General features: G+C 46.4%; 1 protein-coding gene across 2 annotated transcripts; it reads left to right on the top strand.

Moving 5' to 3' along the window:
* The first annotated feature begins 44,490 nt into the window (after positions 1-44,490).
* On the top strand, positions 44,491-972,469 carry LRCH2 (leucine rich repeats and calponin homology domain containing 2). Of its 2 annotated transcripts, XM_086918733.1 has the most exons (21): positions 44,491-44,856; positions 233,846-233,990; positions 298,658-298,784; positions 321,372-321,477; positions 321,563-321,699; positions 348,861-348,994; positions 367,453-367,540; positions 399,343-399,454; positions 420,968-421,068; positions 535,192-535,259; positions 569,631-569,738; positions 583,167-583,244; positions 622,134-622,202; positions 649,674-649,722; positions 737,625-737,741; positions 747,448-747,492; positions 802,165-802,222; positions 825,582-825,694; positions 856,510-856,647; positions 890,495-890,572; positions 971,377-971,640. In XM_086918733.1, the coding sequence occupies exons 1-21, from the start codon at positions 44,583-44,585 to the stop codon at positions 971,494-971,496; spliced, it is 2,265 nt and encodes a 754-aa protein (XP_086774859.1). In that variant the 5' UTR covers positions 44,491-44,582; the 3' UTR covers positions 971,497-971,640. The 2 variants fall into 2 exon arrangements, with proteins under 2 accessions (XP_086774859.1, XP_086774858.1); XM_086918732.1 differs by lacking the exon at positions 583,167-583,244 and having other exon boundaries at positions 971,377-972,469.
* The last annotated feature ends 180,964 nt before the right edge of the window (positions 972,470-1,153,433 follow it).

The following is a 1,153,433-nucleotide window of genomic DNA, read 5'->3' on the forward strand; positions in this document are numbered from 1 at the left end:
ATCAGCACTAACCACAACTTTCTTTAGGCCAGTTACCCCTCCCCAGGAAAAGTTAACAAGTGCCACACTATGTGTAGTAGTGACATTGCTGGCATTGGTCACCAGGTAATCATCGCCTGGCATGTATTGTCCAGGGTCCACAAAGTTAGGTGTCACCATAGTGACACTGGCACATGTGTCCCTGTAAGCTTGAGCCACTTTGTTGTTAATCAAAGGTGTCTGTCTGTATTTGCCCAGGTTACTGGGACTTATGTCAGGGGTCAAATCTATGTCCTCTTCACAAACCAGAACAGCCTGTGTAAGGGTTCTGACTAGGTCAGAATCTCCTTCAGTTCCCAAAGTGATTCCCACTAAACCCTTGGCTTGAGGACCAACACTGCTAACTGTACTAGTGGGTGCAGGTGCCTTAGGGGCTGCAGTGCTGGGGGCTCCACCCTTTTTACACTCACTTGTCCAGTGAGAGGTGTTCTTACAAGTTTTACACCAGGGTTTCTTCTGACCTTCTTTCTTCTTCTTCTTGGAAGTTTGGGACCCACCCTCTGTCTCAGTTTGGGGCCCTGTTGAAGACTTCTGGTCTTTAGCTTTCTGCTCCCCACCCTTCTGGTCTGTTTTCTTCTGGTCACCACCCTGGTTCTGGTTCTGGTTCTTTTGCTTAACTCTGGTTCTTACCCATTTATCTGCCCTCTTTCCCAATTCTTGGGGAGAGGTCAAATCTGAGTCAACCAAATGTTGATGCAACTGCTGGTTCTGACAATTATTTAAAATTTGTTCTCTCATCAGCAAATTATACAATCCTTCATAGTCTGTAACCTTGCTTCCCAGCAACCATCCCTCCAGAGCCGTAGTGGCACACTCAACAAATTCAGACCAGTCCTGAGTCTGTGTCTTCTGGGTATCTCTGAACATTAACCTGTACTGTTCAGTGGTTAAGCCTAACCCATCAATCAGAGCACTCTTCAGGACCAGGTAGTTTCTAGAATCCCCATCACTAACTGTGAGGAGTCTGTCTCGGCCTCTACCTTCAAAGGAGAGCCACAAGATTGTTGCCCACTGCTCCTGAGGGATCTGCTGTACTCTGCAGGCTCTCTCCATTGCAGTAATCCATTTATGGATATCATCCCCAGCTTTGTAGGGGGGCACAATCTTACTCAGGTTTCTATTATCAAAAGACCTGTCTTTATCCTTGTGGATATTGCTGCCACCAGTGGGTTCTATTACCCCACTCTCTCTAGGCTGTCTTGCTCTAGCAAGTTTCTCCTTAGCCAGGGCAACCTCTAACTCTTGCCTCTGGATCCTAAGCTCAGCCTCTCTCATCTTGGCCTCATGTTCCCTTCTCTGAGGGCTAGTCATCTCCTTTCTGGAGTGACCATGAGAGCCTCTAGAGACATGGGAGGTATTGGATTCACCTGAGTGATGCCTTCTCCTCCTATGGCCCTGGTTAAGTCCACCTGGGGGTCTGAATGGGTTGTTACCTGATTCATTCCCAAGTTGACTTAAGTTAGCCTGGTTCAGTCTACTGACCAGCACCTGACTATCTCTGTCATCATCTGACTCACTGCTTTCCACCTCCTCCTCCTCTTCTTCTTCCTCTTCCTCTACATCTACTTGAGGAGCTCCAGTGGTGGAGGCTTCCTCATCTACTAGGATGATAGGGGTAGGGGTGTCTACAGTGTCATCCTCTGAAGGATGGCCTCCTTCAGCATTCCCTGTGGGGTTTGCTTTAGAGGTCTTTAGAGCCTCAGACTGATCCAAGAGCTCTCTTAGGTGGTCTGTAGTAGGGGAAGGCCCTGTCTTCAGACCCCTTAAGACACAAAGCTGTCTTAATTCCTTAAAGGGAAATATAGCAAACTGGGATGGTGCCCTTGGAGGGTCACTCTCAACAGGAGTAAGTCCACTGGACCCCTCTGTTCCAGACATTGCTCTAGTGTGGGTGGATGTGTTGCAATCTACCTACACTGGTGTTTACCTACTAAACCTATCTAGTAGTTGTAGCTAGGGTGTGCTACTCCCTTTGCTCTACAACAACTAAGTTCAGTAGAACTTATGTATACTAGTCTTGTTTTATATGTACCTAGCAGGTACCTGTATGATCTTTCAAATGATAATCTCAAAGATTGTAATGGTAAAACAACAGCAAGCTCAGATCCCAATCCGCTGCTCACCAATGTGAGAAGTTGGCCTGGTATATAATGCTCACTAATTCTAGTGATCACTTTGTACCATGCCAAGCAACCCTTATGATGATGGTTGTAATTCAACCTTGTAGACCAGTTATCCTAGTGGTAACGTGGACAAAGCAGTCTTAGGCTAAACTCTGAAAGGCATGTGAAGCCAGCTGTTATACCATACACAACCCCCTTGAATACCAAATGAAAGGGACACCACACAGATATATATTGAAAATATATATTGATTTATTAACTATTAAAATCCCCTGGACTCTTTATGAGCACAGAAGCACAAGCGTTAAATCACAAGACAGTTTAAAATACACAAAAGTTGCACAATATGGATGAGCCCTAGGGGCCACCTAAACCATATACTAATTAAGTGGTATAAGAGATACCTAAAGGAAAGTGAAGAGGCCTAGGGCCTTGGGAATCGCTGGAGCTATTCGAGACTGGAGTTAACTAAGTCGGGAAAGGCCCACGGGACTCGGGTGCAGTGTTCAAAGTGCACGCACTTCTCAATACAAAGTCTATGGTGCGTAAAAAGCACAAAGTTAGAAAGTTAGGAACCTTCCGAGTGACCTACGGAGCTGAAACTTAAAACACAGGCCCTTGGGATGTGTACCAGTGCAGGAGCACCGGCGGAGCTGAGTTACCTCACCCACAGGAAGCGGGTGCACAGGGTCGAAGATGTGTCGGGTTTCGTCACGCTGGTCGATGGTGCTTGGAGCTGAAGATGCTGCAGGCGGCTCGATGAGAAGAGTTCCGGTGGATCCAAGGGTGGATCGGAAGAGTTGAAGACCTGAAAGCAGAGGGGACAGTGTTCAAAGTCACTAGCCAGTGACTGCCCTGGAACCAGAGTGGAACCAGGCGATGTCGGGTGCAAACAGGCGTTGTCGGGTAGCTTCTTTCTGCAGCCACGTGGATACCCGGGGTCGAGGACGTCCAGGAGTCGGTCACGAGCTGTCCCACGTAGGCTTCTCGCTGTCGGCGGTGTCGGCGACCTGATCGGAGCAAACAGGCCTTGGCCAATGCAAGCCACGCAGAAGTTGAAAGATGCTGTTCACTCGGACCAGCAAGGTCAGAGCGAGGGCTCCTTTTCACAGGAGCTTGGGTAGGTCTGGAGCAACCAGACCTGCTGTTTAAATCTTCGGGTTCGTCGCCAAGATGGCCGCTGACCACGTGGCTAGTGGCCGGGATGGCGCGTCGAGTGGCACGGTGCAAAAGGGCCCCACGCAGATCGTGGAGATGCTGGGGGGCTGATCTTCGGTGCAAGGGCTGCTCGGTGGTGGGGGTTCTCAATCCCCAAAGCACAACGTCGAGGATGCCTCAGAAGCTGCGCAGTCAGCTTTTCGAGTGTCTTTCAAGAGGTCCGGTCCCACGTCACTCGGTGCCTCCACGGGTCCCTTCTTCGCAGGGACTGTGGATCGGGCTCTGAGAGGTCTGGGAGTCTGGTTCTTGTCGGGCTCTGGGCTCGGTCTCCGGCGGGAGGCGGCGGCAAAGCAGACGTCGAGTTGCTGGTTGGTACCTGTGTTCACAGGGTGGTCACTCCTTGGCCACAAGGGAGATTCTTCTTCAGTCTTCTGTGCAGCAGAATGTCGAAGTCCAGTCTTCTTCTTAGTTTTAAGTTGATTTCGGGATGATCTGCTGTGCAATGGCACTGCTCCCCCTCTTATTCCCAAACTGGGGGTGGATCACCTACTAGGTCCCTCCTCTGGGAGGAACCAGGAAGGGGGGCGGTTACACCCCCTTTCCTTTGTCCAGCTCCGCGCCAGGACTGGGGCTGGAAGGCCCCAGAACCGGTTTGGGCTGGCCTATGCACGGGGACACCTTGTGTGCCCCGGGCATGTCTGATTCTTTTCAGCCCTGTCCTACCTAATACACAAAATCCTGTCTGGGGTGGTGCTCGCACCTCCCAAGGCAGGAAACCCTTTGTCCAGGCCACCATCTGCCGAGTTTCGGTCAGCAGCAGGAGGCCAGACTTGTGTCTGTGGTGGCAGCGTCCATTTTGTGAAGCTGAGGCTCTGTTTAACTTTAACCGGGGTTAAGGCTACGCACATGTCGTGTCCCTCTAGAAGGGTGGAATGCTATCCCCGTCGCCAGAATTGGCGAGGGGATAGTATTCCAATTCGTATGACACCTTACTCGACATGTTTTGATAAAGCCAAACCAAAGATAGCATTTAACCGCGAGGATTATAATGCACTTAAGAGTATATGGTATGGCAATATCCCGGAACGGCTTAGGGAGTTGTTCCCGACAGCTGCAGACAGGCTCAGCTCATGCCAGAGCACCATCTCACATATTTCCAAGCACTCTGCCTCCAGGATTGATGAGGCCTTCCATAGGAGTGGCTGATAGGAACATATGTGTCCAGTTTAGGGTTAGGCACAGGCATACTGTACCTAAGTAAGAGGTGGTTACACCGACTTACCCCAGCTGAGTGATCAGCCAGTTGTGTCAAAGATGGAGGCCAGGCCAGGGGTGGCACAATACGTGCTGCAGCCCCTGGTAGGCCTTGGATACACCTATGCCCTGGGCACCTAGGGTGCACTCTTACAGGGGCTCATAAGGTGAACCAGTTCCAATTCGTAATGCACCTAAAGTGCATTGGCATCAATTTAGAGAGAGAACAGCAGGCTGTGGGTCTGATTAGCAGGCCCACAGCCACATTAAGTCAGAAACCAGTGAAGCAAAAAGCAAAAATTTGGGGTGACCATAGGATAGCAGACCCTACTCTCCTACAGCTAGGGACTCACGTCTGAGTATACCCTCCCACACTTAGTGTGGATAAAATCAATTTTGGAAAAGGTGATGGATATAGTTTCTGAATGATGCAGAATATTCCTACCCAGTCAAGAGATCAGGGCTTGATCCATCAACATTTTTTAGCTCACTGCACCATCCCAGATCAGAACCTGGCTACATGCAAATTAGTCTGTTCCTGCCCCAGTGCATGATGGGAACAGGGCAGACCAAACTACCAAGCCAATTCTTCACCAGAAAGGAGGCAAGCTACCGGGGACTGGTTTCTGGCATTTCAGCCGTCATCGGCCCGGCTTGCTTGAATCCTGATGGTGCAATGAGCTAGGGACTCACGTCTGAGTATACCCTCCCACACTTAGTGTGGATAAAATCAATTTTGGAAAAGGTGATGGACAGAGTTTCTGAATGATGCAGAATACTCCTACACAGTCAAGAGATCAGGGCTTGACCCATCACCGTTTTTTAGCTCACTGCACCATCTCAGATCAGAACCTGGCTACATGCAAATTAGTCTGTTCCTGCCCCAGTGCATGATGGGAACAGGGCAGACCAAACTACCAAGCCAATTCTTCACCAGAAAGGAGACAAGCTACCGGGGACCGGTTTCTGGCATTTCAGCCGTCATCGGCCCGGCTTGCTTGAATCCTGATGGTGCAATGAGCTAGGGACTCACGTCTGAGTATACCCTCCCACACTTAGTGTGGATAAAATCAATTTTGGAAAAGGTGATGGACAGAGTTTCTGAATGATGCAGAATACTCCTACCCAGTCGAGAGATCAGGGCTTGATCCATCACCGTTTTTTAGCTCACTGCACCATCCCAGATCAGAACCTGGCTACATGCAAATTAGTCTGTTCCTGACCCAGTGCATGATGGGAACAGGGCAGACCAAACTACCAAGCCAATTCTTCACCAGAAAGGAGACAAGCTACCGGGGACCGGTTTCTGGCATTTCAGCCGTCATCGGTCCGGCTTGTTAGAATCCAGATGGTGCAATGAGCTAGGGACTCACGTCTGAGTATACCCTCCCACACTTAGTGTGGATAAAATCAATTTTGGAAAAGGTGATGGATATAGTTTCTGAATGATGCAGAATACTCCTACCCAGTCAAGAGATAAGGGCTTGATCCATCACCGTTTTTTAGCTCACTGCACCATCCCAGATCAGAACCTGGCTACATGCAAATTAGTCTGTTTTTGCCCCAGTGCATGATGGGAACAGGGCAGACCAAACTACCAAGCCAATTCTTCACCAGAAAGGAGAAAAGCTACCGGGGACCGGTTTCTGGCATTTCAGCCGTCATCGGCCCGGCTTGCTTGAATCCTGATGGTGCAATGAGCTAGGGACTCACGTCTGAGTATACCCTCCCACACTTAGTGTGGATAAAATCAATTTTGGAAAAGGTGATGGACAGAGTTTCTGAATGATGCAGAATACTCCTACCCAGTCAAGAGATCAGGGCTTGATCCATCACCGTTTTTTAGCTCACTGCACCATCCCAGATCAGAACCTGGCTACATGCAAATTAGTCTGTTCCTGCCCCAGTGCATGATGGGAACAGGGCAGACCAAACTACCAAGCCAATTCTTCACCAGAAAGGAGACAAGCTACCGGGGACCGGTTTCTGGCATTTCAGCCGTCATCGGCCCGGCTTGCTTGAATCCTGATGGTGCAATGAGCTAGGGACTCACGTCTGAGTATACCCTCCCACACTTAGTGTGGATAAAATCAATTTTGGAAAAGGTGATAGATATAGTTTCTGAATGATGCAGAATACTCCTACCCAGTCAAGAGATCAGGGCTTGATCCATCACCGTTTTTTAGCTCACTGCACCATCCCAGATCAGAACCTGGCTACATGCAAATTAGTCTGTTCCTGCCCCAGTGCATGATGGGAACAGGGCAGACCAAACTACCAAGCCAATTCTTCACCAGAAAGGAGACAAGCTACCGGGGACCGGTTTCTGGCATTTGAGCCGTCATCGGCCCGGCTTGCTTGAATCCTGATGGTGCAATGAGCTAGGGACTCACGTCTGAGTATACCCTCCCACACTTAGTGTGGATAAAATCAATTTTGGAAAAGGTGATGGACAGAGTTTCTGAATGATGCAGAATACTCCTACCCAGTCAAGAGATCAGGGCTTGACCCATCACCGTTTTTTAGCTCACTGCACCATCCCAGATCAGAACCTGGCTACATGCAAATTAGTCTGTTCCTACCCCAGTGCATGATGGGAACAGGGCAGACCAAACTACCAAGCCAATTCTTCACCAGAAAGGAGACAAGCTACCGGGGACCGGTTTCTGGCATTTCAGCCGTCATCGGCCCGGCTTGCTTGAATCCTGATGGTGCAATGAGCTAGGGACTCACGTCTGAGTATACCGTCTCACACTTAGTGTGGATAAAATCAATTCTGGAAAAGGTGATGTACAGAGTTTCTGAATGATGCAGAATACTCCTACCCAGTCAAGAGATCAGGGCTTGATCCATCACCGTTTTTTAGCTCACTGCACCATCCCAGATCAGAACCTGGCTACATGCAAATTAGTCTGTTCCTGCCCCAGTGCATGATGGGAACAGGGCAGACCAAACTACCAAGCCAATTCTTCTCCAGAAAGGAGACAAGCTACCGGGGACCGGTTTCTGGCATTTCAGCCGTCATCGGCCCGGCTTGCTTGAATCCTGATGGTGCAATGAGCTAGGGACTCACGTCTGAGTACACCCTCCCACACTTAGTGTGGATAAAATCAATTTTGGAAAAGGTGATGGACAGAGTTTCTGAATGATGCAGAATACTCCTACCCAGTCAATAGATCAGGGCTTGATCCATCACCAATTTTTAGCTCACTGCACCATCCCAGATCAGAACCTGGCTACATGCAAATTAGTCTGTTCCTGCCCCAGTGCATGATGGGAACAGGGCAGACCAAACTACCAAGCCAATTCTTCTCCAGAAAGGAGACAAGCTACCGGGGACCGGTTTCTGGCATTTCAGCCGTCATCGGCCCGGCTTGCTTGAATCCTGATGGTGCAATGAGCTAGGGACTCATGTCTGAGTACACCCTCCCACACTTAGTGTGGATAAAATCAATTTTGGAAAAGGTGATGGACAGAGTTTCTGAATGATGCAGAATACTCCTACCCAGTCAAGAGATCAGGGCTTGATCCATCACCGTTTTTTAGCTCCCTGCACAATCCCAGATCAGAACCTGGCTACATGCAAATTAGTCTGTTCCTGCCCCAGTGCATGATGGGAACAGGGCAGACCAAACTACCAAGCCAATTCTTCACCAGAAAGGAGACAAGCTACCGGGGACCGGTTTCTGGCATTTCAGCCGTCATCGGCCCGGCTTGCTTGAATCCTGATGGTGCAATGAGCTAGGGACTCACGTCTGAGTATACCCTCCCACACTTAGTGTGGATAAAATCAATTTTGGAAAAGGTGATGGAAAGAGTTTCTGAATGATGCAGAATACTCCTACCCAGTCAAGAGATCAGGGCTTGATCCATCACCGTTTTTTAGCTCACTGCACCATCCCAGATCAGAATCTGGCTACATGCAAATTAGTCTGTTCCTGCCCCAGTGCATGATGGGAACAGGGCAGACCAAACTACCAAGCCAATTCTTCACCAGAAAGGAGACAAGCTACCGGGGACCGGTTTCTGGCATTTCAGCCGTCATCGGCCCGGCTTGCTTGAATCCTGATGGTGCAATGAGCTAGGGACTCACGTCTGAGTATACCCTCCCACACTTAGTGTGGATAAAATCAATTTTGGAAAAGGTGATGGATATAGTTTCTGAATGATGCAGAATATTCCTACCCAGTCAAGAGATCAGGGCTTGATCCATCAACATTTTTTAGCTCACTGCACCATCCCAGATCAGAACCTGGCTACATGCAAATTAGTCTGTTCCTGCCCCAGTGCATGATGGGAACAGGGCAGACCAAACTACCAAGCCAATTCTTCACCAGAAAGGAGACAAGCTACCGGGGACCGGTTTCTGGCATTTCAGCCGTCATCGGCCCGGCTTGCTTGAATCCTGATGGTGCAATGAGCTAGGGACTCACGTCTGAGTATACCCTCCCACACTTAGTGTGGATAAAATCAATTTTGGAAAAGGTGATGGACAGAGTTTCTGAATGATGCAGAATACTCCTACCCAGTCAAGAGATCAGGGCTTGACCCATCACCGTTTTTTAGCTCACTGCACCATCTCAGATCAGAACCTGGCTACATGCAAATTAGTCTGTTCCTGCCCCAGTGCATGATGGGAACAGGGCAGACCAAACTACCAAGCCAATTCTTCACCAGAAAGGAGACAAGCTACCGGGGACCGGTTTCTGGCATTTCAGCCGTCATCGGCCCGGCTTGCTTGAATCCTGATGGTGCAATGAGCTAGGGACTCACGTCTGAGTATACCCTCCCACACTTAGTGTGGATAAAATCAATTTTGGAAAAGGTGATGGACAGAGTTTCTGAATGATGCAGAATACTCCTACCCAGTCGAGAGATCAGGGCTTGATCCATCACCGTTTTTTAGCTCACTGCACCATCCCAGATCAGAACCTGGCTACATGCAAATTAGTCTGTTCCTGACCCAGTGCATGATGGGAACAGGGCAGACCAAACTACCAAGCCAATTCTTCACCAGAAAGGAGACAAGCTACCGGGGACCGGTTTCTGGCATTTCAGCCGTCATCGGTCCGGCTTGTTAGAATCCAGATGGTGCAATGAGCTAGGGACTCACGTCTGAGTATACCCTCCCACACTTAGTGTGGATAAAATCAATTTTGGAAAAGGTGATGGATATAGTTTCTGAATGATGCAGAATACTCCTACCCAGTCAAGAGATAAGGGCTTGATCCATCACCGTTTTTTAGCTCACTGCACCATCCCAGATCAGAACCTGGCTACATGCAAATTAGTCTGTTTTTGCCCCAGTGCATGATGGGAACAGGGCAGACCAAACTACCAAGCCAATTCTTCACCAGAAAGGAGAAAAGCTACCGGGGACCGGTTTCTGGCATTTCAGCCGTCATCGGCCCGGCTTGCTTGAATCCTGATGGTGCAATGAGCTAGGGACTCACGTCTGAGTATACCCTCCCACACTTAGTGTGGATAAAATCAATTTTGGAAAAGGTGATGGACAGAGTTTCTGAATGATGCAGAATACTCCTACCCAGTCAAGAGATCAGGGTTTGATCCATCACCGTTTTTTAGCTCACTGCACCATCCCAGATCAGAACCTGGCTACATGCAAATTAGTCTGTTCCTGCCCCAGTGCATGATGGGAACAGGGCAGACCAAACTACCAAGCCAATTCTTCACCAGAAAGGAGACAAGCTACCGGGGACCGGTTTCTGGCATTTCAGCCGTCATCGGCCCGGCTTGCTTGAATCCTGATGGTGCAATGAGCTAGGGACTCACGTCTGAGTATACCCTCCCACACTTAGTGTGGATAAAATCAATTTTGGAAAAGGTGATGGATATAGTTTCTGAATGATGCAGAATACTCCTACCCAGTCAAGAGATCAGGGCTTGATCCATCACCGTTTTTTAGCTCACTGCACCATCCCAGATCAGAACCTGGCTACATGCAAATTAGTCTGTTCCTGCCCCAGTGCATGATGGGAACAGGGCAGACCAAACTACCAAGCCAATTCTTCACCAGAAAGGAGACAAGCTACCGGGAACCGGTTTCTGGCATTTGAGCCGTCATCGGCCCGGCTTGCTTGAATCCTGATGGTGCAATGAGCTAGGGACTCACGTCTGAGTATACCCTCTCACACTTAGTGTGGATAAAATCAATTTTGGAAAAGGTGATGGACAGAGTTTCTGAATGATGCAGAATACTCCTACCCAGTCAAGAGATCAGGGCTTGACCCATCACCGTTTTTTAGCTCACTGCACCATCCCAGATCAGAACCTGGCTACATGCAAATTAGTCTGTTCCTACCCCAGTGCATGATGGGAACAGGGCAGACCAAACTACCAAGCCAATTCTTCACCAGAAAGGAGACAAGCTACCGGGGACCGGTTTCTGGCATTTCAGCCGTCATCGTCCCGGCTTGCTTGAATCCTGATGGTGCAATGAGCTAGGGACTCACGTCTGAGTATACCCTCTCACACTTAGTGTGGATAAAATCAATTCTGGAAAAGGTGATGGACAGAGTTTCTGAATGATGCAGAATACTCCTACCCAGTCAAGAGATCAGGGCTTGATCCATCACCGTTTTTTAGCTCACTGCACCATCCCAGATCAGAACCTGGCTACATGCAAATTAGTCTGTTCCTGCCCCAGTGCATGATGGGAACAGGGCAGACCAAACTACCAAGCCAATTCTTCTCCAGAAAGGAGACAAGCTACCGGGGACCGGTTTCTGGCATTTCAGCCGTCATCGGCCCGGCTTGCTTGAATCCTGATGGTGCAATGAGCTAGGGACTCATGTCTGAGTACACCCTCCCACACTTAGTGTGGATAAAATCAATTTTGGAAAAGGTGATGGACAGAGTTTCTGAATGATGCAGAATACTCCTACCCAGTCAAGAGATCAGGGCTTGATCCATCACCGTTTTTTAGCTCACTGCACCATCCCAGATCAGAATCTGGCTACATGCAAATTAGTCTGTTCCTGCCCCAGTGCATGATGGGAACAGGGCAGACCAAACTACCAAGCCAATTCTTCACCAGAAAGGAGACAAGCTAACGGGGACCGGTTTCTGGCATTTCAGCCGTCATCGGCCCGGCTTGCTTGAATCCTGATGGTGCAATGAGCTAGGGACTCACGTCTGAGTATACCCTCCCACACTTAGTGTGGATAAAATCAATTTTGGAAAAGGTGATGGACAGAGTTTCTGAATGTTGCAGAATACTCCTACCCAGTCAAGAGATCAGGGCTTGATCCATCATCGTTTTTTAGCTCACTGCACCATCCCAGATCAGAACCTGGCTACATGCAAATAAGTCTGTTCCTGCCCCAGTGCATGATGGGAAATCGGCAGACCAAACTACCAAGCCAATTCTTCACCAGAAAGGAGACAAGCTACCGGGGACCGGTTTCTGGCATTTCAGCTGTCATCGGCCCGGCTTGCTTGAATCCTGATGGTGCAATGAGCTAGGGACTCACGTCTGAGTATACCCTCCCACACTTAGTGTGGATAAAATCAATTTTGGAAAAGGTGATGGACAGAGTTTCTGAATGATGCAGAATACTCCTACCCAGTCAAGAGATCAGGGCTTGATCCATCACCGTTTTTTAGCTAACTGCACCATCCCAGATCAGAACCTGGCTACATGCAAATTAGTCTGTTCCTGCCCCAGTGCATGATGGGAACAGGGCAGACCAAACTACCAAGCCAATTCTTCACCAGAAAGGAGACAAGCTACCGGGGACCGGTTTCTGGCATTTCAGCCGTCATCGGCCCGGCTTGCTTGAATCCTGATGGTGCAATGAGCTAGGGACTCACGTCTGAGCATACCCTCCCACACTTAGTGTGGATAAAATCAATTTTGGAAAAGGTGATGGACAGAGTTTCTGAATGTTGCAGAATACTCCTACCCAGTCAAGAGATCAGGGCTTGATACATCACCGTTTTTTAGCTCACTGCACCATCCCAGATCAGAACCTGGCTACATGCAAATTAGTCTGTTCCTGCCCCAGTGCATGATGGGAACAGGGCAAACCAAACTACCAAGCCAATTCTTCACCAGAAAGGAGACAAGCTACCGGGGACCGGGTTCTGGCATTTCAGCCGTCATCGGCCCGGCTTGCTTGAATCCTGATGGTGCAATGAGCTAGGGACTCACGTCTGAGTATACCCTCCCACACTTAGTGTGGATAAAATCAATTTTGGAAAAGGTGATGGACAGAGTTTCTGAATGATGCAGAATACTCCTACCCAGTCAAGAGATCAGGGCTTGATCCATCACCGTTTTTTAGCTCACTGCCCCATCCCAGATCAGAACCTGGCTACATGCAAATTAGTCTGTTCCTGCCCCAGTGCATGATGGGAACAGGGCAGACCAAACTACCAAGCCAATTCTTCACCAGAAAGGAGACAAGCTACCGGGGACCGGTTTCTGGCATTTCAGCCGTCATCGGCCCGGCTTGCTTGAATCCCGATGGTGCAATGAGCTAGGGACTCACGTCTGAGTATACCCTCCCACACTTAGTGTGGATAAAATCAATTTTGGAAAAGGTGATGGATATAGTTTCTGAATGATGCAGAATACTCCTACCCAGTCAAGAGATAAGGGCTTGATCCATCACCGTTTTTTAGCTCACTGCACCATCCCAGATCAGAACCTGGCTACATGCAAATTAGTCTGTTTTTGCCCCAGTGCATGATGGGAACAGGGCAGACCAAACTACCAAGCCAATTCTTCACCAGAAAGGAGAAAAGCTACCGGGGACCGGTTTCTGGCATTTCAGCCGTCATCGGCCCGGCTTGCTTGAATCCTGATGGTGCAATGAGCTAGGGACTCACGTCTGAGTATACCCTCCCACACTTAGTGTGGATAAAATCAATTTTGGAAAAGGTGATGGACAGAGTTTCTGAATGATGCAGAATACTCCTACCCAGTCAAGAGATCAGGGTTTGATCCATCACCGTTTTTTAGCTCACTGCACCATCCCAGATCAGAACCTGGCTACATGCAAATTAGTCTGTTCCTGCCCCAGTGCATGATGGGAACAGGGCAGACCAAACTACCAAGCCAATTCTTCACCAGAAAGGAGACAAGCTACCGGGGACCGGTTTCTGGCATTTCAGCCGTCATCGGCCCGGCTTGCTTGAATCCTGATGGTGCAATGAGCTAGGGACTCACGTCTGAGTATACCCTCCCACACTTAGTGTGGATAAAATCAATTTTGGAAAAGGTGATGGATATAGTTTCTGAATGATGCAGAATACTCCTACCCAGTCAAGAGATCAGGGCTTGATCCATCACCGTTTTTTAGCTCACTGCACCATCCCAGATCAGAACCTGGCTACATGCAAATTAGTCTGTTCCTGCCCCAGTGCATGATGGGAACAGGGCAGACCAAACTACCAAGCCAATTCTTCACCAGAAAGGAGACAAGCTACCGGGAACCGGTTTCTGGCATTTGAGCCGTCATCGGCCCGGCTTGCTTGAATCCTGATGGTGCAATGAGCTAGGGACTCACGTCTGAGTATACCCTCTCACACTTAGTGTGGATAAAATCAATTTTGGAAAAGGTGATGGACAGAGTTTCTGAATGATGCAGAATACTCCTACCCAGTCAAGAGATCAGGGCTTGACCCATCACCGTTTTTTAGCTCACTGCACCATCCCAGATCAGAACCTGGCTACATGCAAATTAGTCTGTTCCTACCCCAGTGCATGATGGGAACAGGGCAGACCAAACTACCAAGCCAATTCTTCACCAGAAAGGAGACAAGCTACCGGGGACCGGTTTCTGGCATTTCAGCCGTCATCGGCCCGGCTTGCTTGAATCCTGATGGTGCAATGAGCTAGGGACTCACGTCTGAGTATACCCTCTCACACTTAGTGTGGATAAAATCAATTCTGGAAAAGGTGATGGACAGAGTTTCTGAATGATGCAGAATACTCCTACCCAGTCAAGAGATCAGGGCTTGATCCATCACCGTTTTTTAGCTCACTGCACCATCCCAGATCAGAACCTGGCTACATGCAAATTAGTCTGTTCCTGCCCCAGTGCATGATGGGAACAGGGCAGACCAAACTACCAAGCCAATTCTTCTCCAGAAAGGAGACAAGCTACCGGGGACCGGTTTCTGGCATTTCAGCCGTCATCGGCCCGGCTTGCTTGAATCCTGATGGTGCAATGAGCTAGGGACTCATGTCTGAGTACACCCTCCCACACTTAGTGTGGATAAAATCAATTTTGGAAAAGGTGATGGACAGAGTTTCTGAATGATGCAGAATACTCCTACCCAGTCAAGAGATCAGGGCTTGATCCATCACCGTTTTTTAGCTCACTGCACCATCCCAGATCAGAATCTGGCTACATGCAAATTAGTCTGTTCCTGCCCCAGTGCATGATGGGAACAGGGCAGACCAAACTACCAAGCCAATTCTTCACCAGAAAGGAGACAAGCTAACGGGGACCGGTTTCTGGCATTTCAGCCGTCATCGGCCCGGCTTGCTTGAATCCTGATGGTGCAATGAGCTAGGGACTCACGTCTGAGTATACCCTCCCACACTTAGTGTGGATAAAATCAATTTTGGAAAAGGTGATGGACAGAGTTTCTGAATGTTGCAGAATACTCCTACCCAGTCAAGAGATCAGGGCTTGATCCATCATCGTTTTTTAGCTCACTGCACCATCCCAGATCAGAACCTGGCTACATGCAAATAAGTCTGTTCCTGCCCCAGTGCATGATGGGAAATCGGCAGACCAAACTACCAAGCCAATTCTTCACCAGAAAGGAGACAAGCTACCGGGGACCGGTTTCTGGCATTTCAGCTGTCATCGGCCCGGCTTGCTTGAATCCTGATGGTGCAATGAGCTAGGGACTCACGTCTGAGTATACCCTCCCACACTTAGTGTGGATAAAATCAATTTTGGAAAAGGTGATGGACAGAGTTTCTGAATGATGCAGAATACTCCTACCCAGTCAAGAGATCAGGGCTTGATCCATCACCGTTTTTTAGCTCACTGCACCATCCCAGATCAGAACCTGGCTACATGCAAATTAGTCTGTTCCTGCCCCAGTGCATGATGGGAACAGGGCAGACCAAACTACCAAGCCAATTCTTCACCAGAAAGGAGACAAGCTACCGGGGACCGGTTTCTGGCATTTCAGCCGTCATCGGCCCGGCTTGCTTGAATCCTGATGGTGCAATGAGCTAGGGACTCACGTCTGAGCATACCCTCCCACACTTAGTGTGGATAAAATCAATTTTGGAAAAGGTGATGGACAGAGTTTCTGAATGTTGCAGAATACTCCTACCCAGTCAAGAGATCAGGGCTTGATACATCACCGTTTTTTAGCTCACTGCACCATCCCAGATCAGAACCTGGCTACATGCAAATTAGTCTGTTCCTGCCCCAGTGCATGATGGGAACAGGGCAAACCAAACTACCAAGCCAATTCTTCACCAGAAAGGAGACAAGCTACCGGGGACCGGGTTCTGGCATTTCAGCCGTCATCGGCCCGGCTTGCTTGAATCCTGATGGTGCAATGAGCTAGGGACTCACGTCTGAGTATACCCTCCCACACTTAGTGTGGATAAAATCAATTTTGGAAAAGGTGATGGACAGAGTTTCTGAATGATGCAGAATACTCCTACCCAGTCAAGAGATCAGGGCTTGATCCATCACCGTTTTTTAGCTCACTGCCCCATCCCAGATCAGAACCTGGCTACATGCAAATTAGTCTGTTCCTGCCCCAGTGCATGATGGGAACAGGGCAGACCAAACTACCAAGCCAATTCTTCACCAGAAAGGAGACAAGCTACCGGGGACCGGTTTCTGGCATTTCAGCCGTCATCGGCCCGGCTTGCTTGAATCCCGATGGTGCAATGAGCTAGGGACTCACGTCTGAGTATACCCTCCCACACTTAGTGTGGATAAAATCAATTTTGGAAAAGGTGATGGATATAGTTTCTGAATGATGCAGAATACTCCTACCCAGTCAAGAGATCAGGGCTTGATCCATCACCGTTTTTTAGCTCACTGCACCATCCCAGATCAGAACCTGGCTACATGCAAATTAGTCTGTTCCTGCCCCAGTGCATGATGGGAAGAGGGCAGACCAAACTACCAAGCCAATTCTTCACCAGAAAGGAGACAAGCTACCGGGGACCGGTTTCTGGCATTTCAGCCGTCATCGGCCCGGCTTGCTTGAATCCTGATGGTGCAATGAGCTAGGGACTCACGTCTGAGTATACCCTCCCACACTTAGTGTGGATAAAATCAATTTTGGAAAAGGTGATGGACAGAGTTTCTGAATGATGCAGAATACTCCTACCCGGTCAAGAGATCAGGGCTTGATCCATCACCGTTTTTTAGCTCACTGCACCATCCCAGGTCAGAACCTGGCTACATGCAAATTAGTCTGTTCCTGCCCCAGTGCATGATGGGAAGAGGGCAGACCAAACTACCAAGCCAATTCTTCACAAGAAAGGAGACAAGCTACCGGGGACCGGTTTCTGGCATTTCAGCCGTCATCGGCCCGGCTTGCTTGAATCCTGATGGTGCAATGAGCTAGGGACTCACGTCTGAGTATACCCTCCCACACTTAGTGTGGATAAAATCAATTTTGGAAAAGGTGATGGACAGAGTTTCTGAATGATGCAGAATACTCCTACCCAGTCGAGAGATCAGGGCTTGATCCATCACCGTTTTTTAGCTCACTGCACCATCCCAGATCAGAACCTGGCTACATGCAAATTAGTCTGTTCCTGCCCCAGTGAATGATGGGAACAGGGCAGACCAAACTACCAAGCCAATTCTTCACCAGAAAGGAGACAAGCTACCGGGGACCGGTTTCTGGCATTTCAGCCGTCATCGGCCCGGCTTGCTTGAATCCTGATGGTGCAATGAGCTAGGGACTCACGTCTGAGTATACCCTCCCACACTTAGTGTGGATAAAATTAATTTTGGAAAAGGTGATGGACAGAGTTTCTGAATGATGCAGAATACTCCTACCCAGTCAAGAGATCAGGGCTTGACCCATCACCGTTTTTTAGCTCACTGCACCATCCCAGATCAGAACCTGGCTACATGCAAATTAGTCTGTTCCTACCCCAGTGCATGATGGGAACAGGGCAGACCAAACTACCAAGCCAATTCTTCACCAGAAAGGAGACAAGCTACCGGGGACCGGTTTCTGGCATTTCAGCCGTCATCGGCCCGGCTTGCTTGAATCCTGATGGTGCAATGAGCTAGGGACTCACGTCTGAGTATACCCTCTCACACTTAGTGTGGATAAAATCAATTTTGGAAAAGGTGATGGACAGAGTTTCTGAATGATGCAGAATACTCCTACCCAGTCAAGAGATCAGGGCTTGATCCATCACCGTTTTTTAGCTCACTGCACCATCCCAGATCAGAATCTGGCTACATGCAAATTAGTCTGTTCCTGCCCCAGTGCATGATGGGAACAGGGCAGACCAAACTACCAAGCCAATTCTTCACCAGAAAGGAGACAAGCTACCGGGGACCGGTTTGTGGCATTTCAGCCGTCATCGGCCCGGCTTGCTTGAATCCTGATGGTGCAATGAGCTAGGGACTCACGTCTGAGTATACCCTCCCACACTTAGTGTGGATAAAATCAATTTTGGAAAAGGTGATGGACAGAGTTTCTGAATGATGCAGAATACTCCTACCCAGTCAAGAGACCAGGGCTTGATCCATCATCGTTTGTTAGCTCACTGCACCATCCCAGATCAGAACCTGGCTACATGCAAATTAGTCTGTTCCTGCCCCAGTGCATGATGGGAACAGGGCAGACCAAACTACCAAGCCAATTCTTCTCCAGAAAGGAGACAAGCTACCGGGGACCGGTTTCTGGCATTTCAGCCGTCATCGGCCCGGCTTGCTTGAATCCTGATGGTGCAATGAGCTAGAGACTCACGTCTGAGTACACCCTCCCACACTTAGTGTGGATAAAATCAATTTTGGAAAAGGTGATGGACAGAGTTTCTGAATGATGCAGAATACTCCTACCCAGTCAAGAGATCAGGGGTTGATCCATCACCGTTTTTTAGCTCACTGCACCATCCCAGATCAGAACCTGGCTACATGCAAATTAGTCTGTTCCTGCCCCAGTGCTTGATGGGAACAGGGCAGACCAAACTACCAAGCCAATTCTTCACTAGAAAGGAGACAAGCTACCGGGGACCGGTTTCTGGCATTTCAGCCGTCATCGGCCCGGCTTGCTTGAATCCTGATGGTGCAATGAGCTAGGGACTCACGTCTGAGTATACCCTCCCACACTTAGTGTGGATAAAATCAATTTTGGAAAAGGTGATGGACAGAGTTTCTGAATGATGCAGAATACTCCTACCCAGTCAAGAGATCAGGGCTTGATCCATCACCGTTTTTTAGCTCACTGCACCATCCCAGATCAGAACCTGGCTACATTCAAATTAGTCTGTTCCTGCCCCAGTGCATGATGGGAACAGGGCAGACCAAACTACCAAGCCAATTCTTCACCAGAAAGGAGACAAGCTACCGGGGACCGGTTTCCGGCATTTCAGCCGTCATCGGCCCGGCTTGCTTGAATCCTGATGGTGCAATGAGCTAGGGACTCACGTCTGAGTATACCCTCCCACACTTAGTGTGGATAAAATCAATTTTGGAAAAGGTGATGGACAGAGTTTCTGAGTGATGCAGAATACTCCTACCCAGTCAAGAGATCAGGGCTTGATCCATCACCATTTTTTAGCTCACTGCACCATCCCAGATCAGAACCTGGCTACATGCAAATTAGTCTGTTCCTGCCCCAGTGCATGATGGGAAATCGGCAGACCAAACTACCAAGCCAATTCTTCACCAGAAAGGAGACAAGCTACCGGGGACCGGTTTCTGGCATTTCAGCCGTCATCGGCCCGGCTTGCTTGAATCCTGATGGTGCAATGAGCTAGGGACTCACGTCTGAGTATACCCTCTCACACTTAGTTTGGATAAAATCAATTTTGGAAAAGGTGATGGACAGAGTTTCTGAATGATGCAGAATACTCCTACCCAGTCAAGAGATCAGGGCTTGATCCATCGCCTTTTTTTAGCTCACTGCACCATCCCAGATCAGAACCTGGCTACATGCAAATTAGTCTGTTCCTGCCCCAGTGCATGATGGGAACAGGGCAGACCAAACTACCAAGCCAATTCTTCACCAGAAAGGAGAAAAGCTACCGGGGACCGGTTTCTGGCATTTCAGCCGTCATCGGCCCGGCTTGCTTGAATCCTGATGGTGCAATGAGCTAGGGACTCACGTCTGAGTATACCCTCCCACACTTAGTGTGGATAAAATCAATTTTGGAAAAGGTGATGGACAGAGTTTCTGAATGATGCAGAATACTCCTACCCAGTCAAGAGATCAGGGCTTGATCCATCATCCTTTTTTAGCTCACTGCACCATCCCAGATCAGAACCTGGCTACATGCAAATTAGTCTGTTCCTGCCCCAGTGCATGATGGGAACAGGGCAGAACAAACTACCAAGCCAATTCTTCTCCAGAAAGGAGACAAGCTACCGGGGACCGGTTTCTGGCATTTCAGCCGTCATCGGCCCGGCTTGCTTGAATCCTGAAGGTGCAATGAGCTAGGGACTCACGTCTGAGTACACCCTCCCACACTTAGTGTGGATAAAATCAATTTTGGAAAAGGTGATGGACAGAGTTTCTGAATGATGCAGAATACTCCTACCCAGTCAAGAGATCAGGGCTTGATCCATCACCGTTTTTTAGCTCACTGCACCATCCCAGATCAGAACCTGGCTACATGCAAATTAGTCTGTTCCTGCCCCAGTGCATGATGGGAACAGGGCAGACCAAACTACCAAGCCAATTCTTCACCAGAAAGGAGACAAGCTACCGGGGACCGGTTTCTGGCATTTCAGCCGTCATCGGCCCGGCTTGCTTGAATCCTGATGGTGCAATGAGCTAGGGACTCACGTCTGAGTATACCCTCTCACACTTAGTGTGGATAAAATCAATTTTGGAAAAGGTGATGGACAGAGTTTCTGAATGATGCAGAATACTCCTACCCAGTCAAGAGATCAGGGCTTGATCCATCACCGTTTTTTAGCTCACTGCACCATCCCAGATCAGAATCTGGCTACATGCAAATTAGTCTGTTCCTGCCCCAGTGCATGATGGGAACAGGGCAGACCAAACTACCAAGCCAATTCTTCACCAGAAAGGAGACAAGCTACCGGGGACCGGTTTCTGGCATTTCAGCCGTCATCGGCCCGGCTTGCTTGAATCCTGATGGTGCAATGAGCTAGGGACTCACGTCTGAGTATACCCTCCCACACTTAGTGTGGATAAAATCAATTTTGGAAAAGGTGATGGACAGAGTTTCTGAATGATGCAGAATACTCCTACCCAGTCAAGAGATCAGGGCTTGATCCATCATCGTTTATTAGCTCACTGCACCATCCCAGATCAGAACCTGGCTACATGCAAATTAGTCTGTTCCTGCCCCAGTGCATGATGGGAACAGGGCAGACCAAACTACCAAGCCAATTCTTCTCCAGAAAGGAGACAAGCTACCGGGGACCGGTTTCTGGCATTTCAGCCGTCATCGGCCCGGCTTGCTTGAATCCTGATGGTGCAATGAGCTAGAGACTCACGTCTGAGTACACCCTCCCACACTTAGTGTGGATAAAATCAATTTTGGAAAAGGTGATGGACAGAGTTTCTGAATGATGCAGAATACTCCTACCCAGTCAAGAGATCAGGGCTTGATCCATCACCGTTTTTTAGCTCACTGCACCATCCCAGATCAGAACCTGGCTACATGCAAATTAGTCTGTTCCTGCCCCAGTGCTTGATGGGAACAGGGCAGACCAAACTACCAAGCCAATTCTTCACCAGAAAGGAGACAAGCTACCGGGGACCGGTTTCTGGCATTTCAGCCGTCATCGGCCCGGCTTGCTTGAATCCTGATGGTGCAATGAGCTAGGGACTCACGTCTGAGTATACCCTCCCACACTTAGTGTGGATAAAATCAATTTTGGAAAAGGTGATGGACAGAGTTTCTGAATGATGCAGAATACTCCTACCCAGTCAAGAGATCAGGGCTTGATCCATCACCGTTTTTTAGCTCACTGCACCATCCCAGATCAGAACCTGGCTACATTCAAATTAGTCTGTTCCTGCCCCAGTGCATGATGGGAACAGGGCAGACCAAACTACCAAGCCAATTCTTCACCAGAAAGGAGACAAGCTACCGGGGACCGGTTTCTGGCATTTCAGCCGTCATCGGCCCGGCTTGCTTGAATCCTGATGGTGCAATGAGCTAGGGACTCACGTCTGAGTATACCCTCCCACACTTAGTGTGGATAAAATCAATTTTGGAAAAGGTGATGGACAGAGTTTCTGAGTGATGCAGAATACTCCTACCCAGTCAAGAGATCAGGGCTTGATCCATCACCATTTTTTAGCTCACTGCACCATCCCAGATCAGAACCTGGCTACATGCAAATTAGTCTGTTCCTGCCCCAGTGCATGATGGGAAATCGGCAGACCAAACTACCAAGCCAATTCTTCACCAGAAAGGAGACAAGCTACCGGGGACCGGTTTCTGGCATTTCAGCCGTCATCGGCCCGGCTTGCTTGAATCCTGATGGTGCAATGAGCTAGGGACTCACGTCTGAGTATACCCTCCCACACTTAGTGTGGATAAAATCAATTTTGGAAAAGGTGATGGATATAGTTTCTGAATGATGCAGAATATTCCTACCCAGTCAAGAGATCAGGGCTTGATCCATCAACATTTTTTAGCTCACTGCACCATCCCAGATCAGAACCTGGCTACATGCAAATTAGTCTGTTCCTGCCCCAGTGCATGATGGGAACAGGGCAGACCAAACTACCAAGCCAATTCTTCACCAGAAAGGAGACAAGCTACCGGGGTCCGGTTTCTGGCATTTCAGCCGTCATCGGCCCGGCTTGCTTGAATCCTGATGGTGCAATGAGCTAGGGACTCACGTCTGAGTATACCCTCCCACACTTAGTGTGGATAAAATCAATTTTGGAAAAGGTGATGGACAGAGTTTCTGAATGATGCAGAATACTCCTACCCAGTCAAGAGATCAGGGCTTGACCCATCACCGTTTTTTAGCTCACTGCACCATCTCAGATCAGAACCTGGCTACATGCAAATTAGTCTGTTCCTGCCCCAGTGCATGATGGGAACAGGGCAGACCAAACTACCAAGCCAATTCTTCACCAGAAAGGAGACAAGCTACCGGGGACCGGTTTCTGGCATTTCAGCCGTCATCGGCCCGGCTTGCTTGAATCCTGATGGTGCAATGAGCTAGGGACTCACGTCTGAGTATACCCTCCCACACTTAGTGTGGATAAAATCAATTTTGGAAAAGGTGATGGACAGAGTTTCTGAATGATGCAGAATACTCCTACCCAGTCGAGAGATCAGGGCTTGATCCATCACCGTTTTTTAGCTCACTGCACCATCCCAGATCAGAACCTGGCTACATGCAAATTAGTCTGTTCCTGACCCAGTGCATGATGGGAACAGGGCAGACCAAACTACCAAGCCAATTCTTCACCAGAAAGGAGACAAGCTACCGGGGACCGGTTTCTGGCATTTCAGCCGTCATCGGTCCGGCTTGTTAGAATCCAGATGGTGCAATGAGCTAGGGACTCACGTCTGAGTATACCCTCCCACACTTAGTGTGGATAAAATCAATTTTGGAAAAGGTGATGGATATAGTTTCTGAATGATGCAGAATACTCCTACCCAGTCAAGAGATAAGGGCTTGATCCATCACCGTTTTTTAGCTCACTGCACCATCCCAGATCAGAACCTGGCTACATGCAAATTAGTCTGTTTTTGCCCCAGTGCATGATGGGAACAGGGCAGACCAAACTACCAAGCCAATTCTTCACCAGAAAGGAGAAAAGCTACCGGGGACCGGTTTCTGGCATTTCAGCCGTCATCGGCCCGGCTTGCTTGAATCCTGATGGTGCAATGAGCTAGGGACTCACGTCTGAGTATACCCTCCCACACTTAGTGTGGATAAAATCAATTTTGGAAAAGGTGATGGACAGAGTTTCTGAATGATGCAGAATACTCCTACCCAGTCAAGAGATCAGGGTTTGATCCATCACCGTTTTTTAGCTCACTGCACCATCCCAGATCAGAACCTGGCTACATGCAAATTAGTCTGTTCCTGCCCCAGTGCATGATGGGAACAGGGCAGACCAAACTACCAAGCCAATTCTTCACCAGAAAGGAGACAAGCTACCGGGGACCGGTTTCTGGCATTTCAGCCGTCATCGGCCCGGCTTGCTTGAATCCTGATGGTGCAATGAGCTAGGGACTCACGTCTGAGTATACCCTCCCACACTTAGTGTGGATAAAATCAATTTTGGAAAAGGTGATGGATATAGTTTCTGAATGATGCAGAATACTCCTACCCAGTCAAGAGATCAGGGCTTGATCCATCACCGTTTTTTAGCTCACTGCACCATCCCAGATCAGAACCTGGCTACATGCAAATTAGTCTGTTCCTGCCCCAGTGCATGATGGGAACAGGGCAGACCAAACTACCAAGCCAATTCTTCACCAGAAAGGAGACAAGCTACCGGGAACCGGTTTCTGGCATTTGAGCCGTCATCGGCCCGGCTTGCTTGAATCCTGATGGTGCAATGAGCTAGGGACTCACGTCTGAGTATACCCTCTCACACTTAGTGTGGATAAAATCAATTTTGGAAAAGGTGATGGACAGAGTTTCTGAATGATGCAGAATACTCCTACCCAGTCAAGAGATCAGGGCTTGACCCATCACCGTTTTTTAGCTCACTGCACCATCCCAGATCAGAACCTGGCTACATGCAAATTAGTCTGTTCCTACCCCAGTGCATGATGGGAACAGGGCAGACCAAACTACCAAGCCAATTCTTCACCAGAAAGGAGACAAGCTACCGGGGACCGGTTTCTGGCATTTCAGCCGTCATCGGCCCGGCTTGCTTGAATCCTGATGGTGCAATGAGCTAGGGACTCACGTCTGAGTAAACCCTCTCACACTTAGTGTGGATAAAATCAATTCTGGAAAAGGTGATGGACAGAGTTTCTGAATGATGCAGAATACTCCTACCCAGTCAAGAGATCAGGGCTTGATCCATCACCGTTTTTTAGCTCACTGCACCATCCCAGATCAGAACCTGGCTACATGCAAATTAGTCTGTTCCTGCCCCAGTGCATGATGGGAACAGGGCAGACCAAACTACCAAGCCAATTCTTCTCCAGAAAGGAGACAAGCTACCGGGGACCGGTTTCTGGCATTTCAGCCGTCATCGGCCCGGCTTGCTTGAATCCTGATGGTGCAATGAGCTAGGGACTCATGTCTGAGTACACCCTCCCACACTTAGTGTGGATAAAATCAATTTTGGAAAAGGTGATGGACAGAGTTTCTGAATGATGCAGAATACTCCTACCCAGTCAAGAGATCAGGGCTTGATCCATCACCGTTTTTTAGCTCACTGCACCATCCCAGATCAGAATCTGGCTACATGCAAATTAGTCTGTTCCTGCCCCAGTGCATGATGGGAACAGGGCAGACCAAACTACCAAGCCAATTCTTCACCAGAAAGGAGACAAGCTACCGGGGACCGGTTTCTGGCATTTCAGCCGTCATCGGCCCGGCTTGCTTGAATCCTGATGGTGCAATGAGCTAGGGACTCACGTCTGAGTATACCCTCCCACACTTAGTGTGGATAAAATCAATTTTGGAAAAGGTGATGGACAGAGTTTCTGAATGTTGCAGAATACTCCTACCCAGTCAAGAGATCAGGGCTTGATCCATCATCGTTTTTTAGCTCACTGCACCATCCCAGATCAGAACCTGGCTACATGCAAATAAGTCTGTTCCTGCCCCAGTGCATGATGGGAAATCGGCAGACCAAACTACCAAGCCAATTCTTCACCAGAAAGGAGACAAGCTACCGGGGACCGGTTTCTGGCATTTCAGCTGTCATCGGCCCGGCTTGCTTGAATCCTGATGGTGCAATGAGCTAGGGACTCACGTCTGAGTATACCCTCCCACACTTAGTGTGGATAAAATCAATTTTGGAAAAGGTGATGGACAGAGTTTCTGAATGATGCAGAATACTCCTACCCAGTCAAGAGATCAGGGCTTGATCCATCACCGTTTTTTAGCTCACTGCACCATCCCAGATCAGAACCTGGCTACATGCAAATTAGTCTGTTCCTGCCCCAGTGCATGATGGGAACAGGGCAGACCAAACTACCAAGCCAATTCTTCACCAGAAAGGAGACAAGCTACCGGGGACCGGTTTCTGGCATTTCAGCCGTCATCGGCCCGGCTTGCTTGAATCCTGATGGTGCAATGAGCTAGGGACTCACGTCTGAGCATACCCTCCCACACTTAGTGTGGATAAAATCAATTTTGGAAAAGGTGATGGACAGAGTTTCTGAATGTTGCAGAATACTCCTACCCAGTCAAGAGATCAGGGCTTGATACCTCACCGTTTTTTAGCTCACTGCACCATCCCAGATCAGAACCTGGCTACATGCAAATTAGTCTGTTCCTGCCCCAGTGCATGATGGGAACAGGGCAAACCAAACTACCAAGCCAATTCTTCACCAGAAAGGAGACAAGCTACCGGGGACCGGGTTCTGGCATTTCAGCCGTCATCGGCCCGGCTTGCTTGAATCCTGATGGTGCAATGAGCTAGGGACTCACGTCTGAGTATACCCTCCCACACTTAGTGTGGATAAAATCAATTTTGGAAAAGGTGATGGACAGAGTTTCTGAATGATGCAGAATACTCCTACCCAGTCAAGAGATCAGGGCTTGATCCATCACCGTTTTTTAGCTCACTGCCCCATCCCAGATCAGAACCTGGCTACATGCAAATTAGTCTGTTCCTGCCCCAGTGCATGATGGGAACAGGGCAGACCAAACTACCAAGCCAATTCTTCACCAGAAAGGAGACAAGCTACCGGGGACCGGTTTCTGGCATTTCAGCCGTCATCGGCCCGGCTTGCTTGAATCCCGATGGTGCAATGAGCTAGGGACTCACGTCTGAGTATACCCTCCCACACTTAGTGTGGATAAAATCAATTTTGGAAAAGGTGATGGATATAGTTTGTGAATGATGCAGAATACTCCTACCCAGTCAAGAGATCAGGGCTTGATCCATCACCGTTTTTTAGCTCACTGCACCATCCCAGATCAGAACCTGGCTACATGCAAATTAGTCTGTTCCTGCCCCAGTGCATGATGGGAAGAGGGCAGACCAAACTACCAAGCCAATTCTTCACCAGAAAGGAGACAAGCTACCGGGGACCGGTTTCTGGCATTTCAGCCGTCATCGGCCCGGCTTGCTTGAATCCTGATGGTGCAATGAGCTAGGGACTCACGTCTGAGTATACCCTCCCACACTTAGTGTGGATAAAATCAATTTTGGAAAAGGTGATGGACAGAGTTTCTGAATGATGCAGAATACTCCTACCCGGTCAAGAGATCAGGGCTTGATCCATCACCGTTTTTTAGCTCACTGCACCATCCCAGATCAGAACCTGGCTACATGCAAATTAGTCTGTTCCTGCCCCAGTGCATGATGGGAAGAGGGCAGACCAAACTACCAAGCCAATTCTTCACCAGAAAGGAGACAAGCTACCGGGGACCGGTTTCTGGCATTTCAGCCGTCATCGGCCCGGCTTGCTTGAATCCTGATGGTGCAATGAGCTAGGGACTCACGTCTGAGTATACCCTCCCACACTTAGTGTGGATAAAATCAATTTTGGAAAAGGTGATGGACAGAGTTTCTGAATGATGCAGAATACTCCTACCCAGTCGAGAGATCAGGGCTTGATCCATCACCGTTTTTTAGCTCACTGCACCATCCCAGATCAGAACCTGGCTACATGCAAATTAGTCTGTTCCTGCCCCAGTGAATGATGGGAACAGGGCAGACCAAACTACCAAGCCAATTCTTCACCAGAAAGGAGACAAGCTACCGGGGACCGGTTTCTGGCATTTCAGCCGTCATCGGCCCGGCTTGCTTGAATCCTGATGGTGCAATGAGCTAGGGACTCACGTCTGAGTATACCCTCCCACACTTAGTGTGGATAAAATTAATTTTGGAAAAGGTGATGGACAGAGTTTCTGAATGATGCAGAATACTCCTACCCAGTCAAGAGATCAGGGCTTGACCCATCACCGTTTTTTAGCTCACTGCACCATCCCAGATCAGAACCTGGCTACATGCAAATTAGTCTGTTCCTACCCCAGTGCATGATGGGAACAGGGCAGACCAAACTACCAAGCCAATTCTTAACCAGAAAGGAGACAAGCTACCGGGGACCGGTTTCTGGCATTTCAGCCGTCATCGGCCCGGCTTGCTTGAATCCTGATGGTGCAATGAGCTAGGGACTCACGTCTGAGTATACCCTCTCACACTTAGTGTGGATAAAATCAATTTTGGAAAAGGTGATGGACAGAGTTTCTGAATGATGCAGAATACTCCTACCCAGTCAAGAGATCAGGGCTTGATCCATCACCGTTTTTTAGCTCACTGCACCATCCCAGATCAGAATCTGGCTACATGCAAATTAGTCTGTTCCTGCCCCAGTGCATGATGGGAACAGGGCAGACCAAACTACCAAGCCAATTCTTCACCAGAAAGGAGACAAGCTACCGGAGACCGGTTTGTGGCATTTCAGCCGTCATCGGCCCGGCTTGCTTGAATCCTGATGGTGCAATGAGCTAGGGACTCACGTCTGAGTATACCCTCCCACACTTAGTGTGGATAAAATCAATTTTGGAAAAGGTGATGGACAGAGTTTCTGAATGATGCAGAATACTCCGACCCAGTCAAGAGATCAGGGCTTGATCCATCATCGTTTGTTAGCTCACTGCACCATCCCAGATCAGAACCTGGCTACATGCAAATTAGTCTGTTCCTGCCCCAGTGCATGATGGGAACAGGGCAGACCAAACTACCAAGCCAATTCTTCTCCAGAAAGGAGACAAGCTACCGGGGACCGGTTTCTGGCATTTCAGCCGTCATCGGCCCGGCTTGCTTGAATCCTGATGGTGCAATGAGCTAGAGACTCACGTCTGAGTACACCCTCCCACACTTAGTGTGGATAAAATCAATTTTGGAAAAGGTGATGGACAGAGTTTCTGAATGATGCAGAATACTCCTACCCAGTCAAGAGATCAGGGGTTGATCCATCACCGTTTTTTAGCTCACTGCACCATCCCAGATCAGAACCTGGCTACATGCAAATTAGTCTGTTCCTGCCCCAGTGCTTGATGGGAACAGGGCAGACCAAACTACCAAGCCAATTCTTCACCAGAAAGGAGACAAGCTACCGGGGACCGGTTTCTGGCATTTCAGCCGTCATCGGCCCGGCTTGCTTGAATCCTGATGGTGCAATGAGCTAGGGACTCACGTCTGAGTATACCCTCCCACACTTAGTGTGGATAAAATCAATTTTGAAAAAGGTGATGGACAGAGTTTCTGAATGATGCAGAATACTCCTACCCAGTCAAGAGATCAGGGCTTGATCCATCACCGTTTTTTAGCTCACTGCACCATCCCAGATCAGAACCTGGCTACATTCAAATTAGTCTGTTCCTGCCCCAGTGCATGATGGGAACAGGGCAGACCAAACTACCAAGCCAATTCTTCACCAGAAAGGAGACAAGTTACCGGGGACCGGTTTCTGGCATTTCAGCCGTCATCGGCCCGGCTTGCTTGAATCCTGATGGTGCAATGAGCTAGGGACTCACGTCTGAGTATACCCTCCCACACTTAGTGTGGATAAAATCAATTTTGGAAAAGGTGTTGGACAGAGTTTCTGAGTGATGCAGAATACTCCTACCCAGTCAAGAGATCAGGGCTTGATCCATCTCCATTTTTTAGCTCACTGCACCATCCCAGATCAGAACCTGGCTACATGCAAATTAGTCTGTTCCTGCCCCAGTGCATGATGGGAAATCGGCAGACCAAACTACCAAGCCAATTCTTCACCAGAAAGGAGACAAGCTACCGGGGACCGGTTTCTGGCATTTCAGCCGTCATCGGCCCGGCTTGCTTGAATCCTGATGGTGCAATGAGCTAGGGACTCACGTCTGAGTATACCCTCTCACACTTAGTGTGGATAAAATCAATTTTGGAAAAGGTGATGGACAGAGTTTCTGAATGATGCAGAATACTCCTACCCAGTCAAGAGATCAGGGCTTGATCCATCGCCTTTTTTTAGCTCACTGCACCATCCCAGATCAGAACCTGGCTACATGCAAATTAGTCTGTTCCTGCCCCAGTGCATGATGGGAACAGGGCAGACCAAACTACCAAGCCAATTCTTCACCAGAAAGGAGAAAAGCTACCGGGGACCGGTTTCTGGCATTTCAGCCGTCATCGGCCCGGCTTGCTTGAATCCTGATGGTGCAATGAGCTAGGGACTCACGTCTGAGTATACCCTCCCACACTTAGTGTGGATAAAATCAATTTTGGAAAAGGTGATGGACAGAGTTTCTGAATGATGCAGAATACTCCTACCCAGTCAAGAGATCAGGGCTTGATCCATCATCCTTTTTTAGCTCACTGCACCATCCCAGATCAGAACCTGGCTACATGCAAATTAGTCTGTTCCTGCCCCAGTGCATGATGGGAACAGGGCAGACCAAACTACCAAGCCAATTCTTCTCCAGAAAGGAGACAAGCTACCGGGGACCGGTTTCTGGCATTTCAGCCGTCATCGGCCCGGCTTGCTTGAATCCTGAAGGTGCAATGAGCTAGGGACTCACGTCTGAGTACACCCTCCCACACTTAGTGTGGATAAAATCAATTTTGGAAAAGGTGATGGACAGAGTTTCTGAATGATGCAGAATACTCCTACCCAGTCAAGAGATCAGGGCTTGATCCATCACCGTTTTTTAGCTCACTGCACCATCCCAGATCAGAACCTGGCTACATGCAAATTAGTCTGTTCCTGCCCCAGTGCATGATGGGAACAGGGCAGACCAAACTACCAAGCCAATTCTTCACCAGAAAGGAGACAAGCTACCGGGGACCGGTTTCTGGCATTTCAGCCGTCATCGGCCCGGCTTGCTTGAATCCTGATGGTGCAATGAGCTAGGGACTCACGTCTGAGTATACCCTCTCACACTTAGTGTGGATAAAATCAATTTTGGAAAAGGTGATGGACAGAGTTTCTGAATGATGCAGAATACTCCTACCCAGTCAAGAGATCAGGGCTTGATCCATCACCGTTTTTTAGCTCACTGCACCATCCCAGATCAGAATCTGGCTACATGCAAATTAGTCTGTTCCTGCCCCAGTGCATGATGGGAACAGGGCAGACCAAACTACCAAGCCAATTCTTCACCAGAAAGGAGACAAGCTACCGGGGACCGGTTTCTGGCATTTCAGCCGTCATCGGCCCGGCTTGCTTGAATCCTGATGGTGCAATGAGCTAGGGACTCACGTCTGAGTATACCCTCCCACACTTAGTGTGGATAAAATCAATTTTGGAAAAGGTGATGGACAGAGTTTCTGAATGATGCAGAATACTCCTACCCAGTCAAGAGATCAGGGCTTGATCCATCATCGTTTTTTAGCTCACTGCACCATCCCAGATCAGAACCTGGCTACATGCAAATTAGTCTGTTCCTGCCCCAGTGCATGATGGGAACAGGGCAGACCAAACTACCAAGCCAATTCTTCTCCAGAAAGGAGACAAGCTACCGGGGACCGGTTTCTGGCATTTCAGCCGTCATCGGCCCGGCTTGCTTGAATCCTGATGGTGCAATGAGCTAGAGACTCACGTCTGAGTACACCCTCCCACACTTAGTGTGGATAAAATCAATTTTGGAAAAGGTGATGGACAGAGTTTCTGAATGATGCAGAATACTCCTACCCAGTCAAGAGATCAGGGCTTGATCCATCACCGTTTTTTAGCTCACTGCACCATCCCAGATCAGAACCTGGCTACATGCAAATTAGTCTGTTCCTGCCCCAGTGCTTGATGGGAACAGGGCAGACCAAACTACCAAGCCAATTCTTCACCAGAAAGGAGACAAGCTACCGGGGACCGGTTTCTGGCATTTCAGCCGTCATCGGCCCGGCTTGCTTGAATCCTGATGGTGCAATGAGCTAGGGACTCACGTCTGAGTATACCCTCCCACACTTAGTGTGGATAAAATCAATTTTGGAAAAGGTGATGGACAGAGTTTCTGAATGATGCAGAATACTCCTACCCAGTCAAGAGATCAGGGCTTGATCCATCACCGTTTTTTAGCTCACTGCACCATCCCAGATCAGAACCTGGCTACATTCAAATTAGTCTGTTCCTGCCCCAGTGCATGATGGGAACAGGGCAGACCAAACTACCAAGCCAATTCTTCACCAGAAAGGAGACAAGCTACCGGGGACCGGTTTCTGGCATTTCAGCCGTCATCGGCCCGGCTTGCTTGAATCCTGATGGTGCAATGAGCTAGGGACTCACGTCTGAGTATACCCTCCCACACTTAGTGTGGATAAAATCAATTTTGGAAAAGGTGATGGACAGAGTTTCTGAGTGATGCAGAATACTCCTACCCAGTCAAGAGATCAGGGCTTGATCCATCACCATTTTTTAGCTCACTGCACCATCCCAGATCAGAACCTGGCTACATGCAAATTAGTCTGTTCCTGCCCCAGTGCATGATGGGAAATCGGCAGACCAAACTACCAAGCCAATTCTTCACCAGAAAGGAGACAAGCTACCGGGGACCGGTTTCTGGCATTTCAGCCGTCATCGGCCCGGCTTGCTTGAATCCTGATGGTGCAATGAGCTAGGGACTCACGTCTGAGTATACCCTCTCACACTTAGTGTGGATAAAATCAATTTTGGAAAAGGTGATGGACAGAGTTTCTGAATGATGCAGAATACTCCTACCCAGTCAAGAGATCAGGGCTTGATCCATCGCCGTTTTTTAGCTCACTGCACCATCCCAGATCAGAACCTGGCTACATGCAAATTAGTCTGTTCCTGCCCCAGTGCATGATGGGAACAGGGCAGACCAAACTACCAAGCCAATTCTTCACCAGAAAGGAGAAAAGCTACCGGGGACCGGTTTCTGGCATTTCAGCCGTCATCGGCCCGGCTTGCTTGAATCCTGATGGTGCAATGAGCTAGGGACTCACGTCTGAGTATACCCTCCCACACTTAGTGTGGATAAAATCAATTTTGGAAAAGGTGATGGACAGAGTTTCTGAATGATGCAGAATACTCCTACCCAGTCAAGAGATCAGGGCTTGATCCATCACCGTTTTTTAGCTCACTGCACCATCCCAGATCAGAACCTGGCTACATGCAAATTAGTCTGTTCCTGCCCCAGTGCATGATGGGAACAGGGCAGACCAAACTACCAAGCCAATTCTTCACCAGAAAGGAGACAAGCTACCGGGGACCGGTTTCTGGCATTTCAGCCGTCATCGGCCCGGCTTGCTTGAATCCTGATGGTGCAATGAGCTAGGGACTCACGTCTGAGTATACCCTCCCACACTTAGTGTGGATAAAATCAATTTTGGAAAAGGTGATGGATAGAGTTTCTGAATGATGCAGAATACTCCTACCCAGTCAAGAGATCAGGGCTTGATCCATCACCGTTTTTTAGCTCACTGCACCATCCCAGATCAGAACCTGGCTACAGGCAAATTAGTCTGTTCCTGCACCAGTGCATGATGGGAACAGGGCAGACCAAACTACCAAGCCAATTCTTCACCAGAAAGGAGACAAGCTACCGGGGACCGGTTTCTGGCATTTCAGCCGTCATCGGCCCGGCTTGCTTGAATCCTGATGGTGCAATGAGCTAGGGACTCACGTCTGAGTATACCCTGTCACACTTAGTGTGGATAAAATCAATTTTGGAAAAGGTGATGGACAGAGTTTCTGAATGATGCAGAATACTCCTACCCAGTCAAGAGATCAGGGCTTGATCCATCACCGTTTTTTAGCTCACTGCACCATCCCAGATCAGAACCTGGCTACATGCAAATTAGTCTGTTCCTGCCCCAGTGCGTGATGGGAACAGGGCAGACCAAACTACCAAGCCATTTCTTCACCAGAAAGGAGACAAGCTACCGGGGACCAGTTTCTGGCATTTCAGCAGTCATCGGCCCGGCTTGCTTGAATCCTGATGGTGCAATGAGCTGGGGACTCACGTCTGAGTATACCCTCCCACACTTAGTGTGGATAAAATCAATTTTGGAAAAGGTGATGGACAGAGTTTCTGAATGATGCAGAATACTCCTACCCAGTCAAGAGATCACGGCTTGATCCATCACCGTTTTTTAGCTCACTGCACCATCCCAGATCAGAACCTGGCTACATGCAAATTAGTCTGTTCCTGCCCCAGTGCATGATGGGAACAGGGCAGACCAAACTACCAAGCCAATTCTTCTCCAGAAAGGAGACAAGCTACCGGGGACCGGTTTCTGGCATTTCAGCCGTCATCGGCCCGGCTTGCTTGAATCCTGATGGTGCAATGAGCTAGGGACTCACGTCTGAGTATACCCTCCCACACTTAGTGGGGATAAAATCAATTTTGGAAAAGGTGATGGACAGAGTTTCTGAATGATGCAGAATACTCCTACCCAGTCAAGAGATCAGGGCTTGATCCATCACCGTTTTTTAGCTCACTGCACCATCCCAGATCAGAACCTGGCTACATGCAAATTAGTCTGTTCCTGCCCCAGTGCATGATGGGAAATCGGCAGACCAAACTACCAAGCCAATTCTTCACCAGAAAGGAGACAAGCTACCGGGGACCGGTTTCTGGCATTTCAGCTGTCATCGGCCCGGCTTGCTTGAATCCTGATGGTGCAATGAGCTAGGGACTCACGTCTGAGTATACCCTCGCATACTTAGTGTGGATAAAATCAATTTTGGAAAAGGTGATGGACAGAGTTTCTGAATGATGCAGAATACTCCTACCCAGTCAAGAGATCAGGGCTTGATCCATCACCGTTTTTTAGCTCACTGCACCATCCCAGATCAGAACCTGGCTACATGCAAATTAGTCTGTTCCTGCCCCAGTGCATGATGGGAACAGGGCAGACCAAACTACCAAGCCAATTCTTCACCAGAAAGGAGACAAGCTACCGGGGACCGGTTTCTGGCATTTCAGCCGTCATCGGCCCGGCTTGCTTGAATCCTGATGGTGCAAGGAGCTAGGGACTCACGTCTGAGTATACCCTCCCACACTTAGTGTGGATAAAATCAATTTTGGAAAAGGTGATGGACAGAGTTTCTGAATGTTGCAGAATACTCCTACACAGTCAAGAGATCAGGGCTTGATCCATCACCGTTTTTTAGCTCACTGCACCATCCCAGATCAGAACCTGGCTACATGCAAATTAGTCTGTTCCTGCCCCAGTGCATGATGGGAACAGGGCAAACCAAACTACCAAGCCAATTCTTCACCAGAAAGGAGACAAGCTACCGGGGACCGGTTTCTGGCATTTCAGCCGTCATCGGCCCGGCTTGCTTGAATCCTGATGGTGCAATGAGCTAGGGACTCACGTCTGAGTATACCCTCCCACACTTAGAACAGGACAGACAACCTCTCTATCACCGATGCTTGCATAGCAACCCTCTCTGACACTCTCTTCCTCCTCAAGATTCTTCTGCAATCTTCTTCTAAATTAATTTGCTTAGGATAATTGGTTCAGTAATTAAATTCTTCTTCAGCATCTAAGTCTGGGACTTCTCTATGCTCTCCAACAGCATCCCGGCCTCTAGCATCTCCAAACTTCAGTCTCACTAACTAACTAATGCTACCTCAGTTATACCTTTCTGAATGCTAGTACCACCCATTAATGTTTCAAATTTCTGAAAGTCCTAACTCTGATTAGACAGGCAAGGGGAGGTGATCATCACACCATGCCTATTTTCTTATTATTTATTTCAGTTCTATGTTTAAAATCCCACCACTTAAGTTTTATACATCAGTCTTTATTCCCACCCGTATTCACAATGTAATTATCACATTTTAGAAGAAAAAACAGTTCTCAGGGACTGTCGTTCTGGTTCACATGAATGTCGCAGTTTTCAGCCTTGGACGATGTTCAAGTTGACATGGCGTCTTGCAGCTAGGTTGCATCATGCATGTGTAGCGGAACGAGAGGGAATAGACTGTGGCTTATGACTGCAGGCCCATAATAATTACTATTGAAAGAGTCAAAAAGACAAATGTTAAAATCAAAAATAAATGATTTCACTGTATACCACCTACCTCTACTCTAATCCCATTTACCTAATAATACTCTTTCAGCATTAGCGTTAGTAAATAGCTGGAATTTGTTTTTCAGAAAGCAGGTGGCAAGCATGTGAGTTTCAAACGACCTTCTTGTTAGCTACTGCACAAGTGCAGAAAGTTTCCCCCAAGCATAGATACGTCACACTACGTAGGTGCAGTAGACACATGCACACTAAAGAATTTCAATTAGCGGCCATCTTAGCATCACTCTCAAGTTACTGGTTAGTAAAACACATAGGCAAGCTTTGTTCTAATACTCAATTGTTTTGTAAATGCATGTTATTTCCACAAACAAGTTTTAATCTGAGGTATGTAGTTACATGAGAAGATTGCATCCGAGCAAGTTTCCTTATTCACAAGACCTTGCTCCATCACCTGCTCAGGACCATGAGTTGTAAACAAAATATCAGACTGGACAACCTGGTGCAATAACCATATAAATAATTATTATCATATGATATACCACAAAAACACCTGCACAGTTGCCCTAAGCTGCACGCATACCAAAAAACTGTGAAGTGCATGATTGTCTCAACCTCATATAAAACTTATTTTGACAAGTGGTTGTCTATTTACTTACTTTTATACTATTGCACAACTTTCTCTGATGTGTCTGTAAAGCTTAACTTTTGTACCGAAGGTTTGTTCTGAATTTCTTTTTTTTAATTCAAATCTTTTTTATTGAAGAACAAAGCTGAAAATAAAAACAATACAATGACTCTTCCAAGGTACAAATGAATAGAATTATGGCACCAAGACACTTACAGTAATCAAATCAAGTCAAAGAGGAGATAGAAGAAAAGGGGAGAGAAAAGGAGAGGAGGAACGAGAGAGAAGAGAAGAGAGTAGAGAAGAGAGAGGACAGGTGTATCCATAGAGCGGTCATAACCAGTTTACCCAAACCTGGTTCGGCATGCATGTATTAGGAAGTATACAGTAAGCATATATGGTTGAACACACTAAAATTCAATATCAATTCTATGGAACAAGTTGACCATTGAGATGTGCCTCATGGGGGTTCAAAGTGGCAGGATGACGCATCCAGGGATGACCAGAGTTTGTTGTTCGAAGGCTTCCAAGTGGCTGACTGTAGCGCAGGATTGTCCGCCCCTCTTAGAAAGGAAAGCCATTCCAGCCACATTTTAAAGTTGACTTCAGCAAAATTTTTCCACTTGTAAAGTATGACCTTGCACGCCAATGTTAACATGATATCAAGCAATTGTCTATCATGAATCTCTGGCAATTGTTCCTCCAGAGGGCCCAGAATGACATATATAAATTCTTGAGTAGGAGTTATTCCAAATATCTGTTGAATATATGAAAATACTTTATTCCAGAATGGACGCAGTAGGGAACAGTTAAAAAGCATGTGTGCCAAGTCACCTGGTGCTTCTTGGCAGTTCCAACAATTAGGCGTGTCCCTCAGTTTACATTTAAACAGTTTCTGAGGGGTCCAGAACACTCTGTTCAACAACATATATTTCGTTTGGCATAGGATCGGGGAAACCTTGTTTGTTAGTGCGGTGTTATGTATGACCTCCCAATCGATCACTATTCCTGTGGAGTTAGGCTCTGATTCCCACTTGGTTTCGGTCAACTTATGTGGCTTCTTGGGCAGGGGGAGGAGCAGTTTATATACTCTAGAAACAAAATGATTAGCATGGTACAGTAATCGGAGGCGGTTCACCAGCCAAGGCGGGTCTGTAGAAAGGGGACGTTTGGAGATAGCAGCTTTCAATTTCAGGAATTGGTAAAATTCTATGGGAGGCAAGTCAAATCTCTCTTGCAATATCGAAAAGGGTAGAGGCCTACCACTTTCATAGAGGTCATTCACTATATGTATACCCTTAGTCGCCCACAGTTCCCAGTAAAGGGTCTTCCCCTCTATCCTGAGCATAGGGTTATGCCATAATGAGAGTAGAGTAGATCTCTTAATCACCGAAGCAGTCTTATGGGATTGGTCAAGTCGGAGGAGTGCTCTTCTAGTATTTAGTAGAATGTATTTAGAGTGAGGTATATGGGCCAAATCCATGGTGAGGAGAGCCGAGAGGGGTGCACACGCCATTAACGACCTTTTGATATTTAGCCACACTGGAGTGTAGGATGTATCATCAACTAGCCAAAGGGCCCCTTGTTTACAGAGGAAGGCTGTTTGGTAGTTCCTGAACGAGGGCAGGCCCAGGCCGCCTTTGTCTTTTGCTAACTGCAGCTTTTTTAGTGATATCCTGGCTTTTTTCCCTCGCCACAGGAATTCTCCGAACAACCTGTCCACCTTCTTGATGAATTCTTCTGAAAAAGTCATAGGGAGCATGCAGGCTAGATAGTTAACTAGAGGCGTGCACATCATTTTAAGGGTCTCAGCCCTACCCCACCAGGATAGATATTTTGGTGACCAGCTATCTAGCAATGTGGATATCTTTTTTAATGTTAAGTCTTCATTTAACTTCAGAGTCGTAATCAAATCCCTTTCAAAATCTAAGCCCAGATATTTAAAAGCTTTCGGTTGCCAGGTAAGGCCAGAGGAGCCTAGAATGTCTTTACTCCCGATATTGTTTAACAATTTAACTTCTGTTTTGTCCTTATTCAGTTTATATCCTGAAACTCTAGAGAAACCCTCGATTGTGTCCATCAAGGCCGGGATAGCCTCGTCGGCTTTTTCCGTTAAGATCAGCACATCATCGGCGTAGGCCGTCAATTTTACAGTGCAGTCATCAAATGGGATACCAGCGATGGCTTCGTTATGTCTAATATGCCACTAAAAGGGTTCTATTGCCAGTAAGAACAGAGATGGTGATAATGGGCAACCTTGCCTCGTCCCTTGTTTCAGGCAGAAAGAGGATGAGAAGGAGCCACCTGCTCTGACTTTTGCAGTGGGGCCGGCATACAAAGCCATTACGAGTTTAGTGAACGTTTCTCCTAAGTTAAAATGGTGTAACACCGCCTTAAGGAAGGACCAATCCACCTTGTCGAATGCTTTTTCTGCATCCAGCGTGACAGCTACCGTGGGAGTATTCAGAAGTTTTGCTTTCTCTAGGGCATGGGCTAGCACCCTGGTGTTATCACTAGACAGTCTATGCTTTAGGAAACCCGCCTGAGATGGGTGTACAAGAGTAGGAAGGACCTTTTGTAAGCGAGCTGATAGAATCATGGCCAACAATTTACAGTCTAAATTAATCAGGGAAATCGGCCTATAGTTTTTTGGTAGCGACGGGTCTTTGCCGTCCTTTGGCAGAACTGCAATAGTCGCCTCTGCTAACGTACCCCTCACTTCCCCCGACTCAGTAAATTCGTGGAAGAGGCTCAGAAGAGGGTCAACTAAGTCTGATTGAAAGGTTTTGTAAAATTTGGCAGTAAAGCCATCCGGGCCCGGTGCCTTCCCACATTTCAGTCCCCTGATCGCTTTTTCCACCTCAGTAGCCGAGATCGGCTCATTAAGACTGAGTTGTTCCTCAGGCTTTAACTTTGGTAATACACACTCCTGAAGATATTCTTGAATTTTGTCTTCAGCCACCAATTCGTTTTTGGCGTATAAGTCCTTATAGAAGTCTTTAAAGACTTCGGTTATTTTTTGGGGATCCGAGTGAGTAACTCCCGCCGAGTCCTTGATAACATTAATAGCATTCCTTTGGACCTTAAATTTCAAATATGCCGCCAGGCTCTTGCCGACTTTATTAGATTCACATAGCTTAAACCTTCGTTTTCTGTCTAGCCACACCCCCGCCCTTTCGCTTACTAGCTTGTTATATTCGTATTTTTTGTTGGTCATGATATTGAATGTCTTCCGGTCTCTCGTCATTTGGTGTTTGTTCTCTAGGATGGCTATTTCCGTCTCTAACCCTTCTAGCTTTGCATTACAATCTCTGTTCATTGCTGAACGAATTTTGATGCACACCCCCCTAATTGTACTTTTCAAAGCCTCCCAACGCACTAGGTCCGAAGTGTCCCCTTTCGCATTAATCTCCAAATAAGACCTAATGGCTGATAGAATTTCAGTTCTGTTTTGTTCTTTACTCAAGATTTCCTCATTGAGTCTCCAGGACGTTTGTTTAGGGGACGGTTTAATGTTAGTGATGGATAGAGATATGCAAGAGTGGTCTGATAGAACCCTAGGTTCAATTGAAGTATCCTCTATCCTTGCAACGCCATTTTGTGTAATGAATATGTAATCAATGCGGGAGAACGAATCGTGAGGGGAAGAGTAGAAAGTATAGTCCCTATCAGTAGGGTTTTGTATTCTCCATGTGTCAATTAAGTGAAATTGTTGGCATAATTTGATAAAGGCATTATGTGATCTGCTTGGTTTGAATACACATTTTGAGTCCCTGTCTAAGGCCGGGTCAAATGGAAGATTGAAATCACCCCCAAGGATATGCACCACCGTATCAGGTATCGTTGCAATCTGCTTGGCTAAGTCTTGCCAAAATTCTAAGTCATTAACGTTAGGTGCATAAACGTTAGTGACAAAGAATTCTGTGTTATCTTTGGAAAGTTTCACTGTGACCCAACGACCCTTTTCATCTGATGAGGAAGACAGTAATTCTACCTTGGACTTTCTTGACAATAGTACCAGAACACCATTCTTTCTTCCAACTGCACCAGAACCTACAACCTCTGAATAAAACTTATTGCGCAGAGTGTAAAATTGTTTAACATCTAGTTTAGTCTCTTGCAGCAGTACAATGTCTCCCTTCTGTCTGCGCACATAGTCTAATATCTTTTGTTTTTTAACGGGCTGATTTAAACCTTTAACATTCATAGACAGAATCTTTAATCGGTCAAGTGAGGTTGTCCCAAGCGGAGTGGAAAGTGTTGTTAGTGACATTTATAACAGTGTAGGTATCATGAGTGCTCCACGAGAGCCATGGAAAGACATGTTACACAGCGCATTATGGAAGGAACACATTGCTTTGCCCCCTATGGTGTAAAACAGGCGGAGACCATGGTCCATCATCTGGGCGCCCAGGGATGGGGCATGGCTGGTCTGAGTACCGGTATACAAATACAACATATGCATGATACAGATTGTCCAGATAAGAGCAAAGAGACAGGTCAGAGGGGAAAGAAAAAGCAAGGAAAAGAGAAGAGGAAAGGAATAAGAGGGAGAGAGAAGGGAAAGTACAAAAAATGCAAACCATAGAACATAACACCCACCCCCCCCCAATACCCCACATCCCCCCACCCCACCCTCCCCAACTGTAGTACAGAAGCATGGCGACGTGAGGAAAACCGCAGTAACCCTCCCGTCTAAAACTAGTCATGTGTAAACATTGGAACAGCTATGCACAACGTAGAGTGCCGACAAACATTATGCAAACATTATGCAAACAGTGGAATATTGGAGTGATGCGGCAGAACTAACTTAGATATAGTAACACGTTCCTTCTGCACATTTTTGATAAATCAGAAACAAACCAATATACCTACAGTATATCTACCAAAGTGATGCTGTCGAGCAGAAATTTGACAATACAGCCACATAGCCTATTGGAAGGTATTATAGCTTCATACCCTCAGCATAGGGCCCCTAATGGTTATTGGTATCTAGGTTTATGCATCAGTGGTGAAGAACCTAGTCAAAAACGAAAACCTGCCAGTAATCATTCCTTAAACAAAGAGCCCCAGCACGGCCAGTCTGAAACCAGTCTATTCTGATCAATCCTGCCAATGCACCGGATTTTGGGTTCAGCCATACACGTCTTAACACATCTTACACCGGTATCTTCCTCATTTTAATCAAACAGGGCAGACCAGCTCCAATCAAAAAGTTTAGATCACTAGCAACAGGCCATGTCAAGTACAACCTAGAGAAATAAAGTAAGGAGACTCCAGGACCTTAGTTCAGACCTTCAGGCCACCTTTCAGGCAACGTAGAGTTCTCGGTGCAATGAGGCATCCGTCAACTTGAAACCTTACAGTATGGTAGTCTTGCAATTGACAAGCTCGTTGGGCTTTGTGGAATTAACATAGCAGAGATATCCTAGCGAGAGCACTAAACCTCAGATGTGGTCATCTGTAACCTGACGCCGAGGCTGCTTGACTTTCTGGGTTATTAGTTTCCATATCGCGTTCCATGTCCCGTTCTTCCACGTCTTCAAGCATACGTCTGAGCTTCCTGGGGCCCGTGAAGTAGGAAGACGATCCACGTATTGTCACCCTGTACTTTGCTGGGCCCACAAAGCCATATTGATATCCCTTCGCTGACAGTTGTTGACGTAGCGCAAGGAAGGCCTTCCTTATTTCTACGGTTTCCTTACTGTAGTCTTGAGAAATGTAGACCTTGGTATCCTTCCACAGAATATGATTGTGCTTCCTCACGAAGGCCAGGATTTGCTCAACATGTTGGTAGCGTAACGGTTTACATACGATGGGCCTTGGTCCTCTCTGTGTCTTAGTGATTCTCCCTGGTACTCTGTGTGCCCTATCAAATTCAAGAGGGTTGGTAAAAGTCAGGTTCGTGGCTTTAGTGAACCATGATTCCAAAAACTGAATGCATGAACCTTCCGACTCCTCGGACCCTTCCGGAATTCCAAAAATGCGTAGGTTCCCCCTCCTATTCCTGTCTTCCAACTCGGCCAGTCGTCTAGTTGTCTGGTCACAGGAGATGTGTAGGTGCTTCAGAGCCTTGGTGGTTTCAACCTCTATGTCTTCCAGGCGACTGATTCGGGATTCTGTTTCTGTTAGGCGCGCATTAGTATCTCTGATGTCTTGACGGATTGCTACCACTTCCTCCTTAGTGGCTTTGGCTAGGTCCTTCACTTCATCTAACCTATTCAATATCATGTCAAGTGCGTCCGGGGTAACTTTCTTTGGTTTGTTTGGTGATCCCGGGTTCGAGTGATCTGATTTAAGCCTCTTGAGGGTTCCTTGATCTTTGGTATCCATTGCGATCGTTAGCTCCTTCTCAGGATTGCTTAGAATTTTGGACAGTGACCTGAAAGCTCCCCTTCGGCACTCACGTGGGGCAAAAGAACCAATACCAGCTTACCCAGGGGTTTGGTCAGCCAAAACACAGTTCACTGATGGTAATAACACTTCACAAGAGGCATTTGAGGAACAGGGCATCCCATTTATTCAGTCAATATATGCACATGGCGCTTGTCGAGATTGGAGCATTAGGGAGCCCACTGTGTATTGGTATCAAGCAATCCAGGCGTTCATTTCCAGCAGGTTTAAGCTCTCACAAACATACTATCAGATACTGTGAGCTTGCCATGCACTGTGGCTGTAAATAATGCATTATGTACTAATGGCAGGCAATCCAGGCACACAGCGTAGTAATAACCATCTCCCCAGTCTAGCACAGGTGTGTGTGACTACTTTCTCACCAGTGCTCGATTGGTGTCAAGATCCGGTTTATTGTGCAGAGACAGTGAGGAGAAATGATTTGCCTCGGTTTTTCCAGCATTACCGAGTGGCGGCCGCCATCTTGGTAAAGGTTAAGGAAGTCTTTGCATGGCCGATTGCACTGCACTCATGCGATCGGTGAAGTCAGCTGCCCGCCCCGGTGCGCTAAATTCTGCGAACGCGGTCACCTACTTCAGCTCCTTCATGCGCTGCCGGGCTTTCCGCTGTGCTCTGCTCTGCAGGAGCTTGCTTCGCGCTCCGCTTTCCGTCCTTCCGTCGCGCTGCCTCCATAAACGCCTGGAGCCTCACTCGGTGCAGCTCTTGATCCGCTGCAGCCCCGGTCACGTAAATCAGCACATTACAGTCAGGGAGTGATCCGATGCTCGAGTCTTCGGTCACATCCCAGCTGTAGGCACTTAAAGGTGTTCCAATTTCAGTTAAAGACGCTCGTGACGGGAGGAGAGACGATCTAACCCGCCATCTTCCTCGGCGTCCAAGCCACGCCCCCCGGTTTGTTCTGAATTTCGACCTTCTGTCCTGAGTTTTTACCCACTGCCCTGAATTTTCACACTTACTGTCCTGAATTTGCACCCGTGCCAGTTGTTCACCCTATATGCCCCCGCTTCCACCCCAACCTATGAGCCATGCCTGCTGCTACTGCGAAAACTTAATTTAGCTTGTAATCATTGCTTGAACATTATAAGTCGTAAGTTGATGATAATTTAGCAATGTATTCAGGTTATGCTCCATTCTAAAAGGGTGGCACAGATTCAAGGACCAAAAGAAGAAATAGGCCTGAAAACTGGATCTTCATTTAGTAAGTCTGCAAGACAGTGGAACTGGATGTAACATTTGTATAAGATTTCCGCGCTTGCAATAGCCAATACCCTACACAGATGACTGAAGCGGACCAGGGCTGGCTACCTGGGTAGCACTGATACGCTTTGCATATAGCGAGAAACTCCGCCCCTTCTTTAATTGGACCAACGGCTTCACTCCTCCACTGTCTCCAGTCCGTTGTTCGTCCTTCCCACTGACAGTCCTCTTTGTGGCTCCGCCCATTTCCCCTCACAAACACTTCCCACTCAGCTGTCACTTTTGTACCCGCCTTCTTTCTGGCGCTTGTATAGTGGTCTGGTCTCACCAGCATCTGTCAGTTAGCTTCTTGGCCCCTCCCAACCCCTTGCACATCTCCTTTTCGGACCCGCCCCCTGGTCACTCTAGCGCTCGCGCATGTCCCGTTAGCTGTAGCGGCGGATTTCCTAGCGACCCCGGTCCCCCGCAGCATTGTCAGTGTCAGTTTTGTCTCCGCAACATGGCGGCGGCCCAGGGAGGAGGAGGCGGCGGCGGATCCGCGGTAGCGGCGACCCCCGCTTCCCCTGCTGCCCCGCCGCCCTACCCACAGCTACAATATCAGACCCCCGGCGGCCCGTGGGCCGCGGCGGGTACCCTGCAACAGCAACACACGGCTCGCAGTCTGGACCGGGCAATGGAGGAGGCGGTTACCTCGGGCATCCTCAGCCTGAGCGGCCGCAAACTGCGCGATTTCCCTGGGGGCGGCTACGACCTGACGGACACCACACAAGCAGGTGCGCTCGGCATTTGTGGGTTTTAATACTGCAACGGTGGAGACTGGGAAAGGATAAAAGAAAAAGATAGCCTTGAACTGACAAGGCAGATTGCAGGGTACTTCTGCACACTGACGGGGGAACTGTGTGAGGGGAAAATTCACAACCTAGGGAGGTGGCTACAGAGGAGCAGCCCTACACTAATGGAAATATTTGGTCTATCCTTTCACTGCTTGGGAAGGTGCTGTACGTCCTTTGAGTGCAGACCTCTCTCCCGAGGTAGTCTGATAGCGCTTGAATTCACAGCATCATCGGTCGCTAGGCCAGCGGCCAGATTACTATTGGTCTGTGGATGGGTCCGGCAGTAATCCAGTAGCCATGCTTATCGACCAGAATTGTTGGTGCATGAACATTGTGAATCGTCCTGTTTGTGCACCTCACAGTGCTTTGTGCTAGATATCCGACAACAAGAGATGGCCCATTCGGTGGTGGTGTTGGCCTTTTTATCAGGCGATGCACTCTGCCCTCTTGAGTGTTATGACGGCCCCTAGTTAGTTATCACGATATTTGCACATCAGTTAACTGCCATTTCAGGTAGCCTATAAAACATGTCTACATTATACAGATGTTTTGTTACGCTGGTGCTATGAGGTTGCTTGTCTCAAGTTGTTTCCACCAAAATGTGATGATTGCTTATACGATGCAGAGCACGCTTTGACCTCTGATATTACAGATTTGGCCATTTGTCCCAGCTTCAACCAGTTATCAGCCTCCTGTTTAAGGCTGAGTGGTTAAAGGGAGAGTAAAGAGCAGAGACTATAGAAGGTAAACATCATTTAGAGACCTGTTTCTTTCTCTTCCTGCAATTGTCTTCAGGACGCCTGAGACCCCGAGTAACATGAGCAGTGGCAGGGCTACCAAGGTGCAAGCCAGAGGTAGCAGCCGCTACCCATAACTGCCTTCAAGCAGTCATGTCATTTTAATTGTAATTGCATTTTATAGAGCGCTTACTACCTCTGATGAGGTGTTGAAGCGTAGCGTGCTGCACTGGAACTCAAGGTTCCTGGCAAGTCCAGTATTATTGGCTACTGTTAGTTATTGGGAATAGTCTTGTTTGCTCAAAACCTACCATTCCATGCAGTCATTCCAGTTTCTTCATGGACTAAATTAATTGTGGCTATTTGCTTTCATTAGTATAGGGTATTTGAGTTCATCCACATGGTTGATGGGATTAATAAGAGTTAGATTATATATTTTTAGGTTGCATAGTTATGACTTTAAGATGAAGCAGGAGAGGTTGGGATCTTTTAAACGAGTTGTGGGAAATTTTCTGAAATTTGAAATCAGGCTAAACATGCATGTGTCCCAGTAGGTTGGGCAGAAAGATAGGAGGCATGCAGTGGATGGAAGGAAAAGAGTTATATTTGGATGCCAAGGAAAAAAAGGAGAGGTGACAAACAGAAGTTTTAATTAAAGATCAGTTTTTAATGCCGGATTTAAGCAATGTATAAAATATTTTTGAGACGGCATGCAATTTGCGGGCGAAATAACGTAGAAAGAAACATTATTGACTTGTGAAGATTTTGCTATATTTGGAATTTTTGAAATGCACTAAAATGCGGTTAACCATCTCTCCACTGCTAGGTTACTGCTAGACCACTGATCCACAAGCTAAGTTGATTTGTTCAAGGGTTGACAGTGAAAAAAAATGGCTGGACACATATGTTCCGAAATATCAAGAGCTTTAGTCTGCACTCAGCGGAAGCAGTAACTTCAAGATCATAGCACTGTGATAATATACAGAGGAAATGGTGTACGCATTGAAAAGGAGATTCTGCAAATGCTGGAAGTTGATGTCTATTTGGTGTTCATCCTCCGGTTTGGTTTACAGCATTAATTACCAAGTAGTGTGGAATCCATTTGAATGCATCTGGTGTGCGTTGGCACCATTTTGAAGATGGGGATAGCTTCTTACCCAGTGGAAGTGTATTACTTGCATTCCAGTGGCTGCAGGGCATAACAGCAAACACTGGTGTAGTGTGGGGATGGTCAAAGAACTCCCATTGCGAATTTTATGAACACTTTTGTTAGCAAACAGCTGCTGATTGGACTTCCTGAATCACTGCTGTTTTTTGTTTGTTTTTGTTTTTAAAGATATGGGTAAAAAGGATTGGAGCTGTGGGTTTGGCGGAGACCCTTAAGGTGAGGTCAATACATTTGTCTACTTTGACCACCCTTCAGTGCAAAGCCCTCACGCCTCTTTGTGCCTCTGTTGTGGGTGAAACAGCCATCACAATGTAGCCGTTACAATGCATAACCTTTACCAAGCAGGGTTTTACGACAAACACACATGCCTTTACTATGCATGCCTTTACAACAAATTACGTTGTAAAGGCATATGCGTTTTAAATGTATTAGGCAAGTATTAAGCGTGTGTGTGTATGTATGTGTATGTATGTGTATATATATATATATATATATATTAGCAGCCCGCCCCAGCGTTGCCTGGGGCAGAAAGGGGCTGGGGGCAGCATTTTAAGCCTCTGTGCCCCCCCCCGACATTGCCCAGTCTGCATCCCTCCCCGACTTTGGCTATACCGCCTCCCGCCTTGAGCCCGCCGCCCGCCGCCCCCCACCCGACATTGGGCATAGCGCATAGCGCCTACCGTCTCCCACCTCGCGCCTCACACCTGGAGCCTCCCGCCCGCCTCCCACCTCCTGCCCCTGCTTTGTAACCCCCCTCTCCCAGGTCCCGACTTACCTCCCCGCGCTGCCACTGCTTCTCTGCTTCTCAACGCTCCGCAGCTCCTCCTGGCGCTCATGTTTCTCCCGTATTGCTGTTGCTGGTGAACTCCGCTCCTCCCCTCACGCAGACGCTCCTCATGTCTCGCTCTTCCTGTTGCTCGTGAACGACGCTATTCCCCTCACGCATACGTCGCAGCCGGCGCTACTTGCAAGGGACAACTTTATTTTTATTTGTAAATATTGTAAACAACGTTTATTTTTTATTTTTATGTAGCCTATGTCCTTTTGCTTGCCCTGAGGTTTTCTAAGATGTCTTGGGTGTTCAGATTGGTGGTGTAGTTTTCGAGTTTACCTGGCTCAAAGGTGCAAGTTCTCTCTTTATAATAGTAGTGTATGTGTGTATATATATATATATATATATATATATGATGTGGTTGCACTTTAAAGCAAAATAAAAAAGAAGCACCGAATTGGGTCTACCTCGTCTTTTTGCGTGTTCTGGCTGTCGGTTTCGTTCGAGAAACTGAGACGAGTCCTTGCAGCATATTTCGCTGGATTGCTTTTCCCAGCGTCGTAGACCCCCCTTCCAGCAAGTGGTTTGAGCGCAAAGAAGGAAAGCAGCGGTAGCTGAATCTCTGCGGATGGTTTTGCGGAGCTAGGCGTCCATTCGGAACGCACCGGAAACGGAAACCTGCTCAACCCCCTTCCGTGGTGGAAGCATTGCCGAGGTCTGTGGAGGAGAAGGCGTCTGCCTGAAACGGTCCGGCGCAGCTCGGAGGAGCGGTTGTAGGACAGTGAAAGCGGACGACAAACTCTATCAGGTACCGGGCAACTCCGATACGGATCGGAAGGTGGGAGGTATGTGCTAAACAGTAACCCGTGTGAGCTGTAAGAAAGCGGAAAGGAAGCTGATAACAAGCAGACTTTTTTAAGAGCGATATAAACGCAGCGGGTGAAGTCAATGACATTTATTTAAATAAACGTGCAACCATGTCAGCGGCACCAGTGAAGGACCGAGAGAGCGCAGCGAAGGAGGTGTTCTCTAATGAGGCAACCAGACCAAAAACAAAGAATACAAACACAGATAAAAACGTGCTTGAAGGGACTGATTTAAAAGATAAATATAAGGCACTCGAGAATCTTATGCGCACTGAAATGGTCAAATGGTGGGAGGCGAAATCCCTCAGTCGGTATCTCGAGGTGAATCGAATCCCCAGAGGATTAAGAGTCATGATTGCGCCCACATATGACACTCCAAATCCGATATTAATGGCTGAGTGGGCGCAATGCAATTTAGATTCCTCAAGAAAATTAGTGGAATTATTAGTGAAGCATGCAGAAAAGGACAGAGGGGAAATTCTTCCAAAAATAGAAGCTTTGCGCAGCGAGATTCAAGCAATGAGTGACCCACAAGCTTCCAAAGTAAAGTTCGAGGAGGAAATGGAACACAAACTGAAAAAGGAAGAAGATAAAATAAAAAATCGTAAAACATACAAATTTAGGAGGGATAAAGAGGATTATGAAAACGGAAGGATTTTCACATTTTCTAGGAAATATGACTCTATGCGAAAAAACAATTCTGGCAAACCAAATAATAAAAAGACGCGCCAAACCCCGCAACCCTCTCATTCGTCACAACCCGAGAGTGAACCACAATTAGAAACATCCTCTGCATCAGGCTCCAGTGTGTACACGGAAAGCGGATCAGAATGTGGAGATGAACTAACGAAAACCACAAGATTAACCATGGGTGAGGAGCTAGAATATATCCGCAAGACTAGGCGTGAGACATTACGCTCAGCAGGTAATCAACAACCGGCAAAAAACGAACAAGGAGCAGGCGGGAGCGGAGGGCCGCCCAGAGGAAACGCTGCAAAGCGAGGGGGACGGGGCCGCGGATCCTGGAAGAGCAAACAGGTGAAAAAAACATAGGAACGCGAAATACGAGCACAGACGCTAATACCATTATAAATTTGGCGAACATTGACTTGACAACAGCGGAGAAACAGTTGTTGTCGTTAGGGCTGTCATACTGCCCTGAAAGTAATTTTCACTATACTAAAACCAGGGCTGATGTGTTCCAGTTTATACGCACATTGAAATTGCGAAAGTTCCACAAAACTCAACTGGCTAATAAATCAAAAAACAAGGCCAGAGAAGATCAACCTGTAGACTCTCCAAACCTGGCAGCCGATGACTATGAGCTGCTAATTTCAGTCCAAGGCATAATCAATTCACGAAACAGTATCCAGAATGACACGGAGTCACAAAACATGCAAAGTTCGCAGGACTTTCCAATCCTCAACTCCCAACAAGCCAGGAGTCTGGTAAATAAAAAACCGGAAACACCATTTAAAAGAAAATCTAAATTTGTGCCCATTACGACTAAAGACTCAATAGATGTTTTTAATGATACTGTGGTCGCCCAAGTCAAAAAATTACACACAAAAATTCAGATGACTAAGAAAAGAAAAACCAAGGAACAAATTCAGTATGATCTCTTAATGGAAAAACTAAAAAAGGAAAATAAAGTGGTGATAAGAAATTCAGATAAGGGAGGAAACATAGTGTTATGGCCCCTTTCACAATACCTCACTGAAGCAAACAATCAGCTCAGCGATGTACAATGTTACCATCACAGCTCTCCTATTAAATACAAACAGATGCAGGATGAATTGGGCAGTAAACTACTGGCATGGAAAAGTTTAGGACTTTTGAATATGGAGGAATTCAAATTTTTAAAAAAAGAACATCCTCGCACGCCAGTGATTTACTTCATAGCAAAGATACATAAAAACAAGGAAACTCCTCCAGGACGACCGATCATCGCGGCATGTGATGGGCCACTTGAAAATCTGTCACAGTACATAGACTTCTTTTTACAAGAACATGTTTTTAAATTGGAGTCATATGTAAAAGACACTGGAGATTTTTTGTCAAAAATAGCAAAGGTTAGATGGGAAAATGGATATCATCTAATAACCCTTGATGTCTCCTCATTATATACGTGCATCAGGAATATAGACGGAATAAAAGCTGTCCAACATTTCCTATCTAAGAGACCCATTGAATTCACAATGCACAACAAAATGCTTATTGACATGTTATTATTTTGTTTAGAACATAATTTTTTCCTTTTCAATAAACAAATGTACCGTCAGGTTCAAGGTGTCGCCATGGGGGCCAGCTTCTCCCCCAGTTATGCCTGTTTATTTATGGGCTGGTGGGAGGAGCTGGTCCTCAGGGGGGAATATCGGGACATCTGTATGAACAACATTGTATCCTGGTTACGGTACATTGATGATCTGATAATTGTGTGGAAAGGTAGTAAAGAGGACGCACAGACTTTTATCAACAGCATCAATGTCCATGATATAAACTTATGCTTTACATCAGACATAAGTAATAGTCAAGTTTCCTTCCTAGATGTTTTAGTTAAGATTGATGAAGGCAGAATCATGACCACCTTGTATAGAAAGCAAACCGCAGGGAATACCTTGCTACATGCAAGTAGTGCACATCCTAGCCATCTTATCCATAGCATCCCGTATGGGGAGATGCTGCGGCTACGCAGAATATGTAGCGATGAGGGAGAATTTAGAAAACACCAGCAGGAGAGCAAATGTAGATTCCTGGAAAGAGGCTACAGTGCTAAAACAATTGATGCGGCAATTGCTAAATCCAGATTAAAATCAAGAGATGAGCTTTTACGCAATATGGAAACCCCCATGTTGGAAAACACAGGTAGCATGACAACATCTGAGGATGTACCTAGATTGATTATGAGCTACAATCGCCAGCATAGGGAACTGCGCAAAATCATTCAACGCAATTGGCATCTTGTTAAGGAAGATCCTGTAATTGGTGACACTCTCCCTGAATATCCAGCAATTACATACAGAAAAGCCACTTCAATGGGGGATGTGTTGGTAAAAAGTAGCCCAGAGTACAAGGAAAACACAGGTTGGTCCCTAGCGCGGAAAGGTTTTTACAAATGCCCCAGCTGTAAGGCTTGCTCATATGGGGTAAATAAAACCTCTTATCTAACAGCCTTCAGCTCGAAACCACAAAACATCAAATTCCATTTAACATGCAAAAGTGAATTTGTGGTTTACATACTAGAATGCAGTTGTAATTTAAAGTATGTAGGCAGTACGAAGCTTCCAAGCCATAAGAGGATCTTACAGCACATTAGGGCGATTAATAACAATGACACCAATTACCCTGTGGCGAGGCACTTCCATGATGTTCATGGTGGAAACCCGAAAGATCTAAGGTATTACATCATTGACACAGTCCCAATCCAGAGAAGAGGAGGGGATAGGGAAGGTATGCTTCGCAGGCTTGAAACACACTACATTCTCACTTTAGATACCAAGCAGCCGAATGGTCTTAATATGAGTGAAGACTTGTATACATTTTTAGAATGACTATTAAGATGATGGCTTTGTATTATGCACTTTAATCCCATGTGGTCTTCATTAATGTAAAATAATGTTTGATATATCCGTAACCTCTTAGACTTTGATAGCTTGTTTATACTGTAAATAGTGGATTTTACAAGATGAAAGATGAATATATATATATTTGATACTAAAAGGGTTTTAATTATTTATGCAATTTTAAATGAACTATGAGTGAATTGAATAACACAAATAATGAATTTTTGATGTTGTCAATTGTGGGAATCATTCATTAGACAGTTATATTTGGTTGCAGCTAATTGGAAGAACCCTTTAGATATATGTCTTTCCTTGTATTTATCTTTTCAAAGAAAATGAAATTGTTTTTCGGTAGGGTACAATATAAGGTCATTATAATTGTTTTTCACACAGGGCATCAATTTTGTTTATTGGAAAAAAGTGTTTTTTTTATCACGTTAGTATTTTTATTTTAGTCTCATTTATTTGGATTCACGGTGATGCACTTTAGTATTTTGTGAATGGATATTTGAAATAACAACAGTTGATATGTTATGAATTGAAGGTTATCAAAATGCAATGTAGTTGACAATAGGTACAATGTATTATACATGAAATTTCTTTAGCTCAACTTTTATGCATTATTTTTATAATACTGTATTTTACAATTATTATTTAGTGAACCTGTATTTTACGTATCACACGAGAAAGAAAGAAAACTGTTAATAGTAAACTTGCTATGTCCATACCAGACAATGGTCATCCATTGCTCCTCCACCCTCCTCCCACTGAAGGCGGCCTGGGAGGTAGACATTGGTCAGCTGGATGAAGATGATTGGCGAGAGGCCTTGGAATCCCCGAGGGGCGCGGCCATCGCCATCAGATTTCGACTCATACAATTTAAAATTCTGCACAGGGCCTACTATACTCGTGAGCGTCGGTGGAAGGCGGGACTGATAGAGTCCCCAGACTGTCTGCGATGTGGAGTGGAGATGGGTACGTTGCTCCACACAATGTGGTCGTGTCCTAGGCTGGTTGGCTTCTGGAGGGGTGTGTGGGACTGCCTGTCGGAGGTGCTGGGCTGGACCCTCCCTCGTACCCACCGTCTGGGTCTGCTGCATATTCTAGAGGGGGTTGGTGGCAATATCTACAAGAGACACCTGCTCCTCCTGGGGCTGGTGGTGGCCAAGAGAGACCTAGCCCGAGTATGGAAGGATGTGAGACCCCCCCCCCTGAGTGCGTGGAAGGCTGGCATAGACTTCTGCATGGGTCTGGAACAGCCGATCTTTGAAGCCCGGGGGTGCCCCCGTAAGCACTTTAAGATATGGAAGAGATGGGCGGACTACAGGGGCTTGTCACTGGACCCCCCGGCAGAACCAGAGGAAGATCTTTAACTCCCTGTGGCCGGACGGCCCCGTTCCCCCACACATACACTTGCCACTGTAGGAATTTTCATCGACACCGTATATACACACATGCATAGGGTTAGGGTGGGATCCAGGGGAGGGCTCCGGGAGTTGGGGAGAGTGGGTAATTTGATGATAAAGACGGAGATGATCTTTTCTTGTATCCTTGTGTTGTAATGATTTTCGACTGACTACTCAGGTCTATTTTCCTGTTTGTACCGGAATGCTTGATGGTGCCATCCTGATTGTGGGGGTCCATCCTATTACATATGCCCATCTTTATCAATAAACTTGTTGTGAAAAAAAAAACTTGCTATGTCCATTCACGCACTGGCACTTTAAAAGGAGGTGCATCCCACGACACTGTTGTCATGTGATCAAGGCAGGGATCTGCCGAAACGCGTCAGTGGCTGATGTGGTTGCACTTTAAAGCAAAATAAAAAAGAAGCACCGAATTGGGTCTACCTCGTCTTTTTGCGTGTTCTGGCTGTCGGTTTCGTTCGAGAAACTGAGACGAGTCCTTGCAGCATATATATATATATATATATATATATATATATATATATATATATATATATATATATATATATATATATATATATATATATATATATATGAAAAAAGCAGTCCCTCTTGTGAAAGAAAGGCAGGAACCTCAGCGGGGTAAGGCAAAACAATTTATTCCCAATTTGATGGCGTATGCATTTCGGCCGGTGTGGCCTCTTCAGCGCCTGCGGTGGTGAAAACGGGAGTTCTACCGCTCTGCAGTTTAAAGTGCACCCCTCCGCACCGGATAGGTGAGAATGACAACTCCGCCCCTCAGCCAAAGTATCACAGGTGTTAGTGTTAAGGGTCCGAGGCAATCAAAGGACTCCAATGCCCAGGATGCAACAGTGGCTCCTAGGTAAGTAATGCTGGGGGACGGTTTGTGGAATAGCTGTGGGAGTGGAGCTCTGCAAAGCGTTACCCGCAAAAGGAAACAGACAGTCTTGCCTCGGGTCCCCAGGACCTCCAAAACCTTTAGTCCAAGCACAAGTGTAGCGTGAGCGGGAGGTGCATACAACCCGCCCTGGCTGAGAACAATGTCTCGCTGTATCGCTGCAGCAACTCGGACCGCCGGCGGGTCTGGAGAAATCAGGAACATGTGGAAACACGCAATGCCGAAGCAGACTCCAGAATCTCCAGGCCACTTATGTTGGGGGGGCTCCTGAAACGCGCCTCTGGAAAAACGCGTGACATATGAAAAAAGCAGTCCCTCTTGTGAAAGAAAGGCAGGAACCTCAGCGGGGTAAGGCAAAACAATTTATTCCCAATTTGATGGCGTATGCATTTCGGCCGGTGTGGCCTCTTCAGCGCCTGCGGTGGTGAAAACGGGAGTCCTACCGCTCTGCAGTTTAAAGTGCACCCCTCCGCACCGGATAGGTGAGAATGACAACTCCGCCCCTCAGCCAAAGTATCACAGGTGTTAGTGTTAAGGGTCCGAGGCAATCAAAGGACTCCAATGCCCAGGATGCAACAGTGGCTCCTAGGTAAGTAATGCTGGGGGACGGTTTGTGGAATAGCTGTGGGAGTGGAGCTCTGCAAAGCGTTACCCACAAAAGGAAACAGACAGTCTTGCCTCGGGTCCCCAGGACCTCCAAAACCTTTAGTCCAAGCACAAGTGTAGCGTGAGCGGGAGGTGCATACAACCTTGTTCTAGAATTGCTGCTGTGCTGTGATCACTGATCAGGAACCCTGGCTGGCGGGTGATGTTGCCCCTCCTGAAGAGTCACCTGTTCAGGGATTATGGTGCTGCCACAGTCCAGAGCAAAAATAATTTTGGGATGGTTACTGTTAAAGAGGCTTCTCTTCCCTCTTCAGAAGTACCTTTAGAACGATTTCTCCCTCAGTCTTCTTACCTGGAATGCTGGTATTTTGACCCCATTGTTTGACATCCGTATTTAGCCAACCTTCTGCCTTAGCAGATGTACTCTACGCAAGAGGTGTGTGGTGTCACTGTTTTCTGTGTTTTTAAGATTACAACACTCACCTAAGCGCCTCATTGCTTCAGCGCACAGCTGCCCTTGAGCTGACGCGCCCACCTCGCGCTTCTCAGCTGCCGCCAATCTCCCAGGCGTGCGCGCTGACTCCGCCCCCTTCAGGCCACACCCCCTCCCTCCCTTGATATGTGCCTGTATAGGAAGCGCAGCGGACGAGCGCAGCGGGAGCGCCTAAGGCAAGCCCGTCTGCGCCCGTCGTCGCCAAGTCATCGCCTCTCGCCAGACCCCCTGGCCAAATATCATCACCATTCCTCGCCTATGATAGTGAGACGCTTCATAGCTGGAACCCCGGAAGATCTTGCGTAAACATTACAGGTAAGCCCGGTCTCACCTGCCTACAATGCCAAACCTGCAGTTTCTCTACTACTAAACCCCACGCCGTCCAACAGTTTATAAGTCCGGACAAAACCACCTCCATCACGATACTCCACCTCAATGTTAGATCACTAGTTAAACACCACCTGGAGGTTAACACTCTAATACTGGATGAAAATCCAGATATCCTCTTCCTCTGCGAAACATGGCTTCGCGATGGCACCTCCACCATTCCCAATCTTACTCTACCAGACGACTACCTGATGTCGGCCATTAACAGAGAGGGTAGAGGAGGCGGTCTCGCTATAATCCACAAAAAAACGCTCTCCTGTTCTTTTGTCAAGGAAGATCTGGTAGACTCTGAATGCGCCAACTTCAAAATTACCATAACTCCCAACTTCACCGTGTCGGGTCTCTACATCTACCGCCCACCTGGCCCCTCTTCAAAATTCATTGAGGCCCTCCTTGAGTCAACAACCTCTTTAATCACCAAAAACCCCAATTTTACCATTCTGGGAGACCTTAATCTCCATTTTGATCTACCTAATGACTCCACGATCAAAACACTCCTTGCAGATCTCTCTGCACTACAACTCAACCCCTTCATCTCCACTTCAACTCACTTAGCCGGCCACATCCTAGACCCAGTCTTCTCCAACTTAGAAGAACTCACCTCAGAGCCACCCCTTCCTATGGGATGGACAGATCACTCCCTTATTAAATTGGCCATTCCGGTCAACAAAAGCAGACACAATACGGCACCGACCAGCCGTTTAAAAAGACCGTGGCACAAACTGTCTCATGAGGACCTACACAAGACATTAGGGGATTTCCACCCTGACTCTAACGCTGACATCAACGCTAACTACAGCTCGTTTCACGAGTGGATTACGGGCGGACTAGACAGTCTTATCCCTGCCAAATGGACAAAAGGTCGTAACTCGCCATCGAACCCCTGGTACAACGACACACTCAAAAATCTACGAAAAGAGTGTAAAAAGGCAGAACGCCTTTGGCGTAGGGAATACAATAAAGAAGACAAAGCTAAATACCTTCTGCTACAAAAAACGTATCATAAAGCCATCCGTGCTGCACGGACCGCCTTCTACGCCGATAAAATTGAATCTAGCCCCACCCCCGCGAAAGAAATTTTCAAACTCGTACAAGAACTACAGAGCAGCAAAACACCCCCCCCTATGATCTCCTCTGAGCAACAATGCGAAGAACTTGCTAAGTTCTTCGTTGACAAGGTGCAGAAAATCTACACCTCCTTCCCCCAGCATGACCCTAATACCATCAGCTATCCCTCCGCCTCTCCTAGCTACTCGACCTTGACCTACATCCCAGAAATCTCCAAAGACATTCTTATCAGACTATGCAATAAAGTCAAGTCTGGCTCCCCCGCAGACCCCATGCGCCCGGCTCAATTCCTAGAATCACTCAACTTCTTCCTACCAGCGTTAACCGCCATCCTGAACCTCTCCTTTACTTCAGCGTGTGTACCATCTGCCTGGAAGCAAGCGTGGGTTTCGCCTATCATCAAGAAACCCACCCTAGATCCATCTAAACCATATATATATAAATATCTCCAACAAACAACTAATGTGCAACTCCTCCTTAGAAGGCGTAAAATCAACACTGGAGCAGTGGCCTCTATTGCAAAGTGTGTTTATTCCATCAGCACTACGTCCAGCGCGTTTCGGAGTTGAAAACACTCATTCAGTGTTTTCAACTCCGAAACACATTAGACGTAGTGCTGATGGAATAAACACACTTTGCAATAGAGGTCACGGCTCCAGTGTTGGTTTTACGCCTTCTAAGGCGGAGTTGCGCATTGGTTGTTTGTTGGATATATGGGGGCGGCTACCCCTGCCGTGAGCCCGCCGAAGAAGTGGCTAGGGTGAAAGCTAAACCAAAACATATATATATATATATATATATGTATATATATGTACGTATATATGTGTGTATATTACCTACTGGCGGTCGCCAGGAGGTAGTTCTATTTAGGATCTACTTTCCATAGGAAATCCGCAACATTCTATTGGGAATAACTTTGGCGCCGGTGGACGAATCTTTGCAAGTTTCTCAAAGTTCGTGGCCCGCTCCGCTCCTTCCCTGAAAATGTGGGGGGGATTCGTCAAGCGGGGACCGAGATAAAAGGGGGGTCCCAAAACGTGTTTTCCCCATGTTAATTTCCATAGGGCGGTTGGCCTCACTTTTAGCCCGAACGGCTGAATGGATTTTCACCAAACTTGGCAAAATTGTAGGGACTGGTAGCCCGATGTGCCTTTGCTATGTCTCAAGATATGTGCTACAGTGGATTTTGAGTAATTTAGGTTCAAAAAAATATATATATCTATAAGCGCGCACCGGGCGCGCCACGCGATTTGCGCACAGAAAGCTGATTGGCTCTCGGGTGTCTATAAACATTCCAAACAGTCCGGAGCTGCCGCCATCTTGTGTCTCGGTAAAATCGAGACACAAGAGGTGGCAAAAACAAAGGGGGAAATGACCATAAGGGGGCAGAGTAGACCCCCCCCTGACCCTCTAGGTTTGATGTGGGGGCCATAAAAGGGCCCCGCGGGGCAATTTATTATTTTTTTTTCGATTTGCGCGGGGGGGGCGCCCGGTACGCGCACCGGGGAGCGTACCATAGGGAAAAAAGAATGACAGAGTTTTCAAAAAATGTAGCTTTTTTTTTTATAAATTGGAGGTAGTTCTAAAAACTGTTTTTTTATTCTTTTTGTTGTTTTATATTTTTTATTGTTTTTTGGAACATTTTTTACTTTTTTTGGCTTTTCTGAACACTTTTATATTTTTTTTGTATTTTTTTATGGGGAGAAACAAAAAACAGGGAATTGTAAATGGCTCAACTGGAGCAAAAAAAAATCAGGAACATTTAGGGTTTTCTTGGACACTTATGGTTATCACCAGCAACCATGATAAGTTCGATACTTTGCTCACCATAGCAAAGTGTCTTGTTACAATATTTGCACACGATTTTGTAATCGGCAAACTTAGGTTGAATAGTAGCCAATGTGTCTCTTGCCCCCGGACCCGATGGAGTGGGTTGTTTTGATGTTGAGGGTCTAGACGTTGATGGGGGTAGCTTACTGCAGAGGTCCCTTAACTCTGCATTAGAATAATTGTTTGGATGCAAACGCATCATGTGGCGAATCATTGTATGATTCCCGAAGGAATACTTTTTGTTAGGGTTCCCCCTGGACAACTCAGCACCACAAATTAAACAAGTCACCTTAGCAGCGTTGACTTTTTTAAAACCCCTTGGGATTTTGTAGAACTCCCAAATAAAGTGCTCTTTTGGTTGGTAGGGCTGTTTATTTTCAGGCAGGAATTCCCTTCTCTGTTCCTCCTCTTCATCATTCTCCTCCTCATCCTCTTGACCACCAATGTAATCTTCTGGTGGTCTTTTAGATGGTGGTGGTGGTGGTGGTGGGGCAGATCCTCCAGCTGCTGCTGCTAATGTAGCCATTTCAAACTAGTAAAGAGTAAAGATAGAACTCCAAAAAGGTCTTCCTCAGTCAAAAGACAAAGTCAGAATAAGGAAAAAAGGTGGGGGCTTTCATCATTTGGAAAACAAAACTGTTCTGGACCAATGAAAAGTGTTATTTTCAAGTCACATGACCCAGGCTTTTTTATCATTTGGAAACCAAAACTGATCTGCACCAATGAAAGGTGTTATTTTCAGATCACATGACCTGACGCACTTACGCTACACGCCCCGGGGCGCGCGGCGTAAGCGCGTCGAGACGTTGCGCGATCGTATGCTTCCGGGTGCGCTTAGGCAGTTCGTCATATGACGCATCACGCGACTGCGCGAAACGTCACGATGTTTTCGTTCGCGGCAATAGCGCTAACGGGACGCTCCCTGGTACGCGCCCCGGGGCGCGCTGCAAAATTGCGCTGACCGGGGCGCTCCTCGGTACGCGCCCCGGGAGCGCTCCGGGGCAAAAAAAAATTACAAAAAAAAGTACAAATATAACCAATATTATTACATAATTATACAATATAAAATTCGTTATAAAAATATTACTTTTCATACCTATAGAGATTTGCTATTAAAAAAACATTGAAATTCACTGAAAAAACCATAGGTTTCACACTAGTTATAGTTAGGAATTAGCATTTAAAAAACCTATTAAATTCACTGAAAAAAAATAGGTTTCACACCAGTTATAGTTATCTGGAAATTTTACTCGCATAAAACCATTGAAATTCCCACGTTATAGTTAGTTGGACTCACTATAACTTGTGCGTGCAATGCACTGCTGATGACGTCACATATTACATCACTCATGACATGGTCAGTGACATCACTCATGACATCACTCATGACACCATCCTTGTGACAGAGTAACAGACCTCCTTTCACTGTAATGTAACTCTTGAAACACATATTCAAAAATAGAAACTTAAATTTTCAAAAAAATGGACATACCCATATCAGTTACAACAACCAATTCAGTAATTCCACCATCTATATACACGTCCACTCATTCACCAACAGTTCTATATAATCACTCATACGTATACTCACTCATCATATGTAGTGATACACCTATACATCCTGTTACACACCGACAGTCATCCATAAGTTACTCACACACATACTCACACATGCAACTAAACTATTGAACATCCATTTATTTGCATATAGAGCTGTACACACACTACCACCTTACTTCTATGGAAATTTACACATATTTATTCTCTTAAACAATCACTTATAGAAACATATACTTATTTAAACAGGGCCTCTTACAATCTCTTACTCTCACATATACTCACTTATATGCATCAGTATTCACATATTCTAGATTAAAACATATGTAGTTACTGATAAAGACACTAGTGAGACAGTCATTCACTCACTAACATACACATATACACACTATTCAACCATACAGTCCTGCACATATGCAGTCTTCAAAATACATACAAACAGAGAGTCAGTCACTCATGCATCAATGTTGTAAGTAATACCCACACTAAACAATACAGACACTCATGATGATACTAAAAAAACATCTAATAACTCATATACATACACATGTAGTTACTCACCAACCCATGCAGCCACTTATACACAAAGTGAAACACTAATACATATATTTAAATATTTAAACATTACTCACTAATATTTATTTTTCAGAAAGACACACATTCACTGGATGGTGTCATCAGTGATGTCATGAGTGATGTCACTGGCCATGTCATGAGTGATGTAATATGTGACGTCATCAGCAGTGCATTGCACGCGCAAGTTATAGTGAGTCCAACTAACTATAACGCAGGAATTTCAATGATTTTATGCGAGTAAAATTTCCAGATAACTATAACTGTTGGGAAACCTATGGTTTTTTCAGTGATTATATATGTGTATATATATATATATATATATATATGTGTATGTATATGTGTATATATGTGTATGGTTTTTTTAGAAAGGGTCTATGGTGGGCATTTTTATGGTTTAGGGTGAGTATGGGTTTGTGGGTGGCAAGGGTATATTTAGTGTGGGTTGAGTTTTTTGGGTGGCAAGGGAAATATTAATGTTTAGGGTGGGTATGGGTTTTTGAATGGAAAGGGTAATTTTAGGGTGGGTATGGGTTTTTGGGTGGCAAGGGAATTTTTAGGGTTCACAGTGGGGTGGCAAGAGTAATTTTAGAGTTTGGGGTGGGTGTGTATTTGGGTGGCAATGGTCATTTTAGGATTTAGGGTGGGCATATAATTTTTGGTGGCAAGGATAATTTTAGGGTGGATGTGGGTTTTTGGGTGGCCTGGATAATTTCAGCAGTAAGGGTGGGTGTGGGTTTTTGGGAGAAGGGGGTAATTTTAGGATTTAGGGTGGGTATGCGTTTTTGGGTGGCCTGGGTAATTTTAGGGTGTAGGGTGGGTATGGGTTTTTGGGTGGCCAGGGTAAGTTTAGGGTGGGTGTGGGTCTTTAGGTGGCAATGGCATTTTTAGGGTCTAGGATGGGAATGGGTTTTTGGGGGCAATGGTCATTTTAGGGTGAGAGTGGGTTTTTGGGTGGCAAGGGTCATTTTAGTGTGGGTATGTGTTGTTCGGAGGCAAGGGTAATTGTCGGGTTTAGGGTGGGCATGGGTTTTTCGGTGGCAAGGGAATTCATAGGATTTAGAGTGGGAATGGGAATTAAATTTGTTGTAAAGGCATGCGTGTTAAGGCATAATCGTAAAAACGTGCGTGGTAAAGGTTATGATTGGTAATGGCATTTGCGTTGTAACGGCATGCGTTACACTCGAATGCATTGTTCCATCATATTTTCCTGTTGTGGGTGCTCCAGGCTGGAGATGGTACTGCATTGAGGAGCATCACTACACTAAGGCTGTGTCAGGAGAGCAGCCTGGAAAGACATTTGAAATGTAAACAAATCCCAATTCAATGTCTTGTACCTGTTAGAATTACGTGTTTTAGCACCACTCGACCTCTGTGAGTTTGACCATTTCAGAAACAGGAGAATGCTCATTGTTGACAGTGGCGTAGAGAGGGGGGTGCGGGCCATCTCGGGTGTCATCACTGAGGGGGGCTGGGGTGAGAAAATGGCCAAAATATGTGTTTTAAACACCTATTTTTGCCATTTTGTCAAGCCGGGGCTGACAATAATTTTTCCGCACCGTGTACCACCTGTCCTTGCTACGACACTGCTTGTTGAAATTTTCTGGGAGCGCTTTCTGCAATCAGTGCTCTTTTACGCCTATCGCAAGGTACTCTCAACACAATGTTCTTTATAACTCCATTATACAAAGTATAACACACCTTCGATCACTCTGCATTATACAGTGATTTAACTGGAAACTAGCACTTGATTGTGGCTACCTCACATTTGTCAGCACTTGAAGGATATCGTGTGAGGAATTCACTAGTCTTTATCTGATTGGTTTGTCTGCTGCATGCTATTCACACCTGCTGTTCCAGATAAACCGATCCAGTGACTTGGGTAACCGTTGTCCACCTTTCCATGTGGTAATGCTGATTCCTTGGGTAATGTGAATGCCACTATTTTCAAAACTACAGCCATCTGGTGCTGTGATTTCCCCCATACAGATGTCAGACTGCGTTTATCTCTTTGGTGGTTTGCTTGATGGCCCTTTGTTTTTAGAAGAATTGCACTAGTCTTTTAGGCACTGCAGATTTCTGTTTTCAGGTGATATGCACTGGTCTTGTGCGGCACTGGTCCTCTCTTTTCAGATATTTAGCAATGATCCCCTTGTGACACTTTCCACTTGTTTTGAGGTGAGATATATGGACCATTTTGTTGTTCATCACTTTTTCTGGTGACAGTTTGATTACTTCTTTTCTGCAATCACATCTGTCTTCATATGGGTTACGCCTTGGAGCCTCCGTTTTCGTGTGTTTCATGACTATTGCTAGAACGCTACAATAGGTGTCTCTCTCGTTTAAGGTGTTCATTGTTCATTTCTGAAAGTTAGTAGTGACTTCCATGATTTCATTAAATGTGTGGCCATGGCTGCGCATTATCTTCTATTGAGATGAAAGTGCTCTGATTCACCCCAGTTTAGAACAGGATTCTTATTCCAGAGTTCCATTTGACTTTTCAAGAGAATTGTCCTAGGCCTCTTGTGCTGTTAGATTGTGCCCATACACGAAGCTCCCTCTTAGTGATTGATACAAGGGCCTCGCAGCACGTTCGAAAGAGGGGGATTACTGTTAGTTCGTATCCCCCCCTCGTGTTTCTCATACATAGACGATATCATTTTTTGTATACGTGTTGTTTCTTGTATATTAATTACTTAAGGATGTCTACATTTGTTTGTTTCGTTTACGGCCTGTTAGATTTTTTTACACCTCGTACCTTTGAGGATGTTGTAAATGTAATACATATTACCCTTTAATTGAGCAGGTGGGCACTCTAAACCGGAATATACCGCGTTTCTCTTGCTTGGTCAAATGGCAGTTTCTGCCGTGCAGGGCAGATTTTCGGTATGGAGCCGTTTCCGTTTTTCGGCTAATTTAAACGGCTCTTCATGGACTGGTGAATAATCAGTTATCTTCCGAGGGAGCGCTTAAGCATTGCATTTTTGTCACCCATCTGTGACAATCGTTTACCGATGTTGCCTCAAACGTTTTCGTTGTTCTGCTTTTAGGCACACCTCTGTTTTCGTTGACTTCGGCTTTGGTGGAGCTTTAAACGCTTTGGTGATAATTAGGACTTGGGACTCCACACGAATAAACGCCTTACACATCTTATTTACGTTATCTGCCTGGGGACCCATCGCAAACAGTGGCAAGCGTTTGTTTTCTGTGATCATGTCAGACGGCGATTTATGTATGTTTGTATAACACGCTGCAAAATTGCCCCATATTAGTCACATGAATGTATTATTTTCTAATTTTCTTAGATATTTTGTACTTTATAGGACAGTTTTTTCGCAAGTGGGTGCTCTGGTTTTGTAACCTTTGTGTGACTGTTTTCACTTAAAGTTTTCTTTGACATTCTCTGCAAAATGTACATGTGACAGTACAGTAATAGTGCCCCGCGGGAGATCATCAGTGGTACACACACAAGAATCGAAATGCTTATCATATGGCGAAGAAACAGTTGGAGTGGGACACTACAACTAGATTATGTGACAATTTCCTATCTGGTTGGATGAGACATATGAGTGGGTCAGTGGGGGTCTCGAGGAACCTGGGTGACAATATTAAACATCATTTTGTGTTAAAATAGCGCTCTTAAATTGGAGCTATAATCAGTTATTACTACTCCTATATAATTAGTTTGATTTTGAATCAGGTGGGGCTGTATGGTATTTACACGTTAAACCTAATTTTAAATAAGGTCATTAATGGGTCTGTAAATGATTTGAGAAATAGTCCAGGTAAACCATGATTGTAACCGATTCATCCTGCACATTTGTGGCAATCTGTGGTTGAGATTTGTCCTGCTATAGCATTTAAATGCTCTCACCTGAGGTTTGATAGTGTTTATTTACTGTGTTGAAAAGGCATGTGTTCTCTGAGTGTTGCTCACTTGCTTCTAACAAAGTAAAGTTGATAGACTTCAAGACTGTCTTTAATAAAAAAATATCTTTTTAAACTTTTATAAAATGCAGTCCCCAAAAATTAGAGTGCACCCTAATTAAATTTTGAACTGCCAGAAATTAACGAGCACCAACAAATCCCAATCTTAAATCAAGGGTTCTGGCATTGTGGACAACCCAACTGCACCACAGGAGACAGTGCACCCACGCTACCGCAGCTAATACGACGCCTTTGCTGCAGTATCCTTACCGGGCGATTGTGGCCATTTAACTATTGTTGTGCTGTACTGTTAAAAATATAAATGTCAATGAAACAAAAAAATCACAGCCCAAATAAAAACAAAGCCCAGTCTTAAAATATTGTTTGTGTGGCTCGTGTCTTTTCCATCTTATTCTCTCCCAGGGAGGGATACCAAGGTAGCCTCCATTTCTAAAGCTTACCTCCGACCTGGAGATAGCTAAATCGCTTCTAATGTCTACATGTAAATTCCCTGTCAATTTGGAAAAATGCAAGTTATTTTATGGGTACCCTCTCGGAGATCTAACTCAATCTGCTGTCCTATTGGCCTCTCCTCAAATTGCCACGTCTAACTTCTGCCTTTTAGTAGGGAGCTGACCTGGTCTGCATCGGAAAAAGGTAAGTTTGTGATCTCAAATCCCTCTGTTTGCGGGCAGCGTGAAGTCCCCCTTTTAAAAAAAGCTTTCTTCACTGGTTCCAGCTTTGGCAGATAATGAAATACTATGCTCTAAAAGTGATTTAACTTCACCTTTTTTTTTCTTATCTTTGCTCAAGATTCTGCATCAGGTATGTTTGTGTGTAAATTGGACCCTGATTGTTGTCCTGCTCTATTGCCTTCCGGCTTCCACAGAGGTGGGTCGAATACAACAGTTTAAAGTTTCTAGCGTGGGTACCTCCTCTGTTAAGTCACCGTTTTCTTGCAGCCATTGCTTTTTGGTCAACTTGAGCTTTGATCCCTCAGTTGTGCATAGCAATCAGATGATCCGCAAATGTGTTGCTCTAATGTGGTTTTCCAACAGTTCTGTAATCTTGCCAGTGAGTTTTGTTGCTCCCTAATGTGTCCCCAAGGTGCAAGGAAAGCAAAGGAGATGGTGGGTAGAGGCCTGAGTGAAAGGAACACCTTTTGCGAGAGAGCCCAACCCCTCACTCTGTTTCTATTTTTTTTTTTTACTAGGAATGACGCTAGAGCTTAAGGGGGCAATTCAGGTCACCTGAGGTGGACAGGTCAAGGGACAAAGAATTTACACACTTCCATCTGCTCCTACATTCCATCGATGCCTCTCTCAAAAAGGAATCTTGTTCTAGAATTGCTGCTGTGCTGTGATCACTGATCAGGAACCCTGTCTGGCGGGTGATGTTGCCCCTCCTGAAGAGTCACCTGTTCAGGGATTATGGTGCTGCCACAGTCCAGAGCAAAAATAATTTTGGGATGGTTACTGTTAAAGAGGCTTCTCTTCCCTCTTCAGAAGTACCTTTAGAACGATTTCTCCCTCAGTCTTCTTACCTGGAATGCTGGTATTTTGACCCCATTGTTTGACATCCGTATTTAGCCAACCTTCTGCCTTAGCAGATGTACTCTACGCACGAGGTGTGTGGTGTCACTGTTTTCTGTGTTTTTAAGATTACAACACTCACCTAAGCGCCTCATTGCTTCAGCGCACAGCTGCCCTTGAGCTGACGCGCCCACCTCGCGCTTCTCAGCTGCCGCCAATCTCCCAGGCGTGCGCGCTGACTCCGCCCCCTCCAGGCCACACCCCCTCCCTCCCTTGATATGTGCCTGTATAGGAAGCGCAGCGGACGAGCGCAGCGGGAGCGCCGTTTGCGCGCCGAAGGCGCGCCTAAGGCAAGCCCGTCTGCGCCCGTCTGCGCCCGTCGTCGCCAAGTCATCGCCTCTCGCCAGACCCCCTGGCCAAATATCATCACCATTCCTCGCCTATGATAGTGAGACGCTTCATAGCTGGAACCCCGGAAGATCTTGCGTAAACATTACAGGTAAGCCCGGTCTCACCTGCCTACAATGCCAAACCTGCAGTTTCTCTACTACTAAACCCCACGCCGTCCAACAGTTTATAAGTCCGGACAAAACCACCTCCATCACGATACTCCACCTCAATGTTAGATCACTAGTTAAACACCACCTGGAGGTTAACACTCTAATACTGGATGAAAATCCAGATATCCTCTTCCTCTGCGAAACATGGCTTCGCGATGGCACCTCCACCATTCCCAATCTTACTCTACCAGACGACTACCTGATGTCGGCCATTAACAGAGAGGGTAGAGGAGGCGGTCTCGCTATAATCCACAAAAAAACGCTCTCCTGTTCTTTTGTCAAGGAAGATCTGGTAGACTCTGAATGCGCCAACTTCAAAATTACCATAACTCCCAACTTCACCGTGTCGGGTCTCTACATCTACCGCCCACCTGGCCCCTCTTCAAAATTCATTGAGGCCCTCCTTGAGTCAACAACCTCTTTAATCACCAAAAACCCCAATTTTACCATTCTGGGAGACCTTAATCTCCATTTTGATCTACCTAATGACTCCACGATCAAAACACTCCTTGCAGATCTCTCTGCACTACAACTCAACCCCTTCATCTCCACTTCAACTCACTTAGCCGGCCACATCCTAGACCCAGTCTTCTCCAACTTAGAAGAACTCACCTCAGAGCCACCCCTTCCTATGGGATGGACAGATCACTCCCTTATTAAATTGGCCATTCTGGTCAACAAAAGCAGACACAATACGGCACCGACCAGCCGTTTAAAAAAGACCGTGGCACAAACTGTCTCATGAGGACCTACACAAGACATTAGGGGATTTCCACCCTGACTCTAACGCTGACATCAACGCTAACTACAGCTCGTTTCACGAGTGGATTACGGGCGGACTAGACAGTCTTATCCCTGCCAAATGGACAAAAGGTCGTAACTCGCCATCGAACCCCTGGTACAACGACACACTCAAAAATCTACGAAAAGAGTGTAAAAAGGCAGAACGCCTTTGGCGTAGGGAATACAATAAAGAAGACAAAGCTAAATACCTTCTGCTACAAAAAACGTATCATAAAGCCATCCGTGCTGCACGGACCGCCTTCTACGCCGATAAAATTGAATCTAGCCCCACCCCCGCGAAAGAAATTTTCAAACTCGTACAAGAACTACAGAGCAGCAAAACACCCCCCCCCTATGATCTCCTCTGAGCAACAATGCGAAGAACTTGCTAAGTTCTTCGTTGACAAGGTGCAGAAAATCTACACCTCCTTCCCCCAGCATGACCCTAATACCATCAGCTATCCCTCCGCCTCTCCTAGCTACTCGACCTTGACCTACATCCCAGAAATCTCCAAAGACATTCTTATCAGACTATGCAATAAAGTCAAGTCTGGCTCCCCCGCAGACCCCATGCGCCCGGCTCAATTCCTAGAATCACTCAACTTCTTCCTACCAGCGTTAACCGCCATCCTGAACCTCTCCTTTACTTCAGCGTGTGTACCATCTGCCTGGAAGCAAGCGTGGGTTTCGCCTATCATCAAGAAACCCACCCTAGATCCATCTAAACCATATATATATAAATATCTCCAACAAACAACTAATGTGCAACTCCTCCTTAGAAGGCGTAAAATCAACACTGGAGCAGTGGCCTCTATTGCAAAGTGTGTTTATTCCATCAGCACTACGTCCAGCGCGTTTCGGAGTTGAAAACACTCATTCAGTGTTTTCAACTCCGAAACACATTAGACGTAGTGCTGATGGAATAAACACACTTTGCAATAGAGGTCACGGCTCCAGTGTTGGTTTTACGCCTTCTAAGGCGGAGTTGCGCATTGGTTGTTTGTTGGATATATGGGGGCGGCTACCCCTGCCGTGAGCCCGCCGAAGAAGTGGCTAGGGTGAAAGCTAAACCAAAACATATATATATATATATGTATATATATGTACGTATATATGTGTGTATATTACCTACTGGCGGTCGCCAGGAGGTAGTTCTATTTAGGATCTACTTTCCATAGGAAATCCGCAACATTCTATTGGGAATAACTTTGGCGCCGGTGGACGAATCTTTGCAAGTTTCTCAAAGTTCGTGGCCCGCTCCGCTCCGCTCCTTCCCTGAAAATGTGGGGGGGATTCGTCAAGCGGGGACCGAGATAAAAGGGGGGTCCCAAAACGTGTTTTCCCCATGTTAATTTCCATAGGGCGGTTGGCCTCACTTTTAGCCCGAACGGCTGAATGGATTTTCACCAAACTTGGCAAAATTGTAGGGACTGGTAGCCCGATGTGCCTTTGCTATGTCTCAAGATATGTGCTACAGTGGATTTTGAGTAATTTAGGTTCAAAAAAATATATATATCTATAAGCGCGCACCGGGCGCGCCACGCGATTTGCGCACAGAAAGCTGATTGGCTCTCGGGTGTCTATAAACATTCCAAACAGTCCGGAGCTGCCGCCATCTTGTGTCTCGGTAAAATCGAGACACAAGAGGTGGCAAAAACAAAGGGGGAAATGACCATAAGGGGGCAGAGTAGACCCCCCCCTGACCCTCTAGGTTTGATGTGGGGGCCATAAAAGGGCCCCGCGGGGCAATTTATTATTTTTTTTTCGATTTGCGCGGGGGGAGCGCCCGGTACGCGCACCGGGGAGCGTACCATAGGGAAAAAAGAATGACAGAGTTTTCAAAAAATGTAGCATTTTTTTTTATAAATTGGAGGTAGTTCTAAAAACTGTTTTTTTATTCTTTTTGTTGTTTTATATTTTTTTATTGTTTTTTGGAACATTTTTTACTTTTTTTGGCTTTTCTGAACACTTTTATATTTTTTTGTATTTTTTTATGGGGAGAAACAAAAAACAGGGAATTGTAAATGGCTCAACTGGAGCAAAAAAAAATCAGGAACATTTAGGGTTTTCTTGGACACTTATGGTTATCACCAGCAACCATGATAAGTTCGATACTTTGCTCACCATAGCAAAGTGTCTTGTTACAATATTTGCACACGATTTTGTAATCGGCAAACTTAGGTTGAATAGTAGCCAATGTGTCTCTTGCCCCCGGACCCGATGGAGTGGGTTGTTTTGATGTTGAGGGTCTAGACGTTGATGGGGGTAGCTTACTGCAGAGGTCCCTTAACTCTGCATTAGAATAATTGTTTGGATGCAAACGCATCATGTGGCGAATCATTGTATGATTCCCGAAGGAATACTTTTTGTTAGGGTTCCCCCTGGACAACTCAGCACCACAAATTAAACAAGTCACCTTAGCAGCGTTGACTTTTTTAAAACCCCTTGGGATTTTGTAGAACTCCCAAATAAAGTGCTCTTTTGGTTGGTAGGGCTGTTTATTTTCAGGCAGGAATTCCCTTCTCTGTTCCTCCTCTTCATCATTCTCCTCCTCATCCTCTTGACCACCAATGTAATCTTCTGGTGGTCTTTTAGATGGTGGTGGTGGTGGTGGTGGGGCAGATCCTCCAGCTGCTGCTGCTAATGTAGCCATTTCAAACTAGTAAAGAGTAAAGATAGAACTCCAAAAAGGTCTTCCTCAGTCAAAAGACAAAGTCAGAATAAGGAAAAAAGGTGGGGGCTTTCATCATTTGGAAAACAAAACTGTTCTGGACCAATGAAAAGTGTTATTTTCAAGTCACATGACCCAGGCTTTTTTATCATTTGGAAACCAAAACTGATCTGCACCAATGAAAGGTGTTATTTTCAGATCACATGACCTGACGCGCTTACGCTACACGCCCCGGGGCGCGCGGCGTAAGCGCGGTGAGACGTTGCGCGAGCGTATGCTTCCGGGTGCGCTTAGGCAGTTCGTCATATGACGCATCACGCGACTGCGCGAAACGTCACGATGTTTTCGTTCGCGGCAATAGCGCTAACGGGACGCTCCCCGGTACGCGCCCCGGGGCGCGCTGCAAAATTGCGCTGACCGGGGCGCTCCTCGGTACGCGCCCCGGGAGCGCTCCGGGGCAAAAAAAAATTACATAAAAAAAGTACAAATATAACAAATATTATTACATAATTATACAATATAAAATTCTTTATAAAAATATTACTTTTCATACCTATAGAGATTTGCTATTAAAAAAACATTGAAATTCACTGAAAAAACCATAGGTTTCACACTAGTTATAGTTAGGAATTAGCATTTAAAAAACCTATTAAATTCACTGAAAAAAAATAGGTTTCACACCAGTTATAGTTATCTGGAAATTTTACTCGCATAAAACCATTGAAATTCCCACGTTATAGTTAGTTGGACTCACTATAACTTGTGCGTGCAATGCACTGCTGATGACGTCACATATTACATCACTCATGACATGGTCAGTGACATCACTCATGACATCACTCATGACACCATCCTTGTGACAGAGTAACAGACCTCCTTTCACTGTAATGTAACTCTTGAAACACATATTCAAAAATAGAAACTTAAATTTTCAAAAAAATGGACATACCCATATCAGTTACAACAACCAATTCAGTAATTCCACCATCTATATACACGTCCACTCATTCACCAACAGTTCTATATAATCACTCATACGTATACTCACTCATCATATGTAGTGATACACCTATACATCCTGTTACACACCGACAGTCATCCATAAGTTACTCACACACATACTCACACATGCAACTAAACTATTGAACATCCATTTATTTGCATATAGAGCTGTACACACACTACCACCTTACTTCTATGGAAATTTACACATATTTATTCTCTTAAACAATCACTTATAGAAACATATACTTATTTAAACAGGGCCTCTTACAATCTCTTACTCTCACATATACTCACTTATATGCATCAGTATTCACATATTCTAGATTAAAACATATGTAGTTACTGATAAAGACACTAGTGAGACAGTCATTCACTCACTAACATACACATATACACACTATTCAACCATACAGTCCTGCACATATGCAGTCTTCAAAATACATACAAACAGAGAGTCAGTCACTCATGCATCAATGTTGTAAGTAATACCCACACTAAACAATACAGACACTCATGATGATACTAAAAAAACATCTAATAACTCATATACATACACATGTAGTTACTCACCAACCCATGCAGCCACTTATACACAAAGTGAAACACTAATACATATATTTAAATATTTAAACATTACTCACTAATATTTATTTTTCAGAAAGACACACATTCACTGGATGGTGTCATCAGTGATGTCATGAGTGATGTCACTGGCCATGTCATGAGTGATGTAATATGTGACGTCATCAGCAGTGCATTGCACGCGCAAGTTATAGTGAGTCCAACTAACTATAACGCAGGAATTTCAATGGTTTTATGCGAGTAAAATTTCCAGATAACTATAACTGTTGGGAAACCTATGGTTTTTTCAGTGATTATATATGTATATATATATATATATATATATATATATGTATGTATATGTGTATATATGTGTATGTGTTTTTTAGAAAGGGTCTATGGTGGGCATTTTTATGGTTTAGGGTGAGTATGGGTTTGTGGGTGGCAAGGGTATATTTAGTGTGGGTTGAGTTTTTTGGGTGGCAAGGGAAATATTAATGTTTAGGGTGGGTATGGGTTTTTGAATGGAAAGGGTAATTTTAGGGTGGGTATGGGTTTTTGGGTGGCAAGGGAATTTTTAGGGTTCACAGTGGGGTGGCAAGAGTAATTTTAGAGTTTGGGGTGGGTGTGTATTTGGGTGGCAATGGTCATTTTAGGATTTAGGGTGGGCATAGAATTTTTGGTGGCAAGGATAATTTTAGGGTGGATGTGGGTTTTTGGGTGGCCTGGATAATTTCAGCAGTAAGGGTGGGTGTGGGTTTTTGGGAGACGGGGGTAATTTTAGGATTTAGGGTGGGTATGCGTTTTTGGGTGGCCTGGGTAATTTTAGGGTGTAGGGTGGGTATGGGTTTTTGGGTGGCCAGGGTAAGTTTAGGGTGGGTGTGGGTCTTTAGGTGGCAATGGCATTTTTAGGGTCTAGGATGGGAATGGGTTTTTGGGGGCAATGGTCATTTTAGGGTGAGAGTGGGTTTTTGGGTGGCAAGGGTCATTTTAGTGTGGGTATGTGTTGTTCGGAGGCAAGGGTAATTGTCGGGTTTAGGGTGGGCATGGGTTTTTCGGTGGCAAGGGAATTCATAGGATTTAGAGTGGGAATGGGAATTAAATTTGTTGTAAAGGCATGCGTGGTAAGGCATAATCGTAAAAACGTGCGTGGTAAAGGTTATGATTGGTAATGGCATTTGCGTTGTAACGGCATGCGTTACACTCGAATGCATTGTTCCATCATATTTTCCTGTTGTGGGTGCTCCAGGCTGGAGATGGTACTGCATTGAGGAGCATCACTACACTAAGGCTGTGTCAGGAGAGCAGCCTGGAAAGACATTTGAAATGTAAACAAATCCCAATTCAATGTCTTGTACCTGTTAGAATTACGTGTTTTAGCACCACTCGACCTCTGTGAGTTTGACCATTTCAGAAACAGGAGAATGCTCATTGTTGACAGTGGCGTAGAGAGGAGGGTGCGGGCCATCTCGGGTGTCATCACTGAGGGGGGCTGGGGTGAGAAAATGGCCAAAATATGTGTTTTAAACACCTATTTTTGCCATTTTGTCAAGCCGGGGCTGACAATAATTTTTCCGCACCGTGTACCACCTGTCCTTGCTACGACACTGCTTGTTGAAATTTTCTGGGAGCGCTTTCTGCACTCAGTGCTCTTTTACGCCTATCGCAAGGTACTCTCAACACAATGTTCTTTATAACTCCATTATACAAAGTATAACACACCTTCGATCACTCTGCATTATACAGTGATTTAACTGGAAACTAGCACTTGATTGTGGCTACCTCACATTTGTCAGCACTTGAAGGATATCGTGTGAGGAATTCACTAGTCTTTATCTGATTGGTTTGTCTGCTGCATGCTATTCACACCTGCTGTTCCAGATAAACCGATCCAGTGACTTGGGTAACCGTTGTCCACCTTTCCATGTGGTAATGCTGATTCCTTGGGTAATGTGAATGCCACTATTTTCAAAACTACAGCCATCTGGTGCTGTGATTTCCCCCATACAGCTGTCAGACTGCGTTTATCTCTTTGGTGGTTTGCTTGATGGCCCTTTGTTTTTAGAAGAATTGCACTAGTCTTTTAGGCCCTGCAGATTTCTGTTTTCATATGCACTGGTCTTGTGCGGCACTGGTCCTCTCTTTTCAGATATTTAGCAATGATCCCCTTGTGACACTTTCCACTTGTTTTGAGGTGAGATATATGGACCATTTTGTTGTTCATCACTTTTTCTGGTGACAGTTTGATTACTTCTTTTCTGCAATCACATCTGTCTTCATATGGGTTACGCCTTGGAGCCTCCGTTTTCGTGTGTTTCATGACTATTGCTAGAACGCTACAATAGGTGTCTCTCTCGTTTAAGGTGTTCATTGTTCATTTCTGAAAGTTAGTAGTGACTTCCATGATTTCATTAAATGTGTGGCCATGGCTGCGCATTATCTTCTATTGAGATGAAAGTGCTCTGATTCACCCCAGTTTAGAACAGGATTCTTATTCCAGAGTTCCATTTGACTTTTCAAGAGAATTGTCCTAGGCCTCTTGTGCTGTTAGATTGTGCCCATACACGAAGCTCCCTCTTAGTGATTGATACAAGGGCCTCGCAGCACGTTCGAAAGAGGGGGATTACTGTTAGTTCGTATCCCCCCCTCGTGTTTCTCATACATAGACGATATCATTTTTTGTATACGTGTTGTTTCTTGTATATTAATTACTTAAGGATGTCTACATTTGTTTGTTTCGTTTACGGCCTGTTAGATTTTTTTACACCTCGTACCTTTGAGGATGTTGTAAATGTAATACATATTACCCTTTAATTGAGCAGGTGGGCACTCTAAACCGGAATATACCGCGTTTCTCTTGCTTGGTCAAATGGCAGTTTCTGCCGTGCAGGGCAGATTTTCGGTATGGAGCCGTTTCCGTTTTTCGGCTAATTTAAACGGCTCTTCATGGACTGGTGAATAATCAGTTATCTTCCGAGGGAGCGCTTAAGCATTGCATTTTTGTCACCCATCTGTGACAATCGTTTACCGATGTTGCCTCAAACGTTTTCGTTGTTCTGCTTTTAGGCACACCTCTGTTTTCGTTGACTTCGGCTTTGGTGGAGCTTTAAACGCTTTGGTGATAATTAGGACTTGGGACTCCACACGAATAAACGCCTTACACATCTTATTTACGTTATCTGCCTGGGGACCCATCGCAAACAGTGGCAAGCGTTTGTTTTCTGTGATCATGTCAGACGGCGATTTATGTATGTTTGTATAACACGCTGCAAAATTGCCCCATATTAGTCACATGAATGTATTATTTTCTAATTTTCTTAGATATTTTGTACTTTATAGGACAGTTTTTTCGCAAGTGGGTGCTCTGGTTTTGTAACCTTTGTGTGACTGTTTTCACTTAAAGTTTTCTTTGACATTCTCTGCAAAATGTACATGTGACAGTACAGTAATAGTGCCCCGCGGGAGATCATCAGTGGTACACACACAAGAATCGAAATGCTTATCATATGGCGAAGAAACAGTTGGAGTGGGACACTACAACTAGATTATGTGACAATTTCCTATCTGGTTGGATGAGACATATGAGTGGGTCAGTGGGGGTCTCGAGGAACCTGGGTGACAATATTAAACATCATTTTGTGTTAAAATAGCGCTCTTAAATTGGAGCTATAATCAGTTATTACTACTCCTATATAATTAGTTTGATTTTGAATCAGGTGGGGCTGTATGGTATTTACACGTTAAACCTAATTTTAAATAAGGTCATTAATGGGTCTGTAAATGATTTGAGAAATAGTCCAGGTAAACCATGATTGTAACCGATTCATCCTGCACATTTGTGGCAATCTGTGGTTGAGATTTGTCCTGCTATAGCATTTAAATGCTCTCACCTGAGGTTTGATAGTGTTTATTTACTGTGTTGAAAAGGCATGTGTTCTCTGAGTGTTGCTCACTTGCTTCTAACAAAGTAAAGTTGATAGACTTCAAGACTGTCTTTAATAAAAAAATATCTTTTTAAACTTTTATAAAATGCAGTCCCCAAAAATTAGAGTGCACCCTAATTAAATTTTGAACTGCCAGAAATTAACGAGCACCAACAAATCCCAATCTTAAATCAAGGGTTCTGGCATTGTGGACAACCCAACTGCACCACAGGAGACAGTGCACCCACGCTACCGCAGCTAATACGACGCCTTTGCTGCAGTATCCTTACCGGGCGATTGTGGCCATTTAACTATTGTTGTGCTGTACTGTTAAAAATATAAATGTCAATGAAACAAAAAAATCACAGCCCAAATAAAAACAAAGCCCAGTCTTAAAATATTGTTTGTGTGGCTCGTGTCTTTTCCATCTTATTCTCTCCCAGGGAGGGATACCAAGGTAGCCTCCATTTCTAAAGCTTACCTCCGACCTGGAGATAGCTAAATCGCTTCTAATGTCTACATGTAAATTCCCTGTCAATTTGGAAAAATGCAAGTTATTTTATGGGTACCCTCTCGGAGATCTAACTCAATCTGCTGTCCTATTGGCCTCTCCTCAAATTGCCACGTCTAACTTCTGCCTTTTAGTAGGGAGCTGACCTGGTCTGCATCGGAAAAAGGTAAGTTTGTGATCTCAAATCCCTCTGTTTGCGGGCAGCGTGAAGTCCCCCTTTTAAAAAAAGCTTTCTTCACTGGTTCCAGCTTTGGCAGATAATGAAATACTATGCTCTAAAAGTGATTTAACTTCACCTTTTTTTTTCTTATCTTTGCTCAAGATTCTGCATCAGGTATGTTTGTGTGTAAATTGGACCCTGATTGTTGTCCTGCTCTATTGCCTTCCGGCTTCCACAGAGGTGGGTCGAATACAACAGTTTAAAGTTTCTAGCGTGGGTACCTCCTCTGTTAAGTCACCGTTTTCTTGCAGCCATTGCTTTTTGGTCAACTTGAGCTTTGATCCCTCAGTTGTGCATAGCAATCAGATGATCCGCAAATGTGTTGCTCTAATGTGGTTTTCCAACAGTTCTGTAATCTTGCCAGTGAGTTTTGTTGCTCCCTAATGTGTCCCCAAGGTGCAAGGAAAGCAAAGGAGATGGTGGGTAGAGGCCTGAGTGAAAGGAACACCTTTTGCGAGAGAGCCCAACCCCTCACTCTGTTTCTATTTTTTTTTTTTACTAGGAATGACGCTAGAGCTTAAGGGGGCAATTCAGGTCACCTGAGGTGGACAGGTCAAGGGACAAAGAATTTACACACTTCCATCTGCTCCTACATTCCATCGATGCCTCTCTCAAAAAGGAATCTTGTTCTAGAATTGCTGCTGTGCTGTGATCACTGATCAGGAACCCTGTCTGGCGGGTGATGTTGCCCCTCCTGAAGAGTCACCTGTTCAGGGATTATGGTGCTGCCACAGTCCAGAGCAAAAATAATTTTGGGATGGTTACTGTTAAAGAGGCTTCTCTTCCCTCTTCAGAAGTACCTTTAGAACGATTTCTCCCTCAGTCTTCTTACCTGGAATGCTGGTATTTTGACCCCATTGTTTGACATCCGTATTTAGCCAACCTTCTGCCTTAGCAGATGTACTCTACGCAAGAGGTGTGTGGTGTCACTGTTTTCTGTGTTTTTAAGATTACAACACTCACCTAAGCGCCTCATTGCTTCAGCGCACAGCTGCCCTTGAGCTGACGCGCCCACCTCGCGCTTCTCAGCTGCCGCCAATCTCCCAGGCGTGCGCGCTGACTCCGCCCCCTTCAGGCCACGCCCCCTGCTGGCTATACTTAAACCGCTGACTGCCAGCGGCAACGAACAAACCTTTGACCCAGTCCTGAGGCGGAAGCCGGGAGCTGGAGGTACTCGAAAAATTTTAAAATTGAACAAAAATTCACTATTTCCTTGCTTTGTGTGGTGTCACTGTTTTCTGTGTTTTTAAGATTACAACACTCACCTAAGCGCCTCATTGCTTCAGCGCACAGCTGCCCTTGAGCTGACGCGCCCACCTCGCGCTTCTCAGCTGCCGCCAATCTCCCAGGCGTGCGCGCTGACTCCGCCCCCTTCAGGCCACACCCCCTCCCTCCCTTGATATGTGCCTGTATAGGAAGCGCAGCGGACGAGCGCAGCGGGAGCGCCGTTTGCGCGCCGAAGGCGAGCCTAAGGCAAGCCCGTCTGCGCCCGTCTGCGCCCGTCGTCGCCAAGTCATCGCCTCTCGCCAGACCCCCTGGCCAAATATCATCACCATTCCTCGCCTATGATAGTGAGACGCTTCATAGCTGGAACCCCGGAAGATCTTGCGTAAACATTACAGGTAAGCCCGGTCTCACCTGCCTACAATGCCAAACCTGCAGTTTCTCTACTACTAAACCCCACGCCGTCCAACAGTTTATAAGTCCGGACAAAACCACCTCCATCACGATACTCCACCTCAATGTTAGATCACTAGTTAAACACCACCTGGAGGTTAACACTCTAATACTGGATGAAAATCCAGATATCCTCTTCCTCTGCGAAACATGGCTTCGCGATGGCACCTCCACCATTCCCAATCTTACTCTACCAGACGACTACCTGATGTCGGCCATTAACAGAGAGGGTAGAGGAGGCGGTCTCGCTATAATCCACAAAAAAACGCTCTCCTGTTCTTTTGTCAAGGAAGATCTGGTAGGCTCTGAATGCGCCAACTTCAAAATTACCATAACTCCCAACTTCACCGTGTCGGGTCTCTACATCTACCGCCCACCTGGCCCCTCTTCAAAATTCATTGAGGCCCTCCTTGAGTCAACAACCTCTTTAATCACCAAAAACCCCAATTTTACCATTCTGGGAGACCTTAATCTCCATTTTGATCTACCTAATGACTCCACGATCAAAACACTCCTTGCAGATCTCTCTGCACTACAACTCAACCCCTTCATCTCCACTTCAACTCACTTAGCCGGCCACATCCTAGACCCAGTCTTCTCCAACTTAGAAGAACTCACCTCAGAGCCACCCCTTCCTATGGGATGGACAGATCACTCCCTTATTAAATTGGCCATTCCGGTCAACAAAAGCAGACACAATACGGCACCGACCAGCTGTTTAAAAAGACCGTGGCACAAACTGTCTCATGAGGACCTACACAAGACATTAGGGGATTTCCACCCTGACTCTAACGCTGACATCAACGCTAACTACAGCTCGTTTCACGAGTGGATTACGGGCGGACTAGACAGTCTTATCCCTGCCAAATGGACAAAAGGTCGTAACTCGCCATCGAACCCCTGGTACAACGACACACTCAAAAATCTACGAAAAGAGTGTAAAAAGGCAGAACGCCTTTGGCGTAGGGAATACAATAAAGAAGACAAAGCTAAATACCTTCTGCTACAAAAAACGTATCATAAAGCCATCCGTGCTGCACGGACCGCCTTCTACGCCGATAAAATTGAATCTAGCCCCACCCCCGCGAAAGAAATTTTCAAACTCGTACAAGAACTACAGAGCAGCAAAACACCCCCCCCCTATGATCTCCTCTGAGCAACAATGCGAAGAACTTGCTAAGTTCTTCGTTGACAAGGTGCAGAAAATCTACACCTCCTTCCCCCCAGCATGACCCTAATACCATCAGCTATCCCTCCGCCTCTCCTAGCTACTCGACCTTGACCTACATCCCAGAAATCTCCAAAGACATTCTTATCAGACTATGCAATAAAGTCAAGTCTGGCTCCCCCGCAGACCCCATGCGCCCGGCTCAATTCCTAGATTCACTCAACTTCTTCCTACCAGCGTTAACCGCCATCCTGAACCTCTCCTTTACTTCAGCGTGTGTACCATCTGCCAGGAAGCAAGCGTGGGTTTCGCCTATCATCAAGAAACCCACCCTAGATCCATCTAAACCGGAGAACTTTCGTCCTATCTCCCTGCTTCCATGGCTCTCCAAACTCGCTGAAGCGCATGTTAACAGCGCTCTATCCCAGCATATGGTCAAAAACAACATTCTGGACCCATCACAAAATGGGTTCAGACCAGGCCATAGCACTGAGTCTGCTCTCTTAGCTACCACAGAGCACCTCCGGACGATCTTGGATGCCGGTCAAGGTGCTGCGCTGATCCTTCTGGATCTCAGCGCGGCCTTTGACACGGTATCCCATGTCATCCTTCTTAAACGTCTGGAGACCTTTGGAGTAACGGGCCATGCCTTGGAGTGGTTCAGATCCTTCCTCGAAAACAGGTCCTTTCGAGTCTCTGCCCCCCCCTTTTTATCTAAACCCCACCCTATTGAACAGGGAGTCCCGCAGGGCTCTGCGCTAAGCCCCTCTCTTTTTAATCTTTATGTTCAGCCTCTGGCGGCAGTGGCCAAAGAATGGGGCTTGACATTGGTATCGTACGCTGACGATACACAACTGGCCATTGCCCTTTCAGACGGACCTTCCAACTTTTCCTCTAATTTTAAAAACGGACTCTCTGCGGTTGCCCAATGGATGACCACAAACTGTTTACAACTCAACGGCGGAAAAACAGAGGTGCTTCTCCTTGGCAAAAACACCAGCCTTTGGAATGAGCACTGGTGGCCATCCTCCCTTGGTACCATCCCTCCCCCCAAAACCCTAGTGAAAAACCTGGGTGTCTGGATGGACGACTCACTCAACTTTCGAGCTCACACCAAGAAAGTTGCCGGCACCTGCATTGGCTTACTGAGAAGCCTTAGCCACATACTAGGCTTCTTTGACGCAAAGACCCGCCAACTCATCATCCAAGCCACCATCCTCTCGCGTCTAGACTATGCCAATGTACTCCTTCTTGGCGCCAACAAATGCGAGTTAGCACGACTCCAACGCGTGCAGAACTCGGCCGCTAGAACTCTGGTCGGCCTTCCCCGCAGATGCTCAGCCAGAGCAACCATCAGAAAACTGCATTGGCTCCCGGTTGACTCCAGAATCAAGTTTAAGACCCTCATCATGACCTTCAAAATTCTCAAACTTAACACTCCCCCTCTGCTCCAACCCCTTCTCACTCCCTATGCGCCGTCACGGAACCTAAGATCTTCCAACCAAAACCTTCTCTGCGTCCCACGCATAAAACTCTGCCGCATGGGCGGACGCTCCTTTAGGTTCCTGGGAGCCAAGATGTGGAATGAACTTCCACATCATATTCGCGCGCTGGACAACTTATCTGCTTTCCGGAAGGCAGTGAAAACTCTTCTATTCCCTTGCCTGTAAACTTCCTCTGTCCTTGGACCTTCTAGCTCAGGATCGGATCTGGGTTTCAGCGCCGGGACGCCTCATTGCCGGGGCAGCTGTAGCGCTTCACCAAAACATTAAGATAAGATAAGATAAGACGCTTGGGACTTACGAAGTTGAAGTAGTCCTGCCCATCTCTTGGCACAGGACCTGATCCATACTGCCACAAATTGTGTTTTCCCTGCTAAAGGGAGGCCTAGCTTTCCATTACCAGTGAATTGTACCCTCACTTTCCAAAATCTCTAACTTTGCAGTCTGAGAAATAAAAATTAAAAAAAACCTCAGGAATTTCTAAGAAGATATAAACGGACATTTGACCTCTGTCTTTGAACGCATAGAAAAAGTGACATGATAAAAACAAGAATTAAACGCATCTTTAGTGCTCATTCACTTTCTGAACGAAAAGAACATCTACTATTTGCCAGCTTCAGTTCACTTGCCAGAACAGGCTAACAAGCCCTAAAATGAGGTCCCCCAGATAGAATCTGACTCGCCGTAGTAAATGGAGGAGTAGATTTTTCGAGGCCTGCAGTGTGTACAGATCGGTTATAACTCCAGATTCTTTTTAGGACCTCCGTAGATGATGAGAACGTGATCTGGAAGATCTTGATGAGAAAGAATGAGTTGAAGTGAGGATGGTACCTCGTGTTCTGTCCATACTGAAGTGGCTCTGGTCAATGCAATTTAAATACTTGCATAGGGTTTATTTTCATGCTGTTAGGCTATGGAAACTGGGAAGGGCCCCTTCGCCCAACTGTCCGAAATGTGGTAGTCTGCAAGACACATTTTCTGCATACAGTGTGAGATTGCCCAGTATATCCAACTGCTGGGGCAGGATTCTTCATTGTCTGGTATGGGTATGGGTGGTGGGATAATCCTTTCCCTTGGACCCTAAAATTGTATTATCAGTGATTATAGATGGGTGGGATGGCAGTTGTGGTGACTGGACTCCAATGGAAGTAGAGGGGTTGTGACCGCCTCCCTCTCCCCCGCCCCCACTCTCAAGGAATGACAATGGGTATTGAACCAATGTGGACTTGCTGAAGAAAGTGTGTATAAGGCCTGTGGTTGCCTGGCTAAGTATTTGAAAAGATTGACAACATGGAGGCCATTGGATTGTAGGGGGGAAGACTGTGGTCTTTAATGAAAAGACTTTACTAGACACATTGGACTCCTATGTAAAACAAAGAGAAACCAACAGCACCAACCCATTTCCAAAAATCCCCTTCAATAGTAGGCTAACCCAGCCTCTGCGTTCCTTCAAATAAATATCACAAAGTGACCCTTGCCCACCATAAATCTTCAAGAACATTCTTTTAACTACCTCTGCTGCCACACCAGTAAGAGGAATCACTAATACTTCTTTAAATAGGGGAATTCGTTCCAAAAGACATACATAGGGCCATTATTAAAAAAAAACTAACCTGGACCCACATAACTCCGACAACTACAGACCAATTACAAATGGACTGTTCCTGGGCAAGCTGATAGAAAGAGCAGCGCTTGCCCAAATGTCACAATTCTTTGAAAGAACTCCACACTTTCAGACTATAAAACAATATTCCGCCCAGGAAGAGGCACAGGATCTGCCCCCGTTGCCCTCTGGGATGACCTTAAAAACACAATAGCCTGGAACGGGTTTGCTGTACTACTTTTCTTGGACCGCTCAGCTGCCTTTGACACAGTTGATCATGACACTCCAATACAAGGACTCTACGAAGCCAGCATAGAGGGAACTGGTCTCGATTGGATCACACCCTACCTTCAAAACAGAACAAATGTCATCCATTCTCCCCTTTCTCATCCAAACCATACTTCACAAAAGCAGGGGTCCCTCAAGGCTCTATCCCTCAGCCATGTTTTTCAACATCTATGTCAAGTCATTACTGGCAACGATCAATTAATTTCACTTCACATGCTATAACTATGTAGATGACACACAAGTACTCCTTACATTGGGAAACCCCAAAGACATTGAGACTCACAAATATCAGTGTATTGACATGGAGCCATCTCAAATTGAATGCTTCCAAAACTGAAATACTCACATGTGGCGATTGGAAAATGTATTACCCACCTTGCACCTGGCCAGATTACCCGGAACCACTTTCTAAAGTGTTTAAGGAAGTAAGAACACTTGGAATTACCATGGACTCCAAGTTATCAGTAAAATGCCCAGGTGGACAAATTAGCAAGACCAAGCTTCATTACCATGAAGACTCTGCGACACATCTTCCCCCAACTGGTATTTCCACACAAGGTCTAGGCAACTATCTCTCTAGTACTGGCTAAATTTGATCATGCCAATGTCCTCTACCATGGTTCATCTTTTTCAACTATGATAAGACTGCAATGGATTCAGAACTCTGCTGCTAGACTACTCCTGCTTGTAAAGCCATAAGCCCACATCTCCCCTGCTTTGAGGACCCTACATTGGTTACTGATGCCAGAAGATGTACCTTCAAGCTGCTTTGTATCACCCACAAAGCAATACATGGAACAGGACTGCTTTTCGTCAGGAATCAAATTGCCAAATATATTCAACAAAGGACCCTCCACTAAAGATTAGTACCTTGCCTCAAAACCACAAGAAAAAAAACAAATGTTGTACATCTTTCTCTGTTCAAGTAGCCAAACTGTGGAATGAATTACCCCTAAACATAAGATCCATGGATAATTATCTTACCTTCAGAAACAACTCAAGAGTTGGCTCTTTCCTACATAACCACCATTCTCAAACACTGTATTTATGTATTTAGATATATGTATTTCTTTGTACAAATACGTATAGTAACTATGGTTTGAAAATATATATTCTTTAGGTCTGCTTAAGAAATGTACATATTACTTCTAGTTAAATATATATTATTCTATGCTTAACATGTTAATAAGTCACTGCATCGTCTTCATACAAGTTATTTGATTAAATGCTTATGGGTCCCTGTTTTATTCCTCACAATATGTAAATACAGTCATACCTATTTTACCTACAAGTGCTTCACTTTTGAAATATTGAGGAAAAGATCAAATAAAAAGTTATAAAAAACAAATATATGAGCTTCAAGTACAGCAGCACTTGAACGTCTGAGTTTGTACAATACAACTTAAAATCTCAATATATCCTCTTCCTTATACATGTAAACCCTGTCTATGTAGTTGTTTGTCAATATGTTTATTAATTTACTCCTACTGTAGAAGAATTTAAAAAAACACAGCTTTGACTCTCTCCAGTGCACTACTTGGTCTCACCCTATACCTCTCTCAATATATCCTCTACCTCCCCCTCTGGCTCATCCCTAACCTCATTTTACTACTGTGATCTCCAAAATAAACCTTTCTAGACTTTCCTCCGCTTCTATCTCTCCTTGGCTCACCCGAAAATTCCTTTTACTCCTATTATCCCAAAACATCCCTTTTCTAAATTCTTCCCTCATGTATGCCTCCCTTTTACTCATCCTAATCCTCAATTTACTACTATGATTTCCCTAATCCCTTTCCAGAGACTCTTCCTCCTACATCTTTCCTTTTACTCAGCCCAAGCCTCATCTTACTACTGTCTCACAAATAACTTTCTAGACTCTTCCCTCTTATATCCCTCCATTAATCTCTTCGATCACACTAACAGGCTCGCATGTCCACCACTCAAATTAACACATATTACCCTATACTAATCAACCACTAGTCCTTTTTGGGTTCCAGAGTAGTTTGCTAATGCCCGAAAAGCACTTTGACAACTCGTCAGGGGTTTTAAGCGCTATATAAATATAATTACAATATGTTGGAGGTGACTTTCCGTGGGTGGCTGGGTGCTCTGGGGCTGGGGGGTGAGTGGTTGTGTGTTTTCATTCATGCTGCACCGATATACATTTGTTTTGGCGAACCAGAGCCTCAGACGATGTTGGTTGCTGTTAATATAATTACAAATATGCTAATAGAAAGACTTTATTAAACCAAATCTTTGTTACTCAAACTCAGGTTGGGGCATTTTGTCACTGAACTTTTTTAGTTCTAATTGCTAATTTTCACAAACCCCTCCCTCACTTTCCTTGCTGTGCCACTTGCTCCAGAGACATGGTAGATTTTCTATTTTTGCCCTTGCATGCCTCCCCAAAGAGTAAATGGTTGCTGCCATTATTGAGAGATACCAGTGTCAGAAATTTGAAACCTCCCTTGGAGCTATTTAAGATTTCCACACATAGCGAAATGGGGGCATTTATAGCTCCCTATTTATTCACAGTCTTGCTTTATTCGGCGCCAGACTGTTGGCCAATGATATTGACTGCTATGTTAATTTTCCACATGCTATCTCTTTTAGTTTTATTTGTTTTGTTTGATAGGTTTTGTAAGTTATTCCCGAAGTAAACATTTTTTTTTGCTCACTACCTTTTTTTGTTTATCTTAGGCTTTGGTGCAAGGTAGTCCTTTGTCAAACAACAGTTTGTAGTGGAAATAGAACAAGTGAAAGAAAACCTTCCTGGCAAAAACTGATACACTTGTCTATCTGCAAATGACAAACAAAAATGTTGATTATCTTTAGAAAACTGAAGCCTTCCCTCATGACAATATTATAATTTGTCTTACCAAATCTTCTGTGGGGCGGTTTAAATGTTGATATTCACCAAATCACAGATCCGTTTATGAACGAATACGCCTGTCTATTCTGGTTGACATATTGACAAGAAAGAACTTAATTGAGGTTTGGGTTTACTGTTGTGGTGAGACAGAAACCGAAAACTAAGTACCCAAGTATTTACAACACATGATCCCTGATTTTTACTTAATAATAGAAGTATGTTGTAGAGTAGAAAATACAAACGTAGAAATAAAAGAGAATGTAAAGTTATTCGCTTGAGTCCTCTGGAACTCGTGTGAATTTCCATGCTTGCTTAGTTAGCTCTTCCCTGTTGCTTACTGTTGTGCTGCAATCCCAAACAAACTCACAAAACTGATTAGATTTTGAGTTACTTTACACCATCATGTCTTTTTTAGGTCTCGCGACCTATCGATGTGCGCAAGCGCATCGAGCGGAGCGAGAATTCAAGTGGCGAAAACCTTCTTCAAACCACGGGCTTTCAGCCCCGCGGTTTTCATGCAGTTCACGTGAACCACGTGATTAAACCTGCACATGCATCGGCAGCATTTCTCCTGCAGGCTCGCAAAAGGCTCTCCTCCCTCCCCACATCAAAGTCATCAATCACCCTCCCACAGGCTTCCCCAGCGCTGCCCCGCCCCCTGCTTCACGCCCAGGCCATCTGTTCCCTGCCAGACCTCGTTTAACTTGTTCCCTGCTTGCCTCTCCCCCGCCCCCCCTCCCCCACCACAGCAATGCCGAGAGCTGGTCTCACTTTCAGCACGGAAAACTTGCCTGCTTTGCCAACGCTTGTTTTTATTAATTTTTTTTATTCAATGCTTGTTGTTTTCGTCTTCTTTTGCATGCCCCATGTGTGTACATGTACTGGCCGTCTGCTTGAGTATGGTTGCAGGTGGAAGATATTTCATCGGTTTACAGAAGGACGCATTCATCTCGTGTAAGCACACATTTGAGTCACAGGATATTGAGCCAGCTCGCACGAGGGCGGTCCGTTTGGGCCACCTTGTTTATTTATTTACTTAGTTGCACAAGCGTGGTCCGCTTCGACAGTGCTTGTTTATTTATTTAATGACTTAGTTGCACAAGCGCAGTCTGCTTCGCTCTCGTGTCTCTTTCCTGCTCTCTCTCTCTCGTGGTTCTGTTTAATATCCGTCTCCTTAAGTCTTGCTCCCTCCTCTCTTTCTCGCTTCTTTCAGTCTCTCTTCCAGTCTTGCCGTTTTGTCTCTCTCTCGCTTGCTGTTCTCTCTCTCTTGCTGTTCTCTCTCTTGCTCTCCTCTTTCATTCTCTTTCATTCTCACTCTTCTCACTTTTATTCTCGCTCTTTTTTATTCTTGCTCTTCTCTTTCATTCTTGCTCTTCTTTCATTCTCGCTCTTCTCTTTCATTCTCGCTTTTCTTCTCTTTCATTCTCGCTCTTCTCTTTCATTTTAGCTCTTCCCTCTCTCTCTCTCCTGCTCTTTTCTCTCCCTCTCTCTCTCTTTCAGCCTCCCTCTACCGGCACTCACTTGATCTCTTAAACACACAGAGCTCCGTCTTCAGCCCATGCCTTTAACAGGCGAGTGAGGCGGGGGAGAGATGCCCCAGCGGGCTGTTACCACCAGTGCCTCCACTGAGCGGCACTGCCTCTTTAGTAGCGTATATCGTCCACGGCCGATGTGATGACTGGTTCATGCTGGCTTTTATTTTACAAAATCTGAATTTAAGCACAATGAGTGAAACATTGAATTGCATTTGTTTTCAAGTTTAGCCCCTTTTACACTGAGGCAGATTGTCAGAGGCTGCTCATTCAGTCACAATTCCTCCTGTGTTCCAGAGCGAGCCCAGCACGCAGGCCGCTGTTCTGCTTATAACCGAAGGGTGTACGTCTGGCACGGGGGCAACTAAAACAGTTGCCAATCGCTTGGGCTATCAATTTCATTCAGGATCATCTTGGGTTGAGGTCCCTTAATTGTTACATTTTCCAGAGTTAAGTAGATGAGCAGGGTGCCTTCTGATAAATTGAAAGTGTAATTTTTGTACAGGTTTGTGCACCAAATTATTACTAGCTCACTTAATGGCTTTGTTGTAATGCTGTAATAATGTGGAAGTGCAGTGAGTTACACAAAATGAGGGGCCTCACTGCAAAATGTGGTCATTCGTAAACACTGTGGGTTGTATGTTTTCTAAAGCCCTATGCCCCACTTGATTTCGACCCTCTCACCCTCTTGGTTGATCTTGTTTGGTATTTTGTAGCCACAGAGACCAAGTTATTTTAAAACCTACATAAGAACTAAGCCCTACCATCATCGGCTCTCCAGTGTTATTAAGATTGTTGAACCGGTTTAAGGGAGATTGTTGACTGCCACTTTATAAGTAACTGCCTTTATGTTGAGCCTCTGAATTTATAGTAATCTAAATTGTAGTGACTCCAGAGCCAAGTGTAGGTTGCAACAAGCAGCACTCTCGATTGTACATCTATAATGCATGGCTGTATGCAACAGTTCAACTTTTAAAGATATGTTTCTGCATCCCGTGTTTAGGTAATCTTACAATGGCTAAAAGGGCAGTAAAATAAAAACACCTGTGGCTGCAGGATTTCACTTATCAATGTCCATTAAACAAGCATCCAGCCTTGACTATTTTTTTCCCCGATATGTCTATCACTGTCTACGCCCTTTCGCAGTCTGTTGTTAATTTTGTGGTCTGGAAGTAGTGGGGCTTTATGCTAAGCTGCCCTTTGGATGTGTTCCTCTATTGCAGCATCTTTCTTTTGCCATGTTTCTTATTTATGCAGTGTCCTCAACAGCAAATGTGGCTAAACGCATTGGAGTGTTTTGCATAAGCACCTATTACATTACACAAGGTCAGATCCTGTGTATCTTTTGTATGTATTTATTTAGCTACTTATGCTGGAAAGTGCATTGCTAAACACGTATAAGGTCCCAAAGGCCACTGCAAATCAAAACACATAGGTAACACATACAATTCTGACAACATAAAATAACAACATATCACATACATACACTCAGTAATACATAGCTATAATACAATACCATTAGCAAAGCAAATGGCTTTAACTTAAAGGCAAGACCTGTTCGCAGTAGGAAAGTTGGAGCTATTGGTTTTGTAAATGACAAAGCCCTTTATGTTTTTAAAATGAAAACAAAAATAAAAGGCATTGTTATTTGCAATTGTAATAGCTCCAACTTTCCTACTGCGAGACCTATTGGCAACGCCAGTGCTTGTTTTACCTTGCTGAAGAGAACATATGCTTTCAGTTGGGAGCGAGATGAGTTATAATTGGTGGTCTTTCTTGACTTGTGAAGGTAAAAGCAAGTGCAGTTACCCTGAAGGTGTGCAGCACTGCTAAAATGCGCTTTCTCAGCACTTCATTGACACTGAACTGATTGGCCTTCCATTTCGTGAATGTTAATTCAAGGCTCTGTTGTTTTGTGCACTTTGGGGGATTATATACGTTGTTTTTTGGTGATAGAGTTGCCTGTCGTGCTTCAGACATCATGGATAGCCAGCACTTACAAGCGCTCTGTTGTGTGCATCTAGGCTTATCAGAGCTCTGATAAAATATTTTTTTTCTGCGAGTAGTTGTGATTTGTTGCTGTAAATTCGGGAGTAAGCCAAGACTAGGCCCAATGCACTCAAAGAAAAATATTTGTGGATCAGCCTCAAATAGTGCAGTAGATGTAGAGAGAGGTTTCTACTACTTTGTGTCGTACAGTGCTTTATTCTGTTTTTCCTTATCTTCTTCTAAAAGTAAAAGTATGCATCTACTGCTTGTGCCAGGGAAGATGCTTAGAGGCTTGGCTTGAGAAGTCTTTTATATAATTGTGCTGCTAAGCACAACTGGAAGGAAACTATTGTATTAAAATAGATAAGAAATTGAGCAAATTGCACAAGAAGTTAGAAGGCACATGCGATATTCTTGCCTTGTTGTGCATTGTATCTCAGTGCGCATTGGTGTAAGCATGGAACAGTAATCCTGTTCTATCCAAATCATTGCTTAATAAAAATGGAACACTTTTCATAGTCATTCCTCAACAAAATATTTCAGGAAATGATTTAAAGTAATTTTCCTAAACTTTACGTGAATGTACAACCAAATTGCATTCATGAGTATAACACTTTGAAATCCTACTCACAAAAGCAGAAGAGCAGATCTGAGTAGATTCATCACGACCAGTGTTTAAAGGTGAACATTAACACTAAACTAACTTAAAAGTCCTATAAAGTGATTTTAGAGACAAGACATAGTTTCTAAATGTGTGATATGTTGATCTTTTTGGCCTTTTCGAATTGATGTTCTTTGACCTCTCATACAGACTAATTGTGTTGTACAACAGATAATTGCATGAACATCGGGACTGAATTGGGTGCTTGTCAAAGATGGTGTTTTGAAAGAACCAGGGTTTTTGTGGACATTAGTGTGAACTCCTCGCTTTGCTAACCGTCGCCTCACTGCCTGCCAGTGCCAACCCCTTACATTGCCTACCAGTTCAAGCTCCTCGCACTGCCTACTAATGCCAGCTACTTAAACCAGCTACCAGTGCTAGCACCCCCATCTACATGGTAGTAGGGCCTGCTACTCACACTAGCCTTGTGTGTGCATCATGCTTGCTCTGGTAACTGATAGGGAAGTTTAGATCCATGACCAGGCGGTCCTTTACCTCTGTGCTGTGGTGGCAGATCTTTCGCTGATGTTCAGTTCTGTCAGCGAAAGCAAACCTGCATTCTTGTTCTCTTACACTCTTCCTCTTTTTCTCCTTTCTATAACATAACTCTCACATCGCCTGTCTCTCTATTGCACTCTCTCCCTCCTGCTGTAACATCTACCTGTAACATTATCCCCAGTCCCCCTCCTGTTAAGTCCTTCCGTCATCTCAATCTTTCTTCCCCCCTCACTCCATCATTGTATCTTCCACACTCTTCCTCCTTTTTCAGTTTTTTTTCTCCTTTCTTTCTTTCTCTTCCTTCGTCTCTTCTGCGTTTCAGTATAATTCTTTCTCAGTACTGTCTTGTGGTCCGTGCTGTGACCACAACCTTATTGTCTCCTCTACCTGCCTCCCACCGGCAGCAGTCACAAGGCTACATGTGTCACTGGTTACCAGTCTGAACAACAACTAAAGCAAGGGAAAACGTGTGCATTGGGTGCGACATAGTCGCCTGGACTTTAGGTCCGAGTTTTGCTTGGGAGAAACTCTCAAAGGAAGGAAATGAGCAGTACTGACACGCTCGTGACACATAGCTGACAACTAACCCTTATTTAGAGTCTCAATTTCATTTAACCCTCTTTATCATTTAATGAATTGACATTTTCCTTAAGAAATGATCAGGCTGTTACATTTATTAGAAAGTATGAATTGAAAGAGAATGTCATTATCCAAGAACTGACAAATCTGACTGATTTTGTGCTGATGCGCCCTGCAACTCAGCCACAGGATCATACGTGTCTATAGACCTTAACTAAACCATTGGCAGGGCAATACCGGTACCAAACCTCATTCAGTATAACAAATCAATACTATTGTCTTTTATAATATGTTTCTTGTGATTGTGTTGTCCTCGACACATGTTTTTAATTGTCTCCTTGCAACTAGCTTTTTCCCACTGGGCTGCTAATCATGGTTTTTAGCTATGGCAACGTCAGTCTCTTGAGTTCAGTACACTGAGAGTGGGCTTTGAGTCAGTCCCGCCTCAGCCACTGGCTTGAGACATTGTCAAACCACCTTGGACAAGCCCAAGGATGTATGTTAGTCTTACCCTTATGCTATTGGCTTTTATGATGTTTTCTTCTGTTCCATGTCCATTGGAATGCGCAGGACACTATTTTACATCTGAAAAGTATGCTTTGCCACATTCTGTTGTTTTTGTCATACATATATACATTACATACAAAAACATAATGGTTGTCCATTTTTTCCACTACAAGACGTATTGGTCCACTTTATAAAACGATTTGCCAGGCACTCTAATTCATAGTTTCTCTAATGGTTTCCAGTAGAGAAACAACGATTTGGTGCCCCCACTTTGTGGTGCTAGGCCACTACTAAAATTCAGTGAGTTCAGCAGTTCTTCTTTTTTTGCTGCTTGGCTGCTGAAATATACATTCTGTGCAATGGGCAGATTTGGCACAGCCAAAAGTTGTGACTTATAACTGAAAATGCAAGTCAGGTCTCTTGACTATGCCACTTCTTGTTTTGTGATGGTAGTGTATGCAGGCCTCTGGTGTCTCTGCCTTGCCCTCTTGTAGCACTTTGCACAAAGGTGACTGTATGGTTACACTGTGGGTAGGAAAGCCCCGCAGTTTATTCTGTTTCCTCTCTGACCATTCAGTGTATTTCTGTTGTTTCTCAACTGTTTTACTTGTATATGGTGATTGTAGTACTGATAAAATAGAAGACACAATCAAAAGTTCAGACATTCACAGTGGACCAATCTTAAATATTTACACTGCCAGTGGGTTGACAGAGGGGTGCATTCTAGCACCTCTGTTGTTTTCCAATACATGGCTTGATTATCTGGATCAGCGATATGGTATGTCCGAAACTGGGAGATACAAGGTTCAGCAACCTTGCATATTCTTAAAAAAAAAAAAAAAAATTATACAGAGTTTTATATAGCGCGAACTTGACCCGAATCTGGTATCCGGGCACTTTACATAGCACCAGTTGCATTACATGAGGACACATTAATTTTTGTTAGGCAAAGGGAGATTAAGTAATTTGCCCAGAATCACAGGGTGTTCAGTGTCATTGCCGAGACTCGAACCCAGTTCCCAGTATTCGAGGTCTACCGCCCTAGCCGTAAGGCCAACTCCTCTCCCATATGCTGATGGTGTTAGAACTGTGTCCATAACACAGGTAAACGTACAAAGACAACTTACCTGACTACAAGATTATGTCAATTGAATGTCTGAAACCCGTGTTTAATTGGTTAATTGATTCTGCTCCAATTGAATAGGTTACTAACTACTCATATTTAGGTGTTCTTTTTTTTATATTTCTTTTTATTGAAAAAAACAAAACAAAACAAGGCATGTACAAAACATAGGAATGTAAGGACCACGAGGGTTGAGCATCATATCATCAAACATTACAATAAACAATGTATTGACGAGGGAAGGGGGGGAGGAGAAGAGAACACAGAAATCCTACGAAAATTATCAGTAACAATAAAGGGTCAGGGGAAAGCGGGACATCAAGGACAGCAGCCACAGGTGGTACGCAGATGTCCCCTCTATATCGATTCCATGGACCCCACACTTTATGCCATTTCCGGTGGCGACCCGAGCCAAGTACACCGTTTTCTCCCGGAACATGCACCAATCCATGCCCTCTACCCACAGCTCAAGAGTGGGAGGCCTCTGGGACCCCCACAACTGTGCGATGTTCCGTTTGGCAATCATGGCCCCTAGAGTCACCCATTGAGTCTGTGCCACATTATGATCAGTGGGCTCCCAAACATTCAACAAACAGCGTCTGGCCTCCGGTAAGAGAGCCACCCCCTTAACCTCCTGCATCACCTCATGGACCCTACTCCAATAGTCAAACACTTCCCGACATTCCCAGATTATATGGAGGAACGTCCCCAGCTGACCGCAACCCCGCTGACACAGACCCTCCTCAGAAAAACCCATCCTGACCAGACGGGGACCCGTGACAAAGACCCTATGTAGTATTTTGAGCTGAACTAGTCTCAGTCGTGGTGGAATCGCGACCTCCTTCTGTGAGGAGATCGCGGACTGCCAGTCTTCATCGTCAAGCTCAAGGCCGTCACGGGTCCACTGATCACGCAGTTGCAATAGAAGGTTCGCCCTGTGATTGATCAGTTTCTTGTACACCAGGAAAATGGTACTATCAGGCATATGGCCATCCAAGATACGATCCTCTAACGGGATAGACTCCGGTATCACCTCCCCTTCCGAGAAAATAGACATTAGCGCATGCCGGACATGAGCAGAAAGGAAGTATTCTGTCCCTCCCAATTCAAACTCGGTCTGCAAGATCCCAAACTATTTCACCTGTCCCTTCACCCATAGGTCTCCCACCTTGGAGATGCCAATGAAATCCCACTTGTCGAACCCTTTAGTGTTCCACAGTTTACCAAACTTATCAGAGCCGAAAAGCGGGGTAGCCAAAGTCAGACGGTCCTTCCACCCTAACAAAATGGTAGCGTCGCGTCAGATCCGCACCGCCGTCTTAGTTGGCTCTGTCAAAGTCTTCTCCACAGATTTAGTGTACAACGCTCTATATTAATTGCGCCCAGGAAGTAGCCACCTATCCATGGCGAAGCCAAGGTTTAATTCAGGGCCGTACATACCGTGATTGATGGCTCCCAATTGCGAAGCCCAATAATATCTCTTAATATCAGGGAGAGCAATGCCCCCATCATACCAAGGGAGCGTTAATTTAGCAAGCGCAATCCGCGGTCTGCCGCCCCACAACAGTTTCCTTTGTAGACCCTCCACCACACGAAAATAACTAGCTGGGGCGATATCAAGCGTGTTCTGAAGGGCATACAGAAAACGAGGAAGCAACATCATTTTGAAAAGGGCCGCCAGCCCAAGCATCGACAACGGGAGTTTCCGCCAGCACGTAACATCTCGCTTTAGCCGAGTCAAAGGAGGGAGAAGATTCTTTTCGTATCGAACCATGGGGTCCATCGAAATATAAATCCCGAGATACTTGAACCCCTCTTGTGCTATTTGAATAGGACAGTTACGTGGTAGGATCGGTATCTCGCCACTAAGAACGTACAGATATTATTTGCCCAGTTAATGACCAAGCCAGAGTTTCTACCGAAGGAGGTCTGAACATCGCAGAGTACTACCAAAGATTTCCTGGGGGAGGTCAAATACAGCAAGATGTCGTCCGCATATAAAGAATTACGATCTTCAAACTGTGGAGACCAATTAATACCCTTCATCGAGGGATCCCAACGGATCCAAGCCGCGAGAGGCTCGAGGGCCAACGCGAATAAAAGAGGAGACAGCGGGCAACCCTGGCGAGTACCCCGCCCAAGACAAAATGGGTCCGAGACGCGACCATTAACCACTCTCTGGGCAAGAGGGTCTGTATAAAGAAGACGCACCCAGCTGATGAAATCCGAACCAAAACCAAATTTAGCCAGCACCGCTCACAGATACGGCCATTCAATAGTATCAAACGCCATTGTGGCATCTAATGACGCCAAAATGGCCGATTCACGCAGCGTTGAGGCCCTCGCAAGAGCCCCGTGCAGGCGTCTAGGCTCATGGTGGCCCTGGGCAGGGAGCATAGGTAGGGGGTCCCGGAAGAGGGGATCTGGACGGTGCGGAGCATGTAGGCCATTGAAGAGGAACAGTCAGGGTGTTTGGAAGTGGAACAGACACGGAGGCCGCCAAATCCCTGCCAGGGGCCACTACGCAAATATGTATACATCCTCTGAGGATTATTATATTAAGGATATATATTGGTGTGCTGGCCCCTGGGGTTTGGTGGCCCTGTGCAGGTGCACAGCTTGCACATGCCTAAGGCCGCCCCTGCGTCTAAGGTTCAACGCCGTATTCCTGTGCGGGATAAAGCCAGATTGATCCGGGTGAACCAAATCACTAATAACCTTGATTAATCTATTAGCCAACAACTTAGCAAGAATCTTAGGTTCAGAATTTAATAATGAGATCGGCCGATACGAAGCACACCTATTCCTCGGTTTTCCCTCCTTATGAATTACCACAATCAACGCCAATCTCTGATCACGGGGGAGGAGACCACGATCTCGGGATTCTAGGAACATGTCTCTCAAATACGGAGCAATCCTATCCGGGCGAAGCTTGTAAAGCTCAATCGGGAGACAGTTGGGACCCATCGCCTTACCAGAGTTCAGGGAGCGCATTGCTAACGCTACCTCATCTGAAGTGATCTTACCGTCCATAAGGTCTCGGTCAGCCTCAGACAGGCACGGGAGCGCAATATCTCGCAACAACAAGCATGAGTCCTCCTCCGGTCTATCCGACACGGAACAGTACACAGAGCGAAAGTGATCAGCGAAGCATGCCACTATCTCCTGCGGCTCGGTGACCAGAACCCCACTCTCGGTATCAATTTCCGGTACAACACGACCAGCTCTGTCTTTCCTGTCCAACCATGCTACTAATTTGCCGGCCTTGTCCCCAACGCCATAGACGCCCCTGTTGTTCCCGACTAAGGGCCTTTGCACCATCCGTTACCAACGTTCTATACTCCAGCTGCTTCAATTGCAGGACATGCAATCTAGAGCGGGTAATCTCTTTCTCCAATTCCAATTCCAAATCAGCTATCTCCGTCTCTATCCTCACCACGTCCTCTTCCTTTGTTTTTTTAATACCAGCAATTAAAGAGAGAGCTTGACCCCTAAGTACTGTCTTGAAAGTCTCCCATAGCGATATCGAGGAAGAAACAGAACCCTAATTTTCCCGGAAATAATGTTTACAAGTGCACTGCGAGTTTTAGGATTACGGAGATACCAAGGTGTGAGGAAGATGCCTTGCGGAGCGAGACACTTACCAAAGGAACAGCAAGGGGAGGTCCACATTCATGGGTGATGGTTCCGCGCCGATCAACAAAATCACGAGATCCAGACACCTCTGCTCTATTTCCACAGGGACGCGGTCAGAGTTATGCCCCCGAAGTACCGCCCCCACAAACCGGAAGAAGAAGCCCGGAGCCAATAACAGGGGAGGAGAATTAGCCTGAGGAGAGAGAGGAAGAACGCTGGAGAGAGATCGTTGAGAAAGAAGACGCGGGACCCGACCAACGGAAAGAAGACGCAGGACCTGTTATACAGAGAGAATACGCGGGACCCGACTTGGAGAGAAAAGACGCAGGACCAGACACGTTGAAGACCTGGACGCCAGGAAACCCCGAGGACGGTGAAGAAAGTTGGTCCGAGGACTGGTGGTATCCAGAGGAAGCTGAGGAGCGGCCGTGACTCAGGAGAGTTACGGCGGATCCAGGTGAGTGTTTGTGGCTCCGGGGTAACAGGGAGAGGGGCGGGAGAAGAAGTAGGTGGGAAATACCGGGGAAGGGGCGTAAACAGGAGGGTAGTCAAAGTGGTGAATCCCTTTTGTGAAATATCGGCCTTTAAAAGAAGAGAACTTTGCTATAAGTCGCATGATTGTGCACCCTTCTTCTTTTCATCCTAAGCACCTAATCTTAAACTCCTATTACGGAGTTTACCGTTTTTCTTTTCCCCGATTTCGTCTTCCTTATATCCTTTGTTTTCCCTTGGTTTTTGGTACTCTAGACTTTAGAATAGGCACATTAAGAATCTAGCGCACCAAGGTGTGGTGATGGGAGTATACCCTAAATAGTGCCATACAACATTCTGACGGCTCCTTTTCCTCTCTTCATCCTCCTATGAGCCTCCGGGGTGACCACCACGGTCAAGGACAACCAGAAAGCGAGGCAACACCTTTATCCTCACCAGACCCTTCCCGCTCACGGGAATCATCGGATGAAGAGGAAGACCGTCCGGGGACCCCATCTCAACAGTCTACAGTTCCCTCTTTTGTCAATAAATCATCTTTCAAACCTATACTTAAGCCTCCACGCCTGTTTATCAAGCCTGCCCTCCCACACAAGGGTTAATAGGAGCTATCCTTCCCTCGGAGCCCAGCGCCAGTTCAAACCGATACCAAAGCGGAGAGTGATCGGAAATACCCCGAGCCATATGTCTGACCTCCGCAACATAGGCTGCCTGTGCAGCCAGCACTAAGACATAATCTATCCTGGAGAGACTACAGTGGGCGCCCGAAAAAAAGGTATACTATTGCTGAGTAGTGTAGAGCAACCTCCAGCAGTTCACCATTCCCATCGTGTCAATGAAGTCAGGCAGCCAGCCATGAGCCCCCCGGAGATCTCTAGGTGGATGCCTATCCAACACACCAGACACCACTGCATTAAAATCGCCACCCAGTATCAGTAACCCCCCAGGGAGATCGAGTAGAATCCGTCCCAGGTCAGCAAAGGTAGTAGACTGCAGGCCAGGAGGAACATAAACAGACACCAGGGAAAGCGTGCGACCCTCCCACCGTCCCGATACAGCCACATAGCGCCCTCTCTCATCGAGGACCGTTGATTCCATCTCTAACGGAAGAGAATTCTTAATGAGGATTCCAACCCCCTGGGACTCAGATGAGAACCTAGCATGAGCCACCAAACGATATCCCTTTCTATTCATGGCATGGCATGTATTACCAACTAAGTGGGTTTCTTGAAGTAAAACCACGTCCGGAGATTGCCGTTTCAGGAGTTGCAACACCACCCCACGTTTAATCTTATCCCCCAGCCCATTAACATTCCAGCTCATCAACATCAACCCCCTACCCCCCATCATGAAACAGAAAGAAGACCCACCTCCATCCGAGCCCAGCACATCAATACAAGTGTCTTGCAATATAAAGCCTTGCTGAAAAACAAAACTGAAAACCAACACCCCCCACCCAAACAGCCCGTTACAAACCCCCCACCCTGCACCCCCTGCTTCCGACTATAGGGCCACCCCAACTCGCAGTGTGCCTGTCGCCCCCACATCTAAACTAAACTACAAAAAGTTAGGCTGAGGAGGAGAGAGACCCCCCGATGGCCCAGTAACCCCGCCATACCATCTGCGTGAAAATGCACATAGAGACTAGAACCACCACAATATGAAATACCCTAGCGTCCCCAGGAACCAGACAAATTATGATCATTCCTGCTCCATAGTTCCTCCCTCAGTCTCATCAGAATGTCTCTCAGGACCTTGCTGGGCCGGCAAAGTATCCAACCAATCGGCCACCACTTCGGGCTTATCGAAGAAATAGGTCCGCTCGTCATGTACGATCCTCAACTTGGCCGGGAAAAGCATGGCATATTTGAGACCCAGATCACGAAATCTCCTCTTCACCCCCAGAAAACGGTGTCTTTGGACCGCTTGAGTGAAGTCTGGATAAAAGCTCATAGTTGAGTTCTCGAATTTCAAGGGCCCACCTGCTCGAGAGGCCTGGAGGATAGCGTCTCTGTCTCGAAAGTTAAAGATCCGCACTATAATAGGCCTCGGCGGGGCGCCCACTTCGGTCTTCCACCAGGGATCCTGTGGGCGCGCTCCACAGTAAAGAACTTGCTCAGTCCCTTGGGCTTTAGCTGGTTGATGATAAGGTCTTCCACAAAAAGGTCGGCTGCTTGATCCTCTGCCTTTTCTGGAACTCCAATTATACGAACATTATTCCTTCGGGCCTTCCCTTCAAAGTCCTCAAGGCGACGGACAACAATATCATTCGAGGCCCTCAGGTTTCGGACCTCGGTCTGCAACTCGACGACGTCATCCGTTAAACTGGATGTCTTTATGTCTAACGATTTGACCGTCTCATTTGTCTTTGTAAGGTCCGTGCGAATCAGATTCACATCAATGGCCACGGTGTCTAACTTGTGTGCCAAGGTCTCCATTTGCTTCTCGAGGGATGACCTAATGCCGTCAGTGGCGGTCATAACGTCCTGCAATGTCAGTTCGGTTGCCAGGGCCGAGGAATCCTTAGCCTCCTCCAGTGACCTACCCGGTCCACTGGGTGACCCTTTAACTTGGGCATATCGAACCATGACATTGGATTGGGTATATCCACCCCTTCTGGTGGTTTTCAACTTCTGCTTGTCCCCCTCCGATCTGCTCGCCATTTCAGGACAATCTCAAGTCGATGCCCAGCTCAGGAGAAGGGGGATCAAGTTTCCGGTCTAGTAAGCCATAGATAGGATCTATCTTCCAGGATATACGCCCAATGTCTCTTTCCGGCTCCGAAGTAGAAAAGCGAAAGCACAAAACGGCCCCACGCACTTAAATTAGCCCAAACAAAGGACGCCGTGTCCCCAGGCTAAAGTCCGACACATCATATATTGTCTGAAACGCACAGGCACCAACAGGAATACGAGCCGCCGCAATGAGGCATCTCCCGACTCAAAACCAGTCCAAGTGCCAAAACCGAAAGTGAAAGGGGGACTGGACCGGTCGCCTCCGCTAATCTGTGCCGATGTTGTTCAATTATACCTCAGGCACCATGCCAACTCAAGCGCCGGGCATCCAGGAGGCGTAGGCCGCAGACTTCTCCACACCACAACTCCGGACCCCAGGGTCCGATCGGGACGCAGTTTTCCGCTTTCACTTCTCCCGTGGTTCATCTACTCGGGCACTCAACCGCAAACAGGATCAGTGACAGGATATATTCGGGAGGGTACAAGGGTCTCGGGAGCCCTTAGCTCACGCGGCCATCTTGGATGCGCGCGAAGCTCCTCCTCCATATTTAGATGTTCTTATTGATCAAAAAGAGAATTGCAACACCCAGTTTGACAAACTTCTAGGACTAAGGATGTTGGTAAAAATATCAAGTAGTTCTCTATATTATTATGTTTTTCCATCGGTTCCCCTCCCAAAAAAATGTAAGATAGACACTATGTTTACGCAATCAACTCATTCATTCCTTGTTAAATTTGAGATACTCAACCTCTCACTGTCCTATACGTCTTAAACATGGACTTTTCTTGTTATACTATTAGATTTAAGTCAACTGATCGTCTATTTCTGTAGTTGTGTCAGATATGATAGCGGCTCTTTAATAGCTCTGATACACAAAGAAGCTCTTGTTTTGTTTAGAATTCCGCTATCCAACCACTATTGGCAAATTGAGTATGCAGAATTCTCACTGATTATAAGCTATGGGTTATTCTACACTTCCATCTTTTATCTTATAGGGTCTTGGCCTTAGCATCTGAAAGTGTAGCTCTTGTTGCTTATGTCTGGGAGCTACAAAATCACTAGAGCATATTCTCTGTCTATCTTTGCTTGATCTCTGAATAAAGTTGCTAAATGTATTCTTCAGCGAGTCTAGCCACAGACCTGTCCCTGAAGACACTGAACTTTGTTTTAGGTCTTATCCCAGTACATTGATCCGTGCACTTTGTAAGTTCGAGCCAATACTGACTTGAAAAAACAATCTTAAAAATTATGACATATCTGTAAAGATATTAGTATAACGGTCTGCAGCTGTTTAATGTCTGTAGTGTTTGGAATATCTGATGTTGACTTTGACTATCAACCTTTTACTTTTTGCTGACCATGCCAGCCAGTGTGTACTTATTGATGCTGCTGTTATTGTAAATTATTTCTAATCAATACAATAAACGTGTTACCTACTAATCTGTACAAAAGCCATGTCTGCATTCAATGGCCATGCTGGTATGATGTAGAAGAAAAACAAGATGGGTTAATTCTGATAAACATTTTAAGTTCTTTGCCTCCTAGTTGTCAAGTTTTGAATTGTAGACATCTTCCAAGCCATTCATTTTTAGAATGATTGGGTGTCGTCTCCATAGTTGTAGCAGGATAGGTTGAATGATTTAATCAAGTTTTGCAAGGGAGTTGGATAAATATGACGCCACAGTTTTGGGTACGAGGAGCTACTGTGAAAGGTGTTGGGTAAACAACAGTTTGTCTTTGTGGTAAGAAGCAATCAATTGTGGACCATTTTCACGTATTCTGAGATGACTGAGTCGTTATAGTAGCACAATGTCAAATGAGTTATTCTCCCCCAAAAATAAGGCAGCAACTCCATTCTTGTCCACTGTGTTAGGTCATCCCAAATGTATATGATGGCTGTCTCTCTGCCTGGTTTGAAGCTGTCGGTCTGACACGAAGTCATTTTATTCTGTAACTTTTGAAAGTAGTGTAAATACTAATCTATCAAATATTTTTGCAAGGAATGGTCCATTTGATATGAGCCTTTAGTTTGCTGGGTCAAACAAGTCAAAATGTTTTCTTTTTGAGGAATCGTCTAATTAAAGTTGTTTTTAGCTTTGGTGGGAATGAACCTAGTTACATGGACTTGTTGGGTAAGCAGTCAGCAACCTCCCCTGCACAAGTTGGGCGAAGGATACCTTTAAAGATCTTTAGAATAACTGGGTCTAAAGGTGATCCCGATGGTCTGTTTGCAATGATAATGTTGAGAATTTTTTTTTTCCGAGAGGGAATTCAAAGTATGTAGTGGTGTAAGATTGCTTTTTCTCTTTCTAAGTTTTATAGGGTCATATGTTTGAGTGATCTCTTTGTGTTCTCCAAAGGTAATTTTCTATCTTTCTTTGGTTTGACTCTTTGTATTAGATTTTGTTTGAGAATTACAAAGGGCGTATAACCTCCACAGTCAACACAAACAGTACACTTTATTGTAATAGAGCTTAGTGCGGCATTCCAGTTTGTAGCTCTTATCGCTAAGAGGTAGATATAATCTCCAACAGATATACATGACCGCAATACTGTTCAAGGCCTAAAGACCCATCGCTGCAACCCTCAACCTTTATTCTGCTTTTCTATCAATTCAACAAGAGATTCATAGTTCAGCCAAGAAATTCTAGGGCTAAGGTATGGTTCAAGGTTCAAAGACACTTTATTTGGAAAACATCACATCAATAAAAGCACAAAAACACAACAACAGACAAGTTAAAAATGTACAAATAAGCGAGTCATAATAAAACCAGAGCAGCATATTCATAAAAATTCATTAATAGGTAATGTAAGAGGTCAAGGGTTTGATATCATTTGACGTGCTCAAACTGCAATTCTCAAAAAAGTGCCTGTGCGAAAGACCAACTCTTCATCATCCAGGGTAAGGAATTTTAAATAAGCATTTTCCAAGCTAATGGGCATGTGCTTTTTAAAATACTGAGTTAAAAGCCACTTAATATACTTTACATAGTATTTGCAAAAAAACTAAAAGTGCAAAATAGATTGGCCACTCTGGCCGTCACACGGACTAGGAATACAATCAAGGTCAGAGTGGTATCCAAGGGGAAAACATAATGCAAATTTAATGGTGCCAGCCCTTAGATGAAACAAAAGGCTCCCCTTCCAGTGTCTCATTCGCAGGGTAATATAATTAGCCTGTGGGTGTGGAGGATTTTCAATGGCCATGTAGCTATGAACAAGGTATTTTTTGGATTCCTTTTCGAACCCTTCTGCTCTATATAGCGAATAGAGCGCACTCCTAAGCTCATTTTTGTTTGCGGCCCTAGCTGTGCTAGGATCTGAATAGATTCTTCCCTTATTAACGCTACAAAGGCTCTGCTACACCCATGAGAGCCATGGTATGTCTCTCCCTTTCGCACATCCTATACAGTCTCTAATGATCTCTCTTGTTAGGGATGCGGCCGGGTTTTTCCAGACCGATAACCAGAAAAGGGCAGGTCGGGCCCTAATAAAATCTTCAATAAAATGTACGTTAAGTTCCTTATGACAGGTGTATTTGGGTGTGGAGATTGGGATGCCTAAACTTGCTGCAAAATCTATTCTCTTCCTGTTGGATGCAGGTACTATTGGCGAAGCCCCAAACCTCAGCACCGTACAAAGCTGTTGGCACACACTGGGACTTACATTTTTTTTTTAAATAGCTAAAATGGCACCTATTCTCTTTGGCGTGGGAGGCTGAGAATTGAGTTGGAGACCTTTGAGAACTTACTCCTGGAGTTAGCCATATGCTCACTCCTGGAGCTGTTTGCAGCAAAGACCACCCCAAGATAAGGGAAGGTGCTGGTGCTCATCGGCTTCTGGTTGTCCACAGACATAGAGGTAACTTGGCATTTCTTTAGACCACACAACATTATAAAATACTTTTTAAAATTAGTGCGTAGGTCTAAGCTGCCCATATAATTATCAAAGCCCTGCACTAGTGTACGTAGGGAATTTGGAGTGCGGCCCATAAGCACCCCATCATCCATGTAAGTAGTACGGGGAGTGGTTTGCCATTGATTTTTGGAACGTCTTTGGTTAGTGATTTTAAGGTTTTATTCAGTCCATTAAAGTAGATAATGAAAAGAGTGGCCAGAGCACACTGCCTGACCCCCCTGCCCACATCGATGGCTTCAGTAACCTCGCCCCCGCAACCAATCCTCACACGGGCTTTGAGATCTTTGTGCAGGTGCACCAAGAAATACACCAGGTTCTCATCTAATCCATAGGTCAGAAGGATTGAACAGAGCTTTCACCTATTAACAAGGTCAAAATGTGAGGCCAAATCCATAAAAGCCAAATAGATTAGGGAAGCCTGCGCAGTGGTGTATTTGCCCATGATTACATTAAAATTAAGACATTGTTTTTTGTTGTTGTTTTTTTGGGAAAACCTTTATTGTTATTTCAACCAGTTACAAATATGGGCCTACAACCACCAGGGCCGGCCGCTAATCAGTTTCATCACAGCAAATCAGTTAGGACACGCCTCGGCAGCCCGGGAAGCGAAGGTACCACAAATTCGGTTGAAACTGGCTATTAGGCATATCAAGCAAATGACAGGATTCTAAAGGCTCCATTCTATAATATAAAAATGAAAGGAGCAGGTGCCATACAATATCACAGAGTCGCATAAAGGGCGGGCAAAATAGTAGGACTTTCACAGTTAGATCGATCACAATTAGAACAGTGGCGCTAAGGCATACAATTCAGGATAAACAAGCATACAATCACAGTTCGCACCAGTTAAGCGCCCGCCCATTGATACTGATATACTATAGATAGTATAGGCACAGATAAGGAAAAATCAATAATAGACACAAGAAAGGACCCACTACGCTGACCCGAAAAAGGAAGAAACAAAAGAAAAGGCAAAAGGAAAGATATGAGAGAGAAAAAAGGCCATAGAAACAATAAAGGCAAAACAAAAAATCCCCTCCCCCAACCCCCCACCCTGCACCCCTGCAGATGACTACGGCCTACCCCCCTAGCAGCGTGCCTGTCGCCCCAAATAACTGAAACCCGAAATATAGGAAGAACAAAGAGAAATAAATGAAGAATGAAACCCCTACACTAAAAGTGGAAATGGAGGAGGGCTATTATCGTACACATTCCCGGTCTCCCCCCACCGCCTTAACAAAGAATCCCCCACAAAACTGACGCAATTGAGCAGAACACAATAGAAGATTACACCGGAGGAAACTATAAACCCCGCCCGGTCTCTGTTAACCTACTAAAGCAAATCCCGTTACCGTTGAAACCACAATAGTAAACCCAAAACAACAGTCTAAGCCTTGACCCCGTCGATCAAGCTTGCTAACTCCCTCTGGTAAGTAGAGCCCCGTCCACAAATTGTCAAAATATACATAGAAGTTGCCGAAATATAGTCTGCTAGCTGGAGAAAGGATAGCAAACCCCAAAGTACATGGCCGGTTCCAACGAGCCCCTCCCCGACTCCAAGGCCAGACACTGCCGACCAAAAGTTTCCAGAGGGGGAACAGCAGTTAAATGATCCACTGGTAGCAAAGCCAAAGATTCCGACCATATAGTCGATACACAGATCTCAGCATGTTCGATCAGTTCCACTTTTGTAGGGGCAGGCACAGTTCCATGCACCGGGTCTGAATGCATCGCTGGGGTGTCTATTGGGAGCAGAGCTGACCGCCGAGTCCCGAGCGACGAATCGGGGTCCGGTCCCGATCTCCTAATTCCATCTGCTGCTGACATCAATTTCCAGACCTGGGCATCCATAGTCACCTGAAGTGCCTCGAGGGCTGCCAGCACTAACCGCAATGACGGGCCGCACTCAGCCCGCTCCGCCGGGTCTCGCATAACATCAGGTATAGTAGTCCCCTCGGAGTGCCGCTCTCCCCGGGGGAAGATTAGGCGGAGGAGGGATGAACCGTGAGGGACGGATCGTCAACATGCGTTCGTGCGCGCCAAGTCCCCAACCCAAAGGCACCTGCGGTGCGAACGCTAAGCCTCCGGGTCAGGGACCCCCGCCACACCGCCTCGGGCATCACTTGTCTCCTCACCTTCGATACGAGACCAGGCAGCAGATCGGCAGCAAAGCAGTCCAAAAGATGTCGAAAGTTCCAGGGACCGGACCCTGCCGCCCTCACCGGTCCGCTGTTGTTCAACTAGGACCCGGCTGGACCAGCAATCGAGACCCCGGCTTCCAGACTGGGTTAGGCCTCAAGTCAAACCTCGACATTACTCCACTCCACAATGTCGGAAAAGTGTCGGGATTGCTCCATCGGACTGCAGATTAGTTCATAGACACGGATATGGGGCGGAATATCAGGATAGATGACAGGATCTTCAAGCGAAAGGCGGAGGTCGGCGGAGCCGGGAGACTATGCGGCCATCTTAGTTGCTGTCGTAGCTGCTCCAATTAAGACATTGTTAAGGTATGAATTTATGGTCTCATATATCGTCTAAATAAGCTAATTGATCGTTCAGTTTGTAAGTCAAATGTTCCTGAACCGTCTTTAGTGCCACAGACCCTGATCCTTCTTCTGGAGAGGGAGTCAGTGAGAATTTTCAATGTCTCAAGACACAGATTTTAGCCACTGCTTGGGAGGTGTCGATTCAGCACTTTTTATCTTTGGTGACTCCCAGAATCTCAAAAAAATCATGAAAAATGGCTAGCTCTGTTGAAAGAATGAATATAAAACTTGCTTGTGGATTTTATTTGATTCCAAATGAAGCCCCAGTATGAGTTCAGATTAGGACAATTCAGCAGGATACACAGCATGTCACCCCAGCATATTGCCATCTCCAGGAGGTGGACTTTGCAATGAGTTTAGCTTTGTGTAGTTTATCTAGCGACCAGTGCCAGTCCATAAGATTTTGAGGGAGCTGAACTTCAATCTAGACTCTTGGAGTCCTGTGTCATGAGGAACTAGTATCTTCTACCTGTTTTTTCTTGAGTATTTCATTTTGAAATCTCAACTGTCACCCATTTTTTGTTTCAATCGGTTTATTAAAATGTTTCAGTTTAAACATTACAGTACCGAAGCAAACTACAGGTAGTACTACAGACAGTAAATAATGCGAGGACATTCAGCGTGAGCAAGATATTGCAATAAACTTAATTTATCCACATTACAGTTCAGTCATAATAGTGAGCACAACTTTGGGACTAACTTGCCAATGCAGAGCTGCGTAGGAAGCACGCTTCTGACGAACGATTCCTGTAATTGAATTGCAGAATAGGCGATACAACGGATAAATCCCATCTAACAGTGGAATGAGATTCATGCATTATGACCAACTGGTAACAAAAAAACCTATAACAGGTAGTCACATGAATCATACTGTTCCACGTTTGCATCTATAAGGTAGAGTATATCATAACAGCTAAGGATAAAGTGACCACGTCCCTACTAACCAGTGTCATTTACATTGTACAGCTAATCATGTAGCTTTTCATACCCCAGCCCAACAAAGAATACAGGCAGTAAGAGCAATGTTAAGTCTTGGGCTGGGAGCAACTCTGGAGAATGCAGGTGATGCCATGTGTCCTTAAGTGACCGGGAGAAGTGGGCCCCCATTGGCAGTGCACTAGGAATACCCTTATGCATGAGAGTGACCGGTCGTCTATCCTGTTAACTTTGTGAAATTCTGGAGGCGGAAGGGAGAAGGGGTGGAACAAATCATAAATAACAGGAAAAAGTAGGCCCTTCTCTATCCACATAGGGTCATCCATTTGCTAGTTGACTAGAAATCACTGCCCGCCGAGGTCCACCGGCCTCCCCTAGTTGTTGAAGAGCGAGAAGTCCATAACAACATGTGCCATATAAGCCGCTAGAAGGAGGCCGCACTCGCCCATCACATAACATCTGGAGCAAGCACATCGGTGCGATGGAAGGATCTGTTGCTTTTCTCTGGGCTAAGATATGCTCTCTGTGTAATGAAATATTGGATTAGGTGAAAACAGGCATTTCGGGGAATCCCGTTAAGGCTTTCCAGAATTGCAGCTCATTCCTTGTCTGAGCAAGGTTGGGGCAAGGTCTGCCTCTCAGCGTCGCCTCAGGGGAATGCGCAATGGTGCCACAGCGAGGCCGCAAAGCATCTGGTCAGGTGTCTACCCGTTTCCATCACATGCAAATATTAAACGGTAAGGTGGGTCTGTTGTTCGCTCGACATGTCTTGCCATCGGCTTCCCAAGGCCGCGAGCGTGGAGGTATACAATAAAAGTTGTCCAGGGTGCAAACCATCTTCCTCAATTAATGTATCAAATGGTGGCTCCTTCTCAGTAAAGATCACTTAATGTATGGAGGCCAGCTTCCCCCCACAGTTCTGCTGACGAAGGCACTACTAGACAGCGAAGGGTGCCCAGTATGGCTAGCACCAAAAAGTAAGGAATCATTTGCTGAGTGAGATGCAAGCTCCTGCGACAGGAGCCATACACAACTCCAAGCAGTAGGGGGTCGGCAGATGACCACGAGCACAGGGATGAAACAGAAGCAATGCCTGGAGCGACGAAGGAGACAAGTGCACAATAGTGTCGGTGAAGTGCAATCCCGCCAGCCACCTGGGTATCCACTGTAGTTGAGAAGCGATATAATGCTGTTCCATATTAGGACAGCCAGATGTTCCTGATCCATGTGGCGAGCACCACACTGCAGCGGAAGCCGTTCCAAATAAACTCCTGATCCTCTCGGAGAGCGCCACACTACAGCGGGAGCCATTCCAAATAAACTCCCTCAGGGTGCGCTTGAATGCGCGAAAAAAGGGGGCACAACATAGTGGGGCAAATTAGTGAAATAGTATAACAGCCGCGCCTGGACCACCATTTTCCGCAGGGCTATCAGTCCCATGACCGATAGTGGAAGGGTGCACCAGAAAACCATCTGAGATCGAATGGCCAACGCAACCCTGAATCTCAGCTGTCACTAATGTTAAAGGCGACTGACTGTTGGTTTCAAATAGAGATCGTTAATCAAAGTCTTATAAATGCCTGATAGCAGTTTCCTCTAGCTTCCCCATTACTGAGAGCAAGCTTGATAATTGTTAAAAGATTGTTTCACCAGCTTCTTCTGTAAGTAAGTTCGGAGTTGTATGTAGTTCCACTGTGTTGGTTTTGAATCACCTGGAGTTCATTGCATGGGTCCGGCAGGAATTTTAAAGAATCTTTCATCAGTAGTTGGATAATACAGTTGTAGTTTCTGCAGACCGCTAGATGAAGTAGCAGCATTGAGTTTTAACGTAGCCAATCTTTGCCTTTGTTCCTGCAATAGGTATTTTTTAATTAATCAGTTTGTCTTGAAGCAGAGAATGGGGTACTGTGATATGCAGCATCACAAGCTCATAATTAAATTGAGGCATCCCCACTTGCAGTCTGTATCCTGTCACATAGCGGTTCATTTCATGAAATCTCTCTGCATGTGACTAATTTGAATGTCTACATTATTTTACAAGTCTCGAAAAATTATACAAATATTACTAGACCTGGAAGTCTAGTGCTTTGAATATTCCACTAGACCTAACGTTAACATTCTTGAGCCATAAACAGGCCTCAAATTGTGTGATCCTAGGCAAAAGGTTTGTCACTGAGCTACCTTTATCTTTACAATCATATTTGAGGCATCTTCAAATTTGTGAATATGCTGTACAAAAACTCCTTTGTTTGTTTTAATAGACTAAACTTTTTCTCCAAGTAAATTAAGAATCTAGCCCACATATAGGATACTCAGAACCCAAACTTGCCTCAGAGTACATTAACAGCATTGTTAGCATGGCAGGGGCAAGAATGTTTGAAAAACTCTCACGTTTAATAAATATATAACTAAAACATGATGTGATAGTGCACTAATATTTACAGACAGCACATTTTTCATTGAAATGGCCACAAAACTTCCAACTTGCATGCAGTTTTACTGATAAAGCTATATAGTATTCAAACAAAAATGCATGGAAATTTGGTTTTAGCAAATATTTATCATTTGCACCTTTTCAAGTAAAGTTCTTTGATTTGTTTTGATCCGAAAACAATCTTTGTATTCATCATTCTTCAGAATTACAAAGAAATGTACTTTCCTAACTTCTGAAAAATGTTGATATATTTCATTTACAAGATATTTAAATGTTGTGTATTAGCACCATTGTCAGACTGTCCACTTTACGGAATCCTTTAACTTTGCAGTCAGAGAAAGAAAAGTAAACTCCAATCGCCAGGACAAAATAAGCAGCAATTTGTAAGAAGACATACACTGACGTTTTATCTCTTTCTTTGAATGCACAGCAAATGTGATAAGATAAAAACAAGATTTAAAGGCATCTTTACTGCTCATTCACTAACTAAATGAACAGAACACCTGTCCTTTGCAAGCTCCGGCTCTCTCACCACAGACGACTAGTAGGTCCTAAAAATAGCTCGCTCTTCATATCGAGTTGGCATGTAGATTTTTCATGGCCTCCTTTAACCATCGCATGCAGGAAGTGTTGCCACTCATTAGAATTTCCAGATATCAATTTAGTTTACATCCAAAAAATGGCTGACCCACCAAGGAATTGCGGTTGTAAATTAAGTTAGGCATAGTGCTTCACTATTATTTCACTTTTTGTTTTTGTATCCTGAGAATGCAGAGAAGCTAAAAATTACTGACATCCGTACAGGAATAGAAAACATGAGTGAGGATATAGTTAGTAGAATGTCATCGAAGTAGAAATTAATTTTGCCTCTTCTGCCGAAGTGATTACACCCTTGATCTCCTCTGATTAATAAATTGCAATCACTAATGGTTCTATCGGGAATAGTAAAGGCAAAATGGGGCGGCCCGGGCAGGCTATGTTGATGGTGTTGGATAAGAAGACATTACAGCTCACAGAAGGAGTAAGGGTTATGGTAGAGCCTTTTCATCATGTCCATAGCGAGCTCACCACAAACGTTGAATACGTAGTGTGGAACACCTTCCCCCTGCAGCAGCACTGTAGCGCTGCCCCTTTCTGCGTTAGGTGGGTTTCTTGTAGTAATGCAATTTGCACTCCTCTTCTTATCAGATGAGCATGTATTTTGTGTCGTCGGCTCATAGTATGCACTCTCTAGGACAGGCTCACGAAAATAGGTCCCCATCCAAACAAAAGCACTCAAACAAGGAATCATGAAAGTGGCAGAACATGCTCCGCTATCAGTGGACCCAGAACCCCCAGACCCCCCCATGCATAGATCATTCGGTAAGCCCCCATAGCACCAGCGTGCCCTCCCACAGTACACAAACTAGGCCTCTAGGGCCAAGGGCCAACATTAGTCAACAGGCAATCCTCCGTACATACAACCTGCGGTCTGATAAGCCAACACCATCTGCTGTCTGTGGGGTAACGTCCAGAAGTTCAGTGTCAGAGAGCCCGTGGATACTGCTCGAGCTCTCAGATCGGTCTCGTTCGGGGTCCGTAACATTGCTGATCGGGCTTGCATCTCCATGACTAATGTCCGCTACTGCTTGTACTGCTCTATCTCGTTCTTGGCGCCGCCCAGCAGGCGAGGGGGCCCTCTGAGATGACGAAGAGGAGGTCGACCGCCGTCAGGGTGAGTCAAAATGCGGAGAGCGTTTCCCATTGCCGCGTCGAGTTTCTAGCCAGTCCCAAGCGTCATGCGGGGTAAGAAAAAAGTGTTTCCACATCTGCAGTTACTCTAAGGCGAGTTGGGAACAACATCGCTTAGGGGAGGTGAAGCTGGTGCAACTTTTGCTTAACAGCCAGAAAGGAAGGTCTCTGCCGCTGCACCTCCCTAGTGTAGTCTGGGAAGATCATCACCCTGCTGTTCCCGATCTGTAGATTCTGCTTCTCGTGGGTTCCCTGTAGAAGAAAATCTCGATCTCTATAGTGTAGCAATTGCACCACCAGTGGACAGAGTGGGCCCCAGGTTTAGGTGGTCTGGCCGGGATCCTGTGGGCACGTTCTAGGGCATAGAAGGGGGAGAGACCCTCCAGGCCCACCTCTGTTTTCAGCCAAGTTTCCAAGTACTGGACCGCATCTGCCCCCTCTCGTCGTAACTCCTACTATGCGCAGATTATTTTGTCGTGAACTCCCCTCGCTATCCTCAGCCCTCACCTCCAGTACTTTGATCCTGGTTTCCACTGCTTTCAGAGCATCCTGCAGGGTGGCGACCGTTTCCGGAATGTCCTTCATGGTGTTCTCATTGGTTATCACTCTCTCTTTAAGTTTTTGGTGATCGTCTTTTAACAGGGTGAGATCCGTCCCTATGGCGTCCATCTTTGTCTCCAGCGCCTCTCGTGAGGAGGTGATGGCCTGCATGATGTCGGTCAGGGTAGGGTCCCCGGTTGTTCTCTCCGCTCGCCCTCCAGACGCGCTCTCATCTTCGCCAGTGTGTTGCTCTGGTTTGTCCACCCACAGGACCTCAAACCCCTTTTTTCTGGACACCCTTCCCATCATGCGATCTGTTGGAGGAAGAAGTAAGCTGGTGCAGGAGTTTCGTAAGCCCCAGGCCCCCGAGTCAGGGTATGTTTGAGCGCATGCTAATAGGCGCAATATCGTCAGGTTTCTAGTTCTCGTGGACCCCCACAAGAAGCGCAATCGTGCCTCCGTCTGGAGGGAAACTGAGAGGTCTCCTGCACACGGGCTAGACAACTTCAATACATAGGGACTCTGGGTGGTCACCTCAGGGCTCACAGAGACGCAGGAGTGATCAAGTCAGCAGCGGAGGCCCTGCGCCATACAGGGGTCTAGCAATCAGGCAGCAGTGCTCCGTTACCTCTTAAGAGCCTCCCGTCAGCAGAGTCTGGGTCTGGCGCTACCTATTCTTGTAGGAGGCCCGATCAAGAACCTGTGAACCCAGGTCGATACTCTCCAGCTTCCAGGGTGTTTCACAGCTTGCACCCCAAGCAGTTCAAAACTTCCCTCTGGTGCCTCTGAACTTAGGATGGCAGCGCCGTGATCGGCTTTCCGCTTCAGCAGGGATCACCGATGTTCCTTTACAGCCACATTGCAGCGCAGGAAAACTCCGAGCTCCGCGTGCACCCCTCTTTCCGTTGATTCGCTGGCCCACGGTCCTTCCGGTCTCTAGCAGGCACTGTTATTGGGGCTCCCAGCATGCTCCGATTTCCTGGTGGCAATGCAGCATCCCCGATTGCAGGCTGCTATGGGTAGTTCGCCAGTGCAATTCACAATGTTCCTGTGCAGAGAAGCCAGCTCAGCAGTTACTGGCAATATTGCAGCGCACCAAGAGCTCCCGTGCCTCCATTTTGAGTTCAGGCGTCTTCTCCAAGGGTTTTGGAGGGCGCGCTTCAGCGCTCACCTCGATTCACCTACGCCGTCTGGTTTTCTCACAGGTGGATTCCCGTCGTCGCTCAAGCCTCACGTCCCGGTCAGGAGGCGCACCAAGCATATCAGACTTCTTTAGCAGCGGGAGTGTTCTCTCCAAGTCGCGGCCGCCATTTTGCCCGCAGTCGAGTCGAAGCGCGATCTGAAGGGAAAATTGTCGTTTTCTCCGCACTCTGTCTCTCCAGCGTCTTGAAAGTGCATCTAGGGTAGCACCAGGTATTCCGCCACAAATTGCGGTACCGTGAGCTTCGAAGTCCGCTGCTGCCTACATCGGCGCCAAGCCACGCCCCCCCCCTAATATAATTCTCTTGATGTTTTCTTTTCAATTCTTTATTTGAGAAATCCTAATGATATTTCACTTCAAACAGCAGCCAATGCGTTTCATTCTAAAACAGCAAACCAGCCAAGAGAACTGCTTGAGGGCTTATATGTACAAATAAAGGGACTCGTAGCTAATGTCCCCAATCCGGTCGATTACTGGAAAGGTACAAAAATGTATAAGATGTTCTAGTTCATGTATAATATCAAATATAAAAATCCATTCAGCATGTCCAATACAATAAAGGGAAAATTCTTATACTGACGTACACTGAAAAGAGGGGAGATAGTACCCCTATTCCGTAATCACAATCCCCAATAGGATAAAATCCACCTTGATAAGTGATCTAACACGCTTCACGAACAGCCTCTAAGGCCCACAGTCGACCTGAAGAAGTTCTCTTGGCTTGTTTGGCGGTTTAGAACTAAACACGTTGGCTGCTGTTTGAAGTGAAATATCACTTGGATTTCTCAAATAAAGAATTGAAAAGAAAACATCTAGAGACTTATATTTGATTTCTCTCTTTTTTTCGGCACACTGCTCAATATGAAAAATAACTTAGGAATCTGTAAACACCAAAGGGCAATGGGTGCTGAGAAGTGTGCACGTTTTATTTCCTTAATAGCTTTTTAGTATATGTTATGAGGTGCTTGGTTACAAGTCCGTTGCCTAGGTTTCTCTTGTGTAATTCCTACCAGTATTTGTGACCGGGTAATACTGCACGTCCTCCTCATTGTAGTAATCCTAAAAATCCTCCATGAGGTAAGTAAACCAGCTCTAGGCGGCTGCAGGAGGTAGAGATAGGTAAGGGTGGCCACCCACCAGGTAAGAGGGAGCAAGGAGTCGGGGGGAGGGGGGGTGGGTGTTAGGGGCAGAAATCAACAATGAACTGCAATGGTCCTTCACAGGTGCAATAATTCCCCTGGGGACAGAGAAAACAGGCCCTTAGTTCTGGGACAACCCAAGCTCACAGCAGGGTTAATACGTCCTAGAGACCAAGCAGACCAAACACCCTTAATTCACATAGGCAGGGAACACAGCAGCCTGGGCTCATTTCCTAACCACAGTAGCATTCAATCAGCACAATAAAGGAAGAACAAGCATTTGCAATGCAATATGTCTTGCAATGACATAAGTTTGAGCAATTGACAATGTAAAGGGCAATGCCTTTAAAAAAAATTAAAAGGCATTGTTATTTACAATACCAAAAGCAACACCTATTGCATTGCATAGCGCGGTGTCCGTGAAGACAGCGCCACGCTTATTAAAGTTAAAAAAAGAAAAAGTGTGTTGGGGGGCAGAGAGCATTGGCATAGCCAATAGGTCTTGCTTTTGGGACCTTATAAGTTTTTAGTAATGAAGCACAATATCCTTGGTGAACAACAGTGCCCTTTCCGTATTGAACATGAAACCAATATGCATTTGTAGTGCTAAATATGAAAACAACAAAGCACTCAGGAAATTGAAAACCGCTGGGTAATATAGAAATTAAATTGACACTTTCATTAAAAAAATCCTAAGAAGGGAGTATATAGATTATTCACAGATACTGATTAACTAAAGTATTTGCAACAGAGATATGGGCAACTAAGCATGTCTCCGTAGAGGCAATGTACATGTGTAGGTGTTGAGACCAGCTCTATTAGGTAGGCAGAAGAACTTAAGGTGGGAAAGCTGTGTGACGTCTGAAGAGAAGACATTCTCCCTTGAAGGTAGAGTGGGAGGGTCAATACAGGTGGAGAGTTCCAAATAATGGGAGCCATGCCGGAGAAGGGATGATTCATGGTGTGCTGTTTTTTAATGTAGGGGGCTCACGAGAAAAGACTCAATACTAAGGGGAGAGCAGCGGCCAACTGAGATTTTCAAGATCTGCAGCAGACAGTTGGTGGGAGTTAGGTACTGGGACAGGGTGTAAGATTTTGTACCCTAGGCAAGCTGTTTTACCGGTCCATCTCAATGCCACTGGAAGCCACTGCAGCGACATGAGCACAGGTGTGGCGTGGTTGAAACACCTGCTAACTGACAATAGTCATGCCGCAGCAGGTAGGGCTGCTTTTGAAAGGGTAGGTTAATTGTGAGCATTGTGCAGTGCTTAATTTGTAAGAAAAAAAAGTGCCAGGGCTCTTGTCAGGAGGTCACTTCAACTTGCGCCACACATTGTCCCTGCCCTGCTGCCAATGATAGTAACAACACAACTACTAATCATCACACTGCTACAAGTGTGACAATTCTAACTATTTCAGGCAGTGCTTAGATTTGAGCCAGTGGTTTCGGGTGCTCGGTACCAGCACTTAATTGTCAACACCTGCACTTGTGACAACTGCCAGCTGTTTGTGTAATTTGGAGATGAGTAGGGCAAAGAGTTGTTTAATACTTGAAAAGAACGAATGCATGTAGCCCATACCCTTCTTTTTTTTTTTTTTTTTTTAAACCTTTATTTACAAAATGACGTTACACAGCGTCTGCCTACAACCTCTCGGGGCCGGCCGCTATGACACATATTGAAAGAATAAAGCAGGACAGTACACATTAGAGACTATCACTGAGCGCACAATGTGGTGTGGTGCACAAAGCAATACTTAAAGGATATTGAAGGTTTAATTTTATAATTTTGTCGAAATAAAACACCAAACACATGGCATTATACTGGCAAGGGTCATAAGAGGCGGGGGAGGAAGGGGAGGAGTACATATATGAAGGAACAAATCTGACGTTGGGGGATGACCATGGAGGAAGAGAGGATAAAGGTTATATAGGAAACAAAAGAAAAAGGGAACGCCAATCATGGGGAGGAGGGGATAGTAACGTCATAATCGAGTGGAGGGGAACAAATATCGCCTCGGTACGAATTCCACTGTGCCCAAACCCTGGACCATTTTCTGGGGCGACCCCGTGCCTCGTACACCGTCTTTTCTCGAAACATGCACCAGTCCATGTTGTCCTTCCAGGCACTGAGCCGTGGTGGCCTGGCGGAGCCCCAGAGTTGAGCTATGTCCCTCTTGGCAACCATGTTGCCCAGAGTGACCCAGAACGTCTGAGCAGCAGTACAATCCGTAGGTTCCCATACAATGAGCAGGCAGCGCCGTGCCTCAGGAAGGAGAGGGACTCCAGTGACACGTCCCATCACATCATGCACCCTGGACCAGAAGGCCGAGACAGCCGGGCATTCCCATAGGACATGAAGAAAAGTACCATCCATAGCACACCCACGCCTACACCGTCCATCCGTAGCAAGCCCCATTCGCACCAGTTGCATACCAGTTACATACACACGGTGGAGGATCTTTAGTTGAACAAAACGAAGCCGGGCCGGAATAGCTACTTCCTTAGGGGAAGAAACAGCCGACTTCCCGTCCTCATCGTCTAATTCAAGCCCGTTCGCCGTCCAGGAAGCACGAAGTTTCCCTAGCTGGTCAGCCCTGTTGTTAATGAGCTTCTTATATATTAAGGAAATCGTACTATCGGGGACGTGGCCGTCTAGGATACGATCCTCCAATGGGGAGGATTGTGGAATATCAGTCCCAGGGGGAAAGGCTGAGGACAAGGCATGCCGAACCTGCATATAGCGAAAACACTCCTTATCATCGAGCTGATATTCCAGTTTTAGGGCTTCAAAGGACTTCACAGTGCCCCTGGCCCAAAGATCCTCCACCTTACTGATCCCAATCATATCCCATCTGTCAAACCCTTTCGTCTGCCAAAGGTTGCCCAACCGATCAGAGTCGTACAGTGGGGTCATACGCGTCAGCTTGCCACTCCAGCCCGTAGCCACAGTCGCATCCCTCCAGGCCCGCACCGCACACTTCGTAGGACCTGTAAGGAGACGGATTGGTGACTTCGAGTACAGGGCCCTGTTGAAGTTGCCACCGGGCAGTAAAAATTTGTCCAGGGCAAAGGCTGGAGCGGGTTCCGAAGAATACGTTACGTGGTTTATGGCGCTCAGGTGCGAGGCCCAGTAGTATCGTTTGATATCTGGCAAAGCAATACCGCCGTCGTACCAGGGAAGGGTGAGCTTAGACAGCGCCATACGGGCACGTCCGTCCCAGATCAATTGCCGCTGTAGACTTTCGATCTCGCCGAAGTAGCGAGCGGGGACCGGGTCGAAGAAATTCTGCAACGCATAGAGAAATCGGGGGAGGGACATCATTTTGAAGAGCGCTGCTCGCCCCAGCGGGGACAAGGGCAATTCACGCCATCGCCTCACATCCTGTTTAAGACGACGAAGCGGAGCATAAAGATTCCGTTCATAACGCACCGCAGAAACCGTGGAGACATAGATCCCCAAATACTTGAAACCGTCATCCGCCACCAGGATTGGAAACCTACGGGGCAGCCGCGGCAACACCCCCGCTATGACGTAAACACAGGATTTGGTCCAATTGATGACCAATCCGGAATTCTTGCCAAAGGATGTGAGAACGTCAAAGAGCACGTTCAAGGACTTTTGGGGGGAAGTAAAATAAAGGAGGATGTCGTCGGCATACAGTGAGACGCGATCTTCCAGATCTGGCGCCCACCGGATCCCTTTAATCGAGGGTTCCCACCGGAGCCACGCCGCAGGGGTTCAAGCGCCAGCGCAAACAGAAGCGGGGAAAGCGGACACCCCTGACGGGTGCCGCGTCCCAATGGAAATGGGTCAGAGCTTCTACCATTCACCACGACATGGGCCAGCGGTTGTTCATAAAGAAGCCTCACCCACGCGATGAAGTTAGGGCCAAAGCCGAATTTGGAGAGGGCCGCCCAAAGATAAGGCCATTCAATGGTGTCGAAAGCCATTGTAGCGTCCAGGGAGGCCACCACAGCAGGCTCCGTGAGAGTTGCAGCTCTCGCAAGAACACCATGAAGCCTGCGCAGATTAAGGGCCGTGTTCTTATGTGGTATGAAGCCGGATTGATCCGGATGAATCAGGTCACAGATCACCGCCAACAACCGATTGGCCAGAACCTTGGCAAGGATTTTAGGTTCCGCGTTCAACAGGGAAATGGGGCGGTAGGAGGTACAGCGATCACGAGGCTTGCCATCCTTATAGATGACCACTATAGTAGCTAGGCGCTGTTCAAGCGGAAGGACTCCGGCCTCGAACGCGTCTAGAAACATGGTCCGCAAATGGGCGGCCATCTTGTCTGGTCGAGGTTTATAAAGCTCGATAGGCAGACCATTGGGCCCCATCGTCTTACCCGAGCGCAAGGATCTGATAGCGAGGGCAATCTCATCCACCGTAAAGGGAGCCTCCAGAGCCAGACCCTCCTCCACGCAACAGTAAACGAGAATCAGCCTCATCGCGATCACTCACCGGGGTGTAAACCTTCCGGAAATGATCAACAAAACAGTCCACAATCTCACCGGGGTCAGACACACATTCACCAGACTCACGGACAATGACGGGCACCACACGATTCGCTCTTTCAGCCTTATCCAGCCACGCGAGGAGTTTGCTAGCCTTGTCACCCACATCATACAGCCGGCCCAATTGATTAGCTCGCATCAACTTAGCAGCATCGGTCACACAAGCTTTGTAATCCGCCTGTTTCAACTCCAGAGTGTGTAAAAGCGCAGGTGTGTCATCCCCACCCAGCTCACTTTCAAGTGCTGTAATTTCAGTCTCAAGGGCCAGAACGGCCTCCCTCTTAGCTCTCCGTTCAGCAGCAATAAGAGACAGTGCGGATCCCCGTATGACCGTTTTAAAGGCCTCCCAGAGAACCGTAGGGGAGGTCACCAAACCCACATTTTCATCGAAATAACAATCAATAGCCTTCACCAAATCTGAGCGGAGCCGGGGGTTCCGAAAGTGCCAGGGGGAAACAGGGGGAACTCTATTACCAGAAAGGCCACCCACAGAGACCTCAATCAGCAAGGGGGAATGGTCCGAGATACCCCGGGGGAGATGTCGAACTTCCCGCACCAAGGATAGGGTAGAAGCCAGCATAAAGAAGTAGTCTATCCGAGAGAGACTGCCATGCGCACCAGAGTGAAAGGTATACTGCGTCTGGGAGGGGTGCAGCGAACGCCAAACATCCACCAGACCAAAAGTTTCAGCCATATCATTGAGCCACACCTGGGACTGCGGCAGAACTCTAGGGGGCAATCGATCACATTCGCCAGACATCACAGAGTTAAAATCCCCACCCATAATCAGCAAACCATCGGGGAGACCAAGAAGAGTCTTGCCCAGATCGGCAAACGTGGTCGCCTGCAGCCCCGGGGGGATATAGACAGCTACTAACACAATTGGCTTCCCTTCCCATCTCCCCGAGACAGCAGCATATTGTCCCCGATCATCCAGGATAACATCATCAATCTCAAGGGCCAGGGAGGATTTAACCATTACACCCACTCCCCGGGAGCCGGACGTGAAACCAGCGTGGGCGGCCAATCGGTAGCCCCGACGGTCAAGAGCTTTACAGGCATTACCAATCAAGTGGGTTTCTTGAAGGAACACAACATCAGGAGCATGACGCCTTATAAATTGTAACACAATGCCACGTTTAATCCTGTCACCCAAACCATTGACGTTCCAAGAAAAAACCTTCAGCTCACCCCCTCCCATCCCAAGAACGACCCAACCCATCCCCCTCCCGTGACCACAGATCAAGAATGCTTGCAATCAATAATATACCATGAAAAGAGAAAAACAACAAGAAACACACAACACAACCAAGTCCCCGCCAACCACCCCCCAACCAGAAACCCGTTACAACGCCCCCCCACCCTGCACCCCTGCTGACTAAAGAGCCACCCCGAACTGCAGTGTGCCTGTCGCCCCATCTGATCTACACAAAGAAACCCCCGAGGAGGAAGGGAGAAACCACCCGTACCCGCACCACCATGTACATAATCATAAAGCATACGATATGAGTTACTCCGCAAAGTTCACAGTCTCAAGCCGAACCTCTGGGGCCCCAAGTTAAACCTGGGCCGTCGCACCACCGTCCGCGCCTCCGGAGCCTCCGCTCTCGTGTCATCTTTTGGCAACGAGTCCACCCAGTCACTAGCACGATCAGGCTGATCGAAGAAGTAGGCACGCTCCCTGTATTCAATCCGCAGGCGAGCAGGAAACAGCATTGCATATTTCAGTCCCAAATCCCTCAGGCGACGTTTTACTCCAAGGAAACCAGAACGTTGCCGTTGCACTTGGGGAGTGAAGTCAGGATAAATCGAAACAGAGTTATTATCGTACTTCAACGGGCCGTGTTTACGAGCGGCCTGAAGGATGGCGTCTCTGTCCCGAAAGTGAAACAGCCTAGCAATGATAGTCCTCGGGGGCCCCCCCCGGCTTCACCTGACCCCCCGGGAAGCGATAGGCACGCTCGACCGCAAAAAACTTGCTGAGGCCTGCGGGAGCGAGTTTAGCGACAATGAGTTCCTCGACCAATAGATCGATCGAGGCAGCACAATTGTCTTCCGGCACTCCGACCAAGCGTATGTTGTTCCGCCAGGCCCTATTATCGTTGTCCTCCATGCGTTTGAGCAAAAGGTCTTGCGAGGAACGTAAATTTCCTATCTCAGACTGTGCCTCCGCCATGTCCATCACCAAACTCGATGCCTTTAAGTCCATTGCCTTGACCCTCTCGTTCGTCTTGGCCAAATCGGCACGAATAAGAGTAACATCCACCGCCACCGTGTCTATCTTGGACACGATGGCCTCGTATTGTTGACTCATATCGGCCTTGAGGCCTGCAATGGCGGCCAGCAGGTCCTGAAGGGACACTTCTGAGGTAGACGACATGTCTGTCTTCGGATCTTCCAAGCCTCGACTGGCGGCGCCGGGGGAACCTCTCGGTTGGGTATAGCGTTCGATCATGTTGGACTGGATCGACCCCCCCGCGAGTATTAGTCTTCCTGCGCTTCTCCGCATCGGCTTTCGTTGCCATGATGTATTCAGCACCGGCCAGGGACACCCGGGTGCCGCTGAATGGTGACGAGTCTCAAACCCCAAAAGTCTAGTTTCGCAAAAAATTGTCACGGGCCACCTAGCCGGCACCGCGAGAGAAAGCGTTCTCAGTGAGAGCAGCAGACCAGGATGGAGTAGCAGGTCCCAAGGAGTCAGAGACGAGAGGGCTGGAAACCGAAAGTGAAAGTGGCACACCACCGGTGGAGCAGATGCCAGGCAGCCGTTGTTGTTGCATTACAGCTCGGCCATATGAGGCAGCAGAGACCCCGGTCTCGTCGGGGGTTAGGCCAGAAAGTAGGAGACGATGTAAAAATGGTCCCTGAGGTCCGATCTCGGCCAAAAAAGGATCGACGGTATCAGGGAGAGTAGCACTTCAAAAGCCCGTCGAAATGACCAGGATAGCAGAAGGATAAATCAAGAAGGGCGGCGCGAGTCTCAGGAGCTCTCTGCTCACGCGACCATCTTGGATGCCCGCGTAGCTCCTCCTCCGCCCATACCCTTCTTATAACTTTTGGGACCGCTAACAGTCTGAATTACCACATTGTAGCTGTGTGATGGTTAGTAGTTGCGGAGGTACCGTCACTGGCAGTGTTGGTAGTTGCTATGGGTGGTGCGAGCTGCAGCAGCCTCCAGACAAGGGCCATGGCACTTATGCTTTTTACAAATTAAGCACTAGCCCCCAAACCTAGAAAAATAGCTTGGGCGGCAGGTAATAGTCATTTTTTGTGTATACTGAATTAATAACTGTATTCTGGTCATCTCTAAATTAGCCAGACAGAGGTCCCTTGAGCCAAACTGTCACAAGCACCTGTTCTGACAATTAGGTGTCGTACTGAGCACCGGAAACCACTGGCATAAATTAAGCACTGGTATTGAGAGCATCCCAGTGAGTCGATAGTTTCAGTAGCACATCATGCACCATCCACAGGATCGCTCCTGTCGATGAGGCCATGTCCTGGAATTAAGTTTTTTTTTTTTAGTAGCATGTAGCAGTCAATTAATACTTAAATTATGTTAAATGAAGAGGCGGCAGAGGAACGAAGCAGGAAGGCACAGGCGCCAAAGAAACTACAGCTGATGGATTTGTGGGAAAAAATAAAATAAATGAATGTCAGAGGGTGCCAAATGATAGAAAATATGGGGGAGCAATAATTGGAGAGCCAGGGAAATGGGAAGTTAAGACACAAACACAGTAGCAGGTAAAGAGCTGAAATCAAGGGTTGACAAGGAAGAATGGAAGGCGAACAAAGACACATAAAACAAACCCTAGCACCAGCGTCTTTCCCACATAAAGACAGAGCACCTACGGAAAGTGATCAGCCGTGCACTGTGTAACCTGCCTCCCCTATTAACCCACCCTATCCGCTTTCAGACCAGGGAACCGACAATTCCTGCTGGTTTCTTTCCACTCGTCTGTGGAAAATCCCATGCTAGGCATTTAAAAATGAAAGGAAATAGAACATCTCTGTTTGGGAGAGACTGGCTATTCAATGTAACCTGCTTGGTGTATTTTCCGAAGGAAGAATGGAAGGTGAACAAAGACACTTACATAAAACAAACCCTAGCACCAGCGTCTCTCCCACGTGAACACAGAGCCCCTATGGAGAGGAGGCTTCCTTAAGGAGAAGTGTGGCTCACTGGAGGAGAAGTATGGCTCACTGGTTAGAGGAGGCAGACCCTGATGCAGAGGTCAGACCCGGGACCAGGGTTCAATTCCCGACGCGGCAGGGTCTTGAGCTCAAAATGTCCACGGACTCGATAATTCTCGCCTCGGTGCCTACTCGAATCATGGGTTCACACTCTGCAACTCTGGGCAATAGCTTGCTTAATCTCCACTACGGCCCTACCGCGATGGGATGCCTGGTCTTCACCTTGGGGATGCCCAGTAGGGGTTATCTCGCAGGGAAAGGCAGGACGGGTTCCCAAAGCAAGCGCTAAGAGCCCTGTCGGTGATTTGGCGCTATATAAATCGAAATTAACATAACATAACATAACATGGAAAGTGATCAGCCGTGCACCTTGTAACCCGCTTCCCCTATTAACCCACCCTATCCGCTTTCAGCCCAGTAACCGACAATTCCGGCTGGCTTCTTTCCACGCATCTGTGGAAAATCCCATGCTAGGCATTTAAAAATGAAAGGAAACAGAACATTTCTGTGTGGGAGAGTCGGGCTATTTAATGTAACCTGCTTGGTGTATTTTCCGACTGCCAAGTGTGTCCCAAGTAGAATAAACCTTCTGATGGCGTCTGTTATTCGAATGGGAAGACGAGCCCACAACACGTTCACCAATTGTGTCGCATTCATCACGTCCTGTTGTCAAGCACATCTTTTAATGGATTGACGAGTGCCAGCTCATCTCAGTGCATGGCATCCAGATATTCCAGGAGTGTTCCCCCACCCCTCTGAAAAGAGGCAACTTTGAGTTGCCCTCTTTCTGTCACCCATGGATTCATGGGCTCTTAGTCGGTCAGACACCGTTATAATTGAAAAGCGCCTCATCATGAGTGGAACGGAAAACCCGAAGTAAACCATTTTTGCGAAGGTTCTTAAAATGTGTCGATAACTGTAAGATTGCAAATTCTGAACTCTCATAAGATTTGCAGGTGCAGTTACCTCCAGTGCCTACATGTGGGAAACAAAGAGAAGTTAAGCCTGTAGGCCATCTGTTTTCACTCAGCCACGTGTTTCTGTTTGCATCGTGCTTTCACTTTTAGTTAAGAAAAGAAATTGCTTTGTGACGGCCGCAAAGCAGACGAGCCAGTCCGGATGGGCCAGACGAAAAGGCGAAAGGGCGGCAACCAAAACATCCCATTTCCAATGGCAGGCCGCTTTAAGCATAAACGGTGATGCAAGCTAATGAAAATAAGGGGCAGGGCTTCGAGTTCCCTTCTGAAAACCCCTCATCCACAATATCTCTCACCCAGCTAGCAGCTCATGCGCTGCAATGCTAGACGAGACCTAAAAAGGAGACCACATCTCCACATTTACCTGACACTAGCTGCAGAAGCGAAGAAAGAGGGAGTCCAATGAGGGACAATGCCGGTTGATAAAGCTGAAGACTCCTGATTGAATGGACATGTTTTCTGCTTGAACCTCATGGTTTTCCTAGGTTTCATGGGAAATTAAGTCCTATTTTGCAGTTTATGTGAAAATCGCTGCTATTATTTTTTTTAAAAAAAAGAAATGCCTAATCCTCGGCTTTGAGTCCTGATATAAAATTGGAGGTGAGCCTCACGGATCTCTTCAGGATGCAGTCACACATCATTTACTATCTTTATACGTTTTGAGGTCAATTCCATGGAGATTTTGTCACAGAAGTCTTGCGGCTGTGGTGCAATCTGGATTGCAGAATTTTACTAGGATCTGAAATTAAGTTCTTTGGAAGGGCAGCCGGCTTCAGTTATGTATGCTGAGTAGGGTTTTTTTTACGTGGCTCTGATGACTCTTCTTTATGTAGGGTGCATTGCAGTGGGATAGTGTGATTTTTGTCTTTTTCATCTTTGTTTTTATCCATTTACGTTGTCGTATGTTGATCTATGTTTCACTCTTTGAATTTGTTTTCTGTTGCGATGGAAATCATCCACATGTTGAAAATTGTCTTCTGAAAATGTGCCGTTTGTCAGTCATCTAATAATGTATGTATATTCTACCAACTTTTCTGCACATTGCACGTTCTTTTAAATAAAACTATTCCTTGTCCAGAGCTCTGATATCCTTGTCCGTGCTTAAAGAACAGCATAAATAAAAATAGACGGAGTTTCTTAGCTTCAGGTTTGTAGATGTAGACATGTTTAATTGCTGATTTACCATGTTTTTTTTCTCTGCTCACAGAACGATGCCTGACGCCATCATTGTATTTTTAATTGGGTATTATGTGGCCTTGGAAAAAAGGGAAGTGCTGCGGATTTGTGTCCTATCAAGAAACTGGCAAGGACTAAAAGCTAGACATGAGTTCACAGTGTTCCCTTCTGTGGGTTGGGGGAAGCAGTACATGTTCACACGCTACTGTCGCAATTTACTAAATGCTTTGGTGGCAAACATGGTGCCTTCCGGTGTTTGTTCCTCATTTTGACTGCGCTCTGTGCTACTGCCTTTATAAACATTTTCGTTTTCCCTACCTCTGTGGAACAAGCATTTACAATTCAATCGGTCTCACAGTGACATTGTTTTGAGTTATTAGCATTGTAAATGACATTGTTTTTTATATTGTTTATGTTGTGTAAAAAATTCATTCAAATCATTGTAATGTGCCATTTCCTTTAGAAATTGCTCAGATATTGTATGAGGAGAGAGATGCCACGCACATCTCTGCTGAGCACACGAGCCGCTCACAAAGTCGTCTCTGCAGGTCATAACTATGCATGGTTTGACAGCTATAAATTCTGCCAACCAGTGCGTATGCTGTGAATAGAAACCGGTACATGATCAATGATCTTGTGCCCTGCACCATGAAGTCTGTTGCATGGCAACAGCAGAACGAGTTTAAGCTATTGGCATTGTAAATGGCAATGCCTTTGATTTATGTTTTAAAAACCAACACATAAATAAAAGGCATTGCTATTTACAATGCCAACAGCTCAAGCTTCCGCAAATGCGAGACCTACTGCATTGAAAATGCTTGCTGTGCACTAATGCAATGTTAATCTATCATCTACCAAAGCTTCCATGAGGCAGCAGACCGCACACATGTTCCATTCACAGACCTGGGCCCAGCCCGCGCTTTGGGTTTGCGTAGCACAGTCTCAATGATGGAGAAGCATGGTTGAACCCATCTGCAAGGGGGACATCCTTCTGATTGGTCGATTCACAGCATCCAAAATATGGGAGTAGGGAAGGAGTGTCACTGACTCCTTCCACTAACCGTGAATTTAAACTCTTACCCACAAAGGGGTTACTGGACAAATATATCATCTCTGTTTCCAACCCAATATTTGTTCCTATCCAAATATATATGTTTGAACCCGTCCCCATCGGTGCATCCACTGCATTTGAGATAAAAGGGGCTGCTCTCTCCCCGCGTTCCTCGCAGCCTCCCCTTCCTCTGGCTGCTCCTGTGTGGTCGAGCCAAGGCTGGTGGGATGGGCCGTGGGTGGAGGATGGGGCGCGGGGAGAGGGTGCTTGACTGACGGGTGTATGGGAAGGGGCAGAGACAGATTAAACACCCCCCGGTGGTATTCTATTTTTCAAACAATGGAACCAGGAAGGTGTTAGAGCGTGGGCAGAGGGGGCCAGGGGCATACGTCTCCCATCTGCACCCATATGGTTTGAAGTTAGGCATGACCCTGGTTGGGGGGGCAAGGGGAGGCGGTTTGACGGCAGGAGCTTTAAAAAGGGACAAAATGGGTCATGGGATTTGGGATAGGGAGAAAAGGGTGGGCCAAACTGGGGGATGTGGCAGAGGTTAGGAGGGAAGTTGAACTGGTTCCGTGCTGGAGCGATAGATGGAAAGCTGGGGGCCACTGGAATGATTGAAGGCCTGGTGCATGGAAGGCGCGAGCCGAGGCGGTGCCACACCTGGACCCTATAGTACACAGGTCAAGCATGGGGGACAGGGCAGGAAGTTTGTCACGATTGGTTGATTACGACCGCCCGCTATTTAATTCAATGGTTTAAACCCCTCTCTTTCACCATACTCATTGGTAGCAAACACTGCCCAGTAGAAGGGAGGCTGTGCAAGAAGCGCTATGCACAATGCTAGCCAACGTCTTCATTTCGAAAGACATGGGAGAGGCATTAAAAGCTAGTGCTTTGAGGCCATCCCAGTGCCTCACATTCCGCAGCGTGTAACGGGCGGGCATGAGAATGAGCATCGGTCACAACCTTTATCTTCCACCGCAGAGAAGACCACCATCCTGTTACCACCGAACACCTCCCAGCTCTTAGAATGCATGTTCTGTACACTGTGCGCTATACAAAAATGGTTGCTTCTCCATACGGCAAAATAAACGCGCCATGCTTGCGCTGTGTTCACGCGGGGACAGGAGATGTGAACGCGTACGGAGTGCACCTTTCCTGTCTCCCTTCAGAGGAAACGCCATGGGCATGCACATCGCCTGTCCATGCACGCATATGGTTTGTCTCCCTTCCGAACCAAACCGACAACAATAGTCTCGCCAAGGCGAAAGCGCATGCGCTGCGTTCGCTAGGGGGTACCTAAAAAGTAGCTATCCTCCCTAAGAGTTACTCTTTTGTATTCTAAAAACGTGGCCTGGTTGATATACGTTTTGTATTGGAGTATTGGCCGGTTTAATAGAAATTCTGTGACACTGAAGCTATTCAGTTGAAATACAGAACTGAGCGATATAAAGATGTGTTTGTGGCCTGTGTATAACTTAGAAAGCGCTATGCTCTTCTTACTATTGTTATTATTTTTATTATTATTATTAAAGAAATGCAGTGCTATCCTACAGTAACTTAAGGGGGAAGAGGACCTCGCTGCTTCTCCCTGTAAATTCAAAATGATCTGTGACAGGAATCCGTAGTGACTGTTTTCCAAAGCCACCCTTGTATCCAAGTCTATTTCCGATTACTGTTGGACGTCATGAGAATTAGTAGGATTTTTTTTTAACTAGTAGATTTTACTGACTTGGGATTTTAGCTGGCTGCAGAGGTCCACTTTCCATCTCTGTTGGGGGGGGGGGGCTAGTAGTATGCTTGCTTCTGTGTTCTCGTGCGCCTTAAATGGTTTCCTGATCCTAAGTTTGGTTATGCAACATCCGCATGGTTTCCTTCTAGTATCCGAAACTCCATTGGAATGGGAACCTAAAGCATCTCAGTAAACATGTAATGCCTCCCAGACTGTCTCAATGTTACCCTCCCCGAGTGTGGGGGAGGTTAACATTGAGTCAGTTTGGGGTAAAAGGTGCTGATTATAATTTTAAAAATCAGGAAAATAGTTTACAAGCAAACTTTAAAGGGCCACAGGGATGTGTTACAATATTACAACATTTTAGGGTCCGCCATAATTTCCATTATCAGAATTTTTTGTTTTGCAGCAAATGATGTATTTGCTTATACAAGAATTGTATACCAATATAAAACACTGTATACACACCAGGCAAATGTTTATGATGCACTAGAAGAATGTCTTATATGATACAATTTGAAAAAAATGGGCATACCAAATTTGATGGCAATAATATAATTATTTTTAATACCGTACATTAGCTGTACCATTTGACAGTTCATTTAAATCTATGTGCTTGACAATAAAACACCATAATAGCTGATACCATGATGCCCCGGGATGACACCGTACATTAGCTGTACCATTTGACAGTTCGTTTAAATCTATGTGCTTGACAATAAAACACCATAATAGCTGATACCATGATGCCCCGGGATGACGTCTAATGCACTTATGCTGCAGTACTGCCATCTTGTGCCAGCATGTAAAAAGATACTGCACTGCTTCTTTTCGCAAGCCACCATGTAAAAAGCATAGTAGCCAGGCTATTTTAGATCTCGCGTGGACAGTGCATGCGCTTCTCTTCGAGACATTTTGTTTACTGTTAGTTTACTGTTAGTGAGCTTGGAGCCCTCCCATTACTTACCATTGGTGGGCTCCAAAGCCACTTTCAATTGCCTGCTTCCTGCTGGTCAGTTCTGCAGTTGGTACTTCCCTCTGCTTGCATATGACTCTCCCCTAGAGCATGGCCCAAATACTTGCGTCCTTACACTGCTTGCACTTTTAGAACCTATTTTTTTTCTTTTTGTTGAGCCACTCTACAGAGTGCATCTTTCCTATCTGGCTCTGTTTTTTGCTTTTATTTTTAGGCTGTCCAGCTTGACTTTGACTCTCCCATGATTACTCGTTATCTGTAAAAAGGCCTTTAAATCTTGTGCTTATCTTGTCTCATTTGCTGTGTATTTGAATACAGAGGTCAAATATCAGGCTTCGTATTCCATTGGCACTTGCTGTTAACTCTTCTTTTGCTGACTACAAAGTGAGAGAATTTTTGTGAAAATCCATCCTGCTGAGTACCCATGCAAGAGGACAGGCTGTAGTATGTTATCTTTTCTAGGACACAACAAAATGGAACTGTGCCGATATATCAGAATACATCAGAATGGGAACAGTAGAAATAAAGCACATTTATGTTTGTGTTTCTGAAGTGTGGTGGAAACAAATCCATACACTTGATGATGACATTTCCACGCATTATCATTTGTGTGCCCTAAAACTGTATGTTCGTGCAAATCTAATGCCCATTTTCAATTGGAAATTTGTTGTCTGTAATAGCAGTGTGCTATCACACCGAGCATACGCCACACTGAGCCACTCCACTTTACACTACTTCTCCCTGCAACACTATACACCACTTCACTCTACAACACTTCACTCTACAACACTCTGCTCCACACTATGCCTTACAACTCTGTGCCATACCATTCCACTATACCCCAACCCAGTTACCCCACTCCCCTCTAATATAGCCTACTCCACTTCAATACAGTTCACTCCACTCCAATCTACCATTTCAATCTACCCTACTCTAATCCACCCAACCTACTCTACTCCGATGTGCCCCATTCTAACCTTCTCAACTCAATTCCACTCTTCCCCACTCTACCCCACTCCACTCCAGTCTACCCTACTCTACCACAATCTCCCCGCTCCACTCTTCCCAACTCCAATCCACCTAATCTACCACACTATATCCTACTCCAAATGACCCAATCTACCCCACGCCAATCTACTGTGCTTCACTTTACCCCAACCTACCACACTCCAAACTATCCCTCTCCAGTCTACCACACGCCACTCCAATTTAACCCACTCCACCCCAGCCTACTGTATTCCAGTCTAGACTAATCAACTCCAATATACTTCACTTCTATCTACTGTACTCCACCCGCCCCACTCCAATATATCCCACTCCACTCTGCCCCAAACATCCCCACACCATTCCAATCTACCCTACTCTAATCCACCTAATCGACCCCACTCCAAGTACCCTGCTCCATTCCAATCTACCCCACTACACTCAAACGTACCCCACTCCACTATAACCTACTACACTCCGATCTAACCTACTCTAATCCACCCAATCTACCCCACTCCAAGTACCCCACTCCAATCTGCCCTGCTCCACTCCAATCCAACACATTCCATTCTTCTGCAATATACCGCACTCCACTCTACCCGAGTCTACCCTGATTTACCCCACTCAACTCCAATCTACCCCACCCAGTTCCACTTCATTCTATCCCACTCCCCTGCAGTTTACCTCACCCACTACAATTTACCCCACTCTTCTCCACTCAATCTACCCCACTCTAGCCCACTGTAACCTACCCCACTCCAGTCTACCTCACTCTAACCCAATATACCCCACTACAAATTACCCCACTCCACGCTACTCTATACCAGCCTACCCCACTCCACGATACTCCAGTCTACCCCAGTCCATTCTAACGCAATCTACCCCACCAACCACACCACGTCACTAACGTTTAGCCATGCAGAACAGCCGCCAAACTGGTGTACAACATGGCTAAAACACATTGCCAAAGCCAATAGCTCTCGCATAGGTGAGATCTATTGGATTTGCCAGTAGTTGTTCTCACATTGCTGCAATTTCATGTGAGCTGTTGCACTGTGTACTGGGTGGATTTTTCACTGGTTCTTTTGGCAGATTTACTGCCATTTCTAGGTGCTGAAGGTGCATACGGCTGGAATATGCCTCACAGAGTTTTGGCACATTCTGAAACACTGAATTTGCAGACATTGTAGTTTTGGTGTAAATTTAAATGTTTATTTATTTATTTGCAGGTTTGTACCGCGCTGGCTTCACTCCCAAGGGAGTATCTCCGCGCCTCTGGCTTCTACAGAGGGTTTTGAGGGAGGGAGTCTTTAAAGCTGATCCAGTCTGGGTTTACTGTTCAAACAAAAAGGTCTTCAACCTTTTCCTAAAGGGGAGATGGTCTACACATAGCCTAAGAGATACAGGGAGGCTGTTCCAGAGAGAGGGGCCAGCTATTGATAGGGTTTTAGTTCCATGTCTGGCCTTCTTAGCTCTGGGTACACACAGGAGACCTTGTTCACTTGATCTTAGTGTCCGAGTGGGAATGTAGGGCGTAAATTTGGTGGTTAAGTATGCGGGGCCCATACCATGTAGGCTTTTGTGTATGATGCAGCATACCTTAAATTTTGCCCTCTGTCTGACAGATAGCCAATGCAATTTGGTCAGCAGGGGTTTGGAGGGCGTGCGGGGAGGAGCATTCAGAACCAGGCGGGCGGCCGTATTCTGAGCTACCTGGAGTCTGTTCATGACTCCCTCGTTGGCAGACAGGAGCAAGCCGTTACAGTAGTCCAGGCGACTCAAAACGAGTGCCTGGACCAGTGTCTTCCTAACTGCATCAGGTAGAAATGGGAAGATTTTCCGTAGCATGCCAATAACATGAAAGCATGCTCCCACCACCTGGTTGCCATGTTGTTTGAGGGTAAGCTCCTGATCTAGACGGACCCCCAGATTCTTGACAGTTTGTTTAGGTTTGGGCACTGGGCCAAGATCTTGTGGCCACCAGTCTGGGGTCCAGAGCATTTTTGCCTCCCCAAACATCATGACTTCCGTCTTCCCCACGTTGCACTGCAGGTAGTTGGAGGACATCCATCGTGCCACCGCTTTCATGCCCCTGGAAAAAGAGTTTCTGACTTCAGGTGTAAAGATCTTAAAAGGAAAGAGGAGTTGAGTATCGTCTGCGTAAGTTATTGGGATAAAACCATATCTTCTCATGATGTTGGCCAGGGGTGCCACATAGATGTTGAATAAGGTAGGGCTCAAACAAGAGCCCTGTGGCACCCCCTTGGTGATCTCAACTTCCTCTGACCTGTATGCACCCATAGCTACTTGCTGGGTGCGGTCTTTCAAGAAACTCTTTAACCATGCCAAGGCTTCCTGTTTTAGGCCGATGTTAGCCAGTCTGGTGATCAAAATAGAGTGGGATACGGTATCAAATGCCGCAGACAGATCCAACAGCACCAGGACAGCAGAGTAACCCCTGTCCTGGTACATGTGTAGATCGTCTGCGACAGTCAGCAGGGCGGTCTCCGTGCTATGTTTGGGTCTAAACCCAGATTGGGACTGGTCCAGTACTTCGTTGGATTCAATGTATTTAGATAATTTGTTGTTAACATGTTTTTCAGCAATTTTGCCTAGAAATGGGAGCAGGGAGATGGGCCTGAGGTTAGCTAATTCTTCCCAAGGAGTAGCAGTATTTTTCCTCAGTGGTTTCACCAAAGCCTTTTTCCATCCCTTGGGAACCTGTCCCGTACTTAAAGAAAGATTGATAATTTGCTGGATAGAGGGTCCCAGAGCCGCAGCCAGGATGGGCATGATCCGTGCAGGGATAGTGTCAGTAGGGGATCCACTCTTTATCATAGAGATGTTTCCTATTACTTCCTCCATAGATATGGGGGGGAAGGCAGAGAGGGAATGCCTGATCGGCTTTTCTGGTTCCAGGTTTACGATGAGCTCGTTATCAGCGGTGTTCTGATAATTCAGAAGCGTAATCTTATTATAAATGGCATCTATTTTTTGGTTGAAGAACTGAGAGATGTTGTCACAAAGTGTTTGTGACGCTACTTCTGCACTTTCGCATGCGGTGGGTTTAAAAAAAGTCTCTAAAATCTGGTAAAGAGTCTTGGGATTGTTACCAGCTGCTAATATTTGCGACGCAATGTGGTTTTTCCTTGCTGCTCGGATGGCTTTGTGGTATAATTTCTGAGAGCTTTTGTATGATTGTTTATCCTGATCTTGACGAGATGCCCTCCATTTCTTCTCCAGTTTTCTGGTGGTTTGTTTGAGCACTCTAAGGTTCTCTGAAAACCAGATTTCCTGCTTATGTGCAGGTCTGGGCTTAAAGGTTTTTAATGGAACAATGTTGTCTATAGCTTTGAGGAGAGTTTCCTCATAAGTCTGTAGGGCATTGTCAATGTTCTCTTTCTCATTTAAAATTGGTCCCACAAATTTTTTATTAAAGTCTTGTTGGGTCAGCTTATGCCAGGGTCTTCTTTTGTTCGCTAGGGTGAGGTTTCCGTTTCCACATGAGATGAGGGTGGGAGTGTAGAATTCTATTATAAAGTGGTCAGTCCACTCCACTTGATAGGGGGATTTACATTCGACCTGCAGGGAGTTAGTTAAAATTAGGTCTAGCGTGTGTCCTGCTTGATGAGTGGGTTCATCATTGATATGCTTTAGACCCAGAGTGGCGAGGTCTGATAGCAGTGTCTGGGCTTCGCTGTTAGAATCCAGCTCACTATGGATGTTAAAATCTCCCAAAAGGAGGAAGTCAGAGTCTTCATATATGTGGGGTGCTAATGTTTCCATCAGAGTGATGGATACATTTGCACATGGCCCAGGGGGGCGATATACCACTGCTCCCTTTCTGCTAGTTTTGTTCAAAGTATGGATTTTGAAAACTAATACTTCTAGGTTTGGGGTGCAGATTTCATCCAATACCGTTATGTTTATTTCCTGTTTATGTACAATTGCTACCCCTCCGCCAACTTTAATAGGACGGTCCATCCTGACCATTTTGTACCCTGTAGGGATTCCCAATGTTATGGCAGGGACGGAGTGAGGCTTAAGCCATGTTTCAGTTAAGAAGCATAGTTCCGGTTGATGGGAATTGATCAGGTCCCATACTTCAGTAAAATGCTTCGGTAGGGATCTTATATTGCATAGCAGATTTTTAGTTTTAAGAGGAGTGTGATTCTTCTCATTTCCCATAGATTGGGGGTTAGAGTCCATCTTTTTCCTACCATGAGGACGCTGCTTAGCGGTTGCGGGAGAAATCTTACTAGCTACCGCTGCAGTAGTAAATTGTGATTTACATAATCGGCATGAGAAAGGGCCTTCTATGTTGTGTTCCGCCTCAGTTGGGCAGAACGTTAGTGAAGACTTTAGTATTTCTAATAATGCCTGAGAGGTATACGTTAGCTTTCTGCCGGCGTGTCCCTCCATAGCCTTCGGCCCCTGGCCCCGTCCTGTCGTGGACGGGCGTAGACGGGCAGGTCTTTGGCTTGTCTTCGGCGTTGGTAGAGGCGCCCCACTGCGCGCAAGCACTGCGCGCTAGTGGCCGAAGAGGGCTATATAGCCTTATGGGGAGGAGAGCTGCAGCGCTGATCGCTCGCCTTCCTGGGAGTGTCTTGCTCTTGCCTGCCCCGCCCTCCGCTCAACGGTATAGGCTACCGAGTCGGACCAGGGCGGGCAGGCTTGAGTATTGAGCCAAGACAACAATTAAATGCCGTGGGAGCCCCTCTGAGCCCTGTCAGGCGCTAGTAAGTTAAAACGGGTGGTTTTAAAAGTTATTATATCAATTCTAAAACCAGTCAGTGCAAATACATCCAAACTTTAAAATTTTCACATCAATTTTAAAATGAAATGCACATAAAAATACGGGGTCAGTGCTGGAGCGTATTAAAATTATTATTCAATTTTAGCAGTGAGTAAATTGGAGCGCCTTGTGACAGCGCTTCCGCTCAAATACCAGTGTAGGCGCCAAGCGGGGTGGGGAGATGCTGCCACCGTCGTCCCTTACCGCCAGGAACCCCTGCCTCCTCGTTGCCTATATAGCCTTATGGGGAGGAGAGCTGCAGCGCTGATCGCTCGCCTTCCTGGGAGTGTCTTGCTCTTGCCTGCCCCGCCCTCCGCTCAACGGTATAGGCTACCGAGTCGGACCAGGGCGGGCAGGCTTGAGTATTGAGCCAAGACAACAATTAAATGCCGTGGGAGCCCCTCTGAGCCCTGTCAGGCGCTAGTAAGTTAAAACGGGTGGTTTTAAAAGTTATTATATCAATTCTAAAACCAGTCAGTGCAAATACATCCAAACTTCAAAATTTTCACATCAATTTTAAAATGAAATGCACATAAAAATACGGGGTCAGTGCTGGAGCGTATTAAAATTATTATTCAATTTTAGCAGTGAGTAAATTGGAGCGCCTTGTGACAGCGCTTCCGCTCAAATACCAGTGTAGGCGCCAAGCGGGGTGGGGAGATGCTGCCACCGTCGTCCCTTACCGCCAGGAACCCCTGCCTCCTCGTTGCCTATATAGCCTTATGGGGAGGAGAGCTGCAGCGCTGATCGCTCGCCTTCCTGGGAATGTCTTGCTCTTGCCTGCCCCGCCCTCCGCTCAACGGTATAGGCTACCGAGTCGGACCAGGGCGGGCAGGCTTGAGTATTGAGCCAAGACAACAATTAAATGCCGTGGGAGCCCCTCTGAGCCCTGTCAGGCGCTAGTAAGTTAAAACGGGTGGTTTTAAAAGTTATTATATCAATTCTAAAACCAGTCAGTGCAAATACATCCAAACTTTAAAATTTTCACATCAATTTTAAAATGAAATGCACATAAAAATACGGGGTCAGTGCTGGAGCGTATTAAAATTATTATTCAATTTTAGCAGTGAGTAAATTGGAGCGCCTTGTGACAGCGCTTCCGCTCAAATACCAGTGTAGGCGCCAAGCGGGGTGGGGAGATGCTGCCACCGTCGTCCCTTACCGCCAAAAAAAGACTTTTTATTTGCATGCTGTAAATTAGGCCAATTCTTCTGTTAACCACCAACTTGCAGGTAATATTTTTCAAGTACGTGCTATACATTGCCACTGCCTATTCTAACTCTGGGAAGACTAGCCCATTTGCATAAAAATGTTTACTGTTCAAAATCACAACTTACGAAAACCTTGATAAGTTTCACATGTCAGATAAGCGCTTAGAAGCCTGGTAAGGCTGACTTTGGCTTTTCGTAATTCCTAGATTGATATTAGTGCCTTTTATGCTAACTGTTGGACCTGGCCCTCTCTGTAGAGTCACCATCAAACTTATTGCCTTTCCTCCTATTTTCAGAACCCGTTTCTGTTGACTTTTAGCACTGTGCACTTTACTACTGCTCCCGCTTGAGGTTTTCAAATGTTCCAGGCAGACCTCCTCCAACAACTGGCATCAATATACAAAGTGGCCCGAGAGACACATACTCTGCCTCAGTCATCACGGGATACCCTAATTTTCCTATGCCCTATGCATAAGGTTGACCCCTTGTCCAGCCTTAATTTGAATTGCAGAATCATGAGGAAGGTACTAGCGAACCGTATCCAACCACACTTGTAATCTTTGGTTCAGTCAAATCCGAGCAGCTTTGTGCCTAGCCAAAGCATGTCCTCGAACAGGAGACCCTATTTTATGTGCTGGATGGACTGCCAGCCGGACAATCACAAGCCGTCGCACTCTCCATTGATATGGAGAAAGCCTTGACAGCCTTTGCTGGTCGTACTTATTTGCGGTGCTTCGACATATTGGATTCGGATACTATCCTGGCTCTAGGTGCTCTGTGTGAATACAGGTGCTTGTGTCCAGGCCGGGCAAGAATATTTGGAGCTGTGGCATATATATAGAGGCACTAGGCAGGGCTGTCTGCTGTCACTACAAGCATGCTGGTTATGGCTATAGGGCGCCAGTAGGGGCTGCAGATAACTGCTGTTGGATTTGACTCTCTCTACAGGGTCAGCCCCATATATTTTACCTTCTCTTCTCTTTTACTGAATTTGTTTTTGTTGGCTCTAGGATTCTGTACACTTTACTACTGCTAACCAGTGCAAAAATGTTTGTGTTCTCTCCATTAAACATGGTAGGCCTATGTGTGCATTCTGTTAAACTGACATTTTGACCTGGCAGAATATACCTTTTGCCACATCTAATCTCTGCTTTTAATACATGCATGTCACCTCTAGGGTAGGCCCTGAACAACCCATAGGACATGGTGCAGTGTATATAAAAGTTGGACGTGTACATTAAAGTTTTATATGTCCTGGTAGTAAAAAATTCTTACATTCATTTTTTCACTATTTTAGCTACCTCTCTCATAGGATAACCTTGGTTTACCATATCACATTTAAGAAGTGATAACTTTTTGTTGGGAGCAGGTAGGAATGTCCGGTTTAGTGCCTGAGGAATTGTAATTAAAAACCCTCTTGGTTAAAGTCAGATGTTAAGTCACAATTCTAAAAACGTCACTTTTAGAAAGTTAGCATTTTCTTGTCCTAAGCCTTTTGTCCCTGCAGGTGTTTCCTAGCTAATATGACTATGTGCAGTTGGCCTGGATTTTGTCAGGATGGGCTATCCTGACTAGATGGGAGAGTGGAGCTGTCACCTACCACACTTGCAATTCAAAGACACTGACCCAGCACTCACTCATACGACTTCACACTAGCATGTTGTGCCTGCAGTTAGACTGAGACCAGGTCAGCGAGGCAGGACATTCCAGACACTTCTGTTAGGGGAAACCTCCAGAAGCTTCTTCCACTTCAAATGGGGTACAAGGTATGAAAAGGGGACACTCAGACGACTCTTCAGTACACTCCTGGACCTTTGGATACTACAAAAGAAGGTTGACCGTGCTTCTAGAGGACTGACCTGCTGCTTGAGGACTGTCCTGCTGTCTCAGAAGGAACATTGGACCTGCACTCTTCATCTGAGGCTGAAGTGACTCCAAGTGTCAGGTGACTGACCTCCTATTCTGAGCTACAGGGACAAAACAAGCACCAAGGCCTCCCTGCAACTGCCTAGCTGACCTGTTCCACTGGTCATGCCTGGACCTGCCCGAGCCTTCCTGGCCTCTGCTGGAATGAGTTCCTGATCACTAAGAGGTGCCTCCCAGATCCTGGACCCTTGGTGTTGCATCAGTTGAACTCCTCCTGTAAAGAAATCCTGATGTTTTGGGCTCTTGGTGACCAGGCTCGTTCGTGCCAAGATTTTGCCACCCGCCAATCCAATGCTCCAGTGAATCCGACTCTTCAGCAACAGCTAGTAATAACCAACAACACAAGATCTGTACTTCACGCTACAGCATAGGCAGCCCGCTGTGACCGCAAACGTGAATCTCCAGCACCGATCATCTCTGAGGCACGACAGGATGCTCGCGCTACAGGGATGACCATCTGCGATGCCCGGCATTCTCTTTGTGCTATAGTGATGACCATCTGTGACACTCTTCTTGCTCCTCTCAGCCTCTTCCACCGCGAACAAAACTCTTCGTGCTGCACTTTAGAAAATAACTTTTTCAGTGGGCCTAACCTGGTCCCTGTATTTGGCCCACACTCCATCGCGGTCAGCCTGAACTTGTAGCTTTCACCTGGTCTCGCATGACCAGATAATTGCTGTTGCCTCTTTATGCTTCTAAGCACTGTGCTTATCTTAAATCTTTGTAATTGCATATCTCCGGTTGTACTGTTTGGATTTTTGTCATTTTGGTCCCAAGTAATTTATAAAAATTTACTCTATTTTCGTAAATTGATTTGGGATTTTTCTTGTGTTGTTTTTTCTCTTTATTTCTGTTTGTGTGCTGCATAACTACTTTGCATATCGCATCTATGTAAGACTGACAGCTTTTGTGCCAACCTTCAAGAGGGTTATGCATAAGTTAAATTAGTGACTTTTTGTGGTTCACCCTGACAAAGATAGTGACTGTTACTTGAGAAGGGCTCACATCTCCCTCAACGAAGAAGCCAATTTCTCACACTAACAATTTAATATTATTTTATACCTTTATATGGAGTGCATTTTGTCACTGGTATAACGTGTTCTGTGTAAACCACTTTTGTGAAAGAGCAGTATAAATATCAGATCATTGTTATTATTTCCCTGCCATTAATGAGTTCTGCTGATGAAAATCTTATAAGTTCAAGACTTTCAGAGACACTTTCCAAACTTAGCTTCATGACCCCTACTTGACTTCTATTCCATATACTCTCGAAGACTGTTGCAGTTGATGCCGCCACTTTTGGTGATAGACACACAATAAGAGCCTGAAGCACGACAACTATAAAGAAGACTGGGAATCGAGTAAGTCTTTCACTCTACATAGCTTGCCCTTTTCATTTTTCTTTCGTCGAGTGAAGCATTTTGATGAATTTGGTAATGGGGGGTACACAGATTCTTGTGCCTTCCGTTCACATCACCTCTATATTAAGAGTTGGCCATCATCAGCTTCCAGACAGCTCTTTCAGTGCATCTCCATCTTGACTTCTGCCTACCCATTGTAGGTTTATAATGTCCCTCGAAATTCTACCAGCTAGTGCAGCTTTGTCATGGGAACCGACAGACAACTCTGCCAATGCACATTTGTATTGAGACCCTTGATGCACTTTGAATTCACCTCCACCCTGGACCCATCAATGCTTAGTTTACAGGCATCAATATTGAGTCATCACAGCGTTGAAAATGGACTTCAATCCTAGTTCCTTCATATCTTTTATCAATTCACCTCCAACCTCAGTCCCAGCTCTAATAATTCATCTAAATTGAATCTCACAGATCTTATTTCTACTCAGATATTTTGGAGCTTTCACCCTTATTATTATTATTTGTTTTGATAATCAATTTTTTTGATTTTTGAGAAAGAGAATTTACAGAGGAAAAGAAACTAACATTTACATTAACATTGCAACGTAGTTGTTGCAACCATTTGCCATATATCCTTTCATGTTTCTTTGGGAAACCACTGGCTATGAACAGGGGTTTCTCCAGGGCAGCACACCAGTCCACCCCTCGGCGCCATGTAGCTACTGTCAGGGGGTCAGATTGTGACCATGCCGCTGCAATATCGCATTTGGCCACCGTGGTGGCCTTCCCTAGAAACCGTTTGTCCGCTCGGGACCCATCTTGGCTGTCCATAACTCCCAGGATAAGGTGTAGTGGGTTGTGGGGCATCTGCCAACTAGGACAATTGTAAGTTCAGATTCTACCCTACTCCAGAACGTGGTGATTTGGGGACAGGACTGTGGTATTCCATTACATGTCATTTAGAACTCTCCTATGTCACTCAGCAGTGTGCCTACTGTTGGAATGTTTATCCTTGAGTTGTACTGGCCTATGATTCTTAAAGGAGGATACCTGTTACCTGCTGTGGTTGTTAACAATTATTGGCGACGACGGGAGCAGTGCTGTTTGGGAAGACAGCGTTCACTCGTTTCAATTGTTTTTGTTTTTTATGCAAAATTGGATTTTGCCTACCGACAGTAATCCTTCTGAGAAGTAAGGAGCTTCATCACGTTTCTGACAAGAAGTAAGGAGTTTTATCAAAACCAAGGGTTTTCTGCTGTCATTCTCGGCTACCTGTGTTCATTCGTTTTATTGCCATCATCAAATTCTCCTACAGCTTCAGCTCAAACGTGAGTTATTCAGACTTTTCTACCTACTTTGAATTTCTATTTTCGACCACATTATCGAGCGGTGTTATTTTCAAAGTAATACTAACTTTACATCTGTTGCTTAAATACGCTCCTCAATCAAAGCGCTGTTGTTTATTTTTGGTTAAATTTACCTCGAGCGCATTGGAGTCAGCCGTTTCTCTTTCACGAGGCAATTCCCGACTCGCTCTCCTCACGGGGCATCCCTCGAGTCGCGCTGCCTTTGTTGTCATCTATTGCATTCTGGGTCACGCGATTGCGCACGTCATCGCGCATTACAGACGCTTTTGGCGGCCATCTTTGTAAAGGCTGAAGTATTATCTTCGAAAACGTCAAAACGTTTTCTGAATTACTTTCAAGTACAGCGTTTGACAATTCAAAGCGTTTCTTAAACAGAATAAACCCGACTTTCATACAAATTAACTGTGACCTAAAGAAAGAGAAACTACACCTATTTACAAGAAAAAAAAAAAAAAAACGACTTTTAAAGGCAATTTCAGCAAATCCTTTTCTACGGTGATTTGCACACCAATTACATTTACACTGCAGCAAATCTAGCATTACTTTGTTTTGCACACCTATTATTATTATTCCTTTCATCCTTGTTTTATGCTCATTCATTTGTTCAGGTTGTTCATTTTATCTCTTATTTACAAATGTCTAACATTGCAGCACCACCTCATTTTCTTCAAGTTGCAGGTGATCCTCCTATTGAATGGGATCTTTGGTATCCAATGTTTATCGCTTACGTTGATGTATTAGAGAAAGAGGATTGTTCAGCAAAAAGAAAACTTGCTCTTCTAAGACATTGCCTTGGTGGTGCAGGAATAAAAGAATTCGATAATTTACCACCTTTGGAAGATGCCGGTGATATGGATGTGTTCAGTAAAGCTTCTAAGCAAATGAAAATTCGTTTTGGTAGACGAATAAATACTGTGATGGAAAGATTCAAGTTTTATTCTCGTGAACAGAAACCTGATGAGACAATTGAAGATTACGTTGCAGCTTTACGCTCTCTTGCTTGCACTTGTTCTTTCGAAACTATATCATACGAGCAAGTTCTCAGGGACCAAATCATGATGAAAACAAAAAGCAAAAAGATTCAAGAAAGGCTTTGGTTAGGGACTGAGACTACTCTTTCCGCGGTTGTGAATATAGCTAAGGGTATAGAACATTCTGAAATGTTTGTATCTGAAATAAGAAGCAAAAATGTTAAAGGTAATGTTCCTGAAGTTGAAGTAGCCATTGTTAAAACTCATTCCGGTAATTCCTCTTCGAACACTTTCAATGCTAGACCTAACTTTAAGAAGGAATATGTAAAGAATTCGAGTGATAATAGGAGTTTTACTAAGAAGAGCACAATAGTTTGTTATAGATGTGGTAGCACCAACCATGTTGGCAATTACAAAGGTTGTCCTGCCTGGGATAAAATCTGCGTCAAATGTAAGAAGAAGGGACATTTTGGCAATGTGTGCAGATCTGGTCTTAGAATTAATTATATTTCTCCTGAAGAAGAAGAAGTTTTAAATAGTCTAAACTGTATACTTTCTGTGGATGAATGTATCCAAAATAATTTTCCTTCTTGTACACTTCACATTGATGACAAACCCATTGAAATTTTTGTTGATTCCTGTGCTTGGTACACCATCATTGGTAAGGATATTTTTGAACAACTTTGGAGTAAGAGAGAGCTCTTAAACCCAGACATATATCCCGGTGGGTACACAGGACGCAAAATAGCTTTAGAGGGTTTCTTTTGGGCTAAGTTGTTTTTTAAGAACTGGGATATCAAAGCTAAGGTTTATGTGGCTACCAAGGGTGTTTCCATTCTTGGTTGGCCTCATCAACGCGCTTTAGGAATAAAGCTCGATCCAAATGCTGTTCCACCAGTTTATGTAGATGAGCCCCGGTTTGAGAAACATGTTACAGACTCATTAATCAACTTAACTTTGAACACATTTAGCAATACCGATTTCACCAAGAGTGTACTGAAGAACTTTCCTGAAATTTTTAATGACAGGTTGGGAAAATATATTGGTTTCAAACATAAGATTGTTTTAAATGATAATGCTGTCCCCGTCAGGCATAGGGTAAGGAATGTTCCTTTAGCCTATAGGTCCAAGTTAAAAGAAATCCTAGATGATTTAGTAAACAGGAACATAATAGAACCTATTGAATCTTCTCCTTGGGTTTCGCCTATTGTTATTTCTCTTAAGAGCTCTGGCGAACTCCGTTTATGTGCAGATTTGCGCAGTCTCAATAAAGAGATATGGATTGATAAACATCCTTTACCAAACATTCAGGAGTTAATTTCCGCACTGTCAGGCGCTACCGTATTTTCCTCAATTGATTTAGCTAGCGCATATCATCAAGTAGAATTAGATGAAGATTCAAGGAAATTGACTGCTTTCGTTACCCCAGAGGGCATGTTTCAGTATTTACGCATGCCTTTTGGGTTGGCAAGTGCAGCCTCCGTCTTCCAGCGTCTCATGAAAGAACTATTAGCAGACTGCAAAGGGGCTATAGCTTTTCAAGACGATATTTTGATTTTTGGGAAAGACCATACTGATCATGATGAGAATCTTTCATGTGTTCTGGCTAGAGTCCGTTCCAAGGGTCTTACTCTGAAATATAATAAGTGCAAATTCAGGCAAGACAAAGTTGAGTATCTTGGACATGAAATATCAAGTCATGGTATCAAACCTAAAATTAATCATGTTCAAAATATTGTGAATGCTCCTTCTCCAAGTTCAAAAGAACAGTTACTTTCCTTTTTAGGGTTGACCGAGTTCTATGGCAAATTTGTTAAAAATTATTCTGATATTGTGCATCCCTTAAGAATTCTACTAAAGAAAAATGCAAAATTTGTTTGGGGGAAAGAGCAAGAGAATTCCTTTGGAATACTAAAGAAAAAAATTGTTGAAGCCCCGTTTTTGAAACCTTATTCTGTGGGTAAAGAATGTATTGTTTATGTTGATGCTAGCAATGTAGGCCTAGGGGCCGTTCTAATGCAAAAAGACAAAACTGGCGAGTTTGTTGTCTCTTACGCTTCTCGAGCCCTACGTGACGCTGAGAAAAATTACTCTACCATAGAGAGAGAATTACTTGCTTGTACTTGGGCTTCTCAGCATTTCAGACAGTTTCTGTGGGGAACAAAGTTTTCCTTAAGAACTGACCATAAACCTCTCATCACCATGCTAGCCGCAGGTGGTGGTAGAGTTCTTACTGCTCGTTTAGCGAGACTAGCAGCCAAATTACAGGAATACCGCTGTGAAGTTGTTTATGTTCCAGGTCGTTTAAATGTTCACGCGGACTGTATGTCCCGTTTCCCAGCCAGTGTGGAAGTTGGTGAGAGTATAGACTGTGATGTTGCGTACTCATTTGCAGACATTAACATAACATCAGATCAAGAGAGCTCCTTAATTCTTTCAGAAAAGAATTGGTCTGAAGCCATGGAGAATGATGTTGTTTTGAATCTTGTTAAACAATATTTGATTAAAGGTTGGCCTGAAGAAAGGAAGCTCTCTGGTGAGTTGGGGTCGTTCTACAAAGTGAAGGATGATTTAATGCTATCTGAAAACATTATCCTAAGGTCTGATAAGATCATACCTCCCTCTAGTTTGAGAGAAAAGATTTGCAAATTAGCTCATGAAGGGCACATGGGAATGTCTACCACCAAGAGAAGGATCAGGGAACACTATTGGTGGCCTGGCATTGATGCCATGGTTGATAATTGGGTCAGGAATTGTTCCCCTTGCTCTTTAAGTGATAAATCTGTGAAGAGTTTGGCTGTCGACATCACACCCATTGAGTACGCTAATGGTCCTTGGCGTAGGTTAGCAATTGATATTATTGGACCTTTCAGTTATCAGTCTGGTAAGGAAATGTATGGTTTAGTTTTAATTGACTACTTCTCTAAGTGGCCTGAATTAAAAATTGTTGAGAAGATTTCCTCAGAACATGTAATTGATTTCCTTGATGAAATTTTTGCTAGAGAAGGTTTGCCAGAGGAACTTATTTCAGACAATGGGCCACAGTTCATCAGCAATGAGTTTGAGTGTTTTTTGAAAAAATGTGGGGTTATTCACAAAAGGACTTCTAATTATTTTCCACAAGCCAATGGCCAAGTTGAAAGGTTCAACAAAGTCATCAAAGAATCTTGTCAATTGGCCGTTAAGAGTGGTTTGAAGTGGAAGAAAGCTCTCCAGGCTACTCTATTAACTTATCGGTTGTCTCCCAATTCTGTCACCGGTTTATCCCCATTTGAATTATTGCGAGGGAGGAAACCAGGTTCTCAACTCTTTCCCTGGTGGTTAAAAAGTGATACTCCCTACGAGGTAGATTTCAAGGCATTAAAGAATCGGATTGGGAAATACCAAGAAAGCATGACCCAGCACTCTGCCAAAAAGAAGTATAACTCTTGCAGTGTAAAGGTGGGTGATCGAGTTCGTGTTAAAATGGGTGGTTTGTTTCACAAGAATGTCTCTAGATGGTCTGACCCCATCAAAGTAATTGAAATCTTTAGCAAAGCTGTCAGAGTTGAAGGGGGGAAAATATGGAATTTGAGAAGGATTTCCTTATGCAAACCCTTTGTTACTCCTTCTCAGAAGTCTTCTCTTCCAGAGAAACTTGTTTCAGATTGTCCAGAGAAACTTGTTTCAGATAATTCCTCCGGTATGCAGAAACTTCTCTCAGACCATGTCTCAGATGGGTTCTCTGGCACGCATGAAGTTTATGACAATTTGGAAAAAAAACCTGTAAGTAACTCTGATTTTCGAATCAATCCTGATTCTCTACCGATTCCTAATGTTGTCATAGACAATCAATCAGATGTTGTGTGTGAAGAGATCTCATTAAGACGTAGCGAACGTGCCAAGTTTGCTCCTTCTAAGTTCAAAGATTTTATTAGAGTTTGAATTTCTTTTGCACTTCATTTTTTTTTATTTATTTATTTATTTATTTATTTGTTTTTTTTTAAAGGGGGGGAGGTGTGTGGTATATTCCATTACATGTCATTTAGAACTCTCCTATGTCACTCAGCAGTGTGCCTACTGTTGGAATGTTTATCCTTGAGTTGTACTGGCCTATGATTCTTGGATGAGGATACCTGTTACCTGCTGTGGTTGTTAAGCTGTCTTCCTGCATTAAACCTGCTTGAACCTACTCATTGTGTAGTCCTCTTTACTACAAGGACCAAACCATGTAAACGAAGCCTTCTGAAAGTTGCCTGCAGCGTGTACAGTCTGGTGAAATGCATAGGCCTGCCTTATGAAGATGTTTGGGGGTGAGATAGGTGGTATGCAAGTAGTATAATTGAACTAGTCTGAGTTTTGCGGAAGTGGTAATGGTCTTGGGGCCCATAAGGGCGTCCCTCCAATCCTCGTCCGCCAAGGGGCCCAACCATTCCTCCCATCTGTGTCGGATCGAGTTGAGTAATACAGCGGCAATTATTATTTAGGGTGCGGTATATCAGTATAACTTCATTTTGTCATTTTTAAACTTGTTAACACTGTTTGGGCATTAGTTGCACCTCATTAGTACTAGTTAAACACCCAAATATTGCATCAAACTACAGAAAGTTGGTCAGTAAACCTTTGCAAAGGACTTTCAACTGCCCGGCAACATGTGCTGCTGCGTTTTTACTAACTTTTGAACCGTTTGAGCTAGAAACTATTTTTTTCCTAAACTCTGGTGATTATGCAGCATATGTTGGATTATGCAACAAATGGAGCAAATATACAATTTATGCGAAAATCGCTGCACAATTGCATAATTCCAGTGCCCTGCCTATCAGTCACATGGATGTAAACTTTCCGCTGTTTGGCTATCTATTCCATTGGGCGGAAGAACATTTTTTTTAAAGAATACATCCCTGAGTTGCATGAGAAATCTGTAATGTTGCTGCAATGCGGGCAAGTGCCCAGAACAAGTTGCTCTAACCCTCAATGAGTAAGACTCGGAAGGGCTGTATGATAATTTTGACTCATGGATACATTTTATATATCCTCCGATAGCTAAATGAAATATTCAGAACCAATGGAATAATTGCTTTATTTTGAAATACACGTCAAGAAAAATTTGGTATGTGATTAACAGGCAAACCTAGAGCTGATACAGCACACATCGGTGCCCGGGGGGTCAGCTATACCCAACCAGGTATAGCTGCTATCGGAGGCTGTAACTAATATCTCTCCAGACGGGGAGAGAGCCCCGGAGGCACGAAAACATCGAGAAATTTCAAGTAGAAAAAGCGGTGCTCTACCCTACACTTCTAGTATACATTTTATATATGCCTGCTCGTTGTGCCTCCTCCCTGCTCTGGACTACAGTGGTGACTACACATGGACTCAGCCCCTCTCCTCTCAGCATTCACGCTTCCTAACCCAGCTGGATATCCCCCTCTGTACTGACTTATGTCTAACACTTCATTTCCATTCGTTTTCTGTTTGTGGTATCTTTCTTGATAAATGCAACTTATTAAATCAAAAATCATCCATTGATGTCCACCATTTTATGTCGGAGCGGTGCCTATGTTAAAATATACTCTTTAATTCAAATGTGACTATTCTTTCTGCTTAGTAATGTACTTAACAGCAACTGATCTAGGCAGTCCATCACTATAATCCAATAATTATTTGAAAAGACTTTGCCTCAATCTTGTTATTGTGTCAGAGCGCGCTATAAAGTCAGAGGTCTCCTGGAGCTTCTGACTAAATTATAAGATGGAGGGGGGGGGGGTCAGAGGGTACTTGGAAGGATCTAGAGAAGAGCAGAGTCTCCAGGTGTTGTCTAGATGTGACGTGCGATGAGATGCACAGGAGTTCACCTAGAAGAGAGTGCCAAAGGGACGGTGCAGGAAAATGAAGCCATTGTCTTGTCCTACATGAGCCCTGGGATGCAGAGGAGCTTCAGACTAGAACAGAGAGTGCGAGCTGGATAGGGTCAGTGGCTGGAGCACCATGTGCAATGCATAGTAGCATGGGCGTCCGCAGGGGGCAGGGCCGGCTTTAGTGCTGGTGGCACCCAGTGCGACAATGTTAGTTGGCGCCCCCGATTACCACCTCCACCACAGATTCTCTCACTAGTTCCCTTTAAAAGTGACCAAGTCTCCATAACCACTCTCTCTCAGATGCATTGAATTTGTTATATAGCGCTACTCATACCATTAAAGTATGCCCGAGCACATTGCATCACACCCACATTACACTGACAATCAATCATACTTGTGTAAATCAGTGTATAGGAATTACATAAGCCAAAGTACTAAAAGTGCAGGAGTCACACGTCATTCATACTGGTAGGCAGTATAGTTTAGGAGTGCTTGGTGTGGATAAGGACAAACTCGGAGTCGAAAAAGAAACAGCATAGTTAGGAGTTTTCTTTAATAAGAATCCATTTCTACCCAAATTAACCCTTTTTGCAACATTAATCAATGTTCTATACTTAGCAGAGTGTATGTACTTCTATGATGAAAGTTAATACCTCACTCTTCTATATTAGGACTTTAAGTTATAAATTGAAAGTAACAAAAGGTATGGCTCTTTTAAAAGCAGTAACCTGCTGATCTATTTACATTAAATGCACTCTGTAATCTACTTGGTACCCGTTCTTTGCAGTAGGCCCTCTGTACTTCTTTCACATAAGTCAAAAACTTCACCTACACAAAACTCTGTTCTCTGGCCAGGAAGAACATTAATCACAGGATTTATCTTGACATTTCTGTGAGGCCCCGTAATTGCAGGAGGAAAGGAACGGGCAGCAGGTGCTTTTAAAATCATAATTACATTGTAAACACGGCGCCCCAAGGATGCCAGCACCCGGTGCAATGGCACCGGTTGTAACGCCCTAGAGCAGACCCTGGCAGGGGGGGCAAGGAGGGATGCTCCGGGGGGGCAAGCGCCCCTCATTGCCCCCCCACCCCCCTGTGGACGCCCATGGTGGTATCCCCTTGGGCTGGAACCCCAATCGGCATGCAAAGTCTCAGACTTAATGGAGGCAGCGGGGGCCCAGCACCTATCTGCGCGTAAGCCAAATCTCCAGGAGGAACGCCTCCTCCGGGTCTCCCCGCTGGTGTTACAGGTCCCTGGGCAGTCTTGTGTTGAATGGGCTCAGGAGGGAGGCAGAGGTCGCAAGGCTCACTGCTCGGCGGGGCGCGGCTCCCTTCGGCGCAGGGGGCTGCCCAAAGATCAGCCACAGGGCGGCAGGACCTTCGCTGGGATCCGGCCCCAATCTCACACCACGGGTCGTCCTTGAGACCTCGCAGGAGCGGGGCCAGGTCATACCCTTTCGCAGTCACTTCGCAGTCCGCAGGTTGGGACAGCGGAGTTTCCCAGTGCTCCTCGGCTGTGCCGATCGAGGCCACAGGGGGTCGGCCAGGCCGGTCTTCCCTCTGACACGGTAAGCTTGGGGCAGAGTTCAGCAGTGAATGGCCCAAGAGGGAGGCGGGGACCGCAGGATGTACCGGATCTAGGCGCAGCTCTTCTTGCTGTGTTTGGCTGCCTGGGGCTCACTGGCAGGGTGGCAGGACAAAGCTTTCCCCGGCCTCCCGGGCGGGTCACCTCAGGTGCCTGGGTTTCACAGATGCGGGCCGCTCCATCCGATCCCAGAGCAGGCCGCAAGCTGAGGCAGTGGAACCCCAGGGCATCGCTCCGCTGTGCCAACAGGGCTCCAGGAGAGAGACCAGCTCTGGATCTCACGGCCAGCGCTGCAGGCCTCTGGGTAGGTTTTAATGCTGCTTGGGCCCAGGAGGAAGGCAGAGACTGCAGGACGAAACAGAGGCCAGGCACGGATCTTCTTGGCTCCGGAGGCTGTCTGGAGCTCACAGGTAGGGTTGCTGGGTCCCTGGTGGAGTCCAGTCTCGGTGCTGCATCATGGGTTTCCACCGGGCTCTTGGCTTCTCACGAGAGCGGGCCAAGTCTGCCATTTTGCCTCATCCCGTTGTAGGCCACAGTTTGGGATGGTGGCGTTTTCGTGGCATTCAGAATCCACGGGCTTAGGACTCGTCCCAATGCTTGATTCCTGTGTCGGGGAATTAGGATTAGCCTCAGAGGACAGGAATAGGCTGCCGATTTCTGTGGGATTCCGAGCGGATGACGGAGTTGTCCGGAGCAGTCGTAGAGTGCGACCGCCATCTTGACTATCTAAGCCACGCCCCCTTTTATCCTTGTTACTGGACATGTATTTAGAATTTATAAAAGCTGCTTCTCTCCGTATATGAACTCCTGCAATAAAGACACTCATCTGTGCTCCTCTGAATTATATTTCATGAAGAGTATTGCAACCATTTATAGGTAGAATTATTCCTTGAGCCTCACTCACTTGTCAGGGTGTGACATATCTCCAACACCGTTCTCTCTGGTTGTGCTTGAATGGCTTGCTTAAGCTGACTGTCTCTTCGTATTAGGCTACCTGTCTATCGTCAACCCAAAAGACGACACTGAAAGAGATGCCCCATTACACTTCACAGCTTCCACCTGTGAACTTCACCTCGACTCCAGGAGCTTTACTGGTTAAATTGCAGCTCACAGGCTGGCACTGTGAATATGAAACTGGAATGAATAAAAATGTTTCTAGCTATCACGTAAGGAAATTTCAATTCTATTAAGGGTATGGGGTTATGCTTCTCTTTCTTTACTTATATAAAACAACAAGGGCACCCATTCGAGTCAGCACAGGACCTCGGGGAACATATTTAAGAAAACAACAGTGGTCCCAAGCACAAGAAAATTAGTAGCACAAAATTAATATAGACACAATGGAAACTATATTAAATAGTGACTTGTCCAGCCGGACAGAGGTCCAATTTTTACTTTTAACAATGAATATTCTGAAGAGATACCTTCAACATTTCCAGAGAGAGGGGCACAAGCCTGTACCCAAACATACAATTTGGCATAGAGAGGAAAGTAGTCAGAACATAGAACAGAATTTTTAGGCAGAAGCTGTTATTTCCTGTAAATATTTCAATGACAGAAATTCCATTTAACACCATTACTTGCCAAACATGGCAATTTGTACATTTTACAGTATATGGTGTTTTAAGAGTCGACGGCGTTTCGATCCCATTTACTGAATCACAGGGATCATCATCAGGACAAGATATTGCCTAATTTTTACAAGCCATGATAGCCTAAAGAAGAGAAAGAAATAAAGAAATCATACACGGTACAGCATAGAATAATATAGAGAAAAAGAGGCACATTTGTGAGAGAACTATAAAGGTGCCGTGATTATACCTTCACAAGACAGTGAAAGAATTGTAGCTTTTGAAAAACCGTGATGGTGATGATGATTTCGTAATTTTACAGTCGTGAGTGCAAAAAAGTGATGATCGGTTGGTGACGATAAACGGCGAAATGGTCGTGAGACTAGTGGTGGAACGACCGAGTCCCGTGAAAGCGATACGTACATGCCGCAGACAATATGAATTAATGGTGGAACTAATGGTGAGCAATAACCGTAATCGGACGCATGTGTAAGCAGGTGCTGCGCTATGTACAACGATGACCTGCGGGCATGGTGCAACAATTGGTGAAATCTATCGGTGTATTGAGGATGTACTCATCTGTTATCAGTGTAGCTCCTGGTTGAATGCATTGTGGGACTTTTTCTTAAATAAACCTGTTCGAAGTTAACTCTATGCTGTGAATATTCCCTACTTAACATGGTCATAACAGTTTTAGTGCAAATACTTTCCAACAAGTAGAGTGTTTTCCATGTAGTTGATGTAGGACGAATTGGCTTACTAACTGTTTTAGCTGCATTATGATGAACATGTTGTTTTCTGGGCCTATTGCTGGCTCTAATCTCTCATTGAATAATGAACTGGCTGCCACATCTAAAGCGTTCTTCTACTGTTTAGGACGCTTTGCAGAGTTTTTCTATCCCTTCTTCACATAATTTTGGCTATCAGTGTCATCCTTATATCAGGAGTTTATTTTAGTAACTCAGTCTACCTAAAACATATATTGCTCATGATCAACATGTTCAAAATGGATCTTTTAATGTCCTCCTGTATCTAAAAATATTTCATCTTGGTTTTAAAAAAAAGATCTTTTTATTAAACATGCTCATCACATAATACAAGAATGGACAATAAATACCAGGGACAGGGATACATCGCAGAATGACATAATCAAACAAGCACTTGCAATGCAATGGGTCTCCCATTAGTAAAAGTTTGAGCTTTTGGCGTTTCAAATAATAATGCAACACCAATAGCTGTGATTTTCAGTAATGCAAGACCTATTGCATTGCAAGGCGGATGGTAGTCAGCACCTTAACAATAAACACTATTCACAGCAGTAGCCGGGCACCGGAGATTTGGTTTCCTTGCAGTGCACAGAAAACCTGCGTTTTGTTTGTCAAATCTATGGAAAGTTATCCATAATGTCCATAAAGCACGCTTTTTTCTATAGAAAACTCAGGACGGACATTTCTTTTGTGCTTCCAAAGCCTGGAGCAGCTGGTGAGATCGCTCGGTGGGTTAAGCACCAGCTGCAAAGATCTGTTTGTAACATGCAGGTCACTCACGCGCTCAGTCTGTAGCAGGGCTGACTCAGCCTGTCGTCTTCCTAAGGTTGATGCAACGAGGAGCAGTCAGCTGGTTAGTAAAAACTCTTACTGGTCAAGAGTTCGGCCAGCTTGTGAACAGGAACACACGGGTGTAGATATGAGCTTGAAATTAAAGTGCCACTACTGTTTAATCAAATCAGTACCCACTTAAAAGTTTAAAGCCCTGCTCAGAATATCCACATTTATAACATTAAAGAATAGCAGATCTGCTGAAGAGTGCAGCAATTACATCAGGGCTTCCTGTTGCTGTTCAATCAAAAGTATAAGAGCCCTGCTGCGAAGTTCCGCCACTGATCCATTAAAATGAGAGCAGTCTTGTTGAAAAGTCAAGCATTGGCACATTAAACCAGCGGTAATGGGGAATTACTGACAGGACCAAAGATGCAGCTGCAGCACTGCCTAGAGGACTTAGAATGAGGAAATACCGACGGAACTAAAGAAGGAGCTAGCAGCACTGCTTAGTGGACTAAGAATAAGGAATAATTAGTGTGAAAAAGACACAGCTGCAGCAATAGCTAGAAGACTTAAAATGCAGAAATTACCGATGGGACCTGAGTAGCAGCTCGCAGCACTGTTTGTAAGATGGAGAAATTACTGAAGAGACCACAGTAGCAGCTAGCAGTGCCAAGTAACAAAATATGATAACTAAAGAAACAAAATCACATATGGTCACAGAGAGCAACACAGAAGGGTGCCAACATGATGCAGTGGACATCGTAGAAATGCATGCAGTTGTGAAAGTTAAAATAATCACTCAGTCAAGTAGCAGAAGGACACAAGTATATTAACTGAAAATGTCTCCTATGAAATGTGGTGTCCTTTGCTCTGTACACGCCCCAAAAAAATCCTGAGTGATATTGTTACAGTTACTCTTGTACAAAGATACCTGCACCATTACCAGACGCTGGGATGAACTACACAATAACCCTGGTTTGCCATCTATCTACTTACTTATTGTGAGTTCATGTTTCATAAATGGATCAGATACAATATTTTGCATTTGCTCACGTAATGTACGTGCAGTAGTTTAATATGGGTACAGTAGACCCAAATGTAACCATGGAACTGCTCTATTGGTACTTTAAACTGGAGGCATCTAATTCAGCATCAAAGGGGCCTCCCCCTGTACATATGCGGTTGGTGGCTACAGATCTCCTCCAAGTGCCCCCAACAGTAACAGACCTCGCCCTCCAGCTGCTCCCATGAGGCACGACGAGCCACCTGTTAACACCACCAACGCTGCCTTACCTAATCGTCGCGCGGCTCTCCAGTCAATATCGACTCACAGGGATAGCAGCGGAGTGAGGCCAGGTGGTGGGTAGTCCAATCCCGGGCCGATGCAGGGCCTTGCACGTCAGCAGGATTCACCGATGGGTTCTGCCGCCATTGTGAATTGCCAGCCATTTGCACTGAAACCATTGCAGCCCCTCACGCAAGTCCCCCTGCATGGCTCAGATGCTGCAGTGGGCGCGAATGCCGTATAATCCACCTGCAAGCTGCCTTGATGCCTTGCTCCACGCACTTCCTTGATGCTCGTAGTACTTTGGGGGGGTTGGGGGGGAAGAAAGGACTGGACGCACAGCAACGGTCCACAAAAGAAGGATGTATCTAAGCAAACAGTCTCCGAAAAACCTCCCAGGCTGCAACACATGCACACATGAAAGCAAACGCACACATGCCAAAACATACACTTTCTTACAGCTACTCAACTATAACATAGATTAATAGATTGGGTAATAGCTATATACACTGACGAACAGACACTGCAAGTTCACGCACTCTAACTAATAATGAAAGGCATGTATTAATTCAAGCAATACTACCTGAACCAGCAAACTCAGAGGAAAAGGGGCAGCTCTAACTACAAGCACGGAATCGAAACCTGTGGTGCGCGCGGGAGGGAGCCTGTTGTCTGTGCCTCGCACTGATGCGCGTCCTAGACACAGACGGGAATGGGCGGAGCAAAGGCGGGACATGTGCTCGCCTTTGCCAAATTAGGTGCCTTATTTTTGTTGGAAAAAAAAACTAAAGCCAATGGTGGTGGCGAAAGCCTAATCACAACCACAAGAGTGTGGTCAGCTTTCAAAACCCCCTTACAAGAGGTCTCGCACTGCAACGCTAGGCGCGAGACCTAAAAAGTAGGGTCTCGCTTTACATGTAGGGTCTGGCAGATCCTTTAAATCGGAATACACAATAAACCGTGGTTGTGCTCTTTGGTTTCATCATGTTTTGAGTATCTTGCAGCAATTGTATTTGATTCCCTTTTATGCGATGAACCTATTCATAGCAGTTTGCATGATGCTTATCTTTTGTGGACAGGGCCTCCATTTTTTGATTTCTAAATTTGCTCAATGTTTTCAAAGGTCCAACTTATTGCCTAAATTTAATCTTGAAAGTGCAGTGGGCAAACTTTTAGAATTTAGGATCATGGGTCATGGATGTCATCCTTCTTGACAGGTGAAATTGCCAAAAACCTAGCTGTTTCAGTAATAAATATGATTGAAGAATGTGTTTTATATTGGGATTATCTATGATTAAATCAAAAGTAGCTGATTTGAGACGGAGGCATATGTATGCAAAAGTGGGAAGATTTTTTGATTTCCATTCACAACTTGGGTGATTAGTTCTGCTTTTAATCCTGCTATGAAACACTGATTGAGGATAGCTGAAGCTAAGAAAATTATAATAGGAAACACTGCACCACAAAGGAATTTTGTGATAAACTGCCTTTGTTTTTTGTGAGTGTTTCATTCACTAGACTTTCCTAATGTGTCCGGCGGACACTTTAGACATATGCTTGCCTTGGTGGATATCTGTAAATTCTGGACCTCCTTAAAATTATGCTCCACTTTAGGACTATATTGATCATACGTTTTAAATTATCGTGCATTGTTGGTCCAATTACATTAGAGCAGTCTAGCTTCTCCTTTTCTTTCATCTGTCAAATCCAGAACCAAGGTCACCAATTACTAAATGTCAGAGCAGAAAATGGATAATTGATATTTTGGGATTCCTGGCATCCAGCATAGGGGAACATTGCCCATAGAAGTCTCCTAGGAATCCCGATTTTTGGTGTAGCCCTCAAATCAGCTGTGGGAGCACAAGTAAGTGGGAAGAGAAGGCATGTCTCTCAGACTTTTCGATCAGCTAAAAACAGTCCTTTGTATGAAAACAGTGCTACCTAAGTCACAGATTCTGCTTGTGTGTTTGCAAACGTTACTCTCTATCCATAGCAGTTTTTGTGTCGACTGACATTTTTCAACTTTCTATAATATATTGAAAAACATATCCCCTATACAATTAATGGAGTCAAATGGGCTTTTGATTTTATTTACAATGGAAAATGAGCTAATGGTTGCACAGAGTGACTTCCTTGATACCCTGGATTGAGGACTCTGCCTGCCATAATCATTTTATTAGAAACATCTGCTGGTGTTTGACATTCCCAAAAGCAATAGGCGTACAATAACAAAAGAAGAGTGAGACACTCTCAGGATTCTGTTGAACTCACGGTGCATCATACAGCACCAAAGGCTATAATTGATCTATAACTTACAAATCTTCACAGCATCCTAATAAACACATTCTATTAAAGGTACTGTGTTGTGCGGGCTGCATTAGATGAACACACCACCCCAATTCACACACTTGAATGTTCTTCCTCAAACAGCAATTTGTTATTGGTTCCCATGGTAATCTGGATCACTGTTTGGGGTTGAATTGTTCTTCCAGGTACACTACCCATGCATTTAAGGAAGACATTATGTGTCTGAATTGTCAAAATTGAATGTGCAGTTGCTTCCTGTAAGCAGTTGAACCCCGGTTGTTTTAGTTCTTGCTTATTAATGCACCTGTCCTAGCTCTTGGCTGCTAGTATGGGTTTTGGTGCTATGTACATATGTAATACTTGAAATCCATATATTCATTGTATTATTTTGTTTTGTTATGTATGCAGGGTTGTTTGACCCTAAGGAATACTTTAGGGGATCATCAGTATAGTTGTCCAGGCTTCTCATGTTAAATTAAATAAACTTAGCAATGTATGAAAAGAAATTACAAAATTACCTCGCATAGCCCACCGTATTAGTTTCTCTTTTACTGTAGATCTGAGTTTCAGTAATGTTTAGAAGAACAGCTCTATGATGTGGAACTATCTTAGGTTGAATAAACCTTCAGGATTTGGTCATTATGTGGGTTGCTACTACAATGGTGAGAAAAAGAGGAACATTTGGAGGTCCAGTAATCTTATATATGATATGTCTGTCATTGTCTTTATTGCTTGTCTGAATTTATAATTCAGTAATTAATAAGCATTAGTACTCTATTTTAGTGCTTTATTGTGCAAAGTTAGGAAGTATCCTAAGGTCCCAGCCTTCTTAATTAATTACAGGCTGGTCTTCTTAATGATTTGTTTTGGGTGGTAGCCCTACCGCCTCTTCTCACTTCTGCTTTGAAGGCACAGCACAATAAAACTTGACTTTACTGTTCACCAATGTTCCAGTATTTTTGACCATTTGTTTGTGCAGGTGACCTTAGGCTAAATATTAGGCATCCTGTAGCCCCTTGGTGGCAATGAACGCTGGCTCAAATCAGTACGCCTGGGACTATCGTGGGTGATCAGTACTATCTACTTACTGAAGTGTAGACAGCCATCACTAAGGATGTGCATGGAGAAACAAAGTACATGCAGGACCTTGCTAAATGCAAAGAACATGGTAAAGAGTCCTAAGAACCTGATCTAAAGTGGATGGCCATATCGCTTAACATTCAAGCCCTGGCTAAGGGTGTGAAGGATGTGGCTGAGGTTTTATGGGCATTGGCTGACCGTTCTAAAGGCTCAGGCGTGGGAATGCAACGTGTAGCTGTTTAGCTGTTAATGACTGAGAATATGTGTCACTGCATACAACTTTAGAGAATAGCTTAATATAGAGTGCCCATTGGAGCAAAGCTGAGGTCGGTAGTGTGTGTGAGACAATAGATGGAAAGTGTCTGTGACGTTCAGGGTGTGCCACTCAAACTGGTGAAAGGCTCATTAATAGTTTTCTTAATATTTTTTTTCTCACTGTTACTTAACATTTTCTAACCTTGATGAAAACCCCTGAACATGCAGATGATAGTAGTTAAGTGGTCTGTCAGTAAATTTAGCTTCCTTTTTGTCTCTGGCTTTTGCAGCTATTTTTCTGTCACTTAAAGGATCAAGCACGAAATCGAAATATCTATAGACCGGAAATCCTTGTTAATAAAATGAAGAAATTGACACCTGCAACTGCGATATCCTTGATCATTTTTCTTCATTTAAAATTTTTTTTTTTTAAACCTATCATAAAATTGTATTAAATAAAAATTCTGTAGTCGGCGAGTTCATATGTACTTTGACAATGAGGTAGCTGGTGGCCAATGTGACTCCTTTATACTTCTTATTTCTGGCAATTTGCAAATTGCATACTTAGTCAGTTCGGCATTTCAACTTACATACACAGGCTGTGGGATCAAGCTTAGCTCTTGTCTATAGTATATACACCAGTGGTTCCCAAACGTTTCACTCCTGAGGACCCCATTGAGTCATCACTGGAAGCCAGGGACCCCAAAGCAATTTGTATGATTTAAATGTCAAACATTAAAACTGTAATTCGAAAACATTAACACACGTGTGCACATCAAACAAAGACTAGACTTACTAATTATTTTAGTATTTTTATATAAAAAATATTTGCAAAAATCGAAAAATAATGTGCTGCATCTTGCGACTAACTTATCATTGTTTGGTTTTATTTCGCTGCCCGAGGCTCCTGCTCCTGCCAATGGCTGGACTGGAAACCCAAAGCATCCCTGGCAAATGTTGTCACACCAGTCCCTGTACAGTGCACACAAAGTGCAGTGAGTGAGCCTGACCACTACAAATGGGGCTTGGAGGGGCTCTTCCCAGAAAACATTTGGGGGAAAATGGTGTATTTTACAACACATTTGTCATTATATATTGAATTGTTTTAGCTTTTAAAGCATAGTAAATAATGACCTGACTATGCACCAGGATACAACATATTTTGGCAATCTTCATTGATTCCCTCACTACTACCCTCCAACAGTGCCTCTCATCTCCCCATAGCCCCAATGTCACATGTATTTAATTTATTTTATAGCACCCCTTATACCACTGTAGAGTGTCAGAACACTTTACATCACACACATACAGAGACAATGAATCATACGTGTGTAAATCAGTGAATAGAAAATTTTACATAAGGCAAAGGGGACTACAATGTGTAGGATTCACGTCATTCAAATGGGTAGGCATTTTTTAAGAGTGCTTAGTCTGGAGAAGCACAAACTCAGGATTCAGAACATAACACAGGGGTTAGCGTTGACTTTAATAATAAGGATTTATTTCTACCCAAACAAACTTTTTTAGAAGCATTGGGATAATAAAAGACCGGGTAAAAGCATAACTTACTAACTTGTATCATGCAGTTTGCATGCAGCTTTTTGATGGTAATTCATAGCTCACTGTGCTAGATTACGATTGGAACTTGTGAACTGCACAATAACAAAAGTATCTCTATGACAAAAGCCAGAACCCTATGAGCTATGCACAAAACAAAATACTGCTTTTTAAAAAAATGCATTGTAGACATTTTCGCAGCAGGCTTATTAACCATCTGTGCTTCCTTAGATGAGTCAAAGCTGCCACTGGACAAACCCCCCATCTGTCTTCAGCTAATCACCGGAGTTATCTTGACACTTTTATGGCTGTCCAAAACCAGCTGATTATACAAGGAACTTTGCAGTGCTTTTAAAACTGCTGGCTGCGGACCCCCTGGGAATGTGTCACGGACCCCTGGGGGTCCGCGGACCCCAGTTTGGGAACCACTGATATACACGATTATAACTCACAGGGGTTCCACAGGTAGATTCCTATATTTAAGTATCTATATTACCCAATCTTATCTAGGTCCTAAAGTTCCCCAAGATTTCCCACCCTTGTTGGGACACCCATGACTCTGGTATATCACCCTCTCCGCTCCCATATACCTAGCCCTTCTCAGGTAAATTCTAATGTCAGAAGAGTTTGATATAAATGCTTATAAGGATAAGAAATAGTGTTTCCTTAGAATGCAGAATTAAGTAATTTCAGTTCCTTAATTATGTGAATAGGCAATTAAAATGGCATTTCAAGTATACTTTTATCACAGTGAAAATGTAAGACTAAAATTTAAGCATTGGAATAGTAGGATTAACCCATTTTCCGGCAATGTCCCTCTGCTATCTTAAACCTTTGACTCAATAAAACCTTTTGGTATCAATTTAAATATGTGGCATGCAACATTCTGAGGCGCATGGTCGAAGCCGTACCTCTTGAGCTCCTCCATCACTCGCTGCAATTTCCCACTTACCCCTCTTTATTAGCTTTCATTTAGCAGACATTGCCCTTTCTACATTTGTTAAACCTCTGTAGAATCTTGAGCTGCATTAGCCAAAGCTAGTCGTGATTAACACTTATGACCTCTTGCCACACATTGTCTAGTATTTTTCCCTACATTCTGATCCCATCAATTTCTCATCTTCATGGGCTTATTGCACATATTATTCATGAGAGTCGTGTATGTCATGGATATTACCTTTCAGTACATAGGTGTGTACATGGGGATGGCTCAAGGACTTTCTCTCTGACCGTAGTTTCCAGGTTCAGAGAGGTATGTTCCTCTCCAACAGCGTTGCCTTAGAACAGGGGGTGCCTCAGGGCTCTGCCCTGAGTCCCATCCTGTTCAACCTGTATATGGCTCCATTGGCAGCTGTAGTTCAGTCATACGGCATAGATCTAGTATCTTATGCCGATGACACGCAGCTGCTTATCTCCCTGTCACAGTCACCCAAGTTAGCAGCAGCCAATTTTAAAACCTGCATGCAGGAGCTTGCTGGCTGGATGAATCAACACTGCCTGAAGCTCAATGGGGCTAAAACGGAGGTGCTAGTGATAGGGGGAGATGGGGCGAGCTGGACTCAGGAATGGTGGCCGCCTTGCCTTGGCTCTCTGCCCATCCCGTGCAGTGAGGCCAAGAACTTGGGGGTCTGGGTTGATCCTAAACTCTCTTTTGAGAGTCATGTTGACAAATTGGTGGGGAAATGCTTTGGGGTTATGAAGACCCTAAACCGCACTCTGGACCTACTGCCACTTGAGGCCAGACGCATTATGATCCAAGCTCTGGTCACTTCTCGTATTGACTACGCGAATGTGCTGTTATTAGGAACTACGGAGAAGAACCTGAGAAGACTGCAAGTGCTGCAAAATACGGCGGCCCGTTTAGTCCTCAGACTCCCCAAAAGAACAGCATCCAAGCCTACTTTGGCTGCCCTTCACTGGCTTCCTATAAAGAAAAGAATCCTCTTTAAAGCCCTCCTCTTTTGTTATAGGATAACTTCTGCAAAAGCGCCAGGGTATTTGAAGGACTTGGCTATCCCCTATCTACCCCAAAGAGCACTTCGCTCTGTGGGTATGGGTCTCCTTACAGTTCCTCGTGTAAGAAAGGCCAGGATGGGAGGCCGCTCCTTTCGGGTGCTGGCAGCCACCCAGTGGAACAGCCTTCCAGCTGTGATCAGACTAGCCAAAACTGAAACTATGTTCCGGAAACTTTTAAAAACACATCTGTTTGCCCTTTAGGGATGGATGCCTCTGCCCTCTTGACTCTCGCTCCACAGCGCGGGGATACGCCGTGATGGCGTCACCAGGCGCTTTAGAAACCCCTTTATTATTATTATTACATGACCCTGTTTTCTAAAGGTGAACGGCTCTACCTTCCTTAGTACATTCTGACCGTGTATGTTTGAGGTGTGTATCTAAAGGTTTGGGAATCGTACATGGTGTAGTCTTTATTTAAGATGCATTAATGGGATTATACCGTCAGAGTCCCAGATGCCATCCGGTATTGATAGCCCTGAAGTATTCCAATTTCTTAAGCCGGTGAGTATGTTCACAAGAAAGAAGTGTTCCCCCAGCTGTAGCATTGCCTGGGGGGCACATAAGCAGTGAGCCCTGGACTTTGTATCTTTCCCTAAAGGCAGGGGGGGCAAGGGGGTGGGGAGGCAGGTAGATATTCATCAATATTACTTTGTTGCCCTTTTACATGGCACTGGTGGAATTCTGAAGGCAAAATACCCCTTGTGTAGACAGTGTTTTCTGCACTATTCCACTTTAAATTTTGTTCTTCTGCCTGTTGACTTTATACACCATACAGTTGAGTGTATCATGGTTTGGAGTAGTTATCATTGCTTCTCTGCCTCTTCTTACCTCAGTCAGACCACCTATACCAAGCCTTGGTGTCAAACGTCTACCATTTGACACCAGGGCAAATGTTGCAAATAAGAAAGGCCAACATAGCCTCCACCCTACAACATTGTTTATAGCTCAAAAACCTTCCACATCCCCCAACTCATGATGTTCCCTTTGGCTTAATTTTAAAATTATAGAGGACTACAGAGAATTCTCACAGGCCAGTGCAGACAGTACACCTGGTTGGATCTATTCAGTAATTGAGTTGTCTTCTGCGGGGAGCATTATTGACTGTTCCTCTGCTTTCCACTCCATGTCAATGTTGTACCTAGCAGTGTACTTTTAATACTCCAGCAGCCAACTGATTGAAATTATGTACTTTTTGTCCAGTTTGTTTTAATCTAAGTCAGGCAGCAGTCCCTAGCCTGCCATGTGTATTGTCTTGTTGGAGGATGTTTGCCGTCCTTTGCATCTTATCTTTCACCATCATAGTTGGTGCCACAGTCTCAGTTTGAACTACAGGTGTGGAAAGTCAAGTGTTGCCACTTGTCTATATGGTATATTTGTGTCCCTTTAGGTACATATTGTTCCAGTCCCAAGCGAATTGCTGCATTCAGTTTCATGTGAGGCCCTACCAGACCTGTACAAGACGTCCGAGAAACCAGATTTTAGGATTAGTTAAAAAAACAAAACGAGACGTGAAAATGTTTAAATCAGTCTAGGCTAATTGTAATAACTTGAGGTGCATTGCTTTATTTATTAGCTCCTCTATACCGAAGAGACCTCCATAGAAAAGTAAATCTTGGCACTCCCTTCTAATGGACAGTGTGAACCTTTTATTGGGAGCACATGCAAACCGTGGACATATTTGACTGTTATTGGACATTGTCAGTGATACAACTTGTGATCCTTTTTGAAGGGATTGTTTTTATTTTGCTTCCCCCCGTCGTTGCTTCTTTTGGATCTGTTTGCCTACTGCAAAATGTACTTATCTCGTTTCCTTTGTTTTCCTTCTGAAAAATAAGCAAATATAATTGAAACTCTAAAAATACAATGTGCAGGACATGCTTCATGCACTTCTGGGGGATTTTAATCACATATTCCAGCAAACAGTAGCTCCTTGCATAAGGAGCGCTGTGAAGTGGCAGTCGCTGATTCGCTTGTCAACTTGAAAAGCCCACACTCGAGGCTGCATTCATAGGTGATCACTACATTGGACATATGAATATGATTTTAGAAATAATTAGGCTCCATATTTTCTAAGAAGTAAATATATCTCCATTCCAGGCTTCTTGCGATGTGCATTGGCGTGCAAAAAGAGCTCATTGTCTTTTTTTTAATCAAAACATTATTAGTATTAAACGTGGCAAATGCACATGTATCTTCCCAAACTTTTCATTTTCGTTCCCATTTGTCCTTATTTCTCACTTTGTTTCAGATTACTGTTGTAGGAGTTCCCAACTACTCCCCCGGGTAAGGAATATAAGAGGCTGGATACTTTTGTTAAGAGGAACACCCCATCTGTGAACACTGCATGTCTCTTGGGCCAGTCCACCCATACAATCTGGGATTTTGTTGAGCATGTGCTGTCAGTGGTCTCAGAAGAGGCCGGAGTCATACTCTTCCAACCTATTTCTGACTGGACACTGTGACAATACTTTTCATTTCTATGTACTGGGAACAACTATAGCATTCTTTATGACTGTACTTGAATAGATTCCATGATTACACGTTTTTCTACCTATAGAAGAAAGTTCATGTTCATCCCCGAATTACACGAGATGCCTTGATTCTACTACTTAATCCAGTGACGGAATATATAAAAGCTCTGCTTTGACAAGGCATCTTGCATGTCCCTTGGTATCCATAATGTAATTACTTATTTTAGTAGAACTCATGTTGACCTTAGATATCATTTCTTTCCCACTGCCATCACTCCTCGAACAATATTTTACTTTAATTTGTGTCCGTTTATTCATATAAATCCATACCGAATGTTTTTATTCTCTTTACGTTTCTACATTGCAGATGAAGCTGTGCACAGCTTTTTCCCTCAAGTCAATAACTGTAAGGTGAACCTTGTTTATACTCGTGGGTGGAAAGGAGAAAGTAGCTTCCATTTGCAGTCCTAATTCATCACCTCAAAGACGGTTTCTTAGATAACCATTGGCAAAATTGTCATTATTGCGGGTAGAGTTTACTTTATTGAGCGTGTCTGATCTTTAGTTTCAAATTTCATTTTGAGCTTCTGGGAATTATTATGGTGTTTAAGCGCAAGGTTGGTGGTCCTTTCCTTTTTGCACCAATGGACTCAACAAGCAGTATGGCTTAATTTTTAAAAGGTGCAATTCAAGACCATGTTCACTATTATTGGTAGGGTCTAGTGGCCTAGCAAGAATGCATTGGGCCCCAAAGCAAGCAAGGAAATTGAGCCCCTTACCAGCCTCGTTAATTTTTTCACCACACATTTTAGCCGTTTCTGCCCCCAGAGATCAGTGATATTTTTACGCTCATCAGAAAACAACTAAATACCAGGGAATGTTTCTGTGTGTGAGTGTGAACTGTAGTTCGGCTGACGGGCTGCATGCACTGGCGTTTGAGGGTTGTTGGGGATTCTGAGTAAGAAAACGTTAGGGGATCCATGCAAGCCACACCTATCTGGACTCGCCCAGGTGTCTAGTTTTCAGAAATGTCTGACTCTGGTAGGTTTTTTTAGATGGCCGTTGAGCTCGGGACTAACACAGAAGACTGCCTCGCAAAACCAGGTCGGTTTGTGGACTGATACTTTTGAAGTCTCCACAGTAAGTATTGGGCCATTTCCTGTCACTGGCACTAGGCCTACCCGAAAAACTGAGCTGCCATTTTTATCAGGAGACATGGGGAAATACCGGATGGGCGGAATTTTGTGGCTCCTTGCAGATTCCAGAACTTTCCATCACAGCAATGTGAGGAAAATGCATTTTTAGACACACTTTGAGGTTTGCAAGGAATTTCGCGGTACAGAACCTGGTGAGAGCCTCACAAGTCACACCATCCTGGAGTTTCCTGGATTCCCTGGTTTTCAAAAATATACAGGTGTTCTAGGTTTCCCTAGGTGCCGGCTTAGCTAGGGCCCAAAACCCACAGTAAGGCTCATTGCACAAAAAAAGGTCAGTTTTCAGTGGAAAAACGTGATGTGTCCATGTTGTGTTTTGGGCTGTTTCCTGTCACAGGCCCTAGGCCTACACACACAAGTGAGGAAACATTTTTATTGGGAGAAGTAGGGGAACACTGAATAGTAGATAGAACAAGTATCATTATTAATTGTCTTCTGATGCATTCCTGCTTTCCAAATGCAAGACAGAGTGTAGAAAAGAAGTCATTTTGAAAAATGCCTTTTAATTCACATGCTAGTATGGGTGCCGACAAATTCAGAGATGTGCAAATAACCACTGCTTCTACATTCCATATGTTGTTCCCATTTTGGAAATACATAGGTTTCCTTGATATCTATTTTTCACTCTTTATATTTTACCAAATGAATTGCTGTATACCCGATACACAATGAAAAACCATTGCAAGATGCAGCTCAGTTGTTGGCTCTTGGAACCTTGGGTTCTTGGTGAACCAACAAATCCTATCTATCCCTGCAACCAAAAGGGTCCAGCGGACGTAACGGTATATTGCTTTCAAAAGTCTGTCATAGTTCGAAAGAGGTAAAGGTGAAAACCTAGGCACAAATTGCTGTTTTTTTCAACTCAATTTCAATATTATTTCCTTTCAACTGTTACATTCTATAGGAAAACCTTGAAGATCTACACAAAAGACACTTTACTGAGTTCAGAATTATGCCTACGTTTCAGAAATCTATAGCTTTTTGGGATCCATTATTATTCGTTTCACACCCATTTCTACCACTAACTGGAATGGGGTTGAAAGCACAAAAAATAGGAAAAATAGGGTATGTCCCCGTAAAATGCCAAACCTGTGTTGAAAAAGTTGGTTGACTAACCAAAAAGTCTGCCTATTCCTGAAAGCTGGCAAGATTGTGATTTTAGCATCAAAAACCCTGCATTGATATAATTTGCAGTGGGAAAAAAACAGATGCTTTCTTCTGCCTTACATTTTTCCCAATTTTGCCCCCCAAAAAACAAAATGTAGCTGCATTTTGGCTAATTTCTTGGTCCCCTCCAGGGGAACACACAAACCCTGGGTACCGTTAGAATCCTCAGGATGTTGGAAGAAAAGGATGCACATTTGGCGTGGATACCTTAAGTTTTCAAAAGGTTACAGACCTAGGCGCAAACTACCCCAAATAGTAAAAAAAAGGTGGTGTGGGGGGAGGGTGGGTACACTCATCCCCAGTCACAGATCTGGGTTGAATACTTCCTCATTCTTTAGCTCACTCTGCCACCTCAGTTCAGACACAGCTATATGCAAATCAGTCTTGACCCTGTGCCTCATGGGAACAGTCCAGTCCGAACTGCCTAGCCACGTGTTCCCTGAACCAGAAACAAGCTTCCTGGGACCGGATCTCTTGATGAGGGGTGAATATTTGATTTGCTCTGTATTCCGTCCATCATCTGTGTGTCTTTTGCTTTCTCGCCCTCAGTGCACCGGGTATGCACAGACGTGGGACCTGGGCTCACTGTGCCACTCAATTCAAGCTAGCCTGGCTGATGAGGGGTGAAGCCCTGAAACTGGTCCCAGGATGCTTTTTTCTGGTCCAGTGAGGACCTGCTTTGGCTGTTTGGGTTGGACTGTTCCCGTGAGGCACAGGGTCAAGACTGATTTGCATATAGCACAATGAGTGCTCAAGGCCCACTAGTAGAATTTCATTTACAAGCCTTAAATATATGTAGCACCATCTACTAGGAATTCAAAAGTACGTTAAATATGCCAATTACGTGTAGGCCAATTTTACAATCTTTACGCGAGAGAGCACAAATACTTTAGGATTGGTTAGTGGTAAAGTGCGTAGAGTCCTAAAACCAACAAAAACAAATTCAGCAAACAGTAGCGGTGAATGCGTAAAGTTTAGGAAAATACCACGCCATGTATGTCTGGTCTAAGAATCACCTTATTCTGAACTGCTTCGCCGTACGGACATTCTGCCACAGTGTAGAAAAAAATTACGCGTGCGCAGTTCGGACGGCCTCGGACGTCTGACGCACACGCCAACCGTGACGTCAGACTCCCGGGGGCCGCATGGAAAAGGTTAAGTTGAAAGGTGGCAATAGGGCACAAAACAGAAACAATGGTCAAAATTAGAGAAAGATTCAGGAATTAGGTTCAGAGTGAAAGGGGAAGAAATACATTTGTTGGATGAACCTATGATGTGTCTAGTAGAAGTAATAAACTTGAATGCGATTTGTTGGCTGTCATGACTAGAAGATTCAACAGGTTAGAAATAGAGGGTGGTGGAACAGTAGCCAGTAACGGGTGCAAAAGCACAGTCCAAAGAAGCTGCAGTGTTGGGTGCATCAGAGCTTATTAAAGCACCACAGGCATGGGTGGAATTAGGTGTGAGAGCAGTGGTAGATCATGTCAGAGAAACTGAAGTAGTGAAAGGACATCTAATCTGTGCATGTTTAAAACAAGACAGCCAGTTTTCAGCTGTTTTTAAAACGTGCATTAATCGCAGAGGTCATTTTCTCCAATATGCTAAGACACCTTAACTACAAGAGCTGACATTGGCTTATCTGAGATCTTACAGTGGCATATAGGCGCTCTGGAGCGAGACTTCAACACTTTTTTCTACCATTTGGCAGCAGGGCTGAAAAGATGGGAAACGGTAACCTCCTCTCATTAAGGAAGTGGCATTGAATCAGAGGTCTAACCAGAAAAGAACATGGGTGACGAAGGGCCTGTTGTTGTAAGTGTTGAAATCAGGATATGGAGGGAGAAAGGGAAAAGTAGACTCCTCTCTGCCAGTTCAATTTCTTTAGAGATTAGAGCAAAGGCATGCTCAAATACAGTCAATGGAGGAGTGAGAGAGGTTGTTTTAAACCGACCTAGAATTACCTGGTGTCTTTCGTTTCTCCATTGAACAGGAAGGTGGCGGGTGCGAAATGGAGGACAATAAGTGGGGTCTGAGCCCAGACAGTACCAGGCTCTGATGGATGCAGACAGGCCTTATCAGCCTGGTCTTCGGTCGGGCACAACCTGGGCATTTTCCGCACTGTGGGAGAACAGAGCAGAGCACACAATATAGCATGTAGCTCCTCCTTGTCCTCTTCGCCTTCAGGGTCCACAGCAGCAGAATAGCCTGGCGATATAGTTATTTGCTCCCTCCCAGGCAGAAGAGCAGTAAAGAACAAAAGTGTACCCACAGTCTTATCAAACCTCTTAAGCAGTATTGCCAGTGTATCCTATATGATGAGCTGCCTCACATGAGCAATAGGGCCACTTGTGTAAGTAAGCAGAGCAATGCTACCTATGGTGGGCTGGCTTCAGAATACTTCAATGTTGTTTCTCCAGTAAATCTTATATTTTATTGCACTCCGAAATAACTTCTTTGGTTTGCAGTCTCATTGTGAGAGGGCTAAGAACATTTAAGTTAACTGTTGGGGAGCTCTCCAGATCTCCAGCTTTAGGAAAATTGTCAACATTAAAGTTGGTACTGTCACATCATGTTACAAGCAACATTGTTTCTGGTAGGTGTCATATCGTAACTGCCTGACCCCCTGTCTGCGACAGGACAGGCAGGGCAGGAAGGGGCGTGGGGGGGAAGAGGAAGTGAGGAGAAGGGAAAGTTAGTTAGGAGTAGGACACAAGTAAATAAGGACGTGTCAACCATCACTCCAGGCTCCTGTGGTATGTAAAGGGGGGGGTGCGGTGACGAGGGTGGGATAACTGCTGAAGCCCACACTGCCCAGACCCCTGCCGTCCGTGAACGGCCCGAGAACAGAGAGCTTGCAGCCTGTGTCGGCGCAGCGCGCGAAGAGTGCGAAAAAACGGGACGCCCTACACGCCTCGCTCGAGTGCTGCACCACAACTCCGAAACAGTGCAGAGAAGCTGCCTGCACGGTCGGAAGGCCAATTGAAGCACCTGAAGCACCCCAAGTCGGGAGGAAATGGCCGGAAGTGAGAAAACGGAGCGAAAACGGCACAGAGACTTAAGAGTGCCTGGGAACAGACTGCCATGATCGACAGAGAGAGGGTGAGTCCCAAAGGCCTGCGGACCTACCTGAAAGACTAAATAAGCGAAAGAAGTGACTCCAGAGACATTGAGTGTGCAAGTTGCATGAGGCCATGTGTCCCGAGCGGCGGCCATCTTAAGGTCAGGCACTGTCCATAGACACCCATTAGAATTTTGGTGTCGGCCATCTTAGAGTCAGGCATCACCAAAGAATAAGAACTTTGCATAAACTACTCCGTGGACACTGGAGAAGCTGGAATACTGATTCAAACAACAACACCCAGCTGAGTAAACCCACAAACAGAGATGTCGGTCACTAGCTCAACAGGTGCCACAGGAGGAGCACCGGCAGCCCCAGGCAACCCGCCACCGCCTGCACAAACCCCACAGGCATTCATGGGGGTGCCATACCTACGGCCTCTGGACCCCCTGGAACTAACGTCCGGCAACAGCATGGGACCCAAGTGGAAGAGCTGGGCCGAGGATTTTGAAGACTACATGACTGGGTCTCAGGTACAAGACTCCAAACAGAAGTTAATAGCCCTGCGGAACTTGGTGGGGAAAGACATCGCGCAGATTATCAAAGAACTGCCTAACACGGCCACCGCCTCATATGACGATGTCAAGGGAGCCCTCTACCGAAGATTCCTACACAAGCGCAATTTAGACTACGAATGTTACACATTTAACTTAGCCACTCAAGAGAGAGATGAGCGCATGTGCGATTTCATCGTGCGCATCAGACTGCTAGCTCGCCATTGCGACTTTGACGACTTCAATACCGAGGATGCATTGCGGCTCCGCATAATTGAAGGGTGTCACTCCGAGTCACTACGTCGGCGACTACTGAAGAAGCACTACAATCTCGAAGAAATTGAAGAAATGACACGGATCAACGACCAGGCGGAGGATTACGTAAAAAGGATGGAAACGAATAAAACGGATAGAAAAGAGCAAGCATTCAGAATGCAAGTACACTAGGAAAGAAAACACCGGACTGACAATCATAAAACGAACAAACCAACACACTTCAAGTCTTCTCAGAGGCCGTCGTCACGACACGAATCGCGACACACCAAATCTAACAGATCTGCACCTGCGTGTTACAGATGTGGCCAGGACTATCCTCATTCAGGACAATGCCCAGCCATTGGTCAGAGATGCCACCGCTGTGGCAGGAATAATCATTTTGAAAGTGTCAATCAGACTCAACGCTCAGGGTGAAGGTCATCAAAAACTCGACCATCCACCCAGCATCACGCCCGTGCAGTGAAAGGGAGAGAAGAACGTTCCTCCAGTTCCTCCCGATCGAGTGTTCGATCTGTGAGCTCACACCGGTCACGAAGGTCAACATCCAGCGAGTCGTCCCGCACGCCTGTGTCACAAGACAGTGACGAATATATGTGTATGGTATCTGACCCGGATCGATTAAAAAAATATCCTAAGCTAGACATCCGGATAGGAGAACACCCAGCTAAGTTTGTTTTAGACTCTGGAGCCTCACTAAACTACATCTGCGCACTGGAATATCAGAGCATGAAAACACGACCCAAACTAGAAACTGCGGCTGTCAGGATACTCACGTGGATGTCCAGGAAGCCATTACCATGCCTAGGCCGTTTCCACACGACGTTGTCGTACAAGGACCGACAGATCCCAGCTTATATTCACGTTGTCGAAGGCCCAGATGTAGCTGACTGTCTGCTCAGCCTGCCGACAGCTGAAAGATTGAGCCTCGTGGAACTCCTCTACATGACTGAAGATGCCCCGGACATTGTTGCAAAGTTCCCAAATCTCTTTAAGGGGCTAGGAAAACTAAATCAATTCAAGGTGAAACCACATATTGATGAGCGGGCTCCAGGACCTATTACAGACGGACATAATTGAGCGCACCTTGGGACCAACTCCATGGGTGTCACCCGTAGTGGTTGTACCGAAGAAGGGGTAGGATACAAAGTGCGCCTGTGTGTAGACATGCGGGCACTCAACGTGGCCATTGAGAGAGAACGCCACCCTGGGCCACACATCAGTGATATGATCGCTCGCCTCAACGGAGCCACGGTATTCTCAAAACTCGACCTCAATAAGGGGTACCATCAGCTAGAGCTGCACGACAAGTTACGCTACATTACCACCTTTACAACACATCAAGGGCTTTTTCGCTACAAGCGTTTGAACTTTGGCATCTCGTCAGCGGCTGAAATATTTCAAGAGGCTATCAGGCGTGTGATCCAAGGGATCCCCAATGCATTCAACTACAGTGACGATCTGCCGGTGTTCGGAAAAGACCAGACCGAACACAACACGGCTTTAGACAGAGTATGTCACGCACTACTGAAGGCAAATTTGACTCTGAATGCAGCAAAATGTGAATTTCATAGGTTAACTCTGAAATTCTACGGACACATCTTTTCTAAATATGGCATGAAGCGGGATCCAGACAAAGTGTCTGCCCTTGAGGACACACCAACACCGCGTGACGTCAGTGACCTCCGTTCCTTCCTTGGAATGGCAAGCTACTGTGCACGATATATCCAGGACTTCGCCACCATCAGCCACCCTCTTAGAGAGCTCACTCGTCAGGGTCAACCCTTTACATGGACAGCTGCGTGTGACCACTCCTTTCACAACATCAAGCATGCTGTTGGCTCCGCCATCAACCTGGCCTACTTTGATGCAAAGAAACAAACTGAAGTCACTGTTGACGCCAGCCCGGTGGGCCTTGGCGCCATCCTGACCCAATATCAGGAGGACTCAGACCAACGCCACATCATCGCCTATGCCAGTCGCAGTCTCACCAACACTGAGAGAGTCTAGCGGTGGTATGGGCCTGCGAACACTTCCATCTCTTCGTCTACTGCAAACATTTTACCATCATTACAGACCACCAATCTTTCGTCACCATCTTTGGTAATCCAAAAGCCAAGATGCCTCCACACATTGAACGATGGGGACTGCGACTCCAAGACTACATATACACCATTGTCCACAAGCCAGGGAAGTCGGAAAATCCAGCGGACTACATGTCCTGACACCCTAGGACAACCACCAATGGGGTGCGCTCACTGGCTGAGGACTATATCCACTTTGTCATTGACACGGCATGCCCGCCCACAGTTCTTCTAGCAGCGATCCAAGAAGCATCCGCCCAGGATCCCATCCTTCAAGATGTCACGGATCGCATACGTAATAACTTGTGGCGACATGTGAAAGACATGTCTCAGGACTCTGGCCAGAAAGCTCAGGAACTGTCCGCCTTTAAACACATCCACGAGGAACTATCTATCAGTGAAGACGGTTTGATCTTGAGAGGGGGGAGGACTGTCATTCCCCAAAGATTAAGGCAAGGAGTAATCAACCTCGCTCATGGGGGCCACAGAGGGATAAGTGCCACAAAAAAGGCTCTACGAGAACGCGTCTGGTTTCCGACACTCGACCAGATGGTAGAAGCCACGCTCAAAGACTGTGTTTCATGCCAGCTGGTAAGCCGTGATGAACCACCTGCTCCCTTACAAATGTCAGAACTACCAGAAGGAGTATGGCAGCAGGTCGCAGTCGACTTCTTCGGCCCTCTAAAATCTAGCCAATACATTATCGTCATTATGGACGAATACTCCCGGTTTCCCTTTGCACATCTGATATCATCTACCAAAGCAACTGCAGTAATTCCAGTTCTCGATGAAACATTCGCAGCATGGGGCATCCCATTGCGAGTCAAATCAGATAACGGACCACCGTTCAATGGACACAAATTCGCAGAATTCGCAAAACACCTTAATTTCAAACATCAAAAGATCACACCCCTATGGCCCCAAGCTAACGGCATGGTAGAACGCTTCATGGGGACATTGAAGAAAGCAGTGCAACAAGCGGAATTGAATCACCGGGACATCCAACAAGCCCTGAATGAAGTGCTAAGAGCATACCGCACCACGCCTCATAACACAACCAACCGATGCCCAGCCACTTTGATGCTGGGAAGAGTCCCACGCACTCGACTGCCCACCCTGGACAGTGCACTCCGACCAAAAGTTACAAACATTGATCACGAAACACTGGTCAAAATTTATTACGACAAGAAACTACAAATGAAGACATATGCTGATCAGCGCAGACACGCAAGAGACACCGACATCCAAGAGGGAGACTGGGTGATGGTCCGACGTGACCGAAGAACAAAAGCAGACAGCCGCTACCTCGCCCATCCTCTGAAGGTTAGCCGCTGGAAAGGAACTATGATTACAGCAGAAGGTGATCACAAACGGATCACTCGAAACATCTCAATTTTCAAGAAATGCAACCCTCATGGATGGCATGAAAGTCAATACTGGGAGTCCACCACTGACTCAGACAGCAGAAGCAGAAGCAGTGACCAAAGTCATCCCAGTCCGGCAAGACAGGATAACAGCGCGCCGCCGAACCAGGACACCGGAACAGGCTGACCGCCCCAGGCGACAGACCAGACGGCCAGTGCGCCTCATTGAAGTGATCTAAGAAGCAGTAAGACTTTGTACAAAAGGGGGAGATGTCATATCGTAACTGCCTGACCCCCTGTCTGCGACAGGACAGGCAGGGCAGGAAGGGGCGTGGGGAGGAAGAGGAAGTGAGGAGAAGGGAAAGTTAGTTAGGAGTAGGACACGAGTAAATAAAGACGTGTCAACCATCACTCCAGGCTCCTGTGGTATGTAAAGGGGGGGCGCGACAGTAGGTATGGACATGCAAATTCCATGGCATTGCACTTGGCAGCATCTCTCTCCACCTTCATCCTTCCTCATTCGGTGCCATAGGTATTTAGGACCCCGACCCCCTAAACATTATGTGGTACTGTTACACAGCTCCTATCGAAGCTTCTTAAAGGGCTGCTGTGTAAACTCTTAGCGTTTTATCTTTATAACGCACCTTATCCAAGATTGTTTCATGTTTTGCCTTACAACTGTATTCCACAATCCCATCCTTTTCTCCCCTAACCAACTGCTATTAGCTGACCACCTGTAGGATTACGATCAGTTTGGTTGCGCTGTATTGGTCCATTCAGGAGCAGCGCACTTCTTTACGATGGCTATTGCTGCCTGCTGATGCCTCTCGTCTTTGAATCTTTCCTAGACACCAGACTGCAACGGGAAACTTTGCAATAGCCCTCAGTGCTACTAGGCGTTACTGCTTGGCTCCGGTCTCTCCTTTGACTATGATGACACAAATCCATATGTAACTGCACATTATGCACTAACATCAGTTCCTGTACTTTTTTCCATGCCTTAAATGGCAGAGATGAGACAAATGTAGTCATTGACAGAAGGCAATGTCACCAAAACTAATTTAGCTCGTTATTATTTATAAACTGCAAGACCACTCCTCAGAACTGTGAGGTGTAGATTGGGGGCAGTAAGGAATATGTGAGTAAAAGCTCAATATGCATGCATACAAGTGAGAGTGCTGACCCTGGCACCTGATATATAGGTTTGAACACTGGCAGGGCTGACTCTTTTTTTTCATCACTTTGGGGTTGACTAAAACCAATACCCTTTAGTTTGATTCTAAAGCATTTTATTCTTGAGACGTTCAGTTGTGATGTACACTTTCATTTGTTATGCTTTTATTCCAATCATCTTCTGCCATTCACAGAGTTGTATGTGTAATGATATGAAGAGCTGGCTGTTTAATATATCAATAATTATTCATGTCAATTAAAAGCTTCTAGAGTAAAGTATGATGCCACCAGCTTCACCTCCGCACTGGGCCCACTCCCAAACTGCCATGCATGTCATTCTTCACATATATTGTCTAATAAAGTTTGCCAACACGTCTGTGTCTTGTTTCTTGTGCTATATGTCGGCCACAGTTTATTTTGCATAACATGTACAAATTACTTTTTGCGTTACAGTATTGTGGCCATAACCCGCTATAACAAGGCCATGAACCAACGTCACAGGATGTCATAAATCATTTTGACAAGGTCATAGACATGACAGTTCATTAATCAATACATTTAGCAGTCATAAATCATTTTGACAGGCTCGTAAATCACAGCACATCATAATTCACAACGGCTGGCAGCTCATAAATCATATCTGACATAACAGTCACGTTCTGTTATCTGTCTACCATACTTGTGACACCTCATAGTTTGTTCAGGCCATCATACATGCCGTTTTATGAGGTCATAAAGTTCCCTGTTGGTTTTCACGCTGATTGCGTGGGGCGGGGGTAACCTCTCCCTGGAGTTTGGCCCCAACTCGATCCCTTGTTTGTCCATGCTGTGCCCTGCCATTCGGCGGGTCTGGGCTGCGAGTGCCTTCTCCGCTTGTCCCCTCCTTCCGGCCTACTCACTTTGCCGTAAGGCATCCCAAGGTGAGTGGCCTTCCTCCTGCACACCACCCTGCCAGTGTGCCTCCTTACCAACAAATGTACTCTTTCAGAGCCACCTAACCTGCTGACCAGCACTGCGACAATGCTGTTGCTCGGTGTGGGTGAGTGAGTCTCGAAAGTTGTACAGTGCACAGGCCCCAGCTTCCAAAAGTAACCTGTGCTGGGATGGCGGTGCGCTTATAGCCCCACATTGTCCCCTCCTGGCATGCGGCTCTGTCCCCTCATTGGGGAGGGTTCAAAACATCACCCAGCCACGTATTGGCCAGGTATTTTTGCACCACCAGTGGCGCGCGATCTTTCCTGGGGTGGGGTAGAATCCCTCTCTGTTGGGTGCACTGAAGGAGCCCAAACCGTTTTTCCCAGGTCCCCGGCTGTGATAGGGCATTACAGTTTAGGTCCAGAAAGCCTGGATGCATGACCGATTTTCCGAATATCTCAAAAAGTCGGAATTTGCATGCAATTAAACAAGTTTCCATTGTTGTAAATTACCATCAAACTCTGGAATGAATTTAGGACTCCTGACCCAACGTAAGACTTCTTTGATTTCAACTCAGTGCGACCAAAGGCAGTAGAAATGCAGTGTGGGATGTGCTTTTGAGTTTGTACTTTGAAGTAGGAGAAGATGCTAACCTTTGCATAAATTACATGAATGGCCAAATATAATTTAGGATTTATCGCATCCTTTGTGTTTATCTAAAAGAATAGGCCAAGCATCTGCTTGCTGAAAATGGCATGTGAGCTTGCATTCAGATACCCCATTGCATCAACAATGGGGCGCCCACAAAGGTGTGCCATTCATAAAGGCTTCTTGTGTACTTGGTACCCATCTTGATTACATTTGCCTTACTGTAAATTTCCCTTTAGTGGCTAAGTACCCTAGATTTAGGAAAAGATTGAACACTCGGCTCTTTAGAACTTAATTTGGTAACCTTCTTGGGATGCTATTGCTTTTTGATGTGGTTGAAGTATGAGGGCATGTTGACGCTTTTGCATGAAATCCTGCACTTTTTAAAATACACCATAAATAAATAAATACAATAGTAACGTTTATTGCAGCAGCACAGTAGCCTTTTGACATCAATATAACACCCCATTACAGATCAACTCCCAGGCTTGCCATAACACTTTAATCTATACTGCATTTGGAACTGAGAATCCGTTCAGAAAGTCGGACTCCTCCAGTGACCTGCCGCAGTCTGTGCAGATCTCAAATCTCCCGAAAAAACGTTCAGAACTTTTTGCACTAATGTGATAAAATTTCGCGCGTGTCGTTCCGTAATGATATATTATTCTATTTAAATTCTAGTGGTAATATTGTACACCGAGATGCCTGCTTTAGAATAAATAGGCTTGCTCTGTGTTACAGTCAATTTCAACTTGCACCGGGCATTGAACTCAATAAAACCACGGTAGTGTCCATCACTTCCTACACTGCCCCTAAAAGAAACGAAAAGGACATTGCATTCTTGACGGAGAATAAACGGATTTACTTTCAGAATGCCTCTGTCTGTCATTTCAGTGTTAAAAATGCTTCTGGCCTGATTAATATTTCAAACAAGGTACCAAAAACACAAGAGAAATTCAAACTACATATCAAGGATGCAAATTCGGAGGAAGAGCCTCACAGGAAGCGAGTGCAGAGCTGGAGATGTACTACAACGGGGCTTAATTCAATTTCAATTAGAAAGAAAATAGTGCGGTTCTCACATGGCAATTGGATACCGATTCAAAAGAAATTAGGGTGACCTTACTGTTTTTGTTCATGGGTAGATGGCTGCATGTAATCTGTTTTCTCCACCACTGATAATCAATAAAACTAATTGGAAATTGATTTTTAAGGCCCATTTTTAAATAAGAGACATTTTAAAGCACACCGGTTTCAAAAGAAATATATGTTTGACTATTTTTAATGAGACTATAAGTAGCAGGGAATGTGCTACACTTCAGAGCGGGCTTCTTTCTCTGCTGCAAGAGAATGCTAATTAATGAAGTACTGTTGTGCAATCATTTGTTCTAAAATTAGCTGAGAAGCACTTGCAGTTTATCCAAAGTATGAACAGCTGTAGTTTGGAAACTAAATGTTCATGCATCATGAATATATTCATGATTTTGTTGGAGCTAGATGGGCCTTCTTTGGTAGATATTTACATACTTCTCATGCGCCCTGCAGGAATGGTGGCATCTTGTCATTTTTGTGTGGTAATGAAATATATTCTGTTTTGCGTTAATGTCAAATGCCCGAATAAAGATCACATTTTGCGAATGGTTGAAAAATGAATGGTATATTGTGAGAGGATTTTAACTGCTCATGAACTTTATACTAATTTGGAAGTATATCCTGCAAACAGTGAAAAACACTGGCCTGCATAGCAGCTCATCGACCCCGCTTAACACCTTCCTGTGCCTCTTTATTAATCAACGGTTGTTGCTTCCCTTTCTTGACCAATTCTAAAACTCCATGTGTTGCCTTACTCTTCATGGCTACTTCTTAAAATCCCTGTGCATCCTTCTTTAACGCTAAGAGCCCTTTACTTTTCGTTCTCTCTTCTTTCAAGTCACTCTTCCTACCACCCCTTACTTTTGTTTTTCCCTAGCATTGGTTTCTCTCTCTTCCTCCACATCTCATTTTCTTTACAGATACATGCATAATTGTTGCTTTCATAACAAACGTCAAAGTTCTTTATAAATAGTATATTTTATTTAATGTTTTCCAGTACTTATTCTTCATATTTCCAATGAGTTTACTGAGTGTCAAGAAAAGACATACTAAAATATAAGGGTTTTCACATGTACTAGTTAATCGCATCTTGTGACGATTCTCATGCATGTTTCGGTTAGTTGTTTCAAACAATAACTTATCTGTTTCACAATAGAATTTTAATTCATATACACGATCAGGTAAGGATATTGATCAAAACGTAGCAAGAACATCAGTCTGTATACGCAGTCTGTTACAGTAACAGGAGAGCTGCATCATGTAATATGTAATCCATTAATAAATACAAAAAGCAAAACGAGTCAACAAGTGATAAATAAAGACTTGTGATTGAGTTACAAATAGTCCACATACTGCATCTGGTGTAAGGGTTTAGTAGGGAAGGTGGCCAGTATTTGGGACCTGCATTACTACCTGTCTCAAGGGAGGTATCTGTATCTTTGGGGAGATGAGTCCTTCAATTGTCTCAATGGTTCCCATTAATTTGAGTCTACATCACATTGCTGTGTGATATTCATGTTCTGACCCAGCATTTGATCAGTGGTCTGGGTTGAAGTTCTCACTGACTGCTTATGCATCAGACACAAATGTTAAGGTTGTTCCATTCCCCTGTCATGCTGAGCGCACCTTCATAAGTCAACTGTATGCATTTGACCATGGTTACTCTAGGTTGCCTACCCATCCGCAGGAACGTCCTAAAGTTAGCCTGTAAACTGTCAAAGAATGTTTGCGGAAAGTTTTGTAGCACATGCAAGTTTGGTAAGGGCAGTCCATTTACATATGTCATTATTGATGTGGGTCATCAGAGGGGGATTGGTAAAGACCCATGCTAGGTGTGGCTGAAGTGCAATCTGCATACCCAAATATTTAAAAACTTTTGATTTGGATCTGAAGGTTTGGTTGCCTTGTCAACCCCTGCCCCCACCGTCACCTCAGTGAATGGTTCCAGGACTAATTTGTTCCAATTGACTGGTAGGCTGGATGCATTATTATTTGAATTAAGTATTCACACTACACGTGGCCCCACCGACTGAGGGGAATAAAAAGCATATTGTCCGCATACATTTAAAAAAAAACGATCTTCCAGTTGTCCTTCCCCCTCAAAGAACTCCATCAACGTATCCATTCTGATCCACTCACCCATGGACTAAAACACCAAGGCGAAAAGAAGAGGTGAGAGGGGTTATCCCTGTTTAGTGCCCCTCTCCAACGAGCAGGACTTGAAAAGGATTTTTTTTTACCTTGATTCGCATAGTCCGTGAAGAGTAGAAGGCCCTGACTCATGCCAAGAAACGGGGACCACAGTCTCAAAGGTTCTCAAAGACATGTAACAGGAAATCCCACCCTGTGGAATTAAAGGCTTTTTCCAAAGTCTATTAGGAGGAGAGAATGGTGGAAAACCAGTTCTTGCCGCCTGACCAAGATCAGATGCAACCTTCCAATACATTGGCGAATACTCTGGCCGGCATATATCCGTTCTGGCCCTTCTGGACCAAGGAGGTTAGGTTATTCACTTGTCAGGTAGCCAGAATTTTGGCAAACATTTTGGCTTCTACATTAATAAGTGAAATCAGGCAATGTAACTGTTCTGGGCATTTACCAGGTTTAGGGATTACAGCAGTGGTAGCCCAGGGCAACTCTCGGAACAAGCAACAGGCTTGGGTTTTCTCATAAGATAAAGACTGTAGACAGAGGGTGGACCGGCATGAGAATTTCTTTAAGAATTCTACTGGGAAGACATTGGGACCTGGTGTTTTCCCAGATTGCGGTGCCAATGTTGCTTATGCTATTTATACTATTGTTACAGGGGAGTCCATTGCATTGCTATCTGCATGCTGCATATTTCTGACCAGGTCTGAAATGAACTGGTTATTTAGTTCTGCCTTAGATGGTATACGTTTTGTATATAGTGATCTGTAATAGGAACTGACAGTGTCTGCTATGCATTTGGCACCTGAAATTGTACTACCCAAGCTATCGGTGATTCTTTGGATCACCCTCTTTACAGACTCGCTGGTGGCTAGCCATTAACTTACGTGATTTATCTCCTGCTTCGTATGTTCTACTTTGGGACACTATCCACCTGGCTGAATACAATTTAATTGAACTCTCCAATTGTCGATGGATAGGTGGGGTACTGGTGATAACACTAGGCCTCCATGCGCATGACACAAGGGGCTGACCTGCCAGATGTCTCACAGCCACAACCCGGTGCTGTGGTTTTCCAGTAGTAATAGGCAGTGGTCCGATATGCACCTGGGGAGGACAGTTATACTCATGATGTTGTGGGTGACTGTGAATGGCAAGAAGAAATAATACTTCCATATTCCACCATAATGCGATTTAGGTATGCTCTTGTCATCCTTCACCCAATCTGGTGCAGAGCCTTAATGTTACCTGCTTACTATCCAATTTAAATGCCATATACTTTAGTCCAGCTCATTAAAGCACTTTATCCTTGCTGGAGGTTTTTCTCAGCCTCTGCCTTTACTTTACAGGTGAGGGATTGCATTTCGTTGTTTCCAAGGTTGTACAGATATTGGATTCTTATTTTTTAAACAGTTTTTATTTGAACAGTTTGCAGAGCATTTCAATGACAATGGATTTTGCACATCTTGTAAACACATTATTGCCAGAAGCACATCACGTCTCTGATATTGTACAAGAAACAACATTATTATCCAATTTCCCCCTTCTCAACCCTCCCTCTCCCACGGTGGCCCTTTGCATAAAATTATACATCACGTTTTGCTCAGTCACTGACATCAGAATCTGAATCTTCAGATGGCGGGGGTTTCACATATCCCTCCTCGGTAGGTGTTCCATCCCCCCCATGCCCTCTCCCACTTTTTTGGGCATCCCCTATTAATATAGACCGAACGCTCTGCAACCATAGCCAAGTCCATATCCCTGCACCACTGAGCGAGGGTGGGAACCCCAGCACTGCGCGATGTTCCTTTTGGCAATTGTCATACCTAACGTTACCCAGTCCTGGGCCGTCATGTTTAAGTCTGTTGGGTCCCAAATATTGAGTAGTCAGCATCTCGGACTTGGCAACAGAGTGATCCTCGTCACCTGGGAGAGCGTCCTCATTATCGCCATCCAATATCCCACTATCTTGGGGCAACTCCAGAGGGTATGATAGAATGTTCCTGTTTCCCCACATTCTCTAAGACCGTGCAGGGCGTCCGCCCTCCCTATCTTGTGGAGAAGTACTCTCGTAGAATACGTGCGATGTAAAATTTTGAGCTGAGATATTGGATCTTTGATAATTTTATAGACCCTGGCCTGGTTTTCATACATAGTAGAAGCATAGTGTATGTGGCCCCAGCGCCATGCATTACACTGTGTCACTTCTCTTGTTATATTTCTCTCTGTTTATTGTCATCTTCATGCACTTTTTCAGTATTCGTAATGAGCATCAACCATAGACTCCAATCGTTGCATTCATGTGCTCAATATCAGGCTATTTATATATGCAAGTTGGTACTACCTTCCATTTTTATTCAACCCTTCTGTCTAGTGCCTCTTCTCTTTTAAATAATTTCTATGAGGCATGTTTGCCTCTTTGTATACTCACTATTCTGGGCATCTATACTTATGACCTAGAGCATCATTCTTGGTAATGGGACTATGTGTGCAATTTCTTACCCTTCTAGCGAATGGCCTTGTACATACACTTGGTGACTGTCTTTTCATGTTGACAACGTTTGGCCACTGGTTACAAACCATATTTTTAACAGGGGCAGCTCCTCCGCTAAGGCAGAGGAGCATCGCCTCATTGCTCTCATTGCAGCGGAAAAATCATTTTATCTGTTGCAGGATTGGGTTAGGGAGAAGCGGGGCTGGTGGCACAGGGAGAAGCTGTGGTCCAGGGAGAAGCTGTGGTCCATGTGCTTAAGTGCGCCTGATGGTTTAGCCGGCCTTCCTGGGCGGGCCAAACAGTAATGTGCACTATGCATGTTCTCAAATGGGCTGCAATACACAGCCTGGGTGGAGAACATACCCAGGCTCCCTGTCCCTAGCTGAGAGTGGAACCACGGAGCCCAGACCAATCACAATTGCAGCGTTTTGATTGGCTTAGGGGAGCCTGTGTGCTTCCTGCTTCTTCCGGACTCTGAGTCAGAAAGAGAAGTGGAGAGACGACGAGGAGAGACAATGAAAGGGGTGTTTTTAGAAAAAATATTTTTCAACGCCCCTCCCTGCTCCCTCGTCACCCCCGTTCCCTACCAGCTGCCGCTGATTTTTTAAGTCATTTTATTTAGGTTTAGGTCTCCTCATAATGTGTGATGTATTTGCAGGAACTCAATACTATTCTTATGTGAAGGTGGCTTTCCTGATGAAGGTGTTGCTATGCTGAAACGCATGTACATGAAAAGCCACAAGAAGACTGAATATAATGCATCCATGTATATCTATGTACTCTCAAAAATATCAGCATAATGAGTGTCTGTGAAAACTATAGATAATAGTTCCAGAATATTGTTTTGGAGACTTCACTCTTGCATAGATTTTGGTACTCTGCTATTAGTATCTCAGTGATATGTATGACTGATATTGGATATGAGTGCAGCATTACATCCTAGATGAATACGCATTGTTCATGTATACCAACACAACAATGGTATTGGATATAATCTTGTCTGTTTTAAAAAATATTCTTAATTTTGATTATTGTTACATAGTTGTGTTGTTTTCACCCAGCTTTAATGTTATTGTGAGCCCCTAATCTAGATACATTTATTTTAAAGACTTGAGTTGCCATAGGTTATTGTACATTTATGATATTTATCTCTGTTAGAAATTGGGTTTTAGTTTGGCTAGGGTATGCACCACAGGCGCCAGAACTCACCACTCAGCCAGGGTAAGGGAATTCCACACCCAAGATAACCCCGTCTTCACCCCCTTGGTAGAGCAGTCAGGCTTATCCCAGAGGCGATGTGTAAAAAACAAACAAAAACACACACACCACTTGTTCACTTCCTCACTCACTCCACACCATAGTATATACCAACCTCATAAATTGTATATAAAAATATAGACCACAATCACATTACTCGTAAATCATTTGCCAACAAGGCAATTGTCATAACATCATAGGTAGTGCAATAAAGAAAATACGTATAGGTTGCACAAGTCATTAAAAACACCATCACTGTACATAATATGCAGTTCCTGAAATGATACTCATTATCCTGTACTTACAATGACTAAAAGACTTAAATCATAACATCAGGGCAAAAAATGCAAGTGGTGTTAGAGCAAGCACACATAAATTACTAGGTAATATCATACATGTGCAGCCTGTCGTAAATAAGACACCTCATCACCAAGTATGATCATAACACATGAAGCCTGTCATGAGTAAAACACATAATCACCACATATTATGAAATAACATTCAGTATCACCCAAAATTCATAGAGCACAGCACCTCTGTGCTCGTAATACCCATAATACAGTACTCTTCCACAACATGTAGTGGCAGGGCCTAACTACAACAGTGAATGCGGTAATTCCAGTGATGTTTCTTAAAAGGAGTGGGGGCCTCGTTGAGGTTTTTACACCGTGCTGATACCACTATGGATGCCAGGTGCCCCCACAAGGTATGCACCAACACAAGGGTGTGTCTCAAAATACTGAATCCTGAGGGGAGACCTTGCTGGGTCCTCAGTGTTAGGGAATGCAAAGTCAGCTGCTGCGAGTATGCGGAGCAGCAGCTGCTGACTAGCAAAGACCGGAGCTGCCCTCAGCTGGGACTAAGGACAACTGGATAACTCCCTCCCCCTGAGACTCTCTACTTAGTCGCAAAGTAGTCTGCACATCCCTAGGGGTGGCGGACAGTCAGTTAGTGAAGGGACTGTGCGTCTTCTCTGAGCGGGCCGACTCTGTCCACTCCACGACACAACACAACCGGTGTTCTTCTGTTCCGCTTTTGGTTTATGCCTTGAGGCTCCCTTTAAGCAGCTCTGCTCTCTGGCACAATGCAGATGCCGATCGGATGTCTCCTTGCCTTCCGCGTCGGCTGGTGTTGCTTCCTGGTTGCTACTGCAACCCACCAGAGCGGCAGCGAGGCTTCCTTGGTGATGGAGTCCCACTGAGATGGTTTTTGCAGTGCAGTCGTTGCTGCTCATGCAACGAGAACTTGGCGCGCTGAGGGTAATCACAGGATTGATCGGTCGGGGCTCCTCTCGCTTGAAGCTCACAATACCAAGGGGATCAGCCATGTGCTGATCCTATACGCAGAAATAGCACTCACCACTCACTAACTGCTGGACCCATAACAAGTTAGCCTGCTCTTGAAATGAGGCATAAAGCGCTCACAATGTTCTTCCTTCTTTGTTTAGATGAAGAACAGTCCAGTCCTTCTCCTGCTCCAGATGGAAACAGCAACTACAGACCAACCCACACCACACACACATCAGGGGCAGCACTCCTCTCCCAACTCTCCTTCCAGGCAGGTTACTTTTGGATCCAGCAAGGATCTTTTGAAGTCTTTCATTTCCCTGCGACTTCCAACAGGAGCAAGCACACGCAGGCCCTTGGAGATCTTTGTCAAGCAGGATACCACAGCTGGGCAAAAAGAGCCAGTCCTTTTCTTGTGTACACAGATATAAGCAGCACCTCCAGGCCAACCCACCCTCACACAGAAAAGGCAGCACTACTTCAGCTCTTCTTCTTGGCAGGGTCTTCTTGTTTCTAGAAGTGATCTAAATTCTGGGTGTTGGAACTGGCCCTTCTTGCAGGGTCATCCCCAAACTTTTTGCTTCTTCCTCCCTTATTTTTCCTGACCCGTGGCTGTTGGCAATAGGACTCTGCGCACTTTACCACTGCTGATCAGTGCTAAAGTGCATTTGCTCTCTGTGTAAATTGTTATTGTGATTGGATGTACATGATTGGCATATTTGTATCACCATGAAGTCCCTAGTAAAGTGCACTGGGTGTGCCAGGGCTGGTGATGACAAATGCTACTAGTGGCCCTGCAGCACTGATTGTGCCACCCACATGAGTAGCCCCAAAATGGTGTCTCAGGCCTGCCACCGCAGTGCCTGTGTGCAGTCTGTGAACTGCTATGTCCTCCTGGTCAGTGTCCCCACTGACCAGGCCTAACCCTTCCCTTTTTGTGCACATTGGTCACCCCTATGGAAGGCCCAAGGTCCCCCCCTGGGAAGGGTGCAGGGTATGTGAAAGGTAGAGCATGTACTGGTGCAGGTGACATGCTCTGGTAGTGAATTACAGCCATTTTCGTGTTTCACTGCTGCAAGGCTATCTTGCTCCATAGGCTATCATGGGGGATGCTGGCTACAGTGGCTACCAGCATATCTTCCCATAGGAACAAGATAGGACATAAGAGTCTAGTATCCCTGAACTCAGAATTTAATAACACATCTTTTAGGAAAGGTTGTTTTTAAATCCTGTGTTTGAGAACAGCACTTTTAGAATGTTGCTGTTCTCTTGTCTGACCCTTCTGTGTGCCTTGGCCTGTTTGTGTATTGACTGTCTGGTTTGAGAGTGACAGGGGCTGGGGATTCCCCAGGAGGCTGGCCGAGTCAGCCCTAGGCTGAATGACTGCATTTGCAACTTGAGTGGTGGGAGGAGATAGCACCTGGGCCTGAATAGGGCTGTGCCTGCCTTCCACAATGCTGGCTCCACCTCCTGCTGGGTGGCTGAAGACCCTGCCCCTAACTCTGAAAGGAAAGGAGAAGCCAGGAAAACAAAGTGCTCAAGAAACACCCAGAACTGGTTCAGACCGGGCTCAGGGCCCACTTGCACAAAGAGAACAAAGACTTTAGGGGTATAAGTACAGGACCCCTGGCAACAGAAAATTAGATCATCCTGGAATCAAGAAGGAACCTCTGCCAAGGAGAAAGCTGAAACTGAAGAAGGAAGATTGTCCAGCTGTTGCTCTGCTGGATTGCCCTGCTGTTGCTTTGCTGCCAAGGAGAGGGGAAGGACTTTGCTGTGCTGTGTCCCCTTGCTTGAAGGAATCTCCAAGGGCCTGAGAAGAGCTGGCTCCCTGTTCTGAAGTCCCAGGAACAAAAGGACTTCACCCCCAGCTTCCCCTGAGCTCTACTGAGAGAGTTCTGTCCTTCCTGGAGTGCTTGTCCCATGTGTGGTGCCTCTAAAAGTTGTACCTGTGTTGGGAAGCTGGAATCTAAGCTTGAGAGACTTTGCTAAATAAAAGTTATCGCATCGCTCGCTGCGGAGCGCATCCCCGACAGTGCGAGAAGATTCCCGCCGCTACGAAGGTCGAGATCGTCGCAGCGCCTGTTGCCGCTGTCAAAGCCGTCGCATCCTTCGTTTGCAGGACGCACCCGATCGGTGTGGGAAGTCTAACATTGCTGCGAGTGTCATCGCAGAGCCTGTCGTCGCTGGGTGAGATCGCCGCACCGCCTGCTTGCGGACCGCATCACGTCTCTGCGAGAGTCATTGCCGAAACCATCTCATTGAGGAGCTGCGAGAGAGAGGATCACCGCTGGATCGCGCATCGTCGCCCTGGAGATCGTCACAGCCCCTAAGAGATCGACGCATCGTGCCTTTACGAGAACAAACTTCCTAGGGAACCTACGCACCGGAATCCATAACAAGTGGCCTTCCTCCCCATACAGACCGGATTCGTCGCAACACGCCCGCTGCTGCAGCGGGGCTATCGCATCGCCTCCCCAGGGTCTCAGGAGCAACGCATCGCTTGTTTTCCACCGCACCAGCTTCTGCTTTTGGAACTTTGTCGCAACTAAAGGTACTGTGTCTGAAACGTGACCCAACTGTGAACTTTTCACGCAACTGTGGATTATTTTATTGCAACTTAAAGAACTTTTATTGCAATCTTAAGAACTCTTTTGAAACCATATTCTTGAACTGTGTATTTTGGATTTTTGTCGTTTTGGTCTTGTGTAGTTTAGATTAAATACCTTTATTTTTCTAAACTGTTGTGGAGTCAGTTTGTGGTGTTTTCACTGTGTTACTGTGAGTGTTGGTACAAATACTTTACACATTGCCTTCTGATTAGCCTTGACTGCTCGTGCCAAGCTACCTAGAGGGTGAGCAGGGGTTATCCCAGAGGGTTTCCTCCTTACCCTGACTAGAATCAAGGGTCCCTATTTGGACAGTGGTACCTACCTCTGCCAACTAGAGACCCACAGTTCTAACACTGGTGTTTTAGGTCCAATACTTATACCCCGTTTTCTCATTGTAGTCTTTGTTTCAGAGTCTCTGAGCTCAGTACAAACTAGTTCTGTCCTTCCTGGTCCAGCTTGACCACAGAGGGTGGAAACAGCATTATTCAGTGAAGACTGAGCCTATTTGGGTACTAGTGAAAAGTCCTCCCACCACTCTAAAGGCAGAAATGTCTTATCAGCCTGACTGTGGGTCACCTAGGAAAGGCAGGACACATCTCAACCCCCCTTGTGACTCTCTATAGTGAATGCACATCACCAGCTCCTGTCACTCTAAACCCAGAAGGTGAATACACAAACGGACAGAGGCACACAGAATGGTATAGCAAGAAAACTCCCACTTTCTAAAAGTGGCATTTTCAAACACCTAATTTAAAAAACACCTTCGCTTAAAGTTGTGTTAATAAATTCTGAGTTCAGAGAGCCTTAACTCCATTTCTTTATCCTGTCTCAATGGAAAGTTACACTTGTAAGATATTACAAGTCAGCTCCTATGTTAACCTATGGGATAGACAGCCTTTCAACAGTGAAAAATGAAATGCACAGAATTTTACTATCAGGACATGTAACACACACCAGTGCATGCCCTACCTTTCACATGCAGTGCACCCTACCCATAGGGGTACCTTGGACCTACCCGAGTGGTGCTTTACATGTAGGAAAAGGGAAGGTTAAGGCCTGGCAACTGGGTACACTTGCCAGGTGGACATGGCAGTTTAAAACTGCACTCAGACACTGCAATGGCAGGTCTGATACACATTTACAGGGCTACTCATGTGGGTGGCACAACTAGTGCTGCAAGCCCACTAGGAGCATATGATTTACATCCCCTGGCACACTCGGTGCACTTTACTAGGGACTTATCAGTGAATCAAGTATGCCAATCGTAGATAACCAATCATAATCACAATTTACACAGAAAGCATATGCACTGATCAGCAGTGGTAAAGTGCCCGGAGTATTATAGCCAACAAAAACAGGGTCAGAAAAATAAAGGAGGCAAAAGATTTGGGGATGAACCGGCAAAAAGGGCCAGGTCTAACAATCTCTCATTGTACCTTCCAGGATCAAACTAGTGCCATGGGCAAGAATTGGACTGTTTTTTTATTTATTCAAAATATTCCTCACAGTCCCCCCACCATAAGGTCGCCATCCACAGCCACCAGGAACTGACCTGCCAGATGTCTCTACGCCATGACCCGTGCCTTTCCAGTAGCAATAGGCTGTGTTCCTATATGTGCCTGGGGAGGACAGTTATACTTGCAATGTCGTGGATGTCAGTGAATTGCAATAAGAAATAATCAAGGCGGGAGAAGGAGCCATATGCCAATGAGTGGAAGGTAAACACTCTCACCCCCGCCCCTCCCTCCCCCCTCCCTTCTTGTGGGACCAGATGTCTTCCCGGTCCAGAGAGTTCACCCTGTCTGGAAGCCCAGTGGAGCGATGTGTGGCTGAGGAGCCTGTCTGCCATACATCCCTTAGATTGTCCATGACAGCATTAAAGACCTCACTGATTATGAGTTTACTAGATGTCAGGGCGTCTAGGATTTTGATGAGCTTCTTCAGTATGTTACGTGGGGAGGTAGGGGATCATGTACATTCAGTAGCAACCATTGTTAACTGTGTATGGATCCCGTAACCAGGGCATACTTGCCCTGAGGGTCTTCTCCAGATTGATTAATTAAAATAAGGAAGAACCTTTAAAGCAGCATTGCCACTCCTGAGACCCAGACAAGACCCCTTCATGGTTTACGGTAACACAGTTGTATAGCCCCACAAATCTATATCTTGTGTCCAGGAGGTGGGCGTATTGTAGAAAGAGAAGACAGGGGCATACGTTTTGACAAATTGCACAACAGCTCCTCTTTTAATCTTACTTTTATGTCAGCTAACTTACTACAACAAGATTTTGTATGTAGTGAAGCGCGAGGCCTCTGCTTGATTAGCCATTAGGTGTCATGTAAGTGCCAGTAGCTCCATGTAGCCTGCCACAAACTGTGAGAAACTCCATCCTCCTTGATTAAGAGAAGAACTGAATTCCCTGGCCACCCACTTCCCTTCCCACACTTCCACCTCTGTCACCCACAATCAACCTGTAAAATAAAACATTATTAATGCAGAACTACATGAACTAGCCCAAAGTTCAAGCTGGGGTCCAAGTGTAGTGGGGAACCACTCCAGTCCAGTGAACATGCTTATATCACAATATTTACAATCAAAACATCATGGGTATCCATTCACCCTGTACACATTAATTTAATGCATTTCAGGGGTTAATGAGCAAGTGTTTTTCTCCAGCAGTCAATATGTAGTGTTGGACGCCATCTGAGGGTTCATGGAGTTTGGGTTCAGCTGTGTAGCTGGCTCAATGATCAACTTGTGGTCCTAGTGAGTGTCGATGAGCAAGACCGGAATTCCCCACTGCCTCTTCGTCGTGCCCGGTTGGGCGGGAGGGTGACTCTCCTCAGCATCCCAGCAATTGTGCTCCTCCTGAAGTGATGCATGCCTGCTATGAATGAGCCACACCACCCAGATCTTGGCGCAAGATGGATGGTTCTTGGGAGGTTTAAATATAGAGGGAGATACCCTTTTTCTGGAAAAGGAATGGGTAGATAGGTTCAAACAGAAAGTTCCCTTTTCCAAAGAATGTGTAAGGGGGAGATCCTATAAGCTCCCTATTTTCTTGTGAGAAGAGTGATGTAGTGTGGGGACAGAGTTTACCCAGGTTACCAAATTTACAAAACTCGTTTCAATACATTGTGATTACATATGTAAAGCAAATCAAGTGTAACAAAAATACCAGAATGTGATATATATCTTCTTTTTATTATGATTGTTCTTAAGTCACCAATACATTGTCATAATCATTATCAACATTTAAAAACACTTAATCATATTATATTAAAACATATACATTTCAAAATTGAAAATTAAAAACATGTTTATACAATCAAAAAATCCCAAATGTAATGTTCTTATGGAACAACTTGTTGACGCGGCGTTTCGGTGTTCTACAGTATCAGCACCTTCTTCAGGACATTGATTGCAATTATTAAAAACATCTAAACAAAGAGTATAACAATAATACATTATTAAAAAGTACTGGTGCTGTTTTCACAATTTTTCTAATCTTTGTCTTTTGGACCATTATAACCATATTCTTCTACATTTCTTCATATGATCTACATATCACACAATGTTCATTTCTCTCTCTAGTGCACCATCTTAGGTTTGCATTTATTTACATATTTATTGAAAATTGAGTGGTTTCCCCTCATATTTGGTAACCTGTCAACTGTCCGGGCGGGGTTGGGCGGGAGGGTGACTCTCCTCAGCATCCCAGCAATTGTGCTCCTCCTGAAGTGATGCATGCCTGCTATGATTGAGCCACACCACCCAGATCTTGGCGCAAGATGGATGGTTCTGGGGAGGGCCAGGGGTGGCTTGAGATTCTTCCTTTCTTGTAAACCATTCTAGGCTCATTTGGGGGTGTCAAAGAAGTGTTATTACCCGTTATAGAGTACCTTCAACGGAGTCGGGAAAATTATCATGTATATTTGCTGCATGGCTTAGAGTTTTGTTTTACTTCTGAGAATTAACTGTGTTGTTTCTGGAATTTGAGGGTATAATCTGGGAAGATTATCGTGGTGCTTGCCCAAAAGTCAGGACGCCCTCCTTCCTGCCCACATGGAGAATTGCATCGCTGTCTTTCCAATTGAGGGGCACCAAGGGAGGGTCTTGATGCCAGGGAGCAGTGCTCCCTTTCCACCCGATAGCATTGAGACAAGTCTTTCGATGGTACCCTGGATTAAAGCCATGTAGTAATAAATTGAGTTTGATTTGTTTTGTCCATCCCAGCTGCTACTCACACCATAGGGATGCTGTTGTGCTGGGACGTGCCCCTTTGTGTCCTCTGCCCAATCCTCCAGATCTCTGGTGGCCTTGAGAAGCTGAGCGACCTGGCCTTGGAGGTTGCACAGGTTAGCCTCTACCCTCGAAGTCCTGCCCTCTGACTCAGTTATCCTATCAACCACAATGTGGAGGTCTGGATAAAGAAGGGGCAGGTCCAGACCTCGCAGAATTTTGTCTCCAGCAAAAAGTGTGTGTCCCTTGAGACCTGTAGGATAGAGGAGGTTGCATTGTCTGGCGTCCCATTTCTCCTGAAGAGGATCGGGATGAGTAGGCTGCTGTGGCCAATCTGGTGAACCTGTTCATAGTAGCCTGCTCTTAATTCGGGCCCGACTTATCCTTATCCATGTCTGAACGCAAGGAGGGAGAGGTCCTGGGCAACCTCCGCACCCCGAATTTCACAGTCCAAGATGCGTGATGTGGATGCACTCTAGCCTTAGTTTATGACAGGATCCCATGGGAAGGGCGTGTTAAGGTGTCAACATTTTTCAACCCCTTTAAAAACTAATCGCAGCCCCCTGCGGAAAGCTGCTGCACAGTGTTGCCATATAAAGGGTACCAGAAAATCAAAATTGCAAAGGAGAGGGCTACCAGCCATCTGTAAAGGCATCACGGATACATGTAGCTTTCCAAGGACCCAAGAGAGAGGACTTGCCTCAATCAGACGGTTTAGGGGTAGCAGCAGTCCAACTCTGTTCACCTTACTTGTCGGACCCCTGCCACAGTTCATTGTTAAGGTTATCCTGTACTTCTCCCATTGGGGGAGCATGTGGCCGGGATCAGATCGATGCAGCCTGCTCAAAGACTGTAAAGTCAATAAGTGGGTACGTGCAGCTCCATGCAGCCCCAAATAAGTCCTACTTAGTCCAGTACTGGGGCGGAACTGTTGCAGCTTTGGAGTCCCTTACTCCAGCTCTATGGGAGTACCCAGAGGTGCAGATAAATCTGACTACATAAGAACCTCGGTCCTTCAGGTCTATGCGGTCTAGTTGGCCTTAAATCCTTATTTGTCAGCAAACCTTCCATATGACGTTTTACAGCAAATCATTTTGTTTGATGAAAACATTTCATCTAAGTTTCTGAGACTACTTAATGAGAAATGTTCTGTCCCTCCACAGAAAACTGTTGCTGAAAGTCCCACTATTTACACCAAATCCAGAGGCCCTACATTTAGGTACTAAGGTGTGATGTTGTAGAATTCTCTCCAGTTTTCACTAAAATCTGGCCATGGCACGGTACAAAAAAAATGAAAAAGGTAGGGGGTGGAGTTCTTGAATTAAAATCAGTCAGTGGTAATTATTGTAGACCACATTCCAGTCCATTGTTTTAAACCTTGTTGGGAATTTACAATGAAGTTCATCCTTAGTCCCGTGGCACTGTGAGCATGCAACCCACTTCTGGGCAAATCTGTCGCACTTTGTTCTGAACAGTAAAAAACTGATGATGGAATGCTTTAATCTAAACCAGATAATAACCATTTTATGTAAATAAGGGATGGATCTGCTTTGGTACGAACAGTCGAGGCAATCGCATAAGTTTGTCTTAACCAGACTTAGGTTCGGAATAGTACATGAGTTGGTGTCTTTGCCTAACATAAAGCAACATCCTAAAGGACGTGCCAGTGTGATGGTATATCAAAACAGAGCACCCTGCACTTTTTACTTATATGTAAACTGTACCTGAACTATCGAATTTTGTACCATAAGCCTTTATTTGTTAAATATGGGGTACGTACAGTGGACGAGGCAATGAGTCTTATTTTTAACATGAAAGCTGCTGATATCTGTTTTTATACTGCCGCGTTTTTAATCAAATCCATCAGTGTACGTAAAAGTATGATATTTTAGTGTATTGGTCTGTATTGTATAGAAACCTATTTTAAACTAATGAATCATGTATTATGTATTTTTATATGTGCTTTTATGGTCATTTCTTTTGTACCGAATAAAGCTTCATGAATTGAATTGAACAGTCCAGCCTGAACTTTAAGGCTATGTACCCTAAAGTCAGTGAAATACGCAGCCCTCAGTATGTGTTACCCCTATTCTTTCTATCTTCAGCATCAGGGGACTCAAAACGTGCATGAAAATGCCTTCTATAAATATACAGGCACGGCTTATGTCGGGGACAAGAGGCAGGTGGGGGGGGTGTCAGGGGTAGGGGGCGGAAAGAGGCACGAAGGAGACAAATGTAAAACATAAAAGAACTTACCTGCTGCCCTCCACCATCGCTTCGCGCTCGTCTGCTTCCCTCTTCCAAAGGCCCAGACTCCCAGCTTGCCCTGCGGCCAGTCCTGAAACTGCTCTAACGCATGAGAGCAGCTTCAGGATTGGCCTGAGTGCCCTCAAATTGCGTTCCAGGACAGACTGCTCTCTCCTACCCAGGTGCGTTGCTGGGTTAGAGAGAACTTTCTCTGCACGACTGTCTGGTCGGCCTGAGACGGTTGGCCAAAACATCATATGTAGTGAAGGGAGTGTACATACCACTCCACTCACTGCCTGTGGTCACTTGCCCCCGCACCCAAGACTCGGCGCAAGGAAAATATAACAGGGTTTAATTATTGTTTTATTTTTCATGTTTTGGAGGGTGCTGGCAGGAGGTGCAATGATCCTCCGCCATAGCGGAGGAGCCACCCCTGCTGAATGTCTCATAACATATTTTGTCTTATCCGTTACCCTGTTAATCAGCATGTTTTTCTGTCACTTTTTTGAACATGTTGTTCACCTTGGTTATTGTTTTGACAAAGCATGACAATCCAGGTACAATTTTAACCCCCTGTCTCTTAGTGCTTCGCGCCACTGCGTCCAGTTTGGTGCCTTGTGCCAGAATGCGTCTTAGCATTTGTTTGACCTTAATAAACGGAATAAAACAAAGAAGAAGCATCAAACGTGCTGCCGAACTCGCCTTCTGAAACATTGGAATCCATTCCACCAGAGATGTCAGAGCTTGTTGCCATTGACATTGCCAACAATGGGGTAAACCACTATCGTTCTGTTGTCTTAAAAAGGCCGACTTATTGTTCACAGTACTGCGTCATTGTTCCATGTATTTGTACCAGCGACCTTTTGTGCTGTCTGTGTGGAAAGGATATTGTTGATTTATCTCCTGTCAGAATTACCCCCTTGATCTTTTCCCAAAGCTCAGAACTTTTTTTTGTGGACTTGTGGCATCATTGTTTTTTTTTCTGTGGTAAGACGTGTATATGCTACCCATTCATGAGGACACCCCCTGTTACATGTGTTGTTACGCCCTAGGTTTTAATTACAGCCTCAAGGTACTATTTTCTTTAAAGGCCTTCAGACAGGACACTCACTTGGTCCTAAACTAGGTTGGCAGTGGTTAATTTACTCGCTAGCACATCTCACAATTATATTAGACCTTCTATAAATTTACCTTCATCAGCTCCACATAAAGTACAACCTAATCTGTAATGAATATAATAATTCATTTGTCAAATGTCAAAGCTACTAATTGTATATATGGAGATAGCTATTTGAATGTACTCGTGGTACTGTCTACATGCAATGCATTATAGGTAGGGTGTATTTACTGTATCTTCTGCAGGGTGTAGTACCATATAAACAGACTTATCGCCAATAATTGTTTTTGCGGTCACAAAATTCCTGGCCGCCATGTGGAATACTAGAAGAAAATATTTGGTAATTTGAGAGGAAATCTAATTATGCAACTGTTGAGGTGATACAGGGGGTGAGCTGACTCGAGGTGACTTCGGCTGATTGGCCTTTGATCTTAGATAAATGGTTTTATTGAAAATGAATTGTATGGTTCCTGTACCTTTGTACTTTTTAATTATTGTAATGTTTTATGATGAATTTTATTGTGTATACTTTTATGACATTTTTCTTGTCGAAATAAAGATGAAATGAAAGTACCATATGTGACCAAAAGTTTATGATGCTCACTAGGGACCTCTAGGACCATATTGCGGTACTTCATGTAAATTTCCCTTCATCAGCTCCACTTAGAGTACAACCTAATCCTGAATTAAAATAATAATTCTTTTGTCACCTTTCAAAGCTACTGATTCTACAGATGGACATAGATTCTTGAATGTACTCATGGCACTGTCTTGCATGCAATACATTATGGGTAGAGTGGATGTATCACAGCTTCTGCAGGGTGCAGGATCATATGTTACCAAACATTTATGATGCTCACTAGGGACCTCTAGGAGCAGCTTGCGGTACTGCACCTAGACAAGCAGTGCTGGTGCCTTGTTCACTAGGGACCTCTAGGAGCAGCTTGCGGTACTGTACTGACATGCAGTGCTGGTGCCTTGCTCACTAGGGACCTCTAGGAGCAGCTTGTGTTGTTGCACTCAGACATGCAATGCTGGTTCCTGGCTCACTAGCAAGCATTTGCAATGCACTAGTTCTCACATTACTGAAAGTATGAGCTATTGGCGTTGCATTATTATTTGCTATGCCAATACCTCAAACTATCTGCAATACGAGACCTATTCCCTTGCAAATGCTTGTTGTTGTTTCCCCCGGCTCTCTGTCATTGTGATTTCTGATTTATGGTTCTAACTTTGGTGAAGGAGCACTGTGTTCTATGGTATCAATGCAATGTATCTTTTCGAGCACGCCAATGACAGCCCAAGTAAGTAAAGGACTTTTTATGCAGCAATGCTTAGTGTTGACAGCTAAAGTGCTTGGAATAATACTTTTTTTTTGTGAAAACCTTTATTGTGCAAGCAGAAGCGTACAAATACGGGCCTACAACCAATCAGGCCGGCCACAACACATTACGAGCGCACAAAATCAGGATAGAAATTCTCCAGCAGTATAGCGGATGGCTATTCTCCAGCAGTTCCTCAGCATTCTATGAACAATCAGTAAACAGTAAAAGGCCCAATATAACCGCTAGGAGCAGGATAAGAGAAGGTTAATTTTATAATATAGTAGGAAGTATAGCAGGAACAATTGCAACTGTTAATTTCCGAATTCCTATGGCGGGCAGTTGGTGAAGCAGCAGTACAAGGGAGAAGTTAAAATCAGGAATAATAGCAACACTTGGCAAGGGCAACGCACAGTTCCCCCGTTTCGAATCAGTTCTCACCGCTGCCCACCGTCCACCCGTCACCACTTGAATATGTGCTGGTACCAATCAGAGGAGTCAGAACAGTAACACAAAGATAGCCATCCGCTATACTAACCGAAAGAAGGGGAAAAGGAGAGGAAGGGTAGAAGAAGGAATATGAAAAACAATGAAGAAAGAACGCAGCGCCACAGTACGCGCCCCATGGCGAATAAGGCACACAATACTCAAGACCCACAATCGGGGTCAAGGCAAGTAGGACGTGTAAGTGTGCTATCATTATATTAACACGAAGAAGTCATGTCCTACACTGCCAGCGAACACCCCATGGAGTATGCGTGTGGACACAGCGTCCCGATAAAGGGATACAAAAGAGCCATAGAACTAAGAAAAAACGAACAATATACAGACCCCATCCTACCCACACCACCCTGCACCCCTGCACAAGGCTACGGCCTACCCCCCCGGCAGCGTGCCTGTCGCCCTAAGTAGGACCCGAAATACAGAAGAATCAGAAAGTAAGGAAAGAACACTACAGATAAAAAGGGGGAAGAAAAAATCAGTGGGAGAGGAGATATGCAATCGAACCTTCAGCTCCCACCCCCCGCCTTAACAAAATTAGGACCCACATCGAGATGAAATCGACACAAACTCAAACATCAGGAACATGAAGAGGAATTGGTCATACTGTTACAGCTGCGAGCAGTCATCATCTCCACACATTAGTTCGCAGTCCGCCGAGGCGAGTCCATCTCACCCCTGTCCTCTCCTAATTATTACTTTAGTACACAGTAAAGGAGAATACAGCAAGCAGTTAGGCACGAAGTGTACACCGGATCGGAACAAGGCAGGCCAAGGGTGCAAAACAGGGGATCCAAGACTCGAGCAGCAATACAAACAATGGCGGCCGCGGACCAAGCTGGCGAAGAGCAACGTCAGGAGCAGCAGGCAGCGTGGGTGCAATCCCGCCGACCAAAGGGGGGAGGTGTCCCCCACGGAACAACCATGGGACCCCCTCAAAGCAATTCGAGTCAAAAAGCCGCCGGGTACCCCAGCAAAACTGACCTGGACGGACCCCAGCGTGGGGCCCTCTCCCGCATCCACCTCAAGCAAAACCTCCTGGATACTCGAGGCAACAGACATATGAACTCCCAGATGAACGGCGGTCGCATTCCCTTCAACAGCCGGGAGCGACAAATCAGCACATTCCCTCGGTCGGGCCTCACACATGGGGGGCGGCCCAACTGGCCCGGCGGCAGAACCGTTATCTTGCACAGCTGCGGCAAAGGCCATGGTCGCACGCCAGGAACACAAGGCGGCGAAGACATTGCCAATCGTGGGCTCACTCCCACACTCTTCAGCCAACGTGCAGTTCGACAGACCAGTTTCGCCGCCCCCAACAGGTCCGAGACCCAGGGCGCCGACCGTCATTTTGTCGGCACAACAAGGCCGCTCCGTTCCTCAACCCTGGTCCGGACCGTCAAGCAAGGCCCAGCGGAGTCTCGCCGGGTCCCGCTAATGGCAATCTTGGTGCAGAAAGATGGGTCGCCAAGACACAGGGGGTAGCCGGCGCCACCGTCTCATGGGCGCCGCCCGCCGATTCCGGGCGAAGGGCTTCAAGATGGCCGGACAGGAGAACAAAGGGGGGACAAGCCTCCCGTACAGTCAACCCCCGTCCGAGGGAGGCCGCGCCCCGCAGCTGGGCCCCCGGGCCACCAGACCGGGCCCGGTCAGTCGCCACCGGTCCAACCGCACAATGGCCTCTTCAGCCGACTCCTCTCCTCCACCAGGGGTCGGCGTCGATACTCCGCTCCGGCCGACCGTCGCAGGCGAGTCCCCGGCCTGCACGCCACGGAGGCTCCGGAGCAAACAAGGGCACAGCTCAAGTTCCGCGGCACCCAGGAGCTCCCGGGACAAACGGTGAGTGCAAGCAACCTTTCATATTTCCATATTCCGTTGAATGTGTCTCCTTGGGGCAGGATAAAGTACAGGATTTACGATTCAGGCAGGAAGGCTGACGGAGCCGAGCTACAGTGCGGCCATCACGGTCGCGAGCTTGGCTCCTCCCCCCAATAATACTTTTTTAAATAGCAGAATTAGTAAAATACAATAGATTAAAAATAACGCCGATTGGAATGCAAGATTGGCTTGGGCAGCCTTGTTTTGTCGAAGAGAGTAGATACTGTGTCAGAGATGATTAACCTCAACATGTCACATCAGATTAGAGTTATTACTCAGCCTACCTTGAAAAGCGACTCCAGCACAAATCTGTCTAGTAAGCGGAATTAATATAAATGGGGAGAACATTACTGTTCTGCAGGGAGATCAGTTGTACAAATATCTCCCGAGGGTATAGCTGTTGGATATTGAAAACGAAGTCTGTTCAACTAATATATCGAGAGGTAAACATGTCTTGAGAAGGCTCGCTTAATGGCCACGGTACTGCAGTACTGACTGTCCCACATATTTGTAGCCCGCATATCATTGTTCGTCGTTCGTTGATGTTTCCTTTGATCTGCGGCGTTTTAACGCTTATGTTAACAAGATATTCCAAGGGAAAAAGAAATTAGGCCTAGAGGGCACCATTTCAATATGTAAATTAAGATGGTCTCCCAACGTGCGTTCTTCAATTCATTAAAGCCAGCCCTGAGTAGAGGTAATGACATGTTTTATATCTGCTTTGGAGAATAGATGATGTGCTTTTTCAAGGACACTTTTATTTTGGTAACAGGGAGGGTCGGGTCAGGTTTGACAAAGACACTGTGTAATAGCAATATTTAGCCAATTCCTTCAAAGCTGCATCCTAGAAAATGCAGTAGCATCCATTGTTATTACACCAGCATGCTCTGTTTTCGGTGGCTCACATTTTTTCTTGAAACTGGCCGCATTGTGGCACTACGATATTTTGTATATCTACATCTTAAAAACTCTGTCACTCCCAAGTGCAAGGTAAACGCTATGGATATATTTAACCTGATTAGTTTTAGATTTCAGATTACTAATTGCCTTATTGTAAGCTTACCACACAGGTCCCCAATGTCAGTCAGTGACGTTATAACTTATGTCTCTGTGCAGCTGATCTGCTCCTGTGTGTAACATACTTTTTGGTGTCTTGTAGCAGCACTTAATATAAAGAGTGGTGGTGACATTCTTTCTGCCACTATCAGTTTTGCAGTACATAGCAGCTGATTATCACATAGCTTCGTTTTGAACTGGGGTAAGACTACAGTGTGCGTGTTTGAATTGGGGTAAAACTGCAGTGTGCGTGTTTGAATTGGGGTAAGACTGCAGTGTGGGTGCGTGTGTGTGACATTAAACTGATTTGTCCTCCAAAGCCTGATACTTTCCTAACAACGGCCAGCTCAAATACTGTCTCAAATATCTCAGCCATAAAGAGGGGTTTGAACCAGAAGTCCCCAAAGAGGAAGACAAGTTTTATTATGAAAAAAGTGATGTAAAAGACAGTTTACACACCACCGCTCTGTCTAATCCTGAGCCAGTACCTCTCTGAGGAAATGGACATTAGCAGTGGGTCCCTGAAGGATCCGTACTACTACCCATTCTTTTTAACATTTAGCCCTCCTCATTATTTCACATCTTTCCCATCAGCCTGTCCTTATTTGGCTCTATGTTGGTGTCAGTTGAGTGAACATTAACTTCTCTAAAGATTAAAGCATCGTGGAAACTCAACTTTTTTTATTTTAAATTTCTTTATTGGGTTAACAATATGCAAAGCGTTACAGTCATCAAATCCCCCCTCCCGCCAATCTGACTCTTCCCCTATATCTAGTACGGACAACAACGTGACTATTCCCTATCCGGTGAATACACAGCCCTTTAGCCAACAACCCACAGGTGGGCAGGCGGCAATCTTAAAACATACATTGCGTGCGTAAATGAATTACTCTACTCCCCGCCCTCAGTAAGTGGGCATGTCACGCGGTGCGAAAGTAGTCTCAGCCCTGAGTGCCTCAATATTATTCCCCTCCACGCTGTGGCTATCTAGTACTCCTGGGCCTCCTTTTGTTGTTCAGGTATGTCTGATATAGCCCCCAATTTTTTGGGGGTCTACTAGTAGTGGGCAGCAACTCACTGTAGTTCTCAGATTGTGTGCAGCAATACAGCATGTTGTGCGCCCAGCGTTTAGGCGTGGGGATGGGGCCTCTCATCCAGCAGCATGCCACCACCCTCCGGGCCATGAGAAATCTCATGTCCACCAATCTCCGTGCAGCCCTGGGGAGTTTTTTCGTGTATCCTAGGAGAGCCAGCGAGGGGTCAGGCGTGAGGTCTATTTCTGCTATATTACTAATGTCAGCAAAGACCTTGTCCCAGAAGTCCCATACTCCTGGGCATTGCCATGCCAGGTGTAGGAACCCTGCGTCTGGGGCATGACATCTTTCGCAGTCTGCTGTGTCCTGAAGGCCATACCTGTGCAATCTAGCCAGTGTGTAATAAACCCTGTTGAGAAACTTGAACTGTACCAGCCTGTGTCTGCCATTGAGTGAAAGCTTCCTGGTGTTAGTACAGCAGTATCGCCACATGTCACAGTCGATAACTATCTTCAGATCAGCCTGCCATGCCAGCCGCGCTTTGGTGTATGTGTGCTCTCTATGCGCTTGGGACAATTTATATAGGTTAGATAGCAGTTTTTGGGGAGAGTCAGTCTTTATAACGTGCGTGAGTTCCGAAACTTAAGGTGGTTCTGCCATATCTTCACCCGGCAAGTCAGTAAGAGCGCAGCGCACCCTGTGAAACTGAAAGCGTGTCAGGAGTGGTGGAGCCTCATTGTTGGTCGTTGCTTGCTCCCATGTTTTAGCTACTCTGTCATGGAACAGATCACCTACTACTTTAACTTTCAATTTTTGCAATGCTAGGATCACCCCTTTCTCTTTGATAGGAGGCAGCCATCTAGCCCAGTCTACCAACATTATAGGGTAGTATAGCAGAGCACCGCCCTGCACCTGCAAGAGGCTGTGCCAAGCGTGATTTGTTGCAGCGACTGAGTCAAGTACACCAGTCCTTCGAACCACCGGTTGGAAAATCGTGGACGGGAGCGAGAGAGGTCTGGCAAATAGTGTCTCCATGCGAACATGCGGAATACTACGATCTCCATGGAGCCAAGTATGCAGGTGCGCAGCCTGGGCCACTCTATAGTAAAGTTCCAGGTCAGAGGTGCCGAGCCCACCCATGGTATAGGGCAGCGTGAGTAGTGTCCACTTGACCCGAGGCTGTCTCCCTGCCCAAGCCAGTTTTACCATGAGTTGCTGTAGTCGCTGGAAGAAGGATTTAGGGAGTACTATCGGGAGAGTCATAAATAGGAACAGCAATCTAGGCAGCACAACCATTTTCGTTATAGATATCCGTCCCAGAAAGGAGAGTGGGAGCCTGCAACAGGCCTCGACGTCATCTTCCAGCCTGCTAATGACTGAGCCATAGTTTGCCCTAAATAGGACCTCTGCATCAGTGTGGAGGTGCACCCCTAGGTACCTGGCCGTGTCTGTAGTCCACTGCAGTGGATACTCCATTTTTATGTTCTGTGTGATAGAGGTTAGGGGGAAGGCTAGTGACTCTGACCAATTGACCTTAAGGCCCGATAGGGCGCCAAAGCGGACCACCTCTCTCAGCACCGAAGTGAGATTGTTGTCTGGGTCGCGGACATACAGCAGGGTGTCATCTGCGTACGTTGACACCACAATCTTGTACGTGGGGAAGCCTATGCCTTCATTGCCATGGTATTCCCGAAGTGCACAGGCTAGTGGTTCTGCCACCAGGGCGTACAGAAGGCCCGAGAGTGGGCACCCTTGTCTGGTGCCTCTACTGATGGAGAAGGACTCCGTGACCAGGCTGCCCAGCCGGAGCCTGGCCCTCGGCCGGTTATACAGGGCTCCTACCATCTGAAGGAATGGCAGTCCCAGGCCCATCCGCTGCAACACTAAGCGCATAAAAGGCCATTCTACTGAATCAAAGGCCTTTTCCATGTCGAGGAATACTGCTAGTGCCTTCCTATCCTGTCGTACGTGTTGTATCGTACCTAATACCGTACGGATGTTATATACCAAGTTCCTGCTGGGAATAAAGCCAGTCTGTTCAGGCGCAACCAGCTGTGGTGCAAGTAGCGCCAAGCGGTTAGCTAACACTTTAGCGAACAGTTTAGTGTCTACGTTCAGCAGCGAGAGTGGCCTGTACGAGCTACACTCATCACGGGGCTTGCCTGGCTTCGGTATCGTGACCAGAAGCGCCTACCCCATGGATTGTGGCATGCTGCCCTCCATGCAGATGGCATCAAAGAGCGCAGAGAGGTGGGGAAGCAATTGGTCCTTGAAAGTCTTGTAGAACTCCGCTGTGAGGCCATCTGCGCCCGGTGCGCTGCCAGATCTCATACTTGACAGAGCCTCTAGTATTTCGTCCTTTTCTATGGGGAGCATAAGGAATTCCCTACGCGTATTCGTCAATGTGGGTATGTCGATGTGGTCGAGGTAGTCCATAATATCGTCCTCAAGGTCTCCACTTTTGGACGTGTATAGTTCAGCATAGTAGGCCTTGAAGGCATTCGCTATGGCAGCTTCCTCTGTGAGCACCCCCCATCTCCGGACTGAACCTCAGAAATGTGTTGTTGCCCTCTCTTCCCACCCAAGATCCAGTCCAGCACCGCACTAGATCTTTCCCCCTCTCTGTATGTCCTAGCTGTTGCTTACTTCCCCATATGTTTCACTTCCCTGTCTGCTTCATCATGGTATTCAGCGAGTAGTGTCTTTATCTCCTCATCTACTGTACTGTCCGATTGCCTACTCTGTCTCCCCTCCACGGCAGATAGCTGTCGCTCAAGGTCAGCCAGTCTCTGTCTGATGGATTTGAGTACTCCAGAATGTTTAGACATTGCTATACCCCTTATATACACTTTAAATGCTTCCCAGACCACTTGAAAGGTGTCCACGGAGCCCACGTTGGTCTCAAAGAAACCGTCAATGGCTTCCGCAAGTTCTGCTCTGAACGCTGTGTCTAGAAGGGAGTAAGGTGGAAATCTCCACGTGAAGGGCAGAGTGGTCTTGCCCGGAATGTTCATTTCCAAGAGTACAGGCGAGTGGTCAGACAAGGTTCTGGGAAATACCTTGCAGTCTCTAATCTGTCCTAGTTTAGAAGTGGGTGCCAGCCAGTAATCTATCCTGGTGTGGATGTCGTGGTAAGCAGAGTAGTGTGTGTATCCCCCCTCTCCGGGTTACGAGATCGCCATATATCTTCCAGTCCTATGCTTGTTAATACACTTCCAAGTGCCAAGGCGGCTGCCGAGGGTCTGCGACGAGGGCCGGCCGACCTGTCCAGTGCGGGATCCAGAGTCAAGTTTAGGTCCCCACCCCATAGGAGGCTGTCTACGTCATATTGCCTGGCCATGGCCGCCAGGGTCTGAAAAAATTCTGGAGAATCATAATTAGGGCCATATGTATTAATAATCACAAGTTCGAAGCCAGGTCCGATACATTTGGAAATGACAAATCTGCCCTCAGCGTCAGCTTTCAGGGTTTGTATGGTGAGTTTTGATTTTGGGTTCACCCAGGTTAGTACGCCTCTGGAGTGCGACGTGAAGCCTGCGGCTGCTATATTGCACTCTAGCCCCCTGCTACGTAGCATATTACTGGCCATCGGAAGGTGGGTCTCTTGCAGTAGGGCTCTATCTATGTGGTGGCGCTGTAGGTAGCTAATGATCTTCCTAACTTTACGGTGGTCATTTAGGCCGCGCACGGTCCATGTGAGGGCCCTGAGCTTGGGAGCATGCGCAATATTGTCCTCGTTAGTCGTGTCATCCGTTTAGATGTATCGTGTGTGCCCTAAGAGTGAATGTCACGTTTGCATCCCAGATCTGTGGTTTGTGGGAAGTCAGATATAACACCCCCATCAACTACTGAACATTCCCTCCCCACAAACCCTTCATCCCCCTCCCACAGCAGACCAACCCCAACAAGCCTCGCATGAGTGAACCCCTTCCTCCCCCCTCCCAACTTTATTCCAAATTGATGAACCCCTCATCGGGCATTCAAGGTGCAAGTTGCGCAGGTGGCCGAGGTTGCCGGGCAAAAAACATGTGAGCTGGTTACAGTACTTGCCTATACCCCACTCCGGTCCCTGCTGCACCATATCTTACATCAGCTAATAGGAATGTTTTAGCGTTAATTATCAGAAGTCCTGTACTGGCCAGCAGTAGAAATCCTAAGCAACTTCACTTGCCTATACTTCGCCTCCAATCTAGTGTTTGCCAGCGGTCTCTTAACAACCCCACTGAGCAATCGTAGTACATGACTCATACATCAGTGTAATCTCACCCACAGACAGTTCCATCAGTTCCCCAGTCCTCCGCCGGAAAAGAGTCTGCTAGCCCACGACCAAGGAGCGAAGTGGGTGTCAACCTCAGCGCAATCCAGGACGCAGAACAGTCAGTTTAGCCAATATTCACCTGTTCACACTAGATCTCCGCATGCCGGTTATAGGGCCATTTCAATCCTGCTCCTTGAGCTGGCTCCGACTGTCTTCGCCTTCTGCCTGGCTGTTAGTGTCTCTGCGATGTTCTCTGGACCATCCCTTCAGGGCCTGCTGCAGCGCTTTAGGATCTATGAAGATATGGGAATGCCCCTGCCGGTTGACTCTCAATTTTGCAGGATACAACATGGCATAATCTAGCCCAAGTTCCCGCAGTTGACTCTTATATGGGAAGTGGGCCTGTGTTCTACTTGACAGTAGCGTTGTTCGCCAGCCCTGATGCTCAGTTTCGCTGTGGACCATCAAATGGGTGAAGGGGGGCTCCAGATATCTGCAACTCACTGTGTGCCGTGTCTAGCGTGGCTAACTACCCAGGAATTGGGTCATGGTATTCCAGGTTCTGTTACTACGCAGATATCGTCGTCTTCTCACTGTATGTCTCACTTCCACTGTGCCTTTTCATCCGGGCTGCGTTGTGCAAGGCCGATCTCAAAGTGCCGTTTTGGCCTCCCCCCTACTATGGCGTTATTGTCCAAGTGAATAGGCTTCCGTGGGCCCTCAGCACTCCAGGCGCTATATTATGTATGGGAGGGGGGTGGTACCAGGTGGAAGATGCTTGGCAGTCAAGAACCTGGGATTCGTGTTAAATGACTCTCTTGTGATGCAAGATAAGGTAAACTTGGTGTGTGTGGGATGTTTTGTACTCCTACGTATACTGAGAAAGCTATTTAGCTGGATCCCTATAGCCTACCACAGGACAATTACCCAGGCTCTCATTCTTAGCAGATTAGATTATGGCAATGCCATATATTAAGGGATGATTGATTACCTGTTTAGCCGTCTGCATCTCATACAGAACGAGGCAGCCAGACTGATCTGTAATAGCCACAATAGAAGCTCAGCATCAGCCTGCCTCAATTGGCTGCACTGGCTTGGAGTGTGGAAGGAGGCAGGTTTAAACTACTCTGCTACGCCCCAAAGTAACTCCATGACTTAGGGCCAGCGAGACTGCGTGGCAAAGTTACTTCTTATAAACCCTCTTGAGCTTTGTGCTCTTCTCCTCAAGCCTTGATCCGCAGTACACGAATCAGGAAAGACAGAATGGGTGTCTGCTCATATGGTCATCTAACAGCACAATATTGGAATTCCCAACCTTTGAAAATTCACCGCAAGTAGGATCTCCTTGCGTTTTGTAAGTGCTTGAAGATCTGGCTTCACCCTCTCTAGTGACATTGAATTTGCAGAGCCTCTGGGTGTTTGATCTAGAGCCGTATTGTCCCTATGAGGATGATGGCTGCACTTTATAAATAAAATAACATTTAAAAAAAAATGGAGCAGCGGTTGCCAGACATAATGCGATCAACCTAAAAGAAAGCAATCGGGAGAATTACAGAGATATTGGTTTTGCCCATATGTAGGTAGTTAGGACTTCATGTTTTGAGTGCAGAAGTTGTGTGCTTCCACACAAGAAAGTTCTTCCCTTTCACACAGCTGTGATTATTTTGTTTATCCAGCTGGCTGAGCCACCAGCAGTATGTCTGTTTGAGCCTGAATATTTGAGGGTCACGCAGATGACATTCTAATCCTTTTAAAGTGTCCTTAATAGCTAGATAATTTTTGGTGTTTAGTTTTCTTTAACAACAGTACAAATGAGAGCAGTTCCAGCATCTTCGCGTTCCATCATTAACTTCAGAGTACAGTTTTGTGCTTGAGAGCAGTATGGGATGCCCAGGGTTACACTAATCCTAATGGAATTTTAGGCTTGGCTTGACAGTGCAGCTGCCGCTTTACCTTATGTGATCAACAAAAAGAGCTTTCAGAGTACTTCTGAGAGAGGGATTTTGGCTCCACCCACCTGTTGGTTTCCTTGTGTACAGAATTTGATTGGGCAATGTTTATGTGCTTCCACTAAAAATACAGCTTGCACTGCACCTGTTTGCTTGTGACTCGATACAGCAGGACTGAGTGTGTTATAGTGGAAAGCCAATGATCATGGCTATTTATCTGATCTGTTTATTATAAAACTAGCAGCCCGCCCCAGCGTTGCCTGGGGCAGAAAGGGGCTGGGGGCAGTACACCCGCTCCCACCCCGACCCCCTCCCGCACCGACTCCCTCCCGCCCCGACTCACTCGCGTATAGAATAGATTTGGCTCGCCCAGATCTGTTAAACTTTCCTATGTTTTTTATCAGTTCTTGCACTGCTACCCCATCTTCTTCCCGTTACGTGCATGTGCTTACACACTCCTTCCCACATATACCACGTCCGTTGTTTGCTTTAAACTCTTCTTTAATAATCTGCCCCAGCACTATCTGCACTACGTACCGAGTAATCCACTGCAGCGCAGCACTCCTACACATACATCTCTGTTCGCTCTTACACTGATGTCGACTCCGTTCTCCTGTTACTTAAAATCCGCCATCTAATGCAGGTTAACTGCCCACTTTACCCTATCCTTATTTCTCCTCTCTGTCATAATTTCGAGAATTGTTGTTCTAATTCTAAACCCTTTGCGCCCCAGTACCTCCTCCGAAACTGCTACCTCCACACCTTTCCTCGGGCCCCGCAAAGATCCCGCAACCTTCGGCAGCTCCGAGCCGCGCGGCAGATGTCAGCGGCAGTAAGTCCTGGGGAGCAGAGGATGCGTTCCAGCAACTCTCCGGGCAGTGCGCTCAAGCGCGGACCCTCCGCTCCACCGCACTCGTCGCTCGGACTCTCCAGCCTGGCACTCGGCTCCCCCGTTGTCACCATCTTTAGTGTGTATAAAAGTGACCGCTCCAAGGCCCGCACACAGCTCGCTGCAGAGCCGTAGACATAGAAGAGAGACACGGCCCTGAAGACAAAACCTGATAATAGTAAAAGAAGAAAGACAATACCAGAGTATAGAGACTGAAATCGAGGCATTACTGCACCGCCCTCCTCCTTGCCGTCATCACGCACGTGACGTCGAGGCCAGCGCTAGGTCCCGGCCGGCGCTACTTTCAGGGGACTACTTTGTTTACAAACGTAATTTTTTAAATGTACTTTTTTTTCTCATTTATATAGCCTATGTCCATCTACACACCCTGACATTTTCATCGATGTATCAGGTGTGTAGATTGGCGCTGTGGTTCCCAAGTTTACCTGGCCAAAAGGTGCAAGTTCTCTCTTTATAATAGTAGTATAGATGCGATGATAAAGACAGTAGCCCTGTCGTACTTATTATGAAAAGCATATGTTAAATGTAATAGACATTTAAGTATGGATTGTTATTACTATACTTTAAAGCTTATAGATTAGTATTTTGTTTCTTGGAATATATCATATTACTCTAGAAGGTAAGGATTTTGGTGTTGGTGATACTATTAAACAGTGGGAATAGAAAATATGCACATCATTAACCATTGTTTGGCTTTCTTTGGAGAGATAGTATATTGCTTTGCCAACTGTAATTATGTATAACATTTGTAATTTTTTAGACTGTTTGCTTAACAGCTGCCTTTTGGGGAAGGTTTATGCTCAATATGGGCAACTTGAGTTGGTTATAGTGACATGCCAATGATAAAGGCTATATAGGCTTGGTTGGGGTGCAGGGAAATGTTATGCAAGATGCCATAGGTCTACTCTGTTTATTATGACAAGTTATTACAAAGGCCTGGTTTACTTATTGTGAAAAGCTTATGGTAAAATTAATAGGCCTCGAAATGTGGATTATCACATTATGTTACAAACTGTAGAAAAGTATTTGATTACATGAAACTCCCAGATGAGCATAATAAGCAAGAGTTTTGGTAAGTCGCCCAAATAACCCAACATGGGGAAAGGCGAGTTGTACCATGGTAATCTCATTTGAATCTATAATGAGGGGTTTTGTATTGTTGTGACAAATGAGTTTGTATGTTTGTAATTTTAATACAATGTACTCAATCTTTGCCTAGTGAGGAGCATTATGACCAACACAGTAGGTCTGAGTTGGTTATGGCGACTAGCCAATGATAAAGTTTAAAGTCTAATTGTTTCATTTCAAAGTTTTGTGTGATTAATTAAAACCATTACAATTAACAAAACAATATACAGTGTCAAAAAGTTCTCAGTTGAGGGGGAATACACAACATTTTTATTTTGAAAAGCGTTTGTTAATGTCAATATACATTTACCGTATTTTCCGGCGTATAGGACGACCCGGCGTATAAGACGACCCCCTACTTTCATTGACAGACTGTAGGTTTAATGCTATATTCGCCGTATAAGACGACCCCCACTTCCTAACGTCCTACAGTCCCCTTTCTATCTCCATGGACTGAGATCATGTGGTACTGACGCTCCTCTCCTTCCGATGAGCGTAAGCATTACGGAAGGAGAGAGAGATCAGCACACGTGGAGGAGCGCCTCGTCTGCCTGGGGGATGTGCAGCTGCAGTCTAGGTAGGGCTCACGGCGCCATTTGTTCATTTGTTTTAGTTTAAAAGTTGGGGGGATGTGCAGCTGCAGTCTAGGTAGGGCTCACGGCGGCATTTGTTTTACCGTACTTTAAACCTTGCGCAGCGTTTGAGTTGCCTCTGGCTGGCGACGGGCTGTAACTGTACAAGTACAGTACCGGTAATTTATTTTCAAGACCGCCGACGGGCTGATATTGTGTTGTTGCACAGTGCAACCATCGCCTACGTTCTTTGTTGTTGTGCTGGAGTTCCCTAAGCGCCACCATTTTCAACTGAGGAGCGGTCTGACACCTTCGGGTGAAGTCCGCGCTATGTGAAATAAACCGCCAATTTTTGTATCCGGCGTATAAGACGACCTCCGACTTCCCAGAAAATTTTAAGGGGTTAAAAGGTCGTCTTATACGCCGGAAAATACGGTAAGGGTATTTGTTATTACTCTGTATTACAACTTATAGATAGGTATTTGGTTACATGAGAAGGCACAGAGTCCCTCTGTAGGGAATGATTTTAGGGTTGCTTGCTTGCTGTCCATTCTATTCCGGAAAGCTGTTGTCCATAGTGCATCATTGTTTTACCATTCCAAGATGGCCAACACTTTGGGTCTAACTCTGGCGGCCACCCTCCGAATTTGAAACAATGATAGACTATTTACAATACTTATGCAAGATGGACACCTGCTGCTATGTTTAGTTTTGCCGGAGTGGAAAATGTCATGCTTCAAGTGTAATCATTAAATAACACCCGCCATTGGTCATAGTGACCTTTGTTCATCAACAAGGAGAATTGAGAAGGAGCAATCAGTTACATTATACACCATGAGCGATAAAGCCCATTTGGGGCCTCACAAGAATTACTAAAGAGAAGTGGTGTAAGTAAAAGGGTTTTATTGACAAATTAATTCAGCTTGAATTATTTAGTCAATAAGTATTCATATTTTGTCATCCCCATTACAGAGTTAAATAATCTATTAGTCGGTATTTCAATGCAAGATAGAATACAGCATTAGTGATTATTACAAATAAAATAGAGAAAATATAGCAAGTTTGTTCCACAAAGGAATTCCCTAATCTAGGCTAATTCAGTTTATTCATAAGATTGGCAATTTCTTATATAAGTAAAGAAAGGTGTCATCTCAGAAACCCAAATAAATGGTTCCAATGAGAGAGCTGGAATGCAGAATTTTGCAAGCTGGAAAATTTCTCAGATATAAATCGGTAGACATTCTAGATGAGAAAGAGACGGGCTCAGAGGGATCTCTTCCAATAAAAGAAATCCCTAATTCCACTACCCTGTTCTAGGAACACACACTAATATAAATCTGCTAAAACATAATTTAGCAACTGATGCATTTCCTGTACCCAACGTCCCATCAAGTTTCAGCAAACCCTGGGGGCAGGTGAACTCCCTAGTTTCTCATGTCTTTACAAAATACTACCAAATCTTATCCAAGAAGAGATACATCATCCACATCTTGTGGTTCCAACAGTCCTTCCCGAGAGGCGCATTTCCTGCCATTTCCTCCTTTCCTGTGAGAACCTCACTGTCCGCTTTCTAATATATAACAGATGCCTAGTCACTAGCTAAAAGAAGGCTTCTGTGAAGTTACACCATCTGTAATGGAAAAGAAAAACATCTTTGGCAAGACAACAATTTAATACGAAAACAGGCCTTTTAAACCTAGCATTTAAATTCAACATTAACTTGAAATTGGTGGTCAGGCTAACCAAAGTCAATAAATTGTTACCTTGTTTATGCTTGCAATACCCGGTTACCTACTACTAATTTTGCCTTTATTATATGTGTGTTATGTAGTATCAAATTGTGCACTTTCCAGTTAAATGTGTTTTGTTTACAAAATGAGATGGTTTGCTGTATCAACTCCTCTTACCTCCAACCATGGCTAGAACAGCCATCACAATTTATCACAAGCGAATCTCTAAGGTCCATCTTCCTTCTTTGCTGAGTCATCTATTATACTCTAGCTTTGCTTTTAACGATTTGTAAGCCGTACTCTTTCTTTACTCTATTTCTTCCCTCCTTTGCCTTTTGCTTTCTTTATTTCTTTTCTGTAACATCAAAATCCTTTATACATAGCAAATAAGCATGTTAAGCAAATGCCAATGATCAATATAGGTTTTCATGTAATCCCTAAAATCTACAACAGGTATTTCCAAACCAGCTACTTTTAGCATAAGCTCCTTTACCTAAGTTTCCTAACACCCTGGTTTTTTCTAAGGTTTCTTTGCAGATTATTCTATCATCTTACTCTTATCGGGTATATATGAACTGCAGTGTTGAGTTTTTGACATCTTACAGACTCAGTCTTTCTGTGCCAGAAGTATATCTAAATCTAATTTATCTTAAAAACCTATGATCTAATATCTACTCCTCCTGTATTGACTGCTAGAAAATCACCAAATGTACTAGTGACTAACTTATCTACTACTGTAGAAAGCTTCGAATGTTCTCGTCCTTTAGAACTACTCCCACAGGGGACTGATTGCTCCCAAAATATCTCCCACTAATTGTGTCCCATCAATTGTACTGCGTTTATGTTTGAGATATTTTCATTGTTAGGACATCTTTGCTATTTATACAATATATTTAGGGAACTGTAAATCTAAATACCAAACACCCTCCGAATCAGCAGGTAACAGTAAAAAGGCTCCAGGGACAACTGCTTTCTCCCCAGCAAATATTTGGACAGGCCCTCCAAGAACTTCAATCGTATGTTTACAGCTTTTTATCCCTATGTGTATGGTTCTAATGTAATTTCCAGTTTTGTAAAAACATAGTTTCCCTGCCTGGTGTCTTTCTCATTTCAATTTGAAATATATAATTTTCTTTTTATACACCTTCTTCTTCTTCATTCCACACATTCTTAAAAACATCTTCTTGTTTTGTTGCCTTATGAAATGTGCGAGTTCTCGTTTCCTCTAATGCCTAAATTAATTTCTTTACTAATGACTCAATTAAGCAGGTCATATTTTGTTCATATGCCTTATCAGTATCTCTATTTGTAGGGAATCAAAAGAAATACCAAGCTCTCTCCATCTCCTTAGCTTTTGGGTGGGATTTATTATTTTATGGAGAGTGATTTTAGAAACAATAAAATCGTAATTAGAAAAATAATATTCAAAGCAATGCTGTCCATAAAATAGGTGAAGCCATATACTACATGTAACTGCATATGACATGGGAATAAGATGTTATGTTACATCCTCAGTAGCTGAAACAGGTAAATATGCATGGACATAACAGTCCTTACCATCTATACCGAATATGCATTCCTGAAAATATTTTGAATAAACATAGGATGTGAATTCTCTATTTTAAGCATCTATAAATTAAATTTTACATTTTATCTCATCTATTGTATGTGTAGGTGATGTAGGTGCAGGTATAGATCTCAGTGTTTCTATCTCTTGGGTTAATACTCTTACCAACTAAAAGATTTATGAATGCCATTGCAATGACTTTTAGTCTAACAGCATTCGCTATTATACATCTAGCCGTGGTAAGGGAACACATGTTTGCCTACAGTCAGAGCATCAGTAGAGTATAGCAGATGTAATATTCTGCATTGATTTCCACCTATGCAAAATAAGTAACACCTTCAGTGATCAACTTGTGGATATTTCATTCAGCTTATAAATAATAGACTTTGGGCCAGATGTAGGTAATCCCAGATTACCGATTCTTAAATACCGAATCATACCGATTCGGTATTTAAGAACTGGCAATCGGGATTTAGGTAATTTTACCGATTTCATTACCGAATCAGTATGATTCGGTAATTACCGAATCGGTATTTACCGATTCGGTAATTGCCATTCATTCCTATGGGCCTGGAGGCCCATAGGAATGAATGTCAATTACCGAATCAGTAAATACCGATTCGGTAATTGGGGGAAACATTGAAGGGTGGCAGGGTGTCACTTTGACACCCTGTTGCACCCCTCAATTGTGCATGGGTGCACATGTTGCAGACATACATGCCCTTAGGGCAATTACCGAATCGGTATTTACTGATTCGGTAATTGACATTCATTCCTATGGGCCTCCAGGCCCATAGGAATGAATGGCAATTACCGAATCGGTAAATACCGATTCGGTAATTGGGGGAAACATTGAAGGGTGGCAGGGTGTCACTTTGACACCCTGTTGCACCCCTCAATTGTGCATGGGTGCACATGTTGCAGACATACATGCCCTTAGGGTATGTATGTCTGCAACATGGCACTGTTTAACCCCTCCCATGCTTGTGACAGAACTGTTCCGTCACGAGCCTCGGGTGGGCTGTGCTGGTGACGGAACGGTTCCGTCACGGCCCGCTCGCCGCGCCTGCGCAGCGCGAACTCCGCGCCTGCGCTGGACATTCTGAAGAGCAGGCGGGGCCGTGACGGAACCGTTCGTCACAAGCACAGCTCACCTGCGGGCCGCGACGGAGCGGTTCCGTCACGAGCACTGGACCGCCACGCGGCCCCGCCTCCCCTTAGCGCTGCGGCGGAATAGCCGCCGCAGCGAAGGTGTTAAAAAGCAAAATAAATGCTTTTTCAAGGGTTTTCATTATTTACCACCAACTTCTAGTTGGTGGTAAATAACGAATTCTTAAACCCCTGTAGCACTGATTGCAGTGCTACCTACATGTCAAAATACAGAATTGGTAATTTTACTGATTTGGTATTTTACAGAATCGGTAAAATTACCGATTCGGTAAAATTACCGAATCTGTATTTTAACATGCCCCTACATCTCCATCTTCAAATAACGGTCGGTAGCGGCTGAAATAGTCTGTTACCGACCGGTATTTGCCTTCCTACATCTGGCCCTTTGTGAGGCATCCCTAGTCCTGCTTCATCTTCTTTTAAATAGGTCAACCTTACTATTCTACTGCAACCTTGGCCCTAGGGAAATGTTCTTATTTCTTTTTGTTTGTTTTATTTTGTTTACACAAGAATTGTCATATTCACTTATCAGTTGTCACTGTCTTTAGTTCTATTTAGACATAGTCCATTATTTGTAAAATCGGGTATTGTTGAATTGAATCAACCAGGTGTCAAGTGCCAAGTCTACTTTATGGGTCTGGTGGCTCAGAGGGCTAATACGTTCATTGCAGGGGCCTGTGTTCGACCTCATGGTCACAGGTTCAAATCCCGACAGGTCCACTCAGCCTTTCATCCATCTGAGGTCGATTCAATGAGTACCATTGAATTGGGTAACAATGAACATCCGTTATTCAGCGCCAAGATACCTCTGGGTGAACGTGCGCTTTGCAAATACACATGTTATGTTCTGTTAAGATTTTGTCCTTGATAATCTTGGTACATTAAGTAATGCCCTTGACCTCTGGGGCATTTGTTGGTGTATTTATTTTTCTTTGCTAGTAATGTAGGGATATCTCTCCCATTTTAGTGTGTGAGCTTTGATCCCAGCAAGCCCCCGCATTTTGTTCCACAAGGCCTGGATAATCTTCATTGACACGTATGTCCTCACCTAAAACACTAGGAGCCAGATGGCTTATATTCATATATTTGCTCTCCTCTTTGTGTATGAATATGTGATGCGTTGTATGAATACACTTGGATAATGAGATGCCTGCATGATATTTTGAACACTAGCTGTTCCAAGTACTTTAACTCTTACCAGGTAACTAACCCTGGCTTATAGATTGTGGTATCTCTAATGTTAGAGATCTCACTGTTTTAGAGTGTGTAGTGCAGTGCTCAAGGTCGATTGTTTAATCCTGTTCTAATACAGACTTATTTTCGTTTCTGTGTTCCTTCTCATTTTTTAGGATTCTTGATGTGGATAATCTCCAGTTTCCAATCAACTCACCCCTTATAGAAGGGTTGGGTACTATCGCTTGATCTTGCATAGAATGCGTGTGAATGCATAACTCCTTCTCCATATAGGCTGGGAGAACAAGGGTCTTAGAGGCCCTGATGAAATTTGCTCATCTTGCGAAGCAAATGAAACGAGACGACCTAGAATAGACACTTTTGTTTAGTAAATTCCTCTTTGTGTCATGTTATGTTTTTAACCATATGACAGGGCCTCTCTTACTAAAGAACTGGGTCACCTGCGGTATTTTTTAATGTTTTATTACCTATAATCCCACTAAGAATATAGAGAATATCAAAGTGCTCCTTCCCACTGCGTGGTTGAGCACACCTGGTGGTCCGTACCTCACTAGGTGAGGACCTGATCTCGATCATGTAGAATGCAGATGCTTAGTGTGTGGGTGAGGGTTCCATAAGAACACATATAGTGTGCCTGATGAGCACTAAGGAACAGGGTATTGCCTGTTTTCAGAGTCACCCTCCATTATTGGTTTACGTATATCAGTTAGGCAAAACTGAGGGGCTTTCCCACATTTTCAACAGTTTCCCTCTCCTTTCATTGATTTTTTTAGTACAAGAATCTAGCCTTGGATCACAGTAGTCCTTCTACACCCTAGTGGGTGCAACCTCCCTTGGTCATTCGAAACCCTAGAGCATTGAGTTAAAGGTCCAGTCGGTCTATGCAGTCATTTCAGATATCCTTTGTTGATTCTATGTCTGCCATAAAAGACTTCTAGCAAGGTCTAATATTCTGTGTCAGAGTATAGCAGGAAGGAAGGTGTGCCTGGTAAGTTCTCTGTAAGGATCCAGAAAAGTTTTTTAAAGAACAAATGAAGGAGTATTACCCGATGAGAGAGGTGAAGGCTTTCCAAACGTGGAATCAGTGTTCCTTGTTAATAAACCCCTCACTCACCACCTAGTGGTGACTTGCTTCATCATCGGGGCCCACCCAAGTGGTCTAGCGTCACTTGGGTGTGCTTCGACACCTGAGTTACAGTGGAGCAGGTTGTGAAGTGTGGATGCAAACAAAAAAAGTGTGAGTGTTAAAAATTGTCCTGGTTTATGACTTTGTATTACAATTTTAATAAAAAAGCAACTGGACAATATTAAAATATAGGTGAGATACTGGAAGGGGAGTTACGACCTACGTATCTCAATTATGTGTTGGTCAACATGTTTCAACCATTTGGGGTGATCCCCGGTATTCATCAGGACCAATGAAGGAAGTGGGAGGTGTGGGTCCCCTAAAAGACGCACCCTGTCCTAAATCCTAAGTCATCCAGAGGAAAAAGTGTTCCACTGGGAAGACACTCCTAAAAATATAGGGTGCCAGAAAAAAACCTGTGGAGAAAAAGGAGAAAGGAAAAGGAAGTGATTACTATCCTGTAACGTAGTGCAGATTCTTAGTGCATTATACGTGCAGTCGTACTTGCATTCCACGGTGGTGTTTTGGAAAAAGTGCCTTCTGGAGTTGAGGGTGTGCCTTCTTAGCTAGTAGAAGCGTGCTCTTATCGTGAGAGTGTACGCTTCATTGGAGGATATTTAAGGCTATGCAAAAAATGATTGATGTTGTTCTCAGTGCGTGCCTGAAAAGCATGCATCAGCGCTATATTAAGTAAAGAAGGGTTTTATGCTCATTACTTAAATGGCGAAGAGTTGTGAACTATGCCAGATGGCTACTATTTCTAGCAGGTGAGCTAGAAGATGTCCTATTTGGGACTTGTGGTGTTTAAGAAAAAGAGACATACCAGACTCACAAAAACATAGAACACGAAGGATGTCACAGAATGTGACATGTCAGAGAGCAGGCTTACTAGAGGAATTCTCTTGTTTGGCTTCAACGAGCAGGGGGTAGGTGCTTCACGCGTTACAACATATTCTAAGTGAAAAGATGTATATCACATGGATAGGTCTACGGAAGCAGGCCTGGGTGGTGGCTCGTGAATTTAGGCAATGGTAGATCCTGTATGGAAGGAAGGTGACTTACAGTTGGCTGTCGTGGAGAGAGGCTAATCACCTACGTCTACCGTCCACCGCTCGGCTATGAGAAATGGATGAACGTGGTGATTATTTAACTACTGGCTGGCTTCCGGGTGTGGTCATGTGACTACTACGGAGGCCCGTGGGGAAAATGGGTTGTCATGGAGACAGGAAATGCTGCGCATGCGTGGTGTTGGGTTTATCAAAAGTTTCAGGTAGGTTTGCTGCGCATGCATGTTAGGTAGGATTATACAAAGGAATGTGAATGTTACAAACAGTTGTCCTATTTGAGTACAGAGCCCCACGGGATATTATCATTAAGACCCCTTTTATGTGTGGAAAGTCTGTATATCCATCTCTGTTCTTTCTCGAACAAACGGGCTTGGATGTTGGGACCTGGTTGCAGCTGTTCAATGACTGTCCACCTCATGTCATTGGTGGTATGGTTGACCGTTAGGAAGTGATCGGTGAGTTTTGTTATATTCTTTTTGCATCTTATGGTACTTCTGTGTTCGCAAATGCGCTGTTTGATTTTGCGAGTCGTCATACCCACGTAAGGTTTACCACAGGTGCAGGTGATGAGATAGATGACATTGCTGCTGTTGCAGTTAGTGTGGGACCTCTGCTCCCACACTTTGCCGGGTTCCAAGCTGAGTGTCTTGGTGTTTTCTGTCAGGTGGCAGACACTACAGTCTCCACACCGGGAATGTCCCGTTACTGGGGGGAGGCCCCATATCTGTGTCAAGGTCGGATCGTTGGTGTTTGTGCTGCTTTTAGGTCTTGTGTTGACCAAAGTATTTTTCAGACTAGGGGCTTTTTTGTATGAGAAAAGAGGTTTTTCCCAGTTAAAGCTTCCAGAGTTGATTATGGACCAGTGTTTCCTGATGCTTTTGCTGACTTGGTTGGAAATCGCATTGTATGTAGTCACACATGTTAGGGGTGTGTTGTCATTGTTTTTTGTGGTTTCTTCCAAAAGAGCTTGGCGCGGTTGATTTCTGGCTCGTTTTTGGCATTTGTTTGTGATCTTTTTAGGGTAACCACGTTGTACTAATTTCACCGTGAGGTCTTCAGCCTGTTCTTTGTAATCCGTGAGTTTGCTGCAATTCCTACGTAGTCGTAAGTATTGGCCATAGGGAAGATTTTCCCTCAGCGGTCGTGGGTGAAAACTCTCGAATCTTAAGAGGTTGTTTTTTGCTGTAGGCTTGAAGTGTGTTTTGGTGGTCAGGACTTCTTGTTCTCTTTTGATCTGTATGTCTAAGAAGACCATTTCATTCGTATCCATATTGTGGGTGAAGTGGAGGTGTTGGTCACAAGTGTTGAGCCAAGTTATAAATGCTATTAAAGTTTCTTGTGGGCCTTTCCAGATTGCTAGCACGTCATCAATATATCTGCGCCAGAATTTGATGTTATCTAGGTATGGATTGTTAGGTGAGAGGATGTATTTTTTCTCAAAATCATACACATACATACCCGCTACGCTTGGCGCAAAAACACTGCCCATTGATGTGCCCCCTATTTGTAGGTATAGGGACCCTTCGAACTCAAAGAAATTTCTTTTGAGGGCTAGGGTAGTAGGATACAGAAAAGACCAGCACATAAAGGAGGGAACACCTTTCACACTGGCCAATCAGCTAGCCTTATCTTTTGCACCAGTGCGGGTGTTTGTCCGCGTTTTGCAATTGACATAGGAGGATGGAGGTCACCTTGCAGACCTGCTATTTGTGTACAGTACTCACACAGTGGAATCAAAATGGCTAAAATAGTACACATACTAGTATACTTCTGACATACACTGAAGGAATGCACGGTTGAAAATGCGCTCATGACAGTCGCACACGCTGGAATATATTGTAGGACCCGGTTTTATGGAACTTAAGAGGTTATTCACTGAGGTGGTTGGCCACCCGCCTCTGTAGCAATCATGGAAAAGCCCTGTCCTACAACTAACACTTTGCACTGCCATCACTAGCAGTACCTTACAATTCGATGAAGGTACAGTAGTCTCCTTCTGTATGGAAGGAACACTGGGTGCCTCCTTCCAGACCAGAGTCCCTCTCTGAGTTCATATCCCTTTGTACTAGCTAGCTAGAGTGGAGCTCAGCTCACATGCATGACTGAGCCTGAAACAAAAATCGAAAACGTGTGCAGAAACGTGATTGCGGGGTCATTCAGGGCCGTGGCTTATGCGTGAAAATTACTTTCATGTTCCACCACTAAGTAGCTGTATTTTCTTTTGACATCTTACGGTATCAGAAAATATATATATATTTTTAATTATTTGTATTTCTTTTTTTTTTAAACATTGGTTAATATTTATACAATAGCTTTCTATTGATGTCTGTGATCCAGCGTGGCTAAAATACATTTTCCTTATAACACTAATCCAGAAAAACATCTACACAACCTCAATTATACTAACTCTATGTCGTGGGGCCCATAACACCACATACATATATTCACTTAATTTTCTCTGGATCAACCGCTAAGGAAATAAGCTGCTGGACGAACAGAGTGCTTTGTTGAAATAACATCTATTATAACTTACACAATATATACATTAACTTAGGATCCTGTCGGTTTAAAACATCAAAGTACTCCGCTATTTGGTCGATGGACCACCTATTAGAATCAGTTGATGGAGATTAAGTTCAGCTCAATCATAATTTAAACCTTTAACATCTATAAATCATTATTTACTTCAAAGAACCACAGACTCATTTAGTGTTAGCATAAAATGTTATCTAAATTCTTTGAGCAGATAAGTAAAGTTCTTTATTAGGCAAAATACATTTAATATATTAATCAGAATTCAAGCAAAATTTTGAGAATACAAACGGAAATATTCATTACCCTTGGCCATAGGGCGATGACAAGAATGGTTCCCCATGAGTGATGGATGAAGTGCAGGTCACTAGATAGGACTCCCAAAACTGACTGACTGTCCCGCTAACCTCCTTGGATGCAATCTCCTCCCGAAGCAACTCCCGCAACGATCTTGTTCCTTCCCCAGTCAAAGTTCAAAAGTCTAGAATGACAGAGTCTCTCGCAGCATCAGGGTAGGTGAAGCGACAGCAACCACAACTGCTTCAGGGCAGACTCTCTTATACCCCATTCTCTGGCTCACTACACTCAAAAGTTGCAATCTTTGGGGGCAGAAATCACACTAATTGGTCCATTGATGGGTGGTGATGGTCACCTCATAGCCCTCCTTGTTCAAACCGGTTTGCAGACAATAACGTATACAATAGTTCTCATGATCTGCAATGTCCAAAGTTAATTCAACTTGTAAATGTATTTTGTAGCAAACTCTGATGGTCACACATTAGTTCATCCTCTGTAGCTCGATTCCCTCATCCGTTCCCATGCATTCATGCTGAGCTCGTGGCATGACGCTTGCTGCAGGTCAGGCTGGCCTTGACATCTCTAACTCCGAGCACAGGCTGCATACACGTGACTGGAGCATCCACTCTGCTCATGCGCGGGGCCATTCTGTAACCTTTACCATTTCCGATGGCCATTTTTGAAGTGGCCCTAACAGGCCCGCATGAAACTAATATAAGAACAAAACACAACAAAATTAGACATAGAAAGTAAGCCTTTCGGTTTTCCACCCACCATTCTAAAGACCTGTGTTAGGTATTACCTAGCAGAAGCGACATTTAAAGCCATTTTACTTAACATCTGCATTCTTTGCCACAGTATAATTTTCTACGCAACATGAATCAAGCAATTTACTCTATTTTACTACGCAAATCACATTTCTAATGTTTTTTTACTTCACATTTATAAATGAATTAGAATTTGCAATTTCAGCAAGTTGCCCACGTGTACTGTTTAATAAAGGTGCATTTGTTGACTAATTCATGCATTTCAAACAGTTAGTATTATTAACTTTATGAGATCATTAACTTCCCAGGGGTACACCGGTCACTCTGTACTCACAAACGGCCTAATCTGCAATCACAATCTTTCTACCATGCGCTCGTACACTTCTCACCCACCACTCTTCCAGCACTTACCCTTTATTCACACATCACATGCCTGCACTTTTAAACCACTCACAGTGAACCAGGTACTGCTCACCATGTACTTCTAAACCGCTCAAACTCCACTACAAATCACCTACACCACAACTAACCATTCAGTTGCACACCTCTCACCCTCCACTCATCATACCGTACTGATAACTCTGCACACATACAACACACACCATTCATTATGTACACACACGGCACCAATATCACTTACCATGCACGCAGACACCGCTAACCATGAACACTGATGCATCACTAACCTTGCTCTTACAGACCCCATTCTACACTCCGGCACTACTCATTCTGTACACTGACACTATACTCCAACATCCAGTATTCATGCACTGTTCACCCTGCACAGACCGCACTCATGCTACTCACCATTTACGCACACACTGCGCACATATATCACACCTAGCACTTCCAGTGCTGACTCTGGACATACATCTGACACTCTGCACTCTTGCTCCTCACCTTGGATTCATCCAAAGCTCACCCTGCACTCACCCACCTCTCACAATTCACTCAAACAGTTCTCACACACACCACTCTTCCTGCACGTACACACAGCTCACAGTGCCCCTTCGTCCCCTACTTACTCTAATACTAATACACCGCTCCCCATGCACAAGCACACTACTCACTGTACTTACTCACACACTACTCACCCTGCACGCTCAGACCCTGCTCACCCTGCACGCTCAGACCCTGCTCACCCTGCACGCTCAGACCCTGCTCACCCTGCACGCTCAGACCCTGCTCACCCAGCACGCTCAGACCCTGCTCACCCAGCACGCTCAGACCCTGCTCACCCAGCACGCTCAGACCCTGCTCACCCAGCACGCTCAGACCCTGCTCACCCTGCACGCTCAGACCCTGCTCACCCTGCACATTCAGATACTGCCCACCTTGCACGCTCAGACCCTGCTTACCCTGCACGCTCAGACCCTGCTTACCCTGCACGCTCAGACCCTGCTTACCCAGCACGCTCAGACCCTGCTTACCCTGCACGCTCAGACCCTGCTTACCCTGCACGCTCAGGCCCTGCTTACCCTGCACGCTCAGACCCTGCTTAACCTGCACGCTCAGACCCTGCTTAACCTGCACGCTCACACTGCTCACCCTGCACGCTCATACCCTGCACGCTCATACCCTGCTCACCCTGCACGCTCAGACCCTGCTCACCCTGCACGCTCAGACCCTGCTCACCCTGCACGCTCAGACCGGACTTACCCTGTACGCTCAGACACTGCTCACCCTGCACATTCAGATACTGCCCACCCTGCACGCTCAGATACTGCCCACCCTGCATGCTCAGACCCTGCTTACCCTGCACTCTCAGACCCTGCTTACCCTGCACGCTCAGACCCTGCTTACCCTGCACGCTCAGACCCTGCATGCTCAGACCCTGCTTACCCTGCACGCTCAGACCCTGCTTACCCTGCATGCTCAGACCCTGCTTACCCTGCATGCTCAGACCCTGCTTGCCCTGCATGCTCAGAACCTGCTTGCCCTGCATGCTCAGACCCTGCTCGCCCTGCATGCTCAGACCCTGCTCGCCCTGCACGCTCAGACCCTGCTCACCCTGCACGCTCAGACCCTGCTTACCCTGCACGCTCAGACCCTGCTCACCCTGCACGCTCAGACCCTGCTCACCCAGCACGCTTAGACCCTGCACGCTCAAACCCTGCTCACCCTGCACGCTCAGACCCTGCTCACCCTGCACGCTCAGACCCTGCTCACCCAGCACGCTTAGACCCTGCTCACCCTGCCCGCTCAGACCCTGCTCACCCTGCACGCTCAGACCCTACACGCTCAGACCCTGCTCACCCTGCACGCTCAGACCCTGCTCACCCTGCACGCTCAGACCCTGCACGCTCAAACCCTGCTCACCCTGCACGCTCAAACCCTGCTCACCCTGCACGCTCAGACCCTGCTCACCCTGCACGCTCAGACCCTGCTCACCCTGCTCACCCTGCACGCTCAAACATTGATCACCCTGCACGGCATTCATACTCTAAATGAGAAAGGAAAAACACCATTCTCTCAAGGTATGTTAAGGTATGTACAAATTGCATGTAGATTAACGTAAACTTGTAAATTCCATATGGATCTCGAAAACAAAACTGCTCTCTGAAGTTGATGATGGAGGGGTGAGCCTGCTATACATCAAATACCTCCTCCTTTCTGTTTATTTCCTATCTCTGCTGCTGCTAGAGAAGACCAAACACCATAAATGTCTGATTACATAGGAGACCTTCATTTAAAAGCATGCAGTGACATGTCTGTGACTGTAAGAAATTGGGTTATTGGTGGAGGGGGGTGGAAGCACCATTCGGGCAACAACCACAATCCTTGTCAGGGTGTACCACAAAAGACATTATATTAACCTGTGCTTAACCCTCTTGTAGCTTGGCCTAAAGCAGTCCGGCTTAATCTTGAGGTAATGCGTCAATCATTTAAGCAGCACAGACCCAGTAGTAAAGTGACCAAACCAATTTAGAAAAATAGAATACATTTTAATAAATAAAATTATACCAGAATGAGAAAAATCTAATTGGTAGAACCATAGATATAAAATGTAAAAGTTTTAAGTGAAAAGAGCACCTAAAAGCACAAAGCGCCACTCTCGTTCATCTGATCGTGCTAGACTGGGTGAAAGTTGCATGTTCAGGCAAACCGCAATGGAGCACGGGTCGGATATAGAGAACAGGTTAATTCTGCTGAAAAGTTACCTTTTAAGTCTTGTGCGAAGAGTTCCATTTGTCGTGGAGGAGGCCGAGTGTTGCGGATGGTCATTGTTGAGGCTTCATGTTGGCATTTGTCGCGAACGGTCATTAATGTTGCACAAAGGGCGGGTCTCGAATTGCTGGCGGTCGCTGTTAATGTGAAGAGTATGTCTCACCCTAGCTTTGCATGGCAGTCTCGCGGGCGGCAGGGTCTTGGCGTGAACGGGCCCATTTATAGTTAAGGGAAGCCTTAACTTTAGGATCTTCACCTTTTCTTTAGGAGCAGTAAACTGTGATGCGAACCTATGGTCCTGAACATGGGGGGTGCACCGCTAGGGGATCAGGGACTCAATCCAGCAGAGGCCAGCAGGGCTCAGGCAGGTCCAGTTGCAGTTCTTGCTAGGTCCAGTTGCAGCAGGGCAACTGGGTGGTTGCAGGGTGGCCTCTGAAGCTTGCTATGTCCTTGTAGCTCACACAAGTCAGCCAACTGACATTTGTTGTCACGCTGCTTAGCCAGTGATGAAGGCAAACTGGTCCAACCTTCCTTCATAGACTGCCAGGCCGACCTTCTAGCAGAAAGGCAGTCCTCTGTCAGCCGGGAACTCCTCCTTCTGTAACTTCCACAGAACAGGTCCAGGAGTGTTCTCATGAGCAACTCTGGCGGTCCAGTATTTATATCTGGTCTGTCTGTTTGTGTCTGTGAGGGGATTCCCTGATCTACTCCCAAAACGTGGTCTGGAAAGTTCTTCCCCTTCACCTGTCAAGGCTCCAAACTGTCTGGGGTGACAATAGGCTGGGCAGGCCTGGTGTCCATTTCCTTTGCGTGCGCAGGAGGCAACCCCTTTGAAGTCTAAATGGGCTGGGCACAGCCCTTCCACAGTCCTCCTGCCAGAATGGCCCATCCTGACCGCATCTAAACTTCTTTTGTGTCATGGTCTGGAAGGAATACAAAACCCCATTTACAGTCATGTGATCCAGGACACTGGCAGAAGGCATAGTTGGTTGGGACAAGAAAATGCCCACTTCTTTATAGAGGATTTTAAATTTAAATTAATTTGAAGTTTAACAGCATATTCCTATCTGCTTCCAGTCTAAGGTAAGCACTTTCTAAATGTAATGAGGTAACACAGCGTTGGTCAATGGGCGAGATAGGTCTTAAAGTGAAAAACAACTTTGCTGGTTTATCACTGCTAAGGCATGTAAAACCTAAACACACATGTCCTACTTTTTAAATACAATGCACCCTGCCCTATGAGCCGCTCGGATATATCTCAGAGGTGACTTAGAAGTATTAGAAAGGAAGGTTTGAAAAAGGTTTACTTTGCCAGATGAAAGTAGTAGTTTAAAACTGCACTACAGACTGCAGTAGCAGGCCTGAGACATGTTTCAAAAGGCTTCTTTAGTGGGTGGAACAAGGAGTGCTGCAGGCCGACGAGTAGGTTTACTTTGCCAGATGAAAGTAGTAGTTTAAAACTGCACTACAGACTGCAGTAGCAGGCCTGAGACATGTTTCAAAAGGCTTCTTTAGTGGGTGGAACAAGGAGTGCTGCAGGCCGACGAGTAGTATTTAAGTTATAGGCAATGGATATATTTCAAATGCGCCAATTTGGTGTTGGATAATATTTACCATGTTTGTAGGTGAGCGCACACACACTTTATTACTAAAGCCAACATAAATGAATTCAGCAAAGAGGAGAAGTGAAGGCAAAATGTTTTGGAGAATACTACGCGAAGGATATCCGGTCTAACAGTGACCTAAACAGCAAGTGCAATACAGGCCAAGTTAGTAAGCCATCTCTAGAGAAAAATAGTAGCAGACAGGCTCGCACAACTTGATAAATAAAATAAAAAACAATGATCACAGCTTCTTGGAGGGAACGCACATTTTCTGTAGAAGTACACTGCTTTGGCCAAGTTAAAAAGTGCTCTCAGGTGATCGAGCCATCTGTAGGACATAGCTCAGACCCTCCCAGTAGTAATCCTGAAAGCTCTTTTTTGTCACATTTGGTTTGGTGGCAGCTGTGATGTTCAGCCTCCCGCCTCTCTGCTAGTCCCTCCCACCTTCCAAGAATACAAATGCAGTGCGCTGCGCGGTCGCGCCACCTGTGCGCCAAAGGCAAGCCCGTCTGCACCCATCCGTGCCCAGCGCCAGAACCCCTGGTTCTCCCGCCACCCTCCGATACACCCCCCAAGGGACTCCAGCTACCCTGTGGACCGATACATCAGCTGCTCCTCCGCTGCACCTTGCTCAACCAAAGAACACTTCATATGCTGACATTGCCACTTCTCCAGCACCACTACTGATGAAGGTTGTCACACCATCCCTGCCAAGAAGACTGCAATCAACCCATAACCACTCCAATGTATCCTGCTCAATGCATGCTCCCTCTGCAAACACCCCACAAACTCTCTCCACGGACATGATCTTCATCACTGAGATGTGGCTCAACACCTCTTCAAACCCCAACATCACCACTGCCACTCCCATAGGCTACAAAGTGATTCATAGAGACTGCGCCAACAAACAAAGCAGAGGCATCCCCATCATCTTCAAGGAAATCATCAGATGCACCATCACCAACAATGACCCCATGCCTATCTTGGAACACTTCAGCTTCTAATTACAGATAGAAGCAAAAAGCACAATAAGGTGCAGCCTCGACTACAGACCCCCGGGACCCCAACCAACTTTCTGCTATGCCATCTCCAACCTCATCGCCCCCCTGACCATCGACTTTTACAACTAAGTTCTACTCAGCGACCTCAATTTCAATTACACCAGCTTCACTGCCCTCCTAGAAAACCTGAACAATATTAGTCTCACCTAACTGGTCACTGAGCCCACAAACAAGGATGGACACAAGCACTCAACCCCATTTTCACCTCCATCAACATAATTTAATTCAGCCACACCACATAAATCCCTTGGACGGCCCACACCATAGTACACTTCACAATCTCTGATACCCAGCACATCATTACTACACCTCATCCCCCCGCATCTGGAGCAAGGTCACTGGATCTTAGCGGAGCCAGCCCGTCACCACCATCCAACCCGAAGCCTTAACAGAACTCAACCAGGCCATCCAGAATGTCTCCAACTGGATCACCAACTGCGCCAACAGTGTTGCCCCTTTGAAACATACTAAAGACCACAAAACCACAAGACAAGCCAGCTGGTACACCCTACAGCTCAGGTCCACCAAGTGCAACTGCTACCAACTGGAGAAAAGATAGCGCAGCACTAAGAACCTCACCGGAAGAGCCGCCTTCCAGATAGCCCTAAGCACAAATAACTGACACATCAAGGAAGTCAAGAAATCAGCCATCACTGCCTGCATCAACACCGTGGCCAGCAGCACTGAGAAACTCTTCAAAATAACCAAAGAATTCCCCCATGGAACCACCATAGAGAACACTATCTACCCCTCCTAAGAGCTCTGCAACATCCTCTTAACTACTTTCATAACAAGAGTGCCATCCTCTAGAGCAACGTCCGCCCCCAACCCACCACCATCGACCTGAACAACCTCAACCAATCAGCAAACACCAGCCAAACAGTTGCTACCAGGTGTCCCCTCACTACTCTGACCACCACAGCCATCATGTCTTTCATCCACTCCGGGGCTCCCACCGACCCCTGCCCCCACCACCTCTTCAACCTCGGAGCTAAAGCAATCAGCACTGAACTCACTAGCATACTCAACTCCTCCATCTCCACACCAACTTTGCTGAACAAATGTAAGGATGCCAAGGTCAGACCTCTCCTAAAGAAACCCACCACTCACCTCAAAAACTATAGACCACTCTCCCTGTTCCCCCCTACCCAACAAAGTACTTGAGAAAGCCATTAACCAACAGCTAACTGAATTCCTGGAACAAAGCTACCTACTGGATGTCTCACACTCAGGATTCTGGGCTGACCACGATACAGAGACTGTGCTGATTGACGCCAAAGGTGACATCAGAACTCTCCTCGATGGCAGAGAAACTGTGGCTCTGATCCTCTTGACCTCTCTGCAGCTTTTGGCACTGTCTCCCACAGCACCCTCATCAATAGACTCCACAACTTCGGCATACAGCAAGACGCCCTCAAGTGGATGGCATCCTTCCTTACAGGATGCACACAGGGCATCCAGCTGCTTCCCTCCACCTCAGCACCCAAGAACATCATATGCGTGCACACCAAAGATCTTCTCTCAGCCCTACCCTATTCAATACCTACATGACTCCCCTCCCAGAAGTTGTCTAATATGGGTTATTTAAATGTAAATGTGTGGAAAAGCACTTCATGCTTTAAAGCAATTGTATTTTTGAACTGATTGTTCTTTCCTCTTAGTCCTCCTCTTTGTTTTTTTCTCCCCACACTCTTCTTCAGCATGATAGTTGATAAATTCGTTCCCTCAAAAAATGTATATACCGGTACATAAAAACATTATATTAAATACATATAAAATATATTTTTCCTTTAAAAGAAGAATACATTTTACAGCTTTTGATATTTGCTATCAAAAAACCATTGAAATTCACTGAAAAAACCATAGGTTATAGACCATATATAGTTAGGAATTAGCATTTACAAAACCTTGAAAATTCACTGAAAAAACCATAGGTTATAGACCATATATAGTTAGGAATTAGCATTTACAAAACCTTATTTTACTCACACAAAACCATTGAAATTCGCATATATAGTTAGTTGCACTAACTATATATCGCGCACCCGCAATCCACTGCTGATCATGTCACATATTACATCATTCATGACATTGTCAGTGACATCACTGATGTCATCACTGATGACATCTCAAATGTCATGTCATTTGAGATGTCATCAGTGATGTCATCAGTGATGTCACTGACCATGTCATGAATGATGTAATATGTGACATGATCAGCAGTGGATTGCGGGTGCACGATATATAGTTAGTGCAACTAACTATATATGCGAATTTCAATGGTTTTGTGTGAGTAAAATAAGGTTTTGTAAATGCTAATTCCTAACTATATATGGTCTATAACCTATGGTTTTTTCAGTGAATTTTCAAGGTTTTGTAAATGCTAATTCCTAACTATATATGGTCTATAACCTATGGTTTTTTCAGTGAATGTGAATATATATATATAAATATATATATATATATATATATATATATATATATATATATATATATATATATACACATACAGATATAAACATAAACATCTGCAGATCTATATACATACCAATATTAATGCATCCATACATATACATACCTATGCATGGTATGTACATAAACGTTTAAAAAACACTAATGAAAGCAAAGCTAAAAGCTACCTAATTACAAACAGAATTGCTTATGCTTAACTAAAGCCGAGACCGTTGCATTGCAAATGCTTGTTAACAAAACTCTTATTAATACATTAATGGGCACCTGGGCCAATCTTGCTTTTGCCTGGCTGTAAATAAGCAAGTGGCTAGACATCACAGACCTGCCCCAGAAGACCCTACTTTCTCTATCCAACACCATACACTGGAAATGCTGGTTGTTCTGACTTCTATGAGCAGGATTAATTGAAACCCATTTCCTATGCCTCAACCCTAACAGGGAATCCAAACATATGGACGCATTTCGAAAAGTAAGAGTTTTCTACTGCTAGTCTCACCCTTAACTCTCAGTGCTAGCTGGCTCGTATGGAGACACTCTTACACATTGCAGAATATGGTCAGTAAGATTTTGCTTACAGTCCCTGAAGAAGTTCACTCCAAGGTAGCCCAAATCATCCAGGATGACCAAGATGCAACAAATTACTTTATATATCCTGTTGTGTACACTACTGATTGTTTAATCAGGGCAATTGGAATCAGCATGGTGGTTCAGCGCCAAGTGTGGCTGAGGTCCACGGGCTTTTGGGTGACATCCAAGCGCCATTATTGGATATGCCATCTGACTGCGTTCATCTCTTTGGAATTAGGGCAGACTTGGCCCTGGGGTGCTTTAAAGAATGCTGGGCCACAACAAGCTTCCTAGATCTTTTTTCCAGTTTGGCAGTGGCCCCAGCAATTTCACCCCTTTCTAGACTTCGGTGCCAAGGCCCTATGCCTCAGAAACTTTTACAAGGTCGGGTTTGACGATCTAATCGACAACATCCAGGCCAGCAGGGTCAGTAACCCCTCCCTCCCCCACTTCAGCTTCCTCGTTGCGTCTGTGCTTCTGTTTGCCCTCAGCAGCTTATTGCCACGTTGTAGGAGGCAGGATACATTATTTATCTCCAAGGTTGGCAAAGCACCACATATGACAAATGGGTGCTCTAAATCAGTGCTCCAAATCATTCAACAAGGATACGCCCTGCCTTTTTTGTCAGACCTGCTGCATATCCCACCCATATCAGAGCAGCTTTCAGGAGACCATTTATCCATTATGGGCAAGAAGTCCAGGCTCTTTTGGATAAAAGAGCCATATAGAAAAATGCAGGCTTTGGAAACAGGGACTGGATCCTACTCCTGTTACTTTCCAGTGCTGATGAAGGACAGAGGCCTTCATCCTATTTTAGATGCTCACCATCTCAATTTCTTCCTGAAAAAAAGGACAAATTCAGGTTACTCATATTGACCCATGTTCTATCTTTCTTGGATCCTGGAGACTGGATGCAAGCGCCTGACCTGCAGGCAGACTATTTTCCCACAGGTGTTACTATAGTTGGCCAGGAGCATTCTCAGTTATCTGTGCTCGCCTTCAGCCGTACCAGTTCCCCTTGAGTGTTCACATTAGTGATGGTGTCCTCGCAACACACCTTCGCAGGATGGTTATAACAGCCTTCCCATACCTAGACGACTGGCTCTTTAAGGCCACCTTGCCACGGTCAGTCCAGAACCACCTTCAGGTGATGGCTGGAACACTTCAAAATATGTGTAATTTTCGATCAATGTGCCAAAGTCACACCTTTTGTCCTTCGCAGAGGCTCTTGTTCATCCGAGCCATTCTGGAAATTGTTAGTTTCGATTATTCCCTTGGGGTGTGATCAAGTGTAGAAAATTCAGGCTATGATCTCTGTTTCAGCCTCAGTCCTGGGTCTCTATGAGAGTGTCCCTGAAACTTATTGGTCGTCTGCATGTGACACATGCGGACTAAAGGAACCTGTTTGATTCCATCCAGGTTCTGGAGGAGTATGCAAAAAACCTGCAGTGGTGGCTGCTTAACTGTAACTAGACCGGTGGCAGAACTTTCTCCCTACCCCACCCACACCTGAAGGTGGGGACTTATGTGTTGCTGCTGGGTTGGGTAGGCCACCTGGGAGAGGTGGATATCAGTGGTCTCAGGTATTTGACGGAGACCTGCCTCCATCAATCTGTTGAAATTGGGAGCGATTTGCTTAGCATTGTAGGCCTTCCTGCCAATCATCAGTGGAAGACTGGTTCAGGCTCTCAAGGACAACACTACCCCATTTAGTACTGAAACAAGCAAGAAAGGGTGGGGTATTGTGCCAGGAGCCCCTGTGCCTCTAAAAGTGGCTTAGCCCTCAAGGCATTTTCCTGGTTGTAAACCACCTGGCAGGATCTTTAAATGCCAGGGTGGACAAACTCAAACGCCTAGTAGATCATGAAAGGCAGTTACACTTGAAGCTGGTGGAGGGCATCTTCTAGGAACGGGGAGAGCCCTGGCTCTATGGATTTGCCATCAAGAATGTGCACTGTCAACACTTTTACGCACTGAAGTTCCCAAGACTGCCCCCTCTTGGAGATGAATTGCAACTAGAGTGGAGCTGAGGACTGCTCTATGCCTTCACATCTCTACCTCTCCTGCCTAGAGTTTATAAGACGATCAGGAATGTCTGGGCCCAAGTCATCCTAGTGACTCTGGATTGGGCCAGGAGAGTGTGGTACCTGAAACTTCTGGGCCTGTCCTTTTGATCAGATTGCTACTTTGGAGAATCTTCAGTCAAAGCAGCCGAGCAGGGTAGGGTCCTGAAGCTGGGATTGTGCAGTCTACACCTCCATGCGTGGTGACTGAGCTTATGTTTGAGGAATCTGGTTAAATAAGGTACCCACAAGAAAGAAAATTACTGAAGTTACGGAACTTGTTATTTTTTCATATTTTCGAGTGTTGAAAATGCATGCTGCAGCCCACATATGGCATTTATTCCTTTATTCAAAATGGATATAACCTACACACCTATTTAATGGATAACTCTAATCAAATTAGCCTATTTGTATCAATGTGTGCTACCTTGTTGCCCTGGTCGGCTCCCATCAGGTTGTGTAATCAAAAGTCAATGTGTACAGAGCATGTCACATGTAGCAAGGTGCACTACTCAAGCCCTTACAGTGCTTTTGTTTGAAGAATATTTTTCTTGTGTGAGAAGAAATATAAGACTGATTATCATGTATTCAACATAATCTGTATATTCATAAAACTGCCATTTGAATGGTTAATCAAACACAAAATGAACAATGAGCCTAAATGACAAATTTAACAGTGTTGCTTTTTCAATCATCTCTTAGTTGATATAACATTTATTGTACTATTCATTTATACATGATATTCCACAACTCATATTCTCTGCCGTTGTTCCCAATGCATTGCGGGAGCCCCTTCATCAGGGGAACACTGCAAATACAAATGATACAAAATTCGAAATTAAAACGTAAATCAAAATCAGAGTCAATGGTCAGAGCTTTTACAGACCAAGACCCTCATTCCAAAACATCCAGTATATTCATGCTATTGCCCACAAGGCAGTGCTGCCCTCAAGTGTACGAGTATCTGATGCCTAGTGAAAGCTCTTCATCTAATACACCAAGCCCATTGCTGCCCAATGCTCATGTGCCTTACAACAAACTGTATGCCAAATAAAGTGCAACATAAGCACAACACCCTTAGATCGTGTGCATAACCATTTCCTAAAGACCCAATAAACTCTCACCTAACCGGTCCTTGGTCAACATGGACCACCAATGCGGCAAGAATAACTGCGAATACAAGATATGCATGTTACCGTAACAAACATGCTAACTCTGTAAACTATGGGTCACACCCACTGAATCACTTACTGATGTAGTAATGGGTACACGTCAAGCCGATCGTAGTCTAAAAGTAGGTACGTGTTTCCAAAGCTGTGTAGAAAAATTCATCCCATAGGCAGATGTCCCGTGTTGAAATGCATCTCCGTTCTATACTAACACCCGTTAAATCCTGAACAAAAAAACCTCATGTGACTTACTTAGAGGCGTCTCAAACTGGTCACTCTGTTCCTGATCATTGGCGGACAATAGCATGAATATACTGGATGTTTTGGGATGAGGATCTTTCTCTGTAAAAGCTCTGACTATTGACTCTGAATTGGAATTACGTTTTGATTTCAAATTTTGTATCATTTGTATTTGGAGTGTTCCCCTGATGAAGGGACTCCCGAAATGCATTGGGAACAATGGCACAGAATATGATTTGTGGAATATCCTGTATAAATGAATTGTCCAATAAATGTTACATCAACCAAGAGTTGATTGAAAAAGCAACACTGTTAATTTTGTCATTTAGGCTCATTGATCTTTTTGTGTTTGATTAACCATTCAAATGACAGTTTTGTGAATATACAGATTATGTTGAATAGATGATAATCAGTCGTATATTTTTGCTCAAGCAAGAAAACTACTCTTCAACCAAAAGCACCGTAAGGGCTTGAGTAGTGCACCTTGCTACATGTGAGAAGATCTGTACACATTGACTTTTAATGTATTCCTTTATCCATACGTGCATTTAGGAATTATCAGAAGTTAAAACGGCCAAATGGAATTCCAATGCAATACACATGTTTTACAGGGGAAGCACGGACATCATTAGTACTGTTAATCGGTGTTAAATATTCTCATTTCATAACTCATCCAAATGCTTAAAAACAATGTGCAATGTGCTGGGCACACCTTTCTACATCATGGTACCAAGGCATTAAGAACTGGTCATTGGGGGCCCTTGTCCCATCCACATGTTAAACCACTTTCTCTATTAATATGCTAATCAGTGTTGGTGCCAGCAGCTCTATATTACTGGTGTCCTAATTTGATGGATGGAAATGTCGTAACCAGCAGTTGGTTTAATTTCTGTCACAAGAAGATGATACTGCGTATCGAATTACTGATGCATTCATGATGAGGCCCATAGTCCTTTGGTTTCTCTTACGAAATCTAAACTCTGATTCCACCTAATTCCAGGAAAGGAAATTTCCAGTTCCTCATTTGGCTATTGGAAGATGCTCTACATAATGAAATATCACTTTGGAGAGCCCCTCGGTTAGCAAACTTATCTGACGAAAACTCTTTGAATCAGCCTGACTATCCTCCAGCCCCTGTTGCTGAAAAGTACTCCTCCTCTGTTGATACACTGGATCTCTTCTGGTATCTCCTTGCTCTACCACATCCCTTACCCACCTGTCTGCCTTGATGTGGCTCAACCCGCAGTCTTTTACCCCTGATTCTGCTGCCCTCTCAAGCCTTCTTCACCTGGCCCGCCTCGTCTCTGCGTACTCCATCCCTTTTGTAGAGCACCCCATTGTTTTCAGGTCGATTTCTGCTATTCAAATACCAAGATATTTCTCCGTGAAAACCCTCTCGTACTAATCCCGTCCAGTTTGACCCTGCAGGATTGCATGCATATTGAAGTAGTTAGGACTAGACTCCAGTTTAGAGAGTCCTTGCTGGTAGGCAACTTTTGCCGAAACCATGTGGTTCCAATATTGTTTACTCCCTTTAACACTTGTAAAAGGATGTAGATGGCAGAATGGTTGGGGATGTAGCAGTAACAAGAGTACAATAACCATTATGGTGAGTAACATGTAAGAATGAAACCTACACTACATGATGTACAAGATAATAATTTCTTATTTTTGTCTGGAACTCGAGTCTTGAAACTTAGTTACTTCATCTGTGACACTTGTGGCAAATATTTCAATCTTTATAGCCAAGGCAGTGTTATCATTTGATCACACAAGGGATGTATGGTTTCTGGTTTTTTAATGTGGCTGTAATTGACGTGAAATCATGTACATATTTGCTATTAAGAATCTAAAGCAAAACATGTTTTGCTTTCTCTTCCAGATCTTTCAAAAAACAGATTTATTGAAATCCCTGCTGACGTTTGCTTGTTTGCACCACTTGAGACCTTAAACCTGTATCATAACTGCATTAAATGCATCCCAGAAGGTATTAGAAACCTGCAGATGTTGACATACCTAAACATTAGGTGAGTGACAATATGTTATATATTATGATTTTGCACAATAACTTGGAGTGCTTTCGATATAGAAATCCTGTGGTAAGGTATTAAGGAACACCTTAAATAATGTATGAATTACATTGGAAGAGTAGCAGAAAGGCATAGACCAAAATAGTGACTTAAAATGTAGCTTGCAGAATAAAGACCATAGTAAAATATGTGCCTGCAATAATTTGGACATACAGCTGATCTCACCATCTGTCACTTTCCCTAATAATGCTGATATTGAAGTTAAAACATGAGTTTCGTTTAGTGAGTTTTTGAGGCGGACAGGTGCTCCGTACCTTCCCGCCGAAACCCGACTTGGTCTCCATTCTTGCCGGATACCACTGACGACATCGGGTGCTGCAACAATAAACAAACAGTGAAAATGGACTTTGCTTCACCTTCACAGGAAGGGCTTTCTTCGTCATGATTAATGGGCCAATCAACGAGCGGAAAAAGACACAACCCGCTACCTTACAGTAGGAGAAAAGAAAACAAAGGGAGGACTCGATCTAGGAGGAGGCAGGGAAGAAAGCAGATGAGGAGAGACCGGGCGAGACACCTGCAAAGAAGCAGCCACAGGAGAGGATGCGAGGGACGAAAACGACGAAACTGGGGAAGCCGCAGCCGAGTGGAGCGAGGAGTGGTGGTCACCAGAGGCCGCCCAAGAGCTACCCCAACTCTAGATAGTTGCGGCAAAAGGTGGTACGTAAACCCAAAGAGTGTGACGGTCTGGCGGGCGGCTAAGGAAGAAAGCCATCTTTGTCAGATTGTGGTGGTGGATCTTGCTTCCCCTCCTGAATTCTCTTTGGGTTTCGCGCGACCTTTCGCTACCTCCCAACACAGCATTTTTATCCTTAGGATATTATCCTTATAGGAAGTAGGGAGTTCGACCTCTGCAATGTCGAAATCTACCTCTTCTTCATGCAGGTCTAGGATATACTCGTCTGGAACATGGGAAGAATCATTGTCAATAAAAAATGAATCGTCTCCCGTGATTGAGCACTATGATGTTTTGTCAGCTGTTTCTTGCCGCTGTGGGCACCCAGATAAGTCGTGCCACGATGGACACCCAGGGAGTTCGAGGCGCGAGGGCCTCCATTAAGTGTTGAGGTGCTAAGACCTCCCAGATTTGAAGAGGTACTAGGACTTCCCGGAGTGCTCTTTGGGGCAAGATCAATATTCTTGCACTCCTTAGATCTTTTACCACTTATTTCTGCAGAATCGTCAAAAAAGACTTCACAAGGATCATCTTCCTGGGTAGGGAGTGATCTTTTAGAAGAGATGACCTAGTTAAAGGTTTCCATCATGCAGGACCTCATTTCTTTTTCAATGATTTTCCTGAAGGTATCTTTATCGATATTAGGGGTGGTGGCGGTAGCCTCGTCTGAATCCGAGTCAGACATGTTAGTGATAAGGTTTTAAGAAAGAGGCTTTAGAGATAGGAATATATACTGAGCCACAGTTGATACAATGTAAGAAGAATAGAGAATATATAGAGGAATCAGAAATATCAAATTGCCTTCTCTTTCTAAAAAAATGGTTTATATACTGGCAATGGTATACCAATAAATGAGCAAAAGTGTGGTTGAGAACCGATCACTATGAAATAAACAAGTAAACTGATGCTTGCTCGCAAGTGTAATCATCTGTTGTCATGGAGGTCCGGGCTACATTTGAGGAAATGCCCTTGGCAACCGGGGGTCGCCACACCCAGGTTGCCAAGTTACTTTCTTTTAATTTTACACTGAAAGACTGAGACGCTGCTCTCAGATGCGGGCACACTCCGAATAGGTAACGCGGAAGGGGGAAGCGCAGAAATAGAGGAGGCGTGCGGGGTCTTGAAGTGTGCGGGGTCAAATGAAGACTCGAACTTGAGCCCCAGATTCAGAACGGCCACATTTGAAGCGCGGAAAGTGCCGAGAAGTAGGGTATTAAGGGATGGGAGGGTGGGGTTCGGAATCCCATATGAAGTAAGGGCATACTTACGAGGAGAAGAACCTAAAAAGAAAAGAGAAGGTTAATGCCTGAAAATGAAGCAAATTATTAAAGCAGTGCATATCTACTCGAGCCAAAATTGGGAGAGAACGGTAGATCTCCATAAATTGGAGATCTGTAAGGAAGTGAGGTAGAGGCAAGGGGCGAGTTAGCCCATGCTAGGGAAAAAGGCCAGTAAGCAATCAAATTCTAAAATATTAGAGAACAAAAGAGTTATTTATCTGCTCGGAGCCGCATTTAAAAGAGGCAGATTACTGTCAGCTCATGCCTTTTATGTATTCTTTATGTTCTATTCTGGAACTTTTGGTATTGTGATGTATGCGGCTGCTTGGAGACTGCATTAAAAGATTATGCATAATGTCAGCCTCCGTTCTTGTAATGAAATCAAGTGCAAGAACAACAACTTTTTTCCAACACTTGTTTTGAGAGGGACTTCTAATAATTTTGATTATGTTGAAAGACTACTGGTACACTTATAATCCACCTGTATACTTGTAATCCACCTTTTGACAATAAAACACCCCAATATTACACCGATACGGCCTCCTCACTTCTGTTTCCGCCCGTCCCGCCCACAGGGTTTTACTGGATTTTGGAATGAACAGCTGATTAGACGTTTTTATGGTCTAGTTTTGTGTTGTGTTTATGAAATCTATATTTTAACATGGATACTTGACTTGACTGCCCCATGTAAGTAAAATTTAAGACCACAACGAAAAGGATGCAGTTGAAACGGATTATGGTTGCTCATTATATAGCTAAAGATTAAATATGTATGAAACTCTTTTGAGTTTCATTAGCGTTCCATAGTGGGTCACTAATAGACTTACCTCATGAATATTACTGAGGTAAGTCGCAATTTTTGACCCACTACAATTCGTTGCCATCATAGGAATGGTGGCCTACTGGGGTAGTAGACCACCATGTCTGCAATTGCTTTTAAATAAAGCAATATATATATATATATATATATATATATATATATATATATATATATATATATATATATGTATGTATATGTATATGATTCTCCGACTTGTCTTTAATAGTGCTTTGCTGCACTGACAGGTTTGCAGACTGCAAATAACGCCAAAAGCCAGTCTTCAAATTTTACAGATAGTTTATTCCATTGTGGTGCAAGCCATCAGACGCGTTTCGGACAAGACATCCTTATATATATATATATATATATATATATATATATATATCTTAAAACAGCACTCCTGACCGCTTTCGAAGCGGTAACCCAGCAGGCGCAGACCTCTTCTCGATTACGTGGATTAGGCTCAGAAGTAAAATGCCATCACACCATCAGATAAAAGCAGTGGAAAATTTAATGCAGAAAGTGCAGAGCAAATGCTCTCCTTTTAACACAGCCTGTTTTCCTCAAAGCAAATCAAGAAGCATTTAGATAGAAAAAAAATTAAACTTTGAAATTTAATTTTTTGAGAGTTCGCAGTGGTCCACAAAACCACTGCCTAACTCCTAAAAAAATATATTGCCAACCATTCTCAAAGGGGAAGGGGTCTCTTGAGGACCCCTTTCAATCTGCGAATGGGTTGCCACCATTTTTCATATGGCCATAATTAATGTTGTGCAATGTCCATTTTGGCAACCAAAAAGTTCATGGCAACCAGAAGCCTGGTACTGATCCTGCCGCCCCACTCGTCCATTAGTCTCAGTAACTTCAGTTTGGGCTCTGGTGCAATCGACCTCCCCACAACATGTCTCAGGATAGCACTTATGTTGCACCAGTAGTTTTGTATTATTGGACATTTTTCAAATAGTGTGAAAGAATGTGCCCATGGCCTTTTTGCACAGGAAACAAACTTAATAAAGCCGGCATCACATCGCAATGCCATTACAACGTGGTTGTTACATCAACTTGCAGTAGATAGTGTGCTAACATTACAAATAGTATAGTTTACTATTCCAACACCGTCCCCACTGTTACGTAGGCTGAAGTTGGGATAGTACATTATACATTTCTAATGTCAGCGCGCTATCTACTGCAAGTCAATGTAATGACTTGCGTAGTAATGGCTTTGCGTGGTAACACGGTCGTTGTAACGACCGCGTTGTGATAACTCGCATTGTCACAAGTCATATTCGTTTTGCACTGTAGGCAATGGGGATCGGCCCTTTGGTTCATCTTGTGTCGTGGTGTAGGGCTGTAATACACTCTTTGGAGGTATTGCTGCTCTATAAGTTTTAATCGTATAGAGATTGCTAGCGCTCTTGGTGCCATTTTTGTTTCTGTCCAGTCCTCTTCCTCTCGTGTGTTTATGTCCTGTTCCCACTGTTCCCTCAATCCCTTCATGGTATCAGTTGTGTTGTTTTCCTATCTGAAAGAGACACATTAGTGATAGATTCCTTACCTTAGAATATCCCCAGGCGTCAGACTGGATCCGGAAATTTTTGCGTAGCAATACCCCTGCGCGTCGGTAGGCGTCGTCCGCGGCACTACGTCCGTCGTCGGCGTCGTTAGCGCTGGAATGTCGTCGTCGGAGTAGTTAGACGCCGCCCATGCGCGCTGACGTCAGTTCTTCTTTTTTCCGCGCCAGCTAGCGCAGATCCGGAGAAGCTCTACCCCTAGTCATTTTTTGACTAAACTTTGTGATCTTTTTGATCATTTCTCTACTTGAGTCTTCGATTCTAACGGTGCCGGTGGGGATGCCCGGGTTCAAACCGTGCTCGAAGTGCGACCGACTGATGTCGGTTACCGACCCCCATCGCCGGTGCCTGAAGTGTTTAGGCCTCGACCACGACGACCGCACCTGCTCCGACTGCCGGGCCCTGACGTCTAAAGCTAGGCGGGAGCTCCGGCAAGTGACTCGAGCTCCGGCAGTCGGCCCTGTGCCGTTCCAGGTCCCGGTCCCACGGGAAGTCGAGGGACAGGTCGCAGGGTCGGAGTCATCGCAGCTCCGGGAGTGGACATCGGTCGTCAGGATCCAAGTCTTTAGGTAAGAGGCATAAGCGGTCGGAGTTACGTCATCATTCCTCCGACCCACCCCGACGCTCATACGATGCAGCCGGGGGTTCGGGTGACCCCACCCACGCGGCTCCGACGGAGTCGCATGCTTCGTCGCCTGCCCCACACCTTCTGGTCCCTAGGCACGGCGCGACGCCGGAGGAGATCGAGCGGTACCTCATGGCCATGAGGTCCCTCCCTCCTCAGGCGGGTTTCGCGGCGCCTCTGGGCCCGACGGTCCCGGCTAGAGGCCCTAGCGGGTCGGGTGCTTCGGCCCCGACGCCGTCGGGTGCCTCGGCCCCGACGCCGCCGGCAACTTCGGTACTGCAACAAACAGGGCGGGTTGGGGTCATGGACCCTCTGCCTTAGGCTCTGGCAATGGCTGGAACATCAAGGCGTGACTCTGGTGGTTCAACACCTGGCAGGTTCTCTGAACGCCAGGGCGGACGAACTCAGCCGCCGGTGCATGATGGATCATGAATGGCGTCTGAACTCGGACGTGGCGCAAGGTCTCTTTCAGCAGTTGGTTAGATCTATTCGCCACCGAAGAGAACGCGCAATGTCATAAGTTCTGCGCGTTGGAATTTCCAAGGCGGCACTCGCTCGGAGACGCTTTTCGTCGCAAGTGGAGTTGCGGTCTGTTGTACGCCTTTCCGCCTATACCACTTCTGCCCAGAGTGCTGAAGAAGGTCAGGCGCGACCGGGCACAAGTCATCCTTGTGGCTCCGGACTGGGCATGAAGGTACTGGTATCCCGAGCTACTCAATATGTCAGACGATCCCCCGGTTCGTCTGCCTGTTCAGGAGGACCTTCTGTCACGGCAGCAGGGAACGGTCCTCCACTCGAACCTGTCCAGTCTCCACCTCCATGCTTGGAGATTGAGCGGCGACAGTTGAGGCCATTTGACTTGCCTCCTGAAGTTTGTAACATCATTCTGGCAGCCAGGCGTCCCTCCACAAAGTCGGTATACGCCTGTAGGTGGAACAGATATGTGGCATAGTGCACAGCAAGGGCTGTGGATCCCCTCAATGCCCCTCTTTCTGAGGTTCTTCTCTTTCTTCTCTCTCTTGCCCAGCAGGGCTCTGCTCTTTCAGCCTTTTTGAGGTTGCCAGATCAACCTTCTTTGTTCAAGTCCCCTATTGTTAATTGATTCCTGAAGGGCATCACGCATACGTACCCTCCTGTGCCCTTTGCGATGCCTCAGTGGGACTTGAACTTGGTTCTTACATTTCTGATGTGCGCTCCCTTCGACCCACTCCACAACTGTCCTCTTCGCCTTCTAACTTTGAAAACTGCCTTCCTGGTAGCCATCACCTCTGCCAGGAGAGTGAGTGAGCTCCAGGCTCTATCTTGTAAACCTCCCTTCCTTTCATTCCATCTGGACAAGGTTGTGTTACGGACAAGGCCCTCCTTCCTACCCAAGGTAGTCACGGCCTTCCACATTGGGCAATCTATCACCTTGCCCACCTTCTTTCTGCCTCCGCATCCCTCGAGAGAGGAAGAGAGGCTCCACCGTCAGGACCCAAAACGTGCGCTCTCATTTTATTTGGATTGCACACGCCAGTTCCGGGTGGATGACCAACTCTTTGTTGGTTACGTGGGCGCTAAGAAAGGGAAAGCGGTGCACAAGCGGACCATCTCGCGGTGGATCATCTTGTGTATCCATGCATGTTACTCCTTAGCTAAGAAGGAACCCCCTGTGGGGCTGAGGGCTCATTCCACTCGAGCCACTGCGACTACAACTGCCTTGGGCCGAGGTGTGCCCTTGCAGGACATTTGCCAGGCGGCTTCGTGGGCCTCACTGCACACATTTGCACGACATTATTGCCTGGACAGTCAAGTCCGGAGGGATGGCTTCTTTGGCCGTTCCGTCCTCCAGGACTTTCTGGTGTGATTATTGGTTCGCAGACCCACCACCACGGGGTTGGTATTGCTGGGTTATCTATTCTAAGGTAAGGAATCTATCACTAACGTGTCTTTTTCAGATGCACAAGTTACTACTTTTGTAACAATATATCTGTAAGAGACATTAGTTAGTGATAGATTCCTTACCGACCCACCCATCCTCCACGTTCTGCGAACCAATATCTAGGGTTAATGTCATCCCCTTTCAGGGCCCTAGTTTCAAGGCACCAGTGTTGGTTTTTGGCATAGCTCTGCCTTTCTGGCGCGGAAAAGCTGTGTCTAAGAACTGACGTCAGCACGCGGAGGCGGCGTTTAAGTACTCCGACGATGTCATCACGGGGCCCATGACGCCGACGACGGACGCGGATCCGCAGACGACGCCTACCGACGCGCAAGGGTACTGCTACGCAAAAGTTTCCGGATCCAGTCTGACGCCTGGGGATATTCTAAGGTAAGGAATCTATCACTAACTAATGTCTCTTACAGATATATCGTTACACAAGTAGTAACTTGTGCGTCTTGATCTCGGAGGGCACTGTAAGAGAGTTGCAGTGGTGGCTCACGGACCGCGATTGGGTCAGTGGCAGATCCCTCTCCCTACCCCACCCGGAGTACGTGGTTGTGACGGACGCGTCAGGGCTGGGGAGGCCACAAGGGAGAGGCGGAGATCAGAGGCCTCTGGTCTCTGGCGGAGTCCCGACTCCATATCAACCTTTTGGAGCTGCGGGCGATCCAACTAGCACTGAAGGCATTCCTCCCCTCTGTCCGGGGGAGTGTAGTGCAGATGTTCACGGACCACACCACCACCATGTGGTACTGCAAAAACAGGGCTAGTTGGGGTCATGGACCCTATGCCAGGAGGCTCTCCGCCTCTGGCAGTGGCTGGAACATCAGGGTGTGACCCTGGTGGTTCAACACCTGGCAGGTTCTCTGAATGCCAGGGCGGACGAACTCAGCCGTCGGTGCATGATGAATCACGAATGGCGTCTGAACTCGGACGTGGCACATGGCCTCTTTCAGCAGTGGGGAGAGCCTTGGTTAGATCTATTCGCCACAGAAGAGAACGCGCAATGTCATCAGTTCTGAGCGTTGAAATTTCCAAGGCGGCACTTGCTCGGAGACGCTTTTCGTCGCGAGTGGAGTTGCGGTCTATTGTACGCCTTTCCGCCTATACCACTTCTGCCCAGAGTGCTGAAGAAGATCAGGCGCGACCGGGCCCAGGTAATTCTTGTGGCTCCGGACTGGGCACGAAGATACTGGTATCCCGAGCTACTCATTATGTCAGTCGATCCCCCGATTCGTCTGCCTCTTGGGGAGGACCTTCTGTCGCAGCAGCAGGGGACGATTCTGCACCCGAACCTGTCCAGTCTCCACCTACAAGCTTGGAGATTGAGCGGCGGCAGTTGAGGCCATTTGACTTGCCTTCCGAAGTCTGTGATGTCATTCTGGCAGCCAGGCGTCTCTTCACAAAGTCGGTATACGCCTGCAGGTGGAACAGATTTGTGGCATGGTGCACAGCAAAGGCTGTGGATCCTCTCTCTGCCCCCCCTTTCAGAGGTTCTCCTCTTTCTTCTTTCTCTTGCCCAGCAGGGCTCTGCCCTGGGCATTATCAAAGGGTACCTTTCTGCCCTTTCCGCCTTCTTACGGCTACCTGATCAGCCTTCCTTGTTCAAGTCCCCCATTGTAAATAGGTCTTTGAAGGGCATCACACACATGTTCCATCCTGTTCCCTTCGTGATGCCCCAGTGGGACTTAAATCTTGTACTTACTTCCCTAATGTGTGCTCCCTTTGAGCCGCTCCATAACTGTCCTCTCTGTCTTCTTACTTTGAAGACTGCTTTCCTGGTGGCCATCATCTCTGCCAGGAGAGTGAGTGAGCTTCAGGCTCTCTCTTCTACACCTCCTTTCCTCTCTGCCCATCCTGACAAAGTTGTGTTACGGACGAGACCTTTTTTCCTGCCCAAGGTTGTCACGGCCTTCCACATCGGGCAGTCCAATACCTTGCCCACCTTCTTTCCGCCTCTGAATCCCTCGAAAGAGGAAGAGAGGCTCCACCGTCTGGACCCAAAACATGCGCTCTCTTATTATCTGGATCGCACACGCCAGTTCCGGGTGGATGACCAACTCTTTGTTGGTTACGTGGGCGCGAAGAAGGGAAAGGCGGTGCACAAGCGGACCATCTCGCTGTGGATCATCTTGTGTATCCAGGCATGCTACTCCTTGGCCAAAAATGAAATGAAATGAAATGAAAATGAAATTTGTAAAGCGCTGCAGGTGCCCTGAGGCGTCCAGCCGCTGTGACTAAACAAAAATGCCCTCAGATGAACAGGGAGTTGCCTCTCATATGCAGAGGGAGGGTGTTCCACAATCTTGACACATTATAAGAGAACGAGCGTCCTCCTGCTCTGGCTCTAAAGATTCTAGGAATCTTGGCCAGTGATGCAGTCTAGGATCGAAGCACCTTGTTGGGCAGGTAAGGGGAAATCAAGGAACGGTTGATTTCTGGACCCATTTTCCAGAGGGTCTGTTGAGAAATGCACAGAGCTTTGAACTTAACTCTGTCCCTGACAGGCAACCAGTGTAGAGTTCTTAGGCCAGTTTTTATTGAAGTTCTTCGTGGGACTGCAAGTAGCGCACGAGCAGCACCTATTTGAGTGCGCTGAAGTTTTTGCAAGGTATAGTCCGGTGCTCCAAGATAGAGGGCATTATTAAAGTCCAGGCGGGATTGGATGAGGCCCTGAATGATTATTTGTCTGGCCTCAAATGGAAGAAGGGGAAGAATTTTTTTGATCACCCTAAGGAGGCCAAAGCAGGTGGCCGCCACCTTGGTGGCCTGTGTATTGAAGCTCAGCGACTTATCTAGCCATACCCCCAGACTTTTGATGTTATCTCTGGGGGCAGGGGCCGTCCCCGTGCTCGCGGGCCATAGGAGCTCCAAAGTAGAGGGGGCTGCCGGGCCCAGGAGCATGAGCTCGGTCTTGTCGTCGTTGAGCTTCAGACATGAGCTCATCATCCAACTCCTTACCTCCTCCAGGCACGCCGCTAGATTGAGCGGCGATTGGAGGCCACTCTTCTGCGCAAGGGAGACCACCAGCTGGGTGTCGTCCGCATAGGAAATGATGTTAATACCATGCGGACGATTAATCCCAGCAAGCGGCCTCATGTATGCGTTGAAGAGCGTAGGGCTCAAGGATGAACCCTGCGGGACTCCACACCCCAAAGGCCTGCTCGATGACACGGATGTGCCGTCAAAGACCTGGAAGGTTCTGTCCTATAGAAAAGACTCGAACCAGACCAGGGCTTCTCCGGACACTCCTAGATCGGCGAGACGGTTCATCAGAATTTTATGATGTACCGTGTCAAACGCGGCACTCAGATCGAGGAGGATCACTGCCACTGAACCCCACACCCCCCCCCCCCCGATCCAAGATCCGTCTTGCCTCCTCTGTCACAGCCAATAGAGCAGTCTCTGTCCCATGTTTTGGGCGAAAGCCCGTCTGGAAAGCATCGAGGAGGTGGTTTTCCTCGAGGAACTTCGTCAGAATGGTATTGACGTGCTTCTCCAGGATCTTAGATGCCCATGGGAGCAGAGAAATCGGGCGGTAGTTGCTAGGGTTAGCTGGGTCGAGGGAAGGTTTTTTTTAACAAGGCCCGTACCATTGCATGCTTCCATGTCGCAGGTACCATCCCACTCAAAATGGAGGAGTTCAACAATTCCACGAGAGTAGGGAGAAGGGTTTTGCTGGCCAACCCCAGCGAGCCCGGCGGAGCAGGGTCACACGGTGAGCCGGATTTTATTTGTTGTGCTAGAGACTCCAATGTTTCCAGATTCAACAATGGAAAAGACTCTAGCTTATTGTAACAAGGAGTTACCAAGTCCAAAGCTGAGTCAGAGCGTTGTGTGGGTGAATCAATGGCTGGATCGGGAAAGGAAAGGTAGATTTTATTAACTTTTTGAAAAAAGAAATCAACCAACTCATTGCATTTAGAAGGGGAACTACTATTATCTGCGACGGGCGGAGGAGATTTTATCAGGGAGCTCACTATCCGATATATTTCTTTCGGCTTAGATTTAGCCATTGTTATTTTGTCATTATAGTAGGCTGCTTGTGAAGTTTTTATTGACAATTTATAGTTCCTGATAGCGTCCCTGTAAGTGACTTTATCAGTAGGATTGTAGGTCATACACCATTTCCTCTCTAGTCTCTTGCAGGAGCGCTTTTTGTCCCTAATGTCTTCTGTGTACCACTGTGCTGATTTACTCTGCCTCTTTGACCCAGATAGGTGTGAAGGGAGAACCAGGTCAAGAGAGGCGGTGATCCACTCGCTGTATTTATTATTATTTGCTGTTGGGTCATGGGAGAGTATAGGTCTAGTGGTGCTAAGGGCCTTCGTCCAATTGTCTATAGAGATTTAGAGATAGAGATAGAGAGGAGCCCCCTGTTGGATTGCGGGCTCATTCTACTCGGGCCACAGCGACAACAACTGCCCTGGGCCGAGGAGTGCCCCTGCAGGAGATTTGCCAGGCAGCTACGTGGGCCTCGCTGAACACGTTTGCAAGACACTACTGCCTGGACAGCCAAGTCCGGAGGGATGGCTTCTTTGGCCGTTCCGTCCTCCAGGACTTTCTGGTGTGATTATTGGTTCACAGACCCACCACCGGGGTTGGTATTGCTGGGGTATCTATTCTAAGATAAGGAATCTATCACTAACGTGTCTCTTTCAGATGCACAAGTTACTACTTGTGTAACGATATATCTGTAAGAGACATTAGTTAGTGATAGATTCCTTTCCGACCCACCCATCCTCCCCGTTCTGCGAACCGATATCTAGGGTTAAGGTCATCCCCTTTCAGGGCCCTGGTTTCATGGCACCAGTGTTGGTTCTATCATGGCTCTGCGTATCTGGCGCAGAAAAGCTGTGTATCAGAACTGACGTCAGCGCGCATGGGCGGCGTCTAAGTACTCCGACGATGTCATTCCGGCGCTAACGACGCCGACGATGGATGCGGAGCCGCAGACTACGCCTACCGACGCTCAGGGGTATTGCTACGCAAAAATTTCCGGATCCAGTCTGACGCCTCGGGATATTCTAAGGTAAGGAATCTATCACTAACTAATGTCTCTTACAGATATATCGTTACACAAGTAGTAACTTGTGCGTTAATGTTAATGTAGGGGATTTATAGAGCGTGCTGTTACCAAACGGTGTCCTGGCGCGAACCTAAAAACAAACCGGAAAGCAGTAATCATTCTGATCTACTAAACAACCAAGTTTTTAACTCTCGTCTAAAATTAAGAAGGGAGGTGGCTGAGCAGATGGATAACGGGAGTTTATTCCAGATCGTAATGGTACCCAGGTAGAAACGTCTGCCACCCCAACTTGTTCTTTTAAATCTTGGTACCATCAGAGTTCTAGAATTGGAAGATCTAAGTGTTCTACTAGGAAAGTACCATCTAAATTTCTGAGCGAAGTCCTGAGGTCATATATTGTGCAAAACTTTGTACTGAAAGCACAAAGCTTTGAATTGGATCTTCTCTTTCACTGGCAGTCAGTGTAGCTGTTTGATTGTATTCCTAATTGAAACATTTTTAGAAGTGCGATTAAGTACTCTTGCAGCTGTATTTTGCAATACCTGGAGTTTGCTCAGATGCTGGGCCTGCATATTAAGATATTGGCCATTACAGTCATCTAATTTGGCCAATACCAAAGCTGTGATGACCAGTTTTTGATAATTTACTGGGATAAAAGAGAGGAGCGTTCTAATTTTTCAAAACATTATTAAGGTGGAAGAAGTAATAGGATTGATTTGTTTGGCGAACGTAAGCCTATTGTCCACAATTATCCCAAGATTTTTTGCCTTTTCTACCTGTTTTGGTAAATTGCCTAAATTTGCTGGCCACCGCTCCGGAGACCAAAAAAAGGGGTCGTTTCCAAAAAGGACCACTTCCGTTTTATTAGAATTCAATTTTAAGCTGTTTGAGCTCATCCATAAACTTACAGCTGACATGCAATCACTAAACTGCTTACTAATGGAGTATGGTTGTTTTGTGACTACTACGGCAATTTGTGTATCGTCATCTTAAGAATTTATGGCAAAGCCGAACATTTTTAAGATTGAGGCCAGGGCTTCGATGTAAACATTAAAAAGAGTAGGGCTAATTGAGGAGCCTCTGTGGCACTCCACAAGGGAGTTGAAAAGAGTTGAATTGGTACAGGTCCATAGCAACAAATTGCATCCTATCTTCTAAAAAAGATTTAAGCAGGTGAAGTGCTGATCCCTGCACACCGATCCCTGCTAACCAAAATAGAATGGTTAACAGTGTAGAAGGCCGCCAATAAGTCTAATAAAATAAGGGCCGCCCTTCCACCGTTATCTAGAGCTGCCCTGATTTCCTCTACTGATTTGACCAGGAACAACTCCATGCTGTGCCCTGTCCTAAATCCATGTTCTTCTAAAAACGATTTAAGCAGGTGAAGTGCTGAACCCTGCACACCGATCCCTGCTAACCTGTCCACCAAAGCAGAATGGTGAACAGTGTAGAAGGCTGCCAATATGTCTAATAAAATAAGGGCAGCCCTTCCACCGTTACCTAGAGCTGCCCTGATTTCCTCTACTGATTTGACCAGGAACGACTCCGTGCTGTGCCCTGTCCTAAATCCATGTTGCGTTTCATCTAGGCAGCTATGTAAGTTAATATTCTCCATCAGCTGTTTATTCACAGCTCTCTAGGATTTAGCAGGAAAGGGTTGACATGATATAGGGCGATAATTGTTAACATCTGCTGAAAATATAGTTTTTTGGGGGGGATAGGCAAGATTGATGCCCTTTTCCATAGCTTAGGAAACACTCCTGTCCTAAAAATGTAATTGAAGATTTTTACCAGGCTGTCTGCTTCGATACCTTGTGCCAGTTTTACCAATGTCACAGGACAGGGGGTTGATGGGTGAACCTGATTTGGAGTTAGCAATGAGGTCCATCACTTGCACCTTATCTAGGTCATCAAAGTTATTAAAACATGGTTCCCGACAGAACTATCTCCTACTGGCTCAGTATTGGAACTGAAAGATTTTGCCTTAGTTCTACAACTACTTACTTCATTAAAAATGTTTTCCACTGTATCAACAAAGTGCCTAGCAATCTCATCACATAGAGCTTGAGTTGGCACCGTTTCAGGAATGGGAGGCGAGGTAAGCAATAGCACAGTGCTGAATATTTCATTGGAAGAATATTTGTACGCACTTAATTTTTTGTGAAAAATGTTTAGTTTTTTCACTCCTGATCATGTACTTCTATTTGCTCAGGCTATGTTTGTATTTTTGCCCTTCTACAGGAGAGTAGGCTATTCTCCAAATACGTTCCTGTTTTTTACAGCCTAGTTTGCAGTCCTTCAGCCTATCAGAGTACCAAGGGGCTGACTGGCGGCTGCTTTTCGAGCAAATAGAGATCTAGCATGCTAATTGTGAACTGTGTGTTTTCAACCAAAGTTTGTAGTAGCAAGCATTTACATCTACATCATCCCCATACTCTGGTTGGGAACTAGCTAGGTTTTCTTGAAATTTCTGTTCATTAACCCTATTCCAGGCTCTTACAGATCTACTTCTGGCTATACCCCCAGTTTGGGGGTCGGGTTCTAGTGGGCCAATATTGACAAGTGGCAGGATATCTTTGACTAGGATTAATAGATTATTTGAAAAAATCCCATCAAGCCTATGTCCGGCCTGATGGGCAGGCCCCTTCACCCATTGTGAGACCCCAAAACTCTTCATGAGATCCAACAGGTTAGCTGTGTCCGCCTCTGTGATGGCTTAAATACCCCAACAATGTTGGAGGCAGCTAGCTGATCTTCTAGGAGATTTTGGAGATTATCTAGAGAAGTTCCTCGAGGGCATGGCAGCCGATAAACTAAAATGCTCTTAATATTTTGTTAGGCATTAAGATGATTAATAAAAGATAGAACTTCACTTACCGGCAAGGTTGAAGAAGAGACGGTGACGGCGAATGATTATCGATCGAGAATAGTCAAACCCCCACCTTTCCTATCTTTCCTATCAAGTGTGAAAATCCCATAACCTGGCGGGGTAGCTTCTGCTAGGCTGGGACCAGAAGCTGCATCAGTCCACGTCTCTGTAATAGAAATGATATCACATCCTTGATTTTCTATAAATTCAGCACATTCCTGGCTATGTTTAACTAAAGATCTAGCATTACGTAAGGGAAAAAGTTCTATGTTTTGCATCTTTAACTTTAGGTACCACCGACTGCCTGACACCCTGTCTAATAAATATAGTAAGGGCGTCCTTGCAAGCAGGACATACATGATGCCAAGCACTCCCCTCCCAATTCAATTCACGACAAACCAAATCTTCCTTACCTCTTGGGTTTAGCTCCTTGAATAATGAACCTGCTGTTGTAGAGATGGAGTGAAATGGGCAGAGTGGCTGAGGCTGAGCTTGAGCTGAGCGTGGATGGGCGCAGACTGGCTTACCTATGGCCTGCCGCTGGCGCGGACTCACTGAGGTCATGATTAAGAACTCTCCCATGTGGGAGGTGGCGTGTCCCCGTCCAGGCCCGGATTATGAGCCGATGAGGCAAAAAGATTTTTAAACATGCCAATAACACGCTCAGCTGACGCGCAAAGTTTAAAATAGTATTTTGTTTAAAGTAGATAAGGAAAACAAAACCAGTGAGGACACCAGTTAAAATATGGCGCCCACGTTGTGGGAGTCCGGCACCTCCCGAGTGCACTTCAAGTGCAATTACAAGGAAAGAAACAGGTAAATTTAAAATGAAGAACAAATGCTGAGAACCCCTATTCAATATGGCACCCACGTTGCGGGACCCAGGCACCTCCCGATTGCATACCAAGTGCAAGTTACAAGGAAATAAAACCAGATCTAAAGGTAAGAGACCGAAGGTCAGATTCGATCACAGGTGTTCAGTGTGCTGTAGATGTATATGATTTCCTTTGATATTAATTTAGATTAGGTGACCTGTACTTCCAATGGGTTAATTTTTGTGCGGCTCTGTGTCCGGGTCAGTGATGCCTCAAGGGCATGCTAAAGTTGCATGTGGTGGTAGAGTTCGGCGTTGTGCATCTGTTAAGTGTCTCATAGCTGTTGAAAGGAGCAGATAGTTTTCACCTCCTGTCTGTCTCCCAGTTTAGAGATGCATATGATATCCTAGGCCCAGAATCCTTTTAGGTTGTTTGTGTGGTGAAGCCACGTCCCGGTCCATAACGGACTTTCCACTGTTGCCACTCCGTGCCATTTGATCCATCTCAGTGCCTGGTGCCGACAGGCTAGGGATGGGTGGGTCACTTGAGGACGTTGACGTCTGCCCTAGAACTATAGAATAAGTGGCGCATGATGCGTTGTTCAAGCACACCCATCTCTACTGCTATTACCGGTTCATTGTGGTCCAAATGGAGCCAGACATTTATAGGTATTATCTGACTGTCCCAGTAATAAAACGTTCCTAAGACCCGGTCATAGGTGTTGAGTGCACATTTATGATAAGCGACGTGTGGTTGGGTTCTGGCCCAGAGAATTTTACTAATGTTGATTTCAATCCTTGAAAGAACTGAGGTGGTATAACATGAGGATAGTTCTGCAGCATGTAGAATAGCTGCAGTAGGGAGCTCCCCTTCCCAATATATAGACCTTCCTTGTCTGGCTCCTCATTTGATCTGAAAGGTTGGGGAGAGTTTCCTGTTGATTCTAACTTGTGCCCTTTGTCAGGAATATAGCATTGAAACATATCTATGGAAGCACAGTCCAAAGTTCTTCCAGCCCAATAAGCTGAACATGAACTTCCATCTGACCGAATCGGATGCCTTCTTGAAATCTATCGATATCAGCGGTCTGTGTCTTTCCAGTTATTGCCAATGCAGTATTCCGGTGTCTCAGGTAGTGTTGTGTGCTGGTTCCTGGCACAAATCCATTCCGGTCTGGGTGGACCACCATGATCACCTCAACTAACCGCGATGCCATTACTTTCGAAAGGATTTTAGTTTTATATATTAAGTAAGGAAATGGGCCTGTATGAATCACACCAGTATGAAATTTCTGAGGTTTAAGGATGACAGAAATCGTGGCTTCCAACAGGTCATGTGGCAGTGCTCCCTGTTCCAGGGTTTCTGTGTACATGTCTAGCAACAGTGTGGTGAGGTGAATCTCTTAAAAAATATCAGTGGATAACCATTGGGGCCCAGTGTTTTCCTGTGGGGTGTGATTGGATGGCTGCCAATATTTTGGACGCCGTAAGTGGTTCTTCGAGAGTGTCTGTTTCATTGAGGTGTTGTAATATCAGGTGTGATTGTTCTTGTGCCCCTGTGTGTCGCTCCGCATAGAGTCGCATATAGTTAGTTGCACATTTTTGTGCTAACAGTTTCCAGAACTTTAGCCAAGTAGGAAAGCAATGAGATGGGTCTGTAATTATTCAATATGTATGGATCAGCACCAGTTTATTTTAATAGTGGGACCACTATTGGGACCAATATCAGAAGGAATGCCTGATTTTACTTTAACCAAGAGGTTAATGAAATGTGCCGTACTGATTGTAGGCAAGGATTCTGTCTTTGATTACTTTATTTTTTCTAAACACAAATTAATTGAGTGCTTCACAAAAGGATTGAGTAGGAGGTATTTTTACAGTCACTATCAAGGTTTGATAGTTCGAACTCAAACGCAAATAGATGCTTGGATTTGTTAGAAGAGTGCACAATTTTTCAAGAAAAAAATACAGCTTTGGCTTGTAGAATAGAACTTTTATATTTTTAAGGTGGGCCACGGTTTCCGTGCTGGTCACAGCACTGAGACTGCACTGCTCTCTATGACAAAGCACCTTCGTTCCGTGCTCGATTCTGGTCAGACTGCGGCACTGATCCTACTGGATCTCAGTGCCGCGTACGACACGGTCTCACATAGGATTTTACTTCAACGTCTTGGTGAGGCAGGTGTATCGGGAATTGTATTTGAATGGTTCAGATCTTTTCTTGCTGATCGGACCTTTAAAGTTGTCACCCCACCTTTTGAGTCCAAGTCCCACCCGCTGCAGCTGGGTGTGCCGCAGGGTTCGTCGTTGAGTCCCACACTATTCAATCTTTATGTGAGACCGCTGGCGGGTGTCGTCAAGCAATGGGGCATTACCATGGTCTTGTATGCTGACGACACTCAGCTGGCGGTCGTCTTGAGTGGTGACTCCGACCTTGACGCCCCCAGATTCTGGAATGGACTCTCTGCAGTGGCCAGCTGGATGACTACCAACTGTCTCCAGTTAAACGCCCAAAAAACGGAGGTCATGATTGTGGGCAAGCGGACTGACCTCTGGGGTGATATATGGTGGCCCCCTGAGTTGGGTGTGACTCCCATCCCTGTTCTGGAATAAAAAAACTTGGGGGTATGGCTTGATCCTGCCCTCAGTTTTCGTGGTCACACTAAAAATAGTGGCGGCCACTTGTTATGGCATCTTACGAGGGTTAAGACCTATTCTGAGGTTCTTTGATCCTTCCACCAGGCAGCTGGTTATACAGACTTCCATTTTATCTCGGCTTGATTATGCCAGCTCGCTCCTATTGGGAGCCAATCAGGCAGAGATTGCTCGGTTGCAATGTGTCCAGAACGCCGCAGCCAGAGCCCTGGTGGGCTTACCTAGATTCTGCTCTGCGGAAAGTACCATCCGTTCGCTGCACTGGTTGCCTATGGCACAAAGGATCCATTTTAAAACCCTGTGCCTCACTTTTAAGATCCTCAAGCTGGCCTCCCCCCCCAGAATCTTTACAATATTTTGGTGCCTTATGTGCCTGCCCGAACCTTGAGATCTTTGGGACAGAATTTGGTAACTGTTCCTCGGTTCAGACTGTGGAGAGCTGGCGGTCGGTCCTTTAGGGTATTGGCCGCAAAACTCTGGAATTCCCTTCCGCTCCATATCCGTGAGATGGATGAGCTCCTGAAGTTTAGGAGGGCTATTAAAACTCATCTTTTCCCTCACTCAGCTTAGCCTCCTTTCTGTGCACTTTTATCCGTAGCTGCTGTGTTGTGTTTGTTACTCTCTGAAGCGCCGGGACGCCCCTTGGCTGGGGCAGCTGCGCGCTATAAAAGTGTTTTTAACATAACATAACATAACTTCCCTTCACCAGTTATGTTCAGTTCGGCGAAGAGCTATTTGGCAAGTTTTAGATCGTTGGAGAACCATTTCTAGCCATTGTGGCGCCTGGCAAGCCTGACTTTCCAAAGGGGAGCATGTATATTGCTGGCATCTGCTAGCCATGCTGTAATATTTTCCTCTTGTTGATCAATGTTAATCTGTTTTCTAGGCAAAGTCAAGGCCAAGGGATAAAACACTTATAAATGCCATTTTAGGATCCCATCAAGTAGCCTAATGGCTAGGGCAGTCAATCTCAAATCTGGGGAACCGGGTTGGAGTCTCTGCAATGACGCTCAACATCCTGTGATTCTGGGCAAATCACTTAATCTACCCATGCATAACAAACAAAAAAATGTGTCCTTGTGTAAGCAACTGGTGCTCATGTAAAGAACTTTGGTACCTTTACCTTTGGGTAAAGTTTGCTCTATATAAAAACTAAAAAAAACATTAAATCCCATTTGATTTCTAAATCTGTTTCCTGGGTAAAACCCTCAGCTTCAAGGATTTATGACCATGGATTACCACAACATTTTTGTTATTAACAGCTAGAGAAGGTTGTATTGCCAACCCAGGTTCTCTATAATTTGTTAATGGGATCATAAGATAGATATTTCTGGTAACAACACAATTTGAAAATAAATTATTTTTGGCGAAGTGAAAACATATTCTATGTCTTTTTTACTAGATGATATATCCCATTGACTTTCCACATAACTGTACACAAATTATCCATTTGATACAATACTAAGTGACTCTAAAGATCTGCACAATACAATATGAATAAAAAAGTAATTTTTAAAATGGAAGTTTTAAACTGCTGATCCCAATGGAACATAAAAAGTGTAGGAAGATAGCAAAAACAAAAATAAGCATTATAATCTTCTAACAGAATCCCTAACAGGTAATGTAGAAAACATTTATAGGAGGCCATTAAGCCCATAACCAGGAAACAAGAATGCATAAAGTCAGCTGAAAAATAAAAGCGCTGAGATGCCTAAGCAGAAAGATGGCTTACTTTGTCTCCCAATACAGCATATAAAGAATAAGTTACAAATATACTACATGAAAGCAATATATAAACAATACATTAGACTATACTGACCACTATCAGAAGGATTAGAAACAAATAAAGCAAATCCAACTAAAGGACTTACAAAGAAAAGAGAGCAAGCCGTGTATTGTCAGAGAAAAACTCATACTCTAAAGTAAAAACAATTTAATCAACAGTACAAAGCATCACTGACACCCTCACAAGGACACATAGGTCCTCACACATAGGTTCTCATTATGAGTTCTTTTATTACTGTATGGTAATCACCATGTCTAAAATCTTGGCCTGGGGAATGGAATAATTTATTTCCGGATCCCATGGCATCGGATTTACCAGGAGTGGAATCGCACCTGGTTAAAGCACATCTGATTTTAGCGTGCCAGGAATTCCCAGACACATATCGAATTACCACACATTCAAATTATACCAATCCAGCAAAATGACATGATCAAAAGGAAATACATTATTTTTGTGAGCCTCACAAAGGCAGTTGGGTCATATGGCACCAGTGATTGGTCATTTAGAAGCTTAAGCCCCCCCCTCCTGGATCCTAGTGTGGAGTAATGAACTGTAAGCCATTTGCTCATTGCTTTTCAAGGTGAAAATGTGTTAGTTCAACTCACAACCATGAACTTACTAGGAGCCTTTAGGGATCAAAATGTGTGCAGCATCCTCACACCTTGTCTTCAAAAGAATAAGGAAGCTCACATATTTTTAAGAGGGAGCATCTAGTTTTTATCAAAGAATTGTAAAGATGGCCCATGCCTCATGGTAAAAGCCAAACCTTTGGAGAAGTGGGTACAAGCCAGATGCAGAATATTAATGCAAGGTCTGCAGTTTCTACCCAGCCAAAGTGTCCGCTTCTGTAGCTCTTGTAAACTCTGATGATACCTCGGAGTTGGCACGATGCACAAAAGGGGCCCACCTCTTGATCGTCTCAATTCTGGATGCTATTCTAGCACAGAAGTTTGATAGGATCAAGTGAGGGAAGGAAAGGAAGGGGACAGCAGGGAGGGAGATCTGGAAAGTGAAAGAACAATCAATTATTACTAGCCCTTGCACTATGTAAACATATTAACACTAAAGCCCTTGGTATACCTTCTGTTCATTACCTGTAAAGAAAAAGACAGCACCTTCTTCTAGTCTTCTGAAAACGATAGACTATGATGGATGGTTCCAAGAAATAATATTATCAACTGTGAATCTAAATAACAAAGATGCAGTTACCATCATTCTAGTGCAACTATTATCGGATCACTATAATGCTTCTTCATGTCATACCCACCATTAAATGTGCCTCTTTGAACATCACAGGGGATGGCTTCACCAATCCCGTTTACACCCCTGTTACAATAGACATAAATAAGCATGCATTAATGAATTGTTTGCAAAATAACGGAAGAAACATTTGCGTACACACGCCACCGGAAATAGCAAAGGTATCTCCTCTGAACACTCTTTACTTCAGAATGTTAATAGCCGTTACTTACTATCATGGCTCGCTTCTTTAAACCAGGTAATCAATTCACACATAACGGTCCTCAACCTGGCTTCGGCTTGTAACCAAAGAACCAGATCAACCCAGGCCGTTTCTCAGCACGGCTTCGTCACTAGTCGTATAACTCTAGTGCCTGTGAATAGGCCGTTTTCCACTCGACTGAAAGCACTTGATAGTACTTAAAAAGCTCAACAATAAATGTAATGTAATGTAATGTAAATGTAATGTAATGTATAGGCATTTATATAGCGCACTACTTACCCGGAGGGTCCCAAGGCGCTTCGACCGCTGCGAAACCCTTCCTGGCGTCCCTTAATGGGTATCTCCAGGGTGAGACCAGGCATCCCCGGCGGTCTGGTGGGGCCGTTAGTGAAGATGAGGCAAGCTAATGCCCAGAGTTGCCGAGTGTGATCGCTGATCAGAGTGGGCACCGAGGCGAGAGAATTATCGAGTCCGCTGACCCTGGTCCAGAAACCTGCCGCGCCGGGAATGGCGTATCCAAGTTAACAAGGGAAGGACAGAGGCCAAGAAAACCCCTCCAACAGAAGTTGCAGGATATCTGCGATCATCGGGACCAAATAGTAAACTTCAAGAAGTAGTCTGAACCGGTGCCGTAACACCCTTAGCAGACCCAGATAATGGAGAGCGCTCCGTTTCCTGACCTCAAATGCGATGCTCGCAGTAGGAGTAATCTGCAGCGTCTCGCGACCCCCGGCCATATGTATTAAAATATGAAAACAAATTAAAAATTGATTAAAATAACATTATTTACATAATTATTAAATGCAAAATTCAGACATTAGATTTACAGCAAGTTAGACAGATATGATGGGCTAACTTTAACAAATGTCTAATACAGCGTGTTTCCTAACCGAATCTAACATCCTACATATCAATTTTGCATTCTAATAATTTCTGGTCCTACGGCAAGGTCGTTAACCGGTGTCAGATCCTTTACCCAGCTACGCCCTCACGTCTGAGTGCACATGCGCGACAAGGGCCCGGTTACCGGGAGAGTTCGTCCCTCTCTTGGTTACCCGCGTACGCTCCGTGAACTCCATTTAATCAAAAAGGAGGGCCCTTACACTTGCGCCATTTGCTGACGTCATAGTGTATGTGCGGGGGTGCTACCAGCCCGAGGAAAGCGTGACTCCCTCCACCGCACCCTTCCAAGCAAGCGGATATCCTGCCCCTGAAGTTCTAGGAGAGACCATTGGCACCTCCCCCTGGGCAACCCCATTCGCTAATGGTGCCGCCCCCTAAGGACCTTAAATTGCTGCTCACCGATTATGACCGTACTGCCACAGGCCAGCATAGTTGACCAACTATCTGGCCCCCCCAAATGCATACACTGAAAGGTCATACCCTCCTAGCAAAACATTCTACCCATGCCAGTATGTTCCTTACCAGTAGGTCATTCCCTGCCTCTGTCAAGTGGACCCCATCCCGCAAGTAGAACTGTTCTCCCCAAATGCAACCATGTGGGATACTCTGTAGGTGAGGAGTTTGAAACAGCTTGTCTATTTTATTGTTGACCATCTTTACCAAGTGATTCAACGCCCTGACTGATTCACCCCCCCTCCACTGAAGCCTAGGTATAAACTGTGACCACACTATAGTGCAATCCGGTAACAGTTTCGCCAGCCAACCTGCCGCTGAAATGATTTTTTCCGACAGGACCCTTCTGCCTAACTCAACGAAATCATTCCCCCCCAGATGCAGGATGACCACTGAGGGCGGTGGGGTGTGTCTTTCGAGTAAGTCTGAGATGTAGCCCCTAAGCTGACTGAGGCGGAGCCCCCCACTGCCATGAAAGGAAACATTGAAACCCCGCACTCCGCCCTCCGTCTACCCTCTCCTGCAAGAAAAATTGGTTTAGCACGTTTCACATAAGAATGACCGACTACCCATACTACATGAGTCCTCCTTTTGTCTTCCTGCCGTTGCCGAGATGTTGATGGTTGCTTTTGATCACAGGCATGAGCAACTAAAAGATAAACATAAACCAAGCAGGTATCAGGGGGTGTGGACTGACCCTCACAACATGTGCAGCAGCACATAACGCTTAGAGGCATTGGAAGACCATCTCCCAATCCTCTTCACACTATTGGCATTCAATCCCCTCGCAGTGGCCTCGGTGGCTGCCCTATCCGGAAAGAATGTGTCCCAAATTCCTTGAGGTTTAAACCTGCTCTGGCAATAGTCATTCTGTAGTAGGGGATCTCTGTGTATAGTCATAATCTAGTGAATAGTCCCGCCCATGTGCGTGGACCCCGGCAATCAAAAATAATCTCTTAAGTTGTCAAAATAATGCAGAAACTGCAAGACACTTAAGAGAGAATTTAAAGACAAATAATGCAGCCTATATCCACAGGCTACACTGTCCAGTACTTCAACTAGAAATTCCACCAAAAATCACCACACACAGCACAGCCTGCTAGTTTCTACCATAGAGAAACCTGCCTCCCCCAGTCAAAGACTCAGGAATGATAGAGAGGAAGGTAGGGACAGACAAGCCCCATAGGCTGCCATTATGTGGCTTAAATAGGATACTGTGCCTTTAAGAGAACCTTCCAGACTTCTCCCAGTATCCCAGAATGCATAGCAGGTCCAACTTACTTTCAGTTCTTTTTTCCGGCTCCTGCTTACAGGACCCTGGCATTGAGCTCTCCCTTTTTCAAGGGTTTATTGAATTCGTTTTTGCACTTTTTGACTTTTAAAAGTGTTGCAGTTACTGCTTGGTGTTCTCTTCTCACTTTTGTGCTGTTTTTTAGGCGTTTTGGGGCTCCGAAATGCCTGGCCTTTTTGTTAAGTGCCCAGCATGTGAGAGGAAGAAGGCCAAAAGCGACCCCCATGATGTCTGCATCGTGTGCCTTCCAGAGAATCATGGCCCTGAGGAGTGTGTTATCTGCCAGCAACTTTCTGCTAGGACCCTCAGGGACAGATTGAAGATCAGGCTGGCTGGCCTGGAGGATAGGCGCCAACGTGCTGCAGGTGGGTCTGGGCAGCCTGGGAGGGATCCCTCTGCCTCTGCTGAGGCCCCTGGGGGGCTCCCCGGGGGCAGGAAGTCCAGCCAACGGTCCCATTCTCCGTCGACGTCGAGGGCTTCGACGACGGCGTCGAGAGGGATGACGACGGCGTGCTCCCCGTCTCCCCGGGGCTCCGGGTCGAGACGGCGTGACGGCTCGACGGGGGAAGGAGAAGCCGACGTCGAAGCCGCCGTCGACGTCATCGTCTTCGTCGACGTCGAGGTCTTCATACCGACGCCGAAGGCGCAGGGACGTGTATCGACGCTCGCCGTCGAAACAGCGCCGACGCTCGCCGTCGAGGCGACACCGTCGGTCGTCGTCGAGGCGACACCGTCGATCGTCGTCGAGGCGACACCGCCGATCGACGTCGAGGGGCTCCTCGACGTTGTGGACATCCAGACGACGACAATCGACGCAGAGGGCGGACCGCCCGGCGTCGAGAGGGCGGCGCGTGAGGTCGCGCAAGAGATCGACGTCGAGGAGTCGACGTTCGACGCCGAGGATGAGAGAGTCGACGTCGAGGGGACGACGTTCGACGCCGGAGTCCAGGAAGCGCCATTCGACGCCGGAGAAGCGTCGTTCTGCGTCCAGCAGACAGCGGTCAGCGTCGAGGAGTAGGTCTCCCGCTCCAAAACGACATAGAGGGGGCTCTAGCCCCAGGAGTCACGCCGCCTCCAGTGGACGCAAGAGAAAACGGTCGCCTGCGGATGGGGATGGATCTCCGCTCCCGTCCCCTAAGGGGTCACCTGGCTCGGTGTACTCGGACGTGTACACTCCTTCTCGACCCAGGACTCCTACTCCTCCACCCGTACCGAAGGAGGACCCTCCGCCCTTGCCACCGCTTCCTTCGGAGGATCCTGCTCCACCTCCGGTCCCTCCACATGGACCCACCCCGCAGCCGGTGGTACCTCCGCCGAGGTCCACCTCACTGCCGTCCCTGCCGGCTCCCCCCAAGGGGACCCCGAAACCAAAGCCCCGGGTGGATCCGAAGAGGCCCCGTGAGGAACCACGGAAGACCCCTCCTCGCTAACCGAAGGGGCGCCCTAGAGATGGCAGGTCTCGTTCGCGCTCTAGGCACAGATCTTCCACGAGGTCGAGACACCGCCATAGGAGGCGCGAGTCCCGCTCTCACAAGAGATCTTCTGGGACCAGGGACTACTCACCTACGCTATCGGGGTCACCGGACACCAGAGTGTCCCCGATAGATGACCTGGTGGCCTTTCAGGACGTCCTGTTGAGGGGCGCGGCGAAGCTAGGCATTACACTGACAGTGCCTACTCCGAAGACATCCGTCATTTTCGAGACTCTACATCAGAGGCACATGTCTCGCCCTCTCCTGCCCTTGGTGCCGGGACTGGAAGAACCGGCTATGGCGCTGTTTCTCACCCCGGCGGTGACGAGAGCGGCCCCGTCCAGACTACTAAAGAAGTACCGGGCCCCCGACTCGGATCCGGCCTTTTTGAGAGCGGAGCCTCCGCCTGACTCGGTCATCGTCACGGCGGCCCGCAAGCAGCATGCCACCACTCCGACCTCCACGGTTCCCCCGGACAAGGAGTCTAGGTGGATGGACTCGGCGGGGCGAAAAATCTGTGGGACTTCCGCGACATCCATGAAGGCGGCGAGTGCCACGGCTCTGTTGGGGCGTTACGACCGCGCCCTCTGGGACTCCCTCGAGCGCTTTGCGGAGCATTTGCCTCGGGAGCAGCGCGAAGACTTCATGGAGGTCCTGAGTGAGGGGATGCTGGTAGCCAACCAGATAATCAGCGCGGCTGCGGACTCCTCCCTGTTGGCGGCTCACGGGTTCTGCCACGGGATCAACCAACGGCGCCACGCATGGCTCAGGCTGACGTCCCTGAAACCGGACGCGCAGCAGAGGGTGGCCAACCTGCCGTTGTCCGGGGAGACCCTCTTCGGGAAACACGCAGATGATGAAATGGCCCGCATGAAGGCGGAGGCCAAAACGCTGACGGCTGTGGGCTTGGAGAAGCCCAAGGAGACCAAGAAGCAGTACCGCCCTTTCCAACGGCGGTTCGGAGGACAAGGCCGAGGACGAGGACAGGCTTCGGGGCACTCGCAGCAGCAGCAGTCGTTCCATAAGCCGTTCCAGAAGCGGCAGAAGGGCAGAGGAGGCCAACAGTCGGCTCCGGCGCCCAAGGGCCAGGCGGGGTCTAGGCCCTAGGAACTTACTTCCCCCGAATCCGTTACCCACTCCGGTAGGGGGAAGCATCCAACTTTTTCTGGCAGAGTGGAGAAAAATTACTCAGGACAAGTGGGTGCTGAATATTGTTTGCAATGGATACAGTCTTCGGTTCACCAGCCCTCCTCCAGCGATCCCCCCGGTCTGCTCGCAGGTTCAGCTGCGCGAGCTGCAGGCGGAAGCGGATATCTTGTTAAGGAAAAGGGCGATAGAAGACGTACCTCTGTCCCAGAGAGGAAGAGGTCTGTACTCCCGGTTCTTTCTGGTTCGCAAGAAGGACAAGAACGAGTTCAGGCCCATTCTGGATTTGCGACAGGCAAACAAGTGGATTCGCAGAGAAAAGTTCCGCATGCTGTCGTTGCACCAGACCTACCCTCAGTTGCAACAGGGAGACTGGCTGTGCGCTATAGACCTACAGGATGCTTACTTCCATGTGCCCATTGCACACAAGCACAGGAAGTTCCTGCGGTTCCAAGTCGGCACCAATCACTATCAATACACAGTACTCCCATTCGGACTGAAGTCTGCGCCGAGAACGTTCTCGAAGTGCATGGCGGTGGTAGCAGCGCACCTGAGGAAGAACAAGGTGTTCGTCTACCCTTACTTGGACGATTGGCTGATCAAGGCATCCTCCTTCTCGGAAGCGCGAGCACACTTCCAGAAGACGTGCGTTCTCCTGAACAAGCTGGGGCTGCACATCAACATGGCCAAGTCTGTCCCGACTCCGGTCCAATGCATACAGTACTTGGGAGCCTCCATCAATACGCTGTCGGCAAGCGTGTCTCCTTCGGAGGAGCGACGATTATCACTCCTTCGGAAGGCTCAGGCTCTCATAACGACTCCATCTACAACAGTGAGGACGGTGTCTTCTCTACTGGGATCGATGGCCTCTTGTATCTTCCTGACGCCACACGCACGGCTGCACATGAGACCGTTGCAGGAGTGCTTGGAGGACCAGTGGGATCAGAGGAAAGGATCTTGGGACGACAAGATTCGCCTATCGCTGCATGCTCTTCAGTCCCTGAAGTGGTGGTGTTCGGCGGAGAATCTCCTCAGAGGGGTCCCCTTTCACAAGGACATTCCCACGCAGACTGTCGTGACGGATGCGTCTCTTCTGGGATGGGGAGCGCACTCCGGGACTCTACAGATTCAAGGCACGTGGTCACCGATGGAGGCCACGTATCACATCAATTTCCTGGAACTCAGAGCTGTTCACTTGGCGCTGAAGGCCTTTCTTCCGTCCTTCCGGACCAACTCTCTGCTTGTACAGACGGACAATACCACCACGATGTATTACCTCAACAAGCAGGGGGGCTCGAGATCGCGCACTCTGTCTCAGGAGGCGCAGATGATCTGGCACTGGCTCCTGGCCAGAGGACTGACGATAACGGCCACCCATCTACCAGGTGTGCAGAATGTTCAGGCAGACGCACTGAGCAGACAGCTTCAGGAAAACCACGAATGGGTCATAAACGACGAAGTACTGGGAGAAGTCTTCGCAAGGTGGGGAACTCCAGACGTAGATTTGTTCGCCACCGCCGAAAACAGCAAGTGCAGAGACTTCGCCTCCAGGTACTTCCAGCAAGGGACGCTGGGGAATGCGTTATGGATCGACTGGACGAACAGCTTTCTGTACGCTTTTCCTCCCATTCCACTGATTCCGGCGGTGCTCATCAAGCTGGCCCAGTCCAGGGCTCGGATGATACTCATCGCCCCGGAGTGGCCCAGGCAGTGGTGGTTCACGGACCTACTTCACCGGTCTCTCCTTCCTCACATTCGGTTGCCGTGCAGGCCGGACCTTCTCACGAAGTTCGGGGGACGGATGTTACACCCCAACCTCTCGTCTTTGAGTTTGGCAGCATGGCTCCTGAGATAGTGCAATATGGCCATCTGAATCTGCCCGATGACTGCATGGACATACTGAAGGAGTCTAAGAGACCTTCCACTCGGACTTCATATGCTTACAAGTGGAAGAGGTTTTATATATGGTGCCAGTCTAAGAACCATGATCCTACGACCTGTAAGGAGGATGTCATCCTTCCTTACCTTTTACATTTGGCGCAGTCTGGCCTTAATGTGCATTCCATTAAGGTTCATCTGGCTGCCTTGACTGCCTACAGGAAATGCCCTTCACAGACTTCCTTTTTCCAGATCCCCGTGATCAAAGATTTTCTGGAAGGATTGAAGAAAGTATTCCCTCCTGTCAGGCTTCCTTCGCCTTCATGGGAATTGAATGTGGTGCTGTCCAGATTGATGAAGGAGCCTTTTGAACCTATTCATAAGGCTTCGTTGCAGCACCTGTCCTGGAAGGCGGCGTTCCTCGTGGCCATTACATCGGCCCGCAGGGTGAGTGAAATTCAGGCGTTGTGCTGTACTGAACCTTATACTGTATTTCATGCTGCTAAGGTTGTTATGCGTACTCACCCTAAATTTCTTCCCAAGGTTATTTCTGATTTTCATGTCAACCAGACTATAACTTTACCTACGTTTTTTCAGAACCCTTCGTCCCCAGCGGAGAGGTCTCTCCATTCTCTGGATGTTAGGAGGGTGTTGAAATTTTATCTGGATAAAACCAAAGATATTCGTAGGTCTGACCAGTTGTTTATCAATTATGGATCGGTCAGGACGGGTCTTGCGACCTCTAAGCAGTCCATCTCTAGGTGGATTGTGTCCTGCATTCAATTGTGTTATCAGAAGGCTAATAAGACCTTAGGAGGTAAGCCTAAGGCTCATTCCACCAGGGGCAAAGCTGCCACGACGGCTCTGCTCCGTAACGTGCCGATTGCTGAAATCTGCAAGGCAGCCACTTGGAAGTCGGTTCATACCTTTGCTAAGCATTACTGCCTGGACACTGACGCCAGGGCAGACGCTCAGGTTGGGCAGGCTTCGCTGCGGAATTTGTTCGCACAGTAGTGGCATTATGTAGTTACTCTCCACCGCCGCTTGTTTGTGGGGATGGGCTTGCCATTCTATTCACTAGATTATGACTATACACAGAGATCCCCTACTACAGAAGGAGTAGTTTCTGTCCTGTAACTCCAGTTCTGTAGTAGGGGTATCTCTGTTATAGTCATAAGCGCCCTCCCTCCTCCCCGGTGGAGAATTCTTCATGTAAACAATGCTGCAGGTCTGGCGTTGTATACGCCTTCAAAAAGAACTGAAAGTAAGTTGGACCTGCTATGCATTCTGGGATACTGGGAGAAGTCTGGAACGTTCTCTTAAAGGCACAGTATCCTATTTAAGCCACATAATGGCAGCCTATGGGGCTTGTCTGTCCCTACCTTCCTCTCTATCATTCCTGAGTCTTTGACTGGGGGAGGCAGGTTTCTCTATGGTAGAAACTAGCAGGCTGTGCTGTGTGTGGTGATTTTTGGTGGAATTTCCAGTTGAAGTACTGGACAGTGTAGCCTGTGGATATAGGCTGCATTATTTGTCTTTAAATTCTCTCTTAAGTGTCTTGCAGTTTCTGCATTATTTTGACAACTTAAGAGATTATTTTTGATTGCCGGGGTCCACGCACATGGGCGGGACTATTCACTAGATTATGACTATAACAGAGATACCCCTACTACAGAACTGGAGTTACAGGACAGAAACTACTCCTTGCTAAAACTCTTTGGAACTGAAACCTGGTCAAAGGGGTACCATCTGCATGCATTAGCAATGCTCCCATTGCCTCACCCGCCTGTTGTCTGATGAACGCCTCCACATGCGACACCGGGCAGCACGGGTTATTCAGTGCCCGATGTAGTACCAAAATCTCTCCCCATGCCTCCTGATCAGTCTTGGATTTCAGGATGGTAAACCGCATTGTCGCCCTGTATAGTAGCATCTCTCAGCTGGAGGCCACCTATCCTGTCGAGTTTGTTGTTAGCCACTAGTTCGCCTACCCGGAACGCCCCGTAAAAAGCCAGGGAAAAGGCGGCTTTGAATAGTAGTACCTCTCCCGCAGAGCTGCATGTGTCCGGCAGGGCGAGCAATATTACTGCCAACCGTTCTAGACCTATTGGCCTTCTGCCATCGGCGGTGGTTGCCTGTAAGCGCCACCACCCCTTCAACGCCTTTTGTACTAAGAAGCTGTTCGTAGGATCCCTGGCTCCCCTTGTCTGTGCGAAAAAGGAAACGGCTGCCTTATCTCTGCTAGCCGTTGCCGCTGAGCGCCCCTCCTTGTGTAATGTGTCAATGTACCCATTAAAATGTGCCTCCTGATCCCATTTGGTCTCCCAATCCTGTCCCAGAAATTTACAGTAAGACCTGAACGCCCCTTCATAAGCTGTCCTAGTCCTGGGAGCTAGGCTGGCTGCCACAAGGTCATGTAGTTGGGGGCACCAATCTGCCAAAGTGTTGATGGGAAGTGAGCGGGGGAGGCCTCTGCAGCTGGTAGGTGTTCCCTGAATACCTGCATCTTAAAGCGAGAAAGGGCGTCAGCTGCGTTATTCAAGACCCCTGGAACATGTTTGGCCGTGAAATCTACATTCAGCTTCATGCACCTCAGCACAATCTCCTTTATCAGGCGCAGTATGAACTTACACCGTGCCGCCTGTTGATTGATGCATTCCACTACAGTCCTGTTATCTGACCAGAAAATGACAGACCGATTAGTCAATTGTTCAGGCCAGACCTTTAAAGCCACCCAGATTGGGAACAGTTCTAGGAACCCAATGTTTGTTGTCAAACCACTCTCTTCCCACCAATTGTGCCATCGTTGTGCCACCCACTTATTGCCAAGTATGGCGCCAGACCCTACACCGCCGGCAGCGTCAGTCCATAGTCCTAACTCTGCTGAGGTCAGAGTGGGGGCACCCCACAGTACTCTGCCATTGAAATCCTCCAGGAATGCAATCCATATCTGCATGTCCTGGCGAACCTCGACTGACAGTCGTGTGCGATAATGCTTGTCCCACAAGCCCTTCATGGCTTGCGCAATTGAGCGGGAAAAGCGGCGTGCCATAGGGATGACCCTCAATGCAAAATTCAGCTGGCCAACTGTCTGCTGCAACTGCTGCAATGTGACTTTCTTTTTCAGCAAACATTGTTGAAGGGTTTCCCTGAACTTCTCAAATTTTTCTTTAGGTAACCTGAAACAACCCTCGACGGAGTCAAATTCAATGCCCAAGAATTCTAGGCATGTCGATGGCCCCACCGTTTTTCCCGGCACGAGCGGGACCCCAAAAGCACGCATGAGCATGCAAAACTCACGCAGTGCCCACACGCACTCCTGTGAGCCCGCCACACCCAGGAAGAGAAAGTCGTCGAGGTAGTGCATCACATACTGGTGGCCCCTCTCGGAACCCACTCCAGGAAAGAGCTAAATGTTTCAAAGTAAGCACATGAAATGGAGCGACCCATGGGCATACACATGTCCATATAATACTTGCCTTCAAAGAAAAAACCTAGCAGGTGTTGGTCTGCTGGATGCACTGGCAGTAGTCTGAACGCTGACTCAATGTCTGATTTTGCCATCAGTGCCCCACGACCCAAAATTCTCAACATCTCCACTGCCTGGTCAAAAGAGACGTATTTCACACAACAAATGGTCTCATCAATCGCATCATTCGATGATAGGACCCTGGGTGCTGACAGATTGTGTATGAGTCTGAATTCGCCCTTTTCTTTCTTCGGGACCACTCCCAGAGGTGAATAGACAACATTTGGTACAGGAATGTCAGGGAAAGGACCCGCTACTCTACATAGACCCAATTCCTTCTCTATTTTGTTTGCTACCACCCCGGGATTGTGCTTGACTGACAACTGGTTCCTACACTGCGGCGTCCCGGTATAACCCCCAGCTGGAATCCGGAAACCATGTGCGAAACCTTCTTGGAGCATCCTTGCCGAAGTATGGTTTGGGTATCTATTGAGCCAAGGAATCATAGCAGCCACAACAATAGGTGAGTGCGCAACCTGGGAGTGTTCTCCGCTATTCTGGTTTCCTTCTCCCCCGGTTACCTGAAGCACTACCCTTTGACCGGCATGCCGTTTCTGGGTGGGAAGGGTGGCCGCATATGTAACACGGGTTCCTGAATTTGCACGTGCCCGGTGCCCTGGTGCAAGTTCGCCTATTGAAATCCCAGCACACTCCCTTCCCACCTGTATTACCTCTGGCCTCGTTGGCCACTTCCCCGCTTTGCGCTGACCGAAAGGGCTGCTGAAAGGGCTGCTGGGGCTTGGGCGAATATCCTTTGTTCCAGCTAGTGCTAGCGCCTGCAGGTTGCCCCCTTTCAAACTGAGAGTGCCAGGAAATTGAGTCAACTTTGTCCCAGGCTAACGATCTGTTAAACTCCCTAGCTTTCCTGAAAGCTATGTCATATTCGTTCCATGAATTACCCCCATGATTCTCATTGAACATTGTAATCCTACTCTGATAGTAAGCCATCTCAGCCTGCATACCGGGGGAACGCTCGGCGGTAACCGCCATAAACACAGAGAAAGCCCTGATCCAGTTGATGAGCGTCCCCTCCACTCTAAATTTGTACAACTGAGACCGCCATTCACTAGGCAACATTATCTCCTTCTGTGATTTGGCATATTCCCACTCCCTGTTGTCAATCAGCAATGAGAAAATATTTATATATTTATCTGCCCAAATCAATTCTTTCACACTTTGGGAAACATGTTGCGCCAAATTCTCCCCCCTGGAGGGAATCGCGCATTCGCCCAGTACCGGTAGGGCCACCTCCTTACCACTTTCAGCGGGTTGCTTTGGTTCAACGGTCTTGACTGTGCCCTCATTGCTTGCTGGACCTGTTTAGGGAGAAATCGGTGCGCTCGGCATGCTACTTTCGGCCCTGGCCACCATGATTTGTGCAACCATTCTCTGTGCCTCTGCCGTGGGGTCAGCTGCGGGCGGTAACATTCCCCCAATCCCCAACCATGGAAGCACAGCTGCTATCTGCGCTGCTAATTCTGGGGGTACCTGACCCGCCCCAGGTGATGGGCTTGCAGGAATTACAGGCGGGACAACTACAGGGACTGGGTGAATGGGTGGCGTGACTGGTGCTATCGGCACACTTACCAGGATTTGCGGTGTAGGCGTGGCCGACCCAGGTGCGGTAGGCGCTCCACTCGGGACTGGCCCTGGAGACCCCCCTCTTACAAGGGGCTTGAGGGGGCGACTACAACCCTTCTTAGCTCTGCTACCTTTTGGTGGTGTCTCAAACTCCCCCCTCGGTCTGGGTGGCACTATGTTCCGCTTGGGCCTCCCTGTTGGCCCTGCCTGTGCCTCGACCCTCGCACCCAACTCAGCGACAGTCTTACCCAATTTGTCCACCTTCCCCAATCTCTTGTCCATTGCTGACATTCTGCGCATCATAGTTTGAAACATTAGCTCCATGCGCAAATTCCCTGCACCCCGTCTGGGAGACATTCCTACTGCTCTAGCACCTACACTGCACAATGCGTTACTTATCGGCACAATGTGCCCTGTACCTGTTCCAAGTTGGAGGCTCACAGGCTGGTCGTAAGCACAACGCAACTGTGACTGCACACCCCAGCTAGCCTGGAGTGTTTGGGCGAGCGAACTCTAGCCCTTCGGCCTGCCAGAAGCAGTGAAATGCAGGCCTGCCCGTGTCCTCAGATTCCGCAGTCCACGGTGAGCTCCTCGGCTAATCGGTCAGCAGCGGCCCCTGTGCGTGAGCCTACGATGAAAGGGATGTTACAACCAACTCTTGGGTACATCACACAGCAAATTCCTTTGAAAATAGCACACCACTCCCAACCTGACCTGCGTAGCTAGCTGATAAATGAAAAATTGTAAGGGGAGGGATTGCTAAAATACTATCAAGCTGTCTGTATGCTGTTAAAAAACGCACTCCCACAGACCACTTTCTCATCTATTGGCAAGTGCCCTTACTAGTGTTTGCTATTATGGAATTTATCTGATTAAATCCCCCCTCACCAACCTTTCACTACCATGTTCACAATTATTCCTCCAAAGTATTCCTTTCAATGGGCAATATCATTTAAATGGTGTATCCCCAATGTCTACCTTGAATAATATTCAGCGTTCTCCCCTAGGAGATATCAGGCAGTCCACAACCAAATTTAGATTTCCACTGTAATTGAGCGAGACAATTTTATAAAACAAAGCCTTTAGTCTCCCATCGGGCTGCTGACCCAACCGACCCTGCTTAGCACTGCTTGAATTACGTTGATTCTATGCAGAGCCTCCCACACGCTCCGATGAGCCGATCCTCGCTCTCCCGCTGCCCCAAGAGCCCGTACACTACCTCGCGCCTGATTTGGAATTCGAATCCCCTGACCGGCACTGATCCTGTTCACAACGGCCGCGTCCTCGCTTTCCCAGTGCCGCTGCTAAAAGCGGGTCGGGCTCCCTCCTCGCTACGGCGACGTACCGCAGGCTCCTCCGCTCTGCCACGAAAAAGCGCTGACGGCCGACGCGAACTGCAGCACCTGAAAAATAAAGAGAGCGAAAATTACGAGCCCCACAGCGGGGCGAGGAGCGAGCCTGGGAAGCGCGGGCACAAATTAAAAATTTATTAAAATAACATTATTTACATAATTATTAAATGCAAAATTCAGACATTAGATTTACAGCAAGTTAGACAGGTATGATGGGCTAACCTTAACAAATGTCTAATACAGCGTGTTTCCTAACCGAATCTAACATCCTACATATCAATTTTGCATTCTAAAAATTTCTGGTCCTACAGCAAGGTCGTTAACCGGTGTCAGATCCTTTACCCAGCTACGCCCTCATGTCTGAGTGCGCATGCGCGACAAGGGCCCGGTTACCGGGAGAGTTCGTCCCTCTCCTGGTTACCCTCGTACGCTCCGTGAACTCCATTTAACCAAAAAGGAGGGTCCTTACACTCGCGCCATTTGCTGACGTCATAGTGTATGTGCGGGGTGGCTACCAGCCCGAGGAAAGCGTGACTCCCTCCCCTGCACCCTTCCAAGCAAGCGGATATCCTGCCCCTGAAGTTCTGGGAGAACCCATTGGCCCCTCCCCCTGGGCAACCCCATCCGCTAATGGAGCCGCCCCCTAAGGACCTTAAATTGCTGCTCACCGATTATGACCTTACCGCCTGACCCACCTAATAAATACGACAATTATAACCTATGAAGGGAAAAAGGCCTAAGGAAAAAACAATCAATGCAAACACATCAACACAACCAATTAAGCATATTATGATTAATCTTGCCTGTACACGACAAAAAAGGCCTAAGGAAGAAAATCACAATCATAATTATGAGGAGCGAGCCTGGGAAGCGCGGGCACAAAGAGGATGCTTCCCGCGCTCCCCAGGCTCTTCAACCCCCCCTTGCCTATGGTCCCGCTCCCGTTACCCGGAAGTGTACAAACTGCTTCCGGGTCAATGGCGGGACCCACCGACCAATCGGGGCGGATGAGGGGGGCCGGGCCCAGCCATGTGTGCGTGGGGGCCGAGCCCCCCCCCTTTCCTTTCGTAACTCAAAGTCAGTGAGGTGATTGGAGCTGAGGAGTCTGGTAAGGTACAATAAATGTAATTTTTTTAAATGAAAAACTAACAAATAATTTATAAAGCCATGTATCTTCTAATGCTATGGAAATTGTAGCATAAGGCTTCACATTATATGGGCTATTCATAACATATATATGAATTAAAAAGGACTTGCATTTTAAAGTTTGTGACAAATGCGGTCTTCACGATTTAATAAAAAAAAATCAAATAAAAGGTTTGTATTTTTTGAAGATATAAATCTAGATAAATGTTTAGGACGTAATTGTTAAATTAATATCCATATACGTATTATATACAAGATTAAACAGTTATCTGTCTTTACCTATGGGATTTGAGTGTACACTATTGTAATGCAATGTTGTTTATAATGTAACAAAATATTTGGCAAAATGTATTAAAGACTGTTAGTTTGGCAATAATAACATTTTAAAACTTGAAATTTCAGGGGAAATTGTAGAGCAGGGGGGGGGGGGGCACCAGGGTGCAACTTCAACTAGCTATGCTACACTTTGCAAACGTTCTACCAGAAAGCTACAGTCACCCTAGTGTAAACCCCCCTCCTTGACAACTTCTATCATTACAAATCCTACCACAAGCACTGGAACTACTACCACTACTATGGAAACTTTTCCCTCCTCTTCACAAACAGTATCTTTTTTAGATACAGTGCAGGAATCACAACTTGAAATGGGTGCATCTAAGGAATAAAGGCAATTGACATTTGAGGTTCAAGGAAAAGAAACACAGAAGAGCTACTCTCGATGTGGGGCTGACCTCCTTCGAAGTCCTTTGAGGTGCAGTTACGTTTTGGCAGTGTTGGTGTTCCGACTGAACACAAACAAGTGCTGTAATGGGGAGATGCAGTCGGTGTCTGCTGGGGCTGGGAAGTAGCTTCTCTACTTCAAGGGAGATGTTGCTGGGTTGATGAAGTGCAGGGCAGACCTCCAAGGGTTTGGGGAGGCTGTTCCGCTTCTGGACGAGTCGGGCTTGGTGATTGTCGGGACAGCAGCAGACAGGGTTTTGCAGCAAGTTTGATGCTGGTTCACAGTTCTCATCTCTTCGTCTCTTCTTTGTGCTTCTTCTTTCAGGCAGAAGAATCTGAGTTCCTGGCGTCCGGAGGCCACCTAAATATTCGGAGCGTTAATGGGAGTGGAGGGTAGTAGGGCTACTTACCCTTGGGGTCTCTACACCCCCTATATGACCACTTTCTGTGGGGAGTGGGCATTACCCTGTCCCAGAGTTCCTAATTCCTGCAAAAACAAGATGGTGGTACCCTTCTTCCGTGTAGCAAATCAGGTAGCCCGCCTTAGGGGTGTGACTAGCCTGGAGGTGCAACACGCCTACTTGATTAGCTATTTTCCCGCCTGTCCTGGCTCCAAATGGGCCTCAGGGCAGCGGGCGGCATTCTCCAGGTCTGAAGGAAGCTGGGGTCACATATCACAGGTGACAGAGGTTTTGAAGCCTCTGGCCTTAGTATGTAGATTCGCTAGCCATCCTGCTGGAGGATATGATAACACTTTCTATGGTGCAGACATTGTTTCCGGAACTCGGAGAGCGCTAGCTCTCACGTAGAGGGTGTCAGAAACTTGACTTTGATGGCAGGCTGGACAATTCGAGTCAGCCAGCACACTAGAAGACTAGGAGGGTTCAGAAGGTTGCTCTAAGGGCCCATCTGGGTGCCTGTCGTAATAAATCCAATACTGGACTCAGTATGGATTTATTAAGCCAAGTTGTTTGATACCAACCACCATAGGTTTCAGTGAAGCCATTATGTAGCTGGGTAACTCATTATGGCGAGTTCCTAGAACATCTGCTCAGTGCCACAGTTTCCCAGTGTAGTAGCTGGATTCTAAACACTTGATCAATAGTAGAGGTGGGGTCCCGAAAACCTGCTTGTAGTGGGGTAAAGATGTCATTAGACACCATCCAATATTGATGTCGATCAAGAATAATTCTACCGAAAATGTTTATGTACTGTCTATTAGGCTAATATGCCTGTAATTAGATGGTAGAAGAGGAGATCCCTTTTTTGTGAACTGGTAAGGTTTCAGCCCCTACCCAGGATCGAGGATAGGTATCCCACTCATTAGAGCATTAAAAATAGTGTAAAATATCCACCCTAAACATCAATATCTACAAGGAACATGTCTCCCGTAATAGTATCAATCCCTGGCACTTGGTTGTGGGTACTCTTCTGTATTGCTAAACACACTTCCCGGTTCTTAGTAGGAGGAAACTACGCACAACCTACCGGAAGGGCATAAAGGCCAGAAAAGTGTGCTATCCAGTTGGCAGCTGCATTATTGTTCTTTAAAGGGCAGTAGCCCTCTTTGCTACCAGTGGATTCTAGGTTCCAAAACAAACGTTGGTCTCCCTCTTCAGCAGCTGTTAGGCCATCCCACCTCCCTTGATCCCAATTCTTGTTTGCATTGAGGACAGCTACTTTATAAGCTGCCCTTCTGAGAGGTATCATCTCCATATCCCATTGCTTAATAGAGGTAATAAGTGCAAGCTTTGCAAATCTACAGGTTTGGTTAAACCATGAAGCTTGCCTCCTTCTGCCAATCGCAGGCTTTGATACCACAAAAAAGTAGTTGTTAAGCCCCTAAACAGTGACTTATGAACAACCCCAATCTTCTGAAGGGAATCTCCCTGATCCAGGTTAAAAAAAAAACAGTTTCTCAATTATTCGTTCCACAAATCTTTATATAGACCTGACCTGCTCTTGTGAGCATGACATAGAACTCCACTTAATTCTACGCCGGTTGGTAGATAATCCAATCCTGTTGTCAAGCAGATGTAAGCGAATATCTAACCGCCTTTGATCAGGTAAAACCTATAGTAAGAACCAGAGCGTTATGGTCGCTGTCGTGTCTGGGTGTGACTACCAAGTCAGTAAGAAAAGCCCAAGTTCTCACATGAATCTGTATGTAATTTATAAGGCTAGTCCAAGAGATGCAGTTAAAAGAATGCCTCCCAATCCTGCCATAAAGGGTTCTACCATTTCATGAGCGACTACACAGTTTTAAAACTAAAGCGTTTCGTTGAAGAGCCAGGGGAACCATTTTCTGATTGGAGGAATTGCTAAATCAGGAATGAGCCATACTCTATATTCCTCTTGCAATAGATGAGTGGCATTGTTGCCCAGGGGCTCAAACTCACAGTTGAAGTCAGACACACACACACACAGATTCCCTTTCCAGGAGACCACCCCTATGGTACCATGTAAAGTGGGATCTGTAGACCATGCCCTTAAAAGTTTCATCCCCCTACTGCCTGTCTAACTGGGGCAGGGCTTACCAAGGGGTTTTTAATCAAAGGTTCAGCCACACGAGCAGGAGTCAATGGTCTACTACTTACAGGGCTAGAATTGAAACTTTTCTCCTCCATGGGTAGATAAGAATGACCTACTTATTCAATAAGGGCTCCAATGCTCAGCACAGTTCTTAGCTGGCAGACTAGGGGGTGGTCACCTTGCATCCCGCCACCACCGATTGAGGTGAGAAAACTATCCCCCCCATGCCACTACTTGTCCAAACTACGATGGTTGCTAGTTTCAATTGTCGGACAATACATCCCCGGTATCGAAGAGTCAGTCGACCCCTTCAAGGGTGGCATATCAGTTAGAAAGGAGGACATTATAAATAGGGCTCCCGGTTTTATGGTATTTATTTTTTCTACATTTCCGTCTGTATTTATCCATATTTATTTTTTGCCAATTTTTTCTGTATTTATCCATTTCTATTTTGTGTTTTCTGTATAAATGAAGCTGCCATGGGTATTTTTCCACATTTTATTCACTGATAAATGTATACTCACCTTTGAATGCCCAAAAGGTTTCAGCAGTAAACCGTGCAATAGCGTTATCTGAAAACACTAGCATTGTAGAATAGCATCAATAACTGTAAATCTTCACTTAATTAAGCTTAACTAGGAAATCTGTTGCCTTTTTTCATTCCTAACTCTCAATCTGTACACCTACTGACCTGGCACTCTTGATTGACAGCAGAAAAAACATCCAAAGAAGACATATTTTCCATATTTTTCTGTATTTAAAAATAAATACAGACAGGAAAAAAATAGTTTTCTGTCTGTATTTATCTGTAAAAATCAGTAAAAACGGAAAACTGGGAGCCCTAATTATAAACCACACAATTACGTTGCAGGCCCTCAAAATCTGGTGTTCTGAAGTTGTGCTTCGGCAGGGAACGGTCATGCCTGATGTAATTGCTGGGCTTGCAGACATAACCTTCCTTGTGTCCCACATGCTCAAAGAGTACCTGGTGTACCAAATGTGGATTCTTGAAGTTGATTATTACTGTCCTCTGGTCGATCCACCGACTCCGGCCCGGCCCAATCCAACCCCCCTATTATTATTACAGCATTTATAGAGCGCATAGCTACCCAAATTGGGCTTCACAGAGCTAGCTATCCCTGCTCAAGGCCTGACCAATTAAGCAAACAAGTAGGTTTGCGGTTGCTTTCTAAATCTTTTTCCGGTTGTCATTAAGTCTCAGACTAATGGGTAGAGAGTTCCATAGTTTTGGGGCAAGGAATGAAAAAGAATGGCTGCCACCACTTGTCCTCTTAATTCTTGGAACTGTGAGAAGGCCCTACATAGTTGACCTAAGTTCCCTGTTAGCCTTGTGAGGGTTGATGAAGAATCTATGGGCCTGCTTTATGTTTAGCATGTTGAGCAATGTATAATGCTTTGAATTGAATTATTTTGTTTATTTTCAGCCAGAGTGGCAAGCTGTTGGCAAGCTGACTGGAACCTGGGGACACCCAACAACATTTGTGCTGCTGCATTCTGTATGACCTGCAGTTTGCTAATCACTGAAAGCAGACAGCCTAAAAACAGAGAATTGCCATAATCCAGGCGTGTTAGTATGGGTCCCTGTACCACTATTCGTCGCAGCTCCTTAGGGAGCCATTTGATCATTTTCCTCAATGCTCTGAGAAGGCCAAATTGCATAACTGAAACATTTTTTGCTTGTAGTGCCAAAGTAAGATTTCTGACCAGAGTGACGCCCTGACTTTTTGCTTCTGGTTTAGGAGATGGATGATCTCCTAAGGACGGAGGCGAGGTAAGTTGGTTCCCTAAAGATGGGTTGTTTCTAACTACCAAGACCTTCATTTTCTCCCCATTTAGAGACCGCTGACTAAAATGTCTGACTGGTTCGTACACAGCAGATAGTCAGAAATGCCCTAGAACCTCCTGGCAAACAGTGAAGCTGGAACAATTGAAGAAACCCCTCCTCACCACTCCCGCCAGGTTAATCTTATTTACATGAGTCCCCCCTGGAGTCATCCTGCGAATGAATAATTTATTAATAGCCAAAAAAAGAGAAAAATCCTTATTCTGCATGAGCCAGTAATAGTCAATAGCTTATCGTGTGATTCTCGCTGATCCTCTCGCAGCTGGAGAATTCCTTTAAAAATTGCCACATATGGACTACATGTGGGGTTCATTTATCAGAGGAAGTTTCCGGCTACAAAATGGACCACGAGATCCTTGGGACTCATTGATGCTTCCGTTATGGAGCAGTGGACCCCTTTGGTAACTCGGTTTGCCTGATTGCATGGGATAATCGGACATAACATAGTATAGGCTAAAAGAACCTAGATCACCACAGTTTGGTACACTGGTAGAAGGTGTAACAGCCCTAGAAATGGCAGAGGGGGGAGGGGTGAAGCTGGAAGAGCCCTCCACCCTGCTGCTGCCAACAGGCCTGTGAAATTGCAAGGTAGTAAGCTGCTCTTTTGTAGGAAGCTGCGCTTTTCTGATGTCATTGAGTCCTAAGTTCACTGCCATGAGGTGTGCCAAGATTGGGGCAAGCTCCAAACGCAAGATGTCCTTGACTCAGGAAACCAGATCTACCACTAATTGTGCCATCCAAGGTGGCGGGCTGAGGTTGGTCCTCCCAACACCCCACCTCCAACCCCCCCAGCGCAACACTGGAGGGCACTTCGCTGTGAAGCTGACCTAAGTTTATATCTACTTGAAAGCCATACTACATGAATTTGGGCTGAGTCACCCTTCTAGACATTGGTGACACTTTTTATGATACACCACTGAGGGAGGGACAGCTTCAGAAGAACAAGCAGGTAGGGCTTGGCCCTTGTCCAAAATGCAGGAGGCCCCATTTGTCGTACTAGTAGGTGTATTAATAGCAGATGCATATGTGAGGGTGGGGCAAACCGGAGTCCAGAGACAGCCTCTTCTCAGTTAAATCGATCTCCGTAGAAATAACCCCCATAATCTGCTGCAGCATCCGATCAATTGAAGTGGTCTTGTGGAGGGCAAATGGCTGATGACCCAACATCTTTTAACCATGTTGCCTGCTCAGAATGAGCGTAAGGAGCTCTAACACACAAGAAGTGCAGACCTCTGAGGTCCAAGATAAACGTCTAGCCCAATGGGCTATCAGTGTAGGGCACAGTGCTGTTGCCTCACAGGAAAAAAGCCACAGGCAAGAAACAGTATAACATTCTGATGCAATGCAACCTAAGGCTTCAAACGGGCATGGGCGGAGGAGCAGTTAGGGAACCAAAAAGCCTACAATAAGAGAAAAAAATGTCACTCACCCCAGGTTAGGAAGCCCATCTTGGCCTGGTCTTTGCCAGGGCGGGTCCCCTGCTGCGGGATTCGACTTGCGTTTAAGTGTGCGAGTCCAGCTGGGCTTCTCAGGCCCCACTTTGGCCAGATGGAGTCTGGTGGTTGAAGTCTCACCCCAGACCTAACTGCAGGATAGCATCCAAGGATGCGGGCAGAGAAATGCAATAACAACCCATGCTGCGCTTCTCTGCTACTGCTTAAGTGCACCAGTCCAGCTGGGCTTATCAGGCTCTGCCTTGGCATGGTGAATGAAGTCACACCCTAGACCTAACAGCAGGATAGTGTCGTACTGACCGGGAACCACTACAGCAACCTAAATCAATTCAAAAGTACTGAGAAACTTGGCTGCCCCTAACCTGCCAATGAGCTTATATCTTCTTGGAATGGGGTGTGTGTCTGTCTTAGTAACAGTATTGAGACCTCTGTAGTCCATACAAAACAGCTCTGGTTTTCCTCCTTTCGAATAAGATTTGGGGGCTAAGACTACGTGGCTGGCCCAAGGTCTCTGAGGGTTCAATCATCCCTAATTGCAACATTTTTCAGACTTCCACTCTGATGCTTTCTGTGACTTGGTAAGACTGCCTGTAAATTTTTGTTTTTGACTGGTAGGCTTCTCCAGCGTTCAGGATGGCTGTCCCAAGAGTCAGAGAAAAGAGCTCAGCATACTGCCTTAGGACTGGCCTCCAATCAGTTTGCTGTTGGACAGTAGGGTGTCTGACAAGACAGCTCCATCAACAGACCCATCTTTAGGGTTGTGGCACAGGAGATCAGGGATAGGTTCAATCTCTTCTTTCTGATCCTCATCAGTGACCATGAGCATGGCCACATTGGCCCTATCATGAAAGAGTTTAAGGCGGTTCACATGGATGACCCTGTGAGGGGTCCTGGAAGTGCCAAAGTTCACCAAGTAGGTGACCTCCTCTTTTCATTCTGGGATGGGGTAGGGACCACTCCATTTTTCCTGGGGGGCTTAGGTGCCACATTCTCCAAAACCCATTCCTTCTGCCCTGATTGGTGTTGCTCAAATCTGATTTCCTTAAAAAATAGAAGACAAAAGACGTTTGGCATAACCGGATCAGTTTCTTTAATTAAACAGTTTAGCCAGGAGAACAATTGCAGGCATTAGGTCCGAGGACTGCCTCAATCTACATGGAGTTTGAAGCTTCTTTAAATACAATATTACAATAGCCATAAAACATTTCCGGTGTACCATGTATGGTGAGGAATGTTGGTTAATGGTCAGTGGTTACTACAGGTGAGTCTTGATCTTCGTGGACACAGGCTGGCAAGTGGGGAATGTGTCCAGAAGTCTGGCATGGGGAGCAGGTGTTCACTACGTACGTGTGCTATACACTGATTGTCTAAGTGCTCCTAACTCATGTGGCATCTGACTTTATGGTGTTTTTTAGGAGTGGGTACCCCAACTGGCCATTTGTGCTTTATTGGGACAATCTCCCCTGACTGTTACTGCGCCTATCTGTGGAAATAATCAAGAGTTTCTTAACTGAATGTTTGCCTGTCAGCTACCTTCCCACCTGTGACCTATCAATCAGTGATCTCGGCCTAGGTCGCATGACCTGCCTTACCATGTACTTGCCTATCGAGGTACATGTGGAGGTCACAACGGAAGACTCTTTTAATTAAGATGGTAGTTCATTTTTATCGACAAACTCAACAATTTCCATATTAACATTCCCCCCTCTAGTTGAGTATTCAATTACACTATCAAACTCATGCATTTGTACCATTATTTTATTTGGGTCCTGCTGTTCCCTATGCTCACTCTTGACTACGACAACCTTCCTAATTGCTTGTATTTTACCTAGTTTGAGGACTGTGTTTTTACAGCAGGTGATCCCCAATTGTATAACCAAGCAAACCAATAGAAACACAACAACAACTGGCAACAGTGATTTACACAGACCTGATATCCACCATGGGAGTTAGGGTAACCAATTCAAGAACCACTCGTGCTCAGGAGCACCTCCATCTTCATGCATGCTTCTCTGTAGGTTATGCAGTGCTTGGATGGCAAGTGTCAGTGTTCCATTGTCCCATCGATCCCTGCGATAAATGTGCAACCGGAGCCTCCTGTCTTGTCGCGGACCCCTCCCAACATATCAGTGCTGCATTACCTTGAGGCAAATGGCTTCTGTCTTTTCCTTGATCGGATTGAGGCTGAGCTCAGTGCTGTTCATGATCTTGATCATTTCCCAATGGGTGATATGGTGTCAGCGGGTGTTTGCTTTTGTCTGTTGGGTGAAGAAGGGTATCAACCCCCCTGCCTCCAGCTGTGCTTCTGTGAACAGCCTGAATTCTTCTTGAATGTCTTTGAACTGTGCCCAGCCAAAATAGTCCTCTGTTCTTTTTTTGTGAGCTTGGTGCAGCAAAAGGGTATTTTTCTTTAACGGGTGCTGGTACAACTCTGTTAGTTCTTCTCCATGAATGACAAGGGTTGGGGTGTGCAAGGTCACAAGGGAGCACAGTCCCCTCCAACCGGGAACCAGTTAGGTTAAGTGTGTTCACCGCACTGCCAGCAGAAATCTGTCAGCGTGGAGGTGCCCCATTGCATATCTGGAATCTGCAAAATCACTCCACAGTTAGCATTCACGCCCATTGGAGCGTTCCTTTCCCACAGAAACACCGTCTAAGTTTCTGTACAATCTGTGGTTGACACTTTCTATCCATGTGTATCCACCCACCTCGATGTCCCAGATTTCCTGACAAAGGTTAGCCATATTTTCATTGAGCCCTCTCCCCATGTGACCCATTCCCCCTTTTAGCCCTAAGCTGGACGGCCCTACACAGGAGTTCCATGCCAGGAGACCACTTGTTGTTAAAGAAGACAGCCCCAGAAACACTAAGGGCCATCCTCGGTCCACAATGGATGCTGGAGCTGACATATTTGTACACTGAGTTGGGGTTTTGCTACCTCCAAGAATCTATTCTCTGGGAAATCTCAGGCCCCCCTGTATCTCCCCTCTGGTGTCCTTCCTTCGCATTCTATCCAGCTTGGTTTGGATATCATTGGGTTCAGTAAAAAGGTGTAATGCTGGTGGGTCAGTGTTGTATCGTGTCAGTTTAACAATTACCCCATGTGGTTCTGTCTTGTTAGGCTTAATCTTGACCCTTATCCTACATGAGTAAAGGGGAATCAGGCATTTTGCTTTCTCGGTGGCTACCTCTTGGGGCAGGTAAAGCCTATCTGTGCCTACTAGTATGGGATTAGCGAACAGACATAACATGAACTAGCTGATGCTTGGGATCCAACTGAGGTCATGTGTTAATACCAAGTATTGTGTAGGATGATGCCATGTAGTGTGTGGGGGATGCTATTGTTCAGCTTAGTCTAAGTGTTGGTGATGTATGAGAGATCCCTATGCAGGCTCTGTAGTTCCCCATTTGTAAATCTCATTTGACTTGCCAGTTCCTCAGTGGTATGTAGGTGTGAGATTACCCATAGTGGACAGAGGGCACATATCCACAGAAATGTACATAACTTTTGTCGTGAAACTTTAGCTCATGATGCAGGACCCCTAGAAGTCTTCTGTGCCCCTGCAATAGCAATGTTGCTCATGATCAGTTAAAAAAAATGTTGGTGGTTTTTAGTTCATGGAGGGTTCGTTGTGGATGGTTTTAACGGTACGCCTGAGAGATGGACCCATACATTCTTTCCCTCCTCTTTGAGGGCCGCGGATGTCAGTACAATCACCTGGTAGGGCCTCTCAACCTTGGCCGCTCTCAATATTCTTACAAAGTTCCGAATGTACACTTCTTGTACGGGCCGAGGTATTTGACATGGCAGCTTAGCTTTGGTGCACTTGGGTGTTCGGTGGCTGACCTGTTTGGATGAGAACCTCACGGTTTTGGTTAGTTCTGTCCGGTATAGATGCAATTTGTCTCCCAATGCCTTAGAGCAAGCCTCAGGACTTAAACTGGTCCTGGTGTTCGGGATGGACTTCCCCATCAGTCTACCAGTTGCTATCTGGTGTGGTGTGAGATGGTGATCGCTGCTAAGTGTTTTTCTTAGTGCAAATAAGGCTAGGGGGCAGACAGTAGAGCCACTTCTTTTTACAAGGTGCAGATGTCGTGGAACGTGGTGTTGACAAAGTATTTCCCATTGCCTGACCAAGAAGGTTGCTTCTGCTTTGGCATCACATTGTACGCAAGGGCCGGCTTTCATCCATCTATAGTACGGACCAACACTACAATTAAATACCTGTAGTTAGCATATCACTCAGTCATGTTGCTGAAGTCTATTTGCAATGCCTTAAAGGGTCCATTTGGTCTAGGCATAAATGAGGCTATGACCGTGAGTATAATTGGGAAACGGTGCACTTGTTTAAGTACGTTGTTACCGTCTCCATGACGTTGGGGATGAACCAGTTTGTCTGAAGCTCCCCCAACATGTTTTCTTTTGCAGTGTAAGCTGGGAGGTGCAATTGGAGCACTGCTATGTTCACTAAGTTCTGGGACATGACTGGTTTTACTGTGGGTGTGCAGCCCCTGGCTTCCCATAGCTCTTTCTTGTGTGATAATGCTGTTTCTAATTCTGTTATATTTTTGCTGTTTCCGTGTAAGGTCTGTTCTGTACGAGTTTTGTCTCTGCATCCTTTTGTATGGAGAGTATATGTGTCTCCCCTTTTACCATTTGGTTGGTTAGTGCATGTCCCCAGTTAAAAATAGTCCTTGCCCCAAGTATGCGCAGCACATTTTACTACAGCTAGGCGTTTATCTATGGTTAGTGCATTGATTAGTAGTTTGAGGATGTCCTTCGGAATGACGGGTGTACTGTGCAATTTCAGGAAACCCTTCCGCTTCTCCACCTCCCTGTGCTTAAATACACCACAGTGGAGACATAGGCTGACTGAGTAGATAGTCACTGTCTTGCCCATACTCTGGGTGAGGCCTTTTAATCAGCCCTATCAACTCTGCCGCCTCAGCGAAGAGGTGTGGTAGGAGAGTTAACTATGATGTGACTTGCAGTGCTTCCAAAGGTCTTGGCTAAGAGCTGTCACTACTGCTGCCCCTGTATGTCTTACCCCTGTCTCCTGGTCTGTCATTGAGGATCCGTCGACGACCATTGCCTCACTGTCTGGGTTGGGATCCTCCTCTGCCTTTCTGATCCCGTCAGGGATATATGTTGCACAATCGTGGATCTCCTCCCTCTCCTGAGCTTTATGGGCTATGAAGGTGGCTGGGTTCACCAGGTGACATCACACTATTTTGAATGTCAGTTGGGAGAGCATCAGTTCATACTTTGAAACTCGTTACACGGTCAACATGTTCTTGCTCGTTTGTATGACCGCAAATACTGAATGTTCTGCACAGTGTCAACGGTGCCCCCACTACAATGGAACTGCTATTATCTATGGCAAAAGCTGCTGCTGTCAGAGCCTGCTCGCATGGGATGTGGCCCTGCATGACTGAGTCTAAGTGCCTGCTATAGTACGGAAGGGGCTTGTGTTCCAAGGGGTATTTCTGCGTCAAGACTGCTAAAATGACTCGCCCGTCACTGTGGCTAAATAAGAAGAATTCCTTATTATAGTCTGGTTTTCCTAGCACAGGTGAGCGCTGTATCTCTGTTTTAAGTTTACAGAAGATATAGTGCATTTCAGGTGTCCACATTAGTTTCTTGATGCAAGTTTGTTCATTCTTTTTAGTTTGTGGTGGTAGTATAGCCCTGATGGAATTCCCACCATCTTTGGTGACTCGCCGACCGGCCCCCGAGATCAGTTGTTATAGATAGTTAATCATCTGCTGCCGATATTGCACCTTGCTCCTCACCACTTTGTATCCCGTTTTGTCTAGAGCAGTAAGGGGAGCTATCGTGTCCCGACAATTTATTGCTTAGAAGGGGCTGTATATTAAGATATCAGCCACATATTGTATCAGGGTGCTACTCGACTGGAAGGTAGCTAGGTCCCCTGTTAGTATTCTATTGAAGTTATTTGAGGACTGACAGTACCCTTGTGGTAATCTCCTTAATAGCAGCTGAACACCTTGAAATGTACACCCTGTCAGGTACAGACTGTTGGGGTGAAGCAGGATGTCTATAATGGAAAGTGACTTTTTCTGCCAGTATATTAGTTAAGATGATGAAGGGATCTGGTACTATGAGGAACTCTGGGACCACAATGTTATTGAGGAGGCGTAGGCCTCACGTTCCCCCTTTACTCTTTATGACTGAAAAGTCCGCCGTATTACAGAGGGATACTTCCATGTAGAGGATCCCTTGATCAGTTAGTTTCTGGGTAGTGGGTGATATACTCTTGTAGACTTCCTTAGAGAGTGGGTATTGGCGCACTCTCGGTAGGGTGGCATCTTCTATCAACTTTATTTTTTTAGGTTCAGCGGTATTAACAAGACCCACATCATACGGCCCCCACGCTAAATGTTGCGGCTGCACTTTTGACAAGTCCTGCTCCTGGAAGGTTGTCCGTACTGCCACGGATATTGGAGCCCTATTTCATAGCTCTACCCTAACCTCAAATGAATCTGCAAAAATAATTTCTGAAGCTCCCAGTCGGTCAACAAAGAGATGGTCATCTGTTATCTCCCGTACACCGAGACCAGGTGTTAGGAAGATGCACATGCCCACATCACGTTTGCCCGATCTGTTGCTAGCAGGACCCCATAAGTGGGCCATAGTAAAACGGTCTCTAAATAGAACAATACTTCCTTGTGGGATTCCCAGTCATGGTGTCTCTCCCAGCGGTATACAATTTTTTGGGCCGCATCAACTTCTGTCCCAGCAATTCCAGCGCTGTAGCGACAATAGTTATGACTGCCTTAGTGAAGGATGTCTGGTCAGCAGGTGATGGTCTCATCGGTTCATCTGTATTGTTGGGGTGTTTTAATGACATGAGTCTTAAGGGTGAAACCCCACGGGTGGAGCAGGCTATCATCCCATCGTCAGAGAAGTGAGTGGTCATGTTTACTGTGCCCACTAAAGCTTGTCCCAATAGGTTAGTTGGAGGCGAGGAATTATACAACCGTTGCCCCTGCACACGACTGTCTCCTTTGTCCAACTCTAGAAGTGTCCATGGTCTCTTTTGATAGGGACTGTGCCTTTCCCTATGCATGATTTTGTTGCACCAGGGTCTATCAGTAATGCTGTAAGGAGTGTTATCTACTAGCAATGTAATGGTACGTTCTACCTCCAGTCGACGCATGATAATGCAGGGCATGTGTGGATGTGTGTGTCCCCCATCCACTGGACGCTGGGTCTGCCATTGTTGTCCCTGTGACCTATCTACTTCTGGGAGCTGAGGAAGAACTGTGAGCATGCCTTGCCATTAGGAGTATTGTGTTGTTTGGCCATTTCTTTCTGTCCACTGCATACTACTTCCTCTGGTTCCCTCTACTACATACTTTGTCCTTTCTGAATCTCTGCGGCCATACCCCTATTGTTACTGAGGCCTTGTGTGCCAATGTGACTAAAGCTGTTCTTCCCAGGGCTACCGGTTCACAGGTGCTTTCCGGTGGTTTCACTGTGGTACCCTCGTTCTGTCCCAATTTCTTTCTAAGATTAATTCCATATCATCAGGTGACAGCACTTCGGTCCAAGGAACAAAAACATTTATTTGTCCCTAGGATCAACAAGAGTATAAGACGTGACGTTCCTTTTCTTACCTTACCACCAAACTCTGGAACTCCTTACCGCCAACCCTTCGCTTCGCACCTTCTGAATCAACCTTCCGCAAATTGTTGAAAACATACCTGTTTGATAAGTAGGCTCCCTAATATGGTTTGGGCTAATTTGTCAGTACACCTCAAAACCGCTAGCGCCAGGACGCCTCTTCGGAGGCATCTGTGCGCTTTATAAATGTTATTTATTGTATTTTCTCTTCCTCTCTCTATCCTAACCTTGCTTTTTCTTGTGGTAGTGGAGTATATGAGCTTGTATCTCCCTCCAAGGATTTGGTGTCTAGCCCCACTACGCTGTACAGCTGCTTTGTATCTCAGTGGGCAACACTTATTTAAGAATATCGTAGGAAAATGTGACTGATGGGCCTGTATCTGTCCACGGCTGTCTGGTTTCTTGTACCTATCTCTCCCTAATTCTATTCAGGAATTCGTTTATGCTTTCCTTTGGCGTTATGGTCTCTGCCATAAGTCCTCCTACATCTTGGCGGTCAGGGAATAATTTCCTCTGGGTAGTACAGATCCTGTGTCTGTGCTTATGTGGCGACTCAGGGGGGTCACCGAACAAATCTACCGACAAAGGGGTTTTAGGAAGTGCAGGTTTTATTATTTTGTATAGTCTCCGCTTTAGAACAGGTATCCGGTAGTAGGGAAGCGGATTGGCTGCCTCCTCTGCAGCTTCCCGAGTTCCACCCCGTCGTCTCGTCTCCCGGTGTCTTCTGGGAGGCGTAGTCCTAGCTTCCGCCGTGGTCGCGAGGGCTCCGGGTGGCGATACCAAAAAGGAAATAAACAACAAAAGAAACCAGTATTACTCGGCTGGTCTGCCGAACAACGGTAAGGGAGGGGTGGTGAGGATACACACGTGCAATCTATCTACCCCGCTATTCGTGAGGGACTGTGAAGGTAGGGGGATAGTTGGCAGTGATGCCTCGCATGGGTCAAGGGGGTTTGCCCCGCTTACGTCCCGCCCAACCCAGGAAACGAGACCGTACCTGTCCTAGCCACACTTCCCGGGAAGCGTGGCTGGGCGATGCGCCTTCTCGGTGGCCTCCTGGCGTGTCGCTGTAGTCGCGCTGCTCCGCAGGGCTGTCTCCTCGGTTCTCCGCTCCTGGTTCGGTCTGGTCTCGCCTGCTCCCGCTACGCTCGTCACTCTCTCTCTCCTCAGCTCCGTCCACGATCTTCCACCACTCCTCTACGTCCTTGCTCTTCCTCCGCTCCACTCCGTCCTCGCTCTTCCACCAGTCCGCTCCGTCCTCGCTCCCTCTCCGCTCCGCTTCGTCCTCGCTCCTTCTCCGCTTTTTCTCCTTCTTCGCTCTCCAGTCTCCACTCTCCTCCTCCGGGTGTAACACACAGCTGTGAGGTTTCAGGGCAGGGTTTTACCGAGCTGACGAAGGTGGGTGTCAGCTCCGGCGCCGCCCACTTAAAGGTACAGGGTCCCTCACTGTCCAGCACAGGAAGGCAGCTGACCACGTCCGTGGTTTTCCATGAGTCGGTGTGCTGTGTAAAACAAGGAAACACGTGAATAGGCAGGTCAGGGGGGCCCGAGTCCGGGTCCCCCACGTCACAGCTTATTAATTGCAGCCCGTCATGTTGGGTATCTGTTAGCGTGATTGCTGGAATGGGAGCTCATGTGAACCCTGTGTCTGTCTGCTACCCAATTAGACTGCTTAGCAGACTCTTAATATCTCCTATCGCTAGGTTGATACCTTCGGTGTTCTTCTCAAAGCATGTAATCCACTTCCCAGCCCTATCCAGCAATGGCGGGAACTTGATTTCCAACCCCTCTTTATCCATCTGGGCCCATGGTACGTATATAATCCCAGCCGCACCCTTCTGAAGTAATGGGCACACTTGCACGCTAGGTAACTCTAGGGATCTACCGTCGACCTAGCGTTCACATCTTGCAAGGCATCGCTGCATGTAGAGGAGGTCACACTTCTCGCACAAACTATCCTTCCCTTGGTTAAGGCCTGTCATAGTTGTCTCTCTCATCAGTCCAGTCGGCTGACGGTTGTAAAATGGGTACACAAACGTCTTGCCTTCCCTCTTAGCGTTTATATTCATTGGGGTTTGACTGTCTTTATCATGCACCGGTGAGGAGCAATGCGTATCCTCATTGCTGCTCCCCTCGTGTGTGTGCACTGGTGCCATCTTGTTTGTTCTGCTAACAGCCTTTCATCGACCTCTGACTTTTCTCAGTGTGGCGCACTATACCTGGCTTTGCTTCTGTCAGGACGAGATTGTGCTGCCCAGTAGCGTTGCTCTAACTCCCTGTTAAGTGCCCTTTCTCTCTTAAACGTCTCTTTATGCCTTTCTTTTCCACACCGTCTGGTCTGTTCCCTTTGCTCAGAGCCTCGTGCTGCCTTAGTCAATCTGACTTCACCCTCAAATTCACTTTCCGTACCTGCCTTGGCTCCCTGGGCAAACCCTGTGGCCACACCCTCATCGTCGGTTCTCCGGAGACTGAGGCTCCCTTCATCTCCGGAGCTCATTGTATTACTGTCTAGCAACGCCCAAAACTTCCCTGACACACTTTTATGCTTGCCTGACCTAGAGTGAATGTGTAGTTTACCTTCCTTTGAGGTGTGGTATGTCGAGTGTGGTATACGGGAAGTTGAGCTTTTGGGGACCTTGCCTAGAAATGTGGGCTGTGCTGTCGGAGTCTATGTGCTTGCTTTTAGATTTTTCGTGCTTGGACCTGTGTGACACTCTTCCGGTGGGGGGCTTGCAGCTTCTACTACTATTGGGTTTGAGTATCCTAATGCCGGGGGAGCGGTTGTGAGCACTTCCATCCCTGCATATGTTTGGGGACGCGCCGACGCCTTGCTTGCCATCTGCATTGTAGGTTTATTGGATTGAACCTCTTCAAAGATAGCCACAATTCTAACACTGCTTCCCTTTTGTCTCTTTTCTGACCTGTATATGTGCTTTGGTGTGCGTTTGTGTCAGATGTTCCCTCCTTAGGTCAGGGAAATCTGTGTATCTTTGTGTGTAAATGCCACTCTTGGCAAAACTTATCAACCCCATGCATGCGGTGCATTTTCCCGCTGTGTGCTAAGGAATGCAGAATCCCATTGTTCATGACGAGCTCAGCTCGTCATGAGCACACGACCAGTGTGCTGCATGACGAGCTGAGCTCGTCATGAGCAGCGAAGGGGTTAAGTCTTGTTGTTTGTTTGGGGAGCTTAGTCCCCAAGTGCTTTAGTGGGGAAGCCATGACATTTTTAGTATTGGATAATACAATTCAATTAATGCTGTCCTAATTTTGGTTTGTCAAATCATTGGGGCAATTCGTACATGGTGCACTCTTACAAAGTACGTACTATGAGCTCAGCACTTACACGTTTTACATCTAAACAGTTAGAACGAGCATTTCAATAAAAGAAGATAAGACTGCATATATAGTATTGTAAAACATGGCGAATATGCTATAAGTGTCAATAAAACCTGCTTAAGCTCAGGTTTTCAAAGACAATCAAGGCAATATCATCACATAAAATAACATATACAATGACACAATCCAGTAACGGTCAACAGAAAAAAAAATACTTTTGCAAAAAAAAGAGTTGTCTATTGCAATTTATCCTCTAGCAAGAGAAGACAAGTGGGTACTTCACATAGCCTCAGCCTAGAATTTCGTACCTTTCCTCACAATATTTCACTACACCAACTCAGGATTAATTAAGCCAACCAAAGACTGCTTCAAGAAACCAGGCACACCTATGGATCAGTTAAGACCAACAAAGACTGCTTCTAGATAGTAGGCACTGCTTCAGAAAAGAGCAATACAACCAGTCTCACCACATCAGTGAGGATCAGACATTTATTCCCTGTATTCGCTTATCCCCAAAAAAGATGGAACATTGCAGGCAATCCTATTCCCTTCAAGTAGTACAATTCAGAATGGTTACTCTACAATATGTCTTTCCACTGCTTTGTGTCGGAGACTACATGGGAACAATTGATATCAAGTAAAGCTATTTCAATATGCCTATCCACTTGCACACCACCAGTACCTCCGGTCTCTTATAGGCGAAAGCATTGTCTGTTCAAAGTACTACCATTTCAGGGTCACAAGATCCCCACAGGTGTGCATCTTCCATCACCATGCCATTCTTATTTTACAGGAACTTGAAGTACAGCCAATGGCAGTGCCTCTCACACCTAACAAGAAATATCGCTCCTCCACACATCAGGATCTACACACAAGGTGAAATAAATCTCAACTTTCTCCCGAACTAATGCAACAGTTCTTGGGAGCCCTACTGAATATGATACCCAGCAAAGCCTTCCTCTGCAATGAGAGTGTGATAGCATCTCAGAGGTGGCATTTCCTTTACTAAATGCTGTGTACTGTCACTCAGAATGATAATGAAACTGTTGGGAATTATGATGTCTTATATTGCAATAGTACCAAATGCTCAGATGCAAATACATCTTCTGTAAAAGTGCCTTTTCTGATATTGGTCACAAGAAACTGGTCAGCGGGAAGATCTAACCTTGGTAAAGTCCAGAGTCAGGACCCAAATGTAACATTGTATCAATAAGAATGTATTTCTGGGCAGGTTGCTCCTTGATCCGTGTCTAGGCTAACTGACAATCAATGACCAATTGACTTCTCAGCAATAGACTCTGCACATCAGCATACCAGATCTAATAGCAATTCAGTTAATGCTATCGTTTGTAGCGCTGGCAGTCTGGCATTGGGCCTTTTTCAGCATTAAGTCCTCCAGGCAGACCACCTCCATGGTGTAAACAACAACCATGCTAATATGCTCAGCAGAACGCATTCATAAACACATTTGATGGGAGATCAACAGCCATATCCTGCAGCAATACCTTTCTGTTGAGGACCCCAGCAGTCAACCTCTTTGCCACTCTTGAGAACACAAAATGTCAAAGCTTTGCCTCCAGGAACTAAGACGCAAGTCGATGAGCATTGCTTTTTGAATTAACTGGTTAGGGATATTTTTATATGCTTTTTCGCCATCACTAATGCTATATGTTGTGAGGATAATAAGGCATGCTTCCATGTGGCTCATCCATACAGCCCCCATCTGGATAAGAAAACTGTGGTACACACCACATCTCAAAATATTTTTACATCCACATTAAAGGCTGCCTGTACGATTAGACCCCCTCACACAACAACACTATCAGTCGATGTCAGTATCCCAAACTCAGGGTACTAAATTTTATGATTTGGCACTGGAAATCATAGAGTGTGGGTATGGTCAACTCGCAGAAGAGTGCATGCTAATTGAGGCCTGTAACCCCAATGAGGGTTCGTTATGTGGCCATATGTAAAATATATGACCACTAGTGCCCTGGTGTAAATTAGCAAGCCATACCTGCTTCTACTACTTGTTGCACCTACAAAAAGTGGACTAGGCACACACGTCAATCAAGATGCAAACTTCAATCAAGATACATTTATTCGCAGTTACCGTTTACTAAAAATTTTTACCGAAACTGTCAATAAGCAAAAGTATATAGAGATTTATGGAAAGGCTCAAAATATTGACCCTTCCAAGAGCCCCACCAGTTCCTTCATGGAATCTCAACATTGTTCTCACCAGGCTAATGGGCCTTCAGTTTGAGCTGTGACACTTTCCCACTGCAGTTTCGATCATGGATGGTGGCCTTTAGCATTACTGTCACATCCCTTTGTGGAGTTAGTGAACTGTAAACTTTAACAGTGGAGGAGTCATTTATTTAAGTGCACAAAGACTTGGTCGCCCTTAGAACAAACCCATGTTTTCTGCCCAGAGACCTCTCCCCATTCAACTTCTCTCAAACCATCGATTTGCCAAATTTTCCCCCCAACCGTAGTCGACTTCAGAAAGGACCTCATACGTTTTGGATTTCAGATGAACCCCGTAACTGTATTTAAAAAAAAAAACTTTGTTTATTGAATGAAATCACAGTAGCACAGTACATGACTGAACGACTTATTGGATATTACCATCAAAAAATTACAAGTCAACATCAGTCAAGAGTACTTAAGACACATCTCCTACCAATCTCTCTTGTCTGCGCTTTTCCATTTCGATCCTGGGCGACACACATGTGTCTCCTCTGTGTTTGTTCCAATGTCACCACTTCCTGTCCCATTTCTTAGGGCACCCCCTCGCCTTATAGACCTCCGTCTCTGGCAGCATACACCGGTCTATTTCTTTGCCCCACAAGGTGAAACGAGGCGGGTTTTTGTCCCCCCAACCCCTAGCCACCTCTCTTCACCAGTGTGTAACCCAATGTTGTAAACTGTTGTTCGATTTCCGTTAAGTCACTGACCTCCCAAATGTTCAGTAGTCAGAGTTGTGGGGTTAGTGCTATTTCTTTTCCTACGGCAGTGGACATGTGTTGTTGCTCCCTCCCAGAGGGGGCGTACCTTGGGGCAAGTCCACAAAGTATGGTAAAATGTGGCTTGCTGGCCACACCCCCTTCCACACCTATCGTCCGGTTTAGCCCCTATTTTTGCCACAACTGTCCCCGTTATGTACGAGCAGTGAAGTTTTCTAAGTTGGATCAGGCGAAATCTCTGAGTGATGGCCACCCCACGTGGCGACATCAGTGCTGACTGCCAGTCCTCTTCCTCTATAGGGCCCATATCATATTGACAGCATTCCCTGAGCTTCGGAAAGGTATCTGGAAGGTTGTCACTCAATTTCTTATAGCTTAAGGAAATCGCCTTTGACCTGAGAGGTTCATCAAGCAGGCGATCTTCCAGAGGTGAAGACTCCGGTATGTCCGTAAAAGACGGAAAGGCTGCCTGTAACGCGTGCCTGATTTGTAAGTATCGGTAAATTTCCCCCTAAGCCAACTGATATTTGTCTTGGAGCTCACTAAAGGTCAATATCGCCCACTTTTTGACCAGGTCTCCCGCTGTGAACAGCCCGATGAGGTCCTATTTATCAATCCCGGGCTGATACCCTAGCCTTCCCAGTTTCTGAGCTAACCATAGTGGCGTGGCCAACGATAGTGTGTCTGTCCAACCAAGTCGAGACGTGACTATGCGTCAAATATCAAGCGTGTGTATGGTCGGTCCAAAGAACTTCCCTTTAATTTTCTTATCAGTGTTATATAGAGCCCCCAAATAACCTGAGCGGTCAGTCTGGTATCTATCAGGACATACGCTGGGTTGTCTGGAGGGTAATATATCCAATGGTTAACAGTCACCAGGTGCGCCGCCCAGTATTAGCGCTGCAGGTCTTGGAGGGCTATGCACCCATCATACCAACTTTTTGTCAGTTTCTGCCTAGCAATCCTAGGGGCCTTTTCGTCCCATAGCAGCGTGGTGATTTCACCTTCAACAGCTCTGAAATACGAATCTGGGACTTTGTAGGGGCAGTTATGTAGAACATAGAGGAAGCGAGGAAGGGCCAGCATCTTAAAAAGCACTGCCCTCCCCACTAGTATTAGGGCAGGGTCCTCCAATGCCTAAAATCTGCATGCAGTCTAGCCAGAGGCGGGCCAAATTTGAGTCGTAAAAACAGACTGTGTCCGAGGTAACAAAGATCCCCAAGTATCAAAAACAGTCAGTGGCTACCGTTATCACACACTGTGCTGGAAGACGCGGTACCTCTCCTTTCAACATTAACAGGACTGATTTGCGCCAATTAATTGCATACCCCGAGTATTTGCCAAAGTTCGTGAATATGTCTAAGACAACACTGATCGATCTATATGGGGATGCCAAGTAAAGAAGGATATCATCCGTGTAGAGCAATATGCGGTCTTCCACATCATTCACCCAGCGCATGCCACACACCATTACGTCTCTTCGGATCCAGGCCGCGAGTGGCTCCAGTATGAGGGAAAAGATCAGCGGGGACAACGGGCATCCCTGCCTCGTGCCCCTACGGAGTTCGAACGTCTGAGAGGTGAAACCGTTTACTCTCACCTGTCCCAATACCCCAGTATAGGGGCCCCAAGCCACATATTTGGGGCCTAGCCCTGCCCTTTGCAGCACCTTGAATAGGTACGGCCATTCTATTGAGTCGATCGCCACAGAGGCGTCAAGGGACAGTATCACTGCGTCTTCTTCGTAGTACTGCCTTCTAGCCATGACGTTGTTTACCCGGCGCAAGTTGCGAGCTTTGTTGCGCCCTGGCATAAAGCCAGACTGGTCTGGATGGACCAAGGAGGTGATAACCGTCGCCAATCTATTCTCCAAGACTTTTGCTAATATCTTCGTCTCCACATTTACCAATGAGATCAGCCTATAGGAGCTGCAATTGTCGTTTGATTCACCCTGTTTATAAATAACTACAATAGTGGCCAGGCGCTAGTCTAGGGGCAGCTGACCCTTTTCCAAGCTCTCCTCATACATGGCTTTTAGATGTGGTATAGTTAAAGAGGCTGTAGCCTTCAGAAACTCCACCGGACTCCATTAGGCTCAGTTGCCTTCACTGATTTAAGTTGCCGCAGAGTCTTGCCTATTTCTTCCATGGAGATGTCGGCCTCCAGAACGTCTCTATCTGTCTACGAGAGGCATGGAACATTGCTGTCTGTGAGGGGCTGATGTGAATTGTCCTCTGTATAACTAGTAGAAGGGGAGTACACCCCTTCAAAATAATCGGCAAATTGTTCCACTATGTCTTTCGGGTGTGCTACCATGTCCCCGTCCGGCGTCGTCAGTCTATGAACCCATCTAGAGCCTTGCTCCCCCCTCTCCAGCCTGCCCTGCCCCTTAGCTAATAGTCTGTGTTGAGTCGCTCGTTGCCTGGCCACTATCTGCTCCCTAGTTTTTAACCGAAACTCATCCTGTTTCAGGAGAAGCCTATGACTGGTGTCGGGCGAGGGATCCTGCGAGTATTCATGCTCCAGGTCAACGAGTTCACTTTCAACCTTAGCCAGGAGTTCTTGCTTTTTGGCAATGTAGCCCGTCTTTAACGACCTAGCTAAGCCCTTAATCACCACTGTGAAGGCCTTCCAGATGGTTTGCGTGAAGTCAACAAAACCCACGTTTTCCGTAAAATGATTCGGGCTCTGTGTACTGAATGTAAATGTAAATGTAAATGTGCTGGACTTGTAAAGCGCACAGCTGCCCGTAAGCGTCCCGGCGCTTGCTTAGGGAACCCGTCCTGGTATTCCCCTGTGAGAAACCATGGCAGGGTGTCCACAAGGTGAAAGCCAGGCATCCCGCCGCGAGGGGCCGTAGTGGAGATTAAGCAAGCTAAGTTCGTCTCTAATGTCTGGGATGCGTAGGAGCCAGCGGTTGATTACTATCGTGGCAGGCGGTTGACGTTCCCATTGCGTATATTCCGTCTAGACCGTGGAGTGATCCGAGATCCCTCTAGGCAGCACTTTGTATTGGGCAAAGTTACCCACTGAGGACCGATGTGTAAGGAAGCAGTCAATACGTGACAGACTACGGTGAGCATTAGAGAAAAAGGTAAACATTGTGTCGATGGAAGGTAGGAGCTCTTTTAGGCTACGGCCATTGCGGTTGGCTGCTAGCCACGCCCCCATACTCCTGTGACTGTATTGATTGACCTGAATCCTTTGGAAGGATTAAGCAACTTTTAGTAACTTTATGCAATCCTTCGTCAAGCTGCACCATTGACTATCGCTTGGCCCATCCAGCTCACCCTGATTAAGAAGAGCTAATAATATTCTATAACAACACAAGTCTGAAGCAATGAAATAGCCTGTGATAGATCCATATCAGAAGACATCATTGCCCCCCCTTTCTTAATCTCCTCCCCAATAAGTTCACCCCTCCAACTAATCTGATCTCCTCTATCTATCTAGGGACATTCTACCACAATAAGAGCAACCCTCAAATATCATCCAACGCAAACAATCCCACTTCAAATAAGCCCAGTGAAGTAAAGTAACTGCCAAAATATCTCAAACATTTTAACTTTTGAATAACACCTCGTGTGGAACATCACGACAACCATTGTGTCATTTTGGAGCTGGTGGTTTCTGGTGCTTGGCACGAGCGCTTAATTGTCCACTTTGAAACGAGCACATTAACAGTTGTTTAATAATGTGATATTCATTAAAAATGACTAATACCTGCTGCCCAAGCCATTGTTATCGCTTTGGGTGACCTGCAATAGTCTCAATTGTCACACTTGTGAGGGTTAGTAGATGTGTTGGTACTATTATTGACAGTGCTCGCAGGGGCGTTAGTTGGTGCAAGCTGCAGTGGCTTTCTGACAAGTGCCCTCAAGTAATTATTATTTTTTTTTTTACAAATTAAGCACTGGCGCTAACACACTCCCTGCATCGCTAACAGCTGTTTGAGGTATTGTGGAACATGCGTTTTAACCTTTCTAGCGTCCGATACGACTGCATGTGGATTTTATAGTCTGTTTCCCTTTGGAGCAAACAGTGCATGTTCGTCACATAGCTCCCTGCCCAATTCTTTCTCCTCACACTCTGCCCCAGCTCCTTCTCCCGCTGTCTCCGGTACTTTCATCTCTATGGTGCAGCAGGGGCGGATTGGCAAGGCGGGCATTCGGAATGGGCCGAAGGGCCGGTGCCTCAGTGCCCTCTGTGGGCCGTTTTTTTTCTCCCCTGTCCCTCTCCACAGAGAGTGGACTAGGAAAGAGGAGAAGAAAAAAAACGTCCCACGGAGTGCACGGAGACAGAGACGGAGAAAATGAAAGCAGCCTCGCTGTGCGGCCAGACAGCGATTGTCAGCTGTTGCCTCTCCTTCACCCCTGCCCTGCTAAGCAAGCAAGCTGAGGCTGGGCTGGGGAGGGGTGATTGTTTGCAATAATCGTCCTCCCTGGGGGCCAGGTGTTTCTCAGGCCTTTGAGCCATTTGCACCTCGGCCCCCTGGCGCCCATGCAGCCCAGAAACGGTGTTAGTCTTAACACCTCGCCCACAGCCCTTCACATTCAGGGCATAGTGGGCGAGGAAGAATGGGTCTTGCTGTGGGGGCCTGGTGATCTTTGGAATTTTTTTGTTTTATTTATTTATTTATTCGATTTTATATAGCGCGGACTTTACCGAAGGTGTCAGAGCGCTTCACACTAGGAACAGCAATAATACATGAGGAGAAAATTATAAGTGGACAAATTACAAAAGCAAACGTTAAGTTACATGAATCAAAAGTGACAATAGTGAGCAACCAAAATACAAGAGGAGCAAACGATACATTACAGGAGGAAAAAGAGATATGTGTGCAGGTTACAAAAGCGTACAAAATACAAGTAGAGGTATAATACTGCAATTAATGGCAGACACTCCAGCACAAGAACAAACGTTACGTAGGCAATGGTGGCACTTGTGCAAGTATCTAAAGCAAACAAAAGTGAGAGGTAGCAAACTGTGTTACAAGAGAAAAGTGACTTGTGCAAGTTACAAAAGGGTACCATACACAGGTACAAGGGTAATACTACAGTAAATGGTAAATACTCAAACTGCCAGAACACACTGGGAAGGCACTTTCCATGCACCAGCTTCACCTCAGCCTCCCCTCTGGCTACCTGGCTACCTTGGATGACCCAGAAAGCTGTGTTTTGTGCTCCCCTGCCAGGACATTGTCCCAAGGCCTGGAGGGTTGATTAATTTACTAATTGCAGGGGCCTTACCTCTGTTCATGTGCTCCTGAGCTGAAGGTCTGGGGAGGGCTGAGTAGGTTAGTAATAGCAGGGGCTTTGCTGCTTTTCAGGTGCTCCTGTGCTGGAGGGCTGGAATAATTTTGTGACAAAAAGGGGCCTTGCTATTTTTTTTAGTTGCTCAGCATGTAGGCCATTGTCACCTTGGCCCTGTGTTGTGTGCAAGAACAGTATCCTCCCACTTTCATTCCTTGTCTGTGCAAATGGTGTTTCATGAAAGTGAACGCCCCTTGAATGTGGGCCACGCCCCTTAAATATGTGCCACGCCTCTTGAAAGTGGGCCACTTTTTTCGTCAGTGCCCGGGCCGAATTGTGATCCCAATCCGACCCTGTGGTGCAGGAATTCTTGTGGGGAGTACAGAAATCCAACTCCTCGTGGAGTCAAATATTGACAGGAATCTCTAAAGTCTGCGTGTGGTCGCCAGAGTCCCGTCTTCCCAGCTTCGTGTGCCGCGTGAGCTCTCCTACATTCCTGGAATGATTGTATTGTGGCTCCCTTAAGCATATCAGTCAGGGTTCAACATTAACCTATCCTCCAACTAAGGAAGCACCGATCAACTAGCGCCGACTTGCATTGTGGGTTCGAGTGTATGGGGATAGGGAACGTTTTCAAAACCGTCTGTGCTGCAAACTTATTCCAACTCTTCTATGCTGTTTTAGTGATCTCTGAAGTATGTAGATTACGTTGTCTGTGTTCTCTTAGCAGCCGTGGTATGATCCACAGGGGTCTCACAGTCAAAACCCTTTCCGAATGGATACAGCGCTTTTGTCGATCTCACTGGCCATTCCAGTATGACGTTTTTAACGTTATTTATACCCCAATAGACCTAGACTATCCTGCTTCATATCACTACACCTACGTACTCCCTCCCATGTGGGAAACCATAATCTAAGGTGGAGTTTGTCGTGAAGGAATGCAGATTTGGGGAGGTATCACATGCTACATTGAAATGTAAACCTCTTCTTCAGAGACAACTTGCAACATCAGTGCCCAACCTAGACAGCAGGGGCATGCAAAGCACGTTATCTACAGAAATATAAGCTGCTAACTATTTGTTACAGGTATGTCATGTTCTCCTTCCTCCAAACTGTTATTGCATGGTTTCTTTGGGACCAGGTAGCTATAGTGATTTTGTAGGATGTTTTCCATTCCCTTTTAAATGGGGATCTTCACTTGATTACTCATTATCCTCAAAGGATGTGTTATCTGATGGATTGCGTTTTTCGGATACCAGGCTGGGAATATTTTTACACAGAGGGGCAGTTTGTGTTGTATTATCTTCAACACTGTCCTTACGTTCAAGGTTGCTGGTGCATCTTTTGGATTGTAAAATATGTGTTTTCCTGTGTTGTCCCTCAGAGCGGCTTTCTTGAATATGGTTGTGGGTTGGGTTTGAAACGGCTTACTTTGAGCCACGTTATAACTATTCTTATTTAAGCCAGTTCTTTCTGGACTTTCGGGTAGGTCAGTGTTCCCAATCTCTCTTGATGTGAGAGAGCTGCTATGTCGGGGACTTTCTACTTCTTCAGTGTTTTCTGTCCCTACCACTGGGAGGGGGGCATATATTAATAGAAGGTTCCAGTCAACGTGTCCAGGTGACCGTTTTACTCTGCATTGTTTTGTTGTTTAAAAAAAACACAGACAACCTGCATGGCATGATATTGACTTTTTGGCATCCTTTAATACATGTTTTGTGCCACCTGGTTGTTTGTCCGAGTGAGACCTCTTTTTTTCCCATTATCCTAACTGCTGACAGCAGGAGTATGCATTGGATTTTTGAGCAAGGTTCGTTCTGTGTCGTACGTCATTGATTGCAGCTTGGGCTTGTTGGCTGTTTGCCTTCATGAGTCCATATAGCGCAGTTCTTGAGTGCATTTCTTGCTAGACCCTCCTCGTCAGGTTTATTGCTTTGGTATTTAATCATAAATTGAGGAATTTGCAAGAAATATGCAGGTAGAAATATCCAGCAGAAGAATAGGTTACTTACCTATACTCCTGATGTTTCTTTTGGATACTCCATCTAGTGAATTCTCCATCTACCTGCACATTCTTTACCTCTCATCCACCTCCCCTTTATGATGAGAATTGTTGCATGTTTATTAAGATTCCAAATTAGTTTTTCTACACTGCATTTCTGTAATTTTTATCAATAGAATATTAGCTTCATATTGTGATGAAAAACAGTAGAGACCTGACTTCCAAGACTCTGGGTGGCACCATATACTGTTGTGTGGCATCACATCCAGTGAGGCACCAGAGTAGTATTGGAGCCAGGCACCATTTCTAGTACAAGAGAAGTATTTAACTTTTCTGGATCCAGCGCAATGTCATAGGACATCCATAGTGGGTAGAGTATCCACCAGAAACATCATTACCAAAGGTAAGTAACTTACTCCTCTTGCATTCCTCTCAATACAGATAATCACTAATCCCAGAACTCCTTAGACTCTCCCCAAAAGGATCAAGCATATCAAATATTTGTTTTTATTAATTTAAAACATGATTGATGAAACTAACTTCAGTTAAACTATTTTTTTCCCAGTCGTAATCTGTTATCAACGTTGCCAAAATACCTGTTTGACCTGCCTCTTAAAGTATTGGTCGTTAGCAATAATAAACTTGTATCCATTCCCGAAGAAATTGGAAAATTGAAAGACCTAATGGAATTGGTATGTATAAAGACTGGCTGTGCAATTTTGATGCTGTATTTTAGTTATGTTTGATGAATATGATATTGCATTGTAAGTTGAAATATGGGTATCTTTGGAATGCACTCCTTCTCTGATCATGTCCTCCTGTTTTTCTTTCATTCCATAACTCCCCTGCCCTAACATTTTACTTTTCACTGCATCTTCCTCATTCCTGAAATTATTTGCAAGATCAATTAGTTTTTTGCTGTATTTGCCTAATGCCTTCTAGGAGCAGTCATTAATTACCTATGACACCAAGTGCCCCATGTCCCACTTTATTGTGAATTTAAGCGGCGATTGTGCAAAATAAAGAGATGAGAAATTGAAAAATTGGAATAACCATTAGTAGGGGGACATAACTTGCTTGGCAGTACGTGAAGGCTAGCTGCCCAGCCCCACACCTCCTTACCGCCATCCTCCAGCCCACCGAGCGCCGTGAGGGGAACGGCCGGGCAGGCAACCCCAGCTCTGAGGACTCATTTCCCAGGTGCCCCGGTGGCATAGGCGCACCTGGGACGTCGCAGGCTGCGCCCGGAGGCGCCTACAAACACCGGAACGCCTCCTGTCCCGCGGGACGAGCGCGGGCGCGCCCGGGAGAAGCCCGGGACAAGGGCGGGGCAGTCTGTGCAGTCTGTGCAGTCCGGGCAGACCGAGGCAGGGCAGGGCCACCCCCCCTGGTTGTTGCTTTACCTGAAAAGTAAGCATCTGGACATATTTTTATGACTGTTTATTCCATTTTTAAAATTACCCCTTGTTTCACACTATTAGATAGGAAGTACTTTGCAAGGTTATAGTTATTTTTTTGTGTGCCTATTCCCAACTAGCCGTGAATCTAACGGTACTAACGTTTTTGGGGTTAATATTTAGTTAATACTAATGGCTAAGAACAAATCGACTATGGACAATTATTTAGTCAAAATGGTGAGTAAGATTAATAATGATAGAAGGAAATCACTGGGTCGGGAACATCCGCCAGTGATAATTACTACACCCCCTGGTGCCAGTAGTGGTTCGAATTTGGCCTCTCCTCCTATTACTGATGTTATTACTGATGTCCCATTAGTGGAAATCCCGGCAATATCAGTTGTAGATCAGGACGTACCAGACCAGGATTTACCAGATGATTCCATGGATACTTCACTACGGCGCTCTCCAGTTAAGAGAGCAGTAAGGAAATGTAGGAAAACACAGACTAAGCGGGGAGGAACACACCACAAGAAAATACCTGAAACAGTGCAGAGGAGCACCGTTGGTCACAAGGAGACCATGACCATTAACAGTGGCACCAACATGAATTCTGACCTTTTGGACCATATAGCCAAGATGCTTGAGGCTAAATTAGAAATTGTTGTTAAGCCTCTAGTGGCAAAAATAGATTTCCTGACAGCTGAAGTGTCTAGATTCATCAGTCCCACCGAGGAAAATGCGCCCAACTAATCTCCCACCAGATTGTGAACCATATGTTGTCGTACTTTCCAATGTCCCACCCGTAGACTCTACACAGCCCAACTTCCGCCAGGAATCACACGATTCGCTTAAACACAAAACTGTTTCCTGGCTGAATAAGAACTGTGGGTTTCCGATAAACTATTCAGGCCAGATATTAACAACTAGACGGGTACCCTGGATCGGTAATGCCAGGAAAACTTGTAGGGGTGAATGTATCATTATTAATTTTAGACACCCTCAACACGTTGCAACTGTTTTACTTAAAGCAGCATCCTTGAAATTGGGTGAGAATAGTGTGGGTGTGCATCCTTTGGGATATTTCTATAGCCATTTAGCCAAGGTTCCTCAGCATAATACCACAAGCAGGCCTCCAAATTCCAGCAGATGTCCAATCTTCGAGATCCCAACTCATAATAGATATCATGCATTGAGTACCTTGGATCAGAATGATTGACTCTTGTTGGTTGGCAGCCTTGGCTTGGGGGTAACTTCAAATACTCAGGTTGGGAAGCTAAATATGAATAACCTAGAGTTTGAGCAATCACAGACAGTGGGGCGCACATTGCATTATGATGACAGCCCTAGACCTGGCTCTGCTTTAATGGCAGCGGTGAGTGATCAGATTTCTAATTGTGCTGGGGATAGCAATGGCAGCCCAGGAGAGGTCGGTTTATGCTGTATCAGTAGTACCGCGCTTGAGGGAAACATTACTGGAAATATTCCAATGGAAGAAACAAGTATTATAACTATTCCTCTAGATAGTACACCTATGCAAGATATATTGTTGGATGCACCCCACTCAGTCTCAAGGAACATTTACCCATAAGATTAATATCATGGAACATAGCAGGCTTAGCTAGGAATCTACGGGACATAGTTTGGTGCACCTACATTGAGGATTATGATGTCATCCTCCTCCAGGAGACTTGGGCCTTAGAAACTCCGCATAGGCTCGGGTATAAAACTTTTCATCGTGACGCAATTCCCTCTGTAAGAGGGAGAGCGTCGGGGGGGGGCTGGTGATCTGGGTAAGAGTTAATTTAAAAATAGAAGTTATTCCATTGTCCATTCCTTCCCCTGATTTATTGGGACTAAAGATGGTGACAAGGAAAAAAAGAATCTGTATATCTAATAAACATATATAATAGACCACATCCATCAAATAAGGAATCTAAGGTAGTAGAGCTACTGGACTCCTTTTTAGATACACTAGGACCAAATGCGCAAGTGGTAGTAGGAGGGGACTTCAACTGTAAATATGAACCAGTGTTGGGCCTCGATAACCTACTCGATGATCAGGACATGGAAAATGATATCCCGATTCTGGATTCCACTGGGTCAGTTAAAAGTACTGTAGCAGCAATTCAAATTCTACAGCTGACCGTGGGTCACGACTTAAGGGCATGTAATGGCCGCTTACAGTCTGATAGACCAGCAGCCCCAACTTTTTGTAAAGGAAACTGTAAGTCACATATAGACTTTATACTGGTCTCTCTGAGTCTATGGTATTTAATTTTGACTTCAAAATAGATATTAGGACAGACAGCGACCATCTTCCACTTCAACTATGGCTAAATCCTCAGCCTTTTATATCTAAACCAGCCGAAGAGGTCGCATTAAATAGTTCTTTTGGGGAACTTCAGGTATCAAATAATAGGCGTGCTCTGAGATGGCCCTACATCCTGGCTAAAGATGCGACGATGCTAAATATTTATAATACTTTTTCCGACACCATTGCATCTTGCCAGGAGCCCTTATTGGGCACCCAGGGTGTTCTAGACCTACACTATCAATTGGTAGATGCTCTAACTCCCTTTTTGAGTAAAATTTGCAAAAGGGATAAGAACTCAAATGAAATCATTTAGAGTTAGCTAATCCTTGGTACAATAAAGAATGTCGTCTAGCTAAGTCCCACTTAATTCAGGCTGTTAAAACCAAGAATTTCCAGTGCATAAGAGATAGCAGGCATGCATATAATAAAATCTTGACTCAGGCGAAAAAAGCTTGGGATGACGCATTATGGGATGATCTACTAACTGCAGCTAAATTGAGAGAACAGGGTACCTTTTGGAGTTTAATATAGAAGGGGAATAGAAAGGGTAGATCATCTAAGGACCTCTACCTAGACGAAAAAACATGGTGTAACCATTTTACTAAACTTTATTCACACGATGAAGAGGGGTTGCCCATACAAGACCAAGAGAGCAACTTAGCATTGAGTATTGTTCCCTTACGATTCAGCATAGAGGAGACCATGCAGGCACTACAGGCCATTAAAGCAGGCAAAGCCCCAGGACCTGATAAGATCCCCGGCGGCTTATTGAAGCACGATGTGGAAGTATGGGGGCCTTATATTAACTTTTTATGTAACTCTATAGTGGCTGGAACGCCAATCCCCGATAGTTGGAAAGGGGCAGAAATCGTAACAATTTTTAAAAAAGGGGATCGTTATGATCCGGGCAATTGCCGCCTAATTAGTTTAATTGATCTTTTACAGAAGGTTTTTGCCAGACATATTTTAAATAGACTTTTAGAATGGATAGAGGGGACTCCGATATTGACTAAATACCAGGGAGGGTTTAGATCAAAAACCAGTACGGTGGATCAAGTATTTAGGTTCACGTGCATCTGCTGGAAGTACATTAATATAAGAAAGGGCAGTTTGTACGTGGCGTTCATAGACGACCTCGTCCCACGTAATCTCCTGTGGACCACACTAAGAAATATGGGGGTCCCCAGTGAGCTACTCAAAGAACTCATTAGACTACACACAGGGAACTACTCCAAAGTCAGATGGGGGAAGGGAGGTGAAGTTTCAAAGCCCATACCTGTGAGTCGAGGCGTGCGCCAAGGCTGTGTGCTGGCGCCTACGCTCTTCTCATTATATGTTAATGATATACCTACATACCTAAGGGACTGCGACCATGACTCCCCGAAGCTAGGAGATGAGGCGATCACGGCACTACTTTTTGACGATGATACAATCCTCATCTCACAGAGTCCGAAGGGTCTCCAAAATCTGGTGAATTCATTCTATGGTTACTGTGTAGAGAAGGGGTTAGAAATAAATTCATCTGAAACAAAATACATGTCCATAAATCCACAAAAGTCCTTTAGGAAGAATTTGGCCTTAAATAATCAAAAACTGGAGTATGTGGGGAGTTTCAACTATCTAGGTATTATGTTGGATAGTGCCCTTTCATGGAAGGGGCATCTGGTAAAAAGTAGATTGTCCTTCAAACAAAATTCGATGCCCATCCTAAAAGTGCATGGCGCAAGTCATTCTAAAGCTATCACGCCGGCACTTGAAGTATTTAAGGCAAAGGCCCAATCAGTGGCACTTTATGGCGCTGAGGTTTGGGGGCATTGCTGTAAGAGCAACTTTGAATGGGAAGAAAATCACTTTATACGTAGGTTGCTCAAATTACCAACTAGAACTCCCCTAGTCCCAGTGTTCCTGGATATTGATCTCAAACGGACAGATTACCAAGCAATCTTAAGGCCATTGTTGTATTGGGTAAGGCTATGGACAACCCCGGAGCTGTGTAACTATAAAAGTGGATTGATACAAATCATTCAGATTGATGAGTATAACAAAATCGCATGGTTAAAACATATTTCCTTTTGGTGTATCAGGTTAGGGTTGTCCCATTATTGGGAAGAACCTCAGAATAGGACACCCCGTGTAAAAAGCTCCTAAAGTTCACTTTCTGGTCTTATGTCAATGGTGAGCTACTCCATAGTTCATCCATTGGCATATTGACCCAGAAATTTCTGATTGTAAAGGATAATGCTGGATTTGAACCATTCATGGACGAGATAGGACCACCATTAGCAAAAACGTTATACTTGCAATTTAGATATTGGGTGCCCCAGACGAATGCAAATACTTGTAGGTGGGGGGTAAAAATGATAGTGGCATTTGTATCCTCTGCTCTCTAAAGGCAAAAGAAGACGACGTCCATCTAATGTTTTTTTGTCCGGTCTATAAGTCACCTAGAGACCGTTGGATTAGACCCCTCTGTAAAAATATGGGCGTTAGGTCCTACAAAGAGGCAGAGCGTATAATTAAGTCTAATACCTCCCAACTGGTAGTGCTTTGCATAAGTAGGTTTTTATTTAACGTGTACCTCAGAAAACAGCTTGGCCACAAGCTGTAATGTAATAATGGGGTCCGTAGTCTTCTCTACCCTGCATAAGTTACCATAGAATGCACTGATCTTATCTTTTAAATGTGGTTTTTAAAGGTTTTAAATTCTGGCTTTTAAATCATGATAAATAACGCTTTTATTTACATTATAAAGTGAGATCTTGATTTAAATGCGGTACTTGTAATATCATTGATATGTATCAATTGTTTGTTTGCCCCACTCTATTTATTGTAAACTGATCATGTGACTATTTGTTCGTATAGGGTAGTGTATATACTTGTCTGTAAATGTTTTTTTTTGTACTTCCTGCTTTTATGGCTATAATAGCCGAAATAAAGTTGAAACAAACATTAGTAATCAGAGCATATACACATTAGTTTTCCTGACTGTCCTTGATTGCTTGTGGTTTTTATATGGATCATGTAATGTACTCTTTTTCTCTGTCTTGGTTCAGTAATGTAAATCATTGTATTCTTTCATCCAGTAAGTAGAGAGATTTGCCTTCCTGTTTGGTGTCCCTGGATTTTACAAATTTTTCAAGACCGCCTTAGGGTTATAGCAGCAATTAATTCCAAACTGCTGGCTTCCTTTCTCTCCATTGGCAACAATTAAAATCCAAATGAGGTGTGAAGTATTTATCTGCCCCAGAGACCGCATTGGGCAGGGCTTCAAGTGGGGGGTGGGAGGGGTGTCTGTGGGGGTCTTAGCCCCCCCCAGTTTTTTTGGGGGGCCTCGAAAGGGGTCTCTAGGGTGCTCTATTTTCGGGCCTCAAAGGTCAAAGGTAGGGTGACCAGACATCCCGGTTTTTGTTGGTGTTTCGGGTGAGCATGCGCGCGCACTGGTTAAGGCGTGACGTCATTGTAGCAGGAAGGAAAATCCTTTGAAGAGAGACACTTTCTCTTGGGATTTCACTTCTCTTTGAACACGCAGCGCCACCTACGTCATCATGCCAACCATTGGTTAGAATCGGCACAACCATGCTTTTACGGCCTGCAGCAAGATTTCTTCAGCAACCAGTGTGACCCTGCTCTGCCTTAATGCAAGCGAGGGACGAGGGTCTGCAACAGAATCCAGCAGCAGTGAAAAGGAAACTTACCTTTGTGACGCCTCCCCAGCCCTACCAGCCTGTCGGGACCCTGTCTCTGCATCAGAGCTGCCTCAGCCAGGATCCTTCTGAAGCCACACAAGACTTGCCCTCCCAGCCTGCAAGCCTGCAACGTGAGTTTTTTAATGGCTGTTTTTTTAATCCCCTTCCCCGCAGCTTTCTCATTCCGCCGCAAAGTGCCATTCATCTTTTTCAAAACACTCTCACTGCCAATGCTGACTTCTTCTGTTTATTGATTTATATGCGGTGGTAAAGCACCCTCATAGAAAGCACTGCGTATGCATAGAAAATATTGAACAGCTCTCCGAAGGGAAATCAAGGAAAATATTGAGCACCACTATTTCCCCAGAATTCGAAAATATTGTTACAATATTACTATTTAGACCACGCCCCTTTAATAAATTTGCCATGCCCCTTTTAGAGCACCCCCAGTTTTTTCCCCACTTAAAGCCCTGGCATTGGGCATGCCCTTTTGACATGTATACAAAACAGGGCCGTAGCTTGAGGAGGGCTTTTGAACTGGGATCTCTCCCAGCCATCTTCTCTTGGTTCAGGCTTGTTGTATCCTGTTTTCAGAACCTGTCTGGAAAGGTATGACAGTAGCAGATCTTTGTTTCAGTAAGGCATGAGGTTTAGCAGCGCTGTATTTTGGGCAGTTCTCTTGTCATCTTAGAAAGCCCTAGGGAAAAGTTCTCCACAATATTCTGACTAAAGCAAACAGAATCTACTAAACATTTACGTAGCTGGACTGTGGGAATTCTGTTATGATCAGGAGCTGTCACCAGTTACTAGATAGTGAGCATAACAAAGAAGGCTTACTAGCCTGTGTAGAACTGCCCACCTTTATTTCCAAGCTCTGGAAGTCTTTCCAAGAATTAGAAAAGCTGGTCGCATGTAGATTCAGGAACTGAAAAGGTTGCATTAGGGCTCTCTCTTTTTGCATGGATTAGTTGACCAGTTGAGAATGGGCTGCACCGAACTGTGCTGGTAATCTGGGTAGAGTAAATGGTGTGTCTCTCTCCGACTTTTGAAATGTACTGGGTTCTTGGTTCAGACCGTGCAAAATGCGGCGGCAAGGCTCCTTTGAAAGGTTCCTAGTTACGTCTCCGCAAGTGAACCCCTCAAACAGATGCATTGGCTTCCAATTGAGGCATGGATTAGGTATAAATACCTTTGTACTGCTCATAGGGCCATAAATAACGAGGGTCCAGTAAAGCTCATAGAGTTGGTAACCACTTATGCTCCAACTAGACACATGAGATCCCCGCATCTTCATCTCCTCAGTACAACCAGGGTAAAAAGGATGAGATGGGGAGGAAGATCATTTGCACACTTAGTACCAAAGTTGTGGAACGATCTTTCGCCCAGTATCAGAGCACTGGAAAATGAACTTTCCTTGAGGAAGAAACTTAAGACATGGCTGTTTCCCTGTTAATGTACCAGAGGACCCGTTCTCAGCTCAGATCTCACCAGCGCGGGGAAGCCCTCTGGTAGCCATGCGCTTTACAAAATACAAACATACATACTGTGGTGGAGCCATGACTGAAGTGAGTTTTTGAGCGGGTGTCCCACTGCTATACTGTGACATGGACCCAAGAGGCCTTGCAAGCTGTTTGGGAGCTGTAAGAGTGAGCAGTGAACAGCAAGAAGCCACCTGATAATCATGGAAAGTTACTGACTGCCACTAATCTCCTGACCCGAGTAAGGCAGAAAAGTTGGCCGGTAACTTTTTCCTGTTTTCACTTTGGTGTAAGAATGGGCTCCAGTGCTCTCTTTGTGTAATGCATATTGATTAACAATGTATTTTACCATACTGTCTGTCATCGGATTTTCTTATACAATATTTGTAATTTGATTATATGTTTTCTCAATTTTACTAAAAACTTTCTTGGATTTTTGCTGTTCGGTTTCCTGATGTAGTATGGATTTGGTGCTGCTTAAATACCTAATGTCAATTTTCTGAAGAAAAGTGTACAGCTTTGTGCCATTATTATCAGAGGTACGCCTAAGTTTGTTCAGGGAAAGATATTCACTAATAATTTGGTTATCAACCCATGCCATTTTCCTATAAATAAAACATATTCTAAAGAAATGTTGTTTAAATTCCCTGACCACTACCAAATGCCTATTCGTCCAGAACATATTGCCTAACATTCACCACCTTTCTTGTAATACTGTGCCTCACAGCCCTCATTGAAATTCTCTCATGAAAACTTAAATTAAGTAGCTCAATTGCCCACTTTGCTAAATTATCTTGCCTTAGGCATTTACCTTGGTAGCTGGCACAAGGTATATTTCCCCTCCACCTCAGGATCATTGTGTTAACAAAAGACACTCTACTCCACCAGAGTTACTTTTGATCCCCAGGCACTAAAATTGTGATTACAGCAGGTCATGTACATTTTTAAGTAAGCCTTATTCTAAAGAGCATATTCTTGCCTTGACAAAGCTAGAGTGTTACTAGTGATCTCTGAGTAGCAATGCTCATGCTCATAGCTCATGTTCTTTCAATTTTGCACTCTGCATTTGCACCATCTAATATATTTAGGTTTTTCTCTTTCTGCCAACTATCATGATCCACATTCCTAAATGCTGCCCATTATGTGTGGCTTCTCTTCGTGTTCTAGGTATGAGTCTCGTTTTACAATGAAGTAATATCCTGGCTGCACTCCTGTCGGTTCCAGCTCTTGCTCAGTTAATGAGCAGTTGAATGCCCCTCCCTCGATTGAATCAAATATTTGTCCTTCTAATGTTCCCTTGTAAGCCCAGCTAACCCTCTGCATGTTCAAGGAGACAGATGTGGTGTCAGAGCCCATGTCTGTCAGAGGGCCGTGAGGCAAGTGGGAGCTACTGTTCCCACACTTGGGATTTGAGAGCTTTTACTCCTGATGTTCCGGTGCCTGACCTACTGTGGATCCTGAACTGGGCCAAGAGCCCCTTCAGAAATTGACTTTCCTATTGTAGTAATGTACAATGTACCTCAGCAACGTACTTTTTTGTAAATACTCATTGTGTTTCACTGCCCGCGCTAATATGTATATAATTGAGTAGCACCATGGAGATAGATCCTGGGGCTGGTGATCAATATGTTAAGCTGGTCAGTTGCACCTGACTTTGCCCACTGGGTGGATGGGAACTTTTCTTCTTGGATTAAACCTGCTTCTTTATTCTCAATATTGGATCTTCATTATTTAATTTCAACTTAATTTTACACTGGCGATGAACTGAGGAAGTAACCGATTCTTTTCAAGCTTCAAGAAGTGACTTTTATTTTTCCTCTACAAGAAGTATTTGGTCTGAACAACCTGTAGCATTTTACGAGGAGGAAATCCAAAGCAACCTGTAAGTGTTCTATCTACAACATCTCCTTCTCACCTTGAACTCTGAACACTCCCCTCATCCTTTAACATTGGGAGGTTTCTGTGAGCAGTTCTTTCACAAAGCATTTGCTGCATGCCTCACCTCTTGCTGTGTTATTGGGGTTCGGAGTCTCTTGTGCGGGATTTCATATGTTAAGACAATTCACCATAAGCTGCTCAACAGTAAATGCTTACTTGAGTTGGGAATACTTTTGCTTCTCAGCTTTTAGGTGTGAGATTGGAGGCATCATATTTCTACTCCTCACTGAGTATGTAATTTTGTTTTTATTATTGTTTAACTTTTCAAAAGAAATGCCTACTGGGATTTAACCTCAACATTTACAAGCCTATTTACTTTTGAATGCTGTTTAACTCTTACTTTGATATCGTGCTTGGTGGTGTTCTTGAGAATCTGCATTTTTCAAGACGACATGCTCCGAACGCTGCTTTCTGCCGTTCCTCTGTCACTGTGTATACGGAGTGAACTCCTACGTCATTGTCCCACGCTACGCACATTGTTACACTCCTTTACAGTAAGTGCGTAACGTGGCAGCCATCTTGGTGAAACCTGAAGTTTGAAGCTTTTCCTAAGATTAACTATGGTTTCCAAGCTTACAAGTTGCAGCAGTGATTTCGGATTTTCGTCAAACTTTTGTTTCAACATCGAGTAAGACTTACTTTTATATTGATATACATGACATTTTTTTTTACTTCCGCAGACTTTCTTCCCAACCACAAAGTGATTTTCAAGGAACTATTCTGCCACTGACTTTAACTTACTGCGTTCATACGTTTATTTTCTAAGGACTATTTATTCCATCTGCACTTAAGTTTACTGTTTTCACTTTCACTGGATTTAAGTTAACCTCACTCATTTTCAGGTGATTTTAATTGAGACTTTTGCGCATTTTGTTGCATTTATCCTGTGTCTTTAGCAATTTTCTAATTATGGTCTAGATAGTCATTCCTTTCCCTCATTTTATCTTTATATTTTTTTTTATTGACACTTTTGACCTGAGCTAACCGGGTACTTTCACTTCAAGTTAGAATTTTTGTTCCTTTGTGTGTTAGATCATGCAAAACGTTGCAGCACCACCTTTCTTTCATCTGCTGATGAGCCCCCCCATCAAATTGCAAAAGTGGAAAAAGGTTTTTGAAAGATATGCTAAAGTGTGTGGCACAAACCTCAGCGCAGAAAGGAGAACTGCTCTTCTTCTGCATTGTCTTGGCTCTGAAAGTCAAGAGGTGTTTGATCATTTACCTGATATTGACGATCAAAGCCTAAATGAATACGAAATATGCATTTTGAAACTTGACAAGCATTTCTTACCCAAGGTGAGCATTATCCTAGAACATTATCATTTTGGTCGCAGGACACAAAATGAGGGTGAGTCTGTGGCAAACTGCATTACTGCTGTAAGAAAGTTAGCTTTGTCATGTAAATTTGGTACTTTGGTGGAGGAAAGGATACATGATCAATTCATGTTAGGGTGCAAAGTTGAAAAAGTCAGGAGTGATCTGTGGCAAAAGGATGAGCCATCGATTGATGAGGTTACCAATATTGCTAAACAAATAGAACATTCTTTAAAATGTGTGGAAGTTATTACCAAGTGTGAAACAAAGGACAATAGTGTTCATTTCGTAAAAGGGAATTTGAAAGAGAAAAATACAAAGAAAAGTCTGTTTACTAAACCGGATATAAAAATGTATGCTAAACCACAAATTAAATCTTACAGCACTTTGCAGCCAAGAGCTGTAGGTGTGGTTAAGATGGCCATTCAGCCAATGGCGTAAAGTGCCCAGCTCTTAAGTCTACTTGTTCAAATTGCAAAAAGATTGGTCACTTCTCTGCTGTTTGTAAGGCCAAGGAAACCGAAGGTAAGGTTTACGCAGTTGCTTGTGACAGCAATAGTGATAGCGATGTTTGCTCGGAATTTGACTATGGTCAAATTCTGTCTCAGGTTAGTGACAATTCCAAGAAAGGCCCCTTGGATGATATATGTGTTGAAAGTAAAACCACAAAGGTACTTTTGGATTCAGGGGCGAAAATCACCATTGTGTCTAATTTGATAAACACTGTGAAGATCCCATAAAACTTATGGGATATTTTTCTGGTTTAATAGAGTACAAAGGAAGATTTACATCAGGAAAAATGTATGTCTCACGAAAGGGTGTTAGCATCCTTAGCTGGTTTTAACAGAGGGATTTAGGTGTAATGCTGGATCCAATAATGAACCTCCTATCATTTTGAAGGAGAACCTTGTAGTGAGTGATGTGTCATCCAATGATAGTGATAATGATTTCACCTCAACTCTCAAGGAAACATTTCCCAGGGTCTTCAGGGATGAATTGGGGTGTTTGCTTGGTTATGTTCACAAGATAAGATTAGTTTCAGGAGCTGTTCCTGTAGCTGGGAAAGTGCGTGGAGTTCCTGTCGCAGTTAGAGAAAAGATGAAGGGAGAATTGGAAAAACTTTAAGCTGAAGGGATAATTGAGGAGGTTGAAGGTACACCTTGGTTGGCGCCTGTGGTCGTAGCCAGAAAGGCCATTGGAAGTCTTCGTTTGTGCGTTGATTTGAGGGAACTTAATAAGGAGGTCATAGTAGATAGGTATCCTCTTCAAAAATCTCAGATATGTTGATGTTATTGCAAGGAGCCAACGTATTTTCTACTGCGGACTTAAAGGCCGTCTACCATCAAAATAAGTTGGATGAAGAATCCAAGGACCTGATGTCCTTTATTACACCATTTGGGACTTTTAGATTTATAAGACTTCCCTTAGGGCTGGTGTCACCAGCATCAGTGTTTCAGAGAGCATTGGAAAAAGTGTTGAAAGGACAATCAGCGGTTAAGATCTACCAAGATATATGGGATGGACGAAAGTGAACATGATAGGAGACTCAATGAAGTACTTGAAAGATTCCATGATAACAATCTTACTGTTAGGTTACACAAATGTAAATTCAGGAGATCTTCTAATGATTTATTTTATTTATTTATTTTAAAGGTTTTATATAGCGCTGGCTAGACCCGAGGTATCAGAGCGCTTTACATGAGTATCAGATCATAGTTGCAGGTTACATCGTTACAAAGGTTACACAGTTATTAGTGCATGACAACATAGTTCCTTGTAAGGTCGAGATAAACAATAAGCACATATACGTAAGGGAAAAAGCAGGCTAGGGGAGAAATTCAGGGGAGGGGTGTTAGGAGCAAGGGAAGTAGACAGAGAATGAAGAAGGGAAAGAGGAGGAGAGTATGAGAGACACAGCATGGAAAGAGGAGGGGGAGGGCGACGGGAACACAAACCGGTAGACGAGTCAAAGCGAAGTCCAAAGTCCAGTAAGCTGTGATCCTAGGGGAAGTGGTATCACTTCTCTATCTCTGTTGCGAAAGGCTCCCTTTATGCAGTGGACTCTCTCAGAGGGGTCTCTGAGACTCCTAGGCCTACATACTGGATCCTTCCCCAAAAAGGGGAGAGGGAGTGCTTTGGCAAGGGGTGCAATACCATACCTCATCTGTGAGTGGCTCCCATGGCGCTGTGGACTCTCTCAGCGGGTTCGCTGAGACTCCAGAGTATAAATATTGGATTTTTCCCCAACAAGGGGAGAATGAGTGCTTAGTCAAAGGGCACAAAGGACAGGGGGCTAGGCGGTGTAGCAGGCAAGGGGAGAAATTCAGGGAAGAGGGGATAGGAGCTAGCGTTTTACATGAGGAACAGTAATGTTACCATTTTACATCAGTGACAACTTACATAAGTATCAAGAAAACCATTTAAAGAACATAGGGGACAAGGATAATGGTGCAAGGAAGGGTAAGGGGATAGGGTAAAGGGGTAGGAGGAAGATAGGACATAGAGATGAGGGGAAAATCTGCCCAAGGTCTGGCTGGGTAGGTGACGGCAGGGGGGGGTGGGGGTGTGGGGGGGTGGAGTCCACAACCAATATTCTCTTTAGCTATCTGGTAGCTCCACCAGGCATCGGCCAAATCGCTTGGTCTCCACAGTCTGGGGTAAGTTCTGCAGGTTCCAAGTCCTGATGCGATAGCAGGTTAGGGAATAGGTTCAAGGTCTGGTCAATGTCCAATTATTGTTCCAGGGAAGTAAAACAACGTGAAGGGGACCACTATGGCAGCCATCTTGGGGTTAGGCAGGGGAATATTGACCTCAGCGTTGTATTCAGCCATCCCCAATAAAATCTGTCGTTCAAGGGGAGGTGATTGAAGAACAATGGAGCAGCTAGAGGCCAGTGCCAGTGTCCGCTAGTCTCTCATGGAGTAGAGTATTGTCGCGAGTTGGCAACAAGGGAGAGAGACAGCCGCCATTTTCGGATCAGGCTGGGCATCTCCTATATCCCTCTCTTTCACAATAGGAACTAGTTGATCTCTATAATGATGGAGCCATGAAAGCGTGGTAAGTATCAGACATGTCGGATACTCTACACGCCGTTAAGATTGCTGAGACAAGTGTGGTAGAAGTGACAGACAACTTCATACTCTGTAGGACTAGTAAATTAACGCAGGGTCTGTAGGAGGGTGAGAAACGACTCACCATGACATCCGCTAAGGAGCTCTTGCCAAAAAAAACAGAGCTGTGTTGATGAGGGAAGACCCCCGGGTTCAGCGTTAGATCGCCCTGGTCAGCTTGAATGTCGATTTGTTGTGTGCGCCATTTTGGGGTCAGGCCTCGGTCCCCATGAACACCAAGGGTACTGCAGCATTCTGTCCGAGGTGTGCGAGCCCCCCTATTAATACGGGGCTCCTGCTCTCAAATGTGGGATGGCAAATGTAGTGGTAGCGCGCCCTTTATCACCTGCGCGGACGGAGCTCTCATCACTGTACGACCCTGTGTTCACGCACGGTGCCCTGCCCTACCTGCTGCTAATCGCCAAAGTGATTGGCCCCCAGCTCAAGATGTGGACCCTGGGAAAAGTGAGTTGATTAGCTGGATGAAACGGGAGCCGGCGGCCTCACGGGTGCAGATGCCCTGGCTCTTGGCAAGATCACTCCGTTCTGCAGGCATCATCTTAGCCTCTTCACAGGCGGGAACATAAAGGTTAAATTCTCCACGATGCCAGATAGGATAAAAGCGGCAGAGATCTTCCGGTGATCTGCCTGCATTCCGGCAGCAAGATCGCCGTTTTAGGTGTGAAAAAGGCACGGTGGGATGCTTGCTCAGGAAGCCGAGGTGAAGGGCCGACACTGAGCCTCAGCTCCGAGCGGCAATGATGGATGAGGTGGCTGCCCCATGCCAATCGATTATCTAGGTCACACTATTTCAGGCCAAGGTGTTGAACCCAAGGGAGATTTGATTGATACCTTGCAAAACTTAGCCTCTCCAATTGATAAAGAACTAATGACATTTCTTGGTATGGCTCAGTATTCCAGCAAATTCATGAAGGACTTTGATGTAAAGTGTGTTAATATGCAGATTTTACTGTGTATAGGATTTTGATTTTGTTTGATCTGATGCTTGTGAGGCAAAGTTTAAAGGAATCAAGGAAATTCTTAGTAATACCCCTAAATTGAAGAGTTTCGATCCCTCCAAAAAGTCCATCCTTATCACAGATGATAGCTTGAAAGGTGTTGGGGCTGTTCTACAACAAAGAGATGGTGATGGAGAGAACGTAATTCTATTCTTGTCACAACGCCTTCGCGGGGCTGTATTATGCTATTCAGTTATTGAAAGGGAGGCACTTGCGGTTCATTGGGCCGTAAAGAAACTCAAAACTCTCCTATGGGGTCTGAAATTTGTAGTGCGGACGTATTACAAACCTCTGTGTCAAGTGTTTCATAAAAAGGGCATTGATGCCATTTCAGGAAGAATATCCCAATGGGGGGTTGCACTTTAGGGATACGTCTTCGAAGTTGAATATCTGCCAGGAACCAAAAATAGTTTTGCTGACACGCTTTCTAGACTCTTTCCACGAAATTATTGTGATTTAAGTGTTGGAAGTGACAAATTCAATGAATGGTTTTGCAACATTGAGAGTGATGGCATGAAGGAAAGCAGATGGCGTGAGCAATGTAGTTTGGACACAGAATTTATGGAGTTGTCCTCATTACTCAAAAAAGGATGGGACAACAAGGTTAAAGGGGACTGCACAAAATATTGGAACGTAAGGCATGAACTGTCTGAATGTGAAGGTCTCGTATTTCGAGGGACCAGATTGGTTCCACCGGTTTCTCTTCGTCAAGAACTCCTGGATTTGGCCCATCAGGGACATCCGGGAGTGTCCAAAACAAAAGAAAGACGTAGACTCAATTATTGGTGGCCTTGGATGGATCTGCAGGTTGAGCGTTTGATTAGAGAATGTGTGCAGTGCAGTTTGAGTGAGAAGAGCCTTAAACCTAGGCTTCAACCTATGATTGTCAGAGAATGTCCCAAGGGGGCCTGGGAAGAATTGGCGTATGCCATTTTGGGGCCCATACAAGGGAATGGGTGTGAAAATTTTGCATTCGTACTCATAGACATGTTTTCCAGATGGCCGGAAGTATAAATCACCAGAGGTATTGAGACCAGACATGCCATTTCATTCCTCAGAGATGTGTTTGGACGAGAAGGTTAAACTGGAGTCATACTTACAATGGAGTTCATTAGTCTCAAAAGATTTGGAAGACTATTTGCTAAGTTGTTCCATCAAGCACAAGCAATGTTCACTATACCATCCCGAGATAAATGGTATGGTGGAACGTTGTGATTATATCCTTAAAGAAACCATTTCCATGGCTAAGCAGAATTGTCTAGATTGGAAGGAGGAAATTGTTAAAAAGGTGGAACTATACAGAATTTCTCCTCATGCCACCACTGGACGCTCTCCTTTTGAGTTGTTATGGGGAATGCGTCCTAACACCTTGGTTGCTCCTTATTGGGTTAATGAAGCTGAATGAAGGAGGGGTCTGACAGATGGTAAGTTGAAACTTAAGAAACGTGAAAAGGTTGAGGTACGCAAGGTAACTTTTGATTCCAAGAAAAGTGTTAAATTCACCTCAGTCAAAATTGGCGATATTGTCATGATAAGAGCACCTTTTGGTAGAAAGGGGTCCAGTTTGTTTCAGAAACTGCAAAAAGTAGTTAAAGTTTTAACTAATGATATTAAGACAGAGGATTCACGTATTTGGAATCTAAACTGAGTTGTGGTTATCAAGAACACAAAATTTGCAGGAAATGAGAATAATGATTTGTCTTTAAACTTATCCTCACCACGAGCGAAGGAGTCTACTCCGTGCAAAGATGCCAGGACAGTGGCATGGCAAAGAGAAATAAGAGCTTCTAGACAACCCTCTAAATTCAACGACTATGTTATGTCATGATTCTTATTATAGTTGTTTGTCTTGATGTTGTTTTTGTTTGTTTTCTTTTTTCTTGTACTTAGTTTTCTGTTTTATGAAGAGGGAAGGTGTGTAGTAATGTACAATGTACCTCAGCAATGTACTTGTATGTAAATACTCATTGTGTTTCCCTGCCTATGCTAATCTGTATGCATTTGAGTAGCATCATGGAGATAGAACTTGGGGCTGGTGATCATTATGTTAAGCTGGTCAGTTGGACCTGACTTTGCCCACTGGATTGATGGGACCTTTCATTCTTGGATTAAAGCTGCTTCTTTATTCTCAATATTGAATCTTCAGTTATTTAATTTCAACTTAATTTTACACCTATGTAACACAGTCAAACAGTCCAAGGTTTATCAGGGAGGAGGTAGACCCAGGGCGTTGATATCAGGACACAGGATCCTCAGAAGCAGTAGCTTCCAGAAGTCTAATGCCTGCAGCTTTGACTCAGATTAGAAATTCAATAGAGGAATTAGGAAAACAGTAATATATAACATATATAGCTTAATAGTTTTCTTATGTCAGTGGGCAATGCCTTATCATTTGACATAAACAATAAACCTTGTTTAAGGTTCTTGAGAATTAATGGCAAGTATATGTCAAGATTAAAGTGGAATCAATTCTCTCTTCCTGATTCAGAGTCTGTGTTACATCACACTACGTATCACAGGTATCACCCCTTTGTTACATCACACTTGGGTTACAATTAATCATCGCAGCATCAACATAGCGCAATAGTAAGTCATCCAGTCCATGCAGTATGTCTTTCAGAACTTGTGATAGAACTCTCACACTACTGCTAGTAGTGTAGGGTGGTTTCTTTAGCACCAGCTTCAATATTCGCAGTTAAAAAAAAAAAAAAAAAAAAAATATTCGCAGTGGTATTCACCTTGTCCTGCAGTTCCTCAACGGAAGTCCTCACTGCGTTACACACTGTCAGAAGATCCTGTCGTTAAATAAAATTGAACCGTCCTACCAGATCCCTGTACTCTACAACTCCACCAACCTGCCGCCTTGGCCCAGTACCGGTACACAAACTCTTCTCCTTACTCCCCAGCAAGAAACTCCATTGCTGTTATGTCTGTGCTGCCGGATCCTCTGACCACTGCTCTACAACAACAGCCAGGTATTGCTCGTCACAGTGTTCTTAAATAGAGACTGATCCAAGATGACCTCCAAAAGGTTGCGTAGTCTTGCAAGAATTCAGCTATGGCGGCCATCTAGACCTAGTAAATTTTAGAAGCATGCCATTTTGAGTTGAGCAGGACTGTTTAGTTGATGGCTGTCCTTTTGGAGTGAGCAGGGGCGAGCTTGGTAGTTTTCAAAGAGATAAAGTGGCTGCAATGCCACCACCAGTGGGGCCCTGGTGAATGTCACTTCCCACAGGGTTCCAGACTGCTAAGCACAGGTTGTTGAGGTCAAGGGGTTGGGGGCAGGTTGCAGTTTTTGACTCACTGAACACATCAGCAAATGCTTTGTATTGTGATGGCAATTTAAATTCCTTTTCGGCAGCTGTATGATCTAAATGATGGATACCATCTTCCCTACTGTTACACATGTCCCTGTAAAAGGATAAGTTAAATGCTATATGCCACTGTTTCCAGTTAATTTCAGAATTGTACAGTGTGAGCCACGACATTCCAAGGATCAATTGGAATTGAGGAAAGTCAATGACATCAAACTGTATAGTTTCATGAGAACAAAACATTGCTTCGGTACACCATAGCATTACAAGGACATTTTGCCGAATGATGGACCCGAAGTTAACATTGTTCCTTCAACACCCCTCACTGCTTCCGTTTTTTTTTTATGCTGGGTTTCTATCCTCAGCTGATGGAAATGTTTGTCATCTATGAAAGTACCCGTTGTGTCTTCCTCAATTATAACTTCTACCACAACTGACTCTTAATTGGAAAGTTTAATTTTGGCTTAGAGTATGAAATGAGGCCCTGCAGTTTGTACGATATTGGTTACCGTTAGTCAAGAGAAAGGTTGTCAGGTCCTGAAGTAGACTCCTGATTGCACAATGGGACTCTTAGTTTGCCCTTGATTTGTGTTTAGTGAAGTCTGGTTTGGGTGGACATTCATTACTGAAATGCCCTTTATTTCCAGAGGACATGCATAACCCATTTTTTCGCCTTTTGTCGCACTATGCTTAGACAGTGGACTCCGGACAGTCCCTATTTTCATGAATTCGGAATTGTCTCCAGACTAATTTACTTTCTCCCTGAATTTTAGAATTGGTTTATCAAATTTTTGCATTTCCCTCGCCTTTCAGCGATATGGTGGTCAAGTCCTAAGGTGAGATTAATGAGGTCTGTACAGGTACGTGGCCAAGGTCAATTTACGCCAGGGGTCTCCAACCTTTTCTGTTGTAAGAGCTACTTCTGCTCAAGGAAAATTCTCCCGAGCTAGTAGCACATTTTATCACTGTACAATAGTGACAATGTATGTAAGCATTTTGTAAGCAGGATTATCAGTAGGGACCACACAAGCATTCCGGGCAAGGCTACCAGCAGAAATGTCAGGAAAAAGTTTACAGTATTAAATGTCTTCACCAGACTAAAAAAGTAAAATTCAAATCATCACATTCTCTTTGGCAAAATGGACATAACCACAGTAATAAATCTAAACGTGTTCCTGAATTGCAACCTTTTGTCTGTTCAGCATGTCCGTTTCTGAGATTACACATATTTTTTTCAATCAAATGGAGCGTTTCATTTTGGACAAACAAACTCAATTTTACAGAAAGAAAACCTTTTGTAAAAAAAAAAAAAAAAAAACATAACTATTGGCTTTCAAATATTTGTTTTCACTTTTATGAAATACAGCCAGCTTGTCATTTTTATCAACAACTCACATGTACAAATACCTCAAATGGACATATACGGCTTTGAATGCCCATACATTAGAATCACAGACCATGCATTAGTTGGCATAATGCTATAGATGCCTCCATCATGCCAATAATACCCACCATTAGAACAGGGTCACTATTCTGCAATGACTTAACAAAATGACTGCTAGGATGGCCACCATTATGTCAGAGATGGTTAAAGGTAGACAGTCATACTCTTACAATGTCACTGATAGATGCAAGTCATTTAATGTAATGTAATTGTAATTTTTAAGTGCATGGCTACCATAAGAAAGGTTTTCCAGTGCTAGTCTTCTCACAACAACATCAATACAATGCAATACTAATCAAAATCGATGGAAGAACTAAACTGGTGGGAACAACCAGGTTTTGATGAGCTTATAATAAGCTGTAAATGATTTACAGCCTCTCAACATCTGTGGCAAGGTGTTCCAGAGTTTAGTTCCTAAAAAAACAAAAGCCCTACCACCTTGATGAGTTTTCTTGACTCTCGTAACCACTGCCAAGTCAGGTTGACTTGAAAGGCGGGAACGTTTGGGTATATACCACGACACAAGATGTCTCAGATACAAGGGCCCTGTTTGAAAGAGGCACTTATGCATATAGCATAAGGCCTTACATTTGACTTGACGCTATATTGGCAGCCAATGGAGCATCTATAACAAGTTGCCTGAAGAAGTGAATTTGGGAGTGTGGAGGAGAAGGTGTGCGGCCAGTATGCAACATCTACACCAAGTATGTCCAAAACAGTCCAGAATGGCCATTATTATGTCATTGGCACTATTATGTCCATGAATAGACAAAATTGTGCCAGACATAAAATCCTTAAGATGGGGGCTAGTATACACATTTGGCACTTCTTGACACCAGGTGTAGCTTCCGGGAAGCAACACTGTTTATTAGGGTGGGACACAATGTCAGACAGACCACACATAAATGGATGCAGATGAGGCTTTTAATTGTTTCTACTCTAGATCATACCCTGTTCTCCTCAGTTCTTGAACTGATCATGCACACCTTTTCTAATGCATTTTAACTCAGGCTCCTAATGTCCCACACCTGGGTGGAGCAGTCTTGGTGACTGCTTAGGCTACTGCTGCACAGTACTTTCATGATCCATTGTGCACACACCTGGTGCACCTAGGAGAGTAGGGCCTACAACATGTCCAAGCTCTGTGTGACTTAGTTAGACTGATATTGGATACAGATGGTCATGTGGCCGGCCCCATAGACCAATACAATGAGTGTTTGAGTATTAGTATGAGGCCCTATCATTGGTTTGGCTGGCAATCACTATAAGGGTCTTAAGATAAGCAGTGCTGGTTTATTTAGTATGTAGAGACTATCTCAGTGAGACACTGGGTTTGGCTTCACCTATGAGAGCTACTTTGAGGTTATTGGCGAGCTACCAATAACTCCCGAGCTACTCATTGGAGACCCCTAATTTACCCTAACACGTCCTTCATTTTTAAGCCTTTGTAGTAGATTCCTGCCATCTTTGCTTCTGGCCATTTGGTTCCGGCATCTTAAACTATAAAAATGGGTAGATAAGTAAATAAGCCTTTATTACCACACTTTAGTTCCAGGATTTCATGACCAACCGGCCTAGTTATAGTATTCCAATCAAAGATTTTTTTCCAACTCAATCTTTAAATGACTCCCATTGTGCAACAACGAGTCATCCTTGTTAACAAAGGGAATTGCCCAAGAGTCTGCATCTCCACTTAAGATAATAAAAATGCTGTGCGTGACTGGGTATCTGGGAAGGCTTGGGGTTCTTGCTCTCCAGTCTGTCCTGCAATGGTTGGCTGATCACAAAACTTATTGTTTTGAGCCTTTTAGCCTCTCCCATGGCTTCAAGTGTTAGTAGTTTAAGACTTAATCATATAGTGGTTAGGGCACCGAAATGAGCCCTTCCAGGGGTACTTAGCAAACTTATTCAGAACATGGCAGTAGATAGGTAACTAATGTGCTCTCCACCGAAGAGGCAAGGTATTTACAAAGTTGATAATTGGAAAGAAGCAGTGGAATAAGAGCAGAATAGTTGTCATAAGGGTAACTTCCATCTTTCAGAATTCAGTGCATACAAACTACAGTGAGTGTTACGTGAAACATGCAGTTGGAGGTTAGGCTTGTCTTTTAGATGAGCTTACATAATGTTTGCATAGTTAAGTGTCAAAATGCTTCAGGAATTGCCTGCCATGTCAATTCCCCATCTAAAAATATATTGTGCTTTGATTACTCTGATGTAGTTTATTACAGAAATGTGACTTCATTTGCTCTCATTTTACAGGATATCAGCTGCAATGAACTTCAGATCCTCCCACAGCAAATGGGAAAATTACACTCACTTAGAGAGCTAAATTTGAGAAGAAACAATCTTCACCTATTACCAGAGGGTGAGGTATAAAGCCTAATTATTTTGATAGACAATTGAATGTGTGTGGAAGATCATTACAACTAATTGTTTTGTTTTGTGAACAGAGTTGGCAGTTCTTCCCTTGGTAAAGCTGGACTTTTCGTGTAACAGAATTACTGAGATCCCTGTCTGCTATAGAAAACTACGCCAACTGCAAGTAATTATTTTGGAAAACAACCCTATGTTGGTTCCACCAGCACAAGTAAGTACCAGATTGTGAATTTGATATGCATTGATAGTAATCAAATTAACTTCCTTACGTGGCGTACTCAGCACTAGAGCACTTTGACAACTGATCGATTTATGGTTTTATGTGAGTAAATAGGTCACGTACCAAACCAAGATCTCAGATTCCACACAGCTGAATTTTTCATCATAGACATGCTTATACACCGTTGACAAAAAGTATATTTGTGTTGTCAGTTGATGACCTCACTAGGTATTGACTTTTCTAATTTTACCAAACCCTATATAGATCTTTGTGCCAAATGGCTACAAGTAATTCCGTTTCCTTGCAGAATTCCATGTTTACATACCCCGTATTGTACAACTAGTATGTGCCATTTAATTTCTCTTAAATGCGATGTAATTCTTATGAGTGGGATCCCATTCCCATGTGTGCTGATGTTTGCAAAGTTTTACAGAGGTAGTTAACTGATGATCGTGATGTTTCCACCAAAATGGGATATTTTATATCGCTTCAATACCTGAAGTTCTATAGCAGTAAATTATTCATAACATGCTGCACTCATTTGCCATTGTTGTGGTGGGAATCTTGTGGCAACTTTACAGTAGCAGTATGAAATACACCAAACTTGAAAGGCCTTATTCCAGTCACACTTTAGAAACATAATATCCTCATTGAAAATGACACAAAATCCCTCTTTATAGCCCGTGAGGCATGGGGAAAATTAACCGTCTACACTGATGGTTGTCACAGGATGTGTACATACTGCCTTTATCCAGAACACAAACTGAAAGACTGCTTACATATGAATAAAATGTTCTTCTAAAAGCCTCCCTAATTGTGAGGGAAGGCAGTTGGGGTGGCTTCAGACATCTATTCTAGAAATTACACCATCCAAAGCACTCCTTCTGTGCATTAGGAGAAAGTGCACAGCACCTTTTGGAGATTTCTACACCACCAGAGTAGGCATCATTGATGGATGAAAAAACTTATGAGCCAAAGGTAAAAATCCACAAAAAGTCTCTTGAAAAAGATCACATTCACATGCCTCTCCTGAACCTAATGTGATGTAAAGAAGAGAAAGTTAATATATAAGTCTTCATCGATTATTGTACCACCACCATCTTCTCCTACAACACAAAAGTTAAAGTCATTGTCAACCGTTCTCCCTTGAATGATTTCACTGTTGACAATATTCTTGCTGTTGGAAAAAAAAATATGTTGCGTGCTCTTGAAGATGCTGCTTTGTTGAGCCCACCTACATACATAATAAAACAACTGTCTTTGTGTGTGCCAACTGATGGTGCTGAAGTGCTGATGACTGCCTCGTGGACTCCTGTTCTGTGACCAATAGTCCTGTTGGCCGCTGCAGGTCCAAAAACAGGAAAATAGTGTTTAGATAAAGGACATTTATCTTCAGTATTGCCAGAACACTCTTGCCCAACCAACATGCCAACCTCAGGCCCTTGCTACGCTGCTATTGAGTGGACAGCAGTATAGTCCATTCCAGTTGACCTCATACAGCACAGTGTAAACCAGCTATAACCACAACATTATCACCCCAACTACCCATGATTATAGTAAGAGGAATTATGCCCTTTATGAGGGTAACTTTAACCCATATGAGGGAGACTATGAAGAATTCCATAAACTAAGGATGCAGTGCCATTCGATCTACTTACAAATCGCCACAACATAATGGGAAATGAGTATGCTCAATTTCCAGCTGAACCATCTTCCATGTCTACACTCCTACCATTGATGACTCCTCAGAATATTTGTCTTCCATCACCAATTACACTACAGCCACATTCAGAGCCTCAGCAGCCAGCAGAGGCAATACCATCAAATGCAAGTCCAGTGCTTCAAAATTCTGTTTACAGGAAAACCTGCCACCAAAACAAATTGAGGCTAATTCATCAGATGATGATCCACATTCAGATGACTGCAAAAGGAGAGCATTCGGAAAACCTGAGAGCTTGCATACGTGAATGGGACGATTACATAGTCCAGGTGAGTGAACTGACCGGATTTCCTCTGGTCACTTACCACTGGATGATATTACTAGGTTCCTTGGTTTTATAGAAAGACTCAAGCCCCCTAGCAAAGGAAACTGTCTGCTTTTTGTATGTCTTTATAAAACGGTCCAGGAATCTATCAAAGCTATACCTACGATCATGTTTATTGAGTTCAATATACTAATACAAATGATAACAGTAGCTGCTTTGATCCCCAGATTGGACAAGAAGTACACAATGGTAGATAATGTTATGCAGGAAAAAGAAGGGTTGAGGCAGTAAGATCCTGCTCTTGCCAACAAAAAGTTAGGCAAAGTTCAAGTGTTACAGTTGGTTCAACGAAATCTGAGTACAACACTTTTATACTCCTAATGAAAAACTCTTTCCTTGACAAAATGAGATAGTGGTGATTCAGCACCCAAAGTTAGTGGTAATGTGTAATAAAGTGCTTTTACTTTATGCATGAATTCCCATACATTCCGTAACAAAAATGTTCATGACAGTATAGTACTGAGACACAACAAATGTGTATGGAGAAGATTTCTTCTTGCAATAAATCTTTATTCGTCTTTTTCTTCTAAAAAACATGGCATTGAACAATAGCCTGGCTGGTGATTTGTTTTCACCTTTATTACTAATTTAAAATACTCTTTGTGTTTTTTAAGTTTTTTTCTTGACATTTTATCACCTCTTCTGTCAAGTAAAATACTTTTACTGTTTTTTCTGAGGAAACCTGTGTCAAATATACCAGCTCTCTTCACAAAGTGCCCTTCCTGTGGCAGAAAGCTTCGTCCAATGCCCACAAGGTTTGTGTGGTGCGTCTATTTCCTCAGCACCTCACAAAAGGGTGTGACATTTACAGTAAAATGGCAGAAAGGACCCTTTAAGACAGAGAAGATATCAGACTTCGTGAATGGATGAAAGATTTGAAGGCAGACAAAGAAAGAAGAAAAAGGAGAAGACTGGAGAGGTCTCCTTCTCTTCATCCTTCTGGGAAAAGAGGTAAAATGGATAAAGGCTCACTTAAGAAGAGATCCTAATCCAAAAAATATCATTTCCAACACCACCACCATCATCGTCCTGCATCAACATCAAAGCAGTCGATGTCAATGTTGAGAAGTGTGTTACCGTCCCGCTCACCTTCGACGGAACGCTCAACGTCACATCGCCCCATTCATGTCTTTATCGACTGTAAGGCCTTCTTCAACACCAAAGACAGGTATGGAGCCGCTGTCATGCTCTCTTTCAGTGTCCGCATCTCTTCATTGGACGGAAAGACACCGATCAACGTCACGATCTTACTGGTCGACGTCATGTTCTCATTGTTTGCCGTCACGTCATTCATGTCCCGATCATGCCAGACTTCGACGTTGAAACACTCAACGTCAAAAGACATGTCTCTCCACCAAGATCTCTGGCTTTGTCTAAGAGACAGCGTACGACGTCAAGCACCTCTTTCTCGACGTCGAACTTCATTTAGAAGAAGATCTCTTCATCCTCTTCTCATTGGTCTGGTTCTTCACACAGTATGAACCGTTCCTCGCCGGAACAAGATACAAGTCGTCCACCAGTTCGTCCTGTTATTCCTCCTTCTGATCTTCTTCCATTTCCTTTACAACCTCTTAACATTTCTCCTGTGCAGTGGCACTTAAGAGTGGCATCAATGTCACCTATTTGCAAATGGAAAGACCATTCACCTATAAAAACTCCCACACGACCTAGATCTCCCAGTCGCCCACTGTCACCGTCCACTCCATCACAAACAGAATCTCCAGATTCCTCTTCTTTATGTACAGCAACATCTCCTACACCAACATCTCTGCCTGCTCTCCATCTGGATCTTCACCAGTTGATATCCTCACCTTTCATGATGCTCGGGTCAGAGGAGCTTCTAAGCTCAACATTCAAGTTGATACTCTTCAGCCATACATATCTGTTATACTGGAAACTCTGCAACCTAGAGCTGCACCATGGAATCTTTTACCTTTTATTCCGGGCCTTATAGACATAGTTCAGGAAATGTTTCTGACCCTGGATACAGTAAAATCTGCAACTCCGAGCCTAATAAAGAAATACAAACTTAAGCCTCAGGATCCAGACTTCCTCATGGCTGATCCTAAACTGAACTACATAATTGTCACAGCTGTACGCAGGAAACACGCCTCTGTTCCAGAGACCATGGCGCCACCTCACTGAGAAAGCAATCAAATGGATGCTATTGGGAAGACAGTGTGTCGTACAGCAGCTACACATTTGCCCAATTCCAATTCAGCAGCATTATTGGGCAGGCATCTTTGGGAGATTTGGGATGGAATGAAGTCTGTCATATCTAATCTACCTGAGCACAGACAACTGGATTATATAGAAATGATCAGTGAGGGCTCCCTAATCTCAAATCAATCCATCTGTGCTGCGATTAACTCGGTTAACTCGGTTAACTCAGTTGAACCATCTGCCACTGCATTTTCCCATGGCATTTCCCAATGACATACGTCCTGGTTGATATTTTGATCTTTAAAGCCAGATGCCCAGCTGAAGATTGCTGATTTGTTTTTCTCAGGATCCTCCCTCTTAGAACTGGACATGGAAGAGGAAATGCTGCATATGAAAAATGAAGCAGAAACACTTAAAGCAGTAGGTATAGAGGAACAAAACAATTCTTCAAACAGTTTAAACCTAAGGACAAAATACATTTCTACCAAAGGGTTCAACCTCCTAGGTGGTCCTTCCAATTCCAACAACAGAGACAAACTCAACCATCTTTTTTCAAAACCGATCTCAAAGAAGAAGACCCTCTCTGCACAAGCCCTCGCAGACCAAGGGTAAACGTTCTCAGTAGAAGCAATGAGCATCACATGCCACCTCCATAGTCATCCACTCCGGTGGGGGAGGGGGGAGTACAGTCTTATTAGGATGAGTGGACAAAATTTACAAGGGATAAATGGGCCCTAAATATGGTTGAGAGGGGCTTCGCTCTTTGTTTCATCAGTGCTTCACCACCAGTCCCTGCACAACAAACCATAACTGCCCATTTGCATGACCTCAAGCAGGAAATATCAGTTCTACTGCACAAGAAAACCATAGAAGTAGTCCCACAACATCAAAGGAACAGAGAAATCACCTACAACAGTTTCGTCCAATTCTGGACCTTAAGTTCCTCAACAAATTTATAAAGAGAGAGAAATTCAGAATTCTTTCACTGCACCATATTTCTCTGCACTTGGGAAAAGACGATTGGCTCTATGCAGTAGGTGTACATGATGGTATTTTCATATTCTCATACTACCACATCACAGACAATTTCTCAGATTTGTAGTGGGCGCTCTCCGCTATCAATATGCAGTGCTCCCCTTCGGTCTAAAATCAGCACCACAAACTTTTTCCAAGTGCATGACAGTGGTTGTGGCTCAACTAAGAAAACTAGGTATTTTCGTATATCCATGCCTGGAAGACTGGCTCATCAGAGCAGAGTCTTTTCACAAAGCTAAGGAGGTCTACACCACCACAACATCTCTCCTTGTAAAACTAGGTCTCCAGGTCAATGCACAGAAGTCTATTGCAGCACCGGTTTAGTACCTCACATTTCTAGGAGTTGCTCTGGACACTAGAAAATAAAGGATGTCTCCTTCAGAGGAGAGAGTGTTTTCAATTCAAATCAAAAGTTCTTTAATTCTGCAACAGACCTGGCACATTAATGGTCTCAGGGGACAAGCTTTTGGGAAGGTTAGATTCTCCTGACATCCAAATCAATGCACGCCAATCTCTGTCATGGTGGTCCAACTCGAACAATCTGCTAACGCAGGTTCCTTTTCAAAAAGTGACACCATCTCATAAAATCATTGCAGATGCATTACTAACAGGATGGAGTGCCCACATGAACGATCTGACCATCCAAGGTCTCTGGTCCCAAAAAGGAAAGAAATACCGCATAAATCTTATAGAACTGAAGATAGTATTACTGGCCCCCAAAGCTTTTTTTCTGTCTCTACAATCAAAGGACCTGATGAATCAAATGGACAACGCTACCATGATGTTTTACATCAACAAATAGGGTGGAACAAGGTCCATGCAGCTATCTTACCAGGCGCAAACACTGTGGTATTGGGCTCTGGCATGAGGGCTCTTCATTGTGTGAAGAGAATAAAGCATTTGATAATACAACTGGGGAAGAGACCAATATGTAAAGCACAGAAATCAATTAAAAATTTAACAAATTCGATTTATTAATAAAATTACATTCTCAAAAGTTTATACAAAAACATATTCACTACAATGTTAAAATACACAAAATTATGTATGGCAGAAAAATTCGTAACACAATTTTACAAAAAAATGCTTAAAACATAGGTGGCAAACAATACAATTTATCGACGCGCGTTTCGGCGTTGTCAGAACGCCTTCATCAGGAGCCACATGCAATCTAGTGAACACGGAATAGGTGCTCTCTACTAGTTCTGGATACAATCCAACATCTGATTTCTTAACCGTAACCGACACTTTGATTAGTCTGGTTCGAATGTTTTGGTAATATATATTAAAAAGTGTTGATGACGACGCGATCCCAACCCTGAATGCCGCTGTAGTATCGGTATGTTAACAACGTGCAAAGACACTGGGGAGGTGAGCCGTGGCTTCAACCTGTCAAGCGCCAAATAGGTCACAGAGTGTGGTATTATGGAATAATTATTCCTTTCCAACGGCTGCGGGACGCCGACTGAGATCTTGTACGCGGCGCCCGCAGGTTGAAGACACGGACCGATCTCCATCCTTTTCGGACGTAATACGTGTAAATCAACGGCTGCTACACGCCGCTATAGACCCAAAGAGACGGATCCTTCCCTGGCGCCCTACAGGATGTATTTACGGCTTGTAATTCATTTTATTCCGGGAACCGATTAATAAATACCAACGGCTGCGAGACGCTTCCATAATACCACACTCTGTGACTTATTTGGCGCTTGACAGGTTGAAGCCACGGCTCACCTCCCCAGTGTCTTTGCACGTTGTTAACATACCGATACTACAGCGGCATTCAGGGTTGGGATCGCGTCGTCATCAACACTTTTTAATATATATTACCAAAACATTCGAACCAGACTAATCAAAGTGTCGGTTATGGTTAAGAAATCAGATGTTGGATTGTATCCAGAACTAGTAGAGAGCACCTATTCCGTGTTCACTAGATTGCATGTGGCTCCTGATGAAGGCGTTCTGACAACGCCGAAACGCGCGTCGATAAATTGTATTGTTTGCCACCTATGTTTTAAGCATTTTTTTGTAAAATTGTGTTACGAATTTTTCTGCCATACATAATTTTGTGTATTTTAACATTGTAGTGAATATGTTTTTGTATAAACTTTTGAGAATGTAATTTTATTAATAAATCGAATTTGTTAAATTTTTAATTGATTTCTGTGCTTTACATATTGGTCTCTTCCCCAGTTGTATTATCAAATGCTTTATTCTCTTCACACATTGTTTATTTCCCTGCATTACAAATCCAGTATTTGCACAGGGGGTCCTTGTTGTTCACATTGATGAGGGCTCTTCATTGCACCCTTTCACAATCCAGGAATTTTAAATGTGGAAGCAGATTTCCTCCGCTGTTTCCACGAGGAAAATCATGCATGGGTCCACAACGACAAAGTAGTAGATTCCGTCTTCCAAAAATGGGGCACCACACCATTAGATCTGTTCACTACCGCCCAAAATTCAAAATGCCAAGACTTTGCCTCTAGGGCTCTTGAACTGAGGTCTCTGGGTAATACCCTGTCGATAGACTGGTCGACTCCATTTGTGTATGCCTTTCCACCAATTCCAATAATTCCGCTGGTGATCCAAGTTTCAAGTTTATTTTATTAGCATAGTTACTTAAAACCATTGATACAAAATATATCGTAAACATTTTCATTCTAAATTGCAATTTTTTGAGAAAGTAAAAAGGGGTTTGGTAAAAATCTTTGAAATCAGTTAAAATTTGTTGTAAGCTGGTGATCCAAAAGCTACTAAGATCACGCATCACAATGATCCTCTTAGCTATGGATTGGCTGAGACAATTGTGGTATACAAATCTACTGCGCTTGTACATAACCCACCACAAGCGTCTCCCGCTCAGATCGGACCTTCTCTCAAAACATCAGGGCAGAATTCTCCATCCTTTGATCCAATCATTAAATTTGGCAGCCTGGCTCCTGAGGTTACCCAGTATGGACACCTAAATCTTTCAGAAGATTGCGTGAACATTTTAAAAGAAGCGAAGCACCCTTCTACAAGGGCTTGCTACGCTTTAAAGTGGAAACGTTACTGCATATGGTGTCCTACAAGGAACTTTGATCCCATCACAGTACAGGAAGATATCATTCTGCCGTATTTACTACATCTAGCCAAGTCTGGCCTGCTGCTGACATCTATTAGAGTTCACCTAACAGCTATCACTAAATATCGTAAATCTCCAATGCTAGAGACTATTTTCTAGTTTACAGTTGTTAAAGACTTTCTAGAAGGCCTCAAAAAGTTTTTTCCTCCACTGAGAAACCCCTCTCCTCCTTGGAAGTTGAATAAAGGGGTATCGAAAGTAATGGGTCTGATCTTCGAGTTGATCCATGAAGCATTGCCCTAACACTTATAATGGAAAACAGCCTTTTTGTTTGCAATTACCTCGGCTTGTAGAGTCAGTGAATTGCGGACTATCTGCCGAGGAACCCTTTACAGCTTTTCACCACAATAGGGTTGCTTTACATACACCTCCCCCCTTTCTTGCTGAAGGTAGTCTTGGAGTCCAATCTCAATCAATCTGTCAGTCTACCTACCTTTTTTCAAATTCTACTTCTGCAGCGGAGAGCGCATTACACTCGCTCGATCATAAGAGTCCTTATTTTCTATTCGAAAATCTTCCCCAACTGTTCATATATTATAGGGCTATGAGACAAGGTTTACGGACCTCCAAACAATCCATAGATAAGTGGATAGTTTTGTTCATTACCCTTATGTTACCACATAGCCAACAAAGCGTTACCAGGCAAACCTAGGGCTCACTCAACAAGAGGAAAACTGATACCACATCTTGGTGAGGCAAATGCATATTCAGGACATTTGCAAAACAGCAACTTGGAGCTCTCTGCATTCATTCACAAACCATTACTGTTTAGAATTGAACGCTTTAGCCGACTTTTATTTTAGGGAACTTTAACAAAACTCTTTAAATAGGTAATTTTAGGGAACTTTAACAAAACTCTTTAAATAGGTTTTCTTGTTCCCCTATTCTATTCTTCTTATGGTGAATAAGCTCTTCCCTTAATGATCTTTATGGTTTTACAGGATGAATATAAATATATACACACCTGACCGACGCTATACTGAGTTTAATTAGCTTGCTATTCTATTCAAGGTTTGTGACTATCAGTGAAGATCCTACAGTGCAGAAGAAAACGTTACATACCTCTAGGTATAGTTCTGTCTCGTGGGTATCTTTATTGAAGTCATAAACACCCTCCCTCCTCCCTGGCTGTCAGGCTGTAAAATATTCTTATCCTGTACTTCCCGTAAAAAAGGACTGACTCTCACAGGCAAACTGCCTCAGCAGTGCATTGTGGGATGGGGTTCCTCTGGGATTCCTAAAGGTACAGGTCACATTTTGTGCTTTCTAGAGTTAGCCTATCAGGCTGTTTTTTTCCTTTCATTCTAGTCTTTCAGGCGCAGTCCCATTTCCTGTGAAAATGTGTTGTAAGCTTTGCAGTTCATATCTCCAGCAGGTTCTATCAGCATTCTCCAGGAAATACAACCCTGACAGTCTACACTATATACAACACTATGAATGTATAAATGAATGGAAAGTGACTTTCAGTGATGGACATTTTACAGATCTTTTTTCTGGATGTTCTACATTTATTATAGAGGTTATTCTGGGGTCCGCACAGGGAGTTTGGAATTATTCAAGGCTTATGACTTCAATTAAGATATCTACAATGCACAACTATACCTACAGGTGTGTAACTTTTCCTTCCTCATGCCCAGTTCTTTGGCTCATGTTTAGCCTGTGTTCCGTTCGCAGGCTAAGCCCATCATTCCCTCCTTGAGGATGTTACAACTCACATGTTGCTGTGGTTTCAGCAACAATAGATGGTTCCTCTAGCAAGTCAGTTGTGACTACCAGACCAGTTCTCAGCAGTGATATGCCTTCAGCAGCAGGTGCAGATTGACCAGGCTTCACTTCTGTGTCAAAGCTGCTCCTTTCTTTTGGCGTCCACAGTGGCAGCACCAGCTCACAGGCCCACAGCGACTGCCAGATGAAACACTGGTACTTGTGCTTGTAGAGTCTGAGTGCAGTTCACAAAGGGAAATACAAAGAGAGAATGAGGGAGGCCATCACATCACATCACTCCTGGGCATCTGCGATAATCCGTTTTCTCCGGTCGTTCATCACGCAGGGAACATATTGAGCTTCTCTTCCTTGTACCATCTTTCCTCCTGCAGGGCCAGGGACTCTAATTCCATCTCAAAACAAGCAGAGAGGCTTCTACGCACTAGGCAGACCCCTAGCTCCTTTAGCAAAATGTTAAGTCTTCAGGTGATGTCCTCTTCGCCTCACCACAGGGAGACCAGCTGTCAGGCAGATACTCTTTCTACGGCAACTTTTCAAGTAGTCTATGGAGTACTCCTTCTTTTGGTCTTGAAGAACTTGGAAGTGGAACTAACTGGGGTTGTTTAGCTTAGTTGTCTTTCAAATGTCATTTTCAGGTTTCTCCTCCGAGGCAGCCTTTGTGTAAGGCAATGGCTCTTCCAGCAAGTAACAACTTGCCTGGCTCCAAGCAGGAGTATCCAAATCATGGGCTCAGTGAAGTGTGAGATCTCTTCACTGGACTGTCATCAGCCTTCCTGAAGTAACAATTGTGGATAGACAGAAGGGCAGGCCCTGCTCAGAAACTTCCACACCTTGAACAGTGGAAACCCCAATAACACCTACCACCCCTTCTAGCAAGTGGCAAAGCTCAGGAAGAGCTAATTATCAGCTCTTTGCTGAGAAAGTCCTCATTATATTCAAAGTGATCTATGTCTCCATCCTCCTCCACATCATTGTCTGTGGCTCCACCTTACAGCCACAGGAATGAACACAATACACTTCCACTGTGTGAGGAATCTGCTCTCAACCTTTTATTGTGTGACATGCACATGCTTAATTTGCGCCAGTGTCTTCTGAAGCTCGACACCAGTACTTACTTTTAAACACCAGTACTTATTTATTAGAGTACACCTCATGGTGGTGTTCTCTGCCTATTTTTCTTTTTAGCACAGCACGAGAGTTTAGCCATTCAAGCTATTATAAAATAATAAAACTCACACTTCCAAGCCATCCCTATAGCTTGAGGTGCCCTGCAATAGTCAAAATGTCTCACTTGTTTAAATGTAATGGTTATAAGGAAATGCTGGCACTGCCATTCAGCAGTAGTAGCAACAGATGTGGGTGGTACCAGCTGCAGTGGATTCCTTTGGACATGGTGTCTGTTTTTACAAATAAAGCACTGTGCCATGCTTAACCAGGGGCAAAGGGTTCCTCTGGCCTGAGTACTAACACTACGCACTCACTGAACATACACGCCATCCACATGCACACAGAATGTGGGCGCAAAGTTCTGGGTGTCCCATAACTTTGCACGACAGGAGCTAGTAGAGAGAGAAAAGGTCTTCTTATGCTAAAGATTGAAAAAATGGTATGCAGCTACCACCACTTAATGTGATGCACCCAGAGCATGAACAGCAGTCCAAGGCCCACTATGAGGGCAAGCTTGTTTTACTGTTTCAGTTCACAGAACAGGTTCTGGACCTCTCATAACTGGGACAGGGCACATTAAAAAGACAAAATCAAAAATGGGGGAAGAAAGAGGGATATGCTAGGTCCACCCTCCTGTTCCAATCGTAGACCCTCAAAATCCTTAATCTCGGATACAGGACCTAGCTAGAAAAAAAGAAAAAGAAAAAAAGATTTTCGCTCAGTCAGAGTCAGAAAATCTGGCATAAAAGGAACATTTTCCTTTCTTGAGTCCTCTCACTCACCAGGGTTTCCCCACGGTGACATGCTTCATCATAGGGGCTATCTCAAACCGCTGCGGGTTGAGGCGTGCTACAACTTGTGACACTATGTAGGAGCACTGTTTTGTGAGGAACTATGTGTAGTGCAGTTGTGTAAGTGGAGTGGAGTGAGTTAAAAATATCTAACTAGTGGGCGAAATAACTTTATTCTTGCTCTTAGTTGATATATTAAAAACGGGGCGGGACTCGGTTTAACGGTCTTTGAAATCAAATGCTAGTTCACATTCGAAGAGTTACTGCGTAACTCCATAGTCCATTCCAGCTCGTCCGTGTATCACTGTCTTCGAAGTGACCAATTCTTTAACTCTGCTCCTTACTTGATCCTGGTTCACAAATCCATGGGGTGCAGAATCACTTTTAGGACAGTAAATCGCTTAGCAAAAGACAAGTAAGTGTGAAAATGTACTCCTTCCCTTATCCGTAAACATTCGTAGAAAACTGTATTTTATGCTGCGTGCGTTTTTTTACCTTTACTTCCTAGCCATTTACTGGATGTGGAAGAGTCAGATGATGGGCCCTTTGGAGATGTGCTCCAGGTGAATTACCAGGAGGAAGAGTCAGATGATGAGGATGAAGAGCAATACTACCAGTCATATTATGCCCCAACTAGGTGGCATTATGAACCTTATGAATATCATGAGCATCCTCAGCCCAGACATGATGAAATGGACATGCCAAGTTCTCTAGTGCAAGATACACAGGCCATGCTGAAGGATCCTCCACAAGACCAGCAACCAATGCCACCTTAGCCTGTTTCTCCTGCCACACCAAGGAGCATCCCTCCACCAATAACACCCGGTATAACACCTACTTCCCATATCTCCTCCAAAGGAAAACCACTCGTCCTCAGACAAAGAGAGAAGGAGAGATCCCTGATCCTCAACAACAATGAAATGAATTTGTGATGTATTCCTGGACCCTACTCCATCCCCCCGCCACCTCATCAGGGGCTTTCATAATCTGATGGATCTAAATGAAACCCGATTCCATCTACCTACCTCTGTCAAGAAGTCCCTGCTTTTTGCATGACTTTACGGAGCAAGCCAGAAAGTCTGTAAGAGCCATCCCCATTATAGACCATATCTGGAGGGAGTAGCTAAAGATCATGAAAAATCCAGGTACAGTAGCACCAGTACCACCTCGCCTTGACAAAAAATACAAGGCTAATCATGATTCTCCTGCTTGCCTCATCAGTCATCCTAAGCCGGATTCTGTCATCTCTCTAACCAATTTTGGCACCACTAGACAAAGAGGGCAGTCACTTGGACAATATAGGGAAGAGATTCTCCCTCATGTTTTTCATTTCCATTCGAGCAGCCAACTCACTAGCGATCCTGGAGCGCTGAGCCCGCCAGACGTGGTCAGATGTAAGCAGCCTTCTTGATTTGATTCCTGAAGACAGAATGCTGGAGGCAATGAAAACTTTATAGGAAGGTGAACGCACTTCATCGGAGATCATCAACTGTGCTCTTGACATGGCCTCCACAGGCTTTCGTCATTTGGCAAGAGCAAGCAGCCACTTGAGGATGGCTAGACAGATACTAGACATATCTTTTGACAGTGAGACTTTGTTTGGGAAACATATCGATGATGCCGTATTAGCTATAAAGAGAGACACCAACAGATCTCTTGGCATGCTTCAGTACGAAACTGTCCTTTCGAGGAGCTAGAGGAAGAGTTTTCTCAACCTTTAGAGGCGGCTATGCGACCTCAGCATTATAGGCCTCAATCTTAGTAAGGGCCTACCAACTAGTCAGGTCTACCACCACCAACCTTCAGCAGTCTACACCAAGCAATGCCCATGCAGAAAGCAAACCCCCCCCCCCCCCTCCCCCCTCCCCCCCGGGTCGCAATACTGGCCGCAAACGGTGACCTACCTGGACCAGGTACGGTCTGCATCCACTCTTTCCGCCTCTGTGAGCAGGAATATCTCCAACTAACTTCCCCAACGGAAGGAGACTAGATCAAACAAATTGATTTTGGACTTAGCTACCTTTGGGCATAACATAGAGTTTGTGCAAAGAACACCAAACAGTCCTCCAAATAGAGCATACCCACCTCGTCTTCACTTTCCGAGTAAAGAAGCTCCAATAATGCTGGCAAAAGTTACCAGAGAAAGGGTTCCTTGTTCTCAAATGGGCATGGGATTCTATTCCTGTTTTTTCCTTATTCAAAAGAAATTAGGAGAGTAGAGACTCATCCTAGACCTCAGGAGTCAAATTTCTACGCAAACAATATTTTCATATGATTACTCTTTCTGATATTTTCCACCTATTAAACAGCGAAGACTACATGACATCCCGGGATTTGCTAGATGCTTACTTCCATATTTGCATACTTCCAAAACATCACAAGTATCTTCATTTTACCATACCCGGTACCCATTACCAATTTGTGGTCCTTCCCTTTGGACTCCAGTCCGGCGGGATGTTAGTCTTTCTCTGGCAAACTGTGATGGATCCGTGGTGGCCACCCAGGAATACGATGTAGATGTGGGAATTCCTTGTCTGCTGTTGATGGTACGTCCTGTAATTCGTCCCTCGGATTTTCGACGTCGTCCAACCCCAAAAGAGAACCAACAAAGGGAACGCCGTCAATTCACAGTCAGAGCAATATACGCCCTTAGGGAAGCCCGGAGTGCAGTGGACACCGCTGAGTAGTGCTTTACAAAGAGGTATAGTGAAGGGTTGTGGGTAGAATACTGTGAACGGAACACTGGGAACGGAAAACAGGGAAAGGGAATCGGTCACGTGATGCAGTTAGACCGGGAAGGTATACAGGCGAGGGAAGGTTTGAGGGAGGGTCAGGGATTTATGCAAGGGTTATTTACACAGGAGGATCTTCTCCCCTTCTCCCTGCCCAGGCCGCCAAACGTCTCCGTACCTGTGAAAGCCACACTCCTCCCTCGGGAGTGTGGCACGGCGCTTCGCAGGGTCGTTTGCCTCCTGGCTTCACTTCCTCGCTTTCCTCACTCCTCCGTTCTCCAAACGCTTCGCCTCCTCTCACGACCGCTTCTCGTTGTCCACCTCTCTCTCCGCCTTCTTCCTCCGGGGTGACATTGCACACGGTGTAGAGCACTTCCTGTGTGGTCTTGCCATCCTCGGAAAACGCCCAATTAAAGGCGCCCTCTCCCTTTTCGATGTCGTCTTGGAGTAGTGGCTCGGTATCCCAATGTTTCTGAAGGGAAGGAGGAAAGTCAGAGTCAGCGGGGCCCGATGTAGCGACCCACCAGTTGGTCTGGGTATGCTCCCTCCCCACCTCGCTACACAGCGCTAATCCGGAGTAGAGCTACCCCTCAGTCACTGTTTGACTGGATTTTGTTTACGTTTTGCAGAGTGATTTTGAGATTTGTCCATCTGGTGTGTAGTTATATCATCTAGAAAAACAGGATTCAAACCCTGCTGAGCTTGTCATTGGCTTATGCCGATGACGGACCTGCATTGTGTCTGCCTGTGGTCTGCAGCGCGACTACGACCCGGAGCCGTGCTCCAATTACAGTGTCATGATCTCAAGGCCTTGCGGGAGTAGTCCCTCAAGCTCATGGTGGACCAGCATGCAACTCCATGTCATTTGAGGGCCCGGTCGAGAGTAAGGGAGCGGTGGCGGAGCCCGATGTCTTTGTCCCACTCCAATTCCTTGGGAGATTCTGGTAAGTCGAAGCACAAGAAGAAGAAGAAGAAGTTAGAGGTCTTTGACTTCTCCTAGTCTGTTGACTGATAAGAGGAGGGAGTATCGACATTCAAGGTCTTGCTCAGCGGTTGAGCCTGTGCCCTGGCCAACTCTGCACCTCCCTGACTTTCCGGGAGCCAGAGCATCTCCCCACCCATCTAAAAGAGTTTTATGAGGCCATCCGCCTCATATTTGGGCATTCCGACCCCTCTAGCTTGCCTCCGAGCACCGTGTTGTTGGAGAGGACCACCATGTTGTTATGCGCCGGGGTTTCCGGCGGACCCTCCATGGATCCATTCTTGGATACGGACCGTTGCCGGCGTACCAACTTTACCTACCCCAACGCTGGTCTCGATGCCGACGCTCTAGGCGCTGGTGACGCCATCCCCATTCTGATTCCTGACTCTGGGGTGTACATTAGCCTTGCCTCCTAGATTGGAGCCCGAGCCCTATTTCCTTGGGCTAGGACTCATGGGCAAAATACGAGTGGTCTCTGGACCCTGGAGAATACCAGCCATATGAGGAAGACCCTAGCATAGACTGGTGTCAGGAATTGGGTGATGGCACTGGCCTTTTTGTAGACAAGGCAGATTCGGCACTGGAGTGCTTCAGGGAGAGGCTGTACAGTCAAGTCCTAGTGCATTGCTAGGGCCCCATGTCACCTCCAAGTAGCCTTTCATTCCTTTCGTGGCTACAGAATGGAATACTGACCACATCAATTCCCTCCTAGCTACCGGACTGCGCTTGCTCCCCAACTTCTGCGTGGCCAAGAGTGCAGTTCCACAGACGTCATTGGTTGGGTAGCCTGTGGTCTGGTCAGTCCACCCCCCTGCCCTACCACTCCTCCCCTGCCCCAGGCAGCCTCCAAACCCTCCTAATGTGTCCCTTTACCACCATGGGCATCTTGTTGGCGGCAGGGTTCGCCATCAGCTGCCCCACTGCAGTCCATTACATCGGACAGATGGGTTTTTGGAAATCGTCCTTCAACCCCCCTCCTTGCCAAGGGAGCCATAGAGAGGGTTCCGGTGCCAGAAGTAGGCTGTGGTGCTATTCCCGCTACTTTCTGCTTCCCAAAAAGACAAAGGCCTATTGCAGATCTATGGCCCATAACTTCTTCCGCAAGAAGGAGAAATTCAAACTTCTCAAGTTGACTCAGGTCTGGTCTGCCCTGGACCCAGGAGACTGGATGATAGCATTGGGCTTGCAGCACGCCCACTTCTACATTCTTGTCCTTCCTGCACACCAGTTCTATCTGTAGATTACCGTCGGCCACAAGCATTTTCAGTTCACCGTGCTCCCCTTCGGCCTGACGAGCGCCATGTTTATTGAGGTGATGGCGGTGGTTGCAGCTCATCTGTGGAGATCAGAGGTGCTAGTCTTCCCTTAGCTCGATGACTGGCTATTGAAGGCGGGCTCGCCCCAGGCTGTTGTCTCCCATCTCCAGGCTACGTCAAACCTCTTCCACTCACTGGAGTTCACTATCAATATGCCAAAGTCACACCTGACTCCCTCTCAGACGCTCCCTTTCATTGAAGCAGTTTTGGACACAGTACAGTTTATGGCTTATGTACCAATGTATCTGAAAGAGACATATTAGTGATAGATTCCTTACCTTAGAATATCCCCAGGCGTCAGACTGGATCCGGAAAGTTTTGCTTAGCAGTACCCCTGCGCGTCAGTCGGTGGCGTCCTGCGGCTCCATGTCCGTCACTGGCGTCATAAGTGCCGAGATAACGTCACGGAGACAACGTAGGCGCCACCCATGCGCGCTTTTTTTCTCCTGGTGCACGTAGGGATGCCTGGATTTAAGTCTTGTGGGGCTTGCCACCTTAATATCTCAGTGACGGACCCCCACAATGTGTGCCTCTACTGCCTAGAGACTGATCACGACTCCCGGGACTGTCGAGGCATGACCCCGAAGGGAATTGCTGGAGGGCCGGCATTCCACTCACCGCCGCTCCGGGTCTAGAGGCCGTTCCCGGGACCGCTTGTGGGACTGGAGCCGTCGCTCCTCGGGCTCCAAGTCTTCGCCCTCGGATTCTGGTAAGCCACGTCATAAAAAGAAGTCGAAGAAGCGTTTTCGCTCTCCGACGTCCCCCCGTCGCTTCTCGGAGGCGGACTAGGGGGACAGGCTCCTCTTGAGAATGGGAGTCCCACGGTCCACCCGCCCTACCCGGGTCCGTCGGCGACTCCTAAACTGGTGCAAGAGTTTCTTGTTACCATGGACTGCCTTTTCAGGCCTCTTGTTCCCGCCGGCGCGCCTTCGTGCCTTCGTGCCCCGTGGTCCCGTGTCCAGATCCCGTTGGCCCGGCGGCTCCGCCGTTAGCTCCAGACAACGTCTACTATGTCGGAGCCGTTGCTTCCTTTCAGTAATGCCCTTACTGACGTCCTCTTGGCCACTTGGTTGCGACCAGCCACGGGGCTCGTGTGGATAAAAACGTAGCCAGATGCCACCGCCCGGCGCCAGGCAACCCTTCCTTTCTGACAACCCATCTCACACCTGAGAGTCTGGTCATCCAGGCCTCGACGCCACAGAGTGCTTTTCCCACGGCTCCGCCGGACAAGGTCTCCAAGAAACCAGACCAGTTTCGTAAGCGGTTGTTCTCTCGGCCAGCTTGGGGCTGCGGTCGGTGAACACCGCCTGCTTGTTGGGCCGCTACTCTCACGCTGTGTGGGATACCGTTGCTCAAGTGTTGCCTCAGTGTTTTGAGGAAGTCCAAGTTGTCCTTTCTCAAGCGATTGCTGAAGGAAAGGATGCGGCTAAGTTCGCCATTCGGTGTGGTTTGGACACCGTAAACTTGTTGTGCAGGGCGATGTCTACATGGGTGGTGTTGCGACGCCACGCCTGGTTACGTTCGACTGGGTTCTCGCCCGATGTCCATGGCTCGCTCATGGATATGCCCTTCGACGGCACCTGCTTGTTTGGCGATAAGGCCGACAGTGCCTTGGAGCGTTTTAAGGACTCTTGGGCCATAGCCAAGTCTTTGGGTCTTTCTGCTAAAAACCCAGCCACTCCTGGTTTTCGTTCCTTTTGTGGCCAGAGCAGAGGTACCCAGGCACGTTCCTACAACAAGCTGTGCATACCCAGCTCCTTCGCAGCCGTGGCCGCTGCTTCCGCCAGGGTGGGTTGGGGAATCAGCGCATGGGTCAGTCCACCTCTGCTGCTCCTTCCTTCAAACCTCCCTAGTCCGTGCTTTGTGGAGCACTCCATGCCAGTGGGGGGGGAGGATCCGCCACCACCTCCCCCTCTGGTACTATATCACGTCGGACAAATGGGTGCTGCAGATTATCCGCAAGGGTTATTCCCTCCCCTGTCAGTCCTCCCCTCCGGCCATGCCACCTCGGTGTCAACGCATGTCAGAGGACCCTCTTGCGCTTCTTCTGCAGAAAGTCACGGCCCTCTTGGCCAAGGGGGCCACCGAGTGTGTTCCGGGGCAGGAAGTAGAGTGGTTGTTATTCACACTACTTTCTGGTCCCCAAGAAGGACAAGGGGGGCTGAGCCCCATCTTGGACCTCCGGGGCGTCAATCCCTTGATCCGGAAGGAGAAGTACAAAATGCTGACCCTGGCTCAGTTCTTGGCTGCCCTAGACCCTGGAGACTGGATGGTAGTGTTGGACTTGCAGGACGCTTACTTTCACATCCCTGTCCTGCCGGCCCACCGGCGTTACCTGCGGTTCATTGTGGGCCTGGAGCATTTTCAGTTTGCCGTGCTCCCCTTCGGCCTTACCAGCGGCCCTTGGGTGTTCACAAAAGTGATGGCGGTGATCGCAGCTCATCTGCGCAGGTCTGGGGTGTCAGTCTTCCCCTACCTCGACGACTGGTTGTTGAAGGCGGGCTCACCCCAAACGGTAGTCAGCACCTACAGACTACGGCCGACCTCCTACATCTGCTGGGGTTTTCCATCAATGTCCTGAAGTCGGACCTGAGTCCCTCTTAGAAGCTCCCCTTCATCGGAGAGGTTCTGTATTTGACACTGTTTCGGGTTTATCCTCCCGAGCAGCAAGTCCGGGATATGGGATATTCAGGCTGTGATTCCGATCTTTCGGCCTCTTTCCCGGGTTTCAGTCAGGATGAACCTCTGGCTCCTGGGCCTGATGGCCTCCTGCTAGTGCAACATGCCAGATGGCATATGTGGGCACTGCAGTGTGACCGGAAGTTCCAGTTGGCACAGCATGAGGGCAACCTGTCCGATCATGCCCAGATCTCGGAGGGCACTTCTCAACAATTGCAGAGGCGGCTCACGAATTGAGTTTGGGTCAGTGGCAGATCCCTCTCCCTTCCCCATCCGGAGCACACAGTGGGGACGGATGTGTCCCTCCTGGTATGGGGAAGTCCCCTGGGAGAGGTGGAGATCAGAGGCCTCTGGTCTCCGACAGAGTCTCGGCTCCATATCAACCTTTTGGAGCTGCGGGCGATCCGACTTGCACTGAAGGCATTCCTTCCCTCTGTCCGGAAGTGTGGTGCAGGTGTTCATGGACACCACCACCGCCTTGTGGTATTGCAAGAAACAGGGCGGGTTGGGGTCTTGGACCCTTTGTCAAGAGGCTCAGCGTCTCTGGTCATGGCTGGAACATCAAGGCATTACCTTGGTGGTTCAACACCTGGCAGGTTCTCTGAACACCAGGGCAGACAAACTCAGCCGCTGGTGCATGAAGGATCACAAATGGCGTCTGAGCTTGGACGAGGCGCAAGGTCTCGTTCTGCAGTGGGGAGAGCCTTGGTTAGATCTATTCTCCACTGAAGAGAACGTGCATTGTCATCAGTTCTCCGTGTTGGAATTTCTAAGGCAGCACTCGCTCGGCAACAGTTTTCGTCACGAGTGGAGTTGCGGTCTGTTGTATGCCTATACCACTTCTGCCCAGAGTGCTGAAGAAGATCAGGCGCGACCGGGCCCAAGTCATCCTTGTGCTCCGGATTGGGCACGAATATACTGTTTTCCCGAGCTACTCAGCATGGCGGTCGACCCCCCGATTCGTCTGCCTCTTTGGGAGGATCTTCTGTCACAGCTGCAGCGGACGGTCCTTCATCCGAACCTGTCCAGCCTCCACCTCCATGCGTGGACATTGAGCGGCGACAGTTGACAGCTTTCAACCTTCCTCCTGAAGTCTGTGATGTTATTTTGGCAGTCAGGCATCCCTCCACTAAAACGGTATTTACCCTCAGGTGGAACAAATCTGTGGCATGGTGCACAGCAAAGGACGTGGATCCCCTTTCTGCCCTTCTGTCTGAGGTCCTTCTGTTCCTTCTACCTTTGGCCCAGCAGGGCTCTGCTCTGGGCACTATCAAAGGTTAACTTTCGGCCATCTCCCCCTTTCTACGTCTTCCAGATCAGCCTTCTCTTTTTAAGTCCTCGGTTGTTAACCGTTTCCTCAAAGGCATTACGCATATGTTTCCACCCGTGCCTTTCATAATGCCTCAGTGGGACTTGAATATTGTCTTGACCTTTCTGATGTGCGCTCCCTTTGAGCCCCTTCATAACTGTCCCTTACGTCTTCTCACTCTCAAGACGGCTTTCCTGGTAGCTATCACCTCGGCCAGAAGGGTGAGTGAGCTCCAGGCTTTATCTTCTAAACCTCCTTTCCTCTCTGTTCACCCGGATAAGGTGGTTCTGAGGACCCGTCCTTCTTTCTTGCCAAAGGTTGTCACACCCTTCAACATCAGGCAGACCATCACTTTGCCCACCTTCTTTCCGCCTCCGCATCCCTCTAGAGAGGAGGAGAGGCTCCACCGTCTGGACCCAAAACGGGCGCTATCTCACTATCTGCAGCGTACACAACAGTTCCGGGTGGATGACCAGCTCTTTTTTTTTTAATACGTGGGCGCCAAAAAAGGTTGGGCCGTGCACAAGCGGACCATCTCCCGGACTGTGCATTAAAGCATGTTACTCCTTAGCTAAAAAGGAGCCTCCTCTGGGGCTGCGTGCCCATTCCACGAGGGAAACGGCAGCCACTACTGCCTTGGGATGTGGCGTTCCCTTGCAGGACATTTGTCAGGCAGCTACGTGGGCCTCGTTGCACACGTTTACCAAGCACTACTGCCTTCACAGTCAGGACCGGAGAGACTGTTTCTTTGGCCATTCTGTGCTCCGTGACTTTCTGGTGTAATCTGGGGTATCTATTCTAAGGTAAGGAATCTATCACTAACGTGTCTCTTGCAGATGCATAAGTTACTACTTGTGTAATGATATATCTGTAAGAGACATTAGTTAGTGATAGATTCCTTACTGCCCTACCCATCCTCCCAGTTCTGCAAATTGATTGCTAGGGTTTAGGCCATCCCTTTCAGGACCCTTTTTTCATGCACCAATAGTCCGTTTCTTGCATGGCTCTGCGTTCCTGGTGCGGAAAGTCGTGTGCAGAACTGACGTCAGCGCGCATGGGAGGCGCCTAAGTAGTCTCCATGATGTCATCTCGGTGCTTACGACGCTAGTGATGGAGGCGGAGCCGCAGGACGCCACCTACTGACGCACGGGGTACTGCTAAGCAAAACTTTCCGGATCCAGTCTGACGCCTGGGGATATTCTAAGGTAAGGAATTTATCACTAACTAATGTCTCTTACAGATATATTGTTACACAAGTAGTAACTTGTGCTTCAGTCTCTATCCTGGTTTTCGATTAGGCAGACCCTGAGGTTGTATGGACTCGTGGCCTCTTGCATCGTGTTGGTAACTCATGCTGGTGGCATATGTAAGCTTTGTAGTGGGAGTTGAAGTTTTAAAGGGCACAGCATCAGGAGAACCTCTCCAACATGGTCCAGATCTTGAGAGAACTGAGAAAGATATGCAGTGGTGGCTAAGGAACCGCAATTGGGTCAGAGGGAGACCCCTCTCCCTTCCCCAACCAGATCTCACAGTAGTGACAGATGTGTCACTCCTTGGATGGGGTGGCCATCTGGGAGAGGTGGAGATCAGAGGGCTCTGGTCTTCGGTGAAATCCAGACTTCACATAAGCATGCTGGAACTCCGGCTGAACCGATTGGCATTGACAGCCTTTCTACCATCCATCAGGGGAAGGCTAGTGCAGGTGTTCACGGATAACTACACCGCCATGTGGTACTGCAACAAACAGGACAGTGTGGGGTCCTGGACCATTTGTCAAGAGGCCCTGTTTCTAGGGACATGGTTGAAACAGCAAGTCATATCCCTGATGGTTTAACACATGACAGGTTTCCTGAATGCCAGGGTGGCCAAACTCAGCTGCCGATGCCAAGCGGATTACGAACTGTGTCTCCACTCGGAGGTGGTGCAAGGTCTCTTTCAACAGAGGGAAGAGCCTTCGTTATAACTGTACGCTTCTGCTGAGAGAGCGCAATGTCAGCAGTTTTGTGCGCTGGATTATCCATAGCGGCTCTCACTTGGATACGCTTTTCATCTAAGTGGAGCTCAGACCTCCTGTATGCCTTGCCGCCCATACCACACCTGCCCAGAATTCTCAAGTAAATCAGGAACATTTGGGCCCCAAGACATCCTTGTGGTTCCGTATTGGCCATGGAGAGTCTGGTATCCCGAGCTAGTGAGCATGGCCAACAATCCTCCAATCAGGCTACCCCTTCAGAAGGATCTTCGGTTGCACCAGCATGGGAGGGTTCTCCACCGAACCTGTCCAATCTCCGCCTTTTGCGTGAAGATTGAGCGGCAACAGTTGACAGCCTTCAACGTTCCTCCTGAAGTCTGTAATGTCATCTTGGCTTCCCTCCACCAAGACGGTACGCCTGGCATTGGGAAAAATGTATGGCATGATGTGTAGAAAAATACATTGATCCCCTTTCTGAACCCCTTTTATGAAGTCTTACTCTTCATTCTTTCCCTTGCCCAGAAGGGCTCTGCTCTTAGCACTACTAACGGCTATCTATCTACTCTTTCTGCCTTTTTGTGGCTTCCTGACCAACCCTCAAGTCCACAATTTTACATAGGTTCTTAAAAGGTCTTGGCCATCTCTTTCCTTCTTCACCATTTATTATGCCTTTGTGGGACATTAACCTGCTTTTGACTTTTTTAGCGTGAGCTCCTTTAAAGCCACTCCATAATTGTATCTTAGGCTTCTGACAATCAAAACAGCCTTTCTTGTAGCGATTACAATTGCTCATAAAGTGAGTGCGCTGCAGGCCTTGTCATTCAAGCTGCCTTACCTCTCAGTCTACCCTGACAAACTGGTAGTTCACACGAGGGCCTACTTTCTCCTTAACGTGGTCAACAGATTTCATGTTGGCCAAACCATCACCCTGCCTACCTTTTATGCTCATCCACACCCCTCTAAGGAAGAGGAGTGACTCCACTGTCTGGACCCAAAAAGACAGTTGTCATTCTGCCTTGACCGCAAACTGCAGTTCCAGGTGGATGACCAACTCTACTTGGGGTATCTTTTTATGAAGAAGGGTTTGGGTCATTCAGAAGTGGACCATCTCTAGATGGGTCATACTCTGCATCAAAACCTGCTACGCACTGGCAAAAAAGCAACCTCCTGAACGTTTGCAAGTTCATTGCTCCAGAGCTAAAGATGCGACCACCTCATTGGCACGCTGAGCTTCGGTTTGGGACAACTTTCAGGTTGCAATGTAGGCTTCCTGCACACTTGCAGCAAACATTACTGATGGACATACCATCCACAGAGATGGGCACTTTGCCTGTTTGGTCCTGAAGGACTTCCTTGTGTGAAATTGGTCCACAGACCGACCTTAGGGGAGGTGTTGCTTGGGTATCTATTCAAAGGTAAGGAACCTGTGGCTAGAAGTCTCTATCAGATGAACAAGTTACTTACCTTCGGTAACACCTTTTCTGGTACACTATATCTAGCCGCATATTCCTTACATCCCACCCATCCTCCCCGCTCTGCTAACGGATTTCTAGGGACCGGGCTAATCCTTCTCAGGGCCTCATTTTTCCACACCATTGGTCAGTGTTATTCATGGCTCCGCGCTTCTGGCATGCAATGTCATGAATAGAAACTAATGTCAGTAATTACCCACTGGCTCGATTTCCCTCAATGGCGCTGCATCACAACTTGACATCTAGCAAGGCACACTAGATAATATAGTCAGGTAGACTGTTTAATGTTTGCATCATAAAATACGTAACTACAATCGTATCGGCCGCTATGACTGTGTTAGTGGAAATGGACCACATGTTTGTGGAGATTAGGCTAGATTCTAATAGTATGTAAATGTAAATAAATATATACATATATATTCTTTGACAATTTAAATATTCAAGTAGTAATGTATAGTATTGAATTATGTTACCAAACTCTTTCTAAATGTTCTTAAATATTATTGTGAAATGATAAGTCAGATACAACTGCAAAATTCTTGAGGTCAATCTGTTCAGTTTCAGGTACACAGGTTTAAAACTCTGCACCCAGACATCAAGAACTTTGTGTTTGGCAGTGTTAAAATAAAACAACAACCTGAAAGCCTACCTTGCAAGGACGTTTTTCCATCCTGCCCTGAAATGATTAGGCTTCGCGAAGAGTGACTGGCTTCCCAGGGAGTTCAGCACTCATCAAACGCACAGTAGTATAATAAATTGAGAGTCCAAGACTTATTTTAATGCACACTAGACCTAAATGCTACTCTTAGGAATTTGTACAGTTTAGTTTCCTGACATTAGAGTAGATTGGTACCTTTTCCTGCTATTGATACAAGCTCCCCCATTATGGTCCATAGAGTTCCCTCTTCAGGGTTGGTTCTAGCGTGTTTAGGCCTAGGTGCAGTTTACTCTCATACTCTTGTGTTAGTGCACAATATTATTAACTCAGTTCACTGGTTCTCATCCAGCGAGTCTCTTTCAATCCATGAATGGTCTGGCTCTTCATGGGTGGCTGTCCACCTTCACTGATACTCACCTGCTGACCCTTGGACTGGCTGAATGCGAGTTAGTAGGTTATCGCTGCATCCTCAGCTGTCGTGTGTGGGTGGCGTGACTGCATTCATGGAGGGCCACTCTGGGCACTGCTGGATCTTATCATGGCAGTAGTGGGCTGCCCCGGAACCACTCTTCTATGCGCACCTGGTCGGTGCTCAGTGCAGCCCTTCGTCTGCTGTTCGGATCAACATAGGTGCAGGATCTACATAGGTTCAGCCATATGTGGCCATGTTTGAGCAGATGGTAAGGCCTCATACAGACCTCGCTAGCTAGATAGTAGACCACAGCTTCAGGCATACTGAGTTGTTAGTTCTTGCAGCAACTTTGTGTCACACTACAACTAGGTGCAGTGGCTTCAGGCCATGCTGCACTTTCATAATTTGGATGCAGTGCATCAAGTCATGCTGCAACTTCACAGAATAGGTTCAGGGTCACACTGGAGCTTTACGATTTTACACCTAGACTCGCAGTGGATAGTCTGGAGTCTGCCAATTCCAGTCACATAAATCGCTCACTGCCGACATATTCTTCTGCAGACCCATCATACCATAAGCACACTGCATCTCACTAGTGGATAGTTAGTTCTCTTTTAGGATTGGCAGGCTCCCGCTTTCTCTCAGCAGGCAGACTGGCTTCTAGGTACTTATGGGCAGTTGAGCAGTTCTCCAGCAAGGGGTAGAGACGTAGGTGATGTCCCCTCACCTCTGGGAAGCTGGGTGTCAGATAAACACCAGCTCTGGTTGCACAACAGTCCTCTGATTAATCTGCTGAGTATTCCCTGCATTGGTCATAGAGAACATGGAAAAGAAAAACACAAGTTGGACAGTGGGTTCCACTTTTGTACAGGCAAAGCAAACAGGTGAAGGGTATCCACTGTCTTACTGTTCTTTACAAGTGTGTACATTGTTAGATTTGTGTTGATGTTTAGTAAGAACATCCTTACTTGGTGCATAATTCGTTTTTCTTCTGAAATGTACATTTTTTAGGGTATTGTCAGCATCCATAGAGGGTTAAACAGCTCGCCTAACCGAATTTCAAGTAATGGAGGAGAATGAGTAGCAAGAGTGCACCCGTACCCTCCCACTTTATTGTATGCTCATGTGGATGCTCTAGCTATTACATTTTGTTGATTTTGATTACCAAAATATTCTGATTACGGGCTTTCTACTTAACTTTTTTTTCTACAATGTTAACGATATCGTGATGCAGAATAAACAAATAGTTGTTATTCCTGATGAACCACCTACAACGATGTGTTTAGTATTACACTGAAATATACCAGGACTAATCTCCTTAAATGAAGTTAACTAGCATCAATATTTAATTGAAGATAAGTGATCTGTTTGGTTACTAAATCGCCCTGTAATGGAAGCCATTAGACAACTTGCAGTGTTTCATATACAATAATGCATTTTCTCAAACCCTTCTATTACAAGAGCTGAAATTCAGAATTGTGCCAAAATACCTTGTAAAATGATCACATACTGCATGATAACCGTTCTTGTGAACAGAAAATACTGAGCTAATTATTTTTCCCAACAGATATGCTTAAAGGGTAAAGTGCATATATTTAAGTTCCTCAACATTCAAGCATGCTGCAGAGCAGATAAGAAACCAGACTCGCTCGACCTACCTTCTTTAAACAAAAAAATAGCCTCTCAGCCTCTGACAGACAGGTAAAAGATGAATTTCTACACATTGTGTATATATGCCAGTTTGAAACATTCTAGTTCAAAGTGATAAGTGGATCTTTTATAACAATATGTGGATTGAGTTTTTTTTGATGTAGAGCATTGTATGCCATCCCTTTTTCATGTTAATTCTGACAGAACTCCACTCATAAACTGTGGGAAAATGGTCAGTCAAACTAGTGCCCAATAATAACCAATGCAGCCTTCTACTTGCATAAATTCCTTCCCCCCCCCATATGAATAAATAATGTGCTTTTAATTTTCGTGCCATTGGGCTGTGATGCAGTGGTGCTGTATCCCTAGGTTCTCAAGCAGGTTTATGAATATGGATCCTTGGAACGGCGATCTGTTACCCGTTTTTATTTCCTAAGCAGGCCAAATAGTGCAAAAGCTCTTACCAGCACTGGAGCCAAATTGCAAACACTGTGAAGTCGACTACTTCGACAGAGGGGTACTTTGAGTAACCGTCGACTATGACTACTGTCGCTCTCCTGTCACAATAACTCTTGAGGTCAAGCCTCACTTTGGACCACAGCACTCTGCTTGGTCCTTCCTGACAGGGACAGGTTTCTCTTGAGAGCTGGTAAGCTGGCATGATGGGCACTGCCTTACCATCTTGTCAACAGCTGCTTCCAGACCAAGGGTCCAGACCTTCTCTCTTATGCAAGATTTCATCTTCGCTGTTCCTTGATGCCCACCATGAGCACGCTCAGTCACTTGGTGCTGGAGCCTCTCTGGGATTACCAGTCACTGACCCCTCAGAATGAGGTTGTCCATTGTGTCGCGCAGCTACACTCTCACTGGTCTTTAATGTTCACTAGCTACCAAAGGGACACGATCCCGGTCACTCCAGAGTGGACTCCGCCGCAGTATGACCGTCTGAGTACTCAGACTCTGCCTGCCGAAACCAACGTGAGCCCTGGTGTACAACGGTGAGCCATGACTCGGGTGATTTCACTGGGTGACAACGTTTTAATCAGAAACTGCAGGCCGTGGTGGATATTCCGAACACCTTTCGAGCCAGGAGTATGGACTGTCTCTGGTGTGAATGGCACTATGGTCACCGCTTGCAAAGGAGGTGAAATAGTCACTAGCAACATATCATGGTCCCAGAAAGTGAACTTCCACCGTCCGTCCGAGCCAGAAACGGAAGAGCATGACACTGTGTGGGAGAACTCACAAGGACTTGAAGACTAGGAATAAACTTTACCGAGAGATCGTGATACTGAACAGTGGTGTGCCGGGGCAAGTCCCGAGACCAACCCCCAGGGTAGCCAGGACCGTGAGGAGACAAGAGGATATTCCCATCACCAACTGTATATCCTCAGGCCTATCCAGCCACTAAACCGGAGGCTCAGAGACTTTGCATGCCATGTGCGACAGCAGATTTCATCGCCAGGTAGGTATGTAATGGCCACTTAACCCATCCCCCGCAGTAGCGGGCTGCCCCTGAACCACTCTCCTATGCGCATCATCTGGCCAGGCATGGCCAAAGGCTACATAATAAATAGGTGGAGACCGCTCGTGGGGCCCATACCCATACTGAGTGTAAGTGTTTTATTTTGTGCAACTTTGGTTGGGCCTCACTGCGTTGATTCCCCAACTGTATACAGCAGGTCCCGCTACAGTGGGTTTCCGATCTGTCCTTGAGCGTGCTCATTGTTATTTTTGGATGAAATTCGCAGGCCTTCATCAAATGTGTGGAAGGAAAACACATACAGACTGCTTGAGGGTCTGAAGAAGCCTTTTATTTTGCTAACTGGAGGACATTTTGCAAAAAGGATGTTTTTTCTGTGAATAATTCAATTAACAAATTGATAAAAAGTAAAGAAAAGGTTGCTAGACATTGCAGATGTTGAATGAAATAGTGAGAACTTCAAATCTGAAGTAAATGTTGCTGAAAATCGGGGTAATTAAACCCTGATGTGTAATGAGGTTCTCTTCTCTGAACAAGACCAGAAAAAAACTGAGGTTGTAAGGCAAGTAGCCAGTACAGTGCATGCTGGGAGAGGGTAGCTGATGAACTCTTAAAAGAACAGTACACACTGCTGATGTCTTTAACTTTATGACATGTCTAGCACCTTTTCTATGCATTTTTCCCTAGCAGAGGGGGAAGGTGAAACGTTATTTAGATATTGTTCCCCAGATCTTAAGTTGAGTGTTTCAATGTGAACTTAAGGACTTCTAAAAATGAGTTTGTTCGAAATTGGGTTGTAGGTTGACTGGCGTTTAAGCCCTAATGAAGCAGCAACCACAATCTTAGTTAGGGTAAGAGCGAGGCAAACTCTAAATTAACCTGTGCTCACCTTCTGGTAGCTTGGCACAGAGCATACCGCAATGTGTAAAGTATGTGTGCAACACTTCAAAACAGTAAAGCAGTGTAAACATCTCACAAAAAGATACCACACCAGGTTAGAAAAATAGTGTTTACTTTAATAAATAAAATTCAACCAAAATGGGGCGCTATGGAGCGCACGACCGTGATGACCACACGCCTATGAGGCTCCGGCTGCTTGGCTGTGAAATCCTGCATTTATCCTTCGCAACTGCGGGCGGGGAAATCCTGTTTGTTGCCTATGGTAACTGCTTATAAGCACGCCTGCTATCTCCGGAGCTGTTTTTGTGGACGGACGGCGCTCCCTGTGGAATTCAGGGCCAAGTGAAGATTTCAGCGAGGTGCGTGCCAGTGACTGCCTGGGGCTCTGCTCAGCGGCGGATGGCACACGAGCTCCGTGGTGCCCACGTGGTCGGTGGGCCTCTGACGGGCAGTGTGCTTTGGGGAGGGGTGCCAGCCCTATCAGTTAACCTCAGACATACTTCTGTCTGGCCCACTGTGTGACAGGGCTACATACAGGTGGTGAGTACACTCTGCTGGGGATCGTTAGTACAGTGGCACGAAATATCAGACACCCACCACATAGACTGCATTCCCCGACTGCTGTGACGGTATCTGGGCCCTCCCTGCTTAACTTCATACATTCCACACTGGGGAATCACGCGCCTGCATTCAAGGCATACAATTATTGGTGAAAGGACACGGCCCTGCTCGTACTGAGCTCCCCGCTGCACATTGACATTTCATAATAAATACTGGTGGACAGAGGGAGATCAGGCCCATCTGTGCTGTATTGAAAGTCATTAATGTCATAGGGAGTTCACGGTGTGGTCTAGGGCAGTACTACGAGCTGCTGCACGGCTGTTGTGAGGGCGCCATTTGCTGCATTGGGAGTGGGGAGCTGGATGCACGCCAGGGATACTGGCCACAGTGAAGGTACTGGTCCCTGAATTAGTTTGCTAGACAGTGCTCTATTGCCCATCCCTACTGTGCGGACTATACAGTATAGGCCGAAATGGGCAGGTTGAGGATTACCTTCTATAATCCTATCTGACCCCAGGAACCTAATTGGAACTTCGAGTTTGATATGTTTATATGCTCAGGACATTGACATACACCTTTTTAGTAAGGACCATTTATAGATTCCATGTTTGGAAATGCCTCTTCTGAAAACGCAGTAGTATCTTTCCCAGACCTTACAGTAGGCTTTGCTAGTATGTGTATTAGCCGTCTGTTTTTTGAGCGGCAGGGCAAGCTGGGTCAGACCTGGCTGGAGAGAGAGATTGGTTTTCAGAGCATGGGAACGGGGTGACTCTTTGATCCGAGCAAAGCCGTAACTGGCTTCACCTCCCACTGGGCGTCTGATAGCAGACCCCCTCATTCTCAAAGGGCAGAATGCTGCTGCGTAAACCAAGTGCTCCCGACCCCACCAAACTGGTTCTGGCTGAATACAGTATTTTGTGACTTTAGAGAACAAAGACTTTTTAGGTATAAAACGCTGCACTGAAACCTTGTTCAGTAAGTTCCTTCTGGATGTCAAGACCAAACTCTGTCCGAGTCAACAGAGGAAAGGACTTTGAAACTTTCACCAAGTTTGCTGAAGAAACTGACCGAGGGCCTGAATCAAGAGTGCCTCCTGTTGAAGTCTCGGGGATAATAGACTTCACCCCGTCAGCTGTCGGAGTTCCTGTGCGAGGAATCCTACTTGCAGGTGAGGCATCAGTCGAGTAATCTGGAGCTTCTAGTTCTACTGTGAGGAACACAGACTGGTAACGCTGTGCTGAACCTGTGCGGGCCGCTGCAGCTAAGAGAGAGCTGCCGCCGCTGATAGCCCGTCTGAATTAGAACTTTCGGAACCTTCGCTGAATCTGCGTCGGCCGCTACAGCTAACAGAGCGCTGCCGCTGCTGAGAACCCGCCTTGCTTTGAACCCTCAGAACCTTCGCTAAATCTCTACGGGCCGCTGCTTCTAAGAAAGAGCTGCCGCCGCTGAGAGCCCGTCTGTAGTTGAACCTTCGGACCCTTCGCTGAATCTGTGTGGGCCGCTGCAGCTAAGACAGAGCTGTAGCTGCTGAGCGCCCACCGTTGTGCTAGCGTGGTTGAGATCATCCTTTGTCCTGTGGGTCGCCGCAGCTAAATGAGCGCTGCTGCCGCTGAGTGCCCGCACTTTGGCCAACTTCGCATCATCGTGGTTCGTCCTGTGGGCCGCCATTGCTAAGAGAGAGCTGCTGCCGTTGAAGCCCACACCTTTGCCCATTTTGCATCATCGTGATTTGTCCTGTGGGCCGCCGCAGCTAAGAGAGAGCTGCTGCCGTTGAGTGCCTGCACCTTTGCCAACTTTGCATCATCAGGATTTGTCCTGTGGGCCACCACAGCTAAGTGAGAGCTGCTGCCATTGAGTGCCTGCACCTTTGCCAACTTTGCAATACCGGGATTCATCCTGTGGCGCGCCACAGCCAAGAGACAGCTGCTGCCGCTGTGAGCCCACCAAGGAACTGCAAGACGATTGTCATCGCCACGACAGGCCCGGGCCGCCGCAACCGCATGCTGCCCACCTGTCCCCGAGTGCCCGAATCATTGTGGGTGCACGCTGCGGACCCCTGCAGCCAAGACTTGTGGTCGCTGGGAGTCCGCCTGTCACTGTCTCTGCTTCTTCGAGAAGCTGCGTGCTGTATCCCCTCCCAATGGCAGGTACCTGGTGCGCAACGGGTCGCGTAGGCGCCGGCCTTGAACTCAGTCATTGTCACATTCTGGTGAGTACGTTATTGCCTTTTTTGAGTCCCATCTGGTTTACGTGCATTGTAGCTTGTTGAAACGCTTTGAGAGTCTTGAGTTAAACTTTAGATAAAGATATTATTTATCTATACCTACTTGAGTTGTGTCCTTTTGTGGTGTTGTTACTGCCTTATTATGCATGGTCATAAATGCTTCACACACTGCCTCAGAGATAGGCCCAACTGCTCATGCTACGTTACCACAGGGTTGAGCAGGGGTTGTCAAAGGGGATATCCCACTTGCCCTCACTTAGGAAGACGGGTCCCTATTTGGACATTGGCGCCAGCCACTGGCAACTAAAGAACGCCATTTCTAACAGATGCCAAGAATGCCAACTAGGGAACGCCATTTCTAACAGATGCCAAGAAATTTGCCATGCGATCGGCCTCGGAGTATTCGATCCTGACAGTTGGAGAGTCGTTTCAAGCACAGTCTTCGCCTCCTGGGGATGAAGTTAAGGTGCTACTCCTTGCCCTGCAACATAGCCTGTCTGATATGTCAGGAAATATTGACACCATGAACAACCGGCTGGACTTCCTAGTCCAGAAGGTGGACAAGCACGGTGGTCAGATTAAGGAAGGTGAGCGACGCATATTGGATAATGAAGTTACTACCTCACAACTGCAGCTCCAGGTATCACCTGGGGTGTGGAATTGTTTTAGAAATCTACTTGGCCAAGGGACAAAATGTTACAGAAATCGACTTGCCCTCTGTAAATATCTGATTGCCCTACCTACTCCACAAGTCACTAAGCTAGGTCTGCACACAGAGAGCCTGCACTGACATCATTGTAACATACGTGCAATTAATATTTTAAATGCCAGTACAATTGTGCAGGGAATGGTGATGCACACTTATATGCATATGTTGAACTGGCTACTTATACAGCATGTGTGAAGATGTCATTGTGCACTGCACCCACGTATCAGCAAGTTTGTCTGTGACAGATTTTCATATGTAAAGAAATTGTTCCTATAGGCAGAGTGCAGACTGGTAATTGACTACATTTCTTGCTGTCTTTGGGGCCCAACTGTGTCGGAATATGAACCTGTAGGACAGAAGTGATTTCTCCTTGGTATGGCCAACTAATAGCTCTCCAACTTCACAAATATGCAATAGATGTTCTGATAAACATGTGTGGATGAAAATAACTGTACTTCTTGGCCGAGCTTATCAACTCTTCATGGGCAGCAAAATCACGTAGCAGAGGTACTGTGGTTCATCGTATCCACAATTCTTGTCAGGGTTTCTATACTTTTAATGGGGAAGTTAAATCAATTTCTCCTTTTACACTCCTGGAGAGGTGTAATGTGATTATATTATGGTGTATGCAAGGCAACATCTACACAGTCTTCTCTCACACAAGGATCATATACAAAACTGGCAGTATCAGTAAAAGGTTCTCGTGCACAGTACTGGTGTAGTAATGGCGGAAGCAGCAAAGTAAGCTTCACTGACATGAACAGATGCAACTCTTGAGTAGATGTGCAAGTTTGTCTAACTCAGAATAAACGTTATGTAGAACATATAACACACATGCTTACATAGCGGCAAATACAACTTCGTTCCCTTCTCACAGCACAGGGAAAGACAGCTGAGATAAAGAAACAGTCAATCTAGAAGTAGAGGGATCAGGATAATTGAGATGGAGGGGTAGTGAGTCACTGGAAAGACTCCGCATTCCATGTCACACCTAGCAAGGACACCTGGGCTCAATCAAAGTAGAGTTGAAAACCCTTTCCTGGGGTGATGGATATTCAAGGTAAATTTGATTAATAAAGATTATTTATGCTTCAGCTACCAGGATGTCTAAAACCAATATTAACTGTTCAGCTGAACAAACATCCAAAAGTGCCACTACTCGTTTTCATTTCCTCTGTCATTGTGGTCTGTGACCATCATCTAAACCCTTCTGCAGACTGATTCACATCTAGTATTTCCCTGAAGGACCACAAAAGGTTGTAGGAGGAAGGGATCAGGGGTACACCAAAACCATGTTTAGAGCATGGACCAACGCACTGCACAAATGCCTTAAAATACACACGACCCCATCATTATAGTGCATTTGATACTTTAGCAATTAAGGAAAATCTACACCACCTCTCAACATGAACCTACCCACTACTTCAGGCAAAATAGAAACACACGCCTTGCACTGACAGTAAATACAGTAAACACCCCTAATTAATACCTGGAACATAAAGCAATGTATACAGCACCTACTGCTGATGGTTGCAGGTTCAAGACCCTCCAGTAGTTGCCCCAACCTTCATTCCAGATAAAATGTAAATACAAGAACCCACAAATGTGCTACTGTTTCTTCACACCCGTGACATCTTTAGCCAGAAGTGATTTGGGCGTAGATTGCTAAATATAGATTCGTAGCAATCTAGGAAGCAATTAGGTCTTAATAGCTGCCAAACACACTTTGGAGTGAGCCTTTAGCTGGAGTGCTACTGCAACCAGATCACATCATATATTTCCAGGCAAAGGCAGAGAAAGAAGACATTGGTAATGTTGGAGCACCATGCTAGAGTCGACATCTATGAGTGGGTTTACACTTACAATATTGTCAAATGAGATTGTGTATACTCTACTCCAGGCGACACTGTTATTAATCTTTGACTTATTTACAGTGCCCTGTCCTTGCTCTCTTCATTTGCCTGAAAGACACCCCTTTCACCCTAATCCTATCTTTCCTTTCCCTCTTTTTGGTACGGCACAGGCTTGTGTCATGTTATCTCGTTTGTATTGAAATATTGGACATTGTTTCTCAAAAATAAACTCCTTTCCCGGCTGGGTTTGGAAGCCTTAAATCGTATAGCTTTCCATTGTGTGCCTATACTGTATTGTTTTGATTCTCAAATAAGCTAAGGACCTTTGTTCACTATAACGTAGTTATACCCATGGTACTTAGCTATCCGTTGGGTCCCCCTTGTGTCTTAAAAAAGTATTAGCATGATGGTGACGCGGGGGAGGGGAGCACGGTCCGGTGCTCATGTTGATCAAAGGCCTCCAAAGGTTCTCTGAGTTTCTGTCGCAATTTCTTATTGGCTCTGAGCCACAGAGTGGTCACAGATTGGATATTACTTGAGCGATTTAATGTCTACTTGTCCGTCAGACAAAATAGACATTAAATCTTCTTGCCCAACATAAACATCAACATGGTTCGGGCATCAGGCGATATCATTTCCCCACCTCTGTGTCACAAATGGATAAACTCCTCAAGGTGATAGCTGCCAAGAATGAAGACCTTGAGGTTCACAGTCGCCGGAAGAACATTCGAATAATTGGCATACCGGAAAGCTCCAACACTGGCCACATGGAGGAGTATGTCGAGCGGCTACTGCAGGGGGCCAGTGAGGAAGACCCGTTCTTGTCCCCGCTTATTGTGGAGAGGGCGCATCGTTTCCTATGTCCACGTCCTCCCCCAGGCGGGCAGTTTGGTGAAGCGATTATAAAAATGAAATCGGGGAAAGCCCCGGTTTCCGATGGTCTACCTGTTGATTTTTATAAATCCTATTCAGATCAGTTGATCCCAGTGTTACGGGAGGTTTACCTTGGAATCAAAAGCTCAGGAGGCCCAAATTCTTCCAGACTCTATGAGGGAGGTGCTTATCGTTTCACTCCTGAAGCCCGGGAAGCCTGCGGATCAGTGCGATTCCTACAGGCCTCTATCTCTTATTAATACAGATACAAAGATACTAGAAAAAACTTCTGGCAAACCGTCTCAGCCTTTTAATGGAGAAGTTGGTGTTACCTGATCAGGCAGGTTTTATTCCAGGGAGGGCGACCTCCTTTAACCTGCGCATGCTATTCTCCATTATGCACAACGTTGCCCCCAACTGGCGCTCGCGGCTGTCTTTTTAGACGCCACGAAAGCCTTTGACTCAGTAGAGTGGGATTATCTTTTCACCGTACTTCAATGTATGGCTCTCCCTGTTGGTTTTCGCTCATGGATCCGCCTCCTCTATACCTCTCTGACAGCACGGGTGAGGATAAATGGCCCCACTTCTTCCCCTATCCCGCTCACACGGGGCACCCACCATGGCTGCCCCTTTTCCCCTTTACTATTCACTCTTGCGATAGAGTCCCTTGCGGCGAAAATCCAGCAGCACCATCAAGACAAAGCCCTTTGATGCTTTCTTCGTCCCATATTGAACTCTCCTTATGCGAACAATGTCACTTTATATGTGAAGAACCCAATCCAAAATATTAATCCGCTCCTTCGACTTTCCTTATCTTGCCTGGGATTGTAGCGCAGTACACGCATATTGGTAACAGGTTCTTGCGGCATTGGAGCTCATGACTATCCTAGAAATTCCACGCTCCCCACTATTGGCACTTCTTGGATATGCGGAGGCGATACCAGCTGCTCAGCGTAAATTTGTCACATTTAGTATACAACGGCCAGACGAAGGGTGGCTTGCAGGTGGGGCAGAGGCAGATCGCCGAAATTTAGGGAATGGCTCATCAATATGATCCTTTGGCAGAAACAAATACATACGTACTCCGAGCGCCTTCCCCTATCGTCCCTGCCGCGGGACATCTGGGACCCCCTAACTGTGTATCTCATAGAACATCCACTTACATAGACTATGGACTCATGTTCACAGCGTCCCTAAGGTGTCTGCATTCTGTTGTCCTTTGGGGCAAATGTACTCTGGATATCACTATGGTGTGTCAATTGGTGCTGTTTGTGTTTTTCAATATGCATATGTGGTGGATGAAAGATGGCTGCGTTGACAGGACTTACTATTGATGTCTCCAGCACATTTATATGCCTCTATTGCTATTCTCAAATGCGGAGTCATCCTATGTACTGTGTATGATCATGCTTTGATATATTTTATGTACCGGAACCACTTGTTGGTAATGTTTGTATAAATGATAAAAAAAATAATAAAATATTTAAAAAAAATTTTTTTACCAAAGTGAAAAACATCCAATAAGTAGAACTTGATATATGAATGTGTAAAGAATAAATAGTAACATTTTGCTTAGAAGCAATAAGCACTTACTTGAGTATCTGGTCGAGCTGGACTGTGCATCAGTTTTGGTCACAGCATTGAGGCCCCTATAGTCCACACAGAATCTCATCTCTTCCTTACCACCCTGGTTAATGCTTGGGGACTAGGCTGGCCCAGAGAAACTCAAATGACTCTATGAATCCCAATTCCAGCTTTTTGCTTCCTTCAGTTTTGATGTTCTCTTTCACATGATCAGACTACCTGCATATTGTATTCTATATAGGTAGATTTTCACCAGTGTCCACATCATTGGTAAACCAGCTAGTCTGACCAGGGGCCAGAGAGAAGAGCTCAGCAAACTGATTTAAGACTTGCTTGCAATCAGTCCGCTGGTGGGCAGTGAGGCTGGTTGACAAGACCACTTCATCCACTGACGACTCATCTTTTGGATGGTTAGACAGGAGGTCATGGAGATGTTCACTCTCTGTCTCCTGATCCATATCTGTAACCATCATCATGGTCACATTTGCCCTGTCATAGTAGGATTTAAGGCAGTTTACATATACGACCCTCCTGGAGTTCCTGCAAGAGCCAAGGTCAACCAGATAGGTGACCTCCCCTTTTTAGGATAAGGTAGTGTCCACTCCACTTATCTTGGAGAGCCCTAGGAGCCACTGACTCCAAAAATCACGCCTTCTGCTGTGGTTGGAATTCAGCCATAGCAGCCTTTTGGTCATACCATTGCTTATGGAGCTCCTGGCTGGCCTTGCGTTTTTTATTTGCTTTCTCGATGTATTCAGCCATCCTATAGCGGAGGCCAAGTATATAGTTCACTATATCTTGTTCAGGCTCAACAAGAGGTTGCTCCCATCCTTCCTTCATAAAGCACATTGGGTTAGGAGGCTCCTCAAGACCTGGTTGTTTTGGCTAGCTTATAACTTGGGATAATTGACAGCTGTAGTCTGTTGAGTCTGACTTCAGTACTTTTCTGCTCTCTGGTCAGCGCCATGAAGCCACCCGGTGTAAGTGCGCCGAATAAATTCCCATTAACATAACATTAACATTGGTCCCCTGACAGGATGATAAATAAAAGTTCAAAGGGGGGGATCCCCACTCCCTTCTGTGGCACGTCCCTGTAGAACAAAAAGCAGACATGGAAGTAAGACCTCCCATCTCCTGAGTTTTTCAAGGACTCCATCAATTGTACCTTTCCTGGTCTTGAATCTTTCAAAAAGGCCATTACACTGAGAATGGTAGGGGGTAGTGAACATGTAGGTCACTCCACACTCCTTTCAATTGTGTTTCAGGTAGCCAGACATGATGTTTATACCTCTGTCTGACACCACCTCCTTAGTGAAGCCCACCCTGGTAAAGATACTAATGAGGGCTCTAGCCGCTACAGGGGCGGTAGTCCTAAGAGGAATGCCTTTGGATACTAGGTCGCATGATCTACTGCCACCAGAATATATCTGTTTCCTGATGCTATAGGAAGGTCAAGGGGACCAACAATGTCAATCCTTACCCTCTCAAAGGGAACCTCAACCACTGGAAGTGGAATTAAGGGAGAATTTGGGTGGCCACCTGTCTTACCACTGGCTTGATAGGTGGCACAGGAGTTACAAAACTGCTTCCCCTTCTGGTGTATCCCTGGCCCATAGAAGGGGCTCACTAGCCTACTCCAAGTTTTGGTCTGGCCAAGGTATCTATCTATGGCAATATCATGGGTCAAAGTGAGAAGGAATTCCCTAAATGTCTGGTGCACTACCAATCTCCTAGTGGCACCAGGTTTGGGGTCTCTGGCCTCAGTGTACAGGATTCCCTCCTCCCAATAGGTCCTGTGGAAATTACTGACATCACCTCCTTCCTGAGCAGCAGCTTTCTGTCGCAGAATTTAAAGAGTGGGACAGGTTTTCCGCCCCTGAGGCACAGATCTTCCTTAGAGAGTCCCCCTAGGCCCAAAAGCTCAGCCTAGTAAGGCTCCAGCGCCTGAGGCTCGATTCCCTATAGGGCTGACTCGTCTTCCTCCTGAGTAGAAGGGTCTTGTGTTTGATTTGAAGCTGGTTCCCCAGCCTTCCTGCCTATTCTCCTGAAGGGCTGGGACCTTATTCCATCCCAGCTTTCCTGCCATTTCTCCTGGAGGGCTGGGACATTATTCCAGACTACAGCACCTATTTTCCACTCTGGTTTTGATGCACACCCATTGTTTGATTTCAAGCATTTCTGCATGAATTCTCAGTTCTGCCTCAGCCCATGCTGAGGACTCCAAATCATTGCAAAGCAAACAACAACTGGAATGAATAAAGACACTGCAACCTCTTTTTGTCCAGCAACCTTCCCCCAGTCACAGGACACCATCGCCATGGCATGGTTTGTTGTTATATTTTCAGCACTGTTGACTGGATAGGTCCTTCCAGGCCGATACCTTTCAGAGGACACCAGTTGCCTACTCACCATGGTTACACTAGCACCAGTGCTTCTCACTGCCTCCACCCTAACCTCATTAATAATAGGATGCTGTCTGTATTTTTGCATATTAGTGGGGCAGACATCTACTGTGGCTACATCCACATCCCATACTAAAGTCACCTCACTGAGCTCCCTGACATGGCCAGTACTCTCCTGAGATCCCATCTGGAGATTGGCAACTCCAATTTCTGCACGTGGACTAGAGGCATTGTTTTACTTTTTACAACCAGAGTCTGTGGTTTAGTGCTCTGCATTTCTACAGTCCTGGCACCAAGCCATCTTGGGATCCCGGTTCTTAACCTGGTACCCGCCATTTGGCTGTGATTAGCCTTGGGCCCTCTCTCCTGAAGAGGGTTTTTGGGGCCTGGCGAAGACTTTGTTTTTAGAGTTACCCTCTTTCCATGGGGGGAGGGGTGTTGACCTTTTTCTTTTGGTCTCCTTACCAGTGGTAGTTTTGGTCACCCTTGTTTAGACCCAGTGGTCTGACTTCTTCCCCAACTCTTGAGGAGAAAGGGGACCTAGTCTACCAGGAATTGAAGTAACTTCTTTTGGTAACAATTACTTTAAAGATCCTCCTTCATTATCAAATTATAAAGCCCTTCAAGGTCTTGTACATTGTTGCCAGCTAACCAATCTCCTAGTGATTTCACTGAGTAGTCTACAAAATCTACCCAGGTCTGGCTCTGTTTTTTGTTAGCCTCCCAGAACCAGATTCTATACTCTTCAGTGGTAAATAGAAAAGTCCTCAATCAGGGTACCCTTCATGAGATCATAGGATGCAGCATCTTTCTCATTGAGTACCAGGAGTCTATCCCTGCACTTTCCTGAGAACATTTCTCACAGCACAGCACTCCACAGTTTCTTGTTGACCTTGTCTGCTAAGGCGGACCCTCTCAAAGTCAATGAACCACTTGGTGATATCATCACCCTGAAATAATTTGGGGACAAACCCTTTGGGGTTTTTAGGATCAAAATAATCACTTTTCTCCCTATTTATTAATATGCTGCCACCAGAAATGGGTCCTAGCCCCAACTCTTTTCTCTCTTTTTCTATAGCTATGAGTTGGGCTTCTATAGCTGCCCTCCTGTCTAATGTGTTCTGATCTTCTGTAAGATCATGGTCATCCTCTGGATGCTCTTTGTCATACTCTTCCAAAAGCTCCTGGAGCTGTGATTTGGTAGGGTTTGATCCAGTCTTGAGGCCATACGTTTTACACAAGTCTCTAAGCTGTCTCATTGGCAAGGACACGTAAGGTATGAGGTAGAGTTCCTCCACCTGTACCAGGTCCTCTGGAGTACTGTTTCGAGTACCCATTATTTTTACTAATTTGGGAACCTTTTTGGAGAGGAAAAAAAAACTAACAACCCTGGTTTCCTAACTAACGTCTTGGCAAAGTCAAACTCATGTATCAACCTTATGTGATTGATGAGCCATGATCGTTATAGTAACATTTATTTTAACAATGGTTTTGAAGCCTAAGAATCTATTACGAATTTTCACATTCCGCTTGTAGTGTAGAACAGTTTATTTAACTGAAATAAGTGTTCTAATTAATTGCACAATGTGCCTTAACATTGCCATGTACATTTGTCAAAAAGAATGGTAACTTTTTGGTATACTGCATTCCTTAGTGTGCCAGAGTGATGACCGTTTCTTTTGGTGGATTTCTGCTACCACAGCTGTGCTTTTTGTGTGTGTAGGTATGTTGGGAAAGATTGAAATAATTATTTGGTGGTAGTTCAGGGCATTTTATGTCCCACCTACTAGACGGCATATGTACTCCCTGTTGTGAGACGTATTGTTAGCTTACAATAGGCTTAGAGCCCGCCCATTGCTTACCATTTGTTTGCTTTATTGTCACTGTAATTTTCTTGCTTCTTATTGGTTAGCGTGCAAGGGCTTTACTTCCTCTTTTGTTTGACCGATTCTGGAGCATGGCTGAAGTACTTATCTCCATCCACTGCTACTTGTTTCTTTGTGATCAAGCACTCTACCAGACAGCGTGTGCTTTTCAGCTGCCTCCCTGCTGGACTTTTTCTTCTCTCCTCTGCACTGAATTCTCTCACTCTTCTTCTGTTCCTCACCTTCACTCACGTTGCTGTTTCTCGTCCATGTTTTTCTGTTTCGCCACCCGCTCTTTTTTTTCTTAATTTATCACCAACCCCTCTGTTACAAAGTATGGAAAGTCTGGAGGTGGTAAGTTCCAAGAAGCTTTATTGAAGTACAGGTTACAGAAGTATGATATTGTAGCCAGGATGGTAAGTAGGCCTGTAAGTATCTCTGTAAGTACGCTCCATCAGGAGCTTTTTCACTTAGCTCAGCCTAGAGTTAACTGTCACACAGCAGCCACAGCACATTCTATGACATAGTTAACATTCTAAGTATAGCCAGGCTGAACAAGAAAGGAAGACAGGGTGGACAGAAGGAAGAGGAGGAAAGACCTTTTAACATATCCTCTTTCCTTACAAATAGAAAGGAAAGAAGAAGGAACAAGATCAAATATGAGATAACCATATGCAAAACAAAATAAACAGTATATCGCAGAAATGCAAACACAATAGAATATAAGAATAAGAAGAAAATAGAATAAAAGAACTACTACAGACAAGAAAAAGAACTACTATCATAAGAAAAATAGAAATAAGACTAGGCACGAACACCAAGTCAGAATAAAGAACTCCTACAATCAAGAAAATGTAGAAACAACAAGGCACAAACACCAAACAACAAGGCACAACACCATCCCTCTTTTTCCCAAGGGAATAGTAAACCCAAGGAAACTTGAGTCGAAAGTAGAAAGGACAGAACACACACACCACAACTAGTGCGCCTGATGTCAAGGCAAACACAAAGTACAATGAAACTGTGAAAACAGCGAGCCAGCGCTGCAAAGTAAAGAAACGTGTGAGTGAGTACTGAGGAACGTAGGCAAATAGAAAAGAAAAAAAAAACGCCATGGCTGAAGTGTAAGCCTACAGAACAAAGAAGAATAAAATGTAAACGAAAAGGTCAAATGCAATAAATAAGAAGTAAACACCTGACGTCTCAGGTAAGCCAAGAAAAAACAGTGAGAAACTAGGCAATGAGCATATAAAAATATTACAAACTAGACAATAAGAATATCAATATATTGGAAACAATGCAATAAGAATTCCAATGGATTAGAAACCAGGCCTAGTACAGAATATCAAGAAGAAAGAACGTAAGTATGAATTCAGACCCCCAGAAAACGCAAATGAATAGAATAATAGTGGGGTACGCATATAAAAACAGTAGGTGCAAGTATTGAAACCAGAACCAGTAAAATGTAAGTAACCTCCCTCAAATAATTGAATATGGCTGAACATCAGACTAAAATCCAATAGACCTGCAGAATAAATAAGACAAAAAGTATGGCAAGCTAAAATCAAATGAAATAATAGTGAAATATGAAAATGCAGGCAATATTATATCAAAAAAACATGGAAATTAAACCACGAAAGAAATAACACCGGTACCCGACTTAGTACCCGAGTTTGGATTCACATGAGAAGAAACCTGTTAAAAATAAAGCAGTAAGCAATATCAAAATAAACCAGAAGATGGCGCACTGAGTACAGCTACACGGATATCAAAAAGAGCAATAAACAGTATTCGGTGCTTCTGAAAGGAAAAAAAAACGAATTGAAAATGTTGAGAAGAAAAATTGTCCCGGACCATGGGAAATACAGTGCCAAATAGCCGCATGTTGATGTTATTGAAGAGAAGAAATCACAAGTTGTTTTGAAGATAAGAAAAGTACCTCCATAACGTCAGTGCTCCATGAAGGCGAAGTTCCCAAAATACGATTCACACTCGCTGCAGCAGAAACGCCGATGTAGAACAAGGATGAGAATGCAGTGCAAATGCTGTTGACAGAGATGGCAGGTAGGCGCAAAATGGATGCACGTTTCCTGCATAGTTGTACTGGGTGGTTCCCGGCACGCAGAGGAATGCAGGCTTAAGAAGGCAGCTGAAAAGAACTCCGCGTCATGAAGGGTGGAAGAAAGGAGCACAGGCATTCTGCAAGCACGAGACACTGAAGCAGGTGAGGTGCGCGTGAATATATTTGAAATTTGAATGAAGCGCTGCCGTTAGTTTTCCTCAGGGGGCAACACGAAGAAAAATGAGAATTTTACGAAAACAAAGTACAATCATTGCTTGGCCCCAAAAAAAAAACACTCCGAAATTCAGCAAAAGGTGTAGCTCCTCTTAAATAAAATAACGTGGCAAATCACTGAAAAAAATTATTTGGAAGGTCGTTGAAGGAAAGTAAAGCCACAATTAGACACAGCTCCAAATAAATTACACATAGGTGATGACTGCTCTAGAATAATAGAGTAAAGACTCTGCTCTCGTAAATATGCTTATCACGGTGCCACTTGAGTCAAACAGTTGGGGAAAACAGATTGTTTGAGTTGTAGAAAGTCACTGACTCTGATGTAAATTACACAGAAAAATGCAGAAGAGTGATCAGGCTGACTGTAACTCTGTGAAAAGTATGTCTGAAGAGACAGGGTATTGTATAGCAGGGCAGTTGATGAGAAGGAGATCCACTAACACACAGCAGTCATTTGATGAATAGAGTAGTGAAGCCAAGGCAGAGAAGTAATATAAAAGAAGACTCACCAAGCTTGCAAAAAAAGTACTGGCACGCACGAGTTGAGGCTGACGGTGTCATTTGTCACTGGTGGGGCTGGGGCTGCCAGCAGGTAATGATATGATGGTATAAGCTTGGGTTCTTTGATGAAATCGTAGTATAGAATCCTTAGCTGCTTAGATGAATCCTTAAATGGTATAAGTAGAAGAATTTCTTTGAAGAATATGTCCATTGAATCGCGCAGGGAAGACCAGATCGTCGCCAATGTTACAAAGTATGGAAAGTCCAGAGGTGGTAAGTTCCAAGAAGCTTTATTGAAGTACAGGTTACAGAAGTATGATGTTTTAGCCAGGATGGTAAGTAGGCCTGTAAGTATCTCTGTAAGTACGCCCCACCAGGAGCTGTTTCACTTAGCTCAGCCTAGAGTTAACTGTCACACAGCAGCCATAGCACATTCTATGACATAGTGAACATTCTAAGTATAGCTAGGCTGAACAAGAAAGGAAGACAGGGTGGATAGAAGGAAGAGGAGGAAAGACCTTATAACACCCTCCCTGTTTCATCGCCCGTCCCTGTTACTTCTCCACCTCCCACCTGCCCTCCCGTACCGGTTTCATCTCCTTTTCTCACCTGCCACTTCTCTTTTTAAACTTAACCCCAACCCCTCCCTCTTTTCTCTCTAACCGTCCACCCACTCTCTCGTCCTTGTTTCTTCTTCCTACGGCGTCCCTGCTTTTTCTCTCCCCAATGCCTCTGTTTCTCCCTCCCTGCCTCTATTTCTCTGTCCCTGCCCTCGTTCCACACGGCCAGACGATTGCCAAAGCCAAAAACACGTCTAATGCTCTAGGCTCGTCTCAAAACAGTTCTTAATAGTTCTGCCTCTTCTTTGTTGTTAATCTCGTATTTTTTTGCAGTCTAATTTAGCCTGCACCATTGTTACCTTTTGTTCATACCAACCCTGCCGTCTACTGAATTGCAATACTGAAGATAAATGGATTCATGACTGCTCCAGGATGGTTGCAATAGATGGTTTAAGTAAGCCAAACAACCCCGAAGCAGTCACCCTTTTTTGTGATGTTGAATCGTTGAAATTAGGTAGAAAATAGTCAGAAATACTTGTATAGTCAGTTGTTTTTCTGTGAAGACCAGACTCCAGCCGTAATATTCAGATGTGAATGGTGTTTGTGCAAGAGTGCAGCACACGCTTAAATAACACACTGCACAGTGTATCTTCTCCACGAAAGTTAACCCGTGTTTTGTTGATCGTCTTTCCTTACAGCATGGAAGACTTTTATCCCAATAAGAATCACGGCCCCGACTCAGGCATTGGCAGTGATAACGGGGATAAACGACTATCTACAACAGAAGTAAGTTTCGAGCTCCAAGCCAGAGTCTGTTGATTCCTTTGTCATTCAGCCTGAGAGAATGTATTTAATGTACTGTAAATATGTAAATATTCTGTTTGCAACGCATCCGAGTTTTCCTTTGTACTGCATGAATGTCGATTCACCAAAATGCCAGGGTTAGCGGAAGTGACATCATATGACCTTTGACACTTGATCTTCCCAGGAAGTGATGCCATAAGGACTTAACCCTGATGACATCATAATAATTGACACCATTGAAGTGCCACAATAAATGCATGATTAATAAAATGACACAACCTAAGCTGTCTATTTCAAATACCGCTTGAATTAGGTGCTGCCATGATATTCAAAGGGATTATTACTCGCTTCTCTTAGTATTACTTGAAGATATAGTTCTATACAACAGCACTGGGAATCTACATGTTTGATACCGCAATAGTCCCGATGTAATAGTTTCCCAACGGCAATGAGAAATGTGTTGATATATCATAGAGAGAGAAAATAATTGGTTTAAATAGGGAATAGTTATGTCCACATATATTAATTGGTGTAGACCATATATTGAGTATGAGCTATATTATTGGCCTAAATTATTTCTTAATGTTAGTACGTTTTGATTTAAGATAGTTTCAAAGGCTATATAATTCGTGGGAAGCACAGAGGTGAAGGTTCTATTCAGACACTTAATTTTTCATGTGCTCACAGTAATAAAACATGGTAGTAATTTGTCTAAAAAGGCTTCTTTTCAGTTCATTCCTCATTTAATCAGAAGAAGGCACATTGCACACTGAATTTATAAATTTTACCTAACGTGATGTCCAGTCTGAGTCCCAGCGGAAGCTGCAGAAAGTTAACCGTGTTCATCAAGGTACTGTTTAACTTCTGTTCTTGGAGTCAGCGCTGGTTATGTTTTTTAAAGTGGTGAGGCGTAATACTTTCCCTCGATTGTAGCGAGTGAGCCTGACATCTTTTGGGGAGAGTTCTGAAGGTTCTCCCCCCAAGAAAAGTTTGAGAAAATGTAAAGAAATATTGTATTTTAAATTTACTAAAAAGCCTCAGGCTCTAAAAAAGCACTTGTTAAATAATCAACTTTCATGGTAAGGCAAGCCAAATTAACTTTGCTCTCCCCCAGAGGGGATGCAATTTTTTCCAAAACTTGCTAGGGATGCCCCATAGGTCACAAATTACCTTGATTGTGCCGGGTCCAGGAATTTGTCATGGGTGTCCGTTTAGTCTAAAAATTACATATTGTTTGCCACTGCTGGAATTTTGTGATTAGTGCTGTCCATAAACCATGGGTGACCCTTATGTCAAAAATTATGTCAAGGCCAGCTTTGTGTCCTGAATGTCTCCCTCCTGTATACCATGGTTGTCCTCCCTTATTTGAAAAATACCCTTCAGTTTGTCAGCACCACCTTTTTTCGTGCATTGTGCCCCTTGCTATAAATTTATTACAGTATGCCAGCGCCAGGAGTTTTCCACAGGTGTCGCTTTGCCAAGAATTACATTGAGTTTGCCGGTGACAGTATCGACTTTGGTGGAAGGGACACTTAAAAAGTCATAATCTTTATTATCTTTACATATTAGGTGCAATCAGAGTGCCCTTGGTGACACAGTGGTGAGGGGGTCATGTAATTATAAGCAGAGTCCTTATAAAAGATGTTTTTAAATGCCCTGGTGATAGAGAAATTTCACATTTCACTTCCCCCCGTTGTAGTAAAGTCCCTCCCAAAATTGACTGTGGTGCTATGAGCACTGTGAGGTGAGAATCCACATTGGTTTGTACATAAATTCGATCACCAAGGTCTCCCCTATGTGTCCATGGGGTGGGTGGTGATGTAACTATAAGCCGGGTCTTTATAAAAGATGTTTTGTGTGGTGATGGAGAAATTGCACATTATTTTCCCCATTGTAGATAGGTAGCCAAAAGGATAACATTGCAGTAGTTTATTGCTGCATAAATATTGCTAGGAATTGAATAAAATATAATTCAAAGACTTAAAAGAATGGTATTGATAACTGTAGCAATTCACCATTACTGAATTTATCCTAAATTGTACCGAAAATAAGTTTTAAGACTTTTCTGTCTGTAAGCCAAAATTTTGTTGCAGTCTTCCCTAATTGGTTAGAGTTAAGATGATTAGCCAGGCTGAGTTCATGAAGTGATAAGTGGCTCACCAGGAGAGAGACTATCTGCTGGAGATGGCTCTGCTACACAGGAATGCCATTGCAGGGGTGGAGGTCGTAAAGCATGAGGCTTCAAAGGAGAAACAGGGCAAGCAGGGAATGTCAGGACTGCCTACCCCATCCCCTCTGACCCGCTCAATAAGGTGTCCGACTCAACTGGGAGACCCAAGACTGTCACCTTCAACCGTGATCCGGATTCCAGGTTCGTCCTGCTGAAAAGCTCTGGCGGTCCGACTCCCAGAGTTTGATTGGGAGGTCCCTGAAAGTCAAGCTGGTGAACCCTCTCAGAATCTGGACTGGTGAAGTGTGTTAAGGGACCTCGGAAGAAAAAGCTCCAGAAAAATGTGTAAGTCTGAAGGCAAAATTTGACCAGGGCCTCCCGATTGGTTCAGCCACACTGTGCTCCATAGCGGTCGGCCTCAAACTTTGACTTTGGCCAGGTGAAGCGCGACCAGATGTCCTAAGTGGCCTAAAGACTTTTAAGCACTATAAAGTGGTAATTCTTTAAAAAATAATATATCCAATTCCCAATCGTTTTTTTTTTTTTTTTTGTCGTTCTAAAAAAAAATCCTATTTTTATACATTGGTGTGGGATTTTTACTGTGTGTTGAGCCTTAATTATTTATTGAATTGATGTTTTTAAATGCTTTACATGCCTGTCTCCTAAGTTAAGAACGATGATGGATTCAACCCAGATCTGTGACTGGGGGGTGAGTGTCTCAAAAGGTTTAGCGCTCTGTCCATCATCTCCTTGTGTTTGCTTTGTTTGCCATAAGTTGGCAGGGTATACCCAAATGTATGTCCCATGATCACGTTGCCACTGGACTCAAGCTGGCCTGGCTGATGACCTGCCAAGGGATGAGCATGGAAATACTTTATTGAGACCTATACTGAACCCTAGACTGTGTTGGTGGCCTTATTGCCAGTGGTAGCTGCATAGTTAACACTACTGATTACCCACTTTCCAACATTCACTCACGCTCTCACTCATTCATTGTTGCTCACTTCTACTAATTCATTCCCACTCATAGTTACTCTCACTCACTGCTACTCACTCATTCTTTGGCATACTTCTTTCACACTCATGCTCATTCATTCTCACCCACATTCTCTCAATTTTTTGGAGTCACTCTGTCTCACTCACGTATTCTCATTGACAGACCTACTCGTACTCACTGGCACTTAGAGGTACATTTACTAAAACCAAAATAGTGCAATGCAGCGCAGAAACCAAAGTTGCTTCTCTGCGTTGTGCTAAGGCAAAATAGCATTTCAGAGTCGTATCTACTAAGATATGGTACTGCTGCTCTCTTTCCCGGCGTGGGCACACAAACAGGCAGTCAAGCACCACGCATATTGCTTTACACCATGATGCAAAGGTGTGCGCATGATATGCAGCATAGGTGTTTTACTCGAAGGGTAACCTTTCAGTACAAAATGAAATGCCTAGACACATTTAAATACTTTTCAGACATTGCATGTGAGTTGTATATTGCAGCACACATGCCAAGTGTAAAATTAAAACATTTCTCCAACTTAATGCTTGCCTCAAGAAGGTGTTATTTTTTAAGTCCTGCCTGACATTTTTAGAAGATAGCACTTTGAATCAAAAGACCTGGGTTGTAGCATGGAAACGCCCATATAATACCCAATACGGACCCTGTGATGCTACTTTAAAGCTACTTTCCAGTGGAAAAAAAGTTTTGCACTGGAAAGTAAATAGTTTATCAAGTCTTTGCACCAGTTTGCGTGACGTTGCACCTGCACATAGTCTTGATGAATCTGCCCCACAATCTGTCACTGTCTCTCATTCTCACTACTTGTTGCTCATTGTTATTCAGTGTCATGCACACACATACACATGCTCACACACACAAATGCGCACACATACACATGCTTACCCTCTCCGCATCCACACAGCATACATTTAAAAGCATTTCATTGTACTTACCACAGCAACCAGATAAGGCCCTGTTCCATGTCTGGATGTTTCATTTTTATTATGCTAATAGTGAGTGAAATACAATTATTCACTATTAACCTAATAAGCAAGCATTGGCAAAGGTAATAGGTTTTGCCTATGCAAAATGTATTGCCTCTGTCAAAGTTTCTTTTACATGTATTTGAGTTGCTGTGCAATATGGCTTAAAGTAAAAAATAGATTAAAAAAGGCGCTATGCTGTGGTCAATGCTGGGAGTGTTATAGCGTTTTTTTATTTTAATCCATGATTCACTGCAGCTTAATTGTGCAACATGTACAAAAGTTGGCATACAATTTTCCTCAAAATTCTACGGCAAAAAATATGATGCAAGCTCCATCTGTTATGTCTGCATTGTTTCAGTGCATGCGCTCTGTGTCCTTTATCTGCTTCAGCAACTACGTCTACTAAGAAAGTTTCAATTAAGATAGGTAGATTGTATTGAAACAGCCGTGTGAAGTAATGCAGTTAATAGCCTGCTTGCGTTCTGCTTGCGAGAGGGTATTGACTTGTACTTAAGGCCGATTATTCACTGAACAGATCTAAAATATCAGGCACCGGCAGGCGGGGCTTCTACAAGCAGCCGAGTTATGGCTGTCTGTCCACCAGAGCTTCAAGTGGCCTTAGGAGGAGCCCAGGAATGTCTCTTTCAGGATTTAATAAGTATTTGTCCCCTCGTTCCTTTTTTGATCAGATAATAAGCTCAAAGGGGCAGTAAACCGGGAAGTGACTATTAATAATGCAGGGCGACCTGGTATGCGCGGCCTTCTGCGCCTAATTATGGCTGAATTTGACCACATCGCTGGGCGTTAGGTGACATCATCTCTTGCACGATGCGCCACAACACCCTTTCTACTTGCACAGGAAAAGGGACTCAGTGTTCTGATTTGTTAAAAGATTTTCCTGAAAATACTGCTGCAATATGTGTTGCAAAGATGTGAATTTCACAGTAAGGGAAAGCACCTAAATTAACAGGACTGCAGAGACATGAGTGCTTGTCGAAAATTAAACATGTACCTACGGGACCAGTAATTTCTGGGTTTAATGTGTGCTCCTGCACCTTCCAGGAGCAAACCACAAACAGCCCATGCTTGGATCACAGCGAGGCAGCGCTTTCTCTACAAACACTGTGCAAACACCTCTAAAGGTTTTTTAGGGAGGTGTGGGAAATGGGCTGTGCAAAGCTACCGGGCACTCTGCAAAAACGAATGGGGGGAGGAGGGGGTCAGGGTGGTGAGAAAAGGACAGTGGGAGGAGAGGGAGAGAGTGCTAGCAACAGAATATGCAAAAAGAACAATTGATGGATGGAATGCTGAACAATTTCAAACACTCACCTCCAGTCAGCTATCTGGGCCTAAATCCATTGTTTTTGTGCTAATGCTAACTCTGCTGGCACTGGTGAATGATCCCTTGCTGATGCCCATTTCTGATTTTAAACCAATGCCAGCTCGAGATCGACAGGAGTCACACTATGAGAATACAAAAGCAAAACACACTAAATGTACCCTAACTATAATCCTGTCCCTCTACTGTGTTGCAGCTATCAACATAGGCTTCATTTACATTTTTGCTTTGATTCTGATCCTGTGACAGAGGAGGGTACACCTCAGGATTATTGATGATGATGATGGAGAGGATAGCTTGCCCCCCCCCTCATTACACTGTTGATAACTTATACCTTTATTTAAAAAATGCTTGTGGGATTGATACCTTCCTTGAGACAGAGCCTGAGTTGCCACATGGGCAACTAATGAGAAAAAGTGCCTCATTTGCATGTTGTTAAATGGGAGCAAAGGTTTAGATGTTGAAGTTCCAAGCTATAACATTTCTATCAAACCATTTGTTTCACTCTCAATGGAGGGCAGCTGTAACTCTAGGACTTTACGTGCCCTCCATTGAGAGTTCAACAAATGATCTGATGGAAATTCTATATCCTGGGCCTTCAACTTCTGAGTTTTTGCCTACAGAAGCTCTGATGACTACCTTGTCGAAACCATGTTCCTGCCTGCCTGTGAACAGGCAAGTGTGCAGACGTCATAGACTGGCGCACAGTGCTCCTGATTTCCACCCAAAGCACCTGACAAGTGAAGTAAATGGTAACTCACCTGCAGACAGAAAATCCAAAGGATTGACATTTTTGACATATGTTTTCCTCTGCCAGCTTGGCAAGGCAGTCTGTAAATTTGATCTGTCTGCTCGGACGTTACACATGCCAGTGAGATCTTGGCAGCAGTCCCGTAGTACAGTATGATTTTTTGGCCTCTCTGGCTCGGACAATACATGATGGGCAGGATGCTGACAATTGTGTTAACTGTGAAAGTCTAGATACCACGGATTACCATAGTAGGGGAGTTGGTACCAATGTTTACTTTAATAGACATGCCTGGGTGAGGTGCACCCGGTGCTGTGGCAATGCACACATTTTTTATTGACATGCCCTTTGATCGGTCTAGCCTCTTTGGAGAGAAGAAGACCTTTAAGGGTAGCAAAGGTACACTGCATACTTTGGGTCTGTTGACTCCAGCTAAAGAATTTCTGCAGCAATTCAGAACATTTAGGGACATTTCCAGTGGTCTGGGATGTAGGGAGGGACAGCATTCCCAACCAGTGATGCAGCATACAGCCCAGTCCAATATGTGGGACACCAGTTTTACCTTCTCATCCCCTACTACAAAGTCCAACAAACAGTGTTAGTTTGCCTAAAGTAGCACAAGCCAAACCAGATGGGCGGGGGAGGGGTAGGGCAACATGAAGCCCTTCTTTCTAGGTTAGTGATCCATCACAACGGACAGATCGGTCTTGCAAATTGTTCAAACAGGGTATGCCTTACCGTTTCTTTTTGGCATATCAGAGGTACGCCTGTTGTTCATCATGGGTACCACAGAGAAGGTAGCAGACTTCGAGAAATCAAGGGTTGTTAATTTCACTAGTTCCTCGTCCCTGAAAAACGGGTGGCCTCAGGCCTATATTGAACCTCCAACCCCTGATTGCCTTCTTATGAAGAACATATCAAAATGCTCACAATAGTTCTGATCGTATCTGCTCTGGACCTGGAAGACTGGATGGTATCCTTGGACTTGAAGGATGCGTATTTGCCTGTACCTGTTTTGCAGTCCCCCAGGTGTTACCTGCAGGTCAAGGTGGGCCAGGACCACGTTCATTTTAGCATGCTTCTCTTCGGCTGAACCTGTGCCCCTCGAGTGTTCACGAAAGTGATGGTGGTGGTTGCTGTCCCTCTTTGGACATCAAGGGTTGCTGTATTACTGTACTGGATGGCTGGCTGCTGATGGAGGGCCTGCCGCCGACAGTTGTGGCCTACCTCCCTACTACGGTGGAACATTGTTGGGTTTCATCAATAACGAGCTGAAGTCCTACCTAATTGCCTTACAGATGCTTCCATTCACGGGGGCTATCCTGGACTTGGTGGAGTTTAGGGCTTCTCTGCTGCAACAACCTCATGATTTTCGGGCTATGATCCTGATGTTTAGTTTTAATAAAGGGACGATTAATCAAAAAGAGACTAGCTATGGGGGGGAAGGGGGAGGGGGGTCGATGTTTACATTATAAAGATCATGGTGACTCAGGTAGTTTTGTCGGTCAGGGGTGGCACCTGATGGGTGTCTTTAGAAAGCCCTCACCCACCAACCTAGTTGGTGGCATGCTTCATCATCGGGCCCACCCAGTGACACTTAGGGTGTCCCGGGTGTGCTACGACGCCTGAATACAGCGGAGCAGGTATGTCACTGTGTGTGCGGTGAGGGATGTTAAGATTGTGAGTTTAAAACGGCTTGGCGGGGGTCCCTGTAAAAAGACTTTATTAATAGGGCCTCCGTCAGCGGTTAAAAATAAGGCAGTGGGACGTGGGAGGCGAGTTACGACCTCTCACGTCCTTAGAGTGTCAACATGTTTCAGCCAGTGCCTTATTGATATGCTGGCTTTCTTCAGGACAGTTAAAATGGGTGTGGGTGTGATTAAAACTAGTGGGTGTGTCGTGTAGGCTATGTGTCTACACGCCCTAAAGTGTATCTAACTGTGAGAGGGGGGGATTCCCTTCTCAAGATCACCTGTACACATAACATGAAGGACAAGGACAAAACATACAAAGGAAAAAGAGTCACTCAGAGGTATGAACCAATTATCATGGCAGCCGGCTAAATAGCGGTAGGTGCTGGCTATAAGCGGCTCAAGTGTAATGGTATTGGTGGTACCATTATGGTGACAAATCGCACTAGAACTTCGTTAGTGAAGTGGTTTTTGTAAAAACGAAATAACAACAATGGTGAAAGAAGTGAAAAACAAAAGAGGCGTAAGGACTGTGTCTTACGCTAGTTTTAATGGTATCCTCTTCAAGGTTATAATGAAGTGGCAATGGGTGGACCCTATGAGGGAGATAAAGGGTGGACCATTGGGGTTAGGAGACCTGTAGGGAAAAAGAGGTTGTGCTTACCCAGGTGGTGATGGTAGTGACAGCATACTCACAGGATTTCTGGTCCGTGCCGGCTGTGGACCTAATGTGCCTCCTTCGTGGAACCGGTGAAGTGTGGCCGTTAGTTCCGGGTTATATACTGTGGCTAATTGGGTGCACCGGGAGAATGAGGGAAATGATGGAAAGACTCGTATTGCCGAGTCATGATCGCGCTAGGTGGGGAGCTGGCTCTTCCGCGTAGCTTCGCGGCGTAGTGGACGATCTCGGCGCATGCGCGGCGGAGATCAGTGCAATGGGCGCATGCGCGGCAGACGCGAGCTGCTGCGCATGCGTGTGGTGGGGGCATTGCCTACCGGGATCCTGTTCTGATGCGCGCGAGATCAGCGCGACAGGTGCCAGTGTACTTGTACTGGGATCGTGGTAATTGGTACAAGTGTCCATAAAGTGAAACGCACCTGATGTTGGGCATTAATATAGTATGGATGTACGTTTACACTGGGGGGCATGATGGTTAGAGCACGTGTCGGCTCCAATGGTAATACTCATCTAATGCAGATGGGTGGTTAATAAGGGGTGAAAGCGTTCAGGCTGGGGAATGAATATGTGCACTTTCCAGCAAGTCTGTAGGGCAAAGCGAGCCCATAGCGCAAAGCGAGCCCATATGCAGAGCCATTAAGCTCAAGGAGGTGGTGCAATGGTTAGTACTGGTAGGGGGGCACAGAGTGGGGGACCTGGAGTTACAGGTTGGTCAAGGAGTTCCAGGGAATTGCGTCATTCAGACCGTGTGTAGCGGTAGAGAGGCGGTATATCCATCTCTGCTCTTTGCTGAGTAGGTTCTTGTCATTGTTGGTGGGGTTTTCAGGGATTTGCTCAATGACTGTCCAGGTGAAGTCATTGGGAGTGTGGTTGTGGGTGATGAAATGGTTGGTCAGTTTACTGATGTTTTTCCTGCACCGCATGGTGCTGCGATGCTCAGTTATCCTGGTTCTGACCTTACGTGTGGTCATCCCCACGTATCTGAGGCCACACGTGCATGTGAGGAGGTAGATTACATTCCGTGAATTACAATTAGTGTGGCTCTTTTGAGACCAGGTCTTGTTAGGTTCAAGGTTCAGAGTTTTGGTATGGGAAGTCAGGTGGCACACACTGCAGTCATTGCAGGGATAGTGTCCAGTTACTCTAGGCAAGCCCCATGCGTTGAGTATTGTGTTCTCTGGTGGTTTTGGTGGTGGTTTTGGTCGGGTGCTGACAAGTTGGTCTCGCAGATTGTGGCACCTCTTATAAGCAAACCTAGGGAGTTCCCAGCTCCTTTGTCCTGAATTAATAATCTTCCAGTGTTTTTTGATTATTTTCGCAACTTCGTTGGAGGCAGTATTGTAAGTGGTGACACATGTAGTGGGTTGTTCCTCATCTTCTTTAACGATGTCTTCAAGGAGTGCTTCACGGTTTTGGTTTCTGGCCCTTTTCTGTGTTTTATTGATGATTGCCTTTGGGTACCCGCGGTTTCCTAGTTTGGTGGCTAGGTCTGCTGATTGTGATTTGTAATCATTCAGATGTGTGCAGTTTCTTCTGATGCGGAGAAACTGGCCAAATGGTAGGTTTTCTCTGAGAGGACGCGGGTGGAAACTGGTGTAGTGGAGTAATGAGTTCCTCGCTGTGGGTTTGTAATATGTGGTAGTTACCAGGGTTCCGTCTTTCGCTGTGATTTCCAGGTCCAGAAAAGGGAGTCGGTGGTTGCTGGCTGTACTGGTGAACTTTAGGTATGGGTCTTTACTGTTAAGCCAGTTCAGAAAGTTGTCCAGTTCTTGTTGTGTGCCTTGCCATATGACCAATATATCATCGATATACCTGTGCCATTTCAGGATATGATGTCTGAACGGGTTGGAATCTGCATTGATGTTGGTGCTTTCGAAATGGTGGACATACAATTCGGCCACGCTCGGCGCGAAAACACTGCCCATTGATGTACCATTAGTTTGTAGGTAGAAGGTGCCGTCGTATTCGAAGAAATTTTCTTTGAGGACGAGAGTAGCACAGGCCAGTACGAAGCTCCTAGGAGTGTGGTACGGCCAGGGACATCAAGGGTTGCTGTATTACTGTACTGGATGGCTGGCTGCTGATGGAGGGCCTGCCGCCGACAGTTGTGGCCTACCTCCCTACTACGGTGGAACATTGTTGGGTTTCATCAATAACGAGCTGAAGTCCTACCTAATTGCCTTACAGATGCTTCCATTCACGGGGGCTATCCTGGACTTGGTGGAGTTTAGGGCTTCTCTGCTGCAACAACCTCATGATGTTCGGGCTATGATCCTGATGTTTAGTTTTAATAAAGCACATAGCTACTCATACAGGTCTTTCCAGTGCTAATACAGCAGGAATTAACACAGTGATGCTGAGTAAAAGAGCCATGTTTTGAGATGTTTCTTGCGCACTGTTTCACTGGGATTAAGACGAAGCTGAAGCAGGAAGGAGTTCCACAGTTTTGAGGACCAATAACTAAATGAGCATCCTCCAGCTCTGGCTCTCCTGAACCTTGGTTGTATTGCTAAATTGGATCGTATGGCCGAATCAGGCCTTTGATGAACTTAGGTCATAGTCTTTGAAGGTCCTGTAAACAATTCATAGTGCCTTAAAGTTAATCCTTTTTTCCAGGGGAAGCCAGGCGAGTAGAGTCAAGTGAACGGACACTGAATGATATTTAGATATGCGGAGTAGCTGTTGCTCTGCAGCATTTCATATTGTCTGCAGTTGTTTGAGGGAGGACTGCAAGACCCACAGATAGAGCACAGTGCTATTTTCCAGGTGAGTGAGGATAGGCTCCTTAACTATGGTCTGTTGTGTATGGTTGGATTATGACAAACTGTGTCTGATATCTAGTAAGATAACAGCAGTTTCGCCCCTGTCCAACATCCAATTTAGTTCCTTTGATGTCGCCTGATTTGCAGATTCCATTCTACTATGAGGCTGAAAGCCAAACTGGGAAGCATAAAGAATATTTTGTGCCTCATTAAAAGTTGAGAGCTGTTGATTGATATGTTTTTCAAGCAGTTTAGTGGCAAAAGGCAACAAGGAGATGGGATTACATTTTTCAGGCTTGACCGCTTCCATTAGACTTTCTAACCAGGGGTGCTACCACTGCATGCTTCCATGCCGGAGGTACAGTAGCCGAAGAGACTGCAATGTTCAACACTTCCACCAATAAAGGATACATAACAGTGGAAGTGACTTGATAAATCTTTGACTGAGCTGGATCCAGAGGGGAAATTGATTTATTCGTGTCAGCGAATGCAGACAAAGCAGGTATTGAAAGAGGTTGGGAACAGGAGAGAATATGTCTACAACTTGGAGGTTTGATTTAGGAAATGAACACCTAAAGACGCCATTAAGAGCCTTGGTGTCTGGCTCGACAGGTCCCTGTCCTTTGACCAACAGGCTACAAAACTTTCTGCCACCTGTTTTGGTATCCTGAGAGTCATTAGGAAGATCTTGCCGCTACTCCCCTTTGATGCAAGAAAAACCGTAGTCCTGGGCCTGATTCAATCGCGGCTGGACTATGGAAACGCATTATATCTCGGAGCTCCCGACTTCACCTTGCGCAAATTACAACTAATACAGAACTGTGCAGCCAGAACACTCTTACAAATCCCCCGCAGATCCTCAGTAAAGCCCGGACTGAGGAAACTGCACTGGCTCCCCGTAAAGGAAAGAGTAGACTTCAAATCACTCTGCATCGCACACCAGACTTTCTGGTCGCAAGGCCCGACCATCAACCTCCCTCTTATCACACCCTATCTACCCACTAGACAGCTGCGTTCCACTTCTGCACATCTAGCCATTGTACCGCAAATAAAGAAATCAAGATCCGGAGGCCGCTCTTTCTCCTTCAATGTGGCAAAAAAGTGGAACGCCCTACCCCAGCATCTCAGATCAAACCCCGACATTCTCTCTTTTCGCAAACAGCTGAAAACGCTCCTGTTCACCACATAACCATGGTACTGAATCTGCCCTCCTCCTAACTCACACCTCAGAGATATGCTTAGCGCTTGGACGCCTCAGGGCAGCTACCCGCGCTTTAGAAATCCGAATTCATTCATTCATAGCAGAATCCGGGAAAATAGCATAATTTGACCTGATCTTACTGGGAAAATACAGCTAATTCACTACATCTGGTTGGTGTTGGGCAAGGCAGAGACATCTTAGTGGTAAGGTCTAGGAAAAACATAATAATAGTTAACATCTCTGTGGCCGTTTCAGTTCTGGAACCAGTGGAGTATGGTTTTGAGCCTTCTTTGCCTCTTTATCTCGTACATCCTGCTTGTCAACCATGTCAGATACAACATATGAGCTTTGCAATCTCGGTGGGCCCAGCATCAAAGCTGCTTTTCTGACACAATTCATGTCCCAGAGGAGACAGCTCAAGATTGCCAGTAGAAGCTGAAGAATGCACTATGTCCTGCGGCAGACCACCGTTCCTTACTCTCCCAGAACTGACAGTGGTGACAGATACATTGCTGCTGGGCTGGCATATTGGGCCACCTGGTGTAGGTGTATATCATATGGCTTTGTCTCCAATGGAGGACTGCCTCTGCATCATCCTCCGGAAGTTGCTTGCATTCATTTGATAGATACTTCTAAATGCAGAATCCTGAACTGTCGTATAATCCTCGGCGTCAGACCCGATCCGAAAAACTTATATGCTGTATCATGCAGGGATGGGGTGCTGTCTTTGTATTGATGCGAGAAATTACATTGGGCAACTTCACCTAAGCCATATAGCGCTCACCTTAGTACAACAATGTCAGTTTCCCTTTTTTCACAAATCCTCGTTGCAGATCCAGAACTTGCTCCGAGAGAGAGTGTGTGAAAATTCTTCTCACAAAAATGTAATAAAAGTAGCAGTTATATGTGTCCCCCAAAGCGTTCCAGCTTCAAGAATTGTAGGGACTGGGAAGGTTCAATGCCCATCACTGACTCCCTCTCTTTCTGTCTTTGGTGTTGTGGGGTTGTATTATGACTCCAAATCTTGAAAATCCTGTCTCAGCATGAACTCCACGCTAATTAACTCAAGGCTAAACTTTTCTTTGTTCGGGCCTGTGTTGAAAAGAGGCTGACGACGCTTGCGGGCCCGCTTGTGGTCACCTTCCCCCCACTCCAGCAGTAAAAGGAAGAAACATAGGAATCACATAAAACATTCCAACTGTAAGTTTCATAAGTCCTCTACAATTCCCACAGGATCTTCATGCTCGGAGCTGCAGTTAGTGATGGAACTGTTGGATTGGTCACCTGCCTCTCTCCCTGGCTCTGTAATCATAGCCGGCCCTCAAGAAAACAAACCATCTAACAGCATTTATACCGGCAGAACCAAACTTTCTGGTGCCTGGGGTAGAATCATGCAACACGGTGTTCATTATGTGTGCCTGGGAGATGGCCCCCTCTGGCGCACCTACAGGCTTTATGAGAGAGTAGGGCACGCCTCTGTTTATGTCTCTTGCTCCTTTGCCATTCGTAGGCACACTACTGGTGCCTGCTGTTTTTCAGGTGCCCCTCTTAACGCTGGCACAGAGATACACCTTCACCTGTTCGGTTTTGAGGGCTACCAATGTTACTATACCATGATCATTCCTTCCAGCGATGTTGGACTCCACACCTCCAGGCTGCATTAGGATACCCTCGTAGCAGAACCAGTGGCACAGCACAAATCCGTAAGTGAGGCGGAAATGCTGTTGAAGGAAGAGGTGTATCACTATGAAAGCATGTCCTGTGACTAAATGATCCATGAACTCTTCTGCTCAAATTCTTATCCCTTCGACCTATATGGGATGGGGAAGCCTCTGATCAGCTCACTGAATTTGCTGACATCTCCTCAGCCAGTGGTGAGAATATCTCCCCAGAAATGGAGTTCCCTTTTGGTCCTCTGACCCCAGAAGTCTCATCCTTTACACAGTAGTGACAAAAAGATGTGCAGGTGCTAAGCTTGTCACTTCCCTCCATGTACATCAAGACTTATGTCCTCACAGAGGTCCTCCCACTGTCAACAAATTGCTCCAGAGAACTTGCTCCCTTTCAATGATGCCTTATTGGAATTAGTCTTGGAACTAGTTCTGGTGGTGCAGGAGTGCTTAAATGCGGGCAGTAAATAGACTAGTAGCATGATGCTATCGGCCAACACCTGGCGACCCATCCTTTTTTTCTATTCACCCATCTCCAGAAAGTATAGTTATTCCAACTTCTTATACTTCTGGCCGGAAGCAATGAGGCTGTCAAGGGATTTGATTAACAACTAATAACCCAACTGTGTCACTGAATATCAGATCCAACATCTTGAGCCTGCGTTTCTTTACAGATCATGAGTGGAGTCTTGGTTATTATGGGCATCTTTGCCAAACAGCGCACTCCTCGGGTGCATATAAGGGGATGGTGCTACGCCCCAGTCTGTGAGGCCTCTACCTTTTATGCTTGGAGATTGATCAGGGATATCTAAGCTTCTTTCAGATACCACCTGAGGGGATGGATTTCATTCTATCAGCTCATCACCCTTTACAAACTCTGTTTATTCTGGGAGATTGAACAGTTTTGTTTCATGGTGGGCAGTCAACCATGTGGAATCTTTACAAGCCTGACTATCAGATGTCCTATAACTCTGCTCTCTCTCTACCTCAGAGTCTCCTAGTAGAGAGTTCCCTATTTAAGTCACTTATTGTGATAAGGTTCCATAAGGTGTTGCCCAATCTGTACCCTTTAACTCCAAGTAGGTCCTAAATCTTATTTTATCGTTTCTGATGAAATCTCCGTTTGAGCCCCTTCTCAGTTGCCAGTTGTGCTTGTTAACCATAAAGGCACCATTTATGGTGGCCACCACTGTGGCAGGGTGGATCAGTGAGCTGTAGGCCCTGAGTGCCTGCCCGCCGTGTTCAACCTTTATCCCAAATAAGCTGCTATTAAGAATCTGGGCTGCTTTCCTCTCAAAAGTGGTTACCTTCTTCCTCCTGGGTCAGTCCATTACCCTCCCATCCATCTATCCGTGCCCCATCCCTCAAAGGAGGATCAATGGCTGCATCACCTGGACCCCAGGTGGGCAGTCAGTTTTTATCTTGACCGCACTAGATGCACCAAAGTGGATGACCAACAATTAGTAGGTTACAGTGGTAGTAGGAAAGGAAAGGAGCTACAGAAAAGTACATTCTACAACTGGATTATTTTTTGCAGCAATATGTGCTACGCACTTTCTGAGAAGGAGCCACTTGAAGCAATCTGAGCTCACTGCATCAGTTCTAAGTCCTCGTCTTCTTCACCCATAAAAGGTCTATTGCAGAAATCTGCAAGGCAGCAATGTGGGCACTCGAAGGTGTGTCAGGTTGGTCAGGTATGTTCTACAAGATTTCATTATGCAACTATCCATCAGTCCTCCTCCAGGTAAGGTACCAAGCAGTAAAGCACTGCTTGAGAATCTATTCAACAGGTGAGCAATGTGCAGGTAGAAGTATCCATCAGAAGAAAAAGTTACTTTAGATAATTATCTGTTCGAGGCATGTTGGCTGCTGAAGTCATATCTTAGCATAGATCACCGCCTAGTGTTGGGTCCGGATGTTTGCACCTTGTTGTCCTGGAAGAGTCTTCGAAGTATCACGAGATAGGTGACTCCTCCCCTGGACTACAGTGCGCATGGGTATCTTCTCCATCCTCAGATTGTTTTTCTCCGCCATTGGGTTCGGATGCACTTCGACAACTCCAACTTCGGGATCGAAAGTGTCCTAATTCCTAAAGTCAAAAACCTCATAATTTCGACTGTAATGTTTCCGCTCGGTATCCCTCGACTCGACAACTCTTTCCATCCATCTCTGGCAGTCGACGCAGGCCGTTGGGCCTTTTCGACGCCACGTGGGCCTACCGCCGATGGAAAGAACCCCGTTTAAAAGATGCCCACAATGCCAATCCAAGTTTCCACATAGCGATAAGCATACAGTATGTAACAAAATGCCTGTCTCCGGAGCACAATGAGGAAGATTGTCCAGCTTGTGCTCAGCTTCGATCGAAGAAAACTATCCGGAACCGAAGAGCTGCTCCACAAGAGATGCAGCGGCAGGCACCTGAACCGGAAAACATTTTCGACGACGAACATGAAGTTCCAGAGGCAGCGGACTCCGACCTATAGCTAGTCACCAGTCGGACTCCGTTTAGAGCTCCCACGGGGAAAACCGTGAGTACTAAAGCCCCTACCCTGCCTCCACCTCCAGACAATGCTCCGGTCAAAGCATCGCCAAAAGGTCTTCGCCGCGACCGAAACACCGCTTTAGAAGCCCCGCCTTCCGGCTCTGCTCCGAAGACCATTACTAAGCCTTCCGGTACCCCCGGACCGAGCAAGACCCTTTCCAAAAAGGCCATGGACTCGAAGACTGTTTCACAGACTAAAACGGGCCACAACACTAGAAAAGTCGTCGGTCCGAAAAATACCGGCCAACCAAAAAAGGTTGTCGATCCGAAAAAGACTGTCGACCAGAAAAAGGGCGGCGTAGATCCAAGGTTAACGGTCGACCCAAACAGGGGCGTCAAACCAAAAAAGACCGTCGACCCAAAAAGGGTCATCGAGCCGAAAAAAGGAATCGACCCGAAAAAGGTTGTCGATCCGAACACTGCCTCTGACCCGCAAAAGGCCGTAGAACCGAAAAAGGCAGTTGAACCGAAGAAGGTCGTCGACCCGAAAAAACACATCGAGCCGAAAAAGGCTGTCGACCCGAAAAAGACCGTCGAACATAAGAAGGTGGTCATGTCCAACAAGGGCGTCGAGCCTAAAACAGTTGTCGAGCCGACAAGAGACGACGAGCCGAAAATAACTCAAGATAAAAATAAAAACAAGCAAGCGACCGATCCAAAAACATCGGCGCCGAAGCCACGGACAGTGGAAGAAGAACTTTTCCATCCTGATCCAGTGAAGCCAGACCAAAATAGACTGCATATAGACCCTAATACAGGACATATAACAGTCTACAATAAGAACAAGAGAAGACTGGACACTGAGGCTCCTTCTCCTGTTCCCTCTAAGAAAAAGGACTTTGGGACATCCCCTTCTAGACCTTTTACACCTCCTCCTTTCATTCCTAACATGCCTTATGTTCCATATTCTCCTACACCTCCACATTATGATGATGAAGAGGACATGGGTGAAGACCCTCATCAGGACTTTATAGACCCTGATGATCAGGGAAACCAAGATCACACATGGGAAGATCAAAATGACCCTAATGACCCATATGACACACAACCCATACCAGATCCCTCCACATATCCCACTAAGCCATCCCCTACTGAAGACACGGTTGCTTTCAACCAGCTAGTTGACAGAGCAGCTCAGTATCATGGTGTAAGCATGCACACTGGCCCTATAGAGGAGGATTTCCTATTTAATACCTTCCCAACATCAGAGAAGAGTATACGCACACTCCATATGCTAAAGGGAGTACTTAAGCACGCACCGGACATCTTTAAAGACCCAGCCAGAGCGCGTGTCCTCAATCCAAGAATTGAAAAGAAATATTAAAAAGCCCCTACAGACCCCTCTTATATCCAGTCTCAGTTACCACTAGACTCTCCGGTTGTTTCTAACACCAGAAAAAGGGCTAATTCTCAAAGAACAGGTGATGCCCCCCTCCTGACAAAGATTCAAAAATCTTAGAAGCCTCAGGAAAGAGAGTGGCCTCTCAGGCAGCAAATACCTGGAGAATCGCCAATACGCAAGCTCTTTTAGCACGCTATGACAGAGCACACTATGATGAACTGAAAGGATTATTACAACACCTACAAGAACCTTGTGAGGCAAAAGCTAACGACCTAATTCAAGAAGGGAAATTCATCACTAACGCATCTATAAAATGTGCCCATGATGCGGCCGATACAGCCGCTCGGTCTGTCAACACTATTGTGTTGCTACGCCGGCATGCCTGGCTCCGCATCTCAGGTTTTAAAAATGAAGTACAGTCTACCATACTTAATCGACCCATTAACCAGGATTTCTTGTTTCGCCCAGCAGTTGATACCATCTTAGAAAAGATGAAGAAAGATACTGACACCGCAAAATCCATGGGTGCACTTCAATTCCAACAGTCTAGGGGCTCCTTTCGCCGCTCCTCCTTTCGAGGCTCAGGCAGAGGCAACACATCACAAACCTCTTCATCATTTAAAACAAATACCCAAGGCACCTTTAATAAAGGCTCCAACAGAGGAAGCTACAGAGGAAATAATAACAAAGGCAGAGGACGTGGTAATAATAACACCAGAACCTTCGCCACCAACAAACAGTGACTTGTTCACACTCCCTCCAGACCACTTAACACCAGTCGGAGGCAAAATAACACAATTCCTACCAGTCTGGAATGCCATTACCACAGACAGGTGGGTGAGAAAAAATTATCCAGTATGGTTACTGCCTGGAACTCACTTCTACTCCACCCAACATACCTCCCAAACACTGTCCAATGGCAAAAGAACACATCACGCTGTTACAACAAGAGGTGCTGTCCATGCTAGAAAAGGGAACCATAGAGCCAGTCCCTTTTCAACACCAGGGCACAGAGGTATACTCTCTATACTTCCTTATTCCCAAAAAAGACAGGTCCCACAGACCAATATTGGACCTCAGACCTCTGAACCAATATATACTTTCAGAGCATTTCCATATGATCACTATACAACAAGTACTCCCGCTACTCCAGCAAGGCGACTTCCTCGCTACATTAGACCTCAAGGATGCATACTTTCACATACCTATACATCCAGCTCACAGGAAATACCTCAGGTTCACAATAGAGGGTCACTACTACCAATTCAAAGTTCTTTCCTTCGGGGTAACTACAGCACCAAGGGTTTTTCACAAAATGCCTAGCAGTAGTAGCTCAAATGTGTCCATAGGACAACAGTGATATGTATTGATATTAATCACAAAGATAAAAAGCACACAGGAGATACTATTTGTATGAAAATATAATATATTTTATATATCAGAAATAAATTCAAGGGGAAACATGAAGTAGTTAATCATAAGCAAAGTGTCATGAACAGATGTATAGAACAAATCAGCAAATCAGTTCATAACAAAACATCAGCTCCTATAAATGCAAAAAAGCAACTAAAACCAATGATGAGCAAAAGTTGCTCTTAAGAACATAAATTTCTTGGGAGATAATGAAGAGGTCGACGTTTCGGTCTTTGTTGCAGTTGTCTATAAGACCATCATCAGGACAATTGTGTATTGCAGAGGAAGCCCCTTAGAGAATTGCGATGGAAGCGGAATTTCTAGATTCGTATGGCTTATGGGTGGAGATATGTAACTGCAGCAATCAGCAGAATTCTTGAAGGCAGTATTAATTGATTCGGGCCAGCGATCCAGCAACAATGAGGGAAAGCTCTTCAGGTAGAAGGCTCTTCAAGTAGAAGGTTGTCCGTATTAATTAACGGCTTCAACAGCACACCAATAGCGATCCAGCAACCAGAAGCGTTTTCGGGAAGCTGAGCTTTCCCTCATTGTTGCTGGATAACAAACTCAATGACTTACGCTAACAAATAAACTGAACCAGTTAACAAACAAAATCATTGTAGACAACTCTCACCCTGTACTGTATACTGCCCAAGCCTACAAGGGTCTATTGGGTTACCCAAATTGTTTAATAAGTAGCACTAGTAGCAGCACACCTCAGAAGGCAACACATCCATGTGTTCCCCTACGTGGACGATTGGCTCATAAAAGCCAACTCATACGTACAGTGTGCAAACCATACGTCTCAGACAATACAACTTCTGCACAGTCTAGGATTTTCCATAAATTACCCAAAATCACATCTGCAGCCCTCCCACATACAACAATATCTGGGAGCAACAATAGATACCTCAGTGGGGAAGGCATATCCAAATCCAGCCAGGATATCCAACATACAGTCTCTCATTCAAAAATTTCAGCCACAACACTCCCTGCCAGCTCGAGTGTTCATGCAGCTTATAGGCATGATGGCCTCCTGCATATTCATTGTCCCTCATGTCCGACTTCAAATGCGTCCATTGCAGGAATGCCTAGCACAACAGTGGAACCAAGCTCGAGGACAACTAAAAGACCTAGTGTTGGTAGACAATCACACTTACAACTCTCTTCAGTGGTGGAACCCACAAAACTGTTCCAAGAGCCAGTTCCACAAGTAATGTTGACTGCGGACGCATCACTGACAGGTTGGGGAGCCCACCTCCTTCAATACACAGTCCAAGGTCTCTCGACAGTCAAACAAAAGACATTGCATATAAATCACTTAGAGTTACTAGCAGTATTTCTAGCATTCAAAAACAGGGAAGGACACACTCTCCACAGCTGTCTCGCCTAGCGCAGAGCATATGGAAGTGGGTAATTCCAAAAAACATCTTTCTCCTGGCAGAACACCTCCCAGGAATAGACAATCAGATCGCTGATCTACTGAGCCGACACAGCCAACAAATACACAAATGGGAGATTCACCCTCAAGTTCTGCAACCATTCTTCCAAAAATGGGGACAACCAGAGATAGATCTGTTTGCCACAAAAGAAAACTCAAAATGCCAGTCCTTTGCCGCCAGGTTCCCACCCCCGTTGTCACAGGGCAATGCGATATGGATGAACTGGTCAGGCAGATTTACGTTTTCCGCCAACCCCACTGATTCCATTAGTGGCACGCAAACTAAAACAACAGTCACTCACAAGATCCTGGTTGCTCCCACATGGGCAAGACAGCCATGGTACACAACGCTCCGAGAACTATCAGTAGTCCCGCACCAAAGACTACGCCTGTTGCCACAATTGCTAACACATAACCATGGCGAAATCCGGCACCCAGATCCCAGTCAGATGAACCTAACGATCTGGCTCCTGAGGTCTTAGAGTTCGGATACCTTAACTTGCCTCCAGACTACATGAACATTATCAAGGAAGCAAGGCGCCCCACTACTAGAGCATGCTACGCAGCTAAATGGCAAAGATTTGTAATCTATTGCCATAACAACCAAATCAATCCATTAGATGCCTCCATCCAAAACATAATCTGTTACTTGCTACATCTTCAAAGATGTAATCTAGCATACTAATCCATAAGACTACACCTTGCTGCTATAGCAACATATCTTCAAAACCGGCAACATGTGTCCCTGTTCAGAATACCACCTATCAAAGCTTTTATGGAAGGACTTAAAAGAATTATCCCTCCAAAGCATCCTCCTTCGCCAGTCTGGAACTTAAACATAGTAATAAGCAGACTCATGGGGCCACCTTTCGAACCACTCCACTCATGAGAACTACAATTCTTAACATGGAAAGTGGCATATTTAATTGCCATTACCTCCCTCAAACGAGTGAGTGAGCTACAGGCACTAACCATTCAGGAACCCTTCATGCAAATACACCAAAAGCGCCAGGATTCCTTGGTGGTGACAGGTCGCGCTATACAAGTATACCACAATACAATACAATACCATAAAGTGGTGCTTCGTACTAACTCTAAATTCATGCCAAAAGTTATATCCACTTTTCACATCAATCAGTCCATAGAATTGCCAGTTTTCTCTCAAAACCCGCAGTCGGTAGCTGAAAGAGCCCTACACACACTAGATGTCAAAAGAGCTCTGCTACATTACGTGGACAGAACTAAATCATTCAGAAAAACAAAGCAACTTTTTGTTGCTTTTTCTCCACAACATAAAGGTAATCCCATTTCAAAGACAGGAATAGCCAGATGGATAGTTAAATGCATTCAAATATGCTATCAAAAGGCAAAGCGCACTTTAACAGTTCCCCCAAAAGCCCACTCAACGCGCAAAATGGGGGCATCTATGGCTTTCCTAGGAAATATTCCCTTAGAAGACATATGTAGGGCAGCTACATGGTCTACCATACACTCCTTCACTAAACACTACTGTGTTGACGTGCAAGCTAAGCAACAAGCTGCAGTAGGCCAGGCTGTCCTAAAAACTCTTTTTCAAACTACTGCAGCTGGTACAGGCAACCACCGCTAGAGAAGAAACTTCTATACAGTCTATGCTAAGAAATGAATTCAGCAGCCCATATGCCTTGAACGGAAAATGCTACTTACCAGTATGCATCTATTCTTGACATGTAGGGCTGCTGACATTCATATCGCCCACCCTCCTCCCTGGTACCTATCACAGCTGCAGGGTTACCTTCTTAACATACACTTACATGGTCATCTCTTACTTTTCTATACTCCATCTTTGCCACAATGGCGAAAAACAATCTGAGGATGGAGAAGATGCCATGCGCACTGTAGTCCAGGGGAGGAGTCATCTATCTCGTGATACTTCGAAGACTCTTCCAGGACAACAAGGTGCAAACATCCGGACCCAACACTAGGCGGCGATCTATGCTAAGATATGAATGTCAGGAGCACTACATGCCAAGAACATATGCATAATGGTAAGTAGCATTTTCCTTCTGGTGGACCTATCTGAAGATTCCTCACTGATCCAATAAACCTCCTTGTCTTAACCGCATGCGCGCTAGCGCAATTCCGCTCCTGTGCTGAGTTTTTTAAAACTGCACTTTACGTGACGAGCTGGGCTCGTCATCAGCGTGCGAGGAGGCTACGCCATGACGAGCCCAGCTCGTCATGAGCGTGCAAGGGGTTAAGGAAGGAAGTACAGGAATAGATTATCCAGATGCCAGTTATACATTTTGAACAGCACTTTATTCTATTTGAGGTTTCTCTTTCTGCTGGGTTCTAAGGCTTGGGAAAATTGAACAGAAACAGACATTGTTGCACTGGCATGAGCACTATGTGGCTTCAGGAATATTGCCCAACTTCACTTCTGGTGTCCATAGAAAACCAGGACCTCCCCTACTGGCGTTACATGGAGCCTTTAAGTTTCCCAGGTCTAGGCTGATGCCTGAGAATTTTCAACAGATGAGGTATTTGCTGGTAGATGAAGCATCTACTAAAAATATTGTTTCCGAAGATGAATAACATTTTCGTATGGCTCTAAAGACCTTGTTGCTACCAATCAAGTGGAGGGTGGTAAAGGTCCTCATGGACAACACCACCACCATATGGTACTGCAACAAGCAGGGAAAAATGGGGACCTCGGTTCTCCAGTACTAGATCTTTCATAGATTCACATGCTTGAATCAAAATGGAAGTCCCACTGTACCATCATAAAATAGCATGTATAACTATCATAGGCAATAATGGCAATGACATAGTCAGTTTAATGGCCTATCTATGTTTTATTTAAAAAAAGGACCAAACTTGAACTATAACGAATCAGGTGACATCACCCTTTCAAACACTCCCAACAGAGGCTGAGTCCCCCAGATATGCCACTACATGCCATGTGAAGGAGTCTCACTGAGCTCTGCTCAGTTTCTTCAGCTACTGCTTCTTTTTGGTTCATCCAAGATTATTTTCATGCTTTGTTTCTCTGACCCTGGCACTAATATGTCACAGTAGCTGAAAACAAGGTAATAGACTGCGAAATATGTCTAACCCTTTCCTCAAAAATTCTCACGTTCAGAGAGATGAGGCTATTATTGGTACTACAGAAACTTAAATCTGTCACTTCTGATGAGGTAATTGAGGATTCCTTCACCTCACAGGTGGGGTCAAAGAGAGAGGTTGCTCCAAGGGTCTCCAGGAGGTGCGCAGAAAAGCCATTGTAGGAAATTTGGATCTGATTTCATGGTTACCCCCACTTTTTGCTGATGTCAATATGTATTCTTGACTAGTCTGACTGGGATCGTGGTAATCAGGATTCCATTGACGGTGTTTCCTCCCAAAATTGACCATGGTAAGTGTTGTTGTACATCTACAATTGGCTACTGGTCTACACTTGTAAGTTCCTAGTATATGATACTGAGGTACCCAGGGCATAGGTACACCTGCAGCATGTATTGTGCCACCCATGAGAGACCACTCAAACAGTAACTACAGGCCTGCCATTGCAGCCTGTGTGAGTGGGTACAAGCACCCCTCACAACAGATATGTATTCTTTTATCTGAGGTCACCCCACTTAAAACCTATAAGTCACCCATATGGCAGACCTTTTAGTACTGAAGGCAGGGTGCTTGGTTATAAGGGTGAGGGTGTCCCTGCATGAGCAGGACACCCCTACAAACCTCGAGGTCAATTCTCCAGGCTTTGTAAGTGCGGTCAGCCATTTTAATACATTTAGCGGACATCAGTCATTACGAGATATCTAACTATATAGTGGCTACACCGAACACTGTCATGTTTGGTATCAAACATGTTGGAAACATACCCAAACACCAAATTTAGTTTTTGGTGTATGATCCCATGTATTGGGTACCCTCATGGACTTCTGGTTACAGACTTTCAGGGTCTGACAGCATGCTAGTGCTGCTGCCGACCACTGAAACGAATCTGTCCTCCTGCTGCTGAGCCAAGCCTGAGTAGGAAAAGGTAGAACGATAGCATTGTACTAAGAATATGTTGTCTATTCTTCCATTAGTTAAATGCCATTTCGTTAAACAGCACTGAAACCCTGAAACCTGTCCATACTTCCAAAAATAAATAATTGGAACAGGCATGGTCGTAGAAACGTATAAATCTATCCTAAGAATATGGTTTGGCCTCCTCCTGGAGACCAGGGTATATTTGTGCTAAGTACATGATTACTTCAAAGTATTCTTGTGTATTGTATTGGTATCTCTTGGTAGGAGACATACCAATGTGTTAGTGAGTGTGTTGTGTAGTAAATAGACTTATTTCTATATACACACTGTGAGGTTCTTTCTCATTTAACTTACACTATTGATTACAGTTGGTAAAACAAGCTGTTTTACTCTCCTTCAAGATAAGCGTGAAGGCTGCTCTCCACATCTACTACTTAGGGAGCCTTCTATAGGTATCAAAGACCACTAAGGTCACCATAAGAGTTGTCTGGATTAGCGAAAGGTGCATCACTTGAATACGTGTGCACCCTATACTAAGCCCAGCCTCCTACAATTGCCCCGGAGTTATTCTACATTCAACCTGTTACCCCTTCCTCAGGTGTTAAGATATTTTATGAAAGATACCAATGCTGGAGAACTGCAGATACAAGTATGCAATTTCTTTCTTCTTCAGCACTGATTTTTTTAGGCATTCATTTGCTTGATTTAAAGCAGAAAATGGCAATGAGGTTCACCTTGCACAAATAGATTCTGCATCACAGCCTGTCCACCAGTATATGATTTTGAAGTGATTCAACCCCATGTGCTCAGTGCCAGAGTGCCCTCTGATTTGCATTGATTGCCATTTCATTCAAGACTTGTGAGCAAGATGGCGCAAATAGCTTGGTACCATATGCATTTGACACATAATGTAATATCTTTGCTCATTCCGCTAACCTGTGCACCACTGTTCAAGCTGTCCCTCTCTCCCACTTTGATCACAGGAATACCATGTTGAATAGTGTGTGAGACTCCACATTCACCACTCTTAAGGTTTAACCATTCACACTGCCACTCATGTAAACACTGGTCATTGAACTTTTTATCAAATCAACACCATCTTCAAATCTACACAAATGTGCCTTGGCACCGGTTAGATTTGACAGACCTAGGTGGTCATCCCACAAATGTTTTGCCTGCTTGCCTCCAGTTTTGCTGAAGTCTTCTTGTTGGCCTTAGGACTCTGAGAACTTTACCACTGCTAACTAGTGCTAAAATATATGTGCTTCTCCCCTAAAACATGGTTTGATTGATTTATCCATAATTGTCATGTTTAATTTATCTAGAAGTCCCTAGTAGATTGCAGCACCTGTTCCCAGGGTGTGTCCATTAAATGGTGCTAATGGGCCTGCAGCTCTGATTGTGTCACCCACACAAGTAGCACTTTATACATGCCTCAGGCCTTCCAGGGCAGACCCCATGTGTGCAGTTTTACACTGCCATGTTGCCTTGGTAGTTAAAGCCTCTTGCCAAGCCTGAAATTTCCCTTTTATTACATACTAGCAGCCCGTCCCGACGTTGTCCGGGTATGAATTGCTGCCGGCCAGTAGTATATTGTTTTGTAGGATTTCGTTTTGATAGCATTTCTTATCTGTGACAGGCCTGTGAAACGCTCCGATTCACAGTGTTCAGTAGAGTGTGAACTCGAGTATCCCTACTTTATTTTTCCTTGCAATATTATATAGCGCATGGCATGAGCACAATTTACATTACAGAAGAACACATTAATTTGTGGTAGGCACGGGGAGTCAAAGCGATTTGCCTGGAATCATAGGATGTTGAGCTGATGCCGAGATTCGAACGAGCTCCCCAGCTCTAAAGTTCGCAATTCTAGAACTTGTGGTGGGAGGTGTGTCTAAAAGTGTATGTCGGTGCTGGCCATCAATTAGAGAGACCTGTGCATTTTTCAAATGGGTGGGGAAAAAATATGAGTATGTTGCTGGAGATGTGGGCTGCCGTGCTACCAATGTACTTACCGGGGGAGGGTAAACACCCCTTATCCCGCAACTTTCTTTCCGCATACCATCACTCCGCATACTTTCATTACGGAAGTACCATGACTCCACAATTCCATTATAACGCATGGCAATACATTGTATATGCTTTTACCACGCATACATTTAAAACGAAATTCGTTGTAAATGCATGAATGGTAAAAGCATGTTTTTTTAAATGTTTGGATAAGGTAAGTATGGGTATAGGGGTATATGTTTTGGGGTACTGAGGTATATGTTTTGGGGTATTTGGGTATTTTAAAGGTTCAGATATAGTTTTGGTTTATGGGGTACATGGGTAGTTTTAGGGTTTAGGGATAGGTATGGGTTTTGGGGTACAGGGGTATTTTTAGGGTTCAGGCCTAGTTTAGGGTTTTGGGGGTATAGGGGTATTTTTAGGGTTCAGGGGTAGGTTTGAGTTTTGGGGTACAGGGGTATTTTAAGGGTTCAGGGCTAGGTTTGGGTTTTGGGGTTCAGGGGTATTTTTAGGGTTCAGGGGGAGGTTTGGGTTTTGGGGTTCCGGGGATATTTTAAGGGTTCAGGGCTAGGTTTGGGGTTTGGGGTACAGGGGTATTTTAGGGTTAGGTTTGGGTTTTGGGGTACAGGGGGTATTTTTAGGGTTCAGGGCTAGGTTTGGGTTTTGAGGTACAGGGGTATTTATAGGGTTCAAGGCTAGGTTTGGGTTTTGGGGTACAGGGGTATTTTTAGGGTTTAAAGATAGGTTTGGGTTTTGGGGTACAGGGGTATTTTTAGGGTTTAAAGATAGGTTTGGGTTTTGGGGTACAGGTTATATTTATAGGGTTAAGATGGGTTAGTGTTTAAGGGTGTTGGGGTATTTTAAGGAGTAAGGGTGGGTTATGATTATGGGGTGCAGGGGTATTTAAAGGGAGCAGGGTGGGATTAGCACACGATATGAGATATGGCATGAAGGGCGGAACGTACCACACGCCCCCAGCGTTTGTCACGCCCCAACACACGCCCACAGCACAAGGCAGACACGCCCACAAGGGACTACTTTGCTGGCACAGTTCTTTTACCTTTTAAATGTATATGGTGGGCGTCTGCATAGCCTATGTCCTTCTGCTGCAACTGCCCTTTCCAACGCTGTATTGGGTGTTGTGATTGGTGCTGTGGTTCCTGAGATTACCCGCCTCAAAGGTTTGGGCTCTCTCTTTATTATATTAGTATGGATAAATCACCCTAAGGTAGTCCCTAGGTAGCCCATAAGGGGTGGGGGCTTTGTATTCAAAAGGTAGGAGATGTACTTTTGAGTTTTGCATGTCCTGGATGTGAAAAACACCCAAATTAGTTTTTCGCTAATGTGAGGCCTACCCCACTCATAGGTTAACATTGGGAATTCCTTATTACACTTAGAAGCTTCAATTTCTGATTGAGAAGGAGTAACTCTGTCATGTTCCATATCACTGGAATGGTAATGATAAAGCTGCTTTACAGGGAAACCATCCCGTAAATTATACTCAATAAAGAAACTACAAAGATGCAACTTGGCTACGTCTGGTACCTCACAACACTACCCTTTCAAAAATTGCCCTTTTAGGAAGATGGCATTTTTCTGCTCTTAGCCCTGTGTGCCTGCAGCTGTCTGTAGTGGGTGACAGCTGAACTTTGTGCATTCCTTCTAGATAGCCACACTCAAAGGAAGCTTAGGTGTGACTGAGTGGTCATCCACATCCTGATGGGTCAGCCAGGACAGGATGGGAGGGAGGAGCTGACACACCTGGATGGGCTGTGTCCTGTCCCCACACCGAGGGATGCCTACCCCCCATAGCAAGTCACCTCCACTTCAAAGGCACTGCTGGGTATAACTACACCGTGTCAGACACTACTGGACCTGTGAAGAAACCCTGTCAGAAGGAAATACTGCTGTGCTGCTACAAGGACTGCCGCTCAGCTGGACTGCTGTTCTGGAAGAACTGCTTTTCTGCTGTGCTGCCCTGCTGTCTGCTACCCTCTGCCCTGCTGAGGAAGGACTGGACCCATCTCACTTGAACCTAGAGTGACTCTAAGGGCATGCTGGCTTGCCCCCTGCTCTAAGTTTCAGGGATATCAAAGACTCATCACTCTGCAACAGCATCTGGACTTTGCTTGCTGCAAGTCTTTCTCTGCCAAGTGGTGTCAATCCAGTCCTGGGCCCTTGGAAGTGGGTATAAAGTGCTGCAACAACTGCAATCCAAGCATTGACGACGTTGTGCCGATCGGAACCAGTGCATCTCCCTCGACGCTGAAGCATCGCTGCCTATGTGGCACATCGACTCCAGGGTCCGAATCATTCCTGACTTTGCACGGCTTGGTGCTTTGCTTTGTGCTGTTTGCATCGCCTACAACCCATTGGTTCAAGGACGACTCATTCCTTAGGTGCTCCTTGTATGTTAACGCATCTTCGACATTGCGTAGCTCAGAACCAACGCATTGCCTTTATTGAAAGGTTCAACAATGACGCATCCCCTCCCCTGCTCCCCGCATCGTCTTTGACGTTGACGCATTCAAGATACTGTTTCAGTTAGCCAAGCCTGATCCCTGTATCTGACTGGTGCGCCATCACAGTTGGCCTAAACCTTTAGATTTACCCTGGTCAAGCGCGACCAGACGTCCCCGGTTGGCGATTTAAGCTTTTAAGCACTATATTTTCATGTATTCTTTAATAATTTATAACTCTGGTTATTCTTATTGGGTTTCTCTCATTTTGGTCTTCTTATGTTCATAATAATGAAAGCTAGTGTTCTAACTTGGTGTGGAATCTTTTGTAGTGTTTTCACTGTGTTACTGTTTGAAGTGTTGCACAAATACTTTACACATTGCCTCTTAAGTTAAACCTGACTGCTCTGTGCCAAGCTAACAGAGGATGAGCATGGGTTAATTTATTGTGTGTGTCTAACTTACCCTAACTAGGATTACGGGTTCCTGCTTGGACAGGGTGCATACATCTGCCAATCAGAACCCAATTTCTAACAGGACCCCCTACTAGTCCACATCAAGCATAAAACCTTCTCTGTCAGAAGGTACTTCTTAATTACTAGCAAACCAGACTATCTTGGAAATAGGCTTATAATCTTGAGGATAGAAGAGCAACAAGCTGTCTCGGTAATGTCGGTAATGTCCATCTAGAAATCAAGAGAGACGATAAGGAAGATACTTGAATATAGGCGGTTTCCTCTTGGACACCCACATTCTGGAATTACTTGTCCTAAACCTAAGTCTGCACCAGTACCTTTCCCATTCAGGAAGGGTTTAAAAGCATTCCTGTTGTGATCATTTCTGTAATTCAGCCGCCCTGTAAGGATACCTTTCAATAAAACCTGTTTTTGTTTTGTTATCTGCCCACACCTTCACATCAATAAATCCCAGAACACAGTTTGCCAAATAATGTTGGATAATAAAAATTTAAATCCACTAACTTGAAACAAACATGAGCCATGCTTAGGAATATACAAGTGTGTCATGGTTACCCCATTTTTCTGTGTAACCATTGCTCTATACAACACTCTGCTCCCTCGTTAGGACAGGTTGTAAGTCCGGTAAACATCGTTTACAACGCATGCGACACAGTGCATGCCATTGCAATGCGGTCATTATTATTATTATTATTATTATTATTGCATTTATTGAGCGCACAGCTACCCGGAGGTTTCCCGGCGCTTGCCTTGGGAACCCGTCCTGGCTTTTCCCTGTGAGATAGCCCCTACAGGGCATCCCCAAGGTGAAAGCCAGGCATCCCGCCTCAGGGGGGCCGTTGTGGAGATTAAGCAAGCTTAATGCCCAGAGTTGCAGAGTGAGAACCCATGATTAGAGCAGGCACCGAAGCGAGAATTATCGAGTCCGTGGACATTTGAGCTCAAGACCCTGCCGCGTCGGGAATTGAACCCTGGTCCCGGGTCTGACCTCAGCTTCCGGGTCTGCCTGCTCTACACCGTGAGCCACACTTCTCCACTACTAGGCATTCCATTACAACAACTGCTTTGTTAAATCGCATACCATTACAAAGCAAGTCGTTACAATGACTTGCTGTAGGGGTCAGAAGTTGTTGGATTTTAAATCCAACACCTTCCCTGCTGTTGCACAGACTGGAGTTGGAATAGTAAATTATACTATTCCAAACTCTAGCGCCCCCCCTACAACAAGTTGTACTGACTTGCATTGTAATGGAATGCCTAGTAACAATGCGGTTGTTGTAATGGCATGCGTTGTAAACGCGTGCGTTGTAACATGTGCTATTTGTATTTTACAAATGCCCCAAATGTAAAAAGATAAAAATACATAGTAATAGCCCCTGTACCTTTTGGGAGGGTCACACATTTTTCAGACCAAGGTGTTCTATTGATTTCAGTTAAAGAGGAGCTTGTTTGTATAGATTTGCGTTTTTCAACTATTTACAGATTCTTTCCTTAGGGCTCCATCCAAGTACCTCCTTTACAAGATGATCGCGTTTGGGCCTTGCTTGTCTGTTGAGAATCCCACATGTGCAGTCTTGGGTTAGCCTATAAAAGGTTGGCTGATTTCGGATCTTGTGGACCCCTCCTGCACGTCCTGCAGACTGGCCATCTCTATAGAGATCCTGCAGGTAGCTTAGCTCCTCAATCACCCATTCGAAGTCACTACTCTTTGTATGTTACATCAAAATATAACTTGGAGTAACTATAGTTACTTTACATCATTGTTTGTTCTTATCATGAGTGTGACCTACCATTAAAATTGTGTTACCTGTGTTGTAATTATGCACATATTTTTTCAGCCTTCTGACGACGATACAATCAGCCTTCACTCTCAGGTGTCCGAATCGGCAAGAGATCAGTTGCTGAAAAATGACAATCACTTAATAGGAAGTAAAAATGATTTGCACAAAGGTAAATCAAATTTCAACTATGATGGTTTTTAATGTTAAGATTGTTAAGTATTCAGTACTTTGAGACAGGTGCTCGATTTTTTCCGTATTAGAAATATTCTCATTATGACTTAACTTAGTGTTCCCAGTCATATTGGAACCTGTCTCCTATCCAACACCACAGTCTTGTATTATGATAGTTCAAAATATGTGCAACCTGTTAGAAGTTTTGTCCCATACCAGAATCTTTAGTTTCTACACGTATGTGTGTGTGTATGTGTATGTCCATAAACCACTAACTTTATTCAATAAAGGTATTTTAGTGGAATTCTTTATAACTGATTTGGGGCGGGGGGGAGAACCTTTGACACAAATTATGAGACAGATTTACATTTAAGAACATTAGGATTGTATCTAAGAATTAAAAACATCTGAAATAGACCATGGTTATTGTCATTATCATAACCATAATACAATCCTGTTCAAACAACAGTGTAGAGAAATGTATATTTATGTGCATTAGGGTGAGGGTTGTGATCATATCTGTGCAAATTCCAAGTTGTTTTCATTCTTACATTGAAATATAACATTGTGTAATGTAAGTTTTGTAAATAATGCCTACTTCTAAGCAGTTACTAGAACAGTTTTTTTAATTTATACCCTTGCATAGTGGTGAGGCACCATGCACAGAGTCCAGGCAACCCTTAGTGATAGTTGTAATGGTCCCTGATAACCAAAGCTCCCAAGGGGTAGCTGTGGGGAGCAGCTAAGGCTTATGCCGGAGGGAGTAAAGCGGGTGTATTTACCACAGTAGCCAGTCAGTAAGCTTATACACAAGAAATAACCACACCAGTGTTAGAAAAATCTGTATTTATTCAACACATCACTAAGAACTACATGGTATATCTACTACGTGGAGAAATCAGTACACAGAAAGAAATACATTAAATTAGGAAAGCATAGGAAAACACATGGGCCCCTATGAGGGGGACCAAACCAAATACTAAAAAATGGGATGTGAGTTGAGTAAACACACAAGACTGAAACCCATGGGTAAAGAAGCCAGGGGAAGCATGGAACTACCAAAGGTGAGTAGCAAGGACCCCGGGTGCCTTGGTGCAGAAGTGTACACCCGGTCAAATGTCCATAGGCTAGCACGGAGAAAGTCACAGTTGGTATTTTACTGTTTCAGGACTCTTCCCAAAGGACACATAGGAAACTAGTTGGATTAAGGAAGGTTGGCGAGCCACCCCACCTGTGGGTTCCCAGGGAACCAGGATACCTACACTAGGGAGTCCAGGTGCATAGGTGTGAAGTGGTGTCGGAACTGCCTGTTGATGTCAATGGAGGATCTTGGTAGTCCGGTGGTTACAGCATCTCGTTTGACCAGGTCCGTGGAACCCAAACATGAATTCTGGACGAGAAGTACCAGAAAGCAGAGGGAAGATAGTCCAAACCACCTGGAGATGTCCAGGAGAAGCAGGAGTACGATGGCACCCCTTGTCGGAGGTACCTGCTGTAGCCCGAAGGTCTTGATGAAGCAGTTGTGAAGCCCAGGCGACTATTCAGGAGCACAGGAGCATCCATGGGCTGTCCTACAATGGTTGAAGAATGCAGATGGGTCCGAGGCCTACAGGACCACCAACAAGCCTTGGCAAACTCAACAGTCGGGTTGCAGGAAACAATGCTTTGTTGCAGACCAGCATGGTATGTGGGACTAACCCAACAAGGGCACTTCTGGGATCAGTTGAGTGTCTTCGGTGCAAGAGATTATTTTGAGGTCGGGTGACTTGTGCGAGCAGGGCCAAGTAGATATTGAACAGTGTCGGGCTGAGGGAAGACCCCTGGGGTACGCCGCAGATGATCTTGGAGGCTTCGGATCAGAATGGGGGAGGCAAACACTTTGCGTTCTGCTGGAGAGGAAGGAGGTGGTCCATTCCAGAGCCTTGTCTCGGATCCCTACGGCGTGGAGGTGTGCGCCTAGTGTTCGGTGACAGACTGTGTCGAAGGCGGCGGAGAGGTCCAGGAAGATGAGGGTCGCGGGCTCACTGTTGTCCAGCAGGGTCCTAATGTTGTCTGTGGCGGCGATGAGGGCAGTCTCGGTGCTGTGGTTGCTGAGGAACCCTGACTGGGAAGGGTCCAGAATTCTGTTTTCTTCAATGTATCGGGTTAGCTGTCTGTTGATCATCGTCTCTATGACCTTTGCTGGGAACGGAAGCAGAGAGATGGGCCGGAAATTCTTGAGGTCTCTTGGGTCCGCCTTGGGTTTTTTGAGTAGGGCATTGATCTCGGCGTGTTTCCAGCTCTCTGGGAAGGTCGCGGTCTCAAGGAAGAGATTGATGATGCTGCGCAGATGGGGTGCGATGGAGATGCTGGCTTTGTTGAAGATGCGGTGCGGAAATGGGTCAGAAGGGGAGCCAGAGTGGATTGTGCTCATGGTCTTGATGGTGTCATCGATGCTCACGTTGGCCCAGGCTAGCAGGGGGTCGTGGTCGATGGTGTTCGGAGTGTGTTGTGTTGATGTCTGTTGGGGCTGTCTGGGTGTTGAAGCTGTCGTGGATGTCTGCTATCTTGCGGTATCAAAAAGTGGCGAGGGAGTCGCACAGGGCTTGCGACGGCGGGATGTCGTTAGTGTTGGAGCTGGGGTTGGAAAGCTCCGACAATGCAATTCAGGGTTGTGAGGGGTACCTCTGCTCGTGCAGGGGTTCCCACAAACTTAGAACCATGCACCCTGCCTGTGGGCTGTAAGGCTTACCATAGGGGTGACTTTAAGGTCTTAAGTGCAGTACCCGGGAAATAAGGAAAACCTTACATCTTATAAGAGAAAAGTGCATTTACCATTTCAACCAGACTGCAATAGCAGCTCTACAGACACAGTTTGCGTGAGCTCCTATGGGTGGCATAATACATGCTTCCGCCCTTGGGTGACCCGTGGTGTACCAGTGCCCTGGGTACCTCAGTACCATATATCAGTGACTTACAGGGGTTCACCAGCATACCAACTGTGAAATGTACAAAGTACTTACCAATGAATTTGGAGGAGATAGGACTGTCACTTGGATCCTGGTGAGCAGGATCCCAATTAACTACCGTCAAAACAGATTAGCACCAGGCAAAAAGTGGGGGTACCTATGCCAGAATTATCTTACTTTCCTACGGACTGTGCCACAGGGTGCATGCACCGTATCTCCGTAGGCGTGTTGCCTAGCTTTGCATAGTGGAGGAAGCATCACCGTCCCACGTGAAATGTGTCTTGTGTATCCTGGAACGTGAGAAACATTTCCCCTGAGTATAGGTCACCTGCTAAAAGTCAACCACGTCTTTCCATTTGTCCAAAGACATATCTTGTGCAATAGTTCTGAAGGGCTCAATGTCCCATAGTCGTAATTCCCTGTCGAAAGAGGCCTTGCCCAATACCTTTCACTCCGCCGTTTCCCATATCTGTGCGCTGTGTCAGATAGGGAACGGATGCCTCAGAGTGCTGCCCCATCAGTAGGTGTGCCAGTGAATCCTCCTCGGAAACACCCCGCAGCAGCCTTATTTTCCAGTTATCAGTGTCTGTCCAGCATCGGGCTGTATGCTACAGGTGTGCTGCAAAGTAATAGAGTTGCACGTCTGGGATGGGCAGCCCCCCTCCTCCATATCACGCTTCAGGACTGACATGGTCACCCAGCTGAGCCCTCCTGTCCACACAAGGGAGATGAACATACTATTGAGATTCTGAAAAAAAGCTGCTTCAAGAGTAAACAGTGAATTCTGGACCAGATATAAACACTTTGAGAGGAAGACCATTTTAGCGGCAGCCGCTCATCCCATGTTTGACAGGGGCAGATTCCAATCAACCTGGTCTGGCCCCTCAGAACTTAATCTACGTTTAGGCGCTGATGCACAGCCCGCGTGTGTGTGACCATTATCCGAAAGTATCCGAAGCCCTCCCATCAGAACCCATGATCAGGCAACTGCTGTGGCGCCCCAACGCCATTCTCCCCAACGGGAACAACAAGTTGTTCCTAATGTTAACTCATAAGATGGCCAAAGTCTGCCATATGCCGCGTCCGTTGTGGCACCGCCTCTGCAGGCTAATAAAATATAAATCAGTGCATTGTCTGCATGTAATGAGATAGTTGATACCTCCCCTATCCTCCAGGGATCCAGCTATGTGGCATAATCGCAATAGGCTCTACCACCACAGCAAACAGGAGTGATGAAATGGGACAGCCCTGTTGGGTGCCCTTTTCTACAGAACAGGCTTCCAAGACCCCCCCCCCCCCCCCCCCCCACCCCACACTAATGCAGGCTGTGGGGTTAGTATAAATTGACCGCACCCATTCCTGAATGACTGGGACAAAACACATCCCTGGTAGCACCGTCATGAGAACCCCCACTTGACCGCATCAAAGTCCATCTCCAGGCCAATTGATACAAGTGCCATGTTCTAATCCTCTCCTCTGGTCTCTTGTAGTACATGAGTCAACTGCCTAAGATTGTAGGCCGTGCAGCGTGCCGGCATGAACCCACATTAGTCCTCGTGGACCAAGTCACGCACCACTGCCTGCAAACTCTTTGACAACAGTTTAAAGAGTACCTTAACATCAGAGTTGATCATGGTGAGTTGTCAGTTTGAGGAGGGCTCCTTGGGGTCCCCCCTGGTTTTAGCATTAAGCATATAATTCACTCACACATGGTATGGGTCAAGGTCCTAGCCTTCTGTGCCTGAAAGAAGACCTCCAGGAGTTTCTCGGAGGCTGTCGCTGAGTAGGTCTGAAAAAATTCTACAGGGAAGCCCTGTTCCTGCCATCCCCCTCCTCCAAGGGGCTTTAGCTTTGTTAAGCTCTTGCATAGCAGCTCTCAGCTCCTCCAATGTAAGAGCCTCCTTCTGATCGTTCACCCCAGGTTCTTCCTACTTGTACAATGTTTTGCTATACTATAGCCTTCCAACTCCTTTCTTGAGTGTTTCTGTTACTCTTGGAAAATGTTTGACTAATAAAGTTCCCACGATGGAAAAGAAAAAATATGCCCATCTGTAATTCTAGGTCTCCATTGTGGGTATCATTGAAGTCTTAAACAGTCCACCTCCATGCCTGGTGCTAGTTTTAGCATTGTGAAATGTATCCAGTGGGGATCCTTAGTCCCTATCAAAGTAATTGATAGCGCTATAATAAACGGCAGAATATGGGGTATTGAAGCTGCTGTCAACCCTGAGGCATGTGTTTTCAATTTCACCTCCACTGAGCTGTTACCTATTTGGGTCCATTTCCCTCCATTTGTTCATATTTTTCCTTTTCCATAATGGTAAACAAAGAGGGTTGTTGGGCCCTTCTTTTTGTATTAAATTTCTTTATTGACTTTTCAGGTGCATACATAAACAATTATGGCCCCAGCCCCGCAGAACATCATGAAATAGACAGCTCAGACAGTAACACAAACAGAGCCATGGCACGCTATGTGGCCAATTCCAAGAATGTAACCCCAATACAGGAATACCTTTCTCCCCAAACCAGTGCACAGCGAAGATTTGCCATCTTAGGCGTATTCATCTCTTTACTCATTCTTATTCTTGTCAGCATTTTTACATTCACGTTCATGTTGCTTTTATTCAATTCTACACTTTTAGTCCACAGGTGGGAATACACACTTTTTCCAAGTTTCTTATGTCCCCAAAGTGCCCATCCAGACCTAAATCAGGAACACGACTGAAGCGCTGTTCATAAAAAGCAGCTTTTATTCGCATTACAACCCAATGCATTTCAGGCTTAAGTAACCCTTCGTCAGGGGTCACTAAAACAATCACAGATAAAACCGTAATCAGTGCATATTAATGTCAGGAAGAATTACAAATTAATGTGCCGAAAAATATTTCAGTACCAAATTTCGTTAAATCCCATGCTCTTCACTTAACTGACAGTTATTGTGGTTATCACATCATGTTTACATTCTCTAATTTGTACCAAGCAGTTTCCCACATTTTGCCTCAGTTAAAACTTCTCATTTCCTCACATCAGTATTAACCCTGTTGTTCTCAAGCATTTATGGTAATCTATTATCCCTGGCAAATCTTTGCTGTGCACTTGATTTGGGGAGAAAAATCTTCCTGTATTGGGGTTATTGTCTAAATCGTGTCATTTGGGCATGACACTAAGCCAAGTTGCACACAAATTGGATTATAATGGATTACAATGGATTAAAACGTGGAAAGTATGAGAACTACGGTGTGCATCCCACCCCCCTACATTTCTTTTTTTTTTTTTTTGGTGTAAAACTTTTATTGACAGTCATCATCCAAGTGACAGCAGTACATTTATACAATAAGTATGACGTGAGGCAGAAGAATATTATGTTTGTTTACACAGCTATTCAGCCGACAACCCTCCGGTCCGGCAGCGCATGGTGAGGACGATATGGCAAAACTTTAGGATGCATTTTTCGGAGCCATGAAGTTTTACTTTTTAAGTCCTTCTTTTGTTTTGTACTTTTTATAAAAATTAGAAACCAAACCAAACGTAGTGGCTCATTCGTAGTGAATAGACATAAAGCAATATGGAAACTGAGTTGCTAGTAGAACACGCCGACCCCCACCACCCAGGCCATACCCCTTTGCCCCCAAGCACAGTGTGAACTGAAGTCCTAACAACAATGTTACATTTCTAATCCCACCCCAGGACACCCCACAGGTTAATCAATCATTTCCTCCTCATCATCCGAGTCTTCGTCTTCATCCTCCTGCAGCGGGTCGCACAGGTCCCCTCTGTACCTATTCCATGCCTCCCACACCTTATTCCATTTCTTTGGGTTCGCTCTGAGTTTATAGACAGTTCTTTCAGTAAGCATCAATTTGTCCATGTTCTGACACCATAACGCCAGAGTAGGTATCTCCGCCACCCCCCATCTCTGCGCCACATCGCGCTTAGCCACCATTGTACCAATTGTAACCCACTGCTGTTGTCTGAGGTTAAGATCAGTGCCCTCCCATATATTCAAGAGACAGAGGCGTGGCTCTGGTGTGAGGGAGGTATCAAGGGCCTGTGAGATCGTGCGCATGACCTGTTGCCAATACCTGGCGACGAGAGGGCAACCCCACAGCGTATGTAACAATGTGCCGTCCTCCCCACAACCCCTGAGACAGTGGGGGGAGTCAGCCCTGTGGATTTTATGTAGGGTGGTCCTTGTATAGTACACTCTGTGCAGCACTTTTAACTGTATGAGCCTGAACCTAGCCGACACCCCAGCCTCCCTTGGAGACGCCATAGCAGCATTCCAGTCTGTCTCATCCATAGCTCCCAACTCATCCTCCCACTTTTCTCGCAGTTTCTGTAGGGGGTCTGGAAGATTATTAAGCAGTTTGCGGTTCGTGAGTGAGGTGGCCCGGGATTGTAAGAAATCCGTAAGAAGCCGGTCTTCCAGGGGTGAGGACTCCGGGACCGTGGTCCCTGGTTCCAGCACCGCCAGGAGAGCATGCCTGATTTGGATGTATCTGTATGTTTCAGTGGGGCCTAAGGCATATTGTTGAAGTTGCTCGAAGGGGATCACCCCTGCAGACGACCAGAGATCTCCCACCGTAGAAATGCCTATATTATCCCACTGGGTGAACCCCTTACTGGTCCTGAGGCAGCCTAGTTTCTTGGTATCCCAAAGCGGGGTAAGCTTTGTGATGATCCCCTTCCATTGTAGTCTAGTGAGCGCCCTGTACCATAAGGTGACTGTGTGTTTAGTGGGGCCAATCAGGTCTTTGAGGAGACTTGGGTTGTATAGGGGGGCCAACAGACTATGTGTTCCCAGTTGGGCCCTGTCAGCCTGGTATGCCGGGTCATCGTGCGGTGCATGGAGCCACTGGTTGAGTACCTTGAGTTGAGACGCCCAGTAGTAGAGCTGCACATTTGGTAGCGCTATCCCCCCATCGTACCAGCCGCGGTTAAGTTTAAGGTGAGCTATTCTCGGAGGACGCTCACTCCAGAGCAAGGTGGTGATAACTGCGGTGATTCTACAAAAGTAGGAGGGCGGGATTATATCTGGGGTATTTTCCAAAACGTACAGGAGGCGCGGAAGCGCCATCATTTTGAACAGGGCAGCGCGGCCCAGGAGCGTGAGTGGCTGGGATGACCAATGTCGTACGTCTGCCTTTAGACGAAGGAGGGGGGCTGCTAAGTTCCGGTCGTAGAAGACGGCCGTATCGCTGGTGACATGGATGCCCAAGTACTTGAAGGAGACATCGGTCAACACTAAAGGACAGTGGTCAGGGAGGATTGGCCGAGGGCCCTTCAGAACATAGAGGACCGATTTTGTCCAGTTGATAGTATAGCCGGAGGCCGAGCCATGTTTATCGCAGAGTGCCAGTAGTATCGGAACACTCGATTCGGGGGCAGATAAGTAAACCAACATGTCATCGGCATACAATGATATTCTGTTTTCCCAGGCCTCCGTCCATCTAATACCCTTCAACAATGGTGTCTTTCTAATGACAATCGCGAGAGATTCAAGGACCAGGGCGAATAATAATGGGGATAGGGGGCAGCCCTGGCGAGTCCCACGCGCTAGAGGAATCGCTCGTGAGATGTGGCCATTGGCCGCCACGTGGGCTACTGGGTCCGTGTAGAGCAGGCGGACCCATGATAGAAACTTCGGTCCGAAGCCCATCCGGGTCAAAACTGCGAACAGATATTGCCACTCTACCATGTCAAAAGCCATTCTGGCGTCCAGGGACAAGATGGCCGCCGGTTCAGTCAGGGAACGTGCTCGTGCCAGTGCGCCGTGCACTCTACGGAGATTTAACGCTGTACTCCTGTGTGGCATAAAGCCGGATTGGTCAGGGTGGATCAATTGGGAGAGATATGGAGTCAGCCTATTAGCAATCAATTTCGCTAGGATCTTCGCCTCTGCATTAATGAGCGAGATCGGGCGGTAAGACGTACATTCCTCCGGGGGTCTGCCAGGTTTTGGGACAGCCACTATCGTCGCCAGGCGTTGGTCCAAAGGCAGTGTTCCGGACTCACGACAGTTCTCAAACATGGCCAGCAGTGGCGGGCCCAGTATGTCCGACATTGTTTGAAACCATTCGATTGGTATCCCATTGGGGCCCAATGCTCTGCCTGTATGCAACGCGCCTGTCGCCATACGGAGCTCCTCTACCGTGAGGTCCGCTTCCAGCTCGGTCACCGCTTCCGGTGATAATGTCTCTAATTCTACATCTTGGAGTGCTAATTCTGCCGCCTCTGCCGTGATCACCACCTCTGGAGTGTATACCCCTTGGAAGTGGTCTGCTAAGAGGTCGACAATTTTAGGAGGGTGCGTATGACACGTCCCTTCTCGGTCCCGCAACTGCAGAATGTGTCTGCCTCCGTCCCGTGTCTTGTCCAACCAGGCCAGCAGTTTGTTGGCTTTGTCACCCACATCATAAACTCTGCATGCAGTCGACTCTATATGTTCTAACACCCGTCTACGGAGAAAGTCGTCGTGTCTTTGCTGACAAAGGGTCAGCGCGTGTCGAGTGTCATCTGACGGTGCGGTCATATGAGTTACGTTAGCCTGTTCTAACTGCAGTTCCAGCTCCAACAGTTCTTGTTTTTGCTTACGTTTTTGATCGTTTATGGTTGCGATTGCCTGGCCCCTCAATACTGTCTTGTACGCCTCCCACAGTATCGTCGGTGAGGACACCGAGCCGGAGTTCTCCTGGAAGTAATGCTTGGTGGCGGTTTTGAGGGATTTTCGGATCGGAGGGATTTTAAGATAACTGGGGTAATGTTAATGTTAATGTTAATGTTATTTGCATTTTAACGCGCACAGCTGCTCCAGCGAAGGAGCGTCCTGGCGCGGGGAAAGGCGAACACAACACAACACTAGGTCCGGTAACAAAAAACAAACATTAAAAGCAAGGAACATTTAAAACAGGAAGGTTTTCAGGGCCCTACGGAAAGACATTAGGTCATTCGAAAGGCGGATTGCCAAGGGGAGCGCATTCCAGAGGGCTGCAGCCTTCACGCGAAAGGAGCGACCCCCCATCCGACTAAGTCTAAAACGGGGGACGACCACCAAGGACTGTCCAAGGGATCGTAGTGAGCGGGTAGGAACATAGGGAGAGATCAGAGTATTGAGTATCCCGGGTGCCAGCTCTCTCAGAATTTTAAAAACCAGGCAGAGAGCCTTGAATTGGATACGCTTGCATATCGGGAGCCAGTGCAAGGACCGCAGGGTGTTAGAGGTAGGGCAGGTTCGAGGCAGACCAACCACCGCCCTAGCCGCCGCGTTCTGGACTCGCTGTAAACGGAGAATCTCGGCTTGGTTCGCTCCTAAAAGGAGTGAACTGGCGTAATCCAGCCGCGAGATGATCATTGCTTGAATGACCAGCTGTCTTGTAGGAGCATCGAAGAATCGCAGCAGGGGTCTTAGCCCGCGTAATACTCCAAAACAGCAGGCCGCCACTCTCTTTGTGTGAGTCACAAAGCTTAGCGTGTGGTCAAGCCATACTCCCAGATTCCTGAGTTCCAGGACCGGGGCCGGCGCTGATCCCAGCTCTGGAGGCCACCATTCGTCCCCCCAATGGTCCGCTTCCCTTCCAACGATCATCACCTCTGTTTTTGTCGCGTTCAGCTGGAGACAGTTGTTATTCATCCAGCTGGCCACCTCTCTCAGTCCACTTCGAAACCTGAGGGCATCCTGCTTGGCATCCCCGCTGATCGTAACCGCCAACTGAGTGTCATCAGCATAGGAGACCATGGTTAGGCCCCATTGCCTGACGACCTCAGCCAGCGGCTGCACGTACAGATTAAAAAGCGTGGGACTCAGCGAGGAGCCCTGAGGGACCCCCAGGTCCAAAGGATGGTACTTGGACTGAAAAGGAGGGGTGGCAACGCAGAAGGAGCGATCACTGAGGAAGGAGCGGAACCACTGCAGAGCTAAACCACAAATGCCAATGTCCTGTAGGCGGTGTAGCAAGATGCGATGGGAAACAGTGTCAAAGGCAGCGCTCAGGTCTAGTAAAATAAGCGCTGCCGTTTGACCTGCATCGAGCACACTTCGCAAATGCTCAACCATTGCCAGAAGGGCCGTCTCAGTGCTGTGGCCAGCACGAAACCCATTCTGCGTGGGATCCAGGACATTCACAAGGGTCATATGCTCCGTGAGGGCCACATTTACATGGGCCTCCATAACCTTGGCCGGCCAAGGGAGCAGAGATATTGGGCGGTAGTTTTCAGGTCTCGACGGATCCAAAGATGGTTTTTTTAGGATCGGGGAAACCACCGCTTGCTTCCATTTGGCAGGGACCAGGCCAGAGGTCAGGGAGAGGTTAATCAGGGAGCACACTGCTGTGCGTCCCTGAAAAGCAGCGTCCCTGAAAAGAGCAGATCTTACCGGGTCTGCAGGCGATCCAGACTTGACTCGCAGGGCCCACTTTGCAAACTCCTCATCAGAGATGGTAGGAAGGGAGTGCAGCGATGGACAGCTGCTAGAGCCGCTCCAGGGAGTCACAGGAGACAGTGTGCTTGGAAACGCCAGATAGATTTTCCTGACTTTGTCCAGAAAGAAGGTGGCTAGGGCTTCACAGTGGGCGGTGGAACTGTCCAACTGTGGGGGAACTCTCTTTGCCATCAAGTCCTTTATGGTTTTAAAGATGGTTTTGGTCAAATGGGATAGAGCCGTTTGCGAGCCATGGCTGTGCAGGACAGTGTAGCGATCAAGGAGGAGTGGTCTGATATACCCCGTGGCGCAATCTGTACATCGGCAAATGTGAGTCTGCCACCCCCCAGTGTGAGGAAATAGTCAATGCGAGACAGGCAGTCATGAGTAGATGAATAGTAGGAATAGTGGCGATCAGTAGGGTGGAGCTGTCTCCAAATGTCAACCAGACCCTGTGCCTCCAAGAAGTCCCTGAATTTCGTTGGGCCAGTGGGGAGGGAGCGAACCGGAAACCTGTCCATGTCAGTATTGGCCAGTGCATTGAAGTCCCCGCCCACCAGCAGGTCCCCCGCCGGGAGCTCCAGAAGGAATTTGCCCAGATCCGGAAGTGCCGATGAGTGTAGCGCTGGTGGGATGTACGCAGACACCACATTAATGGGCACGCCCTCCCATTGCCCACACACTGCCGCGAAGCGGCCATGTTTGTCCGCTTTCGTGGAGTGATGTATGAAGCGTGATGTTCTTTTCACCCAAACCCCCGTTCCCCGGGACCCTGAAGTGAAGTCCGAATGTACTACCATGCGATAGCCTCTCCTATCCAAAGCTTTGGTGGCCGCCCCCACTAAGTGCGATTCCTGAAGAAGGGCGATGTCACAATTCAGTCTTTTAATACATTGTAGGACCAGTCCCCTCTTCACTTTATCTCCTAACCCCCGAACATTCCAAGACATTACCTGTAGCGGTGGCACAGACCCCGCCCCAGTGTCAGGTGCTACGATGGTAGGACGTGAGAGATCCGCCATTTTGTAATCATGCGTGTAAGGTGATGTCCCATGGGGTAGAACGGAGCCATAGTGATCCAAGAGTGTCCCATCCCTGTGCAACTATTCACACGTGTATGCCATAGCAGTGTTAGAGGATCAGAGGCGACACACCCGGTGCCAGGAATACGGTCAAATGTGACTACTAGCAGTTTCAAAATGACGAGTAGAGCCATACAATTCAAACAAACAAACCAACAAAACTCCCCCGTTCCCAATACCCCCACCCACCCTGCTTCCCTGCTACACGGACTCCAAACTGCCCGCCACCCCAATTTAGCAGAGTGCTTAAGCCCATCCCAAAGAAAACACACAGTTACTTGCTCGTTGGGGGTGAGGAGCACTCCGGAATTAGCGACCCCTCGTACCCTCCACGGGGGCCCTCGGCCCAGTGTCCTCAGCGGTTCCAGCCGCAGTCCCAAAACTTCAATGTCTCATATATATGTTCATGGGTCCACCTCTTGAGTTAGGTCAGCGTCGTCCCTTACCGGTGAGCTCCTGCCACTGTTCATACCAGCGTCCCCAACATCGTTTCGGTCAGGTTGATGTGAGCCGCTCTTAGTCCGTCCAGGGCGGCGAGAGTGAGAGGCAGGGCGCCAGCCATCCAGCCAGTCTCTTGCAGTTCCAGGGTCGTCAAAAAACCAGGTTCTGTTCTCCGCCACCACCCGGAGCCTGGCCGGGAAGATCATGGAGTAAGGAAGTTCACGTTTTCTGAGTTCCTTTTTGACATCCAAGAAGGTTTTTCGTCGCCTGGCCACCTCCGCCGTGTAATCCGGGAAAAACGCCACCGTTGAGTTGAGGATTTTCACCGGTGGTGAGACTCGTGCCGCCTGGAGGCTGACGTCCCGGTCGCGGTAGTTAAACAGTCTCGCTAGGATCGGCCTAGGCGAAGCCCCTGGTTTAGGTTGGCCCCCCGGAACTCTGTGTGCCCGCTCCACTGAAAAGAAGGCCGACAGGCCTTTAGGTTGAAGATGAGTTTTAATGAGGTCCTCCACATACAAATCCATCGCTCTCACACCTTCAGTCTCCGGCACGCCAAGAATGCGCACATTGTTCCGCCTGGAGCGGCCCTCCTGATCGTCGAGTTTATCTTTAAGGAGCTTGTTTTCCGCCATGACCGCTTCCATGGCCGTCTGCAATTCCGAGACATCCTCCACCAGCGATTTCGTGACAAGCTCTAGCGAGCCTACTTTTTCGGCCATCTTGTGGAAGTCCGCTCGGATAAGGGTGATTTCGGTTGAGATAGAGCCCACCGTCGTCTGGACCTGCGAGAGTGCCTTCATAACATCATCCAACGTCGCCCTCTTCGTCCCCGCAGGCTCGCCTGGTTTTGTGGGGGGATTCTTCCCATCCGCCAGAGGGGAGGCGGCTCTATCGTTTGTGAAGCGGTCAATACGAGTCTGGGTTGTACCGCCTTTCACACCTTTCCCGGCCATTGTTCGGTCGCGGAGATAATACAGTTCGTCGGTTCGATGGGATACCAGGAGAAATCACCGTCACAGTACGTTCCTTGGTGCAGTGTGAAGAGGGCTTCCGTTGCAATGAGGGAGACGCCCCGATGGTCCACGCAGGGCAGACTGCAGGACAAAGTTCGGATAACCGTCTTGATAATCTACGGCCACCCTTCCTATGAACCTCCGCTGGGTATAGCAAGCTGTTTGTTACTGGGCGGGACCGTCACTGGCCGTGGTCCTCCAACACCGACCACTTCCTGTCTGCAGTAGCCGAGCGGGCTGCACTTCCGGTCGGCCTCAGTCGCCACTAAAGTGCCCGGAGGTGGGCCTGTGTTCCGGTCGGATCAGCACTCGACGATAACTCCGTCGTCCAATTCACGATTTCCGTCCGGGGACCTGCCGCCAGTTCCGCCCGGTCTCGGGCGTTCGGTGCTGCCGTTGGAGGTAAGAATTAGTCACGGATTATCGTGCGGATAGATGGAGAGGCCGCTTCCCTGCCGGAGCTAGTCCTCTATGCTGCCGCCATGTTCGGCCGCCAGCCACGCCCCCCCCCCCCTATATTTCTTAATTCCAAGAATGGGCACACTGTACATGCGAACAAATTTTACCAAAAACAAAAGGAACCAAAAACTACCAAACCCCCCCACAACCCACCCACCAGCCATGTTCCAAGTCCACCGCTCCCATCTATCAAGGGCTTAGTCTCCTCAATCCTTCCCCGGCTGGTCCACATCTGATAGCCTCAATAGACGCAAATAGCAAGGGCAAGTGACTTCTCGAAATTCCGAGGCTAGCAAGGACAAAAAGGGTTTCCACAACTCAGTGTATCTAGCACCCTCTCCTGCCAATGTCAGGGAAAGCTTCTCCATACCCAACACAGGCCACAAACGGTGGAGCCGGCCCTGAAATGTGGGGGTATGTGCAGTGCACCAATGCGACAGAATGTTCTGGATCGCAGAACCCAAGGCAATAGCGATTAGGCGACCCCTACGTGAGCACAGTGGGTATGTGATGGAATTAGATAACCCTACCAGCACATACGAGGGGAACCGTGGGATCTCAGTATCAAAATGGGCATCAACTTCGTCCAGGATCTGGTTCCAATACCCCTGAAACTGACCACAATATCAGAGCAGGTGGACCAGTGTGCCTGTCTTACCACACACCCGCCAACAAGTCACCTCCCTAGAACGGTCAATCTCATGTAATCTCTCTGGCATATAATACCAATACGTTACAACCTTAGTAAGCGTGTCTGTAAGGCCCATGTGGTATGAAGAATGCTGGGCCCTGTAGTAAATATCTTCCCATTCTTTATGGCTGAGGCTCCGTCCCAACTCCCTTTCCCAGCGTGCCTTCCCCGAACTGTAAATGTGCGCATATTTAGTTTGTAACATTTTATAGAGGTCTGGGATAAGCTTTTTGTCAGATTTGAGCATGATTAGCCAGAACTCATATGCCCATAAGCGTCTGTCGGCCACGCCGCGCACCTGACCATTAAGTGCCCAATGTCGAGCTTGTAAATATCTAAGCCTCTCCGACTCAGGAAAACCATATGCCTGTCGAAAATCCGCAAAGGATAACACACCCCCTCCTGCATAAAGGTGATACAAGGAGCGTCACCCCGCCGGACGCCATTTTTCAAAGGCCACAGTGTTTTGTCCCGGTGTAAAATCAGGGTTATCCATCGGGGGTGGAGGGGCGCAGGAAAGAGGTGAGTTCATATTTGACGCTAGTGCTATCCCACATTTCCATGAGGACTCTGGTTATATATGAAGCGTACACGTTAGGGGGTCTATGCTGCCGGCAGAGAAAGGGGATCTCCTGGAGCGGGTGACCCGCAACCGCTTGGTCTTGAAAAAGCCAATGCTTCTCAGACTCCCATCTGCTCCACTCTACAAGAAAGCGCAACTCAGCGGCTTGAAAATAAAGAAGCAGATCCGGGAAGCCGAGACCGCCCTTTTCAGGGGGGAACCGTCTTAGCTACATCCGGGGTTTTTTCCAGTTCCAAATAAATTGGTCCAGTTCCGATTGGGTCTGACGAATCCAACCTGCCGGGGGCTGCAGGTTAATAGTGCTGAATAAATACAAAATCTGAGGAAGGATCGTCATCTTTACCGCCGCCACTTTTCCCAGCCACGACAGGGAAAGTGTCTCCATCTACCCAGCTCCCGCCTGATCGTCTGGGGCAGCCGTGCATAATTTACCCGGACAGCATCAGGGAGTGTAGGCGCTAACTGAATCCCCAAGTATGGGATAGCGTCAGTCGACCAGCAATAAGGAAAGGACTCCTGCAAAAAGTTCCACGTGGAATCGTCCAAAGACAAGTCTAGGACCATGGACTTACTCATATTAACCTTGAAACCAGCTGCCTGCGCAAACGCATCAAGGGCGTCAATACATGTCGACAAGTACTCCCTGGGCTGAGACAAGGAGAGAGCAGCACGTCGTCTGCATACAAACTAATAGTGTGTGTGTACCCACTAAATTTGATCCATTGCACCTTCGGGTCCAGCCGCAGCCTCTGCGCTAGCGGCTCCATGTACAGAGCAAATAAGAGGTGACAGCGGGCACCCCTGTCGCGTACCCTGTTCAATAGCAAATCGGGGAGAGGTACAGCCATTAACACGGACCGTCGCGGTGGGGGACCTGTAGCAATTCATTACAAAAGTGCGAAATTTCTCCCCTATGCCTGCCTTCTCTTGAACTCGCTCTAGGTAAGGCCAATGGACCCGATCAAAGGCCCTTTCGGCATCGATCGCTAGCATCATAAATTCTACAGGCATACGTGTGGCCTTCTCTATCAAATGCAGGGCTCTCTTGGTGTTATCAGCGGTTTGGCTTTCTGGGATGAACCCGGCTTGATTCGGGTCAATCAGACCACTCATAAAAGGCGCCAGCCGTGCCGCTAAGATGCCTGTATAAAGTTTAAGGTCAACATTGAGAAGAGAAATGGGACGGTACGCCCCACACTGTGAACAATCTTTCCCTGGCTTGGGAATGACCGAGATGGTAGCATCCAATAGTTCTCCGGGGATCGCACCCGGCTCTGGAAATGAGTTAAAAAGGGCAGTCAACAAGGGGGTCACCTGTGCGCCAAACGTCTTGTAAAAACTTGCCGGAAAGCCATCTGGCCCAGGCACCTTAGCCAGTTTGAGACGAGAAATTGCCGTGACGACTTCTTCTTCCCTGATGTCACGATCCAAGAGATCCGCCTGCTCCTTCCTAAGTGCGGGGAGAGGGACGGAAGCAAGAAAGGACTCACTCGTGCAAGACTCAGTGGAGGACCCGGCATAAAGAGCAGCATAAAAATCGCTAAAGGCGGAGGCTATAGCAGCATTCTCTGTAACGCGCCCCCCGGTGTGTGAATCTCCTGCACAGCCTGTTGCTGTCGTACCTCTCGCAGCCTATTACCTAACAGGCGCCCGCACCAATCACCTCCAGTATAAAATGTGTGCTTCATCCGCAAGTCAGCATACTCTGCCCGGTCCAGGACCAGCGCTGCCAACTGTTGCCGCATAGCTTTAAGTTGTTTCCAAACCCGGGGGTCCCCCGTCCGCTGGTGCATTTGTTCTAACTCTCTCGTCTTCTGTGTAAGCTCCTCTCTCTTACACACACTCTCTGCATTATCCGCTGCCGATATCGCAATGAGCTCACCCGGCAGCACTGCCTTTAAAGCTGCCCATTGTGTCGCCAATGTGGTGTCAGTATTGCTGTTGTGCTCAAGATAATCAGAAATGACCCCCTTGCGACGTGTGACCACCTCTTTACGGTGCAGCAGCGGTTCCCGCAGCTTCCAGCTCCGGGTCACGCGCGAGGCAGATGGGAGGGAAAACACAACGGTCACTGGCGCATGATCCGAAAGGGATGCGATGCCTAAATCTACCCCCGTCATTAGTGAGTGAAGTGATGTGGAAGCAAGTAGGTAATCCAAGCGAACATATGTCTTTTGTGCATTAGAGTAATATGTGTATTCCCTGTTTCCAGGGTGACTGCAACGCCAGAGGTCCACCAAACCCACCTCCTGCAAATGAGCCAAGCCTCCGGAGGAGAGTGCACCCGACTGAGAAGTGCGTTGACAGGACCTATCTAGGGAGTTATCAAAGACTAGATTAAGGTCCCCTCCCAGTAGGACATGACGATCTATTATATTGGCGCCTCACTAAGTTCAAGATGAAAAAACTTCTCCTGACCTTCCTTAGGGGCGTACACCGAACCTATAGTAAACACAGAAGAACCCAGGGAAAACCTGTATGTCAATAGCCTCCCTCGCATCTCAGCCCCCTTCTACAAGAGCTTACCAAGAAATCGCTGGGCCACCAGAATCGCGACGCCTGCAGACTTCGTGGTAGCGGGGGAAAAAAATTGATGGGGGAAAACTACGAGACCGAAGGCGGTGGCAGTTCCTCTGTAACACATGTTTTTCTTGTAAAAGGCAGATATCGGCCTGTGAGTGCTCTAGTAAAGACAGGACCGCTTTGCTTTTCACCGGGTTATTTAACTCCCTGACAATCAACGTGAGATCTTTGAGTGTAGTTTCAGGCATTACATACTAAATACAAAAAGGTGCCAACAAGGCCTTGCCAACTGCGAGTGGGGTGAATGGGCAACGCCTCGCCCCCCGAAGCCCAGTTGGAGCAGCACTCTGGGTCCCTTCAATATCGCTTCGTGGACTTGGAACAAACTAACCCTCCTCCCGCCGACCCCACCCCAATAAGAACTCCAAAAAAGAACAACCCAAATATGTCCAAATAATCCTTCATCCTCGGATGTCCGGAAAAAAGGGATAATTGAGTAACCCATGAGACACTCCACAGCTCCCCCTCCCACCGACAGCCCCTCAATAAAAAAGAAGAAAAAGACAGGCCAGCAGGCCTAATTACTTCCCAAGAGTCACCCAGTCTGAGGAGGATTAGTCTCCAAGGCAGCCGCCTCCACCGCAGCTCTCTGGCCTTCCGCAATCACTGCAGCCGGAGGTTTCTTCACCCTCCGTCGCCGACCCTGCATGGACCACCGAGGCTTAGTGTCATCCATGTCAGCCGCCTGGTGTGTTGTCTCAAACTCCTTTGCAGGTGGATCAATGCCCAATACTCGGCAGGCCTCCGAAACTGAACGCAATTGATACAGTTTGTTCTCCAACTTGAATACCAGGTGGAAAGGGTGGCCCCAACTATAAGAAATGTTCTGCTGCTGTAGGTGGGTCGTGACAGGTCGAAACAGTCTACGCTTTTGCAAAGTAAGCGCTGAAAGATCCTGGAAAAGGGCCGGTGACTGGCCTTGAAACGACAGTGACTGCATCTGCCGGGCTTTCTGCAGGATCTCCTCCTTCGTGCGAAAATCCTGTACACAGACCAGGATGTCTGGGGGGCTGCTGATGCAGCCAGCAAGGACCCAACACGGTGAGCCCTATCTTGCTGCAGCTCCGTGTCCAACGGGCACCCTAAGATATGATTGAAAAGTTCCCTGGCGTAGCGAAACAGGTCCTTTGTTTCCTCATTTAAGGGTACGTTGTGAATCATTATGTTATGACGTTGTGAGCGGTTCTCCAAATCCTCCAAATGCGTCTGGAGGTCGACCGGCTGATCGTGGAGCCTTACGATTTCTTGCTGCAGAGCCGCTAGCTCGGTGTCAGTATTATCGATCTTGGTCTCAAACTCCGCAACCCTTTCCCCTATACCATCAACGCCGCCGCGGACTTCCCGGAGTTTGCTCCTAAATTCCTTTTTCAAGGTGTGAATATCATCCCTCAGGTAGGTGAACAAGGACTCCAGAAAAGATTTAGTAATTTATTCTGAGCCCGGGTAGGGCTCCGGCGAGGCCTGTAGCGCGGCAGAGGCCATGGCCTCCCTCTGTTGGTTTTCCTGGACCTTTGCGATGAGATCTTTCACTGTTTTATCTCTGCGCCCCCTGGAAGTAGACATCGCCCGCCCCTGACGCCAGCACTCTCCTCTGATTAGCCCTCGACTTGGTAGTCTCCGGACAGCAGCCTCACCGTCTTTATCGCCCGCCCGCCCTACGATCTCCACTCAATCTGTATCCGTACACCGCCGGGGTGCCAGGCCTGATCGCCTGCTTCACTCCTGTTGCAGCAAAACTACTGATGCTCTCCTCCCTGGTGAATGCACCGTCCACTGCTTTGACCAAGAGGCGACGGTTGACTCGTGACGTGTCTGCGGCCCCACTCCTCTCCTACGGCGCCACGAGGTCCACCACAGCTCTTCCAAACACCGTCTCCTCACAGTAGAGCGCCAAACCTACTGCGCCCACACTCAGGCCACCAGCCGATCCGCGCGTCTATTCTTTGATTAGGGACCGCTGCTGTTCTCCGCCGCTGCTCTCTGCCAGCTAACAGTTTTCCTCCAAAGGGCCCTAGGCCACACCCACAGCGCAATCATTCAAGGTGCCACAGTCCAGTAAAGGCCTCCACGGGTCCACTGCTGGCACTCCCTAGTACCCCAATAGCCAAGTCCGTGTCTGAGGCCCCTCACTCCTCCATCCCCGCAGTAGCTCCCAGGGGGGACCTGCCAATCGCGGTTCCATGCTCACCTTCAGCAAAGGGAGCTGTCGCCTCTACTCTCCCCAGGCACCGGCCTCTCGAGATGTAATGTTCAGTCCCAGAGGTGCCCTGCGTGCAGCCCCGGCCAAAGCAAACCCCACTGGGCCCACCTGCTCTCCAGGGCAGCTCACGGCTGGGCGACGCTCGCGGTACACCGCCGCCACCTCCGGGGGGTCCCCGCTACGTCACCCGTCTCTGCGCCGCCACGGCCTCGCCCAGTACGGATGTCCGGGGCCCAGGGATTCCGCCACGTCAAAATGGCGGCACAGCTGCAACTCAAGGCTGTCTCCTAGGCTGCCGCGAGCTCCTCCAATCGGCCTCAATCTCTCACCGTGTGAGGCCGGCCCGGACCTCCAACAGCACTCGCTCTGGCCGGCATCATCTCCACTGCTGCCGCACAAGCCCCCTGTCTGCGTCACACCACCTCCTTGGGGCTCCGCCGCAGATCGGACTCCTCCAGCTTCTAGACGGTAGGTCACTTCGCGGCAGCCCCCTCTGCCGCCAACAACCGCACCGAGGCCCCCACAGGTCAAGACACCTCCTCCGCTGCAGCTATCAAACGCTATAGTGGCCTGGACGCCGCTGCTAAGTGGGCGGCCGTCGGAAGCTCAGGAGCCTTCCATCCGCTCACTCCACCATCTTGGCCACACCCCTGGGCCTTTCTTTTAATTTAAGAGCATCCTTGACTCTCGATTGGCTGTATCTATTATGAAAGACACATTACATTCGGCAACACAGCCTGAGACAAACTGTAGTGTTTGCATGTGAAAAATACATAGATAATAAATAAGGTATTTATTGTATGAAAAGGTAGAGGCTTTCATACCGGACCAGAATTATTTTGGTGGTTTTTTTATTTACATATAGATTCCTACTGTGAAGAACTAGATAGCTTTAATCTGCTGCAGTAGCTACTTATTCATTTTATTTGTATCCTTGAAAACTGATTTACGCTAAGTTTCACATCAATTTTCCAGATAATCGCATGAAGCAGTGTGTGGGGGTTCTCATTTTCATTATGTTTGTTGACTGTATGACGCAGTTTGTGTGTAAGACATGGAATAATTTATGTTCTTTTTTTTCTGATTGCTATAAAGATCAGGAGTTGTACGTCTACATTGACCCAAATGCAGACGACTCTGCTGTTCCTGAGCAAGGAGATGTACATCTTAGTGGGCCATTTGTATCTTATATGAAGGTAAGCTCTTGTTCTAAAAACATGGTCACACTGTGTATTGTACAGTTCATTTGTGACGTTAAGCTTGATGCACAGATGACAAGTTGTAAACACTGATCTTGTATAATGCAGGCATGCAGTTCTAATTCTTTACAAAGACAAGCTTAAGTACCACCACCGCCTTGGAGGTTCATCTAGTCAACCTTCTAGCTCCGAGAAACCAAAGAATGTCTATTTCAAATTCTAAATGTGTTAAAATTGCTGTTTGAAAGGCTGGGTTGTTCAAATTAGAGCTCATAAACATTGCAAATTAGTGTTTTCTGTGTTTTTTTTCTGAAGGCCTCAACCTTTCAGAAACACATTTTAAAAATGTTAATAGCTTTGCTGATATAGAAAACGAATTTGCAAATTCACAAACCCTACAACTAAGGTATCACTCTTCAATACATGTGAATTGGCATCTAATACTTTAAAGAAAAGTGCAGACCTAAAATTTATAATGTCTGGAAAATGAAATGAAATGAAATTTGATTTATAAAGCGCATGGCTGCCCTAGAGCGTCCCAGCGCTAACAAAACAAAGAACAGGAACAAACTGAGAGGGGTACTGTTCCTTAGAGGTTCTTGGGAAAGAGAAACGTTTTAAGAGACTTTCGGAACTTAAGATAGCAGGGTTTGGTCCGCCTGGGGAGAGAGTTCTAATTTTTTGCCGCATTTACCGTGAAACGGCGTCCCCCAGTGCGTGTCTTCCTCACTCTTGGAACTATGGCTAGGTTTCCCACATCCGACCGGAGAGCCCGGGAGGATTTATAGGGGCAGATCAGGCTCCTGAGAGCCGGGGGTCCTTTGTCCTGGAGCTCCTTGTGGGTGATACATAGCGATTTGAAGACAATTCTTTCGTGTATTGGCAGCCAGTGAAGAACTCTCAACGCTGGTCTGGCCGACGATATTCTTGAGGCCCCAGAAAGCATCCTGGCTGCTGCATTCTGCACCCGTTGCAGGATATTAATGGTGGCTTCAGGAGCCGCTAGGAATAAGGCATTACTATATTCCAGTCTGGATAAAATGAATCCCTGGATCAATAGTTTCCTGGACTGGAAAGGCAGAATGGGAAGAACTTTCCGCACTGCTCGATGCAGGCCAAAGCAGATGCCTGCGACTTTCTGTGCATGCGTCCTGAAGGTTAGGTCGGGCTCAAACCACACCCCCAAGCTTTTGATTTTTTCTTTCAGTGTGGGCAGCTCACCCATACAGGGAGGCCAAGAAGCTTTAGGGAGAGATGTAAAGTGATGGCCCAGGAGCATGATCTCCGTTTTTGCTCCATTGAGTTTCAGCCGTGAACCAGTCATCCAGGAGAATATTCCGGCAAGGCAGGCTGAAAGAGTGTCCAGACATCCATCTTGTTGGGTTAGCAAGACGACTAATTGGGTGTCGTCTGCGTAGGTGACTGTTTTGATCCCAAAAGGGGCCACCACCTCCTCCAGCGGGGCCATATAAACGTTAAACAGGGTAGGGCTCAAAGAAAAGCCCTGAGGGACTCCACACTGGAGGGGGTCGATTTAGACAGTACACCACTTTCCCAAATCTTAAACGATCGCTTATTCAAAAAGGATTATGCCCAATCTGGCGAGACGGTGGGCTAATATTTCATGGTACACCGTATCGAACGCTGCACTTAGATCCAGGAGGATCACAACTGCGGATCCTCCTGAATCTAAGATGCACCTTGCCTCCTCTGCCACCACTATCAGGGCTGTATCAGTGCCCTGTCCAGGGCGAAAACCGGTTTGGGAGTCACTCAGCAGCCCATTGCATTCCAAGAACCCCGAGAGCTGCTGGTTGACCATTTTTTCAGCAATTTTGCCCAAACCGGGTAGTAATGAGATCGGGTGGAAATTAGCCAGGTCCGAGGTTTCAAGCCCCGGTTTTTTTAGGAGCGTTTTGACTCTGGCCTGTTTCCAGCTGGGTGGAACAACCCCGCAGGCAAATGAGGAGTTTAGCAGCTCTGTTGCTAGGGGGGCAATAGTGTCTGCAATCTGTTTAAGGATGTACATAGGCGCCGGGCCAGATGGAGATCCACTATTCAAGGAAGATAGGGCTTTACAAAAATCCTCCCTGGTGATACAACTAAAAGAGTCCAGTAAGGGGCCAGAGGTAGGTACCAAGTGAGTGTTGCCACAGGACATAGCGACGTTCTGTGGTAGGCTATCAAGGATTCTTTGTATCTTGGTGTCATAGAAATCCACTAACTGATTGCACCTTGCTTCAGTATATTCTTGGGAAATTACCGGGGAAGGGACCTTAAGAAGTTGTTTAACTATTTTAAACGTTTCTTTCGAGGAATTAGATGATACATTGATTTTATTATCGAAGAAAGCCACCTGAGTTTTTTTCAGGGAGGTTTTATAGAGTCTCAGGTCAGATCGATAGGCCGCTTTATTGTTAACCGCCCAGTCTTTCCTCCATCTGCGTTCCAATTGTTTGCAGGTTTTTCTGAGATCTCTGAGCTCTGCAGTGTACCACGGCGATTTGAAAGTACTGCTTTTCTTAGTGAGAGGTAGTACCGCATTCAAGGAATTATTAAGCCAATTACGAAAGCTTATATCTGCCACCCGAGGGTCTGATTCTATGACAGGGGCAGTTTGTTCTAGGGCTAGTGTTGGCTTTTCCACAGATAACTTGGGCCAAGCTCTCTCTAGAGTGTGGGGTAGTGCTGCACATCTTCCCTCTGTACAGATTTTCCACGAGAATGGTACTACGAAATGGTGAGACCATGGCACAGGCAGTGGGGGGCTAGTCATAAGCTGGTTGCTATTTGAGAATATGGGGTCTAAAAGATGACCTCTGATATGAGTTGCCTCTTTATTTATGAGTTTCAGTTCAAAAGAATTGAGGTCAGAACTAAGATCTATGGCCACTTTATCATTAGGGTTATCAAAATGCAGGTTCAGATCTCCCAAAACCAGGAAATTAGGTGATAAAGCAGCTGCCGCTAAAGTAGATTCCAACAAGGATCCTGCAAACTGTCTTATACAGCCCGGCGGGCGATAGATCGGGAATCCTGAAAGAGAGTTGGTAGGTGTTATTTGTATACTGAAGCGGACAATTTCTGAGTCTGATATATCACCATCCTCAATTCTTCAAGTTAGTTTATCTTTGTAGACTATGGCAAGCCCTCCTCCCTTCCCTTGTTGCCTATGATGACACTGGATAAAAAATCCATCCGGAAGGGCAGTGGTGATATCAAACTCAGAATTTGGGGATAGCCACGTCTCAGTTAAGAAGAGCACGTCGAGATTGCCTTCTTGAATCAAAAGGTTGATCTCTACAGAGTGCTTCGGTAGGGATTTACAGTTCAGAAGTGCCATCCCAAGATCCGTGTAAACCTCCTTACCAGTTTCCCTCGTTGAGGTGGGATTCGGACAAAGCTTGCACCGACTGAATTGTTTGTCAAAACTCTCAAACTGGCGACACCACAAGCCTTCCTTGTCTTGCAAAGAAACTGGAACAAAATCACCATCGACCAGATCTCCTCATCGCTTCTTCTAAACCCCCCAGCCCACTCCTCAAACCCCGACCAAGCCGCCACCAACCTCACCCTATGGTTATCCAACAGCGCCGACATCCTAGCACCACTGAAAAAACGACAAAGCAAACTTGGCAGCAAGAAGGCCTCTTGGTTCAACGATGATCTTAAGAAATCCAAGAAACTCTGCCGCTCCCTTGAGAAGGCCTGGAAAAAAGACCCAACCACCAGCACCAAGGACGCATTCAAAAACGCCACCCGCATACACCACCAACTGATCCGAAAGGCCAAGAAAACCGCCTTCAAGGACCGACTAGATAACAACGCCCACAACAGCAAGGAACTTTTCAACATCGTCAAGGAATTTACCAATCCCTCGGCCAACTCTAACGACATCACCCCCTCTCAAGCCCTCTGCGACTCCCTAGCCTCATTCTTCCACAACAAAATTGCAGACATCCACAACAGCTTCGACAACCAACCCGGAGACCAACCCACCCAACCATCTGCTGGACCTTCACCCCCCTCGAACATCCTTAATGACTGGAACCCAATCTCCACTGAGGACACCATCCGCCTGATGAACTCCATCCACTCAGGATCCCCCACAGACCCATGCCCTCACCACATCTTCAACAAAGCAGACTCCATCATAGCACCGCACCTCCGAGACGTCATCAACTGCTCCCTCAACTCCGCCACCTTCCCGGAAAGCTGGAAACACGCTGAACTCAGCGCCCTTCTGAAAAAACCCACAGCGGACCCCACCGAACTCAAAAACTACCGCCCCATCTCGCTCCTTCCATTCCCGGCCAAAGTCATCGAGAAAGCTGTCAACAACCAGCTCGCCGCCTTCCTCGAAGCCAACAAATCCCTCGACTCCTCACAGTCCGGCTTCCGAGCAAAACACAGCACGGAGACCGCCCTCATCGCAGCAACAGACGACATTCGAACTCTACTGGACGATGGAGACACAGTCACCCTTATCCTCCTCGACCTCTCCGCCATAGCACCCTTCTACAGCGCCTCAGAAACATCGGAATCCAAGGAAAAGCACTAGAATGGATCACCTCGTTCCTCACCGGAAGAACCCAGAGAGTCCGCCTTCCACCATTCAAGTCAGAGGCCACTGAAGTCATCTGCGGTGTACCGCAAGGATCTTCACTCAGCCCCACCCTTTTCAACGTTTACATGAGCCCCCTCGCGGCCATCGCCCGCCAACACAACCTCAACATCATCTCCTACGCGGATGACACTCAACTGATCCTATCACTCACCAATGACCCCAGCACCGCCAAAACTAACCTACACGAAGGAATGAAAGAAGTAGCCGAATGGATGAAACACAGCCGTCTGAAACTGAACTCCGATAAAACAGAAGTCCTCATCTTAGGTACCTCCCCCTCTGCATGGGACGACTCTTGGTGGCCAGAAGCCCTTGGAAAAGCACCCATCCCGACAGACCACGCACGGAACCTGGGGGTCATCCTGGATTCCTCACTTTCGATGAACAAACAAGTCAACGCCGCCTCTTCATCCTGCTTCAACATTCTTCGCATGCTCAAAAAACATTTCGTTGGATCCCCACCGAAACTAGGAAAACGGTCACCCATGCTCTGGTCACGAGCCGACTGGACTATGGAAACACCCTCTACGCCGGTACTACCACTAAACTCCAGAAGAAACTCCAACGAATCCAAAACGCCTCAGCCAGGCTCATATTAGACATCCCGCGTAAAGAACATATCTCTGGTCACCTGAAAAACCTCCACTGGCTTCCCGTCAATAAGAGGATCACTTTCCGGCTCCTAACCCACGCACACAAAGCACTCTACGAAATCGGACCAGAATGCCTCAACACACGACTGTCCTTCTACACCCCCTCCCGCCAGCTACGATCATCCAACCAAGCCCTTGCCACTGTACCTCGCATCAACAAAACCACCATGGGAGGTAGATCCTTCTCCTACCTGGCACCTAAAACCTGGAACTCACTTCCCACTTACCTTCGCCTTACCCAGAACCACCTAGAATTCAGAAAGCAACTTAAAACGTGGATATTTGACAAGTAATTCCCCTCCCCTCCTCAAGCGCCTTGAGACCCTCTGGGTATGTAGCGCGCTATATAAATTCTCTGACTTGACTTGACTTGACTTGTAGCTTCAAGAGTTCTTCCCTGGAATACCCTATCTGCCGTTTAGAGGCCATGGGCATAGTAACTGGCCCTAGGCCCGGCACCTCATTCAGAGTTAATTATAGTTCTTGCACTTTATAGCACACCAAAGTCTACCTACAGCATTAAGCTCCGAATGTGCTAACAGACTTGGGAACTCTTGACTGATCGCATTATATCTCTTTCCCCAGACAGATCTTTACAAAGGTGGTGCGGCTTGGTTAATAGTAGCAATAATATGGCTTGCGAAATTGAATCTTGTTTTAAAACCTTAACTAGAAATTACATTTGTTACTCTGATTTGTAGATTTACGCCAGAGGCACGAGATATAGCTACCTTAGGGCATGAGTTATAGTTACTTGAGATAACTCGAACTGCTGAATTTCCGTGGTTTAGTTTGTGTAAAATCCGAATCTAACTATAATGTCCCTGTAACCTTTGGATTGTTTGTGAATTTTTAAGGTTTTTTCCCAATTCTGTTTCATAACTATAACGTCCTTGTAACCTTTTGTTTTTTCAGTGAATAGGTGTGTGTGTGTGTGTGTGTGTGTGTGTGTGTATATATATATATATATATATATATATATATATATTACACACACAAACAGGAAACCCTTTGAAGAGACGTGCCACACGAAGGTTGTCAGCTCTCTTTATTATGGTTGCCTGCCAGCAGGAACTCACGAGGAACAGCTTTTCAGAAATAAAATGCCAGACGCGTTTCAGGTAAAGACCTTTCTTCAGTGGCATGTGGTTGTAAGAGACTGCAAGCGCTTCGAACTGCACAGTTTATAATTTCCAGCACCTGTCCTTGTGGGCGTGGTCATTTGCATGGCCTTGTGGGTGATGTAGTGCAATTCCTGTATTACCCCAGTGGGTTCGCTGTTTTTGCAGTCTCTGAATGAACTCATAAATCTTGCATTGTCCAAGATAGTGCCTGCCGAGCTTTAAAACCACCAAATTGTAGCTTGCGAGCTGGCTCCCTCCCTGCAAAGGCTCCAGCTCACCTTCGTTCACAAACGCTGCAGCATCCAACGTGGTGCCGCAGCTGACCCGTCACAGCGGTGGGCTTCTCTTCGCGACCGGGTCACGGCCGCCTTTACATTACACACACAAACAGGAAACCCTTTGAAGAGACGTGCCACACGAAGGTTGTCAGCTCTCTTTATTATGGTTGCCTGCCAGCAGGAACTCACGAGGAACAGCTTTTCAGAAATAAAATGCCAGACGCGTTTCAGGTAAAGACCTTTCTTCAGGAGCTCTACAACATAATCAGACATCAAACATCCAAGCCTCTGCCCTCACCCCTGCAGGCGTCCAAAGAACTATGCGATAACTTCGCCACCTTCTTCAAGTCCCAAAAATCGAATTATCTCTAGACATCAACAACTTACACCTCCCGAAGAACAACGCGGCCATCCCACAGGCCCTACCATCCGGCACCTCTCCCCTCCTTTGGCTAAGCTTTCGCCACGTGCAGGAAACTGAGATAATCTCGTTGATCTCGACCTCCAAACCATCAGCTCACATCTCAGACACCATTCCTCCCTCACTAATCAAAAAAATGAAGCTCACCTTAGCACCTATCTGGGGCAAAATCATAAACAGCTCCCTACAAAGCGGAGTGGTCCCCGACTGTCTAAAAATGGGACAAGTCACCTCTTTGCTGAAAAAACCCGGTCTTGACTCTACTGACTTAAACAATTTCAGACAGATTTCTAACCTCCCTACTCGCCAAAACACTGGAACGATGCGTTCTCCTGCAATTGACGCATCATCTGGATAACATCAATCTCCTGGACCCCCTCTAATCCGGCTTCAGGCAAGGCAGCAGCACAGAAACCGCGATGCTGAACATCATAGACAACATTCACGGTTCCCTTGACGCTGACAAGTGCTGCCTCCTCATACTCTTTGATTTATCCGCAGCTTTCGACACAGTGGACCATAAGCTCCTCATCAAGACTCTGCAAGTAAGAGCTGGCCTCGGCGAGCTAGTTCTCGAGTGGTTTTTCTCCTTTCTACACAACCGCTCGCAAATAATAAAAATGAAGAACTTCACCTCTGAAACCCAGCAAGTCAACAAAGGTGTCCCCCAAGGATCAGTACTTTCTCCTCAGCTCTTCAACATCTATATGGAACCGCTCACCAAACTACTCAGGAATGCCAATATCCACTTCCACCTCTAGGCGGATGACACACAGATCTACCTGGAAACTTCTTCACTTAACGACATCCACAGACTAAATGCCGTCTTAAATGATGTTCAAGACTGGCTGACAAAGAATCACCTGAAACTCAATCCCGACAAGACCGAAACTCTTCTCATCTCAAACAAAGAAGACAACCCTCAAATCATCGAGTGGCTGAAGTCGATCGATGCTCTTAAAGGTTTTCTCACGCTAGCTGATTCCGTAAAATCTCTGGGTTTCACCCTAGACCCCAAACTAACCTTGACAAACCACATTAAGAACTCGGCAAAAAGTGCATTCTTTAACCTCAGACTTCTGAACAAAATCAAACCTTTCATTCCCAACAAGGACCTTAAACTAGCCACGCAATCTCTAGTTCTATCTAGACTGGACTATGGGAACTCAATCCTAAACAGGCATCCCCAAATCACACCTGGCTCCACTAAAAACAACATTGCATGCGGCAGCAAGAATGATCACAGGATGCAAAAAATCTGACCACATCTCCCCAGCTCTCAAAGAACTTGAATGGCTCCCGGTGGAAATGCGTAGCACCTTCAGAACGGCCTGCCTAACCCACAAGGCCCTCCACACCGGAAAACCAGAATACTTGGCAAACAAGCTCACAAAAGCTGGCCAAAGTAGAAACTTGAGACGCTCTAACTCCCTGCTGCTCATCCTACCAAAAACCAGAAAGAAGAAAACTGCGGACTGCTCCTTCACAGGAAATGCCCTCAAAATATGGAACTCTATCCCCCCCGCATATCAGAACCATACCGTCCTATGCGGAATTCAAGAGCCAACTCAAATCCTTGTTCCTCATCCGTTCCCTAGGTCCTGGGTAACTAGGATCAACAACCATCCCCAGAACTATGTGTTATCTCTGTATCCTATTACCAAGAAGTCCTACTGTACGAACTTCTCCTCCTCCTTAATTGTCATTCGATGATCGCCTTTATTTGTTACGTGTCTTTTTGTTCACCTTTTCATTCCTTTTACTGTAAAGCGCTCTGCTACCTTCGGGTCTTGTTAGCGCTATAGAAAACTTCTAAATAACTACATATGTTTTAAACTAGTATATGTGAGTATCGATGTGTATAATTGAGTATATGTGAAAGTGAGAGTTTGGAAGAGTACTTGTGTAAATTAGTATGTGTTTTTGTAATTGATTGTTTAAAAGAGTAACTATGTGTACATTTCTGTAGAAGTAAGTGTAGTGGTGTGTATAGCTGTATATGCAAAGAAATGGATGTTTATTTGCATGTGTGAATATGTATGTGAGAAACTATATAGATGAGTATTAGTGTGTAGCAGAATGTATAGGTTTATGAGTACATATGATGAGTGAGTACATGTATGAGTGACTATATAGAACTGTCGAATGACTGGATATGTATGTAGATGTTGAAATTACCTAATAAGTTATTGTAATTGGTATTGGTATCTCCATTTTTTTAAAATTGTAGTTTCCATTTTCGAATATGTGTATCAAAGGTTATATTAGGGTGAGAGGTGGTCTGCCACTCTTTCAGAAAAATGATGTCATCAGTGATGTCATTTGAGATGTCATCAGTGATGTCATGAGTGATGTCAGTGACCATGTCATGAGTGATGTAATATGTGACGTCATCAGCAGTGCATTGCGGTCGCGCGAGTTATAGTTAGCTGAACTAACTATAATGGGGGAATTTCAAAGGTTTTGTATGAGTGAAATGTCCAGCTAACTATAACATATGTGAAACCTATGGTTTTTTCAGTGAATTTGCAAGGTTTTTAAACGCTAATTCCGAACTATAACGTGTGTGAAACTTATGGTTTTTCAGTTTATTTGCAAGGTTTTTTAAACGCTAATTCCTAACTATAACGTGTGAAACCTATGGTTTTTTCAGTAAATTTGCAAGGTTTTTTAAACGCTAATTTCTATCTATATCTGGTCTGAAACATATGATTTTTTCAGTGCAGAGGAAGGTGAGATGGTTCAAGCAGAGACTTAGATAGTGCAAGCAGACACAGATATGGTACACACTGAGGATAGAAGATGGAGGGCTGTAGGCATAGGGACAGATAGTGCAAGCAGATACAGACATGGTACACAGAGAGCATTGATGGTGTAGGGCTTCAGGCAGAGGGACAGATGGTGCAGTCTCACAAAAGATGGTGCAGAGAGAGGGTGAGATTGTTGAAGCACAGACTCCGATAGTGCAAGCAAACACAGACATGGTACACACTGAGGATAGAAGATGGAGGGCTGTAGGCATAGGGACAGATAGTGCAAGCAGATACAGACATGGTACACACAGAGCGTTGATGGTGTAGGGCTTCAGGCAGAGGGACAGATGGTGCAGTCACAGGAAAGATGGTGCAGAGAGAGGGTGAGATTGTTGAAGCAGAGACTCAGATAGTGCAAGCAGACACAGACATGGTACACACTGAGGAAAGAAGATGGAGGGCTGTATGCATAGGGACAGATACTGCAAGCAGATACAGACATGGTACACACAGAGGATAGGTGGTGTAGGGCTTCAGGCAGAGGGACAGATGGTGCAGTCACAGAAAAGATGGTGCAGAGAGAGGGTGAGATTGTTGAAGCACAGACTCCGATAGTGCAAGCAAACACAGACATGGTACACACTGAGGATAGAAGATGGAGGGCTGTAGGCATAGGGACAGATAGTGCAAGCAGATACAGACATGGTACACACAGAGCGTTGATGGTGTAGGGCTTCAGGCAGAGGGACAGGTGGTGCAGTCACAGAAAAGATGGTGCAGAGAGGGTGAGATTGTTGAAGCAGAGACTCAGATAGTGCAAGCAGACACAGACATGGTACACACAGAGGATAAAATGGTACAACAGAGAAGAAATGCTGGAAACAGTGAGAGAATTGTTACATGCAGAGGCTAATTGGCGCATACACGGGGAGAGTTAGTAAAGACAGAGATAAAATGATACACACAGAGGGTGCGAGATTACAGACCGAGCAGGAAAAGATGTAACTTGTAAGCGCTGTCTAATACACACCAGCAGCCATATCATAATAGGTCTCTGCAGATGCACATAAGAGGATGCAGGCAGTGGGAGAGGATTGGTACAGACAGAAAATTAGATAAGCATAGAGAGGTAGACTGTAGGGAGAGACAGGGGAGATTATACAAACAGGTGCAAATATAATTCTTTATTTTACACAGACACTCAGTGTGATCCTGGGCAAAAAGTTTAAAACCATACATTTTACCAAAACACATTTACCACACAAAAAAGTTTGAGACAGAACACAGCCTATGTATTTCAAAACTACAATACAATGCAGAAACCTGAGACATTTTCAAAATACATTTCCAATTTGCAGCATTACTTTTTTGCCAGCATTACATCCAACTAGACACTATATCAGAAGAAAGAACACAGTATAAGCAGAGAGAGGTACACTATGAGGAAAGACAGAAGAGATTATACAAAAAGGTGCAAATATAATTCTTTAATTTACACAGACACTCAGTGTGATCCTGGACAAAAAGTATAAAACCAAACTTTTATCACAACACATTTACCACACGAAAAAGTGTAAGAGACCGAACACAACCTATCTATTTCAGAATTACAATACAGTGTCATTTTCAAAATACATTTGCAATGTACAACATCACTCTTTTCTCAGCATTACATCCAAACATGAGACTCACTCTGTGACCTTAGACACATACCAGAAATCCCACAAAAACAACAAAGCCCCTGCACTGGACAAAAGAACATACGATGATGCTAAGGTGACTTCGAGTTTCAGTATCAAGATTCAAACGTGCACATCGAAAATTCCAAAGTTCAAAGAACACATAGTGTTGAGAAACGGAATTCAAATGATGTAAAGTTCATGGTATTGTTCCTCTTGTACTGGCCAATTTGTGTGGATCTCTTGATCCAACCTTGAGCGGTTACGAGGGATTACCGTCCGCCTCTTTGCCTGGATTTCTTTATACCATAGCAGTATTATACTTTGCGGTTACTCAGGTGCGCGCCTTGCCAAATCTGGAATACCTTAAAAAACCCTCCCAGTAGATCAATAACATACCAGAAATCCTTCAATTCAGTCAAATGATTACTACAGTGAAAGGAGGGAGAAGGGGGTCTTGCTAGTAGTGTTGTATAAAGAGAGCAAGGGTGAGGGAGAGAGAATGAGAGAGACGATACGAGGGAAGGAATAAACAAAAAATAGTAAATCACATGGAGAAAGGGAGATAGAAAATAGGACTAAAGGAAAGGGATAATGACAGTGAGGAAAAAGATATGAGAGTAAGGAAAGGAGAATGATAAAAAAAAAGCATATTAAGAAAAAGGAAAAAGGAGTAAGTGAAACAGAACAATTTCTAGAAAAAAAAGAAGGAAAAAGAACAGTGGTGGACAGAAAGGAAGACAGTGAGAGAGAATGAAAGACAGGGAAAGTGAGTAACACATTTTACTTATTAACTTACAGTACACAACATTTATCCCCTTACAAATTAATAACTCACCTTTAAAAATGCTTTTGAATATTTAGAACAGTGTCAATCACACACCAGATTTTCATAAGCAGAATCTCTGAAATGTACCTCAGACACTACAACCACAAATGGCACTGATTCAATCTAATTTTTCACACATATTCCAGTACATAACCAATGAAATTTCTTCCCACGCAAATTCAAAACCAAACTAACATTTTAATTGGTTGTACATTTCAACACTTTCAAACTCACATAATGTTCAACCATCCCCCACTGCTCTCTCTGCCTGTTACAATGGTAACTCTCTATAGACCACCTAACTGAACTCAGAAGGTGAAAAGTTCCTCTCTCTATGTTGCAAACCAAACCAAACTAGCAGGTGTGTTTGACCTCTCAATAAACCAGCTTATCCTGAGCGATGTTCTTTTCAATCACTTTTTCTAAACCAATAGTATTATTCCTTTTAAAAAACAATAGGAAGCATCCTAGTTTTCAATCTTAAATTATCAGAAACCACCAATCATTTCTTGTTTTTCAAGTGCACTGAATCTCAACCACATTTTTTTCTAAACTCTTACTTTCAAACTGCCATTTCATTTCCACAGCCCATCTGAGTACAACCAGATCTACCTTCAAGATGCTCAAAGTCTGGATAGTAGGACATAGCTATGTTTTCTGGAGTGAAAGGAATGCAGCAAATAGATGCTTTCACAACCTTGATTTACCAAATGTGGATATTATGTGGATTGGCCAGAGAGGATTGAGATTTCACCATTTGATACCATTGGTAAAATCCTTTATGCATCTACCACACCCTGACCTCATAATTGTGCACTGTGGTGGCAATGACCCGGGCACTTTGACTGGGGTAGGTCTGGAAATGCTTTTAAAGGACACCTTTGGGCAATTGATGTCACTTCTACAAAAAACTGCCTTTGTATATTCTAATATATGCCAAAGGCTAAAATGGAACTGGTCCAACCAATTTTGTCCACAGATTGCGAAAGCAAGGAAACATGTGAATAAGTCTGTTTCTGCTTTCCTTAGAGACTATGGTGTGGGTTCTATATATCACAACAACTTGCGTTACAACATGCAAGGCATCTATAGGAGAGATGGTGTACATTTCACAGATGAGGGGAATAGAGTCTTCCTTTTAAACTTTAGACTCTGCACCGGTACTTACTTATAGGTACAAAAAACACTCAATTAACACTCTTTTTAAAGCCAACCAAAATCTAACTTGTTATTTAACTGTATTTTTTTTTTAGTTTTATTTCTGACGTGGGCGCACATCGCGATTTTTTAAAAAAAAAGAAACATTTTTTTTTGTTCTTCAGGGTCCTTCAGGGACCCCCTGAGAAAGCCTAGGGGGTCAGGGAGTCTCTTCACTGCCTCCTTCACCACGTTTCCCGCTTTCATTTTTCACTCTCTTCTGAAACTACACAAAATGGCGGCTGTTGGGTGCGCGCAGCGTGCGCGCACCTCGCGACTTTAAAAAAAAAAAAATCTTTTTGCCCTTCTGGGTCCTTCAGGGCCCCCCTGAGAAGGCCTAGGGGGTCAGGGAGACTCTACCCAGCCTTCTCCAATTTAGTTTTCAAAGCTCTTCTACCTCGTGGGGAGCGTGGACCGTGCGCGCACCTCCCGATTTTTCAAATAAATTTGAGGCCTAGGGGGTCAGCGGGTCTCCACCCTGGCCCCTTCTCATGTTTCCCACTTTTTTTGGGAGCTCCCTTCTGCCTCGAAGACAAGATGGCGCCCAACACTTCCTGATTTCGACCGATTTGAATGTTGACAGACGTCCAACAGCAAATCAGAACTCAGCTCGCGCACGCATTGGTGCGCACACGCCTATAGATATATAAATTTGTTTAAACTTAATTTTCTCAACAACTACTCAAAGGATTTTCACAATTTAAACAAAAGGCCGATCTGCGAAACAGACTCTACCATTTTGCCAAATTTCATGTAATTCCGTTCAGCCATTCGGGCTGTAGCCGTGTCTAATTGTCCTATGGAAAATAACATGGGGAAAACACGTTTTGGGACCTCTTTTTTCTCAGCCCCCACTTCACGAATCCCCTAAAACTTTCAGGGAAGAAGCGGAGCGGAGCGGGCCATCTTCTTTGAGAAATTCACAAAGATTCATAAACCGACGCCAAAGTTATTCCAAATTGAATGTTGCGGATTTCCTATGGAAACTAGGTCCTAACTACTAACTACTGGCGACTGCGAGTAGGTTATATACATATATATATACATATATATGTACCGTATTTTCCGGCGTATAAGACGACCCGGCGTATAAGACGACCCCCTACTTTTCTTAACAAAATGTAGGTTTCATGCTATACTCGCCGTATAAGACTACCCCCACTTCCTAACATCCTACAGTCCCCTTTCTATCTCCATGGACTGAGGAGATCATGTGGTACTGACGCTCCTCTCCTTCCGATGAGCGTAAGAATTATGGAAGGAGAGAGAGATCAGCACATGTGGAGGAGCGCCTCGTCTGCCTGGGGATGTGCAGCTGCAGTCTAGGTAGGGCTCACAGCGCCATTTGTTTGCTTTTGATACTTGCGCAGTGTTGGAGTTCCCTAAGCGGCACCATTTTCGATTAAGAAGCGGTCTGACACCTTCGGGTGAAGTCCGCGCTATGTAAAACATACCGTCAATTTTAATACCCGGCGTATAAGACGACCCCCGACTTTCCAGAACATTTTAAGGGGTTAAAAAGTCGTCTTATACGCCGGAAAATACGGTATGTATGTATATATGTGTGTGTGTATGTTTGTGTGTGTGTGTATGTTTGCGTGTGTGTGTATGTGTATACGTTTGTGTGTGTGTGTGTGTATATATATATATATATATATATATATATATATATATATATGAAAACAAATCCCAGCCGCTCTCGACACGGCTTCTGTTGGGTGCGGACCTCTTTCTTCCTCCAACTCCTTAATCCAGGAATTAGGACGCCATCACACGAAATAAAGTGAGCAGTGCAGTTTTTAATATTCTGCCATTGACAAGCAAGTGCTCTCCCTGACGCGTTTCGCTCTGCACGCAGAGCTTGATCACATGACGCGTCAGGAGTAGGCACGGCAAATTTAAAGAAATAAAAGCTCATGTGACCAAAGAAAACGATCACATGAGTGCAAAACGAGTATAACAGGTTGTAAAAATAACAAATTTATAGCGTGCTGCCTGTAAATACATTACACAGTTTAACACGCACATCTTAAAAAATGTAAATATCGTCCTTGGTGTTTTAGAAAAATTTGAGCATAGTGCTCATAGATACAATGCGATAAAAATGCAAATAGGTTGATATATATCAAATATATATATATATATATATGTTTGTGTGTGTGTATCCCTCGATGAGGGATGCCCTAGTTAAGCCTATACCGGAGGTTAAATCTAAAAGTACTTGGTTTACAAAAAAAGGTTTCTTTAAGTGCAATTCTTGTCGCGCCTGCACGTTTGCCAAAAAGGCGACTCATTATTAGACAGCTTTTAGTGGGAAGGAGACAGAAATTCAAAAACATCTCACATGCCGTACTAAGTATGCCATATACAAATTAATATGCACCGGCATTACATTACATCGGCAGCACCAAGTGCCCAGTACATAAACGCATTCTTCAACATATAAGGGCCATTGTAAATTCCGACCCAAACTATCCGGTCGCCAGACATTTCAAATTAGTGCATAACAACAAATTGAAAGACCTGGAATATATAGTCTTAGGGTCTGTTACCATGTTATGTTATGTTATGTTATTTTGTGTCTTTTATAGCGCCCGGCTACTCAGAAGAGGTCCCGGCGCTTTATTGACAAGCTGAAAACGCCAAACATAACAAACAGATTAAAAGAAACAGGTCAGCAAAAGCAAAAAATCTAGGAAGCAAAAAGCCAGGTTTTCAGGCCCTTTCTGAAAGCCAGTAGATTTGAAGTGCTACGTAAGGTCAGGGGCAAAGAGTTCCAGAGTTGAGGGGCCCAGAGCTTAAAAGAGCGACCTCCCAAACGTGCCATCCTCACACGAGGGACAGTGGCCAAGAACAAGGACTCAGACCTCAGAGATCGGGGAGGGCGATAGGAAACGAACCTCTTCTGCAGGTATTTAGCCCCTGTTGCATAAAAGGCCTTATGAGCGAGCGTTAAGACTTTAAAAACTATCCTCTGGCGGATAGGCCGCCAGTGAAGCGACTGCAATAAGCCAGAGACTCTAGTTCGCCTATGCAGGCCAAAAATGGCACGCGCTGCCGCGTTCTGGACCAGTAGCAGTGCTTGCGGAGTTCTTGGATCTTACAGCAACCTGAACGACTTCTGACTGAACCTCAGCCTACGAGCCCACGGACGCCTGACATAGACCGCGTGCACCGTGTATCAGAAACAAACCGGCTTTCTGCGGTTTTCTGAAATACACATTCTAAAGAAACTTTTAGATCCGGGTTGCCGATTTACCGCGACCCCATACACAGCGTTCTCAGCTGGTGACAACCAATGACCAATATTATTGGCCACTACTCAATTGCTACAATTCCTATTGCACAGCTCATTTTGAGATTTATTCTCCTGGCGACTGACCTGGGACCCACCCACAGTCCTTTCGCTGTTTCACATCGTGAGCCAAGTCAGCCACGATTCCATGGACTGCCCCACAATCCCCCTTCCCTCCTAGTCCTGAAGAAGACCCCACTTAAGGATTGAAGTGAGCCTGCTTATAGGGGTCGAAACGTCGACGGTGTCCTCCATTCAAACTTACGGCACTTGCCCTATACAGTTCATTACTGACTTGGTGTCCGTCGAAAGTTTTGTTTTGACAATCATTTATCGATCCATGCCTTTATAAATTAATTGGCAGTTGTTGTTTTTGTAATTGCTTTTATCCTGTTCATATTGTTTGTAATCATCACCCACAACTGTGTTTATCCAATCCCTACTAACCCTTCCCTCCAGCACTCCTTTTCACCTTCCTCCCCTCTTCCTGGGGCACAATACTGTGACAATTATATGATTTTCCTTTAAAGTATCGTGTTGTGGTATTGTGAATAAATTACAATACACATCTCTAATAGTCAAGATTACTTTTTAGTCCTTTCCTTTCAAAAGTGTTTGTATTCTCAATTGTTGGTTTGTAACACAACTTTTCTCTCCCTGACGGGGACCCCCCTTTACATGTACCAAAAGCGTTCTGGACCACCTGCATACGTTGCAGGAGATATTCCGGCAGGCCAAGATATAAGACGTTTGAGTAGTCCAATCTTGAACCAATCAAGGTGTTACATCCTGCACTGTATATATGTATTTATATTACTTCCCCTTTAATGGCATGAGCCTTTCTCCATGGTGTTCTGGTTCTCAGAACTTTCCTAGTGATGCATTCTGCATCTTAATGTCAGTTGTACTTGGACTTGAAGCTGTCTACATAATGCTGTGCTGCTGAATAAAGCTACTTGGAATTTAACCAGTTTCTTGGATTATTACAAATTATGCGACGAGGACTCCAGCCATCTACAGCACAGGAGCGGAGTGAACCCAATTTTATCTCTTCTGGAATCTTTTTGGGACTTTTATGCTGTCCCTGTCCCTCGTGTGAGGAAGGCACGTTTGGGAGGTCGCTCTTTTAAGCTCTGGGCCCCTCAACTCTGGAACTCTTTGCCCCTGACCTTACGTAGCACTTCAAATCTACTGGCTTTCAGAAAGGGCCTGAAAACCTGGCTTTTTGCTTCCTAGATTTTTTGCTTTTGCTGACCTGTTTCTTTTAATCTGTTTGTTATGTTTGGCGTTTTCAGCTTGTCAATAAAGCGCCGGGACCTCTTCTGAGTAGCCGAGCGCTATAAAAGACACAAAATAACATAGCATAACATAACATGGTAACAGACCCTAAGACTATATATTCCAGGTCTTTCAATTTGTTGTTATGCACTAATTTGAAATGTCTGGCGACCGGATAGTTTGGGTCGAAATTTACAATGGCCCTTATATGTTGAAGAATGCGTTTATGTACTGGGCACTTGGTGCTGCCGATGTAACGTGGACGCCGAGCGGAGTTTAACAAACCGAGCGTCAACACGTCAACGCTGCCCAGCAACCGAGCTCTGTTTGCAACGCGTCATCTCCTGACAACGCCTGCTTTGTTTTGAATGCGTCATCTCCTGACAACGCGTGCATATTTCTACACGTCATTCAGGGATCCTAGCAACGCGTCTCTTCACAACACACGCAGCGTGAGTAGCGTCTCACGTCACGCTGCGTGCAACGTGCCGCCATTTTGTTGTTTGTTGTCCTAGCAACCATCGCATTTCTTTTACTTGCCGATCGAGAACGAAGGATTTACTTTTTGCGGGCAAAGACTAACAAACGTATATTAAGAAATATACTTCTTGTTGACAACCACCGCTCTGTGGTATTTACAGCGCTTTCTTCAACCTTTCAAAACTTAACAAACAATTTATTTTGTTTATTCTGGACACTGTGTTATTATCATTTACAAAATTCCAACGTTTATTATCTGGGCATTTACTTTTATATTTCATTTTATTTACTAGTGTTGTCCATGATATAGTACAATCTATTCATGATACTATTTTTACACATAATATTTCAGTGCATTTTACAGTTAATATTTTAGTGCATTTTATAATTTTCTCTTTACCATTTTTCATTGTCATTGAGTTATTGAATATGCAATTTGACCCTCCTGCTAAATTTCTGCAAGTTAAAGGTGATCCTCCCTTGCCTTGGGCAAGATGGAAAGAAGAGTTCTTCAATTATATGAAGGCTATTCATGGAGAGTGAATGGGGTCAGAGAGGAAGAAAAGTATTTTACTACATTGTTTAGGCTCAGAAGGGCAGGAAATCTTTAGAACTTTGCCTATTATTGTGCTACCTTCTGGGAGTGGTGATAATCTTAATGTTTACTCTGAAGCACTTGCCAGATTGGAAAAAAGATTCAAACCTACTGCAAATATTGCTCTTAATCGTTTCAAATTTTATACCAGGGCACAGAAACAAGATGAATCGTTTGATGATTTTCTTACTGCTTTGAGGGCGTTAACTTTACGCTGTAATTTTGGCACAATGGCAGAAGAAATGATTCGTGACCAAATTATTGTTCACGTCAAAAACAAAAAAGTCCAAGATAAATTGTGGTGTTTAGGTGATCCTACCCTTGAGGAAAGTATTGCTATTGCTAAGTCTACAGAAATGTCTGAAAAATGGATGAATATTGTAGAGAAACAAAGTACTAATCCTAGTAAAAGTAGTGTTGAAGAAGAAGTATGCCTTGTTAAGCCCAAAAATGAAGGAAAGAATTTCAGTGCTACACAATTGGGCACAAAGAATTTGTCAGTTAGTAATTTCAGGAAACCTGATTTTAACAACAGTTCAGTTTCTTGTTTCAGATGTGGAAAGAGATCTCACATTGCTTCCTTCCAAGGTTGTCCTGCTCTTAATAGAACCTGTAATATATGTGGCAAAGTGGGACACTTTGGGAATGTATGTAGAGAAAAACGTTTTAATACTCAAGGGCGAACAGGACATCCACGTCCTATTTCAAATTTTTCTACTCCTGCAAAAGTTTCTTCTGTTAATGATGCTGAAATCCCTACACAGGAACTCAATAGAGGCTATGTCGTCTCTATCATTCAAAGTGGTACTGTTGTTTCTGTTAGTAAAAAGTCACCTAAGTGCATGTTTAACATTTTAGGTATCGAAATAGAATTGATGGTGGATTCTGGATCCCCATGGACCATTATTACAAAGCAATATTTTGATGAAAAGTTACAGAATGTATGTGATTTATCTAAATTACAACCATCTGATATCCTAGCAGAAAGTTTTAATGGAGGGAATATTTCCATTGAAGGATTTTTGTGTGTTCCCCTAACTTTCAGAGGTAGATTAGCTCACATCAAATTATATATTGCTATTAAGGGTGTGAATGTTCTAGGGTGGCAAGATCAGTGGGAACTTGGCATCAAGTTAAATCCACGAGCCAAAGATCCTATTGAGCTTTGTAGTGACCAAGAGATGATTAATTCCATTACTGATGGGGAGGAGGATGTTACTTCATTGTGGAGCAGTAAATTTGACAAAGTATTTTGTGATCAACTAGGAAAGTTGAAAGGGTTTGCACACAAAATAGTACTAAAAGATGGAGCTATTCCGGTTAAGCAGAAATTAAGAGGTGTACCTATCAATGTCAGGTCAGAGTTAAAAGATATGCTTGATGACTTATTGAAAGATGACATCATCGAACCCATAGAGTCTTCAGAATGGGTTTTGCCCATAGTTCTTGTACGTAAACCGGATCAAAAGTTGAGAGTCTGTATTGATTTGAGGGCTCTTAACTCGAATATTGTCATAGATTGCCATCCGCTTCCAAATATTAATGAGCTTGTTTCCTTATTCGATGGTGCGCAGATATTTTCTACTTTAGATCTTAGGTCCGCGTACCACCAAATAGAGTTGACAGAAGAATCTAAGAAATTCACTGCCTTTATTACTCCCATGGGTCTCTTCCAATACAAGAGAATGCCTTTTGGTTTGTCTTCAGCCGCTTCCGTTTTCCAGCGTGTAATGTTTCAAATGTTCAGGGATCTTGATTCATTCGTTAAATGCTTTCAAGATGACATTCTGATTTTTTCTAAAAATGTTGTTGAACATTCTGTACATCTAGATGAGGTATGTTCCAGATTACAAAGCCATGGTCTTACCCTTAAAGCACATAAGTGCAATTTGTTCAAGAAGTCGGTAGAGTATTTGGGACACACTCTTTCAGGGGAAGGTTTGATTCCAAAGAAATCTAATGTTGAGGCAATTCTCAATGCCCCGGCTCCCAATAATAAGGAACAGCTTTTGTCCTTTTCGGGAATGTGCGAGTACTACAGCAAATTTGTTGCTAACTTTGCCACAAAAATGGAGCCTTTAAGGAAGCTGTTGAGGCAGAAGAATGAGTTTGTTTGGACCATAGAGCAAGAAAAGGCTTTTACAGAGATAAAAAAAGATATTGTAAATTCTCCAACTTTAGGACCTTTTAGAATGGGCAAAGAGTGTATTATCACTACGGATGCGAGTTTGTATGGTTTGGGGTGTGTGTTGTCTCAGACAGATGGTGTGTCAGAGTGGAATGTTGCTTTCTCATCTAGGCCCTTGAGTGAGACAGAACGCAGGTATGCTGTGATCGAGCGTGAACTACTTTCATGTGTGTGGGCAATCGAACACTATAGGATACATTTGGGGAAGCAAGTTCGTATTAAGAACTGATCACAAGCCCCTTGTTCATATTCTTTCAGTGGGAGGAGGATGGAACTCAACAGCGAGAATTGCGCGACTTACATCTAGATTACAGGAGTATAGTTTCACAGTAGAATATATACCAGGAAAGAAAAACGTTACAGCTGATTGTCTATCACGCCTTCCATGTCTTAGCGTAGTTGATGGTATTTCTGGGTGTAAGGATGTTGATTTTGTCTCTGGATTGCAGGATTTTGTTGGTACTCAGTATCAAGATATTACTGAACAATTTTGGCTTAAGTGTCAAGAGAAGGATGATAGGATGAATACTTTAAGGAAATATTTGTTGGAAGGTTGGCCCAACAAAGCCAATGTCAGAGAGGATATAGTGCCATTTTTTAATGTTGCGGATGAATTGTTTTGCGAAGGGAACTTAGTTTTTAGGTTTAAAGTATTTTATTTAGAAAGGTACAGCTGCATAGTTAAACAAACACATAGATATGCAATGTCAGTGGCAGGAAGTGTTCCAGGATTGGAGTTCTTATGTCCCAGCCCTGGGGGCTGTCTCGGTATCCTGCTTCTTGCATGGAAACATGCAAACGAGGAGAAGGAGCATCTACGTACCATCCTGTACCTCTCCATAAATAAACAATATTCCCCAACAACCCTCCCCTCCCCACCACCCGCCCTGCCCAGTGCTGCGTATTGTGGAAATAAACCTTTTACTTTGTAATCCATCCTGGTCACAGTCTCACCCTTGGGGTCGTGCCCCCTCCCCTCCAGCGGAACAGTGCTTCACAACGGCGGCGTAAGCCTCAGTAGTCTTAGGTATCTAGGGCATGTAATTTCCTTGAACTCTGTGGCCAATAGCGAGTGAAAGGGCTGCCACAGCTCCTCAAAACCAGTAACATCTCCCGCTAACATGAGTGACAGCTTTTCCATCCCCAGAACATGCCACAACCTATGAAGCCAACCTGTGTGAGATGGAATGGTAGGTGTGTGCCAGTGTATCAGTATGTTTTGTACAGCCGAGCCCTCATAATAGCAATCTGCCGTCCCCTCTTAGATTTCAGCGGGTACATTAAGCCATTAGGGAGACCCAGCAGAGTGTACGCTGGAAATCGAGGCAGTTCAATCTCAAAGCATGCATCAATGTCATCTATCACTTCCGACCAGTAGGTTTGCAGTACGGGGCAGTCCCAGAGGATGTGTGTTAGTGTACCAATCTGCCCACACTCGCGCCAGCACGTATCACTAAGGAGCCTGTTCATTTCACGCAATCGTTCCGGGGTGTAATACCAGTAGGTGGAAACCTTAGTAAAGGTTTCCGTGAGGCCCACGTGGTAAGCCGAATGCCTCGCTCTGTATGAAATTTGGTCCCACTCCTTATGGCTAAGTGTTCTCCCCAGTTCCTTATTCCAACGTTCCCGGCCAGGAATGTGGAAGTGGGAGGACGGGAGCTGGAGCATCTTATATAGGTCCGATATGAGCTTGGCGTCTGAGGTGCGGGTAATTAGCCACCTTTCATATGGCAGTAACTTCCTATCTGCTGAGTCTCTAACACTCGGCTGTAAGGCCCAGTGTCGAACCTGCCAGTACCTCATGCGTTCTGTTTCGGCCATCTGGTACTCCTCTCTAAAGTCCTGGAAGGAAATCACCCCCTCCGCAGCATACATGTGGAAAAGTGCCCTGCAGCCCCTATCCCTCCAGTGTGAGAAGGCCCCTTGTTCCGTTCCTGGTGTGAAATCCGGATTGCCTATGATCGGTGTGAACGGCGAGGGAAACGAGGTGAGTTCAAAAGCGCGATTGGTAGTGTCCCACACTCTTAGCGGCACTCGTGTGATATAAGAAGCATAGAGATTTGGGGGGCGATGTGGCCTGCGAAGGAATGGAATTTCCTGTAAGGGGCGTCCGGCTATTGCTTGGTCTTGGAAGAGCCAGTGTTTATCGGATTCCCACCTACTCCACTCTACCAAGTAACGCAGTTGTGATGCTTGGAAGTATTTGCGGAGATCAGGGATTCCTAGTCCTCCGGCTTCTGGTGCTAAGGTTGTGAGGGCGCGACGCATTCGGGGCTTACGGCCCTGCCACACAAAGCGGGACACTTCGGTTTGCATCTGTTGAATCCAACCCTTGGGGGGCTGCAGAGGTAGTGCTCGGAATAGGTATAAGAGTTGGGGTAAAACGGTCATTTTGACCGCTGCTACCCTACCAAGCATGGAGATCATCCCTTTGTTCCATCTCCCAAGTTCCTCCCTCACCTTCAGACCCATCGCTTCATAGTTAACGGAAACCATGGCCTGCAATGTTGGGGCTAACGCAATCCCCAGGTATTGTACCCTATCACGTGACCAACGTAGGGGAAAGAGCCCCTGTAGGTCGCTTTTTACCGCCGACGACAGGGAAATGTCCAAGGCTGTGGACTTTTCAACATTCATTCGAAAGCTCGCCACTTTCTCGAAAGCTTTAAGTTCAGCCATACATGCAGGTAGGGCCTGTCCCGGGTTCTCCAATGTAAAGAGTACATCGTCCGCATAAAGGCTTATGGCATGGGTGTAACCGCCCATTCGCACCCCAGTCACTGCCACATTCTGCCGAACCCGTTGGGCGAAGGGCTCCATATAGAGCGCGAAGAGAAGGGGAGAAAGAGGACAGCCTTGTCTCGTTCCACGCTCGATATCAAATCGCCGGGAACCACAGCCATTCACTCGCACGGTTGCAGAGGGGAATTTATAGCAGTTAAACACCATGGTCCGGAAGTTCTCCCCCATTCCCAACCGCGCCATCACCCGTTCGAGGTAGGGCCAGTGCACCCGGTCAAACGCTTTCTCTGCGTCGACTGAGAGCAACATCCTCTCCCCCGGAATACGCGAAGCTTTTTCTAAGATGTGTATTATTCTCTTAGTGTTGTCCACAGTTTGGCGGCGTGGCACGAAGCCGGCCTGATCCAGTTCAATCAGGCCGGGAAGGTACTGAGCTAGTCTTGTTGCTAGGATCCCCGTGTAGATTTTCAAATCCACGTTTAGTAAGGAGATCGGCCTATATGAGCCGCATTGTTTCCTGTCTTTCCCAGGTTTAGGAATTACCGATACTGTTGCCTGTAGGAGGTCTGGAGGGATGGCTCCTGGATCAGAAAAGGAGTTAAACAGTTTGGTCAGGATCGGAGCCAGTGTCGTGCTGAACGTTTTATAGAAGAGGGCGGTGTAACCGTCCGGGCCCGGGGCTTTCCCTAATTTGAGCTTAGAAATCGCTGCTACCACCTCCTCAATCCTAATTTATCTCTCAAGATAGCTTGCCTGTTCGGGGGTCAAGGACGATAGGGTCACCGAATCAAGGTAATCATCTGGGTCTTCCATGTGTGCGGTCTCCGCCGCATACAGGTCAGCGTAAAATCGACGGAAGGTCTCAGCAATTTCTTCGTCGCCTGAAATCTCCTGACCCGCGTTTCCCGCCAATTCTTTCACCTGGCGACTCTGATGTGCTACTCTCAGTTTAGCTGCTAGGAGGCGGCCACAGCGATCCCCTCCCGTGTAATAGGCGTGTTTTAGGCGTAGCGCAGCATATTCAGCCCTATCCAAGTCCAATGAGGACAAGAGTTTCCTAGCCACTTTCAACTGCTTCCAAACTCTCGGAGCCCCAGTGCGACGGTGTACGTGTTCCAGCTCCCTGACCTTCTGTGTGAGCTCATCGCGTTTTATTTTCCTCTCGCGATTGTCCGCAGCGGAAATTGCTATGAACTCTCCCCGTATTACCGCCTTGAGGGCCCCCCATTGAGTCGATAGTGAAGTATCTGTGTTAGAGTTATGTAGTTGGAAATCTTTCACTGAGTCCATAATACTCTGCACTACTGCTTTTTTATGTAGGAGTGTATCTCGGAGTCGCCAGACTCCCCTGCGGGCAGAGCCCTGCGGGAGAAGAAAGGTCCCCGATACCGGTGCATGGTCCGAAAGAGAAATGACACCCATTTCTGAGGCAGTGGCCAAGTTACGGACCGGTCCAGAGACCAGTAGGTGATCTAGCCTGGCGTATGTCTTGTGTGCGTGTGAGTAATAGGAAAAGTCCCTGTCGGTGGGGTGGAGTTCGCGCCAGAGGTCGTGTAGGTCGGAATCAATTAGCTGCGCCTTCACCGCCTGCGAGAGTTCCCCAGTCTGCGGGTGTCGCTGCATTGATCTATCCTTTGAAGAGTCAAAGACCAGGTTAATGTCCCCTCCCAATATAATATGTATATCTGGTGATGCTGTGATATCCTCTAGTGCCTGGCGTAAAAATCTATCTTGTCGTTCATTCGGGCCATAAACCGTGCCTACCGTGAATACCAGGGTTCCCAATTTAAATCTGTAGGCCAAGAGCCTCCCCTTTTGTTCTACAAATTTGTGCAGGACTTCCCCCTTGAATGCTTTGGACAAAAGAATGGCAACTCCAGCCGTTTTGGTTGTGTTGGAGGAAAAGAACTGCGTAGGGAAATGGCGGGACCTTAACCTGTGACAGTCGCTTGCCAATAAGTGAGTTTCCTGAAGTAAACAGATGTCTGCTTGGGAGTGTTCCAATAGTGAAAGTACAGCCCTCCTCTTCGTGGGATTGTTCAGCCCCTTAACATTCAGGGTGACTATCTTTAACTCTGCCATGGAGGGTCGGGACTACTTTGGCTATGTGTGTAGATTAGACTGCGTGGCATCTCAATGACTACCAAGTGGACATGTGTGTCTGGACCACTACTCGCAGATACTGTAAAAGCACTGGACAGGGAAGCCCCCAACTCTCCCCCTTCAACATGTCCCCTCTCCCCCCCCAGTCCCCAACTCCACAACTCCCCCCCCTCCTCTCTCCAAACTTGGTCCCCGAACTCCCCCTCCCCACCCATCCACAACAACCCCCCCCAAAACCTAGGATCAATAGTCCCAGTCCTGCCCATAACGGACAAGCCCGTGGTAAAGCACCTCAGTGGACGTTCTGCCACCAGTATCCTCCCCTCCGCCCCCCCACCCCCACCTATCCAAGCCAGCTTCAACAGTGATGCAGTGTCATTCTCCCCCCGGAGCCAGGTTACGCGGTCAGTGCAACTCCACCTTCTGCTGCCGTGTCCCTGGAAATCGTCTGAATGGCATCTGCCATCCCAGCTCTGATGGTGGGCGAGCCCGGTCTCCGTGATGCAGTCGATGTCCTGCGCCTCGAGACTCTCCGCCATCCCTCCTCGGTAGTGCGTCGCCTCCGTGGCGTGGAAGATTCCTCCTCTTCCGCGGTGATTCCCAACACTTCGCAGGTGTCCTGAAGGGACCTCAATTGGTGCGTTTCCCCATTCCATCTGAAAATGAGGCGGAAAGGGTGCCCCCAGGAGTAGGGCGTGTCGTGCTGCCGCAGGAAGTCCGTCGCTATCTTAAATGACTTGCGCTTTTGAAGAGTAATCGTGGAGAGGTCCTGATATAGGGCCACAGGGTGACCCCTGAATGTTATCGATTGCTTTCTCCTCGCTTCGGCCATGATCCGTTCTTTCACCGGGAATTCGGGTAGGAAGGCCAGGATGTCTGGCGGGGGCCCCGTTGCTCGTCTCGGCGGACCCACCCTGTGAGCCCTGTCGATTCTAATAAGGAAGTCCTCTGATTCGCCTAGGATGTCCCGGAATAGCTCCTGCAGGTACTCGACTATGCCAGCATTCTCCTCTGAGGACGGCACCCCCCGTACCCGTATGTTGTTCCTCCGCGACCTATTCTCCAAATCCTCATTGTGCAGTTGAAGATCCAGGTGTTGATCTCTGAGGCGCAACACCTCCTGCTGCAAGTGCGAGATCTCCTCGTCCTGTCTCTGCGTGGAGCTTTCAACCGAGGCCACTCTTTCACCCAGGCCATCCACTTCTCGGCGTATTTCACGTACCTCCCCTGCTACTTCCTGCTTCAAGGTTTGAAAGTCTTCCCTCAGCGTCCCAAAAAGGGTCTCTAGAAAGGACCTGGTGACCGGGGGTTCTCCATTGTTCACCACTTGGGAGCTGCCGGACGCCCCTGGCGATGTCTGGTTCCTGTCGCCCCTGCCTTGGGACTTGCCTAGCATCTCAGGGAGAGTGCGGTCCCCCTTTTTATTGCCTTTCTGTCCGGCCATCTCGCCTGCTGGCCCGCTGTACGTGCTTGACTCGCCTCAATACCCAGCACCTCCTTCACAGGACCAGTCACTATGCCCCAGTACGCAGCACCGGGGCCACCAGCCTCCACCTCAGCCCCTCCGCACCGAGCGCGCGTCTCCACAGGGGCCCAAGCTGCAAACGGGCCGGGGAAGTCCCCAATACAGCTCCACTACTGTGCCCCCAGGTTGCAGTGGTGCAACAGTACTGTCTGCTCTCCACCGGGTAGGCCTCTCCGTGACCAGGCCAATGCTGCCGCTCCTCGGTCACCCCAAGCCTGCAACGTGGATCGGCGATCTTCGCCGTTACCCCAACATCCGTTTGCTCATGGAAGGCCCCAAATGGCCAAGGTCCGGGGCGCGGGTTCCCAGCAAGGCCCCTCTGCTGGACTGGGTGCCACCCTGGGCTCCAGCTGCCTCCTGCGTGCCTCACTTCGCCCCCATGCAGTCCGCGGGGTCAATTGCTGCCACACCTGGGCCCCCTTTATAACAACAAGAAGGGGATGCCAGTACTGATACAAGTAACCATTTAGCAATTTAAGACACTCAACCTGAAGTAAAATTCAAGGCTTGGAGCTGATCAGTAGCTTTTATTATTTTGCTTAATGTTATCAAAGAACAATTGGTTCAAAATTAAACAGTATTACATGCTAGGTACAAAAAATGTGGGAAGGAAAAATCTATCATTCTATCAGGCATGTCACAAGCTTACAACAATCAATCATACAGGGACAGTGGGGGACATGAAAATTCATATATTACAGTGGACAGTATTTACAGTGAACAGACAAGCACAAGAATAGTGCAATAGGCCACAGTCTGCTAAATTTCTAAAAAGTTTAGTTATAGAATTATTTACATAAACTGTACATTCCTAACGCAAGTCACAATTTTTGATGCAGTCAACCAAAAAGATGAACAAGGTAATGTACAACTAAGGGTGAAAAAGTGGCAAAACAATTCAGGTCAACTTGTCACCCAGGCAGACTTAAAGGTGGTGGAAGGCCTACGCGTTTCGAATCCTACAGGTGTACGAGGATTCTCATCAGGGCCTTTAGTTCTGGAGAAAGAAAAGAAAAAGAGTGATAGTAAGATCAAGGGGTTTGACCTCAAGTGTATTTAAAACGGATCATCATTAGACTCTACACTCAGTCCACACCCTCTCCTATACAGCTTACCAAAACACGGTGTTATAACATCCGAATGTAGTTTTTCACAGCATATATGCTGAAGAGGGTATTTTGTACCTGAAATGTCCGAAGCAGACTTGAATTACATAACGGACTTGGATGCGGTGGCAAAAAAAGGGGATTAAGGGCTTTTAATATTACCTGCTACCGTGTTTACAGATGATGCTTTACCAGGTGCGAGGTCACTTTGGAAAGGCTGAAGGGTTCCTAAAAGATGGTGAACATGCGAGATTTTAGGGAGGGTTTGCTACAATTGTCACACCAACAGGTTGTCGACAGGTGGCAATTCGCCTTACCTAATATTTTAAAATCTCTATTCTTATTTATAACCAATGTCGCTGTCCTTTGGGTCGCTGTCGCTTTATTTGAGACACTGTCGCCCTGGGAGTAGAAGTGAAGTTCAGTCAGAGGCCTGCGAAACAGGAGTAGGCAATGTTTTATTATTATAAGCAATTGCTTCAGGTATTAAACAGGGTCGACAGCGGCGTACTTCGGCAATTTGGGTTTGTCAACTCAAAAGTTTAATAAACCTGTAAGAAAGCACACGCGGCGTTTAACATTACGGTTATGAAGTAGAGACAGCCACTAGTTGCGTGCAAGGGGAAAAAAGGAGGACTCAGCGGCTTACCGTGTTTTAAATTACGGCGGGCGTGGTCCGCTAACCGTGGTTGCAAACGTTCAAACCATTCTACGATCCTGCAAAGATATGATATAACAGCGTATCAGCGGGCTATTTCGCCCGGATTACAACACGCGGTTTATATGGGGAAAGCGGAAAAAAGAAAAAAGAATTTACCGTCAACATTACACAGCACGCTGCAGAAAGGTGATTTATTCCTGCCAAGAAAGCAGAAGTTTCTAGATTAGTTAAGCAACATCGGGCTTTTACTGGCTCCTAACATGAAGAGAGTTACTTCAAATACTCACTTTCAAAGGTTCAGGCTGGCGACCTTAGCGACGGCGAGCGCGCACAAAGTGGTAACCTTCAGGCAAGGGCGCCTAAGCAGACTGAGCTGCTAGGGAACACCCTTAAATGCCGGTCATTATCACGGCCACACCCACCAGGTGTGCTGGCCGGTTTAGAAAAAAGTGGGGGCAAGAATGAAAACCCGGACCGGAGTGGCCAATCCTTAGTCACTTTCAAAACTTAGTAATATACATAGAATCTGCAGTATAGAAAGAGGCAGGAGGGGAGAGTTAAAGCTTGAATATCTCACTTAATTCATTTAAACCAGACACCGCAGTGTCGAATTTCAGTATCAAAAGGGCTTCCCGTTTTGACAAGGCAAGGTTCTGGTCACCACCTCGCGGATTTTTTTCCACTTTGGAAATTACAGTCCACTTCAAGTCACTAACAGTATGTTGCATACGTGTCCAGTGGAGCACCAGGGGTGCATTTTCAACCCGCTTTTTGACTCTTGATTTGTGCTGCGAGATCCTTTGCCGGATCTCTTGGTTGGTTTTGCCTATATAAAGTAGGCGGCATGGGCATATGATACCGTAGACAACAAACTTGCTCTTGCAGTTGCTGAATGATTCATGTTTCCAAAAAATTCCGTTGTGCTGGAACAATGAGCCCTCAATCGAGGATTCACAACAGAGGCAAGTGCCACACTTATGGTGTCCAAGAATCGGGGGCATCCCCATCATTTGGCGCAATGTAGCTGGTTTGGATGTTGGCATATCAGCCCGAACTACATAGTTGGCAATGTTGTTTTCCTTTTTAAAGGCAAATAAAGGGGTGTCTACTAAGCTGTTATCCAAGTCTTTCACTAAATGCCAGTTTTGTTTTATGACCTTCTTCAGTTGGTTGGCATTCGGGCAGTATGTCGTAACACAAACCTGTCTTTTTAATTCAGGTTTGGTCTTGCGTACTAGAGTGGTCTCACGCGGTGTCCATTGTGCTCGCCTCATACAGCTCTTCACGAGTTTTTTGGGGTAACCTCTTTCGCATAATTTAGATGTTAATTTCTCTGAATGTTTTTGAAAATCCTCTTTGAATGTGCAATTCCTACGAACTCGCAGGAACTGCCCATATGGCAGGTTCTCTTTTAGGTTCCTCGGGTGGTTACTAGAAAACATGAGTGATTTATTTCTATCCGTGGGCTTGCTGTATAGGGTCGTGGCCAATTTCCCTTCAGAAGGGAAGACTTCCACATCTAGAAACGCAATCCTTTTGGTTGAGCTGGAAATGCTGAATTTTATATCAGCAGTTCTATTATTCAACCACTGGTAGAACTGGTCGAGGGTGTTACTATCACCTGTCCATGTCATGAAGACGTCGTCAATAAACCGGAGCCATGCTCCGATGTATTGAGTGAAAGGGTTGTTCTGGTAGATATATGCCTCCTCGTACATAGCCATAAATAATACCGCCAATTCGGGCGCAAAGGGGCAGCCCATGGCTACTCCCTTGGTTTGGTAGTAGTACTCGCCATTAAAGCAGAAATAATTCTTCTTTAAGGCGAAAGCTGCCAGGTCGACAATGAATTTGGTGGGCACCTGCATGGGTCTTAGTCTGGAATCAAGGTAGTGTGTTAGAACTGCTATCGCCTCATCCTGAGGGATCTGGGTGTATAGAGCAGTTACGTCCAACGTAACAAGTATGTCTCTGTCTTCGCGAAACTCAATGTTTTCGAGTTTGTTAATGAAGTCAGTTGTGTCCTGGAGGTAGGACTTCACGCTGGTCATGAATTCTTTTAAGAAACAGTCTACATATTTGGCTGCCGGTTCTAATAACGAACCGCACCCGGCGACAATAGGTCTGCCGGGGGGTTGATGTGGGTCCTTGTGTACCTTGGGCAGTACATAAAACAACGGCACCTTGGGATGTAAATTTTTAAGGTATTCAAGCTCTTTAGGTCCGACAAAGCCAAGATCAAAACCTTCTTGTATGATGGAAAAAAGTTGGTCTTGTAGTTCAGAGGTAGGATCTTTCTTTATTTTACGATAGCAGCTGTTGTCAGCCAGCTGTCTCATAACTTCGGTAGTATAGTCGTTGATGTCCCATACTACGATTGCTCCGCCTTTGTCGGCTTGTTTTATTATGACTGTACTGTCATTTTTAAGGTTGTTCAGAGCTGTCATTTGTGCCTTAGGGGTGTTAAATTTAACGTATTTTCTTTCTTTTTCCATAGCTGATGTCGCTGACAATACGCTTTTTTCGAATGTCAGAAGGTTTTTTGGGACTTTACTTGCAGGAGGACAAAAGGAGGATTTATTCCTAAGACCAGTCACCTCTAAAGACTGGGAACTGGGGGAATCTTTGAAGAACAGAGTCAGTCTTAGTTTCCTGCAGAATTCAATGAATTCTGACTTCATTTTAACGAAGTCAGTTCTTTTGGAAGGGACAAATGATAGGCCTTTGGCCAACACGTTTTCCTCATCAGCTGTTAGAACTCTCTTAGATAGATTGAAAATAGGCGACATATCTAATTTTTGTAATGTTGTCGTCTGGTTTTCATTTCCCAAGGGGTGTTGATTCTCACTCGACCCCTGGGTAGGGATTGGCCTCTCCCTAAAAAATGAGGGTTAGAAGTTTGGTTTGATTGTTGTTGGTTGGCGTTCCAGTTACGATTCCTATTTGGACGGTTGTAATTACTGGTTGAATCACTGTCCGTTCCTGATGATGAAGTATCACTGAAGGAGATAAACTGCTTACGTGATCTTCCTTGGTTTCCTTGAAGGAAACGTCTCGATTCTACCTTGGAATAGAAGTCGGCCTGCAAGTAGGGGTATATGTTATCTAATGAAAAACCCTTTTTGTCCTTCTCAAATTGGTTTGATTTTTGAGTTATCGTATAATCTTTAAACTCTTGGACTTCTTTGTTAACTTTGTCCAGGAGAGCCTTAGCATCTGCTATGGTAGGGTTAATACTTATGTCTGCCTCTAGTTTAGAGATTTCAGCCAATTCCTCTTTTGATATACGGACTGCTGTCTCTACTGTTAACATCATCAAATCTCTACTACATTTAGTTTCTATCATAGAGAAGCCTTTCTTGAATATCGGGTCTTCTGTAAAAATTACAGGTATGTTTTTAATTTGCAAACCGGCTGGGATGGTGCCTTCCCGGAGGTGTCGCAACAAGAAGTGACCATGAAGATCAGTCCTTATCTGCTTTTTCTTAAGACGGATTAGTTTATCCGATTCATTGGATGTAGTGGCTGTTTCGCTTAGGGTAACTGAAGAGAAGACAGGCGGGTCACTGAGGAAGTTTCTAATGTGATCCTCCGTGTAGGCAAAGGTGTCTTTTTCTGCCATTACTCTGTGAAAACAGTGAAAAAGAAAAAAGATTTAAAGACCTAAAGAAGGACAAAGTTGAAAAGTAGCATGTACATGAAACACAATTTCTCTACAAATGTGATGAGGGGATAGCCACAGGTCTATCCTGACTTCGAATCAGTGAACCGTTAAGCCTCGCGAGCCAGCGCCCGCTATTAACACCAGAAAACTACAAAGGGGTGGCTCTAATCAGTATGGCTGAGCCAGTATCTATAACAACAAGAAGGGGATGCCAGTACTGATACAAGTAACCATTTAGCAATTTAAGACACTCAACCTGAAGTAAAATTCAAGGCTTGGAGCTGATCAGTAGCTTTTATTATTTTGCTTAATGTTATCAAAGAACAATTGGTTCAAAATTAAACAGTATTACATGCTAGGTACAAAAAATGTGGGAAGGAAAAATCTATCATTCTATCAGGCATGTCACAAGCTTACAACAATCAATCATACAGGGACAGTGGGGGACATGAAAATTCATATATTACAGTGGACAGTATTTACAGTGAACAGACAAGCACAAGAATAGTGCAATAGGCCACAGTCTGCTAAATTTCTAAAAAGTTTAGTTATAGAATTATTTACATAAACTGTACATTCCTAACGCAAGTCACAATTTTTGATGCAGTCAACCAAAAAGATGAACAAGGTAATGTACAACTAAGGGTGAAAAAGTGGCAAAACAATTCAGGTCAACTTGTCACCCAGGCAGACTTAAAGGTGGTGGAAGGCCTACGCGTTTCGAATCCTACAGGTGTACGAGGATTCTCATCAGGGCCTTTAGTTCTGGAGAAAGAAAAGAAAAAGAGTGATAGTAAGATCAAGGGGTTTGACCTCAAGTGTATTTAAAACGGATCATCATTAGACTCTACACTCAGTCCACACCCTCTCCTATACAGCTTACCAAAACACGGTGTTATAACATCCGAATGTAGTTTTTCACAGCATATATGCTGAAGAGGGTATTTTGTACCTGAAATGTCCGAAGCAGACTTGAATTACATAACGGACTTGGATGCGGTGGCAAAAAAAGGGGATTAAGGGCTTTTAATATTACCTGCTACCGTGTTTACAGATGATGCTTTACCAGGTGCGAGGTCACTTTGGAAAGGCTGAAGGGTTCCTAAAAGATGGTGAACATGCGAGATTTTAGGGAGGGTTTGCTACAATTGTCACACCAACAGGTTGTCGACAGGTGGCAATTCGCCTTACCTAATATTTTAAAATCTCTATTCTTATTTATAACCAATGTCGCTGTCCTTTGGGTCGCTGTCGCTTTATTTGAGACACTGTCGCCGTGGGAGTAGAAGTGAAGTTCAGTCAGAGGCCTGCGAAACAGGAGTAGGCAATGTTTTATTATTATAAGCAATTGCTTCAGGGATTAAACAGGGTTGACAGCGGCGTACTTCGGCAATTTGGGTTTGTCAACTCAAAAGTTTAATAAACCTGTAAGAAAGCACACGCGGCGTTTAACATTACGGTTATGAAGTAGAGACAGCCACTAGTTGCGAGCAGGGGGAAAAAAGGAGGACTCAGCGGCTTACCGTGTTTTAAATTACGGCGGGCGTGGTCCGCTAACCGTGGTTGCAAACGTTCAAACCATTCTACGATCCTGCAAAGATATGATATAACAGCGTATCAGCGGGCTATTTCGCCCGGATTACAACACGCGGTTTATATGGGGAAAGCGGAAAAAAGAAAAAAGAATTTACCGTCAACATTACACAGCACGCTGCAGAAAGGTGATTTATTCCTGCCAAGAAAGCAGAAGTTTCTAGATTAGTTAAGCAACATCGGGCTTTTACTGGCTCCTAACATAAAGAGAGTTACTTCAAATACTCACTTTCAAAGGTTCAGGCTGGCGACCTTAGCGACGGCGAGCGCGCACAAAGTGGTAACCTTCAGGCAAGGGCGCCTAAGCAGACTGAGCTGCTAGGGAACACCCTTAAATGCCGGTCATTATCACGGCCACACCCACCAGGTGTGCTGGCCGGTTTAGAAAAAAGTGGGGGCAAGAATGAAAACCCGGACCGGAGTGGCCAATCCTTAGTCACTTTCAAAACTTAGTAATATACATAGAATCTGCAGTATAGAAAGAGGCAGGAGGGGAGAGTTAAAGCTTGAATATCTCACTTAATTCATTTAAACCAGACACCGCAGTGTCGAATTTCAGTATCAAAAGGGCTTCCCGTTTTGACAAGGCAAGGTTCTGGTCACCACCTCGCGGATTTTTTTCCACTTTGGAAATTACAGTCCACTTCAAGTCACTAACAGTATGTTGCATACGTGTCCAGTGGAGCACCAGGGGTGCATTTTCAACCCGCTTTTTGACTCTTGATTTGTGCTGCGAGATCCTTTGCCGGATCTCTTGGTTGGTTTTGCCTATATAAAGTAGGCGGCATGGGCATATGATACCGTAGACAACAAACTTGCTCTTGCAGTTGCTGAATGATTCATGTTTCCAAAAAATTCCGTTGTGCTGGAACAATGAGCCCTCAATCGAGGATTCACAACAGAGGCAAGTGCCACACTTATGGTGTCCAAGAATCGGGGGCATCCCCATCATTTGGCGCAATGTAGCTGGTTTGGATGTTGGCATATCAGCCCGAACTACATAGTTGGCAATGTTGTTTTCCTTTTTAAAGGCAAATAAAGGGGTGTCTACTAAGCTGTTATCCAAGTCTTTCACTAAATGCCAGTTTTGTTTTATGACCTTCTTCAGTTGGTTGGCATTCGGGCAGTATGTCGTAACACAAACCTGTCTTTTTAATTCAGGTTTGGTCTTGCACCTGGGCCCCCAGCACGTCTCCGCACCCCACCTGATGCCTCCTCACCTTTTCCGAGTAGCCTGGGGGGGGGCCGCTCCGTCTCCGTCTCCTCCTGATCTGCAGCTATCCTGGCCTCCCTGGGACCGTGCGCGCTGCTATGGGCACTGTAGCTGGGGGTCACAGGCGCAGCTCGGTGGGCTGCGGGCACCGCCGCTGCGCTGGGTTCTTCCCTGCCACCGGAGCTGCTCCTCCAATGGTCCGTTCACTGCCGCCTTCCGTCTAGGCCGCAGCCGCGGCCTCAATTGGTCGAGGGGCGGGCTCAGGGGCAGGCAGACACCAGGGTTGGCGCTGTCCTCGGGGCTCCGCTCCTCCCACACCGGGTTCCGGCGCTCGCCTCCGCCGGGTCACCGACCCCACTTGTACCGGTTCCCAGCCCGGACCTCAGGACCGCCAGGCGCCCCAACAACAGCAGCTGTGCTTCGGCTCCGGCCCGCTATACTGCAGCACCTCTGGGCTCCGGGGCCGCTCGCACCGCTCACGGCCGTCTCAGCAACGGCAAGTCCGGACCCCAGACCAGCGGTGACCGGAAGCACCCCCAGGCAGCTCCGCTTCCCCAGGTAGGCAAGGGGGGAGAAAATGCTCAGTTCAAGGGGCTTCGGGCCTGGCCGGGAGCGGGAGCTCGGGAAGGACACGTCCTTCTACTCCTCCATCTTGGCCACGCCCCGGAACTTAGTTTTTAAAGGTGACAAGTGTATCCCACCTGTTGGTGTTCAGGACCTGATACTCAAGTTAGCTCACAAGACCCATCCGGGAATTTCTGCTATGAAGCGCCTTATTAGGTTGAACTTCTCCAGTATTAGGGGTGTCTTTCATAGATTCACATGCCTGAATCATTCCCCGTCGTCGGAGTGGGAGTCCCACGGTACATAAAAAAGCAATAATATGCTATAAATATATAGTAAATAACAATAAAAACAAACCAGGAAGTAAAGTAGCCAAAGCTACAATAGAAAAAACTTCCACACCTATGACTATCCTAGTCATTTTGTATAGTCCAAACTACAGCCAATCAGGCGCCAGCACCCACCATAAGGTTCTCCCCAGAGGCTCAGGCTCTCAGATTTTCTACCGCGCGTCGTGTGAAGGGAGTCTCCCTGAGCTCTGCTCAGTTTTCTTCAATTATCTACATTTCTCTTAAGCTTTTACTCTATATCTCACAGTTTTGTAATGTCTTATTTTACAAAGTCTATCTGCAGACCCTGCGTCGCTTGTGGAAAGCTGACACCTTATCCTGTGAACCCTCATGAAGAGTGTATGGACCAGCACTCTGCCTGTCTCTGACATGGTAGGAGAAGAAGGGGATGTCTTGTGCTTAGGCTATACCCCCCTTCTGATGTGGGAGGATTTTTTTTATTTGTGCTGCACCTTGATGGTTTGCAATGATGTTTTTCTCCTCTACTTCACCAGTTGAAGTACAATCGAGATTAAAGGGTCTCTGGCCTTCTTTGAGTCTGCCTCCCACATTTACGCCCACGAGATTTCCTCTCAGGCGTCTAGACTCACTCTGCGCACTTTTCTGATTAAAAATGTGCCAGCTTGTCGACGATACGGTCGAAGTATTCTTGACGACAATCTCTGCCGTCACTGGTGCTCTGCATCAACAATGGCTCCTGGATTCCGTTGATGACAATGGGGACAGTGCCCTCTTGTGGACTGTTTGTAATTCGCACGGAATTGCGAAATTGTCAAAGAGCCTCGTCGACGGGGTGATGCCTCGTCGACGGAGAGCGTCGGCAGTGAGGTAAGCCTCGCCGTCGAGAAGCCTCGTCGACGGTGAGATGAGCCACGTCGACGGTGAGCCACGTCGACGGTGAGCCATGTCGACGGTGAGCCATGTCGACGGAGAGCCTCGTCGACGGTGAGTCATGCCGACGGAGAGCCTCGTCGACGGAGAGCCTCGTCGACGGAGAGCCTCGTCGACGGTGAAGCCTCGTCGACGGTGAGCCTCGTCGACGGTGAGCCTCGTCGACGGAGTGCCTCGTCGACGGAGAGCCTCGTCGACGGAGAGCCTCGTCGACGGAGAGCCTCGTCGACGGAGAGCCTCGTCGACGGTTGGCCCATCAACAGGTGGCCCGTCAACAGTATGGCCCATTAACAGTTGGCCCATTAACAGTTGGCCCATTAACAGTTGGCCCATTCACAGTTGGTCAATTCACAGTTGGCCCATTCACAGTTGGCCCATTCACAGTTGGCCCATTAACAGTTGTCCCATTAACAGTTGTCCCATTAACAGTTGTCCCATTAACAGTTGTCCCATTAACAGTTGTCCCATTAACAGTTGTCCCATTCACAGTTGTCCCATTCACAGTTGGCCCATTCACAGTTGGCCCATTCACAGTTGGCCCATTCACAGTTGGCCCATTCACAGTTGGCCCATTCACAGTTGGCCCATTAACAGTTGGCCCATTAACAGTTGGCCCATTAACAGTTGGCCCATCGACAGGTGGCTCGTCGACAGTATCCTTTGTCAACAATATACTCCATTGACAATCATCCTCGTGGAGTGTGAGCTTTGTCGAGCATTGGCATAGTCAAGGACTAGTTTCGTTGACGACAACACTGTGTAGATGGAGCGCTCGTCGACTGTGGCCACGTCGAGGGTCGGCTCCATAGACGTTAGGCTTCAGCAGTTTTAGGTTGACACAAATGGCCTCGTTTTTTCGTGTTGGCCTCTTGGATGCTTAAACCCAGTGAATGGTTAGATTCGTCAATGGTTAATCTAGTGGGGTTAATGCACAGTGCTCTTTTAGCCTAATAATGAGCCGTAAACTGTTTTCTGCTGCATCCACGTAATGGCGTGATGGCTCTTTACTCAACGCCATATTTCTTGGACTGGGTAAGAACTTAGCCAGACTCTCAGGTTTCCTTAGAACCAGCTAGGCTGCCATGTTTTATTTCCTTGGCGAAAAATTACACCTGAACTCCTATTACTTTACCCTCTGGCGGATGTTGGAGGATTAAACCTTCTCATGAAGGGAACGGTGGATCGTTTTCATCAAACCCTTGTCACAAGGTCAGATTCAGACCGTTTTTTCCCTTTCATTTTACGATTTGGCAGAGGTCTTTACCTCTTCTTGAGCACAAGAGCTGCGCTAGTGTTTTCAGTCACGCCTCGAGCACAAATTTAAAACGCTAGACAATTCAACCCGCTTGTCTTGTCTCTCGACTTCAACCTGACCCATCTTTAGCTCGGGCGGCCCAGACACGTCCTCGCAACTCCGCTTCTCCTTTGACCTTCTTTTATCACGACCGGGACGGTCGATACTTCATATTATAAGGTAGAAAAAGTTTTCCACAATGGCTGCAACCACAGTTCAGCAGGCAACCCTTTTAGCTATTTTTAGCAGGTTCCACTACCAGAGATAGTCTAATATATTGGCACAGGTAGCCCGTATTTCCGAATACTCCTCAGCTGACGTTTCAAGGATTTTACAGAAAAATAGGAGTGCATCATCAACAATAGACCGTGCAGTGCACATTACATCTCCAAGTTTTAGACAGCCCCTAGAGGCGGCAGTATTGCAGAGATAGGGTTGACAGAACTTTCGGTTCTTCGCTCTGAGGTTCACTCTAAGATAATGGTCGAACCGTTATAGAGATTCCTTCTTGGCCAACAGGTTGAGCACTCGCTACCTGCGCCTTCGTGTTTTTTCTCCAGTACAGAGAGCAACCCTTTCGTGGTGCCCGAGGGCAGTTCCACATCCTTTTTTCCAAGGAGTTCCACCCCGTATCATTTTTTCAACTGTATTATTCGACTCTAAATCGTATGCAGGAGGTACTTCTTCAAGATCACGACTTACATTAGAACCCACCCATAGTCCATCCTAAGAGGGATGACGGTGGAATATCTCTTTTATTTCATACTGTCAACGATCCAGTTGTTTGCTGGGGGTTCTTATAGTTATGTCAAAAGGACACGCTCTAGAACTTGGAAAATTCCCTTTTGCTACACCTTCAAAGAGACCGCTTCCTCCTCATCTGCGCGAGTCGTTTGCACAGTTGTCTATATTGATACACACAGGGACCGTCGGAGTGGTTCTGAATCTACAACCGAGTTAGAGTTTACTCTCAGTTCCTCATCGCCAAGCAAGTCAAGAAGTTGCGCCAGGTATTAGATCTTTGCACAAACTATTCAAAAGGTTGTACCTCAAGGAGGTCTTGAAGTACTACTGCCAAACGACTTGATAATTGCACTCGACCTTCAGGGTGTCGATGCTCATGTGCCAATTTTTTCAAAAGCACAGGAGGTAGCTATGTTTTTCAATAGCTTGAAAGCATTTTCAATGAAGGGCCTACCTTTGGACCTTGGTCCGCTCCACGTGTTTTTATCTAGATCCTGGCACCAGGGGCAGCCTATCTACGTTCTGCAAAGCATACAGATTCATCTTCACTTAGACAAATATATAATCAGGGCTCAATCTTCTTAACAAGCAATCCAGCACACCCAGACTTGGCAGTCACTGTTTTAAAGCTTGGTTTTTATTTCAACACATCATGATCAGTCTCAACTAGTCCTAGCTCTGATATGAACATTTCTCGGAGCAGCAATCAATACAAACCCAGCAAGGGTGTTTGTCTCACATGAACGACGGGCCTGCAGCTACCACTTGGTGTTTTCTTCTACGTACATTACGGTCCGTTTTCAGTAGATCCTCAAGGTCATTCCTGACCACGGCCTCCACCTGCATCCTGGTGGTTTTTCTTACTACAGATAGCACATGAGAAAGATGCTAGAGGAATTAGACAAGCAATGATTGCAAGTCTCCGGTTCATTCGAAAATCTCATTACTAATCACTCCTCGGATGCAAGAGGTTTTCGTAGTTGGTGAATCCAAGACAGAAACAAAGGGCCTGGCACATCAATCTGTGAGCGAAGTGCCATTTTCCTTGCCCTCAAATCTTTTCGCGCAGTACTTAAAGAAGCCACTGTATGGGTGCGCACAGACAATCAAATGCACTATGTCAACAAACAGAGAGGGACAAGATCAATTCTGTTGCCTCAGGAATCCCTGGATTTTGGGGCAGGGGCAATACGACACATACTCGATCTTCAGACGGTTCATGTCCCGGGTACAGGTACATTCGGACAGACACTCTCAGCAGGACGACAATTTCCACTCTCGAGTGGAAGCTTATTCAACGGACGGTGGTTTCAATCTTTTGGCAGTGGGATCATCCAGATTTGGACCTCTTTTTTGCGACCAAGAAGAACAGCAAATGCCGGTTCTTTGCAAGTTGGCATCCCCACAATGACTTTCAGGGGAATGCGTTTCCGATCAAATGGTCTCAATTATCTGCTTGCGTTTTTTCACCGATACCGTTGGTTCCCAAGGTCCTGCAGAAGATGAGGAAGGAGCAGTGTCAGCTGATTCTCATGACCTTCAGATGATTTCGCCACTACTAGCTCACCGAGCTTCTTTTTTCCTGTCGGAGTGCGAACAAATTCTATAGCGTCCAATTCCGGACCTACTCTTCATCCAGGGCGGTCAGGTTTACCACCCAGATCCGACTTCTGAGGTTAGCGGCCTGGCGCCTGAGTACCTTGAGTTCGCCCATCTAGACAATCCTGCGGATTGCAAAGAAGTATTAACCAAGGCAAGAGCACAGTCTCACATGGAAATGTTTTTTATATCTGGAGTCGTTCGGCTGGACTTCATCCTTTTTTTCTGTTAAAACAGAGCAAATCTTTCCAGTTTTTTTGTACAGCTGGCATGTTAGAAATTGTCTCATGCAATCCTAAGGGTTTTTCTGGCAGCAGTTTCCAGATACCGACAAAATGGGACCACTTCTCTTTACTCTTCAAGAACTATACAACACTTCTTCAAAGAATTTTCAGAATGTTTCCCTCTGGTAGGTCGTCCGCCACCATCGTGGCATCTCAATGTGGTATTAGCACAACTCATGTGCCCTCCTTTGGACCTTCCACAGAACTGATCTGTAATTCCTTATGTGGAAGGGGTCAATTTTATGGGCTTTGACTTCCTCTAGAAGAGTCAGCTATACCCAGGTTCGCAGGGGTCATCAGCCTTTTTTTCTTAAAGTTTCACAAATGACTCAGTGGTACTTGGCACTAATCCAAGATTCATACCTTTAAGTGCCTCCGAATTTCCACCAGTACGAGCCTGTCAATTTAAAGACATTCTTTCCTCCACCACTATCCAAAGAGGACATTGCTTACATTAGATGTTAGGAGATGTTTATAGTTCTATTTGCAGAGGACAGTTCCGTTACACAGACCCGTTCAACTGTTTATCACCTATGGTGCAATTCGTAAGGTCAAGCAGTATCTAAGCAAACAATTGCAATATGGATCTCTGCTGTGATCACTTTTTGCCATGCACAAGCAGAAGGACCTTTGCAAGCAGCCCCTAGAGTGCACTCTACGAGGGCAGGGTCTTTCTCAACTGCTTTGTTCGCTGGAGTCCCTCTCCAGCACATCGGCAGTGCGGCAACCTGAGCTAGCAGGCATACTTTCACCAAACACTACTGTTTGGATGCAGCCAGCGAGACCGATGCTTCAGTGGGTCAAGCAGTTCTTCGTAGCCTTTTCGACTAAGGTGAGCCTCTGTTTCCCACCTCCTTTTGCTGCTGTCAGACGCTTTTTATGCTGTTTCATTGTGCACATGCTTCATAATTGCATTTTATCATGCTTTGGAATATGTTACTATATATATATATATATATAATTCGTGATTATGTGCATCACAGGTTTGCAAGCTTGGCTACTAATAGCGTCTGACTAGCAAGGATATGTACTGCTATCTACTCTGATTCAGGCATGTGAATCTATGAAAGACACCCCTAATACTGGAGAAGAACAATAGTTACTTACCTGTAATCTGTGGTTCTCCAGTATTGGTGTCTTTCATAGATTCACATGCAACCCGCCCACCTCCCCTCAGAGGCTTTTAGGCTATATTGGTTTACCTTTACTCCTTGCGAGAAAATCTGAGAGCCTGAGCCTCTGGGGAGAACCTTATGGTGGGTGCTGGCGCCTGATTGGCTGTAGTTTGGACTATACAAAATGACTAGGATAGTCATAGGTGTGGAAGTTTTTTCTATTGTAGCTTTGGCTACTTTACTTCCTGGTTTGTTTTTATTGTTATTTACTATATATTTATAGCATATTATTGCTTTTTTATGTACCGTGGGACTCCCACTCCGACGACGGGGAATGATTCAGGCATGTGAATCTATGAAAGACACCAATACTGGAGAACCACAGATTACAGGTAAGTAACTATTGTTCTTTTGGTGGCCAGGTTTGGACAGGTTTGTGGATCGTGTTGTCAGAGAATGCAATGAGTGCTGTGGCAAAGATAAAATGTTGAAAGTTGTTGTTCCTCCCCTTAAGTCAGTAGTCTGGCCTGAATTTCCGTGGAAAAAAATTGCTTTTGACATTTCTGGCCCGTTCAGCATTTTACCTGAGTCTTCTCGTTTTGCCCTAGTCATTATTGATTATCATTCTAAATGGCCAGAGGTAAAGTTTGTATCCAAGATTACTTCTGAGGTCATTATTATGTTTTTCCAGGAAGTGTTTTCTAGAGAGGGTTGTCCCTCTGTTTTGGTATCAGACAACGGTGTTCAATTGGTCTCGTCAGAGATGCAGTCATTTTTACAATCCTGTAATATTAAACATGTCAGAACTTCTCTCTATGAACCGCACGAGAATGGTCAGGTTGAGCGTTTCAATCGTGTGTTAAAAAATTTTGTTGTTGACTCCATCAAGGAGTAGGGTAACTGGTTAAATGCTCTCAGAGAGAAACTTTGGAACTACCGTATAACTCCCCATACCACTACTGAAGTTAGTCCATTCAAACTTCTTAAGGGAAGAGATCCAGCATCTGTCATATGCCCTTGGTGGTTCAAGGAGAAGTGCAAAGGTTTTGGTGAAGATACTGTTGATGTTAAGAGTCTTGCGGACAGAGTTTTATGTAAACAAAAGAAATCGGCTGAATGGTATAACAGGAGGTGGAAAGCAAGAGAGCATGGTTTGGCTGTTGGAGATTGGGTCAAGATTATGAGACCTTCTTTTATTAGCAAGGGCACGAGCAAATATAGCAGACCTATTCAGATCAAAAATGTTTTTAACAACACTGTTATCACGCAAGATGGAAAGGTCTGGAATGTAAGCAAAGTTGCAAAGTGCCCTGTCCAATATGATGTGAATACTCATGATGTGCCTCCTTCTCATTTTGTGCTTCCTTCTGACACTATTGCCTCTAGGATCAAGGAGGATTCCCGTTTTCGTAAGAAACCCATGTCTTTACGGGACTTTGTATAATATATTTCTTCTGTTAGCTTTTTGATTTTGTACATATGTTTTTTCCTTGTTTTCCTTAGGGGGGGGATGTGTTACATCCTGCACTGTATATATGTATTTATATTACTTCCCCTTTAATGGCATGAGCCTTTCTCCATGGTGTTCTGGTTCTCAGAACTTTCCTAGTGATGCATTCTGCATCTTAATGTCAGTTGTACTTGGACTTGAAGCTGTCTACATGATGCTGTGCTGCTGAATAAAGCTACTTGGAATTTAACCAGTTTCTTGGATTATTACACAAGGCCTGTACCGTAATCCTCCTGTGGTCCTCGGAAAGCAGAGGGAAACACTTCCAGAGCATACGAGCAAACTGAAGCAGGTGCCAGTAAGGGCAAGGACCTATGATCTTAAAGTCAGACCGTTGTCAATCTTGATCCCCAGGTTCTTAGCTAACTGAGACGATCGCCCAGGAGGAGACATGTCAGCAGGCCACCATACCTGCCAGTCTGGATCAGATTGACAACCGAAGAAGAGCACCTCTGATTTATTTGAGTTGCACGTGAGGCTGTTCAGTTGGAGCCACTTAAAAACAGCACTCAGGCACTCACGGATGCTCTCTCCGTCAAAATCCTCTCCTTTCCGGTAGGTAAAAAGCAGCTGGGTGTCATCTGCGTAGGATACGATCTGGGCCCCGAAGGACTCCGCCAGAGCCGCCAGAGGGGTCATAAAGATGTTAAAAAGAGTCAGGCTCAATACAGAGCCCTGCGGGACTCCGACTCCCAATGGCGGCATCCCAGCAGAGCTAGAGGAGGCCCAGATCGTTTGTCGGCGGCCAGCTAGGAAGGAAGTAAACCAGCTGAGCACGTCCCCCTCAGACCGATCTCATAGAGTCTGACCAGCAGATCCTCATGGGGGACGGTGTCAAAGGCCGCCGACAAGTCCAGCATAATCAGCATGGCTCTGCCACCCAAGTCCAATGTCTCCTTATTAGCCTCGGAGACCACCAGTAGCGCCGTCTCAGTGCTAAGATTCGGACGGAAGCCCGATTGGGTGGAATGTAGCAGATCGTGCGATTCCAGAAAATTAGAAAGGACGTTATGAACGTGCTTCTCCAGGGTCTTAGCCAGTGCGGGGAGTAGGGAAATAGGTCTATAATTGGCTAAGACCTCGGGAGCCACATATTACATCACTCATGACATGGTCATATCCGGACGGTGAGGGAACCGTGAGAGGTTAATATGGCAACGTGAGTCTCATTTTATTTTAGCCCTAAATACTAGAATCCCTAATTTGCCTAACTTTCTCTAGACTGACCTGCACATTGTACAAGTACCTATTCAGTCATCCACGAATAATGTTCGACTTTCTGGCTATGGTTAGCATTAAAACAGTGGATGACTGTAGCTGTATAATTAGCACATATTGGTATACATTTTTAGCAGAGTAACCTTGTTCATGTATCACGTTGTAAACAATTTTGGATACTGTATTTTTCTGTGAACTATGTATTGATATTGGTACTTGCACTTTATGATATTTTAGTCCTAAATTATATATTTATTTCAAGCTGCTAATCAATTTGTAAGATGCACAGCACTATTGAGCACTCTTTTGTCTACACCTTGCACTTTATGTAGTATGTCATCAGTACAGACATGATGGTTTTATAGGCATTTTTGTGGATGGCATCTCTTGATATCAGAATGGTTTTAGGCAGCCGGGATCGCTGATTTTGACTTGATGAGTCTAAGTATGGTTGCACTTGCACTTTACATTTTAAGAACTATTCTATTTATGACTCATTCTTATTTATTAATGTTTTAGAACGTTCGATATTAGTCGCTTTCAAAACCAACAAATACAATTTATTGTTTAATGATGCTGTCTTATGCTGGTAATATTAGCTTATTTAAGGTTTTTAGTATGCCCACTCTGATTTTTGATCAACCTAGCAACCTACTAAAAGGTTATTATTCTTTGCCTATTTTTACACAGTCAGTATAACATTTATTTGTGCCTTTGCTAAATTGAAGTATTGATCAGTCAAACACTGTTTTATTGAGTAGATGCACTTGCATCTTTTGCTACGTTCTATTACAATAATGAATTTTAAAACGTTTACTAGAATACGATTATAATAGAATTTGTTATTTATATATTAATGTTTTATGTTACAAATTGAACAGAGTATATTTCAAGTCTGTTTTACCAGCGCACATTAATGGTATATATAAACTAAACTTACAGACGTAAAATGAAGTCTGTTGTTTATGCACATGAATATGTGAACTTGTTTTTACAGGCAATTGTGCACGTTTGTGGTTTTATATGAGTTCCCGGATCTGAGGCGCATCATGTGACCAAGCTCGCTGTGTCGAGTCAAACTCGTCATGGCAGGCATTATGCCTGTTGATTTTTGTGGACTATTCAAGATTAAATTCACTGATCTCTCCACCAACAGCACGTTGTAATTCGTGTTTTTTTGGGGAGTGTTCTAGGTCTGTGCCTGTCTGTGCCAGTGGCAGACAGGAATTTGCGCGTGGATATATATATATCCACTCTCAAACCCCCTGAATCATGAGAGGACACTCTGCAACATCCCGCCCTCCGGCTTGATTAGGCAATCCGCACTTAAGACCTCACATTTTCTCCGTGCCGACGCGTTTCGAAGCATTACAGCTTCTTCTTCATGGGCTGCCAAGAATTGCACACTCGAATCGCATTTGTCAATTTGAAGCGTTTTTATTTCAACAATGCCTCCCTCAGGGGCGTGTCCTTTCTTTACACGCTCATGGTGACTTGTGGGGCATGTAGTCTTCTAATGCGACAATGTTCATAACTTATAGTAAGTTCAAATGATGATATTCAATTGTGGCAGTATTAACGGTGTTTTTTGTCCTTTAGTAGGTGGTGGGGAAGTAATTGCGGACTCACGTGCCATATGGATGTTGCGCTGCAAACGCTCCGTTTTCCTTCGTAGTTGGAACTGCAGCCCCAATCTGCCAGGGATGTGTTTGTCTCCAGCCGATGGTGGTGCCACTCTCCGCGGCCGGGGCGATCGCGTGCAAAATCCACTCTCAAACCTGCTTCGAAACGCGTCGGCACGGAGAAAATGTGAGGTCTTAAGTGCGGATTGCCTAATCACCACCTACTAAAGGACAAAAAACACCGTTAATACTGCCACAATTGAATATCATCATTTGAACTTACTATAAGTTATGAACATTGTCGCATTAGAAGACTACATGCCCCACAAGTCACCATGAGCGTGTAAAGAAAGGACACGCCCCTGAGGGAGGCATTGTTGAAATAAAAACGCTTCAAATTGACAAATGCGATTCGAGTGTGCAATTCTTGGCAGCCCATGAAGAAGAAGCTGTAATGCTTCGAAACGCGTCGGCACGGAGAAAATGTGAGGTCTTAAGTGCGATTGCCTAATCAAGCCGGAGGGCGGGATGTTGCAGAGTGTCCTCTCATGATTCAGGGGGTTTGAGAGTGGATATATATATATATATATATATATATATATATATATATATATATATATATATATATATATATATATATATATATATTAACTGAAAAAACCATAGGTTTCACACCAGTTATAGTTAGCAGGAAGTTTTACTCGCATAAAACCATTGAAATTCCCACGTTATAGTTAGTTGGACTCACTATAACTTGCGCGTGCAATGCACTGCTGATGACGCCACATATTGCATCACTCATGACATGGTCAGTGACATCACTCATGACATCACTGAAACCTAACTATAACTACCTACTGTGAGTGGGTGTGCCAGTGGATGTGTGGGTGGGTAAGTGGGTGTGCAAGTGCGATAGGGTATGCAAGGGGCTGTGAGTGGGCGTGTGAGTGGTTTTGTGGGCGTGTGAATGACTTCATAGGTATGTGAGTTGGTGTATGAGTGGTTGTGTGGGAGTATTAGTGGATGTGTTAGTGGCTGTAGGTAGGTGGTAAGTGGTTTTGTGGGTCTGTTAGTGGGCGTATGAATGGCTACAAGGATGGGTGTGTGAGTTTATGTGTTTATGACTGTTGGTCTGTGAGTGGTTTTGTGGGCCTGTGAGAGGATTATGAGTTGTGTTGCGGGGATTCTGCACATATACAGAACAATGCACTGGAAACCAGGACCTCGGAGAATAGTGGTGTTTGCCCAAAATCCCAAAAACTGGCTAGCAATAGTGTCTCATTCGTTCTCCGACTAACAGCGAAGCTTCCAATGATTAGACAACCCAGAACAGGACACTCCAGACTCTCTCAGGAATCGCAGGAGCAAGACAACTCTTTGGCTCACTCACTCATACTTGTACACAATAAGAGTAATCAGTCACGTTATAGTTTAAAATGTTTATTTTAACTAGCGCGCACTATTGTACACTACACGTGCCATCACTAGCAGCAAGATGCATAAACACAATATAGTCAGCATTTTCACAAATCCATAGAATACAAATGGGATATCATTTTATAAAGACAGTGGAAAAGGCCTACAGTGCCTAACCACCCTCTCCATGGTAAGAAGTAATTTATTATAAAAAAAGAAGACCTCGGGCTTTGTCCGCAGACCCCATATCTCAAGGCGTATATGAAAGGTTTCCATCTCAGGACAAGCACAGCTCTTCTCTCTGGAAAGGTCTCTCCAACTGTCTGAACAACATGCTTTGCTTACAATGTTAAAGCATACGACTTCAGTAGTGCAGCTATGTGTCTCATGTTATGTCTAGGTGCGAGGCACTGACCAGAAACAAGGGACATTGTTTATCGACCTTGTACATTGTGTGCAGTCTAAACCTCAGAGCTCAGCAGAGAACGCAAAAAGCAGACAGTTCTCATGTAAATAAGGCACAAACAAAGTCTTGCAAAATAAACGCCTGAAGTGTTGTGCACAAAAGCAGCCTCATTGCAGTGAAGCTCATGCAACCTTAGCAATGTTGACAATGAGTCCACAATCCATACTACAGTGGCTGCATGTGTATGTGAGTGGGTGTATGAATGGCTGTATGGGTATGTGAGTGGGTGTTTAAGTGGGTATGGTAGTGGATGTGTGGGTCTGTGACTGGGTGTGTGAGTGGCCATACAAGTGTGTGTGAGTGGGTGTGTGAGTGCATACGTTAGTGGCTTTCTGGGTCTGTGGGTTGTATTGTCGGTCTGTGAGTGGGTGTATGAGTGTCTGTAATGGTGTGTGAGTGACTGTGTAGGCATGTAAATGGGTATGTGAGTGCATGTGAGTGGCTGTGGACCGGTGAATGGATGTGTGAGTGGTTCTATAGGTCTGTGAGTGGTTGTGAGTGGCTATAGGGATGTGTGAGTAGGCGTGTAAGGTGTTGTATGGGTAAGTGGATATATGAGTGTGAGTAGATTTGAGCAGTTATACAGGTGTGTGTGCAGGTGTGTGAGTGCATGTGTGAGTGGCTGTGTGGGTCTGAATGAGTTTGTGGGTCTGTGAATGGGTGTGTGAATTGCTGGATGAGTGAGTAGTTGTGTGGGTATGCAAGTAGGTGTGTGAGTGGTTTGTGGGTATGTGCTTGAGTGGTGAGTGTCTGTGTGGGTGGGTGTGGGTCTGAGTGTTTGTGTGAGTAGGTGTATCTGTGAGCGGTTGTATGTTTTTCTTAATTTGGGCCTGGTCCTGCGGAGTCGCCACGGAGCACATGGTGAGATGCGATGGTCACCACAATGAATCTCTGGACCCTCCCGCCTCCATTAAAAGGTTTTGGGACAATTTTGCGCCCATAGGTGGGTCCCTCACAGACCCCTTCATCAGTCCCATGAGGTCCGGGCACTTTCATCCTGACCCCTTCTATCACTTTTATATTGTATTATCCCGCAGGGACCGAGTCCCGGCGCATAAAATTTCAGCCACATCTTTCCCCTCAGGTTGCGGCCAGCCAATCACTGTTGGTGGGAATCTCCACGGATCCACTGCTGTGGGTCGGCGTCTCTAGATATACATTAATCTTTTTATTTCAATAAGTCCAAAATTACTGAACAGATTTTCACCAAATTACAAAAGGCATTCTTTCTGGACCAAGACTAAGCTTTGTGCCAAATTTGGTTTAATTCCATTCAATGGCTCGGTCTAAAGTCGTGTCTAAAAACCCTATGAGAAATTGCATGGGGAAAACGCGTTTTGGGACCTCCCCCCTTTTTCTCGACCTCGTATGACAGATCGCCCTGAAACTTTCGAGACAACAGCTGAAGTGCCTGGCAAACTAGTTTTGAACATTTCATGACGAATCATCAAACGGCACCAAAGTTATTAGTAAAACAAATGAACACTCTTCCGATGGAAACCAGGTCCTAACTATAACTACCTACTGGCGACCCCAGTAAGTAAGAAATATGCATATATTAAGCACAGGAAGTTGTTTGTAAACTTGGTGATTGAAGTTGAATAGATTTTGACGAGAGCAGAATATTCTGGATGAATTAAATGGAGAAAAGTGTATAGTGAGGGAGACGATTAAGGATTGGGGCAGAGCTTGGCTGCAGTGAAGAAGGCTGCTCTGTAATGATACCGCATGGGCCGTTGCATCTCTTAGGCCATGTTTATATAGAGATTGGTGAGCTGTGGAACTTTGTGGACCGAACCAGGGGTCTGGCTTGGCTCTAAGAAGCCAATTACGGGCTGAGCCCACAGTAAAAATCAGCACCCACAACATGCCAAAATTGAAACGTGGAGAAGGAAAGGGTCCACTTACCTTGCTGGTGTATGATAATGCAGTGCTTTCCTCCCTCTGGATGAGGATGAATGGAAATCGCTACAGAGTTCAGAGCACCCCTTCCCCTGTCCTTAGTACCCCCAGGCCCTAAAGTCCATCTCCATTGTGTGCATGGACTCCTGAGGCGGAAGCCGGGAGTATAGAGCTTCTTTTTTTAAAAAATATATCATTTCGTAGACAATCTAATTTACGCTACTTTTTATCTTCCAAATAGAAATACTTGTGTTTTATTTTTAATATCACCCCTTGCTGCCGCATTGCACCGCATCTTACCTGCGGAATACCCTGCATCATTGGAAGCCGATTTTCGGGCTCCCGGTGAACTTGCATCCACCCCCCTCGAGGCGCAGACTTCGGGCGCCATCTTATATCAGGTGGAGGATAGTGCTCTAGTGACTGGGCGATTTGGGCCCTGTCACTATAAAAGAGCCAGCGTAAAACCTCCCTAAGCATTGTGTGCATGGACTCCGGAGGCGGAAGCCGGGAGTATAGAGGTTCTTTTTAAAAAAATATATCATTTCGTAGACAATCTAATTTACGCTACTTTTTATCTTCCAAATAGAAATACTTGTGTTTTATTTTTAAAATCACCCCTTGCTGCCGCATTGCACCGCATCTTACCTGCGGAATACCCTGCATCATTGGAAGCCGATTTTCGGGCTCCCGGTGAACTTGCATCCACCCCCCTCGAGGCGCAGACTTCGGGCGCCATCTTATATCAGGTGGAGGACAGTGCTCTAGTGACTGGGCGATTTGGGCCCTGTCACTATAAAAGAGCCAGCGTAAAACCTCCCTAAGCATTGTGTGCATGGACTCCTGAGGCGGAAGCCGGGAGTATAGAGGTTCTTTTTAAAAAAATATATCATTTCGTAGACAATCTAATTTACGCTACTTTTTATCTTCCAAATAGAAATACTTGTGTTTTATTTTTAAAATCACCCCTTGCTGCCGCATTGCACCGCATCTTACCTGCGGAATACCCTGCATCATTGGAAGCCGATTTTCGGGCTCCCGGTGAACTTGCATCCACCCCCCTCGAGGCGCAGACTTCGGGCGCCATCTTATATCAGGTGGAGGACAGTGCTCTAGTGACTGGGCGATTTGGGCCCTGTCACTATAAAATGAACGTCCCTTCCAGAACGCGCAGCGGGCGGGCGCAGCGGGCGCGCCAGAGGTGCGCCAGAGGCAAGCCCGTCTGGGCCCGTCCGGGCACAGAGCCAGACACTATGCCCATTTCTTCCGAACATCGGATCAAATACTCACAAGATGAACTCCTGCATCTAAGAACTAAAATCACCGCCTCTAAATCACTATCATTTCACCAGGGTGACCCGCCTTCGAAAGACAACCGCCAGATGCCGAAGTATGTAAGCCTGGCCCTGCTTAATTGCAGATCTATACCCAAACACTGCATAGAAATCAATCTGCTAATTCAAGATACCAACGTGGACATATTGTTCCTCACGGAAACATGACTGACCTCCAACTCTGAGGCAGATATTGTCAGTATGTTACCCAGGGATTCCTGATACAGTTTCATAACAGAACCCAGGGAAAGGGAGGTGGGCTAGCCATAGTTTACAGGGACAAGTTCACCTGCAGGATACAAGAGGGAGGAATCTCGGACTGTGAAAGTGTGTATTTTAACCTACAAATTACGCCAAACAAACCCTTATCCGGTATTCTTATATACCGCCCCCCCCGGAAGCCTAGGACAATTCGTAGGCTCACTGCTAGAAACCACAATTACCTCCTGTGCCGCGACACCTAATTTTATTCGACTAGGGGACTTGAACCTTCATTTCGGTGACTTCTCCGATAAAATAGCAGGCGATCTTAAATCAGAGCTTAATGCGTTTGACCTCCACCTAAAAAACTCTGAGGCTACACACACAAAGGGACATCTTCTCGACCCGATTTTCTCAAACATCCCCCAGCTAGAAATATTGCCCTCTCTCCCCTTACCTTGGTCGGACCACTTCTTTATCCCGTTCGCATGGCAAACCAACTAGGACTACCCACAGGCTCAGGTGCCTCGCACTCTGGAGAGAGCATGGTCCAAACTCTCTTTTGAGAACTGGACCCTTGAACTAGAACTTACTGCCCCTCCCGCTGACACACTGAAAGCCGACATGAATCTTACCAATTGGCTGACTAATACCCTTGACTCGGTAGCACCCAAGAAAAAAATGAAGAAAAAGAGCAAAGTTTTTAAATCACCATGGTACACTCAAGAACTTAGAGACTTAAGAAAAATCTGCAAGAATCTGGAACGTAGATGGAGAAAAGACTGGGGCCCCCTGTAAGGGTTGCGGTTGCTATGTTAGCAAGCAATGAGGCAAAACCACAGAGGAAAGTATAGTGGTACTGGGGGATTTATTAAAGTCAATACGATAACAGCAAATGCAAAGCAGTTTTCCGTCAGGCCAGGGTTCCCGGTTGGTACGTCTGTAGGAGGATCTTCTTACTCCCAGGCGGCGTTGCGCGGAAAGGAAAAGAAAGAAAGAAAACGCCACGTTACTGGACTGTGTTGTTTATCTGACATGTGGAGAGGATAGGGTAGGGGCGTGAGGGGGATCACCAGGGACCATCACCGTTTGTCGTGTTTCTCTACCAAGGCGGCACCTTATGCACTCCCGTCCCTTAGTTACTCCCGCCCGCCCCTTTAGGCGTTTCCTCCCTCTGACTGAAAGAGTCCCCGTATACGAGCTCGTACCTTGCGGTGCCACACTTCTCCAGGTGAAGTGTGGCTGGGCGAAGCGTGGTTCCGTTGGCCTCCTGGCTCTCCTGCTGTCGGTCTCTCCCCATCTCCTGCTTCAGTCTCCTCGAGCAATCCGGTTCCGGGTTCCTTCCGTCCAGCGTCGAAGACGTCCGATGCTTCCTGTGTTGCTCCGGCGTTCGCGCCCTCCTGTTCGAAACCTCGCGTTATCAGCGTCGACGTGGAAGAGGATTGGACATCAGGGTACGACGTCACCGATGAAGGCCCCGCCCCCGGGTGAGCCCAGGCGGCCGTGGAAGGTGCATGAACATCCTGTGTGTGTCGAGGCGGAAACGAAGAGGGACAAACATCAGCAGCAGATTCGTGGCAGGTAGGAACACCCTGACACATCCCCCCCCCAGGATTTCCCCGATCGGGGGAAAGAGGAAACCGGGACAAGAAGTCAGCGTTGCCCTGATCACGACCCTTGCGGTGTCGAACTTCAATCTGAAAGGGCTGGAGAGCAAGAAACCACCGAAGGATGCGGTCATTGTGGCCACGGTTGCGTTGTAGCCAAGTCAAAGGGGCATGGTCCGTATACAGGACAAAAGGACGACCCTCCAAATAGTACCGGAGTTTTTCCACACTCCAGCGGACAGCCAAACATTCTTTTTCAATGGTGGAGTAAGCCTGTTCTCTGGGGAAGAGTTTACGACTGATGAAAAGAACCGGCCTTTCGAGTCCATCAGAATCCTCCTGGGAAAGGACAGCCCCTATACCCACCCCAGAGGCATCAGTCTGCAGAATGAAAGGCTTCCTATAGTTAGGCGAAACCAGAACAGGTGAAGTCGTAAGGACAGTTTGTAAGGCCTGAAAGGCGGTCAACTCCTTAGGACCAGGGGCCGGTAGCCTTGGGGACGATTGCGTCTTCTTCAACAAGTCAGTGAGAGGACTGGCCAATTCAGCGAACTGTGGAATGAAGCGCCTGTAGTAACCCACTAAACCCAAGAAAGCCCTCAATTCCCTCTTGGTTTTGGGATAGGAAAGGTCCACGATAGCCTTTATTTTCTCAGTCTGGGGTTCAATCAGTCAATTGCCTAGCACGTATCCCAAGTACTTAACCTTTTTGAAGGCTACTCGGGTTTTCTTGGCATTAATGTGGAACCCCGTGGTGCGTAGACTAGAGAGTATGTTCTCAAGATGTTCTTTGTGCTCTTCCCACGTTTTACTAAAGACAACAATGTCGTCTAAATAAGCGGAAGAATACTGCTGGTGCGAGGATAGTACTGTGTCCATTGCTCTTTGGAATGTGGCCGGTGCTCCATGGAGGCCAAAGGGAAGAACAGTGAAGTGAAAATGGCCTGAGGGGGTGGAGAAGGCCGTTTTCTCCTGATCTGCTGGGTGTAGGGGAATCTGCCAATAGCCCTTGGTGAGATCGATAGTTGTAATGTATTGTGCCTCACCAAGACGCTCCAGCAGTTCATCCACATGAGGTAATGGATAAGCATCCTGTTTTGAGACCCTATTGACGGCTCGAAAGTCAATACAAAAACGGATACTGCCATCCGGTTTGGGAACAAGAACAACCGGAGAACACCAGTTGCTTTTCGAGGGTACAATCACTCCAGAACGTAACATCTGGTCGATTTCGTCCTGAAAGGCCTGTCTTCTAGCCTCCGGGATCCTATAGGGTTTTTGCTTCACTACAGTCCCCTGGGGAGTGGGAATTGTGTGAACCGCTATGTTGGTTTTCCCGGGCTGGTCAGAAAAGACATCCTTGTATCGGAGAAGCAGGGCCAGTATCTCTTCTTTTTGAGTCTCCGTTATTTCAGGGTTGACAGGGGTGTTGTGCACCGTATGAGGGATGGCCTCAACAGTTTGTACCGACTGGGGAGGTTTTCCCAACCATTTTTTTAGGAGGTTGATGTGGTACATTTGGGTCTTATTCCCTTTTACGCGCAACACATATGTGGTTTTTCCTATTTTCCGGAGAATCTCAAAAGGTCCTTGCCACTCTTTCTTGAGCTTGTGTGTAGAGGATGGCAACAATACTAAAGCCCAGTCACCCACATCTAATTCCCTCCACTTCTTTCCCCTATCGTAAAAGGTCTTTTGCTTCTTTTGGGCTACAGCTAGATGTTCATGGGCCAGCGTTCTGAGTTTATGGAGCCTCGACTGGAGTTGTCGGGTTTAGTCCAAGAGAGCCTCGGCCTCTTGAACTCCCTCCTTTTCCCAACTGTCCTTCGTAATCTCCAGTAATGTCCTGGGAGCACGACCGAACAGCAACTCAAACGGGGATGTACCCAGGCTGGCTTGTTTTTGGGTTCGAAGGACAAAAAGGGCTAAAGGCAACAACTGGTCCCAATTCTTACCATCCCCGGACAGAAGCTTCTTCAGCGTAAGTTTTAGACTACCATTATATCGCTCGACTAGGCCATCTGTCTGGGGATGGTATACAGAGGTTTTGATATGTTTGACTCCCAGTTGTTTACATACTTGGGCCATTAGCCGTGATACAAAGGGGGTTCCTTGATCAGTAATGATTTCCCGAGGAAAGCCCATTCGGGAAAAGACTTCTACCAATTTCTGAGCGATGGCTGTAGAAGTGGCTGCTCTGAGAGGGAAGGCCTCAGGGTACCGAGTGGCATAGTCGACTAAGACTAGAGCATACAAATGTCCCTGTGTCGACTTCGGTAAGGGGCCAATAAGGTCCATTCCTACCCTATCAAACGGCTTTCCGATGATGGGTAGGGGGTTCAATGGAACCGGTGGTGGAACGTAAGGATTTCTTCGCTGGCATATTTGACACTCCTGACAATAACGTTGTATCTGTGCGTATACTCCAGGCCAAAAGAAGTGTTTTAGAATAGCCTGTCCTGTCTTTTCTGCCCCTGAGTGGCCTGCCAACAAATGTGCATGTGCAAAAAACAGTATTTGGTCTCTGAAGTCGACAGGAACTAAGAGTTGTGGGGTGTCATCGGGTTTGGCTAACCTGTACAACAACCCGTTTTTCTCAATAAAGGTGGGGAAGGCTCTCTGTGAAGGGTCTTGACTGGAGCGGGCGATTTGCCAAGCATTGGAAAGCGTAGCGTCATTCAACTGTGCTGTTCTAAAGTGTGTATCTCTAGCCCAGGGCTCAGGAACCAGCAGCGCATTTCGTGGACCTGTTTGCAAGGCATCCTTTAACAAGGCAGAAAATCCCGGGTTATCAGTGCCTATGATCACGGGCTCCGGGAGAGAAGGCATAACTCCCACCACTACTTCCGTTACAGTTCCTGCAGCAGTACACAAACTAACAGTGGCTAGGGGATATTCCCTAACGTCCCCATGAACACAGCGTATATGCACAGTTTTTCCCGCCATTAAACACGAGGGAGGTACTAGTTCTTGTCGTACAACCGAGTGTTTACACCCAGAGTCTAGGAGGGCCCTTACTACCTTCCCGTGTATGGTGACACTTACGTAAAATACAGGTCCAGTTTCTTCCGCAAAGAGAAGAGAATACGGTGCATAACTGACATCCATGGGTTCTTCCTCCCTTTCTTTTGGTTTTTTTCTGCAAAACCTCGCTATGTGTCCCCACTCTCCGCAATCGTAACATTGGGGACCAGGAGTAGGTTGTACCTCAGGCTTGGGATAGCGTGGTCGCTGAGGCTCAAACAGAGGTTTTACATACTTTTTCTCGACTCTCGCTGGTACGGGTTTCAGTGGTATTTCCGGTTCTTTCACCAGGGGTCGACCCTGAGCACGGGCATAAGAGGTGGCCATTTCGATGGCATGTTCGAGAGTTAGTCCTGCGTGCTGTTTCAACCAGCGTTGAGTGCCATAAGGGAGTGCTTCTAAAAATTGTTCGAGGTAAATTTTATTCATTACATCGTCTGTTACCTTCCTGCGGTTTCAACCAGAGGTCTGCGGCTGCTTTTAGTTTGTAAAACAGAGTTTTAGGAAGATCTCCGGGGGTGCCACGTTCCTGTCGGAATTTGAGTCTGTGAGTCTCTTCATCAACACCCAACCGATCCAAGATATATTTCTTTACGACGGCATACACTGCAGTGCCGTCTCTATTGACTGTCTGGTAAGCAGATTGGGCTTCACCAGTTAGCAATGGTGCAAGATAGAATGGCCACCTATCCCCCGGCCAAGCACTGGCTCTGGCAGCTCTTTCAAAGTTGAGGAAGAAAGCCAAAGGATCGTCACCGGGTGTGAACTTTTGTAGCGGGACAACGGGACCAGAGGCGTTTGTTCTGCCTTGTCCCAACACAGCCAAAAGTTGATTCTGTCCCTCAGCCAATTTCACCAGGTTATCAACTTGAGCCTGTATGGCATTAGAAAACGTGGTGCGGTCAGTATCAGCCTGAGTAGCAGTCTGGCCTATTGCCCACTCGAGTTTAGTCTGGGCCTCTATCATTTGCTGTATTAAGGCTTCCATCTTGTATCAGAGGACGGTTCAAAAGGGCAATCCGAGTCACAGCACCACTTGTAAGGGTTGCGGTTGCTATGTTAGCAAGCAATGAGGCAAAACCACAGAGGAAAGTATAGTGGTACTGGGGGATTTATTAAAGTCAATACGATAACAGCAAATGCAAAGCCGTTTTCCGTCAGGCCAGGGTTCCCGGTTGGTACGTCTGTAGGAGGATCTTCTTACTCCCAGGCGGCATTGCGCGGAAAGGAAAAGAAAGAAAGAAAACGCCACGTTACTGGACTGTGTTGTTTTTCTGACATGTGGAGAGGATAGGGTAGGGGCGTGAGGGGGATCACCAGGGACCATCACCGTTTGTCGTGTTTCTCTACCAAGGCGGCACCTTATGCACTCCCGTCCCTTAGTTACTCCCGCCCGCCCCTTTAGGCGTTTCCTCCCTCTGACTGAAAGAGTCCCCATATACGAGCTCGTACCTTGCGGTGCCACACTTCTCCAGGTGAAGTGTGGCTGGGCGAAGCGTGGTTCCGTTGGCCTCCTGGCTCTCCTGCTGTCGGTCTCTCCCCGTCTCCTGCTTCAGTCTCCTCGAGCAATCCGGTTCCGGGTTCCTTCCGTCCAGCGGCGAAGACGTCCGATGCTTCCTGTGTTGCTCCGGCGTTCGCGCCCTCCTGTTCGAAACCTCGCGTTATCAGCGTCGACGTGGAAGAGGATTGGACATCAGGGTACGACGTCACCGATGAAGGCCCCGCCGCCGGGTGAGCCCAGGCGGCCGTGGAAGGTGCATGAACATCCTATGTGTGTCGAGGCGGAAACGAAGAGGGACAAACATCAGCAGCAGAGTCGTGGCAGGTAGGAACCCCCTGACACCCCCTCAATAAAGAGAAATATAAAGCAGCCATGAGGATTTATAAATCAGCTCGGAAAACAGCCCAAGCTTCCTTCTTCGAAGAGAAAATTAGAACGTCTGTTGTGTATTCTATGCACGAGTAAACGCTCGCGCATTCACTCTTTGTGACTCGCGCCGGTGTTTTCTTTCAAGTGTACATTCACTGTGCGTCACTCGCGCTTATGGAGTATATCTCGTGATATGTTATTACTTGAATGTGCATGCCTCGCTACCCTGTACAGTTTGTTCATGTTGTATTCTATGCCTTAACTGTTACTGTCAAGTCAGTTACCGCTGACTACTTGGAGCCTTCAGTTGTATGCAGGGAGTGCTTCTTAATCTACCAATAAACTTACTCTTATCATCAAGATTTCTGTGGATATTTACTCAACAATTTGGCGACGAGGGACGGAGCATTTTTGGACCTTTTCAAGAAGCATTTCCTGGCTAATTCTACATTTTTATTCTTTTTCTAAGACCATCGGAAAATTACTGAACATTTCTATAATTTCCAGTACCTTTCAACGGAAACGGAAACTATCTATCCGAGGTTTGGAATCCATTTGTTTTTCTTCTCTGCGTGTTGAAGTGCGTCTCTCCTTCAGTTTTCCTTCGCGCTGATGAATATTTTCATCTATGCTGACGCGTAGATGATTTTGGGCGGAAGCAATCACTGTACTTCCTTCGAGACGCTACTCTCCGTTAGCTGATTAATGAAAATAAAAGAGGTGACTTCATTTCTTTTCCCGTCTGTATCCAAATACAGTTACAAACGGTGATTTTCGGCTTATTAACTACGGAGTGGAAATTGAAAGACAGAAAAGCGGCTGTAATTTTAAAAGTGAAAACAGAAAAGCGCTCTTATTCTTCAGGAATCGTTTGACTGTTTTTTCAACAACCAAGTACTTTACTCTTCTAATTGGAATTACTCTTTAACAGCCATTTATTTATTTGCTTATTTACATGAGATACAAGTTGTTGATACTGAGGGTAATTTAACTTATTTACTTTCTATTTCCATCATTATGTGTGCTCAAGGTTACACTCTTTCTCCACCACAAAGTTATTGGTCAGCTGGTAGCTCTCCTTGTATGCCTTGGAGTGAATGGAAGGCTTATTTCTTAAACTATATTGAAACTTTAGAAGCCAATGGTAAAATGAAAGCTCCAGAAAAAGAAGGTATTTTCCTACATAGTTTGGGACCTGAAGGGTTAAAAGCCTTCAATCAACTACCTACATCACAAGCAAGTGGTGATATGAATGTCTTTGATAAGGCTGTATATGATTTTGATAAATACTGCTCTCCTAAAGTATGCATAGGAATTTCTAGGTATAAGTTTTTTCAGAGGAAACAGTTAAGTGAGGAATCTGTTGATAATTTTGTTCATTCTCTAAAAACTCTGGCATTAGATTGTAAATTTGGTAATTTACAGGAAGATCTCATCAGAGATCAGGTGGTTATGCATTCCAGTAATGAAACTATGCAAGAAAGACTATGGATAAATGGTGATGAAAACTTAGATTTTGTAGTATCCATTGTAAGGAAAGCTGAACTTTCCTGTAGGAGTGCACAACAGGTTAAAGGCAAAGATGTTTCAGTTAGTAAAGACGTTGTTTCAAAGATTAATCAAAAGTATGATAATAAAAATAGGGATTTTTCTAAAAAGAAACAAATATTTCCCTCCAAAGGAAATTCTGAGGACTTCAAAGGTAGCTTTAAATGTTTTAGATGCAACAGCAAATCACACCTAGCAAATAACAAAATTTGTCCAGGTTTAAAACAGAAATGTTCAAATTGTGGCTTAATGGGGTACTTTACTTCTGCTTGCAGAAGGGGTAAAGTTAACCAAAAAGTGAAATGCATTGAACTAATTGAAAATAGTGATGATGAGGATTTCACAAATGACTCTAATAACTGTTCTTTTGTTCTAAACATAAAAGAATCCGTAATTTTGAATGTAAATGACACTACTATTAAGAAAAAGCCATTATGTGATATGGTTATTGGAGGTGTAAAGATCAACATGTATGCTGATTCTGGATCACCTTATTCTATAGTGTGTGAATCTGTCTGGAATAAATTGTTTGTGCCAAGATTAGGTAGTCACTTAGAGAAAAGTGATATCAACCCTGAAGGATATTCTGGTGGAAGGATAGATATTTTAGGGTTCAGAACCTTAGTTTTCAGATTTAAAAACAGAAAGTGTATTGCAAAATTATATGTCTCAAAAAAGGGTCCTTCAGTGCTTAGCTGGTTTGACTTTGGTAAACTTGACATCATACTGAACCCTAATGGTCCAAATCCTGTGATGTTAATTGATGAACAGAACGGAATATCTTCACTGATGTTAAATAAGTTCCCAAATGTTTTTTCGAAAGGCATTGGGAGGTTAACCAACTTTAAACATGAAATTCGTTTAAAAGAAAATGCTTGTCCTAAAGTACACAAAGCTAGAAATATTCCCTTTGCCGTCAGAGATGAAGTAAAAAATGAATTAGACGCTTTGGTGGGAGGGGGCATAATAGATAGAATTGAATCATCTGAATGGGTTTCGCCCATAGTGGTTGCTAGACGAGCCAATGGCAAGGTGAGACTATGCATTGACCTTCGCCATCTCAACAATAATATTGTTGTAGATCAGTTTCCCCTTCCCCGTATTTCTGAAATGTTATCTGTTGTTGGGCGGTCAAAGTTTTTTTCAACCATCGATTTATCTGCTGCTTACCATCAGATAGAGTTAAATGACAAAAGTAAAGACCTAACTGCATTTATTACACCATTTGGGTGCTTCAGATTCAACAGGATGCCATTTGGTTTGGCGTCCGCGGCAGCAATCTTTCAGAGAGTTATGCAGGACATTTTAAAGGATTGTAAAAATGCGATCTGTTTTCAAGATGACATTTTAGTATTCAATGACGACAAAGATAAGCACATTGCTGCTTTAGAAGAAGTTTTAAATGCACTCAATGTACATGGCCTTACCATTAAGTATGAGAAATGTAAATTTGGTGTTCATTCTGTAAATTACTTAGGCCATGAACTCTGTGAAGAAGGGATCAAACCAAAACCTTCGCTTTTAGAAGCAATTGAGTCTGCTCCTCATCCTCAGTCTAAAGATGGTGTAAGATCTTTTTTAGGTTTAGTCGAGTTCTTCGCCAGGTATGTGCCTGATTTTTCGTGTAGAACATATAATATCAGACAGTTAATTAAGAATAGAGTTGTTTTTGAATGGACAAATGAATGTGAGAAGGAGTTTTGTGATGTAAAGAGTGCTATTTGCTCAGCAAGTGTGCTTTCTTGTTTTGATCCTTCTCTGCAAAACATCATCACTACTGATGCTAGCTCAAAGGGACTGGGTGCTGTGTTTACCCAAAAAACTAACGAGGGAAAATAAGTCATTATTGCACATGCTTCCAGGGCTCTTACTCCTGCTGAAGAAAAGTATTCCACAATAGAAAGGGAGACTTTAGCATGCATTTGGGCTTTGGAACACTTCAGGGTGTTTGTCTGGGGTAAGGAATGTATACTGAGGAGTGATCACAAACCTTTAGTACGGCTTCTCACTACAGAAGGCATGTTGAGAGCCTCAGCCCGTATTGCACGCATGTCCATGCGTTTACAAGACTTTATTTATAATATACAATATGTGCCTGGTAAGGAAAATGTTTCTGCTGATTTTTTATCTAGGATGCCCTTACCCATTCAGGAGGATTTGCACAATGAATGGGATGATTTCCAGATTGCCATGATTCATGATGAGGGTCCTATTTCTATTGACCAAACTCTGTGGAGGGAGAAATTCGAGGACGATGAGATTTTAAAGAATGTAACTAATTACATCACTAGTGCTTGGCCTGACAAAAAGTGTTTAAATTCAGAGTTGAAAAGTTTCTGGGAAGTGAGATCAGAGCTTTCATGTTGTGAGAACATCATTAAAAGAGGTGAACGCATTGTTCCACCAGTGGGTGTGAGGAAAGTTATAGTTTTACAAGGCCATGAAGGTCATAGTGGCATGGTTAGAACCAAACAACAAGTTAAGCATTTATTCTGGTGGCCAGGGATGGATATGTTTATTGAACGATTAGTTAGGAATTGTGTCGTGTGTGCAAATTCTGATAAGTCTTTAGTTACCCTTAAACCAAATATGGGTGCGCATACCATTCCTAACAATCCATGGGAAACTATCGCGATAGACATTATGGGTCCCATTGGTTGTGAATCTAAGTATGTCATTGCAGCCATTGACATTTTCTCTAAATGGCCAATCATCAAAATTGTTAAAAAAATAGATACTGATTCCGTGCTTTGTTTTCTAGATAAAGTTTTTACTGAAGAAGGACTACCAGTAAGAATTATATCTGACAATGGTGTACAATTCAATTCAAAGAAAGCCAATGATTATTTTTCAAGACTTGGCATTGCCCATTCCACTACTTCTTTATATAACCCTAGGGGGGATTGGAGTAATAGAGAGATTCAATAGGGTTCTGAAGGGTGCCATACAGTTTACTGGTAATTATGACAAAAAATGGGAAGTTGAAATTTTTAGGAAAGTCTGGATGTACAGGACAACCATGAATTCCATGACTGGGTATTCTCCTTTTGAGATCATGAGGGGAAGAATTCCTAGAACTAAGGTGAATCCGCCGTGGTTGGTCAAATCTACTTCTTCAAACGTGGATCTGGGTAAAGTTAAAGAAAACCTTATTCGCACCCATTGCACTAATAAAAAGTACTTTGATGAGAAATTTGGTTCAAAAAAGGATCCGACAGTGGAAGTTGGTATGATGGTGAAGGTTAAAAAACCGTGGAAGGTCAAGAAGGGTGAAAGTTCGTTTATGGGTCCTTTTGAAGTTTTAGAGGTATTAAAAAATTCAGTGAGATTATCAAACAATAAAGTTTGGAATCTCAGTAGGATTTCTATTCTCAAGGCTGATAAGAATGTTTATTGTAAAGAACCAATTTCTGAACATTCTGATCTATCATATTTGGATGAGGATTTAGGTGTGGGTGTAGCTTGTGATGATACAGCTGCTATACCTTGTTGCTCAAGTAGTTGTTATACCAATCAAAATACAGCTGCAGTACCTTGTTGTTCAAGTAATAGTATTACCAACCAGAATGTTGCTGTCCAACATAGTGTTTCTTTACCCAAAAGAACTACAAGAAAACCCAAGTGGTTATCAGATTTTGTTGCTTACATGACAGGAAAAATGTAATTCTCAGTTTGATTTTTTTTGTTTCATTTTATAAGGAGGGAAGGTGTGTTGTGTATTCTATGCACGAGTAAACGCTCGCGCATTCACTCTTTGTGACTCGCGCCGGTGTTTTCTTTCAAGTGTACATTCACTGTGCGTCACTCGCGCTTATGGAGTATATCTCGTGAGATGTTATTACTTGAATGTGCATGCCTCGCTACCCTGTACAGTTTGTTCATGTTGTATTCTATGCCTTAACTGTTACTGTCAAGTCAGTTACCGCTGACTACTTGGAGCCTTCAGTTGTATGCAGGGAGTGCTTCTTAATCTACCAATAAACTTACTCTTATCATCAAGATTTCTGTGGATATTTACTCTACAACGTCCTCCAACCCGTCTCGAGAGACATACAAAATAGTAAAAGATCTGCTCAAAATACCGAACCCCCCGCTGGTGCAGGACACGTCGGACACCAGATGCAACCAATTAGCGGCCTTCTTTGAGAGCAAAATAAAAAACATCCTACAATCCCTACCGCTAAAGTCACATATCTCTGCCCCTGCGGATCTTACTGCCGCAAACACAAGCCCCACTCTGGATTCCTTTACCCAGATATCCAAAGAAGGCTTTCAAACTGCTCTAACTGCCATGAAGAGTGGATCTCCTAATGATCCGGCTCCCATGTATATTCTTCAGCATGTGGGACCTACCATCTCCCCTTTGGCTACAGACCTTATTAATGCTTCGTTTGATCAAGGGGTGGTTCCCCCTGGCTGGAAACAGGCAGTAGTGAAGGCACTACTAAAGAAACCAGAACTTGACCCCCATGACTTTGCAAACCTCCGACCAATTTCTCTTTTGCCAGGGCTCAGCAAGATCGCAGAGAAAACTGCAAACCAACAACTCTCTGCCTTCTTAGAAACCAACAGATTGCTCTGCACCTCTCAAACCGGGTTCCGCCCTGGCCAGGGGACTGAGACCGCCCTCTTAACAGTGGTCGAGGAAGCAAGGTGCATCTTGGATTCGGGAGGATCGGCTTTGCTGATCCTCCTGGATCTAAGCTCAGCATTCGATACCGTGGACCATAAGATCTTAGTCCAGCGCCTTTTCAACTTAGGGGTAAGAGGCACCGCACTGCGATGGCTTACATCCTTTTAGAAGAACAGAACCTTCCATGTTTGGAAAGGGAACGCGCGCTCCAAGCCTTTCCCCCTCCAGTGTGGGGTGCCGCAGGGCTCTTCATTGAGCCCTACCTTATTTAACATTTATATGGCCCCCCTGGAGGAAGTTGTCACTCCCTTTGGGATTAAGGTTGTTACATACGCTGACGACACCCAATTGGTCGTCTCACTCTTCCTGGAAAAGGAGAATTCCAAAAACCTGCATAACTGCCTCTCAGAAATCTACACATGGATGTGCGACTCTCGACTTAAATTAAATGGCACAAAAACAGAGCTCATGCTTCTGGTCCAGTGAATGACATCCCTTCCCACCTCCATCTGGCCCATGTGCCTAGGGGATCTCCCTCCACCAAAGAAAGAACTCAAAAGCCTACGGGTATGGCTGGAGCAAGACCTCTCCCTTAAGACACAGGCCAAAAAGACTGCTGGCACCTGTGTGGGCTTACTCCGCTCAGCCCGTAAGATTCTCTCCCTACTTCCGACACAATCCAGAAAGTTGCTCATTCAGGGTCTTATCTTATCTAGATTAGATTACAGTAACGCCCTCTTTACGGCCGCGCCGAAATCCACCATCAATATCCTTCAGCGCATCCAAAACGCAGCAGCTAGGCTGCTGACAGGCACCTCCCGAAGAACATCGGCTAAACCAGCACTCAAAGCTCTTCATTGGTTGCCTATCCGGGAAAGGATCAAATTTAAGGCTCTGTGTATCACCCACAGATCCCTTCAGGGCAAAGGGCCCCCTATCCTCGGGAACATGCTCTATCCCTACAAAACTACCAGGACCCTGCGCTCCTCCCAGGGTAACCTGGCCACTGTTCACAGAGTTAGGAAGGCCTGAACTGGACGGCGACGTTTTTCGGTCACTGCAGCAACCTTGTGGAACTCCTTGCCGACTAGTCTTCGATCCGAACCGACCTACATGAAGTTTCGTAAACTCCTGAAGACACACCTCTTCCCACAAGATCCATAATATCACCTGTCAACCCCTCGAGTTTCCCTCAGACTTCCACTGCACCCCAGCGCTGGGACGCTCCCGGGCAGCCATGCGCTTTATAAATCTTTTTTCATTTCATTCATTTCCTTCTCTTACTTCATGTGCACCATTGGAAGGGTTGTCAAATGCATAATTCCAGTAGCTGCGAATATGCGGGAGATGGTGGGGAAACCAAAGAAGGGGCTGGCATGTTATACTCTCTTTAAGTTTCCAGCCAAGTCAAGTGCTCTGTAAAAGCTAGCATTCCTGTTGTCTGGGAGTTCCTTTGGGAAAAATCTAACTACACTGTTGTGGCCCATCCCTGACAATGTTCACACTGTCCGACCTTAAAGAGTAGTGATCGGAGGTGGTGGGTTATTGAAAATTCAAAGGACACATGCATTGACACTGGCTTCCTAGGGTTGCCACTTTTCTGAAAGAAAATACCTGCCATTTGTCCATGTTTTAAAAGTCTGCAAAGGCCCAGGGGTTATATTTAGAGAGACCTTAATAAAGTCATCTGTATTCATTTGTAACATCACCTTTCTGGTTTTGTTTACTTATCAGTCAGAGAACATTACTGCTCTAGACCACGCTTTAAATTGCCATCTTCTTATGTTTTCTGTTTATTGTATCTGATGTAAAAGCCATTAATACGTTAAAACACCAATACAGGAACATTGCCTATTGGTCAGAGATGCTTTACTATGACAGCGTTGGTGATCACTGCCTCGGTTTATGCTTAAGATTAAGTGGAAATTCTAGGATTGTGTTCCACTTGAGGGTATCTGGTTCGAGACAAGCTAGAGCTTTCAAGGGCTCACACACCTACCTCTATGTTTATACACATAAAGGCACATCACCTAAGCATAGGTGAGGGGACTGCAGTAGAAATTAATGCTGCACCAACCACTGCAGCCTTATTCTCCGAAGGTGGCCACTACACACCTGTGAACTGAGTGATAGATGTGTCTCTCAGACTTACACTGAGGTACCGATGCGGGTTATGGGCGCAATGCCTCAGTCTGACTGTTTGACCTAATCAAGGAAGTGGAAATAAATTGTTTGCCTTTGTGATACCGAGGGCAGCGAATAGTGTATGCTGAACTTAACCATGCACCTTTATCCATGATAACAGTGGAGCAGAGAGAATAGCTATGAATGACTACTGGACCCTGAGGTGAGATTTGGAGCCTAGCTGAATGTAGATTCTCCAGTATTGGGGTGTCTTTCATAGATTCACATGCTTGAATATTCCCCGTCGTCGGAGTGGGAGTCCCACAGTAAATAAAATAGCAATAAATGCTAAATATATAATAATATACAATAAATATATATATACATAATAAGGAAAAACCCAAAAAATGCATACAATAACCATCTGGTACCTAACCAAGAGTTTCCACATAGGAATGCATGGGGAAAAAGAAGTTCCAATGCAGCCTATCCTTGTCATTATGTTAGTCCAAACTGCAGCCAATCAGGCGCCAGCAGCCCTCTAGAACCTTCTCCTCATAGCTCAAGCCCTCAGATTTTCTACCGCACGTCGTGTGTAAGGGAGTCTCCCTGAGCTCTGCTCAGTTTCTTCTTCAAGTGTTCCAGTTTCTTCCAAAATGTCTTCAAGTAAGAAGTCTCTCTTCAGAGCTTGTTCCTCATGTGGAAAGCTGAGATTATTTCATGATGACCCACACAGTAAGTGTATTTACTGCCTTTACCCGGACCATGAAGTGGGTACCTGTAAACTCTGTAGAAAATTCTCAGAGAAAACTCAAAAGGACAGAGAAGGCCGTTTACTTGTCTGGCTTCAGAGGCTTAAAGACAAAGATAATGTAATTTCTGACGCGGAAAGTCTTGGGTCAGGCCGTTCTCAAGCAGCTTCTAAACGTGGTAGTGTGCAGGAGGTGCCTTCACCATTTCTTAAAAAGAGGAAAGTTTCCCTCACAATGACCCCTGCGGTGTCTTCACCTTTGCCTACCACGTCTGGGCCCACGAGACAAAGCTCTCAGGCTCCTTCTGCTTCAAAGTCCAGTTTTTCTGTGAGGAAAACGGATTTGCCGTCGACGACGGGAGTTTCTACTCCGTCGACGAGAATGGCTGTCTCTGGTTCCAAATCGACGACGGCAGTCACAACGACGATGGCCTCTGGATCGTCGTCGGCTTTAGCGTCGACGTCTTCATCGTCGATGAGAGTGGTTCTCAGCTCTAAGACTGTGTCTTCTGTGATTCCTATTTCATCTTCATCGACGAAAAAAGCTCACTCGTCGACGACCCGGTCGTCGTCGACTAGAGGTGTGAAGGCTTTGACTCCGTCTACGCTCTCGTCGACGAGCGCACCGTCGACGGCTATCCCGTCGACGAGGGGACCTGTTCCATCTGCTCCGTCGACGACCGTTCCGTCGACGACCGTTCCGTCGACGACCGCTCCGTCGACGATGACTCCGTCGACGAAGACATTGAAAGTGAAGGTTCCGTCGACGATGACTCCATCGATACCGTTGAAGACTGCTCCGTCGACGGTCTCCTCGTCGACGATGGCATCCAAGTCGATCCCATCGCAGAAGTCAATTGATGTCATGCCGTCGACGCGTACGCAGGACACTATTTCGACGCCGGCCTCTTCTTTTGCTACAATGCCTCTTTTGCCCTTGCAGTCCAGCAAACCACAGTTCGAGACTCTTACAGAGCAAGAGATGATTAATCCTCCATCTCCGCTGTTTGCGACTGATTCTGATCAAGAGTCTGATGGCCAAGCTCACAGTCTTTCGGATCTAAATATTAAGTGCCAAGACTTCAGTAACGACGAGGAAGATGTTTATGGCCAACATCAAACAACTCACACTCAGATTCCAACTGCGATGTTGCCTATCTCCATGATATCAAACCTCCAAAGTATGTTGGAAGACTACAATCGGCGTTTCCCACCAACGCCACAGGTTACAACGGTCCCATCAGTAATAAATCCAGTTTCTAACCCGGTTCTGGCTCCTCCTCAACCAGCGTCGCCTGTAACTGTTCACCGAACTACATCAGTTCGTGTTCACACTACCATCTATCCAGAGGATGATGATGACGAGAATCCTCCAGAGCGTGAAGATGGTGAAGTTTCTGAAGTAGATGAGGATGGTGAGTAACATTTGGCGGAGTGGGATGACTATCGTGCTCAAACACCATCTCCTTCTCAGGTGCCTGCAGCGGATTCTCCTCCAGTAGACATCGCGGGCTTCCACCAGTTAATGGATAGGGCAGCACAGCGATTCAAATTGCCACGAGCACACCGAGAGGAAGATTGTTTCCTATACGATGTCAAAAACCAGCCCTTGAAACAGATCCACACAGTCCCGATTATAGATTTCATCTGGTCTGAAGGGGAGAAAATAATGAAGACGCCAAACTCTTTACCAGCACAGCTGCCAAGGTTAGAAAAGAAATACAAAGCTCCTGTAGGATCTCCAGCATGCCTTACAGGTCAACCTAAGCCCGACTCTGTCGTCACGCAGGCAGCTCAACGGGGTTCAAAGAATCCGGCGTCTACAATCACTGCTCCTCCGGACCGTGAGGGCCGTCGCCTGGATGCTATTGGGCGAAAATTTTCCTCCATGTCCTCTACAACAGTTCGAGTAGCTAACGCAATGGCCATTTTAGGCCGTTATGATCGTCAGGCTTGGGCTGACATGGCCGCCTACATAGCGTTACTCCCAGATGCTTCCAAGGCAGAAGCACAGAAAATTCTGCAAGAAGGAGAGAGGACGGCAGAAGAACTTATAGATTGTGCAGTGGATGTAGCCTGCACCGGTTTTCGCCAGCTCGCTGGAGCGGCCGTTCTGCGTCGCCAGGGTTGGTTACGCTCGACTTCGTTTCGGCAGGAAGTTCAGGCACGAATCCTAAATATGCCATATGACGGCGAGTCATTATTTGGAGCGCATTTGATGAAGCGCTACAATCCATTAAAAAGGACACGGACACTGCACGTGCTTTAGGTACCCTTCAGTTTAAGAAGCAGCCCTTTCGGGGTGCTCGAGGACGTGGCACTACGTCCACTTTTCGTGGAGGAAGCAGTCAATACCGGTCCTTCAACCAAGGTAACCAGCGTTACACCGGTAACCGCCAGCAGTCTTCCCGTCAGCAGCCTGCCAGAACTTACAGAGGGAAGTCTAATTTCAGAGGTCAATCCAACAAACGTCAATGACTCCTCTGTCGAACGGAGAATTGGAGGTCAAATCTCTCTGTTTGGTTCTCAATGGTCCTCCATTACTACGGACCGTTGGGCACTCGACATTGTGAAGAGAGGCCATGCATTGGAATTTGTCGAGGTACCTCCTCCAACGCCACCTTCCGGACCACCACCTCCGCACCTCAAAGAACTATTTCATCAGGTTCGCCTTCTCCTTCAAAAGGGTGCGGTGGAAGTTGTGCCAAAGTCGCAGAGAGGGAAGGGGTTTTATTCCCGTTTTTTCCTCGTCATCAAAAAGAACGGAGAATGGAGACCAATACTGGACTTGAGAGCACTCAATCATTATCTCAAGGACCAGACCTTCCGTATGCTCACGCTTACAGAGATCTTGCGTTTGCTCTCAGTCAGAGATTTCATGACTACCATCGATCTCCGGGACGCCTACTTCCATGTCCCAATTCTAGCGGCTCATCGCAAGTTCCTGCGCTTCAAGGTGGGGCACCTTCATTTCCAATTCAGGGTCCTTCCATTTGGCCTCCGTTCAGCCCCCCGAGTCTTTACAAAAATGTTGGCTCCGGTCATGGCTTTTCTTCGTCTTCAAGGCATCCAGATATTCCCATATCTCGACGACTGCCTTCTGAAATCACAATCCCGCGCACAACTTCTACATCATACTGCAATCTGCCAGACAGTATTCCGTTCCTTGGGTCTGTCCATCAATCTGGAGAAATCTCAATTGCAGCCAACAACTTGCAAAGATTTCCTAGGAGCAACGTTGGACACCAACCTAGCCAAAGCATTTGTCTCCCGGGAACGTCAACAGAGGATCCTCCGGCTAGTTTCGCCACTTCTCGCAAAGAAGTGCGTTTCAGTCCGCTTGTTGAAGTCTTTTTTGGGGATGGCTTCGTCATGCATCGCTCTTGTCCCTCATTGCCGACTACGAGCGCGACCTAACCAACAGGCTCTGGACAAGCAGTGGCGTCAGGTCACCGGTTCCTTCAACGATCAGGTCTCCATCACCATTCCCATGAAGAAGGCGCTCAGATGGTGGGCACAACCACACCAGCTAGCAGCAGGCACGTCTTTTCTGTCCAACACCCCAGATATAACACTGACGACGGATGCCTCCCTGGAGGGCTGGGGAGCTCACCTCCAAGACCTGTCCGTGAAAGGGAAATGGACTTTCCATCAAAAGACCTGGCACATCAACAAGTTGGAGCTGATGGCTATCTTTCTGGCCCTGAAATCATTTCAACCAGTGCTGCAGGGAGAGTCAGTTCTCATACAAACGGACAACACGACCTGCATGCATTATATAAACAAGCAGGGCGGAACGAAGTCTCCGGTGTTATCCCGCCTGGCAGAGGCGATTTGGGACTGGTCCATCAATCATCAAATCCAAATCACTGCAGTACATCTTCCGGGGTTGTCCAACCTCCTGGCGGATTCCCTAAGCAGATCCCGATCATCCAACCACGAGTGGGAACTCCACCAGCCAACACTCGATATGGTCTTTCACCGTTGGGGATTCCCTGCAATCGACCTCTTTGCGACTCCAGAGAACCGCAAATGCCCCGCTTACGCAAGCTGGCATCCCCACAAAGGGTCCCAAGGCAATGCCCTTCTGATGGATTGGTCGAGTCTCTTCGCCTACGCTTTTCCTCCGATCCCTCTAGTGCCTCGCATACTTTGGAAGATGCGGAGAGAGCCTTGCTGCATCCTTCTGATTGCTCCCAGGTGGCCACGACAGGCGTGGTTCTCAGAGCTGCTACTCCTGTCTCAATGCAAACCCATTCTTCTTCATCCTCGAATGGATCTTCTCTCCATGAACAGGGGTCAAATCTACCATCCGGACCCCTGTTCCCTGAGCTTGTCAGCCTTGAACCTGAGCACTGTGAATTTGCACATCTAAGCATCCCTCAGGAGTGTCGTAACATCCACGCTCAGGCCAGGGCTCCATCAACTATAAAAACCTATAAGTTGAAGTGGAAACGCTTTTGCCACTGGTGTGCAGACGCCGGGGTACATCCTTTGCGTGCCACGCCCGCTGAGCTCCTCCCTTTCTTTTTCCATCTGGCTCAGTCGGGTTTGTCACATGCAACTTTAAGAGTTTTTCTGGCGGCAATCTCACGCTTCCGCCATGATGCCTGCGCCTCCTTATGCTCATCCAGATTGATACGTCAGATCTTCAAAGGACTTCTTCGGACTTTTCCACCAGTTCGGCGTCCTCCTCCAGAGTGGCGCCTCAACATTGTCCTGTCACAATTAATGACTGCTCCGTTTGAACCAATCCATAGCGCAGATCTCAAGTATGTCACCTGGAAGGTTGCGCTTTTACTTGCACTGACGTCCTCACGTCGAGTGAGTGATATGCATGCTTTCACGATTAAACAACCATTTCTACAGTTCAAACCGGATTCTGTGCTTTTACGCACTAACCCTACTTTCCTTCCAAAAGTGCCGTCAGACTTCCATATTAATGAACCTGTTATACTGAAGTCTTTCTTTGCCAATCCGCAATCACCTGCGGAACAACGCCTGCACTCTTTGGACATTAAAAGATGTTTAAAGTTCTACATCAGCAGAACGGCCCAGTTCCGAAAATCAGATCAGCTCTTCGTGGCCTATGGCCGTTTTCAAAAAGGGCGACCAGTCACCAAACCTACAGTAGCCCGCTGGGTGGCTTCGGCGATTGCTTTCTGCCATCAGAAAGCGGGAAAGCCTTTACAGTCTACAGTGAGAGCCCACTCTACCAGGTCTGTGGCCTCTTCGACTGCACTCTTTGCCGGAGTTCCATTGCATCAGATTTGCAGAGCTGCCACGTGGTCCAGCAGGCACACGTTCACGAAGCACTACAATCTGGGTGCCATGGCCGAAGGGGATACCGCAGTGGGACAAGCTGTGCTCCGTAATCTTTTTCAATAAGGTGAGCCTCTGTTCTACCCTCCTCCTATGGTTTCCAGTCTTATGCATGTCTTCTCTATGTATACATATAGTTTTATAACTTCTATGACATGGATTTACACCTGTTGATTCCAACCTTTTGTGTATACATTGCATCCTGGAAACTTTGTGTTCGGATACGGACTGCTTACTATTCTATATTCAAGCATGTGAATCTATGAAAGACACCCCAATACTGGAGAAGAACAATTGTTACTTACCTGTAAACAGGTGGTTCTCCAGTATTGGTGTCTTTCATAGATTCACATGCGACCCTCCCATCCTCCCCTCAGAGGCTCGCTTCTCCTCATAGACTCTGTGGTCACTCTTGTGCTACGAAAATCTGAGGGCTTGAGCTCTGAGGAGAAGGTTCTAGAGGGCTGCTGGCGCCTGATTGGCTGCAGTTTGGACTAACATAATGACAAGGATAGGCTGCATTGGAACTTCTTTTTCCCCATGCATTCCTATGTGGAAACTCTTGGTTAGGTACCAGATGGTTATTGTATGCATTTTTTGGGTTTTTCCTTATTATGTATATATATATTTATTGTATATTATTATATATTTAGCATTTATTGCTATTTTATTTACCGTGGGACTCCCACTCCGACGACGGGGAATATTCAAGCATGTGAATCTATGAAAGACACCAATACTGGAGAACCACCTGTTTACAGGTAAGTAACAATTGTTCTTACCGATGAGGTGAACAGACACCTGCTTGAAATGCCAGAGAGTAACAGAGGACAGCAGAGAAAGGAAGTTTACATAGGGAGCACAATGTAAATCAAAACTGGAATCGAAATACCTGCAATTGGCCTAGGTGCAGACTGCAGAGCTAAGGTTGCTAACTGCTGAAAAGAGAAGCATACAGCCATATTTATTTATTCTTTGGAGTCTTATCTCAGACAAAATGCCCTTTCAATCCCGACTTTTCAGCTGGACATTTTGCTTGGTCAAAGGCTATGGACATGGTCCATACACACAACTTCACACCGCTTAACCTGTGATTAGCAACCTGGAACATTTCCGATAATGGGCGTCGAGGCCATGCTATTAGCATCATTCTATGAACTAGCTGATGTACAAGAGTATGTACTTTACTACTGATGTCCTAAAGTTATACCTATAAGGCTCGTCTTCCCCAACTGATCCCACTAGGGCCACTGGGTCTCTTGGTATTACAGACCAGTAGAGTCTACTGCTGACATCGGCTGCTACTATCAAAATTGCTGGACAACTGGACTGGACAACCTGCTAGAGTATGACCTTGGATTTTCCATGTATTCATTCCGACTAATCTGCCAGCTTTTCTTTTCTGAAACACTTTCCAAAAGCGATCTGACAACGCGATCCAATGCCACTGAAGATGGTGAAAGTCACCTTGGAATACACCATGAAAGAGATTTTTGATCAGCTCTACAATACTAAAAGTAGGCCTGGGCATAGTTTGCAAAAGTTCCGCTATGCGGAACTCCGCAAAGTGACAAAAAACTCTGCCATCCACACGGAGTTCCGCAAGCGGCGGAGTGCCATTCCCTCGTGCTGGTCACACTGATTTTTAGAGCGGAGTGTTAGTCCTATGCTGTAAAATCACAACGAAAGGCATCACACACAGTGCAAGAGGGCACTGCTTCTTTCTGCTATTCGAGTAGAAGTTCTACTCGAGCAGCAGCTTCCTCAACACGAACGGAAAGTTTCTCAACTCGATCTGTAGGGACCATCCATGACCACCCGCGTTGAGAAATTTCGCTGGGTAGTCGTCTAGCATTGGATTTTCCTCACTCGTGCTCGCCAATTTACATTGGCGAGCACGAGTGAGGGGAAAACGCCAGTCAACAGAGCGGAGTTTTTCGGAAATCCACGAGCTCCACAGAGTTCACTGCCCAGGCCTAACTGAAACATCTGATATTGCTCTCCTTCAAAAAACACACTTGTCAGAGCCTGACCCTCTGAAATTGAGATGTGACTGGGTAGCCTCAGTGGGCAGTAATAATGGCAGGCACACCCCACTGACATTGAAAATGTCAAACCCAAATCCACAAACATTGTGGTGTAGCTATATTCCTCAAAATATCCCTCTCACATGTTACCTTGCTAATGCGATCCCGACGGGAAATACGTCTTTGCAAAATTAAAGACTTCGTACTCTGTGCTCATAGTGGGTTCTTTATAAGCCCATAACGTATGCAAATGCAACTGCCTTGCTAGACAGTCAATAATACTGACTGAATTTCATCCCAATTGGAGTGTGCCAAGCATCTGGCGATTAATTGAGAAAACCGGGCCTATTGATCATTCAAATACCAGCGATGGAGTTGTACTGTTGGCTGTCAGCAAAGACAATAACCTCATAGGTATCTGGAGACTCCTACATCCTGAAGTCAAAGAATATAACTTTTTCTCTAACCTCCGTGGTACCTCATCACATTCTGATTATTTTCTGAAACACCACTCCCTGCTAACTACTGTAATACTGTGCGAATGGGCTAATCAGGCTCTACCAGTCTCTGCAAATAAAAATAAACTGTTGCTCACACACTCTTATGTATGGAGGGAAACAACACATTGCCCACTTCAGTCCAATTGTTATGGAAAAGCTGGAAGGGACTGATGATGAGGGATTTTGCCTTCATCAAACTCAAGTCTGAGTCTGTACAGAGTAGATTAGAACAATCTATAAAGTCCCTGTAGAAGGCTGGCTTAGTATATGGTGCACACTTAAAGGCTTAAAGGAGTGATGCTCCTTGCACTCATCCAGGCACAGCTTATGGTGATTTTAGTGGTCTTTGATAGCTTTAGGATCTCAAAGTGGTAGCTGTGGAGAGCAGCCTTCAGGCTTTTCTTGAAGGAGTGTAAACAGCTTGTTTTACCACATTTAATCAATAGTGTAGATTAGATTAAATAAAACCACACTGTTTATAAAAATATATCTATTTATTACACAACACAATCACTATCACATTGGTATATCTCCTAGCGCAGATATCAACAATAATAAAGAAAAAACGCTAAAGTAATCAGGTAAGTAGCACAAATATTCACTCATCTCCAGGGAGGGACTAAAGCATATACTAGAGAAGTGGAATACTAACGGCAAGGAACAACGAAACTAGAACCAAAGGGTTCGAAGGAGCTGGGAGAACCAGGAAGCACCCAGGATAAGTACCCAGGAACCCCACAGAGGCTGTGTGCAGAGTGAAATCACATCCCCGTGCCCAATGAAAGTCAATGGAGAAGTTGTGGTTGCAGTTTTAAAGAAAAAAGACCCTTCCTAGAGGACCCTGAAGAAACCCTTAGGAGGATGGGAGGTTGAAAAGCCACCCCATACGTGGATACCCCAGGACCCAGGTTACCTGTTCCAGCGAAGCCGGGTGCATGGGGGTGAAGTGATGTTAGAACTTCCCATAAACTTGGGAAGTAAGACCTCTGAAGATGTCCAGTGGAATCCAAGGAGGGATTCTTGAAGCGGAGAGCCTGCAAGCAGAGAGAACATAGTCTATACCTCTTGGAGGTGACCAGGAGACACGGAAGCCCCATGCCCACCCTTGGCAGGGAGCTCAGGAGAGTTGACGTGGACCTTGTCGCTGCAGCTGTAGGCACCCGGCCTACAGCTACAGCTCATTGGTATCTCGATGGCCGGTGACCTGCGGGAGCATCAACAAGCCTTGGCAGCCGCAACTGGCGTGGAAGACAAGAGACAATTGTTGGGACCAGCAAGGTCCAAGGGACTGTCCAAGTGCAGGAGAGTCAGAGCAGGCTCTGGGCAAGCAGGGGAGCCCACCAAAGCAGAAGAAGACCCTCAAGTGGAACTCAGTCAAGGATGCAGTGAGGATGCAGATCTTCGAGAGATGATGTGCTGGAGGCTGGAGCTTCTTGTAGCTCGAAGACCTCTGGGGTGCAGAGCCTACAAGCTTTGGCAACGAAATTCGATGCGGTGCACATGGGTTTGGTCCCAGCGGCTCTAATGAGGCATACTGTCCTCCAAATTGCAGGGAAGACAGTCCAGTCCCCTGGAGATCCTCAAAACCGCCACCTGTGTTTCTGAGCCTTGGGAAGTCCGTAGGACGACAGGAGCAGCGGACCAGTCAGCTTTGTTGCAGGGCCTGCAGATGCACAAGAGTGACACATTCACTCCAAGGGAGATATCTTTGGATACTCTTGATGCCCACAGGTCTTCAGGAGAACCTAAGCGAAGCACAAACACAGACGAGACAGAAGACTTGCAAAACAGGAGTCCTGGGGCAGCAGGAGTCTTCCTTGATGCAATCTCGGTTCCAGGCGTGTTCCAACAAAGTCCAAGTATCCAGACTGCCAATGAGTGTCTTAGTTTCGGAGGTTAGTCTTGTTTCACAATGAATCTGAGGTCCCAACCGTGGGGGAGGCCTTAACTACCCAAGGAAAGGTTTGGAACGACTCGGGGGTCTCTCCCAGAGGAGGGACTGGACAGAGGGGAGGATACTTCCCTGTCCAGTTTCGTGCTAGAGCGGAAACCAAGGGTTCACTGAACTGGGTCAGATCCGAGTATGCAAAGAGGACACCAAATCTGCCCTTAATGCATTCTGGTGATGGTGGAAAGTGCACCCACCCCAGTCCGATACACTACGCCTGTCTGCGAGATGGTCACACCTCCCTGTAACAGGAAGCCTATTGTTCTACCTTCCCCTGCTCAAGCTCAGCTCATCAGCAGGAGGGCAGAACAGTGTCTCTATTCATCAGCAGCACTAGCTTGCTTAGAGGCCCTGAAAGGCTGTGACTGGTAGTACAGGGAGCTCCCCTGAGGGGCCCCCAGTACATGGTATCATACCTCCAATACCGGAATCGGTCTTGGGGTATGTTTGCAACATGTTTGATACCAAACATGATCAGGTTTAGTGAAGCCATTATATAGTTCGACATCTCGTAATGACTGATGTCCACTAAATATCTTAAAATGGCTGACCACACTTACGAAGCCTGGAGGATCGGCTCCAGGGTTTGTAGGGGTGTCCTGCTCATGCAGGGGCACCCTCACACTGATAGCCAAGCACCCTGCCCTCAGAACTGAAGGGCCTACTGTAGCAGTGACATAGGTTGAAAGTTTAGTGACCGCAGATATAAGGAAACTGTATGTGTCGTGAGAGGTGCAAGTACCAAATCACACAGGAAGCAATGGCAGACCTGTTGTCTGAGTTTAAGTGGGCTCCCATGGGTGGCACAACACATGCTGCAGCCCATGGGAGTCCCCTAGTGTACCTATGCCCTGGGTACCTTAGTATCATATACTAGGGACTTTTAAGGGTACACCAGTAGCCAATTGTGAAGGTATAAACATACTTACCAAAGCCATTTTGGGAGTGAGAGCACAGATGCTGTGGTCCTAATTAACAGGATCCCAGCAAACTTCAGTCAAAACATACTGATACCAGGTAAAAAGTGGTAACCATGAAAGCAGATTCTACTTTCCAACAGTCCCTAACAGCTCAATATAGGGGTCATCCTGTGGAAGAAACTAGAAATTAAGAAACTCTATTGTAACTCTTTTTTCATGACGAAAACCAAATGCACCCTGGTAAAATTCAAATGGCATCATCATGGGTGGGGTGAGAAAGCAGAGAGATTTTTAGCATCACAGTTTGGACATAGCCATACACGGCTGTAAGTTCTGTCCACGGCAGGTACAGTCTCCTTCTTACCCATCCTGGAGACAAAACAAATACCCATCATCCATCTGCACAGAAAGTGATATCACTGGATTTCCCATCATCTTGCACAAGAAGTGACATCACTGGATTTCCCATCATCTGTCTGCACAGGAAGTGATATCACTGGTTCTTAACAAAAACTGTCTGTAAAAGAAGCCAAACAAGAGGACTCATTTTCCATCATCAATCTGGACAGGAAGTGACATTGCTGCTTTCCTACCAAAACTGGCTTTACTTAGTGGCAATCGTAACGTGAATGTGCAAAGTGGGGTGCCATTTGCACACAAATAGCAAGCCAATCTGTGCCCAGTGCCAAGAAGCCTGGTCCTCTCCCACTTACCACCTCACCCTGAACCCCTTATTGATCTCCCAGTCCTGCTTCCATGCCTCATTTCCCAAAACTGAATGTGTTCTCCTGCACCACCTGCTATTGTATGTGCACCCTTACACATTCACCTCACCTCTCCCTGCACCTCATACACCCAGTACAATCACTCGACCCCCATTACACTGCACCCCTCCCTGTCCTGCATACTCCTCAACACTCGCTCCCTCATTAAACACACCACCAAAATGTGGGCTCTGCTATACCACTGCTCACTGGAGCTACTCTTCCTGACCGAAAACTGTGACTCCCTCATCAGCCCCAGTCTACGCCACAGCAATCCCACCACAGATGTAAGATCACAAGACAGGGTAACAGACTTGGAGGCGGAATCACAATTATTTCAGATAATCCATCCAATGCTCCACTACCTCGAAAAACCCCACCAGCAACATAGAACAATTGACTTTCTGACGCCTCAGCACTGCAGACTACACCCTGAGCGGTACTCTTGTCTACGTGACCCCCAGACCGCACACCAACTTTGGCAGCATCATTGCAGAATGTATTACCCCCTGATCCTCAACTCCAGCATCTTCATCCTTTGCAGCGACTTCATCTACCACATAGAGACCTAATCGTTCCCAAAGAAACCAACTTCTTCCAACCTTAAACTCACCCCATAATTACCAGCACCAGGATCATCACAGTAGACCAGCTCACACCGAGCACCTGATCCGATCACGCCATGATCTAAGTCAGAATGGGTATTCCCCACCACTGCAGACACACTATTTATGAAATCTTCGCAAGGCGACTGGAAAAAAATCTCAAAAGCATCCTTGTTTTCTGAATTCTCTCACCAAAGACCTTGACACAACTACAGACTCCTTAATTCCAACTTCAATGCCTTTATCACCTCTTAGGGCGAAAAATGCTGCAGCAACAAATGGACAGAATGCTGAAAGAGTCATTCACTCCCAGTCATTTCATCTGGGTTAAATCTATCATTCTTTTGCGCACTACGCCACCCCAATTTGGATCCAGCCATATGCAAATCAGTCTTGACCCTGCTCCTTAAGGGAACAGTCCAGCCAGAGCTGCCACCTCTCAGAATCTCAGCACCCTGCTATCCCTATTCTTCTGCAACAAAATCATCAATATCTATGATCAGTTTTAACCCCAACCAGACCCTTCAACCCTTGTAACCCTCCTGCCCATCTCAGTCAATTCCCAGAGGCCCACCCTGACAGCCTGGTCTACCATCACCATTCTAGAAACTGTCCATGCAGTTCACCTATTACGGATCACCCTTGGACCCCTGCCCTGGCCACTTTTCCATCAAAAGACTGGTACCCATCAGTGGTTCCCTCACCCCTATTGTGAATGACTTAATCATCATGGTCACCTACCCGTATGTCTGGAAACTCTCCGCAGTACTCCCTCTACTAAACCAACCCTCAGCAGACCCGAAAGTGCCAGACTACTACTGGCCTATTTAACTGTTACCCTACCTTTCAAAAGTAATATAAAACATGAAAACTAAACGCTTAGACACCCACCTGAATAACAACCAACTCTTTGACACAACTTAGTCCAGCTACAGGCCCAAGCTTGGTACAGAGATCAACTTCCTCGCTGCCATTGAAGACATTCAAATGATCATGCATAGAGGTAACACTACAGCCCTCATTGTACTGGACCTTTACGCTGTCATTTACACTGTCTCAAACTGCATCCTTATTTAACAATTGCATGAAGCCAGCATCCCGGGATGCACACGTTGCTTGATTTTCTCCTTCCTTATAGGCCAATCCCAGTCGGTCAGCCTGGCCTGATTCACCTAGGACACCGTCATTCTCTTCTGTAGAGTTCCACAAGGATCCTCAGTGAGCCCCACACAGTTCAACTCTTACATGACCCCTCTTCCCATCATCATCTGCGCCGCTGGAATCAACATCATATACTACTCTGACACCAAGATCATACCCCTCCTTTCCGAGAAGATGTCAAACACCTCTACGTATTTCTCTGCCTGTACGCCCAAAGTCACCAGCTGGATGAATACCAAAAGACTCAAGCTTAACACAGACCAGATTAAGGTGGTAATCTTCAGAAAGACTCCTCAACCTAGGACCCTACCTGGTGGCCTGCTGAACTCTGGCCCACGCCCCTCCTGAAAACCATTGCAGTGAATCTTGGAATAGTCCTTGACAACCAACTCACCATGACTGGTAAAGGGAACGCAGTTTCCGTCTCCTGCTTCCACACAATGAAGGTGCTCAAGAAGATGTCCAAATGGCTTCTTACCAACAATTGTAGAAGCGTCATCCAGCGCCGAGACGCCCAAGGGCCATTGTTCGCGCTCTATAAATATAATTAATAAATAAATAAATAAACCAAGCCCTCATCACCAGCGAGCTGGACTATGGCAATGCACTCTGTGCCGGAATCAACTTTCTATTGACCGAAAGACTCCAGAGCTCACAAAACTCAGCTGCCAGGCTCACCCTCAATGTCCTACCCACACTCTGATTATTCACAAACCCTTTCAAAGCCTTACACAACACTGGCCCCATGAATAAAACCTACTAAACACGTTTACTAAGGTGGACTCCTTCTTGCACACCCCCACTGCATACACAGAACCAGATCCAGCTGTCATTCCTTCGCCTATCTCTCTCCTAAATCCTGGACGGATCTACCCCTGAACATCAGAGCCTCCTCCTCAGTTGTTGAATTTCGCAAGACAACGAATACCTGGGTAGAGGCAATGTTCTTATAGGGAAACTTTCTTATGGGGAATGTTTCACCCAAGATTAAAGTTATTCAAACTACATGTCCACACTACATCTGGAGAATTGTGTTTTAACATCAGCTGTTTCAACTGACATTATACTTCCTGAGGCCAGAACTACTTCCTCTATTAGTTGTTTTACAACATGATATGCTAAAACACACACAAACTTATTTGCTTCGTATACCCATAAATCATTTCAGAATTCTCTAAACGAGGCTATGACAAGACACCTGCTCCTAATCTGGAAGCACTGAAAGCTGAAGGTGAGTCCTTGTCTACATAACGCTACACCCACTTGGCAAGAATCTGTTACATGTATAGGTGATTTTGTGGTCCATTAAAAACATTGAAATTATGAAATTGGACATTTAGGTCCGTTATTTCACAATGGATTATTAGAAATATTCCACACACTTACAGCCTAATTTATGGTTGGTGAAAATGCGATGTTTATGGGATAAACATAGGGGTACACATGAGGAAAAAGCGCAGTTGGGCTACGCAGTTTTTCCTGGTATTCAAATCATAACCACACTGGAGGATAAAGGGCGGTTAAATTAGCACATTTTTGGAGTGGAAGGTGAGGAAAAAATTAGCTAAAAGAGCTTTATTTTATTCCGATTTATTATCACATATTTTCCCCTGCTTTAATATCGCATTGTGTCCTCTTACCTTCTATTTTGTATTTTTTTATTCAAGTAGTTTTTATTGATTTTATTGCAAAAGATAACAAACCTAAGGACCGTGTAGGAGGCTTGCTCAGTATATGGTGTACACCTATTGGTGAGACACTATGCATGTAGTCCAGGCAACCCTTGGTGATAGTAGAACCGGTCCCTGGTAACCAAAGCTCTCAAGGCGTAGCTTTGGGGAGCAGTTAAGGCTTATTCAGGACCACAATATCAATCAGTGAAGCTTACACACAAGAAAGAACCACACTAGTGTTAGAAAAATGACTTGTATTTAATATACACCAACAGTAAAACTATTTTAGTATATCTCCTACCCGAATAGATCAATACACAACCAAATGTACTTCCAAACCAGAAAGTAGAGCACATAAAACACATGGGCCTCTATCGGGGGGCAAACCACATACTAAGTAAATGGAAGGCGAGGTGAGTACCAAGCCAAGACTAACACTCGAGGAACTAGGGACCAGGGAGAGCACGGAACCACCACAGGGATATAATTGGGAGTTGCTATTCGCTTGTATGAAGGGGCGATACCCCAGGTCAGAGCTCATAGGCTAATGTGGGGAAGTCGTGATTGGAGGTTTACTGTCTGGGTCAGTGCTCATAGACTAACGTGGGAAAGTGGTGATTAGAGGTTTACTGTTTCAGTACCCTTCCCAGAGGACCCAGAGGAAACCTGTTGGAACCAGGGAGGTTGCAGCACACCCCCTCTTGTGGATACCCAGAGAACCAGGATACCTACACCAGGGAGCCTTGGTGCATAGGGGCCAAGTGGTGTGGGAACTGCCTGTTGACGTCAATGGGGATCCTCGGATGTCCAGCTGCTAGAGTCTCATGGACAAGGTAGGTGGAACCCAGACATGGATATTAAACTTGAAGTTCCTGCAAAAAGAGGATACAGAGCCCAAACCACCTGGAGGAGCAGGAGCTCAATGCCAAGCCTTGTTGGAGGCACTTTGCTGTAGCACATTGGTCTTGAAGATGGAGCTGTGGGGCTCAGGCGACGATGCAGGAACTGTCCCACGCCGGAATGTCAGTGGCTGGCAGGACCACCATCAAGCCTTGCTAAACGCAGTTGATGTGTTGCAGGAAACAATGCTTAGTTTAAGACGCGCAAGGTCTGTGGGACTCACCCAGCAAGAGTAAGTCGGGCCGGCCCTCAGTATGCAGGAGAGCCAAAGTAAATCGATGGAGACCTCAGGAGGACCCTCTGGCCACAGGCACTAGAAGGCCTCGGCAGCACACAGAAGATAGATGCCCACGTTGCAGGAGATTCAAAGAGGGCATCACTCTTGGAGCTGTGTGATGCTGGAGGCTGGTGCTTCTTGAAACGCGAAGATCTTCAATCAGGAGCGACAGCAAGCCTTGGCAAAGCAGACCGACATGTGCACATGGATCCAGTTCCAGTATGTTTGGGAGGGATTACAGTCTCAAGTTGCAGGGAAGACTGTTCAGGCCTCTGGAGAGCCAACAAACCACCACCTGTGTTGTAGAGCCAAGTGATGTCGTTGGGACAGCAGAATCCACAAGCTGGTAGTCCTCATCAAGGTGCCTGTTGATGCAGGGGAGTGACTCCTTCACTCCAAGGGAGATTCATTCTTGTGATCTTGATGCATGCAGAGTTGTGGTGGACTCAGGAGGATGCACAGCCACGGAGTTTGCAGAACTTGGAAGAGAACGGAGATGAAGTTGCAGTAGGAGCGCTCCTACCAGAAGCAGTCTTTGTCTTGGTTTCTGGCTCGCTCCAGCAGAAAAGTCCAGTGTCCAACAGCAGAAGAGTCTTTGGACAAATCTTCAGGCGAAGCCAGTAGGTTCTTAAAGATGAAGTCCGGACAAATCTAAAGATCCATCCTTAGGGAAGCCCTTAAGTAACCCATAAAAGGGGTAGGTCTACTTCTGCGGTGACCCTCCTGTCAGGGGAGGAAGAGGTCAGGGGCGCTACTCTGGTGGACTGGCCAGTCAGATGCTCCCAGGGGCCTCTGCCCATCTAAGATTCAAGATGGCAGAATAAAATGGCCACCTGGCAGAGCTCTGTACACCTCCAGGGGAGGAGCTGGGCAGGGGTGTGGGCAGCACTTGCTTGCACGCAGACCCTGCAAGCCTACACAGGTAAAAATGGGGGTGGTACTCTATTGAGACCTCCCCCCCCCCACCCCAGTACATGGGATCATGCAATTAGCACCAGAATCGGTGTAGTGAAATGATCCAACATGTTTGATAGCAAACATGACTGGGTTCTGTGAAGCCATTACCTAGTTGGACATCTTGATTTGGTCAGTGGCCACTACATACCTAAAAATGTCTTCACTGCGCTTACAAAGTTTAGAGAATAGACTCCGGGGTGTGAAGAGGTGTCTGCTCGTGCAGGGGCACCTTCACGCTTAGAACCATGCAACCTGCCTGTGGACTGTAAGGCGTATCTTAGGGGTGACTTATAGGTTTTAAGTGCAGTGACCTTTATACAAGGAAAACCTTGCATTTGAATTGAAAGATGCATGCACCATTTCACGCAGGCTGCAGTGGCAGACTCGGTGTGCATGGGCACCCATGAGTGGCACAATACATGCTGCAGCCCATGGGTGACCCCTGGTGTACCAATGCCCCAGGTACCTTAGTACCATATACTAGGGACTTACAGGGGTACCCCAGTGTACCAATTGTGGGGTGTACAAAGTACTTACCAATTAATTGATGGGAGAGAGAGAGCACAAACACTGCTACAGTCAAAATACACAGACACTAGGCAAAAAGTGGGGGTAACTATATCACGATTATCTATATATAATATATATATGGTACAGAAGAGAAGGGGGTTAAGACTGTGCATATTTCCACACCAAGGTTCAGTTCGGTCATCTGGGAGTTTGGTTACATATTGTATGTATTTTCATTGCGATAACATCATTTAAACATTGAGTACCAAATTCCAGCGGTGTATCAGATAACATATTATTCCAGTTATGACTGCAAAAGGAGAACAACTGTCAGCACAAAAATATGATAAGTAAAAGGGTGGTAATGACTAAGTGTCATGTTTGTGCGTGATGCTCTGGAGGAGCCCATACGGGAAAGTGTAGCCATATAGTGATTCGCGATTGTGTGGATGTGGGCTAATATACTCCGACTGTAGTACATGTGTCTGGGTTTAAGGGGTATCAAAGTTAAAGGAAGTGGCGTCAAGCAAGTCCCACATCGGTCTGTGTGGACGATGCCGCGGTGAGAGCTGTAGCGAGGCGTTGTCTGGTCCTCTAAGAAAGGTGAGCCATTCTTGCCACATCCGAGCTAAATGATGTTGAAGTTTTTCCAGATGTTAATAGTCAATTTGCAGGCAAGAGTGAGCATTAAATCTAGTAAACATCTGTCATTTCAGTTTTTAGTTGAGTATCCAGGTAGCCCAGGATTATGTATGAGAATTCCTTGGTGAGTTTAATGTTGAAAGTTTGTTTTATGCAATCAAATATTTTCTCCCAATAAGCTTGTAGTATAGGGCAGGAAAAGAGCATGTGGGCCAAATCAAGGTTGCAATCCCAACATTTAGGATCTTGAATAAGGTCAAGTTTGTGGAGTTTAGAGGGGGTCCAGTATGCTATATTAAGAATCATATATTTTGTTTGTGATAGTGGAGGTGAAATATTGTATGCGTTTCAAGTCAAATTTAATATATGTTGGTGTTTGGTTCTTCTTCCCATTTTCGTTTGTTTCAAGTGTGGGTCTTAGGCGTGTTCGGTAGGAGGAATTTATATAGGGGTGTTCGGTAGGAGGAATTTATATAGTCTGGACACAATGTGCCCCGATTAAAGTAGTTGTCTTATCAATGTGGGTAGGGAGAGGCTAACAGATTGCTTTGAATGCTTTGTGATCTGTACTTTCAGTTTCCAAAAAATTACAGAAATCCATGTTATCTAGACCGAATCATGCTTGTAGAGTGGAGAAGAGGTGTGGAAGATGACCCGCAGAAGTATCCTTGATTAGATTGATATCCTTGTTGGACTAGTCCAGCCAATATATTAGCTGGCCATCAAATTTGAATTTGAGGTTATGCTATATGGATGCCATGTTGGAGTTACACATTTTGATCTGTGAGAGGTAGTATATTCTCAAGAGAGCTTTTTTAGTATTCTGTATAATGGACTTAGAATGAGGGTGTTGGGAGGTGTGCATTGTCAGGATTGAAGTAAGGGTCATGTCTTTTATGCGTGATTTTTCCAGTGCTACGCAGACTGGTTAGTATCCCTGTGTCAATTGGTGCCCTGTTTGAAGTTTCTGAAATTGAGGAGGCCTGATCCATCTGTCTTTGGACAGTCCAAGTTTTTTTAATGAGATTCTAGGGTTCTTACCTTACCAGAGAAAATTTTAAAAAGTACTGTTGATCTTTTTTTGAGAAGTCTTCAGATAGGGTCATAGGTAGCATACTGATGAGGTAGTTTACAAGGTTTGTAACCATTATTTTTAATGTTTCTGCTCTTCCCCACCATGAAGGAATTCAGATCACAATCCTCCAGCAGTGTATTCATTTTTTTTTTTAAATAAAGAGCTTTCTTTGATCTGTAGGGCGGTTATGAGACGATTGGCGAATTCTGTTCCTAGATATTTAATACAGCCTGATTGCCATACCAACCCAGAATTCCCTGTTATGTCTTTGCTGCCATTGTTATTAAAAGGTTTAACTGTGGACTTGTCTTTATTTGGAGTGTATACGGAGATCCTTAAAATTCCTTGATTGCTGACATGTAGTGATGGTGGAGTGGGCCTTTTCAGAGACATCTAAGATGTCGCCCCCGTAGGCAGAAATTTTGATTGTGGTTTTACCGAATGTGATGCCAGGTATGCATTGTTCTTCTCTCAGGTGGTATAAGAAAGGTACTAATAGAAATAGAGGTGGTGAGAGGGGGCAACCTTGCCTGGTTCCTTGTTTCAACTGTAGGAAAGAGGAGATAGTGCCACCTGCTATAAGCTTAGCGACTGGTTTATGGTAGAGGGTCATGCAAATCAGATGTTCGCCTAGGTTGAATTTCTCCAGGGCTAAGTTTTTAAGTATGCCCAGTCAATGTTATCAAACGCTTTCTCTGCGTCCAGTGTAATCGCTACTGTGGGGGATTTTACTATTTGTGTTTTCTCTAGGACGTGGCATAACATTTTAGTATTATTACTGGATAGTCTTTTTTTCAGGAATCCCACTTGTGAGGGGTGAATAACTTTGGATATATATATTTTCTAGTCGACTAGATAATATCATGGCATAAATTTTACAATCCATATTGATTAATGAGATTGGCATATATAGTTTTGCGAGTAGGGTATCATTACCATCTGTTGGTATTATTGTTGTAATAGCCTTAGCTGGGGGACCAGCAACTTGACCTGATATTACGAAGTGTTGTATAAGGTCTTAAGAGGGGTTAAGGGTAAAGATGTAGAAAAAGTCTTTAACACTTTTGTTATAGCCATCAAGGCAGGGTGCATTGCTGGGCTTTAGCTTTTTTAATTGTTTCTTTTATTTCCTCTGGATGGATCGGACCATTAATGAAGTCTTTTTCTTTTTCTGTTTTGTTTGCATTTTGTATGCTCTAATGTGGTGTTATTTCCATATAGTTTTTGGTAGAAATATTTGAATATATCCGCTATGTGGAGTAGTGTGGCTCACTGGTTAGAGGCGGCAGTTCCAGAAGCAGAGGTCGGCCCGGGACCAGTGTTCAATTCCCGACGTGGCAGGGTGTTGGGCGAATGTCAGCGGGCTCGATAAATCTCGCATTCAGTGCCACTCTAACCATGGGTTCCACTCAGCAGCTCTGGGCAATAGCTTGCTTAATCTCCACAAACAGCCCCATCAATGCCGGGGATGCCTGGCTTCACCTTGGGGGTGCCCAATAGGGACCATCTCACAGGGAAAGCCAGGATGGGTTCCCCAGCGTTATACAGCGCCAGGAAACCTACGGGTAGCAGGGCGCTTTACAAGCTCAAATACATTTACATTTTACATTTATCTTACTCGGATTGGTATGTATGGTGCATTTCTCGTCTTTGATTGCATTGGTGTTTTACTTTTGAAGTTTACATTTTAGATGTGACTCCTAGGATTTGTCAGCTTTGTTGGTTTTGCATAACCTGATACTTTTTTGTTTGTTAACCCACATTCCTGCTCTAGTTATTACAATTGTATTATACACAAATAATTTATTAAAAATCTTAATTAAAATAAGGTTGTCTCTGCTAGGGATGGGTTGTCTTTCTAGCTCTGTGATTCCCTTTTCCAAAATCAGGATTTTGCTGTTATTTTCTTTATGCATATTTTAACTTATTTTGAGAATCACTTCACTTACTGTTGCTTTAATACTTCCCATCTCACGAGGTCTGATGAGTCATGTTCTTTGTTGTCTATGAGGTAGTTCTCAATAAGATGTTCGTTGTTTTGACTCAAGAAGATTTCATCATTAAATCACCAGTGGGATTGGAACAGGGTCGGCAATAGACAAGGTAATGCAGGAGTGATCTGAACTCACTCTTGTTTCGATTGTGGTCTGATCTTCCATACTTAGAGAGTTTCCAGATATTAGTAAATAATCTATGCGTGAGTAAGAATTATAGTGGAATGAGTAGAACATCATATAGTCCCTTTCTGTAGGGTTCTGTGTCTCTATGCATCAGATTAAACTTAGTGCACAGGTTTTGAGTGCCTTATGTGATTTATTAGGGCAGAATGTACACTGTGAGTTCCTATCAAGTGAAGGATCAAGGGGTAATATGAAATCCCCTGCCAGTATGAGGGTAGCCAAGTCTGGTATCATCTTGATTTGTGTGGAAACATTGTCTTAAAAGGAGGGATCATCTTTGGTGGGAGCATATATGTCACTCACAAAAAACTTTGGGTTGTTTTGGCTAGTTTGGAAAGAATCCACCCCCCCCCCCCCCGTGTGTCTGAGATATTAACTATTTCTGGATTTCTTGGTGATCAGGGTTAAAACCCAATTTTTCTTACCAATCGCATTGGAGCATGCTACATCTGAGAATTGGTAATTACTGAGTGCGTTGATCTGTGTGGAATCAACCTTAGTTTCTTGAAGAAGGATGAGATCTCCTTTCTGTTTGTATAAATAGTCAAAGACTTTCCTTTTTTGATTGAGTGGTTGATTCCTTTTACATTCAGGGAGATTATTTAAATGTTTTGTTAAGGGGATGTCATCTGAATAATTTTGTACGATGATTTAAATCGGAGTTGACCCCACTGGCCATGTATTAAGGGTTATATGGTTCACGCTTCCATGTAGTGTCTGGGTCGAGAGTAAGAGAGTTATAATATATGTATCATCATCTCTACCAGACTGACCTTGATTCTGGGGTGGCTTCGAACATTTTCTGTGTCCTGTACCTATACTTGTATGGGAGTACCGTCTCATATGAGTGCTGACAAATTTTGTACATAGAATAGAATTAAAAGAAATGAAGAAAATGAGGGTGATAAGGTAAAATATCGAACCCCCCGTCCCCTCAATTGACACCCCCTCCCCCAAAGTAACCATCAGGAATGGTGATTGGAAGAAGAACCGCTCCTCCAGGGAAACAAAACAACCACACAATGTATATGTTGTAGTGTATGTTTTTTCAAGAGGGGAGCAATTGTTGAGGTTTTAAAAACAACATGGTATTATGGTCAACAACTAAACCAAAGTGTAGCCGTAACTCAACACACTGAATGATAGATTATTAATCCCCTGATGTATGTTTTGAACTAGAAACCCCGTTAACTAGTGAGATTGCCAACTCAATGTGAGCAGTTCAAGCTACATTGTACTAATATATTCCAAACATCACCTCCTGAGAGCATTGCAATATTAATAGACAAACTATATTTCAGACTTTAAAGAAACCCTGTCACCAGGCAGCTCAGTAGCTCATTAGAGGTTAGGTAGGGTTAGATACTATGTCTTTAGTCTCACATCCTAGAAACATATCAGAATTTTGAGTAGTGCACTTTAGTGGTACAGACCTAATTAGCAATTTAAACATGGTAGCTTCATATCTTAAATGTATCCGTTGGACATTCGATCAAAGTCTACAGCTACAACAGAATTACAAATAAGCCACTTGGAGTTTTTTTTTTGATAATCAACTTTATTGGTTTTTTCAAAAACAAGTAAATTCATTGGTAGCAGATCAAGCCCTACAATTAAGGAAATTCGATCACATACATTCAACAAAAAGTACAGTCGATCCATTAGAATTAAATGTGGCAATCTCAAAACACTATAAGCGTTCCAGTGCAGGCGGACCAATACACAGGCAGCATATTAAACCATTTCCCCCATACCTTCTTGAATAGTTCAGGGCATCTCCGTGCCTCAAAAAGAGGTTTTTCCTGCGCTCCACACCGGTCCAGTCCCCTCCTCCACCTCCGCACGGTTGGGGCATTAGCCTGAGACCAGAGCGCGGCTATATCCCTCTTTGCCACCGCCACTGCTGTCCCCAGGAAGTGCTTGTCAGCCCTGGAGCCATCGAGGCCAGCAAACACTCCCAGTAGCAAGCGCTTCGGGTCATGGGGAACCTCCCATCCGAGGGCCTGTGTAAGTTCGAGTTCCACCCCTCTCCAGAACGGCGCCAGGGCCGGGCACTGCCATACCATGTGATAGAAATCTGCTGGGATAGACTTGCAGCGCGCGCAGGCTGGGGAGGGTCGCATACGGGCCTGGAAAAGGCGTGCCGGAGTGAGGTATACTGCATGGAGGAAGTAAAGCTGGACCAGCCGTAACTTGGAGGATGTTGTCAAGGTTTTGGGTGCCATAAGAGCATCTCGCCAATCTGCCTCTTCCAGGGGACCCACCCAACCTTCCCATCGATCCTAGAGCCGGTCCAGGGATGCAGGACCGATATTCACCAGAGATCGGTATATTCAGGAGACCCCACCCTTCCCCAGATTCCCTATCATCACCTGGGCCTCCAAGGGACTGAATTCCTGGAGAGAGGCGGGGGATGGAATGTGAGTGTGTAGTGCGTGTCTGAGTTGGAGGTACTTATAGAATTGGGAAGGAAGAAGGGTGTGACATTGCTGTAAGTCAAAAAAGGACCGAATGTGGTCTCCCACCCACACGTCTCCCAGTAGCGAGATCCCAACTAGGTCCCATTGACGGACATCCTGCAAGGACGAGACCTCTCGCAGCCATGCACTACTCCACAGCGGCGTTTGCCTAGTAAGCCTCCGGTCCCATTGCACATGACGAAGAGCTGTACGCCAGGCCGTGAGCACCGTCCTGGTAACAGGGGGAAGAACCTGCGGCACTGGGCTACCATATAGAAATGCCTGGATCTGCATGAAGTCTATTGCCCTGAGTTCCACCCGGTATGCAGGGTCGGACCAGCCGCCCGCGAACCAGTCGTGGATCACAATGAGTTTCGTGGCCATGTAGTAGAGGTGGAGATTGGTCACCCCATGCCCCCATCAAAGATAGGAATACAACAGTGTGCCAGGGACATCCGCTGCCTTCCTCCTTCCCACAAGAACCGGGTAGGAACGCCATCCAGCTCCCGGAACCAGCTACCTGGGAGGTGGATGGTGACATTTTGTAGAATGTAGAGAAAGGGGCGGAGGATCATCATTTTAAAGAGCGCACTCCTGCCCAGGGGGGTAGGGTCTGCCATTTCTTAAGGTCTGCCTTTATCCTAGTGACCAAGGGTGCAATGTTCAGGGCCCACTCGAGCTCCGGCAAGAGGGTAACCCACACACCCAGGTATTTGAAGGATTGCCTCCGGAGGGGGATAGTCGTCTGCCAGTCAAAGCATGCCCGAGAGGGATGCAATGGGACCAGGGTTGATTTTGCCGGGTTGAGTCGCAGCCCAGATACCCGCTCAAAGGCAGAAAGGGCCTCTAGGCATCTGGGCCCAGAATGGTCTGGATCCGCCAGAAAAAGCAGGACATCGTCTGCGTAGAGGGCTATCTTGTCAGTCTGAGTCTGGTCCCAGGCCCAGCCTCGGATGAGCACCGTCAGGGGCTCCTTTGCCAGCGCGAATAAGAGCTGGGAGAGGGGGCACCCCTGACGGGTACCCCTCCGGATTGGGAACGCAGCAGAAAGTTTGCCGATAATGAGGACACGGGGCCTGGGGTTGTTGTAGAGGACTCTGATCAGGCTGCGGAAGGGAAGACCAAAACCCATCAGTTCCAGCACATCCCCAAGGTAGCTCCAATCCACCGTATCAAAGGCTTTTTCAAAGTCGATGAATAGGAGCACCAGATACCGGGTCAGGTGGTGACGGTGAGCCATAGCCAGATGGAGGCGACAATTGCAATGACGGGTACCCCTGACGGGCATGAACCCGCAGTGATCAGGATGGACCAAATCTTGTAGGAGTGGGCGGAGCCGCTGGGCTATCGCAGTGTCTGTATTGATCAATAAGATCGTACGGTAGTCCGCACAATCCAGGGAGGGCGGTTGCGTTTTGGGGATGACCACGACGGTGGCCACGTCGGTTTTAGGCGGGAAGGACCCCACTTCCACTACATTATTTAAATAGTCCCACTAAATGGGTAACCAACTCTTCTCGGAAGTCCGTGTAGTACTCCTGGGGGTAGCCGTCCGGCCCGGGCGTTTTGCCTGGATGCAACATTGAGATCGCCCCGTGTATTTCTTCCGGGGGAAAAGGGTGGTTCAAGGTATCAGCGATCTCCTGGAGGAGACACACGACAGCCGAGTACCGGTCTCCGTCAGCAAGTCCGTCAGGGGAGTACATGGAGGGCGAGCATCGTATAGGGTCGCGTAGTAGCCAGCAAAGGTCCGTGCAATGGCAACGGATGTCACCTGATGAACCCCATCAGCCGTCCGAATCTCGGGAATAATGCGGTTAACTTTGGGATAGGACACTAGGTTATGGAGAAGCTTGCCGTTTTTATCGCCCAATCCATAAATACGCGCCACCGAAGAGCGCCAGAGCAGTTTAGCGGACTCCCACGAGATCCGGTGAATCTCTTCGCGGACCATTGCAAGTTGTCGAGAGGAGCCATCGTTATCATCGGAAATTTGGAGTCTTCCCAACCGCTTTTCCTCCAGATGCACAAGCTGGGCGGACTGCTCCACACGTTTCGCGTGAACCAGCCCTCTGGCCACACCCCGCATGACCGTCTTGCCGGCCTCCCACAGCATCCCTGGTGAGGGAACAGAGCCCGTATTGGTTGAGAAGTAGTGGCGCAGTTCCTGTCCAAGGGACTCCACCAGCGCCGAGTCCTGCAGGAACCACACGTTTAGCCACCATGTTGTGCGTGGGCCAACATTGGGAGAACCAATGCGGAGAGAAACGGGGGAGTGGTCCGAGATCTCTCTGGGCAATATAATTGCCCCAGACATCAGTTGGCAATCCGTTGCGGGCATCAAGATTAGGACTATACGGGAGTGGGTACAGTGAGCCGCCGAGGTGTGGGTGTATTGTTCTTTGCGGGGATTCCACACCCTCCAGGCGTCACGAAGGCACAGGGCCGATGACCAACCCGCTAGACTCTTCGCGGAGGCAAGACGGTGCGCCGACGGAGTGCCCGTTGCGTCATGTGCCGGCTGCAGGACGGCGTTAAAGTCCCCCCCAACAATAGTCAGGCCCTGTGGAAAGGAGGAAATCACCAGCATGAGGCGGCGAAGGTTGGAGGCCAGGAGCACGGGGAGCATAAGTGCACAGGAGGTTCAGAGGGTGTCCCTCAATCATCCCCGACATGGCCACATATAGGTTCTGTGCATCAGTGTCGGCTCTAGTCGGGTGAAGGGGAGCCCTTTCCAGAGTAAAATCGCCACCCCTCGGGATCCCCATGTGAAACCAGAGTGCCAGTCCCGGTTAAACCTGTAGCGGGCTAGGAAATTGCATCGTGAGCCCATGAGGTGCGTCTCCTGGAGAAACAGAATGTAGGATGTGTGGCGATGGGCAGTGCGGAGGACGGATGCGCGCTTGATTCGGTCGAGGAGGCCGTTGACATTCCAGGAGAAGATGTGGAGAGGTCTATTGAGGGTACAGGACATCTAGTGGAGCGATATGTGGAAGTGCAGATGTATGCAAGCCATTTGGAGGTTTACTGGTTAGACAAAGGTCCTATGATTCGCTTGTAAGTCCCAATTATACTTGACTGAAGACCTCTTTGGATGGCGGGGGAAGCTTTAAAAATTCTGCCTGGGTCAAGATGGCGGTGGTTTGAATAATTAGTTACAAATAGGCTGGCCTGCCATAGTTTTCACAGGAAGAAGGGCTGCAATGGGGACGAAGGAGTTCCTTAAGTGATTCCTATTCGCCAAAATGCATAAAAATAGGTCGCTTACAGGATCAGGGACCGTGACTGAACTTATCACACTGGCGCGCTTCAACTCTGCCGTTCACTTCATAAAATGATGGCGCATCTGACACACTTCTAACTTCAGATCCCTTACCTTAAAATTATCCCAGGTGTCAGATTGGATCTGGAAATTTTTCGTGGGAAGTACCCTGCGCGCTAGTAGGCAGCGTCTTTCAGCTCTATATGGTGTTCTTGGTGTAGTCTGCACCGGAAGTGACTTCAGTGGTGCCTATCTGAATGAGACATGTTAGTGATAGATTCCTTACCTTCGAATATCCCCAGGCGTCAGACTGGATCCAGAGATTTTTCGTCAGCAGTATCAGTGCGCGTCGGAAGGTGGCGTCGTGTGGCTCTGTGTCCGTCGCTGGCGTCGGAAGCGCCGAGATGAAGTCACGGCGACTACTTAGACACTACCCATGCGCGCTGACGTCAGTTCTTCGGTTAGAGCACGTACCCTTGTCACTTTTTGACTATACTTTTGAGAATTTTTGTCTCCCCTTTTGTGAGTCTTTGACTCCTGGTGCCACGTAGGGATGCCGAGTTTAAATCCTGCAGGGCCTGTCGCTGTACGTTGTCGGTGGCCGATCCCCGGCACCTGTCTCTGCTGTCTTGAGCGCGACCATAGCTCCTGGTCATGTTCCGACTGTTTTGCCATGGCTCCGAAGTTCTTACGGGAGCGGTCCCGTAAGCTGCATGAGGCCCAGCAGTCGTCTCCGTGCCGTTTGAGGTCCAAGGGTCAATCGAGGGCCCGATCGCGGAGCCATAATCATCACTCCTCGGGATCGAAGTCTTCACACTTGGAATCGGGTAAAAGACATCATAAGAAGAAGTGGAAGAAGTGTTTCTGCTCTCCAACGTCCCCCCCGTTGGTCTGCGGACAAGGGGGCCAGGGGCCCCACCCCGCGGCTCCTTTGGAGCCAGTGTGTCCCGCGGCCTACCCACCTTATCCTTGTCTGTCGGCGACTCCTGCCCAGGTGCAAGATTTTCTTGCAGCCATGCACTGCCTCTTCAGGTCTCGGGCTCCTGCCGGCGCGCCTTCGGACCCTGCGGTCCCAGTTGAAGGGCCTCTCTTGCCGAGGGCTCTGGTGCCGCAGGGACCTCCGCCGGCGGCTCCGGCCCTAGCACCGCAGTGGGTTCCGTCCACCACAATCCTTGCCGGGTTTCCAGACAATTTTGCTCTTGGTTAGGACCCTAATTGGGACACAGAGTGGGACCGGCGTCGACCGGCGCCGTTCCTGACACCGTTCCCGGCGCCGTTCGACAATTTGTATTCCCCTGTCCTTCCTCCAACTCTGCCGCCTGTTCCATGGGCAGTGGAAGAAGGGGACGACTGGGAGGGGTCTGAAGACCATCTCGCATGGCAATGCGGGTCGGAACAGGAATGGACAGAAGAGCCAGAGGATGCTGGTGGTCTTGATTTCTCCTCTGACCCTGGGTTTCTTTCCCTTCCTGCTGTGGTGGAGGAGGGCGCAACATACACTGTGGTGCTCCGTAGAGTAGCAGAGGCCCTTGACCTTGATCTGCCTACAGTGACCCTCAAGACCAATCTCCTCACTGAGGTAAGTCAGCCGTCAGCAAGCTCTTTGGAGCCCTAGCTGCCATTCAATGAGGCCCTAACTGACGTCTTGATGGGCACCTGGTCCAGACGAGCCACAGGGGTCCCAGTGGATAAGGAGGTGGCCAGGCGCCATGCCCGGGCCCGGTTGACCCTGCTTTTCTGTCCGCCCTCACCACCCCAGAGAGCCTGGTCATCCAGGCCTCCACTTCCCAAAACGCATTCCCTACCGCTCCGCCGGATAAGGAATCCAAGAAGCTGGAACAGTTCAGCAAGAAACTGTTTTCATCTGCCAGCTTAGGGCTGTGGTCGGTGAACACTGCATGCCTCTTGGGCCGCTATTCCCACGCTGTGTGGGACACGGTTGCGCAGGTGCTGCCTCAGTGTCTGGAGGAGGTTCGGACATTGCTTTCACAAGCTGTTGCAGAGGGGAAAGATGCAGCGAAGTTTGCCATCAGGTGTGGACTGGACACCGCAGATTCACTGGCTAGGGCGATTTCCACAACAGTGGCCCTCCGTCTCCACGCCTGGTTGCGGTCCACTGGTTTTTCAGGAGATGCAAAAAAATCTCCTATGGACATGCCCTTTGATGTTACTCGCCTGTTTGGTGATAAGGCAGATAGTGAGCTGGATTGTTTTAAGGACTCTAGGGCTACAGCCAAGTCCTTAGGTCTCTTCACCAAGTGCCCGGCCACGGCTGCTTTTCGTTCCTTTCGTTGCCACAGAAGGGGTGCCCCGACATGTTAGTTCAGCTAGAAACCTGCGCAGAACCAAACTCTGAGCGGACCTGGTTCCCGCCTCTGTGGGACAGGGGGCCAGCGTGCGGGTCAGTCCACGTCCGCTCCCGCAGCATCCGCCACAAAGCCTTCCTAGTCCGAGCTTTGGGGCACACCCCACCCCGGTGGGCGGCAGGATTCTCCATCACCTTCCTCACTGGTGTTCGGTTACCTCGGACAGGTGGGTGCTGCAAATCGTCTGAGGGGGCCACTCCCTCCCCTTCGAGTCTGCCCCTCCAGCCATGCCACTTCCGTTCCACTGCATGTCGGGGGACCATTTTGCTCTTCTCCAGCAGGAAGTCACGGCCCTCTTGGCCAAGGGGGCCAAGGAGTGCGTACCTGGGCCAGAAGTAGGACGTGGTTGTTATTCCCACTACTTTCTGGTCCCAAAGAAGGAGAAAGGGGGCCTGCGTCCCATCTTGGACCCCAGGAACGTCAACCACTTCCTCCGGAAGGAGAAGTTCAAGATGTTTACTCTAGCTCCGTTCTTGGCTGCCCTCGACTCTGGAGACTGGTTGGTAGCGTTGGACTTGCAGGACGCATATTTTCATATCCCAGTCCTGCCAGCCCACAGGTGTTACCTGCGGCTCACGGTAGGACAAGAGCCCTTTCAGTTTGCTGTGCCCCCCTTCAGCCTTACCAGTGTTCATGAGAGTGATGGCTGTGGTCGCAGCTCATCTGTGCAGAACAGGGATTTCAGTCTTCCCCTATCTCGACGACTGGTTGTTGAAGGTGGGCTCTCCCCAGGCAGTTGTCTCCCACCTCCAGACTACGGCCGACCTCCTGCATTTGCTGGGGTTTTCCATCAACGTACCAAAGTCACACCTGAGTTCCTCTCAGAAGCTCCCCTTCATCGGAGCGGTTCTGGATTTAACGCAGTTTCGGGTTTATCCTCCCGAGCAGCGAGCCAGTCTATGATTCTGATCTTTCAGCCTCTATCCCGGGTTTAATTCAGGATGACCCTCCGGCTCCTGGGCCTCAGGCCTTCTGCATCCTGCTAATGCAACATGCCAGATTGCATATGTGGGCTCTGCATTGGGACCTGAAGTTCCAGTGGGCACAGCATCAGGGCAACCTGTCCGATCACTTCCAGATCTCGGAGGGCACTTCACGACAATTGCAGTGGTGGCTCACAAATCTCAATTGGGTCAATGGCAGATCCCTCTCCCTTCCCCAACCTGAGCACACTGTGGTGAAGGATGCATCCCTCCTGGGATGAGGCGGCAACATGGGAGAGGCGGAGATCAGAGGCCTCTGGTCTCCGGCGGAGTCCCGGCTCCACATCAACCTTCTGGAGCGTCGGGCGATCCGGCTTGCACTGAAGGCATTCCTTCCCTCTGTCCGGGGAAGTGTAGTGCAGGTGTTCACGGACAACACCACTGCCATGTGGTACTGCAACAAACAGGCGGGTGGGGTCGTGTACCCTATGTTAGGAGTTTCTCTGCCTCTGGACATGGCTGGAACATCAAGGCATTACCTTGGTGGTTCAACACCTGGCAGGTTCTCTGAACGCCAGGGCTGACGAACTGAGCCGCCGTTGCATGATGGATCACGAATGGCGTCTGAACTCATGCGTGGCGCAAGGTCTCTTTCTACAGTGGGGAGAGCCTTGGTTAGATCTAGCCGCCACCGAAGAGAATGCGCAATGTCATCAGTTCTGCGTGTTGGAATTTCCAAGGCAGCACTCGCTCCGCGGCGCTTTTCGTCACTAGTGGAGCTGCGGTCTATTGTATGCCTTTCCGCCTATTCCACTTCTGCCCAGAGGGCTGAAGAAGATTCCGCACGACCGGGCCCAAGTTATCCTTGTAGCTCCGGATTGGGCACGAAGATGCTAGTATCCCGAGCTACTCAGCATGGCTATCGATCCCCCGATCCGACTGCCTCTTCAGGAGGATTTTTGTCGCAGCAGCATGGGACGGTCCTCCACCCGAACCTGTCCAGCCTCCACCTCCATGCGTGGAGATTGAGAGGCGACAGTTGACAACTCTGGACGTTCCTCCCGAAGTCTGTAATGTCATTCTGGCAGCCAGGCGTCCCTCCACTAAGACAGTATACGCCTGCAGGTGGAACAAATTTGTGGCATGGTGCACAGCAAACATTGTGGATCCCCTTTCTGACCCTCTTTCCAAGGTCCTTCTGTTCGTTCTTTATTTGACCCAGCAGGGCTCTGCTCTGGACACTATCAAGGGTTATCTCTCAGCCATTTCCGCTTTTCTAAGGCTTCCAGATCAGCCTTCTCTTTTTAAGTCGCCGGTTGTTAATAGCTTCCTGAAGGGTATTACACACACCTTTCCTCCTGTGCCTTTCATAATGCCTCAATGAGACTTAAATCTTGTCTTGACCTATCTGATGAGCGCTCCCTTTGAGCGGCTTCATAACTGTCTCTTACGTCTTCACACTCTAAAGATAGCTTTCATCGTAGGTATCACCTTTGCCAGAAGAGTGAGTGAGCTCCAGGCTCTTTCTTCTGAACCTCCTTTTCTCTCTGTTCATCCGCACAAGGTGGTTCTGAGGACCCGTCCTACTTTCTTGCCAAAGGTTGTCACGCCCTTCCACATCGGGCACACCATTACTTTGTCCACCATCTTTCCGCCTCCGCATCCTTCAAAAGAGAAAGAGAGGCTCCACTGTCTGGACCCAAAAAGTGTGCTCTTGATTTATCAGATGTGCACACAACAGTTCCGGGTGGATGACCAACTTTTTGCTGGCTACGTCGGCTCCAAAAAAGGTCGGGCCGTGCACAAATAGACCATCTCCCGTTGGGTCGTTCTGTGCATCAAAGCATGTTACTTGTTGGCTAAAATCGAGCCTCCTGTGGGGCTGCATGCCCATTCTACCAGGGCAAAGGCAGCCACTTCTGCCTTGGGACATGGTGTCCCCTTGCAGGATATCTGTCAGGCAGCTACGTGGGCCTCGCTACACACGTTTACCAAGCATTACTGCTTTGACAGTCAGGTCTTGAGAGACGGCTTCTTTGGCCGTTCTGTTCTCTGTGACTTTCTGGTAAGAAGGTAAGGAATCTATTACTAAAGTGTCTCTTTCAGATACACATGTTGCTACTTGCACAACAATATATCTGTAAGGGACATTAGTTAGTGATAGATTCCTTCCCGCCCCACCCTTTCTCCCTGTTCTGAAAACTGATTTCTAGGGTCAAGGTCATCCCTTTTAGGGCCCTAGTTTCAAGGCATGAATGGTCAGTTTCTTGCATGGCTCTGCGTTCCTGGTGCGCAAAGTCGTGTACAGAACTGAAGTCGTGTGGATGGGTGGTGCCTAAGTAGTCTCTGTGACCTCATCTCAGCGCTTCCGACGCCAACGATGGATGCTGAACCGCACGACTCCACCTTCCGACTCACAGGGGTACTGCTGATGAAAACTTTCCAGATCCAGTCTGACACCTGGGGATATTCTAAGGTAAGAAATCTATCACTAACTAATGTCTTTTACAGATACATCGTTACACAAGTAGTAACTTGTGCGTTTAGGTGCCACCACAGCGCACTGATGTCAGTTCTTTTCTTTTCACACCAGTCAGTGTAGATCCAGAGAGAACAACCTCCAGTCACTTTTTGACTGCCCTTTTTCAACTTTTTGCCCATGTATTTTCTTGATTTGTCTCCAGGTGTTGTAGGGATGCCCATAAGGAAGGCTGGATTCAAGCCCTGTGGTGCCTGTCACTGGAAAATGGCAGTGACAGACCTGCACCTCATCTGTCTCTGATACATTGATGGCAATCTCAATGCAAAGACCGGCATTGATTTTCGCGCCACGTGCCCCAAGGCCTATTAGGGAGCGATCCCTAAAGCTCCTTTCCCCTTGACATATGACACCACGACAATCTCGATCCCAGTCGAGAGGAAGGTCGTGGAGCCATAGATATTCATTGCAGTCGAGATCGTAGCACTCCGATAAGTCCCACAAAAAGTAGAAGAGCAAGAAGTCACCATGTCCGTCAAAGTGATTCCCAAATAACAAGTGAGTGTCTTCACTCGAAGGCCTGGCTCCTGGAGGTTTTGGAGGGGCCCTTATTCGTTCACCGCTGGTGGGTCCACCCTCTGTGCCAGTCAGGCCCCTTGCGTCTGTAGATGGTTCTAGACTGGCAATAGTTGTGTTACCTCGACCTTCCCAGACAACGGTGCCACTGTCAATGCCATCCCTATTCTTATCCCTGACTCTGACACGAAGCCAGAAGGAAATCATCCGACAATGACTGGAGCCATTCCCTTCAGGCCAGAGCCTGAGCCCAATTCCTATGGGCTAAGACCTAGAGAAAATTGGGAGGGGCCACTGACCCTGAAGAATATCAGCCCCTAGACCCGAATACGGACTGGTGTGAGGAATTGGCGGATGACAGTGGACAAGACTCTTCCCCAAATACTGGCTTAGTCTCACCTCTGACTGCGGCTACAGAAGAGGTTGCCATATTTGCTTTGGTGGTGAGGCTGGTGTCCGAGGTCCTGGACAAAGTATGTATGTATGTATGTGTCTTGTAAAGCGCACTGCTGCCCTGAGGCGTCGTGGCGCTGTAGACCGATGGGGAACCCATCCTGGCTATCCCTGTGAGATGGTCCCTACTGGGTATCTCCAAGGTGAAACTAGGCATCCCCGGCGAATGTGGGGGGGCGTTGTGGAGATGAGGCAAGCTAATGCCCAGAGTTGCCGAGTGTGATCCCTGGTTAGAGTAGGCACCGAGGCGAGAATTATCGAGTCCTCTGACCCTGGTCCACGACCCTGCCTCGTCGGGAATTGAACCCTGGTCCCGGGCCGTTCTCTGCTTCCGGGTCTGCCGCCTCTAACCAGTGAGCCACACCACTCCACTTTAAGGAGTGGCCCTCCTTGGCATTCGGGACTAACGTCTTGCTGGAGGATATTCAATGGGAGTCACTCCTTCAGAACCGCTTCTCTCATTTGATGAAGCCCTTATGGATGTCCTGCTCGTGGTCTGGCCCAAGCCCTGCACAGGTGTTCCTGTGGAAAGGACAATGGCCAGCAGCCATCTCCCTGCACGAGGGGACCTCTCTTTCCTCATCCAGTACCCTATCCCTGGAGAGCTTGGTGGTCCAAGCCTCCACTTCCTGTGTAAATCCTGGTGCATCCCCTTGCACTCCAGCAAATAGGGTATCCAAAAGGCTGGACAACGTGGGTAAGAGAATGTTTTCTTATGCTATCCTGGCATTGTTATCTGTGAACACCGTATGCCTTTTAGGCTGTTACTCCCATTCCCTTTGGGATTCGGTTGTGCAGGTGCTTCCTATGTTCCCAGAGGAGTCTTGCGCCATACTCTCACAAGCTATGACCGATGGGAGAGGCGCAGCTAAGTTTACAATCATATGTAGGTTGGACACAAGATTCGCCAGGCGGAGAGGTTTCTTTGTCGGTGGCTTTTCAGCGCCATGCCTGGCTGAAGACTGCTGATTTTTCATGGGATATCCAAGCTTCGCTTCAGGACATGCTCTTTGATATCTCCTGTCTCTTATGAGACAGGGTGGGTGCAGTGCTGGAGCGCTTCAAGGACAGCAGAGCTACGACCAAGTCTATGGGCCTTTCAAGGCTTCCCCCCTTTCAACCTCTGTCCGCCTTTTGCTCCTTTCTTGGCCGTGGAAGGTGTTTCCAGCTTCATCTCTTATCCGCCAAGCCACCTTGGCACGCAATCTTCCCACAGACCACATGACACAGCACCCACAGACCCTGTGGGTCAGACAGCCAGAGGTTGGTCATTTCTACCACATCCTGGCAGCTGCAGTCTCCAAGCCTGTTAAGTGTACCCTGCGACCATCTTGGGCAGCCATTGGGCTGCAGGATCCTCCATCACCTGCACCCCTGGAGGTCAATAGCCTACGAGAGGCTGGGCTCCTAGGAATGTCCGAAAGGGCTGCTTCCTTCCCTTAGGGTCTACCCTTCCACCCATACCACCCACTTACAACAGGCTGAGGGAGGACCATTTCTCTTTATTCCATCAGGAAGTAGCGGATCTCTTGGCCAAGGGAGCCATAAAGAGGGTGCCGGCATAAGAAGTAGGTCTTGAGTGCTATTCTCGCTACTTTCTTGTGCCCAAGGAAGATGGAGGCCTTCATCCCATTCTAGATGTCTGCCCTCTCAATTTCTTCACGAAAATGGAGAAATCCAATTTGCTCATGCTCGCACAAGTCCTGTCTGCCATGACCCCGGGGAGACTGAATGGTGGTGTTGGACTAGTAGGACACTTATTTCCATATTCCTGTCCTGCCTGCCCATAGACGTTACCTGTGGTTCACAGTAGGCCATGAACACTTTACGATTGCTGTGCTCCCCTTCAGCCTCACCAATGCCCCTTGTGTGTTCACCAAGGTGGTGGCTCATCTGCAGAGATGAGGGCTACCAGTCTTACTCTATCTCGACTACTGGCTGTTGAAGGCGGGCTCTTCCCAAGCAGTCGTCTTCCATCTTCAGACTACAGCTGACCTTATCCACTCACTATGGTTCACTAGCAGCGTGCCCTAGTCACACCTTACCCCTTCTCAGATGCTCCCTTTCATCCTAAATTGTTTTGGAAATAGTGCAGTTCCGGGCTTAGCCTCAAGAACAGCGAGTCCAGGATATTGTGGCAGATGTCGATGTTTCAGCCGCTATCTTGGGTTTCGTTGAGACTAACTCTGAGGTTGCTGGCCCTCATGGCCTCCTGCATCCTGCTTGTGACACATGCCTGTTGGCATACGGGGGCTCTGCTGTGGTACCTGAAGTTCCATAGGGGGCAACATATGGGGAATCTCTCCAACATGGTCCAGATCACTGAGGGCACTGTAAAAGATCTACAGTGGTGGTTAACAAACCACGATTGGACCAGCGACAGACCTCGCTCCCTACTCCAACCTGATCTGACAGTAGTGACAGATGCTTCACTCCTGGTATGGGGCGGCCATCTGGGAGAGGTGGGGATCAGAGGATTCTGGTCTATGGTGCAATCCAGACTCCACATCAACCTGTTGAAGCTTTGAGCAACCTGATGGCTTTGAAAGCCTTTCTACCCTCCATAAAGGGGAATCTAGTGCAGGTGTTCACGGACAGCACCACTGCCATGTGGTTCTGCAACACACAGGACGGTATGGGGTCGTGGACCTTTTGTCAAGAGGTCGTGCACCTCAGCACATGGCTGGAACATCAGGGCAATTTCCGGGTGGTTCGATACCTGGTGGGCTCTCCGAATGCCAGAACGGACAAAGTCACCCGAAGATGCTTAGCGGATTTTCAAATGGCGTCTCCACCCATAGGTGGTACAAGGTCTCTTACAGCAGTGGGGAAAGGCTTGATTAGAACTGACTGCCACCGCAGAGATCCACAGTGTCAGCAGTTTTGCACGCTCTATTTTCTGAAGTGGCTCTTGATCGGATACGCTTTTTATCTCGAGCGGAGCTCAGGCCTCCTGTATGCCCCACTGCCCATATCAATCCTCCTCAGAGTTTTCAAGAAGATCACGAATTACCGGGCTCAAGACATCCTTGTGGCTCTGCATTGGGCTTGGAGTTTGGTATCCCAAGCTGTTGAGCATGGGCATCAGTCCTCCGATCAGGCTGCCCCTTAGGGAGAATCTTCAGTTGCAGCAGTAGGGGAGGGTTATCCGCCTAAACCTGTCAATACTCCGCCTTCATTCGTGGAGATTGAGCATTAACAGTTGACAGCTTTCAACCTTCTGCCCGAAGTCTGCAATGTTATCTTGGCAGCCTGGTATCAAGACTGTATACGCCGGCTGTTAGAATAAATGTGTGGCATGGTGTGCTGAGAAACAGATTGATCCCTTAACGGTTCCCTTTTCCCAGGTTTATCCTTATCCTAGCCCAGTAGGTCTTTTCATTGGGCACTTAGAAAGATTGTTTATCTGAAATCTCTGCCTTTTTGGGATTGCCAGATCAGCCCTCTCTTTTTAAGACCCCAATTGTGAATAGGTTCCTTAGAGGTCTACAACACGTGTCCCTCAGCTCCCTTGTTGTACATCAGTGGGACAATAAATTGGTTCTTAGTTTCTTAATGTGCACTCCCTTGGAGTCGCTTCACTCTTGTCCTATTAGGCTGCTCACCATCAAGACTGTTTTTCTAGTGGTAATTACATCTGCCCTTATGGTCAGTGAGATACAGGCACTATCCTCATAGCCTTCCTATTTCTCTTTGTGTCCCCAACAATCTGGTCCTTCAAACTCAAGCTTCCTTATTGCCGAAGGTCGTCACCCTGTTCCACGTAGGTCAGTCCATCACTTTGCCTACTTTTTAAGCTCCGTCTCGCCCCTCTAAGGAAGAGGAGGGACTCAGCTGGACCCAAAAAGAGCATTGTCGTTCTACCTTGACTGCACAAAACCATTCCGGATGGACAATCAACTCTTTGTGGGGTATGTCGGAGCCAAATAAGGGAAGGCTGTGCAGAAACAGACCATCTCCCGATGGATTGTGGTCTGCATTAAAATCAGCTACGCTTTGGCCAAGAAGCAACTCCCAGAGGGTTTGCGTGCTCATTCAACCAGAGCAAAGGCTGTGAGTACTGGGTTAGCACCAGTGCTTAATTTGTGCTGGTGCTTTCCGGTGCTTAGCACCCGCACCTAATTATCAGTATACCTATATATACACATATACCGGGTCTACGGTACACACGCTGATGCTGGTGCACGTAATTGATTTCAATATAAGTAATTATTACTTGCTTCGCTATCGCTACGGGACTTGGCAGTGGCGCAGACAGTGAGTGGCAGTGTTACTGTTGAATGAACTCTCAAGTGTTACTTCTTGTCCGATTACGGAGACTCTGTAGTCACTTCACTTCTTCAGCACTGCACACTTCTTCAAGACACTGTTCTCTCTCAATGATGATCAGATTCTTTCTGATCTCACTGACTGGCTGCTCGCTATACGCTCTAAATGTTGCAGTGTAGCTGCCGGCACCAGCCCAGTGGGCGGGACACTGTTGGGCAGGGCTGTATTTTGGTTCTTGGGGGTTGGGACTGTGCGCGCAGCGTGTGCACTACGCAGATTAAAGATTATTGTGGAGGATTGATTGCGCATGCGTATTCGCCTCTGTGTCAGACCCCCAGCATACCCGCACCACGGCCGCACCTAGTCTTCGTGGTGGTGGTTGAGGTTCCATCAACGCAACGGCCGTGCCTTCACTCACTGGCTCAATTAACCCGGCTGGGCGACGTTGTGAGCCTTGAGTTAGCCAGGATCTGGCAAAAGCTGCACCAGGTGAAACAGGACCTCCTGGCAGGCCTAAAGCAAGCCCTAATCAATCAAACAGACACAGACAGTTAGCTGAGCAGCAGCCGGCAGTTCACAGCGAGAGTCCCAGCCAGTCCAGAGTCCCACGGCTACCCACGTCCACTCAACTGGTCCCAGGCGCCACTGTACCCGGCGCCCGGCCGGCCCGTCCTCTGTCCCAGCCATCCCCATCACCATCCGATCCATCCAGTCCACTCCCAGCCAGCCCACTCCCAGCCAGCCCAGTTCCTGAAGTTTGTTGCGGGCACGCCTCTGAGCCAGTATGTCTCTAGGCGCTGTACAGTAAATCCTTGGCAATCCGCGTAGGATGCGTTTCTTCTGGGTGCTGCTCGTCTCCCGGCAGGTTTGTACAGAACAGTGTTAACTGAGTGACAAGTAAGCATATGCTCGCAGGGGAGTGTTGTGCTTTAAAAGTTTTCTCGCGCTCTCACAAATGATTGTATTTGCATAGTGCATTAATGTAAGGCTCAACTTCATACGTTGTTCACTTGTGTTTTCTTGTCACTAATGTAACAATGTCAGGGGCGGCTCTAGGCTCATGGTGGCCCTGGGCAGGGAGCCTAGGTAGGGGGCCCCGGAAGAGGGGGTCCGGGCGGAGCGCGGAGGTCAGTGAAGGGGGAGGGGGGGGGGGGGGGGGAGTGTGTCAGGGTGTTTGGAAGTGGAACAGAGCTGGAGGCCGCCAAATCCCTGCCAGGGGCCGCCACACAAATATGTATCCATCCTCAGAGGATTATTATATTAAGGATATATATTGGCATGGTGGCCCCTGGGGTTTGGTGACCCTGTGCAGGTGCACAGCTTGCACATGCCTAAGGCCGCCCCTGACAATGTCCTCTACAAACGTGCTAGAATACTGGTGGCACCAGAGAAAGCTAAGCACATTTACGCGTTTAGCCATGGATTTACAGCGCCTAGGCTCAGCCTGACCTGTGCCCTGCCATGTGGGAGCTTTCAGTCTTACGCATTGGCATGGGTGCATGATGTGCTTGCAGGCAGGGACACTGACAAAATTGGAAAAAAGGTTCTGTGTGTTTTATTTCAGTCGAAATATCGACGCATACATAGAATGGAAGCATGCAGGGCCTCTCTGGAAGCAACCAAGTATATTATTATTATTTCCATTTGGTTAATAACTCCATCCATTAAGGTTGAATTTGTGGCTCCCCTTACATTTTAGTGAGCTTTGAAGCAATGAATGATTCTCAGTGGAAATTGTGGAGCCAAACCATCTTTGGCGACATTGTAAAAAAAAGCAAGAGTCCATCAAAGGCGGGGATATTTAGCCTTAGAAAATGAAGGTTAAGTTCCTCAAAACGTAAACATTCCCTGTCTTTTCCTTAAAGAATCAGGGACCCACCTAGCTATCTGTGGTGCGGCAGGTGCAAAGGCACCGAGACTTAGAGGTGGGTTAGGTGTTTCCATCCTGCCCTGCACCGGCTGAAGTTATTTTAAAGGACTTCCGCTCAGATTTTCTTTCTTTTTTTTTTAACGCAGCGCTACTGTGGCCTTGCTAGTTCCTTGTTTACATTTTATTTGCAGGGGAAATGGAACCAGAGGAAACACGAAAAATAGAGAAGCGAAAAGAAAAAGGAAAATGAGCGGGTGAAATATAGAAACGAGAGGAGGAGCGGAATACGTGACTGAAAACAAAAAAGAAGATACTGGGTGGGAGGGATCAAAAGTAAGATCAGGACGAGGAAAAGGGGCAAAGAACGACCTAGAGAATGGGTCCAGAAATAAGGATGTCATATTGAACGGAGATGAATGAGAACCTAGTAAGAGAGAGAGAGGAGGGAAGTGAGAGACGGAAAAAGAGGATAGGACGGAGAGAGTGAAAAGGAGGAAGAAGCTGAGAGGGTGGAGGTATAAAGATAAGCAGGGCCATAACTTAACATGTGTATTTGTAAAGCACACGCTCACCTAAGGGCAACTTGGAGCTGAATAACAGATATTTATTGTTACCAACTCAATGGTACTCATTTTATCGACCTTGGAGGGATGAAAGTAGTGGGGTTTGAATCTGTGGCCATGTGGTTGAACACAGGCCCCTATAGTGGGCACATTAGTCGACTCAGCCACCAGACCCGGCATTACTAGTGCACAGACGCCTGGTCTAGGTGTGAGGGGCCCACTGCACATCAACTATGTCTGTTTTTTTTATATCAAGCCAGCATCAGCAAGGGGTCCATTTCCTTACCTGCATTATATTCGGACAACATATTCTGTTACCATACCATAGTGGTCAGCTTCCCACTACGAACTCGCTGGGTGGCAGGCATGGACCCTCATGCAGATTTTAAACTCCCCTCCAAGAAACTCTCCCAGATAAAGCGATTTAGCCTCATGCCCTCTATCAAGCAGTTTCCCCTCCATTCCATTCCTGATCCCAAACAAAAAAAATGAAATGTTATAGCCATAACTCAATAAATAAGACACAGTCACATAACAGTGAAAAGGCCAGCACACACTGCGCCTACCGCATCTTCATGGACTGATTCAGACCATGGTCTTTCTGTAAGGGAAAGGAAATCAATACCTATTAGAAAGACACTTGGGACTGCTGATGACGTCACAAGGTCATACCAAGGACAAAATGTTGGCGATAAAAAGGCCACTAACAGAGTATCACATCTGTCCGGACCTGGAGATAGCTGGGAGCAGGAAGATGCATTTATGCTTTGGCACAGCTTCAAGCATTTAGACACTACTAGTGTCTAAATGCTTGAAGCAGTGCCAACGCTATACGTTTTAAAGTAATGCAGGTGGTCCAGTTCTCACAAGTGCAGGTAATGTGAATAATAATATATGATGCACATATGGACAAGACTGGGACTCCCAATCAATGTACCGGTCACCGTCTTACTCTGTGGCTCATTTGCTATGTTTGTCCTTAGTGTGATGTTTGCATTTTTCTCAATCTTATGACTTCTTCAGTGATGTAACTTTGAGAGCAGCACCATCACTCTGAAAATTGTTCCACCCCCATTGGCTTGGATGCCTTTCTTTAACATTTTCATGCTTTCTGGCCTGGCCCAGGTGCCTTTGTGTGACATTGCTATGTTTTCTGGCCTGGGTGCCTTTGTGTGATATTTCTATGCTTTCTGGCCTGGGTGCCTTTGTGTGACATTTCCATGATTTCTGGCCTGGGTGCCTTTTTGTGACATGTCCATACTTTCTGGCCAGGCTGGGTGCCTTTGTGTGACATGTCTATGTTTTCTGGCCTGGGTGCCTTTGTGTGACATTTCTATGCTTTCTGGCCTGGGTGCCTTTGTGTGACTTTTCCATGATTTCTGGCCTGGGTGGCTTTGTGTGACGTTTCCATGTTTCCTTGTCTGAGTACTTATGAGTGTCAGAGTGTGAGATTTCCATGCTTTCTGGCCATGGTGCTTATGTGTGATATTTCCACGGATTATGGCCTGGCTGGAATGGAGGCTTATGTGTTACTGTGACACATTTCCATGCTTTCTAGCCTGAGTGCTTATGTCAGGTCATCATTTACGATTTACTATGCTTTGAAAGTTGATACAGCTTAATATGTAATGGAAAATGTTTTTGAGGGGAGAAGTCTTCTCATGTAAACACCTCTGGCAGTTGTTAAGCTTGCTGCGCTTGCTTGCTATGCACCGTATGGGGGCTGATGGAACAAAACTTGCCAGGGCTGCTTTGGGTTCCCATTCCTGCTCTGAGGCTCAATTATGGAATAATTGTTGTGAATCAGCGTGTAACTAACTCTGCACACTGCCACCACACCTTGCTTTTGTTGAAATACCGGACGCCAAAGCTTAAAAGGGAGGCAAACTACTGACAAAATATAATATACTGATTAGCAAAGTGAAAATTGTATACAAACAGTACTGGCCCTACCTGTTCTTTATGGTGAAAGTGATATTGAGTCTCTGTGTAAAAGATTCAACATTGCCAGTCGAGAAACCATACGTGCTTGCAGAAAGTTTTACGGAATCTGGAGGAAAAGAATTTAAAAGGCACTTCAAGAAGCTTTTGATGACCTTACACACTATTGCTATCAGTACTGCAGAATATGAGCGGGGCTTTTCTCAAATGAATCTTATTTGCACATCTACAAGAGCATCGTTTCTGACTGAAAACAACATGTTCTTTAACCCGTTGCGTGCTGCCGTTGGCCGTCGCAAGCACTACCTTCGTAGTGCTGCGCACGTCCAATGGCCGACACGGCCCCACCCGCGCATGGCAACGCCCGCACAGCGGCGGAATTACCGCCGCGGTTAACGGTTTAATGTTTTTAAATCTTGTTGACCCACCATTGAAGAGATTCAACTCCATCCTCTTTGTTTAGTCATTGGCTTGCAAAAGGACGAAGAGCAGCTGATGACACTAGGAGTAAAGCAAGAAAGAGTAAGACCTGGAATGCACAAGCAATTTAGACTGTTTGTGGGCCTTTCTAGAAAAATAGATGCTAGCCAATTCCAAATGACAAAACGTGTCATTGCAAGGTTTTGGAAAAGTTAGGCTTTTTTGGGTGTTTTCGGATAATTAATTATTGTTCTAGGTTATATAGGTTATTTATTTGCAATTATAACATTTTGTTTACAGTGTCAATTTATTTAATATTTTGTTATATTTACGTCTCTTCCTTGTTTGGATGTTATATTTATTGTTCTATTTTATATATGTTAATTGTTTTGTTTTTATAAGACAATACTTTTTTGTTTTTCTTTTTAGAACATGTATTTATTTCACTGTATTCATCTATATTTTAGTTTGTTATTTTGTCTTTATTTATTTATATTTTGTATGGTACTATGGTCATTTTTCATTAATGGGTATGACTTGACATAACGAAATTCAAACTGCCCAGCCAGCCACTACCTATTCTTTTAGCCTAGGTGCCTATTGGACTTTTGGGGGGAGTTGACATTTTTCTGTGCTTTAATTAAAAAGTCATATTTAGAATATATATGCCTTCTAATTTCTGTCTTGTCTGCATGATACAGAACTACATTTGGAAACACCAGTTATGTTCCATATTTTTTACTATTAAGAATGCCTAATAAATGCACATGTAGCTCCATGTCAGTGAGTTTATAGTAACAAGCCCAATTGTTAATCATCTAAAAGTAATCGCTTCAAAGAAATACTAACTCTGCTATTTATGAATCCCAAACCCCTTCGGCCACTGGAATGACAGTGACTCCTTCAAGTGTATTTCATGATTCTATTCAGCTTATTTGTTCTGTTTTGACTAGTGTTTGTTTTCACAAGCTTTTGGTTTATTTTGTCACATAAGCTATTTAAAAGTTGTATCTTTGATCTCATACACTCTATTAAAAAGGGCAGACCCTACCCCAGTATTGTCCTTTCCCCAAATCAGCATACAGAGCACTGGAATTATTGTCCATTTTCAAAGCATTAGTGATGTTATCTAATTTATTCCAAAATTGTGCTTTAAATGCACTTTTGATTTAAATGTTTTCAAAATGTTCACAGGGCAGGGGAACCTCCTATCAAAAGCTTATTATGAGGAAGGCAGGATCCCTTGCTGAAATTCATCTGGCGTTTCACAGTGCCAGTTGAGGATGTGGGTGGAGGTAATAGAGGAAGTGGGTGGAGTCAAAGGAAAGTAGGTTTGGCCTCCAACAAAGATTTGAGCACCTGCACTTCAAATTTTACAAATTAAGCATTGGTTAGCCCACGGAGTTCCGGTCCTGGACATCTGCTAGGCAGTAACGTGGGCCTCGCTGCACATGTTCACCAAGCACTACTACCTGGAAAGTCATGTCAGTTGGAAGGGCAGTTCGCCCATTCGGTCCTGCGGGACTTTTTGGTTTAAACCATGTTTGCAGACCCTTCTCCAGGAAGGTAGTTCTTGGGTATCTATTTTAAGATAAGGATGAACAAGTGTCTTGCTTTCGGTAACTCCGTATCTGGTAAAGATTCCATCTAGCCGTACATTGCTTTCTCATTGACCCATTCTTCCTGCTATGTACCAGATTTCTAGGGTCAAGACTTTTCCCCTCTCAGGGCCCTAGTTTTCCACATCAGTGGTCAGACCTTCTGCCTGGCCGGGGCCTTAATTACCCTACTCACCTCCTGGATTGATATTTCACCTCCCAGAGAAGTAGTTGCTGATGTTTGTCATGACTTGACAAGTCACTGTCTGATCAATCCAGCAAAAGGTGCAAGTCAATGTTAGTACTCCGGGTCTTCAGGTATCGGGAGTGGGAAGCTGGGCAAACCACAATCAGCACAGTAGAACAGACTATTGAGGTAACCTAGGATGGCCCTCTTGATCTGCGTCTTCCTCCATAGGACAATGCAGACTCCGATGGGTTATTCCCTTTGGCAACTTTGCAGATTAGACCCAGGTCCTCCAATGCATGTTGCAGGGCCTAGTACACAGTAGTGCGGTAATATAGACCAGGCAGCCACCGCCACCAGTTTCTCCCTACCTCTTTGAAGTCGTCACTCTGCTGCACCTGTCAACCCTCTTGTGGAGGGTCCCGCCCAAACTACTGTTGAGCAGTTGGAGGACAGGGAACCGCAGGGCGTGGAGAACAGCAATTAACTGTTCTGTTCGGATGCCGTTCCCATGCGGGTCACCTCCATGCAGCCTGCAGCTCCGCCTCCCGCTCAACTGGTTCCCAAAGAGTTGGTATTCCACGTAATGTGCTCCCTCCCACCTATTCTGATATGCTTATTGTTGAGCTGTTGTGCGGAGGATCTCTCGGTTGCCTCTGCCCTCTGGTAGTGGTACATAAACCTGAGAAAACTGTGAGCCAGCACCCCCAAATGTGACATGTTGCTCTCTACTGAAGAAGGACAAATATCCGGAAATGTGTCTAGAGATACACAGCACTGGCAGAATACCTAAGATTTTCAACTAAAGTGAGTGTTACACACTGAATTTACAACAATGCACCTGAGCAAATTGTGTGTTGGTACGCCGGGCTGTGTGCTCTCTCCAACTTTTGTCAGTGCCAGGTGTTTGTTAAGTTACGGTACAAGCTTTGCACTGGCTGCTGTTCCTCAGCTCTCCTCCATGTGAAGACAAAGTTACTGAAATTCTTTAAGAGTTTGCAAGAGGTTCAGCTCACAGGGCATTGTTTTTGAGACCAGTGGTGAGTGCTTCAGATGGAATTTTGAGCCAGGAGTACAGCATTCTTCTTGGTTCTTAGTCAACACACACTTAAAATAGGCATTAGGCTTTTTTGTGAATTCCTAATTTTGGATAGAAAACTCTATAAATTCTGTAATATATTTATAATAGAGCCCATGATTACTGTTGTTTTTTTGTATTTAGGAACGAGTAAAGCATTTGGAAAGGTCGCTGAAAAATGAAGAAACTGAAGAGTGGGTGGAACAAAAAAGGTAGCTCACTGTGCTATGCTAAAATACTTCGAAACGTATTGTTTTAGTTTGGAAGCACGTTAATTTTTATATTAACAATTCAAGTTATTGATGTTCCTACCATCAACCGCATTTTCTCGTTGGGATAATTGTTCAGTGCCAAAATTGAGTCATAGATTTATGTATATATTACTTATATGTTTTGGTGCTTTGATTGCACAAAGTCAGTATTATAAACTATAGGAAAACTTGAAATATGGTAGTTCATGGTTCCCTGTGAAGTATGGATTTCACCTTTATAGTTACATCTCCCAAACCACTCTACAGAGCCTTACCATTGTCAGGGGTACTGGAATCATGTGGCATGTTGGACCAAATTATGTGGAAAGGTTATCAAAAGTATGGGGTCCACGGTGCACATTATCCCTCACGTTATTTGGCAGTATTAGCTTCATCCATTTTAGCTAGAAACAAGGGAGCCTATTAAGAAAGGTAAAGTTGGTCAAAAACTTAAGCTTAAGGCGAAATTTTACTTTTCTATGCATGCCAGGGATTCACAAAGGGAAAATGTATAGGGGCTGGTGTAAACCCATATACAGGCGTGGAACTCTCTAACACGGGTGCGGCGATCTCCGCACCCGTACATCCTCTACAGGCAGTTGAACATGGATGTTTGAAGCTGTGGCTTGCCTTGAAAGGTTGGGAACGCCACAAATATGGAAGCTCGTCAGCATTCTCAAACTTTCATCCAACTCATTGGCGTCCTGGAAACAGAAGGAGATTTATACTTGCAAATATCTGGCTTGGTTCTAATTTCAAGGAGCAAAGGAAAACCGTTTGGTGAAGCAATTGGCAAAGACTTTTATCAAGGGGAAAAATCTTTTCTAAGCACACCAACAAAAAAGTGGGGTGGGGAAAGGGTGTGAAAACATAAGTTCAGAATAGTATTATGCCAGTGGACATCTGCACCAGGCACAGCTTTCTGTGCTAATTTTAATAGGAATTGTGAATTCCAAAAAGTTGTAAATCTGCACCTGCTCTGCACATAGAAGTAGATCGAAATCTGCACCTGCTCTGCACATAGAAGTAGATCTGTGGATACAAATGTACTACTTTACTTGTGATTAGTAACCAGGGCTTTACATGGAATCCCCAAAATAGTCAAATTATGTGGCAATTGCTGTCAATCTATAATTTATGTGGTTAACACTGCAGCCATTAAACCCACATTCCATTCATTGCCATTGATAGCTACACTTTGAAGAAAACTAACTACTCCAAATAAACATGTAATATAAAAAATACATAATGTGTAAGATAGTCCTAGATTGCTTTCTTGGGCTACTGTTGACGTTTGGAACCAAATTGGCCTTTGGCCTCTTAGATTATATTGTCACCGGAATATGTTATACTGTTCCATTAGTGTGTTTTGACAGATTTTTGGAGACTCACTACATGGCATATGGAAGTAGTTAAGAGCGGACACAATACTATTTCCCCAGGCTGGTCTCCTTCAAAACGAAAATACAAAAGGTGGCGAAGTAAATAAGAATCAAACTAAACAAAACCAATGGTTTCTGTATGAAACCGCTCTCACCAAAGAAATTGTTTGAGAAGAGCCAAGTGCAGGCCCTGCATCACAAGCCAAGCATGCTTTCCAGTTGGCCAACCAGGGTATACTTTGATTAAGTTCTTCCTGCTAGAAGCACTTAAGCTTAACATTGATCAGGTTGGAGACCATTAATTAAACAGCTGCTTAAAAGAAAAAATATGATAGAGACTTCTAATTACAGATTCCTCACCATTTGAGTATTCCTAAAGGATCCGAATGGATCTGGAAAAACTTCAACAGTACACCTGAGTGTTGGTAGGTGGCGCTGGCGGCTCCACATAAACATCATTCTGGGCTTGACATGTACGGGCCTTCATAGGTGTAACCCTTTGACGATGACATCAGTTTTTTTCTTTCCGCACAAACAGACATGGATCAGGAGGTACACCGTATCTCATTAAGATAATTCTTAACAAAATTTCTACTGAAGGGAAATGTGTTGGCTCCTAAATTGGCAGGGATTAAACCCTGTATTAAATGTTGCAAACAAATGTCTGTGACTTGTCCGCTAGTGGTGCCTGGGGGTCGGATCATGATTCCAAGGCCAGCAGAGATTATTGCAGCCCAAAAACCATTCAAGACCAAGAAGCGAAGTTCTTAGTTGCAAACCACCATAAGACCCTGCGCGGGATGGTTCAAGTTCTAAAGGTAGCGCTCGGTCCTGGTCTGGTCTGCTGTGCATTGAAAGTCTTCTTTTCATTTGTTTCTTTTGCTTTTTCAGCCTGGCTGATGAGGTGTGATGTCCAGAAACCGGTCACAGGATGGTTGTTTCGGGTCCAGGGAGGACCTGGCTTAGCAGTTTGGGCTGGGCTGTTAGCATGAGGAGCAGGGTCAAGACGGATTTGCATATGCCTGGTTCCAAACTGGGGTGGCGTGGTGAGCAGAAGAGCGATGAATTAAACCCAGATTGTTGTGACTGGGGGTGAATGTTTGCATTGTTCAGCATTCCATCCATCATTTCTTTCTTTTGCGTTGCATGTCTTCCTGCACTCAATTAAGGTGAAGCTACTGCATGCGCCCACGGGTAACACCACCCCCATGTGTACTGCAAGAACAGGGCGGTGGGATTCTGGTCCCTGTGCAAGGAGGCTTTGCGTCTCTGGGCATGGCTAGGCTCTCAAAGGACTTTTCGGGTAACACACCACCTGGTTAGTTTCATGAACGCCAGAGTGGACAAACTAAGCCACCCATTCCTTGAGGTTCATGAATGGTGGTTACACACTGAAGTGGTGCTGGATGTTTTCTGCAAATGGCAAAAACCCTGGATTGATGCGTTCACCACTACAAGAATGCACAAAGTTAGCGGCTTTGTGACTTGGAGTTTCCAGAGCGGAGGCAGTTGAGTGCTTTCGACCTTCCTCTCTAAGTTGTGGATGTCATCTTTGCAGCCAACGCTCAACCAAACCTGTACTTGACGGCCATTTGGATAAGTTTGAGTCCTAGTGCGCTGCTGAACAGATCAACCCACTCCAAACAAATCATTACATGCGGAGTCCCCCAGGGCTCCTCCCTATCGCCCCATTTGTTTAATATCTATATCCTCCCCTTAATTCAGGCCCTCAGAGATCTACAAGTAATGGTGTTCAATCACGCAGATGATTTGCAGTTGGTTTTTACTATCGACAACTCTGAAACATCAATCTCGAATTTCCAGTCAACTATGAGATCCATCCAAGCCTGGATGGACCAAAATCATCTAAAATTGAACCCAGGGAAAACCGAGCTGCTCCTTACGGGAGACAGCGCCAGGTACTGGAGCCCACACTACTGGCCGTTAAGGCTAAGCCAAGCCCCTGTCTTATCCCCCTCGGCAAAGACACTTGGAGTCACCTTGAATAGTGATCTTTCACTAAAAACGCAAGTGGGCCCGGTGGTCTCCAAGTGTTTTTATCAACTCAGGAAAATTCGGAAGTTACGGCGACTCCTAACATCGGAAGCCATTACCCAGGTAGTAATCTCGACTGTGATTTCCCACCTGGATTACGCAGACTCTGTCTACCTGGGTTTACCCCTTTTTTTCCAGAAACGTCTCCAGATGGTGCAGAATTATGCTGCCAGATTGATACTGAACCAACCCAGATGGCAGCCAGCTACCCCCCTACTGATGAAACTCCATTGGCTCCCTGTGACCCATCGAAGCACCTTTAAGATGGGTTGCATTATTTTTAAGTCCCTTCACTGCAAGAGCCCCAAGTTTATCGACAAACAAGTCATCAAGCATGTCCCGACCCGGAACCTGCGTTCTGCCCATCTAGGCCTCTTACAGACACCGTCGTTTAAACGGAAACGCTCTGGTGGATGTAGATTTGGAACACTGGCTCCCCGTCTATGGAACACTTTCCCTCTGGAAATTTGGTCCTGTATGGACCTTTTGACATTTAGGAACGTATTAAAAACCTGGCTCTATACCCAAGCATACCACCAAAATCCTAGCCTACTCCATGGTCAGCCACGCTATCGGTCTTTATCAGCGCCAGGAAACCAATTGGTGTTAGCACGCTTTACAAATTATTGCTAATATAACATAACATAACATAACATAACATAACATAACATAACATAACATAACATAACATAACATAACATGCCAAACTGTCCTAAGTTCTGTTGTTTGTGTTGTGTTTCCCTTTTCCAGCAATGTCATCCTTTGGGCACTGTTAAAGTATAATTGTCGGCTCTTTTGGCCTTTTTACAGTTGCATCATTATTTAAATCACCTGTTGTGATGTGTTTCTCAAATGATTACAACCTATGTCCTCCCCCTTTTCGGTTTCTTATGCTCCAGTGGGTCTTAAATCTATCTGCCTGACGATTGAGTGTGTTACAGGCCCTGTCTGTTACCCCGCCTGACACAGCTTTCTACTTAGACAAGCTGGTGCTATGGACTTGAGCCTCCTTCCTTCAGAAGTTAGTAACTTTTGCATGTTGGCCAGAACATGACCCTTTCTGCATTCTTTGCTCCACCTCATCCCTGTGAGGAGAAGATACCTTAGCAGCTTGATCCAAAAAGGGCTTTCAGTTTCTACATTGATTGTAACAAAGAACAATGGGTGGACGATTACCTCTTTATCAAATTTGCTGCAGCAAAGAAAGGCAAGGCAGTGCACAAAAGAACCATTTTAGACTGAATCATATTTTGCATTAAGAACTGCTATGCACTTGTCCAAAAGCAGCCCCATGAATGTTTGCAGGTTTATTCTACTAGGCTGCTGGCACTGCAAGGAAATTTGATAGGCTGCCACATGGGCAGCACTCCATGCAGTCAGGAGGCACAAATGTCTAGACAGCCAAGTCTACCAAGAAGAGCACTTTGCCCGCTCTGTCCTTCTGGACCCTTTGGTTTGAGCCAGTCACAAACCCACCTCCTGGAGGTATTGCTCTGGTATCTATTCAACAGGAGGAGGAATTTGGTTAGAAGTCTCTTTCGGAAGAACGAGTTACCTTTGGTAACGCTCTTTATGGTGTAGACTCTATCTAACCGCAGATTTCTCATTGAACCTCACACATGTCTGTTCAGTGAACTGGACTCTACACATAAACAATCCCAATTTAGGAATCTGCACACTGTTCAATTCCTATCTGATTTTGGCCTTTGCTCCTGCAGACTTAGTCTAGAAAGCAAGTGATGTTGGCATGCATGGGTGGATATAGGCCTGCACACATCACATCTGGCGCAGAACGACAGTAATGTGGAGCCGCTGGTGCCACTTGCCGCAACCCAGGAGTACTAGAAAAGATTTTCCAATTCCATTCTGATCCCTGGTGAATATTCAAAACTTGAGGAATCTGTGGTTAGAATCTTTCCCAGTAAGAGAGTTATCAAAGGGGAGTAACTCGTTCTTAATAGGAAAGGAGAGGCTGTGGTGTTACGGCCAGAGCTGCCGACTTTGGAGCTGAGGAACCATATTCAAGTCTCAGTGTTAGCTCAAAATTCTGCGCTCAACTTAATCTCCTTGCGCCTTAGAAAAAATGTAATATGTCCTTTTGTAATTTAACTGGTTTGCGTGTAAAGTGCTCTAGTACTTTTGGGTTGAGTTTGCACTGTATTACTGTATTAAAAGACAAAAAAAGCTAATGCCATGAGACTTGTGTGTAAGTAACGAGGGGGACCCTGCCATATGTTAATAATGGGCAGACCTGGGCACCATTTAACTGGGCCTCTAAGTAACAAACCATAAAAACGCAGTAAAAACTGTCATCATTATTTATCAAAAAAGCAATGATTGTCATTCATGTTGGATGTGCTGTAAAAGAAAGTACTTACCTTATGATTTTGTGGATCTCTACTGATATCTGCCAGTTAATAACATGATTGTAGGAACCCTGTTGATACAACAGAATAGTCTGGAGGTAATTTGAAAAGCCTGTCATTAATAATTGGCAAGACACAGAAGAAAACATGAATATGTACTTCACCCTAAATGCTGTTCACTGACTTCCTGTGTAAGCATTGAAATTGCACACTCGGGCTAATGAACGTTTAGCCATCATGCTTGCAGCACTGCTATAATCCTGCTTTTACAGAGACAAGTAGCACATGAAAGACATATGACAGAAGAGTAAAGGTTTGTTACAGCAGAAGGAGAGCCACATTTACTGAAACAGTCAGGACTTGATGAAGGAAAAAAGGAGTGTTTGGGAGCGTGTTGGAAATGAAATAAGAAGTTAACTTTGCAGTAAAGAAGTACAAGGGAGGGACAGTGCCTCCAAACTTTCACTAGAATTTGATGACACATGTTACTGCACATACACAGCTCTTCAGAAAAGAGATTTAAAGTTCCCTGAACAAGTCAGTATATTAAAATCTACGAGTGGTGCATAGAGTTGCTACTAATGAAGATGTCCGGCGGAAGTTGGCACTGACAAGAGATGAAGCAAATTCCAGAATCTTGGCGGTAGGAAATCAGATGAAAGAACTGGGGAGATCATATCCAAATATTCCAGGACCTTTCACAGAAACTGCTCCAAAAAGGAAACACAAAGTCCAGGATTACATCCAATATAAGAGAAAGAATATTTTGCATCACATATTTATTGCCTGATGCTCTTCATTCACGCTGGTTTCAAAGCAACATGGTAACAAATCCATGGAAGTTGGGAGAAAATCTTGCAAACCACCATCTCCTTCAAATTATTGGTATCTGTGCCCACCGAGGTGGGATGAGAGGAGGTTAGAAGTAAACAAAAAATATGGCGTGGGCAGATGGGATGACCACAAAAGCATTGTGTACTATTGTCGAATCTCCGAGATGAAGTAGAAGGCAGTTTTACTAAAGGAAGAGTGTTACAAACCGGGAGTTGAAAAACGAATTCTTCAGTGTCATCACACTGAGTTATTTGGGTTCAGAAGGCATGCAAGTTGCAAGTAAATGTAGTGTTTTTAATTAGTCTGAACATCCACGTATTCAAATGGATGCATCTACCTTTCATATTGCTCACATCATGAGACTCTGCCAGGGCCCATAATGATCTGCAAACATTGAAATACCTTTCCTGCGCCGGTAGTTGGGGCAATAGCTAGCAGAGGACTCTGACACTTTTTCCGGATAAGATGTCATGGAGGCTCATATTGTGCATACCAGCTTTTTAACGTTGGTTCTGTTTTTTGGCATACTTCTATGCCGTTTAGATATACTCTTCTCTGGTGTTTTCTTTGAATTTTCAAGTTTTTCAATGCTATTGGTCTTATCTGGTGCCCTTGTTGTTCTCTTCCACTAGTAATTTGCATTGTCCCGGGCCCTAGTGGCTCAGACTTCTCACTTCTGTCTCCGGGGGACGTTACTGTGCTGGGATGGATTGGGGAGGCCATTGTGTGCCAGGATACTGATTTTGGTCTGGATCCGGGCCGGAGACATATTTTAGGACCTTCCACTTTTGAAACGACCCCCGAATGGGTATCTACGCGCTTGGGACGGGCAGCGTGTGGAAGACTGTCTACTGAAAATCAGAAACAAAAGAGGAGGGTCTTGAGCTGTTTCCTGAAGTGGAGATGTTCCGTTCACTGTCTTAATTGTAGAGGTAGCTTATTCCAGTAGCAGGGGCTTCGGTAGGATAGGGACTTCCCACCTTGTCTGGTCCATTTAATTCCAGGCACTACAAGAAGGGATTTGGATCCTGAATGGAGAGACCTCCGCAGTGTGTAAGGGATGAATTTATCACCGAGGTAGTTGGGGCCAGAATTAGACAAGCCCTTGTATATGGTACAACAAACATTGAACTGTACTCGCTCACGTATCAGGAGCCAGTGGAGCTGATAAAGCAAAGGTCGGGAGGAAGTCATGGAGGGGACGTTCAGGATCAAACGTGCCGCCGTGTTCTGGACAACCTGTAGTCTGTCGAGGGCAGCCTCGTTGGCGGACAGCAATAGACCATTACTATAGTCCAGGTGACTTAAAATGAGTGCCTCGGTCAGCGTCTTCCTGGCCGAGTCAGGGACCAGAGGGAGGTTGCGACGCAACAGACGCAGCACATGGAAACAGGAGCCGGCTGTCTGTGCAGCCTGCTCAAGATGAACACCTAGATTTTTGACTCAGGTTTTTGGAAGGGGGGGATACCCTGATCAGTAGGCCACCAGTCAGGGGTCCACAGCAGTTGAGCCTCACCAAAAAGCATGATCTCCGTCTTCCCCACATTGCACTGAAGAAAATTACTCCTCATCCATTGTGAGATACTTCTCATTCCTAGAGAGAAAGTGGCCTGCACATATGGAGTAAACTTTGCAAATGGAAAGAGCAACTGGGTATCGTCAGTGTATGAGATGGGGGTAAACCCACAACTCCTTAACAGATTGGCCAAGGGAGACACATAGATGTTCAACAAAGTCGGGCTTAGACAAGAGCCCTGTGGTACTCCCTTGGGCAACTCTGTTGGAGCCGACCAATAAGGACCGAGGTTCACCGCTTGAGAACGAGAAGATATAAAACTCGTCAATCATAAGGTCCGAATCTCTAAGTCCGATCTCCTCCAATCTCCTGAGCAATATCTTATAGGAAACTGTGTCAAAAGCGGCGGATACATCCAACAGCACCAGAATCGTAGAGTGGCCTCTATCTAGGGTCATCCTGATGTTATCGGTGACTGCTAGTAGGGCTGATTCTGTGCTGTATTTAGGTCGAAAACCTGATTGAGAGGGATCAAGGCTACCCGTCCGTTCGACATGGTTGGAGAGATGTGTGTTTATGTGCTTCTCCAATAGCTTGCCCAGTTAAGGGAGGAGAGAGATAATACGTAGGTTAGAGAGCTCAGTCAGCGGGCCTTGGTGTTCTTACGGATATGCATAACCTGTGCTGCTTTCCAATCCAAAGGGACGCAGCCCTCTTGCAGGGAGAGATTGAGAAGATGTGCAATGGAGGGGGACAGATGACAGGCAAGTGAAGTGGTGAAGTGTCTATATAGTCTTATGTCCCACCCTTTACTTCCAAGAGTTTGAGAGTTGTTCCTCCTCTCCAAGGTCGCTGTTGACCTTGAGGCAGATTGTGAGTTTGCAGTCACCCTTCATCAACCCAGATCTGCTCCTGCCTGACTGGGTAGATGCCTGGTGTCAGAACTCACCTCTGTTCTGGTGCCATGCCCAGTGCTGCAAGTTCCACTCTGGGCCTTTTTGGCAACTGTTCACCCCTCCTCAAGTGAGGGTTTTTGCCCAGACACTACTGATGATGCTTTGTCCTCCTCAGATTCCCACTGGTGCCATTGTGTGCCCCTCCACTTGCAGTCTCTGCCCCATCACTGATCGGTTTCCAATACCTGGTCAGCTCCATGCTGGCCCCAGTGTATGTCCCTCCGCTGCCAGTCTTTTCTTTGGTGAAGGTCAGCTTCCTTCCCTTGATGAGCTCCGTCCTGGCCCATGCACTCCACTATGCCACTGAAGGCCTTGCAAGCTTTTTTGGCACTTCGAGTTGATGATGTTTTGCTATGGCCTTCATTTATGGAGGTCTCACATCTGGCCTCTCAAATGTTGGCTGTCTTGTCGGCTGGAGTAGGTATGGGCTTTGAGACTACTACCAGTGATGTGTCTTCTCTCACCTCACATTGTTGGACTCTGAGATCTTTGCGCTGGGCTTGCTCTTCTTTTTTCTCTGTTTCATCCATTATGGCTTTGGGGAGTATGTGTATGAATCTGTGGATGACTTCAAAGAGGTGTCTTGAACTTTTCTTTTACAAAGTCACACAAAGGTTTTTAGGTGTCCTTTCATGGCGCCAGTTGTTGGGAATATGAACCTGAGGTTGATTTTGAATAGGTTTCACGTACCCCTTCGGATGACCAGCTTGTTAGCCGAAATTCTTCTGACCAGTTCTTCCTCATCGGAGTCCTTGCTCCCTTTTATGGAGGCACAGATTAACCACATTAAGCATCTTTGGATTTGGGTGTCTTCTGCTTCACCAGTCAGCGGCTGGGATGTGCAGTGTTACAGCTTAGCTCTTGTTCACCCTGATATTCTGTCTTCTAGTCTGACTCTACTGTATGGAGAGTCTCCTTTGATTCCAGAGTTGATGTCTCTCCACCTGTGTGTTTTATCTCCGTGGGGCGCTTCCTGAAACATATCCCATGAAGGAACTATTTTTTGGAACACAAGTCATCTGGGGGTTAGGTTTTCTTTGCTTGACTTACAGAGCAGTAGATCACATTTTTTTTATCCATTGGCACCAACCTTCTTAAAAAGAAAAAAAAACATGCAGAAAATGAAAAGGGAGGTGGAAATGATTAGCATAAAGGAGGAATTAGGTCATGGTGATCTTCTAAATAATATAGTGCTTTAGAGCATGCAATCTGTTATGTGTTATTTCAGCCAATCAATCAATCTTGATCTTTATTTGGATAAATATTATCCATAAAAGTACATACATTTCACATAGGCCGTTGTTAATAAGAAGGTTGTAACTAAACATTGATTACATTACAAGCGTATAGTTTGGCATTTTTCGTTGTCGGTTACATAATCCTTCATCAATAAAATTATTAAAACAGTTGTCAATAAAATATTACAAGGTTATCACACATAGCCAATTGCAACTTCAATACTAAAGTGCCAAAGTGCAATGTGCAAATAAGCAAAGAGTAAACAAATTAGTAGATCACATGGCTAGTTGCAGCTTCAATACTAAAGTGCAAGAGTGCAATGTGCAAATTACAAGAACACATAGCCAATTGCAACTTCAATACTAAAGTGCAAGGTGCAATGTGCAAATATGCAAGAAGTGGGCAAATTAATAAATGGCATTAAAATTACGAATAGGCATTATACAAAAGTGCCAATGTACAAAAAACAAGAAAATATTGGAAACAATCAACTCTATGCACCATTATATTAATTGTATTGTATATTCCCCTATTTAGAAGTACAATCCAAAGTTATATATAAAGTGCAACCTAGTCCAACATTCAGGGATTCATAAAAGAGCGTGAACGAATAGCCATTTTCAAGAAGGTGCGTACCTGATATATTAAATCATCATTATTAACCTGCAGGATTATTTTATAAGCAACCTTAAAGTCTGTTATCCCCTTTGACCTAAAGAACGGTATAAATAACTGCATACTATATTTTTGATAAAAAGTACAAAAAAACAAGAAATGCAGCATGGACTATTTTCCTATATTGCCACATGGGCAGGCCAGGTCATCAATATTGGGTTGATATCCTAAGGGAAAACACAACACATTTTTTGTTGTCCCTGATCTAAGATGAAAAAGAAGGCTTCGCTCCCAGCGAGTAATGTCTTTTAACAGATAATTGGCAGGTAAACAAGATGGAAAACCTCCTTCTTCAGCCATTGTTATGTATTGTCCCACGGATACTTTAATAGACTCCTGGGCATATCTTATATCCCCGTAATGTTTATATAATATTTTACGGATAGTCTTTCCATCAATACTGTCTAATTGGTTGGGTTTATAAAAAATGTGGCTAAGGTTAACAGCTATCAGATTTGCCCGTACTTCCGCAATCCACGGTATTTCACCACCCCGTCACATTTTAGGCAATCAGACAAAATTTCCCTTGTTAATGTGGCTGCTGGGTTTTGCCAACATTTTAACCAAAACAGGGTAGGGCGGGATCTAATATAGTCCTCCAAATAGGGTAAACTTATCTCATTATGACAGATAAAAGTGGATGATGAAATCGGTAAACCTAAAATTCTCCTGCAAAATCTATTTTCTTCTGCTTGAACACTTTTCAGGTCTATCTAGCCCCAAATTTCATTCCCATAAGTCATAACTGGTACACATTGTGTCCTATAGATTTTAAGTAAGGATAGTACCACCTCTATTCTTTTTGGTTGGAGGAGGCTAGTGACTGAGTGTATTGCTTTTAAAAATTTGGTTCGTCCATGTGGCAGATGCGGAGTCCAGGACCCATTATCTGAGAATTGTAAGCCTAAATACGGAAAAATGCGCGTGCATAGCAAGGAATCTGTGCCCAAGGTAATGGTAGTAATGGAACATTTTTTAGGGCCACAACACATTAAAAAAGATTTCTTAAAATTTGTACAAAGGTTAGGACTATTCATAAAAGCTACAAAACCCCTAACTAAAATTCGTAGGGCATTGGGTGTGCACCGCATTAAAACAACGTCATCCGCATATAGTAGGGAGGGCAATTTATTTCCAATAATTATTGGGACATCTGTTATTTGGTTAGACAGGACATTATGTAACTCATTAATATATAAAATAAATAAAAGTTGGTCAAGGACGCACCCTTGTCTAACGCCTCTACCTACTACGTTGTTCCCTGAAACAGCCCCGTCCTTACTTATTCTCACCGAGCCCTGAGGTCCCTGTGCAAATATGCTAAAAAATACACCATATCTTTGTCCAACCCATAATCTAAGAGACATTGCCAGAGCCTGGATCGATTAACAAAGTCGAAAGCGGATGTAAGGTCCATAAATGTCAGATAAAGGGGACTGGGTCGAGCAATGGTATATTTCCCTATAATTAAGTTAAGGTTCAGACACTGTTCCACCGTTCCAAGATGACTTCGGAAACCCAACTTACAATTATTTATTATGTTTGCATCCTCTACCCAGGTTCTGATTTTATTAAATAAAACTCTCCCCAATATCTTAAGAGTATTGTCTATTAGGGAGATTGGACTATAGCAACTGGGTTTAGATCTATCTCCCTTTTCAAAGATGGGGACGATGTGGGCGATGTGGACCAGGTGTTTGGAATCTTTGTTGTTATTAAATTATTAAAAACATTAAGTAGCAATGGGCCCCAAAACTCTGGCCTAGATTTTATAAGGTCTATTGGAAGCCCGTCCGGGCCCGGAGCTGTATTTCCCAAGCTCTGGTCAATTGCATCCTCAACTTCTGTCAGAGTTTTTAAAATTTGGACAGGATTCTAATTTTCAAGGATGTCTTCATATTGAGATGATGAGGCATATGTTTTTGAAAAGTGAGCTACCCACGCTTCGCTTGTTATATTACAGCTTAGCGGGGTAGATACAGTGCCAAACGCTCTTAGTGATTTAGTGGCTGACCAGAAACCGTTTGTATTGTTAAGCTTGGCAGCGCCAGCCAGGTTACTCCAATGCTCTTTTAAAACCACATCCCACCTTTGCTTTACTTCACTTTTATAGGTGTGCCTTAATACTCTACTTAGGTCAGGGTCTCTTGGGGAAGCTGACCGGGCAGCTCTAAGTTCCCTATTATACCGGGAGCAAATACTATCAAACCACCTAGGGTCAGATTTAGATGTGCCTATGGGTCTAGAAATTAGTTCTTTGATGCCTGCACATAATAAAATAAAAGCAGGTACTACCAGTGGGTTGGGATCTACAAATGTCAGACAGGTCTCGCAAAGTGATGGATACGTTTTTAATATCTGTTGGAACATCTTCGTGCAGTCCATACCCTGCCATTTAACGCTTAGGTTATCAGTAGAGATTACTAAATTACCAGACCCTAGCTCCTTTTTAATTTTGGGTCTAGGGGCTGCCCTAAAAGAAACTAAGATAGGATTGTGGTCCCCAAAAGTTGATACCCTGACCTCTGATGAAACCAAGTGATCTTCCAACTGAGTAGATATAAAAACATAATCTATAATTGACGCTCGTCCGGAACCCCTATAAGTGGGTATTAGGTTATCCTCGTTGTTTATGGCTGCGATATCCATGACATTTAAAAGACTACTATTTGATCATTAAGATGTTAATTCGTAACCTCTCTTGCAAGGATTAACTGAGGTATGTTTGGTGGGACTCACAATGTTTCCCCCTGCTATTTTTGCGTTAAAGTCACCACCCAGACATATCCCTACCGGGTTATATTTTTCCAGCAAGTTATCCATTCCCGAAATGAAATGAAAGAGGTTAACAAAATTAACATTAGGCGAAGTTAAAAAGTCATTGTTATAAAAATTAATAAAACCAATAGAAATGCCCCGTGTATAGATCAATGCTTGGAAGTTAGCATTATTGGTGGGGATTGATTTCACTCTACCACCTGAAATAATACTGACCCAAATCGATAAACTGCCCGAAGGTCTGCCATGCTTGGGGTGAGGGGATATAATATTGAAACACTCCTATCCTTCAAGGTATAACTCTTTAGTTGCCCAAGTCTCCTGGAGCATAAGAATGTCAAATTGATTGATCATATTAACCCATTCTTAAATAGTTAGTTTAGAGGCCAAACCGGCCACGTTCCGGCTCACCACCCGTAATAAGGATGGGTCAGAGCGATCATCCAAAGTAATAATTTCAGCCCCATTGTCGATATTAGTTATAAAAATCTCCATGGGAACAATAGGAGCAGAGTCGATTGGTTGGGATTGGGGGAAACGGTCAATCAAGAGTATCTAGGTTGGAAATGCAGTAAACCTGTTTGTTAGCTGGAGGGGTGGACTGCTGAATGGGCATTGTGTAACCGGTGGTCTATAAAAGAACCCAAGAGGTAATACACAAATATTTGTAGGTAGAGGGCTGTTAATCTCTCTAGTATGCAGTATAGATCTAACAGTGCCTGGGCGACGAAAATTGATGACAATGCAATCGCCCCTTATGGTTTTTTCTGCTGGTCCCACCCATCCCACCCTTCGTGCCATTATAATTTCCTCTACATCAGATCTCCTGTACCCTTTATATTTCGCCAACCAATCCATGCATTTGTTCCGTAATTGGTCCCAGGGTTCTGATTTGTTTTTCTTTAATAGGGGTACCACTGCAAGAATCAGAACATACAGACAAGAAGTAGGGGGTACATTTAAAACATCCTTATTACGCTCTGCATCCCCACTAATACAAATGTCAACTGTATTCGTACAGACTGTCGGGCCAACGTGGGCATCGTTAGGGGTTATATAGGGGTATAGGCAGATCCACTGCGATTTTAAGGGACTGTAGAGATTTTAGTTTTACTATCAAGTGGCCGTTTTTCAGTTTGGGACACTACTTGCCCACTCAGAACTACATTTTCCTGGGAGCTGGTCTCTTGAGATGGTTGTTTGGGTTCCATACAAGGTGGCTTTACCTTAGTAATTAGAGATTCCAAGCGATATAAACGCTTCCATAACCTTACAAAACTTTCATCTATAAGCCCCTTGACACGTTCATACAGTGTATCAATAATAATGTCCATGGCAGTGTCCCCGAGTGTGAAATTAGAAAAAGCAGTCTGTATGGGCTCCGTCTGGGTGTGTGCAGAAATGCTTGAAGTGTCCAGAGAGACTAGGTTAGTAGCATCATTACTGAGAATTGGATCTGCTACTGCCTTTGAACCCCTAACCCAGTTGTTTAATGTTTAGTTCTGGCGTGGTGGTTGTTTCCATTTGGAATAGACTAGCTTCACTGCCTTCCTTTTCCTTTTCTCCCCGCCTACTTCTGGGTGGGGGGATATGGCCGAAGTAGCCAAAGCTAGTGCATCATTCAGGCTGCTTACAAGTACAAGATCTGGATCTGCTATTGCTCCTGTATGACCAGGCCCTGCCACATTTAATATATTTTCTCCGGTTATTAGATGTGCATGGCGGTTATCCTCACCAAGTACCTTTGTTTGAGCAGCACCAGTCTCAGTTTGTGATGATGGCTGGGATTTTGTGGGGCCTAGGGACAGACGTCTTTTAGTCTGCTCGATTTCAGTACTGACTAGGTCCATAGCCCTCTCCAGCATAGTGTCTATGGACGTAGTATTACGTGCTACAGTACTTGTATTCCGTTCAACCATAATGTTATTTGGCCCCAAACGTTCAATGAATATTCAAAAAGTATCCCACTCACCACTACAGAGTCCAGCTGTTTACAGAGTGATGCAAAAGGGGGTGGTGATGGACGGAGCATCTGAATCAATCAAACACTCCCACCCAGTCAAAAGATCTGGGTTTGATCCATCACCGTTCTTTAGCCCACTCTGCCACCCCAGTTCAGACATGGCCATATGCAAATCAGTCTGACCCTGTGCCTCCTGGGAACAGTCCATCCCGAACTGCCAAGCCATGTCTTCCCTGGACCGGAAACAAGCTACCGAGGACCGGTTTCTGGCATTCCAGCCGTCTTCAGCCCGGCTTGCTTGAATCTAGTGGCAAAGTGAACAAGGGCAGCGAGAGGTCTCATGTAGATGTTGAAGAGGGTGGGGCTGAGTGATGATCCTTGCAGGACGCCGCAGATGACTTCGGTGGCCTCGGATCGAAACGGGGGGAGGCGGACTCTCTGTGTTCTTCCGGCGAGGAACGAGAGGATCCACTTCAGTGCCTTCTCTTGGATGCCGGTGTTGCTGAGGCGCTGGACTAGGGTGCGTTGGCAGACAGTGTCGAACGCTGCGGAGAGGTCCAGGAGGATGAGTGCCGCTGAGGGCTCGGATGTCGTCGGTGGCTGCGATGAGGGCGGTCTCGGTGCAGTGGTTGGCTTTGAAACCGGACTGCGAGGGGTCAACTCAAATAGGCTAATATGTCGATATTAATTGGGTTTTTAATTAAACTGAAAACAATTCCATATATAATTTCTGTAACCGAGAACATGCACTCCAATAATGTTCCAACTCAGCCTTTTATTTTCAGAGAAAAAGGCAAGTAATAGTAAGCAATTACCCCTTAGGCTGCATAGATGAAAAAACATCACAGTAACAAAAAATTGGCACTCTGCCTTTAAGAATTCCATGAACCTGGAAACCATGCCTTTAATACTTCAGTAATCCCCTGCTCCCATCATGCACCACAGGTGACAGTTAGATCAGTTCTTTATGCCTGCTCCTTCTGTGAGGATCCTGGCGCATTGAGCTTGTCAATTTTTGATTAGTCAGAAATTGGTTTATTTCAACCGTAGCTATCTCTACTCGACGTTTGGTGATGGCTGGCAACTTTTACAGTTGTTTTTGACATTTTTTGATAACTATTTTCTGTCAGGAATGCCAGCTTTGTTCAACCATGTCCCTCCTGTGGGAGGAAAATAGCATAAATCAGACCCACAGTCGGTCTGCAGTGTGTGCTTACCATCCCCACACTATCCAGACACATGTTATTATTCCGGACATAGAGAAAATAAAGCTGCGTCCCTTACTGGAGAGAGAAAAGGGACCTTCAAAAAGTGGCCTTGGAAGCACTTCTGCTTTTAAAGAGCCCTCCTCTCAGGAAAAACACAGAAAACGGCATAGTACTGCCTTGCCAGGATCAAGAAAGAAGCAGATCCTTGATTGTTCACATTCAGCATTGAGATCGACTTCTGAAAACAGGCAAGGTATGCTACGACGTTGAGGGACAGATCACTGTCAAACCAGCTAAAACCTCCATCGAGGCATACTATTTCAGGCATCCAAGTCAACTTCAAAGTCTGAGTTGACTTCGAAGAAACACCTGCTGACGTTGAGACACCGGTCGACGTCTAGATCTCCGCCGCCATCACAACCGATACGGTCTGCGCCAATACTCCACTGCAGGCATACAGAAAGTCGACATCGTCACACAGGAGTGAGTTTGTAAATATTTCACTGCAGAAGCGGTCAATGTCGAGAGTGGCACAATCTATGCCATCGCGAGAGGTCACTGTTCGACCTCAAGAGAAGAAAATCCTACGGTGATGACTGGGGAAGTGCTGGGAATACCGAGATCGACGTTGAGGTCCATTCGGTCAACGTTGATCGAAGTGTCTTCTTCTCTTAGCATCAATATTATGCAAATCATGACAGAGGGATCTCCGGTTGCTGATAAACAGCCCCCCCTGTCAACCTCTCTCCCAGCCGCAAGTTTGTGAGGCTCCCGCCATCCGGTGATTAATCCTGCTATTATCCTGGGTTTACATCTGACTTTTGAGTTCTAAAATTACCTCCTACGCTGTTTAAAGCACTGGAGAGTCTTTGTGCGCTGAACTCATCCCCCTGCGAGGTGCTACAGCGGATTCCTGCACACAAGAGCTGTGGAGCCGAGGTTCGGGGGACAACTATGCACAAGCACCGTGATCGCCACGAGGCGTGTGGGCCTCACGGGTGCGTTCATCTGCAGCTGTTATCCACGCCTGCTGGAGAGGAAAGACGGGGCGGCGGAACGACAGCTGAGAGCGGATACGAGGGCTTAAGGTTGAATAACTCCCCCTTCCCCCAGGACCTGACACAGAGAGAGTGCCGAGGTTGTGCATGGGGAGTGCCGGCGCGACGGGGGCAAAATGGAGGCGGCTGCAACGTCCCAGTGAAAAGACTGGAGCTTAGAGCGCTGCTGCATCGCATTTATTGAAAGAAGCGCTCCTGGTCATATTGACGTTCTGCAACTATCGTTGCTGACACTGCGACAGCAGGAAAGCGCTGCGCAGTGGATTTTGAGTCACTTTTTGGTAACTTTCGGTTGCTTACTGGCGCTGTGCGTGCGGAGCGGACTGTGGGCCCCCCATGCAATTGGGACAACGATCTCTGAACCTGCAGTTATACTGCCAGAAGGATGGTAACAAGTAGTCTTTAGCACACCTGCGGAGATATGCAATTGGATCTCTCGTACGCCGGGCACTGTGAGCCTATGGAGTGTGGTGTCTGAGTATTGGGGCCAATTAAGACTGTGGGCGGAGGACTGGTCTCGGAGCTCTGATACATAGAGTGCCATTGCTGAGCATCGTACCCTCGGGAGTGTATTGCAGGATTAGGATACTGGGAACCCTGAATGTAGTGTAGTACTATATTGGCCCCTATCATCTGACATAAGTTGGGGCTTTCTCTGACGCAGTAAAGACACCACAGTAGTAGGTTTAACACCTTGGCTGCTAGGTGTTTTCCCCTCCTATGCTGACTTATCGTCAAGTCCATTGATCATGACGAGCTCAGCTCGTCATCAGCACAGCTCAACCGTGCATCATGACAAGCTGAGCTCGTCATGAGCATGGAAGGGGTTAACACATTGACAGTTGTACAACTTACCGAAAAGCGCCTGCTATAGTGGGAACAGGTGACACCCTCTTTTGACCCATCGTTATAGCATGGGCAGAATGGACTCCCGACAACCGTGCCTCACGTTCGAGGCCAAGAAAACTGCGAGACAGCAAGATGTGGAGGGAGGAAGTAGCGCGAGGGAGACTGCAGCCGCACAGAACTGGACTTAGCAGCGATATGCACGCAATACTTGGTCGACCGCGAAGCTCCTCCTCATGCACGCAATACTTGAGGAAATGTGTCAAGGCTTCACAACGATAGGGGACAAGGTGGACACACTAACCGAATCGACTCCATTGCGCACAAGCTAGAGGGCCACGACGCGCGCCTTAAAGAAGCGGAACAAAGGATATCAGATGCGGAGGATGTCACAGAACAATTGAAAACTGCGGCGACCCAAATGGATAAACTAATGAGGATCATAGATGCAAAGAACGAGGATATTGAAGCCCGTAGTCGCCGGAATAATATGCGCATTTTAGGCGAACCCGAGAGTACAAACACGGGGCGCCTAGAGGACTACGTTGAGAAAGTACTCACTGCAGTCACCAATACGGGTATGCTCTCTTCGCAATTCATCGAGGCCTCCAACTGGGAGTGCGCCCAGACCCATTATAGTTTGACTCCTTAATTACAGGGACAGAGATGCGGTCCTGCGGGTGGCGAGGGAGAAGAAACAGCTGAACTACGATGGCGTCTCCTTCACTATCTTTCCTGATTTTACGACTTGAGTGCAGGAAGAGAGACGAAAGTTCAATGCCGTGAAGCAGAAGCTGAGACAGGCGCAAGTGGACTATGCCCTATTGTACCCAGCTCGCCTGCGGGTAACACATCAGGGAAAGCAAACCATTTACACGTCCCCGAAACACGTGGAGGAATTCCTGAGGAAACTCAAGAGCCGAAAATCTACAACTCCTGACTGAGACGATGAGATGGAGGCGCAACTATCTGACGTGGAATGATCTTAACTGAGCTTGCTGAAATATTCCGCATTTGTGTGAACACAGGATGTCATGGACACGAGCTACAGATTGCTGCCCCGCGTAGCTCATCGACGATATTTCTTTCTTTCCAGTTCATGGTTTGGCTGTCGGATAGTAATGGTGGGTTGGTTGGTTCTGTTACAGATAGATGTCAAGCCACGGTTGAGATGAACTGGACACCCTTGCTGCCTACGGGGTGGGACTGACCAGTGTGGTGGGTCCTCTATATAGGCACGAGGTACAAGTGACTCACCAGGTGGAAATCCCCAAATGGGAATACCCCTACTGTATTGTTTCTTTGGGTTGTTGCAGGGGAGGGTACAGAATGTTACTGGCATATTTGGGATGTTTCAGTGGGGGGAATTATGTTCTTTGTTTGATAACCATGTGCATTATCTTATCGTACGGTACTACAAGTTACAGACAGGCATAGCGTTGTTCATTGTAATAGTGATTCCTCAACGAAGCTACATAGGACGATATGGCAGGGATGTGGGGGTGAATCAGCATTGACTATACTATCCTGGAACAGAAGAGGTTAAAATGACGCGAGGAAATGCAGGCAGATACTAGCATATCTGGATAGACAACATGTACAGGTAGCCTTACTGCAATAGACGCATATAAATCCACAATCTCATACCACCTTCGTCAGCAGATGGACATGTGTCCGTGCATTTTCATCCTTTTCCTCATACGCCAGAGTAACTACTATCTTGATTAAAAAGAATGTCCCCTTCGCGCTTGGTAGAGTAATATCTGATCCCTTGGGAAGATTTGTCATTGTCTGGGGGAGAAGGGGTAGGGACTCTGTGACCATCGCAAATTGCTATGACCCTAACGTGGACACACCTGAATTTTTTACGAACGTGTGGGGTAAAATATTGGATATAGGGTCTATGAATGTTATTTGGGGGGGGGGGGGTGATTTTAAAGCAGCATTGGTCCCTGCCCGGGATAGGGCTGATGGTGTAGCACATTATCATACGAAATCTCGTGATATGTTGATGGGCATAGTGGAGGAAGGGGATCTAGTAGATAGTTGGAGAAGACTGCATCCTACACGAAGGGGAACCCACTTCACATCACATACTGGGACATGGGCCCGACTAGATTATTGTCTACTATCCAGGGGGTTAAGTACGGGCCTTCGCACGGCTACACATTTGCCTAGGACGTGCACGGATCACTGCCCTGTGAAGATCACAGTTAATTTACCTGGATTTGATCAGCCTCGACCGGCATGGCGCTTACAACCGACTGCTCTGTTAGACACGGTCTTCAAGGCCGAGTTTGGGGAGGAAATTGCCGATTTTTTTTCTCACGCAACAAGGGATCAGGGATAACATAGAGGTACTATGGGAGGCCTTTAAGGTCACAATGCGAGGCTACTGTCTGTCCAAAAGCTGTGGAGTGTTGAAAGACATACAGCGTACTTTACGAAACTTAGAACTCAATTTAAGGAAGCTGGAGGACTTAATGGTGTGGGGGGACATAGGACAAGCACAGAAAGAATTCAGGGTTAAACTTCCTGTATATGAGGAGGAGGCTAATAGGGAAGCTAAATTTCGAGGGCGATATTGGGTGGCGCGCCAATATGGAGAAGGGGAGCGGCCGGGGAAAGTTTTATCTGAGATTACGCGATGTCCACGATTTAAAACCAGTGTGTTGGAGATTAGTGGCCCGGACGAAGAGACATGTAGGGACACCACAGGGATACTGAACATTTTTACATCTCATTATTCTAGCTCGTACACCACAAAGACTACTGGCGAGATAGATCTCGAAGGCTTTATGGGTGATGTTGCATTATGCTGGCTTAGAGACGTTCACAGGAAGTTCCTCAGTGCTCCGATAGAGTTAGATGAGATACGAGAGGCTATTAGGTCACTGAAGAATGGCAAGGCACCTGGCCTCGATGGCTTGCCTTCTGAGTTATATAAATGCTATATCAACATTATGGCACCAGTGTTACATGAAGTGTTTGAAGAGTCCCTCGAGGTAGGGATACTTCCACCGTCGTTGAGCGAAGTGGTCATTACGTCTCTATTGAAGCCTGGCAAACCCCCCACGGCCTGTGATTCCTAGCGCCCACTGTCCTTTATCAACAGCGACACAAAAATATTGGCTAAAGTACTGGCCAATCGGCTGTCCCTCTTGATGACTGAGATCATACTCCCAGATCAATCTAGTTTTGTCTCGGGTAGGGCCACTAATCACAATCTGCGCACGCTGTTCTCTCTAATACAGACAGTGGCGCCCGAATTACCAGTAGCGGCAGTGTTTCTTGATGCCTCGAAGACTTTCGACTCTGTGGAATGGAACTATGTATTTGCAGTCCTACAGAGAATGGGGTTTCCCAAGATGTTCATTTCATGGCTACAACTGTTGTACCTTCGGCCTACTGCTAAGGTACTGATTAATGGGCACCTATCCTCATCCCTTTCCATATCGCGGGGTACCCGGCAGGGATGCCCGTTATCCCCCCTGCTTTTTGCCAATGGAGATAGAGCAGTTGGCGTTTAGATTGCGCCAACTCCACAGTTTGAGGTTACTCTGTACTTTTTTAGCTAAACATACACAAATATATGTATTTTTCTATATGCTCTAGGGTCCCGCTCGTGGGCAGGGATTATTCAGTGCTTAGGACTTTGATGAGTATACCTCTGGAAGAGAACAAGAATTAAAGATAAGTAACTTATCCTTCTCTTCCAGGGGATACTCATCAAATTCATTCAACTGAAAGCAATTCCATATATCATTGCTGTAACTCAGAACATACATTCCAATAATGTTCCAATTCAGCACTTTATTTTCAGAGAAAAAGGCAAGTAGTAGTAGGCAATTGACCCTTTGGCTGCATAGATGAAAAAACATCACAGTAACAAAAAATTGACACCCTGCCTTTAAGAATTCCATGAACCTGGAAACCGTGCTTTTAAGACCTCCAGGAGCCCCTGCTCCCATCATGTCTACTGGACCAAGGGGTCCCAGGGTACAAAATAGTCAATGGCAAAGGCCTAGATGATCAGATAAACAGAGGGGTGGTGCTGTGCTGTCATATACCTACTTCTTTTCTACATATTGTGTTAAGTTAGCATGAGTTTATTAAATGTTTGCACGCCGTTTTTCATTCTTGCTTCACTTTTGCACACAACACATAATTGTTGTTTTAGCTTTCAACCCAGAAGAGCTTCGTGATCTACTAGAGAAATAATATGTTATTGCTCTGAAATCAGTTTTGTTCTGCACTCTGTCTGCATACCGAGTGCTGAAGGCTACACAGATAACTTAACCCAGTGTTGTTGTAAGGTCTGATCTTCGCACCCTTATAGACATAGTACACATGCTTCTGCCAAACTCGGGCTCTAGGCGAGTTTTATATTGTGATGCTGAACGCACAAAAACACACTTGATATGCTTCGCATGCAGAGAGCTGGTGGGAGGTGATGTGATCGTCCTGCCACTGAGATTTTAAGGTATGGGCCCGCCCTGCTAAAACCCAAATGAGACCTTCATAGATATAATATACTATGCTAAATAGGGAGAGTGTGAATTAGACATTGTTAATTTCTATTCATTTCAGCATATTAGTATGCTCTCACCATTCGCCTTTTATGGACTGATAACTATGCTGATAACTTTGTTGCGTATAATATTTTTGTTAGTATTATACAAGATACTGCGTTTGAGAACCTTGCATTAGTAAATAAATATTTCAAACGTGCACGTGTCCTCTTTTACTCCTCGTTCTGGTTTGTGATGATTATATAACGAAAGAGTGTTCATGTGTTCCACGATTCCTGAGGTACTCTAAGTTCATGTTCTGGTCTGTCTAAGCATTGGGAGTTTGTTATGACCAATAACATACTGTAGCTAGCTCGGTAAGGGGATTTTGGGTACTGAGGTGAGTTTTGGGCCATCCTAATTCACCGAGGTTCCAGGTCTCTATGCACAGTTCTGTAGGAGAACGGAATTCCCGCTACATGGCGCCCATACGTTGTTGGCCTTATATCATGACACTCGAGTAGTATATCATTCAAACCTTAACCCCTTCACTGACGTTTCCGGTAAACGGTGGTGTCGGAAAAACCTGCCTATTTTTGAAATAGGTCTTTTCAAGCTTGAGTCTTACTAAAACGGTTTCCTTGAATTACGACCGAGTTGTGCTACAAAGTTTACTTTGTTTTTTCTCTTTCCTGTGCTATCATGGCTGCCGTGGACATTCCGCTGCATAGTCGCATTGCGGTGCGAGATCATTTGCGGGCTTACAATGTTCCACTTGAAGGCTTGGCTGTGATTATGGTGGTGAGTGCGGAACATGCTTACCCTTACGAACTCTTTTATTCATGGGTGACATTTCCGGCAGTGGACGCAAATTCAGGCGTATTCCACACGTACACTCCCACTGTTGTACCTAATGTGTATACTCCGTACAGAGCACAGGAAGTACCTATTGATGTTTGGCAGCATGGAGTTTGGTTTTGTGGCGCCCTACCCCACTCTTTAACCGCTCCGAGGTTGGGTCCTTTGTCCATTCCAGGCGCTAGTTGGCCTGTTTTGGCTGGATTTACTCCTCATCCTCTACACGGCAATTGTAATTTGGCTGAAATACGACGACTACATGTAGTCACGATTGCCGTGATTAGAGCATTAGTGCATTACATGGGCCACAATCTTCCGGGTGGAGCCCCGGGGGGTGCGGCGCTTCCGGCAGGGCAGGGTGGTTTGAAAATCAGTCCTGTCATGGTCAATGCCGTAATGGGCAAGAAGCCCCAGGAAAAGGATGATTTTCCTTTCTGGCTTGCCGAGAAATTTGACCAGCTGGAAGCTGTATTTCCTAATACGACTCCTGGTGAAAAACACCGGATTCTTACGCTTAGTTTGCCGAAGGATTTGGCTCCTGAACTTGTTGACTGTGAGACATGGGGAAAGACTTTTGCAGCGGTCTATGCGCGGTGCTACGGCACCCCGTCTATGTCCGTGCTGTCTTCGGTCCTTAAACGTGTTCAAGATGATCACGGACCAGAATCTGCGGTCGAGTTGGGTATGCGCCTGTGTGGCACCTTTGACGTAGTTTGCAATCTAATCCTTGCTAATGTCAAGGGAGATGCAGTGAACTTTCAGGTTGCTAACGCATTAGCGGCGCTTGCTGAGGCAGAGAAACCCCGTCAGTTAGCGAGAATTATTGTTGCGGCTTATAAGACCGTTGGTCGCAATAGTAGGGGCGTTAAGCCTTTTTCTGCTAAAGATAAAAAGCAGCCCCAGGGACAAACTTCGGAGACTGATGTTCAGCCCAAGTCCAATAAACAAAATTGGCCTAAAAAACAGAAACAGGGAAGGCAACCGCAACAACAACAAACACAGGTTTCTCGCCCTGCGTCTCCGTTACCTACGCAGTCGGAACGCGTTTATGACTTGCGCGACGATTAAGACTCCTGATAGATTTCAGGCTTCTGACCAACGCTCTCCTCATTCCTTTCAGGACTCATCGGCTCCAACAACCGGTGGTGGAGGGGGCGGCAGGGGACGGGGTGGTCAGCAAGGACGTGACCAGCCCCGCCCAAGGAACGGTGCAGAAAAGCAGGAGGGCTCTACGCCTAGGAGACCACAGTTTGCAAAGAAGAAAGTCGCAGCCTTAACAGCGCATCGATATGCCCCAGATAGTGAGAACGCGGCTTTGAAATCTGACGTGGGCTCTGACCTTGCTGGACAGCGCGGCGGAGATAACCATAGTGAGAGAGGCGCTCCGTCCACTACTGAAGGTGACAGCGACTGATACATATGTTGTCATTGAAACAGCTGACACAAGAGTTGCTCCCCCGGATAGACTTTTTGAAATTGTCCTGTTAATTGAAGGTGACATACAGCGAACCATAAAAGGGGTATTTTGGGAAAAATTTTCGTCTACATATGACATTTTGTTTTCGGAGGCTGACTGGCCCCCACCTTTTGTGCTCGCAGCTCCGCGAGGGGAGGAGGTAATCCTCCCCAGTTTGGCGAACACAGTCTCGAAGGAGAATGCGCAGCATTTTGCAGAAGAGTGGGCTCTAAATCTGGCGCCGGCTGTGTACCGGAATCAATGTGGTTGGGATAAATTGTCCCCGCGCCACGAGATACCTTTACGGTCTCAGCCGCAGCCTCAACCTCAATATCCCATAAGACGTGAAGCGAAAGCTTCAGTCGCGGCAATCCTTGAACAATTGGAATATCAAGGTGTAATTGAAACGTGTGTGTCACCGATGAATAACCCTCTTTTTACTGTAAACAAGCCTGACGGTTCGTTTCGTTTGGTTTTGGATTACCGGCATTTAAACTCGCATTGCCGTAACTGTGCAGTACAGAATACTCACGGCTCTGCTCTTGTGAATAGTCTTGTGCGTAAACGGTTTAAGATCACGCTTCACATTTCTAATGGTTTCTATGCCCACCAATTGTATGCTATGAGTTCCAAATGGACCAGTTTTACATGTGGCAGTGTCCAAAAACACTTTCGGCGTCTCCCTATGGGCTATAAGAATAGTCCTGGGGTTTTTTCCGCCCGCATAGTCTCCCTTTTAGAGAGAATCGACCCTGATGCTTGTTCGTATGTGGATGATATATATCTCACAGACGACGAACTTTGGGAGCATCTGTGTCTTGTAAACGGGATTATTTGTACCTTTGCAAACTTAGGTTACAAATTCAACTTTGCAAAATCGCACATTGCAGAGTACACAGTGTTGTTTCTGGGTTACGAGCTTAACAATGAAGGAAAGGGATTGGCTCCTCACTTCCTGGAGAAATGCGCACAATTGCGCGCTCCGGCAACACTGAAAAAATTACAATCTTTACTGGGCTTTTTGAATTTCGGGAGAACTTACATTCCGGAATATGCCCAGCGTATCAAGCCTTTGTATGCTTTGATACAACCATCGTTTTCCAAGTCATGCTGGCTGCCTGAGCATTCGGCTATACTGCAGTCTTTGCAGGCTGATCTGCTCGCTTCTAAATTCTTACTGACTCATGATAATCAGACCAACCTGGTGATAAGAATTATCCCTGGGACGGTAGGTTTCACGTACCTGACTTTTAATGAAGGAGACACAGTACCTATTGCTTACAAGTCACACTTGTACACTTCGGCTGAATTGCGCTTTTCCACTGTGGAGAAAGTTTTGACGGCTGTGCAGATGGCAATTCTTAAAGAACGTGCCCTGCCACAGGGAAAACACATGTTGGTTGTTACCCCGTGTCCTGCCTTGGAGGCAGTCACAAAAGCCAGTGTACCTAATTCTAAAGCTTTGCACCCTCGGTGGATTCAATGGGCAGCGTCCTTGTCATCTCAGGATGTCACGTTTATTTTTGACGCCACATTAAGGTCGCAGGAGTACTTACAGTATGAATTAGTTCATCTAGCTCCTTTAGCAATGCGACCCCTGGAGGATTTCCATTGCGTCATTTACACCGATGGTTCGGCGCAGGTTGCGCATGGCTCTAAACATGCCTACATTTCCGCATGCGCCATTGTGGTTGGTGCCATGGTGAACGATGAGTTCAAGTCCAGTGTCGTGCGCACGCAGACACTTGGAGACTGCACTGCACAATAAGCAGAGCTTCGTGCTTTGATGCTTGCATTGGAGTACGCAGATCCTGGGGTGACTACTTTTATCGTAAGTGATTCTTACTACTGTGTCCAGTCTTACAATGAGAACTTAATATATTGGATTCAGAATGAATTTTGTGATTCCAAAGGTAGCACAATAAAACCTAAAATGATCTGGGTCAGAGTGGCTGAGCTTAAAGAGCAGTTGCCACTTGTGTTTGTGATTCATGCTCTCGGCCATCAGTGCGTGGGAGTCCACGCTGTCGGTAATTCGCTTGCTGATGAATCTTCGAAATCAGCAGTATCCAAATATTTAGTTGCAGCAGTTACACAGTCCAAAAGTAAAATAGATGATGACATCATGGCGGCTGTTGCTGCCACTGAGAAGGGAGGTAAATATCCTGCGGGATTCCCTTCGAAGTACACATACCACTTAAGTCCCGATAAGGTTCCTTACGTGAAAATTCCTGATGTTGGCGAACGTTTAGTTCCCAACTCGGATCGCAGAGCTACTTTGATTACAGCGGCTCATGAAGGGGTGGCGTCTGCGCATGCGGGCGTCTCTGCCACTGTAACTCAGCTACAACAGAGGTTCTGGTGGCGGGGACTGTACAAACAGACGCGTGATTATGTCCTTCAATGTGACATTTGCCAGCAGATAAAACCTTCGACTGCTGCGCGTCCGCCACAGACACAGTTGTACATTTCTAATAAACCATTAGGATGCGTTTATTTAGATCACTGCTGCCCTTTTTCTTCTGATACTGGGTATAAGTACATCTTAGTAGCAGTTGATTCATGCACACGCTTTGTGTGGGTATGGCCCCATCGCAGCGCTGATTCACGGACTGTCATAAGAGATTTGCGTGTCTTTGTAGGGATTTTTGCCTGTGGTACCTTCCATTCGGATCAGGGTCCGGCTTTCGCCTCTAAGGCGTATAAGGATGCTATGGTTTCGTTGGGGGTCCAAGTCAAGTTTTCGTCTCCGTACAGACCTGAGGGTAACAGTGTAGTGGAACGAATGAACCGTGACTTAAAGCAATCTTTGACAGCTCGAGTTATAGTCACTGGCAAAAACTGGCTGGCACACCTCAATGGCGTGCAGCGTGCTCTTAATAATCTCCCTAGAAGGTCTCTGGGTGGGCGGACCCCGTACGAAATGCTCTTTGGTATCAAGATGTACGTCCCTGACCTCGACGGTCTAGACTGCGTGGCTCAAGCCACGGCCTTTGACGTAGATGAACATTGTGCTGTTTTACAGGACATACAAAAGACCAGAGACAGTCTTGCAAAAGAACATTTGCCCTCCACATCGGATGATGCCTTGCAGATCCCGGTAGTTGGCTGGCTACCCAAAGTTGGAGAACTGGTTCGAGAGAAGATCGACAACAAGAAAGAATTTGGTCCTTCCTATCGAGCACCGGTCCCCGTTCTTGGCGTGAATGGCATGAGAACAGTCATTTTACCACCACTTCCAGGTCGTAAGGAAAACAGGTTTATCTCAATTGACAATGTCAAGATACACAGGGTGGCCGATTCTTCATAGTATGACACCGGCAGTCTCATGTCCTTCGATTGTGAGAAATTCTGTTTTGGCCATTACTGCAGCTGCTGAGCCAGAAGTGGCCTTAGAGATGCCTGTCATTTCCAATCCTTTGCTAAACAATTTCCCAGTTAATAACAATGATGACCTCCATTATTCCTTTCCTGCTGATTTATCGATGCCTGATTTACAAACACGTTTGGCCACAGACTCTAGATTCTCATTTGACTCTGCTTCAGTGACTTCGACAAAATCCTCCAGTTGTGCAATCTATGCCTCTTTATTCCAAAAACATTTTTTGGTTCCCCCTTGGACATATATTTGGCTAATGCTTTTTTCAGTATACCTTTTTATGTCTTTTGGTTTTGTGTTTTATTTTTTTCGACTCATGGATGGACACTATGTCGAGGAGAGAACATGCATTCGGCATCTTAATGGAACTTTGGCCCCCTTATCCTCTTCCCATTCTGCACACAGGCTGAAAAGAGACTTGAACTTTGTTAACATCACAGCATGGCCGGTTCTTGATGGGATTGTGTGGGATGCAGTGAAATTTCAAATTCATGGCCCAACTGAAGTGGTTAATGTCCCAAATGTACTTAGAGTGAACATGGGGGATGTGGTTAAACAAAACATACTTTCTGATGATTGGAATTTTCTGGCTGTAGAATCATTATTTACTGATTTAAAATATTATGCTGCCTTTGATCCTGAGGATTTATATTTAGAATCTGCTAATTATGGTGACTTATTTTGCTTTCAACATTATAGTAATCATTTCCTGCATAAACCAAGTTCCAGAAGGAGTACTGTAAAGTACACACAGTGGGAACATTGCCCAGCACCATTACAAGGCAGCTCCAGTACATTTTTGAAGAAGTACACTTACTTTACCGACTTTAATCAATCAAGTCCTGAGTCCTTTTATTTTAAGATGACACAGAAGCCCATGTCCAAAGTTAGACTTACCGATACTAAATTGTTGTATTCGAAGTCCTTCTTAGACAAGTTAGCTATAGAAGGCTATGAGCTATGGAAGGAAACCATTGACCTTAAATCGGTTTGGGGTTCTAAAAGTTGGCAGGTACAAGGCACTGAGGCTTTGCACCGTGCATGTCTCATCCCGAATCATGTGTTGTTTTTGAATTCTACTATTTCTCAGACAACGTGCTTTGGATTGTCTACTTCAAAAAAGTTAAATACTCCTACTGTCCCTGATTTGGAAGAATATCCTGGTTGGGATAATTACACAAAATTTTCCTTTAGAGAATTGCAGACGTTACTAGGTAATGCATCATTTAATGTGTCCAGTTTTGATCCAAAGGGTTAGCTGCTATGGCACAGAAGTTCTGACTCTTGCCAGCATCGCTTTCTGAGTTTAACTGAAGGTTTTACACGAATCAGGCCTGATCCACGTTTTGATCCTGACCACACCGTTACAACATATTCAGTTGGCAAATTATGTCAAAATTGGTTACAACATTCTACATTAGCTGCTGTTAAATTACATCTATCTAAGCTGTCTGATGAGGTGGATATTAATGATTTCATTAAAGGCCCGGCAAGTGGTAGATCTAAACGTTGGATTTATGCTGCTGACAATGAAATTTGGAAGCTATCACAGATTGAAGCTGCTAAGCACCAGAGAGCAATTGATCAAGCAAATTTAGAAAAGGTGCTTGCAGTTGTCGATAACAGTATTAACATGCTTTCTTCCCGCATATACACGTTGAATAACATTGTTTCTTCTGTAGTTGATATTGTAAATGATGAGGTGTCTGTTTTATACCATGGCCAAAATCAACTGCGTTCTGTGATGCAGTTTGCATGGACTCTACAGACTCTCAAATCTGGCCGTGTGCCATGGAATTACATGAACGTTTCCTCCCTCTTTGCCCATTTAATTTGACTGACAAACAGCGCATGCTTTCAATGCGAGATGCATCATTTTCCATGTTACACATTGAGAGGTTGGAATCTTTACCGTTCTCTGTTGCTGAGGCCGCTGATGCAACGTGGCTTATCCACAGATTAATTACATTACCATTCGCGTTGTACAAATTCACTAGTTGTATGCGACATGTGGCAATAGGACGTTATGAACCGTTAGGAGGTGCCTTCCTCCATGAAGCATGGTCTCTTCCCTTCACATGTAGGTGCCTGAAAGACGGCAGAGAAATCTATCTGAATGGAGAAGAATGCACAGAGTCCCTTGACCATTCATTAATATGCAGACACATTCAATTGCATGGTTCCTGCAACCAGGTGCGGCCTAATCTGGCCTGTGTTTTGAAAGGGACTCCTGTACCCGCAATTGTTCCCACGTTTACACCTTTGGCAAATGGTAGTTATTTGCTGTTGAATAACGAGGAGTGTTGTGATCTTATTGTCGGTATCGCTTATGTGGTAACTGTATCTGAGCGTGTGGTGTGCTGCAAAAATGTAATGTATCCCCCCTACGCATGGGAATTCATATGTTTCCATCTGGCCGCGCATCCCAACCTTGAAAGCAGAGTTCAATGGTATGACTAGAATAAGAGCCCTTTTGTCACAGAAAGAGGTGGCCCTGAGTTCGGCCCGAGAAACATTCGTCCTTCACACAGCTAGCACACGCACAGAAGTGCAAGCGCTTTTAAATACTGATTTACCGTTACATTTCAGCGAGTTGGTTCATCAAATCTTTAATGCCTCCTCCACTTCCGGCCTGGCTCACTTTTTTAAATTAGTTTGCAGTGGTCTCGTGACTTCATTTGAAAAAATATTTGGGGTCATCCCTGCCTTTTTTCATTCTATTATTTTGAGCTTGTTCAGAGGATTCCCTGTCTTGCTGGCTTTAGCTGCAGGCGTTTTGGTGATATTTTGCTTCATTACAAATGGCTGCCCATCCTGCATTAGGAGCAGAAGAGCCCCTCCTGTCACTGCTGCGCAACCGGATGCTTGATTACTATGGCACCCTGCCGCTTGCGACCTTAAGCACGGCGTTTGGATTATCGTTTCGATTTTCCTATTTCTCATGTGTCCAGCCTGTGTTTCATTGCCTGAGCTGCGATTTCCACTGGGCCCTTGATTTGTGTCTCTGTTTGGCGGTGTCTCCTGAAGTCGACTTTAATCATCTGATGAGCCCCGTAGTTGCTCACGAGTTGGTTTGTACTGGCGAAAGGATTATGGCCTTGGCAGCGATGCATGGACTAATGGGTCGTTGGGATATAATCGCAGCAGCGCATGAGTTCTTGGCAAGGAGCTTTCTTGAGAACCCACTGAGTTGTCCTCTGATGGTAATAGAGGATCCAGTCACGGAGCAGCACGTATGTTCCTTCCCACTAATTAATTGGATGGCTGAACTGTTTTCGGATGATGACAGTGATTTCTTATTGGAGGCTGTGGCTGCATATTTTGCATATTCGATTCTATCGTAAGATGCCATGGAGTTTATTCTACTTATTTCGGCACGTGCTTTTTATATTTTTGGACAGTGTCCCTTTTTCATGTGTGAACAATTTTTATATACGTCCCAGACCTATTGACTTATATTTTCAAAGGTTGGATCAATTACATTTGGCCACTATAGGCCTGCATATATACGTTTGGAGAATAGATTAGTTCATTATTATTGAACTCTGTTTTCAGGTTAAGCCCCTTCAAGGTTCTGCCTTTAGATGTTTTTTTTTTACAGTGCTCTGATCATTGGGGGGGGGGGGTCATATAGCTACTTCTTTTCTACATATTGTGTTAAGTTAGCATGAGTTTATTAAATGTTTCCTCGCCGTTTTTCATTCTTGCTTCACTTTTGCACACGACACATAATTGTTGTTTTAGCTTTCAACCCAGAAGAGCTTCGTGATTTACTGGAGAAATAATATGTTATTGCTCTGATATCAGTTTTGTTCTGCACACCGAGTGCTGAAGGCTACACGGATAACTTAACCCAGTGTTGTTGTAAGGACTGATCTTCGCACCCTTATAGACATAATACACATGCTGCTGCCAAAATCGGGCTCTAGGCGAGTTTTATACTGTGATGCTGAACGCACAAAAACACACTTGATATGCTTCGCATGCAGAGAGCTGGTGGGAGGTGATGTGATCGTCCTGCCACTGAGATTTTAAGGTATGGGCCTGCCCTGCTAAAACCCAAATGAGACCTTCATAGATATAATATACTATGCTAAATAGGGAGAGTGTGAATTAGACATTGTTCATTTCTATTCATTTCAGCATATTAGTATGCTCTCACCATTCGCCTTTTATGGACTGATAACTATGCTGATAACTTTGTTGCTTATAATATGTTTGTTAGTATTATACAAGATACTGCGTTTGAGAACCTTGCATTAGTAAATAAATATTTCAAACATGCATGTGTCCTCTTTTACTCCTCGTTCTGGTTTGTGATGATTATTTAACGAAAGAGTGTTCATGTGTTCCACGATTCCTGAGGTACTCTAAGTTCATGTTCCGGTCTGTCTAAGCATTGGGAGTTTGTTATGACCAATGAGACACTGTAGCTAGCTCGGTAAGGGGATTTTGGGTACTGAGGTGAGTTTTGGGCCATCCTAATTCACCGAGGTTCCAGGTCTCTATGCACAGTTCTGTAGGAGAACGGAATTCCCGCTACTGTGCAGGGCCACGGGCCTGCATCCGGCGGCCCTGCTCCAAAAGACACACCCCCTGGGCAGTAATTGCACGTTGCTGGGTATTTTTGGATGAAACCGGGTCTACCACACAGGGTTTACTAGGGGATCTAGAGGAGTGGTAATCTTGCCTCACAAAATATTCCCATTGGTGGTAACTGACATCCTTAAAGACCCGTGGGGTGCTTTCTCAGGATTGCAGGCACATTAGTTTGGAGGGTGTGCTCATTATTTAATGTGTATATTCCACCAGGCCTGACGAACGAGACTCTGGTGGATTATAGAAATGCCATAGCTGCAGCCCCAGGGGGCGTACCATAATCTGGGATGATTTTGGTCACATCCTGCAAGCATCCCTCAACACTAAAACACGAGAACCATAGGGAGAGCGACTGCATTGGACGACTGGGCAGATTGGCTATGTTTATACGATCCGTGGAGATATTTACATCCTGACACTAGAGAATAAACCCACTTCTCACACCTCTTACTCTAGACTAGACTACATATTTGTCTGACCGCAGACTAGCAGGGTGTAGGCAGCTACGATTCCTCCAAGAATAGTGTCCGAGCACTCCCCGATAATTTACCACGGCAGAACTCCCCTGCGATTACTACTCCTAGCCAACCGGAAATTATTTACTTTATGAAAATCTTTTCAGGCTCATTTGTTCCATTTACTTTACTTTTTAGGCTACAAAATGAGCAATTGACTGAGGAACAGGAAGATGATGAACTGAAAGAAGTGACAGATTTAAGGAAAATCGCAGCCCAGCTACTTCAGCAAGAGAAGCAAAACAGGTAGAGGTTTGGTGAATATTTACCAAGTGGCCACTGAAATGGCTATTAAAACAATACTTTTCCATTTTGGGTAGTTCATATTTCGAGCAATGTGCAGTCTTCTGTCATAACTCTCTGGGTCACGATTTGTATTTTAAGTGACCTGCGAAACTTCTTAAATCTTATATTTAAAACATTGAGTGTGTTAACATCAACATTTTTAAATTTAGTTTTTAGCAGCATTTAATTTTTAAAACCTTGTATTCTTTGTGTTCTTTATTCCTTTCTTGCCTTTGCCCTACACCAGACTCTAGCATTTTTGTTGTTGAACGGTGAACCTTCACCAGGGGTGACATTTTAGGGCTGAATGTCTAGAGAAGTGTCCATGTTCCACATCGAACTACCAGGCAGTTTACCCAGATGCTTTACTTTCAAAGTAGATCTCATTTTGGGCGTGAACCGCTGGGTATGTGAAATGTGCTACTAATCATGCTAACTCTTGTGTTAGACGGATCTAATGATGGCCTTTTACTTCTAAACGTCGTTATACCTGCTGTAGACACTGCAGAGTTCTTTTAGTACTGTTTTATTCGTCTGATTAAGTTTTAGGTATTTTGTGTTGTTGGTAATTTTGTTTTTTTGTACATGACTAACAATCTGTATCACTTTGCAACTTAACCTCTCATTCATTTCTAAGCCATGTTCATTAATAGTCTGAGTACAGATTATCCTTCTTTTTGCTGTTGGAACACTTGGAATTGGAAGTCACTGAATTTTCTGATTGATCGGAACACCGTGTTTTTATTTGACAGTTTGATGACAACATGTTAAGGTTGAGAAAGCTCCATTACTAGGGTTTTTTTAAAGTCCTAGGCCCTTTTCAAACAATTGACCTGGTAAGCTAAGGGAAGAAGAACAAGCAAAGATGCATGTGGTACGGACCACGTCCTCATAACTGCCCTGAACAGTTTTCAGCCTAAAACTAGCCTATAGTAATATGCCATAAGGACAGTTGCTCCTACTTATAAAGCACTACGAGTTTTCATGTGTGGCTTTCTATCATTCCTGTAGGGAAGCCCAAAGTTTGTGTCAAAGCTCTTTCCTTGTCCTGACACCTTAAAGGAATTCTGAGGGAAGACCTAAAATAAAGGCAGTGAATCCTATGCTAAGTCTGACCCCAGAGAAATAAATGGAGCTCAGACTCTGGGACCGATTTAGATTTCGGCGAATGGGTTACTCCGTCAAAACAGTGGCGGATATCCCGTCTGCAGAAATGTGAATCCCATAAAATATTATGGGATTTATATTTCGGCGAACGGGATATCTGTTTCTGGTGTAACGGAGTAACCTGTCTGCCGAAATCAAAATCGGGCCTTCAGTTTGGTGGTACCCACCATTACCTCTTCCTTAGGAAAGACTCAAGCATTTAGATGAACACCCATGCTGCTTTAAAGTACCTTATGTGTATTGGATTATGGCTGCCACTTGCCACATATCAGGTCATATTGTATACTTCTTGCCTAAAATAGGATTAGGGAGGTTGGATCAAAACTGTGAATATCGGATACATCTGTGTTGCGTTAAATTACATACATTTTGGATTTGTATATTCACGGCTGCCTTTGAATCAAATTTATGAGTAATGTATTTTATTCTGAAAGAGGTTAAATATACACATTAAGAGAAACACATAGATGATGGCTGGAATACTTATGAAAAGTCTCAGCCACTGCCAGTCGCAAATCAGACTTGTTCGTGTTCCAGTATGAAGAGTGTCGCCCCAACTGCCCCCCGGGGTTTTCTGAACAGGAACACGCAAGTTTCACCCTACGTAGGCCTAATCAGGGAGGTACATTATGAGCTGTCTGGCATGGCACCCATGTCTGGACATACCCATCATACATACCTCATTGCAGTAAGGGAATATAAAGGAATGCTTGCCACTGTCAATGGCTGAGGCTGCCTTTTTGTTACCAACTGCAATGCTTCAGTTGTGGAGCTATCATATGCTCCTGAGTCCTGGTGGTGTTCTAGTTGGAACAGTCTAGCCCACACTTCCAGGTTAGTTTCCCTCTAAATGGGAACAGAAGTAATCCCAAACAGATTTCAACCTTGTAGGGCCTCATCAATGGGGTGCAGTTGGGATCCTACGGCCAAGCGAGCCTGCGAGTCGTCCTGCTTAGGACATCTCATGAAAACAACAAAAGGAGAATGGGTGGAGGAACACTACAAATATCTCGGCCATGTCTGCTGCTGATGTACATCACTAGTGCTACATTTCAATACATCAGCGTTGCTTCTCTATCTAATCAGTGAGGCCATGGTGTGGCAGTCCAGGAGTGACCACGAAATATTTACATACAGTTATTTTTCTGGAATAGCACAGTAGTAAAGAAAGGTAAAAGCCAATAATCCACCCTAATATTCATTCCTTTTTGTTTGGAGAAATTACGTTGCATTGAAAAAAAACTGAATTTGCGATGTATGTAACTGATTTTATATGTATATTCACTCTGCAGTACCTCTGAACTATACTAAACTTCTGAATATGTTGTCACACTTTTAACAGTCACATTTCTTTGTCTTTATGTAAATCTATTCTTGCTCTCTTGTTCTCACTTTTTTCATTGTAAAAAATATATTAATCCTTTGTAAGCTCCTTATCTTGTGAAATATTTCAAATTAACAAGCTGGGAATTTGTGAACAATTCTTTCGCGGACTGTGGGATGCACTACAAACTCCGGATTCCACGTGGAGGACGTATGGCAGCGTCAGAAATGATGGCAAGGGAGGGTTTGTGCCCCAGCACCCTCCCTTCTATTTTCTACGTTACAGTCAAGGGATGTGGGAATGCGCAAATTACTCTTTCGTAGCAAGATGTCTCCATATTCATATTTTGTACTTTGCCAAAGCAAGCCTGAGATATGCTGGCTTTATCTGAAGTGTGGTTGCTTTGTCTTTTGTCTGTAACGTGTTGCCATCACTGTTTTATGGGGTATTTAGGGGCGTTCCATTGATTTGTGTGTGGGATGCTGGCTGAAATTGTACAGCTAATGCCAACCAGTGAAGGAGAGAAAGCGACACATTTCACCATCACCAGGGGATCTTAATTATCACGAACCCTTTTCTAGTGCAAACTTCACCTCAGGGATACAACAAGTAACATCATACCTACAAGAAGGCAAGATTATTGGCTTTGTCAATGGTTGTTACTTGCATAAGATAAATAAGCAGCAACTATAGGGTAACCAGATCTTGAGAACCAAAAAACGGGACATTTTGGAAAAATAGAAGAAGGACTACAATTTTTCCTCCACGCAATGGCGCAGAATGTAATTTCTCATCAACATAGGATCACAGAAGATGCATTAAGAAAATAAAAATAAATGTAATTTCTACAACCAGCATCATACCTATTAATTCAACTGCTTACTTATAACAGCTGCTACCTAGTACCGTTTTAGAACACCCAAAAAGTGACTTTCACTGTTTTCAGTCTACCCCTTCCAAAAACCGGGACGTAAGCCAAAATTGCCGCAATCTGCTGGGACAGCTGGTGAAAAACCAGGACTGTCTGGGCAAATCTGGAACGTCTGGTCACCCTAAGCAACTATGACTTGTATAAATATTGAAAAAGCTCCACTTAAAGCCACGATAATTTTGCTGCTCCTGCATTACAAAAAGAGAAGGGAAATCCAGAGAGAAACCGACTCTCTTTAAAGGATTTCCCTTCCCTTACAACGCTCACCTGGCATGACGTCACTAGTGAGAAGAGAGCAGTGTAAGCATGCGCACATGATGTGCCTGCTGTCACTTAAGTCCGAAAAAAAACTGACCGCTTGTGCCAGGGCACAAAACAAAGCCAGATAGAGACCCGTTTCGAGGCCCAAATTAAACAAGTATTGACATAGCCAATAGGTCTCACTTTTGGGGCCTTATAAGTATTTATTTATGCAGCACAATATCCTTGGTGAAACAACATCGTGTTGCATGGTTAAACACTTCTAAGGTCCCAAAGGCGAGACCTTGCGGGCTGACCGACTTGTCCCAGCAGGGGACCCTCATAAGAGGGCGGCCCCCTTAGTGCCACAAGATGGCACACGGGACAGCCCAGTGTCTAGGGTCCCTTCGGAGAAGGCACGTCACTTCGGCCGGGGTGGGGGGCAGGGAGTAAGTATAAATGGCTCCTGTGATGACCCCACACTACTGTGTCAATGCCATCAATATGTTTCACCGGTCCGCAAAGAGCTGTTGGGAGATAGATATATATTCAGTATCTGTACCAGGCACAGCTAGGCACAAGGGTAACGAAGCAGTGCATATTTTAGAGGTTTAAAAATGATATTTTGGCGCGATAAATAAAACATGCTATAGTTAAGTTAAAGGAGTTGAAACAATTATTGTAAAGTAGAATTGAGCACAATTAGTCGATGATTCCATAAAGCTACAGTTACAGCCACAGTTACTGACCCAGATGTATTCACAGATGAAGCTGCGCTGTGCAATGTCAAAAATGGTACAGGGCTTCCTCCCAGCCCAGTCAGCAATAGCTTAGACAGCAGGCTTCACGCCATTACTAAAAAATTAAACAAAGAAACCGCGACAGCCACTGAGATAAATATTTGCAGGTTGTATACTTGCCCTAGGCTAGAAGTTGCTAGGTCATCAATAGATTTATCGATTGACCATCTTTATTTCGACAATAAATTGTTTTAAAAGAACACTACATTAAAACAGTATCATACAATAAAATCTTTAAAAACAAAACAGTAATAAAACCATTTCATAACAATGTGTATTTCCAATGAAACAGATGACCCGGCTAGCCTCTTGATTCTACCACCAGCCCCAGTAGAATTCTGTTATGTGCCTTCTATGTCCTATTTTACAGGTTGGCCAGACGTGCCCTTCTGGTGTTCCACATTGCTGCTATAAATTTTGAAACAGCAAAGACCACAACCAGAGAGAGATCCGTCTTTAGAATTCTAAACACCTGGAGGCAGTGGCTTATCCCCAAGTTTTTACAAATTGGGGTGATCCACCTCCGTGTAGAATTTAGATAAGCAGGACAAAAGAAGACAATGTGTATCTCATTTTCTAGAGATGCAGTACACCCTGGGCAGTTCTTCGGCGATGATGTGCACCAGTCAGACGTAAAAGATCTGATGGGTAGCGAACCATGCCACCATTGCAAAAAAAGCTTCCTCTAGGCAGCAGGGCTAATGTCGTCCAGGACTTGCTCCAAAAAATAGGAGTCTTTGATCGATAAGAACTTAGCTGTGAGTGTACCTAGTTGGGAGCTTGATGTTAAGTGAACCATGCGGTTTTCCCGGTACAGCTGGACCAGTTGTTTTCGTGAAATGCCAGCGCAGGTGTGCTCCAGGTCTAACCACAATGAGGCAAGTCCAAGGTTCTCGAGTTCCTTCCTGACATATTTTAGCCAGGGAAGCCTGGCCGCATTAGGCAAGCCCAATACTTCCATTAACTGTTACCTATATTCAGACAATTCTGGAGTGGCCCAGAGTCTCCTCCAAAAAGTTAGAGGTCTGAGGGCCAGTTCCTCCTCAATAGGTCTGATGCCAAGGTCCAGTCTTAGCGGCACTAGTGGGGTGCTCGCGGGCAGAGCTGTCAACTGCCTCAGGAATCTATTCTCAGCAACAGTAATTGCTGAGCTAGTTTTGTGGCCCCACAACTCAGCCCCGTAGGACACTACCAGAGGAGCCCGCAGTTTATAAATTTCTAATGGGGGGACCAATCGGTTTGTACGAAGATTTATTCAAGAGTTTTAGTATGCCCCCGGCTATCTGGGTCATTTTGAGGTGCTGTTTCAGTTGATGTTGGACCCAGGTGAATGATTCATTGAGGGTGAGCCCGAGGTAGTCAAAGGTATGGACCCTTTCTAATCTGACACCATCTATCATGGGGTTTGCACGTGTTATTGTAGAGGGGTTAAAAATCATGAATTTGGTTTCTGGGGTGTTAATTTCCAAACCCCGTTCTTTACAAAAGGAAACAAACCCATCTAAGACACGCTGGATGCCCGTGGGGGTTTTAGACAGGAGCAGCGTATCATCTGCAAACATGATTGCTGCGATCCGGGACCCTGCAAGCTTTGGGTCATCACTATCGTGGACAGCATCCAGATGTGCGATTACCCCGTTGACATAGAGGCAGAACAGGGTGGGTGCCAAAACGCATCCCTGCCTTACCCCCCTGCCATCGGGGAATCGAGCTCTCAGTAAGCCGTTGGTGCCACACCTGGCCAGTGCATAGTTCTGGGCATGAAGTCGTATTAACATATTCAGGAGTGGGGGAGGAATACCAAGCTCCCGAAGTATAGTCCATAACTTCTGGCGTGGGACAAAATCGAAAGCCGTGCGTAGGTCTACAAAAATAGTGTATAATGACCCACCCCCGATCTTGACAGTTTTCCAACAGATCATGAATAGGCGGAAAATCTGGTCCGTAGTGGAAACATTTTTCCTGAACCCTGCCTGGTAGGGGCTTAAAATGGAATGGTCCTCATTTCAGTCTAAAAGACGATTTAGGATCAGGCGTGCAAAAAGTTTTGGGGCACGTCAATGAGGCTGATTGGCCTATAATTGGCAGGGAGCAGGGGTGAGCCCTTCTTGAAGATAGGGACAATCTCTGCCCCCTGCCAAGTACTGGGTACCTCCATGCCTCTCCATATAGCATTGAAAATGGTCATCAGATAAGGGGCCCATACCACCGGGTCATGCTTTAGAAGGTCGCCCGTTATTTTATCCAGGCCCAGCGCTTCACTTAAAGGAAGGTTGAGGATAGCTGTCTCCACCTCCCCCATTGTGAACTCATACTCAGTTATTCCTCTCTGATTATTAAGAGCTGGACGTATCTGATTCGGTATGCCTTCAGGGGCGTCCGCCAAATAGAGAGTACGAAAATGCTCTTCCCACACCCCGGCGGCTACGTTAGGGACCACAGCCTCAACTTGCTCTATAGTGCCGGTATTTACAATTTGCCAGAATTTCCGGGCGTCTCTTCCAGCCAAACTTGATGTTAAATTGACCCAATGATCTGCCTCCCATTCTGCTTTGGCTTGGTGGATTAATTTCCTAACTAGGACCCCCCCAGGGGGCCACCCTAGTGATAGGCGGAGACGTTAATTCCCACTACGAGCCGTTGAATGATCTGAGGGATGGCGTAATCCTTGAAGAGGATGACCATTGGAAAATTCCCCCAGTGGTGGGTCCTACGCCTAAGTCATGGGTCCCACTTGCAGTACAAATGTTAGCCATGACACTAAACCATTCAATAAGGGCATACAATGGCCGCGCTGGCTCGGATATACCAGCAAATCACACTTACAATAAACAGGGCCAAGAGGCTCGACTGGATTATATATTCGTCGAAGCCTGTGCATGGCATAAGGTCATTGACTTCAAGGTGGTAGCCAGGACCGAAAGCGATCATAATCCCTTGATCTTAGATTTTCTCTGCCCAGGTCGCTCTAGAGACAGCCCCAAGGGAGGGAGAGGATCAGACAACCGGGCCCTCTTGTCTAGTAACAGGCAAAGAATCAGATGGGACAGGGCTGCAACCCGCCCTGACATAGTGGCCGGCATATATGCAGAAGTAGCTACAGCACTGGAAGCTGTGATTGCCCTGTCCCGGGACTTTGCTTCTGAACCAGTATTTGCCAAACTTGGTCTAGTCCATCAGAAACTGACCACAAGTGTAGCTGAGATCCTGAACCATGCAGGAAATGGGAAAAAAACAGGCAAAAAGCTTACCTGGTTTAACCCAGCATGCAGACGGGCAAAATTAGAGCTCATTAATGCATTGAAAGTTAGACATACCAATGCCCTGATTAAAGAATAGATTTATCACTACTGCCATGTACGCCAGTTACGTTTTCTACCACCAGGCACAGTTGCATCAATGGGGAGCTGTCAGTCACAAGCAGGGCCGGACTGGGAACCAAAACCGTCCCTGGCAAAGTGCGTGGCCAGCGCCCCCCGCCGATCTCTCTGCCAGGGCCGGCGGTTTTCAGCCGATTTTGATACAGGGCCGATTTTGCAGCTATGCTGCAAAAATGACCCTGAAACAAAAACTGCCCCCAGGGGTACCAAACCGGCCCCTACCTGTGTGGCGCACTGTGGGATTGCCCGGTGCCCGCTATGGCCAGTCCGGCCCTGGTCACAAGCCCGCTCCTCCAATTACACCTCCCACCATTAGTGATCCAACAACGATCGAATCGAAGCAAAATAGGATCATGGTAGCTGCTAAAGTCTACTTGTCTTTAGAGTGATCTCCAGGACTGTCAAGCCCACCAACCACCATACAGCAAATCAGAGAAATGCCTCCAACCATAAATAACTCACCCATGTTGACCATGAGGGAGAGCATTACTGACCAGGACCTGGTAAACCTTTCAGATAACTCCCTTTCCAACATAGGCACAAATAAATGAGGCATTTGGGCAAACCCCATTTCTGGGAAGGGGGCACAAGGAAAGGATATTAGGCTAGACGGGGACACAAAGCCTGTATCCAACACCCAATCGCTGGTGGCTATGAGAGCCTCACAGGACATAGCTTCTAGGGCTCTGCTCTGAAAATCAAATAGGATGGACCTACAAATTTACCTGATACATTCCATTCACTTGCTTCTCCTCTAGCATAACTCGGGTCCAAGAAAAGTCACTTGGAGTTCCAAATAAAAGCACTTGGGAAGGACAAGCCCTGCCCCTGTTCCCCTATTATTGACAAGCTGAGCTAGTGAGCACAGTTAAGGCCAGCGCATCAAGAACCGAGACTCAGGTTAAAGAAATAAGTTGTAACATAAGTGTGGTTTTTAATTCAACAAAGCCTGGCACCTGCATGCTGAAAGGTACTGCTGCTATAATCCCAGAAGTTGTGATGCTACTTTTTGATGCTACGACCCACAGTTTGCACCCAGGCAGCTTCCGCCTCAGCCGAACATCAAGGGAATCTTAGGAGAAGGAGGACTTGATCAGAAATAAGAGGGCACCACGAGGACGTCTTTATTTTGATATCTTCTGATCCCTCACTGACATTGAGCTTAGTAATGGCAGACGGGAGCAGGCATCAGGAGGACTCTGTCATTTTGATAGTCCTTGCCCAACGCCAACATCTAGCCTATCAAGGAGGGCAATAACAAGAAAGACGCATTCAGAGAAACAACTTTGGTAAAAAGAACTACGACGACCCAATTGCCTTCTAAGGTTACCACTGCACAGGTGGAATTTAACTCAGCAAAACTCTTTCCAGTGTTCACCCAAGCGTCCAATCCGCCAACCCCCCAAACTGCACCTGTCGATTCAACTGATAACACTTGGCAGATCACGCCTACACCGTACAGGGAAGATAAGGTGAAGAGCCCAATCACAGAAGCCCAAGAGCTTGAAGGTGTGAAGGCTCTTAATGCGACAACCCGAATGACGGACCACTTGGGGTGTGCACAAGCTGGTCTGTGGGCCCTTGCTGGTGCTGCAGTACTCGAACTGTGGGTCCCTCTCACATTACATCCATTAATTCTGGGGGCTGTATCAGGTGCCCTTCACAGGGCAGGAACTCCGCTTAATCCTTGTGGCCTGGTAGCCATTTCCTTCACCCATAGTGAACTTAGACCCACAACCGGATACCTTCTGATGTACTCACCCACCGGAGAATGAGCTCAGAGTTCTAACCTCCAATTATAGTATAGCTGAGTCCTCGCGTATCAGGAAAGGGCCCTCCACTGCCCACCATGTTTATCAACCGTCAGAAACCCAGCCTGTCAGAGAGGAGGATGGGCACAATCCCCCAGAACTGCTGTTTATTCACTGTTTTACTCCAAAAGACCCCCAGGATACTCTTGAAATCTGCTGAGGCTGTTTAGTCACATATCTGCACTAAAACAGAAAACCTCGGAGGACCTTGAGTGGGTATGATCCGATCCGCCATTCCTAAATTCAGACAGGAAAGTAACCACGTCAGTACGGAAAAAAGAGGCCCATAGAGATACTGTGTGGGCGGAATAGTCATTTTCGAGGGATGGGGCATTGATTTTGATATACCCTCTCTAGTGAAATATTGGTATGTCTTTTTTAAAACTCTACCCTAAACAGTCACCTGTGCGTATCCTGAAGGGCAGAATTGGAGGAAAGCGATGCTGGGTCTTGGAAGAAGCAGAGGGGCCATGTGCCCTAACAATCGTATGTAGGCACAACCAGAGAGCGGTTCGATCTGACATTTAAAGAGATGTACGCAGGAAAATTGGGCTGCACGAAATCGCCGTAACCAAGAGTCTGGGCCACTTGCCCTAGCATCGAGAGAAATCGAATAGACATGCCACCGAGATTAAACAACACGCTACCAGTAGTCCTCTGGAATGTGGCGGGCCTCAAAGGTGTCCCTATGAGCAGGGAAGTGATGTCCTATTTAGATACAAACAATATTCTAGGCTTCCAGGGGACCTGGTCTCTTGCCCCCACAATGCTGCCAGGCTTCTAAGAGACCTTCACACCAGCACTTCAAACAATCTTGTTTGGGCGCCTGCTGGAGGGGTCTATCTATTTTTATTAAGCACTCAAGCAAGCTGGAGCTCACGATACTGGACCTTGGCTATACTGCGGCCCAAGCAGTCACCATCATAGGCTTGAAACTAAATCTGGAAGCTACTGTCCTGATCCTGGTCAATTGTTATATTAATGCTGTAAAAAATAAATAAATCTGGAGATGGTTAGAGAGCTGCTCGACAAGCTTGAGTCGCTTATTCTGGAACACTCTTTTCATTAAATTATACTTGTAGGAGACTTTTAAACCCATGGCTTGGGGCTTCAAGCTGGCAGCCTCACCCGGGAGAGTGCAGACACCTTCATACAGGAGTTTCTATCAGCCCGCAATCTGACATCAGCACAACCTGAGACTGAGTAAAAGATAAGGAACCGTCCTTTCTACAGACCTGTAAGGGCAAATTGACAGTTGACTAAGTCTTCCTCTCCGAGCATCTAACTACACAGTTTTCTCATTTAGAAATTATTGAAAGTTCAGTAAGCGACCATAATCCATTAAGGTGGACAATGAACCTTATCTTCCAACCTGCTGTGAAAGCAACCATGTGGGTACATTGACAGGGAAAGAGAATGTGAGTCTAGTAAAAAGAATAAAATGGAGAACAGATATGGTGGTCGCCTAGTAACGCAAACAGGAGCCCGCCTTCAACCTGACTCAGCCAGAATCAGCTCTACGGAAGTGTGCAAGTTGCATGGAGGGCCTGAGATCACTCCTGTAGGGAAATAGATCCAAGTCCTACTTCTAAGAAACAAGTGGTGTCAGGAGCATAGCATATCAGTACGATAAAACCATCATCAGCATAATGAAGATCTCCTTATATCCGAGCGACTTCATAGGCAAAATCAACAGCTACATAGGAGATTGACCCATAAAAAGCCGTTTGGGAACACAAGGAGGATAGAATCAAAGAGAATGGGCCACCATCTTTCATTTGCTAGAGGATTCAAATCATGGACACTTCTGGGACCAAGTGAATAAATAAAAAAATACCAATGAAACAAGGGAGAGCGGTGTCTTAGAAGCGGCATGGGTCAAATACGTATCTGAGATATATGTATACAGGCAGGCAACCCTTCATCCTATTACCCAGTCCGTGATATCGGACTGCAAGGAAATGTCCATCTTTGTTTCCTGTACTAGGAAGTTAGCCACCCGGCCATTGAACAGAGTCGACTCAGTGTGAATAGGACTATCCTTCTGATGAAGTCCAAAGTCCAGCAGTTGAAGCAACTAGTGAGAAGGTTGAGAATATTATTAGACACATGAGAGGCAATGGTGCCCCTTGATCTAATGGGCTACCTACAAGCCTATTTAAATGTAACCCCCGAAAAATGGGTCCTGTTACACTCTTCAACATTGCTTTGCAAGTAACACCAGTCCCTGAGGCTTGGAGAGGGTCTATCCTTTGCCCTATATTCAAAAGAGGGATCAGACAAAGGCCTCAAACTTTTGGACCTAGAAGCCAAAGCCTAAGCCCGTGACCTGTTGGAGCAGCTGGAGGTATTTCTTGCTTTGTAAAACAGTAACAGATATTGAAAAAAATGATACAGTAACAGCTTTAAGTTGGACCATGTTGTTTACTTTGAGTTCGGATTTGTTTCATAGAAATGGTTCCACAAGCAGTTTACATGAGTTACAAAATCGGTGAACTTTCCCCGAGACTTCTTTTTGATTCTTTTTTGTCAAGAATTGCCTTTGCTGAAGCTCTTTTGAACATTGATCATTAATATGAGTTACTCCATAGTTTGTTTTTCCTTACCATCACAGCCGGCGAGAGAATAATTATGGGGCTTATGTTATCGGTCTGAGTTGCAACTTTTTGTTTAATTGTGGCCTGGGTCGTTGTCATCTTTTTAGTATCCGTGGAAATCAGGGAACCAAGAATTTGGCTAAATATTGTAGACCTGCAGTTCCCTCATACACCCTTTTATACCTAATAACTTCAGTATGGAATATGAAATGTGTTTTAGGTAGATCACAATGCCTGCAGTCTGCATTTCATCTTGTGGAGCATCGGTTAGAGTTGCCATAGGACAAAATGTTATAAAAGGAGGACAGAAAAATCGTTGGGAATTTCATGTTTTAATTGCGCAATACGTGTATAGTCATTAGAAGAAAAATTGTTTTATTTTCAGATGGCTACTGTGTTGCTTCTGCAAACTAATTATAGTTCATCCACTTCCCTACAGCTACATTATGGTATGGGGCTCCTGTTGGACAGCCAATGACATCTTGGCTCTAAAGCAGCACCATAGCTAAGAGAACAGACACCTGTCAAAATGTGTTGCATTACTGACCTCATATGTTTGAGGGGTCTATTGAATGTACAACGATCACTCATTTTCCTTGTGTGTACCATATGGTTCAAGAAATGGTGCACACAACTTGAGCATACAGTTCTACATTTTGCCAAGGTTTCTAGGTGAAGCTTATAGAAGCATCAACCTGCCAGGAAACTCGTTTTTAAATGTATCTGCGTAAGTCAAATGGTTTCCTTAAAATATTATTGATCTCCTTCTTGGTGGCATGTAGCTTTATGAACTGATGGCAAAGACACGCTGGAGGAGACACCTCAATTCTAGCGACTCTGCACAATCTGTCTGTGGCACCCAGGACGTGTTTGGTACCCAGAGGACCTCATGAATGATGGGGTGGGGCTGAGGGTGTGAGAGAGTTCATATGCCCAGGCTTGTGGGTTGACAATGTTTCACAAGATAAAAAGATGCACATGGAAGACAGCATAACTGTGCTCCTTTGTTGCCAAAGGTGTATAACTAACTTTTCTTAAACTTTTGTCTCTACACTAATACTTCATCTGTCCTTTCTTTCAAAATCTGCTTCCTTCTTTCATCTTTGGGGTTGGTTGCTATACGTCATCTTTGAATACAGACGGAGACCATTGAGTTATAGAACATCGTTTAGTGAAAAGCTCTTCCAGAGGACAAGGGCAGCTGGACGTGCATCAAGGTATATAGTGCTTGGAATACAAAAGGTGTCCAATCAAACTAAGTCACTGTCATTGATTGTTGCTCTGTAATGTGCATCTAATTTGGATAATGCATACTGTAAACATGTATCATCTTAAAAACTGGAATGGGAATATAGTGAGTCTCGTTTTCTGACATAGATCACTATTAAGGCAATGTGTACTTACTGCTGTGTTTAGTACAAACTGCAACGTATATGCTAAGTTTGCAATATAGTGGTTGTCCTATAAATATTCAGTTGCAAAAATTAGATCACCTGCATCCTCTACGTGTGTCATTTAATGTGCTTTCTGGTGGGAGCATATGTAGTTAGTATACCACCTTTGGCAGATCAGTGAGTTGTTTTCTATTTTGCCAACTTTCTCCTGCAGCACAAGTTATCACGTGCTGTACCCCCCACCCACTATCCCCCCTCCGGCCCTCTAACTATCATCAGGAGTGTGGAATTCGAAAAGATTTATATTTGTCCAAGGGATGGGATGTGCAGTGAGCTGACAGATAACAGCAGTGTATATCAGAGCTTCAATAATTGCCTCTCTGATTGTTTGAAGACTTATATTATCTAAGAGTTTGGACTCTAGTAAGGCTCTAATTTTTCCTCATTTCTCAGTTCTACTTACAATGGCTAGTAGTAGGTTTGGAGTGTCTTGCAAGTCTGTGTGCACCCAAAAACTTACATTTCTAGAGATTCACCAACCACTTCTTTCACTGGCAATGTTTTACATTTTTTCTAGATAATGGCAGGAGGGGAGAAAAGCGAATGTTTGTATGAAATGCGAATTTACAGTTACATAGCTGATTCTTGCATGAGCAAATACATGTATTAGAATTAGGCCACACATTTTTTTTTAAACTTTATTTTTGTACGATAAACATTCAGTTTCCCCCACAAATCGGCATCTTGAAGAAAACACATATGTACAGTTCGTTCGTCCCCTTTTGGCCCACATGGATACAGACAGACAAAATACTAGCATAGAAAAAATCTTGGGATTCAAAGCATATCACAGTAACAACAAGAATCGGACGTGCGTTGCTAGCAGGGCACTACTCCAAGGCAAGTCCCTCCTCCCCCTCCCTGCTCCCCCCACCCTCACTCTCAGAACCCAACTCCTCTGGGGTGAATAGCTCAGCACTAGTGGCATCCGAGTCACTGGTAAACGCACCCACAGCACACATCATCCTCCATGCAAGCAAGTCCTCCTGTAGCTTCTCGTCCCTGCGGGTGCGCTGCATGTGCGTTTCCACAGCCAAAGACCATTCCCTGACATCTTTCAGCCACAATGATATGTCCAGGGCCCTTTGTCCCAGCCAGGTGATAGCCACCCTCCTCCTCGCCAACACCAACAACAACTGCAGCATCTTATAGGACAGATTCCTCTTTTTGGGCTTGGGGACCAGTGCCAATAAGCAATGTAAGGGGGTCAAGGCGACCCGGAGGCCCGTGACATTCCGAATGCGATCAACCGCTGTCTTCCAGAAGTTTGCAACCCGCCTCCCAGGCCGCCCAGGACGGGGCGACCGGCGGGACAGAGTCCTTTCGCATGGCCGAATACAACAACGTGATCAGCCGTCATCCCCTACCACAAGAAAGAAGGATGTTAAGAGTATGGGACGTTGGAGGCGCCTCCAGGAACTGCGGCCTGGTCGCCCTCGCCATCTCCTGGAGTCCCCTGTAATGCAGGTATTGCCCTCCACTCAAACCAAAGGCCTCCGTAGCTCGTTCTAGGGAGACAAAGGAGTCATCCGGGTAAAGATCCGCTAGAGTCTCACAGCCGCCTTCCCGCCAATTCCGGAAGGACATATGATTCCCCCATAAGGACCACGGGTGCCAGAATCCACACTGGTAACTCTCTGTGGAAGGGGGCCCGCCGCAAAACTCTCTCAACAAATCGCTGCCAGATTCCAGCAGCTTGTCGCACTACATAGGGCAAGGTCTCATCCTCACCTCTTCCCTGCATCAGGGCCACCTGTAGCTCCTTCTCATCTGCTCTGCCCGCTAGGAGGCCCATCTCCCAATTATCCGTGCCCGCGAACCATCTCGCTGCCGGCAGGAGCTGGGCTGCATAGTAATACAGATCGAATCACGGGGCCTCCAGGCCCCCCTCCTCCCAGCACCGGACAACGGTGTGCAGCGCGACTCTGCTATGCCTGCCAGCCCAGATTAACAAAGTGAGCAACGTGTTGAGGGTGCGAAATATTCGCGGGGGAAGCGGACTTAGAGAGTTCTGCAGGACGTAGAGCGTCCTTGGCAGCATTACCATTTTTGCAACAGCCAGACGTCCCATAAGGGAGAGTGGAAGCGTGTTCCAGAAGGACACAGACTGCTGCAGGGAGCGGAGCACCCGCTCAGCGTTACGGGCCAGTAATTGCTCGTCTGACCAGGCCACCTGAATTCCCAGATATCGGAAGGCCTCCACCTCCCATTTCAATCCCAGCTGCGGGTGGTCAACGTGTGGGCCCACACCATAGCCCGCCAGGGGGAAAATTAGGGACAGGTAAAACAAGGCGCCATCCGCATACAGGGAGATCCCCCACTTCGATCCCCCACTGCGCCATTTCCGAACAAATAGAGACTGCCTAAGTCTCAATCGCCAGGGCGAAGAGGAGCGGCGAGAGGGGACACCCCTGCCGAGTACCCCTTCCCCAAGGCCAATCCTCAGAGCGCGCCGACCCAAGCTTTTCTCAGGCCCGAGGCGCCCCGTATGGGGTCCGGATCCAGTTGCAAAAAACGGGCCCCAACCCCACCAACCGGAGCACCTCCAGCAAGTACCCCCAATGGACAGTGTCAAACGCCTTGGCCAGGTCGATTGACACCAGGACCTGGGGATCCTCCCTATCTCGCACCACATGAAGAATATGGTTCAGCCGTGGTAGATTCATCGCAGTGTTGCGGCCGGGGATAAACCCACACTGGTCCTGGTGCACCAGGTGCGCCATGTGTGGGGCCAGCCGAGTGGCCAAGAGTCTGGTTAGGATTTTCACGTCAGTGTTAATGAGTGTTATGGGCCAGAATGCCGCGGGATCGCAACCGTCCCCACCTGGTTTCAGAACCATGCATACTTCACCCAGATTCATGGTAGGCGGGAGGGCGCCACAATCCAGTGCCTCATGATAGACCTGGAGGAGGAGAGGAGCCAGGACCTCCCCAAACGCCTGGTAAAATTCAGGCGGGAACCCGTCACTCCCAGGGGACTTGGCCCCCGGTAGACTGGCCATTGCCACTTTAACCTCTCGGAGCGACAAAGCCACATCCAGTTCCTCCGCTGCCTCACTCGACAGGGCCCGGAGATTCAGTCCTCGAAGATAAGTCTGATAGTAAGCCTCCGTAAGCAAGGGGTTCCCGGCATACACCGCCTGGAGGTGTGACTGGAGAACCCCAAGAATGCCTGCCTCTGAGTGCACCATGGCCCCTGCTGGATCCCTCAGTGCTACTATCCATTCCGGGGCGAACTCCCTCTTGAGGAGCCAGGCCAGCAGGCTCCCAGACTTGTCCCCCTCCCGCTGGAGGTGCTGCCGGTATTGACCTAGAGTATAATTATCTAAGCGGGAAAGTATGTCGTGTACGCACTCGCGGGCCGTCCGCTCTGCCTCCAGGTCCGAGACATCGGGATTAGAGAGAGTCTGACAATGCTGAAGACGGTCCTCCGCCTCCCTCAACTCTCGGTACAACTGCCTCCGGACCCCATAAGTAAGGCCCATGCATTCACCACGCACCACTGCTTTCAGGGCGTCCCATTTGATTGAATATGGCATGTCGTCCCCCGGCCAGTTCAAGTCGATATAATTATTATTATTATTATTACATTTCTTATATATCGCCTGAATCGACCCCCGAAGGGGTATCTCCGCGCTTGCCTTGGGAACCCGTCCTGGTTTTTCCCTGTGAGATAGCCCCTACAGGGCATCCCCAAGGTGAAAGCCAGGCATCCCGCCGCGGCGGGGCGTTGTGGAGATTAATCAAGCTTAATGCCCAGAGTTGCAGAGTGTGAACCCATGATTAGGTCAGGCACCGAAGCGAGAATTATCGAGTCCGTGGACATTTGAGCTCAACACCCTGCCGCGTCGGGAATCGAACTCAGGTCCCGGGTCTGACCTCTGCTTCAGGGTCTGCCTGATATAACCAGTGAGCCACACTTCCCTCAAGGCTGTCTCCACATAATCCCTTGCCACCTGGTCCTGCAAGAGGTCCGACGGCATCCTCCAAGTCCGGGGGCGGGGCGGCTGGTTGTACACTCGATGCCTGCAACAATACCCCCCAACAACACCCCCCACGCCCCCAAGCTCCTCAACTCCCCGTAGTGTTCAACCCCCCACCCCCACCCACGAGCAAGATGACAACAACACATGCCACCCCGCCCTGCTGGTGCCAGGACGTACACAGCCACCCCATAAACACCACACAACACTCACTCTCAATCAACCAACCCAACCCCACTCCAACCCCCCCGCCTCCCCCCCCCCCCCCCCCCCCCTTTCCAGCTCCCCATGGGACCCAAGTCTTACATGAAAGTCTTACATGAAAGTCACTAGGCTCAATGAGGCGGACCAGCCCCCGATCGGGCAATGTCCCATCAAATGTACCCCCCTCCCACCTTACAGTCTCGACCCCTCTTGGTGCAAGTCCGCCGCCCCATTCAGCAACACAGGGCAGACATCACCGGCCATGGCCAATAATAATACAATCAGGACATCCAAAGGCCACTCGGGCTAGATGGAAACAAAAGGAAGGCCAGATATCACCTCATGTCCGCAGCGGCTCCGCAGGGGACGCGACCCCTCCAGTCTCCGGGACCTCCGGAGCTGCGAAGATCGTGTCCTGCACTGTATCAGGCAAAGTATTCGGAACCAGGACCTCCACTGGATCGAGTGTGCCCAGGGCCCCTTGCCCAGTCCCCGCAGGCAACAGTTCCAGGAGCATAGCGCCATCCTCACCCACCGTGACCCTGGGCTCCTTAGGTACCACTGATCCAGACCGGCGTCTGCGTCGGCTGCGTCGCCTCCTCGTAGGTCGGGTTCCCCACGTCTCACGGGGCCCACCACGCTCCCCCGGTGGATGGTCGTCGCCCCGAATCTCCAGCCATTCCCATACCTTCGCTGGGGACTCAAAGAAGTGCGCCCTTCCTTAGGAGATCACTTTGAGCTTAGCCGGATATAGCAGCATGTACTGCAACTTCATCTCCCGGAGCTTCTCTTAACCCCCAAGTAGGATTTCCGTTCCTCCTGAACTGGCTGGGTATAGTCAGGGTAGATGGACACCCAACTGTTTTCAATGGTGAGACTAGCTGCCTCCCTCTCCGCTCGCCGCTCACAGAATACAGTCCCGATCCCTGTAATACAGGATCTTAGCGATCAGCGCTCTCGGAGGGGCTCCTGGACGTGGCGGAGAGACCAACGCCCGATGGGCCCTCTCGATGACAAAAACATCGGATAAGCCCCGCGGACATAGCTGCGTTAGAATTCAGGTCTCCAAAAAGCACTCAGCATTCCCAGCTTCCAAACGTTCCGCCACTCCCGCTCGACCGCAGCCGCTGTGTGGTATATTGAGTGATGGTGTTGGGCTGCGTGGAGCGCAACATCCTATCCTTGCGCATTGCCAGAGTCCCAAGGGCCATGATCGACACTGCAGGCGGACGACTAGGACCTCCCCGAGCTACGCCCGCCGAGGTATATGGCACAGGCTGCCCGCCTAGGTCACAAATACGGGCCTCAGGTCTTCTCAGCCCCCAACCACTTGTCCAGCACAAGGCGACAGGCGTCTAGACGGGTCCACCAGCGTCGATGAAGCCCTCCGGTCCCAGCAGGGGGTGCAAGGCCTACTCACTCCCGCCGCACCTCCAACTACGTCGATACCCAAGAACGGCGGGGGGCGACAACTCAGGAGAGACGCCCAACACTCCGAAGGACCTCGGCCTCACCGCGGCGTGGAAGAAAGTGATCTCACCCCAGCCAGCTCGCAGGACTCGTACTGCAGGAGGACCAACCCAAGGGGGTTCCAGTGCACCAGTGCCGGCCGGGTTGTTCAGGGTGTCATAGACCTCGGGTCACCCAGGATCCCCTCGGCGATCGCTTCAGGGCAGGACAAAGGCACATCCAACTACCAGCAAGAGCTTCCCCAAAAGCGGAATCTATACCCCCAGACCTAACGCGGCGATATTCGTAATGGTAGGGGTCAGACGTCCAGAGTTAGCAGGCTCCCCTCGCCGCCTGGCCCCAGGGGCAACCAAGTCCGTAGAGAGCAGTAGGCCGCGGGTAGCCCAAGCCGTCTCCCCCCACCACAGCTCCCGCACTCACAGTTCCTCGAACTCCCAGCTCCTCCTTCAGCAGGGACCCCACGGGCGGCGTGGGGGGCCGCGGCGGCCGGCCAGGTACAGCAAGTGCCGTCACAAATCAGGTGGAGCCCTCCGCAACCCACCAGGGTCGCACCCACCGGGACCCAGGGCCCAGCCGCAGCAGGGAGGGAGGCCACAGGCCGGGCCCTCCTCAATCCAGGGCTGACCTCGGGCCCACCGGCGCCGTCCACGCCCCAACCGGTCGTCGCCTCCGGTGCAAAAGGGGGTCTCTCTTCCACAAGCGGCGTCCACTGGGCCCCAGGACCCGCACAGCACAGGCGAAGAAGCACCAGGGAGGAGGGCCGGCCGCAGCAGGACCGACGCGCTCCCACCTCAGCAGGACCGGTGCCGGTCGGGGTAGGCCCACAGCAGGGCCCGTCGGCCTCAGGGAAAATCCTCCAACACGGGGCCCCAGTTGGTAGCGGGCTCCGTCTCCCGACAGGCTGCGCGGATCCCTTCAGACTGCTCCCGCAGCTAGCACCACCTTCCAGACTCCCAACCGGAGCAGGCCTCAAAGCCCCGACCTCGCGTAGCAGGAGGTCCGGGGTACCATCAGTTCCGCGGTCACCGCTGGCTGAACCCTCCGAGCCCTGCAATACGGAGCCCCAGCAAGCAGCGGGCTCCGGAGCCAAACAAGACGGGTCCACACCTCCCGGAGCTCTCCAGCGCCGGGCACCACCTCTCCGTCTCCTCGCCGGAGCAGGCTTCAAAACCCCGACCTCGCGTGGATGCAGGTCCAGGGCTACTCCCGATCAGCAGGTGCCATAGTCGGAGTGTTGGACTTGGCCCTTCTGGCAGGTTCACCCCTAAACTTTTTGCTTGTTAAATGTGAATTGGAGGTAGTGATTTTTGGGTTCTGCGCACTTTCACTGTGTCCCAGTGGAAAGTGCGTGCGCACTCTGAGTGCGTGGAGTAAGGTTGTCCTGCCCTCCCATAGGAATGCATGGGGAATGTCTGTGTCCCTCGTAGTTCCTGATGTGTGAGGTGTGCATGCTCGAATTTGGTATGTGCGAACTCGTGAGAGTGAATGCTTTGCAATGATGTATGTGGCATGATTGTGTCTTGTGTACAAATGCCACTTCTAGGAGTTGGCATATTAGTGTAAAATATGCCTGGAGTGTGATTGGCTGGAGCTGGCTGGTGAGCCTGGCTCCAGGAAGGCTGGATGGGTCTGCCCGGTGGTGAGTGGGAGATTAGCATGCTGATGGCTGGAGAGGAGTGCACCTGTGTCCTGAATGAGGCTGGGTTTTCCCCACACAATGCTGGCTCCGCCCCCTGTGGTGCGTCTAATGACCCTAGCCCTGCCAGTGAATAGAGTTAGGGAATGAGCCCATCAAGGGTACTCCAAAACCAGCTGCGACTGGTTTCTCCCCCACCCTGCACCTACAGACAAAGGAATGTGGTGTATAAAAATGGGGCTGTGTCCCCACAGAAAAGGTTCTCTTCCAGGATCCTGAGGGGGCTGCTGCTGTTGCTGGGGCCAGGAGGACCGCCACTTGGATTGTCTCCCTGCCTAGAGACCCAGTGAGCTGGCTCTGGGCCCAGCCTTGCCTCCCCCTGCCTAATAGGACTTTGCTGGACTTTGCCAAGCGCCTGGGAGCGCTGTATTTGCTTTCTAGCGCTGAGAGCGCTGTACTTTTAGCCCCTAGCGCTTCGGAGCGCTTTGCCTTCACCCCTAGCGCTGGTAGCGCTGTGAATTGTCCCGGAGCGCTGGGAGCGCTTTACTTCCCTTTCGCGGCTGCTCACGCCGCTTCTTGCCTTGATCGTGCTGTTTCTGGCCCGAGCGAGAGCCACCTCGCCTTCTAAGTAAATTAGGGAGGGTGCCTACCGCCGCAGCTGAAAATCGCCACCCGGCCCACGACCAGGAAGTCAGGCAGGCCGGGGGCAGGACTGAGGGACACCCGGAAGTGCTCTGTTCAAAACCGGAAGTGGACGGGAGCCCACCCCGTGCTCCGGTGAGAGGAGGAGAGAGAGGAAGCCTGCGGCCGGCACCTTCCACGGGGCTCCCAGGAGTGAGGGAGAGCCCCGTGGTGACCAGCTTAAAGGAGGGAGAGCTCCGAGGAGCGAGAGCTCCCCTGCAGCCCGGCCGCCGCACCAAGCCTGAGGAGCAGCGCCCGAGCAGAGTCCCCGCCGTCCCAGTGAGTAAGGAGGGCTGGTGGGGGCTCCACGAGTGCCACGGTGTAGCCGGTCCCAACCCGGCTACAGTTCTGAGCGGCCCCGCCGTTGTGGGCCACTCCAGCAGAGGGCCCATTGCTTTCAGAGTCCCCAGTGGGGGACTCCAACGACTGGGAGCATTTTTGTCGGACCCACAAGGGTCCCGAGGTGGCACAGTGATATCCCAGAGCCCGAGGCTCCAACAACGCCGCAGTTGTAGGTAGAGCCCCGAGAGGCTCGTGGGGGCATTGGTTGTTCGTGAGCCCCGAGGCCCCAAACAAGGCCGCATTCTGTTTCGAGCCCTGAGAGGCTCCGCGTGGTATCACTTTGTTCTCGAGCCTAGGAGAGGCTCCAGGGGCATTTTTTTGTTTAGAGCCCTGAGAGGGGCTCTTGAGTGCCCACAGAGTGTTTAAGAGCCTGAGAGGCTCCTGGGTGCCAGTCTGCTTATGAAGAGCCCAGCGAGGCTCCAGGGGGAAACAAGTTCTTTGTGCAGAGCCTGAGAGGCTCCCGTTGTCCCCACCAACATTGCTTCACAGCTGCCCAGCACTTGGTGGGCAGCTGCCACGTTTAGGCCCCTGACACTGGGACACAGGGCGTCCTAGCCCCCACAAGCCAGTAGGCCTATGGACAGTCACAGGTGGTGACTTATGTGAGTTTTGCGCAACTTGTGACTTACTTGCTAAGGTGATTTTGGCGCAAATGTGTTCTTTGATACACCTCTGAATGTTTGTAAGCATCATGTGTTTTCCTTCCCTGCACCTCTGAATGTGTTGGTTATGCATCATGTGCCTTGTTCCTTACACTTCTGAATGTGTGTTTATGCATCATGTCTTTCTCTTACACCTCTGAATGTTTTTAGGCATCATGTGTTCTCCTGTGCTGCTCCTCTGAATGTGTTTTTATGCGTCATGTGCCTTGTCCTTACACCGCTGAATGTAGGTTCTGCATCATGTGTTTTCCTCCCCTACACCGCAGAATGTATAATGATGCATCATGTGTAATGTGCCGATGCCCCTACTTGTATTGTGATACTTAGGTGGTTGTTCTTGCTAGTACAGGTGGTGCTAGTGAGGTCCTGGTTCCCTGCGTGACCTGTTCCTAAGGTGGTTAGGATTGCGTAGGTGGTACTTACCGGTTACCAGTGATTACTGCTTGTGTGCTTTGTTCTATTTTGTGCTACAGTGATTTATATTCTATGTTCTAAGTGTTAATTCTACCTAGTGCTAAGTTCTAAAAGTGCTGATTCCTGACAGTGGTCCATGTGGCCCTGTCTTGTACATATCCCCTGTAAATTCTGCCCGTGCCTGTTGGCACATTGTAAAGTGTGTGTTTTATCTAATGTGTTTTGGTGTAATACAAAGGCTATTTTTATATATAACCTTGTGTGAAGTTTCCTTTGTGGTGGGCCTTGGGTGTTGTTGCTGGGGTGCGTGTGCAAATACTTAACTCACATTGCCTTTAAGTTTAGCCTTGCTGCTCGCGCCACGTTACCTAGAGGGTGAGCAGGGGTTATCTTGGCATGTAACTCCCTTGCCCTGACTTAGGAGTGGTGGTCTCTGACTGACTTTGGCGCAAGCCTTGGCCAGCCAGGGATCCCATTTCTAACACGGAGTCTGCATTGCCTGCCTTATTCGGAGCCCCGGCTGATAGGGGGCTCCGATGTCCACTCAAACGGGGCCACACCTCCCAGAAGGTACCAGCGCCGATCGCCACCACTCCGTCTCCCTCGAGGGACAGGCCGCAAATCCCCGACCTCGCTCAGAGGGATGTCCGGGGCACCACCAGTCCAGCAGTCTTGGCGGCCAGGACTCGCAGAGCCTTCCGACACGGTGCCCAAGCTGGCAGCGGGCTCCGGTGGCCGAAAAGCAGGTCCACACCTCCTGGAAGGATCCGGCTCCAGTCACCACCTCCTCGCCTCCCCTCCGAGCAGGCTGCAGTCCCCGACCTCACGTGGACAGAGGCCCCGGGTAGACGAAGGTCAGCAAATCCCCAGCTGCCCTCACGGGGCCCGCCGTCTCTCTTCCGAGTTAAGGGCCACTGATGTGGGGTGAACCCACGACCCTCGATTCCGTGTTCCACAAGCCCAGAAAGGATAATTAAACAGGATTACAGGGTCATCATGCCGGGAGCTGGTGGAGCTCACGTCCTGTCGGCCATGCTGATTGGCCACGCACCCCCACATTTATTTTCATAAGGCTCGTAATATTGACCTTAAAGGTTTTACATTCATTATTTAGCAGTATTCTTTTTATTTTAAAGTACATTTTGGCATGCATCAATCCCTTATTACCAATTTTACTAAATGATGCCTAGAGCACATGATATTCAAAGTTTCGCAAGAGTTTAGCAAAATGTTTTTTTAAGTTGAAGATTTTTGGGTGTGTAGTATATTTTGATAGCAAATAGTCACCAATTTTGCTTTCATGCTCTTGTATCTCTTATCATATAAACAGAGAGCATTCTGCGAGTGTTATAAATAACCTCAAATTGTTACATTCTGCAAACATGTTTACACCTTTTTATACTTGATTTACTGTCAGTAATGCAGGTTTAGCTCACAGTATTTACTTCGATTACTTGCCTTAATAGTAAAAGTTTTGAATTAACAAGTCACATACAAGTTTGAACAAGATATGCATTTGTTCCACTATCTTGGTGGTAAATAGTCCTCTTTCACTGTGCCACATGTTTACTGACAGCTGAAGGTTTTTTTGCTGCGGAGGGAATCTGCCCACTTGTCCAGTGCAGTAAATAAACCTGATAACTCGTTTTCTCTAACCCCAAACAGCATGTCTTTGGTATCGGGCAGTAGGAATCCCACATCTCTATTGCATATTAGTTTACTTCCTTCTACGTCAGAGATGGTCAACTAGTGAGTATACAAGTTTAATCATTTTAAACTTGTTGAGATTTTTTCTTCTTTTTCGTAGAAGTTTGAAATGTTTTTCATTTTTTGTCAGTGACTTTTTTTCTAATAGTGCATTAATTTTGAAATATTTGTGCCTGCCAAAATTTTTAAAGAGTCCTAGTTAAAACGCTTTACAAATACTTCATTGAGAAATGTGTTCATTATATCTCCTCTGATCCTAGAATAATGTATGGTTAGCTCTACTTAGTATTTTAATGCAAGGAACAGGAAATTAGTACTTGCTAGGTGGAGACAGTTAGCGACACTGTCCTATCCTGTATGACTGTCCTATATGTTTACCTGGTGTTTAGTGTTTCTTAAATTATCTATGTGGGTATAAATGTCCTATGACCTCTAGTTGACACAACACACACATTAGTACTGACATTGCCACTGACTGAACATCTCCTGTTACGTGACGATGCCCAGCTGTTCCTCTCCCTCATCAACAAGCACCCACAACTGCTAGAATCCGCTTCCTCAGTGGAATGAATGCCGTTGCTACCTGGATGTATGACAGCTGCCTCAAGCTCAATTTGGACAAGACCGAAGTACTCCTCCTGGGACCCACCCCTTCAGCTTGGGACGACTCCTGATGGCCAGCCGCTCTGGGACCTCCCCCCTACCCCGACGGACCACACACGCAACTTCGGCATCATACTGGACTCATCGCTCACCATGAACCGCCAAATAAACGCAGTTTCTTCAGTTTCCTCAACCTGCTTCTACACGCTCCGCCTGCTTCGAAAGACATTCCGATGGACTCCCACAGAATCCAGAAAGATGGTCACCCACACACTCATCAGCAGCAGACTCGACTACAGCAGCGCACGCTACGCCGGCGTCATCCAGAAACAGCTAAAAAAACAGAACATTCAAAACGACACAGCCAGACTAGTATTGGACATCCCCTGCTGCAGCCACATCACGCAACACTTCCGACAACTCCACTGGCTCCCAGTCAACAAGAGAATCACTTTCAAGCTCCTCACGCATACAAAGCTCTACACGACGTAGGACCGGCATACCTGAACCACAAGCTGTTCTTGCCAAAATAGTTTCTTCAGTATTACTCTGACAATGTTTGTCTCTGGACGGACAGAATAATCAGTGGGTGAAGTGGTTTAGGCCACACAAGAGAGGACCTGAAACTTGGAAGGAGTTGAGACACTGTTCGTGGACTGGTTAAAGCCCGTAAATGGAAAACTAGTAAGACAGGGCAAATAAAATACAATGAACAGCAGGAAGCTAATACAAAAGTGCAAGAAGAAGAATAATAGATACAAAAACATAAATGATACTTTGCATGTCCCATGGAATGTGTCCTCTCATTAATGAAATTAAATGAATTTGGGTTTTGTAAGGCGCTCGAATGCCCAAGGGCATCTTGGCGCTAGTCTACCACAGATCGGTAGGGTCAGTGGATACAACAGAAGAACTATAGATTTTAAGATTCTTTCTAAAAGAAAACAGGGATGGACTTGTCTTTAAGTGAAGAGGTAAGAGGTAAGGCATTCCACCATTTGGTTGTTCGGTAGATAAAGCTTCTCCCCCTTGCCAGCAGCTTTTTTTTTAATGGAAAAAGATCTCATAATAAGGCATGGAACAGCTAATCTCACAGAGTCTTGGAATACGCCCAGCATCCCTTTTATAAGAGAACTGCTGAGTTAGTCTCTGGGCACAGTGTACTGAACACTGGAACCAGTTGGCATCCTCTGGTGACCATACGTGCGATTTCAACATAAACACAGAGGGCAAGGGGCACTGAGCTGGAAGAACGGAATAAAGAAAACTGGCTATGGGAAAGCAAGCAGATTCTAAAAAGAAAGAAAAGAACTGGAAGTAAGCAAATCAAGGAACAAAACTGGGCAAAACATCTGCACAAAAATAGGACAGGACTGGAAATATGCTGAAGGAACCAGGAACACTAGAATAGAAGACAAGGAGTCTGCAAACAAACAAGGAGCGGGTACAGAGGGACTGTAATTACAGAGAATAAGAGTAGAGAAGCTTTACTTACTATTATTACTTAGCATGCTGTGAGCTCAGATGCAGTCATTATGCTGTTATTGATTCATGCCTCACTGCAAACTCCACTGAAACCATAAACATTCATAACCAATTAGATTGCCATAAAGTCTTTCATCATAACCAGCATATGTTCTGCCCTGCATTGCGGTGGACCTGCATGGTGGAAAAATGTTATCATCTTCTGGAAAAGGTTTATCAAACTGAAATTGCTGTGGTCAATAGTCGCTGCTCACTGGCACAGTCAGTATGAACTTTCAGGGTCACATTGAGGTCATTGGTGGCAGGATTCACCATCACCTCCCCCACTGGCAAAACATCACTTCGGACAGGTGCGTTTTGCAGATAGTCCAAAGAGGTTACTCCCTCCCCTTCGAGACTACCCCTCTGTCGATGCCACCAGCACTCCATTGCATGTCTGAGGATCACTTGGCCGTTCTCCACCTTGGAGTTGCAGCTTTCTTGGCCAAAAAAGCTATCGAAATGGTCCCTGTGCCAGAAATAGGTTGTGGTTGTTACTCCCACTACTTTCTGGTACCCAAGAAGGACAAAGGCCTGTGTCCTATCTTAGACCTCTGAGCCCTCGACCGGAGAAGTTCAAAATGCTCACTTTGGCTCAGGTCCTGTCTGCCCTCGATCCCGGAGACTGGGTGGTAGCATTAGACTTGCAGGACGCCTATTTCCACATCCCCGTCCTGCCAGCCCACATGCGCTACCTAAGCTGCACAGTAGGCCACAAGCATTTTCAGTTTACCGTGCTCTCCTTTGGCTTTACCAGTGCCCCTCAGGTGTTCACGAAAGTGATGGTGATGGTCGCAGCTCACCTGCGCAGATCAGGTTCCAGTCTTCCCCTATCCAGACGACTGGCTGTTGAAGGCGAGCTCGCCCCAGGTTTTCGTCTCCCACCTCCAGACTATGGCAGACCTTCTGCCTTTGCTTGGGTTCCCTATCAATGTCCCGAAGTCACACCTGATTCCCTCTCAGAGGCTCCTTTTCATCATAACAGTTCTGGATACAGTGTAGTTTTGGGCTTATCCTCCCGATCAGCGAGTCCAGGATATTCCAGCTATGATATCGATGTTTCAGCCTCTATCCCGGATTTCGGTGAGAATAACCCTGAGGCTGCTGGTGGATCATGCCAGGTGGCATATGCGGGCTCTGCAGTGGGACCTGAAGTTCTAGTGGGTGCAGTATCAGGGGAATCTTTCCGATGTCGTCCAGATCTCGGAGGGAACTGCACATCAATTACAGTGGTGGCTCACAAACCAGAATTTGGTCAGCTGCAGATCCCTCTCCCTTCCCCAACCAGAGTTCACAGTAGTGATGGATTCATCACTCCTGGGATGGTGCGGCCACCTGGGAGAGGCTAAGATCAGGGGTCTCTGGTCTTCGGCGGAGTCCGGTCTCCACATCAACCTTTTGGGGCTCCGGGTGACCCGTCTTGCACTGAAGGCATTCCGTCCGTCTGTCAAAGGAAGAGTAGTGCAGGTGTTCACAGACAATACCAACGCCATCTGGCACTCCAACAAACAGGGCGGGGTGGGGTCATGGACCCTATTTCAAGAGGCTCTTCCCCTTTGGACTTGACTTTGGACATGGCTGAAACATCAGGACATATCCCTGGTGGTTCAACACCTGGCAGGTTCCCTGAACGCCAGGATGGACGAACTCAGCTGCCAGTGCATGATGGAACACAAATGGCATCTTCACTCGGAGGTGGTGCAAGGTCTCTTTGGTTAGATCTGTTCGCCCCTGAAGAGAACGTGCAATGTCAGCAGTTCTGCGCATTTGAGTTTCCAAGGCGGCACTCGCTCTGTGACGCTTTTCGTTGCGAGTGGAATTGCGCCCTCTTGTCTGTCTTTCCGTCTGTACCACTTCTTTCCTGAGTGCTGAAGAAGATCAAGCCCGACAGGGCCCAAGTCATTCTTGTGGCTTCCGTCTGGGCGTGACCGGACTGAGCATGAATAGTTTGGTACCCCGAGCTCTTGAGCATGGCCATCTATCCTCCGATCAGACTGCCTCTTCGAGAGGATCTTCGGTCACAGCAGCAGGTGTCAGTCCTCCACCCGAACCTGTCCAGCCTCCACCTCCTTGCTTGGAGATTGAGCGGCGACTGTGGACAGCTTTCAGCCTTCCTCCCGAAGTCTGTAATGTCATCTTGGCAACCAGGCATCCATTCACTAAAACTTCATATGCATGTTGATGGAACAGATTTGGGGCATGGTGCACAGCAAAGGCTCTTTCAGAGGCTCTCCTCTTCATTTTATCTTTGGCCCAGCAGGACTCTGCTCTTGGCACTCTAAAAGGCTACCTTTCAGCCATCTCTGAATTACTGCGCCTTCCTGATCAGCATTCTCTTTTCAAGTCTCTGATTGTAAATAGATTTCTAAAGGGCATTATTCATCTCTTTCCTCCCTCTCTTTTTGTAATGCCCCAGTGGGACTCTAATCCTGTTCTTACTTTCCTTATGTGTGCTCCCTTTGAACCACTACATAATTGTACTCTTTGTCTTCTTACCTTGAAGACCGCTTTCTTGCTTGCCAACACATCTGCTTGCATGGTGAGTGAGCTCAGGCTCTTTCCTCCAGACCTCCTTTTCTTGCTGTTCATCTGGACAAAGTGGTCCTTCGTACTAGGCCCTCTTTTCTGCCCAAAGTGGTTTCCTCTTTTCACATAGGTCAGACCATAACATTGCCCTTCCTTCTTCCCACCACTGCACCCTTCCAAAGAAGAGGAGAGAGCCCACCGTCTGGACCCAAAACATGCGCTGTCCTTCTACCTTGACTGCACTAAAGATTTCCGGTTGGATGACCAACTCTTCATGGCTTATGTTGGTACCAAGAAAAGTTGGGCCGTGCACAAACGTACCATCTCTTGTTTGGTTGTACTATGCAACAAAATCTGCTATTCTTTGGCAAAAAAAGGAACCTCCAGTAAGACAGCGCGCCAACTCTCCCAGGGCAACGGCAGCCTCTACTACTTTGGGATCTGGAGTTCCGTTGCTTGATATCTGCCAGGCAGCTACGTGGGCCTCTATGCACACTCTCACAAAACATTACTGCCTGGATAGCCAAGTCCGGTGAGACCATTTTTTTGGCCATTCTGTGTTCCAGGACTTTTTGGTGTGAACTTAGTTCACAGACCCACCTCTGGGGTTTGCATTGCTGGGGTATCTATTCTGAGGTAAGGAATCTATAACTAATGGTCTCTTTCAAATGAACAAGTTACTTACCTTCTGTAATGATGTATCTGTAAGAAACATACATTAGTTATAGATTCCTTACCACCCCACCCATCATAACCGTTCTGCAAACTGACATCTAGCATTAGGGACTCCTTTCCAGGGCCCTAGTTTTCTGCGCCAGTGGTCAGTGTCTTGCATGGCTCTGCGCTTCTGACATGGAAAGTCGTGTCAGAACTGACATCAGCTTGCACGGGCGGCATTTAAGTAGACACCGCGACGTCATCCCGGCGTCCTCGACGATAGACGCAGAGTCGACCAACACCATCTACTTGACACGTAAGGGGTACTGCTACAGAAAAAAATTATGCGATCCAGTCTGACGCCTGGGGGTAATTCTAGGGTAAGGAATCTATAACTAATGTATGTCTCTTACAGATACATCGTTACCAAAGATAAGTAACTTGTTTATCCGTTCTCATACGACGGTCAAGCCTCATTGCAATGAGGAAAACCATCTCTGAAGCCAACACAGAACTTCATGTAGCTTGAAGCATGACTCAGCACCAACTAGTGAGTAAATGCTACAATTTACTAACCTTCATCATAAAGGCAATATCATGTCAAGTCAGATATTACAAAGGGCTCCTGGAGAACGTTGCCATCTATTTATGAGACCCGCTCAGTAAAGACAGGCGGATGCAGTGTGAGAAGATTTAGTGCAAATAACACCTGTAATCATGGCAGCTGTAACGTGAAGGATGGTTGTATGCAGCCTGTCAGTTGGACTTTCCTCCCAGGAGCTTGAACCAAGCTCCAGCCTGACCACGTATGCTGGAGATAGGGAGCGCACATTATAAGGCTTGTCAACAAGAAGTCTTTGGTTTGATCAGGTGAAGCACCTTCACAAACACCAATGCACTGGAGTTAATTTGAGAAAGAGTAACAGCTCACGCCATAAAAACAGTGGCAACAAAGGCAACTCTGTTCTCAGGAGTGCCCCATCTGAAACATTGTAGAGCGGCAAAATAGCGAATTAAACTCTATAGATTTTTCTGAAGTAGTAGTATGGGTAATTAAAGTCCCAGAAACTCTGTATAAACTCTGAATAATGAATTGTTGACAAAACCACAAAGTACGTCTTTTCCTCCTTGTTTCGAATAGTCTATGCACCGAAAGAGGTATTGGTGTGCTTTACAGAGCTAAACATCGAAGAAACTAATTTAAAAATAAATAAACAACCATTAATGGGTGTAACAATTTAAAGAACATGATCAAGTGACACGACATTTTAAATCGAGATCTTCCATCACACCATATTCTCTCATCTAATCTTGGGTTTTTGCCATATGGGTTCCCCGAGTGTCAGGTGCATCCGTAAGAGTAGCATACCCCACAAGACTTTATGGCTGTATTTCCTCCTGAGCTTGGTTGAAATTCCTATTTTATATTTCCACATTCACTCTTTTTAGGTTTCGCCTGGCGATCTGCTGCGCAGCAGTGTTAGCGCAGGCGGAATCTTTTGAGAACAGTCCGGCCCTTTGTTCCGCCTCTCTGTTCCATTGGCTAGCTCCATAAATGGAGGCTAGCCATTGGAACAGAGATGCGTCACTCATTCCCCGATCAGATTCGTGGGCGTTCCGGCGATTTTTATTCATCCCGCCCATTTTTGTGCGTCATGCGGCGGTGGGCGGTTGTTTTTTGTGTTTTTTTTTCGTATCGGCATGTTGCTCTTTGCTGCCCGACTCGCCATCTAGGAGGTCGTGTTTTCTCGTTGTCTCCTCATCGCTGTCCCCGGGCCTGAAGGTGCCGTTTGGCGCTTGTGAGTGAGCGTCATCCTCCGGTGAGTGTAGCTCGGCAAGCCCCCTCCCCCCGCCCCATCCCTGGGAAGTACCAGTTGGTACAGGGGCCATGGCACGGTCTGCCATGGGGGGGGGAGGGGTGGGGGGGGGGCTCATGTGAAGCATCGGGTTCTGGGGAAAGAGTTGGCCCCCCGGGGGTTTTAAGCGATGCTCACTCGGTTTTTTCGGGTGCCAGTCTTTGTTATAGTCCTAACCTCCCCGACCTAAAGTTGCATGCGCCATATGCTTTGTTTGGCAGTCTGTTCAGTGCAGCATTAAGGGCAGACACTGGGGCGCAAGAGCGGCCAAATACCCCCCTTTTTTATTTTTCGCAATGCGAAGGTCCGGGCCTCGCCGTGGGCTGTAAGGGAACCCGCGATCGATTGAGGGTGTCCTAGGTGGGAGTGTCGTGGCCCGCCCCCCCCCCCCCCCCCCCCCCAGGTTGGGCGCATTATCACAGGAGCAGGAGCTGGACATGTGTTAGGTGAGCGCGTCAATACCAGTGGGTCAAACTCGCGTTGGGTAAATTAATGGAGAGGGTCCACGGGGCTGCAATTATTGGGCGATTGCTGGCCGACTAGTTGCTGTGCGTGGCAGTCCGAGGGCGCGGTGGGTCACAGTCGAGGACATGGGGCACACTAGCAGGCTTAGTGCTTCCCATGCCGCTACACCCAATCCCCTCCCCCTACCCCACTCCATGGCGACCAGGGTGCTCGAGGGCCCGAGGCTGTGGTTGTGGCGCGCAAGATCAGTAACGGAGTCATTTGGTTCCTGCCCCTTGAGATCCCTCTAGCGGGTATAGGAGATTAACTTGTGGAGTAGATGTGTGGTTGCAGAGGAGGTCCACAAGCCGCACTCGACCTGGTGGCGAAGGGGTCGCGGCCCAAATCCCCTCCCCCAGCCCACACGCGACACATTACTGCGAGGTGGCCCCTTACCAGGGGCCTAGCGGCGCGGTCCTCGGGAAGCCCCTGTCGGAGACCCGTGGGCTGCGGGACCCCCACGGGTGGTCTAGAGGCTAACGGGAACCGGAGGAGCCAAGGGACAGATTCCCGACTCCTGACCTACCAGTTGGGACGAATCGTGCGCGGGGTCCGTCACCGGGTTAGCTTTCTCAGCTGCTCACAATCGCGGGTGTGCCCTTGTCACAATTCTCGTGGGAAGGCCGGTGTGTGGCCCTCCCCGGTTGGCCTGCAGTGGAGCCCAGGACCACGTGACCGACAGTGCTCCCCGCGCAGGTCCCATATTATTTATTTCTTTATTTACTGCGATCATGCGTGGCCGTCTGAGTCAGCCCAGTCCTGAGCATGGGCCCCCACTGGTTTACACAATGAAAGTAAATGAAGTGAAAAACAATGTATAAAGTGCACAAATACCAGAAGGTATAAAGCTCCTAGCCCAAAGCCAGGCAATGAGATGTAGGACTGTAACCTTGGGTGGACTGAACAAAATTAGAAAGTGACGCGCCAGGTTTTCAATTTCTGTTATGTGGGGAGGCAGGTTGTTCCATGGCTGTTCCATAAAAAAAAGATCTTCACCCCATCTTCCACTTCAAATTCTGGGCAAGAGTCTTACCCATGGCAGAGTGAAGGGTACGCTTGGGAGAGTAAAACTGAAATGTAGATCTATAAACTGTAGACTGTGTAATGCCTTGTGTGCAAGAGGCACAAGACCTTGAACATAATTGTTTTTCTCACAGGGAGCCAATGCGATTTTGTAAGATACTGAGAACTAACTAATATTTGGTGATGTCAAGATTGAGCCAAGTGGGTTCGTGTTGTACAGCCTGACGTTTACTGAAAGAGCCTTGATTCATGTTAGGATAAAGGGCTTTGCACTAATTCAGCCGGGAGGAAACCGAATCAAGACCAACAGTCTTGCGTAATTGGACCTTGGCAGTGGTTTGGGGATGCAGATGCAGATGCAGGAATGACTGAGATAAGGTGTCACACAACCACAAGAGAAGTGAGTGACCTGACAGAAATCCTTATCAAATCACCATAATTTAAGGAGGAGGTTGCTAGGAGTGATAACAATCAGTGACAGACATGCTGTGCTGAGAGTGAATGGAGAGGGAGAATGCTCAGGCCAGACTAAGGCCCTTGTTTAGAGTTTGATGGACAGGTACCCTTTCACAAGCGTGATGGATGTCCTTTCCATACTACTACTCAGTGTAATATACGTTTATTGTTCAGTTAATTAAAACCACAACAATTTATACATAGCAATATTAAAACAAACATCCATAAAATAAAAAAGTGTTTTACCTTTTTTGGTTCTCCAAAAGAGAAACCTATTTCTTATCATAAAATGTACACTTTTTCCTGTCTAATGTAAACAAAGCATTTGATAACATTGCCTATTATTTCAAACAACATCTCAAGTGTTACATCAAACAACCATTTTACCAGGCCACTAGCCTTGTTTTAAATGTTCCTCCTGCTGGGTTATAAAGTTAATCTGGCCGGGCCTAGGCTGCAGATCTTCCTTGCCGGGGCATTTTGATACAACAGTTCCGCAGGTACATCATGCAACTATTTAGCCTGGCCACTAGTCTTGATTTGATATTTCCTCATGTTTAATTAGGAACTTGATCGAATGACAGTTAGGCTGTGGATCTTCTGGGTCAATGCATTTTAATATTGCAGTTCTGCATGAGCGAACACCTCTTGTGTTGAATGGCCCCCTTATCAATTTCCGGCGATCCTCGCCTAACGCTGGCCAGATACAGACTAAGTGAATAAAATCCTGCGTTGGTGCTCCACAGAGACAACATGATTTTGAGCCCTGATATTTCCAACTTGGCCGGTCTGCAATTGATGGCTATTTACCAAAGCGTATTGCTATAAATTTAGATTTTAGATGGTAAGAAAATGGTTGATCCAAATATGCTGCTCGTTCCAGTTTTACATAGGATTATTACTCATAATATAGGATACACTGCACTTGTAATAAGGCGAATGAGATATCCGTCACGGTTGTGACCAAATAATCCATCCACCAAACTCTAAATCTGGCTGTACTTTGCTTACCCTGGGTGGCAGGAGCTATAGCTCAGAAAAACACAGATGAGTGGATGAATAAATACGATTCAGGAGGCATTCTCAAAAGTTCATACTAAAAGCAACTCTACACATCAAAGATGTCACCTGACCGGAAGTGTATTAACAGCTACCTGTAGAGATCCATATCAGCATGGCTAGGAAACACAAATGGAGGTGATTTGGGAGCACCTATAAGAGAAGCAAAAATTAAAAAGGCACGCATAGTGGATGGACACCTGGAACTGATGGCCTGACTGTAGAGGTAGAGCTTTAAAAGAAAAAAATGTATCTACTTGCATCTTCCTAACAAATGTATTATGAAGTGCTCACATATATATTATAAGGCTTTTAAAGCTGGGCCGATATCCCTATATAATGAAATTTAAAAAATGAATGAGTAAAACTGGATTTATAGAGCACACGGCTAGTCCGAGGAGTGTCCTGGCGATAACTACAGTATAACTGAAGAATAGCACACTACACTGAATTCTGAGGAAGAGGCAAGTTTTTCGTGTCGTTTTGAACCGCTGTTCAGAGTCGGTTGGAGAAGCTCCAGAAAAAGTTTATTCCAAGCCAAAGGGTCCAAAGCGGAGAAACAGCGACCGCCTGTTTGCGGCATTCGGAACCTGGGTATTAGTATCAGTAGTCTGTGGCGTAACAAAGGCCCCGGTGGTCCTTCTCTGTGGAAAGACCGCAGTTTCCTATTAATGCAATATGAATGTATCCTAGCTGATAAAAGTCTTGGGCCAGTTCGGTGAAGCTCTTGGTAAATCGGATGAGAGCCATTGCAAGGCACAAAGGTGTGAAGAAATGTGAGCCCTCACCAGGATCTTGAGCGTTAGGCAAGCAGCAGCATTTTATATTACCTGCAAGTATTTACTAGGTACTGCGAAAGACCAGAATAAAGTGCTTTTGCATAATCCTACCAATCCATAACCAGCGCTAAAATCATAGTATTCCTGGCCAGGAGGGAGAGAAAAAGAAAAAAGGGTTTTAGCAGTACCAAGAAGGCCAAAACCTGTTCCTACCACGGTGTTTTCTTGATTTTGAAAAGACAGTTGATGGACAACTTAACTCTCAAGTTTTTAACTGCCTCTGTGTGCCGACCTGGTGGAGAAGCACCATTAGCCAGGAAATTTGCCATTCTAAAGTAAAATTATGGCCAAAGCAGAAAACCTCAGTCTTGTCTGCATAATACGTTTATAAAAAAATTGTGTGCAATCTTTTTTTATTCGGTTTCGTACTACACAGCATTTTGTGGTAAATGCATTTTATGTACACATCCGTGTACCCTTATCCTCCTCCAAAAGTTTGCATCCTATAGGTATAAAGACAGGCCAGAAAGGAAATCAAAATAAAGTTAAGTACAGTGCAATCACCGAACCCCAGAACACTCCAGGTCTGTTTTTGTCCTTACATTTTCCTGCTTGGCATCAGCGTCAGGTCCGTTTCGAGTGGTTCCCACTCAGCAGGCTTCTAAACAAAAAATAATTTTCACTGCGCCATCAGCAAGTACGTCAGCGGTTACTGGGCTTGTGTCTCTTCCCTGTGAGCCTTCACGCCCTCGACTTCAGCTCCATCCTCTACCACTATGGCTTCTATTTCTACCGAACCGAAGAGCGAGGGGTCGAGTCTTTCAGAGTGCTTCAAAGTTTGTCGTGGGTAATATTAATGTGCCGTAAAATATAACAAAAGCTAGACAGTTTTTTAGACTATTCCGCATAGAAATGGTCCAACTTAATTAAATTAAGTAATGATCTGATCATAATAAGGGAATAGGGTCTGACATATTTATTTATTAACAGCATTTATAGAGCGCGAACGAAGACCCGTGGGCATCTCGGCGCTAAGAGAATATCTGCAGTATTTGACCATCAAAGGGGAGCTAGAGTTTACAGATTAAAAAGCCAGGTCTTGAGTTGCTTTCGATATTCGATAATCTTTTATTGTAGAATGCGATATCAATACAATACAATACAATACCATGTCAATCAAATGTCCTCCCTGATGGGCCGACTTTAAAAAAAATTGAGTGGGATCCCAGGGTAGCATCATGTCTTTCAGGTGGCACACCTCTTTATCCAAGGAGCAGTCTCAGTGAATGCTAAAATCACCTAACGTGATAAAATGGAAGAAACGCAGCCTCTGGGTGGGATAGAGCCTCGCTCCTAAAATTCAAACAAGCATTTGCAATGCAATAGGGCTCGCATTAGTAAAGTTTGAGGGATTAGTATTGTAAATGACAAATTTATTATTTATGTTTTTGTTTAGAAATTTTGGAAATTATTAACTTTGTAATTTACAATGCTAATAGTGTTAACTTGTGGAAATGTGACACCTATAGCATTTGTAATCCGTTGCTTGTGCTACACAAGGGCCGATATAACAGCAAGTTTAAACATATGCAACAGAAGCAATGAGTGAGAGTTACCACGGACAGTAGGACGACGGCGGGGTGAAAGGAACTACAGACAGCAAGAGGAGGGCAGGCCTGCGGCCGTGAATAAGTGACGGCGGGGGGCGGGGCAGCGAAGCCTTTGATGTGCCAAATGCTGCTGGGGAACCGAGTTGGAGCCTTGGCGTGGGCTCAGCATCCTGTGATTCTGATCAAATCACTTTATCTCCCTGCGCCTACCACACAATGAAAGTGTCCTTGTGTAACATAACTGGTGCTCATGTGAAGCGCTCCAATACCTGCGGGTCGAGTTCACGTTCTATAAAATCTGCACACAAAAGAAGCTACGAGCAGAACGGGCTGAACAGGCTGCAAGGCGATTCAGGGTAATCGCTGAAGAGTAAAGGGATAAATATACGCACATCCGTTTTAGTTGGAGAGCAAAGGTCACTAGTCTGAGTTTGGGAAGATCCAGAATAGATAGAAAGAGCGCATAGCTCTATTTTAGCAGGACTGGCTGGCTGGCTCAATCGAGGGCAATCTACCGAAATGAGCGGTGACATGTTTCCAAGTATCTCTAATGACAGGCAGCGCATAGTGCATGCATTCTTATAGCAGACGGAGCATAAACGCAACTCCGGACCAGAGCAAGAGGAACATTTACCAAACAAGCACTGGGGGAAGAGAGCAGGGGAAGTAGAAGGGAGGCACGGCCTGCGGCCTTGAATAAGTGTCAGCGGGGGGCGGGCATCCTGTGATTCTGATCAAATCACTTTATCTCCCTGCGCCTACCACACAATGAAAGTGTCCTTGTGTAACATAACTGGTGCTCATGTGAAGCACTCCAATACCTGGCAGAAATTGCAAATGATTTCAAGTGAGTGGTATGTGGCATGGCATCAAAACATGACATCTTGAAAGCTATGAAAATAACTATGGGTACTCCTTTCATCATCTTCATGAGGGTGAACGGCTGAGTTGAGTCTGTGACACTTCTCTGTTGTCAACGCTCCTCTTCTGAGCTATCTTTCCTTCTGTACTAATTTTCACGATGAGAGGTTGGAGTCCGTTGCTTGTGCTACACAAGGGCCGATATAACAGCAAGTTTAAACATATGCAACAGAAGCAATGAGTGAGAGTTACCACGGACAGCAGGACGACGGCGGGGGTGAAAGGAACTACAGACAGCAAGAGGAGGGCTGGCCTGCGGCCGTGAATTAGTGACGGCGGGGGCGGGGCAGCGAAGCCTTTGATGTGCCAAATGCTGCTCGGGAACCGAGTTGGAGCCTCAGCGTGGGCTCAGCATCCTGTGATTATGATCAAATCACTTTATCTCCCTGCACCTACCACACAATGAAAGTGTCCTTGTGTAACATAACTGGTGCTCATGTGAAGCGCTCCAATACCTGCGGGTCGAGTTCGTGTTATATAAAATCTGCACACAAAAGAAGCTATGAGCAGTGTGAAGCGCTCCAATACCTGCGGGTCGAGTTTGCGTTATATAAAATCTGCACACAAAAGAAGCTATGAGCAGAACGGGCTGCAAGGCGATTCAGGGTAATCGCTGAAGAGTAAAGAGAACAATATACGCACATCCATTTTAGTTGGAGAGCAAAGGTCACTAGTCTGAGTTTGGGAAGATCCAGAACAGATAGAAAGAGCGCATAGCTCTATTTTAGCAGGACTGGCTGGCTCAATCGAGGGCAATCTACCGAAATGAGCGGTGACATGTTTCCAAGTATCTCTAATGACAGGCAGCGCAGAGTGCATGCGCTCTTTATAGCAGACGGAGCATAAACGCAACTCAGGACCAGATCAAGAGGAACATTTACCAAACAAGCACTGGGGGAAGAGAGCATGGGAAGTAGAAGGGAGGCACGGCCTGCGGGCGTGAATAAGTGACTCACAGGGAGGCACGGCCTGCGGCCGTGAATAAGTGACGGCGGGGGCGGGGCAGCGAAGCCTTTAATGTGCCAGATGCTGCTGGCAGTGGGAAGGCTCGGGCATGCTCGTCCACGGGCGTGCACTTTCGAAAATCCGCTGGAGAGCCCTTGCTTGGCCTGAAGTATGGTTTGGCTGCATTAGGGCTCTTTTCCTTTTCCTGCGGAATAGGAAAGGCGAGCCCTAAAAAGGACCAGCCAGTCCTGGCATTCTGTATATCAGTACCCCACCTGCTGACTGTTGAGAGTTCAGTGAGAGGCACAAACCAAATGCTTCTGTCTCTACTAACTCTGCAACAGGGAAAGTAGTACATATGTAGTCCTGTTAGTTTACAGTTGCGATGCCACCACCCCTCTCATTAAGGCACACCGGATTAAATATTTTATATCCCAAAGGGGTTACCATTTCAGTCACTGGCTTAGAAGTGCATAGACGCACATTAATTAGGAGTCATGCCCCGTGGTGGTAGAGTGAGAGGGTAGCCCTCGGATTTCCTGGCTGGCTTAACAAGGAAGCCCCATCAGGGATATTTGGAGGATTCCCTAATTTCGTGAGGATTAAACCTGAAGGTACATAAGATGGTTGTATTTAATGTTAGAAGTTGGGTACTAGAGTAATATACTAACTCTTACCTTAGGATGTCCTGTGATTTGGGCATAATGGCTGGCGCTGGCTCCTATCGGACGCTGACAGGCATAGACAGGTTTGCATTTGGCATGTCTCCGGCGCGTCCGCTGTGCATTCGCGCACTTGTCCCGGTTTTAAAGGTACAGGACATCTGGGTCTCAAAAATTTCACCTTAACTAGCATTTGCAATGCAATTGGTCTCGGCTTTGGGACCTTATAAGCATTTAGAAATTGCAACAGATTATCTTTGTTGCTACATCTACTGCTCTTTAACGTGGAAGCTTTGACACTACTAGGCACATTAAGTAACTGCAATGAGAAGTACTTATCTAGAGTGTTATTTGTGTACAACTGGTAATTTGAACTTACGTCTGAAGTGGTCTGCCTAATAAGCAAGCTAGGTGTGTTTAAATAAATAAAAAATAAATTGGTAGTACGGGAAGGCAATAGTTGGGAGTAGTACAATCTACAAGGCAATCCTAAAAATGTAACAAAGTCCAAACACAAACAGTGAAGAAAGAAAAGCGTTCTTTTTTCTGTAGGCTAGAATATCTGTAGCGGTTTTTAAATGCAGAGACACCCTGACCAGGCAGGGAAATTTGCACTTGTTATCGTTCTGTTTGATGAGTGGGGCAGCGAAAGTCCAGACGCTGAAGTGTTGATTCCCAGCCTCTCCACAGGTAAGTTTGTCTTTCAAATACTTCTGGGGAACCATGTGATCGGCAGACTGCTGAACGGTCTATATGCCAGGAGAGGGTGGATAATGAAATAAACCGCTTCTTCGTTCACCTACAAGTTATTAGCCATAAAATTAGGAGATACCAATAACCAGCTAACAATACCACCAACCACTTAGTCTGCCCTTTCTTCCGTGTTATTTTCAGTGATATCTTTCCTACAACGTTTGTTCTTATTCTACCTGTGATTAATTACTAAGGGAGAAATAATTTGACAGCACCTTTTACCCACTTAACTGTTTTCGATATTGACCCCGTTTTGTATTGAGGGCTCATAATTGTCCCACCTCTCGCCAACCGGTATTGCGAGGAGTCTTTCTAGGAGGGCTAATGCTGTTGTGGCCCTAGGCAATGCAAGTAAGGGCGTAGCTTAAAATATCTAAACTAAACATCTGTTTTTACAATGTTTGTTAGCTCTCCCTGACTTGACAAAGGAGAAACTGATGAGCATAGTGATTTGCCCCAAGATCACACAGTTTGGTCAAGAATGGCATTTGCGGTTAGCCATAGTACCCCGTGCTCCTCATCCCTGCAAGCACGTCTGTTTCACATCTGCTTTCACTCTTCACCTGTATCAGCATGAATCCTGCAGGGAAGGCAGATGGAAAAAAATCAAAGCATTGCAGGTCGTGATCAGTCCGAGATCTCTACCAGAAAATAAAGACGCACATACATAAATCTATTTTGAAATAAGTTTTCAGGCTCTAGACTGGTGATGTAGCAGGGTGGTCAGAGGGATGGGTCCTTGGTGGCTGTCATAAGGCGTCAGGAATGTGCCCCTGGGATGGCTAAGGACAGCTGCTGGCTCTGCAACAACAGTATGTCAGTCCGAGCTCTGACTCTCCAGGCTGCAGCAGTGAGGTGAGCTTGCGCACTATGGGCAGAGGTCTGTGGTGGCGTGTTGCCTCCTCCTCCAGCAGAAGGCTGGGCTTGCCTCTTCCATCCACAGCAGCTCACAGAGTGTCGTAGAAGCGGGCATAGGGCTGGGTTGAAGGTGCTCTTAGTGGCGCATCGCCTGGGTCGTAGTGCCCGTCCCCACCTGGTACTGCAGGCCAGAAGAGAGAGAACCCGGTTCATCTTCTGCACTCTGCGTCAAAGCGGGTCACCAGTCACCTCAAAAGAGGAGGAGACGTGAGCCGATGAGGATGGCTGACCCGGCAGCTGCAAATAAACTCAGCAAAGCAACAGAATGCATGTGAAGGGGTAGGCAGACCATTAAAAAGTATGTATTATCGCGTCTAGAACTTCGTAAGTTATATATTCACCGGAATGAATATGCCGGCAAAACGGACAGCAATATGTAGCATTGTTAATTTTGATTTCCGCTCGAAGTTATCAGCAAAGAACGTGTGCCCTGTTAAATCACAGCAAACCAATATAAAACATACTCACTACCGATGCCGCACTGTTTAAAACGAAGCTATGGGAAGGCGTGGACTCATCATGGGGCAGGGACGGGTGTGGACTGCGGGAGTGTATTGGGAGCAGGAGAGGAGGACACCAAACCCGGCTAAACGGAGCACACATAGGCGGGACCACGATTGGGGCTCTATGTGGTGTGTGTAGCTCGTGTGGTCTGAGGGAGTGGACGGGGCACCGGTACCGTACTGGGTGTGCGTGCAATCCCAGTATGTCACTGGAGGAAGCGGCGTGAACCCAGCAGACCAGACCGATATCATTAGCATCAAACTCATAGTGCGGAGATGGGGGCGGGGTTGAGGGAGTGAGAGCAGTGGAACCCGGCCGAGCGGGGGTACTGGAAGCTGGGTAAAGATGGTCTGTGAGGAGGCCGGGCCAATCACAGGAACCAAGGGCAGAGGTCACAGGAGGCTTGATAAACAAGGAAGCAGTGGGGGCGGGCAGGGGTGAGTCCGGGACTGCGTTCGGCGGCCGGGATGCACGTGCATGTTAATGCGCACTATTATAAACTAAACACAATTACGTTGTGTACGCTAGGATACTGAAGTTAGGCTGTGCTGCTTCCGGAATGAAAGGAAGTTAGGTATGCCATGAAGAGCCAATAATGAGGCTGATAACACAAAAAAGCACAAGGTAACAAATCGCAAGCCTGAAGAAAGTAACAAGCAATGGGCGGAGTTTCAACACCCATATGGATTACCAGATGTCTCGGAGAGACAGCGCATGCACGCTGCCTAGCCATGACCTAAAAATGGGGCCTTTAGTTTCCTGTAACGAGTAAAAATGGCTATCCGACCACAGGCGCCTAAGTACCTGCAATGCAGTCACCCCCTCTTTTACCAATTCACAGTAAATGTGCAGGAAAATTAAAAAACATTATAAACCATAAACAAATGAGCTGAACAATCACCCATCATTTACTGCCCCTTGTCCGCGAGCCTGGTCAGTTTTAAAGGTACCAGACATCTAGATCTCAAAAATCTCTGAAGGACTAGAGTGCGTGCTGCCCTAAAAATGGTGCATCTAGTTGTCTGTAATGAATAGAAATGGCTACCTGACCACGGACGCCTAAGTAAGCTACTATGCAATCACTCCCTCTTTTATCAATTCACAGTGAAAGTACAAGAAAATTTAAAACCAATGAAATTGTTAAAAAAATTGTTTGTGCAAACAAACAAATGAGCCTAGCAATCACAATCCTCCACCAACTACTGCTGTGACTCTTGCAGACCATTATTTCTTTTCAACCTCAGCCTCAGACTAGATATAGAAGGATGTAATATTATTCTGCAGAGCCTAATGAGAAATGATTTGTGACAATTGTTAAACCTCTTTCACAATTACGCATCATACAATCCTTTGGGAGGATAAAGCAGGTAGGTAAAGCTCCCAGCACAGACAGTTCTTGGGGTTCACCTTCCAGGTTTAGAGTAGCAGGAAGCCAAGGGTTAATTGTTCTTCAAACAGTTCATTGGGTATGTCTCAAATTCTGCCACGAGCAGGGAGTTGGTGGAGTTGGTAGCTGGTGCGCTACGAGGAAGAGGGGGCCCTCTCAAAGCAGGCTGGGCAGGGGGACTTGGAAGTAAGTCAGAGAGCTACCAAACGGGGGCTAGGGCCACAAGGGCCTTAGGGACACGGAAGCACTGCCGGTTCATTGTTACCCAGGCCGGTGGTGTAGCTGGTGCAGAGCAGGTAGGTTGACTGGCCTTGTTGTGAAAAAGGTTCTCCTCGCGGTCAGGGACCAACAGCTGGTTGGGGCAAATTCAGGACTGCTCGGCAAGTCTCAAAGTGGGTCTCAGGGATCGTGACGTCCCTGGCCGGCTGCTGAGCTCTAGTAGAGTCGGAGTCCTGACTGGACTCTTCGATGTCGGTCTTGGTTGCAGGGCATTCGGTACCCCAGGGATTGGCACTGCACTGCTCGGGTCAGTCTTGGTGCCCCCACACTCGTTGTGGGGTGGATTTCCTGGTTGGTTGCTGCACCAGTCAGCCGGGGAACTACAAGTCGGTTGGCTGGACTCTGTGGTTTCAGTGCCTGCGATCTGCTGTGGAGGTGCTCCTCTACTCATAGGGAGTTTTGGGCAGTTTGCGAAGGCTGGCAGTTCTCTTAGAGGCCACAAAGCAGCAGGATGAGTCAGTTCCCCTCAATTGTCGGGTCTTGAAGCGGCAGGCAGGGGTTCGGGACAAAATTCTGTGGCAGGCACTCAGTTATCGGGTTTAGCACTTCTTCTTTGTCCTCTTCGTCTTTAGATTCATCGAACCTAAAGTTCTGGGATGAGGGATGCCACTTAATATACTCAATTTGGGGGCATTAAGGGGAGTATCAGGAAGTAGCCAATGGGCTCCCTACTTTCAGGGTGACTGCACACTCCACATGACCACTTCCTATTGGAAGTTGGCATGACCCTGACCCAATACACTAATTTCATTCTCAAGATGGAGGAAAAGTGGAATCCACATCAGCTGCTGCACCTTAGGTGTGGTACTGGCTAGGTGTGGGCACACCTCCTAATCTAACTAATTTTCCGGCCTGCCCTCCCGCCTGAAGTGGGGACACGACAGGGGGATTGGTATCTTGCACTAGCTGGAGATCCCTGGGTCACATTTCAAAGGCGGCATGGCCTTTGAAGCTTCTTGTGCTAGATGGCAGTTCCTGCTTGAACGAGGTGTGAATACCTCCACCCAGAGCAGGCTTTGTTCCCGGCCTCTGAGAGCAAACACTCACCCTAGGATGTCAGAAACATGCCTAGTTGTAGCAGGCTGGCTGAGACCGGTCAATAACCATGCTAGTAGTAGGTTTTGAGGGGGCACCTCTAAGGTGCCCTCTGTGTGAATTTATTAATAAATCTGACACCAGCATCAGTGCAGGATTATTAAGAAGAGATGTTTGTACCAAACATTTAGGGGACAGAGAAGCCATCATAGAACTGGGTAACTTCTAATGGCGAGTGACCAGCCCATGTACTAGTTATGTCTTCCCTGTTCACTTACAAGGTCCAAGAATGGACTTAGACATTGAAGGGTCATATCTGCTCCGGCAGATATGTCCAGACAGGGATATAGTGCACCTTGCCTTCCGGCTGTAAGGCCTGCTATAGGGGTGGCTTACCTATCTCATGCAGTGTCTGTAGGCAGGGCGCACAGTGATGTGTGCCATGTTGACTCTTTTTTCTGCACGCAGTCACGCAGCCTGCAGTGGAAGTTTGCATGATATGGGTGAGGAGTCCCATTCGTGCTGCAGCACTAGTGGATCGTCATCAGTCCCAATCCCCCAGGTACCAGGGGTGCCATTTACTAAGGACTAATTGGGGAAGTGAAGTCATGCCAATTGTGGAACATCAGTACTGTTTTGGGAAAGAGCTCTGTCACTGGGATCATGGTCAGCAGAGACCCAGTGCACGTTCAGTCGAAATCATATCGGGTATCAAGCAAAAAGTGGCAGTGACTATGTCAAAAAGTGGTAGTTTCCTACACTGGTTCAATACCATGCTGGAATGACAGCCATAATTTACGTACCTTATTGTCAGCCGTACACCAAAACTAACCAGAGCTTGATGTGACTGCTAAAGCTTTTGAAATCTATGTTATATTAACCCACAGAGAAATGAGTTGAGACAATTGTTAATCTTACGGGCCAAACCTAGATGCCCCTTCCTTCTTTCAAAAAGTAGTGTTAAAATATTCTGCAATGAACCCACAGCAATCCTTCTAAAATAATGTCTAATATACTTACTTAAAGAGGATTCTAGACCCATGCGTAGATAAAACAGACAGAGAGACTAAGATAAAGTCTAAAGCTATGGAGGTACTGCAGCAGATAATGTGCGAACTTGAGTTTCTAGATATCTGGTGGGTTTGGCACTGGAATGCTTTTTATTCCATTTTTCACTACTCTGCTGTTGATATATTACTGATTGGGGATGCTGCTATGTAGAATAGAACATTTAGTCCATGATACAAAACATAATTGGGTTGGGGACTGAGTTTAAGTCGATTGGTCTAATGTACGTGAACCCAGTGGTTAAGGTAAAAACAAATGGCGTATGTTGAATCCAATTCTATTATCTAGAGTTACGCAACAGTAATCCTCTTGTCCCCAAAGGCAAGTTGGAGAGAACTTGACAGGGATATCTACTTCGAAAAATGTCAGATTCTGTTCTCCATGTACGTCAATGATATGCTGCTGCCCATTAAACCCCTTAAAACAAATTTGGACACTTGATGCTGAAGCTTACCAAGTATGGGAAAGGACCGGGTCTGCGATGTTGCCGTCAGAACTGAATATGAAATAACTTGTAGTGGAAGTCCCCATAAAATGGCAGGGAACACTGATCCGCTACTTGAGACTGCTTTTCCACTGGGAAATAGAAAAGATCCTTAGAGAGAACTAGGAGCTTGTGTTGACTCACTTATTGCCCAAAGTAGATAGATGGATTTAATTTCCTCTATCAATGAGTGGTCAAGAAAATGGTTATTACCAAAATCTCTAACTTTCATAAAACATCTGCACCCCAGTGTCTTGAATATTATTTGATCAAATGAGGATGCTCATGGTGAGACTTAGCTGAGCATGGAAAGTGCCCTGGATTAATCGCACACACTGATGTCATACAAGGACAGTGAGATTTGCAGCATCTATTTTGAGTTATAATATCTGATAATGTAATGCCCACACATGCACTACTGATGTCAGGATGACCTACAAGCCCCACATGTAGTGGAAGAAAACTGTACTTTGGAACCAGTGCAGGGCCCAAGCGATATTGGTTGTGTCTGTTAGGAAAGTGATATCTGATATTAACACAATGTCATGTCCCACCTGTGCATGGCATAGACTGGCAAGTCTATGTACTCTAGATAGCTTATTCTCCCCATTAGTTTGAATAGTAAACTATTCCACAGTGCCACTCACCATCGGACCAAAGATGTTAAGCAACTGAATAAAATGCAATTACACAAACTAGAAAATGTGTATACATGACCCTACAAAAGTTCAGCAGTAGATCAGTTTTATTCCATTAGATACTTTACCCCATTATATACTGAGGAGTACCCTGTCGATGATGGACCTGCCATTCCTGGTTGAGCCAAGGGAATAGCTGCTCCTGTCCATGTGAATATAGGCCACTAAATCCATGCGTCTAGTGCCACTTATGTACACTCAAATGCTTAGAAACTTGCACAGAGAATGGAGGGGTATATAGGAAATGGATAAAGGACCAGGGTACCACCATCTCAGAGAGCCAGTGATTGTTCTGCTGTCTGTAAACCAAGAAAGTATACCTGAGTTGAGGGTGCTGCACACTAAATGTTTTACTGGAAATCATACTTTCTTACAGGGCCTCAAGGACATGGGTCTGGGCATTGAATCAGAATGCAATTGGTCCAGCTGTCCTAGGGCCTCCTTTTTAGGTCTGTCCTTAGCCAAGACCAGTGCTTAAATTAAGCTAGTGGTTTCCGGTGGGCACCACTGGCACTTATTTTTGGTGACCAGCTCTTATTTTTCTACATCAGGCATTAACTGAGAGCAAGATAGGGGAAAATATACAAATCAGAATGACGGGGGAAGAGAAAGTTGGAAAAAAATGGCCCATAGGGAGAACGCAGGAACCTGCTAGAGTTGGATAAAGGGTCAGAGAGCGTCTGGTAATAGATTAAAGAGACCTGATGTGGAGTGAAGAGAACTCTGCTTTGATATTCAGGGACTGACATTTAATTGCATGGGTTGTGGACTTCTGGACATAGCTTTCGACACCAGCACTCTTTCTTTTATAGATTAAGCAGTTAAGAAATGTCCAATAACGTGTCGATTTTACTAAAGTAATATGTATAATATCCTCCCTTAAAGGGGCTTTCAGCCACCTTTCTTCACCCATTGGTCTGTTGTTGTCTTTCCCATTTTGCTTCTGCCGACCACGGCTTGCAGCATGGGTCAATGGACCAGCCTACTTAAGCCTTATCTAAATAGAAAACGATGGCAACCCAGTAACCCAAGGACCTGGGCACGACAATTAATAAACAATAAAGTGGTCCCTATGGGGCTAGTGTAGCCCTTGACCACCACGGCAATAGTGTTATATTAGGGAAAGAGGAAACAACTACTGCAATGAGTAAGTTCCAGTTATACTTTTAGTGCATTTATTTACACATATCTCATGTATGAATATATTGTTCAATTCACACAGTATTATTATGAAGTACTTATGCAAGGTGCTCCTAAAACGTGAAGGTGCAGTGAGAGGGATATACAGTGAATAGTTGTGCTATGTACAGCATATATACATGTGGCTGATAAGGACAATAGATTGTTTTGTAGTCCACACCCGTGAAATGAGAGTTGACATCCACCATCAAAATTCTTAAAAACCCAGTCCACACATGTTATTTGTCGACGTTTCGACCCCTCAACATTGGCATTTAGAGCGGGGTCATCATAAGGACGAAAAGTATCTAAAGCGGAAACACCAAAGAATTGGGGCAGAGATTCACCGAATCAAATGAATCTCAGACAGTTTGTACTGAACCATCTTCCAAGGAGACATTGGCATGCCCAGAGTTAATGGCATTATGATTCCCATATGCGTGGAAGTGTCACACTGTTTCAAAGGAGAACTTCAAAAAATGGGTTTGTGCACCATTTACACAACAGCCAAATTACTTTAAAAAAAACGTACATTAAGGTGTCAGGACAGAAATCTCAAAACAGCTTAAATAACAAATGTACTAATCATCCGAAGTGAAGTCATGGGCCTCCTTTCTAAACATTATTTTCTTCTACTTTAATTAAATGATATTGAAACACAGCTGCTCGTGTTCAGCCTTATTAATTCATGACACGTGAATAAGTGTTTAAAAGTGATGTGCCTAATGAAGCGTGCACATAGAGAAGACTGTCCTTACACCGCCCTTCTAAATTAAGTATATATATAGCAAAACATGTAAAACATGAATTGTTTCTTCTCAATGCATTGTACGCAAGATGTTTTCTATGTCCATTATGGACATCTCCCCCCAAAGAAACTAGCCAATCAAAGTGTAGTATTTCGTATGCACTAGCACTTTAAATTTTGCTCAACTCTCTGTGCGTCATGTGACCAAGGCCTCTGCGAAGGCCGAAACGTTATGCTGGCGTGGTGTGCTGAAGATTAAAAAACTCACCTGCACTCTGGGTCTTCCGTTTTCTTCCTTTTGATGGGCTCTGGATGGTGGGCGCGTCGCCGTGAGGAAAACGAGTGCGAAAATATATATATATATATATAGATATATATATCTATATATATCCAAAAAATTACCTCTCCATCACGGAAGCAAAGAGGACACAGCGAAGAGCTTAGCAGGATTTCTTTATTTAGCAGCTTGTGTGGCATAATGCATTTCGGCTCCCATGAGCTTTCCTCAGATGCCGTCGCTGTGGTGAGGGGAGTCCAACTTCCTCCTTTAGTGAGTTAAGGCCCTCCCAATGCCGTGAGGTCAGCTGGCTCCGCTAATTAGGTAGCAGCTGCAGTGTTGTAGTTCGAACTGCAGCTCCCAAAATCCCTCGTTCCGGGTGCGGAGCTGTATTATTGTCCTACAATGGACGCTGAATTGCCAGGTAAGGGAGGAAGTTTTAATGTTGTGGCCAAACCCTAAGGCTAAAATCCGGAACCTGCTCAAGTCCCCAACGTTCTGCCCCTGAATACACAGTCAAGCTGGGCCGTGAATCGGTGAGTCCATGATCCCTCTTCCCCGTGCAGTCACGGGCTGTACATATATATATATATATATATATATGATATTCAAGATATTTCCTCCTTTGGTTTGTTGAACATTTTGTTAGGGAAGATGAGTGTATATCTTCTGTAAAGACTTCTCACTCCTAAGTTTTGATATGTCACAATCAGAACATAAGTTAACCTGTGCTCACTCTCTGGTAGCCTGGCACAGAGCAGTTAGGCTTACCTCAGGAGGCAATGTGTAAAGTATTAGTGCAACACATCAAACAGTAACACCGTGAAAATACCACAGAAAGACTCCACACCAGTTTAGAAAAATAGAGAATAATTTTTTTAATAAAACAAGCACAATCTCCAAACAGTAGAAGTCGAGATATGAATATTTAAAGAGTAAATGCGAAAATAGTCTTTGAAGCAGTTAGCTCTTAGAGAGTTAATTGGTCACACTGGAGCGAGACAAAGTCAAGAGTTTAGGCCGACTGCGATGGAGCGTGGGCCGGATACAGGACCCATGCTAGTCCCGCTGAGCAAAAATACCTTGATACTGGTTGGAAATGACAAGTTGCGAAGTGCAGCTGACCGATGCGTCGCTGATCCCAGGCAGTTGGGGAAATAGGCTGTATTTCTCCATGCAACAGCGGTAATTTATCAGTTCTGTGAGCAATGCGGCGGTTCTTATTGTGATGTGCTAGGTCTCTGCATTCTTTAGAGGGAATGTGTTGATTTTCTCCATGTAGTGGCAGTGATGCAGCTTTTTCTGAGGTGATGCAGCGTTGCAAATGTGATGCGTCAATCTGGTTCCAGCACCAATGGCGATGCGTTGGTTCCGATTGGTGCAACTGTGTTGATGCATGGGTTCTGGGGGATGCAGCACTTTATACTCACTTCCAAGGGACCAGGACTGGGTTGGCAACACTTAGCAAAGTCCAGGCAATGTTTTTAAGTTGAAAAGAAGACTTCAATATCCCTGAGACTTCAAAACAGGAGGCAATCCAACAAACCCTTGGAGATACTTCAGTTCTGGGATGTAGAGCTGCAGGACTAGACCTTCTCCCAGGCATAAGGTGTGTTTTTAAATTATTTTTCTAGGGACATCCAATCTGTGGGTTCCGTCTCCTCCCATTTGGAATTTACACTTATAAAATTTAGTAAGGCAATCCCTGTGTTATCTTATGGTAGAGAAGGCTTTGTATGAATTAAAAATAGATTTAAGAGTATTTTACTACCAAAACTGGGAAAACTAAAGGTCCAGGCTCTACCTTTTAAATACATTGACCCTGCCCTTGGTCTGTCCAAGGCCTACTTTAGGGGTGACGTATATGTAATAAAAATGAAGCTTTGGGCCTGGAAAGTGGGCTAACTTACCAGGTCGACATGGCAGTTTAAAACTGCACCCACAGACCCTACAATGGCAGGCCTAAGACAGGTTTACATGGCTAACTGAGTGAGTGACACAACCAGTGCTGCGGGCTAACTAGTTTCATTGGATTTACAGACCCGGGTCACATGCTGTGCACTTTACTAGAGACTTATCAGTAAATGAAATATGCCAGTTGTGGATAAGCTAGTGTTACCATGTCTGAAGTATAGAGCGCAAGCACTTTAGCACTAATTGGCCGTAGTAAAGTGCCCAGATTCCTAAAGCAAGCAAAACCGAAGTCAGCAACAGCAGTAAAAACAGGAGGTCTGCAGGCAAAAAGTTAGGGAAAACCACACCAAAGATGCCAGGTCTAACAGCTAAGAAAAACGAACGCATAATATGGAGAAAGAAGATTGCATTGAGATGTTATCTGAATTTGAAAGTTTGTATGTTTTTGATTGTGCACTATTATAATGCATTGACTAGATATAGGATTTACTGTCTAAAGACATTAGCTTTCTTTTGTATTGCTATATGCTGTTTCCATCAAATGACACATATTTTTGCAAAGAATTACCCACAGTTTTTTATGAAAGACAGTTGATACTCTTTATAGTTTAGAACCTGTCAGAATGCATACACTGTATTCGTTGATGCCCTTTTCATTGAAGAAATTATAGATAACTAATAAAAGAATGGTCAATAAGGAGCATACCTCGATGGGCATCAGCCTTGATTTTCCTCTGTTCTGCGCACTGTTAACATATTTTCTACTTTACTTTTTTTCTGCTGAACTGATGAAATAACATGTATAGAGGTTTCAGTGGTCCCTTTTTCTATTAAGAACAGAAGACTCTTTGTGACTATAGTTCATGTTTATTAAGAGAAAAGCTTTTCTAATGCATATCGTGCACATCTGCCTAGACTTATTTGTAGATACCTTGAAGTACTGACTAGATCTGTATTTAGCACAGAAACAGTATAATGCTTCCTGCACATGGACACAGTTTATTTTCGGGCCAGTTTTTAGAACACTGATTTGCGAAAATTGGTAAAACTTTTATGGGAAGAATACAGTTGTAAGGATAACAAAAACACACGGTCGTATGGACATCATTGCCTGATTTCATGTTCAAACTTGAAGTGCATCTGGTGAGACTCAATTTAAAAGGACTTTGTTTGTTTACTTACAGGCTTCTGAATCACTCAACCTCTGTAAGCACAAGAGACCGGTCCAAGCCAAATAAAGGATCAGAGAAAAGGTATTTCTATTGTTTGTACCTCTGCTCATTTCCTTTTTTTAGGTCATTCCAGCTCCAAGGGGTTCTTCCATTCACAACCACGGTTTGTTTTGTTTTCAGAAGATACATGGGACTGTTTGGTGAATGTAGATGTAGTAACGCAAAAAAAGATGATGGACGGAATGCTGAACATTCTCAGATAATCACTCCCAGGCACTGATCTGGGTTTAATCAATAATTTGTTTGCTCACCATGGTTTCCCAGTTTAGACCCAGCCATGTACAAATCAGTCTGGACCCCGCTCCTCATGGGAACAGTCCAGCCTGAACTGCCAGGCCAGGTCTTCCCTGGACTGGTAACAAGCATTCGGGTACTGGTTTCAGGGAATCACCCTTCATCAGCCAGGCCAGCTTGAAACCTGTGACACACTGAGCACAGGCCCGAGTCTGGGCATACCCTTTCCACTTATGGCAACTATAGCAACCCTCACTGTAGCACTGCAATGCAGAAAAGCGATCCAATGAGTACTTTATGCCACCCATCAAGTAGCAGGCAGCAGGGCAACAACTTGAGCACAGCAGTCGTTCTGGCAGAGGTTCGGTTCCAGTCTTAAAAGTGCTCTGAAAACATGGTTCCCTGTACTTGTACTCAAAATTGTATTTGTTCAAGAGATGAGAAGGAAAGCTTAGAATTGCACAACAGTCCCTTTCAACCTCAGCCAAGGCTCCAGACATCAGTAGGGGGTAAATCAATCCTTTGTGTGAAGGCAGGACACAGCCTATACAAATGTAAAGTGTGAACACCCCTCTCTCTCTCATCGCAGGAAGACCATCAGTATGTCACACCCAACCCTTCCTGTACGATGGCTGACTAGAAAGTATGCACAACAAAGTGTAGCTGTCACCCACGCCCAGATGTGGTTTGGAGTCAGGCTGCAAAGCACAAAATGTCATAAGTTTAGAGAAATGCCCACTTTCTAAAAGTGGCATTTCTAAAATAGTGTTATAAAATCCAACCTCACCAGTAAGCAGGATTTATCCCTACCATTCTAAACCTACCAAACATGGCAACGCTACTCCTCTCTAATCCGGAATTACCACTTAAGTATACCTAAGGGAACCCCCAGTGCTAGCCTATGAGAGGAGCAGGCCTCACAGGAGTGAGAAACAAAATAGGCTGTTTGTCACTACCAGGACATGCCACACAATAAAGACATGATGAAGTGGAAAATTTCCTCTAAAAAATGAATCGCTATTAATGATAACGTACCATGGGCTTTTAACATGAAAATTGAATTTTTAAAATGACAAGCAGACATTTGGTGCTGAAAACACGCTATCATTTTTCACTGGCTGGCCTCTGCCAGAGTTTTTGCTATTCAAACACGCTTTCGTTTTTTACCGGCTGGCCTCAGCCAGAGTTTTTGCTATTTACTTTTAATAAGTAATGCTCTTCTGGTGAGGCTGAAACATGCACAAATATATTTGATAGTTTAACTTTAATGTGACTGGTTTAGATTTTGTCTGAACTTACAATAATTAAACGTGTGCAGAATTACAGTGCATTTATATTAAATTAATACGACATTTAATAGCACAGAAACACAATGACAGCTTGCTAAAATAATAGTTGACAATATGCTTTCAGACATGCTCGAAAAGCTGACCTCAGCTTAGCTTTCAAGATAACATTGGATGGAATTCACCTTTCATTTGTGAAATAAAGACGCCGTAGATATTTTACAGCTTGTAACTTGGAACTTTCTAAATGTTATCTGCTCACACAGAGCACCATTCACAATGGACTACTTGCCATTCACAATTGACGACTTGCTGAGAAAATACACATATTAAACAAAATGCTTCTTTTAACAATTTATATTTCTAATGAATTTCCTGCCTAATAATCTTTCCTTGCAGCTGTGGAAATGTTTTGCACAAAGATTTTTGTTTAGTTAAAATACAATGTGCTTCATTGGAAAGTTAGGGAAGAGAAGTAATTTTGAATAATGACTCGAGCTAAGGAAATGTGCCATGTGGTGGAGATTTATTGTTGCAACAGAGAAAATAGCCAGCTCGGATGACATGTATGAATCTAGGAGAAGTGTTCCTTTTGGAGAATGCTGAATTTTCATTGGATGTTTTTGAAACATGAATTACTGTCCTTAAAAGCATGTTCCTAGTTTAGGATCTTAGATAACCCCGGGCGAAGCACTACGCTACGCTTGCGTAGTTTGCGAAGTTTGCGCAACTTCGCACTACGCGAGCTGCACGTAGCACAGTGCGAACATGCGTAGCGCAGCGTTGCGTAGTGCAGCGGTCATTTTTTGCCTGCTCGCGGTCCTCAACGTCATGTTCGCGACCGCGAGCAAGCAAAATGGCATCCCGGCGAGATTCTCAACGGGGGGAGGTCAGGTTTCTCATTGCGAGTGGTCGTGCATGCTCGCGACCGCTCTCAATGAGAAACTACCAGTCTGCGTTGAGAAAGCTCGAGTAAAAATCTACTCGAGCAGCAGAAAACTAGAGCTCGCACTGTGCAAGATGCCGTTTTCAATGACTGCACAGTGCCGGATGCTTGCCCGCACTGTGCAATCATTGAAAACGCATCTTGCACAGGGCGAACATGCTACTACCTAGCTCGCGTAGTGCTACGTGAAGTTCGCGTAGTGCGAAGTGCACTTCGAGTAGCTTCGCGTAGCGCTACTTCGCAAACTACGCCCACCCCTAATCTTAGATCAGATGGGTTCGTAGAGCAGATGGAGCAGCAGATGAGGGCAGTGGAGATTCAGATGAGGTGAGATTCAGAGCAGACCAGAGCGAGAGAAAGGCTTAGTCCTTTTGACATTTATAATTAAATCCAAGCGTTATGCTTACCTAACTAATTGTCTTTGCCAAGGCCTGTTTTTTCTATGCTTTATTTCACTTTATGTGAAAGTCTGCAATTATTAATTATTAGCTTCATGCTAATCTCACTCTTGCCTTTACTTTTGAACTCTTCGTGGGTTCTTACTCACACTTGCACACCATTTCTTAGAATAGGGGTTTTCCTTTATGCTCCACGTTGTATGCATTATTTTATTATTATCTGCACTAACCATGTTTTTCTATTAGCAATTCTGTAACCTGAGTGATACTTGACTGCTGCACAAAGACTCTGAATTCCTAAACTTTGAGTAGAAAATAAAACCCTTCAAACTACTCACAACTCTCATTATTGACGGAAATTTGAAATTTCACTTAAAATTGCTCGTGATGATGAAGAAGCTCTTTTGATCAAAATACGATGAGATCCATCACCTGAGAAAGTAAAAACTGGTGCGGGATCGGGTCCTGAAGGTGATTGAAAGGTTTTGCCACATTTATAAATTTGACCCAAACATTCTGCGCTTACAGGCACATGTCCTACCTTTTACTTACACAGCACCTTGCTCAAAGGGTTACCTAGGGCCTACCTTAGGAGTGACCTGTATGTAATGAAAGGGGAGTTTAAGGCTTAGCATGTATTTTTAAATGCCAAGTCAATGTGTCAGTAAACTGAACACACCGGCCCTGCAGTGGCAGGCCTGAGATCGGTTTAAAATACTACATGTTGGGGTGGCCAAGCAATGCTGCAGGCCAACTAGTAGCATTTAATTTCCAGGCCCAGGGTATATGGAATGCCACTTTACATGGGACTTAGAAGTAAATTAAATATGCCAAACACAAGTAAACCAATGTTTTAAAAGAGAGAGCTCATGCACTTTAGCACTGACTAGCAGTTGTAAAGTGCCCAGAGTCCTAAAACCAACAAAAAGATCAGAAAAATATGCAGAGGAAGGCAAAAGATTTGGGGATAATCCTGCAACAAAGGGCCAGGTTCAACACCCATGTCAAGGAAGACTTCAGGACTCAAATTACAGTTTGCGAATGAGCAATGTCGTACATTGGCCATTTTTTTTAAAATCTAAAGAGGCTGGAAATGGTTTATTATAACATTACTGTATGATGTTTTGACCTGGTAAAGGATGCGGGGGTCTTATCAGGTTAGGGCCCAGCAGGGTGACTAGTGAAGGAAGGGGGTGGGGGCAGCAGGATAGAATGAGCTGCGTGGAGATGCAGGTTTCCAATTTGGTAAGTCCACATTAGCTCGTATCGGAATGAATAAATATATGTCATTGGATTGTGTGTGGCTTTATGCCAGGTGCTAGAAGCTGTAATCGTGGTTTCGGTTCTCTAATGAAGAAAAGCGGGCTGTCAAAGTCAGCCTAGTGGCACAATAAGGACCGGGAAGGATAATTTGCTTCTAATGAAAATAAAGTGCGCTAAAACATCAGCTGTAAGAGGCCGACCTCTGCAGCCCACTTAGAAGTAAATTAAATATGCCAAACACAAGTAAACCAATGTTTTAAAAGAGAGAGCTCATGCACTTTAGCACTGACTAGCAGTTGTAAAGTGCCCAGAGTCCTAAAACCAACAAAAAGATCAGAAAAATATGCAGAGGAAGGCAAAAGATTTGGGGATAATCCTGCAACAAAGGGCCAGGTTCAACACCCATGTCAAGGAAGACTTCAGGACTCAAATTACAGTTTGCGAATGAGCAATGTCGTACATTGGCCATTTTTTTTAAAATCTAAAGAGGCTGGAAATGGTTTAATATAACATTACTGTATGATGTTTTGACCCGGTAAAGGATGCGGGGGTCTTATCAGGTTAGGGCCCAGCAGGGTGACTAGTGAAGGAAGGGGGTGGGGGCAGCAGGATAGAATGAGCTGCGTGGAGATGCAGGTTTCCAATTTGGTAAGTCCACATTAGCTCGTATCGGAATGAATAAATATATGTCATTGGATTGTGTGTGGCTTTATGCCAGGTGCTAGAAGCTGTAATCGTGGTTTCGGTTCTCTAATGAAGAAAAGCGGGCTGTCAAAGTCAGCCTAGTGGCACAATAAGGACCGGGAAGGATAATTTGCTTCTAATGAAAATAAAGTGCGCTAAAACATCAGCTGTAAGAGGCCGACCTCTGCAGCCCACTTTATTTTCATTAGCGCAGATTATCCCAAAGAGCAGGAGCGACTCCATTGCCTGGACCGAAAAAGAGCGTGTTGTTCTTCCTTGACCGCAAAAAAGAGTTTCCGGTGGGTGACCTACTCTTCGTGGAGTATGTTGGAATGAAGAGAGGTCGTCCGGTGCAAAAGAGTACCTTCTCCTGGTGGGTAATCCTTTTCAATAAAACATTTGCTGTGCTCTGGCCAAGAAGCAGCCTCATCAATGCCTAACTGCTCAGTCCACCAGAGCTAAGGCTGCTACTACTGCTTTGCAACATGGAGTCCCAGTCCTGGACATATGTCAGGCAGCAATATGGGCACGTTGACCAAACATTACTGCGTGGATTTGCTGAGAGGGCAAAATAGCTGCAGGGACGGCCATTTTGCCCTCTCAGCCCTGCAGGACTTCTTAGTGTAATATTGTCCACAGTCACTCACCCAGGGATGGCATTGTTTGGGTATCTATTCAAAGGTAAGGAATCTACGGCTAGATGTCTCTATTAGATGGACAAGTAACTTACCTTTGGTAACCCCTTATCTGGTAGAGACATGATATAGCTGCCGATTCCTTAATGATCCACCCATCCTCCACACACTGGAGACAAGTTTCTATGGTCAGGTCTGTTCCCTTTCAGGGCCTAGTTTCTAAAGAAACACCAATGTCAGTAATCTTCATGACTACACATTTCAGGCGTGGAAAGTAGTGAAAACTAACTGATGTCAAAGCATTGAAGTGGCGCCTACATAGGTAACTCTGGTGTCCCTTCTGGCATGGACTACGCCAACAACGTCACACGGAGCCAACCTACTCCACCTACCGGTGCGCAGGGGTATTGCTCAAAGAAAAAGCTTCCGGATCCAGTCTGATTCCTGGCAAACCCAAAGATAAGGAATCTACGGTTAGATCATGACTCTACCAGAAAAGGCGTTACTGAATGTAAGTAACTTGTCCATCAATGCTTTCCTGCAGCGCAGACTTCCCTCACTCAGGCAACACTAGTCCCTCATTCCTACGGCATCTATGTACATAATTACCTTAACTTCTCGAGCTAGTCCTAGTCTTCTAGGTACACTATGCATGGTCTGAAATGAAAACGGCTTACACCTTTTTTTTTTCCTCTCAACATTCCTTTCAGATAGAGAGTGTGTTAAAAAACCCTACTGCACTAAGCTTGCGGTTAACTGAAATATATGAGATTAAGGCTCATGTACCTCCAGGCCACTCATGCCTATAAGTGCTGGGTGAACCTATTTTTACGCTTACCCCTACTGTTTGCCATGCTATTCTATGTGTATTGTTAAAAAAGAAAAGCTAATTGCAGCATCTTACTCTTGCCGACGGTCGCCAGTGGATGGATCCAGCCCTCCTCGGGCTGTCAGTCTTGCAGTAAAGAGAGGTGCCTGCTGCACCTTTTTCTTCTGAAATGTGCGCAGAGTGGGCTCGGGAGGCTTGATCTTGCAGTCCGGGTATCTGCTGTGATCAGCTCCTATGCTGGCTCGCCAAATGTTGATTATCAATCAGCAACAAGTTTAAGTGTAATTAAACAAGAACGGCTGGCAATAGCAGCCACATCTCTTACAGTTGCGTGCTGGAATTCAATTTGCATTTGGTACATGTCATGCTTTATACTGTACAGTGGGAGCAATAAAGTAAAGCTCGTCCCCTGTGGGAAAGAAATACTGACACAGTGTGTCATAAATTGTGTGTTTAGATGCTTGATCCCACTCTGATAGAATGGGCCATAATTGCCAACTGAAGGTCACATTGTCAGGTGGCTGGGTGTGTCGTGTGTTATCTAGGATGACGCTTACTACTAGGCATTGTTTGGGCTTTATCTGATGTAGCAGTGGCGTAACAAAACGTGAGTGTGCCCCTCTGCAAGATATGCTAAAGGGGCCCCTCACACTCACATTAGTAGGGGCTGAGGGTGGGTCCCTCCACTATGAGTGAGCCTGGGGACCCCCCGCACTGCGGGGGCTGCGGGGGCCTTTGTTACGCCCCTGTGATGAATCCAACTGACCGGTTGTCCTGGCATTGTGTTCTTAGGCCGAATGGAGGCCCTCTGCTGTACATTTATTTGTGTTTGAGTGTCTGCATCTGAATAGTTTTTTTAGGCATTACAACCTGGTGCCATATGTTATTTACTTCTGCAATCTTCCATCTGTGTTTGAGGCTTGTTCTATATCTGGTGTCTCCATCACGGGAAGCGCTAGGGATGAGCAGAGGACAGCTGTGTTATGTTGATCTGATAAAGGGTCACTCTTAAACCGTAGCACATTTTTTATGGTGAATTTGGGTGGCACAGGCAACTGTTGTTCTGTGGTATGCTGCACTTCTAAAAGCCGAACCTTTCTATATATTAATCTGTTGCTAACATTACCATACAATAACATTGGAGTTGCCTTATTAAATGTTAAAAGTGTAATTTCCAAATGGGAAGAGATAACCATTTTATTTTTAGTGTCTCTGAAATCACAATATAAAATCCTAACTTATAGTGAAGTTGAATTGTATATTGTATTTCTGAAAATGCCACTTTTAGAAAGATGAAAACTACAATGGGTAACCCAATCAACCATTGACGGCTTGGGTTATATGAAATAAACAGGTAGGTGTGCCTACAAGGGATTGGTTTGTGCAGTTATTTAAGTTACTAATGCAGTTTTTTTTCAAGCAAGCTTTTATATTATGCTTGCTAATTAATTACTTTCAAATTATTTGTCAGTATAACAACTCATATAGTTTTTGGTTTCCTAGAAATATGAAAACATCAGCAGTTGTCAGAAAAGTACATGAAACAGATTTGGAAAAAAAATAACGTTTCAAAACTCGTGTGTATAAAGAAAAAATAAAGGTTATTGTATTAAAATCAAGGGGTTTATCGTGCGCACAATGAAACAGGAAGTTGCAGACTTAAAAAATTATTCATTATGCTTATCAGTAACAATTGTGTACACTTTTTTCTGAAATACGGATAAAGCAAAACAAGGGAATAAAACAAACAAGTATTGCCTATACAAATGTGATACAGAAAATAAGTGTAGTGGTCCACTTTTTGGTCGATGGGCTGTCGTCTATTCGACCATCTTCAGGACTGTGGGAATTGCAATGATAGCCCCCTGAATAATATTGTGGCGATATGAGCGAAAGTTTCAAATCAACTGCTTGGTGCTGGTCTCGTAATATTCTCTTGGTCCAGGCACCTTATGCATTAAATGAAGATTTGAATGATGTTGTGGTAGGCAGCTTACAATGTTCTGCAAGTTCGCCAAGGCGCACGTTCACTTGTCTCAATCGGCAAAAGTATATGAGCTGTTATACTGACAAATAGTTTAAAAAGTAATTAATTTGCAAGCATATTATAAAAGCTTGCTTGAAATAAAACTGCATTAATAACTCAAATTAACTGTACAAACAAATCCCATGTTGGCACACCTACCTGTTAACTTTTAGAAAAGTGGCATTCTCCTGCTTTAGCCATTTAGAGCCTGCAAGACAGTTGAGCTTTGTGTATTCCTCCTAAACAGCCACACACAATAGGGGCTACAGTGTGCCTGGATGGGCCATTACAGGCAGGATGGAGGGAGAAACTGGGCACAGCTTAGTCCAGTCTCCACACACTGGACTAAATACCCCCTGTAGTGAGCCGCGAGCTAAGTCTGGGAGGGCAGGATGCCTTCGGGGTTCAAGGGGGAAACCTCTAGAAGCTTTCCCCCCACTTTAAAAGCACAACTGGGTATTCAAACTGGACCTCAGACACCAACACTTGAGTACACATCTGGACCTATGGATACTCTGCAAGGAAGAAGCACTGCTGTGTTGCTGAAGGACTGCCACTCTGTTGGGCTTCTGCTTTACTCTGCTTACCTGCTGCCTCCTTGACTGGGTGAGAAGGACTGGACCTGCCTTTCTTGAACCCAGAGTGACTCCAAGGGCTAGTTGGCTCGCCTCTTGATCTGAAGTCTCTGGGACATAACTGGATTCCAGCAACCTTGCACTTGCACCTAGACTCTGCCATCTGTGAGTCTATCCTACAAAGTGGTGTCACCCTAGCCCCTGGACCCTTGGAAGTTGATTTAAGGTGCTTTGCCAGCCTATGTGGATCCAGCGGAACCGATGCATCTACTCTGCTGCGCAGTGCAAGCGTGAGCAGAACTGGTGCTTCTCTGCTGCTGCTGCGCTGTGCAATCCCGAGCAGAACTGATGCATCTCTGCTGCTGCTTGGATTGGACCCATCTCAAAGACCTGCATCAGCACTGCAACCCACAATGCCACTGTGTGATGCATTCCTCGGCGCCGGACCTCACATCCCTTGTCAATGGCAGCATTGAAAACGAACTCTGTATCGCAGCCTCACAGCTAATGCATCGTCCTGACAGAGCACTGCATCCTTGATGCCGGCCTTAGCACCCCAAGCCCCATTTACAGGATCCACAACACAGGCTCATGCATTCAGGCTGGACTGTTCCCATGAGGAACAGGGTCATGACTGATTTGCATATGGCTGGGTCTGAACTGTTGTTGCAAAGTGAGCTAAAGAACAATGAGGGATTCAACCCAGATCTGTGACTGGGGGTGAGTGCCTTGAAAGTTTCAGCACTCAGTCCATCATCTCCTTGTGTTTGCTCTGTTTGCCCTAAGTTGGCAGGCTAAGGCCAGACATGGGTCCCTTGCTCACTTTGCCACTGGATTCAAGCTAGACTGGCTGATGAGGGGAGTTACCCCGAAACCAGTCCCAGAATGCTTGTTTCCGGTCCAGTGAAGATCTGGCTTGGCAGTTCAGGCTGGACTGTTCCCATGAGAAACAGGGTCAAGACTGATTTGCATATAGCTGGGTCTGAAGTGGGGTGGCGAAGTGAGCTAAAGAATGATGATGGATTCAACCCAGATCTGTGACTGGGGGTGAGAGTCTGAAAAGTTTCAGCGCTCCCTCCATCATCTCCTTGTGTTTGCCATGTTGTGAGATTTGATCTGTTCTGAGCCCAAAGTGTTCTCCAGCCTGTTCAGATGTTTTAGATCCCATTCAGGCACCATATTTCTCCCCACTTACGCAGCCTTCATTGGCTGCCAGTGATGAGGCGTACAGAATTTAAAGCTCTCACTATTGCCTATAGAGCAATAATGGGCAACGGCCCCCAATACCTGAGGAAAAGTATTCACACATCCCGCCAGACAAGAAACCTTAGATCCAACCACCTGGAACTTCTCGTTACACCTCGTTTTTCCTAAGCCAGAACAGGTGGACTCTCCTTTATAGTTAAAACAACCACCCTCTGGAATTCCTTACCCCTACAAATCAGGAAGGCCCCCTCAGAACTCAGTTTCCGTAAGCTACTAAAAACATGGCTATTCAACCTCCCCTAGCTCCCACAGGTCACACATTGCTAACTGCACCTATTCTCCTCTCCGCACAGCGCCGGAACACTCCCGTCGGGGGTAGCCGCGCGCTCTATAAGATACTTTATCATTATTATTATTATTATCTATTGTGTAAGAACAGGGCTTTGGCAGGTTACGTCCCACTTCTTGCAAAGTACGAAAATACATGTCCTTTTCCATATCTTTGAATGGTTTCTGAGGCCAAATAGAAATATCTCCCGCCAATTGTGGGGACCTCCTCAGAACCCCCACCATGACCATATGCCACAATTCTGTAGCCCCCAGACAAGGCCAGGAGAATTTTCTAGAACGCCACAACCCATCATAAATAGCAGTGTGTATTCCGTGTCCCTGCCTGCTAAGAGTTGCTTCTCACAGTTATGGCCCTCTTCGAGCCTATGTGCCACATGCCGCAAGCACTGCTGCATAATGCAAGACCATTTCAGGAAGGCCTAGACCCACACAATATTCATTAAATCCTAGTTTCCTTAGCTGCGTTTCCGAGCCCATCCTAAGGGACATAACAGGCTATCTTTAATCTTCAGAATGTCACCATAAGAAGTGGGCACATACATTGTGATTTGCAGTACAAATAAACAGGGCAGCAGAAAGACCATTTTTATTACAGATATCCAGCCCATAATCGAAAGGGAAGGTTTTCCCAAAATTCTACACAGCAGTCCAGTCCAGCAGCCACTCTGCCATATTAAGTGTTTATAGGGCTCTCGGGCACACATTACCCAAACTCCCATGTAACTGAAACAGTTTCTTCCCCACTCAAGTCCTATACTTGAAGGCAGGTCCTCTCCACTTGCCGCTAATCTCCCTCAAATGGAACAGCCTGGAGTGCCTACAGTTAATGTGCATGTCCGCCAGTGCAATACACTTCTCCAGTTCTTCTAATAAATCTGGAACCAATCTCAGTGGGTCTCTTAACTATACCAACGCGTCACCTGCATGTAGGGTAAAAATGTGTTTCATTACCCGTTCGTATACACCAAGGGTGGAGCCTATTCCAGAGAACACAGACCAATGGCCCAATTTCTATTGCAGGTAATAGCAGTGATAACAGGTCCTAGTACCTCTTTCTAAAAGCCACGAGTCCGCTATTGTGCCTCCTGTACGTACTCTGGCCCTAGGTGCGTTGTAGAGCAATTTGACCCAGCCTATGTGTATGGGGCCAATGCCCTTCACGATAGCCCACAAGCACCGCCAACTCTCTGAGTCAAAGGTGCATTCCAAACCCAAAGAGGACACTGCACATTCTTCTTCTGGAGCCTCCAACTCTTGCATAGTGTGAGTCTCCTTACATTATATCCAGTATTCCTACCGGAATAAACCCTGTCTGGTCAGCTGCAGCCAGTGAGCCGTTCACTCCAAACAGTCTATTAGCAACAACTTTACTTAGCCACCTCATATGAGTGTTGAGCATCCACCGTGGCCTGTATTACGTGAGCAACTCCAGATCTTTGCCTTCCTTGGGGATCAGCACTGTTACGCAGATCTATAATGTTGATAATTGTTTTTTAAAAGCCTGGTTTGTAGTGTAGCTTGGTAGGGATCAATGCCGTTATTTAAATGTATATTTCCGTGGGATTACGTATATTTAATTTGTGGTATACCATTATCATTTCAATTATTGTCTCTGTCTTGTTTTAGAAACTGAAAACGCATGTCAACGAAAGGAGATTAATGTAAAGCGCTGCACCTTTTTTACAGTACTCCACGGTAGACTTTGCTCCTGTACACTCAGTAAAGGCTTCAAAAATACCCACTGTCTCATATCCAAGTTAACCCCTCATTTACATAACACTTTCCTGTCTGTGTACATGTGAATCATCACAATGGTGTTTAATGGCTGTGTCCAATGCTGCGCTTGATTTGCGCGGAGATTGGGGTTGACAGTAGGGGTGGGCAGAATTTGCGTAATCGCATTGTGCAAATGTCTGCGAAACGGTAACAAATCTCTGCGAACACGCAGAAATTCAGCAAACACGCTGAATTGCTTGTTCACAATGCTTTTTACCTGTTCGCAATTGCAATTTGCATGGTCGGGGGGAAATATCTCGGAAAATCGCATTTTGAGAACGCGAACAAGCAAAACATTTCGTTAAGTCGCGGAACGCATAATTTTGGGCAATTTCGTGTTTTCCGCTGAACGCGAAATTACCCAAATTCCGCAAATTCTGCGAGTGGAACACAATTTACCGCCAAGGCCTAGTTGACAGGGTGTAATAATATGATTTTCACCATTGCCACACTAAAACTAAGAGACTTTGGAGCCAACACAACATAAATGGCCGTTTGGGCTTTATAGTCTGTCGGTATTCTTTTCAACGTGTGTTCTCTCAGAAAGAAGACCGAAACAGACAAATATCCACTGATCCGCAGGCCTCATACTACAGTTATCCTTGAAAAAATAGGGCAAACGCTCACGGTATTTGTGGTTGTTTATAAAGGTGACAATCTATCTGTGTATTGCGTAGGTCTGGGACATACCTGTTCCTGCTTTTCATAATATATGTATGTATTGCGATTTATAAAGTGCGGCTCGTGCAAAAAAAATAAGCTTCTAGGCGCTATCCTCTTTAACAGCAAAGGTCAGGAAGTTAATGAAAAGAAAGATTGGGAAAGATATCGTATGTAAAATGAAGATCCCACTAAGATTAGGCATCGGAGAAGAACCTAGTTTTTAGATTTTTTAAGATCGATGCGGCTCTGAGGGTCAGAGCTGGTTTTCTTCAGAATAGGGTTGACCTGTATTAATTCCCTGTAATCTGGTAGAGATGCTGAAGGAATGTAAGAATTAACAATATTGTGAACAATGGTGGCAATCAAAGTCCCCGAATTGGAGAAACGATAGAGGGCAGGGATTGTTAGTTTCGCCAGCTTTAAATCTATCTATAAAAATCAACATTTCTGGAAGAAAGAGAGGTGCACATTCTGTTAAGAGTGGGCGAGTTATTCGACTGTGAGACTGGAGCAATTGATGATTTAGAATAGAATAGGGTGGAAAACGTTCTTGAATAATAATAATTTAGTTTTTGAAGAAAGGGGCTTATGTATCACACATGTTGGGAATTAACAATCTCCTGATTCATAGCAATCGGATGATTCATATATTTAACTGTTGTGAACACCTCCATTGAAGAGTTTTCTGCAGACTCAGTCTTAAGCATTTAACAGGAGGTTTGGCTTGTTTACATTTTTTGTGATATTCTTTAGTGGCCAAAATGATATACATTTTTGTAATATCACCTCAAGTATTACTCCTTCGCCTTTCAAGTTGTCAGCACTTTCTTGTGAGTGATATTAAACTTGGTTTAAACCAAGGGGCAGATAAGCTACAGGATATGCTGTTCTTATTTTTCAAAGGCATTGGTGTGATAAAGGCAGAGCAGAAGTAATCCATTCCCTGATATGGACTAGAATCAGCCTCTACAGAGTCAGTCAGCAGTGGATGATAGGAAGCTAAAACAGATTGGATCCGGCTTCTGAAATCTGATGACATTGTCTTTGCATCATAGAGGTCACATTACAGTTTCTATTACTGTCCGGTAGTTGGATGGAGAATGGACCTGCCACTAGTTAGACCAAATTAGAGAGAAGCTATGGAGTTTCACAATTGAAACTACCTGAATTAATGAAAATCAGGTCTAGTATGTGTCAGTGGGTCCATCTGTGGCTGGTGAAACTACTTGAAACAAGTTTAATGAGGATAAATCTTTTAAGAATTGTTTCTCTGAACCATCTAATGGGTCATTGACGTGATAATTGACATCCTCATGGGTTTTAAAATTGGAGCCTGATAATATAGTTATAACATCACCATCATTTGTTTATCGAACACAGCTTACAGATATCTACGTCGGCCTTAGCGGTATTGAAGATGGAGGTAAGATAACAAGTACAGATGTGTTTAAAAATAATGGCAAGGCCCCCTCCATTTCTATCCTCTCGGTTGAGGTGCCAGATAGAATGGCCGAAAGGGATGGCTTCTGCAATATCTGAAACGGACCTACCCTTTGCCTGGATTAAACGTTTTGTCAACTTGTAGATGTCTTATTCATGTCCAGAGATTGACTGCACATTAATTAAGCAGCATTGGAGGCTCTTCTTCATTATAGAACGGATTGAGCCGGTAGTAGAAGGATTGAGTTGGATAATTACCAGTTGTGAGGCATAGGGGACAAATACACTGTTAGCCAAACATTTATCATCTAGTGGGTCAGACCTACTGAAAGGACAAATAGGGAGAAGTTCTTGGTTCAAGTAATGTATGAGATCTGACCCGGAATGATGTGGGTTGGGGCTGGAGATGTTGCAGGTGCTGGTAGGCGACATTGGCCTTGCTGAGCAAACCATTGGCGTGCACGTGCAGCAGCATCTTTTTTAAAGGCCTTAGTCCTGGCGGGGAGCGGAGGCAGGAAACTAGAGCACTAGTGATGTGTAAAGCACAAAATAGTGGGGAATAAAAATCCCAAACTGGTCTGTGACAGATCATTTGTGTGAGATCAAGCTCCCTTGTCTCGCACAATACAAAGAAAACAAAGCTCAATTGAGTTGAGTACCTGGAGGGAGCCACACCCCTCCAGACATGCAAGGAAATAAAAACCATGTATGGCTAATTGAGGAACTATAAAAACCTCTTGCTGGCTGGGCCTTGCAACCGGTGGCTGAAGTGATGCACAGCTGTGCCTCTTTTAAGACCTCTGTCCTGGGAGTGGGGCATTGCTAGGACAGGGTATGCCTTTAATCCCATCTGAGTCCTGCACTCGGATAGCGAAGGGTTCTACTGCTAGCGCAAAGAGTAGGGGTGAGAGTGGGCATCCCTGTTGTGTGCCTCAGTGGAGAGATCTCAAACTCGTGGCCCTCTCGTTCAGTCGAATGTAGGCAGTCGGGCTATGTGTGACGCAATGACTTTGGAGATGATGGCCCGCCCCAGACCTATTTTGTGTAATACCACTTGGAGATATGTCCAGGCTACACTGTCAAATGCCTTCTCCTCGTCAAGCAAGAGAAGACAGGCAGGGATATCAAGTCTGTGTGTTTTTTCTACTAAATGGGCTATACGCCGGACATTATCTACTCCTTGTCGTTGGTGGTTAAAACCCACCTTGGCGGGATTAATGAGGCCAGGGAAATACGGTTTGAGGCGTGTAGCTAGTATTTTAGTAAAAAGCTTGGCATCCGTATTGAAGAGGGCTGTTGGGCGGTACGAGGAGCATTGTGTCAGATCTTTTCCTACTTTAGGTATAAGAGAGATCTCTGCCATTGCCATTGTGGGGGTAAGACCAGTGTCTTGTGAGAAAGAGTTGAACAGGCGTAGGAGGTGGTCTTGCAGCTGGGGAAGAAATAGGCGGTAAAAGAGTACTGGAAGCCCGTCTGATCCGGGAGCTTTGCCAGAGGGGAGGTCCCGAAGTTCCTCTCTCAGCTCTTCTGCTGTGATGGAGTTGTCTAAGAGGGTATCATGGTGTGGAGTAAAGACTCGCAATAACATTCAGAGAGGAATGAGTGAAGCCTTGTGGGGGAAGGGTCTTTACGAGAGTACAGTTACTGATAGTAGTTCCGGAAAGCCTCTAGTTTGTCCCTCTCTGCACTCGCCCAGCCTGTGTTCTCTACTTGTATTTCGGCAATGTGTGACCTAGCGCGCAGGTGCTGCAGCTTACGGGTCAGGAGCTTGCCTACTTTATCGCCACCCTCATAGTATCTCTGACGTAGGGACAGAGGGTATGCTCTGCTTTGCCTGTGCGGGCAATTGACCACGCAGCAAGGCTAGTTGCCTTTTGGTTCTTCAGGTTGGGGTCGCATGTCCAGGTGCCCCCGCTGCTTAATCTCAGCTTTGAGTTTAGATCCCACCAGTTCCTCTTCCGAACCCTGTGCTATAGCGATTATCCATATTGTGCCACTAATGGTAGCTTTAAACCCATAGCAAAGTGTATGCAAGGGGATCTCAGGTAGCGCACTGAAGCAAAAAAAGTCAGTGATTCCCTTACATATCTCTTCTATGTCCAATGGGTCATGCAGAACGTGTGGGGGTAAGCGCCAGCATGCGTTGTGCTCAGGGCGAGATGCTCCAGTATCCCAATTGAGTACCATGTGGGTGTGGTCGGAGATAGAGATGACTGATAGTTCTGCTGTGTGTAGGTGGCGTAGGATGGAAGGAAAGACAAAGGCATAATCTATGCGAGAATAGGAAGCATGCACATGTGAGTAAAAGGAGTAGTCCCTCACGTCAGGGTGCATATAACGCCATGCAGTCCTCAATGTCCCTCTTTAGATTTGCAGACATTGCCTCAGTATTCTGGAATGTCGCATTACTGGTATCTAGAGAGGGGTCCCAGACTAAGTTAAAGTCCCCGCAGTCCTCCACACCATCCAGTTGTTCCTGTAGGATATGTCTAATATATGCATCTTGGGAAGTGTTGAAGCGTAGAGGTTGAGCAGCGTCAGTTTTCGTTGCCCCCGCATCAGTTGAAGGGACTGGTAAAGAAGACCCTCCCTATCCTTGGTCTCTTTGACTGCAGAGGTATAGAAGCTAGCTTTGTGGTGGATACCCACCCCTAATGTTTTAAAAAATTTTGTAAGCCCTGTACCGCACAGGATATTTCGGGTGTGCCATGCAATGAAGGTCGGCCTTTACCAGATGAGTCTCCCGAGGCATTAGGACATCTGGGTCGTGCTGCAATACATAACGCCAAATTTGTTTCCGCTTCTTAGGGGAGTTTAAGCCACGCATGTGTAGGGAGAGCAGCTTGAGATCACCCGAGGTAAATGGGTGGTTGACTAGTGCGCTGGGGAGGTTGTTTTAATTGGCTGACAGCGAGGTGGTGTAGGCATGATGGCCAATCAATCAATGGGGTTTTATATAGCGTGCTACTCACCCGTGAGGGTCTCAAGGCGCTTGGGGGAAGAAGACGGCTCCAGATCAGTCGAAGAGCCAGGTCTTGAGGTCCTTCCTGGACGTTTGCAGGGTTGGGGAGCGTCTGATGTTCACCGGGAGCTCGTTCCAGGTCTTTGCTGTGATGTATGAGAAGGCTCTTCGTATGCGGGGGGCCTCTTCCAGGACGAGGTCGGCGAAGCTGAGGTTTCTCTTGGGCGCGTGGAAGGAGACTCTCGTTGAGGTATGTGGGTCTGCAGTTGTTGAGGGCTTTGTAGGCATGAATGAGGAGTTTGAAAGTGACTCTTTTCTCGACAGGGAGCCAGTGGAGGTAGTGTAGGTGTTGGGTCATGTGCTTGTGTCGTGGAGTTCCGTGTACTAGTCTGGCTGCCGCTTTGTGGATGGTTTGGAGTCTGTGTAGGAGAGCTTTGCTGATTCCGGCGTAGAAGGCGTTGCTGTAGTCAAGTCTGCTGGTGATGAGTGCGTGGGTGACAGTCTTTCTGCAGTCGGAGGGGATCCATTTGAAGGTCTTGCGGAGGATCCAAAAGCAGTTGAAGCTGGTGGAGGCGACAGCGTTGACCCGGAAGTTCATGCAGAAGGAGGAGTGAAAGATGATCCCGAGGTTCGAGGCGTGGTCGGTGGGTTGGGTCCGAGGGCGGATGGCCACCAGGTGTTACCCCAGGCGGTGGAGCAGGGTCAGAGGATGAGGACCTCAGTCTTCTCCGAGTTGAGCTTCAGACAGCTGTCCCTCATCCAGGGTTGAATAGGCTCTCCCAGCTTCCTACGCCCCCTGTTTTTGCTCTTGTGAAAACTTGCACGTTTGCCCAGCTTGATTGCAGGTCTGTTTGGGGCCCATCTTAGGACTGGGCATTATCCACATAAAAACGACTCCATCCCCTCCCAACCTCTTATAGTAGTAAGCATCCTCTCGTTTTTGCCTTACGTTACAAAGTGTGCGACCTGCAAGAAAAAACTAAATACTTCTTCAGTGTGCGGCGATCTGCACTGAGGCGCTCTAATTCCGCTAGAGGAGTCACCCTCTAGAAGAGAAATTCTTTGGGGTGCAGCTATCAGTAATGCAGCAGGGACAACTTGACCCGAACGTCAAGGTCCCCTGCCACCCCAAGGCCCATCTCCTTCAGTGATAGTTCGATAAGAGGGGCACATGGCAGTAGGTTCTATGCATTGTTCATGTGTCCACATTTAGATCGCGGCGCGATCAGACTGAGCCAGCAGTCGAGTTGTCAGGGGAGACTCCCCTGCTGAGGGTGCGTAGATGTTTAATGATGTCTACCTTTGCGTCTTGGGAGGATAATTCTGGGTTCTGTCTGTTTGGTCGACGCTGGGGGACCGTAGTCCATTTGTGCTTAAGATCTTGTCCTGAGGATCGCGGTTGGGGTGGTTCATCCCTTGTCTGAGGATCGTCCGCTAACCCCAGTAATGCTTTGGCTTCTGCCAGTGAGTGTAGTGAGCGGCGCCTGCCTTCCCATTTGAACAGAAGTGCCAAAGGTTGGCCTCACTGATAGCAGATACCTTGGGCGTGCAGCCTGTCAGTGATATATTCGAAGTTGCTGTGTTTTCGGAGAGTGATGCGAGAGATCCTGGTAAAGTTGGAATGGGTGGCCTTGAAATTTAAGCTCTGTCTTGCCCCTAGCTACTTGCATGATCGCTTCCTATTCCGTAAAAAAGTGCACTCTGGTTAAGATATCTGGACCACTGTCGGCCTGTCCTCATGACAACTCGATGGGCCCGATCCAGGGCAGGTAGGGATGCGTCCTCGTCACCTCTGATCGCCTGGAGTAGCTCTGCTGTAAAGTTCATGATATCTGTGCCTTCTGAGCTTGGAGGCACCTCTTGTATACAGATGTTGTTGCTGCAGCTCCTATTTTCCATGGCCTCCTGCTTGGTTTGCAGCACGATATGTTGATCCTCCAGTGTGTTTATTCTTCTCCACAACATCTTCTGATGTAGCATCAACCGTCCGCTCCAGGTCTCTGGCGCTCCGCTTAGGCGTTTAGGAGCGTGGGGTGAAACGTTCCCTTGTATGTTGCTGCTGGTTGCCACCAGATTCCTCTAGTTCTGAGGGAGTGGTAGGGATGGAGCGGGTGCTCCCAGCAGGGCCTACAGGTCTGGGATGCGAGGTTCGCTTGGGGGCCAGAAGCTGTCAGTGAAGAGACCCTGCCAGGAGTTGGAGTTTGCTTCTCAAGTTCTTTCCTGGCAGGGTTCTTGTCTGCTTACTCTTTCCACGTGGCGCGCATTTTGGGGAACGCCCGATTGGCTGTGTGCGCCAGCCCTAGCTTTGCTGGCCTGACCCTGGCTCTGCGGGCACTTTGGACTGAGTCAGTGATTGCAGCTGTGCCCCCTGCTCTCTGTGTTTAGTGACGCTCTACTTAGCAGGCCCCAATGAGCCGCCACCGAGTCTCACCACCAGGAGCCCTCCACTATGGCCTCTGGGCTCTTGCTTCCCTCTGCGCTTGTTCATACTCCCTGTGCAGTTGTGCATTGGGGCCAAGTATCGAAGTGCCCCCCCCCGCCAGTGCCCTGCCATGTGTCAGGGTTAAGTATGAATGTCCCTGGGTTCAGATGGCCTGCGTTGGCTCCTGGTCTAAGGCCTATGCCGGCCCCAGCTACTGTCCCACGCCTACCGGATATGTAGTCGCGCAGCTCCACTCCAGAAGGTGGCAGGGGGAACTCCGCTCTCATCCCAGCAAAGCTGCAGGCCGGACTGCTGTGTCAGTGCAGTCCTGAGCTGCCTCGTCTGGTCCTTTGGCGTCGATGAGAGCAAGCTGTTCTCACTCTCACAGGGAGCTCTCCATTTAGACTGACCCTGCAGTGATGGCAGCGCGGAAGCTCCGGTGGGGCGCGAGACGGGTGTCCGCCGTTGTCTTCATCAGTGGCCCCCAGGCCCTTGAAGGTCGCAGTCGCCCATAGCTATGATGGCCAGTGCTCGTGGGGGTGCAGTCCTGATTAGTGCGGCGGGCTCACTGGCTCCCCCAATGTCGGTTGGCTTCGAGAAAATTACTAAGTCGGAGGCCCCCGGGGCTCAGCATAGGTGTCCCCACACCACAGGCAGCATGATGCAGGTTTTCCTCTGCGTTGTAGCGCGGTGGTGGCGTGGCGGCCTCCGGAGACAAAATGGCAACCTTCGTGGATCATCTCCAGGGATCTGGCTGCACTGGTCAACATTGTTTGGGTTGCAGCGGGCTCCAATTGATGTTACCTGGTGCCAGTTGACACCAGGAGCCCCCGGAATCGACAACTGGTGCCCCTTAGCAGTAGGAAATTGGTCGATGGGCCGCAGGAGGACGGAGAGCGAGAGAAGCACGTCTTACTCCATTGCCTCCCTGGCCGCGCCCCCCGAGCAGAGTCCTTTCCACACAATTGAATGTGAATTTGATGCAGCTTACAATGCTATGCTTACCCGCGACTGCTCTCCTGCATGAAGCATGTCTCACAAGGATAAACATAACCTAATTATGTATTTGTAGTTTTTACTAGTGGCTTATAAGTAGTAGACACACAGTTGTCTTCTTACACACACACACACACACACACACACACTCACAATCTCACTCTCACTCTCACTCTATGCATTAAATTACACATATGTGCATCATGGAAGATGGAAATGTTTTTGGCGACAACGCCGCTAAGTTTTCTCTAGAAAGGGTTCCTATGGGGGCCTCCGCTCTGTCCCTAGCTAGCATCACTGCCAGATCCTTTCACACTAAACTTTCAAGGACGAGCCCTCCTGTGTTGGCTGCATATCGGGGCTTCCTCCTTTATCAGTGGGCCGGGGCTGTCCCTGCCCAGGAGCAGTGTGACAGTGTAATCACCAGATTTAAATTTTCCTCTTCACTTTTTCCTTTCCAGGAACTGAGCCAATCACTGATAATTTCTAATAATTGCTCCTTGTTTTTGGGGAGGCCTTTGTTGTCTCTCCTGGAATAATATGTTCATTTAAGTTTCTTGGGATCCTCCAAAACAAACTTGGCATATATGGTTTACCTCAGTAGTTCAGATTTTCCATCAAACCGTACTTATCTATCTATGACTTATAACTAATAATATAAGGCCTACCGTAGGTCAACACATAGTCTTCCAGAGTTCTTTCTGCTCCAGGCTACCTGGGTGAAACTAATGGGCTGCGCATGACAGTGGTCTCATACGTGCAGCCCACACACACAGCGTCTTCACGTGTAACCAGCCCATTACCCCTTTCCCTAGCTGTGTTGCAGTGGCCTTATGATCAAAGGTGGACACTGGTTGTAAATATGCTCAGACCAATAACTGTGAAGTTATTATCAGTGAGACTCTGATAATGAGACTCATACGCAGTAGACCTCCACTGATAGGACAATCATAAGCATAAATCCAGGTGGACTAAATGGGCCGAATACATGGCTGCTTGGCTGAATCCCTGTAAAGTGTACTTGCCCCACTCATTAATAGTGATGGATTGGAAGAAAAGTGAGTGCTCCTTAGCTATAGGGCTTTCCTCAACAGTAATGTATTTTTACACGCAAGGTGATGCTGGGAGGATATTACTGCCTAGGATCTTACTTCCAGAGTGGGAAAGTAAAACTGGTATTGTAAACACTGATAGTGCAGAAACTTTTTAAGGCTAAGATTAGGGTCACCTGCTAGTGGCATGTCTACTCTCATTTTAAAAGCTATCTAATCTCATCTAGTCGAATTGTATAGCACATGGCTACCTGGAGTCTTCCCAGTGTTGATTTAAACCAGCAGGTCAAAAAGATCAGCCTGGGTAGGAGCTCAGGGAGGAAAGATTAGAAAATAGCCATGCCTTAAGAGCTTTCCTGAAGATACGTTCGGAATCTAGTTGCCGCTGTTTGAGTGGCAGGGAGTTACAGAGTCTAGGTGCCAGGAGCAACCAACCATCTGCATCTATGAATTGTGGGTGTCATTGCGAGAGAGGAAGCTTGGACCTTAAAGATCTGCCAGGGTTATTTGGTTCGACAATGGCATGAAGAATTTGAGTCCCTTTCCTGTTAAGGGCCCTGGAAGTAATTCGCAGAAATTGAAATTGGACTTGTTGCTTCATGGTTAACCAATGAAGGTCCACCAAGACCCTCCTAGGGAATAGGAGGTGCGTGGGATTTTGAGGAGGAAACAGGCAACTGCATTTTGAATCATTTGTAGCCTTTTCTTGACATAGCATGGGGACCTTAAATATAGGGAATTCCCGTTATCCAGCTGAGAGATAATCAGGGCTTGGATAATGAGTCTCTGTACCCGGGGTGTGGGGACAAAAGATCTAACACTTTCATTAGAAATCTAAGGATACCAAAATATTTTGCAGCTTGTGAGGTTGCCTTACTTTCATTGTAAGCCTGTTGCGTAAACAGATACCCAAACATTTTATTTTGTTGTACTCGCCTGGAGTGGCTCCTAGCATTCCGGTCAGGGTAGAGGCTCCCTCTTGGCTTATTGCTTCCTACCAAAATAAGCTCTGTTTTGTCCCTGTTCAGTTTGAGTGAGCAGTTGGCCATCCAGTAGGCCATCTCTTTAAGGCAGGGGACAAGTTGATTACATTTAGAGCCTTGTTCTGGAGTGATAGGTACAACTAAATGTGTATAGTCAGCATACAAAACTATAGTCAAGCCAAAAGACTGGACTTGCTTTGCTAAAGGGAGCAAGTAAAGATTACAAAGAGTAAGACTTAATGTGGAACTCTGAGGTACTTCACATTTCAGGTACAAGGTATCGGAGGAATATGCTTGGTTCCACACCTGAAAGGTTCTGCCTTAGAGGAAGGACTTGAGCCAGTTCAGCGCACAGTCACATATCCCTACCTCCATGAGCCTTGTGACAAGTGTTGTATTATCCACTGTGTTGAAGGCCGCAATGAGGTCCAGGAGAATAATCGCTGCTGAGCTGTCCTGATCAAGAAGTTGTCTGAGGTCTTCAGTTACGGCTAGCAGCCTAAATCCCTTTTGGCTGTAGTGGAGAAGATAGTTTGATTCTAAAAAACATGATGACTGATGTTTCTCCAGAAGTTTGGATATGCTTGGCGAACAGGAGATGGATCTAGTTTCCCAGACATGAGGGGTCAAGCTTTGTTTTTTTTCAGCTGGGGTTTTACCACTGCGTGTTCCATTGGTGGGGAACTATGACAGAGGAAAATGACCGGTTCAGTAGTTCTAATAGGACTTGAAAAATTATCTCTGGGCCTTGTGCTAGGTAATGGAGGGAGTCTGGGTCAAGTGGAGATCCTGACTTCACTCGGCTCAGTAAGGTAACATTTGATTGTGAGAGATGGGGGAAAGGCCCAGAGTTTTGACAAATTAGTGGGAAGGAACCTGCATGGGGCACAAATTCCTTTAGTTGCTTGGAAATGACGAATACATGTCTAAGATTTTTTTTAGAGATGAAAGAGGCTAACTCACTGCAAAAGGCAATTGAGGGTTCAAGGTTTGTGGGGTCAAATCTCACCTCCACTAATGATTTAAGAATTAAGAATATTTCCCTAAGTGAGTTTGATTCATTCACCGTTTTAGTGGAATAATAGGTTGCTTGGGCAGTTCTAATCTTGCAGTGGTAAAGCCTTATTTCTTCCTGGTATTCTAGCCTACTTGCTTTGTCGTAGTGCCTCCTCCATTTCCTTTCTAGTTTCTTACAATGTTTCTTCAGTAGTAACAGGATGGGGGAGAACCATGGTGGCTGTTTCGATTTCTTTGGGGCCATGGAAGTCTTTGCCGGAAGGACTGTGTCTAGCGATTATTAATCCAGTTAAAAAGCCTGGAATTATCCCCAAAAATGAGATCCCCCTATGTCGACTTAGTTTTGCTAACATTGTCACTCCAAAGATTTTTAGCTAATTTAAACCAACAGCGATTCTTTGTCTTAGGCCGAGGAGGGGCATAGGGTGAGAAAAGGGGTGGAAGATGATAGGGATCAAGTAATGATCAGACGATAGCTGATGAACTTGAAGGCCAGGTGAATTACTAAAAACCAAATCAATTGTATTTCCTTTGTTGTGGGTGAGACCCTTGACCTTTTGTTCAAGTTAAATTCAAGTATGGTCTTAGAGGAGACGATTGTCTGCACTGGCTATGCTATCCTTGTCATGAATGTTGAAATCTCCTAGTAGAGTGAAGTTGATCTTGTTTAAGGCTAAGTCAGCAACTGCCTCTGAAAGTGTGTTGAGTAGGACCAGGAGGCCACTAAGGTAGAATTCCAGAGAAGGTAAAAGTAGGGTTAAGTAAGATGACAAAAGAGAGACTTTCCCAATCAAGGAGGGTGGAGGGGGTGATAACGACATTCAAACTGTCTTTGAGAATGGTGGTGATGCCTCGCTTCCTTTGTTTACTCTATCTTGCCGAATAATGTGATATACTGAAGGAAGGCCCTGGACCACATCTGGTTCAAAGCCTTTGTGTAGCCAGCTACCTGTCAGAAACAAGATTTGAGGACTATTGTCCTCTATTGGGGAACAACTGTCCTTTTTGTGGCAGGCCAGTGACCTATAGTTCATAAGAAAGAGGCGTAATGTGTCCTCTTTATTTCTTTTAGACTGAGGAAGGGTAGGCTGAAAATGGAAGGAGCAGGTTGTACAATAAAAGCTGGGATCTGTCGAGTCAAGAGCAGGTGTGCATGCAGCTGTGCTTTACAATAACCTGCAGGTTCTGCACCTGTTTGGCAGAATAAGTGATAATATTTTGTGTTGGGGGGGGGGGTGGGGCAGGCGTCCTGGCCCCTGGACGCAGACGGGCTTACCTTTAGCACGCCAGCGGTGTGCGTCTGCTCCACAGTCGTGCTTTTATGGGCAAAGAAAAAATAAGCTGGAGTGCGTAATCAATGGCCTCTCTAGCGAGGCCTGAAGTGCTAGAGTGTTTCTCCTAGTTTCTCCGGGACCCGCCGATAACACACAGAATGCAACACTTCACCACACAGACAAAATTCACAATAATATCTTTAACATTATTAAAAATGTTATTAGACTTTTTTAAATTCCCCCAATTCGAGCAGCGTGCCAGCAGCGGTCTGAACCTGAGGACCGTACTGGCTTAACTGCGCCTCCACGCCACAGTGGTGCTTTTATGGGCAGAGAAAAAATAAGCTAGAGCGCCTACCTCAATGCGTTAAGTACCAGAATACTTCTCCTTGCTCTACCGGGGCCCTCCGATAACACACAGATTGTAACACTTCACCACACGGTCAAAAGTCACAATATGTCACAAAAGCTACGTGTTTTAGCTATTGAAATACATAGGTCAGCCTTCACTTTACTATATATGACAGCTTGGTGAGTAGTATTGTATTGTATTGTAATTGCATTTATATAGCGCTTACTACCCCTGACGAGTCGTTGAATCACTGTTTCGGCGGGTAGCACGCTACCCTGGGACCCATAGAGGATTAGTGTTGAATTAGTATAGTGAAACATGCAAGTACACTTTAAGTGGTGGATAGGTTAGTCAGTTATTTGGATATGGAATGATAGCAGAAGGATAGAGGAGGACAAAGGTTTGTATTTATTTATCGCTTGTTGACGCACGCTATTCAGACGGCCTATAAAGGATTAGTGGTGAATTAATATGGTGAAATATGAGGTAATTTCAGTTGTGGATATTAGTCTGTTACTTGGAGTGAGAAGGATAGCGGAGGGATAAAAGGGGAAGAAAGATTAGCATTCATATAGCACTTGTTACCCCTGATGGGTGTTGAAGCGCTTTTCTGCCGAATAGCACGCTACTCCGGAACCCATAAAGGATAAGTGTTGAAAATTAGTATAGTATAAATATGAAGTAATTTGAGTAGTAGATATGTTATTCAGTTATTTGGGCAGTATATTAGTATAGTTGAATATGGAATTTGAGAAGTGAACATGTTAGTCTGATAATTTTGATTGAAAAGGATAGTGGAGGGATAAAAGAGTGAAGGATTTTTTTTTAAGGTCTTAGTAGTAGGAAGAGGCTTTTGGATGAGTAAAAAGGAGTTTTGGAGGGGGGAGTCAGAGGGGAGAGTTTAAAAAGGTTTGTTTTAAGGGATCGGTGTAGTAAAAAGAGGTGTCAGATGATGCAAGGAGGGGTAGAGCAGGAGAGAGTCCAGAAAGGGTTATTTTGGCGATCATAGTAGTGGTATGGGGCTTGGGATAAATGAGAGAGTGGATGTAGAGGATATATTGATAGATGTATAGGATGAGAGATAGGGTAGTGCATTGGAAGGAGTAGTAGAAAAGTTTGAGATGAGTCAGAAGGTTGAGCTAGAAGATATATTGAGCGAAGTGTAGACTGAGAAATAGGCTAGTGCATTGGAAATGCTAAATTAGAAGAAAGTGATAAATATATAGATCAATAAGTACATTGAAAGTGTATCGATACATAAAGGAAGTAAGTATATTTAGATTAAATATATTGATAGAGGCACAGGATGAGAAATAGGGTAGTGTATTGGATATGCTTTTTCAGGAGAAAAGTAAGACACACAGATCCAAGTACATGGATGTTACATAGATGCACAATGGAAGTATGTACATGTAGACCAAAGATAATTTTTATTTATTGATTAATATTATTATTATTTTTTTTTTCTTTTCTCTTAACAACATATATATTTTACATGTTTTATAAAGTAATACACAAAGATAGGTACATATCTATAGTGAAAACAAATGCTTATATACAGAGGGATATGCTGTAAATTTCTGTTTCCGTATGGTGCTTATGGGGAAGAGCCAAATCTTGAGTAGTTTTCTGAAGATAAGTTGGTTGTCGGTGGATCTTATGTTGGGGGCTAAAGAGTTCCATAGTTTGGCTGCTTGAACAGAGAAGGACTTAGAAACGTTTCTGGAGCTTTTCTTCATGGGGTCCCTGGAAGCTTTTAGCCAGTCCGGATTTGGCTCTGCCCCTCCAAGATACATATTCCTAGTTTTCTGGGTCAAGCAGGAGGTCACTCCTGACCAATGGGGAAGAGCTTTTAAACGGTGCATACACCCGGCAGTCCACATCACGTCCCTGCCTTCCGTTTACCCCTTTTGCTGCTTCTACAGGAGTGTGTTACTTTGCTAGTGGTGATCGTGGGTGTAAGATTAGTTAGTGATATGTAACAGGAATACAATTTGTTTGTAATTTACCATAGAATGTATCTATACAAACGTGTCTTTAACTTTTTACATGGTGTTTCAAACCTGTAGTAGAAACAGAAATGTTCCCTTGAATAATTGGCAGTTGTTCTTTTCTTTTTAAGCACCGTGGCCGATGACTCCAACTCACCATTGTCTCCGTACAGCTGGCAGGTAAGTTAAGGAAAATTTTACTGATTTTGATGGTGCATTAAATGTTGTATGTAAAACAAAAATGGGTTAAACTATTACATTCACATTGTCAAACCAACCCTGCTGCACCAAACATCTCCCAGCGGTATTGGAACCCCTACGTCGTAGGCCATGACACTGAAGCAAAACGACATTTATCAGATTACTTCATATTGGCCTCAACAGTACAAAAGATAACGTAGGTTTCATGCAGGCTGATACTGTGTAGCGTAGCCTGTCTCGCCCTATTATTTTCCATCTTAAACAGCCGTTTTCTGAACACTGAACCTCTGAATAGCCTCAAGTTTTCCCGCTCAAGAATTGGTTGCTTAATTTTTAGCTGAAGCAAGCCAGCTATTCGAGTTTAAGATAGATCGTGCAGCATACCTGGTCCTGTTTTCACTAGGAAAACAGCAACTCCGCTTTTCCCTATCACCGCTTTGCCTGTGCTAGGGTGAAGGCTACTTTTCACACTGCTATGGGGGTCGCCTCTGACAGATGCTAGTTGGCGCTCCAACCCGGCGTGACCCTTGGCTTGAAAGTCCTAGCATGAAGTTCCCCTAACCTATGGCCCCCGACCAGGTTGTTTATAGTATTTGGCTGCCGATTTTATCTTGCGTTTAAAAAAATAAAACAGTACCTGCAGACACTAAAGTATAAACGATATTAAAGCAAACATTGCTAAAAATGTGTCATCTTGATTCTATGTCAGGATCGGCGGCAATGTTATTCTTTCCTTCGAAGAATTACTCTGTAACATATTAAACACAGCAGCCATTTAAAACCTTAAAAAACTACGTTGTTCCATTAACACCAGGGAAAGAATACAGATTTATAAGTCCTTTCACAGTCTGTGCTGCCAGGCCCCAACCTATCTGTCGCTGCTTAATGCCCCTCTTTCTTCGCTGCCAGGGAAGTAGTCTTTTATTCTCTCTTTAGTTCTCTACCAGTATTTGGCGCTTTCTGTGCATTTGTGGCTGCCTTTTCTTCAGGGTATCGTGTGTCTCCTACATGTTGGCTTGCATTTGTACTAGTGTGACCTCGTTTATAGGTAGAGCATTTGATACCTCTTGTATATACTTTAGTATATACTTATGTGTATGTACTTTGTGGGCTCCGGAGATCAGCCCTAGGACTTGTCTGCTTACGCTTAGGGACATTTTATTTCTGTTCAGCTGCCTTTATTTAACTGTTTTGATAGAAAACGACCAGTAGAGGTCAGTAAAATACCAGAATTACTTTCTGCTGAGGGACTTTTTGGTCTATGTAAGGTCTATGTGCTTTCTAACGCCCCCTGACAATACTGCAATTGAGGCACACTGCCAATGACGCAGTACCAGCACACTAAAATTGTCTAACAGCGTGCAACTGCGCCATCAAATTTAAAATGCAGTACGTTAGAAATATAATATTCATGAAACTCACAAAAGATTCGGTCTCCAACAACTGGGGGGTTGGTTAAGGTAAAGTGTTCCTTTTTAAGGATGAGAACCCTCACTCATCCGAAGGTGACATGCTTCATCATTGGAGCCCCATTTTTGAGTTTGATGTACTGTTAGGGAGTGATACGCTCTCATCTGGGTTTCCTCCCTTAGATCCTAAGTGTGTTTTTGATCCAGTGAACAGCCCAGTGACTGTGGATCTTTAGCACTAACCCCTCCTCCACCTTACTTCTGTGTGCTACCCAAGGTCCATAAACCGACTGGATCATCACCGGGGTGGCCTATTGTATACAGAATAGGATCCGTACTCGAACCACTCTCTTAATTTGTAGACTGGTTCCTATGGCCTTTTGTCACAGAGATGCCTTCATATTTGCAAGACACCAAGCACATACTTAGCACATTGATAGAGATGTCTTTTGATCCAGAGATTCACATCCTAGTATCCTTTGATGTAGAGTCCCTTTGCACTTACATTCCGCAGGATGAATCCCATGACACCATAAGATCTCTACTGAATCAACGAGAACGTGAAGATTTGACACCTACATCCTTTGTGCTGCAATGTGCCACACTTGCTTTAAAGGAAAACTTTTTCCAATATGGGGAGAATCTATACCTACAGGTCACAGGGACATCTGTGGGCAGTACATTTGCCCCCAGTATGGCAAATTTGTAGATGCACGATTTTGAGACCAAATATATCTACCCTGTTGAGAATCCATACTCTTCCAATCTGAAGTTTGGAAGATATACATTGTCGATATACTGATAATATGGGAAGGTTCAGTGGCCTCCCTAGACACCTTTGCAAATTGGCTGAATTTGAGAAATCCCCATCTGAAGTTCACCTACGAGTTCAGAAAACTTTCACTACCATTTCTGGACCTCCTATTGTATTCAAAATATGGAGGCATTTACTCTGAACTGTACACCAAACCCATAGCTCTGAATTCATTTATGAATTACACCAGCTTCCATCCCCACTCACACAGAAACACCTCCCTTTTTGGTGGGTAAGCTTAGTATTTTCCATAATACCAGCTGCCTTAGATTCCACACCTGCGTTCTTGCAAATGCCAATGATTTTAGGATGGTTTGAACTTTAGGCTCTCCCCTTACGGGTGGACTAACTTTGATCCTAACATGCTTGGGGAAAACAAAGTTGTTTGCCCTAGACTGTAAAACTGCAAACGCAGGGTCAATGAGTGTTTGCTTTTTCCAGGAGGTTATTACTTTTTTAGGCAGCATATTACTCATTTCTAATGCGTAATTTGAATTGTGTCGCACCCAGGTCTTTATAGCGGGCACAATTGGGTTGTAGCTGAAGGCAGCGCAAGTTTCTCTCAGTGGGGCAGTATGGTGTTCTTTGGAGGAGAGGATGTGGCACTTTGGTCAGAGTTGCTGAATTTGGCACTGGGGAACCAGGCTCAGCCTTCAAGACCAGTCCACCAGACCACTCTCCTGAGGTAGCACATTCCCTTGCTTGACCTTAGAAGACCCCACAAGACCTTAGAAGCCCTGGTGTTTTAGCACCAGCATGTGCACCCTAGCAGTGGCAATTGTGGGTTAACCTTAAAGGCCTGTCAACCACAATCCATACTGAACTTCACCTCCAGTCTTGCAGGCAGGCCTATGAAACAGTACACCCTAGCACAACAGTGGTTGTCACTGAGGTCACAGGACCCTTGAGCAGGGTGGCTCTTTGGCGGTGCTATCGCTCGGGGGCGGACTTCGGGTGGGGTGTCATGCTTGCAAGTATATTATGTTTCTAAAAGCGATTGCTGCCTCCTTCCTGGTCTCCAGCAATTTTAGGCAAAATGTCATGATAACTCTGGTGATTAATGTTCTTCCAAGAGAGAGATGTCGTTTTGTCAAGTGGAAGTTTTGACTCATGGAAAGGTAGCGCAGAGGGCTAATTTGCCTGCTGCAAAGAACATGTACCATCCAGATCACAAAGTGCACATAATGTAAATGGGTCTGTGGGTTACTGCTTTTGTCAGTGAGATCCTTTTGTTACTTGCAGTTTATAAGTCAAAATTCTAACATAGAACAGTGAGTTATTAACTTCTATCTAAGAGCTGCATGTTTTTTCCCCAGTCTGATTATCCTAATGTTGCAAAAAGGGTTCATTTGAATAGAAATCAATTCTGGTTATTAAAGAGAACCCCCAATCGTAGTATTACGTTCTAAATTCAGGGTGTGTGTTTCTCCAGACCAGTCACTGTTAAACTATACTGCCTACTAGTATGGATGTCATATGACTCCTACACCTTGTAGTTTTTTGTCTTATGTAACATTTCCTATACAGAGATTTACACACATATGAGTAATTGTCTCTGTGTAATGAGTGTGAGGTAAAGTGCTCTGACACCCTAAACTGGTGTCAGTGGTGCTGTAACTCAAATTAAATTCATCTGAGCAAGAGTTGAGAGTTGAGGAGCACTGTTAAAGGGTGGTAGTGAGGGAATCAGTGGCAGAGGGAGTCATGTGGGGGCAAAAACAAATATTGTCACACAGGGCTCCACAAGCGCTAAAGCCGGCCCTGCCCTTGAGGTCAGGCTGCCTAACCCATTGGTCCCTCTGTTGGCCTTGATTCAGCAGTAGTTGCTGTAACTCATCAGCGGTCGGCAATGCAGGAATTGCAAGCACATCAAAGTAAGTTCACAAACTTCACTGTCTCTCTACTTCATGCACAAGCACTTATAACATGTGCTGCCTGCTTCGGGCCACCGGATTTATGCAGCAATGGAGGACAAAATGATGCTGCGGTGTTGCCTAAATTATGCAGCAAAAAAAAAAGGCTGCAGCGTAACGCAGTATATTTGCTGATACTTTATAATTTTTCAATTTTTACACATGCTAACAGTCTCTGGAAAGATTTTGCCTTATTAGTACCAGTGTAACATACAAATCCAGCAGTGAGAAAGGTGATCAATCAACCTTTGCAAAGGGCCGCCCACTTCGCAGAAATACAAGTACATTTTTTTGTGTAACTTTTGATTCGTTTCATCACATTATGCAGCAGATGATGCATTATGAGGCAAATATTACAGTACCAGAATTATATAGAAAACATTTGCAAACCAGGATATTTTACCATTCATGCTTGAACTGCTCTTGTGGAAAAAGGGCAGAGAAGTGTTGATGACAGAAGCTGCATGACTCGGTATACAAATGGTTTGTGCTTCCACTTTTAAGCGTATTTCACCTGAAAGCACATGCCATGTTTGTAGGTTTGTTGCATTTCTTCTCTCAATAGAGCGCAGCTGCGGGGTGATTGTGTGCCTTTTTTAACGTTTTCATGTTAATTGCAGCGCCCGTCATGAGCTGCAATTTACATGAAAACTTTTTAAAAGGCACACAATCGCACCGCAGCACAGCTCTATTAAGAGAAAAAGTGCCGCAAGTCTACAAATGCAGCGGGCCCGATTCACTTAAATAAACTGAAACAAAATCCTAAATGTATGACTTTCGGTATTCACAAAGGACATTTAGGAGTAGGAAAGTTAGGATTTTGTCTCAGTTAAACTTAAGTTTTGGACTAAGACCAAAACTTAAGTTTAACTGTGGCGCAATCCTAACTTTACTACTCCTAAATGCCCTTTGTGAACACCGAAAGTCGTAAAGTTAGGATTTTGTCTCAGATTACTTTTGTGAATCGAGCCCTCCGTGTGCTTTCAGGTGATTCTGGAAGCACACGCTGTGTTTGGTGCTGCATGTCATTTGTTTTCTAGAGTTCGGTTGTGTGGCAGATTGGGTGCTTTTGTTAAAGTATTCATGTTAATCGCAGCTCATGACGGGCGCTGCAATTAACACGAATACTTAAACTTAAGCACACAATGAGCCCCGCAGCCGCACTCTAGAAAACTAAAGAAATTTTGCAAATGCGCCCTCCTTGATCCCACAGGCTGCCTCTTCCTCTGCAACCTGGAAATGCCCGCTTTTCGTGCCGCTCGCCTTTTAAAAGCGGAGGCGTAAATGCTCTTGGGGGATGTGTGTGCGTGCCCCACACACGGCATTGCTCGCTCGGGGGCACTGAGGTGCGCACCTTTCTAGGGCATACTGGTCATGACCCCAAAGCCTGCACAAGTGCAAGTCAATTAACTCAAAAGTGAATCGGGAGTAGGTGATGAACCATCAGGGGATATGGCAAAAAAAGATTGTCTTCCCCCTCCAAGACCTCCTTGTCGAAGTCAGGTTAGTCGTAGAAGCACATGAAAAATAAGTTGAGGCTTTTTTCGGGTTCACCCACTCAACCTTGTGCTTCTGGGCCCCGGTCCTGCCCTCTGCCTGTGAAGCTGGCATCATGGCTTGCTCCACAATAGCCGATTTCCCCGGTGCTGCAGCAGCCCCTTCCAAAGAAATGTTTTATGACATAATCTACAAAATCTTTGGCCCATTGATGTCCATTTTTGGTGGTCGAGGATGAGTCTGGCCTCTGAATTCTGTATGGTCCGCAGTCTCTTCAGGTGAGAGGGGATTCCTGTGTAAAGTGTGTTGTCATAGTCCATCCTGCTGGTGACAAGGGCTTGAGTGACGGTTCGTCTAATGTTGATGGGGAGCCATTTGAAGATCTTATGGAGCATGCAAAGTGTGAAGAAGCATGCGGGGGAGACTGGGCTGATCTTCCTTTTCATGGTGAGCTTGCTGTCAAGGCTGTACTATGCTGAGACCTGCTTCACGCTACACCTCAATAGACATCCTGTGATCCTGACAGCCTTTTTCTCCCTTCTGATGGGCCCTAGTCATGCTGGCTGAGAAGGAGACTGCGTCACAACCCCTTCGATGATACCCTGATCCCTGGGCAACTTGCTCCCGCTTCTTCATTCACCAGGCAATACTAGGAGGAGCAATCCAAACAATGGAAGCTCTTGTTTGAGCAGAATAAACCTGTGAGACAAACCCCCCTCCTTATCGTGCACTGAGAAGGGCACGGAGGGAGGCGGCGCTGACGGGACATCCGATGGTGCTGCTCCAATCATAGCGGAGCTGCAAGCAGGTTCCAAATCATTTGGCACCTGCTTCGATGCCCTCACACATTGCTTATTTTGCATGGGTGAGGACTTGAATCGACACACCACAACACTTGGTGGTGCTGAGAGCTACATTTCGGTTGTCGAAGATCACACATTGTTCGTCATTAAACGGCTGGAGAAAGATAAAAAAAACTGCTGAAGTCAGCGATGGTTAAGAATGAAGAACTTAAAGCTCGGTCCTGCTTTAAAAACCTTCGTATCCTTGGTGGAGTGGAAACCAGAGGAATGGGCCGTCTAGACCACTTGGTTGGGCGCCTGCTGTCCGAGCTGTTAGTCAGTTTCATTCACATGTTTGTGGTGGAGAAGGCGCACAGACCGCTTGTCCTCAGCTACCTCCTGGAGCTCCCCTACACCCGCTCATAGCACGCCTGCTAAATTTCCGGGTCCGGGGCATGGCTCTGCACTTTGCCCAGGAACGGAGTCCCCCCTCTCTTTTTAGGGTTTCACCATCTTCCCTGATTTAATGCTGGCGGTTCAGGAAGCGTGGCGAGGATTTGCAGATGTGAAGAACACCCTTTGCAAGCAGGGGCTAAAGTACAGCATGCTGTATCTGGCCCACCTGAAGACTGAAGTTAATGGAAAGACTGAGATATTTGCCACACCTGGTGATGCTGTGGATTTCTGCTGGCGGCACTGCATTGCAGGGAATACATCCTGAGATACCACTCCCGATTTCCGAAGCTATTCCTTTCACAACCTTTTCATGTTGTGTTGAGATACGCTGTATTTTTTGCAATCCAGTGTGGCTGGGGGGTGAGAAGTTCGGTTCATGTTAAACTTTAACGTCCTTGATTACAGACTGTCACACAGACTCATAGGCGCGTTACCCAGAGATTAATATTTACACTCTGCTAAGTAATGGGATGCCGGCTAAGGGGGCACAGATGACTGAACTGGTGTGCATGACGTGAAACATCTGAGGCCTTAACAATCCTCGCAAAGGGAAATGGTTACTAACCTATCTAGTGTGACATGGCATCGGGTTTTTTTTTTTCTTTTCAAGAGACCCATCTTTTACCCCATGACACTTGCCCAGTGCGTTCGACCTGTGGTAGGCTCTGATACGTCTCTTACTAAACCTCCTATTCGCGCAAGTGTGCACATTCAGTCATAGAGGCAGTGTCATCCGCCACATAGGAAAGGGCGGTGCGCGAGAAGGAGATCGAAGAGGGGAGAATTTAAAAAAAGAAAAAACCTACCTTAAGTTGATGGCCTTGTTCTGCGTTGCACCAGGTGCTTCCTCTTCCATGTCCCAGCAGGCACTTGGGCTGCATCAGACTCCCTGTCCAATCCCCTCGTTGCAGACCAGCATGGGGATTGACCTGAGTGGGCTGAAAAGATGCTCTGCTCAGGTCAGGGAGTCTGGAGTTTCTTCAGCCCGGCTGCTCAATTCCGCTGGGCTAGAGAAACCGAGGTGAGCATGTGTGTTTTGGTCTACCTGAGATAGCCGGGCAAACACGTACGTGCACTTAGAGAGTGCACATATGCCATCTCCTACCCCCTCTCATGCCCCGGCCCTGGGCATCCCTTCACATGCTGGCTGAGCCAGCTGCTTAAAAATAAAACAAAAATAAAAGATCTTTTTTTTTTATAGCTGCTGGCTCTGCCAGTGGGGCGACGTTCCTCGTCAATTGCAGGGGAGCCGCCCCTGTATAAGCGTGCCTTATTTGTGCATAAGGCTAGTTTTGTAGATGAAGCCAGGAGATATGTGATATTATCTAATGTTCTAGCCGACCGGCATGTCCTGCTGGTTAATGTATATGCCTCCAGTGCTGGTACTCCCCGCTTTTATCACAGGGTTTCTACCCTGATGGATCAGGTGGATCTGATACTCTTGGTAGGTGGCCTGAGTATGGTTCTTCACCCCTTTGGTGGAGACAACAGGGTCCATGGTGGGTAGCAAACCATGTGAACTGCACGTCTTTTGCGATATAGGCAATACATTCGGACTCTCCGATGCCTGGCGGCTGTGCAACGCCACAGTCGCTGCTTACACGTTTTACTCTGCCTGCATGCTGTGTGGACCCAGATTGATTATTGGTTTCTTTCCACTAGCACTGCTCCTTGCGTATCTGACTTGGCACACCTGCCACCCTCTCTCTCAGATCATGCTCCAGTGCGGCTGGTGCTGCAGTTGACCTCTTAGCGTATCATGGCCCAGCAGTGGTGCTTCCCCCAGTTACGCTCTCTATGACCAGGTCCTTCAGACAGGGCGGTGCAATTAATTTGTGGAATACTTCAGCCTTAATTCCAGCTCTGTTGGTACCCAAGCCACACCATGGGAGGTCTTCCAGGCCTACTTCGGGGCGTTAGCATCGCTAAGCACGTTGGCATCTTGTATGACATCCGCACCAATCTCAGAGGAATTGAGGCTGAGATCCTCTGCATCGATAAGGCAGATGCACTGAAGGGCCATGGGAATCTGCTGCACAGGGCTGATGGAGGAGTTCCGTGAACCAGCGGACTTGGAGTTGGCATGCCTGGGTAAATATTTGCAGGCATGGAGATGCGGTGCTACCCAGCTGCACACTGGCCCGACTATTACACCCCAGTAGACAGAGTGTTCCTATCATGGAGCTCCTGGCCCGTGGGGGGCAACCAGAGTTAGACAACTAAAGTATATTGCTGAAGCTGGTGCGCTACTATTGACAGCTATATACCGTGTGGCTGACCAATAACACTGCAGCGGTTGCGGAGTAGCTGACTGAGGGAGAAAGGCTATGGTTGACTGATGGTCAGCAGCAGTTCCTTAGTGAGCCTGTCTCCTGTGATGAAATTGTTCAGGCCATAGACGCCCTAGATGGGTCAAGGCGGACCTTCTAGATGCTGAGGCGGCATTTGTTTCACTAGAGGGCCTTTTTGAGAGCCACATTAGGCAAATTGGGGCTTCCTATGGGATACATCGACCTTATAATGTTGGTATACACCGGTCTGGTCGCCCACTTGTGGGTCAACGGTGCCCTCACTGATCCATTTCTGGTGACCAGGGGGACCCTCCAGGGGTTCCGCCTCTCGCTGCTATTCGTTCTGAGCAATGGATCCCCTTATTTAACAGCTACACAAGTGGCACCTCCATCATGGCCTAAGGTTTGGGCCTGCCACACTGTTAATATCTAGGTACGCTGATGACATCCTGCTCTTGGTTAGGCGATCTGTCGAAATCTACCCCCTAATAAGAGAATGTTTTTCTTTAGTGGCCTGTCCGTCCTCTCCATCCATTGGACTTAATCAGAGCTATTTCCCTGACAGACGCTCCAGTGTTGTGTGCGCTGGAATACCCATTGACCTGGTGCAATGTGACAACCAAATACATGGACATCATCCTCCAGAAGTAGAAAGAGACAGTGGTGCACTTTTACGGCCCGGCTGTTGAGAGGCTAACCACACAAATTGAACGTTGAATCAAACTGATTTTCTCTGTGGCGGGCAGAATTGCAATTAAGATAGTGGTGCCCCCTGGCTTTTTATATCTGTTCACCAATATCCCTATATCTTTGACAAATGGCTTCTTCACCATTATGAAGAGCCTCCTGACACGGCTGATCTGGGTAGGCCTCTGTCCGCAGATTAAATGGGACACATTAATTCTTCCTTACGAAATAGGGAGATTTGGAGTACCGGACTTATAGCTCTACTTTCTCATGGTGCAGTGCCAATTTGTATACCACTGGTATCATCCTGATGCCCATCTGCCCTCTGTGAGACAAGAGCAGGACCAGGCCGGAGATACCCTGCTTTCAGCTATCCTTCCCCTAAATATGCCGAGAGACGCTGCGGACATTCAGACCTTGTGACTGCTTGCTCGGGTTAGTGGAAACTGCAGTAATGCTTGGATGGAGGTTTACTTTACTCTCCTGCAATACCTATGATATGGAACTCACTCCCCCCTGAAACCAGACTCATCTCCTCCATCGCACTCTTTAAGAAAGAAGTAAAAGCTATCCTCATAGCCAAATACACCTGATCCATTAACATGGATTCTTAAAGTCTCTGCACCGATCTGTATTATTTGCTCGATCCCTTCGATGATTCGTATTACTTGTGTATTTACTTACCTGACTGTCTATGCTCACACTTATGTACTATTTGCATTATTAATGTATCGGCTTTACCATGCTCCCTCATGTACCTACCCCACCCCACTTATTATCTACTATTGCGCTATACCGAATGGCCTGTTATGCACCCTCATGTTTGTATTCCCCGCTTTGTAAAGCGCTCTGATATCTGCAAAGATCTTGTTCGCGCTATATAAAACTTTCAAAATAAATAAATAAAATACTAATGGCTATCAAGATAACTAGTCAATGAAGCCCTCCATTATCTCAGATTGAATTTCAAGCCGCACTCTTGTACAAGTTTCTATAGTTGACAAGATGATAAAGGTTGCTCATCCTGTTTTATCTATAATTGTATGCACTGCACTTTAAACCAGTCTTATTGTCTACGACACTCAGGCACTTTATGACTATAAGCACTTTATATTGAGTGGTGCTCTGGATGGCGATTGGTAGCCAGAGTGAAGTCCTAAATGCATAATTTATTGATCTTGATACTTTGGCATCCCATAATCATAAAGTATAGTTATGCTAGTGCGCACTAATATAATGTAATACTAATTGTGGTAAAGGCAATCTAATTGGTTTATCCCTTGTAGTGTTTAGGCTGCAATTTGCGGCATACCTGTCCTTCCTACAAGTATTTTATTGTCTATGTCCTTCCTTGGTTTGCAAACAGCAACTAGTTTTGTATCTTAACCTCTTAAGTGCTGCGTCGGGGCGTTGGCCGACGGCAGCACTACCTCCCCAGTGCTGCGCACGACCATTGGACGTCCATTCAGCACTAGTTCCAATGGACAGCGCAGCACTGGGGAGGGATATTTGCGCCGCATCTAAGGTGTTAATTGTCTTTATGTGTCTTGCTTCTGTGTTTTAAAGATATAAATATAGTGTTTTATTGGTCAATAGTACACAATAAAATTCTTTTTATTTATGCCGCAAATCTAAAGTAGGGAATTAAGATGACTTTAACAAGACATATGTTATCATGAATGTTTTACTGGCGTTTCCTTTTTAGGTTGGGCCTGAGCCAGCACATAAGCGCTGCTCTGGCGATCTGTTGTAGGTAGAGTATGAAGGAGAATCACCACCCATATGTTCCATTGGCTTGTGTCTTTGTCCTTCCGAAATGCGGGAGTTTGATTCCTTAGTTCGGCCGTTATTTGTATCCTCCCTTGGCCACTGGCCCATTTACTTGGTTGTTACACAGTAGGTGTACTTTTTCTTTTTTGAGCCAGGACAATGGCGGCCGCTTGTTTAATTATTGCTCGCACCCGGTTTTCTGTTTACAAAAGCCAATAGGTTTGTCTTTTTCTCTGCTTACAGACATGTAGCACTGCAGTGCATTAACTGATAGAGGTTTCTTAATGTTATAAAGTCAAGCATAATCAATAAAAGGCTGATGACTCGCCCGACCTAAGCAGTGTCCAGCTAGGACAGCGGCGGCGTGTCTATCCTACATCGGCTTGTGGCAGCAGCCACAGGGCTTGAAGCTGGTCCGTGCAGATTACATCCCTGTGCACCAGGAGGCGGACGACTCGAAAAGATATCGACAAAAAGTCGCAAAAGGAGATCCAAAAAGTGACTTGATGCCTGCTCTCTCGGGATCTGCGCTGGCTGGTGCTGAAAAAGAAAAACTGATATCAGCGCGCAGGGGCAGAGACTAAGTATATACCGCAACGTCATTCCGGCGAGCATGACGTCAACGACGACCATTGAGTTGACTGACGCCACCTACCAACATGCAGGAGAACTGCTGAAGAAAGATTCTCTGGATCCAGTCTGACGCCTGGGGGTAATTCTAAGGTGAGGAATCCATAACTAATATATGTCTCTTACAGATATATCATTACCGAAGGTAAGTAACTTGTTCTTTCTGAAGGTTGGGCAGCTGGTTTAATGCCCATTAACATCCGGACTGACGGAGGATCACCATGCTGTGACACTTCCACGGGCTGTGCCCTGGGTGGTAATTCACAGCCCTGTCTGTCACATAGCGTGCTAAACTGTTTGTCCAGGATCACACAATCTCGTGAGGCTGCTAAGCCGGGCTTTGCATCTGACCTCGCTACAGTCGGTAATATGCTCTATGGTATTCGTGCCCAGCTGTGCCAGTATCGGAAGCTGAATTTCCGATCCTGGTGACTCTGCTATGCGCCCCCCCTCATGCTCCTACTTTGGACGCGGCACCCGGCTGGTGCCCATGGGAAACTGCTCTCTTGTCTCTTACTGTTGCAGGACTTTTCACCTTCCCAGGGAGATACAGTGCCACCGCCCGCCACCCTTTCATTCAACCTCAACTTCCCAGGCAATCACACTGCAGCCCCGCAGATTTTAAATTGGAAGAGATACCAATTACAAAATTAAATTTTTTGCTTGCGAAAAGGTTCAAGTTTTGAATTTAAAATATAGGATAGCTAATTTGTTTAACGTGCTAGTGGTCATTTGTATTTCCGGTAGCTCGATGAAGTTTTAATAAAAGGTTTAGCTATTTGTGCAAAGTGCACTTTGATTGAAAACTGTACAATACTAAAAAACACTGTTGCAAGTGAAAACAATAGCAATTTCACTTTATTAAAGTACGGTGAGATGCATTTTTCTGCTAGTTTTTTTTCAACTTATAACTGCTGAATATATGCTCTATGTAAAGCAACCTGTTTGTATATTAAAAAAAAGCAGTAACAACGCTTGAGAACACGCCTGACTGAGTAACAACGTGTCCTGTTCTTCTCAAGCGAATGTCAGAAATGTCACAGAGGTTCAGTTAAAAGTGGGGTGCAGGTGGCGCTACAAAGCAGCAGAGGCGTCTGGTGACATTTGAAAGTGGTAAGGCGTAAAATGCACTGTAGCAAGCTTGCGTACCGAGCCATTGCGAACAACCTAAGAGTAGGTTCTCCCCCCGCGAAAAGTTTTAAAAAAGAGTGGGAAAATGGTGCCTTTTCAAGCAAATTTGAGAAAGTAGGAAGATTAATGAAGCAATTGTGAAAGTGCAGCTATTACATTAATAAAGAAATGTCATATAACATAGGTAGCTGCTGAAAGGTGATTTGTGGAAAGGAGATCTCTGTGAATAAAGTTAGGAGGTGAATTGTGGAAAGGAGGAGACATTTGTGTTGCTGGCAGAGGGATGATCAACTAATCCAAAGGACGAGACGAAGACACTGAGGAATGTAAATAGACCCACCACAACTATTCCTTGTACGCCCAAGAATGGTATGAGCAGGGTAACTACTACCAGGAGATCTAGAAGGAGTGACCAGGGACAAAGAAGATGAATCTGTCAATGCCATGCTGGTGCTGGTCACACACGGTAGTAAATCACAGGTGCGGTGGAACGGTTGCCTAGGTCGCAGGCTGCTGAGAGATTATAGAGCCCACCTTGTTTATGGTGAGCTGTGACGAGGAAGCTGCACGCTTGTGTGTGAGTGATCTAGAGTGGGGTGGAGTTGGAGGGTTCACTTGGTGGAGAAAGGCACAGTAAAATGTGACCCAGATGAACACTGTGCGCCCAAGAAGCATGAGAGTGGGAAATTTGTGTCAGGGCGCACAGTTTTTAGGATCCTTGCTAGCCCTGTAAACCAACATGATTGCCACCCCTACAGAAGGTAATAAGGGATATCTGAGTCTCCCATATATCTCACAGATATTCATTGGCCAAGGGCCAAATCGAGTCCCTCTGAAGGATTGGGGGCCCTCTGAAAGGTTTGGCTCCCCCCATGCCCCAGAAGCCCTGCCGGGTCCTGCGTTACACCCCTAATCCTTGCTAGCACGGCCCACACATAATGATTCTCTGATGCTTATGGATATTGGTAATTATCACGAATTTGAACTGCTACAACATCAAGATCACAAAAGATATTTCTCTTCTGTGTATATTACCTCTTGGTTTGCGGGTAAAATAATCATCTTTCCTCCAGTTATACCCAGTCAATCGACTGTTTGTCAAACAGAACAATATCTCCAAGTCACTAATGGCCCACAGGCTTCCTAGTTTGTTCTGCCGATTTTCTTTGGGCAGGGCAGTAGGTTGTGCGAGCGAGTTCAATACCACACTCTGTTATCTATTTCAGTTCTAGCCCACTCCAACACGCCATCCTCTTAAGGTGGGATTGCTAAAACATGGAGAATGGGATGTAATACTGAAATAAAATGGATAGAATTGTAAGTTTAGTTTGAAAAAAAAACAACAGCGAAGTTCTTTTATGTTAAAGATATTTCATGAGCTCTGCAATACCCCCGAGTGCGCACCCTTGGTGAACTCCCGAACACTATAAGCGCTAAGGTTTTAAGCCACCCTGCACATTCTTTTCTTCTCACCGCAGAGCTTATTTTTATTAGAACAATATTATGAGTTTTGTGAGAGATGGCTAGGAGTCTATTCATTTCCTGCCGAAATAATAACCTTTATTTATAAATAAGCTACCTAGAAGTGAATTTTAAAGTTCAATTTAGGTCTACATGTATCTAAAACAATATATTTCTACAAATACTGCAATTTGATTTTCTCACAGAAACGGCGGAATACACTTTCAGTAGCAGTTCTGGAAAAAAGTTTTAGACTCAAAAGTGTTCATATTTCTCCTGACAGAGGATTCTGAGCGAAAATTACAAAAAACAATTTGATGGACAGAATGTAGATCAATGTCTTACATTCACCCCAGTACAAGGATCTGGGCCTAAATGCATCGTTTTTTGCACTCCACACCACCCTGGGTCAGATAATGGCTTTATGCAAATCAGCTCTGACCCTGTGCCCCATGGGAACAGTCCAGTCCGAACTACAACAGCCATATCTTTCCCAGACCGGAATCAAGCATCCGAGGACCGGACCGGTTTCGAGGTAACACCTCTCATCAGCCCGGCTAGCTTGACTCCAGTGGTGTGGAGGCTCTGGGACCCACGTCTGAGCTACCCCAGTACACTCAGGGAGAAAATTACAAAAAACAATTTGATGGACAGAATGTAGATCAATGTCTTACATTCACCCCAGTACAAGGATCTGGGCCTAAATCCATCGTGGAGTGCAAAAAAACGATGGATTTGGGCCCAGATCTTCGGACTGGGGGGAATGTGTGACATTGATCCACATTCGGTCCATCACCTGTTTTATTTGCAGAGGATTCTGAGCAGCAAAAACCGTACAGGATAATTGCTCCCTAAGGGACCAACCCACAGGTTACAGATTGCTGCACTTCAGTAAAACCGAGACCCAAGATTGTGTGTAGTCACCAGTTTAATCCGTCGGCGCAGGCGCACTGTTTACACGTGTGTGAACCCTACAAGGGCACACTCCATTGGAAACTACAACAGGTGACACCATCGTGTGATGAATCTGGAGTGCACGCAAAACAACATGCCACTTCACCATTTTTATTAAAAATCACCAAAAAGGAGTCAATCTCGGAGGGGAAGTTTGGGAGCTGACAAAAGAAACGAAAACTGGAAGGTACTCAGGGAAGACGAGGCAGGAGAATGAGACACAGCAAAGCAGAACACAAGGACAGGGGAGAGGAACAGAGACATGGGGAGCCAAAGAGGGAAGGGAAGGGAAGGCACAAATACAAAGCACAAAAAAACTGAATCCACAGAGTAAAGAAAATGGTAACCATTTAGTAGGGGGAGAAGTGCAATAACAAAGAAGTAAAAAAAACGAGGACAAATATAAGCATGTTGAGTAAATTGCAGTACTCTGGGGCTTGTGGCATTACAAGGCGCCCCCCGCATCCCTGGGCGTGCCTTCTGCCTGGGCCTGTGCCTCGGCCCGGCATCTGGTGACGGGCCACAGCCGACCCAATGCTCACCCTCCCCTGTCCCAGAAGTGTCAAAAATGCCCTAGAGCAAGCAGCGCCCTCTGAACCAAAGGTACCGTGGTACACGAACCCGCGCGCTTTCCTCACATATGTTTTGACACAAACATTTGCAATGCAATAGGTCTCGCTTTATAAAAGTGTGAGCAGTTGGCATTGCTAATAATAATGCAACACTAGCTATTGGCATTGTAAATGATAATGGCATTTATTTGAGTTTGTTTTATAAAATAGATAAAAAAAGGCATTGTCATGAACAATGCCAATAGCTTAAACTTTTGCAAATGCGAGACCTATTGCATTGCAAATTCATGTTTCTGTAATGCAGGCTTTTTTTTAAAGTTTTAGTCACTACTCAAAATTAAATCCATTTTATCAGCGTTGCCAGTGCTCCTTTATGTTTAATGCCATACATGAAACACAATGTTCTAAGCAGATTGCTAAATAGCATCTCCAGCCCCAATCACAATGTCTCACTTCATGCTGGACAGTGGGCACCCTGTTTTCATGCAGCGCCAAGACTGGGTGAACTAATGCACAGACTGAGGTCTGTCAGCCTCCGAGGCTCAAAGCATTCCTTGCAACAGTCCGCTGTGTCGAGGTATTGCCATGTGTACAGCACACACTCTGCAACAGCAAGTGGTTTCAAAGTTGGGGTTGACTTCCCAAACTTTCCCGAGGTGTTCATCGTGTTTGGTGACAGCGTATTGATGCTTACACATGTATACAATTTTTTAGAACCAAACTCAAGGTTCTTTTGCCCCACTTATTTTACACAACGATGTCGATGTATAATTAATCCACATAACATTCCTTCTTTCTGGATCACCAAAACAAAAACAACAAAAGGAGTGTTCAAGGTTTAACCACTTTTAACCTATCTCCATCTAGCACTCCTTTTAAGATTATTTCATCATCAAAATTCATACAGTTTTTTTTGTATTGGAGTCTTCAAATGCTGTGTGTCGATGCGTTTCAGCCTCTACTTAATCCAGGCCTCATCAGGACTATGAGGGCAATTATAATTGAAACCAGGTATGGAACTACTGTAGCCAAAAATACGAGATCACAATCTCTTGCGGGCAGCTTTACTCATAAGGGCTTATTTTATTTTATTTTTATTTTGAAAGTTTTATATAGCGCGAACAAGATCTTTGCAGATATCAGAGCGCTTTACAGAGGAGGGGTACGAGCATGTGAGTGAATAACCATTGGGGTGGGGGCGGTATATGAGGGAGCATAGACAAACAGATACATCAATAATGATAAAGGTACAAATAAGTGGTAGCATAAACAATCAGGTAAGTCAATATCACAAGTCATACAAAAATGCAAAGGGTTCGAACAAGTAGTACAGCTCGGTGACTGGTGACTTATGACTGGGAACGCTTCAAATTAAGGCAGTCGCCCCAAATGGATTCCTTTTATGTGGATCCTCAGTATATCCACGAAGGTTGTTGCTTCCACGCCAGTCGGGGAGTAATCTCAAGCCTCGCCTCTCTATCAAAGTATCGCCCGCGTTGTCTCCATGTAAACCAGCAACGACGGATGGTTTACATGGAGACAACGCGGACTTCACTAGTAAGGCAAACATACCAATCATGCACAACCAATTACCATTATACTTTACACAAGGAGCAGTTGCACTTTGACACTGATCAGCAGTGCCCTAAGCATCTATTACAGCATCAAAAATAGAGGAGGTGGAGGCAAAAAGTCAGAGGTAATCACACCAAGAAATCAAGGTCTAACACAAGCAATGTTACTTGCTGGAGTGTGGGGTGTGTAGGTGCTGCCTTTCTTTGTTAGGTTTCGCCAACATAGCGCTTGCAAAATCTCTTGTATTTAAAAAAAAAAAAAAAAATCTTAAAAGTGGCTCATAACACACCCGTTACTTAACTTTACTTAACTTTGGCTAACTCCCACGTGGCTTTCACATGACATTACTTATCATTGGCCGGCTACCATGTGGCACTCACGTCACTCGAGTTTCATTGGTCAGCACCTCCTTTTCGGCTCAGGTTTCTCCTGGGTTTTCAGTCGAGTTTTTGTCGAGTTTTTGTCTTGCTGTGGTGCCTGGACCTATTACTGCGGTGGCGGACACTAGTGTACTTACATTGCAGGCGCTCTCTTTTTACTTTTCAAACGTGCTCTCTTTTGGTGCACGTCTCTGCAGTCCCTCTCATTCACCCCAGCTTAAAGTTAAAAAAAATTAAAGCACTGTTGCGCTAGCATTGAGCGCGTCACAATGTTTTCTTGTCTTAAAACCATACTCGTAAATACGCTGTGGTATCACTTTTGAAGGCATTTTTTTGTGTAATAATGCCGTGTATGTTAACTTGTAGGCTTTCTGATGAGACCGAGCAAGCAGGAAGCGTACTTAATTAGTAATACTATGTAGAGTACTGGACACCATTAGATTTTTTTTTGTTATTCTTGTCTTTTATTCAATATCTCTAATATGATACAGTACATGTTGTTTATGTCAGGTCACGAAGCAAGGGGGAAAAAATCACAGATTGAATTACACATCAGGTAAGTAGTGCAGGACATCACCGTGAACTCTATGTTCGCCCGAGTGTTCAGCTCACAAGCGTCATTGCTGGGCATACATCACTGTGCATGTCACATATGACAACTCCCTTGGACATTCATCATGCACATTAACAAATGTAACGATGAAAACAAAACAAAAGAAAAAAAATTTCTAGCACCGTTAGACTTCGCATACACAAACGGTTTTGAATGTCTGCTACTTACTGCCGTTGAAAACACTGGCAGTTTATATGGATACCGGCACTGTATAAACATCAGACTGCGGCGTGCATTTCATCTCAAAAGTGAGCCGTGACTGCCACCTTGTGGATCTTTTGTAAACTTCACACGAATGTTGAAGAACATTGATGTCATTTGTTCTTCACTCTTGGTTACAGTTGTATTGCCATGTAATTGTATAGAGCTTATTAGCCCTAACAAAACTTTGAAGCGCTTAACATCGGCAGAACACTGCTCCAGTACCCAAGGCAAATTGTTAATCGAGGGATTATTGTAGTTTATTGGGAACAGTAACGTGCTGTCGGGAAAATCCATACATTTACTCCTGTGTCTTTCTGCAGCATTATATTAAGAGGAGTATTGTGTTGTCCATGCTTGGACCGCACCCAGTGACAGGAGCCCTGTCTTTCAAAGATACTCCTTCCCTGAGCTCAGAGCCCTGAACTTCACAACAATCTTTGCTGCATCTTGCCTTGATCAGTGGTAGGATTTTACTTGTCGGCACTGTCTCTTCCCCTGTAACACCGAAGCACCAGCATGCACGACGACTACCACCATGCCGAACATGAACGCTTCTGAGCAACCCCACTGCCTTCTGCGCAACGCAAATCTCTGAAAGCATGCCACTGAGAACTGGGACACAATCACCTCCCTCCTGAGATCATTTTCCTCGCAGAAATCTGCCTCAACCCCACCTCCTGGCCCAAGATTGCCCCAGCCACTCGCAATGGCTACAAGATAGCACACTGAGACAACATCAACAAACACAGAGATGGAATTGTCATCATCCACAAAGAAACCCTCCACTGCACCACATCGCAGACATCACCCCAATCATAGAACACCTCAATTTCCAACTCCAAACCGATAGCCAAGCTACCATTCGTGGCACACTTGCCTACACACCTCCAGGACCTCGCTCTTGCTTCTGTGATGCCCTGCCTGCTATTGGCTTCAAACACTACATCCTCCTAGGAGACCTCAAGTTTCACATTGACATCCTTAATGACACCAACATCGCCAGCCTCCTCAAAAGCATGAACAACATTGGCCTCATATAACTAGTCACCAACCTCATACACATCGCAGGTCACACACTCAACATCATCTTCACAACCAGCGATGGAGTCAAGTACAGACATGTCCCAGAGCTCACCTGGCCAGACTACCCATCGTCCTCTTCACCATCTCAGGATACCCTGGTACCACCACCAAGCTGCCCAGCACATTGCACCCCAGCAGGAACAAAGTATCAGAGAGCCAGTGGACGGATACCCTTGACACCTCCCACCCACACACAGTACCTTACATAGAACAGGCTGTCAAGAACTTCTCCACCTGGATCACTTAATGTGCCGACAGAGTCACCTCCTTAAAGCCCTCTAAACTCATGAGAGCCTCCAAAAAGGCCAGTTGGTACACAAAAGAACTGAGAACCACGAAAAGCAACTACACGCAACTTGAAAGGAAATGGTGCACCAGCAAGGAGCCCAAATCAACACCAGATGAACTAACACTAAAGCCCTTGTAACCAGGCAGCTGGACTACGGCAACACACTCTACGTAGGAATCACCTTGCACCTTCCTTAATGGACTGCAGACCATACAGTTTTCAGAGGCCAGACTATTCCTAGACCTCCCAAAGTGGACCTAAATCACACCCCAACTCAAGAAGCTCCACTGGCTCCCCATTCAGAAGCGATGTCAATTCAAGATTCTGATCCACACCTACAAAGCTGTACACATCCTGGACCAGCATACATTAAATGCGGCCTGAATTTCCACCAACCCTCCAGACACCTGTGCTCTGCCTCCCTCTGCCTTGCTCACACCCCCACATCCGCTGCAACAACAGTGGAGGTCACTCTTTCTCCTACCTCGCTGCGAAGTCCTGTAACAACCTCCCACTACACTTACAAACCTCATCCTCTCTGCTGAAATTCAGGAAAGGACTCAACTGAACCCTCCCAAGCAACGGGGTTCTCAGCGGGTGGATACCCTTATGTATGATTAGCTGCGCTTTATAAGTCCTGTTTGATGATCATGAGTGGCTGAACCACAGTGTTTCCTTGCTCACGTTGCTTATTCCAGCTAGGGGTAGGCCTTTGGAAATTTAAGCTGTCAAGGCCACGTGCACTCATGAATCCAAGATTGCAAATGTTTCTGCAAATTTCACCTATAAGTAAAACAGAAGATACCTAATAAACTTCTTTGTGCTGTAACTATTCTTTCAGCGCGCTTTCATATAATTCAATCATATCTTTTTAATTTTTCCTTGCCTTCCATTGTTTGGTTCACGTAAATGTGGCATCCATGCTATACCTTATTCTACCATAGATTTAGAAGGGAACTACGAAGTCAAGCTGCTTAAACTAACTTGTAAGTCTTGGCTACAGATCGCTTTCGCCATTTGTTTGCAATACCTATACTTGGAGTGATCTTTGGATTAGCCTTGGGTGTATTCTTGATTCAATGACTTATCTCCCAGTTCTTGTGTTTCCCCACCTAGGAACATTTTGGTCTCCTAGTGTTCCGATTGTATGAGTTGTACCATTCTAGTGCATCATTTAAAGGACTCCTATTGTTTCGTTCGCATTCAGCACTCCATGAGAATACATGTATTTGCTATTTTCCCCTCCTGTTCTTCTGTCCCTCGCCTCTGCTCCCCAATTCTCCTAAATTGGTTGTTGAGCGGAGTGGTACTGTATTGCAGCATCGCTCTGGGGGCTAGTCCTTTTGCATGCGGATTTAACCCAAATAAGGGGTTCTCACTATATAATTGACCCACCCTGGACACATTGACACAGGCTCAGGATTTTTGCCCTAGCTTAACAGCTATTTTACTTGCATGCATTTGAAAAAGCACAGCAGATGGATTGGTTATTTTGATTCTCTTTCCACATCATTTGACAACAATATGAGCAAACCCGTCCTGCCTTTTTATTAGCCTTGAAAAAGCCCCAGGCCTGCGCACTACTCAGGGGTCAAACTTGTTGGCTGGCTTAATCTCTCAAATGTTTAACAGTTACAAATAAATTAAAAATAAAAGTATCATGAATGTAATATAGACCCTGATCCTATTTGCTTTATTGAATATCATAGATTTATCTTGCTTAAAAATATATACAGTATTGTGGTAAATAAAATAATTACCCTGTCGGAGTTTCTATACATTAACAAGGATCATGCATATAATGAGAGGCAGAGTCCTTGATGTCCGATTCAGAAGGGCTTTATTCAATAACTCGAGTTAATGGAGAATCGGGTTCCATCTCCACTAGGGATCAGGAAGGATCGTCATCTGAATCTTTATTCACAGAGCACATTATATATAGTTAAAACATGCATTGACTTGGATAGAGAAGGCGGAGCGCTACAGGTGGAGCAAGTGAAAGAGAGAGATAAGAGCACATGGGCGTGAAAAGGGCGTGTAAGAAGGCCTACACATGGGTGTTCACTTGATGAGTCATAGGTGTGTCATAGGTGGGTGGATACATGGAGGGGGTCTGCATGGTCAGCAGGAACCTTTACCCTACTTGTGCGCGCAAACTGGTCATGACGTAGAATTGACGTGTAACTGGGGGAAGCTAGGAGGAGCTGACTTTCGTGCTAGTAGAGGAGTCTTGGATGTCAGGACGACCTGCACCCCTGGTATTATCTGATATCTTGAGCTCGGAGGATGTATTGTCTGACTTAAAGGTCGCTGGAGCAAAGGCTGAAAAGGCTGCTCATCACTAAATGCTAGTGTGTGCCTATATTTCTTCGTGCATTGCGTGGGGCCATGGGCCTTCTATGGATTCGGGTTCTGTAAATCACTTGAATGGAGACAGAAAGGCTAGGCCCTATCTTCTGCTGGCGGAATATGTTTACCCTTTGTATTAGACAGGAATGTGTTTCTGTGGAGCAGAGCAGATAACTGTAGGCAAAATACTGTCTTGGCAGGCCAGGCTGGGCACCTCTCGGCTGAGCAGGAAGTATGTGAGAGGTCAGGGATACATAGCTAAACTGCAGCTTTCAGAGTATCAAGAGGCTTGGAGCCTGAATTCGGGTCCTGGCTCGGCTGAGCCACGAAAACGACTTCATCGCGACATTAAAACGTGTACCATGTGAATGCATTGGCAACATAGGCCTCAGTGCAGAATTAACGTTTCTTTCATGGAGGGCCTGATAACTGACATGCTAACATTGGACGGAAATGCAGAGGCAATATTGTTACAGGCATGAGAAGGGAATTGCATGGTGACATGGACATACATGGGGTATATGTACAGACATAGGGTGCATGTAGGGGACACACTGGCCACGTAAAATTTCTATTTCCTCATTCCCTCCTTGTTCCCTACTGTGCCCTTCAGGACACATCTATATGCATGATACCATATATATGATCATGCAGCATCATTTGCTCATCTTTATTCTTTTGTACTCGTGCACGTGGACGTGGACGGGGAATACAGGCAGTGGCACACAAGCCGCAAATCGCTGGGCCACATTGTAGACAGAGACAGCAACTGAATATAACAAGCAGTATTATTCCTAGGAACGACAGTACCTTCCATCCCCATGCTGATATTACACTCCAGAACCAACCGGACCAAGTCCATGTGCCTGGATTCTGGTGTATCTCGTGAGCTATCTTATGGAGTCTTGTTATTGCTGCGTATACGGATGGCGCGTTATTTGGAATAAACACACAACAACTGGAGCCGATCACTCTACAAGCCCCGCCCCTATCTGCCAGGATGACGTCAAGAACAAGGCGATTCTGAAGAACAACAAGTCTCATCGCAGACTGCTCCTCTGTCAAGTTCGCTAGAGCAGAAGTAGTCTCATTCACTACTGCTTCAAGAGTTCTTGTTAACCTACGTATTAATTTACTGTTTTGGACGGGACCTATGAAGAAAAAGAATCCTCTATTGAAATCTGTATATTGCTCCAGAGCTGTCTCAGTCTGATCGACAACTGGGGAATCGGTCTCCCTCTTGTGTCTAACATGTACTAGCCGGGAATCTCGATGATAATGGGATGGGGCTAGAAAAACAGGTGGCAGTAGGAACGCTATATAACACGTCCCACCCCAGTCTAAGGGCAGACGCACATAGGCTCTCTGACCGCAAATAAAATAGGAATGGCGGGAAGCTTTGAAAGTAGACTTTCCTTTATCATTGAACTCGACTACAGTATTACAATCACTGTGTCCTAAATGTACTGAGCCTTTCTTTCTAACGCATAATTCACCTTTTACTGGTAAGACTGTTATGAACGGTGAACCTGTATTTTTCTCGGACTGGACATTCAGAATCATAAAGTTAAGGGAAACATTTCCTTGGTCGTACACTTCATTTTCTAGATCTGTTCCTTTCCTTTGGGGAAAACCATCTTTGTCTGGGAAACATGCCTTATTCATTACTATATTTAAGTCTCCCCAGGCCCATTCACTCTGGGAATCTGTGAACTTTCTGTCTTGTGCTGACATTAAAGCAAACCATGCTCCGCACGAACCATTGTGCGAAAACGGGAAAGGAAAGAGGGGCAAAACTCCCTTCGTTTTCTGATAAGGTGGGAGTCGGCCACATACCCAGCAATTTGTTACATTGCTGGTCTGATGAGAATAGTGCAACATGCGAATAAAAGTATTGTTGCGCAGTGCTAGTCGATATGATAGTTCATGAGGTGGCAGATTACTGAATGTGTGCTCTACAGTGTCATTGGAGAGAGAATGTATATGTGAACCAAGAGGAAGAAAGAAAACATGTAGCGTCAAGCTGATACATATAATCGATATACTTAGAAGAAACATAATGATCAGAGTTACTTTACATCTGCTGCGTAAGGTTTTGCAGTATTTCTCTTTCTTATCTCTCTGTCTACTACTCGGGTCTACGATCTTATACATGTCAGGAACCTGTCTAACCGATTCACCACAGGGTGGACTTAAACAATTAAACGCTGTCTGACTTACTAGACCGTAATTTGGACCTGTTGCGGAGTCTTTTCTAGCAAAGGGGGTTTTGAGTCACTGGTTTCTGGGCAGTCCTTAGTTTCGATTACAGGTCCGTGTCCATGGAATCTTTTAACGTGCTGGGCATGGATCCAGCCCTTCCTTCCCTCGACCTTGACGGCGGTCCTCGTCGTAAGCAGTACTAATTTCGGTGCTCGCCAGCGGGGCTCGAGAGGACTTGAACGATCAAAGTTCCGCACCAACACTGTATCTCCAGGAACGATGGAGTGTTCCTTAACTTCGGTGTTGTCGGGGAAGGCGGCTGCTACCTGTGAACGACAAGAAAGGAGTGCAGACATCAAGGAAGCCAGGTAATCTGTCAGCATATTACTGTCAACATCGGTAATTCTTTTTGGCATAGGCGTACCCCACATATTCGGCGGTCTACCAAAAAACCACCTCGTAAGGGGACAGTCCTGTTCTGGAATGAGCTACCATACGCATGTAAAAGAGGGCAACCGGCAAGGCTACCATCCAATCCATACCTTTTTCTGCACAGACCTTCGCTAATTTTGTTTTAAGTGTCTGATTGTGTCTCTCTACAAGGCCTGCTGCCTCTGGGTGTCGTACACAATGAAACTTCCACTGGTACCCTAACAGAAGAGATACTTGTTTCATTAATACAGAGGAGAATGGCTGACCGTTATCTGAGTACACGACACGGGGCAATCCATAACGTGGAAAAAACTCTCGAACCAACTGCCTGGCAGTGGTTACAGCAGTGTAATCTGGGACTGGGTACGCTTCTGTCCATCTAGATAATGCACATACAACTACTAGGACATGTTTGTATCCTCTACATCTGTCCATCTGGATATAATCCATCTGGAGGACTTCAAAAGGGTAGTCAGGAGGATGAAATCCACCTTGTTCCACTGGAATGCCTTTGCCTGGATTGAACTGGCAACAGATCATGCAGGTACGTAATTTCTGTTTTGCTGCTGCACGCAGGTGCTTGTTGAACCAAATATTCTGTAAACTGTCTAGCATAGCCTTCTCTCCTAAGTGTGCGGGACTATGTGCTGTGTTTATGATGACTTGAACCATGGAGTCAGGAAGAAACCATGTACCTTTGCCTTTTGTCATCCAGCCCTGGTCAGTCTGGACCCCTCCTTGTTCAGTCCATTTCTTTATCTCGTCTGGAGTGGCATGTGTCTGTATATCGAGTACATCTTGTGAGGGATCCCTGACTGTCATGCAATTTGTCAGTGATGGTACTTCTGTCTTTGTCGTGTCTGTTGGAGTCTGGGCTGTAAGTTTAGCTGTTCGATCTGCCAGGTCGTTACCCTGGGAAATGGTGTCAGTGACTTTCGTATGTGCTTTGCATTTCATGATGACTATGGCTGTAGGCAAGTGTATAGCTTCTAACAGAGCCTGAATGAGGGGACCATGCTGAATTTTGGCCCCATGGGAGGTCCGGAAACCTCTCTCCTGCCATAACACTCCGAAGTCGTGAATGACTCCGAAAGCGTACTGTGAATCTGTGTATATGTTTACTTTCATGTTCTTGGCTCGTATGCAGGCTTGTGTCAGAGCGATGAGCTCTGCTGCTTGTGCTGTCAATTCGTTGTGTCTCTATGACTTCAGTATCAGGGGTCACTGCATATGCGGCCACTAACTCTCCTGTGCTCGTTCTCATGCATGAACCATCTACATAAAGTGTCAGGTCGGGGTCTGGTAATGCAATGTCTGTCAGGTCTTGTCTTGGTTTCGTCACTGTATTAATTACTTCCACACAGTCATGTGGTGCAGTGTCTGCTGTGCTTGAGGGCAAGAGTGTCGCAGGGTTCAGTATATTGCATCGTCTGATCTCTATGTGTGGCTGGAATAATGTCAGTTCATATCCTGTCAGTCTCGCTATAGTCAGGTGTTGTGTCTGAGTCCTGTTCAAGAGAACTTCCACTGAATGTGGAACCTGTACTGTCAGGGGGTGTCCTAACACTATGGAATCACTCTGTCTTATTGCTAGGGCTGTTGCCGCAACTGATTTCAGGCACGCAGGCAGAGCCTGGGCCACTGGATCCAATGTACTAGAAAAATAAGCACAAGGCTTGTGTTTTCCTGCTTGATCTTGTGTAAGGACAGACAATGCAGTACCTTCTCGTTCAGTGACAAAAAGTGTAAAAGGCTTGCTGTAACAAGGAGTCGCTAAAACTGGTGCCTGACATAGAGCTTTTTTCAATTCTTCAAATGCAAGTGTATGTTCTTGTGTCCAAGGGAGGACAGTCGAAGACGCTGCCTCCTGTGTTGTTAACTGTATGAGTGGTTTGGCTAGATATGCATACTGGGGAATCCATTGTCTGCAGCAAGAAGTGAGGCCAATGAAGGCCCGTACTTCCTTTTGTGTCTTGGGCTGCGAAAGATTGGCAATTAACTGAATACGGTCTTGTGTCAGCTGTCTACCCCTCTTGGACAGCAAGTGTCCAAGGTATACCACTTGCTGTGCACAGAATTGCAACTTTGAAGGGGACACTTTGTGCCCCTTGTCTGCCAGAAAGTATAAGACTGTCAGTGATGCACGTTCACAGTCTCGTTCTGTTCGTGCTGTGATCAGGATATCGTCCACGTATTGGAGCAGTGCGGTGTTGGCAGGCATGTGAATACTGTCTAGTTGTCTCTTTAATGCTTGGCTGTAAATACTAGGACTTTCTGTGAAACCTTGAGGAGCTCTCGTAAATTTGAAGCTGGGTCCATTTAAACAGAATCCGAAGAGGTATTGGCTCTCTGGATGTATTGGGACACTGAAGAAGGCGTTCTTTAGATCAATTACAGTAAAGAACGTTGCCTCGGAATCAATTGCAGTCCGTAATGAAGAAATGTCTGGGACCACTGGCTACTGGGGTATTATGCATTTGGCTGTGTAGTGGGGTCAGTAGGACACTGGCCCCATCCTTGTATGCACACTGTATTCCCTCTGTGGTGGCAGAGGTTTCCACAAATACTTTCAAGACCAATTTATGCTTATGGTTCTTTATTCATGATTTTTCTTTGGTTTATTGTATGCATTTTGTTAATTCATTCATCCTTAGTGTATTATAGTACAATCCTTATGCGCATCCAATGCATTTCGGGGTATAATGCACCCCTTCATCAGGGAAAGGACTCTGAAAAAATAAATTATGTGGGTCGTAAATAACGTAATGAGCAAAATTAAATTATAACCGGCGTAATGAACATGCATCTCTAGCAGCGTAGATTAAGTGCTATAATGTGGCAGTTGTTAATGCGAGGCACCTCTTAGTGACCCCGTTAACCCCGGGTGCGGTGAGTATGTTACAGACAGAGGAAGTTACAGTGCTTACTAGTACTGTTCACAGGGGATGGTAGATTCCTGAAACGGAAAAACGTGAGGAACGTGTTAGTTCGGTGTGGTATGTCTCGTGAATACGAGCGTATTAGTATCGGTTTCAAGCTGAAACTAACCTTAGGTTAATGCGTGTGATCCTCCTTTCTTAGTCACTGGTTCTGGCGGAACGCCATTACCCGCGTTTGGCTTCGTTAAAGGGATGTGTGGTCACGAGGGTTAGTGGGAGGATGGTGGGAGTGGTTTCGTTATCCGTTAAAGGAACAGTCTCGAATTAGCGTGTGTGCTGTTAGGTAAAACATGCGGTGCCTTCTGGGAATGGTAGTGAAGTGCCTACGGGCTGGTTAATCTGGTATGGAGGGTGGTTTGATAGATTGAAGGTATATAAGTAAACCATACGTGCATGTGTGATGCGTAAAACGATATTCATAAACTATGGAACAGTAAAAAACAATAAACAGCAAACATAAACGGCAAAGTCCTTAGATCGATCAGGAGTCATGGACTCAGTCCTAGAGCAACTTTTTAAAGGTAACAGGAAAATTCGATTCTTTCGTTAAGTCCCATTGGCTTCTGGGTTGAGAGTCTATAGATCCAGAAGTTTTCTCTTTGAAGTAAGAATTTGGTGTTGTCTCTGCCTTCTTCTTTAGCAATAGTTTCCAGTATTAAAAATTTCAACTGGGCAATGTTATGTTTTTCTTCGTGGAAGTGGACTGCTAGTGCTGATTTGATGTTTTTCAAGCGTATATTCGATTTATGCTCAGTGAGTCTGGTTTTGATTTTGCGTTCCGTTTTCCCAATGGATGTCGCGGGACGCTTGACATCACTCGTATAGCACCTAAAACTTTGAATTAACTGGAACACTAAATTAGCTGTGCGCCAGCCCTACTCATACTGGTATTATGCATTTGTTCAGTTCTCGAAGGTCAATCACTAGTCTGTAGACTGGTGGTGCATTAGGGTCAGTTCGTTTAAGAATAGGGATGACAGGTGAATTACATACATTTGAATCAGTTTCTACTGCCACTCCTTGTGCAATGAGTTCGTCAACAATTTTCAGTAATGCTACTACGGCATTAGGTGGTAACTTGTATTGTCGGATTCGTGGCAGTATTACTCCCGGTTTGAGAGTGACTCGGTGTGGCGTAATGTGCATGTAACCTACATCAGTCGGACCTCGTGCCCATAAATACTGTGGTACATTCGGAGTCTGGGATCAAAATCTTTCAACACATAATGTCCTTTAAAATCACGTAAAAACAATCGCACTCCTTCCGGAGAACAACAAATTACTGCTCCTAGTTCTTTCAAGGTCTTTATACCAAGCAAATTTTCTGGACATGACGTAGTAAGTAACAAGTCTGTGGTACGGGACAATGGACCAACTCCTAGGGAAACTGGCTTTGACACTTTGTTAACAATAGGCTTTCCTGAAAATCCCAGGGAAATATTCTGTGAGCCTGAGAGGGGTGCCCCTGGAACCTCGTCATGACTGATAGTAGTTCTGCTCGCCCCTGTGTCAATCAAAAATTTTCTGTCTTTTCCCAATACACGACTATGTACATAAGGACCTTCTTGATCTACAGGAACTTCAATAAGGGGCAAGCCAACCTCCCTCTCTAGGCTATTTCATGAGTACTGTTGATATTCTGGATAGTCTGACTGTGCGTACTGGTACATTTGTTGCGTGACATGTTGTGTGGCATCTATTGGTTGCGGTACAGCTACTGTCTGTTGCGTGTTCTGTGGCGTTTGCGTGTTCTGTGGGGTGCTATTCTGTCTGGGAAGACGCGGTCTTTCTTTTGTCTTGCCTGTAGCTATATTGTGTTTCAGGACAGCACATTCATTTACATAGTGACCTGGTTGCTTGCAATAATTACAGTTCCCTTTAACAGGTGCCGTGCCCTTTTTATGGCCATCAGCTGGTACTGATTGTGCGACTAGCACTTTCATTTTCGTATCTTTCATGCGTCTCATTTCATGTTCCTGTTCCTCTCTAATTCTGTTCTGGTGGTATTGTAACATTTGCAGCATTTGGGAAGGGCTGTTTGCTTGCCAGGTACTCTCAACCTTCAGTACTCTATTCTTGATCAGGGGTAAGGAATTCTCTACTAATTTGCTCACAAAAAGATGTGGATACGATTCACTATTTGGCTTAAGGCCACTATTAATAGTAAAACATTTTTCGAATCTGGAATAAAAATCACTGGTATCTTCGTCCTGTTTCTGTTTACATGCTGAAATAGCATCCCAATCTTCCTTTTTAGTAACCAATAATCTTGGCAGTACCTGTATCAAGAGTTCAGGTAGTTCCTTAGCTTTGTCCCCAAGACCAACACCAGGGAGCCGTGTTCTATCCTCGTCTTCCAATTCTGTCCAATTTATCTTTTTCTCTCCCACCTCCCATTCTTTCTCTTTAAGCTTTTCATAAATGCCTGCTGGTAACAGTACCTTTAATAATTTAATGATGTCAGCGTACGTGTAATCCCCTATGCGGAGAATGTCTTTTAATTCACGGTGGAATCCCCCTGGGTCTTTATCATGGCAGGGAAGCAACTTTTTCATTTCCAGTATTTCTAATTTTGTCAAGGGTGTGTAAACATATACTCGTTGAAGCTCATTGTTTGCATTTTTGACGGGATGTACCTCTCGTAGGGGGTTCTGTCTGTCTATGTGTAAACTCTTTCTGTTGTGGTGTGGGGCAGGAATCATGTGCGTGGTCAGAAATGTCAAGTACTTATGTCTTTGATCTAGAATGACATTAATTAATTCGGTACCTAGGCCTATCCATCTCTCTAGGAGTATATCATCCAGTAATTTATACAAGGGACCGGGATCAGAACGTTGACTCTCGTACAACGTGATCAGATGTTGAACCATGTAAATACCAGCCAAACGCTGTTCTACCGGGGGAAGGCTCAAAAAGGTCTGAGCCACTACGTCACTATTATATATGTTAGAATTAGTCACCCATTGAACGGCTGACCGGGCTAGTTCCTGTTCGTGTATAGTGTGGTGTCTACCGCCCCCTACTCGTCTTTTCAGTGCATTCTCGGTAGCTTGGAATAGGTGCTCGAGAGAATAACTTTCTGGTATGGGAGGTCCATGTTTGCTGTAGTCGAGGCACTTGGGCCTGTCAAACTGTCTTGCTCTGCCTACGTAATTCATTTTATTTATTTCCTCTATTTCGGGCTCAGCATCATCAGATGCTAAGTCGTCCTCTTTCTCGTCTGACTCTTTCCTGTGTAAGTTTAGAATTTCTTTTCGTATTTTCCTATACATGCATTCTATCTTTGCCATTGTATCATGTTTACAGGAAGCTATGTTGTCACTCCACTCAATCATACCTCTAGTTACTCCTTTATCTGGCTGGTCTTGTTCCCTGATCAGACAATTAATCAAAAAACGTAAAAGTGCGCGTTGAACCTCCACTTTTTGTTGTGCCATGGCCTCATGTATACTCTCGGGTCCCTCCCCCGTTCTAATGAAATGGTATATTTTGTCTAAATTGTCTTTCATGCCTGGTAATGTGATCAAATACTCTACAACGCGTCTTAATCGTAGTGAGAACATGAGCGTTGGTCCCACACCTGGTACTGGATCGTATATACAGTGTGAAATCGTTACATTATGCTTATAGGGTGATGCCGTCATTTGCGGCGTTCGTTGTAATGCTAGTTCTTGGAGTGCTCGTGCTGGTGGCGGTGTTTGCGGCGTATTTGTCGTCCCCCCTCCCACTGCCCCTTGTCCTAAATCGTCTTTCACAGTCGGTGGCGGAGGCAGTTGTGCATGCTGATCCTGTGACGTGATCAGAGGGAGAAAAGGATTGTTGCCAGGAGGAGGAGGAGGAAAACCTGCATTAGCATACTCTGGAGTGGGCTCCTCTAAATAGGAGGAAAGGAAAACCTCAGCGGCTGTCTGTTTATGACTACGTACTTTAGTCGGGATCAGTGGTGGCGGCAAATTACCGGGCACTTCCAATCCGGGGTCACTTTAGCTAGTCCTTCAGCGAGGACGGGATACATGCCTCTGATGAGGGCATTTCTTTCTCTATCTGCTTGTTCTGCCTTGACCCGTTCCCCTTCTTCCTTTAGTTCTTTTTCTCTGGCTTTATCTGCTGCTTCTTTACTTCTCTCTGCTTTGTGGAATTCTTTCTCTTTTCTCCTATGCGCTTCTTTACGTCATAACTCAATGGCATCTTTCTGGGACTGTCTAGCTTTCTTTTTCCATAGTGCTTCCTCTACTCTCATAATGCAATCAGCATCCCATGTCCCTGAGGCAGGCCATCTATACTTCTCTTCCAGATCCTTCGTGTAATCTACCCATAAGTCTAAAAACAGTATGGCATCTAACCCATGTTTCTGGTACATGAAATGGCCAGGGGTGTCCCTAGGCGGGACAGGGACTGCCTCTTCAAGTATCCCTTTCCTGGTCCCTATCTGACGTAATTTCGAAAACAGTGGCATGTTGGAACTAACTTTAATGAAAACACAATATACACAAGAATAGACTGAAAACAACCATTCACACTACAACATTAAAACATTAGAAACAGATACGTCTTAACTGGTACATAGAAAAAGAAACATGATCCTGAAAAAACTGTTTACTTTATGTACTGCAAAACAGCACAAACATACCGGTCTCATAAAGAGACACGTCTTTACCGTGCCCACCAAAATGGACACGTCTTTACCGTATCTGTGTACCCAGACACGTCTTTACCGGGCTCAAATAAATGAACCCGTCTCTATGCGTTCCCAATAACGGTACTCACCGGGAAGCTGAACTGAAGGCCTCGGAAACTCGATACTGCGTGACTGCTACTGCTGCTGTTGCTGCGCATGCGCCTCGGAACAGGTGGGCCTCGTGATACCTTGGACCTTGCTCTCTCGGCTTGGGCTCTGGTTGGGATGGTCCGCGATCCTCACCGCCTCGTGTGGATGCCTGGTCGCAGTCTCCGTCTCCTCCGTGGGCCTGAGGGAGTAGGCAGGAAGTCCCACTGTTGTGTACACTTGAAGTCCGTCACGGCTGTAGAAGGGGGCAGGGGGCTGGACCTACATCGCCGGCGCGTGGGGAAGGGGACTGGTCCCTATTCGGGCGCCAGATTAATGTGGTAAATAAAATAATTACCCTGTCGGAGTTTCTATACATTAACAAGGATCATGCATATAATGAGAGGCAGAGTCCGTGATGTCCGATTCAGAAGGGCTTTATTCAATAACTCGAATTAATGGAGAATCGGGTTCCATCTCCACTAGGGACCAGGAAGGATCGTCATCTGAATCTTTATTCACAGAGCACATTATATATAGTTAAAACATACATTGACTTGGATAGAGAAGGCGGAGCGCTACAGGTGGAGCAAGTGAAAGAGAGAGATAAGAGCACATGGGCGTGAAAAGGGCGTGTAAGAAGGCGTACACATGGGTGTTCACTTGATGAGTCATAGGTGTGTCATAGGTGGGTGGATACATGGAGGGGGTCTGCATGGTCAGCAGGAACCTTTACCCTACTTGTGCGCGCAAACTGGTCATGACGTAGAATTGACGTGTAACTGGGGGAAGCTAGGAGGAGCTGACTTTCGTGCTAGTAGAGGAGTCTTGGATGTCAGGACGACCTGCACCCCTGGTATTATCTGATATCCTGAGCTCGGAGGATGTATTGTCTGACTTAAAGGTCGCTAGAGCAAAGGCTGAAAAGGCTGCTCATCTCTAAATGCTAGTGTGTGCCTATATTTCGTCGTGCATTGCGTGGGGCCATGGGCCTTCTATGGATTCGGGTTCTGTAAATCACTTGAATGGAGACAGAAAGGCTAGGCCCTATCTTCTGCTGGCGGAATATGTTTACCCTTTGTATTAGACAGGAATGTGTTTCTGTGGAGCAGAGCAGATAACTGTAGGCAAAATACTGTCTTGGCAGGCCAGGCTGGGCACCTCTCGGCTGAGCAGGAAGTATATGAGAGGTCAGGGATACATAGCTAAACTGCAGCTTTCAGAGTATCAAGAGGCTTGGAGCCTGAATTCGGGTCCTGGCTCGGCTGAGCCACGAAAACGACTTCATCTCGACATTAAAACGTGTACCATGTGAATGCATTGGCAACATAGGCCTCAGTGCAGAATTAACGTTTCTTTCATGGAGGGCCTGATAACTGACATGCTAACATTGGACGGAAATGCAGAGGCAATATTGTTACAGGCATGAGAAGGGAATTGCATGGTGACATGGACATACATGGGGTATATGTACAGACATAGGGTGCATGTAGGGGACACACTGGCCACGTAAAATTTCTATTTCCTCAGTATTGTCAACTATCTATCCTATCTACTTCAAACTATTTTCAGATAAAAGAATTTGACCTGGCCAGTACACACTCAAAGCTTTCAATGACACAACTGCTCCCAAGGTTGTCGGCCACATCAGGTTGCCAATCAGAATGAGCAGCAACTGCACCAGGTATATAGAGACTATGCCACTATCAGCAGTGCTCTGCAAGAGCTCAAGCAGCAAGGGCACAGATTTGAGTAGACTGCATAGCAACAAGCATTTCAGGAGATCAAAGCGAGAGTCAGCCCCACCAAAACATGGCTTCTTTTGAACTTGCAATGCGCATTACGCTCATTGTAGAGGCTAGCCGGGGGTAAAAGGAGCCAACGTAGTACAACACCAAAGAGACAACAAAATGTTGCAAATTGTCTCGCAAGACTGACTACGAAGTGAATCAGAGAGATAAGGAGAAACAAAAAAATGACAAGATATACGGACACTAAAAGAAAGGGTCAACCCACAGAGGTTCGAGGGCGAGTGGGTCCTAGTGAAGCAACGACAGAAAGCAGATGCTAGATATATTGCCACTTCGCTTCAAGTAACTAAAGAACGGGGTTCATGATGACTGCCGAAGCAGGAGACAAGCAAATAATGTGGAACAATACTCACTTAAAGCCGAATTATCAGCATTTTGACAGTGGAAATGAAAGCGCCACAGTATGGGCGAACTCAGGCCGCAAAAAAAAAATGAAGTATGGCATTCAAAAGTGGAGGAATTTCCTCCAACAAGAGGCTGATAAAGACAGTCACAAGAAGTCTACTAGTCAGATCAAAAAAATATAAAGAAGTTCCAGAGTAGACGTCTTCGCTACGGTGGGCAACAGCCCCTATGTTAAGAGTGAAGGGGAGAGAGATTTCATGTCATTACTAGACCGCCACAGCGTGTGGAGAGCTGACTAGATCAGTACTCTAGACGACCACTGAATTGTGCTTCTGATACAGCACACAGGGCTGAAAATACTGACGAAACGGGACTTCCGATTGGGAAAATGCATGCTCAGACATGTGGCAGACAAGCTCCTATATGAGTCTGCACTTGTAGAGGCAGGGTCAGGGTGGCAATACATAATGTTGAATTTAGTGCATTCTTCATGCGACTTCAGTGCGACACAAAAGTAGGGGCAAACCACTGATTTCTGGAGTTAGAGGGGGAACCCTCAACCCATGCTGAGACCCTACACCAATAATTCTTCCCCTCCCTCCAAGCACTCACAATGCTAACTGCCAGACCCTGCTCGCCGTTTACAGGGACATTGGGTAGAACAGTGTTGTGAGGTTATTTCACACTCTTCTTCTTCCTTTGCTCTTTCCTCCTGTTCAGCCTAGTTGTCTATAGAATGTGATGACTGCATAGACTGTTGGGTGCAGGGGTTTGGCAGTTGGTGTCAGAATTTTGCGAATCTGGCGTTCGCGAATTTGCGTATTTGCGAACTCGCAATCCGCAAAATCAGCGAATTCTCGCAAATTTGCTGATTTTTTTTTGTATTCGCAATGGTTTCTGCCAGTTCGCGAGGGTTTTGTTCCAGTTTGCAATTGCGAACTTACTTGTCGGCTCGCAACGGTCGCGACTATGTTGTTTCTACGTCTGGTTCATCATCACAGGTTACCAGCACCCTCTGTTTCACCACTGCCACCCTCTGTTTCACCCATGCCACCCTCTGGTACATCAATGCCACCCTCTGGTTCATCATCACTGTAGATTATGGGGTGGAAAAGCAAGCACACCTGCCCTGTTTCAACTGACATGAATTAATTTGGGGTTGGTTTATTAATGTGTCGCTGTTTTAAAATTCCAGTCTGACACCTGCTTCCTTATCTGTAATTTGCTTTCTGTTGCAGTGCAATTTTTTTTCTCCAGGACCTTTGTGGCCTACTTGTAGCTATTCTATGAGCCTGCTGTGAGGGTCAGAGCAGGGTCATACAATTGTTGCAACTAGCAACTGAACTCTGGAGGGGCCTCAGTCAGGAAGCACTACAGGGAATGGTTACTAATGATGAGTTTGAACTTTTGCACCTGCTGATTGCTTTCAGTTTTGCAAAACTCGTTTTTATGCAATTTCGCGGGCCGCGAACGTGCGCTAGATCTAATTCGGAAGCCGCGAATTTGTGCGAATATGCGATTTGTTTTTTTGCGGCGTGTTAGTTCGCAAGGTTTTGTGCGTTTTAGCGAGCCGCTTGTAGCACAACGGCGCGAATTTACCCTCACGGTCGTTCACGGGCGCGCCATCTTGTTTGCATGACGTATTTCCGTTTCCGGCGCGATGGGTAATCTCGCAAAGTGTGCGGCTCGCTAGTACAATTTTGCGTGTGTTCGCGAGGAAAATCTTGCGCGAACTTACCCACGCGGTCATGAACGGGCGCGGCCATCTTGTTTCTCATTCATTGCTATGGTTTTGGGCATGCTTTTTGTATCCTCTCTGAATCTCTGCCATCCTTTGCTTGTTTGAAGTTTTTTTTAATCTATTTTACTTATTATCTATCCCTCTATTTTTCTAGCTCTATATTTTTGTGTTTTCTGCTACTTTTGGTTACTTTTAAACTACTTTTTTAAACTCTTTTCTTTTCTTTTCTTCTCTTCCCTATTCTATTTTCTTTATTATTTAGCTTCCTTTCTGCCCAGACCATGGTAAAGGGAGCCGGGAAGCATCCAGAGAAGGGTTCAGCCACTCTAGTCTGGAGGACCAAAAACCACAGAGTCTATTTAAGTTTAAAAGCCTTATTAAAAGTAAACACATTTACTAAGGAAGGAGCCCCATCTGGTTCGCATCTCGCACTGGGTATCCTATGCCAGGTGCCGTGCACCTGCCCCTTAGAGTGGAGGGCCCGCACCCCTGGTCCTTGTCCGGCATTACCAGGGCCCACCCCCCTACCACCAGGCTGCTCTGGGAAGCCCGGGAGGCACGAAATCTGTCGCCCTAGCCTCCCCAGCCGGTGTTGACTTCCTCCCAGCGGAGAGCTTACCATATCCCCCCTCAGAGCTGGCCTATGGAGTCCGCCAAGCGGCCTCCCATCAACCACTGTTTATTGATCGCAGGTCACATTTCCGCCACAAGGGTGGCCAAGGCCCTCAGGTCTGACACCCTCCCCACCTGCGTTCAAGATAAATGACCAAAGTTCTCTTATGAAAGTGTCCGTCCCTAAGTCCGACAGGTGTACCCCATCCTGGTGGTACATTGCCTCTCCAGAAATCATCCGGTGTTGCATGTAGCGCAAGCGGCCCTTCACTGAGCACAACCTTGCCAGTTCACCGTTCAATCTTCTTATTGAGACATTCAAATATCTCGCACGGACTCCCGGGCCCCATGTCCTGCGTGAGAGCATGCCTGACCAAACAATCTTTGCTGCTGGAAAAGTGTGCCCCAGCCAGGCAAACTCTGCAAGTAAAGCCTCCTTGACTGCCAAGCGTCCTCTGTCGACCATGTCGTTGCCTCCCAGGTGCAAGATAATCCAGTCAGGTGGCCTGTGACCTTCCTGCGTCCTGAGTTCCTCGACGAGCCGCCTCAAGTGTCGGATTCTCATCCCCCGACGCCACGCCAAAGGAATTCGGTCTCGCTCAAGGCCACCGGTTTCACCACCTGTCGTTGCTGCAAGCGCACCGTCGCGCGACGTACAAACGAGTGCCCAAGTACCCACACCACCGATGCAGGCATGCTAGTCAGAAGGAGAGAAATGACACTGTTAAACACCGTCCGATACGAGAATGCCACATCTGGTCATAACAATTCAGGCCTGACATATCTTTTATAGCACCCTGACGCCCAGCGTCCCACACCCCTTATTGCGTCGGGGGAGAGACCTGCCCCGGCCGCCAAAGTGGCAGCGCCAATCCTAAATGAATGCGAGGAGAAACCGGCTCTACCCAGACCCAATTTGCCCAGGTCCAACTTGAACACTGCTTTAAATTGGTATTGAGACAGGCAATGTCTATTCTCATGTATGAACTGGGCCGGCCCCCACCCACATGGCCTGTCCCCATGAACACCCCAAAAAATCGAAAAACACAGAAAAATCAGCACAATCCCATGCCATCCAGGCCCTCCATGATGTTTAAATTCAAGACACCCCACAGAAAGACTAGGCCCATGCACCACTCACTACCCCTGGTGAAAAGGCCACAACAACAGCCCAAAAAAACGAAAATCACAGAAAAACCAGCACAATCCCAAGCCCTCCATGATGTTTAAATTCAAGACACCCCACAGAAAGACTAGGCCCATGCACCACTCACTACCCCTGGGCATAAAGGTTGAAAGCTAGGCAAAATGGTTGCAGACCTAAGAACACTGCCTGCATTCAAAATGGCCCCATGCCTCCCAGCACATGGCCAGGGCCTGCCTGTAGCCGCACTCAAAATGGCCCCCACCCACATGGCCTGTCCCCATGAACAACCAAAAAATCGAAAAACACAGAAAAATCAGCACAATCCCATGCCATCCAGGCCCTCCATGATGTTTAAATTCAAGACACCCCACAGAAAGACTAGGCCCATGCACCACTCACTACCCCTGGTGAAAAGGCCACAACAACAGCCCAAAAAAACGAAAATCACAGAAAAACCAGCACAATCCCAAGCCCTCCATGATGTTTAAATTCAAGACACCCCACAGAAAGACTAGGCCCATGCACCACTCACTACCCCTGGGCATAAAGGTTGAAAGCTAGGCAAAATGGTTGCAGACCTAAGAACACTGCCTGCATTCAAAATGGCCCCCTGCCTCCCAGCACATGGCCAGGGCCTGCCTGTAGCAGCACTCAAAATGGCCCCCACCCACATGGCCTGTCCCCATGAACAACCAAAAAATCGAAAAACACAGAAAAATCAGCACAATCCCATGCCATCCATGCCCTCCATGATGTTTAAATTCAAGACACCCCACAGAAAGACTAGGCCCATGCACCACTCACTACCCCTGGTGAAAAGGCCACAACAACAGCCCAAAAAAACGAAAATCACAGAAAAATCAGCACAATCCCAAGCCATCCAGGCCCTCCATGATGTTTTTATTAAAGAGACCCCACAGAAAGACTCAGTCCACCCACCACTGAGTACCCCTGGGCAAAAGGCCCCAACAACAGCCCAAAAATCCAAAATTCCAAAATTGTAGTTGCAGCAACTGTAATGCCCCAAACAAACTTACTTGTGAAATTTCTAATCCAAAAGTGATCCAAAGAAAGTCAAAAAGGCCTCAAATCCAAATATCCAGCAGCATCCACAAAAAGTAATCCTTCCAGGTGAAGAATCCGAATGAAAGTGACCAGCACGTGAAGAAAGCACTGGGAGGAGCCTGCTGGACAGGAACAGGAAGTTGGAGACTGTGGGGCACTTCCTTCCTCCCACCCCAAAAATGGACTCCTTGCAAAAAAAAGTGCAGGCAAATGTCAACCTTAGGAGTTATTCTGATAAAAATCATCATTTTCAGAAGGTTTATGCTGCTTGCTGGTGGATTTCTTGTGCAGAATTTCAAATTTTTTACTTTCGCGAGTGCGAGATCGTTCGTGCTCGCTGCATCTACGTGTTCGCAATTGCGAACTCGCGCGATGCGTGCTGTGCAAGGTGGCAAGCCGCGATTACGTAATCGCGGTCGCCAAACTACCGCGGGATCCCACAGCAAGATCCAAAATGGCGCAGCACTCGCAAAATATCGAGAAAAACAACTCGGCAAACGCTGAATGACGGTAAGTGAACGCCGCACGCAGCAAAATTGTATCACCAAGAAAAAAAAATCCGCTGCGTGCGGATTTTGCGGGAAATTCGCGAATCTCGCGGATTGCGAATTTACCGAAAATCCGCAAATTCCGTGAGCGGAACGGATTTTACGCCCATACTTAGTAAGGATATACTGCTCCTGGTGGGGCATACTTCATAGGCTAATTACCATCTTGCCTCTATCTAAACTTCCTGTAATTGAACTACTAATAAAGATATACTTGGAACCTACAACCTGACTTCCTGAAGATTCTTACTTTGTAACAAACAGCAAGCTGGATTCCACCACCTGCACTGGGGTACAGGGTGGTGGGAGTCAGGACTTCTGAGTATACCCCCACCCCTTTATACTTTTAGTTATTGTATTCTGCTCTAGCATACGAGGGTTTCCATCTGGAAGGAATGCAGGAGTTGAACAGGAGGCGTTTGGTTGTAGGAGTGGAACCGGAGCTGTTGCATTTCTCTCAATAAATGAATTATTCTACGGACCTGCTACCTAGTAGTGGTAACGAGCAATCAGCAGGATGGCAACCCGCGTATTGACCCACATCGGTCTGCGGTCTTTGCTGTGTGAATTGCGCAGCACGGCTACTGGGCTCCTGTTTTGGAGGTTCCAGACGACTCTTGTTCCTGAGCCAAATTTCCGGCACCTTGCAGCACGGTGAAATTTAGTACAGCTATTACGCTATACAAGGTACTGTCTTTACGCGAAATGTAACCAGAGCGGCTGACGGTCAGTGGTGCTTGTACTCCCTGTCACGAGCGTAAATTGCTGGTGTCAGAAGTGCTCACGCTTGCTGCCGTGAGCAGAAATTGCCAGCCTTGTCGGGTGTGCTTGCGCATCTGCACCGGTGTCTGCAAGCATTGCGGGAGTTCCTCATTCACCGCATCTAGTCCGCGCACCTGTAGTGGCACTGGCTCACCCTATGAGAGCATCGTGCTTCGTGGCTATTTTCAGCGTCATGCACACTGAACTAGTTTAGTGCTTGTCAGTGATAGTTTGGATCTTGTACAATTATGACTGTGCGTACAGTAACAGGCACACTGGATTATTGAAATTCAATGGCAGCCCTTGTTGTATGTTACCCAGTGACAGGCACACATTTTTCAGTACTTTCCAGCATATTTTACCAATGTACACACTAGTTAAGTGAGCTTTCCAGCATATGTTACTAATGTTCATACTTGCACATTATCTATTTGTTCATTGGCCTTCACCTTATCTTATTGGTATTTGGTTCTGCAAATTATCATAGCTATGCAGCATTCAGTTTCTCCTCCAGGTTTTTCTCCTAGTCCAACAACTCCAGAGTCGGATTAGGAACAATGGAAGAAAGCGTTTCATGCTTATTGGGATGCTTTGGAGGGAGAATATTTTACTCCCAAAAAGAAATTTACTGCTCTTCGTCACGGTCTTGGTTCTGAAGTACGCAGGATACTAAATCATATACCTAGAGGGATTGTTGTGTATATTGATGGTGAAGGTGAGGGTGATGGAATAATTGAGTATCTTACTGCCATCAACTCCTTGGATTTGAGGTTCAAAGCAAGGAAAAATGTCATAATGAAGAGACACAAGTTTTACAGAAGGGACCACATTTCTGGAAAGTCGGCTGCTAAGAATTCTCGTGGTTTCGTGTGAATACAAGGATTTTGAAGAAGAAACTATAAGAAATCAGCTGGTGGAAAAAACAAATAATAAAAAAAACGAGGAAGCTTTGTTATTTAAACCAAATCTTACATTTGATTCAGAAGTCGAAAAAATGTCTAGAATAGAAAGCACAACTAGGTTCATGGATCAGATGACAGTGTCACGATGTGACGTCTCAGCATCAGGATGTCTTAGCGATGAAGCCAAAATACAAGAAAGGAAATGTCATGGGGGACACTGGAAAATTGTCAGTCAGGACAAATAAAACACAATCTTTTAGACAGAGAGTTTCTGATGTGGTAGCACATCTCATCTTAATGCAAGCGCATATCCGGTGAGGTAATATACATGTGCTAGGTGTATGTGCAAGCGGCATTTTGCTAGAGTATGCAGGTCAGGCAGACCGTAACCAATCAAAATTCCTGGTGTAGGTTCTGGCAAGGTTAGTGATGAGTGTTCAACGAGTGACTAATTGAAGTGTTCATGGTTAAGGATGCGAATTGTGTCACTCTGTATGGGGTTTCTCAGAATACCTTGGTCAGACCCCTCTGTACTGTAAACATCAATAGAGTTGATGTAAAAGATATGGCAGACTCAGGATCCCCATTCACTATGTTGAGTGAGAAGGTGTGGCAAAAGGATTTCAAGAGTTGGCATTTAACAGAATCTAGAATTCGTCCCATAGGTTATGGTGGGAAGTCCATAGATGTAGTGGGAGAATTTAAAGCAGAATTTAAATTTCAAACAAGTACCTCGAAGGGAGTGGTATATGTGGCTAAAGATAATGCTTGTTTACTGGGCTTGCCTTATCAGAAGAATCTGGCAGTATTGTTGGATCCCAACAATCCAGCTCAGGTTGTACTGCGAAATGAATTACTGATTCTTCCTGAAAGGAGAAGAACGCATGGAGAGAGGAGTACCCTGATATTTTCTAACAGAAGTTAGGTCTACTGAAGGGGTTCACCCTCAAGATAAGACTGAGAAATGGTTCATACCTTGCAGTTCATAGAGTTAGGCGAGTACCTTTAGCATTACTTTCTGGATTAAGGAAGGAATTGCACAAGTTAAGTGAGCAAGGTGTCATCGAGTCTGTAAGATATTCTGACTGGGTAGCTCCAAATTTTTTAGCACGAGAGGCTAACAGTTCTGTTCGCACGTGTGTGGATTTGCTCTATCTTAATAATTAATTCTGGATTGATCGCCATCCCCTTCCCAATAACACAGAAATTGTATCCACTTTGAAAATGGGTGAGCATTTTTAGTCTACTCGCTATGACTTCAGCATATCGTCAGATTGATATGCACCCTAGTTCTATGCACCTAAGTTCCTTCATAACCCCAGAAAGTTGGTTCCGTTTCAAGCGTATGCCATTTGGATTGGCATCAGCCTCAACTGTTTTTCAGAGGGTTGTAGAAAGTCTACTCAAGGGTCTAGAAGGTGTCATTGCAATTTAGGACGATCTTTTAGTATTTGGCCCGGATCAAGATCAACACGATAGGAGAGTTCGGCAAGTTCTGTCCATTCTAAGAGAGAAGGGGGTGACACTCAGTGTAGATAAATTCAAGTGTAACTCTCTCAGCATTGATTACTTGGGTTGCAAGTGGTCTCCTAAAGGGATTGAGCCCAAGTCCAAATTGATGGTTGCTATTGGTGTTTTTAATCTTCCTGAAAGTAAAGATCAATTACAATACATTTTTGGGTCTACATAAATTCTACACCAGATTCATTCATAAATGTGCAGAAAAAACATTCTAATTGTGGAATTTACTTAAAAAGAATGTTCGATGTGTGTGGTGTGAGGGGTGCAACTGAGAATTTGAAGGTATAAACAAAAAATGTATGCATTTAATACCTTGAAACCGTTTGAAACTTAGGACGAAAGTATCATAAAGACAAATGCCAGTCACATGGGCCTCGGTGCTGTGCTTCTGCAATGCAGAGGTGGCAAGGATGAAGTTGTAGCTTTTGCCTCTATGAGGTTGAAGGGTGCAGAATCCTCTTATTCGGTGATCGAGAGAGAGGCATTAGCGTGCTTGTGGGGGTATTGCACATTTTAAAATGTACTTATGGGGCATTTTTACAGTGCGAGTTGGCAATGGAACGTGCCACTCCAAGAATTGCCAAATGGCAATACAGACTTCAGCAATATGATTATCATATGGAGTACGTACCTAGAGCAAAGAATTTGCTGGCGGAGTGCATGTCTCGCTTTTCTAATTGCGATCAATGGGGGTATGATGAGTCCATGGATGAAGTTAGACTGAAGGCAGATTGGAGTACGTACCTAGAGCAAAAAATGTGCTGGCGGAGTGCATGTCTCGCTTTTCTAATTGCGATCAATGGGGGTATGATGAGTCCATGGAGGCAGATTTGTTGTGTGTGGTAGAACAAAATTGTCATGGGGCCATATCTGAGAATGAGTAGGTTGCTGCATTTGAATTGGATGAGCAATTGAAGGAAGCTAAAGATGGAATCCTTCTAGGGTAGTCTCAATGGAAATCCGATGTTGTTAAAAGTGATGCTTATAAGCATGTTTTCGAGGAATTGTCTATAATTAATTCTTTTGTTTCAGTCCAGGGTGCTGGTAGTGCCAGTGGTAATGAGAGGTGAGGTTATGGCAGTAGCCCATGAGTGACATATAGGTATGCGTGCGATGAAGTGAAGGATACCAGAGAATATTTGGAGGCCCAGGTTGGACAGGTGTGTGATACACTATTTGAGGGATTACATTAATTGTGCCAGGAGTAATGAATCTCAAGTTACGTTCCTAGTCCTGTGGAAGCAGAAGAAGTACAGTCCAAGGTTTAGAGTAAATTGGCAACTGATATCATTAGTCACATGGGTTTGACTGATGGAGTGTTGGAATATGGTATTGTTGTGGTGGATTTTTACAGCTGTTGGCCGGAAGTTACGTTTGTAAAATCTCCTAGCTGTTCTAAGAATATTGAGTTTTTTGATTCCTTTTTGGATAAGGAAGGTGTTCTTGATGAGATCCTGTCGGGCAATGAGTGTCAGTTTACATCTGTACAATCCACTGGGTTTTTAGGTTTCTTGGGAATCAGGCACTCTAGAACTTATTTATATCATCCTAGGAGTAATGGTTTAGTGGAGAGGTTCAATAGAGTTCTCAACGACAATATTTAGTTTTCTAAGGGGAATAGATTGAATTGTAAGGTGGAACTAAGGAAATTGTTGTGTGCTGTTCGCACCTCTCCCAACTCAGAGGCTGGTCTGTCAACTTTTGTGTTGTTGAGAGGCAGAGTTCCTGCATCTAAATTAATGAGATTGTGGATGGGAGAGTTCTCCAATTCCAAGAATAAGTTGGATGATGTAGGGAGGAAGAGAGAACTAGCTCAGGATAAATTAATCGGAAAACAAGGACCAATGTCCAAGGTGAGGGTAGGGGACTCCATGAGAATTGAAATTCCTCGAGTTATACCCCAAGGGGGTATCCCAGTTCTCTGCTCCCAAGAAAGTGGTGGTGGCGAGGAAGAGTGTGGTTAAATTGGAAGATGGCAAGTGCTGAAACAAGGATAAGCTTGCCATAGCTCATGATGTGGGAAAGGAAACATTGGGTGGTAGACATGAGAAGGATGCCTGCATGTATGTTGAGAGGTGTGATGGAGCCATAGAAGGGGGAATACTAAGGAGGGTACTGCCAGGAGAAGTTTAGGATTGTGTTTTTTGATGATTGTATGTTAACCGCCGTATGTTGTACTTCAGCGTTTTTGTGTGTATGTGAGAGCTGTTTTGTTGTGAGGGTGTACTATTTTTTTTTTGTTTTTTTTGTTTTTGTTTTTGGAAGACCTTTATTTTGCACAATTTCCTCATTATACAGTGTACATTTTGCGGCGCTCAAAGGCCAGCCGGGCAGATAATAATCAAGTAAGTCCTTATCTGGATGACACAGCCATTTAGCCGGTAATCCGGGGGTCCGGCGGCGAAACCTATGAAAATGCATGTACAATCATCTGGTATTCAGCTTAATAATTGACAGGTCTATAGTTTTGTCTTTTATTATCAATAAGAACAGTGCAGGTTTAACCTAGCATTAGTGCCATTGTGGTCATCGCTCCGGTCCCCACTGAGAACCTAGGAATCCGCTGAGGTTAGTCAATAGTGGGGGAACTGTTTATAGGCAGATCACCAGATGCGTGTTCGTAATGCTTACGCAGGTGTGGTAAAATGTGTATTGGTATAGCTCACTGAGGCATGGAAGCAAGCGGTTATGTTCGGCGGAGCTAGTCTACTGCCGTTTTGTGTTAAGGCCCGGATATCCGGCAGCGTGGTGCATGCGTATCTCTTCAGTTTTATTGGGAGGTCCCAAAAACTGGGGCGGTGGTCGGTGTACGGCATATCATATCCTTGGCTAGTGTGTGTGAGGTTTAGTACGAGTCTGCACCTTTTGTGGTCCGTAAGCGTTGTCGCGTCTCAGCAGTCGGTGGGTAGCGTGTGTTCAGTAAGGCATTGCTTCGTGTTAGCGATATAATGCGTCTGTTGTCTTCGTCTGTAATAAGAAAGGGGCCTGGTCGGGAAACATGACCAGTAAACTAACTGTTGCCTATGCAATGGCGGGGAAACCTGGGGTTGGGAAGGCAAGTGAGGTCAGGGAGGGGGTGCAGATCAGCATAGGTTCTTGTGGGGGGTCAGTTGCTGCGAGGCGAGGTATGGCGGGGTATTCTGCAGTGTGAAGGGGGAAATGGCGGTCAGCGTGGGCGTAGGCAGGCTGAGGCGAGGGTAGTGGTAGGCGCGCAGCGCGGAGTGAGTGTCAGTTGTATGGTGGAGAGGTGTAACTGCCAGTATCTGCGAGGGTAGGGCTTAAGGCCAAGAACGGTGAGAGGATGGGGGAAAGGGATACAGGGCAGTGATCACTGTTAATGCTGGCTGACGTCGTAGTGGCGACGAGTCCTGTTATCTCAAGTTATCCCCTGCTCCTGGCAGGTTCGCTGGAATGTTTTAAGGAGGTCATCCCATAGCTGAGCAATGGGGAATTTTCGGAGTCCCGCAGTTTCCTCCCGGAGGAGCACCGTGCTTTCCGCTGCACCCAGTTGGTAAAGGAGGCGTGCCAGTGTCGAATGTGTGGGGGGGTCGTGGCCTTCCAGTGTTTAGTAAGCAGGCGCTTGGCCGTTATGAGTCCCATGTCCCAGAAGCTCGCCTGCACTTTATTGAGTTTTGTGCGCTTGTACAGTCCCAGGATGCATGCCTCTCACGTGTGTGGCATCTGTTCGTCAGTGTTGCGTGTGAGTAGCGTTGTGACTTCGTCCCAGTATGTTCGTATGTCAGGGCAGTGCCACAGCATGTGCAAGAGGTCCGCTCCAGTCAGGGAGCAGCGTTGACAGGCGACATCTGTGGTTGCAAAATATCTATTTATTTTGTCGGGCGTGAGATAAGCACTGTGTAATATGTAGAATTGAATAATTTTAAAGCGGGGGTTGCGCGGGATATTCGTTGGTCCGGCTAAGATCATCGCTCATTCCTTATCAGTCCAGTCCCTTCCCCTGTCTGCTGCCCACTTTTCCCGTAGCGGCAGCGTGGACGGTTGCGAGGGTGTCTGTAGGGATTGCGCCAGCCAGTGTATGATGTGTGAGCCGTTACCCATAACGTGCAGATATTGCATGAAGGTGTGCATCGGTAGTTCCTCTGCCATGTCGCCCCAGGAGGCAGTAAGCGTGCGCAAGAGGGACGCGTGCAACAGGAAATGACCAGCTGGGAGGTCCGTGCCAGCCGCTAGGTCCGCGAAAGTGAGTAGTTCCCCATCTGCATACAGGTCACTCAGCGTGTTCTCCCCTGCTTGTGTCCAGCTGGTCAAGCGAGTCTCAGTCAGTGCACCCGTCGGTCCGGGAGTGCCCAGAAGGGGTAGTATCGGGGCATATAGTGTCGTTGCCCGGGTGAGTCGTAGACATCGCAGGAAGCACTTGCGCGCCACTGCGAGGTGCAATTGGGAGGGGCAGGGGGTCCGAGTTAGCGGATGGAACAGTGTGCAAATTTGTGCTTGCGTCCAGGCAGCAGTGTCCGAGGTAGTATCTTCTAGATGGTTGCCGCTTAGCCACCCCGTCACCCATTGCATCTGTGCCGAAAGGTAGTACAGCTCCATGTTGGGAACCGCTAGGCCTCCCGATTCAGTGGGCATGTACAGCTTGGTCAGCGCCATGCTGGGCCGGCCCACATTCCAGTTGAGGCTACGCAGCAGGATCTCCAGATCGCGAAATATCTTATTGGGCACATATGTGGGAATATTGGCGAAATAGTACAGCAGTCTAGGCAGCACAATCATTTTGGTCAGTGCTATACGGCTAGGCACGTTGAGGGGTAGGGTGTTCCAGAAGCCGATTTGCGCCCGAACCGAGGTGATTGTCCGCAGGAGGTTCCCCTCCAGGACGCCTTTTGGGTCCTGGTATATTCGTATCCCTAGGTATCGGAATGTGGTGGGGTACCGTTGCAATCTTCCTCCGCCCAGGCGGATGTCACATTCGGGCATATCTGGGCTAAAGGGATAAGCCCCGATTTGGACCAATTAACACGTAGCCCTGACATCTCCTCGAACGTTCGGAAGACATCAGTTAGGGAGGCAGGGATGTCAGTTATGTCTCTAACGTACAACAATAAGTCGTCAGCATATAGCGACACTGCATGCAGGCCATCCGCCAGTGGTATCCCCCATTCAGGTCCCTGGGTCCTGAGGATTGTGGCCAGGGGCTCCATGGCCAATGAAAACAGTATAGGTGATAGGGGGCAGCCTTGCCTAGTGCCCCTTCGCACCCGGATGATGTCTGAGAGGAGTGAGCCTGTGCGGACGTTGTGAGGGTGTACTAAGTTTGTTTTCTTTTAAACATGTTATTTTGGTAAGAGGTTAAGGATTTGTTGCTTGTATTCCGCTCTGGAATACGAGGGTTTCCATAGGGAAGGAATGAAGTATTTAAACAGGAAGTTGTTGGTTGTAGGAGTGGAGGCGGAGCTGTGCGTTGCTCCTGCTGTCACATTTTTCTCAAAGGAATTATTCTACAGATCTGCTTCCTTGTAATAATACCGGCTCAACGTTAGTAGTTTGGTTTACTACGGCTATTAGGCTACTTGTTTAAAATCGATCTTGATGCGTGCTTTTACATGCTAATAACAGACAAAAAGTTATTGGCATTGCTATGAACTTGAAACAAAAATGCATTTTTAAATATAGACACTTATGATTGAATATAATGATTAGTTACCAGGATTTTATTTTTATTCAGCTTGCTCTAAAAGTCAAACATTTGATATTTTATGAGATTTATAATGTGTGTTTTTCTAATTTCTTTTTTTTTTAAACAAATTTTATTTGTCACGGTTCACATAAGCTGCATAGCTCCGCAATCCGGAGACTGCTGCACACATCAATTATACAACAAGAGTGACGTTGACTTTTATAAAAGTGAATAAACCATAATAGAACAACCCAATTTCGCCCATGCCACAATGGTAAAGTACAATACCTCCGTAACAAAACAACAATCCCATCGGCCACCCAGCAAAGTCCAGCTTCCACACACCCATCAATCCGGCAAGTGAACATCCCCCTCCGGTGGCGAATCTAGATCCAGTCCCCGGTAGTCTGCCCATCTTTTCCAAATCTTATAATGCTTGCGGGGGCACCCCCTGACAATGAAGACCGGCTTTTTGAGCCCCATACAAAAATCCATCCCATTTCTCCATGCAGCCAGTGACGGCGTCCGGGGCGCCTTCCAAGCCCTGGCAATACTCCTTTTCGCCAACGTGAGACCTAATAACAAGAGGTGTCACTTGTATCTATTGCCCCCAACTCCCTCCATGACATGTAACAGGGCCAGGCACGGCGTGCAGGGGAGCTCCCAGCCCAACACCTCAGAAAGGCAGGAGAATACCCCCCTCCTAAAGCGATGTAGTGACAGACAACTCCAGACTGTTTGCGGAAGCATGCCCTCCTCTCACCTACAGCGGAGACACTCGGGGGATTCAATCATTCCTCTGAGAGACCCTCCCAGCAGACCCGCCAGCAAGAAAGCCCCCTGGTTCACCGACAAACTCAAGACCTCCAAGAAGAACTGCCGCACCCTCGAGAAAGCTTGGCGCCACGACCAGACCACTGACAACATGACGGCCCTCAAGCACGCCACCCGCAAACACCACCAGCTGATCCGCACCACCAAGAAGACAGCATTCAAAGAACGACTGGACAACAGCGCCCACAACAGCAAGGAATTATTCAGCATAGTCAAAGAGTTCTCCAACCCCAGCGCCGGAAACAACGACATCACTCCCTCGCAAGACCTCTGCGACTCACTCGCCTCGTTCTTCCACCGCAAGATCGCCGATATACACAACAGCTTCGGCGCACCAACCACGCACCTAACCACCGAAGCAACGCCCCCCACCACCACCCTCTGCGCCTGGACCCCGATCAGCACCGAAGACACCACCCGCACGATGAACACCATCCACTCCGGTTCACCAACCGACCCCTGCCCCCACCCCGTCTTCAACAAGGCCGACTCCATCATTGCACCCCAACTCCGGGACATCATCAACACCTCCTTCAACACCGCCACCTTCCCGGAGACCTGGAAGCACGCCGAGCTCAGCGCCCTCCTGAAGAAACCTACAGCGGACCCCACCGACCTCAAGAACTACCGCCCGATCTCGCTCCTCCCTTTTCCTGCCAAAGTCATCGAAAAGACTGTCAACAGACAGCTTGCCGCCTTCCTCGAGACGAACGGATCTCTCGACCCTTGGCAGTCCGGCTTCCGAGCCAACCACAGCACCGAGATCGCCCTCATCGCAGCCACTGACGACATCAGATCCCTGCTCGACAATGGGGAAACAGCGGTCCTCATCCTCCTGGACCTCTCTGCAGCGTTCAACACTGTCTGCCACTGCACCCTAGTACAGCGCCTCAGTAACATCGGAATCCGAGAGAAGGCACTGGAGTGGATCATCTCGTTCTTTGCCGGAAGAGAGTCCGCCTCCCCCGTTCAGATCCGAGGCCACCGATGTCACCTGCGGGGTACCACAAGGGTCATCACTCAGCCCAACCCTCTTCAACGTCTACATGAGCCCTCTCGCAGCCATCGCTCGCCAACACAACTTCAACATTATCTCCTACGCCGACGACACCCAGCTGATCCTCTCTCTTACCAACGACCCCGCCACCACCAGAACCAGCCTACACGAAGGGATGAAAGACGTCGCCGAATGAATGAAGAACAGCCGCCTGAAGCTGAACTCAGACAAGACGGAAGTCCTCATCCTGGGATCATCGCCCTCCGCCTGGGACGACTCCTGGTGGCCCCCTGCCCTGGACACCACCCCCAAACCAACGGACCATGCACGAAACCTGGGCTTCATCCTGGACACCTCCCTCTAGATGACCAGACAAGTCAACGCCGTCTCGTCATCATGCTTCAACACCATGCGCGTGCTCCGTAAGATCTTCCGATGGATCCCCACCGAAACCTGGAAGACGGTCACCCAGGCACTCGTCACCAGCCGACTGGACTACGGAAACACCCTGCATGCTGGAACCACTGCCAAACTTCAGAAAAGACTCCAGCGCATCCAGAACGCCTTCGCTGGACACGTCCTGGACATCCCCCGACACAGCCACATCTCCGGCCATCTGAGAGATCTGCACTGGCTCCCTGTCATCAAGAGGATAACGTTCAGGCTCCTCACCCACGCACACAAGGCACTCCACGACCTGGGCCCTAAGTACCTCAACAACCGCCTGACCTTCTACGCACCCACCCGCCAGCTACGATCGACCAGCCTCGCCCTCGCCGCCGTACCACGCATCCGCAAAGCCACCGCCGGGGGAAGATCCTTCTTCTACCTGGCAGCCAAGATATGGAACTCCCTCCCGATCCACCTCCGGCTGACCCAGGATCATCTCTCCTTCAGGAAGCTCCTCAAGACCTGGCTCTTCGAGCAGTAGCAGACCCCTCCCCCCAGCGCCTTGAGACCCTTCCGGGTGAGTAGCGCGCTATACAAATGCCCATGATTGATTGATTGATTGATTCCAGCCATCCACAAACACACTCTAGTGAAATACACTCGGTGTAAGTATTTGAATTGTATCAATCACAGGCGCGTGGCTATTGCCGCCCCCCGCCGGCTTGCTAAAGCCTCCGCCCAGTCCTCCTCCTCCAGATCACCCACATCCTCCTCCCTTGCTGTCTTAAGCCGCTGCACATTAGTGGAACAGTGAATGACCAACGTCTGGTATATGCGAGAAATCTTGAAGTTCGGTAGTTTCTTCATGAAGACCTTCGCTTCAATTGGGCTGATGTCGGGGAGAGACTCCAGGCCTTCCAGACTAAGTGCCAGCGCGTGTCGAAACTGTAAGTATCTGAAGAACTGGGATCATGGCATCCCATATTCATCCCGCAGATCCTGGAATGATTTAAGCATCAGATCAGTCATCACTTACCCTAGGGCCGAAATACCTAGAGTCCCATCCCTGGAAGCCCTGCAAGGCTACCAACTGAGGCAAACGCCCGTTGCCCCAGAGTGGAGTCTCACGGGTCAAGACATTTCACCACCCCATCCTGCCCTGAGCATGCCTCCAGACGTGAAAAACCACTTGTGTGACAGGGGGCAAAAGCTTCCGAAGCAGTGCGGAATATAGTAGTGTGTGTAGAGGTTTGTTGCCCATAAGCTGCCGCTCAACCGCGTAGGCCGGGTCCCCCTATCCCTGTACCACCACTCATTGAGGACCAAGAAGTGCGCGGCTTGGTAATAGGAGAGGACTACTGAGGTAGCAAGATCACCGGTGTACGTAGATGGAAAACAGGTGCGTAGGGCCACCCTCACCACACCCCCTTCCCACAAGAATCCTCCCAACGCTGAGTTTACCTGCTTGAACCAGCGGGGTGAAATCTGGTAGGGATAATTCTGTAATTGATAAAGGTGATGGGGAAGCGCTACCATCTTGAAGATGGCCGACCTACCGTATATAGATAAGGGCATGCTGGACCACACCTTAAGGTCTTCCTGGGTCCGATCCCACACCGGGACCAGATTACGTTCCCTGGATACTGTTGGTACGTCGGACAAAAAGACCCCCAAATACTTCAGCCCCCTCTTCGCTAGTTGAAGGGCTGAGGTTTGCACCCTTGGCCCACTCCCCAGAACCCACAGCGTGAACTTGCATGGATTCATATACAACCCAGAGGTCTCACCGAAAATCTGAAGGATGCGCATCAACTGTGTCCCGACCTATCCAAATCGGTAAGAAAGAACAGGACATCGCCTGCGTAAAGTGCTATTCTATCTGTGAGGCCCGGCGCCCATTCAAACCCCAGAAGTTGGGCATCAATGCGCACCCAGGCCGCCAGCGGCTCCATGGCGAGCGCAAAAGGATAAGGGGAGAAGGGGCAGCCCTGGCGCGTGCCCCGCTGGATAGAGAAAGAGCGAGAAATCGCCCCTCCTACCGACACTGATGCCGTTAGATCAGTGTAAAGCAGCTGCAAATAGGCCAGAAAATTTGGCCCGAAATTAGGCTTCCGCAGCAGAGCAAACAAGTACACACAGCTTAGGGAATCGAAGGCCCTATCAATGTCAGCCAGCAGCAGCGCCGCCGGCTCCCCAAGCCGCCCACTGGCCGATACAGCAATGTGCGCACGCCTAATATTGTGGCGAGTCGCACTCTGAGGCATAAACCCGGCCTGGTCCGGGTGTACCAGTGCGGTGATGTGTAGCTTAAGCCGATTGCCCAATGCCTTGGCCAAAACCTTCGACTCCACATTAAGAAGGGAGATGGGACAATACGATGTATGCTGCTCCGGAGGTCTACCCAGCTTGAGGAACACTACCACCTCCGCTTGTCTCCAGTATGGGGGAAGCAAGCCGCGCTCCCGCGCCTCCTCCACCACTGGCCAAAAATGTGGGGCCAGCTGTACAAAAAAATGTAAAAAAAATTCGCTGGGGAAACCATTCGACTCGGTGCCTTGCCGGGATTCAACTCTCCCAAGGCCGTACCCAACTCATCATCCGACAGAGGGTTATCTAATTGGTCCTGCACCTCATCCGATACGGTCTTAGGGGAAAGGTCATCAATGAACTTCGTAATAACCACAGCTGCGAGACATTCTTTTGGCACGTATAGGTCCTCATAATATGCTGCAAAGCTCCCTGCAATAGCTGGGGGCTCAAGAATCGGCGCTCCCACAGGGTCCAGGACACGCAGCAGAGGCTGGGTGTGCAGGGTACCCTGGCACAGGCGGTGGAGCATCTTGCTTGACTTATCCCCCCATTGATAGACCCTACTACGCGTTGCCAGCCAAGCATGACGAGCCTCATCCATCAGTTGTGCTGCATATTGTTTCTGAGCTAACACTAGTTGCCGTCTGGCCGGGCCACCATCCGCCTCCCGACCCCTACGTTCCAACGCCTCCACTTCCGCCTCCCGACGCACCAGGTCCTTCTGCCGCTCCCTCCGCGCAGCCACACACCACAAAATATCTACCCCTCGCAGCGTGGGTTTCAATGCCTCCCAAAGCACCGCTGGAGATTCGACCGACCCCACATTAACTACCGGATAATTATCTATCCTTTGGCCAAATGCTTCCTGTATTCCTTCTTCTGCAGTTGCCACTCGGACATACACCATCTAAGTGGCTGCCGCCTGGGCCAATCTGGAATGTGAGAGCAACAGATGAGTGATCCGACAAGCCTCTGGGCATAATATCTGCTAACAACACTCTGCACTAGCCCCCTGGAAACAAATATGTAGTCTAGCCTCGAGAAGGAGTCGTGTGCTGTGGAGAAGTAAGTGTTCTCCCGGCGAAGGCCATTTAGGTGTCTCCATACTTCCGCCCAGTCTAGCTCCGTTACCAGGTAGTGTAGTTTGGTTGGGGATCCTCCCACCCCAGCAGCATCCCTGCTCCTCCATCTATCCCAACCCAGCTCCATCACGTCATTTCAGTCCCCCCCTACAACAGAGAGTGTATCCAGCATATTCCCCCACAGTGTTAGAAGTCGTTCCACTAAGGACCACTGTAATGGCGGTGGAGCGTACACGCTGCCCAGCGTCAAGACACTTCCCCCAATTCTGCCCTATATAAAGACATACCTTCCCTGCGTGTCCGAACAAAGTCTCTCGTGTGCATAGGGGACCCTGCGATGGATCAATATTTCGACGCCCGCGAGCCCCATGTGAAACCTGAATAAAATATATGATGGTGTCCATATCGCTGTAGGCATAGGGCTTTAGTACCAAGCAATTGTGTTTCCTGGAGCAGGAGCACGTCGGCCCCAGTTTGTTTGGCATAATGAAGAATGGCCCCCCTCTTTACCTTATCCAGTGCCCCACAAACATTCCAACTGACTACGCGCAGGGAACCAGGGTTTATCTGCCTTTCCATCTTCGTGCCAGACATATCAAAAGACTTACCTCCTCGTGGCCTGTGCATATGTTCCCAGGTGTGTATGATGAGTTACAAGCAACCAACATGGACGCACAATCAAACAAACAGAACAAGCCCCTCCCCCCCAACAACTTCCCTACACCCCCACCCCATACCTCACAAACATGGAAATGTCTGTCACAGTCGGTTGCAGCCCCTGGTCCCCCTCCTTTTGGCCCCTTCACTTGGTGTCCCCCCACTCCCAGTCCCTAAAGTTAAAACCCTCGGGATCTTCCTCAATTCTCAACTCTCTGTACACACCCAGGTCAGCTCGGTGGTATCTTCCTGTTTCTTCTCCCTCCGGACAATTAGGAAAATATCCCGCTTTTTCTCCCTCCCTGCAGTTAAGATAATTGTGATGGCAATGGTGCTCTCGCGCCTCGATTATGGGAACATAATCTATAATGGCGCGCCGGCCTACGCTATACACCGCCTGCAACTAGTGCAAAATCAGGCTGCCCGCCTGATCCATGGGCTACCCAAATTCCACCGGGTTACCCCACTGCTGAAGTCGCTGCACTGGCTGCCTGTGAAAGAGCGGGCCCAATTCAAGCTAGGTTGCCTCACTTTTCAGGCCAGGATGGGCACCGCCCCTGAGTTTATTTGCTCAGCCATCAGCCCCTATTTGCCGGGTAGAGAACTCCGCTCCTCCCATATGGCACTCCTGGCTATACCCCGTTTCAAGAAAAAGAAAGCAGGCGGGGCGGAATTCGCGGCCCTTGAACCTGTCTTCTGGAACTCCCTTCCTATGACACTCAGAACCTCATCCTCCTATTTGGAGTTCCGTAAAAATTTGAAAACATTCTTATTCTCCAGAGCCTTCGCTGCCTAGTCTGTCCTTCTGCTGTTGCCGCTGGTCGTAGTCCTTAAAGCGCCATGAAACCGCTAGGTATACGTGCGCTCAATAAATGTTTTTAAATTCAAATTTAAATTCAAAATTCGGATAGGAGCCGAGTCCCCAACCGGGGGACAGGAACCATACCTTCCAATGGATCCCCAGCTGGCCACCTTTAATCCTCTGGCCTTACCCCTTCCCGCCCACCACTGCGTGACCGGGTTCCCAACCCATGAAATTTGCCTATTTGGACATCAAAACACAATCTCTAGAGTCCCAGTCCCTGCCGACCCACTAATCAGTCCGCCGAAGCCTGTCTCTCCGGTGATAAATCCCTCTGTTGGAGGGCGGAGCTGGACAGAGAACGACGCCTGGACCTCGATCTCCTGTTACATCTCTGTTGGCCTTGGTGGCCCCTCCGGGCCACCTCACTCGACGATGAGTCTGACTCCCTGCCAGGTGGCTTATGGACTCGCACCCTCGCGGTCTGGTCAGTCCATTTAAACACTTCCTCCGGTGAGTCGAAGAAATACTTGCGAGATCGGTAGACTACTCTCAGGCCAGGTCAAACCAGCTTCCAGTCCGTGATGCTATTCATCCGTGATTGGATGAATACTAACCATCTCAAATTAAATCCGGACAAAACGGAGCTGGTTCTGACGGGCGGGGTCGCAAATCCATGGTCACCTCTTTTTTGGCCCCCATCCTTAGGCACCCCTCCCATTCCTTCCCCTTCAGTTAAAACGCTGGGCATTACTCTTAATCACCAACTCACCTTACATTCACATATTAGTTCAGTTGTCTCCTCTTGTTTCTTTTCCCTACGGACTATTAGGAAAATTTCCCGTTTTTTTTCTGTGTCAGCACTTAAACTGATCATCATGGCCATGGTACTGTCAAAAATTGATTATGGGAACATCGTCTTCAATGGTGCCCCCGCATATGCCCTTCACCGTCTACAGCTGGTCCAGAACCAGGCAGCCCGCCTGGTTTATGGCCTGGCTAAGTCACACCATTCCACCCCCCTTTTAAAAAACCTTCACTGGCTCCCTATCAAGCAACGGGCTCTGTTCAAATTAGGATGCCTTACATTTCAAGCCCGAGCGGGCACAGCTCCGGCATTTATCAACTTACAAACTATTGCCCGCCGAGAGCCCTTCGTTCCTCTTCTTTGGGCCTGCTAGTAGTACCCCGTTTTAAAAAGAAAAGAGCCGGTGGTCAGAAATTCACAGTTCTGGCCCCCACTTTTTGGAACGCCCTTCCCCCTTCAATTAGACTCCTACCATCCTATATGGAATATCGTAGGGCCTTAAAAACCCTCTTGTTCCAGCAAGCATTTACTGGTTAGCCGCGTCCCCCGTTTGTTTGTTTTTACCACTGTAGCTCCCAGCGCCAAGAAACTGCTTTAGTATACGAGCGCTCTATAAATGTTTTTAAATTCCAAATTCCAAATTCAGGCGGGCTGGATACAACAGCGCATACTGAAGCTTAAGGTCTCGGAGGCGAGCTTTGGCTGCCAGAAAGGATTGTTGCTGCTGCTGAACCAGCTGCGTGTATGTGAGAAGTTGGCCTGATATATGATGCTCACTAGTTCTAGTGATCACCTTGTATCAGTCCAAACAACCCTTATGATGATTGGTTGTAAGTCAACCTTATAGACCAGCTATCATAATGGTAGCATGGACAAAGCAGTCCTAGGCTAAACTCTTTTGGCATGTGAAGCCAGCTGTTTTACCACATATAACCCCTTTAATACCAAGTGAAAGGACACCACACAGGTTGTTATGAAAATAAACAAGTATTTATTAACTAACATACACCTCTAAACTCTTTATGAGATCAGAGGGCTAAGCACATGACAATCTCTTAGGAAAAATACGTTTAAGTTGCACAAATTACAATGGTGCCCTAGGGGCACGACAAACCATATACTAAGTGTGAAAGTCGATAAAAGGAATGGAGCTGTCCAGACGCTGTAGGATCGCTGGGACCACGCTATACTAACTCTAGGTAGGTAATAGGAGGCCCACGGAATGCGTGTGCAGAGTGTGAACTCACACGCGAGATGCGTAACAGTGTCTAAGGACAGTACAGTTCAAGAAAAAGGTGAGTACGGACAATCCTGACTAGGTAGAACTAAAACGACTGTGGAACTGGACACTAGGAGAGTCAAGCTACCCTTGAGCACCGAAATGCTCGTGTTACCTCACCCACGGGCTGCGGGTGCATACGTGCCAAGTTGTGTCGGGTTCCGGCGTTGAAGTCTATGGAGCCTGGAAGAAAAGGTGCTGCAGGCGACCAGGAGGAAGATGTCCGGCGTGATCCAGGGGTGGATCAGTGAAGAGAAGAACCTGAAAGCAGGGGGGACAATGTTCAAAGTCACTAGCCAGTGACTGGAGTGGAACCAGGAGTGGAACCAGATGTCGTCGTCGCGATCAGGTGAGGGGGGACGCTTGTCTCTGCAGCCACGTGGACCAGGTGGTGTCTTCGACGACCAGGATGGAGGCACGAGCTGTCCCACGCAGGCTCTCGCTGTTGGCGGTGTCGGCTTCGGATTCGTAGTCAACAGGCCTTGGCAAAGGCAACCCACGCGGTGAGTGGAAACGGCGTCTGGAGTGGACCAGGAGGGTCCGGGGTGCTCCTCTTTTGGAAGGGAGCAAGGGCCAGTCTGGAGCAACCAGACCAGCAGTGAAGATTTCGGAGTTCGTCGTCTAGGAGGTCCCTAGCCAGCCGGCAAGTGACCAGACAACGCGTCGAGCAGCAAACAGGCAGAAGTGCCCCACGCAGATCTCGTGGATGCTGGAGGGCTGGTCTTTGGTGCAGGAGCTGCTCGGGGTCGGGGCTTCTCAGTCCCCAAAGCACTTGGACGAGGATGCCTCTGAAGTCGTGCTGGAGCAAAGTGCTGCTTCTTTCAAGATGGCCGGTCCCACGTGTCTCGTCACACCCACGGATCTCAGCTGTGCTGCAGATGTAGGTAGAGGTCGGAGACGTCTGGGAATCCGGGTCTCGTCGGGCTCTGAAGTCTGGATCCTTGCAGGAAGACGACAAAGGGAAGCCACTGGACGCTGATGGTGCCTGCTTGTGCAGGGTGGACACTCCTTGCCCACAAGGGAGATTTCTTCAGTCTTCTGTGGAGCAGAACGTCGATGTCCAGAGTTTCTTCTTGTAAAGTTGTTCAGGATAATCTAATTTGGAATGGGACCAGCTCCTACCTTTATCCAGCTAAAAGGGGCTGTACTATGACTTGGTCCCTCCTCTGGGTGGGACCAGGAACGGGGGTGGTTACACCCCCTATCCTTTGTCCGGGCTTGCGCCAGCTCTGGGGCTGGAGTGCCCCAAGAACTGGTTTAGACCGGTGTGTGCACAGGGACACCTTGTGTGCCCCAGGCATGTCTCATTCCTTTCAGCCCTGTCCTACCCAATACACAAAATCCTGTCTGGGGTGGTGCTAACACCTCCCAAGGCAGGAAACCCTTTGTCCAAGCCTCCCTCGCTGGAAGGACTCCCAGCAGCAGGAGGTCAGACTTGTGTCTGTGGTGGCAGCATCCATTTTGTGATGCTGAGGCTCAAGTTAACTTTAACCGGGGTTCACAGTTACATACATGTCGTGTCCCTCTAAAAGGGTGGAATGCTACCCCCGTCGCCAGAATTGGCGAGGGGGTAGTATTCCAATTCGTATGACACCTTACTCGACATGTTTTGGATAATGTTATACCAAAGTTGGCAATAACCGCGAGGATTATAATGCACTTAAGAGTATATGGTATAGCGTTATCATGGAAACAGCTAAAGGACTTGGTTCCGAAAGCTGCAGACAGGCTCAACTCATGCTAGAGCACCATCTCACATAATTCCAAGCACTCTACCTTCAGGATTGATAAGGCCTGCAATAGGAGTGACTGATAGGAGGATATGTGTCCATTTTAGGGTTAGATATAGGGATACTATATCTAAAGCAAAGGGTGATTACACCACCTTTCCCCAGCTGATTGATCAGCCAGTTGTCAGATTTGGATGGCCAGCCAGGGGTGGCATAATACATGCTGCAGCCCCTGGTAGGCCCTGGGTGCTCCTATGCCCTGGGTACCTAAGGTACACTGTACAGGGGCTGATAAGGTGACTCAGTATCCAATTAGATATGTACCTAGAGTACATGGAATCCATTTTACAGAGAGAGCAGTGGGCCTGGGGTCCTGAATAGCAGGGCCCCAGGTCAACTCAGTCGAAAAACCAGCAAAACACCAGGCAAAAAGTTGGGGGCAACCATAGTCAGATATCCACCTTCCTACATAACCCCCCCCCCCACCCCCCCCCCCAAAAAAACGAAAGAAGATAAGGCTATCCTTGACCAGGTAAGCCTATATTGCCTGAGTGGCCATATGAGGTGGTATATGCACTGGCATGGTTACCGCCTATCTCATGGTCCACTAAGCAATCCCTCACCCTAAGGGTATCTGAGGGTCTCCACCATAGGGAATCTCTACCTGTGGTGTGTTTTGGCAAAGTAAAAGGCTGGTGCTGGGATCGAGTACTGAAGTGAGACTCCACTAATGTTGGGCTCAACTTCCTCCAATCACTATCCACCATATGTGCCTTTCTTTCCCGGACTGAGTTGCAGTGAGCTCTCAGGGTCAACCTCTGGCTACCTAACGCTGGAGGCTGGGTCCCTCTGTTTGGCTTACTGGAGGGACAGGTCAGGTTTGGGGCCCTCAGGTCCCAGGTTTGGCTGTGCCCAGCAGTGTCCATCTGTGGGAGGTCCCTAACTAAGTTTAGGGGGATCCCTCAGGAGTTTGTTTTATTGTCACTTGGCTAGGACTACTAGCTTCAGTGCCCTTAATCTGCTGATTGGGGAGTTCTTTTGGACAGGGGGCCCTTTGGGGTCCACCACTGGCCTCCCTGACCTCTACAGCCCTGGGCGGACTGAGGTAGGGTAGAGAGGGGCAGGTTACCTGCTCCAGACTGGGTCCCACCTTGGAAGGGTCCACTGACATCAGAGGCTGGGCCTGACTACCTCTGGGGCAGTTTCTTCACAAGGGTTCAGATCAGTTCCCTGAGGAGGCTGATCCTTTCCTAAAGTCTGGTGGGAGGGAGATTTCTCTTCCTCCTCAATGCTCTCTGTCTGAGTGGAGTGATCCATAGTTTCAGGCTTCACAACACTATTATCTGTCTGAGTTTGAGCTGTGGCCATCACAACTCCACCAACCTTTTCAGGAAGGGACTCAGTTTGGGTATGGGCTGTTACCATCACAGCCTTGTCAACCTGTTCAGGGAAGGAATCTGTCTGAGATTGGGCTGTGACTGGCACAGCCGTCCTGACCTGCTCAGGGAGGACATCTTGGACTGGGGCTGTGGCTATCACTGCCCCACTAACCTTACCATGAGGGTTTACCATTTTAGAATGGATTTCTTGCTCTACCTCAGCCCAGGCTGAGATCTCTAAATCATTCCCCAGTAGGCAATCTACAGGCAAGTTTGATGACACTGCCACTCTCTTGGGACCAGTGACAAAACTCCCCAGCTGAGATTGATCACTGCCATGGGATGATCTCTCTGCACTCCATCAATGCTGGTCACCTGGTATGTGGCTCCAGGTATAAGTTGCCTTGAGGGGACTAGGCTCTCAGTCACCATGGTGACGCTAGCCCCTGTGTCTCTGTAGGCCTCAACATTTGTACCATTGATGAGGGGCTCCTGTCTGTACTTGTCCAAAGTGTTGGGACAAGCAGTGAAATTGGCAAACCCCATGCCAGTCTCACAGACAAGAGTATCTAAGTCAGGGGACCTGGTTAGGCCAGAGTCCCCTGGAACTCCCAAAGTAAATCCACCCAAATTCTTGGTGGCACTCCCACCACCTGGGGGATTACTACTAGTAGTAACAGGAGGCTTGGAAGTGTTACTTGGGGGTATGTTCTCCTTATTGTTGTTGGCCCATGGGCAACTGCTGTCAGTTTTCCAATGGCCTACCTGTTTGCAGATATGGCAATAAGGTTTCTTCTGGGTATTGGAAGGATTCTGGGACCCACCCTTTTCAGAGGATTTTTGGGGCCCTGGCCTAATCCTGGTTCTGACCCATTTGTCTGCCCTCTTACCCAATTCTTGTGGTGAGGTCAGATCAGAGTCTACCAGCTGCTGGTGTAATAACTGGTTCTGACAATTATTTAAGACTTGCTCTCTCATAATTAGATTATAAAATCCTGTGTAATCAGTAACCTTACTTCCCAGTAACCAGCCTTCAAAAGCCTTAGTGGCACAATCAACAAAGTCAGCCCAATCCTGAGACTGAATTTTCTGGGTGTCTCCGAACAGCAACCTGTACTGCTCAGTTGTTAAGCCAAACCCATCAATCAGTGTATTCTTCAGGACTTGGTAATTGTTAGCATCCTCAGCTCTAGTAGTGAGGAGCTTATCTCTACCTTTACCTTCAAAGGAGAGTCACAATATAGCTGCCCACTGACTCTGGGGGATGCACTGGACAGTGCAGGCCCTCTCCAGAGCAGTCATTCATTTGTGGATGTCATCCCCTACCTTAAAGGGGGGCACTATTTTACTCAGGTGTCTAGTATCAAAACTCCTGTCTTTATCTCTAGAGATAATGCTGCCACCAGTGGGGTCTGCCCCACTCAATTTCTGCTCTCTGGCAAAGGCAAGTCTTTCTTTGGCAAGGGCAAGTACTTCCCTCTCAATCCTCAGATTGACTTCCCTCATCTTAGCTTCATGCTCTCTTCTAAGCATGGGCGGAAAATCCGTTCCGCTCGCGCAATTTGCGGATTTTCGGTAAATTCGCTATCCGCGAACGCTCGCGAATTTACCGAAAATCCGCAAATTCGCATGCAGCAGATTTTTTTTTACTTGGTGATACAATTTTGCGGTGTGCGGCGTAAGTTCGCAATTGCGAACATGTAGGTGCTGCGGGCAGCAACAATCTCGCACTCGCGAAATTACAAAATTTGCAATTCTGCACAAGAAATCCACTAGCAAGCAGCATAGACCTTCTGAAAAAGATGATTTTTATCAGAATAACTCCTCAGGTTGACATTTGCCTGCCCTTTTTTGGATTTGAGGCCTTTTGACTTTCTTTGGATCACTTTTGGATTAGAAATCAACTTTCACAAGTAAGTTTGTTTGGGGCATTACATTTGCTGTTCTGCAGAAAAACGAGTTTTGCTAAACTGAAAGCACTCAGCAGGTGCAAAAGTTCAAATTCATCATTAGTAACCATTCCCTGTAGTGCTTCCTGACTGGGGCCCCTCCAGAGTTCAGTTGCTAGTTGCAACAATTGTATGACCCTGCTCTGCCCCTCACAGCCGGATCATAGAATAGCTACAAGTAGGCCACAAAGGTCCTGGAAAAAAAAATTGCACTGCAACAGAAAGCAAATTACAGATAAGGAAGCAGGTGCCAGACTGGAAATTTTAAAACTGTGACACATTAATAAATCAACCCCAAATTAATTCATGTCAGTTGAAGCAGGGCAGGTGTGCTTGCTTTTCCCCCCATAATCTACAGTGATGATGATGAACCAGAGGGTGGCATTGATGTACCAGAGGGTGGCATGGGTGAAACAGAGGATGGCAGTGTTGAAACAGAGGGTGCTGTGAACCTGTGATGATGAACCAGACGTAGAAACAACATAGTCACGACCGTTGCGTGCCGACAAGTAAGTTCGCAATTGCGAACTGGTCCAAAATCCTCACGAACTGGCAGAAACCCTTGCGAACACTATAAAAACAAAAAAATTCGCGAGAATTCGCGGATTTTGCGGATTGCGAGTTCGCAAATACGCTAATTCGCGAACGCCAGATTCGCAAAATTCACCCATGCTTACTCTCTTCTCTGAGGGGATGTCATCCCTCTCTGAGAAGATACCTGAGAGACATGGGTGTGAATAGATCTGTTAGAGCCTCTGGAGTGAGACCTAACTCGTCTATTCCCAAGGTTAAGCCTGCCTGAGGATGGGCCTGGGGCTCCCCCAGTTCCATTCTCATGTATGCTTAAGTTGGCCCTGGTAAGTCTGCTGACTCCTCCCTGACCATGGTTTACCTCTCCATCAGATGAGTCTCCATCTTCCTCCACTTCATCAGTTTCAGGGAGATTAGAGCCCTCCTCTACTGGGGGTATGGTTCCCTCTGTAGGGTCAGATGGGCCGGGATTAGAAGCCCTTCTGGCATCAAATGTCTCTAAGAGACCTATCAGAAAAGGAATTGTAGGGGTAGAACCCTGTTTTAGTTTCCTGGAGGTACACAATTGTCTCATCTCCTGGAAGCTAAGGGCTGGATATCCTGACATGGCCTGTGGAGGGTCAATATCACCAAGGGGAGCCACTGTGTTCTCTCCTGTGATAGACATGCTTTTCTAGTGAGGTGTAAGTGGTGCACTTGCCTACACTATGGGTTTACCTACCGATCCCTTGCTAAGAGTTGTAGTCAGGGTGTGCTACTCCCTTTCTACTACAACAGCTGGTTCAGTAGAACTCAGAGTATTTCTACGCTTGTTATATGTACCTATGGTACCTTATGTGATCTTTCAAATGATATCTCAAGATTATATTTGGTAAAAACAACAGCAAGCTCAAATCCCAACCGCTGCACACCAATGTGAGAAGTTGGCCTGATATATGATGCTCACTAGTTCTAGTGATCACCTTGTATCAGTCCAAACAACCCTTATGGTGATTAGTTGTAAGTCAACCTTCTAGACCAGCTATCCTAATGGTAGCATGGACAAAGCAGTCTTAGGCTAAACTCTTTTGGCATGTGAAGCCAGCTGTTTTACCACATATAACCCCTTGAATACCAAGTGAAAGGACACCACACAGGTTGTTATGAAAATAAACAAGTATTTATTAACTAACATACACCTCTGAACTCTTTTTTGAGATCAGAGGGCTAAGCACATGACAATCTCTTAGGAAAAATACGTTTAAGTTGCACAAATTACAATGGTGCCCTAGGGGCACGACAAACCATATACTAAGTAAGTGGAATGTGAAAGTCGATAAAAGGAATGGAGCTGTCCAGAGGCTGGGACCACGCTATACTAACTCTAGGTAGGTAATAGGAGGCCCACGGAACGCGTGTGCAGAGTGTGAACTCACACGCGTAATGCGTAACAGTGTCTAAGGACAGTACAGTTCAAGAAAAAGGTGAGTACGGACAATCCTGACTAGGTAGAACTAAAACGACTGTGGAACTGGACACTAGGAGAATCAAGCTACCCTGGAGCACCGAAATGCTTGTGTTACCTCACCCACGGGCTGCGGGTGCATAGGTGCCAAGTCGTGTCGGGTTCCGGCGTTGAAGTTTATGGAGCCTGGAAGAAAAGGTGCTGCAGGCGACCAGGAGGAAGATGTCCGGTGTGATCCAAGGGTGGATCAGTGAAGAGAAGAACCTGAAAGCAGAGGGGACAATGTTCAAAGTCACTAGCCAGTGACTGGAGTGGAACCAGGAGTGGAACCAGATGTCGTCGTCGCGATCAGGTGAGGGGGGACGCTTGTCTCTGCAGCCACGTGGACCAGGTGGTGTCTTCGACGACCAGGATGGAGGCACGAGCTGTCCCACGCAGGCTCTCGCTGTCGGCGGTGTCGGCTTTGGATTCGGAGTCAACAGGCCTTGGCAAAGGCAACCCACGCGGTGAGTGGAAACGGCGTCTGGAGTGGATCAGGAGGGTCCGGGGTACTCCTCTTTTGAAAGGGAGCAAGGGCCAGTCTGGAGCAACCAGACCAGCAGTAAAGATTTCAGAGTTTGTCGTCTAGGAGGTCACTAGCCAGCCGGCAAGTGACCAGACAACGCGTCGAGCAGCAAACAGGCAGAAGGGCCCCACGCAGATCTCGTGGATGCTGGATGGCTGGTCTTCGGTGCAGGAGCTGCTCGGGGTCGGGGCTTCTCAGTCCCCAAAGCACTTGGACGAGGATGCCTCTGAAGTCGTGCTGGAGCGAAGTGCTGCTTCTTTCAAGATGGCCGGTCCCACGTGTCTTGTCGCACCCACGGATCTCAGCTGTGCTGCAGATGTAGGTAGAGGTCGGAGAGGTCTGGGAATCCGGTCTCGTCGGGCTCTGAAGTCTGGATCCTTGCAGGAAGACGACAAAGGGAAGCCGCTGGACGCTGATGGTGCCTGCTTGTGCAGGGTGGACACTCTTTGCCCACAAAGGAGATTTCTTCAGTCTTCTGTGGAGCAGATCGTCGAAGTCCAGAGTTTCTTCTTGTAAAGTTGTTCAGGATAATCTAATTTGGAATGGGACCAGCTCCTACCTTTATCCAGCTAAAGGGGGCTGTACTACGACTAGGTCCCTCCTCTGGGTGGGACCAGGAAGGGGGGTGGTTACACCCCCTATCCTTTGTCCGGTCTTTCGCCAGCTCTGGGGCTGGAGTGCCCCAGGAACTGGTTTAGACCGGTGTGTGCACAGGGACACCTTGTGTGCCCCAGGCATTTCTCATTCCTTTCAGCCCTGTCCTACCCAATACACAAAATCCTGTCTGGGGTGGTGCTAGCACCTCCCAAGGCAGGAAACCCTTTGTCCAAGCCTCCCGCGCTGGAAGGACCCCCAGCACCAGGAGGTCAGACTTGTGTCTGTGGTGGCAGCATCCATTTTGTGATGCTGAGGCTCGAGTTAACTTTAACCGGGGTTCACAGTTACATACATGTCGTGTCCCTCTAGAAGGGTGGAATGCTACCCCCGTCGCCAAAATTGGCGAGGGGATAGTATTCCAATTCGTATGACACCTTACTCAACATGTTTTGGATAATGTTATACCAAAGTTGGCAATAACCGCGAGGATTATAATGCACTTAAGAGTATATGGTATAGCGTTATCATGGAAACAGCTAAAGGACTTGGTTCCGAAAGCTGCAGACAGGCTCAGCTCATGCTAGAGCACCATCTCACATAATTCCAAGCACTCTGCCTTCAGGATTGATAAAGCCTGCCATAGGAGTGACTGATAGGAGGATATGTGTCCATTTTAGGGTTAGATATAGGGATACTATATCTAAAGCAAAGGGTGATTACACCACCTTGCCTCAGCTGATTGATCAGCCAGTTGTGTCAGCCAGGGGTGGCATAATACATGCTGCAGCCCCTGGTAGGCCCTGGGTGCACCTATGCCCTGGGTACCTAAGGTACACTGTACAGGGGCTGATAAGGTGACTCAGTATCCAATTAGATATGTACCTAGAGTACATGGAATCCATTTTACAGAGCGAGCAGTGGGCCTGGGGTCCTGAATAGCAGGGCCCCAGGTCAACTAAGTCGAAAAACCAGCAAAACACCAGGCAAAAAGTTGGGGGCAACCATAGTCAGATATCCACCTTCCTACAGTGTATTCCAGGAATATGAGGATGCTTGCATTATCACAGGTGAGGGATTCCTTAGCTCTGGCCTGCTTTAGAATAGTGTTGCGGTCCATATAATTCAAGAACTTGGCGATGATCGACCGCAGCCGGGCCCCTTGCTGAGGCTTCTGCTTGAGGGCCCTGTGGGCCCGCTCCAGCACGAAGCAGCGAGATAGGGCATTTAGGGGAAGCCAGCCGTCCAGCCACCCTGTCAGGAAACGCTCCACGCTACCTCCCTCGCATCCCTCCGGGAATCCCACAAAGCGAAGGTTGTTGCGCCGAGCCTGCCCTTCAGCATCCTCAGCCCGCAGCGCCAGACCTTTCTGAATCTTCTCCATAGCTACCACTTTCTTCTTTAAGGTCGTGACGTCATCCTCCACCTCCGATATGCAGGTCTCGGTCACCATGATGCATTCCAACGCATTGCGCAAGTCCTGACGCAGCAGCATGACATCAGAGCCCACGGCCCGGATCTTGGCGCCTAGCATGTCCCTGGACTGGGTGATGGCCCCCGGGAGCGCCTCGTTGTCGGGCACCGGGCCCTAAGACCCCGCCGTCCCTGCCGCCTCACCCGCTCCAGTGAACTTGTCAATGGTGCCCTGCTTGATGTGGCCTCCTCCGCCCTTTTAGTGTGTCATCGTCGTATAGTAGGTGCTTCCCCCGGGCACGTAGGGGCGGCCACCCAGGCGGCCGAGCGCGGAAACAGCCCAATATCCAGGAGGCGTATCCCCAAGTCAATAGCCTCTCCTCCAGGCCCCTCAGCAGGTTGCGACCGCCACAAGGTCACGCAAGATGGCCTCCAGTTCACCCTCGCCTCCACCACGGAGGGCTTCCCCTCTCTATGGCCCGACCCGACCCCGATAATTGCCACTGACCCTGGCAATGTCTGGGGCGCCACTAATGCTGCTGTACTAGTTATGCCCAAGCGTACCTGTGCGAGGGGGCTGTGCTGTGTCGCCCTCGGCTGCTTCTGGGGCTCCATTGGGCGGCACATCAGAGAATACCCAATGCCCAGCGCGCACCACTATCGCCAGGCAGCCTCGAGACTCCTGTTATCCCAGAGCAGGTAGCTGGACAGACGAGGGCTCCAGGGCACCGCCCCTCCTCTACTACCGCTGTGGCCCGACACGGCCGCTGAGTGCTGGGAGTCCGCCGGGGTAGACAAGAGTATTATGAAGGAGATTATACCCGCACCCCCTGAGCCGCCGCCACACCCCCGGGCTTGTCAGGCTGCTCGCGGCTGCCCCAGGGCTCCGCAAGATGGCCACTGACTTCCCTCGGCCTCTTCCACCCAGGGACTCTGGCGCCGCGGCCCGAAGCTGCCACCAGTGCTCGCCTCCTCACACCGTCAGCCGCCACTCCCGACTTCCCCCAGTGTCACATCCCCAGGGAGGGGAGAGGGGGGGGGGGGCAGGTGCTGGCACAGGAATCCAAGCGCCGACTCTCCTGCGGCACTCCCACCAGCAGTCTTCCAGGTCTCCTTCCCGGCTGGGCAAATCATGTGAGCCCCGGCTCCTCCCGGGCCGTCACTCTGCTAGGCCTTTACAGTATGCTGACCTCCGGTCGCCCCCACCGCTCCTCCTCCAGATCCCCCGCTCACGTTGGAGAACCGCTTGGGTGTTCTAGGGTTCTCCACCTCAGGGCACACCCCAGCTGATGTCAATAGGCAGGATATTATTGCAGGATATTAGAGGGCTGGTCGAAGCGCAATTAAACCGCGACCGCCATCTTCGCCGGCTAAGCCACCCTGTTTTTCTCATTTTTAACATGTCAGTTTGTTTCAGTTCTGCCCTCTGAGTACACAAATTTGTGTTGGGGGTAGATCAGATGGAGTCCTTTTTGTCCTTGTGCCCCCTTACGTAGGGTCGGCCACAGTACCTATATTAATTGTGCATGTGGAAAAGTTGCCTGAAGATACAGTGAGTGTGTGGTGGAGACAGTAGAGATTGTGGAGATGTTAGACCTGTCAGCCTTAGGGTGATCTACCCCCAAACTTTTTGCTTTTCTCCCCCACTTTTTGCTGATCTCGTTTTTCCTGGCATTAGAACTCTAGTACTGATTAGCAGTGTTAAAGTGCATGTGCTCACTCTTTGAAACATGGTAACATTGGCTCATACCTAGGCTTTCCTGTTTTCAGTTTCCTTTTTTGGTAAATTCTGGTGGGGTTTTTTCAGTGATTTCAATACCTTGAAAAACAGTTGTTATCAGTGGTTACATATTGTGCGCCACTTAAAACAACAACAAAAAGTGTTTTTCCAGTGTTTATGGAACGTTTTGCTTTTATTATTGCTTGCTTTCTGCACTGATAGAACATGGTATATAGACAGTGTACGTATAGTGTATATGAGGTCCTAATAGATTTTTGCAAATTAAACTTATTGTAGTACACCATACAATACTTCTTCAGTGAGTCTTTGGTTATGTATGCTCGCTCTTTCCTTCCCATGTAAACTTCTGTGAAAAGACCCTCTCAACATTGGCACTTGAGATGGGCAATGCCAAAACAGCCAGTAGACAATATGTTAACTCTGGCCACTGACATAGCTTTCCATGCCAATACTGGTGCACTTGAACATTTTGATTCTCAAGGCAGGTTCTGCAATATTTGCATTGAGCTGGCGCTTATCGCCTTTACTGAAGGGATCTAGAACTTGTACAGAGTATCACAGTTAGATGTCATTGACATCAAATGCCATTGGTGGTGAAGGGACATTTCTATGCATCATTGCAAGCCATTTCTCATACATTGCAAAATAAATTTTCCTGAATTGCTCTTCAACATTGCTTTGCTTACCAAGTGGCAAGCACTCTAACATGGAACATGCTGCAGTGCCAAAGTCACTAAAGGTGCCGCCCAGCCTACTCTCTAGAGGATGTTTCACATCTACACCAATTATGCTGAACACTTGGCAGACAAGGGTTTTTTCAGACTCTAGTTTTTTTTATCATGTCCACTACAGCAGTTATGTTTTCCTGTAAAAATCTAATAATGCAGTAGAGTGTACTCTTCTTTTACATCACTATCAATATGCGACCAAAGATCCTCACATTTCCTGCCTTTGGCATCATCACTCAGCCAAAACAGTTGGGATGACTCTTTGATGCCACACAAAGCAAGAAATGATAAATATTTGCTTTTTAGTTCCTGTGCATAAGAACACAGTGTTCCAGAATGGACTAAAAGTAAACAGCATCCCTCATTAACTCTGAAGAATGTAAAGATGCTTTCAGCATACCATCTAACAAGTGGCAAGAATCTCCTACAGGGAATTAGTTCAGCTCAGGTATCAATTTTGGCAGGTCATCACACAACTTTTTCATATACGTAGCTGAATCACTGGAAATACAAACAATATCACTCCAATCTTTGTTGAACTTGGAAAGAACCTTTTTTTGAAGAGCATTCCAAGTGACACTGCGTTCCATGTTTTCCAAAAGTCTAGTGTCATGTTTTCACCACTATCCCAGATGCTTGGTGATAGCGCTGTTTATACATATACTTGTCACTATACCTTGCGTTGAATGTTTAAAGCCTGAGGTGTTGGCAATTCTACTACTATCAATACTGACCCACTAGAAATTGTGGGCTTATGTATTAAGGGTTTTTACCCATTCTCTGTGGGTAAATGTGATGACACATATTAGGAAAGATTCTTATGAAACCAGCCATATCTGAAAGAGACACGTTAGTGATAGATTCCTTACCTTAGAATATCCCCAGGCGTCAGACTGGATCCGGAAATTTTTGTGTAGCAATACCCCTGCGCGCTGGTAGGCGTCGTCTGCGGCTCCGCGTCCGTCGTCGGCGTCGTGAGCGCCGGGATGACGTCATCGGAGTATATAGACGGCGCTGACGTCAGTTCTTCTTTTTTCCGCGCCAGCTAGCGCAGATCCGGAAGAAGCTCTACCCCCAGTCACTTTTTGACTGAAAACTTTTTTGATCTTTTTGATCCTCTACTTAGTCGATTCTCGACTATCGGTGCCAGGGATGCCCGGGTTCAAGCCTTGCTCGAAGTGCGGCCGACTCATGTCGGTCACGGACCCCCATCGCCGGTGCCTGAAGTGCTTAGGCCTCGACCACGACGATCGAACCTGTGACGACTGCCGAGCCCTGACGTCGAAGGCTAGGCGGGAGCGGTCCCGCAAGCGTCTCGAGCTGAGGCAGTCGGCCCCGCGCCGCTCCAGGTCCCGGTCCCGGTCCCACGGGAGGTCGAGGGAGAGGTCGCGAGGTCGGAGTCATCGACGTTCCGGGAGTGGTCACCGATCGTCTGGTTCCAAGTCCTCAGATAAGAGGCATGAGAGGTCGGAGCGACACCATCGGTCCTCCGACCCGCCCCGTCGCTCGCACGATGCGACCGGGGATTCGGGCGACACCGCCCACGCGGCTCCGCGGGAGTCGCAAGCGTCGCCGCCTGCCCCACACCTTCGGGTCCCTGGGCACGGCGCGTCGCAGGAGGAGGTCGAGAGGTACCTCATGGCCATGAGGGCCCTCCCTCCTCAGTCGGTTCCCGTGGCGCCTTCGGGCCGATCGGCTCCGTCTGGAGGTCCTTCCGGGTCGGGCGCTTCGGCCCCGACGACGTCGGGTGCTTCGGCCCCGGCGCCGCGCGACCTCGCTGGATCCGGCTCCGGATCCGGGACCTCGCCGGTCGACCCTACGACCTCACCGGCGACGTCCCTTCAGGTGTCGTCCCCGGCAGCCGTAGTGGTTGCCGACCCCAATGCTTCCTACGGTCCGCCTCAGGCGTCGGAGGGGCGCCGCTGGGCGCCGATTCCGACGACCTTCGGAGAATTCTATCTCCACGAGGAGGCCCTGGCTGTTGATCCTGGTCTCCAGGAGCCGGGTGACGAGGAGCAGTGGGAGGGGTCCGAGGACCCTCTGGCACGTGATTGCCAGTCTCATCAGGACTGGACATATGAGCTTGGGGAGGCCAGTGGTATTGACACATCGCCAGACACTGGATTTACGTCGCCCCCGACTGTGGCTTCGGAGGCGGGTTCTGCTTACAGTGTAGTGTTGACGAAGGCAGCTAAGGCCCTACACCTTGAGCTCCCCGTCGCGGCCGTGAGGACTAATCTCCTCACTGAGGTACTCAAACAGCAGTCCGGCTCCGCGGAGCCCCTTCTGCCGTTCAATGAGGCCTTGTGTGACGTTCTGCTGGGCACTTGGTCCAAGCCCGCCACAGGTCCCCCTGTGGATAGGAACGTGGCCAGACGCTACCGCCCGGCACCGGGCGACCCTTGCTTTTTGTCCACCCACCCCACCCCCGAGAGCCTGGTCATCCAGGCCTCCAACTCCCAGTCCGCATTCCCGTCGGCCCCGCCCGACAGGGAATCCAAGAGATTTGAGCAGTTCGGGAAGAAGGTCTTCTCGTCTGTGAGCCTAGGGCTCCGGTCAGTGAACACCAACTGTCTCTTGGGCCGCTACACCCACACTTTGTGGGACACGGTTGCGGAGGTGCTGCCACAATGCTCTGAGGAGGTCAGGGCTAAACTCAGCCAAACCCTTGCGGACGGCCGAGATGCGGCACGCTTTTCCATCCGGTGTGGGCTGGATACCACGGACTCACTGGGCAGGGCGATGGCAACGACGGTGGCGGTTCGACGCCACGCCTGGTTGAGGTCCGCCAATTTCTCGGCCGATGTCCAGGCCACTCTCCTGGACATGCCGTTTGATGGCCGTCGCCTCTTCGGCGACAAGGCAGACCATGCGCTGGAACGTTTTAAGGACTCCAGGGCCACGGCCAAGTCCTTGGGCCTTGCGGCCCCACGCCAGCAATCGGGTGCCTTTCGCTCCTTTCGTGGCCACGGAAGGGGCGCCCCACCACGGACCGTCAGCCACGCGCCGCAGAATGTTCAGCAACGCGGTGGCGGCCGTGGGAACCGCCGTGGCGGTGGTCGGGGACAGCGGCGAGGCCAGTCCACACCTCCCTCAGCAGCCCCCGCCTCAAAACCTTCCTAGTCCGAGCTTTCAGGCCCATGTGACGCCTGTGGGAGGCAGGGTTCGCCATCACCTCTCCCACTGGCATACAGTCACTTCGGACAGGTGGGTGCTGCAAATTGTCCGAAGGGGTTTCTCCCTCCCCTTCGAGTCTTCCCCTCCATCCATGCCACCTCAATACCACCGTGTGTCGGGGGATCACTTGCAACTTCTGCAAGAGGAGGTTTCGGCCCTCTTGGCCAAGAGGGCCATCGAGCGCGTTCCTGGGCCAGAAGTAGGACGTGGCTGTTATTCCCACTACTTTCTGGTACCCAAGAAGGGCAAAGGGGGCCTACGCCCTATCTTGGACCTACGGAACGTCAACGGCTTCCTCCGGACGGAGAAGTTCAAGATGCTCACTTTGGCTCAGGTCCTGGCTGCCCTGGACCCAGGAGACTGGATGGTAGCGTTGGACTTGCAGGACGCCTATTTCCACATCCCCGTCCTGCCGGCCCACCGGCGTTACCTGCGGTTCACGGTAGGCCAAGAGCATTTTCAGTTTACCGTGCTCCCCTTCGGCCTTACCAGCGCCCCACGGGTGTTCACGAAGGTGATGGCGGTGGTCGCAGCCCATCTGCGCAGGCAAGGGGTATCAGTCTTCCCCTACCTCGACGACTGGTTGTTGAAGGCGGGCTCGCCCCAGACAGTCGTCAGCCACCTCCAGACTACGGCCGACCTCCTGCACTTGCTGGGGTTCTCCATCAATGTGCCGAAGTCACACCTGTGTCCCTCTCAGAAGCTCCTCTTCATCGGAGCGGTTCTCGACTCGGCGCAGTTTCGGGTTTACCCACCCGAGCAGCGGGTTCGGGATATTCAGGCTCTGATTCCTATCTTCGGGCCGTTATCCCGGGTCTCGGTCAGGTTGACGCTGCGGCTTCTGGGACTGATGGCCTCCTGCATCCTTCTGGTGCGTCACGCCAGGTGGCGGATGCGGGCTCTGCAGTGGGACCTGAAGTTTCAGTGGGCCCAGCATCAGGGCAACCTGTCCGATCATGTCCTGATCTCGGAGGGCACTGCGAAGCAACTGCAGTGGTGGCTCACGGACCGCGACTGGGTCAGTGGCAGACCCCTCTCTCTACCCCAGCCGGAGCACGTAGTTGTGACGGACGCGTCCCTCCAGGGCTGGGGAGGCCACATGGGAGAGGCGGAGATCAGGGGCCTCTGGTCTCCGGCGGAGTCCCGGCTCCACATCAACCTTCTGGAGCTGCGGGCGATTCGTCTTGCACTGAAAGCATTCCTCCCCTCTGTCAGGGGGAGCGTGGTGCAAGTGTTCACCGACAACACCACCGCCATGTGGTACTGCAACAAACAGGGCGGTGTGGGGTCGTGGACCCTTTGCCAGGAGGCTCTGCGCCTCTGGCAGTGGCTGGAACATCAGGGCGTGACTCTGGTGGTTCAACACCTGGCAGGTTCTCTGAATGCCAGGGCGGACGAACTCAGCCGCCGGTGCATGATGGATCACGAATGGCGTCTGAACTCGGACGTGGCGCAAGGTCTCTTTCGACAGTGGGGAGAGCCTTGGTTAGATCTATTCGCCACAGAAGGGAACGCGCAATGTCAGCAGTTCTGCGCGTTGGAGTTTCCAAGGCGGCACTCGCTCGGAGACGCTTTTCGTCGCGAGTGGAGCTGCGGCCTGTTGTACGCCTTTCCGCCTATACCACTTCTGCCCAGAGTGCTGAAGAAGATCAGGCGCGACCGGGCCCAAATTATCCTTGTGGCTCCGGACTGGGCTCGAAGATACTGGTATCCCGAGCTACTCAGCATGTCAGTCGATCCCCCGATTCGTCTGCCTCTTCGGGAGGACCTTCTGTCGCAGCAGCAGGGGACGGTCCTGCACCCGAACCTGTCCAGTCTCCACCTACAAGCTTGGAGATTGAGCGGTGGCAGTTGAGGCCATTGACTTGCCTCCCGAAGTCTGCGACATCATTCTGGCAGCCAGGCGTCCCTCCACAAAGTCGGTATACGCCTGCCGGTGGAACAGATTTGTGGCATGGTGCACAGCAAAGGCTGTGGATCCTCTCTCTGCACCCCTTTCGGAAGTGCTGCTCTTTCTTCTTTCCCTTGCCCAGCAGGGCTCTGCTCTGGGCACTCTTAAAGGGTACCTTTCTGCTCTTTCAGCCTTCTTGAGGCTACCAGATCAGCCTTCTTTATTCAAGTCCCCTATTGTGAGTAGATTTCTGAAGGGCATCACACACATGTTCCCTCCTGTTCCCTTCGTGATGCCCCAGTGGGACTTGAATCTGGTTCTCACCTATCTGATGTGTGCTCCCTTTGAGCCACTTCACAACTGCCCTCTTCGTCTCCTTACTCTAAAGACGGCCTTCCTGGTTGCCATCACCTCTGCCAGGAGGGTGAGTGAGCTCCAGGCTCTTTCTTCTTCTCCACCTTTCCTGTCTGTTCATCCTGATAAGGTGGTGTTGCGTACACGACCTTCCTTTCTGCCCAAGGTTGTCACGGCCTTCCACATCGGGCAGTCCATCACTTTGCCCACCTTCTTTCCGCCTCCGCATCCCTCGAAAGAGGAGGAGAGGCTCCACCGTCTGGATCCAAAACGTGCGCTCTCCTACTACCTAGACCGCACTCGCCAATTCCGGGTGGATGACCAACTCTTCGTTGGTTACGTGGGCGCGAAGAAGGGAAAGGCTGTGCACAAGAGGACCATCTCTAGGTGGATCATCTTGTGCATCCAAGCATGCTACTCCATGGCGAGGAAGGAGCCCCCGGCTGGATTGCGGGCTCACTCCACTCGGGCCACGGCAACGACAACTGCCCTGGGCCGCGGTGTCCCCCTGCAGGACATCTGTCAGGCAGCCACGTGGGCCTCGCTGCACACGTTCGCAAGACACTACTGCCTGGACAGTCAAGTCCGGAGGGATGGCTTCTTTGGCCGTTCCGTCCTCCAGGACTTTCTGGTGTGATATTGGTTCGCAGACCCTCCACCGGGGTTGGTATTGCTGGGGTATCTATTCTAAGGTAAGGAATCTATCACTAACGTGTCTCTTTCAGATGCACAAGTTACTACTTGTGTAACGATATATCTGTAAGAGACATTAGTTAGTGATAGATTCCTTACCGCCCTCCCATCCTCCCCGTTCTGCGAACTGATATTTAGGGTTAAGGTCATCCCCTTTCAGGGCCCTAGTTTCAATGGCACCAGTGTTAGTTCTATCATGGCTCTGCGTATCTGGCGCGGAAAAGCTGTGTTATCAGAACTGACGTCAGCGCGCATGGGCGCCGTCTATATACTCCGATGACGTCATCCCGGCGCTCACGACGCCGACGACGGACGCGGAGCCGCAGACGACGCCTACCAGCGCGCAGGGGTATTGCTACGCAAAAATTTCCGGATCCAGTCTGACGCCTGGGGATATTCTAAGGTAAGGAATCTATCACTAACTAATGTCTCTTACAGATATATCGTTACACAAGTAGTAACTTGTGCTTTACCTATCAGTGAAATAATCAAACGCAGCCAAACTATCAAATATGATTTTGATATTTCCTGATGCTCAACAGTTTATAAATTAATTAAACGAGACCTAAAACATGCTTCTAAACCCTGCATCTTTAGACCAAAGACCACAAAAACTGAAACAAACAAAAGGAAGAAGAAACAATATTTTAGTGCCATCCCTAAACATCAAAACTCAAGCAGAATAATGTTAGCCAGTCTTTCTTACTGCTACCTTGTATAACAAAGTTACATTGTATTGGCCCCTTCAGGAAGAAAATAATAACTCTTTCACTCTTTTTCCTTTCTTTGAATGGCATTTAGATTGTGGTTGTGCAGGTGTTTTTTCAGTGTTTATATGTTTTCACTGGTGAGCGTTTTTTCCTCTTTCAGTGGGGTTTTATCAGTTTTTATAGGTTTAAACCTAAAACCCCACAGCCTACCCATACCCAATTGGTATATTTAATGTACTTCTAAGTCCATCGTAAAGTGGTACTGCTTGTAACCAGTGCCTGTAAATTAAATACTACTAGGGGGCAGGGCCGAACTGGGAATGCAAACCATCCCTGGCACTTAAGTCAGACCGGCCGCTGGGGGTGGGGGGGTGTTGATGGGAAACACTGCTGATGCTTTTGGTACAGGGGGCGATATTGCAGCACTGCTAATTACACCATCCGCTTAAGTATCCCTTTAAACATGTCTCAGGCCTGCCATTGCAGCCTGTGTATGCAGTTTTCTTTTTATGCTTATCAGTCACCCCTATGGTAGGCCCTGAAGAGCCCAGAGGGCAGGGTGCAGTGTATTTAAAAGTTAAGACATGTGCTTTTGAGCTTTACATGTCCTGGTCGTAAAAAACTCTCACATTTGTTTTTCACTATTGCAAGGCTTACCTCTCCCGTAGACTAACATTGGAGTTACTTTATTATATTTAATAAGCTATCATTTAAAATTGGGAATAGATAGCTAGTTCATTTATCAGTGTCCCTGGAATGCTAATTTAAAATCCTAATTTATTGTAAAGCCAGATTTTAAGTTACAATTCTGAAAATGCCACTTTTACAAAGTTGGAATTTTCTTGCTTTAGCCATTTAGTGCCTGTAGCATGTCTCTGGTCACATAACTGGGTTTAGGTGACAGTATAGCTTTTTTGTATTTCTCCTAGACAGCCAGGCACAATGGAGAGCGTAAGTGTGCTTAGATGGACAATCACTGGCAGGGAGGATCTGGGCACAGCTCTACTTACACTTGAATAGGCTGTGTTCTGCCTCCACACCAAGGGCTGCATACCCTCTCGAGTTAGTCTGGAGCAAGGGCAGGGAAGACAGGACGCCTGGAGACTTTAAAGGGAACACTCTAGAAGCTTCTCCCCCACTTCAAAGGCACAACTGGTTATAAATACTGGACCTCAGACACCACCACCTCAGTATATTTCTGGACCTTTGGATGCTATGCCAGGAAGAAGGACTGCTATGCTGCTGAAGGACTGTCACTCTGCTGGATTACTGTCTTGCTGTGCTGATGCTGGGTGTGCTGTGCTAACCTGCTACCCTCCTGCCTTGGTGAGAAGGACTGAACCTACATCTCTGAACCATAAAGTGACTCCAAGAGCTAGGTTCAGAAGGCTCCAACATACTTGCACCTGCATCTGGACTCTGCCATCTGTGAGTCTACCCTGCCTAGTAGTGCAACCCCGTTCGTGGACCATTGGAAGTAGGCTTAAGGTGCTTTGCCACCCTCTGTGGATCCCGCAGAACTGATGCATCTCTTCTGCTGCTCGACGCAACCCGAGTTAAACCAATGCATCCTCACTGCTGTATGGCTTTTAAATAAGCCGAATAAAGATATTCTGACTGACATCCTCACTGCTGCGTGTATTGGACCTGTCACAAAGATCTGCATCACTGTCACAGGCTGCATCGCAGGCGGAACCGCCGCTGCACTGTGCATCCTTGGCTCAGGCCCTCGCATCTCTCGCCGTCAAAAAGGACCGCACCGCCACCTCATTACATCTCACATCTCACAACTGATGCATCGCTTTGGCTACACAATAACACAGAACTTTGCAATGCTCCACACCCAGGATTGAATCTGTCTTGTTCATCTGGCCTAACTGGGTCCCTGTAGCTGGCCCGTGCTCCATCATGGTCGGCCTGAATTTAGAGCTTTGTCCCTTTCTGGCACGACCAGATATCAATTTCAATATCTCCAGTTCTACTAATTGGATTTCTATCTTTTCGGTCTTTTTTTTATTTAATTAAATTCACCTCTATCTTTCTAACCTGCTGTGGGATATTTTTTGTGTGGTGTTCTCACGATTTTACTGTTTGAAGTGTTACACAAATACTTTACACATTGCCTGTAGGTTAACCTGACTGCTCTGTGCCAAGCTACCCGAGGGTTAAGCACAGGTTAATTTAGGGTTTGCTTGCGACTTCACCTTGAGGAGACTTGTGGTTGCTGCTTAAGAATGGTTTCACTCCCCTCAACTAGTAACCCAATTTCTTATGCTGGTGATCACCAGGGAGGATTTGGACTTGTGTTTGTACAGTGACATACAGTAATTCTGTGTTACTTTACCACCCAACATAAATATAGGACCAATTCAAGTTTAAATTCTCTCTGATTGGCCTTTGTGTATTTTCGGGCCACATTTTGACTCTTTTGTCTGAAACTACACCTGCAAGATTACATTTGAGCTGGTTAACATGGATGTATGCATTGTGGCCCAGCTCAAGGAGTTCTGCAGTGAAAGGGAACAAGAGCACCACCAAGAAGGTGGAATCGCAAAAGAAGCTGAGGTCCTGGTCAGAAGCCCATCAATCTCTGGTTAAACCCACAGGAGACGATAATGGGATGGAAGGGTCTGGAGAGGGCCTGTCGTGTTATTAGCTGCAGTTGAGGGGAGTGACTTGAACCCCAAAGTGGAGTTTCCTGCCAGAGTAGGGAGCAGTGTGTCTTCCTACAATCTGTCCACAGAGTAGCTGGCCGAAAGGAAGGAGGAGAGAGAGTTCAGGCTGGAGATGGCCAAGCTCAAGATGGAAGAGAAGAAACTGGCCATGGAAGAGAAACTAGCTTTGGAGGATTTGGCTCATGAAAGGAGCATTTGTGGCTGCATAGCTGTTGTCTTTGAAGGAGAAAAAAGGTCCACATCCCCAAGGATCTGGTGCCCAGTTATATGTTGGGAGATTATATCAGCAAATGGTTTTCGGCCTATGAGGTAGCCATTAGGGTAAATAAGATCCCATAAGAGCATTGGGGTGGGGGAGGGGTGGTTTGTGGAAACAAATGTCTACAGTGGGGCAGGACACTTTTCTTACTTTAGAGATTGGGGCCAAAAACAGGTACTCTGCCACGAAAGCCATCTTGATGCTAATTTTGGACTGATGCCAAAAAATACCCCCAGAGGTTCAGGGACAGCCTGAATCTTTCCAACCTGTCCTGGGTGGATTTTGTAGATTTTGTAGATTACTCTAGCAAGGCACTGAATGGTTGGGTGCAAGGCAGCAAAGTTAATGACTACAGTGGCTTGTACTGAGAAGCTGCTCTGTATTTTTTTCCAGAGCTGCACCAGCACCTTGTAGACAGCAAGCTAACTAACCCTATGAAGCTTGCTGAGGAGGCGGACTGCTTGGCTAGCACCAGAGTGTCGATCTGAGGGAGACTCCCACAAGGAGGTCAGGGCTCCCACCAGAAGAAAGGGGGGAGAGAAAAACTTAAAAAAGGGAGTTCTCAAAAGGCCCCCAAAATAATTCCCAAGGCAACAACAGTCACCAGTCCCGGTCTGAGCCAAAAAAGAAGGTGTTCTTTGATAAGTAGACAGAGAGGATTGTCCCCCAATGCACAGAGTGCTACTAGCATGGGAACTCCAAGGGGGGTTCAAATGTCCCAAGAGGGCACAACCTCCCACCAGTGGGAAGACACCTGTGTTGGGTAGTGTAGAGCTTGGAGAGGGGGTGGTTCCAGTTACTTTTGGAGAGCCGACAGAAGTGACCCTAGTTTCCCTGGGGGATAAGGAGATAGTGGCAAAAGCCCATATGCCTACCAATGCTTCTAAGTACAGACAGTGGGTCGCCATCAATGGGCAACCGGTGGAGGCTCTGAGGGCGTCAGGAGCCAGCATGACTATTGTAAGGTGTCAGCTGGTGTCCTCGGAGCAGGTCCTCCCTTACACTGCCACCAAGTAATAGTCATGGATAATTGTGAGAGTCTTCTGCTGGTGGCTCTGCTTCCTTTTGAGTGTGGGAAGGGGGTCACTGGTTCTCTGAAAGTAGCTGTTAGCCTTGCCTTGCCAGCAGATTGTCTGCAATCATCACCCAAGTCTGTAAAGATGATTTGCATATTGAACTCACTATCACTTATGTTTGGAGATAGAAAGCACTGAGCAGAGGGTGCATGATGGATGGGGCACTTCTACCTCTACTTTCTGCACTTTTGTGAATCCATTTGCTTTTTCAGTTTTTTTCGCTTACAGATATAGAACCGATGGTGACCAAGTCGTAAGTTTGAGTTTCACTGGACATAGTCACACCTTAGCATGTGTGCACACTTTCGCAACTCGAGTTGGAAATGCAACTTGAGATTTTGTTACTGACGAAAGCCAACATATTCGGATAGTATTGGTTGGAACATGTAGACCGTTTAACATTTTTGAGCACTTTCACTATTTTATGGGACGTATGAGATCATCTTTACTCACATACGTCCATATTTTTAATCCTTCCCCAGGAACTGGAGGATAATTTAAATTTGTCATGTTCATAAACAAAAATAAACCTGCTCCGCTGTTATCAGGGGTCATAGCACACCCATAAGGCATTAGGCCCCTTGGGTGGGAACCCTATGATGAAGCATGCCACCAACTATGTTAGTGGGTGAGGGTTCTTTTAAAAACCTCATTGTTTTTTGTTAGGGAGAAACCTTGGATAACTAGAATTACCAGTTTATTTAAGGAAAAAACCCTAGCTCTTTCTCAGTGTTTGATACTTGCATTTTAGAGGATGCCCCATAGCCAACCCGGGAAAACATTGTCGCCCTGGGAGACCTGCCTGAGCTTGCTGGCTGGCAAGTTGAGGGTGGGCCACCAGGGAGGAATTGTTCCAGCCCCAGAGATAGTTGCCCACTCTAGAGGGCTTGAGAAGGCAAGCTGCGGTCCATGCAGCAAGCAACACCTCTGGAGATCACCTGATCTATTGGGAGAATGACCTCCTATATAGCGAGCCTAAGGTTTCTGGACCTGGAGCAGCCTGTGTGCTGGTGGTCCCCCAGTGTTACAGGACCTTTCTACTGGGTTTGGCTCATGACATACCCTTGGCAGGGCATCTGGCACAAGACAAGACCTACACCAAGTTTGTTGTACACTTCTGTTAGCCTCGGATGAAGACAGCCTCAGATGTATTCTGTAGGTCCTGTGCACCTGTCAGGCCCTTGGGAAGTCCGGGAAAAAGCTCAATGCTCCCCTGACCCCACTACCTGTCACTGGCCCTCCCTTTGAGAGGGCAGACAACAACATGTAAGGCCCTTGGAATTCAAGACCACTTAAGGAAGCAGGTTCATCCTGGTCTTGATTGACCATGCCACTCGCTAGCTAGAGGCCATCCCTCTTATGTTGGTGATTGCCTCTGCAGTGGCCAGTGCCCTGATGGGGATTTTTACCCATGTTGGGTTCCCCAAAGAGGTAGTATCTGACAGAGGCGCTAACTTCAGGTCAGTCTACATGAAGCCCATGTGGGATGAGTGCGGAGTAACTTATAAGTTCTCCACATCCTAACACCCACAAACCAATGGTATTGTGGAGTGATTCAACAAGACCCTGAAAAGCATGATTATGGACCTACCTGAGATCATGGAGCGTAAGTGAGACATCTTCCTTTGATGCCTTCTCTTTCCCTACAGGGAGGTGCTCCAGAAAGGCGATTGGGTTTAGCCCCTTTCACTCCTTTATGACCACGTGAAAGAGAGATGGGAGCAAGCCCCTGGTAAGCCCCCTCAGGATGTGGTCACCTATATGCTGATGAAGGTATGAAGATCTGATATGGCCAGAAGGCCACTCTGGTAGAGTTTCAACCTGGCTGTAAGGTGTGGAGTTTGGAGCCTGTAGAGCCCTGAGCTCTTTGGGATCGCTGTGCAAACCCCTATGAGGTAAAGAAGCCGAAGGGGAGTAATCCTACTTGTATCTCAACACCTATAGGAATCCCTTTTGGGTGCTCCACATGAACCCCCTCAAACCACATTTTGAGAGGTCCGAAGTAGACATGCTCCTGATGCCAGATTGAGTGGAAGAGTACAGCGAGCCTGTCCCCTACATCCTGTTGGCCCAACAGCATGATGGGCCAGTGGAGGGTGTCAACCTCTCCCCTACACTGACCCCAGAACCGCAGGGTGGCTGTCACCAACTGCGGGAGCAGCTCTTATCTCTGTTCTCCCACACCCCTGGACTCATACACCTGTGTGTCCATGACTGTGACACTGGAGGCAGTATGTCTGTTAAAAATAAGGTTGTTGGACAAGTTTAGGGCTAGTATCAAGGAGATCTCCACAATTCTGGCGTTGGGGGTAATTGAGCCCTCCTAAAGTCCCTGGTCCAGCCCAGAGGTGCTGGTTCCCAAGGCTGCCCCATAGGGTGCCACTCCAGATCTTAGGTTCAGTGAGGACTATCGACTTCTCAATTTTGTCATGGAGACTGACACACACTCTATCCTCCCCTCGCCTGGTAGATTGTTCTGACTGAGGGAGGAAAAGAGAGGTCTCTATTCTCAAGCCCAGAGGGCCAATTTCAGGTTAGGGTGATGCCCTTCGGTTTGAAGAATACCCCTCCCACATTTCAGAGGGAGGTTAGCAGGGTCCTAGCTGGGAAGGAGACATTCTATGCTGCCTACCTGAGTGCCATAACTGTTTACAGCTCCAGCTGAGAAGAACACCTGTACCACCTCCAGAAAGTGTTTCAGGCTCTCAATCAGGCGGGTCTCACTATCAAGGCCAGTAAGGGCCAAATAGGGCAGGGTTACGTGGTTTATCTGGGGCACATGGTGTCACGGAGCAAGGTGCAGCCCCTCCAGGCCAAGATTGAGACTATCCTGGCCTGGCAACCCCCTAAAACTCAGACGGAGGTGAGGGATTTTCTGGGCCTCATAGAATACTATAGGATGCTTGTTACCGAGTATGGCACCTTTGCTGCTCCCTTAACAGAGCTGACTTCAAAGAAGCATCCCTGACAGGTGATTAGGACAGAAGCCTGCCAGAAAGCCGTTGACACCCTCAAGGATACTATGTGTACTCACTGCTTCTAACTTCTCTGTGGGAGCTCATAGAGCAGACAGACGCTAGCTTTTCTACCAGGAAGGATGGTTGTGCAGCTACAAGGACTGCCACTGTGCTGGACTGCTGCTCCAATGTAACTGCTGCGTTGCTCTGCTGACTTGCTGCACTTTTGCCTGGGGAACTGAACTTGCAACTTATCTGGACCCCAGGACTCCAGAGTAGCTCAATGGGCTAGTCTGCTGGCCTCCTGACTTGAGCCTCAGGGACAGAAGTTCCAACAAACTTGCACCTGCACCTTGTATCTGTGGGTTTACCCTGCCGAGTGGTGCCTGCTCAGTCCCAGACCCTTGGAAGTGGACCTAAAGTACTTTGCCAGTCTCTGTGGATTCAGCAGAGCCCACGCATCTCCACTGTTGCGTGGCACAACATTGAGAAAAAGTGACAAATCACCTCAGCTGCATGGATTGGACCCGTCGCAAAGATTGGCATCGCTGCTGCAGACCACATCGCATTTGGAACTGCCACTGCACAACGAATCTTTTGCGGAGGCCCTCTCATCTTAGGTGGCCTTGACGATGATGCCGGACTCCACATCGCAGCCTAGCAACCAAATCATTGCCCTGACTGTGCTTCACATCCCCAACTTCGCATCGCATGCCCTTGTCGACGGGATCTTCAACTACAGTTAAACAGGATGTTGCACCCCTGCTTCTCCACATCATGGAACTGATGCATCGCGTCGGCTGTGCGAGGCATCTTTGTCGCAGATCCTTAAAGCATTCCGCCAAGCAGGATTGAAGGTACTTTGTTTAGCGGGCCTAAGTGGGTCCTGTAGCTGGCCCACATTCCATCTCGGCTGGCCTGAGCTTGTGATTTTTTCTCGGTATGGCGTGACCAGATATCCAATGTTGGCGGTGTATGCCTTTTGGAGCTCTTTTTACACAAATATTTAAAATGTAATATCTCCAGTTCTAATGATTGGATTTTTGTCTTTTTATCTTGTTTTATTTCTTAAAAATTACTGATTTTTTGTAGCTCTGTTGTGTGGTTACTTTTGTGGTGTGTTTTTCCTGTGTTATTGATTAAAGTGTTGCACAAATACTTTAAACATTGCCTCAGAGTTAGGCCTGACTGCTCTGTGCCAAGCTACATGAGGGTTAAACGCAGGTTAATTTGGGGTTTGCTTGTGATTTCACCCTGAGGAGAATTATGGATGCTGCTTGAGAAGGGTTTCATTCCCCCCACCTCCCTTTGTTCTGTTGTCACAGATTTTGAGCTCTACTGTAAAACCGTATGTATGATGTCACATGCGTAAACTGTAAAACGGCGTGACTGCTTATAAATACCACATCCCATTACAAACAGTATTTTGTCAACTTATCAACATTTTCTAGGACTTTCAAACTAGAGAAAGGGAGTGTGTGTGTGGATTTTTATCTGAGTGTACGTAACCATTCCTAGTGAAATACGGCAGGCACCTCACCATACCCGACTTTAACCAACCATTTACCCAAAACAAAATGTATTGGGGGGGGTGTAACACCCCAAACAACCACCCGTCTCCGAAGCTACGCTCCTGATATTCATAAACGAAGGCATTGGCTACAAGATGCCATTCATTGCTGTAACACACTCCACCAGTCTAGGAGCTCTAGTGCCAATAGCATTCGGGGACTTGTAGTTTCGGTTTTCGTATTATAATTAGGTCTTTAAAATCCTTGCAGTGAAGAAACCTACGATTTCAATTTGTCCTTGCCGAATTTTGCATTTAAAACACATTGTCGTTTTGATTCAATTACTTCTGATAATTAGTTTTGTGTTAAAAAGTATTATATAAAAACAAATAATTACTTATTATTGCCTCCATTGCCTGTTCCACTCTTAATGCCCATTCAAAAAGCAATTTTTAACTGTAAACCTACATCTTTGGACACAAATGGCTAAGTTTTTGTGTTTCAGGTATCCATGTAAGGGTACCTAGAAGACATAAATGCAGATAGGAGCGTTTAAAAGCATCACATGACTGGCTCAGTAGTTCGCGGAGAGTGTTGTGACTGGCACAGCTTTACAAACACACTAGTTCTTAGTTTTTTGGTATATAGAAAAAATTGTAAATAAGCCCCTGTGCACATGAGTACTTTTAGGGGTCCAGATTCATGATTCCCTTTATAAACTGGACCCGTAGTGTCTATTGGTTGAAATGAGAAGTGTCCCCGTTTCTTGAACGTTCCCTGCCAAGATGTCGAGGGCTAAATCATGTAGCTGCCAAAGTGGCTCCATTTAACACGATACAGGTGTCCTCTTTTCCTCCACTGGGTTGTTGGGACTCAGTGCTGCTTTCCAGCCACAACCCACAATGTTTGTATTTTAAATATGTTCACAGAACGCAAACAATGATTTTGATCCAACAGCAATGACCTCCATGCAATGAAATGGAGCATGTTCAACCCAGATCTTTGACTAGGTATGCCCAGACGCGGGTCCCTTGCTCACGTTGCCACTGGAATCAAGCTAGCCTGGCTGAGGGGTATAACCCCGAAACCGGTTCCAGAATGCGGGTCCAGGGAAGACCTGCCTTCGCAGTTCGGGCTGGACTGTTCCCATGAGGCACAGGGTCAGGACTGATTTGCATATGGCTGGGTCTGAACTGGGGTGACAAAGTGAGCTTAAGGAACAATGATGGATTCAACCCAGATCGGTGACAGGGGGTGAGGGTCTGAAAAGTTTCAGTACTCCATCCATTATCTCCTTTGTGTTTGCTTTTTTCGCCCTAAGTTAGCAGGGTATTGCCAGACGTGGGTCCCTTGCTCACTTTGCCACTGGATTCAATCTAGCCTGACTGATAAGGGGTGTTACCCGGAAACCAGTCCAGGATGCATTTTTCCGGTTCAGGGAAGACCTGGCTTGGCAATTCGGGCTGGACTGTTCCCATGAGGCACAGGGTCAAGACTGATTTGCATGGCTGGGTCTGAACTCAGGTGGCGAAGTGAGCTAAAGAACGATGATGGATTCAACCCAGATCTGTGACCGACAGGTGAGTGTCTGCAAAGTTTCAGTGCTCTATCCATTATCTCCTTGTGTTTGCTCAATAACGCACACTGTTTGAAATACTGTACTACTTACCACTACACTGCAAATAGACACAAAGATACATTCTCTGTTAATTTCTGGGCTCAGTTATAGAGTCAAATAAGAGTGGTTTAATTCCTCACTAACTTTCGTACTGTCTGTTCATAAAGTGCGAGTTCACGTCATAGCAGGTGCAGAATGCACAACTGAGAAGTGTCATTTTGTGCTCACAAACTAATGCAAAAAGACCGAGATTTTGAGGGTTGGTAGAAATGCCATTTCTGTAGTGGTTGGTCGGGTTATCATTGTTTCATTATGTAATCTGAATAGGAATTTAACAGTAGCGCCAAGTTGCACGAATTCGAAATGTGAGAACTTCAGAACGTTGAATTACGAGGTCACTCCTATATCAGTGATGGAAGTGTTTTCTTTTTCTTTAGTCTTTAGAAATACGAAAGGATGAAACAGAAGAACAGCATATGACGGAAACACAGTCTTTCATTTGGCATAATGAAGAAAGAAGAAGAACCAAACAAATTAGGAAAGAGTATTTCAAGGTATTTTACACATATCTTTTCAACTGAGCAGTTGCTTTATTATGGGTCACGCCTGACAGTTTTTAGCAGTACCTGTTTATGGCCTGAAGGTGCCACTCTCTAATATGTTTTCATAGCGACATTTCCGTGCAATCCAGTAGCCCTGAGAAGATCGACCCATATCTTTGAAAATAACTAAACTAAGGTGTTTCTGCTGCATTCTTTACTAGATGGAAGATTACACGGGTCTGAACACATGAATTTGTGCTTGGGATGTGTCATTACCCTTTCATCTTGGACATCACAGAGCAGCACCATTAAGTGTTGCAAAAGATATGTATTGAGAATCACGATGCATGGTAAATTTAGCTGCTGTCGGGGGTCTGGACAGATTTCTGTATTCAAGTTAACACTTCAATCCCCACCTTGGGTATTGAAGCGCTGTGCTAATATCACAGACACGCAAAACCCTCATTTCATAGATATGCTCTGGAGAATTTAGAACCAGGATTTGTTGTGGGATGAACCTGGAGGCACAGTTGCAATAAATATACAGCGCTGATTATTCTACCGTACTTTTTAGCACACGCCGTTCTGTTTTCACAGATAACGAGTTCTGCTCTAAAACTGCATGTATAATGTCACGTGCGTAAACTGTAAAATGACGCGACTGCGTATAAATACCATGCCCCATTACCACCAGCACAAGGCAGGTGGTAACATCGCACAAACAAATGCACAACCCTACGTAGGCCAATTGTTAGCATGCAGTGCCTTGTTTCTCCCTGGAAGAACAGTTCTTCAAGAACCACATTGGAATGTGCTATGAAGTGGCACCGTTGTTACAGGTGTAGTGCCCAGAGTCAGTTTGCATTCTAGTGCTAACCCTGTAATTACACCGAACACCCACCCACCACTGATGTCACTGGTCAGGTGACACAGCTTCAATAAAAGAGGCCAAGCCCACGTGCTCTAGGCCAGTTGCACCATGTATCCAGTGTGTCCTGTGTCAGTGATTGCGAGCATGAGGGCCTAGGGCCCACAAGACTCTACAATGGCGATGAGGGCGGAGCTGTGCCCAGCGTGAAACAGCTAAAAGAAAACTTCAGGGGAAAGGGAAAGAGAGAGCTGTCTGCAGCAAAGGCACACCACACCCCCTGAGAAAGGAGCCGGCCGCCGAGAGACCCACGAGGCGCGCGACGAGCCCCAGGCCTGGATGGAAATGAGAAGTCCAAGCAGCGACAGCTACTGCCCCCTTTAATGAGGCGAGACCAGCGGAGCCCACCCACGGCCTGCCTGCAGCGTCCCCCGCCGCGCAGCGTGTATGAAGTGGGGAGGCGGGGTGAATGAATTGCAAAGTGGAGTGCCCGCAGCGTATGGAGAGCTGCCGGGCGCCAAGAACTGAAAGCGGAGCCCACCTGCGAAGACTTTGAACACTGCCCATATCAAAGACAGAGTCCCGCGCCCGCTCTTGCCCCAGCACAGCGGGAGATGGAATGCGGATCTGCAAGGAGGCCGGGAGCAGAGGCAGCGAGGCGGCCCCCCTTCGTGATCAGGAATTCACAGTACAACTGCCCTCATCGAGCCAGAGATCCCCAACGCCAGCTCTAGCCCCAGCGCAACGCTGAAAAAGAGAAAGGGGAGCGAACGCGATGTGTGTCACCCCTCCCCATGCAGCGCAGGAAGTGTGAGGCTGCGATAACGGGGGCAGAAGTGAAGAGACAGTGCGGCTAGCGGCCGGTTCGAACGGCGCCCGCAAAACCCCCCTGCAGAGCCAGAAGCGCGAAAGTACTGCCGGTGACACCACAGTGCGGCAGAGAAGCACCCCGGCGAAGACTTCAGCGTGAGCGAAGCTGCCCTGGCCAACTGGAGAGCTGCAGGCTGTTGAATGGAGGCAGCAAAAAGGCGTGTGCCCCAACCGCATTTGCACAGGCACACAAGGAGAAGAAAGAGGAAGCACCTACCAGGCTGTGAGGGCCTTTGCCCTGGAGGAAAAAGATAATAAGGACGAGCCCAGTCCACGAGAAGCCTGCACCGGCACTCCTCCACAGTAAGTGAAAGGCATTGGAAGACTCGGTGAGGAATGAGCCGAGCACAGCACAGAAAAACTAAGCACCACTGCCATCTAGTGGCCAAAGCACACTACTGCGTCCACTAAAACACAGACAAGCACAAGGCAACCCAAGAGACACAACCAAGACCAGCGTCAGTACACACAAGGGATTGTGACACTTCCACAGGAGCACAGCACAACAAAGGGCAAAGGAAACTGCGATTGAGACGTCAGCCCCAAAGAAAAGATCACAGTTCATGAGAAACTCAGCTGCAAGGGAAAAGGAAAGCACAAGATGCAGTGGCCCTGTGGAAATGGCCCTCCTGAACGAAAGGAGAGAGACTAATGGTCCCCACAGAAAGAACCACAGGCGGTTCAACCCTTACAGTTACAGCCAGTGTAACAGAACCTCAACCAGCCCAAAGCCGCAAAGCCAAAAGGTAAATTGACCACTGCAGCATAGCCCCAAGCGTACCAAAGGAAAGCGGACTCCCAGCAGAGGAAGACATGCTGGAAAGCGTTCAAAGGACAAAGCAAAGTGCAAACCAGTGCTACAGACATGCCAGTGGCACCGCACCACCACAGGACTTCAGATCACAGAGAGTGGCACTGCGCCGTGCCACGCCAGCACCACAGGATGCACACAGTAACGCCAGACTGACGCAGGAACGCCACACAGCGACAAGAAAGCCAGACCAAAGAGGCTGCACAGCAACACACCAGCGCCACCAGGACAGCATAGCACTGTGCAAGACGGCGCAAGGAGTGAAGGAACTCCGCACCAGGTGACTGCGCAACAACGCCAGGAGAAGCTGACCAAGCGCAAGAACACTGATACACCGGAACGCCACCAAACCACCACACAGCCTGAGAAGATAAAAGGCGAAGGCGCGCTCCAGAAGCGCAAGAACGCGACAGAACCTCAGAAACGCGTCAGCAGTGCAGCAACTCCTCAGAGGACACTCAAAAGCACGTAGCAAGTGCTCCCAAAGAAGTTCACAACGATCGCAACCAGCAACAAACAAAAGAAGCAAGCCCAGAAGAACGTCAACGGAGTGTGACGCAACCCTCCAAAAGTAACACTCCAGAAGCACCTAGGTCACGCCGGAAAAGAACACAGCGATGCCTAGTGGCCACAGGTCATTGCTGGAACAGTATGGCAAAACTAGGAGCACCCCTCACGGACCAACAATGGTTCTGGAACCCCACAACAGGAAGTGCAAAGCCGCATGACACGAATGCGCAGTAGTGCAGACAGCACTAGCCCAAAGCAGCAAACCACAAGGGAACACCCGAAGAGCGCACACAGATGCGCACCAAAACAATCAAACTGCGAAGAAAGAAAATGGTTGCGCAGACAACCCGCAGCATGCAAGACTCAACACAAGAGCAACCTGACCACTCAGCCTGGTCACAAAGCACAAATCCGACCAGCCAGATGGTCGCACCACAAAGCCTACCTGCTGGACATTGGCAGAAGGGACCAGCACGAGGTCCAAGAAGCTCAGCAACACGAAGCAAACCTGCGGGACATCGGCAGAAGGGACCATCACGAGGTACAAGAAGTTCAGCCAAGGTGCGGTCCGCGGTCATGGACCAACGAACTTCAACGTCACAAGTAATGGAAGCGACAGAAAGAGGAAGTGAAGGTCGCGACGCTAACCCTGGGAGTGAAGTGACAAGAAGACAGTGTCCTAGGACTAGGACAAGACCAGGAGGACACGTGCAGAGTGCGCACACTGCACAGGGAAGCCTAGCCAGAAAAGATGAAGAAGATCGGGCCAGGTTACGTCGCGAGAAGAAGGAAAGTGGCCACAGCCACTAGAAAAGAAGGAAGAAAGATCAGAGTGGCCACCGCCACTGAGAAACATGGAAAGAGAAATCAGAGTGGAACGCAGCCACTGCAAGAAGAAGCCGCCCCTGCGTAAAGAAGGAAGGTGACAGGCACTGGAACACCTGAGTGCAGTGGAAGACAAGGCCTAGCAAGAGCACTGGCAGCGCAGACCGAAGACCGCTACCTACGAGCCATCCACATGGCGATCGCAGAAGAGAGCAAGCTAGACTGTTGGCGATATCTACCTCTGGGGTTTGAACGGAAGAATGAATAGCAAGACTGCTCACTCCTCCGGAAGCTGAGGAACTGACCACCTCACAACAGCCCGTAACAACCAAGGAAGCAGAGGCCTCAAGGGACTCTGGTGGCAGCAAGTCCCGCATGGGAGACAGATCTACAGATGCGCGTCTGCAGGACCTTCGGGGATGAAAGCCTCGCGAGCAAGGAAAAGAGTCGACAACTCAACCTTCAGGTGGAGCTAGGACACAACAGTGAGGCTCGTGGATCGCCTTGCTCACGGCCCGAAGGCTATGGTAGAGCAACACGACCGAAAACACCAGTCCAGTGGAAACCTGGCTAAGAGGTCCTCCCGGACATCTTGTGGTAGAAGAAAACCGGCGAGAGGGGCATCCTAGTGAGAGGGATGTTTGCACCTACTCTCTTCACCTGCCAAGAAACACACTGAAGCCTGCCCGGAAAGATCACGAAACCAGAATGGATAAGAAAAGGCAGAAGACAGTCAACACCTATGTCATCTATCTCTCTGTCATCACCAATTGGGCGAAGTAAAAGCAGGGCTGAGAACAGCGTACAGACAGCACAGACAAAGAATTAACCCGCCGAACAACTGCGAACCTTGCCACCGAGAACTGTTAGTCCTGAATGCAAGAACTATACTCCCTGCGGCTTGCAAGCAGCCAAAGAGACCAGTTTGAAAACACAAGTCCAATGTTACATTTCTGTGTTTTCTTTCCCCCACAGATTTTTGGACTTTTTCCGTTTGGTTTAATTTTTAACCAATTTTGGGAGGGATGTAGTGCCCAGAGTCAGTTAGCATTCTAGTGCTAACCCTGTAATTACACCGAACACCCACCCACCACTGATGTCACTGGTCAGGTGACACAGCTATAATAAAAGAGGCCGAGCCCACGTGCTCTAGGCCAGTTGCACCATGTATCCAGTGTGTCCTGTGTCAGTGATTGCGAGCATGAGTGCCTAGGGCCCACAAGACTCTACAACAGGCACTCTGCTCGCAGGAGCCAGTGGTCGAAGTGGGCACCGGGATCGGCAGGGCACGGCGTGCCCCCACTTCTTTAATTTAATACAGTCCGTTCCCCTACTTTATAATTTTAGATGTGTGTCCCAGGACGGCCGAAATAGCCCGGCCGTTCGTGGCTGTTCAAGGACGGGCGGGCAGAGAAGGAAAAGGGCTGTTGTTTCCTTCTTGCCCAGAGAAATCATGGACCGTGTCCGATTCTTCTGCTCCATCGCTAGTAGCCGCCCCTCTCTTTCTCTTATTCTCTACCTTTTTGTCGTGCTCCAGGTCACTTGTTGAAAACCGTGACTTTTCCTTCCTCTGCTTTCCTTCATTCGTTCCTCTGCGAAATGGATCCAAAAAAAGAGGAAACCCATTTACTGCAAATGTCTTTTTCTGACATTTTTCTATGCAGCCTCGGGGGGAGAGAAAAAAAGATTTAAAATTTGAACAATAAATACATAAATAAAGCAAGAGAGAGTGGTCGCAAATTGGCCTGATTTGTTTTATTCACCCCCAAACACATTAGCAACACGTTACAGCGTTTGCCAATGAAGCACTACTTTTCTTTTCTCATCTTTCTTAGAACAGCATTTTTCTCCAAGTGGGAAAGTGCGCCATTCATGGAGGTACTGCAACACCTGCTTGATGAGTGGATTGGAAAACGTTTAATGTGATCCTTATCAGTTGTTTTCCCTATTTTAGTTCATAACATGTGTACTGCAGCTCTGTGTTCAGCGATGTGGTCTTTTTAAACCATACTGCCTATGTTTTGTAAGGATATAAGGAATGGACACTGAGACGGGTCCCTTCCGAGCCCTGTAGTCATGTGCCTAACTTTTCAGGCAAAAACTCTCATTGATTTCTGAATAATGAGTGTAAAAGTGTTAAGCTGTATTCCCTATGAGTGTTTGCTTTTTCCAGAATGTTTTTACTTTTTTTCAGCCAGTGTATTACTCTTGTCTAGTGTATAATTTGAATTGAATCTCATCTAGGTGTTTATAGAAGGGCACAATTTGGTTGTAGTTGAAGGCAGTGCGATTTTCTCTAAGTGGGGCAGTATGGTGTCCAGTGGTGGAGAGGAAGTGGCACTTCTTTGGTCAGAGATGCCGAATTTGGAACTAGGGAACCAGGTTCAGCCTTTACGACCAGTCCACTCTCCTGAGAGAGCACATTCCTCAGCTAAACCTTAGAAGGCCCCGCTAGACCTTAAAAGCCCTGGTGTCTTGGCATCAGTCTGTGGACCCTGGTGATGGTGCAACAGATATTCCTCCAGCTCTGCAACTCCTGGAGATGTTTGGGGAGTGCTCGGGTCTTCGGGTAAATAGGAGTAAGACGTGTGTCTTTTCGGTGGTCACAGGTTTGGATCGCCCAGTTTCTTGTCAATTTGATATACTCTGGGCTCCGCGATCCTCTAAATATTTTGGTGTCTACATTTTCAGTGATCTGGAGGACCTGCAGGAGGAGGCTATGGGGGGCCATTCAATCACTGAAGTCGTGTGTGTCTTTCTTGGCGTTCTTTCAAACTACCAATCATTGTGCGCATTGCACTTACTAAAATGATCATGCACCTTAGACTTCTCTACTTTTTTGTAAATCTTCAGTTGAAAATTCTGGGTTCCTGGGTCTGGAGACTCTAAGCACTCCTTTGTGACCTGATTTGGGATAGCAGGCGCCAGAGGGTTGCATTGGCTTCCCTCTGTTGGCACCTACTTGAGGGTGTCCTGGGAGTCCAGGACTTTCAATTGTACTTTCTAGCAGCTCAATACCATTGGATCGCGAGATGGCTTGCTGGAGTGAGTCTAACGGATCTTGTTCTGGTGAGCTGTGACCCAACCTTGGACTCCTATTGGCAACATTGTTATGCCCGGCAATCCAGATTCCATGCCTGGGTATCCTTTTGTCTCATGTCCTGAACTGATGGTCAATAAACAAAACAAAATGCCAGTACTGCACTATTCTTTGGTCCTTAATTTGATAAGCAATGAATCAAACTACTGCCTTCAAAAAATCACTTTTTCCGTTTCAGTTCAATCAAAAAACTTTATTTATGTCTATTTTATAATATTTTTTGCTCTAAATTAGGAACACTAATTATTAGGGTCGCTCTAAATTCTCTTTTTTATGAGCCCCTTTTGGAATTGAACTTCACATTCACTCTCTAAAATACATACTCTGTACACAACGTACACACTGTGTCGAAATCATACACCTGTTAGACTAGTCCTCACATCCATCCGTCCATTCTCGCATCCTCCATACACATGCCCACCCTGGGGTAGCTTCATGATACCCTTTTTCTGGTAAGGCACTCTTAATTAAATATGTCATAGATACAAAACAATACTTAGAATATAAGGCCATCAACCCAATTCAACACAATTCAAAATGTAACAACATAATAAATCAAATCTGATTGGCCTAAGCAAAACTCTGGTCTCGGCGTTTTGAATCTTCCGCAATATGAGGAATCTCCTCAGGACCAATGATTTATTATTGTAAAGTCTGAAAGAAATCTTGTGAATGTCTCTTGTATTTTGGTTGGGATGAACCTGTAGAACTACTTTGTGATGAACTTCTCAATTGTGTATCAGCAATTTTCTGTGTATGTTCAATATTACCATCCAATATTACATTGTTTCTGTAGCACAGGTATATGCAGTCAATCCAAACCTGGCTCGTTTGGAGCAGCTCCGAATTTAGAAACGCCGGGTAGAAAATCCCAGATAGCAGCGCTGGCGAGTCGCAGAGCTTATAGCCTTATCATCGTTAGGAATCCTGGTGACGTAGGCTGCGGCTCACTGGTACGGTGTCCCACTGGTGTAACGAAACTTGAGGGGGGCCCCTTGCAAGGTACGTGGAGGGGCACCCTCTGGTTAGATCAGGAGCTCTAGAGCAAGAGTATTGTGCTGAGGGGGCCCCTGGAGCTTGGGGCCCCCCGCACTACGGGGGCTGCGGGTGCCTGTGTTACGCCACTGCAGTGTCCCCTTACACTCCTGAACTCCCATTGGTGGGACTTCCTCATGGCGAGCATTTGTCTTTCTTTAGTTCAAGGCAGATGCACTCCTGGGGGTTGGGGGAGGTAGGGTTGGTGACCCTAGGACACTGTTTCCAAATGAATGCTTTAATTCCCTTCCGTGAACTGGTGGAACAGTCAGGCCTGCCAGTGGGACAGTTCATTACTTAAGAAGCCCTTACTCGTGCTATATGGGATAAGTGGAGGGAACGTGAAAGTGGAACCTCCAACGCATGTGGGCCTTTAGTTACTTCTGACCATGGGATCAGGGTCTCATTTGGTCTTGTGGTTCTATAAGGCCCGAAAAGGAATGGTAACAAAACCTTTGGCTGCTCTCCGGTTTGTTGGTCAGCTCATTTGGGGAGGGATATGACAGACACTAGATGGGGAGGGTACTTGCTTATCTACAGAAGGTTTCTCGCAACGCACATCTTAAATACATTCAATTTAATGACATCTTACTCCTCACAGGATCCAGTCAATATTTGGCGGGGTGCCAAACGGTTGACCTCGTTGCACAACTTTAGGAGCAGAATTTGGACACATGACATGGGTTGTCCGGGACCTGTAGGGTTCGGGGGCGGGATGTAATTTTGCTTCTTAATAAGACCCTGTGTAGATCGATAACTAATACACCTGTTGTTGGTTTACATGCTCTTTTCTGTAGGCCAGGCCCCAAGAAGGTGGGAAATAGATTTATGGACTTGGCCCTGTCTTTGCAAGGTGGCGTGTGGCAATTGCCTGGTAATCACCCAGGGGACCTAGTACAGTGACATGGGTGTCTAATTTTAGTCCCTGGGCACGGGCTGAGAGAAGGGCACTTCAGAGGGAGGAAGCTAGGGGCGTACATCGCAGACCTATTTCTCTTCTCTAGAGGGAAGTGGTTGATGAATGGGATCCTCTCGGGATGAGGAAACAGTTGACATTCAGGAAGGGTAGGCTGTGTGGTGGAGTCCTCTTGGGTGGCATGTAGATACTGCTGCAGATAGAATGGATTGCCTACCCCTGCTTCCCCAACCCCGCAGCAGTTGATGCTTTCCCGACATCCAATAATAAGCCTTAGACAAGCATGGACACAGTTGATGTTTATATTTTATGTACATTTTAAATGTCTATTAATATTACCTTATGGCATTTAGAGCTCCTGAAATAACCCCATCCCTGGCATGTTTTCATAGTCGGAGAACACTCATTAGAAGGGAAAAAAACAATAGATAATGAACTTGGTGAGATAAAAAAAAACATGCATTAACTATCTTCATTGTGGATAAATGATGCCTGAAAAAACTGTCTGAAATTTGATATGAACATCAAGGCATATGAGTTTTTAAAATTGAGTCTTTTTTTGAAGCAAAGAATCGAGTTTTATTGGAATAGGGAACCACAGTATTTCTGAAGTATGGTGTTACAGGGAAGAAAGTCGTCGGTATAAGATTCCTGGGAGTTAGGCACTCTAATTTGAGAACAAACCCGTCGGAAGCGAGATTCTCCATCCTAAATTTGGATAGATTTTACACGATTTGGAAGACTGTAAAAAATGTTAACCATAATTTTTTATTTTTTTTCCAGTACAAATCTGCTAGAAAGAGTACAAATGGAAATGAAAATGATGAGGTAAGATTTCCTGTATGAAAGGTTCAGCTGTGTTCACAAACATTATTATAATGGCAGCATTTTTTCTTCAAGGAAATATAGTAATATGGATCGGTAATTTTCTTCGGCTCTTGTTATAGTCATCAGAGGATGAACACTTTATTCTTTAGAATGAAGTTCTAGTACGAAGAATGCTGCCACCACTAGGTAGTTAATGAGCGCTCGAAATGCAAATTACTTTTCCTTTTCCTGGACCATTAAACCTCCTTGCTCAGCTTATACAGAATGCCTCCCGTGAGCTTCCTGTCAGCACCTCCGACGGCTAACATATTGCTTTGTGGATGTCTATGATTTTGCTTTTCTCAAATGTTTCCTTATTCAAAGCCAGTAATGCATAGGTCTTTTCATTGTTAAATAATAATTGAAGCGAATCGGGATATTGCAGCCATGTGAGCGCTATAATAATGAATATAACAGTAAAGATCTAGGAAACAAAGACCCCCCCCCCCCCGCCCTCTGAGCCTAACCAAAAGAAAGGAAAACGCCTATGTGTGAAAGTATACCATTTTAGTTTAAAAGGCATGTGGATTTTGTTCCTCTTTATGCTTCTTGGCTCGGAGGTACACAGGAAAAAAAACAATTGTCAGTGTGGATCAACCTATTTGCACCAAAAATTCCATATCTTAAATGGTACCCAAACTTCATGGACACTGAGGCTTGTTAAGAACACACAGTGCCAGATATACTAAGAGATCTCTCAGAGCAGGGGGATGAGTGGTAGGCACTCTGTAAAAGCGCATGAATGTTTGGCGGCCGTCTGCATTACAGCCTGGGTGGAGAACATTCCCAGGCTCCCAGTCCCCATCTCCATGCTGAACCACGGCACTCAGACCAGTCACAACGTTGCAGCAACGTTGTGATTAGCCTAGGGGAGCCTGGCTGCTTCCTGTTCCGGCCGGGAGATATGTGGAGGAGAGACGGAGGAGTAACGTGGCAAGGAGAATTTTTTATTTTACCCCCCTGCCCTCTGCCTCACCACCCCAGATCCGTGCCGGCTGCCGCTGGCCAGGGATCGCAGAAAGAGCTTCCTAATGAATATTAGTAGGCTTTTTGTGACCCCCCCTGTGTTTGGATGCAGCAGTGTTTACATTCCCAAATGAGAATAGATTTTTTCCAATGTAGCTTGACTTCCTCGAAGGAAAAGATGCTGCTTCAAAAAAGGACGTTTCCTGTTGTGAAAACATGCGAGAAAGCAGGCAATGGTCCCCTGGACTACTTGCTTTTGCACCTGAGGTTGCCTCCATAATTCCAGAATGTATTTATTTATTGAAAGAGTTTTATATACCACTGGCTAGACCCGAAGGTATCAGAGCGCTTTACATAAGGTTCCACAAAGTTGCAACAATTACATCTGTTACAAATTACATAATATACCAATGAAAACAATTAGGCAGCTTAGAGGACGAGGTTCATGGAGTGAAGAAAGGTAAGGGGGTAGGGAAAAAGAGTAGGGGGAGATACATAGGAGAGATGAAGGAAACGTCTGTCCTAGGACCAGCTGAGTAGGTCAGGGCCGAGGGGGAAGTCCATAGCCCATCTCCTCAATAGCTATCAGGTAGCTCCACCGTGCATCAGCCAAATAGCTAAGTCTTCACGGAAAAACATCAAAGAAGACGAAAAGAAAGGAGAAGGGGGGGGAGGGGGTTGTAGGGGTGGGAGGTGGGCATGACGGAGAGACTAAGGAAAGTCTGCCCAAAGTCCGCCTGGGTAGGTGACGCCCGAGGGGGAGTCCATAGCCCATCTCCTCAATAGCTATCAGGTAGCTCCACCGGTCATTGGTCAAATAGCTAAGTCTCCATGGTCACAGGAAAGATCCCAATGTAAAGGTCCAGAAGGGTGAGCAGTATTAAGGTCAGGAGAGGGCTGTGATCAAGATCTAAGTCGTAGGCCAGTTATAATGTCCAGGAGTAGTAGAGCATTATGGAGCAACCCATTGAGGCGGCCATCTTGAGGTCAGGCACGGAGATTGTGTCCTTGATGTATGAAATAAATCAGTCTGTCCCCCATAATCTCAGTAACTCGAAATGGAAAGGGGATGTGAGCTATGCAGTGGTGCGGCAAGAGGACAGGGCCCGTGTTTGCGTGTTTTAAAAGAGGGCGAGAGTGTCACTCTCCCTTCAGCCGCAACCGTAACTCAGAGGCAGTGAGGGCAAGTGAGTAGAAGAGAAGAGAAGAGGTCACAGTAGGACCCTTTCCTCTTTGCAAATCAGTGACTAATTATTTTTAGGAGTTGGTAATTGGTCACTGGCATGTGACCGGAATTGTGATTGCAAACCATTTGCATATCCCATGCTGAATACCAATTTGGAAGAATGTCTTTTCCACAACCCCACCAATTTGGAATTTGGTATAGATTGCAAAATCCATTTTACAACCCTAAAAAAGTTTCCCAACTTCTAAAATGTATTTTTACAGTAGAAAAATGCAATTTGAAAATGCACTTTGTCACAAAACCAATGAATTTGCGAATCTCAGAGATTGCCAATGCAAAATATCTTCGTGCATCTGGCCTATTGTTCCTTATCAGCAATGCCTTTTATAAACTAAAAATGTTTCTAGATCAAGTCCAGAAATGTGTTTTTTAGCTGAAGGGCTGTGCGATGGGGAATAATTTTATATATCAACGAAAATAAAACTGAAAAAAGAACCTATCTGTGTGATCCTTGTGCACACAACTCTAATTTGGCTAAAGCCCATCTTGGCAAATGTTGCCTCAAAATCACCAAGTGTAAAATATTAATTTTATTTCGCTTTCAAACTCCATAATTTTTACTTAAATGCAAACGTAATAATAAACAGTTAATCATCTTTAGAAATGTATATTTTACTAACATCATGAACCTCTCAAAACACCTTGGTCTTCAACACTGAAACCTCTGATAATCACCAGGTGTATTAACCTACTATGTTGTCTAACAGTATCACGTTTTCCCCTTAGTTTAAACTACATGAACATATATCCTTATAGAAGAACCATTTGAGCATAACTAGAACAGCACATCAATTTAATATCAATACAGTAACTTTGGCTACAAACTTTATAGCCTAACTTGTGATTGAATAAATACATACAAGCATTGGCAAAGCCAATAAATCTGACCTTGGCAAGCCGGTACAAGGATTTTATATTTTTTATTTGAAGCACGTGCCATAAAAAGAAAAAAAAAGAAAATACGCTGCCAGCTAACTATGGTTGCTGCAGTTGGGAGCAGCCTGTGTGGGCCTGCAACTGCCAAAGTTGTGGTCAGCCCATGCAGTGCTACAATTGCTGAATGTGTGACTATCCTGAGCAGGGGAGCATCAGCTGAATTTGTGACTAACCCACAGTGATTTAAGAGGGTCGGTGTGGTAGGGGGGCTGAATCTGACAAGTGTCACCAGGCCTTGTTGAGGGCTTCGTAATGGACATTTGTCCCATCGCCAGACCAAGAGGCAGAGACCCAGACGCTTGCTGTCGACTCAGGCAGTACTCTGCTGTATCAGGACTGCTATGAGATGCAAGCTAGAAGCAGCTGCAGCCCATCGCCCAAGGCGGGAGACATTATTTAGGATATGGTCAGCTGGTGTACCGACACTCATCATCATGTACAGGCGGGCCCCACATTAACAGGCATGCCTAGACCTATGAGAGCTGATTCCAGCCCTGAACTGGTAAGAGATTAGCAACACAGTGCCCATACTGTTGCCAGAATAACGTTATGCCTGCTATCATGTAGTGTTAGTCGTGATACACCAGTGTACTCCAACAGCCTCTTAATTATGATGATATGGATTGTTGATAGTTTTGAAGGCGTCTGAAAAATTGAGAAGGCATGAAGACTAGTGTTACCTTTCTCAGTCATGGATTGTTCCTTCTCCACTATTTTGTATTGTTGCTGTATCTGTGCTATAGCCTTTGTAGAATCCTAACTGATGGGGAAGAGTAGTCGTTTCTCATCGACAATTGCAGTATGTTGATCAGCAATACATTTCTCAATAATTTTATCCAGGCAAAATAGATTGGTGACTGATATTCTTCTGATATTGGATTAAAATTTGTTGAGGTGTTAGTAGAAATTTGGAGATATTCATTTGCAGGTGGAGATTGAAACCTTGAAACGTGTTACATTATTTAGTCTTGAAAATTGTCTAAAATTTAACTTTACTTGAGATGAAAAAAGGTCATTTGGTGTTCTTGTGTTCATTTTAATGATTTGTTTTTAAAAAATGATTTCATTTTATAAAGAGAGTTATATTGGCTCTTGGTTTAGGAAGAGTGGATTTATATTTGGCTGCCCAAAACACCATCCAAGTAAGTATACTTCAACAAGAACATCATAGGAGAGGAGGAACGAAACAACCCTGTGTCGTTAAAAACTGTCTCAAATTTACCACAAACAGTGAACACCCCACAGCAGTGGAAGAAATGGTAAAAAGTCTGGTTTTCTCTAGAAAATGTGGAAACTTGAAAGAAAATCAAAACTGGCAAATTTGCCCAGAAACAAAAATTAAAACCTATTTAAAGAAATAAACTCTAATGGAAATATATTAAAAATAATAATTTGGGAAGCAAAACGTGCACAAAAAAAGACAGTGGGCATTCCTACACAAAACCACTCTGTCTCTGAACTCGAGAGAATTTTGGGTCCTTGCCAACTAGATTTCAAATTGCCGTGGTATTCCGGCCATTTATGATGTAAATGCTCTAAAATGGTGTTCAATTGTTAAATAATTATATGTGTCGGACGAGCCCAAAAGGAAAATAGAATTGAAATTTATAAATCTTCAGAAGCTGCTGGGAATAATGGGGGTTGACCTACACAACTTCTTTCAGGCAATTTTAACTGCCCTGGAGATATAAAGGATGCCTCTCCAATTTAGCAGAGGAGGAACTCATGCAGTTAAGCATAGCAGGGAAGGTGCAGCAACAGGCCAAACGCAGTACCAGCAGCAGTTTCTAAGATGCAACCAAGTTACTGGCTTAGTGGTTTTTCAGTACTTGTTCGAGAGCTGCTGCAATTCTGGCAAAATACGAATCTATTGGCAAGGATCATATTTGCATCCGATCCACAAAATGGCAACAAACAAGAACCTGCAACTACGTATAGATTCACATTCTGGAGATAGACTCAAAATATTTCTAGAGAAATGTACAACAGAAAACGCCTTGCTCCCCTGGTTATTTATTTATTTATTTATTTAAAGTTTTGCATAGCGCGAACAAGACCCTTGGGTATCAGAGCGCTTCACATGACAATAGAAAATGAAACTACAGAGGAGAAGTTCCATAGGTGTCCTTCTTCTCATGCTATATAGAAGGAGGGTAACGAGGAGTAAAAAAGGTAATGTACAATACAGAAACATAGTGGGATACAAAGAACTGAGGTAGGATTGGTAATAAATATATTCTCCTGTATAATAATGTTTTAAAGACTTTTCATAGTTTCTTGTGTTTATCGGGTCCAGGAATAGTATCATGTCGACCGCTAGTAACCTTATAGATTTGGCCGTTTCCTAGTTTCTTCCCGACTGTTGTAGAGAAGTCCTCTCTAATTCGGGCTTGGATGATGACCTGATTATTTATGGTAGGAACTTGCTCATGAGGAAGATCTTTGCTTCCCTCTTAAGTGTTGCGGTGTTCGGAATTTTTTTAATGTTCGGAGGGATAGAGTTCCAAATTCTGGGGGCCGCTCCGGAAAAAGCTCTGTCGTAGGTTTTCTTTTTCTTGAAGATGGCTGGTCTCAGCCTCAGCTCCTTGGTCTTCCTGGCCGGTCTGTTTCTACTCGATATTTCAATTTTCTGAGCTAGGTATTTTGGTGTGTTGTGATGAATCGCCTTGTGTGTAATGCATGCCATTTTTAACTGAATTCGAGCTTCGTAGGGTAGCCAATTTAAGGATTTCAGGTGCGGGGATATATGGTCAAATTTCCTTGTTCCTGAGATCAGTCTTGCTGCTGTGTTGAGGCAAGCTTTTAGCGGTGCTGTGGAGATTTTTGGTAAGCCTGCTAATGTAGTGCATCCATATTCGATCCTCGAGATAACCAGAGATTGAACTGCAAGTTTTAGATCCGTCTCCATTAAAAATGCTTTCATTATCTTAAATAGTTCAGATGAAAGCGGGCATTTTTTGCCATTGCTTTGATGTTCGCTTTCATATCTAGATTCTCATCCAGTATGATTCCCAGTGATTTCGCCAAATCGACTAGCGTGGGCGTGCAATTTAATGCTGTGATAGTTTTCGTCCATTCCTTAATTTCTGATTGGTTCTTTTGTGGAGAGATGAGTAAGAATTCAGTTTTTTGTGCGTTTAGCTTCAGATGATTGGTTGTTAGCCAATTTAATGTCATTTTGAGGGTGTAGTTCATTAAGATGATGTCTTCCCTGTTCTCGATCTTGATGTAGATCTGCGTGTCATCCGCATACATGTGGTAAGATATTTTGGAATTTCGCAGAATTTCTGTGAGGGGTTCGATGTACAAATTAAACAGTGATGGAGATCGTGTGGATCCTTGAGGTACTCCTATTGTGTTTGGACATGCAGGTGAGAGAGATTGGGTAACCAGGAATCTCCGACTTCTATTATGTAGGAAGGACTCAAACCATTTCAGTACCTTGCCAGATATTCCCATCCTGTCCTGTAGTCTGTTCAGCAATTTTCCGTGGTTGACTGTATCAAATGCTGAAGATAATTCGAGGAGGATGAGGAGACAAGATCGGTTTTGATCTAGGGCTTGGAGTGCATCATCGACTATGTGTAGGATTGCTGTTTCAGTACTGTGACCTGTTCTGAATCCTGATTGGCAGTCATCTAATAAAGAGTAATTGTCGATACTTTGGCCAGTAGTGGAATGTTGGTCACCGGACGATAGTTGTTTGGGTCTGTTGGGTCCGCTGTAGGTTTTTTGATGATTGGTACTACTTGACCAGTTTTAAGGCATTCTGGAAGGATCCCCTGGAAAAGAGAGACGTTTACGATTTCTGTCCAAATAGGGATCACGATATGGTTGATTTCTTTTAGGCATTTTGCCGGAAGTGGGTCATTTTAGTGGTTGTTGGGTTTGATGTCCGCTAACGTTTTGGTAATGTCGTATTGATTCAATAATTTGAAGGTGTCCCAATGTGCTTTGTTTTTTATCTCCCCTTTCCCGTCTTTTGGAGTAGTGAAGTTGAGTGCTTGTGTGCGGTCGATAGGGTTGTCTGCTGCCATCTTAAGTTCATTTTCCAGCTTGTGGGCTTTGTCTATGAAAAAGTTGGAAAATTCTTCGCAGCTTATTTGCGTTTTAACTACTTCTTGGGCAGATTTGGCTTGCTTATTTGATTGTTGTTTGATGATCTCAAACAGTTTCCGTGGTCTGTGTTTGGCATTTTGTAGTTCATTTCTAATAAAGTCCATTTTTGCGTTGAGGATCTTTTTGTTGTACTCTTTTCTGAGTCTTCTGAGGGATTTCAGCTCCGGGGATGACGGGTGTTGTCTCCATTTTCTTTCCGCACATCTTAGTTTTCGTCTATCTTCGTTCAAAGATCCATTGAACCATGGGTTTTTATCCTTCTCAGTTACTCTTTTCAACTTTAGAGGCATGGTGGAGTTGACAATTTTCGTTACAGAGGTGGTGTAATGGTTCGTGAGCTCATCCACATTTTGCACGTTGAGAGGTAAGTTTAGTTCTTTCTTGCATCTTTCGGTTAGAAGTTCCATGTTCGAGTCTCTGGTATTACGTATCCATCTTTTGGTTTTGATTGGTTGGATGGTTTGTGTCTTCATCCATGTAGGTATCATGAAGGATATGGCATAGTGGTCCGACCAATAGCATGGCTCTATTGCGAGACTTGAGATATTTTCCTTTCTAGATATTATCCAGTCCAGTGTTGCTCCCTTGGAATGTGTTGGTTGTAGGCATGCCTGGGATAGATTTAGATCGGTTAAGAAGTCTTTCAGGATGTTGACCTGTTTGTCGTTGTTGTCGTTCCAGTGTAGATTAAAATCACCTAAAAATATGTTGTTTGCGTCTGAGTTAGTGTATGCCGTGATTATCTCCATTAGTTGCTCGATGAATGTCACATTGTTGTTGTTTCCCGGTGGGTGGTATAGTGCATGTAGACCCTGTAAAGGGTCGGCTTGAATTTGGCTAACTTCTATGTCTGATCTGTGTATGCAGGCTATACCACCTCCTATCTTCTTTTGCCTGTCAAGTATCACAATGTTGTAGCGGGGGGGTACCAGAAGGTCCAAGATTGGGGACGACGATTCAGATAGCCATGTTTCCGTGAGGATTGTTATGTCTATCTCCTGGTTAATAATGATGTCAGCTATGTCAGATGCATGTTTAGCTGCGGATCGACAGTTCAGCAGTAGGCATTTGAGGGATTTTTCTGTTGTACATGAGTTGATATTGTGCGGTTCGGTGATCAGATGGACTTTTTGCAGGTTGTTAGGATTAGGTTTCTTTCTGTTCCGTTTTGGCATTCTATTGGCATCTATCGGCACTCTTTTGATTTCCTCCCCTCTACTGTTCTCCTTAGACTCATATTCGTATACTAAGGCTTGAGTCTCTTCTTCGGTTAGGAAGTTCTGGATCCTATTTGGTCTGTTTTGTCTTCCTGAAATTGGCATAAGCATCTTTTTGCCCTTACCTAGAGATGTATGTAATAGTTTTTGGATGTGTTCGATTTCTGTGTGGGTGTTTCCTGTGATGTCCCGAAGACTTTCTATTCCTATGAGGGCGCTTCGTAAATCCCGTGTGAGATTGTTCATTTGTGTTTGGATCTCTGTGATCTTTCTTCTCATGAACCCGGGTGACGTATTGGGAATGGTCCTCTGCCCATTTAGAGGTTTGCGTTTTCTGTTCCCCAGTTTAAGTTTAGTGTTTTTCATCTGGGTCTTGTTCTGCTTGCCCGTGTGACGGTTGATTATATTACTATTGTTTGGCTTGTTTAAGTCTCTATCTTTGTTTTGTGTTCCTGAGGTATTGATTGAGGAGTCTAACGCTGTAGGAGAGCTTAGTGTAGATAATTTTAGTGGTATAGAATGGGCGGTTCTTTCCGGGTTAGCTATTTCCAGCTTTTCTTTTTGTAATTTGTTCCTATAAGATGTTCTGGCACTGATGTGCGGCTTCATTTCTTCCAAGTGGTGATTATCTGTACCCTTGTACTCGTGATGTGTATGCATTTCCTTTCTCTGATTAATGTTCTCAAATGTTGTTGGGTCTCATGCTTCGCAGATGTCTTTTTGTAGCGGTGGGTGGTCTGATTCTGTAAGTAAGCTGTCTAAGGTTGCATCATCTCTCAGAGTAGGCTCTCTGTTGCTACGGGCATTTTGTTTTCTCTCTGTGTTATTCCATATCAACGGTATTTCTATTCTGATTGTGTTTTCTAGTTGTGTGGGGTGTTCTGGTTCCCTGAGATCTCTAGTTGGAATGCTGGGTGCGGTGGTTGAGACGTATGAGGTTGGATAGTCTTCTGGTGGTCTCTGGAGCTGTGGTTGAATTGTGTCTCCGGTTTGCGAAGGTTGATCTGATTCTAGTAAAACATCGGATAGTGTGTTAATTGTGGTGGTGTAGTCACGTGGGCCTGGGTTATCTTCTATAGGACCCACAAGTAGTGGTGGGATGGTGTCTTCACGTTGCGCCAGTTCCCGGTGTTCTCTAGTTGGACTGCCAGCAATGGTGGTAATGTTAGATGTGACTGAATAGTCTGTTAGTGGTCTTTTGTGTTGTATTGGACTTGAGTTTTCTACGTTTCTTTTTAATGTTGAGAATATCTCGTCGAATTTTTCTAGATCGTTGTTGGAAGCTTGGATCATCACTATTCCGTTCTTGAATATAGTTATGTAAAGGTCCGCTTTTATTCTCTGTGATGCTTTGGTCATGAATTTGGTACCATGTGGGATGTTAGTTGAGGATTTTATATTCAACATCTTTATAACGGTGTTTCACCATTTTGCTGTTCTTCTAGTGAAGAAAATCAAGTCTTTTGTGATGGAGCTATTAGCCGCGCAGTAGGCATTGTCAGAGATCAGGGTGTCCGGGTTTTTCCTCATAAGTTTGTGTTTGAATTTTTTGGCTCATTCTTGGAGATCTTGGCTGGGTATTTTATGATATGAGTGTTCCTACTTACTAGTTCTAGGTAATTGTCCTCCATATTTGAGGATTATTAATGAATCTTATGCCTAGTGAATAGATAATTGGGGTATCCTCTACTTATTGTTTCTAATGTTTCAAGATGTCTGCCGGAGTAGCACTTTTCCTAAAAATTGTGGTCTGTTCTTTCTTTCTATTAGCTTACTAGTCCTCTTTCCCTTGCCTTAATTTGCTTCTGTTGTGTAGGGTACTAAATAAATGTTAGCTTTAGATGTTTTAACTTAAAATGCAGTCAGAAGAGGAAACAGCTTGTACTTTTGAATCATAGATGTAAAAAAAGCAATTAATACTATTCGTAGAGAACTACTATAAATAACAATCTTAAAGCAGCGAATCCCGGAAATATTATTCAAGGCATAATGATCTTGTATTCAAATAACTGGATTCAGATTAAACTGGGAAACAACACAATTGTAACAACAAAATCTACATAGGTAACATATTGTAACAGGACTGTGTATATATATATATATATATATATATATATATATATATATATATATATATATATATATATATATATATATATATATATAATGAAGAATCCCCGTTCTCCCGCTTCATCACCAAACAACCGAGCGTGGACCCAAGTAAGTGCTTAAGATTTATTTATTACCGATGTAAGCACTCCACCATGACGCCTTTCGGCAGCACCTTCTGCCTTGATCACACACACACTATTACCTACTGGCGGTCGCCAGTAGGTAGTTATAGTTAGGATTGTTTTCCATAGGGAATCCGCAACATTCTATTGGGAATAACTTTGGCGCCGGTTGAGAAATCTGCCTGAAATTTTCCTCAAATTTGCCTCGCTGTGCTCCGCTCCTTCCCTGAAAGTTTGGGGGGGATTCGTCAAGCGGGGGCCGAGATAAAAGGGGAGTCCCAAAACGTGTTTTCCCCATGTTAATTTCCATAGGGCGGTTGGACTCACTTTTAGCCCGAACGGCTGAATGGATTTCCACCAAACTTGGCAGAATTGTAGGGATTGGTAGCCCGATGTGCCTTTGCTATGTCTCAAGATATGTGCTCCAGTGGATTTTGAGTAATTTAGGTTCAAAAAAATATATATATCTATAAGCGCGCCCCGGTACGCGCACCGGGGCGCGCACCAAGCGCGCTACGCGAGTTCGCGAGCGGAAAGCTGATTGGCTCTCGGGTGTCTGTCAACATTCCAAACAGTCCTGAGCGGCCGCCATCTTGTGTCTCGGTAGGATCAAGACACAAGAGGTGGCAAAAACAAAGTGGGAAATGACCAAAAGGGGGCAGGGTAGACCACCCCTGACCACCTAGGTTTGATGTGGGGGCCATAAAAGGGCCCCGCGGGGCAAAAAAAAAAAATTCCAATTTTCACGGGGGAGCGCCCAGTACGCGCACCGGGGAGCGTACCATGGGGAAAAAAAGAATGACAGATTTTTTCAAAAAGTAGCATTTTTTTATTAATTGGAGGAAGTTCTAAAAAGAACTGTTTTTTCTTCTTTTTGTTGTTTTATATTTTTTTATTGTTTTTTGAACATTTTTGTACTTTTTTTGGCTTTTATGAACAATTTTATTTATTTTTTGTTATTTTTATGGGGACAAACAAAAAACAGGGAATTGTAAACGGCTCAACTGGAGCAAAAAAAATCAGGAGAAAATTAAGGTTTTTTGGGCAGTTGTGGTTGTCACCAGCACGGTTGATGAGCTTAATGCTTTGCTCACCTTAGGTAATTGTTTTGCCACAAAATATACAAACGATTTTGTATTGTCCAAACTGCGTTTATATGTGTGGGACCATCTCCCTTGTCTCTGGACCCAATGGAGTGGGTTGCTTACTTTTGGAGGTGCTGGGAGAAGATTGGGGAGGGTTTCTGGTCAGTTCTCTGACCTCTGCCGCAGCATAGTTGTTAGGGTGCTGGCGTTGCATGTGGCGAATCATGGTGTGGTTGCCAAAAGAGTAATTTTTGTTAGGGTTCCCCCTGGAAAGTTCAGTGCCACAGATTAGACAAGTAACCCTTGGCGCATTTACTTTCTTGAGGTCCTTTGGGATTTTAAAAAACTCCCAGATAATGTGCTCCTTTGGCTTATATGGGGTAGTATCTTCAGGCAGGAACCTCCTCCTCCTCTCCTCCTCCTCCTCCTCCTCCTCCTCCTCCTCCTCCTCCTCTTCTTCATCTCCACCACTGTGGTGTTCTGGTGGTCCTCTTGGTGGTGGCTGAGATGCTCCTGCTGCTGCTGCTACTGTAGCCATTTCTCAGTACAAATAGGTACTAATAGGTTTGGAAACAGGTCTTCCTCACTCAAAGTACAAAGTGAGAATGAGGAAAAAAGGTGGGGGCTTTCATCATTAGGAAAACAAAATTGTCCTGAACCAATGAAAAGTGTTATTGTCAGGTCACATGACCCGACGCGCTTACGCTACGCGCCCCGGGGCGCTTACGTAGCGCGATCGTATGCGCTTGAGTGCTTCCGGGTGCGCTTACGCCATGTGTATCACGCGGACGCAGCTATGCGATACGTCACGATGATGTTTTCGTTCGCGGCAATAGCGCCAACGGGACGCTCACCGGTACGCGCACCGGGGCGCGCCGCAAGACTGCGCTTTCCGGTGCGCTCACCGGTACGCGCACCGGGAGCGCTCTAGGGCAAAAAAAAAATGAATATACATATAAAAATAGTATTACATAAATATACAATATAGGATTCATTATAAAAAATATTATATTTGATAGCAATAGAAATTTGCGATTAAAAAACCTTTGAAATTCACTGAAAAAAACATAGGTTTGAGGCCCTATATATAGTTAGGAATTAGCATTTAAAAAACCTATGAAAATAAACTCAAAAAACCATAGGTTTCACACCAGTTATAGTTAGGAATTATCATTTTAAAAACCTATGAAATTCACTGAAAAAACCATAGGTTTCACATCAGTTATAGTTAGGAATTAGCATTTAAAAACCCTATAAAATTCACTGAAAAAACCATAGGTTTCACACCAGTTATAGTTAGGAATAACATTTAAAAAACCTATTAAATTCACTGAAAAAACCATAGGTTTCACACCAGTTATAGTTAGCTGGAAATTTTACTGACATAAAACCATTGAAATTCCCACGTTATAGTTAGTTGGACTCACTATAACTTGCACGCCTGCAATGCACTGCTGATGACGTCACATATTACATCACTCATGACATGGTCAGTGACATCACTCATGACATCACTGATGACACCATCCTTGTGACAGAGTGACAGACCTCCTTTCAGTGTAATGTAACCCTTGAAACACATATTCAAAAATAGAAACTAACATTTTCAAAAAAATAGAGATACCCATACCAGTTACAACAACCAATTCAGTAATTCCACCATCTATATACACATCCACTCATTCACCAACAGTTCTCCTCATGTACCTATTATCATTATTGATGTACCTGTTTTACTATGCTCCCTCATGTACCTACCCCACCCCACTTATTACCTACAACTACTCTATGCCTAATGGCCTGTTATTCACTCTCCTGTTTGTATCCATGCTTTGTAAAGCGCTCTGATATCTGCAAAGATCTTGTTCGCGCTATATAAAACTTTCAAAATAAATAAAAACTTTCAAAATATAGTCACTCATACATATACTCACTCATCATATGTAGTGATACACCTATACATCCAGTTACACACCGACAGTCATCCAAAAGTTACTCACACACATACTCACACATGCAAATAAACTATTGAACATCCATTTATTTGCATATACAAGTATACACACACTAGCACATTACCTCTAAGGAAACTTACACATACCTATTCTCATAAACAATCACTTAAAAAAACACATACTTATTTAAACAGGAACTCTTACAATCTCTCACTCTCACATATACTTACTTATATACATCAATACTCACATATACTAGATTAAAACATATGTCGTTACTAATAAAGACACTAGTGAGACAGTCATTCACTCACTAACACACACATATACACACTCATCCACCCTTACAATCCTACACATATGGTGTCTTCAAAACACATACAAACAGTGAGTCAGTCACCAACTCATGCAGCCACTTATACACAAAGTGAAACACTGATACATATATTTCAATATTTAAAAGTTACTCGCTAATATATGTATTCACTAAGATACACTTAATAAGCCAGTTAACCAATCAATTAAAAAAAAATCCATTTAGACACTTATTTAAACATTTATTCTTCCATCGACCTTTACATATACATAAATAAAACATATTTATTTTTCAGAAAGACACACATTCACTGGATGGTGTCATCAGTGTTGTCATGAGTGATGTCACTGACCATGTCATGAGTGATGTAATATGTGACGTCATCAGCAGTGCATTGTAGGCGCGCAAGTTATAGTGAGTCCAACTAACTATAACGTGGAAATTTCAATGGTTTTATGTCAGTAAAATTTCCAGCTAACTATAACTGGTGTGAAACCTATGGTTTTTTCAGTGAATATATATATATATGTATTAAACTTGTTTTTATTGGCAGTTCCATAATCATGCAGTTTGATATACACAGTCTTTGAAGCACTTATTAAGCAAGTGGTACAGTTATTTCTTATAAAGAACAAATAACACAATTAATATGTATACCATACAATTCTCACATCAAAGGTCGTCATGCAGAAAATCATATTGGGTATTATCAGTTCAGGTACATGAAGGACAAACATGTGAACCAGGAAGGCAATTAAGTAATAGTGGACGTTTCGCTAGGTTCCGGTACGTTTTTTTATGACGCCCTCAGCCAAGTGACAAAGGGACCCCATATGTCCCGTGGTCGAGCCCCAATAGGCATTATTTCCAGAAAGGTAGTGAGTTGTTCTTGACAAAATGTGACATCAAGGATCCAGTCTTTAAGCAGGGGAGGGTTTCTTATACCCCACCTCATGGCGACTCTGCGTTTTACCAATAGTAACAGCATAGCCAATAGCCTGTGGACCCCCCCGCCGGGGCGTCCCTGACAGATCCCAATAATCCCACTAGTGCTCTAGGCTCTATGTGTGTTATGAGAATTTCACTTATTTTTTTGAAGATCTCTTTTCAATGTGACGCAATCTGGGGACAGTCCCAGGCCAGGTGTAGAAAAGTTGCCTGGTCTGTGTGACATCTCCAGCACTCCGCGTTTGGCCTAATGCCTATACAAAAAAATTGTGTAGGTGTTCTGTAGTATTGATTTATGAATTTAAAATGGATTAACCTGAGTTTATAGTTTGGGGACAGTTGCTCAAGTTGCACACAGCTAAATCGCCATTGCTCTTCCGTGATCTGTGGATGCAACTCAGCTTTCCATTGTTCTCTGTGTTTTGGTGTTTTCACTGGACAGTGTGTTTGTATGGATGAGTAGAGTCTTGTAATTAACTTGTGCGCAGGGGGAGTGGTGAGTATGTGCTCTAGGACCTGTAGGGCCAGAGGGGAGTCCGGAAATGTGCTGTGCATCTGGTGGCAGACCCCCCGTATACTATGGTACAACAGTGTGTCAGAGAAATTAGGAGGTGGTGTGTCGATCGGGTATGGTGGCCCAATGACCTTCCTTCCTCCCGGTATAAATCTGCATAGCTGTTGATGCCAAGTCTCTGAGCTCACACTATGGCACCTTGGTCCTCTAATGGGGGCATTTGCGGGTTTTTGGCCAAGGTTATTGAGGAGCAAATAGTATCTTTGTGTTGGCCGTGGTCCATCCCAGGCCGGTCGCAATCTTTCGGTGATGTCAATGGCGTGGCGGGGGCGTTTGTATGGTTGGTGCAGTGCCACTTCTAGGAGAGTGGGCGCAGTTCTATCATACTCGACGGCCACGTGGGGTTGGAAAGGGGTTGGGTGTACCAAAAAGACAGGACTGTGTATCAACACCACTTCTGTTAATTTATATGTGGCAGACATCAAAAACATTATCCACCACATGGGCTTGTCCCAGCAAGCTAAGTGGACGTCCAGCACTTGACATCCACTTTGCCAATGACACCCTGCAGGAGCTGCCCAGAATTGGTCTCATCTCCATCATTCCGCAAACAAATTAAGCCTGTATTGCATAGTTCGTAAACTAGAGATAAACCTCTACAAAATGAAAATAGTAACATTTGGAGGACATTGTAATGTTGTTGATCATTTATGACGACCGAATGTGTAAGTATAACACAGCTCATTGAACATTTTGCTTGTAGGCACAGTTTAATTTAATGTCATAATTGAAATTTTCGATGACCTTTGTAGCCCAATGGTTTCTCCTTTTTCTCTTTTCTTCATGATTGATGACTTGTATTATGATAATGACTGTCATAACCTTTCTCAAGTAATGGCTGGAGCAATTTATGTGGACTAGGCCTCTTGCACTGTATGTTCTTTGTTTTCTTGAAAATCAATAAAATACAGTTAAAAAGATCGATATTCTTTGGAGGAAAATAAAACGGTGGAATTACGTGGATCCTAGGAGGGGGAGCACAATCATAACTGTGCAGATCTATATGTTTCTGTAGGTAGAATTCTATGAACAAGGCCTCATCTGGCCACATATGCAATCTTTGAAAAACAACGCAGCAAAACACTAAAATTTGCCTTCAAAAGATTGTCCATGAATCACTCTGACCCTGCAATTGCTCCACTTTTGAAAGTGATCCAGGCAAAACTTCTACCATCAATAAACTGTTTCTGAAGCTTTTCTCAGGAAAATGAACATTTAGCTAAACTAGGCAAAGAGCCACCTATTCAGAACTATATTTCGTCGCCCTCAAACTGAGCACATAGATCCTCAGGGATACAATCACTTCCATTTAGGCAAGACATTTGTGACACCCTGAGATGAAGGTGTCACTAAGAGAGCACCAGATTATCATTCCAAATGGGGACCAAAGAACCGTTGTTATAGGGTCTATTTATCATATCAAAACTGACAAGGGTTCAAAGTAACCATTAGCCTTAATCAGAGGGGATTGCTAAACAAACTGTATGAGTGTGGGCCCTGCTAGTAAAGAATAAAGGATATGAAAGGGGCTGACCTTTTTTAATCATGGTTTTCTGTTCCAGGTCCTGATGACTGCCACCGACCCATAATGGTTCTTGGGCCCGAAACATGTCAACCCATAATATAACTCAGTAGGGTTTGTAGTCTATTAAGTCCATGTGTATTTATGTTATTCTTACTGTGGTAAAGGGAGAGTAATAAATTATGACTACTTACTTTGACCACAGATATATTTTTTACATATAAATACATGCCTGATCTAAAAATGGGGCACCGCAACACTTCGCTTTTCCACAATTAAAAAGGATTTCCATAAAGAGCTCCATTTAGAGCCCTTTGGGTATTGCACACACAACCCAACGTAGAGCAAGGTCCGTCATTTTAAGCATGTCACCTCGAAGGGTGAGGGTCATTGTATCCAAATGATAATATTTATGTACCTAAGAGACAAGAGAGTTCCCAGAAACTAAATATTTAAGTGAGGTTATTTGTCATCTGAACGCCACGCCATGTTTGATTAAGATTCAATAAATTCCATCTTGTGAGAGCTAAAAATGACATCAACCTGGGAACTGGAATCGTCATACAAATCCTCCAATTGTCCACTAAGAAAAATAAAACAGCTAATTTTGCGAATCGGACCTCAAATCATTTAATGAATTAGCAGATTCATTTTTCATTTCATTTCAATAAGCTTTATTCGGTTCGTGTAAAAACAACCATAAGAGCACATAAAAAAAGGAAATACATCAGCATACAAATTTAGACAACACTATACAGAGATGATAAACCATTGAAAACAGCAGTTAAAATATCATGCTCTTTCTTGCATTAATTGATTTAAGTATAAAAATTGCAGTAAAGAAACCAATATCTGGTTCCTGCATTATAAAAAGCAACTTCATCGCAGCATCCACATTAAAAGTACCATATTTTAAAAACAGTGGTTTTAAAAAAGCAATGCGAAAATTCATATAAAGATCACATATAAGAAGAAAGTGCAGAGTACTTTGTTTGGTGTGGCTGTTACAAGGGCATGGACCAGCCAGGTGCTGTTTGAGGTTTGTGAAACCTACCAAATGATGCGCCAGCCCGAACCTTAATCTAGTGAGAACATATCTATGTGAAGTTCTTGTTACCTGGCATAAATATGTCTGGAAACCTTCAAATACTGTATAACTATTATAAAACATACATGTTGTTAGTTGCCCGCTGTAGCTCAGGCGCCTCTTTAATCTGTGTGACAGAAACGTATTCCTCATTACTGTTTTGGGCATCTCTGCTACAGCTTTGAGGTCATCCAGAATATTTAAATCAAAAACTTCCTTGAAGCTATGTACAATATACTTTAACCAGGGTATCATAAGATAGTTATCCAATTCAAGGCAATCTTTAATTATTAATCTATTAAAAGCAGTCTCTTCATTTTGCCATATGGATCTCCAGATCGATAAGAACCTTAAGGCTATCAGATCCGACAGATAGCTAATCCCGACTTCCCTATGGATTAACTCTGTAGGTGCTGAAGTTGGTAGACAGAGCAGTTTTTTGAGGAACTTATTTTCCTCAATTTGTAGACAATTATCGGGATAATATCCCCACACCCCAGCACTATAAAGTGTGATAGAAACGCATTTGGACTGGTAGATCTGCGTCATGTCACTAATACATCTATTGCCTAACTTAGCTGCAAATCTGAAGACTCGGTGGACACTTTTTGCCCGGACATTTAATATCTCATGGGACCATGTTCTGTCTCTGGCAAAAGTGATCCCTAAATAGCAAAACTTGTCCACTTGTTGGACTTTCTGTCCATCTATAAAAAAAGAACGCTGTCTCCTAGCAATCCTACATAAGGGCCATAGCCTTCGCGACGCGCTGCAGAAGCATTGTGCGCTGATTGTGGTGGCCTTATCCTTGTGTTGTCCGTGTGTGTGTTTATCTTTACGTTTTAAACTTGCACTTGCACTTTGATTTTTAAAACTGGGAAATACCTGTTGTAACCAAGTCTCCATTCCCCTGATCACACCGCACGCCTTCCGCTCAGACCCCGGTCCACCGCAGCTGATTGCTGTTTGAGTGGAGGGCGGACCGGGGAGAGCGAGACACGCCCCCTCCTGACGCTGTCTCCTAGCAATCCTACATAAGGTCCATAGCCTTCGCGACGCACTGCAGAAGCATTGTGCGCTGATTGTGATGGCCGTATCCTTGTGTTGTCCGCGTGTGTGTTTATCTTTACGTTTTAAACTTGCACTTTGATTTTTAAAACTGGGAAATACCTGTTGCATCTAAGCCTCCATTCCCCTGATCACGCCCCACACCTCCCGCTCCGACCCCGGTCCACTGCAGCCGGGAGAGCGAGACACGCACCCTCCTGACCCCTCCCCCCATGGGTATTTATTCAACCCATGCCAAGACCGCGCAGCGGACGCGTTCTGCGGGCGCGCCGTCGAGCGCCAAAGGCAAGCCCGTCTGCGCCCGTCCACGCCCGGCCGGGACTAGGGGCCAGCCATAATGCCCATTTGATCTCCTACACCTCGCGTGAACTCCACAAATTGCAGGGAAACTGGGATATCAGCCCCAACGCCAAGCTAGCCATGAACAAAGAAGGGATTTTGAATCCTTAGTGGCCCATACCTCGAGCACCCTTATCAGGACATGGGGCCCGGACCTTCAACCTTGCATAATGAACCACTGGTCCCTATTACCTCTCCTACTCAGGCAACAGGCCCCTTGGCCATTATTTACCTAAACACGTGCTCCCTGGTAAAGCATCAGCTTGACATTTATCAGCTGCTTGATGCCGATAAACCCGATATCTTACTTCTGTCTGAAACCTGGCTAACTGCTGACTCTAATCCCGATATCCTGGCAGCAATACCTACCGGCTATTATATCCTTTATGCAAACAGGGCATCAGGTAAATCTGGCAGTGGTGTAGCAGCCATCATCCTGCATAAACACAAATTCAACTCCCTACAGATTAACAGCCCTCCTCACTTTGACAGCCTCATTGTAAAATTTGACTCTCCCAGATTTTCTTTTATCTGCGCTCTTTTCTATCGACCCCCGACCATATGCCCCTGTTCCCTCAACTCTTTGGTGAACTTACCTCTCAGCTAGCCATAAATCATGCAAGGATCATCATTCTTGGCGATTTTAATTATTGGCCTTCCGATGCCCACGAGAGTGCCACCTCGGTCAAGTTCACAGACCTTCTATTAGGCATGAACTTCACTGTGCACATGGCCACTCATGCCAAGGGGCACATTTTGGATCTGATCTGGACCTCGAATATTGAAATCTCCCCCCCTCTAGTCTCGCCATGTACATGGTCCGACCATGCTTTTATCTCCTTTACTATGGCGTACACGCCTTTCACCCCGGTGCCTCCAGCTGGCAACTTTGTAACCAGAAACTGGAAACTGGCCAACATGGATGACTTTCATGCATCTTTAATAGCCACCTCCCCTAACGAACCGGACCCCATCTCCCTTCAGGCCGCCAACCTTGATCGCTGGCTAGAAGTAGCTAGCGACAAGGTAGCCCCTCTGAAGAAGATTCTTCTTAAGCGCCCCCATGACACTCAATGATGGTTTTCCGATGACCTAAAGAATGAAAAACTGGTGCTTAGACAAGCAGAGCGCCTCTGGCGGCGTTCCTACGCCCCTGAGGAGAGAGCGGCTTATGTAGCCATGTTAAGAAACTATAAAGCTTCCATCCTCCAAACAAAATCTGCTTATTTCTCCCAAAAAATCATGAACTCATCCACCAAGGCTAAAGATATCTTCTCAATTGTCAATGAGCTCGCACAGCCTGATAGGGTGACGGCTAAACCCGCCCCATCACAAACTCTTTGCGACTCCCTGAACTCCTTTTTCATTGACAAAATCACCCTGATTAAGGAGAATATCCCCATCCCCATCTCCCCTCCCACCCTCCCCGTAACTTGTAAAAATCCCTTCTCACTTGACCAAATCCCTCCGATCTCCAGAGAAGAATTCTTGACCCTACCGAACAAAGTGGGATCCGGCTCTCCAAATGACCGCTGCCCTCCCCATATCCTAAAAGAGGCTTTTCTCACCTGCCCCGATCCACCGCTCTCACTCCTTAACCACATCAATGCTACAGCAATTCTCCCTCTATGCTGACAATCATCGATTCCCATTGTTCATGACGAGCTCAGCTTGTCATGAGCACACAAGCAGTGTACTGCATGACGAGCTGAGCTCGTCATGAGCATGGAAGGGGTTAATAACTCCCTTAAAACAGGCATAGGTCCCAGACACGTTTAAATTTGCTGTTGTTGTCCTGATATTGAAGAAACCTAATGCTGACCCCTCAGTGCCTAGCAACTTTTACCCTATCTCGCAGCTCCCTTACCTTAGCAAAATTCTGGAAGCACATGTCACGATCTGCCTTAGCTCATTTATTGAGCATTCCAAGTTTCTCGACCCCCAGCAGGCGGGTTTCAGGCCTGTCCACTCCACGGAATCGGTCATCTTGGTTTTCATGATGAACTTAGGAGAGGTGCTGACAAGAACGACACCCAGGCCCAGGTGCTTTTAGATCTATCAGCGGCTTTCGACACAGTTGATCATGAACTCTTGATCGACCGTGTCACCAATGCTGGCATCAGGGGCCTGGCCCTTAAGTGGATCACCTCCTTTTTACACGGTCGCTCCAGGCTGTCAGGCTGGACAACTTTGTGGCAGAGAACACAAAACTGACCAGTGGGGTCCCTCCGGGCTCAGCCCTATCACCCCTCCTTTTCAACTTATATATTCAATCCTTGATGGTGTCCCTGCGTAATAGCCCTGTCCCAACTTTCAATTACGCTGATGACCTTCAGTTGATATTCAATATAGACTCCTCTTCCACTTCCATTAGTAATTTCCAATCTACTATGACTACCATCAGTAAATGGATGTACTCCAGTCAACTAAAGCTCAACCCCGATAAAACTTAGCTCGTCCTTACAGGGGGGCCCACCAACCCCTGGAACTCCAGCTTCAGGCCTCCTTCCTTGGGGACTCTCCCACCCCCCCCCCCCCCCTCCCCCCCCCCCCCCACCTGTCGAGTCATCTCTGTAAAGAGCCTTGGTGTTATCATCTGCAGTGACTTGTCCCTAAAACCCCTAATCAATGCAGTAGTTTCCTCCTGCTTTTTTCATCTGCGCAGTATCCGAAAAATCTGCACGTTTCTGACCAGTGAAGCCCTCATCCTCGTCACCCTGGCCATGATTACCTCTCGCATTGATTATGCGAATGCTCTCTATGTTGGCATCCCAGCATACCAACTACATCGCCTACAGCTCGTTCAAAATCAGGCAGCCAGGCTCATTTTTCGCCAACCAAAGCATCAACATCTCAGACCTCTGATGAAGAGCCTTCACTGGCTCCTAGTGGCCAAACGTTGTGAATTCAAGCTGGGCTGTACCATCTTCAAGACCCTTGCGAGCCAAGGCCCTGCTTTCATCTCTACCAGAATCCAACGCTATGTCCCCCTCGGGATCTCCGTTCCTCTCATCTTCACCTGCTTACTGTCTCCACCTATAAACGGAAAAAGCATGGTGGACTGAGGTTTTCCTTTCTGGCTCCTCGTTTCTGGAACTCCCTCCCCAATGAGCTGAGATATACAACACACTACTCCCAATTCAGAACTCTCCTGAAATCCTTCCTGTTCACACAAGCATACGAATAAACATCTATGACCTCCCACTCCCTCAGTTCTCCTGTATCAGCGCCATGAAACCGCTTGGTGTAAGTGCGCTTTAGAAATTATTTTAACATAACATAACATAACATAACAATAAGATTTTTTATGACTACTGCCACATACCATAGTATAGGTTTTACTCTTATTAATCTGCAACTTCCTATTGGTTATAAAATCTGCGAACCTGTCTATCAGCCGCTGAAGGCTGATTGGGTCCTGGATAATAAAACGGCATCGTCTGCGTAAAGCAGTACCAATACTTCTACACCATTTGCCTGTGGGGCATCTGATTTTACTAATTTGAGCGCTGCGTCCACCTCGTTAATAAAAAGGGTAAAAAGCAGAGGGGCAAGGACGCAGCCCTGTCGGATGCCACATCTGACATTAAATTTGGGCGTACATTCCCCTCTAGTCCCGTACCGCACAGAAGTTTGTAATCTTTCATACAGCCATGCCAAAAAGTAGATTATTGACTATGGGGCCCCAAGCTCTAGTAGGGTTCGCCATAAAATTAGAATGATCCACTAAATCAAACGCACTGCTTAAATCCGCGAAGCAAAGGTAAAGGGAACCTTGCTTAGCATAAGTATATTTCCCAATTAATAAATCTAGATTTATACACTGTTCAATCATTCCCCGCCCTTTCCTGAAACCAGATTGGGTATTGGCTAAAATCCCATTTACCTCCGCCCACTCTTCTAGTCTAACTAGCAGAATCCTAGTCATCATTTTAATGGAGGAGACTAGAAGAGAAATTGGGCGGTAATTTTTGGCAACTGATTTATCCCCTTCTTAAAAATTGGGATAATAATGGATTCTCCCCATGTAGGAGGAACTCCATTAGTTACAGCGCCATTAAAAACAATAGTTAATAAGGGGCCCCATAAAGCTGGAACAACTTTATAGACCTCAATTGGGACCCCATCTGGGCCCTGGGCCTTACCTCCCTTGCTTGCTTTAATGCCTTGTTCCACTTCTTCTAGGGTAATATTTAGCGGTACTACAGGCCAGGTACTAGTGTTGATAGAATTAACGCTTGGACAATGACTAGCTTTAAAAATGCCAGAGAAATGGGTTACCCAGGCCTCGCTACAGACACAAGACATTAACTCCGGGACCATCTCATTTTTAAAAAGGGGAAATGAACTGTTGCCCAGAACAATTGGCAGTTTGAGGTCTCAGCCGCCTGGGTAAGTTTATCCCAGGCCTCTTGTTGCAACTCTCTTTTTCTCTGTTTAAGGGCAAGTTTATAATCTGCTCTTAGTTTAATTACTAGCATCGGGTCCCTAGGTCTACTCATCAACGCCTGTTTTAACTGAGAGAAAGAAGAGGTGCAAACATGGTCAAACCAACCCTTGTTATGAGTAGTTTCCCCGTTACCAAACTTTGTAAAAATTCTATCAATAGAATTAATAATTTTGCTAAAATTCATTAAGATCAATGCAGGCTCACAATTAATATTGAGGTTGTCATATATCTCAACAAAACAATCCATAACAATATTTTTTAACACCTTATCCGCATGCACCCCTTTCCATTTTATTCTAGTGCCATTGGGTCTATGTGTTTCAATGTTGCCCACATTTCTTGTTGTATTTACAGACCTGGTTTCCCACATTACAGCTGTCAAAATAATACAATTATGGTCGCTGAGTAAGGATTCTTCAATCCTGAGAACGGTACACAGGGGGATGATATTTGAGGATACCAAGATGTGATCAATAATTGAGTTTGTATTCCTACCAGTAAAAGTAGGTATCACATTTCCCCAACCATCTCTTGCACATTGCAAGAGTTCCAAGTCATAAATAAAAATAACATTTTCCTCTGTACTTAACTTATCAATCGCCTTCTCTAGATCCTTAATAACTTTGGACCGTGTGTTATCAAAGATGTTATTATAAAAATTAATTAAAAGAACCTCCCGGGCATGTTTTTGATAAAGCCAGATAATCTGCAAATAAGACCCGTTCATGTGCCTTTTTACTTCTAGTGGCAAGCTAGTTAATATAAGAGTTAAGAGGCCCCTCTTTGCTCTGCCAGCCATGGAACCCTGTGCTGGTATATTATACGAGGCAAACCCTTCATAGTTAACCAATTCAGTACACCAGGTCTCTTGAAGACAGATGATGTCATGAGATCAAAGAAAGTCCGTCCAACCCAACTTTCCCCCCTTAGAAGCCAGCCCAGCTATATTCCAGCTGGCTATAGAGAGCCCTTTGGTATTACGTATAACTTCTGGCTCTATCAGTTGGACAGTATTACCTTCAGGGGGCAACCGGTCATCTTGGATAAGATGACTTTCGCCCCCTGGTGTTATAACATACTGTGGATTGTCCAAGACCACAGCTGCCTGTCCCACTCTGTTTTCCCCTTCTGTAGCATCAAACCTGTAGTTAACAGCCATATCAATTATAAGGCGGTCCGGGTCCTGTCAATCGTTCACATCGAGAATACTAAGTGCTTGTAATCGATTGGACACGGGTACCTCAAACAGGGATTGTGGTTGTAAAGCCCTTCTGGTTATATGTTGGTCCGGGGTTGTCCCTCTAGGGGGTGCATGCATTAGATGGCTATAAAAGAAGCCAAGCGGGCGTAGAGTGACACCTTGTTCTTTAATTGGAAGAGTTGCTGCTCTAATCAGGGAAGTACTAGCATAGTGAGGATTTTTTAAATTAATGATAACACAGTCACCCTGTATATTCTTTTTTTTATTGTCCTATCCAATTGACGCTTCTAGTTGTAAGGATATGGTCAACATGATTCACTGGAAACCCACAGTGGTGGTTAAGCCAGTGCACCGTTTTATTCTTAAGTGAATCATGGGTTTCCATTAGCGTCGGGTAAAAGACAGGTACGTTCGTCAGGACCGCCACATATGGTGAACAGTCTGGGGGTAGATTTATTGTATTGCTGCGTTTACCCCTCGATAGGTATTCTCTCTAGCTGGATTTTATTCTCCTGTGTGTTCTCCTTTCTGCCAATAATTGGGTTACTATTGCCCCCAGGATCGGGCGTCGGCCGCCTAACGGTGCCAGATACCTCTATCGGTGATGTTACTACATATGAATTACAAATATTTTTGGGGCCTTCAGTAGGTGTATCTTTCATTGTTTTAAGTAACTCATTATGGAGTATTAATTTCCCACCTAGCCTGTTGACTTCTCCATTAAGTATGTCTAATTTATCGTACAACGGTTTAAGATCTATGTCTATTTTGGCATCCAGGGCGTTAATAATCTGGTTGACCTGTGTATCGTTTAGAGCCCCGGGGTTAGTGTTAGCTGGTCGCTTTCCTGTACTAGAGGCAGGAGTAGATTTGGATCCCTTTCCAACGCTAATCGTCCCCTGTTTAAGCTGAGGCTTCCTACAACCCCTTTTCGCTCTAGAAGCGGGTGCCTCACTGGCAGGCAGACTGGCGGCGTCCACAGGCTCTAAACACAATGGTGTTGAGGCTAATTGATGTAGTACCTGGGTTAGAGGAATGACTAAGCTCTGCAGGGGGTTCAGTCAGAGGTACAGAGGGAGTGCTGGCAGACTACCCAATCCTAATGATAGTCGGCGTTCAGCCCTATCAATTTCGACATTGATAGCACTCACTGCTTTTACAAGGTAAGTGTCGATGGTTACACCCGCATGCGCAACAGGAGTTTTATTTCCTTTACACTTTGACATTTTCTAAAATATCGTATTATGCAGTACAAGCCCACGAACCGCAAACACAAAGCCTATTGAATAAATTAAGTATTAATCAAACAATTCAACAAAGTTCTACAAGGACAGTAAAAGGTCCTTTGCCAAAAGGGAGATGCTTTGATATATTGGGCAAACCGGCTACTCACAGTCTCTGCAGCCTATCCTTAAAAGCACACCAGTAATATAACTAAGACCAAGAGATGTGGCCCAGCCCAGCCTCAGACAGTCTCGGACGGGCTCAGACGGGCCCGCCTTTGGCCCGGGCTTTGCCCGGGCGCGTCCCGCGTGGCGGAAATGTGAAGTCAATTATATACTCCTGGTGCTGTTGAGGGAGGGGCAGCCGGTCGGCTTCCTGCCCCGCTGAGTTCTGGGGCTTGCAGTCCCAAGTCGTGCCCCCACAGGTGTAGTGATGTATCTCCCGCGAAGCGGGAGGCGCGAAAGGTTTTAATACTGCTCCTGCCGGTGCTGCTGAGGGAGGGACTGCGGGTCTGCTTCCTGCCCCGCTGTATTCTGGGGCTTGCAGTCCCAAGTCATTCCCCCACAGGTGTAGCGATGCGTCTCCCAGTAGATTCAATTTTGATGCACGAAAGCTCATAACGTAGTGGTCCCGTCATGCTGCGGCCGCTCCGCCCATGCGGCACTGATTCCCCTCCTGCGCGGGCGAATTCGTGAGTGGGCGGAGTTGTGACGGAACTACTCCTAGATAAGCACATACCGCCTGTGGCTCGTGACGGAGTGGTTCTGTAGTAGGGGATCTCTGTGTATAGTCATAATCTAGTGAATAGTCCCGCCTTTAAGAGAACTTTCCAGAACTTCTCCCAGTATCCCAGAATGCATATCAGGTCCCTCTTACTTCAGTTCTTTTTTCCGGCTCCTGCTTACAGGACCCTGGCATTGAGCTCTCCCTTTTACAAGGGTTTATTGAATTCGTTTTTGCACTTTTAACTTTTAAAAGTGTTGCTGTTACTGCTTGGTGTTCTCTTCTCACTTTTGTGCTGTTTTTAGGCGTTTTGGGGCTCCGAAATGCCTGGTCTTTTTGTCAAGTGCCCAGCATGTGAGAGGAAGAAGGCCAAAAGCGACCCCCATGATGTCTGCATCGTGTGCCTTCCAGACGATCATGGCCCTGAGGTGTGTGTTATCTGCCAGCAACTTTCTGCTAGGACACTCAGGGACAGATTGAAAATCAGGCTGGCTGGCCTGGAGGATAGGCGCCAACGTGCTGCAGGTGGGTCTGGGCAGCCTGGGAGGGATCCCTCTGCCTCTGCTGAGGCCCCTGGGGGGCTCCCCAGGGGCAGGAAGTCCAGCCAACGGTCCCATTCTCCGTCGGCGTCGATGGCATCGACGACGGCGTCGAGAGGGATGGCGACGGCGTGCTCCCCTTCTCCCCGGGGCTCCGGGTCGAGACGGCGCGACGGCTCGACGGCGAAGGAGAAGCCGACGTCGAGGCCGCCGTCGACGTCATCGTCTTCGTCGACGTCGAGGTCATACCGACGCCGAAGGCACAGTGACGTACATCGACGCTCGCCGTCGAGGCGGCGCCGACGCTCGCCGTCGAGGCGACACCGTCGGTCGTCGTCGAGGCGACACCGTCGATCTCCATCGCGGCGACGCCGCCGATCGACGTCGAGGGGCTCCTCGACGTCGGGAACATCAAGGCGACGGCGGCGCTCGTCGTCGAGGGCGGACCGCCCGACGTCGAGAGGACGCCGAAGGTCGACGTCGAGGAGTCGGCGTTCGACGCCGAGGAGGAGGCGGTCGACGCCGAGGAGACGGCGCTCGACGCCGGAGTCCAGGAGACGTCATTCGACGCCGGAGGAGCGTCGTTCTGCGTCCAGCAGACAGCGGTCAGCGTCGGGGAGCAGGTCACCCGCTCCAAAACGGCGGAAAAGGGACTCTAGTCCCAGGAGTCACGCTGCTTCCAGCGGTGGTCGCAAGAGGAAGAGGTCGCCTGCGGATGGGGATGGATCCCCGCGCCCCTCGCCTGGAGGGACACCGGGCTCGGTGTACTCGGAAGTGTACACTCCGTCCCGGCCCAGGACTCCGACTCCTCCCCCCGTGCCTAAGGAGGACCCTCCGCCCAAACCACCACTGCCTTCAGAGGACACTCCTCCACCTCCGGTCCCTCCGCATGGGCCCGCACCGCAGCCGAAGGTTCCTCCTCCGAGGTCCACTTCCCTGCCGTCCCTGCCTGCTCCTCCCAAGGGGACTCCGAAACCGAAACCCCGGGAGGCACCGAAGACGCCTCGTGATGAGCCAAGGAAGACCCCTCCGCGCAAACCGAAGGAGCGCCCACGGGCTGGCAGGTCTCGCTCTCGCTCTGGGCGGAAGGACAGATCGAGGCACAGATCATCCACGAGATCGAGGCACCGCCATAGGAGGCGCGAGTCTCGCTCTCACACGAGGTCCTCTGGGACCAGGGATTATTCACCTACCCTATCGGGGTCTCCGGACACCAGAGTGTCCCCGATAGATGACCTGGTGGCCTTTCAGGACGTACTGTTGCGGGGCGCAGCGAAGCTCGGCATCTCCCTGACGGTGCCTACACCGAAGACATCGGTCATCTTCGAGACGCTGCATCAGAGGCATCTGTCTCGTCCTCTCCTGCCCCTGGTGCCGGGCCTGGAAGAACCTGCTATGGCTCTGTTTCTCACCCCGGCTGTGACGAGGGCGGCCCCTTCGAGATTACTTAAGAAGTACCGAGCTCCCGAATCGGATCCGGCCTTCTTGAGGGCCGAGCCTCCACCTGACTCCGTCATCGTCACGGCGGCCCGCAAGCAGCATGCCACCACCCCGACCTCCACGGTTCCCCCGGACAAGGAATCGAGATGGATGGACTCGGCAGGAAGGAAAGTTTGTGGTACTTCCGCGACCTCCATGAAAGCGGCGAGTGCCACGGCTTTGTTGGGTCGCTACGACCGCGCCCTCTGGGACTCCCTTGAGCGCTTTGCGGAGCATTTGCCCCGGGAGCAGCGTGAAGACTTCACGGAAGTCCTGAGTGAGGGGATGCTGGTGGCCAACCAGATAATCAGCGCGGCTGCGGACTCTTCCCTGTTGGCGGCTCACGGATTTTGCCACGGGATCAACCAGCGGCGTCACGCATGGCTCCGCCTTACGTCCCTGAAACCGGACGCACAGCAGAGGGTGGCCAATCTGCCGTTTTCCGGTGAGACCCTCTTCGGGAAACATGCCGATGATGAAATGGCCCGCATGAAGGCGGAGGCCGAAACGCTGACGGCTGTGGGCCTGGAAAAGCCCAAGGAGAACAAGAAGCAGTACCGCCCCTTCCAACGGCGGTTCGGCGGACAGGGCCGAGGTCGAGGACAGGCCTCAGGACACTCCCAGCAGCAGCAGCAGCAGTTCCGGAAGCCGTTCCAGAAGCGGCAGAGGGGCAGGGGAGGCCAGCAATCGGCTCCGGCGCCCAAGGGCCAGGCGGGGCCTAGGCCCTAGGAACTTACTTCCCCCGGATCCGTTACCCACTCCGGTAGGGGGAAGCATCCAACTTTTTCTGGCAGAGTGGAGAAAAATTACTCAGGACAAGTGGGTGCTGAATATTGTTTGCAATGGATACAGTCTTCGGTTCACCAGCCCTCCTCCAGCTATTCCCCCGGTCAGCTCGCAGTTTCAGCTGCGCGAGCTTCAGGCGGAAGCGGATATCCTGTTGAGGAAACGGGTGATAGAAGACGTACCTCGGTCTCAGAGAGGAAGAGGTCTGTACTCCCGGTTCTTCCTGGTTCGCAAGAAGGACAAGAACGAGTTCAGGCCCATTCTGGATTTGCGACAGGCAAACAAATGGATTCGCAGAGAAAAGTTCCGCATGCTGTCGTTGCATCAGATTTACCCTCAGTTGCAACAGGGGGACTGGCTTTGCGCTATAGACCTACAGGATGCTTACTTCCATGTGCCCATTGCACACAAACACAGGAAGTTCCTGCGGTTCCAAGTCGGCACCAATCACTATCAATACACAGTACTCCCATTCGGACTGAAGTCTGCGCCGAGAACGTTCTCGAAGTGCATGGCGGTGGTAGCAGCACACCTGAGGAAGAACAAGGTGTTCGTCTACCCGTACCTGGACGATTGGTTGATCAAGGCATCCTCCTTCTCGGAAGCGCGAGCACACTTCCAGAAGACGTGCGTTCTCTTGAACAAGTTGGGGCTGCACATCAACATGGCCAAGTCTGTCCCGACTCCGGTCCAATGCATACAGTACTTGGGAGCCTCCATCAATACGCTGTCAGCAAGCGTGTCTCCTTCGGAAGAGCGACGATTATCACTCCTTCGAAAGGCTCAGGCTCTTATGACGACTCCATCTACAACAGTGAGGACGGTGTCTTCTCTACTGGGATCGATGGCCTCTTGTATCTTCCTGACGCCACACGCACGGCTGCACATGAGACCGTTGCAGGAGTGCTTGGAGGACCAGTGGGATCAGAGGAAAGGATCTTGGGACGACAGGATTCGTCTGTCGCTGCATGCTCTTCAGTCTCTGAAGTGGTGGTGTTCGGCGGGGAATCTCCTAAAAGGGGTTCCCTTTCACAAGGACATACCCAAGCAGACTGTCGTGACGGATGCGTCTCTTCTGGGATGGGGAGCGCACTCCGGGACTCTACAGATTCAAGGCACGTGGTCACCGATGGAGGCCACGTATCACATCAATTTCCTGGAACTCAGGGCTGTTCACTTGGCGCTGAAGGCCTTTCTTCCGTCCTTCCGGACCAACTCTCTGCTTGTACAGACGGACAATACCACCACGATGTATTACCTCAACAAGCAGGGGGGCTCGAGATCGCGCACCCTGTCTCAGGAGGCGCAGACGATCTGGCACTGGCTTCTAGCCAGAGGACTGTCGATAACGGCCACCCATCTGCCAGGTGTGCAGAATGTTCAGGCAGACGTACTGAGCAGGCTGCTTCAGGAAAACCACGAATGGGTCATAAACGACGAAGTACTAGGAGAAGTCTTCGCAAGGTGGGGAACTCCAGACGTAGATTTGTTCGCCACCGCCGAAAACAGCAAGTGCAGAGACTTCGCCTCCAGGTACTTCCAACAAGGGACGCTGGGGAATGCGTTGTGGATCAACTGGATGAACAGATTTCTGTACGCCTTTCCTCCCATTCCCCTGATTCCGGCGGTGCTCATCAAGCTGGCCCGATCCAGGACTCGGATGATACTCATCGCCCCGGAGTGGCCCAGGCAGTGGTGGTTCACGGACCTACTTCACCGGTCTCTCCTTCCTCACATTCGGTTGCCGTGCAGGCCGGACCTTCTCACGAAGTTCGGGGGACGGATGTTACACCCCAACCTCTCGTCTTTGAGTTTGGCGGCATGGCTCCTGAGATAGTGCAATATGGCCATCTGAATCTGCCCGATGATTGCATGGACATACTGAAGGAGTCTAAGAGACCTTCCACTCGGACTTCATATGCTTACAAGTGGAAGAGGTTTTGTATATGGTGCCATTCTAAGGACCATGATCCTACTACCTGCAAGGAAGATGTCATCCTTCCTTATCTTTTACATTTGGCGCAGTCTGGCCTTAATGTCCATTCCATTAAGGTACATCTTGCTGCATTGACTGCCTACAGGAAATGCCCTTCACAGACTTCCTTTTTCCAGATCCCTGTGATCAAAGACTTTCTGGAGGGTTTGAAGAAAGTATTCCCTCCTGTCAGGCTCCCTTCGCCTTCGTGGGAATTGAATGTGGTGCTGTCCAGATTGATGAAGGAGCCTTTTGAGCCTATTCATAAGGCTTCGTTGCAGCACCTGTCCTGGAAGGCGGCGTTCCTCGTGGCCATTACATCGGCCCGCAGGGTGAGTGAAATTCAGGCGTTGTGTTGTAATGAACCTTATACTGTATTTCATGCTGCTAAGGTTGTTATGCGTACTCACCCTAAATTTCTTCCCAAGGTTATTTCTGATTTTCATATCAACCAGACTATAACTTTGCCTACGTTTTTTCAGAACCCTTCATCCCCAGCGGAGAGGTCTCTCCATTCCCTGGATGTGAGGAGGGTCTTGAAATTTTATCTGGATAAAACCAAAGATATTCGTAGGTCTGACCAGTTGTTTGTCAATTATGGATCGGTCAGGACGGGTCTTGCGACCTCTAAGCAGTCCATCTCTAGGTGGATTGTGTCCTGCATACAATTGTGTTATCAGAAAGCTAATAAGACCTTAGGGGGTAAGCCTAAGGCTCATTCCACCAGGGGCAAAGCTGCCACGACGGCTCTGCTCCGTAATGTGCCGTTTGCTGAAATATGCAAGGCAGCCACTTGGAAGTCGGTTCATACCTTTGCTAAGCATTACTGCCTGGACGCTGACGCCAGGGCAGACGCTCAGGTGGGACAGGCTTCGCTGCGGAATTTGTTCGCACAGTAGTGGCGTTATGTATTATTCTCCACCGCCGCTTTGGTGTGGGGATGGGCTTGCCATTCTATTCACTAGATTATGACTATACACAGAGATCCCCTACTACAGAAGGAGTAGTTTCTGTCCTGTAACTCCAGTTCTGTAGTAGGGGTATCTCTGTTATAGTCATAAGCGCCCGCCCTCCTCCCCGGTGGAGATTGTTTCATCATACAAGAATGCGACAGGTCTGGCGTGCTTCGCCTTCAAAAAGAACTGAAGTAAGAGGGACCTGCTATGCATTCTGGGATACTGGGAGAAGTTCTGGAAAGTTCTCTTAAAGGCGGGACTATTCACTAGATTATGACTATAACAGAGATACCCCTTGAACAGAACTGGAGTTACAGGACAGAAACTACTCCTTCCCTCACAAGCATGGTGGCGCAGTGCGACCCCCAAACCGCCCCAGCGCCGCAGCGGAATTAGAGGTTAATTGTCAGATCAAATGTCACCATAACTGACAAAGAGAAGAAATCCCTTATTAAAAAAAAAATCTTTTTATTTGAATAACCTGCTCCAGAACGTGCACATCAGTTAGCAACAGAAGTTCATTGAGAATTTACAAAGAAAATCAGCCACAGATTCAATAAAAAACGATCCATTCCACCTACCCAGACAGACCCCTCCCCACACACATTGTCAAAACCCCATTAGACCTCCAATTTTGAACCCAGCAGTACAGACCAATTACAATCCCCACCCACCACCCACTCCTACCTCCCCACAGCAAGATTGTAGCATGCCCTGTCGTAGAATAGCCATTGCCCAAGGAGCCCAGTGCAATGCAAGCCTCACTGGGCTACCCCGGCGGATGCCCGGACATGGAGCAACAGGTTCCACCTCCGTTCCCCTCAGGACGGTGCGTCCTCCGCCTGTGAGTCCAGCCACTCTCCCCTATACCTCCTCCAAGCCGCCCATATTTTCTCCCATTTCTTAGGGCAACCTCGACTTTTGTAGATGACCTTTTCAGCCCGTTGGCACCAATCCAGATCTCTCTCCCACTCTTCCACCGTAAGCAAGAGAATACTGCCCCATAACCTTGCGATATTTCTCTTGGCCACCATGCTCGCCAGAGCTAACCAAATCTTGTTCCATTTCGGCCAGGTGACGTCACTGGTGACCCCTAGGATATGCCATCTGGCCTCCATTGGAACATCCGTTCCTACCACTTCCGACATGATACCTGCCAGTCTGGACCAGTACGTCCTGATTCTGGCGCAATCCCACAATATGTGGAAAAAGGTCCCTTCCTCTCCACTCCCCCGTATGCAAAAGCGGGAGTCCACATAACCGATCAGGTATTGCGTCGTGCTTGGGGTGAAGAAATCCCTTTTTAAACCTTTTTCATCACTCATGACCCACACTCTGTGCAATTATTGTCTTTATCCTAAACATAAGTCAGGAGAATGCCCTATTTGTAAGTTTTTCTCAGCAAAGACTCTTAAAGACAGATAAAGGAGATTGTCATTATTTCTTATGAGCGAAGAGAATTGTCCTTCTAAAAGAGATACCCCCTCTTCAGGGGAAGATTCAGTGAGAAATGCCCCTCCGAGCACTTCCATGAAATTTGGTACAGCGCTTACAGCCACCTTCTCTGGTGAAAGACCAGATATGTATATGTCTAAGCACTACAGAGATTCACATGTTTCAAAGAAGAAGTTTTTTAAGGTACTGATTTTAAAGGAAATTTTGATGGTGACGAGACCTTCGACTAATTCATATCCATTGTCGAAGATGGCATCTGCAATGTGCATTCCATCGAAGACTAGCATTCCATCAATGACAACACCGTGGACATCGAGCAGTCTGTTGACAACCGTATGTTGACGTTTGAAATGACGGTCTACGACATCACCATTGGGAACCACACAGTCAATAAAAAACATTGGAGGAAATGTTTTTTCACCATTAAGGGTGACGGATGTACCTCCAGTTCAATTAGTGCAGTCAGATTCATTGTTATTGTTATCGTTAGTCATTTGTAAAGCGCAACTGTTACCCTAGGGTGTCCTGGCACTAGCTACAATCCTCCGAGAGAAACCTGATTTAAGACCGGGATCATCAATCATTCAAAATGTTTTTAAGGCCTTCCTGAAGTCAAGTAAACCAGTGATACTCCTCAAATGGAAATAGAGGTCATTCCAAGCCTTAGCCGCACAAGCAATAAAGCTTCGGCCTCCCCACCTGGCTTTTTTTGTAGGTGGTACTGTCAACAATTTTGCTCCAAGAGAGCGGAGTGGTCTTTTGGGCACATACCACTGAAATTGCTGCTTCAAGTGGTCAGGTCCTGTGCCTTGTAGAGCTTTATATACCATGCAGAGAGATTTAAAGTGCACTCGTTTCTTAACAGGTAACCTGTGAAGTCTTCGGATTTCACTGGAGACAGATGCAAATTTAGATGTGCCCGAAGCAATGTAGCAGCCGTGTTCTGCCAAAGTTGAAGTTTATGCAGAAAACGCTCCTGAATGTTCAGATATAGGCTATTACAATAGTCTAGCCTCTACATAGTTAATGATGTAATCACCGTACTCTGACTGTCCCTTGGCAAAAAAGGCAGTATTTTCTTGCATGTTCTAAGGACATATGACGTGGCCGAGGCTACTGCATGGACTTGGTCACCAAAATTGAGTCTGTCTATTCAAACTCCCAGGTTTTTAGGTCGCGCCTGCGAATGCAGGGGCGAAAGCCCCTGCTGTCGCAAAGCGATCTATTGTGATCATTTCAGTCATTTCCCTTTCAAGGAGTAGGCAGAGGAGACAACAGACTGTCACGCGCACGCAGCCGGCCGGAATCGGATCAGGTCACGCGCTCCGATCCCGGCCGGCTGTTCACAACACATGCACACGCAGGCACAGGCAGGCACACACACAGGCAGGCACACAGGCAGGCACAGGCAGGCACACACGCACGCAGGCAGGCACACACACACCCGCCCCCCCCCCCCCCCCCCCCCCCCCCCGCCCTTACCTCACCGGGCTTTTGTTAGGTCTCGCACATTGGCGATGCAGTGTCTTAATTCTTTCTCAACATTTCATTTCTCTGTTCACGTTGGAACGCGCAGTTAGGCTCGAAAGTTGAACGCACACCCCTCTGCCACAGAGCACGTCCTCGCGTGCGCTCCAATGTTTTGGGACACTCCTCTTGGGCGTTTGCTTTGACGTGAGTCATGCGTCGCCACTCCCGCGAGCCTGCCTGCCCTATGCTCGCTAGTGTTGTGTAGTTGGCTGTGCGCGCTGCTGGAGGATGGACAGTCAGCGCTCGTGCCTGTAACAGACCCCCCTCCCCCCCCCAGCACCCCACTCCCCCGTTAACGCTGTCGTCCAATTTGTTCCCGAGATGACCACGCTTGAAAACACTTCCTTACGGCATGCTGTGTCTATGGAATGAACCGTCATCTCTTTCCCCATCTTAAATCCTCGGGTCAGCTTAGAATGGAAAGGGAATTCGGTGGATGAAGGCAGACTGCTTTCCGGCTATCACGAGGCACCTATGCCGACTGGCCCATCTGGCAATGCCATAAGGACTAATTTGGCACTGATGAGTGCATTTGTACTATAAAAACTGACGCGGACAGCTGAAACATGCACACACACACACTCTCTCATACCGCAAGCAAACACGAATAACCCACAAGCCAGGAGCACCCGATTGGCTATTCATTCGCGGGAGCGAGCAGCTGGCGCCCTCCACCCCCTCCCCCTTCGCCCACCCTTCACCCAGTGCCGACTTGTTTTCTACGGACCGAGTTACTCTTTTTTTCAGAGGGTCAGCCTCAATCGCAACACCCCCTGCACTCCGACATTTAAAACAATAAAATGCCTCTCTGCCAATACGTGTTGTGCAGAGGTCAATAATGATGCGCACCTCACCTTTGCGCTTCTTTCCGCCTTGACTCGACCTTGGAGTATCTGCGACTAGTGGGAGTCCTTGGTCGGGTGCACCTGCCTTTGATACCTACTTCTGCACAACCTCCCACCCGAGGCATGCTGCGCCACTCTTCCAAGCGTCCCACTCCAATCTCATTTCCGGGATCCGGCCCGCTATGGCACCGTTAATGGGAGGGACTCCCCGATCTCTGGACCCTCGGGCTGCTCTCATGTTCGGCACCACTCTATGTTACACATTCCACTAAACACGCTACAGATCAGTAATCTGACCATCAGGATTAGCAACTAATGTGAAATTTTCATCTCTGTCTTCCCTGATCTTGCTGTTGTTATCTGCGTCTACGAATTATTTAAGCGATGCGGATACTATGCACGTGGTACTAAGCGCTATACAAGTGCATTTTGCATAACATTTCCCGCCTCGCTCTTCCGGGCACCCAAGTGCCAGCATTCCGACGGGTTCTGCTTGTGTGGTGTTGAGCTGCCATAGTGAGTTAAACTCTTTTTCCAATATATGAGGCGGGGAGGACGTGCCCTCATTCCTGCGGACACCCCTGTGGGTGCAGCTTCTCATGCCCCCCTCTCTTCCTGTTTCATTTGAGCTGTGCCTTAATCTTGTGTTATTGTATATCTCCGCTGCCGGTTCTGCGGTTTGTTGTGTGTCAGTTTAGTGTGTACAAGATGCAGAGTGGTAGATAACCAATGCCTGGGGTGGGTCCAGAGTGATACGGTTGTCTCGGTGGCATCTAATTCTATTGCCTACTAGCTTCTTATACCACTCTGCGGAGAGCTTTTAAATACATGTATAGAGATGTAGCTGTGTTTACTGGATTGTTGTGGAACATAAGCGGTGTTGGCTTCAGTATTTGCTTGGTAGGGCACGGAGGTTGACAACTAGTTTTTTCTGCCCCTCCCCCCCACCCCCCTCCCCTTGAAGACATGTTTCCATCTTGCTACACGTGTGATCGTGGGCAGCGAACTTTCTCTCAACGGGTCTGATACGTCCCAAGGAGAATGTATTTCTTCCCCCCCAGTTGGAGGGAAAAGAAGAGCGCTTATGCTAGGCTCCTTGAAAGGTGGGAGGGGTGGAATCGGATGACGCTCCCGATCGCCAGGTTAACCCCAGAATTGTATCACATCCAACAACTGACCTGGCCCAGTGGGGAGCTCCGCGCAGAGCAGCTTATGGTCGGGGGCGTAGCTTCCGTTGATGGAGCAGGTGCAGTGGCACCGGGGCCACAGAGCCCTGATTATTGTTGTCTTTTGCAGTGCAAACAGCAACCGTGGATATAGGCCGTGCCACTTCTCCCGGCGCTGGTCTCCCCCTCCGTGCCGAGCTCGGAAGGGCCGTCCCAGCCCCGAGAGTTACCGTAGGTGGGAAGAGCCGCTGCTCAAGTTCAGGAACTCGTCGAGGTAAGGGGGAGGAAAGTGCCAGAGAGCAGGAATGTGTTTATAACAAGGGTGGAAGAGGGACTGTCAAAAGCACACGCGAGAGCAGGCGTGCTTGGCCAGCCCCAGACAACCAGCCCTGGGTATTTTATGAGGGGGGCTGCTTCTGTGTGTTTTCTAATCTTGCACACAGCAGCTTTTACACAGCTGTGCTCTCCCGCAGAAGTGGGGTATATGTATGCAAGAGGGTATACACCGACTTTGTCTCATAAACCATGGCTGCCATCCCATGCCTGTTTGAAAGATGTGCCCCATCCCAGCACCAGAAGTTATCTTTTTTGAATGTGTGATCTTGTGCCCGCGTCTGTAAGAAGCCCCGGCGGAACTGTATAGGTCTGAAATTACCAATAAGGCTGTAAAAGTCCAAACCAACCTAAAGTTAGTCTGCCAGGCAGAGTTATGTTTTCACTCACCCTAGATTGAGCGCATATGGTGGTCGGTGCCGGCTTTAGCGCTGGTGGCGCCAAGTGCGACAATCACTTTTGGTGCCCCACACCCCATGACTGTTTCCTCGGATTCTCTCACTACCACCGGGCAAAAGTGGACTTCATCTCTAAACATAAGACATTGCTTAACACAGCACCCTCTCCAAGTCATTTCTGCCCTCCACTGGTCAGTGCCCTGTGCGGTAGCACTGGTCGCACTGCCCTAAAGCCGGCTCTGATGGTGGTTAGTTTAATGATTAATCTATGGCAGATTCTGGGATGTTTATTTGACGTGTTGGGCGCAGTTCTTTAATGTTTGGTGGAGCCAGCTGCTTCAGTGCGCTGTAACAGAGCTGTCAGTGCTGTGTGCAGAACTGTGGGCGCTGTGCCTGCCAGAAATTGGTGGTTTGCCAGTGCTGTGAGGCAGGGAGAAGCTTCCGCTGTGCTACCTGACAGAACTGGGTCGCTGATGTACCACGTGGCATTGTTTAGCTGCTCTTATGTTTGGGACAGAGCTGCCTGTTACTGTGATGGGTGACATAACTAGTATACTACTGTGTAGCAGGGCTGTTGTTACTGCTGCGTGCCTTGGCTCGATTGTTGCTTTGGCGAGCAGCCTTTTTGTACATCTAGCCCAACGTACCTACCTTCTCAACCTGTGGGAGCAAAACAGTACCCCAAAATTTAGATACCCCCAAAATACCTCTTTTAGAGCTTCCATATTTCACTGGTTCGGAGACGGTGTTAATCCTCAGTTTCCTGAGGGAATATGTTGCCTTGTTATGGCACTTCCTAAACAGCAAAATCTCGCAAATACAATTCATTAAATAATTGTACCCACACAATAATTGAATTCTAGATCAAATCTAAGTTCGAGGATTTCTTTTATAACCAGATTTAAAATAAAGCGGAACAGAGTCCATGCCATCAAGGCTCTCGATGTAGAGTTATACAGAGAATGCAAAAATTTGAAATTATTCTAAGCCCTGAATGGGCAACAAAATCAAGAATAAAACGACCAGCACCCCCGCAGCGTCCAAGCCTTCAGGAAAGTCTTTAAAATCTCCCCAAAAATCAAGTTGAAAAAAATATATATTATTCTAACATATGAAGTTACTGTATCTGCAGATTCACCGTGGTGGGAGCAATTTTAGCATTTCTTAAACAAATTAGAGCACGTGAAAGATAAACATTACACTGCGTTACCACTCAAGCGCTATCTCACTGTGTGAATAATTATTCTGAACCCTCCACGCTAATGTCGTCCAGAGATGCTCGAACAAAACATGATACATTAACAGTAACATGTTATGTGAATGAATAGAACACAGTGAACAAACAGTAGGACCATCGTAAAGTTTTCAAGTTGGAATTGAATTGGGTAAGGTTCATCAAGAGCAGAATGAAAATACCAGTGGAAATAAACCAGTGCATTTCAGTTTGACTATGTGCTAAGGAGCTTGCTAGGAGAGAAGGTGGGAGGGGTGGGGAGGTTGGGAAGAAGGATGTCAAACGTTTCTAAATATGCAGCCACACGGTTGGTGTGCAGCAGCAGGCCCTTTCCCAAAAATATCTGCAGTAGCATAACGTGCCCCTGCAGTGCAGGGTGCCCCAAGCTGCTGGGGGCCACCTCAGCAAAGTACTCTGGCCTGAGAGCTCCTGATTAAATTCCGCACCGAGGGTCCCTCAATGAACCTTGCAGGGGGGACCCCCTCAAGTTTCGTTACACCATTGGTTATCTGGTCACCGTTCAATTCCTGATTGCTATATTTAAACATTAAACTGATTCTAATGAGGTGAAACCTTTGCCTAGACAGTGTTAACATATATAACAAGCATTGGCATAGCCAATAGGTCTCGCTTTTGGGACCTTATAAGTATTTGCTATGGAGCACAATATCCTTGGTGCAACAACAATTGTAGGGTCCCAAAGGCGAGACCTATTAGCTATGCCAATGCTTTTTTATATTTGTTCTCCATCCTCTCCTTTACCCTCCCCTTGCTCCTTCTCCCCAATCCCTCTGCCTTGCGATATCCTCAAGATTATCTTCCTTTTTGACTGCCCAACCTTTACTGCTTCTCAGGATTACTCGGCTTCAGGTGTATGGCTTTGACCTCTCTTATAACTTTACTAAGGTACACTTATGTTTCCCACACTTGATTTAATTTGCAAGTTGCTATTGTTCATCTTTAAGTCATTTTCTTGGGGTTCAGGGGTATTCCGTGGTCGCTGGCTGTATCCCATGTGGATATTTCTGATTTCCATCAGTGTCCCAGGGTCGCAATACATCTGCACTATAGCTGGATACACAAATTTCTCCCTTTGGCCACTTGACTAGCTCAGGATAGCAAGGACGAGCAGTCAAAGCTTACTCCGTTAGGTGGAGGGGATTAGAAACTTAGCTACAGTGGTGCGCCCTGAGTAAAACTCATTGCCCTGCCTCTGCTTGACTTAAGAAAACAAGCATTGAAAATGCAATAGGTCTCGCCTTTCATTAAGTGAAAGCCATTTGCTTTGCTATACAATACCATTAGCAAAGCAAATGGCTTTAACTTAATCAAAGGCGAGACCTAATGCATTTTCAATGCTTGTTTACTTTCCTGGTGGGTGTCGGTAGAGAACCCATAGAATCCAGCCACCAGCTTGGGGTCCAAAAGTTGGGATTGTCCCAAACAAGTAAACTTCAGTTTTTCTTGAGTTCAGTTTTAGACCGTTTTGAGACATCCACCTCCCAACCGCTTCCATGCAATCATGGAACCATTTTCCTATTCCAATTTCTTGCCCGGGTAGCAGCGACACCATGAGGTGAGGCAAAAGCCAAAGGAGTCAATAAGGGGGGCCAAGGAGGACACATACACATTAAAGAGTGTGGTGCTCATGGATGACCCCTGTGGGACTCCACAAGGGAAACAAAACGTTGTGGAGCAAAATTCACCTAATGAGACAATTTGCAATCTGTCCGAGAGGAAGGACTTCAAGAGTTTCCATTTTTTACCCTGGACTCCGCAGTCCCGCAACCGGTCCATCAATAGATCCTGATGGACCGTATCGAAGGCAGCAGAGAGGTCCAGCATAATCTTTTCAGTATTGCCTCCCCGATCTAGGGCTACCCTGATCTCTTCCGTAGATTATAGTAGCACAGACTCCGTGCTGTGCCCCTTTCCGAAGCCATATTGGGTAGAATCCAGAACTTGAGCTTCTCGCAGATAAATACTCAATTGTGCATTCATTCTTTTCTTGACCAGTTTTGCTGGGAATGGGAGACGTGAGATGGGTCAGAAATTGTTTGGATCCTTGGGGTCCAGACTAGGCTTTTTAAGAAGTGGTAATATTAAAGCAATTTTCCAGGATTTTGGAAAATACCCATCTAAAACCATTGCATTAAATAGAGAGGTAAGTCTCAGGGCAGTAGTTTCAGAGCTCAGTTTTAGCACCGTGACAGGGCATGGATCATAAGGGGATCCTGATTTAGTGGACATAAGAAGATTAAGAATGTCCATAGCGGATAGTGGTGCAAACTTGTCAAAAATAGGCTGTGGGACGGAAACTGGCTTATGACCCTCTATCGGGTCCACTGTCCCATTAGTTATTGGTCCTTTGAATGTTAAAAAAATGGCCTCAACTTTTTCCAAGAAAAACCTGGCAATTTCATTACATAGTCCCTGGTTCATTAAAATATTTGCTGGGCAAGAGTGTGCCAGACTAGTTACTGTTTTGAAAAGCTCTTTGGCTGAATTTGTAGCTAAGTTAATTCGGTTAGCAAAGAACTCTTTGTCTTGAAAAGTAGCTGTTTATAACTCATGAGGCTTTGTTTAGAAATACTTTTCCCCGATTCTTTATACTCTTTCCTCCAATTTCGTTTCAACCGTTTACAACACACTTTCTGGTCTTTGAGTTCCTGCATGTACCATGGAGTGGAGGGTTGTACCCGATTTAGAAATAGGATTTCCTTTGTGGCTAGTTTATTACAGGCTGCCTCTAGCCAATTAGTATATAGCGTGGTGGCCTCCTCCACGTCTAGGGGCATTTGGTGCGCTGTAGAGGTGAGTATTTCTGCTAACTAAGAACCCTTCACTTTATTCCACGCTCTGGATCCCTCTGTCTTTTAGGGAGCCTACCAGCCGTGCCATGATCTGAAGTGGCCCATTGAAATAGTACTGCCACATGGTCTGACCACACTAGGGGCAACAGGCCCATAAATAAGAGGTATGGATAGTTAGAAAAAATACCATCCAACGTGTAACCTGCCACATGTTTGGGCCAGATTACTTGTTCCCTAAGCTCTGCACTGTTCATCAGGTCTATAAGGGTCGCTGTATCTGGATCCGTATGCGCCTCCAGATGGAAGTTGAAATCTAATATAGTATAGGCGTTAGCACACATCCCCTCGTCCAGCAGATTTCCCAATGATGTTGTAAAGGGGTTCCTAGGACCCGAAGGTCTATACAATAAGATGTCCTTGAAGGTGTGGTGCGAGGCATAGGTAAGACTAAAATCTAATGCCTCACAAACTGCATTTGAGACTGTGTGAAAGATTTAGAACAAGAGGCCATGATATGCCTCACTGATAGCTTACAGTTGGATGTGGGATATGTCCCAAGGGGCTTGATCCATGGGGAAGGCATGGATGATGTTTATTCTAATTGTTGTACATATTCGGATATAGAAGGAGCGCTATCACCAGACGCCGATGGAAGAGATGATAATGAGCAAGAATTCATTGTCCCAAATGGAAATGATGGGCCAGTTCCACAGTATTCCGGAAATTATATCTCTAAATTTCATTCATTGATTCAAAGATATGGCAAGAAATTCAACCTACCAATGGCGCCTGTGGATCAACTATGCTTTCTTTATGACTATAGAGCAAATTCAGAAATTTGCTAAGTCTGTACCCATTCTTCTTCAAACTTATTTTTATTAGCATTTGGCATACACTGAGTAACACTGTAATACATATGGAGCTTAAGCAGCTTTACAGGTTATAGCATACTAAGCCATGCTGAGGTTAAACATCCAAGAATAACACAAACCATGGCCTCTCCCTTTTTAGTGCATTGAAACAAAGGCACAGTTTCAGTCAATGTAAAAGCACTAGATGTTTCAAAAAAAGACTTGATCGCCCAACCCGTCTATTCTTTTGCTACAAGTTTTAAATCAAACCCTTCCAACATGGAAGGTCCCCCATAAACAAAACCCACCCCCTCCCAACAAACAAAATAAGTGGTGGTGGTGACAAATATGGAGGGCATTCTTTGGCCTAGACTTGTAAGGGGTGAACCCCTTGGTGATTCATGGGCTTGGCCGTTCTCCTCTAGTCTTCCATACCGGAATATCCCTGTAGCTGTGCCCGGTGTCTGTGAATATAGGATCTGGAACTGAAAGAGGTGCATATCTCTAATTGAGGGCTGGCAGACTGCAAGGGGCAGACCTTGTGTAAGATAGTCGTCTAATGGCTCCCATTTATACTCAAAGTTTTTATAATCGTCTCAGAAAATATCCTTCATTCTCTCAAGACAGAGTATCTCCCAGAGCAGGGAATGCCACAAGGAAAGGGCAGGGCCGCCGCCGTCCTCCCTGGTTTGATGCTCTAGTGACGGATCTCTGACGCCCAGGAGCACTCCCTCCATGGAGGTTTGTATGGGATATCCCAGCATGCCTTTAATGTGCATGAGTATCTCTTCCCAAAAGGGTTTGATTGTTGGACAATCCCACCATTTATGTTGGGAGTCGCAGAGGAGACCACAACCCCTCCAACACATATCCAAGGTATTCGGGAATATCTGTTTAAGTTTGGTGGGATATAAATACCAATACATCAAAGTTTTTAAGTGAGCTTCTCATAATTCTAGGGAGTGATTACATTTGGCAATGTCCGATCAGAGGCCAGTCCATTCCTTATCGGATGTTTCTCTCTGCACTACCCACTCCCACATGGACATATATCAAGGTCTCGGGATCGGGTGTCAGCAAGTAGGGAGCTGTACAGAAAAGAGATTACACCCCTCATGGAACCTACCCTTTGTACACATTTTTCAAAGCTCATTCTCTCTTGTGTGGCAGCATCTCGAATCTGAGGGGTGAGAGCCCAGTGCTTGAGCTGAAGATAGTGGAAGTGTTTGTCTGGTTCTAAGTAAAACTCCCTCCGACAGTTCTCAAATGTTAAGATATCGTAATTATGGAAGAAGTCTGACAACATGAGCCACCCGCCCTCCTTCCATGGGTTGAAGGGGCCTTCCCGAAGTGTGGATGGAAAAAGCCGGGTTGAAGTGGATCAATGTATGTGGTGATGGGAACATGGTCCACTCCTCTCCCCCATAGATAGAGTGCCAAACCTTCAGGGTAGTGCGGGTGGGAGTGCTAATGTAAGCATTATGGGTATGTCCTTCTTGGCTTTCAATATGAGGTCCCAGATCGTCCTACCCGATATGGCCCGATCCATATGCAGCCAATGCTTCTCCGATTCGCTTTTGGACCATTCCACCACTATCCTCAATTGGGCTGCCTTATAATATAAGCCGAAGTCAGGAAGACCTACCCCTCCCTCAGCTCTCGGTCTCTTTAGGGTATGAAATGGTAAACGGGTCCTTCCGTTTTGCCAGATGAAGCGAGTAATTTGTGATCGGATTTTGGGAAGAAGTTCCCTATCTAGTTCGATGGGTAGTGCTTGGAAGAGATACAAAGATTTAGGGAGCACTGTCATTTTAATCGCATGTATGCGTCCCAATCAGGAAATAAAAAGAGGCTTCCATCACTTGAGGTCGAGTTGAAGCTGAAGAAGGAGGGGCGGAAAGTTAGCCTTGTATAACCCCTCTAAGTGTTGTGTTAATTGTATACCCAGGCATTGAAGTGAGTGCTTAGTCCTGTAAAAGGGAGTGCTTTCCCATAGACCATTAGCCTCAGCCGCCGGGAGCGTGAGGTAAAGTATAAAGGATTTATCTAAATTGACATTAAATCCCTTCACTTTCTCAAACAGGGCCAGTTCCTTCTGCAGGGCAGGGAGCGAGAGGGATGGATCAGTGAGGGACAGAAGAACATCTTCCGTGAATAGGGAAATTTTGTGATTATCTCCCACAAAGGGAATTCCTTTTATCTCTGGAGTCTCCCAGTTACGCATCGCCAGCGGTTCAATGCTTAGAGTGAATAGCAGGGGCGATAACGGACACACTGGTCTAGTCCCTCTACTAAGGGGAAATGGGGCAGACGCAGTCCCATTAACCTGCACTCTAGATCGAGATTGTATATACTTAGCCCTGATCATATTAATAAATTTGTCCTTGATGTCGAAGTGCTGGAGTGTGCTAAAAAGAAATGACCAGTCTACCCACCCTGTCATAGGCCTTTTGGGCATCCTGACCCACGAGAATTGCCGGTATCTTGCGCTTAGTTACCTTCTCAATCAGATGTACCATTATACGTTCATTATCATAGGTCTGCAGGCCTTTTATGAAGCCAGACTGATCAGGCTGGACAAGATCTGTCATCAGATCATTTAACCTCTCCGCCAAGATAGCTGAATCCAGCTTAGCATCCAGAGTTAAAAGTACAATGGGTCGGTAGTAAGCGCAGAGGTGCGCAGTTTTTCCTCGGCTTAGGGATCACAGTTATCACAGCCTCATCCATGGAGGGAGTCACCCCGACATCTTATGCCATTTTATTAAAAAGTTGTGTGGGATGATATCTGAAGCAAACGTTTTAGAGAAATGGACCGTCAGGCCATCCAGACCCAAAGCCTTGTTGGGCTTAAGGGATTTGATTGGCGCGCCCACCTCCTCCTGTGTTATGGGTGCAGTGAGGATATCATTCCTTGCCCGAGAGACCTTTGCGAATTTCAGTGTCTACAGGTATCTAGTTTGTTCATCTATTTCCCGTGTCTCCCCTATGTATAATCTCTCGTAAAATGCCCGAATAAGTTGGCCTTTCCTGAATTTAAGGTCACTAACTTGCCCTCCCTATACTTCCAAAGTATTTCTTTTCTCTCCTTTCCCTGAGCTGTCTAGCTAAAGTTCCTACCTATTTTGTTCCCCCGTGTATGGGATATCTGGCGTAGCCGCAATAAAGTGCACTCTGCTCAATTGGTATATTTTGCTTTAAGCTTCCCTCTAAGCGCAGTAAGTTTACGGTGTGAACCCCTGGTGGGCGTTCTCTTGTGTTCTTTTTCAGCCAGCTCCAGTCCAGCCCCTAAGTTCTCTCTCTTTGCTTGTTCAGAGTAGCATTGAGTTCTAGGCATTTTTCCCTTATGACTGTTTTGAATACATCCCAAATATTGAAGGCTGAAGTGTCTTGGGGGTGCATTCAAATTGAAAAATTCCGTAATTGCTCCCCTCAACTCATCTCTCAGCAGTCTATCCCTCGTAAGGGAAACCGGAAAATACCACCTGGAGGTCCTGAGTGTGGTGCGACTCCAGTTGAGACATATCGATACAGGGCAGTGATCAAAAATCGAGAGTCGGAGAACCTTTGCTTCCTGAAGAGAGCCTAGAGGCTTTGAGTAATAAAAGCATACTCATGCCTTGAGTAGGTGTGATGAACATGTGAAACAAAGTGTAATCTCTGGTCGAAGGGTAGAGCGTGCGCCAGGCATCCCTAAGACCGAGATCGTGTAGTGTCTGTTAAGCACTTGTGGGGAAGGAGCTGGCAACTGTTCTGTGAGGTTGAGTACTATCTAACTCTGCTTGCCAGGCGAGATTAAAATCACCCAATAGGATCATCAGATCTTCCGCACACTCTCCCACCTGATCCAGAAGTGTTGTCAGAAAGGCAGGCTGGCCCACATTGGGTGTGTAAGCTGCAATAAAAGTACATAGTCTATGGAAGAGTAGCGCTACACAGCGCTGTTTGGTGACTGTTGAGGACCTGTAGATAAGGGGATATTGGTATGGCATAATCTCATCTCTTCAGCCCTTTTTAAGCGTGTCTCCTGAAGAGCCACTATATCAAAATGATGATACGCAAGGTATTTCCAATTTTTTTGTCGCTTAAGCAGCGAATTTAAACCCTTAACATTCCATGATACTTGGAAATCACCATGGCATTATATCATTTCCCGTTTCCTCCCACCCGCCCTCTGGTTTCTCATACTCAGTATCAGTTCTTTGAGCTCCAGCTATTGATCCACCTGTTCTCACCCCCCTCGTAGAATCTACACAGGCTAGAATGTGCACTAGGATAATGTACCCTGTCAGCCACCACCATATCCCTGATTCCCTCCCCCCCAATAAAAAAAACCCAAAAAACAACAACCAACATCAACATGTGCCCAAAGGATAATGGAACTCTGGCTGTGTCAGTTACAACACGTCGGGACATGTTGGTGGATGACTCGACAGTAGTCCCCGTCCTCGCCCGTCCTATCTGTTCAAAGTGTTAGCCATCTATCGGTACACAACTTCGGGTGTTCAAAGGCTTCCTTTAAAGCGCCTCGGTGTTCAGCCATTGTCCCCTAGGAATTCACTGTCCACATGTGTATGTCCTCCCCTGGAATGCACTGCTGCCGTGGAAACTGTTAGGTCTTGTAGCAAGTCCCCTCAGCCATTTTTGGTCACTTATGGCCTCCCTTAGTGCTTGTGCTCCACTGCTGTCTTTTAATGCCACCTCGGTCTGTTCCCTTCGTTGTGTCTTGTGTGTTCCTGATATCAGACCCTCTTCAAGCTCTGTAATGTGGCGCATCCTGTTATGTTCAAAGCTCAGTCCAAATGGATATTTCCATCTGTATTTTACGTGGTCTTCGCGGAACTTCGTGGTAATAGGCATTAATTGCTGCCTCTTCGCCAGCGTTGTGGGCGCTAGATCCTGGTATATGCTACATCAAAATCCTTGAAAGGAGATCTCGCCCTTTTTCCGGGCTTCTTGTAGAATAGCCTCCTTCAACTTAAAGGAGTGGAATTTGGTGAGGCTATCCCGTGTCCGACGACGTTCTCCAGCTACCTGACCCCCTATGCGGTGCGCTCTTTCCAACTTAATCCTGAGCTGTTGTGGGCTTAGAATCTCCGCAAAGAGACCCTCAAAGAAGGCCTCCAGATCTGGAAGCTCCGCCCCTTCCTCCAGGTCCCGGATTCAACTGTTGTCTCTCCGGGATCTGTTTTCTAAATCTCCTGATTTCAGTAGGGCCAGATGTAGTTGGCTCTGGAGATCTTGTATCTTTTCTTGTGTGTCTGTGGTCCGCTTGTCCAGCTGTTGGGTTCGGGTTTCTAAATCCACTACTCTCGTGCCCACCGAGTCCATGTCGGTGGGCATTGCCATGTGAGTATTTAAGTCTGTTTTAAGTTGCTTGATGGGGGCTTTGATCCCCTGATTGAGCTCAGTGCGCAATTCAGTTTTAAATTCTGTCAAGGACGTCATTAAGTCCTCCTTCTTGAGGGCCATGGTGTCAGTGGGTTCGCCTTACTCAGGTGGTTGTCTTTTCTCCGCAGGAGTAAAAAAGTTGGAGACTTTGTCTGTGCCCTTCTTCGGGGGCATAGGTGCAGGCACGGTGGCTCCCCTGCGTTTGTACTTGCAGCCTCAACCATGGAGAGTACTCGCCTCCCCCCTCCACAAGGTGTTCAGTGCCACTGACTGCCGGAGGTGCCAATATGCCCCCGGTTTTTAACAAACTGGGCCTGGTATGCGGTGTTATCAGTCCCCAGGGGGCTAGATCTTATAACAGGGTGTCCACCGCTGAGCGCTGTCAGTGCTTGTTGATCTTGGAGAAGACACAGAGCCCCCACTTCCTTACATCCCTCCTGCTGCACTGAGCTGGGGAACTTACTGTGAAATCCCCCTTGTTTATTCTATCTTCAGCTAAGTGCTGGCCGCCATTTTAGGGTCAGGCATGGACAGGCAGGGTTCCAGTTTGCTGCAGTTTTAAATACAGAGTCTAGCTGTCCAGTACCGAAATTGCTCCCGATGCCCTTTGACTACACCAGATCGTTTTAGTGTGCCCGCCTCACCAGAAGGAAGAATTGCACCCTCCAGGGGGCCACGCGTCCGCACTGATGGTCCCGGTAGAGCTCCTCCGGTCACGGTATGTAGCTCCTCCAATCGCGATATGCAGCGTCTCGCTTACAGCTCATTCAGGGATCACAATGGGAGTTCCATCGCCACAAGTCTTCCCAAGCTGCTCCGATAAGGCACATAGCCATCAGCCGCCCTTCCTCCCTCTGAGCATTGCGGCCGCCATTTTGCGTCGCTCCGCTGTCGATCTCACGTAGCCCCGACGAGGCTCAAAAAGGGTCTTATCTCTGTCTGCAAGGCACCCACTCAGCCTCTACTAGATCAGTAGCATTTTGGTATCCTCAGAAGTAGGTTTGGCGATATTTGAAAGTGCTTATGCGCTCGGGACACTGGCGCGGACCGGAAGCCGAGGTGAATCGCGTCCACCAAGCCATCTCGCCGGGCCATGCCCCCCTGTACCCATTCATGAATATGCCTGTTCAGAAGGTTTAAAATTAATTAAGATACCTGTCACTTTGCAAGTGACAATACCTCGTCCGGAGAAAAACTGTAAGGCCCTTGAATCAGATCCGGCTTGCCTTGCTAGTCATACTAGACCGGATTCAGTAATTGCTTCAGCAGCTCAAAGAGGAACCAAGAAACTAATAACGCCATCATCTAGTCCGCCAGACCAGGATAGTAAATTCATTGACAATCTGGGTCGGAATATTTCCATTAGGGCAGCAACCTCAGTTACGGCAGCCAATGTCTTTGCAATTCTAGCTTGTTATGATTGCCAGATGTGGCATGACATTGCTCCATGACTGGAAAGTTTTCCTGAGAATAATAATAATAATAATAATAATAAAACATTTATTGAGCGCCTGGCTGCACAAAACTGTGTGTCCCCTCGCTAACTGCGAAATGCAAACCCATCGAGAGGAACTTGGTCCGAGAAACGGCGTAGGAATTATTGTTTAGGGAACAGGTGAGTTTTTAATTTGGCTCTGAATCTCATTTCGGAGGGCTCCATCCGCAAGTGGATCAGCAGAGCATTCCAGTGCTTAGTGGCCAAATAACGGAAGGACTTTCCTCCCATTTTAGCTTTTGTGATGCGAGGGACTTTGAATAGCATCATCCCCGACGATCTCAAATCTCTCATCGGATGGTGAATAGTGATGAGACCTTTGAGATAGCCGGGGCCTCTATTCTGGGCAATGCGATGAGCATAACAGAGAGTCTTGAATATAATTCTCTCTTTAATAGGGAGCCAGTGGAGTTTAGCAAGCGCGTTTTTAGTGGAGGCTTTCTGAGGGAGACCGAGCACCAATCGCGCTGCTGAGTTCTGTACACATTGTAATTGGTGCAGTCCCTTCTGATTCAGGCCTAATAAGAGAACATTACCATAGTCCAGGTGAGGAGATATTAAAGCATGAACTATGGTTTTTCTAGCTTCGGTCGGCAAGAGGTCAAGTACTTTACAAAGTACTTTTAATATGCCAAAGCATTTGCTTGTCACCTTATTCACATGGGTTTTGCCTGAGAGGTCGGCGTCAAACATAACGCCTAGATTTTTCACCTTCTCCACGGGAGTAGGCAATTCCCCTAGTTCGCTAGGCCACCATGCATGAGACCAAGCAGAGACAGCTTTTCCTACTATCAGTACCTCTGTCTTGTCTCCATTTAGACGGAGGCAGTTAGTATTCATCCAAGTGGCTATCGCTGACATACAGTTTGAGAAGTTGGTAGCTAATTCTCTACTGTCTGGAGTTAGTTTGAACACCAACTGAGTGTCGTCAGCATAGCTGACAATGCCCACCCCAAATTCCTCCGCAATGTGTGCCAGGGGTTCCATATAGATGTTGAATAATGTTGGGCTCAAACTAGAGCCCTGTGGAACCCCATGGCTAACACTGCGAGGCGATGATTTAAAGGGTGGGCAATGAAGTTGGAACGTTCTGCCAGTGAGGTAGGACTGGAACCAGGTGAGAGCTAGGCCCTTTACTCCCATGTCCGAGAGTCGAGACAACAGAATAAGAGGGAAACAGCGAGAGCTATCGCAAAAGAAGGAGAACGAATTTCTTTCATTATTCATGCGACAATGGATGCCTCAAATACTGTTTTTTGCTATCCTCGTTGGAACCCCAGACAAAGATTCAATTCCTGGGAGCGAGACTCAACACTCAATTGAGGAAACTTGTCCATCAGCGGAAAGGGTGAGAAAGTTACAGACAATGTCAAATACTATTCCTGGAAAACAATAAAGCACAGTGGGAAAATACAGGTCCCGGTTAGGTCTGATGGCATCATGTATAGTTCTTATTGTGTTTTGCAGTCTCAGTATGAGACTTGTTCAGCAAGAGCTGGACTTGCAATGGAAGCAGATAGCAGACTCCTGGAATATGATCAGTGTCACAAGGCATTTAAAACAAGCTCTAATGTGGTGGAGGATTCCAGCAAATCTAAATGCAGGTCTTTCTTTTTTGCCCATAACAGAAAAGTTTATACTTACCACAGATACGTCCATGGATGGATGGGGGCTGGCCTGCAAGAGTTTTGAACCAGAGAAGAGGCTCCACATCAATGTGTGGAACTCCGCCCCATATGTCTAGGTCTACAAGCGTTCTTCCCTAGATTGGCAGGTCAGAACAGACAGCACAACATTCATGTTTTACATAGTCATGCAAGGAAGAACACTGTCCAAGGTCCTTCCGGAAGAAGCTCAACTGCTTTGTAACTGGGTCATTTCTCACAGGATAGACATTGCAGTGGAGCATCTGTCAGGCTGCCAGAACAATTAGGCGGATGCTCTCAGTCGGCAAATGTTGGATTATCACAAGTGGGAACTAGAACAGAAACTGGTGGATTATATTTTCCATCCGTGGGGTTTGCCATTACTCGATCTGGTTGTCAATCCAAACAACAGGAAAGGCCCATTGTTCACAAGCAGGTTCTTGTATCCAGGGATGACGGGCAATACGCTTTTGATCAGTTGGTCCAAGATATTTGTGTATGCCTTTCCTCCTTTTCTCCTGATTCCCAAGGTGTTGAAGGCAAAGATAGACCATTGCACCCTGATCCTCATTGCTCTGGTGTGGCCTTGCCAGTACTGCTACAGGGACCTACTGCAGCTCTCAGCACGTCCAGCCATTCCTTTGAAGGTGCATCCACGGATACTGTCCAGACAGATTCTACACCGCAGTCCCAAGTCACTGATCTTGCAAACATGGTAGCTGCCCACCTAGAATGTGGCCATTTGGATCTACCTCAGGAATTTGAACAATTTTAGGTCAGGCTCGAGCTCCAGTGACTAATACGACTTACAACACTAAATAGAAACCTTTTTGAGTCTAGTAAGAAATAAAGGTCATCATCCTTTTCAAACAAAGCTTTTTCTGATCCTTCCATCTCCGTTAAATTTGGCCAAGAATGGGCTCAATTATTCTTCAGTCAGAGACCATCTTGCTGTAATCTCAAGATTTATGAGAACAGATATACCAAAGTCTATTCTGTTTTCTCAAAGGATCATGAGCCAGTCCATGAAAGGGCTCTTCAGAGCATTTCCACCTCTTTGACATCCTCTGATTTCATGGGAACTTAATACAGTCCCAGGCCAACTGACATTACTTCCTTTGACCCTGTACATAGAGCAGACTTAAAATTTGTCTGACCGAAAACAGCAGCGCTCCTGGCCCTGACATCTGCTACGAGAGTGGGCGGAATTCAGTCATTCACCATCAGGTAGTTGTTTGTGTCGTTTAGTCAACCGCAAAAAGGTCAAGCTCCATCCAAATAGGGTATAGTCAGTTACCTCTCTTCCTGCATTGCTTTCTGTCATGCCAAGGCCAAGCATGAACTCCATGGAAAAGAGAGGACGCATTCCACCAGGAGCATGGCTTCGACTGCAGCACTCTATGCTGAGGTGCCCATGAAAGACCTCTGCTTTGCAATCATGTGGAGGAGCGGTCATAAGTAAATGTATCACTACTGCCTAAATGTGGATGCAGAAACTGATGCAGCTTTGGGACAGGCAGTCCTGAAAACCTGTTTCATTAAAGGTGAGCCTGCTTCCTGCTTTGTTGTATATTTTAATGTGTACTGCTTGCTATTCTGATTCAAGTATGTGAATATATAAAAGATCCAACGTTGGAGAAAAAATGAGTTTCTTACCTGTAACTCCAGTTCTCTAACATTGGTATCTTTTAAATATTCACATGCAATTCTCCCTCTTCCTCCTCGGTCAGAGGCTCATCATATTGGTTCTGACATTTGTCCTTCACGGAAATTTGAGCTAAGGCGGCCTCTAAGCCGCATTGGCTGAAGTTTGCGTTCTTTCGAATGAGGTGAATGTGCTACTAAATAATCTATGTTGTTTAAGGTTTATGAACTGTATATTTTCTGTATATATTAAACTGTATACTATGCTAGTGGTTTCTAACCTGACGATGGGGAACTATTCAAGCATGGTAATATGCATATATAGGTGGTGTTTAGTAGTAGTAAGGAAATTGGATAGCTAGAAAAGGAAACCTTTCTTACCTGTGACTTTCGATTAGAATCTTGGGTACCTTGGGTAAGTTCATAAATACCCTGAGCTTTGACCAGCCACTAGTGAATATAAATCAAGTAGTGACTTAGATCTGCTCTAATACCCTCAGAAGGAGTTGTGTAATAGCTTTAGTGGCAAATGCCATCATCAATTGAGACATTCTTCTTTAAAGAGGCTCCTGCATATCTATCTGACTAGGTGCTGCATGATTACCTTTTAGCAGGAGCTATTTCATGGGGACTTTCAATCAGATTAGTGTCTTATTGCTCTTTCGATTTAGATTTGCAACTATATTTTGTCTATATTTGTATGTTTGAAAGCGACTCTTCTTTTTGTGTTAATGAACATAATTAAAGTGAGCACCTTCTTTTTCTGGATTTCTTTTGTTATTGTTGTTTTTACACCACTGTTGCATATTTGTAGGTAATTTCAGCACCTCAAAGAAATACATTTTCCTTTGAAACGCATTGATAAATTCAATTTTGTTCCATAACAGGAATGTGAAAGAACAGATGGTAATTCTCATACTCCGTTTGGGTTAAAGCCTAGGTCCGGTAAGTCTGCGTATGTAAACAAAGAACAAATCGTTGTCTCAAGTGTTTTATTTTTCCATTTATAGCGCCCCACACTGCCTCTGCCACTTTTGACTTTGGTATTTAGAGAGAGGGGAGGAAACGTGTTTTTTACATTTAGAAGTGATAGATTTGTAACACATATTTATTAAGTTCTAATTGCATTCTGTTTTTAAAAACAAGCATAGTCTGTATGTTTCGCACTGACTGCCAATTTTTTGCCTTTGCCAGTGCTTGTTTTGTTTTGTCATGGTTTTTGGAAAAGCATATTGATGGTGTGGGAGTTTTCTGGTGTTTACACTTTGTTACTGTTTTAAGTGCTGCATAAATACTTATACAGTGCCCTTAAGTTAAGCTTAACTGCTTTTGTGCTAGGTTACCAGAGGGTTAAGCACAGGTTAATTTAGTGACTTTTGTAGTTCACCCTGACAAGGATTTTGGGTAGTGCTTTGGAACGTTCCCCCTCCTCTTCAATCAAAAACATAGTTTCTTACACCAAGCATACATCAAATAATTAAGCATTTATGTTTTGAAGCATAAAATGTGGTCTTGTTTTTTGCAGAATCGATCAGATCATGCACTCATCTATGGGACCTCTCATTCTAGGCCCCCTCCTTCCAAACCAACTAATATTATTTTTTGTAAATGATAACTAGGGAGCCTTTATTTCTCTATATTTCATATTTCCCAGGTTTCTTTTTTGGGTTTATGTGCTTGGCCCTCTTATGTAATTTTACCAAACATCTGCGGCATCATCTGCTAGGACACTGGTACCTCAAATGGAGAATGAAGGGATCTACTGTTTTATGACAGTATCGTCCTCCGACCACTCCAAAGTAGCTCCTATCAATAAGCAACATATCTTTGAACGGAACGGCTACATGAATATTGAAGATTACATGCACTGAGCTATCCATTTCAAAGTCTCTGTGAAACAAAGGCAGGGTTTGCAGTGACATTTCCATTATAGTCCTAGAGGAACCTCCTCCCCTTCTTCGGTGGTGATGAGTTCTTCCCTGTTTGGTAAGGGATTGTTGTTTCACATGCGTAAGGATCAATATTTCTTGGTGCCTACAGCAGCTGCCTTTTTAGAGTTCACAAGGTGCAAGCACTGGTTTCACTCTATTTCACCTTACTCCCAGACTTCCCAGGGCTTTAAGTTTACACTTATAATTGATTTGTTCTTTAACGTGGTACTCAGTGGTAGCCAAAAGGGATGGTGCATGGATGTGAGGTGTTTGCACAATACCCTCCATGGAGGCTTGGTGTAGAAATGTTGATTGATATAGGGTAGTAGAGAAGGTAGTGTTCACCTGTGGAAATCCCAAAGATTGTAAAAGATCTAGGAGCCATGGGAGAAATTCCACCGCCTTCACTAAAGAGGTGGAGGGGAATAACATGGTGCCTGCACGGGCCATTTCTCAAGAGAACTGACTTCATGCAGGGCTGTGCAGCGAGGTGGGGAGAAAATGCTCTGTAGGAACCTTATCATTAGACTGTCCCTAGGTTTAAGTGAATTAATGTGGTGGATATTCTTTCCTGACACTGATTGCCGAAGTGTACCTGTATTGAAGAAAATTAATAAAATGTAATCAAGAAAGTGGCTGAGCAAAAACTGCTGTTTTCATCCAGTAAAATTGATAGGTATGTATATTGTATTTCTGTAGCGCAAACCAGATAAAGGCAGCAGAGAACTGTACATGGTCAAAGACAAGCATGAAGTCAGTTAGTAAGAAGAGAGGAAGCTGGCTTTTGAACTGTCAATGCATTGTGATGTAGAGTTAAATCTTCAAGTCTTTCCTTAATTGGAGCTGCATTGGGGCACTCCTGGTGGATATGGAGATGTTATTCTAGAGCCTGATTGCTTAGATGGAACAGGTATGCTACCTTGTTTATTTTCTTTTTTTACACTTCTTAGTCTGCAATCTGCCCTGGATGAACATGTGTCGAGAGCCCTCAGAATTGGTGAGCTTGTCTGCAAGATAAGCGGGACTGCTGGTCGGGATGGCTTTATAAACAATGTAGCTGGTTTTGCAGATGGAGCAGGCCGGCAGGGGGGAACCATGGAAATTCCTTCAGAGTGGGCTGATAAACAGTTCGAAATCTTTCCTTCTATGATGAGCGACTGATGTTCAAAAAGGAATGCACTTGGGGGACTTAGATGGATAAATTGCGCTCCACTTTAACTGCTCGATGCCCTGTCTATATGTCAAACACTTTACTCAGCATCATCCTGTGACATAAACCATATTATGCACAGTATAACATTAGGCGTGGAATATATTCTGCGCCAACCTCATAAGCCTAAACATATTAGACCATCACCTCCTAAGCATAACTCACATTAGAAAATGATCTCACTAGCATAAACCACAGTAGGCAAATAACCTCATACCTAAACCATAGTGGACAATAACCTCATACCTAAACCACAGTAGAGAATAACTCAAACATAAGACAGTATGCAAAACCTCATAATCATAAAACCACATCTAGAGGTATAAGTCAGGGTGCGTAAATCATAGTATATGAATCGTATTTCCTAGCACCACATAAATCACCTTAGGGCCTGGCGCCCTACAAACCTAACAGTCCCCCTGGGCAACTGGCCTTCTCAAAGGGCCTCAAATGCCCTATGTCCAAAAGTCAGGGCTGCTGCCAAGGCAGCGAAATCCATGTGCGCACCTGCGCAGACCTAAAAGTAGCAACTAGCACTAAATGCTGCGCAGCTGTGAAAGTACAGGGGCAGAGTAGTGCATCTCACTCCAATCTACTAGCAAAAATGCCCCCAAAGGAAAGATGGCCTAAACGTTGCAGCTGCCAACTACTTGCTGGGCAGCTGTGAATATCAACTGTGGGCACTCACTGTGCCATTCAAACCAATGTGCCCAATCGTTGCAGCTGCCCGCTACAAGCGGGGCAGCTGGGATAAACAAACTGAAGGGGCCCTGGCACATCTGTGCCCTCGGGGCTCTACTGGGATTTTAAATGAAATTGGCCCCCAATGTTGGAAAGGACTTCGGGACTCTTAGGAAAAAGAAATGCCCCCCAACGTTGGAGCAGCCCCCTATCAGGCAGGGGCCGCTCAGGACATGGACAGTGTCACTCTCCCTTGATCGGCATCCCCCCACATAGAGCCCTTCACTCACCGGCTCCTGGGGGGATTCTGCTCTCTTCTCTTTGGGGTCTGCGGGGGTATTCCCTGAGCTTCACGGGAGCCCCGCTGACCAGCTGCTCCACCGGATTCCTGCTGGGCCTCCTCTCTGGAAGCAGGACCACGCAGGTGTCATTTACAGGGCTCACACCGGTGCTGCGGGAGCCCTGCCTCTATGCTTTAGGAGCTTCCCTCCAGCCTCCTGCAGCCACGGGAGAGGCGGAAATGGAGCCCGCGATGCTCCCTCACACTTCACCAGCCCCGCCCACAGTCAGGCGAACGCGCCTGGCTTCCTGGTCGCCGCACGATCGCGGCGGCCATTTCTCCATCCAGAAATGCGGGGTGGGCACCCACAAATTAAACATGTAAACGGGGTGGGCACCTGTAATTTAAATATAAAAAATAGGTGGGGTGGGCTCCCACGATTTGAATATAAAAAAATAAGCAGGGTGGGCACTCACAAAATTAAGCAAAATGCGAGATGGGCACCCGCCGCTTAGGCATCACAAGGAGAATCCCTACGATGGGGATTCCCTCTTAAAGGGGGTGCAGCACAGCGCTGCGCAGCCCACACGGTCTTCTGGGGAACAGTAAAAATAAAACGTTCACATGGCGCAGGAAGCGTCACAAAGTCCTGAAAGTCCTGGAATAACCAGCAAAGCGCTCCCAGGGCGCAAGATGTCCCATCAAGTCCTTAGGGATCAAGGGAGTAATGATGGGCAGGGCCCAGGGAGGCAAGCCCTCATGGCAGCCCCCCCAGGGCCCCAGCTGCAGCACGCCCCCAGCAGGACCAGCACAGCAGAACTGAACATCTTCATGGGGTCACAGCCCCTATACGTATACCCAGAATTCCTTTGTCTCAAGTGCAGGGCATGGGGGAACCAGATGCAACTGGTTCAGGGAGGAATTGGAGCACGTGTTTTGCAAGCTCCTCTTCCCCTTTGTCAGGTGGGGGCTAGATGATCAGACACCACAGGGGGCAGAGCCAGCATTTACTAGGGCAGGCACCATCCTATTCATAGTCAGGGGATTACCCCTCCCATTACTCCCATCTCAGATGTCCAATTCAGCCCAGCGCTGACTCATCCTGCCCCCCTGAAGCCACACATACCTCCCAGCTCCTGTCACTCGCAAGCCAGCCATGCAATTCACATCATGCAGGCAGACACATAGCACACAGAAATGGCAACTTCTAAAAGTGGCATTTTTAAAATAACCACCATAAATTTGTGTGCACCATTGCGCAGCATTTGTTCACACAATTTCATACATACCAGACTTGACCACACTGCTCATCTAAGAACAGGAATTACCACTGACACACACTGATCAAGGAATCCCCAATGCATTCCTATGGGAGAGCAGGCCAAACTTACAAATGTAACACAGAGAGTGCACACACTTTACACTGGACCACAGTGCTAAAGTGCCAAGAGTCCTAAAACCACCAATACCATGTGTGGGGAAAAGGCATAAAGTTTAGGGGCAAACTTACCAAAAAGGGCCAAGTCCAACAACCAGGCAGAGGATTTTAATTTAGATGATTTTCTGAACAGGAAGCCAGTGATCCATTGCAATATAAGCTTTTTGAAATCTATTGATGTGGCATGTTTCATGACTGGCGTATAGGCTGTTAATATAGTCAAGGCAGCAGCTTACAAGAGCTCGTACCACCATGTTATGGTTTTCTTGTTCAGTCAAACTAAGACTTTTTTGCTAGTTTCATATGAAGCAATGTGGCTTTAACTACTGCTCCTTCCCATTAATTGAGGCTGAGGTCAGGGACTCAAATGACATCCAAGTTTCTTACTTTTGCTTGGATGGGGACATTAGAGCCGAGACCTTGAGGCAAAGGGAGTTGCTTATTTTGGAGGAATATGGCTCCAAATACTGCAGCTATCTGTACAGCATTCCAACTAGCCCCTAACTTTTATGACAACCCTTTTACCATGTGTTGGGGGCAAAGAGTCAATTTTCTTGACAAGGTGTAAATTTAGAAAGATTGTTTCACTTTTAGACTAATTTAGTTTGAGGCTTGATGTAAACATTAAATAGCATGGGGACAGTGGGGCTCCATGGTAACCACCCGTGACTAGGATGTATGGTGAGGACCGGTATCCAACTGTTACCCCCAGGTTATTTTTTTATTTATTTCTTTATTTACTGGGTGGGGGGTACGGGGGACAGAAAAGTTGTTAACCATTTGACTGCTTCATCTGAGATACAGGCCACTGATAGGTGTCTATGTAGAGATTGTGTGGTCTACAATGTTAAATGGTACTGGCCGGTCAAAGAGAATGAACCTATACTGCACATTCAGGATAACAAGATTTTGTTGATTTTGGTATCTGTCCGTGTTTAGGCTTGAAGACTAATTGGAGGGAATACATGAGGGTGTCTTTTTCTACACGGGTTTGTATATTGAATGTAACTACTTTGCTGTTGCTTTCGTTATACATTGTATTCCAGCTCTTGGGCGTGGGGTTTGGGTCAGTCATGTCAAGATTTAATTTTACAAAGCTGGTGGGCTCTTTAGGGGATTTTATCCTCTCTCTCCCTGGTGAAAGGGTGCTGTTCAGAGGCATAAGCATACACTTCATCTGGACCCAGGATGGCAGGCCCACCCATTTGCCTCACTGCTGGAAAGTCATCCTGTTCCTATGACACCCCCCAAACCTTTTGCTGACTATCACTTGGAGTAATAGACTGACTGACCCTGGGCTCTGCCTAACCAGGGCCACGGCCAGGGCCAGTGCTATGGTGAAAGAGACACATTTAGAATACAGTGAAAACACATACATACACTAGGGTACACTATGGGTTGGAGTACCCCTGTGATTTGCATGACCTACCCTATAAGGCGCTAGTACACAGCAGGGCAGGGGGATTGAAACTACCTATCGGTTCCTGGTATATAATAGAGCATGGCAGTTCAGAGGCCAGCAGCACTTTCTGCACTTGCATGTGTGCATTGCTGAAGCCTGAGGTCAGTTTAAAAGTAGCCCTGTGTTGCAGGACTACTTATATAATTCATTTTCAATCTTTATTTCGACCATTTGGTCATAAAAGATACACATAAATTAAAAATCACATAATTGTGTCAGATTTGATAAAACATCAATGCATGATTTAAGATCCACATCAAACATTATTAACAGTGTTTAAAAGCAATTCAACAATCTACCCAGCATTTTTTAAAAGACGATTACGTGTATACCACACATTTGTAAAAAATTTGGCAAGTGCAAAAACAATTGGGCCGGAAACATCACATTTTAAAATCCTATACATAGGCATATATTCCCTGCCACCCAAGTTCTTGATCAAAGGCAGCAGCCAGTACTTTCTGGCTGCCATATATGCTGGGCAGAAAAAAATCACATGCAAGTCATTTTCCTCTTTGTCAACGCAAAGGGGACAGTACTTGGTGGAAGGGACTTGCGACCAGGTACTAGAGAAGGAGCGCAAAGGCAGTGTGCCGTATCTCCACTGGAGAAACAGCTTTCTAGTGAGAACGGGATATATGGGATCAAAAGCCTTTTCAAATGCGTAAAGGTCCTTGTTTTGCAGGAATTTAGAGGCAAGGGACCCCTCTGTCTGGGTGGCTAAGGCCCTTTCCCTTTTGTGTTCGTGGTACAGATTCGCCAGAAATCTCTTAGAGATTCTGGGTGCTGTATCTGCTGGTTTGGTCCACAATTCGGGGAGCCCCAGGTCTGTGCAGACTGACTGGATATTTTGGACCCAGGGGATACTGAGCGCCTTGGGGTGTTTTAATACTTCGACCAGTTCCGCCCTATAGTCGGCGAGATCGTCACTGCTCCAAAGCCTACGCCAGAAGGCTATGGGTCTTAGACTTATCTCGTCGACGAGAGGCCGTAGCCCTAGATCAAGCCTCAAAGGGAGAAGTGGGGTGCTGGGAGGAAGTGCGGTAATTTGCCTTATGAATCTGTTTTCCGTGGCTAACAGATTCCGACATGGAGTATGGCCCCACAATTCAGCCCCGTACAAGATCGCCCCCCTGGCTTGTGCCTTATATATCTGAATTAGGGCCCCTAGTGGGCGGTAGGTCGAACCGGTCATCATCCGGGAAATACCCCCGGTAATTTGTACTAATTTAAGGTTGGCTCTGGTTTGATGGGTCCCCCAGGTCATATTTTCGTTGAGTGTCACGCCGAGGTATTCAAACGTGGCTACTCTTTCCAGCCGTGCTGCTCCCAGCAGTGGATTCGGGCGCTGTTTGGGACTTGGATTCAATACCATGTATTTGGTTTTCATGGCATTGATTTCCAGTCCTCTGTCCTGACAGAAGGCCACAAAGGCATCAAGTATCCTTTGGATGCCCATGGGAGTTTTGGATACCAACAGCGTGTCGTCCGCAAACATTATTGCGGGCACACTGTTGCCATTTAGTTTGGGGGCATCTGTGTAGTTAGTAGCGTTCAAATGAGCGATTACCCCGTTGACAAAGAGGCAAAACAGGGTCGGCGCCAGCACACAACCCTGTCTTACCCCCCTGCCCACGGGGAATCTCTCAGTCAACTCCCCCGACCTCCCACACCTTACCTGGGCATAATTGTTGTGATGCAGCCTCTGTAAGGTCAATAAGATGTCTGGTGGTACGCCCATCCCTGCCAGAATGACCCAGAGTTTTCCCCTGGGCACGAGGTCGAAGGCGGCTCGTAGGTCCACGAAAATCGTGTACAAACTGCCACCCTCGAACCTCACTGTCTTCCAGTAGACCAGGTTCAATCTAAAGACCTGGTCCACAGTAGATACCCCTTTCCTAAAGCCTGCCTGGTATGGACTGAGGGCGCCTGCCTCCTCGATCCATTCCTGAAGCCTGTTCAGGAGGACCCTGCCAAACAACTTCTGCGCTACGTCGATCAGGCTAATTGGTCTGTAGTTGGCTGGGAGGAGGGGGGATCCCTTTTTATAAATCGGGACCACCTCAGCCCCCAGCCAAGTACTAGGGATTTCCATCCCACCGAGAATGCCATTAAAGAGGGCAACAAGGTAGGGCGCCCAGATGGTGGGCTCCTGCTTGTACAGGTCTCCCGGTAGCCCATCCAGCCCAGGGGCCTTCCCCGAAGCCAGGCCTGAAATGGCAGCAGTGACCTCGCTCAGTGTTATTTGAACCGCCTGAGAGCCCTGTCTCTCTAGTTCGATCACCGCAGGGAGTTCTCCGGGCTTCCTCACTATATAAGGACTGGAAGTGGGCCTGCCACACTCCAGGAGCGATGTTAGGCTCTACAGCCGAATGTAAGCTCCCTGATCCCCCGTTCACCATTCTCCAAAACAGGCGTTGGTCTTGCACTGCTAGGGCCTTGGAGAGTTCTTCCCACTGGCTTTCCTCCCATTCTATCTTAGCCTGGGCAAGAAGTTTCTTGTAGGCATGCCTGCATTGCTTAAGGCATTCCCCTCCTTTGCCCTCCTTTATTACTCCGAGGAGTTCTGTTTTGGCCCGTCTACAGGCCGCGTTGTACCATTGAGTTCTGCCATGGCACCTCTCTCTTGTCTTCCGGGCTTTACATGTGAAGTGGGGTGCCGCTATTTTTATAAGCTCATTGTGGGCATCGGACAGTTTACTCCCTATGTCTATTTTACTTGCCACATTATCAAGGTCCCCCACAATTTCCAAGATAGGGGTAATCTCGGCATAGAGCATTGGGAGTTTGTCCTTTTTTGTGACCATTTGCTCCCACCTGAGTCTTCTCCTGCTGTTATCTATGAGAAGCATAGGGTGGTTCCCTTCTCCCTGGGTCGCTAAACCCTGGGGTGCTGGATGAACAAGGTCTAACTCAAGGGCATTGTGGTCACTGTCCAGCCTGTCTATTACCCTAAAATCTTGTATAGTAGACCATCTCGCTAGTTGGACCAGAACATAGTCCAAGTGTGACTCTCTTCCCCGGCGGTTGTAGGTATTTTTGCCTGGTGTGTCCGAGTCGACTCTCCCATTACACGCTCTAAGTCCATACCTTAGGGTAAGGGCAGTGATTTGCAGCGCCAATGGGGTCCAGGCCTTTGGCGATGGAACATCAACCCCAGGTACTGCCCACCTAGCTTCTTCATCTGATAGGAACCCTTCTTGAAGGCCGGGGAGTGGCTCAAAGTGAGAATTAAAATCCCCACCCACCACATAGTATGAATCAGTCGGCAGTTCAGATAAAAAGTTCGAGAGTTCATTAAAAGTCGGTGATTCTTTTGCCTTTCCCATCGGCCGTGAATAGATGTTAACCAGCAAGAGATTTGCTTTATTTGGCCATGTTAAAGAGACCACCAGGATGTCATCGGAGTCGCATGGGAGCCGTGATGCCACACAGCCCAAGTGAGCAGCAACCCATATCACAAGGCCCCCTGATGGGCGGCCTTTACCTTCCCACTTGGCAGGGATAAAAAATGAGGTGTAGCCTTGGTGTCCAAAGTCCTCTCTAGCCCAGGTTTCCTGGAACATGCATATGTCACCAGTTTCTATGTAGTTTTCCCAGGTCGGCTCTTCCAATTTGTTTGCTAGGCCCGCGATGTTCCAGCAAATTATCCTCAGATGTTCAGGAGTAGGTGGTGTCAAAGAACATGAATTGGAAGAGGTCGGGCCTTGATCTTCCTGTGGTGCAAGACATGGAGCGAGGGCAACATAGGTTACATGCGGCACCATAGGACCCCTGTCCCCCTCTTCCGCATGGAGGGGAGCCAAAGTTATCCCCTCAGCAGCAACTTCTCCATCAGTGGCTAAATGAGAGAATTCAATTCTGCCGTGATCTATGGCAGATAGATCGTTCGATGGGCCAGATCTGGGGCCGAGGGGAAGGATGAAATGCTCCAGCGACCCGCAGGGGCTCGAAACCCCTGGTGCTGTCTTACGGGCATTCAGTCAGTCGACCCCATCCAAGCCGTCCAGGCAGTTAAAGCGATTGAAATCACAGAAAGGTTTATCTGGTGGCTGGAAATAAGGGCGTTGTACCGGGCCATTGTCATTGCGTCTATGTTCCACCCTTGTCCAGTCATCGCATATTGGAGCCTGGCGCTTAGGAATCGGGGGAAGAAGAAAGATACTGGGAGGGTCTGTATAGTGGAATCTAGAGATCGGTTCCTTCCTCTGCAAATGTGTCGGACCGTGCCTGGATCCTTGAAGGTTACCATGATACAGTCCCCCACTATAGTTTTCCGGGTCTTCCCTAGCCATGGAACCCTTCTTACCATAATAATTTTGTTATTATATTGGGGAGGGAGGGGTCGGTTCCAATTGAGCCATTTGATTACCTTTTTCTTGAGAGACTGGTAATCCTCATTTTCCCCTGATCTTAGGTGAGGGGCACCCGCTAAAACCACCATTAATCTATTGGCCTCCGGTGGAAGGTCTGGCCTCCGTGGTCTGGGAGCTGGGCAAGCGGGCGTGAGTGGGGGAACATTGACCTGGCCTGGATGCGTTCCGGAGGACTCTATTTGTGAGCTGTATGGGGTTGAGTCCACTAGATGGGTGGGTCTAGTGCTTTGATTGTTATGCCGTGCCTGTGTTTGAAGGGCCATAAGGGGTTGTAGGGGGGGAGCAGGTGGCATGCTTCTGGGGGGGGCTCTGCTGGCAATATTTGCCACGTCTTCTTTGGAAGGTTCCGCAGCCGGGGGAGGGATTTCCACTGACTTGGTCTGCTTGCTTACTAGGGTGCTCAGGGTGGTAAGAGAGGTTTCTAGTAAGGTGAGCCTGATCTCGACTTTTTTTAAGCTGTCTGTGATTGGCTGTAAAAGGGAGCGGAGTAGGAATTCAATGTTCCCCTTGGCAGAGAGAAGATTATTTGGGTTTGGCGTAGTGCCCTCTTGCTCTTTGGTGGTGACATTAATACCGGTATTTGGGAGCTTGGAAGGAGGCACCATCTCCAAGTGCTTCCCCGGTTGAGCAGTATTTAGCCGTTTCTTGCCAAAATCCAGATGGGATATTTTGGGTTTCCCCCGCCCTCCCGTTGTTTTCCGAGCACGTTTGCTGGGTGGGGGCCTATGTAGCTCCACCGCTACGTTTATTTTGGGCTTGCTCTTATTGGCCACTTGGATAGGTGGAGTTTGAGTTACAAGGGTGACAGGTGAATGAAAAATCTCTAGGGGGGCTGGCTCTACGTTTTGTACAGGTGCTATCCCTGGAGTGGGGGGGATTTCCCTTAACAGAAGAGGAAAATCCTCTAGAGACGAAATGTTTGGACTGCTGGGTAGCGCGCCTCCCTCTTGGGTGGTAGGGCATAGGCTGATGTCAGTCAAGGGCCTGTTTTTCATAGATTCAATAGAGCGCCTCCGCTCCGCCCTGCGTTTCTCAAGTGAACCGACCGTGTCCGCCTCACCTTTGTTGGACTTAAAATAGTTATCCAAAGTCCCGGAGCTAGAGGCCCCCTCCCTTGAGGGGGTGTCCCGGTGTGTGGGCGAGGGCATTACCTTGACTATGGCACAAAAAGGAATCAAGAGAGGGGGCCCAGCCCGGCCTCCTTCGGCCACTGACGGCCTAAGACGGTCCCGCCCTTGTCCCGGGCTTCTCCCGGTCGCTCCCGCGCAGCGGGGGTCCGGCCCTCCTTTAGACACTGCAGCTATGTGATAGGCAGGGGGGCGTGGCCAGCGGGGAGAGCAGCCCAGGTGTTGCTAGTTGGGCGCGCAGGGGCTCCTGGTCGCTGGAGTCCCCTGCTTAGCTCGCAGCCCCGCTGGTTCTCTTGCCTACCCCCGCGCTCCTCCTTGGCTCCTCAGGGCAATCCTTTGGCGAACGACGCGCTGCGGGACCCGCGAAGCGGGTCCGGCGAGTCGTAGGGGTGAAAGCAGGTCCGCTGGGCAGCTGGTGCAATACGCTCCTCCTTCAGGCAGCAAGGTACGTTGGAAAGTGTCCCACAAACACAGGGACAGCAGCAGCTTTTGGCTCCGTTGGCGGGGGGGCGTGGCCAGCGGGGAGAGCAGCCCAGGTGTTGCTAGTTGGGCGCGCAGGGGCTCCTGGTCGCTGGAGTCCCCTGCTTAGCTCGCAGCCCCGCTGGTTCTCTTGCCTACCCCCGCGCTCCTCCTTGGCTCCTCAGGGCAATCCTTTGGCGAACGACGCGCTGCGGGACCCGCGAAGCGGGTCAGGCGAGTCGTAGGGGTGAAAGCAGGTCCGCTGGGCAGCTGGTGCAATACGCTCCTCCTTCAGGCAGCAAGGTACGTTGGAAAGTGTCCCACAAACACAGGGACAGCAGCAGCTTTTGGCTCTGTTGGCGGGGGGGCGTGGCCAGCGGGGAGAGCAGCCCAGGTGTTGCTAGTTGGGCGCGCAGGGGCTCCTGGTCGCTGGAGTCCCCTGCTTAGCTCGCAGCCCCGCAGGTTCTCTTGCCTACCCCCGCGCTCCTCCTTGGCTCCTCAGGGCAATCCTTTGGCGAACGACGCGCTGCGGGACCCGCGAAGCGGGTCCGGCGAGTCGTAGGGGTGAAAGCAGGTCCGCTGGGCAGCTGGTGCAATACGCTCCTCCTTCAGGCAGCAAGGTACGTTGGAAAGTGTCCCACAAACACAGGGACAGCAGCAGCTTTTGGCTCCGTTGGCGGGGGGGCGTGGCCAGCGGGGAGAGCAGCCCAGGTGTTGCTAGTTGGGCGCGCAGGGGCTCCTGGTCGCTGGAGTCCCCTGCTTAGCTCGCAGCCCCGCTGGTTCTCTTGCCTACCCCCGCGCTCCTCCTTGGCTCCTCAGGGCAATCCTTTGGCGAACGACGCGCTGCGGGACCCGCGAAGCGGGTCCGGCGAGTCGTAGGGGTGAAAGCAGGTCCGCTGGGCAGCTGGTGCAATACGCTCCTCCTTCAGGCAGCAAGGTACGTTGGAAAGTGTCCCACAAACACAGGGACAGCAGCAGCTTTTGGCTCCGTTGGCGGGGGGGCGTGGCCAGCAGGGAGAGCAGCCCAGGTGTTGCTAGTTGGGCGCGCAGGGGCTCCTGGTCGCTGGAGTCCCCTGCTTAGCTCGCAGCCCCGCTGGTTCTCTTGCCTACCCCCGCGCTCCTCCTTGGCTCCTCAGGGCAATCCTTTGGCGAACGACGCGCTGCGGGACCCGCGAAGCGGGTCCGGCGAGTCGTAGGGGTGGAAGCAGGTCCGCTGGGCAGCTGGTGCAATACGCTCCTCCTTCAGGCAGCAAGGTACGTTGGAAAGTGTCCCACAAACACAGGGACAGCAGCAGCTTTTGGCTCCGTTGGCGGGGGGGCGTGGCCAGCAGGGAGAGCAGCCCAGGTGTTGCTAGTTGGGCGCGCAGGGGCTCCTGGTCGCTGGAGTCCCCTGCTTAGCTCGCAGCCCCGCTGGTTCTCTTGCCTACCCCCGCGCTCCTCCTTGGCTCCTCAGGGCAATCCTTTGGCGAACGACGCGCTGCGGGACCCGCGAAGCGGGTCCGGCGAGTCGTAGGGGTGAAAGCAGGTCCGCTGGGCAGCTGGTGCAATACGCTCCTCCTTCAGGCAGCAAGGTACGTTGGAAATAAAGTAAATTGTACCCAAAGTCGACTTTTGTGTTTTGGGCACTACAAATGGTTATCCTACAGTGTTTGGGCATATTGGGTACACGCGGGGTCTCCCCTAGGTGTCCCAGGGGTGGTAATTCAGGTATGTATGAGGAAGACCCTGATAGAATGAGTTTTATATGCCCTGGGTTAAGTTAAATGGCACATTTTACTCCCCACATTGTGATAAAGTGCTGCCCAAAATCGACTGGTGGAAGGAACACTGGTGAGGGAGGATCTGCAATATTGTTACATATTCAGAATCCCTAAAGTCTCCCCTAGGTGTTCCTGGGATGGAGGTCCTGTAGATATATGTAGAGTATGTATAAAATATGTTTTATAAGCCCTGGGGCTGGAAAAAGGGCCCAAGTCATTTTCCCCATTGTAAATCCCATGCCACATACGCTAACATGGCAGGAAGTTATTAAATAATAACGTTTGATAGGAAAAGGCTAAAAATACCATTCCAAGACTTCGTAGAATGGTATTAATAAATCCAGCAATATTGTATTGTTTATTTTCTCCATGTACCAGCTTAAAGTGCATGTAACTTCCCTCCTGTGCCAGCTATGAAGACGCAAATACATTTGCGTCCAACGTTAACATGTCCTCTTTCAAATCCACCCTGAATGGGTTGAATAGTCCGTTCCTAAGTATGCTATGCCAACGTCTTTTTGTAGTGTACTTTACACGTTTTTCAGCTCTGGCAAAGTAGGCCCTGAATCCTGCCATCGAGCCTTTTTCTGGCTTCTGACTCTGAAAGCCTCAGCCCAGGCTGTCTCTGTACCCGTGAACTCTGACTTACTTCCAGCGCGGCCCACCGCGCTTAGCTCAGCCTGCTGCCTGCCAAGACTGACTACAACCTTCGAATTATCTGGTCCGCTCCTCGAAAATACATTCCTGCCTACTAGTTTCAGTAAACATTCCCCCAGCTGCAGAGCAGAAGAGCCGGCCTGTCTCCGTGCAAGTAATTCATAGCCTCTGTTACCATGCTCCCATGGAAGGCCCATGCCCCCACGCTTCTCATGCAGACACTTAGGCGCTTATACACGCACTCACAGTCAGTATAGAATAGCTTCTGCCCCAGAGACCTTTTCCGTTCAGATAATATGGTTCCCAAACATCAGATATCAGATATGATAGAAGTACGAGTTGATCTGACATGCCAGACTTCTGTCTCTTTCCGTCAGTGTAAATGTCAAGTCCCCTGCACCCTCCAGTTTCACGTCAATCACACGTCATGCAGCTGCGCGCGCATCCAAGCCTCCGATTTCTGCTGACATTGCAACATTTCTGTTTTGTGCCACCCACTTATGACACCTACCTGTGACGTTTCTAGCGCACACCTCTAGTTCACGCCTAGTCCACGCCTTCTGATTACGTACTAGTAACACGTGGATGTTGTTATCTTGTCTTCTCTCAGCTGTTACGCCTACTATATTGCTTTCTATGATGTGAATTAAGTATATAAGCTATGTATTGTCAATAAAATATTGCTCTATCCCTTCCTGAACCCCTTGTGGTTGCAGGAACATGATATCCAGTTCCGGAACGATTCCTTTTTAAGGAATAAAACCCCTAAGAACTCTAACACCACGGACTCTGTTTCTTTCTTTCCGATTGAGTTATTATTGATTAAGTACTTACCTGCATAGAAATTAAGACGGTAAATTAAATATTTACGACAGTCAGTGTAAGGGGGATACACATTCTAGATAACCCCTGCTCACCCCCTTGGTAGCTTGTTACGAACAGACAGGCTTATCCCAAAGGCAATGTGTAAAGTATGTGTACCAACACTCATAGTAACACAGTGCAAACACCACAGAAGGATACCACACCAGTTAAGAGAAATAAAATATCTTTATCTAAACTAAACAAGACCAAAATGACAAAAGCACAACATACACAATTAAAAATAGGACTTTTAAAAAGGTTTTAAGAGCTTGTACCATAGAAAACTATGGATGCGTGACTTATCACCAAAGTACCTGTAGTTGCGTCAACGTTCACCCATCCAAACAGCCGTAGCGTTGGAAAACAAAGAGATGCGACATTCCTGAGACGGCGATGTGACAGTCCCGCTGCACGCAGAGGAAGGGTTGCGTCGATTCCGGTAAGTAGGGGGAGTGATGCAGTGATTCTTTGTGCCGGTTCCGGTCCGCAGGTGATGCGTCGGGAAAAGCGTGTCACACAGGTACGATGTGTGGATCTTCGGGATGCGTCCGCGATCGATGGGGCGGTGATGCGCGGTGCTACGTCGGTCCTCTTCAGCCGCGTGGCGGAGCCAGCATTGTGGAAGGCAAGCACAGCCCTATTCAGGTACAGGTGCTACTCCTTCCACCACTCCAAATGCAGATCAGGCCTATTCAGCCTAGTGCTGACTCATCCAGACTCCTGGAGCCACTGCAACTCCCCAGCCCCTGTCACTCCAAAGCCAGGCAGTCAATCCACAAACAGGCAGAGGCACACAGGAAGGTTGAATAAGAAAATAGCCACTTTCTAAAAGTGTTATTTTCAACACACAATTTAAAAACCATCTTTACTAAAAGATGTGTTGTTATATTCTGAGTTCAGGGAACTAAACTCAATTTTTCTATCTTATCCCTATGGGAAGATATGCTTGTAAAATGTTAGAAAGTATTCCTCATTCAGTCCTCTGGGAAATATGGCCTTTCAATAGGGAAAAAAGAAATTGGCAGTATTTCACTATCAGGACGTTAAACACACCAGTACATGTCCTACCCCTGCCCGGGGGTACCTTGGGCCTACCATAGGGGTGTTCCCTGTGTAAGAAAAGGGAAGGGTGAGGCCTGGGAAGTGGGGTGCACTGGCCAGGTCGACATGACAGTAAACAAACTGCGCACAGGCACCGCTGTGGCAGGCCTGAAACACCTTTTCAGGGCTACTCATGTAGGTGGCAGAATCAGTGCTGCAAGCCCACTTTTAGCCTTTGAGTTACCAACCCTGGCACACTCAGTGCACTTTACTGGGGACCAACTAGTAAAACAAAAATGGCAATTGTGGATAGCCAATCACAATAACTATTTACACAGAGAGCATATGCACTGTAGCTCTGATCAGCAGTGGTAAAGTGCCCAGAGCCAACAACCACTGGTCAAGAAAAAATAGGAGGAAGAAGCAAAAAGTTTGGGGATAACCATTAAAAAGGGCCATTTCCAACATTCCTGTATTACACTACTATTTTCCACTAGGAAAAAGAAGCCCAAATGCAGAGTTATACACTCATACTAGACTTGAAGACTGTAGGCAAACGAGTAAAAACAATCTATTCAGGATATTGATGTATGTAAATCCATGGGGCCAAGTGCAATGGTGGCAGACAGCAGGCAACTAACTGTGGGAACAAGCTGAGTCTATGATCACAGCTCTTCAGAACAAAAACTTAGCTAATTGGGGACTGCCCATCAAGCCTCCTAATGCTTCTTGCTACCCTTGCGTTAAAGGTCATGATACATACAGCACATCTACAATATGTAACTTGAATGAACAGAGAGCCGTAAGGAATAAACACTCTTGACAGAAGCTCGAGCCTGCTGACACTGGCTTGACTGACAAATAAACCCGCTCCTGTAATCTGTCGCCATGGGTGGTAAATGTTAAAGCAGACGGTTAAACTGGAGAATCAGGAGGTATCATGATTGCATCATCAACAATAACTTGCCAACCTTTTTTGCCAGTTGTGCCCTCACAAATAGAGACAGTTCCATGGCAGAACACACAAAATGCTAACATTTTAGGTTCTTGTGTTTGGAACACAACGTAAAATATCTTGAGTGCCCTACTCCAGCCACTGCAGTAATGGTATTCAGAACTCACTCTTGGCTCACATGAAATAGTTAATAGATTGATGTGCACATGAGGTTTCCTATCCAGAACGGATGACGGACCCAATAACCTTGCTCAACTTCTTGGCTTCTGAATATTTCCATCATGTAGTAGGAGACAACCTGCACATTAAAAAACACACTGAAAGAGCTGATTTACCATACTATGCAAACCCCGATCATAGCTGCTTCATTTGACGAAATCTAACAGTAAACTTTCCTCCATAAACTTGTAACTGGTAACCACTACAGATTACACAATATTCTTCTCCGATATAGATTTTTCCACCAAACGAGTCTTTTGCTCAATTTAGAAGACTTTCTCATCTCAGGGAATTATACATAGCCATTGCTTAATTGATGAGTTTTTTCTTGAACCTTTGCACTTCTATGACCTTATGCAACTGTCTTGAGAGGTAACCTTCTGAGGGTCTTGTCTCAAAAGGGCGGTAAACTGTCCTTGAATTTGCTGATACTGGGGCTATAGATAACTCCTTGTTGAAGGTAGGAAATGCCATGAGATTTTGTAATCTGAGGGTTGTTTCATAAATGCAGAATTACCAGGGTGATGTGGAATGCCACACTATATTCCCCTGATTATTCCTCATTTTCCCCACAGTTTCACCTTGATATTTCAGTTGTTTTCAGCAGCAGAAGTGTTTAGGTGAAACACTCTAGGTCTTTGGGTTTACCACAGATGTCATAATTCGGAAACTCATTGATATTATTATGGGGCTTGTAATGAGGCTGCATTTGGCCAAAGCAGGAAAGTGCCAAACAAGCTTGGCAGGTAATATGCTGAACTGAATCTAATATAATGTGTGACTGATGTCGATTGACAACCTAATAAGTTGTGATTTGGAGCTGTGCTCAATTAATGTTTGGCATAGTAAACTCTATCTACTGGTGTTAATAATTTTAGGGTGTTAATGCTATTACACACTTATTAGCTAAAAATGAGGAGCTTAATTATCAGAGATCAGATAGAGATTTCTAACCGCATATTTCTTACCTTACAATTCTCCCCGGTGTCCGACTGGATCGGGAATATTTTCTTGAGCAGTACCACTGTGCACCAGTAGGTGGCATAGTTTGGCTCCACGTGACATCAGCAGTGTTGTGTTATCTGCTCCGGAAATGACATGCTCAGTGCCTATATAGGCGCCACCCCAGTGCACTGACGTCAGTTGTTTTATTTGTGCGCCAGTCAGTGCAGATCTGGAGAGAGTTACCCTCAGTCACGTTTTGACTCATTTCTACTTTTTGTCGAAGTTTTTTTTAGGTTCGCCTCCTGGTGTGGCAGGGATGTCCACGAGGAAGACTGGATTCAAGCCCTGAGGCTCCTGTCACCTGCAAAAGCCAGTGTCGGACCAGCATCTCGTCTGTCACTGGTGTCTTGAGAGTGAGCACAACGCTAAGACTTGCATTGATTGTCGCGCCATCCACCCCAAAGCATTCGGCAGGTCCACCCTCAGTGCTAGTCAGGCCCCTGGGATCCACAGACGGATACTGACCGGTGCTGGTCGAGCCACCTCGACCTCCCCTCATGCCAGTCCCACTGTCAATGCTTCCAGCTGCACCGTATCTGTACCTGCCCAGCTACCATGACACACCAGCTTCCGAGCCTCTGCTCAGCCTAGGATACAACAATCACAGACCACATGATTCAAGCAGCCAGATGTCAGCCCAGGCCACCGTTCCCCCAGTAGCCGCAGACTCCAAGCTACTTTAGTTTGACATCCGACCATCATGGACAACCAGTGGGCAGCAAGATACACCATCACCTGCACCACTGGAGATCAATAACACCAGACCGCTGGGTTCTCCACAGTGTCCAAGGGGCTACTCTCTCCCCTTTGTGATCATCCCTCCACCCATGCCAGCTAATTACGACAGGCTGACCATTTCTCCTTACTTTGCCAGAAAGTCGTGGCTCTCTTGACCAAGGGAGCCATAGAGAGGCTTCCAGCATCAGAAGTAGGTCCTGATTGCTGTTCCCGCTACTTTCCGGTGCCCAAGAAAGGATGGAGACCTTCATCCTCTCAATTGCTTCCTGAAAAAGGAGAAACTGTCTGTCTTGGACCCAGGAGACTGGATGGTAGCGTTAGGCTTGCAGGATGCATTCTTCCACATCCCCGTCCTGCCTGCCCACAGATGTTACCTGTGGTTCACAGTAGGCCATGAGCACTTTCAGTTAACCATACTCCCATTAGGCCTCTTCAATGCTCCTCGGGTGTTCACCAAGGTGATGGCAGTGGCAGCAGCTCATCTGCGGAGATCAGGTGAGCCAGTTTTCCCCTATTTTGATGACGCTGTTGAAGGTTGGCTCATCCCAGGCAGTCGTCTCCCACCTCCGGTCTACGGCTGACCTCCTGTACTTAGTGGGGTTCACTATCAACGTGCAGAAGTCGCACTTGACCCATTCTCCGATGCTCCATTTAATCTGAAGTGTTCTGGACATAGTGTAGTTTTGGGCTTTTCCTCCCGACTGACGCGTCCAGGATATTCAGGCTATGATACCAATGTTTCAGGTTCTATCCTGGATTTCGGAGAGACTGACAGTGAGGCCTCCTGCATCCTGCTTTTGACACATGCCTTCTGGCATATGCAGGCCCTGCAGTGGAACCTGATGTTCCAGTGGGCGCTGCATCAGGAGAATCTTTCCGACATGATCCAGCTCTTGAAGGGCACTGCAAAAGATCTGAAGTGTTGGTAACAAACCGCAATTGGGTCAGCTGCAGACGCCTCTCCCTTTCCTAACCAGATCTGACCGTAGTGAGAGATGGTTTTTTTTTTTGCTTTCAAAAACCTTTATTGTTCAGTAGCACGGTACATCAGTGTAATATAATCATCCAATCATCTGTCAAAGTTTCAAACATGGGATCAACACCTTCCCGTGTCTACAGTCATATTGTCCATGACAAAAAAAAAAGATAAACTACCACCCTCCCTCCCCTTAAACAATATGCACAGTGTACAGAAGGTAAAACGCAATATTGAAGACATTCTTAAACATGTCAATGTAACAATTATCTCAGCATTTTCTCATCAGCACATTACAGTATGACTGAAGTTGCGGTAGTACGTGTAGGAAATTTAACATAACTCCAAATAGGCACAAGTCTTGCATTTCTATCTCGTCGGTGTCATTCCCATGTCACAATAAACCCGTTATCTTCAACCTCCCCGGAGCTCTCCACAAGGGCATCTAGCGTAGGTAAGTCTCCCCGTTGCCAGCTTGCCCCGCCCCCTCCATCTCCTCTACCTCATTTGCCTCTTGTCTAAGAAGGTATGAAGTGAGTGGGCTCCATATATCCCTACTCCGCGATCTGATTGGCAGCAGTTCTGCATAAGAGTGTAATTGGGCTTGCCAGGTGGTCATAGTGAGTATCCAGGACTTGAATTTGGGGGCCCGCCCCCTTCCCCACCTGCATGCCCCTTGCCGTTTAGCCAAAAGTAGACCCATTGCTAAAAACGACCGTAGTGAGAGATGTGTCACTCTTGGGATGGGACAGCCATATGGGAGAGGTGGAGATCAGAGGTCTCTGGCAGAATCTAGGCTGCACAATAATCTGCTTGAGCTCCAATCGATCTGTCTGGCGTTGAAATCCTTTCTACTCTCCACCAATGAAGGCTATTACAGGTGTTCACAGACAACACCAACACCATGTGGTACTGCAACAAACAGGGCGGGTGGCCTTGTGGACCCGTTGCCTAGAAGCCCTGTGTCACTGGACATGGCTGTAAAGTCAGGGCATTTCCTAGGTGGTTCAGCACCTTCCGGGATCTCTGAACGCCAGGGCAGACCAACTCAACTGAAGATGCCTAGCAGATCACAAATGTCATTTCCACCCGGACGTAGATCAAGGTCTTTTTCAGCAGTGGGAAGAACCTTGGTACGATTGGTTCATCACCGCAGAGAATTCACAATGTCAGCAGTTCTTTGCCCTGAAGTTTGAGGCTTCTCTCGCACAGATACGCCTTTTGTCTCGAGTGGAGCTCAGACCTTCAGTACCCCTTTCCGCCCATACCACTACTGACCAGAGTTCTAAAGAATATCAGGAACGACCAGGCCAAAGTCATTGTTGTGGCTCAGGGCTAGACTCTGAGAGTCTGGTATCCTGAGTTGCTGAACATAGCCAGCGGTCCTCAGATCAGGCTTCCCTTTTGGAAGGATCTTCTGTCGTAGCAGTAGAGGAGGGTTCTCCACCCGAACCTGTCAACACTTTTAGGTGTGGAGATTGAGCCCCGATAGTTGAATGCTTTCGACCTTCTGCCCAAAGTCTGTAATGCCATCTTGGCAGCCAAGCGTCCCTCCACCAAGATGAAATATGCTTGCCAATGGGACAAGTTTGTTGCATGGTGTAAGTTCCTTCTATTATATGCTCTTTTTTGCCCAGACGGACTCTGCTTTATGCACCCTAAAAGACAAGCTTTCTGCCATCTCTGCATTTCTGTGGTTGCCTGATCAGTCGCCCCTTATCAAGTCCCCTATTGTATATTGGTTTCTTAAGGTCTCCAACACTTGTTTCTACCTTTGCCATTCATCATGCTTCAGTGGGACCTAAATTTAGTTCTGACTTTCCTGATATACTCTCTTTTGAGCCACTACCTAACTGTCCTCTCAGGCTTCTAACTATCAAGGCGGCCCTTCAAGTGGCAATAACATCTGCCTGGAGGGTAGGGAAACTCCATGCTTTGTCATCTAAGCATCCATACCTCAACATCTTCCCAGACAGGCTGGTCCTTCGCACTACAGCTTTCTTCCTACCAAACGTGGTCACTCCCATTCAAATGGCCAGTCCATCACCCTACCTGCCTTTGATGCTCCAACTCATCCCCCTAAAGAACAGGAGTGACTCTACCGGCTGGACCCAAAAAGAGCGTTGTTCTACCATGACCGCACAAGAGTTCCGGGTGGATGAACAACTCTTCATGTCCGAGCCCAGAAAGGGAAGGCGGTACAGAAATGGACCATCCGGTGATGGATTGTGCTCTGTATCCAAATCTGCTATGCACTGGCCGAGAAGCAACCCCATGAGGGCTTGTGTACTCCTTCCACCAGAGCCAAGGCTGCGACCACTGTGTTAGCACACAGAGTTTCGGTCCTGGACATCTGCCAATAAACAACGTGGGCATCTCTGAACATGTTTACCAAGTGCTACTGCCTGGGCAGTCAGGTCCGTAGGGATGGGCGCTTGGCCTGTTCAGTCCTGCAGGACTTTTTAGTGTGAAGTTGTGTTGCAGACCCACCTCTGGGGCGATATTGCTTGGGTATCTGTTCTAATGTAAGAACGCTGTGACTAGAAGTCTCTGTCAGATGAACAAGTTACCTACCTTCGTAACGCATTATCTAATGAAGACTCCCAATAGCCGCAGATTCTTTACCAACCCACACATCCTCCCCGATCTGTGAATGGATTTCTAAGGATAGGGCTGTTCCCCTTTCAGGGTCCTAGTTTTCCCTCTAGTGGTCAGTGTTCTTTTTGGCTCCGCGCTCTTGGCGTGAAAAGTTGTGAAAACCTAATGACGTCAGCGCTTTGGGGTTGCACCGATATAGGCACCGCGCACTTCACTTCCAACGACTTCGCCATACGGAGCCGAACATCGCCACCTACTGACGTTCAGGGGTAGTACTCACAAAACTTTTCCGAATCCAGTCTGAAACCTGAGGATAATTCGAAGGTAGAGTCTGCAGTTAGAGAGTCTCTACCAGCTAGGACGTTACCGAAGGTAAGTGACTTGTTCACTAATACTAAGCATGTTAAACATGCGTAATCTTTTGTCTATTTGAGAAATAATGTTCAAGGTTTAACTCTAAAGATATTAGTATTAGAAATGTATGTTTTACTTGTAAAGGGGTGTAATAATAGATATTTTTCCTGCAGCTTTTAGTCGTTCATCTCGCCAGGACTGTGCATTTGTGGATCCAGGATTTACAATGAGGAGGAAAATGGAGCATTTAAGGGAAGAACGGGAACAAATTAAACAACTTCGCAATGTAAGTACTTAGTTCAGTGTCATTATGTCTAGTTTAAATTGAAATCAGCTGGACTGTTTCCATGTACCTCATTGCCACACCAAGGAAGTGCCTACACCTATCAACTACGAAAGAAATCTGTCGACATTCAGCAACTGCACCGTCTCCTTGCTCTGGTATTAGATTTGGGGAGAGGTGTAGGGTGTCAACAAGCCTGAGATATGGTTGGAACCATGGCGGTGAGTGTGCCATGTCATCCACAGACCATTTATGTTCAGAGGCGGGGGCAGGTTGCTGTGAAACAGCTTAGTTCTTGGGGGTTTGGAATCTGCTGGTGAATGTTTGAGTCCGGGTATGTGAGGATTAGGTGTTCCTGAGGAAAATATTTGGACCCACGGCAATGGGGGCTAGTAAATAAACCAGTGGGAGGTTCTGAAACCAAGAATGGTGATTTCCCTGCTGGGCCCTTTGCTACTTCCTGCTAGTTTCCTGCTGAGGCAAATGGTCACAGAATTTTTGCACACTTCCCAACCTCATAAAAATAAACAAGTCCATAACTTTCACATCAGTTGTACATTTTGGAGCTTGGACACTCTTTCAAAGATTCTTTTTCTTGAATTGTTTCTTGTCATCAAATGCTAGCCAGTTGTTTCTAGAGACTTTCTGGGCTAGCGGCTTCTTAGCATCGTCTTAGCATCTCATAAAATATTCCAACGCAATGCTTATCAGTTTTCGGAATCACCACTTTATGCACTGATGTTAACTGCCTGAGTCTCAGAGTACACTGATGATCCATGCATTACTAATTCCTAACCATCATTGGCTGGTTCAGTTATCCTTACCCAACATGCTGACTATGGTTTACTGGCGTTTCAACACTTCCTCATATCAGAAGGGAGACTGGCTGAATCACAGCCTCAACACCCTTTCCTTCCCAAAAGGAATTCAGCCTGTGTGCGATGTACAGCTTTCTATGCATTTTTACTTTGTGCTCAGAAACATTATTCATTGTTTCATCCCCATGATTACACATTACTGGTGGGATTCCCCCTGATTCCAGTGGAAAAGCACAACTCTTTCAAATATAACTTCTCATTCTCCTGCATTGGATGTTTCACATGCTTGAATCTCCTCCATCATCGAGGTGGGACCCTCCAGTAACAAACAGTGGTGCAGAACAGCAAATAACCCTAGAGAGGTAGGTGACAAATTCCACTTTAGCAGCAGATCTAGCTGATTTGAAAATTACTTAAATGTAAGTCAGTGAGGTAGTTGTGCTCTGAATGTCTCGAGTGGAGCTCAGACCTTCAGTACCCCTTTCCGCCCATACCACTACTGACCAGATTTCTAAAGAATATCAGGAACGACCGTTCCATTGCTCAGATTTCTACCACACATTGTATGTGCATATTCCTTTCTTAAGACGACATTCTACAGAAAAGGTTACAATTCATGTTTCCTGGATTACCTTAACCCCTTTGGCAGATTCATCCATTGAAATTGTTTGTCAGGGAAATTCTTGAGCCAGGGGACTTGAATTCTTTAGTCGTGGTTGGGTCATCCCGAAATCCTCTTTTTATACCCTGTGGGGCCTGTGGCAAGAAGCTACATTTGCAGACAATTTCATCCCACATGAAGGTGCCTCGATGTTCATCGATTTTCCTATCAAGACCACTGTCATAGTTGCCTTCATCATCAAACGCCAAGTATCCATCTCTAGCTCTGCTGGAAATTCTTGTTCTCCTTTGTTGGCTATGACTTCCTGGTCGACAAGACCTTGGTCGCGGACAGTTTCATAATTGACTGTTCCACCGTTGGATAAGTCAGCCTCATAATTGTCAACAACTATTGTAGCGAAAGTTTCCCCATCATTTACCCTGTTTACAGAAAAATCATCATCATTAGCTGTCAGGATGATGCCCGATTCTTTGGCAATTTATATTGCCAGGGACATTCCAAATGTTCTGTTACTAGCTCATACATCATCTTGCATGGTGTTTCCTTCCCCACCTGTGAACTTCTGGACATTGACATAGAAGAGGGTAATGACAAACCTGGTGAAGGTGATCCCTTTGGGCGAACTTACATCCTAACTGATATGAATGTCAAGTGGGACGAGGACTTTTAAGTAGGGTGATTATTACTCACTGTGAGGTCAAGCTCTTTTACTTTCTCAATTATGAAGATAAGTGTCACTGTGTGGGATACCCACACTATGACCCAGAATGAGAGGATGATTTTCATAATGACCGATACCATAAGCCAACTATCTTGCAGTTCCTGGTGGATCTGCTGAACTATCTCCAGTTCATTATGGCGGACAATTACACTAGGGTTTCCTCTCTACCACACTGTCAGTTACATGGTCACAAGAGCCTGTATTCCCTCCACAGACTCAGCCTCGCCTTCAGCCTCTTCCTTTGAGGCCACATCCACATCAGGCCAAACCAGACATTACAGAAGATGATGGCACAGAGGACAATGAAGGGCAGATCTTTGGCTGGAGTACTCATTCTGATGAACAGGATTGGAGCAACTGTATCAGGTACCCCAAATATTGTGTGCTACCATATTTTTACCGAAAGAGCTTCTAATAGCCTTGTCCTTCTATTGGCTGTTCAGCAAGAGGCTTGTTTCATGTATTATTTTAGGGATCCTTCGAGAAAAATATCTGAAACAATCCTCTCCTGTGGTAGAGGAAAAGAGTTTCTCTCAACTTATACTGAAGATAATTGATATATGGGTCTATAAGATGCCAGCAAGTTGGATACCTCACCTGGTACTACATTAGTCCTCCCCCTGGCCCAACAGCTGAGGGAAGTACATTGTTTGCAGCTGTTATTAGGAGGGCTGCTAAAGTCCTTAACATAAACCTCTTCAGTATGGAGGTGCAAACAAATGTTCTCACTGTGGCCCTTTAGTCTGGTCACACACCAACACAACCTTGCCTGCCTTTCAATGAGCCCTTCACTGAGAACCTATTGGGCACTTGGGTAAACTATGGTGTTTCCTTCCGGTCAAAAGCCATGTCACATTCGACCATAGAACAGCACAAGGCAACCCAGATTACTTATCCCAGCGTCCAACTCCTGTGGTGGTACAGGCATCCACCAGCAGAGTGAAGCCTAATGTCTTTCCGATCACTCCTCCAGATAGAGTCCAAATGTATGGAAACATTTGAAATAAAAGATTTTCTTCGACCAGGCTTATCTTGAGGTCGGTCAATGCCAGGTGCCTTCTAGTACGCTACACTCATGCACTTTGGTACATAGTTGGTGAAATCTCAATGGCAGTCCCAGAAGATTTGAGGCCTTCCTTGCCCCAAACTATTCAGAATGGCTAGGATGTGGCCAAGCTCGACATACAATTGGGCCTAGACACCACTGATTGTTTAATAAGGGCTATTGGGACAACTGTGGTGCTAAGGCACTATGCATAGATCAGATCCATGGGATTTTCTGGTGCTGTCCAGGCAACCCTAATGGACATCCCCTGCGATGGCCCTAGAAAGTTTTGCAGAGAACTAAGCCACGCACACCCATTGGGCCTTTCGGCACCAGCCTGGCTATCCATCTAGAAGTTTCGCTCTGTACAGGAATATGCCAAGGGGTTGGTGTATCATCTGCATCAGGGCCCACCACCCGCTTAACCGGCTTCCCAACCCTTTTGAGGTCGAGGCTGTGGTCCCAAAATGCAACTACCCGCCATCAGGGAGCAGTGTACTTCCCAAATCACCCCTCCCGATGCCCTCCACCACTAGCAATAACTATAAAATATCTTTAGTGCTCCTCTATTTGCATACAGCCAACTGGTAGGAGGCAAGGTTGGTCAGGATGGTTCTGAGGCGTACTGGCCTGCTAGCCTCCTGCATCCAACTTGCTGACCATGTCAGATGGCACATAAAAACTGCAGTAGGATTTGAAGTGCCAGTGGGCCCAGCACCAGAGGAACCTATAAGATTTCATGCAGGTGTCGGAGGAGACTGCAAAAGATCTGCAATGGTAGCTGATTGACCTGAGTTGGACCAGTAAAAGATTCCCCCCCCCCACCACTGCCAACCCCACCCAGAGTTGGCGGTGGTGCCGGACACGTCACTACTGGTTTGGGAAGGTCACCTGGTAGAGTTAGAGATCAGAGAACTCTGGACTCTGGCAAAGACCCTCCTCCATATCAGTTTTCTGGAGTTGTGTGTGATTTGCTTGGCTGTGCAGGACTTCCTGCCCACTATAAAAGAGAGGTTGGTGCAGGCTGTTAAAGATAAGTCAACTGCTATGTAATACTGCAACAAGCAGAGCGAGGGAGTGGAATGGAGTTGACTGGGCCTTGTGCCATAAGAATCTGTACCTCTGGAACTGGCTGAATCGTCAGGGTATTTCCCTTACAATACCACATCTGGCAGGACCTTTAAATGCCTGGACGGATGAACTCCACTAACATTGTCAAGATGATCATGAGTAGCTGTTACACACAAAGGTGGCACTGCGGTCTTCTTGGAATGGAATAACACCACCACCAAGAATGCCCAGCCACTGCTTTTGCACTCTGCAAGGAGTGGAGCACAAGACTCCTGTATGTCATCCTGCCACTGCCTCTCCTGCCCAAAGTACTGAAGATGATCAGAAACCACTGGGTCCTAGTCATCTTGGTGGCCCAAGATTGAGCCAAGAAAGTGTGGTACCCTGAACTCCTTGGCCTGAGTATTTGTCCTTTGAACAGGCTGCTGTTTCGGTAGTGTCTTCTGTGGCAGCAGCAGTGCAAGGTTTTGCACCTGAGCCTGCACCTCCATGCATAGACATTGAGCGGCAGCAGTTGATCTCCTTTAACATTACTCCTGATGTCATTGATGTAATACTGGCAGCCAGGCATACTTTCTCAAAATCAGTGTATATCTTGTGCGGAGATAAGTTAGTGACTTGGTCCTTCACCCTCTGGACAAAACCGTTGCATGCCAAACTTTCAAATGTATTCTTGTTTTTTTTCTCTTTGACTGACAACGTTCTTGCTGTGGGCACTTTTAAAGGTTACTTGTCGGCCTTCTCTACCTTTCTGCATTTACATGACTAGCTGTCTCTGTCCAAATCACCCTTTGTAATGCGTTTTCTTAAAGTTGCTTAGCATTCGTTTGTGCTAAAGCCCCTGCCACAGCGGGACTTACATTTGGTTCTCTCTTTTCTCGTGTGTAACCCTTTTGAAATATTGCAAATTGTCCAGTGCACCTCCTCACCTTAAAAATTATCTTTCTGGTTGCAATAACATCAGCACTCTGTGTGACTGAGTTTCAGGCCCACTCAGTCTAGCCGCCAAGTACCACACTTTTTCTAAACAAACTGATATTTAGGCCCTCAAGCTGTGTTCTTACTGAAGGTGGTGGAACCTTTTCATGTCAGACAAGCCATAACCCTTCTGACCTTCTTTGCCCCGCCTCATCTCTCGAAAGAGAGAGACTCAATCGCTTGGACCGCAAAAGAGCTTTGCACTTTTGAATTGATCTCACTGAGGCCCTTTGGGCGCATAATTTTCTCTTTGTGGGGCTTTTCTTGAGCAAAGAAGGGCAAGGGGCTCATGATGGAAAAGTTCTCTGTATTACGAGCTACAGTCCATTGTTTAAGAAGTAGCCTCCAGGAGTTTTGAGGGATTCCACCAGAGCTAAGGCTGCTCATTTGAAACACTTAGTGATAGACGTCTGCACAGGTGCAAGAGTTTCTTGCTGCCATGGCCCGACTCTTTGGGGCTCGGATCCCGGACGACACCGGTTGACCTGATAACACCTACACCGTTGTCAACCCTGCCTCCGGCACCACCTCCGACGTCTTCCGGTACTACCGCTAACTTCGTGCCCCGTTTCAGCCCCGTTTCAGCCCTGAACCGGACGCGGCGTCGGAACGGCGTCGATCAAACGCCGATTCCGACGCTGGTGGGGCCTTTCTACCCTAAATCCTCCTTATTTTCAGCCTTTTTTTCAGCCTGTTTCCCGGTGCATGATGGATTACGAATGGCGTCTGAACTCTGACATGGCAGAAGGTCTCTTTCAGCAGTTAGGTCTATTTGCATCCGAAGAGAACACGCAATGTCATCAGTTCTGCACATTGAAATTTCCAAGGCGGGACTCGCTAGGCAACTCTCTTCCTCGCTAGTGGAGTTGCGGCCTACTATACGCCTTTCAGCTTATAGCACTTCTACCCAGAGTGCTGAAGAAGATCAAGCGCAACCGGGCCCAAGTCATTCTTGTGGCTCCGGACTGGGCTTGAAGAGTATGGTATCCCGAGCTACTCAGCATGGCGATCGATCCCCCGCTTCGTCTGCCTCTTCGGGAGGATCTTCTGTCGCAGCAGCAGGGGAGGAACCTCCACCCGAACCTGTCCAGCCTCCGCCTCCTTGCGTGGAGATTGAGCAGCAGCAGTTGTCGTCTTTTGTCCTGCCTCCCGAAGTTTGGGATGTCATCTTGGCAGCCAGGCGTCCCTCCACTAAAACGGTATACGCCTGCAGGTGGAATACATTTGTGGCATGGTGCACAGCAAAGGCTGTGGATCTCCTTTCGGCCCCTCTTTCAGAGGTCCTCCTCTTTCGTCTTTCTTCAGCACAGCAGGGCTCTGCTCTGGGCACTATCAAGGGCTATCTCTCTGCCATTTCAGCCTTTTTACGGCTTCCAGATCAACCCTCCCTTTTCAAGTCTCCTGTTGTAAATTGATTCTTAAAAGGCATTACTCATCTTTTCCCTCCTGTTCCTTTCATAATGCCTCAGTGGGACTTGAACCTACTTCTGACTTATCTAATGTGTGCTCCCTTTGAGCCACTTCACAACTGTCCTGTCCTCTTCGTCTTCTCACTTTAAAGACTGAATTCCTGGTGACCATAACCTCTGCCAGAAGAATGAGTGAGCTCCAGGCTGTTTCTTCTTTGTCTCCATTTGTCTCAGTCCATCCGCACATAGTTGTTTTGCGGACTCGTCCATCTTCTCTGCCAAAGGTTATCACTGCCTTTCACATTGGGCAGACCATCACTTTGCCCACCTTCTTTCCGCTTCTGCATCCCTCAAAAGAGGAAGAGAGGCTCCAGCGTCTGGATCCAAAATGTGCGCTCTCTTTCTATCTGAACCGCACACAACAGTTCTGGGTGGATGACCAGTTCTTTGTTGGCTACGTGGGCACCAAGAAAGGTCGGGCCGTGCACAAGCAGACCATCTCTTGGTGGGTCGTTCTGTGCATTAAGGCTTGTTATTCTTAGGCTAAAAAGAAGCCTCCGGTGAGGCTACACCCCCATTTTGCCAGGGCAACAGCAGCCACTACTGCTTTGGGACACAGAGTTCCCTTGCATGACACTTGTCAGGCAGCTATGTGGGCTTCGCTGCACACGTTTACCAAGCATTACCACCTGGGCAGCCAAGTCCGGAGAGACTGCTTCTTTGGCCGTTCTGTTCTCCAGGATTTTCTGATGTGATCTTGGTTCCAGACCCACCACCGGGGTTGGTATTGCTGGGGTATCCATTCTAAAGTAAGGAATCTATCACTACCTGTTTCCTTCAGATGCACAAGTTACTTACCTTCGATAACAATATATCTGTAAGAAAGATTAGGGCCTAGTTTCATGGCACCAGTGGTCAGTTTCTTGCATGGCTCTGCGTTCCTGGCGTGGAAAGTCATGTACAGAACTGATGTCAGCGCGCGGGGTGCATCTAAGTAGCTCTAGCGACGTCATCCCGGCGCCAAAAATGCACACGAGCCACACGAGAACGCCTACTGACGCGCAGGGGTAGTGCTAATGAAAAACTTTCCGGATCCAGTCTGATGCCTGGGGGTAATTCTAAGGTAAGGACTCTATCGCTACTAATATTTCTTACAGATATATTATTACCGAAGGTAAGTAATTTGTGCACCACTGCCTTTGCTTGTAAATCATACGTTCTTATATAGCGCCTTTCACCGTAAAGTCTCAAGGCGCTTGCTTTGGGAACCCATCCTGGCTTTTCCCTGCGAGATAACCCCTACTGGGCATCCCCAAGGTGAAAGCCAGGCATCCCATCGTGGTGGGGCCGTAGTGGAGATTAAGCAAGCTATTGCCCAGAGTTGCAGAGTGTGAACCCATGATTTGAGTAGGCACTGAGGCAAGAATGATCGAGTCCGTGGGCATTTTGAGCTCAAGACCCTGCCGCGTCGGGGATTGAACTCTGGTCCCGGGTCTGACCTCTGCGTCCGGGTCTGCCTCCTCTAACCGGTGAGCCACACTTCTCCACTAAGAGTGCCTGTCCTGAATATTTCTCAGGCAGCTACATGTGCGCTAGTGCACACATTCAGAAAGCACTATTTAGTTGACAGTAGTTTCTGACGGGATGGGCATTTTACCCTTTCGGTCCTGCAGGACTTTTTGTCTGAGCCATTCCGCACACCCACTTATTTGGCGGTTTTGCTTTGGTATCTAGTCACAAGGTGAGGAATCTTCAGTTAGAAGTATACATCCGAAGAACCAGTTACCTAACTTTAATGTTGTTTCTGGTGGATACACTATCCAACCACGAATTCCTCACAGCCCTCCCACCTATCCATTCTCTGTACTAGTCTCCTTTTTAAAAATGTCCCAACTTAGGATTCTGCACACTGGTTCTTCCCATTCGGTGACTGGCTCTATGTCACGAGGGCAGCAGCGCTTGCGAAAGAAACTGACGTCAGAGCACATGGTTGGAGCTTATATGCGGCTCCTCTGTCACTTTCGGAGTGGAACAGAGTTGACGCAGTCACACAACGCTACCTACCAGCGCATAGCAGCCCAGCTTTTTGAGTTTCCAGATCCAGTCTGGCACTTGAGGATATTCACAAGGTGAGGAATCTGCGGTAAGATAGAGTATCCACTAAGAAGTGCATTACCAAAGGTAAGTAACTTGTTCTTCTCCAGCTTTGATATCTTACATAAATTCACCTGCGGCCCTGCTTCTCCACTGCTGTTAGGTGTGCCCTTAACCTTTAGATGGTCTGTCGAGTGGAGTAGAGTTTAAAGTACATCCAACTCATTGTCTAGATTTTGGGTCATGTTCAATGAGGTAGAGATGCTAATAAAGTGATAACAGCTTGCTTAGGTCTTGATGGCTGATATCCATTCTGCTTTGCAGAGAAGTGTGGCTCAATGGTTAGAGTGGCAGACCCTGATGCAGTAGTCTGGCCGGGACCAGGGTTCAATTCCTGCCTCGGCGGGTCTCGGGCTCAATTTTCTCGGACTTGATAATTTTCGCTTCGGTGCCTATTCTAATCATGACTCCCACTCTGTACCTCTGGGCAATAGCTTGCTTAATCTCTACAACGGCCCCAACAACGCTGAGGATGCCTGACTTCACCTTGGGGGTGCCCAGGAGTGGACTCCTCACAGGAAAAGGCCAGGAAGGGTTCCTCGGCGGTATTCGTACAAGCACCGAGATGCCTACGGGTAGTCGTGCGCTATACAAGTGCGTAATCATTTCATTTCATCATTTCATTAGCTGTTTATTTGTTACCGGAGGCATCCACCACGACAAAAGGAAATGATGCAGGCATGTTAATTCATGAACGATGCCAACATTGGAGAAGTATACAGCTAAGTAACCTTTTCCTTAGGAATTTATGTTTTCAGTTTCCATATTTGTGGATTTTGATGTCGTTTTTCCTGTATTTTCCTAGGATTTGAAATTCAGAGTTTATACAGCTAGCCTACCAAAATTAAAAGAAAACTGTATTTTTCCAGTTAAAAAAAAAAATGGAATTCTCAATCGATCGATGGTCCGCTGCCTGATATGTCTAACAACATGCGTAGATTGAATTGGCCGAGTGTACTGGCTAATGTGGAATCCATGGCATTTATAACCTCCGAGGTGGATATTGCAATAACCGCTATGGAGGATGCAACCCCAGTAACCCCTGGGTCAAGGGAAATAACTGATATTCATTATAAACTCTTTTCCCTCTTAAAACCGCACTTCCTGAGGCCCCGCAAGACAAATAGCAAACAACCACCTAGACTAGCTAAATGGTATAATCACCAGTGTAGGGAAGCTAGGCTAAGCTTGGGCAGAGCAATTCACAGTAGGGATAGGGTAGTGATTAGTGGCGCCAGAAAGCATTATAAGGCCAGCCTAACCCTAGCTAAAAGACTATGGGACGAACAGCATTGGGCCGAACTAAAGGAAGCCTCGGGGGCTAAGGATTCTAGGTTATTCTGGAATATTGTTAAGTGGGGTAGAGGTGGAATTCCAGATAAACCCGGTAACAACGTCCCAGAGGGTGCCTGGGTAGATCACTTTAAACCCCAATATGCTGAGACTGCACAATACAAGGGGATGGAAGCAATTTTAGCTGTATATTCCACTGGGAATGTATTCACTCTTAAAGAAACTGAAGACGCTCTATGCACTGTTCCCGGGGGAAGGGCCCCGGGTTTAGAGGGGGTACCGGCTGATGTTTTCATTAATAAGGCGCGGTGGGCTAGATATATATTCCGCCTGGGAAATGCCATAGTGAAGGGATCGGTCGTCCCGGAATTATGGAGGGGAGCGATCATCATACCCATATACAAAAAAGGGGATCGGTCTCTTCCAGTCAACTACAGGCCGATAAGCCTGATTGCCACTTGTCAAAAAGTGGTAGGTAGGATGGTGGTTAACAAACTGATGGATTGGGTTGACGAGAACATTGCCCTGTCCCCTTACCAGGCTGCTTTTCGGCAGGCCACTAGAACATTTGACCAGGTGTTTCGTTTTGCTCTGTTACAGTGGGGGACGGTGGTGCTAGGCGAAGGCAGCCTGTATGTTGCTTTTGTTGACCTGCGGGCTGCCTTCGACCTGGTCCCAAGGAGAAAGCTCTGGGCAGTTTTGAGCGAAATGGGTCTTCCGGCAGATCTGCTTACCCTGGTAATGAGGTTGCATGAGTGCAACTTCGCCAAAATCCAATGGGGCATGCATGGTGAATCCTCTGCTGACTTCCCGGTTGAACGCGGAGTGCGCCAGGGGTGCGCAATGGCTCCCCTGCTCTTCTCATTATTCATAAACGGGATAGTGCTCGAATGTTAGACGCCAGTGTAGATGCGCTACCGTTGGCGGGCCTCAGGGTTCTGATCTTGATGTTCGCCGACGATACGCTAATTCTATCCAAAACCCCAGGCGGTCTGCAACGAGCTCTAAACATTTTCGACTCTTTTTGCGGGGAGCATGGCCTGGAAGTCAATGTGGGTAAGACCAAGCTGATGGCCTTTGCACCAAAACGTAGACCCAGGCCAAAAATATTCTTGAATAGTTCTGAGTTAGAGGTGGTTACTGTATTCACCTATCTTGGGATACAGATAACAAATGATTCGAGATGGTCCAGGCACATTGAAATGGCGGTCTTGAGGCACCAACAGATCTCGGGGGCACTTCGGGTGGCACACAAAAAATCTAAGTCCAAACCAATAAAACCCGTTTTGGCAGTATATGACGCTAAGGCTCTTCGGTCTGCTCTTTATGGGGCAGAGCTGTGGGGCTTTGGGAAGCTTCTCCCCTTGCAGACCTCCGAGAACAGGTTTTTTAGGGGAATTACAGGACTCCCGCAGAGTACCCCACTGATTCCCCTTGGTCTTGACTTGGGGAGAAGAGCAGTCAGTGACCTAGCGAGGTTGCGCCCGATTCTTTATTGGAGACGCCTCTGGACTACTCCGGAGATCCTGCACTATGCAGAGGGGTTTCTAGCCATAATAAACGCTGATACCTTTCATAGGATAGATTGGCTAAAAAATCTTAGGTCTTCTTTAGGTGATCTTGGTCTCTCAAATTTATGGGATAATCCAACCGGGGAGCTCTTTCCAAGCAAAAAAGCGATTAAAGATCTATATTGGGACCATGTAGCTGCAAGAGTTTGGAACAAAACTAAATCTGACTCCATTATGGGGCGCTTTGTGGTAGCTAAACTGTATCCAGTCCTGGAACCTTATTGGGACAGCATAACCAACCCTGGGGACAAAAGCTTTTCCTTCAGTTAAGATCAGGTGCCCTTCCATTGAGATCATTGACAGGTAGGTGGAGGAGCTCCTCCACCTCATATTGTCCTGCTTGTGGTGCACAAAATGAAAGTATAGGCCACTTCTTATTCTCTTGTAAAGCTTATGCCACCCTGAGGAAAGTTTGGTTAGTCCCTGTTTGTAAAAATCTAGGGACATTCAGGGGTGTCGAGGCCTTACAAATTATTTGTACTTCCACCCATATGCCTGTAGTTCTAGCAACAGCTAAGTATTTGGGGTGGGCATGGTCTATTAGACGGAGGGCTCTCCCCTAGAGTATTCCGATTGGGGTATCCTTTCTGGCACCTGTGTAATTATGTATCAAAGTTTTATATCTATTTGCTCTTGATCATTGTCCATGTCTGCATAATCTTTTTTAAATTATTGCATTTAACTAGGAACCAATTTTATAATGATGTATTTTAAATGTATGTTTGTGCTTTTATGAGTCTAATCCTCGAATAAAGCCTTTTGATGATGATGATGATGAAAAAAAAATGTGTTACATTGCAGTGCATTTGCAACATAAATGTTTCATTTACAGAAGGACTTTAAACTCAGAAACTAGGGTGGCAAGACTACCCTTCAATTGTTTGATATCAGTGGACAGTGACCAGACGTTGCTTGCCTTTCTATACAACATAGCTTTAAGAAGGCTTTAATGTTCAGGCCAATTCTCAAGGGAAGTTTCATTATGGTCTCTCACCTTCCTGGCTAGCTGACCATGCCGACGGCTGCTCTGAACAAAATGATTTCAACCTCTTTTAAATATAAATTAATGATGAACGCTTATCTGATTAATCGTCTCTAACTAGAAGGCTCTCCCTTTTACTCCTGAGAGATGCCAGTGAGACCTTATCTGACTCTTTAAATGCCAACTGGGATCATAACTCTACAAACATTCATCTCTTTTGAGTGATTTCTTGGTTGACCCTAAAACTGAAGCCTTACATAACAGCTAAGATTCTCATCATACATCAAAACCAGATTGGGGAGTGGTACTTGGTGTCTGGATCTTAGCAATTGGAGCATTCTTCCTCCTGAGCAAAAATCTAAACCAGGATATCTTCTATCTATGAATGAAGCAAGATTCTCCACCCATATTGAGTAACTCTCAACAGTGAGCTTGGTTCCTGAGCGAAAGAAATACAGGGCTTAGCATCTGTTAGACACGATCAGGGATATCGGTGTTGCTGCAAGAATACAATTTACCAGATCATATTTTAGTCAGTCGATGAAGTTGTGTTCTTGGTCATGATTCTCAAATTACCGACCTTATTTAATTCTATTTGTCTGTTGGAGAATTCATTTTGTCCTTGGCTTTTCTACAGGATTGAATATTGGTACAACACAGAAATAGTTGGCTTTAATTTCCTATCTCTTTACAAATAGTCATCCTAATGCAATTCAATTTGCAAACTTTGTGAAAGGATTCTCGCCGGATTCCAGAGAAGAGGTTTTTAGGAGTCTGTTTAACCAGGTTTATATAATGTACTAAGTACCTCTGCGTCAGGCCCATATATTCCTGAAGTATGATTCATATTGGTCAGTCTGATATTTTTGCTAGTGGGGGTTTGATCAGCATAGATCCAAGTTAAGTATACCCGATTTTGTAAGCCCCTTTCTATCCTGCGATGTTAGGCATGAGATTCATCGTCCACCACTTAAGCAAACCCAACCATGAGAAGTTTAACAAACTCCTGACATTTTCTTTTTCCCCATATTTGTGAGAAGATATCAGCCTGAATTTCCTAATTTAGCTACTGTAGACGGCCTGCAACTATAAACTGTTTGCTGTATGGATGTGCTATAACAGAGTTCATATTGGTTAAGTTGTTCTTACTTAAGCTTTTCGCTTCTAAACTGCCTCTTATCAGAATAATTATCGCAATGTTTAAGTTCTTGCCTTCCCTCAATCCTGACTGCTACGATTACTGGCATATGGCACCAACAGTTGACCCACTAGATGGTACAGAAAGAAATTTTGCCCTTGAAGAAAACAACCCAGTTCAGCAATATTAAAAAGGGAGTGATTAGGAAATTCCATTGTTCTTTAGTGCTATCACCTTAGGTTCCTGGATAAGTGAAAACCAGAGAAGGCTGAATATCTGTATCCCCAGTGGGAGCTACCAGGTTAAGCAGAAACACGTGGTATCCCATTCACGCGAAGGTATACCATTATTCAACCCTCCTCTTATTTTGCGAGGCTTACACGTGCCCACCAGGAAACACTAAGAAATCTTTAAACCCTGATGAAGTCTCTTTAGTCGGGATGAAACATGTTGGCTGGGCTGCAGTGTGATGTTGTGAAGACTAAAGAAAATCTTTTATGGAATATCATATCATGGTTCCTGTGTTAAATTGGATCTATAAGAAGAATACATATGTTTGAATAATCTGGATTAATATGTGATTACGAAAACTTTCATTAAAACAGTGGACTTCCTAAGCACTCCCTTTTGTGTATTGTATTTCACTTTGGTTTATTCTTTCAGAGAAGGAAGACCACTAGAAGGTTGAGTGCTATTGCATACCCATTAATGATACATAAGGCCTGTGCGCTCAGTTAAAGCCAATACTTCTCTTTTTGGAATGACCCACTCTTAGCACTTGTAGTGTGTCAAATATACTTTCAATGATTGAACAATGAGTTTACTTGTTGTTAAACATTTTGCTTAGTATTATCTCCTTCAGAAATGTACTAATCTGATAGAGATGTCTAGCTGCAGATTCCTTATCTTAGAATTTCCTAGGTGTCAGGCTGGCTCTGGAAGACTTTTGCTCGAGCAATACTGAGGGAGGTTTAGCATATGCTGCACACTTCTTTAAGTGGAGCACCCTGCTCTAATCCAGACAACCATAATGGTGATTTTAGTGGTATTAGACAACCTTAGAAAGCTCTCTAAGTGGTAGCTATGGAGAGCACCCTTCAGGCTTAGTCCAGAAGGAGTGTGAAGCAGCTTGTTTTACCAGTACTAATTATATAGTGTAGGTTAAGTGAAAAAGAACCACACAGTGTAGTTATAAAAATATGTATTTATTGTAAACACTCAGTAACACATTGCAATAGCTCCTCCCCGGAGATGAAATCCCAATACCCACACTATTTCAGTAATAGAACACCTAGGTAGCACAAATACACATTGGTCTCTAGGGAGAGACTAAACCATATGCAAATAAAGTGGAATGCACCCCCACAACCAAAGTCTAGACTGGACCCAGAGGACTTAGAAGAGCCCGGAACCCAAGGAACCACCCAAGGTAAGAAACTAGGAACCCCACGGAGGCTGTGTGCAGAGTAGAAGCATGACCACATGCTCAATACAAGTCAACGGGGAAGTCACAGTTGCAGTTTTCAAGAAGAAGGATCCTTCCCAGAAGACCCTTAAGAAAATACCCATGGGAGATGGAAGGTTGGAGAGTAACCCCACCCATGGATACCCCGGGAACCAGGATACCTACACAAGGGAAGCCGGGGGCATAGGTGTGAAGTGACGTCGGAAAATGACGTAGATCACAATGGAGGACTTCAATAAAGATGTTGCTGGTGAAAAAGGGTGGAGCCAGGAAGCTAGGTATCTGCACTCAGGAGTGGCCAGGAGACATGGAAGACGAAAGCCCACCGATGTCGGAAGAAGCAGTAGAGTTGACAGTGACCTTGACGCTGTAGCTGTATCAGCGACACTGTGGAAGACCAGGAGCTATTCACGAGCGATTCCACGTCAGATGTCAAGAGCCAGGTGGTCAGGCAGGAGCACCAACAAGCCTTGGCACCAGCAACAAACGTGGCAGAGGAAAAAGGTGTAGTGTCGGGACCAGCAAGGTCAAAGGTAAGTCAGTGTAGGCCCAGAGCAAACAGGGGAGCCCACTGGAGCCAAAGAAGACTCTCAAGAGGACCCACAGGCTGGAGGCACATTAGTCGCAAGAGGAACTGGAGCAGCTCATGAATGATAGAGGCCCACGGTGTAGAGGATGTGGTGAGGACGAAGGTCTTGGTATCAAGAGATGCTGGATGCTGGAGCGTCTTGGAGCCCGAAGTCAACAAGCCTTGGCAACAGCAAGTCGACGCTGTGCGCAGGGGTACTGCTCCAGTGGTTTCAACGAGGGATACTGGCTTCAAACCTCCTGTGAAGACAGTGCAGACCTCGTGGGAGTTGCAGAACCACCACCTAAGTTGCTGAACCTTTCGGAGTCCGTGGGAGCTCAGTAACAGCCGACTGGTCAGCTTTGTTTTTTGCATTTTACTTTCCATATATTGATTATCAGATTCACATAACACATCTAAATGTTACTTTTCATTAGTCTGCAGAATGTTAAGTAATACGCTAGTGTGTGCAGAACACAGTGCAATTCAGTTTACACAGTAAGTCCCTCCCCAGAAATTTTGCAGATGACTAGGGCTCAGCTAAAAGGCATGTTTGTCTGTTATAAGAAGACCGGTTAGCTTTGCTGCGGTGCCTGCAGATGCAGGGGAGGGACCCCTTCATTCCAAGGGAGATTCCTTCAGGTGTCTTGGATGCCCACAGGCCTGGAGAAGAACCTATTTGGTGCACAGACGATGTAGAAGACTGGCAGGACAACGAGACCAGGAGCAGCAGTAGTCTTCCAGTTGCAGTCTCTGTTCCCAAAGCGAAGTCCTAAATGCCCAGACAGTTAAAGACGAAGTGGTTTCGGATCTGAGTCTTGTCCCACGAGGAATCTGAAGAGCCACCCACAGCTAAGCCCTTAAGTACCGAAAGGAAAGGGTTGGGATGATTCAGGGATCCCTCCCATAGGAGGGGTTGGACAGAGGGGAGGATACTCCTATGGCTTTTGTCCAGTTTCGCATCAACGTGGGAGCCAACGGCTCCCTGAACTGGTTCCAACTGGAGTATACAAGGAGGAAAGCAAATGTGCCCTTCAAAAGCAGTCTAGTAGCGTTGACAAGCACCCCCACCCTAGCCCAGTACACCAAGTCCTGTCTAGGAGGTGGTGTGAGAAAGTACCCTCTTTTTGCATGGTTGCCCCCACTTTTTGCTGAACTGCTGATGTGCTTTGACTGAGTGTGCGCTGGGCTCCTGCCAATCAGGTACCAAGGGCCTATGTTCTTACCCCAAACCTGCATTTAAAACCAAACCCAATTGGCATCTCTGGCCACAGGTCAGCCCCTGGTAAATGGTACCACAGGTACCCAGGGTACTGTGACCAAGGAAGACCTCTAAGGGCTGCAACACTTATTGTGCCACCCTTAGAGGCCCTGTACCATTACACTCGCACACTCCCTTTCCGGGCTGCGTGTTTTGGGACAGAACAAAGTGAAGAGTCCACCTGGCACACATACCTGTGTGCCATGCCTTCAACCCCCTGACCTGGCATAGATCAGTCACCCCTCTAGCTGGGTGCACTATACCAGTGGTGAGGGTACAGGTGCATGAGCCCTATACCCCTAGAGTTTCTAAGTCTATTTTTTTTTATGGAATATGTTTATTGGCATTTTCTAAATTGCAGCACAAAAACAGTATTTATCAATAAGACTTATAAACGCGTTCAGTTTGACATCAGAATCATATTCAAACAGCAGTAAAGTCAGATAGCATTATTATGTACCAAAACATTATTGTGAGCCCCATCCTTCCCTTCCAACCATGCACCCGACCGTAGGAAATCATTGTGACACAGAGAGCGAGAGTCCATAGTGTGTGAGCCATGGCTTCCATATTGTCCAAAACTTTTTAGGCCAGCCCCGTTCATTGTAGGTCATCTTCTCCCCTAGCATATACATATCCATACTCTTTCTCCACTCAACAAGAGACGGACCTGCCAGAGCACCCAATGCCTTAGCAATGTCGCGTTTCGCAACCACTAAATCTTGCAGCAGCAGGGTCAACTTAGGTTTGGGGAGGTCAATGTCTGTGGATATTCCTAATAAAACAAACGAGGGACTGAGCGGAATTATTCCCCCCCCCCCCACCAGGATATTTCCCAGCTCCTCCATCAGAGATGTCCACTAGTTTTGAGTTTTAAAACATTCCCACACCGTGTGAAAGAATGTACCCTCTGACCCATTACAGCGCAAACAGTTAGGCATTTCCGCCCTCCCTATGCGGTGTAGTCGCGCTTTATCATAATATGCTCTATGCAAATATTTATATTGAATTGAGGCGCGACCGGATGGCCACCTCTCGAGGATGCATCAACGCCATTTCCCAATCTAAATCATCCATCTCTCCCAACTCTGATTCCCATTTCGTCCTCAGCTTCTGCAGTGTGTCTGGCTTGTTGTTGATTATTGTTCTATACGTCCAAGAGACTGCCTTTCCCGCTATTTCCCCCATCAAGAGTCATCCCTCTAAAGGTGCGAATTTCGGGATGGCATCAGTGTCTAAGCCTTGCGCCCGCCAAGCGTGGGCCAGCTGTAGGTACTTGTACTGTTGGGTCATGTTCATCTCATATTCCGTCTGGAGATATGTGAAGGTGTCTAACTCTTTACGGTATAGTATGTCCTTAAGTTGGGAAATGCCCAGCAAGTCCCACTTCCTAAAGCCTCGTAGTTTCGTAATTTCCTGTAGTCGGTTCCCTACCCACAGTGGGGTTTCTCTAGTGATCCGGCCGCCCCATTTCATCTGTCTTTCAGCTTGTTTCCATGCTGCCAGAACAATCTGTGTCGCTGTAAGGAGTCGTGCAACACCTCTCCCCCCATATATATATAGTGTGTGTACAGGTGTTTGTTGAACTGTGTAAGTTCTAGAGCATATGTGGGGTGATCTCTCTCTATATGTTCCCATTCATTCACAACTATTACTAGCTGCCCAGTAATATGCCTGAAGAACCAGCACGGAAATACCGCCATTATATTGATTACACTGCAATGTCGCCAGTGCTACCCTCGGCGGCCGCCCGTCCCAAAGGAATGTCCGCAGTGCGTCGTCGATTTTATTGAACACCTCAACTGGTATTAACTGATAGGTATTTTGTAACACATAAAGGAACTTGGGGAGCACTATCATGTTGTACAGGACTGCCCTGCCTCATAGGGTCAGTGGCAGGGTCCTTCATCTCTCTATGTCCGCGCAAAAGTCCCTGAGCACCCTGTAAAGATTGTGATCCAGCGCTATTTTTGCGGTTGTCGTGACGTAAATCCCTAGGTTTTTTATGCCCTCTCGAGCTAACTGAAGCTGGCTTGGGCCTATGGTTTAGCCACCTCTCATCTGCTGGATATAAATAGGGTTTCCCCCAATTAATCTTATATCCCGCAAGTGCACCGTATGTTTCACAACTTTCCATAATACTAAGGAGTGTTCTGTCCGGGTTTCTTACATACATTATTATATCGTCAGCGTATAAGGATATGTGCTCGTCAGACCCTGTCCGTTATGTCTGGGTGCGTTAGGGTCACACAGGCGAGTGGTTCCAACACCAAAGCAAAGAGCAGAGGGGATAGTGGACATCCCTTGCGTGTGCCCCTGCCTATGGGGAATTCCCGTGATATCACCCCGTTGACTCTAACCCTTGCTATGGGCCTGTCATAGAGTACGGCGATCCATTGCCGGGACAGTGGCCCAAAGCCGAATTCCTCCAACTCGGATATAAGAAAGGGCCGAAGAACAGTAAATGCCTTTTCGGCATCAAGTGACAAGATGAGGTGTGGATCGTCTCTTTTGTTCACCACTTCCAACCAATTATGCAGTCGCCTCAGGTTGAGCCTCGTCGACCTTTTCGGCATAAAATCCGACTGGTCCCTGTGGATGAGACCAGAGATTACTGCTGTGAGCCTATTTGCTAATATTCTAGCTAGTATTTTGGTTTCTAAATTAATAAGTGAGATAGGATGGTATGAGCTATACATCTGTGGAGGTCCGTCTTTCTTAGGGATTACCTCAATCGTGGCAGTCTGCAGGTCTCTAGGGAGACTCCCTATCTTGTGCGCCTCCAGATAGAATTGGAGGAGGTGCAGGCTAAAGAGCGTCGCATGTTGCTTAAAGAATTCCGAGGGGAGCCAGTTTGGCCCGGAAACCTTCCCAGTTTTCAACTGGCCAATGGCCGTCATGATTTCTTCTTTTGTAATCTTACTGTCTAAGGAGTTTGACTCATTGTCCGCTAATTTGTTGAGCTGTATCGCCCCTAGATACTCTTGTACTTGTGCCGCCACAGCCAAGGCCTGTGGCGTATAAAATGCCTTGTAATAGTCTTCAAAGGCATTAGCTATTGCGACTGGAGTCACATGAATCCAACCATCCTCTTCCTGTATCTGGGTCACCCATCTACTGTCAAGCTCTTTTTTGCTAAGCCGTGCAAGCAACCTGCCTGTCTTATCACCTGTGCCGTACAGTCGCTGGTGCAAGGCTTGTATTGCGTGTTGTGCATCTTTTCAAGCCAGCGTGAAATATTCCTGTCTAAGAAGTTGTAAACTGAGCAACAGGGAGGGATCATTGCCCGTGCTTGCCTGTGTTTCGAGCTGCATTAAGCAGGACTCCCTCCCGGTGATCTCTTCTTCTTCCTTCCGTTTTTTATGAGCTATGATGTTTTGTGCCCTATCCCGGAGTACAGGTTTGTATGCCTCCCGTAATGTGATGGCTGAGTCTACCGACCCCACATTTTAGTTAAAATAGATCTCCATTTCTGTCCTAAGTTCTTTCGCAATGTGCGTATCCTTTAATTACCAAGTGCTAAGTTTCCATTCCCTGTTCTGCCAGTGTGTGCGGGTGCCTACTGTGAGCCACAGGGGCGAGTCATCCAAGAGCCCTCTTGCCAAAAATTCCACTTTATGCACCTCCCCTAGGTCCCTCACTGGGGCGAATATGTCATCTATTCTTGAAAAGGCTTTGTGGTCCCATGAGTAAAAGGACTAAGCCCTGTCTGTGCCATAAGTCTGTAAGTGTTAATGTGTCTGCAAACTGTATCTGAAAGAAACAGGTTAGTGTTAGATTCCTTACCTTAGAATTTCCCCAGGCGTCAGACTTGATCCTTAAAGTTTTGCGTAGCAGTACCCCTGCGCGTCGGTAGGCGTAATCTGCTGCTCCGTGTCAGTCGTCGTGATCGCCGCAATTGTCACCGCTTGATGTTGGTGACCGACCCCCACCGTCGGTGCCATTACTGTCTCGGGGCCAACCACGATGACAAGTCGTGCCCTGACTGCCGGGCCTGACTGAGCGGTCCCATAAGGGTCTCGAGCTCTGGCAGTCGGCCCCGCGCCGCTCGAGGTCCGGTCCAGGAGGAGGTCAAGGGACCTGTTGCGGGGCCGCAGTCATTGCCACTCGACGAGTCGGGCTCCAAGTCCTCAGGTAAGTCGAGGCACTCCAAAAAGAAGTCGAAGAAGCACCATCGCTCTTCCGACTCCCCCCCGACGCTCATGTGACGCGGCAGGGGGTTCGGGCGACAACGCCCACGCTGCTCCGCCGTAGCCGGAAGCACTGCGTCCAGCTCCATACCCGCTGGTCCCTGGGCTGCATGCAATGCCGGAGGAGATTAGTGCTTTCCTCACGGCCATGAGGTTGTGCTTCCCTCCGTCTGAACCCGCCTTCGGGCCCTGCAGGTTCGTCTGGGAGCCCTAGCGGGCCGGGGGCTCCAGCCCCGGCACCGTCAGTGCTTCGGCGCCGTCGACGACTCCAGTGCCGACACTGCAGGGCTCCTCAGGATCCAGGCCTGGATCCGTGACGTCGCCAGTCGACCTTACGACTCCTCTGCTTGCGCCGTCACCAAGGGTGTCGCCCCCGGACGACGTCGTCGTTCCCGGTCCAGCCCCGGTCCGGATCCGGCTTCCCAATTTTTCCTGACTATCGGGAGATGGATGACGAGGACAACTGGGAGGGGTCTGAGGACCCGCTGGCACTGCAGTGCCAGTTGAGCCAGGATTGGGCAGACGAGCTTGGGGGGGGGGGGGGGGGGGGGCAGTGGTCTGGACACTTCGCCCGACACTGGATTTGTCTCCCCTCCTACCGTGGCTACGGAGGAGGGGGCTGCTTACAGCGTGGTGTTGGCTCTTGAGCTCCCTGTCGCGGCCGTGACGACTAACCTCCTCCCTGAGGTGCTCAAACCGCAGGCAAGCTCCTCGGAGCCTCTCCTGCCGTCTAATGAAGCCCTCACTGACGTTCTGGTGGACACCTGGTCCAAGCCCTCCACAGGCCACCCTGTGGATCGGAACGTGGCCCGACGCCACTGCCCGGCTCCGGGCGACACCAGCTTCCTGTCCGATCACCCCACCCCGAGAGCCTGGTGATCCAGGCCTCTATCTCCCAGACCGCATTCCCGACCGCTCCTCCGGATCGGGAATCCAAAAGGTACGATCAGTTTGGGAAGAAACTGTTCTCCTACCTGAGTTTGGGGTTGCGGTCTTTCAATACCGCCTGACTTTTAGGCCATTACACCCACTCTCTGTGGGATACAGTTGCAGAAGTGCTGCCACAGTGCCCAGTGGAGGTCCAGGCAAAGCTTACCCAAGCCACAGTGGAGAAGTGTGGCTCAATGGTTAGAGCGGCAGACCCTGATGCAGAGGTCTGGCCCGGGACCAGGTTTTAATTCCCGACGCGGCAGGGTCTTGGGCTCATTGTCTGCGGACTCGATAATTCTCACCTCGCCGCCTACTCTAATCATGGGGTCCCACGCTGCAACTCTGGGCAATAGCTTGCTTAATCTCCACAACGGCCCCTACAACACTGGGATGCCTGGCTTCACCTTGGGGGTGCCCAGGAGGGGCATCTCACAGGAAGAGCCAGGAAGGGTTCCACAGCGTTATACAGCGCCGGGACGCCCCGGTGATGGGCAGCTGTGCGCTTTACAAGTATACTACATTTATATTTACAATGCGGTGTGGACTTGATACCACAGACTCGGTGGGTAGGGTGATTGCAACGACAGAGGCGGTTCGCCGCCACGCCTGGCTGAGGTCCGCCAACTTTTTCGGGGGATGTCCAAGCCACCCTTATGGACATGCCTTTTGATGGCCGTCACCTCTTTGGCGACAAGGCGGACAGTGCGCTGGAATGTTTCAAGGACTCCAGGGCTACAGCCAAGTTCTTGGGCCTCGGTCAGCGCCAGCAAACTTCCGCCTTTCGTGGACAAGGAAGGGGTACCCCCACACATCCAGCTAGCCACAGGCCGCAGAACCAACCTCAATGTGGACTTGGTAACTGCTGTGGCGGTGCTGGGAGACAACGGCAAGGTCAGTCCACATCTGCCCCCGCAGCATCTGCCTCAAAGTCCTCCTAGTCCGAGCTTTCAGGCCCATTCGACGCCAGTGAGGGGCAGGGTTTGCCATCACCTCCTCCACTGGCGTTCCATCACATCGGACAGGTGGGTGCTGCAAATCGTCCGAAGGGGCTACTCCCTCCCCTTCGAGGTGACCCCTCCAGCCATGCCACCGCAGTACCACCGCATGTCGGGGGATCACTTGCAACTTCTGCAGGAGGAAGGTACAGCCTTCTTGGCCAAGGAGGCCAACGAGCGTGTTCCTTGGCCAGAAGTAGGATGTGGTTGCTATTCCCACTACTTTCTGGTACCCAAGAAGGGCAAAAGAGGCCTACGCCCTATCTTTGGAGAAGTTCAAGATGCTGAATTTGGTTCAGGTTCTAGCTGCCCTGGAGTTGCAGGACGCGTATTTCCACATCCCCGTCCTGCCGGCCCACCGGTGTTACCTGCGGTTCTTTGGTAGGCCACAAGCACTTGCAGTTTACCGTGCTCCCCTTCGGCCTTACCAGCGCCCCACGGGTGTTCACGAAATTGATGGCGGTGGTCACAGCTCATCTGCGCATATTAGGGGTTTCAGTCTTCCCCTATCTCGACGATTGGCTGTTAAAGGCGGGCTCGCCCCAGACAGTCGTCTCCCACCTCCAGACTACGGCCGACCTCCTGCACTTGCTGGGGTTCTCCATCAACGTGCCGAAGTCACACCTGTGCCCCTCTCAGAAGCTCCTTTTCATCATAGCGGTTCTGGACTCAGCGCAGTTTTGGGTTTAACCCCCAAACAGCGGGTTCGGGTTATTCAGGCTTTGATTCCGATCTTTCAGCCTTTATCCCAGGTCTCGGTCAGGTTGACGCTACGGCTCCTGGGGCTGATGGCCTCCTGCATCCTTCTGGTGCATCACGCCAGGTGGCGGATACGGGCTCTGCAGTGGGACCTAAAGTTTCCGTGGGCACAGCATCAGGGCAACCTGTCCGACCACGTCCTGATCTCGGCACTGTGAGCCAGGTGCAGTGGTGGCTCCCGGACCGCGATTGGGTCAGCGGCCAGATCTCTCTCTCTTCCCCAACGGGACCACGTAATAGTGACGGATGCGTCCCTCCTAGGATGGGGAGGCCACATGGGAGAGAGGGAGATCAGAGGCCTCTGGTCTCCGGCGGAGTCCCGCGTCCACATCAATCTTCTGGAGCTGCGGGCGATACGGCTTGCACTGAAAGCATTCCTTCCCTCTGTCCGGGGAAGTGTAGTGCAGGTGTTCACGGACACTACCGCCATGTGGTACTGCAACAAACAGAGCAGGGTTGGGTCGTGGACCCTTTGTCAGGAGGCTCTGCGCCTCTAGCAATGGCTGGAACACCAGGGGGTCACCCTGGTGGTTCAACACCTGGCAGGTTCCCTCAACGCCAGGGTGGACGAACTCAGCCACCTGTGCATGATGGATCATGAACGGCGTCTGAACTCGGACGTGGCACAAGACCTTTCCAGCAGTGGGGAGAGCCTTGGTTAGATCTATTCGCCACCGGAGAGAACACGCAATGTCATCAGTTCTGCGCATCGGAATTTTCAAGGCGGCACTCGCTCGGAGACGCTTTTCGTCGCGAGTGGAGCTGCAGTCTGTTGTACGCCTTTCCGCCCATACCACTTCTGCCCAGAGTGCTGAAGAAGATCCGGTGCGACCGGGCCCAAGTCATCCTTGTGGCTACGGACTGGGCACGAAGATACTGGTATCCCGAGCTACTCAGCATGTCAGTAGATCCCCCGATTCATCTGCCTCTTCAGGAGGACCTTCTGTCGCAGCAGCAGGGGACGGTCCTCCACCCAAACCCGTCCAGTTTCCACCTACATGCGTGGACATTGAGCGGCGACAGTTGAGGCCATTTGACTTGCCTCCTGAAGTCTGTGATGTCATTCTGGCAGCCAGGCGTCCCTCCTCAAAATCGGTATACGCCTACAAGTGGAATAAATTAGTGGTATGGTGCACAGCAAAGGCTGTGGATCCACCCTCTGCCCCCTATCAGAGGTTCTCCTCTTTCTTCTTTCTCTTGCCCAGCAGGGCTCTGCTCTGGGCACTATCAAAGCTACCTCTCTGCCATTTCAGCCTTCTTGAGGCTTCCTGATCAGCCTTCTCTTTTCAAGTCCCCTGTTGTAAATGGATGTATGACGTTAGAACGCATACATTGACAACGCGTACCTTTACAACGCGTTCGTAACAACGAAAGTTGTTACCACGCATTGCGGCGGGGGGCGCAAAATTGATTAATTTAATTTACTATTCCAACACCAGTCCCCGTGGATAGTAGGGAAGGTGTTGGGATAGTAAATTAAATCATTTACTATCCTTTAGCGCCCCCCAGTGCAATGCGTGGTAACAACTTTCGTTGTTACGCCCGCGTTGTAAAGGTATTCCGTGGTAATGCTTGCGTTCTAAACGCTGCATACCGTTGTAAATAGGTTCTTGAAAGTGTAAATGTAAATGTGTGTGTAAATGTGGCGTATTTGTATAGCGCGAACAGTGACCCGGAGGCATCCCGGCGCTTGTACTCCTACCACAAGGGAACCCCTCCTGGCTTTTCCTTGTGGGGTGTCCACTCCTGGGCATCCCATGGTGAAACCAGGCATCCCTTGTGCATCAGGGGGCCTTTGTGGAGACTAAGCAAGCTATTGCCCAGAGTTGCAGAGTGGGACCCATGCTTAGAATCGGCACTGAGGCGAGAATATCCGGTCAGAGGAATTTAAGCCCGAAACCCGCCGAGGCGGGAATCGAACCCTGGTCCCTGGCCAGCGTTCTGCATCAAGGTCTGCCGCTCTAAGCATTGAGCCACACTTCTCCACTCACAATTGCCCTCTTTATCTTCTGACTCTTAAGACTGCATTCCTGGTTGCCATCACCTCTGCCAGGAGAGTAAGTGAGCTCCAGCCGCCATCTTCTAAACCTCCTTTCCTCACTGTCCATCCGGGCAAAGTTGTCTTGAGAACTCGTCCTTCTTTCCTGCCCAAGGTGGTTACAGCCTTTCACATCAGGCAGTCCATCACCTTGCCCACATTCTTTCCGCCTCCGCATCCCTCGAAAGAGGAAGAGAGGCTCCACCGTCTGGACCCAAAACATGCGCTCTCCTTTTATCTAGACCACACACGGCAGTTCCGGGTGGACGACCGGCTCTTTGTTGGTTACGTGGGCGCTAAGAAGGGACGGGAGGTGCACAAACGGACCATCTCTCGGTGGGTCGTTTTGTGCATCAAGGCCTGTTACTCTTTGGCTAAGAAGGAGCCTCCTGTGGGGCTACGTGCCCATTCCACTCGGGCCACGGCGGCTACTACTGCCCTGGGTCGCGGAGCCCCCTTGTAGGACATCTGTTAGGCAGCTACATGGGCCTTACTGCACACATTTGCTAAAAACTACTGCCTGGACAGCCAAGTCCGGAGAGATGGCTTTTTCGTCCGTTCCAATCTCCAGGACTTTCTGTTGTGATCTTGGTTCGCAGACCCACCTCCGGGGTTGGTATTGCTGGGGTATCTATTCTAAGGTAAAGAATCTAACACCAACCTGTTTCGTTCAGATACACAAGTTACTTACCTTCGGTAACGGTAGATCTGTAAGAAACAGTAGTTGGTGTTCGAATCCTTACCGCCCCACCCATCCTCCCCGTTCTGCAAACCGATATCTCGGGTTAAGGTATCTCCCTTTGAGGGCCCTAGTTTCATGGCACCATTGTCGGTCTCTGGCATGGCTCTGCATTCCTGGCGCGGAAAGCTATGTACAAGAACTGAGGTCAGCACGCGCTGGCGGCATCTAAGTGCTCCGACGACGTAATCCCGGCGATCGCGACAACGGACGCGGAGCTGCAGACGACGCCTACCGACGCGCAGGGGCACTGCTACGCAAAGCTTTCCGGATCCAGTCTGACGCCTGTGGATATTCTAAGGGGAGGAATCTAACACTAACTACTGTTTCTTACAGATATATCGTTACCAAAGGTAAGTAACTTGTGCTTTAGCGGCGTCTCTTTGGGATCCCTCATTGTGACAGCCATGCGGTCAATTGTGGGGTCCATCACATCGTTAAAGTCACCCCCGATAATATGTATGTCAGAACCCGCCTCCAACAGAATTTCTGCAAACTTATCAAGTGTTTGGCGTTGGAGCCTAGGTGGTGCGTACATACTAATAAAGGTGATGTTCGTCTGTTCCACACTCCCTTGACCGCATTATATGTACCATTGGGATCTGTCCAAGTGCATTCTAGTTTGAAGGGTGGGCTTTTCCTAATAAATATTGCTACGCCCCATGCTCTGGTGCAGAATTCAGCGTGTGCTAATCTTTTATATGCGCCTCGGCCTAGAAAACCACAATGGTTGCCTTTTAAGTGACTCTCCTGTAGGAGAATGACATCAGGTTTCAGTCTCTTAAAAGTTGCGGCCACTAGTCCTCTCTTAATCTTATTTCCCCCCACACCCCATTCAAATTCCATGAAATGATAGAGTACTTTTCTTGATCAGGCGTAGCCATCCTGATGGTGCGTAATGTCCAGCCTAGCATCTGGCCCACCTCCCCCTCTCCACTGCTGTAATGTCTGCAATCTGAGAATTTCCGTTGTCCCACTGTTTTGACATTTTACTGTAAAGAATCCCCAACCCCCATTCCCCCCCTCCCCCCCCCCCCACACACACACCCCCAGCATTCAACCAACTACCCCTAGGGTAAACAGGGCCAACTGTGTCATGATCAGATTGGCGAGGTCTATCGCCCACCCCCGAAACCCATTGTCTCAAACTTTTCTCAGTTCCTCCGTCCCCCCCTCGTGAATTCACAAGCCCCAACTAAGCTACCTGGGGGTTGGGCACGCACACTGGTAAACTCAGAGCCTGGCTAGCAGGTCGGAAGTGTTCAATGAGAACCACGATAGTTCAAACAGACCGGACCTGAGAGAAGGAGTATTATTTGAAAATACCAAAATAGAAAAGGAAAGGAAAAAAAGGGGGGGATAGGGCGGGTGAGGACGGGAAAGGGAACAGGGGGTGGAAGGGAGGGGAAAGCCAAGAGGAAGAGGGAGGAGAGAGACAAATACAAAAAATCGGGACAGGACACGCTGGGTGGCGTGGGGTGTCTTTTCCTAGTCTGCTATTCCTGCCGCTCTCCAGGCCATCTATTACTCATCAGCCTAATTTTCCACGGGTGTTGTCCGAGTGTCACTTTCAGTTTCTATGTTGTTCTCGCCTGTGCATTCCAGGAGGTTGATATTGTGCATCAAGGGTGTTCTTCTTCTGAGTCCGTGGTAATGCCCTGGTAAGTGCAGTCCGCGGAGTGGCGCATGACAGGTTCCTTTGACTTCTCTAGCTCCCTTGAGCCGCCCAGGCGGGGACGCCTTCCGAATCCGATGCTCGTAGTGCGGTCCTTGCCACTCTCCTACTCCGGTAGGACGTCGGTCTGAGTGCTGTGTGCAGTGCAGTCTCTTTATTCCTCCTTGCACGATGTTGCGATCTAAATGTATTCCTGCGCAGTGAAGGGGCTCTCCCAGAGCACGGGGGCATATCACTGGGTGTTCTCGGTAAGGGGCACTCCTCAAGCCAGTGCCATGCCTCCTCTGGAGTGTTGAAAAACAAAGTCTTATCACTTCAACAAACAGGGCGGGTGGGGTCGTGAACACTTTGTCAAGAGGCCCTGTCTCTCTGGACATGGCTGGAACAACAGGGCATATCCATTGTGGTTTAACACCTGGCAGGTTCCCTGATCGCCAGAGCGTATAAACTCACCCTTTGATCACGAATGGCCTCTTCATCTGGAGGTGGCGCAAGGTCTCTTTCTGATGTGGGGAGAGTGTTGGTTAGATCTGTTCTCCTCCCCAGAGAATGTTCAACATCAGCAGTTTTGCGTGTTGGAGTTTCAAAGACGGCACTAACTTGGCAACGCTTTTCACCTCGAATGAAGCTCAGGCCTCCTCTATGTTTTTCCGCCAATACCACTCCTGTTTAGAAGCAACCGGGTCCAAGTCATCCTTGTGGCTCTGGGTTGGGCACGGAGAGTCTGGTATCCCGAGCCTCTCCAACTGAGCATCGATCCTCCGATGAGGCTGCCTTCTTGCATGGATATTGAGTGGCGGTAGTTGATAGCATTCAACCTTCCTCCCGAAGTCTGCAATGTTATTTTGGCAGCCAGGCGTCCCTCTACTAAGACAGTGTCTGCATGCAAATTGCAAAAACGTGTTAAATATTGTACAGAAAAGTCTACTGATCCTCTTTCTGCTTCCCTCTCTCAAGTCCTACTTTTTATTTTAACCTTTGCGAAACAGGGCTCTGCTCTTGGCACTCATTAAGATTATCTGTTGGCCCTCTCTGCCTTCTTGAGGCTGCCAGACAACGCTCTTTATGGACTTGTACATATGTTCCCACCTGCCCCATTCATCATTCCTCAGTGGGACCTTGAATTTGAAATTGAATTTTAAAATCTTTATAAAGCGCACGTTTACCAAGCGGTTTCTTGGTGCTAAATTGGTTCCCACCTTCCTCATGTGTGCTGCGATTATACTTCTGCACAACTGCCCCCTCCAGCTGCTTGCCATCAAAACAGACTTTTTGGTGGCAATAACTTCCGCCAGGAGGGTGAGCGAATTGGAGGCTCGGTCATCCAGGCCTCCTTACCTGACCATCTTCCCTGATAAGTTGGTGCCTTGTACTAGGGTCTCTTTCTTACCAAAAGTAGTAGCACCTTTCCACGTGGGGCAATTTGTTACCTTGCCCACTTTCTATGTTCCTTCACACCCCTCTATAGAGGAGAAGCAACTTCACCATGTGGACCCAAAAAGAGCATTGTTCTACTTTGACTGCACTAAAGAGTTCCAGGTGGAAGACTAACTCTTCATGGGGCACATTGGATAGTGCAGTGCAAAGGAGAACTATCTCAAGATGGGTCTTCCTCTGCATCAAAATTTGGTATGCTCTGGCCAAGAAACAGCCTCCTGAAGGCTTAAGAGCTCATTCCATCAGAGCCGACGCTGCAACCACAGCGTTGCAACGTGGTGTTCAAGACCTTGACATTCGTCAGACAGCAAACTGGGCATCACTGCAGACTGTTCACTAAGCACTATTGCCTGGACAGTCAAGTCTGCAGGGACTGTTTTTTTTTGGCCTCTCTGTCCTGCAGGACTTCCTGGTCTAAACTTTTAAGTAGTCCCTTCTCTGGGGATGGAATTGCTTGTTTATCCATTCTGAGGTAAGGAAGCTGTGGCTAGATATCTCTATCAGATGGACAAGTCATTTACCTTTGGTAAAGCCTTATCTGGTAGAGCCATGATCTAACCACAGATTCCTTACCGACTTACCCATCCTCTGTGCACTGCGGACAGGTTTTTACTGTCAGGGATGATCCCTTTCAGGGTCCTAGTTGTTCGAAACACACCACTGAAGTGGCTTCTATGTAGTTGACGCGGACATCACTTCTGCCGCTGACTATGTCATGTAGAGCCCACCAATGCCACATACCGGTGAGCAAGGTTATTGTTTATGCAAAAGTCTGAATCCAGTCTGACGCCTGGGAAATTCTAAGATAAGGCGTTACCGTACGTAAGTATCCCGTCCACCATTACTAGGCTTAATTCATTATGGTGGTATCAAAACTGTTTTAGTTAAATTCTAGTCTAGCAATATTAAGCTGGCCTGTTGATGGCATTTAAAGTAAAATATGTTTTTCCTTTCTTTAGAATCTTGAATCAAGGTTGAAGGTAATTTTACCAGATGACATTGGTGCAGCTTTAATGGATGGTGTGGTTCTATGTCATTTAGCTAATCACATAAGACCACGCTCTGTTGGAAGTATCCATGTACCATCACCAGCAGTGGTAAGTAATTAAGCACATCTAGTTAATTTCTGTCTAAATAGTACATTTTGGATGCTATTCCCTGCTGTACGGCGTGCATTCTATCACATTTTATGAAAAAGAGAAGCATATTAGGAATGTTAGACCTTTTCAAAGTATTACATTTTGCTCTTTGCAAAACATATTTATATATCATACCTAACTTTGTGAACCATTTTTAGCCATGTATAAATACAGCACATCTTTGCATTTGATTTGTAGTTTATGATAGATACTTTTAACCGCACATTCCTCAGATTTTGAATATGTCAGACTGGATCCGGAAAATCATTTGCACTACCCTCTGCGTGCTGGTAGATGACGTTGAAGGCTCCTTCCCAACATCATTCTGCTCCTATGTGCAGAGCCACTTATGAGCACTAACCATATGTGCCCATGTCAGTTGCTTTTCTTACACTCCACCAGACGCAGATCTTGAGCTATCCCATGGCTCTTCACAAGAGCACTTTATCAAAACGTAATTTTAAATATCAGTGTGTAAGAGAAAATGTCAACCCTCTAAAACTTCAGGGTTTAAACCTTGTAGGAACTGTCACAAGCACATGTGTGTGACAGATTCCGACCAGATTTGTCCTTGGGGCCGGCTCATGACTCCAAGACCTGTAGCAACTGTCCCCTGATAAATCCGCAGTCCATCCAGGACCATGAGGTGAAGCTGTATGTTGCCACAGTTGAAGTATTTCCATGGGTTATGTGTAGAGCGCACTGTAACCAGAATAGTGTCCTTTGCTAAAGTCATCAAAAAGTCAGAAATAAAGGAAAGATGAGTCAGCAGAATACATCTAAGTGTCCTCCCAGTGTTATTTAGGGATGAGCAAAGTTTTAAGAGCTTTCCTGAACTTAAGCTAGTCAGTCTTAGATCATACTTGAGATGGTAACTTATTCCACATCTGTGCAGCTTTAACGGTGAAGGCATGTCCTTCTTGACGCACCTTGCTAAATCTCTCTCTGTTCTTGGACGAGGTTAAGTGTCTCAGAGCATAACGGCCTTCCTGGAATGTATTTCCTCAGTCTAACCTGCAGTAGCTTAGGGCCCTTGTTTTGGAGAGCTTTGAATACAATACAGAGTGATTTGAAAATAATCCTCCATTTGATGGGTAGCCAGTGAAGATCTCTAAGAGCACCAGAGACAGAACAATTCAGAGGTCTTTTTAATGTTAGTTTGGCTGTAGCTACTTTAACTTGTTCCAATTTCCTAATCAAGTAATTGTGGGCTCCAGGAAGAAGGGCATTACAGTAGTCCAGCCTACTGAGCACTACACACCTGTTTCCTTGAGTCCGGGAAGAAGAGCCAAGCAGAACCCTGCTACTCCAATCACATGCTTTTCAAGTGAGAGAGTCTCGTGCAGCATTACTATAAGATTTTGGGCCTTCTTCGAGGTGCAAAGAGGGGTCTCTGTGGACAATGGCCAAATATTAGAGGTCACAGAGCAGAGGAGCTCAGTTTGACCTCTGTTTAACTTCAGGGAATTTTCACTCATCCAATTGGAGATGTCTAATATGCATGCCTAAAAGTTACTGATCGAAACGGACTAATTGTTAAGTGAGAGAATGAGTTGAGTATCGGCTGCATAGTTAATAACCTTGATCTTGTAGGTTTTAATTAACAAGCTTAATGCCTTAATAAGGATATTTAAACAAAATTGAGTAAATCCCTGTGGGACACCACTTTGAGTTATTCTGAATTTAGAGCAGAAAGGGGGTGTGGCCACTACCTGGCAGCGGTCTTGTAGATATGATTTTAGCCATTTTGACACACAAGACCACTAACACCTAGTGAAGATAATCTAGAAAGTAGAGTTTGGTGATTCACCATGGCAAAAGACGGTGACAAGATAAGGAGGGAGGACAAGCACCACTGAATGACTGCCGTCTACCACCCTGCACATTTCATCAGTAGCGCAGAGTATATTAAATATCCTTATTGGCATTTTGTACCAACAAAAAGGGCATCATCCAGTCTGAACATAAATTTAGAACCACAGCAAATTTTCGAGTCTGGTTTTCTTCTTGCTACTATACCTTTCACCATAGCAAAACTGTGCTCTATTACCAAGCCCTAATATATAAGGGCTTGGACAGCAAGAGTACCCACTATTCCCCGTTTAACTCCACCCTCCCTACCCTCCCCGTATCTTAGTCTCAGCGTCACAGCTCTTCCAGAATCTCCATTTGTCTATCTAATTGTTAGACCTGGCACCTTGGCGTGAGTCTCCCTTCCACTTTTTGCTGATGTGCCTCCGATGTTTTGCTGGTTTTCCGATACTCAGGGCACTGCGACACGGCTGATCCGTGCCGCAGTGCAAGTGCTTCCTACTGTAAATTGTACATACGATTGGTATCCATGATTGGTGCATTGGATTTACTGTTAGTCCCTAGTAAAGTGCACGAGAGAGTGCCGGGGCTTGTAGATGCCAATACTGCTGGTGGGCCTGCAGCGCTGGTTGCGCCACCCACCGAAGCAGCCGTAAAGATGTGTCTGGGAACTGCGACCGCAGAACCCGCGTGCGGTCTAGTACTGTCACGCTAGCTGGGCAAGTGTCCCCACTTGCCAGCACCGACCCTTCCCTTGACTACATATTAGTCACCCCTATGGTAGGCCTGCGGGCAGGGTGCGTTGTAGGGGCAAGGTAGGACAAGCCCTGATGTGCGGGGCATGTCCTAGTAGTGACTTACAACGAAGACCGTATTTCACTATTGAAGGCTACCTGCTGCATTAGGCCAGACTGAGCTGCGAGGATTATTACACCCTATAATCCCCGCAGGCTCAAGGAGCATGGTAGCGAGTCATGTTTAGTATGCCTGAACTCAGGATGATAAGATATTTCTTGTAGTCAAGTTTATTTTAATATCCTGGGTTTGCAAATGCTACTTTTAGAAAGTTAGCCTTTGCTTGCTTAACCATTTCAGCCGCCTCTGCTGGTATGTGTATCTGACTGTCTGGGATGTGTGAGTGACAGGGCTGGAGGGATGACAGGTGGTGAATGCGCAGATTACACCTTAGTGGGAGGTAGGAGTGCCTCTTGACTCGACCTGTCACTGTGCTCGGCCACCACAATGCTGGCTCCGCCCTCCTGGGGAGCGGCGGATGACTCTGCCGGCACCTGGCCCAGGAAGGGCGAAGCCCCCATCAACAAGGTACTCTGGCCACCCCTGTCCGGACAATGCTGGCTCCACCTCCTGTGGGGCGTCTGATGCGCCTGCCCCTCACACTGAAAGCAGAAGCCGGAGTACACCCGCCGGGGTACTCCAGAACTGAGAGTGGCTATGCAAAGGCCCCCCTGGCCTGCGAGAACAAAAGAATTGGCCTATAAAAGAAGGAGCCCTGCTCCTTGAAAATTAGATCCGGTTTGGGCCACAGAAGGACTCTGCCCTACGAGAAGGACCGTGAGAGACAAGGAAGGGTGCTGACTCTTGCCTGTGTCTGGTGCCTTGCTGCTGAAGGAGAGGAAGACAAAAAGACTACGAAAAGACTTTTGCTCTACTTGTGCCAAACTCTGCTAAAGAGATCTCCAAGGGCTTGCAACTGAACTTGCCCCCTGACCAGCGTCCCAGGACCAGTGGACGCTACCCCCTTGGAAGAAAGCGACTGCGGGTGCTGACCATCGTCGCAGCACCGACGGAGGAATCTCCTCCAAGGCAACGACCTCCCGACCACCGTGACCGGGGCCCAAAGCAACAGCGGAAGCAAAGTAAGGACCAGCCGCCGCTGGCCCGAACACCGTGACCGCAACTGCACCGGGAGCCCGAGAGCAAAGCAAAGGAGGACCCGTCCGGTCCGAGCTCCCGAGGTGACTGCATAACGAGCAGCCACTCACCTGCAAAGACGGACAGTTGCCCTACGAGAATCCGCAAGGTCGGTAACCTGCCCGACAGCCCAGCTGTGAGCCCACAGCTGCACCGACATTTGGCTGGGTACGTCCTGCACTTGGGGACCGTACTGCCACTTGTCACCACCGCACAGCCGCCACCTCCAGGGTCGGAGCGGACGACGAGGAGAGGACCCTGCCGCCACAGAACACCGCTGCCCCGGATGACCAGTGACCTGCTCGGCTGAAGAGCCGCAACGATCAGCGACCCCGGGAAGGCAACGCGACGTGGGACAGATCCCCTGGAAGCCGCCGGCTCCACAAGAACTTTGAGTAACACCGGCCTACGGGCCTCAAGAGAACTGCATAAGAACTGTGGTAACCCGAATTGAGTAATCTGCAACCGTTTTCATAAAGTATATTGACTGTATTCGCAAGCCTGCTTAAAATCTATATAAAGATATATATTTTTACAGAATACAGTCTGGTCTCGTTGTGTGGTGGGTTGGTTGTAAAGGTGTACTGTTGCAAGTGTTTAACCCTATGTGCCCCAAAGATTAGCCTACGACTGCTTAAGCCACACTACCTAGAGGGTAAGCAGAGGTTGTCTGGAAGGTAACCCTCAGCCCTGACGAGGAAGAGAGAGTCCCTGCTTGTCGCTAGTGTTGCACTGCGCCAACTAGAGCCTCCCCCTTCCTACACTAATATTTTCACATGTCATTTCCCTATCACCTGGAGCGGCCTGACGTATCGCTTTTTTAACTGTACGTTCCTATATCCGTGCCACGTGTTGAATTATGTAGGGTCAGGCGTGGGAAATGCCTGCCCCATCAAGAGTCCCGCTAGGGAGCCTCCCACAAGTAGCCTTCTCTCCTAATTATCATTTTCAAATAGCCAATGAATTGCATGTGGAAGCTGGGAAGCCATGTAGTACATTTCCAGATGGGGAACTTCGAGTGCCCCTTTTTGCCCTGTTCTCTGCAGTGTCGTTAAACTCACCCTTTTACGTTTAGCTCCCCATATCAGTCCTATTATCTGTCTATTTAGTGTTTTCAAAAAGCAGTTAGGGATCTCATAGAACCAGTGTTGTAGCACATATAAACACCGTGGTAGAAGGATCATTTTCAGGTCTCGCTAAGCCAGCACATGCGTTTCGAGGGATGTATGACGTTACAACCCATACCATTACAACTACCTTGTTGCGTTGTAACAGGTGTATACCGTTGCGAGACATTTAGTAGGTGGGTTTTCAAAGTGCTACCCCACGCTTTGGCTGGCCCAGCGCTTGCGTTCACAAGAGCGTGCACGCGCGCAGCCGCCATCTGTCTTTCACGGGTCATTAAGCGTGTGGACGCTGCAGCTGCTTTCACTTTTGCGCAGCCGTGCGCCCACTCGCTCCGCCCTGTCCGTGTCCATGTTGAAGGCCGCTTGTTGTGAAATGGACATGGCTTGCAGGCCTTGTCATAAATGCACTGGTGTAGGGGTTTAGGCATAGCTGCCAATTTTCCCCATTACATGTTGTTGACTATGAGCCAGTCCTGACTTTTCATAAGACGGTGACAAGATAAGGAGGGAGGACAAGCACCACTGAATGACTGCCGTCTACCACCCTGCACATTTCATCAGTAGCGCAGAGTATATTAAATATCCTTATTGGCATTTTGTACCAACAAAAAGGGCATCATCCAGTCTGAACATAAATTTAGAACCACAGCAAATTTTCGAGTCTGGTTTTCTTCTTGCTACTATACCTTTCACCATAGCAAAACTGTGCTCTATTACCAAGCCCTAATATATAAGGGCTTGGACAGCAAGAGTACCCACTATTCCCCGTTTAACTCCACCCTCCCTACCCTCCCCGTATCTTAGTCCCAGCGTCACAGCTCTTCCAGAATCTCCATTTGTCTATCTAATGTTTTCACATGTCATTTCCCTTTCTTATTTGACGTTTTCTTACTGTCTGTGGAATGCTATTATTGTGGGGTGTTCGTGTTGGGTGTAGCCATTGATGCTTGCATATCTTTAATGTCTGTCAACATTACCGACCATGCACTTATGTCATCTTCCATTTTTTCTTCCAGTCTGACCCTTTTCATACATATTGCTTCTGCTGACGCCAATTCACCTAAGCCACTCAGCCTCCTCTTTATGCGGGGTGGGTTGGGGCTCTTCCAGGATATGGCGATTCATCTTTTTGCCAATACAAGCCCCAGCATTACAAATTTCCTACTTAATTTTTTATATTTGGGGGTGGGTAATAGTCTTAGCAGCACTGTATGTATCTCCTTGGGGACCATCCATCCCGTGGCTTTTTTAAGTTTGTCTAAGATTTCCGTCCAGAAAGCAGCCATGACTGGACAAGACCACACCATGTGTAAGAAATCCGCCTCTGGAACTCTACAGCTGGGGCACTCATCAGAACGAGTCAGGAACATTTAACTTAACGTTTTAGGGGAGAGACAGGTTTGGTGTATAAAATTATATTGGACCAATTTAAATCGTGCATTAGAGTTCACTTCTTTAACCCCTATGTGTACTTTGATCGATTCCTGCTCTGATAGGGGCCCTCCCATGGGTTCTTCCCATCTCGCCTGGCCTGGCAAAGTTGGGACTATTAGATCTTCTCAGAGTGCTCGATTAAAGTGCGAAATCAAGCATCCTTCCTGCACCATGTACAGCCTAACTTGGAGTACATTTGTTACCAATGGCTCCTCTGGGAAGGACGACCAAAGTTCTCTGGTCCTGTTTCCCTGTATTGTAAAAATTGCCCTCTTCCCAACTCAAACATAGCCTCTGCATTTTTGCGGGTGATAAATTGTTTTTATGGACTGACATGGAGTCTGCTATTTTTGCGAAAGGTTGTATCACCTGGAGCGGCCTGACGTATCGCTTTTTTAACTGTACGTTCCTATATCCGTGCCACGTGTTGAATTATGTAGGGTCAGGCGTGGGAAATGCCTGCCCCATCAAGAGTCCCGCTAGGGAGCCTCCCACAAGTAGGCTTCTCTCCTAATTATCATTTTCAAATAGCCAATGAATTGCATGTGGAAGCTGGGAAGCCATGTAGTACATTTCCAGATGGGGAACTTCGAGTGCCCCTTTTTGCCCTGTTCTCTGCAGTGTCGTTAAACTCACCCTTTTACGTTTAGCTCCCCATATCAGTCCTACTATCTGTCTATTTAGTGTTTTCAAAAAGCAGTTAGGGATCTCATAGAACCAGTGTTGTAGCACATATAAACACCGTGGTAGAAGGATCATTTTCAGGTCTCGCTAAGCCAGCACATGCGTTGCGAGGGATGTATGACGTTACAACGCATACCATTACAACTACCTTGTTGCGTTGTAACAGGTGTATACCGTTGCGAGACATTTAGTAGGTGGGTTTTCAAAGTGCTACCCCACGCTTTGGCTGGCCTAGCGCTTGCGTTCACAAGAGCGTGCACGCGCGCAGCCGCCATCTGTCTTTCACGGGTCATTAAGCGTGTGGACGCTGCAGCTGCTTTCACTTTTGCAGCCGTGCGCCCACTCGCTCCGCCCTGTCCGTGTCCATGTTGAAGGCCGCTTGTTGTGAAATGGACATGGCTTGCAGGCCTTGTCATAAATGCACTGGTGTAGGGGTTTAGGCATAGCTGCCAATTTTCCCCATTACATGTTGTTGACTATGAGCCAGTCCTGACTTTTCATAAGACTGGGAGATTTTGTGTAATTTTTTTTCCAGAAATGTCATGACATTCTGTGAATATATCAGCATGAATTCCCTCCTGTTTAAAAAGTCTTGCCAGGTACTAGCAGGAGACATTTTCTTTCAGGAGGCATTTACATGGGCAGTGAAGCATAGCATTTGAAAAGAGGTAAAATGAAGATATCTGGGAAACATAGAAACTAACAGGGAGTGTGGGTAGTGAATGCAAGTTTAAAAAGAATTTCGGCATCCTGGGAAAGCCAAGGGAGTTTTTTTAAAATAGGGGAAAATATGGTTGGATTACCCACCCGAGAGGAGAAGCGTCGTCTGCCGCCTATAAGTTAATGAGCTACGAATAAACAACTAACCTGCCGTCATCTTACTTTTGGCACCCTTTCCTGTCACCCGACTGCCCTTAGACTTTCTCTGCGATACGCTGCAGAGATGCAATGGGACTCGAGTCTGTCTCTCCTGGAAGCGTAGACTGATTTTAAGCAGTTTCCATTCCTCAGTGCTTCTCCCCGCAAGACCTCTATCGGTTGCTATGCCAACACCGCTCAGGAAATCCAGGAACCGCTCAGTTTCAGCGCTGAAAACTCACATTTTCTGTCTCGTGCCTCGCTAAAGCCCTTCGTTGAGTTTTCCCGCTGCAAAATCCTGGGGTGCGAATTCATCATATAGTTAAGAAAAAGGGCAGGTCTTTTCAAAGGTAGGAAGGGACTCCTGCCTCGCTGTCTGTGGTAAAAAAAAAACACGTGGCTACGATTTTGCAATCGCATTTTAGTTTTGTTTTCAGAGTAAACCCAAGCCCCTCGTTTAGTTTGGAGAACACTGTACTCCATCAAGAAAACATGAATGTTCTGTCCTCTGTATTACAACTTCAACATTGTCAATGGCATCCAAAATTATTGCGGATGGGACGTCCGCTACATTTTGACGCAGTTATCTGCTGCCAAACTCAAAAGAAATCCCACAAGTTATCAAATCATGCAGCTTCAGGAGTTCGTTTGTGACAACGTTTGATTTGTTGCTACAGGAAAGATTTGTCGGCCATTTTGTGTTTGGGAACATTGCCTGACCTAAAATATGACAGCTGGGTCTGTATTATTAAAGGCCCTGGTTTGTGCCCAGCTGCACCTCTTCTATGGGTGTAGCCACAAGCGGGAGCCCTGTGTCCCATGACACGAAAAACTGCATTCTCCTGTGCATATGCCATACCAGCTAGTACATATGCATAAACTGAGAAGAATGCAAACAAGCAATGGCATAGCCAATAGGTCTCGCCTTTGGGGCCTTATAAGTATTTAGTCATGCAGCATAATATCCTTCCTGCAAGAACATCAGCTGTTGTATGGCTAAACACTTATAAGGTCCCAAAGGCGAGACCTATTGGTTATGCCAATGCTTGTTATAATAGCAATTAATTTCTGCCGCAAAATAGAGCAGCGACAAAGGGCATCCCTGTCTGGTGCCCCAATGCTGTCTGAAGCCCTTGAAATCAGTCCCCCCCCATAAGCAAGTGGGCTTGAGGGGCTGTGTATAACAGTTGCAGCCATCTGAGGAATCCCGCTCCCACTCCGGTTACCATCAGTGTCGGCCATATGTATGACCAATCTACTGAGTCAAAAGCATGTTCTATATCAAGCAACTCCGTTGCGTGGTCCTCTCTTTCTGTGGGTGGGGAGTGCTATACATGTGTTAACCGTCTTAAATTATGGGTAGTGATGCGCTTGAGGAAAACCCTGATTGATCGGAGTGTATCAGGTACAGCATATGGGGTAAAAGCCCATTAGTCAGCACTCCACTCCGAATTTTCATGTCCAGATTTAAAAGCGAAATTGGTCTATATGAACTCGGCTTTTGTGGATTCCTATCTGGTTAGGGAATTATAATCACCAAGGCCAACCTCATTGAGGCCGGAAGGGATTGCTGCTGCAGAGCCTCATTATATACTTCTAACAAGCGATCGACTAACGTTTGTACAAACGTCTTATAAAACTCTGACAGGAAACCGGTGATGCCTGGACCTTTGGCTGATTTTAGTCTTTGGATGGTTTCTAATATTTCCTCTCTTGAAATTTCACTCATCTCCTACTCTAGCTGGGCGAGCCCCAGATAGTTCAGAAATCATTTCTGGGGGTTGGGGGGCGGTTGTAAACCCCAGCCATGTGCTTCATCAGAACGTCTAGAATCGCCATCTGATTATACACCACGGCCCCCTTAGCTCTCTCCATATGTACTATAGGCGATACTGGTTTCTCATTTCTTATTAACTTAGCTAGCAGAGCCCCTGATCTATCCCCCGTGTGCTGGTGTTGTCTATATGTTATATAATTAAATTTCTACAGGCGGTGTAAGGACTCCAATAGGGCTTTACAGACGATGCACCATTCCTCAATACGCTGTGGGTTTGTGTGGAGATTCGGCTCTATTCCCTCTAATTTCTTCTCCTGTGATTTTATGTCTCTCTCAAGTTGTTGTCGGACCCCATACGAGGTCTTGATGCAGACCCAGCTATTCACTGACTTCTTTGCCTCCCATTCTGTCACCCTCATGCTCCTCTTTAATTGTCTTTGTAAAGGGTGGATCTGATAGCACCTCAACTCACAACCTCTATGTAGGTATTGCCGGTCTAGGGTGTTTCACACCAAGTCTGAGCAACTCCGGGGAGGGGTCCGAAAGGTTTCTGGGTAAGTAGGTCATGTCCAGTACGTCAGGAGCCAGGTCGCTTGATAGGAAACACTGGTCCAATCGACTAAATTTATTAGTCTCCAGCGTATGACAGGAAAAGGATCTTTTAACTGGGTTCCTCATCCTCCATATATCCCATAACACCATTCCTGTTGAAGTATCTCAAGTGTCCTCATCAGCCTCGATTTAGTGTTTTGTCTGGTGGGGGAAGGAGGGGGGGCTAGGGGCGGATGAGCTTCTTTGTCCAAAGCTCCATCTAGAACGCATTTGAAGTCTCCTATCATAATCTCTCCCGCTCCCAAATATGGTGTTGCCGCACCTATCACAGTAGGGAAGAAGTTGAGGCAGTCAGAGTTTGGAGCATATACGACTTACCCATTGACTCGAATTGAGCACGTTGTTGTGTTCCCACTCTGCAAACAGCCTCTGCGGGGTTCCTGGGTACTTACATCGTGTGGTCTCTTGGGTCCCTCGCAATTCTACGTCTTCTGGGTACAGTCTTGACTTGGGTTGCGGTTCACATTCTACTATTTTAGTATGAGGTTTGGCCTACCCCTGGAGACCATTGTGTATTTGTGCTATTTACCTGTTTTATTTGCAAAGTATTATGTGCACTGTTATATCTCCGGGTTTTGTATTAGTGATTGTCCGATAATAAATACATAGTTTTATAAATACATTTTGTGGTTCTTTTTCACTTAACCTATATCAATAAGATTAAGATCTGGTAAAATAAGCTGCTTTACGCTCCTTCTGGGCTTAGCCTGAAGGCTGCTCTCCACAGCTACCACTTTGAGAGCTTTCCAAGGTTGTCTAAGACCACTCAAATTACCATAAGGGTTGTCTGGATTAGTGCAATGTGTCACACTTACATAAGTAAGCACCATATACTAAGCCATCCTCTCACAGACGTGCTCTTTGATGGCTATTTGGCAAGAAAGCAGACTCCGCAATCAAGCACTTTATACACGGAAGGGCCACAGTGCTCTCCATGAGCCTCTCTTTCCTAACGTTGCAATTTTGCCAGCAATTTCTCTCTGTGGCCGAAGTACTTCTCATGTAGCCAGCCAGCAGACCCTACAGCCTTTACTTGGCTGAGGCCGTGGTACCCTCAGACAATCTGGACAACAGGGGCAGCAATCAGCCCAGTCCCCACCCCCTGCCCCTTACTGCTGCTGCCACAAAACCTTATCCTGTCATATGCTGGATTCAACATTTTCTGTTAGGGTGGAAAGTCAACACTTCAGATAAGTGGGTCCTGCAGGCTGTCGGGCGGAGGAGCACAGTTACTTTTCTTTTCCCACTGCCACATTTCCCACCCACCTAACAGCAGCAGTAGGCGGAGGATCTGTCCCTCTTCCAGCTGGAAATCCTAGCCAGTTTGGCAACAGGAGCCATATAAAGGTTCCGGCCTCATAAGTAGAAACTGGATTATACTCTGGCTATTCACTTGTGCTAAAGTAGGGCAATGTCCTTCATCCTATTTTAGATCTTTTCCTTCTTGCAGAAGAGAACAACAAATTAAGGATGCTCAATCTAGCATAGCTCCTGTCTGCCATTGACCATCGAGCGTGGGACCTGTAGGACATTTATTCCATATTCCCGTCTTGCAGACCCACAGGCGCTGTCTGTGGTTCACGGTGGGGCACGAGCATTTTCAGTTTGAAGTCCTCCCGTTTGGCCTCTCCAGTGCGCCTCGGGTGTCTTGAACAGGGATGAGGGTGGTTTCAGCACATCTTCGGAGGTCAAGGGTTCCAGTTTTCCCCTACATTGACAGCTGGCTGATGAAGGTGGGCTCTCACTGGTCATTTGTCGCCTACCTCCAGAGAACAGCAAACCTCTTAACATTGTTGGTGTTCACTTGCAGTGTATTGAAGTGACACCTGACTCCTTCAAAGACACTCTCTATAATTGGAACTAATCTGACACACTGCGGTTTCATGTCTTCCCCCTGAAGTGGAGGGACCAGGACATTCAGACTATAATTCTGATGTTTTCCAGAGTGTGCGGGGATCTCATTAAGGATGGCCCTGGATCTGATAGTCCCCTGCATCCCGCTGGTGCGGCGACTTGCTCGGCGCCGCACCTTCATCCCGTTGTGAGGCGTAATAGAGCCACAAGACTAATTTAATCTTATTCTGTGCAGTATAGAGCAGCTGCAGAGCCCCCAATGTGGGAGGTTCCTCAGGGAAGCCTGAGTACAAACTACGCATGGCAGACCGAAGTCTAGTGTATACGAATGTGGACATAGCCTCACTCGCACCATCCTTCACAAACTCCTGTTCTGAGATAAATGTCCCATACACAAAGGCATCACCCAATGTATGCACCCCAGCGGCCTGTAGAACCTTATGAGCTCTGGTTTCCCCCATCACAGATATTGCAGCATGATGTAACAGAGGCATAGCCGGAGCGTACAGTGTTAGACGCCGTGCCCGCTTTCCCAGCTCCCCCAAGCTCGAGCCGTACATTTGACCGTGTCCACCTCTCCTCGCTCAAAGGCTGAATATGGATTGACAATCATTGCCTTCAGGGGAATGGGATGAACCGCGCCAGCCTCCACTGCCACATGTGGCGTGAACGGCGGTGTATTCTGCCAATAATAAGCAAATTGTGCCTGAGCACAGAAATAATATAAGTGCATGTCGGGCAACGAAAATCCACCCATCGCATAGGACTTTGTTAGAGTCTCCCAACCAACTCGGGATTTCTTGCCCCCCACGCAAGAGTGATTAACAATGAGCGTAGTGTACTAAAAAAATGGTGTGTTAAAGTGATAGGCATATTGAAAAACAAATACAAGAATTTTGGAAGCACCACCATTTTGATTAAAGCAACCCTGTCCGCAAATGTCAGTGGTAGCCGAGTCCACCGAGCCACCTGATCCTCAAGCTTCGAGATGGCCACACCGTAATTAGCCCTGATGACTTCTGCTGATCCCTATGTATCCATATACAAAGATACTTTACAGGATCCGTAGCCCACTCCAAAGGGTAATTTAGCTCGAATGGCACAGTACACTGCGTGTGTGAAAATATTATAGATTTGCTCCAATTAATAGCTAATCCTGAATACCATTCGAAACTGATGTATTCCCGAATAACCTGCTCTAGATACTGTACTGGTTCCCTTACGTACAGGACCATGTCATCAGCATACATGGACACTGCTATTGGTCTTTGATAAAATCTCAATGCTGAGCCAGCATGCCCCTGTCGCAGCACACACGCAAGGGGCTCCAGCATGAGCGCTAAAATCAAGGGCGATAGCGGACAGCCTTGTCTGGTACCCCGCTTAATCGGAAACAGTTCTGAGACGTGTCCATTCACACGCACCAGAGCCACCGAATCAGTGTACAGTAATTTATCCAATGTGTGAAGAGCGGTACCCCCATTCGATGGAGCACAGTAACCATATAGGTCCATGCAATTGAAAAGAACGCCTTTGCAGCGTCTAAAAGAACCGCAGCCGCTGGCAGTTCAGGTTTTAAAAGATGCATGACCGCAAACAATTGCCCTCAGATTGTGCGCCGTGGAATGAGTAGGGATAAATCTCAACTGATCCGGAAGTACCTTAACATTTAACAGAAGGCGCAGCCGTGTCGCTAAAACTTTCGCCAGTATTTTAAGATTGGTGTTCGTAAGTGACAACGGCCTATACGATTCACACCGATCCGTTGGCTTGCCTGGTTTCAATAGTGTGACAATCAATGCTTCTCTAAGTGAGTCAGGCAGCCGCTGCTGCTCGAACCCCTCTGCATACATGGCCATTAAATAGGGCAGCAACATATCAGCATACTCTTTATAGAATTTAGGCGGAAGCCCGTCAGTACCCGCTGCTTTCCCATTAGGCAATGCAGAAATGGCATCCTTGATTTCCTCAGCGGTTAACGAGTGCATCAAACAATCTTGTTGGCCCTTAGACAACCAAACCAAAGCCACATCATCCAAATACTGTGCTATTTCCTCCTCACTAGCCGTCCGCCGAATCCCATACATCTTCTTATAGTGTTTGATAAATTGCTTCAGGATACCAGCAGTGTCTGAAATGGACTCGCCCTCCTCTGTAATTCCCTGCACATTACAATACTTGGCCCACGGTTCTGAAATTCTCTCAACTAACGCACTCCCCGGCCTGCCATAGTATCGGGCTCTGCATCTCCACGCTAGATGCCATACTTCCTGATCTGCCAGCTCATTGTACTCCGTCACCTATGATCGTATAGTAGCCAGGGTAGCCTCATCGGGTACCTCCTCATACTGCCGCTCCAGCCCCACCAATTCATGTTCTATTTTGCTCATGGAGTCGCACAAAGATTTAAGCACCCCTGCCTGCAGGCCTATACAAGCCTGCATACAAAATGGTTACTTTAAATGCTTCCCAGATGGTGCCCATACTTTGCACTGATCCGAGATTGTCAGCAAAATAATTTTCAATAGCCGCTCTTAAACCTTCCTTAAAAACTGGATCTAACAAAGCCGATGGCTGCAGCATCCATCTAAACGGGGCCGGAGCATAAGTAGGCAGTTGCACCTTAAGCAGTACAGGCGCATGGTCCGATAACGTGCGGGTAAGATGAGACACCCAAGCATTGACTTCATGCGTCGCTAGTCAATAGTCCAACTGAGACCATGTGTTATGTGTGTATGAGTAGCACGTTCCCTCCGGCAACCCAGGATGTCGCAACCTCCAAACATCATTAAGTCCCAAATCACACACACCATCATTAACAGCCTGTGCAGCCTTTTTAACAGTAGTACTTATTTTTGAATGCCGATCTATGTCGTGATCCAGCACCACCTTAAAATCCCCTCCACAGAGTATAGCAGACGCCGGCAGCTTATAAACTTTGTTCCACAGCAATTTATAAAACTCCGGATCGTCTATGTTCGGGCCATAGACATTCACCACCGTGATCAAAGTGCCACAGAGCCTCCCCTGCACTATATTATACCAGCCATCCGCATCAATCGCCTCATGCATGCTAACAAATGGGATACCATTTTTAATTAGCACCATCACCCCCCTCGCATATGACGAATATGAAGAGGCGAAACAAACACCTGCCCATTTTTTGGCTACAGAAGATGCAGTATGTTCAATAAGATGCGTCTCCTGTAGGAGCACAACTTGAACATTATGATTGTCCAAGTACGCCTGCAGCTGCCTAGTTTTTTTGGGGTATTTAACCCCTTGACGTTCCAAGTGATCCACTTAATTTTACCTTCCCCTTCCATCATCCACCAGACTGAGGCAATACCCAATGCAACAAATCAACGGTTGTTCTGTCAGATGTAGGAGACTATAGATTGCCAACACATTTCGCACAGCTGCACCAAAAAAATACCACCACAACAGTCACCCCCTCTCACCCCTGCCCCGCAACCTTACCAAGGGCCTCCCTAACCTCCCCGCAACCCCCTCTCCTGAACACTCTAAAATACCTCGCAAAATGTCATGAACTGACTAAGGCCAGACAGCTTTTGCTGACAGACATTCCAATTGTGCGCCTCGAAAAATCCCAAGAACAGTCCCCCATCCCTACCTCAAACACCCCCATCCCCCCTCCCACTTCAGCACCCCAACCATGCCAAAGCCATCCCAACACCCAACCAAACACCCCCGTCCCCACCCTAGCATAGCAAAACATATTTGGGGTATACCCATATGCGGGGGGCACAGAGCCAAGACACTCCCACATAGTACGAGTTGACCGAGCTCTAACATTACAACAATGCATCGCAAAATCATTATCACATTTACATCGATATTATTGTGCCTACCGTGCCGTAGGAATAATCAACAGTACTGAGTGTAGTAATAGAAAGGTACAGCACAAATCCTGAATAAGAACAGAACCCTGCACATTAAAGTTAACAGGATTTACAGCCTCATGGAAAACATCAGGTCGATCAAAATGGTTAGGAGGCTACATAAGTGATTGGCCGACAACTGTTCAGGGAAACAGTTGAATTCCTCAGGATCGGCATCTTAAATGCTAACATTAAGGCTCATGATAACAGTGTGACCCTTCAGATATCACTTCATGTGCAAGAAGTAGAAACAGAGAGGACAAAAATGCCAATAAATAGTATAACAGTACTGAGTCCCCACTATTCAACATCTTCGGACCCTGCCTTGGAGTCCCGTCTCCTGCACTTCAATACTTTAGCATGATCCATTGCGGCCTTCGCAGAGCTGAAAATCTTGCCATCACCCATAGCACCCACTCGAAGCCTGGTAGGGTATAACCTAGCGTAGGGAACCCCCTCTGTCCTCAAGAACTGTTTCACAGCCCCAAATTCCCTTCTAGCAGCCTGGACAGCGACTGTAAAATCAGGAAAAAAGGCCAAGGCGTTGCCCTGATGTGTGATGTTGCCCTTCTCCCTATCCAGGCGCAAGATAGTGTCTCGGTCCCTATTATTCAAAATCTTGGCAATGATGGGACGTGGGGGAGCCCCCGGAACCGGCCGTGCAGCCAGGGAGCGATGGGCACGCTCCACGATGAACACACTGGACAAGTGTTCTACACCAAAAATTTCCGTGATCAGGCGCTCAATAAATGTCTCCATCCGGCCCACATTTATCAATTCGGCAGCACGGTAATTCGTATATTATTGCACCGGGACCGCGCTTCTAAGTCCTCGTTTTTAGCCTGCATTACTGAGAAGACCTTCTCCTTGCTTAAGGTTCTGTCTGACACCGTCGTCAATCCATCTTCAGTCACAGAGACCCTTTGTTCCACCTCCCCCATTCGAGCATTCTGTATCTCTAATTGAGATAACATGTGATCGAGGCGATGATTTACCGTGGCCATCGCTCCCTCAATAGATTGTAAAGTGCGCTGCATAGCCATTAATGTAGATTCCAGCGTTGGAGGATTGTCAGTGTGCGCCTCTGCTTCAGAGTCAGAGGCAGCTGTCTGCGGCGTCTTGGGGACCCTCCTTGACTCAAATGTAAGACATGGTTGGGACTTATCTGTCCTTCCCATGGCTGCAACGGTGACTCAATATAACTGGAGATGAAAGTGACACAGGAGGAGCTAGACCCACAGTCGGACAAAAACGTGATGAGGGGGTCACCCGAAAGTTCCAGACGTCACTGGCGTAGGGCCCTGTTCCGTGACAAAGGGCGCACCTCCAGTAAAAATCCCCGCCACAGAGGCACCCCACAGGTCAACCAGCCAGTGTGCCCCACAGACCCTGGGACAGCTCAAGATCACAACAGTACTTAGACCAGTGTACCACATGTGTGTGTGTATACTTGTAATCCAGAGGCGATAGGATAACACACCGCAATGCCCATATACCTACAGCAGAAGGCCCGCAGCATGAGTTCGGGGTAAGGCCTATAGATGTTTCCAGAATGCGCAGAAAAATATTGACTCCAGGACCCCCTTATTGGCCAGCGCGCCTCAAGTCATAGGACTCCAGGGAGACAATGCCACAGACGGTATTGGTGGCCTCGCCGCTCTTCCTCCTCAATTGCTGTGCATGACCCCACTTATACAGCTAGCAGTAGGACTCATAATGCCTCTCTCCTGTTGAAATCACAGCCACTGTCCATGAGGACCTCACAGGAGCAGCTCTCACCCTTAACAAGCCACTACATACTTTGGGGCTGGCAGCAACAGTATGGGGAGCCCTCTGCACTCTCCCCAATTGCCGGGTGTCAGCAGCAGGCACAGCGCTCCCTCTCCGGCCCACGCACTTCGCCTAGGACCCGCGCTAGCCGCAGCAAGCAGGACGCAGCCACAACCCACGGCTCGATCCCGCCTCTGCTGCCCGAGCCGAAGTCAGACCACAGCCCCACTCACCGCAGCCAGCGCCGACAGGCGCCAGCATTCCAGGCAGTTCCTCCAGGAAAACGCTGTCCGGGACCGTCTCCACAGCCGCCAGTGCCCCTCTCCGAGCTCCACACAGGTTCGTCCGCACATGGGGCAGTCTCCGTTCTTCAAAACCTCCGACAGCCGTCCCGCAGATCACAGGAGGGCACACTGCATCTGCCGCACAGCGCAGCCCTTCATAAAGCAAAGGGAGCCGCGCAGGATGTTGAACCAGGCTCCCAGTCCACACAGCACAGGGGAGGCCTAGCACACTACCGCAGCCGCCATTTGCCGCAGCACAGCATCGTGGCAATTCGGTCTGTCTCTCCCACTGATCCGGTCCGATGCGATCCCCAGCACCGCCAACAGAAGTCGCAAGTAAGTGGGAAGCCGCCATGGGTCACATCAGGCGCAAAGATGTCACGATGCAGTAGAAATTTGGCGGATTGTAGCTCGGTCAGGCAGAGCCTCACATCGGTGCGGCCATCTTGCCATGCGCCCTCTAGCGCCCCCCCACCTGGGTTAAGTCTTCCATTGAGCCTGTGTCTCTTGAGTCTTGCGATGCCGCTTCCAGTAGCCATTGCTGTTGTTTCTTGCTTGTTCTTCGCAGTCGAGGGGCCTGACTCCATCCCTCCAACCAGTCATGGGCTTCCTCGGGCGTCCCGAAGAACCAGGTTTTACCTTCCGCTTCTACTCTCAACGTTGCCAGGAACAACATTGAGTAATTAAGTTCTCAGCTTCTAAGTTCTTTCTTTACCTCCAGAAAACTCTGCAGTTGTTTAGTTACCGCTGCCATATAGTCTGGAAACAATGACACTACGCAGCCTTCTAGACGCAAGGGAGGAGTCACTCGTGCCGTTTGCAGTATCAATCAATCAATCAATCAATCAGTGTACTTGTAGAGCGCACTACATGCCCATGAGGGTCTCAAGGCACTGAGGGAAGGGGGTGCTGCGACTGCTCGAAGAGCCAGGTCTTGAGGAGTCTTCTGAAGGAGAGCAGGTCTTGGGTCTGTCGTAGGTGGGTAAGGAGGGAGTTCCAGTTCTTGGCGGCGAGGAAGGTGAAGTCTCTGCTGCTGGAGGTCGTTCGTTGGATGCGGGGGACAGTGGCGAGGGCAGGGCTGGCGGATCAGAGCTGGCGGGTGGGGGTGTAGAAGCTTAGTCTGCCGTTGAGGTAGGCTGGTCCGGTGTTGTGGAGTGCTTTGTGTACGTTGGTGAGGAGCTTGAAGGTGATCCTCTTGTCGATGGGGAGCCAGTGTAGGTCTCTCAGGTGGGGGGTGATGTGACTGCGGCTGGGGACGTTGAGGATCAGTCGGGTGGAGGTATTTTGAATGTGTTGTAGTCGTCGCAGGTGTTTGGCCGGGATTCCTGCATAGAGAGCATTGCCGTAATCCAGCCTGCTGCTGACGAGGGCCTGAGTCACCGTGCTTCTTGTTTCGGTAGGGATCCACTTGTAGATCCTGCGGAGGGTGTTGTAGCAGGAGGAGGAGACGGCGTTGACCTGCTTTGACATGGAGAGGGAGGAGTTGAGGATGAATCCTAGGTTGCTTGCGTGGTCAGTGGGTGTTGGTGCTGTTTTCAGTGTGGTTGGCCACCAGGAGTCGTCCCAGGCAGAGGGGGTGGGTCCAAAGATGAGGACCTTCGTCTTGTCCGAGTTCAGCTTCAGACAGCTGCTCCTCATCCAATCGGCGACAGCCTTCATTCCCTCGTGGAGTTTGGTTTTGGCGGTGTGCTGTTCCTTGGTGAGGGAGAGGATGAGCTGGGTGTCGTCGGCGTAGGAGATGATGTTGAGGTCGTGTTGGCATTCCACTTGTGCGAGGGGAGCCATGTAGACGATGAACAGCGTCAGGCTGAGGGATGAGCCCTGGGGTACGCCGCAGATGTTGTCGGTGGCTTCGGAACGAAAGGGGGGGAGGGGGATGCTCTGGGTCCTACCTGCAAAGAAGGACGTGGTCCAGTTCAGGGCCTTTTCTTGGATTCCAGCTTCTTGGAGGTGTGTCTTTAGTGTACAGTGGCAGACTGTGTCGAAGGCGGCTGACAGGTACAAAAGGATGAGGGCTGATGTTTCGATGTTGTCTAGTTGGCGCCTGATGTCGTCTGTTGCGGCGATGGGGCTGTCTCGGTGCTGTGGTTGCGTCTGAATCCGGACTGGGACGAGTCTAAGATGTTGTTGTCCTCTAGGTGGTGGCCAGTTTCAGTATGATGATTTTCTATATGATCTTCGCCAGGAACGGGAGCAGGGAGATGGGTCGGAAGTTCTTGAGGTCCTTGGGGTCCGCCTTGGGCTTCTCGAGGAGGGCGCTGATTTGGGCGTGCTTGCAGCTTTCCGGGAATGTCACTGTTTCGAAGGAAATGTTGATGACCTTCCGTAGTTCGGGTGTGATGGCTGCGTCTGCTTTATTGAATACGTGGTGTGGGCGGGGGTCTGAGGGTGATTCTGAGTGGATTGAGTTCATGACCTTGCGTGTCTCGTCGTTGTTGACATTGACCCATGAGGGCAGGTGGTTGGTGCGTGTAATGTTCGCGGGTAGGGGTGTCTGCCGTGCTCTTGGCGGTCGTGGTGTTGAAGGTGTCGTGGATGTCGGTGATCTTGCGGTGGAAGAAGGTGGCCAGTGCGTCGCACAGTTCTTGTGAGGGCGGGATATCGTTGCCGTTGGCGCTAGGGCTGGAGAGTTCCTTCACGATGCTGAAGAGCTCTTTGCTGTCGTGAGCGTTGGTATCCAGGCAGTATGGCGTCACGATCAAGAAAATTAAATATTCGGGCTCTAAGATAGGTCTGGGGGGCCCCGGTCTGGGCCTGCCTCCCGGTACCCCGTGGGCCTTTTCCACTGAGTAGAAACTTGACAGTCCTTGAGGCTGTAGATGGGTCTTGATTAGATCTTCAACAAATAAATCTAATGCAGGGCTCCTCTTACCGTCTGGTACGCCAATAATTCGAACATTGTTACGTCTCAAGCGGCCTTCCTGATCGCCGAGCTTGGCCGTTATAAGCTTGTTTTCTGTTTCTAGTTGTCATACTTGCCGTTATAGGACAGCCGTATCTGCGGAGAGAGTTGTTTTGATAGTTTCGACTTTTGTCACTCTCGTGGTCATTTTCTGAAAGTCTGCTTGCAAGCGAGATGTCCGTGGAGATCGACCCCACTGTGGTTTGGACCTTGTTTGGGCAGATATAATATCTTGTAACAAGACCTCCGCTGGGCCTTCGGACGCGAGGCTCTTTTCTCTTGTAGTGTTTCGTTCTGCCTATTCCTGCGGATCTTTATTGTACGTGTACTTGTCCGGTTTCAGGTGCTGCGTAGTGCGTTGGCCCCAGCCCCGCATTATGGCCAGTCCACAGGGCCACCACATGGAGTATTGCGGGTATGTGGCAGTAGTCACCGCTGCCAGCCTGCGTGACTGTCAGCCACGTTCGGTCTTTCGGGTTTCCTGCTGCGGATCTCCTTTGTCAGGGGTTATTGGTGCTCCTGCAGAGTCAAGACTCAGATGGAACACCTGAGTAGCGGGCCGTGTTTAGTGCTTCAAACAGACTCACAGCGTCAGCGTATCCCACAGGGACCGCAACCAATCCACCAAGACAGAAAACAACCTCAGTCACTAGGTGTTACAGCGCTCTCCATGTCTCACCTCTAGCTTTGGAAGCTGCTTGTTGTCCAGTTGCACTGGTACTTGCCATTTAGGGGTTCTTCACTGGGGTCAACAGACTGCATTGGGGTAGTGAGTGTGTTGTCTGAATTTCCACGCAGTCCAGCGCAATATCACTGATGCTGCTTGTCTGGAGCGAGGAGCGTTCCTTAGGTCCAGATGTGCCAGATCAAGGTGCTCAGCGTTACCCCGTTGGTATTGGTGGCACTTCCTTGGCCGCACCAAACAGAGCGCTCACACTCTCGTCGCCGCCTCTGACCAGGGACCTGTATGTACCGGCGCCGATCTATCTGCAGGAGTGAGAGTCGGCAGGGCGTGAACGTGGCACTGCATCACATGGCCGGCCCCTCACACGGCGTGAGGATCCTTAATGTGCAGCTCGATTTCAGTGCCACATGTTTCAGCGCTCAGGCGGCCAACACAGCTCTGTCTGTGCCGCCGCACTCAGCGCGTGAACGCCACACCACCGGCCTGCGGGTTCCGACGCCTCGCTTTTTTCACCGCTCGGCCTCAATGACATGCGAGAGCCCGTCCTGCTGTGTGTTGTAGGCCACATCTCGTAGGCACAGTGTAAGTTCTTTTATTTTTCACTTCACGGAGCTCACAGTTAGGTCAAAGGGTGCCCGTCTGGATCAATGCTTTTTGCTGCCGTTTGTCGACCGATTGTGCAGTGGATTAATGGGGATGTCGTGTCGATCTCAGAGCCTCTCTAGGCAGCGGCCATTTCGTTTGGCTGCTAGCCACACCCCCCCCACATGTTTGAAATATATGTGACTTCCTGCTTATGAACATTATTAGACAATAAGAACAGAACTATACATAAGGTTTGTTATTAAACAACAGTGGAGATGTAAAAGATCGTTCTTTTGTGGACGTTTTTAATACTTTGTTGTTCAAGATAGTCTTCAACATTTGGTCGGGACCTTGATAGGCCTTTTTAGGTCTTGTCTGTCAATGCGCTTGCGCATTGAGCTTGCGAGAATATCGGGGCTTATCCAGAGCTTAACTAAACGGGCGATTTGATGCTGTGCCCGTGAAAAGCAAGCTCAATGCGCAAGCGCATTGACCTAAAAAGCGCGTGCACATCACTTCTCCTCCCCCCTAATTGCTTTTTTTCACGGCCGTGAGCTACATCAAAGGGTTCGGCTCCCTGCCCCCTGCTTCACGGACGCCTCTCTCTGCTCCATGCCGTTCGAGGTCTCGAGAGGGAGGTAGCGGGACCGGTCGTGGAGCCATCACCACTATTCCTCATCAAAGTTTTTGCCTTCTGGTAAGTCAAAACACAAGAAGAAGGCGAAGAAGCGTCGTCGCTCTTCACATTCTCTCTGTCCTTCGGCCGATGCGACGCGGGAAGCGGAAGGTAGTCATCCGGCTCCTCCCCCAGAGCCTGTTGGGTCGATTCTAGCCTTGCCTCCCTTCCCAGGAACTTGAGCGACCCCTACCCAGCTTTGTAGCTTTTATGAAGTCCTCCATTTCGTCTTTGGGCAGCCCGATTCTGCTGGCACGCCTACGGGCCTGTGAACTCGGCTGGGAGCTCTTGGCCTTCAATGCAGGGGGCTTCGGTGCCGCTGTGCCCCCAGGGATCCAGGCCCGGATCTGTATCAGCACCCGTCGACCTCGTGACACCTCTGGCGCCAAATCCAGTGGTGACGGTTGTGTCCCCAGTCGATGTCGGTCCCAGCTTCCCCCTCGATGTGGACACGAGCCGGACCTACGCCGGTTCCGGCCTAACCTGTCCTTTTGTACCACTGTTCTCCCCTGGTGTTCCCTATTGCCCTGAGTGGATACCAGAGGAGGGTGAGGAGGTCTGTGGACCCTTTGGCAGACTAGTTCGGGGAACCGGACTGGAGAGGACCTTGGCATGCTTTCTACCCCTACCATGGCTACAGAGGAGCATACATCTTACTCAGTGGTGTTGCCTATGGCGGCAGAGGCCTTAGACCTTGAGTGATCTGCAGTGGTGGTCAGGACTAACCTTCTTACCGAGGTGCCCCTGCTGCCTTTCAATGAGGCCCAAGCAGACATCCTTTTGGGCACTTGGTCTAAGCCCAACACAGGTGCAAGACAGTATGATTGCCTGACCCCACTGCCCGGCCGAGACCATTTTTCTCTCCCAACATCCCACCACTTGGTGGTTCAAGCCTCCACGTCCAAAGGCGCATTCCCTACCGCACCACCTGATAGGGAATCCAAGAAGCTGGATCACCTTGGGAAGATGTTTTCTTCCTCCAGCTTAGGACTTCGGTCAGTGAACACTGCATGTCTCTTGGGCCGTAACTTCCACTCGGTGTGGGACTCGGTCACGCAGTTGCTGCCACATTCCCTGCAGGAGGCCCAGGCCGTGCTCTCCCTTGCAGTTGCTAAAGGGAGAAAAGCAGCGAAGTTTGCCATAAGATGTAGGCTGGACACCACTGACTCACTAGGCAGGACGATTTCAAAATCAATAGCCCTGAGACACTACGCCTGACTTATGTCCACTGGCTTTTCGGGTGATGTACAAGTAACACTTTTAGACATCCCCTTTGATGGCCGTTGCTTGTTTGGCGACAACGGTACAAAAGGGGGTGGTGATGGACGGAGCATCTGAATCAATCAAATACTCACACCCAGTCAAGAGATCTGGGTTTGATCCATCACCGTTCTTTAGCCCACTCTGCCACCCCAGTTCAGACATGGCTATATGCAAATCAGTCTGACCCTGTGCCTCATGGGAACAGTCCAGCCCGAACTGCCAAGCCATGTCTTCCCTGGACCGGAAACAAGCTTCCGAGGACCGGTTTCTGGCATTCCAGCCGTCTTCAGCCTGGCTTGCTTGAATCCAGTGGCAAAGTGTGCAAGGCACTCACGTCTGAGCATACCCTGCCACACTTATGGCGGCCAAAAGCGGTACAAAAGGGGGTGGTGATGGACGGAGCATCTGAATCAATCAAACACTCACACCCAGTCAAAAGATCTGGGTTTGATCCATCACCCTTCTTTAGCCCACTCTGCCACCCCAGTTCAGACATGGCTATATGCAAATCAGTCTGACCCTGTGCCTCATGGGAACAGTCCAGCCCGAACTGCCAAGCCATGTCTTCCCTGGACCGGAAACAAGCTTCCGAGGACCGGTTTCTGGCATTCCAGCCGTCTTCAGCCCGGCATGCTTGAATCCAGTGGCAAAGTGAGCAAGGGACTCACGTCTGAGCATACCCTGCCACACTTATGGCAGCCAAAAGCGGTACAAGGCAGACAACGCACTCAAGCGCTTTCAGAACTCCAGGGCTACGGCCAGATCCTTGGGCCTCGCTTCCACCTCCCGCCCAGCGCAGTCTGCTTTTCGCCCCTTTCGTGGCTACAGAAGGGATACCCCGCCACGTTTCGCCTATGGCTACAGGCCTGCGCAAGCTGTCCAGCCTCTGCGCGGCGAGGGACATGGATCCCACTGTCGTGGGTCTGGGGGTCAGCGGGCAGACCCATCCACCAGTGCCCCTGCTGCAGCTTCCTCCAAGCCCTCTTAGTCTGACCTTTTAGGGCCACCGTTCACCAGTGGGCGGCAGGAGTCGCCATCACCTTACCCACTGACTCAACATCACATTAAACAGGTGGGTTTTGCAGATAGTCTAAAGGAGCTACTCCTTCCCCATCGAGACTACCCTTCCATCCTTGCCACCTCAATTCCATTGCATGTAGGAGGATCACTTGACCCTTCTCCAACAGGAAGTTACGGCTCTCTTGGCCAAGGGAGCCATCGAATGAGTTCCTGCCCCAGAAGTAGGTTGCTGTTGTCATTCCCACTACTTTCTGATGCCCAAGAAGGACAAGGGCCGGCATCCTATCTTGGATCTCAGGAACGTCAACCTCTTCCTCCGGAAGAAGAACAAAATGTGGACACTGGCTCAGGTTCTGTATGCCCCCGACCTTGGAGACTGGATGGTAGAGTTGGACTTGCAAGACGCTTATTTTCACATCCCCGTCCTGCTGGTCCATCAGCGTTTCCTACGGTAGCCCACGAGCCCTTTCAGTTTACCGAGCTCCCCTTTGACCTTACCAGCCCACCTGGGTGTTCACGAAAGTGATGGCGGTGGTTGCAGCTCCTCTGCTCAGATCAGATGTTCCAGACTTCCCCTATCTCAACGACTGGCTGTTGAAGGCAGACTCGCCCCTGGTTGTCATCTCCCACCTCCAGACTATGGCCGACCTGCATTCGCTCGGGTTCACCATCAGCTTGTTGAAGTCTCACCTGATTCCCTCTCAGAAGCTCCTTTTTATCCCTGTGTGCCATGCCCACAAACCACTGCCCTTGCATACATCAGTCACCCCTCTAGCTGTGTGCCCTATGCCAGTGGTGAGGGTACAGGTGTATGAGCCCTGTACCCCTACAGTGCCCAAGTCCATTTATGGGCACTGTAAGTGCAGTGCTGCCATTAAGAGTATATGGTGCTGGGATTTTGTCATTACGAACTCCACAGCACCATAATGGCTACACTGAAGACTGGGAAGATTGGTATCAAACTTCGCAGCACATTAAACCCACACTGATGCAAGTGAGGGATTTAATGTCAAATGCACAACAGAGGGCATCTAAGAGATGCCCCCTGAAACTCGACCAACTCCTAGTGACCTGACTGAGTGGCTGCTTAGGTTGCCGCCAGCAGAAATGTTTCTGGACCCCTGGGTCAAGAGATTGCTGCTCTCGGGTTCCTGAAACAATGCACATCCTAAGACGAGGTGCCAATACTCCTCCCCCAGGATTGGCAAGGGCCACTTACTATAGTAATAGGATAGGGACAGGTGAAAACTCCTCGAAGGAACTCTTCACTATTTTTAAAGAGATCTCGTCACTAGCAAGAACGACGGCTCCTAACATCAGCTCTGTGAATTCCTGCAAATTGGTGGCAGACTTCTTTGCGGAGAAGGTAGGAAAGATCTACTCCACCGGGTAGTGATGGGACATCTGACTTAGCAGAGGCAGAATATCTTTGTGGATTTGCTGTCCCACCATGTGACAGTCTCACAGACATAGCCTTAAGCATCAAGTCGGGCTCACCTAGAGACCCCACTACTCCTGAGGTGCTAAGAGGGAGCCTAGAGGTATTAGAGCCTTACATCAGACAGGCCAAACGTTAGTATGAGTCAGTTGAATAATTTGCGCCCAATCTCACTTCTGCCGTATTTTGCTAAAATAGCAGAGAAGGTGGTCAATACTCTACTGACAGCTCATATTAATAAACATAGCTTACTCTATCCTACACAATCAGGCTTTCATGCAACCACTGAATCAGCACTGCTCCTATCTACGGAAAACATCCGCAAAAACGTAGATGAGGAACAGACGGTAGCCTTAGTCCTTTTGGAACTCAGTGCCGCTTTCGACACTGTAGCCCACTTCACCCTACTGCAGCGCCTCAGGAAAGGAGGTCTGGCGGGACGAGCCTTGGAGTGGCTGAGGTCCTTCTTACACAATCTCAGTTTTCAGGTATCTCAGCGATATCACTATTCCAGGAGTATTAAGCTGGCCCAAGGGGTCCCGCAGGGCTCTATACTCAGCCCAACCCTCTTCAAACTCTACATCACCCTTTGGCAGAGATTATTGAACAATTTGGCATCAGGGTTGTGTCATATGTTGATGACAGACAACTAGTGGTGTCCTTAACACAAGATCACGATGAGGCAGCCATCAATTTCTTGACCTGCCTACAAGAACTGGCGTCGTGGATGGCTAATAACTGTTTGAAACTTACAGGCAACAAAACAGAAGTGTTAGTGATAGGCAAAGCTCCATCAATTTGGTCCTCATCCTGGTGGCCTCAGACACTGGGACCGACCCCACCCCCCCACAAACAGGTTAAGAACCTAGGGATGTGGCTGGATACTAAACTATCTTTCGAGAGCTACACCAGGTTGGTGGCGGGGAAATGTTTTGGGATAATGCGAGGACTCTGAAATACACTTGATGCACTTCCTGTTACAGCTAGTAAATCTATGCTCTACGCTTTGGTGACGTCATGCTTGGACTACTGGAACCCTCTTTATCTGTGGGCAAATAGCAAATGTATGCGAAGACTCCAATGCATTCAGAATGCAGTGGCTCGTCTCATTTTAATGCTACTTAGGAGAGCTCCTTCTATCCAGGCCCTAGCATCCCACTGGCTTCCAGTGAGGCAACAAATTATCTTTAAAGCCCTGTGTGTCAGTCACCCTATCCTACAGAGGAAAGGACAAACTGAAAAGGCCCTCCAAGGGAGATGGGGCCGGCGCTGGGACAGAGGGGCCCTCAGTGAGAAGCGAGTAACCCCAATCACCTCCTTGCGCCTTTAAAGCCGGGAGGTAGTGGCGTTCCCTATCCATTACCCCCATAGAGGCTGCAGCTTGTATCGGGTAAAGGCTTGGACGTTGGGAGAGTGGAGGGCCGAGACACAGTAGCTGTGGGTAGGTAGTGACCGGGTCTTGTGGAGGGTTCCTTGTGCCTAGAGCAGCTGTGAGGGCAAGAGGGCGGTTCAGAGACCGTGGGGCCTTGGGAACGACCCCAGGGCGAGGACTGCCTGCTGCCGCCCTGCACTGGGGTTTTTTGAAGATCCCTTGGCGCGGCCTAGAAGCTGACGTTGCATGGTGGAGCTGGCGCACAGACTGCAACACAGACCCTGGTAGGAGTGTGGGGACAGAGCTGGCGGGGGGGAGCCAAGAGACTTTGGAGGTGTGACCGCCACATTGACTTCTGTTGCTCAGGGGGGCACAGGCGCTGACATTGGCGTGGCCCATCTCCCCAGCGCTTACTTGTGTTTCCTTACTGCCTCACTGGTGGGCCCTGCAGCTGGGGTGTGGGGGTCTGGGGTGGTTTGCGGGGCCTTGCTCGCCGGTTTTCAGCCTGACCGCCGCTGACGCAGCATCGGTCCTGGGCCTATTGGCCCCCCTGGCTTGGCGGGACTGCTTGGAACAATAGCTGGCCCCTACGACTTTGCAGCCTGGATCCCCCACGACTCCTTTCTTTTGCCCTTTGACCTAAGCGCTGATGATGGCCCTATTGACCCCTAGTGTGTTTGAAGTGGCGAACTGTGGCTCCGGGGGGGTCCTGGGGTTGGCATAGAGACAATCCTATAACGCAGACTCTTAAGGAGGTATTGACCCTGGGTTGGAGCTAGCTGCACAGATTCCTAGTTGCCTACTGGGATCTTGGTGGAGAGGGCGGACGACGATCTGGTATGCCGGTGGCGGAGACCTGTTGAACGCCACCCCACCTCACGGTGGCCTTGCACCTGTGCTGTGTTTTCCTGCGGAAGTGGGGTGGTCCACCCCTGCCCTGATCTTTGCGATTTTTAACTACTGGAGGCATCTCGCCCCGGTGGGGGGCCTGGGCGCTGGAAACTGAAGCAGTAGTGGCACTACCTGCTGCCCCCTCCATTTGAAGCTTGATAGACTCCCTGAGCGGTGCAAAACATAGCGAGCATCGGTGTCACTTATAGCCGCCCCAGGGCGTCAGCACGCCGAGGGGTCTCTTTCGCGATGACGCACTCCAAAGGGAATAGGGAGGCCCAGTGGGCGAGCCGCAAAGATAACACTGTTACAGCAATGTGGAGCGGGGCCGGGATGTCAAGCCCGGCCGAGATGGACCCTACGCCCGCCTGAAGGGGACTCGCCGCCGGTGACACAGGCGTTTATGGACTCCCTTATGGCCGAGTTGAAGACGAAGATTGGCTCCCTGCATTCTGAGGTGCACTCCGGTGTCCCTGAACTACGAAAAGAGGTGACAGATCTGGGCGAACTGGAGGACGGCCTGGAGAGGACGGTGGACCCTCGCACGGACGACCAGGAGCAATTATGGCAGCGCTTAGACATCCTGGAGGAACAACACATAGAACTGCAGCTTAAGCAGGAGGACCTGGAGAACCGGAGCCGCAGGAATAGCCTCCGAATCCGGGGGGTTCCTCTCGGAGCAGAGGGAAAGGACATCCTGACATGTGGCTCTACTCCTACACGAGGTGTGGGGTGTCGACGATGCCTCTCCGCCGACCCTGGACCGGGCTCATCAGGTGTCCGGACCCACGCGGAGGCCGGGAGTGCTACCGGATATCCTCACCAGAGTCCACTTCTTTACCGAAAAAGAGTCTATTCTTAAGGCGGCGCGAAGTAAGCAGGACCTCACATACGACTGGCATAAAATCCAGATCTTCCAGGACTTGGCGTGCCTTCAAGCCAGTGACGGACAAGCTGTGAATCCTGGGCATTTCTTATCAATGGGGGCATCCGTTTGCTCTTATTTTTGAGTGGGAATACAAGCGCAGGGTGCTGCGGTCCTACAGAGAAGCGGCTCAACTACTTCGGCTTTTGACTACGCCGCCTGCCAGCGTCACCCGTCCCCCACCTCTGACGTGGGTGCCTGCCAGACCATCAGGGTCCACTGTGTGTCGCCGTCGCCTCCTCTAGATGAACGCTCATCTTCGCAGGCCACGCAGGACATTATAGAGCATATTAGGTCTTTGGAAGGGGACGCAGGAGGAGCCACTCAACGTTCATCACCCTCTTGACAGCAACACCATGCTCCCCTAACAGAGTGTGCTTCGTGATCCGGGTCTCACCCCTCTCTACACTGGGAAGGAGAACTAGGCTAATGTTCACACATTGCTCTGGCCACCTGAATGCAGCGTAGGTGGTTCCGGAGCTCCTTGCCTGGAATAAATCTGAACCCAGCTGCAGGCTTACCCCAACTGTTCTTGTGAGAGTGACATCTCTGGGACTATCCAAACCCTGGGGTGTAGGATGTCCCGTCCCGTCCCTGGAACAGGACACTGAGGCCCGGTGGCAAATTTTGGTCTATTCTCTGTTTTCTCTCTCTCTTCTTTTCATTCCACTTTTCTATTCTATCTTCTCTTGATTACTAGGTATGGCGGGCGGGTGATACTGCAGATGCTGCATGACTCCAGAGCGGTGCGACATAGACCCCTCTGCGTGTTTACCCTTACCCTGAGCTTGCTTCTACAGTGACAGGAAGGACTAATTTAAGTTCGGACATGACTGGGACCTCCCGAGACCCTTAAAAGTAATATCCCTCAACGTTAAGGGCCATTAATTCTCCTAATAAGCGTCTGCAAACATGATGATATCTTCTCCAATACAACCCTGATATTAACTTCTTCGAAAAAAGAAACTCGCCTAATTAAAGCTGATGTAACGCGCTGGTATTCCTATGGGCCTTAAGGCCCATAGGAATGAATGGGAATTACCGAATCAGTAATTACAGATTCGGTAAAAAGGGGGAAACATTGAAGGGTGGCAGGGTGTCACTTTGACACCCTGTTGCACCCCTGAATTGTGTATGGGTGCACATGTGGCACACATACATGCCCTAAGGGCATATATGTCTGCCACATGGCACTTTTATTATTTGCATAAATTAGCTTTTTTTGGGCTTTTCGAAATTTACCACCAACTTGTAGTTGGTGGTAAATAACGAATCCTAAAATAGGAAAATCACTCATTTGAGTGCTCCCTACATATCAGGATTCGGTAATTTACCAAATCAGTATTTAGGAATATGGTAATTTACCGATTCCTTAAATTACCGATTCGGTAAATTACCGAATCCTTAATTTAGGTCCCTACATATGAAAAGCCTAATTCCGGTCGGTAACGGCTGAAATTCTGTAATTTCGTCCGTTACCGACCAGAATTAGGCTTCCTACATCTGGCCCTTGGTCTCCTAGACACGTGGCGATACCACTCGCCGGGAGTGCAGGATTATTAGTATTACTCTCATGTCCACCGTTCCTACTCGCGCATCGACTACCTGTTTGTATCTCACGCCCTGGTGCGGGACATGCTGGTGGCGTCGATGTCGAACATATCACTCTCTGACCATGCACAAGTTGAGCTGCTCCTGCAGGAACCGGCCGCCTGCCCCACCCCTACCCCGCGGTGGCGCTTGCTGCCAAGTATCCTCCAGGACCCAGCTGATGTGGATAGCATATGTGCCGCCATTGACATTTACTTTGCCAATAACGATCTCCCGGAAACACCTTTTCCTGTGCTGTGGGATGCCTTCAAGGCCACGATACGCAGGCACATCACCTCTCTCTCGATTGCGCGGGTGCGGGAGGCTCGACATCTTGAAGACACTCTCTCAAAGGACATAACATTGGCTGAAAAACGGACCAGGAGCAACCCTTGCAGCACTGAAACAGAGGTACTTCGAAGGGGGAGATAAGGTGGGCAGGCTACTGGCGAGACCTTTGCGAGCTCGGGCGGCCAAGGCCCATATAGCTAATATAAAGTTACCGAATGGAGCGAGGGTTACCACGGAGTGGGCCAAATGCGAAGCTTTCTGGGCATACTATGCTGCCCTCTACACGGTGGAGGAACGATCGCCGGATCTCCTAACAGAAGTGCTGGACAGATGCACTTGGACCCAATACACCCCTATCATGCTTGAACGCTGGAAGGCCCTCTCTCTGCTGAGGAATTAACGGGAAGGCACACCACTGGAACATCCCGGCCTGCCTCCTATCGCTTGATGCAGAGAAGGCATTCGAATGAGTGGATTGGGCCTTCCTTCGGGCGGTGCTGCAGGGAGTTGGGCTAGGGCAGAAAATGGTGTCCATGATCATGGCACCATATCTTGCCCCACAGGCGCGGATTAGAGTGAACGGCAACTAACAGTACCTTTTACTATTTATCGGGGTTACTCGACAGGGTTACCCCCTGTCTCCGCTGCTATTCGCCCTAGTGTTAGAGCCCCTGGTGGAGCTAATCAGGCAGGCACCAGATTTACATGGCATCTCCCTTGGGGGCAGACAGAGCAAGGTGGCGCTCTTTGCAGACGATCTCATCCTCACGCTCTCATGCCCTCGGGAGTCTCTCCCAGCCCTGCATTCGCACTATCTTCCACAAGGGTATTCTGCCCCATAGCAGGTGTGTGTGCCTAGACCTGCCTATGTGAGGTTCATTCATTGAAAAGCCAGGTCTTCAGCTACTTGCGAAATTTAAGAGTAAGCTCTTATATTGAGTGGGAAGCCGTTTCATGCTTAAGGAGCTATGTAAGAGAACACTTGTCCTTCTGATCTGGTTCAGTGTATGCATGGGATGTGTGCGACTAGGAGACCCGCAGAGCCGGGGTGTCTGGATGTTGGTGAAAAGAGAAGCAACTGGTCCGGTAGGTGGGCCCTTAGTTTTTGTGCCTTATAGGTGTGCCTAAGGAGTTGGAAATGAGTGCTTTCATGTATCAGCAGACAATGGAGTTCCCTGAGATGTGATGTGAGTTCTGTGTGGGGGGTTGAGGATGAGTCTGGATGCTGTGTTCTGGGTGGGTTGTAGTCTTCTAGTGAATGACTTTGTGATCCCAGCGTAGATGGTGTTCGCATCGGCTAACTTGCTGGTGACAGAAGCTTGAGTGACAGTTTCTCTAGTGTTGTTTGGGAACCATTTGAAGATCTTCCTAAGCATCTTCATTTGTGGAAACGGGATGCAGTGATGCCGCGGACCCTGGCAGTCATGTCCAGTTTGCTGTAAATGATAATTCTGAAGTTCCTGGCGTGGGTTCTGGGTATGGATCCTTGTCTTTCCAGCCACCACCCATGGTGAGGTGTTCCTGCCGAAAATCCTATTTCTATCTTGTTGGTGTTGAGCTTGAGAAATGTTGCTTTCTCAATTCATATTGCTGAGTTTTTTACAAACAACTTGACAGTTGAAAAAAGCCAGGAAGTAACAATATGGTAAAGTTACCCTAATTGTGACTCTGTTTCTCTTAGTTGGTAGGCTCTTTTCGTTATGGTCCCCTGCCAAGTCCTCAGCCTAAAATGCATACGGATAGGTTAAATATTTCAAGAAGGGAACTGGCAGTGGTGTGATTACATGTACGCAGGGCAGTTTCCTGTTTTTGACTTACACAGGCATACGTGTTTGGTAACTCCTTGTAAAGCTCTGAAATTACAAACAGCTACAATAGCAGTTGCCTGTACCTGTACAACCACTACGGGGCATGGTGCCTACAAGTTAAGAATGAGAAAAAGCTTGCGGGCTATGAATAAAGGAATCACCATCAAAGTAGCTTTACCATCTTGTTGGTTACTTGAAATGAGCTATTGTTGAAATGGTCTGTGCATATCATTAACGTAAAAGATCCTGCTCTGTTTATTTGAATTTTGATTTTAGAACTGGTTGACAAATTTAAATTGGTCTTTTTTTTCAGCCTAAATTAAGCATGGCAAAATGCCGAAGAAATGTAGAAAACTTTCTTGAGGCCTGTAAAAAACTAGGTGTTCCTCAGGTAATCTACATTTTCTTATAAATGCACGTATTTTATGTATGTTTACAAGTTATTTATGTGAGTAAGTCAGTTGTGCTATACATTTGGATTTGTCCAGATACGTTTAGCGCAAAACATTTTTCTGGTATATCCTTCTTCCCTCAGATTCCTCATATTATGAATATTCTCCACGCGCCAGGCTGGATCTTGAAACCTTTCCCTCCTGCAGTTGCTCTCCTTTGCTATCAGGTAGAGCTATGCAACTTAAGTCGCTGCTTTGATCCCTCTTGATGACCTTGGGGCATATAAGGTGAAGATGAGTGAATGACATCCATGTTTGTATGGACTCATTTCAACGGCACAGGTCTAGGCCTCTTGTCACTGGCAAAATTCCTCAATACAGCCACTAAGTCAAATATTCCCCCCCTATTGCCTGTTGAAGAAGTTGTAAAATGTCCCTATCAGATCCACATGACCTCGGTATGTGGTGTCTTAGATCCAACCAGAGCCCCTCAATCTGCAACTCTTGCTTTTTGATGCTTTCAAAAGCCACGAGAGAGTGGGAGACAAAACTTTTTTTGCCTGTGGCCTGCATGGCCTGCCCAAAGCGATCCCTCAGCCTTCTTCAAGTCAGTGACGGGACAGGTAATGATCCCTGATTAGTTCTTAATTAAAAAAAACACAAGAAATGACATAGCAAGCATATTTCTTTTTTGAGCAAATGGTCCTGGCCCGTCTTAAGATTCTCCTCTGTTCCCCAACACCTGTCCCTTCCTTGTTGCCCAAGACAATTCCAGTTCTATAAAGGCTGAGTTTGGAGTTTCTAAATCTGTCTGCAGGCCCTTCCCTGGTCGAGGCCTTTCTACAAGCCATGCTGGACTAATCCCCAAAGTTGGGTCCATGTCTGTGATTTTGGAGATAACAGCGACAATGAACCAGTCACCACCTAAATCCACACCTCCATAGGCTTTAGCCTTGGTGTCCCTTCCAAGGAAACTCTGTGGTACCCATCTTTGTGCTTTTGGGCTGCTTACAACGCCATCTCAGCAGCTGCACTTGGATCAGAATTCAACCCCACTTTCAGCTGCCAAAATGGTGGGAATTATCAGAATGGCCAAAGAAATGGCTTTCACATTTTTCAGTAATCAACCCATGTCTCAGTCAGCACTAGCCTAGGCTCCAGAGTTTCGCCTGAATGGAGGACATTTTCAGAACATATTCCAATGCACTGAAAATGCCTAAAGAAGTTATGTATGCAAGTCGATTTGGAAACTGTTAAGAGACATAGCTTACCACTTGTGGCTCGGGGGACAGGGCCATAGTACTTCAGAGCCACTTGTGCTGAGTCCATTTCAGAGAAAGAAAGGCCGGCGATGTGCAAAGAGAGTTGTTACTGGGGGGAGTGATGCTTCGCTTTTTTGGAGAAAGCATTATGCAATGATGCCGAAAGAGGAGCTACATTTCCCTGTAGTTGCTGAACTCTTATATTTGTTGGAGATGTGGATATCATCTTGGATTACTGGGTGTAACGTTTTTCTTGTTTTACGGCAACCTTGCTATTCAATCATGCTACACTGTTGCTGCAGCCAGAACCTTGATATATGAGTGCAAGATTTCCTTTTGCAATGTACATTTGCTTCCCTGAGAGTTTGTAGGTGGACATTTGTAAATACAGACTATTATGAAGACCAAGTTGTTTTCAGAAAACAATCTTACCCTATTAGAACATTTGACTTTGGAATTGTTGCATTAGACTTGGGGTTGATCAAAGCATGAAGAGGTCTCTTGGGAAGAAATATTACTCATAAAGGGCCAGATGTTCGACCCTTTTTTGTGGCTGCTAACGGGAGATCCTCCCGTTTAAACCGCCGCAAAAGAGGATAGTGGCATGTAGAAATGCGAATTTGCGAGTCACTGAATCGCAAAATAGTATTTGCGACTCTCTCTATTAAGAAGGGCCCGTCCCTTCCTAATAGCAAGTCAACATGCTATGTACTAATGTTTTGTGGCCGCAAAACACTAGCAGTTTACCACCTATTTCAAGTAGGTAGTAAACCACTCTCAAAGGGGACCTTCCCATTTATGAGTATGTGGGAAAATATTTTTTAAGAGCAGGCAGTGGTCCCAGAGATCACTGCCTGCCCTTAAAAAAATGAAACTGAAAAGTTTCATTTTTCTTTTTTAAATGCATCTGTTTTCCTTTAAGGAAAATGGACTGCATTTAAAAAAAAAAGCTGCTTTATTAAAAAGCAGTCCCAGACATGGTGGTCTGCTGAGCCCAGCAGGCTACCATCCCTTGGAGGGCTGGCATTCACAATGGGCTCGCAAATTGTGAGAGGCTCATTATTATTAATAGACCTCGCAATTTGCGACCCCATTGGGAATCGCAGAACAGTGTGAACACACTGTTGTACATTTCAATCTGAAAGAAACACGTTTGTGATAGATTCCTTACCTTGAAATTACCCCCAGGCGTCAGTCTGGATCCGGAAATTTTCATCAGCAGTACCCCTGCATGTGGGAAGGTGGCGTCGTGCGGCTCCGCTTCAGTCGTTGGCATCGTGGTCACCGAGATAACTTTGCCGCAGCTACTTATACGACGCCCTCGCGCACTGACGTCAGTTCGTTCTTTTCTCGCACCAACAAGCGCAGATCCGGAGAGAGCGTTACCCCATGTCACTTTTTGACTGCGTTTTCTTTCGAGGTTTTTTGTCTCTATTTTTCGTGTCGATTGACTCCTTGTGCAGTAGGGATGCCCGGCTTCAAGTCCTGCGGAGACTGTGCTCATATGACGTCGGTGACGGACCTGCACCGCATGCGTCTTTACTGCCTGGAGCGCAACCACGACCCCAATTCATGCTCAGTCTGCCGGGCCATGGCACCGAAGACCGAAAGTTGCTGGAAGTCCGGCAGTAGGCTCCTGCCGCTCTAGGCCCTGGTTCCTTGGGAGGTCGAGAGACCGGTCGCAGAGCCGCCACCACTGTTCATCAGGATCAAAGTTGTTGCACTCGGGGTCAGGTAAGGCGAAGCATTCCAAGAAGTGGAAGAAATGCCATTTCTCTCTGACTTCCCCTCACCGGTCGCGCGACGTGGCTGAGGGTGCGGGTGGTGTCTCCCCCGCGGCTCCGGCAGAGTCTACGCAGTCGCCCCTGGCCTACCCGCCCTTCCCAGATCCGTCGGCGACTCCGGCCCAGCGGCAGGAATTTCAGTCAGCTATGGCTCGCCTCTTTGGGCTATTGTGCCCCGCTGGAGCGTCTTCGGGCCCCGCGGGCCTGACTAGGGGTCCTAGCTCTATACTGCGGGGGGCTCTAGCGTCACTGTTGGCTCTGACTTTGCCTTCGCAGGACCCCCATGGATCCGGACTTGGATCACGGTTGACCTTGTGACACCTCCACCCACGTCGACCCCACCGGCACCACCTCCGACGTCGCCCGGCCCACCGGACGACATCTTCCCCGGTTTCAGCCCAATGTGGTTACGGCGCCGGACCGGCATCACTCGGGAACCGATTCCGACGCAGACGGGGGATTTCTATCTATATGTCCATCCTCCTTATTTTCGGCCTGTTAATCAGCCTTCTGAGGAAAAGGAGGACTGGGAAGGGTCAAGCTCACAGCACAATGTGAGCTTGACCCGGATTGTACAGAGGAGCTGGGGATGCCAGTGGGCTTGATACCTCTCCTGACCTTTGCATGCTAACTCCTAGTACCGTGGCTACGGAGGAGGGTGCAAGTTACGCAGTGGTATTTGAGCTCCCTACATTGGCCGTCAGGACTAACTTAACAGAAGCGCTTCAGCCGGCAGCTACCTCTGTGGAGCCACTGCTGCCTTTTGACGATGCACTTTTGGACGTTCTTTTGGGCACCTTGTCCAGGCCCAACATAGGGGCTCCTGTGGATAGGAATGTGGCCCGACTCCATCATCAGGCCCCCGGGCAACCCCCTTTTCCTTTCTCGCGCATTCCTACCGCACCACCGGACAGGGAGCAGTTCGGTAAGAGATTTTTTCTTCAGCCAGTTCAGGGCTGCAGTCGGTGAACACCTCATGCCTCTTGGACCGTTATTACCACTCTGTGTGGGATACAGTGGTGCACTTGCTGCCTTAATGTCCGGTGGAGGCCCGGACAGTGCTCTCTCAAGCTTTTGCTGAAGGGAGGGATGCGGCCAAGTTCACTATCCGTTGTGGCCTTGACACTTCCGACTCGCTGGGCAAGACGATTTCCACAACAATGGCGCTCCGTCCCCAGGCCTGGCTGAGGTGAACTGTTTTTTTGGGGGTGTCCAGAACAATCTGATGTACATGTCCTTTGATGGCATTCGCCTTTTTGACAACAAAGCAGATAGTGCCTTGGAGCGCTTTAAGGACTTGCAGGCTACGGCCACGTCCTTGGGCCTTTCCGCCACGCAGCCTCCTCTGCCTTCTGCTTTTCGCTCCTTTCGTGGCCACGGAAGGGGCCCCCCGTAACGTTCGCTTCAGAGCCACAGGACTGCGTCAACAGTCTCATCGAAGCCGCGGACATGGGGACCCGCCAAGCCAGGTCAGGGGGCCAGCGGGCGGGTGAGTCCACCTCCACCCCAGCAACCACTGTATCCAAACCCTCCTAGTCTGGTTTTTCAGGCCCATCAAATGCCGGTGGGCGGCAGGATTCGCCATCATCTCCCCCACTGGTGCACCTTCACTTCGGACAGGTGGGTTTTACAAACAGTCCGAAGGGGCTACTCCCTCCCCTTGAGAATACCCCTCCACCCATGCCACCCCAGTACCACAGCATATCGGGGATCACTTGGCATTTCTTCAACAGGAAGTTGCGGCCCTCTTGGCCAAGGGGGCCATCGAGCACGTTCCTGCACCAGAAGTAGGATGTGGTTTTTACTTCCACTACTTTCTGGTGCTCAAGAAGGACACAGGCCTGCGTCCTATCTTGGACCTCAGGGAAGTCAATCGCTTCGTCCGGAAGAAGAAGTTCAAGATGTAAACTCTGGCTCAGGTCTTGTCTGCCCTCGACCCTGGAGACTGGATAGTAGCATTGGACCTACAGGACGCATATTTCCACCTACGTGCAGTTTACGGTAGGCCATGAGCACTTGCTCCCCTTTGGCCTTACCAGCGTCCCTCGGGTGTTCGCAGCTCATCTACGCAGATCAGGGGTTCCAGTCTTCCCCTGTCTCAACGACTGGCTGTTAAACGCAGGCTCGCCCCGGACAGTCGTCTCCCACCTCCATACTGCCGTCACCCTCCTGCATTTGCTGGGGTTCTCCATCAATGTACCGAAGTAGCACCTGATTCCCTCTCAGAAGCTCCTCTTCATCGGAGCAGTTATGGACACGGCGCAGTTTCGTGTCTGTCCTCACGAACAGAGAGTCTGGGACATTGGGGCTATGATTCCGATCTGTCAGCCCTTGTTCCGGGTTTTACTTTGCTGGGCCTCATGGCCTCCTGCATCCTGCTGATCCCCCCTTCCGCTCCAATGCCACTGAGATCTGCGTCGTACCCCAGGGCTCTTCCCTCAGCCTGATGTTGCGCAGCATCTACATGGAACCCCTCGCCCACGTTGCCCAACAGCATGACCCCAACATCATCTCCTACGCCGACAACACCCAGCTGATCCTCTCCCTCACCAAAGACCCTCACACAGCAAAGACCAACCTCCACGAAGGATTGAGAGCCATCGCCGAATGGATGAAGAACAGCCGGCTGAAGCTGAACTTAGACAAAACGGAACTTTTTATCCTCGGCCCCACCCCTTTGGCCTGGGACGACTCCTGGTGGGCGACCACACTGGGAACAGCCCCGACACCCACGACCATGCACGCAACCTAGGGTTCATCCTCGACTCCACCCTCTCCATAACTAAGCAGGTCAATGCCGTCTCCTCATCCTGCTTCAAGACTATGTGAATGCTCCGCAGAATCTTCAAATGGATCTCCTTCGAAACCAGAAGAACAGTCACCCAGGCCCTCGTCACCAGCAGAATGGACTATAGAAATGCCCTCTACGCAGGAACGTCGGCCAAACTCCTGAGATGACTGCAACATATTCAGAACGCCTTGGCACGTCTGGTCCTCGACATCCCCCGCCGCAGCCCCATCACACCCCACCTGAGAAACCTACACTGGCTCCCCATCAACAAGAGGATAACCTTCAAGCTCCTCATCCACGCACACAAAGCTCTCTACAACACCGGCCCAGCACACCTCAACAGATGACTCAACTTCTACACCTCCACTCGCCATCTCCGCTCTGCCGGCACCGCCCTCGCAACAGTCCACCGCATCTGAAGAACGACCGCCGGCAGCAGATCCTTCTCCAAACTCGCCGCAAAAACTTGGAACACCCTCCCCACCAACCTACGGCAGACCCAAGACCTACTGACCTTCAGAAGACTCCTCAAGACCTGGCTCTTCGATCAGTAACAGCACCCCCGCGTCTTGAGACACTCACGGGTATGTAGTGCGTTTTATAAGTGTCCTGATTGATTGATTGATCTATCATGCCAGGTGGCATATGCAGGCTCTGCTGTGTGATCTGAAGTTCCAGTGGGCGCAGCATCAGGGGAACCTGTCAGATTACTTCCAGATCTCGGAGGGCAATGCACAGCAATTGCAATGGTGGCTCACGCACCGGCATTGGGTCATTGGTAGATCCCTCTCCCTTCCCCAACCAGAGCAAACAGTGGTGACAGATGCGTCCCTTCTGGGATGGGGCGGCCACATGTAAGAGGCGGAGATCAGAGGCCTCTGGTCTCCGGCGGAGTCCAGGCTCCATATCAACCTTCTGGAGCTCCAGGCGATCCGACTTGCGCTGAAAACATTCCTTCCCTCTGTCAAGGGGAGAGTAATGCAGGTGTTCACAAACAATTCCACCGCCATGTGGTACTGCAACAAACTGGGCGGGTGGGGTCGTGGACCCTATGTCAGGAGGCTCTGCGCCTCTAGACATGGCTGGAGCATCAGGGCATTTTCCCGGTGGTTCAACACCTGGCAGGTTCACTAAACGCCAGGGCGAACGAACTCAGCCACAGGTCCTTTGTTGACCACAAATGGAATCTTCACTCAGAGGTGGCACAAGGTCTCTTTCAACAGTAGAAAAAGCCTTGGTTAGATCTATTCGCCACTGAAGAGAAAGCGCAATGTCAGCAGTTCTGCGCGTTGGAATTTCAAAGGCGGCACTCGCTAGGTGATGCTTTTCGTCGCGAGATGAGTTGCGGTCTGTTGTACTTCTGTCCGCTTAAACCACGTCTGCCCAGAGTGCTGAAGAAGACCAGGCGCGACCGGGCCCAAGTTATTCTTGTGGTGCCAGACGGGGCTTGGAGAGTTTGGTATCCGGAGCTACTCATTTTGTCCATCAATCCCCGATCCGACTGTCTCTGCGAGAAGATCTTCTATCGCAGCAGCAGCGGATGGTCCTCCACCCGAACCTGTCCAGTCTCCACATCTTTGCATGGAGATTGAGCGGCGGCAGTTGATTCTTATCAACTTGACTCCTGAAGTCTGTGATGTCATTCTGGCAGCCAGGCATTCCTCCGCAAGTTGGTATACGCCTGCAGGTGGAACACGTTTGTGGCATGGTGCACAGCAAGGGCTGTGGATCCCCTTTCTGCCCCTCTTTCTAAAGTCCTACTGTGTTTGTTAGTTAGCTTCTTTTATTGGCCCAGCAGGGCTCTGCTCTGGGGACTATCAAGGGCTACCTTTCTGCTATTTCAGCCTTTCTTAGGCTTCCTGATCAGCCCTCTCTTTTCTAGCCCCCTGTTGTTAATAGATTCCTTAAAGGCATTAGTCCTCTTTTCCCTCCTATTCCCTTTGCAATGCCACAGTGGGACTTGAATCTGGTTGTCACATATTTAATGTGCGCTCCCTTTGAGCCTCTTCATAACTGTCCTCTTCGTCTGTTAACTTTGAAGACTGATTTCCTAGTTGCCATCACCTCTGCTAGGAGAGTGATTGAGTGAGCTCCAGGCTCTTTCTTGCAAACCTTCTTTTCGGTCTGTCCATCCGGACAAGGTTGTGTTCAGGACACGTCCGTCCTTTCTGCCAAAGGTTGTTACTGCCTTTCACTTTGGGCAGACCATCACCTTGCCCACCTTCTTTCTGCCTCCGCATCCTACCAGAGAGGAAGAGAGGCTCCACCATCTGGACCCAAAACGTGCGCTCTCATTTTACCTGAATCGCACACAACAGTTCCGGGTGGATGACCAGCCGTTTGTTGGCTATGTAGGCGCCAAGAAAGGTCGGGCCATACAAAAGCGGACTATCTCCAGATGGGTCGTCTTGTGTATTAAAGCCTGTTATTCTCTGGCCAAAAAGGAGCCTCCGGTGGGGTTGCGCGCCCATTCCACCAGGGCGACAACTGCCACTACTGCATTGGGACGTGGTGTCCCCTTACAAGACATCTGTGAGGCAGCTATGTGGGCCTCGTTGCACACTTTTACTAAGCATTATTGCCTGGACGCCAAGTCCGGAGAGGCTGCTTCTATGGCTGTTCTGTTCTCCAGGACTTCCTGGTGTGATCTTGGTTCGCAGACCCACCACCGGGGTTGGTATTGCTGGGGTATCTATTCTAAGGTAAGGAATCTATCACTAAAGTGTTTCTTTCAGATGCACAAGTTACTTACCTTCGGTAATGATATATCTGTAAGAAACATTAGTTAGTGATAGATTCCTTACCGCCCACCCTTCCTCCCCGTTCTGCGAACTGATTTCTAGGGTTAAGGTAATTCCGTTTAGGGTCCTAGTTTCTATGCACCACTGGTCAGTATGTTGCATGGCTCTGCGTTCCTGGCATGGAAAGTCATGTACAGAACTGATGTCAGCGCGAGAAGGCGGCGACTAAGTAGCTGCTGCGACATGATCTTTGCGACCACGATGCCAACGACGGGCGCGGAGCCACACAACGCCACCTTCCGACGCGCAGGGGTACTGCTGACGAAAACTTTCCGGATCCAGTCTGACTCCTGGGGGTAATTCTAAGGTAAGGAATCTATCACTAACTAGTGTTTCTTGCAGATATATCTTGATCAAAGGTAAGTAACTTGTGCTTTAGCGCCTCGTAATTTGTGACTAGCAATGTGTCGCAAATTGCGAGGCGCTAAATGAAAGGGTTGTACATCTTGCCCAAAATGTTTGAGTTTATTTCTTACCAAGTGCTATTTGAATTACCAGTATTAAGAACCACAGAGAATTAATTCTTGTTAATCACTTTTCTAGTGGCACAAAGAGTTGAAAGAATCTAGCTAATGTACTGCAGCTTGAGGTATCTTTCTTCCTACCAGGTAAAATAGAGATGAACATACACAAATAAGCGTATCTATTGTTATGCTTTATATCCAAGAATAACAGGATTCATATTAGAACAGAGAGTTGATTATACAAAGATACAGATTAAGTATATGCCTTCAATTTTATCATTAGATGCAAGTCTTCATTGCAGGTTACTAAGAGACCTATGTCACAGTTAAATATCCACTTCAACCTGCAGACATCCATGCATTGCAGAATTGATGAGCCAGTGTGGTTGTGTCTGGTGTCTCTGTTTTGCCTTATCCCATTTTATTTTCTCTTTTCTATAATTGGCTCATATCTTGGTGTACTTTGTCATTGGTGGAAGTGATGAGAGAGAGAGACCGAAGAGTGCATTTTTCTCAGTGGATCGAAAAAAACAACGTTAAAGCTTCCAGACACTAACAACCACCTCCCTCCTTATAACAAGGATGATGCCTTTTACCTGAACTTCGAAAATGCAGTTCAAGTTCTCCATCTGCTGGGCTTGAAGACTTTGTGCATTTTGGTGCCATATGATAGGTGGTGTATGAAGTCCGGTGCAAATATTCCAATGTGTCCTCCTGGACCTCTGTTGGTGGATGTGGACCTTCAGCCTCACTGTAGTTTGTCCCTTCATTCCTTTGCAGTCACAGGCGGCTTTAATTGCAGACACCTCCTTGTCAGACTGTGGTGTTTATCAGGGTGTTCTGGTGGTGTAGGGACTTGCGGCTATCTTGGAGTCATTGCCACAAATAAATGTGCTGGAGTTGCAGGAAGTTCGTCTTACCCTGAAGGCTTTTCTTCATTCTCTTCAAGGGAGCATCATTCTGAGCATTTTGGAAAACACAATCCCTATCTATTTTTTTAACTGTCAGGGTGGTGTGGCTTTCTGGATCTTATGTTGGGAGGCCTTGCGCTTGTGGTGCTGGGCCCACAACGGTTGGTCTTTCTAGGTGTTGCCCACTTAACAGATACCCTCAATGTGAGCTCATGTTCAATAAGTTGCCTCTTCATAGAGGTCCACAAGTCGAAACTCCATCTTAAGGTGATGGATATGATTTTTCCAGATTGGTATGCCCTGGTGAATTCTCATATGTATCTGTTCGCCTTCTCCGTGAACTGCGAGTGTCCTTGGGTTTGTGCTAATTGCTTCCCTCTGAATTGTTCTTTAGGGAATATCTATGGGTTCCAATGTTCACAGAGTGCTTCACGCATTCCTGTTTCACTTCTGTTTAGAGTGCTGCAGAAGGTATGGAAGGACTGAGCACAACTGATCATGATTGCTCCAGATTTTGCGAAATATTTGGTATGCTCATCTGTTGACACTCAGCATTTAATCTTATCTTCCTCTACCGCACAGGGTGGACTTGCTTTTTTGAGTAGGGTGATGTTAACGGCTGCACATCAATAGTCCTAATCCAATTTCTTGCCTGTCCGAGTTAAGGGAAAATTTCACAGTATCTTCCAACTTATAGTTCAGTGAGCAAAAGACAGGTGTCCGCTGAAAGGGTTTTAGTTTTCTGGAGGAGAAAGTCCACGATAAAAAAATCACCAGCACAATGGAAGGTCACAAAGACTGGAGAACGCATTGCCTTTGAATGCAACAAGGGGGGTTCTTGAGGAAAGAACTGCAGACTGAATCCAAGGAGAAGCAAAGGAAAAGAAATGGGGTAAAAATAAGGAGATAAGTGGGCATCGAACCCACCAGAAAAAAACTATGGTTACATTGAGAAGCAGTGAAAGGAAAGAAGGCAGTCCTAAAATAGTATACAGACAGGAAAAGGAAATGACATAGAAGATCACATAAAAGAGAACAAAAGAAAGCAACCCTGCCTTGTGATATAATGGTCCTAAAGGTAGGATCCAAACAATGTATACGGGGTGATTTATCTAAGAGCCAGCATTGTACATGACAAGAAACGGGTCAATCCAAGTATACTCAAAGAAAATTTTTTTTAGAATATATATATTTTTTATTTTTTTGTATTCTTTGAATTAATATAGCAAAAGGTACAAAAATAGATTGCATTTTAAATCCACATAGTATTTTTTAGAACATCAAAAACATACATTGGTGAGGGGAGAGATAAAAAGAAGGAAAATTCATCCTACATTGTGACCTACCCAGTAACATACCACACTACATTCATACTCTCATGCTTACTAATTCCAATTCACTCAACCTAATATTCTTTCATTCGACTTTCATTCATTCATATAGTCCTGGTATGTGCAACACAGAGATGGTAAATTTGTTGCATAAATCAGAATGTTATTCCAGGAGGCAGATGACATATAAAAGGGTCCTGATGGGTATAGGACAGTATGCCGTATTCCTGGAAACACAAGCCTTTACTAATAGAAGATCACATAAAAGCCTTGAAGGATCTGGAAACGGCCCGTACTGCAGTTTTCCCGTGGGACACTCCTGCCTGTGAATACTGCGGGTGCAACATATGATTGAGATTTCCACCACAATATCGTTGTGCAGCTGCACACATGGAGATAGAGTGGTGCAAGCTTGCAAACATTTTGTTTAACATCAGTAGCAGGCATGATCTTGGCTGTCAGGGAGCTCTCTGCAAAACATGTTTCTACAGTTTGCTGAACAGAGTTTATTTTCTGGTGTGAGGAGCTTTGAATTCCTTGTAGTCTGGCCTCTCAAATGTTCTGAGTTGTTCTACCAAGCCTGCTTGGACGTGTTGCCACCATAGAAGGATATTTGGCTGCCTTGCCTCTCTTCATGGGTCTTCCTTAGAAATTTTGTCTGTTCAATCAACTGCTAGTGGCACATTTTCCGAAATGATTATGGCATCTGTTTCTTCCCACACCGTTCATTGTTCCACAGTCTGATGTGAGTTTGGTGTCACTGTGAACCTTTTCTCATGACTTCGCCATTTGAACCAAGGCATGTTTTACCGATCTGTTTGCTCAAAATAAAGGCCGTATTGTTTGTGGTTATATCTTGTTTCGTCATGGCCCTTGAATAACATGACCTTTCGGTTTCCCTGATTTCTGGCCAAACAAACTGGTGTTCTCTAGAGAGGGTAGGAGAATTCCGCCCTTGGTGGTTGTGTGCACATGTATACTTGGACCTTTTGGTCTTTTCACATTTGTCTTCTTTTCAATAAATTCAATGCACTCATTGTTGTGTTTGTTACTTCTTCAGTTTCATGTTATTCTTTGCTTTACAATTGTTCCACATTTACCCTATGCATTTCGGGTCATAGGTGACCCTTCCTAAGGGGTCTGTGTATAGGAAAAGGAAATTTGAGCTAGTCTCTCTCATCAAAATGTAAACTCATACATTAATTTACAGGTAATTGAGTTATATATATGCAATTCAGTGTTAAAATCAACTCGGATACTACATGTTCAAATTCATACTAACTCTCGGTATATGATATCACATATCAACCACTGTGTGGAATATGCTATCCCTAGGTGAAAAGTTAACGCTGTTACCCTCTAGAATCTTGCACTCGTACTACTCGTTTTTTGGAAAGTGCGCATGAATTAGTTAAGTAACACTCTTATATAAAATGTAGTCTCAATACACTGAGCGCTCGAGTTTTACTTTTGATGGCGGGGAACAAAGTTGCCTCAGTACTCGGTGTTCGTCTTCTTGTGTGTTAGCCAATCCAGTTCGCTCTTTAATTCTATTCTTTCTTAGTGTGTGGATCATCTCCTATCATTGGCTATGGTTGTATCACGTGATCGCAGTTTCAAAAAGAGTCGTTATTACTAATTGTTGACAGTTTTAGGGTAATAATAGAAGGTTAAAACTATCTGTTCTATATTGCGCTTCCTTTAACTGTATTATGAGATTTATTCAGGGTCTTTGTGATATTTTTACTCACAGTATATTATTTCATACAAGTGTACTTTTTAGTGTTCTTTATTTAAAAGGAAATCTATTTAGTATATTATTATGGAGATTATCCTTAATCTCTTTTATGTGCTAGAGTATAACAGTGCAGTATATAAAATATGAGGCTGATGGGCGGCCATGTTGGATTGGGATATATATGTGGGTAAATAGATGTGTGTTATTACTTATATAATCTGTGCACAGTAGTATAAAGACATTCTAGTTATTATATACAGCATTCCAATAGTTATAAAAAACTACATTCTAGTATGTGTGATACTAAGAACGTTATATATGGAATAAAATGTCCATGTGGCAAAATGTATGTAGGTCAAACAGAAAGGAAAATAAAATTAAGGATTACGGAGTACAAGAGCAACATTCGTCAGAAGAATCAGAAATCAGCAGTAGCCACACACTTGATGGAAGCAGGACATAATAACTCACAACTGCGATTCACCATACTAGAAGTGATTAAACTTCAAAATGACATTGATTTACATAAAAAGAGACTCAGATCAGAATATTACTGGATTCGAAAAATGGAAGCCTTTACCCACAAGGACTCAATGACAGGACTGAATTATCATGTTTTTTATAACTATTGGAATGCTGTATATAATAACTAGAATGTCTTTATACTACTGTGCACAGATTATATAAGTAATAACACACATCTATTTACCCACATATATATCCCAATCCAACATGGCCGCCCATCAGCCTCATATTTTATATACTGCACTGTTATACTCTAGCACATAAAAGAGATTAAGGATAATCTCCATAATGATATACTAAATAGATTTCCTTTTAAATAAAGAACACTAAAAAGTACACTTGTACGAAATATTACACTGTGAGTTAAAATATCACAAAGACCCTGAATACATCTCATAATACAGTTAAAGGAAGAGCAATATAGAACAGATAGTTTTAACCTTCTATTATTACCCAAAAACTGTCAACAATTAGTAATAACGACTCTTTTTGAAACCGCGATCATGTGATACAACCATAGCCAATGATAGGAGATTATCCACACACTAAGAAAGAATAGAATTAAAGAGCGAACAGGATTGGCTAACACACGAAAAGACAAACACCGAGTACCGAGACAACTTTGTTCCCGACCATCGTAAGTAAAACGCGAACGCTCAGCGTATTGAGACTAAATTTTATATAAGAGGGTTACTTAACTAATTCATTAATAGTGAAGAACGCGCCACCAACCCACTATTTTAAATAAAGATGCGCACTTTCCAAAAAACGAGTAGTACGAGTGCAAGATTATAGAGGGTAACAGCGTTAACTTTTCACCTAGGGATAACATATTCCACACAGTGGTTGATATGTGATATCATATACCGAGAGTTAGTATGAATTTGAACATGTAGTATCCGAGTTGATTTAAACACTGAATTGCATATATATAAGTCAATTACCTGTAAATTAATGCATGAGTTTACATTTTGATGAGGCTAGCTCAAATTTCCTTTTTCTTTACACAGATCCCTGAGGAAGGGTCACCTATGACATGAAATGCATAGGGTAAATGTGGAACAATAAAGTTTTTTGTAAAGCAAAGAATAACATTAAACTGAAGAAGTAACAAACGGAATTATGAAATAAATAAGATTCCTTGAAACACAACAATGAGTGAATTGAATTTATTGAAAAGAAGACAAATGTGAAAAGACCAACAGTTTCAAGTATACATGTGCACACAACCACCAAGGGCGGAATTCTCCCACCCTGTCTAGAGAATATTAATAATTTAAAAGTCTTTGCAGACAAAACACTTGGAAGTGATTGCACAAAAATCTAAACAAGATGAAATGATCAAAAAGACAGAAGAAGTAAGAGTGCACCGACGGATTTAAGAAACAAACAAACAAACTGGTGTGACACACCTGCCCTTCCATTTAGCCAAGTTTATGTCTTCCGTCCTCTTCATCCCACCAAGGAAAAGGAGAAACTCCATAGACTGGACCCTAGGCGTGTGTTGCCTTACTATATTGATATGCAGGAGAAGAACGGGTAGATGATCACTGTTTTGGGCTTCGCTGGAGCTCAAAAAGGCAAGTTCCAACCAAGCATGCAGTCACATAATGGATTACTTTCTACCAAAAGGATGTTATGCTTTAGCTGAGAACACCATCCTGCTTCCATTAGAGTCTGCTCCACGAAGTCCATGGTTGCATCTTTTTCCCTCACCACGGACATCACCATTGGCTGATATTTGCAAAGGGACTTCCTTGGTTAATTAGCATTATTCATTCCCACCTTATGGGGGGTGATTCATATTGTAAGAAATCAGTGAGAAGAAGTATTCATCAGAAGAAAAATATAGTCATCATTGATAACAGTATTTATGGTAACTAATGCATCTTCCAGAATATTCTTTACTGCTCTACCTTATACCATGGTGCATTATCGCTGTTATTAATAAGGTATACAAAGATATGCTAATGTATAGCAGACTTGCCGAAGACTCGAGAAGTAGTGATGCCATGAACAGACACCGGACAACCACGCAGCCCTCAAGAACGCCAGCCGCAAGCACCACCGACTCATCCAAACTGCCAAAAGGACCTCCTTAAAGAAACGCATCAACAACAACACATACAACAGCAAAAAACTCTTCAACGTCGTCAAAGAACTCACCAACCCCAGCTCCAGCACTGACATCCCACCGTTGCACGATCTGTGCGACTCCCTAGCCACCTTCTTCCACCGCAAGATTGCAGACGACAGCTTCAACACCCAGACCCCCCTACAGACGCCGACACTTCAGACTCACTGCCCTGCAAGCACACCTTCAACCTGCTCTCCTGGAATCACGTCGACCACAACAACATCATCATAATCATGAACACCAGGTCACCTTCAAGTCTTCTCCTCTGAAGCTAACTCCAAGATTTATTCATCCCCTCATGGAGTCCCACAGGGGTCTATCCTTAGTCCTTTGTTGTTTACCATTTATGTTAGACGCCTGGCAACGATCGTCGAAGAAGCTGGGCTGTTGTTATTTTCTTACGCCAACGACACTCAGATTATCTTCTCACTCTGGGCTGGGCTGTGCAAGGTGGCATCTTGGATGCATGCCAATGTTCTCAAGCTGAATGGTGAAAAAACTGAGGTTCTGGTATAGGGGGAAGACAAAGAGCTCTGGGGTCCACAACATTGGCCCACTTAAATGGGTGCAGTACCGCAACCTTCTCATCATGTTCGCACCCTTGGCTTTATTATTGACGACTCACTATCTATGCATCAACAAGCCACAAAGGTTGCTGCAACATGCTTCACCATTCTGAAGTGGCTGTGAAAAATTGTGTGGATGCTCCCTAGCCCTACTCAGAGAACCATATTGCACGCTCGTGTTACATATCAGCTGCACTACGGTAATATCCTCTATCTTGGAGCTAACAAAGATGTGACACGAAAGCTACTGAGAGTTCATAACTCCGCGGCCAGACTGCTATGCCGAACTCTGAAAACCGCTTCTATTTCTGCTTCCTTGAGGGACCTTCATTGGTTAAGAGTTGAAAATCGAATTAGGTTTAAAGCTCTGAACTATATGCTCAGAATCAATCACGGCATGGCACCCATGTGCGTGCAAAATCTAATCCCCCTTATCTGCCTTCACGCACTCTAAGATCTACTACTCAGGCCTAATTTCAGGTACCAAAGATCAGACTATCCCTTATGGGTGGCCGTTCGTTTTCCTATTTGGGCCCTGTTTGGTGGAACGCTCTTCCGTTGTCTCTTCGTACACAGATGAATGTTACACTTTTTCGTAAGTCTCTTAAACCTGGCTTTTTAATAAGTTGTTTCTTTCTTTTCTGTTGTTTCCGCAGGGCGCCGGGAAACCTGTTTGGGTAGCTGTTGAGCCTTGATATACATTTAAATAACAATAACCATCCACTCCGGCTCACCATCCGACCCCTGCCCCCACCACATCTTCAATCAAGCGAGCTCCATCATCGCTCCCCAACTCCGGAAGATCATCAACAGCTCCTTCAAGACCGCCACCTTCCCAGAGAGTTTGAAACACGCCGAGATCAACGCCCTACTCAAGAAACCCAAGGTGGACCCAAAGGACCTCAAGAACTTCCAGCCCATTTCCCTGCTCCCGTTCACTGCGAAAGTCATCGAGAAGATCGCCAACAGACAACTGACCTACTTCCTAGAGAAGAACAACATCCTAGACATGTCCCAATCCGGTTTCCGCAGCAACCACAGCACCGAAAGCGCCCTCATCACCGCCAATGGCGACATAAGGGCCCTACTGGGCAACGGCGAAACCGCAACCCTCATCCTCCTGGCCCTTTCGGCCTGCCACCACACCCTACACCCATATCAATGACGCAGTGATCCGCGACAAAGCCCTGGACTGGATCACCTCCTTCCTCATCAGCAGAACCCAGAGAGTCTGCCTTCCCCCATTCCGATCCTAAGCCACCAAGACCACCTGCGGCGTACCCCAGGGATCATCCCTAAGCCTGACCCTTCTTAACGTTTATATGGCACCGCTCGCCAACATCGTCTGATCGCACAACCTCAATATCGTCTCATACGCCAACAGCACCCAGCTGATCCTCTCCCTCATGAAAGACCCGGCCACTGCCAAAACCAACCTCCATCGCAGAATGGATGAAGACCAGTCGCCTGAAGCTGAACTGACAAGACGGGGGTCCTCATTCTCGGCCCCACCTGGGACGACTCCTGGTGGCCGGCCTCGCTGGGAGATGCACCAACACCCACCAACCACGCACACAACCTGGGGTTCATCCTGGACTCAACACTATCTATGACCCAGCAAGTCAACGCTGTCTCCACCTCCTGCTTCAACAACCTCTACATGCTCCGCAAGATCTACAGATGGATCCCCCACCGGAACCAGAAAGACGGTCACGCAAGCGCTCGTCAGCAGCAGGCTTGACTACGCAACACCCTCTACCCGGGATCCACTGCCAAACTCCAGAAAAGACTTCAACACATACAGTGCGCCTCCACACGCCTCATCCTTGACATCCCCACCACAGCCACATCAGCGCCCACCTGAGAGACCTGTACTGGCTCCCCGTCAACAAGATGATCACCTTCGAAGCAATCCACAACGCCGGGCCAGCATACCTCAACAGTTGACTCACCTTCTACACCCCAAATTGCCAGCTTCGCTCCACTGACCTTCCCCTCGCCACCGTTCCACGCATCCACCGAACGACCACCGGTGGCAGATCATTCTTCTACCTCGCCGCCAAGACATGGAACACACTCCCCACCCACCTGCGACAGACCCAGGACCTGCTGACCTTCGAAGCCTTCTCAAGACCTGGCTGTTCGATCAGTAGCAGCACTACCCGCCCCCCTTTCTTTAGCGGCTTGAGACCCTTATGGGTGAGTAGTGCGCTCTATAAATACTTTGGTTGATTGATTATAACCTGCTGTAACTTTTACTGATGTTAATGCTCTCTTGTTCCTCTTCAATACCTCAATGAACTGCAGAAAAAAGTTATGTAAACTAGCCCTAGTATGACAGTTGGCACATTATATGTGTAGTGTCATAATATCCAGGGTAGATGTAGCCATAACTGAAGTAGCATGGCCCCCTGGCAACACTGTAGATCTGTTGCTGGTGGTAAAAAATTCTGAAATCAGTGTCGCACCTTGAAGATATTAATAAGGTGAGGAATTTACTAGGAATATTGTCCTCAAAGTTCAGTAACATTTTCAAATGATTGATTTATTTACAGGGTTTTGTAATGCTCTTACAGTGTTATTTTACAGCTCTAGTTTGTGTTGAAGCTAGAGTTGTACACTTAACTGACTCTGCAAATGTTTGATTAGAAATACATATGAGGTATTCCTATTCAGTATTCTTGAACTTTTGACAATTTATTTGAAGGTGAGTATTTACCTGAAAGCTGAGCAGATCTTTGAGTCCTGTCCTGAGAAGTGGTTTGTTGTGATCAAAAGTAAGGTCCTTGAACCCAAAGCTTCTTCCTACAATTTATTCTAGGCACCTGAACCCTTGTGAACTAGGGGAGTTGTCTCAAGCGAAGTATGCCACGGAGCCCGTAGGATTGTTGGTATCATGATTTTTATTTCAGACAAAGATATGGAGAACCAATAAGCTATGTTCCAATTCCTCCTTGAGGCAATAGGATTCTCCTTAATAAGGTGGTCCTTCAAACGTCTGCCGGCTTCACCTCGGTATAAGTAAAACATATGTCAGGTAAGTAACAATCATGTTTGTTTGACTCGGCTCTCCAATCAGCCGTTATAGTGCCCAAAATTACAGTCAAAATGTGTGCACCAAAGTACTGTAGGATCTGAAAGAAACAGGTTAGTGAAAGATTCCTTACCTTAGAATATCCCCAGGCGTCAGACTGGATATGGAAAGTTTTGCGTAGCAGTACCCCTGCGCGTCGGTAGGCGTCGTCTGCGGCTCCGCGTCTGTTGTCGGCGTCGTGGTCGCTGGGATGACGTCGGAGTACTTAGACGCCGCCCTCGCGCGCTGATATCAGTTCTTCTTTTTTCCTCGCCAGCAACTGCAAATCCAGGAAGAGCGGTACTCCTAGTCACTTTTTGACTAATTTTTTCGAGATTTTGCATCTTCCCGAGTAGGTTCTCGACTCCGGTGCCGATAGGGATGCCCGGGTGCAAACCCTGCGACGACTGTAACCGACTTATGTCGGTTACCGACCCCCACCGTCGGTTCCTTTATCGCCTCGGGCCGCCCACGATGACAAGTCGTGCCCCAACTGCCAGACCTTGACGTTGAAGGCTAGGCGGGATCGGTCCCGTATGCCCCTTGAGATCCGGCAGTCGGCCCTGCGCCGCTCAAGGTCCCGGTCCAGGAGGAGGTCGAGGGACTGGTCGCTGGGCTACAGTCATGAATGAATGAAAAACAATTTGTATTGCGCGACTAAAACTCGAAGGCATCAAGGCGCCTACCAAAACAGATCAGAAAAAGATGAGGCAAAGCACAACTACAAATATGTCCGCACAAAAAGACGAGTTTTCAGGGCATTTCTAAATAACTGAAGGGTGGGAAGAGACCTTAGTTCCAGTGGGAGGGCGTTCCACCACTTAGGTGCCAGGATGTAAAAGGCTTTACCACCCCATTTGGTTCTCCGAATGCGAGGGACTGATAAAAGGAGTCTGTTAGAGGAACGCAGGTTCCTAGAGGGACTATAACGGGACAAAATGGATCCAATTCCAGTAGGGCTTCTTTTTGCTAAGGCCCTATAGGTCATGCACATGGTCTTAAAAAGTATACAGTCCTCTATAGGAAGCCAGTGAAGCAGTTTTCTGGCAGAGGTAGCCGAAGTGCGCCAGGGTAGATCCAGAACAAACCTGGCCGCTGCGTTCTGGACCACCAGCAAGCGCTGCAGCAGACTTTTATTTCAGTCCCGCATTTAGCGCATTGCAGTAGTCCAGCTGAGAGCCGATGAGGGCAACAGCAAGTTGTTTCCTTGCCTGCTGTGAAAGATAATGCCTAATCTTCCTCAGTATATGAATGATACCCCAACAGGTAGATACAGTTCTGTTAACCTGTTGACACATACTGAGGGTGGAATCGATCAAGACCCCAAGATTTTTGGCAAAAGGGGCAGGAACAGGACAAGCTCCCAATGAGTCTGGCCACCAATCGGCTGACCATACCTCCTCCTTTCCTCCAAACACCATCACCTCCCTCTTCTCCCCATTCAGTTTCAATGAATTATAGATCATCCATTGCCCGACTGCCTCCATACAAGATCTAAAATTGGAGGCAGTCGAGGTAACTGACTGGGAGAGAGAGACGAGGATCTGCGAGTCATCCGCATAGGAGACTACCTCCATCCCAAAAGATCTAATCAGTCTGGCAAGTGGGGTCACATATATGTTAAAAAGGGTCGGGCTTAACGCCGACCCCTGAGGGACCCCACATTGCACAGACAGGGATGGAGATAGGAATTTACCCAGCTTCACTCTTTGCTCTCGTTGATCGAGGAAAGAGGTGAGTAGCCCCAAAGCTGCCCCCTGGACCCCGATCTCCCTCAGGCGAGATGTTAAAATTGAGGGAGAAAGGGTGTCGAAGGCAGCCGTAAGGTCTAGAAGGATCAGGAGGGAGGCCTGTCCCCCATCAACTCGCGTGCGGATATTATCCAGCACTATGGTGAGGGCCGATTCGGTGCTATGTTACCTCCTGAAGCCATGCTGGGAGTGGTCCAGACAGCCCGAGCTTTCCACGAAGGCAGCGAGATGTTTATTCAAGTGTGTTTCTAACATCTTCGCAGGAGCCGGGAGCAGTGAGATGGGGCGGAAGTTCTTTAATACCCCAGGCTCTAGAGAAGGCTTCTTGAGTAAAGGTTTTACTACCGCATTTTTCCATTGAGGAGGAAAAATACCAGCCCTCATGGCCCTGTTCATGATGTCAACAAGGGGGGGGCAGGAGGGATTCTCTACACTGCTTAAGGATCTTGAGCGGGCAAGCATCTAGAGGGGAGCCGGATTTGGTTTTGTTAAGGAGAATCTCTAAATCCTGTAAGGAGAGAGGGGGGAAGGATTCCAAACATCTCGGCAAGAGTTTCTCCAAAAGAACAGGATCCAAATCCACAGGGACTGGGGGCTCACTGGTAAGAGATCTCTGCAACTCCAAGGCGGAATAAATATCCGAGATTTTTGTCTGGAAAAAGGAGGCTATACTATTACAGAGCTCCTGTGAGGCAATGACAGGATCCGGGGTCTGGAGGGTTATAAGGGAATCCACTATCCTAAAAAGCTCTTTTGGAGAGGAGAGTGAGGTGGTGAGGGCCGTGAAATATTCTTGTTTAACCCTTATTACTTCCATCTTATATTTCCTTATCAAGATCTTGTGGGCTTCCTTGTCCCTTAGATCCCAGCTAGTGTGCCATAGACGCTCCCGTCTCCTAACTTCCTGTCTAAGGAGTCTTAGATGCTCCGAGAACCACAGGGCTGATGGCCTTTTCCTAGCTGAATAACGCAACCGAATGGGAGCCAGTTCTTCCAGTGCCTCGGTAACGGTCTTTTCGTACTGTAAGACCACCAACTGGACGCTTTCCTCCTGGGATATGGACAGACTAGATGTCCAGGGGACGAAGGAACTTTTCGTGATATTCTTAAAATTCCTGCGTAATTCCATTTTACTCGAAATTTTTTCAGTCCTATCAAAGGTCGGACAGGACATATCGAATGGAACGGCCAAGTGATCTGACCATGAGAGGAAAAAGGGGTCTTTTACCGTCAGCCTCTCATCATTAGAAAAGATCCCGTCGAGCGTATGACTCGCTCGATGGGTGGCCCCTCTCACCAATGGAGTAAGTCCACATGCTGACATAACATCCAGCAAGGAGAGAATATCATTGGCCTCAGCAACTCCAGATGATAATTGAAATCTCCCAGAACAGTTAGGTTTTCGCGACCAAAATAAGGTTCAAGGACATGGAGCAACTGTTGTCCAAAATCCGCTCTAGGGCCTGGTGGACGATAGACCAGGATCCCATTAAATGAGGTCTTGTGGACGCCTGTTAAAGAAAAATACAAGGCTTGGAAAATGTCCTTGGGAACAGAGACTGGTATAGTGTGGCAGTGGAAGCTGTCCTTATAAAGAATCGCTAACCCTCCTCCTACACAGCCATTCTGTCCTGCCGGGCCAGGCAGTACCCTTCAGGGACTGCTTCAACAAGGTCTGGACCAGAGGAGTCCTTTGCCCACGTTTCCGTAACAAAGACCCACAAAGGTTTCCTGTCGAGTACAAGCTCCTTGAAAGCAATATTTTTTTTAATCAACGAGCGAGCATTGATGAGAATGCAATCTTCTCTCAGCGCGCTGACTCCTGAGTCAATATGGTGTTCTAGTAAATGAGTAGGTGGAGGAAAGCCAGAGCCCTCTGGGTCTGCCGAAGAGCACCCACAGCGTAGAGATACCAAAAAATCGTCCGGGGAACTTTTGTGAGAACACGAAAGTCCAGGAGGTTTAAGCCTAAACAACTCCTGTAACGAATACCTAAAGGACGGAGGGTCAACCTCATCATAACCAGACGTCCGGCCGTCCCGCCCTTCCTCAGCGCAGACGGGCTGGACACGCAGCACGCACACGCTGCGCGCCATTATGTCTGATTCAAATAGGGCTCTAGCGAGTCCACCTGACTGCTAGAGCGCAGAGTAGTGCAACGCTTCCCTAACACCCACCCTCGATGGCGCCCACCAATTCCAGAGCGCGAGGGTCAGGGCCGCCCAAATAGCGGTGAGGGCACAATTACAGTGCGGCAATGCGGGCGGTGAATAAGAACAGGGGAGAACTGCTCGGCAAGTCGACACCACTCGTCGGGCTCCAAGTCCTCAGGTAAGTTGAGGCACAAAAAGTCGAAGAAGCAACATCGCTCTTCTGACTCCCCCCGACGCTCACGCGACCCAGACGCGGGTTCAGGAGGCACCGCCCACGCGGCTCCGCTGGAACCTCAAGCGCCGCGTCACGCTCCATACCGGCCGGTCCCTGGGCTGAACGCGGCGCCGGAGGAGATCAGCGCCTTTCTCATGGCCATGAGGTTGTGCTTCCCTACATCGGGTCCCGCCGAGGTGCCTTCGGGCCCCGCGGACCCGTCTGCTTCGGCGGCGTTGACGACTTCGGTCCAGACGTCGCAGGGTTCCACAGGATCCAGGCCTGAATCCGTGACGACGCCGGTTGACCTTACGACCCCTCCACCGACGTCGTCACCAAGGGTGTCACCCCCGGCGCCGTCCTTGGGCGGCGTTATCCCCGATCCCCACCCCGGTCCGGATCCGGCGTCGGACCGGCGCCGTGTTCGACGCCAATCGGTGAGCCCTTCACTGACGACCCGGCTCCATACTTTCTTCCTGACTTTCAGAAGATGGATGACAAGGGGGATTGGGAGGGGTCTGAGGACCCTCTGGCACTGCAGTGCCAGTTGAGCCAGGACTGGACAGACTAACTGGGTGAGGCCAGTGGTCTGGACACTTCGCCCGACACTGGTTTTGTCTCCCCTCCTACTGTGGCTATGGAGGAGGGGGCTGCTTACAGCGTGGTGTTGACTAGGGCAGCCAAGGCCTTGGCTCTTGAGCTCCCAGTCGCGGCCGTGAGGACTAACCTCCTCACTGAGGTGCTCAAACCGCAGGCAAGCTCCTCGCAGCCTCTCCTGCCGTTCAACAAAGCCCTCACTAACGTTCTGTTTGGGCACCTGATCTAAGCCCTCTACAGGCCTCCCTGTAAATCGGAACGTGGCCCGACGCCTCCGCCTGGTTCCGGGCGACTCCAGTTTCCTGACTGTTCACCCCACCCCTGAGAGCCTGGTGATCCAGGCCTCCACTTCCCAGACCGCATTCCCGACCGCCCTCCGGATAGGGAATCCAAAAGGTACAACCAGTTTGGTAAGAAGCTGTTCTCCTCACTGAGTTTGGGTATGCGGTCTGTCAACACCGCCTGCCTTTTGGGCCGTTACTCCTACTCTTTGTGGGATATGGTTGCGTAAGTGCTGCCGCAGTGCCCGGCGGAGGTCCAGGCAAAGCTTACCCAAGCCCTTGCGGAGGGAAGGGATGCAGCACCATATTTCATTTGGTGTGGACTGGATACCACGGATTCGCTAGACAGGGCGATTGCAACGACAGTCCGCCAACTTTTCGGCGATGTCCAAGACTCTCTTATGGACATGGCCGTCGCCTCTTTGGCGACAAGGTGGACAGCGCGCTGGAGCATTTCAATGACTCCAGGGCTATGGTCAAGTCCTTGGGCCTCGGCGAACGCTAGCAGATTTCCGCCTTTCGTCCCTTTCGTGGCCAAGCAAGAGGCGCCCCCACATGTCCAGTAAGCCACAGGCCGCAGAACCAACCTCAATGTAGTCGCGGACGTGTTAACCGCCGTGGCGGTGCCGGGGGACACTGGCAAGGTCAGTCCACACCCGCCCCTGCAGCATCTGCCTCAAAATCCTCCTAGTCCGAGTTTTCAGGCCCATTCGACGCCAGTGGGGGGCAGGGTTCGCCAGCACCTCCTCCACTGGCGCTCCATCACATCGGACAGGTGGGTGCAGCAAATCGTCCGAAGGGGCTATTCCCTCCCCTTCGAGGCGACCCCTCCAGCCATGCCACCGCAGTGCCACCGCATGTCGGGGGATCACTTGCTACTTCTGCAGGAGTAAGTTACCGCCCTCTTGGCCAAGGGGGCCGTCGAGAGCGTTCCTGGGCCAGAAGTAGGACGTGGTTGCTATTCCCACTACTTTCTGGTACCCAAGAAGGGCAAAGGGGGCCTATGCCCTATCTTGGATCTAAGGAGCGTCAGCGGCTTCCTCCGAAAGGAAAAGTTCAAGATGCTGACTTTGGCTCAGGTCCTAGCTGCCCTAGACCCAGAAGACTGGATGGTAGCGTTGGACTTGCAGGACGCTTATTTCCACATCCCCGTCCTGCCGGCCCACTGGCGTTACCTGCGGTTCACGGTAGGCCACGAGCACTTTCAGTTTACCGTGCTGACCTTCAGCCTTACCAGCACCCCACTGGTGTTCACGAAAGTGATGGCGGTGGTCGCAGCTCATCTGCACAGGTTATGGGTTTCAGTCTTCCCCTATCTCGATGACTGGTTGTGAAGGTAGGCTCGCCCCAAACAGTCATCTCCCATTTCAGGACTACGGCCGACCTCCTGCACTCGCTGGGGTTCTCCATCAACGTGCCAAAGTCACACCTGTGCCCCTCGCAGTGGCTTCTTTTCATCAGTGCGGTTCTGGACTCAACGCTGTTTCGGGTTTATCTCCCCGAACAGCGGGTTTGGGATATTCAGGCTCTGATTCCGGTCTTTCAGCCTATATCCCGAGTCTGGGTCAGGTTGACGCTGCGGCTCCTAGGGGCTGATGGCCTCCTGCATCCTTCTGGTGCATCACGCCCAGTGGCGGATGCGGGCTATGTAGTGTGACCTGAAGTTTCAGTGGGCACAGCATCAGGGCAACCTGTCCGACTGCGTCCGGATCTCGGAGGGCACTGCGAAACAGTTGCAGGGGTGGCTCACGAACCGGGATTGGGTCAGCGGCAGATCTCTCTCACTTCCCCAAACGGAGCACGTAGTAGTGACAGATGCCTCCCTCCTGGGATGGGGAGACCACATGGGAGAGAGGGAGATCAGAGGCCTCTCTGGTCCTCGGCGGAATCCCGGCTCCACATCAACCTTCTGGAGCTGCGGGCAATCTGGCTTGCACTTAAAGCATTCCTTCCCTCTGTCCGGGGAAGTGTAGTGCAGGTGTTCACGGACAACACCACCACCATGTGGTACTGCAACAAACAGGGCGGGGTGGGGTCTTGGACCCTTTGTCAAGAGGCTCTGTGCCTCTGAACATGGCTGGAACACCAGGGTGTCACCCTAGTGGTTCAACATCTGGCAGGTTCCCTGAACGCCAGGGCAGACAAACTCAGCCGCCGGTGCATGATGGATCACGAATGGCGTCTGAACTCGGACGTGACGCAAGGTCTCTTATAGCAGTAGGGAGAGCCTTGGTTAGATCTATTTGCCACCGAAGATAACTCGCAATGTCATCAGTTCTGCGCGTTGGAATTTCCAAGGCGGCGCTCGCTCGGCGACGCTTTTCGTCGTGAGTGGAGATTCGGTCTGTTGTATGCCTTTCCGCCTATACCACTTCTGCCCAGAGTGCTGAAGAAGATCAGGCAAGACCAGGCCCAAGGCATCCTTGTGGCTCCGGACTGGGCACGAAGTTACTGGTATCCCAAGCTACTCAGCATGTCAGTCGATCCCCCGATTCGACTGCCTCTTCAGGAGGACCTTCTGTCGTAGCAGCAGGGGACTGTTCTCCACCTGAACCTGTCCAGCCTCCACCTACATGCGTGGAGATTGAACGGCGACAGTTGAGGCCATTTGACTTGCCTCCTGAAGTTTTTTTAATTTATTTATTATTAAATTTGTATGAGCGCAAACAGCTACCCAACAAGGGTTTGCCAGCGCTATCAAGGAGCAGCAAAGTAAAAACAATCTACTGGCCGAATAGCCAGGTTTTAAGTGACTTTCGAAACAAGAGAAGGTCAGATTGTGTACGCAGAGAAAGAGGAAGAGCATTCCATAGGACAGGGCCCAAGTATGAAAAAGACCGACCGCCCATACGGGAAAGTCTTATCTTGGGGACCTGAAATTTAGCTTGTGTGACAGACCGCAGACAGAGTGCTGGAAGGTACATAGGGGTGGGCTAGGTGTTTGAAATAGCGGAGGGCTCTTTTGTGTTTAATACGGAACATATAGGTTAAAGCCTTAAACCTGGTCCGTTTTGCTGCAACTTGCGCATGACATCTTTATTAGCTCCCAGGTAAAGGATGTTACCGTAGTCCAGCCTTGAAGTGACAAGGGCCTGGACTACGGTTCTCTGGGTAGACACAGGCAACATCCATACAATCTTCCTCAGCCATCTCAAAATGGCAAAGCAGGTTTCCGCAACCTTGGTGACCTGTTGACGCATAGATAGAGATTCATCAATGATAAAGCCAAGGTTGCGGATCTGCGAGGAGGGCAGAGGAAGAGGACCCGTTTCTGTCGGCCAATGTAGAGGGGCCCAGAGTTTGTGATGTGATTCTAGCAGCCAGGCGTCCCTCCAAAAAATCGGTATATGACTGCAGGTGGAACAAATTTGTGGCATGGTGCACAGCAAAGGCTGTGGATCCTCTCACTGCCCCCCTTTCAGAGGTTCTCCTTTTCCTTCTTTCTCTTGCCCAGCAGGGTTCTGCTCTGGGCACTCTTAAGGGCTACCTCTCTGCCATTTCTGTCTTCTTGGGGCTTCCTGATCAGCGTTCTCTTTTCAAGTCTTCTGTTGTGAATAGATTCTTGAAGGGCATCACTCACATGTTTCCTCCTGTTCCCTTCGTGATGCCTCAGTGGGACTTGAACCTTGTTCTAACCTATCTGATGTGCGCTCCTTTCGAGCCACTTCGCAATTGCCCTCTTCGTCTTCTGACTCTCAAGACTGCATTCCTGGTTGCCATCACCTCTGCCAGGAGAGTGAGCTCCAGGCTCTATCTTCTAAGCCTCCTTTCCTTTCTGTCCATCCGGACAAGGTTGTTTAAAGAACGCGTCCTTCTTTCCTGCCCAAGGTGGTTACGGCCTTTCACATCAGGCAGTCCATCACCTTGCCCACCTGCTTTCCGCCTCTGCATCCCTCGAAAGAGGAAGAGAGGCTCCCCCGCCTGAACCCAAAACGTGCGCTCTCCTTCTACCTTGATCACATACGCCAGTTCCGGGTGGATGACAAGCTCTTTGTTGGTTACGTGGGCACGAAGAAGGGACGGGCGGTGCACAAACGGACCATCTCTCGGTGGGTCGTGTTGTGCATCAAGGTCTGTTACTCCTTGGCTAAGAAGGAGCCCCCGGTTGGGCTGAGGGCCCATTCAACCCGGCCACGGCGGCTACTACTGCTCTGGGCCGGGGAGTCCCCTTGCAGGACATCTGTCAGGCTGCTACGTGGGCCTCGCTGCACACGTTTGCTAGACACTACTGCCTGGCAGCCAAGTCCGGAGAGAAGGCTTTTTCGGCCGTTCCGTTCTCCAGGACTGTTTGGTGTGATCTTGGTCCGCAGACCAACCACCGGTGTTGGTATTGCTGGGGTATTTATTCTAAGGTAAGGAATCTAACACTAACCTGTTTCTTTCAGATGCACAAGTTACTTACCTTCGGTAACGATATATCTGTAAGAAAGAGTAGTTAGTGTTAGATTCCTTACCGCCCCACCCATCCTCCCCGTTCTGCGGACCGATATCTAGGGTTAAGGTATTTCCCTTTGAGGGCCCTAGTTTTATTGCACCAGTGTCGGTCTCTGGCATGGTGTAGAGGGAGTGTGGGAGATTCCCACACGGAATCCTGTAGGTGCTCCTCTGGAGGTATAACAAACCTCTAAATCTCCAATAATATTAGAGTTCAAATGTCAGTGAGTTTCATCAAGATTTTATTCAAGTAGTCATATATTGCTTTCATATAGACTTAAGTGGGGTTGTGGAGTGTCTTATCCATCACAAACGTTTTCAAAAATGCAGAAAATCGCTATGCATTTCGGGACGAAAGCCCCTTCATCAGGGGACTCGACTTTATCTAGAAAGGAAACAAACACTGTTTCAGGAAGGGGACTGGAACCTCAATCTAATAATAAAATGACTGAAAAAAAGGTGCCAACTAGAGGAAGAATGGTTACAGAGAAAACATAAGTGCCAAAAAGGAGTCAGTGGGTTGGTCGAATACGCTAAAACAGTGCACTGGGAGTGTAGAATGGTAGGATGATAAACGGAAACTTCAAGCAGTGGTTCGTTGGTTTAAAGTGAATTCGTGCGTGAAAGCAGGTCAAACTGAAGAAACCTTAATAAACCAACTGAGGAACCCACAATAAAAAACACCCGTAATTGTGCGCGTTACTGTGCGTGGCGGGAAATAAATCAAATCAAAGTAACCGCGCGAATGTTAAAAGCTTACCGAAACAAACGGGATATCGCGTTCAGAAGCTGGTGGCAGGAAACGTTATGAGCGAAGGGGAGTGTATTAAAGAAGAAGGTCATGCCAGGTGAAAAGCGAACCGCGGTTCCGCAATCTGCATAGAAAGCAGACTGCGGGAAGAAGCAAAGGCTTGCGTGTAGAAAGTTAATGAACGTACAAACCATACTCGGAAGCCCAAGACATATACGTAAAGTTTAAAGTTTAAAATAAGATGTGGTAACATAGAATACGATTGCGGAATGGGCAAAAATATTTAACAAAAGGTAAACAAGAAAACACCATTAGGTGTCGGCCATCTTAGGTAGAGGAGGCCAATCTAACGCTGGAATGCAAACAGATACAACGAAAAAAATGCAATTGTCGGGTATGAAGGAAATTCAGAGAAAACATTCTGACAGATATTGAAAGTAGCATAAAAACGAATGTAGAGGGCAAGATCAGATGAAAGTGCGAAAAAATATAGAAAATAGTTGGCACAAAATCAAAATGGTAAAGTGGAACCAAAAGGGAAAAAAAGTATGAATGAATGTTAAGGAATAAAGAAAGGGGTAAACAGAACATAACTGAACAAAATCAGAGGATATCAAGACACATGTTTAGAGATAACAACTATATTCGATCCGATCATTCAGTCCTTTCGGTTGGCACGAGTCCAACAATTTGATCCAGAACAGTTCACGTTGTAGCAGTTTTTTTCGATTATCCACGCCAGATCTCGTAGGTACAACCTCCAGTACAAGGAACCTCAACTGACTGATGTTGTGTTGGGATGCAATGAAGTGGGCTGCTAAAGGAGATCTCAGGTTCTTATTTCTTATGGTGCTTTTATGCTCAGTTAGTCTGACTTTGAGCTTTCTCTCAGTTTTCCCAACATAGGGTAAGCCACAAGGGCATTTCAATAAGTATACCAAATTCATAGAATCACACGTGGCATTGGTCCTTAATTTGATTTGTTTCCCAGATGATGGATGATTGGTGTGGTTGCCTTTGATTATATTATTGCAGTGACTGCAATTGTGGCAAGGTTTGGTGCCAGAAAAAACAGTGTCCGTTGAAATTCACTGACTTTTGAACTCGAATATTATTGGAGATTTATTATACCTCCAGAGGAGCACCTACAGGATTCAGTGTGAGAATCTCCCACACTCCCTCTACACTAGTTTTCAATCAAGAGTCCCTTAGCCAGAAGGGACCTTTCCTGAGGCGCCCAGAAACGTGCTAAACGACTATTTAGGATTACCCATTTGAAGCAACACTAAAAACTTAAGGTGTGCCACACCACTATTTATATCTCTCAAATTCCTCTGGCTACACAGTGTGAGCACCTCATAAAGATGTCCTACGAAGAATTTTCAAATATCACGGCGAACCGCGCCAATACCTTTTGCTTTGATTCCTAGGAAACAAAACGGATCTACTTACTTGTCAAGGAAGTGGACCCTACCTCGACGAGCACCTTTTCTAACCCAAGCATGTTGAGACAACTCCTATACACGTCTAAACGAATCATTAATCAAAGGTTACTCGCCGGGACATTGATCAGATACCATAAAGAGCAACGAATCCCTAGAGGACTACGTATCGCCTTAAAGCCTACTCTCTGTTGGAACAACCCAAGTTCACGGAACGCTGGTATGCCATCTTAAACCGCTGTTCCCTAGACTTAATTCTTCTAATTGTCGAAGAACTCTCAAAAGTTATTAATGATCTAGAGAAAGAAATTGGCCAGATTCAACAGAATTTGGAAAAGAACATGAGTAAAGATGAATTAGACAAAGCCCTTGGGGACATCAACATCCAGCTGGATAAGTACACTAAAGAAATAAACAACAGAAAGATAAGGAAATATAAAAGAGACACAATGGATTACAAACTGGGGGAGGTGTACAGTTGGGCAGAGGTCTGTGCCCAACGAAGACAACAAAGACCTTTCACCAACCCGTCATCTGATGAAGGCAGCTCTTCAGCTGGATCAACAGCCCAAAAACGCGGTCAACCACAGGGGAGACCCCAAAGAATGACCCCCCAGGAAAGAGGTGGGGAAAATACAACCCAGACTGTTCCCACTACTTCCCAGGTTCCTTTTTTAGAGAAAGGTCCAAGCGTCATCGTAGAACCAGGAGGGGTAGAAACCGCAGCTACCGCAGCAACAACATCCATAGCTCAGGCAACCAGGAGCAAAAGAATTTAGTTATCAACATTTCGAAAACACCATTGTCTACCAACCAAATGAAAGTGTTACAGAAAGGAATATATTTTGTCCCTACCTATCACCCCAATGCATTGGAGTTGGAAATTTGTTTTTTTAAATTTATGCGTAATCTCCGATTACGTCATTTTTTCACCAATGTAAATCCTCCATCAGGTCCTTCAACCGAACACACCTGCAAACATCTGAGAAGCAAGAGCTCTTTTATGGCTCCTGTAAGCCATAAGATTTTTGACTCATTCGAGACTATAACTTTGAACGCACTGAAAGACAATTTCAAAATTCCGCACACGAAATTTAGCAACTTCAATATCAGAGATCATAGAGCTCTCAGAGAAATGACTGAGAATAAGAACATCATTTGCTGCAACGCAGATAAAGGGGGAGCGCTAGTCGTTGTAGACCAAGATTTTTACCAGACCAATGGAACCGTCCATTTGAACGACAAGAACCTCTACATGAAATTGATGTCAGATCCAACTGATGCTTTCATAAAGATCTTGAGAACCATCCTTGAAAAAGCCATGGAAATGGGGACTATCACCCAAAAAGACTTGAAGTACTTGAAGCATCCTAAATGTCCCAGCATCCACATGCTGCCGAAAATTCATAAAGACTTAAATCATCCACCATTTAGACCTATTGTGTCCACAAAGAATTCCATCCACGAACCCACCGTGAAGTTCGTTGACATGTACCTTCAGCCCATTGTGAGGGGCATGTCCACGTACATACTTGATTCCACAGACTTTCTCAACCAACTGAACAAAGTGACCTTGAATCCTAGCACTCAATATACTCTGGTAACCATCGATGTGTGTGCCTTATACACATCCATACCACACAACAGGGGCATTGAAGCTTTGGAATCTTTTTTACTGAACAATACCATGAACGATGACCTAAAGGTGTTACTACTTGAGATGATGCAATTCATGTTATACCACAGCTATTTCACCTGGAACAATGAGTTCTACATGCAATTAGTTGGTACCTCGATGGGCAATTGCGCAGCTCTCAGCTACGCAAATCTGTTTATGCACCGTCTTGAAACTGATCACATTTTGAACAACGTTCAATGGTCTAACAAAATCAAAACATTCTGGAGATACATCGACGATATCTTTTTAATTTGGGCAGGACCACCAGAAGAGATACCAGAGTTCATTTCTCACATCAATAATGTGGATGACCACATCCAATTCACCCACAATGCAAACACTAAGAGCCTACCTTTTTTGGACATTTTAGTCACTCTTGATAATGCCAATCTAAAAACCTCTCTGTTTGTCAAAACCACAGATCGCAACAACGCTCTTCTGTACACCAGCTGTCACCCACCAGCATTGAAAAAACATTTACCCTTTTCTCAACTGTTGAGGGCCAAAAGGATCTGTTCCGAACCTTAGGAATATCTACACACCAAAAAAAACATTCTGCAAAAATACAGAGAGAGAAAGTATCATGAAGTCACTTTGCAGGCCGCCCGCAGCCGCATGATGCTCAAGAATAGAGCGGATCTCTTAACCCCTCGCACTGTTATTTGCAAAACTGAAAGACCGGTATTTGTGTCCAGATACTCCTCCAGAAGTTCAGTCATAAAAGACATTATCTTAAAGAACTGGAAGATGATACAATGCGAACCAGATTTTCACGGCCTATTCAAATGCGTTCCACTATTCGCTAATCAAAGAGCAAACAACCTAAAAAACATGTTGGAACTCAAACCCAAACCACCGGACACTGTTTTTTCTGGCACCAAACCTTGCCACAATTGTAGTCACTGCAATAATATAATCAAAGGCAACCACACCAATCATCCTTCATCTAGGAAACAAATCAAATTAAGGACCAATACCACGTGTGATTCTATGAATTTGGTATACTTAATGAAATGCCCTTGTGGCTTACCCTATGTTGGGAAAACTGAGAGAAAGCTCAAAGTCAAACTAACTGAGCATAAAAGCACCATAAGAAATAAGAACCTGAGATCTCCTTTAGCAGCCCACTTCATTGCATCCCAACACAACATCAGTCAGTTGAGGTTCCTTGTACTGGAGGTTGTACCTACGAGATCTGGCGTGGATAATCGAAAAAAACTGCTACAACGTGAACTGTTCTGGATCAAATTGTTGGACTCGTGCCAACCGAAAGGACTGAATGATCGCTTCGAATATAGTTGTTATCTCTAAACATGTGTCTTGATGGCCTCTGATTTTGTTCAATTATGTTCTGTTTACCCCTTTCTTTATTCCTTAACATTCATTCATACTTTTTTTCCCTTTTGGTTCCACTTTACCATTTTGACTTTGTGCCAACTATTTTCTATATTTTTTCGCACTTTCATCTGACCTTGCTCTCTACATTCGTTTTTATGCTACTTTCAATATCTGTCAGAATGTTTTCTCTGAATTTCCTCCATACCTGACAATTGCATTTTTTTCGTTGTATCCGTTGTTTGCATTCCAGCGTTAGATTGACCTCCCCTACCTAAGATGGCCAACACCTAACGGTGTTTTCTTGTTTACCTTTTGTTAAATATTTTTGCCCATTTCGCAATCGTATTCTATGTTACCACATCTTATTTTAAACTTTAAACTTTACATATATGTCTTGGGCTTCCGAGTATGGTTTGTACGTTCATTAACTTTCTACACGCAAGTCATTGCTTCTTCCCGCAGTCTGTTTTCTATGCAGATTGCGGAACCGCGGTTCGCTTTTCACCTGACATGACCTTCTTCTTTAATACACTCCCCTTCGCTCATAACGTTTCCTGCCACCAGCTTCTGAACGCGATATCCCGTTTGTTTCGGTAAGCTTTTAACATTCGCGCGGTTACTTTGATTTGATTTATTTCCCACCACGTACAGTAACGCGCACAATTACGGGTGCTTTTTATTGTGGGTTCCGCAGTTGTTTTTCTAAGGTTTCTTCAGTTTGACCTGCTTTTATGCACGGATTCACTTTAAACCAACGAACCACTGCTTGAAGTTTCCGTTTTTCATCCTACCATTCTACACTCCCAGTGCACTGTTTTAGCGTATTCGACCAACCCACTGACTCCTTTTTGGCACTTATGTTTTCTCTGTAACCATTCTTCCTCTAGTTGGCACCTTTTTTTTCAGTCATTTTATTATTAGATTAAGGTTCCAGTCCCCTTCCTGAAACAGTGTTTGTTTCCTTTCTAGATAAAGTCGAGTCCCCTGATGAAGGGACTTTCGTCCCGAAATGCATAGGGATTTTCTGCATTTTTGAAAACATTTGTGATGGATAAGACACTCCACAACCCCACTTAAGTCTATATGAAAGCAATATATGACTACTTGAATAAAATCTTGATGAAATTCACTGACTTTTGAACTCTAATATTATTGGAGATTTAGAGGTTTGTTATACCTCCAGAGGAGCCCCTGCAGGATTCAGTGTGGGAATCTCCCACACTCCCTCTACACTAGTTTTCAATCCAGAGTCCCTTAGCCAGAAGGGACCTTTCCTGAGGCGCCCAGAAATGTGCTAAACGACTATTTAGGATTACCCATTTGAAGCAACACTAAAACTTAAGGTGTGCCACACCACCATTTATAGGTCTCTGGCATGGCTAAGCATTCCTGAAGCAGAAAGCTATGTACAAGAACTGACGTCAGCGCTCGAGGGCGTCGTCTAAGTACTCAGACGTCATCCCGGCGACCACCACGACGCCGACGCCGGACACAGAGCCGCAGACGACGCCTACCGATGCGCAGGGGTACTGCTACGCAAAACTTTCCGGATCCAGTCTGACGCCTTAGGATATTCTAAGGTAAGGAATCTAACACTAACTACTGTTTATTACAGATAAATCGTTACCGAAGGTAAGTAACTAAGCATGGGCGAATTTTGCGAATCTCGCGTTCGCGAATTTTGCGGATTTGCGAACTCGCAATCCGCAAAATCCGCGAATTCTCGCGAATTTGCGGATTTTTTTTTTGTGTTCGCGCGGGTTTCTGCCAGGTCGCGAGGGTTTTTGTACAATTTCGCAAACGCGAACTTACCTGTTGGGTCGCAAGTTTTGCGAACTTGTTGTTTCTACGTGTCCAGCCTGTTTGGGACACTCTTCTTCATCACTGCCACCCTCTGTCACCACTGCCACTCTCTGGTTCACCCATGCCACCCTCTGGCTCACCCATGCCACCCTCTGTTTCATCACAGCACCCTCTGGTTGTCCAGTGTACATTATTGTGGCAAAGCAAAGCACACCTTCCCTGCCTCAAGTGACCTGAATTAATTTGGGGCTGATTAATGTGTCACAGAATAGTTTTTTTAGCTGGCACCTGCTTCCTTAGTGCTTCCTGATTAGTGATCTTTTGCACTTGGTAAGTGCTTTCATTGTTGCAAAATTAGTTACAACACCTGCCCTGCCCCAACTGACAATAATGAATTAGGGGCTGATTAATGTGTCACTGGATTTGAACTTCCAGCCTGGCTCCTGCTTGTCTCCCTTAGCTGTAATTCAGGACCTTTGTGGCATATGTGTAACTATTCTGAGGGTCAGAGCAGGGTCACATAATAGTTGCAAGTAGGCAACTGAACTCTGGAGGGGCTCCTCAGGAAGCACTACAGGAAATGGCTACTAATGATGAGCTTGAACTTTTGAACCACGTAAGTAGTTTCAGTTTTTCTAAGATCGTATTTCTGCAATTTAGCGCTTATTCGCGGGGCGCGAAGTTGAACTAGGAAGGCGCGAACAGTGCGAGCAAGCCATAAAATCAGCTGCTCGCGGATTTGCGGATTTTGCGGGAAATTCGCGGATTGCGAATTTACCGAAAATCCGCGAGCGGAACGGATTTTCCGCCCATACCTATAAGTAACTTATGGTTCGAGGCATGTGGGCTGCTGAATTCATATCTGTGCATAGATCGCCGCCTAGTGTTGGATCCAGATGATTGCACATTGTTGTCCTGGAAGAGTCTTCGAAGTATCACGAGATAGGTGGCTCCTCCCCTGGACTACAGTAGTGCGCATGGGCATCCTTTCCATCCTCAGATTGTTTTTTCCGCCATTGGGTTCGGATGTACTTTCATTACTCAAGTTCGGAATCGATAGAAAAACTTTTCTACAAGGCCTAAAGGCCTTCGGGGTCGTCGGTATTGTCATTTCGATCGGTGCCGAGTACTTTGTTCCAGTTCTTTTCGAGCAAGACGTCGAGGAGGGCCGTGTGGCCTTTTCGACACCAGAGGCCCGATCGTCGATGGAACGGAGCCCGTTCAAACAATGCCCCCTTTGTAATTCTAAGTACCCACACATCGATGCACACTCGGTGTACAACAAGTGCCTATCTCCGGAGCACAATGAGGCCAACTGTCTAGCTTGTGCTCACATAAGGTCGAAGAAAAGGCTTCGAGTTCGACGCGCAGTGAGGCAGACGATGACGAAGCCAGCGCCCGACCCGGTAAATATCTTCGATGAGGTCGTCGAGTCTGAGGATCCAGAACAGCAATCGGATCCCGGTTCGGAGCATTACTCCAACTATTATGAAGACGACGCACAAAATGTCGAGGATGAAAACGTAGACGAGGTAGGGGACGAAGCACTAGCCATCGGAGCCGTCGATGACGACTCGAGCGATGAACCAGGCCCAACCGTGAGTACGGGCCCGGTACAGACACTGAAAGACTTCCAGGGGCTCAGGTCGAGGCATCGCCAGAAGGCCTTAGCCAAGATCATGACGAACATTCTATAGCCCCGCGTCTCAGCCCGGCTAAGAATATATCACACGAGCCATCGGTCGAACATTACCAGTCACTGGTTAAAACGAAAACGAAAGCCTTGGAGTCGAAAACGAAACCGAAACTGCTGGAGACAGCCTTCGGATCGAAGAGTTCGGATCCCTCGGATTCGACGAAAAAGAAGGGTGTCGAACCGAAGATCGGTACACTGAAGTCCATGACTAAAGTCAAGCACGTCGTACCGACAAGGTCGACGTCGACGGACATCAACACAAATAAGGGACTCGAGTCTCGGAAGCTTCTCGATCCAAAGCAACGAGTCGACAGGTCACAGTTCGTCAAAGGCCTCGAGCCGAAGACCAAGAGCGGCTCGAAGGAGCACGTCGAGTCGAGGCAGAAGAGTGCGCCTCAAACGCAACAGGCGCTGAAGTCGACGCAAGGCCAACAACGTATCGGCGAAAAGACAAAGTCGGTCGGACCAATGACGACGCCGGCTCCAAAGAAGGTCAGTCAGTCTACAAAGACTATGCCACCGATAAAATTCGGACTGCCCCCGACTGCACGGCCTAAGGCGTTCGAACCAAAAACGGGGATCGAAACGCCCAAGAAGGTGTTGATGGGGAAAAGGAGTCATTCTCTAGAAGAGGACATTGTGTACCAAGAGCCCTCCTATGATGAGCAGTCAAAGTTACATATCGACTCAAACTCTGGCAAACTTAATATTTATCAGAGGAAGATCAGGCTAGAAAATCCTCTTGAAACATATAAAATTCCACTGAAGAAGAAAAGGGATTCTTCCACATCACCTGTTCTTTTTGAGACTGTAAGGTCCCATGGCCAGGACACTTTTGCATACTCACCCACACGCACTGATGAGGATGTGGGGTATAACTACAATGAGGAATTTAATTATCCTGTGGACACAGATCAGGATGACCAGACTCAAGCCTGGACAGACCCTGTAGACCCAGGGGAGTCACAGACTATTCCTGACACTCATTCTTATCCTGTCAAGACTTTGCCAACAGAGGATACAGCTGTGTTTAACGCATTAATAGAAAGGGCAGCAAACAATCATGATGTGGAGATGCATGCTGACCCAATTGAAGAAGACTTCCTATTTGACACTTTCTCCACTTCAGAGAAATCAGTCAAGACATTGCCAACGTTGAAAGGTGTCCTTAAACACGCAGGAGACATTTTCAAGGAACCACAAGGGCAAGGGTTGTTAACCCTAAAATCTCAAGAAAATACAGACCGGCAACTGTGGACCCTACATATATAAAGGGACAGCTGCCATTGGCTCTTTGGTGGTATCTAATGCTCGTAAGCGTGCCAACTCCCAAACCACTGGGGATGCTCCTCCTCCAGACAAGGAGTCTAAGATATTAGAGGCTTCTGGAAAAAGGGTGGCTGCTCAAGCAGCTAATATATGGAGAATTTCTAATACGCAAGCCCTATTAGCCACATATGATAGGGCTCACTATGACACACTAGAGCAACTGCTACAACATTTGCCTGATGTCTACAAGGAGGGAGCAGAAACACTGATACAAGCGGAAAAACTCATATCTAACGCATCCATTAAATATGCGCTAGACGCAGCAGACACCGCAGCCAGGGCCATCAATACAAGTGTCATGCTCAGGAGACATGCGTGGTTACGCATCTCTGGGTTCAAACCTGAGATTCAAACCGCATTATTAAATCAGCCTGTGAACCCTGATTATTTATTTGGTCCTGATGTGGACACAATATTAGAAAAAATTAAAAAGGACACAGAGACAGCCAAGTCTATGGGTGCCTTGCAGTCACAACAATTCAGAGGAGGCTCCTTTCGTCCCTCCCGTAACAGAGGAGCTACACGAGGACAGGCATTTCAGCAGACTCCATACAATAAAGGGAGCACGCAAACCACCTATAATAAAAACAATAGAGGTGGATACCCTGGCCACAGCAACAAAGGCAGAGGACGAGGGAATACCAACACCAGATCCTCCGCCAATACTACACAGTAACGTCTTGTCACTGCCCCCAGACCATGTAACACTGGTCGGGGGACGATTACAGCAGTTCCTGCCAGTCTGGGAAAGCATTACCACAGACAGGTGGGTGAGACAACTTATCCAGTATGGCTATTGTCTAGAGCTAACCTCCACTCCACCCAACATACCCCCAAGACACCGTACTATGTCTGCAGAGCACATACACTTATTGCAGCAAGAGGTCATCAGCATGCTGCAAAAAGGGGCCATAGAACTCGTACCTATAGAACAACAGGGTACAGGGGTATACTCGCTGTACTTGTTAATTCCCAAAAAAGACGGGTCTCTCAGGCCAATACTGGACCTCAGGCCCCTAAACCAATACATCTTGTCAGAACATTTTCACATGCTCACATTACAGCTGGTTCTACCATTACTCAGGCTGGGAGATTTCCTCGCAGCACTAGACCTAAAAGACGCATATTTCCACATACCGATACATCCGGCACACAGGAAATATCTCAGGTTTACCATACAGAATCAGCACTACCAGTTCAAGGTCCTGCCATTAGGGGTGACAACAGCCCCCAGGGTGTTTACCAAGTGCCTAGCGACAGTAGCTGCGCACCTACGGAGACAGAATATTCACGTCTACCCCTATCTGCACGACGGCAAAGTCAGCCCAGCAATGTGCCAGCCACATTTCCCGCACTATTCACCTCCTACACAGCCTCGGATTCTCATTAAGCTACCGAAAGTCTCATCTTCAACCCGCCCACGAACGACAGTACCTGGGAGCGACAATAGATAGTCTTGCTGCAAAGGCACAGCCAAACTCAGCAAGAATCAACAGCATTCAATTACTGATTCAGAAATTCAGACCTCAACACTCTCTCCCAGCACGGGTGATTATGCAGTTGATAGGCATGATGGCCTCCTGCATCTTCATAGTCCCTCACGCGAGACTACACATGCGTCCGCTTCAGGAGTGCTTAGCACAACAGTGGACCCAAGCTCAAGGACAATTAAAAGACCTAGTGTTGGTGACCGGTCGCGCATACAACTCTCTTCATTGGTGGAACCCACAAAACCTTTGCAGGGGACGACCGTTCCAAGAGCCTGTACCACAAATAGTGCTGACGACGGACACATCTCTCCTAGGATGGGGAGCGCATGTCCTCCATTACACAGTCCAGGGACTATGGACGACACAGCAAAAGAAGATGCACATCAACCTGCTTGGACTGATGGCAATCTTTATGGCAATGAAGGCGTTCAAGGTACATTTGTGCAACAAAGTAGTGTTGATCCGAACAGACAACATGGCTGCCATGTACTACATACAGAAGCAGGGAGGAACACACTCTCCACAGTTGTCACATCTAGCGCAAAGCATGTGGAAGTGGGCTATTCAGAGAAACATGTTCCTCATGGCGGAACATCTCCCAGGCAGGAACAACCAGATGGCGGATCTGCTCAGCAGACACAGCCACCAGATGCACGAGTGGGAGATACATCCCTCAGTGCTACAACCGTATTTCCAGCAGTGGGGTCACCCAGAGATAGACCTGTTTGCCACAAGGAAAAACGCAAAATGCCAAAGCTTCGCCACCAGGTTTCCACATCCGCAGTCTCAGGGCAATGTAATATGGATGAACTGGTCAGGCAGATTTGCATACGCTTTTCCACCAGCCCCGCTCATACCACTAGTGGCACGCAAACTGCGACAACACTCAATGACACTCATCCTAGTTGCTCCAACGTGGGCGAGGCAACCATGGTACACCACGTTCCTAGAACTTTCCGTGGTGCCTCATCAAAGGCTGCGACTAACACCCAGTCTTTTAACGCAGAGCCATGGAGACATTCAGCCCCCAGATCCGCAACAGTTGAACCTTGCAATCTGCCTCCTGAAGTCATAGAGTTTGGTTACCTGAACTTGCCTCCTGACTGTATGAATATTATCAAGGAAGCAAGAAGACCTACCACCAGAGCATGCTATGCGGCAAAGTGGAAATGATTTGTCATTTATTGTAACAATAATGACATAAATCCACTAGATGTATCAACTCAAAACATCATATGTTATATGTTACATTTACACAGATGCAATCTAGCCTACAGTTCCATACGTATACATTTAGCTGCGGTGGCAGCTTATCGTCAGAACAGGCATCACCTTTCACTCTTCAGAGTGCCTGCTATTAAAGCTTTCATGGAGGGACTCAAACGAGTGATTCCTTCTAGACACCCACCTTCACCTGTCTGGAACCTAAACGTGGTTCTAACCAGACTAATGGGACCACCTTTTGAACCTCTACACTTGTGTGAAATACAATTCCTAAAGTGGAAAGTGGCTTTTTTAGTGGCGATTACATCACTTAGAAGAGTTAGTGAGCTGCAAGCCCTAACTATTCAGGAGCCATTCATCCAAATTCACATAAATAGGGTAGTGTTACGTACAAACCCTAAATTCATGCCAAAGGTGGTATCCCAGTTTCACATCAATCAAACAATAGAACTGCCAGTGTTCTTCCCCAATCCAGATTCAGTGGCAGAAAGAGCTCTACACACACTAGACGTTAAGAGAGCTCCCCTGTACTATATAGACAGGACAAAACATTTCAGAAAAACTAAGCAACTGTTTATTGCCTTTTCACCGCAGCACAAAGGCAACCCCATTTCTAAATCAGGTTTAGCCAGATGGATTGTTAAGTGCATACAGATTTGTTATCAGAAAGCTAAATGCACATTAACAGTTCCCCCAAGAGCCCATTCAACACGCAAGCTAGGGTCATCCATGGCTTTCCTAGGAAACATTCCTCTAGAAGAAATATGTAGAGCAGCCACATGGTCTACCATACACACATTTACCAAACACTACTGCGTAGATGTACACTCCAAACAGCAAGCAGCTGTAGGACAGGCTGTTCTCAAGACTATTTTTCAGACTGCTGCAGCTGGCACGGGCAACCACCGCTAAGGGGGATACTGCTATACATTCTATGCACAGATATGAATTCAGCAGCCCACATGCCTCAAATGGAATATGCTGCTTACCAGTATGCATCTTTTCTTGGCATGTAGGGCTGCTGACATTCATATTGCCCGCCCTCCTCCCCGGTGCCTGTCGCAGCTGTAGCACTCAGAATTGACCTCTAGCATGGACATCACTTACTGTATCATACTCCATCTCTGCCACAATGGCAAAAAACAATCTGAGGATGGAAAGGATGCCCATGCGCACTGTAGTCCAGGGGAGGAGCCACCTATCTCGTGATACTTCGAAGACTCTTTCAGGACAACAATGTGCATTCATCCGGACCCAACACTAGGCGGCGATCTATGCACAGATATGAATGTCAGCAGCCCTACATGCCAAGAACAGATGCCTACTGGTAAGTAGCATATTCCCAACTGTGCAAACCACGCTTTTAGGGGTTCTTGATGTGTCATAAGAGTGCAAAAAAAAATAAACATTTAATAGGGGAAACTAAACAAACCGTTTTGTTTTCAAAGGTTTGGCAATTAATATGCCTGTTTTATCTATTCCCCACCCACTAGAGGGGTTATCTCTCCTGTGTTTGCCCCTTCTCCCCAGCCCTTCAAGCGGCTACATACCTGTGAGAGCCACATTCCTCCTGGAGCGTGGCTGGCACTTGCGTCAATTGGTGGTGTCTGCTCCGTTCGGCTGCTGGGCTCTCCCTCTCAGTGGGCCTCTTCTGCTTCGCTCCATCAGGTGACCTACCCTCAGCATGATTTCTCGGGATACTGGGTCTGTGCTACTTAATGGCGGTCGTCTCGTCCTCCCTCAGCACTGTCCATGGATATTCTTAGTGGGAAACGCCGAATGTCGTCTCTCCCAATTTTGATGGTTTTATATCGACGTCTTGCTTGGCTCCTCCTGGTGGCAAAGCCCCCTGCCTGAAGGCGAAGCCAGGTTTAAAGATGCTGAGTCCAGTACAATGTGTGATGTCTCACAAAGAAGGAGAGCAAGTTTTTGAGTCTACAAAGGATGGGGGGTGGGGGGGGTCCCATGGTGGAATTCCTGTTGAGGTCTTGTCCCTGTGATATATCTCCCCCCTAAAATTTTCTAGGTATGGTAAAATTGGGTAACGCGAGAGGAAGGCCACGTTTCCCTGATTTTTGCCCTTCCTATGGCAGACTTCAAAACGATAAGTTTGCAAGGACATGAACCAACAGAGAAATCAAGGTTTATTGCCCTTATTCCAACTGAGCCAAGTGAGGGGGGCATGGTCAGTATAAAGAAGGAAGGCCCTCCCATCCAAATAGTAATGGAGTTTATCAATGGCCCACTTAATAGCTAAACATTTCTTCTTGATGACAGGTTAACCCCGTTTCTCTTGGGAAGAGCTTTCTACTGATGTAGACTATAGGATTTTCCTTTCCCTGGTCATCCTCTTGTGATAATACAGCACTAATAGCAACATTTTAGGTGTCTGTCTGGGGAATGAAGAGTTTTGCATTACTGATTTGGAGGTGATTTGCCTTTATACGTTGAACAGCCTCTTTCAGATCAGGTGAAAGGGTCCTGAAAGTACTGTAGGGAGTGCTCTTTTTAAGTAGATCTGTGAAGAGGGCGGCCAAATGAGAATATTGGGGAATAAACCTCCTGTAATATCCCTGGAACCCTAGGAAGGCCCTTACATCCCAATTACTTTTAGGAAAAGGTGTCTCCGAGATGTTGTTCACATAATCAACCTGTGGTTTGATTAGCCCCACCGCCACCAAGTAGCCTAGGTATTTAACCTTTCCACAGGCAAATCAGGATTTTAAAAAATGTTTGTGTAACCAAGTTTTTTTGCAAGTCGGCGAGTATCGCATGTAGGTGAGTTAGTTGATCCTCCTATGTCTTTTTAAAGATTATGATATCATCTGAGTAGGCATATGTATAATCCTGATGGTGTTTAAATATGGTATGCATCAGTCTCTGAAATGTGGCTGGGGCCCCGACGAGACCAAAAGGGAGCACAGTGAAATGGTACATCTCATCGGGGGTTTAAAAAGCTGTTTTTTCATAATCATTTGGGTTTAGGGGTAACTGCCAATAGCCTTTTGTTAAATCAATTATACTGATAAAACGTACCTCGTCCAGTCTCCCTACAAACTCATATCCTCTAGGAAGGGGCTAGCTATCAAGCTTAGATACTTTGTTCCAAACCAGAGGCTTCCATCGGGTTGTGGAATTAGTACTATTGAAGAGCATCAGTTACTGGTAGACGGAACAATGACCTGATGTCTAACATTTGTTTTACCTCCCTCTTAAGGATTGGTCTCTGAGCTTCAGGGACTCGGTAGTGTCATTGTTTTACGACCACTCCCTCTTTGGTGTTTGTCATGCCTGGCCAAAGTAGTACACCCAGGTGTGTCTGATAATATAGGGGAAAGAGAGCTGCGTAGAGTGCCCGCCATGCTCTGCGGCTGAGCTTTGCTTCCGGAGGAGGGGCAGCGATTCAGTCACAGCGCTTGGCATGGATGGTTCCTCGCAACAGTGTGGATACAGTCACGTACGCAGCCTCAGCTGCTGTGCTAAACTAGAGCTAATTGTGAGTGCTGCAAGGACCGAGAACAGGCTGGTGCTGGCCCCAGTTGTATTGGGGCAAAGGATTGCTAGGAATTGGGGAGGTTCCAAAGGCTGCCGCTGGAGGAGAGGAGAGGAGACACCTGGATTTTACATCGCAGCCATAGGGAGAGAAGAGGGAGGAGTGACCTGGAGAGAGGGTTCTTTTTTTTTTTTTTATACAAGAGAAGACTTTTGTTGACCTTTCGTCTTCTGAGCGGGGGTGATGGGGCGTATCGGATTTGGATTTTGAAAAGGCACGAAAAGGGTAAAAAAGAGGTGGAATTGAGCTGCGCACAGTGATTCATTGGAGAGCCCAGGGAAATTCAACGCTCAATAATGACATCACGACATCACAGCTCTGGTGAGCCTTGGATTAAAGGGTACAACCGATTTGTCTAATTGATTTGTATTTACCTTGCCCATCAAATACTTCGCTCCTCTTTCTAGGTTCTCTCTCATTCCGTAAAACCCTGCATCCCGAGTCTATCTCAATATAGTTGTACATTATCATGAAAAAAAAATACTCTTTTTGAGGGGACTGGCTGGGATTATTAGAGCATTTGAAGGATCAGCAAGGATGGCTATGCCCGAACGCCAAGAATAAATAGAGGAAATATAGAGACTGAGAACTTTAAAGTAATAGTAGGGGGTTAAGTAGCTCAGAAGGTGAGATCTAGACTCCACCAAGAGAGGAGGGAGCTAAGCTGGCCGCGGAGGATGTCTGCCTACTGCGGATGCGGCGTGCAACCTGCTTATGCCAACTCCTACCCTTTCCCCAACGTCCACTCAACGAAGCGCCTATATAGAGATCCTACGGCTTTAAAAAAAAAAGGCAACACATGGAGGAAGAAATCTCAGTCAAAAGAAAATAACGCCGGTATCGCATCTCACCCCTCCAGACAGCTAACTGCCTCTCCTTCCTCATCTCTATCTCTGTCTCCATCTCCTGATAGAGCCTGGCACAGAGCCCTGTGGGTAAGGAAGATTAAAATGGATCTTGTTAAAAGCGCCAATAAGGACAACAGGCCTTGCATGGTTGGTTGCAACACTATTGTGTTTTTATCTAGGAACCTGAATCAATATTGCTATTTTATGCCCTTGTACGGCTATAATCAATAATATCCCTATAATGGCATAAGAATCAGATCCATATTTAAGTAAATAGCCGTTGCAGTCCAAGGCACGGCAGAAGCTACTTCCTTGGATTCCTAGAAAGCACAACGAGTTCTTTCGACACACCAAACCTCCAGCAACCTGGGAAATCCCTATTTGCTTTGTTTTGATTTGTAATAGAACTCCTGCGAGCACTGTAAGAACGGCCAATTTTTAGTGACATCTTTATTGATGTCTTCTTTCCAAACCTTGGCACCTTACAGGTATAAATATACCAACATTGCCTTAAGCAAACACATGGTGGTGGTTTTGGAGCAGAGCAGCTATCTACTTGCCCGAGAGCCCAGCTGATGCGAGAGCCCAAGGACGCTGCCCCTCCTCTTTGACGCACTGAGAAAGACGCTGTCTTTTCTCATGCCGAGAAAATCCAGCTCCGGCGTTTCCAGCCTTACCTTCTGGGTTGCTGGGATATCGAGTCCTGAGGAAAGAGATACCAGACCTCCTACATTCTATTCCCAAGGTACGGTGCTGACTAAACCATTAGAGAGAATTCTTGAATCAGATTCTTGGCAAAACCAACTTAACTTAAACTGCTACTTACTTACTCCTTCTCACGTATTAGGCTTAGGTCAGGTACTCCGGGGTAGGCGTATTTTAGAATCACCAGTTGAGTACGTTAGTCAGTGTATATATGTATGTATATATTTTATCCATTTTAAAGTATCTTATGGCTAAGAAACCATATCAATGCTTTTACAGTATTATTTCATAATACTCCTTTTACTGTACGCACTTTACTTTACATTAAGTATTGCAATTGTGGCAATTCATTTCTTTTGCATGAGAAGGAAGACTGCTCAATAAATTATACCTTTTATTGAAAACGCCCGTCTCTCTCTTCTCTGCACTCTGGTGAAACTAAGAACGCACAATTGACTGAGTGAAGTAGCTGTCTATTGTTTTCACACGACTCTAGAGATATACTCTTATTCTGAGGGAGCAAAGTTGTCATGTTATATGGTTGTCGGAAGCTAATCCCTTCTTCTCTATCCAGGGAGGTTAAACTCCTCGTTTATTCGAGAAAGTTTCTAGTGACCTCTGAGCTAGCTGGCAAACCTTAAGTCTAATATAGTCAGTAGAGACCTAGTCGACCTCAGTCCTACGTCTACACTGCTGAATATATTATTCCAATGCGCAGAGCCTATTGGGAATATAGGAACTACACTACAACACCAGTGGCAGAACCTGATCCCTATATAGTGTACACAGATCTACCACCTCCAGGTCCATTGGACAAGCAAAAAGACTCCCCAGAAAGTAGAAAAGTCAATTTATACTCTCTTATCTGTAGGAGTGCCAAAGGCAATGCCTCAATCTAATCTCCCAATACCCCCACAATCGATATCCAATGGAGACGTAACCTGCAATGTGATAACAGAAAGAGGTTTATTCGACGAGCATATACCAGCACCTGTGAATGAATCAATTAGAACAAAGCGAGATACGACAGGACTGATCTCCCACTCTCCACCATCTACAAATATCAAAAGCACCCTCAACCAGATTCTACTCGAGCTATGAGATATGAAGTTCTCCCATGAACGGGCACACCAGAAAACCAGTGAACAACTGGAGCAACTCAATGAAAACTTCCATCAACTCTCAGCTTGCTTGAAACAGGCTGATCTTAAGGTATCTAACCAGAAACAAAACAAAACGCTCATGGAAGTAATTTGATCAAACTACAAACTGCACTCGAAGATTTGCAACTCAAACTGGATGATATAGACTGCACTCGAAGATTTGCAACTCAAACTGGATGATATGGAAAATCGAGCCTGACGTACCAATTTGAGATTCATCTGTATACCTGAAAATCGGGAACTGGGCAAATCACTGGTACAATTTATAAATGACTTGATATGCAATGTGGTTTTGCCTGAAAGTGCAAAAGCTGTAGGCGACCTGACGATCAATAGGGCTCATCGCGCACCAGCAATTCGTCCATCAATTGGCAAATTCCCAACAATAATCCTGCTCAACTTTGGGGATTTCGGAGTCAAAGAACAGATTTTATCACAGGCATTTAAAAAAAAAAATTATTCACCTCCCCTGTGAACGTTTCAGAATATGTCCATTTCTGCAGCTCGAAGGCGAACAGAATTTGCAGGCATGATTGATGATTTCAAGCATCATAATGCACCACCCGGGATAATCCAACAATCCAAACTCAAAGTATTGTTTAAAGGGAAATTGCATGTATTTCAGTCCGTAGAACAAGCTTGGGAACTGCTTCTCTCCATCAAGTAGGGGGTGGAAGAGGAAATGACGAGCCACATTCAGGCTGATAAGAGGGACAGATATAGAAACAATAGAAATACAGAAGAACATTTTGTATGTTAAAAGTCCTTTCCTAAACATGTTATTTTTATTCATTCATTTCGGTCTGATTTGAAGATGATATCCTTGTCCTTTTCTTTTATCATAGTGGTAACTATTGTAATCTCCTCCGGGGCTGGGGGGGATCGAAGCTCTCAGTACCATGACAAGGTGCAAAAGTAGGGGCCAGGGGGTCACTGGGGGAGAGTTCCAGGGCACGGTAGGCAAGGGTCAATGGCGGGTAAGACCCAATTTGAAGGAAAACAAAGGGAGGGAGGCACCTTAGGGTGGGTGGTGGGCAGCAGAAGAAAATTAAAGTAATCCCAGCCTTAATCAAGGGTAGTTTTCTTATGTTTAGGTGTGGAAACAATGGAAGATTAGAATCAGAAAACAATAACTGGTCCAAGTGGTTGAGCAACAGATGCTTCGTGTTACATCATGCAATATCAACAGAGGCAATACCACAACAAAATTAAGAGTCATGCTTCAATGGCTGATGATTAATCAATTATTTTATTTTGTCTTATTATTGTTTAGATTAGGTGTGCACCAACTTCAATTATTGATGGTTAATCAACCTCATGTGATCCTACTTCAAGAGCTAAATTTAAAAAAAAGAATGCACACACCCAAATGGCCAAAATTGATAAAACAGGCTTTTTTGGCCTCGGCTGTCAGGGGGGTCGTAATTCTTATTACCTGCTACTATCAAGGAGAAACTCTCTAGTTTATGAGCGATCCCCTTGCCAGATGGGTGATGGATAATTTAAATGTGGGAGCAAACATTCCACCTAATCGGCTATTGCGGCCCTACAAACGATGAAATCCAAGCACTGGAAAAATAACTGACCTACTAATCCCTCTACAAGGTCCTATTATCATCGGAGGAGACTTTAATTTTATCCAGAATCTAGGATTAGATTACTCTAAAAAAAAAAATCCCAAAATAAACCATTAACCGCTAGATACTTGGATAATATGATGCTTTCTTCGGTCTTAAAAATGCTTTTGTCTCTCCTGACCTTTCTCAAGATTTACATGGGCCAACTCCCTTAGTGTCCCCGTGCATGACTTCAATTGAGAGATATATTCAAAAAGGTCTCCTGCTTCTTCCCTACTGTCCTATTCCCAGGCCCCTTTTGTAATATCCAAAAGGTTTCAGTTCTTCCTGCTAAAACAGAGTCAAAGGAAGATACCCACAAACTGGTTTAGGTTTGTGACCTGAGGACAAAATACTACAGATATTAAACGGTTGTTTACCGTCTGCGGTCAACATCTTTTTGAGGGTTAACTTTAGGGTCCCATTGTACCTCTCGATTAGGCTGTCTAGCAGTCAACAGACTTGTTTCATTAGTCTGGAGACAAACAGTATCCCCTGGTCTGTGAGGATCTCTCGAGGGAAACCCATACGAGAGAACACCTCAATCAGATGCTATGCGAAAACCTAGGGATGGTGGCGCTTTAAGGTATAGCCTCCGGAGATCGTGTAGAGAAGTCTACCAAGACCAGAACATAATGATGCCTCTTGTTGAATGGGAAAGGGAAACTATCTGATCCATACCAACTCGGTCAAAAAATTTCCCTATTACGGCAATAAACTGTAAGGGTGCTTTAGAGGGTTGATAGGTTTTCTTTTTCTGACATATTTCACGTTCAGAACAAAACATTTTAATCTGGGCACAAATACCAAGCCAGTATAAATTCTCCAGAATGGCTTGATTCGTTTTTTCTATACCTACATGCCCTGCCATCATGTGGGAATGTACATAGAACAATACTTGCTCCCTAAAATCAAAAGGGAGCAGCAAGTTGGGGTTCCACACCTTCCAGTATTGAAGCTCTCTAACAATGGTAAATCTGGGCTATGAGGAAGGAACAGTGGCTTTGCTATCTCTGACTACTTGGCATGCATTTTGAAGAGAGGCATAATTTTATTGCGTTGCTTTAAATTCCGGTCGAGGACCCATGGTTCTGTTGTGAGGAGCATGTTCTTTGTAGGTTCTCCTGTGGGGCTGGAGAGAATTTTTTCTCCACAAAGAATGCCCTATTGAAGTTTACTCAGGAGAAGATTCAAGAAATAATGGTTGTCTGTCTCCAAAATTAGTTATTCAGGTAGGGGTGTAAAACCCCAATCTCCACCTTACTTTTTTGGCTCACTTGATTTCTTACAGTAAAGGTGGCCCAAGGGTACACTTTGGTATCCCCATGAATGCATCGAACCCCCTACTTGTTTTTCAGGAATAAAGGACCAGGTCATATTCTTGATTGCGGACAACCCAAGTTCAAAAGGACTTTTAAACACTTTCCGTTGACCAAGAGACTTCCATAAAGAATTGGCCCCATTTCTGTGTGTAGTAGACGGAGCGGAGTACATAGCTGATGTCCATTGGTTCTTCTGCAGTAAAACATTTTTTTTTTTGCAGAATCTAGATATGTCCCCATTCCCCGAACTCATATCACTGAGGTCTGGTTTTTGGTTTTGGGTTAGTTCTTCAGGGATGGGTTTAACCTGGGCAGGGATGCACAACGTTTTTTTCTCTGGCCTGTTGGCAGGGAGGGAATGATGGGGGATGTTCCCTTTTTCATGTTTCCCAAAAAAGACACGACCTTGAGCCTAGGAGAACGTTGTGACCATTTCCACTGCTTGGTCCACGGTTAGACCGGCGTTGTGGCACCACCATTTCTGGGTGTGATAGGGGTGGGCCTCTAAGTACTGTGCCTAATAGATTTTCCCTATTATGTCCCACTTGTTTTGGTACACCCTCAGAGACTCCCCTATCTTTCCTGAATTTAACATGTGGGGTTTTGTCATTAAGCCCCAGACAGTCAAGTATGCCTTTCTTCACATCTGCATATGGGGTAGTTATTAGCCGCCTGGTAGGCTGCTTGAGCTTCCCCTGTCAAAAGCAGGACAAGGTAGAAAGGTCATCTATCCACAGGCCCTGGCGGCTCGTTCAAAATCCAGAATGAAATTCTACATAAGTAAATCCTTGTCTGAGACTTACTACTGTAGAGGAACATTGGGGTGGGTGGTGTCCCCTGAACTAGTCCGGTGGTTAAATGGAATTGGACTTCCAACATCTTGCTTAGATGTTCCCCTTGCGCTTCAATGGCATTTGCGAAGACTGTTTTATCTATGTCAGTAGTTGTCATATGAAGTTCAAGAGCCCACTCCAGTTTCTTCTGGTCTGCCAACAATTATTTTATTGTATTCTCCATTTTGCTACAGATGGCAGACCTATGCCTGCATTCTTCACCACTTGTGAACTGGGGGATGGGTTGTTTCAAGCGAAGTACGGCACTGAGCATGTATGATTGACTGCGTCAAAGATATGGAGAACCAATAAACCAATGTCCCAATTCCTCCTTGGGGCAATAGGATTATTCTTCTTCTTTAGTAAGGTGGTCCGTCAAACGTCTGCTGGCTTCCCCTCAGTAAAGGGAAACATATGCTAGGTAACTAACAAAACTGTTTGTTTATCTGGGCTTTCCAATCACCCAGTGGATTTAAAGTGCCATTATAGTGCCCAAAATCACAGTCCCAACTTGTGCATTAAAGTACTGTAGATACTGTGCAAATCACAATTTGAGGGCTTCTCAGTGTGTCATAAGAGCGAGCAAAAAAAAAAGAAAATGAAAGGGAAAACAAAACAAACACTTTTGTTTTCAAAGGATAAGAATGTCCCTGTCTTGTGTTTATTCCCATGCCACTAGAGAGTTTTTTCTCCCATATGTGCCTTTCCTCCCTGCGCTTCAAGCTGCTACATACCTCTTAGAGCCACACTCCTTCTGGAGCGTGGATGGCACTTGCGTGAGACTGGAGACTTCCGCTCCGTTCAGCTGCTGGCTCTCTCCCCTCAACTGACCTCTTATGCCCTGTGTCAGGTGGTCCACCCTCAGCAGGATTCCTCTGGAAACGGGGTCTCTGCTCCTTAATGGCAGTCGTCTTGTCCTTCCTCAGCTCCATCCACTGATCCTCTTTGTGGAAACCGCCAAACACAATCTCCCGACGCTGATGGTTTTACGTCGACGTCTTGCTTGGTGGCTCCTTGTGGCTATGCCACCTGCCCAAAGGAGGAGCCGGGTTTAAAGGAACCAAACCCAGTACAAAGGGTGACATGTCTTGTAAAATGAGATCGAATTCTTGGGTCTACAGAAGGGGAGGTCTCATGGTGGGGTTCCCATTAAGGTCTCGTTGCTTCTTGGTAGGATTAAAAATTTGCAAACATTTGTAGCAAGAATATTCAATCCTATTAAGGACACAGAGGCGAGGATTATGCTTCTCATTTCTTCACTACATTTTCAGCAGCCAATCAAAACAAAGTTTCAGTAATACTACAATACCCATGATACCACCATATCACATGATAAACCATAAAGTATAGCCCAACTAAGTTTTCAGTGTCCTCTTTCTTTGAATCAAATCCAAAACAGATAAGAAAGTTCCAACCATGTAACTCGTATAAAAAATTTGGGTTCAGCTACATCCGTTCTCTAGTGAACCCAACAGTAGCCCAACAGGGACTTAACTCAGGGCCTCGCATCCGGACGACTGTCCGGCCAAAGATGGTCTGTTTCTCACCAAACCACGGTTTGCTTGCATGGGAATCTTCCTTTTCATAGCCGATTACTTGGAATCCGCACCTAGTGTAGAGGGAAAACACTGTAACACTGGTCTCATATCATATGTCACAAAGCAATGACAATAAAAGAGGGAGGGAAAAAATTCTGAAATCAGACACATTGCATTTAACACAATGTAAATAACTTACCATGGGTGTATCTCTGGGCCGCCCTCGCAACATTTGGCTTTGGTTCGGAATTTATCGGGTGGGTGAAGCTGTTGTATAGGGAACCGCTGGCTCAGGTGGTCGTCATCGGTCGAGTGTCCAAGTCCTTCACTCTTGGGAGGGATACGCGACAAGGGTGCCCGCTTTCCCCCCTGCTGTTTGCTCTTGCTCTAGAGCCCCTTGCAGCCTGGCTCCGATGGGATCCGTCGATAAAGGGCATTCAGTGGGCTCCCGATTTTGAGGACCGAATCTCGCTGTATGCCGACGATATTCTCTTGTATCTTACCTCCCCTCGTAAATCCCTTAACGTCCTGTTTGACGTTCTCACTTCGTTCGGCAAGAATTCTGGTCTTGTCATAAATTGGTTTAAGTCTTGTGTATATGTCATTTCGGGTGGCCTCCCTCCCCTGCCAAGTAGATTTCCTATTCAGGTTTCCCAATCCGGCTTTAAATATTTGGGGATTTTTATATCGCTAGATCCAGTTACCCGCTATGAGCACAATCTTCTTCCCCCTCTCCAGAGGTTGAAACTTGACGTGGTTCGGTGGTGTAGATTGCTGTTGTCGCCGCTCGGCCACGCCGCGCTCTTTAAAATGATGTCCTTGCCTCGGTTTTTATACGCACTCCAGAATTCGTTTGACATCATCCCGGCAGGTTACTTTCGGGAGCTGGAAGGCCTGCAGAGGTGGCTCATTTGGGATGGCCGCGCACAAATTGCTCTTGCTAAGCTGACTCTCCCTTGATATGACGGGGGCATGGCGCTCCCGGATATCAGGCGGTACTATTGGGCCTCCCAACTGTGCGCGATCAATCACGCAATGTATGTACCCAGCCCAAATCCGGCTTTTGAGATGGACAAGCATCAGTTGCCGGGTGGTAATTACAATAGGGCGCTTTACTCTAGAGCAGCAGGGGGGAATCTAACGGGACCCACTAAGATTGCTGTGCGTGTGTGGAATGATGCAAATGCTGCCCTGGGATGGATGGATCGATTGACACGAGCGACCCCTCTGTATGCGTCAGAAAGATTGGGATGCCTCTGGACAACGAAAGGTTTTGAGAAATGGGATATGATTGGTATAAGCAGAGTGGGTGACCTTTGGGTGAAGGGTGCGGTTAAGACTTTTGAGGCACTGCAGAATGAGTTAGAGCTGAGTGACAGAGAGTTCTTCCGGTATGCACAGGTCCGCCATGCCTTGACACCGGTCTTCGCTGCCGATACCAATGTTCCCGAGTCCTCCCCACTGGAGGACCGAATACTCGATGGTCATCTGCCCGATGGTACGATTTTATTAATATATAAGAAGTTAATCAACAATCGGGCAGATCTCCTCGTGCGTCTCAGGGAGGCCTGGACTGGGGACGGGCTGGAACTGGATGATGAAGACTGGCAGTCAGCACTGTCTTCCCCGAAAGAGGTAGCCATTCCCGCCGTCTCCGTCTCCGTCTCCGTCTTATCCAACTCAAAATTCTTCATCAGGTGTATGTTACCGGTCCTCGTTTGGTTGCCATGGGTTTCTCCTCGGATGGGTTATGTAAGCGCGGATGTGGTTTGAGTGCTACTTTCCTCCATATCATTTGGGAATGCCGGGAGGTGGCTGCGTATTGGACTCGGGTGCATGCTGTAATGGATTGTGTCACCGGGGTTGCTCTGCTGCATGAGGCCCGGAGATGTTTGTTGAATGTGTGGGAGCCGAATGATTATAACGTCGCTCAGGCCCGGTGGGCGGCCCTTGGGAACATGATCGCAAAGAGAGATATTGCGCAGTTGTGGGGTTCCCAACAGCCCCCCACCGTGTCAATATGAAAGGAGAATATGGACTGGTGTATGTTTAGAGAGAAGACTGTGTATTTGGCTAGGGGCAAGACTGGGGCGTGGAGTAGAATCTGGGGCCAATGAAACGCCTATCGAGGAAATATTTGTACATCCCCGTTTGAGGAGAATCCGGACATTTCCCTATCCCCCTGATCCGACATTTCTGGTATAGTCTACTCTTTTTTTCCAGATTTTTTTACTTCCCCACTGACTCCCTCCCCTGACCATCTCTATTGCTTACTTAGTTGTTCATCTTGTATTGAGGGTCCCCCAGTTGGAGCAAGACTTCGTCCATAATGTTTTTCGCCTTGAGACTTGTTTGTTCTTTTCTCTGTTCTTTTCTAAAAAAACAAAAATAACTATATCCTGATTTTATCCTGTGCTGCTGAGACTTGTATCCTGTGGTATTGCCGGACCTCTAGGAGATCGGCCGCAGTTTTGTGATATTCAATGATTGCTTTTCAGTGCTCTAGCGGCCGGCCCCTGTCGTTGTAGGCCCATAGTTGTAACCGTTTTTGAATTGCACAATAAAGTTTTTATTAAAAAAATAGAATTAAAAAAAAACTTACCATGTGTGGGATAATCCTTGCCTCCATGTCCCTAATAGAATTGAAAATTCTTGTCATGAATGTTTGCGAATTTTTAATTCTATGTCAGGACCGGAGGCTCTGATTATGCTTGTTCGAAGCATAGTCACCACTGCAGAAGCCACATCCACAATCGGTTTGCAATAAAAAGTTTTGAAAGTGGTCTTTGATGACCAATCAGCCAATTCCTGATCTCAGAAAGGCTGACCCGCAATGCAAATGATTTTGAGGCCATACCCCCTCGAGCCGAGTGGGCTCCAAATTTGGAAACATCTTTACCTGCTTCGCCCATTAGCCAACGCACCCTTCTTGCCAGGGTGGCTGGAGTCACCGGACGGAAGTTTTTCTGCAATGCAATCAACAGTTGACCCTTGAGGTTCCGTGACAATTGTAAGTGGTGTTTTCGACTCGCACGAATATGGTCGAGTCTGGTATCTATGAACCGCAAATGACGAGTTTAGTAAGTGTGCGCAGTTTCGCTGTGCTAACTTAAACCGTTCGTTTGTTATGTGGGTTTTTCATCTGTACCCACGGGTTCCATCTTAGATACGGCATCCATTTTGTCTCTTGCCCTCAAGTAGCCAGCGAACGGACGATGTCCGCTTCGCGACCCTGGGACTCCCAAGATATTTGCGGAAGACACATGTTCTTTGTAAGTGTCTTTATGACGAGGGGGATGATACTGTAAGGCAGATGGCCCCGCTCGAGGCTCATCTTGCCGTGCCGGTTTATTGTCTCAGCCGTGCATCTCATTAGGCACGTCCCTTTGATGCCTGTATCTCGTGTTTCCCGATACCTCCCCTTTTACACCCTTTCCGATCTCCCCACTGTCTCCGTCTTCCTCTGCACCTGTCTTTCTTCCTATTTCGATCTGTTTTACTGCCGATTGGAATGCGCTAATGTTGGGAAGATGGGTTTTTACAGTTGGGAACCGCCAAATGTTTCCGCACTTATGTTCCGGACCTTATGTGTATCAAAGTGACCAAAGCGACCCCTCTGGGGGATAATGGTGGGAACCGGGTTGTAAACCTTTGTGTACCATGTTGTCCTATGGGTAAAAACTGTATAAAAGGAGCGATCCACAGAACCAATTTGAAGCAGTCTCCCCAAGTTGCACGTGTTGTACTTGTCGTGACTTCTGTGTTCCCTGCAGTAAATAAACCTTGAATCTTTGACGCCGAAGGAAGTGTCCCGTGTCTCTGTCATTCGTACGCCGGAGCAGGTTACCCACGAAGGTTTCAGGTGTTGTGCCCTGGCACCGCTGGGTCTTAAAGAACCCAGTCCTTCACCCTTTATATCTGTACAAAATTCAGCCGTACTTACCTCATAAACCTTCAAACATTGTACTACACATAGTTTGGGGTTATCCGGAAAGCTGAATAAGAGACCAACGAGGTATTGCATTTAGTTCGTCTGGAAATGCAGAATGTAACCCCTTCTGGGGAAAATCTGCGTCCTGCTAAATCTTAAGCACGGACATCTGAAACTCTTTTACATAAACAAGGCAAAGTAACATGGTCAGTTTGATGGTTGGTTGTTTTTTGATAAATATTTATTGGATGGCCATGCTTCTAAGAATCGTACAACAATGGACACATCCCATAAAATGGAATATTTTGGGCATGGGGGATGGACCATCTGAATGCCCCTCAAATGTTTGCACACCAAGGGATGTTCTCCCACTGTTTGACCCTCCAACGGATTTTGATTTACAGTTCTGTAAGCCATCCCCGAGGAAGCGATAGAAGATAAGAGATAAGAGATTGATCATTAAAGAGAAATGTGCACTAACCAGATTGGCATTACGTTCACTGCACCAGCTACACCATCGTTTCCAGGCTAAGAAATAACGTTGTGGGCCTCACTGATAAAGCTGTTAGCTTCTTTCAAAAGGCCAGGGACACTCCATCTGTCCCAGAAACCCGCCATGCTACCAGATGAAGCTGCCATGATGATATCATTGAATTTGGGGAGCCCTCCGGATCCAGCAAGAGGTTCCAATGATATGATAGAAGAATTGGAGATCCACACAACATCTCCAGAAGTACTCCAGAGAGGAGTAATCAATATCAGTTCTGCTCGTTGACGGCACATTTGCGTCTGTACTCTGGGGATCGTTAAGAATGGGGGAAATGCATAACACAGAGCGGACGACCAGTCCTGGAGAAAAGCATCCGTGGCCCTGTTAACAGAATGCTGCACCCCCGCGTCTAGTGCATTACCCAAATCTTGCTCCAATGACACTGAGGGTTCCTCCTCAAAATACTCTTCTTCATAAAATTCTGCCATGATAAGAGTCTGCAGTGCAGAGATAGCATCCTCACACCTGAGGACCAATTACTAAACGGGGGAAATAACACCCTGATTCAGGAGCAATATAGGGGGAGGTACCCCAGGCAAGCCAGTCAATATTTATTGTGCAAAAACGATATAAAGGTGGAGAGAGGGCTTGCCAAAACCACTCTAGGCAAAGCCTATGCCAGATTTGACTACCCTTCTGCAGCTAAACAGACCGGGCTTCAGTGGGAGGAGCCAAGAGGGTCTGGGATGCACGAGCAGCTATACGTTGCTCCTGGTTCCACTTAAGCCTCTCGGACACTGAAAGGCACTAAAAATTTCTGCCGCTCATGTGCGGAGCCGACTGCTCGCCAAATGCAAAAAGAGGACTGCTCGTCCGGCCGGCACGCGACCTCGCTCCCTTCTCCCTCTCCACTGGAAAATAGATGCGGGCTCACAGCTCTCTGTCAGGAGACAATGCGCCCCCAAAGCAAGGCAATACACATGGAGTGCTGCTCTAACAATGAAGACACACGCAGTGAGAGAGAGATGCAAAATTAAAGCGAGCCTGGACTCAAACCCATAACGCAATAAAGCAACCAAGCAGCAGAGAATTGCAATGCCGAATTGAACCGCATAGACGCGGTATGACTTGCAGTAAAAACCTTAAACAGCATCAACATCACTTATATAGATATAAGTGAAGAGCACTTAACTGGCTGCGGAGCAGCAGAGAAAGATGACACTGAGACCTTTGTTGTGACTTATATAGTACTATGCTCTATAGTTTGTCATGTGATATGGTGGTATCATGGCTATTGTAGCTTTCTGAAACTTTGTTTTGATTGGCTGTTGAAAATGTAGTAAAGAAATGAGAAGCATAATCGGAGCCTCCGGTCCTGACGTAGAATTGAATGTCAAGAGTAAAGTTCTCTAACTAGGAAGTCATGAGAGGCCAGTTTTTGTGAATGTCCTTTCTATTTGCCCCAATATCCTTTGTGAATTGTGCACATAACTTAAATGGAGCACCTTCAATGCTGGATTCACTTGGCCTCAATTGAGTCCTAATCTGGATGCAGTCTTCTTCCTTCTTCATACTATGTTTTCTGGTTTCTTGGGAAGGCAAAGTCACAGTGAGCCATTATTAAGGTTCGAAGGTTGACGTGCACTTTCAAAAGCAGTTAAGTAAGGAGATACATTTTTCTTCCAGAAGTTCTTTCTTGATATTCATACACATTTAATTAGTACCCCCAAAGCACACGATCTCACTTTTTAACTTTAATGACAACAAAATGTCTTTGTACGTGCTTAAGTTAAATAAAATTAAATATGTGTTACAAACCTTTTTTTTTTAAAAGAAACATCAAAGAAAACCAGAATAGTGTTGCTAATAAATAGACTGGAGCTTTTTGAAACTGTAAACTGACACTGTATCGTCACTGCATAACAGATCATCAGTATCCGATCATGCCCTGTCCTAGTTAGTTGGCTCATTCTATTTTTTTCCTGCTCCTTTAAACAGTATCCTGGAGAAGTAAGGGCCAGATTGACCATGCATTTTTAAGGTCTCAGTTTCTCCGATGTAGCATTTGTGACCGTTAAAATTCTATTTTAGTACTACTAATTCCATTTTAGGGGTCAGAACGGTTTTGGGTCTCCAGGAAAGGGCATGTTGTAGGTGTTCCTTCCAAATACTGAATCTGTATGTCATGTTTCAATGTTTTGCGGAAGAACTTACTAAAAGTTACAGAGACTCAAAAGAGGTGGCAACCCATTCACAAATTAGAAGGGCCCCCCTGTGTGAGATAAAAAACAAAGATTGCTGAAGGAGTTTGCTTTAGTTAAAAGCAGTTATAAAAAATGGTGGTCTGCAGACCCCAGGTTGATGTAATCCCTGTGATGGCCTTCAGTCATTGTGCGATGTACATTTTTATATAGGCTCTTCCTGAAGCTGTGCAGAGTTGGGGAGTGTCTGATGTTGACTGGGAGCTCGTTCCAGGCCTTGGCAGCGATGTCGGAGAAAGCTCTGGTTCTGTGGATGCACAGAGTTTCTGCTAGGGTGAGGTTGGCAGAGTAGAGGTTTCTTTTGGGTACGTGGAAGAAGACTCATTCGTTGAAGTATTTGGGTCCGAGGTTGTGGAGTGATTTGTAGGCATGGGTGAGTAGCTTGAAGGTTACTCTCTTCTTGACGGGAAGCCAGCTGAACACAGAACCTTAAATCCTGGTGCACAGTCTGTGTGATGTTACCTTGCTAGTCTTTGCGTTGGCAGAGGATTCAGGGAGCAGGCAAGACAGAGTACTGGAAGCGGGGAAAGAGGTAAGTGATAGGTAAAGAGACTAAGCGAAGGGGAGTAGTGTGGACGGTCTGTTAATAAAACTGCTTTAGAAGGTCTCGCAGTTTTTGGATCATGTGCTCATTTTGTGGGGTGCCAAGGACGAGTCCTTCTGCGCTGTTCTGGATGGTCTGGAGTTTGTGTAGCAGGGATTTGTTGATTCCAGTGTAGAGGGCAATTCCGTAGTAAAGTCTGCTGGCTATGAGTACGTGGGTGATGGTCTTTTTGGCTTCGGATGGGATTCACTTGAAGGTCTTGCAGAGAATGCGGAAGGCGTTGAAGCAGGGGGGAGCGACCTCATTGATCTGGCGAGTCATGGTAATGGAGGAGTCGAGGACAATGCTGAGGTCCTGGGCGTGGTCAGTAGGGGCAGGTGGGTTTCTGAGGGCGGGGAAAACCAGGTATTGTCCCAAGCGGTAGGGGAGGGACAAGGATGAGGACCTCAGTCTTCTCTGAGTTAAGCTTTAGGCAGCTGCTGCTCATCCAGGCTGCAACGCCTTTCATTCCTTCCTGGAAGCTGAGCCTGGTGTCATCAGAGTTCTTCGTGAGGGAGAGGTGAGCTGGGTGTTATCGGCGTAGGATACTATGCTGAGTCCATGCTGTCTGACGATGGCGGAGAGGAGGGCCATGTAGATGTTGAAGAGAGTGGGGCTGAGCCATAATCCTTGGGGTACTCCGCAGTTGATTGCTGTGGTTTCGGAGAGGAAGGGTGGGAGTCTTACCCTTTGGGTTCTGCTGGTGAGAAAGGAGCAGATCCAGTCTATGGCCATTCCCCGTATGTCAGCGTAGTGGAGTCTGGCTGCAAGAGTGCGGTGGGAGACCGTTTGGAAGTCTGCGTAGAGGTCTAGTAGTTTGAGGGCTGCGGGTGGCCCTGGTTGACGAGTGTGTGGATGTCGCCAGTGGTGGCAAGGAGGAAGGTCTCAGTGCTGTGGTTGCTGCGGAATCCAGACTGGGAAGTCGAGGATGGCATTCTCTTCGATGAAGTTGGTTAGCTGGGCGTTGACGATTTTCTCATGACCTTGGCTGCAAAGGGAAGGAGAGAGATGGGATGGTAGTTCTTCAGGTCCATAGGGTCAGCAGAGGGCTTCTTGAGTAGGGGCTTTACCTCTGCCTGTTTCCAGTCGTCGGGGAAAATGCCGGATTCGAAGGTGGCGTTGATGGTGTGGCGTAGCTCGGGTGCTATATAGAAATATATAATGACAAAAGATAATGAAGAGGTACAAAAGTAGTCGGGTCAGAAGGAGTCAATCTCACATGAAAGTGTCACAAGTAGGTGGGTACATAGCGGAATCTTACAATGTCAGCAGAAATCTGAGGTCGGGATGCGCGCGCAGCTGCATGACGTGTGATTGACGTGAAGCTTGGAGGGTGCAGGGGACTTGACATTTACACTAGCGGAAAGAGACAGAAGTCTGGCATGTCAGATCAACTCGTACCTATATCATATCTGATATCTGATGTTTGGGAACCATATTATCTAGAAGGAAAGGTCTCTTGGGCAGAGGCTATTCTATACTGACTGTGAGTGCGTGTATAAGCGTCTACGTGTCTGCATGAGATGCGAGGGGGCATGGGCCTACCATGGTAACAGAAGCTATGAATTACTTGCACGGAGACAGTGAGGCCAGGCCCTTTGCTCTGCAGCTGGAAGGATGTTTACTTGAACTAGTAGGCAGGAATGTATGTTTGAGGAGCGGAGCAGATAATTCGAAGGTTGAATACAGTCTTGGCAGGCAGCAGGCTGAGCTAAGCGCCGTTAGCCGCGCAGGGAGTAAGACAGAGGTCACGGGTACAGAGACAGCCCAGGCTGAGGCTTTCAGAGTCAGAAGGCAGGAAAACTCGAAGGCAGAATTCAGGGGCCTACTTCGCCAGAGCTGGAAAACGTGTAAAGTACACTACATAAAGACGTTGGCACGGCATACTTAGGAACGGAATATTCAACCCGTTCAGGGTGGATCTGAAAGAGGACATGTTAACGTTGGACGCAAATGTATTTGCATCTTCATAGCTGGCACAGGAGGGAAGTTACATGCACTTGAAGCTTGTACATGGAGACGGTGGGGTACACGTTAGGGAACATTTCTTGACCATAAAATTTATATTTCCTCAACCTAGTTGGAGGGATTTATCACTTCACATCTAGGTATAAAGAAAGCATACCATAAACCCCAATAAATGAGTAGCATGGGCTCGTAACAGGGCATGGGATTGAGAAACACAGTGTGATGTAACAACGATAAGCATGCTAACAGGATCTGGAGATAGGGGATATCATATGAACCAGTATGTAGGCATTCAAGGGCGAGAACAATCCGAGTAGAAGTATAGATGGATAAAAGAACAAAGAATACAAATTACATTGAGCCAAAGCTCTAGGCGCGGATCAGTGGAGCCAAAACCAGAGTTGACTTCACACCTCCCTTCCTTTCCGGGAGCCAGAGCAACGCCTGCTCAAATGAAAGAATTTTAGGAGGCCATGTGCCACGTTTTTGAGCGCACCGACCCCTCTGGTCGGCCAGCGGCCCGTGGGGGTTAGAAGAGGCCCTACTGGATTCAATACTGTTGGAACAGACTACATCTTGGTTGGGGCCTCAGGGATCTGATCCCGGATCTGGGATGATGTTGGTAGTGCCATCACGACCTCCCCCGATGTCGGACCCGAAGTCGGTGTCACCGGTGCCAGCCCCATCCTTATCTAGACGACACAGAGTGATGATGACGTCATCAGTAATGTCATTTGAGATGTCATCAGTGATGTCTCTGACCATGCCATGAATGATGTAATATATAACATCATGAGCAGTGCATTGCGTACTTAGCTGAACTAACTATAATGGTGGAATTTCTATGGTTTTGTATGAGTGAAATGTTCAGCTAACGATAACGTCCCTGAAACCTATGGATTTTTCAGTGAATTTCTAAGGTTTTTTAAATGCTAATTTCTAACTATAACGTCTGTAAAACCTATGTTTTTTTCAGTGTATATATATATATATATATATATATATATATATATATACTCCGAAAATTAAAATCCGCACTCGCGGGGGATTAAATACCTGTTGGATTTATTGGGCATAAAAGAAATGGGTACAAACGCGTTTCAGCGGTACGCCTTCGTCAGTATATATAATATACGCACAACAGTGGGCGCCAAGCCCAATTCAATTTCACAAGAACAAAGGATGCTGCACTCAACAAATCCATAATTGTCCCAGATTTATGAGAGATATATATTTAAAATAATCCTGGCCTCTTTTTTAAGTAGAAGATGAAGAACCAGGCCATTGTTGCCTAGACCTAAAGGCTGCAGTTTTTGCTTTCTTAAGAGACTCTGTAGGCCTTCCTGAAGAAAGGTGAATATCTACACCTAAGAAGATATATTGTGAAAAAGTGCTCCCCGCACGTGGGTGGGACTATTCTGTGTTCATGACTTTAATGGAAATTCCCTGCCAAGAGAACTGGCGTTACAGGTTGGAAACTATTCCTAGTTTATGTTTACTCACTTTACTTTAGTTCTCACAGCTGTATCTTAACTCAAACGCATGAGGAGAAATTAAAGATCAGACACCATACTACCTCCTTTAGGAACTCAATAACACAAAAGGCAAGGTGAGGATTTTCTATAGGAAGGCTACTATTTCCCCATCCTAACCCTCTATCCGTAGGTGACCAAAAATAGTGTATATTTGGATAAGGTGGTCTCACCCAAATAATGTGACATTCTTCATCATTGACCACCTCATCCCACCCTGGGAAGATAGTACTACCAGGATGGACTCAACCTCAGTATTTTTAAGGGAGTTCTTAAACTATGCTAATTTTCTGGACACTAGGGGGGATCCAGTTTAAATTAAATATGCCTTAGGGTATACTACAGGAGTTTCCTTTATTAGGTGGTACCTTGGGTGGGGTTTGAAACTATGAGAGAAGCAGTCTGTGGATGCTTGGGGGTACAATGACTGTGGCATCCTTGTAATGTGCCAACATGTTTCTACCTTAATAAGCCATTGAAATGGTCTGGGTCTTTCTTCAGGGCTGGTTAAGAATCCCTTTTCATTAATTTGTGTGAATAAATGACATCAAAAAGATTGGCTAACCTCATCCACCAAGAATTAAAGACAAACCATTGACTTTTGATTTAAAACAAAAGTGGAAAAGGGATACTGAACTATTAGCTGAATTGCAGTGTGAAACCAGAAAAACAGGGATCAATCTGGACTTCCCCACTTGATTGAATTGTCATTCTAGGCAATTGTTTTATTTCACTTTGCCTTCAATTTCTTCTTTATTACATATAGGAGAACCTTGAAATACATGTGCGCTGTATATACCATTCTTTTGTTTTTGATTTAATAAGCTATAATGTTGTCCATGTGTAATAATAGTAACCCAGGCCACCCAGGGTGTGCCCACAACATGTGACTGGCGCCTTGGTTCCCTACTAGGATTGTTGTCATTGTGGGGGGAGGCATGAGTGTTTCTAAGTTGTATTGTATTGTATTGTGGTATACTTATAGAGCGCAGCCTGTCACCACAAAGGGCATCCTGGCGCTTTGAACCCTGATCTAACAACAGCTTCAGCAACTAGCCTATCCTCGGGAAGAGGTGGGTTTTCAACGCCTTTCTAAAGGCTGGAAGAGCCTCAAGGCTCCTAAGAGATAGTGGCAGAGAGTTCCAGAGTTTGGCCGCCGCTACTCTGAACGAACGGCCACCCATCCTCACTCTCTGGAAGCGCGGGACCACTAACAGCTTGGATGACGAGGAGCGTAAGGCTCGGGCTGGAAGATACCAAGCAAACATTCTCCGCAGCGGGATAGGTCCCAAGCCGTGGATAGCTCTGAACACTATACATGCGGCTTTGTAGCGGACCCGGAGATGAATCGGCAGCCAATGGAGATCCTGTAATGCTGCTGTAGACGAGCTGTAGTAGGGGCGGGACAGAGCGAGTTTGGCAGCCAGGTTCTGTACCCTTTGGAGCTTGCCCAGTAGTGTTACAGGGGCATCCAATAGTAGTGCGTTGCAGTAGTCGAGTCGACTTAAGATAGTGCTCCGCACTACTTCGGATCTGGCTTGCTCAGGGAGGAGAGGTAGAACCTTACGCAGCATCCGGATAAGCATCATGCACGTGGACGTGGTCTTGTTTACGTGCAGATCCAGCTGTAAATTAGGCCCAAAAGTGACCCCCAGATTACGCGCCGAGTGTGCGACTGACACCGACTCAGAGAAGGACGGGGGCCAGAAATCGTCTGGGAGGTCCCTGGGGATTCGGTCACCGGAACAGTGCAGAACCTCGGTTTTTGTACCGTTGAACTGTAACGAGTTCAAACGGAGCCAATCCGCTGTGGCCTGCATACATCGGTGAAAAGTCTCCAATGGGACCGCACCCTGTCCCTCCAGAGAAAAGACCAGCTGGGTATCATCTGCATAGTTAAATGCAGAGATCCCAAAAGATTTAATAAGCTGGACTAGTGGGCGGAGGTAAATGTTAAAGAGTATAGGGCTGATGGCTGAGCCCTGCGGTACTCCTTGTCCCACTCTCCGCTCCTCTGAACTGAAGGGAGGGAGCGACACACGTTGTTGACGATTATCCAAGTAGGAAATTAGCCAGTCCCTAGCCTTGTCTTCAACTCCACACTCTTCCAGCCTCGCTATCAAGGTTGGATGGCTGACCGTGTCGAACGCGGCCGACATGTCCAGCAGCACCAAGAAGGCTGCCCGACCACTGTCGACTCGCGTCCGCAGATTGTCAAGCACGGTCACTAACGCGGATTCCGTCCCATGAGCTGGGCGGAAGCCAAATTGCGTCTCATCCAGCCAGGTGTTTCCTTCCAAGAAGTCGGATAGAGTGCGGGTAACCAACTTTTCCATGATTTTCACTGGAAAAGGAAGCAGAGAGATTGGCCGGTAGTTGGAAAGACAGGCAGGGTCCAGCGTAGGTTTTTTTAAAAGCGGAGATACCACTGCCTTCTTCCAACAACCCGGTACAATCCCTGTTTCAAATGACTGGCAGCAGATGGAATGTAAAGGCTGGAAAAGTTCCTCCTGAAACAGCCTCCAGAGTTTTGGCGGAAGAGGGTCAAGAGGCGAACCGGATGAGATCGTAAGGGCCAGACTGCTAAACTCCTCCAAAGATGGCAGGGGAAAGCTGCTCAGTAGGGGTCGACTGGCCTCAGTCGCCGGAGCTCCCAAGCTGAGTGCCTGGTCCAGGGGGGGCAAGGGAAGACTACTCAGCCGGGGTTGACTGGCCACAAACGCCAGAGCTCCCGGACTGAGGGCCCGGACCCGGACCAAGGAAGACGGGAGGAAGCTGCTCAGCTGGGGTCGACTGGCCTCACTAGCCGGAGCTCCCAGACTGGGAACCTGGTCCGCAGGAGGCAGAGAGGAGCTACTCAGCTGGGGTCGACTGGCCTTAGTCGCCGGAGCTCCCAGACTGAGGGCCCGAACCAAGGGGGGCGAGGGAGAGCTACTCAGCTGGGGTCGACTGGCCTCACTTGCCGGAGCTCCCAGACTGAGAGACTTGTCCGCAAGAGGCAGAGAAGAGCTACTCAGCTGGGGTCGACTGGCCTCACTTGCCAGAGCTCCCAGACTGAGAGACTGGTCCGCAGGAGGCAGAGAGGAGCTACTCAGCTGGGGTCGACTGGCCATAGTCGCCGGAGCTCCCAGACTGAGGGCCCGGACCAAGGGGGGGCGGGGGAGAGCTGCTCAGCTGGGGTCGACTGGCCTCACTCGCCGGAGTTCCCAAACTGAGGGCCTGGTCCGGGAAGAGCAAGGAGAGGCTACTCAGCTGGGGTCGACTGGCCTCCATCGCCGGAGCTCCCAGACTGAGTGCCTGATCCACGGAGAGAAGGGAAAAGCTACCCAACAGGGGTCGACCGGCCTCAGTTGCCGGAGCTCCCAAGTTGTGAGCCTGATCCTCTGGTCGGGGTCGACTGGAAGGTGAGGCCGGAGCTTCTAAACAGGGGTAAGGAATCCCCTGCAGGGGTCGACTGGCCATCGCCTCCGGAGCTCCCGATCCATTAGGAGAATTGACTGGATCCTGCAGACCCTCCAAGATTCTGCGGATTTTCTCCTCAAAGGCCTCAGCAATAGAATCGCAGAGAGCCTGTGATGAGGGGACAGAACTGGGATGGGCAAGATCTCTGACAATTTTAAAAAGGGCCTGTGCCTTGTTGGGGGCATGATTCAAGGTGGATTCAAGATAGGACGCTTTAGCCAACTTGATCTGAGCCTTGTAGTTATGTATAGCAGACCGGAACACAATTTTCTCCGAATCTAGGTATTGTTTCCTCCACGCCCTTTCTGCACGTTTACAGTCGAGTTTGAGCTGGCGAAGTTCGCTCGTGTACCAAGGGCTAGCTCGGTTCACCCTACCCCGTGCCTTCCGAAGGGGTGCCAGTTTATCCAATGAACTCAAGATTGATTGGCAAAAGCGAGCGTAGCTCTCCTCGGCAGTGTTGCCAAGCTCAAAGTCCTTATCTAGGATGTTCGGCAGAGGGGAGGTTTTCAGAATTCGGGACCAAGGTCTCTCTAATTTGGCTTGGGGTAGGCCAGCCTCCCGTGAGGTGTGGTCCTCCAGCCAGAGAGAAAACAAGATCAAGAAGTGGTCTGTCCAATACTGGCACTTGATATCCTCTATCGAGACCCATAGTGGATCCGCGAATATCAAGTCCAGGATATGACCCTTACGATGCGTGGTGGCGTTCACCAGCTGTTCCATCTTAATATCCATGCAGGCTTGGCTGAGGGAAAAAAATACATTATCCCTTGAGCCACCGGCCCACAGGTTAAAATCACCAAGAATCAATAGCTTGGAGTGGGAACTGGAGAGTTCGTAGATCAAATCAATAAGGAGTGCTATGGTTGGTGCTGGACCTGGGGGGCGGTAACAGAGAACACCTGAGCACAGTTTCAGCTCCTGCTGTTTGACTGTAAAGCCCATCAGTTCAAAACCTGATACCTCACGAATCTTTAGCTGGGAGAGAGTAAGTGACTCTTTATAGATAAATCCGATTCCTCCTCCACGGTTGAGCGGGCGAGGAGTGTGACTGATTTTGTAGCCTGAAGGGCAGGCTAAGCCCAGCTCCACCTCACAGTCCTCCCGAGTCCACGTTTCAGTAAGAAAGAGGACATCGAGATTTTCAGACTCAATGAGGAAGGCGATTTCCGTGTGGTGCTTACAGAGAGATCTGACATTAAGCAGTCCACAGGAGATTCGCTTAGTAGTTGGTGTTCTAGCCCCATTCTGACAGGGTCTGAGCCTAAGTAGTTCAGGCCGGGAGTAGGTGATACGGTGGGGGCCAGAGGGACCAGAGGTAGCGGCCCTATGCGCGTCCGTTGCGCGAACGGGCGCAAACGGGCTTACCTCTGGCGCACCTCCGGCGCGCCTACGACGCGCCCGCTGCGCGTCGATCCATCCATCCTAAAGTACTATTACGCTGAGCGGAGGACCGCCTACTAGCCTCTTGCCTTACGCAAGATGGCCGCGGAGTTCATGTTTGAAAGCTATCACTTAAAAACAAAAGTACTCCTCAATGAACTGATATAACCTGATGTACTAAGCTAAAATGCATCTGCATGTTAACGAAATACACTTTTTGGATTTTGAAGAGATGTTATCATATTTTTGCAGTTTGTTGCAAGATGTCTTTGAAAATGAAGTTGGTGCTGGGGACATTATATACTTTTTTTCATTTATTTCAGTTAGCCTGCAAATACATTCTTCTCATTTAACATCTTTCTGAATGCTAGTCAAGTAAACAGCAGCTCAGTGCTGAGTTCACCAGGGGACCACATATAAATATTAGGAGGGCTGCAAGCATTCCCCGGACCATACTTTGAGCATCACTGACGTAAATGATTGTGTTTAATGTAAATATCAACCTAGGATAGTTCCTTTGCTCCCGTAAGATTTCAGTGGTCCATCAATGCCATACGGTACTGCAAATCAGCTTAACGTTTTAAGCCTTGATCACAAATTGAGGAGGCAAGTGATCTCCTGCTAATATTGTATAATAAGCTTATTCTGATTAGTCCAAACAACCATTGATATTATTCTATCAACAGCTCCCTCAATTTGTAGTGCAGCCTTACAGATTACATCAGCTTCGTTCATGTGCCCATCTGGGATCTCGGCCTGAATGTAAGTATTTGTCATAGTTGTGTTAGGAAAAAAATGGGATGGAGAGTTTTGTGGGCTACTATTATTTCTGATCAGCCTAGTATTTTTTTCGGACTACAATGCTTTCTGCACTTCTTAGTATTCCTGTAGTCCACTCCCTGCTTGTTAGAAGAACTGTTCATGCGAGGCAATCTGTTTCTTGTTTTTAATGGAGAGCGGATTCTGTCATGTTGCTCTATCGTCCCTTTGGAAGCCTGTTGTTTGGCAGATGCTTTATCCTGGTAATACTGTTCAGCCATGCCTGACTCAACATGATCACTTCTCAGATCCTCAGGAAATGTATCTTCTGATTCCTCAATTCTATAAAAATTGATCACTCAGCATGATCACTTCTCAGATCCTCAGGAAATGTGTCTTCCGTTTCCTCAATTCTGTGAAAATTGTGATGGCGCTTATCGGAGTATTAGTAGTGATCCGATTGTTTTATTTACTTATGTTTTCTCAAATGATATGCATTTGGTACACTCCTTTATAATAGCATATCCGATTTCTGCCACGGGGCCTATTTTTTTTGTAACTTTCGTTTCTAGATTTGATGTGTTTTTATTGCCGAAGGTTCCTTCAGCCTCACTCTCCAACTTTAATTGAGGCTCTTAAGGTTTTGTTCCCAGAGTGTCAAACACTACTGAATTCAAAATCTGGAATGTGAGAATTGGCAATTCTGCCACTTTCTGTTCTTGTGGGGTTGCTGCACACCTCTGGCCGATGGTTAGGAGTGCAGTTATTCTATCCATACTATTTTTAACCGTGAAGAATGAAGAACAGGGCAGAAATATGCTTCCATACAATTTTTGTTTATTTTTTACTTTGATATTCAACATCCAGACTCTTGGTAAATATTTTCTCATATATTCTCAGAGTTATAAAATCCTCACAGGACCAATATCTCTCACTTTTCCACAGAAATGGGGTATTTTCTCAAATATAACTTCTAAAATTCAGTCATCTAGGGTTGAGTCAGAGTTTTAAAACTGACGCACCTTTGTAAAGAATACACAAGGCAGCAGTAAAGAGAAATCCTCACACCTCCAATATTCCTCCCGCCTGATGACATAGCCTCCCTCCCCATAAGAAACCCTCCTCGCACTTAACTAGGGAAAGATTACAGAAGGGAGCAGTCAGGGGAAAGTCCTATACCTCCAACAAGCTCCACTACCTATCTGCATGAAAGCTTTATGTAGGACTCAGAGTAGATTATGCTTCCTTGTAGATAAGCATCTTCTCTCCCATTGGATTGGTTTTCAGTCTGAGGAAGTCTGGTCTTAACTCTAGAAACCAGATTGGATCCATGCATCGAGGAATTGAGGTCCCTTCTCCCCATTAACTACAAAGTGGAGTTGGTCCCTCCTCCGTATACAAGCATGTTCTTCTTTCACATTAGAGCGGTGCAGATTGCCTCTGGAAATCTGCTTCTTTTTGCTTCCCCCATCTTGCCTCCTGTACAGCCATCACTCCATAGCAGAAAAGGTGCCATCTCTCCTTTAACCTCCTTGAATGCCACTGCCCCATCTGCCTGAGCTAGTCTTCTTCATTGCATCTCCTCATACTTGGGTCACTTTCAGAAACGTACTGCTCTGGGGGTTGGCATTTACTACAGCGATGGAATGCTTCTGTTCGTTGAGGTCTGCCCTCTCTGAGAACTCAGGTGAGTATGAACATGACTTTCCATATCTAGTAGGACACTGGCTTAGTGACTGATTGTGTAGGGCATCCCCCATAACAGTCCAAGTGACCTATTATGCTGTCACAGATGCACTCCCACCTCACCCATCACCCTGTTCAATCCCCTTCCATCCCCCGACCATTGCTGACACCACAGGGCAAGTACATTGAATTCCATTGTAGAACCCATGGCATATGTAACACTGAAAAAGAAAAAGGTTATGGGCTAAGAACCATTTGAGCACTCTGTGGTAGATGTCTTTATCTGGACAACTGTTAGAAATGGGGTTCTCTAGTTGGCAATGGTTTGCACATTTGTCGAAGTAGGGACTATTCTTCCTAATCAGGGTAGGGGGAATACACTTCTAAAATAACCCCTGCTCACCCTCTTGGTAGCTTGGCACGAGCAGAAAAGCTTACCTCTGAAGCAGAGTATAAAGCATTTATGCACACATATAGTAATACAGTGAAACACTACAAATGAACACCATACCAGTTTAGGAAAATAAGTAATCTTCATCTAAACCAAGTAAGACCAAAACAACAAAAATCCCCAATACAGTATTCTAAATGTAATCCTTAGAAGGTAAAAACAGTTCTGTCCCCAGCAAACTATAGATGCGACACTTTCAGTACAAAGTACCTTGGATGCGTCCCAATCATAAACAAAAACAGCTATAGAGAAGGTGGTTCTTCAGTTCCTTACGCCCAGGGAAGGTGAGGCGTCTCTTCCTTACTCCAAGGGAGGTGTTGCGTTGGTTCCTTACTGCTACGCAGGGGAGGTGATACGCCGCTTCCTTACTGAAGGGAAGGTGATGCATTGTGTTCTTACTGTGCAGGGAGGTGATACGTTGGTTTCTTACTGCGGCCTTGGTGTTCTTGTAGACTTGGCACCCCAGTGCAATGTGTGGGGATCGGGGATGCAGCGGTTCTTGATGCGGCAGCAAGGGTGCTACGTTGGTCTCTTCAGCCATGGCCCCACGAAGCGTTGATTCTTGTAGCCTTATAGGAGGGCCTGCGTCGGAATCGGTGCGGTGATTGCGGGCTTTAGAGATTGGTGAGCGGGATTCGTGTGCAGCGATTTCTACTGCGGCGATGCGTCGGAAACGGGTGCGGATGCGTCACACTTCTCGTAGTTGCATTTCTTTTCCAGTTCCCGACAGTAGAACAACCTCCAGAGGCCCAGCACAGCAACAGGCACCTTTTGGCAGGGCAGTACTCCAAGCGAGGAAGTTCAGGGGAGCTGGTGGTGAACTCAGAACAGGAGACAAGCTCTTCTTCAAGCCCTTGGAGATCTTCAAGCAGGATACACAGCACACAGCAAAGTATGTGTTCTCTCCTTGGCAGAAACAGCCACTGCAGGTCAACCCCAAACAGCACACAGCAAAGGGGCAGTACTTCTCCTTCAGTTTTCCCATCTCTTCTCCTTGGCAGAGGTTCCTCTTGAGTCCAGAAGTATTCTAAAGTTCTGGTGTCTGGGCCCCAATATTTATACTGCATTTTCATTTGTTCTCTTGTGACAGAGAGGCTCAGTGCTCAGTCAAAACAAGTTCTGTCCTCTCTGGTCTAACTTCCTGGCAGGAGGTGGAGACAGCATTGTGTAAGGCGCACCAGACCTATTCAGGTGAAAGGAAGTCTATTCTCTTGTCTCTAAATGCAGCCCAGGTCTATTCAGCCCAGCCCAGCCCGACTCATCCAGGAAAGGCAGGACACAACTACCCCTCCCTGTGGCTGTCTACACTGAATGCACATTCCCAGCCCCTGTCACTCCAAAGCCAGAAATTAATCAACAAACCAGCAGAGGCACACAGGATGGCTAAGCCAGAAAATACCCCCTTTCTAAAAGTGGTAATTTCCAACACACAATATAAAAAACTTCTTTACTAAAAGATGATTTTTATATTCTGAGTTCAGGTATACTAAACTTCCCCTTCCTATCTTGTCCCAATGAAAGGTTATATTTATAATATGTTATAAATAAACTCCCATTCTATCCTATGGGACAGATAGCCTTTCAATAGTGAAAAACTAAATTCCCTTTAGTTCACGATCAGGGCATGTTACACGCATCAGAATGTGTCCTACCTTACACATACGCTGCACCCTGCCCACAGGGGTTCCTTGGGCTTACCTTAGGGGTGAGTCACATGTAACAGAAGGGAAGATTAGGTAGGGCCTGGCAAGTGGGTGCACTTGTCAGGTCGACATGGCAGAAGAGACTGCGCGCAGACACTGCAGTGGCAGGTCTGAGAACCGTTTGAAAGGCTGCTTGTGTGGGTTGTAGAATCAGTGCTGCCAGCCCACTAGCAACATTTGACTTACAGGCCCTGGGCACACACAGTGCACTGTACTAGGGACTCAGTCAAACAAGCCTATCAGGGAAACGCCAATCCACATTCACAATTTACAGGGAGAGCATATGCACTTCAGCACTGATCAGTAGTGGCAAAGTGCCCAGAGTCATAAAACCAACAAAAAGAGGAGGCCAAAAAAGTCTGGGGACAAACTTACTGAAAAATCCAAGTCTAACAATCGGTCATCATGTTTTAGTTGCTTGTTTCTGCAATTTGTTGTTTAACCGGTAGTAATGAGGTGACATCTTTTGCAGAGACAGTTTTATCATGTGTGTAAATGACAAAACATGAAGTACTACTATCAAAACATGTGCTGCATTCTGCTGCATAATTTGCCTTTTCTTGTTGCATAATTTAGTCAACCCCACTGCATAATTGGTGCTCCCTTGCAGCAAAATTCTAGTTGCCCTGACCTTTAGTGCATCAGATTGTGTGAAGGTTTTATTAAAAGTGAGTTTTTAAACTGAACTGAGAAAGTTCCTGAAAGTTTTTTTTTTGCAGTTTTATGTAGCAACCACAACAGGTAAGTGTTGGAGAGCTTTGCCTGAGCCAAAGTCAGCAGCTCTGACAGTAGTTTCACATACTCACCCTCTCATTAACATGTGAAACACAATCACACGTGTTTATTTCACATTGCCTGCTGCCAACTTCATAAAACACTCCAAACTTAAAACAAAGAAATAGCCCCGTTTGTTGCTGCTGGATTTGCTAGGCATCTGGTGTGCCGCCTGCCAGGAAAAGAGAAAAAGCGAACTTTCACACTTCTCTGTTATGTCTGTTAGGCCTGGGAATGATAAGCGCGGTTACAGAGAGAGTCTGACCCTGGAAGTAGCATGGAAACATAGGTAGTATCCATATTACAGCCCCTAGTATTATTTTGTAAATCCCTGTAAAATCAGAAATCTGATCCATGCGAAGGAAAAGCATTGAAGTGGCCAAATATGAATTTGATACATGGGCATTGTAAATCTGGATCTTAGCTGAATAGCACCTGTGACAGATGCTGTTCGGAAGGCCATGGACCAGGCAAGAGCTGCTGGGCCACAGCAGTGGGGGGTGGAGTTGTGCCTTTGCTGTCCTTTTGCTCCGTCCATCACCACCCCCTTTTGTACCGCTTTTGCTGTCCTTGGGCCTGTCTTACTATGGCTGTGCAAACTGGGTCCAGTTCAACCCTTTCAGCACTTGACTCTTAGTCAAAGGGATATTGAGCTGTTACAGGCTTCTCAGGGAGGTTTGTGTGAGATTACTCGGGCTTAACACTCAATACCACCACTTTGCACAATAGGATTATTGTCCAGCCTGCTGCTTTTCTTTTTACAATACAAGTACTTTATTTCACAGAACAAAAAGAAGAAAACTATTACACAGCACAGCAATGCCCGACTTATGGATCTGAGGGATACTTCAAAGTAGGACTCGCCCTATCCCCCTTTTTGATACTCCACTCACCCTTTCTTCCTTTTGTCTCAGTCTGAGGGTTTTCAGAGTTAATGTGGTGTACCCTCTGTTATGTGTGCAGCACTCTCCATCCCACTTTCAGGCTTACCCTCTCAAGGGCTCTAGGCCTGTTTTAGTTTCACCTGTCCATGGTAGTGCAGCTAAGAGGTCACATTGAATCTTTGCTGCAGGTTTACCGGCAGTGGGCGGGACAGCTGCCGACCGAATGTCGAATCTCAAAGAGTCTGTGACAGGAGCAGGTGCTCCAATGACGGCTCAGCGTGGGTTGAGCCACAAGGATTTGGCAGGCTGAGTCGGGTAATTCTCTGGTCCATTCTCTTGTGGCCTCCTTGGGTGGAGGCAGTTGGCAGTCCTCCTCTAGAGGGCTCTGGGGACACATTTCCAAGTGAGATCCTTGTTCACAGTAACAATATCCAGATTTGGCGCTGAGGTCTTCTGCGTCATAGCTGCCAGGCTCTATCTTCAGTACATAGTGCCACTAGGTGACTAGCTCGGATCCTCTGAATATGGCTTGCTTCCGCAACATCTTTGAGGCCGTGGTGAGTTCTCTACTCATAAAGTGTCCCCTGGGCAGGCACCTCTGGATTGCAGTCTTTACTTTCTCGGGTCATTCAAGACCACATGGCCAGAACTGACAGTACTGTTTATCTTCACCACAACACAGTGGGTGCCACTGAAAGATTCCTATGCCTCCTTCAATTGAGCCAGCACACAAGCTTCAGTCGTTTGGCACTGAAGACGGATTTTACACAGAGACCGCTCTGCACACTTTGACAATGCCGTGGTTCCTCTAATGAAACTGCCTAGATCAATTGCCGCTCTTGACCACTCCGATTACTTATGTCGCGAGTCTCTGTTGGATGGGCCACTGCACCAGGGTACCTTCCAAATGTCCACTCCTTCAGCAAGGTTAGCGCTTACCTTCCCTATCACTCAGCAGGGTTCATTGGACCCAGAACAAGTCAGGAGTTCTTTGTTCAGATCGGACTCAAGTTGATTTCCCCTCACCTCGGGAATCCCGTTGACTGTCAGATACTAGCCTTTGATTGTGCAGTGATCCTCTGAGTGTTCTGCAGAGTACCCCCTCCGTGTCTGAAGGAAGATTGTACAACTGGTAGATCAACTGTTCTTACTTTTTACAGAGATGGCAAACATGGTATGTGGTTTACCAGTCTGCACCCTGACTATCACCTGCTACATCTAACGGTGACCAGGAAGAGAGATAAAGGGCTGCTCTCCTTCTAAGGACCCTACGCGCACAGGCAACCGATGCTATACTTCACCCTTTACCCCTTCCCATCCACCAGAAGTCAGTTCCAGAAATGTAATCAGCAGTGCTCGGTATCAGAAAGAACATAGGGCTAGATGTAGGTAATTCACAAATACCGAATCGTTATTACCGATTTTTACCGAATCGGTAATAAGGAGTCGATATTTGCGATGTAGGTAATAATTCGGTAAAAATGTCCGATTCGGGCAACTTCGGTAATATTTACCGATTTCATAGAAATCGCTAAAAATCTTACCGAAAACCCATTTCCGAATCAGTAATACCGATTCTGAAATACCGATTCGGTAAATACCGAATCGGTAATTCAAAAAAACTGGATTTGTGCAATCAGCCAATCCGGAACAAGCACATGACTCCCAACCAGGAAGTGGCCTCACCCATGCAAGTGCACTGAATCAGTAGCTGTTGGAGAGACAGGAAGCAGTAGCAACAGCAGAGGAGCAGAACAGCCAACACCCAGTTCACACAGACAAACTGCACCATGGCTACATCTGAGAAAAGCAAGGATTCTGCAGCTGGGAGAAAAAGAAACACAAATTTAGTGAAAAGGAGTTGGAGGTCCTCATTGAGGAAGTAGTAAAAGACCATGACCAGCTCTTTGGGAAGAGGTCACTAAACGACCCTGAGTCCCAAAAAAGGGGCATTTGGATGCCAATCCAAGAAAAAATAAATGCAATTGGGGTCACACCACGGACAATTGAGGACTTGAAAAAGCGTTGGTACGACCCGAGAGCACGTGCCAAGGAGAGGATGGCTGAGTGCCAGAAAGAAGCTGGAAAAACAGGTGGTGAAAGCTCCACAGCGCCTGCTCTTACTGCCCTAGACCAACTGGTATAATCCACCCTCCAGCCAGAGAGCTTCCGTGGCATTGGGGATGTGGATAGCTCTGCTACACCTTCCAACACACAAGGTAAGTTGCATTAAATCATGCTGTTTCCCCTCCCTAACCCCAATCCCCCTGCAACAATAACACTCCAGGCCATGTTTTATGTAAGCTGTGCAATGCATCATGGGAAATGTAGTCCCTATCAATGGGTAGCAAAACAGCCACTCCCCAATAAGCATAAGCAATTGTCACACATCTATAGATGAGATAGCAGAGGACAGACAGCTAGGATGTCAGTCGTGAAATTTATTTGCACACATTTACTGCAAGAAAAGTGAGTAATAGTACATTCTGTATCCACAGGCGGAACAGTGCCACAGGCTGCAGAAGGGGAGACTGCTGATGCTCCCAGGGAGGAAAACAGAAGTGAGGAGGAAGTCCTGTCACCTCTACCCATTGCACTAACTACTCCACCACCACCAAAGTCAAAGTGTTACACAGTAGCTCCACTCCCGGAGATTTATGCCACAGAGGAGGACTGGCAGGAAGCCCAACATACAACACCGGGCGCAGACACACAGCCATCTGGGGCGCAGTCCCCCGTGCGGGAACAGTGTCCGTAGACGGCGACAGAGGTCACAAAGTCCTGAATTTCAAGGATCAAGTGTCTTCAAAGGCTTGATGGTCCAGCGCCTTCAGGGGAAGACAATGCGTACCATTCAGAGACAGATGGTGGCAAACAACAGGAAGGTGGATAAAATGAAGGAGGCCATATACTGCCTCAACAATACCATGGCAGAGGGATTGAAGAAAGTATCTGAGGCAGTGAGCAAATTAAGTGACAGAATGGAGGGGGAGCGGGCTGCAAGGCGGAGAGACAGGCATGTGATTGCAGGCTTTATGAAGTCTGTGAACAGACTGTGTAATGCGACCCACGTGCTGAGTAGAAGATCTGTGGCCATGCAACTTGAGATGGCAAAGTGCAGCCGTGAGGTTACCCAGGGCCTGGTCACAGTCACCATTGCCGTAGAACTCATGTAGACAAACCAGATTGCTGCCACTGGTTCCGGGGACGTGGAGGAAAGTGAGGAGGCAAGCAGTCGTTGCACTGAAACGCCCCCTTGCCAGAGAGTAGGAGGTGCAGTGTGAGGCATGGCTCTGATGCAGGACACAGTGCTTCTAAGGATAGTGTGCATGCAGGACGCAGCACTGGTGTGCGGGGGCGTAGGAGATAGGCACGACCCTACAATTATAATCTGTAGTGGGTGAAGTAACCCTTTTGAACACGTAGCTGGTGTCATGGTGTGCTGGAAATGTACCTGATGTAAGGTGTATTAAACACCCTGACATAAATGCATTACCTGGCTTTGTCTCATCACTTACTCAAAAATAATTATGTGTGATCTCTGACCGTCTCTGTCTCCCATCTGCTGCAGCAGTGCCACCTGCTGCGCTGTGCTGTGGCTGTGTACCTTCCTCATCTTCATCCTCCTCTTCAGAATCACACATTTCCACAGGTGTACCCTTCTTAGTGGCAAGGTTATGCAGCATGGCACATACAGCTATGATTTTGCAACACACCAGGGGATGGTACATCTGTGCACCTCCACTTTTGTGCAGGCAGCGGAACCAGCTTTTGAGGAGTCCAAATGTTCGCTCAACCACACTGCGTGTCGATCTATGTGCAAAATTGTATCTCCTTTCACTTGATGTGGATGGGTGCAGGTACGGAGTCAGGATGAAAGAGCGCACTGTATAGGCACTGTCACCTGTGTGTGAGATGTAAGTAAGTATTACACAGTGTACAATCGCAGCAACAGTTGTAAAATTCAGGGGGTGTCACATGTATTTACCTAGCCGGTAGCCTTTACCAAATTCACCTGCAAGGAGACGGGTATTTATCCCACTGTTCCTGAATATGTGTGAATCGTGGGTGCTCCCTGGAAACTTTGCAACTATGTTCGTGATAATGTTCTTCGCATCACATATGGCCTGTACATTGATGGAATGTGTACTTGCGATTGCAGTAGATGTACTCAGTCGACGCAGGGGGGCAGATTGGTATGTGTTTCCCGTCAATGCAACCAATGACGTATGGGTGGGCCTTCTGATAAAAGTCCAACTTGGTCTTCAGCAGTTCTGCCTGTGTGCTGGGGAATTTGGTGTAGTGTGCCATCCTTTGTAACATGGCATCCAGCAATTTGCGGAAAAAACGCGACAGGCAACTTTGTGAGGCTCCACCTGACACAGCTATTATCCCTTGGTAACTGCCAGATGCCAAGAGGTGCAGGCAACAGAGTACCTGTACAAGAGTGGGTATTGTGTGCGCCCTTGGTGTCTGGTGCTCCAGGAGTGGGGTGCAGGTCCTGTATGAGGTCCAAGATTGTGTTTGGGTGTAGCCTGTACCCCTCATGGATTTCAGCCTCAGTCAGTTGGAACAGTGTTATACGCACTCTGTACACGTGCTCCTCCCATCTCCAGATCCTCAGTCCTGCTGTGCGCAAACGTAGGCGCCTTGCTATCACGTACAGGGCTGCCATTGTGTTCGCACTGTTGCATTTTGGGGCTGTTTTTATGCAGTGCACCTGATTACCACCTGCTTTGAGTTAATGTTAAATACCGATTCTTAATTACCGATTTTTGGCAAATTGGGTATTACCGATTTTTGGTACATCGCATTACTGAATCTTTACCGATTCCTTATTTCCGATTTGGTATTTTTTGTCGCCGAATCAGTAAATAAGGACTCGGTAACTGTTTACCCTTAATTTTACCAATTCCTTATTACCGATGCCGATCGGTAATACCTACATCGCACATGGCTAAATACCGGTCGGTAACAGTGAGATTTACTGAATTTCACCGTTACCGACCGGTATTTAGCCATTTACATCTAGCCCATAATCACTTTTCTAAGGGGAAGCCTGTCTCCTCTTTCCCCATTCTGTGTTCTCTCCCTCCAGTCTCAGGAATGTCAGCAAAACGCTTCCGCTCTCTGGGAAAGCAACTTCACCTCCATCTTGTGCACATGAGCAGGCCAGAGGCCTGTTTCACTCTGGTGCACACCTACACACGTTTACTGCACACTGCTTCTGTAGCGTACATGCACATGCTCCACTGCACGGAATCTTAATGCTGTCATTTCAGGTTCACCCTGAGCTTCAGGTGAGTGGACCAGTAGGCTCCCACTCAAACAATAGCAGGTAAAAGGCCTGGTCATACTATGAACACTTCAAAACATAGCATGCTGCCATTACCGCGCAACACGTGACAGAGACAGTAATCCAGCGGTTATTATTTGACGTTTGCATGATGTGCATTGTAAAAATTAGTATTGGAAGATCTAAGTCTGTAACAGAACATAAACATTCACCGCACACAAAAGTTATGTTATGGTAAAATGCTTCTTTTAATAAGATAGGAGAAAGTGCGTGCAGTATGTTCGATGAAACCTTCCAATGAAGGTACAGTATGTATTGTGAAGTTTCTGATTTGATCTACAGCAGAGGATGAACTATGCAAAGTTCTTTAAATAATGCAGAAGAATATCTCACTTGCAGTTGATTTACATTGTTGTCTCCAACGACGTTTTTTGCGTTTACTTGTCTGTTAAAAAAAAAAATAATAATCTTTTATTCATGACTTTTTTTTTCTTTCAGGATAGACTTTGCTTGCCTCATCATATTTTGGAAGAACGGGGACTCGTAAAAGTTGGTTTGACAGTTCAGGCTCTTCTAGAACTACCTACTTCTAAAGCATCTCATCTCTCCTCTGTATAGCAAAGGATAAGATTCTGGAAAAAGAAGCCAATTACTGACTTTCCAGTTTGAATCAGTCTATTTCCAAAGCACCTGCATTCTTCAGAGAGCACCTCCACGATTTCGAAATGTATTTGTCTAGATATTTCAGACATGACTGTTTTCTTTTGGGATTCATACACAACTTGAAGGCCGAAAAAATATACCACCTGCTTTTATTTGAATTTTTGGGCTTTGTAGAAAAACTGGACCGAGAATTCTAGGGACAAAGACCCAGGGAAATCAGACTTTTGGCTCTTACTAAACACAGGATGTGTTTACAACCTTAACATTTTCAAACTTCAAGTGCCATTAGAGTGGCTTTCAAGTTTATGACGGTTTAACAAACAATTAGGTTACCTGAAATCGTTTTTATAAAGTAATTATTTCACATCTTTGTCAGTGGTTGTCAGACATTTACCGTTTAATGAGTCTTGTATTTTTTAAGTGACAGTATTAGAGTTACAGTATTTCATTATTTATTGCTCTTTTATTTAAAATCGACGGAATTATTTGAATGTGGTTCTCTACATGACACAAAAAGAAAAACATTTTATATTTTTTTATATCTCGGTTTCTATTTTTGTTAGATTGGTGCCAAATATTGTTTTGTTTTAGATGGTTTACATGTAAAGTGCCTGTGTAATTGACATTCTTAAGATGTTTTCCTCAGTTTTCTTTGTATGAGAAGAAATACATTACAATGTGTATTTTATGAGTATTTTCACAGGTTTTATAAGGTCAGTATTGTGCAAGGCGTAGAATATGCCTCACATTTTTATTGTTGTTTATGTTTATGTTAACTTATTGCACAAATTTTTATTGGCTACTGAAATTGTTTGGTGCTAACACCCGTTTAGAAAAAGAGAGATTTATGCTACTTAAAGCAAAAAATCGAAAATCTTGTGTTTGTTAGCATTTTAATTTGATATTAAATATATATTTTTTCACAAAAGGGCAAAATATAGTATAAAATTCCATAGGTAACATTTATGAGAACGTGGGATGGGATTCTGACAGACGTTTTGATAAAACTGCCAAAATCTCAGGTAAATATTTTGTCTTTTTAGGATTTTGTATTTATTATCTTAAGTGCATCGCCAGAACTAAACCATCAGGTGGATTCTAATCATCAAATTCCTTTAATCGTAAAGCGACCACTTTATGATTTGTTCATTGAAGAATTTTTATATTAGTTTTTGGATGCCTCAAACATCAGACAAACTGCTGGTCATAAGACGTTTCATAAACTTTAACTGGCTTTACCAGATGTCAGCGTGGTGCATATAATTCTCATATAGTTTTTAACATGACAGAATAGAGTCACGTTTGCACAGTGAACTGACCAGATGCGTAAAAAAATCTAAGTTCCATTTATGTTTCTTACATTGTTTCCAACCCCAATATAATTTTTTCTACCACAGAGTTTATAGACATTACAGAAAACTAACAAGGAGCCTCATGTATTTGTAATTAGTGGTAACATTGAGATGGGAAATGGGTCCCTAGTTAATAATGGAAAGCTGTGAATCATTATGATATATTTGGGCCACGAAAACCGTGCGATCTGTCCTGAGGCCTTTGCTGGCCCACAATCCCCTTTCTGATGGGCAATGAGCGAACGTCTCATCTGTGTAATTGCAGGAGATCCTAAATAGAATAAAAAAAGACCTTTTCTAATCTGTAGTTCTAACCATATTGCTTATTGCTTTTTTTCCACTTTCTACACCATTAGTATCCCCCTGGCAAATCCCTTGCTTTTATGGACCTTGAGCAGAAAAACATTGGCTTGACTTTTGCCAATTTAGATTTATTACACTTTTTAACCCTGGCATAACCTTAAACCAACTTAATTACCACGGTGGTATTACGATAGAAATAAACAACATGGAGGGATGTTGTCTTCCTTTGGGGAAAGGCCAACAGCTCCTATTGAACATATTATTTTTCCATAATAAATATTTTTGAAGGAAGGGACCATGGAGAGAAAAGAAAAAAATAGTCATGCTAGAATCTAGATTGTGAACAGGATTGATTTATGCTCTATTAAAATGAACACACGACCCCAGTGATTTATTATGTTCTCTCTGAGGATGTATTGTATTTGAAATATCTGCTCCATATGCTGGGACCCTGGAAACCTTTAAACACTTTGACTAGGTTGGTGGTCTCACTTAAGTTGCAGTGTCAGCGTCAAGGGACTTCAGATACCCCTCCTCCCTCTAACAGACTGTACACGCATCTGCAGGTACTGAACATGAGTAATTTTTTATTGGAACTACCCATCATTTTGTTGTAATACAGTGGAGTCAGACTAGCTCTGATAGTGTTTACTCTCTAAATGCACGGCAAGCAGTTTCTGGTGTTGTCTGTTAACACCACTGTAATACAAAATATCAGAAAGTGTGGGCGAAATAGCGCAGGGAAGCAGTAATGCTCAGGCTGATCATGTGGAATGGGAAAGTATTGTCTAACAAATATTCCCAGCAGGCTTCACTCATCAAACAATTGAAGATAGACCTTATTTATATCCTCCCACCTTTACCTTTTTCTGAGGCTCCACATGGTTTGGAACTGAACCAGAACGTTCAGTTGACAGTGATGCAGATGTCTCCTTGAATACTCCATCTCTCTGTCACAGGACATTCTGTCGCATCGTGTCTCTGATGAGCTGCTCAGTGTGATGATGGGTGCCAGACATAAGAGGGTCTATAAATGTAGTTCAGGTTCTTCAGAATAAATCTGAGACAACTGAATCCACACACAGTCTCTTTTTTCAGAGGGACAGGATTTGTTTTTGTATTTTGCCTTGATCTGTTTGGTTATGTTGATTGCTTTACGTTATTTGGCAGAATCTTCTACATTTTTAAGAAACTCCGATCATGCTTTTCACTGTCTCGGTTTTTGAAGGAATTGGTGAACTAGGTTCCTTCTGCACCTTACATCGTGGATTAGTGTACCTTGAATTTGATGTTGGTTTAAATAATGGGTCTGTTGTTTAAGTCTCCACACCCTTATAAAATTGGTGCTTTCACAGTTTCCCTGGTTGTAATACCATAATTTATTTAAATTTAATGTATTTTTCCGAGACAGAAAGATATAGAGCGAAGCAGCCCTGCTTTCCGACCGTGGAGATCTAATGTCTTTTAAATCATTCTATGCAGTTGTCAGACTTTATTTCAGCTGTTTATCCATATGAGGCAAGGATGTGACAAAGGTGGCACCGCTTTCTGTTGATACTATATTTAAACTATTTCTGGAGTCCCACCCTGTACCTGGGAACTTTCAAAAATGGAGAATCTGCAGGTGGAGCATAGTCTCCAAGTGAACCAACTGAGCAATATAGCCTTCTCTTTTAAACTGGATGCTATACCTTTTTTTAATCACCAACGTGCGTTCAGAACAGAGGCGAACAACTTGGAATGCTTTATGTAACTGGGAAAGTCCAAGAGCTCATGTAGAACGAGTCGTTTTACCATAATGAATATATTCAAAGCTGATTCCTTGATTAAAGATACAGAATATTTTATCCATATTCGGATACTATAGTTTATTAAGAACGTGATTCATTACCTTTCCATTAAAATTGAGAATACATAGCTGTGTTTTTTGGTAATCTTTTATTCGGGAGTTTGATGGTGCAAGACTCATTTAACTTGATATTTTCTTAAGGTCTGCTCAACATTCCAGTCAAGCAAACATTTCTACCAAATGCATATACTATCCGTTTCTAGTGTTTTACTGTGACTATTTTACTATTAGATTTACTGCGTGATGCACTTAGACTTGGCTTTTCCTCCTGCCCTCTCTGTAGGAAGTCCAGTGAATTCAAAGAAAAGCTTGTTTTCTTCATTTCTTGTCAGACTATCTTGTAAAGTAATGTAGACACTTGTATTTAAAATACTTATACTAAGACCATCATGGTATCTAAGTAAAGTGAAGTGTTGTTTGAGACAATTAACACATAGTTTCAAAATTGATTTGTCAGGTCAGTTGTGATTTATTTAAAAAGAATTGTTTTTCATGAAATAGGATAACATAAAATAGTTCACTTATAAAAATAAAAAACAAACTGTTACATTCCATGGTAGACGTATTACAGTCAAAAGCCCATTATCTGGAAATATGCAAATCCTACATATTGAAATGGAAAATCCTTACTTGAGCCGTGATATTTGAAGCACTGTTATTATGTCTTTTTAGGCTTATTCCTTCTCCACCAAGTATTGGCTTAAGGAGGCCTCTTAAATGGCGTGCAAGACGCTTTCGAGATAACTAGATGGAAAACAATGACCTGTGATGCAGAAGATTCAAGTTTACTCTCTTTTGTATGACGTTCGTCATATGATTTGCTACAAAATACGGCATACTGGGCTTTCAGTATGGTGACTCCATCACATATATGTTCTTAGGCTAACTGTAACTGAGAACTATGGGAGTTTATCAGAAATTAGTCATAAGTTGACTTGTTTTGAGTCGTTTGTTTCTTTGTTGCAACAACAAATGATTTGATTGCAATATTTCAAGAGCACAGTAGGATCATATGCCTGCCAGAGGAAGATACCGTTCTTTGCGAATGTGAAAGCTGTCAGCCAAAAATATGTGTGTAATCCTTATAATAGCAGTGGCAATTGGTAAAATAAAGGTTATTCGCAAGAGAAATCGCTTATTTTAAGAGTGCATTTTGCAAACATTATACTAGCAGAAAGTCTGAAACATTCATCTCGACAATGGCATCAATCATCTCCAGATTTTCCACTGATGAGGGCTAGAGAATTATGAAGAACACTAAATGAAAAAGGGCGGCCTCAGAGCTGAATAGTGGACTTACTGTAAAAGAACATGCATTTAAAGCCGTAGAGTGAAGCCCATGTCTCAAGTCAGCTCACCTATGTGTTGGGTGGGCACTTGCGTGCCATTCTTCTCTATTCACAGTGGCATTAACTATAGTTTTACCACTTTATTGATGGACCGTGCATACTAAGAGGAGATGAAACAACAATTAACCATTGTTTAGTAGGGTTTTGCTCATCTCTTTCCTAACCTAGCTATCCCATTCTGATTCTTTAGGAAACAAAAGGATTTAAAAGAGCTTGCTACCATTTATCAGAGCAGGATAGTAACATTGGCATCTTTAATTGAGTAAGGTCTATTTTGCCCAAAGAAAAGGCTAGAACACCAAGCCATGTAATGGGGAATATCTGTATGCCACGTTTCAGCAAAGGACAAACCACACTTAAAGCACAGCGGCAGTGCAAAACGTTGATCAGATCTTGGTGCAGCAGTATCTCTCATGATAACATTTTTACATGTTTTGACCATCCAGCATCTCATACTTGCTCGGTTTATTTTTGAATATATCTTTGCCATTCCAGTGGCAGAAATATGTCATGGAATGGAGGGTTGGACACGTTCATGACTCAAGTTACATGCTACGTCTAGTGATGCTAGTTATGCTAATGCATGACTGGGTATCTATGGCCACTGATGATTGCATGTAGCTTTGGCAGTAATGGTTACATCTATCATTTCAAGGCTCTCGAATCCCCTGTGTGATACCTGGTGTTGCACTCAAAAGTTATTTTTTCATTTGCTCCACCTGTATTGCAGTTCTGTCACATATTAACTTCTCAGCCCAAAAATGGAATACCTTTCTTTTCCATCACTCTCCAATTCTGGAGTTTGAACAAAGCTCCCTAGCGAGATCTCTCTGGACCTCTACTGTTCACCCCATTGTCCACAGCTCATCTATACCCTTTTTACTGTGTGGCTTATTTCACCACGCTAGTACGATCAGTAATCTGCTAAGCTTGCTTATTGCACAATGTTGAGGTTTATGGCTTTTCATACCTTGAGAAATAAAGGATATCTTTAGTAAGAGCTTACTGTTGAGCAAATAAGACTATAGTTTCAACATTAACCCTGAACCAGTTCATGATTTTCCCATAATTACCCTACCACTTTGTCTGACAGGCTAGACCAGATCTGCTCATCTTGATATCTAGACCACAGTTAAACAATGTTTTCAGTAATGCTTCTTATTCCTCTTAAATGCATTATTCATGTTCACCTTTACTAATTATATGCTTTATTTTTTTTGAAGTCCCATTTGTGCATTTGAGATTCAACTGAGGGCATACATCTTTAGTTTCCATTGCAGGTTTGTCCTAGATGTAGTGCCCTAGATGTAGACCCTCTTATCAGGCTTACAACTTTCCCCTTGCTTTTCCATGTAGCACTACTGTTTAAACAGTATTTTGTCTCCTTGCTCGACAGCTTGGCTATTGTCTGTCTCTTTGAGTTTGCTAATCTATCTGCCCCCCTACTTCCTGTGATATCAAATACAAATTTTGCATTCTTCTGGTAGAGATGTTTTTCAGTCAGTTCTCCATGTTGCTTAAATGATAGTAATGGATTTTGTCTTATTTTGCTATATTAATGTCTGTGTTATAGATATATACACAAATACGGTCTCCCTTTATCTTTGTTCAATTCTTACCTAATTCATTCAAATGCACCTCTCCTTCCAAAGATCCCTTGTTTTGTTCCTTCCCGTTTACAGTTCATTACTTTATTATTGTCACTTGGGATCAAGTGATCACAGTATACTGAGATTGACTATATTTGTTACTACACTTTCACACGTTTTTCATTTGACATCTAAATGCATGTTGGTTCAGCTTGTGTGTCTTCTAGTACCCCCTGCAAGAAGAAAATGCTGCGCCTACCTCTATTTGTAGTTGCCACTGGAAGAATTCCTGGGATGTTAGTACGGCCCCATTTCTCTGAATTTTATAAATCCCCTAAATTCACTTATTGCAGTTACTTCTCCCGTAGCGGTGATCGGTTTATACTACCAATGCATTTAATATTTGGAGTGCTTCACTATGTCCTTTAATGCAATTTTACCTTCTGATGGAGTCCTCTTCACACACATTCCTCACTGTACAAATGTTCTCCAAGCCCAGACTAGATCCATAAAACTCTCTCTACCTCAACAACTCTCCAGCGCTGTCAGGTGGCACCACTTGGATCCAGCAATGGCTCTGTTTGCCCAAGATGTGGCTACATCATATTTTATAAATGAGATCATCTAGCACGCTTGTGTCATTTCCTGTGTTTTTCTTTCAACTTAGAAATTTTAATGAATACAGAGCGTATTAAAATATATTTATCGTATCCTCACTACATCTGCTTGTGATGTTTGTGATAAATCACAACCTCTTGGCCTGCGACTCCTGAGTCTCTAGGCACACAAAGGCTACCACAGTGACGGAGCCTAAGTTGTTCTTGGATCTTGTCCAATATGACACCCCTTAAGGAGTACCCACTCATCTTCCCAGTGAGTTCCCTAACAGGGAGGAGTTTTTCTGGGTCCTAGAGTAAAAACATCATAGCGAGGAGAAGTCCTCTTTTTCCTTCGAAAACAGCTCTACTCCTAACACTGTTCAAGATTGGGGAGCCCCAATCCCTGAAGGCAATCTCTTTCTCATCTTCTTCATAGCAGATTGTGTTCCTCAAAAAACTTAAGCTAAAGTTCTCAGGTTCACCTTTCAACCCCTCTGAGATCAAAGCTTTTTGGCAAGACATGATGACCCCTATTAGATGTCTTCTCGACCCCATCCCTCTAGTCTGAGCAAATCCTAAAAGAGTGCGGCCTGATCATGTGGGCTTGGTGATTCTACCAGTTCTGGTGCTGACTCCATCGACTCCTTGCTTCTGTATGTTCTGGCCTCAGCACTACTTCTGAGGAAACCCTTAACCAAGCGCCACCCCAGCCCACAAATTCAGCAGAAATTATTTGAGTGATAAGAGAAAGGGTTCATGCTTCCTTTATGGATCTGCCCCTAACGAAGCATCCTTCCACTATAGTCCAGAGGTTAGTTCAAATGTATAAGCCCTTTGACTCAGATTATGAGGCTTTAGTCATGCATACCCAGATATGTGTGCACACGAAGAAAGATGATTTGTGGGTTAACAACCACTCCTTTCTTTATCACAACAATTGCTAAACTTTATGTACATCTCCAGAATGGTATTGGCCTTCAAACATCCCCCAGAGGATGATATTTCATAACCTTCTGCCCTGGTCCTCAGAAAGCCTGTTGACTTGTGTCTTTAGTGCACAGGGCAGCAGAGAGATTTATGTTGTCATTACCGACTGGAGAAGCCTAATTCACTATCTGGATGGAAATCCTGCAGCTATCTTTGGCGACCTTCAACCCCTTTCAATAAAACACTGCTGGAGCCAGTATTGGCTTCCTAGGAGGAATCCTTCTCTAGTCCAGCAGTCAACAGGCACTTGGCTGTGCATCAGTGCCTGTACCTTTCCATCTCAAGTTCTTGTCCACACATTCCTCTCAGGCAGGCATGGTGGTCCAGGCATCATCAGCAAAGCTAATTTTTGACATATGTACTAATGCTCGTCTGCACCAAACAACTTAACTCCACAGGAAATTGCCAATGTCACGTGTCTTCTAGGGCAGTATGTCCTTGTCTTGTGTGAACTTGAAAAGGCATTCATAATAAAATGTTCTGACCGCATGACGAAACCTTTCTGAGACATGCTAGGCACTGATTGGGATACTTCTAAGCAAATTCTAAAAGGTTTCCTTGATTTGTCTAACACAATGGCTGTGGTGGCATCGTTGGATGATTTCCACTGGTTTCTCAAGAGACATCCAGTCAGCTTTAATAGGCATGCCCTTTAATGGAAAGCGGGTGTTCTTTGCTGAGATTGACTCCTCTGTGGAAGGATTAAAAATAGCCACGACACAAAGCAAGCTAAGACAGGAAAAGTGCTATCAAGTCGTCCTCTTTTACATTGGGTTAACCCATGTATAAAGGCTTGCTACGTCTTGGCCAGGAAAAACCTCAACATGTCATGCAGGCTCTTAACTCTGGCGTCCAGTGGCGGATATTTTCTGGGTGGCACTCTTCATACCTATGCTAAAAATTATTGTCTGGTTGCTCTTTGGCCAAGACTGTGCTGCATGGTTCCTGTTAATTGGCAAGACTCAGCTACACCTCAAAGGGGATAGATCTTTGAGACTCATTTCTAAGGTCATAAGTCTACTGGCAGTAGTATCCATCTAAAGGAAAAGATACTCACCATAAGTAATTATATATCTTGTGGATTTTGTATATCCCTGCAATATTCTAAATGTTCTCACATGGTGCAGTCGTCGATAGATCCCAAGGTACGCAATGGTATTTCTACTGTTATAGTCAATGTTGATAAGCTTTCTTGGTTGTCCTCTGCAAACCTAGTTTGAATGAGGAAAATTCAAAGGAACAGACGCAGCACGCCAGATGGCGCAATATTTAGTGTAGAGTCTTCACATCCTGGGCAAACTGAGCAATGACTGGGGTCGCCTGGTGGCATTGAAAAGCTATTGCTGGGGAATATATTTTTGGGGTCCAGTCTGAGACTTGTAGGATATTTGTGAGTTTAGGAATCTGTGGGGGGATATAGTATCCACCAGAAATGTAATTATAGAAGCAACAGAACTTTATTTTCAAGCTACATAGGAATACTATTTTTCTATGTCCTTTGAGAAAGGGAATGATTCAGACTGGATACAAAATTAGATTAGGATCTAGAGGACTAGCAGAAGACACATACAGGTATTTTAAATTTGAATCAAATAGTAAATCTGAAAAATTGTGAAATTGTTATTAATTAAATGTTGTGCTCAGCCATCGGAAGACAAGGTAATTTCATAATGGCGCTAATAGGCAATTAAATTAAATAAATACATTGATGTGTAATTTCAACCAACACCACATTATAACAATCCGTGCAATTCCCCGGTAGGCTGAAAGAAATATTTTTAGCGAAAATGTAATTCCTCCTTATGCCTTCATGCAAATCAAAACCTGTCCAACCTTACATTAAATATTGACTAAGGATGCTTTGTCAAGATGCCGGATATGTACAATAGTTATTCGTACACATTAAGAATGGTTAAATTGAATCGTTGTTAATCCTAACTGCATTAGGTGGCTGGTTAAAACATTTCCCCAGTTTGCAAGGGATTGTTTTCGTGAGCTAGTTAATCAGAGATTTCTTATGACATGTATTGAATTTCACATTCTCCTAACACTTTTGTCCCGACATTGCTGAGCCTCCTTGCAGCATCCTAGCAACTCAAGGATGTGCATTTTAATAACTTGCCTTATTTATTTCATCCACAATGTTTTTATCCAGTTGCTTTGTGCTATTGTCAGAGCAGGACCTTGACTGTCACTGTGATACTTTTGTTGTGTTTATTTCTGTTTGTTTTGAAACACATCTCTCTCTGTCTGAGGAGCAATTTTTTAAACAGTGGTTTATTAATTTATATTTTGTACTACTCTCTATGACTTAGTTTTGTTATTTTAATATTGATTCACCCTGTATCTTTGTGGTCTCTGTGTGTACTCTTATTAATGGTGATAAGTTACATACATTTTCTAAATACCTTTATATTTTTCTCATTTAACGTTGCTATAGATCATGAAAGATTTTATTAATTGAGTTGCACCATGTCCTAAAGAGTGGGCTAGAAAATGTAAAGGAAACTGTGTTGGCTTCTTATGTTTCGTTGCTGGAGGATATGCTTTTTGCCAGGACCTCCAATTCTGAATCTCTGGGCATTGGGCTCCAAGTCAGTTAATAGAAGACTGATGGCATGTTGTTCACTCTAGAACCTGCACTATTGTTCTTGCATGTAGCTTCTTTTCTTCAACTATTTCTGACATTGTTCTTATGCCCTCCTAACACTGTGTGAGTAAACCTTACCAATTCAGGAGTGTTACCAGTTGGTAATACTAATCTAACTACAGAGGTGCCTCTGGATTACATTCCTTGAGCCCTGACCAATACCACAATGTGTTCTCCTCATTTATAAATGGACTCTGAATTGTATTGGAAACATATATCAGCATTCTACTTAATTTGTTTTAGCATTCCCAGTACCTGGGCTGGAATCAGAATACTGATCATTTGAAACAGGCTCTGTCACTGCTGGACTAGGAGCTAAAACCATTCCCATATTGCACAAAACCAATGCAAGGCATTCATATTTAACACATACTTATGTCTGATTTAAAAAGTTTGAGATTTACAAGGCAATCCTTTTCTTTCAATATTTCTAGGCCAAACATAGCAAAGAAGTGGCTCATGTGTGCATTGTATTAGTCCAAATTGGATCACTTCTTTCGCAAGTTCATTGCTTTTGGGTAAGCATATTTTATTGGCAAGTGTACTAGCAGTACATCATCAATACGGGATGAGCATGATACAAGTTAATGACAGATCATTACTTAATAACAATGACATCTATTATATACACAAGGCACACTGTGTACAGGCCCCCAACCGCCTGCCCCCAGAGTGTTCCCCATAAAACCCTAAAAACACTTTTAGCTGTTAAAAAATAGGGGAGAAAAGGTTTCATATTATACGTAATAATAATTAAAAGCTGACCACATTGTTCATACTTTTATGAAATTGTTTTTATCTGTGTTCCAAATGTACAAATTTAGCTTGTACTGGCAATTCCTTAACATTGTTTAACTTGTGACTTCCTGTTTGTTTTTAGTTACTGAGATCGTACAATATATTTATTTAATCAATACCTTCAAAGACAGCCTTCAATTAAGAGTGATTGATTTAACAATTGCAATTAATGTTAGCCCACAATTCAATGTACCATTTGAAAAATGTCCTCCTAAAAACACCACCCTTATAGACCCCCATATAATGTATATATGGGAGGCAGATACCTTTTTATAATTTCGGCATTTATCAAAAGATTCTTACTAGATGCCTGTAAAATAAGAACATCTTTTTTGTAGTGATTATACCTATAAATTAAATGTTTCTCATATTTAAGTTGTACTCCACATCTCCCTTCCTGGTCATTGGTAGTTATTACATCTCCAATGTCATCTGACCGTTGTTGCTATAATTACAAAATTCGTTTTCCTGAGGGTTCAATACAAATAATTGATTTACGACTGCTGCAGGCAGCATATTATGTTTAATTTAAGTATACATAGAAGACACACTGCAGTAATCCTCAATCAACAATGATGAAAGATTTATCAGTAAGGATGGAAACTTCTTGTATCTCTATCATTCACATTTATATAGTTTATACTTGTATTCAAATCAAACCACTAGTGTGCATTATCTGCCTCTATTTGCTCAATTAGAGTAATAACTGCTTTAACCCAAATCTTCCATTTCAGTTTGGTTATCTAACTTCACAGCCTGTTCCCCCTATTAATAAGCTCTGTTGTGCACCAGTCATTGTGTCTGCACTCCTTGGGAAACATCCTGCCAAAATCTCTGCATGTATTTGCCTTCAGAAGATCTTAGAAAGTGTTCTGGCATAAACCACCCATGTACATTATACACTCCTTCTTTAAATCAAACATGGAGAGTGATTACATTGTAATATTGGTCCAAACAAAGTATGCCTAAGCCCCCTGAAATGGCACTTGTTAACGACACAAATTAGTAATATTACAGTTTTTCTATCTACCCATAAAAAAGTATTAACACATTTTTATATGTTTTTAACATCGTTAACTGAAGATGGTAAAGGGATAATTTCTGAGCATTACGGTAGTTCTGCCACATAAGGACAATTTAAGTTTGCCGCAGCATTTAGAGTCACATCAGCTGGTTTTTATTGCCAAATAATTAGCATTTTATATAGTTTATCCTATTTCCTGATCATTTCATGCTCCAAATTGTGGTTTATCATATGAGCAGATATTAGCTCAAAATGTTATACAAATGAGAGTAGATATAAAAATGTAATCAGCATAAAGCAAAGTTTTTACTTGAATTACTCCACATGAGATACCCAAAATTCTCTTACACACACAGATTAAGAAATTAAATGGGACTAGAATTATCATGAAGGATAGGTTTCCCCCTTTTTTAGGTAGACGAGATATCATTGTTGACTGCATAATATATCAAAAGCATTTCTTTTTAAAAGATCATTAAAAATATTACATTTTAATGGACTGATATCTTCTGACATTTTATGTTGATGCTCAACAGTAAAATCACCCTTCTCGGTTTATTTTCTAGATTTCATAAATTTAATAGCATGTTTACAAGAGCAGGAATGTCAAGAATGGCTACTTCTGCTTCCGCTAAAGATCTCAGATCAGTGTTTTTAAAAATAAATCCAACTCTTCAGGAAATGCAGTCTTACCCTTACTAATTATAGTGCTGAAAGGGAAACAGTTTCTTATTTAACCTCTTCTAGAATTTTGGAAAACCCTGTAGTTTATTAAATGTATTCCCTAATAGTACACCCACCTGTTATCCTTTTTCTGGAGCACATTGGTGAGTGCAGAATACAAATGTACTAGCACAGAGGATTGTAATGAATTACATTTTTCTTTTACTCTTTTTACAACATGTACATTATGTTTTTCTTTCAAACTAGCATACCTCTTCCAGCAGATCTCGCATTTTATTTCTAAACCTGCAGTTTTTTAACAAAGCACTTTCTGTTTAAAGAATTTCATAATTTTGTAAAGACTTGCTCTGATAGCTCTCAGTTAGGCATGCAGGTAATGTAGGTTCTGTACAATGACAGAATAATTTTCATGTTCAAAATATTCACATCAAAATGCAATTGCCACAGAGAACTTGTACACTATGAAAACTTTCCATTTTCAATTCAGTATTCTGGAAAACTATGAAACTGTACTAAATGCACCACCGGCCATCACTGTTTGCAAACAGTTGAACACTGGTATAGTCTTTCTATGTTGTTGAAAAAGGTATTAAGCAGTACTTGTGGAGCAAAATGTTTGTTTGCATTTTTTTACCAAATGGTGTGCACAGTTTCCTTGTAATTTTACAGTGTTTTGTCTCACAGATTTATTTGAAAAGCACTGTAGAAAAAATTAGGTTGCTTTCTAATTTTTGGATTCTCATGTACTCTACCTGGAGTACAATATTTGTTCTACTAATGGATACACATATTTTAGACAATTATTTGATGGCCGAACTTGGAAAATCTATCAAACCACATTTTGGAAACATTTAATAAAATCCTCCTATCATGATTCTGTTTCAATATTGCATTAAAATTGTTTGCTTATTAATACATGTTAAAGTTATCTTAAATACTCGTGGTAAATCTAAACCTTGGATCCCCTACTTCTAGACCTAGTTAGGTTGTTTGGCACAATGGTATCTTGCCTATGTAGGCATCAACATTCTGCAGGATATTAGCAAAACCTATTCAACTTGCAGTACTGTGTTTCATATTTTTGTATAATTTCACCAATACATTTGATAACCAAAAGAAATAAATGGGCATTTGCACAGATGCAGATCATGGAATTCTTAACTTGCATTGTAGAGATTTAAAAAATGAACATCAATGAGAAGCATTTCCATATCCCCTACGAAAATGAAAATAAGTCCTAGGTTAAATGTCTGAGAATATATTGTACAAATATCCATCTCTCGACTCTTAATGAGAAGGGGTTTGTACTGCAGTTAGCCATTGTACATAATAGTAATTTCGATCTGTTGTTGACTTTCTTTACATTTTTGTAGACTATTGCTGTATATCTGAAGATTTTTGGAACCTCCTGCTGATTTAAAGTTGTGGCACATGCTCAGACATTGTATATGTTGTAAATATTGATATTTGTAACTGATAATGTATTTGATATTTAATTGTATAATTTACTTTCGATAAACAGTTTCTCTAATTTTTAAAACTCATTGATTTGAACTTCCATTATTGCTGGCGCTTCCAACTTGTATATGTTTCCCAAGATGACACTTCTGCTCTTCTTGTAAATAGTTTTTATAATGAATTTGCATGGATAAACAAATGTGTTTAAATCTGGAAATGATGTACATATTCTATGTATAAAATACAGACTGTTTACTACATTTGTAATCGACTTTTTTGTAGTTTTTACATTTTAATGTCTTGATTTTTGCCAAATTTCAAAACCCTTGAGCAAATTATTGAAAATTTCTGAAAGATTCAGATCAGAGCATGTGGTGCTCTTGGTTATTATTTTATTATGATGCAAGAGACGGGCTTTTGACATTGACAGAAATAATTGCTCTAGCTTTTTAATAGTGAAATTGTATGGTAACTGTTGAGTGAAATCATATGGAGTTGTGTGGATAGGCAAGGCAATGAATTTGAGTGAGTTAGTGAATGAGAGGAAACACCTAATGTGGGTGGGTGAATGTGAGGGGGTGAAGGCGAGTGAGTCCCGGTTGCTGGTTCTCCCACTTATCCAAATTTTATGATCCTTGAAGACATGTCAGACTACTTCAGCAGTTATGTGTTTGAAAAAAGAGGGATAATAAATAATTTAACACTCCCTTTTTAGAAACAAGCATTGACAAAACCAGTACTTTTGGACCTGGCAATCTGTTTCAGTTTTTTTATTTTTTTTATTGCCCCCTTATGTCACAATGAGAGGAAATAAAAATTAAAATGTCCAAATATGGTGCCCATATGCTTGCAATTAAATTTCAAAACATAAGTGTTGCATATAATTAAAAAATGAGCATTGCAGGTAATTTTAATAGAACTGTAACGGTGCTTCATATCTGGCAGTTGTACTTGGAATTGGTGTAGAAACCCTGTCTAGTGTTAATGGTCATCACAAGAGAATATAATACTTGTTTGCACAAAGAAAAGATAATAATGGCTTTAAGTCGCTGCAAGCAGAAGGCATAATCTAAATGCAAAAGGATGATTACAAATAAAAAATGAAGAATAAAAAAAAGAAAAATACAAGGTAAAGTATTGGCCCACTAGCCATGACACTGAAGTGCACCTAGTTTAAGTGGGTGTGCACATGTGATGAGGAAAAATGCCATCACTCAGTGTGCAAGAGAGCAATGGCGCAAGCGGGCTTGCTCATTGCACCTTACAGAGGTTAACAGAAGCAAAACGTGAATGACAGTTGAACAGACTAATGGATGATGAGAGCCATCTGAAAGAAGTCCTTGTGTGTATGTGTATACACACAAACAGGCTATCGCCAATGGGTATTTATATTTTGGATACTGTTTCCATAGGTAATAGGTTTTTTAGTTACCTAATATATTTAGTACCATTTGATGAACTGTCTTAAATTCCTAAAAACATGCTCATTTTGGTTTAGTTCCCTTCTGGAATGTTTCAGGGTGATCCGTCAAGCGAGAGCATAGAAAAAGGCGTGGTCCTAAAACACAAAGTCCCCATGTAATTTCCATAAACATTTTTGGAACGTGCTACAGCCAAAATGGCTCAACAGTATTACACCAAATTTGACAGGAAGCTAGATCCTGCTCCAGAAAGCATGCTTTTCGAATTTGTTGTAAATCTGTATAGCAGTTTTTGAGAAATTAACGTTCAATATTTGCAGGTATCTGTATCGTTGGTCTCTCTACTTATATGCACTTTGTGATCTGCATGGTACACATACTTTGCATCAGGTATATCACCCTCTGTGCTACTTGTGGTTGAGTTAAAACTTCCACAAAAAAACCTCTGATCTCACTCCAGGAAGAACATTAATCACCTGAGTTATCCAGACATTGTTATTGTTGTATTAAAATCTCTTGACACAGGGAATGCGGTAGCAGATGCTTTTAAAACAGTAACATACTTAAAAACACAGCACCCCAAAAATCAGCCATAGAGCTGGCTCTGAATAGAACAGGCCAGACCCACACACGACCCAGCATCAAGACAGGAGCAGGAGTAGCTCTGGCAATGGGCCCCAAACCAGAGCTCATTGTAGGTTCGGAAAGGACGTTTGCTTTCAGGGGATTCTGAAAGCACATGTGTGCTTGTAGACTTACTGCATTTCTTTTAGTAATAGGGCAGGCCAGATTGTGTGCTTCGCTCTATTACAGAAAGAAATGCAGCAAGTCTACAAGCACACATGTGCTTTCAGAATCCCCTGAAAGCACATGTAGTGCTTTTAAACTCGCTGCCTTTCATTTGTTAAAAGGACGCGACTGCGAGAGAGATTGTATGCCTTTGTTAGAGTAATCATGTGAATTGCAGCGCGTGATGGGTGCCGCGATTAACATGATTACTTTAACAAAGGCATACAATCCTGTCCCACAACCACGCCCTTTCAACAAAAGAGATGCAGTAAGTGCAGGAGGCACTTGCTGCTGAACTTGCCTATGTGCGCTTCAAACAGCAAACTGCGTGCTTGAGGTGAGATAGGTGCACGCACACCCAGGCGCGCACCTTACTGGGAACAGTGGCCTTGAGGCCTGTGCGCCCCTCTCCCCTGTAAAGGCTCGGGAGAGCAGTTTCAAACCTCCTCACCTTTTAATGAATGTTGGACCTTGCGAATAGGGTCTTATGAGGGCCTGTAACGGCTTGGGGATGGGGGCATTGCACCCCCTTCCCGTTATATGGCCCCAGGGCCTGTAAAGGTTCCAAGTAGGGGGGCCATGTGCCCCCCCTACTCTTAAAAAATAGTACAGCTCTGGGGGATGGGGACCTTGCGGCCACGTATGGTTTGGGAAAGAAAGGCGGTTCTCCCTTCTCCCCTGTACATGAGGGTGAGTCCCAGGGGATGGCTGGAAAAAAAACAAAGGTTAAAGTTACGTTATTTGAAATTGTGATTATATGTTACTTTACATAAAAATACTACAACTTAGAATGCCCTGAAAAAAACAAAGGTTAAAAGGACTTGATAGTTAAAAATAATAGTTAAAACATACTGTTTCAGACTAACCAAAGCACTGCAATTCACCAGTTATAGTTATCTCAAGTAATCCTAGGGTAACTATTACTCAACCTGTCCCCATGTACTGCTAATTACCTAGCAATGTTACATCACTCATTACATGTTCTATAGCATCACTGATAACATCTGTAATGGCAGGGGCGCAAGTTATAGTTAATTGAGTCAACTATAACTAGTATATTTCTGTGGTTTTGTTAATTTGAAATATTATGTTTAAACCGACATTTTCACCTAATTTTAACATCCCTTTAAAAAAAAGGTTAAAGTAATGGTATAGTTAGGTCTGATAAATAGATCTGTTTTGGTTTTAAAAAAGAAACCTTGGAAATTCACTGGAAAAAAACAAAGATTAAAGTAATGTTATAGTTAGGTGAATAACATTAAAGGTTTGAACTAAAAGAAAACTCAAATTGGCCAGATATAGTCAGCAATGCTAACTATAACTTGCACCCCTGCCATTCACTGCTTATAACCTCACTCATTACATTACTCAAGACATGCTCTATGGCATAATTTATGACCTATAAAGAACAAGAAGAGTTGGAGGGTCTGTGAAGAAAAATGCTAAGTCCACAAGGTCCTCAATGAGAGCTACACACTTGGATTGCACTGAACCAGACCAAAGTGGTCACTAGACATTAGGTGTACAGTAGAGATCCTATCAGCCCACCCACTTGGCGGAGCCTCGTCATGTAGGACGTCTAGAACCAAGTTGGTGTATCCAAGCCTAGATGAATTGGCTAGACATCACACAATTATGGTTCACACGATGTAAGTGTCCACGCCACTGGCGGTGCTGGTACAGTGCAGTGCAATGAAAAAAAGTGAGTGAGTGATGTTAAAATGACGGTTGAGGCAAAAGAAAATCCCTTTATTATTATTCACCTGGACGTCAGATTAAAAAGAGGTGCATGACAGTGTGACAAAATCACTGTCTACTTTGCTGTGTGGTTAATTAGGCCAACATGTTTCTGCCATTAGGAGAAACTACACCGGCATTCTTCAGGGCCACTTGTATAAAATTTGCTACTGCAAAGATACACTCTAGTAGTAGTGCAAAGAAAGTGGAAATGACAGACCAAAAATAAGACTGTCAGACGAATAATGTGGTCAATTGGACCATCCTACCGTATCCTCTTGAACCGTTTGATGATAGAGGATGCAGTCCTGTAAATGAAAAACAGAGAAAAAAACTACTATTTTGTGTTCTCTAAACATGACAGACTGTCTGGAGCAATTAACCCCAAAAAGGGCTATACTATCATGACATGAAGACCAAACGAGACTTAGCAAGGCCAGTCCGGATTAAAACGGCCACTTGATTAGTTACTGGTTGCACATAGGATAAACCACAGAAATTTCTGAATACAATTTGAAAAGATAAAGGGACTTACCCAGCAATGTGTGGGAGTCAAGCCTCACCTCAACCGGCAACGGCTCGGAGATTGAGGCCCCGCTCTATGCACAAACAAATATATGTAAACTAGAACGACTGTAAAGATCTAATAAGTATCCTCAGTCAATACTATGTATCAAAAGTTGTGCATACAAACAGCTGGTTATGAGTTGCCCACAGTGATCACAGTCCCATGGAGAAGGAAAGGGGAAGGCATAGAATCTAGTGTAAACTAGTGAAGATACTGACTGACAGGGCAAATAATGTGTTCATAGCACTATTCACCCATAGTGTTGATAAGCCTCGCGAAAACCAAAAGCATGCAAACAACTCCCAGTTTGAAATGCAGTGTAGCACTTACTAAACTGATAGGGATGGCTTAGCTGACTTTCTATTGCAGCCTATTCTTGAGGGAAAGTACAACCTCTAGCCTCACTAGTAGAGCAAAGCAGTGTATCTAATGTTACCCCTCCAAGTCAGTTTTTTAATCACTACACCGCCGAGCAAACAGCTCAATTCTACCTCAGTATGTACCAGAGAAACGAAATTAAGCTAGTTTTAGCAGAACGCGTCGTAACAACTCACCTCTCCGTCGGTACCTCTCGGCTACAACCAAAGCCGAAGGGGAGGCAACGAGGAGAGGTGAGACGCGCATTAAATACCCTCTCTGATTGGTGGAGGTAGCGTTAATGATGAGCAGCTGCTCGGCTGATGCCGGTCTTGCGATGCGCGAATTTCAGTCACAGCGCATGCGCGCCGGTAAGCCACACGTTGAAGCGCTGTGGTCGAAAACCGGAGCATGCGCAGAGTGGGAGTATCAGGGTTGATTGTAAGGGCGCCTGCGGCTTGTGATGTGTGTTCGTTTCTTGCGCGTGCTCAGACTCTGGACTGCATAAGGAATTTGCTAGAGTCAAAACCACTGGATACTATCACTCCAATACCTTTCATCATGGAGTGCGCCAGACTGGCCATGATGGAGAACTATTTTCAATACCAGGATGACCTCTACCTCCAAGTCTCCGGAACATCAATGGGGAGTGTCTTTGCCCCAAGTCTTGCTAATTTGTATATGCACCAATTTGAGCAAGACCATGTTCTGAACCACAGCAACCCTTTCTTTGGTCAGGTGTTGCTGTGGCGCAGATATATTGATGACATCATTGTCATATGGAGAGGCACAAGTCTTGAGGTCACCAATTTCCACACGTGGTTGAATTCTAGAAATCAATACCTCCGGTTCACAATGGAGCACAGCAAAGAGCAGCTACCATTCTTAGATCTTCTCATCTTCCCTGGAGAGTGAGGCCTGCAGAGTCGACTATATAAGAAACCCATGGCTCGGAATTCACTGCTATCGTACCGGAGTTTTCACCCGCAATCACTACGTGACAACTTACCGGTAGGTCAATTTCTGAGGGTTCGGAGAAATTGTTCCTCTAACATCTTGTACGAACAACATGCGAAAGAGCTATCGCTGAACCTGAAGGAACGTCACTACCCGAATCATCTGATACGTCGGGCGCACAAAAGAGCATTTAACAACAATCGAGAGGCATTGATTGAACACCAACATAGTAAGACACCTTCTGACAGGATTACGATGGTGCATACGTTCAGTACCCTATCCAATGTGGTCAAAAAAACGGTACTGAAGCATTGGAAGATCCTGAACACAGCATCTGGTGCAATACCCAGGCCTTTGTTCGCCTTCAAAAGAGGGCCTAGCATCAGAGATAGCTTGGTTCACACCAGACCCAAGACACAGAGAAGAGATACTACTATCACTCTTGACACCATTTGGAATACTACTCCGGTCCGGGGGCACTACCCGTGTGGTGGCTGCACCGTCTGCCCCCAGACTCAGAAGACCCTCTCCATTGACATCGGTACATCCAGACCATGGAAGTTGACCAACCACACGAACTGTAACTCGGAGAAATTGATCTATATGATCACATGCCCTTGTGGTCTAGCATATATTGGACACACTACCAGGAAAGTCAAATTACGTATCAGTGAACACAAGAGCACGATACGTTGTAATAAACAGTCCACCTGCCTAACGAATCACTTTCTAGCCAAGAAGCACAAAGCAGACGATTTGAGGTGGATGGTCCTGGAACAACCTTTCATCCCTGCACATATTACAGATGTCTCACGGTTTCTGTTCATCAAGGAACAACGGTGGATTTTTAAATTGAAAACTGATGTGACAGGGTTGAATGATAATATCCCATGGGTATCCATATGACCAGCTTATATTCCCCATAGAGCATTGACCATCATGCACTGTCAACTCCTAGAATTCTATGCCTCTCTTATACGGTTTGTGGTTCTCAACACCGTCTGGGTTCTCCCAGGCAACTGTACAATGTACAGCCTGCGTAATAAAACATCTTTTAATATCAGCCCTACCTTCAGAATGGACCATGGTAGATACAACATACACATGAGATGGTCCTATCCTCCTTGAGCCCAATGCATTGTTTGCTCCTTCTATATGCATTATGACATTATACATTATGGTGGTTTTTACACATTGTCTGATATTCACCTACATAATCTATAACTCTTGTAGGGCCCCTCACTGATATGTCCTTTGTACATAATAAGAGGCTCAGACTGGTTCTTCTCTAAACCTCAATGATGATATTGTAATACATCTCCAACATTATAGCTCAAGCGTGCAACGAATTTTCAAGCGCCCACTATGTGTTTTTTTCGAATATTATTCATTATCTGTGTTCTTTAACATGAACGCGGGTGTGCTCTTGCTTGTAATATCACTGTTCCAGCTTATGCCATATTGCAGCGGTCTGAGCACGCGCAAGAAACGAACACACATCACAAGCCGCAGGCGCCCTTACAATCAACCCTGATACTCCCACTCTGCGCATGCTCCGGTTTTCGACCACAGCGCTACAACGTGTGGCTTACCGGCGCGCATGCGCTGTGACTGAAATTCGCGCATCGCGAGACCGGCATCAGACGAGCAGCTGCTCATCATTAACGCTACCTCCAACAATCAGAGAGGGTATTTAATGCGCGTCTCACCTCTCCTCGTTGCCTCCCCTTCGGCTTTGGTTATAGCCGAGAGGTACCGACGGAGAGGTGAGTTGTTACGACGCGTTCTGCTAAAACTAGCTTAATTTCGTTTCTCTGGTACATACTGAGGTAGAATTGAGCTGTTTGCTCGGCGGTGTAGTGATTAAAAAACTGACTTGGAGGGGTAACATTAGATACACTGCTTTGCTCTACTAGTGAAGCTAGAGGTTGTACTTTCCCTCAAGAATAGGCTGCAATAGAAAGTCAGCTAAGCCATCCCTATCAGTTTAGTAAGTGCTACACTGCATTTCAAACTGGAAGTTGTTTGCATGCTTTTGGTTTTCGCAAGGCTTATCAACACTATGGGTGAATAGTGCTATGAACACATTATTTGCCCTGTCAGTCAGTATCTTCACTAGTTTACACTAGATTCTATGCCTTCCCCTTTCCTTCTCCATGGGACTGTGATCACTGTGGGCAACTCATAACCAGCTGTTTGTATGCACAACTTTTGATACATAGTATTGACTGAGGATACTTATTAGATCTTTACAGTCGTTCTAGTTTACATGTTTACATATATTTGTTTGTGCATAGAGCGGGGCCTCAATCTCCGAGCCGTTGCCGGTTGAGGTGAGGCTTGACTCCCACACATTGCTGGGTAAGTCCCTTTATCTTTTCAAATTGTATTCAGAAATTTCTGTGGTTTATCCTATGTGCAACCAGTAACTAATCAAGTGGCCGTTTTTAATCCGGACTTGCCTTGCTAAGTCTCGTTTGGTCTTCATGTCATGATAGTATAGCCCTTTTTGGGGTTAATTGCTCCAGACAGTCTGTCATGTTTAGAGAACACAAAATAGTAGTTTTTTTCTCTGTTTTTCATTTACAGGACTGCATCCTCTATCATCAAACGGTTCAAGAGGATACGGTAGGATGGTCCAATTTGACCACATTATTCGTCTGACAGTCTTATTTTTGGTCTGTCATTTCCACTTTCTTTGCACTACTACTAGAGTGTATCTTTGCAGTAGCAAATTTTATACAAGTGGCCCTGAAGAATGCCGGCGTAGTTTCACCTAATGGCAGAAACATGTTGGCCTAATTAACCACACAGCAAAGTAGACAGTGATTTTGTCACACTGTCATGCACCTCTTTTTAATTTGACGTCCAGGTGAATAATAATAAAGGGATTTTCTTTTGCCTCGACCGTCATTTTAACATCACTCACTCACTTTTTTTCATTGCACTGCACTGTACCAGCACCGCCAGTGGCGTGGACACTTACATCGTGTGAACTATAATTGTGTGATGTCTAGCCAATTCATCTAGGCTTGGATACACCAACTTGGTTCTAGACGTCCTACATGACGAGGCTCCGCCAAGTGGGTGGGCTGATAGGATCTCTACTGTACACCTAATGTCTAGTGACCACTTGGGTCTGGTTCAGTGCAATCCAAGTGTGTAGCTCTCATTGAGGACCTTGTGGACTTAGCATTTTTCTTCACAGACCCTCCAACTCTTCTTGTTCTTTATAGTTCCAATAGGGGTTCTTTGAGTTTGGACGGTCTATAAATATATTCCCCTTGACCCTCCTTTAATAGTTGTTTTTCCATAATTTATGACCTCACTAATGACATTTTAAATTACATCATTCCTGATATCATCCAATGAGTTTGTTACTTTTTAGGTCTCACCTGGGCAGCGTTTGCGCTGTCTCTTTGAGACATACTGTATCTTTGAGACATGTTGTATCTCCTTTGTGGGTTTTGATCACACCCCTTGTTTCATTCGTTTCGTTGTGTCCTGTTGAAATTCCCTTCCTTTCTGTGGCTAATTTTCACATTTGTACTTCTTTTCGGTGGGCGGTTCCTGTCCCTAGCCACTGGCCTAATTACATAAATTATTGCTCTTCTGTCTATTTTGTTACTTATTGTTGCACTTCTTTTTCTGTTTCCTGTGGCTCACGTATTTTGCTTGTTTTGGTTGGCATGGGGAAAACAGAAGGTGGGACTCAAACCCTTTTCTCCACTTCTGAAGTCGGCAGCTCTACATGTTAAGCCACATCCTCTCTACAAAAATAGATGGTTTCCCATGTGGCTCTTGTTTGATCAGGATGGCTTCTGTTTCAGCAGCACGGCCCTGCAGACGGAATTTGCCCTGTGTGGGGGGACAAACAAACTTTTTAAAATTAAATGATTTTGCATCGAATCGACAGTCCCATTTGGAATGTGTTGTTGTTGTTGTTTTGGAGGTGGGCGGGTAATGGGGGTTGCTTGTGCAGTGAGGGCTGAAGCCTAATGTAGTTCGATATGGTGGACGGAGGTTTGTGGACGGAGGTTTCTGACAGGGTCGCCATTGCCGCAAAGACACATGCAATACCCCCCAAACCGGCCCAATACCAATGTGAGCTACACTAGTCAGACAACAAGCACTAAATGCAATAAAATGCCCATACCACATATTGACCGCTTGTTGGACTTGGCCCTTACACCGCTCCTCCACAAATCTGCAGTTCCCACCACCATAGAGATGCAGGGGGCTCTAGTGTTAGCTGTAAGTATGCATATCTCAAGCATATTTGCTGGTTCGGCTCCAATAACCAAGGAAATGCAGGGCCTTTCATGCTGTCTGGATGTTGGTGTCTCGGTTGGGTGGGCTCCCATAATCTATGGAGGACATGCTGTTCTCACATGCTACCCCCACTTCCAGTGTTCAATATTCTGCCGCTGGGTGTCCACCGCCATTCGAGGGCAGCAGTGGGGGATGGCGCAGCCTCGCCAATTTACTTACTTTTAACAGGAGTAATTGTATTTATATATTCAGTAATCTTTGGTGGTTGCCAACACCACTACTCAATCTCCCAAATGGCTGGCGAGAGGCAGTATGGTGCCTCACGTTCACTGGTGAGCACGCCTACACAGCTCACTTTGGTAGAAGAGACGTCTGTAGTGATGCAAATGTTATATTCTCTGAACACCTCAATAAACCCATCTGAGTGTTTATTTTGTTAGACATTTTAATACCACCACCGTTTTCATATAGTGGTTACTAAAAGAGGTCTGTACTCTAAATGCTCAGCAAACTAGAAGACGTGTGACATTCCATCAAAACGGCTCCTATGTTCTCATCCTATGAAAGATAAAAGGCTGAGCACTGTAGAGTGATAAGGATGTGTAGCAGAAAGGTTTCAGTGGTAGAGTTTACATTTTAAAAGTAGCATATGCGTGGTTAAGGAAGTGCGTGGTCTAGCTGCCACCAGAAGCTGGTAGTATCAGGAGACGACACAATGTAGTGAGGTAAGTGGGGCTGGTGCTACGGCCAGTTTTAGGGGGTTAGTTTGTATAGTTGGGTGGGGGGGTAGTTTTCAGGTTGGGGGGGTTGGGTTGTTTTTAGGGCAAAGATTCTGAAGCTGTTGTGGCTCTGTTTTCCGAAACAGAAGGCAAAGCATCTCTGTAAATAATACTTCAGCTAGGCTTTTGTCTGGGATTGAAGGCTGAAGCATCCGGTTAACCATGACACATGTCAAGTTGACATATATAAAGAGTATCATCTGGGTAAACAGATGACACTTGCTGTTCAAATCACCCACAGATTCTTTGAAATAGAGTAGCTTGGCTCACCACAGTTTTGGAGTAAATGCTTTAGCTGCCCATCTTTGAACTGGTTCTAATTCAAACTTTCGCGCTTGTCCAAAGTGTGTGATCCCAGGATAATCACTTTATCCCCCAGGATCCCAAATCTCTTATCTATGAATACTGAGAGAGCTGGTTACAGGCAGGACTGGAGACAGTCAAACCGACTGCTTTAAGCATAATATAAAGTCAGCCTGACTTTTAAAAATACATCTGGCACCTTTCTTTTTCTGAAAATGCTAACCTGAACCCCGAGAACGTATATTGGACTCTGCTGTGACTGACCACATCAAAGACAGAAAAATGAGACGTGGTCAAAGTAGTGGGTCAGAGGCAGTCAGTAAGAGATACCAGTACTGGGAATTACAATGATATGCATTTTGTACTCTGGCATCAGGCAGGATCTGGAAAGTTTTGCTGAACAATATCCCTTGCAGGCCCGTCAGGTGGGTCCATTCGGCTCTGCGTGACGTCGGTAGCGTAGGTTATGATGTCGCGGTCACCTATATAGACGACACCCAGGCGCACAGACGTCTGTTCTTTTCTTTCCACGTCAGTTATGAGCGATCCGGGAAGAGCTACCCCTCTGTACAGGTTTTTTTCTCCACTTTTTGTCGAATACAGAATTTTTTTCAGCTTCGTGTGCAATGGATGTCATTGAGGAAGACAGGTTTCAAGCCGTGATGTGCCTCTCACCGTATGATGCCGGTCAAAGGCCTCCACCTCATCTGTCACGGTTGTCTCGAGCACGACCGCAACTCAAAGTCAAGCATGAACGATTCCTTCACTGACCACCTCATGGAAATCATTACAGCCAAGAGTTTCAACAATGCCAAAGATATTTTCCTGGGTGACTTTAACTTGCACTGTAACAACCCTAAGGATTCACATGTCAACACCATCAAAGAACTCCTGGCCGATCAAGCCCTGACCCAAGTCTGCTCACTACCAACTCACACAAAAGGGGCCACTCTTGACTGGATCATCTCCAAAGAATCAACAGTCAAACATCTCTATAGACCCATGCGACTGGTCTGACCACCACTCCATCACCTTCCTTCTACCAGGCACCCACAAGACAGGGGCACCGCAACCGGTGATCCCTAAACGCTGGATCAGAGATCAGAGACACCAAGAACCTGGACCGCAGTGAACTTGAGGCTTGCTACAAATCCGACCTCCCTCCCCTTGCATATCACAACAGTCAGTGACCTCAACGTTCACTACTCTGCGACTATATCGAACATCCTGGATGAGGTAGCCCCACTAAAACTGAAAAGAATCCAAATCAAAGACAGAAACCCCGGGTTCACGGGATCCCTCATTAATGAGAGGAGAGCCCTCGGGCAAGCTGAAAGATCCTGGAAGCAGCACCCCTTTGCCACACATTTAAAACTCCTGCGCCAGGCCAGAAATGTCTACAACAGGAACATACTCCAGTCCAAAAAATAATTCTTCAGAACAGAACTAGAGAAGGCCAAGAACAGACCCCACCATCTTTTCGAACTGGTCAAACCCCAATGTAATAAACTGGACAAAACCTCAAAAGAATCCCCCAAGTCTCTTATTTCCTAGGAAGAATTCTCCACTTTCTTCGCCAACAAAATCTCAGCCCTTGGAAACAAACTCAGTTCCATCACATACCGTCGAAAACTTCCTGACCCGCCTCCTCCAGCCACGACGCCCCCACAGGCTCCACCCAAAAACCATGCTCACTGGACTGACCTCAAAGTCTGACGAAAACTCAGTTTCTAAAATTCTATCTACCTTAAACCCTAATAACCATTTTAATGACCGTCTCCCAACTGCCTAGCAGATGTCGCCCAATCCATTATTCCTAGCTGGACTACAATAATTAATGCCTCTCTCCACAGGGAACGATGTCTGACGCTCTAAAAGCCGGCCAAGTCCTCCTCATTCTGAAAAAAACATTGCTGGATCCTGCCTCCCCTGACAACTTCAGACCAACATCCAGCTCTTAGCCAAAGTGATGGAGAAATGTGTGCAGCAGCAGCTAAGTCATTACATCAACAACTTCCACCTCCTCGATGACTTCCAATCCGCATTTAGACCAAGGCGCAGCTCCAAAACGACTATGCTCCTCATCGTTGATGATGCTCTCCAAGCCCTTGACTAAGGCAAAACCTGTCTCCTAATCCTCCTGGGCCTATCTTCGGCCTTCGATACGTCAACCATGAATAACTACTCGACCGCCTCAAACTCAGGATGGGATTGGATGGCACTGTTTTACAATGGTTTAGGACCTTCCTCCAAAACCGGTCTTAGAGATGATTTATCAACTGCAACCTATCGGCACCATCCCCTGTCACGGTTGGAGTCCCTCAAAGATCAACCCTGTCCCCACCCTCTTCAACCTCTACCTGGAACCGCTTACCAAGGTATTACACACTGCTAATATCTCCTATCATATGTACGCTGATGACACTCAGATCTACATCAAAACCTCATCCTTGAAGAGATTCTCTCCCTGAACGAAGCCTTGAAACTCATTGAGTGCCAATGAACTCAAACTCAACATAAAGAAAACAGAATTTCTCCTGATCTCCCCGCCCAATACCAACCTTGAGATTCAATCATGAATCAAGACTATCACAGCCTTAAACTGCCCGCCAACCATTGTGGATTCGGCCAAATCCTTGGGAATCACCCTCAACATCAACCTGAATATGTGGGACCACATCAATTCAATGTCCAAATCAGCCAGATTCCACCTGAGCTACCTTAGAAAATTGAAACCTTTCCTCGATGCTCCAGACCTAAAAATGGCAGTCCAAGTACTTCTCTTCCCTAGACTGGAATATGGCTGCTCTCCCCTCTCAGGGTTACCCAAGATCTCCCTAGCACCTTTAAAGAGCCTGCCTCAATGCGGCTGCCAGACTACTCATCGGCACAAGGAAATATAACCATATTTCCCCACACCTAAAAGCTCTCAATTGGCTTCCCCTGGAGGCAAGAATACAGCTCAAAGTAGCTTGCATCACGCACAAAGTGTTAAACTATAAATCCCCTGCATATCTGGTGCAGAAACTTGTGATCTCCGGAGGAATCAGAAGCTCCCAATTTGCCAGAGACCTCCTGCCCCAACCTGCGCGCTTTCGAAAAAAAAAAACCTTACAATCGGGCTTTCTCTGGGGCTGCTCCAAGAATATGGAACTCTCTCCCACCTGACATCAGAAGAATCCCTCTCTGACTCGTTTCAAAAGGGAGGCCAAAACCTTACTTATGGGTACATTTCTATCTTAAACATGGCCTCCACCATCACCCTGATCTAAGGCCGTCTATAGCCTCCCTTCGGGTTATCTAGTTACCTCATCAGAAACTTGAAGCCTTGTCGTGAACATTTATAAATGTAATCTGTAAGATGTTATTGTGTCATGCCTATTTGGATATGTAACCTCTAAATACATGTCCTTATCTCCCTCATGTATCCTGCACCTTGTCCCTTCTACTCGTTCCTTAACTGGTTGATGTTAAACCTGTTCTGTTTATTGCTATATTTTCCTGTAAAGCGTTCTGATACCCTAACGTGTCAAGTTTGCGCTCTATAAAACTCACAAATAAATAAATAAACTCGGACTGTCGGCCCATGGCTCAGAAGGCCTTACGAGAGTGGGCGATGAAGCTTCTTGTTGCCCGGCAGTCAACACCATCTAGTGAGACTCCACTGAGGTTCCGGTCCCGATCGAAGTAGAGGATGTTGCGGGATGTTCTACTCAAGGTCCTCGGGACACTCTGGGAAGAGGCATAAGAAGAAGTCCAAGTGGACTACATCTTCACCTCAGCTGTCATTCGCAGACGAGAGAGGTAAGGAGCACCAACGCTCTCGGCACGGTTCCGCAGAGCCGGAGCCTGGGTCGACTACGCACCTCCCACCCTTTCCGGGAGCTAGAGCGACCCCCGCTCAAGTACAAGAGTTTTACGAGGGCATGCACCGTGTATTTGAGCAGGCCAACCCAGCTGGTGAGCCCTCGGACCCCGCTGGGTCGGAAGAGACACCATTAGGTTTGACGCCATTGGCGCCGGTGGGGCCTCATGGATCCGATCCCAGATCTGGGTCGACGCCGTTGTGCCAACGCGACCTCCTCCGATGTCAGTGCCTACTGCACCACCGGTACCAGCCCCATCCACGAACACATGGAGCCGGAACCATGTCGCTCAATGCTGATTTCGACGTCGACTGAACACAGGGGTTCTATGTTGTTGCCTGAGAACTTTGAGGATGTGCTAGGCTTAGGGGAGGACTGGGAGGGGCCACTGGACCCTCTGGAACACCAGGTAGACCCTGCATAGCAGTTGGACTGGTATGGGAAACTTGTGGAAGCCAGTGGACTGGATACTTCTCCAGATACTGGCATGCGCTCTCTGCCAACAGTGGCTACGGAGGAGGAGGCATCCTATGTCATGGTGGTAATAAGGGCTGCTGAAGTCTTTCGACTAGAATACCTTACGTGTAGGTCAGGACTAATCTCTTGACCTGGGGCTTCCACTTCCGAAACCCTTTTGCCCTTTAATGAGGCACTTACAGACGTCCTTCTAGGCACTTGGTCCAAGCCTATCACAGGGGCTCCTGTGAATAGGATGGTTGTACGCTGCCATCACCCAGCACCTGGTGATCTAAAGTTTTTCAGTCATCACCCACCATTGAAAGTTTGGTGGTGCAAGCCTCTACTTCCCAGGGCATGTTCCCTTCCACTCCTCCGGATAGGGAATCCAAGAGGTTGCTTATTGGGCCGTTTCTACCACTCCCTTTGGTAGATGGTTGTGGAAGTGCTGCCACATGTCTTGGAGAAGGCTCGGCTGTGCTCCCCCAAGCAGTCAAGGATGGAAGAGGCGCAGCAAAATTCACCATACAGTGTGGCCTAAATATCACAGATTCACTGGGCAGATTGATTTCAACGACAGTTGCCTTATGGCACCATGCCTGTCATAGGACTACTCGCTTATCGGTCAATGAACAGGCCAATCTGATGGACATGCCCTTTGATGCAACCTGGCTTTTTAGGTGCAGCAAACCCCGCACAGGCAGCCAACCCCTGTTGCACATGGCCTTTCGTCGCTCACATTGTGGGGTTTCAACAGAGCTAGGCATGCAACCATGCTCTGTGTCTAACTTCCCACAGGTAGCCTCCCAGAGGGAACTAACCTGTCCTCGTGCATGGCCCATGGTCGTGCATGGTGTGGGAAGTTAGCCACACAACTTAGGACCTGTTTCCAACTCCCTGGAGGCAGCCAAAGCCATGCGCAACACAGCCTTTGGTGGTGCGCAGCGATTTGTTGGCCAGAAGCTATTAAATCTACACCATTTGGCGTGCACAGTGTAGAATTGACTTTCTGGCCCCAGGGGCCCCATCCCCTAGAGCACACCATATGTACTAAGGGGAGTGGGGTGTGTAGCCTCCCTCCCTGACCCTTAATTGGCCCTGTGGACCGCACCCGCAGGGCCAATTTAGCACACAGGGGAGAGGACCTCACAGCCTCCCTCCCCAGGCCTTTTGGGCCACTGGAGACAAGATCTAATGGAAGGAGGGTATACATCCCCCCGAGCCTCATTGCGCCCTGGGGACCCGATCCCCCAAGGCCTTAGTATTAGCAGAAAGAGGCAAGTGACATGCAGAAAGAGTGAAAACAGATGCAGAAAGTGGCAAGAGAAGTGCAGAAAGAGGCAACAGAAATGTACAAAGAGGCAAGAGAATCACAGAAAGCAGGAGCAGAAATACCTAACAGGCTAGAGAAGCAACTGAGGTGCAGAAAGAAGCAACTGAAGTGCAGAAAGAGGGATTAGAGGTACAGAAAGAAGCAAGAGAAGTGCAGAATGAAACACCGGAGTTGCAGAAAGATGTAAAAGGAGTTTAGAAAGAGACAAGAAGGGTGCAGAAAGACGCAAGAGAAGTGCAGAAAGAAACAACAGGAATATAGTAAGAAGCCTGATAAGTGCGGAAAGAAGCAACAGAAATGCAGAAGAGGCAAGAGGGGGGCAGAAAAAGGCAAGAGGGGTGCAGAAAAAGGTAAGGGGGTGCACAAACAGGCAAGAGAGGTGCAGAAACAGGCAAAAGAAATGCATAAAGAGGCAATAGAAATGCCTAAAGAAGCAGCAAAGGTGCAGAAGGAGGCAAGAGAACTGCAGAAAGAGGCAAGAGAGGTGGAGGATGAGGCAAGAGAATTGCAGAAAGAAGCATCAGAGGTGCTAAAAAAGGGAAAAGGGGTGCAGAAAGAGGCAACAAGGGTACAGAAAGAAACAAGAGTGGTGCAGAAAGCAGCAAGAGAAGTACAGAAAGAAGTAACAGGTGCTGAAAGAGGCAAGAGGGGTGCAGAGAGAGGCAACAGATGTGCAGAAAGAAGCAAAAAAATTGCAGAAAGAGACAATAGAAGTGCAGAAAAAGACAAGAGAGGTGCCGAAACAGGCAAGAGTGGTACGCAAAGAGGGGTCAAGGGTGTAGAAAAAGGCAAGCGAGGTGCAGAAAGAGGCAAGAGAGCTACAGAAAGGCAAGAGAAGTGCACAAAGAAACAACAGAAAATGCAGAAAGAGTGTAAAGAAGTACGGAAAGAGGCAACAGAAATGCAGAAAGAGGCAAGAGAAGCGTAGAAAGAGGCAAGGAAAGTGCAAAAAGAGGGTACTGTCAGAGGCAAGAGTGGTACAGAAAGAGGGGAGAGGAGTGCAGAAAAAAGTAAGAGAAGTGCAGAAAGCAGCAACATTGGTGCAGAAAGAGGCAAGAGGAGTGTAGAAAGAAGCAACATAAATGTAGAAATAGGCAAGAGAAGTGCAGAAAGAATCAAATGCAGAAAGAGGCTAGAGGAGTACAGAAAAAGCAACAGAGGTGCAGAAAAGGCAAGAGTGGCGCAGAAAGAGGGAAGAGGGGTACAGAAAGAGGTAAGAGAAGTGCAGAAAGAGGCAAGAGCAGTGCAGAAAGAAGAAAGAGCAGTGTAGAAAGAAGCAACAGAAATGTAGAAATAGGCAAGAGACGTGCAGAAAGAATCAACAAATGTAGAAAGAGGCAGGAGAAGTGCAGAAAAAAGCAACAGAGATGCAGAAAAAGGCAAGAGAAGTGAAGAAAGAGGCACAATAGGTACAGAAACAGGGAAGAGAAGTGCAAAAAAAGGAACGGGTGCAGAAAGAGGCAAGAGGGATGCAGAAAGAAGCAAGTGAGGTGTGCAAAGAGGCAAGAGCGGTGCAGTAGGAAGCAAGAGAACTACAGAAAGAGGCAGTAGAGGTGCAGAAAGAGGTGAGAAAACTACAGAAAGAGGTGAGGGGGTTGCAGAAAGAAGCAACAGAGATGCGAAAAGAGGGAAGAGGGGTGTAGAAAGAGGCAAGAGAAGTGCAGAAAGAGGGAAGAAGGGTGCATTTAGAAGCAGGAGGGGTGCAGAAAGAACCAACAGAGGTGCAGAAAGGGGCAATAGGAGTACAGAAAGAGGCTATAGAAGTGCAGAAAGAAGCAACAGAGGTGCAGACAGAGGCATGAGAACTGCAGAAAGAGGAACCAGAGGTGCAAAAAGAGGCAAGAGAGTTGCAGACAGAGGGACGAGAGGTGCAGAAAGAGGGATGAGAGGTGCAGAAAGAGTCAAGAGAAGTGCAGAAAGAAGCAATAGAAATGTACTAAGGGGCAAGAGGAGTACAGAAAGAAGGAATATAAATGCACAAACAGGCAAGGGAAGTTTAGAAAGAGGCAAGAGGGTTACAGGAAGAAGCAAGTGATGTGCTCAAAGAGGCAAGAGAGTTGCGTAGGACGCATGAGAACTACAGAAAGAGGCTTTAAAGGTGCAAAAAGAGTGAGAGAAGTACAGAAAGACGGGAGAGGGGAGAGGGGTGCAGAAAGAAGCAACAGAGGTGCAGAAAGAGAGAAAAGAGGTACAGAAAAAGGCAATAAAAGTGAAGAAAGAGGGTAGAGGGGTACATACAGAGGCAGGAGGGGTACAGAAAGAACCAACAGAGTTGCAGAAAGGGGCAACAGGAGTATAGAAAGAGGCAAGCGAAGTGCAGAAAGAAGCAACAGAGGTGCATAAAGAGGCAAGAGAAGTGCAGAAATAAGCAACAGAAATGTACAAAGAGGCAACAGAAGTGCAGAAAGGAGGAACAGAAATGCCTTAACAGGCTAGAGAAATGCAGAAAGAAGCAACAGAGTAAGTATGGGCGTAAAATCCGTTACGCTCGCGGATTTTGCGGATTTTCGGTAAATTCGCAATCCGCGAGATTTGCGAATTTCCCGCAAAATCCGCAAATTTGCAGCGGATTTTTTTGGCGGCGCGCGGCGTTGGTGATACAATTTTTGCGGCGCGCGGCGTTTATCATCGTTTGCCGAGTTGTTTTTCTCGATATTTTGCGAGTGCTGCGCCATTTTGGATCTTGCTGTGTGATCCCGCGGGAATTTGGCGAGCGCGATTACGTCATCGCGGCTTGCCAACTTGCACAGTGAGAGTTTGTCAACGCGAGTACGGCGAGATCACGTCTCGCGGTACTTCGCAATTGCGAGATTTGAGATGCGGCGAGCAACAATCTCGCACAAGCGAAAATATAAAATTTGCAATTCTGCACAAGAAATCCACCAGCAAGCAGCATACACCTTCTTGAAATGATGATTTTTATCTGAATAACTCCTTAGGTTGACATTTGCCAGCACTTTTTTAGCGAGGAGTCCATTTTGGGGAGGGGGGGAGGGGAGTGGGAGGAAGGAAGTGCCCCACAGTCTTCAACTTCCTGTTCCTGTCCAGCAGGCTCCTCCCAGTGCTTTGTCCATCTCCTGGTCACTTTTCATTTGGATCTGGAGCTGGACGGATTACTTTTTGTGGATGCTGCTGGATATTTGGATTTGAGGCCTTTTTGACTTTCTTTGGATCACTGTTGGATTAGAAATTTTACAAGTAAGTTTGTTTGGGGCATTACAGTTGCTGCAACTACAATTTTGGAATTTTCGATTTTTGGGCTGTTTTGGGGCCTTTTGCCCAGGGGTACTCAGTGGTGGGTGGACTGAGTCTTTCTGTGGGTTGTCTTGAACTTAAACATCATGGAGGGCATGGATGGAATGGGATTGTGCTGATTTTTCAGTGATTTTCGTTTTTTGGGGCTGTACTTGTGGCCTTTTCACCAGGGGTATTGAGTCTTGCATGGGCCTAGTCTTTCTGTGGGGTGTCTTGAACTTAAACATCATGGAGGGCATGGATGGAATGGGATTGTGCTGATTTTGCAGTGTTTTTCGATTTTTGGGGGTGTTCATGGGGAGGGACAGGCCATGTGGCTGGGGGCCATTTTGAGTGCTGCTACAGGCCCTGGCCATGCGCTGGGAGGCAAGTGGCCATTTTGAATGCAGGCATTGTTGTTAGGCCTGCAACCATTTTGCCTACTTTTCAACCTTTATGCCCAGGGGTAGTGAGTCTTGCATGGGCCTTGTCTTTCTGTGGGTTGTCTTGAATTTAAACATCATGGAGGGCATGGATGGAATGGGATTGTGCTGATTTTTCAGTGATTTTCGTTTTTTGGGGCTGTACTTGTGGCCTTTTCACCAGGGGTATTGAGTCTTGCATGGGCCTAGTCTTTCTGTGGGTGTATTGAACTTAAACATCATGGAGGGCATGGATGGAATGGGATTGTGCTGATTCTTCTGGGGTTTTTTTCGATTTTTTTGGGGTGTATAACTGAACTGATGTTCCTCTGTCTTCCATTGTTTTTAGGTGCACAAGACTCAAGAGAACCACCAGTGCCAGGAAGAAGTCCTGCAGCGGTGTGTGTGCAGCATAACGTCACGCGACGTCACGTCTGGCCTCAGACAACTCTACAATTCGTGCAACTGTGGCCTGCTGTCTGACCTGCTCTGAAGAAGATGGCCCCAAAAAAAGGTGTCCGTAGCTCCTCTAGCAAGAAAGTTGCTAGTAAGGAGCAGAAGAAGCAAGTTACCAAGGAGGCTGGTGTGCCAACCGCCACGTTTTTTGGGAGCAAAAAAAAAAAGTACGCCTGCAGCAGCAGGATCTGCTGGGGACCAAGCTGGGAGCAGCACCCCCGCTCCATTGGGTTCAGTGCCTCCACCACCACGCCAACTTAAGTCAAAGTCCTTGAGTGCTTCAGAGGCAGTCAGTGTACTTCTCCAATCACCATCGACCAGTGATGTTGGCTCATCGCAAGAAAGTAGCAGCAATGTCCCTGAATCAACACAGGTTGTTGTAACTCATCTGACAAGTGTTGAACAACCACAGCCGCAACAACAACATGTGCAAGTAGTACAAGCCCAAGTACATGTGGAAGGAGAGGCAGCGCAAGGAGATGCGCAAGCAGAGGTGCATGGAGGGTTACAACAAGTTCCCACAATAGTTGTCCCTCCCGAAGTAGGGGCACATCAGGAAATCGACAATCAAGCCGAGGTATCATTGGAAGCCACTCCTCCTGATGATTATTCATTGTCTTCCACATCCCTAGCAAGGAAAAGATCAAGGTTGGTGTCTACATCTTCTTCAAGCCCACCACCTTCTTATGATCTGGATGACGAATGGGTACCACCACGGCATTCTGAGAGTGAGGCACACCATGATCTGACAAAGATACCTAAGCGTAAAAGGAAGGTCGTCGACAAACTCATACCTATGGAGTGTGATGAGGCTCAACAAGAAGTGACGCATACTGCTGCTGATGAAGCCCTTCACGACGACGATCCAGTCATCATAAAGGTCACTGCAGCCCCAGCGGGCATGCAGCAAAGAGACATTTTGACCCTATCCCGAGAAGCTGCTGAGCGTGATGATGATGTCGATGAGGAGGCAATGGAAATGGAAACACAACAATCATTAGATTTGGAGTTAACTAGTACACCAACACCTACCGCTTCCATATTTCTTCCTCGCAAGAAGGGACCTCCATCCACCTCGACCTCAATTCGTGGTGGTGAAAGTGCAAAACGTACTGAAGTTCGGCAATCCACATCCTCCACTTCATCTGGCATTAGCAGCAGGACCACCACCACCAGTATCGCCGCCTCCTCCGGCCCCCAAAGACATTTCAAGTCTCCAGTTTGGGACTTCATTAGTGTTTGCCCAAGAATGGAAAACGTAGCCATTTGTAGCATTTGTAAGCTTCGAGTTAGTCGTGGTAAGTTTGGTACCAACTATGGTACCGGAGGCCAGAGAGGTCATCTTAGGAGAGCGCACCCTGTCCAATGGTTTCCGCACCTAGAGGCGGTCAAGGAAGCCCGAATTGCACGTAATGAAAACGTTGATTTTTCATCTGATGATGATGAGGAGGAAGAAGACGATTCAAACACTTCACTTACACTCAGTACCCCTGTCAGCAGCACACCCCATGTGAGGCACACTAAGAGTGTGGGAGAGAGTGAGACATCAATGCGGAAAAGTTCATCAGCGAGCGTAACTGGGTCAAAGATATCATCATCAACCCGTAAATCCTTGGTCCAGGGCAACATTAAAAAGATGTTGTTTACAGAAGCGCAATATGAACGCAACCACCCACTGACGCGTCTGTATAACATTAAGCTGGCTCAAATGCTAGCTCTGGACCTTCTCCCTTTTTCTTTTGTAGAAGGGGGTTGGTTTTCTAGAATTAGTGGCAGCGCTCTGCCCTAAATGGAAGGTTCCTAGCCGGTTCTATTTTGCCCGAGTTTCGGTTCCAGCACTACATGAAGATGTTCTGAAGGTGATTGGGGCAGCTTTGCAGAAGAGTGCTGTTCACACTATACATCTGACAACAGACATGTGGACCAGTGGCGCAGGCGCTGATTGCATGTGCATCACTGCACACTGGGTCTCTTTTTCAGGGGCTAAAGCAAAGCTAAACACAGGTGTTGACACGGACATTGTTTTTAAAGCTGCTCGGAAACATGCAACACTAGCCATGTTTGGTTTGGAGAAACGTCACACAGCAGAAAACATTTTGGATGTCTTTAACACAAAGGTCCTTAACTGGCTGTCCCCACTAAAACGCCTTGTCCTTTTGAGTTCTTCACGTGTGCAGTCAGCAAGGAGGACTGTAATTTGGGAAAAGCTATCCCATTGTTGTACATGCTGGAGGACCAACTAAAGGAGGTGTGTTCTGTGTTTGAAAAAGATGTAAAAAACCAAGACTCTTTTGTTCTGGCTGAGAAATTATTAGAGCTCCTACAAGGTGATGAACGTCTTAAAACGATCCACTCAGAAGAGCATTACATTTGTGCTACTATTCTGGATCCACGTTACAAAAAGGCGCTGGCAGGCCAAGCCTTCTTTCCTTTTGATGATGAACATGTTCCAAAGTACAAACATTGGCTAGCCTTGTCAGCCAAGAGGTTTGAAAGAGAACGGCTGAAAATTGATGGAAATGGCAGTACATCAGCAGGCCATCCCCAGTCAAAACAATCCACTTCTGCACCTGTGGCTGTGGCACAAGTGACCTCTCAGCCGTTAAAGACACCGGCAACCGGATCATCTGCACCAGACACAACAGAAACATTGGAGGCTGAAGAGGATTGGCTAGCTCTGCGTGGGTTTGGTTCTCAAAAGGTCAGAGGCACAGCAAGAGCTAAGCAAAGTGGAGGAACCTTGGATGAGGACCTTGAGTCGATGGTGAAGGACTATCTGAATGACTCAACAGAGGTCTATGTTAATTCTGACCCATTGGCGTATTGGCATGGTAAAAAAGAATTGTGGCCACAGCTCACCAACCTGGCTTTAAACTACTTGTCTTGCCCACTCGCAAGTGTGTCTTCTGAACGTGTTTTCAGTGCTGCTGGTGGCATTCTAACTCCCAAACGGAGCCGCCTCTCGCCCAAAAATGTGGAGAGGTTAACAATGATCAAGATGAATCAGCACCTCATACCACCAGATTTCAGAGTACGAGAAAGCGCGCCGGATGAAGACGAGGTGGCCAGCAACATAGATGAGGGAATTTCTACTCTGTCAGGTGACACTGAGCTCACCCTGCCTGAATTCGCAGAGTATGATGACGAAGCCTTATTCTCATTCCTGGACCGTGATACCGAGCCCTGAAAATGAGACAACGAATCAATAACTTTCTTTTTCGTCCTTATTCACTTTTATTCCTGTGTGTCTGTCTTTCTTTGTTGTGCACAGTTAATATATTTCAAACTTTAATCAGATAATCACAAAAACAAGCCCATCAGCAGAACTGTCTTCACTGGTTTGCTAATTGATTTGAAGTTGCCGCAGTCTGCATTCCTCAGGTTCACAAGTTCAGAAGAACATGCTCCTCTATCCTCCTCCTCCAGACTCCTATTTCCATCAAACCAGAGGGCTGGTTTACGCCCAATGAAGAAAGACTCAGCACTTGTGGGGGTGTTGTTCTACCTCTTTGCAGGTGAGTTGACGGCTCTGGGACCATTGTTGGGAAGCTCTAATACCGGATAAAAGTGGTTTGGACCAAATCCGAGGCGCACATTTTTAAGTGTGTTTGCTGACTTGCTTGCCTTTGAGGTGCTCTTAGGGGGGGTTCCGTCTGTTTGTGGGTGAGTTTCGGGGTCTGGGAGCACTGCTGGGACACTCTAATCTTGATTGCATTTGCTTTTCAGGAAATCCGTGGTGGCAACCCTGACTTATGGCCTAGCTACGCAGCGCGTTTGGACCGAAGGCCGAGAAATATTGCAAGTATGAGATTTTGCTTTTGGCCTGTTTGGGGGTGTTATGCTTCTTGGCGGGTGGGTTGGCGGGTCTTGGGGCATTCCTGGGAAAGTCTAATACCGGGTAGAAGTGGTTGGGACAAAATCCAGGCCGATTTTTTTTTGCTATTTCTGACATTTTGCTCAATGTAGCGTTTTCGGGGGCCTGTTTGGGGGGCTTCCTGGTGTTTGTGGGTGCGTTTCGGGGTCTGGGAGCACTGCTGGGACACTCTAATCTTGATTGCATTTGCTTTTCAGGAAATCCGTGGTGGCAGCCCCGACTTATGGCCTAGCTACGCAGCGCGTTTGGACCGAAGGCCGAGAAATATTGCAAGTATGAGATTTTGCTTTTGGCCTGTTTGGGGGTGTTATGCTTCTTGGCGGGTGGGTTAGCGGGTCTTGGGGCATTCCTGTGGTTGGGACAAAATCCTCGCGGAAAAGCCTTTTGGCACTTTTTGTAACTTAGCGTTCGTTAGGGTTAGCCCTAGCAGCAGGATTGCATGTGTTTCGGGGTGTTCTAGATTTTTGCAACTGAGTTCTGGGGTCTTTGAGCACTTGTGAGAATGTGTAATTTTGGTTGCAAGTCATTTGAAGAAAATCCATGGTGGGAAAGGGGGGATTTGGCATAGTTAAAGAAAGCCTTTGCCACTATTCTTAACTTAAGGTTCGTTAGGGTTAGCAGTATTTCTATTGCATGTGTTTGGGTGGGGGGGTTTTCGAGTCTTGGAGCGATGCTGGCTATGGATACTTTTGCTTGGTTGCTTGCAAGTGGTTTGAATGCAATCCACAGTGGGTAAGGGGGTACTTGGACCTACTTTTACTTTCAAAGTACGTTTTGTCACCAGTTTTCTGCTAGGCCTAGTTTTTTGAGATTTGATTGGGGGTCTTCTACATTTTTGCGACTGGCTTTAGTAAGGGTCTGGGTGGGAGCACTGCTGGGAAGATCTAATTTTGTTCTAAAACACAGTTTACAGGACACCTAGCTTGAGGGGAAAGATCCGCTACATTAATTTGCCCATACTTATTTATCCTTCAAAAGGTGACAGAGTACGCACTTTCAAAAATATTGTACTGTCTACTAGGAAAATCAAAGTGTGACTTTTTGCACTCCACAGCCTACATACCTTATATTTATTTATCAGTGGTGTTGTAATATTATATCACTTCCTGTTTTTCGTTGAATAATTACAGGCCGGGTTTCAGTCTGTGCAATGGGGAAAAAAGGATGGAGTCAGGCTTCACATTAGCGAGCCACAATTCAGCATCAGGCAGGCAGTGGACAGGGTGTCTTCTGGTCACCAACATCGATGGACGAAGCGTCAGCTGCAATGGAGGAGTGCCGCTAATAAGAGGATTTTTTTTCTGCAGGCAACTTACTTACCAAATTCAACAGGACAACTACAACAACATACAAATACAGTATCCTTTGTCTTTTTCTCTGACTGTGACTGCATTTCTTGGATCTCTCTCTGCTTCTAAATTGATCCCTTAACACATCACTTAGTCCACTCCACTATCACATCTGCACCACACATAGTCATTTGTAAGTGCTCCTACGTATTTCGCAAGTCGCAGCACGCCCCAGCCCGTAGAGGACTGGGATGGCCCCAATGATGAAGCATGTCACCAAGGGGCAACCCTGGTGAGTGAGGGGACACCTAGAAAAAGAGCAATTTCTCCTTTTCTATCTACTATACCTTCCAGACCAACCCCATTGAGTGTTGTGAATGGATTTATAGTGACCAGCAAGGCTCTCAGGTATCTGGCAACAGAGACCTTATGTTGAATATAGTTATCAATAATTCCACACACGCCCTGTACTGTCGCATTCTTTCTTCCACAGTTGTCGAAAGTACTACTTACTTTTCACTGACATGCATGCAGTAGTGCATGCACTTTCAAAGATTGATGGATAGGTTTGTACCCAAAGATTTGTTTATGTTCACAATTGCTTGTCCATGCTGTGCTATTTTTTCTTGTCTCCCAAAACCTTTCCCAAAACCCCCCGTACCCATCCATTTTTCAAACCCTAACCCTCTTCCCCTGGGCTGTGTGGTTTTCATTGATGTGTGACTACATTACAGCAATAAATCCACACACTTGCTGGGGAGGATAAGGTGATAGCAACAGGCTGATGAAGAAATCCGAGGATATATTCTTACTCTGCTTGACAAAGAACCATTGCTAATGCCAAAGAACTTCAACCGAATTAGTTATACTTTAACATTTGTTAGGCTACAATGTGGCACTGTTCTACTGTACTTCTGTCACCTGCTATATTCTCTATTGTACCGTTGTATTGCTCAGGAGGGCAAACCAGATTTCATTTTCTTTTTTTTCATAGGCATGCAACTGCCACTGTGTCACACCACTAGTACCACCGCTATGAGGAACTTTTATCCGCCCAGGATTGCCAACCTTATTCGCTGTTTCCCGTGGAGCCAGCCCTGGGCCTAGCCCTACTTGCAAACAGAAATTACAGATAAGATAGGCGTTTGGTTGGAGGTAGTATAATGGAGTATTAGGAGAGACGAGAGATTGGATTGATGGTAGTACTACTAAAGTCCTAGGACTATTCAGAAAAACAAACTTACTGTTAAACCCCCACCCACCAGACTCAAAAGCAGTAAAAAACAGGTATGGTCAGATAAAGTTTCAAAAAGTATATTTTTATAGCCCTAACAAAAGAATCTCCCGCAAGACCCTCCCTAACCCCAACGATTGTCCTTCAAAAGTCCCCAAAAATCCCAACTCCCAATTCCCACCCCCCAAAAGTCTCTAAAAAAGGGGCAAGGGACACTATGGCAGGGTGCTGTTGGAATTAGCAGCCAGGGCATCATGCTCCTTGCGGAGGGTGGCAAGTTCAAAGCGGAGGTCCTCCACCAAGTTCTTATAGTTATGGACCTCCTGCTCCAGGTAGGACAGTCTGAGGGATAAGCGGCGCCGGTGTGCCTTGCAAATCCTGTGAGGGGCAGCTGCTTTCTTTGCTGCTCGGCGGTGGCGTTTGGCTTTGGTAGCCCGGCTTGTACCGCTGGAGCACTGCGCTGGCTGGCAGCTCGCACGGAGGAGGATGCAGCTTTCCCAGTGGACGTTGTTGTTGTACCAGACTGCGTCTCCTCCTCCTCCAGGGCCACCAGCTGCCGATATTCAGCGACAGTGGCATCCAGCCTCCGTTGCCGGGCCATTCGAGCCAGCTCCTTCCTCCTTGATGGTGTCTTGGATTTGGAAGGAGCAACTACATGAAAAAAGAAAGACATAGTCTGTAACCAATGCTCCTTAAGATTAACACAAAATGATTGAGCAGAAAGTTGTCACAGTACAAGTAGCAAATTGAAAGCACAGTACATAACTAGTGAGGACAGTATCTATGTAACCTCCGACTTCTTCATCCTTGCTCTAACATTAGTGGGAGTTTCAGGAACAAATTCTACGAGCACTATGGACTTCCATTACAGTCGACTATGACAGTACACCACTCTTATTCTTCTTCTTCTCTCTTGTTTAGGAAAATGGGTACGTTATCTTATGCAAGCCGGCATAATGCCAGCGCAGTGAACTTGCACCCGAGAAAAACAGACGCACACCATGGTGAGTGAGACAGACTTGCGTTACTGTACCGGTCCAGTACATGCAGGTGGTGAAGCTCTTACTTTTCTATTACGGGTGGCACTGAGAATACTCTGTTAAAAGGGGTACTGCTTAATTAATTTAGCTTTCACCCTACAGTGCAAATGAGTATTAGAAAAGGAAAATGAAGAAGCTAAATTATCTGATTATCTATCACTTCACATGGGATGTATTTGATGGCATATGGGATGACTTTAGGTGCTTTGCTTATTATTGAGTGAACAGTGATACCCCCACACATGAATGACGTACTACTACTAAACTAAAGTTATTAAGAGAGGTAGGGAGTGTCCACCGTAATAACCGGATATATGCTGTGCTTGCAGTTGCAATACAAACTACTGCTACTATTCATGGTAGTATTTGGACAACGTTACAACTTCTTTTCCTTGCCTTTCCTACACTGGAACGGACGTGCGGGTGCGGTGTTACATGCTCTTCAAAGTAACACTTAGTTCATCCAGTGACTGTCTACTCTCTCTAGATACACATATGCTATCTAAGAGTCAGATAGTACCATGAATGATCCAGGCATCCATCCATTCAAAGTATATGCACACATACAGTTTCTGTCTCACCCACCCAGGCTGTTCTCCTTCCACCCATCCTTGCTTCATCATTCACCCAGCCATGCACCATACCATTTTCTTTCCTTCCCAGCCACCTCGGGGACCAAGCAAACACATATCATTCTTCTTTGCCAGTCATTATTACATTTCTCGTGCTTCCGCACTTACTTACACCCTTCTTTCGCTTTTCGTTCATCCCATCCATCAAGCTCACCTCAGATCTGATTGGGATTCTTCTCGCCAAAAACTTCACAGCTAAGTCGAAGTACATTTAGAGGAGGCTACTACCTGGTTAATTTATAATACACCCGTGCAGAAAGCACACTCTGCAGTCTTCAATCTCAATGACTAAGGAATGTATAGCTTACCTCTGCCCGCCACCACCGTGTGAACCCTCACAGGCATGTCCTTGTCCGGCACTTGCACCGCCTCCTCCCCAGAGTTGTCCTCCTCGTCCAATGCCACCACCACCTCCGCGCTGGCCCCGTCTCCAGATGTTCCACCTACAAAGTACATTTAATAATGTTAGAATACACCACTCACTACTATATAATATTTGGTCTAGGAGGAAGAAAGAAATGTGAAAAAAACAGTATACAATTTAATAATTTATGACTGTGTACTCTAGATTAAAAATGTCCCTTTTTCCAGGGAAGGCTGTTGTCTTGCTGCACTTTTTGGCACAACTGATGAATGTTTGCTTTTTACTTTTTAACACGCACCACTTTTTCTCCTAACAGACAGAAGCTTGACTTCTAAGAACACGAGCAGGATCAAGTTCAAACCAGGTGAGAGCTCGGCTCGACCACAAGAAATGTGTCCAATTAATCGTCAGCACTAAGCACTTTTCCATTTTCAGTTACACGTTCACTTTTATGACAAACTTGATTTTAATAAATGTGTTTACTTTTACTAAAGCTTTTAAACTTAAATAGACTCTGTGGTTTTTGGTCCTCCAGACTAGAGTGGATGAGCTAAAGGTTTTGGAATTTTTGCAAGCATGAGTCCGTGCCTCTGCCATCGTGACTTTGGGAGCTAAATGACTCTGCCACACTATCTAGTCAGTAAGGAGATTGGGGGTTCAACTACAAAGTCTGTTATCACTGAGGTATGTGGAAAGTCTAACAGCACCTATTATAATTGATAAGCTAAGCAATGCATTATTTAGTGTCCATAGTTCTGTTTGTGCAGATTTGTCCCTGCAACAGTAGTAGAATGGATTGTCCTCCTATCCAAACCAAAAGTAAAGTAGTATCTTATTCTTTCTTGGTGGTCATTCACCTTTTTATTGTTGGCAATGGTCAAAGCATAAACATTTAGAATACTTGAAAAGACATTATGGACAATCCCAGAGGACTGCACTCAGTGCATAGAGCTATTGCTGACTAGAATGGGAGTCCAATGGAAATGCCAAATGTGCAATCTTAGTTAGCTACACAGACAGACTAATAAGAATAATCTAGTAATACCACACGGAGTCATAGTCGAGGCAGGATAAGAATTTAGATCCTGTCTACAAGAAGATCAAAGACGATTTAGAAAAATTCGAATGAGGAACGCTAGGAAAAAATAAGTACTCTATATTAAAATTAAAACTTACTGGGGCCAGCAAAGGAGCCCTCGCCTGCCTGGTCCTGGCCTGCATCGTCAACAGCACCCTCCTCCTCCTCCTGTGTCCTCCTCTTGCCCCTGGGGGAAGCTGATGTACAACATGAAAGAAAGAAAAACAGAAAACATGGATGATATTTCTCAACCAAATCAAACATTTCAAAAGAACTAACAAAATATTTTTCCGAAATAGCAAATAGGGAACGACTCCACGGGATATATTATTGACCAATCTCATGTGGTCGACTACGTTATTACTTTAGTATTGCTTGATTTGCGGACCGTCGAATTGGAAACTACCCTATGTAACTCACTATTAAACAAAGTACTAAAAAGGTTTGCCTAGGATTGGCAGGCAGCAGTCCGCAGCACGCAAAGTGACAGCCAAAGTCCATCGTGATTGAAGATCAGCGACAACACTAAAGTTTCCTACTACATTAACCAGTCATTAAAATACTCAAACTATTAATCACCACCACTATTTCTTCTTATCGCCATGTGTACAAAGGAAGGACTGGACTTGAGTCTGTAGGGGCTGATTTAGAAGCCCCTTGCGGCTCTATTGCTCCATTGCTGCGTGACTTTTGTGACGCAGCGACAGCACAAAAGAGGCGCAATAGTGCGGCGTATATTAACAATGTGACGCATATGGGAGATGCATCACGTTGTAAAGCCCTACGCCAATAGGGGGTGTTCCGGCGCAAGGGAGGGCATTCCTGCGCAGGAACGCATCCTAAAAGTGGCTGAGGGAAATCTACAAGATTTCACTCAGTCACTTTGAGGACAATGATGTGGGACTCAAACCCTGCGCCTGCTTGAAGCAGACGTACGGCTTGACGCAGCATTGGGGAGATAGGGCACCCCAGAGCATTGATGGAGCTGCACCATCGTTGCGACGCAACTCCAGCAATGCGCCGCCTTTACGGCACAGATGCGTAACGCTTTGGTGACGTTTTGGGCCCATGGTGCGCCGCATTGTAAATACGGCGCACCATGGGTGATGGTGGCGTGACGCACAATTACTGGCGCATCCCTGCTACTTTGCAGGGATGCGCCGGTAATTAAAAATCAGAACCTTAGTGTGCAGCATTACGCAGTTCTTTAAACTACACTCATACATAATTTCACAGGCCAATGAAATGAACACAAAATCTAAAACAAATAAGCATAGTAGCAACACTACTGAGAAGGAGAGCAGTGTACCTGAAATGCACACAAGATTTTGAAATATAATTTACCTGCAATGTAATGAGCAGCATTATTGCTCTTGGTAAAAAACAAAAATTTGCAATAGAATAACACAGCAGGAGAAAACATAGTAGTAAAGAAATAGCTACTACTACTCACCAAGCCCGGGGATCTCAAGGCCAAGGAGGTCGAGCAGATCTCGCTCACGGGTCAGGACATCCGTCCAGCGGTGGGTGGCCTGGTTGTAGGTGCGCCAGACCCGAGAGTGGTGGTAAATGGCCTGGCACACCTTCTTCCACCGCTTCCGGCGCTCCCGGACCCCGTACCCGGCACTGATCTTGCCGCCTCCCATGATGGTCTTGGGGAGGCGGCGCTGAACATAAAAAATGAGTTGGCCCACCTCCTCCGGGGTAAAGATCTCCCTGGGTACGGCCTCCTCCCCCCTCAAACGCCCGCACGGGAGCCGGACACGGGGTGCGGGACCCTTCCCCTTCTCGGGATGCTTCCCGGCTCCCTTCACCATGGTCTGGGCGGATAGGAATAAAGAAAATAGAATAGGGAAGAGAAGAAAAGAAAAGAGTTTAAAAAAGTAGTTTACAATTAACCAAAAGTAGCAGTAAACACAAAAATATAGGGCTAGAAAAATAGAGGGATAGATAATAAGTAAAATAGATCAAAAAAAACTTCAAACAAGCAAAGGATGGCAGAGATTGACAGAGGATACAAAGACCATGCCCAGAACCATAGCAATGAATGAGAAACAAGATGGCTGCGCCCGTTCACGACCGCGCGGGTAAGTTCGCGCGAGATTTTCCTTGCGAACACTCGCGAAACTGTACTGGCAAGCCGCAGACTTTGCGAGATTACACTTCGCGCCCGGAAACGGAAATACGTCAGGCAAACAAGATGGCCGCGCCCTTGAACGACCGCGAGGGTAACTTCGCGCCTTGCGCTACGAGCGGCTCGCAAAAACGCACAAAACCTTGCCAACTAACACGCCGCACAAAAAACAAATTGCATATTCGCACGAATTTCGCGGCTTCCGAATCCGATCTCGCGCGTGTTCGCGCCCCGCGAACCCTGCCAAATTACAGAAAAACGAGTTTTTCAAAACTGAAAGCACTCGGCAGGGGCAAGAGTTCAAACTCATCATTAGTAGCAATTCCCTGTAGTGCTTCCTGACTGGGGCCCCTCCAGAATTCAGTTGCTAGTTGCAACAATTGTATGACCCTGCTCTGACCCTCACAGCAGGCTCATAGAATAGCTACAAGTAGGCCACAAAGGTCCTGGGGAAAAAAATGCACTGCAACAGAAAGCAAAATTACAGATAAGGAAGCAGGTGCCAGACTGGAATTTTAAAACAGTGACACATTAATAAACTAACCCCAAATTAATTCATGTCAGTTGAAGCAGGGCTGGTGTGCTTGCTTTTCCCCCCCATAATCTACAGTAATGATGAACCAGAGGGTGGCATTGATGTAACAGAGGGTTGCAGTGGTGAAACAGAGGGTGCTGGGAACCTGTGATGATGAACCAGACGTAGAAACAACATAATCGCGACCGCTGCGTGCCGAAATGTAAGTTCGCAATTGCGAAATTGTACGAAACCCTCGCGAACTGGCAGAAATCCTTGCGAACACAAAAAAAATAAAAATCCGCAAATTTGCAAGAATTCGCGGATTTTGCGGATTGCGAGTTCGCAAATCCGCAAAATTCGCGAGCGCGAGATTCGCAAAATTCGCCCATAATTACAACAGAGGTGCAGAAAGAATCAAGAGACGTACAGAAACAGGCAAGAGCGGTATAACAAGAGGGAACAGGGGGTAGAAAAAGGCAACAGAGGTGCAGAAAGAGGGAAGAGAGGTGCAGAAAGAAGCACGAGAAGTGCAGAAAGAAGCAATAGTGTTGCAGAAAGAGATACAAGAAGTGTAAAAAGAGACCAGAGGGATGCAGAAAAATAGAGAAGCGCACACAGATGCAAGAGATGTACAGAAAGAAGCAGCAGAAATGTAGAAAGAGGCAAGAAAGGTTCAGAAACAGGGAAGAAAGGTACACAAAGAGGGAAAAGGGGTACAGAAAAAGGAAAGAGGTACAGAAAGAGGCAAGAAGGGTACAGAAAGAGGCAAGAAAGCTGCAGAATGAGGCAAAGGGGTATAGAAAGAGGCAAGAGGGGTGCAGAAAAAGGCAAGAGGGGTGCAGAAACAGGCAAGAGAAATGCAGAAACAGGTAAGAGGTATGCAGAAAGAGGCAAGAGAAGTGCAGAAAGAAGCAAGATGAAACCTACAAATAGGCAAGAGAACTTCAGAAAGAAGCAGGAGAGATACAGAAAGAGGCAGGGGAAGTACAGAAAGAGGGAAGAGGGGTGTAGAAAGAAGCAAGCGGTATGCAGAATGAGGCAAGAAAAGTGCAGAAAAAAGCACAGAAATATAGAAATAAGCAAGAGAAGTGCAGAAAGAATGAACAGAAATGCAAAAAGAGGCAAGAGAAGTGCAGAACAAAGCAACAGGGGTGCAGAAAGAGGCAAGAAAAGAGTGGAAAGAGGCAAGAGAGGTGCAGAACTAGGGAAGAGATGTGCAGAAAGATGGAACAGGGGTGCATATAAAAGGCAAGAGAAGTGCAGAAAGAGGTAAGAGGGATGCAGAAAGAAGCAGTGAGGTGCAGAAATAGGCATCAGAGGTGCTGAATGATGCAAGAGAGGTACAGAAAGAGGCAAAAGAAAGGAGGCAGGAGATGTGTAGAAAGAGGCAAGAGAAGTGCAGAAAAAAGCAACAGAAGTGCAGAATGAGGCAAGAGAAGTACAGAAAGAGGCAAGAAAGGTGCAGAAAGAAGCAAGAGAAATGCAGCAAGAGGCAAGAGAAGTGCAGAAAGAAGCAATACATGTGCAGGAAGAGGCAAGAGATGTGCATAAACAGGCCAGGGAGGTATAAAAAGGGGGAACAGGGATATGGAAAAAGGCACCAGAGGTGCGGAAAGAGGGAAGAGGTGCTGAAAGAGACAAGAGGGGTACAGAAAGAAGCAACAGAGTTTCAGAAATAGCTAAAAGAAGTGCAGAAAGAGGCAGGAGAACTACAGAAAGAAGCAAAAAAAATGTAGAAAGATGCAAGAGAAGTGCAGAAAGAAGGACCAGAAATTCTGAAAGACGCAAGAGAAGTGCAGAATGAAGCACCAGAGGTGCAGAAAGAGGCAAGAGAACTGCAGAAAGATGCAAGAGAGGTGCAGAAAGATGCAAGAGAAGTGCAGAAAGAGGGAGGAGGGGTGCAGAAAGAGAAAGGAGAAGTGCAGAAAGAAGCAAGAGACATGCAAAAAGAGCCAACAGAAGAGAAGAAATAAGCAACAGAGGTATAGAAAGAGGCAAGACAAATGTAAAAAGAGGCAAGAGAGGTGCGTAAACCGACAAGAGAGGTATAAAAAGAGGGAACAGGGTTATAGAAAAAGGCAACAGGGGAGCAGAAAGAGGGAGGAGGAGTACAGAACCAGAAAACAGAAGTACCGAAAGCAGCAACAGAGTTGCAGAAAGAGGTAAACGAAGTGCCAACAAAGACAAGAGGGGTGCAGAAGTAGGCAAGAGAAGTGCAAAAAGAAGCAAAAGAAATGTAGAACGAGGCAAGAGAAGTGCTGAAAGTAGCCACAGAAATGCAGAAAGAGACGAGAGAAATGCAGATAAAAGCAACAGAGGTGCAGAAAGAGGCAAGAGAGGTACAGAAAGAGGCAAGAGATTTGCATAAACAAGGAAGACAGGTGCAGAAAGAAGGAACAGGAGTGCAGAAAAAGGCAAGAGAGGTACAGAAAGAGGGAAGAGGGGTACAGAAAGAGGCAAGAGGGGTGCAGAAAAATCAATCCATCAGTTTATATAGTGCTGGCTACTCACCCGGAACGGGTCTCAAGGTGCTGAGGGAGAGGGGAGCTGGGGGTGGTTCCACAGGTCCACCAGTTTCACTGCGCACCATTGAAGAGCGAGGTCTTGAGGTACTTTAGGAACTTGGGAAGTGATGTAGTCTGTCGGAGGTGGAGAGGGAGGGAGTTCCATGCTTTGGCTGCGAGGAGGGAGAAGGAGCGCCACCCTGTTCTGCTTTTCTTGTGTTGTATTGTATTGTATATGGTATTTATTAAGTGCAACAAACACCCTACGGGTACCCTGGAGCTCCATTACGTAGACAAAGAACCGATGTTAATCAGGAGGGCGACGTAAAGATTAGACCATACTCGGGGAGCAAGATCATATTCTAGGAAACAACCATATCTTAATCCTTTTTCTGAACAAGAATAGGGAGCTAAATTTCTAATATCGACTGGCAATTCATTCTACAGCCTCGCAGCAGCAATGCTGAAAGCTCGTCCACTCAGTCTGACCCTGTTGAACCTAGGACCCTTCACCAAACAGGCCGAAGAAGAGTGGAGATGTAGGGTGGGGGATGTACCAGAGTAATTATTCTTGAAGTGGCTTTGGACTGGATCCATACAAGGCCCTTAACACTAAACACATATACTTAAAATGGACTCTTTGCAACACTGGAAGCCAGTGTAGCTCAGCCAAACTTTTTGAGGCAGAGAAGTTTCGAGGTTTAGCGGGAGCTAACCTTGCCGCCATGTTCTGAACACCTTGCAATCGATTGATCAAATAATTAGGGGAATCCAGCAGCAAAGCATTACAATAGTCCAGACAACTTAAAATAGCGCCCTGCACTATTAGTGCTCTGGCAGAAGCAGGTAACAGTGGGAGGATCTTTCTGAGGGCTCTAATGAGACCAAAACAGCACCCCACAGTTCTGTTCACCTGTGCCTCCAAGGACAAATTGGCACTAAGCTAGACTCCCAAATTTTGGACCGTTTTAGCCGGGACCAAGGGGGAGGAAGTTCCTAATGGCCAGAAATTATGAGTAAGAGGTAAGGGAACCTTCCTCACTGCACAGTGCAGGATTTCAGTTTTCTCAGAATTAAATTGTAAAAGATTCAGCTGTAGCCAATGTGCAGTGCCACGCATACAACCATGAAAAGCCTCCAACGCCGAGGGTTGTGTGACACCCAAGGATAGGATAATCTGAGTGTCATCAGCATAATTTATCAGCTTCACGTTGTGAGCCTGAATTATATCAATCAATGGACTTAGATAGACTTAGATAGATGTTAAACATAATCGGTCTGATGGCAGACCCTTGAGGAACACCATGGCAAATGTTAGTAAAAGCAGATTGAAACAGCGGAAGAGCCACCGCCTGACACCTACCAGAGAGATAAGAGTGGAACCAGGCCAAAGCTGTACCTACCACTCCTATCTTTTATAGGTGGGTGAGCAGAATACTATGGTTGACCGTGTCGAAAGCGGCAGACAAGTTAAGCAAAATTTATATTGTTGACTGTCCCTTGTCTGCCAACAAGCGAAGATCGTCCATCACGGTCACCAAAGCAGACTCTGTACCGTGTTTTGGACGGAAGCCAAATTGAATGTCCGCTAACTTGTTACTTTCTAAGAACACGGACAAGGATTTGCTGACCCAGTGATCAAGGATCTTCACTGGGTAGGGTAGGAGGGAGATAGGTTGGTAACTTTCAGGGCGAGCAGGATCAAGTGTGGCCTTCTTCAGGAGAGGTGTAACCACAGCCTGTTTCAAGCTGGATCGTACATCCCCACTGGAAAGTGAATGATTGCAAATCTGTCTGAGACTAGGGAATAGATCAGAGGCAAATTCCTTCTAGATTTTGTGAGGAAGAGGATCCGGTGGGGAGCCGGAAGAGACTCCCAGAGCCAGCCCACCAAAGCCATGCTCTGATATAAGTTCAAAATGGTCCAGGGTGCTCAGATTCACAATCCCAACATCTATCTCTACATAGGACATCTTTCCTGCACCGGTGGTTGAGATATTGTTCCACTGATCCGACTTCCTTCTACGGCTGGGATATTTGTTTTAAGCCCGTTTATGATGGTACAAATTTTTCCCTCAAAGAAGATCGCCAGTCTATCGCAGAGACCTTGAGCTGATAGAATCTCATTTTGTGAGCACTTTGGATTAATGATCTCATCGACTATTCTGAAAACACATTTATATGTGTTTGATGATTTCAGAATAGTTTCTGCAAAGTATTCTGTTTTAGCTGAGAAAATTGCTTTTTTATAGATGGATATAGCCATTTTCATGCAGCCTTATCGTCCTCTGCATAATGCTTTCGCCATTTTCTTTTAGCCTGTTTACAATTCAATTTCAGATTTTTCAAGTTTTCATCAAACCATCTGGCCGAAGGTCTGCCTCTATTTTTTCAGACTTTCAAAGCGGCAATTTGATTGATGGTTGCGGTGATCTGACTACAGAAATCTACGTAGTGCTCCACTGATCTCGCTACATTAAGATCTTTATTGATGACAAACGTTGAAGAGCATGTTACCTTTTTTAATGCCCTCTTCCAATCCCTGCTTAGAAAACTCCGAAATTCCCTATTAACAGGGACTTCTCGACTAGGGATGAAAGTCAGGAATTTGGCCAGAAAATGGTCAGTCCACTCCGCCGGAAGTACCCTTATATGCCCAGTGGTACTATCCTCACTAAAGATTCAATCCAGCATATGCCCCCCTTTATGTGTAGGCTCCCACACCCCTTGACCGAGACCTAGTTTCTTACAGGATTGGAGAAGGTTGGAGTTTCCCGTGTCCAGACTACCATTGAACCACATGTTAAAATCTCCAACTATAAGCAGTCTTGATTTCGTGAGGGCCATGTTATCAATAACAAAAGTCAATGCCTGCATATGAAGCATATTGAAAGGGCCAGGGGGTCTGTAACAGACTATACCATCTAGCAGGTGTCCCTTGCTGTCTTTTAATGAGAATTCCAAAAGCTCATATCCCTCCACCATATCGACATCCATAGGGACAAAATTCCAGCTATCTTTAAACAGAGTGCCAACACCCCCTCCTTTGCCTGAGGTTCTAGGTTTATGGAAGATCTTATACCCAGGCGGGCAGGCCAGCCCTAATTCAAGAACAGAGTCAGGGTATGTCCAAGTTGGTGTCATAAACAAAACATCGAGAAGGTTTACCTCAGTGAGTAGTTGGATCTCTGTGCAGTGTTTGGAGAGGGATCGAACATTCAGTAATCCCCAACTCAAAGCATCCTTCCTATAAATATCAGCGTTCATCCTAGTAGTTCCCTCAAGTCTCAGTAATCCTACCTCATCACTCATAGTCACACCAATCTCCCGCAGGGTCTCACTTGAATAGCAAAGAGTCCCTGTGTTACAGGCAGTACGGCTGGCGCTGAGCGTGGGCCGAGCGTGGACTGTCGCAGATGGGCTTGCTTTTGGCGCACTGCTGGCGCACCCATGTCCGCAGCGCGCCCACGCCAGTACGGCGTTTAAATAGATGAAGAGGAAGAGAAAACTAGAGTGCTGACCCAAGGAAGTAAGGGATGTCCGCGCTTACAGACGAATAACAAAAAGAACAGGAGTCTAAAGCCAACAAATTAGCTGACTAACTTCAACCCCTCAAAAAGTGAGTCGGAACACAAGTCACATAAAAGTCCAGAGGAGAGAATAAGAGAGCCAAAATAGTGATCCAGAAGCAACTTATTGGATTCCAATCAATTTATCATAGTGATCAATCTTATCATTTGGTCATCCATCTCTCGGGGTGGTGTGTCTCTTGATCATAGAGACTATCTACCACACCAAAGGAAATCAGCTTGATTGGATCAAACCCAAAATCACTTGGAAAGAGAAACATATAATGTGTTTCTAGATCACAGATCACAGGGGAATTGAGTGCAGTGCAAAACACAAAAAGTGGTGATTAAAATAGGGTAGTGAGGCGAAAAAGCAAGACATTTTATTTTAAATATCGGCTCACCCCCTAATTTAAAAACAGAACAGTGCAAGGGGCAGTTTCAACAAATAACTGCAAAAATCAGGCCAACATGTTTAAGCCACTTGGGAACAAAATCCTCTCGGCTTTCTTTAGGGCCTCTGCTCTCAAACTTTGCTACTGCAAAACAGAATATATACTGATTTAAAGTGAAAAAAATATTTGTAAGAAAAAACTGTTAATAGTGAAAATACAGACATATTAAGAGGTTGGAACGAATACAACCTACTTGTACTGATCCTCCGCATCAAAGAATGCAGATGGCATGTAGAAAAAATAAATAAAACATTACTCCAATATAGCTCTCTTATTTGCTTGTTTCCTGACATTATACTACTACTCATTCAAAATAATTTTATATGCTCAACCAGCTTGACCGGGGACTGCACCTCACCTCACCTGGACCTAGCTCAGGAAATAGAGGCCCGCTCTGTAAGGTAAAGCAAAGGTAAACCATAGAATAGAGAAAAAGGTCTAAACATTGTCAGTCCTTATCCTACTCATTCTATAAACCCTCCTCTTGTCGATCCTTCTCAGAGATTACTAATTTGAGATAGCCATGTGGCGTCTCCCAAATACCTCTTCACAGCAATTAAAGCATGGCCTTACTCTTAGAGCAGATGTACAGATAAACACCAGTCCAACCATGAAGATCATTGTCTGCTCATATGTAATCTGAAAAAACACGCGCTTACAGACGGACAACGCCGGGTCGAGTGCCAAAAATGCTAATTGCAGAAAAAATCAGGTAAGATACACGAGAACCAGTTAAAACAAAGTTAAATAAGTAAATCACAACAGTTTTATCAGTCAAAACAATCACATTGCCCTCTCAAACAATTTAACAGTGGTGCTTCAATATTATGTCTGCTGATCCGAGGTATAGTTATGAGGGAGACTTGAGCTGAGCGAAGAGAGCGCTTTGGTGCGCGGAACACGAGGCGGTTGTTTAGGTTGGCAACTTCGGTGTTGTGTAGGACCTTGTGTGCGTGGGTAAGGCGCTTGAAGGGGATTCACTTCTCGACAGGGAGCCAATGTAGTGTCCGCATGTGTTGGCTGACGTGGCATTGACGTGGTAGGTTGAGGGTTAGTCTGACGGGGATGTTCTGTAAGTTCTGGAGTTTACAGGTATGGTTCTTGGTATCCCTGCATAGAGTGCGTTGCCGTAGTCCAGTCTGCTGCTGATGAGGACTTGCGTGACCATTTTCCAGTTTTCAGGGGGGATCCACTTTAAGGTCTTGTGGAGTCGGCAGAGGGTGTGGTAGCAGGAGGATGTGATGGCGTTGACATGATGGTCCATTTTGTATTTGCAGTCCAGGATGATCCTGAGGTTGCGTGCATAGTCAGTAGGGGCAGGAGGGTCTCTGAGGTCGGGGGCCACCAGGTATCGTTCCAGGCATTGGGGTGTGGGCCCAAGATGAGTGTCTCTGTTTTGTCCACGTTGAGTTGTAGGCAGCTGCTCTTCATCCATCTGGCAATGGCTGCCATCCCATTTTGAAAGTTGAGTTTGGCGGATTTTGGTTCGTTGGATAGGGAGAGGATGAGTTGTGTGTCATCTGCGTATGATGTCTTGTTCAGTCTGTGTGCTTTGATGATGGCTGCGAGCGGGCCATGCAGATGTTAAACAAGGTGATCCTTGTGAGACTCCACAGGCGGTTGGAGTCAGTTCTGAGAGGAATGGAGGAAGTCTGACTCATTGCCTTCTGCCGGAGAGGAAAGATCTGATCCAGTTGAGGGCCCTGTTCTGGATTCCCGCACCGTGGAGTCTGAGGGGTAGGGTGCAGTGCGATACAGTGTCGAAGTGTCTTGGAGAGGTCAAGGAGGATGAGGGCCACGGTCTCTCCTCTGTTGAGGAGGGTGCAGATGTCATCTGTTGCTTCAAAGAGTGTGGTTTTGGTGCTGTGGTTCTTCCTGAAGCCTGTTTGGCAGGGGTTGAAGATGTTGTTCTCTTCCATGAAGGAGTTTTTTTTCCATGGCTTTGGCTGAATAAGGGAGTAGGGAGATCGGCCAAAATTCTTGAGGGGTCCGCTGAAGGTTTTTTCAGGAGAGGGTTGATCTCTGCATGTTTTTAGTCATCGGGTAAGGCGGCGGTCTTAAAGGATCAGTTGATGATGTGTGGAAGTTCGAGTGCAAAGAAGTCTGTGACTTTGCGGTAGATGTCGTGGAATCAGAAGTTCATTGGGGATCCTGGAGTGGGTGCTCTTCATTATCCTCAGTGTATTCAATGGTTGGGTGGTCCGGCTGTTAAGCGTCGGCTGCGTGCTGCTGGGTGTGGTGGGAGGGGGTTCCTTGTCGGGGTTGTTGACATTGAAGTTGTCGTAGATGGGCTTGATTTTGTGATGGAAGAAAGAGCTGAGTCTGTCACGTAGGTCCTGGGAGGGTGGGATGTCGGTGGTCTCGCTGTTGGGTTGGGTGAATTCTCTGATGATGCTGAGAGTTCCTTGCTGTTGTGGGCGAGAAACAGGCAAGAGATGTGCAGCAACAAGCAAGAGAAGTGCTGAAAGAAGAAACAGAGGTGCAGAAGGAGGCAAGAGAACTGCCGAAAGAGGCAGGAGAGATGCAGAAAGAGGCAACGGAAGTGCAGAAAGAGTGAAGAGGGATGCATAAAGAGGCAAGAGGGGTGCAGAAAGAAACAACAGAGGTTCAGAAAGAAGCAAGAGCAGTGCAGAAAGAGGGAAGAGGGGTACAGAAAGAGGCAAGAGAAGTGCAGAAAGAGGGGTGCGGAAAGAGGCAGGAGGGGTGTAGAAAGAATCAAGATAAGTGCAGAAAGAAGCAACAAAGGTGCTGAAGGAGGCCAGTGTGATGTACAAAGAGGCAAGAGAAGTGCAGAAAAAAACAAGAGAAATGTACATGAAGGCAAAGTGCAGGACAAAGCAACAGACATGTGAAAAGAAGTAAGAGAAGTGTGGAAAGAAGTAATACAAATGCATAAAGAAGTAATAGAAGGGCATAAAGAGGCAAGAGAGGTGCAAAAAGCATGAACTGGGGTGCAGGAAATGGCAAGAGATGTGCAGAACGAGGGAAGAGGTGTGCAGAAGCAAGCAGGAGCGGTGCAGAAAGAACCAAATGCGGTCTAGAAAGAGGCAAGGGGGTGCAGAAAGAGGCACGAGAAGTGCAGAAAGAGGCAAGAGCGGTGCAGAAACAAGCACCAAAAATGTAGAAAGATGCAAGAGAAGTGCAGAAAGAAGGACCTGAAATTCTAAAAGACTCTAGAGAAGTGCAGAATGAAGCAACAGAGGTGCAGAAACAGGCAAGATAACTGCAGAAAGACGCAAGAGAGGTACAGAAAGAGGCAAGAGAAATGCAGAACGAGGGAAGAGGGGTACAGAAAGAGGCAAGAGAAGTGCAGACAGAGGGGTGCAGAAAGAGGCAGGAGGGTGCAGAAAGAACCAACAGAGGTGCAGAAAGGGGTAACAGGAGTAAAGAAAGAGGCAAGCGAAGTGCAGAAAGAAGCAACAGAGGTACAGAAAAAGGCAAAAGAACTGCAGAAAGAGGTAAGAGAGGTGCAGAAAGAGGGAATAGGGGTGCAGAAAGAGGCAGGAGATGTGCAGAAAGAAGCAACAGAAATGTACAAAGTGGCAAGAGAAGTTCAGAAAGAAGGACCAGAAATGCCTAAACAGGCTAGAGAAGTGCAGAGAGAAGCAACAGAGGTGCAGAAAGAGGCAAGTGAAGTACAGAAAGAGGCAAGAGCTGTGCAGAACCAGGCAAGAGATGTGTAAAAAGAGGGGACAGGGATGTAGAAAAAGGCAACAGAGGTGCAGAAAGAGGGAATAGAGGTACAGAAAAAAGCAAGAGGAGTGCAGAAAGAAGAAACAGAGTTGCAGAAAGAGGTAACAGAAGTGGAGAGAGAGAAAAGAGGGGTGCATAAGGAGGCAAGAGAAGTGCAGAAAGAAGAAACAGAAATGCAGAAAGAGGCCAGAGAATAGCAGAAACAAAGCACCAGAGGTGCAGTGAGAAGCAAGAGAAGTGCAGAAAGAGGTAAGAGAGTTGCAGAAACAGGGAAGAGAGTTGCAGAAAGTGGGAACATGGGGTGCAGATAAAGGCAAGAGAGGTACAGAAAGAGGGAAGAGGGGTGCAGAAAGAGGCAAGAGGGGTGGAGAAACAATCAATCATTTGTTATATATACACCGCTGGCTACTCACCCAGAGTGGGTCTCAAGGTGCTGAGGGAGAGGCGGGATGGGGTGGTTCCACAGGACCAGCAGGTTCACTGCATACCATTGAAGAGCGAGGTCTTGATGCCCTTTAGGACCTTGGGAGCGATGTAGTCTGTCAGAGGTAGAGAGGGAGTGAGTTCCTTGCCTTGGCCGTGAGGAGGGAGAAGGCGCACCAACCTGTTCTGCTATTCTTGATCCGAGGTATAAATATGAGGGAGAGTTAGGCTGAGTGGAGAGAGCGTTGGGGTGCATGGAACACGAGGCGATTGTTCAAGTTGGCAGCTTTAGTGTTTTGTAGGGGCTTGTGTGCGTAGGTAAGGAGTTTGAAGGTGATTCTCTTTTTGACAGGGAGCCAATGTAGGGTCTGCAGGTGTTGGCTGATGTGGCATTGATGTGGTAGGTTGAGGACTAGTCTGGCGACGGCGTTCTGTACATTCTGGAGTTTACGGGTTATGGTTTTTGGTATCCTTGACGTAGAGTGTGGTGCCTTAGTCCAGTCTGCTGCTGATGAGGACTTACGTAAGCATTTTCCTGTGTTCAGAGGGATCCACTTGAATGTCTTGCGGAGTAGGCAGAGGGTGTGGTAGCAGGAGGAGGTGATGGCATTGACCTGGTGTTCCATTTTGTATGTTCAGTCCTGGATGAGGTTGCGTGCACGGTCGGTGGGGGCGATAGGGGCTCCAAGGTCAGGGGCCACCAGGTGTCATACTAGCCGTTGGGGTGTGGGCCCAAGATGACTATCTCTGTTTTGTCCATGTTGAGTTGAAGGAATTTGCTCTTCATCCATACGGCGAATGCTGCCATCCCGCCTTGAGAGTCGAGTTTGGCGGTTTTGGGTTTGTTGGCTAGGGAGAGGATGAGTTGTGTGTTATCTGCGTATGATGTGATGTTGAGTCTGTGTGCTTTGACGATGACTGTGAGCGGGGCAATGTAGATGTTGAACAGTGCGAGTTTGTTGTTGATGGCTTTTTCCATGACTTTGGCTGAATGAGGGAGTAGGGAGATCGGTCTGAAATTCTAGAGGTTGGTGGGGTCCGTTGAAGGTTTTTTCAGGAGAGGTTTGATCACTGAATGTTTTCAGTCATCAGGGAAGGAGGCGGACTCGAAGGATTGGTTGATGATGTGTTGAAGTTTGGGGGCGATAAAGTCTGCAACTTTGCGGTAGATGTGGTGGGAACAGGGGTCCATGGGAGCCCTGGAGTGGATGCTCTTCATTATCCTCAGATTGTCTTCGATGCTGAGGGTGGTCCGGCTGTTAAGTGTCAGTTGCATGCTGCTGGGTGTGGTGGGACCCCCTCCCTCCTCATGGGGGTTGTAGATGTTGTAGTTGTCATAGATGGGCTTGATTTTGTGATGGAAGAAAGCACTGAGTCTGTCACAGAGGTCCTGAGAGAGTGTCATGTCGGTGGTCTCGCTGTTGGGTTGAGCGAATTCTTTGATGATGCTGAAGAGTTCCTTGCAGTTGTGGGTGAGAAACAGGCAAGAGAGGTACAGAGACAGGCAAGAGACGTGCTGAAAGAAGCAACAGAGTTGCAGAATGAGGCAAGAGAAAAGCAGAAAGAGGCAGGAGAGGTGCATAAAGAGGCAGGGAAAGTTCTGGAAGAAGGGTGCAGAAAGAAGCAAGAGAAGTATAGAAAGAAGCAAGAGAAGTGCAGAAAGATGCAACAGAGGTGCTGAACGAGGTAAGAGGGGGCAGAAAGAAGTATAGAAAGAAGCAAGTGAACTGTAGAGGCAAGAGAAATGCATAATGAAGATATAGAAATTCAGAAAGAGGCAAGAGACGTGCTTAAAGAAGCAAGTGAGGTGCAGAAAGAGACAACAGAAGTGTAGAAACAGACAATAGGGTTGCAGAAACAGGCAAGAGAAGTGCAGAAAGAGGCAAGAGAAGTGCTTAAAGAAGAAACAGGGGTGCAGAAGGAGGCCAGATAACTGCAGAAAGAGGCCGTAGAGGTGCAGAAAGAGGCAACTGAAGTATAGAAAGAGGGAAAAGGGGTGCAGAATGAGGCAAGAGTGGTGCAGAAAGAAGCAAGTGAGGTGCAGAAAGAGGCAAGAGAAGCGCAGAAAGAGGCACGAGAAGTGCTGAAAGAAGCAACAGAGGTACAGAAAGAAGCAAGGAAGTTGCAGAAAGAGGTAAGAGAAGTGCAGAAAGAGGCAAGAGAAATATGGAAAGAGGTAGGAGAAGTATAGAAAGACGCAACAGAAATGTGGAAAGAGGCAAGAGAAGTACAGAAAAAAGCAAAAGAGGTGCCGAAAGAGGCAAGAGAAGTGCAGACAGAGGCAAGAGAGGTCCAGAAAGAGCAAACAGGGGTACAGAAAAATACAGGAGAAGTACAGAAAGATCGAAGAAGGGTGCAAAAAAGGCAAGAGGGGTGCAGAAACAGGCAGGAGAGTTGCAGAAAGAGGCAGCAGGAGTAGAGAAAGCGGAAAGAGGGTGAAGAAAGAGGCATGAGGGGTGCAGAAAGAAGCAACAGAGGTGCTGAAAGAGGCCAGAGTGGTGCAGAAAGAGCCAAAAGAAGTACGGAAAGTGGCAAGAGCAATGTACATAGAAGCACAAAGAGCAGTTTACATAGAGGCAAAGTACAGAAAGAAGCAACAGAAATACGGAAAGAGTCATGAGAAGTTCGGAAAGAAGCATTAGAAATGCATAAAGAGACAGAAGGGCAATGTTAGAAATGGGGGTCTCTAGTTGGCAAGGGATTGCACCTTTTGTCTAATTAGGGGCCCTTCTTCCTAGTCAGCATAAGGGAGTTACACTCCTAAAATAACCCCTGCTCACCCCCTTGGTAGCTTAGCATGAGTGGTCAGGCTGATCTTAGAGGCAGTGTGTAAAGTATTTGCACATAACCAACAGTAATACAGCGTAAGCACTTTAAAAGGACACCACACCAGTTTAGAAAAATATCCAATATTTTTGTATACTTAAAACAAGACCAAATACGATAAAAATCCACAATACAGTACTTTCAAAATAGTTAATTTACCAGATGTCTTTAAATGGCAAAAGTATGTTGAAAACACAGTTCGTTCGAGTCCGTAGCTTGGTCCGAGCCTACCTTGATGCTGAAAACAACAGAGTCTCGCAGTTCCAGCTGAGCGTGTTGGTACGGGCCAGCAACAGCGTGAACAGACTCGTTAACAGTACCTTTCTTAGTGTGGCTCACACGGAGGTGCGAGTCGGTCTTGGCATCCTTCGTGGTTGCGATGCAAAGTGGAAGTGGTGCAAGGTGCCGTGCCCTCTCGATGTGGTGCAAGCAGCGGCTCGGTGACGATCGTCCAGACGGTGTTGGTAAGACGAAGGCTTGTTGGCAGGTTGCGGTACAGGTGACAGAGCCGGTCGTGGGGTCCCGTCACAGTTACTGTGCAAAGTGAAAACGGTGCAGGGCATGGTATTCTCTCAATGCGGTGCAGTCAGCAGCTCGGTGACGATTGTGGAGACAGTGTTGGTGTGACCAAGGCATGCGGTGTAGGGCAAGATGGTGCTCGATGGGGTGCTGGCAGGTTGTGAGGCAAGCGACAGAGCCGGTTGGCGGGAATTTGCGCTGGCAGAGCAGGACAGCTGTGCGTGATGAAGCGGTCATGGGTATCGAGCCAGCGGCAATCTTGTTGGTGAGACCAAACCAATGAAGTAAAGGGAGGTGGTGTGGTCTGAGGTGCCTCTCGATGCGGTGCATGCATTGGCTCGGTGACAATTATGCGGATGGTGTCAGTGACACTGAGGTTTACGGTATAGGGCAAGACAGTGCGGTCTGCGGTGCCTCCAGGACACAAGACCAGCGACAGAGTCGGTGACAGTCGGTCGCGGTTCCCTCTTCTCAGTGGCAACTGAAAAAGCGGTTCCAGGAGCAGTACCCAGAGATTGGTGAAGTCTTTGCAGTCCCTGAGACTTCTTAACAGGAGGCAGTATTGGAGTCTCCCCCAGTCCCTGTCACTCACAAACCAGACAGACAATACACAACCTTGCAGAGGCAGGCTGGATGGTTACGCAAGAAAATATCTACTTTCTAAAAGTGGTATTTTCAAACACAGAATTTTAAAACCAACTTCATTAAAAGATGTATTTTATCATTCTGAGTTCAGGCATACTAAACTCTAATTTCTACCATGTTTCCTGAGTCAATTAGGATTATAGGATGTTATAATCAAACTGCCCACTCTGGTTTATGGGGAACAGGTAGCCTTGCAATAGTGAAAAACGAAGTAGGCTGTAATTCACTATCAGGTCATGCCACACACACCAGGGCATGTCCTCACCTACAATGCATCCTACCTATGGGTGTACCTTGGGCCTACCTTAGGGGCGACTCACATGTAGAAAAGGGAAGGTTTAGGGACTGGCAAGTGTGTGTACTTGCCAAGTCTACATACAGCCCCAGGCTGCACACAGGTTCTGCAATGGCAGGCCAGAGTTACACTTTACGGGCTGTTTGCCTGCGTGGCACAATCCAGTGCTGCAGCCCACCAACAGCATTTGATTTATGGGCCCTGGCATACGCAGTGCCCATTACTAGGGACTGACACATAAATCAAATAGGCCATCATGAAAATACCAATCTATAACAGATTTTACACAGAGAGCATATGCACGTTAGCACTTATCAGCAGTAGTAAAGTGCCCAGATTCCTAAAACCAACACAAACAGGCCAGGGAAAAATAGGAGGAAAAAGAAAAATGTTTAGGGCTAACCCGGCAAAAAGGGCCATTTCCAACAGGCAGAAAAAGGCAAGAGAGGTGCAGAAAGAGACAACAGAGGTACTAAAAGAGGGAACAGGGTTGCAGAAAATGGTAAGAGATGAGCAGAAAGTAAGAAGAGGTGTGTAGAAAGAAGCAGGAGGGGTGCAGATAGAACTAACAGAGGTATAGAAAGAGACAAGAGAACTGCAAAAAGATGCAAGAGAAGTACAGAAACAGTGAAGAGAGGTACAGAAAGAGGGAAAAGGGGTGCAGAAAATGGCAAGAGAAGTACAGAAAAAAAGAAGAAGGGTACAGATAGAGGCAAGAGGGATGCAGAAAGAAGCAAGAGAGGTGCAGAATGAGACAACAGAGGTGTTGAAAGAGGTAGGAGAGTTACAGAAACAGATAAGAGAACTGCAGAAAGAGGCTGGAGATATGCAGAAAGAGGCAAGAGAAGTGTAGAAAGAGGGAAATGGGGTACAGAAAGGGGCAAAAGGGGTGCAGAAAGAAGCAAGAGATGTACAGAATAAAGCAAGAGAAGTGCAGAAAGAACCAACAGAAATGCAGAAAGAGGCAGGAAAAGTACAAAAAGAGGCAATAGGAATGCAGACAGAGGCAACAGAAGTGCAGAAAGAGGCAAGAGAGATGCAAAAACAGGCAAGTGATGTTCAAAAAGAAGAAACAGGTGTGCAGAAAAAGGCAAGAGAGATGCAGAAAGATGGTTAAGGGGTGCAGAGTGAGGCAGGAGGAGTGCAGAAAGAACCAACAGAGGTGCAGAAAGAGGAAAGAGGGGTGCAGAAAGAGGCAAGGGAAGTGCTGAAAGTAGCAACAGGTACAGAAAGAGGCAAGAGAACTGCAGAAAGAGGCAAGAATGTTGCAGAAATAGGGAAGAGGGGTGCAGAAAGAAGCAAGAGAAGTGCAGAAAGAAGCAACAGAAATGTGGAAACAGGCAAGAGAAGTGCAGAAAGAAGAAACAGAAATAAATGCAGAAAGAAGCTAGAGTAGTGCAGAAAGAAGCAACAGAGGTGCAGAAAGAGGCAAGAGAAGTGCAGAAATAAGCAACAGCAATGCAGAAAGAGGCTAGAGAAGTGCAGAAACAAGCAACAGAAATGCAGAAAGAGGCAAGAGTAGTGCAGAACGGAACAAGGGAAATGCAGAAAGAGATAAGAGATGTGCAGAAACATGCATGAGAGGTGAAGAAAGAGGGAAAAGGGTACAAACAGACAAGAGAGGTACAGAAAGAGGGAGGAGGGTGCAGAAAAAAGCAAGAGGGATGCAGAAAGAAACAGAGGTGCAGAAAGAAGCAAGAGAAGCACAGTACGGGGCAAGAGGGGTACAGAAAGATGCAAGAGAAGTGTTGAAAGCAAGAACAGAAATAGAGATAGAGGCAGGAGTAGTGCAGAAAAAAGCAACAGAGGTGCAGGAAGAGGCAAGAGAAGTGCAGAAACAGAAAAGTGAAGTGCAGAAAGAGGGAACAGGGGTGCAGAAAAAGGCAAGAGAGGTGCAGAAGCATACAAGAGAAGTACAGAAAGAGGCATGAGAAGTGCTGAAAGAAGTAACAGATGTGCAGAAGAAGGCAAGAGAACTTCCGGAAGAGGCAGTAGAGAAGCAGAAAGAGGCAACAGAGGTGCAGAAAGAGGTAAGAGAGGTGCAGAACAATTCAGGAGGGGTACAGAAAGAACCAACAGAGGTGCAGAAAGAAGCAAGAGGGGTGCCGAAAGAGGCAAGAATGTTGCAGAAAAAGGGAAAAGGGGTGCAGAAAGGAGCAAGAAAAGTGTGGAAAGAAGAAACAGAAATGTAGAAACAGGCAACTGAAGTGCAGAAAGAAGGAACCGAAATGCAGAAAGAGGCTAGAGAAGTGCAGAAAGAAGCAATAGAGGTGCAGAAAGAGGCAAGAGAAGTGCAGAAATAAGTAACAGAAATGCAGAAAGAGGCTAGAGAAGTGCAGATACAAGCAACAGAAATCCAGAAAGAGGCAAGAGTAGTGCAGAAAGAAGCAAGAGAAATGCAGAAAGAGACAAGGGAGGTACAGAACAGGCATGAGGGGTGCAGAAAGAGGGAACAGGGCTACAGACAGGCAAGACAGGTACAGAAAGAGGGAAGAGAGTACAGAAAAAAGCAAGAGGGTTGCAGAAAGAGTCAGAGGGGTGTAGACAGACGCAATAGAAGCACAGTGAGATGCACAAGGGGTGCAGAAAGAGGCAAGAGAAGTGTAGAAAGAAGGAACAAAAATGGAGAGAGAGGCAGGAGTAGTGCAGAAAAAAGCAGCAGAGGTGCAGAAAGAGGCAAGAGAAGTGTAGAAACAGGGAAGCGAAGTCCAGAAAGAGGGAACAGGGGTGCTGAAAGAGGCAATAGAGGTGCCGAAACATACAAGAGAAGTGCTGAAAGAAGCAACAGAGGTACAGAAGAAGGCAAGAGAACTACAGAAAGAGGTAGGAGAGGTACAGAAAGAGGCAAGAGAAGTGCAGAAAAAAGCAACAAAAATGTAGAAAGATGCAAGAGAAGTGCAGAAAGAAGGACTGGAAATTCTAAAAGACTCTAGAGAAGTGCAGAATGAAGCAAAAGAGGTGCAGAAACAGGCATGATAACTGCAGAAAGACGCAAGAGAGGTACAGAAAGAGGCAAGAGAAATGAGGGTGTAAGAGAGACATCTATTCTGAGTTCTCAATTAACAGCACTCATGTTCCTCCAGCTACTCAAATTAACCCTCCCACTTGCTTACTGACCCAATTTGAAGGATTGGAGGAGGATCAAATTAGGGACATTATGACATCCATAAAAACAGGTTCGGCTCTAGACCCATGTCCTCCTAAAGTCTACCTACCTGTGATTGACGTTATCAGCACCACCATCACACAAGTTTGTAACATGATCCTCAGGTCAGGGATATACCCGAACATGCTAAACAATACTCTGCTAAAACCGTTCCTTAAAATAACCCTCTTTAGATAAGGAGCTGTTGAAAAACTATAGACTTATCACCAGCCTCCCATTTCTTGCCAAAGTGCTTGAAAAGGTAATGAACACTCAGCTGGCTGATTATCTCGAGCAAAACAAACTGCTGGATGATACGCAGTTTGAGTTTCGAAAGCTCCATGGCACTGAGACGGCTCTCATTAAAGCCGCAGACGACATTAGAACAATCAGAGATCATGGAGGGACAGCAGTGCTTATTATGCTGGATCTGTCGGCCGCCTTCGACACGGTCAATCACTCCATCTTGATTGACCGTGTCGGAAATTTGGGCATCCGATCCAGCGCTAAAGAACTACTCACCTCGTTTCTTTCCAGCAGAACTCAAGCAGTCACGCTGGGTCCTTTCAAATCACCAGAGCTTGCCTTACCTTGTGGAGTTCCTCAGGGCTCATCGCTAAGTCCAACACTGTTTAATATCTATGCGTTGGACTTGGCGAGAGTGATTAAAACCTACCATATGAGCCTTACCTCCTATGCTGATGACACCCAGCTGGTGCTCGCTATCAATAATGACGGGGAGCAGGTAGAGGCACTGTTTCAAGAGGGTATGCTGGCTATTAAAGACTGGATGCAGGCCAACTGCTTGAGGTTGAACTTCGAAAAGACGGAGGTAGTTATCTTTGGTAAGATCGTCCCACAATGGTCTCCTGAGTGGTGGCCTCCGTCTTTGGGAACTCCACCAACACCGTCAGCTAAGGTCAGAAACTTGGGTATAGTTTTTGATGAGAAACTTAATTTTGCAGCACATGCCAACCAGACAGTAGCAATTGCTCATCACAAACTTAAATTGATAAGGAAAATTCTCCCATTTCTCTCTGACAGCGCGGGTAGAACAGTGGTGAGCACACTTGTGCTCTCCTCCTTGGACTACTGTAATGGCTTATTTGCCAATGCACAATCCCGGGTAATCTCCAAACTTCAAATGATCCAAAATGTGGCAGCCAGATTATTATCCAGAACTCCTAAATTCAAATCAGTCAGTCACATAATTAAGAGTTACCACTGGCTAACAATTAAAAACCGCATTAAATTCAAATCACTGTTTCTAACTTTCAAAGCTACTCACAACCAAGGCCCAAAGTTTCTGCAAGAGCAGATTTCCATCTACTGCCCATCAAGACAACTGAGATCGATGCAGTTACATCAGTTAGCAGTACCCCGTACCAGAACGGTTACTTGGGGAGATAGGCGCTTTACAGTGTCTGCACCCAGACTCTGGAATTCGCTTCCGCTGACTATCAGATCAGCACAGTCTCTCCTCCAGTTTAGGAAGCTGGTGAAGACTTGGTTAGTCAACCAGTAATGAATCTTCCGCCTAAACGCTGCCATTACTCAGAGATCCTTTTAGTAATCTTAGCGCCAAGACGCCCAAGGGCAAACGTATGCGCTCTACAAATCATATGTATAAATAAATAAATAAATAAATAAGAGTGGAGGAGGTACAAATTGATAGCCCCGATATACTAATTGTTAGTATTAAATCCACCAAAGGTCTTAACCTTCTTCTGATTAACATCTATGTCAGGGGCATCCAGGGAGGTAGGGTCTCTCCAACCCTCCTCCTTTTGGATGAATTCCTATCAGGTGTATCCATAGATGGGCTTAAGGTTGTGATGGGGGATCTTAATACCTGTTTTGAACCCCTGAGCTTAGATGATGGTTTACTCACTGAGGTTGAAGATATGGCCTGGGGGATTCCTTAACTTGAGTTACCCCCGATTGGAAAATGGACACAATCTGCCACATTTATCAAAGGGCTGTGCCTGGACCAGGGCTTACGAGCACTAAATGTTAGAGTGCGTTCAGACAGGACGGGCAGACATACCTTCAGCAACGGCAGACACAGTAGTCGCATTGACTATATCTTAGTCGATGTTAAGCTGTGGGCTGCTGTTGAGGATATGGAGGTAATGTCCCGCCCAGAAAGTGATCATGACCCGCTGGTGGTGGAACTAAGGGACCTTAGCTTTCTTGGGTCCGTAAATTGTAGGCCTAATATCGTTCAGGATAAAGTCGTTCTTAGTAACGATATGAGGAGGGTACGGTGGCCAAAAATCTCTGTTAATGTAGAGGCACGTAAGGAGATTAGATCTCTGGTTGCTAACTCACTGGAAGAAATTTTTAAATGTGAGTCGCAGGATGTTATTAATGCAACTATCACTAATATTCACACCAGTCTTTTTTCGGAGTTGAAAAAACTGTTTGTGAAGTCCATCTCCAAGCAGGGTAGTAGGGGGAAACTGAAAACTACAACCTGGTTCAATGAGGAGTGTCGTCGGACCCAAGGGGATTTGTTCGAAGCAATAAAGCTCAAGAATCATAGACTAATTAGATCTCGTAGGAAGGCATATAATGATGCCAAGCGCAAAGCCAAGACCAACTGGGATGAGGAACGGTGGTTATCACTAACCGAAGCATGTAGCTTTTGGAATTTGCGACAGTTTTGGCACTTACTAAAATGGGGTTCATCCCAGGAAGACCGTCCAAGTCCTGCTTCGGTTGGGCAGCACCAGTGGGTATGTTATTTTGAGGAACAATTTAGGAACCACAGCAGTGCACAGGATGATATTTTTTGTCCTGTGCTGGTTGATCCTCTCAAGTTCACGAGTTGTGAAGTTAAAAATGTTTTGCAATCTATACCGAGGGGCAAGGCACCAGGCCCTGATTGCATACCAGCCGATTTATTCCAGCATGATCAGGATCTTTGGGTCCCATATCTAGTCCAACTTGTTAATGCTTTAGCTTCTGGTGCCAAGGTCCCCGAGTCCTGGGCCGGGGCTGAAATCCTGCCAATTTACAAGAAAGGCGATCGGTCGGTTCCTTCCAACTACCGGCCGATCAGCCTTATAGATGCGGTACAAAAAATCTCAGCCCGCCTTGTTCTTGGCAGGATTCAGGACTGGATTTGTGAGTTTAGCATCCTTACCCCACTCCAGGGCGGTTTTCGGTCCCATGTGAGTACCCTAGACCAGGCTTTTCGGTTTATCCTCCTTTATTGGAAGACTGTCCTCCTAGGCAAATGTACTCTCTATGCAGCCTTTGTGGAGTTAAGGTCTGCATTCAACCTCGTCCCAAGGGCAAGGTTGTGGAACTGTCTAGCAGAGTTGGGTATGCCAGCTTCCCTTGTACGCCTTTTGGTGATTCTACATGCTCAAACTTTTGCCCAAGTACGCTCGGGCAAACCAGGGGAGGTAACGGATAGATTTCCAGTTGCTAAAGGTGTAAGGCAAGGGTGTGTATTAGCCCCTACCCTTTTTTCTTTGTATATAAATGGGGTTACTAAATATTTTGCCAATCACCCCACCGACGCCCCGTCACTTGCTGGAATGAAAATCCCTTTGCTCATGTTCGCTGACGACACTCTTTTAATTTCCAAGACCAGACAGGGTCTTCAACAGGCCCTGACTAGATTTGAACTGTTTTGCAGTGAGCATGAGCTTGAGGTGAATGTGTCTAAAACAAAATTTATGGTACTAAGAGGACACATCCTGATTTCAGCAAGGGTTACCATGGGGGGCACATCCCTGGAACAGACTAAGTTGTTTACCTACCTGGGAGTAACGTTCAGCGAGACCCTTAGTTGGTCCCGACAGGTTGATCTCTTGGCTCTAAAGCATGCGCAGTTAGGAGGAGCCTTGATTAAAGAACATAAAAGCTCATTCACCCGGCCCATGTACCCTTTAATGAAGATTTATGGATCGAAAGTTCTACCCTCTGTCTTGTACGGGGCAGAGCTTTGGGGTTTTAGCAATCTGGATCCCCTGAAAGCCGCACAAAATAAATTTCTCAGGGTGGCCACAGGCCTTCCACAGTCAACACCGCGGATTCCACTCTTGTACGATCTTGGGTGCCAGCCTGTGGAGGACCTTACCAGGTTTCGACCATTAGCATTCTGGCGTCGTCTTTGGACAACGCCAGAACTCCAACTATATGCAAGAGCATGTATTGAGGTTAGGGATCTCCCAGGCTCATATAACATAGGTTGGTTTAAGGACTTAAGAACTACCTTGTGTGCCCTGGGGCATGGAGAATTGTGGTCAAACCCTGCAACTGCAACCTTCCCTTCCAAAAAGGACTTGAAGTCACAATATTGGGATTGGGTTTTGCAAAAGAGACATTCGGGACTGACTGCTAGTAACCTTACTGGTACTTTCGTAGTTACGAAGGATGCCCCCTGCTTTGAAAAATACTGGGATGCTATAACTAAGCCCCTGGACCGTAAATTATTTCACCAATATAGATGCGGTTCCTTGCCTTTAAGGGAGTTTACTAAAAAGTGGGGCATGGGTGGGTCTGGGCACTGTCCTAGGTGCCCAGGTCAGGGTGAAAGTACAAACCATTTTCTTTTTGTCGGCCCTTTGTATGCTGCCCCTAGAGCTAAATGGTTAAGTCAAGTATGCAGAAGCCTGGGAACACGCTCAGCAGTAAATGCTAGTAGAATACTAAAGACAGATCTGTCTCCTGTGATTGTAACTGGTGTAGCGAAATACTTAGGATGGGCTTGGATCTTAAGAGCAAGGTTTATTAACCTGACCTAGGCCCTAACCTATAAGTTTAGGCTCATTATTGTCTGTGTGAAACACCTATAGAGTCCGTGCTACTACGGTTATTTAATCAAGGATTTATTGTAATTTTAAAAAAATTCTTCAAATGAAGTTTTGCATAATGATTTAATATGGTCTTAGATGTTTTAATATTGGTTCATACTTTTTTTAAACATCATGTGTATTTTTGTATTGTAATCTGTGATGCATGTCTTTTATGATGTAATAATCGAATAAAGACTTCTTTAAATTTGAATTGGCAAGAGAAATGCAGAACGAGGGAAGAGGGATACAGAAAGAGGCAAGATAAGTGCAGACAGAGGGGTGCAGAAAGAGGCAGGAGGGTGCAGAAAGAACCAACAGAGGTGCAGAAAGGGGTAACAGGAGTATAGAAAGAGGCAAGCGAAGTGCAGAAAGAAACAACAGAGGTGCAGAAAAAGGCAAGAGAACTGCAGAAAGAGGCAAGAGAGGTGCAGAAAGAGGGAATAGGGGTGCAGAAAGAGGCAGGATATGTGCAGAAAGAAGCAACAGAAATGTACAAAGTGGCAAGAGAAGTGTAGAAAGAAGGACCAGAAATGCCTAAACAGGCTAGAGAAGTGCAGAGAGAAGCAACAGAGGTGCAGAAAGAGACTAGTGAAGTACAGAAAGAGGCAAGAGCTGTGCAGAACCAGGCAAGAGATGTGTACAAAGAGGGGACAGGGATGTAGAAAAAGGCAACAGAGGTGCAGAAAGAGGGAATAGTGGTGCAGAACGAAGCAAGAGAAGTGCAGGAAGAAGCAACAGAGTTGCAGAAAGAGGTAACAGAAGTGGAGAGAGAGAAAAGAGGGGTGCATAAGGAGGCAAGAGAAGTGCAGAAAGAAGAAACAGAAATGCAGAAAGAGGCAAGAGAAGTGCAGAAACAAAGCACCAGAGGTACAGAGAGAGGCAAGAGAAGTGCATAAAGAAGTAAGAGAGTTGCAGAAACAGGGAAGAGAGGTGCAGAAAGAGGGAACATGGGGTGCAGATAAAGGCAAGAGAGGTACAGAAAGAGGGACGAGGGGTGCAGAAAGAGGCAAGAGGGGTGCAGAAACAATCAATCAATTGTTATATATACACCGCTGGCTACTCACTCAGAGTGGGTCTCAAGGTACTGAGGGAGAGGGGGGGTTGGGTGGTTCCACAGGTCCAGCAGGTTCACTGCATACCATTGATGTCCTTTAGGAACTTGGGAGCGATGTAGTCTGTCGGAGGTAGAGAGGGAGCGAGTTACATGCCTTGGCCATGAGGAGGGAGAAGGCGCACCAACCTGTTCTGCTATTCTTGATCCGAGGTATAAATATGAGGGAGAGTTAGGCTGAGTGGAGAGAGCGTTGGGGTGCATGGAACACGAGGCGATTGTTCAGGTTTGCAGCTCTAGTGTTTTGTAGGGGCTTGTGTGTGTAGGTAAGGAGTTTGAAGGTGATTCACTTTTTGACAGGGAGCCAATGTAGGATCTGCAGGTGTTGGCTGCTGTGGCATTGATGTGGTAGGTTGAGGACTAGTCTGGCGGCGGCGTTCTGTACATTATGGAGTTTACTGGTATGGTTCTTGGTATCCTTGACGTAGAGTGTGTTGCCTTAGTCCAGTCGGCTGCTGATGAGGACTTGCGTAACCATTTTCCTGTGTTCAGGGGGGATCCACTTGAAGGTCTTGCGGAGTAGGCGGAGGGTGTGGTAGCAGGAGGAGGTGATGGCGTTGACCTGGTGTTCCATTTTGTATGTACAGTCCTGGATGAGGTTGCGTGCATGATCGTGGGGGGCGATAGGGGCTCCGAGGTCAGGGGCCACCAGGTGTTATACCAGCCGTTGCTGTGTGGGCCCAAGATGACTATCTCTGTTTTGTCCATGTTGAGTTGAAGGAAGTTGCTCTTCATCCATCCGGCGACTGCTGCCATCCCGCCTTGAGAGTTGAGTTTGGCGGTTTTGGGTTTGTTGGCTAGGGAGAGGATGAGATGTGTGTTATCTGCGTATGATGTGATGTTGAGTCTGTGTGCTTTGACGATGACTGTGAGCGGGGCCATGTAGATGTTGAACAGCGCGAGTTGGTTGTTGATGGCTTTTTCCATGACTTTGGCTGAATGAGGGAGTAGGGAGATCGGTCTGAAATTCTAGAGGTCGGTGGGGTCCGTTGAAGGTTTTTTCAGGAGAGGGTTGATCGCTGCATGTTTTCAGTCATCAGGGAAGGAGGCGGTCTCGAAGGATCGGTTGATGATATGTTGAAGTTTGGGGGCGATAAAGTCTGCGACTTTGCGGTAGATGTGGTGGGAGCAGGGGTCCATGGGGGCCCCGGAGTGGATGCTCTTCATTATCCTCAGATTATCTTCGATGCTGAGGGTGGTCCGGCTGTTAAGTGTCAGTTGCGTGCTGCTGGGTGTGGTGGGACCCCCTCCCTCCTCGTTGGGGTTGTAGATGTTGTAGTTGTCATAGATGGGCTTGATTTTGTGATGGAAGAAAGCACTGAGTCTGTCACAGAGGTACTGGGAGAGTGGCATGTCGGTGGTCTCGCTGTTGGGTTGAGCGAATTCTTTGATGATGCTGAAGAGTTCCTTGCAGTTGTGGGTGAGAAACAGGCAAGAGAGGTACAGAAACAGACAAGAGACGTGCTGAAAGAAGCAACAGAGGTGCAGAATGAGGCAAGAGAAATGCAGAAAGAGGCAGGAGAGGTGCATAAAGAGGCAGGGGAAGTTCTGGAAGAAGGGTGCAGAAAGAAGCAAGAGAGGTACAGAAAAAGCAAGAGAAGTATAGAAAGAAGCAACAGAGGTGCTGAACGAGGCAAGAGGGGGCAGAAAGAAGTGTAGAAAGAAGCAAGTGAACTGGGGAGGCAAGAGAAATGCAGAATGAGATATAGAAATGCAGAAAGAGGCAAGAGACGTGCAGAAAGAAGCAAATGAGGTGCAGAAAGAGACAACAGAAGTATAGAAACAGACAAGAGGGTTGCAGAAACAGGCAAGAGAAGTGCATAAAGAGGCAAGCGAAGTGCTTAAAGAAGAAACAGGGGTGCAGAAGGAGGCCAGATAACTGCAGAAAAAGGCCGTAGAGGTGCAGAAAGAGGCAACTGAAGTATAGAAAGAGGGAAAAGGGGTGCAGAATGAGGCAAGAGTGGTGCAGAAAGAAGCAAGTGAGGTGCAGAAAGAGGCAAGAGAAACGCAGAAAGAGGCACGAGAAGTGCTGAAAGAAGCAACAGAGGTACAGAAAGAAGCAACGAAATTACAGAAAGAGGTAAGAGAAGTGCAGAAAGAGGCAAGAGAAATATGGAAAGAGGTAGGATGAGTATAGAAAGACACAACAGAAATGTGGAAAGAGGCAAGAGAAGTACAGATAAAAGCAAAAGAGGTGCAGAAAGAGGCAAGAGAAGTGCAGAAAGAGGCAAGAGAGGTCCAGAAAGAGCAAACAGGGGTACAGAAAAAGGCAGGAGAAGTACAGAAAGGTGGACGAAGGGTGCAAAAAAGGCAAGAGGAGTGCAGAAACAGGCAGGAGAGGTGCTGAAAGAGGCCAGAGTGGTGCAGAAAGAGGCAAAAGAAGTACGGAAAGTGGCAAGAGCAATGTACATAGAAGCACAAAGAGCAGTTTACATAGAGGCAAAGTACAGAAAGAAGCAACAGAAATACAGAAAGAAGCATGAGAAGTTCAGAAAGAAGCATTAGAAATGCATAAAGAGACAATAGAAGGGCAGTGTTAGAAATGGGGGTCTCTAGTTGGCAAGGGATTACACCTTTGTCCAAGTAGGGACCCTTCTTCCTAGTCAGCATAAGGGAGTTACACTCCTAAAATAACCCCTGCTCACCCCCTTGGTAGCTTAGCATGAGTGGTCAGGCTGATCTTAGAGGCAGTGTGTAAAGTATTTGCACATAACCAATAGTAATACAGCGTAAGCACTTTAAAAGGACACCACACCAGTTTAGAAAAATATCCAATATTTTTGTATACTTAAAACAAGACCAAATATGATAAATGGCAAACATACGTTGAAAACACAGTTCGTTCGAGTCCGTAGCTCGGTCCGAGCCTACCTTGATGCTGAAAACAACAGAGTCTTGCAGTTCTAGCTGAGCGTGTTGGTACGGGCCAGCAACAGCGTGAACAGACTCGTTAACAGTAACTTTCTTAGTGTGGCTCACACGGAGGTGCGAGTCGGTCTTGGCTTCCTTCGTGGTTGCGATGCAAAGTGGAAGCGGTGCAAGGTGCGGTGCCCTCTCGATGTGGTGCAAGCAGCGGCTCGGTGACGATCATCCAGACGGTGTTGGTAAGACGAAGGCTTGCTGGTAGGTTGCGGTACCGGTGAGAGGGCCGGTCTTAGGGTCCGTCGCGGTTACTGTGCAAAGTGGAAGCGGTGCAGGGCGTGGTATCTTCTCAATGCGGTGCAGGCAGCAGCTCGGTGCAATTGTGGAGACAGCGTTGGTGTGACCAAGGCATGCCGTGCAGGGCGAGATGGTGCTCGATGGGGTGCTGGCAGGTTGTGAGGAAAGCGACAGAGCCGGTTGGCGGGAATTGGCAGTGGCAGTGCCGGACAGCTGTGCGTGATGACGCGGTCACGGGTATCGAGCCAGAGGCAATCTTGTTGGTGAGACCAGACCAATGAAGTAAAGGGAGGCGGTGTGGGCTGCGGTGCCTCTCGATGCGGTGCATGCATTGGCTCAGTGACAATTATGCAGATGGTGTCAGTGAGACTGAGGCTTACGGTATAGGGCAAGACAGTGCGGCCTGCGGTGCCTCATGGACACAAGACCAGCCACAGAGTCGGTGACAGTCGGTCGCGGTTCCCTCTTCTCTGTGGCAACTGAAACAGCGGTTCCAGGAGAAGTACCCCAAGATTGGTGAAGTCTTTGCAGTCCCTGAGACTTCTTAACAGGAGGCAGCCCTGGAGCCTCCCCCAGTCCCTGTCACTCACAAACCAGACAGACAATACACAACCTTGCAGAGGCAGGCTGGATGGTTAGGCAAGAAAATATCTACTTTCTAAAAGTGGTATTTTCAAACACAGAATGTTAAAACCAACTTCACTAAAAGATGCATTTTATCATTTTGAGTTCAGGCATACTAAACTCGAATTTCTACCATGTTTCCTGAGTCAGTTAGGATTATAGGATGTTATAATCAAACTGCCCACTCTGGCCTATGGGGAACAGGTAGCCTTGCAATAGTGAAAAACGAAGTAGGCTGTAATTCACTATCAGGTCATGCCACACACACCAGTGCATGTCCTCACCTACAATGCATCCTACCTATGGGGGTACCTTGGGCCTACCTTAGGGGCGACTCACATGTAGAAAAGGGAAGGTTTAGGGACTGGCAAGTGTGTGCACTTGCTAAGTTTACATACAGCCCCAGGCTGCACACAGGTTCTGCAATGGCAGGCCAGAGTTACACTTTACGGGTTGTTTGCCTGCGTGGCACAATCCAGTGCTGCAGCCCACCAACAGCATTTGATTTATGGGCCCTGAAATGCGTAGTGCCCAATACTAGGGTCTGACACATACATCAAATAGGCCATCGTGAAAATACCAATTTATAACACATTTTACACAGACAGCATATGCACTTTAGCACTTATCAGCAGTGGTAAAGTGCACAGAGTCCTAAAACCAACACAAACAGGCCGGGGAAAGATAGGAGGAAAAAGTAAAATGTTTAGGGATAACCCTGCAAAAAGGCCATTTCCAACAGGCAGAAAAAGGCAAGAGAGGTGCAGAAAGAGACAAGAGAGGTACTAAAAGAGGGAACAGGGTTGCAGAAAATGGTAAGAGATGAGCAGAAAGAAGGAAGAGGTGTGTAGAAAGAAGCAGGAGGGGTGCAGATAGAACTAACAGAGGTCTAGAAAGAGACAAGAGAACTGCAAAAAGATGCAATAGAGGTGCAGAAACAGTGAAGTGAGGTACAGAAAGAGGGAACATGGGTGCAGAAAATGGCAAGAGGAGTACAGAAAGAAGGAAGAGGGGTACAGATAAAGGCAAGAGGGTGCAGAAAGAAGCAAGAGAGGTGCAGAATGAGACAACAGAGGTGTTGAAAGAGGTAAGAGAGGTACAGAAACAGATAAGAGAACTGCAGAAAGAGGCTGGAGATATGCAGAAAGAGGCAAGAGAAGTGTAGAAAGAGGGAAATGGGGTACAGAAAGTGGCAAAAGGGGTGCAGGAAGAATCAGGAGATGTACAGAAAAAAGCAAGAGAAGTGCAGAAAGAAGCAACAGAAATGCAGAAAGAGGCAAGAGAAATGCAGAAAGAGGCAGGAGAGGTGCATAAAGAGGCAGGGGAAGTTCTGGAAGAAGGGTGCAGAAAGAAGCAAGAGAGGTACAGAAAAAGCAAGAGAAGTATAGAAAGAAGCAACAGAGGTGCTGAACGAGGCAAGAGGGGGCAGAAAGAAGTGTAGAAAGAAGCAAGTGAACTGGGGAGGCAAGAGAAATGCAGAATGAGATATAGAAATGCAGAAAGAGGCAAGAGACGTGCAGAAAGAAGCAAATGAGGTGCAGAAAGAGACAACAGAAGTATAGAAACAGACAAGAGGGTTGCAGAAACAGGCAAGAGAAGTGCATAAAGAGGCAAGCGAAGTGCTTAAAGAAGAAACAGGGGTGCAGAAGGAGGCCAGATAACTGCAGAAAAAGGCCGTAGAGGTGCAGAAAGAGGCAACTGAAGTATAGAAAGAGGGAAAAGGGGTGCAGAATGAGGCAAGAGTGGTGCAGAAAGAAGCAAGTGAGGTGCAGAAAGAGGCAAGAGAAGCGCAGAAAGAGGCACGAGAAGTGCTGAAAGAAGCAACAGAGGTACAGAAAGAAGCAACGAAATTACAGAAAGAGGTAAGAGAAGTGCAGAAAGAGGCAAGAGAAATATGGAAAGAGGTAGGATGAGTATAGAAAGACACAACAGAAATGTGGAAAGAGGCAAGAGAAGTACAGATAAAAGCAAAAGAGGTGCAGAAAGAGGCAAGAGAAGTGCAGAAAGAGGCAAGAGAGGTCCAGAAAGAGCAAACAGGGGTACAGAAAAAGGCAGGAGAAGTACAGAAAGGTGGACGAAGGGTGCAAAAAAGGCAAGAGGAGTGCAGAAACAGGCAGGAGAGGTGCTGAAAGAGGCCAGAGTGGTGCAGAAAGAGGCAAAAGAAGTACGGAAAGTGGCAAGAGCAATGTACATAGAAGCACAAAGAGCAGTTTACATAGAGGCAAAGTACAGAAAGAAGCAACAGAAATACAGAAAGAAGCATGAGAAGTTCAGAAAGAAGCATTAGAAATGCATAAAGAGACAATAGAAGGGCAGTGTTAGAAATGGGGGTCTCTAGTTGGCAAGGGATTACACCTTTGTCCAAGTAGGGACCCTTCTTCCTAGTCAGCATAAGGGAGTTACACTCCTAAAATAACCCCTGCTCACCCCCTTGGTAGCTTAGCATGAGTGGTCAGGCTGATCTTAGAGGCAGTGTGTAAAGTATTTGCACATAACCAATAGTAATACAGCGTAAGCACTTTAAAAGGACACCACACCAGTTTAGAAAAATATCCAATATTTTTGTATACTTAAAACAAGACCAAATATGATAAATGGCAAACATACGTTGAAAACACAGTTCGTTCGAGTCCGTAGCTCGGTCCGAGCCTACCTTGATGCTGAAAACAACAGAGTCTTGCAGTTCTAGCTGAGCGTGTTGGTACGGGCCAGCAACAGCGTGAACAGACTCGTTAACAGTACCTTTCTTAGTGTGGCTCACACGGAGGTGCGAGTCGGTCTTGGCTTCCTTCGTGGTTGCGATGCAAAGTGGAAGCGGTGCAAGGTGCGGTGCCCTCTCGATGTGGTGCAAGCAGCGGCTCGGTGACGATCATCCAGACGGTGTTGGTAAGACGAAGGCTTGCTGGTAGGTTGCGGTACCGGTGAGAGGGCCGGTCTTAGGGTCCGTCGCGGTTACTGTGCAAAGTGGAAGCGGTGCAGGGCGTGGTATCTTCTCAATGCGGTGCAGGCAGCAGCTCGGTGCAATTGTGGAGACAGCGTTGGTGTGACCAAGGCATGCCGTGCAGGGCGAGATGGTGCTCGATGGGGTGCTGGCAGGTTGTGAGGAAAGCGACAGAGCCGGTTGGCGGGAATTGGCAGTGGCAGTGCCGGACAGCTGTGCGTGATGACGCGGTCACGGGTATCGAGCCAGAGGCAATCTTGTTGGTGAGACCAGACCAATGAAGTAAAGGGAGGCGGTGTGGGCTGCGGTGCCTCTCGATGCGGTGCATGCATTGGCTCAGTGACAATTATGCAGATGGTGTCAGTGAGACTGAGGCTTACGGTATAGGGCAAGACAGTGCGGCCTGCGGTGCCTCATGGACACAAGACCAGCCACAGAGTCGGTGACAGTCGGTCGCGGTTCCCTCTTCTCTGTGGCAACTGAAACAGCGGTTCCAGGAGAAGTACCCCAAGATTGGTGAAGTCTTTGCAGTCCCTGAGACTTCTTAACAGGAGGCAGCCCTGGAGCCTCCCCCAGTCCCTGTCACTCACAAACCAGACAGACAATACACAACCTTGCAGAGGCAGGCTGGATGGTTAGGCAAGAAAATATCTACTTTCTAAAAGTGGTATTTTCAAACACAGAATGTTAAAACCAACTTCACTAAAAGATGCATTTTATCATTTTGAGTTCAGGCATACTAAACTCGAATTTCTACCATGTTTCCTGAGTCAGTTAGGATTATAGGATGTTATAATCAAACTGCCCACTCTGGCCTATGGGGAACAGGTAGCCTTGCAATAGTGAAAAACGAAGTAGGCTGTAATTCACTATCAGGTCATGCCACACACACCAGTGCATGTCCTCACCTACAATGCATCCTACCTATGGGGGTACCTTGGGCCTACCTTAGGGGCGACTCACATGTAGAAAAGGGAAGGTTTAGGGACTGGCAAGTGTGTGCACTTGCTAAGTTTACATACAGCCCCAGGCTGCACACAGGTTCTGCAATGGCAGGCCAGAGTTACACTTTACGGGTTGTTTGCCTGCGTGGCACAATCCAGTGCTGCAGCCCACCAACAGCATTTGATTTATGGGCCCTGAAATGCGTAGTGCCCAATACTAGGGTCTGACACATACATCAAATAGGCCATCGTGAAAATACCAATCTATAACACATTTTACACAGACAGCATATGCACTTTAGCACTTATCAGCAGTGGTAAAGTGCACAGAGTCCTAAAACCAACACAAACAGGCCGGGGAAAGATAGGAGGAAAAAGTAAAATGTTTAGGGATAACCCTGCAAAAAGGCCATTTCCAACAGGCAGAAAAAGGCAAGAGAGGTGCAGAAAGAGACAAGAGAGGTACTAAAAGAGGGAACAGGGTTGCAGAAAATGGTAAGAGATGAGCAGAAAGAAGGAAGAGGTGTGTAGAAAGAAGCAGGAGGGGTGCAGATAGAACTAACAGAGGTCTAGAAAGAGACAAGAGAACTGCAAAAAGATGCAATAGAGGTGCAGAAACAGTGAAGTGAGGTACAGAAAGAGGGAACAGGGGTGCAGAAAATGGCAAGAGGAGTACAGAAAGAAGGAAGAGGGGTACAGATAAAGGCAAGAGGGTGCAGAAAGAAGCAAGAGAGGTGCAGAATGAGACAACAGAGGTGTTGAAAGAGGTAAGAGAGGTACAGAAACAGATAAGAGAACTGCAGAAAGAGGCTGGAGATATGCAGAAAGAGGCAAGAGAAGTGTAGAAAGAGGGAAATGGGGTACAGAAAGTGGCAAAAGGGGTGCAGGAAGAATCAGGAGATGTACAGAAAAAAGCAAGAGAAGTGCAGAAAGAAGCAACAGAAATGCAGAAAGAGGCAAGAGAAATGCAGAAAGAGGCAGGAGAGGTGCATAAAGAGGCAGGGGAAGTTCTGGAAGAAGGGTGCAGAAAGAAGCAAGAGAGGTACAGAAAAAGCAAGAGAAGTATAGAAAGAAGCAACAGAGGTGCTGAACGAGGCAAGAGGGGGCAGAAAGAAGTGTAGAAAGAAGCAAGTGAACTGGGGAGGCAAGAGAAATGCAGAATGAGATATAGAAATGCAGAAAGAGGCAAGAGACGTGCAAAAAGAAGCAAATGAGGTGCAGAAAGAGACAACAGAAGTATAGAAACAGACAAGAGGGTTGCAGAAACAGGCAAGAGAAGTGCATAAAGAGGCAAGCGAAGTGCTTAAAGAAGAAACAGGGGTGCAGAAGGAGGCCAGATAACTGCAGAAAAAGGCCGTAGAGGTGCAGAAAGAGGCAACTGAAGTATAGAAAGAGGGAAAAGGGGTGCAGAATGAGGCAAGAGTGGTGCAGAAAGAAGCAAGTGAGGTGCAGAAAGAGGCAAGAGAAGCGCAGAAAGAGGCACGAGAAGTGCTGAAAGAAGCAACAGAGGTACAGAAAGAAGCAACGAAATTACAGAAAGAGGTAAGAGAAGTGCAGAAAGAGGCAAGAGAAATATGGAAAGAGGTAGGATGAGTATAGAAAGACACAACAGAAATGTGGAAAGAGGCAAGAGAAGTACAGATAAAAGCAAAAGAGGTGCAGAAAGAGGCAAGAGAAGTGCAGAAAGAGGCAAGAGAGGTCCAGAAAGAGCAAACAGGGGTACAGAAAAAGGCAGGAGAAGTACAGAAAGGTGGACGAAGGGTGCAAAAAAGGCAAGAGGAGTGCAGAAACAGGCAGGAGAGGTGCTGAAAGAGGCCAGAGTGGTGCAGAAAGAGGCAAAAGAAGTACGGAAAGTGGCAAGAGCAATGTACATAGAAGCACAAAGAGCAGTTTACATAGAGGCAAAGTACAGAAAGAAGCAACAGAAATACAGAAAGAAGCATGAGAAGTTCAGAAAGAAGCATTAGAAATGCATAAAGAGACAATAGAAGGGCAGTGTTAGAAATGGGGGTCTCTAGTTGGCAAGGGATTACACCTTTGTCCAAGTAGGGACCCTTCTTCCTAGTCAGCATAAGGGAGTTACACTCCTAAAATAACCCCTGCTCACCCCCTTGGTAGCTTAGCATGAGTGGTCAGGCTGATCTTAGAGGCAGTGTGTAAAGTATTTGCACATAACCAATAGTAATACAGCGTAAGCACTTTAAAAGGACACCACACCAGTTTAGAAAAATATCCAATATTTTTGTATACTTAAAACAAGACCAAATATGATAAATGGCAAACATACGTTGAAAACACAGTTCGTTCGAGTCCGTAGCTCGGTCCGAGCCTACCTTGATGCTGAAAACAACAGAGTCTTGCAGTTCTAGCTGAGCGTGTTGGTACGGGCCAGCAACAGCGTGAACAGACTCGTTAACAGTACCTTTCTTAGTGTGGCTCACACGGAGGTGCGAGTCGGTCTTGGCTTCCTTCGTGGTTGCGATGCAAAGTGGAAGCGGTGCAAGGTGCGGTGCCCTCTCGATGTGGTGCAAGCAGCGGCTCGGTGACGATCATCCAGACGGTGTTGGTAAGACGAAGGCTTGCTGGTAGGTTGCGGTACCGGTGAGAGGGCCGGTCTTAGGGTCCGTCGCGGTTACTGTGCAAAGTGGAAGCGGTGCAGGGCGTGGTATCTTCTCAATGTGGTGCAGGCAGCAGCTCGGTGCAATTGTGGAGACAGCGTTGGTGTGACCAAGGCATGCCGTGCAGGGCGAGATGGTGCTCGATGGGGTGCTGGCAGGTTGTGAGGAAAGCGACAGAGCCGGTTGGCGGGAATTGGCAGTGGCAGTGCCGGACAGCTGTGCGTGATGACGCGGTCACGGGTATCGAGCCAGAGGCAATCTTGTTGGTGAGACCAGACCAATGAAGTAAAGGGAGGCGGTGTGGGCTGCGGTGCCTCTCGATGCGGTGCATGCATTGGCTCAGTGACAATTATGCAGATGGTGTCAGTGAGACTGAGGCTTACGGTATAGGGCAAGACAGTGCGGCCTGCGGTGCCTCATGGACACAAGACCAGCCACAGAGTCGGTGACAGTCGGTCGCGGTTCCCTCTTCTCTGTGGCAACTGAAACAGCGGTTCCAGGAGAAGTACCCCAAGATTGGTGAAGTCTTTGCAGTCCCTGAGACTTCTTAACAGGAGGCAGCCCTGGAGCCTCCCCCAGTCCCTGTCACTCACAAACCAGACAGACAATACACAACCTTGCAGAGGCAGGCTGGATGGTTAGGCAAGAAAATATCTACTTTCTAAAAGTGGTATTTTCAAACACAGAATGTTAAAACCAACTTCACTAAAAGATGCATTTTATCATTTTGAGTTCAGGCATACTAAACTCGAATTTCTACCATGTTTCCTGAGTCAGTTAGGATTATAGGATGTTATAATCAAACTGCCCACTCTGGCCTATGGGGAACAGGTAGCCTTGCAATAGTGAAAAACGAAGTAGGCTGTAATTCACTATCAGGTCATGCCACACACACCAGTGCATGTCCTCACCTACAATGCATCCTACCTATGGGGGTACCTTGGGCCTACCTTAGGGGCGACTCACATGTAGAAAAGGGAAGGTTTAGGGACTGGCAAGTGTGTGCACTTGCTAAGTTTACATACAGCCCCAGGCTGCACACAGGTTCTGCAATGGCAGGCCAGAGTTACACTTTACGGGTTGTTTGCCTGCGTGGCACAATCCAGTGCTGCAGCCCACCAACAGCATTTGATTTATGGGCCCTGAAATGCGTAGTGCCCAATACTAGGGTCTGACACATACATCAAATAGGCCATCGTGAAAATACCAATCTATAACACATTTTACACAGACAGCATATGCACTTTAGCACTTATCAGCAGTGGTAAAGTGCACAGAGTCCTAAAACCAACACAAACAGGCCGGGGAAAGATAGGAGGAAAAAGTAAAATGTTTAGGGATAACCCTGCAAAAAGGGCCATTTCCAACAGGCAGAAAAAGGCAAGAGAGGTGCAGAAAGAGACAAGAGAGGTACTAAAAGAGGGAACAGGGTTGCAGAAAATGGTAAGAGATGAGCAGAAAGAAGGAAGAGGTGTGTAGAAAGAAGCAGGAGGGGTGCAGATAGAACTAACAGAGGTCTAGAAAGAGACAAGAGAACTGCAAAAAGATGCAATAGAGGTGCAGAAACAGTGAAGTGAGGTACAGAAAGAGGGAACAGGGGTGCAGAAAATGGCAAGAGGAGTACAGAAAGAAGGAAGAGGGGTACAGATAAAGGCAAGAGGGTGCAGAAAGAAGCAAGAGAGGTGCAGAATGAGACAACAGAGGTGTTGAAAGAGGTAAGAGAGGTACAGAAACAGATAAGAGAACTGCAGAAAGAGGCTGGAGATATGCAGAAAGAGGCAAGAGAAGTGTAGAAAGAGGGAAATGGGGTACAGAAAGTGGCAAAAGGGGTGCAGGAAGAATCAGGAGATGTACAGAAAAAAGCAAGAGAAGTGCAGAAAGAAGCAACAGAAATGCAGAAAGAGGCAGGAAAAGTACAGAAAGAGGCAATAGGAACGCAGACAGAGGCAACAGAAGTGCAGAAAGAGGCAAGAGAGATGCAAAAACAGGCAAGTGACGTTCAAAAAGAAGAAACAGGTGTGCAGAAAAAGGCAAGAGAAATGCAGAAGGATGGTTAAGGGGTGCAGAATGAGGCAGGAGGGGTGCAGAAAGAACCAACAGAGGTGCAGAAAGAGGTAAGAGGGGTGCAGAAAGAGGCAAGAGAAGTGCTGAAAGAAGCAACAGGTACAGAAAGAGGCAAGAGAACTGCAGAAAGAGGCAAGAATGTTGCAGAAATAGGGAAGATGGGTGCAGAAAGAAGCAAGAGAAGTGCAGAAAGAAGCAACAGAAATGTAGAAACAGGCAAGAGAAGTGCAGAAAGAAGAAACAGAAATAAATGCAGAAAGAAGCTAGAGTAGTGCAGAAAGAAGCAACAGAAGTGCAGAAAGAGGCAAGAGAAGTGCAGAAATAAGCAACAGAAATGCAGAAAGAGGCTAGAGGCAGAAACAAGCAACAGAAATGCAGAAAGAGGCAAGAGTAGTGCAGAAAGGAGAAAGGGAAATGCAGAAAGAGATAAGAGAGGTGCAGAAACATGCATGAGAGGTGAAGAAAGAGGGAAAAGGGTACAAACAGACAAGAGAGGTACAGAAAGAGGGAGGAGGGTGCAGAAAAAAGCAAGAGGGATGCAGAAAGAAACAGAGGTGCAGAAAGAGACAAGAGAAGCACAGTAAGGGGCAAGAGGGGTACAGAAATAGGCAAGAGAAGTGTAGAAAGAAGGAACAGAAATAGAGATAAAGGCAGGAGTAGTGCAGAAAAAAGCAACAGAGGTGCAGGAAGAGACAAGAGAAGTGCAGAAACAGAAAAGTGACGTGCAGAAAGAGGGAACAGGGGTGCAGAAAAAGGCAAGAGAGGTGCAGAAGCATACAAGAGAAGTACAGAAAGAGGCAGGAGAAGTGCTGAAAGAAGTAACAGAGGTGCAGAAGAAGGCAAGAGAACTACCGAAAGAGGCAGGAGAGAAGCAGAAAGAGGCAACGGAGGTGCAGAAAGAGGTAAGAGAGGTGCCGAACGAGGCGGGAGGGGTACAGAAAGAACCAACAGAGGTGCAGAAAGAAGCAAGAGGAGCGCCGAAAGAGGCAAGAATGCTGCAGAGAAAGGGAAAAGGGGTGCAGAAAGAAGCAAGAGAAGTGTGGAAAGAAGAAACAGAAATGTAGAAACAGGCAAGTGAAGTGCAGAAAGAAGGAACCGAAATGCAGAAAGAGGCTAGAGAAGTGCAGAAAGAGGGAACAGGGTTGCAGAAAATGGTAAGAGATGAGCAGAAAGAAGGAAGAGGTGTGTAGAAAGAAGCAGGAGGGGTGCAGATAGAACTAACAGAGGTCTAGAAAGAGACAAGAGAACTGAAAAAAGATGCAAGAGAGGTGCAGAAACAGTGAAGTGAGGTACAGAAAGAGGGAACAGGGGTGCAGAAAATGGCAAGAGAAGTACAGAAAGAAGGAAGAGGGGTACAGATAGAGGCAAGAGGGGTGCAGAAAGAAGCAAGAGAGGTGCAGAATGAGACAACAGAGGTGTTGAAAGAGGTAAGAGAGGTACAGAAACAGATAAGAGAACTGCAGAAAGAGGCTGGAGATATGCAGAAAGAGGCAAGAGAGGTGTGGAAAGAGGGAAATGGGGTACAGAAAGTGGCAAAAGGGGTGCAGAAAGAAGCAAGAGATGTACAGAATAAAGCAAGAGAAGTGCAGAAAGAAGCAACAGAAATGCAGAAAGAGGCAGGAAAAGTACAGAAAGAGGCAATAGGAATGCAGACAGAGGCAACTGAAGTGCGGAAAGAGGCAAGAGGGATGCAAAAACAGGCAAGTGACGTTCAAAAAGAAGAAACAGGTGTGCAGAAAAAGGCAAGAGAAATGCAGAAGGATGGTTAAGGGGTGCAGAATGAGACAGGAGGGGTGCAGAAAGAACTAACAGAGGTGCAGAAAGAGGTAAGAGGGGTGCAGAAAGAGGCAAGAGAAGTGCTGAAAGGAGCAACAGGTACAGAAAAAGGCAAGAGAACTGCAGAAAGAGGCAAGAATGTTGCAGAAATAGGGAAGAGGGGTGCAGAAAGAAGTAAGAGAAGTGCAGAAAGAAGCAACAGAAATAAATGCAGAAAGAAGCTAGAGTAGTGCCGAAAGAAGCAACAGAGGTACAGAAAGGGGCAAGAGAAGTGCAGAAATAAGCAACAGAAATGCAGAAAGAGGCTAGAGGCAGAAACGAAATGAAATGAAATGAATGAAATGAAATGAAAATAAATTTATTGAGCGCGATTGCTGCCCGGGGGCGTCCAAGCGCTGAGTTGTGCTGAGGCGGAGTGACCAAGAACGGAAGAATTAAGACACGAAGGATTTAGCAAACAGTAGTGTCTTCAAGTTTTTCCGGAATGAAAGCAGATTTGGATTAGATCGGAGTGAGAGGGGAAGGGCATTCCAGAGTTTGGCAGTGTTGAGAGAGAACAGCCTGCCATCCGACCTGGCTCTCTTCACTCTGGGAACAACAGCAAGGAAGGCTTCCATCGACCTAAGATTCCTGTTTGGGTGATAGGGGATGACAAGGTCGTTGTTAATAGGTGGGCCTGTTTTCCAAAAGGCGTGATGTGCCATGCATAACACCTTGAATGCTACTCTCTGCCTCACTGGCAGCCAGTGGAGACTCTTCAGAGCAGGTCTGGCTGACTGGGATCGTGGAATCTGTAGCAGGGTGCGTGCTGCACAGTTTTGCACGATCTGTAATTTCCGGAGGGTCATTTCGGGAGCCCCAACATACAGGGCATTGTTCGAATCCAAACGGGACTGAATGAGGCCTTGTACAGCCACCTTTCTAGCTTCTAAAGGTAGAAGCGGAAGGATCTTTCTAAGAATTCTTAGTAGGCCAAAGCATGTGGCGGACAACTTAGTGGCCTGGGTGGAGAACGAGAGTTTGTTATCCAGCCACACTCCCAGGCTCTTAACACTTTCCTTGGGGGTGGGAGAGGGGCCCAATGTACAGGGCCATAAGGAGGTGAAAGGCACTGGAGAGGTTGGGCCTAGGAGCATTAGCTCCATCTTGTCCCCGTTCAGTTTTAGGGAGGAGGTGGTCATCCATCCCTTGACATCCTCTAAGCATTTTAGCAGATCTGCCGGGCGTTGCCTGTTATTACCAGCGGCCAATGAGACCACTAGTTGAGTGTCGTCGGCGTATGACACAATTTTGATGCCATACGGTTCGACGACACCCGCCAGCGGCCTCATGTATACGTTGAACAGCACAGGGCTCAGGGAAGAACCCTGTGGTACTCCGCAGCTGAGGGTTTTCCTATAGGACATTGTCTAGCCGTCAAAGATCCGAAAGGATCTCTCAGACAGGAAAGACTCAAACCACCTTAGTGCATCACCAGATACTCCGATGTCATGGAGACGGTTCAGCAAGGTGGTATGGCTGACCGTATCGAATGCGGCACTTAGATCAAGGAGGATCACTGCCACTGATCCCCCCTGATCCAGTACCCTTCGAGATTCTTCGGTGACTGCTAGCAAGGCGGTTTCAGTACCGTGCTTCGGTCTGAAGCCTGTCTGGGATGTGTGTAGCAGAGAGTGGTTCTCTAGGAACTGAACGAGTTGGGCGTTTATAAACTCTCCAGAACCTTGCTGACCCAAGGGAGAAGTGAGATGGGGCGGTAGCTAGCATGATCATCGGGGTCTAAGTTAGGTTTTTTTAGCAGCGCCCGCACCATGGCTTGCTTCCATGCCGTGGGGACTACGCACGCAGAGATGGATGAATTGAGAAGTTCCAGCATTATTGGCAGGGTGGATTTAGATGCCTGCAACAGGACATCTGGGGGGGCAGGGTCACATGGGGAGCCTGATTTAACTTGGCGTGCCACCTTGTCTAAGGTGTCGAGATCCAAAGGATCGAGCAAAGAAACAAGCAACAGAAATGCAGAAAGAGGCAAGAGTAGTGCAGAAAGGAGAAAGGGAAATGCAGAAAGAGATAAGAGAGGTGTAGAAACATGCATGAGAGGTGAAGACAGAGGGAAAAGGGTACAAACAGACAAGAGAGGTACAGAAAGAGGGAGAAGGGTGCAGAAAAAAGCAAGAGGGATGCAGAAAGAAGCAGAGGTGCAGAAAGAAGCAAGAGAAGCACAGTAAGGGGCAAGAGGGGTACAGAAAGAGGCAAGAGAAGTGTAGAAAGAAGGAAAAGAAATAGAGATAGAGGCAGGAGTAGTGCAGAAAAAAAGCAACAGAGGTGCAGGAAGAGACAAGAGAAGTGCAGAAACAGAAAAGTGACGTGCAGAAAGAGGGAACAGGGGTGCAGAAAAAGGCAAGAGAGGTGCAGAAGCATACAAGAGAAGTACAGAAAGAGGCAGGAGAAGTGCTGAAAGAAGTAACAGAGGTGCGGAAGAAGGCAAGAGAACTACCGAAAGAGGCAGGAGAGAAGCAGAAAGAGGCAACAGAGGTGCAGAAAGAGGTAAGAGAGGTGCAGAACGAGGCAGGAGGGGTGCAGAAAGAACCAACAGAGGTGCAGAAAGAAGCAAGAGGGGTGCTGAAAGAGGGAAGAATGTTGCAGAGAAAGGGAAAGGGTGCAGAAAGAAGCAAGAGAAGTGTGGAAAGAAGAAACAGAAATGTAGAAACAGGGAAGTGAAGTGCAGAAAGAAGGAACTGAAATGCAGAAAGAGAGAAGAGTAGTGCAGAAAGAAGCAACAGAGGTGCAGAAAGAGGCAAGATAACTGCAGAAAGAGGCAATAGAGGTGCAGAAAGAGGCAAGAGAAGTGCAGAAATAAGTAACAGTAATGTAGAAAGAGGCTAGAGAAGTGCAGATACAAGCAACAGAAATCCAGAAAGAGACAAGAGTAGTGCAGAAAGAAGCAAGAGAAATGCAGAAAGAGACAAGAGAGGTGCAGAACAGGCATGAGGGGTGCAGAAAGAGGGAACAGGGCTACAGACAGGCAAGAGAGGTACAGAAAGAGGGAAGAGAGTACAGAAAAAAGCAAGTGGGTTGCAGAAAGAGTCAGAGGGGTGTAGAAAGATGCAATAGAAGCTCAGTAAGATGCACAAGGGGTGCAGAAAGAGGCAAGAGAAGTGTAGGAAGAAGGAACAAAAATGGAGAGAGAGGCAGGAGTAGTGCAAAAAAAAGCAGCAGAGGGGCAGAAAGAGGAAGGGAAGTGTAGAAACAGGGAAGCGAAGTGCAGAAAGAGGGAACAGGGGTGCTAAAAAAGGCAATAGAAGTGCAGAAACATACAAGAGAAGTGCAGAAAGAGACAGGAGAAGTGCTGAAAGAAGCAGGGCAAGTGCTGAAAGAAGCAACAGAGGTGCAGAAGAAGGCAAGAGAACTACAGAAAGAGGCAGGAGAGGTACAGAAAGAGGCAGGAGAAATGCAGAAAGAGGCAAGAGAGGTGCAGAAAGAAGGACCTGAAATTCTAAAAGACTCTAGAGAAGTGCAGAATGAAGCAAAAGAGGTGCAGGAACAGGCAAGATAACTGCAGAAAGACGCAAGAGAGGTACAGAAAGAGGCACGAGAAATGCAGAACGAGTGAAGAGGGCTACAGAAAGAGGCAAGAGAAGTGCAGACAGAGGGGTACAGAAAGAGGCAGGAGGGTGCAGAAAGAACCAACAGAGGTGCAGAAAGTGGTAACGGGAGTGTTAGAACCGGCTGTCTCTAGTTGACAGAGGTATGCACTGCTGACAAATAGGGACACACCTTTTCTAGTCAGGGCAAGGGGATCACACCCTTTGATAACCCCTGCTCACCCCCTTGGTAGCTTGGCAGAGCAGACAGGCTTATCTCAGAGGCTGTGTGTTAAGCATTTATGACCACATACAGTAATAAAGTGAATACACTACAAATGGACACGACACAGTAGTATTATAAAAATAAGTATTTTTATATAAGGCTTAGCACAAGACCAAATAACGACAAAAATATACCACAATCTTATAAATACTCTTGGAAGGAAAAATAATAGTTCAAGTGTAGTTTCTTCTTAGCACAAAGTCTTTAGTATCAAAAGCAACTCTTCTTCTTGGAGAAACAGTTCTTGGCAACAATGTAACCCACACGGGAGTCACACGACGTCGAGGCATAGTTAATAAAAAGGGTTCGGCGTCGACTGCGAGGAGCGCTACGTCGAGCCCGGAGTCACACGGACCCCTAACTACACAGTACCGTAGGAAAAGGAAGCACACGATGATCAGCGGCGTCGAACAATCCGGCGTCGTGCCTTCGGTGTCGATCTGTCCTCAGTAGTCGTCAATGTCGATGAAGCTGTTGCAAGAGGGAGCAGCGTTCACGGCGTCTAGAGGGCACGAAGTCGATGCGATCAGCAGCGGTGCAGACACGAGGTCCCTTGGAGCTGGAGCCGAACTCACTACTCACTGGCGTTGCTGCTGGCGTCGATCAGGCCTGGCGGCCGGCGTCGAGGAAGCGGGACACTGGAGCCGTTACTCACGATGTCGAGCTGGATTCTGTAACGTCCGTCGGCGTCGAGATTGCTGGTTTCTTTCAGAGGTGCTGGGTTCACAGGTTCCAGCAAATAGCACTTTTAGCAGATGAAGTCCTTTAGCCCTGTGACTTCAACAGGAGGCTGGCACTCTTCCAACCCTTGGAGATTTTCTTTAGCAAAGCTCGAGAGTACACACTCAGTTCCTCTCTCCTGGTTCCTTGGCAAAAATAAAGAAGCACTGCAGGATTCCCCCCAGCAAACAGCACACTGGCAGAAGGGGTAGGCAAGTCCTTGGATCAGCAGGCTTCTTGTCCTTGGTTCAGGTTTCCTTGTCAGAAGTGATCTAAATTCTTGGTTCAGGGGTCCTTCTCTTATACCCCTTTTTGGCTTTGATCCCTTTGTCCATGCAGGGGAATTTCCCAACATCCTGGGTCTGTTGTGGGTGTAGCCAGGCAGAGGCACCTGGCCTATTCACTGAACAGGGCTGGGTCCTCAGACGCCCAGCAGGAGGTGGAGCCAGCATTGTCACTGGCAAGAGCAGAGCTATCGGCCTCCTGGTAGGAGGTGGGGCTAGGATCGTCCAGGGCAGGCACAGAGCCATCAGTCGCCTGGCAGGAGGTGGAGCCAGCATTGTATCAGGCAGGGCAGGCTATCAGCAACTACTCTCCCCCTACTCTCAACGCAAATGTCCCACTCATCCCACACTGACTCATCAGATCTCTGGAGCCACCCAGCTCTTGTCACACACACACCAAACCAGCAGAAACCAGAAATAGTTAGACAAGAAAATAGCCACTTTCTAAAAGTGCTATTTTCAAACCCAGAGTCCAAAAACCATCCACACAAACGGATGCGTTATTAAACCCCGAGTTCAGGGATACCAAACTTGACATTGTACCATGCTCCCCGAGCCAGCTACGATTATAGCATTAATAATCCTGGCAGCCCATTCTAACTAATGGAGAGCAGGTTACCTCGCAATAGTGAAAAACGAATATGGCTGTAATTCACTATTAGGACATGCGAACTTGGTCAGGCTTGTCCTACCTGATACTTCCAATGCACCCTGCCCGTGGGCCTACCATAGGGGTGACTAACATGAAGTTAAGGGAAGGTTTAGGGACTGGCAAGTAGGTGTACTTGCGCAGTCAGCGTGACAGTACTAGACTGCACGTAGGTCTAGCAATGGCAGACCTTCAGACATACTTTTACTAGGCCGCTGTTGTGGGTGGCACAACATGTGCTGCAAGCCCACGAGCAGCATTTGTATTTACAAGCCCTGGCACTCCTGGTGCGCTAGACTAGGGACTGATAGTAAACCAAATAAGCCAAACATGGAATTCAATCAATACAGCAATTTAACATAGGGAGCACTTGCACTGTGGCACTGATCAGCAGTGGCACAGTCCCCAAAGCAGTATACCAGCAAAACATCGTAAAACAGTGGAGGCAAACAGAAAAAAATGGAGAGACTCAAGCCAATGATGCCAGGTCTAACACGTGTCCCCTCCAGCATAAATGTGGGGAGAACTACCCTTGACCTAGGGAGTCCTCATCACTAAGCCGAAAAAATCTGGACAGACCATCAGCATTGGCGTGATCTGTACCAGGGCGGTGTTCCACCGTGAAGTCCATCCCCTGTAGGGAAATGGACCACCTCAACAGTTTTGGATTCTCACCCCTCATCTGCATCAACCATCTGAGGGGCCTGTGGTCTGTCTGAACCCGGAAGTGAGTCCCAAACAGGTAGGGTCTTAGCTTCTTCAGCGCCCAGACCACAGCAAATGCTTCTCGCTCTATCGCACTCCACCTCGTTTCCCTGGGCAGTAACCTCCGGCTGATGAAGGCTACATGCAAGTCTCGGCCCTCTTCATTCACCTGAGCTAGAACAGCCCCCACGCCATGCTCTGAAGCGTCCGTCTGGACAATAAATTCTTTAGAAAAGTCGGGTGCCTGGAGTATAGGTGCTGTGCACATTGCAGTTTTCAGGGTGTCAAAGGCCATTTGACAGGCATCAGTCCAGATCACATTTCGTGGCTGCTTCCTGGAAGTCAGCGAAGTCAAGGGGTGCACAATGTTACCATAATCCTTGACAAACCTCCTGTAGTAACCCGTGAGACCTAAGAAGGCTCTCACCTGAGTTTGGGTTTTGGGCGGTGCCCAAGCCAGGATGGTATCAATCTTGGGTTGCAGGGGGGTCACCTTGCCGCTCCCTACTTGGTGCCCCAAGTACACCACAGAACCCTGCCCAATCTGGCACTTACTGGCTTTGATTGTGAGGCCTGCTCTGTGCAGGGCCAACAACACTTCCTGGAGGTGGCGCAAGTGTTCCTCCCAGCTGGCGCTGAACACTGCAATGTCGTCCAGGTAGGCGGCACTGAAATCCTCCAGTCCAGCCAAGACCTGGTTGACCAACCTCTGGAAGGTGGCAGGGGCATTCTTCATCCCAAAGGGCATCACCCGGAACTGGTAGAGCCCATCTGGTGTGGAGAATGCGGACCTCTCTTTTGCCCCATCAGTTAAGGCGATCTGCCAGTACCCAGACGTTAGATCAAACGTGCTAAGGTACCGTGCAGCCCCTAACCGATCTATGAGCTCATCAGCTCTGGGGATGTGGTGCGCGTCAGTCTTGGTGAATAAATTGAGTCCTTGGTAATCCACACAGAACCGAAGTTCTTGTGAAGCACCAGGCGCTGCAGCCTTCGGGACCAAGACCACTGGGCTAGCCCAAGGACTGCTAGAGGACTCAACCACCCCTAAGGCAAACATTTTGGAGACCTCCTCCTTAATGTATGCTCTGACCTTGTCAGTCACCCTGTAAGCCTTGTGCTTCACAGGAGGGCTGTCTCCGGTGTCATCATGGACACACCAATGAGTGACACCCGGAACCAAGGAAAACATATCAGGGAATTGTCCCAACAGTTGGCGACAATCCTGCTTCTGCTCAAGGGTCAGGTGTCAGAGAGGACAACACCATCCACTAACCCATCTTGCTCCTTAGCACACAGGAGGTCAGGAAGAGGCTCACTCTCCTCCTCCATTCCAGCATCTGTAGCTAGGAGCATGCCCACATCGGACCTTTCTAAGTGGGGCTTTAAACGGTTGACATGCAGGACCCTCAAGGGGTTCCTGGGAGATTTCAAGTCCACCAGGTAGGTGACATCGCTCTTCTTCTCCACAACCCTAAACGGTCCAGTCCACCTGTCCTTGAGCGCACAAGGTTCCACAGGGGACATGACCCAGACTTCTTGACCTGGCTGAAGCTCTACCAGAGTGGCATTCCGGTCGTACCACCGCTTCATCTCCTCCTGGCTGGCCTCCAGATTTGCCTGAGCAAGATCCCTGAAGCGCCGAGTCTGGTTCCTAAAGGCCAGCATGTAACTGTACACATCCTGGGGAGGTTTCCTGGGAGATTTCTCCCAGCCTTCTTTGACCAGACTCAAAGGTCCTCTTACCGGGTGACCATACAAAAGCTCAAAGGGACTGAACCCTAGAGACTTCTGTGGCACCTCACGGTAAGCAAACAACAGGCATGGCAAGAGGATGTCCCATTTCTGCCTCATTGGTTCTTCAAGACTAAGTATGGGCGGAAAATCCGTTCCGCTCGCGGATTTTGCAAATTTTCGGTAAATTCGCAATCCACGAGATTCGCGAATTTCCCGCAAAATCCGCAAATCCGCGAGCAGCGGATTTTATGGCTTGCTCGCACTGTTCGCGGCTTCCCAGTTCAACTTCGCGCCCCGCAAATAAGCGCTAAATTGCAGAAATACGATCTTAGCAAAACTGAAACTACTTACCAGGTTCAAAAGTTCAAGCTCCTCATTAGTAGCCATTTCCTGTAGTGCTTCCTGAGGGGCCCCTCCAGAGTTCAGTTGCCTACTTGCAACTATTATGTGACCCTGCTCTGACCCTCAGAATAGTTACACATATGCCACAAAGGTCCTGAATTACAGCTAAGGGAGACAAGCAGGAGCCAGGCTGGAAGTTAAAATCCAGTGACACATTAATCAGCCCCTAATTCATTATTGTCAGTTGGGGCAGGGCAGGTGTTGTAACTAATTTTGCAACAATGAAAGCACTTAGCAAGTGCAAAAGATCACTAATCAGGAAGCACTAAGGAAGCAGGTGCCAGCTAAAAAAATATTCTGTGACACATTAATCAGCCCCAAATTAATTCAGGTCACTTGAGGCAGGGAAGGTGTGCTTTGCTTTGCCACAATAATGTACACTGGACAACCAGAGGGTGCTGTGATGAAACAGAGGGTGGCATGGGTGAGCCAGAGGGTGGCATGTGGTGACAGAGGGTGGCAGTGATGAAGAAGAGTGTCCCAAACAGGCTGGACACGTAGAAACAACAAGTTCGCAAAACTTGCGACCCGACAGGTAAGTTCGCGTTTGCGAAATTGTACAAAAACCCTCGCAACCTGGCAGAAACCCGGGCGAACACAAAAAAAATCCGCAAATTTGCGAGAATTCGCGGATTTTGCGGATTGCGAGTTCGCAAATCCGCAAAATTCGCGAACGCGAGATTCGCAAAATTCACCCATGCTTATTCAAGACCCATGATCATGCCTTTAAGGGTCCGGTTGAATCTCTCAACCAGCCCATTACCTTGAGGGTGGTAAGGAGTGGTGAACTTGTAGGTTACCCCACACTCCTTCCACAGAGACTTCATATAATTGGAAATGAAGTTGGTGCCCCGGTCTGACACCACCTCTCTGGGGAACCCCATGCGGGAGAAAACACCCATCAATGCCCGTCCCACCACGTGGGCCGTCACTGTTCGGAGAGGGATGGCTTCCGGGTACCGTGTGGCATGGTTCACCAAGACCAGGATAAACCTGTTGCCCAGGGCTGTCTTGGGGTCCAGGGGCCCAACAATGTCAATCCCCACCCGGTCAAAGGGGGTACTGACCACTGGAAAAGGTTGGAGGGGAGCCTTCTGCTTCCTTCCACTTTTCCCACTTGCCTGGCAAGTGTGACAGGTTTTACAATGGATGTCTACATCCCTTCTCATCTGAGGCCAATAAAAATGGGTGACAAGCCTGTCACAGGTCTTGTCCTGCCCCAGATGTCCAGCTAACAGAACGTCATGAGCCAAACCCAGTAGGAAGGCTCTGAAGCGTTGGGGTACCACCAGCACACGGGCTGACCCAGGCTCAGCAGCCTTAGGCTCGCTATACAGGCGGTCGTTCTCCCAGTACACAAAATGCGACCCTGACTGATCACCTGAAGTTTGAGCTGAGGCCTGCTGCCTCATACCCACAAGAGAAGGGCACACTTTTTGTTTGGCACAAAATTCTTCCCTGGAGGGACCACCATCCTGCTGCCAATGGGTCAGCTCGGGCAGGTCTCCCAGTTCAGCAACTTGTTCCCCTGTGGGCTCCAGGGCATCCCCCTCAGGGTCTACCTCCTCCTGGGCCACGGGAACTACGGGGCCGGTTTCCCGCGCCTCCTGCCTCTTCTCTTCACAGCTGGGTCCTGAGCCATTTTTTCAGGCTCCGGGACCCCATCAACACCCTTACTTGCTGTCATGGATCGAGTGGTTGCACACACCCACTCTGGCACACCCAACATCTTCAAATGTGTCTCCCTCTCCACCTTAGCCCAAGGGGAGTCTTCTAAATCATTGCCCAGGAGACAATCAACAGGCATGGCGGACCTCACAGCAACCTGAAGAGTACCTGAAACTCCCCCCCATTCAAAGGAAACTTGAGCTACCTCACACTCCTTCTGGGAGTTGTCAGCAGCTATCACGGGGTAGAATGCGTGGGGAACCACCTGCTCTCTGGACACTAAATGACACTTGACAGCTGTCACACTCGCTCCGGTGTCTCTGAGAGCTTCCACTCTATGGCCATAAATGGTCACCCACTGCCTATATTTATTAATGTTACTAGGCAGAGGGGGTGGAGGGACCATTTCCATGTCTCCTAGCGAGACCAGGGACATTTCTGCGGGACCCCTCCCACCAGGGACAACCATCTCCTCCCCTCCCAGGGCTACACTCGCCAACTGACGGGGGGTGCACGCGGCGGTGCACCAGAGTCCTTCATAGGACACTGGGGATCATAATAACGATGCCCCACCTGCTTACACACATAGCAGGTCACGGGGCCCCTATGAACAGGTTTACCTGTCGGGCCCCTGACTTCTTCTCAGGGGGAGTCTGGGAACCCTTCCCTTGGTTCCCTTGGGGATTACTTTGGGGCACTTTCTGGGACTCCTTCTGTTTGCCCTTGTCCCCCCCACTCTTCTGCTGGGGACCCTGCCCACCTTTGGCTGAGTCTCCCACTGGACCCTTGTGGACCCTGGTACTGACCCAGCGGTCCGCCTCCTCAGCAAGTTTTCTAGGGTTAGATATCTTGCTATCGATAAGGTGCTGGCGCAGCTCTGGAAAACAGTTATTAGACAAATGCTCCCAAGCAAACAAATCATAAAGAGCTTCATAACTTTCCACTTTGCTGCCCTTTACCCAACCATCCATGGCTCTGCAAAAAAATGACACATATTCAACCCACGTCGTACCAGGCAACTTCTTACATTCTCTAAAAGCTTGTCTGTACTTTTCTGGGGTTAGGCCATACCTCAACATTAAAGCATCTTTCATATGAGCATAAGACATCCTATCCTCAACAGGCATGTCTAACAGGGTATCTCTTCCCTCATTCACAAAGCGACCCCACAACCCCGCTCCCCAATCCTTCTCAGGGACCCGGTGGGCCAACAATGCTAACTCATATGCTTTAAACCATTGACCAATATCTTCATTCCTATGATAATCTTTGATCACATCTTCAGGGAAATAAAACCTACTTTCTGCAGGCACAGATGGGATGCTGCCACCAGAGGGATTCAATTCTAACTTCTTAGCTTGGATCTCCAACTCCCTCAACTTGGTATCACGCTCCAAAGCTAACTTTTCTCTTTCAAAATCCAACCTTTTGGTCTCCAAATCAGCTTCTCTCCTACCTCTTGCATTTTCTAACTCCAACTGCCCATTTATCTTAAGCCTTGCCATTTCCATGTTGTATTCTCGCTCTTTCGCCCTTTCTTCTCTTTCTTCAGGGGAAAGACCTTTGGAGGAAACACTGCTACCGGGAGAGGACACGACTCCATTCACTGGTGCCTCCTCATCCCCTTCCACTGGCGGTACCACCACCGGATCAGTGGGATTTCTGGCCTCTAACCAGGCTTCCAATGCTTTCAGATATTCCTCCTTTCTTGAGATGCCTGTGGTAGGAACTTCAAACTTCCTTCAAAAGGATTTCAGCTCCTTCAATTTGTAGACATTTATCTTTGCTCTATCAAATTCCTCCACAACAACAGGGGTATTGCTTCCCGTATCACTCATGGTCAAAACTGGCAGTGTTCAGAAAATCAAGCTTCAGAAAAGTGGAGAACAAAAATAGAATCCTTCCAAATTAGATTGTGGCTGCGCTATGGTCTGCTTTCACTATGTAGCGCACACTAATCACTGCACATGGGTCATAAATGCAAGGTTCAAATCCCACCGCTGCCACCAATGTTAGAACCGGCTGTCTCTAGTTGGCAGAGATATGCACTTCTGACAAATAGGGACACACCTTTTCTAGTCAGGGCAAGGGGATCACACCCTTTGATAACCCCTGCTCACCCCCTTGGTAGCTTGGCAGAGCAGACAGGCTTATCTCAGAGGCTGTGTGTTAAGCATTTATGACCACATACAGTAATAAAGTGAATACACTACAAATGGACACGACAGAGTAGTATTATAAAAATAAGTATTTTTATATAAGGCTTAGCACAAGACCAAATAACGACAAAAATATACCACAATCCTATAAATACTCTTGGAAGGAAAAATAATAGTTAAAGTGTAGTTTCTTCTTAGCACAAAGTCTTTAGTATCAAAAGCAACTCTTCTTCTTGGAAACACAGTTCTTGGCAACGATGTAACCCACACGGGAGTCACACGACGTCGAGGCATAGTTAATCAAAAGGGTTCGGCGTCGACTGCGAGGAGCGCTACGTCGAGCCCGGAGTCACACGGACCCCTAACTACACAGTACCTTAGGAAAAGGAAGCACACGATGATCAGCGGCGTCGAATAATCCGGCGTCGCGCCTTCGGTGTCGATCTGGCCTCAGTAGTCGTCAATGTCGATGAAGCTGTTGCAAGAGTGAGCAGCGTTCACGGCGTCGAGAGGGCACGAAGTCGATGCGATCAGCAGCGGTGCAGACACGAGGTCCCTTGGAGCTGGAGCCGAACTCACTACTCACTGGCGTTGCTGCTGGCGTCGATCAGACCTGGTGGCCGGCGTCGAGGAAGCGGGACACTGGAGCCGTTACTCACGATGTCGAGCTGGATTCGGCAACGTCCGTCGGCGTCGAGATTGCTGGTTTCTTTCAGAGGTGCTGGGTTCACAGGTTCCAGCAAATAGCACTTTTAGCAGATGAAGTCCTTTAGCCCTGTGACTTCAACAGGAGGCTGGCACTCTTCCAACCCTTGGAGATTTTCTTTAGCAAAGCTCGAGAGTACACACTCAGTTCCTCTCTCCTGGTTCCTTGGCAAAAATAAAGAAGCACTGCAGGATTCCCCCCAGCAAACAGCACACTGGCAGAAGAGGTAGGCAAGTCCTTGGATCAGCAGGCTTCTTGTCCTTGGTTCAGGTTTCCTTGTCAGAAGTGATCTAAATTCTTGGTTCAGGGGTCCTTCTCTTATACCCCTTTTTGGCTTTGATCCCTTTGTCCATGCAGGGGAATTTCCCAACATCCTGGGTCTGTTGTGGGTGCAAGAGAGGTGCAGAATGAGACAACAGAGGTGTTGAAAGAGGTAAGAGAGGTACAGAAACAGATAAGAGAACTGCAGAAAGAGGCTGGAGATATGCAGAAAGAGGCAAGAGAAGTGTAGAAAGAGGGAAATGGGGTACAGAAAGTGGCAAAAGGGGTACAGAAAGAAGCAAGAGATGTACAGAATAAAGCAAGAGAAGTGCAGAAAGAAGCAACAGAAATGCAGAAAGAGGCAGGAAAAGTACAGAAAGAGGCAATAGGAATGCAGACAGAGGCAACTGAAGTGCGGAAAGAGGCAAGAGAGATGCAAAAACAGGCAAGTGACGTTCAAACAGAAGAAACAGGTGTGCAGAAAAAGGCAAGAGAAATGCAGAAGGATGGTTAAGGGGTGCAGAATGAGACAGGAGGGGTGCAGAAAGAACCAACAGAGGTGCAGAAAGAGGTAAGAGGGGTGCAGAAAGAGGCAAGAAAAGTGCTGAAAGAAGCAACAGGTACAGAAAGAGGCAAGAGAACTGCAGAACGAGGCAAGAATGTTGCAGAAATAGGGAAGAGGGGTGCAGAAAGAAGTAAGAGAAGTGCAGAAAGAAGCAACAGAAATGTAGAAACAGGCAAGAGAAGTGCAGAAAGAAGAAACAGAAATAAATGCAGAAAGAAGCTAGAGTAGTGCCGAAAGAAGCAACAGAGGTACAGAAAGGGGCAAGAGAAGTGCAGAAATAAGCAACAGAAATGCAGAAAGAGGCTAGAGGCAGAAACAAGCAACAGAAATGCAGAAAGAGGCAAGAGTAGTGCAGAAAGGAGAAAGGGAAATGCAGAAAGAGATAAGAGAGGTGTAGAAACATGCATGAGAGGTGAAGACAGAGGGAAAAGGGTACAAACAGACAAGAGAGGTACAGAAAGAGGGAGGAGGGTGCAGAAAAAAGCAAGAGGGATGCAGAAAGAAGCAGAGGTGCAGAAAGAAGCAAGAGAAGCACAGTAAGGGGTAAGAGGGGTACAGAAAGAGGCAAGAGAAGTGTAGAAAGAAGGAACAGAAATAGAGATAAAGGCAGGAGTAGTGCAGAAAAAAAGCAACAGAGGTGCAGGAAGAGACAAGAGAAGTGCAGAAACAGAAAAGTGACGTGCAGAAAGAGGGAACAGGGGTGCAGAAAAAGGCAAGAGAGGTGCAGAAGCATACAAGAGAAGTACATAAAGAGGCAGGAGAAGTGCTGAAAGAAGTAACAAAGGTGCGGAAGAAGGCAAGAGAACTACCGAAAGAGGCAGGAGAGAAGCAGAAAGAGGCAACAGAGGTGCAGAAAGAGGTAAGAGAGGTGCAGAACAAGGCAGAAGGGGTGCAGAAAGAACCAACAGAGGTGCAGAAAGAAGCAAGAGGGGTGCTGAAAGAGGGAAGAATGTTGCAGAGAAAGGGAAAAGGGTGCAGAAAGAAGCAAGAGAAGTGTGGAAAGAAGAAACAGAAATGTAGAAACAGGGAAGTGAAGTGCAGAAAGAAGGAACTGAAATGCAGAAAGAGAGAAGAGTAGTGCAGAAAGAAGCAACAGAGGTGCAGAAAGAGGAAAGATAACTGCAGAAAGAGGCAATAGAGGTGCAGAAAGAGGCAAGAGAAGTGCAGAAATAAGTAACAGTAATGCAGAAAGAGGCTAGAGAAGTGCAGATACAAGCAACAGAAATCCAGAAAGAGACAAGAGTAGTGCAGAAAGAAGCAAGAGAAATGCAGAAAGAGACAAGAGAGGTGCAGAACAGGCATGAGGGGTGCAGAAAGAGGGAACAGGGCTACAGACAGGCAAGAGAGGTACAGAAAGAGGGAAGAGAGTACAGAAAAAAGCAAGTGGGTTGCAGAAAGAGTCAGAGGGGTGCAGAAAGATGCAATAGAAGCTCAGTAAGATGCACAAGGGGTGCAGAAAGAGGCAAGAGAAGTGTAGAAAGTAGGAACAAAAATGGAGAGAGAGGCAGGAGTAGTGCAAAAAAAAAGCAGCAGAGGGGCAGAAAGAGGAAGGGAAGTGTAGAAACAGGGAAGCGAAGTGCAGAAAGAGGGAACAGGGGTGCTGAAAAAGGCAATAGAGGTGCAGAAACATACAAGAGAAGTGCAAAAAGAGACAGGAGAAGTGCTGAAAGAAGCAGGGCAAGTGCTGAAAGAAGCAACAGAGGTGCAGAAGAAGGCAAGAGAACTACAGAAAGAGGCAGGAGAGGTACAGAAAGAGGCAGGAGAAATGCAGAAAGAGGCAAGAGAGGTGCAGACAGAAACAACAAAAATGTAGAAAGATGCAAGAGAGGTGCAGAAAGAAGGACCTGAAATTCTAAAAGACTGTAGAGAAGTGCAGAATGAAGCAAAAGAGGTGCAGGAACAGGCAAGATAACTGCAGAAAGACGCAAGAGAGGTACAGAAAGAGGCACGAGAAATGCAGAACGAGTGAAGAGGGGTACAGAAAGAGGCAAGAGAAGTGCAGACAGAGGGGTACAGAAAGAGGCAGGAGGGTGCAGAAAGAACCAACAGAGGTGCAGAAAGTGGTAACAGTAGTGTTAGAACCGGCTGTCTCTAGTTGGCAGAGGTATGCACTGCTGACAAATAGGGACACACCTTTTCTAGGCAGGGCAAGGGGATCACACCCTTTGATAACCCCTGCTCACCCCCTTGGTAGCTTGGCAGAGCAGACAGGCTTATCTCAGAGGCTGTGTGTTAAGCATTTATGACCACATACAGTAATAAAGTGAATACACTATAAATGGACACAACAGAGTAGTATTATAAAAAAAAGTATTTTTATATAAGGCTTAGCACAAGACCAAATAACGACAAAAATATACCACAATCTTATAAATACTCTTGGAAGGAAAAATAATAGTTAAAGTGTAGTTTCTTCTTAGCACAAAGTCCTTAGTATCAAAAGCAACTCTTCTTCTTGGAAACACAGTTCTTGGCAACGATGTAACCCACACAGGAGTCACACGACGTCGAGGCATAGTTAATCAAAAGGGTTCGGCGTCGACTGCGAGGAGCGCTACGTCGAGCCCGGAGTCACACGGACCCCTAACTACACAGTACCTTAGGAAAAGGAAGCACACGATGATCAGCGGCGTCGAATAATCCGGCGTCGCGCCTTCGGTGTCGATCTGGCCTCAGTAGTCGTCAATGTCGATGAAGCTGTTGCAAGAGTGAGCAGCGTTCACGGTGTCGAGAGGGCACGAAGTCGATGCGATCAGCAGCGGTGCAGACACGAGGTCCCTTGGAGCTGGAGCCGAACTCACTACTCACTGGCGTTGCTGCTGGCGTCGATCAGACCTGGTGGCCGGCGTCGAGGAAGCGAGACACTGGAGCCGTTACTCACGATGTCGAGCTGGATTCGGCAACGTCCGTCGGCGTCGAGATTGCTGGTTTCTTTCAGAGGTGCTGGGTTCACAGGTTCTAGCAAATAGCACTTTTAGCAGATGAAGTCCTTTAGCCCTGTGACTTCAACAGGAGGCTGGCACTCTTCCAACCCTTGGAGATTTTCTTTAGCAAAGCTCGAGAGTACACACTCAGTTCCTCTCTCCTGGTTCCTTGGCAAAAATAAAGAAGCACTGCAGGATTCCCCCCAGCAAACTGCACACTGGCAGAAGGGGTAGGCAAGTCCTTGGATCAGCAGGCTTCTTGTCCTTGGTTCAGGTTTCCTTGTCAGAAGTGATCTAAATTCTTGGTTCAGGGGTCCTTCTCTTATACCCCCTTTTTGGCTTTGATCCCTTTGTCCATGCAGGGGAATTTCCCAACATCCTGGGTCTGTTGTGGGTGTAGCCAGGCAGAGGCACCTGGCCTATTCACTGAGCAGGGCTGGGTCCTCAGACGCCCAGCAGGAGGTGGAGCCAGCATTGTCACTGGCAGGAGCAGAGCTATCGGCCTCCTGGTAGGAGGTGGGGCTAGGATCGTCCAGGGCAGGCACAGAGCCATCAGTCGCCTGGCAGGAGGTGGAGCCAGCATTGTATCAGGCAGGGCAGGCTATCAGCAACTACTCTCCCCTACTCTCAACGCAAATGTCCCACTCATCCCACACTGACTCATCAGATCTCTGGAGGCACCCAGCTCTTGTCACACACACACCAAACCAGCAGAAACCAGAAATAGTTAGACAAGAAAATAGCCACTTTCTAAAAGTGCTATTTTCAAACCCAGAGTCCAAAAACCATCCACACAAACGGATGCGTTATTAAACCCCGAGTTCAGGGATACCAAACTTGACATTGCACCATGCTCCCCGAGCCAGCTAGGATTATAGCATTAATAATCCTGGCAGCCCATTCTAACTAATGGAGAGCAGGTTACCTCGCAATAGTGAAAAACGAATATGGCTGTAATTCACTATTAGGACATGCCAACTTGGTCAGGCTTGTCCTACCTTATACTTCCAATGCACCCTGCCCGTGGGCCTACCATAGGGGTGACTAACATGAAGTTAAGGGAAGGTTTAGGGACTGGCAAGTAGGTGTACTTGCGCAGTCAGCGTGACAGTACTAGACTGCACGTAGGTCTAGCAATGGCAGACCTTCAGACATACTTTTACTAGGCCGCTCTTGTGGGTGGCACAACATGTGCTGCAAGCCCACGAGCAGCATTTGTATTTACAAGCCCTGGCACTCCTGGTGCGCTAGACTAGGGACTGATAGTAAACCAAATAAGCCAAACATGGAATTCAATCAGTGGCACAGTCCCCAAAGCAGTATACCAGCAAAACATCGTAAAACAGTGGAGGCAAACAGAAAAAAATGGAGAGACTCAAGCCAATGATGCCAGGTCTAACACGTGTCCCCTCCAGCTGAAATGTGGGGAGAACTACCCTTGACCTAGGGAGTGCTCATCACTAAGGCGGAAAAATCTGGACAGACCATCAGCATTGGCGTGATATGTACCAGGGCGGTGTTCCACCGTGAAGTCCATCCCCTGTAGGGAAATGGACCACCTGAACAGTTTTGGATTCTCACCCCTCATCTGCATCAACCATCTGAGGGGCCTGTGGTCTGTCTGAACCCGGAAGTGAGTCCCAAACAGGTAGGGTCTTAGCTTCTTCAGCGCCCAGACCACAGCAAATGCTTCTCACTCTATCGCACTCCACCTCGTTTCCCTGGGCAGTAACCTCCGGCTGATGAAGGCTACAGGCAAGTCTCTGCCCTCTTCATTCACCTGAGCTAGAACAGCCCCCACGCCATGCTCTGAAGCGTCCGTCTGGACAATAAATTCTTTAGAAAAGTCGGGTGCCTGGAGTATAGGTGCTGTGCACATTGCAGTTTTCAGGGTGTCAAAGGCCATTTGACAGGCATCAGTCCAGATCACATTTCGTGGCTGCTTCCTGGAAGTCAGCGAAGTCAAGGGGTGCACAATGTTACCATAATCCTTGACAAACCTCCTGTAGTAACCCGTGAGACCTAAGAAGGCTCTCACCTGAGTTTGGGTTTTGGGCGGTGCCCAAGCCAGGATGGTATCAATCTTGGGTTGCAGGGGGGCCACCTTGCCGCTCCCTACTTGGTGCCCCAAGTACACCACAGAACCCTGCCCAATCTGGCACTTATTGGCTTTGATTGTGAGGCCTGCTCTGCGCAGGGCCAACAACACTTCCTGGAGGTGGCGCAAGTGTTCCTCCCAGCTGGCGCTGAACACTGCAATGTCGTCCAGGTAGGCGGCACTGAAATCCTCCAGTCCAGCCAAGACCTGGTTGACCAACCTCTGGAAGGTGGCAGGGGCATTCTTCATCCCAAAGGGCATCACCCGGAACTGGTAGAGCCCATCTGGTGTGGAGAATGCGGACCTCTCTTTTGCCCCATCAGTTAAGGCGATCTGCCAGTACCCAGACGTTAGATCAAACATGCTAAGGTACCGTGCAGCCCCTAACCGATCTATGAGCTCATCAGCTCTGGGGATGGGGTGCGCATCAGTCTTGGTGACTGAATTGAGTCCTCGGTAATCCACACAGAACCGAAGTTCTGGTGAAGCACCAGGCGCTGCAGCCTTCGGGACCAAGACCACTGGGCTGGCCCAAGGACTGCTAGAGGACTCAAGCACCCCTAAGGCAAACATTTTGGAGACCTCCTCCTTAATGTATGCTCTGACCTTGTCAGTCACCCTGTAAGCCTTGTGCTTCACAGGAGGGCTGTCTCCGGTGTCATCATGGACACACCAATGAGTGACACCCGGAACCAAGGAAAACAGATCAGGGAATTGTCCCAACAGTTGGCGACAATCCTGCTTCTGCTCAAGGGTCAGGTGTCAGAGAGGACAACACCATCCACTGACCCATCTTGCTCCTTAGCACACAGGAGGTCAGGAAGAGGCTCACTCTCCTCCTCCATTCCAGCATCTGTAGCTAGGAGCATGCCCACTTCGGACCTTTCTAAGTGGGGCTTTAAACGGTTGACATGCAGGACCCTCAAGGGGTTCCTGGGAGATTTCAAGTCCACCAGGTAGGTGACATCGCTCTTCTTCTCCACAACCTTAAACGGTCCAGTCCACCTGTTCTTGAGCGCACAAGGTTCCACAGGGGACATGACCCAGACTTCTTGACCTGGCTGAAGCTCTACCAGAGTGGCATTCCGGTCGTACCACCGCTTCATCTCCTCCTGGCTGGCCTCCAGATTTGCCTGAGCAAGATCCCTGAAGCGCCGAGTCTGGTTCCTAAAGGCCAGCATGTAACTGTACACATCCTGGGGAGGTTTCCTGGGAGATTGCTCCCAGCCTTCTTTGACCAGACTCAAAGGTCCTCTTACCGGGTGACCATACAAAAGCTCAAAGGGACTGAACCCTAGAGACTTCTGTGGCACCTCACGGTAAGCAAACAACAGGCATGGCAAGAGGACGTCCCATTTCAGCCTCATTGGTTCTTCAAGACTAAGTATGGGCGGAAAATCCGTTCCGCTCGCGGATTTTGCGGATTTTCGGTAAATTCGCAATCCACGAGATTAGCGAATTTCCCGCAAAATCCGCAAATCCACGAGCAGCGGATTTTATGGCTTGCTCGCACTGTTCGCGTGAGTTCGCGGCTTCCCAGTTCAACTTCGCGCCCCGCGAATAAGCGCTAAATTGCAGAAATACGATCTTAGCAAAACTGAAACTACTTACCAGGTTCAAAAGTTCAAGCTCATCATTAGTAGCCATTTCCTGTAGTGCTTCCTGAGGGGCCCCTCCAGAGTTCAGTTGCCTACTTGCAACTATTATGTGACCCTGCTCTGACCCTCAGAATAGTTACACATATGCCACAAAGGTCCTGAATTACAGCTAAGGGAGACAAGCAGGAGCCAGGCTGGAAGTTCAAATCCAGTGACACATTAATCAGCCCCTAATTCATTATTGTCAGTTGGGGCAGGGCAGGTGTTGTAACTAATTTTGCAACAATGAAAGCACTTAGCAAGTGCAAAAGATCACTAATCAGGAAGCACTAAGGAAGCAGGTGCCAACTAAAAAAATATTCTGTGACACATTAATCAGCCCCAAATTAATTCAGGCCACTTGAGGCAGGGAAGGTGTGCTTTGCTTTGCCACAATAATGTACACTGGACAACCAGAGGGTGCTGTGATGAAACAGAGGGTGGCATGGGTGAGCCAGAGGGTGGCATGTGGTGACAGAGGGTGGCAGTGATGAAGAAGAGTGTCCCAAACAGGCTGGACAAGTAGAAACAACAAGTTCGCAAAACTTGCGACCCGACAGGTAAGTTCGCGTTTGCGAAATTGTACAAAAACCCTCGCGACCTGGCAGAAACCCGGGCAAACACAAAAAAAAAATCTGCAAATTCGCGAGAATTCGCGGATTTTGCGGATTGCGAGTTCGCAAATCCGCAAAATTCGCGAACGCGAAATTCGCAAAATTCGCCCATGCTTATTCAAGACCCATGATCATGCCTTTAAGGGTCCGGTTGAATCTCTCAACCAGCCCATTACCTTGAGGGTGGTAAGGAGTGGTGAACTTGTAGGTTACCCCACACTCCTTCCTCAGAGACTTCATATAATTGGAAATGAAGTTGGTGCCCCGGTCTGACACCACCTCTCTGGGGAACCCCATGCGGGAGAAAACACCCATCAGTGCCCGTCCCACCACGGGGGCCGTCACTGTTCGGAGAGGGATGGCTTCCGGGTACCGTGTGGCATGGTCCACCAAGACCAGGATAAACCTGTTGCCCAGGGCTGTCTTGGGGTCCAGGGGCCCAACAATGTCAATCCCCACCCCGTCAAAGGGGGTACTGACCACTGGAAAAGGTTGGAGGGGAGCCTTCTGCTTCCTTCCACTTTTCCCACTTGCCTGGCAAGTGTGACAGGTTTTACAATGGATGTCTACATCCCTTCTCATCTGAGGCCAATAAAAATGGGTGACAAGCCTGTCACAGGTCTTGTCCTGCCCCAGATGTCCAGCTAACGGAACGTCTTGAGCCAAACCCAGTAGGTAGGCTCTGAAGCGTTGGGGTACCACCAGCACACGGACTGACCCAGGCTCAGCAGCCTTAGGCACGCTATACAGGAGGTCGTTCTCCCAGTACACAAAATGCGACCCTGACTGATCACCTGAAGTTTGGGCTGAGGCCTGCTGCCTCATACCCACAAGAGAAGGGCACACTTTTTGTTTGGCACAAAATTCTTCCCTGGAGGGACCACCATCCTGCTGCCAATGGGTCAGCTCGGGCAGGTCTCCCAGTTCAGCAACTTGTTCCCCTGTGGGCTCCAGGGCATCCCCCTCAGGGTCTACCTCCTCCTGGGCCACGGGAACGACGGGGGCCGGTTTCACGCGCCTCCTGCCTCTTCTCTTCACAGCTGGGTCCTGAGCCATTTTTTCAGGCTCCGGGACCCCATCAATTCAACACCCTTACTTGCTGTCATGGATCGAGTGGTTGCACACACCCTCTCTGGCACACCCAACATCTTCAAATGTGTCTCCCTCTCCACCTTAGCCCAAGGGGAGTCTTCTAAATCATTGCCCAGGAGACAATCAACAGGCATGGCGGACCTCACAGCAACCTGAAGAGTACCTGAAACTCCCCCCCATTCAAAGGAAACTTGAGCTACCTCACACTCCTTCTGGGAGTTGTCAGCAGCTATCACGGGGTAGAATGCGTGGGGAACCACCTGCTCTCTAGACACTAAATGACACTTGACAGGTGTCACACTCGCTCCGGTGTCTCTGAGAGCTTCCACTCTATGGCCATAAATGGTCACCCACTGCCTATATTTATTAATGTTACTAGGCAGAGGGGGTGGAGGGACCATTTCCATGTCTCCTAGCGAGACCAGGGACATTTCTGCGGGACCCCTCCCACCAGGGACAACCATCTCCTCCCCTCCCAGGGCTACACTCGCCAACTGACGGGGGTGCATGCGGCGGTGCACCAGAGTCCTTCACAGGACACTGGGGATCATAATAACGATGCCCCACCTGCTTACACACATAGCAGGTCACCGGGCCCCTATGAACAGGTTTACCTGTCGGGGCCCCTGACTTCTTCTCAGGGGGAGGCTGGGAATCCTTCCCTTGGTTCCCTTGGGGATTACTTTGGGGCACTTTCTGGGACTCCTTCTGTTTGTCCTTATCCCCCCCACTCTTCTGCTGGGGACCCTGCCCACCTTTGGCTGAGTCTCCCACTGGACCCTTGTGGACCCTGGTACTGACCCAGCGGTCCGCCTCCTCAGCAAGTTTTCTAGGGTTAGATATTTTGCTATCGATAAGGTGCTGGCGCAGCTCTGGAAAACAGTTATTAGACAAATGCTCCCAAGCAAACAAATCATAAAGAGCTTCATAACTTTCCACTTTGCTGCCCTTTACCCAACCATCCATGGCTCTGCAAAAAAATTACACATATTCAACCCATGTCGTACCAGGCAACTTCTTACATTCTCTAAAAGCTTGTCTGTACTTTTCTGGGGTTAGGCCATACCTCAACATTAAAGCATCTTTCATATGAGCATAAGACATCCTATCCTCAACAGGCATGTCTAACAGGGTATCTCTTCCCTCATTCACAAAGCGACCCCACAACCCCGCTCCCCAATCCTTCTCAGGGACCCGGTGGGCCAACAATGCTAACTCATATGCTTTAAACCATTGACCAATATCTTCATTCCTATGATAATCTTTGATCACATCTTCAGGGAAATAAAACCTACTTTCTGCAGGCACAGATGGGATGCTGCCACCAGAGGGATTCAATTCTAACTTCTTAGATTGGATCTCCAACTCCCTCAACTTGGTATCACGCTCCAAAGCTAACTTTTCTCTTTCAAAATCCAACCTTTTGGTCTCCAAATCAGCTTCTCTCCTACCTCTTGCATTTTCTAACTCCAACTGCCCATTTATCTTAAGCCTTGCCATTTCCATGTTGTATTCTCGCTCTTTAGCCCTTTCTTCTCTTTCTTCAGGGGAAAGACCTTTGGAGGAAACACTGCTACTGGGAGAGGACACGACTCCATTCACTGGTGCCTCCTCATCCCCTTCCACTGGCGGTACCACCACCGGATCAGTGGGATTTCTGGCCTCTAACCAGGCTTCCAATGCTTTCAGATATTCCTCCTTTCTTGAGATGCCTGTGGTAGGAACTTCAAACTTCCTGCAAAAGGATTTCAGCACCTTCAATTTGTAGACATTTATCTTTGCTCTATCAAATTCCTCCACAACAACAGGGGTATTGCTTCCCGTATCACTCATTGTCAAAACTGGCAGTGTTCAGAAAATCAAGCTTCAGAAAAGTGGAGAACAAAAATAGAATCCTTCCAAATTAGATTGTGGCTGTGCTATGGTCTGCTTTCACTATGTAGCGCACACTAATCACTGCACATGGGTCATAAATGCAAGGTTCAAATCCCACCGCTGCCACCAATGTTAGAACCGGCTGTCTCTAGTTGGCAGAGATATGCACTTCTGACAAATAGGGACACACCTTTTCTAGTCAGGGCAAGGGGATCACACCCTTTGATAACCCCTGCTCACCCCCTTGGGAGCATGGCAGAGCAGACAGGCTTATCTCAGAGGCTGTGTGTTAAGCATTTATGACCACATACAGTAATAAAGTGAATACACTACAAATGGACACGACACAGTAGTATTATAAAAATATGTATTTTTATATAAGGCTTAGCACAAAACCAAATAACAACAAAAATATACCACAATCTTATAAATACTCTTGGAAGGAAAAATAATAGTTCAAGTGTAGTTTCTTCTTAGCACAAAGTCTTTAGTATCAAAAGCAACTCTTCTTCTTGGAAACACAGTTCTTGGCAACAATGTAACCCACACGGGAGTCACACGACGTCGAGGCAAAGTTAATCCAAAGGGTTCGGCGTCCACCGCGAGGAGCGCTACTTCGAGCCCGGAGTCACACGGACCCCTAACTACACAGTACCTTAGGAAAAGGAAGCACACGATGATCAGCGGCGTTGAACAATCCGGCGTCGCGCCTTCGGTGTCGATCTGGCCTCAGTAGTCGTCGATGTCGATGATGCTGTTGCAAGAGTGAGCAGCGCTCACGGCGTCGAGAGGGCACGAAGTCGATGCGATCAGCAGCGGTGCGGACACGAGGTCCCTTGGAGCTGGAGCCGAACTCACTACTCACTGGCGTTGCTGCTGGCGTCGATCAGGCCCGGCGGCCGGCGTCGAGGAAGCGGGACACTGGAGGCATTACTCACGATGTCGAGCTGGATTCGGCGACGTCCGTCGGCATCGAGATTGCTGGTTTCTTTCAGAGGTGCTGGGTTCACAGGTTCCAGCAAATAGCACTTTTAGCAGATGAAGTCCTTTAGCCCTGTGACTTCAACAGGAGGCTGGCACTCTTCCAACCCTTGGAGATTTTCTTTAGCAAAGCTCGAGAGTACACACTCAGTTCCTCTCTCCTGGTTCCTTGGCAAAAATAAAGAAGCACTGCAGGATTCCCCCCAGCAAACAGCACACTGGCAGAAGGGGTAGGCAAGTCCTTGGATCAACAGGCTTCTTGTCCTTGGTTCAGGTTTCCTTGTCAGAAGTGATCTAAATTCTTGGTTCAGGGGTCCTTCTCTTATACCCCTTTTTGGCTTTGATCCCTTTGTCCATGCAGGGGAATTTCCCAACATCCTGGGTCTGTAGTGGGTGTAGCCAGGCAGAGGCACCTGGCCTATTCACTGAGCAGGGCTGGGTCCTCAGACGCCCAGCAGGAGGTGGAGCCAGCATTGTCACTGGCAGGAGCAGAGCTATCGGCCTCCTGGTAGGAGGTGGGGCTAGGATCGTCCAGGGCAGGCACAGAGCCATCAGTCGCCTGGCAGGAGGTGGAGCCAGCATTGTATCAGGCAGGGCAGGCTATCAGCAACTACTCTCCCCCTACTCTCAATGCAAATGTCCCACTCATCCCACACTGACTCATCAGATCTCTGGAGCCACCCAGCTCTTGTCACACACACACCAAACCAGCAGAAACCAGAAATAGTTAGACAAGAAAATAGCCACTTTCTAAAAGTGCTATTTTCAAACCCAGAGTCCAAAAACCATCCACACAAACGGATGCGTTATTAAACCCCGAGTTCAGGGATACCAAACTCGACATTGCACCATGCTCCCCGAGCCAGCTAGGATTATAGCATTAATAATCCTGGCAGCCCATTCTAACTAATGGAGAGTAGGTTACCTCGCAATAGTGAAAAACGAATATGGCTGTAATTCACTATTAGGACATGCCAACTTGGTCAGGCTTGTCCTACCTTATACTTCCAATGCACCCTGCCCATGGGCCTACCATAGGGGTGACTAACATGAAGTTAAGGGAAGGTTTAGGGATTGGCAAGTAGGTGTACTTGCGCAGTCAGCGTGACAGTACTAGACTGCACGTAGGTCTAGCAATGGCAGACCTTCAGACATACTTTTACTAGGCCGCTCTTGTGGGTGGCACAACATGTGCTGCAAGCCCACGAGCAGCATTTGTATTTACAAGCCCTGGCACTCCTGGTGCGCTAGACTAGGGACTGATAGTAAACCAAATAAGCCAAACATGGAATTCAATCAATACAGAAATTTAACATAGGGAGCACTTGCACTGTGGCACTGATCAGCAGTGGCACAGTCCCCAAAGCAGTATACCAGCAAAACATCGTAAAACAGTGGAGGAAAACAGAAAAAATGGAGGAGAGACTCAAGCCAATGATGCCAGGTCTAACAAGGAGTATAGAAAGAGGCAAGCGAAGTGCAGAAAGAAGCAACAGAGGTGCAGAAAAAGGCAAGAGAACTGCAGAAAGAGGCAAGAAAGGTGCAGAAAGAGGCAGGAGATGTGCAGAAAGAAGCAACAGAAATGTACAAAGTGGCAAGAGATGTGCAGAAAGAAGGACCAGAAATGCCTAAAAAGGTTAGAGAGGTGCAGAAAGAAGCAACAGAGGTGCAGAAAGAGGCAAGTGAAGTACAGAAAGAGGCAAGAGCTGCGCAGAACCAGGCAAGAGATGTGTAAAAAGAGGGGACAGGGATGTAGAAAAAGGCAACAGAGGTGCAGAAAGAGGGAATAGAGGTACAGAACGAAGCAAGAGAAGTGCAGAAAGAAGCAACAGAGTTGCAGAAAGAGATAACAGAAGTGGAGAGAGAGAAAAGAGGGGTGCATTAGGAGGCAAGAGAAGTGCAGAAACAAAGCACCAGAAGTGCAGAGAGAGGCAAGAGAAGTGCAGAGAAAGGTAAGAGAGTTGCAGAAACAGGGAAGAGAGGTGCAGAAAGAGGCAACATGGGGTGCAGATAAAGGCAAGAGAGGTACAGAAAGAGGGAAGAGGGGTGCAGAAAGAGGCAAGAGGGGTGCAGAAACAATCAACCAATTGTTATATATACACCGCTGGCTGCTCACCCAGAGTGGGCCTCAAGGTGCTGAGGGAGAGGGGGGATGGGGTGGTTCCACAGGTCCAGCAGGTTCACTGCATACCATTGAAGAGCGAGGTCTTGATGTCCTTTAGGAACTTGGGAGCAATGTAGTCTGTCGGAGGTAGAGAGGGAGCAAGTTCCATGCCTTGGCCGTGAGGAGGGAGAAGGTGCACCAACCTGTTCTGCTTTTCTTGATCCGAGGTATAAATATGAGGGAGAGTTAGGCTGAGTGGAGAGAGCGTTGGGGTGCATGGAAGACGAAGCGATTGTTCAGGTTTGCAGCTCTAGTGTTTTGTAGGGGCTTGTGTGCGTAGGTAAGGAGTTTGAAGGTGAATCACTTTTTGACAGGGAGCCAATGTAGGGTCTGCAGGTGTTGGCTGATGTGGCATTGATGTGGTATGTTGAGGACTAGTCTGGCTGTGGCATTCTGTACATTCTGGAGTTTACGGGTATGGTTCTTGGTATCCTTGACGTAGAGTGTGTTAACTTAGTCCAGTCTGCTGCTGATGAGGACTTGCGTAACCATTTTCCTGTGTTCAGGGTGGATCCACTTGAATGTCTTGCGGAATAGGTGGAGGGTGTGGTAGCAGGAGGAGGTGATGGCGTTGACCTGGTGTTCCATTTTATATTTTCATTCCTGGATGAGGCTGCGTGCACAGTCGGTAGGGGCGATAGGGGCTCCAAGGTCAGGGGTCACCACGTATCATACCAGCTGTTGGGGTGTGGGCCCAAGATGACAATCTCTGTTTTGTCCATGTTGAGTTGAAGGAAGTTGCTCTTCATCCATCGGGCGACTGCTGCCATCCTGCCTTGAGAGTTGAGTTTGACGGTTTTTGGTTTGTTGGCTAGGGAGAGGATGAGTTGTGTGTTATCTGCGTATTATGCGATGTTGAGTCTGTGTGCTTTGACGATGACTGTGAGCGGGGCCATGTAGATGTTGAACAGTGCGAGTTGGTTGTTGATGGCTTTTTCCATGACTTTGGCTGAATGAGGGAGTAGGGAGATCGGTCTGAAATTCTAGAGGTCGGTGGGGTCCGTTGAAGGTTTTTTCAGGAGAAGGTTGATCACTGCATGTTTTCAGTCATCAGGGAAGGAGGCGGTCTCGAAGGATCGGTTGATGATGTGTTGAAGTTTGGGGCGATAAAGTCTGCGACTTTGCGGTAGATGTGGTGGGAGCAGGGGTCAATGGGGGCCCCGGAGTGTATGCTCTTCATTATCCTCAGATTGTCTTCGATGCTGAGGGTGGTCCGGCTATTAAGTGTCAGTTGCATGCTGCTGGGTGTGGTGGGACCCCCTCCCTCCTCGTGAGGGTTGTAGATGTTGTAGTTGTCATAGATGGGCTTGATTTTGTGATGGAAGAAAGCACTGAGCCTGTCAAAGGGGTCCTGGGAGAGTGGCTTGTCGGTGGTCTCGCTGTTGGGTTGAGCGAATTCTTTGATGATGCTGAAGAATTCCTTGCAGTTGTGGGTGAGAAACAGGCAAGAGAGGTACAGAAACAGGCAAGATACATGCTGAAAGAAGCAACAGAGGTGCAGAATGAGGCAAGAGAAATGCAGAAAGAGGCAGGAGAGGTGCATAAAGAGGCAGGAGAGGTGCATAAAGAGGCAGGGGATGTTCTGGAAGAAGGGTGCAGAAGGAAGCAAGAGAGGTGCAGAAAGAAGCAAGAGAAGTGTAGAAAGAAGCAAGAGAAGTGCAGAAAGATGCAACAGAGGTGCTGAACGAGGCAAGAGGGGGCAGAAAGAAGTGTAGAAAGAAGCAAGTGAACTGTAGAGGCAAGAGAAATGCAGAATGAATCTATAGAAATGCAGAAAGAGGCAAGAGACATGCAGAAAGAAGCAAGTGAGGTGCAGAAAGAGACAACAGAAGTGTAGAAACAGACAAGAGGGTTGCAGAAACAGGCAAGAGAAGTGCAGAAAGAGGCAAGAGAAGTGCTTAAAGAAGGAACAGGGGTGCAGAAGGAGGCCAGATAACTGCAGAAAGAGGCCGTAGAGGTGCAGAAAGAGGCAACCGAAGTATAGAAAGAGGGAAAAGGGGTGCAGAATGAGGCAAGAGTGGTGCAGAAAGAAGCAAGTGAGGTGCAGAAAGATGCAAGAGAAGCACAGAAAGAGGCACGAAAAGTGCTGAAAGAAGCAACAGAGGTACAGAAAGAAGCAATGAACTTGCAGAAAGAGGTAAGAGAAGTGCTGAAAGAGGCAAGAGAAATATGGAAAGAGGTAGGAAAAGTATAGAAAAAAGCAAAAGAGGTGTAGAAAGAGGCAAGAGAGGTCCAGAAAGAGCAAACAGGGGTACAGGAAAAGGCAGGAGAAGTACAAAAAGATGGAAGAAGGGTGCAAAAAAGGCAAGCGGGTGCAGAAACAGGTAGGAGAGGTGCATAAACAGGTAAGAGAAGTGCACTAAGAGGCAGGAGAGTTGCAGAAAGAGGCAGCAGGAGTACAGAAAGTGGAAAGAGGGGTGAAGAAAGAGGCATGAGGGGTGCAGAAAGAAGTAACAGAGGTGCTGAAAGAGGCCAGAGTGGTGCAGAAAGAGGCAAAAGAAGTACGGAAAGTGGCAAGAGCAATGTACATAGAAGCACAAAGAGCAGTTTACATAGAGGCAAAGTACAGAAAGAAGCAACAGAAATACGGAAAGAGGCATGAGAAGTTCAGAAAGAAGCATTATAAATGCATAAAGAGACAATAGAAGGGCAGTGTTAGAAATGGGGGTCTCTAGTTGGCAAGGGATTGCACCTTTGTCCAAGTAGGGACCCTTCTTCCTAGTCAGCATAAGGGAGTTACACTCCTAAAATAACCCCTGCTCACCCCCTTGGGAGCTTAGCATGAATGGTCAGGCTGATCTTAGAGGCAGTGTGTAAAGTATTTGCACATAACCAACAGTAATACAGCGTAAGCAATTTAAAAGGACACACCTGTTTAGAAAAATATCCAATATTTTTGTATACTAAGACCAAATACGATGAAAATCCACAATACAGTACTTTTAAAATAGTAAATTCACCAGATGTCTTTAAATGGCAAAAGTATGTTGAAAACACAGTTCGTTCGAGTCCGTAGCTCGGTCCGAGCCTACCTTGATGCTGAAAACAACAGAGTCTCGCAGTTCCAGCTAAGCGTGTTGGTACGGGCCAGCAACAGCGTGAACAGACTCGTTAACAGTACCTTTCTTAGTGTGGCTCACACGGAGGTGTGAGTCGGTCTTGGCATCCTTCGTGGTTGCGATGCAAAGTGGAAGCGGTGCAAGGTGCGGTGCCCTCTCGATGTGGTGCAAGCAGCGGCTCGGTGACGATCGTCCAGACGGTGTTGGTAAGACGAAGGCTTGCCGGCAGGTTGCGGTACAGGTGACAGGGCAGGTCGTGGGGTCCGTCGCTGTTACTGTGCAAAGTGGAAGCGGTACAGGGCGTGGTATCCTCTCAATGCGGTGCAGGCAGCAGCTCGGTGCAATTGTGGTGACAGCATTGGTGTGACCAAGGCATGCGGTGCAGGGTGAGATGATGCTCGATGGGGTGCTGGCAGGTTGTGAGGCAAGGGTCAGAGCCGGTTGGCGGGAATTGGGGCTGGCAGAGCCGGACAGCTGTGCGTGATGAAGCGGTCACGGGTAACGAGCCAGCGGCAATCTTGTTGGTGAGACCAGACCAATGAAGTAAAGGGAGGCGGTGTGGGCTGCGGTACCTTTCGATGCGGTGCATGCATTGGCTCGGTGACAATTATGCAGATGGTGTCAGTGAGACTGAGGCTTATGGTATAGGGCAAGACAGTGCGGCCTGCGGTGCCTCCAGGACACAAGACCAGCGACAGAGTCGGTGACAGTCAGTCGCGGTTCCCTCTTCTCTGTGGCAACTGAAACAGCGGTTCCAGGAGCAGTACCCAGAGATTGGTGAAGTCTTTGCAGTCCCTGAGACTTCTTAACAGGAGGAGGCCCTGGAGTCTCCTCCAGTCCCTGTCACTCACAAACCAGACAGACAATACACAACTTGCAGAGGCAGGCTGGATGGTTAGGCAAGAAAATATCTACTTTCTAAAAGTGGTATTTTCAAACACAGAATGTTAAACCCAACTTCACTAAAAGATTTATTTTATCATTCTGAGTTCAGGCATACTAACCTCGAATTTCTACCATGTTTCCTGAGTCAGTTAGGATTATAGGATGTTATAATCAAACTGCCCACTCTGGCCTATGGGGAACAGGTAGCCTTGCAATAGTGAAAAACGAAGTAGGCTGTAATTCACTATCAGGTCATGCCACCCACACCAGGGCATGTCCTCACCTACAATGCATCCTACCTATGGGGGTACCTTGGGCCTACCTTAGGGGCGACTCACATGTAGAAAAGGGAAGGTTGAGGGACTGGCAAGTGTGTGCACTTGCCAAGTCTACATACAGCCCCAGGCTGCACACAGGTTCTGCAATGGCTGGTCAGAGTTACACTTTACGGGCTGTTTGCCCGCGTGGCACAATCCAGTGCTGCAGGCCACCGACAGCATTTGATTTATGGGCCCTGGCACACGCAGTGCCCATTACTAGGGACTGACACATAAATCAAATAGGCCATCATGAAAATACCAATCTATAACACATTTTACACAGAGAACATATGCACTTTAGCACTTATCAGCAGTGGTACAGTGCCCAGAGTCCTAAAACCAACACAAACAGGTCTGGGAAAAATAGGAGGAAAAAGAAAAATGTTTAGGGATAACCCTGCTAAAAGGGCCATTTCCAACAGGCAGAAAAAGGCAAGAGAGGTGCAGAAAGAGACAACAGAGGTACTAAAAGAGGGAACAGGGTTGCAGAAAATGGTAAGAGATGAGCAGAAAGAAGGAAGAGGTGTGTAGAAAGAAGCAGGAGGGGTGCAGATAGAACTAACAGAGGTCTAGAAAGAGACAATAGAACTGCAAAAAGATGCAAGAGAGGTGCAGAAAAGTGAAGAAAGGTACAGAAAGAGGTAACAGGGGTGCAGAAAATGGCAAGAGAAGTACAGAAAGAAGGAAGAGGGGTACAGATAGAGGCAAGAGGGGTGCAGAAAGAAGCAAGAGAGGTGCAGAATGAGACAACAGAGGTTTTGAAAGAGGTAAGAGAGGTACAGAAACAGATAAGAGAACTGCAGAAAGAGGCTGGAGATATGCAGAAAGAGGCAAGAGAAGTGTAGAAAGAGGGAAATGGGGTACAGAAACTAGCAAAAGGGGTGCAGAAAGAAGCAAGAGATGTACAGAATAAAGCCAGAGAAGTGCAGAAAGAAACAACAGAAATGCAGAAAGAGGCGGGAAAAGTACAGAAAGAGGTAATAGGAATGCAGACAGAGGCGACAGAAGTGCAGAAAGAGGCAAGAGAGATGCAAAAACAAGCAAGTGACGTTCAAAAAGAAGAAACAGGTGTGCAGAAAAAGGCAAGAGAGATGCAGAAAGATGGTTAAGGGGTGCAGAATCAGGCAGGAGGGATGCAGAAAGAACCAACAGAGGTGCAGAAAGAGGTAAGAGGGGTGCAGAAAGAGGCAAGAGAAGTGCTGAAAGAAGCAACAGGTACAGAAAGAGGCAAGAGAACTGCAGAAAGAGACAAGAATGTTGCAGAAATAGGGAAGAGGGGTGCAGAAAGAAGCAAGAGAAGTGCAGAAAGAAGCAACGGAAATAAATGCAGAAAGAAGCTAGAGTAGTGCAGACAGAAGCAACAAAGGTGCAGAAAGAGGCAAGAGAAGTGCAGAAATAAGCAACAGAAATGCAGAAAGAGGCTAGAGAAGTGCAGAAACAAGCAACAGAAATGCAGAAAGAGGCAAGAGTAGTGCAGAAAGGAGCATGGGAAATGTAGAAAGAGATAAGAGAGGTGCAGAAACATGCATGAGAGGTGAAGAAAGAGGGAAAGGGGTAAAAACAGACAAGAGAGGTACAGAAAGAGGGAAGAGGGTGCAGAAAAAAAGCAAGAGGGATGCAAAAAGAAACAAGAGAAGCACAGTAAGGGGCAAGAGGGGTACAGAAAGAGGCAAGAGAAGTGTAGAAAGAAGGAACAGAAATAGAGATAGAGGCAGGAGTAGTGCAGAAAAAAAGCAGCAGAGGTGCAGAAAGAGGCAAGAGAAGTGTAGAAACAGGGAAGCGAAGTGCAGAAACAGGGAACAGGGGTGCTGAAAAAGGCAATAGAGTTGCAAAAACATACGAGAAGTGCAGAAAGAGGCAGGAGAAGTGCTGAAAGAGGCAGGGGAAGTGCTGAAAGAAGCAACAGAGGTGCAGAAGAAGGCAAGAGAACTACAGAAAGAGGCAGGAGAGGTACATAAAGAGGCAAGAGAAGTGCAGAAAGAAGCAATAGAGATCCAGAAAGAAGCAAAAGTGAAGTGGAGAAAGAGGCAACATATGTGCAGAAAGAGGCGAGAGGGATGCAGAAAGAGGCAAGGAAAGTGCGTAAAGAAGCTCGAGAAATATAGATAGAGGCAAGAGAAGTGCAGAAAAGGTGCAGCAGAAATGCAGAAGGAGGCAAGAGAACTGCCGAAAGAAGTAACAGAGGTGCAGAAAGAGGCACGAGAAGTGCAGAAAGAGGCAAGAGAGATACAAAAAGAGGGAACATGGATACAAAAAAAGGCAGGAGAGATGCAGAAGGAGGTTAGAGGGGTGTAAAAGAACCAACAGAGGTACAGAAAGAGGAAAGAGGGGTGCAGAAAGAGGCAAGAAAAGTGCAGAAAGAGGCAAGAGAAGTGCATAAAGAAGCAACAGAGGATCAGTAAGAGGCAGGACAACTGAAGAAAGTGGCAAAATGTTGCTGAAATAGGGAAGAGAGGTACTGAAAAAAGCAGGACAAGTGCAGAAAGAAGCAAAATAAATGTAGAAACAGGCAAGTGAAGTGCAGAAAGAATGTACAGAAAGAAGCAAGAGAGGAGCAGAAAGAGGCAAGAGAACTACAGAAAGAGGCAAGAGAGGTGCAGAAAGAGGCAAGAGAAGTGCAGAAATAAGCAACAGAAATGCAGAAAGAGGCAAGAAAAGTGCATAAAGAAGCAACAGAGGTGCAGAAAGAGGCAAGAGAGGTGTAGAGACAGGCTAGATAGGTACAAAAAGAGGGAACACTGGTGTAGAAAAAGGTAAGAGAGGTACATAAATAGGTAAGAGGGGTACAACAAGAGTCTGGGGGGTGCAGAAAGAACCAACAAAGGTGCAGAAAGATGCATGAGGGGTGCAGAACAAGGCAAGAGAAGTGCCGAAAGAAGCAACGTAGGTGCAGAAAGAGGCAAGAGAACTGCAGAAAGAGGCAAGAGAGGTGCAGAAAGAGGCAAGAGAAGTACAGAAAGAGGCAAGAGAAATACAGAAAGAAGCTACAGAAATGTACTAAGAGGCAGGAGAAGTGCAAAAAGAAGGAACAGAAATTTAGAAAGAGGCCACAGAAGTGCAGAGAGAAGCAATAGATGTGCAGAAAGAGGCAAGAGAGATGCAGAAAGATGGAAGAGGGGTGCAGAAAGAGGCAAGAGGAGTGCAGAGAGACGTAAGTGACTTGCAGAAAGAGGCTACAGAGGTGAAGAAAGAGGCAAGAGAGGTCAGAAGTATGAATGAGATGTGCGGAAAGAGGGAAGAGAAGTGCTGAAAGAAGCAACAGCAGTGAAGAAAAAAGCAAAAGAGGTGATGAAAGAGACAAGAATAGGATAAAGAAACAAGAGAGGTGCAGAAAAAGGCTTGAGAGGCGCAGAAAGAAGCAAGAGTTGTTTGCGCAGCATTAGTACCAATTTAACCCTTTTTGTGCTCCGGATGGTTGCCATGTGCTGACGACGGCCATCTGAATCCCACCCACTCATAAAACCCCTGCACAGCGTGAATATTCATGCAGTGCAGAAGGGTTTAACACCCACATTTAGCAATAAGTAACAGGTGACCATTACAGCTTTGCAAAGGGCTTTCCACCATGATGTAACACTGGTCACTGCATTTTTTAGTAACATTTGAGCTGTTTGACCTAGAAACAAGTTTTTTTTTTCAAATCTGCAGATTATGCAGCAGGTGATTGACTTTGTGGCAAATGCAGAAAATTTATAATTATGCAAAAACTGGTGCAGCTGAACAGTTGCATAATTCCAGTGACCCTGTTCATACCTCTGACTAGGTCAAGAAGTGCTTATTTTTTGTGCCTTATTTAGTGTATAGTTTAGCATCTATGGAAAAGAGGAATACTAAACCTGAGGTTACCATTCCACAACACAGACTACCACACCACATAATTACTCTCAATAAGACATAATCTGACTTCACATAATTCCTTTACACTAAATACCACATACTTTCTATTCACATAAATTCACTGCACAACATATCACATAATTTCACTACACACAACATACATCCCCTCCACTCTAAAAAACATTAGTAAAAATGTTTTACATTTACAACGCCAATTGCTCTAACTCTTGGAAATGTGAGATTTATTGCATTGCAAATGCTTCTTTAACTAGTAGTCATGCCCCTTTTTTAAACCACTCAGCAAACACGCCTCCTGGTGCACTACTGCTTGGGGGATGAAGTCCGCTTTAGTCCTGAAGACTTCAGGACACAAGGGGACCTCATCAGCAGTGCACCAAGAGGCGCGTTTGCAGAGTGTTGTAAAAAGGGGTGTTGCCTCAGACCACCTTTCAACAATCCCACTGTGTATGGCTTACCATACCTGGTGTCCTAGTTGGCCCCTACAGACCCTTAGAATCAAAGGGGACTTAATCCCCAACCCAGAGAGCGCCAGGAGGCGCATTTACAGAGTCGTGTAGGGAGGGGCGGGGCCTTTGACGAGTTGCTGGTAACTTTTTTTTATCTTAAGAAGGGAGGATGTGTGGCCCCCCTTCCCTTGAGCCTTTTGGGCCCCGGGGAACCCATGCCCCAGGGTCTGAGCCATTTCAAAGCACAAAAATGAAAAGGGAGGGTGGCCGATGGGGACCCCGATTGTGAACCCGGGAACCCATCCCCCGGAGCTAGGCCTTTTTTTTAAATGGGAGGAGGGGCGTGCAGCCGCCCTCCCCCGCGCTGATTTTGCCCTGGGGAACCCATTTTGCTGGGCTTGATCAGTCCTTTTTTTTAATAAAAGGGACATGGGGGCCTAGCTGTCCTCTCCCAGGCCATTTTTGGTCCTGGGGACCCCATCTCCTGGGGCTTGGCCATTATTTAAAACAAAAAATATTTTCAGGGACAAAAGCTGTACAGCCCCTCCTACCCAGGACAAGTTCGGTCCCGGGACCCCATTCCCCGGAGCCCATCCATTTTTTTAAAATAAGAAAAGGTAGGGGGGCAAGTGGCCCCTTCCCAGCCTCTTTTGGCCCGGGGACCCCATCCCCAGGGGCATGGCCTCACGTTATGGTCCATGGGGGGAGCTCCAATGCCCCAGCGGTCCCTGCCAGGTCCCCGCCTACTGCAGGAGCCGGCATTGCTTTTGGGAAAAGGGAGCTGCTAACATGCAGCTCCCTCTGCCCTAAAGCAATTCTGCGTTGCTTCATGGAAGCGAGAACAGTTTTCGTGCTCTCACTTCCATGAAGCAAAGCAGAAGTTTGCTTTGGCAGAGCAGGAGTAGTGCTACCGCCCTGCAATAGCAAATTGCAATGTCCCAGGGGAGGGCACCCCAGGACATTGCTGGAGCCTGCCCTGGCGGGTGGTGGTCCCCAGGGCCATTGAGGGATCTTGGAGGGGGATCCCTCCCATCATATGCATAGCCCCAGTGAGATGGTAGTCCCTGAGGCAATGTGGGGGTGGCAGGAGCCCCCCACACCTTGTAAGTTAAAAAACCCTGGGGAGGTGGCAGTCCAAAAGGCTGCACAAGGCCACCCCAATTGAAATATTAAAGCCCAGGGAGGTGGAGGTCCCCAGACAGCATGGGGGTAGGATGGAGCCCCCTTATGCTTTTTGTTTAGAAAAAAGCCCTGGGCAGGTAGCGGTCCACGGGGCTGCAGGAGCCCGTGGGCCTTTTCAACATAATTAAGGATTGCCACTAGGACCAGACCCACGTGGGGAATTAAAAGAAACGAATCACAGGAGCATGCACTTCATTTTTCTTTTTTTTTTTGGCAGGATTCGTGCATCCTACGTAAAGCCCGCAGAATGTTTTTTGTTTTAAAGCATTTTTTTGGCTCTCTGGGTCCCTGTGGGATCCATTGAGAGGGCCTAGGGGGTCAGGGTGTTTCTACCCTGACCCTTTTCATGTTTTTTTAATCTTTTTTTCTCGTGATTCGGTTCAACTGAGTCACAAGATGGCTGCCAACACTTCCTAGTTTGAAGTGTTGGCAGCCAATTAGAGTCAAGTTCGTGATCGGGAGGGATCACTAATACACCGAAGGTACCAGATATTAATGTTTTTTTAATATGAATTTCTCTGGAACTACTTAACAGCTTTACACCATGTACAGCTAAGAGTGTACTCTGGACCAAGAGCTACCTTTCTGCCAAATTTGGTGTAATTCTGTTCAGCAGTTCAGACTGTAGCTGCGACAAAAGTTTCCTATGGAAAGTAACATGGATTTTTCTCGCTTGACGAATCACGCTGAAACTTTCAAGACAGGAGCTGACCGGAGCTACCCATTAGTTTTGAAAATTTCACGAAGATTCTTCAAACAGTGCCGGAAATATTGACAAACGAAAAAATGCGCTTTGAATAGAAACAAGCAAGGTCCTAACTATAACTGGTGACAACCAGTTGGATATATATATATATATATATATATATATATATATATATATATCCAACTGGTTGTCACCAGTTATAGTTAGGACCTTGCTTGTTTCTATTCAAAGCGCATATATATATATATATATATATATATATATATATATATTACCTACTGGCGGTCGCCAGTAGGTAGTTATAGTTAGGATAATTTTCAATGTTAAATCTCAACATTCTATTTTGAATAACTTTGGCGCCGGTTGACGAATCTGCCTGAAATTTTCAGGAAAATGGTCTCATGGCGGTCCGGTCCTTCCCTGAAAGTTTGGGGGGGATTCGTCAAGCGGGGGCCGAGATAAAAGGGGGGTCCCAAAACGCGTTTTCCCCATGTTAATTTCCATAGGGCGGTCGATTTCACTTTTAGCCCGAACGGCTGAATGGATTTCCACCAAACTTGGCAAAATTGTAGGGACTGGTAGCCCGATGTGCCTTTGCTATGTCTCAAGATATGTGCTCCAGTGGATTTTAAGTAATTAAGGTTCAAAAAAATATATATATCTATAGCCGCGCTCCCGTGCGCGCACGGGAGTGCGCTCCAGGCGCGACACGCGACTTGCGCGCAGGAAGCTGATTGGATCTCAGTTGTCTGTAAACATTCTAAACAGTGCGGAGCGGCCGCCATCTTGTGTCTCGGTAAAATCGAGACAGAAGGGGTTTGAAAAAAAAAGGGGCAAATGACCATAAGGGGGAAGAGTAGACCCCCTCTGACCCCCTAGGTTTGATGTAGGGACTAAAATAGGGTCCTGCAGGGCATTAAAATTTTTTTTTCGTTTTGCGCGGGCATATGCGCTCTCCCGTGCGCGCACGGGAGAGCGCTCCAGGCGCGACGAGCGACTTGCGCGCAGGAAGCTGATTGGATCATAAGGGGGAAGAGTAGACCCCCTCTGACCCCCTAAATCCAGGACTATATTTATGAAGGCCTTGCGCTGTTAGTTTTGCGCTTCCTGTGCGTCAATTTTTGTGACGCACCAGCGGTGTAAAAAAATGCGCATTGTTATGCAATATTCAAAAAGTGACGCATCTATCTAGATGCGTCACTTTTTAAATATAGTGCAACGAGGTACATTTTATTACACTGCTGGTGTTATGCGTCACTTTTCTGTGCGCACTCCTTATGACGTTCCAGATGTGTCATATTTAATGTATGACGAATCATGTTGCAGATACAATATGGCGCAGAGTTTTAAAAAGTGACCCATGTACCTAGATGCGTCACTTTTTAAAAATAGCGTCAGGTATAATGTATGCAGAGGGGGTGTTCCCCCACAAAAAGCTTTGTAATAGCGACGCAGTGAAATGTTTGAGATTTCACTGCGTCACTTTTAGGATGCTGTTGCATCCTTTAAATATAGTGCAACGAGGCACATTTTATTACACTGCTGGTGTGATGCGTCACTTTTCTGTACACAGTCCTTATGACATTCCAGATGTGTCATATTTAATGTATGACGAATCATGTTGCAAGGAGTTACAGATACGTCAGTATTTCTGACATATGTGTAAACATAAAAGTGATGCGAGGCCGGCGCAAAATTTTGACGCAATAGCATCCAAAAAATGACGCAGGGAAATCTCATAGATTTCAGTACGTTGTTATTACCAAGCTTTTTGCGAGGGATTGCCCCCTCTGCATACATTATACCTGATGCAGATACAATATGGCGCAGAGTTTTAAAAAGTGACCCATGTACCTAGATGCGTCACTTTTTAAAAAATAGTGTCAGGTATAATGCATGCAGAGGGGGTGTTCCTTGCAAAAAGCTTGCTAATAATGACGCAGTGCGTCACTTTTAGGATGCAGTTGCGCCAAAATCTTGCGCCTGCTTCTCAGCAAACCTTTCACATGGTGCTTTTTCCATGTGAAAGGACACATTACTGGAGTTGCGTCACTTTTGTGACGCACTCCTGCAATGCGTTACTTTTGTGTTTAGAGATATGTCAGAAATACTGACATATCTGTAACTCCTTGCGAATTGATTAGTCATATATTAAATATGACATATGTGGAATGTCATAAGGAGTGCGTCCAGATAAGTGACGCATCGCTATTTTCACGTAGCGATGCGTCACTTTTCAGAAATGAGGCCTCCAGTTTATTCACTGTGTCATAAATTTCTTTTCTAACACTCACCTTCTTTCAGTCCTCCTACTTCACTTCCTTTCACCTCTCATACCTTTCTGTTCTTTCTTACTCATTCTCCTTTCAATTATCAATGCACTATATTTCACTTACTCTTCATTTTTAAAGATTATAGCTCTTTGATGAGAATTGGAGGTAGTTCTGAAAAGAACTTTTGGTTTTCTTCTTTTAACTGAAGAGGAACAAAAACAGGGAATAGAAACTGCTCAACAGGAGCAAAAAGAAAAGAAAAAAATTAGGGGTGGGAAGGGCAGTGATGGTTCTCTAATGCCCGAACCATGAGCAGGACACTTTGCTCCCCATAGGTGAGGAGTTGATTGCAGTATCTGCATCTGACGACCCCATGGTTGAATGCAGGTTGGATGTTTGGCACCTGCCCCTGAGATTGGTCTCTTCCAGAAGAAGTTGTTCCTCCTGTTGATGTAGAGGCCCCACCTCTGGGAACCTCCTGTGCCAGAGCCCTGACACTTTCTCGGGCAAAATTCTGGGGGTGCCTGGTCTCCACATGGCGAATCATAGTGAAGTTGCCAAAAGAGTATTTCTTTAGGGGGTTACCCCGTGACAGGACCTTTTTGCAGATCCTGCACTCTACTTTTGGTGCATTCACCTTCTTCTGGCCTTCTGGAAACTTAAAAAATTTCCAAATGAAATGTCCCTTCACCTTTGGGGTAGGTGGCTCTTCATCAATGAAGTCATCTTCACTGCTGGATGATCTGGCAGCCATGATGAACCAAGAAAAAAGGAGCAGCAAAAAAGGTAGGTCTTTCAGTCACAAAAGTGAAAGAAGAAGTGAAGGAAATGGGTGGGGATTTCATTCATTGTAAAAAAAAACTGTTAGCAACCAATGAAAAGTGTTATTTTAGGGTCACATGACCCGACGCGCTTACGCTGCGCGCTCGGGTGCACTTCCGGGTGCGTTTACGCTGCGCGATTGTAGGCGCTTCCGGGGCGCACACGTGGCGCGATCGTAGGCGCTTCCGGGGCGCAAACGTGCCGCGATCGTAGGCGCTTCCGGGGCGCACACGTGGCGCGATCGTAGGCGCTTTTGCGTGCGTTTAGGAGCCGCGCACGTAGGCGCTTCCGAGGGCACGTACGTTGCGCGCCGAAGTGACGTCATCAATCTTTAATAGAAATGCATAATCATTTTCAATATTAAAAAAAACAAATTTTATTTGTATGGTACGAAATGTTTTGCATTATTATTAACTTTTCATTCATATTTTTTTTTCACGAACGACAGTTGCGCTCTGGGTGCGCTTTCAGATGAGCTCTCGGAGAAGCTTACAGGAGAGCTTAGCTGAAAGCTTCCAGGAGCGCGCACCCAGAGCGCAAAAGAAAAAAATATAAAAAAAAATGAATACTTAAAAAAAACAGCAAATTGTAAAAAAAAAAAGGTTAGAAACTCGATATACAAAGGAATTAGCATTAAAAAAACCTATGAAATTCACTGAAAAAACCATAGGTTTCACACCAGTTATAGTTAGGAATTAGCATTTAAAAAACCTATGAAATTCACTGAAAAAACCATAGGTTTCACACCAGTTATAGTTAGGAATTAGCATTTTAAAAACCTATGAAATTCACTGAAAAAACCATAGGTTTCACACCAGTTATAGTTAGCTGGAAATTTTACTGATATAAAACCATTGAAATTCCCACGTTATAGTTAGTCGGACTCACTATAACTTGCGCGTACAATGCACTGCTGATGACATCACTCATGACATCACTGATGACACCATCCTTGTGACAGAGTGACAGACCTAATTTCAGTGTAATGTAACGCTTGAAACACATATTCAAAAATAGAAACAAACATTTTCAAAAAAATGGAGATACCCAAACCAGTAACAACAACCAATTCAGTAATTCCACCATCTATATACACATCCACTCATTCACCAACAGTTCTATATAGTCACTCATATATACTCACTCATCATATGTAGTGATACACCTACACATCCTGTTACACATCAGCAATCATCCAAAAGTTACTCACACACATACTCACACATGCAAATAAACTATTAAACATCCATTTATTTGCATATACATTTATACACACACTGCCACCTTACTTCTAAGGAAACTTACCCATACTTACTCTCTTAAACAATCACTTATAGAAACACATACTTATTTACACAGGAACTCCTACAATCTCGCACTATATATACTATACTCACTTATATACATCAATACTCACATATACTAGATTAAAACATATGTCGTTACTAATGAAGACACTAGTGAGACAGTCATTCACTCACTAACACACACATATATACACTCATCCACCCATACAGTCCTGCACATATGCTGTCTTCAAAACACATACAAACAGTGAGTCAGTCACCAACCCCATGCAGCCACTTATACACAAAGAGAAACACTGATACAAACATTTAAATATTTAAACAATACTCGCTAATATATGTATTCACTAAGATACACATAATATGCCAGTTACCCAACCAATTTTTTTTAAAAAAACATCCATTTACACACTTATTTAAACATTTATTCTTCCATCGACCTTTACAAATACATATATAATACAAATTTATTTTTCAGAAAGACACACATTCACTGGATGGTCTCATCAGTGATGTCATGAGTGATGTCATCAGCAGTGCATTGTACGCGCAAGTTATAGTGAGTCCGACTAACTATAACGTGGGAATATATATATATATATATATATATATATATATATATATATATATAATAATGTAATGTAATGTAATGTAATAATGACGACAAATGGTCTATTAAAATTGACACATGGTTGTAAAATGAAGCTCATAATGTAATTCAGTACTGTGTTAGGTCAAGTTACTTTCAATTTTATTTTGTCTTATTTTCACTGTTTAGAATCCCAAATTTTTCATTTTTGCACATAATCTTATGGTTGCGTATTTGTGTACCATTGCTGCATTTATATGGTAAAACAGATACATCATAGAAGATAAAATCAACAGCATTAATTGCAAAGTACGATTTTAAATAAGATCATTATGAATTGTTATTCCTAAACAAATAGAATGAATTATGCGAATACAGTCTTATACAAATTGTTGCTGCTGTTCGTGGTGTATTGAATGTCAAAGAAAGACTACTTGTAATGCAATGTTTTTTTACCTAAATGCAACTTACCTCTTCCATGTCTATGAAAATAGGGAGGGGAACCATAGCAACCGATATACGTCACCAGCAAGCTCCGAAAACCTTGTGTATATATTCGTGTAGCATCCACTTTGAAGTTGTTGTGAACAAGGCGGGTTTCCCGCCAAAACGCGTAAAGCCATTATCGTTGGGTGAATAAAGAATTCCTCTTTGTCAAGAATCCCACGGAGTCAGCGCCTTTTTTTGTATCGGTAAAACGCAGGATTATATATATATATATATATATATATATATATATATATATATATATATATATATATATATATATATATATATATATATATATATATATATATCCAACAAACAAGGTTTCCCTTTTTAAAAAGCCAGAAACAGGTAGGTATAAATTTTGTTTTATTCTAGGAAGCAGCAAAACCAAATAAAGGGATTATTTTCAAAAGTTCAAGTGCCTGACACGTTTAATGCGCTCTCGCATTTCTTCAGAGGCACAAAACTGTCACTGCATGCAGCCTCAGGCAGTCACTAAGTATGCAATCACTTGCCCCAGTGTGCCTCGGCTCACACTAAGCCTGCTGGTCAAGGTAGTGCCAGAGAAAACCTTCAGTGAGGGGCTGGCAACGCAGTGAAAGTGTCAATATTTAAAAATCCCACTGGGTCAGAAAAGAGTCAGTTACCTCGCCTTGCTATGTGTTCCTTCCCAGAAACGACCTTCCTGCCCTTGTTAGTGCTGTTCACGCTGATCACAGCACTGGTCCAGTCAATCATGGCAGGGCTCTTCACACGACTGGGACAGCCATTATAAATCCAACAAACAAGGTTTCCCTTTTTAAAAAGCCACAAACAGGTAGGTATAAATTTCGTTTTATTCCAGGAAGCTGCAACACCAAGCAAAGGGATTCTTTTCAAAAGTTCAAGTGCCTGATGCATCTCATGGGCTCTCGAATTTCTTCAGAGGCACAAAATTGTCACTGCTTGCAGCCTCAGGCAGTCATTAAGTATGCAATCACCTGCCCCTGTGGGCGTCGGCTCGCGCTAAGACTGCTGGTCAAGGTAGTGCCAGAGTAAACCTTCAGTGAGGGGCTTGCAACGCAGTGAAAGTGCCAATAATTAAAAACCCCAGTGGGTCAGAAAAGAGTCTCTGTTATCTCGCTTTGCAATGTTTTCCTTCCCAGAAAGGACCTTCCTGCCCTTGTTAATGCTGTTCACGCTGATTACAGCACTGGTCCAGTCAATCATGGCAGGGCTCTTCACACGACAGGGACAGCTGTTATAAATCAAACAAACAAGGTTTCCCTTTTTAAAAAGCCACAAACAGGTAGGTATGAATTTCGTTTTATTCTAGGAAGCTGCAACACCAAGCAAAGGGATTCTTTTAAAAAGTTCAAGTGCCTGACGGGTTTAATGCATTCTCACATTTCTTCAGAGGCTCAAAATTGTCACTGCGTGCAGCCTCAGTGAGTCATTAAGTATGCAATCACCTGCCCCAGTGGGCTTCGGCTCGCGCTAAGTCTGCTGGATAATGTAAACAATTTATGCTAGCAAAAGTTCTACCAAATAGGAAGTCAGAGATAAGTGCACATTTGCAATATAAGTAATAGCTCAATATTAAGTCTAAAAATGTCATTCAATAACTCACGTTGTATGTAATCATAAACCAATATAATTTCAGAATGATTTCATGTAGGTACAGTTTCACAAAGAGGTTAAGTACAGACTAAGGCAAAAAAGTTCCCCATAAACGATATTTTACAAAAAATGATGGAGATCTTCGCTGGTGTTTCATCCATTAGGTATTCTAGTATCGAATGACAGTATAAAGGAAGACTCCAGCTGGCGTAACTTTTTATCTAATTACCCCCACGAGTGCCTGGAGGGACAGCTCCTATTACACAGTAATTGTGATCACAGACTTTGTTGGAATGGACGGCTTTAAAATGTCGGGCAACTGGGTAATTTGAATCTGAGTTAATAATCGCACGATGATGTTATAGTATGCGTAAGACTGAAAGCTTAGTGCTACCAATGTTTTTGAGATGGCAAGTGCACTCAAGAACGTACACTGCAAAGTCCGTACAACATGCAAAATAGCTTTTAATTGGAACCGGAATGTTACTAAAAGCTGTGCAATACTCAGAAACATTTCTCCCAAATTTACAAGCTCGACAGGATGAACTTTAAAAAAAGCCACATCTAGCTAGCCATGTAGATTTACAGGTAAGCTCTGGACTGGATTTCACTAAGGCGTCCCTCATGGAGGGTGCTCTCCTAAAAGTTATGGCAGGGAGAATAGGTAACAAAAATTTGAGAGTTACGTCAGTTAAAATAATAGGCCAGTGTTTGTAAATAATCTTGCAAACAATGTTATCCTGTTTACAGTAGGTGGTGATAAGTCTGATGGGTTTCAATTCTTCAGTTGAATTCTCACAAGTACTGGTTATATTAAGTTGTTGTTTGGTCATTAGGCTTAATTCACAGGAACAGGCATTTGCTTTTTTCAATGCTGCCTCTAGATCGCACATTTTGTAACCTCGAGCTAAGAACCGATAGACTACTTTCTGACAACTTTCAAGATCAGTCTCACGGCTGCAAATGTGCAGCAAACGAAGGAATTCGCCATAAGGAATACTGCGAATCAAGTGGGGTGGGTGGGCACTGCTGGCATGCAGTATGGAGTTGCCAGCAGTGGAATTGCAGTGTGATTTCGTTTTCATGTTGTCACCCAAGATGTACACTTCCACATCCAAAAATTCTACCCTCTGAGAACTAATGGTGGCAGTGAACTGTAAGTTCATGGCATTGTTGTTGAGCGAAGTTACAAATAGCAGTGGCTCTTGTTCAGTACCCTCCCATATGATGAAAATATCATCTATGTACCTGCCATAATATTTGATGTTTAGGTCGCACACTTTCTTGTGGGCCACTCTGAGGACGTGCTCCTTCCACCATCCCACCGAAAGGCAGGCATAGGTAGGAGGAAAGCACGCCCCCATCGCAACCCCCCTCAGTTGCCGATACAGAATTTTATCAAACAAAAAGACATTGTTGTGCAGGCAAAGGTCAATCATCTGGAGAAGCATCTCATTGTGGTTATAGAGGTTAATGGCATGCAAATTTAGGAAGTGTTTAACAGCTTCCAAGCCTTGTGTGTGAATAATGGTAGTGTACAAGGAGACTATGTCAAGAGTGACCAAAAGATAGCTGGCTTTCCACTCTATAGCTTTTATCTTGTTCAAAAAGTTTCCTGTATCTTTAATAAAAGAAGGCAGGGATATCATTAAGAAATGTATACCTACCTGTTTGTGGCTTTTTAAAAAGGGAAACTTTGTTTGTTGGATTTATAACGGCCGTAGAACCGAGGCACAAGAAAACTGAAAAACAAGTGCGCAAAAGACGCAAAGGGGGCAAGGTAGAAACACCCTGCCCCCCTAGGCCTGCTCAGGGGGTCCCACAAGGAACCCCAAGGCCAAAAAAAAAACGAAGCCAGCTTTATTTGAAATTAGCCCCCGGGGGAGCCAAATCCCGGGGGCAATGTATTTAATGATAATGGGGTGCTCAGAAGGGCCCCCCGGGGCTTTAATGTTACGTATGCAGGGGGGCTCGTGGCCCCCCACAGCCACATTTTTTATAATGATGGGGGGCCCAGAGGGGCCCCCGAGCCCCATTGACTGCCGCACCCCTGGGATTTAACATTGCCCGGGAACCTCCACCTCCCTGGGGCACTACATTTTTAAATTGGGGGCTGTGATGTATCCCAAGCCCCAAGGACCACCACCCCGAGGGCTTTTAAATGTGCGGCATCCCACCTGGAGCCTTGTGGTGGTCCTGGGTTCCACAACCCCCCAGGGCTGCTGCAGTATCCCGGGGTGCCTACCCCCGGGACACTGTAGTTTGCCATGGTAGGGTGGGAGCCTTGCGGGTCCCGCCCTACCATAGCAAAGTGCTTTGGTTTTTGGAAGAGAGAGCAGGGAACCTTCTCTTTCTTCCAAAAACCAAAGACTATTGCTTTTCTACATGGGGAGCAGCATGTTAGCTGCTCCCCATGTAAAAAAGCAATACCGGCTCCCGCAGGAGGGGTGAAAGGCCCCCCAAGCCACGGGGTCCGCCACCTCCCCGGGGCACTAAATATTTCAATTAAGGGCAGATTTCTTTTTTTTACGGTAAAATTAGGATACGAGTACCCAGCGCGGCGCTCAGCGTGACCTCTGATGTGCACGCATTGGGTACGCGTATTGTACCACGTATCCTGCGCGTATCCAAGCCAGAAAAAGTAAAATATTTATCAAGTTTATGTGTTTAGATGTTGGGTGGCTCTAAAAAGAGCCCTTGTGTTTATTGAGAGATTTTAGTACCTACAAGTAAGTACCGATGCAAAGTCTAAAGTTCAAGAGGAAGACTCTGTTCCCCTCATCTGTAAAAATGTACACCATCTCTCCTATAGATGCCATGCTTATTTAAACACAGATTGTTGTGGTAAATGGACCCCATTCTATAGTCCAGGAGAAAAGCAGAAACAGATTTATTCACGTTTCCTAGCTTTCTCAATCTGTGGACAATATTGGTTGGACCTGTTCCATTTCTGTCTTTGGCATATGCTAGAATAGACAAAGGCAGTTTGGGGGAAAAGTGCCATAAATTCTCCAAAGGTGTCCTTCATAAGCGTTTCCAGACCTACCCCAGTTAAAGTGCCTAGGTCGTTGCCACCACAGTGCACAATTATGAGGTCAGGGTGTTGGAGATGTAAAAAGGATTTAACCAATGGCATCAATTGGTTCCACTTTAACCCTCTCTGTCCAAATCATTTAATGTCTACATTTGGTAAACCTAGGTCTTTGTGAATTCCTTTCTGTTCTGCGTACCTTTGGCTCCAGAAAATATAGCTGTGTCCCACAATTCACACTCTAAGCATCTTGAAGAAAGGTCTGGATACACTCAGATGGTCTCTGTAAATGAAATAGCAGTTTGAAAACTAAGATTTTTCTAAAATGGTGGATAAGATGCAGTTTTAAAAAAAGAAAAGAAATGATTGGTTGTTTTACAACCTTCTACACTGAAAACTAGGGTGTATGTTTCTGTTTTTTAAAAGCATGATTTTTGTTGGTTAAGAAAAACTGATACGTTACATAAGATAAGCTGATATGTTGAAAAGTCAAGCACACTTGCTGTTTTGATTAGAAACATTGTGTGATGAACTCTTGACCTGTGTGCTCAGTTAAGTGTTCCATGAACTGTTTCTATGGTAACAGGTAGAAGGCAGATTGGGTGTAGGGTTCAAAGTTATGTCAATTGGAAAGGTTTCAAATGTTCAAGCATTTGAAATGTGTGTTTGCTTTTGAATTAATGTGGGAAGAAATGTGATTTGTTATTTACATGTATATGTGTGTAGATTGAGTGTGTAGTTTGAGAGGGAAAGTTTGCTTGCTTTAGTTGTAATTAGCTCCTGGTGGTGGGCCAAGTCCCGGGGGCAAAGTGTTTATTGTAGTGGGGGGCCAGAGGGGCCCCCCAGCCCTGTGGACCACCACCCGGGGCTTCTTTTTATTAATAAAATAAAAAACCTGTGTGGGGAGGTTTTCAGCCACCCCCACAGGCCCAGGAACCGCCACCTCATTTTTAAATTGGGGGCCTTTGATGGCCCCCCAGACCCGGTGATCACCACCTACCTGAGTTTTTTTTTAACAATAAAATTAGGGTACGCATACCCAATGCCACGCTCAGCGTGACCTCTGGTGTACACGGGTTGGGTACGCGTATAGTACCACGTATGCTGCCCGATTTCTAAGGAGTCTGGTACGCGTATCCAAGCAAGACATTTTTTAAAAAATATATATTTTTCAGATATCTATCAAACTCATGTGTTTAGATGTTGGTTGGTTGTAAAAAGAGCCTTTGTGTTTATTGGTACCCATAAGTAAGTACCTATGCAGTGTCTAAAGTTGTTGAGGAGGAGTGTTTTACAGTGTGCTGAACTTTTGACCTCTGTGGTCAGTTGGGTTTTGCATGATCTGTTACTATGGTAACAGCAGAAAGCAAATTGGGGGTAGGGTTCAAAGTTATGTCAGTTGGAAAGGTTCAAATGTTCAACCTGCAAAAATGTTTGTTTGCTTTTGAATTAATGTGGGAAGCAATTTAATTTTTTTATTTACATGTATATATGTGTAGAATGAGAGGGAAAGTTTGGCATTTTTTGGTTTTGCTAAGATGAGTGAAGTACAGAGATTCTGTATAAGAAAATCTGGTGTGTGACTGACATTCTTCTTAATCTACAAATTAATTTGAAAGGTGAGTTGTTAATTTTTAAGGGGATGTATGTGGTGCATTTTGTTTTTAATAATAGTAATGTGTTTATCCTGCTAAAGTAGGAGGAGGAGTTTAGTTGTGTAGAATCACATTCTGAGTGTGTCTTCATTTGGATAACCATTGTGATATAAGCATTTTGTAAGTTAATGGCTTTGGTGAGTCAGCTTTGTACAGTAAAGTGCAGTATTAAAAAATGTAGAATGTGTGCAGTCACTTTTCGAGTTCTAGAGTAGTTAATACTGTTGCTTGTTTAGAATTGGACTTGTGTTTAAAATCTACAATTTTCCACTCAGTATACATATACTACTGCAAACTTTCTGGGGCAGATTTACAAGCCCCTTGCGCCTCTTTGTGCTGCCATTGCGTCACTTTTTTTACGCAATGTTGGCACAAATAATGCAGCAAATTGCTTATGTATTTTCAAAATGAGTCAGGGTTGTGCACTGAAATGTAGTAGTTATATACATGGAATGTGTGCAGTCACTTTACCGTTTCTATACTAGTAAATGTGTTTTGGTAAAATGCAAGGTCTAATATTTTTGTCTAGAATCACACTGTCAGTCTGTGTACATTTAGGAATCATTCTGGGAGAAGTATTTTTGTATGTTTTGTGTTTGCAGACACATAGTTGGAATGTGTGCAGGTATTTGAGCCCTTCCACATATAATTAATAGTGTTGCTTGTGTAGAATCAGACTTGTGTTTCAAATCTTCAATTCCCAGTCAGTACACGTACACTGTTGCAAACACTGTGGGGCAGATTTACAAGCCCCTTGCCCCTCCTTGTGATTGTATTGTGTCACTTTTGCACTGTTGTGGTGACCCATTCAGCAGTATGTACTAATCCCTTCACTGTGGTAAAACTGAAGCATTTATAAATTCAGTCAGACACTCTCCTTGCAGAACTGTAATCATTCAGTCAGTACCCAAGTACTCATTCAGCGAAGTAGGCATAAGGGCATGGACTGCACTAGGCATGCAGTCTTTTATTCACCTGTACACTTGTGTTTCACATCTTCAATTACCAATCTGTATCTTTACACTTCCACCAAACACTTTGTCTCTGCTGTTGCACTATTGTAGTGACCCATTCAGCAGTATGTGCTAATCCATTCACTGCGCTAATACTCAAGCACTTATAAATTCAGTCAGGCACTGTCCTTGCAGAACTGTAATCATTCAGTCAGTACCCAAGTACTCATTCAGCGAAGAAGGCCTTAGGACATGGACTGCTTCAACCCCCTATGCAGTATACATGCACTCTTCTATCCACCTGCACACTTGTGTTTCAAATCTTCAATTCCCCAGTCTGTATCCTTACACTTCCATCAAACACTCTGTCATTGCCCTTGCACTGTTGTAGTGACGCATTCAGCGGTATGTACTAATCATTCAGAGCGCTAAAACTCAAGCACTTATAGATTCACTCAGACACTCTTCGTACAGTACTCTAATCATTCACTCAGTACCCAAGTACTCATGAAGCGAAGTAGGCCTTAGGACAAGGACTGCTTCAAACCCGTAAAAGGGCAAAACCCGTATGCTGTATGCATGCAGTCTTCTATCCACATGCACACTTGCCTTTCACATCTTCAATTCTCCACTCTGTATCCTTCCACTTCACCAAACAGTCGGTCACTGCTGTTGCACTATAGTAGTGACCCATTCAGCAGTATGAGCTTATCCATTCACTGCGCTAAAACTCAAGCACTTATATATTCACTTAGACAAACTCCTTACAGTATTCTAATCATTCACTCAGTACCCAAGTACTCATGCAGCAAAGTAGGCCTTAGGACATGGACTGCTTAAAACCCCTATGCAGTATACATGCAGTCTTCTATCCACCAGCACACTTGTGTTTCAAATCTTCAATTCCCCAGTCTGTATACTTACACGTCCAGCAAACACTCATTGCTCTTGCACTGTTGTAGTGACCCATTTAGTGGTACGTACTGATCATTCAGTGCGCTAAAACTCAAACACTTATAGTTTCACTCATACACTCTCCTTACAGTACTGTTATCAGTCACTCAGCACCCAAGTACTCATGTAGTGAAGTAGGCCTTAGGCCAAGGACTGCTTCAAACCCGTATGCTTTATGAATGCAGACTTCTATCCACGTGCCCACTTGTCTTTCACATCTTCAATTCTCTACTCTGTATCCTTCCACTTCCATCAAACACTCTGACATTGCTGTTGCACTATTGTAGTGACCCATTCAGCAGTATGTGCTAATCCATTGACTGTGCTAAAACTCAAGCACTTATAAGTTCAGTGAGGCACTGTCTTGGCAGAACTGTAATCATTCAGTCAGTACCCAAGTGCTCATAGAGCGAAGTAGGTCTTAGGACATGGACTGCTTCAAACCCCTATACACTATGCATGCAGACTTCTATCCACCTGCACACTTGTCTTTCACATCTTTAATTCTCCACTTTTTATCCTTCGAGTTTCACCAAATACTCTCTCACTGTTGTTGCACTGTTGTAGTGACCCATTCAGCGGTATGTACTAATCCATTTACTGCACTAAAACTTAAGCACTTATATATTCACCTAGACACTCTCCTTACAGTACTCTAATAATTCAGTCAGTACCCAAGTACTCATGCGGTGAAGTAGGCCTTAGGACATGGACTGCTTCAAACCTGTATGCTGTATGCATGCAGTCTTCTATCCATGTGCACACTTGTCTTTCACACCTTCAATTCTCCACTCTGTATCCTTACACTTGCACCAAGCAGTCTGTCACTGCTGTTGCACATATTGTAGTGATCCATTCCGCAGTATGTGCTTATCTATTCACTGCCCTAAAACTCAAGCACTTATAAATTCAGTCAAGCACAGTCCTTGCAGAACTGTAATCATTCAGGCAGTACCCAAGTACTCATGCAGCAAAGTAGGCCTTAGGACATGGACTGCTTCAAACCCCTATACACTATGCATGCAGTCTTCTATCCACCTACACACTTGTCTTTCATATCTTCAATTCCCCAGTCTGTATCCTTACACTTCCACTAAACACTCTGTCACTGCTGTTGCACTGTTGTAGTGACCCATTCAGCAGTATGTACTAATCCATTCACTGCTAAACCTAAAGTACTTATAAATTCAGTTAGGCACTCTCCTTGCAGAACTGTAATCATTCAGTCAGTACCCAAGTACTCATGCAACAAAGTAGGCCTTAGGACATGGACTGCTTCAAACCTCTCTGCACTATGCATGCAGTCTTCTATCCACCTGAACACTTGTCTTTCACATCTTCAATTCCCCAGTCTGTATCCTCACACTACCACCAAAGACTCTGTCACTGCCCTTGCACTGTTGTAGGGATCCATTCAGCAGTATATAGTAATCCATTTACTCCATTAAAACTCAAGCATTTATAAATTCAGTCAGGCACTCTCCTTAAGGAACTGTAATCATTCAGTCAGTACCCAAGTACTGATGCAGTGAAGTTGGCCTTAGGTCATGGACAGCTGTAAACCCCTATGCACTATGCATGCAGTCTTCTATCCACCTGCACACTTGTCTTTCACATCTTCAATTTCCCAGTCTGTATCCTTACACTTCCAGCACACACTCTGTCACAGCTGTTGCACTGTTGTAGTGACCAATTCAGGAGTATGTACTAATCCATTCACTTTGCCAGAACTGAAGCACTTATACATTCAGTCAGGCACTCTCCTTGCAGACCTGTAATTATTCAGTCAGTACCCAAGTGCTCATGCAGCAAAGTAGGCCTTAGGGCATGGACTGCTTCAAACCCCTATCCACTATGCATGCAGTCTTGTATCCACCTGCTCACTTGTCTTTCACACCTTCAATTCCCCAGTCTGTATCCTTACACTTTCACCATGCACTCTTTCACTGCTGTTGCACTGTTGTAGTGACCCATTCATCAGTATGTACTAATCCATTCACTGAGTTAAAACACAAACACTTATAAATCCACCCAGGCAGTTTCACCAGCAGTGCAGAGGGAAGCATAGACTTGTAACATATTTATGTGCATATGTTACATTCATGTGCTTCGGAAGTACTACAGCACACTGTAAATAAACACCTTATAGAGTTATGCTGTAGAACCTCCTTATAGTTCTGCACTTTTACATTTACCATACACTACCAATGTATTCTTTCATTCAATTACGCTATACATTCATTCAGTAAAACTTTTACACACTATCACGCTGATATAGATCTTTTTTTGACCAGTGAAGGTAGTTCTAAAAATAACTTTTTTTTAGTTTTGTGTTGTTTTGTATTTTTGTATTTTCTGAACAATTTCTTTTTGTTTTTTTAAAATGAAAAAAAGGGAACTGCACAAACAAAACAGTCTGGAACAAATAAACTAAAAAAAATTAAGAATGGGAGCAAAGGCGGTATTGTTTGCGCCTGCATTGGTCTCCATAGGAAAGAGTCTCTTTGCAAAATGTGCATAAAATAATTAAATCTGCAAAATCTGGACAGATGTCTGGATGAGGACTTGATGGTCCTGCCGATATGCAGGGTACAGTTGGTGGAGTCTCCTCTCAAAGTCTGCTGCATGCAGCACAAGCATAGTTGCGTGGATGTTGAGTTTTCACCTGCTTGACCATGTTGGCAATCCCAAAGGAGTAGTGCTTGTTAGGATTGCCTCTGGACAGCACTGTTGAACACACCTTACATGTTACCTTTGCTGCGTTTACTTTTTTTTCTCCATCAGTAAGGGAATTTTTTTCCAAATTAGTGCCTCTTTTCATTTGGGGACTGGATCTTGTGCAACAAATTATTCTTCAGAAGAGTGTTCTGAGAGATCTTCATCTTGCTGCGCAGCCATATTGAAGATCTGTTGAAAGAAGAGCTGCTTCACAAAAATGTTTCTTCAGTGAAGGTCAAAGAAGATTGAGTAAAATGGGTGGGGTCCTTCAACAGTTAGAATAGGAAGTATTATGAACCAATCAAATCTGTTGTTTTGAAGTCACATGGGGTACGCGTAGGCAGCTCTTATGGTGCGCGTACGTACGTCATGCCCCGTGATTCGCTTAATTGCTTTTAAAAGTAATATACGCTTATTAAAACTAAATGAATACTATTTTCATGATTACCTCAGATAATGTCTTGCCTTAATATTTACATTAAATACATAGATATATCTTTTTAAACATTAAACATTTTTGTGGGGTACGCGTACTGGGCGCCGTACACACGTATATGACGTCAAGCGGAAGCGCCAATGCGACACGTAAATTCAAAACGTATTTGTGATGTATGCACGGGTACGCATACAGTATGATTACAGATGCCTAGGGGTGTGCGAGGACGGTACGCGTGCCCTACGTTTACCACAAAAAAAATACAAAAACATATATAGAAATTCATTTTAATAGATTGAAAAACTAATTTTTAAAAAACATTTTTGATTTTTTTAAAATTATTTTACATTAAAAATATGTAATGTAATTTACAAAATAAAATAGCTAAAATAATTATGAAAAATTCAGTAAATCAGTATCAAAAAAATAAATATAACAATTAATACATTTAAAAATTGGCATTTACAAAACATATGAAATTCACTGAAAAAAACCATAGGTTTTAGGCACATTATAGTTAGGAATTAGCATTTAAAAAACCCTGCAAATTCACTGAAAAAACCATTGGTTTCAGCCCCATTATAGTTAGGAATTAGCATTTAAAAAACCTTAGAAATTCACAGAAAAAACCATTGGTTTCATACATGTTATAGTTATCTGGACATTTCACTCATACAAAACCATTGAAATGCCCCCATTTTAGTTAGTTTAGCTAACTATAACTTGTGCGCCCGCAATCCACTGCTGATGATGTCACATATTACATTACTCGTGACATGGTCAGTGACATCACTCATGACATCACTGATGACATCATCTAGTGAATGTGTGTCTTTCTGAAAAATAAATAATATTTATATATGTATTTCTAAAGGTTGATGGAAGAATAAATGGGTAAATAAGTGTCTAAATTGATGTTATTTTTGTAAAATTGATTGTATGACTGACTTATTAAGTGTATCTTAGTGAATACATGTATTAGCGAGTAATGTTTAAATATTTAAATATCTGTATCAGTGTCTCACTTTGTGCATAAGAGGCTGCATGGGTTCGTGAGTAGCTACATGAGTGTGTATATGGGTTATTAGTTGGGTTTTTGAGTATCAGTATGAGTGTCTGTATGGTTCAGTGGCGGATATTACTTAGCGTATAGATGCATGAATGAGTGACTCACTGTTTGAATGTGTCACTGAAAAAACCTTAGGTTTGAGGCCTGTTAGAGTTAGGAATTAGCATTTAAAAAACCTTAAAAATTCACTGAAAAAACCGTAGGTTTCAGACATGTTATAGTTAGGAATTAGCATTTAAAAAAACCTTAGAAATTCACTGAAAAAACCATAGGTTTTAGGGGTGTTATATTTAGTTCGAAATTTCACTCGTACAAAACCATTAAAATTCCTACGTTATAGTTAGTTGTACTAACTATAACTCGCGCTCCCACAATCCACTGCTGATGATGTCACATATGAAAGTTATGAACGCTGCTGTCCACTCTGACGTGTAGAATCAAAGCTGAGTTCAAGTTGTGAACTCTGTTGGTCACAGTGTTTACACAAGGTAAGCAGAGCGGCCTAGATGTACAATGCCTCTGATTAAATACATTATAAATAAAAGACCTTTTTTACTAACCCCTTGCACCACTTTTGCGTCACTTTCAAAAGGAGAAAAGTAACACAAAACTGGTGCAAGAGTCTTGTAAATAAGCCCTAAAGAATATTGTCCTGCATAATGACTTGATCTCTCACCTAATTCTGTCTCATCTCTGAATCATTTTAAAGACCTGTTGATCTATAATGTGAATCTGACGCAGTAGGCACTTACATACAGACACCGCTTGAACGCAAGCCTATAAGACAAGTGAAATGTATCAGGCACACTGCTCATGTTAAAAGAAGGAAATACCTTCAACTGTTAATTTGACTTGTAATGTTTGACCTCATTTAGTCACATCGATCTAATTTTAAACACTAATTTTCTTTTTTGTTTTGCAGATTACCTACCGTACTTCTATTGGAGTCCATATCACATTTTGTTTAATATATTGTTTTGTTAAAGTTATGTTTCTAGTTATTTATTGTATTGTTATCTTTAAGTTACGTTTCCAGTTATTTATTGTTTTAATAAAAGTTCATTTAAAAAAAGTATATACGTCTTTTTTTGGAGGGTGTAGCGGTCCCCAATAGAAATGATATTTAGAATTTGAAGTACAATTCTGAGGCTGACTCCCTACCAGATCTTTACCAAAGTCTATACCTACAACTAACGGTTCCTATGGAAAAGTTTAAAAACTCCAGCTCAGTAACTTGGCTGTTTGGGGGTAGAATTGAAAGGTACTAGCTGTTCAAAAACCGTTATATTAACCCTGGATCCTCTACAAGACCAAAAAAGAAAGCAAAGTAAAATAAAACACTGTGTAGCAGATTTACAACCCCCTTGCACCACTTTCGCTTCCAAGGTCCTCCCCTACAAAATTAGAAGTGTATGGGCTTCAATGACCCCCCTCAAGCCCCAGGAACCACCACCCCCAGAAATGTGTGTATTGTGAGAGACAGACTGCGTGACGCTATGCCTAGAGCCCTCGAGAGCCCTGGAGACCGCAACGCCCGCCGGCTGGCTCATGCAGTGTACCGGGGTGCCTACCCCGGGACACTACTGTTTGCTTTGAGAAGGCGGGAGTCTCATGACTCCCGCCCTCCCATAGCAAACTAAGTTTGCATTTTGAAAGGCAGAGCAGAGAAGAGAGCAGAGAAATCTGTTCTCAAAATAAAAAGCAGATTGCATTTCCACATACAAGTTTCTCTGTTTTGAACACATATTCCACTGACTTCATTAGCCTCGCTTCTACCGAGCCACAAAATGGCTGCCAACCGTTCCTGGTTTTGAATGTTTACAACCGCTTGACAGCCAATTAGCATTGAGCGCGTGATCGGGACGGTGCGCTTATGCTACAATGCCAATTCTCGCACAATCCACGGATCCACTGCGCCCATGGATATATATGTACTTTTAAATGTCATTTTCTCAGAAACTACTGAATAGGGTCCCCGGAGATATTAGAAATGACTGACAGAGGCAATTTTTTACAGTAAAATTCCAAGTCACGCACCCAGCGCAGCGCTCAGTGCGCCCCCCTGGTGGGCACGCGCTGGATGCATGCCTCATAATCTGTAGGAAGCGCGACGTCAGCGCCTTTGATGCACAACTTCAACGCGTTTGGGAGTCGGCATTACTTTTCCACATCACGAGCTACTAACATACAACTTCCCATGTGGAAAACCAATCTGATTTTGGTTTTAAAAGAGAGAACAGATTTCCTTGCTATAAGAGGGTGGAATGGACACCCCGGGACACTGTAAAAGCCGGCCCTCCCACAATACAGAAAGCGCCGGGGAGTGGTGGTCTCCGGGGCTTTGGAGACCTTACAGCCCCCCTCCCTATCCATACTTTTATTTGTAGCCCCAGTGGGTAATGGGGCCCTCGAGTGCTCCAGGAGGGGAGCAATGTAGTCTCCCTCTCACAATACATAAACCCCCGACGGGTGATGATCCCCGCAGCTTTCAGGACCTTCGACTTCTCCCCCACCATTTTTTTCTTTTTAGCCCCAGGCGCTGAGGATCCCCGAGGCTGGGGGGCCCCTCTGGGCCCCACCTAAAATGTAATAATTTTGCCCCCTGTATTTAACCCCCCGGAGACGAATTATTAAAAAAACGTCCTTTTTATTTTATTTATTTAACGGCACAGTCCACGCACCCTACATGCATCCCGGTTTTTAAAAAAATGTGGACCCTCAGGGTCCTTCTGGGACCCCCTAAGCAGGTCTAGAGGGTAAAATTATTTCTACCCTGCCCCTTTCTCTCTTTTGAACACATATTCCACTGACTTCCTTAGACTCGCTTCTACCGAGCCACAAAATGGCTGCCAACAGTTCCTGGTTTCGAATGTTTAAAACCGCTTGACAGCCAATTAGCATTGAGCACGTGATCGGGGCGGTGCGCTTATGCTACAATGCCAATTCTCGCACAATACACGGATCCACCGCGCCCATAGATATATATGTACTTTTAAATGTCATTTTCTCAGAAACTTCTGAATAGGGTCCCCGAAGATATTAGAAATGACTGATAGAGGCTATTTTTTTACAGTAAAATTCCAAGTCACGCACCCAGCGCAGCGCTCAGTGCAGCCCCCTGGTGTGCACGTGCTGGATGCATGCCTCATAATCTGTAGGAAGCGCGACTCCAGGGCCTTTGATGCACAACTTCTATGCGTTTGGGAGTCGGCATTACTTTTCCACATCACAAGCTACTAACATACAACTTCCCATGTGGAAAACCAATCTGATTTGATTTTAAAAGAGAGAACAGATTTCCTTGTTATAAGAGGGTGGGATGGACACCCCGGGACACTGTAAAAGCCAGCCCTCCCACAATACAGAAAGCCCTGGGGAGTGGTGTTCCCCGGGGCTTTGGAGACCCTACAGCCCCCCCTCCCTATCCATCCATTTTTTTGTAGCCCCGGTGGGTAACGGGGCCCTCGAGTGCTCCAGGGGGGGAGCCACGTAGTCCCCCTCCCACAATACATAAACCCCCGACGGGTGATGGTCCTCGCGGCTTTCAGGACCTCCGACCCCTCCCCCACCATTTATTTTCTTTTTAGCCCCGGGCGCAGAGGATCCCCGAGGCTGGGGGGCCCCTCTGGGCCCCAAATAAAATGTAATAATTTTGCCCCCTGCATTTAACCCCCCGGAGACGAATTATTAAAAAACCCTCCTTTTTATTTTATTTATTTCAAGGCACAGTCCACGCACCCTACATGCATCCCGGTTTAAAAAAGAATTTGGGGGGGGCGTGGCCAAGATGGCGACGGAGTGAGACGCATTTTGCTGTCCCTCCGGCACCGATTACCGCTAAGCCTTGTATAGCACCCCGGAGCAGTGTGTTTTTGGGAGCCCTCACCCCAGGATCGCTCCTTGCCACCCAGGAGAGCAATTGGGCTGAGTGGACAGATCCCCGGAGGCGGCACGACGGAGCGGGGGCGCTACAGAGGCCACGGCAGAGAGCGGCCTGGGAATCCCCGCCCTCGAGTTGAGGCGGACGCCAGCGCTTGGGAGCAGGCCTGCGGTAGTAGAGCGCCGGCGGAAGGATCGGACACTGTAGTGACCCGCCTCGCTCGTACAGCACCCCCTTCTCCCCCCCGATACCTGACCTGTCGGCTGCCGCTGATCGCCGCGGGGCAGGGGGAAGGGAAGGAAGAGCAACTTTGGCCCTGCGAGGAGGGTCGGCGTTGCCGCGGGGCGGCCCCCCCATAGACTGCGGGGCGGCGTCCCGACCAGTTTTGGACCCGCTCCTGGGGGAGATTGGCACGAGGGAGCAGCAGCGTTGCAGAGGCCATGGCGGAGAGTGGCCTGGAAGTCCACGGCCTCGAGTTCAGGCGTGCGCCGGATCTTAGGAGCAGGCCTACAGCGGACGAGCCCCGGCGGAGGGTTGGACATTGGATTGACCCGCCTCGCTCGTGCGGGGTGATCCGAGCTGCTGCGGTGGGGCCCCCGCCGATTGCTGAGCGGTGTCCCGACCAGTCTTCGACCCGCCTATGGGGGTGATTGGCGCAAGGTGCCACGCAGGGGACGCCCTTCTCCCTTCTTGGCTGGAGTAGGTGCCGCGGCGTGGGACCGCCATTAAGGATCAGAGGTGTGGGGCCGGGTATCTGCCTGCGGAGCGCCGACGCTTCTGGACTGGGGCTGGGGCCTGGAACGGACTTTGGGGAGACTCGGCCCTCACGCCCATCTGGCTCGCGGAGTGACTGGAGCTGAGTGTCGTTGAGGAGTGAGGCACTGACTGATGCTGGCCTCGGGCCCTGGAGGTCCGGACGTGCTGGGGCTCGTTGCTTGGATGCTCTTGGGGGACTCGGGCCTAGTCGTGTCAGGGCGGGTCTGGTCGTGGTGGTCCATCTTCCTGGGTGCCGCAGTGGCCCACGTGGGCATCTGGCCTGGGCGGAGCATTGTTTGTAGCCTGGACGGCGGGCTCCCTCCCGGAGGACTACCGAGCAGGATCACTATCTAGAGTTGCTCGTTGGGGGGGACACGCACGGCATCCAGGAGCTGTTGGCAGTGAACAAGGGTGTTGTGATGGCCGCTACCCAGCGGAGAGGGAAGCCTGGCAAGGATGGACCATCCAAGGGATCCCAGCAGCCGCCGTCCCCTGGGACGAGCGCCTCACCTACGTCAAAGGACGATGAGGCTCCCGCTGCCAAGGCGTTCATGATGGAGCTGTTCGCCTCCATTAAGGAGGACATTTCGGAACTACGTTCCCAGCTGGTGTCGGACCTCCGCGAGGTCAGGAGGGATGTGGATGGTATCGGTGAGAGGGTGACCACCTTGGAAGATCATGACTTGAATGTGGCGAATGATGTGCACCAGTTGCAACAGGGCGTGATTCGGCTCACAGAGCAGAACCTGGACCTTCAAGCGCATGCGGAGGATCTGGAGAATCGTTCCCGCAGGAACAACATCCGCATACGGTCGGTGCCCTGGGACGGGGAGTCTGGTGATCTAAGGGGCTATGTCCTGGCACTCTTCCTACTGATTTTGGATGATGAGGAGCTCCATGAGATGGACAGGGCTCATAGGGTCGGGCTGCCTAGACGCGGGGGGGGGTCCCCCGCCGGACATCTTGGTGTGTGTCCATGATTTTCAGTTAAAAGAGCGCATCCTGCGAAAGGCGCGGGAGACTCCGTCATTGCAGTTCCGCTGTCATCATCCTCAATTGTATCAGGATTTGGCGGCATCAACTCTTCAAAAGAGGCGTGAGTTTCGCCCTGTGACCACCTTTCTGAGGGAACGTAACATTGCTTACTCCTGGGGTCATCCTTTCCGCCTCATTTTCCGATGGCAAAATAGGCTTGCGCAGATTAGATCGCTGCAGGTGGCGAAGGACCTCTTGGGCATTGAGGACACGGATCCTCCTCCTGGGAGCAGTGGCTCTCCATCGCGGAGACGACGGCGGTCCTCCTCTTGGCAGAGAGTGGGCAGGGAATCGGAGCGGAGAAGACCAGATCAAGTGACCAGTCTCCAGGAGAGGGGTGAGGCGGTAGCTTCAGTAGCATCAGCCACTCTGGTGAACTCACAGCTTGGCTCCGGGGCGGCGTGAGCCGCGGAATGTGCATTGCCTGGCGTCGGAGGGACATGGTCCTGCAGGTACCGTGGGTAAATCTGTACTTTGTGGGAAGACACCCCAGTATGTAGTCTGTGGGACACACCATAAGGTGTCCCGTCCTCGCCCCTTAGAGGACTTTATGGACTTCCTGGACTTCTACCTTCAGGGGTGGTTCGGTACTCTGGTCCTTCATGTCCTCTGTACACCTTCTGGTGTCTCTTTTTCTTCCATTGGTTTGGGGTCTGTTTTGGGGTTCCTTTGGGGGGGCGTGGTCCTGCAGGGGGGTGTTGGGGAGTTGAAGGGGGGAGGGGGTGGTTGGGGTGGTGGTGGTGACGTGGGTGTGTGGTGGGGTGTATGCCTGGAATGCGTGCGGATGGTTGTGGTGTGCACGGGAAGGGTGAGGTTAGGCTCGAGGACTCTGACAAACTTCTATTTGGCTGGTGGAGGCTGGGAGGGCTCTATGGGACGTTGTTCTGTTTTCTCTGTGGCTGGTGGAGTTGGAGGCGTGGGGGGGAAGAGACGTGATGTGATTGTGGCTAGGGTGGGTTTGTTGTTTAAGGATGCCTCTTAGTATTGGGACATGGAACGTTAAAGGCTTGAATTCCCCGCAAAAGCGTCAGAAGGTGTGGAAGTATGTGATTGACCATCAGTTAGATGTTATGGGTCTCCAGGAGACTCACTTGGCGCGCAAGGATGAGCTGCGCCTACGGCATAAAACCTTTCCCCTCATATATAGGTCATCGGCATCCACGAAACATAGGGGGGTGGCTCTTCTCTTCCGTGCAGCGCTGCATTTTCAACCTGTGGACGTGCGCGGTGACAAGAATGGTCGCTGGCTGATGGTGAAGGGTCTTATTCATGGGAGGCTGTGCACATTTGTGGTGGTGTATGTTCCCAACGCTGGACAGAATGGGTTCCTACAAGGCTTACTGCAGAAGGTGGGAGACTTTGCTGAGGGACACCTGTTCTTACTGGGGGACTTTAATTTGGTGTGGAATAGGGAGATAGATAGCTCTGGCCCCCACAGGGCCGACACGGGTGTGTTCTCTGCTGAAACGCAGTGGCTGGTAGGGGAGCTGGGTTTATTTGATAGTTGGGGCTCCACACATCCCCTGTCCCGGGACTACACCTTTTTTTCGCATGTTCACCACTCCTATTCCCGGCTGGATCATATTTTCCTAAGTCAAGCTCTTAGGGGGGATGTCCTCGACTCTAGCATTTTTCCATTATCAGTCTCCGATCATAGTCTGCTCGTGCTCAACCTGCGCTGGTCGCCAGCTGGTGACGGGCAGCGGAAATGGTATTTCCCGGCTTCAGTGGTCAGGGACGATGCCTCAAATAAGGAATTGCGGAGAGCCATCAGGGATTTTTTTGATCTCAACCCGGTGTCTGATACTTCGGTCTCCACTACCTGGGACACCTTTAAAGCGTCGATCAGGGGCACCTGCTTGGCCCTCAATGCTCATCTTAATCGGATGCGGCGCAGGGAGCGGGAGGAGTTGGAGGCAGAGTTGGCGGTCCTCCAACAGGCTCATAAACGTACTCCTTCGAGGTTGACCCTCCGTCCTTTGAGGCCGGTTCGGGGGAAATTGAGGGCCTACTACAATAATAGGGCGAAATTTACGTTGTTGCGGCTGAGACGGCTATCATATTCCCATGGGAATAAGGTGGGGAGACACCTGGCTCGCCAATTGCGGGACAAGAGGGAGCGGGAGTATATCGGAGGGATTCGCGACTCGTCAGGTGAATTGCAGTACCGTGACGAATCTAAAGCTGCCATTTTTGGCCGCTTCTATGCCGATCTATATAAGGGGGACGATCTTAACGCTGACGACCCACGGGAATATTTGCGGCACCTGCCCATTCCACAGGTTTCTAAGGAGTGGAACGAACTACTGGAGGCTCCGATTACTAGGGAGGAGGTACTTGATGCCATCAAAGATCTGAAACTTCACAAGGCGCCGGGTCCAGATGGTTACACCGCCCTTTTTTACAAATCGTATGCCACAGAGGTGTGCAATTTTCTCGTTTCCCTTTTTAATGACATGGCTGGCACCGGCTCCTCAGCCGGCTCCCTCGCTGAGGCTGTGATTTCGGTCTTGCTTAAGCCAGGGAAGGATCTCGCCCTTTGCTCCTCATTCCGCCCCATAGCCCTTCTTAACATCGACGCCAAGCTATACTCCGCGATCATAGCACACAGGCCACAGGATTTGATGCCGGTGATTATACATCCGGACCAATCTGGATTTATTAAGGGGCGTCAGACCCACGACAACACTCGGGGGGTGGTTCACCTGATAGAAAAGGCTGACATGTTCCGAATCCCGGCGGTACTCGTGGATCTTGATGCTGAAAAAGCCTTTGATCCCGTGAATTGGGGCTTCTTATTCAATGCCCTGACGGCCTTCCGTTTCTCGGACAAGTTCATCACTATGGTGAAGGCGAATTACTGCAGTCCCCATTCTCGGGTAGCGGTGAATGGCCATCTTTCAGTGTTCTACCCGCATTCTCGCGGCACTAGGCAGGGCTGTCCTCTTTCCCCCCTGCTCTTCGCGTTGAGCATTGAGCCATTAGCGATTGCCGTGCGGGAGCACGAGGGGATTCGGGGCCTTCCGTTTACCAGGGAACAACATAAAATTACGCTCTTTGCGGATGATATCCTATTCTCTGTCGCGGATCCAGTACACTCGCTGCCGTGTATTCGTGAGGCCTTGTTGCGTTTTGAGGAGGTGGCCGGCTTCAAAGTCAATTACGGCAAATCATATGTCCTGAACTTACGCTTTCACTTTCGGAGGTGGAACGAGTGCGCCCCTTGACGCCATTGGCCCGGGCCTCCGGCTCGATCGTCTACCTGGGGGTTCATCTGACGTCTTCGATTGGGAAGTTGTGCTCGGCTAACTTCCCACCTTTATTAGCGAAGACTCGAGCGGACTTAGAACGGTGGAAGCCTAAATATTCATTGTGGCTGGGCAGAATCCATGCCATTAAGATGGTCCTTCTACCTAAATACCTCTACCTTTTTCAGGCACTGCCTATTCCACTTGACGGTGACTTCTTTCGACGCCTTCGGACCCAGATGCTACGATTTGTCTGGCAAGGGGGCTGGGCGCGATTCTCCTTCGCCGTCTTGCGACGCTCACGGAGGGAGGGAGGCGTGGGCCTTCCTGACTTACAGCTGTATTACAAAGCGGCACAATTAAGAGTGCTGGTGGAGTGGTCCCAACAAACATCAGAGAAACACTGGCTGCACATGGACAGGAGTGTCGCTGGCAGATCAGTCTGGGACTTGGCCTGGAAGCCCAAGAAGGACCGGCCTCCGAACGCCTACATTAGTACTCTGACTAGTGCCACTCTGAAGGTCTGGGATACGTTGGCCGCTGATGAGCGCTGGACCACGTTTCCTTCCCCATTCACGCCCCTACATTTTAACCCGGCCTTCTTGCCGGCGCTGCAGGAGGTGCCTTTCGACGTATGGCGGGAAGGTGGTTGCAGGGCTTTAACCCACCTATTCCACTGCCATGATGCCCTCTCCTTTGACAATTGCATGAGGGACTACGGTGTTTGCCGTCGGAACGATATCACCACATCCAATTACTCCACTGGGCCACATCACCGGAGGTTCTTGAGGTGGCTACGAGACCCCCTTTGCCCTTTGAGGCCTTCATACTCCGGACCTCTGCCATGAAAGGGGTCATCTCCTTTATTTACCAGCTCTTGCTCACTTCAGCAGTGACGCCACGTCCCCGCTACATGGGACATTGGGAGGAGATCTTGGGGAGAGATATCTCCGATAAAGAGTGGTCTGCGCTGTGGAGGGATATAGCTGCATTTAATCATTCATTGCACCTGAGGGAAGCCCACCTTAAGACGCTCATGGATTGGTACATGTGCCCAGCCAGGCTCCATCGCATATTCCCGGCCACCTCTGACAGGTGCTGGAGGGACTGTGGCCTGCTTGGGGATTTCCGCCACATTTGGTGGGATTGCCCGGTTATTATGCCGTATTGGGAGGAGATTCTCTCACATATCAAGGATATACTTGGCTATCCTGTGGCGGACTCTATGGCCTCTGTTCTGTTGGGTCTTCGTGATCCAGCCCTTGAGTATCAGACGCGCGCTGACAAACAGATTCTGTGGCTCTGCCTTGGAGCGGCCAAACTTACTCTGGCCGCCGCATGGAAAAAGACGGAGGCGCCGGCAATCTCCTTATGGCACGCAAGGCTCTGGAGACTGCTTAGTATGGAGAGAGTGGCAGACATCTTCCTGGGTAACTTCAAGAACTTCCAGTTCCGGTGGGGCCCCCTGGTTAGCTATCTTTCTAAAGGTCTACCTTCTGCGGTCTGTCCAGCCTCATTGCGATCACTGCACCTCTTTCAGGTTTAGTGTGGGGTCCGTGTGTTTGAATGGCATGTCTGAAGTCAATAAACAAAAGAAGAGTGTCTTGGAAAAAAATGAACCATTCTAGGAGCACAATAACAACCACACTGGGATGTTTAGGAAGGCCCTCACTCACCACCTAGTGATGACATGCTTCATCATCGGGCCCCACCAAAGAGACCGAATGTCTCTTTGGTGTGCTGCAACGCCAGGATTACTGCGGAGCTGGTTGGTGAGTTCAGGGCGTGTTGAGTGAAAATGAAAAATTAGTGAGTGATGAGGGTATTTTAAAATTGTCAGTAGTGTATCTGAAGCAGTTTTATTAAATGATCACTAAAGACAAAAAGTATAAAATATAAGTGAGGATCCAATCCACTATTAATTGAATGGTGGGATCCTAGAGTGTAGTCAACATGTTTCTTGCCATCGAAACGGTGTCAATTTACCCGGCAATTCTTCAGGACTGGGTGTGATAAACCCTGGCGGTATGGGCCCACCCTTACCTAGGGACGTGAGATATGAAAATTATAAGAAATGGAAAAAAGTGCAAAAAAATTAGGAATATTAGGTTGATTCCTAATTACTCCTGGTTTAGGAGGCTTCTACTGATCGTTTCTGCACTTTTAAGGTGTTAAGAGTAAACACCATGGGTCTCAGGAGGGGGGTGGGAGCGTATTCGGCACACCGCCCTCAGCGCTCGGCATCCGTAGTGTACCTACGTTGCCCTCGTACCGGACCCCGACGATGTCTGAAGTCACCACCACTGGGGGAGGGGAGGGGGGCTGTTTGGTTTTTTAGTTATTGGTTTTGTTGCGGCACCCACAGGGAAGGCCAAGGCTTTTCAATCTGGATACGATGATTTCCTGGGCACGGACGGCTATCCATCTTTGGCTTTACCTGGCGCACATTGTCCTTTAGCAGTATGCTCCTGCCACTATTGCACTACTGCCCTATGGCATTGATTGGATACGGACTCGATGCAACTTTGCTGCCATAGACTGCCGTTACTATTTCCTTTTTGATTGTGCCCCCTGTGTGGGGAGATGTGCGGGGTCACCGCTGTTTTTTTTTTGTGTTCCTAAAACATAAAATAAAGAGTTTACAAAAAAAAAAATGAATTTGGACCATCGGGGTCCTTCTGGGACCCCCTAAGCAGGTCTAGAGGGTAAAATATTTCTACCCTGCCCCCTTTCTCTGTTTTGAACACATAATCCACTGACTTCCTTAGCCTTGCTTCTACCGAGCCACAAAATGGCTGCCAACAGTTCCTGGTTTTGAATGTTTACAACCGCTTGACAGCCAATTAGCATTGAGCGCATGATCGGGACGGTGCGCTTATGCTACGATGCCAATTTTCGCACAATCCGCGGATCCACCGCGCCCATAGATATATATGTACTTTTAAATGTCATTTTCTCAGAAACTACTGAATAGGGTCCCCGGAGATATTAGAAATGACTGATAGAGGCTATTTTTTTACAGTAAAATTCCAAGTCACGCACCCAGCGCAGCGCTCAGTGCGGCCCCCTGGTCTGCACGCGCTGGATGCATGCCTCATAATCTGTAGGAAGCACGACTCCAGCGCCTTTGATGCACAACTTCTACGCGTTTGGGAGTCGGCATTACTTTTCCACATCACACGCTACTAACATACTACTACTACTACTGATGCTTTTAAAGCGCGAACAGCTACCTCACAAGGAGGTGTCCCGGCGCTAGTAGAGAGCCTACAGCTTAAGACAGAAGCTATGACACATGCCTATGTTTTTTTGCATGAAAAGCCAGGTCTTCAAGAGTTTCTTAAAACTTGCTTCTGTCGAGGTGGATTGAATAGCCAGAGGCAGGGCGTTCCACAGTTTTGCTGTACCGGCAGAAAAGGATCTACCCCCAAGTCTGGCCTTCCTAACTCTTGGTATAGTTAGCTGAAGCAGGGAGTTGGAGCGTAGATGTCTGTCCTGATGGTAGCGGGTGAGTCTAAGTTTTAAATAGTTAGGGCAGGTGCCTTTTAATGCTCTAAACGCCAAGGTAAGAACTTTAAATTTAATTCTGCTTGCCACTGGGAGCCTGTGCAGTTCGCGAAGGTGCGGAGAGACATGATGTTTAAAAGGAATCGGTTTTATAAGTCTCGCAGCCGCATTCTGCACGATCTGCAGGCGCTGCACCAGATACTTGGGGAGACCAAGGTAGAGGCCGTTCGAGTAGTCCAGTCTTGAGGTAACTGTTGCGTGGACTACCGTTTTACGGCACTCAGCAGGTAGGAGAGATAGAAATTTGCGAAGGTTCCTGAGTTTGTGAAGGCAACCTGTGGAGACCTGCTGAACATGCGAGGAGAAAGAGAGATTATCGTCCCATCTTACTCCCAAGTTCTTCGCATTAGATCCAGGGGCTGGAGCTGGTCCCATTTCGGGGGGCCACCATAGGTCTGGAGTAGGACGCGTATTTTTTCCAAAGAATAGCACTTCCGTTTTGGATGCATTCAACTTGAGTTTGTTAGTGTTGATCCAGTTGGCTATGTCTTTCAGGCAGCCCTTAATTTTACTTAAAGCAATCTCAGATACTTCAGCAAAGGGGAAAACCAATTGAGTATCATCGGCATATGAGATTGCCTTGACCCCCCATTTGGCGATCAAGGTAAAAAGTGGGGCTAAGTAAATATTAAAAAGTAACGGGCTGAGTGCAGACCCCTGGGGGACCCCACACCAGAGCCGTTTTGGTTTGGAGGAGAAAGTGCCCAATGCAACTTTCTGGGAGCGATCCGTTAAGTAGGATTGAAGCCAGTTCAGTGCTCTATCCTCCAGACCTGTGTCTCTTAACCTTAACAGCAATCTTCCATGGTCTACTGAATCAAAAGCGGCCGATAGATCCAGGAGCACCAGCATAGCTGACGCCCCTTCGTCTAAAGACCATCTATTGACTCAGCAACCTCGATAAGGGCCGTCTCGGTGCTGAAACCAGTCCTGAAACCCGATTGTGTTTCATGAAGGATACCGTTATTCTCAATGAAACTGTTCAATTGGCGTTGAATCAGTTTCTCGAGCATTTTTCCGGGGGATGGTAGCAGGGAAATGGGGCGTAGGTTGGTCAAGTCGTCTGGGGCACCATTTGGCTTTTTTTTTAGAGGGAGGAGGGTGACATGTTTCCAGCAGTCAGGAAACGTACCAGTTTCAATGGATGTATTCCAGATATGGAGGAGAGGTGTAGCAATAGCTGACGACATCACTTTCCAGAGTTTTGGTGGGCAAGGGTCGCCTGGGCCTCCCGATTTGCATTTGCTTAGCTCACTCATGGCCTCATCACGGGAGATGTGATGGAATTGGGCTAAGGGGGAGGGGGCGAGTCTTTTATGTTGAAGTCCTCCATTACAGTGGGCGTGGGGTTTGAAAAGGTCTCATAGACCTGGATAATTTTTTTATCAAAAAAGTCTGAGATATCTTCGCAGAGTCTCTCTGATGGAATTATCTCAGTGTCAATGGCTCTTGGTTTAAAAAAGGATTGAACAATCTTAAAGACTTCTTTACTAGATTGCTCAGCTTGTTGAATGGAGGTTGCAAAGAATAATTTTTTGGCTTTTTTTATAGATTGGTGTAAACGTCGAAGGGCTTTTTTGTAGCAGTTTTTTGCTGCTTCACAATAATTTGCCCTCCAGAGGCGCTCCAACTTTTTGCAATTTCTTTTTTTCTCCATCAACTCTACGGAGAACCAATGGGCGGTAGGGGATTCTCTGCGAGACGTGGCAGTTTTAGCAGGAGCGATAGATTCCACTGTGTTGCCTATCCAGCGGTTTAGCAGCACTGCATCGGAGTTCACATCCGATGTCAGTGTGGGGAGGGCAACTGCAAGAGTCGGACATAAGGTGTCAGCAGATAATTTATCCCAATTTCTACATATGTAGGAATGTTTGCCTTTTTTCTGGGAATGGGGAGGAAGGGAAATAAAAAAAGAAATTAAAAAATGGTCCGTCCAGACCAGGGGTAGGGGAGGAAGGGCGGTAGAATCCAACACGTTGGAGTAAATTAGGTCCAGTATATGGCCGGCATGGAGCGTGGGTCCTGAAATAATTTGGGTTAGGTTGGCGGCTTGTAGCGTAGAGAGAAGTTGAATAGTCTGGGGGCAATCAGGCCTATCAGCGTGAACATTGAAGTCACCGAGGACCATATAGTGAGGGTGAGCTAGGGAGCTTTGGGTTATTAAATCCCAAAGTTCACTGGTGCGTGTCGAGGGGCAGACCGGGGGTCTATATATGAGCAGGCCGGCTAGGGATAATTGCGGATTGATTTGAAAGCAGAAATGTAGCCCCTCTATACCAGGAATAGTGGTGGGAGAAGAGGATGTCAGTGTAAATTTATCTTTAAAGATAATCGCCACTCCACCACCTCTTCTATCTTCTTCTCTATTTGCGAGGCTTATTTTAAACCCCGGTGGTATTGCAAGAGGGATAGAGGCCATATTGTCCAAGTTTAGCCAGGTTTCCGTAAGAAACAGAGCATCCCACTCAGAGTCCATTATTAATAGGTTTATATCATCCACATGTTTAGGGAGAAATCTACAGTTCAGTAGAGCTGCCTTAAACGGGATCGTAGGGGAACTGGTAATTATTGGTCGGCGTATTATTTTCAACAATTTGTTTTGTTGGAGTGGAGCGTTGGCCAGCAGATCGCCACAGACCAGGCATGAGGGTGGAAGATCCAATTGGGTCAGGTTGAGCCTGCACGCCGTGCAGGATTTACCTGTATTTAATGCCAATAATTTCACACTTGTCCAGAGTATCCTTTTTGTGTAAGGGGATTGACCGGCAGCACGGCTGACGCTGGGCGCAATCTGGTCGCGGACGGGCGCAGACAGGCTTGCCTTAGGCGCGCCGGCTGCGCTCGTCCGCTGCGCTTCCGGGGGAAGCACATTTCTATAGGGCGAGGAGGGCGTGGCCTAAGGGTGGTGGGCGTGGCCACAGTGCTTCCAGTCCGTGATGTCAGCCCTGGAGAGTTTCACCTATCAGCGCTAAGGTCTGTTTCGCTGAGGATACAACTTCCCATGTGGAAAACCAATTTGATTTTGATTTTAAAAGAGAGAACAGATTTCCTTGCTATAAGAGGTTGGGCTGGACACCCCGGGACACTGTAAAAGCCGGACCTCCCACAATACAGAATGCCCCGGGGAGTGGTGGTCCCCAGGGCTTTGGAGACCTTACAGCCCCCTTCCCTATCCATACTTTTTTTTGTAGCCCCGGTGGGTAACAGGGCCCTCGCGTGCTCCAGGAGGGGAGCCACGCTGTCCCCCTCCCACAATACATAAACCCCCGACGGGTGATGGTCCCCGCGTCTTTCAGGACCTTCGACCCCTCCCCCACCATTTTTTTTCTTTTTAGCCCTGGGCGCTGAGAATCCCCGAGGCTGGGGGGCCCCTCTGGGCCCCACATAAAATGTAATAATGTTGCCCCCCGTATTTAACCCCTCCTGGAGACGAATTATTAAAAAACCCTGCTTTTTATTTGATTTATTTCATGGCACAGTCCACGCACCCTACATGAATCCCGGTTTTAAAAAAAATGTGGACCCTCGGGGTCCTTCTGGGACCCCCTAAGCAGGTTTAGAGGGTAAAATTATTTCTACCCTGCCCCTTTCTCTGTTTTGAACACATATTCCACTGACTTCCTTAGCCTCGCTTCTACCGAGCCACAAAATGGCTGCCAACAGTTCCTGGTTTCGAATGTTTACAACCGCTTGACAGCCAATTAGCATTGAGCGCGTGATCGGGACGGTGCGCTTATGCTACGATGCCAATTCTCGCACAATCCGCGGATCCACCCCGCCCATAGATATATATGTACTTTAAATTTAATTTTCTCAGAAACTACTGAACAGATTTATACCAAATGAGCACAAGTCATGAGTCTAAACTGAGGACTACCTCTCTGCCAAATTTAGCAGTGGCTAAAGGTCCTACGGGAAATTGCATAGGGAAAACACGTTTTGGGACCCCCCTTTTTTCTCAGTCCCCGCTTGACCAATCACCCCCAAACTTTCAGGGAAGGAACGGAACTGAGCTGGCCAAAAATTTTGAAAATTTCGAGAAGATTCATCAATCGAAGCCAAAGTTATTAGCAATAGAACGTTGCAGATTTCCTATGCATAATAGGTCCTAACTATAACTACCAACTGGCGACCGGTAAAAAACAAAAAACAAACAAAAAAAAAAAAAATATATATATATATATATATATATATATATATATATATTCACTGGACGGTTCAACTCTCCTCTCGTTTCAGGCGCTGCTAGCAAGTGCGTGGCTTCATGCGGTAGAACCAAACCGCTATGTATGTTCTACCGCACGAAGCCACGCACTTGCTAGCAGCGCCTGAAACGAGAGGAGAGTTGAACCGTCCGGTGAATATTTATAAATTCCTCTTGTGGTGCTCATCGCGCTAAAACTTGGAGCCGAAGGAAGCATACAGGAGAAGCCCTGCAGAGGACGGGAACCCACGCTGCCCGGAGGACTCATCCGAGGTAAGAAGGGATCCCCCTCTCTCCTTCTCTATATAGACGGAAAAATAATAACGTCTAATGTGCACATTTCCTTACGGAACACAACTTTTGGAAAAGACAAAGGAAATCTTGGCGATTAAGCAACGGCAGATCAAACAACGGGTGTGTAATTTTGTTGCGCAAAGACATTCGGAATGAGCGCGTGACACACTGAAACACGCGTATTTATCCTATGACATTTGTAGCCATTTCGGAGCCAAAATCAACCCATTGAGTTTGTACGCCGACAGTCACTCAAAGAAACAGAACAAAAACATAAATCATAGTAATTGATCCAAAACAGCATAGCACAGCATTGGAAAGTATGGAGAAAAGAGAAGCCAAAAGAAAAGAACATGTCACCAATATGTTCGATAAGGGTAACATGGAGAAAGCTCAAGCAAAACAGAGTGATACACCGAAGGATGATATAAAAGGCAAAATAAGACTCTGGGAAAAATTGACCAGAAAAGAAATCAATAAGTCCTGGGAGGTTATCGCACTACGTAAATACTTGGAAGCAGAAAGAGTTCCAAGGGGACTCAGAATAATGCTGATGCCAAGCCAACAGGATGTAACAAATGAATTATTACAGGAATGGGGAGCTTTCATCCTGAACTCATCATTGGGCCTAATAAAAATATTAGTTAGGCATATCGAGATTGCCCTGAGAAAATAAAGGAACAACTCAAAGAAGTGGAAAAAGAATTGGAAACTCTTAAATTAAATCAAGAAATGACCAAATTCAAAGAAGATTTGGAAAAACAAATAGAGCAACATGAGGAAACTGTAAGATTGAGAAAACACAATAAATTTGTAAGGGACGCAAATGATTATGCGGAAGGAAGAATCTTCACATTTGCCCGAAAATATGACCTCTATAAAAAACCATCACAAAACAAAACCATCTCATCCTCCAGCCTTTCCTCAATCACATCAAATGAACAAACAGATGAAGATTCAAACTTGGATGAAGAACAGCAGCGTTTTTTAGGGGATATGCGCCTCGTGCTACAGCAGCGGCAATGGGAACAGGAGCAGGGGGCGCCCAGACAAATGCGAGGAAGAGGAAGAGGCCGTGGAAGATCCTGGCAACCCAGACAAAGAGGCCAACAACAACAACCCCAAAAAAAACCAGAAGAGGCAGGAGGAGAAAACACACAAAATCAACAAAGTGGACCAGAAACGAGGGGTATGAAACAGAAGAGGGGCAAATAACGGAAGAATTACAAGTGGTCAACTTATCAAAAAGGACAATGACACCGGCAGAAATGACTCTGCTAAAGAGAGGCATCAACTTTTGTCCCACAAGGAAAATGGATCTAGCTCAGACGAGGATAGATCTGTATTTATACATACGTAAAATAAAACTGGCCAAACACTTTCTAGAGAGACGAAACAAACCTCAAATCAACAGAATTCCCATGAAACCATTCTCAGACCTAAGTGTGAAAGACGCAGATGGATATTTAACCCTTTTAAATTTGAATGCAGAGGAAGAAAATGAAATAACTCTGGGAACTGCAATACCACAACTAGGAGCTGGGATCAGCAAAATGAAGGCCAAGTCCAAATTCTATCCGCAACTTACTCCGGGCAATAAAATCGACATCTTCCAGGAGGCGGTAATACAGGAATTATATAACATTCCGAAAATGAAATTCAAAGACAATTTGACCCCACAAGAACGAGTAGCACTGACAACCCTCATCAATGACAAAAATGTGGAAATAAAAATGGCAGATAAAGGAGGGAATGTGGTTATTTGGGACAAGGACTTATACACGGAGGAAGCGATGAATCAACTATCGAACTCCGAGTATTATGAACAATTAATGAAAAACCCAATGGATCAATTAAAAAGAGAGTTAGACCAGAAACTCCTAACATGGGAAAACAGAAATCTAATCGACTATGAAGAAAGAAAATACCTAACTGTCGATTTCCCCCGAATGGCTACCATGTACTTTTTACCTAAGATCCACAAAAACCCCACTAGACCACCGGGAAGACCGATAGTGTCGGCAAATGGTTCGTTGATGGAACCAATGGGCAATTTCATTGATTTCTTTCTAAGACCCTATGTGGAAAACCTAAAATCATACCTGAAAGACACAACAGACTTCTTGTGTACAATATCTGATTTGGTTTGGCAAGATAACTATCTTCTGATATCCATGGATGTTATCGGACTATACACAAATATTGACAATGACTTGGGTTTGATGGCTTGTAAGTATTTTCTTGAAAAACGCAACATACATTACAAGGAACATAATGATATGTTGTATGAAATGATCACTCTGCTTCTGACAAACAACATTTTTTTCTTTGGAGAACAGCTCTATCGTCAGCGCAATGGCGCTGCGATGGGCTTCTCATTCAGCCCAAGCTATGCATGCATAGCAATGGGTTGGTGGGAGGAAGAGATAGCCTGGAATCAACAAAACACGAAATTCACCCAACACATTATACAATGGAAGAGATTCATTGACGATCTATTCATAGTGTGGGATGGAAGTGAGAGTGAATTCGGAGAATACTTTGAACTGTTGAATAACAGCACAAGAGGATTGAAATTCACCTACACAACCAGCAGGCAGTCCATATCTTTCCTAGACACAGAAGTATATGTCAGAAACAACAAAGTTCAGACAACCCTACACAGGAAGGAAACCGCCACAAACTCAACTTTGGAAGCCACGAGCTTTCATCAACCTGCCCTAATCTCTAGCATACCATATGGTGAATTCCTCCGTGTGAAACGAATCTGCAGTGAAAGGACAGAATGGGACAAACATAGTGCAATGACAATGGAGAGATTCCGCAAGAGAAAATATGGAAAAAACCTGACTAAAAAATGTTGGGAAAGAGCTAACGTGAAAACAAGGTTGGATTGTCTCAAACCACAAGTCAAAGAAAACGAAACAGAAGAACCAATAAGACTCATATTGGATTATAGCAAGGAATCGAAACAAGTTGTCCAGATTCTCAAAAAAAACTGGAAATTGTTAAAACTGGACCCAACAATTGGTAAAAAGATGGGTGACCACCCGGTGGTCACATACCGTAGAACAACAAACTTGAAAGACCGATTGATCCATAGCCATTTTATGAACCGGAAAAAAACTTCTTGGCTTAAAACGGTTGGGTTCAATAAATGTTACAACTGCAAGGTTTGCGAGATAGCCAAACCCACGAAACAAATCTAAATGGCTAATGGAAAAACCTGGAAGATAAAAGAATTGATCACTTGCAAAAGCCAATATACAGTTTATTTGATTGAATGTCCGTGCAAGCTACGCTACATAGGAAGTACAATATGCGAGCTGAAAAAGCGTATCTTGGAACATACAAGGGCCACAACAAACAAGGACAGAGGAAATGCAGTGGCCAAACACATGGAGACGGATCATGAAGGAAATTGGCGACTTCTAAAATTTCTGGGATTGGAAACACTGCCCCTATCAGAAAGGGGAGGACACCGGGAAAAATTGTTGCGCCAAAAGGAATCACGCCATATCTTGAACTTTCGAACAATGACCCCTTACGGACTGAACCAGTCTGAAGAACTTTATGTACACATCTAAAAACACATAGAAAGCTTCTCTTGATGTACTCCATAACAATTTCTTTTCCCTCCATAAAACCACGGCACAGCTATTGAAACAAGCCAAGATCTGGGCCAAGAGAAAAAGTACAACAACTCATAAGAATTCCTTTGTAATAATTACACCTCACCCTCAGTAATGTCAGCCCACTTCAGGGCTTAAACTAGGTCTAAGACCTGGATCAAAGAACCCTGCTTATCATTATGAATTTCAGGTTTATAAGTTTTTTTCAAAATTGTAAAATGTAAAAATGTTGGAAAGAGCAACCAATTTATCATTTCCTTTTTCAGGGTAAAAACAATATGATCAAAAACAAAAAATGAGGGACACTCAAAAGGGACGGAATAATAAAAATGTGGACTAACATGATCGCGTCAGCCCACTGGAGGGCATTTAATATATCTGTAGTAACTAGACTGAAGCAAGTAACCCGACCTTTATTTGAAATGTCTGATAAGGATTCGGAATAATTATTGTTTTTTCTTGCTCACATAGAAATATTAAGAGACAATGTCGCTTTTTGAAATTATATCACTTCCAATAATTGTTTATCAGCGGGGAGAGGGTATCCAAGCTGATTTTCTTTGTATAAAATGTGAAAATACATTATGCAATTTAGAAACTACAAGTCCCAGAAGGCCATTGTGATAGAAAACGTATGGTTGTAAACATGTGACCGAGGTGGGAGGGACTCCCTTTTTAAATTATTCTCAGCAAACAGTGTTTCTAACAACCGTGATCAAGTGAGTGGGGAGCTCACGAAACGCGTTGGTTTTCGCTGTGAGGTATGCTGTAGAGGATCGAAAAATAAATCTACCTGCTTCTTAAAATGGATTGACTGGAGTGGCGGCTTCATTTGGTTTGGGACCGGGTGATACTCGGGGCAAACACAGTTCGGATATATATATATATATATATATATATATATATATTTACGCTCAGAAGGTCCCCTCTCCCAGCCGGGAAAGAAGCACGGCACTCGCGGGGTGATCGTCAATAATATTTTATTCACAACGCTCGCACAGAGGCGTTTCGGGAAACTCCCTTCTTCAGTATGTTCTTCTTTCATGGTACATGGATTATGTCTTCAGTTTTGTATTTAGGTTCATTCATCTTACTATAATGGGGATGAGTCCTGGGATTTTATCAGGAAGGTTCTTTGCTGATATTTCTTTACTGATATGAAGCATACAGATGACAAGGCTTTTGTCTTGTTCTTGATTCTTTTGGTCCACAATTTCTCTTTCCCCTGGGGAATAGATGATTGTTTCTGATAACTGTCAGATTGTTATTTATGGTACCCCCTCCCTTTTCTCTCAGGACTCGATTTGCTTGAGCCTATAGGGTGGTTTATTATTTATATACTCTGAGTACGAAAGTGGGATCTGCTTCTATGGTTACCCCTCTTTTTGCCTGGTGCTAAGCTATATTATGACTAGTCTAACTGTGATCCTGCTAATCAGGCCTGGTCTATCTACACAATTTGACCCGTGGCAAGGAGGTGGCTGCGGGTGGGGAGCTGAGGAGGCGGTGATGTTCGGCTTCTACACTCGACTCGGGGGCTAATTTCATCAGGCACAACACCCCGCAACACTGGCCCACATCAAACAGCATTCTGGGACTTGTAGTAACCGGATAACAGGTTACCAACAGGAAGTGTATGCTTGAACTACTTGGGGGCGGACTTGTGCACTACTTAACAGGATGGGGCAGGGCATTTATCCCCAGATGTACATCCTGTTACTTACCCCCGGCGCTGAAGAAGGCGACACAGACGCCGAAATGCATTCGCTAAGGGTGTACTGCTGCTGAATAAAGGTGCCTCCACTGTTTTCCCCTGCTGTGGCCTCTATTCTTCATTTGTTTGGAGGAGTTCTGCTCATTTTCCAGCACGAGTTCCAGAGTCGCGCTTTGGAGGCCCCCGCAGCTCAAAGTTGGCTTCAGCAACTACTGGTCTCTGCTCCGGTGGAACTTTGTTTGTATCCGTGGTAACGGAATGACTGAAGCCCGCCTCATTGCCTGGGAAGAGAAGAAGGCGTTGATGTTCTGATTAAGAACACGTTGGGCTAGTCGGACTTCTGACCCTGCCCTCGCCACAATTTGACCCGTGGCAAGGAGGTGGCTACGGGTGGGGAGCTGAGGAGGCGGTGATGTTCGGCTTCTACACTCGACTCGGGGGCTAATTTCATCAGGCACAACACCCCGCAACACTGGCCCACATCAAACAGCATTCTGGGACTTGTAGTAACCGGATAACAGGTTACCAACAGGAAGTGTATGCTTGAACTACTTGGGGGCGGACTTGTGCACTACTTAACAGGATGGGGCAGGGCATTTATCCCCAGATGGACATCCTGTTACTTACCCCCGGCGCTGAAGAAGGCGACACAGACGCCGAAATGCATTCGCTAAGGGTGTACTGCTGCTGAATAAAGGTGCCTCCACTGTTTTCCCCTGCTGTGGCCTCTATTCTTCATTTGTTTGGAGGAGTTCTGCTCATTTTCCAGCGCGAGTTCCAGAGTCGCGCTTTGGAGGCCCCCGCAGCTCAAAGTTGGCTTCAGCAACTACTGGTCTCTGCTCCGGTGGAACTTTGTTTGTATCCGTGGTAACAGAATGACTGAAGCCCGCCTCATTGCCTGGGAAGAGAAGAAGGCGTTGATGTTCTGATTAAGAACACGTTGGGCTAGTCGGACTTCTGACCCTGCCCTCGCCACAATTTGACCCGTGGCAAGGAGGTGGCTACGGGTGGGGAGCTGAGGAGGCGGTGATGTTCGGCTTCTACACTCGACTCGGGGGCTAATTTCATCAGGCACAACACCCCGCAACACTGGCCCACATCAAACAGCATTCTGGGACTTGTAGTAACCGGATAACAGGTTACCAACAGGAAGTGTATGCTTGAACTACTTGGGGGCGGACTTGTGCACTACTTAACAGGATGGGGCAGGGCATTTATCCCCAGATGGACATCCTGTTACTTACCCCCGGCGCTGAAGAAGGCGACACAGACGCCGAAATGCATTCGCTAAGGGTGTACTGCTGCTGAATAAAGGTGCCTCCACTGTTTTCCCCTGCTGTGGCCTCTATTCTTCATTTGTTTGGAGGAGTTCTGCTCATTTTCCAGCGCGAGTTCCAGAGTCGCGCTTTGGAGGCCCCCGCAGCTCAAAGTTGGCTTCAGCAACTACTGGTCTCTGCTCCGGTGGAACTTTGTTTGTATCCGTGGTAACGGAATGACTGAAGCCCGCCTCATTGCCTGGGAAGAGAAGAAGGCGTTGATGTTCTGATTAAGAACACGTTGGGCTAGTCGGACTTCTGACCCTGCCCTCGCCACAATTTGACCCGTGGCAAGGAGGTGGCTGCGGGTGGGGAGCTGAGGAGGCGGTGATGTTCGGCTTCTACACTCGACTCGGGGGCTAATTTCATCAGGCACAACACCCCGCAACACTGGCCCACATCAAACAGCATTCTGGGACTTGTAGTAACCGGATAACAGGTTACCAACAGGAAGTGTATGCTTGAACTACTTGGGGGCGGACTTGTGCACTACTTAACAGGATGGGGCAGGGCATTTATCCCCAGATGGACATCCTGTTACTTACCCCCGGCGCTGAAGAAGGCGACACAGACGCCGAAATGCATTCGCTAAGGGTGTACTGCTGCTGAATAAAGGTGCCTCCACTGTTTTCCCCTGCTGTGGCCTCTATTCTTCATTTGTTTGGAGGAGTTCTGCTCATTTTCCAGCGCGAGTTCCAGAGTCGCGCTTTGGAGGCCCCCGCAGCTCAAAGTTGGCTTCAGCAACTACTGGTCTCTGCTCCGGTGGAACTTTGGTTGTATCCGTGGTAACGGAATGACTGAAGCCCGCCTCATTGCCTGGGAAGAGAAGAAGGCGTTGATGTTCTGATTAAGAACACGTTGGGCTAGTCGGACTTCTGACCCTGCCCTCGCCACAATTTGACCCGTTGCAAGGAGGTGGCTGCGGGTGGGGAGCTGAGGAGGCGGTGATGTTCGGCTTCTACACTCGACTCGGGGGCTAATTTCATCAGGCACAACACCCCGCAACACTGGCCCACATCAAACAGCATTCTGGGACTTGTAGTAACCGGATAACAGGTTACCAACAGGAAGTGTATGCTTGAACTACTTGGGGGCGGACTTGTGCACTACTTAACAGGATGGGGCAGGGCATTTATCCCCAGATGGACATCCTGTTACTTACCCCCGGCGCTGAAGAAGGCGACACAGACGCCGAAATGCATTCGCTAAGGGTGTACTGCTGCTGAATAAAGGTGCCTCCACTGTTTTCCCCTGCTGTGGCCTCTATTCTTCATTTGTTTGGAGGAGTTCTGCTCATTTTCCAGCGCGAGTTCCAGAGTCGCGCTTTGGAGGCCCCCGCAGCTCAAAGTTGGCTTCAGCAACTACTGGTCTCTGCTCCGGTGGAACTTTGGTTGTATCCGTGGTAACGGAATGACTGAAGCCCGCCTCATTGCCTGGGAAGAGAAGAAGGCGTTGATGTTCTGATTAAGAACACGTTGGGCTAGTCGGACTTCTGACCCTGCCCTCGCCACAATTTGACCCGTTGCAAGGAGGTGGCTGCGGGTGGGGAGCTGAGGAGGCGGTGATGTTCGGCTTCTACACTCGACTCGGGGGCTAATTTCATCAGGCACAACACCCCGCAACACTGGCCCACATCAAACAGCATTCTGGGACTTGTAGTAACCGGATAACAGGTTACCAACAGGAAGTGTATGCTTGAACTACTTGGGGGCGGACTTGTGCACTACTTAACAGGATGGGGCAGGGCATTTATCCCCAGATGGACATCCTGTTACTTACCCCCGGCGCTGAAGAAGGCGACACAGACGCCGAAATGCATTCGCTAAGGGTGTACTGCTGCTGAATAAAGGTGCCTCCACTGTTTTCCCCTGCTGTGGCCTCTATTCTTCATTTGTTTGGAGGAGTTCTGCTCATTTTCCAGCGCGAGTTCCAGAGTCGCGCTTTGGAGGCCCCCGCAGCTCAAAGTTGGCTTCAGCAACTACTGGTCTCTGCTCCGGTGGAACTTTGGTTGTATCCGTGGTAACGGAATGACTGAAGCCCGCCTCATTGCCTGGGAAGAGAAGAAGGCGTTGATGTTCTGATTAAGAACACGTTGGGCTAGTCGGACTTCTGACCCTGCCCTCGCCACAATTTGACCCGTTGCAAGGAGGTGGCTGCGGGTGGGGAGCTGAGGAGGCGGTGATGTTCGGCTTCTACACTCGACTCGGGGGCTAATTTCATCAGGCACAACACCCCGCAACACTGGCCCACATCAAACAGCATTCTGGGACTTGTAGTAACCGGATAACAGGTTACCAACAGGAAGTGTATGCTTGAACTACTTGGGGGCGGACTTGTGCACTACTTAACAGGATGGGGCAGGGCATTTATCCCCAGATGGACATCCTGTTACTTACCCCCGGCGCTGAAGAAGGCGACACAGACGCCGAAATGCATTCGCTAAGGGTGTACTGCTGCTGAATAAAGGTGCCTCCACTGTTTTCCCCTGCTGTGGCCTCTATTCTTCATTTGTTTGGAGGAGTTCTGCTCATTTTCCAGCGCGAGTTCCAGAGTCGCGCTTTGGAGGCCCCCGCAGCTCAAAGTTGGCTTCAGCAACTACTGGTCTCTGCTCCGGTGGAACTTTGGTTGTATCCGTGGTAACGAAATGACTGAAGCCCGCCTCATTGCCTGGGAAGAGAAGAAGGCGTTGATGTTCTGATTAAGAACACGTTGGGCTAGTCGGACTTCTGACCCTGCCCTCGCCACAATTTGACCCGTGGCAAGGAGGTGGCTGCGGGTGGGGAGCTGAGGAGGCGGTGATGTTCAGCTTCTACACTCGACTCGGGGGCTAATTTCATCAGGCACAACACCCCGCAACACTGGCCCACATCAAACAGCATTCTGGGACTTGTAGTAACCGGATAACAGGTTACCAACAGGAAGTGTATGCTTGAACTACTTGGGGGCGGACTTGTGCACTACTTAACAGGATGGGGCAGGGCATTTATCCCCAGATGGACATCCTGTTACTTACCCCCGGCGCTGAAGAAGGCGACACAGACGCCGAAATGCATTCGCTAAGGGTGTACTGCTGCTGAATAAAGGTGCCTCCACTGTTTTCCCCTGCTGTGGCCTCTATTCTTCATTTGTTTGGAGGAGTTCTGCTCATATATATATATATATATATATATATTTACGCTCAGAAGGTCCCCTCTCCCAGCCGGGAAAGAAGCACGGCACTCGCGGGGTGATCGTCAATAATATTTTATTCACAACGCTCGCACAGACGCGTTTCGGGAAACTCCCTTCTTCAGTATGTTCTTCTTTCATGGTACATGGATTATGTCTTCAGTTTTGTATTTAGGTTCATTCATCTTACTATAATGGGGATGAGTCCTGGGATTTTATCAGGAAGGTTCTTTGCTGATATTTCTTTACTGATATGAAGCATACAGATGACAAGGCTTTTGTCTTGTTCTTGATTCTTTTGGTCCACAATTTCTCTTTCCCCTGGGGAATAGATGATTGTTTCTGATAACTGTCAGATTGTTATTTATGGTACCCCCTCCCTTTTCTCTCAGGACTCGATTTGCTTGAGCCTATAGGGTGGTTTATTATTTATATACTCTGAGTACGAAAGTGGGATCTGCTTCTATGGTTACCCCTCTTTTTGCCTGGTGCTAAGCTATATTATGACTAGTCTAACTGTGATCCTGCTAATCAGGCCTGGTCTATCTACACAATTTGACCCGTGGCAAGGAGGTGGCTGCGGGTGGGGAGCTGAGGAGGCGGTGATGTTCGGCTTCTACACTCGACTCGGGGGCTAATTTCATCAGGCACAACACCCCGCAACACTGGCCCACATCAAACAGCATTCTGGGACTTGTAGTAACCGGATAACAGGTTACCAACAGGAAGTGTATGCTTGAACTACTTGGGGGCGGACTTGTGCACTACTTAACAGGATGGGGCAGGGCATTTATCCCCAGATGGACATCCTGTTACTTACCCCCGGCGCTGAAGAAGGCGACACAGACGCCGAAATGCATTCGCTAAGGGTGTACTGCTGCTGAATAAAGGTGCCTCCACTGTTTTCCCCTGCTGTGGACTCTATTCTTCATTTGTTTGGAGGAGTTCTGCTCATATATATATATATATATATATATTTACGCTCAGAAGGTCCCCTCTCCCAGCCGGGAAAGAAGCACGGCACTCGCGGGTTGATCGTCAATAATATTTTATTCACAACGCTCGCACAGACGCGTTTCGGGAAACTCCCTTCTTCAGTATGTTCTTCTTTCATGGTACATGGATTATGTCTTCAGTTTTGTATTTAGGTTCATTCATCTTACTATAATGGGGATGAGTCCTGGGATTTTATCAGGAAGGTTCTTTGCTGATATATTTATATGGGGAATAGATGATTGTTTCTGATAACTGTCAGATTGTTATTTATGGTACCCCCTCCCTTTTCTCTCAGGACTCGATTTGCTTGAGCCTATAGGGTGGTTTATTATTTATATACTCTGAGTACGAAAGTGGGATCTGCTTCTATGGTTACCCCTCTTTTTGCCTGGTGCTAAGCTATATTATGACTAGTCTAACTGTGATCCTGCTAATCAGGCCTGGTCTATCTACTTTCTCCCTCAATGGTTGTGTTGAGTACTTGGGTACACTCCAGTTTGGATACTGGGGTACCCTTATCGGTCCCTAGTAAGTGGTACTAAGGTACTCAGGGCATAGGTAACCCAAAGGGCTCCTATAGGCTGAAGCACGCATTATGCCACCAATCCATGCAAAATTGATCTACAGGCCTAACATTGCAGCATGTGTAAATTGGTGCTTGCACCACTTACTTAAGATATAGGTTTACTATATCTAAGGAACACTGCTCTTAAAACCTATAAGTCACACTTATGGCAGGCCTTTTTAATCCTGAAGTTAGGGTTCCAAGTGAGAGGGTGCCCCTGCATGAGCAGGAGACCCATGCAGCCTACAGAGTCCACTTTCCCGGGTTGTCAGTGAAGCAGCCAGATACTATGTAGGGGGCAACTCATAATTATGCGATGACCATCTCGAAAAAGGATGCAATGAATCCTATCATGTTTGGTATCATACCCCCACACAGTAAACGGTGTGGGAGGTATGGTTCCAAAAGCACTGGAAGAGCCCTCCGTTAGGCTCTCAGTGTTTCCGGTACCAGCACATAATGGTTGCTGCCGATCAGAAACACATTTCTGCCAAGCTCGAGCAGAGGAAGGTCGAACAATAGGCATCATGTCACAGGGAGGTGTGACCACCTCCCAGGCAGGATTTAGTATGTTGGGACCAGGTAGGTGCACTTGCCAGCACCAGAAAGTCTGCATGAGGTGAAGGACTGGGTTCTTTAAGACCCAGCGGTGCCAGGGCACAACACCTGAAACCTTCGTGGGTAACCTGCTCCGGCGTACGAATGACAGAGACACGGGACACTTCCTTCGGCGTCAAAGATTCAAGGTTTATTTACTGCAGGGAACACAGAAGTCATGACAAGTACAACACGTGCAACTTGGGGAGACTGCTTCAAATTGGTTCTGTGGATCGCTCCTTTTATACAGAATTTACCCATAGGACAACATGATACACAAAGGTTTACAACCCGGTTCCCACAATTATCCCCCAGAGGGGTCGCTTTGGTCACTTTGATACACACAAGGTCCGGAACATAAGTGCGGAAACATTTGGCGGTTCCCAACTGTAAAAACCCATCTTCCCAACATTAGTGCATTCCAACCGGCAGTAAAACAGATCGAAATAGGAACAAAGACAGGTGCAGAGGAAGATGGAGACAGTGGGGAGATCGGAAAGGGTGTAAAAGGGGAGGTATCGGGAAACACGAGATACAGGCATCAAAGGGACGTGCCTAATGAGATGCACGGCTGAGACAATAAACCGGCACGGCAAGATGAGCCTCGAGGGGGGCCATCTGCCTTACAGTATCATCCCCCTCGTCATAAAGACACTTACAAAGAACATGTGCCTTCCGCAAATATCTTGGGAGTCCCAGGGTCGCGAAGCGGACAGCGTCCGTTCACTGGCTACTTGAGGGCAAGAGACAAAATGGATGCCGTATCTAAGATGGAACCCGTGGGTACAGAGGAAAAACCCACATAACAAACGAACGGTTTAAGTTAGCACAGCGAAACTGCGCACACTTACTAAACTCGTCATTTGCGGTTCGTAGATACCAGACTCGACCATATTCGTGCGAGTCGAAAACACCACTTACAATTGTCACGGAACCTCAGAGGGGCACACTTGGTGTCCCTGTGCATAGTCAAGTTCAAACCAGTTCTGGGAGCCGTTGGCTCCTATTCTGGTGCGAAACTGGACAAAGGACATGGGAGCTACCTCTCCCCTGTCTAGACCCTGCATCTCTTCCCAACCCTTTTCCTAGGGTACTTTAGGGCATACCTAGGTGTAGGACCCTAGATTTGTCATAGGATAAAATTCAGATCAGACACCAATGCACTTCTACCGACTAGGCACTCTGGACTTTGCTAAACTTTGTTTGGGCCTGATTTTATCTCCCTTCCAGACTGCTGCATTGTCTGTGCCTGTGCATCATACAGAAACCTTCCAAGGCCTCTGAAGCACCTTAGATAATGGAAGTAATTTCTCTTGGAGTGAATGAGTCACTCCTCTGCATTTGCAGGCACCGCAACTAAGTCGACCAGTCTGCAGATCCTGAGCTCCTCCGGACTGCAACACATGTGGTGGGTTTCCACAGCTCCTGAGGCTTGCTGTACCGTCTCACTAAGTTTGAGGCCAGTATCCCTCGTGAAGGTTGCAATAACTGAACCCCTGTGCACTGCGTCCAACTTGCTGTTGCAAGGGCTTGTTGGCTTCTTTGCAAGACGATCTTAGGGCTCCAAGTAGCCCCAACCTCCAGTACCTCTAGTGACCAGAATCCTCAGCTGCACCACATCGTGTGCATCGTGGCCTGCATCTTTTGGTGAGCTGCTTGAGGTCCAGCCTGTGAGTCTACTTGAGGGTCACACTTGTTACTTTTGGTCTCCCCTGATTGCTCGGGTCTGCCCTGACTTTCCTGCCTTTGGTGAGTCCCCTGGACCTTGCTGGTCCCAACGTTGCTTCTTCTTTGATTCCTGTGTTGCTTGCCTTTGCCAAGGCTTGTTGGTGCTCCCGCTGGATACCAGCCCCTCAGCACTCAACATCCTTCATGGGAAAGCGTGTACCCGGGTCCTGGTCTTCCTCAGCATCGCCTGGTCCTCACAGCTGCAAAGTAACAGTCATCGTCATCTCCCCTGAAGCACCCGACATCAGATGACATTCGTCTTCCATGTCTCATGGTCACGCCTGAGTGACATAGACTCTTTCCCACCTGCTTTCAGGTACTTCTCTTCAAGAATTTACATTTGGATTCCCACGGACACTATCTCCTCTTCCATACTATAAGCTTACATTCCAGTAAAACAAGCTCCTTTACACTCTGGACTAAGCCTGAAAGCTGCACTCCACAGCTACCACTTAGAGAGCTCACTAAGGTTGTCTAAGATCTCTTAAATCACCATAAGGGTTGTCTTGACTGTTGCAAGGTGCTCACTTACATTAGTGGACATGATATACCAGGCCAGCTTCTCAAACTTTGTGATAGTGATCATAGAAACTATTAAGAGGCAGGCTCTTTTCCTACTATGCCTACATACTTTTAGTCAGTTGTTGATTTTGACCAGCTGGCTCTCTTTGAGAACACTTGCAGGATTAGTTCGCAGATCCTACTCCAGTACGGCCAGATGTCTCAATAAGTTGTAAAAGTTAATTACCTTCGGTAATGGAATATCTGGTAGAGACACAGTCTAGCAGTGGATTTCTTAACCCCCCCCCCTTCCTCCCTTCTCTGCGAAAGACCTATGAGACAAGGGGTTATATCCTGTATCAATACTGCTTTGTATACCAGTGGTCACTATCTCCAGTAATGGTGACTCAATAAACTTTTTGTTGCTGTTTCATGGTCTTATATTGGTATGGCCATACCTCTCTCTTCCATTGGTGAGTGGTCTATAGAGTGGAGGGTGTTTCCCGTTTAAGGATGGTTGTGATTCAGGGTGTAGGGTTTCACGTAGCCCATACATTTTTGTACCATATACCCTTGGGATGGTACTGGCATACTATTTCATGTTGTTAATAATTGGTATTGTTTTTGTTTTTAAGAGATTTTTGGGGCACACTGTTTCTACAGCCAGTTTCTAGAGTGGCTCCATGTTCTGGCGCAGATGTTTTCTTAGAAGAAACTCATCCGTGAGACGTAATCACAGAGCAGTATGACCCTGTCCCCTGGCATGCAGAGGTACTGCAAAAAAATAATCCAGATCCAGACTGGGACCTCAGGAGAATTCAAAAGTTAAGGAATCTGCAGCTAGACACTGTCTCTCTACCAGATATCACGTTACCGAAGGTAAGTAACTGGTACATTTGGGCTACAGCACCTTGGATTCCATTCCCCTTTTCCCCTTCTTCCTACTATTTAGTTTTTACTACCTTGAGTATGTATTAGGGTTCACGTGCCAATTACCTGTTAATTCAGTACAATGTGCACAGTAATCAAAAAGTCCCCTTTCAGTATTGTCCCACCGTGGGCAGGCATACAAATCCTTTTCCTACAGCATTAATCTCTCTTTTCTCCTGCTTCTGTGAGAAGACACACTGGATGGAGGTACAGCCTATGAGATGGAGGAAGGCAGCATTAGAGCATCAGCCATATCTGCCTCCCAACATCATTGCAAGAAAGATGCAGACCTCGGATGATCCATGTTCTCTTGTGCTCAATTCACCCATTTCTATACCTTAGGTGAAGTGCAGTAGAATGGCCACTAAAGGTCAGGGGTCGGAGTGGCATGAGGGCAGGTGGGGCAAAAGATTTGGTTGCAGTGGCAGAATTCTCCTCGGGCGCAGTTCTTGATTGCGGCATAGCAACATACCTCAAGTACAGTTCTTTATGGCTGTGACACAGTCTGCCTTGGTCGCAGTGTCTTGGTGGCCGACATTCCACCTTGGGCACAGCTCTTCTTTGTAGCAGCACAATCCACCTCAGGCACAGTTGGTTATAGAGCATTGGCCAGTGTCTGTGAATCCCGTCTTGAACAACTTGCAAGGAGAGACTGTGTCCAGACTCTACAGGGCATGCACATTATGCTCCACAGTGTTAATTCTGAAGACAGACCCACACACCATGGTAAGTCAAGCACTTCTGGTACTCCCTGGACAGTCACACCTTCGACAAAGTTTGCAGGTTCCTCTCTACTTCCAGCAGACAGGTTGGCTACTAGGTACTTTGGCTCAGAGGATCAATTTCTTCCAGCAAGACTTCAGGTGATGTCCTTTCACCTTTGGGAAGCGGGCTGTCAGGTAGACACCAGCTCTTTTTGTAAAGAACATCGTACTCTGTAGCACACTCCCTCCCCTGGTCATAAAAAACATGAAAGTGAAACAACAAGTGGGTTATACAGTCAAGACAGACAGGATATGTGGATTCCTTCTGTGCTTGATCAGAACCAGTTTGGGGTGGGTCTACTTTCCAAAGCCCTTTCCAGGCTGCTCTCCAAACACAGCCTTTGTATAGAGTGATGCTTCTTAAAGCAGGGTAGACCCCAAGCCAGAGAACAATAGAAGATCAAAGAGTAGTGAGCTTCATGCACCGCTGTCAACAGCCACCCTAAACAGTCATCAGGAATGAGAGAAAAGGGGTACCTCACCTAAAGGACCCTTCTCACTCTGAACAGCAGAGACTACAGTTTAACCCTTCACCCCACATCCACTGAATAACTGTGTTGAGAAATACTAATAAGTGCCCCCTCTCTACAACTGGATCTAGAACAATTCATAAAGGAGCCTTGTCTGCTCTTTCCCCTCTGCACTGTCTAGGTCTTCTCCCTCAAGCTTCAGGAATGTCACCTATACACCCCAACTGCTGGGAAGACTACTGCGTCTCTAATATGTGCACAGAAATAGACCAGGGACTTCCAAAACAGAATCCACATGCCTCCATTTCCTTGTTATGTTCTGAGTATTACTAAAGCGTGCTAGCACTGGGAGGGTATCCTGGCGCTGAGCAGGTGTGTGTTTCTAGATCCACTAAAGGCAGGTAGTTAACTGAAGCATGAGAATTCAAAAAGGGAGGAAGAGGCTCTCATGTGGAGTGGGAGATCATTTCATTCTTCATGAGTGATGTACAAGAATGCCAGGCCTCCTGATCTGGTTTTGTGTATGTGGGGAGTGTGCGAGAGTAGGGGTCCTGTAGAGGGGAGGTGACTGTGTGGGCTAGTAGAAAGAGATGCAACTGTTCAGGTAGGCAAGGCCTAGGACGGTTGACATTTGAATTTGGTTGTGAGAAGTTTGAAATGGGCACATTTGTCTGGAGTCAGTGGAGCTTTCTTAGGTGTGATGTGATGTTATTTGTGTGTGGGAGCATGAGTTTGGCTGCCGAGTTCTGAATAGTTTGTACTCTTCTGGTGAGTTGCTTGTAGACCTAGGAGGAATTTCAATTTCAGTTATGCCGAAGTAATTTTGGTAATTCTGTGTTAGTCTTTGATGTGGAATTACAAATAATTAAGCAATTACTCCTCTTCATGTGATTAAGAGTAATTTGTAGTGAAACATCCTAACATGAGAGCACATGTATCGACAGTGAGCTGCTGCTTGCGCTTGCTATTTGTGTTCTGCTGCATCTAGCACTGTTTCTTAACTCAAAATTCACCCTTGTGTTAATTTTGAAGCGCTAAATGCAGAATTACTCTTCTCATGAAATTCAAGTGTAATCTCACAGATTTTGTAGGTAAGTTTGTGTGATTACGCTGCACTGAATTATACAAGTTACACCCACCCCTAGTTGATTGACTGTACTGGCCTAGAGGGGCTCAAGTAGTCCAGTTTGCTGGTGACAAGGCCTTGGGTAACATAAAAAATCAAACCAAATCAAATAACTTTATTCGCATTTGATATATGCATAAAAGTACAGAATACAATTATCCTAATGCCACCCTATCAATAAAGGGTTTAAAATCAATTAATAATTACTGTTATACTTTATCCATTCAAAATAGCAGTATTTACAAGTATCCTCCTAGCTAAAAACGAACATGAATTAATTATAAAAGAAGGTTGTTACAGCGTACAATTGGGGTGGCGCTTCCCTCTTAACAAGTCCAAATAGCATATTTAAAACCAGACACCAATTAATTTACAAAAAATTACAATTAACATAGTTGGTCAAGTAAAACGACTCCCCTTTCTGTAGAGCTTCTCCTCGTCCAAAGAGCTGATTGTAAAAATGTTGCAATCATGAAACAAACAAAAGGAGTTTTCAAGGCACTGAGGAGTGAGAGCGTATGCTCAATTTTGTTACCAAAGGGAAGATATACGTATTCCTTTCGGTTTTAAAAAAATGACAGAAGAACAAAATATGGGACATAGTTTGGCTAGACAGACCATCACAAGTACATTGCAACAATTGTTTAATAAGTGTTCATGTGCTGGGTATCCTACTATCCAAAGAAGAAAATTTAATCTCATCCTTGTTATAAGATATTGATGCATAATATTGGTACCGAAGGAAAGACGAGAGTCACAACGCTTGGGAACACTGATCAAAGTATGGTAATGGGTAACAGTGACTTTCTTTGGGTGACAGTCTCTCTGGTGTTGTTTAGGAGTCATTTGAAGTTCTTCCTCAGTATCTTCAGTGTGTGGAAGCAGAATGTGGTGATGGCGCTGACTTGTGTGTTCATGTCCGGTTTGTGGTCAATGATTATTCCGAGGTTCTTGGCAAAGGTGCTGGGTTGAGGGTGCGATTCACTCGGCCATCAGTAGGAGTTTCATGGTGAGGTATTCTTCCTGAAGATCACTATCTCCGGCTTGTAAATATTGAGCTTGAGGCAGTTGACTTTTATCCAGTTTAACTTTGTCCATATAGGCAGAAAAGCTGTTTCTTGTGGTGGTGGTTGTTATACCGGTCAGCCTTAGATTGGCCTTCCCACAAATGTGAAACCTTTTTCCTCCATTTTTGCTGGTCTCGTTTTCTCTGGCCTTAGGTCGCTGTGCACTTCACTACTAAAAACCAGTGCTAAAGTGCATTTACTTACTCCTTAAAACATTGTAATATTGGCTCATCCCCAATTCGCAAATTTAATTTACTTATAAGTCCCTTGTAAAGCAGTACTACATGTACCCAGGGACTGTAAATTAAATATGCCTGCCTTGGCCAGTAGCACTGATTATCCCACCCACTTAAGTAGCCCTTTAAACATGCCATCGGCCTGCCATTGCAGTCTGTGTTTGTGCAGTTTAGAACTGACATTTTGATCTGTCAAAGTAAACCTTTTATTAGGCCAAAACCTTCCTTTTTAATTTATATACATGAAAGGGTAAGCCCTGGACAGCCCATAGGAGAGGGTGCAATGCAATTAAAAATCAGAACATGTGTTTTTATCACTTTTACCGGTCCTGGTAATGAAACAGCAAGGCCTACCTCTCCCTTAGGATCCCTTTTGAGTTACCTTATTATATTTGATAAGTGTAATTTACTAATGGGAATATCTAACCAGTTATTGTTTGATGTCTCTGGAATCCAATCCTAATTTAAAACCTTAATTTATGGTGAAGTCAGATTTTAAATGACAATTTTGAAAATGCCACTTTTAGAAAGTTGTCATTTTTCTGCCTTAGCCATTTATTGCCTGTAGCCAGTGCTTAATTTGTAAAATAAATGAACGAATGCCAGAGTCCTCATCAGGAAACCAGTGCAGCTTGCACCACCCATTACCCCTGGCAGTGCTGCCAAATGACAGTACCAATACATTCCCAACCAGTACTCTCTCACATGTGACACAATTCAGATTATTCCGGGCTCCCACAGCTGTAAGAATGACTTGGGCTACAGGTACTAGTAATTTCTAATGTTTTAATGTATGTTGAATTAATAAACAACTGTTGTTGTGCTTATCTTTAAGTTAGACAACCAGTGCCACCATGTGACAAGCTGTCCTATGTGCTGGTGAAGACAATTAAGTGCAGGTGCTGAGCAACGGAAACCACCAGCTCAAATTAAGCACTGCCTGTAGCCTGTCTCTGGTCACATGACTGGGTGTAGTGGACAGTTGGGCTTTGTGTATTCTTCCTAATCAGCCACACAGGTTAGGTGTGCCGAATGGGCCATCACTGGCAGAGCGGGAGGGAAGAGTTGGGCACAGACCCACTTTCACCGGAGTAGGCTGTGTCCTGCCTCCACACAAACAGCTGCAGACCTCCTGTATTTAGTCTGGAGCAAGGAAAGGAAAGATATGATACCTGGGGTCTTCGAAGAGGAAACTGCTAGAAGCTTCTCCTCCACTTCAAAGGCACAACTGGGTATAAATACTTGACCTCAGACACTAAACTCTCAAGTACACTTCTGGATCTGAGGATACTCTGCCAGGAAGACGGACTGCTGAGCAGCTGAAGGACTTTCACTCTGCCATACTACTGCTCTGATGGACTCCTGTCCTGCTGTGGTGCTGTCCTGCTGTGCTGACCTGCTGCCCTCCTGCCTGGGTAAGAAGGACTGGACCTGCGTTTCTTGAAACCAGAACCCCAAAGTGACTCCAAGAGCTATTTGGCTGGCCCCCTGACTTCAGCATCAGGGACAGAAGGCTTCAACAATCTTGCACCTGCATCTGGACTCTGCCATCTGAGAGTCTACCTTGCCAAGTAGTGTCACCCTAGTTCTGGACTTTTGTAAGCAGGCTTAAGGTGCTCTGCCAGCCTCTGTGGATTCAGCAGAATGGACGCATCTCCTCTGCTGCACGGTGCAACCCTGAGCTGAGCGATGCATCGCCGCTGCTGCATGATCAAAACTGGTGCACCGCCTCACAGCCTGTCGCCACATCGAAATGCTGCAGAGTGATGCATCCTCAGCGCAGGCCTCCGCATCTCTCATTAACGGCAGCCTTGACTATAGCGCTGGACTCGGCATTGCCCTGGGTTTGTGACACATCCCCAATTCCAGACTTTGCAACGCAAACCCTTGGCGATGGGATCTTTGACGACTCTAGAGGACCATGCACTGCAACTTTGCTGCATCTCAGAATCAATACATCACTTTGGCTACGCAACACATCTTTGACGCGGATCCTTGCAATACTCCACAAACCAGAATTTAAGGTACTCTGTTCAGCTGGCTTAATGGAGTCCCTGTAACCAGCCACTGCTCCCTAGCAATCGACCTGAACTTGTGATTTCTTCCCAATACGGCATGACAAGATATCCATAGTTGCTGCTTTACACCTTTTGGTGCTATTTGTACTAAAATCTTTAAATTTTAATATTTCTGGTTCTACTGTTTGGATTTTTATTATTTTTATTTTGTTTTATTGATTAAAAACTGCTCTATTTAATTCATTCAGTTGTGGGCTCCTTTTGTGGTGTGTTTTCTCTGTGTTACTATTTGAAGTTTTCCACAAATACTTTATATTGCTTCTGATTTGGGCCTGACTGCTCTGTGAATAAAGAGACCCTCCCTAAAGGGGAAAAAGGATCACCTGCCTAGGACTAGGTTAGATTGGAGGTAGGTTCTAGACCTAAGGAGCAAAACCAACAGCTTAAAAGTGTCAAACAAAACAGGTGAATGGCAAATGAAAAACTAGAGAAAAGGGTAGAAAAGAATGTGTGTTCAAATTATTCAACACATAAAGATTTCAACATCCATAAATATATTTATAATCGTTTTAGATAAGTATACATACATTTTCCAGACAATAAAAATAAATAAAAAGCAATAGTGTATGATATTTTCAGTTTCTCAGTCAGGATCAACTAACAGTAAAATTCCCCCAACACGATAAGTCATGGCAGAAACAAAAATCAAATCAGTTGCATCCTAGCCATATATACAGTCATTCATATCCAAATCCCATTTATACTACAATCTTATCAGTGCATACATACAGTAAAAATAATTGCATATATACAAGGACAGATACCAGGACATGAATGTACAGTGGTATAGTGATGATTAATACAATATTTTGAGCAAGAAAACATCTCTAGTATAACCATAGACTCAAAGAACAGTTTGCAGATAATGTTATTTAACAGTGCATTGATGGCAATGGAAGATACATATACTTTATATAATAAATATTTGTCTGTTCTTGTATTTATCACACCATCTGCCACTAGTTTCCCCCTCGTTTGTTTGCCCCTTTTGCCTTCTGTGCCACTTGTTTTTATTGATTTTTGTGCCCTTTTGCCCTATTCTGTGCCCTTTTTCCTTGTGTTCCCTCCTCTTCCCTCACCGCCCCTGCTGTTGTGTTCCCTGCGGCCACGCCCCCTCTGTCTGCCCACTGCCCATTCGCTGCCCCACCTCCCAGCTGCTCCTCCCTCCCACCTCCCCATATATGCTGGCCGTTGCGCGGTGAGGAGAGCGACCCTTGGCCCACCAGGTCAGTCGCTCCGCCTCTGCACAGCTCCGCCTGTGTGCCCCTGCCCCAGCTGCCTCTGCTGAGGAATCATGTTTGTTCATTTCCGCCTTACTGTTTTACTGTATTGACTGCATTTTCTTTGTTGTGTTTGTGACTGCTGTTGTCTGTGATGGAGCAAGGTTTCGTACGTACAGAAACTTGCTTGTACTCAACCCTCTCGAAATAACCTGTAATATTTTAACCAATATGTTTTGTTAACTAATATTTGCATTTCATGACATTTTCAGTATTTAGGGGAAGCTTGCCTATGTGCTTTTTACTAACAGTAACTCAAATGCATTGAAATGGCTGCTGCAACGTGGGAATTTCACTGCGCATGCGTCTGCCACACTCAAGTGGGGTGACATCTTTTCTGCTTTGGTGGGAAATCTTTGCTTCTGCGCACTAGTGCCAGAAATGGCCGCTTCAAACCTCACATGCTCACACTTATGCTGCAGCTTGTACTAAGCTTGTTCGTCTTGCTTAACCATTAAATGCAAACGTTAAAATAAAGTAATGGGGTAAGAGTAGAGGCGAATAGCCGGGAGCTTGCACTGCATTTTAACTTGTGTATAATCTGTTTTTAAACTTTGCTAATTCGACCCAGGCCATTACCTCTCGAGTGCGCAGACAGCCGCCCAGCCGCCCAGCCGATTGAAGGCTGACGCGGTCGACTGTTGCCAGGGCATCGCCGCCATTCGACAGCTGCGGTCACGACCACATGCGCTGACCACGCCCCCTCTTCACGCTACTCTCGCTGGATGATAAAACATGTACAGTAACCGGAAGCGCAGCGGACGAGCGCAGTGGGCGCGACGAATGCGCGACGAAGGCGCGCATAAGGCAAGCTCGTCTGCGCTCGTCCGCGCCGAGGACGGGCCTAGGGCTACCCCCCCTTCAGCTCCCACCCCACGTCCGGCTCCTGATACCATGAGACTTACCTACACCTTTACAGAACTATTGAACATCAGGTATGTTGCGGAAATACCCCACGCTCTGCCACATTTCAGATACACCAACCCCATCCTAGGCCCATTCAAATGTTCCACTTGTAGAAAGGAAACTCCCAAACCCCCTAAGACTGCCCCACAACAAGTGTTAGCAGCTTTAATAAATGCTAGATCACTTCCCAAACACAAGTTGGAAATTGCCGACTTAATCGACACGCATAAATTGGATCTTCTATTCATCACAGAGACATGGGGGGATGAATCATCCGGCCCAGACTTCAGAGCTGCTACTCCAATCAACTACAGTGTCTGCAGACTGGACAGACCTATAAGAAAGGGTGGAGGCATAGCTATAATTTATAAAGACCAGTTCAAACTTACAATGGTACAGTCAAACTGCCATGAGTATGAGGCCTTTCTTTTTACCATAGGCCTATCGGCCAAAACATCTTTTAAGGGCATGTTAATTTATCGCCCTCCCGGGTCAA

Source organism: Lissotriton vulgaris, chromosome 4_1, assembly GCF_964263255.1.
Source record: "Lissotriton vulgaris chromosome 4_1, aLisVul1.2, whole genome shotgun sequence".
Classification (NCBI taxonomy): Eukaryota; Metazoa; Chordata; class Amphibia; order Caudata; family Salamandridae; genus Lissotriton; species Lissotriton vulgaris.

Coding starts and splice junctions, on each gene's coding strand:
- LRCH2 (XM_086918733.1), top strand. CDS start 44,583: ATGGCGGCGGCCCAGGGAGGAGGAGGCGGCGGCGGATCCGCGGTAGCG. Junction 298,785..321,371: donor TGAAAGACCTAATGGAATTG/GTATGTATAAAG, acceptor CTCATTTTACAG/GATATCAGCTGCAATGAACT. Junction 421,069..535,191: donor CATTTGTATCTTATATGAAG/GTAAGCTCTTGT, acceptor TTTTGTATTTAG/GAACGAGTAAAGCATTTGGA.